General features: G+C 38.6%; 1 protein-coding gene, 8 long non-coding RNA genes, 2 other non-coding genes and 1 pseudogene across 16 annotated transcripts, besides 10 other annotated features; 6 read left to right on the top strand and 6 right to left on the bottom strand.

Moving 5' to 3' along the window:
* Positions 72,301 to 72,830: an enhancer, noted in NCBI's record as "H3K4me1 hESC enhancer chr6:156718170-156718699 (GRCh37/hg19 assembly coordinates)". NCBI's record gives its function as "activates a minimal SCP1, AML or CMV promoter by ChIP-STARR-seq in primed H9 embryonic stem cells {active_cell/tissue: H9 hESC(primed)}" and the evidence as "EXISTENCE:reporter gene assay evidence [ECO:0000049][PMID:30033119]".
* Positions 72,831 to 73,361: an enhancer, noted in NCBI's record as "H3K4me1 hESC enhancer chr6:156717639-156718169 (GRCh37/hg19 assembly coordinates)". NCBI's record gives its function as "activates a minimal SCP1, AML or CMV promoter by ChIP-STARR-seq in naive H9 embryonic stem cells {active_cell/tissue: H9 hESC(naive)}" and the evidence as "EXISTENCE:reporter gene assay evidence [ECO:0000049][PMID:30033119]".
* Positions 73,643 to 73,692: a silencer, noted in NCBI's record as "silent region_17705". NCBI's record gives its function as "represses an Ori minimal core promoter by ATAC-STARR-seq in GM12878 lymphoblastoid cells {active_cell/tissue: GM12878}" and the evidence as "EXISTENCE:reporter gene assay evidence [ECO:0000049][PMID:35858748]".
* Positions 74,334 to 74,443: a silencer, noted in NCBI's record as "silent region_17704". NCBI's record gives its function as "represses an Ori minimal core promoter by ATAC-STARR-seq in GM12878 lymphoblastoid cells {active_cell/tissue: GM12878}" and the evidence as "EXISTENCE:reporter gene assay evidence [ECO:0000049][PMID:35858748]".
* SNORD28B (small nucleolar RNA, C/D box 28B) lies at positions 91,042 to 91,116 on the bottom strand. Its single transcript, NR_145751.1, has one exon. It is a non-coding gene; the product is annotated as a small nucleolar RNA, C/D box 28B (small nucleolar RNA).
* An 8,586-nt stretch (positions 91,117 to 99,702) lies between these two features.
* On the bottom strand, positions 99,703 to 158,939 carry LOC105378071 (uncharacterized). 3 transcript variants are annotated; one of them, XR_943139.3, is made up of 7 exons: positions 158,811 to 158,939; positions 158,106 to 158,196; positions 119,156 to 119,345; positions 117,846 to 118,015; positions 117,080 to 117,210; positions 102,117 to 102,242; positions 99,703 to 99,892 (listed from the first exon to the last, which is right to left on the bottom strand). It is a non-coding gene; the product is annotated as an uncharacterized LOC105378071 (long non-coding RNA). The 3 variants fall into 3 exon arrangements; XR_943136.3 differs by lacking the exon at positions 158,106 to 158,196; XR_943140.3 differs by lacking the exons at positions 99,703 to 99,892; positions 102,117 to 102,242 and having other exon boundaries at positions 117,164 to 117,197.
* Positions 158,940 to 173,594: 14,655 nt separating this feature from the next.
* LOC101928923 (uncharacterized) lies at positions 173,595 to 661,141 on the top strand. The gene is made up of 9 exons (XR_001744423.2): positions 173,595 to 173,666; positions 175,112 to 175,197; positions 217,459 to 217,546; positions 301,372 to 301,530; positions 636,972 to 637,171; positions 655,196 to 655,288; positions 657,827 to 657,945; positions 658,134 to 658,238; positions 660,210 to 661,141. It is a non-coding gene; the product is annotated as an uncharacterized LOC101928923 (long non-coding RNA).
* Positions 293,478 to 294,349: an enhancer, noted in NCBI's record as "OCT4-NANOG hESC enhancer chr6:156496651-156497522 (GRCh37/hg19 assembly coordinates)". NCBI's record gives its function as "activates a minimal SCP1, AML or CMV promoter by ChIP-STARR-seq in primed H9 embryonic stem cells {active_cell/tissue: H9 hESC(primed)}" and the evidence as "EXISTENCE:reporter gene assay evidence [ECO:0000049][PMID:30033119]".
* On the top strand, positions 312,410 to 328,497 carry LOC124901441 (uncharacterized). The gene is made up of 2 exons (XR_007059826.1): positions 312,410 to 313,305; positions 321,942 to 328,497. It is a non-coding gene; the product is annotated as an uncharacterized LOC124901441 (long non-coding RNA).
* Positions 463,289 to 472,242, bottom strand: LOC124901442 (uncharacterized). Its single transcript, XR_007059827.1, has 2 exons — positions 472,153 to 472,242; positions 463,289 to 463,448 (listed from the first exon to the last, which is right to left on the bottom strand). It is a non-coding gene; the product is annotated as an uncharacterized LOC124901442 (long non-coding RNA).
* On the bottom strand, positions 522,987 to 523,069 carry MIR1202 (microRNA 1202). Its single transcript, NR_031606.1, has one exon. It is a non-coding gene; the product is annotated as a microRNA 1202 (primary transcript).
* LOC124901443 (uncharacterized) lies at positions 559,829 to 569,791 on the top strand. The gene is made up of 2 exons (XR_007059828.1): positions 559,829 to 560,088; positions 566,509 to 569,791. It is a non-coding gene; the product is annotated as an uncharacterized LOC124901443 (long non-coding RNA).
* Positions 585,243 to 676,525, bottom strand: LOC105378072 (uncharacterized). Of its 3 annotated transcripts, XR_007059824.1 has the most exons (4): positions 676,447 to 676,525; positions 597,092 to 598,492; positions 587,560 to 587,921; positions 586,657 to 586,758 (listed from the first exon to the last, which is right to left on the bottom strand). It is a non-coding gene; the product is annotated as an uncharacterized LOC105378072 (long non-coding RNA). The 3 variants fall into 3 exon arrangements; XR_001744424.2 differs by having other exon boundaries at positions 585,243 to 587,921; positions 598,312 to 598,492; XR_007059825.1 differs by lacking the exons at positions 597,092 to 598,492; positions 676,447 to 676,525 and adding an exon at positions 588,457 to 588,722.
* A 95,506-nt stretch (positions 676,526 to 772,031) lies between these two features.
* On the top strand, positions 772,032 to 780,224 carry LOC105378069 (uncharacterized). The gene is made up of 3 exons (XR_943135.1): positions 772,032 to 772,093; positions 779,686 to 779,757; positions 779,989 to 780,224. It is a non-coding gene; the product is annotated as an uncharacterized LOC105378069 (long non-coding RNA).
* On the top strand, positions 814,840 to 814,903 carry RNU7-152P (RNA, U7 small nuclear 152 pseudogene; annotated as a pseudogene).
* Positions 826,630 to 826,836: a silencer, noted in NCBI's record as "fragment chr6:155964164-155964370 (GRCh37/hg19 assembly coordinates)". NCBI's record gives its function as "represses an EF-1alpha promoter that drives an FKBP-Casp9 reporter gene in an ReSE screen in K562 erythroleukemia cells {active_cell/tissue: K562}" and the evidence as "EXISTENCE:reporter gene assay evidence [ECO:0000049][PMID:32094911]".
* On the bottom strand, positions 943,848 to 955,022 carry LOC105378068 (uncharacterized). 2 transcript variants are annotated; one of them, NR_134597.1, is made up of 3 exons: positions 954,918 to 955,022; positions 954,572 to 954,618; positions 943,848 to 944,228 (listed from the first exon to the last, which is right to left on the bottom strand). It is a non-coding gene; the product is annotated as an uncharacterized LOC105378068 (long non-coding RNA). The 2 variants fall into 2 exon arrangements; NR_134596.1 differs by lacking the exon at positions 943,848 to 944,228 and adding an exon at positions 945,762 to 946,331.
* Positions 945,634 to 946,210: an enhancer, noted in NCBI's record as "OCT4-NANOG hESC enhancer chr6:155844790-155845366 (GRCh37/hg19 assembly coordinates)". NCBI's record gives its function as "activates a minimal SCP1, AML or CMV promoter by ChIP-STARR-seq in naive and primed H9 embryonic stem cells {active_cell/tissue: H9 hESC(naive and primed)}" and the evidence as "EXISTENCE:reporter gene assay evidence [ECO:0000049][PMID:30033119]".
* On the top strand, positions 1,014,027 to 1,074,498 carry NOX3 (NADPH oxidase 3). The gene is made up of 14 exons (NM_015718.3): positions 1,014,027 to 1,014,113; positions 1,014,737 to 1,014,832; positions 1,014,945 to 1,015,055; positions 1,016,378 to 1,016,462; positions 1,026,448 to 1,026,593; positions 1,029,729 to 1,029,910; positions 1,033,319 to 1,033,448; positions 1,038,931 to 1,039,023; positions 1,040,819 to 1,041,072; positions 1,047,010 to 1,047,172; positions 1,058,506 to 1,058,652; positions 1,062,612 to 1,062,736; positions 1,072,904 to 1,073,057; positions 1,074,292 to 1,074,498. The coding sequence occupies exons 1-13, from the start codon at positions 1,014,066 to 1,014,068 to the stop codon at positions 1,073,028 to 1,073,030; spliced, it is 1,707 nt and encodes a 568-aa protein (NP_056533.1). The 5' UTR covers positions 1,014,027 to 1,014,065; the 3' UTR covers positions 1,073,031 to 1,073,057; positions 1,074,292 to 1,074,498.
* Positions 1,041,372 to 1,042,329: an enhancer, noted in NCBI's record as "H3K27ac-H3K4me1 hESC enhancer chr6:155748671-155749628 (GRCh37/hg19 assembly coordinates)". NCBI's record gives its function as "activates a minimal SCP1, AML or CMV promoter by ChIP-STARR-seq in primed H9 embryonic stem cells {active_cell/tissue: H9 hESC(primed)}" and the evidence as "EXISTENCE:reporter gene assay evidence [ECO:0000049][PMID:30033119]".
* Positions 1,051,255 to 1,051,314: an enhancer, noted in NCBI's record as "active region_25309". NCBI's record gives its function as "activates an Ori minimal core promoter by ATAC-STARR-seq in GM12878 lymphoblastoid cells {active_cell/tissue: GM12878}" and the evidence as "EXISTENCE:reporter gene assay evidence [ECO:0000049][PMID:35858748]".
* Positions 1,051,415 to 1,051,564: an enhancer, noted in NCBI's record as "active region_25308". NCBI's record gives its function as "activates an Ori minimal core promoter by ATAC-STARR-seq in GM12878 lymphoblastoid cells {active_cell/tissue: GM12878}" and the evidence as "EXISTENCE:reporter gene assay evidence [ECO:0000049][PMID:35858748]".

Genomic DNA, 1,126,702 nt, shown 5'->3' with positions numbered 1-1,126,702 from the left:
GAGGTTTTAGTAAAAAAATCTTTGCCTAGGCCAAGGTCCTGAAGCCTTTCCCCTGTTCTCTCCTACTAGTTTTATAGTTTTAGGTCTTAACATTTAAGTCTTTGAATCCATTTTGCATTGATTTTTATATATGGTCAGAGATAGGGGTTTAGTTTTATTCTTCTGCATATGGATTTCCAGTTTTCCCAGCACCGTTTATTAAAGAGGGTACCCTTTCCCTAGTGTATATTCTTGGCACCTTTGTCAATGATCAGTTGGCTGTAAATATGTAGATTTACTTCTGGGTTCTCTATTCCATTTCATTGGTCTACATGTTCTTATACCAATACCATTCTATTTTGGTGTAAAACATAGTTTTAATAGCTGTATAGTATCTTGTTTTGTGGATATGCAACATTTTATTTAATTAATTATTAGTCACTTAGATTATTTTCATTTTCCCTCTATTATAGAGTCCAATGACTTCTATTAGAGTTTTTTCTTTGAATGCATAAGTAATAACTTACTTAAGGTGGATTCTTGGAAATGGAATTGTTCCTCTGAAAGTTCTTAGTATTTTTTTTGTTCCTGCTACCTCTTGGCCTATTCTTTAACTTCTTTGAGTGACACTTTGCTTTGTGTTACCTTCCCCTCCTCCTTTCTCTCTTTCTTTCTCCTTTTCATTTTTCTTCTCCTCATTTTTCTTAACCTGTCGATTCTTAGGCCATTAGGGAGTTTAATCCATTCAAATTATTATTATATGTAATGCATTTGGTTTTCTATTATTCTGTGCTTCTTTGACTTTTATATTTTGGACACAAGCTATATTTTCTTTCTTCCAAAGTTTGTGAGTGTTCCTGTTTTTCCAGCCTGGCATCATGCTATGCACGCAGTAAACATCATGGAAAAACAAATGCATTCTGTTGTTCATAATTCTACTAGTATTTGCTGTTTTCATTCAAGTTTTTCAGAAGCATTATCCAGCAGGTTTCTGCAAGTATGATGGTCAATGCTGAAATACCCTCTTTTCTCTTACCTCCATTAGCTTTTGTTCCATTTATTTTATTATACTGTAAACATTAAGATTCCTCTTACTGGTATTATTCTTTACTGTACATAGAAGACTCTTTTATTTGTACTGTTAGTGCAAAAATAATTTTCTAAAATTTTTCACGAGCCTGCAGTAGATCATTTGCAAAGTATTGCTCTTCTGCTGAGTGTCTCGGGTGTGGGTCCTTCTCCTTTGTTCTGCATGTTGATGTTTTTCCCTCTTTATTCATCCCCAGACTGTGTCCAGGCCCTGTTTGTGTCCACAGATGGGGCCTGGGTGGTCCTTCATCTCTTCTCTGCTTTCATGAGATATTTAATATTTGAATCCTCCTTTCAGGACTGCAACAAGGGGATGCCTGTGCACGTCTGTGTCTGATGTATATGGACAGCAGTCTACTGCCCAGACACCTCTGCTCTACACAGGGCAATTGCTCTCCTCCATTTTATTCCTGCTCTTAGGTATACCAAGAAAACCTAGCAGATAACAGCAGTAATTGTCAGTGTGCACAATCAAGCCATATTTTGTTATATGCCCTTACCTACAGGATTTGACAGTTGAGATATCACCTACCAGACAACATTGTATCACAGTATACTCTCTTCTACTCAGTGGTTTTCTGTGAATATCAGTAATTGATTATAGGATCACAGAAAGAATGGAGTGTGTGTGTGTGTATGCGTGTGTGTGTGGTGTATAAGATGGTGGGGTGGGGGAAGAAAGAAAGAACGGGAAAGAGAGGTGCTGTGGTTCAACCACCTTCAAAGGTATCAGTGTGAATTACTAGAGTTTAGAAACCTGGGACAGTGAGATAAGGGGGGAAAGGAAGGGCCATTTACCATATAAAAATCTGTTACCTCTATAGCCACATCCATAGCATATCACAGCAACAAATATTTACTTAAATTTATTCAATTTTTTTCTTTAAGAAAGGTTTAATTATATTTTATTTAATCTTTAATTAGCAGGCAAATTTAAGGTTCATTTTGGAAGGATCTCTTGAACAGTGTTAAAATGAAATACTTTAGCATTTAATGAGTTAGTTCTCAGGTCTCCTTAATGACTAATTTCTCAGTCTTCTGATGGCTGAGATTGAAGGGCAATACAATGATTTCTTTCTTAGGCTTTCTGCAGCATCATTCCTTTGCCAGAACGTGAATAATTGTTTGGATGCTAGGGTGTATGGTTTTGAGGACCAAGTTTAGATGTCCACTGGCAGGAAGAGCCATTCCATAAAGCACCTCATCCATAAGAAATCACCGTAGTTATCTTAGCTGCTTCCTTTAAACATAATGTGTTAGTTTCTGTGGCTGCTGTAAAAGAAGACCACACACTGGGTGGCCTAAAAGAAGAGAAGTTTATTCTTTCACAGTTCTAGAGGCCAGAAGTCTGAAATCGAGATGTTGGCAGGGCCACACTCGCCCCAGGAGCATGAAGGGAGAATCAACTCTTGGCCTCATCTAGCGTCTGTGGCGGCTGACATGCCTTGGCTTGGGGCTGCAGCCCTCCCATCGGTGCTCCATGGTCACACGGCCTCCACGTCTTCTGTCTCTGGGTAATCTCCCTCTGCCTCACTCTCCTAAGGATGTCTGTGACTGGATTTCGGGTCCACTCAGATTACACAGGATGATATTGTAAGATCCGTTACTTAATTATACCTGCAAAGACTCTTTTTCCAAATAAGGTCATATCTATAGTTTCCAAATATTAGGATGTGGGTATATATTTTTTTGAGGACACCATTTCATGCACTACTCACAATTTTTGAAGACATTTTATGAAGAACAATTAACTTTGTATAATGAAATCCCACAACAGTCTTTTATTGAGCACTTTTTTTTTTGAGATGGAGTCTTGCTCTTGTTGCCCAGGCTGGAGTACAATGGCGTGATCTCAGCTCACTACAACCTCCACCTCCTGGGTTCAAGTGATTCTCCTGCCTCAGCCTCCTGGGTAGTTGGGAGTACAGGTGCCCGCCACCATGCCAGCTAATTTTTATATTTTTAGTAGAGATGGGATTTTGCCATGTTGGCCAGGCTGTTCTCAAACTCCTGACCTCGTGATCTGCCCGCCTTGGCCTCCCAAAGTGCTGGGATTACAGGTGTGAGCCACTGTGCCTTGTCTGAGCAAATTTTAAAGCAAAACCAAGGCTTGGATGTTCATGAGAATGGAGATAAAGGTTACATGTAAATTGACCTTTTTTTTTTTTTTTTTTGCCGATGTTTAAATAAAGCCAGCAAGCATTTTGATCCACTAATCTCTTGTGACAGTGAGTGAGTTAGTTATTAATTATTTTTTTTCCAGCCTCTTCTTCAGCAGGGGTGCCTGGCTAAAATGCAGGCGGCAAGACAGCATGGGGCTGCAAACTTTGACAGTCTGTCCCTTGAGTGAGAGCTCCTTGTACGTGTAGGAGGAGATGAAATTGCAAGGCATTGGCCATGGAGAAAAGGCGATGTCTCTATTTTTGACAGGAGAAGTTAAAAGCAGAGGGGATGGAAGCCATGGGGCCAGAGCTAGACTTCTAGGGATGTCAGAAAGATGGAGAGATGATAGGGAGGTGGCTAGAAAGAAAAGAGGTTCTTAAAGATCTTAAGATCCTACTTAGATGGCCATCCCAGGTAGCTCGGTGAGGGAAGTTGACAAGTCAGGAATATTTCATATTTCTTGGTATCTCTGTCCCCCAAGCCCCAGGAAGCAGGGTATAGGTGGTGCTCAAGTGGAAGAACCTGCATTTGAAAGTACCCTTCTCTAGGGACCTCACAGTAATTGTTGATTTTTAAAAGCATTTATCTTGCAGAGTTAGCTATTGTTTTATTTTCATCTTGTGAGACCTCAGCTCACATATACCAGGATGACATAGGAAATTAATTTGAAAGTCTCCTGGCTTGAAGGGGGACATTTTTCACCATCTCATGGCCTGATCCATCTCAGCAACCATGACTCTGGCCCTTGGGGTTCCTGAAAGTCAGGCTCACTGAAGGTCAGCCCCAGAAATGAGAGCTGCATGGAAGAAGACCTAACATATTTAGACCAGAAAAGGTGCCTTATTTTTTTTAAACTTGCACAACCCACATTGTCTTCCTTGGTTGCTGTTAAAGAAGAGGAGAGGCAGAACCCCACATTTCTTAGGCACTTCTGTGTGCCAGTCACTTTGCCTACTTGATCTCACTCTTCTTAAGTGATAAAAATATTACGACTGCAATTTTGAGAAGGAAAGAAAAGTTCCTGAGAGGTCAAGTCACATGACTGAGGTCACCCAGTGAGGGCTGAGACTGGGGTTTGAGGCTGAGGCAGGGGGCACTTCCTCCTTCCTCTCCACGTGTCTCTCCATGGCCTGCTGGCTTTACTTTTTCCCGTTAGCTTCTTTCACCCACCCCGCTGCTGACTCTGCTCCAGCCACACTGGTTGTTTTTGTCTGTTTCTTGAACCTACCAGGCTAGTTCCGGTCTTCATTTCCCTGCTGTCCTTCTTTCTGGAGTGTTTTTTTCCTCCAATTGTGGCATCTGATTTTTTTTTTTTTTTCCCCTCATTTTCTGGCTCTCAGTCCAATGTCATCTACTCAGTGGATCCTTCCCTGACCACTCTGTCTGAAGCTGCCATCACCTCCAGTTATCTCGCCCCGTTTCATTTCTTCACAGCTCAAAACACTTGTCTGGGGTCTGTTCACCCACTAGAATATAAACCCCATAACAGCCTCCCTTGTTCACTATGGCGTTTCCTGGCCTGGCTTGTGGCAAGCCCTCATTATACATTTGTTGAATGAACGAACGAACAAATCGATGAATGAATATATTACCTTCCCAGTGATATTTGCGAGACATTTTGGCACTATTTCCCTCTGTGGTCAATGTAGGCCAATTTTAAGGTGAATTGTGAGGCTGTTTTTTGGACCTGACAAGTTGTCTCACAACATAGCCTATGCAGTGTCAAGGCAAAACAGAAGAATAAGTATAATAAATTAAAAAAAATGAGATTGGACAATATAGATAACCAACCCTTGGTTTTCGGATTTTTTTTTCTGTCTGAATTGGTGCAACCTTTAGCACTAGGCTAAAGAAACCACACAGAATACAGAGACCTGTCTCAGGTAATAGAGGTATGAGAGAGAATAATCTGTTGGTCTTAGTTGACTGTTAGCTCAGCAGCAATTAACCGTGGAACCCAGGTGTTGGTATTAAGGGTTATAACCCATTCATGACTCTCAGCATGAAAGTGAGAGAAATGTCCAAAACTGAACTCATTATCTTCCCCCTGAAAATGTTGCTTGTCCAATATTCCCAATCTTAGCGATGGCACCTGACTAGTATTTTGCCTAAGCCATATTCTATGGGAGGCAGGTCATGTTAGATTCCTCCCTTTCCCTTCAAATAGAAAAGTATTGAAGTGCTGTTGAGGCCACTTCTCTGCTTATCTTTTCAGCTCTATCTCTTGTTAGAAACCACATTATCCTCCTCCCACCTGTCAGTCTCATGGTCGCACTAAACAACGTTGCAGATTTCATAGTGCATTGCACTGTTTCAGAATTCTATGCCTTTGCTTATGCTGCATTGAGAATGTCTTCTCTTTCTGTCTGCCCCTCAACGCACTCTCAGTTTTCAATACTCAAATCAAGTGTCATCTTCCTGTTGAAACCTTTCCTGTTTCTTTTCGCTGATAGAATTAGCCACTCTTATCTATGGGTATCTTGGTACACCTTATATACACTTAATCCATCTGTTTCTGAAGTGTTTAACATAGCACCTTATTTGAAGTACTCCATGCCTGCCTACTAAATGAAAATTTTGATCGATAGGAGGTTGAGGCAGTTGGCTTCCTTTGCTCTGTAACTAAATCTATAGTGTGGTGAGGTGATTCGCATGACAACCCCTAAGTCTGTGTAGTTGAGAGGTGGAAAAGCCTGGGATTTAGAAATTCACGATGGGTGCTCTACACGGTGTGTCATGGATAATCTTTACATGAATAATTGACAGTTGACTATGGCATCATCAATTAGTAATGGAGGTCAGTCTTGTTTCAGTAGAATGTAACTTCCTGGAGGTACAGCTTTTGCTCATTTATGTCTGAAGTTTTTTAAAAGTACCGTGTCAAAAATAGTGTGGGTGCTCAAAAAGTTGAAAATAAATTAATCAAGTATATCAGGTTCCAGAGTGACCAAAAGAGAGGCTGATATTCAGGAAACCCATTTGCTCTCATTAATAAAACAATCTTATCCATATTAAAGTAACAGTAGATGAGGATAGGAAAAGGATCTATTAGTGTGGTCCAGCTGCGGACCTCTAAGATCATTCCTTCCTTCACGGAGCTCATGAATAATAAAATAAATCAGTGTGACACCAGGGAATAAGCTGTAAAGTGTCACAAAATGCCAGGAACAAAATCCATCCAAAGTGCTCTTTTTCTTCCTGAGGAAAAAACCTAAAAGAACTTTTCTGATTACCTGACAGTCCATTTAATCCCCAGGAAACATTCCTTTGTTATAGTTTCAAGGAGAATTACTTGAAATAATCCTTTGTACAATGTGCCTGGTTCTATTTTAGTTTTAAATCGTGTCCCCTTTCTTTTTGAATTTGTTAAAAAAAAAAAAAGACATCTAATCAATGCCCAAGTGGAAGTGGTATGGCCAAGTCTGAGTTTCTTTCTCTCCAGGATGAAGTTACCTTTTGTGTAGAGGCCCTTTTAAGAGAGACTTAAAAGACTTCAGGAGCTGAGAAAGAATAAAAAAAAATCCTGAATGTTATAATTAAACTGTACGGACTTAACCATCTCTCTTGAATATTATTGAAGAGGAGCATGCTTTTGACCAACTCCATGAACGGTTGCTCACGGTGACCCAGATTTTAGGGTACAGGGGCATTTCTCAGATAAATGCCTATGAGAATTCAGAGCACCTGGTCAAGGGAGGAGACACAGCCCTACCAGCGGTCAGGTTTGGTCAACTCCTTATTAGGTGAAAAGTGGTGATAAAGGAGAAAAGGAAAGGGAAGGAAAAAAGTCCAATATCCTTTATGCCATTTAGACTTTCCCACATTTTGGCTTGGAAATACATCAAAGCAACACTAATAAAGAGAGAAAAAACTCAGGGAGATTTTAATCGAGAAAATAAGACGTATTTAATTTTACACTTACGGACTCTGTCTAGGAGATAAAGATAAGTGCCTTTAGGGTGAGCTTGCTGGTGGCCACCCCTCCCCCATTCTGGAGTATCATTGATAGGGATTTTTTCATCATAAAATCATCAGCCAGGGTTTCTGTAGAAGTTGTGGTGTGCTTTTCCGACTTAAATATTTTCTTATCTCCTTCAGATTTTCCTTTTCTCTTTCCACTCTCCAAGATGGGTAAGGAGGTGGGAGTGAGAAACAAATGTAATTCCTGATGCAGTTGTAATATTTCCTAAACTCATTCCGCCCTATGGCTCAATCCAAAATCCAAATGCAACACGAATTAATAGTGAACATGGATGCAATAATTCAGTTCATTGCTGAGGCACTTTTTTTTTGTCTTTCGAAAATATATTGCTTTTTTTCTTCTTCTAGAGACAGAATTTCTGTTTGACTTACATAATAACATAAGGTTAAACCACAGAGTATTATTATTTTTTTTAGGAATGAAAACTGTTCTAGTAATTTTGGGCTAGCTAGTTGCAAGGAAGATTCATGAAAACTTAAGATGGCAGCTTTGTTCACTCAACTGTTTAAGGGATTTCAAATTTTTCTTAGAACTTTTTCCCCTTTTTACTTTAATTTAGAGAAGAATGGTAGATTCCATGACTGCGTTTTAAAACAAACGTTTAGTTAAAAATAATATCCAATTTGGCCTTAATTAGAGCATGGCAGAAATAACAAAAGGCAGTTAATGTGGTATGAACTAAATGCTTGTGTCAAATGGCTGGCACATTATCTTCGTGTCTTTAACAAGGAGGACTTCACTTGCAGAAACGGCTCTTGACAAAGTTAAGTGGTCCTATATATTGTTTGGGAAATTGCCCTTATTTTGTGTGCTTCTTGTTCCAGTAATGGAACCCATGAGCAGTAGATAATTGCAGGAGCCTCATCTATCAAATAATATTAGAAGTCAACAGCTATAATCTGAGCCACTTGCTTTACACAGCTTTTCTCTGTATTTTCTGTTCAAATTGTCAGTTGTTACCTGTAAGTGTCCCCATTCCCTGTGGTTGATAGAAGCAAAAAGATTTAAGTAAATCAGGAGGTGAGCAGTGTGCAGGCTTGGGCACAGACCCCATAGCCAGCACACAACAGCAGATGATAACAGCTCCCTGAATAGGGAAAATCATGGTTCTTTATACTGCATTCTATGTTACTATTACTGGTGCAGAGGCTGGGTGAAAGGGTGTTTTTAGAGATACTCTGGGCAGTTAAAAACTGAGTTTAAGAGGGTCAGAAATAAACCTCTCATTACTGGAGGGTAAACACACGGAGCATTTCAGCATTCTGACCTACTTTGGTTTGTCTCACATGCCCCTGCGTTAAAAGCAAAGTTGTCCAAAAATAGGGTTGTGCAAGCTTGGTGGTCGGTACTTAGGTATTTACTAGCTCTCATAAACTTATCTGTAGGAATAAAATATTTCATAATAAAAAGGAGAATGTTAGTTTTGTTGGAATAGTTATGATACGTATCTTTGGGTTGCTTTCTCTATCAAAGAAAAATCGGAAAAATACAAAAAGCAATAATGTAAAAACAGAAAAGCACCTCAGCTGATGGTAGATAGTTTTTATGCATAGAAGCGTTATATATAGATCATATAGTTATATAAATATACAAATTATATATGTATCTATACATATTTATATATAAATTACACATATTATGTGTATAAATTATAGGATCATGTTGTGAAGTATCCTGCTTTTCCCCAGTTAACATAAGTTAAACATATTTCTATGTTCATAAATATTCATTTACTATACCATTTGATGGCTGCATTATATTCCATTCCTTGCATTCCCTATTGGTGGATATTTAGAGTACTTTCAAATTGTCACCATATAAACACAGCTGCGATGAATATCCTTGTAGCTAAGACCTTATCAGCATTCATGATACCGTCTTTAAAATTATTAGAAGGATTAATGGTTTAAAAGGTTTGTACAAAAGAGGGCAAACCAATTTCTGTTATTACAAGGAGTATGTGAAAGATTCGGAATTGCTTTCTTCCCTTGGCATCAACTATGTCCAAATGCTTGTTAGATATTTATAGCCATGGAGAGATGGTTGAGGGCGGCGTGGAGGGGGGTGGGTGTTGTCAGTTGTTGAGCACCTGTGGATGGTGGCGACCTGGGACAGCTTCAGCAGGAAAGAGGGGGTATTCTGAGCAGGTGACATTTCCTGTGGTCAGGGAACTGCACAGTCTGAGGCACAAGGATGGATACAAAGGCACAGAAATGAGCAGCCTGGCTGACTGTAGCCCAGCAAAGGTGGCTGTGTGGCAGGTGGGGTCGGCTGTGTCTTTCCCAATGATCTCTCTTTTCTTTGAACTTCTACAGAATTTACATTATATCATATGCTTTAACACAGCAAAGCTATTCTCTGACAGTGCTTGGCCATTGAATATTTGTTGGTGTTGCTTTCCCCATGGGATTATGGATTCTTCAGGGGTAAGGAACTCCACAAGTAAGTGCCCAGAGGACCCAGTGTGGTCAGGGAAGAGACAGGGTGATTAGCAGAGGTTGGAAAACTTGCTTCCTGGGCTCAGCTGCCTCTCCCTGTTTTTGAACACCAATAGTTTTGCTCATGAGGTTTTTTTTCTTTTATTCATGACTTTGTTTAGGAGAGAGATCTGGGGTTATTAAACATCACTTGCTCTTCCACTTTTTTTTTTTTTGAGATGGAGTCTCTCCCTGTTGCCCAGGCTGGAGTGCAATGGTGCGATCTCAGCTCACTGCAACCTCTACCTCCCGGGTTCAAGTGATTCTCCTGCCTCAGCCTCCCGAGTAGCTGGGATTACAGGCACCCACCACCACGCCCAGCTAATTTTTGTATTTTCAGTACAGACGGGGTTTCGCCATCTTGGCCAGGCTGGTCTCGAACTTCTGACCTCGTGATCCATCCTCCTCGGCCTCCCAAAGTGCTGGGATTACAGGCATAAGCCACCGTGCCTGGCCACTTCCACATTTTTTAAACCACTGATTTAAAGATTCAACCCCAATGATCAAACCAGTGCTTCTGTTTTCTATTTTTAGTGATACAGTTTTTGGGCATTTCAGTGACCATCAGTTTCCCAACTTGGCTATTGTTCCTCCCAATCAGAAAGTGTTCTGTGGCTGGTTTGTCATTGCAGGCCGTGGCTGCTCAGAAAATAGAAATATAAATCGGCATCTTTATTTAGCCTTTTTCCAGTGGGGTAGTAGATAATAATTTATTCTCAAGAGCTGGTCGTTCTATGGTTTCTTGTGCTGGGCTGTACCAAATGAAGCATGAGGTCAGCTGAAAAGGCCACCAATGGCTCTTTGTGGGGCTCAATGGAAAGGCATTTAATTCAACTGGAATTTCCCATACCGGGGACTCTGGGCCCAGCAACAGCTGTGCTTTTAAGGCTTTGATTGCTGCAGAATCACCTTCCCAGCTAACGGAGAGTCTGCGTTTCTATTTCTGTTGTTGAATAACCGGCACAGGGCTAGAGCCATGGATGCTTTTCCATCCAGAGCCGATATTTCACCCTGGATGCCCTGGCACATAGCCATTTGCACTTCTACATTTTGAATAATGTTCTCATATGGTATTTCAACAAAATATTTATATAGTTCAATAGTTGTTCAAGACACCAGTGAAGAAAGAAAGGCAATAATTTTTACAGTTGTGTGATAAAAATTACCAATTGCTGTTAGTGATGTGCCATGTGACTCTCCTCTAATGCACGCTGCCTACCAGAAAAACTAGTCAGTAGAAATTCAAAATGATGAAGCTGTGTTTGAAGTTTCAGCAATTCTAATGGAAAATGGGATGTATTACTGAGATGCAAAGCTGTTCATAGTAGACATGATACTTGGAAGGATCTTCTGATACTTAGAGTTGTTTTAAGATTAAATGGAAAATCAAAGCTAGGATTATTCGAATACTTCTTTACCTGGATTAATTATAAAGTAAGGTAAGGTGAGCACTAATCTGTGCATATGAGTGTCACTGCTAGTGCATTGTTCTCCAGAATTAATTTAAATTGCTGGAGAGCAGGTTGACTATTCGCTTAGCTGCTATAAATTTGAACATTATAATTTTCACAGTTAATAAATAATTATGAAGGACTGACTTTGTTTTGAAATGCGTATCTTAATTTACTGGTCCATAATTTACTAGTCCCTAAAGAAGTCTGCTATAAGGACAAACAAAATCATACATCTATTGATGATAGATGTATGTTTATTCAGGAAATACTATGTACCCAGGCCTCCAGCCTGTATTATTACATTTCTACAATAACACTGCAAGGTACTTTGAATTAATTTCAAGGTACAGATGAATAAATAGAGGCCCAGAGAGGTTAAGTGATAAAGATAATAAGTGGTTAAGGTGTAAATCAACACAGGTCATCATGATCCCCAAGGCCCAACCACTCTGTTACACTGACTGCTTTACTAGAATGCTTTATATTCCTGAGACAGACCTGTAGGGTTTAAAAATGACTATGTTGATCACAAGATAGCGATATTTAATTCCATTCAATTCCATTCCTTTAAAGGAGAAAAACACCCATGTGCAGCTGATTGCTTTGTCTTCTGTATGTCTGTTTTGTGTGTGAAGGTTTATAGCTATGTATTGACTTTCTTCATTATCTAAGTTTATGCACCTAATGATTCTTATTAGTACGCTTAGTGACCTTCTCTAAAAATTTTGCAATAAGAATACACCTCAAACAACTCATCTAAGTAGCTTTTAGTTGGTAAAATGCCTTCAGTGGCCAAGCTAAAGCCATATATACTCATTTATGTGAATGCTATTCTTGCAATTACTGTTGGAGTGACAGTTTCTCTGAGGTATTTGAATGATGCAACTTGTTCAGGTTTAATGCTGTCTATTATGAACTCTGCTGCATGCTGTTAATAGCTGGAAGGCATTGATTTTGTTTTCTGCTCTCTTATCTCAAGCCCATACATTTTGCTTGCATTATTGACTGTTCTGATCATTTCATGCACCATCTCTTTAGAAGATGTATAAATCAATGTCAGCCATGAAACTTAAGTTGTTTATTAGGCTGCCATGTAGGTTTACACCTTCATGAAAATCATCTAATGTGGTCGGTGTCAGATGTTTCAAACAATTGTTGACCAGGTCTGATGAAAGAGGACAGCTTTGGAACAAGTCACCACTGGAGTAGGAAAGTTCATTCAATTATTTATTTGGGTCACATGTTATACTTGACTGGATGCACTTTTTAATGATGTTAATTAACTTCTTCAGGGTGTTAAATTAGTTTAGAACTGCTATGATTATAGCATGACATAAATTGGACTCCCTATTCTAAGAGATACGTTTGAGTTTTGCACACCAAAAGGATATTTTGTACTGCATTAGTGCAAATGAATCCGCGTTGCTTATATTTGAGCATAAGTGATAGAGGACCCATGCAGACTTCAGATCAATTTCACACTTGAATCACAGAGTCAAAAAACAAGTGCAGGAGCCTGAAAGCCTGTCCATCATTTGATACAATTACCAAGTTCTTTATCCAGTATCCAAAGAGTATCAAATTGCACCTCTAATCCAATAAAAAGTGTTTTTCATAATTAAGGCAATTACGAAATGCCCTGCAAAATCCATTCTTGAGGTTCAGCTTCTAAACGCTTCCTGTGCATAAAGCAAATTTTGGATTAGTTTAGACTTTATTTTTTCCCTAATTTTTATAACGCTTTTGATTCATCTCTTCTGCTTAGGATTTTGCAGGGCATTTTTCAAATATGGAGATATTTTCTTCTCTTGGTACCAAAGGTGAAGGGTTGCACAGGGCTGCATTACTTGAAGCCAATTTCTGGGGCAGCTGTGGCTCCAGTAATATTAAGTGCCTCATTTTCCCCCACATGTTGTGGGAGGTGGGTTTGGAAAGCCCTTCCTCAGCAATCAGTCACCTGGACCTGGCTATGATCTCAAAAAGCTGCTCACTAGTTAAAAATTAAGTTCAGAAGAAAAAAATGGTAATCAAATTGTCCTTAGGTATTTATTGCTTGGATTAAAAAAATAAACTCATAACCAAATATAACTTCAAGGAACAATTATTTTTTAAGTTATACATTTGTGTGAGAGATGCTTTATAGAGGGTTGAATTGTGTCCCCCAAAAGATATGTCCACCTTAAACTTTAGAATCTGACTTAGGGAATACGGGTCTTCTCAGGTAAGTATTTTGAGATCATTCTGGATGAGAGAGGATCCTAATCCAATGGTAAGTCCTCAGGAGAGGAGAGGAGGGGAGGGGAGGGGGATGGGGAGGAGGGGGGAGGAGGGGAGGAGGGGGAGGGGGTAGAGGGGGGAAGATGGGGAGGGGAGGGGAGGAAGGGGAGAAGGGGGAGGGGAGGGGATGGGGAGGAGGGGATGGGGGATGGGGAGGGGAAGGGGAGAAGGGGAGGAGGGGGGGAAGGGGAGGGGAAGGGGGACGAGGGGAGAGGGGGATGGGGAGGAGGGGGGAGGAAGGGGAGAGGGGAGGGGAGGGGGAGGGGGAAGAGAGGGGAGGAGGGGAGGGAGGGGGGAGAAGGGGGGAGAAGGGGTGGGGAGGAGAGAGGACAAGGGGAGGAGGGGGGGAGTGGAGGAGGGGGGAGGAGGGGAGGGGAGCCAGATGAAGACAGAGGCAGAGATTGGAGTGGTGTAGCCCCAAGCCAGAAAAAGCTAAGCAACACCAGGGATTGCCAGCAGCCCGCAGAAGCCAAGACAGAGGAATGGAGCGCACGCTCCTGCAGATCCTCCAGAGGGAACCAGCCCATGGTCACCTTGATTTTGGCCCTCTGGCCTCCAGACCTGTGAGAGAATGAATTTCTGTTGTTTTAACCCAACAAGTTTGGGGTAATTTGTTATGGCAGCCCTAGGATACTCATCCATCCCCCGTGCACTTACATCTGATCACTGATGTTGCTTCACTGAGATTCTGTCTCTTCCTTTCAGGAGTGTGCTCTCTCTGGAGGCCCTTTGCTCCCTCTTCTGCTTGCTATGGGAGAAGTAATTTCCAAAAGCCAAAACTCGATGATTCTAAAAGCAAGCGTTATGAGAGCTGCTTACATTTCAATATGTTTTTGAATGAAAATATGTTGTTCAATGGATAATTTCAAGTCCAAATACATTCCCAGGGAATATGATGTTGAATCATACTTACAGTTGGGGATACTTAATTCACTGCATTAATCAGTATGCATTTGACTTGTCTATTTTTATGGGAATTAGTTACTCAAATATTCTTCTAAAATATGTTATACTTTCATAATAAAAATATGCCTCTAAAACTCTTCATTCAGAACTTTAAAAGCGCCTTATTCCCATCTAGTTGACTTTTGATCATTTTGTTTAGCTATTTATGCAAGATAATGCATTTGAAAGCACTTTTAGAACTGCCATGTGCAATACATACTAATTATGAAGTTTGAAAAGTGGTCCTCAACTCTGAACTGCCGAATGCAGATAAGCACTCAGCAGCGGTTCATCGAGGTTCAGATAATCTTTTGTGTCCCATTTTTGTCCGGTGCATGCTTCCTGGATTTAAGCCCGTTAATACCTTTTCTATGGCGTAGGTCCCAGTGTTGCTGCACCCACTCTCTTGATGTTAAAGATTTTGGCAGAAAGCCAAGTACGGTATTGATATGGTTTGGATCTATGTCCCCACACAAGTCTCATGTTGGATTGTAATCCCCAGTGCTGGAGGTGGGGCCTGGTGGGAGGCGAGTGGATCATGGGGGTGGATTTCTCATGGATGGTTTAGCACCATTCCTCTTGGGACTGTCCTCATGATAGTGAGTGAGTTCTTGCTGGATCTGGTTGTTTAAAAGTGTGTGGCCCCTCCTGCCTCCTTGTTTCTGCTTTGTCCATGTGACATGTATGCTCCCCCTTCACCTTTTGCCATGATTGTGATGGCTGAAGCCTCCCCAGAGGCCAAGCAGATGGTGACACTGTACTTCCTGTAAAGCCTGCAGAACTGTGAACCAACGTGTTGAACAAATAAGCAGTAGTTATGATTTTGTTGTAGATGATCATGAATTAAACTACCTAAATTTAATTCATTCAACAAATATCTGTTGTTCCAGGCCCTGGAAATAGAACAAAGGTGTCACAGTGTCTACTTTTTCAGGGAGAAGCCAGATATTTAAATAGGAAATTCAAGGGCACGGGCAGTCTGAGATACAGTCTGAACTGTATGATGGGCACCCATGATTGGCCAGGCTACTCACAGTTCAACTTGACCTTTTCTGGTTAAATATCGCAGAATGTCCAAATGTCTTTATCTCCTTTCCGTCCCCTAATCCAATGGAAATGACAGCAAAAAATAGAAATGAATAAACCCATAAACACAAAGAGAAGGTGATCGGAGACACCAGCAAGTAAGAGAATATTCCCAGAAGCCTGGAGTGGCAAATCAATGAGCAGAGTGGAGGAAGTTACAATCCAAGGGGCTTCATAGGGGAGACTGTGAGGGACGAGACGATCCACACCACAGCTGTAGAAATTGGACAGAATAAGGGCTCTGAGACTTCAGTTACTGTGGAAGGCAGGGGGTGGGGAGGCACCAGACTGGGGGCAGGAGATTGGCGGGAAGTCTGGGGATGCAGTGGTTGGGCCCCTTGGGTTCCTGCCCCAGTTCATGTGTCCAGTTGATGACCCCGACAGGCAGGAGGTAAGTTATTTATTTATCTATGAGACAGAGCCTCACTCTGTTGCCCAGGCTGGAGTGCAGTGGTGCTATCTCCACTCACTGTAACCTCCACCTCCCGGGTTCAAGCGATTCTGCTGCCTCAGCCTCCTGAGTAGCTGGGATTACAGGTCCTTACCACCATACCCAGCTAATTTTTGTTTTTTTTTTTTTTAGTAGAGATGGGTTTCACTATGTTGGCCAGGCTGGTCTTGAACTCCTGACCTCAAGCCTCCCAAAGTGCTGGGATTACAGGCATGAACCACCAAGCCCAGCAAGAAATTTATTTTTTAAATAAATGAAACCAAACAGAAACCAAACAAACCTGGTCCTCATCCTCTACTCTGCTCCCCAAGTACTGGAAGGCAGGCATTGCATCCTAACACCCCTCCCATTGGCCCCCCAACTTCCATATACATTTATTCAGAACAGAAGGTTTTTAGATTCTTCTTTGGAGAAACAGACCTTTCCATATTGACATTTAAGTTATTCTAGTGGAAAAACTGACTTACCATCTCATCATAATATAGTGAAGCCTATGACTTAGCAAGCCCAGTCTAGGCAACTAGAGCTTCCATCTAGATTTTTAGGGCTCCAGTCTTAAATAAAAGTAGACAGCCGAGATCACCACCCATTTGTGGAGGGTCTCCAAAATGAGAGAGGCTAAAGCACACAGGAGAAAAGAAACTTCAGAGGAAATAGAGGCATGGCAGGGAAATGAAGAAAATGTCAAAAAAGAGACTATTGGGTTTTGCTTTGTTTTGTTTTTGAGACAGGGTCTCGCTCTGTCACCCAGGCTGGAGTGCAGTGGCGTGATCATGGCTCACTGCAGCCTTGACCTCCTGGGCCCAAACAATCCTTATCCCCACTTCCCTAGCAGCTGGGACTACAGGCATGCACCACCATGCCTGGCTAATTTTTGTAATTTTTAAAAATTGAGGTTTTGCCATGTTGCCCAGGTTGGTCTCAAACTCCTGAGCTCAAGCTATCCTCCCACCTCAGCCTCCCAAAGTGCTGGGATTATAGATGTGAGTTGCCATGCCCAGTCCACCCTCCAAAATTCACTTTAATTTATTCAGGAGAGAGGGAAAGATACGGCAGGTATGAAAGAAGACAAGGATACAGTGAAAAAGGAGCAATCAGAAGTGCTGTTGGAAATTAAAAACGAGGTAATAGAAATAAAATTCCAGTACAGAGATTGAAATGAAGTTCAGGAAATTTTTCTGAAACAGAACAAAACAAAATATCTAACCACCCCCCCCCGCCCCCACACACAAAACACAAAACTAAGAGATGAAATATAAGAGAGAAAAGATAGGAATTGGAGGGTTGTCCCGGGAGGTCCTATGTGGCCAATAAAAGCTCCAAAAAGAAAGAACTGAGTAAGTAGAAGAGAGAGAAATATTAATGATCTAATACTAGAAAAAACTCTACTGCAGAACATGACTTCTTTTTGTTGAAAGGGCCTACTGTGTATCCAGCACAGTGAAGGAATAAACACCTCACATCAAGGCATTTTATTATGACGTACTAGCATACATGAGAAAGACAAGATCTTAACAGTTTCCACAGTGAAAAAGTCATACTGGGAACCAGAAGGGCATTGGATTCCTTAACAGCAACCCTGAATGTGAGAAAGTCTTTAGAAACTACCATATATGAAGGTAGAATAAAAGAATTTCCTGATGTGAAAGGACTCAAAAATGAATTTCTCATTATATATATATATATATGTATTTACGTGTGTATGTATCTAAAATATATCATTGCATTATATATATATGTATATATATAATATATTAAAAATTTTTAAAGAAGACTTCTCTGGCAATGTGAGAACAGAAACCAGTAACATAAAGAGAATGACTGGGGCCCTGCAAAAGGGCTGAAACCCAAGAAAGTGGGGGAAAGGAAGTCTGAGGGTGTCAGAGGAATCCCAGGCCATTGGTTCATTACCTGGTCCTACCCTTTCCTTCCCCTTTCAAATACAACCAATATGCTGACTTTTACATTTAGCATTACCTTGCTATTTCTTCATAAATTTGCCAGGTATATATTTCCAAACATTACGTCATGCAGGAGGGCAGAAGGGTTTGGGTGAAAGGTTGTTAGGGAAAAAATAGCTTATATGGGCCAGGTGTGGTCGCTCACGCCTGTAATCCCAGCACTTTTGGGAGGCTGAGGCGGGTGGATCACTTGAGGTCAGGAGTTCAAGACCAGGTTGGCCAACATAATGAAACCCCGTCTCTACTAAAAAAAAAAATATATATATATATTAGCTGGGCATTGTGGCGCACACCTGTAACCCCAGCTACTGGGGAGGCTGAAGCACGAGAATCCCTTGAACCTGGGAGGCGGAGGTTGCAGTGAGCTGAGATTGCACCACTGCAGTCCAGCATGGGTGACAGAGCAGCACCCTGTCTCAAAAAAAACCAAAAAAACAAAAAAACAAAAAAAGATTCTATGATAATTTTGAGCTTTTGGTAAATAATACTGATGTGTATTTGTTAGATTTGATAACATATAAAAATATTTGAGATAGATATTGGAAAACTAAGCAAATGAAAAACAAGAAAACATTAACACCCATTTCTTCTCTTTCTCCTACTTGATTATGAGCTTGTGGAGGGAAACGGTCTTCTGTTCTCCACACCTTTCTATCTGGTGCCTCGCCTCTTGTTGAGGACATAATACACGTATGTGAACAGCTAGCATGGGAACTTGATGACGACATTGTAAACACCCTGATGAGCAAATGTGCTCCTCTTATGTATCAATCTATATGTGAAATTATCTCTGTGATTTCATAGTAGTAGAGCTTGTTTCTTCTGGGAAATGGTCACACTATATTATCAGATAACAAATGCTTAATAACTCATATTTTTTCCATTTTCTACATTGCCTACTAGAAACTTATCGTCTGCTAGAAACTCCATTCAAAATTAGGGTGCTTTGTTTCATTGAGAGTTTGGTAGCTTCCCTGTGGTCTGTATTTTCTGGGTCCATATCTGTGGGAAGTTTATCAGATCTGTGTCAAGTTTGGGGTTCCTTCAGAGAAGATTTAGATTTGCTTTAGTTAGATGCTTAGGGGCCAGGGCCAACCTTGGATCTCTTTAAACGTCTTGGTTTCCCAGTATGCCAGATGCTGTGATTTTGAAATACAAGCTAATCTGAGGGGGCTTGGTGGGAAGATTTTTTTTTCAGCCCTAAGGTTTAAGACAGGACCTTTCTTGTGGTGTCCTGGAGTATGGAGGGTTTATTTTTTGGTTAACCTTTACTGAGAGTACAACCCTTTGGGGTTCTACCCTTGTGGGGTGGAGTGTGTGTCTCTTATGTCACTTCTATCTTAGGCTTTGCCCTTGAAGACCAAGCTCAAGTTCATCTGGTTTGGCAGCTTTGGGGCTTTCCTGCTGATTCAGAGTCTGGATTTATTTATTGTCAAACATATTAAAATGTAGATGAGGCAAAAAAAAAAAAAAAAGAAACACAAAGAGAAAGGCTAATATTTTCTTCCTACCCACACTGTAATGACTTACCTTTGTAGTCTCAGTTTGTGGGTACTCACTTTGTAGTCTCAGTTTGTGGGTACCCACTTTGGAGGACACCAAATAAGGAATATCGACAGACCTACCAACGGTTGAAGAAAACTTCTGATGTGACAGAAGCAAACAGGACTTCACCCTCAAAGACATTTTCTGGAAAAGCGTGGACTGCTGCTACCCTGGATGGAGACTCCTTCTAGGGGAGTGTCTGAATAGCATTCGTCTGCCTCTAATTATTCTGGGTCACCATGTCAGGTTGGTAGCAAACAGTATTAGAGGAGGGGGGAAATAATGAGATACTTAAATTATGATAAAAAGAAAATAAGGAATTCTCTAATTAATTTTGTGCATGTGTAGAGATCACAGAAAAGGAAGTGAAAGGTTGTAGAAGCAGGCAATGCAAAAATCTTGCAAATTCTTCAAATGCGAGTAAGAGTCTGATAAGCCCTAACTTTCTGGTAAGCATTTTAATGGATCCTTTAATTAGCTTTTCTGGAAAGTTCACTGATGATATGCTGGAATAATGATCCCCTATGCTTTAAAGTGTCTAGTCATTAGCTCGCAAGGTGACTGAACATACTAATGTATTTGCCTCTTAGACTGTTTAAGCCCATGCTCCTAATAAGGTCTCGCCTTTGACTCAATCACAGAAAGGAGCATATGGGCTGGGCTCTCTCAGAAATGACAAGGACAGTGAGCCCAACCCTACTTCCTTTAGTTCCCATGTGACTCCAGCTCCTGGAAAGAGATTCTTTGGGCAGTTCTGGAACTGTTCTTGTGCTGCCTGCCATTTTTGTGCCTGCTGGCTCAGCATTTGTGGTCTCCCTTAGATTTGGGATTCGTTCTGGTTTAGAGAATTAATTATATTTTGTCACCTGGATCAGTATCATTTTGTGGGGCATGTGTATTGATTTGTACTTCTAACTGGTGCATTATCATTCTATTTTATTTTGAAGGCATGCTTTCTACACTTCCCAAGTGCAGGTCAGGCAAGGTGAGTAGTAGGTCAAACAAGGTGAGTGGGTAGAGACCAGGAAGGTGCTTCTGCTCAGAGCTGAGCCTGTGACTTGGCTTTGTACCAAACTAATAGCAAACTGGGCTGAGGCTCAAATTTTCCAGTCTCAGCCTGGTTGGGTCCCAGCATGCTAGTGCCTGCTGATGAGCATGTACACAGCCTTTCGTATTACATAACTTCTCGTGCCCCTGGCTGAAAGAAGCTAAACTGCAGATAATTTATTCAGCATAAATTATTGCTAACCTTAGCTAGAATAATGCATGCTTTTGATCCTCTTTAGATACGGAGCCAATGGGGAATCGTCCAGCTACAAAGTTTCCCCCTATATCTTTCAGTTAAATCAGATTCCAAATCTTGAGGACATCTGATATTCCTCAAGGACATTAAATCTATAAAACTGGTGCTTGAATTATATGCCCAAAAATATAATTCACAGTTTGTTTTGTTAGTTTGAGCTATTAGTAACATTTTAAACATCTAATTACATTTTGCATTTAATAATTCATTCTTGTATAATTAGAGACTTAAGTTATGCAACATGCTTATGTTTTAAAATATGGACATTCTCTTTAAATGTTTTATACCACTCTCAATGAGATAAAACACATCATATGCATATTATGCACATATGCATATGATGTGCATATATGCACATCATATGCATATGAGATAAAATAACATCAAATGCATATTATTAAAATTTTAATGCTGTAGCCACACAAGGTTTATTTGGCTGGGCCCACCCTATAGGCAGTGTTGGTGAGATGCACTTCAATTGGTAAGAAAAGCTCCAAGCAGAGAAAACGATGTATTCCTCACCAGGCTGTTTCAGGGCAATCTTCTTGTCTTACTTGCTTTGAATTTCCCTCCAGATGGACAAACTTTACCCCAAAGTATGGCTGATTAGCTCAGCAAGCAACCTGATCCAGAGATTTTTGCACAAACCAGTTGAAGTGTGTGTGTGCCTTACCCTACCAGAAGCCATGCTCCCTGGTCATCTCGTATGGCTTAATGTTACACTCATCTAGAATAGAAATCCGGAGGCCAAGTATTGGCCACCTGACATACTGTTGAATTGAAAAATGTCAATTTAAAAAAAAAAAAATTTTAAAATTTTCATTTTTGTGGGTATAGAGTAGGTGTATATATTTATGGGGTACATGAGATGTTTTGATACAGGCATGAAATGTGTAATAATCACATCATGGAAAATGGGGTATCCATCCCCTCAAGCGTTTATGAGGGATGTTGATCTTAACCATGTAGGAAAAAGGTGTCTTGTTTTAAAATTGAAAATCTGTTAATATGGTGAAAGCAATTCAAATAGTGCAAAAAGGTATACAATGAAAATCTCCTTTCCGCTAGATCTCAATTTCTAGATCTACCTCCCATGGGCAACTACTCTTCCCACATTGCTGGGAATCCTTTATGAAATAGTCTATGCATATACAAGTTCTTTATGTATACCTCTCCTTATTTTAAAAACACCCACAGGGCACCCTATCTACGCTGTTTGGCACCTTACTCATTACACTTTATCAATTTATTTTGATGAGGTTGCAAGTCAACCATATATTCTTTTAATAACTCTGTAGTTATCTACTCTTTGTATGCACCCTGCTTTATTACTGTATGTATTTATATTATGGTTACTCTTTGGATGTGCCAAACATGTTTATTTAAAGCACCTTGTTGCTGGACACCTGCACTTATGTGCAGCCTAATCTTTGGGCACAGGCATGAATAGATCTATGGTATAAATTACTTGAAGTGGATTTGTTTGGTCAGAGGTGATCTACATCTAATTTTCATAGATAATCAAAAATTGCCTCCCCAAAATATTGCACAGTGTAAGATTCTAACAAAAGTAGACTCTTCTTTCGAGAGGGTCACATACAGAAACTCTTGCATCTTGAAATCTCAGAATGACACCTGCATGGGAGAGGTGGGCAGGCTAAACCCACTCGCTGGTTCCCTGGCCTTGCCCCACCTGTTGGCTTTGTAGCATGCATGCCTTAAATTCACATGAAATACTTCCTGGGGGTATAGGTCAGTGGTAGAGCATTTGACTGCACATGAAATACTTCCTATAGAGAATCTTCTTAAAACCTGAAAACAAACCTATGCAGCAGTTATGATTATCCCATTGTAAATCACCACATGAGATCAGAATCTGGGATCTGTCGAAAAGAAATGAAAATGTGAACATTAAACATGTGCTTGCTAAGGTTCTATTTGTGATTGAAAACGGTATACATTGCTTACACAGAATATTCTAAGATCTCTGTGAAGTGTAAGTAAATTCCATCATCATGTGTCTCTGTAATACTTGAAAGGATTTAGAAGAAGTACACTTGTATTTTAGTGCAATTTGAGGATGTGAGAGACACGAGAATATTTCAGTTGAAGCAATTAGCTTATAGTTCAGGCTTCAGCACAAATTTATGACCTATTCAATTTTCCTGTATTTGAAGATGGCAAAGTGTGTTTGACAAGAGCAAAATGCATAATTAATTCCAAAGTCTGTGAAAAGAAAGTATCCCAAAGCATTTCCTATTTACTTATTTGTTGAGTTCTTAGAGACACTTTATATTGAGTTAACATAATTGAATATTGAAAAGTCTAACAGGTACAGTGTAATTATGAACATAAGAACAATTCCATTGTGTGTCAATGTATACCTCAAGTCAGAAAGGTGAGAGGACAGGAAATGTTTAATGGAAATAATCTTGTAAAATATTTTCTTCAAAAGTCATCTATTACTTCCTTTGCTTATTATCAGAGGCATGTAAATTACAGGCAAAGACACGTAAGTTACAGGCGTTGTATCTCATTACTGCTCCTTCTCTTTGTGTGCTCTTATCATGGCCTGTGGCCATGAGGATTTCTTAACCTACAAGCTCTGCCTGGCCAATGACTGTCTAGCCGGCTTTGCAGAGGTAACCCTTTGTTTTCTCTGGGTTAAGGGGGCTGAAATTGCAGTCAGAATGTGTGAACTTGAATCTTGGCCATTTATTAGCTGATGTCCGTGGGCTTCAGTTTCCTCATCTGTGAGATGGGATCTTGATAGCAACTACCTCATAGGGTTGTTGTGAGGATTAAATAAATGAATTCACCTTAGGTATAGCTACTAAAGTATTGCAAGACCCATCACTTAAAATGGGCCTTTTAAAAGTTAGCTATTGTTACTATGATCAAGCCTCTTCTACATTCAAAGCACTGTGCTTATTACTGTGAAGTAAATAAAAATTTTAAAATGGAGATGTCCTTGTTTTCTAGGCGCTTATAACCTAATTGAGAAGTACAAACCATGTGTTACAAGAAAATAAAGAAAGGAGAGATTACTTTTGAGTGGGCAGCTTCTTGGAGAGAATGGAATTTAATGGGAATAATAAAAGATTCAGGTCTTTCACAATGAGGAAGGGCAGAAGCAAATGACTGGACAATTTTCATTTAACTCATACATTTATTTTATGTTTATTAAATACCTACTATTTGCTATGTGCTAGGCAATGTGTTAGGTGCTGGTGCTACTAGTTAAAAAAAAAAAAAAAAAGGTAGGCCAGGCGTGGTGACTCATGCCGGTAATCCCAGCACTTTGGGAGGCCAAGGCAGGTGGATCACAAGGTCAGGAGTTCAAGACCAGCGTGGCCAAGATGGTGAAACCCCATCTCTATTAAAAATACAAAAATTAGCTGGGCAGTAATCTGCCATAAGCAAAAATAACAAGTAGAAAATTTAAAGGAGGCTGAGGTGGGAGAATCGCTTGAACCCGGGAGACAGAGGTTGCCGTGAGCCGACATTGTACCACTGCACTCCAGTCCGGGCGGCAGAGCGAGACTCTGTCTCAAAAAAAAGTAGGTCTCTGCCTGCATGGAGCTTAACACTGAGACAAAAAAACCTTTCTGAGTGATATGTTTGTGCCTTCCTCACAAAGGTCGTCCAAGGAAAACAGATGCATATCTTATTTGATTTTATGTGTTATCAGGTATTACTTTGTGATATAATGGGTGATATATATATAAAGTGGAACTAGGATTACAATTTGACATATAAAAGAGATAGCAGTAGAACTGGTAATTTTCAGAAAAAATTCAAATAAAATAGAAGGCTCAAATTTTCATGTATGTTTAAAAAAAGATGCATTTTATTATTGAAAAGAATTTTAACCTGAGTGAACTTTATGTCAGTGTTTCACATCACATTTGGAATTATGTCTTTTAGGACATGCTTTCCTTCTTCCATTTGACATTCATTCAACAAATACTACTGAGTCTGCTATGTGAGAAGTATTTTGCTAGACAAGCAATGGGAATACAACATTGAGATCAACAGAGTCCTTTTCCTCAAGGAGGTTATTGGACTTAGTTGAAATGAAATAAAATAATTGAATCAACAAAGAAACTCAGAACTTGATTCTTCTTAAATGAATCAGTTGGAGTCTCAGAGGTTGGCTTGAAGAGTATGGGATGACCAGTGGTTGATATAAAAAGTAGGATATGACCAGCAGTTCTTATGGGGAGTGGGGAATGACTGACAGTGTGGAGGGTAGGCTAGAACCAAGGGTTTGTATGGGGAATGGGGAGTGATTCATAATATGAAGGCTGAGCTTACAACCAAGGGTTCTCATGGGAGTGAGAAATAATTGACAGTTAGTATGGAGGGTAGGCTAGAACCAAGGGTTTGTATGGGAGAATGGGGTGTGATTGATAGTATGGAAGGTGAGCTAGATCCAAGGGTTCTCATGGAGAGAAATGATTGACAGTTAGTATGGGGGGCAAACTAGAATCAAGGGTTTGTATGGGTGAATGGGGAGTGATTGATAGTATGGAAGGTGAGTTAGAACCGAGGGTTCTCATGGGGAGTGAGGAATGACTGACAGTTAGTGTGGAGAGTAGGCTAGAACCAAGGGTTCTTGTGGAGGAGGGGGAATGTCACCTTGGCCACAGGCAAGGAGGGCAGGTTGCCTTCACCTGCAGATTGCTCACACCACCTTTGGAGAATAGAATGGCAAGGAGCACAGAGTGAGGAGGAGCGATAGACTTGGTTCTCAGCATCCCAATTAGATGCTGCTTCTGTGAATTTTCTACCCAAATGGTGTTTGAGCCTGTTCCCAGGATTCTAGGCCACTGGGTATTGCTAAGGGTGGTTGCAACTTCTTGCTACCTTTCAAAGAACTAGAAGTGGAGCCTGTCTGAAATATTTGGTCCAGGGAGGAACTTCTAGTCCTAAAAGGACTAGGAGTTGGTTGGCTTCGACAATTTGCCCTTGGTCCAGTGCCAGATGCAAGTGGTTGCTGTGCTGCGTGTGATGATCCTTATTCTCTGTTTGGCTTGTGGTGAGGGGATTGTTTCCATGTCTTGGACTTGGATTTTACCTTCCTTGTGGCCTAGACTTTAAAGTCTTAAGGCCCAGGTGGGTCTTTGACTGCTGAGGGTAAACGTCGAGGAGTATAAAGCCAGAGGAAACCCTCTTGTGAAGAAGCAGAAAATGATGATGGAAGGATTAAAATATGATGGAAGGATGATCTGAAAGAAATTTATTTAAAATTCTTTCAGCTTTTTTTTTTGTCATTTCCAAGTCAGGGATATATTTGTTGCTATTGCTAAATGTGTGCCCATCCAATGAATAAACCATCAACTATAAAGTTAAATGTAAATAGTGATAATGACATTTTATGCCTACATCTAAGGACAGTCTTGGTATGGCCAGCCCTCTGTGACATACAAGGGTGCCCTGGGCATCAGCACCCTGAAGATTTCTCCAGCAAGCGGCAGAAGCCCCTGAAAATTTGACTTTCATAATCAAGGTTTATGGTTGCTTACATTTGAACTAAAAATATTTTTGGGCTGCAGGAATAGGCTTGAGCGTGCCAGTGACCTATTTTGTAATGCCGAGCTTACATCCCAGACCCTCACAGGAATTAAGAATTATGTGAGTCGAGCAAGATGCTGAAAACACGAAACAATTCAGAAATAATCTAAAAACGTTTCAGATAAATTATAACATAATTTGGTGTTTCTTTGAAGATGAAAGTCGTTAAAGGTTTTTACTGCAATGCATTGTGCTTTTTAAAGTAGTCTGAAAAGACAAATCAAGGATCCTAGTTTTCTGTCTGATTATTAGACCCCTCCTAAAAGCCCTGGAAGTAGGTGAGTGGCAGGTGTTTTACTCCAGGCTGTGTAGGCATAGGCAGGTAGGAGTGGAGATCAGGGGACCTTGCAATATTGCTCGGGTCAAGAGTACCATGGTTGTTCCTGCTATCCTGGCTTGGCTGTATTTGTGATTGAAATATTCTGAGAATTCCTGGAAAATAAAGATACAGTGGTCACAATATGTGAGTCCTATGTATCCATACAGAGTTAGTACATTAAGATGCATAAACATCTTACATTATCAAGTAAATCCTGAGGAACATTTTGACTTACCACTCCTTTAGGTACATGGGAGAGAGAAGAGAGAATATACAGCTATTTCCAGCAGAGACACATTGAGAAACTTCCAAGTGGTATGAGGCCAGGATTCCTGTCATTTTCAACTTCATGTCTAGGAGATAGCCCTAGTTCTCATACCACCTCTTCTGTTAAAAATACCTGCCTCTGCATGAGTTTGTTCTTTGGTGTTACATACGTAGGCAAATAAAATTACCAAAATGCAAAACCATGCTCGCTCAAATGAGATTTTTTTCACCAAGTAACTAAGCTTTGTGCTACCAAGAAACAGCAGGTGAAGTGGAAAATGCCACCCAGGCAGTTTAAATAACCCACAGAGGAGCTTAGTACTCACCACACATACCTCATCCTCTCTCGTGTGCCCCAGTGTACCCTTATACATTTTTCTGTGAGTGTGTATCATGCTGTCCCCCTGAGGTTGCATACTTTTGTTGCAAAAATAATTTAATACAGCATTTGAAATGTGAATAAGAGTCCTGCTTATAAAAACGCAAGTAATGGCTGGGCACGGTGGCTCACACCTGTAATCCCAGCACTTTAAGAGGCCGAAGCAGGTGGATCACCAGGTCAGGAGACTGAGACCATCCTGGCTAACATGGTGAAACCCCGTCTGTACTAAAAAATACAAAAAATTAGCCGGGCATGGTGGTGGGCGCCTGTAGTCCCAGCTACTCGGGAGGCTGAGGCAGGAGAATGGCGTGAACCTGGGAGGCAGAGCTTGCAGTGAGCTGAGATCACGCCACTGCACTCCAGCCTGGGTGACAGAGCAAGACTCTGTCTCAAAAAAAAAAAACAAAAACAAAACCAAAAACAAATGCAAGTAGTGAGCTGAAAGGAAAGACCTTAAGTATTGAGGGAAACTGAAAATAACAAAATGTTTTAAAGTATCTAAGAATGAGAGAATAGGTAATAGGTCTAAAGGAGTCCTCATCAGAAACAGTGCCGAAAGAGAGAGAAAGCAAATTTGAAGATGCCCCAGTGTCTGTGTTGGTTATTAAGCTATTGCTCCCAGTTCCAGGCCAGCCATCATACCCTGCTTTGTGAAGCAAGCCACGTGTCTACTTGGCCCTCTGTCAGCTGCTCTTTTTTGGGCTTAGTCAATGGAGGCACTAGAGGGAGACTGGAAGCCCAAAGAAGTAGCAGTTGGTGTGTTTCCAGTCTTTTCCTGCATTCCTGGAATGTCTCAGAGGTACCAGTAGCAACTGGTGGGTTCCCCTTGATCAGAGATCTGTGTTCCAGTTCTGTGGGGTCCCTCTTCCAAGTGCCTGAGGCATCACCACCAGCCAAGCATTACTCCTTCTCGAGGATGACCACCATCCAGGTTTTCCTGGAAGCCTCCTGGTTTGAACACTGAAGGCCCGTGTCCCAGGGCCAGAATGGTTGACCACACTGCTGCTCCCATAGGTCTGGGCCCCAGCTATGTGATGCTCTTCCTTCTGGGTCCTGCTTCATTCCTCTTCTTCTCCCCTAGCCCAAGGAGCGGCAGATGCTTCCTGAAGTTGCCTCCGTGTTTCCCCTTGCCTTCTGAGTCATCCATTACCTATTTAACCAATCCCCTGTATTAAATTCTCATTCTTGAAATAACTTGTATAGCAGTTATCTTCTATTTAAGTGGGATTTAAAAGCACCTGCAGTGAATTGAAGATGATGACTTCATGCTAAATATAACAGGCTATCACTTTGTGTCATGAAAAAAGGAAACTGGCAAAAAACAAAGCTGGATTTCTATTTTAAGTCAATGTAGAAGACAGAAATAGCGGACAGTGAGCCATAGCTATCAGCCTCTAGTATTGCAATGTTCTGTGCTGAAAACTAGGATGTCCTTGCTTCTACCTCATCTTCATAAGTCAAAAGGCACAGCATTTCATACACCTACTTCCTAAGGAATATTCATGCTATTTGTCAAGGTAATTCATCAAAAGATACATTTTTTTAAAATTAAGAATGTAACATGTTTAAAGTTTGGTAGCATTTTAATAGTGGTATTGTTGCTTCATCTTCTCTTTCCCTCCCTCCCTCCCTCCTTTCTCTTTCTTTCTCTTCCTTTCTTTCCTGTTTTTCCCGTCTTTTTCTTTTCTTTTCTTCATTTCTTTCTTTCTCTTTCTTTCTTTCTTTCTCTTTCTTTCTTTCTTTCTCTTTCTTTCTTTCTTTCTTTTTCTTTCTCTCTCTCTCTCTCTTTCTTCCTTTCTTTCCTCTTCTCTTTTCTCTCTTTCTCTCCTTCCTTCCTTCCTTCCTTCTCCACTTAAAAAAACAGAAAGGTTTTGAGTGGCCCTATGTCTTAATTTAAGATCTCCAGGAGAAGACGCTGAGACAAAAATTAGAGTGTAAGTAGTTTAACTGAGAGATGAAGGAAATATTAGAAGGGGAGTGGGGAAATGACACCCAGAGAAGAAGGCAATGAACAGAGAGTATGTTAGGACAGCCACAAGTGTGGGCGACTAGAGCGTAACCTCTCCAGGGAATGTCAAGGAGCCAGTGCTGGAGGGCCAAGGGAACTGGAGTATTTTCCCTCTAACTCCTGTGAGGTCTTGGTTAGAACTGGTCCTGGGAGGCATGAATTTCCTAGCACTTCTAATCCTCTACATGGACAGGCAAAGGGCTTCAGAGGCCAGAGAGACCCTGTCTACAGGGACAGGTTGTGGTCAGTCTGGCTCACCTGCAATCAAGTGAAGAAGGTGAGGGGAAATGTTTGAAGCACTGATGTCATCTGCCATATATATTTTTTAATTATGTGAAATTCCATAACATGAAGAATTTTAGGAACACATTTATTGTTATAGGAAAAATCACTGTAATTGGATTTGTCAACCCATAATCAGTTCCTAGGGTTTGGGAACCTGTAATTCTTGTGTTGAGGGGTTCATTTATGGTCGATACTAGACCACTCTGGCACATATTTCAAATTAAGAGCAATATTAGAAAAAAAATCCTGGGTTTCCCACATCTTCTAACATTTCTTACAAAATTATCTTATAACATTTCCAAATACTAAACAATGGAAGTTTATAAACAGGCACAGAGTTCTAAGAAATAATAAACAATAAGCCAATTTACTTTCTTTATTTGAAAGGGAAAATCCAAGAGGGTGAGGGAAGGGGAGAAAATGGAGAAACTCGTGAGGAAGAAGTGATTCACCCCAAATGAAAATAGACTGGGCAGAGTGGAGTGGATAAAAAGGGGGCCACTGAGTCAGAAAGACAGGAAGTGGAAGATAGATGGCCTATGTTTTCAGTCAGTGTTAAATCATAACCGATTGATACAAATGAAAGGAATTCAAAGGCTACCTTCAGTCTTTTGGGAAGGGGCGGTAAGTTTTACATCCTAATTTACAGGCAAGAACAGGTGTCAGTAGGGACGAGGAAGGAGTCCTTGCAATGTGAGACTAAAAATTCACAGTAAAGCTGAAATTTGTGGATTGCCTCCCTCCTCCCACAGTATTTCTCCACCAGGTCTCAGGTAACATGATGTCAGATATATTTTGGTGGATTCTCTAAAATGGCAGTTTTAGTTTGGATAGGTACCCAAAACAGTACCCCGTACTGCCCAACTTCTTCCCTTGGGGTAAGTCCTTCCTAAGTGTATGATTTTCAATAGGACCTAGCTGTGGTCTGGCAATCTGCATTCAGGTGGTATGGGAACACCTTTTTATTCCTGTATCTCTGGTTGGTCTCTGGAAACATAACCTGGAAGAATTTGTTCCCCAGGGAGGGTTGGGCACCATCAAAAGTTGATGACTTTTGTTATGGTCTTAAGTATCCTTTAAATGAGCTAATCTATCTCCCAGGTCACTATAAATAAAAGCATTATAGCTTCTGTTCTCTATGCTAAACCTGGGAGAAACTCTTTGGGGGCATGTTTTGATGGGAACATCCATTGCTGAGCAATCATTGCTGCAATGGACTTTTCATCATGGAGGGAAAATACTTTTCTCTGGTAGTTGTAGCCATCACCTAGACAGGGTGATTGGCCTTGTTTCTTTTTATTTATTGTCTAGAGGCTGCATGTGACAAATTCAAGTCTTTAGGTTCAAACAGATTTTATTTAACTGTATCTCCAGATAAGATTCAAAATAGCTATAGAAAAAAATAGATTGAATGAAAAAGCTGGTAGGATGTTGACAACGACCTAGGATATCTGAAACTGGAAAAAAAAAAAAAAATAGACTGCAAAAGTTTCTTTTCCAGAGACTGGAGACATTTGTTTGGAGTGTGTTAAAAGAAAAATGTAATGACATACACATAAGCTTCGATGAGTAATGATCAGGAGCTGGAATAATTGTGCACAGACTCATTTAAGCCTTACTAATTCAGGGCAGTTCTATTGGTATGGAATTATTTGCATTTGTGTGTTTCCCGAGTTAAAAAAGAATACCCCTGGGTCCTGCTCAGAGCATGGGGAATTAAACACACAGCTCTCATTAACAACACTACGGATTGTACAGTCTGCTGAATTCCCTAAACACTTTACAGAGAGCAAGTGTGTTCTCTGCCAGTGTGCAGCATACAGGAGCGACTTCCTGAGTGGAAAGCTTAGGGGAGTGATATCGCGCCGAGAAGCAAGTGGCCATGTATGAGGTCTGTCACCCTAAAGGTAGCTCTGAAGCCGGATGTTTTCTTGATACAGGACAAAAGGCGATGGTTTGAGCAGGTGAGAGATGACTGGTTCTGTGATCAAGCATGGCATTTTGAGTTTTCTTTTTTATCTTTCATTCCTGATCTAGAGCCTCAGAACTCTTGGGCTCACATAGTGTGAACATGTGGCAGCTGTAGTGTGGCCCCGAAAGAAGCCCCTTTGTGGCAGAGGCAACCACACCATGAAAAGTATTGTCTTTGATGTCAGACAGATTTTGGTCTCTCACTTACCAGCTGATTGACCTTGGAGGTGTTGTTTAGCCTTTAAGCTTGGGTTTCTACCACTGTGAAATGGGTATAAAAAGAGGACTTACCTCCTGGGTTGTGATAAAAATCTATAAGAAATACCTAGTTCATGATAAGCACTCAAGAAATTTTGGCTTAAAAAAAGCACTTAGACTCCAGGGATCAATCCATTTTAGAAGCAATTTCATCAGAACTTGCAGTTGCTATAAATCAATGGGCGATTGCCTAGATTTGGGGTCGAAGACAATTTAATTCCAGCGTCTCCCCTGTTTGCTTTGTGTAGCTCTGAATTCAGGCCATAAAAGGTACATTGACATAAGCCGCCAGCTGTTGCCACCTCCATCTGAATGCCAATGTCCCTCATCTATTGACACAAGAAGAAAGTAAATAAGGTAATGTCCTCGGAATTTTCTTTACACTAAACATGTAATTAGCTACTTACCCATGATGAGTAAAATTTAATTTCAGCTAAGTGAAAAGGAATGCTGATTAGATTTATTTTATTATCTGTTTACTTTCTGGGAAGAGGGCAGCTGGATAAAATCTCCTCTTGAGCAGTATTTTTTACTTCCTGCAGTGCTTACCAGTGAAATATGCTAAACTTGCAGGAACGGCACATATGAATGCAAGCAATCATTTTGTTGGCATTTTCCTTCTTTTTATTTGTTGGAGTGAAGGTAAGCATGGCCGCAGCTTCTGTCCGCTGGAGTGCAAGAAGGGGCAGGAGGGGACCCTGGAAGATAGGCTGAGAAAAGGTGTGCAGGATCATCCCAGCAAAGCTGCCGCGTGGTCGCTGTTTGCAGGAACTCTCCCCTCTGCGCTCTCTGATGTGTGTCTCACTGCTCAGAGAATTTCTCCTCTGGCAGCTCACAGCCCCAGCTGTGGGCCACTTTCGCAGGCTGTCTCTACCCCAGGACTCCTGGATGCTCCAAAGGCATTCCTCCCCAGCCCTCATTTCATCAAGATCCCTTTCCAAAGAGCCCTGTTGTCAGCCAATCACTGTAAGGAAAGACATAGAATAAATTCCTGCGAAGCTTTCAGTCCATGATGGCAGCTTTGTGCATTTCCCACGAATGCAGTATTTTTGTAACGTGGATACTTTGAGGTGTCAGTGTTTTAGTCTTATGAAATGAATCATAATTGGTGAGATTTCAGGAGGGACCTTCTAACTGCCCTTCAGATCAGACCACAAACTCAACCCTAACCTTTCCTTTGCATGGGAGTGGCACCTAGGGGTTCTGGTGCTGAGAGTGAGCTTGGACCAATTCTATGAAGCTCTGGGCTAAAGGTAAGTGGGAGGCAGGTGGGACAGAAGGAAGATAGTCCAGCTAATCTATTTGTGCAAGGAAGCTTTGAGGTAATAAGTTCCAAGTCTTTGGAAGCATTTAAGCAAAGCCTAGAAAGCTTCCTGAGAGGCATTGTAGAGAGGATTCATCCGTTAAGTACAGCAGTCAGCATTGATCCAGGGTGCCAGAATCCACTCTATGTAGTCTAGACTAAGGAGATTTGGGGATTGGTGACACTGGGCAAGGAGGCCATCTGGAGATAAGAATGAACAAGATGTATCTACATACGTAGGGCTGGAGGAACAAAGGGGAAGGTGGTCTTCGAGGGTAGCCAGAAGGTGGTCTTCTGGCTAGTGCTAAAACCCCACGGGGGATACCCAGAGGGACCAATGGCCATGGAGAGGGGCCTTGTCTGGGCCTGGAGCCTCAGAGGAGATGCAGCCTTTGGCGGGGACCTCCTACTGACATTGAAACAGGAGGACCAATGTCCTGGCCTTTCCTTTCCCCTGCCTTTTAGGGTCCAGCCGGTGCTTCCCATGGGCTCTACCAGCCATGAGGCCGTTGGCAAGGCAATCTGGGAAAGAGGTGAAGGCTGGAGGGTGGGCCTCAGAGCAGCCTCCCAGCTGATCTGCACCATGGGCATTTGGACAAGATGAACTCTCAGTTTCCTATCAAATCTGACAAACAAAAACAAAGCCCCTACAATTCTATAGCATCAGTTCCTTCCTAGAAAAAGAGACCACCAAACATCTAGAAAGCAAGCTTACGTATTCCACCCCATTTTCTCAGCGACAGTTGTACATCGCTCACCACCTGGAGCCACTTGATAGACTATTTTCCTTATGTTTTGTTTCAGAGGCTATGATATAAAGGTGGGAATTGTGGATGACTTTTCTCCATTCTCCTTGTCTTCCTCATTTTCTGGTCATAGAATGAGAATGGAAAGATTTTGATAATTGTATTTTTATTCTTAATGAAAATATCATTTTACTAATGTTTAGAGGGCTTGGGAATGGCATTCAAAGTAGTACACTGACAATGCATTGCCCAGCACCGCCAGTAACAGTTGTCCCTGGCGCCTAAGCATGAGGCCTTTCTTGGATCACTTTGGGGTGATACTTGGGGTCTCTGCAGGGTGTCTCTGGAGGGTCATTCTGACCCTGTTAAGATGCTCTGGCCCCTCTTCCTCCTCTCACCATCTCGGCTGTTTGCTGTACCATGGGTGTCCAGGTGCTCTTCTGTTTGTTAATGCAGCCAGCCCGGGTTGGCTTGGCTACTGCCTGGCATGACTTTCTTTAGCCCTGACAATCAGCTGGAGATTAAAGCAGCTCTTCCTTTTAACATGGTGGCAGTGGGCACATTTTCAGAACTGGAGTATGCTTTGCAGAGCTGCCATGAAGCTGCCCACTGCTTTGACTTTGAAAAGAAGTGTGTTTTAACCTTGAAAGTCATTAAGGATGGGAAGTGGGTGCTGGGAAGGCTGTGAGATGTGCAGATTCCTTGGCCCTGTGCGGCTTTGTTGGGTTGTCTCCTGGCCACTCCATTTGTCCCACTTGCGTTGAGACCACAGAAATCAGTCAAGAGGTGGAGGTGGAGGCAATTGGAGGTAACTGAGTTTAACTTTGTGGTCAACACAAAGGTGATCCTGTTCTACTGTTATAATCATAGGATATTTAACTTGAATGGGTATCAGGTGTGATATTTGTGTTTCTTTTTAACAGATAGGCTTACAGCTGAATTAAAATGATCTCAAACATCTGGGACAGTGCTGCCAAATACATGGAAGAGGCCCAGAAAACAAACAATGGGTTTTGTCACCTCCCCTAATGATATCACATTTATTATTTTATAACGTGCTGTCACTTCCTGGTGTGGTTAGGGTTGGATTTAAATGTGTCAACCTGTATTTAAATGTCAGGCAATGAAGTGGCAGATGCATCCCTGTGCTCCCTGCCCCATCCCCACCTCACCTTGATCGCCTTTCCAAAAGCAGAACATAAAGAGTTTGTTTGGACAAGTAGTATAATTATTAATATTTCAACAACACTATATACTTTCCTAGGGCTGAACAGTAAACAGAATTGTGCTAAAAGAAAGAAAGGAACAAAATCTCTTCACCCTAGGAGCAGAAACCTTCCTTTTGTATGCAGGTGCCTCATGTTTTGATGTGCACATTTTTACTGAAGCCCATCCCATTGCTATTACTTTAAACAAGAGCTGCTTCTTTGGCCTACCTCTTGGAAGGTGACCAGACACTCCCTAGGTCAACAAGAGAAGCAAAGCTTGAAGTTATGGTTCAGAGTTTGTGTCTTAGAAATACCAGTTCCTTTTAGTTCATGCATTGACTAAATAATATCGATACATTATGGAAGATAATGTGGTGATTCCTCAAAGACCTAAAAATGGAAATACCATTCAACCCAGCAATCCCATTACTGGGTATATACCCAAAGGAATAGAAATCACTCTAGTATAAAGACGTATGTACGTGTATGTTCATTGCAACACTATTCATAATAGCAAAGACCGGGAATCAACCTAAATGCCCATCAGTGGCATATGGGTTAAAGAAAATGTGGTACATATACGGCATGGAATAGTATGCAGCCATGTAAAGAATGAGATTATGTCCTTTGCAGGAACTTGGATGGAGCTGGAGGCCATTATCCTTAGCAAACTAATGCAAGAACAGAAAACAAGATACCACATGTTCTCATTTATAAGTGGGAGCTAAATGATGAGAACAGATGGACACACAGAGGGGAACAACACACACTATGGCCTATTGGAGGGTGGAGAGTGGGAGGAGGGAGATGCTCAGGAAGAATAACTAATGAATACTAGGCTTAATACCCGAGTGATGAAATAGTCTATAAAACAAACTCCCATGACATGGGTTTACCTATATAACAAGCTTGTACCTGTACCCCTGAACTTAAAATAAAAGCTAAATAAAAAGAAAAGAATAGCTACATCAATTTTGCATTTCATGTACTCTTTTTAAGGGGTATTGACATAATTTCTATATTCCAAATTATTTTAGTTGAATTTTTTTCTACTTGCTTAAATGGCTAAATGAATGATTTAGATGTAATTATAACTACTTATGATTAAATTTAATCTTTTTAGTAAAAATGATGTTGATGTGCACACACACACAAAATAACGTTGATTGTAGCTCCTCATCTATTAAATATTAATTCAGATAATATGTTTCAAATAAATGATTTTTCTATAGCTATTATCAAAATCTTTCTAAAAATATATCACACTTGTACTTGCCTTTTCAAACAAAGGATATGGAACATATCTTAACCTTTTAAAAATAATCTGGGGCAATCATTGTGGTTGTCATTCAATCCAGGGGCTGTATTTCAGAGTGATAACTTCAGGGACTCTGGTTGCCACACCTCTTAAGCTACCCTGTCCACTTGCTGTAGGTATTTCCTTCTTTCTTTGAGCAAATATTTCTTGAGCACTTTCTGTGTTTGAGACAGTGTGGTTACAAATCTATACTCAAAATGATTTCTGCCCTTAGGTGCTGCTGGTTTGGTCAGAGGAGCAGACACAGATAGCATTAGGAGAAATACCTAATGTTAATGACAAGTTAATGGGTGCAGCACACCAACCTGGCACATGTATACATATGTAACAAACCTGCACGTTGTGCACAAGTACCCTAGAACTTAAAGTATATGTGTGTGTATATATATATATATATATATATATATATATATATATATTATATATATAATATATATATAATATATGTATATATTATATACATATAAATCTACATTTAATTCAGTGTTGCAGGTGGGACAAATATGTAATGGGAGGGTCTCCCATGGAGGGGCCATATGGGTTGGGTCTTAAAGGATGAATAGGTGGTTGATGACTAGAGATCCCAGTAAGGACATCCCAGGTCCTGAGTTCAGCATGTGCAAAGGTAGGTGGATGTGAATGCAGAAGGCATTACGGCATCTGGAGGGGTGGCCCTGCATGGGATTCTGGGACATAAGGTCAGAAACTGTCCTCTGCCCCCAAGACTCTAATTTGTTACGCATCTCTGCTCTCACTCTGCCTGCCTGCACCCTTCCCTTTCTTCCTGCCTTTATGGCCCTTCATCTTTCGTTGGCTGTGTAACTAGATAACCAAACTTGTCAGAATAGCATTTAAAATAAGAATTATCAGGTTCCAAGGGAGGGCTTCCTCTAGGAACAAAGTATAAGGGCTTTGGTGCATCTCTCTTGGCCATTCAGAGACCCCCTGGTTCTAATTTATATATTGGATGGTGGAGGATGGCAGAGAGGTGACCTTCAGAAGAATGAGGTGTCCCTGTAATTGTTTCCCTGAAGGCCTAACAGATATCCACAGTTAAAACAGAACTCATACTCATGATGGAGGATGAATGAATCAATATTTGCAAAGCATTTTGTGATCTTACTATGAAGAGTTGCTGTCCAATGCAAGAACATCATTGTTTTTCTGGAACTATGGATGGTGGCAAATCTCTGAAATAAATCACATCCCCTCCCATCCATATTCTTCCAGCTGCACCAACTCTGTTCTTTGATTCTTGGATAACCCCCTGCTCACTGCAGATTTAAGACCTTGATAGGTATCAAAGCATCAGAGAAAAATATCAAAAAATAACTAACATCAAAAGAGCAGGGAGCAAGAACCGCCTCCACTCTGCAAGCTGCAGTGGGTGAGGGACCCGAAACAGAGATGACTGACATCAGCATGGAAACATACACCCTGATGAGACTCGGCCATGTAGTTCAATGGGAAAGTGACAACAAGAATGAGCATGGGCTTTAAAAGTGAAATGCTTTGTGGACATGACCCCCCACCCCTCAGCATTGCAGCCAGCCCCTGAGGAGCCACACTGTCCATTTAACTAACCCCATCCCTGTTTCTTACTGCCACAGCCTGGGAATCCAGGTTCAAACAAGGTTCAGTGTCTGACTTCCTGGCAGGGACTGTCCTTTCTGCAGTCGCTAATAAGTGGAGTCCAGGTGCAAAGGGATCTTGCACCATGCCCTCCTCCCAAAGGCCTTAGCCTTTCCTAGTGCTCCTCTGAAGACCCTAGGTTGTTTGAAGGACCCCAGGATCCCCTGAAGACCCTAGGTTGTCTGATATCATTTGCTAAATAGGAGTGGAGTTGCCCCTTGAGTTGACCAGAGTGTTATTCATGATTGTTCTGAAATTTTACTGAGAACAATCATTTCATCAACACCTAGTCTGTACAAAGCATTGCGCTAGGTCCTATTAAGGGATAAAAATAAAAGGGCATGGTTATTTTTAAAGAAGATTTTACAGTTGTATTGGCAAGAAAATATTTAAATACAAAGATCAACTCAACCCATGAACTATGGTTGACTGGGGATTGACAAAGCTTGCTTAGTGGGCAACATTCTTTTGTCTAATGGCCAAGTAGGAGGCAGCAGGGTGGGTATCATGGGCATGGAATTGCATGGGCAGTCATGCAGGCCCTGTACTCAGAAGTATCCAAGCTTGGTTTACTACTCTGCTGTTGCCATCTTGAATACTTATAACTTTTGAATAAAGGTCCTCACATTTTTATTTTGCAATGGGTCCATGAATTATGTAGTTGTCCTGGGAGGAGAAATGTTTGTGACATTGCTTGCCCTGAGGCATCGGAGTGGAGGAACAGCAGTAGAAAGGCTTCATTGAGCTGAAGAGTCTACCTGTAAGAAGTGTGGGAAAGAGAAGGGTAAGTTGAGGGAAGATGGGCCATTTAATGGTAATGTGGGATTGCAAGAAGGAGTCACAAAGCATGGCTAAATAAATAAACACTTCCTGTTTAGGCATTTGCACATAACTTCTGTTAGCCTGTGATGTCCCAAGGGACAGATGAGGTGAGAAGAGGCTTAGGTGTGCCTTTTCCCTTCTGGCCAACAGGAGATGTGTGGACCCATCCACCCCACCCCTCCACCCCTGCTTGCCCACATGTGTTTGAAACTAGGCTCCGCCAGGCTTTCCCTGAGGGACGTTTATGCCAAATATACTGGAAAGTCCTTTGCCCACACTCACCAGTCTTTTACCAGGAGGAGCTGGGTAGATCAAAATTCATTCCATTAAATTTATGAGGTGTGAGGATCAAGTAACCCATATACAATTTTACGTTGTTTCAAGATGTCTAATTGAGATTGAAATTCACCTGGATAAATTCCATATAAACTGACTCCCCTACAGTATCCCCCATGTTCACTCTAAGGTTAGCCTATGATCATGGTTAACGTTCCAAGGCGGGGTCAAGAGAGGCAGTTAAGGGGCTTCCCAAGCCTCAAGTGCATGTGATTATCTGGAATTAAGTGAAGGGGTGAATGAATTCATGACTCTGAACCACTTTTTTGGAGCTGTGTGCTGGGAGGATCACATTTGACAGTGAATATTCTGAAATGGGAGCTGGAGACCAAGCCTCTGATGCCATTCTCAGGTCCTTGGGCAAGCTCCTTTGTTGCCAATCCCTGTCTCTTTCCCCTTCCTCTAGCATGCTGAGATGTTATGAGGATCAGCTGTGAATTGCATGGTGTGTTTTGGAAAGCCATTCATCCTATAAACCCAAGGTATCATCATTAGCTATGCCAAATCTTTGAAAGGATTTCATAGAGCCATGCTAACTTCTCAAAACATGCAAATGTTAATTGACACAGATATCCTAGCCATTGTTGAGAAAAAAAAAATCCGTCACCTGAATTCTCTTTGTCCACTTCCTTCTCTTCCTTTTGTTCATTCTTCTCACGTCAGTTCAACTTACATCTTGGGGATCTCAACATTAGTCCTCAGTGGTGGCTGCTCATGGGTATCATGGAGCGTTTTACAACAGAAGAGCAAGGCTTAGCGACGGGAGTGATTGGAGTTAGTTGGACTAACTTGTTCTATGGCATTAAGTTCTTTTCTGGTCACTATGAAATTTGTCCTCTGCCTATGGGAAATTACCTGATGGTGTAAGCGGATTTCTGTAAGTAGCAAGAAAGCATAAACCAGTGGAACTCTTAAATTAACCAGGTCGTTTTCTTATCACACTTTATAGTTAGCCATAATGAAGCCCACAGCAAATGTCTAGAAGAGTTCACATGATAGACCCTTCTCAAGTCCTCGGGGCTTGGGTTATAGAGGGCCAACTTTATTGTCGGATGGGTCATTAACTAAGAAAGCATCTAAGCGAGAGAATGAATCATCTCTTTGAGACTAACTTGATGAGCCATACATCTCTAAGGAAGATGCTATATACTTGTTAGAAGCTTAAACAAGAAACTTTGCCTTTCCTTCTAGACTAATTATTAGCAACAACAGAGATACTTGTTGAGGATTTATGAGACTTGAGAATTCCACGAATTACAGGAAATGTGGCATTAATTGTGACAGTGCATTATATTCATAAAGAAAAAATAATGGACCTGAAGAAAAAGATGGAAATTGTGAGGACATGTAAATAGCAATCATGTAAATCAGGAGGTCATCGCGGTTCTTTGCTGAGTAGCCACTTTATCTTGTAGGAAGATGGAAGTGGTCTGGAATTACTAGTTCCAGTTGACCTAGGATGGTGGCTATATTGAAGTTCTTCATGGCAAAATGGCCCTTCTAAGAATTGCTTCCAAATCTGAATCTCTTCTCAACTGAGTTCTCATCCAGATGGCTACCCCATCTGGATGTGAGTTGTTATTCTTCTGGAAAACTTAGTAGTCACTACTTTGATGGCACAAAAATCTGTGGGCTTCTCTTTAAAATTCTCTTCTTGGAATCTACCTTATTCTTTTTTCTCTCATTTGGCAGCTTCCCAGCTTCAGTGGGACCCATGGTGGTTTGTAATCATATACAGTCGTGTGCTTCATATGATGTTACAGTCAATGACACACTGCCTATGGTGGTCCTCATGAGGTTATAATATTGTATTTTTACTGTACCTTTTCTATGCTTAGATACACAAATGCCATGGTGTTGCAGATGCTTACAATATTTCATACAGTAACATGCTGCCCAGGAGCAATAGGCTACCCCATCTGGATTTATGCAAGTATACTCTATGATGTTTGCATAATGATGAAACCACCTGAATGCATTTCTTAGGATGTATCCCTGCTGTTAAGTGACATGTGACTGTAGTTACATCTCTGCTCATTTTTTTAGTATCTTTTTCACTTGCTGGGCTGTAAGCTCTGTGACTGAAGGAACCGTGTTTGTTTTGTTACCTTTTGTTAGCAGAGTACCTAAAAACTCAGGCTGATGGTCAATGCTATTATTCATTACTGCTAGCATTTCCATGTGGGAACTCCTCCTTGGCATTTCTTGGGAAATTTCTGTGTTTTTCCAAATCATGAACCCCAGGGAAAATCAGTCACAAAATTGAGAAAAACAATAGTTTTGTGAAAATTAACATTTAATACTGTTACCGATGATAGGAAATCCACTGATGTCCAGTAGAAAGCAAGAGCAGAAACCACTGATACACAGAATTGAATGTTAAGGTCAACCTTCCTGGAAGCTGGGAAGGGACAGATTGGAAAGAATTGCTCACAATCTTATCTTTCATCCCTGCAGGAGTCGTTGCCATGTTATGAGTGTGTTTGTGGTCCTGTCTCTAATGGTGAATCCTTATTGAAAATAAAATAAGTTTGAGCATGGTTTTATTTATAGTATAGTTTATACAAATCCTATGAGTGGTGCTGTAAGAAATAACATGTTTTGGAAGCAAAACAAGCCCTTTATTTGGCGATTTAGACACATGATTCTGTTAGTGCTTGCTAGGAGATTTGAATGTTACATTATTTGAATAGTACCCACTAATGTTTGCTGGCATTTTCTAGTGTTAGAATATTCTCTATAGGTATCTTGAAAATACTACTAAATTTAATCTATCTTATTTATTAAAATATTGTTAAGCTATCCATAATCATGAGTAAAGATTATAAAGAACATTGGAAGTGTTTTAAAAAATAACAGATTTCAGGAATTTGCAAGAGTTCTTGGGGATCTCAAATTTTCATGACTGAGTCCCAAAGATTAATATCTGTCAGGAATCTGGAAACACAAAGCTGTGTAACAAACCACCCCCAAATCTAGTTGCTTAAAGAAACACCAATTCATTATCCACCACAATTCCCTGGGTTGACTGAGCTCAGCTGGGCAATGCTTCTACATCTCCTGATGTTGGCTGCAGCTGCAGTCATCTGGGGGCTGTTTGGGCTGGAAATTCTGAGATGACTCACGTATTTGTCTGGTAGTTGACGATGACTGTCAGCTGGGAACTGAGCTGTGGCTTTTGGCTCTATTCCTACAATTTTTTTCTATGTGCCCTCTTTATGTAGCTTGAGCTGCTGAGGGTGTGGAAACTGGGTTCTGAAAGGGAGTGCCCCAAGAGGAATCTTTCTTACAAGAAGGAAGGAGGAGCTGCAAGTTCCTTTAGACCTGGGCTTGGAAGCTCCAGAATGTCATGCCTGCCTCTTTCTATTAGTTAAAGCAATCACAGAGCTATGCTACATTCAAGGGGAGGAAAAATAAACTCTATCTCCTGATGGGAGGAATGGCATATAAGTACAGAGAGGGGAGGAATTTGGGGGCCATCTTTGGAGACCACCTACTATAGTCTGTCCTCTGGTTACCATTTATGTCACTCTCACCCTTCCAAGATTCCTCAAATGTTGTCTTTGCTCTTTTTGTTTGCAGAGGCTGGAATGTCCAAGATGTCTTCTTCACTCACATGGTGAAGCCTCAGCTAGTAAGGTTGATTGTGGTCATAGGTCTGGAGTCTTGATTCTCTCTGTCAATTGGTTCCTCAGTTCTTTCCATGTACTCTCAGGGGCTCTCCTTCTCCACGCAATCTCTCCACCAGTGTAAGCAGACTTCTTACCTGACACTTCAAGACTCTCAAGAGAGAAAACTCTAAGACGAAAAGCTTAATCAACCCTATGCTTGTCATAATTGCCCATGTCCTATTGGCTGAAGCTAGTTCCATGGGCAAGGCCAGAATCAATATGGGAGGACTCCATAAAAGTGGGAGGAATGCTTCATTAGGGACTACCATATTAATAGTCTCCTGTGAATGCACAGTAAATGTATGATGAGTGAATAAATGAATGAATGCACTATTACCAGTTCATTTACTTCCAAACCCAATTTTGGAAAAATGATATCTTTCCCTGGAGGGGGCCCAGCTTCATGCTCATTTCCATCTGTACCACTCACCTCACAGCCCCTGGGTTATCTGACTTGCCTTATGATCCTAGGACTTGCCTGTGGAGACCTAGGGGTCCTCCCTTGATTCAGAGGCCCTGCAGATTTACTCGTTCCTTGAAGGAAATAACCCAGCTCTTTTTTACTTCCTTTAGATTTTTCTCAAATTTCAGGACCCCCGCAAGTTCCTACAATGGTTTAGTTATAACCTACTTAATCACTACCCACCCCATCCTCTGTCTCTCTATAGTTATAATTCACTGCTTCCAGGGGGATTAGCTTCTTAAGTCTTATATATATGCTTCCTGAATCATATGTGTGTAATACAAATATTTTTATATATAATAACATATAAAACACACATATATACTCTATACCTTATTTAAATTTTTAGATCTTTTAGAATTGATACTATTTGTCAGAAAACCACTGTATTCTTGGTGAAAACGAATCCAATTGAACTTTGCACTAAACACACACACACCCACCCCTAAGCCCAGAACTCCCACTCTCTCCTTTCCCAGAATTACCCTCTCCAGAAGGGCCAGTCTAATACTTCATTTCTGCATTTGAGCCTTGGCTATATTGAGGCATCTTTGATGTATTTAAACTTTGGCTGGTTTCCTATAGGCCATAGATCAAGAACCAATTCGAAGTATGGATTTTCTCATCAGGACATGAAATCCCAAGGGATGAACTGGTATCATCCACATCGTTTTAGTTGTAATAAAAATCTTAATCATGTAGGGTGGTTGGTTTTTGGATTGTCTTTGACTTTTTAAGTGTTTTTGGAAGCTCAAGTAATGGCAACAAATCATAAATGGAGGAAACGGTTCAAGGATTATAACCAAGCAATAATGATGGCATTAGGCAGGGAAATGTGGATGAACATTAGTTTTCTTTTATTTTATCCAGTAAAATCCTTTTAAAAGAAATTTTGAGCTTTGTTACCCTGGAAAACATAGCTGCGTATAGGGCAAGATGAGATCATGTTTTTCTATTGCACTGAGGAAACTTAATTATTAGAAATTCCAGACTTTCTAGGGGCCTCTGACTCATGTTTTGAGACCACATTTTATCCAGCAAACTGCACTATGCACGTGACCACCTCTCTCTCAACAGAAGCATCCGGCACACCATTATGCTTGCAAATTTCAAGTATTTTTCTTAGAGTAGAATTTGGTTAGTTCCTGCCTTATTTCTTTTACCTCCCACTTGCATTTTCAGTCACTCATGAGCCTCACAGATGGAGGCAGAAAGTGCACATTAAGATTCCTCATTCCCTTAACTTCTGGGGATGAAAATGAAGTCATACTTTTTTAAGTCAAGGACTTAAAATTTTTATCATGATTTTGGTTCTGTGTCTTGCTCTTTGACCTAAGTCTTGTTATCCCCAATAAAAATTCAAATCCCCATGTCTGGGTGAACCCTAGACACTGAATAATCTCTGGTCACAGTCGTTGATTTATTTGTTCATCTGTTTAACAAATAGGTATTACATATCTCCTACGTGTCTGGCTCTGCACAGGAGATATTGCAGTGAACAAAAACAAATTCCCTGTCCTCATGCAGTTTACTTCCAGAATGGGAATACAGACTACAAACATAATAAGTATAAGATATTATATGCATTATGTAATGTTAATATCAATGAGTTGACAATAAGAGTTATGAGAAAAGTACAACAGGAAATGGGATAAGGGGTGTCGGGAACATGGGTTGCAATTTTAACTGGGTGGTCTGGGAAGGCCTCATTGAAAAGGTGACTTAAAGCCATCCAGGTGCCTCTCTAGGGAAAGAGTATTTCAGGAAGAGAAAACAGCAAGTGCAAATGTCCTAGGAAGGAAGCAGGCCTGGTGTGTTAGCTTAGGAATGGAGACTGGGTGGCTGGAGCTGGGGGAGCAGAGTGAGAGGAGTGGAGGTGAGTAAAAAAAATTGCAGGTGCCATATTGCATAGGGCCCGGAAGAACAGAATAGACTCTGCATTTTCCTCTGAATGAGATGGAAAGTCACTGGAGGGTTTGTGGAGAGGAGCAAGCTGATTTAGCTTTTAAAGCACTACTCTCACTGCTGGGTTGATAATAGACTGTAGGAGGTTAAGGGTGGAAGTGGGGAGACTGGTTCAGAGTCAACTGCAATACTCTCAGAGAAAGGCAATGCTGGCTTGCAGTAGAGATGGAAAAGTAGATGTAGGAAATGAGAGAAAGAGAAGAGTCAAGGTGACTCCAGGGGAGTTGGCCTGAGTGGCAGGAAGGATAAAAGTGCCACCAAGTGAGCTGGGAAGGCTCTTGCAGGGGCCAGCTCAGGGGCATTGGGAGGTGCACGATATCTGAAGCTCAGTTTTTCACATGCTTAGCTGAGATGGCTTTAGACATCTGGTACATATATTGAATATGCCTCTGGATTGGTGAGTCTGGAATGCAACAAAGACACCCAGTTGGAGGTGTAAATCTTACCTGCTTTCTTGGATTAGATTTCCAACCTCAGCCCATTCATCTGAGGCCTCTTATCTATCTGGTTCAGGCCCCTGGCCCCCTGGAGGCCCTCACTTCCTGCCTGATTTCCTAGAAACCCCGCTAACTCTGCTGACTCCAGGACATGGTTGTGTCCTCACCACACCCTGTCATTCACTGGAGACCTAATTTCTAGTTCAAAGTCTTCTGTTCCACCTCAGTGCTTGGCAACGCGAGACCCAGGTTGGTGGTGTTTGCCACATCCTGGCTGCACAGCTCCCTGGCCTTCTCATTTCAAGGGTTAGTCTCTTTCCTTGGTTGGTCAACCACCCATTCCCAGGACCACATCTTAGATTTCTGTACCATAACAACTTTTAGAAATCCCATAAGTATCTCAAATGCGAATGCCCATGCTCCTATCTAATGTTTTTATCTTTCCTGCTTAACTGCTCCAGGAAGCCCCATTATAGTAATTCATTGACCTCATTGTGATCTATTGAGCCCCCTAATTTCTCATGGCTCATTAATGTCCTCCCAGCATCCCTGCATTTTCTGTCCAGCTTAGGCTCTTTGCTCAATCAGGATGATGTTGACACCTGCTTCTTTTTGGCTATCCTACCCTTTTTTCAAAACTTATAACCCAAAGCACATTAACACCACCAGAGAGCTTTAAAAATTACCCATGACTGTGCCCCACCAAAGATCACCCGAGCAGAGTCTCGGGGGGAGGAGCCAGGCATCAGAATTTTTAAAAAAAGTGCTCACATTATTCTAACGTCCAGTCCGTCTGAGACCCACTGTGCGATGAGTTCAGCTGCCCACATTGTCTGGCCTGTATCTGAGCTGCTGAGCTGTTGGAGGAAACCACAACTCAGCAGACAGGGTTCCTTTTAAATTCTTGCTCTCAGACCTCAGAAGTGTTCCCAGTCCTTCCTGGCCTTCTTACCACACTTCTCTGTAAACTCCCTTTCCCCGTCTGAGATTGAAACAGACAGGAGGCAGGGCAATACTGAGTACAAGAGGGTGGTTCCCTGGCAAAAGCCCCACCCACAAGCCTGGGCCCATGGCCCTAAATGAGCACTTCATATCCCTGTTTTCCCTCCTGGATGTTGCTTTTTCCAAAACCACTGTGGCCCACCACGCCCTGCATCCTGTACCCATAAAACCCCCAAATTCCACTGGCAGGGGAGCAGAGCGGCACAGTGGAGAAAAAGAGAAGGGAGGAAGCATCTGAACGTCAAGAGGAGCTCAGGACCATCCCTGGCCAATCTCCTGGGGAATTATCTTCCCATTCCTGGGATTATCTTCCCACTCCATCCCCTTTCCAGCTCCCCATCCCACCAAGAGCCACCTCCATCTCTCAATAAAACCTCCACATTCAACATCCTTCACATCTGTGTGACCTGATTCTTCCTGGATGCCAGACAAGGACTTGGGTACCAAGAGGTCAGGGTGTAAAAGGCTGTCACCCTGACTCTCCACTGAGCTGGTTAACACTTAGCTGTTTGTGGATGACAACTGCTAAAAGAGCATTAATTGTAACATACCCCTAGATGCTGCCATGGGGCTGGAGCCCAAAAGCACTTATCCTGGCCCCAGCACCTGCTTGTCTGCATGCTTTTCCTCCCGCAACAGGTTTGAGTGCGGTGGCCAAGTAAGCAAGCCATACGCCTGCTGCAAGTCCCTCGAAGGGTTCCAGGAAACTCCCCTGTCTCAACATGGCTACTTCATACTTACTCTTTCTTCTCAAATCTCTCTGTCCTTTTCTCCCCAGGGTACACCTAGCTGGTGACTTTACCCCATACCTCACTCAAAAAGTAGGAACCATCAGATGGGGGCCCCCTTATCTGTCCTGTTATTCCTCTTCCATGTGCTTCATGTAATCATTTCAATTCATACTTGTCCCAATTCTTACCTATACCTCATTTGTTTTCTTGCTTCTTGTCCCTTTCCCGTGAGACTGTGAACTCTATGGGCAGAGGGTCATGTTTATTTACCAAAGTAAACAAGATTAGCACAGGACCTAGATGCCATCTAGCAGAGAGAAGGCCCTCCAACATTTCCTGCAAGATTACGTAAGCCATATCTTGATCATATGAGTCAATGCAAAGTTGTAAATTATGTTATCCACTGTCTTCATGGCTACAAAGAAGTTAGAGGTCATTCTAGTTCCACAATCTTGCTTTACAAAGGCCTAAACTGAAGCATGTCAATGACTCTCCTGACTACAAAAATGGGCCAGTACTTTTCCCTAGACCAACCCGTATTGGCCAACTACAAGGAGTATGTCAGCCCAATGCCATTTGCCCATTTCTATTTGGTTTTGGTGCAGGGTCTTGTTTTTAGGACATTTGAGTTTCCTCTGTGGTGATGTTGGGTTTAGGCCGGCATCTGTGTTGGATTGGGCTTCTTTGCCATGAATGTTGGGAGAAAAGCTGAGTGTTGGGAGAAGTTGAGGCAGGGCTTACATGTCTGACATAATGTAAAAGAGTCTTGGAACATGACCAGGGTACAGGGTCTAAAACCCCTTGTGGCCTTTGGAACGTGAAGCTCTGTGCTAAAGGGTGGAAGGCTACCCTGATGCAACATAATCTAAGCCCAGGGCATAAAACCCCTCGTGGCTTGGATGGAATCCAGGGCCTGTGGCTCTGGAATGTGTCTAGACTTGCTGGCTCCTTGCTCTCCCAGGATTGATTGTATCTTGAGTTAAAAGAACCTGCTCTCCATTATCTCAAGTAGCAGAGCACATGCTAAACTGCCACAGCTGTAGATCATGTGCTTGCCCTTTCCACCCCCACATTCTCAACACCGGTTTGTTTGTTTGATCACCAATAAATAGTCTGGGCTCCCAGAGCTCGGGGCCTTCGCAGCCTCCATACACTAGCGATGGCCCCCTGGACCCACTTTTCTCTCTCAAACTGTCTTTTTCTCATTCCTTTGACTCTGCCAGACTTTGTCACCCTCAGGACCTGGTGTTGGGTCCGATCACCCCAACAATGAACTGTTAGAGACAGGGATGGCCTCAGGAAGGAGTTGCTGTGGAAAAAGGCCAGCCCTGCACAGCACAGAACTGAATTGTTCTCACCTGTGCATTTGATACTTTCCTTTCAAAATCCTCTTATTAAAAGCACTTTGCTAAAAATAAAGTTTCTAAGCTACTGAGTAACTTTAAGGAAAAAGTACCTATAAGGACTTGCATTGTGCTTGTCACTGTATAATCACAGACATTTTGACAAAGGTACCATTTAAGCAAGAAAGAGGAGAATGAGAAACAAAGATATCTTCTTCTTCCATGTTAAATTGGTTAAAAAAAAAAAAAACAAATCCCAGATTGACTCATGCAAAGATTATTCCAAAAGAGAGTGTTTTTCCTGTGTGATTTGGCTGACTGCTCTGACAGTCCCCAGATGTGGACTTGCTGTGCAGTGATAGCTTTTTAGTTGGAAATTTGAACAACTTAATTGGAGGTGTGAGCCATTTTAATAGATAGAATAGGGGTGACTTTTCTGTGTGTGCCAAACGTCAGAATTCTTAGGAAGTAGCTGGTCTGTCTGTCCAATTCTGAACCTGGTGAATGTCCTCACAGAGTTTGCGCCATGGCACTCCTGCTAGGGCTACCAATATCTTGGGACTGATGGATTTCCCAGGATGTGGGAATTTCAGTGCCAAACTGAGAGTGCTGGGAAAGCTGGGATGGCTGGTCCCCCTAAACACTGACACTTGTTGGGAAATGGCTCTTTTCTCATCGTGATAGGAAAATCCTTTCTTTAGTTCTGCCCACAGAAAAGGGATCCATAAATCCAGACTCTGCTTTCTAGCTTGCGTAATATTATTCTATCCTCCTTTGCACTGGAATTGTTTGCAGCTACTTTGCTTCCAAAAGCAGTGTTAAATGTCCTACCACCCGACAAACCAGTCAGTCTTTTAGTGGTTACCTTGAATCTTGGACTGGATTCTTCAGCTGCCCAGCTGATTCCTTCTGTTTTTTTTTTTTTTTTAATTTGTTTTTTCCTACAGATCTCCTGGATACACCTAAGGCCTTTCCCTAGTAGGAAGATAATTGCAATTTTATATGATCCATGTCATTGTAGCCCATCCTTCCCTTCCACCAGCTTCAAGTTAGAACTCCATTCAGACTAGTTTCCTACTGTCAATGTGATTTATGGGGAAGTCACTTTACTCTTTCATCCTTCACGTCCACCTGTGTAGACAAAAGTGTAGCATTTCCTACTTTTAAACTGCCTCAACCTATAATATTTGGGGATTCCCAGATTCTCTGTAAGAAATACTAAATAGGATAAAAACCTCTCATAAATATTTTCACAATCCATATTATAAAATTAGGTTGTCAAATGGCTGTCTACTCATCTTTTCATACATGCGTGCCACATCCCAACACTGGGAATAGTTGTCAAAATAAATAGAAATCTCACTGTTTGAAACATGCATTAATGATGTTAGATGAGAAGGATTTTCCAGACAGTTTTGAACTCTTGCTACAATGTGATTTATGCTGAAGTATTTGGAAAATTGGGCTGATGTTTGGCAAATGATCACAAACTGCCTAAAATTATTTAGTTCTTTTCATTGTTTAATTTCATGTGTGTGTGCCTTGCTTTCCCAATTAAATTATAAGATTATTTAGTTCGGTAAGAAAGGGTTAGGCTTCCAAAAGTTCTCTACGGTGCCTAGCACAGTGCTCTGGACAGAGTGGAAACGCTACCTGCATAGTCATTGAGCGAGGGCATCGTCCGTCTCCAAGAATTGGCATTTGTGTTGGTTGGTGCATGGCCAATCAGCAGGGTGGCCTTGGGGAAAGAATTATGTGTGGAAACGGCTCTAGGTTATGTGAAGAACATCCATTCATTCATTAGGTTGTAATCAACCCTACAGGTTCCCACTATGGTGTTACGTTGAATAAAAACAGAAAGAAGATAAAAAGCTCTTTCATGTTGACACAAACTTGAATAGGCCAGCTATTAACCACTGAGGTGGAGCTATATTTTGTCAAGGTAATTCATACCTCGCTTTGAGATGACTCTAATGCTGGGAATATTTCCTCCACTCCTCAGCTTGGGCACCCACCTCAGGGTAATAAGGTACTATACTAATATATGCCGTCGGAGAAAAATCAGAATTATCATTTTTCTTATTTTTAAACACAAAATGAAATAGACCTTGTGCCAGTTGGTTCTGAAAAAAACATCCAAAGCTTTTTTGGTGGTTCTGAAAAACTTCCAACCTTTCTTATCCTATATTTCTCATCTTTTTTTTTAAAAATGAAAAGAATTATACTTGTGGCTATGGAGACTTGAGATATTTGTTCATATGATGCTGTAGAAGTTTACACAAGGTAGTTATTATTTTCAATGAATTTATCAATGAATTGTAAAACAGATGAATCATTGTATTTCTTTTAAGCAGGGCAATTGCATGTTATAGCCTAATGGAGGCTACTTTTGACCCACTATTCCAGGCATGGAAATAGGTTTCATCTTGAATGTCACCTCTGATCTATTAGTAGTGACTGACCATAGCACTGAGATCAGGATTAGGAAGCTACTTCTAGGTCAGAAGTTAGGAAACTTTTTCAGTAAATGGCCATATAGTATATATTTTAGGCTTTCTGGGCCATGTGGTTACTGTTGCAACTACTTAGCTTTGCTGTTGTAGCATAAAGACAATAGGTAAACCAAAGGTTATGGCTGTGTTCCAATAAAACTTTACAAATAAAGGAAGCAGTGCCATAGATACCTGCCCTTCCTTCCTTCTCTGCAAGTGGATACAGCATTCAGTGAAAGAGTTCTGATCATAATTCTGATTATCGGTCAGTGTATATAACCTAGGTATGTCAATAGAGGTTTTAGGTAAGAATCAGCTAGTTGTTCTCTCCATAAATTAACACAGCCCACAATTGCTTATCTACAATTTTGGGATCCAAAAAGTCTAAAGTTTTTTGTTTCTAATTTAGTGGCAAAACCTGAGCTGACTTGGACTTCTTTGGCAGGCAAACGGACCCAAGTGCACATAAGGCCCTTGTATAATCTTTACTTATCCTGCTTAATAGGACATTTGATATGTTGTGCCGTTTGATTATAGGGTGCTGTCCAGACCCTGCTAGGAGTGTTACAATACTGAAAGGGATTTATACCAAATCACCTTTCTGAAATACCAAAATTTCTGAATTTTGAAACCATCTGACACAGAATTTCTGATAAGGGATTATGAATGTATAAACACAAACTCCCCTTTTTCTTTTGTGCTGTGTAGATGGAAGAACATTGCCAAGAAATGAGTGTCTGAATAACGACAGTGAATTAGTCTAATCAAACAATCTGAACGATTACTAGTTATAATGGTGTGATCAGCTTAATCACCTGTGGTAATGAAGAGTTAAGCTTCTGATTTTAAACCCAAGTGAAGCCGGGAAAATCAACATTAATCTTTCCCATAATGACCTTTTCTCCTTTCATGTAAATGTATTTTGACAGATAGTGCTGTTCCTGGCACGTCCATCTGTATGAAGTGGTACAAATCTTTTTGGTCAATAATTGGCTTCTACAAACCTGGTTACCCCTGCAGGTGTGACCAGGTATGGCATAGTGCTGTGAATTTCAAGGGCATGTGTGAGTTATTGAGTCTGATTAGGTCTCAGGGCCCCTCAAAGCCAGAAATGAGAAGACCCTACTATTGCTCTTCCACTATCTAGCTTGTCACGGGCTTGCTTCTTGCTTATCCATAAAATCGGGCAATTGACACACAGGTGGACTACTATCTTTATACATTTACCACCTTTTATCTACTGCTATTCCAGAATTTACTATTTTTCTCTTTCCACTGGACCATCATTTCTTTGAGAGTCAAAAAATATGTTTTATTCACTTTGTAGTTTTAGTCTTTAAGCACAGAAGTCATTATGTCTGTTGACAGATGGACAGATCGAATGCTCATAGACTTAAGGACTCATAAAAGGGACCTCACAGGCCATTTTCTCAAAGCTTTCTATTTTATAGATGAGGAAACATAACTAGAGAAGTTAACTAGATACTCCCATGTACTGGATACTATTACCAAGTGCTATCCTAACACTATTTCATTAATCTTTCGATAGCTCTATGAATTAGATACATCACCCATAATTTTAAAAATGAGGCAGGTGAATCTCAGAAAAGTTAAATAACTTGCTCAGAAGCAGTGCAGACTTGACCCATGTTCTATCTTACTCCAAAGTCTTTATTTTTTCCATAAGATTATAGGATCTTGCCTGCCTCTAATGACTGATAGGTGCCCCTCAATCCTAGGATGTTCAATTAATTTTGATCCATATCCACTGTAGGATATTAAGAGAAGCAAAGCATGATTCCTGCCCTCTAGAAGTTTACAACCCAGAGGAGAAGCAGACACATGCCACTTGCATGACTGCCATGGCTTTTTAGCCATAATCCTTGCTTTGGCCCTCTTTTCCTTAAAGACTTTTGTCTGCACAGCACCTGAGTGATTCTGTTGATGACTAAGAAGACCAAGTCTCTTCTCTGCTCTAAGCCTTCCAATGGCTTCCCATTTCACTTGGAATAAAAGCCAGACTCCTCTTGGTGGCTTATACAGCCCTCTGCAGTCTGTCAACCATTGCTGCTCTGACATGGTCTTGTATCACGCTGAACACCTTTAAAATTGCAACCCCTCCCACCCTTCATGCCTGGCACATAGCAGGTACTCAAATATTTGTTAAATATTGAATGAAGAAAATGTATTATGTAGTGGAATGCAATTAGTGCTACAAAGATACTTAACTGAAGTGCCATAGGAATACTTTCTCCTTAACCATGTGGGATTCATAATTCCTCTATTTGATGAGGATCAAATTTCTCATCAATCATAAAAAGGTTGGCTTGGCCGTGTAAAGACAGAAGATGTTATGCTAGAATTAACAGAAAGGAATATTCTTCAAAATATTCGTAGGATTGGGTACAATGTGATTATCCAAATACAAGAAATTGGTAAAATTATGGACTATCTGATGAATGAAAAATGATGCAGTTAAATAAAAAGAATAGTCTTGCAGAAGACTAATGATATGGAATTATGTCATTTTATATTATTAAGCAAAAATCAAAAAAGCAAGTTATAAAATAGTATAATCCATTTTTGTATGTATATTTCAAGTAAAGTTTAAAATTATTTTCATGAGTTCTTAACCTGTTTTATGCCATGAAGTCTTATGAAGCTTATGTACTTCTAAAATTAATGTTTTAAAATGCATAAAAAATAACATAACAAAAGAAGCTAATTATATTTAAATGCTGCTATGTTTTGAATGTGTTTCCTACAAAATTCAAGTGTTGCCAATGCGATAATATTAAGAGGTGGGGCCTCTATAAGGTGATTAGGCTGTGAGAGCTCCTCCCTCATGAATGGGATTAAGGCGTTTATCAAAGAGGCTTCATGCAGCATTTGGTTCTCTTTCCCTTCTGCCTTCAGCCATGTGAGGACACAGTGACCTTCCCCTCCTGAGGATGCAGCCCTCACCAGACAACTGAACGTGCTGATGCTTTGATATTGGACTTCCCAGACTGCAGAACTGTTAGCAATTTCTGCTCTTTACTAATTACCCCATAGGTGGTGTTCTATTATAGCAGTACAAATGAACTAAGACAAATGGAGTTACAAAATGTTATAAGACAAATTTTTAATATAATTATATACATGCTTCTTAATTATCACACCAAATGAGAATACACTTAAGTACAGGTATACTAAAGTTCAATTTCATCTTTAAGGACAAATCAGTGTGAAGGCCATTATGACTCAGCTCGAATAAGAACGTTAAACTGTAGAGTTAGAGTGGTCTTTACCAAGGAAACACTTGTTCGTGCTGAACATCCAGTCAGTTTTGATTTCTTTTTGATTGTTAAAAGTGGCAAAAATAGAAATTTACAAAGACCTACTTTTGTAAGTAGAATAAATTGCTTCCATATCTTCCTTTACGAGATGAAAATAGGCTCTCTTAAGAAACACTAGAATTCTTCAAGTCTCTTTTTTCTTTCCAGATCTTTGATTTTTTTCCTTATATGTTAGTTTTTTAAAAACTATGATATTATTTACAGACCGCGAAAAGCACAATCTTAAGGTATAGTTCCATGAGTTGTGGCTAATGCCTAATCCTAATTCCTTCCCCTAGATCATTTTCTGATTTCTGTTCCTGTAGATGACTTTTGCTTGTTTTCAGCTTTTCACAGATGGAGTCATAGAGTATGTGCTCTTCAGTATCTGGCTTTCCTTAAGCTTATTACTTTTAAGCTCCCTTTATGTTATTGTATGTAACAATTGTTCATTTGTTTAATTGCCAAGAAGTATTTTATTATAAACAAATTATTTATTCTCCTGTTGATGGACTTTTAGGCTATTTCTCGTGCATGGTTAGTATGAAGAAAGCTGCCATTATCATTCTTGTTTAAGTCTTTTTTGTAGAACTACATTTCAATTTTGAGTAAATTGGGTAAATATTTAGGAGTAACATTGCTGGGTTACAGGACACATTTATATTTAACTTTAATACAAACTGCCAGTTTTTAAAAAACAGTTGTGCATGTTTTTTTTTTCTCTTTCACTTTTTTTTGATTAGTCTTGCTATGTACTATGGTTAATCGATTTAACTATTCACTTTAAGAAAAAATATTTTGGCTTTGTTCATTTTTCCTATAACTTGTCTATTTCTAATTTTATTTATTTCTGCTATGATCTTTATAATTTTTCCCTTCTGTTTACTTTAGGTTTTAAGTGCCATTGCTTTCTACTTTCTTTCACTTTAAGGTGGAATTCTAGATGATTAATTTAAAAACTTTTAAACAAATATAAGCGTTAAAGGTATAATTTTTCCTCTAAGCACTGCTTTAGGGGCATCCCATACATTTTAATATGTTAGATTTACATTATTGTTCAATTTGAAATATCTTCTAATTTCCCTTATGATTTTGTCCTTGATTCATGGATAGTTTAGAAGTATCATGCGCTATTTCTAAGTATTTGGGGGAATTTCTAGATTTTAAAAATTGATTTCAAATTAAGTGCATTGTGGTCACAGAACATACTTTGATTTCACTCCTTAGAAATTTATTAATATTTGTTTTTCTCATTTGTTCTCTTCCTCATTTGTTCTCTTTTCGCTCTTACATGTCCTTTTAGAGTTAACCTAGTTTTTTTTATACCATTTAATCTCTTCCATTAACATTTTAGCTATATCACTGTATTTATCTCCTATTACTATTAAAACAGAAATGGCTTAAAACAACACAAATTTATTATCTTATAATTATGGAGGTCAGCAGTTTAAAATGAGTCTTACAGGGCTAAAACAAAGGTGTCAGAAGGATGGCTGCATTTCGTTTGCAGCCTCTAAGGGAGAATCTCTTCAATTCCTTTTCCAGTTTCTTGAGGCTGCCCATATTTCTTGGCTCATGCCGTCTTCCATCTTCAAAATGAGAATACATTACAGTATCCCCCCTTATCCACAGGGGATATATTGCAAGACCCCCAAATCCTATATACATGTCACTGTGTTTTCCCCTATACATGCACACCTATGATAAAGTTTAATTTATAAATTAGGCACAATAAAAGATTAGCAACAATAATAATAAAATAGAACAATTATAACAATATGTCAGCTTCACTACTCTTGCGTTTTTGGGCCATTATTAAGTAAAACAAGGCTTATTTAAATACAAATACTGTGACACTGCAACAGTTGATCTGATATCCAAGACAGCTACTAAGTAACTAATGGGTGGCTAGTGTTTACAACTGATATACTGGACAAAGGGATGATTCACATCCTGGGTGGGACAAAATGGGATATTGTGGGATTTCATCATGGTACTCAGAATGGTGTGCAATTTAAAACTTACAATTTGGAATTTTCTATTTACTATTTTTGAACCTCAGTTGACTACGGGTAATTGAAACCACAGAAAATGAAACCATGGATAAGGGAGGACTACTGTAATTTGTCTTTGTCTTTGGTGGGGGTGGGTGGGTTGTATTTTCCTTATCTTTGGTTTTCAGCAATTTGAATGTGATGTATCGATGTGAGGATTTTTTTGTGTATATATTTTTGGGTTGTGTTGAATTTCTTTGGTTCTGCGCATTTGGAAATTTAGAAAAAATTTGGAAAAAATGTCATTGTTTCTTTAAATTTTTCTCTGTTACAGGTTCTCTCTGTTTACTTTCTTAAATTCCAATTTCACATATGTTAGAGTACTCAATATTGTCCCACAGGTCACTGAGGCTTTGTTCATTTTTTTTTTTTTTTTTTGAGATGGAGTTTTGCTCTTGTTGCCCAGGCTGGAGTGCAATGGTGCGATCTTGGCTCACCACAACGTCCACCTTCTGGGTTCAAGCAATTCTCCTGCATCAGCCTCCCAAGTAGCTGGGATTACAGGCATGCACCACCACACCTGGCTAATTTTGTATTTTTTAGTAGAGACGGGGTTTCTCCATGTTGGTCAGGCTGGTCTCGAACTCCCAACCTCAGTTGATCCACCTGCCTCGGCCTCCCAAAGTGCTGGGATTACAGGCATGAGCCACCGCGCCTGGTGGCTCTGTTAATTTATTTAGTCTATTTTCTCTCTGAGTGTCAGTTTCCTTAGTTTCCTTTTATTTGTCTTCAAGTTCACTAATCTCTTCTTCGGTGTCCAATCTGCTTTTAAGTCCATGCAATAAAAATTTTATTTCAGACATTTTATTTTTCAGTTCTAGAAATTCCATTTGTTTGTTTTAAGTAGTTTCAATGTCTCAGCTGAGATTTGTGATCTGTTCAGTCATTTGTCTGCCTTTTCTTTTACATCCTTGAATGTATTTACAAAATTAAAAAAAAAGTTTTTATCTGTTAAATCTAATAGCAATGTCATCTCTGGGGCTATTTATAGTGATTTTTTTCACTCCAGATTATGAGCCACACTTTGTTGCTTTTTCATATGTCTAGTATTTTTACTGGCATGCTGGATGTCATAGATGCCAAGCTGTTGATAGTTTAAATTATGTTCTTTACCTCTAAAAATATTGTGTTTTTTTTTCCTGCCAAGCAGTTAATTTAAGGTGTGCAGTTTAATTTAGAACAACACCATTCTAGAAGTGTGAATTTTCTTAGGTCTTAAGTGAACGCCCAGAGTGTTTATCATGAGATCTCTATTTGCCTGGTCAGTAGTCCATTTCCCATCATGGTGAAACCTCCAGATTAGAGTCAGTACCCAAGTGGCTCTTTTATACTAGGCTTCTTGGAATCTTTCCCTGAGCATGCACAACTTAGTTTTTATCCAAGATTTATTGCAATTGACCCCATGCAAATTTCTAGGGATCCTTCATTGTCCATCTTTTCCTGACCTACAAATTCCAGTTGCCTCAGTATCCCCAAACATTGAGATTGTGTCTGTTGTCCAGTGAGAACACTGATTTCTGTTTTGGCTTCACTTTAATGTGCTGCACTTTGGAAAAGTGCTTCCAGGCAGAAAACCAGGGTGGATGTGGAGCTTACCTCATGAGTTTCCCTTATCTCATGGATCACAGCCTTCTGATATGTGTGGCCAATGGCTGGAAATAATTGCCTCGTACACTTTGTGAAGCTTAATGGTTGTTTACCATGCAGAGTACACCTGATCTCCATTACTCTATGGTGGCCCAAACTGGAAGTCTTTCATCAGAGCTTTTGAGTAAAGTTCCAGTGATGAGAACATTCTACTTCACTGCTTGGTGGCTAAATGTGGTTAATTTTGTGTGTCAAATTGCCTGGGACATGGGGTACCCAGATTAAACATTATTTCTGGGTGTGTCTGTGAGAGTGTTTCTAGATGAGATTAGCATGCGAATTGGTGGACTAAGTAAAGCAGACAGCCCCCTTCAATGTTGGGAGGCATCATCTAATCCATTGAAAACCTGAATACAACAAACGGGCAGAGGAAGGGGAAATTCGCTCCCTCTGCCTAACCTCATGAGCTGAGACATTGGTCTTCTTCTGTCCTCGACTGGGACTTACATCATCATCCCTCTGGTTCTCAGAACTGTACCACTGGCCTTCCTGGGTCTCCAGCTGGCAGACAGCAGATTATGGGACTCTGCAGCCTCCATAATTACATGAGCCAATTCCTTATAATACATTTCACATACATATTGTATATATGTAACATATGGTTATAATGTATACACACATATATAATGTATATGTAACTATTTATAACTCTATATATTTATATATAACTATAACCATAACTGCATATGTATTTCCTATCACTTCTGTTTCTCTGGAGAACCCTGACTAATACACTAAACCACCACTAGGTGGTTTGAATAAAATAGATTTGAATAAAATAGGCTACTATGTCACATGTAATATATCATATATCTATAGACAGACACTATTATTACATGTGATTTTGTTATAGGTCTAATAATACAATTTCAAAATATTGGTGAGTGTCAGTGATGCACTAAGATATTTGCAGCAACTGTGATGTGGTATGAAAATGTATGATTTTTATTGATTATAAAGTAACAGTCTTTGCTATTATTTCTGTGGTTCATAATTTCTATTCAAATTGGCTTCAAGTTCATTGATGCTTTCTTTTTTTTTTTTTTTCTTTTTTTTTTTTGAGATGGAGTTTTGCTCTCGTTGCCCAGGCTGGAGTGCAATGGCATGATCTTGGCTCACCACAACCCCCACCTCCCAGGTTCAAGTGATTCTCCTGCTTCAGCCTCCTGAGTAGCTGGGATTACAGGCATGCGCCACAACGCCCAGCTAATTTTGTATTTTTAGTAGAGACAGGGTTTCTCCATGTTGGTCAGGCTGGTCTCGAACTCCCGACCTCAGGTGATCAGCCCACCTCGGGCTCCCAAAGTGCTGGAATTACAGGCGTGAGCCACCTCGCCCGGCCCGCCATTGATGCTTTCTTCTTCAGTGTTAAATTTGTTATTAAGCCTATCCAGTGATTTTTTTCATTTCATATATTGCATTTTTTAGTTTTAGAAGTTCCATTTGGTTCTTTTTTTTAAGTCTCCATTTCTGTTAAGTTTCCCTCTCTTCCAATGCTATTGTGGTTTGTTGTCTGCATTGATATTTAAGGGAAATGCAAAATTTCAGTAAGAATATAAAGACGTATTTTTCCTTTCCAAATTCGTGGGGCACCGGGATATAAAATGTTAATAGTGGTTACATCTGGGTGATGATTATGAGAGGTTCTTATTTCCTTCTTTGTTCCTTTCTGTTTTTCTAATATTTCTTCAATGAGCACTTATTACTTTGTAATTGCCAAGACTAAATATAACTTAAAATATATCAACATCCAAGTAATATGTAATAAAATATAATATTCTTCTAAACAATATTATGTAAATATTAAAAAGATGTTGCATGATTTTGTATTCATTATATTCCAGTTAAGGTAAAATGATTAAAAGACATGTTAAACTGATGGTAATTTTTCTTAAAGGTGGAAAACTAGAAAAAGTCAATATGATTAAGTATCATATCAATATTTATTATAACTTTTCTAAATTTTAACATGTTTGATATTCCATCAATGAATCTATTTAATATATTAAAAAATCACTGGTTTTTCAGAATGAAAATGTGTATGAATAGTGTAACTGTAAGTACTTTATGATGTGTCTCTATGCCTTATTAGTCTAATGCATTTTATTTTGCAGTGTTGAGATTTGTAATAATTATGTCTTGTCATTGAGAGGAGATTTTTGACTATTCATTACAATTAACTATAAGTGTCTAACCGGATTATTTAAAAGTAGGAGTTACTTCATGGTAGTAGATTAAGATCTTGGTAAGTGAGTATTTTTTCCTTCAGGACATTTATTAAATCACCATTATGTGGACTAAGGTCATAAGCCAGTAACAGTTAACTTCCAAGTTACACATTGTCAAAAGAGCCACTATTACTTAAAATAAAATAATCCCACTTTGCTTTAGCTGTGTTTTAAATTCTGCCGATCCTGGGCTGGGCAGATAAGATAGATACTGAAGGAGGCAGAATTCTAGATAGACAGTGAACTCTATTTAAAAACTGACCTATTTAAAAATGCAAAAACCAATGACAGGTGAATGTAAAATGATCCCTTCAGCAGCAGGATTCCAATAAAAAGCACAAAATCATTTCTCTAAAGTTGAACCCTATTACCACTTGGGTTCTGGGGCAGCTTGTAGTACTCCAGGGCCAGCTCATGTGCCCCAATCATCACCCTAAATAGAGGAAAAGGTGGCTCCGCCCTGGGTCTCACCTCTCCTGTGCCTCACTGTCCTGTCTCTGGGCGGTGATGTTCCACAGTACATCACTAAGAGACACAGCTACACCCCCCCAGGCCCATTAGTCTGTTTATTTTACACATCTGGTGCACACATTCATTTCTTGATGTGAGGAAGAAGGCTTCCGTCTTCAGCCAGGGCCCAGTGATTTGTAGGACATTCAGTATTAATTGCTCACTATTTTGGGAACTTCACATATCAATTTGACTGTGCCATACAGTGTGATCATTCACTATGAATGTGTTTGAAATATTTCCTTGCAGTGGCAACTGCTAAAATGAACAGATATTCCTTTTTATCATAAAATGAATTATAGCCTAGATCTGTAGGCTTGAAAGAGGGTAGGTGGAGTCACTGACATAAATAAGAAAGGAAAGAGGGATTTTCATTTGTTGAAGTTAGTTTTAATTTTTTAAATTTTTGTGGGTACATAGTAGGTGTATATATTCGTGGGGTACGTGGGATGTTTTGATGCAGGCATGCAATGTGAAATAATCACATCTCAGAGAATGGGGTAGCCATCCCCTCAAGCATTTGTCCTTTCTATTACAAACAATCCAATTACACGTTTGGTTATTTTAAAATGTACAATTAAATCATTATTGATTATAGTCACCCTGTTGTCTGATAAAATAGCATGTCTCATTTATGCTTTCTATTTTTTTGGTACACATCATTTGTTGAAGTTTGCTTGAAACACCCAGCAACTGTTGGTGTGATTGTAGGGACCACAGATGCTTGGTGTCTTCTACGATGGAGATGTGTCAAGTCCTCGGAAACACCATTCTGTTGTGGTTGGCTCACTGAGTGTGTTGAGGCAAGTGCCTGCAGCTTGCCGATCTAGGCTTCTCTCCCGGGGAGGCCCAGGACAATCAGGAAGTCTGGGCGATTCCTGGGGTTTCAAGTCACTTATGTCACAAACAGCAGAAGCTGCTTCTGTGGTGTATTCCTCTCTACTGTACTCCTGTCACAAGAACTTTCCAGAACTTATGTCAGTGCACAGATTTCCAGAATCCCTTGTGGACCCCTCGCCTATGTTTCTTTTCTCCCTGTTGGCCTCACAACCCAGGCCACCTCCTCATTCTAGGTTCGCCACAAAAGAGGGTATCCTGTCTCCTAATCTGAATTATTCAGACTCCCCTTTTTTTGATTAAAAAGTTGTTTTGCTAATAAGCATAGAGAAATAGATAGCTACTGTATAAGATAACAAACAGGGAACTTGTAAGAAATCTAAAAAGCGGGGAGTAATGGGCCTCCTTGTCCTGGTCTACACAGAAATGAAGAGAAAGTGGGGCAGGCTATTTCTTAGCTCTTGTCTGCTTTTTTATGATGTGTTTCTTCTCTTCTGAGTCATTTCTGGACTCAGAGGAGTACCCCTTCCCTTTCGTTCTTCAGGTCTAGTGAGTCCTGAGTTTTCCCTATTGCATATAACAGAGTTTATCAAGCCATGTGAGTGTAGGAACCATTTGAAGCACTTGGTAAAAATATGGATCAAATGGCCCCATCCACGATGTAGAAAGTCAAAGTCTCCAGAGGAGAGACCCTGATTTTTGGTTTGAAGTAACTTTCAGGTAATTTATATTATTAGACAAACTTGGGATATACTGTATAGGCCTGTCTATAGGATCCAGAAAAAGTCCCTCTCTAATTTTTTTTTGCAAAGATATCCAAATGTCAAACTGGATTACAGACTATTAACAAGAATATGAAAAAATCCTGTAGTGTTATTATTCAACGTCGACACACACCCATATTGTGGATTTTTTTCTTTTTCAAAAAAATCCAATTTTCTATTTACTGGTGGGCCCTACGGTAAGTGGGATAATGGTGAGGTTGCACCAGAATGCAAATGAGGTTTCTTTCTAGTTCGGAGGAAATGCTAGACTCATTATTTCTGCTCACAGCTTGCAACCTTCCTCAAAAGTTCTGGAAGCCATAAATGTGTGTCCCTGAGGCTTTTGGTCAGCAAAAAGGCATGAGGGTGTGTGTCTCATAAAAGAGCATACCTGGTGTGATCTCAGCCTTGTATGTGAAAATTCACAGGAATCTCTGTGGGAATATAACTCTAACTGTAACCCCTGGGCTTAAGTGATCCTCCTGCTTTAGCCTCCTGAGTAGTTGTCCAGGAGTTTGAGGCTGCAGTGAACTATGATCATGCCCCTGCACTCCAGCCTGGGCAACAGAGCAAGACCCTGTCTCTAAATAAATAAATAAACAAACAAATAAATAACCAACTCTAACCAGTGGTGAAGAATAGATTTGATTTTCAGTCTTCACAGTTCAGTCTTGATTAATTTGTATTGATATTTTGCAAAAAAAAAAACAGGCATTATCTTTATTTTAATAACTAATACAAATTTTTAAAAAAGACTTACATTTGCCTTTCTCAGTATTAGTGGGTTAAAATTTCTCCATTTTGTAGAATCCAACATAGCCATTTGCAATTGATAACAGAGCACAGCTATGAGCATCCCTCAGCAAGCTGAATTTGCCTGTGTGTTTTGTTCTTTTGGACCACGCAGGCATGGTTAGATTTCCTGGGACTCTGCTTTCCTGTGTCTTTTCCATAAGCCGGGCAGAGCCCTTGCTCCTCAGGAGGGCCATTCAGGAGGGCTGGGGGCCTGCCCAAGTAGGGCTGCAGGACTGGCCTGCTTTGAAGCAACCCATGCATATTAAAAAAAACAAAAACCACCAAACTGCAAATGAAAACCATCTTCCGCTATCTAGTGCAAATAACAAAGTGCTCTTTTAATTGTAGCTGTTGCTGTAATTTAAATGGAAAGTATTTTACATCCATTTTTCTCAAACTGCTCTGATCACAGTAGTTTTCATTTTGTCTTAATGTAGCAAACATATCTGACTACTTAATTTTGCTCCTTTTTATAATATAGCACTTTACATGTAAGCATTCCAGGCTGCTCTTGTGTATTTCCAAAGCAGAAATAGACTGACTAAACCTCCTTTAGTTATGCTGTGACTTTTAAAAATTAAACTGTACTTCCAAATGACTTACTTCATTCAACTCGAAATGAAATAATGGCTTTAGATGTCTCCTGTATTTTAAATTTAGATGGAAATTAAATTCAACATAAACCACATTGGGTATATAATAGTCAAATATCATTTTAAGAGATTATTATTTGAATGGATAATTTTCTCAGGGGCTACTATTTGTAGCTAAGTGAGCAACAGTGGGTTTTGCCCGTCCTTATTAATGCATAGGTAGCTTTTCTTGTTTTCACAACCATAAATAAAAATCTTTTTCCAAAGAGAGAGACAGATAGGGAGAAAAGTTCCCACTGGAGTATTGTACTTTTCTCAGGGGATGGATACATTTATCCATATGTTGTCTTAAAATAATAGCATGTGCATTGTCCATATAGTGGCTGTTGATGGAATGATTTTAAACTCCTTTTGAGGTAATAATTTTTTCTGTAAACTTTTTGTGTCAGGCTTAGCAGTGTTATTGGTAGGTCCTTAAATGATCATAGACTTTGTCCTCAGTAAGGGGTGGTGAAAATATCATCTAGGAAACAATATTGGAGGGGAGGCCTGGCCTTGTTGTTAGCCTCTTCAACTTGATGCAGTCCTCTTCAAATTACTCTCACCCACACCGTCCCTAAGGTCTGGGCCAAGATATCTAACGCGTTTTGGGGAAAATCTGTTGAAAAGGCTTAGTACTTCCCATGTAAACACCACTCAGTCATTTCATTTTATAGCTTTTGTTATAACCTTAAGATGCTCTATTATGACTGTTTCTATTTTAATTAAAATTTATTTAATGCTTACAAAGTATAATTAAGAGCAGTTTGCATTGTTGGACACTGATGAAATATTATCTAAGAAAAAATCTTGGAGGGGAGGCCTGGCCTTGTTGTTAACCTCTTCTACTTGATGTAGTCCTCTTACACTAGAAGGCCTGGACTTTTATCATTTTTCTGGGCTCCTTGTGAATTTGGGGAAGTTACTTCACATTTTCAGGGTTATGCCATTCTTATTGGAAAAATGAAGATGATACTGCTTACTTTATCCATTATGAACTTTGTTTTTTTCCCCTGTACATTGAAGTAGCTCACCTTCTCAACTTATCTTTCCTCCACTGTGTTCTACCATACAGGATTATTTTAAAGATATGAAATGACAAGTGTAAAAGTATCTTTAAACCATCTATAGAATGCAAAGCATTACTTTGAATATATTTGACATAGATTGTTGCCAAATTTTTCCAAGGTAGGATTCTGACATGAAAGGTGGAGAAGCAGCTATTTTTATAACTCTTGAAAATTAAGCTCCACCTTTTTCAAAGAGGGGAAAATACTCATTAAAATCAATTAGGACCTGGGTATTTAAGAAAATTCCTCAATGTTTGGTTTTTAAAATGGGTCCCCAAGGGGATTTGGCCGATAGGGAGTTTATAGCAAAGGCTTTAGTCTGTAGCATGGCTTAACTTTTTCTGGATTTCATAAAAAAATTGCTAAGCAGCTAACAAATTTCCTGAACTGTTTGGATGCAGATTTTGCCCACATTCTAGGGTGTAAGATGCCTATTTTTATAAAGCAGGACATAAAGGAGATAAATAAAATATCATTCCACTAAGGTTTGTTTTTTCCCTTTTATCCTCTCCAGCTCTTTCCAAGGGTGTTGAAATCTGCCGAGATTTATTTTGATGAAGGTAAGTTGCTTCTAGTTATCAGGCAGTAAAGATGTTCTGTTATTGTTTACTATTTTGGCAGCTCTGAAAGGTGCCATCTGAACACCGTGGTTATAAGGCAGAAATAATGAAAAGCCATTTTTTGCTAGTAATGTCCAAAGCTTTGATTTACCTCTTCAGAAAGCAAAAGATTTATTACTGACACCTAAGGTGGTTTTGAAAGATAACAGGTCATGGAGCCATAACTGTGAGAGACTTTTGAGATTTGATCTGGGAGCACTGGGTTAGTATAAGGAGGAGAATTTTCAGAGATGTAGACCATGGCTACTCTGGGGGCGCCTACAGAGACATGACCACCAGGTATTGAGGTCCTGGCCAAGAAGTGGATGTGTGGATTAAGGTCATAACCTTGAGTTGCTCTTCCAAAAATGCCTGTGTTGTTAAATGTGGTATATGCACTGCAGAGGCAGTCAGTGGCTTGATTATACCTATATAGAACTGAAAACCCTGCACTAGCAACAGTGGAATCTACCTAGCCACTTATGTGATCTTGAGCAAGTTCTCTGCACTTTCTGGAGCCCATCTGTATTAGTCCGTTCTCATACTGTTATAAAGAGCTATCTGAGATTGGGTAATTTATAAAGAAAAGAGGTTTAATTGACTCACAGTTCCACAGGCTGTGTACAGGAGGCATGGCTGGGGAGGCCTCAGGAAACTTACAATCATGGCAGAAGCAAGCACGCCTTCACATGGTGGCAGGAGAGAGAGAGTGAAGGGGGAAGTGCTCCACACTTTTAAACAATCAGATCTCGTGAGAACTCACTCACTATCATGACAACAGCAAGGGGGAAATCTGCCCTCATGATCTAATCACTTCCTACCAGGTCCCTCCCCCAACATTGGGAATTATAATTTGACATGAGATTTGGATGGGGGCACAGAGCCAAACTATATCACCATGTGATGGATCAGTGACCACTGAGATGAAATTCCTCAGATGAATTCATTTTATATAAATATGCATTAATTGACCCTCTAGACATTAGGGATCTAAACAGGCTCAGTTCTTGTGATGGTGTGGTTATGAAAGGGAATATACAAAGCAGTGAATATAGTAACAGACATATTGAGGAATGGATATAGCATGAGGGACACACAGGTTAGGAAGCCATTTTATTTAAGGGTAGAAGGACCAGCAGAGGAAGTTAAAGAGATTACTTTTGAACTTAGTCTTGAATGATCTGTCCAGGAAAAAAAAGGCCAACAGGGAAACAAAGGTGTTCTGTGTAAATGGTCAGATAGTAAATATTTTTGGCTTTGCAGGCCATATAATCTCTATTGCAACTGCTATACCCTTACATTGTAGCATGCAAGCAGCAATAGTAAATGACTGGGCATGGCTGTGTTTCAATAAAACTTTATTTAAAAAACAGGCAGAGGGCCAGATTTGGCCTATGGTTTTTCATTTGTTGACTCCTTCTGTAGAAAGACAATATAAAAAGATGAACTTTATCCAGTATTAAGATGATATCATTGTAGTACTTTTTTCAACTTTAGAGTTTAATACACATGAGTTCACAGATTTACATATGTGTGTGTATAAACCTGAGGGAGTGCATCAAAATAAACTGTTCAGATCCCTACAGCACTTACAATTTCCAGGCATGCTGGCCTGGCTTCCACCTCCCACACTTACACCTCATTGCCTGAAGGTTTTCTCTGGCTACCAGAGCTGTGAGGCCCTGCATGGGGAGGAGGACAGGCCCACTGCAGAACCCAGATGACTCTCCCCTCCTTATGTTATCAACCAATGATTGACAGTACTTGGTAGATAATTATCACAGCTACTTTACCCCATGGGATAGTCTCAGCTTGAGCTGAGATTAAATGGAATGTCTCGAGCTCCTCAGTGGGATTAAGGTCCCATTGCCTGCAGTTGTCACCTGCTCCACAACACACTCCTTATTGGCTTCTTTCCTTCTCTGTCTGATGTGCCCCTTCCCCTGCAAGGCTATGGGCACCTCCCAAATCACTTAATTGTACCCAAATCCTTGTATTAGCATTTGCTTCTGGAGGAATGAAAACCGAGACAGTATTTTGGATCTGGAGGACATAAAATAAACTCTACATGTGAATACTTAGGAACTCCTGATTCAGAAATGTTTCAGAAAACCTTTCTTTAAGTAGGGCAGCATTCCCTCTGTGGAACTGATTGTGGAGGATTTTATCTGGGTGCAGAGGCCTTATAATGGAAAACATTTTTCTTAACTATTGACAGACTTGCCTACTTTTTGGTGAGGTTCTATAGCAGAAGCCACTCGTCCTCCCTGACTCTCCCTGTTGCTGCAAATGGCATCCACCTGGCCTCACCTCAGGACCTGCATCTTTCTCTTTTCCTCTCACTTTTGGAGGTGCTAGGCTGGGCACAGATGCAACCTGGACATGCTGAGTTATCAGGGTTCAGGGAAGTTTGGAGAAATGAGCTCCCTGAGATTGACTGGAGGCAGAGATAGTGTATTAATCTGTTCTCACGCTGCTATAAAGAACTGCCCAAGACTGGGTAATTTATAAAGGAAAGAGATTTAATTGACTCACAGTTCTGTATGGCTGGGGTGGGGTGCCTCAGGAAACTGACAATCATGATGGAAGGGGAAGCAAACACTTTCTTCTTCACATGGCGGCAGGAGAGAGAAATGCAGAGCCAAGGGGGGAAAATCCCCTTATACAACCATCAGATCTCATGAGAACTCACTATCACTATCATGAGAACAGCATGGGGGAAACTGCCTCATGATCTAATTACCTCCCATGAGGTCCCTTCCCAAACACTTGGGGATTACAATTTTGATTACAATTCAAGACAAGATTTGGGTGGGGATACAGAGCCAGACTATATCAGATGGGATTGCAGGAGATAAGTCTGGATAGATTGGAAAGGAGGATGTTGTCTGGCTATGAAGGGCCCTGAGTGACTGGCTGAAGAATTTGGATTTCATTTTGTGTTTAGAGTTGAGCCACGGACAATTTTTAAGAAAGAGTGGTGACAGTGTTCAATAACATTCAATAAGTACTTACCACCTACAATGGACTGGGAATTGTGGACTGTACAGCAGGCTGTGCAGGAAGTTGCTGAGATTCACCTCCTTTAGGAAACTTTTTCTGATTCCCTGTCTTGTCTGTACCCCACTATTCCTTCTAATATAGCACCTCTAGCACTTTAGTGCATTTATGAAATTACTGCCTGTCTCTACCCCTGCTGCCTGTTTTATTCACCCCACATCAAGCTTTGTGTTGTGTATAGTTAGCCACAGTCAAAGGTCTTCTCCCCAGTTTTTTCTAAAACTGACATTAGGCCAATAAGCACATTGAGCTCAGCCTTCAGGGGGGAGAAGTCATAATCCGCCACCATGATTCTTGAGAAGGATGGTCCTCTTAACCAAAGAACATTGAACATCTTTATGCTGATGCCCAAGAGCCTCAGAGAAATGTAAGCACTATTCAGTGGAACTATTCTTGCCTTCCTCCACGAGATAAATGGCTGAGTCACCGTTCTACCCTCTGGTCTAGTGATTCCCAATCTTCTTTGAGTAAGAGGGACTCCATGAAATACTTCACTGCGAAAATTCTCAAACACACACAAAAGTATTAATAGTGAAAATAGTAATAATGAACCCTTATAGACACTTTACTCAGATTCAACATTTATCTAGAATTTTTCATTCTTGTTTCCTCTATTTGTTTTCCAGCCATCATCTCTTCTTTTAAGTTAAATGTACATAGTTTTGGTGGAGACACTGAATTTGAACATGTGTTCTATTCTTAGAGTGCTGGTTCTAGTCTTTGAAGATTTGGCTTGAAGGTTAAAGCATCGTGAAAAATAAAACTACATGTGTAAACCTGCAGTCTTTTTACCCCTTACAGCTTTGACCTTATTACCCTGAGCAATAAGTCTAACCCTTTCTCCTCTGTGTATTGAAACTAAAGAGTAAGTAGTTGATTCCCACTGTTCTTCCCACAAATTTTCAGCAGGGGTAGGGCCAATTCACTCCTTGTTTTAGGCTTAAAACTCCCCCTGAAGTGCAGGGATGAAGGCTGGTGTGTAACTGAAGTCGCTGGATATTGTGTGCATAAGGTGGGAGAGTGAGTTGAATTTCATGGGCTTTTCTGAAGCTTTCTGTCTTAACTAAAAACGTTGGCATTTTCTGGGAAGTTGGCTGTATGCTTATTGAGAAAGAGAGACTTCTCTTCAGTACAGTGTGACATTTCTACAAAAATCAATGATTTAGAAACAGGTATCTGAAATGAAATGTGCAACTTCACTTTCCATTTGTTGGAAATCCTGCTGGGCTGGTTTTGAAATCTTCATACATGTGCGGTATACCTTTAGGGGGTGAAAATTATATTGACTCTGCACTTTGGAACATGTAACAAATATCTTTTGCAATGTGGCAAAAAAATAAAGCAACATCCTAATCCTATATTTCCAAATTGGTTTTGTGCTAGTTATTTAATTTATTGTTTACTTTTGGTACTAGTGTTTGTTTTTTCCTTTTATCTTGGAAGCTTTTTATCTTTATTAGACTCAGTTACCTAATCCAGTAGAAGGGATGGTAATGAACGTGGCACACTGCTACCCTATCCATGTGTCAAGTTGAAACCTGCTATTTGATTATCAGAAGTAGTGAAGCTTATAGGAGCATGATGATGTTTTAAATTTGATTTTTTTTTGAAAATTAAAGAAGCCAGGTACTAAATATCAACACAATGAAGAAGGAGAGGCTCAACCCACTTTGAAATCCAGCCCCCTTCCCCACCAAGGTGCTCAAGAATTTCTGCATCTTCTTTAAAGTCCTTAAAAGGATTAACTTCTAAAGGGACTGATAAAGGAGGAGAGAAAAATAAGAAAGTATAAAAAGACTCTAATAAAAACTCAATACAGGGCTAGCACTTAATTCCATCTCACAATAACAAGAAGAAAGCATAATGGAGATTGAGGAGCAGGGCCATTTACATAATAACTTCCTAGCAACAGCTGTAATGAACAAATACGGGCAGATGAGTCAATTACCTGAGACACTACCTTACATCAGAGCTTAGAGAAAAGGGAAAAAGGAAAGAAACAATTAAATAGCTGAGATTCCCTGAATTTGGGTTATATCATATGTAGTTTCAGACCTAATTGCGTAAAACTAATTAGGCCAAAGAGAATCCACCTGATGAGACAAATATTGTCACCATCCAGGGGCAGGCAGGGGTGAATGGGTGCTTACCTTTCCTGTTAACGGGTGGGCTTGGGCTGGTACCTGTGAATATTCTGGCTTGGCTTGAACATATTTAACGTCAAAATCATCCTCATCCTCCTTCTCCTAATCACCATCACTGCTGTCATCTGTTGAGTGCTCCCTAACTCTCCTACATAATATCTCCTTCAACCTGCATAATATTCCTGTCAAAGTAGATAAGATCATCTCCATGTTACAGATGAGGAATCTGAGGCTGAGAGCAGGAAAATTACCCAAAATCTAATGGTTAATAATTGAAGTGATGATAGTTCATTTTTATTGAGCACGTGGCGGGCACCACGCTAAGTGCTTTGCATGGATTGTCTGAGGTTACTACACTCACTGCAGATGAGGAAACAGAGAGGCAGGGAAGTCAGGTCACCTGCCCAAGACCACACAGCTTCTGAGAGCAAGAACCAGAACTTGAATTCAGGTGGTTGTGTCAGAAGGTGCGAGAATTAGGATTCAAACCTAAATATACTTAATGCAAAGCCCATGCTGGTACCATTGCAACTCCCTGTGGCCATGGGCACTTGCAGGGCAGAGGCAGCCATGCCAGCCAAGGATCGTGTGACTTGTGTTTCTTTACACACACTTCATGGATGTAACAAAAGTATGGTAGTCACACTGTGCTTCTGTCAATTGAATAAGGTGATTCTGAGGCACAGTCATGGAGGATTTGCCTGTATGAGTGTGCATTTGTGTACATATGTGTGTGCGTGCTTCCTTTTCCTGCAGTACTTCAACTGGACAGGATTGCATGCTCCAGAACTTTCTTTCAATATTCCCTTCACTTAGGGAATCTTTGCCCCATTCAGATAACAGACTGCAATCTGGGAAAATACTTCATGCCGCAGCATTAACACCAAAGAATGTATCAAAGGCTTCTCTTTTCTAGAATGGCACACTAACATCTTTTATTAGGTGCAGATGTTTTCTGCGCTTTAAACAAAATGAGCGACTACGTGTAGAAATTCAGCCTCCTTGACAGGGAGTTGGAGGTCTCCTCAGGTGCATTGTGTATGTATGTATGGTGGGACTGAGTGAGGGGGGCTCAGAAAGGATTTTTTTTTTGGGAAAGAGAGAGACGCTTCTTTGCTTCTGAAACTGTCAAACAGACCCAGGTTTCTCGTTCCACCTACATTGTGATCCCCAGGCCTCATCCTTCCTCCCTCTGGGCTAGCAGGAAGATTTAAGGAGGGGCATGGATCTGGGGGAGACGTAGCCGGAGGAAAGTGGGTCAGTAGGCTGAGAGGCAGGGGACGCATCTCGATTCCATTTCCTGGATTGTGCCCTTTGTCAGACTTGCCTACAGACAGAGGGCCTGTGTGTTCCAATTTTGCAGAATTACCTTCCCTGGTTGGAACCCAATCCCCCAACCTCAAGCTCTGCAGACATCTTCCCTGATCAATGTCCTGTCCTCTTTTCTCTGTCAAGTTGTTCCTCCTTCCCGAGCTCTATTGTGATTTGGGGCACCTGAGGAATTAACTATTTCTCTCGTGTCTTTGCCTAACCACAGGTGAATGTCTCGACCCGCTTTTAAGCTGGCTCCGCCCTCTGGACGCGTTCTTTTAAAGGTGGGAGCTCCGACGGAGGGCCCTGATTCCGGCCTCGCTACCAGCTGGGCTGTGTGGGGGAGCGAGGCCTAATAACCCAGGGGGCGCTGGGCGGGAACGGCGTGGATCCCTCGGCCTCGCACACCTGGCTCCTAGTCCTCTCGGCCGGGCCGGTGATCCTCTGGTCGGGGGTGGGGGTGGGGGGGGCTTGCGGCAGCTCACACCTGAGGCCGTTACAAAAGGCCTGCAGCTTAACTCGCTGCAGCTCGGGGGGATGGATTGCCTACTAACTGCAGGCGCCGTGGTGCGCCGAGAAAACAGCGAAAACTGGGCCAGCGGAGGCGGGTGGGCCTCCTTGGAGGAGCGCACCTGGGGTGCGGGAGCGCCTCCTGGCAGCCTTGGCCTCGCCTCCCACGCGTGGACGCGCAGGGCCCAGGACACCGCAGCCGCCTACTCCTTTCTGCAGCCCCGGGGTCTGAAGGTAGTTACGAAGGAAATCTTTTGTAAAATGTTCCTTTTTCCTCCTCTACATTTTCTTTCTCTGTCCCTCAGTAATCCCGGTTCAGGGGTTAGCGTCCCTCACTAATCCCTGGATTTAAAAAACATTCTCCTTTTACACCCAAGCTTCAATTGGTAGAACAGAGAGACAACTGACGTCGCTTTTGTTTTGCCAGCTTTTGTTTCCGGTGCATCAGAAACTTTTTGCACCTGAGACATTATGAGATTGTGCCCCAGCCGGTTTCTAAATTATTTCTAGGTGAAAAAATTTTGCAACCTACCTTTGCAGTAAGAATTCCCCCTACCCCTCCTTTAGAGAAAGTACTTGACAGTGAATAACATCCTATATTTATAGACCAATGATTGCTACATTTCATACCGTGTAGGTTTCCTTCTGAAACCTCAATCACATTTGGTTACTGTGGTAGGGGTTTAAATGTAGCAACTAATGGGCTGTGGCAGCAGGCATTTCCCTACCTCTCCTTTTATTGAACCTTTAAGTGGCAACTGTGCTTCTCTGGGTAAGAGCAAGGCTTTGAGATTGCGTTCCATGGGTTAGCTCGGTTCTTTAGCGAAGATTCAGAGATCCTGAATTGCATCAAGAGATGCATTTGTCGGTCTGGGTTTCAGATAAAAGCATGAAATCTCACTGACTTGCTGAACATTGTGGTTTTGAATCGGGGCTTTGGAGATGAAGCTGTGAAACCTCCCAAACCAAAGTTCCTAACAGAAATCACCAGCTGTGATTTACATATTGGCTTTGCCACAAAGTTTTAGTTCGACTCTGTTTCTGTTGTTATGGTGTCTTATGAATATTTTCTGATATTTAACCCAAAGCCCTCTTGCTGTTTCCAAACTGGTTACCTGAGATAACTGAGGCACTTGTGCTGCTGTTTGGACGGGATTACTTCATGTACTTAAAGGCTGGCCATACTGCAGACTAAATACATCTGGTATCACCCTCTACTAAGTTTTTAAAAAGTCTTTGCTGAATGAAATGCAAAAAGAAAATGCAAACAATGCTTGGGCTTTCCTTTTCTTTTCCAGGCTCTCTTTACAACTCTTGCAAAGATGTCAAGACATATTTCAGTATTCCACCAGCGAGGTTACAGTTTTATTAGTGATGGCCTTGGTTCACACCATAAATGTGAATTTACCATTTTCTGTTGGCTTGACTGACCTGGTCATGGCCAGACCAAAGGAAGCTGTGTAGAGGATTCGCTCTGATGAAACATTTTTCCCCTCCCTCACAACCCCTTTCTCCTATAGAAGGCAAAACATTCTCTTTAACTGAAAATGGTGGAAAACATGTTTGTTGTTTTTCCTTTGAATGATAAAAGAGAATTAAGTCAGCTGGCAACAGGTGCAAGTTCCACCCTGTGTGTATGGAGGAGGCACCAGCTGACATGGGCGTGGGCATGTGTATTTAGGGCAAGCTGAAACTATAACCACCACCGCCCTCGAGCGAAAACAGTTAGAATGTTTGCAAATGTTTGAATCACCACCCAGAGTTTCACAGGTGACATCTTTACTCCAGAGACCCTTTTTCTAGTCACACAGGCAAAGAAAAGGAAAGGAAAAGGAAAGGGAGAATATAGAACAGATGCGGTGATTGCCCAGGGCTGGGCACTTTAAGAACTGGCTATTTCAGGCCGGGCGCAGTGGCTCCTGCCTGTAATCCCAGTACTTTTGGAAGCTGAGAGGGGGGTGGATCACCTGAGGTCAGGAGTTTGAGACCAGCCTGACCAACATGCAGAAACCTCGTCTCTACTAAAAATACAAAATTAGCCAGGCCTGGTGGCGGGTGCCTGTGATCCCAGCTACTTGGGAGGCTGAGGCAGGAGAATCTCTTGAACCTGGGAGATGGAGGTTGTGGTGAGCTGAGATCGCACCATTGCACTCCAGCCTGGGGAACAAGAGCGAAACTCTGTCTCAAAAAGAAAACCAAACAAACAAAAAAACTGACTTTTACAGACTTTGTGAAACTTTGTCTTTTCCTCCATGCTTTAACAGGTAAAAAAAAACTCTCAGGTGATGGGGAGTCAAAAACGAAGCTGGCATCTTAGACATTTTTAAATAAGGTGTTTTTCTTTTTACACCAACCATACTACATGTAGCAGAGGTTGCTTAAGTCTCCTTTAGAAACTTAAATATGGCATAAGAGAGCCTTGTTTTAATTACTTATAGTGCAGAAATCTCTTCAACTGCTAGTTGGAATCTATGTAAACATCAGACATCCCATAAGTTTTTGATCTTGAACACGGCTGTGATTGAGTATCCCAAATATGGCATAAGAGAGCCTTATTTTAATTACTGAGGTAGAAGCCTTTATCTACTTATCATTAAAGATGTTAGTCCTAAGGAAAGTTCTTATCTTGGAGACTTTGATAGCTGTTACAAATCTTGCAAATGCTATTTTCTTACACTGTTTTTGTCAAATCAAATTTCATTTGGAGTAATAATTCTCCATCCTGGTCTTCTGATATCTCAGGGTGCCTCTAATTCTTTCATTTGGTACTGAAAACTTCTTAGTTTACAAAACCTTTCACAGAACTTTCTGATATAACACATCATTTTAAAAAAATCACATTACTCTTGGCTCAAAACTTTTGATGGTTTTCCATTGAGCTTTGAGTGTTGCAATGGAAAAGGATCATCAAAATCCAGTCTCCTGCTGGATAATATAGAAATGATCTCCCCAACCACCTTATTCTGTCCCCTTCCCATCACCTCTAGCCACCAGCACTTCACTACCTCATGCAGTAATATTGGACAGTGATTGTTATTGGACAGTTTGAGGTATTAACATGCTTATTTTTGTACTGGGGCAAAGCTTGTACCAATTGAATCCAATTTTGCCCACAGGAACAAACATCTGTCTTTTAGATCTGGTGGTTCCTCCTATGAGAGAGAAGACATTAGTCTGTCTTCCCTTATTCTTCTCCAATTCAGGATCGGAGCCCTTCACTCCTCCATGTGGCCTGCCTTGACTCAGTATTAATCTCTTGATACCCTCTAGTTTATATCATTGTTCCTCTCAGGCATTGAGCCAGATCAAGCCCAGACTTATCATCTGGGCTTTTAAGAGCTACCCTGTGAGCCTGTCTACCACATCTATGCACATTTATTTCCAGGACTTTTCAATACAAATCTCCAGGCTGTCTTTTTTTTTTTTTTTTCCATTGTTCTCTAAATACAGCATAATTTCCTATTTGGTCTGTCTGCAAGATCCAAGAGGAGTACAAGTTATGATGATATCTTATGATAATGTCATGATTTCGGGAACCTACCATATGCATGGTGCTGATGCTGGGTGAGTGAATCATCCCCTCTGCCATCTTGGAAATCATAGTAAGCTTCTTAATTGGATGATAAAACAGTGGACAAAGAAGTGAGTGATTCCAATTTCAGTAAGAGCCACGAAGCTAGGAGCCACAGGTTGCTGTGCCACAGAATCATGACTGCATATAGGTTTGTGTTTGGGAAATCTGATTTACATGGGCTTGTCAGAGAAGGCCTCTCTGGGGAGACAGTGTTGAAGTGATGACTGAAGGTTGGTAAGAACTAGTTCTTTACAGAGTGAAGGAGGAGGAGGAGGAGGTCAGCATATGCAAGGATCTGAGGCAAGAAAGAGTTTAGTTACTCAAGGAACTTAAGAAAGCTCCAAGGGGCTGGAGTGTGGAGAGGGTGTTAAAGGGAGAGGCCAAATCACGAAGGGCTTTGCAAGCCACTTAAAGTTTGAGCTTTCCTCTAAAAGCAAAAGGAAATTTTGAACTAAAGGCATTTAAGCAGAAATGCAGATGTGTGTGTGTGTGTGTGAGAGAGAGAGAGAGAGAGAGAGAGAGAGAGGGAGGGAGGGAGGGAGGGAGAGAAAGGGAGGGAGAGAGAGAGAGTGAGCATGGAGAGGTTTTAATCTTAGAGAGGTTGCCCTGGCAGCAGTGTGAAGGGTGGTTTATGTGACCAGCCCTGTGAAGGCTGCATGGTGGGAGCCTGCTGCGGAGGAGGTGGTGGTGAGCACAGCTGTCTGGTCAGAACTTTTGTTCTGTTGTAGGTGAAATGAGAGCCCTGCATAGAGCTCGTGGTGTGGTGTGCCCACCTGGAGGGTGGGGCTTGTGGGGAAGAAGCTCAAGGCGAGAATAAAGAACTGTTTCAGGAAGGAGTAAGCACCTCAGATTCGGAGCCACTGGTCCCCCTCAATGTCTTGCTGTCTCCTCTGGGGACCTGGAAAGTCACCTGACACTAGAGACACTAGACACCGGGAAGGGGGGAGGGAAGAGAAGCTCTATTTGGAGGAGGCACCTGAGAAGATGATAGGTATGTACCTGAGTCTTCCTGAGTTGTTGGTGGGAAATGGGGAGATATCAAATGGATGAAAACCAAACTGAACTGCAGTTCATACCCGTAATTCCTAGTCTTTTTCCATGTGACTTAGTGGCTTTCTTAAGATGTAAGTGAGGATCCAGGGTTAGGTGAGGAGGTAGGTCTATGCCTTGAAAGGAGCAGACCTCCTCTCAACCCCTTTCTTCCTTTCCTTTCTATAATCCTCAGCCTCCTCTGATGCTTCCCTTATTTTCCCAAACCACAGTCCAGACTATAGCCCAGCAGCACGAAGAATTCTGCCTCAAACATCCACCTCACCTCACCTTTGATCTCTGCAGTCAGGGCCTCATCTCATAAACAGACATTACAGGTAGGAAGAAGTCTTGATTTCAGTTACAAAAGTCGGAAGTTGAGGAGCGTCAGCCTGCTCTGAATAGCAGTGGATGGTGAGTGGGGGAAGGTGGAGGTGGTGGCCAGAGAGGAGACTTCTGGGCAGAGAATTGGAAATCCCTTTGAGGGATTTCGTCCATTTCTGCAGTGTGATTTCTGTAATGAAACTTCTTCCCCATCTCTCTAAGAAATCATAACTAGAATATGAGTTTCTCTCCCTGTTATGCAGAATTGGATTTGGAGGGGGGTGTTGGCATTAACTGAAGTGCTTTCTCCTACCTGGTGGGGTATGCAGGGGTGTGTCTGTGGAGCACTGTGAAATCATTTCCCAAAAATGTAAAAGAAAAGGTATCTGTGCCATACACGTGTGTGTATATTGATTTTATCTTGATTTTTAGTTGCCTACAGTTTTTGGTGATTCATGAGGCCTGGAAGAATCAAAATTTTAGATTATTGTTGATTCATGAAAGAGAAAAATCTGATACTGCCAGACCCTGACACAGTCTTCAGTAATTACATTATGTTTCATAATTGTTTGGAACTGGATTATTTGTCCAATTCCATCACACATGATTATTTCCTTCTCTTGCCTTATAAATTGGATAAAGCTCTTATCAGTATTCGCCCAGCCATAGGAAACAGCCTGAGTTTTTCAGGCCCTCACACTGCGCTTAGAGAGAATTTTAACATATCTAAAAATACCAGGCCTGGTGCTATTTGTTTAACACTGTTGTTGCAGAGCCCTCTCTTAGGGCTAAACCAGCCCCTGCTGCAGCAAGCAAAGATTACAGTGAATGAAGATCCATAAAACAGGAGCACCACTAACTGGCAGATGTTAGACAGAGAAAACCTCAGTGGATGCTGTCTGGGGGTCGGCACATAGTCGTTGGCAGAACAAGGCTAGCTTGCAAGGCCTCCAGGTGGGCAGCCAGGAAACCAGCCTGCTTCGCGTTTCCTGTGGAGGATCTCAGGACCTGCTGAGAAGCGTGTGCCTGGGCCTGCTTGCACAGGGAGAGAGATTCACTGCCTGGGGGACAAGGCTGTGGACCGGAGGGAATGCTGGCATAGCACAGAGCTGATGTCCGTCTTCGTTTCTCCGCTCCTCATTTGTATTTGGAGGCACCGTGCAGTGTGGGGAGTGCTTTGGCATCGATTGGCTTTGTACCCAACACAGAGTGGATTCTCCCTGCCTATGAGGGACAGATCATGGCTCAGAGAGGCTTTGTGTCCTACATGGAAGGAAGCGACTTCATTGTGACTTGAACCTTTGCCTTCTGCCTTTATGGCTGATGTTCTTCCCACAACATTTGCTGTCTTAATATAATCCCTGAGGCAAATGCTTTCTAGCTGAGAAATAGAAGCCTTGAGTCAGAGAAAGGCTGAGATGGGTTTGCACTTCCTTGGATGTCAAAGGAGATTTTATCAGAAGGAGAAGAGGAGGAGAGCTTAGGTCTCTGCCCAAGGGGGTGGCTCAAGCTGTTTTGTGGAAGTTGTGTAGAACGGGGAATATTCAGCCTGGATATGCAAGGGGAGTTGAAACCTGCCCCCGGCTTGAGGTTGCATTCTTTGTGCTCCACTAGAGATTAAGGTAGCCCTAGCTGTAGCTGTCCCCGGTACTATGAAGTTAGTAAGGATGTAAAAATATCATCCAAATTGTGTATATTCATAAGCAAGGCCAGCACGTTCTTTTAGCTGGGGAACCACTATCACTTCGTATGTCAGAAGAATTGGCTGTAATTTTAAACAAAACACTTATTATTTTGAGTTTTCAGCTGTAATGTTCTTTACAATCATAACGTAGCCCTACATTTTACTGAGTTCAATAGTCTAGCTAAATATGGAACTGTCAAAAAAAAAAAAAAAAAAAAACCCAAAATTTCTAAAAATGATTCCCAGGTAGGATTTATTTAAAATCTACTTATGTATTAATATATACAAATAACAAATGTAAACAATGTTAAAAACCAAGAAACGCAATCCAGACTTTAAGATTCTCTCTGTTGTTATTCAACTAAGAAAGAGCTGGCTCTGTTTTTCTTTTAAAAGAAAAGCGTTCCTAAGTGAGCAGTCACTGAAATTACTGGTAATATAGCATAATGTAGTTCACAGTTTTACAAGCGCATTTTAATTTTCTTGTGTTTCTTTCCTTCTACTTTCTACCTTTACATCCCACTTCATTGTAAACGTTTTCTGTTCTTTTTCCAATGGGGCCATCTTTCTGTTTTCTTTCAACATTGCTACTTCAGTGAGAAGGACGCTGGTGTCCCCAACCCTCAAGCCCTGTTTTAGCAGTGATGGCTGGCGGAATCAGAGTCCCTTCTCTCTCCTCCGTGTTAACAGAATGTGGAAATATTCCCGTACCACCAATCCTTCATGACAGGAAGAGGGAGGTAGAAAGCAAAAGCCTGGAGGACATCATAGCTCTTGCCCCCTTCAAGTTTCATTTTTTAAAGAGGAAGCAGAGAAGACCAGCCTCATCTTGTTTCTGGAGAAGGTTTGCTTCTGAATTGCTTCCACTGCTGCTGGTGATGGATGCTAAGAGTGAGTTGATGTTCTAAGCTCCTTCTGGAGCTCTGATGTCTGCTGTAACCTTGTGGATGCTTGGAACGCTCACGGCCGGTGAGGCCTCCCTTGTGGACCACGCCTTGGTCCCCAGTGCTGGCTCTCGAGCTGCTGTCAGGTCTGCCCTGTTCCTACACACTGCTGACCAGCTTTGGGTTCTCAATGGCCTGACTGGGGGTTCGGCCAGATGTATTGGAGCAACGTGGGGGAGTGAGCCAACACCCCCTTCGCCCTTCTCAATGTTCTCCTGAGGATGAGAAACAACTAAAAAGAAAGCCTCATCCACGTCAAGGCTTCTGGCAGAGAGGGATGCGTCTGTTCTTCCTAACAGCAGACAGAGTTTTAAATTAGGATGAAAACAACTGTGTCTAGTTCCCAGTTAAGACACTGACACTTGAAGATTTATATAGACCAGGGTTCCTTAATTGGGGATGTACATTAGTTTCGCACGGAAACATTTTTCAGTATGTTCTGACGTAGGCCCCTCTCTATGCCCACTGAGTCAGAATCTCCATGCAGGCCTCATCTTCAGAAGATGTTGCCGGGGGATGCTGATAGATTTCTCTGTTCAGAGTCATTGGTCTAGGAAGAATGATCCGGAGCTGGTTGGAGGCTGCAGTGTCATGCTCTTCAGGCATTTCATCTCCCAGGGCATCGTTGTTTTGTAGGGCAGCAGGGTGTCACTCAGGATGCTAGTTATAGCGAGTGAAGGTAGGTGGCTGAATGCTCAGAAGGATGAGTGAGTGTCCAATGAGTGAGTGTCCAAGTTGTGTTTTTCTTCACTGTGCAGGTGAGCACAGTCAGATGCCTTCCTGGGGTGGAGGTGGTTCTAAGAGCCTGGGGTCGGGGATAGGCAGCCCGGTCACAATCCTGGCTCTGGTATTAGTTAGCCAAGACACTGGGAGGCACTTGCTTGGTTTCTCTAGGCTTGCATCTTCTTGCTAGGAAGAAGATTAGATTGGGTAATATATAAGGACCTCTGAAGTTCTAGGCTACTTGGAGGTCAACTGAAAACATTTTTAAAAGTATCATACAAGTGACCTATTCTCATTCTAGAAAACCGTGAAACATTGGAGTAAGCAAAAAGAAAAGAAAAACCCCATTATCCCACGACCCTGCCTCCCAGAGAACCTTTAGATGTGAATTCTTTCTTTTAGTCCTTGTGCAAAGATAAAGACACAGATATGCATGTGAGCACATAAATGTAAAAACATGCATTTTAGTATAATATGTATTTTACAAAAAGGTGATTGTGTACTATATATGATCTTGTAATCTATCTTTTAAGTGAACCTATAAGGAACATGGGAACTCCTTTCCATGCCACTAAATGTACATTGGACATCTTTAACATGGGGGCAGATAGCTTTGTGACCTAGGGCCTGGCCTTGGGGACTGCCTCTGGTTCAGCCACTTCCTAGCTGTGCAACCTTGAGCAAGTTACTTTATCTCTCTAAATCATAATTTCCCTCCATGGAAAATGGCTGTAATAGTAATGCCTACTTTATAAAGTGTTCTGAGGATTAAGTCAGACACTGCATGCTACATACTTAGAGCAGTGTCTGGCCCATACAAGGATCAATAAATGTTCACTAAGAATGCTGCATATCATTCTATTTTACTCATGTGCATAATTTAACTAATCCGCTATTATTGCTTAGATTTCTCTTTGCTGTTGTACACAATGATGCACTGATTGTTCCATAGATTAATATTTATGTATATTCTTAGGACATATTCCTAAAAGCAAAATCGCTGAGCTAAAGGGCAGGCACATTTTAAAGAAGCCAATACATAGAGCTAAGGTGCCCAGCTGAAAGGTTGTAGCAGCCTATGAGAGTGGCCGTTCCCCACATCTAAGGGAGGTATGTGTTAGTTTTCCTTTGATTTTATTTTGTTTTTGAATTTAAAGGAGAGGGAAAATGGTTGAAAAATGATGTCATGATTTTATTTTACATTTATTTTTACATACATACTCATTTTGCCCATTTTTCTATTGGAGTGTTTCCCTCTTTATTGTTGACTTGTAAGATTGTTCATACAGTAGCAATCCTTTACTTTTACTTATTAATTCATGAGAGCTAGTTTCGCACCCAAGTCCCAGAGGTAACAGCTGATGGTGAACGAGACAGTTCCCATCCTTGCCTTGGTGGATATAAAGTTCAGGCAGGAAAATGGATATGAAATAAATGATGAAAACCTGCAATCAAGAGTATTACAGGGCTATGTAGACTATTGGGCTTATCCTGAGGCTTCCCACAGGCAGTGATGTGTGAGAAGATGTTGGAGAGACAGGACTTGGCCAGGGATAGACTGGGTAGATGGAGGCTCCAGGAATGTAGGTTGAAGATATTTTTTTTCCTAACTGGTTGCTTGCTTAAAAAAAAACCAAACAAGCTGTGTGCAGTGGCTCAAGCCTGTAATCCCAGCACTTTGGGAGGCCGAGGTGGGCAGATCACGAGGTCAGGAGTTCAAGACCAGCCTGGCCAATATGATGAAACCCTATCTCTACTAAAAATACAAAAATTAGCCAGGCATGGTGGTGCATGCCTGTAGTCCCAGGCACTTGGGAGGCTGAGGCGGAAGAATTGCTTGAATATGGGAGGTGAAGTTTGCAGTGAGCCAGGATCGCACCACTGCACTCCAGCTGGTGACAGAGCAAGACTCTGTCTCAAAAAAAAAACAAAAAAAAAAACAAAAAAAAAAACAAAAAATCCCCAAAACAAACAAACTTAGCTAACTTAGTTCATAGTCTGTGTTGACATCTTACGGTTTTTAAATTAGTAAAATCAATTAGTATTTATTTTCCTGCATATTTTCTACCATTGGTATTTTACTTGGAAAGTCGACCCCATGAAGTTTTTATTTTTTATTTTTTTCCTTCATTTTATAAACTTTATTTATTATAAATTGACAATTTATAATTGTATAAATTTGTGAGGTACAAAGTGATATTATAATTTATGCATACAATGTGGAATAGTTAAATAAAGCTATTTAACATATCCATCACCTCAAAAACTGGAAAGTTTTTGTGGTGAGAACATTTGAAATGTACTGTCCTAGCAGTTTTGAAATGTACAATACTCTATGATTAAGTAAATGCACCATGCATTGCAGTAGACTCAAAAAAGAAAAAATCCATACCCCCATAGCTGAGACTTTGTACCCTTTGACCTTCATCTCCACATTCCCCAGCCCCCAGTCTCTGTAACCACCATTCTGCTCTCTGATTCTATGAATTCAATTGTTTTAGATTCTACATTTGAGTGAAAACATGAGATATTTGTCTTTCTGTACCTGGCTTATTTCATGCAGCGTAATGATCTCTAATTCTATCCATGTTGTTGCCAACGATAGAACTTTGTTCTTTTTAAAGGCTGAATAGTATTCCATTGTGTGTGTATACCATATTTTCTTTTTCCATTTATCTGTTGATAGACACTTTAGTTTGATTCCTAACTTGGCTATTGTCAATAGTGTTGCAATGAACACAGGAGTGCAGGTAGCTCTTTGACATACCAAAGGGTACATATTCCTTTTGATATATAACCAGAAGTGGGATTGCAGGATCACATGGTAATTCTATTTTTAGTTTTCTAAGAAACTTCCATGCCATTTTCCATAATAGCCATACTAATTTTTGATGTTACTAGAACGCTTCATCCCAGGTGAGACAGATGTGCATTTATAATAAACACCAAAGATTGTCCTTCTATAAGTGCCTTGTGGGGTTGGGCTCATGGAGAGAAAGGCTGACCTTTATGCTGATCTCTTAACCTGTGCCCAGTGAAGCATGCAGTCGTATACTTCAGGTAATAGAAACTGGATAAGAGAAAAGAATGTCTTGATTCACAAGAGATTTGTGAAGGGGAAAAGTTTGTTCTTAATCCTCTCTTCTCTGAGCTATTCCGAGTATAGCATCTCATACACTTCTATATGAGCCCAGGTTCCTCCATTGGTATAAGGAAACAATTTTAAATCAAACTAATTCATGCTAAAATGTGAATGACTAAATAAGCTATCTGCCCCTAGTCTATTTTCATCTTAACAGAGTACCATAAAAAGAGAATAATATACAATGTGTGTACGTCTACATTGGACGTTCAGTCTGATATCCAAGTCAGACTGAATGTAGAAGATAAATTTTTGGTTAAATGAATCCTTACTTGCATGCTTAGCAGCAGTTCCAGAAAGATGCAGAGGGTTGAGAAGTGTAGAGTTTACTGGTTAGCAAAGTGAATTCTAGAGGCAGAATACCAGAGCCAAATTCTAGTTCTGCCATTTACTAGCTGGGTGACTATAGGCAAGTTCATTAACTGCTGTGCTTCAGCTTCCTCATCTATACAATGACAATGATAATATCCACCTCATAGTAAGAGTGAGAGGATTGAAGGATTTCTTGAATATACGGTGGCCAGAACACCGTCTGGCATGGAACAAGTGAACAACAGATAATAGTGTTTGAAAAATTAGAAAGCTTGACTCTTCTCTTTACCTATGTCCTGGGGATTTTGATACTTTACTTTCTGGGCTTCCTCTTATTTTCCATGTTAGTACATCTTGCATTGCTATAAAGGAATACCTAAAACTGGGTAATTTATAAAGAAAAGAGGTTTAATTGGCTCATGGTTCTTCTGGCTGTACAGGAAGTATGGTGCTGGCATCTGCTTCTGGTGAGGCCACAGGAAACTTACAATCATGGCGGAAGGTGAGGGGTAGCTAGTGTGTCACATGGTGAGAGCTGGAGCAAGAGAGAGAGAGGGAGGATGTCTCAGACTCTCTTCAACAACCAGATCTCCTGTGAACTGAGTGAGAACTCACTTGTCATCAAGGGGAGGGTGCTAAACCATTCCTGAGGAATTTCCCCCATAATTCAGTCACCTCCCATCAGGCCCCACCTTCAACATTCGGAATCATATTTCAGCATGAAGTTTGGAGGGGAGAAACATCCAAATCATGTCACCTGCCTGTCCGTTTTCTTTTTGGCTCACCTGCTCCTCAAGTTTTGCCCACCTGTGATGATTCCTATGATCTCAGCCTTGGTTCTCTCATTTTCTCTCTGTCCTTTCTCCCTGGACCTCTTTGCTTCTGTGGTTTCATCTGTCACCTTTTTGAGCTGATTTCCCAAACTCTTACTCTCAGGCCAGCCTATCAGTTTATAACATTTGGATATTCTGTCAATTGTGTTTGTGTGTGTTTGCAATTATAAAAACCCCACAGATTAAACCGCTTGAAATGATAAAGGAGTTCATTAGCTGAAATATCCAGAATAAACAGCTTCAGGTACGGTTGACCCAGGTGCTCCCATGATATATCCAAGGCCCTGGGTTTTCTCATCTGTTTCTTCTATGTTTGTTGGGATTGGACTGATGGCCAGAAGCTGAAAGTACTCATGCTGCTGCTTTTTCTGCCCTGCCATGAGTGGAGAGAGAGAACTTCTGCCAGTAGCTTTAGAGGTGAATTAATTCCCCTACATGGCATAGCTTTAAAATCTGGACATTGTTTTATGAAAAGATGGGTGAATGGATCCTGATGGACAAAAACAGCAGATATTCACTACAGTTGTACTGCTTTTTTCTCCAATTCATCAAAGCACCACCAAGACAGTACAGCTGGCATGAGTTCTGCACCCATGGATTCAACAAACCATGGGTTAAAAATATTCAGGAAAAAAATCCACAAAATTCCAAAAAGCAAAACTTGAATTTGCCATGTGCTGCATACTGTGTTTGACTCCGCATGAATGAAGTGATGTGTAGGCACTGTATTAGGTATCACAAGTAATCTAGAGGTGATTTCAAGTATACAGGAGGATGTGCATAGGTTATATGCAAATGCTATGCCACTTTTTATAAGGGATTGGAGCATCCTATGACTTTGGTATCAGAGAGGGATTCTGGGACCAATCCCCCGTGGGTACCGAGGGCCTACTGTACTTGATGCTTCTGCTCTGGCTTTATTAATTCTGGTGGGACACTCAGCATGCCCCCACTTTCTGTGTTCAAAAGCTCAGCATTCAAATTTTCTCTTCCCTTTTCCTCTAACCCCACAAGCCTTCCATTTAGTAAATCCTAGAATATGCTTGTTGCTTGATATCATTCTCTGCCCTACTCATTGGTTCAGTGCAGTACCAGCCCCACCCACTTTCTGTGGCTTTCTGTGGACACTGGAGTCCACTGTAAATTCACTTGCCTCTCTTCCTCTGAGAAATATGTCCACAGCATCCATGCATTCTTATTATATTGTTTTATATTGTTACTTATGTCTACCTTTCTTCCTCTCTACCTGTGCTACCTAGCTGGATTTGGAATACCTTGTGTATTAGGTCATTCTTGCATTGCTGTAAAGAAATACCTGAGACCGGGTAATTTATGAAAGAGGTTTAATTGGCTCACAGTTCTGCAGGTTGTACAGGAAGCATAGTGCCAGCATTTGTTTCTGGGGAGGTGTCAGGGAGCTTTTACTCATGGCAGAAGGTGAAGTGGGAGAAGACACATCACATGGCCAGAGCAGGAACAAGAGAGAGTGGCGGGGGGAGGTACCATACACTTTTAAAGGACCAGATCTCACACGAACTCACTCACTCACTTACTGACTGTCTTGAAGACAGGACTAAGCCATGAGGGATCCACCTCCATGACCCAAACACCTACCAGGCCCCACCTCCAGCACTGGGGATTACAGTTCAACATGAGATTTGGGTGAGGACACACATCCAAACTCTATCACCTTGGAAGCCAACCTGACACTTCTCCAAGTCTCCCCTCACCACCCAGAAAAGCTCCCCGTGGTCTGGAGACTCAATTACAGCTCTTGTTGGCTGAGGGAGCCCAGACTTTCTGGCAGCATGCAGTGGCGATAGCATTCTGTGTAGCCGCCATGGACCTCAGACACTCCTAGGGCTGATGGAATTGCCTAAAATTGTGCCCTGCAGAACTGTGGGTCCATGGGAGGGGAATAGGCGTGATTAGAAAAAAGTTCCAGGATCAAATAAGTTGGAGGAATGCCACCTCAAACAAGGTTAGCCTTGTCTTTACTGTATGAATTTTCAGAGTCTTGATAGAGCAAATGTTTTCATGAATCTGTAGGTGATTGTGTTTTCCAAATGAATTTGACAGTCCTCCTTTTACAAATAGAATTTTGTAAGGTGAGGGTCTTGTATCATTCTGTGGCAGTTGTCAGCTGTGCTGGGTGTGGCAGAGGACTCCCAGGGACAGACTGCCTTGCACTGTGGGTTCTGCCCTTGCACACATCCATAGATCCATAGGGAGCTCTGCCCTGCTCTATCTCATAGCCATGTTCATGTACTAAGAAGCTGTGGAATATGTTGGTGTTCTATTTTTTAACCTTGTAAGGCTCATGGAAGACTCTGATAATCTACAACACAATCTTAGTTTGGGAGTCCCCTGGAAGTCAGAGATAGTGTTCAATTTGTATGATAGAAAGTGGACACTTAATGGTTTGCCAACTGGCTGAAATTAGTGAGATTTTGATACACTGCATTTCTTTCTCAAAAAAGATCTGATTTAAAATCACTGTTTTAAGTAGACATTTCTAAAGTCTTACTCTTTTTCTAGAAAAAATGTGTTGTCCTTTAATCAAATGACATTATGTTACATTGATATGATGTAAAGATTGAGTAATAAGCAGACGTTAAGCTCTTTTCATTCCTTGTGCACGTTTTCTTTTCACAAAGGTTTTTCCTACTTTTTATTATAGTTCTTGCTATTTGATGACAGTACCTGTAGATTGTAGGATGGTCAATAAGAAGGATAAAAGATAAGCTGCTACTTATTTATCAGAATATATAAGTTCATGTATAAGGGCAGGACTAATTCAAATACTTACGGTGAGTATTTTCTGTAAGCCTTTCATGGGGGAATGGAGAGCCTCTTTCAACAAGGAAATAATTATTACAACCGGAAAGTGGGGAGAAGAGGCAAGGAGCCAGGTTTTCTCTAGCAAATGCAACATCTATTCAAAGGGTCAGACCAACATCTCTAGAGGAGTCACAGCACAGGTCTATCAGAGAAGGGTGCCAGGTACGCATTTTTATTGCCTTTTATAAGTGTGTATGTGTGTGTGTACATGTGCATGGATTTGAAGGGGATCACACTGGGTGTGCCTCAAATAAGGTGTAAGGTAAGGTGAGTTGTGGTAGAGTGTGGGAACCAGGAAGGGGCTGTAGACATCTGGGTTTTAAATTAAGCACTCACCTCTTAAACCAAATCTGTTATGAAGTCACCATGATTGACCAAACATGCAACCAAAGAGCTGACGCTATGCACACAAGGACATTAAGATGGGACCTGTTTTCTTCGAATTTCATCTCACTCTTTGGAGAGTCAGACTCTAGTCTGACTCTAGTGCTCTCAAGAATCACTTTTAGGGCCGGGTGCAGTGGCTCACATCTGTAATCCCAGCACTTTGGGAAGCCGAGGTGGGCGGATCATGAGGTCAGGAGATCAAGACCATCCTGGCTAACACGGTGAAACCCCGTCTCTACTAAAAATACAAAAAATTAGCCGGGCGTGGTGGCAGGCACCTGTAGTCCCAGCTACACAGGAGGCTGAGGCAGGAGAATGGCCTGAACCCGGGAGGTGGAACTTGCAGTGAGCCAAGATCGCACCACTGCACTCCAGCCTGGGCAACAGAGCAAGACTCCGTCTCAAAAAAAAAAAAAAAAAAAAAAAAAGAATCACATTTAGATGGTTGTTAAAATCCAGATTCCAGGGACTTCTCTCCCCAAAATTCAAGTTCAGTAGGTCTGGGGTGGGAGCCTGGAATCTGCATTTTCAGCAGGTACTCAGATGCTTCTGATAGAGTTAGCATGTGCTCAGAGCCACCTTCAGAACCACTGGCCTGGAAGACTCCATTTCTGGGCAGTGAATGGGCCCATCTGTCTCCCTGCTGGATAAAGCTTGCCCGTAAACCATGCAGCCTGGCGGTGCTATCAAGATAATACTGCAGTCGGAACCCAGATGAGTCATATGTAAACTTATTAAGTTCAAATGTTTTTATAAGCAACTTATCCTTTTCAAAAATCAGGTTATAATAGATTTGGGAGGGAGTCTTTGAGTTTGCTTGTCAGAAACAATACCAAATGCAGATTTGGGGACATTACCACCCAAGCAATGGATTCTGTAATTGCAGGAGCCTAAATCTTTGTTGACGATCAGATGACTAATTATACTGGACTTCTCTACAGGAGTCCTGCTGTGTGTTACATATTTCTGGCCTCTTATTATCTGGAATGCAGTAAACCAGCTGCATGTTAAAAGCCCTTCTTTCACCTTAAAAGTGTCCCAGGAGGTTCTTTCTTTCTGTCCCACAGAGTTTAGAGCCTCCCCTGAGGCATGGGCCTCAATCTTTGCTAAATTAACTCTTCAGGTATTTTTCTCTCAGGATTGGATGGGGAGAATCTCAATTGCACATAAATTACAGAGTCAGCACTCTGTGGGACATTTATGTAAATTGTAGCCTTGAGTTTAACCTAATCCTAAAACAGTTTAGATTTTATGCAAAACTAGTTTAACACTGATCATTGCTGTATTCTCAGGCTGCTGATAAAATGAGAACAACACGGAACTTTTCTCAATGCTTATTTTTGTTTTGCTGGTCTTTAATATGTAGGCAGAATTTTTTTTTTTTTATGGGCCAGTCTCTGACACTTCATCACGTAACTCAGGCTATTAGTGTTTCTCAAAGTCCAACTTGCAATACTATTATCAAAATCTAAGGGGGAAAGAAATGTCTTTTGTCAGATCAAAATCCAGTCTAAGTGGTGTGAAACAATGCCATTCTTCTATTAAATGTGTATTTGAGTAACCGTGTGACAATTAGATAATTTGGATGTTTCTCTGCCTGTCATAGCAACTAGGGAGATATTCATCCACTTCCATGTTGATGGCATAATCTTAGTATCACCTACCGGAATGGCCATAAAACACGAATGAGCTCTTTTCCTGATTATCATCAGAAAGTATCTACTATGTGAAAGCTAAAATTATCGTGGCTGGCCAAGATTCCTCAGAGATAAGCTAGACTTTGTCCTAACTGGGAAATTCTAAATGAATAACTCATGCAGACTTAAATAAGATGACAAATGTAAAAATTCTGGGTAGAATGTGAAGCTCTATTCATGTTAGAGACTATTTTTGTGGTTCTTGCGGGTACCTATGGCAGCTAACAGCCTGGTGGGCTCATCAGAATTTAGAGCCATTGACAATCTGAAATTATCCTGGGGTCATATTGGGATTTAAAAATCATTGAGGTACCCAGGCAGTAAGCCTTAACCTTAAACATTTCAGACCAAAATATTTTCTTTCCTTCTTTGGCTCAGAAATCTGGGGATTGCAATCCAAAATCTGTCAGAGTACTTGAGCAGATTTCAAATCCAGTTTTTATAAAAGGCTTTGGCCCTAGCTTTGGGCCAGTGGTTCTCAACTGGGGTTGTTGTTCTCCCTACCTCCAGGGGACATTGACATTTTTACTTTTCACAACTGGGTAGAGTACTACTGACACATAGTGGGCGTGTAGTAAGGTGCCAAACATCCCACATCCTACTATGCACAAGACAGTCAGTGCCCCCTCCCCCAGCCTAAGAATTATCTGGCCCCAAATTTCAAGAGTGTTGGAGTTGAGAACTGCTCCTGGCCATCAGGGGATCACACTGGGTGTGCTTCTGTGCTGGCATTTCATCAAGGTGAGAACCAGGCTCCTTTGTTTCCTCAGAAGGTCTTCAGTTCTGCATCTGGCATCGAACGAAGACTCAGAGATTCTTCTCTTTTTTCATAACAACTTTAACATGCTCTTAACTGTCATTCCTCACAGAACCTCAGCTTATCAATTCAAATCATCTGAAGAGATTCCTCTTTAATTGACTCTGTGACTTCTTGATACAGAAGCCCTTGTCAGGGTTGTCAACTCTAAAAACAATTAAGAATTTGCCAAAAGGTCAACAGAGTTTTAATTTTAATTTGTTTTAATTTTAATTTAGTTTTAATTTGAAGGGGACAATTCAAAGAATATTTTGCTCATTTATTCTTCTAGTGTCTCTAAAATCTTTCCCTGCCTTGAGTAGATGTTGAGAAGAAAAAACACACAAGTTAACAAATACACATTTTATTGTCTCAGTTTTCCAAATATTTCCAAATTGGAGTGATATGATAGTAAGCCCCTGAGATGGGTTAGTTAATGAAAGACACCTGTAGAATTCCTTATAAGTGTTGTGATGGTGATCACTTAAGGTTTTTCTTGTAACTTTTTTTTGGTGTGGTGTGACTTAGCATTCATATTCATGTGACTCTTTAGCAAAAGCGTACAGCTCCTGCAACCTAGCAGCATTAAGTTACTGAGAGATACAATGCAAGAAAGAGAACAGGCCTAAATCCAAGACTGTTTTCCTCTCATATTGAATCTCTCTGGGTGATCCAGACACCTCGATTGTCAGAGCCTAGACCAGAGCCAGCTTGAAGCTTCAGCCCCTCACCTCTCCACCCCAGGTAATGACCTGTTTCAGAATCCAGATCCATTGCTTCTCCTAAGGGGAAGGTACCTTAAGTCCCATATTTCACCCTCCAGAGAGATGGCAGAAGAAGCTGGAGGCTTCTTTAACCTGTAACTCTTTTCTGGAGAATCTGCAGAATGGGATAGGTAAATACCAGGTGACGGCAACCTTTGTGAGGGGCCTTGATGCGGAGTTCGGGCTGAAGGAGAAATGAAAGGTGTGGAGTGGGACCAACATTAGAGATGAAGACTTTCCTTGTCTATCACTTTTTATATAAACACACCAGCAATAGAGTCTTCTTGGAATATAGTACCTGGAAAATAAATTAATCTCATTTCGATGAACTTAGATACTTCCTTTTACTAGGAAGCCAGTGCTAGCTGATAGTAAGCCTGCTGATCTGCTCAGTTGCAGTGACTAATTAAACCCAGATGCCTGCCTCTTAATTGGTTTTGATCTTTTACCCTGAATTTTTCTATATGACTTAATAATTTAAGACTACTCACTTCACCTTGAGGATGTGAGCAGGGTAGAAATGGTAAATAACAGGTAAAAAAAAAAAAAAGAGGGATGTGAAGTTTTAAATTTAATGGCTCTTTACTAACATGATGCTAACATGGAACCTCTCTGCTCACTGTGGCGTGAGTGAGTAAATGACTAGATCATTTTGCTATGTTGTTTAATTTGCTGTTGGTTCCCATAGACTTGAGCAGTTTCACCAGCATTACTTTGTTTCTCAGCTGCTTTACTCCTCAGTCGTGGGCTTGACATCCTCCACCATCCTTCTTGGTAGCACCTCTTCTCCCTTCTTCAATTCTGTGTCTACCCTTGCCTAAGGCTTGATCAACTTAAAAAAAAATCCCTTAAAATAGGCGAATTCCTTTGCAAAGAAATCAGCCTATTGGTGGCCTCTATGCTATTACAAACTTGTCCAGGCATTACAAAAGGAAAGAAATCTTGTGCTTTCTGTTCTATGACTTCTGAAATGATTGGTTTTAAAGGCACCAGCATCGATGGGGTCCTCCCCTACCTGTCCTTAGCATTCTCTGCCACTCTGAATCTTTTTTTTTTTTCTATTATTTCTGTTTCTATGTGCTGCAAGGAGCCTTAGGGATTCACCACCCTACCACATTGGCTAATGAGAAGCTAAGGCCCCCAAGTCATGAGGACTATGTAAATTCTCCTTTTAGTCTAGTGCTTTTCCTGTGATATTCCATGGTCCTAATCTCAAAACAATTTGAAGCTGAGCTCTGGGCATTGTTGTTTAAAAGAATGAAGTCATACTAATTTGGACATCCTAGAGTAGAGTTTATGATCATTCACCTTAAGTTTACTAAAGTATAATCTTGTGTCAGATATACAGAAAGGGGTTTTCTAAGTCACCGTCTTCTAAAATATGCTCTCCTGAACACTTACCCTATCCAATGCTAGAGAAGACAGTTTTAAACAAATTTACGCATTTGGGAAACATTACATATTGTATGTAGCTCTTAGAAATTCAAAATGCACATTATTAGTACATTATAGTCTCAAGGAATTCTCAAAGCATTCAAATTCATTGATCTGTGTTTAACTCTGTGTTTCCCAGAAGTGCTTAACCATAACTTACATGTACTTCCTACTTATCCCTACTAATCACATCTCCAGGAATTATAGTTCACTGGAATATACTTTGGGAAATGATGTTCTAAGCAAAGACATGGGAGGCCTCTCATTTTTTGTTTTGATTATCAGAATCCCTCACATTTGAAGTTCCCCAGGAAACCATATTTTGCAATAATACATAATGTCAGTCCCCATTTCAGCATCTGGTACACATCATATAACACCTACTTACATCCATCTCATCTGTGTGTTTTGTGAGCTTGGTGTCTTTCTGGTCCATAGTCCCTCTGAACTCACCAAGTTTAAACTCCTGACAGCACAATGTGTTTCAACTACAAAGGGAAACTGCAATTCTTGTGAAAGAGGTGGGATTTCATAAAGTCCATGGAAGTGAGGTTGGAGAACAGCTCAAAGCATTACTACCCAAAGTCATTTACAAATGAGATTCCAGGAGAGTTAACCTACTTGAGAACTAAAGAAGAAAAACTTAATATGGATGAAAAGTAGATGGATTCTCCAAAATGAAAATTATGAATCTCCAAAGAATAAGAGATGCCACTGGAAAAATTAATGACTCATTAATTTTTTTTGGTAAAATGACCTTCTTTATAATCAAGCTATGAAAATCAAACATGAAATAAAGGGCATTAGATAACTTTATTAGAAATTTAGTACAATTTACCTGTTTCTCAAATGTTTGTTTTTGTTCATCCTGAGAATTAATGCATTATTTCTTAGTTTTCACCCAAAATGAAGTTTTAGAAACTATCTCTTCCCATTTTGGTCTCTCTCTGTATTCACTTTAAGTGAATTGGCACCATTCCCATTTTGGTGCCAATTATCCTTAGTTGAGGCAAACTTCCTGTCTTGCAAACAGGATTGTAGTGGATATTTTAAAAATAGTATTTCAGAGAATAAGTGGTTTTCAGGGCCTTAAAAATGTTCTTCATATTATCCATGGATGTTGCTAATTAAAAACAATTACTGGGCTGGGCACAGTGGCTCACGCCTGTAATCCCAGCACTTTGGGAAGCCAAGGCTGGTAGATCACCTGAGGCCAGGAGTTTGAGACCAGCCTGGCCAACATGGCAAAACCCTGTCTCTACTCAAAATACAAAAATTAGCCAGGCAGGGTGGTGCACACCTGTAATCTCAGGTGCTCAAGAGGCTGAGACAGGAGAATTGCTTGAACCCTGGAGGTGGAGGTTGCAATGAGCTGAGATCACACCACTGCACTCCAGCCTGGGTGACATAGCAAGACTCCATCTCAAAAAATAGTAATAATGATTACCAAATGCAAATATAAGTCCACTGAGCTAGTGCTGCATGGAGATCATAAGAGTGAGCCTGGAGCCAGGCTTCTGGGGTTCAAAGCCCAGTTTTATCCCCTGCTATGTCAGTGAACTTGGACACTGTTCTTAGCTTCTCTGAGCTGCAGTTTTCTGAAATTTATGTAATAGTAACAGCAGTCACCTTACAGGAGCATAGTGAAGCTTTAAGGAGTCAATGCCTAGGTTAGTCTCCTAGGGTTGTCGTAACAAAGTGCTGTTAACAGCATGGCGTAAACAACAGAATTGTGTTCTCCTGCAGTTCTGGAGGCTAGAAGTCTGAGGTCTAGGTGTTAGCAGGGTTGGCTTCTGAGGGTTGTGAAGGAAGGATCTGTTCCATTCCTCTCTCCTAGCTTCCGGTAGCCTTGGGTTGCAGATGGCATTCTTTCTGTCTCTTCACATCATCTTCCCTCTGTGCACATCTGTCTCTGTGTGCAAATCCCCCCGTTTTAAAAGGACACCAGTCATTTTGGATTAGAGTCCACCTTAATGGCCTCATCTCAACTAGATTACTTCTGAAGACTTCATATCCAAATAAGGTCACATTCTGAGATATTTGGGGTTAGTCCATTGCATCTTTTTTTGTGGGGATACAATTCAACCCATGACAATGCCTAGGAGTGCCAAAAATATGGCACATGGTGCATTAACTAAATATGGATAATAAGTATTAGGTCAAACCCTATAGAATATAGATATTTGACTATTTTACCTACAAAATGGTAATATAACATGATTTAGCATATTTTTTCTTTGCTTTTTTTTCAACAATCTCTGTCTGGGTGCTCATCGTTCCTGACACAACTCGACATTTTCTGGGCAGCCCCCGTGAGACAGGTTGTGGTGCAGGCAGGAGAAGGGTGGCTGTGCTGATTCACTCTGCCTCTCCAGTTCTGACCAATCTTCTATTTCAACTCTGGGATTCTTTCTTTAATCTTCATCTTCTGAATGATGTAGCTTTACTGTGAAACTGTCCAAGTGTAATTATCAGGCCTGTCATTGGTAAGGAACCCTTCCCAAGGCTCTGGGAGAGGCCCCAGACATGTATTGACATGTTAATATTTGATTTTTAAAACTTTCACAAAGAAGACATTTTAAACTTCAGTCAATTAAGGCCACGATGTCTTTGCACTCCAACTTCTCTTCCTTCTCCTCCTCTTGGGCTGTATTGGAGCCGCCGTGGACAATTTTGAGATGACCCAAGGAGAAGATGAGATGGGCGTATGTTTGCTGCAAGTGGAGTGGAATACACTTCTGTGATTTGCAGTCCCTTCCATGTATAATGGAGTATTGCTGGCTGTGCAAGTGGAGAAACAACTGGGAATGCCAACTTGAGGAGCGTCTGGTGGACACCATCTTGAATCCAGCACTCTCTCCATCCCCAGCCAGAAGTGTGTGTTGGTGGTGGGGGAGAGACAAGTTAGAAACAAGGTTAGTATGGAGCCCCGGGTCGGTTTGTGAAAATTTCACCAAATGTGTTACATTGTTAAGAGAAGATTTGGTTCTTACCAACACCCAGTCAAAATGGAGGTTCTCTCTTGCCAAGAATGTATTTGTTAATGCCTCTTTCTATCAACCATGCTAGAGGGAAGACGAAGCCATCTTTCTGTTCTCTGTATGGAATATATTAAACCATTCTTGTCTTATGCAGAGGGGTTAAAAGAACATCCAGCAAAGTTATGAAGAAAAGTATTATAGGAGTATGCTAGTTATTTAGTTAATAAAAACATTAATGGTGCTGTTGGATTTTTATGATCTGTGTTGAATTTATCAGCTTAAATTGTGTATATAATTTGTTGAGATTTCTTTTCTCAATAATGTATAAAATATACTTCTACAACAATTCTATATTTATAATTTTGTACTCTTTTTCTTCAAGAGGGGCCCTAAGATTGTAATATCTTCCAGTCCACTAAGGCTAGATCCTTTGATAGCTCTTGGCTTCTTTATCTTAAGATCTGGCTGCTCTTTGTGGCATCCAACTAATTCTTTTTTATCATATTCAAGCCATTTTAATATCCAGTGATAAAATGAATATTATTTGAATATGCTGCTGACTCACAGATAAATGATGGTGTTATCGTATAGGGAGAAGTGCTCTGAGGCCTTCATGTCCCCGCAGGCTCAGGCCATTTGAGTGAATCTGTGGCAGTAGTATCTTTCCTGTATGTGCTGACCATCTTGGTATGAATGGAGGAATTGGTTATTTATTTATAGCATGGGTTGCTATTGCACTCATGGAACAATTAAACAATGTCTTCTTAATTCTACAAACTCCTATGTTTTATTAATGTTCAAATAAATTGATATTTTATTAAAACATAAGTGAGTTCTAGTCCTAAGTAGGTGACATTTGGCTATTGTTGATGATATTTTTTATTTTATAAAAATTTTCTATGCCTGTTTCTTATGCATAGAATGTTGAAAAGGTCATAAATAATGACATTATTTGTTTGTGGAACATGCTGTTAGGACTGGGCCTGTTCCATAGTTAGAGAAAACGGATAAAAATTTCTAAGCAGATTTGTTCCCCCAAACCCACTCTTGTTGGCATTTGTTTGTTATTTGAGATTATATTTGGTTATTTTACTTGAGCTAAATGCATTTCAACCTTATTTTATATGGCACTTTTAGCTTCAGAACGATGAAAATTTATGTATTTTGGTTCTAAGAAAAGCCACAATAAAAGGATTTTAGATATTTAAGTGACTAAGTAGGGTATAGCTAGAAAAGGCTGGGCTACCTTTAATTCTGTGACTATCCTGAGTATCGCTGAATGTTGGGGCAGCCAAAGTGTGTTGATATCAATAAAAGAAATAGCCAGTTCAATGTTAACGTGTCTGCATGTTTAAATGTTTGCTCCTCTTCCTCTTCCTAGGGTGGACTACACGTTCCACCTCATGCCTGTACCACAAGAGACAACAAAATTACACAGTTCTGGTGAGGATTGCAAATCATAAGACTCTTGAAATAACATTTTCTGGCTTTGCCTTCAATTGTTGCAAATCTTACAGAGTTGTCCTAAAATTATTCAAATTGTGTTATAAAAGGGAAACAACATAACAAGAACGATGTCAGTGTCACATCAAAATGACTATAATGCCATATAAAAAGAAAAACAACTTTTAAATTTGATTTCATCCATTCATTATTGGAAACATACTTTTAGATACAGAAAGCTTTCTAGTCATATGGCCTAACTTGAGTTCTGGAGCATAAGACTCACTCTATCCCAAACATTGCCCGATGGGTTAAAATAGAATCATTCATGTTTTCAATCTACAAATCTTTCCTGAGCTGCTGCTATGTGTTGGGCACAGTTTTTGCTGTTAGGGGGATAATGGTCCGTGAGGCACTGGGCTCTTCATCCTCGGAAAGCTTCATTTTTAGAGTGATGAAAAATAAACCACTGAACAAATACATACGTCATAGAAGTATTGCGTAAATACAGAAAAATAGAGTAAGAGGACAGAGCCTGAGGAGAAGGCATGGCAGAAAGAATTATCTGAGAAGGCTTCTCTGAGGTGCTGACATTTGAGTAGAGAAGTGAGATGCAGTGAAGGGGAGGGAGTTATGTGAGGTTCTAACAGAAGAGCTTTCCAGATGGTTGGAACAGCACATGCCAATGTCTTGAGGTGGGAACAAGCATGGCTTCTTCAGGGAAGAGCAAAAGACTAGTGTGGCGAAAATGGAGTGACTGGTTGCTCATGTTGGGGACATGGTGTAGGAGAAGCCAAGCGGGGAAGGTGTGTGCTTTGATATCCAGTGTAAAAAGATTGCTGGTTGCCATGTGGAAAAGATACTGTAGGAGCTGGAGCAGCCTTTAGCCATTAGTGTCTGCCAAGAAACCGTGCCAAAAGGTAGTGCAGTCATCCCTTGATATCTGTGGTTATCAGGACCCTCTTCCTTGGATACCAACAATCCACAGATGACACAACTCCCTGCTATAAAATGGAGCAGTATTTGCTTATCACCTACACACATCCTCGCGTATACTTTAAATCATCTCTATATTACTTATACCTACTACAATGTAAATGTTATATAATAAGTTATTATGCTATATTGTTTAGGGAATAATGACAAAGAAAAAAGTGTGCATGTTCAGTACTGATGAAATTTTTTAAAAAAATATTTCCTATCTGCACTTGGTTGAATCCACAGGTGTGGAACCTATGGATACAGAGGGCTGATGGTAGTTTAAAGCTAGCCATGCATTTAACTCCCAAGTCTCTGGGTCAACAATTTGAGCTGGACTTTGTAGGCAATCTCCTTGGCTCAAATATTTCAGTTCTGAGGAGCAAGGTATTGATGGAATTTTGTGTGGTTAGAGAAGTCTTCATGGAGGAGCTAAGACTTGAGCTGTCTCTGCAAATGTGGTTGGGCATTCTCGGGGAGGGAAAGCTTGAACGAAGGAAGCAAGGCATGATGCATGTGGTGTGCTGGTGAAAGGAGGGAGAACAGCCTGGCTAGAGATGTGATGGGCTAGGGAAGTGCTGTAAAGGTGGCTGGGGACAGCCAGGCTCTGGAGGGACTGGATGGTAAGAGCGTTTAAGCTCTGAGGTGGGAGGATATAGCCACAGAAGACCTTTGACCATGAGAGCAATGCGGGGGACCCAGAAGAAGCTGTAGTGCTGAGTCTCTGTCTACGTCTTATGTTAGATGAGGGGGACTGGATGGGAGCTAGGGGTGTTTGCCCTGGAGTGATCATCACAGGATTAGGAAGTGACTATGCAAGCTGACTTGTAAGACAAGGCAAAAGGATTTGCTGGTGGGTTAAGGAGGGGAGGGATTTATAAAAGCTCATCTCTTGCTAACATTTCCTAAAAATATGTTCTCTGTTCCACCATAGAATAAGATGAACTGTTAAGTTCCATTGCATCAGGGATGTTCAAAGAAATGGAAACAACTCCAGGCATTTCAAGAAGGAAGGAATTTAATACAGGAGATGACTTAGCTTTGAGAGAGGCAGCAGGCTGTAAGGTCTCCAGCAGATGCAGCTGCCTCCAGAACTCTTGCGGCTCACCCAAAATCGCACATCTGCCAAAGCCCACATGTTCCCCTCACTGCCAGAGGAGCACCACTGTGATGACCGCTTCTCTTCTGCCTTCCAAGTCACATGTGAGTGCTCCTTCTGAGTAGAATCTGACCAGGATCTTGGAAAATGTACATTTTGGATGTCCTGCTCTGCAGCATAGCTGGGGGATGATAGGAGGAGAAAATGGTGTCCAGGAGTCAACAGCACTGTGACTCAGCTAGGTCTTCCCTTCCTCCCTTCATCCCAATTCTAATTCCTGCAGAGACCCTGGTCCTGTTTTACAAGACTCCTTTTAGCAGAATTTGGTCAAAGTCATCATGGCACTCCTATAAGCAATTACAAAGTGATATGGTTTGGCTCTGAGTCCCCATCCAAATCTCATCTGGAATTGTAATCTCTATAGTCCCCACATGTCAAGGGAGGGACCTAGAGGGAGGTGATTTTATCATGGGGTGGTTTCCCCCATACTGCTCTCATGATAATGAGTGAGTTCTCATGAGAGCTGATGGTTTTATAGGGGGTCCTTCCCACTTTGCTTGCTCTTCTCTCTCCTTTTGATTTGTGAAAAAGGTGGCTGCTTCCCCTTCTGCCACAATTGTAAGTTTCCTGAGGCTTCCCCAGCCATGCTGAACTGTGAGTCAATTAAACCTCTTTTGTTTATAAATTGCCCAGTCTTGGCTAGTATCTTTATAGTAGTGTGAAAACGGACTAATACACAAAGATTATTTTTAAAGGCCACTTAGCAGTGTTTCTTATTGTTTCCTATTATGGAGCAAGACTGGATAGAACATAGGGTAAAATAATGTCTAGGGTTTCAGGTAGACTAGTTTATACTTGCCTTATATATTTTTTCAGCATATATATGTATGTATATTTACATATGTGTATTTATTAACATATGGTTATGACTGGGCCACTTGTTGGTTAACTGTCTGTGTGCATGCGTGTGTGCTTTGACTTCCTGGTTTCTCACAGTCCATTCTGCTTGCCTGCTTCCCTCATCATTCCTGTACCTTTACAGTGGCCTACAAACACATCCAGAGGTGGGGAGGGGATGCTCAGAAACATTTGGAAGAGCTCATTAGGTAAAGTCTTCTGTTTCCTTTCTTCTTAATGCCTCGGTGGAGCAAGAAAGGAAAAAATAAAGGAGAACAGACACTAAGAAAACTCAGAACTAAAGCTCTTCAAAAGCCAAGACAGAGGTAGATTGTCTTGGTTGGATTCTTGAGTCTATTTTGCTGTTATGCATGTCAATTAAGATTGCCCAGTGGTTATTCTCACACTACCTTGGCAACCCTAATTCTTCTCTTCCTTTATTCTGCAAATATTTTTAGGGACTTCTTGTATGCCAGGAATTATTGTAGAATTAGAAGTTGAACATACAGGGTCTTGACTCTCAAAACTTCAGTTTAATGTGAGAATATGTGTCAGTAAACAACTACAATATAGTATGGGCTTTGCATAACAGGATCATAAACTTATTTAAAGAGAAAACTTAGCCCTCTATGTTCTATAGTGGTCTTTTCTGCAGGTCCCCGTCCAACTTGATCTGTGTTGTGTGTCTACATCTATGTGTGTGTTGGCTTTAACTAGTTCATTATCTCAACCTAGCTAGTGAAATTAGTTACTAAGTTAAATAGTCAATTAAGACTCGTTAATTTAGCTCCATCTCTTCTGGCATAAATCAACTTTTATAAGTAATTTAATTCCTTTCCAGTATATGTTTAGCGTTTTAGTTTTCTTCCCTTTCATTGTGACCTATTCCAAAATGGCATGAGTGTCTGGGAGTGGGGATTGACTCACTCGTGGTCTTGTGGAGGTGGGGAAGAAAAATGTCTTGTAGACACATTTGTTGGACCCTTTGTTGTCCTTTATGTTCCCCAGGCTCTGCATGCAGTGACCTCTGCCCACCTATCACTAAGGATGGTGACGGACAGATGGACTTGTGCCCCATGTTATCTTGGCCTCAGGGTCTTTCTCTGCTGACTGGGCTCTCCCTCAGTCCTTCCTGGTACTGCAGGAACCCCCTGGGGCTTGGAGGCCAAGGCTGCCCAGAGGTCCTTGGCTATTTGGTGACCTTCCCACCCTTTTCCACATTACCATTCCCCTCTCTACTCACTCCCTGGCAAGCATCATCAGGTACCTTCCCTTTCTCCACAGGGCAGGTGGGGCTGCTTCTGCCACAGAAGTTGAGGGATGCCTGAGAATGATAACCAAAGCTCTTTCTTCCTCACCACAGTGCGCTGCCATTTTTACTCAGTGCAGCACACCATGTTGCTAAAGGGGCATCAAGCCCAGCAGTCTCATCTGAATTCCAAATAGAAACTGGGGCACACACAAAACCCATGTCCTTTGATTTCTTCCAACCTAATCCTCCAACCTACCTGGTAGGTGGGAAACCATGACACACAGATGTTACGAATCAGTGTGACCTGCCTGCCTTCAGCTTCTCTTTGTCCTTCTACTCTCTTCTGGGCTAGAAAGGTCCAGATTTCCATTTCCCATTCTCCCTGGAAAAGACATTTTCTTTGTCATATGTTCTTTCTTGATAGAGGAGTGCTATGGTTTGAGTGTATCCCCCAAGGTTCATGTGTTGAAACTTAATCCCCAATGCAACAGTGTTGAGAGGTGGGACCTTTAAGAGGTGATTAAGTCAGGAGGGATCTGCCCTCTTGAATGGCTTAATGCTGTTATTGTGGGAGTGAGTTCCTGATAAAAGGATGAATTTGGCCCCATTCTGTTCCCCCTCTCTCTCCTGTGCTCTTGCCATGTAATGCCTTCTGCCATGTTATGACACAGGAAGAAGACCCTCACCAGATATGACCCCTCAATCTTTTTTTTTTTTTCTTTCTCACCTTTTTTTTTTTTTAATTATACTTTAAGTTTTAGGGTACATGTGCACATTGTGCAGGTTAGTTACATATGTATACATGTGCCATGCTGGTGCGCTGCACCCACTAACTCGTCATCTAGCCTTAGGTATATCTCCCAATGCTATCCCTCCCCGCTCCCCCCACCCCACCACAGTCCCCAGAGTGTGATATTCCCCTTCATGTGTCCATGTGCTCTCATTGTTCAATTCCCACCTATGAGTGAGAATATGCGGTGTTTGGTTTTTTGTTCTTGCGATAGTTTACTGAGAATGATGATTTCCAATTTCATCCATGTCCCTACAAAGGACATGAACTCATCATTTTTTATGGCTGCATAGTATTCCATGGTGTATATGTGCCACATTTTCTTAATCCAGTCTATCATTGTTGGACATTTGGGTTGGTTCCAAGTCTTTGCTATTGTGAATAATGCCGCAATAAACATACATGTGCATGTGTCTTTATAGCAGCATGATTTATAGTCATTTGGGTATATACCCAGTAATGGGATGGCTGGGTCAAATGGTATTTCTAGTTCTAGATCCCTGAGGAATCGCCACACTGACTTCCACAATGGTTGAACCAGTTTATAGTCCCACCAACAGTGTAAAAGTGTTCCTATTTCTCCACATCCTCTCCAGCAGCTGTTGTTTCCTGACTTTTTAATGATTGCCATTCTAACTGGTGTGAGATGATATCTCGCAGTGGTTTTGATTTGCATTTCTCTGATGGCCAGTGATGATGAGCATTTTTTCATGTGTTTTTTGGCTGCATAAATGTCTTCTTTTGAGAAGTGTCTGTTCATGTCCTTTGCCCACTTTTTGATGGGGTTGTTTGTTTTTTTCTTGTAAATTTGTTTGAGTTCATTGTAGATTCTGGATATTAGCCCTTTGTCAGATGAGTAGGTTGCAAAAATTTTCTCCCATGTTGTAGGTTGCCTGTTCACTCTGATGGTAGTTTCTTTTGCTGTGCAGAAGCTCTTTAGTTTAATTAGATCCCATTTGTCAATTTTGGCTGTTGTTGCCATTGCTTTTGGTGTTTTGGACATGAAGTCCTTGCCCATGCCTATGTCCTGAATGGTAATGCCTAGGTTTTCTTCTAGGGTTTTTATGGTTTTCGGTCTAACGTTTAAATCTTTAATCCATCTTGAATTGATTTTTGTATAAGGTGTAAGGAAGGGATCCAGTTTCAGCTTTCTACATATGGCTAGCCAGTTTTCCCAGCACCATTTATTAAATAGGGAATCCTTTCCCCATTGCTTGTTTTTCTCAGGTTTGTCAAAGATCAGATAGTTGTAGGTATGCGGCGTTATTTCTGAGGGCTCTGTTCTGTTCCATTGATCTATAACTCTGTTTTGGTACCAGTACCATGCTGTTTTGGTTACTGTAGCCTTGTAGTATAGTTTGAAGTCAGGTAGCATGATGCCTCCAGCTTTGTTCTTTTGGCTTAGGATTGACTTGGCGATGCGGGCTCTTTTTTGGTTCCATATGAACTTTAAAGTAGTTTTTTCCAATTCTATGAAGAAAGTCATTGGTAGCTTGCTGGGGATGGCATTGAATCTGTAAATTACCTTGGGCAGTATGGCCATTTTCACGATATTGATTCTTCCTACCCATGAGCATGGAATGTTCTTCCATTTGTTTGTATCCTCTTTTATTTCCTTGAGCAGTGGTTTGTAGTTCTCCTTGAAGAGGTCCTTCACATCCCTTGTAAGTTGGATTCCTAGGTATTTTATTCTCTTTGAAGCAATTGTGAATGGGAGTTCACTCATGATTTGGCTCTCTGTTTGTCTGTTGTTGGTGTATAAGAATGCTTGTGATTTTTGTACATTGATTTTGTATCCTGAGACTTTGCTGAAGTTGCTTATCAGCTTAAGGAGATTTTGGGCTGAGACGATGGGGTTTTCTAGATAAACAATCATGTCATCTGCAAACAGGGACAATTTGACTTCCTCTTTTCCTAATTGAATACCCTTTATTTCCTTCTCCTGCCTGATTGCCCTGGCCAGAACTTCCAACACTATGTTGAATAGGAGCGGTGAGAGAGGGCATCCCTGTCTTGTGCCAGTTTTCAAAGGGAATGCTCCCAGTTTTTGCCCATTCAGTATGATATTGGCTGTGGGTTTGTCATAGATAGCTCTTATTATTTTGAAATACGTCCCATCAATACCTAATTTATTGAGAGTTTTTAGCATGAAGGGTTGTTGAATTTTGTCAAAGGCTTTTTCTGCATCTATTGAGATAATCATGTGGTTTTTGTCTTTGGCTCTGTTTATATGCTGGATTACATTTATTGATTTGCATATATTGAACCAGCCTTGCATCCCAGGGATGAAGCGCACTTGATCATGGTAGATAAGCTTTTTGATGTGCTGCTGGATTCGGTTTGCCAGTATTTTATTGAGGATTTTTGCATCAATGTTCATCAAGGATATCGGTCTAAAATTCTCTTTTTTGGTTGTGTCTCTGCCCGGCTTTGGTATCAGAATGATGCTGGCCTCATAAAATGAGTTAGGGAGGATTCCCTCTTTTTCTATTGATTGGAATAGTTTCAGAAGGAATGGTACCAGTTCCTCCTTGTACCTCTGGTAGAATTCAGCTGTGAATCCATCTGGTCCTGGACTCTTTTTGGTTGGTAAACTATTGATTATTGCCCCAATTTCAGCTCCTGTTATTGGTCTATTCAGAGATTCAACTTCTTCCTGGTTTAGTCTTGGGAGAGTGTATGTGTCGAGGAATGTATCCATTTCTTCTAGATTTTCTAGTTTATTTGCGTAGAGGTGTTTGTAGTATTCTCTGATGGTAGTTTGTATTTCTGTGGGATCAGTGGTGATATCCCCTTTATCATTTTTTATTGTGTCTATTTGATTCTTCTCTCTTTTTTTCTTTATTAGTCTTGCTAGCGGTCTATCAATTTTGTTGATCCTTTCAGAAAACCAGCTCCTGGATTCATTGATTTTTTGAAGGGTTTTTTGTGTCTCTATTTCCTTCAGTTCTGCTCTGATTTTAGTTATTTCTTGCCTTCTGCTAGCTTTTGAATGTGTTTGCTCTTGCTTTTCTAGTTCTTTTAATTGTGATGTTAGGGTGTCAATTTTGGATCTTTCCTGCTTTCTCTTGTGGGCATTTAGTGCTATAAATTTCCCTCTACACACTGCTTTGAATGCGTCCCAGAGATTCTGGTATGTTGTGTCTTTGTTCTCGTTGGTTTCAAAGAACATCTTTATTTCTGCCTTCATTTCATTATGTACCCAGTAGTCATTCAGTAGCAGGTTGTTCAGTTTCCATGTAGTTGAGTGGCTTTGAGTGAGATTCTTAATCCTGAGTTCTAGTTTGATTGCACTGTGGTCTGAGAGATAGTTTGTTATAATTTCTGTTCTTTTACATTTGCTGAGGAGAGCTTTACTTCCAACTATGTGGTCAATTTTGGAATAGGTGTGGTGTGATGCTGAAAAAAATGTATATTCTGTTGATTTGGGGTGGAGAGTTCTGTAGATGTCTATTAGGTCCACTTGGTACAGAGCTGAGTTCAATTCCTGGGTATCCTTGTTGACTTTCTGTCTCGTTGATCTGTCTAATGTTGACAGTGGGGTGTTAAAGTCTCCCATTATTAATGTGTGGGAGTCTAAGTCTCTTTGTAGGTCACTCAGGACTTGCTTTATGAATCTGGGTGCTCCTGTATTGGGTGCATATATATTTAGGATAGTTAGCTCCTCTTGTTGAATTGATCCCTTTACCATTATGTAATGGCCTTCTTTGTCTCTTTTGATCTTTGTTGGTTTAAAGTCTGTTTTATCAGAGACTAGGATTGCAACCCCTGCCTTTTTTTGTTTTCCATTGGCTTGGTAGATCTTCCTCCATCCTTTTATTTTGAGCCTATGTGTGTCTCTGCACATGAGATGGGTTTCCTGAATACAGCACACTGATGGGTCTTGACTCTTTATCCAACTTGCCAGTCTGTGTCTTTTAATTGGAGCATTTAGTCCATTTATATTTAAAGTTAATATTGTTATGTGTGAATTTGATCCTGTCATTATGATGTTAGCTGGTGATTTTGCTCGTTAGTTGATGCAGTTTCTTCCTAGTCTCGATGGTCTTTACATTTTGGCATGATTTTGCAGCGGCTGGTACCAGTTTTTCCTTTCCATGTTTAGCACTTCCTTCAGGAGCTCTTTTAGGGCAGGCCTGGTGGTGACAAAATCTCTCAGCATTTGCTTGTCTGTAAAGTATTTTATTTCTCCTTCACTTATGAAGCTTAGTTTGGCTGGATATGAAATTCTGGGTTGAAAATTCTTTTCTTTAAGAATGTTGAATATTGGCCCCCACTCTCTTCTGGTTTGTAGGGTTTCTGCCGAGAGATCCGCTGTTAGTCTGATGGGCTTCCCTTTGAGGGTAACCCGACCTTTCTCTCTGGCTTCCCTTAACATTTTTTCCTTCATTTCAACTTTGGTGAATCTGACAATTATGTGTCTTGGAGTTGCTCTTCTCGAGGAGTATCTTTGTGGCGTTCTCTGTATTTCCTGAATCTGAACGTTGGCCTGCCTTGCTAGATTGGGGAAGTTCTCCTGGATAATATCCTGTAGAGTGTTTTCCAACTTGGTTCCATTCTCCGCATCACTTTCAGGTACACCAATCAGACGTAGATTTGGTCTTTTCACATAGTCCCATATTTCTTGGAGGCTTTGCTCATTTCTTTTTATTCTTTTTTCTCTAACCTTCCCTTCTCGCTTCATTTCATTCATTTCATCTTCCATTGCTGATACCCTTTCTTCCAGTTGATCGCATCGGCTCCTGAGGCTTCTGCATTCTTCACGTAGTTCTCGAGCCTTGGTTTTCAGCTCCATCAGCTCCTTTAAGCACTTCTCTGTATTGGTTATTCTAGTTATACATTCTTCTAAATTTTTTTCAAAGTTTTCAACTTCTTTGCCTTTGGTTTGAATGTCCTCCCGTAGCTCAGAGTAATTTGATCGTCTGAAGCCTTCTTCTCTCAGCACGTCAAAGTCATTCTCCATCCAGCTTTGTTCCGTTGCTGGTGAGAAACTGCGTTCCTTTGGAGGAGGAGAGGCGCTCTGTGTTTTAGAGTTTCCAGTTTTTCTGTTCTGTTTTTTCCCCATCTTTGTGGTTTTATCTACTTTTCGTCTTTGATGATGGTGATGTACAGATGGGTTTTCGGTGTGGATGTCCTTTCTGTTTGTTAGTTTTCCTTCTAACAGACAGCACCCTCAGCTGCAGGTCTGTTGGAATACCCTGCCATGTGAGGTGTCAGTGTGCCCCTGCTGGGGGGTCCCTCCCAGTTAGGCTGCTCGGGGGTCAGGGACCCACTTGAGGAGGCAGTCTGCCCGTTCTCAGATCTCCAGCTGTGTGCTGGGAGAACCACTGCTCTCTTCAAAGCTGTCAGCCAGGGACATTTAAGTCTGCAGAGGTTACTGCTGTCTTTTTGTTTGTCTGTGTCCTGACCCCAGAGGTGGAGCCTACAGAGGCAGGCAGGCCTCCTTGAGCTGTGGTGGGCTCCACCAAGTTGGAGCTTCCCGGCTGCTTTGTTTACCTCAGCAAGCCTGGGCAATGGCGGGCGCCCCTCCCCCAGCCTCGTTGCTGCCTTGCAGTTTGATCTCAGACTGCTGTGCTAGCAATCAGCGAGATTCCGTGGGCGTAGGACCCTCTGAGCCAGGTGTGGGATATAGTCTCCTGCTGCGCCGTTTTTTAAGCCGGTCTGAAAAGCGCAATCTTCGGGTGGGAGTGACCCAATTTTCCAGGTGCGTCCGTCACCCCTTTCTTTGACTCGGAAAGGGAACTCCCTGACCCCTTGCGCTTCCCAGGTGAGGCAATGCCTCGCCCTGCTTCGGCTCGTGCCCGGTGCGCGCACCCACTGGCCTGCGCCCACTGTCTGGCACTCCCTAGTGAGATGAACCCGGTACCTCAGATGGAAATGCAGAAATCACCCGTCTTCTGCGTCGCTCATGCTGGGAGCTGTAGACCAGAGCTGTTCCTATTCGGCCATCTTGGCTCCTCCTCCGACCCCTCAATCTTAAACTTCCTAGCGTCCAGAACTGTGAGCCAAATGAACTTCTTTGGTTCATAAATGATTCAGTCTGTGGTATTCTGTTATAGCAAAATACAAATGGACTAAGCATTTGTATTTTGCTAGAATTGCTACCATTTGTGTTTACACAGAATACCTGGTCTGTGATATGCTGTTATAGCAAAATACAAAAGCAAAATGGACTCAGATGGAGAGCCAAGCTTTATTGGCTTGGCTTTGGTGGTAGCTGGTGTGCAGGGAAGGACATGACTCACTGATCTAAGGAACTCTCAGGCATTATTTTGAAAAATACTGACTCTGTGGTACTTGCTGTCTGAGTGAATCCGTGGGAGCTGCATAGAACAAGTACTTCTTCATCTGAGACTTGAGGGATAAGTTAGAATTTTTTAAGTAGGCAAGAGTAGTAGGAAGAGTGTTCCAGGCTAAAGCACAGGTATTTTCAAAGTCATGGAAACGCACAAGTTTGGCAAGCTCAGGAAAAGAGTTTCTGGCCTCTGTTATTTTAGGAAGTCCTAGACCAGAGTTGTTTTTGCTGATGGAAGTAACCCAGGCAGCACTAATGAGCTCTACACTGAGAATCAAAAAGTGTGGTTCCAGTTTGAGATGGGATCAGAGCCCATGTGTTTTTTTCCCCTTCTCTCCAAAGGTTGTCTTGAAAATGACAAGTTATAGGATAACAATAATGACAATAATAATAAAAATGATAACAAAGAAACAAAAAACAGCATTTGTCTTGTAGAATCCTACCTTTTACATTTTAATTTTGGTCTCTGGACTGAAGCAAGAAAAAAGTTAGAAATAGGAAAAGGATTAGTGAGGTTTTCCTCTCGGATGAAACAGGATAGGCCTAGCAGCTCCTTGGCACCCACTACTGTGAAGCAGGCTTGGTGTGCACCAGTTACCAATCTGAAGTTTCCAACACTTGCACCAGTCTGGTAAGATGGAACACATGCACAACAAATTAAGTGGAGCAACTGTAATACAGACAAACAAGACACAAAAGAAGCCTAGGATTCCTGGCAAGCGCATCTCCCAAGGTAAAGGGAAAGCTGCGTGTGGCGGATGGGATTTGTCTGTGCATGCCCTACATCCTACCACCGCCAGGGGACCCCCAAAGCACTCTGCTCTGGGTTTCTACATCCTGGGGAAGATTGGGATTGCGGGGCCTGTACATTCTATTGAAGTGGTGATGTTGTCTGGGGTAAGTGCCCGGGCTTCGTCGTCTAGCGCCAAAAAAATTTAGGACACGGACACACATGAGGAATTTAGGAGAGGACGTTAATAGGCAAAAGAAAGAGAAAGGAGAACCGTTCTCTCTCTAGTGAGAGAGAGGGGCTTCCAAAAGGAAAGAGGGGCTTCCAAAAGGAAAGAGCGGCTGGTGGAGTTCTCTGGATTTTATAGGCAGGCTTGAGTAGGCAGTGTTTGATTTAGGTAGGGCTCACAGATTGGTTCGATCAGGTGTGACGTTTACATAGCGTGCAGGGATGGCTGGCCACCCCACCCTAATCTTATTATGCAAATGGGCTTTCCACCTGACTGGCGCAATCTCGTCTGCTCCTTACTGTACACGTGGCTGGCAAAGAGGAGGGAAGATGGAGCTGCCATTTTGAACATGTCTAGTCCCAGGTAGCATTTTTCCTGTGGGCATTCACCTGTGCAAGCTTCCAGCTTGCTTGTCTATGTCTGCAGCTCAATTTTACAGGCTGCTCTTTGTTAGAAAATGATTTGGGGGCGGCTTTTCATTAAAAAGGAAAAACCTTACTCCTGTACCCTCACTATCTGCCTAAGTAATTTCTTCTTAACTCCTATATCACTATTATGAGAGGAATGGGAACAGAGCCTGGGCTGTTCTAGACCATTCCTTCTTATCTCGAGAGGTTGCATTCCCAGCACATCCTACAGTTGAGAATTAGGAGCAGGGGAGAGCTGGGTTGGCCAAGGGCATCTGGGGACCCGTCCTTGTGAAATGACCCTCTAGCTCATCCCCAAAGTCAAGCGATCATCCCTAATAGGTGGCTCTCGACTTCTAGTGTCTCTAGTTCTGTGGTCCCGCCCCTGCCTTTCTTCCCAGCCATAACCACCCTCCTAATACTTTACTTCCTACATACTTTTTTTTTGTATTTTTTATTCTTAACAAAACCTTAAGTATGGTGCTGTCTCTGCTCTTCTGGTCCTTACAGTCCCTCCTGGCTTCACAGTTCCCCTGCCTAGCCTGGTCAGGTATCTCAGCTGTACTCTTCTTAGTGTCCTGGAACACCTGTGCTCTGGATTTGCCAATCTTGGACTTTGCGTCTAGCTTCCATGTGACCAAGAGCTGCCGAAGATGGTCACAAAAATGTGGTAATTGAGTCTCCTAGGCATTCGTGTAACACATCATACAGAAACCAGGAGTGTTTTTTTTTTCTTTAAATTATTTTTTTTCTCAAATTCTCAACCCAATAACCCTCAAGCATCCCTGGAAAATGGACTTCACTTTAATGGGAAGAACATTTCCATTTAAATTCAGCCCCCTCACTGTCCCCGCTCCACCTCAGTATTTATCTGCATGTTCTCCTGTCCCTTCCTTCTCTTTTCCGAGGACAGGCACGGCCCTTCCCTCTTCGACACTCCCCTCCCTGTGCCATGGTTGAATTCCTGCTGCCTCCTCACACATCCAGCCTCATTAGTTTTCTCTACTTTTAACTCGTTGCCTTATTCTCTTTCTTTCTGTGGGCCTCTTCTCTCTTTTGATATATTAAGATTTCCCAGCCTTAAAACAAGTCTACTTTATATGCCGCAGTCCCATTGGCAACTCTCTTATTCCCCCTCCTTTTTCCCCTTTAAAATTCTTGAATGAATAGCCTGCACTTCTTGTTTCTTACCCTGTTCCCCTCACTTAAACATTGGCTGCTGCTTGCCATTGTCTATGGTAACTGCTTTCCTTAAGGTCATCAATGGCCTCCAACCTCCCAAATCTAGGAATATTTTCTCAGGTATGATTTCCCTGGCCCTTTCTCTAGCCTTTAATATTGTTAATTAACCTCTCCAGCCTAAAACCCTCTTAGCATTTTATTTACATGAGGAGTCATTGGTAAGTTCTCCCCTTTTTGGTTTCCCCTAGGTTGCCTTTTGCTGCTGCTTTATTCTTTTCCTTTCCTCTTCCTCCCCAAATGTAAACATCCATTCATATTTTTATCATTGCCACTATTATTTTCACTAATACGCCTTTCTGTAGCACTAAATATTCACTAGACACTATTCTCCATGCTTTCCGTATATGAACATAGTCAGCGATGGCCACACCCTGTGTAGCAGAGGCTGCTATTAGTTCCATGTTGCCAATGAGGCTATTGAGGGACAGAGAGGTTAAATGATTGACTAAGTTTATAGGGCTAGCAAATGTCAGAGCTAGGATTCAAACCTAGGCATTCTGACCTTGGAGTCAGGTGCTTAAGCATCTCGATCATCTTTTCTTTTCCTTTCTTTTTTTTTTTTTTTTTTTTTTTTGAGATGGAATCTCGCTCTGTTGCCCAGGCTGGAGTGCAATGGTGTGATCTCAGCTCACTGCACCCTCGGCCTCCCCGGTTCAAGTGATTCCCTTGCCTCAGTCTCCTGAGTAGCTGGGATTACAAGCATGCGCCATCACACCCAGCTAATTTTGTATTTTTAGTAGAGAAGGGGTTTCACCATGTTGGTCAGGCTGGTCTCAAACTCCTGACCTCAGCTGATCCACCCACGTTGGCTTCCCAAAGTGCTGAGATTACAGGTGTGAGCCACCGGGCCCGGCCTCGATCGTCTTTTCTACTGCTCTCGGTGTTGTCCAGCCGGTCTCCCCTATCCCCAGGCTTTGAAACTCACTCTGAGTATCACTAGCACCAGCACACTTTCTTCCTGGTCATCTCACACTACCATCTCAGCAGTGCAGCCTTGATGCCCATTAACATGCCCATGATGGGTCCCCTCAAGAAGGGCGTATTCCACTCCCTTCCTCACCCCTGAACCCACAATCTCACCAATCTGACATCCCCACCTTTGCTAATGGTCCTATCTGGTTCTACACGTGATGTTATAATTGATGTTTCTACGTCTCATTGCCCTGGCAATCCCATCTCTTCAACATGGCATCTTTGCTGCTGTCATTCTGCTGCATACTCAGTATTTCTTCTCCTTCTAACTGGTTTCTGTGCCAGTTTCCTATCCACAAAAAAAGACGACTTATGATGTATGAATAAAATAAATATTTCTCACGGGCTGGGCTCTGGTCAGTTCCTCAGTGTTTGGTATGTCACCAAAGGCCTGCTCCCTTTGGATGACTCTTTTTGTTCCACTCTCTGTGTCTGTGAGCAAGAATCTTAGTCAGGCTAATCCTTATGCATAAATGTCTGCAACTTTGAAAAATAACCTTCCATCCATCTACCATGACAAAAAAATGCCTACAGCTTTGTGAGTTAGTTTCCAACTCTACTTGAAGCAAACCATTTTTATTTGATCCACAGGGGATTGAGCAAAACGTTTCTCCATGAGATGGGGCTGATGGTCAGTTGTATGACAGCTGGAAGACTAGACCGCTGCTGAGAGGGAAGCATGGAAGTGAGTCCTGAGGATAGGTGAACCCTGATGTTGGTGAACTGGTTCATGTTCCTGCTCCTACACTTGGTCTTAGCTCAGGATGCTCCATCCTGGACTTTACCTTCCCCGCAGTACTTAGCATTTCAGCACGTGAATTTCTCACTCTGCATTCTTAACCCTAAACATGCTTCAGGGCATAAGTGATACATAAAAGAGTTGTATCCTCAGAGCCTGGGGACCTAGGAGATCCTGTCCAGCCCAAGCTTCCTCTTCCAGGCAGCCCCTCCTGAGGAGGTCCTAGGGGAGTGAACGGACATAGGGTGTGGAGGGGACGTTTGACCTGGAGCTCTCCTGTGTGAAGTCTTGTTCCTTGGCATCCTTGGGTAAATCACTTCATCCCTGGAAACCTTAGTTTCTCATGTTTATCTACTAAGTAATACTTGCCTTACCTATCTTATGGGTAAAATCCTAATTCAGAAGATAATATGGAAAAGTGAAAATTCTCTGCAAAATATAAAAAGGTTTACAGATGTTCATTGCTACATTAAGGTTAAGAAAAATATCCTGCATTTATACAACGTTTGTTATTTAAAAAATAGTTTTAACAAATGACTGGATACCTATAATTATTTTTGTGACTGTGCATCTTTCCCATGGTGGCTCCTTGGCAAACAATTCCCAAGGCTACAGTATTAAGCAAAAACGATAGCAATGTAAATAGTAAATCTTGTTCTTATTAAGTGAGAAATGGGTACATGCTATGATGTGTTTTGTGCTATAATGGTGGATGCTTTGAAAGCATATTGTTAGCTAAAAAATAAAAGCATTAAAATGGGAGAAAATTTTCGCAACCTACTCATGTGACAAAGGGCTAATATCCAGAATCTACAATGAACTCAAACAAATTTACAAGAAAAAAAGAAAACAACCCCATCAAAAAGTGGGCGAAGGACATGAACAGACACTTCTCAAAAGAAGACATTTATGCAGCCAAAAAACACATGAAAAAATGCTCACCATCACTGGCCATCAGAGAAATGCAAATCAAAACCACAATGAGAGACCATGTCACACCAGTTAGAATGGCAATCATTGAAAAGTCAGGAAACAACAGGTGCTGGAGAGGATGTGGAGAAATTGGAACACTTTTACACTGTTGGTGGGACTGTAAACTAGTTCAACCATTGTGGAAGTCAGTGTGGCGATTCCTCAGGGATCTAGAAGTAGAAATACCATTTGACCCAGCCATCCCATTACTGGGTATATACCCAAATGACTATAAATCATGCTGCTATAAAGACACATGCACACGTATGTTTATTGTGGCACTATTCACAATAGCAAATACTTGGAACCAACCCAAATGTCCAACAATGATAGACTGGATTAAGAAAATGTGGCATGTATACACCATGGAATACTATGCAGCCATAAAAAATGATGAGTTCATGTCCTTTGTAGGGACATGGATGAAATTGGAAATCATCATTCTCAGTAAACTATCGCAAGGACAAAAAAACCAAACACCGCATATTCTCACTCATAGGTGGGAATTGAACAATGAGAACACATGGACACAGGAAGGGGAACATCACACTCTGGGGACTGTTGTGGGGTGGGGGGAGGGGGAGGGATAGCATTAGGAGATACACCTAATGCTAAATGACGAGTTAATGGGTGCAGCACACCAGTGTGGCACATGTGTACATATGTAACTAACCTGCACATTGTGCACATGTACCCTAAAACTTAAAGTATGATAATAAAAATAAAAGCATTACAGTTATTCTTATTTCTCTTGTTATATATCCAAAAGTTACAAGGAAAAATGCCCACAGACCAAGGTAATGGGGATTTGTTTATGTACTCGGCCCTTTATGCCCTGCAATATAATTCAATTGGCAAATGTATTTTGCATGATTTTCTCATACAGCAAGCTGTATTTAATAGCATCTGGCACATCTTGGAGTGCCCCACTGCATATCATGAGATGTTTAAATTGTATCGAATACTTTATAAAAGCTATTTCCATTCTGTTGTGCTCTTTTTGCAGATGGTGATCTGAGACAGTTAACAGTGATAATACGCCTCACTTTACTTGTTTGTGACTTATCACTGTTGCAGATGGAGAAACAGCATTTATGGATCACTGTTTCTATTCCCTGATTTTGAGGCTGATTTCTCCTTAGACAATTCCTCAGATTTCACATTTGGGTCGGTAGCGCCAGATGGAAACTAGCATTCATGCCTGTGTACTTGATTTGTACCTGTAATAGTCAAATAGGGTGCTCAATTTAATAATGACTGGTACCTATGGAGACCAATGAACTCAATTTTTAAGGTAATGAAACCAACACAAATAGCGTTTGAAGAATGTGCCTGTCTTGCCCAATTTTGAATGCCTGTGAGCACCCACTTCTTAAACAAACATTGAGCAAAGCGGTTGACTCTATGGAGGCTGCACTGTTAATAAGACTTACTTCCTGTGCTCAGGGATTGTCAAATCAAGTAAGGAAGAGGTATTTAACAATAACAAATATCTCTGCCATGCCAGGCATTGTATTATTCAAGACAAGCTATCTAATTATAATTGTATTTTATTTAGAATATCTCAAAGTAGCTCACAAAAATTTCCAGTTTGAAGCTTTAAGGGGAAAAAATAAAAGACTTTGAAGGTCATCGTGATAGACTTAATAGCCATTAGTTGTCCAACAGCTTCAACAAATGGAATCAATGTTGGTAAGCTAGGCATCCAGGTTGGTAAGCCAAATGCTGTAGAGCACTTTAACCCATTCACCAATCATTGACCAAAGAAGTCTTTAAACTTCTGATTTCAAGAAATTTCTATAGGCAAAAGTTTTGATATACAAAAGAGAAATAAAACTAAAGTGAGGAAAAATTATTTTAATCTCATTTAAAGGAACGTTGAGACTTATATCTTCATCTTGGGCTCTTTAAATCTCATCATGTATATCCACATACACCTGTCAAGTGCCAACCTACTTTTTGTGTGTAAAGTGTAACCATGCCATAATGAAATTGATTGTAAGTTTCTGGGACACATACACATGCCCCTATATATTGGTATATATGTATTTATATGTCTTTCAAATGCCAGTTGTCAGATTCTATAAGTAGAGTTACTGTACTCATGCAGTTGAGAATAGAGAAGCAAAAATCTTCCAGCATTGACACATTTAAAATATATATATGTATTTTAAGATGGAGTCTTACTCTGTCACCCAGGTTGGGCTCAGGTGATCCTCCTGCCTCAGCCTCTCGAGTAGGAACTACAGACACGTTCCACTGCACCTGTCTAATTAAAAGTGTTTTTTTTTTTGTTTTTGTTTTTGTAGAGATGGAGTCTCACTTTGTTGTCCAGGCTGGACACACATTTTAAAATTCAATCATTTTGTGTTTAAAATATGTATACTCTAACTTATGTAAATGTTTAAAGAGTGCCTATTATGTATAAAGTCTGGGGTACTGAAGAGAGAATTGAATTAGGCAACATCCCTGCCCTTAAGTTGGAAACACATTTTAAAATTCAATCATTTTGTGTTTAAAATATGTATAATTTATGTAAATGTTTAAAGAGTGCCTATTATGTATAAAGTCTTGGGTGCTGAAGAGAGAATTGAATTAGGCAACAGCCCTGCCCTTAAGTAGTATACAAATATTTGCCTTTAATACAATGGGATAAGAACTCTTTTTCTTTTCTTTTCTTTTTTGAGATGGAGTCTCACTCTTGTTGCCCAGGCTGGAGTGCAGTGGTGTGACCTTGGCTCACTGCAACCTCTGCCTTCTGGGTTCAAGCGATTCTCCTGCCTCACCCTGCTGAGTAGCTGGGATTACAGGTGCCCACCACCACACCCAGCTAATTTTTGTACCTTTAGTAGAGATGGGATTTTGCCATGTTGGCCAGGCTGGTCTCGAACTTCTGACCTCAGGGGATCTTCCTGCCTTGGCCTCTCAAAGTGCTGGGATTACAGGTGTGAGCCACTGCGCCTGGTCAAGAATTCTTATGGTGGTAAACAAAGATAGAATAGTTTCATAAAAAGAGGGACAGATGACTTCTGCCCTGGGGCCCTGGCAAAGGATGGTGACTGTGTGAGAGAAGCTTTCTTAGAAGAGGGGATGGTAGAGGTGGGATGATTTGGAGATCTCCAGGAAGATAATGAGTGTGGGTGGGACCAAAGTGCAGGGTGAAAGTGAAGTCTCCTAGACTCAGTGCGCATGCTTGGCAGGTCATTTGACTACAGCTTCCATGCTTGGAGATGACTGGCTGGAGATGAGAGGCCAGTTCATGGTGGGGCTTTGCAGGTTTGGGATGATGCTGAGCTTGAACTCAAGAGAACTCTAGGCAATGGTGGGCCAAAGAAGGGTTTTAAGCAGGTCAGTGACATAATCATGTTTTTGTTTTATAATGATGCCTCTGATAGGAATGTTGAAGGTAGACCAAAAAAGGGTAGGTTTGCGGACAAGATTTGATTAGGAGCTTCTGGTCAAACCCCACAGAAAGTGAAGAGGATATAGGTGTGAGAGACATTAGGAGAGGTAGCATTATATAGAAACCAGTTGAATGGGAGATGGGGATAAGGGAGAGAAAGGATCTTAGGATGCATGCCAGATTTGGAATGGCAGTGCCACATTTACCAGGAGAGAGAAAGCAGGAAGAGAAGCTCTGTTTGGGTGCGCAGTAACACATTCAGTTTCATTCCGGCTGAGGTTGAGGTGCTGTTGGGCTGTCTAGGAGGGGAAGCCTTCTAAGCAGTTTTTGCACTGTATAATTCACGGGAACACGAAGATGAATAAAACACGAGCTCCTGCAAAGAATTCACAGTTCAGTAGGAGTTATTTGTCCATGTTCTAGAACCACCCAAGCCAAAGCTAACCCTGAGTTGTAACACACCATTCCCAAGGGGCTGTTCTATTCCTCTTTCAGCCCCCAGCTCCTCTGCCAGGGCTTCCAGTGCCTGAAGTCCAGGCTCCAACCCTTGCCAACCTTATCTTTTTGGAACACATATTGAATTATATCATTCCTCAGCTAAAAATCATTTGATGGCTCTCAATTGCTTCTGGGATAAATCCCAGACTCTGTCCCTGTCATTTTTGGCTCCTCAGGGCTCATATTCCACCCTCCTCTTCAAAACCAATAGATAGAGCCAGTCCACCCGACAGGCTGGCGTTGTGCCTGTGCACTCCTGAAGCTTCTGCCTTATGTGTTTTCTTGACTTGTACTGACATTTCTTGACTTGTACTGCCATGTGGGGACAGTTGTACTCATTCATCCTCAGCCTTGACTGTTCCTGTCCCTGAAACAATGCCTCCATAATAGGACAATATATGATGAGGTAAACGGATAATGAGGAGTGGACAATAGTTGAAAGACCTAGGATCTTTATCTTAGATCTAGGGCTTGGATCTTTGAGTGCTGGCTCTCAGCTTTTCAAATCACATGGTCTACGGTTAATTACTTAATTTCTTTAGGTTCAGTTTCTTCATCTATAGAATGGAGTTAAAGTTGCTCTTGCAGTTTTCACTGGGTGATGGGGAAGTTGAGAGTGATAAATAGATGTCAAGTAACAGGTAAATGAAGTACTTTATAAATGTGTTTTATATGGACATTTCACTGTAGGCGTTGAAATGTCTATTTCTAAATAATAAGACAAAATGTACAACTAATGACATCTTGCAATTGCAAATCTTTTTTTCTTTCTGAGAAATTTTGTATGAATATATACTGCAAAGAGGAAGGTGCTCTATATTGCCAATCTAAATTGATTGCTTACTTAGTACATGGTGCCCTGTAGGTACTGATAATTTATCATTTATGTTCTTCTTTGGAGATCATATGTATTTATACGTCACAACTGACGAGGCTACAAATTATGTTCTCTTAGGTTTCAGGGAAATTCAGCATCATCTCAAATTCCATAACTAACTTTGACTTAGGTTTAACTCACACAGGATAATAGATAATCCCCTGTACTCCGGCTGGATAGACCTCAAACATTTATGATCTGTTATTCTTCTCTCCACATTAATAAAATGGCACTTGGAAGCTCCCTCAGTGAAGACTGTGCAGCTGGCGTGACAGTGATGGGCAGCTTCTTTGGCAATTGCAGTAAATGTTGTATCTGTTTATCCATGCATCTGCAAAAGTGAATGTACAGAAGCGGTGAGGGGGTGTAGAATAGAAAATGGGGCTACTTCACAGATAAGCATTTGAATGTGTCATCTGAAACAGAAGTCCTAATTGGCCCTAGACAGCTGTCAAAAACATTCCTTGTTCTCTGATTCGACCAGAACTTCTGCCTCTGAAATAATTGTTTCTTTTTTCTTTTTTTTTCTGCACCAGCAAATACATAACATGTTTGCATATCCCTAGTTTTTAAAAGTCATACTATCCTCCCTCCTAAGCTGCTGAGTTCCAGCTTCAGACAACACTTAGCAACATAACTAGCAATACTTATATTACTAATATCATTGCTGGCATTTGTGGAACATTCCATATGCCAGGCTCTGTGCAAAGCGCTTTATTCACATGATCTCATTAATTCATCACAACATAGGTCTGTGGGAACAATTATAGTAATAGGTAGGGACTAGGAAACCCCTCCTTTTCTTGGAGAAGTTAAATAATTTGCCCAGGGGCATGCTTCTATTTGATAGCAGGGCAGAGTCTAAAACCCAGAACTTTCTAAAACCTGGGCACCTAATCATTGAACCACACTACTTTTTGAGGCTTTGTTTCTTGGTTACATTTATCTTAGCAAAAGCTATAGCTGCTTTTCAAAGAATGATGCATTAGTTCATACCACAGTTTCTTCTGATTTCTCATATCCTTCTCTCTGCTTAATTAAATCTCAACTTATGCTTGTTTGAAAGCAGAGTGTCCCAACTGGAGGACTTTGAGTGGGTTACCAGGGGTCATGAGATAGTGATTCCCTCCACCCTTGGGGCCACCAGGTCTGTTATGGGAGTCTGATGTTTCTGGCTACCACTGGCTGGCAGCAGCCTTATGCATTTACTCTGTGATGTATGCCCATTTCATTCTCTATGGATGATGTGAAGGTCAGGGGTCTGCCAGAGGCCGTGGCAAGCCTCTGTGTGCCATTAAGCCTTCCTGGGGCTCTGGCTTCTCTGTTCCCACAGCATTGTATTCTTTCTCATTGAATCCTGTTCTTAAAGGATCATTGTTCATGTCCACTGATTTTTTTTTTAAGAGTCCGAGTTTTTACTTCCTTTAGAATAAAACGTCCTGAGGGCAGTACAAAGCACATGGGAATTGGTTGTTGATAGACGAGCATTTTAAATAAGCAAATGAGCTTCTGCCCTGTATGACCTGTTATTATCCTGTGACTAGATTTCTAAGTCAAAGTGAAATGGAAGAGTGAAGTAATTATCTGCACAATTTAGCAGGAAAATAGTGGCAGGCTGAATTTTCTAGATAATGTGATGCTGCATCCCATATTGGTTAGATGAGAGGAACTGAACTGTGTTTGCACACCTGGTCCTATATATTAGGATTCCCGCTTATTTATTCAGCCTGTCAGCCCTTTAAGAGAGTACTCTGGTTGTTTATCCAGAGAATTTATCTAAATGCACCTCTCCAGCCTAGTCTGTAGTAGTCTAGTAATGTACACAGTGCAATCATGCATTGCACAGTCTGCAATTCTCCCTGCCCACCCTGCTGGAGAACCAGGTAGCCATTTATAAATATGTGTGTGTCAGATGTTTAAAAAATGCTCGTATACTGGGAATATAGCAAAATGCCTTGAGGTACACTGCACATGGCCTGGATAAGATGTTTGCTTTACAGAACCATCTCTGATGCAACAACAGTTGCCTAATTAAAGCACCAAAGCCCATTCCACTGATAGCAGCAAAGGACACAACACCGAAGCATCTCTTTCTCCCCAAAGGCATGTTATTTTGTGCTGGAGACTCTTCATAGGTGGAAAAGCACAAAGAGAGACTGCACAGCATTTGGGCTCTTCCATTAGAGCAGACGCTGGGGGGGTGTAAGAGTAGGGTGAGGGCGGGGAGATGACTTATTTCCATTTCTAAGTAACACATAAAATTGGCCTTGCTCCTTGTAGCAGTCATGAGACCCACACACATTTCCCTTTCTGTCCGGTTAAGCACTTGAGTATTTCCTCCTTGATTTCTCAGATCAGTGTGTGGTAGTTGGTATAAGCCAAACAGATCCTTAGAGCACTTAATAAATCCAGAAGAGGCATATAGGGGAGTCCTTATAAATATATAATAGCGATCTCTGGATAACACTTAGACATTTTAACTCCCTGAAAGTGATGTTATTTTGAGGGTCTCCAATTGTAACATCATGAAAGGAGCCACACGGCTGATGTGGAAATGGAAGGAAGATAATGCATTTAACATGGCTTTTTTGGACCACTCTTTCATCAACTATTGATTTGATTGCAAAAGCCTTTAGTTAGTGCAGGAATTCTACTGGTAATAATTAAATTTTCAAGAGATATGCCGTAGGAGAAATGAGGGGAGGAGGGGAGGGAGGGGCTACATGTGGAGTGGGCTCCACGAATGTTAATGACTCTGTTAGAGTTACATAAAATTAACAGAAATTAGATCTATGGTTATTGAAGAGCCTCCTTTATATTGAGAGGAACCATTTAAGTATAACGATTGGGGATTATGGTTCAGTGGAACCTTTTAACTGTTCATTTGCCTGCCTTACTGACCGCTGGGCGGGGTGCGATAAATTCAGGATGTTGTGAAATGACTCCTGCTTCCTTTCGTTTGGATTCCTTTGCAGTTTTCTTCATAACATCATAGTATGGGCTAGTGTTGCCTTTATGCTTTACTAAGTGAGGTTCACAGAAACGAACAGTCCTTGCAAAGTGCACAGTAATTATTTTGACCTCTTTGTCTTGATTTCTGTCTAAAAGACCTCCCCCAATTTCTGTAGAATCTAATTGGATGTAGTTTTAACATTTCCTTCCTACACAGGGCCTACAATTGCTATAAAAGGTTACCACGATCTGAACACGTATTATCTCAAAGTAGAGGTGAGTGAACGTTCTGACCGAGAACGGCAACATTTAAGACAATGGAGTGTGCAGCTTCTGCAATCCACAGATTTTTTTTCTTCCTATAGAAATATTTTGTATGCTAATGTGCTTCTGACGGTGAGACTTGACTTTTTACTGCAAACTCTAGCGTTGGTTGCCGAGTATGTTAGCTCAGGTTTCATGGGAAAAGATATTCTTTGTGAGTAATGGGGTGAGAAATGAGAAGAGGAATGCAATCTGGCTGCTTATGATGAAGGCTTGATGAGAAAGAGTTAAAACCCAGCCTATTGTCTGAGGCATGCTCAGTGTTAGGAAACTGGGGCATATAGATTAATTCACTAGGGGCCAACTGTTTGATTTCTCTCCCTGCTGCTTGGCACCGGAATGCAATTCTAGCTGCATTTATAGCAGAAGCTTGGATTATATTCTCTTTTGTAGGAATTAAGCCCCATAGAATAATTTATGTACAGCCAAGTGAAATTAAGCCAAAACATTTAAAGAGAAGTTGGTGGAGTTTTCTCAAGGCAGATGCCATTGGTTTCAATGTCAACATGGTGTTTGTTCTGTGTACCATCCATTGGGTGGCCTGTGTCCTTTGGGAAAGAACTGTGTGCAGAAAATTCTATAGCCACGATGCTTTGGGTACTCCCATTTGTTTTTCTTTCTGATATAACCCAGGAAAGCTTCAGTTCTATAGAGAATAGACTTATCCACAGTGCCCTGAGGAATCACTGCAACCAGACAGTCATAATGCCTCACTGGGATATGAGTCCATATAAGAAAACATACCACCCATTAGCCTGAGCCTTAATGTGTACTTACTCGGGTAAATAATTAAGGGAGTAGAGGAAACTTAGGTTTTTACATAAATATTAAAGGGACTGCTTTAACTGCGTGTTGTGCCAAAATGCCCACCACATATCGAATATGAGATGGCCTATATTAAACTGATACATAAAGGCAAAGGATGATTTTTGTCCTAAGGCTGTGCAAGGAAAAGTGACAAGAGGATGAACTAAAGATGAATTGCAGGATGCTGTCTTTGTTCAGCACCCACCCTCAATATGCGATGCTATTGAAGCCAGAAGTGGTCTACAAGGTAGCTGGGTATCAGCAGCACTCATTGCCAGAGACAAAAAGAAACCTCTGTTGGGTGGGGGCTGAGGGCCCCAGCTCCTAGATCCACAGGTCAGCTTTCAGTCACGTTGCCTTGGAGCTTGACGAGGCAGGTGGAATGCTGAACCTGCAGCTGGGGTTGGGACTATCACCAGTTTTAGCAAGTAGTGTGATTACTGTTCTTATTTTAAAATACAAAGTTTTGGAGTATTTTTTTGAATTGCTTAGGCAAAAATAATCAAATATACTTTGTGGATGAGGAAGAACACTGTTTTGCAAAAGACTAGAATATGAATATATATATTTTAAGTCAGTTCTGCTATAATGCTTATTTGGAAACTGAATTTGTTCCAGCACGACTGATATGTTAGGGAACAACTTGAACACAATGTGAATTTTGTGTTGGCTTCTGCGCAGTTTTGTCAGTGAGAGACACTAGGTGAATCCAGAAAGCTGCACCCAGCTCAACCAAGCCTTGTAGGCAACACAAAGCACACACACTTTAAATATCTGCCAGCTCCCCAAGTTCGCCAAATGTGTGAGGCCACAGCCGTGCACACTCATGCACGTGGTGAGTGCTGTCCTGACTTCCCTCCTATGCAAGTAACCTTTCTTCTGTCACTTCGCAATCTCAAGCAGCAACCCTGTGATGCCCACTTCCGCAAGCAAACTTCAGATCTTCTCAAGGTAAAATGCCACGTTTACTGTACTATATATGATTTCTTAACTATTTAACATATGCACTACTGTTTTGTTTTAGATTCATATTTCTTAACTTTGTGAAACATGTCACTGACAAAGTTTTTGAGTGTTATGTCCTTAACCTCATTTTCTCTATAAGCCCTATGGTTTTTGTTGCGTGATTTTGTGTGGTGCAGTGATATTTAGGAATCCATATGTTGCATTATAGCAGAGCTGACTAAGTACAGTTAGTGTTATTTAGCAAAAACTGAAATATTTATCCCTCCCTTCCTCTCTCTCCCTCTCCTTTAAAAATGTTCTCTGGATTCAAGAGACTCTAATGAGTCATTGGGATATGAGTCCATATAAAAGGAGTAAAGATACTCAAATGAACCCAGAAAAGATTTTTAAAGGAGAGGGAGAGATAGGAAGGGAAGGAGAAATTATATATCTATTATTTTTAATACAGAATAATATTATAAAAGAAAATTATTGATAGAAAAAAGTTATAATAATTTCTCTATTAATATAGAATAATGATATTGTTTTATTTACTAATATATTCTCTAATTATTAATCATAGATAATAACATTATTAGAGAATTATTAATAGATAAAATATATTATTTATATTATTATAATAATTTCTCTATTAATAGAGAATAGTATTTTTATGTTCTCTAATATTGTTATATTCTCTATTAATAGAGAAATTATGTCTCTATTATTCTTAACAGAGAATAGTATTCACCATTATTGTATATTTAGCTTTGTAAAATCAGATCTCTTCATATTGCATAATCTCAATAAATGTTTGTTGAAATGATTTGAATTGGTTTATTCACTGGCTAAATAATAGAACCTGTAATTAGGGATGCTGAGATTCCTGTCTCAGCTATCTATTCAAGCTCACCGCTCTCATACCCAAGAATTTTCCAGACCTTATTTGCAGAAATAAAGTTCTATGAGGCAGCAATATTTCTAAGGATTGGGTTTAATAATAATACATAAAAGCAAGATTTTGATGAAAACAGCATTTAGGGATCAACTCCTTTTTTTCTTCTTGATTTGTAAATGTGATTAGTCACTGCTTAATCTAGGAGTAGTGTTACCCTAGCCTGGTTCCTCTTATGCTAACCTCATGCTCACTTTGGAGTTAGCTGCATTTGAGGTCTGGTCATATTAGCAGCATTGCAGATCAGATGGACGTGAACAATTTAAGGAATTATGTGTTGAACTGCATTGTACACGGATTACTAACAGATGCCATTCTCTACTGGTTTTCAATTCTCTTATAACTCCCTTTCTTCTTTGAGAAAAAGGAAAAGAAACATCAATCAGTATGAAAATTCACAATTTGTTTTTCTATTATGGAAAATATAAGTTACCAATCCCGCTACAGGAAGAAAGAAGCATTTTAAATCAGATATTTCCATTGATGGTATTCTGAAATTTATATATGATAACTTTCTTCTTCCTCTGAGGTTGCACCAAGAATTTAGTGTACTGCCGGAGCAGATAAAACTGTTCTACTGGGTGGAAGAGTTTCTTAGAATAGATGTCTTAAAAACTTTGCATTCACTGTCAGTGAGTTTTGAAACATTCAAACATATTTTTATAAAATTTTATACTTAGAAAATTAAATCAAAAACTTTGAGAATTTAAAAAACTTTGGTCTTGAGCAATTTTTCCCTTATATTTTCTATTTTTCTGATTTTCTCCTTCTTTGCTATTATAATATTTTTGTATAGTTTCTATGCTGATTAATTTTTACTATTGCTCACAGCCATTTGTAAGAAGTTGCTAATGTGGAGAGACCAGAATAATGGCTGTCAGAAATTATTCTTATTCCACAGGGTATTGTGTAAAAGACAGTTCTTTTACTCCTTTCTTCTCACTTAACATACTTTGGCAAGCGTAGGTATGTTTACAATCTGTCTCCTTCACCATATCTCAATGACAGACTGCTTCCTGCAAGTATGGCTTGTTTGTGTCATTCTTCGTTTAGACTCAGCTATTCTGCACCTGACTGAAGAAAAGTGGAAGGGTATATTGCCCGACGGAAAATTAACGTGCTGCTAGTGAAAAAGAGGGATGGATTTGATGAAGGACACTAACAAGTGTCTATAATATACTAACATAACTTGGAACTAAGTATATTATATTCTAAGATAATTCTCCAAACTAACTTAATCAATATTTCTTTCTCTTTTTATTTTTTTTATAAGACAGGGTCTCACTCTGTAGCCCAAGCTGGAGTGCAATGGTGTGATCTAGGCTCACTGCAACCTCTGCCTCCAGGGCTCAAGCGATTCTCATGCCTCAGGCTTCCAAATAGCTGGGACTACAGGCGTGCACCATGCCCAGCTAATTTTTTGTGTTTTAGTAGAGACAGGGTTTCACCATGTTGCCCAGGGTGGTCTGAAACTTCTGAGCTCAGGTGATCTGCCTGCCTTGGCCTCCCAAAGTGCTGCGATTACAGGTGTGAGCCACCGCACCTGGCCTTAATCAATGTTTTCTACTCTTCCAACACTGAGACTTCATCAGAATGGTCACTCTATAGAAAAGGGACTGAGTTCCAGAAACTCCCTTTTCCCTCCTTTATCTTCTAACCTATGGAAAGGGACTGATTATGTGGTAAAGTGAACATCAGGCAATAAAAAGAGTGCAGATAAAGGGAAATTAAGGGAGATTACAAAATCTATAAATCCTAGTGTTTTAATAAACGAAGACTGAGCTGTCTTGTGTTTTCACCAGGAAATGTGCACAAAAATAAATATGAGAACAACAGAGATAAGCAGTGAATTTGGAAATTGAAAAATTATAGACCATTTGAATGACTCTGGCTTTTCTTTAGCCTTGTTGTATAGCCTTGAGTGATAACATTACTCAATTGGATTTTAGTGCGAAATGTTTCCCCCTAAACATCTCTTCTTGGTTCATATGATAAACAGGTAATAAAGTAGTATAAGATATTTCAAAAATACAGTCCTAAAAATCTATGGTTAAAAAATACGTATCTGGAGAAAAGTTGTTAGTAATAATCTCAAATGTTAGGGAAAGCCTAACAGTAGGCAGTGGATGTTCAGAAACCTCAAATTCCCACAGCCAGGCTTGTTAAGTTGCTCCTTTTCTGGGTTCTTCTTTCTCTCTCAGACTGATAGAGGGAAAGACCAGCAGATAAAATCATTTTGCAATACAGAAGCAATCACTCCAACTTTGTGCCAGATAATAGCCCTGTTTAAGTCTGCAGGTGGGATACTTTACTGACTGTAAACTCCTAGAGCCTATGCACAAATATTGGCAGGCAGGTGACCAACTAACAGCTGGAAAAGGTAGGCAAATAGATGAAGCTGAATCAGAGCCTGAAAAAAAAAGACAAAACAAAACACTCTCATTGTAGCAGCCGTGTAAGTGGAGAATATTTTCCTTATTCCTTTGCTTTCACCCACAGGGCGACACTCGGTAATTCTTCCATCTGTGATTGCTTCTGGCCACACCTTTGGTCTGTAGCAGTGGTTTTCAATCCTGGCTGCATGTTACAATCACCTGGGAGGCTTTGAAAGCTACTGACACATGGTTGGTACCTCTGGCGATTCCAATTTATTTGGTCTGGGGTGGAGCCCAGGGCTTGTAATTTTTAAAGCTTCCCTGGTGATTCTAGTGTGTAGTCAGTGTTGAGAAGCACTGGTCCTATAAATTTCTTTGCAGTGCAGCAGTTATGGGTCTAGAGGAGTGACTCTTTGGCTGCATATTAGAATCATCTGTGGAGTTTTGAAAAATGCCAGTGTCCAGGGCACACCCCTGGCCAATTAAATCAGAACCTCTGGAGTTGGGATCCAGGAGTCATCAGTTTTAAAAAACTCTGTAGAGGATTCAGGTGTGCAGCCAACGTTAAGCTCCACTGATGTAGAATGATGTGGGGGTCCAGGCAGGAGGACAGTCCAGGCGTGAGAAATACCTAGTGAAGAAGAGGTGCGTTCTCCATGCGGACTCCAGGAGGAGGGACACTGTCACAGAGGAAAAGATAAATCCCAGCACCTAACAAAACATGAAGAATTGAATTGACTCCCTCAGTCTGCATGTTAAGCGGTTGGGAGTTTTACAAAGTTAAGAGGGCACCTGATATCCACGGGGAGAAAGAGGGAGGGACGGGGTGGGGGGCATCAGAAGAGGGAAGCAGCAGGCATGATTTCCTTGGCGGGGCAACATCTGACAGAGGGAGAAATGATGGAGGCTCTGTATCTGGAGGTTTCTCATGGTGGGCCTTGGCCTCTCTTCCACTCTCACCTCTTCACCTTCTCCCACCTCCAGAGGTTCTCTGGCTACCAAAAGTCCAGGGTGATCCTTGTCACAACTCGCCCCAGCCAGTTTTCCCCAGAAACATCCAGGTACCCAAATGAAAGCAAAAGTAATCATGTCAAACTAATGTTCACTAAAGAGTAAGTGGTCATTACCCCCTCAGCAAAGTAGATTTCAAATGCCTCTGCTTTGACATAGTAATTCCTTGCAAGTTTGTTTGAATTGCAGGTTCCTGGCTACCTGTCTCAGGTCTTGACTCAGTAGTTCTGCAGGGGCATGCATGCTGGAATCCGCATCTTCCAATAGACACCCCCAGCAGCTCCTAAGGTCTTAGTTCTGACCTCAGGCATGTGGGGAAACAGTGTTGCATCACCTGTGGGTTGTTAGCTGATAATGGAAAATGACCGATTACCCAGCAGATGGTCTGCTCTTCCCTGACAGCACATTCACCTCCCATCTTCAATATCTAGGAATCAGGGTTTGGCCCTTCTCTATTTTGTGTTTCTATGGCACTTGCAGTTACCGTACATGTAAGCCATGCATGACATAAGGGTGTAGTGGGTACCTGTCATCAATCCCCCAATTCCTTTATATTGGAGCCTCTCCTCGAAAGTGTGCTTGGACAAAGTGTACAAACATTTCAATAAAATTTTTATAAAGCACAAAGAGCACAGCAATAATGTAATTTCTCTTCAGTATGTTGCTCCTGGCTGTAGTTGGCAGATGCCTTGCAGAAACCACCCACTTCTCTGTTTCAGAAATCCCCTTCCAGCTAGCTGTCCCTGGACTTGGCTTTTATTAGGGGTGTCACTGACCCCTTCTTTGTAGCACTCCAAGGTGTTTAGGGTGAGAGTGTGGCCTGGATTTATCTTCGGTGTGTGCTCTTAGCATCCTTCCATCCATGCTTAAAGGGTCCCCTATGGCTGTCAAACATGTCTTATGGGGGCAGAATGTGGCTTTCTTCATCATCTTGGTCCCTGGGCTTGAGAAAATGAGTAAAGTCGGAAAGTGGTAAGATAATGTACAACAGCCTATACTGTATCTGAGGGTTGGGTTTTCCTTAGCATGAGTGGGACTGAGGTGATTGAAACTTCTCCAAAATGGAAATAATTTTTTTGGCTGGGTATATTTATATGTGGACCATCAATCAGAAACACCAATTTTGAGTTTCTTGATGCTTGCTTGACTTTATAACATAGGAATTTTAAGTTCACGTCTCATCTCAACAACCCAATAATCTAGGAATTATTTCTAGTTTACTTATGAGAAAACAGAGTGCAAAGAGAATAAGTAATTTATCCAAGGTCATATAGACCATAAGCGGTAAAGACATGATTTAAATCCATATCTATCTGGCCATAAAGCCCGTGTTCTCTTCCATTACATCAGCCTGCGCCCCTAAGTGAATGGGAATAGTGGAAATCAAGGTGAAGGCAGCAGAAGCATCTGTGTTCTTATCCTGCTAATGCAACTATCAAGATACGAGACACGGGACAGTCCTTCAATTTCTGTTAAGAGGGCTCAGCATCTGAAAGGTTCTCTTTCTTCAGCCTGAGAGCTCCTCCTCTTTATTTCCTTTTATTTTTAACTTCACGTATGCTTGCATTGGAAGAAAGGATTCTACAACTAAAACAATGTTAAAAAACTACAAGACTAGATTTCTAAGATGGTCTCCAAGGTCCATCCCATCACCATGATTTGAAGGTTATAAATGTCAGAATTGGCTCTGAGGCTCCTGATAAAGAAATGCAGATGCTGGAAGGTGACCCTCCTCTTTCTCATCTCTAAGCTTTTATGACCATCATAACAGACAGGGGAGGAAACTTCCCGGGTTGTTCCGCTTGGGTGTGGCAGGATTTGGCACCACTCTGATATGTCGGTAGAAGATGACAGAAGGAGATGTTTCTTGTGTGGAAATGGACTCGCAACAAGACAATAATATAGAATCCGGTGGAATTCCCTTTAGTTGAGGACACAGGCGATTCGGGAATAGAATATGTCCCATTTTATTCATACTTTTCCCCCTTTAGAGTCCTGACACTTACAATACAGCCTTTAGACCAGCCACACGAACATTTCCAGGGAGCTTGTTAGACGTGGAAAATCTTGGGTGTACACTAGGTCTATGGAGTCAAAATGTTCATATTAAAAAGCCTCACGTGAAATTTGTATACACATTAAAGTCTGAGATGTCCCGCATTTGAGTAATACTGAAAAATACTGATGTGGGAACAGAAGGCTGTGATAGAGCAAGAGTGGTAGATTTGTCTTGAATATTAGATTGTCCAAAAACCAAGTGAAAATGCATTGTAAAGCTTAGCAAGAACAAGAAAAGATCATGCCTTGGCGTGAAATTCCCCCCTTCCCTCCTCTACTTCCCATTTTCCATAGTCCCAACTAATAGGCAGATACTTGTTGGGATGCCCAACTTGGTTGTCATCATATGGAACTCTGTGTTAGGATACAAGGGGCAGACCGATGAGGATGCAGAGAAATTTGGGACTGGCTGGGAGAGGGAGACAAGGAATCACTCTGGCTGTCAGTCACTTCTCAGTGCTTGAACAATAAACCTGGGTAGAAAGGCCCTTTGTTAGTTTGAAATAGCTGGCATGGGGCTGCTGGGCTGAACTTTCATGAAGACCAAAGAACCTCAGTGCTTGCAGCTGAACAGGACTACAGATGGCAGGAACTGGCAGTAGTCTATGGTGAACACTAGTCAAGAGCTTAAGTTGCTGTTTTAGTAAGAGTAAGTCATAATAGTGGCCATAACAGACACCATACCAGGTTGGGACTTTTCAAGGAGATTGAGTATGTAAATGGTAAGAGGAAGGAAGGAAGGAAAGAAGGAAAGGAGGGAGGGAGCTAGGAAGGGAGGGAGGAAGAAAAAAAGAGAGGAAGGGAGGGAGGAAGGGGGAAAATATAGTTCCAATAACCTTGTGGAAACAACTCACTTCCAGGAAGAATCCCATTGTTGGATCTGGCTGGCTCTGTCTTGCTTCCTTGTTTTGCTTCCTGGTTGTCAAGTGTGGTTTTGGTCGTGTGATTGCTGTCTACTTGTCTGTCCATCCCTTCCTCTGATCCTTCCCAGTCTAGTCTGCTTGCTCTCGTAAGAAGCACCAGATGGGGTAGGGCATGTTGGCTCATGCCTGTAATCCCAGCACTTTGGGAGGCCATGGGGGATGGATCACCTGAGATCAGGAGTTTTCAAGACCAGCCTGGCCAACAAGGTGAAACCCCGTCTCTGCTAAAGATGCAAAAATTAGCTGGGTGTGGTGGTGCATGCCTATAATCCCAGCTACTCAGGAGGCTGAGGCAGGAGAATCACTTGAACATGGGAGCGGAGGTTGCAGTGAGCCAAGATCGTGCCACTGTACTCCAGCGTGGGCGACAGAGTGAGACTGTGTCTCAAAAAAAAAAAAAAAAAAAAGCACCAGATGTCACTTCTTCCTCAGCTCTGTCTTTTCTATTGCTCCTTGATTCACCCTGAGCTTCTCACTTTTACACCATGCCCAGTGCACTAGCAGAAGGAAGGAAACTAGTCCTCACTGAGTGCCCCATCATGTGCTTGGGATTACAAAACTGGCAGAGTAGTACAATAAAATCTTTGAAGTGGGTGTTAGTAACCCCAACATTAAGATGAAAAATAGAACAAAAAACCTCTCATGCTGAGAGAGGTTAAATAATTTTTCTAAGGCCACACTTCTAGTGAGTACTGGAATTAACATTTGAGCCAAATGTCTGACTCCAGAGCCGGGACTTTCTCTCCCAGGTCAGATTGGCCTGCCACAAACCCTCGTTATTCCATCACTTTAGTCCCAGGATGTCTGTCTCCACTGGGGACACCTTTGAAGTTCAGCCCCAGTAGCCAGCCTTCTCAGCCTGCAACAAGAGGTGACACCAGTCTGGTGATGGCAGAGTCTGGCCTCCACAGGGAAGAAATTGTGAGCCTCCTTGAGACTGAGATAAGAGGAGATCGAAAATCAGCAACAGGAGCTAGAATGAGGAAGGCAGAGGCTATGTCCTTTGCTTCTTCTAATCCCCACATGATTTGTGCATGGGAAACAATAAATCTTTGTCCAATGCATGAAAACCCTAATTGCTGAGGTAATAGCTGTGAGGCTGACCAAAGGTGAATATGGGGATTTTCCTAATTTTTTTTCCAATGTCTTTCCCTGAAGCGGTGGCAATGGGGGAACACAGAAACTCACGACAAGACCACTGCTCTTAGGAAGCAGTGTGCGGCGAGACCCCTTGTGTGCTCTGTAGATACACAGAGAAGCTCGTGGGGAGAGAAAGGCACATGGGTTTGGAGAAAGGCAGGTTTGAATCCCAGCTTGAGTACTCACTGAGAGTCTGACTTTAGGTAAGTCATGGCATAGATCTGAGCCTCAGTTCCCTCATCTTTAAATTTTGATTAAGTAGCAGCTGTGTTTCAAAGGCTGTTGCATGAGGCATATACGCATGTGCACACATGCGCTGGCAAAGAGCAAGCCCTCAATAAATTGTAGCTATTATGTTTTTTCCAAGCAGATGTAGTCCCTGCCCTGTAGAAATGTGTGCTTTGAACCAGCTAATATTTACTCTGATTCCTTTTTGAAATGATAAATGGCAGAGATTGGGCAAGGTCAGCTTTATGTGCAGTAGGAGCTAGTGTGATCTAAGGCTTTGCTACTCAAAGCTTTCAGTAGCATGGACCAGGGCATCAGCATCCCCTGATGTAAGAAATCAGACTCTCGGGCCCTACCCAAGATTTCTGAACCAGAATCTGCATTTTAACAAGATCTCCAGGTAATTTGTATACACCATAAAGACACAGGCAGAATCTTCAGAGCTTAGACCCACATCCTCAGACTGCAAAGAGGATACTTTTTAATTCACAGCTCAATGAGGAAATGCTGATATTTTAATAATTTTCTCTTTTGGGTGGATATGTTTGCCATAAGGTGGGCTGAGAAGCATCAGCGGGTTCTATTCCATCATCTGAAAGAAGTCTCTGCTGTGTGTGCAATGCTTATTATGGGTATGATAGAGATATGGGAATAGAAGTTTCCCACTGGGATCTACTTTTGATCTCACTCTAACTGATTGCTTTTGGTAGCCTGCTCCTGGGGTGTGTGGACAGTGCCGCTGAGTCAGAGTGGGCTGGGAGTGGAGAAGAGCCTGTGTCTGCTGGTGGTGGCATCTGCAGTTGCAACCCATGGCCTCCACGGAGCACAGTGCAATGGTTGCCATGGTAACTGCTGTGCTTGGTCAGAGGTGACTAGCTGAGCTGCAGGAACTGGACCAATGGTCCCTCCCCAGTGCCGTCCTGTCGCTGACGCAGTGGTACAAGTGTGGCTTGGCCCCATCCTCATGAGAATTTGAGTGAGAGGCAGAAGTGAGCTTTCTTGCTTCTTGTATTGCTGTATGCCCTTCACTCTGGGGAAAACTAAGGAATCTAAGAAAAATGAAAGGAAATTAATAGGAAATTGGAAGTGTTCTGTGCTGAGTATGATGAACTTGAAGCACATCATGTGCATAAAACTAAAGGCACAAAGGGAAGAACATTCTCCAATTCTTGGTTTGGAACTAATCAAGATGAAAGCTCAGAGGGAGCTAAGAGATTGCCTCCTCCAAGTATCTTATTTTACAGATGACAAGTCTGAAACCCAGAAAGTTTTAGTGACTTGCTCAAGATCACACTGCCATGAGTAAATAAAACTCAGTTTATGATCTCTAGGCGTGTATGGCTTATGGAAGCTTAAGAGAAGACGTGATTCTAGAGCTCAGGGTTTCTTATTCTTAATGCAGTGCTCTTTCTCCCAGAATGCATCACCTCTTTGGCTTATTATTCATGTTCTTTGAAGTCTCAGTTTCTTTCCGGCAGGAGAGAAAAATGCCACCTGTCCTGTGCTTGCTGGCATTGTGGTCCAGAGGAAGAATGTGGACTTTGGTATCAGATTGACCTGGATTCCAGTTCTTGGTCTGATACCTACTAACAGTGGCTTTGGGTGAAGTTATTTTCCTTTTTTGAGTCTATGTCTGTGAAATGGAAATAATAAAAATATTAATAGTAATAACAATAATACCTACCTCATAGAGTTATGGTGATTGTGTATGTAATGTGTCTGGCGTAGTTGGTGTTCAATAAATGTCAGTTTTTGTTCCTGCCTTAACCTGGGAGTGGAAGAGCTTCTATTTCATGTACTGGACCTAATTAATATGGAAATTTGTAATATTGAATGAAGTGCATATTAAATACATGTTATTAGTGTGCAATTTCAGACAACAGTGACATGATGAAGTGAGAGGCAAAAAGCAAATGGGTTGTAACCTCTAAACCTCCAGCAGTCTGTGCATCCTGTGTGACAATAGCTAGTACTTGAAACCACAATGATAAAGCTGTACAAAAATGTACCAACAGCTTTGAGAGGTGTGAATAGAGTGTATTGAATTTGAGTCAAAGAGAATTATTCTACCATTATATAAAAGGACTAGCAGAGTCTCATTTAGAATTCATTTTCAATTCTTATCTTTTTGGTATAAAAAGAGTATTGTAGCAATGGGGAAAGTAAAGCGAAAGCAATGAGAATGATTCAGGGACTCAGGAAACTTGGTGATGTGGAAAAGCCAAGGATTTAGGCTTGTGTTGACTGAAAAAGAGAACATAAGGTGATGTTGTAGAGGCACAGGCAACCCTTTGGAGAATAGAAAGAATCGCTACTACATTTGTGCTTATGAGAGAAGGGATGTTGCAGGGGCAGATTACTAAGTTTTATGCAACTTAGAAGCAAATTTTCAAATATTCTATGGGTTTGTATACTTAGTATATTAGTTTCTTAGGGCTGCCACAACTTAAGGTGCTACAAACTGGGTAGCTTGAAACAAAAGCAATTTATTCTCTCATTGTTCTGGAGGCTAGAAGTCTGAATCAAGGTGTTGCTGGGGCCATAGTCTCTCTGAAGGCACTTGGGTAGACTCCTTCCTCACCTCTTTGCAAATTCTGGTGGCTGCTGGCAGTCTTTGGTGTTCCTTGGCTTACAGTTGCATCACTCTAGACTATGCCTCCATCTCCACATGACCTTCTTTCCTGTGTCTGTCTCTGTGTTTCTCCTCATTTCTTGTAAGGACAGCAGTAATATTGGATTACGGGCCCACCCTGCTGTAGTGTGACCTCATCTTAACTGATTACATTTGCAATAACCCTATTTCCAAATAATATCAGATCCCAAGCTTCTAGAGGTTATAATTAGAAAATATATTTTCGGGAGACACAATTCAACTCACAGCACATAGAAATAATTCATAGAGCTGCCCACTGAAAATTACCCTCTGTTGCCAGGGAGGTAGCCCTGGAGGTTTCTCGACAAAGGAATTTTTTTTTTTTTTTTGGAGACGTCGTCTCGCTCAGTCGCCCAGGCTGGAATGCAGTGGTGCAGTCTCGGCTCACTGCAAGCTCTGCCTCCCGGGTTCACGCCATTCTCCTGCCTCAGCCTCCCGAGTAGCTGGGACTACAGGCGCCCGCCACTATGCCCAGCTAATATTTTTTTGTATTTTTAGTAGAGACGGGGTTTCACCGTGTTAGCCAGGATGGTCTCGATCTCCTGACCTTGTGATCAGCCCGTCTCGGCCTCCCAAAGTGCTGGGATTACAGGCGTGAGCCACTGCGCCCGGCCAAAGGAATTTTTTTAGAACCTTATTTATTTATTTATTTATTTATTTTGTTGAGAAACGAAAAGCTTTCCAAAGAAAATCAGGAACAGTGCAAGAATGTCCCCCATCGTGATTCCTTTTCAAATGTAAGTTCTAGCTAATGCAGTAAGACAGTAAAAGGAAATGAAAGGCACACAAATTGGGAAGGAGAAATCAAACTGTCTTTGTTCACAGATAACATAATCTTCTATGTAAAAAAATCCAAAATAATTCACAAAAACACTCCTGGAACTAATAAGTGATTATAGGAAAGTCATAGGATCAAGGCTAGTACATGAAAGTCAATCACCTTCCTATATACCAGCAAAAAACAAATGGAATTTCAAATTTAAAACACAGTACCATTTACATTACCACCCCAGAAAAGGAAACACATATATATTTAACAAAATGTGTACATGATCTAAATGAGGAAAACTACAAAACTCTGATTAAAAAAAACAAAGAAGAACTAAATTAATGGAGGAGATATTACATGTTCAAGGGTAGGGAGACTCAATAGTATCAAGATGTCAGTTCTTCCCAACTTGATATATAGATTCAAGACGATCTCAATCAAAATCCCAGTAAGATATTTTATAGATATTGACAAACTAATTCTGATGACAAACTAATTCTTACATGGAGAGCAAAAGGCCCAGAATAGCCAACTCAATACTAAAATAGAAGAACAAAGTTGAAGGACTGTCACTACCTGACTTCAAGACCTACTCTAAATTTATGGTCAAGACAGTGTAGACTTCCTGTTTTAAAATGGTAGCATAGAAGCATATTAGCTTTAGTCCCCACCACAGAAAACCTAAAACAAATATATAGCAGTGAGATTATCACTAGCGACATCTCGGAACTGAAATACGAAGAGAGAACTGTCCCTAGGGCCACAGAGAAGTGAAGAAATTCTGAGCAGACAGTAAGAAAATTGGATGTTCACAGACAAAATACCCCTCCCCTACTATGCCTGGCACCCAGCACATGAAACATTTTCCAATTATACATTGTTTCTACACTGGAAAAAGTGAGATCAAGGTGGACAACAAGCTTCTCCACCAACTTGGGTTCCCTGGCAGAAGATCTATCCCTGCTTCAAACCATGGGAAGCATCAGGAGTGACTGAAGGGAGAAATATCCCTGAGGATAGTCAGAGAAAAAAGCAGGGGATGGTATTGCTATCCCCAGCCCTGTAAAGTGGCCAACAGAGATGCCGAATCAGATGCCAGGGGACCTGTGGGACAAACCTCCCCCAGCATGGGAACTATGGGAACCATGCTGGAGGAGGTTTGTCCCACATGTCCCCTAGGCACAAAACTCTAGCCAGCCTTTCCACATTACCAGGATATCCTCTTTGAGACCTCCCCTTTCAGGGCAGGCAATACTCTGTTTACTAGAACCAAGGCAAACTTGAGCTTAAGGTGGCATCTAGTGCTGAAAAGGAGGCAACAATCTAGTGGGGGAAAAACCAACAAAAGAGAAAATCAACAGGTAAATTACAAAGAATCCCTAAGCAAACACATCAAATAAAATCCAAAATGATCCAGACAGAGAAAATTGGAATAAATAGCCAATTCTTCAATGCAAAGATATAGACATACATTCAGAAGAAACAGCAGCACACAGGGAACCATGACCTCCCCAAAGGGACAAAGCAAGGAACCAGTGACTGACCCTAATGAGATAGCAATATGTGAACTCTCTGATCAAGGATTAAAAATAGTAGTTTTAAGGAAACTCAGTAATTTCCAGTGTAATACAGAAAATCAATTAAACATTTTATCAGAGAAATTTAATGAAGAGATTGAAATAAAAACAGAAATCTTAGATCTGAGGAATACATTTACTAAATTGAAAAATTCTTTAGAGGCTTTCAATATGCTCAATAGTAGAATGGATCAGGCAGAGGAAAGAATTAGTTCAAAGACAGATTACTTCAAAATAGACAATAGAGGAGAAAAGAAAAAAGAATGAAAAAGAATGAGGATTGCCTAAAAGATATATAAAATTACCTCAAAAGACCAAATCTAAGAATTGTTGGTGTTTGAGAGGGGATGAGTAAAAGAAAGAATTATAAAGCTTATTCAAAAATATAAGAACAAAAAATACCCAAATTTGAGAAAGAGAAATATCCAGGTATGGGAAGATCAGAGAACACCAAACAGATTCAACATAAATAAGACTACCCCAAAGCATATAGTAACCCGGTTCTCAAAGCTGAGAGACAAAGAAAAGATCCTAAAAGCAACAAGAAAAAAGAATCACATATAAAGAAGTTCCAATTCATCTGGTGACAGATTTCCCAATGGAAATTATACAGGCCAGGAGGGAGTGGGATGACATTTTTAAAATGCGAAAAGAAAAATCTGTATCCAGGAATATTGTATACAGCAAAGATATCCTTCAAATATGAAGGAGAAAGTCTTTCCCAGACAAACTAAAGCTCAGATAATTTACTACTATCAGACTCACCTTATAAGAAATGCTAAAAGGAGTTTCTCATTATGAAAAAAACCCACTAATGTGCAAAAAGAAAACATTTGGAAGTATAAAACCCACTGGCAAAATTAAGTACATGGAAAAACTGAGAATACTCTAATACTGTAATCATGGTGTGCAATCCACTCAACTGTATTATGAAGCCCCAAAGGCAAGTCTGTCAAAAACAATAATAGCTACAGCAATGTGTTAAGAAATAGGCAATATAAAATATACAAATTGAGGCAACATAAAGTCAAAATGTGGAGAGAGGGAGTTAAAGTGTTGAGAGGTCTGTTTTTAAATTTTTCTTTTTTTCTATTCTTTTTTTTGTGGTCTAAGATAAGTTGTCGGGAGGAGGAGCCAAGATGGCCGAATAGGAACAGCTCCGGTCTACAGCTCCCAGCGTGAGCGACACAGAAGACGGGTGATTTCTGCATTTCCATCTGAGGTACCGGGTGCATCTCACTAGGGAGTGCCAGACAGTGGGCGCAGGCCAGTGGGTGTGCGCACCGTGCGCGAGCCGAAGCAGGGCGAGGCATTGCCTCACCTGGAAAGCGCAAGGGGTCAGGGAGTTCCCTTTCCGAGTCAAAGAAAGGGGTGACGGACGCACCTGGAAAATCGGGTCACTCCCACCCGAAGATTGCGCTTTTCAGACCGGCTTAAGAAACGGCGCACCACGAGACTATATCCCACACCTGGCTCAGAGGGTCCTACGCCCACGGAATCTCGCTGATTGCTAGCACAGCAGTCTGAGATCAAACTGCAAGGCGGCAGCGAGGCTGGGGGAGGGGCGCCCGCCATTGCCCAGGCTTGCTTAGGTAAACAAAGCAGCCGGGAAGCTCGAACTGGGTGGAGCCCACCACAGCTCAAGGAGGCCTGCCTACCTCTGTAGGCTCCACCTCTGGGGGCAGGGCACAGACAAACAAAAAGACAGCAGTAACCTCTGCAGACTTAAGTGTCCCTGTCTGACAGCTTTGAAGAGGGCAGTGGTTCTCCCAGCACGCAGCTGGAGATCTGAGAACGGGCAGACTGCCTCCTCAAGTGGGTCCCTGACCCCTGACCCCTGAGCAGCCTAACTGGGAGGCACCCCCCAGCAGGGGCACACTGACACCTCACACGGCAGGGTATTCCAACAGACCTGCAGCTGAGGGTCCTGTCTGTTAGAAGGAAAACTAACAAACAGAAAGGACATCTACACCGAAAACCCATCTGTACATCACCATCATCAAAGACCAAAAGTAGATAAAACCACAAAGATGGGGAAAAAACAGAACAGAAAAACTGGAAACTCTAAAACACAGAGCGCCTCTCCTCCTCCAAAGGAACGCAGTTCCTCACCAGCAACGGAACAAAGCTGGATGGAGAATGATTTTGACGAGCTGAGAGAAGAAGGCTTCAGACGATCAAATTACTCTGAGCTACGGGAGGACATTCAAACCAAAGGCAAAGAAGTTGAAAACTTTGAAAAAAATTTAGAAGAATGTATAACTAGAATAACCAATACAGAGAAGTGCTTAAAGGAGCTGATGGAGCTGAAAACCAAGGCTCGAGAACTACGTGAAGAATACAGAAGCCTCAGGAGCCGATGCGATCAACTGGAAGAAAGGGTATCAGCAATGGAAGATGAAATGAATGAAATGAAGCGAGAAGGGAAGGTTAGAGAAAAAAGAATAAAAAGAAATGAGCAAAGCCTCCAAGAAATATGGGACTATGTGAAAAGACCAAATCTGCGTCTGATGGGTGTACCTGAAAGTGATGTGGAGAATGGAACCAAGTTGGAAAACACTCTGCAGGATATTATCCAGGAGAACTTCCCCAATCTAGCAAGGCAGGCCAACGTTCAGATTCAGGAAATACAGAGAACGCCACAAAGATACTCCTCGAGAAGAGCAACTCCAAGACACATAATTGTCAGATTCACCAAAGTTGAAATGAAGGAAAAAATGTTAAGGGCAGCCAGAGAGAAAGGTCGGGTTACCCTCAAAGGAAAGCCCATCAGACTAACAGCGGATCTCTCGGCAGAAACCCTACAAGCCAGAAGAGAGTGGGGGCCAATATTCAACATTCTTAAAGAAAAGAATTTTCAACCCAGAATTTCATATCCAGCCAAACTAAGCTTCATAAGTGAAGGAGAAATAAAATACTTTAGAGACAAGCAAATGCTGAGAGATTTTGTCACCACCAGGCCTGCCCTAAAAGAGCTCCTGAAGGAAGCGCTAAACATGGAAAGGAACAACCGGTACCAGCCGCTGCAAAATCATGCCAAAATGTAAAGACCATCGAGACTAGGAAGAAACTGCATCAACTAACGAGCAAAATCACCAGCTAACATCATAATGACAGGATCAAATTCACACATAACAATATTAACTTTAAATATAAATGGACTAAATGCTCCAATTAAAAGACACAGACTGGCAAGTTGGATAAAGAGTCAAGACCCATCAGTGTGCTGTATTCAGGAAACCCATCTCATGTGCAGAGACACACATAGGCTCAAAATAAAAGGATGGAGGAAGATCTACCAAGCCAATGGAAAACAAAAAAAGGCAGGGGTTGCAATCCTAGTCTCTGATAAAACAGACTTTAAACCAACAAAGATCAAAAGAGACAAAGAAGGCCATTACATAATGGTAAAGGGATCAATTCAACAAGAGGAGCTAACTATCCTAAATATATATGCACCCAATACAGCAGCACCCAGATTCATAAAGCAAGTCCTGAGTGACCTACGAAGAGACTTAGACTCCCACACATTAATAATGGGAGACTTTAACACCCCACTGTCAACATTAGACAGATCAACGAGACAGAAAGTCAACAAGGATACCCAGGAATCGAACTCAGCTCTGCACCAAGCGGACCTAATAGACATCTACAGAACTCTCCACCCCAAATCAACAGAATATACATTTTTTTCAGCACCACACCACACCTATTCCAAAATTGACCACATAGTTGGAAGTAAAGCTCTCCTCAGCAAATGTAAAAGAACAGAAATTATAACAAACTATCTCTCAGACCACAGTGCAATCAAACTAGAACTCAGGATTAAGAATCTCACTCAAAGCCACTCAACTACATGGAAACTGAACAACCTGCTCCTGAATGACTACTGGGTACATAACGAAATGAAGGCAGAAATAAAGATGTTCTTTGAAACCAACGAGAACAAAGACACCACATACCAGAATCTCTGGGACGCATTCAAAGCAGTGTGTAGAGGGAAATTTATAGCACTAAATGCCTATAAGAGAAAGCAGGAAAGATCCAAAATTGACACCCTAACATCACAATTAAAAGAACTAGAAAAGCAAGAGCAAACACATTCAAAAGCTAGCAGAAGGCAAGAAATAACTAAAATCAGAGCAGAACTGAAGGAAATAGAGACACAAAAAACCCTTCAAAGAATCAATGAATCCAGGAGCTGGTTTTTTGAAAGGATCAACAAAATTGATAGACCGCTAGCAAGACTAATAAAGAAAAAAAGAGAGAAGAATCAAATAGACACAATAAAAAATGATAAAGGGGATATCACCACTGATCCCACAGAAATACAAACTACCATCAGAGAATACTACAAACACCTCTACGCAAATAAACTAGAAAATCTAGAAGAAATGGATACATTCCTCGACACATACACTCTCCCAAGACTAAACCAGGAAGAAGTTGAATCTCTTAATAGACCAATAACAGGAGCTGAAATTGGGGCAATAATCAATAGTTTACCAACCAAAAAGAGTCCAGGACCAGATGGATTCACAGCCGAATTCTACCAGAGGTACAAGGAGGAACTGGTACCATTCCTTCTGAAACTATTCCAATCAATAGAAAAAGAGGGAATCCTCCCTAACTCATTTTATGAGGCCAGCATCATTCTGATACCAAAGCCGGGCAGAGACACAACCAAAAAAGAGAATTTTAGACCGATATCCTTGATGAACATTGATGCAAAAATCCTCAATAAAATACTGGCAAACCGAATCCAGCAGCACATCAAAAAGCTTATCCACCATGATCAAGTGGGCTTCATCCCTGGGATGCAAGGCTGGTTCAATATACGCAAATCAATAAATGTAATCCAGCATATAAACAGAGCCAAAGACAAAAACCACATGATTATCTCAATAGATGCAGAAAAAGCCTTTGACAAAATTCAACAACCCTTCATGCTAAAAACTCTCAATAAATTAGGTATTGATGGGACGTATTTCAAAATAATAAGAGCTATCTATGACAAACCCACAGCCAATATCATACTGAATGGGCAAAAACTGGAAGCATTCCCTTTGAAAACTGGCACAAGACAGGGATGCCCTCTCTCACCGCTCCTATTCAACATAGTGTTGGAAGTTCTGGCCAGGGCAATCAGGCAGGAGAAGGAAATAAAGGGTATTCAATTAGGAAAAGAGGAAGTCAAATTGTCCCTGTTTGCAGACGACATAATTGTTTATCTAGAAAACCCCATCGTCTCAGCCCAAAATCTCCTTAAGCTGATAAGCAACTTCAGCAAAGTCTCAGGATACAAAATCAATGTACAAAAATCACAAGCATTCTTATAAACCAACAACAGACAAACAGAGAGCCAAATCATGAGTGAACTCCCATTCACAATTGCTTCAAAGAGAATAAAATACCTAGGAATCCAACTTACAAGGGATGTGAAGGACCTCTTCAAGGAGAACTACAAACCACTGCTCAAGGAAATAAAAGAGGACACAAACAAATGGAAGAACATTCCATGCTCATGGGTAGGAAGAATCAATATCGTGAAAATGGCCATACTGCCCAAGGTAATTTACAGATTCAATGCCATCCCCATCAAGCTACCAATGACTTTCTTCACAGAATTGGAAAAAACTACTTTAAAGTTCATATGGAACCAAAAAGGAGCCCGCATCGCCAAGTCAATCCTAAGCCAAAAGAACAAAGCTGGAGGCATCATGCTACCTGACTTCAAACTATACTACAAGGCTACAGTAACCAAAACAGCATGGTACTGGTACCAAAACAGAGTTATAGATCAATGGAACAGAACAGAGCCCTCAGAAATAATGCCGCATATCTACAACTATCTGATCTTTGACAAACCTGAGAAAAACAAGCAATGGGGAAAGGATTCCCTATTTAATAAATGGTGCTGGGAAAACTGGCTAGCCATATGTAGAAAGCTGAAACTGGATCCCTTCCTTACACCTTATACAAAAATCAATTCAAGATGGATTAAAGATTTAAACGTTAGACCTAAAACCATAAAAACCCTAGAAGAAAACCTAGGCATTACCATTCAGGACATAGGCGTGGGCAAGGACTTCATGTCCAAAACACCAAAAGCAATGGCAGCAAAAGTCAAAATTGACAAATGGGATCTAATTAAACTAAAGAGCTTCTGCACAGCAAAAGAAACTACCATCAGAGTGAACAGGCAACCTACAACATGGGAGAAAATTTTTGCAACCTACTCATCTGACAAAGGGCTAATATCCAGAATCTACAATGAACTCAAACACATTTACAAGAAAAAAACAAACAACCCCATCAAAAAGTGGGCGAAGGACATGAACAGACACTTCTCAAAAGAAGACATTTATGCAGCCAAAAAACACATGAAGAAATGCTCATCATCACTGGCCATCAGAGAAATGCAAATCAAAACCACTATGAGATATCATCTCACACCAGTTAGAATGGCAATCATTAAAAAGTCAGGAAACAACAGGTGCTGGAGAGGATGTGGAGAAATAGGAACACTTTTACACTGTTGGTGGGACTGTAAACTAGTTCAACCATTGTGGAAGTCAGTGTGGCGATTCCTCAGGGATCTAGAACTAGAAATACCATTTGACCCAGCCATCCCATTACTGGGTATATACCCAAAGGACTATAAATCATGCTGCTATAAAGACACATGCACACGTATGTTTATTGCGGCACTATTCACAATAGCAAAGACTTGGAACCAACCCAAATGTCCAACAATGATAGACTGGATTAAGAAAATGTGGCACATATACACCATGGAATACTATGCAGCCATAAAAAATGATGAGTTCATGTCCTTTGTAGGGACATGGATGAAATTGGAAACCATCATTCTCAGTAAACTATCGCAAGAACAAAAAACCAAACACCGCATATTCTCACTCATAGGTGGGAATTGAACAATGAGATCACATGGACACAGGAAGGGGAATATCACACTCTGGGGACTGTGGTGGGGTCGGGGGAGGGGGGAGGGATAGCATTGGGAGATATACCTAATGCTAGATGACATGTTAGTGGGTGCAGCTCACCAGCATGGCACATGTATACATATGTAACTAACCTGCACAATGTGCACATGTACCCTAAAACTTAGAGTATAATAAAAAAAAAAATTAAAAAAAAAAAGATGTCATCTCTTTAAAATAACTTGTTATATGTATAGGATATTTTTGTGAGCTTCATGATAACCACAATGCAAAAACCTATAACAAATTTAGTAAAAATAAAAAGCAACAAGTTAAAGCATACTACTACAGTAAATCACTTAAGCACAAAAAAGACAACAAGAAAGGAAGATAAGAGTCACAAAACAACCAGAAAACCAGCAACAAAAAGCAACAGTAAGTCCTTCCTTATCAATAATAACACTGAATGTAAACGGACTCAATTCTTCAGTTAAAAGGCATAGAGTGGCTGAATAAATAAAAAATAAGACCCAACTATATGCTGTCTACAAGAAACCCACTTCATCTGTAAAGACACGTAGACTGAAAGTGATGGGGTTAAAAGAGATATTCCATAGAAGTAGAAACTAAAAAAAGAGCAGGAGTAGCTATATTTACATCAGGTAAAATAGACTGCAAATGAGACATGTAATGAAGAGACAAAGGAGGTCACTATGTAAGGACAAAGTGGTCAGTTCAGCAAGAGGATATAACTATTATAAGTATATATGTACTCAACACCAGAGCTTCCAAGTATGTAGAGGAAACATTAATAGATCTAAAGGGAAAGATAGACTGCAATACAATAATAGTAAGGGACTTCAACACCCTACTCTCAGTAATGGAAAGATCACCTAGAGAGAAAATCAATAGTGAAACATTGGAATTAAACTATAAATAGGCCTAACTGATATTTACAGAACATATCACCTACATACTGCAGAATACACATTCTTTTCATCAGCACATGCAACGTTTTCAGAATAGACCATATCTTAGGCACAAAACAAATCTCAACAAATTCAAAACAGTAGAAATCATATCAAGTAGCTTTTCTGACCACAATATAATAAAACTAGAAATCAATAAAAAGAGGAACCTCAAAAATATAAAACACATGAAAACTAAACAGCATGCTTCTGAATAACCAATGAATCAATGAAGAAATTAAAAAGGAACTTAAACATTTCTTGAAAGAAATGAAAATGGAAATACAAGTTACCAAAATCTATGCGATACAGCAAAAGTGGTACTACGTGGGAAGTTTATAGCAATAGAAACATATCAAAAAAGTAGAAAGACTTCAAATAAACGAGCTAACAATTCACCTCAAGGAACTAAAAAAGCAAGAACAAAGCAAACCCAAAATTAGTGGAAGAAAAGAAATAATAAAGATGAGAGTAGAAACAAATGAAATTGAGGCTAGAAAACACTACAGAATATCAATGAAATAAAAAGTTTGGTTTTCAAAAAGATAAAATTAACAAAGTCTTCGTTAGACTAAGAATAAGGTAGAGAAGACTCAAATAAATAAAATCGGAAATGAGGAATGAGACATAGTAATTGAGAACACAGAAATAAAAATTAGCGACTATTACAAACAACTATATGCTGACAAATTGAAAGTCCTAGAAAAAATAAATTCCTAGACACATACAGCCTACCAAGATCGAACCATGAAGAAATAGAAAATCTCAACAAACCGATAATGAGCAATGAGATCTAAGCCATAATAAAAAATCTCCCATCAATGAAAAGCCCAGGACCTGATGTCTTCACTTTTGAATTTTACCAAACATTTAAAGCACTCATATCAATTCTATTCGAACTCTTAAAAAAAATGAAGAGGAAAAACACTTCCAAACTCATTTTATAAGGCCAGCATTTCTCTGATACCAAAGTTAGATGAGGAAACAACAACAAAAAAGAAAACCACAGACCAATATCACTGATGAACATAGATGCAAAAATCCTCAAGAAAATACCTGCAAACTGAATTTAACACATTAAAAAGGTCATTCACCATGATCAAATGTGATTCATTCCAGGGATGCAAGTATAGTTCAACATTCACAAATTAATAAATGTGATACATTAACAAAACCAAGAACAAAAACCATAGTATTATTTCAACAGATGCCAAAAAACACTCCCTAAAACAACATGCTTTTATGACAAAAACCTTCAACAAACTGGATATAGAAGGAACATATCTCAAAATAATAAAGGTCATATATGACAAACCCACAGCTAACATTGTACTGAACAGGACAAAATTGAAAGCCTTTTCGCTAAGATCTGGAACAAGATAAAGATGCCTGCTTTCATTACTTTTATTCAACATAATTCTGGAAGTACTAGCAAGAGAAAGAAAGAAAATCTAAATTGGAAATGAAGAAGTTAAATTAGTCTTGTTCACAGGCAACATTGTCTTATACTTAGAAAAAACTAAAGACTTCACCAAAAACGATTGGAACTGATAAATTCAGTAAAGTTGCAGGATACAAAGCCAACATATAAAAATTGGTGTCATTTATCTATGCCAACAGTGAACAATCTGAAAAAAATCAAGAAAGCAATTCCATTTACAGTAGCTACAAAGAATATAAAGTACCAAGGAATCAATTTAAACAAAGAAGTGAAAATTTTGTATAAAGAAAAGTATAAAACACTGATGAAAGAAATTGAAGAGGATACAAAAAAAAGGTATTGCATGCTCATGGGATTGAAATAATTAATGTTGTTAAGATGACAATACTAAAATCAATTTACAGATTCAATGAAATCTCTATCAAAATACAAATGACATTCTTGACAGAAACAGAAAAAACAATTCTAAAATTTGTATGGAACCACAAAGGATCCTAAATAGCCAAAGCAATCTCCAGAAAAAAGAACAAAGCTGGTGGCATCACACTACCTGACTTTAAAATATGCTATAAAGCTATAGTAATAAAATCAACACGGTACTGGCATAAAAATAGACCCATAGGCTAAACTGATGGAACAGAATAGAAAACTCAGACATAAACTCATGCATTTTTAGCCAACTCATTTTTGACAAAGGTGCTAAGAACAGACAATGAGGAAAGGGCAGTCTCTTCAATAAATGGGGCTGGGAAAATTGAATAACCATGTGCAGAAGAATGAAATTAGACCCCTATCTTTCAGCATATATAAAAATTAGGAAAAAATTTAAGACCTGAAACTATGAAACTACTGAAAGAAAATGTTGGGGAAACACTCCAGGACATTGGCCTGGGCAAGGATGTTTTGTGTGAGACCTCAGAAGCACTGGCAATCAAAGCAAAAATAGACAAATGGGATTACATCAAGATAAAAAGCTTCTGCACAGCAAAGAAAACAAACAAGAAAGTGAGATAGCAACCCAAAGAATGGGGGAAAAATATCTGCAAACTATCCATCTGACAAGTGATTAATAACCAGAATATATAAGGAGCTCAAACCGCTCACTAGCAAAAAACCCAAATAAACTAGTTAAAAAATGGGCAAAAGATCTGAAGAAACATTTCTCAAAAGAAGATATATGAATGGCCAACAGGAATATAAAAGAAGCGCTCAACATCACTAATCATCAGAGAAATGCAAAACAAAACCACAATGAGATATCACTTCACCCTAGTTAAAATGACTTTTATGAAAGTGACAGGGAATGATGAATTCTGGTGAAGATATGGAGAAAGGGGAACCCTTGTACAGTGTTGGTGAGAATGTAAGTTAGGATAGCCACTATGTAAAACTGTATAGAGTTTCCTCAGAAAACTAAAAAGAGAACTACTATATAATCCAGCAATTCCACTACTGAGTTATATACTCAAAAGAAATCAATATATTGAAGAGATATCTGTACTCCCATGTTCATTACAGCACTATTCACAGTAGCTAAGGTATGGAATCAACCTAAGTACCCATCAATGGGTGAATGGATAAATATTATGTGGCATATATATACAATGGAATGTTATTCACCCATAAAAAAGAATGAAATCTTATTTGCAGCAGCATGGATGGAACTGTAGGTCATTATGTTAAATGAAATAAGCCAAGCACAGAAAGACAGCTATCACATGTTCTCACTCATACGCAGGAGCTAAGAAGTGGACTTCATAAAGAGAGAGTAATTTGGTGGCTACCAGAGGCTCGGAAGGGTAGGGACATGGGGAGTATGAAGAGAGGTTGATGAATGGTTACAAATATACAGTTTGATAGAAGAAATAAGGCCTAGTGTTAGCAAGATCAGTCGGGTGACTCTAGTTTACAGTGATCTATTGTATATTTCAGAACAGGTAGGAAAGAGTAATTTGAATGTTTCTAGCTTAAAGCAAGATAAATATTTAAGGTGGTGGATATTCCAGTTACATTTATCGACTATTTACAAATTATGATGTTATTATTACATGTACCTTGAAAATATGTACATCTATTATGTATCAATGAAAACATTTTTGAAAAGACAGTGTAGTATTGGTAAAAGAATAGACAGATGCATTAATGAAACAGACTAGAAAGCCTAGAAATAGACATAAATGTAGTCAACTGATCTTTGGAAGCAAAGGCAACAGAATGGAGCGAGATAATCTTTTAAACTAATGGTGTTGAAACAACCTAGACATCCACATGCAAAAAAAGGGAAAGTATCTAGACACAAACATAGACCTCACTCTCATCGCAAAAGTTAACCCAAGTGGATCATAAACCTAAACATGAAATGCAAAACTATGAAACTCCTATAAAGTAACATAGGAGAAAATCGAGGTGACCTTGCATATGGCAATGACTTTTTAGATGCCACACCAAAGGCAGGATCTCTGAGAGAAATCACTGATAGGTTTGACTTCATTAAAAATTTGTGCTCTGTAAAATTTACTGTGAAAAGGCTCAGACAAACCACAGACTGGGAGAAAATATTTGCAAAAGACATGTCTGATAAAGGAGTGTTATCCAAAACATACAGAGAACTCTAAAACTCAGCAATGGGAAAACAAACAACCTGACTGAAAAATGAGTCAAATACTTGAACAGACACCTCACCAAAGAAGATATACAGATGGAAAATAAGCATATGAAAAGATGCTCGACATCATATGTCATTAGAGAATTTCGAATTAAAACAGTGAGAAACCACTGCACACTGATTAAAATGGCCAAAATCCAGAACACTGACAACACCAAATACTGGCAAGGGTGTGGAACAAAAGGAATCCTCATTCATTGCTGGAGGGAATGCAAAATGGTACAGCCACCTGGGAGGACACTTTGGTGGTTTTCTACAAAACTAAACATGGTCTTACCATATGATCTAGCAATTGTGCTTCTTGGTATTTACCCAAATTAGTTGAAAAGTGATAGCCACCCAAAAACCTACACACAGATGACTATAGCAGCTCTTTTTGTAACTGCCAAAACTTGAAAACAACCCAAGATGTCCTTCAGTAGGTGAATGGGTAGATAAACTGTGGTATATGCAGACAATGGAATATTATCTAGTGCTAAAAGGAAATGTGCTATCAAGCCATGAAAAGACATGTAGGAAACTTAAATGCATGTTCCTAAGTGAAAAGAAGCTAATCTGAAAAGACTACACATTGTGTGATTCTAACTATGTGACAATCTAGGAAAGGCAAAAAGAATGAAGACAGGAAAAAGATAAGTCGTTTACAGGGGTTAGTTAGGGGAGAGGGACAGATGAATAGGCAGAGCACAGAGGATTTTTAGGGCAGTGAAACCATCCTGTATGATACTGCAATGTTGGGTACATGTCACTCTATGTTCGACAAAACTCATAGAATGTATAGCGCCAAGAGTGAGCCCTAATGTAAGTTATAGGCTTTGGATGAGAATAATGTATTAATGTAGGTTCATTCATTGTATCAAATGTATCATTCTAGCAGGAGATATTTGATAATAGGGGAGACTGTGTGTGTATATGGGGACAGGGAATATATATGAATTTCTGTACCTTCTGCTCAATTTTGTGTGAACCTAAAATTGCTCTAAAAAATAAAGACTTTAAATTTTTTAAATGTTTAATTTAAAAATTTAGATTTTAAAAATGTTTAATTTAAAAAATTATTGTGGTAAAACCCACAAAATATAAAATATACCATCTCAACCATTTTTAAGTGTACAATACAGTAGTGTGAAGTATATGTAAAACCAGAAGGTTTTTTAGGGCTACGTGGTAGATCATGTTGGAGAAGACTCTGACTGTGTAATGGTGAAGCACCAAAAAGAAGTACAAGAAACCAACAAACTTTAAGTGTACCAGGCAGTGATACCTTATTTTGGGGTGAATATTCTGAAAATTGGAGATTGGGCAAGAAAGCACACTCTTCTGGAGATTAAAAGGGAAAAGCTGGCAAATACAGAAGCTGAAACACATTGAACAGAGAGCAGAGGTGCAGACATTTGGCTGTGGTGCCTTAGTAGCCTCGATGCTGAAAGCAGGGAGGGCTTTTGGAAGTATTCTCTGATGCTCCAGAGGCCTTCCCTCTGAGGTTGGGGCCTCTCCCGTGCCACAGGGACATGCAGGTGTGACACGAAGGAAGGCAGGAGCAGGGAAGGGGACATCCTGACTGGGCTGGGGATGGGAGACAGGGCTGCAGAATTTTCCTTTGGCAAAAGAACTCCTCCTCTCCTCAGCTGGGCTGTCAGGGGAAAGGAAGAGGGCAAAGGAGGGACACCAAGATAGGAACTGCTGCTTGTCTCAACGTTACTCTCCCTTCCACTAAATAAGAAAACCTGGAAGAGAGAGAGAGAGAGAGAAGAGACCGACCATGTCTGTTGACTCCACTGCCTCTGTTCTTTCATGTGTGTTTGATATGGTTATGCTTTGTGTCCCCACCCAAATCTCATCTCGAATTGTAATCCCCAGGCATTGAGGGAGGGACCTGGTGGGAGGTGAGTGGATCATGGCGGGTGGCTCCCCCATGCTGTTCTCATGATAGTGAGTAAGTGCTCATGAGATCTGGTGGTTTTATAAGCGTCTGGTAGTTCCTGTCTTGCTCCCTCTTCTCCCTCCTGCTGCCTTGTGAAGAAAGTCCTTGTTTCCCCTTCACCTTCTGCCATGATTGTAAGTTTCCTGAGGCTTCCCGAGCCATGTGGAACTGTGAGTCAATGAAACCTCTTACCTTTATCAATTACCCAGTCTCAGGAAGGTCTTTATAGCAGTGTGAGAATGGACGACTTTAGTCATCATAGGTGGCTTTTGGGAGGTGACAACGATTACTGCACTGTGCTTTGTGCTGGGATGCAGTGGTGAAGAGCAACCTTTCAGAAGGGCACCACAGGGTCTAGGAGTAACTGCCTGAACGGGAGAGGGCTCAGCATGCTGGGAAAGCCCCAGGAGGGGGGCTGCAGGGACACAGTCTACTCTTAGGGAAGGAGGCACTGTCCATGCTGAGTCCTGTGGCATGAGTGGGATGCCAGTGGAGGGGGAGTGCCAGTGTGCAGCCAGTTGTGAGGAGTAAGGTGTAGGGCAGCAGGAGGCCTGGGCTGCCTCTCAGAAGGGTAGAGCTCCATGCTCTATCTATCTAGAGGGTGATGATGCAAAATGTCCAGGGAATGACTTTGGTTTAGGTGTTTTTTTTTGTTTTTGTTTTTGTTTTTGTTTTTTAAAATAAAAGCGGTTCTAGTATATTATCTAATGGTAGAGAAACTCCTACTGGGGTTCTTGAATTGGGTCTCACATAGAGCTCAAGTTGTAATTGAGAATGCATGAATCTGTCTGAAGGGGAAGAAAGAAAAATCCCCTTAACATCCATAGTACGGAACCCTTCTGGCTTTGAGCCTCATCTGAACTTTTCCAGGTCCCATGTGCCCTGACTTCACTGTGTGTTCTTTGCTTCACTCTGTTATCTGGGTCCAAAGCCAGCCCTGCCTTTCCTGTCACGGGAATCCACTCTTCCTTCACCATTTGAAGAGCTCATAGAAAGAGAGGTGGAATCTTTAATGCCAACGGTTTAAAATTCCTTCACCGAATGAGGTGGGGGTTGCCCAGTCGAGTCTCTCCCTCTCTCCTCCTCTTCCTCCTCCCTGCCTCTCTCTTCCCATCAGTTCTGTGGCACCAGTAGTTTGAGTTCCTGAATGCCCCGCCAATAACACTTCCTTGCACATCTCTCAAAGTTCATGCACAAAGTGTGCTGGCAGCGTCTTTTAAAATCCTAACCAGGAAGGGGTGCCAGGACTGCAAATGAGTCTTTCCTACATGTGGCTGAAGGCTAACCTCGCTTTCAGAGGCAGCCTGAAGCCAAGATAACTCTTGGCTGCCCAGAGCGAGATTTCCCCGTGTGTTGTTGACAGTGAACACATCAGCGCACAGCACTTGCTGACATCGAGGATGCAAATGTAGGAAAAGGAAGACCAGGAGGCTGCTGACTGGGGAGCTCAGAGCAGGCCAGATGATTGTGCAGCCTAGTGAAGTATGTTTACGTGGATAATTAATACTGGAGAAACAGTACGGCCAGAGTCTCCCACGAGAGAACACTGTCAGTTGCCTTATCATTTTTTCTTTTCTAACCAAATTGATGGGCCAGTCGGCTGCCTTTCTGGATCCACATGGATGGCGAAACTGCAAACAAGTTTCATTTAAATAATGGGCAAATCTTCTAATTAGTTAGAGTTTAATCCCCACGCCTTAAAAATGACAAACTGCTCTTACCACTACCTTTGTTTGTTGAAAAGATAAAATGGGGGGTGTGGGAACCAAATAAAAACATTGAAAAAAATTTAGAAGCACAGATTTGATTGTACGTTAATCTAGGAGGAGCTTTACAAGTCAATAATTGTCATAAAGATTCATTGGTCAACATTTAAGGCCTAATTATATATATATATATATATATATATATATATATATAGAGAGAGAGAGAGAGAGAGAGAGAGAGAGAGAGAGAGAGAGATGGTTTTATTCTTAGAGTGTATACATGCGTTTTCTGACTATTGGAATATTTTGATTTCTCTAAAATCAAACAGGAGTTCTCAGGAAAGGAGGAGCTGTGGCTTATATACATAAGTAGGCATTTAGAAATAAGCACATTAAAATGAATGTATCATCTATATGTTTTAGTGTTTCTGCTACTGATGAAATTGAATGAATCCTCTACTGGATAACTATTTTAATCCTTGTTTAGAAATCATTCCTAAATATGGCCGGGCGCAGTGGCTCATGCCTGTAATCCCAGCACTTTGGGAGGCCGAGGCAGGTGGATCATGAGGTCAAGAGATCGAGATCATCCTGGCCAACATGGTGAAACCCCGTCTCTACTAAAAATTCAAAATTAGCCAGACATGGTGACGCATGCCTATAATCCCAGCTACTCGGGAGGCTGAGGCAGGAGAATCACTTGAACCCAGGAGGTGGAGGTTGCAGTGAGCCAAGATGGCACCACTGCACTCCAGGCTGTCCAGGCTGGTGACAGAGAGAGACTTTATCTCAAAATAAATAAATAAATAAATAAAAATAAAATAATTCCTAAATATGTAAGAACAAATCACATTTAGCATGTTCATTCATTATTCTGTCACCTATCCAGCAAGCAATTATTGAACATCTGGTATGTTGCAGGCCCTCTTCAAGAAATTTAGCTAAAAGTAAAAAATGCCTGTCCTCAAGGAGACTTGTGTGCAAATAAGTGATTGTCATATATGAATTGCCTCAAGTCGCTAATATACTGTGTCTTATGTGATCTCCTTAAAGTGCAAATTCCAAGTTAGGAGGTCTGGAGTCATGCTTAAGCTTCCATAGCCCTAGCATGCTTACAAGCAATGCTGGGGCCCATTCTTGGAGGACAAAGTCCCAGCAAAAGTTGCTATAGGAGAAGGGAAAGAAGAAATGTACTTCGGTGGTGGGGGTGGGGCTAGGCCGGGCTGGTACCAGGAAGTGGCTCCTGGAAGAGCGTAGAGGTGGGTGGTGAACAGGAACAAGACTTGTTGGGATTCCTGGGAAGGAGCATGTGTCCACACCTTCCAGCCTCAGTCCTAGGGGTGAAAGAGAGCCCTGTGTTTAGAAAACTGCAGTTATCTTGAGATGGCTAGAGGGTAACTTCCTAGGTTATCAGTTCAACGCACCAATATATTCACTCCCCTCCTCTGTCTGTCTCCCCGACCCAGCCTGCCCACATACATACACTTAGTTTCTTGAGCTAGTTGGAATTGATTTCCAGGCTCCTGAAAAAGTGGGTATATTTGGGAAATCTCGAGCCATGGAGCCAGCAAGCAGTCAGAGGCTACAAAAAGTGTTGTGTTTTCTTTGTGAGAGGACTGAATTTATCTTAACAGTAATAGAAAGCTTTGAAGAATTTTAAGTAGCTGAAACAACTGGTGTTTTGTGTGTGTGCATGCATTTTAACCTTCAACGCCAAATGAGGAAACAGTTCCACTTGTGTTTCCCTTGGATTTGATATTGAAGTTTAATTGATCCATTTAGAGAGAAAGGGTTAACAGAAGAGGACGGGTGATCCTGGCCAAATACAGACCAAACCACACCATACAACTAGGGCCATTGCATCTGTGCTCTTAATCTCATTTTCCTTCTTGTGAAATCTGTTTTGTTTGAAACTTCCATCTGAAAGCCTTCACCTTTGATGCACCTTCATCCAAAGCCTCCATACAGGGTGTCTTGTCTCTGAGCCCTGCTTGTTCCCCCTAGGGTACACTGGGTCAGTGTAAATTTTCCTCAAATACTGTGTTTTTTGAAAAATCCCTTTACTCTCCTGGCCCAATCTCTGAGTGACTTCTTTCTGTTTAATATGCTTAACCCAGCCTCTCAGCCAGGCACTCCAAGTGCTCCCTAAACTTTTCCTCCACTTCCCCTTCTCCAGCATCATCTCTCAATACTCTGGGCCCTTTCCACTCCAACTCAGCTGTTTGACTTCACTGTCCCTTCCCGTGTCTTGCCAGACCCTGCTTTAATTTCCTTCCTTCTCTTCCACTCTCTATTGTAACTTCTGCTGCCAGCAAACATCTATGGAAAGCCTGCCATGTGGTGAGGTGGCCTGCAAGGTATTTTACCTTCATGATCACATTAGTCCTCATGGTCATCCCATGGAGTCAGTACTGTCATGTCACTCATTTTACATCTGGGGCAACTGAGGCATAGAGTGTTTATATTACTTACCCAAAGTCACAAGACTACACATCAAAAGGTGGCAGAATCTGAATTCAAGTTTAGGTCACTGGCTCTCCAGAGCTGGTGTTTCTTAACCACCAACCATTCTCCTCTCTTCTATGTCAGGCTCCGCCTTTGCTTACACAGTAAGTTTTATATGAAAGGTCTTTCTCTTCTTTGTTTAATCTTTGTCCCCTTTGCCCTTCAAAATTTGGCTTCCAAGAAGCTTTCTTACCTAACGACATCCCATTCTGATCCTTCTTACATTCCGTATCCCTCTGCTCTCTCCAGTCTTGTGCCCCAGCCTGCATTGCTCAATCCGTAGCTGTCCCCTGGTTGTTTTATCTGCCATGTCTTATCTTGTCACCTCTACTATGCCTTTGACTGTTTTTATACACACACATTGCTTAGATTGATATGTGTCCAGTACTTGTCAAATAAACACTCTTGACGCTGATACTTCCTCTTATGCATTCATGGTGGGAAGGTTGGGGGAAAGCAAAACCTGTCTATAAAATTCATATATTTCATATATATATATATATATATATATATATGTATATCTCATCCATCTAGATTTGCACTGGGTGGGTTTGTCCTCAAAGTGTGATCCATAGACCCTTGGAGGTCTCCAAGACCACTTAAGGGGGAGGGGTCTGGGGGCAAAACTGTTTTCATAATAACATTAGATGTCATTTGCCCTTTTCATTTTTTTGACATTTCTACTGATGGCGCAAAAGCAGTGATAGGACAGAACTGCAGGAGCCTTTGTATGAATTGGGGAAGTGGCCTCAAGCTGTGGGAGTATGCATGGTATTCACACCACCGAGCACCCACAGTAAAAAAATTTTAAAAAAGACAATGCCAGCTTCACTTAAGTATGTCCCTGATAAAGCAGTGAAATGATTAATTTTATTAAACTTTAGACCTTGAGTACACATATTTTTAATATTATGTGCAAAAAAGTGGGAAGTGCGCATAAAACATTTCTGCCACACCATGCGGTACAGTGGCTGCCTGGATGCAAAGCACTGTGTGATTGAGTTGTGAGCTGAACTAGTTGCTTTTTTCATGAAACACTATTTTTTACTTGAAAATGTCTGACAGACAAACTGGTTATTCAGGCTTGGGTATTGGCAGACATTTTCTTTTAAAAACGAATGAAGGGAGCCTGTCACTTCTAGTAAAACAACTGACAGTATTTGTTGCCAATGATAAAATCTGAGCTTTCAAGTGAAAATTAGAATTTTGGAAAACTTGTGTCTGCCACTACAAGCTTGACAGGTTCTCAATGCTTAAAGGCTTTTTTGGTGAGGTTGGTGGTGGTATTAATGCACATTGGTTTTTTTGATATTATGTAATGTCCACAATTATGTATGTATGTCAACAGTTATGTACATATGTAATGTATGTCAACAATAAAAATATTTGTATAAATTAATGAACAGATATTTTCAAAATATGCATGAGTAAAAGATCCATTCAAAGTACAGAATAGACAGATGGACTTTAAGTAGGAAAAAATTTATCAACATAGCTTCAGATTCCATATCACTACTAACCTTATAAAACCGCCACTTGTTGACTTTTGGCATAGTATCGAAGAACATTCACAATTATCTGAAAAGGCTAAAATATTCTGCCCTTTCCCAATTACACATCTGTGTCAAATTGTATTTTATTCATGTGCATCCATGAAAACGGATATCTCAACAGATCAAATGCAGAAACAGAAATGAGAATTCAGCTGCATTCTAAGCAGATATTAAAGAGATCTGAAAAATTGTTACACAATGAAATTCTTATCACTATTTTCTGTTCTAGAAAATAGCTATTTTTATAAGATTACGTTATTTATGGCAATCTGCAATAGATTATTGTTTTTAAAAAATGAAGTAAAAGTATTTTCAGATTTATTCACTTAAATTTCTAATACGTGAAATATCAGTGGAAATAATCCACATGAACAAAAAGCTCTCTGAAGTCCTCAGTAATTTTTTAAGAGTTTGAAAGGGTCTTGAAACCAAAAATTTTGAGAACCATTGTACACAGATGTGGAGATCGATTTGGGAAAGGATAAATGTTGTTGCTTTCTCTATCTTCCACTTGTGAACAAGTGTCGTCAACTTTACCTAGCTGCTCAAGCCTGAAGCCTAGAAATCATCCATTGTCCTTTCTCTATCCCTCATTCCTCACCATAAATTACCCAGTTCTGTTGGCTCCACTTTCTAAATATAGTTTTAAAAATGCATCCACTTACCCGTTTCTACTTCCACCATCGTGGTCCAGATCACATGAGGAAGGTTGCCGAAGTAGCCTCCAATTTTTTCATGCCTCCCTGTCTCCAAGCCCTAGAATAGTTTTGTCCTATGATGACTCTGAGCTTGGCTATGTGACTTGCTTTGGCCAATGGGCTGATAGCTAGCATGACAAGGAGAGACTTGACAATTGCTAGTTTTGGGGACTTGTTCTCTCTCACTGCTTTTGGAGCCCAGCAACCACCACAATATGAACTGACTTAGATGATAAGAGACATGAGGCTCAGTCTCCCTCATCACTTCCTCAGCTTGGTGACTGGCAGTTGACTATAGATAGATGAGTGAGCCCTGCTGAGATCAGTGGAAGACACACCCAGCTGAACCCAGCCCACATTGTTGACTCCCAGAATTATGAACTAAAATATGATTGTGCTTTAAGCCTGTACATTTTGGAAGTAGTTTGTCAAGAAGCAAGCGCTAATTGATACACCACCGTCATTCCAGGTGTGGATTACTACAGTGCCCTCTTCACTATCTTGCACCTTCCAATTCTCCTTCTCCCTCTTCTGGGTTCTCCTTCATACTGTAGCCCAAACGATCTTTTAAAACATCAGTTCCATCATGTTAACCTCACTAGATAACAGCCTTCAGTGTCCCTGCATTGCATGTAGGGTGAAGGCCAAGCTCCACACCTTGATGTGGCTTACCAGGCACATGCTGGTCTGGTCCCTGACGATCTTTTGGTGAGCTCATCTATTTCATGCTGTCTTGCACTCTGCCATGTGGCCACCTTCTCTCCTTAAGCATGGCCGCTTCTTTCTCACTCAGGAATATGCACTTGCTGTTCTGTTTGCCTGGCTTGCATTCCCTCTGGCGATTTGCCTGGCTGGCTTGTTTTTTTTTTCCAGTCTTCAGGCCAAAATTTCCCCCCTGCTGTGATACCTTCCCTGACCACGTTATCTAAGTACTGTTCCCGCTCTTCCCTTATAAACAGCTCATAGATTCACCTAGTGTTTATCTCCTATTTGTTGACAGTTTGTCTTCTTTGTGCGCTGATAAGTTTCTAGCTCCTAGACCAATGCCTGGCTAATAGTAGAAGTTCAGTAAACACTTAACAGATGAGTAGGGAAAGAGGACTGAATCTCTCAGGGCTGGTCTTACAGGTGGCTACATTAAGGGCATAATTCGAAGAATGCCCCCTGCCTCCAAGTCCCCTTGCCATGCTGACACAATGAAACACAGCGGAATATAGTTTAGTGTTCTCTAAACTTAGCTGAACACAAGAATCACTCATATTCATAGAATACAGAGCTTGGGTCCTATGGAATTAGACTCTCTAGGGGAGGTGTCTGGGAATCTACATTTTAGTCAACACCCCAAGTAATTCTTGTAGTTAGCAGGTAGCAGAGCCACTGCAGAGGTGGGAAGAGCACAGGCTTGGAATCAGACATCGTCAGTTTCAGTTCTGTCCTGGGTCTTACTGGCTGACTCACCTTATTCTCTTCTTCCCTCCTGCCCTGCTCATTCATTCACTCACTCTCTAATTCTTTTATTTAATAAATCTTGTTTGAATACCTACTACGTTTAGATATTTACATATAGCTTTTGGCCATGGGGAGATGGTAATTAGCAAGATCCATAAGGTACCTGCTCCACGGGGGGCTTAGCTAGCAGGGGGACAAATAAATGAACAAAATAATTTCAGATAAGATAAATGCCTCTTATGGGATGAAAGTGAGAAATAAATCAGGGTGATGGGATAGGTACTAGAAGCCTCTTTTAGATTGGGGGGTCAGGAAAGACATCTCTGAGGAGGTAAACTTTGTGTGGAGACCTGGTGAGAAGGATGCAACCTACAGATGATGTTCCTGGCAGAGGGAACAGAGAGTGCAAAGGTGTGAGTCTCAATTTCTTCATCTGTAAAACAGTAGTAACCAAGTCATGTTGTTGGATTATTAAAGGGTGTTAGATGATGAAGTATTCACAGGGTCTGATACTCAGTAGCTACCCAGCAGATATTATTTTTCTTCTTGCCTGGATGGATGTAGAAGATGAGATAATTCACTCCTTTGTTTATTCAACAAATATGTTTGAGAAATTGTGGATGTGAGAGTTTCTCTCCTCAAGTGGCTTATAGTCCAGGAGGTAAACTAAAGCATGCATGTAACATGACGCAAAGCAGAAAGCGGACAGTGATTCTTGTTATTCCCCATTGTCAGAGGAGTGTTGCTGGGACCAAGAGACAGTGAGAAGGAATAAGAGGGATGAAAGATCTGAAGGACCACACAATGTCCACAGTCCAGTAGGATGCTTATTCTGGGGCTGCGGGGAGATGTTGAAAAGGTACCAGAAGGACTAGAGAGACTCAGAGAGGTGATTGGAATGGTCCTGAAAACGACCTTCACCTGCTTCTTAAATGTGCTTTTTGTCTCCTTCCATTTCCTCCATCCCCCAAGGTCCTTAGAATCATCTGCTCAAAGCTCAGGGTTCACATCAGTGACTAACATTCATTAGGGGCCCTCCAGCTTCTGCTCTGTGCTCCTCAGCCATGTGCAGAGCCTGAGTCAGAGCTTGGTGGTGAAAGTGGGGAGGATGCAGGCTCACCGGGCTCATCAGCAAGCAAAGGGGAGAACGTAACATGGGGCAGAGAGAGTCCCCTTTCCTGCCAGGCCCCGGTGATGGGAAGTGCATCATTTATTGAAATTTCTAGCATCGTTCCTAGAACGTGGGTATAATTAACGTTCTCACCTTATAGAGGCAGACACTGAGGTAATAGGTAATGGGGGCCCCACACCTAGGTTTACTAAAGATAGAATTTTAATTTCAGCTTTTGAGTTACTTTTAGGCCCTAAAGCTGAAATTATGTGAAGCCACATTGAATGATGGATTTGACCAAATTAGTTCAACCACTGCTTCACTGGGGCAGGGGAGTAGGTATTCAGCTGAATTGACTGGTAGTTGAGTCAGGAATTTTGGTATTTGTAAGCATTATGACTGAGAATTAGCAGCTTAGTGTGGGTAGACCCTGAACCACGTGCTTTCTTTATGTAACAAAATTTGGTTTTTGTTGCGTGGTCTCTTAGCTGATAGATCACCAGACAAACGGTGGAAAGTGTTTTCTTAAAATGCTGCAGCAGTATAAGAAATTTAATTTCATTAAATATGCTAGGAGTAATAACATTGGAACACATCTCTGGTAGTATCACGAGCATCTTGGGCTCTGGGTCACCAGGGTGGAAGTCATTGAACCTTATGATCTTGTGGCTCCGAACCAATTTCAAAGCTGTGAAAAAAGTTGCTGTTATCCCAAACTCAAAAGACAACTATAGGCACGCCCAGAATTACTAAATTACATGTTTGACTTTGGTCGAAATTACCATTACAGCTTGCATAGCCCTCATCATGACAATAAATAATAATCACACTTGAGCATTATGAAGTATCTCAGCACAATTACACTCCCATTTAATATTTTTCCAAGTGTTTCTTTAATTTCTGTCTCCTTTAATTTACATTAACTGTTTTGTCTCCTTTTCATATGCATGTGTAGGTTCCTAGCTGGTTAAATTCCAGATCACTTTCTACTGCCTAATTGTTCATGACATACTATTTTAATGTTAAGGAGGCTCCCTCTCCATGTAAGTTTCATCAGTTTTTATGGACAATGAAGGCTAGTGTTATATTTGGAAAAGAATGAGCATTACCTCAAATTCAGAGATGAGTCAAAGTAAAAGCAGTTGAACACATCAAAGAAACCTTGATATTCCTAGGAAAAAATGAGCAATATCTTTGAACTTCCCAGAGCCTCCATACGCACAATCTGGCATAACGTTAGGGAGAAAAGCATTTAACCAGTGAAACTGCAGGACGTGGTGCAAGGCAGACTCCCAATGCCATCAGCACTGCACGCTTCCCCTGGTCCCCACTGAATAACCTCAACTCACCTGAAACACAGCAATGCTCTCCTAGAGTCTTAGGGCTAACCCTGTCTCTAATAGCTGTGTATGATTTGAGGGAAGTCAATTCAGATTTCTACAATTTCATGTTCTTTTTCTTTTACAAAATGAGAAGATTGGACTAGCTCAGTTTTCGAACTTATAGTAACTGTCAAAAAAACTATTTTTTTTTTTTTTTTTTACTTAAACATACTAGGAAGTGTAAGCAAATAAAGCTGATAACGGATCTGTTCTGGCTGAAAAGGCCTGGATGATGCTAAAGCTCCTGCGCTGATCTCTTAGGATTCCAGGGAACACAGTTTGAAGATGCCTGGGCTAGCCCAGCCCTTGGATCCTAATATTCCACTGGAAATGGGCATTGGCGGCCTCCTACTTGCTGCTTGCCGGGTGGTTCGCGTAAGAAACTAGCTTGGTAACTAACCTCGCCAGCCCAGTTATGTTCCATAATATGCAAGTTTTGGCTCACATCTTAATTGTTGTCCAACAAAATACATCACTTTGAAACAACAAACGGAAATAATTGTCATGATCCTTTTCTACCTGTGGTTCTGAATTGCATATTAAAGCCTCAAGCAAGTGTGATACTGGGAAGAGCTTGGGCTTGGGGCCCAGTAGGCCTGCGTTTAAATCGCAGCTGGTCTCTTCAGGATGGTGTCTGAATGGGAAGTGGACTCCTACAGTGAGTGGCAGGACAGGCTCCTGATCTTCCAGTGCACCTGGTGAGTCCTCAGGCTAGAGGCTAAATGGGGTCTCCTCCTCTGCTCTCCCCTTCCCTGCCCTTTTCTGCTCTTCCCTGGCCCCCACTTCTCCCATACCTAGTGCCTAATACAAGAACCTCCTGTGTGCCTGCAGCGAGACAGACAGGGAAAGGTGCAGGAGCATCTGAGTCTGCTTTTTCACTGAGTCACATGGAAGGGGCCAGCGGTGCTGGAGTTTACCAGTTCTGTGAAATGAGGAGAAAGAGGAAATCCATGAGAGAATGGAGCCTGGGTTTTTGCCCTCAGAGGTGCAGTGACCCCACCCATTAACGCACATGGGCCCATCAACAGCCCCCACGCATGATCAGTAGTCTCATGAGTAGAGGAGTCTCCTTTCTTGGGAGTTCAGAAGGAAGTGTGGGTAGGAGGAAGCTTCTTGAGATGGGGAGTGAGAGCAAGTTTGACCTTTGGGTCAATTTTTTCTTCAGCCTCTAAATAAAGTCTTCTGGCCAATCTTATGATTTCATAACTTGCAATGTCTCAGATTCATGCTTTCTTCACCACTTCCATGTCATTAACCTCAAGCCAAGAAATTACCCCCGCCTCCCCTCGCTTGGCATCATTCCAGGTGTTTTCTCTCCCCTCACCGCTGTCCCTTATTCAGCAGCTGCTATACCTTTCCAAAGCTCGCACTTCTGGCCAAAAAGGATGCCTTCGTGTGCTTCACTGAAACAAGGCTAGACTTCCTATCTGGCCTTCAAACTCCCCCCAGGCCCCAATCTGGTTCTATGCTGCTTCTCCAGGGTTATTTTTGGGAACCCCTGCATTGTGCTCTTCTTGGTCTGGGCAGGCAGATTTCTCTCCAAGGAGATGGTGACTCGTACCAAAGCCACCAGGCTTTACCTCTTAAAGGTAAAGGCTTCAATTCTATAGGCCTGACTTTGGGCAGCTATAGGCCTGTGTTAGAAAGAATTATTATTGCCACTAGAAACATCCTATAACTTAAAAAAGTGGGATGCCAAGTTTTATAATTACTATAATTATGATAAAACATTTACATATGGGGAAATACTAGAAAGAAATATTCTAAAAATCATGTTGGCTGTGTTAGAAGGTAGAAATCAGTAAGATGGTCTCTGTAACAATGTTTCTGTAATGTTTTTATATTGCTTTGATAATTACACTAAAACAAGAGAAAAGTAATGAGTTTTATTGTTTTTAACTAGTTAAGCTCTGTACCAATGGTAGTTGGTCAAGAAGATCTCTAATAATCCAAATTTTAAAATCTATGATTTCCTGAAAATAAAAAAGTAAAAATGTCAAGAAGAAATAAAAGGATGACTAAGCTATTAGATTATTTACAGCTATAGGTACCTGCAAATATAACATGCCAAAAGTAATGCATGTTAATGAATGATAAGGGTTAAAACTTTTCTATCTATTAAATCAAGAAGACAAACTATAATCATTTAAGAATATTATTTTCCAGAAAATAATTTCTCTGTTCTTTCTTACCAGCCTGTTATTAGAGATGAGCTTTTAAGGTTTATCCTTTTACTTATTTATTAAAAAACACACACTTAGCCAGCTTAAAAAAAAAGGGAGAAAGCAAAAAGCAGCCTCTGATGGATTGCCCAGTACAGAATTATTTATATGAAAACTCCTGCCTAAGCATAATTTTTTGAGATGACATGTGCTTTGAAAATACAATGTGATTTCATCTTGAATGTAAAAGTAACTGTCTTTTTTTTAATGCTGACACCAGAAGATACAGAACCTGCTGATGTAACACAGAGGGTAGTTGGCTCAATCAATCCAAAAACCTATAAATCCATATGATATACAATATACAGTACAGTATCAAGGAAAATATCATTGATTTATATAACTGGAAATCTGAACAATACAATTTTACTTATGTTTGTTTTCCCTCCTCAAGAGCCTGCATCTGTGATGATGAGGGGAGGGTTATGATTCTTACAGAGCTGTGTTTTGGACTCCAGTCCTTCTTTGGAGTCCAATTTAGGATCTATTAGCATAGTCTTTGTGGTCCACTGAGTGTGAGAACATGCAGTTTGCTGAAGAGTGAAGATTGAATCAAGTTTCAAGGATTCCTAAGTAAAGCTCTAGCACATGACACTCAAGAAAAAACAAAAACAGATAAAAGCAGGCCAGCTACCCAGTTTCCTGGGATCATTTCTGTCTCAGGTAGGTCCCAGGCTTACCCCTTTTTATAAATGGGTACTTTAGTTGCAGATGATCTTTTACTTTAGAAAGAATACTTGTATATTGGCTCCTCTGGGGCAGAGAGGTTAGGGCTCCATAAATGCTTGTTGAATGAATGAATTTCTTTTCCAATGAAGTCTACCTCCAGCAGCTTTGCCTCACCTGGAACCCATATTGATTATTTGGGGTTTATTGTAATTTGGCCCCACCACTGACTTTTCCAGCCTTATCACCTGCTCACTGCTCACCTAGATCATCCCCCGCTTGTGGCCCTGTCTGCTCACAGACCCTGGAAGGGAAATACTACCCAGTGCAGTAGTGGAAGTTTTCTTACCTTGCTCCGCTTATTGACATCCGATATATCCCCACTTAATCCTTACTACTTCTATAAAACTTTTGCTCAAGCTTCCAACCCATAAGTGGTCTATCTCAACTCATAAGTGATCTATCTCAACCTGTACTTCTCATTTTACCCTTATTCCTATACTGTCCTGTGATACAAATTGTGCTATTGCTAGGGCTGTGGATAACTTTTGTTATGTTCTTAAGAGCAATCCCCATAATATTTTGGATTCCTAACAGAACCTAGCACAGTGTTATGTATATAGATATGTATTATGGGTTTAATTATGTCCCCCTCAAATTCATATGTTGAAGTCCTAACAATGAGTACCTTGGAATATCACCTTAGAATTTGAAAATAGGTTGTTGGAGATGTAATTAGTTAAGTAAGAGTAGTTAAGTAGGGTAGGCCCCATCTAATATGAATGGTGTTCTTGTAAAAAGTGGAAACTTGGCCGGGCACGGTGGCTCACACCTGTAATCTCAGCACTTTGGGAGGCGGAGGTGAGTGGATCACAAGGAGTTCCAGACCAGCTTAGCCAACATGGTGAAACCCTGCCTCTACTAAAAATACAAAAAATTAGCCAGGCATGGTGGCAGGCACCTGTAATCCCAGCTACTCAGGAGGCTGAGACAGGAGAACTGCTTGAATCTGGGAGGTGGAGGTTGCAGTGAGCTAAGACTGTGCCACAGCACTCTAGCCTGGGCAACAGAGCGAGACTCTGTCTCAAAAAAAAAAAAAAAAAAAAGGTGGGAAAGACGACACACATCCAGGCATGACATGTGAACATGAAAGCAGATATTGGGAATGTCCAAGATTGCCATTAAACCATCAGCAGCTAGGGAGAGGCATGGAACAGATTCTCACAACCCTTAGAAGGAACCATCCCTAATGATTCCTTGATCTTGAATTTCTCCAGAGCTGTGCAATAATAAATTTCTGTTGTTTAAGCCATCCAGTTTGTGGTATTCTCTATAGCAGCCCTGGCAAACAGATATAACATGCTTAATAAGTGCTATTGAATCACAGTGAAAAAGAGAGGGGCACAGAGATTACTGTGGACTTTAAAAAACCCATATGTTTTTTAAAACAGTAATTTTTAAAATAGACTTTAATATGTAGAGCGGTTTTAGGTTCACAGCAAAACTAAGTAAAGGGTTCTGAGATTTCTGCCCCTACATGCACGCAGTCTCCCTGACTGTCAAAATCCCTCACTAGAGTGATAACTTGTTACATACATTGACCCAACATTGTCACCCAAAGTCTGCATTTAATGTTAGATTTCACTCCTAGTGTTGTGTATTCTGTGGGTTTTGACAAATATGTAATGACAGGTATCCACCACTATAGTATCATACAGATAATTTTCATTGCCCTAAACCCCTCTGTGCTCTGCCTATTTATCCCACTCTCCTGCCTAATCCCTGGCAATCAGTGATCTTAGGATCTCCATAGTTTTGCCTTTTCTAGAATATATCATTGAAATCATACGATACGTAGCCTTTTCAGATTGACTTTTTTTACTTAGTTATATGCATCTAAGATTCCTACACGTCTTTTCATGGCTTGGTAGCTTATTTTTAGTGCTGAATACTATTCCATTATCTGGATAGACCACAGTTTATTTATTTATTCACTTACTGAAGGACATCTTTGTTGCCTCTAAGTTTTAGCAAATGTGAACAGAGCTACTGAAGACATTCATGAGCAGGTTTCTGGGTAGCCATATGTTTTTAACTAATTTGGGTAAATACTAAAAACCATGATTCTTGGGTCATATGATAAGAGTGTGTTTAGTTTTGTAGGAAACTGCCAAACTGTCCTCCCAAGTGGCTGTACTATTTTGCATTCCCTCTAGTGATGAATGATACTTCCCGGTGCTCCATACCCTTGCCATCTTTTGTCGTTGCCAATGTTCTGGATTTTGGCTATTTCAATCAGTGTGTAGAGGTATCTCATTGTTGTTTTAATATGAAATTGCCTAATGACGTATGATGCTGAGCATCCTTTCATATGTTTATTTTCCATCTTTGTATCTTCTTTAGTGAGGTTTAAGTATTTGCCTAATTTTTTAATCAGGTCATTTGTTTTGTCATTGTTGAGTTTTAAGAGTTTTTATATTTGAATAAGAATTATTTATCAGATACATCTTTTGCAAATATTTTCTCCCAGTCTGTGGCTTGTCTTAGTCTTTTGACAATGTACTTTGTAGAGTGGAAATTTTTAATTTTAATGAAGTCCAACCTATCAATTGTTTCTTTCATGGATTCTGCCTTTGGTGTTGTATCTAAAAAGTCATCACCAAATCCCAAATCATCTAGATTTCCCCATGTTATCTTCTAGGAGTTTTATAGTTTTATATTTACATTTAGGTCTATAATTCATTTTGAGTTAATTTTTCTGAAAGGTGTAAAGTCTGTGTCTAGATTCTGGGTTTTTTTTGCATGTGAGTGTCCACTTGTTCCAGTACTATTTGTTGAAAAGACTATCTTTGTTTCATTGTATTGCCTTTGTTTCCTTGTCAAAGATCTGTTGACTCTATTTAAGTGGATCTATTTCTGGGCTTTCTATTACGGGTTCCATTGATCTACTTGTTTATTCTTTTACCAAGAAATACACTGTCTTGATTATTGCAGCTTTGTAGTAAGTCTTGACATTGGCTACTGTCAGTCCACCAACTTTGTTCTCCTTTGATGTAACGTGTCTATTCTAGGTCTTTTGTTTCTCCATGTAAATGTTAGAATCAATTTGTCAATATCCATAAAATAACTTGCTGGGCTTTTGATTGGCATTGACCAAATCAAAGAACTAGCATCTCAATAATATTGAGTCTCCCCATTAATAAACATGAACTATCTCTGCATTTATTTAGTTCTTTGATTTATTTCATCAAAGGTTTGTAGTTTTACTCATAAAGATCTTGAACATATTTTGTTAGACTTATATCTAATTATTCATTTTAATATTATGGTGTTTTTAATTTTCTTTCTTTTCTTTTCTTTTTTTTCTTTGAGACAGGATCTCACTCTGTTGCCCAGGCTGGAGTGCAGTGGCATGATCTCAGCTCACTGCAACTACAATCTCTGCCTCTCGGGCTCAAGGGATCCTTCCACCTCAGCCACCCAAGTAGCTGGAACTACAGGCATGTGGCACCATGACCAGCTAATTAACACACACACACATATATATATAAAAATGTGAAAAAAATATATATATTCACATTTTTTTTTGAGATGGAGTTTTGCTTTTGTTGCCCAGGCTGGAGTACAATGGTTTGATCTCAGTTCACTGCAACCTCTGCCTCCCAGGTTCAAGCGATTCTCTGGTCTCAGCCTCCCGAGTAGCTGGGATTACAGGTGTGAGCCACTGTGCCTGGCCTAATTTATATATTTTTTGTAGAGATGAAATTTTGCCATGTTGCTCAGGCTGGTGTCAAACTCCTGGGCTCAAGCGATCTGCCCACTTTGGCCTCCCAAAGTGCTGGGATTACAGGTGTGAGCCACTGTGCCTGGTGGTGTTTTTAATTTCAAATTCCATTTATTCATTGCAGGTTTGTAGGAAAATAATGGACTTTAGTATATTAACCTTATATCCTTCAACCTTGCTATAATTTCTTATAAGTTCCTGAAGAATTTTTATGGTTTCTTTTAGATTTTCTGCATAGATGATCATGTCATCTGGAACAAAGACAGTTTTATTTCTTCCTTCCAAATCTGTATGTCTTTTATTCCCTTTTCTTATCTTATTCCATTAGCTAGGACTTCCAGTATGATGTTAAAAAGAGTGGTGAGAAGGGATATCCTTCTCTGGTTCCTGATCTTAGCAGGAAATATTTTAGTTTCTCACCATCAAGTGCGATGTTAGCTGTAGGTTTTTTGTAGATGTTCTTTATCAAGTTGAGGAAGTTCCCTTCTATTCCTATTTTTCTGAGAATTTTTATCATGAATGAGTGTTAGATTATTCAAATGCTTTTTCTCCATCTGTTGATATGACTGTGTGATTTAATTCTTTACCTGTTGATGAGATGGATTACATTAATTTGAATGGTGAACCAACCTTGCATACTTGTAATAAATCTCACTTTGTCCTGATGTAAAATTTTTTTTGAACATCATTGGATTCAATTTCCTAATATTTTGAGAATTTTACACCACATTTATGACAGATATTGGTTTGCAGTTTTCTTTTTTCAAAATGTCTTTGCCTGGTTTTGGTATTTGAGTAATGCTATCCTCACATCTGAATTAGAAAATATTCCTTTCTGCTTATATCTTCTGGAAGAGGCTGTTGAGGATTGGTATAATTTCTTTCTTATATATATTCAATTGATTTCACCAGCAAGCCCATCTAGGCTTGAGGTTTTCTGTTTGGAAGGTTATTAATTACTGATTTAATTTCTTTAACATGTATATAGGCCTATTCAGATTATCTTTTTCTTCTTGTGTGAATTTTAGATGATTTTATCTTTAAAGAAATTGGTCTATTTCATTTAGGTTATCAAGTTTGTGGGCATAGTGTTGTTCATAATATTCCTTTTTTATCCTTTTAATATCTGTGGGATCTGTTGTGATGCCTCCTCGTTTATTTCTAATATTAGTAATTTGTGTCTTCTCTCTTTTTTTCTTTACCTGGCTAGGGGCTTATCAGTTTTATTGATCTTTCAAAGAATCAGTTGTTTGTTTTGTTGATTTTCTCTATTGATTTCCTATTTTCAATTTCATTGATTTCTTTTGTAATTTTTATTATTTAGTTTTTCTTTTTATGTTGGATTTCTTTTGTGTTTCTTTTTACAGTTTCTTAAGTTGGAAACTTAGATTATTGATTTAAATCTTTCTTCTTTCCTAATACATGCATTCGATTCTATACATTTCTCTCTAAGCACTACTTTAGCTGTATTCCATACATTTTAATGTTGTATTTTTGTTTTTATTTAGTTCAAAATATTTTAACATTTCTCTTGAGATGTCCTTTTTGATACTTGTGTTATTTATAAATGTGTTGTTTATCCTCCAAGTATTTGGGGAATCTTCCAACTATCTTTCTGTTTATTTAGTTTAATTCCTTTGTAGTCTAAGAGCAGACAGTGTATGATTTCTATACTTTAAATTTATTAAGTTCTGTTTTATGACCCAGAATGTGATCTACTTTGATGAATGTTCCATATGAACTTGAGAATAATGTGCATTTTGCTGTTGTTGGGTCAAGAGACGCAAATTGTATCATTTGATCAATGGTGCTGTTCAGTTCAACTATATCCTTACTGATTAGCTGCCTGCTGGATCTGTTCATTTTATATAGAGGGGTGTTGAATTCTCTCACTATAATAGTGGATTGATCTATTTCTCCTTATGGTTCTCAGTTTTTGCCATACTTATGTTGATGCTCTGTTGTTTAGGTACATACATGTTAAAGACTGTTACATCTTCTTGGAGTGTTGATCATTTTATGATTATGTAATGCTCCCCTTTACTCCTGATGTCTTTCCTTGCTCTAAAGTCTACCTTGTTTGAAATTAACATAATAACTTTTGCTTTCTTTTGACAGATGTTAGCATGGTTTACCTTTCTCTGTACCTTCATCTGTAATCTGTATGTGTAGTTATATTTAAAGTGGATTTCAGGTATGTCTTTTCTCCATGCCTTCACCTGTAATCTATATGTGTATTTATATTTAAAGTGGATTTCATATATATCTTTTCTCCATGCCTTCATTTGTAATCTATATGTGTATTTATATTTAAAGTGGATTTCATGTAGACAGCATATAGTTGGGTCTTGTTTCTGACAATCTGTTTTTTAATTGGTGTATTTAGGCCATTGACATTTAAAATGGTTATTGATATAGTTGCATTGATATCTACCATATTTGTTACTGTTTTCTATTTGTTGTCATGGTTCTTTGTCTCTATTTTTGTCTTCCACTCTTTTTCTGCCTTTTGTGGTTTTAATTCTGTACTTTATATCATTATTTTTTCTCTTCTTTTATAGTATATCAGTTATTTTTTTCTTTTTTTTTTGGTGGGTGCCTGAGGGTTTGCAGTATGTATTTACAACTAATCCAAGTCTACTTTCAAATAACACAATACCAATTCATGGATAGTACAAGTACCTGACAATAATAAAATAATCCTGATTCCTCTTTCCTGTCCATTGTATCATTGCTTTCATTCATTCAATTATACAGAAGTGTGCAAAGTGTGTGTGTGATGTCTGTGTGTGTATGTATTCAAATACATTGTTGCTATTATTTTTTTGAACAAACTGTTATCTGTTAGGTCAATTATGAATAAGTAAAATAAATGTTCTTATTTTTACCCTCACTTATTTCTTTTCTAATGCTCTCCCTTTATCTGGATTTGCATTTCTGACGCATTTTGTTTTCCTTCTCTCTGAAGAATTTTTTTTTTTTTTTTTGAGATGGAGTTTTGCTCTTTCACCCAGGCTGGAGTGTAGTGGCACAATCTCAGCTCACTGCAACCTCCCCCTTCCAGTTTCAAGTGATTCTCCTGCCTTAGCCTCCTGAGTAGCTGGGATTACAGGCACCCGCCACCATGCCCGGCTAAGTTTTGTATTTTTAGTAGAGACAGGGTTTCACTATGTTGGCCAGTCTGGTCTTGAACTCCTGACCTCATGATCCACCCACCTCGGCCTCCCAAAGTGCTGGGATTACAGGCATGAGCCACTGTGCCTGGCACAAGAACTTCTTTTAACATTTCTTAGAAGTCAGATTTACTGGCAGCAAATTCCGTCAGTTTTTGTTTGTCAGAAAAAGTCTAGATTTCTCTTTCGCTTTTGAAGGATAATTTCTCAGGGTACAAAATTCTAGGTTGGTGGGTTTCTTTTTTCTCTTAACACTTCAAATACTTAACTTCACTCTTTTCTTGCTTGCATGGTTTCTGAGGATAAATTGGATGTAGTTTTTATTTTTGCTCCTCTGTAGGTAAGTTTATTTTTCATGTCTTCTTTCAAGATTTTGTCTTTAGTTTTGATTTTCTGCAGTTTGAATATGTCTATGTGTACTTTTCTTTAAAAATGTGTCCTTCTGGTATTCTCTGAGCTTCCTGTGTCTTTGGTTTGGTGTTTGACATTAATTTTTGAAAATCATCAGTCATTATTGTTTTAAACATTTTGCCTGTTCTTTCTTTCTTTTCCTTTTGGTATTCCCTTTACACATATGTTACATCTTTTGTAATTGTCCCACACTTGGATATTCTCCTTGGTTTATTTCTCAATCTTTTTTCTCTTTGTTTTTCTGTTTTGGATGTTTCTATTGACATACCCTCAAGGTTAGAACTTCTATACTCAGCTGTGTCCAATCTACTGAGAAGCACATTGAAGAATTCTTCATTTCTGTCCCAGTGTTTTGATCTGTAGGATTTCTTTCTTATTCTTTCTTAGAATCATGATCTCTTTGCTCAAATTTCCCATCTGTTTTTGCATGCTGTCTACTTTATCCATTAGAACCCTTAGCATGTGTATTAGTCTGTTTTGTGCTGCTATAACAGAATGCCTCAGTCTGGATAATTGTATTAAAACATGAGAAATGTATTCTCTCATAGTACTGGAGCCTATGAAGTCTGAAATCAAGGTGCTAGCATCTGGTTTCTAGTGAGGCCCTTTTTGTGTCCACACATGGCAAAAGGTGGAAAGGTAAAAAGGGACAAACTGTTTCACAGGGCAGAAGAGTGAAGACAGCAATCCCATTGATGTCAACTCTTTTTATAATAATATTAATACAGTCATGAGAACAGAGCCCTTATGATCTAAATGCTTCCCATTAGGCCCCACCTCTTAACACTCTTGAGTTGGCAGTGGTGAGTTGTAGGGGGATGGGGGATTTTATTAAGAGCCAAGTATATTCAGAAATAGTGAGCCTGTGCCTTTGAATTATTAACTTCACAACAGTGGGCTGAAGTTAGCTATTTCTCTTTTCCCACATGGAAGGCTAGAGCAGACTGGAGTTAGATATTTTCCTTCCCCCACTTAAACTGATGAAACCCCAACAGTTTAGGCTTTTAAATAGCTTCTCTGGAGGACAGGCCTTATTAACAAGAATTGAATGCTCTGGTGTATTTCCAAATGGTTCATTTTCTCCTTCTTCCTTTTGGAAGCATGAAGGTTTTTTGTTTGGTTGTTTCTTTGTTTATTTTTGTTTACCTGTTTTTCACTGTGAGGACTGTAGGTAAAACTCTCAAAAGTGTGGAGTTCTTGATGTAACTAGGTCTCATTGGAGTTTTTATCTCTCAGATGATCTACACTGTACTTCTAGCAATTTGCCAATTACAGTTCAAGTTCTCCTACCTGGTTCCCGCAGGGTTTCTGCTAGGAGGATTCTGCTCTGGTAAATTGTATTTCTCTGTATCTGCTTCTCTATTTCTCCAACTTTGGGGGTGGCAGTTTGTACTGTGATCTTACTTCTTTCACAGATCTAAGAAGAGTTGTTGATTTTTCAGTTTGTTCAGCTTTTTACTTTTTAGGATGACGTGACGACTTCTGAACACCTAATATCCTAGGCCGGAAACTGGAAGTCCTGTGGACTTTTCACTTACCTGCTGGGCACACACAGCTTACTCTGGCTGTGTGTTTAATGCAAAGCTAAACTCATTTTATTTTTAATATAAGGCAATTTAAAAATTATAATCTGTTGCTGAAACTTCAATAGGGTTTCATTAGATATAACGTGAGCTTGGATTAAAGTAGCTGGGAAAGATTTCTTGGATAAATTAATTGCTACAAGAAGTGATCAAATTTAATTTATCAAAACAGAACAAAAAACAAATTAGGTAAATGTAATCATTTATATTTTATTAAGAGCCAAGTATATTCAGAAATAGTAAAACATCACTTATTTTTTCTACACTAAAATGTGGCATACAAAAATATCTCCATTAAAACAATGAGACACTATACCATATTTGTAGCATTTTTAGCATAACATAGCCACCTAATATCAGAAGTCATGTTGGATTGGTATAGCGGGCGTAGACTCAGATCTTCCTCCCATGGAGCCCCACCTTTGTTTCATTCATAGCTGAGAAGTCTGTCATTCCACAGGACTTCTTCTTTAATAAATGGAAGAGAAACATCACTGCACATGTTACAGCAGTTGAGTTCTTTTGAATTAGGTTGTTCCAAAAATTACTGTTTCATCTTGTACAGCTCCCCTACTGATTTTTTAGAACTCAGAGCTACAGTTTCTCTTCCTTGAAGTATTCTAGCATTTTTCTTGTTTTGCTCAGATCATTCAAAAACAAGATATGACTTTTTAAAACATTTTCATGTAAAATGTCCTTCAGTCATGGGAACAATGAAATGTAATATTTAATATGAAATGAACTGCAACATCCCAATTCTAAATTGGAAATATACAGCTGTGTAGTGGCACAGGCCAGAGGTAAGTGGGTGAAATCCATACGTCACATGATTTCTTGTGCTGTTCTGCAGCGTGGCCTGAATTTTAGGGCGATATATGCATATATCACACACATTTTATTTTTTCTACTCTAATATGTGGCATACAAAAATATTTTTATTAAAACAATGACAACAGTTTTCCATATTTGTATTTTTTTGATGATGTAGTCACCTGATATCAGAAGTCATGTTGGATTGTTATAGCAGGTGTAGTTTCAGATCTTCCTCCTGTGGAGCCATATATATTTTGTCGTATATATGAAAAAAATATGGTTCCATGGGAGGGAGATCTGAATTTACACATATATGAAAATGTATTTCCAGCCTGGACTTTTGTTTATCTTTTTTTTGTTTGTTTGTTTTTGCCCACAGAATGGCTATTGCTGACTCCTGGAATGCTGTTTGGAAAAGACTACGGAGAGAGTGATTCTTCATCAGTGATTAAGCATCTTTTCATGGTAGGAACACCCAGATGGGGTTCATTTTGATGATATAATTTACCTGCATGCTTGGAGAGCTTTAATCAAATGAAATACATAGTTAAAAATGTTATATAAAATACGTGCTACTTGGATAGAGCTGTGATTCTTTGGAAGTAGAGAAATGCATCTTGTCGCATTGGGATTTTGTTAATCTCTGGATTTCCTCAACTTTCCCTCTGACTTGTTTCTCAATTTTCCTGCTTCCAATGTGATGAAATGACATTGGCCTCACAATTACCTACTGATCCATTACGCATTTATGTGAGGCACCATGGAGACAGGTACTGGTTTCTTCTTGATGGGTTGTCTAGGAAGGCTTGGGACTTTCAGAATCAACAAGGATTTTATGTTTGACTGATTCTTGCTCAGAGTGGCTAGTATTTGTCATATTCTCCTCAGAGAGAATTTGGAAGTCCACCTCATCTTTTGCTAGGGAGGCGAGGGTCAGCACAGACAAGCATCTCTCGTTTCCACTCAGCTCGTGCTCTGACACAGGCTCTCCCTCAGTGCCACACCCTATGTCTCCCCGTCTCTGAGCAGGCCTATGTAGGAAGGTGCAAAGATAAGTTAACAAAGGATGGTAGCCCTGGTCAGAGGCCTTCAGTTAAACCTTCTTCCTGCAGGTCTCTGCACAGAGTGAGAAGCAACTTGACTGGGCCACACATACAGAAGAGAGGAAGGGAGGGTGGAAAGGGGTCCCATGTAGGGAGAAGACTATAACCATGTGATATGGTTTGGCTCTGTGTCCCCACCCAAATCTCATATTGAATTGTAATCCCCCAGTGTTGGGGGAGGAAGCTGGCGGGCGGTGACTGGATGATGGGGGCAGATTTTCCCCTTGCTGTTCTGGTGATAGTGAGTGAGCTCTCTTGAGATCTGGTTGTTTAAAAGTGTGTAGCACTTCCCCCTTCACTCTTTCCTCCTGCTCTGCCATGTGAAGAAGTTGATTGTTTTCTCTTCACCCTTCCGTGATGACTGTAAGTCTTCTGAGGCCTCCCCAACCATACTTCCTGTACAGCCTGCAGAACTGTGAGTCAATTAAACCTCTTTTCTTTATAAATGACCCAGTCTCAGGTAGTTCTCTATAGCAGTGTGAGAATGGACTATACACAATGCTCCTAGCTTGTATCTCTTCCCCTACCCAACTTTCCTTCAATGAAAGAATGGTAAAAATAGACATTCTAAACTCCTGCCAAATAAGGGCAATACAGCAGTTGCATTTTTTTTCTTCAGAACAAATAAGTATTAGAATGCTTGGATGAAATAAGTCTTTATTCCTACTTCTCCCTGACCCCACCAAATAACTTCATACTGTGAAAAATTGTGCTACTAGTTTTATGTTCTTGAATATTCATGTATTGAATATATAACTCTGTGATCTATGAAGATGATTTGAGTGATTGTATCAGGTTGTAATTTATCACTTGACTTTATAATATTTAGTCACATATGACCAATTAAATTACCCAACCTGACAAAAATGTATAGTGTGGTGCTTATGATTAGCTAATACATTGGGATAATGCATAGAATCATAAAAGCATAGACCTAAGGTGTACACTTCTGTTGTTGTGATAGATAACAGCATTTCCTCATTCAAACTTTTTTTTATTTCTTTTTTTTTTTAATTTTTGAGACAAGAATCTTGTTCTGTTGCCCAGGCTGGAGTGCAGTGGCATGATCTCAGCTCACTGCAACCTCTGCCTCCTGGGTTCAAGCAATTCTTGTGCCTCAGCCTCCCTAGTAGCTGGGATTACAGGCACCTTCCACCACGCCCAGCTAATTTTTTGTATTTCTAGTAGAGACAGGGTTTCATTATGTTGGTCAGGCTGGTCTCAAACTCCTGGCCTCAAGTGATCCACCTGCCTCAGCCTCCCAAAGTGCTGGGATTACAGGCATGAGCCACTATGCCCTGCCTGATTCAAACTTTTTTTATGGTTTGAAAAATATCAGAATTACATTCTCCCCTGCTCACCACCTCTCCATTCCTATCTTTTTTTTTTCCTGCACATCAATATTTCCTTTGAACATGGAAAGATCCAGAAATGCTGACAGATGATAAGAAGCTTGTCCTGACAATTTCCAGATTAGTTTGGTGGATGAATTTCATGAATTTTGGTTAAGAATACTAATTTTTATTAGAATTCTGGGATTTCAGCAAACTAGTTAGGGAAGATAGTAAGAATTTGGATGTATATCTCAAATATTAAGTAACTTCAGTGTTATTATTCTTCCCTTTCTAAGGCATACTAAAACCAGGGATAAACAAGACCCCGAATCCAAATGCCAGTGGGCCTCTTGTCTCAGAGCCCCAAACCAGTAAAGGCATAGGCATTCAAACCCTGCCATTTCCTCCTTTCTTGCTAGGTCACCTGGCAGCCCCACACTGTCCTGTTGTTCTTATCATCCCCACAGGCTCTGGGCAACTGAAGCTGTTGCTGTGTTCCTTCCTCTGTCTGCTCACAAGGGTGCAGGCATCTAGGAACAGGCTTCCCGTTTCCTCTGAGATACCTCTGGGGGACTGTTAGAGGCTATATGATTCTATTTCCCTGTACCACACCCAAAAGCTCATTTCTCCTTTGTCACAAGACTCTCAAGAATTTTACCTTTGTCTTCCTTAAGAGTAATTTTTCAGCTAGGTGTGGTGGCTCACACCTGTAATCCCACCACGTTGGGAGGCCAAGGTGGGAGAAACACTTGAGTCCAGGAGTTTGAGACAAACCCGGGCAACATAGTGAGGCCTCATCTCTATAAAACATAAAAAAATTAGCCGGGCATGGTGGTGCATGCCTGTAGTCACAGCTACTTGGGAGGCTGAGGTGGGAGGATCGCTTGAGCCCAGAAGTTCAAGGTTACAGTGAGCTATGATTGCACCACTGCACTCCAGCCTGGGTGACAAAGAGAGACCCTGTCTCTTAAAAAAAAAAAAAAAAAAAAAAAAGAAAAGTAAATTTTCTGCCACCTAAGAGCATCTCCCATCATTGTTTGGGGAGTCTGCGACATATCTATTTTAGGGAGTGATAATCCTGGTATTTAAAGGCCTATCTCTCCATTCAATGTTTTCTTCAAAGTTTCTCTCAAGAGGCTAAGTCTTCAAAAATTAAAAATAAAAAAAAGATTTCAAATATCTAGATTACGACTCCCCTTTTGCTATGGTTGAGGCTGTCTGGTTGATAATCAGTGATTGAAAAGATGCATGTGCATGTATACTACAAGTAATCCTACAGATTTCAATATCAATCACCCATTGCTCTATGATCAATAAAAATGCAAGTGTTGTTTCTGTATTTCAGAATGTGTGCTGGAGGAGAGAAAGTTTAGAAGAATGTTAGTTTAATTAAATTATCTGTACTTATTTGCAGTGGTATAAAATGTACATATGTAGCAGGCATGTAAAAATTAATTTTTCCCTCATTTCCTGTTTCTCAATGCTATTGAGTCATTAATTTCTTCCTTCAGTAAATAGCTGTTTATGCTTATGTACTATGCACCATGTTCTGTGCTCAGGATATCACAGCAAACAAAGAGAATATGAACTTGACCTCACAGCCTTGTAGTCTAGGAGCTGTAGATAACATTAATAGTTAACTTCATCATCACTGCCCATCTCAATTTAGGAATCTTGTTAAGACCTAGCACATCTGGTTACTTTCAGGATGAAAAAATAAATAATTTTAAAAAACAGGCCGAGCACAGTGGCTCATGCCTGTAATCCCAGCACTTCAAGAGGCCAAGGCAGGCAGATCACCTGAGGTCAGGAGTTTGAGACCAGCCTGACCAACATGGTGAAACCCCGTCTCTACTGAAAACGCAAAAATTAGCTGGGTGTGGTGGCACTCGCCTGTAATCCCAGCTACTCGGGAGGCTGAGGCAGGAGGATTGCTTGAACCTGGGAGGTGGAGGTTGCAGTGAGCCAAGGTCATGCCACTGCACTCCAGTCTGGGTGATGGAGCAAGACTCTGTCTCAAAAAAACAAACAAAAAACAAACAAACAAAAAACAGAAGGCAAACAATTCAGAGTGTTGCTGGTATATGTTGTGTGACTTTTTGAAAAATGTTAATTTTTTATAGGTTTCATTGATCAGCAGTATGCTGTGAGAGTTGTAAAGATCTATATCTGCTTGTTGGGCTGGGCGCAGTGGCTCACACCTGTAATCCCAGCACTTTGGGAGGCTGAGGCAGGTGGATCACGAGGTCAGGAGATCGAGACCATCCTGGCTAACATGGTGAAACCCCGTCTCTACTAAAAATACAAAAGAATTAGCTGGGCGTGGTGGTGGGCGCCTGTAGTCCCAGCTACTTGGGAGGCTGAGGCAGGAGAATGGCATGAACCCAGGAGGCAGAGCTTGCAGTGAGCTGAGATGGTGCCACTGCAGTCCAGCCTGGGCGACAGAGCGAGACTCTGTCTCAAAAAAAAACAAAAACAAAAACCAAACCAAATAAAAAAACCAAACTAAAACAAAAAGATCTATATCTGCTTATTAAGGCAAAATGGTTAATTTCATATAATATACTTGTTTTGTATACAATACAAAGGAAATACCAATACTTTTGGTCTTTTTGAGAAGTCAACATAAAGCATAGAATATTAATGCTGTAGGGACCTGGAAAATATCTTATCGAATTCTGTCATTTCATAGAGGGGAAGTGAAGGAGCCAGAGACAGTGCTGGGTGTCCCCCAGCCTCTGCTTCAGACAGAGGGGTATAATTGAGACCAGCTGAGGCTGGATGACCTTACCACTAGCTTCAACTATAAAAAGAGAATTGCAGAGGAAAACACAAACTTAGAAGAGGCCAAATTTTCTCTGGAGACTTGGTCTAAGGCAAAGCCTTGTTCTTGAGGAAAGCCTGTTATGGAGATTTGCTTTAGGAGGTGGCTGGCTTGCCACTTTCAGCAAGAGCAGAGTGACAATTCCGAGACCTTAAAGAATAAGGTAACCAAGGGCAGTTCTCAAAATTTTACTCTAAAGGAAGTGAATTGAATTTCCTTGGGAATTTTAGCTATTCAAGAATAAAATCCAAAATGTTTTAGAGAGAAAGAGAGAATTGGGTAAAATACTCTTTTTAAAAGCCAGTTACCCATTTTATTAATTCCAAGTCACAATTGAGTTTAAATGCCCCGTCATTTTAGATACCATGAAGGAGGAAAAATCACTGCCCATTAAGCTGTGATCTAAAGTTTTCTTATCATTTTGATTTTATTTTATGCTTATTGAAAGAACCGTTTGAACTTAGACACAAGTTTTTATCATTGGTCACTCTTACGCCTACAAGAACAAGGAAGGTAAATGGGACTAAGCTGGTTGGAAAGGTTTGCCTCTGTGACAGCCTCATGCTGTCTGAGGACTGGGAAAATTTCAAGGTTGGTTGGGTAAGGTATTCCTAAGGTGGGTTAAAGTATTCCTAAGCTTCTTTACATCAAGAGTTCAGTTCTTCTGTCTCACTCTTCATTGAGCATCATTGATGTCCATGATTTTGTAGATACCTATTACATTGAAGACACTGGTGACTCATCATTTCTTAAAAGAACCTATAAAGTAGCAAAAGACCATTGGCACAGAGCTTTTTACTTGGCTTTGGAATTCAGGGGAGAGCTAGTGTGCTGTGGTTCAGGAATGCGGCTGATCACTTCTTGGCACTCCCTCCCAACCTGTCTTCCACGGCCAACTGATTCTGAGTTCTTACCAGAACTCAAGAGTGTGCCTCTCTTTTTTCAGGATTTTTTTCCCCACACTGCTGATGTTCAGTCATGGTTGGATGGTAAGAACTCGTTTGCAATTACCATAAGGCAGACAGAGATTGTCAGATGCCACTGACTCTGAGACACGTCCTGGTTTCGTGCTTCAGAGATGTAAGAATGTAGAAAGAAATGTGTGATGAACGATGACACAGAAAGACTTTATTTCCTTTATTGCTCTTCTCCGTTTGGTATTTGACCTGTTCTGTTGCAGGCAAGGTCAATTAGCTGCTTTGTATTGTCATTGTAAGGAATCAAGTTGGGAGCGCCTGCCTGGCGTTTCTCTAGGTCACGGTCAGAGCGCTGGTAATCTCCAAGCTGTCAACAGGTGTCCTGTGCAGACAGGGCTGTGGTTGCAGAAGTTTGAAAGAGACTGTAGACCGCATTTCTCTTATTTTGATTTTTTTCTTTCTTTCTTTCTTTTTTTTTTTTTTTTTTTTGAGACAGAGTCTCGCTCTGTCGCCCAGGCTGGAGTGCAGTGGTGTGATCTCGGCTCACTGCAAGCTCCACCTCCCAGGTTCAAGCCACTGCTCCTGTTAAATAAATCTTCTAGTTCCTATGGACTAGGAATGTTCAGTGTAACAGCTGGAAACTGTTAGAAGAGTGGATTAGACAACATATGCATACATGCATTATGGTAGAATACAATGTAGCTATTTAAAAAGTTGCACTTAATTTTTAAAAATATTTAACTGTTCATGCCATATTTTTAAGTGAAAAAAAATCAGATTGCAAAGTACTGTGTGTTATAGAATCCTCACTAAGGATACATATATGCATTTTTTTTGAGATGGAGTCTCGCTCTCTCACCCAGGCTGGAGAGCAGTGGTGTGATCTCGGCTCACTGCAAACTCCGCCTCCTGGGTTCAGGCCATTCTCCTGCCTCAGCCTCCCAAGTAGCTGGGACTACAGGCGCCCGCCACCACACCTGGCTAATTTTTTGTATTTTTAGTAGAGACGGGGTTTCACCGTTTTAGCCAGGATGGTCTCAATCTCCTGACCTTGTGATTCGCCCGCCTCGGCCTCCCAAAGTGCTGGGATTACAGGCGTGAGCCACCGCACCCAGCCCCATATGTGCATTTTACATATGTATTTATATGAAACATTCTGGAAGGATATAAAAATGCTAAAAGTTGTTTATCTTGTGGCATTGGGACTACAAATGAGTATAATGTGCTTATTTGTGCTTACGTGTTCTGAATTTTTTGATAGTGAAGATGTATGCTTTTAAAATTGAAAAAATTAAAAATTGTTATTTATTTTTTAGATGGAGTCTTGCTTTGTCACACAGGATGGAGTGCAGGGGTGCAATCTTGGCTCACTGCAACCTCTGCCTCCCAGGTTCAAGTGATTCTCCTGCCTCAGCCTCCCAAGTAGATGGGATTACAGGCGCACACCACCACGCCAGGGTAATTTTTGTATTTTTAGTAGAGACGGGGTTTTGCCATGTTGGCTAGGCTGGTCTCAAACTCCTGGCCTTAGGTGATCCACCCACCTTGGTCTCCCACAGTGCTGGGATTACAGGCGTGAGCCACTTGCCCAGCCTTAAAAATTGTTATCTACAGGGTTGAGTTCCAAGGTCATCTCTGCTGTGTAAAGTGTCCCTCATCTTAGTCTTCAGAACACTGGCTACCCATGTGCTTCATTGTTGAGAGAGCTCTTGGAGAGCTGACTGCATGGTACTGAAATGACCTGCTTAGGGAATACATCTGTTAAGTCCAGTCCAGGGAATACACCTGTTCCCTGGACTGGACTGTCAACCCCTGGAGGACAGAGGCCATGTCTGATTCATCTTGTATTCTCATATTTGGCCCAGTCTGCCCTCCAGTGAGCATTGGATAAGTGTTTAAGAAATGATGAAGTATTCTAGAAGACTCCTACTATGGCTCTTTTCTGGCTGGTGTGTGTGTATATACATGTATTTTATACACATGTACACACACATGCTTATTATGTGTTCTATGTATTTTGCCTGTTCCAGGGATATTAGAGGTAACTGTACCACCTAGGAGTTAAGTATGGTTATTACTGCTGTTCCAGGGAGGTAAATGGAGGCTGAGAGGTGAGTGAGTGAATTTGCCAGTAGATTTGTCTGAGCTTTGTGTGCCTTACCTGAAACCTTGCTCCTGTCCAGTGTTATTATGCTATCTCCTAAGGATCCACTGTTACCACAAAACACTTTTAAAAACCAATTTCCTCACCGCAACAAGGATAGTCGCCAGGTTCCTGGTGAGGGGAAGGCTGGTTCTGAGTGGAGGTCGGTGAAAAGTCAGCACTGTGTCCCTGCGGCACAGTTTTTCACAGAGCTGGCTCCGTGGGTAGAAACCGACGTCAGGTACTAGAGTCAACACGCCAACCCAAAGTTGTGCCTTGAAGTTGGCTGTCAAACTGTGGTCCTGGTGTTTCTGAGTTCTTGTGACCTGAATAGGAAAAAACTACATAAATAAAAAGCAAAACAAGCCTAGAATCTTCTGTTCTGATCCAGTCGACAATGATCTTATTACTTTGACTAAACCTGCAAGTGGCTCTGTCGATGAAAAAGAGAAAATGGTCAGAACACACAGTCGTTTCTACCTTTTCATGCATTTGGGTCACCAAAACTTAAGCGTCCTTAGCAGCCCATGAATGATGGTGGAACTGTGTGCATAGTGTGGTCTTTCCTCCTTTATATTTTTCTACATTTTCTAAGCCTCTTGTTATGTGTAGGTGTTAATTTTTAATGAGTAGACAGTATGTGTGTGTGTGGCAAGGAGGGAATGGATTGTGAGGAATAAAGAGGAGCTGCCTGAGAAAGTTATAAGGGAGGGAGGTGGAAAAGTAATGAAAGTCAACTTCACATGGGGAAAAGGTGAATGATGATGCTGACTTTCATCATCTTTCCAAATTGCATGCTGGTGGGAAAAATAATGACTTGGGCGCTACTCCCATTCCTAGTTTGCCATGGGCAGCAACTACAATGTCCCCTAGCCTGTTTACTTCTGAGGTGATCTACTATCCAGATTAGCTTGGGTCTGAGTGCTTTCCTGAGATACAAGACTTTTAGTGCTAAAACAGGGGCAATTTTCAGTTGATCATCTACCACCTCCCCTCCTTATAACTCTCTCAGGCAGTTCCTCCTTACCCCTTTCAGTCAATACACCCCATCCCTGCCACACACACACATGCTCTCTTCTCATTGAAAATTAACACATACATATAACAAGAAGTTTGGAAAATATAGAAAAGTATAAAGAAGGAAAAATCACACATGCACATAGCTCCACCATCATCCAGGGACATCTGCTATCAACATTGCGATATATTTACTTTCAGGGTTTTTTTCTATATAGGCAACCTTTCTGTGACTTATTTTCACATTTCATAGCTGCCCTCAATACTCATTTCAACTAAATTATCTTCATAAAATTATTTGCTGGAGTGAGGAAAGCCTTGGATGATTTATTTCCTCCTATATTCCTGAGATATGGCCCTGGATGGATGCCCAAGGTGTAACATACAAGAACTATCAAAGATTTCAGTATCAGGTAATTAAATCCTTAACAGAGGTTGGCAACCATTTTGAGGTTTATAGATAAAAGAGGGCAGGAGAAATTGCAGAAAGTTTAGCAGAGAAGCACAATAGCTGTGGAATATTTCATTAGGAGATTGCAGAGCCGATGCCATAATTATTATCAGTATATGAATATTTCTTATATGAAAGAGAGTGATAAATTTTCTCCTGCCTCTAGTGAACGTCAGAGAAGACGAAATGAGTCTTAAGCATAGTGTGAAGGATTTAGGCTAGATAATAAGAAAAGTTATTAACTACCTTAGTAGGTTCGAGAGAGTCTAAGAAATCTCCTTCTCTGAAAGTCTTTAAAAATGATAGAGATTTTCCTATCAAGGAAGGATTAAGTGTGGGCCTGCCTAATGTAGAAGAATAAACAAAATAGCCTGCCAGAGTCTCAGCCAGCACTCAGATTCTATGATTCTATATATATTAGAGAGCACATAAAATGCATGTAAAATTGATTTTTATTTTACATTTTCCTTTGAGAAACAAAGAAAAATAGATAGTGACATTTTTAAGGCTCAAGTTTAATTTTCAGACGGTTGTGGAACAACATGTTGCTATGGGGTTGGGTGGTAACGTCAGAGGGAGGCACTGGGCTGTGACAAAGTTGACTCTCATTATTTTTCCAAATTATATTCTTGTTGCTTTTCCCCGAAACTTTAAAATAGGTTCATTTAGTTGAGTAAATGTCTAAGCTGGGATTTTAAGCCCCATTTGTATTTCAAGGGATTATACCAAATTACCTGGTTTGCAACGCTACAAGTAACTTCCGGCCCTTGCCTCTTCAAGCCTGTTCTGTTGATCATTCTTAATTGTTAACAGCATTTCGTTCAAAACTCTTTGTATTTTCTCTGGTGCTTTTCCTCTCCTGCACATTCCTGTGAATGGTGTATTCTTTGTAAATACAGTCTGTGGAGAACATCCCTTCCTAGGCAAATTGGCAGCTCAGGGAATAGTTGGGTGCTTACAATGTCATTGAAAGTCGCACAAATCAATTGGCAAAAATTATTTTCTGTGATTATCTTGTTTTTGCAGTTACATTTTTAATTTTGACAGTTTAAGTGTGTTTAGGGTTCACGATAGTTAAAGGCCACGCAGAATGTGGGGCAGGTCACTGCTGAGATTCCTACTGCTTGGCTAATAAGGTTTTCTTTGGACTTTTGGTGTCATTTAATCTCATTAACATTGAAGAGAGATACTTTAGAACAAAACAATTGAACAAATATTTATTGGGTGCCTGTGATGTGCAAGGTATATAAAGGGTAGAGTGAGGCATAAAAATTAGGAGCCCTTGCTTTCAAGATCCTCACTAATTAACAAAAACTAGGTAGTAATAAAATAAGGATACAGACCACATAGAAAATGTACCATAAAGTGGGACATGATTAATTGACAACAGATTATACAGGTGAAGAGTACTCGATTTTGGAGAGAGAACTGCAGGCTGTATTAGGATCCTTTCATTCATGACATCTGAGTTGGTCTCAAAGATGTTGATTAAACAGAAAACGGGCCTTCCAGAATGGTGAAATAATGTGCGTAAATACAGAATAGGAGAAAGCAAAAGGTATATTTAGGAGCCATTAAATACAATTTGGTTGAAAGGGAGACTTTGAGCAGGAGAATAGTGGAAAAAGTTTGGAGACCAGTTCTCAATTAATATCAAGTGGATTCATTTTCTATTGCTGTGGAACAAAGTACCACAAATTTAACAGCCGAAAACAATACCCATTTATCATCTCATAGGTCTGTAGATCAAAAATCTGGGTAGACACAACTGGGTCCCCTGTTTAGGGTCTCACAGGACCAAAATCAAGGGGTTTGGAATTAACCTGGAGGTTCTGGAAAAAAATTCCCTTCTAAGCTCATCCAGATTGTTGTCAGAATTCAGGTCCTTTTGATTGTAGAATTGAAGTCTTTATTTTCTTGCCTGCTGTTGGCCAAGGGACACTCTCAGCTCCCAGTGCACACACTGAAGTCCTTATGCATGGTTCTCTTATCTCCGCAACAGAGGACTTCATTCATGTTGAATCCCATGTAACTCTTTGAATCTCTGCCTTCCTCTTCTGCCACCAGCTGGTGAAAACTCTCTGCTTGTAAAGTTCTCATATGATTAGCTGAGGCTCTCTCAGATAACCTTTCCTTTGATTAATTCAAGGTCAGCTGATTAGTGACCTTAATTACATTTACACAATGTCTTTTGCCATGCAATAGAACATAATCATGGGCAAAAGGGACACAAAGAGACAAAAATTATGGGAGTCAGCTGAGTACTCTGCCTACCAAACCAAGCCTATCAAATGATGCCACCACGTCCTTTCACGTTGCCTAAGAGCTCAAACCTCAGGAAGTGTGTGTACGATAAAGTAACTAGTTTAAATAGTGGTAGAAATGTGGTAGAATTTGGCACTTTTATTAACTCTTTTATTTTCAACCAAATATCCTTTTCATAGAGAAAAAACAATGAACCTTTAAGGGAAGTTCTTAGATATTCTTCTATTCATCTTTCAAGGTTATAAGCATGTGAAAGGCTTTCTTATGCCTCTAAAGACTTTGGCAGTGTTACTGACTTGACCTAGAGGAGAGGACAAACTTGAAAGAGTAAGAAAAATTCCCCTGAGGGTGTGTATACTATTCATAAATCCTTTTTTCTTTCCCTGGCCCAAATATCCTTATATTTACTACATTTTTTAAAGAGTCATGTCATTCCACAAAAAGTACAAAATCCTATTTCAAGGCATAGACAGTAGTAGAGTTGGTGTTGGAATTTAGTTAAGAAAAAAATAACTCTAAATGTTTATAACTAAAATTTACCATGCTAATGGTATTCTCCAGTCCAACATGCTTGCAACATGTTGAATCATTCAGGGAAGAAATAGCGTTTATTTCTATCTCTCTCACTGAGCCATTGCATCCAATCTGAAATTTGACAGTTATCTGAGTGGGCAGCAGAAAAAGGGAAGGCTGAGTGTATAATGCAGAAAATAGTGTCTTGTACAGTATCATCAGAATGAGTTGCTGATGCAGTGTAGCCAGTTACATGCAAACAGGTTAAATACTGCCAGTCAGCACATTCCTAGCACCCCTAGCAGCTTTGGGCAGAGCAGGGAGCAAGATGTTGCTGAGTGTTTGAAAATGTTTCTTCTTCTTAGACTATGAAAGAAGCTCTGTCCCTTCACTGGATGCTTGACTTCATTTAGGAAGAGTGTTAAGACCTTTCTCATAATCTATGAATCCTATGCTAATGGATGAATGCAAATATTGTTATCACCTTCCATTGACAGAGGACTACATTGTTACAATGGAGAAAAGTGTTAATCCTTTTGTAATTAATGCATTATTGAGGTCAGCACATGTCAAGGATGTAGTTGGATTTTGGTAAATTAACTTTGAAGTCCTTTTCTTAATTCTCATTTTTCCTTTATCTTAAAAAGTAACCATTGCATATAACTTTGTACTTTTTCTTTTACCAATGATATAAGACTTAGTTTTTATGTTGAAATGAAACCAAACCAGACAAAAGGTGAATAGGAAGGGCACATGGCTCTTACTATCCTACTCTCTTAACTCAACACAAAGGAAAATTCAGCATAGAGAAATTACTTTGACCTTGTAGTAAAGAATAACCATTGGTTAAATGACTTCTAGGTTTCATTCCTGGAAAGTAACTAGTTCTTATTAAATTGTATCTATTATGATTACTATTAATATCATTTTGACATACATATATAAGAAGATGGCCAGACATTTCACGTACTGAAGCAGAAGTGCGAACAATCACTATGTCTTAAGTTCAGCAGGGCTAGAGTGATGGGATGGAGTGTTCAGGAGTGATTTCCTGAAAGAGGTGGGTTTCAGTCAGTGCTTTCCTGAGTGGTTTCTTAAAAAAAAAAAAAGCCCCTAGTTTGTTATGATTCACACGGTCCTGGGGTCAAATATGTTTAGCTACCACAAGCCAGAAAGATTCAAAAGGTTTCTTCACTGTGTGACTTCTCAGAGCCTTCTGTGACAATTACATAATAACTCTCCAAAAGGAAGAGTCCATATGTGGTGATTCCAAAGCATATTTGATCTTTTTTTGTTCGTCCATGGAGCTCCCATGGCTGGAGTGGTGGAGCAAACTCTGGGAAAAGTGAGGTAAGATCCTGCCTTGAAGGATGGGTGGGAGGCCTCATGTAGTCGATGGAAATGGGGCAAGAGTTGTGTATTATAAGCAGAGGCTTTGGAAGGAGCAAACGCAGAAGTGTGGTGAGCCATGGGAGACCAGCTAAAGGGGTGGTCTGGGGACAAACTGGGAGGAAAGGATGATTTTGAAGAAACAGGAAATGAATGGAGGTGGTTGGATTTTTTGTAGTTGTTGTCTTGACAGCATTTTTTAAAAGACAGATTAATCTGTCAACATGGTCCAGAGTGGTCTGGATAGGCAGAGCCTGTAGGCAGGAAAACTCATCAGGAGTCTTTTGTGTTTGTCCAAGCATGGTGTTACCAGGTCCTCCCCAACCTTGTTTCTCTATTACGATCTCTCAGCCGATGATTGTGTGGTCCCTGCTGTGCTTGGGCTCCATGTTGTCAAGTGTGCAGCGTCATCCCGAGGACCCGGCATTTGTACCAGGTCTCCAAGGCAACACCTTTCTTAACGTCTGGATGTGCCTCATAACACTTCTGTTTGTCTGTCTTTGGCTCTACATTGTTTCTTTTTATTTTATTTTATTTATTTTTTTAATTTTACTTTAAGTTCCGGGATACATGTGCAGAGTGTTCAGGTTTGTTACATAACTATACATGTGCCATAGTGGTTTGCTGTACCTATCAAGCCATCATCTAGGTTTTAAGCCCCGCATACATTAGATATTTGTCCTAATGCTCTCCCTCCCCTTACCCTCCACACTGTTTCTTAAAAGAACATGTTATTATAACCTGGAGACATTCACTGTTAAGTGCAGCTTCCTTCATGGTTGGCTGATCTAAAACCTGCACAGACCCCAGCCCTTTATGGTGCGTTTCATGTTTGCATGTCTGTCATCTGAAATGCCTCGTAGACTATGTTGGCAACTAGCCAAGCTGAGCATTAAAAAGGGGATGGCCTACCAGCCATCATAGCCTTTCCCCTTTGAGTTATCGAGGAAACAAAACCAGAGTTGTTTCAGTATGAACGACAGTTAAAAAGATAACTAAGGAAAGTGCTGGTCAATCACAGTTTACAGTTGGTGCAGAGCCCAGCTTGGAAGGACTCAAGGACAGAGTCCTGATCTCCATGGGAGGAACAATTGTGCTTTTGTGGAATCTTCTCTCTGTTCTTGATGCTTCTTTCTTCTCTGCATTCTTATATTATGGGGATTAGGAAGTCCAGCCTGGTGAATAATGCTGTATAATCTCCCTGTCTTCTCCCTTACCTCTTAATTCATTTTGACCTTGACTTGGAAGATATCCTTCTACCATGCAGGAATTGTCAGCCACAGTTTTACACTCTTTGATCACTTCGCTATTTGGAGTGTGAGTTGTTTTTTAAAAAATATACAAAGAATAACTTCTTTATGTTTTTTTGTTTTCCTTTTTTTTTTTTTTTTTGCTTAACATGTGAGAGGTGAAATAAAGGAGCTCCTGATAAGTATAGAGATTAGGAAACAAGACAAAACAAAGCAACAACAAAGTCTACACACCTCATAGCCAACAGCTGCCCAATTAATGTCATGTGCATTTACAGCAGAAGTGGTCAGTGACAGCACAGTGGAAGGCAGTTCAGGTCACAAATGCAGAACAGGAAATATATTTTCATCTTGTTATTTATGACCCAGCCTTAAAGGAAAACAGATGGTACTACTTTCAGAGCTGTTTTGCTCTTGTTTCAAATGGCTAATTCAAATCAAACACAGATTCTATTCTTAGTCAAGGCAGCTGCTGCATTGTCTGAGCTGGGCTGTTTTTTTACCAACAACACCCCTTCCTCTGACAGAATGGCCAGAGAAGACCACAGCAACATCACTGTCACTATCACCCAGTAGTCCTAAGAGAACCGCATTTGTCGGCAGCAGCACAAAGCCTATTGCTGGCTGACACCATTTAGGATAAACTGTGGTTGGATTTTGAGTAGAATCTGGAACCACCACTCCCTTCCCTCTTGCATTTGATTATTTCCCTTTGAAAGCAATGATTTATTCCAATTTTAGAGTACAGTGACCTTTCAGGGACCCTTAGGGTGGCGAAGATTGCAAAGATGGGAAGAGAAGTCAAAAGGGGCTAAGAGAGGAAATGGAATGTGAGAGATGTTCTCATAACACAGAGAAGACAGCAGACACTACTTAGGTTCTCTCTCCCAGGATAGCCATATTGTCCTGCTGATTTTCTTTAGTCAAAGGCTCTATTTATGAGACTCACTAATAAGACTTTAAAGAGTAACTTCTTGCATTTTTAAAAATCAATATTTGAAAACAAAGTAATATATGTTCATAATTCAACAACAACAACACTTTCCATCTATTCATTTCTCCACTCTACGTGGAGTCCCTGGGTTTAGCCCTCCCACTGGACACCCACTCCCTACCCTTCTATGCCCAGAAGCAATCACTTCAAATTTTTCTAGCTGTTAACTTCAGGTGGTGACCTCCATATTTCTAAGAAATGTGCTTATAGTGTTGAGTATTTAGTTTGAGTCAATATCTCTTACATTTCTTTAATGGTAGTTGAGGATTTAGCTTGTCTACAACTCTTCCCGTGACTAACTCATTCATTCAATTGAATTATATTTTCAGTTAATTATCTGACAGTTTTTATGTTTTTATGAGTAGGTAAATTATTTTTATTGTCAAGCCATGTCATGTATTATTAGATTTCATTTCTTGTACAACTTTTTGTTTTTCCTGAAGTTAATAATTATACAATTTTTTATTTGCTTATTTTTATGTATGTCTTTAAACTTTTTTTGAGATCAAAACTTGTCAAATGCTTTGTAAAGTCTTTCAAATAATCAAACACATCTAAGTATCTGTTTGCACTCTCCCTCCCTCTTTTCACTCTTCTTTCTCCTGAAAGCCTCCTAACCCTTGTTTCTCTTTCCACCTACTCTGATCTGTTTGTTGGCTAAGTCTTTTGAATAAGGCTTACTCTAGAACTTTCCATTACTTTTCCTGTGTTGGCTCACTTTCTAAGATTCCATGTCCTGTGATAGGATCTTAAACACAAATATGAGGGAATTCAAGTTTTTGATCCCTTTTATTCCTGAAACTCATGTTTATTTACCCTCACATTATACAAACATAGTTCAATATGGTAGAGAAAATGAGAAACAAAGTGTATTAGTCCATTTTCATGCTGCTGATAGAGACATACCTGAGACTGGGAAGAAAAAGAGGTTTAATGGACTTACAGTTCCACATGCTGGGGAGGCCTCACAATCATGGCGGAAAGCAAGGAGGAGCAAGTCACATCTTACATGGATGGCAGCAGGCAAAGAGAAAGCTTGTGCAGGGAAACTCCTGTTTTTAAAACCATCAGATTTCAGGAGACTCATTCACTATCATGAGAACAGCACAGGGAAGAACCACCCCCATAATTCAATCACCTCCCACCAGATCCCTCCCACAACATGCGGGAATTGTGGGAGCTACAATTCAAGATGAGATTTGAGTGGGGACACAGATGAATGATATCACCAAGATTGGTGAACTTTGAGACACATTCTACCAATGGAAACTCTTCAAAATGAAATATATGCCTAAATGTAGAACTCAAAACTGTAACAATTCTGGAGGAAAACAGGTGGAAATCTTTGTGATCTTGAGTTAGTCAAAGATTTCTTTGATATATCACTAAAGCTTGATCCATTAAAAATTGATTCATAAACTAAACTTCATCAAAATAAAAAAATTGGCTCTTATATAAGAGTATGAAAAGAGAATCCAAAGACTGGGAGCAAATATTTGCAAAACACATACCTGATAAAGAACCTCTAAGCAGACTACATAAAGAATTCTAAAACCTCAACAGTAAGAAAATAACTCATTTAAACAATTGGCTGAAGATAGGAACAATTTTTCAAACAAGATATGCAGATGACAAATAAGCACATGGAAAAGATGTTCAACATCAATTAGCCAGTAGAGAAATGCAAAGAAAAGCCACAGTAAGCCACAGTGAGGTACTGCTTCGTACCTGTTAGAATGAAAAATTAAATGGACTGACTACATCAAGTATTACCAAAGATGTAGAGGAACTGGAGATCTCATATACTGCTAGGTGGAAAGTAAGATGTTACAATCTCTTTGGAAAGCAGTGTGGTAGTTTTTAAAAAAATTAAACTTGGACCTATTATATGGTCCAACCGTTCCACTACTAAGTATTTACCCAAGAGGAAAGAAAACTTATATCTATACAAAGGCACATCCATGAATGTTCTTAGCAGTCTTGTTAAATAATAGCCAAATCCTAGAAACAGCACAAATGTCTATCAACAGATAATCAAACTATGGTATATCCATACAACATAATGCCACTCAAAGGTAGAAAGGAACAAAATATTGCTACACCTAATAGAATGAATGAAACTCAAAATAAATAGCCTGAATGAAAGAAGGCAGACAAAAGCGATTACATACTGAAGAGTCCACTTATATAAAATTCTAGATAATAGAGACTAATCCATTGTGACAGGAAGCTAATCAGTGGTTGCCTGGGGTGGGGTAGGGGTGCTAGAAGAAGGGATTATAAAGGATTCACTCTCTTAATGTGGTGATGATTTTCAAAGCTTATCAAATTGTACATTTTAAATATGTGCAGTGTTTATATCAATTATACCTCAATAACATTTTTTAAATGAAAAAAGCATGTGGATACATCTGAAATTATGCATGTTTAATAATTACAAGAATGCTTTCAGATCACTGTTATCTATGCATCCATCAGTATCGATTCGGCCAAGTCCTGTTCCAGGTGAGCAAAACAGTCCTTAATTTCACTGGTTCTTAGTCTACTGGGAGAGAGGGATAATTGTATATATAAAATAATAATAACATGCAACACTTACTGAATCCTATGGGCTAGGCATTTGTAACAATGTATCTTCTATGCATAACTCACATTTTACTGATGCCTTTCACATTTTGGAACTGTGGTGCCAAAGGATAAGTTCCTTGCCCAGGATTGGGCAGCATGTGGCAGAGTTGAGATCCAAACCCTGGCAGGGTGGCTGCAGAGGTCGTGTTCCTACCCACCTCACTGTTCTTCCTTCACGATGACAAACTGAGAAGTGCGGTGAAGCAACATTGCACACTGCTCCAGTGATGTGTCCCAGGAGGGCTCCACCTCAGTTGTGGCGTGGGGAGTGGGAAAGGGTGCCCAGGGAAGCCTTGCTTGAGTTGAGATTAGGTGAGAGAGGATAAATGCCTTTCAGGCACTGGGTGTGTAGGTCTTGTGTCTTTGACCAAATAGCCTTTTCTAGTCATTCTCTCCATTTTTCTCCCTGTGTCTCTTTCATTGTCTTTCTCTAAAATGAATAGAGATGGGGTCCTATGCATGCATCTTACTCTTGACAACCACAGACAACAGACCTGAGCCTCTGGCGCCTGGAGACAAACATGTCTCCTTTTCTGGTGGAGTCCCTGAAGGCTCAATGAGAGTGGCTGGAGGGCTGTCCACATAGGCTAGCTACTTCATTTTACTTTGAAACAGCAAGGGCTTTCATCCTACCTTTTAAGATACTTTTATTAAGCCTTCTAAGGGAGTCCTGCAGCTGCTGAATGCTTTCCCAAAATTCATTTCTTTCTGTGCAGACGCTCTGTAAATGATTATGATATTGTAATGCTGTCACTCAGGGCACCGCTTGAACTTGTGCTTGTTCACATTGAGAGGGGAGATAAACTCAGATTTGCAATTGCCAAAGGCCAAAGCTGCTCCTCCCTAACTCACCAAATTGCTAACCTAAACACATTATAGAATTAAAATTTCGACTAATTGCCAATTAGCAATGGTCATAAAGAGTGTAGGGCACTGTTGTAAAGCCTGTGTAACCCTCTGATATTATAATTGTTTTAAAGGAAAAGCCAGATTAGAGATGAGGCATGACAATGTGAAGGACGTTCAGTGCTCAGCAAGTTGAGACAGACAGCCCAGGGGCCCCACTAATCTTTAAGTCCCTGAAAAGTATATTGTTAATACTACATGACAGATAAATTATATCACGAACCCCAAGAAATGCCTAGAGGGAAATAAAAAAAAAATGCCGTTAGCAGACAGACCTTTTATAATTTTCCCAGGATACTGCTATGTTTCCAGAAACTCGGCTCACAGCCTCCCTGAATCACATACTTCACATTACCAGAAATAGTTGCTGACAAATACTTCATTTAAATGCTATTGAGATAAAAGCAGGAAGGCTGTGAATAGTTAAAGGCAGAAAAGTAACATATGTGTCCATTGGTACGCTGTCCCAAATGGGTAGTACCTTATCGTTTTTTTCATTCCTCATTGTTCTGTCAGGGGATTGGAAGACATATGTCACTTTTCTACCTTAACAGGGCATTTTCTAGTTTGTTTGGATTTATGTCCCAAGCTTAATGAGATTTAAATGGAATTTTTGTATGTGAATAATGTGGAGCATTAATGCAAAAAACTTTCGTTGGCTGTGCTGCTGGCATGATTTGCATAAGGGTTTTTAAATACGAAAGAAGAACGTTGAAGTCCTTATAAATCACAGGGCATGAGCTATACTGGAGCAATAGAGGGAGCAGATCAGATTATCTAAGTAACTATAGTTTCTGAAAAAAGGTTACATCTTCAGATTTATGAATGTTGGCTTTGTAGGAGAATAGCGAAGGCGTGTTGGCCTAGATGTGAGACGAGGCTTGGTAGGGCCTCAGCACCCCCACGATGGGCCTTCTAGGGCTTTGTCCACATCCAGACTGCCTCATACACTTTGACCAGATAATTCTGGACTCCTGTGTCACACTGTGCTATGTAGACAAGTTTCTTAGGGAGAGCACCCAAGGAAGAAACAGACGGTGGGTGTATTAGTCAGGTTTCTCTAGAGGGACAGAACTAATTAGATATCTATATCTATATCCATATCTATATCTATATATCTATATTGATATCTATAAATCTATAGATATATCTCTATTTATCTATCTAAACAGGAGTTTATTAAGGAGTATTAAACTCACAGGATCATCAGATCCCACAAGTCATCTGCCAGCTGAGGAGCAAGGAAGCCCATTTGAGTCCCAAAGCTGAAGAACTTGAAGTTCGATGTTTGAGGGCAGGAAGCATCCAGCATGGGAGAAAGATGTAGGCTGGGAGGCTAAGCCAGTCTAGCCTTTTCACATTTTTCTGCCTACTTTATATTCTGGCTGTGCTGGCAACTGATTAGATGGTGCCCACCCAGACTAAGGGTGGGTCTGCCTTACCCAGCCCACTGATTCAAATGTTAATCTCCTTTGGCAATACCCTTGCAGACACATCCAAAATCAATACTTTGCATCCTTCAATCCAATCAAGTTGACAATCAGTATTAACCATCACAGGGGGCCACTAACTTGGCTGTATGAGATGTGGCTCTCTCTATCTTTTCAAATAATTCAACTTGTCCAATTCTGAGAACTCTTATACTTAGAGCAGTGTGGAAAACATGCCACTGCTCCCTTGCCAGCCTCAGGACATTCTAAGGTCCCCTACCACTTTCTTGCACCACCTTGGGGCTCAGAGGATCTCTATGAGGTCCCCTTACTTGCTTTGATTCACCTCACAGTTGTCGCTACTCTGGTATTTTACGTCTCCTGAGTTCTCAGGAATAAAAGGAGGAACTTTGATCTTTGGCTTTGAAAGTCAATATTTACCTTTGTGGTCATCCTCCTTCTATGCTGTGCTACCCCTTCCCAAAGGCAGTAAGCAGGGGATTCCCCAGATGACCTGATGGGAGGGAAAGGAGGAAAGGGATAGAAATATCCTGGGGCAGGGAGAAGACAGCCTCAGAAAATCTTTGAATGTGTCCCCTGCGCAGGCTTCAGTCTGCTGCTACAGTTTAATCAAGTCAATGCAAGTCAGGGTCCAGGATGGCACGGGCAGCTTGCTGGAAATCTGTGCCCTCCCAAAGCTCTTACGGAAATGAGATTGTGATTTCAATCTTGATTGCCTGCAGAATCTCCAAAATGCAGCAGTATGAAGTCACTGTCTCCCCGGGAAGAGAGGAAGAGAGGAAGAGAGTTAAAAGTAAGGAGCCCATCAGACATTCTTACAGGTTGCCATGAAAATATCCCTATGGTGTTGTGCCAGGCTGGACCTCACTTTGCAGGCTTTAGGGAGACATGGGGTACTGCTACCTCCAAGGTGCTGTTAGCTGAGACTAGAACCCGTGTCACAGGGTATTAGAGGGAGATGAATCTGAATCAGGGTTCATGGCAGAGTTGCACTGAGACGAAAGGAAAATCAGTTACACTGAGACTATCACTATTTAAAATTTTGATATTTTGCCCATCATATTTTTTTTGCATAAATTTTGATTTTGGGTACCCTTGTAAATTTGACACCATAGGTAAACCCCTTACTCACTCCACCCTAGTCCCAGCCCTGGATCTAATCTAGCGCCTTACATTTTTAGATGAGGAAATTGAGGCACCGACAGCACAAAAGTGCTTGCCCAGCATGACATAGGTCATTAATGAGAACAGGAATTCAAGTTTATTTTCAGCCTGGTGGGCTTTCCTTCCCCCTTCCTACTTCATCATACTGCTCCTTCACTTGCTAATTTTTTAAAAACGAAGATGGAAGGAAAAATTTCCAGAAGTCTGGAGAAAGTTTCCTTCTCATCAAGTTTAAGGCCTATAGCGAGGGGTGAGGTGGGAGCAAGGTGGGGTGACAGATGTGCATGGGAGGGAAGAGCCCGGGAGCTTGAAGTGAGTTACGTGGCACGGGTCCCAGTAGAGCCTGCTTTCTCTATAGCTACAGGTTATCTCTTCTAAGGTAGGTCAAGTAGAATCTTGAAATGGCTGCTTCTTCAGACTTATAGCTATTGTAATTTAACTCCAAGTGCTCAGAGGAATGCTTTTATTTAACTTCAATAGAATATAGCTTTATTAAAGTCAAATAAGAAATAGGAAGAAAATGAACCCACAGAAAATATGCCAATGGAAATTCTTATTTGAGAAATGTCCAGATATTATATGTCTTTCATTTTAATTTATTTCTTGAGCATTGAATGAAATTTTAGGCCCAACTGAGAAGCAAAATAAGATTAGTCTGCTGAACAATAGGTAACCAGGTTAAAAAAAAAAAAAGACAGCAAAATTTGCAGAGATAAAAGTTTAATTATGTCCTAGTTGCTTGCTGAGATCTGGAAATCAATGTAGTTGTTTCAATATAATTCTTGGTGGGCTATCAAATGACATAAGGGATCTCTGTACCCCTTCTCTTAAAATATAGCCACCATAAAATAATTAACAATAATGGAGTTGACATTAGATTAATGTAGCTAACCTCAGGTTGGTAGTGGAATTGCTTTTTGAATGAAAGAGAGAAAAAAAAAATGAAGAGCAGACCTCTGTGTGAGTGAAATAGCAAGGAACGTGCCTGGAACTCAGAAGATACTTTATCCTTTGTCTCAGTGTGAAATAAAATTCTAAAATCTGCTTAAGACTTTCTTTTAGAAAAAATTTATGGAAAATATCTTAAACGAAAAAACTTGGGTGGTAGAAATGGATCGCTTTAATATATTTTACGTTGCAACTAAGATATTTAATATACCATGTTGCAAAAACTGATCAGCACATTTTCTCTTTTTAAAAGGGCTGTAGGGATGGTGGTATCATGGATTTTGAGATAGATTTGAATTCTGTTTGGGCCGCTTAGCAACTGTGTGAGTGAGCCTCAGAGTTTTCATGTGTACAGTTGTGAACACAGTAACACAAATTTGTCAATTTTACAATGTTTTTGTACAGAGTAAATGCCCAAGTTCTCTTTGTCTCTCACTCTATATATGTTAATTTTTGTTATTGTTAAATATTTATTAAAGATTAATATTTTGGTAGATTTTTAGAAGCTAAAACAATCTGCTGAGCTAATCTTTAATGGATCCAAATCATCTGCTGAGTATCACATACCTGGGTTCATGAGACTAAGAAAGATCATTTTATTTAAAAAAAAAAAAGAGAAAAAAGTCTTGGAAACTTTTTTTTAAAATTTTTTTTAAACTTTTATTTATTTGATTTATTTTTATAGAGTTGTGGGTCTCGCTTTGTTGCTCCAACTGGTCCTGGCTTCAAGTGATCCTTCTGCCTTGGCCTCCCCAAATGCTCAGATCACAGGCATGAGCCACCATGCCCAGCCCTTTCAAAATTTTCTGCCTATGCTTGGTACAGCTCATTATAGGGGTGAGACCCAATCAGTGAGCATTCTGCTTGTGAGCTGGGTCTCAGTATTGAATTTTCTTATTTAAGCCCCATGCAGATACCAATTATTTCCATTGATATTATCCTGTTATTGACTTGCAATTTAATACTTTGTTTCCTGAACATTATGAAATCACATTCTATTGTAACCATTATGGAGCCAGTTGCTTTAGCTTCAATACCCAAGAAGCTTTCTAAGGACCCCAAAACATTGTGGATGTCGTTATTGGAAATTCCTACCTCAGGTCCCTTTGCTTGGGAATACTTTGGACTTCTGGTTCCAACAAAAGTCTGAATCTGACTTTATGTCATTAGCAACTTGGTTAAATCATTTAAATGTGTATCATGTGACAAAAAAGGAAGCTTCCATGATGTAAAAAGAAAACAACAATGCCATCAAAAAACCTCAGGCTAGGGATATGGAACCAACAGATATATGGGATACCCTTAAATCATCAGTATCCGACTTGATTCATGGATCTAAGAAATATTTCTTAAGAACCAACTATAATGCCAAGCACTGTACTAGATGATAGATATAGTTGTGAGTAAAAATTAAACACATAATCCCTGCCCTCAAAGAGTGTTCAGTGTAGCAAAGAAGATAGATTTTAGTCAAATAATCACATAAATGAACAGGAAATAAAGACTTTCCTAAGTGCTGCCAGGGAGAGGTTTAAGGTGACTTAAGAATAAACAGTAGGGAAAGTTGTCTAGACACAGATGCCGACAGAGGCTCCTTAAAGAAGGCATATGTGAGCTGAGATCTGAAAGATTTGTAATTGCAAAAAGAAAGAAAGGCACAGGAAGTGGGGAGGGGCAGAAGGATTCCAGTGGAGGGCACGGCAAGCAGCGAAGCCCTGTGGCAGAGGTGGCTTGGGGGTCTTAGAGGGCTGGAGAGCAGACCGACGTGGCTGGAGCCTGCTGCAAGGTGACCATGTAGGACCAGATAGCAGCCAGATCATGCAGGTCTTGGTAGCCATATTAAGAGTTTTTGTCTTTATTCTAAGGGCAAGGAGAATCACTGAAATGGTTTAACCTGGCTTGCGTGCATGTGGGTGGGGTGGTGTGTCACTGTGTATGTGACGATCTGATTTGCAGTTGAAAAAGATGAGTGTGGTTGAAATATGAACAGAAGATTGAAGGCGAGCTTGTCAATGAGTGGAGATGCTTTAAAAGGACCTTGTAGTTGTCTAGGAAAGAGCTGATGGTGGTTGAGATTAAGGTGAGGGTGGCAGAGGTAGGGCAAGGTGGAAGGTTTTGAAAGATACTTAGGAAGTAACTCAGTAAGACTCAGTGCAATGATAGGCTGTAGCCTGGAGTTTCTTCTGATAGTTTTGAGAAAGCCCATCTTATTTGTAGTGATTTTTAATTTTCTATCTTTTCAAAATGAATTAATTTATTTGGGTGTTGATGCATACCTACAAGAGTTAAGGAGTGTGTGAGGCACTGGAGACTTTCATGAGCATTTCAGGAATGTGCCTGCCCTCATGGGCTCACAGCTGGATGGTAGGGTCACTTTCTTTGTAAGCGCACTATATTCTGATTTCTGTACAATATTTTTCTGTATGTTTCTCTCAAACTATGCCTTAGAATGCCATGGCGACAATTAGGCATTGCAACATTTGCCATCATGGATTGTGTTGAGCAGCTGAAATCTGCTTCACAAGCAGATAACCAAGGTTCATGCAGTATTTTCATTTGTGAGTTTCTGTCTTGCTCTCATACCTTCATTGGTGTTCAAATGTACTGAAACTTCCCTGTTGTCTAAAAAGTATGAGCCATCTCATCTTTTTCCTTTGAAAATGTGGTTTTGATTGCTCAAGTTCCATCTATTTCCAGTCGCACTTGCACAGGCTCTAGCAATGGTGGAGGGACTGGACGCAGCACCTTGGATGCAGTAGATTGGGAAACAGATGATACATTGAAAGGTGGAACAGGAAATCCTCACCAAACCACTTTCAGAATTTAACCTCCCACTGAGAAGTTCTGATATGTGAAGGATGGATTGTGCTGGCTGTTTGAGGGAGAAAAGCTGTCTTTCTAATAGCTGCTTCAAAACATTTCCCCTTTGACTGCTATGGAGTCTTCGTTTTTAAAACCAGAAGAAAGCTAAAAGTAGAGAGGAATATAAAATGAAGAACAAAAGGTATTTTCTTAAGCTGGTTGCTAAGCACAGTGGGCATTGTAATACTTGTCTGTCTCCTTATTACCTTTTGCATCTTATGATCTTTATTTCTATTTAGTAGAATAAAAAGTTAGACCTCAAATTTATCTCTATTGGATGCAGAATGATTTTCTCACACTACCCTTTCATCTGATCTCTTTTATATAGATAGACACATTTAATTCTTATTTATTCTGATCTTTAAAATCTTAATTTTGAAAAAATGCCACTGCTGTGGGGTTGACTTCTCTGGGTTCGTGTGCAGAAAAATTCTTTCTGCCTTTGATGCCTTCTATTTCTTCCACTTCATCTCTCACTGCTAGTGATTCTGAGTCACATGGTGATTGTTAAAATTCTAGATACCAAGGTCCCAGACATTCTGATTCATTTGACTGAAGATTAGGCTGAGGAATCTGATTTGTGTATAATATCCCAGGTTACTCTCTTTTAGGGTATCTTTGGACCCCTCTTTGGGAAACATTGCTCTAACTAAAGGAGCATCTTTTCAATAAGGGAAGTCTGTATATATAGCAAACCTACACCCTAGTTTTAAAAGTTCCTCAGAAATGCATCACTGGGGCAGTGCGTTGTGTGCAAATGTGTGCTCCCTCTCTTTCCCCACGTACTCCTTCATCTACAATATATCCAGGTTGAAATGCCATTCTTTTTTTTCAAACACTCTTATCAAAAAAGTTTTCTCTTTCTGTCTCTGTGTACCCTATTATAAGACAAAATATATAAATCTCAATATTCACTTAATAACTTAAAAATATGAGAACGTTAAATCCAGAATTGTCTTCAGATCGCTCAGCCTGTTACTAATTTTTGTGCCGTCAGTGATGTAGAGTCCCCATTGTTATCTTTTCTGTTTGAGAGATCTGTCACAGAACTGTCACATCCCAGCCTTGCATTTTGCCAAACTTTCTTTAAAAATATGTTAAGTGGATGAACATCTCTAAGACAAATTTAGACTGTGAGAATGTAATATCCTAAGCCATCATCCGGTATGAATTTAAGTCCCACTGACCACCATGCAGTGGTAATCAGTTTTGTACAATGATCACTTGCATGCAAAGACCAAAGTAATCATCATTTCCTTTTGGAATGTGCTACAGGGCCTCACTCTTGCAAGACACCTGAGACTCTCAGATGATGCAAAATGAAGGTGCCATTTGCAACAGCACAGGAATACTTTCTCTATTCTTGCTATTGTTACCTATGAGAGTTAATTGTTTCCAGGTGCATCTTGAAGCACTGATTAAAACAGCCCCATATGGGTTGTAATTGATTAACTGGAATGGCATCTTCAACCTCTGTATCCTGTGAGCAGTTGGAATAAACTGGCATGCTTCACCCACTCACACATGCTGTGGTTTTGGAAGGCTTTTAAAAGGAAGATTTTCTAAAATGATTTTCTAAGATACAGCACCAAATAGTCGGGTAAGATGGGATGACATGAATAAAGTGATCGTCTTAGAAGTAATCCAGAAAAAAAGAGTTTCTTGTGGGGAGGTGGGGGAGGGTCCTTGGATGTGTTGCAGGTGAGTTGTTGGATCATTATTTGTTTTGGATCATCTTGGTGATGATGAGATTTGGAATATTTGTGTGGAATTTGAAAAATGGAACTATAACCCATTCATGAGTATTTCCATGTTATTACTATAGGAGAGTATATTTGTCAGAATAAGGAACTCTAGCTGCTACAAGATCAACCTCCAAATCTTAGTGACTTTTCACAATCAAGGGTTATTCCACCCTCCTGTAATAGTTTGCTGCAGGCTGGGTAGCTTTTCTGGGAAGCTCTCCTCTAAAAGAAGGCTCAGAAATCCAGGTCGCTTCTAACCTGTCTTGCTGCCACCTTAAGCACACGGCCTCCCGGGATGCAGAAGGAGCCATGCTTGCGTGGACAGCCTGCGAGATGTCTTCTGCGAGGCCTAGAAGGCACCCATGTTCCACTGGCTGGAACTCAGTCCTGGAGACCCAGCCTATCTTACAGGGAGACTAGGAAGCAGGTTCTTCCTGGGCACTCACTCAGCACCAGAAGATTGGTAGCATGGAGTCAGCTCCCCCTGAGGAGAACAGGCAAGTTCCATAGTGTAATACCTCCAGTGGCTGTGACTGTGTTTTAATTGGAAACAAAGAAATTCAGCTTAAAGAGTTTGGATTCTGCTTTGGGAAAGAAGGCCTTTAGAGCTTTGTGGATTTGAGTTCTCACTCTTATTCTGCCACTTATTCCTATGTGACGTTGGATAAGTTTATAAAATGAGAATCATATCAGCATTTAGTTCGTAGGATTGGTATGAGAATTAAATGAGCCAATGCTCAGAAGTTGCATGTGTGTGCTCAATAAATGTTAACAATTATTGTTGTTATTATTATTAGAAGTTGTTTATTTCCCTGGTTGATATGGTTTGGCTCTGTGTCCCCACCCGAATTCTTATCTTGTAGCTCCCATAATTCCCAGGTGTTGTGGGAGAAACCTAGTGGGAGATGACTGAATCATGGGGTGGGGTCTTTCCTGTGCTGTTCTTGTCATAGTGAATGGGTCTCATGAGATCTGATGGCTTTATAAACAGGAGTTTCTCTGTACAAACTCTCTCTTTGCCTGCTGCCATCCATATAAGATGTGACTTGCTCCTCCTTGCCTTCTGCCATAATTGTGAGGTCTCTGCCACGTGGAACTGTAAGTCCATCAAACCTCTTTCTTCTGTAAATTGCCCAGTCTCAGGTATGTCTTTATCAACAGCATGAGAACAGACTAATACACTGGTGATCTGAAAGGAAAAGCATTTATATAGCAGTGGCTTTCAATGGTGCCTGACTACCCAGCAGAGTCACTGGTGAGATGTTTTTGAAGTACACATGGGGGCAGGAGGGAAGGGAGGTGAACACTCCAGATGTGATGAATCCCAACCTCCCTCCATCTGCATGTTAACAAAACTATGCAAGCTGCTGCCCAGCCACAAGTAGAAACCACTGGACTGCACCTCATACAAGGTGGCCGATGGGATGCCCAAGGCTCGAAGGATATTTGTGGAAGAGACTACTTCATGTAAGTCTCCAAGGTGAGTCAGATGTCAGAATGGAGAATTTCATAGCAGAGAGGGGGTCCAGGGTCCAGCACTACAAGTCATTCAGAATGTTAGGAAACTCTCAACCTGCGTGATGAATGTGTGACAGCTGCATAGGGTGACCTGGGCACTCCTGGTATTGGTTTCTTAGATCTTCCTAAGAGCTTCTTTTTAGTCCTGTTATCAGCCCTACCTCCTGATCCAATTCCATCTAGCCTAAAGCCATTTGCCTAGGAGAGAGGTACATAGTTGGAGAGAATTAACCCCTCTAAGAAAGAGGAGGAAAGCCTTCCTTTTTTTCTATAGGATAATGGGCATAGTTCCACATGCCCTGGTTCTCACAAGTCATCTTTCTTCTTATGAAACATAAAAAAGCTCATGCCTTTAAAGGCTCCCAAGCCCACTGATGGCATCCTGAGGGCCTTTATTTTCTTTTCTCCTGCTCAATTCCCCTCTGATAGAAAACCCTGAGAGCATTTCAGCAGTGAAACTAAAAGAAGTTATCGATCAAGATGGGCTTAGTTATGCTGTAGTAACAAGCAATCCCTGAAACTCAATGGCTAATTACCAGGGTAATTTCTTTCTCTTGTCACATGGCCCTCAAGGTTGGTAGAGAGCTCTGCTCTCTGCGGTTCTTTCTCCAGGATCCAGACTGAAAGATCAGTCATTGGAGAGAAGATGGCATCACTTTGAAAAGAGAATGCTGGGCATGTCTAGTATGGGCAATTAAAGGCTCTGGCATGGAGGGCATGTGTGTCCCAACACATTGGTCTGAAGCAGTCCTATAACCACTTCCACAGCACCCACCAGGGGGTCAGGAAGCTAGGTTTTTCTTTTTTTTTTTTTTTGGTACCCAGAGTGAGAGGAGAACTGGCTATAGCTGAGGACAACTGCTGGCTTCCACAGAAATTGAAAGGTCAAAACAATGTTTGATTTTCAAATACCTGCCTAAGGATGTTTTAATAGCTGTGTAGAAAAAAAATCATGGTCATTGTAAGAAAATACATCACAGAAAGGCCTCCCACTCCAAAGCTACACTGAGGAATTACTCAAACTTTAGCCTCGGAAGTGGAATTTCTTTTCTAAAGTTTATGATATTGGGTAAATGGAGAAATTACTGATGATGGCTTGTTTATTTATCTATTTTATCTGTCTAAAATTTGGGTAGATAATTCTTGCATTTAAGAACAAATGGGTGGACTTGGGTTTTTGGATGTTTGATTGTATTTCTGCTCCATGCGGGTGGGAACTGTTCTCAATTTGTAATTCTCACATCCTGACTGCTGACTGAACTGTGTCTTGTGTAGAATAGTCCATCTATCCATATTGACTGGAATAAGCATGGAATAAAGACTGGGCACTGTTTTTTTTTTTTTTTTTTTTTCAAGACAGAGTCTCACTCTGTCACCCAGGCTGGAGTGCAATGGCGTGGTCTCAGCTCACTGCAACCTCTGCCTCCCAGGTTCAAGTGATTCTCCTGCCTCAGGCTCTGGAGTAGCTGAAATTACAGGCACGAGCCACCAGGCCTGGCTAATTTTTGTATTTTTAGTAGAAACGGTGCTCTACCATGTTGGTCAGGTTGGTCTTGAACTCCTGACCTCATGATCTGCCTGCCTCAGCCTCCCAAAGTGCTGGGATTACAGGTGTGAGCCACCATGTCCAGCCAAGCACTGGTTTTATAACACCTTGGCATATCTCCCAAGTATTTCTGAGGAAGTTGTGAACATCTCAAAACAAAATTAATTTCAAATGATTTTCATTTAGAAAATAACATGACACTTCTGGTAATGTCACAATTTCTAACAGTAAAACCATACATGTATGGCATTCTTGAGATGATTCCACCCTTAGAATTCTCTTGAACACTAGAATAAAATGTGTATTACATCTTTGGTAAGAGTGTTGTCAATTAGATTCTTGCCTATGTGGGGGCATATCACCACACAAGGTATAATATTAGGTCTTGATCACATAGTATATAGTATTTTCTAGGTTGTCACTTTTCTTACTTGGAAATATTTCTGGAATTGTCCGTTGGTAGCAATCTATTTTTGTTAATTATTTAGAAAGTTCTATCTAAAAGAAATGCAGTTTGCAAGGAGAAGGAATGAGAAGTTTTCTTAAGTCCTTCAGTTTGAATATCATATCTGAAAATCAGTTTACTTGAATATGAGTTCATTGTAACTCAGTTTAGCATTCAGTTTGTGAGCCATATTAAACAAATAAAATAATTTTCTTTTTATTTTTTAGTTATTTTTCTGGTTGAGATAGAGTCTCACTCTGTAGCCCAGGGTTGAGTGCAGTGGCACGATCTCGACTCACTACAACCTCCACCTCCCGGGTTCAAGTAACTCTCTTGTCTCAGCCTCCTGAGTAGCTAGGACTACGGGCATGCACCACCATGCCTGACCAATTTTTTAATATTTTTAGTAGAGACGGGGTTTCACCATGTTGGCCAGGCTGGTCTCAAACTCCTGACCTCAAGCAATCCACCAGCCTTGGCCTCCCAAAGTACTGGGATTACAGGCGTGAGGCATTGTGCCCGACCAGAACAAATGAAATAATTTTCATTCATCAGGTTTTGTTTTGATTTCAGTTCTTCTTGCCTTTCAGTATTCTTAAAGAATATTACTATTCTTATAATATGCCTTTTTGCATTTCATTATATTCTTCTCTCTTAATACAAGATGTTGCTTTCGAAATGCGCTCACAGTTCCCCCAGCACCTAGTCGCACTAATGACTTCTTTCTCCTACCCCCAAGCATAGGGTTTGTCATGGCCATTGTTAAATATTAGGGACAATTGCCCAGTGACACCGAATTGGGGCCTATCTAGCTTTTCCTCTCTGCTTTGGCCCAGACAGAACAGTGATGCTGAATGGCAGCCCGTTAGTCCTTAGAGCCATTGACACAGAGAGAAGAGATTGCACAGAAGCCAGTTCTTTCTTACCTTGTCATTGTTCCCTGACCATAGGCTTTCTGAGATTAGAAATAACTGATTCTTTTAAAGAGAATGCCTGCATTAACCAAATATAAAGATATGTAGCAAATGCTACATTTGCAGTCATCATAAAGCTGAATGAAAAAAGAAACACTGCAAACATACTGAAACAATTAAGCAATGTTCGTTCCTAATTTTAGGCTGGGAAGAATATCCTTTGTGCACTGTATAGTTGGTAAGACAACATTCTCAGGCCCACTTTTTAGTTAGTTACCAACTCCTAGAAGCCAGTGGAAAATCACAGTCTTTGATGTGTAAAATAACTGAGAAAAGGGGTGTAGAGCCTTATAAAATACCTGAGCTTCATCTGGACCAGCCAGGAGCAAGACTTGAAATCCTCTTGCTGAGGAAAATGAAGGAAAGCATACTTGCCTTTTGAGGCACAAAATAAAAGAAACCTATAAAATTTGTGTGGCACAGTGTCCCAGAAATCAATTATGTAATTTTGTACAATCATATCAGGTAGAGTATCAACCCATTACTGAAACTCGGAGCTTTCAAACCTAATGGAGACTATTTGACATTCCTAGGCGAGCTGCCAAAGGCCCGTTTCCAATTGCTACATGACAATTATTGACACAGACATGCACAGGCAGGGAAGGGTTTTCAAGGAAATAATGTCAATAATTTTCTACTGTGTTTTAAGCTAAAAATCAGTAGAAGGTGAGTGACTAGAATCCTCATGGAATCCATATCTACACATCCCTTGGGTCTTGGAAAAGAATTCTTTACTGTGCAGAATAGCAATGGCAGTAATAGAGAAAGTGAATATCCACATGAAATTTAATTAGGTTGGAAATGGAGAGTTGAGCTGTACAAGCTGGAAATGTTCAGAATTGTACTCATCTACAATCCCTAGGTATTGAAGACTACACCCCTCAAGTTCCTCTTTACTCCATCCACTCTGCTTATCATGGCCAGGCTGATCTTTTTTTTTTTTTTTTTTTTTTTTCCTGAGACGGAGTCTCGCTCTGTTGCCCGGGCTGGAGTGCAGTGGCTCGATCTCGGCTCACTGCAATCTCCATCTGCCGAGTTCATGCCATTCTCCTGCCCCAGCCTCCCGAGTACCTGGCACTACAGGTGCCCGCCACCTTGCCCAGCTGATTTTTTATATTTTTAGTAGAGATGGGGTTTCACTGTGTCAGCCAGGATGATCTCCATCTCCTGACCTTGTGATCCACCCACCTTGGCCTCCCAAAGTGCTGGGATTACAGGCATGAGCCACTGCGCCCGGCCGGCCAGGCTGATCTTTTACAACTTGGATCCCATCTGGCTACTCTCTGCTTTGGAGCTCACAATGGTAACCTTCTGTTCACTTTTCAGCCCACATCCTAGTGTTTGGGTCTGTTTCTTTATGTGGTCTTACCTGCCATTGTTCCCAATGAATCGCTCCCCAAATTCAGACTGTTCTCCTGAATTCATCTCATATCTAATGAGCTTATTCTCCCTTCTGTGCTGACTCTCATCCTCTCCCCTGGTTCTGAAATATCTTCTCCATATACTCAATTTGCCAGTCTAATTCTGTTTACTTTTTGAAGTCGTGCTTGAATCTAGTTGCCTCATATTACTCATAGAAGCTCTTGTTTACTGAGGGTCCATTAAGGCCCAGGGCTGTAATAAGGGTGATTTGTATGTTATATCTATGTTTTTGATACATCTGTCTTTCTCTGATAGGTGCATAAATATACTGATGCAGGCCATAAACAGGAAGTTGTTTTCTGCCCACAGATGAAGTATGTTTCTTATTGCGCAATCAAATGACATTTTTTTTCTTAGAGACAAACATAATAAACATGCATCATAGGCATTACTGTTCCCACTTTAGAGGCAAAGAAACTGATGTTCAAAGGTATTGAGTTTCTTGTGTAAATTCATTGAGGTAATCAAATGAGATTCAAATACAGGCCTCTCTGATCCTAGAACCCACGTGAGGTTGTGCAGGATTCTCTGTTTCCAGCATCCAATCATCTCTCTCTCTCTGAAGTTTCCCGAAACTTAAGGAGTAGTGGTGATGGCAACAGAACAGGGATAACAGCTAGAATTTGCTGTGAGCGACTTAACATGTGGCTAACGCTGCTCCCTTCTTGCCATCCCTGATCTCCACTGGCTCTCACAACAATTCCAACAAGTTCTCCCTGGTTTTCAGATGAAGAAACCGAGGCACAGAGAATTTAACTAGTCTGCCCAAAGCCAAGCAGCTCATAAGGAACAGAGTTGGGGTTCACACTTGGATCTTCCTGACTCCAGAGCTTGCACTCTTAACCCTCTAGTCTTCGCCCTCCCACACAATCCTACTTTCTGGTTGTTGTTCCATGGTCCTGCCTCCACAGCTGGGCTTCTCAAGGCTGGGAACACCCTCCTCTATTTCCCCCACATCCCCACAGTCAGTATTATGTGATGAAAAACCTGCTTTTAGGCACACACTATTTTCCTGTTGAGGCTGCTGTGGAGATCTGGGGTTGGTTTTGTTGGACCATGATGTCCCTCCATGGACCTAAACTCAAGAAGATGCACATTTCCTTCAGTCCAGACCCAGGATCCAAGCATCTTTTTGTGCACTGGTTATGGGAGAGGGTAAAAAGAGGTTAATGAGGCACCTTCCTGTGTCCAAGAGAGACAGACAAGCTTGCCCAGGCTGAAAATGATGAGGAAAATGACCACCAAGGGTCATCATAAGCCAGGCTCAAGGGTCTCATAAGCCATGCTTGGTACCATGTGTGGTCCATCTAGGAAGCTGGGCCCATTACAGGCAGAACTAGCAGTGTTCAGAGCAGGAGGTCTTTGTAAAAACACCTCCTCAAAATGATCAGGAAAGAAAGCAATGTGACTTCTTCTCGTACTTTGCATAAGAAGGCAGATGAAATTGGTTTCTGACTATTATGGAAAACTGTTTTGGGGCATGTGGTGGGGACCACCCAGACGAGGCCCTCCAAGACCTTGTTGTCTAGGGTGATTTATTCCCTTTATTTAGAGATCCAGACAATTAATCATTTATTTATGTGATGATAGGCTTTTGGCTGTTAGACCAGATGCTGTATTACTCTATGAGATGAATAATAGTGGAGAACTATATAACTTATCTATTTTACTTTTTATCTTGGCTTCTAGGAAGTGTAGAACTCAATTTGATACTCAATTTCTATGATTACACATAGCCTAGGTTTTTGGTACATCCACCTTTCTCTCTTAGATACCTAAATAATTTGATACATGCAATAAATAGGGAGCTGTTTTCTGCCCACAGTATGCCTCTTATTGTGCAATTAAATGACCTTTTTTCCCCTTAAAAGATTGAGTTCTGCCAGCTCATGGAACATGCTTTTTCATCGATGATTTCCAGAAGAGAGAAAATACCAAGGACCTTCTTGGACAAGTTTTGTTCAATTACATCTTTAATCCTGTTGCATAATTTGTAAAATTTAAGACACATTTAAATTGAATCTAGCGATCTGTATATAGTGGGAATTCTAGCCTGAGCCTACCTTGGGCTTCGGATCTCTTCAAACTTGCTCCATGGATGATCACCTGAGCCCGGGGAGGCCCAGGCTGCAGTGAGCCATGATTGCACCACTGCACTCCAGCCATGACTGCACCACTGCACTGACAGAGGAGACCTGTCTCAAAAAAACAAAACAAAACAAAACAAAACAAAACAAACCTCCATGGGTTGGTGGGGGTGCTGCTAGATGCTGATTTCCTGGAGGAGTTGTAGTTTGGCAGAGAATACCTGGGGTCAAGAGGAAGGGGGAGGATGTCTGTGTCTAAAATTGGTCCTTACTGTAGCCCAGTGGATTTGTTTTCCAGACTGGAGTTTAAGGGCTGTTTCAATGAGGGACTTTATGATACACAAAGAGGCAAACAGTGTTGGTGTTTATGGATGAGTGGTACCAGAGGTTGAAGGAGAGGCGCTTCCCAAGATTGGATCTCAGTGTAGTCTTGGTTCCTTGAGGACCAAGGACCTTTAATTCAGACACTGTGGACACAGGCAGAGAGGCATGAGAGAGAAGGCTTTTCAGGGGAAGCAGACATTGACAAAGAAGGTCTGAGCAGCTACCGTCGTGACTGAGGAAAACACTTGAATGATGTCTAGGGTGTTGAGTACAAATAAGGGTGATTGTGAGACAGACAATGGGACTCCAGAAAACCCAGGTGAGGACTTGGAGAGGGATGGGAGGTTCTGTAGTAGACAGATGCATATGTATGGCTCCTATGTCAAGTTAGTACTTTATTCATTCTTGTTTTTATTAATAATGTGACCATATTAACATCCACTGGCTGCTGAGGCTTGGGACAACCAGGGTGACACCTGTGTTGTATGAAAGCATGGAGAGGCTAGTGCCTGCGGGGACAGGATCTCGGCTTCTCTCTCTCACTCCGTGTGTGCTCTCTAGAGCTTGCGTGGCTCTCATGACCTGAGCACAGATGAGTCACTGGACTGGCTACCTCACCTGTAAAATGAGAGATCTGGACCACATCGTCTCTAAGAACATTTCCATTTCTAAAATTGTAAGATTCCATTATTTGGTACAAACTAGGATGCCAGAAATACATGAAGATGAAACAAAGGGAGTGTATGAGTCAGTCTGGCCTGCTATAACAGAATATCATGGACCGGCTGGCTTAAACAACAAACATTTCTTTTTTTTTCTTTTTTCTTTTTTTTTGAGACAGAGTCTGGCTCTGTCACCCAGGCTGGAGTGCAGTGGTGCAATCTCAGCTCATTGCAACCTCTGCCTCCCGGTTCAAGCGATTCTCCTGCCCCAGCTTCCCGAGTAGCTGCGGTTATAGGCATGTGCCACCACGTCCCACTAATTTTTGTATTTTTAGTAGAGACAGGGTTTCACCATGTTGGCCAGGCTAGTCTCAAACTCCTGACCTCTAGTAATCCACCCGCCTTGGCTTCCCAAAGTGCTGGTATTACAGGCATGAGCCACCGCGCCCAGCCAGACATTTTTTCTTATAGTTCTGGAGGCTAGGAAGTCCAAGATCAAGGCTCCAGCAGACTTGGTGTCTGGTGAGGGCCCCCTTTCTGGTTTGTAGATGGACATCTTGTCTGTCCTCACATGGCTGAAGAGAAACAATGATCTCTGTTGTGTCTCTTCTAACAAAGACTCTAATCCCACCATGAGGGCTTCACCCTAATGACCTAATCGCCCCCAAAGGCCTCACCTCCTGATACTCTCACATTGGGGATTAGGATTTTAACATGTGAATTTTGTGAGAGAGACACAAGCATTCAGTTTATAACAGAGAACAAACAAACGAGTTGGAAATTGAGGCTACTGGTGTGTAGGGGCAGAGAACAGACTGAGTTTTGAGTCCTCAATTCGCCACGGGGACCCTTTGACCTTGAATGGGTTATTTAACACCGCACTCAGCTTGTCAAGCTTACATCCTGAATGCCAATCCTTGCCTCAAACACTTATTGTGAGAATTACGTAAGTGTGTGAATGCGTGTATTCAAACCTCCAGGTGTGTGCTGGCCGTGGTGTATGTATGCAGTGAGGGGTGTGTGTGCTTTTGACTGATGACCACGCACCAGCTTTCTAGACCACATAGGCCTCTGGGACCTGGGGATGCTGGAGCCTCTCAGCTGTTAGAAACAGAATGGAAAGGCACAGTCCTTCTTTGAGTCAGAAGACCTGGGTTTGAGAATTACCTCTGTAGTTTACCACAGGAGATACAGAATAGTTCAGAGTCTGTCTTCTTCATCTATAAAATAAAGCACTTGGATTCTATATATAAGCTTCAACATTTTTTTCTAAGTTGTGTGATTCTAAGATCTGTAAGCTACTAACCTCTTTGATAGAGGAGCTTTTCTTTCTTTCTTTTTATTTTTTTGAGATGGAGTTTCGCTATTGTTGACCAGGCTAGAGTGCAATGGCCAATCTCGACTCACTGCAACCTCCACCTCCCGGGTTCAAGCAATTCTCCTGCCTCAGCCTCACAAGTAGCTGGGATTACAGGCATCCCCCACCATGCCTGGCTAATTTTTGTATTTTTAGTAGAGATGGGTTTTCACCATGTTGGCCAGGCTGATCTCAAACTCCTGACCTCAGGGTGAGCCAGCCGCCTTGGCCTCCTAAAGTGCTGGGATTACAGGTGAGAGCCACCACGCCTGGCCAGGAGCTTTTCTTTCTAATCTTTCTACTTCCCACTACGCCTTGCACATAGTAGGTGTGGTAAATACTAAATGAATGACCAGTGAGATGGCTCTGGTAATTTAATTCTGCTGTCCTCAAAAGAGGAAGCAAACCTCACTTAGAACCGAGGGATGCAAAACCGTAATTCTCTGAGTGATGAGCTATCTGAGTCATGCTGTTTCAAAGATTCGGGCTTGTGGCCTAAACTGATAACAAATTCTTTCCATTAAGAAATTACTCTCTCTGGTGAACCTGACTTTTGAAGCAGACAATGCAGACACCGGCAGAGCGATTAGGTCTGCTCATAAAATGATCGCAGCCAGGTTGGACCATTCAAACAAAAGCCCGGCACACCATAGTGATACCAACAGAATATCGCTAAGACCCGCAGTCGGGTGGGAGGCTGGAGAAGAGCATAGCTAGACATTTCCTTGGTGCATGCCTGAGTCTCTCTAATTCAAGGTTCAGAAACCAAATTTGCTACATGACGATTTTTGAGTAACTATTCACCTGTAAGCACCTAGCTGAAGCATGAGGGTGTCTACATGAAGGGAATCTCACTGTTGAGAACAGTCTTTATGCTTAAGTGGTAATTCACAATCCAACAGATACACAAAATGTCACTCTGTGTCTCCCTGGCACATAAGAATGAGTTGGATGTGACAGAGCCTGAGACCCTTGCTTTTTTTTTTTTTTTTTCATCTGCTTTTGGGAAATGTGTTGGTCAGGCTCCAGCGGGAGAGCAGAATCTGGAGAGAGATGAGTGTGGGTGGTTTAGAGGGAGAGGCGACAGTGGGAAAGGTGGAAAGTGAGGAGGGAGAAAAAGCACCTTTGTAGCATCGTCTCCTGGCCTTCTTTCTGGATGACATTCTTCCTGTCTTTTCTCCTCTAGAGAGATTTTTCGAGGCTGCTTATATCTGGCTGTCCAGGTTTTTTCTTCTCTTTTGGAATGGGAGGGAGGAAAGAGGCTTTTCTCTTCCCCATCCAGAGTCTAGTGACTCCTTTTCTCCTGGTGCAGTGGCAGGGCTCCCAGCCTATCATGGAGCCTGGGCTTTGCCAGGGTCCCTTTGGGATTTAGTAAGTTTCTATCATGTGAATGTACAGATGCCACAGAACCAGAAGAGTTACGTGTCTCTGGTTGGTTGTTTTTATTTTTTTATTTTTCATATCACTGGGGAAAAGTGCACCTTTAAGGTTTCATCCAAAGCAAAGAATTGTTGCTGTTGACTTTTATCCACTTCCTAAGCACTGCATTTCTTTCAGCCTTCATCAAAGGCATAATCCTTCATTCAGAATCTTTTTCATCACTTTAAATAGTCCTCCCGCCTTTGTTGAAGTTTTCTGCCTTTAGAGAGACGAGGTCAAATCTGCTCCAACAGTGGAAATAAAATGGGGGAGGAGAACTAGCTGTAACCTTTGTGCTTAAAACTTGAAGATGGTGTACAATTTTTTTTTCAAAAAGAGAGCTACTGTTTGACTATTCTGATCTCTTAAGATGCATCTGAAAAAGATACTATATTTTAAACAGAAAATGTTAAGAAAAAGTCTGTGCTAACATATATATTTCAACAAAGTTTTTAGAGAGAAAAAATGATCTCCAAATTGTTTGAGAGAGTCAGCCTGGTTCTATTATATCTGTGTAGCAGCAGGGTATAACAAAGCTAAAGATTTAAGGCAATTTTGACACCTTAAAGCAGAACTGCACAGGCTTTTAAACCCAAAGAGGATTCAGCCTGCTCACTTATTACTTTCCACATCTTCAAAAGGACAATGTCTCTTTTTTAATCTTTTGGCTTTGCTGTGAAACCATGGGAAGTTATTGACTTTACAGGCACTTTAAGTATACAATCAGGCAGAAAAAGGACATTGGTGCACTCGGGGGCTGCGAGTTCAAATTCTCATCTCTTTGTGGCACTCTCCTCCCCGCTCAGACAGAATTGAAAAGGGCAGAACAAACAGTGAGGGGCTTCCATGGGTTTTGATGGGGGCCCTCTCATTGAGTCACAGGCACCTGAAACCGTTCGGCTAAAGACAGGCTCCTTTCTCGTTTCTGTTGTTATTTTTTAATTTGACAGCTCCCAGGGTTTCTTCGGATGGTATGCTCAGAAATGCCATACTTCCTTGTAGCCCCTGCAAGCTAAAATAATGAACAAGCAATTAAATCTCATGCTTGAGGGCCTGTGCTGATTGCTTGCAGGAAAGGGGCACAGCCCAGCCTTGTTCATTGCATATGGGGCACAGGGCCTGGCTGTTTCCCTTGGAGGGTAAGCACCTGCTGCCAGGCTGTGTCAGGGGCAGGCTGCAGGGGCGCTTGGTTGCTAGAAGAAAGGGACTTGATGGGAAACAAAGGTCCACCAAGTCACCTGTATCCAAAATGGGTGCTGGCTGATGTTGACCTCCTAAGGTCCTGTCAAGATTGTTATTTGTTAGCAGAGCACAATCGGCTCTGACTCCAGGTTTTCTTCTTTATTATCCTTTGATGAATTAATGTGTACTAGGAGCATGTACATAGGCCCTTTATTTTTTATTAAATAGGTATTCTTGGTTTTGGCTAAAAAGTTTAAGTTAAAAAATTAATTTAAAAAGTAATTAATAACTTAATAAATCGCTTTTTAATAACTCACTATATACATATTGAAATTCTACTGGGGCTTGCCACTGGGAATTCATGGATAAGCAATATATAGCTATGTCCTGCCGTACTGGATTATACATTCTTGCACGGGAGACTGCCATTGATGAAAAGGCCCACATTGTCATACAACAGCAAATGTGCTAAATGCCCTAAAAGAAAATCAAGCGGTGAGGTGGGAATGCCTAGCAGATGGTCTAAACTGGGGTAAGGGGTGATAGACTACCATCCTGAAGATGTGAACTTGAACTGAGGCTAAAGGGGAAGGAAGCGAGGTAGTACAGGGACAGGAAAGCCATGGGAGATGAGGCTGGCCGGGAGCCAGGGTCAGGTCCTGTGAGGTCATGTACATCTCCCTAAGGATTTAAAAACAGAAACAGGTTCATGCCTGTAATCCCAACACTTTGGGAGGCTGAGGCAGGCAGATCACCTGAGGTCAGGAGTTTGAGACCAGCCTGACCAACATGGTGAAACCTTGTCTCTACTAAAAATACAAAAAAGTTAGCTGGGCATGGTGGTGTGTGCCTGTAATCCCAGCTACTTGGGAGGCTGAGGCAGGAGAATCTCTTGAACCCAGGAGGCAGAGGTTGCATGAGCCGAGATTGTGCGATTGCACTCCAGCCTGGGCAACAAGAGCAAAACTCCATCCCCCGCGCTGACACACACACACAAAAACCAGATGAATGGGACCTAATTAAACTAAAAAGCTTCTACACAGCAAAGGAAATAATCAATAGGTTGAAGAGACAGCCTGCAGAATGGGAGAAAATATTTGCAAACCATACATATGAAAGGGGCTAATATCCAAAATATATAAGGAAATCAAACAACTCAATACTAAGAAAACAAACGCTAGAATGGCTATTATTAAAAAGACAAAAACGAACAGATGTTGGTGAGGATATGGAGAAAGTGAACTCTTCAACACTGCTGGTGGGCATGTAAATTAGTACAACCTCTGTGCAAAACAGTATGGAGATTTCTCAAAGAACCAAAAATGAGAAATACAATTTGATTCAGCAACTCCACTACTGGGCATCTACCCCTAGGAAAAGAAATCAATATATCAAAAAGATACCCGTACTTTTACGTTTATTGCAGCACTATTCACAATAGCAAAGATATAGAATCAACCTAAATATCCTAAATTGGATGAAGACATTGTGGCATATAAACACAATGAAATACTATTTAGCCATAAAAAAGAATGAAATCATGTCTTTTGCAGCCACATGGATGGAACTGAAGGCCATTATCTTGAGCAAATCAACCCAGATACAGAAAGACAAATACACATATTTCCACTCATAAGTGGAAGTGAAAAAATGTGTACAAATAGCCATAGAGATTGGAATGATAGACAATGGAGATTTGGAAGGATGAGGGAGCAGGAGGGGGTGGAGGATGAGAAATTACTTAATGGGTACGATGTGCATTATTTGGATGATAAATATGTAAAAGCCCTGACTTAACCATCATGCAATCTATGCATGTAACGAAAGTGTTCTTGAACCCCATACATTTATATAAATAAAAAAAAGATTTTAATTTTGACCCTTAGATTAATGCAGAGCTGTGAGAAGACAGAAGCAGTGGAATGACACCACAACATCTGTGCATTGAGAAGGGCACTCTGCTGCGGCATGGCAGTGAGTACAATGAGATGGCTTAGGAAATAGATGGATGTACCTCAGATTGGGGTGGTCCAATGAGGATGTAGTTCCGAAGGCATATTTCTGAGCTCTTTAGGAGGGAGAATGGACAGGGCTTGTGATGGCTGTGGTTGGAGGGAAGGTGAGGGGTCTGGGATGGCTCTTTGGTGTCTGGCTCGCACTGCTGAATGAGTGGCGGTGCCACTAGCTGAGAAGGAGAACATGGGAAGCCAGCTAGATTTAGGAGAGGACTTGAACTTCATTTAGACCTGTTGAGTGGGAGATACCCCCAAAAGGAGGTATGGTGTAAATAGTTGCCTATAAAGGTCTGATATTCAAATGAAGTATTGGAAGCATCTGAAAATGGAAGCTGCCAGTATGGATGAGCTGTCTTAAAGAGAGGCTACGAAATGAGAATGAAGACCAGGACTGAGATACCAGAACTCCAGTCTGTGTGGGCCATAGCCCAGAGACTTAGGAGAGCCCAGAGCAGGAGGAAACTTGGAGGGTGGGGCAGCTCAGGGTGAGAAAGGCTGCTTCAGAAAGGAGGGCCGGCCGGGGGTGGGGTGGGGTGGGGAGGGGGATGCCTTGGAGACCACCAAGGTGATGATTCACTCAAGGATGGGTGTGGGCTCATCCTTGAAAACACTTGTGAGGTAGAGATTATTATTATCTTCCTTGAATAGATCAAGGAACTGAAGCTCAAAGAACTTAAATAACTGGCTTCGAATCACACACTAAATAGGTGGTGGAGCAGAATTTGAAGCTGGTTCTCTAGGTCCAGATCCCCCGCGCCAGCCCTGTCTCTCTGTAGCTTTATTTCTTTCACATTCAAGCAATTTTGTTTTCTAGAAAAGGAACAACATAATGGTATTTTGGTTTGTTAAATAATCATGATGAGAAAGAGAATGACAACTGACATTTAATGCGAGGCTTATAAAATGATTAAAGGTTTTGAATACTGTATGATAAATAGGCTTTTAAAACCCATGTATCTGACCTCTTATTAGGCTGTTTATTTCAAAACTGACAGTGCAGCTAAAACAATTGCTGAGGGACTGCATATATCTTCTGCCTCAATTACTTTCAGAGACAATTTAGTCAAGATGATTTTTCTGAAGTTAGCCAATGTAATTCAAAACCAGATAGGTAAAAGAGAGGCCAGTCATTGAGGGTGCACATGGAATATCACATTAGGGACTAAGAGAATTAAAATGAACTGAGGATTTCGTTTTTCCCGTCTTTATGATGATCAGAAATTGAGGCAAAAGGATTAAGTATATGTCTGTTGATTTCAAAACACACTGCATGGAAAATTCAACTTCTTCAAATGGTATGTGGATTTGGAAAACTCAAACATGGACTGGAGTGGGTTGGGCTCTAGGGGTTTTAGATATTCTGTTGTATGTGGTAGTATGGATAATGAGAAGTTGATGAGTCTGAGAGTATATGAGTCGCTGGCCGGGAAGTAATAAGATGATTCAGATTGGGAGTTGTGAAGGTCTACCTCGTTCTCTGTGGGGGCGGTTGCTAGAAAGGAAACTATTTAAACACTTCAAGGAAACAAAACCCTGAAAACACATAGAACCTGAAGAGTGAGGAGAAAGAGACTGGGTCCCCAGCAGGGGACTTGCTCTTTTTGAGGGCCCTGTAATGCCCTGGGCTTAACTCTATCTCTGCCTTTCCGCCATGTGCTGTAATGGTCTGATAATTGGTCTGCTTCATAGGAGCATGAACGTCTTATGGCAAGGACTGTGTCTTACTCACCTTTGTGTCGATTACTTCAGTGCCTGGATCATAGAAGACGTTCGTTAAATAAACATTTTTTAGAAGGTCGAGCAAGTAAACAAATGTCAGGAAAGGTGCGAATTAGAAAGAAAGCTAGGGAAAGGGAAGGAAGGAGGAAGAAGGGAAGATCTCTGTGCTAGGAGAAGGAGAATTTGGGGAAATCATGTGTTTATGTATGCCCAGAAGAGTATTATTCATGGCTTGAGTGTGAATCTAAGACCTGGACACCTTTTCTGACAGAAAGGTATTACATTCTTCAAAATTAAAAGGAGAAGTTTCCTGAAGAGTTGTTCAGGTGCAAAGAGAAATTCCATCATGAATCCAGCAAGGCGGAGTTGGGTTCTAAGATGACTTGAGCAACACAAATGTATGAACAACCAACAGGAAGCAGAGCCTGTCCAAAGCCTGATTTACTTAGTTAGGCTGAGCTAATTCCATTTGGGAGGTGGCTTTTGTAACACATTTTTGTCCTGAGGTGGCCAAAAAGTTCTTTAGTGCTTTAAAGCTGACAGAGTGTGGGGTAGGAAAATAAAAACAGCCCAGTGGGAATAGATGTCAATGAGGTATGGGAAAAAGACCCTTATTCCAAGGGTAAGATCTCTGGAGATGGGCCTCTTCTCAACCTCATTTTCTTGCTTTGGGCCCTGGGAAGGAGGAGGTCTTAGTCCTCAGCATCTCATGAGATTAAAAGTAAATCTGGGCCGGGCACAGTGGCTCATGCCCGTAATCCCAGCACTTTGGGAGGCCAAGGCGGGTGGATCAACTGAGGTCAGGCATTTGAGACCAGCCAGGCCAACATGGTGAAACCCCCTCTGTAGTAAAAATACAAAAATTAGCTAGGCGTGGTGGCGGGTGCCTGTAATCCCAGCTACTCAGGAGGCTGAGGCAGGAGAATTGCTTAAAAACCCAGGAGACAGAAGTTGCAGTGAGCTGAGATAGTGCCACTGAACCCCAGCCTGGGTGACAGAGGGAGACTCTGTCTCAAAAAAAAAAAAAAAAAGTAAATCTGTTCAGTCGCGGAGAAGAAAAGAAAAGTCAAACCTGGAGGACCAATTTCTTGACGACCAGTCTTATTTGCTTATTTATAGCAATAGCCCTTTCCTAATTGATTCATGGGAGTCAAGGATATGGCTCACACAGTGCATTCTTGAAGGTGTAATTTCCCTTGTGACTTCGCAGAAGACATGATCTCTGAAGCTGGGCCTCCGACTGTCCTGAAGTTCAGAAACAGCTGAAGGATCATTACTTTTTCCTTTCCTCTGTGGGCCAGGAAGCTCTCTGGTTAAGAAAACTTTGCCCACCAGGGACATTAGTTAATTAACTAATTAATTAAATTTATCAATTAACTAATTAATTTGATTAATTAAAGAGGCATCATTGTAATTTACTATATTTCATATAAATTAGATTGTTGAAGGAGTTGCCTTTTTTTGATTCCTTGATAGTATTTGCCACTCCATGGTGTAAGATGATAGGTTAAAAATCAGTCAAATAGGGAATGATGAAGATCAAAATAAGAGTCATGGAGTTTAAACTTATGCACATCAAAGTAGAGAAAATATGTGCTTTTATCTGAATCTCTTGCTATGAAGCTTTGGGAGTGTTTCTATAGATAACATTTTAATGGATTTTTGATTCCAAGTTTTCAGCGTTACAAAAGGATGGCTTTTAGATTTTTCTTCGGTGCAGGGGAAGAAATGAAAGGCAAGACTTGGTTCTCTGCACTAATTAAGAAGTAAAGGGCTAGAGAAAAAGCCAGGCAGCATCTATAAAGGGTTTGGAGTCAGACAGCTGCTTGTACCCTGAACTCTGACAAGTGTCTTAATCTAAGTCTATAAAATGGGTATATCTCAAAGGAGGCTTGTGATGAGGAAATGAGATACGGCATCTATTGTGCCTGGCACCGTTATCCATACTAGCGCACAGAGGTGCTCAATAAGTGTTGGCTGTTATTTTTCTTTTTTCACGTTATTAAAATTTGTTATTAGAATATAATGTAACTTTCTTTCCTTATCCCTATGACTCAGAAGTTTACAATAAAATATTTTCATACTTCCCTTTATATATGATTTCCCGTCTGGTTTTGCTGACATTAGTTGACTACATGGATAGATGTGATAAAAGTTTCTCAGACACTGCATATTCTGGAAAAAAAAAAGTACCACACCTTTGGATATCCTAGAGTTTACTGGAGATTAAATATATTAGAAACTCTTAAAAGACAGTCATGCTTTTAAGAAATTCATCCTCTGGTAATTTTCTTATTCAAGACATACTTTTAGGTTCCAACTATGTCTGTAATTTGCATTTATCTTTAAAGAGACTTTTTTTTTTTAATTTCCTTGAATGATTTTTTAAAGCGCTCCTCAGGAGTGCATCATCCAGAATTTCCTATCTTGCTGACGTTATGTTTTATGCAAGAGTTTCTGGGCTACTCAAATTTCTTTATCCTGTGTTGCTAATGGATTTGCTGTTGATCACCTTCACGTTATGTGACAGCTGCTTGAGGAATGGGCCTTTATTATAGAAAGGCTTGACAATAATTTGGGTCATATTTTGGAAGGATACTTTCATTTGTCCCTGGTACACATTAAATTTGTCTGAGTAGATGCTCAAGGTTTGGGAACTGTTTTTAACTTTCAACAGTTTCCAGTCTTAAGTTCCACCAGCAGGTTCCCGAGTAGGCTGGTATATACCTATTTTATCCCTCTACTGTTCCTGTATTTTTTTTCACCACTATTCAAAGTAGCTTTTAAGATTTGAGAAGAAAAGAGTCAGTGGACCACGGTGGGCATTGGGGGGTGGAAAATGCCAACTTTCTGGGTTACCATTTGTGGTTTATTTGCTCTTTTTGTGCATGTCTTTGTTTCCCAGTGATTAAAACTTGGTTTAAATGTTGCTACTTATCCACCTGTCAAGGATGGTGTGAGAATGAGTAATAATATCTGAGCCATATTTTTGCTCCTTAGTAGAAAGGTGCTATATAAATACAAAATGTTATTTCATTAAAAATACTTGTATGATAACAGCATATGTTAAATTCAATTTCCTTGACCAATTTTATAAATACATTTTGCTGTTACAATATGGTTGTTTTTGTGGTGAGTATGTGTGTATCCTACACTCTGTGTTCTATTTTCCGCCTGGGTGGTATAACATATCAAATGTTTAAGAAAAATAAAGACACATTCTAGAGAGATCATGAAGCTACTGCTAAATGTTATTTTTAGGGGGATTTCAAATAGATATTAGTGAGATACCTACTGAATTATTGAGGATACGAACTGTACAACCATGTAATAGGACATTATAAATAGGTAGGCTGGTATATACCTGTTTTGAGTAAACAGTGTATTTTTCTTATCAATCTTAGTTCTATGTTGGTGGTTTGCAGCCCATGAGACAGAAGCATTTTATGGTTAAACCTAAGATCCTGGAATTCAGTGGCCAGACATGATGCTTGTTGGCATCACATAGTGGGGCATTGGAATCCATGTTCAGCCCAGGGAAAGGACATCCCTTCCTGTCTCAGACCATCCATTGGGAAACTTCTCCTTTTGCTGAAGAGGAGGATTTGAATCCCTCCCATCACTACAGCAAGCCCAGAGAATGCAGAGTTGGCAGATACATGGAGACATGGCACCATTACAGCACAGTGTGGTCATTTTTGATAATTTTTTCTAACGTAGTATAGACCTTCAGGCAAGTCATAACAAAGGCCCCCTGCTGCCACTTTCTCCCACCCACATTTTTCTCAGCAATTACTTGGCTTATTACCTCACAGGTAAGAGATACCTCCATCTGCACCACTCACCAAATTATTTGCAACTCTACCTATTCTAAAACACTTTTTAGTTTGAAATAATTTTAGAATAAAGAGTTTCTAAGATAGTACAGGGTCTTCCCATACACCCTTCACCCAACTTCCCCTAATGTTAACATCTTACATAGTATGTTTATCAAAACCAAGACATTGACAATGGTGCAATATTGTAAGTGAACTACCAACTTTATTTGGACTTCTCAACGTTTCCTGTTAATGTACTTTTTCTGTTCCAGGACCCTTTTTGGGATATCATGATACCTTTATTCATCATGTCTCCCTAGTTTCCACCAATCTGTGATAGCTTCTCTGTATTTTCTTGTCTTTCATGACTTTAGATGTTTTGAAGAGTAGTGGTCAGGTGTTTTGTAGAACGCCCTTAATTTGGGTTTATCTGGTGGTTTCTCATAAACATTCTGAGGCTGTGGATTTTGGAGAACACCACCACAGAGGTGACAGGCCCTTCTCATTGTATCATGTCAGTGGGTGTATAATATCAGCATGACTGCAGGTAACATTAACTTTGATCACCTGGCTAATGTGATGTCTGTTAGGTTTCCCCACTGCCAAGTAACAATTTTTCCCTTTCTGTCATCTATTCATAAAAGCAGGTCACTAAGTCCAGCCTATACTTGAGGAAAGGGCCATTAAACTCTACCTCCTGGAGGGAGGTAAAGAGTATCAAAGTCATGTTTTAAAACCATAAGAGTGATTAGTAAATTTAGAAAGGGATACAAATATGATGCAAATATCCTGTTACTTCTTAAAGTTCAACCACTAATTTTAGCAAGTATCAATTAGTCTTGCATGCAGCAAGGATAGCTGTGGTGTTCCAATGACAATTCTCTATTTCTCCGATTCCCTCTACGTTTATTGATTGGATTTCTTATGTAAGAAAGATTGGTCTTTCTTCTTTGGTTTATTTATTTGTTTATTTATATCAGTATGTGCTCATGGATATTTATTTTATTCTTTAGGTGATAATTCAATACAATCGAAATTTATTATGGTGCTCAAATTATATTAACTCTGGCCACTGGGAGCTTTTTCAGATAGATTCTTGGGTCCTTTTGACATGCCTTCATCTTAGAAACACATTCTTGGGGGGTACTTTCTTACTTTCTGATAACATAACATATTCCAGGATCACCTTGTATTTTCCTTGCCCTGGCCTTAGAATCATGGGGAGTCCATTTGTGAAAGCTGAGGCCTCCTACTGGCAGCCACGCTGGGCAGCCATCTTGAAATTATGCAGGGAAGGCCCACCAGCCTCTGAGATGGCTGCTTCCTTTCCTGCTGACCTCCTGACTGCAAACTCATGAGAGACTTTGAGCCAGAACCACTCCATTGAGTGGCTCCTGAACTCCTGACCCAAAGCATCTGTGACATATAAAGTGTTTGTTGTTTTAAGCCACTCCATTTGGGGGTAATTTATGACACAGTGATAGATATTGAGGTCAGATTTTGGTGATTGGAAGTGGTTGCTTCTGTAACGAACACCTAAAATGTGGACGTGGCTTTGAGACTGGACAGTAGAGGAGAAAATTTGAAGAGCTTTGAAGAAGTTGTTCATAGAAACATGATGGCCTGGAGGCTGTGGTGAGGACTTGAAGGAAAGTGAGGAAGACCCATCTGGAAACTGCACTTGTGTAGAGGCAGGACATTTAGCCATGGTGCCGCCTGTGTTACCAAGACCGCAAAAAGTGTGCCTAATGAAGGGGGTTGCCAATAGCTTAGGGGATTTCAAACAGACCTTGAAGGTGCCTTCTGGCTCCTTTTTGTTGCTCACACTAAAATGCAAGAGGAGACAGAGAAGTGAAAGGAAAGACTGTTAATCACAAAGGAGGAAGACTTGATGGTTTTGAAAATTCCCTGCCTCTCCAGGTGGGAAAGAATGCTGAAATGAAGCAACGACATCCAGGCAAAGATGAATCTGGGGAACTACCAAGAAATCGTTCTCTAGCCAGCTGCAATAGCCAGAAGAATGTCCATACCTATCTCCTACCTTCCAGTCTCATGCAAGCTCATCTCATTATTAGATCTAAATTTGCAGAACCTTAGCTGCAAAGAAGTGAGGGAAATAAAGTTACTTGTTGGGCAACCGTGTACATTTAGCTAAGTGCTAAAAGTCTGTTACATGAAAGAAGGGGAAACATATTTTAGGGACAATTAGCAGTCTCTTTCAAGTCCCAAATCCCCTCACGTTCTAAGGAAGAGCTGCCAGACATATGCTTGCAGGACTTTATAAGGGGCGAAGACATGGATCCTCTGTCTTCACGTCCAGCAGAGTTCAAAGAGACAACTGAATGGAATCACATAGGGATCCGCAGACTTAAGGTGAAATATTTGGCTTTTCTCCTTCCTTTTCCATAGGGAACAAAAGGGTGTCCCCAAAACAATTTTGAGAGAATCCAAGATTAGCTCACAGAGTTTGCGGTGTCTGTTAGAAGGTGAGCTTGGCACAGGGAGTGGCAGAAACTCTCAGGCTTGCTCTGGAGCATCCAAGCAGGGGGCAGTGAGGGTGATCTTGAAGGAGCATGACACTGGTCCTCTGGAGCCCAGGAGGATGTATGAACATGGAGACTGGTGGTTGCTTCCTGACTGGAGGAGACTGAGGCCCGGAGACTGTGGAGTCTGCCTGTTGTCAAAGAGTGGGAGGAGAGGGCAACAGTGACAGTGGCCTGTCTTCCTCATGTCTGAAAGGCCAAAACTGTGTCCTGGACATGGACCACAGATGGGCATGGGGTGCACCAACCTGATAGCCCTTTCTCAAGTGGGCAGTGATAGTCAGTCTGTGGGCTCTATCATAGGTATTAGGACTGGAGGGAGGCTAATAAACATTTGGGGGAGCCCGTGACCAGGCCATGGAGATGTGCAGCTTAGAGATTCTTCTGAGGGTCACCAAGAAGGCCCTATATCATCAGCTCTGTGAGTGGGTGGGCACTTGAACTCCTGCCACAAAGGACAGGAGAGCCAGCTGGCATTCACCAAGAGAGAACACCCACGGCTCCAGCTAAACGAAAAAACTTTTGATTTCTCCTTCTCTCCATGGCTGTCCTGACCTGCTCTGCCTGAAGAAGCAGAGTGAGTAGGAGTAGAGGATGGGAAGAGCCAGCAGAGAAAGTGCTAGAACAGATCATTCCCTCCTCCTTGCCACCTCGAGCCATGAGCTGAACTGAACTGGGGGAGGGGAGCAGGTTTGAATTGAATGTGATATTGAATTTCTGATTTATAGTGGAATTTAAAAGTTTACTTGGTTAATTGTGTTGCCAGATAATACATTCGTATGGTTCAAAAATCAAAGGCATATGGTGAAACATCTCCCTCACAACTGTCCTTCTTCAAGCCTGAAAATTATTTTGAATAATCAAAATGAGACTATGGGCTGGGCAAGGTGGCTCACCTGTAATCCCAGCACTCTGGGAGGCCGAGGTGGGCAGATCACCTGAGGTCAGGAGTTAAGACCAGCCTCGCCAACATGGTGAAACCCCATCTCTACTAAAAATACAAACATTAGCCGGGGATGGAGGCGGGTGCCTGTAGTCCCAGCTACTCGGGAGGCTGAGGTGGGAGAATTGCTTGAACCTGGGAGGCAGAGGTTGCAGTTAGCTGAGATTGCATCACTGCACTCCAGCCTGGGTGACAGAGTAAGAGTCCATCTCCAAAAAACAAAAACAAAAAGAAAATCAAAATGATACTGTGGTTATAAGTAAAAGTCACGCTAAAACTGTGGAATTTGTGTGAGATGTCAAGTGGTAGTGAAGGCAGAAATTCAGCCTAGTGTGTTTGAAGTCTATGTGGGAGAAAATAAATCAATTTTGTGTGTGTGCCCATGGAGATCAGCCCATTCAGTAAAGGGATCACGCAGTTTTCACTTCACTTTGCTTCACCCTCTGGCTGCTTTCCTGTGTGGTCCGATCAGAATGGAACAAGGAGGGCTCTTAATGTCATTGACGGGGACATCACATTTGCTTACTGCAGTCTAAGGCTGTGCCCATATTGAGCTTTGAAGTCAGTGAAAATCTCCCCCCACCCTTTTTTTAAACACACGAACTTCTTTTATGGTGGATCTTCCTACACTTTATTATGCAATTGATTATTTTAACATAAATGCAAGGCTGTTAAAATGCACCATGTGAGGTTAGGCTCTTTATTCCAGCCTATTAAGATTTTCTTGGCTTTCTGATTGATGCAGACCATATTGGTTATCCTCCCAGCTTAATGTCCTCTGCCAATCAGATAAACACACTCAATTACTTAGGATGTAGGTTCAGGTGCTCAGACCAAGACTCAGCATACCAGTGGCTTAACAGCGGCTTAAACAAGATGGAAGTTTACTTCTCTTTCTTAACTGCCTGCGTGTTAACAGTCTAAGGCTAGAAGGAAGGCTTCATGAGGTCAGAAATCCAGGGGCCTTCTGTCTTAATTCTCAGCCATCCCTAGGGCCAACCCAGCTCACCAACACATTCACGTTCTAGTGAATAAGAGGGGCCAAAAAGTGAAAGGGGGTAAGCTTGCATTTTAAGGACATGATCCCCAGAACAACATCACATTTGTTCTTATCCACAGAGCTTTGCACAGAACTTAGTCACATGGCTAGGCCAACTTGCAAAGAAGGCTGAGAAAAGTGGTCTTTTTTTTTTTTTCCTGTATGTTCATCTGCTCAGCTAAAAATTCTATTATCTGAAAGAAGGGGAAAATCATTACTGGCAGACAATGAGCAATCTTTGCCACACATGATTTCTGTGTTTGCATGCATGCAATTAGTGAGAGCTTTTACTAGTCATTGTTATGGGCTAACTGTGGGTCCTGGTCTTCTCATTTACAATGCTTCCTTAACACCACAGGGTCGTGGATTTCAGTGAGCCTGAAATTCACTCAATGCCAAATCATGTTCAGTCCCCATTTTTCTATCTTTCCCTGAAGGATCATATCGCAGCCTTCTCTCCAATATCCTATTTCCATCTGGATTCAGTATGGCTGTGGCCTTCTCAGGATCTCCATTACTACCCTATCAATACAAGAAGGGAAGTTAGCTCAGCTTGACTTAGTCTCAGTGAACATAGCTTTTCTTTAGTAACTATGGCTCTGTTGTCTAAGAGCTCACCAACCACCTGTTTAACAATCTTGTCCAAAATTTTGTCAAGGGAATTCATTTCGACTGTACCCATCTGTAATTTTTGGAATTCATACTGTTCCCATTTTCCCATTTTTGAAAGTCAAATGGACTATTTTGAAAGTGCCTATTTCCAACTTGCAGGTACCTGTACTATTTTCATTACTTCTCAAAGACTATAAACACTGATGGTATGCAAATTCTTTTAATACCATGGGTATATTAATTTCCTTAGGCTGCCATAACAAAATTTCACAGACTGAGTGGCAGAGACAACAGAAATTTATTTTCCACAGTTCTGGAAGCTAGAAGTCCAAGATCAAGGTGCTAGCATATTTGGTTTCTTCTGAGGTCTCTCTTCTTGGCTTGCAGATGGCTGTGTTCTTGCTGAGTTCTTTTTTGTTTGTTTTTTTTTTTTTTTTTTTTTTTTTTTTTTTTTTTTTTTTGAGACAGAGTCTCATTCTGTTGCCCAGGCTGAAGCACAGCAGTGTGATCTTGGCTCGCTGCAACCTCCACTTCCTGGGTTCAAGTGATTCTCCTGCCACAGCCTCTAGAGTAGCTAGGATGACACATGCCCGCCACCATGCCCAGCTAATTTTTGTATTTTTAGTAGAGATGGGGTTTCATCATGTTGGCCAGGCTGGTCTCAAGCTCCTGACCTCAAGTGATCCACCTGCCTTGGCCTCCCAAAGTGCTGGAATTAGAGGCATGAGCCACCGCACCTGGCCTTCTTGCTGTGTTCTTATTTGGTTTTTCCTCTGTGCATGCATATCCCTGTGTCTCTTAGTTTGTCTAAATCTTCTTATAAGAATATTAATCAGATTGTATTAGGATCCGGCCTATCAGCCTCATTTTAATTGAATCCCCTCTTTAAAGACCCTATCTCCAAACACAGTCATATTCTGAGGTACTGGGGGTTAGGCCTTCAACATATGAATTTGGGGAGTATACAATTTAGCCATAACAGGTGGTATAAATGTCTTCTTGGATTAAAGTCATTTAATTGAAAGGAATCGGGTACTTTCTTATTTCAGGAAATTGGGGAGAGTTTGGAAGGCTGTGAATTGGCTGAGAGCCTTGGTTACTTTGGAAGTTTGTTAAGAAGTGCACAATCGATTTCTCACTTTGGACCTAGTGCATTGGAATATGTATTTAGCAAGGCTCCCAGATTGATCTCTGTGCCCACTAAGGTTTGAAAACTCCTGGGCCAGGGACCCAAAGGTGACAGCCTCTTATCCCCAAGAGGTTTCTGGATGCGGTATACAGGAGCAATGACAAAGGAATTCAGCAACAAATTCCACAAAGAGAGCTGTCTGGTACCCTAGGCTGGAGCATGGGGAGAGAGGTATCTTCCTACATCCGAATGTCAATCTTAGATATGACTTTTCTCATCAACCATTTGTAAGGAATTGCTACAAAAATAGAGTGATGAGAAAATACAGCTGTTCTTGGTCAAGTTGATGATCCTGATGCATGTGTGGAATATGTTAAGGAATAGAAGACTAAAGGCAAAGAGAGTGTTTTAAGATGATGGGAAAGAAATGGAGGAGAGGAGGCTGACCTACATCTGAACCTGGTTTTGACCTCAGCTGCCTTCTTTTCTCATGTCTCCTTCGGTGACATTGCCAACCTCAGTTTCCAGTTGAAAAGCCACCAGGTTCTATGACGTAGAAACAGGAGAAGCAAAATTTCTTCTAAAACCAGAGGACCTGCTATGCCCTGGTACATTTGGGTGAACCTTAAATTTTCCCCATCACACTTTCTTCACTACTCCTCCTCTACTATACCTTTTCATATGTGTCTCTTAGATTCAGCTTTATTTCCCTCTTGTTGCTGAATTAGACTGAATTCCGTACTCACATGGCACTTATCAAATTTTGCAGTACTCACCTCTCTTTCCCACTAGACTCTGATAATATGGACTCTGTCCATCATAAAACCCATAAAAATGTCTCATTTGTAGAATTGTTAAACAAGTTAGAAAATTAGGTTTCTACAGTGTTAAGTATAAATATGTGATAAATTTTATAATTATATACCTGCATTGTTGTAATAAAATTGCACAATGATGAAACATACCCAAATATGTGTTTGCAAAATGTTTAATCCGTAGCCTGAGTTTTGAAAAGCAGTCTTTGTTTCCAACTGTTGTCTCAAAGTAATCTCGCTGCTTAAGGGGCATGTTAAATGTGATTTTTTTTTCTTTTGGAAACACTTATTTTGGTAGCAAACTACTTACAGCTGATTTTTATCATAGACAAGGTCAGAAAACTGGAAACACTTGTCATGTAGTAAAAGAAAATGTGTAGCTCATCTGTAAATTTGACAATTATTTTAAGTAAATTGCCACAGCTAAACAATGAATCTCTTTGTAGAACAACAGATTTGTCTAGTCTCTTGCCTATTTTGTTATGAAATATTGTAAAATTCCAACTGTCTTTTAAAAGGTCTTATTTTAATAACATTAACCACATTGTGGACAATCTGCAGCACTTTGTGCATTTCTGGCCTCAATGTCTTTGCGGCAATAATCTTCCTGTAAATGATATGGTGAATGTACTTTATATGTGGGGTCATCTCTGTAAAGTTAATATTTTAAGGGTCTGTGTGTGGTAGTGAGGGCAATTCCTCTGTGTTATCATACTTCCATTGTAAATGACCTTGTCTACTGAAATAAAGACCTGGTAAGGATGCCAATGTCAGTTTGCGTATTAAGTATTGGTCAAGATTAATTTCTCTTTCAGTTTTAGCTAAAATTGATATCGAAGTTTAAAATGTTTAATCTCATCCACTGGTGGACTGATCCCACTGTCATATATTGAAGTCCCAAATAGATGAGTTTATTACTTACCCTTCTCTATTATTACAATTATCTATAATTCTATCACTACATTTAATATCATGCTGTCCTAATTATTCTGACTTTAAAATAAGCTATAAAGAGACAGAAATCATGAGGGAAAAGAGACAGGCATAGATCCAGGGGACTTAATGTGTAAATATTAGATATGCCATATTCCTAAACAAATACTAAAAGAAAATATCCATAAGCTAAGCGAAGAATTAATCTTAAGATTCAAAAGGCTCACAGTTCCAAAGAGAATTGAGGAGAAAAAAAGATATCCAAGCACATCTTGGCAATATTCATGAACATAGATAATAAAGAATAAAAGCCTGTAGGCTTCCAGGTAGAAATAATAAGTTAGTTATGGAGCAGAATTTTATGTGTCTGTTTTTATTTATTGTATTAAGAAAATATTCTACTGCAGAGAAAAACTACAACTTTTACATGATGATCTTGAATCCAGAAATTTTCATGAACTTTCTTATTGGTTTTAATGATGTGTTTGCAAATTTTCTTGGGTTGTTGATGTGGATAATTGCATTATCTGTAAGTAATAAAAACTGTAGTTTTTCCTTTTCAGTTTTTACATATTTATTTTTTGTTTATTATTGTTTTTGCAATAATAAGCTTCTAGTACCATGTACAATAAAAATAGTGATAGCAGGGAATGTTTTTAAAGTGTCACCATTATCTGTAAGATTCGCTGTAGGTTTTTGGTAAAAAAATCCTTGAGACTTAAAACAGGCTGTTTTTAGTATATTAAGAGTAGTCATTATTAATGAGCTATTGGATTTGATTAAAATTTATTTTTCCTTTATTTGGATGGTCAAATAGTTTTTCTTGCTCAACCTAGTAATGAGTTATTTTTTTTCCTTTTAAAAAAACATTTATTTTAAGTTAAGGGGTACAGGTGCAGTTTTGTTATATAGGTAAACTCATGTCATGCGGGTTTGTTGAATAGATTGTTTCATCACCCAGGTATTAAGCCTAGTACCCATTAGTTATTTTTTCTGCTCCTCTCCCTCCCCCAACTCTGTACCCTCAAGTAGGTCTCCGTGTCTGTTGTTCCCCTCATTGTGTCCATGTGTTCTCATCATTTAGCTCCTACTTATATGTGAGAATATACAGTATTTGGTTTTCTGTTCCTGTGTTAGTTTGCTAAGGATAATGGCCTCCAGCTCAATCCATGTTCATGCAAATGACATCATCTCGTTCTTTTTTATGGCCACATAGTATTCCATGGTGTATATGTACTACATTTTCTTTTATCAGTCTACTATTTATGGGCATTTAGGTTGATTCCATGTTTTTGTTATTGTGAGCAGTGCTGCAATGAACATTTGTGTGCATGTATTAAGCCCAGGATCAGTTGGATTCACAGCCAAATTCTACCAGGTATACAAAGAAGAGCTGGTACCATTGCTACTGAAATTATTCCAAAAACTTGAGGAGGAGGGACTCCTCCCCAACTCATTCTATGAGGCCAGCATCATCCTGATACCCAAACCTGGCAGAGACACAACAAAAAAAGAAAACTTGAAAAGAAAACCAATATCCTTGAAAAACACTGATGCAAAATTTCTCAACAAAGTACTGGAAAACTAAATCCAGCAGCACATGAAAAAGCTAATCCAGCAGGATCAAGTAGGCTTCATCCCCAGGATGCAAGGTTGATTCAACATATGCAAATCAATAAATGCGATTCATCACATAAACAGAACTGAAGGCAAAAACCACGTGATTATTTCAATAGATGCAGAAAAGGCTTTCGATAAAGTACAATATTCCTTCACTTAAAAAAATCTCAATAAACTATTGAAGGAACATGCCTCAAAATAAGCAGAGCTATATATGACAAACCCACAGCGAACATCGTACTGAATGGGAAAAAGCTGGAAGCATTCCCCTTGAAAACCAGCACAAGACAAGAATGCCCTTTCTCACCACCCCTATTCAACATAGTATTGGAAGTCCTGGCCAGAGCAATCAGGCAAGAGGAAAAAATAAAGGCCATTAAGGTAGGAAGAGAGAAAGTCAAACAATCCCTGTTTGTAGATGACATGATTCTATTAATACAGCTGTATTTTTTTTCCTAATATGAAATTATCCTTGCATTTCTGAGATAAATTATGCTTGGTCATGCTGTTTTTTTGTTATATTTTATGGACTTAAAATAATTCTTTAATAGATTATGTTTTCTAATATTTATGATTTTACATCACTTCTATAATATTAAGCTATAATCTTCCTTTTTTTTTTTTTTTTTTTTTTTTTTTTGAGACATGTTCTTGCTCTGTCATCCAGGCTGGAGTGCAGTGACACAATCTCAGCTTACTGCAACCTCCACCTCCTGGGCTCAAGCAATCCTCCCACCTCAGCCTCCTGAGTAGCTGGGGCTACAAGCATGTACCACCATGCCTGGCTAAGTTTTGTATTCCTTTGGGTAGAGAAAGGGTTTCACCATGTTGCCCAGGCTGGTCTCGAGCTCTTGGGCTCAAGTGATCCACCTACCTCAGCTTCCCAAAGTACTGGGACGACAGGTGTGAGCCACTGCACTGGCCTATAATCTTTGTTTCTTGAATTATTCTTGTCATTTTCTTTAGATCTAGAAAAATGTCTCCCTTTTTTCTATTGTTTGCAATTTTATTACCTATTATATAAAATTATGTATTCATTAAATACTTATTAACTGATCTGGGTTTTATATCTATGCTTGGGGGAAGACACTAAAAATAAATCTATGTAATGGTTTATGAACCATTATAATTATAGAAAACTTTTGGTGATTTACATTTTCCTAGAAAATTGTACCTCTTGACCAAGTTTTCAAATTTATTGGCATGAAATTATTGACAATATTCTGTTAGGCTTTAAAAGTCTCAAATATATTTATATGTATATCTTTCTTTTTTCCTAAAATTGTTGTTTTGGTATTCTCTTTTTATTCCTTCATCAGTGTGGCTAGACCTTTTGTGCTATATAATTGGTTTTTAAAAAGTGCTTGTCTTAGAAATGTTCTTTACATTGTCCAAACAATCTTATTAATTTTGGCTCTTATATATTATTTCCTTCCTTCTTACCTTTGAATTTACTGATTTTCCCTCAGATTCATGAACTGAATCTTAGTTCATTTATTGTTAATATTTCTCTTCAAAATATATCTAAGCCATGTGTTTTCTACTTAGGTCACATTTTAGCTCTATTTCATAGGTTTTGATATAATAGTGATTTTAATGAGGCTTTGTTCCAAATATGTTGTTAATTTTATTGTGAATATTTTCTTTAACTATGAATTATTCCATAATTCATGGGGGAAAAGAGGCCAAGATAGATCCAGGCATATGCAATTTTAGTCATTTCTTTATTGTTTGATTTCCAATTAAATTGCATTGTCATCAGAGAATGTAGTTTCAACAGTATCAGTTCTTTGACATTTATCATAATATCCTTTGTGATCCAGTAGGCAGAACACTTTTTTTACAAATATTTTATGTTTGCTTTTAGATTAAAGCTTGTTTATTTTGTCATTCAAATATTTAACCTCAATAATATTTTCCTGACTAGATCTTTCTGTCTGATAGAAGTGTATCAATTTTGCATTATAATCCTGTCAGTTTTGCCTTTACATGTTTTGAAGCTATGTGCGGAGGTGCATGCAATTTCATGATTTTCATACTTTATTGCTAGATAATTTCCCTTTGCTCTTATGCAGTGTAGCTCTTTATTTCTGACATTTTGCCTTCAATTCTATTTTGTTTGGTAATAATTTACTATACTGGCTTTTTATTGATTTTCATATTTGCCTAGAGTATTTGTTCAGTAACTCTATTTTAAATCTCTCTGTGAGTTTTTTTTAAGGATCTCTTGAAACCACCATATAGCAGAATTAAATTCCATCTGATAATCCCTCCTTAATAGATGAGCTTATTTACATTTTTTAATGATTATTGATGTATTTATGTTTATCTCCAACATTTAATTTAGCCTGTCTGAATTAGTATTATTTTTCTTTGCCTCTTTCCTCTTTCTTCCTCTCTTCTATTGGATTAATAGAGTTTTCTTTATTTCTTTATTTTTCTCTATGCTGGTTTGGAAACCATAAATGGCATCTCTAACATTTTCAATAACTTTAAAATTTAAAAATACAGATAACTACAGATTTTGTAAACAAATCTAAACATATTCATTATTTTTTCATTCTCCAGAAGAAAAAAGGTTTTCATATGTATTACCCTCTCTTTTAATTCCCCAAAATTCTTGTTATTGCTGCCTATAACTTTAGTTTCACCATTTCTTTTAGAAAAAGAAACATGTATTCCTACTAAGTTTACTTTTCTTCTCATTGAAATATTTCCTTTAATAGTTGTTTTAAAGAGGTAGTTAACTCTCTATCTTTGTGTGTCTGAGAATAGCTTTATTTTAGCTCAGTCAGGAATGATATACGAACTACGTATAACTGCTAAGTTGACAGCTATTTTCTCTGCACTCTAAAGAAATTATTCCAACATAATCTGGAATTTCTTGATTTTTTTACGAAAGAATGCAGCTAGTCTAATTTGCCATTCTCTTATAGCTTTTTCCTTTCTTTTTTGTTTTTCAAGTGAGTGCATGCCACAGATTGATTTAATTCATGAATAAGGAAACCAACAGGATGGTGAGTTAGCTCTAAGAAGTACAGGAGAGGCAGAAGTATTTAGACTCACTGAAAGAAAGAATGCCATATCACATACAAAACTGATTAATGCGGAAGACTTGTTAATGTCACAGTTATAGGCAATACAACTCTCACCCTTGAGATAAAGTCTTCTCTACCAGATAAAAACCGTTTTACAGAAACCCTTATCCACAGGGCAAAATTCGTTTTGTATTGCCATAAAACAAAAATCACTTGCATTGTTACTACTTTTGCATAGACTGAAGTCTATCCTTAGAGATTTGTAAAATTCCCTCATTAATAGTGAATGTGTTGTTAAAGTTACATACTTCTAGAGAATCAGATAATTCTTGGGTAGCCTTGTTAGTTAATTCATTGGATGTGATTTTGGAAGGACATGAGTCACCCTTTTGTCCATATCCAGTTCGTGGAGTGTGTTCTTAATACTTCCTCCCGGTGTTTATAAATTATCTCCAGGGATTATTCTTGGTTCAAAAATGGCTGGTCTCATTGTATTTTGGCTGCTTTCATGGGTATAGCATTCAGTATTAATGAACGTATATAAGCTTTAGTATGGTCATCAAGTCTAGAGTCATATGGGGTCAAGCAACTATTAAATCCAGAAAAAGAGCTCTGTTGAAAATTTTGTAAGACACCTAGGCCTGAATTTTCAATAATCTATTCTCCAGAGATTACACAGAATATTGCCTGTATTTGTTCTATTATAAGGCTAAGATGCCAAACCCAAGAAATTTATCTCCATCAGATTTTGCCTGCAGCACCTTCAGATTTGTGTGAATTTCTCTCTCTGCGGTGTCTCCAAATCTCCTAAACCTCCTGGCCTGCCAGGAAGTGACATGTAATACTACCTATAAGGCTGAGACCCTATAAGCCATAGAACAGACAAGAAACTGATTTCCTGGGAAAACTCTGAAGGCATTGATTCCACCCAAAAGCTGCAACCCTTGATCCTTAGTTGTGGGCTTCTTATAGCTGATTAAATGAGATGTATTCTGAAATATGACACTCCATAGATGGTCTAGATTACACATTCAATCTGTTCAATTACATTCTAACAGAAAGTATGATTAACTTTTTATGAACCAATTGCAAATATCTATACTGCTATTCAAATAAACTCAATAAAAGTATTTGTTTCTGAATTTTGATGGGTCAGAGAGAACAAGATAGAGAAGCATAGTTATTAACTAAGGTTAGACATGGATCAAGAAGATGATTTAACAATTTTAATCCTACATGTATATCCTAAAGAACTGAAAATGGACTCAAAAAGATACTTGTGTGCAAATGTTCTTTGCAGAAATATTCACAATAGCTAAAGGGTAGAAACAACCCACGTGTCCATAGAAAGATAAATGGGTAAACAAAACGTGGCATATACATAAGTGGAAGATTATTCAGCCTTGAAAGGGGTGGAAATTCTGACACAGCGTATGACATGGATGAACCTTGAAACATTATGCTAAGTGAAATAAACCAGACAAAAATGATCAAATATTGTATGATTCAACTTATGTGAAATATCTAGAAGAGGCAAATTCATAGAGATAGAAAGCAGATGAGAGCTTACCTGAGGCTGGAGGCAAGGCAGGGAGAATGGGGAGTTATAACTTAATGGATATAGAGTCTGTTTGGAGTCATGAAAAAAAACTGGAAATACATGTGATGATGATTGCACAGCATTGTGAATGTAATTAATGATGCAAAATTGTTCATTGAAAAATGGTTAAAATGGCAAATTTTGTGTTATATATAGTTTACCACAGTTAAAACAGAAAGAGGCTGGGCACGGTGGCTCATGCCTATAATCCCAGCACTTTGGGAGGCCAAGGCAGGTGGATTACCTGAATTGGAGACCAGCCTGGCCAAAATAATGAAACCCAATCTCTACTAAAAATACAAAAATTAGCTGGGCATGGTGGCACATGCCTGTAGTCCCAGCTACTTGGGAGGCTGAGGCGAGAGAATCACTTGCGATCGGGAGGTGGGGTTGCAGTGAGCCAAGATAGTGCCACTGCACCCCAGCCTAGGTGACAGAGCAAGGCTCTATGTTAAACAGCAGCAGCAGCAGCAACAACAACAACAAAAAAAAAAAAAAAAAAAGAAAGAAGAAAAAATAGATCAACAAGAAAAAGAAAGGGCTTTCTTATATAGCCATCAGAAAGTGGAACACTAAAAACTCTACCAACCTTATTCCACAATAAATAATCACAATTGGATGTTCCTCTTGAGTTCATTCAGTATTAATTTATTCTTGTTCCATTGGATCTTGAGTCATCAAACAGCTTTCATGAAATTATCTACTACTGAATTCAAAAGCGTCCTGGGAATTCTGAATCCCTCTGACAATTATCTAAGAGATGTCAGCTCCTAAGTCTAGTCCTTGAAATATCAGCTGTTAAAAATACCTGGCAGAGTCCTTTTCATGAGACTCTGAGGCTGTTCTTCCTTTATGCAGACCAAATTTCTGACCGAGAGCTTTCAGGCAAGCAAGAGAAGAAAGCAGAAGCTGCTCGTTGATGATAGAGTAGCTAACAATAGCAGAATGGAGAAGAGTAAAATTCTCTATTGCAGTAAGATACATACCTCTTTTGTACGGCTTTGATCAATGTTTCCCCATAGAGTAAGATAATACATTATACTCTATACTGATCAAATCGAGGAAAAGACATATTCCTGAAGCACTGAGCAGACAAAATTTCAATGACATTATTCCGATGACTTGCTGCATGTTTATTTGATTATAGTTTGCTGCTGCTTATGTATATAAAGAGATAAAAGCAGCAGATCTTAGCAAACGAGTGCCCGTGACTCTCCTCTGTGCCCACTGCTCCATTTTATATTGCACTGCTTCATTGCTCTGACAGCGTTATCATTTGTGGCTTTAGTTTGCTCTGTCAATTTTGCTCTGTCAACCACAAATTAATTTCCCCTTTATTGTACTTATGGATGAATCAAAGTTTTAAAAATCAGTGAAGTCAATAATTTCTATACTCTGGAAGCTGGTATATGTCTCGCCTTTTGATGAATGGCAAAGACCTTTATAAGCTGTGTCAAAAATATAAGATCGGAAGTACTACCCTCCATCCCTCTCAAGTTGATGCTCTCTAGAAAGTGGACCCATTAATTAAAAATTGTTCATATGAGCTATGCAGGTATCTTATGTTCTATTTTATACCAAAGAACTTTATGCGAACACATCTGCCTCTGACACCTGACATGTTGCACACACATATGCAAAGCAAAGCTCTCTATTTGACAAACTCTTGGGATAGAAAAACCAGTTGTTTAATTAAAACTTGACTAATTTTCTTCCCAAGTTATGTAACCATTTATTTATGTGAGTTTAATTACAAATGAAGTAGTGAAGATTAACAAGATAACACAAGTAAGCACTCTTTAGAAACCCAGATATATTATTAATAGATTACTACTCCTCGTAGGGTGATTTTTTTCTATGTTTTTTAGCTTCTGTTAATCTCATGCCTAGATTCCTTGTATCTGATCACTTTCTCTCTCCAAATTGGGTTGACTACTGATTGGAGACTGAAGAGATTCAGGTGGAAGAAAATGATTAGAAGTGAGCATCAGCAACAAGGCAGCTCTGAGCTTCAGGATGAGTCCAGGTAGGAGAATGTTCTGGCAGGTGTTAACATCATGGCATCTGCTAATAGAGATTGATGCAGGCAGGGGTCCTGTGGGAGAAGTGTGGGGTTGGGCGCAGAGCTTTGAGGTCAAGAAGAGTCTTTGGGGAAGTAAGGTAGTACTGCAGCTCCAGAGAAAGTGAGGCACTAGGTGGGAAACCAAGGCAGGAATTATTATGGGATGCCCACAGCACCTTGTGTTAGCTCTTTAGAATTATTTGTTTCAAGTCTGTGTTCACTCGTAGGAGGCAAGGACATATTGGTCAGGTTCATTGCTAAGATCCTAGTGCTTAGCACAGTTTTCTGGCAGGGTTGGTACCAATAAATATTATTAAATTAATGAATGGGAGAAAGTAAAATTTGGTGTGGGGGGTATAATTTCTAGGATTTCAGAAGTTATGGCTTGATTCCAGAGAAAGCAGCAGGAACTTAGATGATAAACCTTGGGACAAGGCTAGTGTAGGGTCCATGCAGCCCAAGTTGGCCCTGATTCCTGAGCTGAGCCTGCTTGTGGTGTTCACATGACTCTGATCATTGTGATACCAGACAAATGGTATCTGGTATCTGGTCAATGCTAATACCTACAGCAGAATACACCGGTCCTCACACAACCTTCTTAGAAGATGAGTGGAATCATTCTCTAAATTTCAGACTGTCTTCCCTCCCTTTGTCTGGTGGCTCCTGCCTTCTGGTTTCATGGTCTGATTGTCTGTGTGTAGCAAGGAGCTGAAATAACTACGTGGAGTGTAGATCTGGGAGACATAGGCATACATGAAAAAGATAAGAGTCAGAGGGTAGGTGCACAATGCAAATCAAGAACAAATAGTTGAATGTCATCAAAGGAGTGTGAACTGAAACAAAAATGAGGTCTGATTTTCACCTCTTTATATAGGACAAGAAACTCCTGGAAATCTGTGAGGAGTGTTTTTCTGTGGCCAGGGTAGAGTCTGGATCTTAAGATTGTTGGCAACGAAAATAATTGCTCTTTAGTAAGTCTTAAGAGGTTCTGCATGTGGGGTGGCAGCCGAAGTTGTCCCAGCAGGCTCTCCCTGTGTTCTGGAAGCTCTGGAAGCGATTGGTTTAGGTGTCGAGACAGGTAGGACACCCAGAGTTCTTAGGAATAGCACTATAATCTGAATGAAGATGTTTCACGTTGATAGATTAAGTTATATGCACATAATATAAAACTTGTCTCATTTGCGGAAAACATTGGATCTCTGTAAAGATTTTTGTGAACACATTTTTCTTTGGCTGAGCACAGGAAGGAGCAGTTGGGGCTGGACTGAAGGCATAGGGGCAAGGCTGAGGTACCTCCCATTTGGGGGAGGTAAACTGTCCACTGTGAGAGGGGGATACCTTAGGGGGCTAAGGAGAGACAAGGCTGCAAGGGGCCCCAAAAGGGGCATGGCCAAAGACTTGAGAAGGAAACAAGAGAATTAGTTAAAATACTTTTTCACCCATAGTCTATTATCCTCTTAGTGACCCCCAGGTTTTAGTAAAGTTAGTTACATGCTATGTTCATTTTAGCTGTGCTTTCAGGAATTAAAGGTTAAACCTGCATCCACACTTGGAATGGCGTAGATTGGGTGAGCCCTGGCTTTATGGGAAGGAAATGACCAGATGGCAACTATGACGGGCAGAGGCCAGAGCAGTAGTATGTAATGGGAGGGACCACCAAGTACTTGGATGAATCTGTGGATGTGGTATCCACAGGAGTCTCAGAAATTTCAGAGAAGATGAACTCAGCGGAAGCTGGGGACCGAGTATTGCTGTGGAGGATAAGGGCTGGCACTTTGCTCACTGGGTACTGAAGGGAAGGATAACAAATTTTAATTGGTTGAATTCAATGCAGGTACATGGTTGATTGAAATATTTATTAGCATAATCCTTTGGGTGAAAGAATTAAGAAATATGTTTCCCATTCATATACTGTGGCCCAGGAATTCTACATTTTATCAGTGGTTGTCTTTTAAGCAGTGATCCTAAGTGACTTATTTGCTACTTTTAGATTTTTTTGAATTTCTACTTTCAGGAAATAAAGGATGAGTACATTGTAATTAGATATAATACATTTCATTCTTTAAAAAATATAGGCTTAAAATTCTAGAGTACTAACCCATGTGGATTATCCAAAATCCAAAAAGAAAAGTGAGAAGTTCTGGAGCTGGAGGCCTTGGTCCTGCAGTGTCCTAGGTACGCCCTGCTGCCCTGACCAGGCAATGGTCAGGATCAGTTAAGGAAGGAAAGTCAAAGTACTGCTTTGAAATCTTCACCTCTAATTCCAGTGGAAATTCTGTCTTTTATTATCTTCACCTACTTCATCTCATTTTAATTCTTTTCTAATTCCTTTGCAATTCAGTCCACATTACACATCACCACTGTCCAGAAAACGTGCCTTCCCTTGGGAATGAGCACAGCTCCCATCACACCTCAGAGAGGTATATTGCGTAGGTCTTCACCCAAGTGCCATTGATTTCCTATTAAGTTTTACCTTTTTAAAATTTTGTGGGTACATAGTACATAGGGGTATATGAGATATTTTGATACAGGCATATGATGCGTAATAATCACGTCAGGGTAAATGGGGTATCCATCCCCTCAAGTCTTTATCCTTTGTGTCACAAACAACCCAATTATATTCTTTCAGTTATTTAAAAATGTATATTTGAATTGTTATTTACTATAGTTACCCTGTTGTGCTACCGAATACTAGATATTCATTCTATTTTTTGTACCCATCAACCATCCCCACTTCCCCTCCCCACCAGCTCCCACTACTCTTCCCAGCCTCTGGCAACCATTTTTATACTCCCTATTTCCATGAGTTCAGTTGTTTTAATTTTTAGCACCCACAAATAAATGAGAACGTGCACAATTTGTCTTTCTTTGCCTGGCTTATTTCACTTAACATAATGACCTCCAGTTCCATCCATGTTGTTCCAAGTGGCAGGATCTCATTCTTTTTTATGGATGAAGAGTACTCCATTGTGAATATATACCACATTTTCTTTATCCATTCATCGGTCGATGGACATTTAGGTTGCTTCCAAATCTTGGCTATTGTGAATAGCGCTACAGCAAACTAGGAGTACAGACATCTCTTCGATTTTCTGTTTCTTTTTCTTTTTCTCTTTTTTTTTTTTTTGAAACGGAGTCTCGCTCTGTCACCCAGGCTGGAGTGCAGTGGCCCAGGCTCGGCTTACTACAAGCTCCGCCTCCGAGATTCACGTCATTCTCGTGCCTCAGCCTCCTAAGTAGCTGGGACTACAGGAGCCCACCATGACGCCCGGCTAATTTTTTTTTGTATTTTTAGTAGAGACGGGGTTTCACCGTGTTAGCCAGGATAGGCTCAATCTCCTGACCTCGTGGTCTGCCCGCCTCGGCCTCCCAAAGTGCTGGGATTACAGGCGTGAGCCACGGCGCCCGGCCTCGATTTTCTTTCTTTTGGGTGTTTACCTAGCAACGGGATTGCCAGATCATATGGTAGCTCTATTTTTAGTTTTTTGAGGAACCTTCAAACTGTTCTCCATAGTGGCTGTACTAACTTACATTCCTTCCAACAGTATACAAGGATGCCCTTTCACCAGCATTTGTTATTGCCTGTTTTTTGGATGTAAGCCATTTTATCTGGAGTGAGATGATATCTCATTGTAGTTTTGATTTGCAGTTCTTTGATGATCCCTGAAGTTGAGCACCTTTTCATATGCCTGTTTGCCATTTGCATGTCTTCTTTTGAGAAATGCCTATTTAAATCTTTTGCCCATGTTTTTGTTCAGATTATTCGATTTTTTTTTCCTATAGAGTTTTTGAGCTTCTTTTATATTCTGGTTATTAATCCCTTGTCAGATGGGTAGTTTGCAAATATTTTCACCCGTTCCATGGGCTGTCTCTTCACTTTGTTGATTGTTTCCTTTGTCGCGCAGAAGCTTTTTGACTTGATGTGATCCTATTTGTCCATATCTGCTTTGGTTACCTGTGCTTGTAGGTGTTGCTCAAGAAATTTTTGCCCAGACCAGTGTCTTCGAGATTTTCCTAAATGTTGTCTGGTAGTAGTTTCATAGTTTGAGGTCTTAGAGTTAAGTCTTTAATCCATTTTGATTTAATTTTTGTATATGGCGAGAGATAGGGGTCTAGTTTCATTTTTTGGCATATGGGTATCTAGTTTGCCCAGTACCATTTATTGAAGAGACTATCTTTTCCCCAATGTATGTCGTTGGCAGCTTTGTCAGAATGAGTTTACTGTAGGTGTGTGGATTTGTTTCTGGGTTCTCTATTCAGTTCCATTTGTCTTTGTGTCTATTTTTATGCCAGTACCATGCTGTTTTGGTTACTATAGCTCTGTAGAAAATTTTGAAGTCAGGTAATGTGATTCCTCCAGTGTCCTTTTTGCTTAGGATAGCTTTGTCTATTCTGTTGTTTGTTTGTTTTTGTTTTTTTGTGTGATTTCATATAAATTTAAGGATTTTTTTTTCTATTTCTGTGAATAATGTCATTGATATATACATAGGGATGGCTTGAATCTGTAGATTGCTTTGGGTAGTATGGATATTTTAAAAAGATTTATTCTTCTAATCCATGAACATGGAATATTTTTTCTTTGGTTTTCTCTTCAGTTTATTTCACCAATTTTTATAGTTTTAATTACAGAGATCTTTCGCTTGTTTGGTTAAGTTTATTCCTAGTGTGGCTATTGTAAATGGGATTACTTCTATATTTCTTTTTCAGATTGTTCACTGTTGGCATATGGAAATGCTACTGATTTTTATAAGTTGATGTTCTATCCTGCAACTTTACTTGTTTATCAGTTATAATAGGGTTTTTTTTGGTGAAGTCTCTAGGTTTTTTCAAATTTAAGATATCATCTTCAAACAAGATAATTTGCCTTCTTTTCCAATTTGGATGCTCTTTATATAATTCTCTTGTCTGATTGCTCTAAATAGGACTTCTAGTACTATGTTGAATAACAGTGGTGAAAGTGGGCATCCTGGTCATATTCCAGATCTTAGAGGAAAGGCTTTCAGTTTCTCCCCATTGAATATAATACTAGCTGTGGGTCTGTCATATGTAGCATTTATTATGTTGAGGTATGTTCCTTCTATCCTCAGTGTTTTGAGGATTTTTGTCATGAAGGGATGTTGAATTTTGTCAAAGGCTTTTTCAGCATCAATTGAAATAATCATACAGTTTTTGTCCTTCATTCTGTTGATATGATGTATCACATCATGATAATTTTTTATTACTGCTTTAGTCTTCTTACTTATTATTGGTCTGTTCAGGTTTTGGGTTTTTCATGATTCAATCATGGTAGCTTGTGTGTGTCTAGGAGTTTATCCATTTCTTCTAGATTTTCCAGTTTATTGGCATATAGGTGCCCATTGTAGCCACTACTGATCCTTTGAATTTCTGATCAGTTATAGTGTCACCATCTCTGATTTTGTGTCTTCTCTCCTTTTTTGTTAGTCTGACTAAAGATTTGTCAATTTTGTTTAACTTTTCAAAAAAAACAACTTTTTGTTCCATTGATCTTTTGTATTGTTTTCTTCATTTCTATTTTATTTGTTTCTGCCTCTGAGTTTTATTATTTCTTCTGCTAACTTTGGGTTTGGTTTGCTTTTGCTTTTCTAGTTCTTTAAGATACATCATTAAATTGTTTAGCAGAAATGTTTCTTCTTTTTTGATGGAGATACTTATAGCTATAAACTTCCCTCTTAGTACTGCTTTTGCAGTATCCTGTAGGTTTTGATATGTTAGGTTTCCATTATCATTTGTTTCAAGAAAATTTTAAATTTGTTTCTTAATTTCTTCATTGATCCCATGGAGCCATTGATCATTCAGGAGCATATTGTTTAATTTCTATGTGTTTGTATAGTTTCTAAAATTCATCTTGTTATTGGATTTTCAGTTTTATTCCATTGCAGTCAGAAAAGATGCTTGATATTATTTCACTTTTTTTTTAATGTTTTAAGACTCATTTTGTGACTGAACATATGGTTTACTCTTGAGAATGATCCATGTGCTCAGGAAAAGAATGTGCATTCTGCAGGCGTTGCATGAAATGTTCTGTAAATATCTCTTAAGTACATTTGGTCTATAGTGCAGATTAAAGCCTGTGTTTCTTTGTTGATTTTCTCTCTGGAAGATCTGTTGAATGCTGAAATGGGGTGTTGAAGTCCCTAGTTATTATTGTATTGGGGCCTGTCCTTCTCTCTTTAGCTCTAATAATATTTGCTTTATATATCTGGGTGCTCCAATGTTGGGTTAATATATATTTAAAATTGTTTAAATATATTGACCACTTTATCATTATATAGTGATCCTCTTTGTCTCGTCTTACAGTTTTTGTCTTAAAAAATGTATTTTGTCTAAGTATAGCTACTCCTGCTATTTTATGGTTTCCATTGGCGTGGAATATCTTTACCCATTTCTTCATTTTCAGTCTATGCATGTTTTTATGCATGAAGTGTGTTTCTTATAGGCAACAGATCGGTGGCTTTTTTTTTTTAATCCATTCAGCCACTCTGTCTTTTGATTGGAGAATTTAGTCCATCTACATTCAATAGTGTTATTAATAAATAAGGAGTTACTCATGCCATTTTATTATTTGTTTTCTGGTTGTTTTGTGGTTGCTCTTCCTTTTTTCTTCCCTTCCTGTCTTCTATTAGTGAATATGATTTTCTCTGGTGACATAATTTAATTTATCATTGTTTAATTTTGGATACTTGTGTGTTTTTTGGTTTGAGGTTACCATGAGGCTTGAAAATACTATCTTATAGCCATTAACAGTGTTTGCATAAAGAAGCAGAAAGAAAGCTAATAAAAACTCTTCACTTTAACTTCATTCCCCTGCTTTTTAACTTTCTGTTGTTTCTATTTACATCTTATTGTACTGTCTATGTCTTCAAAAGTTGTAGTTACCATTTTTCATTGGTTCACCATTTAGTCTTTCTATTTGGAATAAGACTATTATAAATACCACAGTTAAAATGTTATAATATTGTGTGTTTCTGTATACTTACTATTTCCAGTGAGTTTTATACCTTTGGATGATTACTTATTGTTCAATAACATCCTTTTCTTTCAGATTGGAGCCTCCCTTTAACATTTTTTTCTAGGACAGGTCTGGTGTTGATGAAATTACTCAGCTTTTTTTTTGTCTGGGAAAATCTTTATTTCTCCTTCATGTTTGAAGGATATTTTTGCTGAATATACTATTATAGTATAATAGTTTTTTTTCCTTCAGCACTTTAAGTATGCTCTGGCCTGGCCCGTAAGGTTTCCACTAAAAAGTCTGTTGCCAGATATATTGGAACTCCATTTTATGTTATTTGTTTCTTTGCTCTTGCTGCTTTTAGGATCCTTTCTTTATCCTTGACCTTTCAGAGCTCGATTATTAAATGCCTTGCGGTAGTCTTCTTTGGGTTAAATCTGCTTTATGTTATATAGCCTTCTTGTACTTGGATATTGATATCTTTCTCCAGACTTGGGAAGTTCTCTGTTATTGTCCTTTTGAGTAAACTTTCTACCCCTGTCTCTTTCTCTACTTCCTAAGAGTTATTTAAGGCCAATAACTCTTAGATTTGCCCCTTTGAGGCCATTTTCTAGATCCTGCAGGCATGCTTCATTCTTTTACTGTTTTTGTATTTTCTGACTGTGTATTCAAATAGCCTGTCTTCAAGCTTACTAATTCTTTCTTCTCCTTGATCAATTCTGCTGTTAAGAGCTGGTAATACATTATTCAGTATGCCAATTGCATTTTTCAACTCCAGAATTTCTGCTTGGTTCTTTTTAAATTATTTCAATCTTTTTGTTAAATTTATCTGATTGAATTCTGAATTCCTTCTCTGTGTTATCTTGAATTTATTTGAGTTTCTTCAATACAGCTATTTTGAATTCTCTGTCTAGAAAGTCACATATCTCTGTCTCTCTGGGATTGGTCCTTGGTGCCTTATTTAGTTCATTTGGTGGGGTCATGTTTTCCTGGATGGTGTTGATGCTAGTAGATGTTCTTTGGTGTTTGTGCATTGAAGAGTTAGGTATTTATTGAGTCTCCACTGCCTGGCCTTATTTGTACCTGTCCTTGGGAAGGCTTTCCAGATATTCTAAAGGACTTAGGTGTTTTGATCTAAGGAGTATCTGCTTTAGGGGGCACCCTAAGCCCAGTAACACTGTGGTTCTTGCAGACTCGTAGAGGTACCACTGTGATGGTCTTAGACAAGATCTGGGAGAATGCTGTAGATTACCAGGCAGGAATTCTTGTTCTCTTCCCTTACATTCTCCCAAACAAATGGAGTTTCTCTCTCTCTATTCCAGTTTTCTTTTACTTATTGTGTGGTTGGTATTTTTTTTTTTTTTTTTTTTTTTTTGGAGATGGAATCTTGCTCTATTTCCCAGGCTGGAGTGCAGTGGTGCAATCTTGTCTCATTGCAACCTCTGCCTCCCAGGTTCAAGTAATTCTTCTGTCTCAGCCTCCCAAGTAGCTGGGACTACAGGCACACGCCACTACGCCCAGCTAATTTATGTATTTTTCAGTAGAAACAGGGTTTCACCTTATTGGTCATACTGGTCTCAAACTCCTGACCTCAGGTGATCCACCTGCCTTGGCTCCCAAAGTGCTGGGATTACATGTATGAGCCACCATGCCCAGCCTGATTGGTATGTCTTTTACATTTAAAACTTTCAACCAATGTGTCTCTTTTTAACAAAAAAGTATCTTTTATTAACAACACATAATTTAGAATAGCTTCCTTTTCTCCCTTATCTAGCTCAACAACCTTTGCTTTTTATTTGGAGTCTTTGATCCATTAACATGTAAAATGGTTAGTGACATGGATAGATTTGTCTACCATTTTGCTATTTTTTCCCTATTTGTCTTGTCTGTTTTTTGTTCCCATCTATTACTACAAGTCTTCTTTGTGTTAATCAAATATAATTCTATTGGACTTTACTACAAGTCTTCTTTGTGTTAATCAAATATAATTCTATTGGATTTTTAGATATATTTTATTTGTAGTTGCTTTTCTAGGAATTACGATATGCATCCTTAATTTATCACTGTTTTTAGAGTAAATGTTTTATCCTTTACAGAAGGTATAACCTTGCAACAGCATAGTACCATTTATTTCTGAAACTTTATAATCTTGTTGTTATAAGTCTCTAAACATTTTAAACCTTTAATCAATATTACAACTTTTGCTTTAAAAAGTTAAATGATTTTAAAGATAATAAGACAAAAATAAGATGTCTTTTACATACACTTTTACATTTAACATTTCCAGTGTTCTCTATTCCTTTCTGTAGGTTTTCATTGTATGTGATATAATTTTTCCTTCAGCCTGAAGAACTTGTTTTAGAATTTTCTTAGTAAAGGTTTGCTAATAACAAATTCTCTCAGTTTTTATTGTCTGAAAATATCATTATCTTACCTTTATTTGAAGACATTTTCTCTCGATATAATATTATGAAATGACATTTGCTTTCCTTTATAATTTTAAAGATGCTATTCAGTTTTTTAAATGGATTTCATTATTTCTCATGAGACATCAGCCACTATTGATACTATAGTTCCTTTGTGTATAATATGTGGTTAATCTCTGGCTACTTTTATAATTTATTCTTTGATTTTTAGCACTTTGATTATGATGCGTCTAGGGCTGAATCACTTTGAATATTTTCTGTTTACATTTTGCTAGTTTTTTGGAGGTATATATTGATGTTTCTCACTAAACTTGGGAAATTATCTACTATTACTTCTTCAGATATTTATTCTGTTCCATTTTCTCTCTATCTTCTCTTAATATATTCTTAAAGATTATTGATATTCTGTTCATTTTGTTTTAATCCTTTCTCTCTCTGTTATTAACATTGGAAAAATTGTATTGATCTGTTTTGAAGTTCACTGATTCTTTCCTTTGCTGCACCCAGTCTGATAAGGAGCCCATTTAGTGAATTTTTTTTATTTCAGATACTGTTCACTTCATTTATTAAATTTCAATGTGATTCTTTTTTATAACATTTCTCTGTTGAATTTCTCATTCTTTTATTCATTATAACCATATTTTTCTTTAAGATTTTAAACATATTTATGATAGCTGTTTAAAAATATTATCTGCTGTTCAGAATAGCTAAGTCATTTTTGGTCCTGTTACTATTAACTAATTTTTATCCTACTTGTGGATCACATTTTCTTGTTTTTTTTTTTTTTTTTTCACATTTCTACTAATTTTTGAGTATGTGGTAGACATTTTAGATGATATGTTGTGGGGAGTTTGGGTTATATTGTCTTATTATAAAAGACTTTAAATTACTTTTTTTGCAGACAAACTATTTTGATCCTGTAGATTTTTTTTTATTCTTTGTGAAGGATGGTCTATTTCAGTTTTGGACCACATTCTAAGGCATGTGTCTTACTCTAGCTATGATTATTATCCATTGAATGTGCACTGTGCTTAGTGTAGTCTCTTGAATGTCGTAGGGATAGAACTCCAATGTCTCCTAACACAGCACAGCCTCAAATATTATTGTTTAGCTATCATCCCTGTAGCAGGCAATCTCTGATTGATTTTGTAGACACTCATCCTGTTGCATGATCAAGTCAGTCCTCAGCCTAGCATTCTAGCTGATGAGATTCATTCTCCCTTTACCATAGCTCTCTTTTCTCATGTGCTTTGCTCTAAAAATTCCAGCTGGTTCAGCAGTCTGGAACTCCAGTATCTGCCTTCTCAACTCAGCAAGACTGCTGCTCTGCTTGGCTTTCCCTTCCTGATCTGTGGCAGAAAAATACCATTAGGCAGAAAATCAGGGCAATTGTGGAGAAACTGTTGGGCTTATCTCATATGTTTTCCTTCTTTAAAAAATTACATCCTGTGCTGTCTGTTTTTCAACATCTGCAAACAGTTGACTCATACGTTTTGTCCAGTTTTATAATTGTTGGAAAAACAAGTTCAGTTACCAGTTACCATCATGGCAAGAAGGAGAGGTTTATGTATATGATTTAAAACATAACTTTGATTATTTTATTTGACTTCTAAGTAGCTCTCTTCTGTTAAGGTTAGCACCTGTGTGTGTCAATTCTTTCATATTTTTTCTATGCCCGTATAATCTATCTCTTTCTTTCTCTTTCTCATGCCTGTACACTATCTATCACTAAGAGTTTGCAAGGCATTGTTTTATAAAAATAAATATATAATTATTTGTGTATATATATTTATATATTGGAATATATAATTACAAATAATAGATATGTACATATATATCTTTACCTATACTATGTCTATAAAAATATAGTTTTCAGTGTCCTTCTTTTCTTATTTAATAATACATCCCTATAAGTCAATTTGTGTCAATCTAAATTATTATTTCTAGTGCTGCAGATATGTCAAAAGATTATTCTATCAATTAGTCTTTAAGGGAGATTATTTAGGGAGATGCTTCATATACTTCTCTAATTGGAAAATTTAATTAAAGTTTGTAGATATTCTTTAGGGTTTATTGTATAGATTTCTGTCATTTCCCTAGTTTTATAACACATAAAATTTCATTCTGTAATTTTAATTCATTTTTATTCTCTTCTGTGAGTTTCTGGGAGAGGAGTTTTCTCTAGATCTTTCTCAGAAGTCCAAACACAATGTTTTAAATAAATTCTTGTCTAACAAACATATTAATAATTAATAACTGAATATACAAAAATTTTAGTGGTTCAAAGGACTATAACTATATTTTTACTCTCTCAAATACTGTTTTTCATATTTCTGGCTATAAAGTAGTACACATTAGTTGTAGTAAACATGTAAGTTAGCAAAACTATATAAAAAGAAAATCATTTGTAATCTGATTGCCTACTGATTGTTACTCCATAATTTCTAATTTTTAATCTATGTATATATTATATATCCAGGTATTTGTATATCCATTAGATGTATAATTATGTATATTGCTTTTACAGTAATGTAGCTTGAGAAACTTACCTAATTAAATATCCTTTAAAAAGATGCTTTCTAATGACTTCATAAACTTCTATTATATACCTTGCTTAACCAATTATTGCTCCTGAATACTTAGGACCTGTGTCTGCTTTTTCACTATTTTAAACAACAGTTCAAGGAACATCCTTATGCATAAACCCCTGTCTATATTCCACACTATTTCTCCTTCACCATTGTTACAAAGCTCTGTAAAATGGTATTGAAGTTAGGAAACTAAGACATCTTGTTTGGATTTAAGTCCTGTTTGAGTCTCAAACCTTAAGTGATCTTAGTTTATAATTTTCAATGTAATTAGAGTACATTGGAAAAAGAATCATTTGTAGAATGTTTTTAAAAATCTCCATTCTATTGGAAGCCTGTGGGCTCTCTGAGAAAGAGTTTGACGGTTCCTGGCCAGCCTAAAATTTAATCCCAACCTGTCACCAGTTTCTATGAAGTGAGGTTTCTATTACTTCCTGGATTGCTGTAGTCTATCAGAGGTCACCATCTCCAATTTAGCCTAGATGTGGATGGGAAAATACCCTGTACAGCCCTAGCATCCAAAGAACTTTGGTGTCAAATTCAATTACTGGAGAAGGAGACCTTTTTTTTCTAAAGGTCTCTGAATCCATTAAAAAAGCTTCTCAGATTCCTAGCACTGGTGCTTATGGCGAATGTATCTCCCACACAAGCCTTCTGACAGCTTTTTTGTAATTTCAAATAGTCAACTGCTTTTGTGGTTGGAGTTTCATTTACTGAGAAAAATAATCTCAAATGGAAGTAGAGACAGTTATGTCTTTAACATATGTCTGAGTACGCCTGAGTGAGGCAAATATTGTAGATACATAATGACCCAAGATTATTTCATTCCACATAGCTTACCTCTTTTCATGTTCCCAAACATGTTGATTTTCCAAATATAAGACATTAATTCTGGATTGCTGTGGCCACAGTTTCCATTAACTCCCTTGTGTGCATCAAAAGAATAAAAGTATTAATGAAGTCTTTTTTTCATTTTATTTTAAAATTCTCTTTTGTGGAAATTCCCTACATTTTCTTTTGCACAATTTGCAGAGCCTTTTCTTTTTCTGTGATTAAAGAATAAATGAATTCGTTTTGAATTGAGGAAAATGGCACAACATATATATTTTTTGTACCTGAGAAATTTGTTTTTACAATTCCATTTCAGTGAAACCGCCTAATAGGTCATAAAAGATTAGCAGTGTTTTCTCCCTCTGCCATACAGCCTTCTAATTTGTCTGGAACACAAACGAATCAAGAAATGCAGCTTTGCAGACTGTTTTGAGTATTACAGTTTATTACTTTAACTATTGGGTCAGTCGAGGGTGCATAAACCTGCCATTTAAGTCGTTAACAACTGTTTCCAGAAAAGATACACTTTATACTGTGGATTGAGCTTCTCTTTCATCCTTTTGAGTTCAGATTTCATAATTAGAACATGTTGAACAATAGAATTCTCACGTAAGAATAAAGGCATCTTCTTGGTTTCTTTTCTACTGCTTTGAACATGGAATAAACGGCATATTCTGCAGCCTTGCTAAATCTTCTGTTCCTTCCCACGCTTTGTTATGTTTCTGACCATTTCAGTGAGAATAAGGAAACTACTCAGACAATGTTACCTCCACACAAAACTTCAGATTTTCATACTAAAAATTATTGACTGGTAGCAGCCATTAAGAGTCATTTTGAAAAATAATATACCAATAGATTTGGCATACTGTTCCTTAAGAACAGCTCCATATTGTCACTCCGAATATTTTTACGTCTGATGCTCCTTTTATTTAAAAAGTTTGTAACTACCACTCATGTTAAAGTCAAATTTTTCTTGTGATTCTCATGAATGGAATCTTCCATTTTAATCTGTGTGAATTCTGCCTATGATTTTGATCAACCTCAGTAAAATGGAAGAGTTCCATTAGAGTTCCATCAGAATCATGCAATATCAAGTTAAGCTGGAACCCACACTTGGAGTGGTGAATCACTCCCAATGTGGGTTAACTAGAACCCACAGCATTATAATCCTAAATTATCTGGGAGCCAACTGATTCTCCCAGATACAAGCCAGTTTAACATTCATATACAGATTGCTTTGTGAACATATTTTTTCATTTTTAGAGACAAATTCACAGAAGGCTGTTTGCTGAGTCCTATGGTAAGCACATTTTAGTTTTGTAGGAAATTGCCAGACTATTTTCCACAGTGACTGTACCATGTGTATTCTTACCATTGATGTATCAAGGATTCAGTTTCTCTGCATTATTGTAGGCATTTGTTATTATCATTATTTATTTTAGCTATTCAAATAGGTGTGTGTTGATATCTCATCACAGTTGTAATTTGGACTTTCTTGATGCCTGGTGAGGTTGAATATTTTGTGCTTATTTATTATCTATATTCCTCTTTGTTGAAATGTCTTTTCGTGTGATTTTCCTCTTTTCTTATTAGATTGTGTTTTTTTAGCTGTTGAGTTTTGTTCTTATTTTAACATATTTGTCAAATAAAGATTTGACCATATTCAAGATGTACAATGTGATCCTTTGATGTACATATATTGTAATGATTACCACAATCAAATTAATTAACACATCTGTCAACACCTATGCTGATATTAGATCCTCAGAACCTGTTCACCTTGTAACTAAAAGTTTGTACCCTTTGACCAACATTGCTCTACTTCCTCCATTTCCTAGTACCAGGCAATTGCCATTCTTCTCTCTGCTTCTGTGAGTTCTACTTTAAAGATTCCACATGTAAGTAAGATCATATAGCATTTCTGTGTCTGGCTTATTTCACTTAGCATAACATTATCTAGGTTCATCCATGATGTGGCAGGATTTCTGTCTTCTTAGGGCTAAATAATATTCTATTGTATGTATGTACCACAATTATGTGTTCATCCATGTATAAACAATTAGGTTGTTTCCATATCTTGGCTATTGTGAATAATGCTACAATGAACATGGGATGCAGAGATCTCTTCAAGATATTGATTTTATTTCCTTTGTATATGTCTAGAGGTGGGATTGCTCGATCACATGATAGTCCCAATTTTAATTTTTTGAGGAACTTCCATACTGTTTTCCATAATTGGCTGTACCAAATTACATTTCCACCAATAGCGTACAAAGGTTCCCTTTTCTCCATACTCTGACTACTCTTTATCGCTGACCTTTTTTGATAGCCTTCCTAACAGGTGTGAGGTGATAGCTCATTGTGATTTTAATTTGCATTTCTCTGATGATTAACAATGTTGAGCACATTTTTACATACCTGTTATTTGTATGTCTTCTTTGGAAAAATCTACTCAAGTGCTTTGCCCATTTTATAAATCAGATTATTGATATTTTTGTTATTGAGTAATATGAGTTCCTTCTTTATTTTGTGTATAAACCCGTTATAAGATCTATGGTTTGCAAAGATTCTTTTCCCATTCCATAGCTTGCCTTTCCATTTTGTTAGTTGTTTTCTTTGCTGTGCAGATGATCTTTGGTTTGATGTAATTCCATTTGTCTACTTCTGCTTTTGTTGCCTATGCTTTTGGTGTCATATCAAAAATGAAAGTCTCTTTAAAAAATGTTGATGGAAAAACTGGATATCCACATGCAAAATAATGAAATTAGATCCTTGCCTTACACCGTATATAAAAATTAACTCAAAATGAATTAAAGTATTAAATGTAAGATCTGAAACCATAAAATGACTATTGAGTTTTGAGAGACTTTATGCATTCCAGATATGAGTCTTTTATTATACATGTAGATTGCAGATATATTCTTCTCATCTGTGCTTGTCCTTTCATCCTCTTAAAGGGATCTTTCACAGAACAAAAGTTTTTAGTTTTGATAAATTCCAATTTATTGAATTTTTTAAAAATATGGATCATGCCTTTGGTGTCATGTCTATGAAGTCTTAAGACTTTTGTTCTAAGTATTTTATCTTGTTTTCTTCTAAAAAATGTACAGTTTTACATTTAAATTGATGATAAAGAGGGGCTTCAAGTTGGCAGAGTAGATGCATCTGGTACCCACCCACCTCCTCCACAAAGAAGCACCAAAACAGTGAGCATATAACCACACTTCAAATAGATAATCTAAGAAAGAGCACTAGAATTCAATAGATAAGTGACACGAAGCACCTACAAAAAGGAGGGAGAGGAAACAGAGGCACCCCGCTTGGCTGAAATCAGCAGGGAACCTGGAGAGACTCCCCAGTACAGGGAAAGGGTAAGTGAGAGACCCACAGTAGTCCACATTCCCACCGTGGACTTTTGCAATCTTAGCCACCAGAGAGCCCCTTGATCTTCATGGGCCCCAAGACTGACACAGGGAGCTGCCTGGAGACTGTGGCAGCATGGCCCCATATACCCACAAGCCCTAAGCAGCCACAGCAAGGTACCATTTTGAGAGCCCAAACCCCACCAAGATGGCATCCTGCCCTGGGGCTCCACTGGCTGTGCATCACCACATCCCCCAAACGCTATAGACATTTCCTACCTGCAGCTGCCACCAGGGCCAAAGCATGAGCCACTGGCAGTGGCCCTGCCCCACCCAGCAGACAGACAGTCATGCTGAAAGGCTACCCTGCCTGAGCCACAGTCTCTGAGAGCTGCTGCCATCACTGGGACCAAAGCATGGGTGACCCCACCCCTCCAGCAGAGGGCCACTTGCAGATTTTAACACACCCCAAGGACAGACTCAGTTGCCCAAAGTTGCTGTTGTTGTGGGCTGTTTCTTAAGGTTAAGATGCAAGTGGAGCAGATGTCCTTTAGCTGTCTGCTTATGGCTGCTCCCAGCCATAAGCTGAAAGCAACCCCTCTCTCCCCAGAAACAGGGCCCCAGTATAGACTCTGCTGCCCCTACCTGAGCATTCTGCCAGCAGCTTAGGAATCACCCCACACCTGCCTACCACAGCCAGTACCTGAGTGCACCATCAGGATGTTTGAGGACAGGTTCACCCAGCCCAGCTCTACTCCCACCAGGACACAAGCCTATCATCTGGGGCCTGAGGTTGTTTAGCCCAGATTGTCACCATTGGCACCTGAGCATTTGTCTTGAGTCCCTAAGGCCAAGCTCACCCAACCCGCTACTAATACCACAGCTGACACCCAGACCCACACACCACCTACAGGCCTGGGGAATGGCCCATCCAGCCCACTGCAACCACTGTCAACACCAAAATGGACAACTGGGGACCCAGAGGTTCTCCCTCCACTGCTATTGCCATCACCCACACCATGCCTGTTGCCCAGGGGCCTGAGGACCCACCCAACCACCTGGCCCACTGCTCCCATTCCAAGCACCTGACCAACCCACTTTGAGGTTCTAGAATTGGCCTGCCTTGACATGCTAACACCAATGCCAGCATAATACACCACTCTGGGGTTCAAAGAGAAACATGCATAGCCTACCATCACTGCCACTACTGGGGCCCAAATACTGGCCCACTGGCATCCTGGTCCCCAGGAAACTTCACCAAAGCCTTCACTAACAGCTGTGCCATAATAAGCCACTGAGGAAATGACAGACACCACTGACCCTGTTTATAGCTGAGGAAATCATATGGAGATCACACTACTGCACACACCCAGAATCAAAGCCAAAGTATCCTACACTATCAACATTGTGTGTTCAGGAAAAAGTCCTCCCCTACGGAAGTAAATATAAAAAATGGGAAGAAATGACTATTATACCTGATGCTTAGATATCAATGTAAGGACACAAGAAACATGAAAAAGCAAGGAAATATGACATCCCTAAAGGAACACAGTAATTATTCAGCAATAGACTCCAATCAAAAAGAAATTTACAAAATCACGGAAAAAAATTAAAATGTTGATTTTTAAAAGCTCAGTGAAATTCAAGATAATACAGGAAAATAATACAAAGCAATTAGAAAAACATTTAGGATATGAATGAGAAATTTGCCAAAGAAGATATGTATTATAACAATGAAACAGAAATTCCAGAACTGAAAAATTCATTGAATGAAATACAAAACAAACTCAAAAAGCTTCAATAATAGACCAGATCAAGCAGAAGAAAGCATTTCAGAACTTGATGAGAGGTCTCTTGAAATCATCTAGTTTGAGGAAAATAAAGACAGGAGAATTTTAAAAGTGAGCAAAAGCTATGTAACATATGAAACACCATAAGCAGACGTATATTTAAACTTTTGTGTTTCAGAAGGCAAAGGGAAAATGAAATGGTTAAAAAAACCTATTTAATGAAATAATAGTTGAAAATTTCTCCAATCTAACAAGAGATTCAGACATTGAGACATAGGAGGCTTGGAGATCCTCAAAGAGATACAATTCAAAAGTTCTTCTCCATAGCACATTATAATCAAGCTATCAAAATTCAAAGACAAAGAAAGAATTCTAAAAAGAGTGTGAGAAAGTGTCTAGTTACTTATAAAGGACCCTCCATCAGATTAACAGCAGATTTCTCTGCAGAAACCTTATGGGCCAGGAGAAAATGTAGGATAAATTCAGAGTGCTGAAAGGAAAAACAAAAACAAAACCAAACAAAATTGCTAACCAAGATACTATACCCAGTAAAGGAGAAGTAAATTAAGGAGAAATAAAGTCTTTCCCAGACAAGCAAAAGCTGAGGGAATTAATCAGCACTAGTCTAGGTCTACAATAAATGCTTAAGGGAGTCCTACAACTAGAATAAAAACAAAAGGTATCTTCTATTATGAAAATAGACAAAAATATGAAACCTACTGGTAAAGTAAATACACAAAGAAAAGATTCAAATGTTACCACTACAGAAGACCACCAAACCACAATGATAAACCATAAGAGTAAGATATACAAAACAAGCAGAAATAAATTAATGAATATCAGAAATAAGCCCTCACATACCAATAATAACCTTGAATGTAAATAGATTAAACATTCCACTTGAAAGGTGCAGACTGGCTGAATGGATGATAAAACAACCCAAGTACATGCTACTTATAAGAAATTAATCTCACCTGTAAAGACATATATATACTTAAAGTAGATGTAAAAGATCTACTGTAAAGTAAAAAGATATTTCATGCAATTGAAAACCAAAAAAGAGCAGAAGTAGCAATACTTATATCAGATAAATCAGACTTTATTCAAAAACGTAAAAAGAAATAAAGAAGGTCATTTTGTAATATAGAGACCAATTCAGCAAGAGGACATAACAATTCTAAACACACTTGAGCCCAACATGAAGGCACCCAGATATATAAAGCAAATATTATTAGATCTAAAGGGAGAGATTAACTCCAATACAGAATCAATATAAAAAAATCAACAGCATTTCTATATATCAATAATGAGCTAACTGAGAAATCAAGAAGGTAATCCCATTTATAATAGCTAAAATAAATAACTAGGAATAAATTCAACCAAGTAGGTGGAAGACCTCTGCAAGATAAACCACAAAACACTGATGAAAGAAACTGAGGTAGATACAAACAAATGGAAATACATCTCATTCTCATGGATTTGAAGAATTTATATGATTAAAATGACCATACTGCCCCAAACAGTATACAGATTCAAGACAATGCCTAGCAAAATACTAACATCTTTTTTCACATAATTAGAAAAAAATGCTTAAAATTTGTATGGCCCCATAAAAGAAGCCAAATAGCCAAAGCAATCCTGAGCAAAAAGAACAAGGCTAGAGGTACCACTCTACCTGACTTCAAAATATATCACAAGGCTATGGTCACCATAACAGCATGATATAGGTATAAAAATAGACACATAAACTAATGGAACAGAATAGAGAACCCAGAAATAAAGCCACATACCTATAGCCTGATTTTCAACAAAGTTGTCATGTGCATATATTGGGGAAAGGAAATGCTCTTCAATAAATGGGGCCAGGAAAATTGGTTTTTCATAACCAGAAGAATGAAACTGGACCTCTGTCTCTCATCATATACAAAAATCAACTCAAGATGAATTAAAGACTTATATATAAGACCACAAAACTGTTCATCTACTAGAGGAAAACATAGGGGTAGTACTTCAGGACATTGATCTAGGCAAACATTATATGGCTAATACCTCAAAAACACAGGCAACAAAAACAAAAATAGACAAATGGGACTATATTAAGCTAAAACTGTAAAGCTTCTTGAAAGCAAAACAAAAGCAATCTATGAAGAGACAACCTGTTAAATGGGATAAAATAACTGCAAACTATTCATCTGACAAAGGCCTAATATCCAGAATATACAAAGAACTCAAACGACTCAACAGTAAAAAAGACAATCCTATTAAAAAAATGAACAAAGGACATAAATACACATTTCTCAAAAGAAGACATACAAATAACCAATAGGTATATGAAAGAATGCTCAACATCACTACCATCAGGGAACTGTAAATCAAACCACAATGATATATCATCTCACCCCAGTTAGAATGGCTAATATTAAAAAGAGAAAACATAAGTGATGAGAATGTGGAAAAAAGAGAAGTCTTTTATACTATTGGTGGGAATGCAAATTTGTATAACCACTATGGAAACAGTATGGAGATTTCTCAAGAATCTAAAAATAGAACTATCATATGATTCAGTAATCCCACTACTGGATATTTATCCCAAGGGAAAGAAATCAATATATCAACAGGATACCTCCACTTGCATGTTTATTGTGGCACTAGTCACAATAAGAAAGATATGGAATCAAACTAAGTGTCCACCAATGAATGAATGGATAAAGAAAATGTGGTATATATACACAATGGAATATTATTCAGCCGTATAAAAGAATAAAATTATGCCACTTGTAGCAACATGTGTAGAACTGTAGGTCCTTATGTTAAGTAAAATGAACCAGCCACAGAAAGACAAATATTGCATGTTCTCACTCATATGTGGAAAATTTAAAAGTTGATCTCATGGAGCTAGAGAATAGAATGATAGATACTAGAGGCTGAGAAGGATGTTTGGGTAGGAGGGGAGATGAAGAGAAGCTGGTTAATGGGCACAAACCCACAGTTAGAAGATATAAGCTTTAATATTCGGTAGCAGAGGAGAATGACTGTAGTTAACAACAATGTATTCTATGTTTCAAAGTAGGAGAAGAGAGGACTTGAAATGTTCCTAACACATAAAAATGGCAAATACTCAAGATGATGGATATCCCAAATGTCCTGACTTAGTCATTACACATTCTGTGCATGTATTAATAACAAAATACCACATCTACTCTATGTAAAATATTATGTATTAATAAAATAATACCAATTGTGTCTCAAAATAAACTTTATTTTTTGAACATGCTTGATTGATTGAGACGGAGTCTAGCTCTGTCAGGCTGGATTGCAGTTGTGCGATCTTGGCTCATTGCAACCTCCGCCTTCTGAGTTCAAGCGATTATCTTGCTTCAGCCTCCTGAGTAGCTGGGACTACAGGTGTGTGCCATCACACCTGGCTAATTTTTGTATTTTTAGTAGAGGTGGGGTTTCACCATGTTGGCCAGGCTGGTTTCGAACTCCTGAGCTCAAGTGTTCCGCCCACCTCGGCCTCCCTAAGTGCTGGGGTTACAGGTATAAGCCACCATGACTGGCCAAGAACACTTTTAGATTTACTAAAATTGTGAGAAAAAATAGTGAAGATGTTACAAAGTTTCCATATGTTCATACCCAGTTTTCTCTGTTATTAACATCTTATATGATTATGTTACATTGGTATAAATAATGAGCCAATATTGATACATTATTAGTAAAGTGCATACTTTATTCAAATTTCCTTAGTTTTTAACCAATGCTTTTTTTTCTGTTCCAGAATTCCATCCAGAATGCCACATTACATTTACTCACCAAAATGCATCTTTTTAAAGATACATATGAAATATTTACCAAAATTGATCATATGCTGGGCTATAAAGAAAGCCACAGAATATTTTATATTTTTTACTTTAATTATTTTCAGCTTTTGTTTTAGATTCAGGGTGTGCATGTACAGGTTTGTTACTTGGGTATATTGTGTATTGCTGAGGTTTGAGGTATGAATGATCTCATCACCCAGGTACTGAGCATAGTACCCAATAGTTAGTTTTTCAGTCTTTGTTATCCTCCCTCCCCCCTCAGTAGTATTCATTTTCTATTACTGCCATTTTAATGTCCAAGAGAACCCAATGTTTAGCTCCCTCTTATAAGTGAGTACACATGGTATTGGGTTTTCTATTCCTTTATTAATTCACTTAAGATAATGGCCTCCAGCTGCATCCATGTTGTTGCAAAGGACATGATTTCATTCTTTTTTATGGTTGCATAGTATTCCATGGTGCATACGTACCACATTTTCTTTATCTAATCCACCATTGATGGATACTTGACTTGATTCCATGTCTTTGCTGTTATGAATAGTGCTGCAAACACACAAGTGCATGTGTCTTTTTGGTAGAATACTCTGTTTTCTTTTGGATGTATACCCAGTAACGGGATTGCTAGATCAAATGGTAGTTATGTTTTAAGTTATTTGAGAAATCTCCAAACTGCTTTCCAAAGTGGCTTAACTAATTTACATTCCTACCAGCAGTATATGAGCTTTCCCTTTTCTCCAGAGCCTTGCCAGCATCCGTTGTCTTTTGACTTTTTAATGATAATCATTCAGACTAGTGTGAGATGGTATCTCATTATGGTTTGATTTGTATTTCTCTGATGATTAGTGATGGGTAGCACGTTTTCATATGTTTTTTGGCCACTTGTATGTCTTCTTTTGAGAAGTGTCTATTCAGGTCTTTTGCCCATTTTTAAAATGCAGTTATTTGTGTTTTTCTTGTTGAGTTGTTTAAGTTCCTTACAGGTTCTGGGTATTACACCTTTGTCAGATGCATAGCTTACAAATATTTTCTCCTACTTGTTTTCTCTGTTAATAGTTTATTTTGCTATAAGAAGATCTTTAGTTTAATTAGGTCCCACTCATCCATTTTTGTTTTTTTTGCCATTGCTTTTGAGGACTTAGTCATAAATTATTTCCCAAGGTTGATGTCCAGAATGGTATTTCCTAGGTTTTCTCTTAGGACTCTTATAGTTTGAGATCTATATCTAAATCTTTAATCCATCTTGAGTTAATTTTTGTGTATGGTGAAAGGTATGGGTCCAGTTTCGTTCTTCTGCATATGAATAGCCAGCTGTCCCAGCGCCATTTATTGAATAGAGATTCCTCTCCCTCTTGCTTATTATTGTTATTTTTTTGACTTTGTTGAAGATCAGATGGTGGTAGGTATATGGCTTTATTTCTGGGTTTTCTATTCTGTTCCATTGGTCTATGTGTTTGTTTTTGTACCAGTATCACACTGTTTTGGTTACTGTAGCCTTATAGTATAGTTTAAAGTCAGGTAATGTGATGCCTCTGGCTTTGTTCTTTTTGTTTAGGATTGCTTTGGCTGTTTGGGTTCCATATGAGTTTTAGAATAGTTTTTTTTTGGTTCCATATGAATTTTAGAATAGTTTTTTTCTAGTTCAATGAAAAATAACATTGGTAGTTTGACAGGGATAGTGTTGAATCTGTAGGTTGCTTTGGGCAATATGGTCACCTTAATGCTTAAGCATACATTCTCTAATCAGAATGGAAATAGCCTAGAAATCAATAAGACAGAGAAAAATACCATATTGTTTGGAAATATAAAAATACATTTTTCAAAAATATTGTTTGTATTTTGTAGTTTCTGGATACAGTATTCTACATATTTCAGTTACATCAACATTTGTTAATTATATTCAAATTATATATTTTTACTACTTGCTACTAAGTAAGTTACTGTGTTAGCTTGGGTCCTCTTAAAATCACACACTGAGGAAAAAATACTTGGGCTCGGGTGGTTTATCTGAGTGGCAACCCTAGATATCACAAGAAGGGAATAGAGAAAGTAAGCCAAGAAAGGTAAGAGTTATCAATAAAGGATATATTATTGAGGTGGTCACCACTCTTGAAAACTAGGGCTTAATGCCATTTGAGACTGTCTAAAAATAATGTGTAGCACATGCCTCAGAATTTTCTCACTGTTGGACAGAATGGCCAAAAAAAAAAAAAAAAAAAAAAAAAAAAAAAATTGCCTGCTATCTCCTGTCTTCCATTAGTTGAGGGTTGTGCCCAGAGGCACGGATCCCTCTGTGTTTCTAGATTGTATTTACAGATGAAGATGAATTTTCTCAAGATTCTAGAGAAAGCTCCCAGGCAGAAAAGCAAGGTGTGTAGGCACCTGATACGGGATGCTGTCAGTTGTATCAAAAACTGTCCAACTCTAGGTGAACTAAAATAGGCTAAGGATGTATTATAATTTCTCATAATGATTGGCAGTTCATTTTCCTTTTCTTCAGAGCCTCTTTCATCACACATTTTAAAGCTATATTTTTAGAAACATTCAAATTTAGTATTATTACACCTTCTTGTAAGTTGACCCTATTAACATTATGAACTGTTCCTCTTTTTCTGTTGTAATACTTTTGCCTTAAAGTCGATTTTCCCTGCTATGAATGGAGCTAATTTCTTTCGGTTAGTATTGCACAGTATATCTTCTTTTTCAATCTTACTTGTAACTTTGTGTCATTATATTTAAAGTGGTCTCTTGTAAACAGTATGTTAATTTTTAAAATTCGGCCTGACAATCTTTGCCTTTTAATTGGAGTTTTTATTCAATTTATATTTAATGTAATTATTGATATACTTGGTTTTACATGTACCATATTACTACATTTTTATATAACAAATTGTTACTTCTTTTTTCTATTTTTTTGTTTAATCAAATATTTATTTATTACTGTATTTTCCCCATTTCTTATTACCATTTCTTTAGCAGTTATCCTAGAAATTGTGATATGTGTCCTTGACTTAGTATTAGAATCTAATATAAACTAATTTTTTTTTTTTTTTTTACCATTTCCTATATAGTGCAGGGAGGGACTTTAGAATGCTTGAATTCTACAACCTTCCCTCTGCCTCCTATTTGTATTGTATTGTATCTTAAAATGTATATGTATTTAAAATTATTACTATTGTTATTATTTTGTGTAACCAGTATTCATTTAAATTTATCCACATATTTAGCCTTTGTTGCTTCTCATTCTTTCCTGGGTTTCTGTGAAATCATCAGGGATTATTCTTTTCTGACATAAATATATGGCAGTTCTATTAGTAAAGAAAAGTATAAATATTTGTTTGTTTGAGCATTTCTTTATTTATAAATTATTTTTGAAAGATGGTTTCACTGGCTATAGAAATAACAGTGCAGTTATTTTACTTCAGACTTTTCGATATATCATTCTTTTGACTTACATCCTTTCTGTCAGAATTTTTCTGTTACCCTTGATGTCCCTTGTTTGTAACACTTCTTTTCTTTTCTACATAATTTAAGGAATATTTTCTTTTAGTTGGTATTTAGCAGTTTTGTCTTGATATGCCTATGAGTAATTTTCTTTATTTTTGTCTTGCTTGTGATCACAGCAGGACTTGAATCATTGGCTAGATTACTTTTTATCATTATTAAAAGTTTCCTGGTTATTATCTCTGCAATATTTACTTTTACCTCATCCTCCCTCTCCTCCCCTTTTAGACTCAAGTAACTTAGATAATTACTTACATAATTTAAGTCTGGAAGAGAATGTATATTAGTTCTTTATCTTACATATCTTTTGCATTCTTTTCTGTATTTTATATATATATCCTTATTTTTTCTGTGATACTTATAGATATTTTCTTTATAGATATTTTCTTCTAGATATAATATCTTTTTAGAGATTTTCTGTTCGCCTATTTTCCAGTTTACTTATTTTTTAATTATTTGTATAAATTAAATTCACCTATTTATTTGTTAATTTAAAATATGTAACCATCTGCCCTGGAATTTCAATTTTGTTATTTTTCAGATATTTCAGTTCTTTCTTGCAATTCTCTTCTTTTCTATTATTAAATATTAATCAGAGTTATTTAAAGTTCGTTACTGATAACTCTAATATTTGAGTACCTGTGGGCCTCTTTCTTGTCTGGATTTCTCTTAGTCCTGTCTTCTTATATGCACGGTAATTTTTTATTGAATACTTGATATTATGCTTGAAAAATTATAGAGGTTCTGGCTGATGATCTCTCTCTCTACAAAAAGTTTACTTTTGGGCTTCTCAGGTACTTAGAGTAGGGGCAGCTTGCATTAATCCACTCAGGAGCTGAACTAATTTGGGGCGAGAATTCAGTCTTTCTTTATTTTATTTTGTCATTACTTCTGTAGTGTAGACCTTTAAGATTCCAACTATAAGCCTGTAATTATTACCAGGGGCCCCCTCCTTGGTGAGCCATTGATTCCAATTTTTGTCACCATGTCTGTAAATAGTAAAAAAAAAAAAAAAAAAAAAAAAAAAAAAAAAAAATCAGTTTCAGCTTCCCTGCCTTTTGTCCAGTGTGTTTTGTTGCATTTCTCCTCAGTCTCTGAGCTCTGCATCACTTTCAGATTGCCAAATGATTTGAGTGGGAAGGTGTCATAGAATATTGGGATGATATCAATGTAATTTCCTTTTCTTCCACATCTTGACACCTCAAGTGCTGGGAAACTTGATAGTTCTCTGATACTTCATATATATTTTAAATATTTGATTTGCATTCTATTTATTTTTGCTTTTTGTGGGATGGTTAGTATGGTATAAGCTTGTCCATTATAGCTGGAAATAGAAATATTTATGTGTTATCACCAGCTTTTGGTTTCATTGATGTTCTCTATTGCTCTTTCTAGATTTTATTTCATTGATTTACACTCTGATCTTTATTATTTTTTTCCTGGGCTTGCTTTGGGTTTAATTTGCTGTTCTTTTTCTAGTTTCTTAAAGCAGACATTCAATCATTAATCTGAGGGCTTTTTACCCTAAGCATTCAATGCTGTAAACATCTACTTAAACACTGCTTTACCTGGATCCCATACATTTTGATATATTGCATTTTCATTTTCACTCAGCTCAAAATATTTTCTAATTTATCTTGTAACTTCTGCAGTGACTCATGGATTATATAGAAGTGTTCTATTTAATTTCCAAATATTTGGGAATTTTATAGTGATCTTTCTGTCATTGATTTCCAGTTCAATTCAGTTATGTCATAGAACACATTTTATATGGCTTTTACTCTTTTTAAATTGGTTAAGGTTTGTTTTATAGCCCAGAACGTGATCTGTCTTAGTGAATGTCCCACGTGCAATCAGAAAGAATGCGTATTCTGCTGTTGCAGAATGAGTATCAATTAGGCCAAATTGGTTAATAATTTTGTTCATGTCTTCTATATCCTTATTTATTTTCTGTCTGCTTGCTGTATTAACAATTACTAAGGAAGAAGTATTGAAGTCTCCAATTATAATTGTGGATTTTTCTGTTTCCTCTTTCATTTCTATGAGACTTCTTCATAGGTTTCAATTTAAGTTGTTAAATGAATATCTATTTAGGTTTGCTGTGCATTCTTGTTAAGGTGACCCTTTTGCCATTATTTAACGTATCTGCTTATCTCTGGTAATGTTCATTGCTCGAAGTTTACTTTGGCTAATATTAATAGAGCCACTCAATTTTCTTTTCATTTCTGTTTGCATAATGACTTTTTCCATCTTTAAATTTTGAATCCATCTATGTCTTTATATTTTAAATGCATCTCTTACTGGCAGCATTTAGCTGGGTCTTTTAAAAACAGAATATGGCAATTTCCATCTTTCATTTAATGTGTTCAGACCATTTATAATTTTCATTTAGTAACATTCTTGCTAGTGATACAGTTGGAATCTCCTGTTTGTTCTCTGGCTCACTTGTTTTTCCTTTTCCTGCCTTCTTATGGATTATTTGAATTATTGTAATATTCCATCTTAATTTATCTATTCAATTTTAAGCTTCATATTTTCTGGTATTTGCTCTAGGGATTACAATACATATCTAACTTTTCTATTTGTTCAAGTCTAATTTTAAAAATTAATGATTATTTTGAAGTTTTCTTGATATGTGTTTTTAATATTTTACCATTTCAAGTAAAATATAGAATTCTTACAACTATATCAGTCCCTTTACTGTCCCCCATTGATCTTTACATTAAAGTGTCATATGTATTACATCTGCACGCATTGACAAACTCCAGCAGGCAATGTTGTAGTTTTTGCTTTTCAACAAATATATTTTTATCAAAATTGTTCTATTCTATATGAAATTCTACACAAAAAATGTAAGAGGAGGAAAAAAAGTTATTTATATTTATTCAGATGTCTTTCATTTCTGTTGCTCTTGATTTCTGATCATATACATTTCTTTCTGGTGCCGGTGCTGAATTTGGTCTAATTTCAGCCGGGCGCGGTGGCTCACGCCTGCAATCCCAGCACTTTGGGAGGCCAAGATGGGCGGATCACCTGAGGTCAGGAGTTTGAGACCACCCTGGCCAACATGGTAAAACCCTGTCTCTACTAAAAATACAAAAATTAGCTGGGCATGGTGGCGGGTGCCTGTAATACCAGCTACTCGGGAGGCTGAGGAGGAGAAACATAAAGTGTACCAACTTGAACCATTTTTAAGTATAAAGTTCAGTAGTATTAAGTATATTCACACTGTCGTGCAACCAATTTCCAGAACTCTTTTCATCTTGCAAAACTAAAACCATACCCATTAAACAACTCCCTATACTTCCTTCCCCTCAACCCCTGGCAGCCACCGTTCTACTTTTGTTTCTGTGAATTTGATGGCTCTGTATACCTAATGTAAGCAGAATCACACAGTATTTGTCTTTTTGTGACTGGCTGGCTTTTTCACTCAGCATAATGTGCTTCAGATTCATATCTGTAGTAGCATTTCCTTCCTTTTTAAGGCTAAATGATATTCCATTGTATGTATATACCATATTTTGTTTATCCCTTTATCCATCAGTGGATGTTTATGCTGTTTTTTGTTGGCTTGTTTGTTTTTTACCTCTTGGCTGTTGTGCATAATGCCGCTTCATATCCGAAAGTGGAATTGTTGGATCATATGTTAATTCTATTTTTAATTTTTTGAGGAAGCACCATATTGTTTTTCATAGTAGCTGCATCATTTTACATTCCCACCAACAGTGCACTAGGGTTCCAGTTTCTCCACATCCTTGCCAATGCTTGTTTTCTTTTTAAAAAAATTTTTGTTATTTTTTTGAGACAGAGTCTTGCTCTGTCACCCAGGATAGAGTGCAGTGGCATGATCTCGGCTTACTGCAACCTCCACCTCCTGGGTTCAAGCATTTCTCATGCCTCAGTCTCCTGAGTAGATGGGATTACAGGCATGCACCACCACATCAGGCTAATTTTTGTATTTTTAGTAGAGACAGGATTTCACCCTGTTGGCCAGACTGGTCTTGAACTCCTGATCTCAAGTGATCTGCCCAACTCGGCCTCCCAAAGTGCTGGGATTACAGGCATGAGCCACCATGCTTGGCCTGTTTTCTTTTTCTTTTTTAATAGTAGCCATTTTAATGGGTACTAGATGAGGGTTTTCTAATATTTTTGTTTGTATTTTTGTTTTTCTATTCATGGACAATCTTGGTCTATGATATTCCCTTCTTTTACTATCTTTGTGTATTTTTTATCAAAATTGCTCTATTCTATATGAAATAAGTTAAAGAGCCTTACCTTTGTATTCTCCCAAAGTATTGCATTATATACAGCATAAATTTTTCTTACGTATCTGGTGAATCTTTACATTTGAAATGGCTTCTCTGTATGATACATTTATTTTTCTTATTTCTAATTATGATTATTTGTGACATATTTTTAATTCTTGATCAGTCTTACCAATGGCTTGTTAATTTTCAAACAAATTTTCTTTTTGCTGTTTCTCCAGATAAATTATTTTTATTTTATTATCTTTTTATGTCCTCCTTTTAGGTTTATTTTGGGTTTACTTAATTGTTAGTTTTCTAACTTAATTTGAATGCTGAGCTTATTAGTTTTCTATAATGTTTCCTTTATTGATATATAAAGCTGACATTTCCCTACATGTACAGCTTTAGCAGCATTCAACAAGTTTTGATATGAAAAAGTCTTGTTATTTTTGTTGTTCTATTTTAGATATTCTATAAATTCTGCATTATAACCTTTTGATAAACAAATAATTTGATGATTTTAAAGTTATAAATTTATGGTATTTTATTTCTAATTATAATTAACAATGGCCAGGGAAGATTATCTGCATATTAAGGGTTTATAAAGATGAAAATATGTAAAATGTGTATATACTCATATTGTGTGAGTAAAGGCACAGAAAAAAATCTGGAAGTTTATATAACAAAATGTTAATAGCAGTTATTCCAAGTGCTAGAATTTAAAAAGATTTCTCTTTTTCTTTGCATTTTTTATATCTTCTGAATTTGAAACATGAATATGAATTTTTTTTTACTAGAAAACAAAGACATTTATATATAGGGGATAAAAAATAGTTTAGATGAATATGTACTACCTGTATTGAGAACCCATTTCTAATCCTCTGCAGACTTCAGAGTTCAGTATTTACTTACTGAAATACTAAAGAAAAAAAAAACAAAAATAGTTCCCTTGGCATGACTTTTAAAACAAATATTTGATTAATAATAAGTTTTCATCGTATATCTGAAAAGAATTATGAATTCTCTAATCGTGAGTACCTAGAGAATTTCACTCATTTCTTTTGAGCTCCATTTTTGTCTTTAAACATTTATTTATCCACTATTTCGACATGTTTGTAGTTGAGGAATGGAGTCAGATCGATCATGTCATATTATGAAACCTAAAGGTTTATGTTTTGTCTGTTTGATTAATGTATTTAAATTTGAACCAGATTATTGCATCCTCAAGGACAGAGATCAGGCTTGATTATTTATGTGTTTTAAATTTTTAGGCACAGGACCTAGCCTATGTAGAACCCTTTAAAATGTTTCATTAATGGGCAAATTTTGAAATAGACATTTCAAAACTTAAGACAGGAGATATTTACAGAAATGCCTTCTTTGGTTAACTTCTCTTTGAACTTAAAGTAAATTTCTTGAGGACAAAAACTGTGTCTTGGACACTGTTAGATCTTTTGCACATTGCGTGGCACGTGGTAGTGACTCAGTGAATGTTTGTTCCACGGCATCTTCTTGTTTGCAGAGAGATCTCAGGTTGTCAATATTTGCTTTCTAGTTGGCAGTCCAACCTGTAAATCAGAATTATATCGGATTACGCTTCTCTTTTTCTATTCTCATCTCTCCTGCAACACTCTTTTTCACCTATCCCAAATCAATAAGTAGGAAGAATTCTTTCAACCTGGGCTCAAATGAACCAGAAAGGGTTGGATTTTTTTTTTTTTTGGTGTTTTACATTGGAAATAAATAAAATCACTCATATATCTTCCTGTTTTCTCTTTCTTATCCCCTACAGCACAGCATGCCTTGGGACTGCCCCGGCAACTCAGAAAGGGGGCATACCGCCAATCTAGTTCTTCTCAGTATTCCCACTTTAACTTCAATTTACACTTTCATGGGCTCTTGAACTTCTTGTTTTCCAAGCTTTGCTTTAAGGCCCACTTCTGCAAAAAACATTTTTATGAATCAGTAGAAGACCCTAGAAGTTTCCCTACATTAATAATTTCTTACTCTTAGATTTTGACAGTGTGCTGACAAAGACAATTTTTGTGTTTTAGTAGCATTTGCTCAAGGCAGGTTGATAGTTGATACATATGACTTCTGCTACACTCTAGCTGAGTGACACATGGGTAGAATGAAGGAATACTGTACTTTGTTTTGGTGGTCCTTATGCTTGATGAATGCAATCATTTGTATTTTTTTTTGGTTCTGACTTTCACATATGGTTTTATCACATTTTGTGGACTTCATTGTGACTAATGATTTCCTCCAATATTTATGTATTTCCCCAGTATACAGATCTGTGTTCACATACATACTGACTCTAGTGTCCTCAGATCTATGCCCAGGAGATGAGCAGTATTTTGGTATTTCAATGGGTAAGTTCCCTCAGAAGGGGTACAAGAGATACCTAGCCAACATTAGCTCTGCAGTGAGCCAGAAATGTGCTTTCATATACGTGTAGTATACGTCCATTTGAGGTTCCTTTTTGGCAACAGATGTAAACAGTTTTGTATTTCTAGTAAAAATAGTTCGTTCTTGTTTTAAAAACTAAGAAAGTACAGAAAATATAAAGGAAGAAAAAGAAGAAGTCCTCTTAAATTCTAATACTTGGAGATAACCATTAATATTTTGAGATACATTCTTCCAGAATTTTTTCTTCTTAGCTTAGCATTCACTCACTCAAACACAGTGTATGAGTACACACACACACACACACACACACACACACACACATACATACATAAATATATACACATGTATTCATAGACTTACTGCATTTACAAAAAATGTGATCATAGTATGCAGTGATTTTAATCTGTTTCTTCCCACTAAGATGTTTCCTACTTCTGAATCAATGTGCCTCTGTTTAAGCAACTATTTTACCATTTGGCTCATTTACTATCAAACCCTGTTTCTCTTCTAAGGCTTTTCTGTGTTTATTGTATACTATTTTGTAACACCTCTTTGCTAAGGGTGTTACAAGATGCAGTGTGTAATTGTTTTAAATGAAAACCTCCAAAATAGGTAATAGAAATATGAAAACAAGTGAGAAAGAAAGCCAGCATGTAAAAATCAAGAAAGGAGGAAGAGACCATATGTAGCACGGGAAGTGGGGTTTGCATCATGTTCTTTGAAAATCACAGGATCTCACTTCCTTTGGTTCTCAAACAAACAAAAAGTTAGCTGACTTAACTCTGTATGTGTTGCCTCATGAGGCGATAATATATTCTCCTCATATGAACTCCCCCAATGCTGGAAGGATTGCTGCCTGCACATGCAATGGCTTGAATCTGCCCCTCCTGGCCTTGCCACCCTTTTATTTCTTCCCATGAATGCTAAGGCACACTATTTCAATGCTAATCTACATGACTTTCAAATTGTTCAAAATATTTTTTTGATGTTTCAAAGGCTGAAACTCCTTGGCAAACTATAAATCTTAATGGAAACCAATGTTCTGCTGAAGAGAATGCATCAATGCAAGTTAGCTACCTCACTAGAAATAAAACAGAAAATTAGCAGTGAAAGCAATTTGAATGTAGACTTTATGCTGAGAAATAAAGCAAAAGAATAAAATTGCCACAGTATATTTTAGAAGGTCCTGAACACAACAAACTCTCTTAAAAAGACAATAAAGCTGCTGGAGCAAAAAGCAATGATGTGGTCACACACACACACACACACACACACACACACACACACACAAGCTGATTGGACAGAGAAAGAGCTCAATATTCAATCAATATTCAGCAAGAATACAGGGGTAAGGTGGGGGAGTGTCATAATTGTGTTTCACTGAGCATATCATAGGAGGATTCTGAATCTATGTTTCTCAGCAGTAAAGTGGAGAAGAGATCTGCCTTTGTTCTCTTTACAGGGAATGGCTTATTCCACAACGATACCAAGTGAAGAGCTCTGGAACACCTTGGTGTGCCCTAGAAGGAGCTATATAAATTCACAAAGCAGTACACATTCTCTTAATTGGCATGCACAAAGCTGACTCATCCAATTAACCAATGCTCTTAACTCTTTCTGTAAAACATACTGACTGAGCCCCCGCCCCGCCCCCACCCACAGTAGGCTACTCTTCAGTTTACCACCCACACAGATCTAAAAAGTCCGCTGGGTTTATAGTAGTTGAATTTACTATTTTAATAGTACATCTCAATTAAACTATGTTATATCATGAAACATAACTGTGAGAAGAGTTTATATGTCTGTGAAACCAAAGTTAAATGTTACATATTTAACTTTGATAAAGTTATAAAATATTCCTGTTGTTTCAGGTGTGAATAAGATGACTATAAGATATTAGGAAAATTGTGAGCTCACCCCACTACCCATATTGTTTCTCAGGGATACTTACATTCTGTCAACTTTAAAGAAACTGAAATTAGAAGTTATAGACATTGCATTATAAGTGTGATTTATGCAAAAACAAACAAACAAGATGGCATGAAACTCTAAACACTGATCACCCATCTGAAAGTGAAAATTAACTAATGAAAAGATTGGTGAATGAATATTTTCAATGAAAACAAGATTTTAAAATCATATATATTTCACATGTATATGTAATTTTAAAACTGGTTATCTGATTTAATGAACTATTTTGATTAAGGACTGTGGTATTCTATAGTATTTCATTAAGTTTCCTGTGTGGGTCACCTATGAAACAGACGGGTTTTTCAGAGCAGTCCCTACAATACTGTTTCCATTCCTAAGGCTAAATTCTTAGCTTGGTATAGACAGGGACAGTGAGCCCTCAGTTTTGATTCACACTAGTATATACATATAGAGAGAGGCCCTGCTATACCTGCAGGAGTTGTTTCAACGTTTAAAAATGCCATATCTGCTAGGCACGGTGGCCCACATCTATAATCCTGACACTTTGGGAGGCTGAGGCGGGCAGATTACTTGAGCCTAGGAGTTTGAGACCAGCCTGGGCAAAATGACCAAAAAGAAAAAAAAGTTGCCAGGCATGGTGGTACACGTCTGTAGATCCAGCTACTCAGGAGGCTGAGGTGAGAGGATCGCTTGAACTGAGGAGGTGGAGGCTGCAGTGAAACATGATTGTGCTACTGCACTCCAACCTGGGCAACAACAAGACTGCCTCAAAAAAAAAAAAAAAAAATGAATAAAGGAGAAAAAGGCCACTTCAGAAATGAAGACTAAATTATACAGAACAAAATAAAATACTCACAGTTTGAAGAATGATTAGGAACATAAAGGTTAGAATTGAGATAATAAGAAAATATTTAAAAATATTTTAAAAATGGATATAGAAAAAATGATATGGAGGAGAGGCAAAGGAAATGTAACATTTCTGTAATTGCAATTCCCAAAGAAGAAAATGAACACATTGGAACAAAGCAAACATTTAAACTACAACTCATGACACCTTTCTTGAAATAAGATTTAAATGTATATATTAAAAGTGAAAATTGACCCCAAACTGTGAACACTGACCCATTACAATATTTGATTTTGAAAATGAAACAAGTATCTTTATAACAGCCAGGCAAAAACGAAGTTCTTTTGAAAGAAAAGTTATGCTTTGATTTGAATGTTGGTCCCCTCCCAAACTCATGTTGAAATTTAATTGCCATTGTAACAATATTAAGAGGTGATACCTTTAAGAGGCAATTAGATCATGAAGACTCTGTCCTCATGAGTGGGTCAATGCTGTTATCATGGAAGTGGCTCCCTTACTGTGGGAGTAAGTTCCTTAAAAAGGACAAGTTCAGTCCCCTTTTGTCTTTCTCTTTGCCCTTTCCCTGTGTGATGCTTTCCGCATGTTATGGCACAGTGAGAACACCCTCTCTAGGTGCTGGTGCATTGATTTGGGGCTTTCCAGCCTCCAGAACTATGAGAAATAATTTCTATTCTTTATAAATTACCCAATGCGTGGTATTCAGTTATACCTGCACAAACCAGACCAATGTCATCATCGAGCTTCTCAACAGCAATGCCTAATGGCAGAAGCCATGGAACTACCTACGAGATACCCAAGGGTAAAAAAAGGATGCGCCCAAAACCTTGTATGAAGCTAAGTTGCTCCTCAGTTTTTGATACGGTTTGGCTGTGTCTCCACCCAAACCTCATCTTGAATTGTAGCTCCCATAATCCCCACATGTCATGGGAAGGACCTGGTGGGAGGTAATTGAATCATGAGGATGGGTTTTTCCTGTGCTATTCTCATGATAGTGAACAAGTCTCATGAGATCTGATGGTTTTATAAAGGGCAGTTCCCCTACACACACTCTCTTGTCTGCCGCCATGTAAGACGTGCCTTTGCCCCTCCTTTGCCTTCTGCCATGATTGTGAGGCCTCCCTAGCCGTGTGGAACTGTGAGTCCTTTAAGCCTCTTTCTCTTTGTAAATTGCCCAACCTTGGGTATTTCTTTATAGCGGTACAAAAATGGACTAATACAATTATAAAGGATGCAGACAAATTGTTTTGATCATATCTTGATGGTAAATTCACTAGAGAATGACCTTTGGCCAACAAGGAGGACATAGGGAAAGTTGTAGGAAAAAGACTAGTGATGAATATTATATATATATTCAACTTTGAAATTCAGATTAAATGAAAGTTATAAATAAGCATGACAGAATGATATGTACATTGTAGATGCTCTGAAAATGTAGGAATAATATACCAACAGAAATGGAAGAATGGGAGCTGGGTGCGGTAGCTCACGCCTGTAATCCCAGCACTTTGGGAGACTGAGGTGGGTGGATCATGAGGTCAAGAAATTAAGACCATCCTGGCCAACATGGTGAAACCCCATCTCTAGTAAAAATACAAAAATTAAGTGGGCCTGGTGGTGCGCACCTGTAGTCCCAGCTACTCAGGAGGCTGAGGCAGGAGAATCACTTGAACCAAGGAGGCAGAGGTTGCAGTGAGCCAAGATCACGCCACTGCACTCCAGCCTGGCGACAGAGCAAGATTCCATTTCAAAAAATAAAATAAAAAGAAATAGAAGAATGGGTAGCAAATGTGGAAAGTAGTCTAAGATCATTGCTTGCCACATAGGTAATAGCCATAAGTTATCTTTTAAAGCTGACAAATCAGTTGGTAAAATTTTAGCTTATTTATCTATGAAGAACTTAAATTTACAAGAAAAAAAAACCCATTAAAAAGTGGGCCAGGTAAATGAACAGACACTTTTCAAAAGAAGACGTACATGTGGTCAATAAGCATATGAAAAAAAGCTCAACATCACTGATCATTAGAGAAATGCAAATCGAAACCACAGTGAGATACTATCTCACACCAGTCAGAATGGCTTTTATTCAAAAGTCAAACAAATAACAGATACTAGCAAGGTTGTGGCGAAAAAGGAATACTTCTGCACTGTTGGTTGGAGTATAAATTAGTTCAGCCACTGACGAAAGCAGTGTGGTGCTTCCTCAAAGAGCTAAAAACAGAACTACCATTCAACATAGCAATCCCATCACTGAGTGTACACCCAGAAGAATATAAATCATTCTATCCTAAAGACACACACACGTATATGTTCATTGCAGCACTATTCACAATAGCAAAGACATGGAATCAACCTAAATGTCCATCAATGGTAGAATACATAAAGAAAATGTGGTACATATACACCATGGAATACTATGCAGCCATAAAAAGGAATGGGATCATCTCCTTTTCAGGAATATGGATGGAACTGTAGGCCACTATCCTTAGCATTCTAATGCAGGAACAGAAAACCAAACATTGCATGTTCTCACTTACAAGTGGGAGCTAAATGATGAGAACACAGACATATAGAGGGGAACAACAGGCACTGGGGCCTACCTGAGGGAGGAGGGTGGGAGGAGGGAGAGGGTTAGGAAAAATAAGAAATGGTTACTAGGCTTAATACCTGGATGATAAAATAATCGGCACAGCAAACCCCCATGACATGCAGTTTACCTATATTAAAAACCTGCACATGTACCCCTAAACTTAAAAGCAAAGGAAAAAAAAGAAAAATATCCGTAAATGTTAAAAAAAATTTTAGCTTATTTAATACTACAAAGGCAAATATAAAAGGCAGTAACTGTATTTTTAAAAATTAGGTCATGAAGGAAAAGGAAGAGCTTCCAAACTGTTGTTTATAATAGGAAACTAGTACATAATGTTTAAAGAAAAGATGGAATTAAAGACATTATATAAAAATTAATATAAAATTAACTCCAAGAACGAAACAGATAACTTTCTAAGTATTAGAATAATAACCAAAAATAGAAAACAAAATAGAGCAAAAATATCGCAGATCACATTGTGAAAATTATGTATACATATACATATATGTGAACATAGTATGAGTTAATATTACAGACTAGAGACCATACATATCTGCTGTATGAATAAATAAAAATAAACTTAGCTGTTAATAGAAATTTCAGGCTGGATTACCAAGTACATACAATTCTCTATGCTGTATACAAAAGAAACATCTAAAAGTGTTTAAGAAAAGCTGAACAAAAGGATGGAAAAAGTTATACTAGGAAAATGCAAACAAAAAGAGACAGAACTGGAGGTCACAATCTTAATGTTAAACAAGGTGAGATTCAGGCCAAAGAGCATTAATAATGACAGACATGAAACTTTATAACGCTGAAGGCTATAATTCACTCAAGATGCAATATTTAAGAATATCTATATAGCAAATTACAGTGGGAACTTTCATGAAATAGAAACCACAGCAGATAGAAGAAACTCACTAATAACTGGAGGTTATGACTAACCTTTCTCAGTACAAGTCACATCAAGTGGTTTAAAGGAAACACAAAAAAAGCAAGGACAGAGAAGACCTAAGCAACCTTTTTAGTTACTTCCTGCGGATATATATCAAACGAACACCCTGGCTCCAACTTTTAAAGAGCCCATAGATCTTTCATACAAATTGATCACATATTAATCATACCACAAAGAAAATTTCAATAAATTCTAATGAAGTAGACATAGGGGCAGCAAAATTATCTGAAAGCAATACAATGAAATTATAGTTCAATACAGAGCAAGGCCTTTTCACTTGGAAATAACAAAAATGTTAAAAACAATTCTTGGGTCAAAGAAGAAATATAAATCAAAATACAAAATTTAATAATGATGAAAACATATATCAGAATTTTGCAATATAACTATATCATTGCTAAGAAAAAAGTTATAGCCTGAAATATCTTTATCAATAAAAAATGAAACAATGAAAATAAACTAATTAGATATATGACTCAAAAAGCTGGAGAAGAGAACAAGAGGATGTCATTAATAAAATTAAAAAGCATATGTTTTTTAGTTAGAATACATTACTTCAATATCCTTCCTTTCCTTTCCTTTCCTTTTCCTTTCCTTTCCTTTCCTTTCCTTTCCTTTTCCTTTCCTTTCCTTTCCTTTCCTTTCCTTTCCTTTCCTTTCCTTTCCTTTCCTTTCCTTTCCTTTCCTTTCTCCTTTCCTTTCCTTTCCTTTCCTTTCCTTTTTTTTTTTTTTTTTTTGAGACAGGGTCTTGCTATCATCCAGACTGGAGTGCAGTGCAGTGGCACCATCCTGGCTCTCTGCAGCCTCAACCTCCGAGCTCAAGCGATCCTCCCACCTCAGCCTGCCGAGGAGCTGGGACCACAGGCATGTGCCATCATGCCCAGCTAATTTTTTTTGTTTGTTTGTAGAGGTGGGGTCTCCCTATGTTACCCAGGCTGATCTCGCACTCCTGAGCTCAAGAGATCCTTCTGCCTCAGGCTCCCAAACTGTTGGGATTACAGGCCTTCATTGCTTCAATATCTCTTATAAGGAAAGACTGAAAACAGCACAAGTACAGAGAACCAAGCATGTGGTTGATTCTACATCCACCCAGTGTGACACCATGCAGCTGTCAAACATGAAGGAGGACAGTATCTAGGTACTAATGTGGAATGATATTGTCAAATGAAAAAGCTAAGGTGCAGAGTGGTGTAATATGAAAGAGAAGAAAATAAAATTACATGTTCCCACACTAGTTTTTGCATAAAGAAACCTTGGAGGGACCAAGGAGAAATGAACACAGATGATTTCTTGCAGGGGTAGATGACAGCACAAGGTGAAGAAGGCCGGGGGTGTTTCGTATTCTATGCATTTTTAAATGTTTTCATTTTGGGAACATTTTAATATAGCAAAAAACAACAATCTGCACAAAACACGAGAAGATAACAAAATATTTTTCTAACTATTGATATGGGAAAATAAAGAAGAGATGGTTAAGAGTTTGATACCATGGCCACCACTAAACTTTTGGCTGGTGGGCGCAGAGAGGAGAGACATCAATACGATGAAAGGAACCAAGCTGCTCTCTTGACAAGTTGAGTGGTCAGGCAACAGATGCTGCTCCACGCTGGGCCTCCTGCCAAGAGTGGAGTTGTGCTCCTGGTGGGGACAACAGGCTTCCGTCACCCTCACCTGCCTGTGTTGTTGCATGTCACAGAGAGAGGGATGCGAGGTGGGCTCCTGCTGCTCACTGCTTTTCCTGCGTGTTTCTCAGCCTGACAAAGATCAGGTTCCCAATGGGGATGGAGATGGGGGCCAGGAGTTTGCTGAACATTTATTTCATTATTTGAATGTCCATGGGCAATACATGGACGAATATATTGTCTACGTAAATACATTCACCCACATGCCTTAGGAAGAAACGTTAATCATAGACTGGTGGCTTTTCTCTCTTAGAGATTTGAATCTCTTCTTCACATAGTAGGACACAGAATATCAAGGAACTCATAAAGCTCTTGAAATGGATATTTACACTTATTTAAGAGTCTTAACAGATTTAATCCAAATAGAGTTAAAAAAAAAAAAAAAGACTTGCCTGAGACTGCAACTATAAATGCCAAGTTTCAATCCAGACAAAATTTTTTATAGCTGGGCTGGCAGGTCTTTACAGACATCTTGTCAAAACAGAAACCATCAAGAACAAGCCAAAACAAAATCCTACCTGCCTTACTGCCTGTGCCTCTGGGTGTAGAAATGAAGAGAAATAGCAATATTGCACAATTAGAAAATAGAGCTCCTGGGCAGGGTTGGTGTATCTTCCTGACTCTCCTTCTTTCCTTCCTTCCATCTGGGAAGACAGGCTTTAGTAAGGCTACAGAAAGAGTAGTCATTTTGTGGACATAAAATACTGGATCAAGGTTTTTAAGGAGAGGTGATTCATATTAAGAAAAAAAAAATTTATCCTGTGAAATCTTCACTCTGGACCATCTTAATGATATGAATCATTGTTTAGCATCCTTCTGTGGGGAGGGTGAAGTAGAATCACAGAGTATTTGGTGGGGATTCGTGCTGAGTAGAGAGAGAGAGATTAGAGATCAAAGGGAATCCCATCATACCAATCTCAGGTAGACTCATCTCTGATGGAGAGTAAAGGACTGGTTTGCTCTTTATGCTAGACCTTGCTTGTTTGTTGATGTACTCACAAAACAAATCACTGTGTGGAGACTGTCTTGGTGGAAGACCAAAGGCGTAATTTACATGACAACAGACTCCTCCTCCATTTACTCCACAAGTCAGGAAGCCTTGGTCTCTGGACTGTAACAGCTGTTTTTTTGAGAGAGAAAGAGCAGACTAAAATAAGTGTCCATCAAAAGAATTTGTTTTGGGGTGTGGAAAGCAAAAAACAAAACAAAACAAAAAATACTTCCTAAGTTTTGATAGACTTGTTTGGGAGGTACATTTACCATTAAAATTTTTCTTAAATCCTTTCTAGACTAAAGCATAAAATAGAAGCTTAAAATTCTTAATAGTATTCCTCAGTTTCTCTCACAGTATCTCCTCCAAACAAATGAAAAAAACACATAGAAAATAGAGTGGTATGGAAAGGTATTTTAGTTACCGAGGGTACACCATGGAGGGTCGGGGTCAGAGTTCCCTGACTCAACCTGCTCTGTCACCTTCAAAGAATCATCTCTCTCTCAATGGAAACAGCACAACTCTTTGTTCTGGTTGCACTTTTTTGGTGTGGAGTCCTTTGGGAAAAGAATTTCCCCTCCTCATGATGCCTGCTGCTGCCCACCTCTCACCCACCTTCTTCCCCTCTCCTGGCTGGTGTCTGTCCACCAGTCTAGACATAGCAGTGATAGGTGCCTCAAGCCTGCAGATTTCTACCCAAATACGAAATTGACTTGAGAAATCTCCTCTTCCTTTCTCCTCCTGCTAAATGCCTGGTGTCTAATATCTGATTCCCTCCTCTTGATTTGTCACCCCCAGTACTCATGTGAAAACCTCACTTGTGTGATGAGAACAAACCTTCCTATCTGGTGTTTTCTCCTCCTGATAGATTCCCTCTCAACTTAGCTGTTTCCCTATATCCCCGGAGCCTTTGGGGGACATGGATTATCAAAACTATAACCCTCCTCATGCACTTAGAAAGAAAAAACACAGTAGCTACAAACAAACCAGGGAGACCTGGGAATTAAAAACAAATCGACTGACAAGTGGCAGTTCTGTTGGGATAAAAAAAAAAGTGGAAAAAAAGTTTCACTCTTTTAATTCAACAAGCCCAGCTGTGGTTATTTTGAAAGTCACTGACCGCTCTGACTGCAAAAGCAGTGTAGACCAAACTAAATTATTATTCCCTTCCTGTTGAGTTTTTTTTTTTTGTTGAAGTTTCTAGAACTCAACTCTGATGGTAAAACAGCAACTACAAATAACATTCTTTCCTCTTTAGTAAGGTGGTAGCATTCATTATGAGATGACTTTTTTTTTTTCCTAAAGAAACTCTAGCACCTTCATCCTCCAGGAGCAAATGTTAGCATAGCTGAGATGGGGAAATTTCTGAGGGAAGACTCTGAATTTTTTTTCTCTTTGGAATTTCTGTTAATGATAGGGCCAAACACAGTGCTAGCTCAGACCTTATAGAGCTAAATGGGCTCTATCCCAGTTGCTTTTTAATTCCCTTTTGAATACAGGCTGTGAGAAGAATTTATGTCCTATAATGATTCATATATAAGATATAAAAGCAGCCTTTCATTTTTGTTTCGACTCCCTCCCAAATCCACTATCTACAGTTCTACCACAGGAATCTTTTAAATCACAAATCAGGCTACTGTCCTTCCCCTATTTATAACCTTCAAAGACTTCCCATCATCTATAGCAAAGATGGCAAGGACATTTCATCTTGCATTCTGATGGACTGAAATTGACTTCCTAGAGTGCCATGCTAAAAGGACTTGGGGAGGCATCTGAGTTCTGTGGGAATGCTGTGATCAGTTAGCCATGTCTGCCATGGACACGGAAAGGGGGAGTGGTGACAGGTATGTCATGCTTAGAGCACGTGATGGAATCTTTGCCGAGCCATACATGTCCCTTAGTTTCTTACGAGGGTATATTTGTCTCTAGGCTTTTGCACTGAACTGTTCCTCTACCTGACTCATTCTCTTTCCAACTTATTTCTTCAGTTTGGTTTTATTTGAATTTCAAGATTGAGTGAAGATTCATCTCCCTAGAGATTTTTTTTTCCTGCTCTTTGACTGTAGACCAGGTACTATGCTTATGTGCTACCATTGCAGACTGTTGTTGCATCCATCATTGTACTTAACCCACTGTATTATAATTACCTATGCAGGTACCTGCTTCCTCTATGAAACTATAATGTCTCTGAGGGCAGAAGTATATTTAATTTTCTCATTAATTACCTAGCATAGTGCCCAAGGTCTTAGCTAGCGTGTAATAATTTTTTACTGAAAAAAAAGTGGATAAGTGAATGAAAAACAGCGTATTTCCTACAGGTGTGAAAAATAAAATAGAACTTACTGGTCTGTGCATTTTGTAATAATTGTGTAAGCAAATGTTAAATAATTATTAAAAAACAACAAAGAATACTGTTGGATAATTTTAGTAATTTTTTTCATTTGTTGCCATGCATTCATTTCATACCGCAGGGGAAAGAAAAATATATTTCCTCACCCATCACTAGGTTCATAGCTGAAGACTCTACAACAAAAGACAGATTAACAAGAGAAAACATGTGCATTAATTTAATAAGTTTTATGTGCCAGGGGAGCCTCTATAAGAAAATGAAGGTCCAAAGAAACAGGTAAACTGTGTATTTTTATGCTTAGTTTTGAAGAGTGGACAGTCATGAAGAAATGTGATTGGAAGACGAAAGGATATGATGTAGTGGAAATAAACTGGATGAAACTTAGGCCTGTTTGTTCAGATTTCTCTGTGCCTCCGTGTCTTCAGAGATAAGGATGTTCCTTTCCTCCAGGTGTGGGGAGGGCACCTCTTGAATGAGTGTTTTATGGCCTGCTTAAGGGGAGAAGGGCAAGGAGGTGAGTGTGACCTTCATTCTACTGTTTCCACAAATGCCAATGTGCCATATTTAGGGGTATCGTGTCCTGAAACCTGTTAGTACATTGATTTAGGGTTAAATTCATGGTTGTTTTTTCACAACATTCCTAGATTGTTTTGGTGAAAGCCTGCTATTTTTCATGCATTTTACTGTTTCTCAAAATGACATTCAAATCTTTTTTTTTTTTTTTTTTTTTTTTTTGAGACGGAGTCTCGCTCTGTCGCCCAGGCTGGAGTGCAGTGGCGGGATCTCAGCTCACTGCAAGCTCCGCCTCCCGGGTTCACGCCATTCTCCTGCCTCAGCCTCCCAAGTAGCTGGGACTACAGGCGCCCGCCACTACGCCCGGCTAATTTTTTGTATTTTTAGTAGAGACGGGGTTTCACCGTTTTAGCGGGGATGGTCTCGATCTCCTGACCTCGTGATCCGCCCGCCTCGGCCTCCCAAAGTGCTGGGATTACAGGCGTGAGCCACCGCGCCCGGCCTCAAATCTTTATCTACATATATATATATACATACACACACACACACACACACACACACACACACATATATGTATAAACAAAAATATAGTTTGTTTACCACATGTCCTTAGATATGTAGTAAGTGGAATAAAATCTGAATTTTCAGAGCTCTCTACTATATTTATTCACTCATCAAATATTTACTGAGCATCTACTATGTTCAATGTGCAGGGAATACAGTGGCAAAAATAAACAGTATACACAGCCTGGTACAGCTGAAAGCCTGACTTGCTCCATCTCGGAATTTTCCCTGTTTGGGTGGGTTGACTAGCTCCCAGTTACTTTGGACCCATCCTATTCAGAAAGAGACTCCAGGCTGGATGTGGTGGCTCACGCCTGTAATCCCAAACTTTGGGAGGCTGAGGTGGGCAGATCACCTGAGATCAGAAGTTCAAGACCAGCCTGGCCAACATAGTGAAACCCCATCTCTACTAGAAATACAAAATTAGCCAGGCGTGGTGGCGTGCACCTATAATCCCAGCTACTTGAGAGGCTGAGGCAGGAGAATAACTTGAAACTGCATGGTGGGGAGTTTGCAGTGAGCTGAGATCACGCCACTGCACTCCAGCCTAGGAGACAAGAGTGAAACTCTGTCTCAAAAAAAAAAAAAAAAAAAAGTCCAAACAAGATTTCACCCTGAGAGTGAAAGCTCCCTTCTACTTCAGAGCTGAAGCAAGCAGAGGGTGCTGGGTATGTAGGAGCATCTGTGGCTGCAATCAGTTAAAATGGGTGTTTGAGGGTTCTGGACGACTACACACCTTGTTGAGATGCACCTGCTCTGGCAGTAACATTAGCAATTATTTAGACCCGTTCTGCTTTTCACTTATAGCTTCTAAATGGCTTCAGAGGAAACCACTCCCACATTTCAGGAGACAGAAATTGATCCCTTGATCTGGGCCAGGAAGAAAGAAAGAGAAAGAGAAGGTTAGAAGTGCCCCAAATTAAGCTAAATCAAATTCTTTAAATGTTAAATTAAATCACCAAGAAAATGAGTTCCAAAGGAAAAGGAAAGGCATAAACTTTTATTTCCTTAAAAAGATAGTCCCTTGCTTAACAACTGAATAGTTTTCACTGTTTTCCTCATCTGAAAGGCATTTGAGCAGTTTTAAAATTGTAATGACTTAATAAAGGAGATGCCTCAGATTGGAGAGAGGTTTCATCTTCAGAACTTCTCTTGCCCCAATTTTGTCTTATCCAGAGTACTTAATCTAAGAGTAGGGGGGTAAATCCTCAACTATAGTTATTTTGTGACAATAATTTCAGTATTTGCATTTTTACCATTCGTCTTCTAAATAACTTTTTGAACAAGGTTCTTATGCTCTTTTTAGGGATGAAGAAATGAGGGATTGGAAGGTTGTGCTATTTGCCCAAGTGGCCCAACCTGAGGAATGGGGTGCTTGCCAGGACTTTAAGCCCTGGGTGCATCCTAGGACCCTGCTGCCCTACAAGGCATGCCCTGGGTCAGCTCCCAGGACCCACTCTGCCCCATGTCCTTCTCTCCCAGGAATTTTACTGGGGACCAAGAAGGTGATAGAAGTTGTGAAAAGCATAACCTAAGAATGATAGAGCCGTGTTCCGGTTAAGAGCAAGCAAAGGAAAATTAGGAGGGCAGTAGGAGAAGAAGATAGAAAGACAGGTTGGGTCTAAAATTTTAAAGTGCCCCAAATGCTAGGCAAAGGAGATTTCCTTACTTCATTAGGCGAGAAGGAGCCATTAAGGGTTTTTGGACAAGATGAAATAACAGGAAAATTAATGTAGTGTGTAATGGATTAGATAAAATAACAGATTTAGAGTCAGGGAGAAGAGCTAGGACAGAAGATGCAATCATCCAAGCAAGAAGTCCTACTTAGTGTGAACTTGGAAAAGAGTGCAGTAAACAAGGCTGTGATTTAATATTAGAGACACACATTTTTACTAATCACATCTAAATTCTAGCAATGTGTAAAAGACTAGAGGTAGGAAACAAACACAGAGTTATTTAAAAAGCTTGCAGTAGGATGGTAGGAAATCACCATGGGAGCAATATGTGGAAGTCCTGTAGGTGTTATAGAAAGACTAGGAGAGATGAGAAGGAGGACATTTGGGAGGTGCATTGTAACTGAACATGGCTTCCCAAGTAACATTTCAGCCAGGGATAACAAAGGCACAGTCGTCAGGATCTGAGGATGGATGAGTCAGACTTTGGTAGAGAAAAAAAGCAAAGAACACTGGTGGTGTTCAGCACACATGGCTAAGGAAGGTGATGTGCAAATAACAACTAAATGGCGGGAGAACTCTTTAGGGGAAGATGTGTTTGCTTTGCGGAAGAATCCCATTTTAAAGTTCCACCTAGTCATCTTGGTAGATATGTCTAGTTGCCTGTTAGACACATAAAATTAGGGTTTTAGGAAGAGTCCAGAGCTGACACTATTGATCCAGGACCCATTCTCTCAGAGGTGACTATGGGAGCCATGGCCATCACCATGGCTACAGAAGCAATGATTGGATTACTGTGTTAGTTTGTATAATAGGATTGACCAAGGAAGAGTCAATCTTGTAAACTTGAGGCAGTGGAAATTTGAATCAGGTGAATTTTTTAAAATTGAAGAGGATTCACAACTTAGCTTATAAAAAATAGGACTCTACACACCGCTTTACTTTGTCTATGAAGCTCCATGACAGAGCATATGGCTGAGAAACCATATAGAATGCTCTAGAATAAAAACTAGAAAAAGAAAAAAAAAAGATCTGCGTAGAGCTTTTAAACCAAATTATAAGAAAAGAGAAGTTTGGAAATTGTAAGCTAAAGTCCGATCAGGTGGCACACGTTATTGTTCAGGGGTTATACCAAAAGTCATGGTCAGAAATGGAAAAGGGTTAGTCCAGAAAGGCCCATTTCTGGCAGAGGAGAAGGACTTGTGTAGTGAGATGTACTTTTCATGGGCGTGTTAGACTCTGCTTCCTTGAGAGTTTCAGGAGTATTATTTCCACTACGTAGGAGACAGCATTGTATTTTTGCCTTCATTTCAAACAAAGCTCACCTTTGGTTTGTAGGTGAGCTCCTGCCTGCTGGAGAACCCTACCCAAGTCTGGATTTTATTTGTCTGTTACTTAATCAATTTACTTATTCACTCCATTCACACCTCCTTCCTTCCTCCATTTATCCAATGTTCATTGAGCTCCCACAAAGAACTACACACTGTTCCAGGCACCCTGGGGGTACAAATCTGAAAATATTTGTCTTGCTCACAATTTGCTGTGGGAGACAAATGTGACTACCTCTGATCACTATACAAACAATGGAATAAATGCTTTGTAGGAGGAGTACACGTCCAATCCCATGGGCCCACTAGGACAGTGTATTTGAAGAAGCTTTAATATAAGAGGTAACATTTTAACTCTGGCTAAAAGGGTAAGTAGGAGTTTGTTAAATTGAGCAGTCAGGTTTAGCCTAGGGTAAAGCCCTCCAGCTACAGGAAACAGCACATGCAATGAATATGGATGTTTGAAAGGATGTCTATTCAGGAAATGCTGGGTGGGGATCATAGCAGAGTTGTCAGGAGATAAGGCTGAAAAATCAAGCAAGGGTCAAATAAGGCAGGGTCTGTTCTATCATGTGGAATTTAGTCTTCTTTTTATTTAAACTTGAACCCGTTGAAAAGAGATGTTGCTAATTCTACTATACTAATTCTAATGGTTCCCACTGATTATTAATTGACAAAAATTAACAGCCAGTAATCTTTGAGTCAATTTTTATCTTTGGCACTTATAAACCCCCATTGCAATTTGCCATGGAAAATAACTTTAAAAGCAACCACCCTGCTACTCGTTAGCGCATTACTGTTGGAATTGATTTGAGTCTAGAGTAGTACCAGAAAATGGCACAAAGTGAATCTGGTCTCTGAGCTTCATCTCACCAAGGATAATATATGTTTAAACCTTCCTTCTTAAGAAAAAACAGCTACTGCTTTTACTATCTTGGGATGTTAAAATACCTATCAATACACTCTTGGCCATGAGTGTGACTTAAATTTTTTTTCCTGAAAAAAAAAATTAAAGAATAAAATGGATGAAAATCTTAAGAACCATGAGATTTATTTTGTTTTCATTAATTCCATTAATTATGCCCGTCTCTTTTTAAGCAATTAAGAAATTTTATAGAATGTAATACTTTTTTATGTAAAAATAAAATGCCTTGTTGTTGTGCTTAGTACAAAAGGACAATGATTCCAGGACCCACTGAGGATTTCCAGTCCGAGCTCGGAATCTGTGGTTTGTCGTTCAGTTTTTGGACTATCCACAGAAACATTCCTTTAAAGAAATATATCCTCAGTTAAGAAACGTGGAGGATCGCCAGGCACTTAGCTGATCTTTGTAAACTGGCAGGCTTGGGTAAACATCTTCCAACTGATTTTCAGACACAGCATTAGCAATCAACAAATATTTTCCGAGCACTGCACATACACATTAAGGGTTTCTTTGAGGTAAGATGCTAGAAAAATAGGATGTGCTTTTAAGGGCAATGTTGGACCCTGCTTCTTCTTGGAGATGTAATGTGCCTATTCCTATTCTTTCATATAGCCCTGTGAAAGCACCGTGAACCTTTTGGGGACAAATGGTATAAGTCAAGTGAATACCCCTTTGTGTGTGCTCAAAGAGAAAGACACAATTTAAACTATAGGTCAATATTAAATGTTCCATCATGTGTGTGCACATGCTTATATATCTTTGTGTACGTGCGTGTATGTGTGTGTGTGATCTATTTGGAAACTGAGAATAAAGGTAATTAAAGGTTGGATTAAAATAATGTGAATGAATAGCATCAATAAGAGTAAAATACTTAGGATTAAATTTAACCAAGGAGCCTAAAGGTTTGCTCACTGAAAACTATAAAATATCCATGAAAGAAACTGAAGAAAACAAATAAAGGGAAAGATGTCTCATGTCCATGGATTGGAAGAATTCATATTGTATAAATGTCCACATTACCCAAAGTGATCTATAGATTCAATGCAATACCATTCAAAATCCCAATGGCATTTTTTATTGAAATAGTAAAAACAATCCTAAAACACATATGGAACCACAAAAGATCTCAAAGTCCAAAGCAATCTTGAATAATAAGAACAAAGCTGGAGGCATCACCCTTCTTGATTTCAAACTATATTACAAAGTTATAGTAATCAATGCAGTATGGTACAATTTTTATTTTTACATAAATAAAGCATTACATCCTGTATGCTCTCTTAGTTGCTTAGAAATAGGCATATAGACCAATGGATCAAAATAGGGAGCCCAGAAATAAACCCACACATAAATAGCCAATTAATCTTTGACAAGGGTTCCAGGAATACACCATGGAGAAAGGATAGTCTCTAACAAATGGTGTCGGGAAAACTGAATATCTACAGGCAAAAGAATGAAATTGGATTTAAGAATCCAATCTTACACTATACACAAAAATTAACTCAAAATGGATTAAATACTTAAATGTAAGACCTGAAATTGTAAAATTCCTAGAGTTAAACATAGAAAGCTCTTTGACATTGGTCTTGGCCATAATTTTTTTGTATATGATCGCAAAAGCATAGACAACAAAAGCAAAAATAGACAAATGGGATTGAATCATACCAAAAACTCCTGCAAAGCAAAAACAAACAAACAAAAAAAACCAAAACCACCAACAAAATAAAAATGCAACCTACAAAATGGGAGAAAATATTTGCAAGCTATGTATCTGAGAGGGGCTGAATATCCAATATATATATATATATATGAGAAAATCATACAACTCAATAGCAAAAAACAAACAAACAAACAACCTCCCCCAGTAATCCAATTTAAAAATAGGCAAAGGACCTGAATAGATATTCTTCAAGAGGAGATATACAAATGGAAAACAGGTAAATGAAAAGGTGCTCAACATCAGTAATCATCACGGAAATATAATCAAAATTACACTGAGATACTACCTCAAACCTATTAGTATGGCTGTTATCAAAAGTACAAGTAATAACAAAGTTTGTCAATTTGTGGAAAAAATAGAACCCTTGTTCACGTTAGTGGGAATGTAAATTGGTATAACTGTCAGAGGCATTTGAACCAGAGTGACTCCATCTTGATTAGAGGCTAGGTAAAATGAATCAGAGACCCACTGGGCTGCATTCCCAGGTTAGGCATTCTAAGTCACAGGATAAGATAGGAGGTTAGCACAAGATACAGGTAACAAAGACCTTGCTGATAAAAAAAAGGTTGTGGTAAAGAGGCTAGCCAAAACCAAGATGGCCATGGAAGTGACCTCTGGTTGTCCTCACTTCTCATTATACACTAATTATAATGCATTATCATGCTAAAATACACTCCCACTAGCACCATGACAGTTTACAAATGCCATGGCAACATCAGAAAGTTACCCTATATGGTCTAAAAGGGGAAGGAACCCTCAGTTTCAGGAATTGCCCACCTCTTACCTGGAAAACTCATGAGTAATCTACCTTTTGCTTAACATATAATCAAAAAATAACCATAAAAATAGCCAACCAGCAGCCCTCGGGGCTGCTCTGCCTATGGAGTAGCTATTCTAACTTTCTTAATAAACTTGCTTTCACTTTACTGTATGGACTTCTGTTGAGTTCTTTCTTGGGTGAGATCCAAGAATCTTCTCTTGAGGTCTGGATCAGGACCCTTTTCTGGTAACACAGCTGTTAAGGAAAATGGTAAAGAGAGTCCTCAAAAAATCAAAAACAGAACTACCACTACTGGGTATATATCCAAAGGAATGTATTAGACGCTGAAAGACACTCCCACTGGCACCATGACAGCATCTTGAAGAGATGGCTACACTCTCATGTTTTTAGAAGAATTATTCCAGTAGCCAAGATATGGAAACAACCTACGTGTCCATAGATGGATGACTACATAAAGAAAATAAGGTGTATATGTGTGTGTGTGTGTGTGTGTGTATATATATATATATATATATACACTATATATATATGCAATATACATATATGCAATATATATATGCAATATACATATGCGCTATATATATGCGATATACATATGCGCTATATATATGCGATATACATATGCGCTATATATATGCGATATACATATGCGCTATATATATGCGATATACATATGCGCTATATATATGCGATATACATATGCGCTATATATATGCGATATACATATGCGCTATATATATGCGATATACATATGCGCTATATATATGCGATATACATATGCGCTATATATATGCGATATATGCGCTATATATATGCGATATACATATGCGCTATATATATGCGATATACATATGCGCTATATATATGCGATATACATATGCGCTATATATGCGATATACATATGCGCTATATATGCGATATACATATGCGCTATATATATGCGATATACATATATATGCGCTATATATATGCGATATACATATATATGGGTGTATATATGTATATACTCATATATATGGGTGTATATATGTATATACTCATATATATGGGTGTATATATGTATATACACGTATATGGGTGTATATATGTATATACACCCATATACACACACACACCATATTTTCTTTATGTGTATATTTACACACACAGTGAAATATTATTCTGCCGTAAAAACAAAGCCAATCTTGCCATTTACAGCAATACAGATGAACCTGGAGGAGATTATACTAAGTGAAATAAGCCAGATACAGAAAGATAAATACAGTATGATCTCATTTATGTGTGGAATCTAAAAAAGTCAAACTCATAGAACCAGAGTAGACCAGTGATTGCCAGAGGCTGGGTTGTGGGAAAATTGGGAGATGTTGGCCAAAGAGTATAAGCTTATGTTACTGAACCCCACCACTTACCCATAGTTGGCCTTTGGATTGGGGTTTTCCTCAGCATTGTCTCTTCCTTGGTTGCCGGAAAGATGTTACTGGAAAGGGGTTTGGATCCAGACTCCAAGAAATGGTTCTTGGATCTCAAACAAGAAAGAATTCAAAGCTAATTCATAAAGTGAAAGCAAGTTTATTAAGAACGTAAAAGAATAAGAGAATGGCTACTCCCTATGCAGGGCAGCAAGGTGGGCCATTGGTTGCCCATTTTTATGGCTATTTCTTCTTGTTTATATGCTAGACAAGGGGTGGATTACTCATGGCTCCCCTTTTCCGAGCATACAGGGTAACTTCCTGACGTTGCCATGGCATTCATAAACTGTCATGGCGCTGGTGGGAGTGTAGCAATGAGGACTACCAGCGGTCACTCTTGTCGCCATGTTAGTTTTGGTGGGTTTTGGCTGGCTTCTTTACTGCATGCTGTTTTATCAGCAAGGTCTTCATGACCCGAATCTTGTGCCGACCTCCTGTCTCATCTTGTGACTTAGAATGCAGAACTCAGCCTTATGTTACTCAGTCCTAGTCAAGATGGAGTTGCTCTGGTTCAAATGCCTCTGACACTTTTAGTCATAGGATTAATAAGTTCTGGGGTTCCAATGCACAGCATTGTGGCTACAGCTGATGATACTGTATTGTATGCTTGAAATTTGCTAACAGTAGATCTTAAAAGTTCTCACTACCCGCAAAAAGAATGGCAGCTACGCGAGGTGATGGATGTGTTAATGATCCTGATTGTGGTAATCATTTCACAATGAATATATACCTTAAAACATCATGTTGTACATCTTAAATATATAAAATTTTGGCTAGGTGTGGTGGCTCACTCCTGTAGTCCGAGCACTTTGGGAGGCCTAGGTGGGTGGATCACCTGAGGTTGGGAGTTTGAGACCAAACCTGGCCAACATGGTGAAACTCTGTCTCTACTAAAAATACAAAAAAAAAAAAAAAAAAAAAAAAAAAAAATTAGCCGGGTGTGTTGGTGGGCGCCTGTAATCCCAGCTACTCAGGAGGCTGAGGCAGGAGAATCACTTGAACCCAGGAGGAAGAGGTTGCAGTGAGTCGAGATCATGCCAATGCACTCCAGCCTGGGTGACAAGAGGGAAACTCCGTCTCAAAAACAAACAAACAAACAAAAAACGAATTTTTATTTGTCAATTATATCTCAATAAAGCTGAAAACAAACAATGTGAGTGGTTACTCTTTTTTTAATATTTCTTTGCAATAGTAGACTTTATCCTTCCTTCCCTTGCTCTGCCATTTAAATACTGTTCAGTGTGTGGAAGGAAATGAAAAATCCTGATTAGCCAGTAGTATCATGAGAAGTTATTGAGCACAGTGCTCTTATATGACACTGGAACTCAAGTCCTTGTCGTGCATACCTGAATCAGTTTTCTTTAAAACTGCAGTGGATGTAGGTCTAATTCACTACCACAAATATGTTGGGCTTTGCTCTTCAAAAGAAACCCAGAAATACTTGTCTTTGCAATCCAGCCACAGACAGCATTAGTTGTGGGAATCAGAGGTATATGATTTTAGGATGGAAAGATTTTGCTGCAGGCATGTTTAGATTCAGTGTAAGGGGTGATTTCTTTTGATTTGTGTTATTTGGGATACAGAACTGATGCGCTTCTTATTCTTTCATTGAGACCTAATAGAAAGATGGGTTATAATTGTAGAGAGAAAAGGAGAATGAATAACGTGGACCCGAAGTGTATACTTGGAAGTCACGAACAAGCATGAACTGACTTTTTAAGCTTTCCCTTCCAAGGGTGAAGACTTCATGGTGTGTGTGTGCGCACGTGTGTGTGCGTGCACGCGCGTGTCTAAGCCCTGCCAGGAAAATCCCTTGAGAACAGCCTCTGCTTCCTTTTGTGTGGAGCGTGGTCACACCCAGTGGCCAGTTAGGCTAATCACACGTGTATATTCCCCGGGGATACCTGAGAAAGAGCAGCCGGCCTCAGTCACTTCCTCCGGTGGATGCCAGAGGCCAATTTGGATAATAGCAGAGCCACCTTGTTCCTTTCCTTTGTTCCAAAATGTGGTGCCTGGGTAGGAAAAAGCCCCACACCATTCATGATGTTAACAATAGCAGCATTAACAGTCATTGGACTCCCACCGAGTGTGTTATTCTTTAAATTAGAACCCATGAATATAATGAGATGGATTTTCACAGGAACAAGGGCAGGCTGAAACAAAGAGGTATTGCTTTTTATTCTTATTTCCCTTGATTTTTGCATGATTTAAACATTTTGAACCTTAACTGTTCTTTTCATTTTACTTTTGAGTTGGGGAGGGTGATATCATGTTAATGTTAGAAAGAAAAAGGACCATCTTTTTAGAATGCAAATAGAGGCAGAAACTCTATTTATGAAAATTTAAAGAACTGTATGAAACAACTCCAAAACATAGCATCCTCAATCAGCATCAGAATGACGCTTTTCTTTCTTGTGTGCTTGATTTTTAAAATTATCTTAATAGACACTGTGAAGGTCCCTTGTGTTACTCAGGGGCAGGCTTGACTCATGGATAGAAGCACTGAAGTTGTGTTTGTGACTTGTGGCTCTGCCTTAGGCTGATCATAAAGTAGAAGTTGCGTCCATAGGAGGCTTCTTACCCACCCAGTGAAAATTTAGTCCATTTCTCTTTAGGAGAGAGCCTGTTCTGGTCTTCTTTTCCTGGACGGTGGATACATTTTTCACACTTTATGAGTTTGCCTTTCCAGAGCCTTATAGGGGATCAGGTTGTTGCACCGCTCTGATATTCATGCCACTGAAAACTTAAATCAAGCTTTATTTACTGTTCTAATTGAATAGCCCCCTGGACAGCCAGTCCGTGGTGACTTCACCCTTTTCTGAAGTTCAATCATTTGGCACATTTCAGAAGAATAAAGACTTTAATCATCCAAAACAAATTGAAGCCAAGAGACCAGGGTCTGAGTTCTGGTCTCTTGGTCTAAGGAGTAGTTGACCTTGGTTTGGAAGTTACTTGGCTCCAAACAGAGTGACTCAGTCTCCTTCTGTCAAATCAGGAGGTTGTACTAGAAGATACCTAACATTTTTTCTAGCTCCTTGAGAAGGTAATTTTAATCAGAACCTCTTTTCCTCTCTTAGCTCATTTCCACAATCCATTATTTTCTTCTCAAAGATATTCATTTCTTAATTAAAGATAGGTATTTTTAATGAGTCCTGCAGTCTCTGGGCTAGTTCTTGATTTCTCCTCTTCATTTCTGTGCTTCCTATAAATCCTGTAGCCATGATCTACTGCCAGATATCCGATGTGTAGGTGGTGATGTGTGTTCTTGTTTTATTAAAGTAGAACTCTTGTTTTTCTTCCAACGTACAGATCGTTTCCCGCTTGATGCTCATAGCGGGAAGAAACGTAATGTTTTACAATGAAAAACAAAACTTGCATTCATGGTTTGTGTCATTTGCTCCTCCTTCTCTACCTGGCCTACACCAGCTCTCGCCCACATGAACTTCCCTCTTCTGAAGAGTTATCATGGCCCCAAGTGACTGAGCAATAATGAGTGAAGCATTCTTACCAGCAAGGTGGTTGAGGGAATTACACGGAAAGTTACATGGCATTCTTGTTCAATGAACTCACTTTCAGTTGTTTCTTTAAATAGGTAGAATATTTCCCTGCCAGAGGTGTAACTGCCCAGTGGGTTCACTTTGCCTACTGCCTAGACAGAGTCGATTTATCAAGACAGGAAAATTACAATAGAGAAAGAGTAATTCATACAGAGCCAGCTGTGCAGGAGACCAGAGTTTTATTATTACTCAAATCAATCTCCCTGAGAATTCAGGGATTGGAGTTCTTAGGATAATTTGGTGGGTAGGGTGTTCTGATTGGTTGAGTGGGAGATGAAATCATAGGGAGTCAAAGCTGTCCTCTTGTACTGAGTCAGTTCCTAGGCGGGGGACCACAAGACAAGATGAGTCAGTTTCTTGATCTGGGTGGTGCCAGCCAGATCAATGGCTGTGATGATGATGGAGTGCATGGTCTGCAAAATATCTTCAGTACCGAGTTTAGGTTTTACAATAGGGATGCTATCCCCAGGAGCAATTTGGGGAGGTTTAGAATCTTGCAGCCTTCAGCCACATGACTCCTAACCCATAATTTCAAATCTTGTGGCTAAAGGGGTTTGTTTTGGGAAAGGGCCGTGATCTCTTTGTTTCAAAGCTAGGTTCCTCCCATAGTTAGTTCAGCCTATGCCCAGAAATGAACAAGGACAGCTTGGAGGTTAGAAGCAAGACGGAGTTGGTTAGGTCAGATCTCTTTCATTGTCTCAGTTATAATTTTGCAATGGTGATTTCAATCAGACTTTGACATCCTTCTTCTATGGTCATAGTAGAAAAAGAAAAAAAGCAAATCTGATATGCCAGTAAGAATGCAGTTGCCAATATAGCCACACTGAGCGTACCTTCACCAGCTGCAGTATCACACACTATAGCCAGCTTTCAAGATTTTAACAAAACGAAGCCCTCACTCCAAATCAAAAGTTAAAGGCTCGGTGCTTAAAGATGGAAGTTTGAGTCAATGGATAATAAATGCCAAGAGTGACCAGAACCCTCAAGCGAAAAGGCAGTCCCCTTGACCAGTGACTCTCCCATGTTACCCTCCTGGTCATCACCTGGAGGGCATTTGATAAATCAGAGGCTAGAATGCACCCCACAGCTTCTGATTCTGTCAGTCATGGGCACCGCTAGAGAAATTGCATTTTTAACCCATTCCCAGATGGTGCTGATGCTGCTGTTTTTGAGATCACCCTTTGAGGAACAAGAACTATAGACACACAAAGAAGACACTTCAGTTCAGCTAAAATGATTCCTTTACTGACACTGCTAGAAGGTTGACATCACTCCTCAGTGAGTGGTCCTGGAGACTGATAGCAAAGCCACTTGGCATTGTACATGTGTGTGCATAAAATGTATAGCTCTCATTTTAGAACAGGGAGGAGCGAGGGGGATCATTCCTTATCAACAAGTTAGGGCCCGAGAAACTGCTGTCCACCTGCCTGGGATGAGTTTTGATTCTGCCATTGACTAACTTTGTGATGTGGGGCAGATAATTTCAAGGCTCTGTGAATCACTTCACTCACTTATAAAATGGAAATAACAATAAGAGCACCTACTTCATAAGGTCATTGTATTAAATGGGCTAATATTTTTCAAGCCCTCAGATCAATACTGGGTACTCAAAACATATAATACAAGTGGAAAATGCCTGATCACAAGAACACTTTATTGCTATGTAAAATATTTGGGTTCTACCACCAAGGGTGGGCCAAATCAGATAAACATCACAGGGAATTTTATTTTAACAAAGCTGATGATGGTCTGATTGTGTCGCATGGTATGATATAACACTGTACTTTTGCCTACTTCTCAGAGAATGCCTTGTGATTTTTAACACTTATGTTCTCCCCTGCTGGAGGGCTTCGGTCTTGAGCTCTTGTTCCTATTTCCTTGACTAAAGATGACACCTTGTTGGCGTTCACTTTACTGGCTTATATATGTATTTAGATCATTGCTTCTGTAACACAGACATGAGGGACAAGAATTATGGGAAACACAAAGAAGACACATCTGTACAAAAAGTGTCTTATCTACCATCATTCTGTCCAGCAATCATCCATCTAAATCAATCAGTCAAATATCTATCTCTATATCTAATCTATTGAATCTATCAAATGATCAATCAAATGATCTAATCTATCATCTGTCTAATCTATGTCTATCTATCTAGCTACTATCTACCATCTATTTACCTATCTATGTCTGTCTGTCTATCTATCTATCTATCTATCTATCTATCTATCTATCTATCTATCTATCTATCATCTATCTACCTATCTGTTAGAGTAGGCAAATAGCTAGACATGAGTAGGAGTGGGGAGCCCCTGAGAAAAGGGAGGTCTGGAAAATCTCACACCCCAGAGACTATCCAAAACATGCATACTGGATATGAGCAGAGAGGAGGAGAAATACCTATGCAGAAAGCAACACCCCTTAAGATGCCTAGTCATCTCTCACTCTACAGTTAAAATATCAGAATGTTCCTAGGTACATGCTGATAAGGAAGGAGAAGCACAAAAGGGGGCATTCCTAAGAAATATGCAGGCACAATAAGTACAGATTTGACTGCTATACAATCTTTCTGGGATGGCATTAATGAACAATGCAGCCGTTAGGTAGAATGGGTATCCAACACCAGGCTCATGCATGAGCACCAACTAATATTAAGAGAGGGTCTCACAAGCCTGGAGTGGGGACCGGGAGGGGAAAAGATGGCAACTTAAGGCAGAAGCAGGAAAAATTAGACAAGGAAAAAAGGCGGAGACTTAAGAAAGAGGCAAGAACTTCAAGAAAAAATCCGACATACTAAAAACCCAGTGCAGAATGGGTGCTGCTGTCTCATTCTCTTACAGCAACCCACTCTGCCTCATCTTTCAGAGGGTATTGTCTCTCTAAATAAACTCTCTGCTCTCGATTTTCCTTCGATGAGTTCTTTTTAAGCTAAATTGTCACTTGGCAGAATCCTTTCTCCCAAGTAAGACTAAGAACTGAGGATTCCTGCCCTTCCCAATAGCATATCTACCTACCTGTTTGAACTTTCCCCTAGTCTGTGTAGCACTTTGTCATTCTCTTAGACATGTCATTTGAAAAGCAGTTTTAATTTTGATGAATAGAATTTGTTTTTTTTTTTTTTAAGTTTAATGCTTTTTGTGTCCTAAGAAATCTTTTCCCATCTCAGGGTTGTAAAGATATTGTCTCCTGTAATAGAAGTTTTATGATTTTTTAACTTTTATATTGAGTTCTTTAATACATTTCAAACAAATTTTCATGTAAGGTGTGAGATAGGGATTGAGGATCATTTTTTCCCCATCAATGTCCAATTGTTTCAGCATTGACAACTGAATAAAAAGTCTACACTTGCTTTGTTAAAATGACTTAGTGTCTTTGTGAAAATTAATTGACCATATGAATTTGGATCTATTTCTGGAATCAGTTCTGTTTCTGTATCCTATGTGTCTATCCTTACACCAAAACCACACTGTCTTGATTTTTGTGCCTTTATATGGGAAGACTTGAACTTAGGCAGTGAAAGTCCTCTAATTTTTCCCAGAATTGTTTGGCTATATCTTAGGTCCTTTGCATATCCACATACATTTTAATATAGCTTATTAATTTTTATAAAATAGTCTGATAGGATTTTAATCATGAATGCCTTGAAGCTGAGATCAGTTTGGGAAAATGCTTATCTTAACGTTGAGTCTTCCAGTTCATGAATATGATATATTGCTCAGTTTATTTATATCTTTTATTTCTTTCGGCAATGTTTTATAGATTTCAGTATGTAAGTCATTGGCATCTTTTGTTAAATTTATTCCTGAGTACTTTTTTAAAAGCTAGTGTAAATACTATTGTTTTAAAAATTCAAGTTGTTGGCCAGGTGCAGTGGCTCATGCCTGTAATCCCAGCACTTTGGGAGGCCGAGGTGGGCGAATCACGAGGTCAGGAGATCGAGACCATCCTGGCTAACACGGTGAAACCCCGTCTCTACTAAAAATACAAAAAAATTGGCCAGGCCTGGTGGTGGGCACCTGTAGTCCCAGCTACTTGGGAGGCTGAGGCGGGAGAATGGTGTGAACCCGGGGGGCGGAGCTTGCAGTGAGCCGAGATCGCGCCAGTGCACTCCAGCCTGGGTGACAGAGCGAGACTCCGTCTCCAAAAAAAAAAAAAAAAAAAAAAAAAAAAAAAAAAAAAAAAAAAAAAAAAAAAAATTCAAATTGTTTCTATGTTGTCTGTATACAGTTAATTCAAATTGTATGTAGTAATTGTGTATTGACCTTGTAAGGGAGAAGAAGTAATATCTTTTCATCACCCATTACAAGGTTGATGGCTGACACCTTTATAAAGGAAGACAAATCAACGAGAGAAAAGCATAACCAATTTACTTAACCAAAGTTTTAGATGACATAAAGAACCCAGGAAATACTTCAGAAATAAAGAACCCAGGAAAACTGTGTATTTTTATGCTTGGGTGTAGTGAAGAATGGGCATTCACTTAGAAGTATGATTGGATAACAAGGGGGTATGACCTTAGCAATGGTTTTTAGTTTAGATTCTTCTTGGCCTCTGGGTAGAGGGGAAGAACTCTCTGGAAGGAGTCTTATGACTTCCTTTCAGGGGAGATAGGTCAAATAATTCTTTTATGACCATGCTTCAGAGAAGAAAGAAGAAGGTCAGAGAAGGAAAAAGAGAAGGTCAGTGAGACATTTCTACTTCTGCAGTTTTCTCAATTTCCTTCAGCTTAAAATACTCAGTTAAAACCAAGGTGCCATATTATGGGGTAGCATTTCCTGTGTCCCATTCATCTGATATCCTATGATCTTATTAAATTCACTTATCAAGTTTTTGTAGCTCTTTTTGTAGATACCTTAGAATTTTCTAGATAGATAGTTGTATCTTCTGCAAATAAATTTTTTACTTTCAACCTTTGTGCCCCTTTTCTCTTTTACTTGCCTTATTGCACTGTATAAGAGTTTCAGCACATTACTGCATAATAGTGGTGAGTAATGACAGCAGACATCCTTTTCTCTGCCCAGTCTTCGGGGAAAAGCATTCTTTTTACATTTTTTTTTTTTTTTTTTTTGCCATTTAGTGTGTTATGACTGTAGGTTTTTTATAGGTGCCTTGTGATAAGGGAGTTTTCCTATTCCTAATTTTCTAAGAACTTATGAATGGGTGTTGAATATTTGAAAGTGCAACTTCTGCATCTATTCGAATATGTGAATTTTCTTCTTTATTAATGTGGTAAATTATATTGATTTATTATCCAATGGTAGACTGACTGTGCATTCCTTAAATAAATCATTCCTGGCCATGGTGTAATATTATTTTTATACATTTCTGGATTCTGTTTGCTAATATTTTGTTGATAATTTTTACATATATATTAAAAAATTATTTTTATCTATAATTTTTTTTCTTGAAATGTCTGTGTTACTCTTGGTATTGGTGTAACGCTGGACTCATAAAGAGTTGAGAAATGCTCATTCCTCCTCTATTTTCTAAAAGTGTTTTTGTTTAAAGATTGTTATCTTTTATCTCTTAATATTTGAAAGAATTTAGCATTAAACCAGTTGGGCCTGAAATTTTCTTTGTGCAAAGATTTTGATTGTGAATTTCATTTCTTTAACGGTTATAAGGCTACTTAAATATTAGACTTCTATGATTTTCATCGTATTTCTAAGGAGATCATTCATTTCATTTACCAAATGTGTTAACATAATGTTGTTTATGATATTTGCTTTTTAACTTTCTAATGTCTGAAAATATTTTAGTTATATCTCCTTTTTAATTCCTGAATTTAGTAATTTGTGTTTTCTCTTTCTTTTTTAAAGTCTATCTAGGAGTTTGTCAACTTTATTAATGTTTTTAATGAATCAACCTTTTCTCTATTTTTTTGTTTTCTACTTTATTTTTACTCTAATTTTTATTGTTCTTTGCTTTTGCTTTTTGGGGGTTTAATTTATTGTTCTTTTTTAGCCTTTCAAGATAGAAACTTAGATTATTGATTTAACTTATTTTGCTATGCTGATATTTTACACATTAGCTCAGGTATATGACAGATACCATTATTGCTATCATTTTACAGATAAAGAAACTGAGGCTCAATGAACTTGTAACGCTTTAGTGTCAGAGCTCTAGAATGGGTGAAGGCCAGATTCAGACCCAGGCATCGTGACTCCCAAGTCTGCTTGTGGATCCTTGAAAGCAAGGGTGAGCCATAAGCATTGCACCTTTGAGAGAACTGGTAAGTTAGAACCGCAGGGACTTCTGAGAGCTTCCTTCATCATTTTCTGCATGCCTCCCAGTGTGCATAGTCTCTGCTCCTTCTCCCGTTAGCATGAGCCGTGTGTGTGATACAGTGTGAGCACTGGTGTGGAGGGTTCAGATCCATGTGGGTGGCCCCCACACTCTAGCCAAGTGAGCATGTAAAGATGTTTTTATGTAGCTTCATCGATAATTAACTTCCACTCTCTGCCTCATTCCATGCCTCCCCACTTGCCTTCCTCCCTCCCTCCAGCCTGGGTGCTTGGGGGCCTAGGCTGGGGACCTCACTGTGACTAGCTTAGCAATTCTCTAGCTCCAGGAGGCTGCCAGGACCCAGGCGGGAGTGCAGGAAGTTTTCAAGGTCTGTGCTCCAGGGTGTGTGATGACTTGACTGCTCCCTGAAGAGCTCGCTGCTTATAATCGCATAGTTTTTGGCATGTGCTCTCTGACAAAAGAACAGATGTTTCCTACAAGAACAAAAGAACAGGGCATAACTGTTGGCCTAACGCTTTGCCACTAATAACATTGAAAGTGGAAGCAACAAGTCCTAACGAGAAGGTCCCTACAGGATCATGAAGCCAGTGCCAGGGAATTGGAGTCAAAATGAAAGAACTCACGGCTGCTTTTACGTTTTAATAGGCAGTGTGCTGGATGTTTTTTAACCTCTTTGGATAAATAGCAACAGGCTATTCTTTCTAGCTGTGTTCATGAATTTTGTAGCTGTACAGTAATGATGGCTTCACAAGTTCCCTTACAAGATCCCAAGCCCGTGTCCATTTCAGAGACACACTGAGAGGGTTATGACAGGCTCGGCCAACCCTGCAGCATCAGCCTACAGTCCATATATGGGGGAAGCCTTAGCTAAATCGCAGCTCTCAGCCAAACTAAAAACACCAGAGCAAGTTTTTCTCTTTGTTGCTGGCTGGAACTTCAAAGCACGGAGAGCCCACACACAAAAATGAAAAACAAAGAACCCTAAAAAAGGGCCCAGCCTCAGAGCCCACCCCCAAAAGTTTAGTATGCCTCTTGTGTTAAAAACCTTTCACCCCATATGTCACATGTCACCCAGGGTTTCAGTCGCGTTCCTAGAGTCATTCCTCTGATTTTTCATCTCTGAAGAATATCTTCTTTGAGGTTGTCCTTGGCTTTCGCCCAAAGGAAAGACATTTATTTTTTCTCATTCTTTCCCCCAACCACCTACCCTGACTATTTCTTCAAACTAACAGACACAGTGAAAATATTATTTAAATGTTTTTAACTTCTTTTACCATGAACTGTTGTCACCAAAAAGGTTCAATGTTCGGGTTTAGTAAGTCATGGTTAGCAAAGAACATTCACAGCATCTGATGTCAACAGGATCTTTACAAATCTCTCCTCCTATTTCCCTTGGACTTTATTGAGAGGGATGGATACTATATCCCAATGTGGCAACTGGACATCCTCATTTATATTTGTGGTCCCAGCTTATACCTTTTTCCTGATGTTCTGTTTGCTGATTTGCATGATTCATTATATGATCACCTCTTCTTTAAGAAGGGGTTTTGAAAATATTTCTTATGATTCTAGCAATTTATATCAAATTTTATGGTGCTATCATTATAATGCGAATGTGGGAAATGCAGAACCAAAACCTTGAAGCGACTTGAAATTTTCATAAGGCAAATCCATTCATCACATATACATTTGAGTCCATGTTATTTTTCTGAAAATGTGGTTGAGCTAATGCAATTATGAAAATGTTGTTTCTTGGAAATGAAAAGGTTTTGTGTTCAGCAGGGTACATAAAGTAGGTGTAAGCACTCTCATATTTGGGCTCCAAATATGGGTTACATGTTGAGACTGAGTGCCAGTTGAGGAGCACATTAAAAAAACACCCAATCATATGATTGTGTTATTCATAGTTATACATTCTGTGTCCCAGAGACTAAATATCAACAGCAGATTCCTTCAAAGATTGGATGGGTATGAGTGACAAAGTGACGGATCTTAACATCTTGAAATGGTGGCAGAATTGAGTTAGCTGTTTTTATAAAAAAAAATAGGCCAGGACGGAAGTTAGACACATTAGTGCTGCTGAATTTGTTTTGAATCAACTCTGTGGCTCTAGGCAACCAGATTTCTCTCCATGTGTCGGTTTCCTGATCTGCAAAATGGGCATAAATGTGTTTTCTCTAGGACCTCTCTCAAAATTCTCACGAAGATAAAACAGGCCTTTATTTGGGATAGTGCTTTGAAAGTAACGCATATTACACATGTTTCTCAAGCTGTACTTAAAACAGCAGGCTGTGATTTTGAGGCAGCCACATCAGAAGGTGTCTGGAGCTCTCGGCCTCTGTGGGGCATGCTCAGAGTGAATTGAAATTTTTGGTCAGTGAATCCTGGTGGCTAAATGACTATTTTCCATATTTAATTCATCTATTTTTAGCTTATTTTCATGACTTGATTCAGAACTTAATAGAAACAAATGTGCATCTATTACAATTCAAAATTGAACTTCCTGGGTGGTGTTGGGTGGGAGAAACAGAGATTGAAATGAGAGAGAGAGAGAGGAAAACTTAACATTTCTATGGTAATAAAAAAGTAGTTTTTACAAAACTGAAAACACTAAAAATTGAACCCACAAAAATGGTATGATGAAACCAACTGAATTTCTGCATTTGGAAGCAAACCAGAACTCGGTGACTGTACTCAGGTCTCTCTCTTCTTTTCAAACTGTTGGATGCCTTTGCTTCATCGCTGTGTTGTTGATGTTTGCATTTTAATTATAACAATGACACTTACCTGTCCCTATTTAAGCCATCATGAAAACTCTGTGTTGAAAATCTGCTTGACTGGATGAAAAGTCTAAAAAACGCAGGAGGATAGCACTGCTGTCCCCAAGCCATATGGGCAAGTGATTTGAGGTCATTTTCCAGCAGGAGTGACAAATTTAACTCAAGTGGTCTCCCCTTCTACCTCCCATTTCTTGTGGGTAAGGTCTGGGTCAATGATTATAGTCAGTGACTACGAATGAGTGGATTTCTAGGGAGAGGCACATGTATCCTGTTAGGCTGTCAGTATGCCGTGGTTTGCCTGAGAGAGTGCAGGTTTACCCCTGTGGCCCAGCCCGATGATTAATTGTACCTCTTTTCATTCCTAAGGTGTTTGGATTTGGGTGAGAAGTTGTGTGATCATACTATTCATGCTGGGTGCTGAGCACACAACCTGGGCATTAGGGTCTCTGTGTCCTCATCAAGTGGGAGGTCTGGCCCAGATAACATAAACCAGTTGTCATTGCATGGGATCAGGGTAGACCTAGGTGCTTTGATGACAATCTGTTGGTCTGTGCTCTTCCCTTTAATATATATTCCCAAACTAATTGTCTCACTAAATTCACTAAGTGCAGTTTCTGGCTGCAACATTTCTACTTGGGAAAGACGCCAGAATTGTCAGCCAGTAAAGACTTCAGACCTTTCTTGGCCAATTTGCCAAAAAAACATCAGAGGGAGTTATTGATCTTTTCCCTTGTACTCATTCAGCTAATTTTTTTTTCTGTTTCCTTTCTTTTCTTCTTCTTAAGCTGACATCCAATAAAAGCTATTTCTTTGAGGTGCCAGCAACATGTCAGCACCAATACCATTGACAATATGAATTGTAGTCCCCCCACCTCCATTTCTCTACAAATGTCCTTTTCTTGGTTCTGTTGACAACACAGGTATTTGTCAAGCTTTGCTTTCCTCTTGCATTTATTCATGGGTGACTTTGAACCTGGACTGGTTCATGGGACTAAATTCCATTTGGATACTGTGTTTGAATACTACTGCAAGTTGCATGCTTAAAAATTTATTAAACAGTATACACCACTTATCAGAGCAATCTTATTTTATACTTAATTTATAGAAGAAAGCCCAGTAGATTAGTCAGGGACATCTCAATAGCTAGTTTCTCAGCAGGAGCAAATTTTGGATTTGGCCTTCAGAAATATGAACTATTCTTTCAGAAATTTCTGGCACTGAATAGTGCTACACTTCCCCCCGTGAGAGCTGTTCACTTACCACCTTTTCTTAGCTGGAGGCCCAGGCTCATACTAGCCTATGAGGTACAATTAAAGAGGAGGCCTAGAGAATTGCAGGCATAATTACCACAGAGATGGGCAAGGTAGTTATGGTGACAATAAATATGTAAGATATCTGGGAAGCTTTTTTTTTTTTTTTTTTTTGAGACAGAGTCTCACTCTGTTGCCCAGGTTGGAGTGCAGTGGTGTGATCTTGGCTCACTGCAACCTCCACCTCCCAAGTTCAAGTGATTCTCCTGCTTCAGCCTCCCAAGTAGCTGAGATTACAGGCATGCACCACTACAAGCAGCTAATTTGTTTTGTATTTTTAGTAGAGACGGGGTTTCACCATGTTGTTCAGGCTGGTCCTGAACTCCTGACCTCAAATTATCCACCTGCCTCAGCCTCCCAAAGTGCTGGGATTACAGGCATGAGCCACCGTGCCTGGCCTCTGAAAAGTTTTTTTTTTTTTTTTTTTTCTGAGATGGAGTTTTGCTCTTCTTGCCTAGGCTGGAGTGCAATGGTGCGATCTTGGCACACTGCAACCTCCGCCACCTCTGGATAGTGACAACTATGAACAGATTAATATGCAAACTGATGGTTGGGACAGTCATTTGACAAATTTGCAACTGATTTGCCTGAATTATCCTGAAAATATCTCACCCTTTCACTTGAATGATGCTGTGCAGAACACTCTGCTGATGCTTGAAGGTATTTCCTGTGTAGAGTCCCCCAGTGAGTACAAAAATATGGGCCAAGTGTAGCCCAGACATCTGAGTAACTCTCACTCAATTGTGGATCCACATGAGAAGAAGTAAAACCAATGTCCCATTTCCTACATTGACGCAGAGGATGCTGCTTATCTCAGCACCTGGCTTGTCAAGCAGCCACGCTCAAACCTCTGATCCTCTTTGATCCTGCCTGATACTGCTTCATAGAATTTCAATTCCAGAAGAACTCAAATCAGCAATCTTTTCTTTATATTCCATTTCTTCCCTGCTTCTGCCCACTCACCTTTTCTCGTGGTCCTAGGATCAGGGCGTTTGAGGTTATATAACTTAATATGAGTAGGAATCACTTGGAGTTAGGAAGAGAGAAGTGTTGATATAGTGGAATATAAGTAATTTACAAATTGATATATGCATTCTAAATATATGCCTGTGAAATTTCTGTAATTCTAAAATGGGAATAGAACCAAAATGTTTAGTCAGACATGATAATTATAGCTAACATTTATTGAAGGCTTATAACGGGCCAGCTACTGTTCTAATTGCTTTACATTTATTAGCTAATGTTCTCACAATAGCCCAATGAGACAATTCTTATCACCATTTTACAAAGCAAGAAATAGGCGCAGAGAGGTTGTGACTTGTTCAAAGTCACCACTGGGTGATGGAGTCAATATTGGGACCCGTGTCTTGTGACTCCCCCAGTCACAGTGCCATGCTGCCGGTACAGTTCCAAAATGATATTAACACTTGCCCCTTAACTTTGAAAGAGTTTTGCAAAGCCTGGTCTTATAATATGTAAATAACAGTGCTTGAATTTCTTGGCTGATAAGTATTAATAACCAGAAAGTAATATTTTAGAATGCGGTATCCCTGGATATTAATTAGCTTGCTTATATATGTTAGTCCTCTAGGGCTGCTGCGATAAAGGACCACAGACTGGGTAGCTTAACACAGCAGCAATTTCTTCTCTCTCAGTTTTGGAGGCTGGAAGTCTAAAGTGGAGGTGCTGGCAGGGACGTGCTCTCTCAGAAGGTTCTAGGGGAGGATCCCTCCTGTCTCTTCCAGCCTCTGCTGGCTCTCCTTGGCCTTCCTTGCCTTGTGAACGCAGCTCCCTTGTGAACGCAGCTCCCTGCCTTCATCACATGGAATTCTCCCTGGGTGTGTGTCTGTGTCTACATTTTTCTCTTCTCAAAAGGACACCAGTGGCCTGGTGCAGTGGCTCACGCCTATAATCCGACCACTTTGGGAGGCCGAGGCAGGTGGATCACCTGAGGTCAGGAGTTCCAGACCAGCCTGACCAATATGGTGAAACCCTATCTCTACTAAAAACACAAAAATTAGCCACACGTGGTGGCATGCGCCTGTAATCCAAGCTACTTGGGAGGCTGAGGCGGGAGAATCACTTGAACCTGGGAGGTGTAGGTTGCAGTGAGACAAGATCACACCATTGCACTCCAGCCTGGGGAACAAGAGCAAAACCCTATCTCAAAAAATAATAATAAAAAAATTAAATTAAAGATTTAAATTTAAATTTAAAAAAAGGACACCAGTCATTCCCCTCATCCTGGTATAACTTCATCTTAACTTGATGACGTCTGCAGAAACCCTATTTCCAAATAAGGTCACCCAAGGTCTTGGAGTTTAGGACTTAAACATGACTTTTTGGGGCACACAATCAACAACAATATACATATCTGCTTAGGCTATATTATCACCTATGTTTTAATTTTGAGAATAAAACAAGAATAATGTTTCCCCCATGCAATTTCTTTCTTTTTCCTCCAACACACGTGCATAATTCTTTTATTTCTTCCTTAAAACAGCATCTGATCTACCAGCAGATGTTTCCCCCATAATAACAGGCACATAATACCCCACTTCAGAGGTCTGGGATCGGGTGGAGTGGTTCTCATGATAGCTTTTTATTTTATAGCAGACCTCTTTTTATTTTGTCTTCTAAATTGCTTTTCCATTACTTGTTTATAATATTAATAGTTAAAACCATAGTATGGGAGTGATCATATAGTTGACATTTACAATTAACATTGTACGGCCAGGATTTCTCCATGTTATTGCAAAAACTTAGCTGATTTGTTAACATTCCTTATAATATTTCAGCAAATTAAAAATATACAATTAAATCTTTCTCATAGTTGGCACTTAGGTTGTTTCCATTTTTTTCTTTTGTGTTAGTACTGCAGTGAATATTTATGCTTATATCTTTTTTCTTCCTTTGTTCTTTTTTCCAAGAGGAATTTCTAAAAGAATATAATATTTTGGTGTCTCTTGATAGCCTATCGTTTGATATTGATTGCTGTCAGAAATTGCACTGGAATCACCCCAATATTGTTTCACAAGCTGATCATATAAAATTTTGTTTTAAATAGCCTTTTATTGCTTACATTTTAACTTCATTGTTATTATGGTTGAACACTTTTCAAATGTATTTCTTCTAAACATTAAAATCATCTGGGAACTGAAAAAAAAAAAAGACAGCTTATCTTTCTTTCGCAGTTGTTAAAAACATGTGAGAAGGAAGTTAGATTGAATTAGTTGCATAACCCAATATTTAAGGTTTCCTGAGTTGATACGGCCACATATTTTTTTTGTTCCTAATGCTCAAATTTCCAAATTTCATACTTAAAAGAGCCAACATTAACACACAGACACACACACACACACACACACACACACACACGTACATTTGCTTTATTAAGATAAATTTGTTAGAACAAAAGACCTAGTATATATAACTTGTTTTGCTTAAATAACATTATTTAAATGTATACTGTGTTCAGTGGTGCATTCCCCCTAGTTTAGTATGGTGAACACATGTCCTAAATATTCAGTATAAACTTGTAGAATGGAAGATGATTCACCCCTTAATGAATTTATAAGTATCTGCTTAAATTATCTTTAGTAAATAAAATTAGCAGCTTATCAGTCACTTTTCTAAAATGGCTCCTTGCTAAATTAATTTGCAAGTTTATCAAATTACATTTATGACTTTAAAATATATAGTAATATGCATTCATTAGGAATTTATCTCAGATTTCTGAAATGTATGCATTTAAGATTCTATGGATGATTAGAGGAGACATATTTTAAAAAGTGTATATCTTCAATGATATGTCTTTGAAGTCATATCTACTTTATATCAATTATTCGTAATTGAATACAAGAGGGTGCAATTGAGGGCTGGCAAAAGGGGATTTTAGTTAACCAATATGATTATCCTTTATTTAAAGTTAATTATATTTTTTCACTTCTCCTGTTTTACAGCAAGTGTGGAGTTGGCTCCAAACTCAGAGTCTGTCTGGGTACTCAGTCCTACATCTGTTTAATGTCGGTGTCCTTCTTGGCCTCTTCCCATAGACATTGGGTTGCTTTAGACTTATGAGTCTTGGCCTTGGCGGATGGGACAGTGAGCTCAGTCTTCATTCACTGACTTGAGGATTTAGTAGATCTTGATTCTGGCTCTCTTCTGATCCAAGAACCACACTACAGAGCTAAGTAATCAGGCTTCCTGCTTTATGAGCTAAACATGTATATGTATATAATATGCATATATTATACATGTATGTGTATATATATATATATAACTGTATATATATATATATATAACTGTATATATATATATATATATATATATAACTGTATATATATATATATATATATATATATAACTGTATATATATATAGCTGAACAACGTGAGTTTGAGCTATGCAGGCCCATGTATGTGTGGATTTTCTTCCACTTTTGCTACCTATGAGATGGCAGACCAAATCCTCCTCTTCTTCCTCCTTTCAGCCTGCTCAACATGAAGATGATGAGGATGAAGGCCTTTATGATGATCCACTTCCACTTAATGAAGAGTAAATATATTTTCTCTTCCTTATAATTTTTAACAACATCTTTTATCTAGCTTACTTTATTGTAAGAATACAGAATATAATACACATAACATATAAAATATGTGCTCATCAACTGTTTATGTTATTACTAAGGCTTCCAGTCAATTAGTAGTTAAGTTTTTGGAAAGTCAAAAATCTTACATAAATTTACTGCTATGTAGGGGGTCAGCCCCACTAACCCCCATGTTGTTCAAGGGTCAGCTAGACACACATGCACACATATATGCACACACATATCTATCTATAAATTTTCATCTTATGTCTTTTGTATTCTGGGCTTGGTTTGCAATTCTAATGTGAATGGAGGGCCAACTATTTGTCACAGAAAAGGAGAAAGATGCTACTAAAATCAACTTCAACTGCTTTAGCCCCAAAGAGAGTAGCATTACTTATTCTTAGACTGAAATCTTTTTATTTAAATAAAATATGTTGATAGAGAACTGTTGGTGCAGTGTTTGAGTGCTCAAGAGACTGGACTGGAGAGAAACAAAGAACCTAAGAGATAGCTGATGTCCTCTGCAGGAGGAATGAAGAGGGGTAAGGAGGAGAAAAAGTGAGAATGAGCCTGGTTTTCTGAAAGTCTAATGAGACGTGCTAGCCAATTAGGATTTCCTGTTAGTGGTGGTGACTGAAAGAAATGAAAAAAAGAAGGAATGTCTAACATTTAATTTTAAATTGTTTATTCATGTTGTTACTATTTAATTTCCTTCATCTCTCTAGTCCTTTCAAAGGAAAGAGGCCATGTTCCCTGTCTGGGTAGACAAGGGGTCAGTGAAAAGAGAACAGGTAGGAAAGTCATTCTACTTCTTGGAAGTAATATCCTTGGTTTGATTGTCCAAAACACCATCCTTGAATTCTCTTTGCTAGAAAGAGCTCCTGTATCAGCTGAGAAGGCCTCCATTTGAGCCAACACTATTCCCAATCAGCCTTGTCTGATCCCAGAATGGCTTTCTGAGAACAGGAAGGTTTTCAATTCTTCCTACCACACCAACCAGTCTCGGATAGGCTGTAGGACCTGGAACATCATAGCAAGTGATATTTGGGGTTCACATTGATTATAGTCTGCCACAAAGGGCTACAGAATCTTCCAAAGGCTGTGGTGCAAACATCTGCCTGCTTATTCCTTATTCTTGGGGCTGATCCTGGCCACCTGGAGTCTGCTGGTCACCAAGATCCCCAGCTTGGACAGACTAATTCCTGGACTCTGCTCTCCCTTTCCTGATATTTCTTCTTTATACTTTGGCTGCTTTCAACTCGAGGTTTTTGACCTACCTCCATCTTTGTCTCTAGAATAATAGGTGCCCATTCACTTTCCCATGATAAGTCTTTTGCCTTTGTTCACAGGGAGGGCATTCCCTACATTTCCAGTCTTAGCTTTTCCCAGAAGGACTAGCAGAGTCTCAATCCTAATCACTATTTAAAGTAGTACCCAAACCAGACTAGCACAACCCACCAAGCCCCAGCCCTCCCTCCTGAGCTACTACAGGTTCAACTGGTTGACTGGTCCCCTAGCACCTTGCAAAGAACATGCACTCAGTGTATATTTCTTAATAAGTGGATGAATGTTTTATTCTATTGGGGAGACAGAAGAAGAGTAACAAGAGAGACATTCTAGTAGAAAAGTAATATTAATGAGGCTAAATGTATTCATTTGTCTTTTTACCTAATAGACAATAAAAGATTGCCCTATTGGAAGAGAAGCTCAAGGCTAGATGAAATGCCAAAGGGTCTTTTGTAAGAAGTTTCCAGGTATCCTTAAGCTTGTGGTAGTCACCCCTGGAGTATCTTTTTTAAAGTTCAAAGATATCCATTATAGACGCAGGGGGAAAAGCACAAAAAGAAAAACAAAAACATTTAGAGTTACATTAGGCAGGATTTAGGTACATACAGAAGTTCGTTAGCGAGGTGCCTAACTTTTGTGCAGGTTTGTGTTTCTGTAAATAAATCACACTCGGAATTATCTACTTGGCAGAGAGGGGAGAGACCTGAGATTTAGAAACAAACAATCAAATGGAGAACCGAGGTTTGAGTTTGGTGCATTCTCTATAAATTATATAAATTATCTTAAGCAATCACCAGCCCCTTGAAGTTTTATTTGCCTCATCTGCATATTGAAAATAATAATTGTTGCCCTGCTTGCTTCTAGACTTTTTTTTTTTTTAGGATAGAGATGAGGAAAATAGTAACTAATTTTATACATATATATATATATATATATATATATATTTTAACAGAGCTGTTTTTAGCTAAAAATCAAGTGTGGTCTCTCCCCAAACCCAGGGAGTAGCTGAGATTCTCTGTGGAGGGAGAACCTACCGGAGGAGAATGTTAGGGCCTGTGCAGAAAATAGGATTGAAAGAAACATGGTCAATCTCATGTTTAGGAAAAATTCTTGTAAAGATTTTTGTTTCTACTTGACTAGGTCAATAAAGATAAGGCACTAAAGATAGGCAATCTAAATGCCATTTTACACATATGGTGGATGGATAACTCTGTGTCCTAATATTTCTGAACCTTAGTTACCTTATATGTAAAGTAAAAAAAAGTACCAATCCATACATCCATTTCCTTTTTGCCATCTCTTGTCGACTAGGCACTTTTCAGGATTTTCCAAGGAGATCATTGAAACTTTGTTTTGCTTTTCTGCAAAGATGTGTATATGAAGTTGTGTTTGCTGTCTGGCCTTATGAGAGACTCAGTGCTTTTCTGACACTAACATTCTGGGGCTCTTTGTCCAGTCCTTCCTCCTTGGTCTTCCATGGTTCTCTGAGATGCAGGTAATTGAATGCTTGAGCTGGGAAAAAGCTTTTGTTCTATGATGATTCTAAGTCTTACTCTCTCATTGCAAACACTAAAGTGTAGTTCTAAGCGCAAGTACAGTTTTCCTCATTTTTATTTATCTTTCCCAAGATTTTATAGCAAAGTTTTTGTTTTCTGCACCACCTCTACCCTGCTACCCCTCCTTAAGCCCCTACGCAGCTGAAAGCTGGAAGCTGAAACGTTTTCAACTTGAGCAGACAGGTTGAAGATGCTGCCAAACCATGTGGAAATACATTGGTATAGACTGGAACTTTGTGTAAGAAAAATTCACATTTTTAGAATCTTTACTATATTTGGCTTACCTGGGTTAAGCAATTGCATGTTTTCATGGGGAGAGGCCCAAGGCCTAGTAGCTTAATGTGCAAATCACAAGGCTGGGGCTCTGGAGGAAATCCTAGCCTTTGAGGAGTGGCAGCTGTGTAAAAACTCAACAGAGGAAGGACAAACTGTGTTCTCTCCTTCTCACCATTGCCCTCTGTCTTCCTCTTCTTCACTCTCAGCCTATGTGAAAAAATCAGATCCAGGCTGGGCACAGTGGCTCATGCCTGTAATCCCAGCACTTTGGGAGCCCAAGGCGGGCGGATCACGAGGTCAGGAGTTCGAGACCAGCCTGGCCAATATGGTGAAATGCTGTCTCTAGTAAAAATACAAAAAAAAAAAAAAAAAAAAATTAGCCAGGTGTGGTGGTGCTCACCTGTAGTCCCAGCTACTCGAGAGGATGAGGCAGAAGAATTGCTTGAACCCAGGAGGCGGAGGTTGCAGTGAGCCAAGATCATGCCACTGCACTTCAGCCTGGGCGACAGAGTGAGAGGCCATTTCAAAAAAAATCGGATCCATTTTCCTAAAGCAACTATCTTATCCCTAAGTTAATTTCAAACCTACATATCATCTTCCAGACCATATTTTTAATATTGACAATTTTATACTGACTTGGTAAAATTGGTGACAAAGATTATTTCATATTTTTGGTTCAAATATAATATAGTCAATGTCCAGTCAGTGTCAAGACAGTTTTCACCCAAATTATGAAGGCTAAGAGAAACATTCACCTCAAGCGGGAATGTCCCTTCTGCTTGGTGGTCATTTCTAGTTATCTTAGAGACCTTCAGAGTTCACACCTGAAGGACAAGTGAGGGCAACTTGGGCTTCTTTATTTCAATTTTACTGAATTTTGATCATTAATCAGATTAGATCTCTACATTTATGGCATACACTACACATACATGCACTCATATTTACCTATATGAATAATTGCAATAAATATATTTCTTCTCAAAGTAACAAAATTTTAACTAAAAAACAAATCTAACAAGCACTTAAATTGGGACTGATCATTCATATACAAAATGCTCCTTTTGTTTTTGTTTTTTGGCTTTAGAGAAGAACCAAATCAAGGATCTGTCAAACTCCTACCATATATTAGAAGTATGTCACATGTAATACAATGATCTAATATTAGATAGCAATGGATCTTATATAAGAACTGAAAAAAAGTTAGAATTGAAACAATGTCATGTGAACATGAGGGGGTTGGAAATATTTTTAAACGAATGTTTCTCATTGTTGCATGGGTAGTGAGAGTAACTGCCAAAATGTGGGCAAAACTGGAGAATTATGCAATGGGAGGAAAGAAATCAAAACATGCAATATAATTTCGACTCTATTGTTATCAGAATTTTTTTTGAATTAATAATAAAATTCAGCAGGTGGAATGAGTCAGTTGATGACTCAGGAAGGCCCATAGGAAACTTAAAACTGTTAAGCAGAACACTTCTTCCTTCACCACGAATTTCAGTTTTCTTCAAATGGCCTTTCAACAGAAAATTGCATCTGTAGGCTCTCCATCCCCCACCCCCACAACCCACATTTGACTTTGAGCCTTTATGAAAATGATAGATTGCCACTACAGATTGTTCGCATATTTTTTTTTCAGTTTTAGGAAAACAAATGAAACAAGTGTTTTGAAGATGTCTCCAGAGGTGCCCAGTACAAGGGGGTGGGAATGGAGACGTAAGTGAGGAAATGGTCTGTTTTGTGACTTGGAATAAGCAGAGTACTCCTAGTTCTGGCCTTGACTCCCACCTGTATCCTTGAAATGGTTTTCTAACTTGTCTCCCTGGTAGAATCTCTCCAGTGTTTCCATGACACTGCTGGAGGAGTGATCTTTCTGAATCACAGTGGTGATCATGATGATTTTCTGATGCGAATTAGGCAGTATCTCCCCCTGCGGCCACCCTACGTCCTTCCACTGTGAGCTTCTTTCATCTACTTTTTGGCTCTGTGAAACCCCTGCACCCGAGTGCACATTTGTCTCTCTCTTAAGGATGTCGACTCCATGTGGATGCTGACTTTGTTTTTCACTTATCTCTGCCTTTTCTTTCTTTTTGTTTTTTTTTTTTTGAGACGGAGTCTCGCTCTGTCGCGCAGGCTGGAGTGCAGTGGTGCGATCTGGGCTCACTGCAAACTCCGTCTCCCGGGTTCACACCATTCTCCTGCCTCAGCCTCCCACTGGGACTACAGGCGCCCGCCACCACGCCCAGCTAATTTTTTGTATTTCTAGTAGAGATAAGGTTTCACCGTGTTAGCCAGGATGGTCTCGATCTCCTGACCTCGTGATACACCCGCCTCGGCCTCCCAAAGTGCTGGGCACTTATCTCTGCTTTCAAATGTTGCCTCCTCCTGGAGGCCTCCCCCATCTCATGCCTTGCGTGTTGTCCATTGTATCTTCTCCTCTGTTCTCAGAGGATTTGGTCTCTGCCTCACTTAGCACTTCATAGTGCTCTGTCATGATTCACATGTTTTCTCCACTGTGTGTTCCCATCATAGTTGACTGAACCCTTCATATTTGGTGACCTTAATAGTCCCTTACAACATCATATTCCTTACTAGGTTTCAGAGGACAGCGTGCGCTAACAGCATGAACATAGATTTTTCTGGTTGACCTTTGTATTCCTGACTGAGTCTTGTCCTGATATTTCTTGGACCTGTGGCAATGCCTTCTTTTTGAGGAAGTCCCCTCATCACCAGTCTTCCTGCCGATACTCTCATGGAGACAGTGCCATTGCTTAGGGTGCTATATCCTGGGGCTTCCAATCTTCAAGGTCCTCACATGTTTGCACTATCCTGAGTTACATGTGCCAGAAGCTTCCTGTGTTCTGTGTAGCTATAAGGACAATGCCTTTTTCTTCTCAGGATTCACCATTGGTCCCCAGGGAGGGACAGGCCGAGAAGCAGGTAGGCAAGAGACTGAGGCAGATCACCATCAACTGGTTTTTCAAATTCAGTCACGGTGTGTATCCAGTCTCAATCTCAGCTGCAATACCCTGGTACCTTTCTCTTTCCTTTCATCACTTAGGCAGTCACTAACGTTTAGTAGGTGCTGTCTGAAACTTCAGAACGCTCTGGGACTCTCTGACGAAGGCCTTTGTGTTCCTGCAAACCTCCCTCTTGTCCCTGACCAGTTTGGTCACTGTTGTTTGGTACCCAACCCTGCCCTATTTTTCTCTAGGCTGGTCAGGCTCTGACGCCTTGTAGCTGAATTCCCAGGCTGAGCCACACTTCTGGTACACTTAACTGAAAGCCTGGAGAGAACCTACAAAAAATATTACAAAGCAGGGAACAAAAATCTTAAAACTGGACACTGAAAATGGACGCCTTATAAGAGCATCTCAGAATTTCAAATTCAACTGCCTCTGAGGCCCCCAGAGAATACAATATTCTACTCTAAATAAAAACCACATACGTCATGGTGCCTTTTTTTCTTTTCTTTTCTTTTCTTTTTGAGATGGGGTCTTGCTTTGTTGCCCAGGCTGGAGTGCAGTGGCACAATCTCAGCTCATTGCAACCTCCGCCTCCTGGGCTCAAGTGATTCTCCTGCCTCAGCCTCCCGAGTAGCTGGGATTACAGATGCCAACCACCATGCCTGGCTAATTTTTTTATTTTTAGCAGAGATGGGGTTTTACTATGTTGGCCAGGCTGGTCTTGAACTCCTGACCTCAGGTGATCCACCCGCCTCGGCCTCCCAAAGTGCTGGAATTACAGGCGTGAACCACCGCACCCGGCCCATTGTGCCTTTTATTAACATTATTAAAATATAGCTCTTTATTGACACCTCAGCTCTCTGTACCAGGAAAGAATGTCTACTTTATTTTGGTAAAATTGAAGGGAATCTCTAAAATATTCCCATCTGGAACACAAGGATATTGTGTTTTCAAATCTCAATCTCCTTTTAAGAAGATATACTTTTAGTTGTCGAATTTTTCTTACTACTGGGGGATTTATACTCAAATTACTGGTGGCACACTCAATAGCCTGATTGCAATGATTTTCAGTGCGTGATGGACACCATATTTGAGAGGTGTTGATCTGAAAGGAAGTTAGAGACGTCATACCTATTACCACGATGCATAATTTGAAAGTGGAGTGGAAAGATCTAGATAGTAGAACAATAGATAACCTTAGTAATAATCTTATCCTTAGATACCGCTAGACTTCTATGAAAATTTGTCAATACCATTCCACTCTCGCTTTTCTGAAAAACTTGGTGTTTCGGACTTCAGCATTTTTCTGATTTTATAATTTATGTCACCTTTCTAGTACAGCGTGGCAGCACTCCCTAGTAGACCACTTAATTGTGATATTTCACAATTGCCAATCAGGGATCGTGGCCAATGGCAGGAAAGCAAAAGTATCCACAGCAGGTTTTGAAAAACAGTCATGAGAGACAGCTGGCATGCACCTTTGCTCTCTTCCTCTCCATCACTGCCTCTGACTTGCTGCCTTGAAGATGGATTTAGCCATCTTGGATTCTGAAGGTGAGGCATGAGGAAGGTGAGCTGGAAAGACCCTGGGTGCTAAATAAGCCCAGACAGCTCACCTCTGGGCCTCATTCACATGACAGAGAAAAAAACTTTCTATCTTGTTTAAGCCACTGTTTTCAATCTATTTTTTTTCCTCTGTCACACATAGCCAAACCAAACCCTAAATGATTCAGGTATTATGGAGAATGAAGATCCTAGATTCGGTAAGATTTTTTTTTTTTTTTTTTTTTTTTTTTGAGACAGAGTCTTGCTCTGTCGCCCAGGCTGGAGTGCAGTGGTGCGATCTCAGCTCACTGCAAGCTCCGCCTCCCGGGTTCACGCCATTCTCCTGCCTCAGCCTCCCCAGTAGCTAGGACTACGGGCACCCGCCACCATGCCTGGCTAATTGTTTTTGTATTTTTTTTAGTAGAGATGGGGTTTCACTGTGTTAGCCAGGATGGTCTCGATCTCCTGACCTTGTGATCCGCCCGCCTCGGCCTCCCAGAGTGCTGGGATTACAGGCATGAGCCACCGCGCCCGGCCTCGGTAAGATTTTTAATTACTGCACTGACCTAGTCAGTCGATGTCTCAATTTGTGTATGAGAAAGCCACATATAAATGTATTATATTTTAGTGTGCACTGTGCAGCTGATTAGATTTTCTGCATGAAAATATGAAAGTACTACAACAGAATTCAAAATAAAGTAGAATTTATGAGCTTGGGGTAGATCCTCTTAACTTTCCTCCTTTATGTTTGGAATAATTTTTTTTTAAGTTTACACAAAATTATCTCATCATGGGAGAGGAAACTTCTTCCTCATCCCAATAGTAAGTTTAACAAGTACCGTAGTTTGTTTTGCCTCAATATTCCTGATTCACATAGCACAGTGTTTAATATTGACCAAAAGATGCCTTCAGCTCACATCAGGCAAAGGAAGTGGTTACCTGATGCTGTGGTCTGTAAGTCTGTTTCTCCCCTGGATTCATATATTGAAACCTAATCTTCAATATGATGATATTAGGAGGTGAGGCCTTTTGGAGGTGGTTAGGTCATGAGGGTCGAGCTCTCATAGAAGGAATTGGTGTCCTTATAAATGAAGCTCCAGAGAGCTCCCTCACCCCTTCCACCATGTGAGAATACAGCCAGAAGGCATCATCTATGAAGCAGAAAGGGGGACCTCACCAGACACCAAATCTGCCAGCACCTTGATCTTAGACTTCTCGGCCTCCAAAACTGTGAGAAATAAATTTCTGTTGCTTATAAGCCACCCAGTCTATGGTATTTTGTGATAGCAGCTGCAATAAACGAAGATGCCTGACTACATTGACTAAAGAGAAGATAAAACCTAATCTTAGAAAAGTTTCTTCTCATTTATTTAGGGCTTGATTCTTCCTGTACCTTGGCTGTATTCCAATGGCAAATCAGGACTTTTCTGTGTATCTAAACACTGGCTGCCTATAGAGCAGGAATTGGTCCCTCAGAACAACTGTTTCCACACTGACTTGTGGGAATCTTTTTGAGTGTTTTGAGAGTTCAAGGGTTGGCAGAGCCTGGGATGGCAGGACTCTAAAGAGCTCTGAGTCAGGATATGCCTGTGCTGGTATTGGTCATTCATTTGAATGGGTTTTCTGACTATATTATTAGCAAAATATTTTCTCTCCAGCAAAGGCTCAAATTACATTGCAATCTTATTTTTTTTTTAAACGGTGTCTCACTCTGTCGCCCAGGCTGGAGTGCAATGGTGTGATCTCAGCTCATTGCAACCTCCGCCACCTCCTGGGTTCAAGTGATTCTCCTGCCTCGGCCTCCGTAGTAGCTGGGATTACAGGTGGCCACCACCACACCCAGCTAATTTTTTTTTTTTTTTTCATTTTTCTTAGTAGAGACGGGGTTTCACCATGTTGGCCAGGCTGGTCTCAAACTCCTGACCTTGTGATCTGCCCGCCTCAGCCTCCCAAAGTGCTGGGATTACAGGCATGAGCCACCGCACCCCACCTGCAGCCTTATTTTATAATTAACATATATGCTCTTTTTACAGGTTTCCTTGACTAGGGATTAAGATGGTTAATTTGTGGCTCTCATGAGATACAAGCAGTGTATAATAATTATTATTTTTTCCATGGGACTACTCCCCTAAGTTTGCTCATCTCCAGTGCAGATATTTGCCTGTTTTCACTGTGGCCTGGACAAATGAGTATGAAGGCATTTGTGCAGAGGTTTTCAAACTATGTTCTTAGATCTTGTAGGATCCCACAGAGGTGTCTCAAGCTTTGGAGAAGAGAGTAAGATGGTTCTTGATCCTCTTACCGGCTTGCTTTACTCACAGGTGGAGACTGGTGAGATGGGAGGAGGAGGCAAAATTTAAGGAAATTCAATCAGACTATCATTTTCCTATACAACCATTAGGTGCCTACACATCTGTTATTTTATTTTATTTTATTTTTGAGACGGAGTCTTGCCCTGTCACCCAGACTGGAGTGCAATGGCATGATCTCGGCTCACTGCAACCTCCGCCTCCTGGGTTTAAGCAATTCTCCTGCCTCGGTCTCCTGAGTAGCTGGGATTACAGGTGTGCACCACCAGGCCTGGCTAATTTTTTGTACCTTTAGTAGAGATGGGGGTGGGGGGTTTCACCATGTTGGCCAGGCTGGTCTCGAACTCCTGACCTCGTGATCCACCCTCCTCAGCCTCCCAAAGTGGTGGCATTACAGGCATGCGCCACCGCACCTGGCCAGTTTATTCTTTTAACCTCAAAAATGCATGAGCAAAGGTGAAGGAAATAGCACTAATGACATTGACAGGTGAGAAAACTGAGGGTAAGTGGATTTTAGAACGTCACCTCATCAGTTAATGGTGTCTCTTGGGTCTGAGTCTTAAGATTTTTCCACCAAGTTGAATGAGGACAGAGCTACTTCATGATTGTCTATGTAGACATTGCCACCACAATAACACCTTGTGAGAGAGCTAATCAAGGCAACTTGCTTTTGGCCCTGTTCAATTCTAGGCTGTGTTATCCTTTACTATAAAGCACATTGACCCACCATGAATGGAGGCCTTAAGATTGACCTCCCTTCATTCCACCCTCCGGTATTGATGGAGCTCCTGAGTTAACACAGTCCAATGGGGAAAACAGACGAACAATTAAGATGGAATGTCAAGAGTGCCACAAGGGAGATGTGAGTCGTATGCAAGAAAGCGAGTGGGGGGAACACGTAACAGCTCTGGTTCAGGAATCTGATAAGGTTTCGTAGAGAAGACAGCATTTCAGTGGGCTTGGTGGAGATGGGCAGGAGTTTGTCGGGCACAGAAAAGAGCAAATGGCATCCAGGCAGGCTCATTACATACAAAAGCATCTTCATGGGAAGGCACGTGGCACGTTTGGAATCAGTAGGAATCCATCACAGGTAGAGCCAAAGTAAGTTGAGAGAAGAGGCAGATGAGACTTAAGCAAGTCACTTGAGAGAAGTGGCACATCTTCAGTTTCATATATTTAAGATTGTAACATCTGGGAGAAGAATCAAAGTGAAAATGTCACCTATGGGTATGAAATTAGGTCCATTTATTTATTTATTTAGACAAGAGTCTCGCTCTATTGCCCAGGCTGGAGTGCAGTAGTGAGATCTCACTGCAACCTCTGCCTCCTGGCTTCAAGTCACTCTCATGCTTCAGTCTCCCGTGTAGCTGGGATTGCAGGTATGCACCACCATGCCTGGCTAATTTTTGTAATTTTTTTTTTTTATTAGAGATGGGGTTTTGCTATGTTGGCCAGGCTGGTCTCGAACTCCTGACCTCAGGTGATCCACATGCCTCGGCCTCCCAAACTGCTGGGCGTGAGCCACCATGCCTGGCCTTGAGTCCTTTTAGTGTCTCTTCCTGTCTCTTGGGTTTTTGAGTGAACCTGCAGCACCTCTTCATTCCCGGGCCCTTCCTTTTCTCCCACAACCTCCCCTCCCTCTCTTTTGCACCCTGCAGGTGCATGCATACATTGCCTCCTCTTTTCCTTCTCCCTGCTTTTCTGACGAAAGTTCTGGTCCTTCTGTTGAGAGCTGGCTCCTTGGATATAGCACAGATACCTACTTATTTGTGTTTCAGTTCCCTTGCCTGCCAAAATCTCAGATGGAGCTTTAGGACTCATGGAAGACCTTCCTCAAGGGGGACTTGAAGTGCTCTGGGAAAAATATGCGAGTGTGACCCTTTCCAGGGGGCAGCACGAGGATGGCCAAACCCGCTACTCTCCCTGGGGCTGGGTAAGGAGATCCGGCTGCAAGTTTCTGAAAAAATTTTAAAAAGGCTGTTAATTTCTGAAACTAGAAAATATACTTGACTCCTGGACCCAGAAAATACTCTTCCAAGTTGCAAAAAAACAATCATTCTTTTTAAATGGGGTAACATTTCTGGAATACATCGTTCCCAAAATAAGATCCTCCAATTTGGAAAAATCTAGCTGAAATAAATGAAAATAACAGATGGAAGAGAAATAACAGAAGTTATCCAAAGAACAGCAAGAGATATGAAGTGGGGAATCATCTGTCTAGAAAATGGTACTCAGTTGTACTTTTGAAATTAAAGGTACATTGGCTTCTGAAGAGATTGCAATTTTTCTCTTGACAGTTCCCCCTTACACATTATGTCCTTTCTGGGCCAAGGTTAGCACGTAAGAGGTATAGTTTTCTTTTCTATTCCTGCTTCTCCCATTTGTGCAGTTTCCATCTGTTCAAAGGTGTTAAGATCAACTGTTCTGGTGTCCTGGATAAAGGTTTGGGCTCTTGGCAGAGTGCTGGATAAATACAGAGTCATGCTATTAGCATAGGGATGTTTAATAACGATTGTTTATGTTCTCTTAGCCTTGTCTGAGAGCAACTGTGGGCAACCCGGGCCCCTTGGCAGTCTGCTGAGTGCACCTGACAGCAAGGCTGAGCCTGGTGCTGCTCACCTGCTGCCATGGGAGCCCCCCGCAGCCAGTCACCGTCTCGCCTTCCTGCAGAGCGCCTCCCACAGTCCTCGTTTGGAAGAACACAGTTTTAGTACTTCATTGACAATGGAAACCATTTGGGTTACATAATTCACTGTTCCATTTCTGTGCAGCTTTTTTTGTTAACCATGAGAGCTTGGTATTTTGCTGACTTTCTGTGCTTCCTTCATCCTTCCTGACCTCCCTTCTTACTGGTTCCATGGCTGTTCTTCAGGGGTCCACCCTCTGCAAGACAGTAGCTTAGGGTTTTTGTTCCTGGCTGCATCAGCACCTGTGTAGCTGCTTATCCTTTGCTCAGGTCGTCGAGAGGTGTTTTTTCAGAGAAAGAGATGGACGGTCTGGCCAGACCATTTAAGTTTTTGCATTGGGTTTCTTTCTGTCTCCAATCCCCACCCTATTTGACTAGTCTAGTGAACTGAACTCTCACCTTGCAGAGCTGGTCATGAGCCGCTGGCATTTTCCTCTTCTCTACAGTGACCCGGTTCACCCTCCTCTTCCCCAGCTCTCCATATTCCTCCAGAGCTAAAGGCACAAGTCAGGCAGAAGGTATTCCTGCCCTACGTCTTATCAAATGTCTCTGCAGAACTTAGGCAGAAGGCATTCCTGGCCCTTACATCAAGTGTCTCTGCAGAAGGAAAAGAGGAGAGAGAGAAGGCAGAGAAAAGAGGAAAAAAGAGGACAGAATGGATCACCTCACCAGCCCAGAATTTCCTTTAAGAACTTACCCTTTGATGATTCCTAGATTTAGCATGTCCTACAAAAAGTCCTGTCACACTTGTCAGTCCTGGAGGAGACGAATTTGCATGTAAGCTCCGCTGTGTCCTGGATAAAGTTCCTGGGAAGACGGGCTGAAAGTAGCCAGGATGAAGCTGACCTTGCCATTTCCTCATTTTCCATTTCATTGCAGTTTTAAAAAATGAGCGTTAAGTAACCTCAGTGAAATTTTTAAACAGGGCACTGTAGTATCTCCCTAAGAGTGTCAGTCACTGTAAGCAGTGGCAGAGTGAGAGCCAGGGAGGGCCCAAAAACCCAGACTACAGATCTTCTCATTTTTTCCCAAGCCCTCTTTTCACATTTTTATAAAGTCTCAGAGCACGAAGTGCTTAGGGGAACATTCTAGCTCCCCAGTGTCAAAGGAGGAGCCTGCGGTCTGCGTTTACCAGTTAATGGCGGAGGAGTAGGAGATGCTGGCTCTCGGCAAGACTCCTTCTCTTCCTGCTGTGCTCCTCACTGTCTTATGGAAGCAGGTGGTGGCTGTGGGATGAGAAGGGCAAGGAGGAGGTGCTGTTAATAAAACCAACTGGGGAGTGAAGTGGAGTGGAGTGAAGAAGAACGAGAGGCACAGTTAACTTCCCACTGGAAACTCCCAAGCAAGGAGTCTGTAGGTTGTAGAATGAGTTTGGCTGCAAGTGGGAATGCAAGGCCAAAGTGGTACATCTGCTTTCCATGAGAGCATCCCAGCTCATTGCTTTGCTTTTTTCCCCTTCCCTCTGCTAGGAAGGAGAGTGTTCTTTCTTCATAGTGTGCATCTTTGGAATGTAACACCATTCTTTGTCTTCTGCGGGAACATAAACCTGACAAAGACAGTGAGGCAGGGGAATAAGTCTTTTTATGAAATGAGATAAAAGAGATTTTTGAAGAAAAGAAAATCTGTATCATTCTGTTTGAGGAAAACCTTTTGCTTGAATCCATCATTTCTTGTTTTCCACATAATTTTTTGGGGTGTCTTAATTAGCTGGAACATCTGACACCATCGGACAGTTATTTCCCTCAAATTGTTAGCAGATCTACCCAGTAGAGGTCATACTCCTCTCAGGTTGTACTGTAGAATCTAGGTCATGACTCCTAGACTTTTTCAAGAGAGGTACGTGCACTGTGCCCCTTGCTCCCAGTCTCAGCCTCTTGATCCTTGTATTAGTCTGTTCTCATGCTGCTAATAAAGACATACCCAAGACTGGGTAATTTATAAAGGAAAGTGGTTTAATTGACTCACAGTTCTGCAGGGCTGGGGAGGCCTCAGGAAACTTACAATCATGGTGGAAGGGAAAGCAAACATGTCCTTCTTCACATGGTGGCAGGAAGGAGAAGTGCTGAGTAAAAGGGGAAAAGCCTCTAATAAAACCATCAGATCTTGTGAGAACTCACTCACTATCACAAGAACAGTATGAGGGTAACTGCTCCCATACATAAATTACCTCTTGCTGGGCCCCTCCTGCAACACGTGGGGATTATTGGAGCTACAATTCAAGATGAGATTTGGGTGGGGACACAGCCAAACCATATTAATCCTTCACTCTTGTATCCCTGCTTCTGCCATCACAACTGCTCCTGCAGCAGTCACCACTGGTCTCTCAATTGCAAAGTGTCTCAGTGCTTACCCTGCTGAGCTCCCTACAGCACTGCCACACCTCCTTAAAACTCTTTTCCCTTGTCTTCTGAGACCTTGTTCAGAATTGATACTGTTTCTACCTCTTTTTCAAAGCATCTCTCTGTTCTCTACCTCCTGTCCTGGAAAGTCAGATATCTCCCATGGTTTTCTCTTTTTTTCCCCTTCACCCCCCTGGAAATTCCTTACATCCTTGATCTCATCACTTGCCTTTCCATTTCCAGAGCTGTCTCCTCTCCTGTGCTGTTGAGCCCTTCCATCCTACCTGCCTGATGAGCATCTCTAACAGATTGTCTTAGAAGCAACTCAAATTCAATATTTTTGGCTATACTTGCCTACTTTTCTCCCCAACCGGTCACCCCTCTGTGTTTCCTATTTCCAAGGCACCCAGGACCATCATCAAGTTTACTTTTAATCAATCTTCTTTCCATTCCATTTCTTTTATCACCTTAGCTAAAATTGCTAACTCTTGTCCAGATCATTGTATCAATCCAGCTGACATTCTTTTATCCGTGTTCCTCCCTACTCAAGCATCATCATAATTCACATTACAGATAGGTCTTCCAGAATCATAGCTCCTATGGTGCCATTCATCCTATTCAACCACCTTCTATTGTGGCTTTTTGCTAATTACCAAGTTAATTTTTTTTTGCCTTGGCTTTTAACATTCTCAGTGATCTGGTCCTAGTCCACATTTTCAGCTTTATCTCCTACCACTCAGTAGAAAATGGAATCTTGTGATATTTCCTTTCTATGCTTTATATTTTTCTGCTAACTCATTCTATTCATTCTATTATCTTTGCATTTACCCAAAACATTGTATTCTCCAATCCCCACTCTTCTTTAGGGGTTCTAACTCTTTCATGATTAACTCATCCACCGTTTTATTGTGGAACATCCATTGTGGTTTATACTGATCACCTTTTGGCATTATAACTCTTTAACTTCCTTTAAAACAATGGTGTGCAGGTTGTTTCTCCTACCAAACTCCTAAGAAATAGGAAAACTTGTCTTAGGCATTTAAAAGATTTCCTCCAGCATGTAACAAGAAGCCTGCCTTGCATAGTGGGTGCTCTGTTTGTCAGAGAAATAGAATTCATCTTGATATATCTTATACTTGGTTAACAATCAGAAGTACCTTTATTTCCCTCTCTTTCACTCCTCCTCCTTCCCCTGCCCCATTTATATATAAAACACAGACTGCTACCATATGGTGTCTTTCTAATCACATTCTTGTATGAGAAGAAGAGATATATTATTACAGACTACTGATCCTTTAGCTGTATAAAATGACAATTCTAACTTAAGAGCAGATAGGTGATTTAAAGTTTTATAGTTTCCATGTTATTCTGTTGGGCTTTTAAATCTCCTTTACCAGTAAACTGAATGATGGACGCATGCCATAATGATCACATTAATTTAACTTTACAAAGTTTTTAATATGTGACACCCTTTAACAAACTGAAAAATAAAAATCCATGGTGGGCAGGTAAGTATTGTTCTTGAAGAGACATTACTTTATCCTTACTTCAGTAGAATCAATGTCATTGTGGCAGGAAAAAATTGTCATTTAGTTAATGAATAAAGAATAAAAATGAGAGAAGCCAAGAGACAAATTATTCTAAATAATGAGTATATGACAGATTTGTGGGTGGCCAAGGTGGAGCAAGCCAACTATTTCTTATCTAACCCATTGGTTAAAACTCAAACCTCTGGAAAGAATACATAAGACAACTATTTGAAGACTTAAAAAGTAAACAATAAGAGGTAAATACAGACAGGAAGTCAAAGCTTGAAGAATAACCATGTCTTAGTCAGTTTGGGTTGCTATAATGGAATAGCATAGGTGGGGTTGCTAAACCACAAACTTATTTCTCACAGTTCTGGAGACTGGGAAGTCCAAGATCAAGGCACCAGCAGATTGATGTCTGGTGAGGGCACACTTCCTGCTTTGCAGATGGCTACTTTCTTGTTATATCCTCATATAGGGGGAGATAGAAAGAAAGAGGGCAGGGGGAGAGAGAGAGAGAGAAAGCGGGGGGAGGGGGAGGAAGGAAGCTGTCATGTCTCCTCTTATAAGGACTTTAATCCCGTTCTAGAAGACTCCACCTCCATGACCTACTTACCTTTCAAAGACTCCACCTCTGAATACCATTGCATTGTGGGGGTTAATATTTCAACACATGAATTTTCCAGGAGCACAAACACTCAGTTCATAACAAGCTAGTACTAGTAAGTTTTCTGTTCATTCTCCTCCTCTATGTCTCAGCTTTGATTCATGGAAAACCAACAACACTCTGAGAGGTGAAACTGTGCCACAGGTGTGGAGAGCAAAACCCAAAAGAAAGCCATCTTTCCAATCAGATGACCAGCAAAAATAAGTCACTGAAAGAGAATATGAAATGAAATCCCTGTTTTTTTTTCTGTTTGTTTCTCTTTTTCCTTTCTTGGCATTGCCTGAGGCCAGCCCCAGTCATGGTGATGTATTGCCTAGATATGGTGGTGGTGGGGTATACAAATCCCAAGAGCTAATCCATATCTGTGGTCAGAGGAATGGGAAAAAGGGATCCAAGTAGCCTGAATAGTGTGCAGGAATCTTTTATTTATTCTGTTATATTCTTACCCCTGTATCCCAAGTGTGGCCCCCATTGCACAGAACAGTGCAAGAGCACTGGGCCTAAAATCCAAAAAGAAGCTCATCTTTCTGGCCAGAAGAACTGGTAAAATAGTCTCTAACAGCCAAAGAGTGGCAGGATCTTTGAGAAGACATAGCTAGAGAAGGGTACACTCTAATTATGGTACATAGACCAACACAAGTCCCGAGATCCCACCTGAGCTAAATGTGTAGAACATACTCAAAGAAAAATAGCATTTTACAAAAATAGCTTTGTTTTGTAAATTGACTGCCAAACAAACCAATCAAAAAAGAACATTGTTTGGAGGATTTTAACAGGATACAGAGTCTCACTACATTATATTCAGTATGTCTCACATTTAATTTCATACATCTATAATACAATTCAAAAATCACTCAACATACAAATAACCAGAAAATTTAAGCAATTCTCAAGGAAAAGGACAATCAGTGACCCCGAAGCCAAGAAGACCCAGATGTTGGAATAATCAAATAAAGATTTTAAAGCAGCTTTAATGACCATGTGCCATAAAGTAAAGGCAAGCACTCTTGAAATGAATGAAAAGATACAAACTCTCAGCAGAAAAAGAGGAACAATTGAAAAGTAACTAAACGGAACTGTAGAATAAAAGTATATAATATCATAAGTAAAAAAGTATTATCTGGCCTCAATGGAATGATGGCGATATCTTAAAAAAATAAACAAACATAATGATAGAGTCAAATGATCTAATCTGAAGTACAGAGAGAAAAAAATAGAAAAGAAACCAAACACAGGCTCAGGTATATGTGGGAAAATATCAAAACCTCTAACATTTAAATTATTGAAGTACCTGAAGGAAAGTGAAAGGAGTGCAAAAAGAGTGCCAGAAAAAATATTTGAAATAATCATAATAGAAAATTTCCAAATTAGTTGAGGATACAAATTTACAGATTCAAGAAGCTCAATACACATCAATGAAGTAGAGGCCCAGACACGTCGTAATCAAACTGCGGAATACCAAAGATTTAAAAATGAATCTAGAAAGTAGCCAGAGGAAAAAAAGACACATTACTTACAGGGGAAAACTGCAGATCTGTTGTCAGAAAACATGGAAGTCAGGCCGGGTGCAGTGGCTCACACCTGTAATCCCAGTACTTTGGGAGGCTGAAGTGGGCAGATCAGTTGAGGTCAGGAGTTCAAGACCAGCCTGGCCAACATGGTGAAACCCCGTCTCTACTAAAAATACAAAAATTAGCCGGGCATGGTGGTGCACACCTGTAGTCCCAGCTACTTGGGAGGCTGATGAAGGAGAATCGCTTGAGCCCAGGAGGTGGTGGTTGCACAAGATCACGCCACTGCACTCCAGCCTGGAAGACAGAGCAAGACTCTATCTCAAGGAGAAAAAAAAAAAAAAAAAGAAAAAAAAAAGAAAACATGAAACTCAGAAGACAGTGGAACACCACCTTTAAAGTAGAAACAAAATGAACTTTCAACCCAGAATGTTATATTCAGGAAAACTCTTTTATAAATGAAGGTGAAATAAAGACATTATCAGCAACTAAAGGAATTTCTTCATGGTGAAAAGTAAATAATATTAGAGGGAAAAAGGAACATCAGGAGTGAAAAAAAGAGAGCAACAGAATTGGTAAATATCTGGGTAAATAAAATAGGGTATTATTTTGAGTTAAACTATGTATGAATATTTAGAACAAAACCTACAATATTTGTCCTGTGGTTTTAAATGCCTGTAACTGTAATACATATGACAAGTATAGCACAAAGGGAAGAAGAAAAAGGGACCTATATGGCTGTACGTGGTAAAATATTAACTCTAAGTTAATTGTGAAAGAGAAACAACTAAAGAAATAGCACAAAAAAGTAGATCCCCAAATCCACTAGATAAGAGAAAAAGCTAAAAATATTCAAATAACCCAAAAGCAGACAGAAAAAAAGGTGAGTCAGGCAACGAAACCAAAGTATACTAAAGAAAAACAAAAAATAAAATATTGATTTAAGTTCAAATATGTCAATAATTTCAATAAATATAATATTGTTTAAACCAAATTAAAAAACATCAATTGTTCAATTAGAGAAAAATTCCAGATTCAGATATATAAAATTTTCAGCATACCCACAATAGGCCAGGTACATTGGCTCATGCCTGTAATCCTAGCACTTTGGGAGGCTGAAGCAGATGGATTGCTTGAGCTCAGGAGTTTAAGACCAGCCTGGGCAACAAGGTTAAACCCCATCTCTACAAAAAATACAAAAGGTAGCCAGGTGTGGTAGCACACACCTGTCCTAGCTACTTGTGGGGGCTGAGGCAGGAGGATCACTTTAACCCAGGAGGCGGAGATTGCAGTGATCCAAGATCATGCCACTGCACACCAGCCTGGGCAACAGAGTGAGACCCTGCCTCAAACAAACAAACAAAACCCCCCCCACAAAAACCCAAATCAACATACCTATAAAAAAAATACAATTTTATAGACAAGAAAAAAGATGGAAAATGATATGCCTTGAAAAAACTAATCAAAAGAAAGGAAGAGGTCCTATATTAATATCAGATGAAGAAAAATTCAAATAAAAAAATTCCTGGAATAAAGAAGGGCATTACAAACTAAAAGAGCCAATTTATGACAAAGTTTCCAAGACTACGTAATGAAGGAAAGACAGTTTCAACATCTGGCACTGAAGAAAGTGAATATCAACATGTGAGAGAAAAGAAAAGAAAACAACAACAACAAAAACAGGCAAAAGAAATTGTATACCTACCTTATACCATAAAATTAGCTGGATGTGGTGGTGCACGCCTGTCCTAGCTACTTGTGGGGGTTGAGGCAGGAGGATTTTATATACCTGAATCTGGAATTTTTCTCTGAACAGAATCAGCTCAAAATGGATCAAAGACTTAATTGTAAGACCAGAGACTATAAAACTCCTACCAAAAAATAGGGGAAAAGCTGCTTGGCATTGGTCTTGGCAATGATTTCTTGACACTAAAAGCATAGGCAACAATAGGGAAACTAGACAAGTGGGATTACAACAAACTGAAAAGTTTGTGCACAGTAAAGGAAACAACCATCAGAATGAAAAGGCAACCTACAGAATGGGAGAAAATACATGCAAACCATATATATGATAAGAAGTTAATTTCCAAAATTTAGAAGATACTCATACAAGTTATTAATAATAGCATAATACCCAAATGACCCATCTTAAAATTGGGCAAAGGCCTTGAACAGACATTTCTCCGAAGAAGACATACTAATGACCAACAGATATATGAAAAGGTGCTCAACATCATTATCAGGGAAATTCAAATTAGAACTACAATGACATATCACCTCACATTTGTTAGGATGCTATTATTTAAAAAAAGATAAGTGTTGGCAAGGATATAGAGAAATTGGAACTCTGGTACACTGTTGGCAGAAATGTAAAATGGTAAAGCTATAGAAAACAGTATGAATCTTCTTGAAAAATATTAAAAATAGAACTACCATATGATCCAGCAATCCCACTTATTGGTATACATCCAAAAGCATTTACTGTTACGAATTTCCCTCTAAGCACTACTTCAGCTGCATCCCACAAATTTTGATTTGAAAATGAAAATGTATACACATTATACATTTTCATTTTCATTTGGTTCAAGACACTTCCTAATTTTCCTTAAGACTCTTAGACGTATGAGTCACTTACAAGTGTTCTGTATGCTTGTATTAGAAAACTTATCTGAAATAAATAATCTAAACTTCTACTTTAGACAATAAAAACAAAGCAAATTAAACCATCATAAAGCATAATAAAGAAAATAATAGATTTTTAAAAAATAATGAAATTGAAAACATAAATAATAGAGAAACTGAAAGAAACGTTGTAAAAAAAAAAGTGATAAATTCCTAGCCATATGGACCAAGGGGAAAGAAAAGAGAATATCCAAATTATCACAATCAGATAGAAAAGTGAAATCATTAAAAGAATAATAAGTTAACAATTGTGATGGTTAATTTTAGTGTGTCAATTTGACTGGGCTGAAGTTTGCCCAGATAACTGGCAAAATATTATTTCTGGGTGTATCTATGAGGGTGTTTCCAAAAGACATTAGCATTTGAAGCAACTTAGTAAAGAAGATTGTCCTCACCAATGTGGCTGGACATCTTCTAATCTATTGAGGGCCTGAAGAGAACAAAAATGTGAAGAAAGGGCAAGTTTGCTCTCTGTTGATCTGGGATATCTGTCTTCTCCTGCCCTCAGACATTGGCATTCCTGGTTCTCAGGCCTTTGGACTCGGACCAGGTCTTTCACCATTGACTCTACCCTTGACTGATTTCACTAGTGAATCCTATAAACACTTAAGGAAGAAATAATACCAATTATATGCAATATCTTCCATGAAAAAGATGAGAGCAATTTTCAACTCACTTACGAGATTAACATTACAATTACTAAAACCAGAGAAAGATTTCACAAGTGAAAAGAATTACAGAACAATATATCTCGTGAATAAAAATGCATAATTTCTTAAGAAAATATGAGCAAATTGAATTCTACAATATGTAGAAAGCATTCTACATCCCAAATAATGGGGGTTTATCCTAGTAGTAAAAAGCTTCTCTAATATTATAAAATCAGTCAATGTAATTTGCCATATTAACAGATGAAAGACAAAAACTTTGGCCGGGCGCAGTGGCTCACGCCTGTAATCCCAGCACTTTGGGAGGCCAAGGTGGGCGGATCACGAGGTCAGGAGATCGAGACCATCCTGGCTAACATAGTGAAACCCTGTCTCTACTAAAAATACAAAAAAATTAGCCAGGAGTGGTGGCAGGTGCCTGTAGTCCCAGCTACTCGGGAGGCTGAGGCAGGAAAATGGCGTGAACCTGGGAGGCAGAGCTTGCAGTGAGCCGACATCGCACCACTGCACTCCAGCCTGGGCAACAGAGCCAGACTCTGTCTCAAATAAAAAAAAGAAAAAAACTTTATGATCATCTCAATAGATGCAGAAAAGTATATGACAAAAGTCGATATTAGTTTATGACAAAAGCTTTCAGCAAAGTAGGAATACAGAGAACTTCTTTAACTTAATAAAGAGCATCCACAAAAAGCTATAGCTAGTATCATTCTAATTTGTGAAAGACTGAATGCTTTTCCCCTAATTTCAGGAACAAGGCAAGGATTTCTGCTCTTACCAATTCTATTCATCATCCTACTAGCAGTCTTAGTCAACACAATAACACAGGATAAAGAAATAAAAAGCACAAATATTGGTAAGAAAATAAAACTATTTATTTGTAGACAACATGATTGTCTACATGGGAAATCTCAAAGAACCTACAAAAACTCCTAGAACTAGTAAATGATTTTAGCAAGTATACAGGATTCAAGCATGAAGATCAATAGTATTTCTATATACTTCCAATGAACAATGGAAAATCAAAATTTATAAAACATGCCATTTTCAATAGCTCCAAGAAAATATGAAATAAGTATTAATCTAACAAAATATATGCAGGACCTATATTCAGAAAACTATAAAATGCTGATGAAAGTAATCAAATAAGAAATGCTGATGAAAGTAATCAAATAAGACCTTAATAAATGGAGATGTATATTGTGTTCATAGATTGAAAAATTCAATATTGTTAAAATGTCAATTCACTCAAAACTCATATATAGATTCAACATAATCTCAATAAAAAGTCACATTTTTATATATCAAAAGGTAATTTTAGAGTTTATGTGGGTTAAAAAATTACCTACCAGGTACAATGTTCACTATTTGGCTAATAGGTATACCAGATGCCCGGTCCCTACCAATATGCAATGTACCCATGCAGCAAACAAGCACATGTGCCCTCCGAATCTAAAATAAAAAATATAATAAAGTTTACATGGAAATCACAGGAACTAGAACACACAAAATAATACTGGAAGAGAAGAGTAAATATCGGAGGAGTTACACTATCTAGTTTGAAGACATATTAAAAAGTAACACATAGATTACTGGAATAGTGAGTCTACGTGTAAATTTACACAAATGTGTTCAATTGATTTTTGACAAAGGACAAAGGGAATTCAATGAAGAAACCATAATATTTTCAATAAATGATGCTAGACTAATTAGATAACCACATGCATAAAAGTAAACTAGAATTTATATCTCATACATTATACAAAATAAGTCAAAATGTATCAGAGAACTAAATGTAAGTATAAAATGTAAATGAAAATTTAAAACTTTAGAGTAAAACATAGGAGAATATCTTTGTGATCTTAGATCCAACAAATAGTCCTTTCATATGATGCCAAAAATCTGGTTCGTAAAAAAATGATAAATTGGACTTTATCAAAATTAACAATTTTGCTTTTAAAAAGACAGTAATAAAAGACTAGACAAAGATTAGGAGAAGATATTTGTAAAATATATATCTGATAAAGCACATGTGGGAATAAATGATAATTTCTAAAATCTCAGCAATAAGAAAGCCAACAATTTAATTAAAAATGGGCAAAGTATTTGTAGACACATTTAACCAAAGAAAATATATGGATGGCATTTAAGGACCTGAAAAAATGTTCTACATCATTAGTGATATGGTTTGGCTCTGTGTCCCCACCCAAGTCTGTCCTCGAATTGTAATAATTCCCATGTGTCAAGGGTGCGGCCAGGTGGAGATAATTGAATCATGGGGCAGTTTCCTCCCATACTGTTCTCATGATAATGAGTGAGTTCTCACAAGACCTGATGGTTTTATAAGCGTCTGGCATTTTCCCTGCTGGTAACTCATTCGCTTTTCCTGCTGCCATGTAAGAAGTGCCTTTGCTCCTCCTTTGCCTTCCACCATGATTGTGAGGCCTCCCCAGCCATGTGGGACTGTGAGTCCATTAAACCTCTTTTTCTTTATAAGTTATGAAGTCTCGGGTATGTGTTTTTTAGCAATGTAAAAATAGACTAATACAATTAGTCATTAAGGTAATATAAATTAAACCACAATGAGATACCACCACACAACTATAAGAATGGCGAAAATTTTTAAAAAACAAATGAAAGAATCTGATAAAAACAAGTACTGGTGAGGATGAAGGGCAACTCAAATTTTTATTCATTGCTAGAAGAAGCGCAAAACAGTAGAGCTGCTTTGGTGAAGAGCATGGCAGTTTTTTTTTTTTTTTTTTTTGAGATGGAGTCTCGCTCTGTCGTCTAGGCAGGAGTACAGTGGCGCTATCTGAGCTCACTGCAAGCTCCGCCCACCAGGTTCATGCCATTCTCCTGCCTCAGCCTCCCGAGTAGCTGGGACTACAGGCACCCGCCACCACGCCCTGATAATTTTTTGTAGTTTTAGTAGAGACAGGTTTCACTGTATTAGCCAGGATGGTCTCGATCTCTTGACCTCGTGATCCGCATGGCAGTTTTTTAAATGAACTTAAACATGTGTTTAACATACAGTCTAGCAGTCTCGCTCCTATTTTACTCTAGAGAAATGAAAACCTACGGTCACACAAAAACCTGTACATGAATTTTTATCACAACTTTATTCATAATTTATTCCCCAAATTATAAATAACCCAAATATCCTTCATTTGGTTTCATTAGTTTCCTAGGGCTGCTGTAAAAAAAAAAATCACAAATTTGGAGGCTTAAAACAGCAGAAATTAATTTTCTCACAGTTCTGGAGGCTAGAAATCCAAAAGTAAAGTGTTGGCAGAGCCATGCTTCCTTTAAAGGTGCTAGGGAAAAATCCTTACTTGCCTCTTCCTCCCTTCCGATGGCTTCCCACAATCCCTAGTGTTCGTTGGCTTGCAGATGCCTCACTCCAATCTCTATCTCCATCCTCACATGGCTTTCTTCCCTGTGTCTCTTTCATGTCTCTGTATCTAAATCTCTTTCTCCTTTCTCTGATAAAGATATCAGCCATTGGATTTAGGGCCCCCTCTAAGCCAGCATGGTCTCATTTGAACTTGATTACATCTGCCAAGATGCTGTTTTGAAATAAGAAAACATTTACAGATAAAGGGGAGTAAGACTTGGATATGTCTTTTTTGGAGACATAATTTCACTCACTACACTGGCCAATGAATAAACACACTGTGGTGTGTCCGAGCAATGAAATATTACTCAGAAACAAAAAGGAACAAACTATAGATATATGCAACAACTTGGATGAATCTGAAATGTATTATGCCAATGAAAAAAGCCAGATTCAAATATCTATATAGTGTGTGATTCCAAAATGATAGAGAAGGAGGGAAAAAAACCAAAATGGTAGAAATAACCAATCAGTGGCTGCCAGGGGTCAGGGGAAGAGAGGGTTGGATTACAAAGGGGCAAGCGTGAGGAACCTTTGAGGTGATGTTTCCTGTATCCTATTTGGGGCGAGGGTTACACAATTCTATGCATTTGACAAAATACACAAACCGTGTGCCAAAAAAGAGTAAATTAAAAATAAAGATAAAAAGTAAATGGACAGATTTCAGAGACTGTGGGAGAGAGCAACAGAAAGCCAAATGTTCAAGGAGGGCCAAAGATGCAGCAAGAGAGGTGACATGGTACCTGCTATAAAGCATGAAACTTTAAGGAAAGAGTGAGTGCAAGGGAGAAATACATTTGTAGAAGTCTTGTTGAGTGGTGTGCAGTGTGGCTCCTGCCTTCATATTAAGTTCAGTTAAGATCTGTGCTGTTTGTCAGTGCTTTCAGAATTATGTTTTGTTTTGTTTTGGAAATTCAAACATTGTTGGCTATGGTCTTAAGAGAAGAGCAAGTTACTTTTTGGTTATAAAGTGATGAGGAGCCTAAGTGAGTTCATTTATTTGTATTTATTTTATTTATTTTTTAACTTGTATTTTAGATTAGGAGGTACATGTACAGGCTTTTTGTACAGGTAAATTTGTGTCATGGAGGTTTGTTGTACAGATTATTTCCTCTCCCAGATACTAAGCCTAGTACCCAATAGTAATTTTTTCAACTCCTCTTTCTCCTCTCCCCACCACCACCCTCAAGGAGGCCCCAGTCTGTTGTTCTCTTCTTTGTGTTCATGAGTTCTCATCATGTATCTCCCACTTATAAGTGAGAACACATGGTATTTGGTTTTCTTTTCCTGTGTTAGTTTGCTAAGGATAATGGCCTCCAGCTCCATGCATGTTCCCTCAAAAGACACAATCTCATTCTTTTTTATGGCTGTATAGTATTCCATGGTGTAGAGGTACCACATTTTCCTTATCCAGTCTACTACTGATGGGCATTTAGGGTGATTCCATGTCTTTGCTATTGTGACTAGTGCTGCAGTGAACATTCGTGTGCACGTATCTTTGTGATAGAATGAGTTATGTTCCTTTGGGTATATATTTAGTAATGGGATTGCTGGGCCAAATGGTAGTTCCTTTTGCAGCTCTTTGAGGAATCACCATATTGCTTTCCACAATGGTTGAACTAATTTACACTCCCACCAACAGTGTATAAGTGTTCCCTTTTCTCCACAACCTCGCCAGCGTCTGTTATTTTTGATTTTTTTTAATAATAGCCATTTTGACTGGTGTTCGATGGTATCTCATTGTGGTTCTGACTTGTATTACTTATCTAATAGTCAGTGACATTGAACTTTTAAAAATATGTTTGTTGTTCCGCGTGTACGTCCTCCTCTTTTGAAAAGTGTCTGTTCATGTCCTTTGCCCACTTTTTAATGCTTTTTGTAATGGCAACTATTTTCAAATGTTACCCACAAGTTAGGCTCTGGAATGTTGAATTAGGAAGAGAATTGCTAACATGCAAGAGCCCAGAACACATACCACTTAACACATATTTTCCAAAATCACTTGAACACATACTTTAGAAAATTATTAAAAAACCCCATAAAACTCAAAATTCAAAGTATAAAAAAGACAATTTTATGATATATAAGAATCTGAAGTAAACAGAGAAAATAATTATAAATTTAAGTAATAAATTTAATGCTCAAATGTGTTTTAAAAGCTGAATGTGATTTTGAAACTTTCGAAAGAAACGTCCTATAATCTAAAACTATAATTTAGTAAGAAAATGGATTTAAAATGTATTTAAATTCACAAATACACAGTTAAAATGCAGTTGTGCAGGAGTGGGGTTGGGAGAGCAGAAGCTGCAGACAGGCAAAACACAGTTTTGCTCTTATCTTTGACAATCTTTGAAATAATGGCAAGCGTTTCTAATTATTTGACTAAAATATATTCTTTCTTACTAACCAAAACTCAGTCTTGTTCAGGATGGCAAACCGCTCAGTACAAATTGTCTATTTCTCAGCTTTCTTGCAGCTAGAGATGGCCATGTGACATGATTGTAGTCAGTGAGAAGATGTAGGGAGGAAGCTGGCTGGAGGTTCCAGGGAAGTTTCACTACCCAGATCCAGATCATTGTCTCTTCCCTCCTGTTGTGCACTCTCGCCAACTTCCACCCTCCTCTTCACCTTTCTTCCTGTTTGGAATGTAGATGGAGGCCCAAGATGCAGTCCTCTGTCTTTTGGGACACTGAGGCCTCCATGAGATGCAAGTTTTACTCTTAGGATGACAAAGCAGAGAAAGAGAAAGAGCTTGGGCCACAGGGTGACCCTGGGGAACAGCTGTGACCCTGCGTTCCTCTGTCCCCACTTCCTCTTATGTGAGAACAGTCAGTCCCCATGTGGTAAAGCTACTCTAGACAATGTTCTAGACCCGGTCTCTGTCACTGAACGCTATCTCTAACAAAGTTTGTGAAACCACAAATGTAACTATTAATAGAATCATAAATAAGATACATACTTGCCAAACTACTTCAGAAGGAAAAGCCAGAAAAATGTCTAACAGCAGACAACAAAAGAAATATCTGATGATGATAACAATAAAATGATAATAAGTCCACATGTATCATGCATGACAATAAGCAGAGGATAAAGATTGTTTTTAAGTAAAATCAAATCTCTCTATCACCTGGTTCCAAGTCACTCCTCAATAAATAACCAACAAAAAAAATGTTTACAATTAAATGTTTGTCAAATATATTTCAGGGAAACAATGAAGGAAAGCAATATGTGGCCGCAGAATTAACATCAGACAAAATAGAAATTAAGGCGCAATCATTAAACCAAAGAGGATTTTTTATTTTTATAAAAGATGCAATGAACTAGGAAAATGGTCTTTTAAGAGCTATCTACCTAAACTAAATACATCAACCAAAAGTTCTTAGAACAAAGGTAAATTGGTTGCAAGACTGCTGTGTGAGCCTTTAACACAATTTCCAAGCCTTCAAAGATCATGGAGATTAAAAAAGTAATAACGGCATCAAAAATTTGTAAGATATACTTAATGAGACTGAAATAATGATTGGAAATTAAGCTGAGAATACATATTCTTTTTGAAGGTTGATGAGTAGATTTTCAAAACTAAGTTACAAAAAATTACAAAATGCATAGGTTATATATTCTGACCTTTATTCATGGGGAAAACCCCACAAAATTAGAGCTGTGTGGTCACTGTAAATCACATTTTGATGATCTGTAAAAGTGCCCATGATATCATGTTAAGTAAAAAAGCATTGTGCAATATTATATATTTTATTCAAATTTCTCAAAATTCATAGAATGAAATACTTCATTTTCACAGTGGTTACCACTGGATGGTAAAATTAGAGATGATATACCTTTCCTACTTCTGTGTTTAATGAATTTTCGACAGTGAGTATGTATTGTATTCAGAATACATGAAAAACAATAATTGGTAATAAAATAAAAGCAGAAGACCAAACTGAAGGTACACTGTGAATCAATTTTGTAAGTGTATGAGTGTGTGTGTTTGTGCATATACATTTATAGAGCCAAAGGTTTAAAAGAAATGTACTAACATATTAACAGTGGTTATTTCAGAGTTATAATTTTCAGCTTCCCACATTTTCCACGATGAATATCCATCATCCTTATAAGTGGAAAAAATAAATATCAATATAAAATTAAGCCTTCAGGAAAGTCTTCCTCTCAAGATGGCATCAGGGTTCATGCTCCAGAGTATCCTTTCTTTCCCAATACTCAGCAATGCAAGTTAAAGCATTAAAAAAAGAAACATAGAAAATAAATAGCTGTGCTCAGAAAATTTAAGGGGCAGAGTGGGGTCGGCCTACCAGTCTGGAAGTCAGCAGAGGGGACTGGTGGCTGAGGGTTTAACTTCTGTGGGAAATGACATCTAAACATGCTCCTTGAGAGACAAGCCACATAAACCAGACTCATAAATTAAAACTTAGGGCTTGCACCTGTAATTCCAGCACCTCAGGAGGCCAAGGCAGGAGGATTGCTTGAGCCCAGAAGTTCCAGACCAGCTTGGAAACATACACCCATCTCTATGCAAAATTTAAAAAGTAGCCGAGCTTGGTAGTGCATGCCTGTAGTTCCAGCTACTCAGGAGGCTGAGATAAGAGGATCGCTTGATCCCGGGAGTTTAAGGCTGCAGTGAGCTATGATCACACCACTGCACTCCAGCCTGGGTGAGAGAGCAAGACCTTGTCTCAAATACCACCCCCTTGCAAAAAAAAAAAAAAAAAAAAAAAAAAAAAAAAAAAAAAAACCAAACAAACACAAACTTAGGGCTGGGTGGATCTGTTGCTGCCACTTGCTCCCATTCCCATGCCCAAGAGATGACTCTGGACAAAATGGTACCTGCCAAACTAGGATCTGGTGCCTGGCCCTATAGCACTAAGCAGCAGACTGCAGCAGGACCAGAGAGTGACCTTATGGCCAAGGAAAGAGTTGGGTGTTTGGCTGGACTGGAGACTGGATCTGGGATAGCCCCAGCATCACCCAGAAATTTCAAAAGAACTATCTGTGAGGTCGCAGGTGGGATGAGAGGAAGATGAGAAGTGACCAGAAAAGTTTCAGACAGGGAGTGGAGGAATGGGTAATAAAAAAGAAGAGAGGAGGAAAGAGAGAGAGAGAAGTGGGGTGGGGAAGGAGAAAGACTAACAGGTAACTTCCCACATAAAATTCCTAAGCACACGAGGAAATTCCATGTGAAGAAAGAGACCCAGTGAAAACAGCAACCAGAACGGGAAATTACTCGGGATGGTTTCTTGCAATGGAAGTAGAGAATTCGAACCAGCAGCTCAGGATCAGTCCTTTTCATTACTCACTAGAACTTCTTTAGAGAGTGATCGGGGTATATAAAAGGGCGTGGAGCCCAGACCAGACAATCTGCTTATCTAATGGCTGGTCTGGTGAAGTGTTTGGTGCAGAAACTACCATATATATATATATATATGTGTGTGTGTATATACATGTATATATATGTATATATATGTGTGTATATACACACATATATGTATGTACACACATATATATATGGTTTTTATCTTTATAAGCTCTCTCTCCTGTTAGGGGTTATACTCAATGGTAATTAGCAAAGGAAAAATGAACGCTACAGGTTTAGCGATCATATGTCTCAAAAAGACATTCATGTTCTTATAAGATGTTTGGTGGCCTAATAATTTTGTAAAACTCAGAGATCCCAATATGATACTAGAGTTGGGTGTTGAGTGCTCCACAGAGCCTGCATAACGGGGGTCCGTGTGGGTGTGGACTCCACAGGTAAGAAAGCTGGGATGTTTCCAAGTGCTTCTAAGAGAGCTGGTTGAATAGTACTGGACAATAATCTCACCCAGCTGCGGCACTGCTGGGCCCTCCGTGGCTTCCTTCTGCATGCGGACCTCACTTCCCACCTCCCCTCCACCTTCTTCGCCTTCTCTACCCCCATCCCTGCCATCTCTATTAGCAATTCTGCTTGTTGCGGCTGTGGCTGTTGCTTTCCTGTCCCTTATGCCCCCGAACTGATGCCTTCCATTAACAGCTCCTTTCAGGAGCTTCTGTACCAGAGCCCAGCTAGGGATGGTTTTAGAGGCTCTCCCTGAGCTGCTCTCCTAAACCTATGTGTAATGCTCACCGTTGCCTTTCTCATACCACCAATGCCAGAGACCCTTTGCAGGGGTCAGTTAGGATGGAGTTTCCCCCCTCCTTTATGGGACCTTAATCTAGCTAGAAGAGGACCTAATCACCAGTCCAGAGGATCGCTGGTAGAATCCCACAACAGAGCTCGGAGCCCTTAGGAATAGAAAAACCCTTGTCCCGGACATGACTACATATCTCAAGGCTCAAAGGAAGACCTTTGCCACATTGCTCAGAAAAGTGTGTGCAGCTGTTTCCCCCTCCAGTGAGGACAGAACAAAGAAGAAAGGGGCTAACCTGCAGCCCAAAGAATTCCAGTTAGACTGTAAGCAACACTTTGCTACTACTACTGAAGATGGATAATCGTTAGAATTCCAGCAAGGGACAGTGTTTTGTTGTTGTTGTTGTTTGAGACAGAGTCTTGCTCTGTAGCCCAGGCTGAATTGCAGTGGTGCAATCTTGGCTTACTGCAACCTCCGCTTCCCCAGTCCTGGTTCAAGCAATTCTCCTGCCTCAGCCTTCCGAGTAGCTGGGATTACAGGCCTACACCACCATGCCCAGCTAATTTTTTTATTTTTAGTAGAGTCGAGGTTTCACCATGTTGGCCAGGCTGGACTTGAACTATTGACCTCGTGATCTGCTTGCCTTGGCCTCCCAAAGTCCTGGGATTACAGGCATGAGCCACCATGCCTGGCCAGAGGGAGAGTTTTTTTTAAGTTCCATAGGCTCATCAACAAACAATGATCATGCTCCAGGCAGTCTCCTAGAAGGCGGGGACACAGAGAAATCAGAGAAAATCGTTGGGCTTATGTGGTGGTTGGGTCATGCTTCGTCTACAGCAGGTTTCTCAGCCTCTTTGCTACTGACACTGGGACCAGATGATTCTTTGTTGGGGGGCCGTCCCATACATTTCAGGGTGTTAAGCAGTATCCCTGGGCTTCTACTTACTGCATGATGGTAGCAGCCTCTCCCCCAAGTTGTGACAACTGAAAATGTCTCCAGACATTGCTAAGTGTCCCCTGGGGGCAAGAGTGGGGGTAAAATTGTCCAAGGTTCAGAACCAATAGTCTAAGGATGAATTAAGACCAATGAACCCCATTTTTTATTTGAGGCAATGTTATGGCAGAAATAATTCTCTTCATAATGGTTTTATATTGAACTGATCAACTAAATGGAGAAAAGAAAATGAAGCAGAGGCGGTACCCTAGTGGAACCCTGTAGTTAGAATCCCGTCAGACAGGTTTAGTCGACCCCTCCATTAAGAAGATGAAACAAGGGCTACAATCACTCACTGGGGATAGAAAAGGAGCCTGTGAAGATCAATGGCATCCAATGTAGCATTAAGGCCCAAGAAGGCAAGCCGTGAAAACAAGTCCTAACTGGCATAAAATAAAAGGTTTTTAACCACATGGAGCAAATCAGTCTCTGGGCTGTGCCAAGAAGGAATCTGGAAGGGACACAATTATGGAGATTACGACTAGAGAGATGATTAGAGACTTGGGGAATTCTTTTTTCAAGGACTTGCTAAGGAAATGGGACTGTAATTAGAAAGGGAAGCAGGCTTTCTCTCTGCCTCTCTCTCTTTCTCTCTCTCTCTCTTAGGTGAACTAAAAAGCTTCGGTAAATACATAACAAGAATCTACGAATCTTCCAAATCAGTGGGAAAATGTTCTAACTTCAAAAATCACTAATGAATACGTCCTAAAGCAAAGTAAAACTGCATTTGCAAATCAGTCTCCTAGTTACCTGTCAAGTCGGGAGCGTCAGGATTTTTAGGTATGTCCTGAAGCAGCAGATGACAAGCTATTGAAGTAAAAATTCTGAATAAAATTAGGGCAGCCCATTAGTCCAAACAGGGGGACACACCGTAAAAGACTTACTGGATTTGTGAACTGAGATTTTTATGTGTGTGTGTGTGTGTGTGTGTGTGTGTGTGACTGATATTCTTACTTTGAAAGTGTGGAAAGTAATTTTTTGCCTTTTTGGCGAGGGGGATAAAAACCCAAACTGAGATCTGAGGTTTTTATAGTTTGGCAAATTTCAGAGATATGAAAGCAGAATTTTTGGCACTCAGGGACTGAGAGGCAAATGACATCATATGGCTTAAGGGAAATAGAGAGCTAAAAAAGTACATTTGGAAAATTTCAGTAGCTGCCTGCCACTGAAATCATTTTGAATTTTTTTCCCAGTGAATTTAGTTGTCACAAAAGGCACTGGATTGATGACCCTGCAAAGAAAAAATGGCAAGTCTCAGGTCTCTCTTAAGGGCCCCCAGGGTTAGAAGGCAAGGAGTTGTGTTGTCATAGTTGGCTTTCAGGAAGTGACTCCCTGAATTGGTGACACATTGGGAGTGAGTTAAAGGACCCAGCTATGTTCCTATTGGCTTGTAGAGAGGAAAGAGAGCTAGCTGTCACTCCGTAGTCCCGGTTTCTTGATCCTGGTGGCATCCCAAGTATGATTTGAGGGATTATATATTTGGAAGCTCAAGGTAGTCATCCCAAAGCTTCTCTTTGGGATGTTTCCTGCATCCCCCTAAGAGGAGTTCACGGAAATAACATCATATTCAGTAAATGGCAGACTAATTCAAAGACAGGATTAGATGGAGAAAAGACAAGAGGCAAAAACATTTTCCCTTCAAACCATTACTGATCACATTCATCACCCCTAGGGTGGGTTAGAGGAAATGAATGGGCAAAGGGGATGTATCAAGAGTTACCCTGGAACAAGGACGGGAGGACTACACTGAGTGGAATTGTTCCTGGCTCTTCTTTTTCTCTGTTCTCCCCAAGCATGTTTATTTTCAGCAGCTGTCCTAGAGTTCATGGCTTTGCAGAGAGATGGCAAATGAAGTTATATAAAAAACATTTTAAAATGGAAAAATATTAAAATAGGATAAAAAGAAAAAAGATAGAAAGTGTACTTAGTGCGGCAAATACACACTCAGAAATAGGAAAACACAAATGAAAGGCACTAAAATAAAAATCAGGACGAGTGACATTTAGTGATGTTGGGTAAAGTCTTTTCCGTGTTCTGGTGTTATTGTATTCAATTCTCCAGGCCCAACCTTGGCCTGCTCAGTAAATTAACATGAGTGTCAGTCGTGGACTTGCAAAACTAGGACTGAGTAATGTGGTGTGCTCATCAATATATAATGTCCATCAATTTCCTACTTGTCTTCAAATCTTGATTCAAAACTTTCACTTCCTCCCCGATTGGCTGTTATAGTGCTGGGTTTCCCATAGGGTTAGAGAAAGCCTTTGTGTTTCCCATGACTACATGAGGAAATATGGTAAACTTTTACCTCTGAAATAATCTACTCAGAAATCCTGCTTTCTGATTGTGGGCCCCATAGGGCCTTCCCTCCAATGTTCTCCTCCCACCCACTGGTTCCGGGGTCTTACTCAAACTGGGAGAATAGAGAAGTTCTGAGCAATGGAACCCACTAGCTCTCTTCTTGTTTTCCTTCTCTGCTACCTTGAAATTCCATGGGTAAATAATTCTACCTACTTCCTGGCCTCTGATTTACCAGCTTGGCTTTTGTTTTGTTTAGTTTTGTTTCTTTCCCATCCTTCACTCTTTTGCAGGCTCATCCTGCATTTGTGGACTCTCAATCCTATCTTCTTTTGTTTCCCCAAAGTCTCTGCTACATCAATTATTACCTCTTTTTCTTAAATCTTCAATTACTCTTTGTGTACACTGGCTCCTTCCCCCTCCGGCTATAAACACACTTAGATCTCCCTCATCTTAGGAGAAAAACCTATCCTACAAAAACCTCTGTGTCTCCCTCAACTATTATCCTTTTCAAACTCCCTCTAAAACAAATGCCTCTATTTCTTGAGCTACACTTGACTCATCAACACGATCGGATTCCGCCACTGCCATGCCCCCACCCCACTAGAAATTGCTTTGGGAAAGGCCAACAATGATCAGCTCCTAATTGCCAGATCAAATCACTTGCTTTCACCTTCTTCAGTCCTGGCCTCGCTATAGTCTGACACCAGTATTAACTTTTCCTCCTTGACACTCTGGTTTTCTGCTGGCTTACATCTGACTTCTTTGATACTCATTTTATCTTCACTGGCTCTTTTCGCTTTATCCTCTACTTAAATGTGGACACTCCCCTTGAAGTCCCCCACCCTGCTTCTCTCCCCATTCTGTGCGCTTTCTCTGGGCAGTTTTGTCTATGCTCATGACTTCATCCATGCCTTCTCCACGGATGACTTTCCAACCATATTTCTAGTCCTGACCTCATGCCTGAACTCCTCTCTAGTATTTCCAGTTGTGTTCTGGTATTTCACATTCAAGCTGTCAAAAACTGAACTCGTTATCCCCAAAATCTGGCATGGTGCATGGCACAGACAGCCCTGCTGAAGCAGAAGAAGAGAGTTTCAGGCAGGTCAGAACATGGAGTTTTCAGGCCAGGTCACATCTGCATTCTCCCCTTTCCCATGGAGACCTCAAAGTCTGGCATACGCACACGGTCATTCCCATCCTGACTTACCTTCACATCATCTGCCCATTCTGTAATTACAGAAAACAGAGAAGACATGAATTCGTATTCGTGTATCTAACAAGTGTGTTGGCCAGCTTTGCAGTAGGACCAGAAGGCCTTGAACAGCCTGACTTTTGGGCCAGCACAGAATCACTCGATGTTTCAGTATTAACTCTAGCTAGGTACCTTAATCTTTACTTGTGACTTCCCTGCAAAGAGGTAATATGCACATCCTAGAAATTTTCCTCTGTAATTCTGCTATGGATGTAGTGCAGATAGGTAGTACCCTGTGTCGAGGCTTAGGCTCTGCTAATCTATTGGTACAACATGTATTTTTCAAGTAATTTCATGCAGGTTCATCACTCCTTCTGGTAGACACTGAAAATTCACCCATTACCCAAGACTTTAGGAGGCAGAGAGGGCACTGTCAGCAGATGGTATTATCTGTCTCAACAGATGAGAGCCCAGAGAGAAAAGTGGTAGAAAGGTGTCTTGGGGGTAAAGGCCATGGAGGCTCTCCACAGTCTTTTCTAAAATGCCAGTATGCCCATCATGGAGCTATTATCACAGCTCGAGTTCATCCTCACATCTTGAGCTGTTACCTACGTCTATTACAAGTTAGCATCGGCAGTGGTTAGCTGATGTCACGTGAAGCATTTCATAGGTTCTTTGGTGGTAGAATGATACCTAAAAGAGACAGGGAGTCCTGGACCAGTGAAAGGAAAAATGAAGAATATGAGGCATTGAGGGACACAAAGAAAAACAAACCCTCCTGCACCAAGATTCTTAGGGTCAGCAGAGCCACCCCAAGATTCCTGACTCCTGCTTGCTGTGGTGACATAGATAGCCAAGGAGCACCAGGAGATCCGAGTGTCATTGTTCACCTCGGGGGCAACATTCTCTTTCATTTGATAAGAATGGTGCTTCAAATAAGGGAAAATTTGAAAAATTCACCCTCTTTTTGGTTTTGCATATCATCAGGTCTGATAATGATTGAAATATATGTGGGTCATATTGACATTAGTCATTCTCATGGTTTTGTATTGGAAGCTGGTGTCCACATGGGTATGGTTCACCTATGGAAGGAGGTGGGTATTGGAGTTGTTCTAAGAATACAGAGCCCTCTCTGTCCTGATGGGAAAACAGTTCAAAGAAGGATAAACTATAGGATGATGGCCAACGTGATGTCTTTCTGTCTTTAATATTTTTATCTGGACCCACATTTGAAGGTGTGTTTAAGGACACCCACAGAAAGAAGATGTCCCACGTAGGGGTATATGCATGCTGCTCTGCGGGGGCTGAGCTGGGACTGGAGGGGGGAGGTAAGCTCTACTCACGTGCTGGAGGACTCCTGGTGGGACACAGGGAGCCGCATACAGTTCTCCTGCAGTGTGCCAGTCTGGAAGCTTTCAGGTCTTTTGGACTTGATGATTTATCTTACACTGACTCAGTCAATGCAGATGAGAAAGTCCCATGAGACAATTATGTCACCAAAATCTCTGTCCTCAGCTATTATTGCTTTAATTGTATCTGCTCTGTAAGGCCTTGGAATTGACACAGCCCAATCAATAACACTACTTGTGAGTGAGGAACCGTTCTTGGTGACACTGCTGCAGTATTTCAGATTTACGGATATTTTCTCATTCAATTAAGAAGATGGAGAGCATTCAACCACTGCTGGTCAGAGACCTAGAATTCCTGTAACAAACTTCTGCCCTACCAAATTTGGCTGCAGAATTACTTTATAAGAGGAAATTTGGGCCTTGTCCCCTGACTTGAAGGCCAGTGTTTGAAATATGCAAAGGAACTATATGTGATACAGAACAGAGTGTCCTTCCTCCTTGCTGGGAAGAGGTTGTCCCTGTCCAAGTTCTCCTTACAATGTTGCTTCTATCAGGGGAACAGTTGTTCATTGATGCTGTCTCTTAATATCATAGAGCTTCTATCCACAACATAGGAGAGGTGATTATCAAAGGTGTGCCATCCCTTAACACAGCCTAAAAGTTTTAGTGCATATATAGAAAACAATGTGGATTCCTGGATACAAACTCTCACAGCCCACTGTGGACAGAGTAGCCCCCAGTGCTAGGTCAGGCATTGGGCTGTATGTAGAGACTCCAACAGGCAGAGGGCAGGGGCAACTCACATACCCAGGGCTCAAAGGCAGTAATCATTAAAAAATTGATTCTGCTAAGGAATAATCTGTATACAATTAAGTGTACAAATATTTAGTGTATAGCTTGATGAATTCCCTCCCTACACACACAAATGAGGTTATAAAATCCTACCTCCTTCCAGTAGACACCTCCTAAAGCTTACCATTATTTTGACTCTTATTACCATAGATTAGTTTTGCCTGTTTTTAAATTCTTTTATATTTTGGCTTATTTTTTGGCTCAGCATTATAAGATTCATTCATGATGCTGTGTATTGTATAAGTTTGTTCTTTATTGTTGCTGTTTAGTTATTCCATTGTATAAATACACCAGATTATGTTTACCTATTTTACTGTTGATGGATAGTTTAATTGTTTTCAATCTTGGCTTTCATGAAGAAACTGCTATGAATATTCTTATACCAGTCTTGTACACTGTCAAAAAGTTTTCCAGTGTGTGTACTAATTTACCTTTCTACCACCAATGGAGAAGAGATCCAGATGTTCTACATTTTCACCATTACTTAGTATGTTCAGTCTTTTAAATTTGGGCCGTTCTGGCAAGTGTGTAGTGGTATCTCATTGTGGTTTTAATTTGCATTTTCCTGATAAATATACACATCTTCCATTAAGCATCTTTTCATGTGCTTATTGGCCATTTGGATAGCTTTTCTATGGAGTACTTCAAGTATTTTGCTCATTTTGAAAAATCAGTTGCCTCAGAAGTGCTGTCTTGAAGATTCTGTCTTGTGGACACTGATAGTTATGCCTAATTCCAACCTTCCAGTATTGAAGTCCAAAGGAGGCAAGGAGAGGCCAAGGGGAAATGGAGATTCCCAACATCAGATTGATCCGATGGGAAGGTACATTTTCCATGAAGCCTTCCCTAAACCCTCATACTCCATGTTCCTTTAAGTCTTAAGGTGTCTTGTGTTCACTTCTATTTGCCCCCAATCACATTATATTGCAGTTGGTGTCATGCCAGTCTCTTCACTAGACCATGAACTTCTTGAGAACGAGAGTCTTCTCATCTAGGTGTCCTCAGCAACCAACTCAGGCCCTGGCTCTGAGTTGGGGATCAACTCATGGTCTACTTAGACATTGCTCAAGAAATATGTACTAAGAAAATAAATGGATGGATGTATTTTAAGCATATATATGATATGACCAGACTTGCGTTTTAAATAGGTAACTCTGGCAGCAGAATAGAGAGAGAGGCTGGAGACTGCAAATCTTAAGTGGCAATTTCTATTGCCCTGGTTTAGACAGAAAATCCAGAGAAAATATGCTGAGCAATCACAGAAAAGTCCTGCATGTGTCTTTCTTCTATAGCCAAGAGATGCACAATGAAGCCCAAGGCAATGATGGGGTCAAATTTTGTTAGTGAATTTAACGAATCTGATGCAGTGATAGATGACAATACAAGACAACAAAAAAGATATGTCACACAGCCCTAGATGCCAGTTGAATAGTACTGACAGTAAGTGCTAAGAGTTTAGAGGAGGTAGCAATTACTGTGAGCCACATTGATCAGTATTTTACTAGTAAGATTTTCCCCTAATATTAAGATGTTAACTGATATGCTTTTGATTTATTATTTATTTATTTAAAAAAAGTTTTTTGAGATGGAGTCTCGCTCTGTTGCCCAGGCTGGAGTGCCGTGGCACGATCTCAGCTCACTGCAACCTCTGCCTCCTGGGTTCAAGTGATTCTCCTGCCTCAGCCTCCCAAGTAGCTGCAATTACAGGCGAGCATCACCACCCCTGGCTAATTTTTGTACATTTAGTAGAAATGGAGTTTCACCATGTTGCCCAGGCTGGTCTTGAACTCCTGACCTCAGGTGATCCACCCACTTTGGCCTCCCAAAGTGCTAGGATTACAGGTGTAAGCCACCGTGCCTGGCCCTGAAATACTTTAAAAAAAAATTATGATGATAGAAATATTATTGCAAATGTGCAATTAGGGTAAATTGAATAAGAAAATACAAAAATAATGAAACTTGCTGTTTTGACTCTCTCAGGCCCAGAATCAGTACTGAGGAGGCAGACATAAGTGAAGGTATTGGAGCTACAAGGATCAGCTGAGCTCAGAATAGCGCCACTGAGCTCAGAATAGCGGCGGCTCCATAGGCCACTGCAAATTGCAGGCTCTTGGACAAAGATGAAGCCACCAGTCCTTCATAGCAGGCCCTGCCTCTGCATCCATGCTGTGCTCTGCTCCAGCCAAGAAGATGCACTGCAGGCCTCTAACAAAACCAACCTCAGGCTTTATGGGGATTTTATAGACGGAGAAATATATGACTTAGAAATCCCGAGATTAAATTTTTAGTTCAGAATTGACAAGAATCAAACAACTCCACAAAGTTTTTTTTTTAAAAGATAATTTTTAAAATTGCAGTAAGATATACATAACATAACCATTTTAACCACCTTCACAGGTCAGTGGCATTAAGTCCATTCACATCGTTGTGCAACCATCACCACCATCCATCCCCAGAACTTCTTCATCTTCCCAAAATGAAATTGTATATCCAATAAACTATAACTTCGCATTCCCTTCCTCCCTCAGCTCTTGGCAACCACTATTCTACTTTCTGTCTTTATGAATTTGACTACTCTAGGTACTTTATATAAGTGGAATCATACAGTGTTTGTGTTTTTTGACTGGCTTATTTCACTTGGAGTGATGTCCTCAAGGTTCATCCAGGTTGTAGCATGTGTCAGAATTTTCTTCCTTTTTAAAGGCTGAATAATATTCCATTGTACACATATACCACATTTAATTTTGTAAAATGAATTGTGCCTACTTCTTTAAAGTGAATGTGGGCATTTTTTTGTATTTTTATATATTATCATTAGAAGAAATAAAGTAGGGAGGAAAGAGAAGTAACGTTTATTGAGAAACTACTATGTGCCTGGCACTGGGCAACATTCTTTAGATACTATAACCATTTATGTCTCACAACAGCCCTGTGAAGTAGACATTATTACACCAACATTCAGGTGGGAAGGGTGGAGGGGCTTGTACCCGAGCTTCTCTCTCTGCAAGACCCATTCATGTTTTCCCTGTGCATGGGGGCAAATTCTAGACAAAGCTGACACTGTGCTACTTTGAAATGCATTAAGTTTATCTTTGGTTATATTCCTTATACTTTTACCATCTTCTCCTCACTTTCAATACCCTTTCCTCCACCCCCAGGTAATCCATCATGAGGTAGCTCTGGTTCTAGTATTATTAAAGAGGAATTGCTTTCTTTTATTGAAAAAGCGCATAGCTGAATAAGGAAAACCATCTGACTATTTCAATAGATACTGAAAAGCATTTTAATTCTTCACCTTCATTATTTTAAAATTTAAAAAGTTCAAACATTTAGCAAACTGCATGATGATAAGCTCAAGTTCTTCATCTATGAAGTGAGAACTCAATCTCTCCAAGTCATAAACTTATCTTCTCTCTCTGTTCAACCCAGTGCTTGATATTTATAAATTACATTGTCATTTATTTCCATTATGTTTTACAATCCTGGAAGGCACGTCAGTGATGGGAATACTTGCTTATAGAGAAGAAAGCTTGTCTTTGGTGCCTGGTGGCTGGCACTGTAGACTAGCTGTAAGAAAATCCACACTTGAACTCAGTTCTTGACAGAACAGCTAAGCCATAGGAACACTGCTGATGGATAGAGTAATTCAGTTTTGATGTGGGGGTCTTCTGGCTGACTTGGGGTCTGTCATACAGCCTTGCCCTATGCGATTGTTTTTGTTAATTACTTGGACAAGGACTCTGATAACTAAGCAATCAAATGTATATATGATATGTAGATGGAAAGAATAACAAAAACAGGATCCCAAAATATTTTTATACTCTGGAAACATGGCCTGAATCTTAAAAATATTAAATACGTGTTAGCTGTGGTATTTGAATACAAACTACCAGCTTTTTAAGCAGAGATATAGAAGTGAATTAGTCAGGATTCCTGGGGTTGCCAGTGACAGAAACCTAACTTTCATTGTTTAAACACAAAAGAGGGGGTTTGGGCTATTGTAAGCAAATCGTGGGGTCCTCAGAACTTGAGTGCTTTTGGAAATCTCTCAATTTGTCTTGTTTCTGATTCTCCTTGTGCATTTTTTAGTTTCTCTACATGGGAGGAGCTCTGGTCTCTAACAACTCTTGAACTTATGTATTTCTAGTTTAGTCAACAAAAAGGAAAGAATTTTCTTGCCTCAGTCAGAAAAAAAGTTTCTTAGGAGGATTTTACTTGGCCTGGATTAAGTACCACTCTAGGCCAAATGGAATAGCCATGGAGGTTAGTATGTAAAAAGCAGTCACCTCCCATGTGAATGACATGGTTAGACAATTTTCTAGAATGAGAGGAGGCGTTAGATGGAGCACCAACAACAAGAGAGATTTGGATTGTTTATTGACTCTAAAGATGGTAAGAGTTGAGGGCAATATGGGGTTGTAATAAAAGCTAGAAGTTTGCCTTGATGGAACTAGAGTATCCAGAGTGAGGACATGATGGCTGTGTCTATTCCTCATTCTTTGGGTCATTCCTGAAGTATCGTATCTGGTTCTGGTCATAATGCTTGAAAACAAAACAAACACATTAGAAATATGAGAGTTTCCAAAAAGGTGAAAAAATGCAAAATTTTATTATGAGCACAAAATGATGACGGATTAGGCACGTTTAACCCGAAGGAGAGGATGCATATGGAGACACGATAGGTGTCTACCATGTATTTGGGGAAGTTTTCTGTGGAAATAGGATTGAATTTGACTTATCCTACTTTAGTGGGTCAAGCTGGCTCCAATGCCACTTGTGACAGACATGTCACTAGCAAGCCCTGGTGTGCAGACGAGGACCAGGCCACTGATAGCTGTGGCATGTTTAGCATCTTGACTAATACATCTCATGCGAACACGTGAGTATTTCATAAGATTGTGTTAAAGATTCCAGGAGGTAAAGAATCAAATGCTGCTTCCAGGATGCCTGCCATATTATGGTGGCTCCATACATGGTAGCATTGACATTAGCAGAATTTGCATTCACATAAGGAAGACAGTGTCAACAAATAATGGGATCCAACCGCAGATGAGAGTCTTTACAGATACTGAGCTTGCTGTCACTGGAGGTGTTTAAGCAAATGCCTAAAACCCACTTTGTGGAATGCATTCAAACATTGCGTCTGGACTAGGTGGCTTTCAGGATCCCATCTGAGTTACAGCCAGTGATTCTAGATTCTTATCCATTTCTTAACTCCTTAAACTATTTTTCAAATCCATATTCATAATTTATCTGTTTTTAAAAATTTAACAAGTAACAGTTTTAGTGATAATTATTGCATTTCTATATTTATAGATAACTGGCACATATGGAGGTGGAATAGCACAATTTGATATTTTCTCATGTGCCAGATTTTTTTTAATAAATATAGAAAATCCTATAGTTATGAAAACTATTTGTTAAAATTAAATGTATATGCAACTGGGCATCTGTTCTGATATATCAGATCTCTCGAGAGCTAGTTTTCCTGTTGCTGTTGGATGGCACCCAGTATTAGCCCAGAGCTTAAGGGCCTTAAGTCTCAGAGTACCCAAATGAAACCTGAAAAAACTTTACAAATTTCTGAACATAATGCACTTCTACTCATTCTGGTTAAAATTCAACTATCTATAAAAATAGAAAAATATCTCCTCCCCTCTGAAAAGCAACAGTGGGTTTTTTTTCTCCCTCAATGTTAAGAATTCCAAGTAGACTACATGATACAATAAAAAGACTACATTTTAGGGCCAACTAGACTTGAGCATAAATTCTGCCTCTCTCTCTTTCTACCTGTGTGGTCTTGGGCAAGTTGTTTAATACCTTTGAGCTTTCTTATCCCACCTATAAAAGGAAGAGAGTAATGTCTACCTTTTAGGTGTGTTGTGAGGGTAAAATAACATGAAATGCCCTGCGCACAGTAGACAGTTAAAAAAATATTGATTCTCTCTTGGATATGTTTGAGACTGTGCATTTTGGACATAACAAAGGGATTGTATTGATGCTAGGAATAGCTCTTAAAGTAATATCTACCATTGATTGGGTGTTTCCTGTGTGTTGGGTACCAGATTAAACATTTAAAATACATCATCTCTTTTAGTCTTATCAATAGTTGCATGGGAAACATGGCAGCAAGACAGTTTTACAAGTAAGAACTGACACTTAACAGAAGTTAACTTCTCAAGGTCCTGTACTTTGCAAGTTGCAGAACTGGGTCTCTTACCCAGGGCAGGCAGATTCAGGAGCCTTAGTTTTTAACTCTTACTCTACATTGCTTAGCTGATACTCTAAAAGAATCTTTTAAAGAATGAAAGCAATGTTAATGGTGTTTTGCACTTAGTGTAGATGATATTGTCATTTTCATTTGACTCAGGTGAGATGGTTTTTCTCTTATGTGGCTGAATTTTCATGACCTGCTAACTTTTTGTAGTGGCAATGCCCACAGGTTTTGATGGGTAGAGCTATGACTGGGGACTCCTTGCATTCTATTTATTGTTCTCAGATTATTAATTTGCAGGTGGCGATAGTCCAGGCAATATGATCTAGATAAAATTATGGATTAGTGAGATTGATCTCTTGTTTCCCTTTACTTGGGGGAACTCCATTGTGGGTCTGTCATGCTCTCCATCTGCATCAGTGGTCAGGTACAGCTGCTGCCATTCCCATTAGCATGCCTGGGGACAGTCTCCTCACACCACAGCAAAGCATCTGGTTCTTAATGCCTGGTGGCCTCTCGTGACCCTGAGAGCTTCCTGATGTGGTTGGAATACCTGTTCTTTCTATTTAGAAGGACACAGCTCTTACCTTTCACTGAATGTCAGTGTTTAATTTGCGAGCTTCCAATTTAGGCTTATTTTTGAGAATTCAAATCTCCTTTAAGGCAAATTAGGTTAAACTGTGTGCAATGTGGGAGCTACTTGACCTTGAATCATTTTCTTTTTCCTTTTTGAAAGAGAGATAACAAAGGGGTTGGCAGATGAGATTTAACATGCTCTGGAGAGAGCAGACAGAGCTTATGAGCATAAACCTATAGTTCAGGGAACAAGTAAATAAGCCAGAGACCAAGGATGTCATCTTCAGAAGGGAAACAATCCATACCTTTCTTGATGATTATATCTAGTGCCATACAAATTCTGTAGCATGTATTTTATTTTTTAATGGTTTCCCATACAAAGGTTATTGATATTTAACAGATTCTAAACAAAATTTAGGTAGACAATATTAAAAATATAAACAGAAATTCAAGAATATCAAGTCTAAGATTTTATTTAAATACAATAGTACATATTTTCTTTTTCAGTTCAATAAAAGTTTTCCATATACCCATAAAGAAGAAGCAGTTCTTAGGTACAGTGTTCCCTTATCTCTGATGTCTCCAGATGGTCTGTAAAGAGAGCCACTTGGCATTTCATTCCTAAACAAATTGTAGACCCATTGCAAGAGAACAGAGAGACTCAGTTGAAAAGGCATGCATGATTTGACAATTATCTAGGGCAGTGGGTCTCAAATTTAACACATCTCAAATCCCCTGGGAGATTTATTAAAACAGATTGCTGAACCCACGCTCTGAGTCTCAGACACAGTTAAGTCTGGGTGGTACCCAATAATTTGCATTTCTAATACATTCCCAGCTGAGGCGGATACTTCCATTCTCAGATCCTTGATCTACAGCAGATCTGTGCACTAGAAATACAACGTGAGGCACAGAGGTAATTTTAAATTTTCTAGTAGCCTCATAAGGAAGTGAAGAGGAATAAGTCATATTAATTATAATAATACATTTTCTTTAACCTAAAATATCCAAAATAATATCATTTCAACAGTCATTATAAAAATTATTAATGAGGTATTTTACATTCATTTTTATATTAAGTGTTTGAAATCCGGAGCATATTTTCTGCTTGTGGTACATTCTAGTGTGTGCCAATTAAGACTAGTCCCTTTCCAAGTGCTTCATGGCCATGCATGGCTACCAGTGATTGTATTAGAAAGTGGGGAACAAATATTCTAACAAATTACATTGCAGAGAAAGGGCTTAGAGATATTGTCAGCAGGTTTCAACCTTGGCTTCACATCAGAATCACTTGGGAGACTTAAAACATACCAGCGCCGGCTGGGCGCGTTGGCTCACGCCTGTAATCCCACCACTTTGGGAGGCCGAGGCAGGTGGATCACGAGGCCAGGAGATTGAGACCATCCTGGCTAACGTGGTGAAACCCCGTCTCTACTAAAAATACAAAAAATTAGCCAGGCGTGGTGGCGGGCGCCTGTAGTCCCAGCTACTCGGGAGGCTGAGGCAGGAGAATGGCGTGAACCCGGGAGGCGGAGCTTGCAGTGAGCCGAGATTGCACCACTGCACTCCAGCCTGGGCGACAGAGCGAGACTCTGTCTCAAAAAAAACAAAAACAAAAACAAACAAAAAAAAACCCATACCAGTGCCTAGGTCCCACTCCCAGACAATCTTATTTAATTGGTCTGGAGTGGGGTGTGGCCAATAGTCTTTTAAAAAATCTTCCCAGCCAGGTATAAAGTGCAGTCAGTTTGAGAATCACTGAGGTAGACAAAAGCCCAGCTGAAGTAGGATCCACCTATATATGTGTAATCCACTTACACATGTGCCCTTGGTAAAAGGAGAAAAATAAGGAATACTAATACCAGTAAGATACCTACTACAGTCATGTTCAAAGAGATTGCTTACTCCTTACCACCCTGGGAAACAAATACTGCTATTTTGCAGAAAGTGTAGTTGAAACTCAGAAAGATCAAGTGGGTCAGCCAACTTCAGCTGTGCTGCAACAAAGACACACAGTGACATGCAGATAAAACAACTAATTTCAAGACCTGCCTTGTATAGTATCATCTGTCTGACTTGTTATTTAATTCTCATTCAACTGTTTCTGCAACTAGAACTGTGGGTACACCCTCCCTTACCTACTTGTTTAATTGAAGACAATCTCCTCACTTTTAGAGAAATACAGAAACATAAGTTTTATTAATACAAAGCAGATACAGCCAGTGGCTTCTTCCCACAGAAGATCTAGATCACTTTCCAAATGTTTGGGGGTAGTGAAGAACAAGATGATGAAAACTGGCAGAATGTTTTCTCTTGCTAGTCTGTTTTAAAGGGAATTTCCTCTGGGTCATCGTTTATATTTGATTCTTTGAGTTGAAAAATATGTCCATTTGATATCTGAGAAACTCTTTTAGCCCTGACGTTTGCACTTTAAAGCTTATCTTCTTAGAACTTGCCAGCCAAGTAGTGCGAGGGAGCACAGGATAGCAGACGGCATGGTGTGCGGGTGGAATCCGGCAGCCTGGCGGAAGAGCAGATGGAGGCACCCAGATGCAGCCCTCCCTGGCTGTCAGGGCCAGGGGCAGAAGGCCCTTGGCTCGCCAGGAGCTGCTGTTCCACATCCTCATATCGACTTACTATGAACTCTCCGGAATTAAAATGTTTGTCTGAGGCCCTTGTAATTTTCTATTGTGTGGAATGTAATGTATTTAATATATGGCTTGAATTTCAAAACTCAAAGGCCTTAAACCTCTTTTTTGGCCTCACCTCACTCTCTTCTCTTTAGTCTTTTTGAAGCTAAGAATTATAATTCCACTCCAAATATCTCACCTACCGTGTTTGTTGTAGCCCACCTTTCATGCACTTCAAAATCATTAAACAAAGTAAGACTCTGGGTCTCTCATTGATCTGTCTTGAATTTCTCCGGTAACATTAATGATATAAGGAGATCTACCAGTTAAGCTAATTAGTTATGTTTTTATGCTGTATAGGCCATGAGTGTAACCTTGGAATCCACTGCCGAGAGCCCTGGCCCCAAAGTATTTCCTTGGAAACTTCAACTTTTGAATGCCTCTAAAAAAAAATCCAATAAAACCCCTATTCAAATCTATGTCACTGCTTCTTGAAATGTGGTGACTGTTGGTTTGATTAAAGGCATTTTATCCATCTTTTATTCACTTATTAGCAAATGGTCTTCATGGTGAATCCAAATACATGATGGAGAGGAAGGAATTTTGAAGGATACTAGTATGCCCATTTAGACAATTTATACTAGATGCGCTTCAAGAAAGAAGGAGAACACTCCATGTCATAGAGAATTGGGAATAAAATTGGATAGTTAGGCCTGGTTGAATTAGGTATACCCATACACTTTGGCAAAATAATTTGCTCCCAAGACTTTGCTCCTGATAAGAAAAGGGTGTTGTAATAATTTTCTCAGCAGGGGAGTTATGGAACTGATGTTGAGTTGTTCATCAAGGACTGCTTGGCTGCGGTTGGGGGAAGGTGTTTTGGCTGCCCTCAAAGTGATTTTGTCCTACCACGAATCACCCCAAATAACAGATAAATACAGAAGTCCCCTAAGTCTCTTCCAGCTAGAGTAGAATTTCCTCCTATATAATAGTATAGTAACTGTGATTCCTCCTGAGGTCTCTGTTTCATTCCACTGGGGCCTCAGAAGCTGAAGACAATATAATAGGTATCAAGTATCTCCCGGTATAAAGCTACGCATGAGACCCATCTGCTTCATGCTAGTGGGTTGTGATCCAGCCTTCTAAATAGAGGTGTGGGAGATGCTGATCATGAAGACTGCTCAGAGACAGTGGTCAATATGCTGTACATTCGTCACCACCCCTGGCAGAGATGGGGACATGTGTCCTCTTCCCTAAAGCCAATTGAAGGAGGGAGCTTCACAGGAACAAGTAGGGAGCTTGCCACGTCTCTTGGAGTTCGGAGCACTCAAGGACTCTGTAAACATGACTGCTGGTGGAAGCTGGCTGAGAAAAAGAGGCGTGAGTTCTCAATGAGAAGTCCACTCCCAGCAGCAGGGCAGGGGGCCTGTCTCCAGACAAGACAAGGGCCCAACAGAAGGTGCCAACTGGGAGCCATCTTAAAAGTTGTCTTGCCCAACAAGGCCACCTGAAGGGGCCATTTGACCCCAAAAGATGAATGGACATTTTATTCATGATCAGCAAAAAGTAAGTCCAGGAAACTTATTTGAAAAGAATGTAATAGAAAATACGAAGCTTATTTCTATTTGCATAATACAGAATTGAACTTGTTTAATTAATAAAACAGCTATATAAAATGCACCTTCAAGTCATCCTCAAATAAAGATACAATAAAAATAAAAACATGGTTTATTATGTAAATCCTCTGGCTTCACCAATATCAATTGTCCCTAAGCAGTTTTGGAGCTTTCACATTAATTGTTTTGTATTAGGAAGATTTGTCTAGTATGACAAGTATGAGGGATAGGTCAGAAGAAAGAGTGAGTTTCTGCCTCTCTCTTGGCCTTCCCCTTCTCTCACCCTAAGATGTTCTTACATAAACCTCTTATAATAGTTCCCTGTCCACTTCCTTGCTGCCCTTATAAAAATTATTCTTTAGTTATCTGTTTTGACTTATCTCCTGAACTAGATCTGCAGTACGGAGAAGTCAGGGATTCATATTCCTATTTGTATTCACAGCACCTAGGACAGCTCCTGGCCCACTGCATATGTTCTAGAAATGCTTGTTACATGGATGAATGAGTCCCAGTTCTGTTGCTAGCTCTGAGAGGGTTGGGGCATTCTTTGATAGCTGACTTTATCTGGGCAGAAATTTTCTCAGTTGTAGAAGTATTGGTTTCAGTTTCTAGGTTTCCTTCAAACTACAAATCTCTGATACAGTTAAGTGTAAGAATAGGAGAATAAAATAACAGAAAGCATCAAAGGCAATGCCAATGGTGGTAAGCTTGAAAGAATATGAGAAAATAGTAGAATCAACAGACAGAACTAATTTCAGTTAGGAGTGATAATTGGGACACATGAGAAGAACTTTTTTGAAACATGTTTATCTGAGATAAAGGAAATATATCCAATTAAAAACCCATCTGTATGTCAAGTTTAAGTTAGAAATTTGGTGGTTATCTTTACACAGTGATAGAAAGTAGCTAATAAAGCTGATTTTGAGGGAATAAAGCAAAGTATTAAAGAAAGAGCTTGAAAGTATACTGAGAGTTGGTGGGTAGAAAATGAAGGCTCCTCCTTAAAAGCAAAAGACAAACAGGGTGGAGAGCGATTCAGAGAAACACTGCCCAATACATAAAAACATAATTCAAGGGATGTTTTGCAGAAAGATTTTGGTACTTACAGTTCACAGTAAGAAACTGAAGTTTAATTGGGATGGATCTACAAACCATCCACCAGCAATAGATTAGCGTGACCTCCTCTGCCACCAGTACTCCACAAATAGCTGCGAACATGTCTTTTTAAAATTTTTACTATAATATGACGCACCCACAAGATGGAAAGTTCCAAACTGAATTGGAAAAGAATAAAATTATGTTTTAACTTTTGTTATTATTGGGACAAAAACATGCCAATTATTTCAGGTAGATTTTGAATGGCTTATTCTCAGGACAGGACAAAAAGTGATAAAGGGGCTAATAAATAAACTATTGTCCACATCCAAAGACACATTCATTCTTCCCCAAATAGCTGTTTGATGTCGTGTTGCCATGTAGATGGAACTAAGTCTGGTATTTTAGAGAAGAACCTAAAACTGTTTTCTTTAGCATATGGATGTGCTGTGAGAGGACCCTGGAATATGAGCTGGAGTTCAGTCAGACGGCATCAACACCAATGAATGAGACTTAGGATTGGCTTCACCAGATAAACTAGCACAGGGGATGAGATGACCACAACATTTTTCAAGGAAAACTCATGTGAGGAAGAAATCTTGTAGAGCAATCTTCAAATGCACTTGTTGGATATTCTAGAATGTAAAATGAAACAGTATTTTTTTTTTATTTTAGACTCAGCTGTTTATTTTAGACTCAGCTGTTTTATTTTAGACTCAGCTGTTGACATTCCTCAAGAGTGATGCCCACCAACTTTACAAGAACCAACAGAAGTACTGATGGGAGAACACACCCCAATATTTCTTTTCCTTATCTGTAGAATGGGACAAAGTATATCCACAGGACCTTCAAGGCAGAGGGAGAAGAAGACGGCCTGTACTATCAAACCTCTTTTGTATGTAGTAGGAACTGTAATATCCAGAAATACATGAACAGTTTGAAAATTGCTCAAAATGCTGGGTGTGCGTGAAAGCAGCGCTGTATCAAAGAAACGATCCAAAGGACACATTTTCAAAAGGAAAAACTGTGAGCAAAGAGCACTATGGCCAAATCAACATGAAAACAGTGGCTGATATAATCACTGCAAAAGGAACAAATGTTAAGCATTCTCCCTTCAGCTCAGTTGGCCTATTATACTTCTGAATACCAAGGTTTACAACGCCTCCCCGTCCCTCCCTCCAATTTCAGAAGTGTCAGACAGGAGACACAGTGCCAGCAAAAAACCTTCCACCGATCTCTTGTTAGCTAACTGCGTGTTTTGTTCGGTGGTTACATGTCTGCGCAGGCCGACATTGTGTCAGTCATAATTACCACCTGTTCACTCGCTCCCTTCAGGCCCCATCACCTCTGCGGCATTCAGCAGCCAGCAGCAGGAAGCAGTGTCGATTGCCCAGGAGCAGCGACTGTCGGGCTCTGGGTTTCAGGGTATAATTGCTGCCTGTGCACAAAAAGCCCTGGCCTCTTCCCTTCTGTCCCCTCCTGAATCGGGAGTGAAAAGACCCAGCTGCACGCTCTAACACTAACTCATATTCTTCAGGCAGAGGCGATCAGAGGCACCTCAAATGTCATTTTCGTGCCATGAATCATATCTGAACTCTCACAAACATGTCATTCTGTGAAAAAAAAAAAGTTCAATTTTTAAAAATGGTACAGACCGTTACTTCTTGCCCCTGCTGTTTAGTGCTCCGTGGCGCACAGTTGGCTTTTGTTTTTAATAGCATCATTCTCTGAAGTTTTCGATTCGAGACATTCATAAAAATGATATTTGAATTACATATTTGCATCTTTCCCCGCACATTCTGATACCATATAAAATAAACAATGGATAACACTAGCTGACTTTAACTGAGCCCACGGTACTTGACAGTTCATTGTTTTAAACACTGTGCTAAGTAACTAATCCAATCTTCGTGACTCCCCTAAGAGGTGGGGACCATTGTTATGCCCTTTTATGGATGTAAATATCAAGGCATAGAATGGTTAAGTTTTACCAATTTTTTCTTAACCGTGCCATTATCTTTTCTTGCCTCCAAAGCTTTGTCTATGCATGCTAGCTAACCCTTTCCTCCCCATCAAGCTATCTGCTGCATTTGCTAAAACTCATCTTAAATATCAGTTGCTGGAGAAAGCTCTTCCTGACCTTGTCCCCAGGCTGAATTAGATACTCTAATGAACTTGGCTCATATCAGTTGGAAAACTCTTATTTATGCTACTGTAATTATCGTTGTTGTGTCTGTTATTTCCTTACAGGCCACGGCTATACGTTTCCACAGTTAGTTCCCCGAGTCAGCTGTTTTCTGATCCCGGGCTGTTTTAACATTTACAGTTGCCCCTTGGTATATGCAAGGGATTGGTTCCAGGACCCTGTCATATACTAAAATTCGCACATAAAGTCCCACAGTTGGCCCTGTGGAACCCATACATACAAAAATCAGTTCTCCATATCGGCGGGTTTCACACCACTCAAATACTCTATTTTCTATCCGCATTTGTTTGAAAAAAATACATATAAGTGGATGCTCAAAGTTTAAGCCCCTGTTTTTCAAGGGTCAACTGTATTTATATAGTTGTAAGCAAGAAAAAGCTGATGAAAACCATAGCATTTCCTTGCCATTGTTTTTTCCCTCAAATTTACCAAAACATTGGGTCTCCAGCTTTCCGTGGTTATCATGAAGCACCAGTCACAAATGTCTACTACTGACATAACATTAGAAGATAAGACTACTTAAATGTTTAAAACTTCAGACTTATGCAAATAAGGGTCTGTAGGTGCAAAGCTGAAATGCTTCCATGTCAGAAGTTCCCAGGATTCAGATTCTTTGCCTTCTAGTAATCTCAGGGAGGCAAGGATGGATTCATACCAGACAGGCCAGCGATTCCCAAAGCTGGCTGATCATGGGAATCACCTGGAGAATTTTGAAAGAAATGCAGATTTCATGGAATCCTACCATCAGGCTATTGGTTCAGAATGTTTGGAATTGAGATCCAGGAATGTGCATTTTTTCAAATTGCCCTGGTTAATTTTAACAATCGGCCAGGCCAGTTTGGGAGCAGTGTTACAGGACTTGAGGTGGCTTAAGTTAGTATGATTTAAGTAATGACTGAAAACATGTAAGGACTGTCTTCTGATGTGTGGATATGGGAACCTCAGGGAGAATAAAAGAAGCAACTTAATGGATGAAAATATCAAGACATAGAATGGCTAAGTCCTCCAGTGTTTCCTTTACTGTGCCGTTATCTTTGCCTGCCTCTAAAGCTTTGCCCATGTGGTGCCCATAATGCCAGTTAGCCTTTTCCTCCCTATCAGGCTAACTCCTGCCTATGCTCAGACCCCATCTCAAATATCAGTTGCTTGAGAAACGGTAGCTTGTTTATGTACATCTGTAGCATGTAGCAAATGAACAAGAAATAGACATTTTTGTCTTTTAGGTCAAGGCTCAATTGGAATAATCTGGAGAAGCTTTTCTACAATGTCTACACTCCAGGGCCCACACCTGCCAATGAAATCTGTACCTTAAACCTGAAGAGGACCAGGTATCAATATTCTTTGAAAAGCAGCCCAGATGATGCAGCTAGGTAGGTGTGGGATTAACAGCACAGCCGGGAAGTTTCAAATTGGAAGCACTTCAGAAACTGTCATATGCGAGAAAGATGGTATCTCATTCAGACCGACCACCATTTCCCAAAGATTTCTCCCAGATCACTACTTCCTCAAGATGCCCAGAGAACATAATTCTGTGACCAAATGCGTATGAGAAATGCTGCCAACTGCTGACTCCTATCTTTGAGACTTATCTACGTAGTGCTTTTAGTGCTTTTTTGTTATGACCTTGGCTCACTGCAGCTTCACCCTCCTGGGCTCAAGCGATCCTTCCACCTCAGCCCTTCAAGTATCTGGGACTACAGACACCTGCCACCATGTCTAGCTAATTTTTGTATTGTTTGTAGAGATGGAGTTTCACCATGTTGCCCAGGCTGGTCCTGGTCTGAAACTCCTGAACTCGAGTGATTCTCCAGCCTCAGCCTCCCAAAGTGCTGAGATGACAGGTGTGAGCCACTGTGTCTGGTCTGTAGTGCATCTTAATGTCTCTGAGAAAACCTGTGACCAAGAAAACTATTACCTCGGCTTAATCCAGTAATTTTCCAGGAAAGCTGCTTTTTTATTTCATAGCACCTAACACCCTGTGGACCTCCAGAAATGGTGATTCACGATGAGGAGGAAGAGTACTGAGCCCTGTCAAGGGCAGCATTGGGTGAGGAGCCTCTCAATTACATGTTAGGAAGTGAAGACACCCAGACCTCGGATTCCAATTTTGATGCTTCAGTTTTAAAATGGTGGGGGGTGAGGGGCTGATGGAGAAGAGTCTTTATGGACACAAATGGACCAGGGTGCTTTGACCTTTTGTTCTGTGGTCTCCTCACTTATTAGGTCACATAACCTTCAGTGGGCTACATAAACCTCTTTTCTCATCTTTAGCAGAACAAAAATCTGTGGTCTGGGCTTAGGGGCCAGTTGGACTGGGCTTTGGTCATTGATTCGCGCTGGTCTTTGAAATGTGAGTGGAAGGGACAGACAGGTGTTGAGTCCAAGCAGAAGCCTTCGATGTTCTTGTGTGGCTTGGCTCTGCCTCTGTGCTTCTCCCTCCTCCTTGAGAACAATATGCCCCACATGGGAGCTGCTCCTTTAGCCAGGCCTCCAGGACCAGAGGACAAATGGGGCTGAGCACAACCAAGCCCAGCTGAGCCAGGTCAGGGTTCAATGTAGCCTGAACATGAAATAAATGTTTATAATTTTAAACCAGGAAAATTTTGGTATAGTTTATTATAACAAACTGCAATCTATAAACCTGATTTGGGTCTGATTTAAAGAAACCAAACAACCTCTAAAAATTAGGAGGTAAACAGGAAAACTTGTACACTGACGTTAAGAAATTGATGTCATTTTTTTTTACAAGATGTTATAGGACTGTTTCACTTGTGTTTAGGTAAAGAATCCTTATCTTCAGTGATCCACGCTGAAATACTTATGCATGAAACGGTATAATGGAAGGACAGGAAAGTGGGCAGAGTCATAAATGAAGTAAGAATGTCCAGGTGTTGATAATTATTGAAGCTGGGTAACGGATAATTGGGGGTTTACCATATTATTCAACTTTTGTTTATGTTCAAAATTTTCTCTGATTAAAAAGCTAGAAAATCAACATTCACACAAACTCTTCTCCATAGGTTGAAAATAGGTGGAGTATCTTGTTAGGATTATTATAATCTTTTAATTTTATAGCACTGCCAATGAGCCATCCCTGCCATAAAAGAGTCAGCCAGAGATAACTGGTGACTTCCACCACGTAATTATTATCACCGTTTATTTCAGTGGAAACTGCTGCCTGTTTGGATTTGGAGAACACTAAGAAAGAGAAATGAAGATCTGGAGAATTCAAAGGATAATTATCCCTTTTGAATATTGACACACTTACATGTTTTTCCAGACGTAGATTTTGTGTAGGCGAAAGCTATTTGATTATAAAAGATCCGGTTTCTTCAAATTTTTACAGGTAAAAACTTCATTAATTAACATCAAGGAAAATGGAGCATCTGCTACTTTTTTGTCAACAGATTTTAATAATATTGAGCACTGCTAATTGGATAGAACTGAAATATAGCTCTTTGTATGTTAAATTAAGATGATTTCTTCTGCTATTTTTCCCCTAAATTTTATTTAAACTATGGCAACTCTTCAGAGTTTTCTTCTACCATTTAAGTTAAAGTGATTCTGAATGACTAAAGGGGGTCCTGTGGAGCTCCAACGGTTATTCCACCTCAGCCCTGGAAAGATGGTACATCATTCAGACCAACTATCACCTAAAGGGTGTCCTTTAGTGATTCAGGTAAAGGGGATCCATGTTCAAAAATGCTGTCATCATTGCCATTGTGATAGTTACTGTGACCTGGAAGGGAAAGAAAGGCAATCAGACCTGCTAACATTTTGGCTCAAGGATTTTCTTGAATGCTTCTGAAGTCGGGCTATGAAACAGGGACATTTAACAGGCTTGAGGAGAAACTCCAAATACAATGCTCATTAAAGACCAAATGAAATATTTGCTGAAATGGAAGTGATAGGAATGGCAGACAGTGGATTCTTTTGCTTCTCTTTAAACACTGACCATTCTTCCCAGCAGATGGTGGATTAACCATGGAGAACTGGAGGCAAACTTTGGGCCCAACTTAACCTCAGCTCTGATTAATCTACTGAAATCAGAGGCACCGTTAAACTAATCAGAATGTATTTTGATGTATAAGGGGAAGAAGAGTGGTGCAATGGGAAGAAAGATGAAAATGGAGTCAAGTAGCTTGGGGGGCAAATTGGACTTCACTATTTTTTTGTTGTGTGGTTTTGAATAAATGACTCAAGAAGAACCAGCTCAGCAGAAGCTGAGCATCAACTTCTCTGTGTAATGATGAAAAGACTTATCATGTAGGATTGTAGTGAGGGAAAATTTTATAAGTTTTCAAGTTGTCTTCCTCCTCTGCCTTCTTGTGATATCAAAGAAAGGCTTCCAGACATTCTTGGTTTTCAAACACTGGCATTCCCACTAAATCCCCTTGGGTGCTCTTGGTGCCAGTCCTGGGTAGTGACAGGAGTCCACATTATATGTGAGGTCAGTCCAGGCTTCTGCAGAAGAGCTTCCTATCAGTGGAAAATTCATTTCTGAGAAATTGCAGCCAAGAACATTACTAAGCCTTAAGCAAGTTCTTAAAATCCTCAGTCTAAGTGACTTAATTTTCCTGCAATTCACTCACAGGTAATTGACTAGACAAGGAAGCATCATCCCAATACAACACAACAGCTCTGATGTCCTGCCACCTCATATGGGGCGAGTTTTCCCAAGAAAATATGACCTAAGGTCATGATGCACAGTTATGCAAGTTGTGCACTGCACAACTCCAGAAGGTGCAGTCAATGGGAATGGTACCTCTAGGTGTCAGCACTGCGCAGTCAGCTTGATTGTATTCTGTGGCTCTGAATTTGCAGTCTTTCTTGGGACAGAGAGTTCCCAGTGCCTTTTCAAGCAGCTAAGGCTTCCCAATGCTGTATCTCTCAAGAGGCTCCCCTCCAGCATACGCATCCTGGGGTGTTCTGTCCACCATCTTTGACATGTGCTGCCTTAGCCACAGAAAGGCCACAGTAACTAAAACCTGAGCCTCCTTCCTCCCATAGAAGCCAATGCTTCCTTTTACCTGGTGGTTGGCAGAGTCCCCCTGGGAGTCCCAGCAAGAGAGACGTCTTGAATGGCACAGCCTAGCACGCAGACTCGAAGCTGTTGTCTGTCCTGCACATCCTGCCTTCTGATCTTGATAACTGGGGTCCTCAGCTCTGCACCACTGGCTCTGTCACTCAGGGGTCCACTGCTCAAGCCCACGTGCACATCCCAAGACCCCAAACCTCTCTTCCCTGAAGCTGGTAGAATATCACACACTCGCCAACCTCGGTCACAAGATTCTTCCTTTTTCCTTAAGGATTTCCTCCCAAATCTCCCAAAACATTTAATGTCTTGTTCACAGGGACTCTAAAGTTTTCTTGATTTTTTTTCCCTTAAAGATGAAAGGTTTTGGGTTACATGTGTTCCATAAAGTCTAAAGAATCTTCCCAATTCTTTTCCTTAAAAGGCAGTCACAAGCGCACATACAAACACACTTTCGCTCTACCCTTCATAGCCTCTAGGCTACAAAATTATATATCTATAAAATACTGTTTTTGCTTTTGTTTGTTTAGTTTTACTTGGATTTGCCTCTTTATTTTAAGAGATGTGGAAAATAGCACAATATTAGAATTCTGGTATAAATCATATACACCTTTATGCAAGATTTTAAGACAATTGTCAATACTTTTGGAGCTTCTATTTGGTGTGAGATGCTTGTGGAGATGCAAGCATGTTTAAATTAAAGTCCCTGATCTTAATGAGATTAGCTTCTTTAGTATTAAGTATAATCTATGGAAATTTTCACCTTTTTACTTCTTCAATACAAAGGTGACTTCCAGAATTTTCTAGGGCTTCAGAATTTGGGGTCTGATGGAAAAAGAGAAGGATGATGCTAAGGTTGAAGCAAGGGTGAAAGCAAGAATAAGCAAGGCAAAGAAATGATCATTTCGTAGTACTTCACAGCTAGTAAAACACTTTTTAAATCGATTTCCTCTTTGACCCCACAATAATGTACCTCCCCTCTCTTTCACCCGTTTGTTGGGTGCCTACTGCATGCCAGAACCTGGGGTACCCATGAATAGAACAGTTCCAACTCAGGATTCAAGCAGTCAGGTGGAAGAGACAAGAAAAGTAAACAATTCTAGTAATGTGTGATACATTACATGTTAGAGGTTAAAAACCAGGTCTTTAGAAAAAGTTGGTCTGGCCCAATTCATCCTCAGCTCTGCTTAATGAATGGAAATCAGAGGCACTGTTAAACCAATCAGAATCGAGTTTACTGTATAAAAGAAGCAGGACAGCACAATGGAAGGAGCGAGGAAATTGGAATCAGGTAGCTTGAGGTTCAAATCTGAGTTTCACCACTTACTGTGTGGCTTTGGGCAAATTACTTTGGAGTAGGAGTGGGCAAGGTCAAAGAGCTGGCTTAGGGCACACATCTGGAAATATGTGATGGAAGGTGAATCTTGAAGAGTGAGTAGCAGCTGGTCAGCAAAGCAAATGGGTGGAAAGCCATGCCGGACACTCACTGCTCGAAGGCACAGAGGCAGGAAGGTGGGTTGGTCAGGGGGCTGCTGAGCAGAGAGCTTGGGCTTGTGGAGCTGGGCAGACACTAACAATGACAGAGGAACCCATAAACCACACTCAGCAATCTGGACAGGCCATTCAGGATCTCGGCAGGCATGGTACATCACCTTTACATTGGCCCAATGAATGAGAATGAATTAGGGTTGCAATGGAGGCAAAGGACCTATTGTGAGGCTAAAGAAGCTGCTGTGGCAAGAAATGATCAGAAGCTGAACTGCTTTGGGCACTGGCAATGAGTATGGAAAGGAGGGGGTTGAATGTCACAGCCAGCAGCTAATGTGGGGCACACCAGCATGGGCAGGTGTTTTACACATGTATCTTATTTCATCCTCAAAGTTGAACAGATACAAAGAGAGACAGGTACACAGCAAAGTTGGGCAACATAATGCTTTGTGTGAATTAGAAGAGGGTCTCCTAAGGGTGAGCACATGGTCTGAGAGAAGATTACATCTTAATGGGTAAAACTCCACTGCTTCCAATGGGCAGCCATGCCAGGTCACAAGGCTCAACAAGCAGAGGATATTGTCTCCCCTTTCACCTTTAGCTGAGTGCCTCTGTGTGATGCCAAATGTATCAGTCCGTTTTCACACTCCTGTAAAGAAATACTGGAAACTGGGTAATTTATAAAGAAAAGATGTTTAATTGACTCACAGTTCTGCATTGCTGGAGCCTCAGGAAATTTACAATCGTGGCAGAAGGCAAAGGGGAAGCAGGTACCTCTTCACAGGGTGGCAGGAGAGAAAAGGGGAAAAGCCCAGGGGCAAGCTGCCATTTATAAAACCATCCGATCTCGTGAGAACTCCTTCACTATCACAAGAATAGCATGGGGGAAACTGCCCTTATGATCTAATCACCTCCCACGAGGTCTCTCCCTGAACACCTGGAGATTACAATTCCAGATAAGATTTGGATGGGGACACAAAGCCTAACCATATCACCGAATTATACTTTGTGTGTGACAACCTGCCAGATGAAGACCTCAAGACCCAGAAGTGTTCATGGATTAGTGTGTCTCAGTCCATGGCTAGTGAGAGAAAAGCTAGCATTTACATCTTGGTTGTTGTCTACCTCCAAAGCCTATGTTTGTAATGAGTGTAGTTGACATCATTATACTGAATTTTACAGATAAGGAAACTGAAGCTCCAAGGGTTTAACACAATTTTCCCATCACTGGAAATAAAGAGTGGTGGAAAGGAAAATGAAACTCCAAATGTCTGTCTCTAAATCTCACTCACTTTACTAAAATCAAATTAACCTTAGTAATTTTAAGTGGCAAAAACTATGACAGAATCCAAGAAACTGTGGGCTAGTAATTCCAGGGTTGAATGTGGATGAATTGCTTTAAAATTATGAACTGTATGTCTCAGAATATGACTTTGAAGCAATTAAATTGTCATGACACTTCTTGTGGTCATATTTTGAATGCTGAAAAAAATGCCTAGCTTGCAGATTTGGTGTTTCTTTCCCCTTAGCGTAACTGAGTAGCATTACCTATAAAACAGAGGGCAATTTTACATTATTACAAGTGTTATGCTAAAATACACTTGGGTGCAATAAATACAGTAATATTGGTGAAAATGACCCCTATTTTATGGAGATCTCCAATTGCCTGTGTTCCATAATTGTTTATTCAGTGCATCTGAATAAACAGTTATGAGACACAGACAATTTCAAGAAGCACTTGTGCTGCTTTAAGGTGTGTTGACAACTAAATATCCTGAACTCATGTGTCATCGGAGCCCCAGAATATGCATAATAATGTGTATAATTCTAAAATCTAAAAACTCGTACATTCTTTCCAGATAATAATTGATAATTCATTTTTTTTCCCACAGCCTCTCTGAGACAAACAATTCTCTCATATCCACTTTGCGATGAAACTGAGATTTGGAAAATTTGTCATTCACATATTGCTGTGATGATGGTGATGGGGCAACATGAAGAATACTTCTAGTGTGGTCTTTTGTAGATAAAAGAAATATGTACATATAGTTCTCTCTGTTACTTACCAGGAACTGGTGCAATAGGATTATGATGGTTCTGTCTTTACAGATGAGAAAATAGATGCTTCACCCATTCATTCGTCCATTCACTAAATGCATAGTGAGACCTTATTACTGCAAGGGACTGTCCAAATTGCTGAGAATACTGCTGCTGACAAAAGGGGAAAAAATGCCCGCCCTTGGGGAGATTCTGTGTTGGTTACTGGGTGTATTAGTCTTCTCAGGCTGCCATAACAAGGTACCACAGACTGGGTGGCTTCCACAACAGAAATTGATTTTTTCTTCGTTCTGGGGGCTGGAAGTCCAAGATCAAGGTGGTTTCTCCCAAGACACAGGGTTGATTCCTCCTGAGACCTCTCTCCTTGATATGAAAGTGGCTGCCTTCTCGTGTCCTCATATGGCTTTTCTTCTCTGTGCATGTCCCTTGCATCTCTTTATGTGTCTAAATATTCTTTTCTTATAAGGACATCAGTCAGAATAGATTAGGGCCCACCTTAAGGGACTCATTTTAACTTAATCACCACTTTAAGGGCCCTATCTCCAAATAAAATCACAGTCTGAGTAATTGGAGTTTAGGGGCTCAATGTATAGATTTTGGGGACATGGTTCAGCCCATAACACCTGTCTAAAGTTACACAGATGGTAGGTAGTCAGGTCGGGACTGACTGCTGCTTTTCTGACATATTCTCCAAACCTGGACCGTGTCTCCTGCCTCTTGTCTACCAGGTTAAGACCAGAAGCAGTCTGTTTCATAAAACTCCAGACTTATTTGGGAAGCAAGGGGCCTGTGTGCACACATGTGTGTTTGTGTATTGTTATGACTAAACTACTTAGGCAAAGGATAAGTTTGTACTTCCGGGACTTGGATAACAGTTCACGTTAATTGATCTCTCAAAGCTGTACTCCTGGAACTTTCCAATTCATTGCTCAGGCCTCACCAATTATTCCTTCCCCTTCAGCTGTCAGCTTTCCAACATTTTGGCTTTTTCTACGTCTTTTTCCATGACTTCAAAATTCATGCCATTTAAAAGTAGTAGCTTCAACTATTCTTTAAACGAGAGCTTCTTTCTCTTCGACTTCAGGACTTTTTGCTTTGATAACTTCAAATGTCTCCCCTTCTACACCAAGCATTTAATGCTCACCAGTGGTTTTAGCTTTTCAAACACATGAATAATAATGTATTTTGGGTTTATCTTTTCTTTTATCAGCTTTAACGGTGCATTTCTTCCTGCTATCCTGGCATAAACAAGGCTATTAACTGAGTAATTTTTTTAATGTCATAAGAAGTCCTATTGCTTTTTAAAAACACTTCTAAACACAGGCAGATCTGTACAACTGAAATTTTCATTCTGTGCTCTCAGTATACTGACTGTGAAATAAATAAAAGACAGCTTTTGCGTTTGGTAACCTTGAAGTCCTCAGGGTACTTTTACCTCCAAGGCTGGATAAGTGAGTGTTTTCAAGTGGCTTAAGAAGACAAGGAGAGGGAGACGGTGTATAGAGAGTGAGCCTGGCTTCTACATGAAATAAGAACAGGACTTGAGATATTCAAAACGCAAATTAAGAGAAGGAAGCAAAAGTGAGGAGAGAAAGAAAAAAACAGAGAGAAATGACTTTATAATTTAAAATGTACTTAGTATAGGATTTCAGTATTGTAATATGAGCAGAGCCTCTATATTTTCTAATATATTCAGTGGCTACATGGTACTTTTCTTCTGGAAGGAGTGCAGATGACTTAGCTTGTGTCCTTTTCTTTGCCACCTCTGCATGCCATGTAGCCAGCCATCTCCGCATGCCATGTAGCCAGCCATCTCCAGGGCAGGGTAGACTAGAACCACTTTTTTTTTTTTTTTTTTGGAGGCAGAGTCTCACTCTGTTGCCCAGGCTGGGGTGCAGTGACACGATCTCAGCTCACTGCAGCCTCCGCCTCCTGGGTTCAAGCAATTATCCTGCCTCAGCCTCCCGAGTAGCTGGGATCATAGGTGCATGCCACCACGCCCGGCTAACTTTTGTATTTTTAGTAGAAATGGGGTTTCACCATGTTGGCCAGGCTGGTTTTGAACTCCTGACCTCAGGTGATCCACTTTCCTCGGCCTCCCAAAGTGCTGGGATTACAGGTGTGAGCCACGGCACCCAGCCTTAGACCACTATTTAATAGAAAATAACTGGACACCTTCTTCAATGATGAACAGAAAGAAAGACGCTTGGGATCTAATTGAAGAGTATAGGCAGCCATTCTGGCAAGTGAGTTCTAAATTTGCTGTAATAACAACAATTTTAAAAAGTCCTTGGTTCTGTTTTAATAGAAATGAAAATAGTATCCAGAGCATCCAGGGCTATATTTCTTCTATAAATATGTACTTTCTTCATAGACCTAGTCATTTTGAGGCTTGCAGTTTTTCAGGGCAAATAATTCTGTGCTGATCTATTTTTCATAGGATAAAAAAGTTCATGTTAGATACATACAGTGACCTTTAGCTGTCTAAATATTAAGCAGACACCAGAGTAACTTCCTGAATCAAATAAGACTGGAGTTTTATGAGAAAAGCAGGGGTCAGGTTTTTCTATTAAAGTCCAGATAGTTAGTAAATATTTTAGATTCTGTGGGTCGTGTGGTCTCTGTCTTTTCTCATCTCTGCAGTCATAGCACAAAAGTAGCCTCAGACAGCATGGACAGTTGACCCTCAAGCAACATGGAGCTAGAGGCACTGAACCCCCATGCAGTTGGAAATCCACATATAACTTTTGACTCCCCCAGAACTTAACTACCAATAGCCTACTGTTGACTGGGATCCTTGTTGATAACATGAAGTCAATACATATATATTTTATATGTTGTAGGTATTATATAGTATATTTTTACAATAAGGTACATAGAGAAAAGAGAATATTATTAAGAAAAATCATAAGGAAGTGAAAATATATTTACTATTCATTAAGTGGAAGTGGATTATTCTAAAGGTCTTCATCCTCGTCGTCTTCACATTGAATAGGCCGAGGAGGAGGAGGAAGAGGTGGGATTGGTCTGCTCTCTCAGGAATGGGGGAGCTGGAAGAAAACTCATGTATAAGTGAATCCAGGCAGTTCAAACCCGTGTTGATCATGGGTCAACGGTAAATGAATGGGCGAGGCTTTGTTCCAATACAACCAACATTTATGAACCCTGAAATTTGAAGGGCACATAATTTTCATGGGTCACAAAATATTATTCTTCTTTTGACTTTTTTCCAATCATTTTAAAAAACGTAAAAAATAGTCCTGACTTGTGGGCTGCATAAAAACAGGCTGTACACTTCTATTTGTTGACCTCTGAGATGAAAACTTGTGTGTCATTAGTAGTTAAATTATGCTACTGAGGGATATATGCCACAGGATTAATTTGAATTGGGGAAATAAGGCAGTGATTTTTGCCTGAATATTAATATCACTGAAATATCTAGATAATTAAGTTGATGTATTAATAGGACTTAGATTTTCTGCCACATGTAGCCAAAATCTACAGAACTGCCTGATTTTCTTCTAATTCTATTTACTGTGTGTCATAGGGACATAATTTATTTTTTAAAATATTTTTTACCATATTCCTCTCCCTATCCCTTCCTCCCACTGAAGGAGAATCTTTTCTAGCCTGGCTCCTGGATATTGTCCGATGATGAATTAGAAGAAAGATAAGGCCCTAGAAGCCCAGAGAGTGGAGGGAGGACAAAGCCAGAGAAGATAAGCTGATCTACTTATAAAGATTTCGGGATATGAGAAACCGGGAAAATCATTATACCTGGGACTGTGGAGTCAGTTTGGGGTTTTAAGCTGGGAGAAGCTACGCAGAAGAGAAGTAGGGGAAGGAGGAAGGGAATTTGAGGAGTGTTGTTGTGTATTATTAAATAGCTCTTTTTTGATGTTCTTCTAGAAACATAAGTGAAGATTAGCGCTCCCTGTGAAAGTTTACTTTTTGGTGGCCGGGCTGTGGGTCTGTGTTACGATTCCATACAGATGCCAGGCCACTTGAAGCTGCAGGTTTATCATACAGCTGTCTAAAATATCATAAAAAGAATAACATCACATGCACAAAGCAACATATTTTATTTGTATTTACTCTTTTCTAGATTACTTGGAATTACTAACTAGTTCATGAACTTTGACAAAGAGCACACAACAAACACTGGAGCTAGAGTTGCCAAAAAAAGGTTAATTGGCATTTTAGCTTTGGGCTTTGGTGGTAAGTATTGTTCAGTTTTCCTGAGAAGAAGGTTTGAGCAGTTGTTCTGGTCCACAGGCACAATGGTTCAGCAATTTTAGTTGGATTTCTCATCTGAGTAATCTGTTATCTGGTAGACCTAAGAAAAGCATTAAGAAAATAATTATTTTTAAAAGGCAAGTGTCATTTTATAAGTTAAGAGGTATCATTTATGTGTACAGACTCAGAAGAATTATAACACGTGATTCTTATTCACTGAAGTCTTATTGTCTACTTAGTTCATATATCTAAGAAAAGAAAGAAAAGACAGAAAAGAATGAGGGCAATATAGCATCCTATGTCACAAAGATAAATATCTGGAGATATATAAGATATGGTAAATTCTTTCAAACAGCTATCAAAACTTCCATTAGAAATTTTATTTGAAATGTAGATAAACAATAAAAATCTGTGGAATGAATGGATAAATGCTAAAGCCCCTCTTTACTTTATGTTCGGTCTGAAGCTAGGGGTAGGATTCACCCAGAAAATACAGTTGCTCTTGCAAAGAGATTTGGTTTCTTCCTTACAGGTTTCCTGACTGACTGACACCTTCCACATGCTTGTGAACTATGACTTGATCACAGCACAGAAATAACTCTTCCAATGCAATTAAATTTTAAAATAATTTAATAACTCAAGGACGACATCTAAAGAAATGAAATTGATTTGCTTAGTTCTTCTAAACCTCAGGCAGCAATTGAATTATCACCAAGTTCCTTACCAATAAGAACAAAGAATGGCTTTGAATTGTCAAGCATTTTGCAGATACATGAAACCTTGCTCCCCAAAGCTCTATTCATTGCTTACCATGTTGGGATGGAGGAAGATTTTATTGAGCTTGCCTATGATCACAATGGTACACAATGCTTGCTGAGCCCACTCCAAATCCTGAGTGGTATCATTGTAGGTACAGCTGCCTGTAATAGTAGAGCTAAGTTTATGAATAACTCAGGTAAATAGCACCAGGCAGTACCATGTATTATTATTTACTGTTTGAGTATGCTGAGGTCTCAATTACTATATAAATCATGTGAAACAAATTAATCTTGTGCTCATCTGGGGAAAGTCTCATGTACACTATGGGAGGCTAGAAATGTGCTGAATGAATCATTTATATTCTGTTTACATTTTATTCTTTTTTTAAATAAAACTTTTAGGTTCAGGAATACATATGCGGGTTAGTTATATAAGTAAATTCGTGTCATGGGGGTTTGTTGTACAGGTTATTTCATGACCCAGATACTAAGCCTACTACCCAATAGTATTTTTTCTGATCCTCTCCCTCCTTTCACCCTCTACCCTTAGGTAGGCCCCAATGTCTATTGTTCACTTCTTTGTGTCCATGAGTTACCATCATTAGGCTCCCACTGATAAGTGAGAACATATAGTATTTTGTTTTCTGTTCCTGTGTCAGTTTGCTAAGGATAATGGCCTCCAGCTCCATCCATGTTCCTGCAAAAGACATGATCTCATTCTTTTTAATGGCTGCACAGTATTCCATGGTGTATATGTACTGCATTTTCTTTATCCAGTGATATGGTTTGGCTCTGTGCCGCCACCCAAATCTCATCTTCTAGCTCCCATAATTCCCATGTGTTGTGGGAGGGACCCAGTGGCAGATGATTGAATTATGGGGGTGGGTCTTTCTCATGCTGTTCTTGTGATAGTGAATGGGTCTCAGGAGATCTGATGGTTTTAAAAAATGGGAGTTGGCTGGCACAGTGGCTCAGGCCTGTAATCCCGGCACATTGGGAGGCCGAGGCAGGCGGATCATGAGGTCAGGAGTTTGAGACCAGCCTGACCAAGATGGTGAAACGCCATCCCTACTACAAATAAAAAAAAATTAGCTGGGTGTGGTAGTGCACGCCTGTAATCCCAGCTACTCAGGAGGCTGAGGCAGGAGAATCACTAGAACCTGGAAGGCAGAGGTTGCAGTGGGCCGAGATCGTGCCACGACACTCCAACCTGGGCGACAGAGCGAGATTCTGTTTCTCCCCACGCCCTAAAAAAAAAAAAAAAAAGAAAAGGGAGTTGCCTTGTGCAAGATCTCTTTTTGCCTGCTGCCATCCACGTAAGATGTGACTTGCCTTCTGCCATGTCTGTGAGGCCTCCCCCAGCCATGTGGAACTGTAAGTCCAATAAACCTCTTTTTTTTTTTTTTTTTTTTTAAATTGTCTAGTTTTGGGTATGTCTTTACCAGCAATGTGAAAACAAACTAATACATTCAGTCTACTATTGATGGTCATTTAGGTTGATCCCATGTCTTTCTTATTGTGAGGAGTGCTGCAACAAACATATGTGTGCACGTGTCTTTACAGTAGAATGATTTATATTCCTTTGGGTATATACCCAATAATGGGATTGCTGGGTCAAATTGTAGTTCTGTTTTCAGCTTTTTGAGGAATTGCCACACTGCTTTCCACAGTAGTTGAACCAATTGACATTCCCACGAACAGTACATATGCATTTCCATTTCTGTGCAACCTCCTCAGCATCTGTTATTTTTTGACTTTTTAATAATTGCCATCTTGACAATTATTACACAATGAGATACCATCACAATGAGATGGTATCTTATTGTGGTTTTGTTTTGCATTTCTCAAACGATCGGTAATGTTGAGCTTTTTTTCATATGCTTGTTGGCAACATGTATGTTTTCATTTAAAAATTGTCTGTTCATGTCCTTTGCCCACATTTTTTTTTTAAAGTTTGAGTTCTGGGGTACATGTGCAGGATGTGCAGATTTGTTACACAGGTAAACGTGTCACGGTGGTTTGCTGCACCTCTCAACCCATCACCTAGGTATTAAGCCCAGTATGCATTAGCTATTTTTCCTAATGCTCTTCCTCCCCCAATCCCCTCGCTTGACAGGCCCCCAGTGTGTGTTGTTCCTCGCCCTGTGTTAGTGTGTTCTCATCATTCAGTTTCCACTTATAAGTGAGAACATGTGGTGTTTGGTTTTGTGTTCCTGTGTTAGTTTGCTGAGGATAATGGCTTCCAGCTCTGTCCATGTCCCTGCAAATGACATGATCTTCTTCCTTTTAATGGCTGCACAGTATTTCACAGTGTATATGTACCATGTTTTCTTTATGCAGTCTATCATTGATGGGCATTTGGGTTGATTCCATGTCTTTGCTATTGTGAATAGTGCTGCAATGAACATATGCATGCACGTATCTTTGTAATAGAATAATTTATATTCCTTTGGGTATATACCCAGTAAAGGGATTGCTGGGGCAAATTGTATTTCTAGTTGTAGATCTCTGAGGAATCACCACACCAACTTCCATAATGGTTGAACTAATTTACATTCCCACCAATAGTGTAAAAGTGATCCTATTTCTCTGCAACCTTGCCAATATCTGTTGTTTTGTGACTTTTTAATAATCACCATTCAAGTGGTATGAAATAGTATCTCATTGTGGTTTTGGTTTGCATTTCTCTAATGATCAGTGATGTTTTAATGGGGTTGTTTGTTTTTTTCTGATAAATTTGTTTAAGTTCCTTATAGATGACGGATATTAGACCTTTGTCAAATTCATTGTTTCCCAAACTTTCTCCCATTCTGTAGGTTGTCTATTTGCTCTGTTGATAGTTTATTTTGCTATGTAGAGGCTCTTTAGTTTAATTAGATCCCATCTGTCAATTTTTGCTTTTGTTGCAATTGCTTTTGGCGTCTTTGTCATTAAATCTTTGCCCGTTCTCATGTCCATTATCATATTGCCTAGGTTGTCTTCCAGGATTTCTATAGTATTGGTTTTACATTCAAGTCTTTAATCCATCATGAGTTGATTTTTGTATATGGTGTGAGGAAGGGGTCTAGTTTCAATCTTCTGCATATGGCTAGCCAGTTATCTCAGCATCATTTACTAAATAGCAAGTCCTTTACCCATTGCTTGTTTTTGTCAACTTTATCAAAGATCAGATGGTTGTAGGTGTGTGACCTTATTTCTGAGCTGTCAACTCTTTTCCATTGGTTTAAGTGTCTGTTTTTGTACCAGTACCATGCTGTTCTGGTTACTGTGTCCCTGTAGTACAATTTGAAGTCGGGTAATGTGATACCACCTGCTTTGTTCTTTTTGCTTAGGAATGCCTTGGTTATTGGGGCTTTTTTTGTTTTTTTGGTTCCATATAAATTTTAAAATAGTTTTTTCTAGTTCTTTCAAGAATGACATTGGTAATTTGATGGGATTAGCATTGAACCTATAAATTGCTTAGGACAGTATGGCCAGTTTAACGATACTGATTCTTCTAATCCATGAGCATGAGCATGGAATGGTTTTCCATTTGTTTGTGTCGTCTCTAATTTCTTTGGGCAGTGTTTTGTAATCCTCATTGTAGAGATCTTTCACTTCTCTGGTTAGCTGTAGTCACAGGTATTTTATTCTTTTTGTGGCAAATGTAAATGGGATTACATTCCTGATTTGGCTCTTGGCTTGGCTGTTGTTGGTGTATATGAATGTTAGTAATTTTTGTACATTGATTTTGTATCCTGAAACTTTGCTGAAGTTGCTTATCAGCTCAAGGAGTTTTTGGGCAAAGACCACAGTGTTTTCTACATATAGAGTCATGCTGTTGCAAAAAAGGATATTTGGACTTCCTCTCTTCTTACTTGGATGCCCTTTATGTCTTTCTCTTGCCAAACTGCTCTCGGTGGTAAGAGAGGGCATCCTTGTGTTGTACCAGTTTTGAAGGGGAATGCTTCCAGCTTTTCCCCATTCAGTATGCTATTGACTGTGTTTGTCATAGATGGCTCTTATTTTGAGGTATGTTCTTTTATCATGTCTCTGCATCTATTGAGATGACCCTGTGGTTTTTGTTTTTAGTTCTGTTTATGTGATGAATCATGTTTATTGATTTGCATATGTTGAAGCAGTCTTGCTGAAGCAGTCTTGCATCCCACCAGTAAAGCCTATTTGATTGTGCTGGATTAGCTTTTCGATGTGCTGCTGGATTCTGTTTGCTAATATTTTGTTGAAGGCTTTTGCATCAGTGTTCATCAAGAATATTTGCCTGAAGTTTTCTCTTTTTTGTTGTGTCTCTGCCAGGTTTCAGTGTCAGAATGATGCTGGCCTCATAGAATGAGTTTGGGAGGAGTCCCTCCTCCTCAATATTTTGGAATAGTTTCAGTATAAATGGTACCAACTCTTCTTTGTACATCTGGTAAAATTTAGCTGTGAATCCATCTAGTTCTGGGTGCTTTTTTTTTTCATTGACAGGCTATTTATTACTGATTCAATTTCAGAGCTCATTATTGGTCTGTTCAGGGATTCAATTTCTTCCTGGTTCAGTCTTGAGGATATGTTCAGGAATTTATTCATTTCTTCTAGATTTTTAAGCTTGTGTGCATTGATATGTTTATAGTATTCTCTGATGTTTATTTGTATTTCTGTGGGGTCAGTGGTAATATTCCCTTTGTCATTTCTAATTGTGTTTATTTGGATCCTCTCTCTTTTCTTCTTTATTAGTCTAGCTAATAAGATAGCTAGCAGTCTATCTTATTATCTTTTTTTTTTTTTTTTTCAAAAAACCAGTTCCTGGATTTATTGATCTTTTGAATGTTTTTTTTGGTCTCAACCTCCTTCAGTTCATGTATGATGTTTGCTATTTCTTGCTTTCAGTTAGCTTTGGGTTGATTTGGTTGATTTCCTCTTGGTTTGGATTGATTTGATTGATTTCCTCTTGCTTCTCTAGTTCTTTTAGTTGTAATGTTAGATTGTTAGTGTGACATCTTTCTAACTTTTTGATGTTGGCATTTAGTACTATAAATTTTCCTTGTAACACTCCTTAGCTATGTCTCAGAGATTCTGGTATGACGTATCTTTGTTCTCATTAGTTTCAAAGAACTTCTTGATCTCTGTCTTAATTTCATTATTAACCATCATTCAAGAGCATCATTCAGGAGCAGGTTGTTTAATTTCCATGTCGTTGTATGGTTTTGAGTGATTTTTTAATCGTGATTTCCTATTTTATTGCACTGTGGTCTGAGAGTGTGGTTGGTATGATTTTGGTTCTTTTACATTTGCTTAGGATTATTTTATATTCAATTGTGTGGTCAATTTTAGAGTATGTGCCATGTGGTGATGAGAAGAATGCATATTCTGTTGTTTTGGGGTGGGGAGATCTGTAGATGTCTATCAGGTTCGTTTGGTCCAGTGTTGAGTTCAGGTCCTAAATATCTTAGTTAATTTTCTGCCTTGATGATCTATCTAATACTTTCAGTGGAGTGTTGAGGTCCCCCACTATTATTGTGTGGGAGTCTAAGTTTCTTTGAAGCTCTGTAAGAACTTGCTTTATGAATCTGGGTGCTCCTGTATTTGGTGCATGAACATTTAGGATGGTTTGGCATTCTTGTTGAATTGAACCCTTTACTATTATGTAATGCCCTTCTTTGTCTTTTTTGATCTTTGTTGGTTTAAAGTCTGTTTCATCTGATACTAGCATTGCACCCCCTGCTTTTTCCTATTTTCCATTTCCTTGGTTTACTTTTCTCCATCCCTTTATGTTGAGCCTATGAGTGTCATTGCATGTCAGATGGGGTCTCTTGAACACAGCATACCATAGGGTCTTTCTTCTTTATCCAGCTTGCCACTCTGTGCCTTTTAATTGGAGGTATTTAGCCTGTTTACAGTCAAAGTTAGTATTGACATGTGTGAATTTGATCCTGTGATTGTGTTGTTAGCTGGTTCTTATGCAGGCTTATTTATGTGATTACTTTATAGTATCACTAGTCTGTGTACTTAAGTGTTTTTGTTAGTGGCTGGTAATGGTCTTTCATTTTTGTATTTAGTGCTTCTTTCAGGAGCTCTTGTAAGGTAGGTCTGGTGGTAATGAATTCCCTCAGCATTTTTAGTATAAAAAGGATATTATTTCTCCTTTGCTTATGAAGCTTAGTTTGGCTGGATATGAAATTTTTGGTTGAAATTTCTTTCCTTTAAGAATGTTTAATATAGGCCCCAATCTCTTCTGGTTTGTAAGGTTTCTACTGAAAGATCCAGTTAGTCTGATGGGCTTGCCTTTGTAGGTGACCTGTCCTTTCTCTCTAGCTGCCTTTAACATTTTTATTTCACTTCAGTCTTGGAGTATTTGATAATTATGTGTCTTGGTGATGATCTTCTTGTGAATTATTTTGCAGGGATTCTCTGCATTTCCTGAATTTGAATGTTGGTAAATTTCAAGTACATAGCATATCTTGACATTTTTATTCTCATATGTCTGAGGATATTCCCTACCTGTGTCTTTTCAAGCTCCTTAAATGCCACCCACTGTTGAATAATTTGCATTCATAGGCCCAGAATTGAATAAATCATGGCAGAGAAAGGATTCTAATTTTCTTTGTGTAACTGGATCTTCAGTTAATCTTAGTGTCAACAGATTTGGTACTCATACTCTGGAATTGCCCAGGATGTTCCTGTAGCCTGAAGCTTCACTTTGTTTTGCAAGTTGGGCTTTTGTTTAGTTTTCCTTGCTTAGAACCTGTGCTCTCTCCTGGAACCGGAAACTTGTTCTGACATCAGGCCTTGCTTGGTGGAACTCTGATACTTTGTGAGAAGACGGTAGTGCACCATCTTTTAACACTGAAAAGTCAACCTAAAATTCTATGCCCTGTGAAATATCTTTCAAAAAAAAAAAAAGCAAAACAGGGACTTTGTCACAGATTAAAAAACCTGAAAGAATTCATCATCTGCAGAACAATATAAAAAGTATTGGCCTGGTGTGGTGGCTTACGCTTGTAATCCCAGCACTTTGGGAGGCCGAGGAGGGTGGATCACGAGGTCAAGAGATTGAGATCATCCTGGCCAATATAATGAAACCTCATCTCTACTAAAAATACAAAAAATTAGCTGGGCATGGTGGCGCGCACCTGTAGTCCCAGCTACTCAGGAGGCTGAGGCAGGAGAATTGCTTGAACCCGGGAGATGGAGGTTGCAGTAAGCTGAGATCACACCACTGCACTCCAGCCTGGGCAACAGAGCGAGACTCCATCAAAAAAAAAATTGTTAAAAGTAGTCTTTTAGTCAGAAAAATTATACCTGATGGATATATGGATGGACACAAAAGAATGAAGAGCACCGGAAATGGTAACTACATGGGTAAATAGATAAGATTATTTACTTATTATTTAAAACTCTTTATAATTGAATGTTTAAACAAAAATAATAGCAATCACAATAACAGTAAAATGTTTGACAACATTAGTATCAGTGCCATGATGGAAAAAATGGAAGTATTGAAAGATTTTTTAGACTACTCATGGAAAAGTTCAAAATGTATAGTATAAACTATACAATCACCACTAAAATAGGAGTATATGTATTCCTAATAAGCCAACAAAGGAGACAAAATAAAATTGTAAAAATAATTAGTCCAAAAAAGGAGAACAAGAAAGAGATGGAACATATAGAAACAAATAGCAAGATGATAGACTTAAGCATAATTAAAATCACATTAAATGTTAACAGTCTAAACATCACACAGATATTGTCAGATCGCATATAAAAGCAAGACCCAAGTATGTGCTGCCTTCAAGAAACACTTTAAATATGAGGACAAAAATAGATTAAAAGTACAAGGATGGCAAATAAAATAAGCATTATAAATAATATAAAAGAATATAACAAAGGAAATCTGGAGTTACTGTTTTATTGTCAGACAAAGTATATTTCAGAGCAAAGACTATAACCAAGGACAAAGAAGATCATTTCATAATAATAAAGGTGTCTATTTATTAAGAGTATATAAATGCTAAATGCACACGCACCCAATAATAGAACTTCAGAAGACATGTTCAAAAATTGATAGCGCTACAAAGAAAAATAGACAAATTTATAACTATAGTAAGAAATTTCAATACCACTCTCTTGATAACTGATAGAAGAAGTAGATATAAAATCAGTAAGGACATAGAGGACTTCAATATGATAATCAATCAACCCTGTCTAATTGAACTCCACCCAACAGCAGCATTATATTTATTATTTTCAAGTGCACACAGAACATTTATCAAGAGAGATCATATTTTGGGTCATAAAACAAGTTTCCATAAATTTAAAAGGATGCCAGTAATAATACATAGTAGATTTTTTTATCACAATTAAATTAAATTAGAAAGAAGTAGCATAAACATTTCTAAAAGGAAATCCTCAAATATTTGGAAACAAAATAACACATTTAAAAATAGCTTATGGTTCAAAGAAGAAATCAGAAGTAAAATTATAAAGTATTTTGATCTGAAAAAAAGAAAACGTAACGTCACAATTTATAGAATTCAAAGCTGCATTTATAGCAAAACTTATGGTGTTAAACACCTCTATTAGAAAAGAAAGACCTTAAATTAATAATCTCAGCTTCCATCTTAAGAGGTGAGAGAAAGAACCACTACACATGTATTAGAGTGGCTGAAATTAGAAGACTGACAATATCAATTTGGTGAGGATATGGAGGAACTGGAACTCTCAGGAACTGCTGGTGAAAATAGAAAATGGTGCAGCCACTATGGTTTCTTAAAACCTTAAACACACACAATGTGACCCAACATTCTACTCCAAGGTATTTACCTAAAAAGAAAGAAGCATGTGTCCATAAAAAGACTTGTACAGAAATATTCATAGCAACTTTGTTTGTAAACAACCTAAGCTATCCACTGGTAAATGGGTACACGAATTGTGAAATATTAATATAGTGGAATGTTATTTCTCAATATAAACAATGAACTATTGATACACATAACAGTGGTGAATGTAAAAATAAATACGGAGAGTGAAAAGAAGGATACATAGTTTATGATTCTATTTATATGGAATTCTGGAAATAGTGTATTAATCTGCAGTAACAGGAAGCAGAACAGTGGTTTCCTGAGGAGATGAGGGGAATGGAGAAGGAAAGAATTACATAAGGGCATAATGAATATGCTCACTATTTTGGTTGTGATGATGGTTTCATGGTCCTACATGTATATCAAAATGTATAACATTTTGTACTTTACATATGTGCAGTTTATTATTTATCAATGGCACCTAACCCACCTATCCCTCTAGAAATTATTCTACCACTGCAATATTTCTAAAATACTGATTGCAATGAAAATTTTTTATTGATCAAAAACTTAGTACTAAGCCTCAGCGTTAAGGGCAGGGAATGGAAACAAATCTGACATGGTTGTCATCAGTGAGCTTTCAGTCTTAGAAAAAAACATGTGGAAGCAACTACTTTGCAGTGCTTGGTAATCTGTAAAATACTGATTTTTATAGCATTAGCTCATTTGAGAGTCATTATTTTTATCTAAGGTATTAATTATGTCTCAAAGGGATACATATATAAAAATAAAATAAGGATTTTATCTTACATGGAATGTTGGGAGCAGCTTACACTGTATATGTGTGACTTGTTTCTATTTGGTGCAAGAGCTGGAAGTCCCTAGTTCATCCATTCAGTAAGAGAAGATGGCCACGGACATGCAATAGGCTGGACTGGAGGCTGAGATGGTCTCTTGCCCGCTCTAAGCCTGTAACTTTGACAATACAGGTGTCCCTCACTATGAAGCTAAACATACATCTGGTTTGGAAGCTGAGCAAGCTAGAAGTCAGCCCTATGCTGATCCACTAAGGCAGAAAATAAGAGACAACGTACAAGTTGCATATACTGTCCTAAGCCCTGTTCTGACCTTCTAAGAGTTAAAAGTAACATAGCTGCTGCCCGACTTCTGCCTTCCAAATCTTGTGTGAAATGTCTCTAGTGAATCAGAGAGGGAATTATAGGGACATGAAATTCGGCTTAGCTATGTTGATGCAGCCAAATCACACACACATACACGTATATATATTTATATGTACATGCATGTGTGTTTATGTATGTGTGTACATATATGTAGTATATATCAGGCATGTAGTTATACATTTAATATTTTTGGAGAAACTGTACTATTAAGCAAAACACACACCTGTAATCCCAGCACTTTGGGAAGCCGAGGCAGGTGGATCATAAGGTGAGGAGATCGACACCATCCTGACTAACACAGTGAAACCACGTCTCTATTAAAAATACAAAAACTTAGCTGGGCGTGGTGGCACGCGTCTGTAGTTCCAGCTACTCGGGAGGCTGAGGCAGGAGTATCACTTGAACCTGGTAGGCGGAGGTTGCAGTGAGGCCGAGATCGTGCCACTGTACTCCAGCCTGGGCAACAGAGTGAGACTCCATCTCAAAAAAAAAAAAAAAGAAAAACATCCATAATTTAGCAGGTCCAATATGCCATGCTCTGTGTTGATTGCTTTATATACATTAAAAAATTTTATCCTTAAATAATTCTACAAATAGATATTATTGTCACCATTTCATAAATGAGGAAAATGAGGGTAGACAGGTTAAGTGACTTTTCCAAGATTACATGTGTGTAGGCTGTAGAGCAGGGCTGCAAACTCCAAAGCTTGTGCTCCTAACATGTGTTCTAAACCTACACGCCAATTCAGTGAGCTGAAAATAAAAAACAAAACTAAAAGAAATATATAAATAGTAAATTACCAGAACATATTTAAATAACCACTTGCAGAATTTTTAAAACATGGCAATGTTAAACAAATTGAAAACCCTCTGAGATAAATAACTGCTCAAATCATATTTTAAAGATTTTAATCTCATCTGTGTAGGACTCTCTTTAATTTGCACTGAGTATACACATTCCTAAAATATATGCCAACAACATGCAAATGTTTACTGACTTCAGTTTACGAAAAAAAAAATGAGGAATGAGAATAGCCATGTGAATAAGAGACAGGCTGGTGGGTGCAAGGGGAGGGAATTTGACAGAGGGAGAGAAAAACAGGCGAGAGATTGAAAGAGACTGAGACACAACATAGAGAAGAGGCCCCAAGCTCAGGGAGAGATATGCAAATGTTCATCGACTCTGTAATGAAAAATCTTCTTATTAAACCGTGCTTTATCTGGGAGCAGTCTTCCTTTTAGGAACATATCCAAGCAGAGATAAAGGCGTCTTACTGTACTCATTAAACTGGGCATGGTTTGATGCAATCAGACTTGTATAATTTGCATATGGAGCAGTTTAATCTAGCTCATCCTGTCTTGCACCTATTGTTAATCATGCCTAGGCTTCTCCCATCCTTCCCCCTCCTCCTCCACTAACCCTTTGATTCAAACAGATAAATGAATAGACATAAGGACATCAACATCTTTGTGAGTGATCATCAGCTTTGTACTTTCAGAATATTCCCTGATTTTTGGATTAAGTCTTTGTTGACACTCCATATGCTTTTGATAATGTCCTTCTTTGCTGATTTAGAGAAGGCTGTATATGGGCAAATCAAGATGATAGAAAATCATTATAAGCATACATCATGGGCCTAAGTCTGTTCATCTTTAGCCGTAAATAAGGAGTTGAGTATTCTCACCTTATTGGATGGGATCTGTTTTCAGCACAGTATCTTTTGAGTAAGCATGCAAGGTTTTACTGTATTGGATGCTTTTAAGAATATGTGAAAAGCTTTGTAACTACTCCTTGGCTGTTAAGTAACATGCGCTTATGAAGGTGGTTGCAACTTAATATTCAGTGTGTTTGTCTTAATGAGGGTGAGAAAAACTATTCATAGCCTTTGATTCAGTCAGTCATGTTGCTTCCCATTATTTATGGTAAGGGGCTAGGGTATGGGAAGTTGGAAAAGGAAAGCAGTATAAGGTTTTCCCTACTTCTTCTCTGCTTTGCCTTCATTCCCCAAATCCCAACAATGTTGTCTATGTATCCCTCGTCCTTCCCATCACCCACCCTCTTCCAGTGTCAAAGGAAGAGGAGGAATATAGTAAAGAAGATGGTAGAGACTTTTCTCTGAGGTGAATTGCATCCATTATAGAAATGGTGAAGACCTAGTTTCTAGAAAATGTTTTCTTTTTCTTTTTTTTTTAAATTATACTTTAAGTTCTAGGGTACATGTGCACAACATGCAGGTTTGTTGCATACATATATACATGTGCCATGTGGGTGTGCTGCACCCATCAACTCATCATGTACATTAGGTATTTCTCTTAATGCTGTCCATCCCCCCTCCCCCGACCCCATAACAGGCCCCCGGGTGCGATGTTCCCCGCCCTATGTCCAAGTGTTCTCATCGTTCAGTTCCCGCCTATGAGTGAGAACATATTATTCCAAAATAAAATCCTGATTATAAATAAAATAAAATAAAAAAATAATAAATAATAATAAAAAGAAATGGTGGAGACCAATTAGAGCGTGAGTGAAAAAGGCTTAGTCACACTCTCCCTCCCATGGGATAGGATTATGTTGCTGCTTGAAAGTGAAGATCCTGCCCTCAAGAAGCATGGGAGGAAGTGTGAGAATATACAGTCATCCAATGCTTCATGATAGAGACGTGTTCTGAGAAGTGTGTCCTTAGATGACTTCACTGATACGCAAATATCACAGAGTGCACTTACACAGACCTAGATGGATAGCCTACTCCACTGTAGCCTGTGGCTCCTGGGCTGAAAACCTGGGCAGCATGTTCCTGTACTCAATGCTGTAGGCAGCTGTAACACAATGGTAAGCATTTGTGTGTCTGAACATATTTAAACACAGAAAAGGTACTGTAAAAATATGGTATAAAAGAAAATATGGTCCACCTGTATAGGGCACTTACTATGAATGGAGGTTACAGGACTGGAGGTTGCTCTAGATGAGTCAGTGAGTGAGTGGTGAGTGAATATGAATGCCTTGGACGTTAGTGTACACTACTGTAGACTTAATAAATACTGTACACTATTTAGGTTGCACTAAATTTATTTAAAAAATTACTTTCTCAATAATAAATTAACCTTAGATTACTGTAACTTTTTTACTTTTAACTTTTCAATTTATTTTAACTTTTTCATTCTTTGGTAATAAGATGTAAAACACAAACACATTGTACAGTTATACATAATATTTTTTCTTTATATCTTTCTATAAGCCTTTTTCTATTTTTAAAACATTTTATTTTATTTTTTACTTTTTCAACTTTTTTTGTTAAAAACTAAGACACAGACACACGCTTTAGCCTAGGCCTACTCAGGGTCAGGATCATCCGCATCACTGTCTTCAAGCTCTCCCGCATCTTGTCCCACTGGAAGGTCTTCAGGGGCAATGCCACACATGGAGCTGTCATCTCCTATGATCACAATGCCTTCTTCTAGATACCTCCTGAAGGGTCTGCCTGAGGCTGTTCACAGTTAACTTTTTTTAATAAGTAGAAGAAGTACACCCTAAAATAACAATTAAGAGTGTAGTATAGTCAATACATGAACCCATCACACAGTCGTTTATTATCATTATCACATATTGTATACTCTACATATTGATGTGTGCTAGACTTTTATACAACTGGCAGCACAGGAAGTTTGTTTGCACCAGCATCACCCCAAGCCCATGAGCAAGGCTTTGCACTATGACAGTTTGATGGCTATGATGCCACCAGGCCATAGGAATTTTTCAGTGCCATCATCATTTTATGGGACTAATGTGTAATATGTAGTCCATCATTGACTGAAATATCATTATGTGGTATGTGACTGTATCACAGAGGCAGGACTCTGAAACATAAAGAAGTGTTAGGCAAATAACATTTAAAATGTTTAATTAAATCTTTATATGACTCTACATTGCTCTGCGTATACCCAATCTAAGTTATGTTGGGTTAGATTTTGGTTAAACTCACACTCAAATGGTAGATTAGAGGGCAACTGAGTTGTGGTAAACAGGGGAGAGCGTGCATCTGGGAGAGCCCTCCTGTGGGTAAGCAACTCGCCTAGACTTTGAAGCAGTAGGAAAAGAATAAGGAAAGATCGATTCTAGGCTTTGGGAGATATTAGGTTGCATTCTTCTGGAGGGTGATGCTACTGGTTATCTTTTTCTTAGAAAGTGTGTGAGTAAGTGAGTTTCTCTGTAGCATTCACCGATTCACCATTTGCTTTCTTCTTTTCCCTCTTGTGTCTTCAGGATGTAGAACTAAATATAAGATACATCTAGAGCCTGAGGTTAAATACATTTGGGTGCCCAAATCTTATCATACGTATCTAGTCAAATAATATGATAACAACAATAATAGACATTTATCGGGCATATACCAAGTAGCAAGCTAAAAGCTTTCATTGGATTATCTTATTTATTAGGTTGGTGCAAAAGTAAGTGTGGTTTTTGCCATTACTTTCAATGACAAAAACCACATAACTTTTGCACCAACCTAATAGTAATATAATTTTCCTCAAACATTTAAGCAGTTGTTATTATCATGCCTATTTTTACATAGGATGTAATTGGCTTGTTCCTCCACTTCCTGTAAGCACCTGACTTCCAGCTGAATCAACAAATGGATCAATGAGTTTGTAGGAGTGCAATTCTTAGTGTCTCCTCTGTGCCTACGTCTCATTGCCACCTCTAACTACAGAAGCTGTGGGGGCGAATCTTCTGTTTATGTGTTTCTGGTACACGTGGGCCAGACATGTAACCACATAAGTTCTTCCTATCAGTGCTGTCTCCCCAGAATTTGGTCAAACAATGCAAAAGCCTTTTGGGAGAAGAGATTCATTGCAGCAGAGTTACAGATTGGTCTGTGATCCAAATCGTCCAAATGTTAGGATTCCCTTGGCTCTTACCAGCTTTCCAACTCCAGGTGTTGTGATTTTCATTGATTCCAGGCACCCCAGGTATCCTTTTTCTTTTCTCTCTCTTTTAAGGCTCCTTTTCCATCATAGCTAGAGAACAGCTGATATCTTGATTCTCCAGTCCAGGACACCAATTCATTCTCCAACCAAAAGAGGTCCTCATTCTTAGGTCATGATTTGGTGATATGATTTTTTCATTTCTTTGCTGTCCCCATATAAATCCTCTCTATTAGTCAAGTTCCAGATCAAATCTCAAATCCTCTCATGATGTCTTATTTACTTATTTCTTTTATTTTTTATTTTTTGAGACAGAATCTTGCTCTGTCGCCCAGGCTGGAGTGCAGTGGCATGTTCTCAGCTCATGGCAATCTCCGCCTCCTAGGTCCAAGCAATTCTCCTGCCTCAGCCTCCCAAGTAGCTGGGATTACAGGCGTGTGCCACCACACTCAGCTAATTTTTGTATTTTTAGTAGAGACGTGGTTTCACCATGTTGGCCAGGCTGGTCTTGAACTCCTGACCTCAGATGATCTGCCCACCTCGGTCTCCTAAAGTGCTGGGATTACATGTGTGAGCCACCGCGCCTGGCCTCACGATGCCTTTTTTAACACTCTAGTTCACAAGAACTTTCTATTACTATAATCTATTATACCTAAGAAAAGCCTGAACTGTTCAGCATCAATGCTCTGCCTCTTAGACTGTCTAATGCAGGCATTCTTAAGCTTATTGATTCAGTTATTTATTCAACAATATTTATTATGTGAGAGAACTCTACTAGGTGCCAGTGACAACGCAGGAAATGCACACTTTAAACATATGATATGTGCTTCCAAAGAGGAGGTAAAGGTGCTATGGGAAAGTGTGATGGGAAGTCTAACCTCATCTGGGGCCATAGAGGGGTCCGTGAGATATGTAGAATTTCTGAAATGTGGTAAAGAATTGAATTTTTCTATAACAGACCTCTGTAACTGGTACTGGATTCTCTAAGAGCTCCATGACCCCAAAAATGTTAAGAACCAACCTCTAAGTGCACACGCTTCTCTGTCTTTTCAATTAGTGAAATCTCTTTGAGTTAGGGAACTGTCTGGTAATTCTCATCTGTGCCCAGATGACCTACTTCAACAGTGCTAAGTGTACAGTAGCTTCTCAATACATTCTTATCGATTACTGAGGAACTCTAAGAAATGAAAACTTGCCTCAAAATGTAGGTCAAGTTTCTCCTTCCAGTTGTATGTTTTTCTAAAACTCAAATTTAGTCGTCATGTATGTTGTTCAAAATCACATTCTTTGGAACTGTATTGCCTGAGATAAAAGCCTGGCAGTGAGAAACGAGGATGATTTTTAACTTTTTGATCATAAGGTTAACCTGAAAGCTGCACTTTACGATGACGGCTGACCCTCTGTTTGGGTGTCGGGCTGCTGCCCAGCGTCTTCTTTGATCTGTCCAAGATGCGTAGCAGGTACAAGTGTTTTAATTTCAGCATTACCTCCGTAGGTAACCAGCCCTGCTCCTTCTGTCTGCGAGCAAGCTGGGGAGAATACAAAATGCCTTTTCTCATTCATAATGATTGCTCTCAGGCCTCTGGGAGATCTGATTGAAAAACTGAGTCCTTCTGGCCAGATTGGGAATCTGGAAATTAGCTTTTTATAGTTTCGAGAAGACTTGGAATGAAAGAAGATGTTAGGAGAACAAGTGGCAACCAGGTCAGAATCAATATTTATTGGCTTATTAAAGAGAGGGGGATGTTGGGAACAAGTGTCTCTCCACTTGTGTGGGCTTATATGTACCAACTGCTGCCTGCCTGCCTGTGAATCCCAACTGTTAGGGTCGAATGTTCTCATTTTTCTTATATTTACAGTCTTTGAAATTTCTCATTTAACATGCCTCAGGGCATGCATGTTAGCCATTCAGGTGTTAATACAGGAATTATGACACAATAAATGATTTCTAGTTTTTGTTTCTTGTCTCTCTTCAACTCTGCCCTCCCCTGCATGCTTGTCTTTTCTCTCTTTCAGCATGAATCTCTTTGGGGGACACGCTAGTAGGATGTTAATCTTCAAAGACAGTCCTTCTCTGTGTTACTGGAGTCACAGATGAGCTCTTGAATCAGCCTCTCACTCTATTATGGCACAGGTAGGCACAGTGGGTTCTGATGAGAGTGGTTTTCCATGAGGTGTGAGGAGTCCCCGGAGAGTGCTCTTCCTACCCTATCTCTCTCCTTTTGTCTCTCCTTTCAACACCAGTGAAAATCTCCTTCATTATTGCTGATACTAGAAATTTTCCCTGTAAGATTCTATCCTTTGCATCAAAGTGCTCTCTTGGGGAAAGAGGATGATATACTAAACCTTATATGAGTCCTAGCACACCTGAGTACTTCATGCAATTCAAACATCCAGAATGACTTTTATTGAGCAGCTAGTCTGACCTGACACTGTGCTACATCCTTTATGTAAATCCAAGCTCATCTTTTTTTTTCAAAAACCTTAAATAGCAGGCTCCCTCATTATATCAATTTCATAATTGGCTCAAAAAATTTTCTGAACACTCTTCAGGTGATAAGCAGCACTACCAGAATTTGATATCAGTCCAATGTGGCTTCAAATCTATGGCCTTTCCACAGTTCAAAATGAAATAAGACCATATTCACGACATATAAAATACTTAGATTAAAACATTAGTTTCTTCAAACATCTACCCCCCCAATTTATATTAAGGCAGATAATCATAAAGTATCATACCTGAATATTATTGGGCAATAGGGAAGGAATTCAGTTATTCAGTGACATCGAGTGCCCACTATGTGCCAGGAACTTTTCTAGTTGCTGAAGATATAGCAGTCAACAAAACAGAGACTCAGTCTTTACAAAGCTTACCTTCTAGTGGGACCAAATAGTGTAATAATATAGGGTATTATTATACCCTATAATAGGATAAAATATTATAATAGGGTAAATAGTATAAATATGTAGTATATTAGAAGTATAGTATATTAGGGTCACTATTGGTAGTATGCTAGAATATTACTGTTATAAGGTTACTATTGCTAGTATATTAGAAGGTTACTATTAGAAGGCTACTATTGCTAGTATATTCAAAGGTTACTATTATTATAAAGTTACTACTGTAGAATATTAGAAATATATTCAAAGGTTACTATTAGAAAGTTACTAGTGTAGTATATTAGAAGGTTACTCTTGTTATGGGAAAAAATGAATTGGGTATGGGCAGTGGAGCAAAGGAGTGGATTGTAATTACCAATTATAAGGAGCAAGCCACGTAGCCATTACTGGGAAAGTGACATTTGAACAAATACATGAAAAATACATAGCAGCAAGCCAGAGACACAGTGTTCCAGCAAAGGGTATAGCTGGTACAAGGCCTGGAGGCAGCAAGGTGCCAGGTGTGGAGGTCGACATGGCAAGTGGTTGGAGCTTAGTGAGAAATGGGGAGGAGATACTAGAAGATGAGATCAGTGAATTAATGATGAAGAGGGAGATTACTTGGTTGCTGGTAGCTGATAGAGAAGGTTTTGGTTTCTAATCTGAATGAGATGACAAGTTTTGCAAGATTTGAGACAGGGGAAGGACCTCATCTACGTTACCTCATAATAGAATCAGTCTGGTTACTGTATTGGCCATGGTATGTAGAGAGCAAAGATAGAAGCAGAAAAGCCTGCAGGAAGGCAATGGCAGTCACTCAACTGAGACATGATATTATATCAGATCAGGGTGATTGTGGGAGAGGGTCCGAGAAGTGATTCTATTCTCAGTATATTTAGAAGGTAAAACTAATGAGATTTGTTGACTGATCATATGTGGACAGTGAGAGAAAGAGAGAGGTCAAGGAAAACTCCATGATTTTTGATTAAACATCTGAAAGGATGAAGTAGCCTGTACTGAGATGGTACAGATTTAAGTACGAACATCAGGAATTTAGTTTTGGACATGCTCAATCTGTAATTCTGCTATATTTCTAAATATTAACAGGCAATTGAATATTAGAGTCTAGAGTTTAGGGGAGGTATCTCAGCTGGTGATTAAAAAAATCAGAGATTGTTAGCATATATGTGATGTTTAAAGTAAAATAAAAGCATAGATAAGAATAATTCAAGGACTGAGCCTCAGAGCACACCAAAAATAGAAGGTTGAAGAGAGATGATCGAAAAGATGTGGAAGAACTGGCAGAGGACCATGGGGTGTTAGAAAAACCAAGGTAGTCTTGTGTCATGGATGCCAAATGAAGAAAGTGTTTCAAGCAGGAGGAGGAGGAGCTGAAGAATCAAGTAAGATGAAAACTGAGGATTGATGATAGGATTTAGCAATGTGAAAGTCTTTGTTGGCCTTGACAAAAGAAACTTGAGTGGAATGGATGCATTGATACAGGTGAAAGCCTAATTAGGCTGATTTTAAGACAGTAAGAGAAGAGGAGTTGGAGACAGTAAGTATAGACAAGTCTTTCAAGGAGTTTTGCTGTAAAGAAGAGCAAAGAAATAGAACGTAGAGAGAAAAGTGGGGTTTTGTGAGTATTTCTTTTTGTTTTCTTTCATAAGATGGTGAAAATAATTGTGTGCTGAAGGCAATAATCCATGAAACAGGAAAACAACTGGAAAAAACAGCTGACAGCTGGGAAAATTGCTAAAGAAATGCCTTTGTGTAGGTGAGAAGGGTTGAGATTTAGTGGAAATGTGGAGGGCTTGGTCTTAGTTCAGAGAGCTGCATTCCCCCATGCTGTGAGGAAAGGAAGCAAGATACGTGGGCATTGCTGCAGGTAGGTAGTTGAATATGGCGGTAAGAGCTTGTAGAAGTACCCAACTAACGGCTTCCATTTTCTACCTAGTGTAGGAAGCAAACTGATCAGATGAGAGTGAAGAGATGAGAGAGGAAGCATTAGTGCTTTGAGAAGATAGGACATAATTGGGGGAGTAAAAAGTTAATGGAATGGAGCATCTAGCATGACTTTCAGACAGCATTTAGGGCCTTTTTGAGATTAGTGATCATGAATTTGGAGTGAAAAGAGTCTGCAAGAAAAAGATTAATGTAAAAACATCATGTGACAATTCCAATCTACCCCAAACACATTCTAACACTAAAGGTCCTGGAAACTTGGAAGGCAAGTAAAGTGAGGAAGAGGTGCAGGAGAGGTGGTGGGCCAAAATTAAGATGTATTCACCTCAAAATTATCTCCAGAGTTGGTGCTACACATACATGATGAAACACTGAGCACCTTCCTGAACTTTCATTGAGAGTCGTAGTTTCCCCCTCACCACTATCACCGAGTCAAGTCGACTCCTTTGTGGGCGTAACTCAAGTTGTTCCTGTCAGCATGCTGACCAGCTGGTCACCTTTGGTTCATATCTGTTTAAAAAGATTCCAGAAATTCTGTAGGCTTTCATGGTCAAGCGCAATCTCTGTGACTTCCTGCGTTAAGTACCATAGAATGCTAATAGCATCACAGAATGTTAAAACTGGAGAGCCCTTAGCAAATGTCTGGCCTTATCTTGCCGGTAAGACAACAGAAGCCCAGAGAAGAAAAGTGATTTACATAAAGGCATCTAATTTAGAATAGAAATGGAGCTGGTACCCAGATTTTTGTCTCCTGCCCACTACTCCTTCTGGCATGTCTCTCAGCTGGTTTCTTGGACTCAAGACAACCACGCAACTTCTCTCAATTATGAAGTGAAAGTTGTTCTTGTGATGAATTTTGCAATGTCACTTTCTGCCAGACAAATAGGGCCATGCTGATATGAAATTAATTTCTTTTGATTGTCGATGCTCTAATAATGAATGACTTAAATAATGACATCTTGAGAGAACTAGCCAAGGTGTCAGATTTTAAGGTTTCATCACTAATAAGAAAATACTAAGAATTTTCAAATTGATAATCAGGCTCTTCTCCTCCTTTCCATAGGATGCCATGTTATAAGGCTACATCCTAAAATTAGGAGTTGTGCTTCCAACACATCCAGTGCCCAGTCAAGTTGTCAGATTGGCAGTGTGAATTCTAGACATTCCATTAGGCTGGTGATTGCTGAATATAAAAAATAGGATACTAGCAGACTATCCACTATATAATAACTTTAATTCCCCAGTAATAATGGTGCCCCTACATGGAAGATGACAAAAGGAGGGACAAATAGTTATGGGAACAACTTATGCAAACCACTTCTGCTTGGTCTCCTATAATTAGGTAGTTCATTTATGCCATCCCAGCCAAGGGATTGAAATTTTCTGCGATGCACTTTTTTTCTTCAGTCCATAGTGTAGCTGTTTAAATTGCTTCAACAAGTTGGGATTTGTGTGGGCTGAAGCATGGAGCAGTGCGTTGTTCCCTGAATGTGATAGCCAATTATCTGATGGGACTTGACTATCTTCATGATGACCTGAAGTGAACTATGGGTAGGTCAGCTTGGATGCAAAGTTTCCAAAGAAACACGGCTTGGAAGTTTGAAGCAGAATGAATGAGCATGATTTCATTGGTTAGTGAAGACATTTGAAACAACAATGATGGTTCAGTCTTAAGTGAGTATGATTACGGATCTGTCTGCGGTGGGAGCACCCACACTAGTTTGTTTCTATAGGATGCACATTGGGAGTATCTTTGTTAAAGAAAGTAGAGCTGAACTCTACGTTTGGCTTTCTCATGAATCTGTAGCTCTTGTGGTGAGAAAGCTCTAGGGATTCAAGGATATTACGGAGTGTGTATGTGTGTGTAGCGTGCATGTGCACATGGGGGCACTGGTTGGTTTAGGCGGCAGAAGGTAGGGTGGAAGAAAGACAATTATTTAACTACAGTATTCTATGAAGGAATGCAATTTTTAGGTTATGGGGCAGAAGTTGAAGGATAGTTGTTTCCTCACTCCAAACCTCTGAAAATTTTATAAAGCATATTTTTATAGAGCACAGAAGTACCTGGACGATGTATTTGGAGGACTTAATGCCACTAGAGGCAAGGCACGGTGGCTCATGCCTGTAATCCCAGCACTTTGGGAACCAGATAATCTGAGGTCAGGAGTTTGAGACCAGCCTGGCCAACATGACAAAATAAATACAAAATACTAAAATACTAAATTAGCCGGGCATGGTGGCAGGCACCTGTAATCCCAGCTACTCAGGAGGCTGAGGCAGGAGAATCACTTGAACCCAGGAGGTGGAGGTTGCAGTGAGCCGAGATCATGCTGCTGCACTCCAGCCTGGGCTACAGAACAAAACTCTGTATCAAAATAAATAAATAAATAAATAAAGCCACCAGAGCCCCTTGCTTTTCCTTCCCATCTCATACTATGTATTTAAGAGAATGGCCAGAATTAATGGTTGCTTTATAAATGCAGATTGCTCAACTATTCCTAGCATCCAAATCCTTTCTCCAAAGCATGTCATCCTTCCAACTCTGTAAAACCTTCAGCATGCACATCACTGCTCACTGTGAATTTGAGGCAAATATTTGAACATAATGGTGATAATCTGTACACATGGGAGATCATGTACTCTTAAAGTTCTCTAACTCATTCTGACATGATGAACTGACTAATAAAGCAGTGTTAGAAAAGCGTCTCATATTGGGCAGTAGGCATTGGGCAAGGGAAATTGATTTGATTCTACATCGGCCGACTAGTAACTTGGGGTACTCTCAGGGAAGATAATGTGCTTTTTTGGGCCCCATGGGAATATTAACATATTCTGTTACCAGTTATAGTGTCTTCCAAAATTCTTAATTGATTTTAATAGGATTTGACAAGGCAGAAAGAGATAATCTCCTTTTAAATGGTCATCTTTTTGCTTTGGAAATATATAAATAGAAATAAGAAAGATTACTAACTGGTGTTAAGTAAAAGGCTTTATGCCAACTTGGAGGCAAAGGAGATCTTTAATGTTTTACCGGTTCAGTTAGTCATTACTGTAACTGTTCAGAGGCCTGGGTCTTGTGCTACGATTACTGAAATGATGTGCGGGGATCTTTCCTTGGTGAAGAATTTAACCATGGTTATCTCAGAGGAATGACTTTACAAAGAGAACTGAAAGAGTCCTTCTGTGGTAGCAATGAGACCGACTGCAAGTTAATTTGAATAAAAAGGCATCAATTAATCGAAGGACATTTTTGTTATGCCATTGTTCGAGGTGTTCAGCATAGACAAAGATAATTCAGATAGGCTTTTGCATGTAATGAGCTTAGAGTCTGCAGAGGAAAGCAGGCTTTATATGTACAGTGTTTTTATAATTTTAATACAAAGTAAAAATAAGTGGTGTGAAAGGTGTCAACGAAAAGCAGTGCAAATGATGCGTTGGCTAAGCTTTAACTGAGTACCTCTAAGCACATGCATGACATGGGCCTCCTGCTTTCAGAGGTTGCAGCCCAGATGCTGCAATGACAAGTTTCCTTGCTGTTATGAGGCAGTAAAGGCCGCTCAGTTGGCATAGCAATAATTGCAGTGAGTCTTCATAAAACAAAGATATCCAGTCCAGCTGGGGCGATCAGAGAACCTTTATCACTGAGGGAGGACTTGAATCTACTCCTGGAATTCATCTTGCTGACAGGTGAAGGGGATGGAATAAAGGGCATCTCTAGCGGGGCAAAGAGAACAGCAGGAGCGAGGTTCTGGAATTGAAAAAATTAAAAGGCGTATTCTGGGCTCAATATATGTGATTCCCACAAGGGATCCTCCTGAAATCCTAGCCAAGGTGCCCCTGAAAACTTTTGAGTGTGGGTGGCTTTCTGGGGTCTTCTGAGAAAGAGCAGACACTTCTGAAGTGTCCTCAGTTCTCTGTTTACTGGCCAGGGCTTCCCATCCCTTAAAGGAGGGCTTGCAGAGAAGAGTGAAGAAAACGGATGTGACAGAGATTGATTGGGTCAGATTTGAAGAGCCTTGAGTGACAGGTGGGAGCTTTTGGTGAAGGATTTGCTGCCCCCATCCCCGTCTTTCTAGAGGCCACTCTGGAGCTGTCCTGGTTGGTCACAATAGGCCTGGCAGAAGTTGTTTTAATTCAGAGAGGTAATGGAACATTGTCTTTCCCAGCCCTGGTAAGCTTGGGGACATATCTGGAGCACTCTCGTGTGACCTCATGAATGGGTATTGGGGTATTTAGCCCTTGTGAGCCTCCCCATGTTTGCTGCAAAGGGTCTGAGCTGCTGCTTAGCAGGCGACCATGACCTAGTGTCCTTAGGATCTCAGGGACCACCTGCAGGTCATTGTGAGCCACAAAGGGCACCCAAGGAAGGAGTGAACACTTGAGGCAGCCCAGAGTTTTGTCAGAACCAGCCAGGTAGTGGGCAAGGCATCTCATCATAGCTCTTTTATATCCTCTTTCTTTCTCTCCAGCCTCCCTTCCTAACCCTTTTCTCTGCCTCCATCACTTTCTCCTTATAAGAGCATACACACAATCACACCACCCCCGCTTCATCTCTAAGACAATGAATGCTGCTGTCAGTTCAGATAAGAGCACCCGCTGGATAGAAAGGCAATATTTTCAGTCCTGGCAAACACGATCATAAGTTCAGTTTATTAATATTGCAACAGTTGCACTAAATGAGATCACTTGGCTAACAAAACATTTATCAACAAAACGCTGCCACCTACTGAAGTTTTGCAAACAACCCAGATGATTGGATAAGATCACAAATTCACTCTGCCACAAGCTTATGGTCTTTTCTGAAATCATTCTGAAACAAGAATGATAACCAGCCAAAGCAGACAGGACATACCTTTCATGCAATCTGTGTAGAAGGTGTCAGAGTGGATCCCACAGAATGGCATCCGTACAGAGAAGGAGGTTTGGGTCCCTTGATGTTAAGTTTCTAGAGGGTTTGGGGAATGCTTCCAAACAACTGCAAAGAGGGCTGTGTCTATTAGGAACACATTCTCTACAAACTCATTGGCAACACTGGTGTTCAAACTGCACTGAAGGCATGTAAAAACATGGTTTTTATTGTTGTTCTCTAGAAAATAAATATATTTGGTACCAAAAAACATCCCATGAAACTTATGATGATGATAACAATAGCGATTTTTCTGTGTGAATATACAGCTGTGAAAATATACTTTCATTCAAAGACTCTTTAAACTGTGGAAACCACTTTAGAAAGGGATAATTAAGTTGTATTGTGTTTATAAAGTTCAGAGTACTTTAGTAAGTAATGTGAGAACTAATTTGTAAAGCCAGGGGGGAGTTCAGGGGGAAAAAGTAACGCAACAATGGTGATTTATATGTGATTTTCTTCCAAAGCTAATAGTTACTCTTCTTCTAAAATTCTTAGGACATAATTTTAAAATGCTGAATGACAAAATAGGGCTCTAAATACCATCACTCACCTCCCTCAGCTCAATTCTGCAGCAGGCTGGGGTTGGCTGGGAAAGAAGAAAAGCCTGTGGCTAGTGTTCACTCTATTTCCCATACGTGTAGAAGGATTATTTTCCCACTGTACTGTGAGGTTCTCAAAGGGAGGACCTTGGCTCTCAGGATCTAGACAGTGCCTTGGATATTGCAGGGACCAATGAGACAGACATTTAGGATGTTAGTATGTCTGAGATCTATTTGGCAAGCCACACCAATTTTCAATAACTAATGTTCTAGATTCCTAACATTAGGGAGTTTTTAAAGGTAGATTTTTATCTTTTTTTTCTCTGGAAATTACTGTACCTCCCTGACAGCTATAAGGTTGGGAATACAGGTTGAATGACTTTCATTGGACGAATGCGGCCTTTCTCATGTAAGAGCAGAAAGGTGAAGAGGAGGGGCCCTGCCCCCTGTGTACATTTATGATTAGTGTAGGAAAACTCCTAGCCTGGGCTTTTCTTGGGCAGGTCTATGCTTCTGCTCTGCCACTTTTCTAAATTCTCACCAAAGTGAGCTTGAAAGAGAGAAAATGGCAGAGTAGGAATGGAAGAAAAGAAGCGGGCTTGATATTGGGCTTTGGCTCAACTAAATATATAATAGACACAAATGATACTATTTATTGAACATCAAGTATACGTCAACCATTGTTTGAGGCATTTTACCTGTATTAGTTCTATTTCACATAACAATACTTCAGGGAAGGAGTCACTGTACCCATTTTATAGACAAAGAAACCGAGGCCCAGTAAGGTTAAATGACTCGGCCAACTTTACCCAGATGAAAAGTGGCAGGGCAAGCCCGGATCAAGTACCTGTCTTCTGGCTCGAAAGGCCCTGCTGTTTTCATGACACTGGTTTGGGCACAGCCAGCATATTTTCCTCTTTGCTTGTCCAGAGACAGTTAAATAGAGAGAGAGGAGTAGAGGAAGTTCCTCTCTCTCTTCTACCCAGGGAAGTGGCACTTCTCTTGCACGTGGGAGAATAGAGTTCACAGTTTGCTAGTAAATGAGATCATGGGTAGGAAGCCCTTGGACCTCCTTAGAAGTAAGTGACTATAAAAAATCCAAGCCATTTGTATTACTCTTGTAGGTGATGTGATTTCAAATGGACAGAGAGCACAGTTTGTCTTCTGTTCAAATTGGCATCCCTTCATGCCATTCTGGGAATTAGTTCAGAACTGACTACAGGAAACAGAAATCACCTTTGATACCCAGTACTATTTCCTAGCAGGCCCATATTTTCCCAGGAGGTTCTTTCTCTGTAGTAGATAAAAGTTTGCCTTCATTTCATGTGATCTCATTTCATTTTCCTCTTCAGTAGATACCAGCCTATGTCCATCATTCTGGACTAAGCAGGATCCTGTCCCGGGCACTTACATTCATGGTGGTCCTACTGGAACCTCACTTTTGCCATTGAATACCTCCATCACTCCTATTGTTATCAGGGGAATAATTCTCATTCTCATTGAAAGGAAAAGCACATTCTGAATATGTAACAATAACCTGCATGCAGCTCTCTGATTATAAATATCAAGTGTTATAAAAGCCCCATCAGTGTAGTGATCAAAGGCATGAGGGACTCTCTGCTGAAGCAGCAGGTGACCCAGTACAATTGGAATAAAGGGAAATGCTGAGTAGACATGGGGTCCCAGGAAATTCACATTAAAGATTTTTTTTCTGATGTATTTTCAGTTGTGCCTTTTAAAAGGATTTCACTAAAAGCTAACAAGGCAGTTGATTTTGCATTCAATGCTACCTGATAATTAAAAATAAATGTGAGATTTACTAATCAGTAATAATTTTTATTTTTAACCGCTAATAAAGCCAATAATAATCCCTTTCAGCTCTGGGGGTAGAAGAAAAAGGAGTTACTAAAACTGTTTTCATTGACTCCTTCCTTCAGAAAGATGTTCTATGAGCCCGGGAGAGATATGGGTCAAGGAAAAAAACTTCAAAAGAGTTGATGGCCAATTAGTTAATGGAGGACATGTGTTTGGGCAACACATTCTTTTTCTTTCTGAGAGCAAATAATACATTCTGAGAACTGGGTCATAGTATTAACACTGTAGAGTGTGGTTGCACAAACCTAGATAGTGTAACCTACTACACACCTGGGCTATATGGTCTAGCTTATTGCTCCTAGAGTACAAACCTGTATGGCATGTGACTGTACTGAATACTGTAGGCAATTATAACACAATGGTATTGCATATCTAAACATAGAAAAGGTCCAGTAAATACATGGCATAAGAGATTAAGAAATGCTACACCTGATTAGGACAACTGAATGGAGCTTGTAGGACTGGAAGTTGCTCTGGGTGAGTCAGTGAGTGAGTGGTGAGTGAATGTGAAGGCCGGGGACATTACTGTACACTCCTGTCGACTTTATCAACACTGTACACTTAGGCTACACTAAATATATGAACGTTTTTATTTCTTCAGTCATAAATTAACCTTATCTTCCTGTAACTTTTTAACTTCATGAACATTTCAATGTTTTACAAACTTTTGGACTCTTTTATAACAACACTTACTTAAAACATAAGTACATTATATGCTAAAAAATTATTTTCTTTCTGTATATCCTTATTCTGTAAGCTTTTTTCAACTTTTTTATTGTTTTTAGCTTAAAATGTTTTTGTTGTTAAAAACTTAGACGCAAACATACACATTAGCTTAGGCCTATAGAGAGTCAGGGTCACCCACACCATTGTCTTCCACCTCTACGCCTTGTCCCACTGAAAGTTCTTCAGGGGCAATAAGAAGCATGGAGCTGTCAGCTCCTTTGACAACAAAGCCTTCTTCTGGATGCCTCCCGAAGGACCTGCCTGAGGCTATTTACAGTTAACTTAAAAAAAAATAATTAGAAGGAGTACACTCTAAAACAATGATTTAAAAGTATAGGGTAGTAAATACACAAACCATTCACATAGTTGTTTATTATCATTCTTCAGTATTATGTACTGTGTATAATTCTATGCACTAGACTTTCATATGACCAGTTGTGCAGTAAGCTTGTTTGCACCGTCATCACCAGAAACACAAGTAATGCAGTGTGCTACAACATTATGGCAGCTGTCCATCACTAGGTGACGGGAATTTTTTGGCTCCATTATAACCTTGTAGGACCCTCATTGTATATGTGGCCCATCGCTGATGAAAACATCCTTATGTGGTGCATGACTGTGTTACTAAATACAAGGAATTATGAATAACCATTTTTACATCTGAAAATTTGAATTGGTTACTTTTGAAAAATGCTATTTTGTTTCTTATGAGCGAAAACTGAATAAAACTATTTCCTCATAAGTGAAGAAAACCATCAGATTCTGTGCTGGCCATTTGCCCGTTCCTTCTGGGATCCTTTCCTGGCCCTTCCCTGCTCTGTGCTGGATTGCAGGGGGTCCGATTCCCCAGTTTCCCCAACTTGTGGTTATGCGGGAGGTTCAACCAATGGGTGGTGCTGGCAGAAAAGTGGCAGGTGGGATGAGGGAGAAGCCAGGAGGTCCCTCCCTCTTTCTCTCTGTTGCAGGTGGCGCTTCCAGCAGCAGCTCTGCTTCCTTCAAGGCCTGTCCCATGCTGGCCAGCCTGCCTTTTGGGGGCAGGCGCCGAGTCTTGATTCCGGTGAGGATATCACCTCCTCCTTTAGCTCTGTGGCTCCAGGAGTGATGGTCACTTCCTGAGTGCAGTTACTTCACTGTAGCTTCTTTGACTTTTCAGTTCATTTGTCATCTATGTAACTCATTTCCTCGATTAAATCTCTTGTGTTTGACACACCTAGAATGTGTTCCATTTCTCCAGTTAGACACTCAGTTAGACACTCACAGACACAGTGTCGAGCTGGATTAATATTTCTATTCATCTGTGTTTCACATTTTGCTGTCCCTTAATTTACTGTCTTCTGACCTTATGCCTCACAGGCTTTTGTGGTTGTTGTTGTTACCAGTATTGTGATTATTCTTTATTCCATAAGACAGTCCTTTTGTTTTTCTGCAGAAATGTGTTTTTTTTGGGGGGAGGGGGTGGGTAGGAGAAATATCCAGAGATGTTCTTAACTTTAAGAATCATAAATCTAAAATGTTGCAAATTTTTGAATCCTGAAAGTCTTAAAAGATTCTAGGCTCTTTGTCTCTCAATCTGTGGTCCATATAAAGGCCATGTGCAGTCTCTCTTTTTTCTTTGACGTGTCTTTCCCAGTCGAGTGCAAAGCGTGCACTGAACCCGGAGTACATTTTCTTCCTCTCAGAGCAACAGAAGCCTGTGAAACTCTTGTTGGCCAAGCCCAGCAGTAAATATTCAGAAATAAAAGAAGAGCAAACTTTTGCGTGTGCACTTTCTACTTTGTACACTAAAAGGTGAAGCTTTCCAAATAGCCAGACCAGGGAAAACCTGTGAATGAGCCATGCTGGTAAATACATGGTCCTTTAATTGATAATGAAATTAGACCCTAGAAGACCATAAGTAATATTTGTCAGTTGGGGACCGTGTGGAACCATGATCTACAAATAACTTTAGTGATCAGTATGTCAACAAAAGATCCATAGGGATTGAAAAAAAAAAAAAAAACAAGTATCCATAAAATATGAACGTTGCCTCTTGGTATATATTGTAGATTTAGAAAAGATATAAAAGCATAGATTCTAAAGCTATGTTCATGATTCTTTTTGTTTTTTCATGGTATCGTCAGCCACACTGCAATGTTTTGCAGGAAGTTTATGTTTCCAATGTAGTGTATCCTTATACCTAGGACGGGGGCTCCTAGGATGTGCTCCTGGGATTCATCTCGGGCTACCTGAGGCCTAGGTCAATAAAGGTGTCTGGATCAGACCATCTTTAGATCCAGTAGTGGGATTTTTTTTTTTTTTTGAGACAGGGTCTCACTCTGTTGCCCAGGCTGGAGTACAGTGGCACGATGTGGCTCACTGAAGCCTCAACCTCCTGGGCTCAAGTGATCCTCCCACCTCAGCCTCCCAAGTAGCTGGGACCACAGGTGCATACCAACATACCCAGCTAATTTTTTGTATGTTTTGTAGAGACAGGGTTTCGCCTTGTTGCTCAGGCTCATCTTGAACTCCTGGGCTCAAATGATCTGCCCGCATAAGCCTCCCAAGGTGCTGGGATTACAAGTATGAACCACCACATCCAGCCCAGCACATATTCTTTGACTCCAAGGTATGGTGTTTATGGGCATGGGTTTTCGAGCCAGACTGACTGGATTTGAAAGACTGCTCTACCCATTGCTATTCATGGTGTGATCATGGATAAGTTAGTCTACCCCCTAAGTTGCACTTTGTTTTTCTGAGAAAAATAAAAGTAATAATTACATCATAGCATTGGTGAAATATTAAATCAGATAACACATAAAAATGTTCAACATTACTTCCAGCACAAAATTAGCATTCAACAGCACATGAGTTGAGGGTCTGGAGAGCTGGACCCTACTCTAGGACAGTTCTGGGGCCACCCCTTCTGGCTTGTGTCCACAGACTTTGAAGTCCGTTTTTTTTGTTTGTTTGTTTCTTTAGGCCAAAGAGACCTGCCATATTTTGCATGTGATACATAGGACAGACTCTGATCATCTCAAAGTTTCCTAAGGACTCTGAGTGCATCCGAAACAAAGCTGCTACTAGGAGCACATTCTAAGACATTTATGTCTCCCTAGGAAGTGTCCTGGTTTAAAATTCTTGTTCTGAACTTAATGTTTTCGTCCAGTCTACCAAAACTAAGTTGCATCATTCTTTCTTTAACTCTATTGCCAATTTTAGGGTGCATGTGCTATTTATTCTACTTACTATCTGTTCAAGTATTCAATTAAGCATTCCTGGCAACTGCGAAGGTCACTGTGAACTTATTGACTAGAAGTTAGCCCAGCTGGTAAGGAACTGCCAGGAAGTAACCTGATTAGGAGAACATTGTTTCTCTAAGCCTGATGGAATTGTTCCTTCACTAACTTTTCTCTGTAGCTCAGTACTGAGTCTGGTGGGCTGCTTCCAGGGGTTTGGGGGCTTGCAAGATAGTGTATTCTGTGACTTGAAATGAGAGAAGAAACTGTAAATAGGAATATGGGCCTTATTGCTCAACACCTCATTAAGCTTGCATGAGGGTAGGGTAGCCTCTCTAGACGTTGCAAACAAGCCATTCCTAATGGTCTAATGCTGGAGCTGGGGGAACCCAGGGCTGGAGTGTGAGAGGAAAAGCAGTCCCTTGGGATGAAATGCAATGGCTGGCCTTTCTGCACAGGTTCTAGGCAATAGTCCTGTGAGTTCGCAAGGAGGGGGCAGGCCACATTTTGGTTTTCTTTTCTTTTTATTTTTGTATTGCTTGGCTTTTCGGGAATGAAATATTTTCCCTAATAGTGTTTTCCCTTCTATTTGTGCCAGTTTCTCCTTCCTTCACCTGATTTTACAATTCCAATTCTAACTACTATTTTCTTTCTATAACTTCAGCTTTTCCCTGTACTCCTTAAGAGGCCTGAACAGTCCCTTCACTTACAGGCTGAGCAGTTACCTCGGCCATTCGTGACCCAGAGAGCCAAGGTCCAGCATAATTGAGGGCCTTCCATTGTGCCATTGTTAGGCACTCACAGCCCTGCTCTGGGTCTACTCTCTAACGTTGCTCCATTAGAAAATGCCGTGTCCTGCATACGAGTGAACTGCACTTTGCTGTAACTTTGGCTGTCTTGCAATCCCACTAATAGCCTTTTACTGTAGGGAGACTATCTACAGCAGCATCTAAAAGTGCCCATCCATCCAATGCCTCCCAGGGAAGAAGCAAATAGAGGAGCTAAGAGAAGGATAAACGTTTTGGTCTCTCACTGTAATTGCAGTTAAGTAAAGGAATTGATTGTCTGCAGGAGTGGTGCGCTTTCTACTTTCAACTACGTGTTTCCACCCCCTGGTCTAGTAACTGCAGCAGGCATTGGAAACGAGTGCAAAGCAGGGCATATGTATTTCCTTGACATCCGTGACGCTAAAGATAAAGAACATTTCATCATCAATATTGTTAATAAAATCTAGCATTTAAACACTGATTTAAAAAAGATCAGACCAGAACCAGGTGGTGTCTACAGATATTTATCACAGGTCTATTATATGCAGTGGAGCTGATGCTACATTGAGATGAGTTTTCATCTCAAAAGAAAATGTACTTTCCTTGATTTTCTGTAATTTATCTCATCTTATGCTTGGGGCCTTATTCTTCTGTGGATGGAGAAAAACTGCCCATGATAGGTAAATCAATATCTTTCCTATAAAAGGATATCTTTGGGGTGAATTTATTCTCTTAGGTAAATGCTTAGACTTCTATGGCTTCTCTCCCTTTGCCTTCTTGACAGGATGGTACCTGGGTAGAGGGAGAAGACTGCCTGTCCTCATAACAGAGTGTCCTCTCCTGGTCCTCTCTGGCCAGGAGAGCAGTGCCCCTCTGGCCTTGCCACAGAGTAGGGCCCATGCTGGCATCTCAACTGGGGAAACATGACCCTTTCCTCACAACACCCTTGACCTTGGCATTTGTTGGCTCTCCTCTGAATCACCTTCATGCCTTCCATTCAGATCCCGGATTAGCTGAACTCCCCGTGGTACCTGCTACAGGGTGCATCACTGTCTGCAGGCTTCATCCTGGCAGTCCTGCTGCACCTCAGCTCTGCAACTCCCTTCTCCTACTGGGGACTTTCAAGGATTTCCCTAAAATTGGTAGGAGAGTTAAAGAAGGAATGATGATGGGAGTATTGGACAGACACATTAAGTCCAGGACAAGTATTTCAAACCAGGAATTTTTCCTAGAGAAACATAAATGTCTTAGAATGTGCCCATTTGTAGCTTCATACCAGCAGCTTTGTATCAGCTGCACTGAGGGTCTTCAGTTTGCAGCCCAAGTGCCGGGGGACATTTGGGATTCTCAGAGACTATCTTATGCATCCATGGCAAAGCAAGAAAAGTGTCTTTGGCCTGGAGAACCAGATCCCTTCCATCTACATGTGAACTGGGGCGACACAGGGGACACTATCTCCAGTCCTTTCTATGATGAGCATCTTCCGGCAGTGAGGTTCACCTACTGTGTGGCTGATGCCATGTTGGGTATGGTTCATGTGAGGACACAACATTCTCACAGTCTGTGGCAGAGGAAGTGGTAGAGTGACGACAGCTCTGAGGTGTTCCCCTTTCTTCCCCACCCTCTACTCCTCCAGCCGGAGAAATTAGATGTAAGTCTTGGTCCTCTTCTCCAGTTCTTTCTCTTTTCTCCTTTTGCTATAGTGAAGATTAGAAAAGCTCTTCACTTTTTTCCAAGTTGGGGTGGAAACTTCTATCATTTAAGTAGGTTAGGCATCCTCTTGACATTGCAAAAGGGAGATTTTGGAAACTAGAAACCATTTCTCTCGTAACAACTCTAGTTCCCAAGACAACTATTTCACTTTACACTTAAAAGAAAATTCTAATTTGAAACCAAAGCTGAGTGGTACCTGCCTTGTTTTAGCTGAAGTTACCCATTTCTGGAGTCCATTCCTTTCCTGAAGCATGGAAAGATAGCAGTTGAGTATGGGGGTTCCCCAGGCCATGGTGATTTTAAGGGGAATGAAGACTGTACTGCTTTATTAAAGTCCTAAATGTCAAAAACAAAACTTTTAGAATAGTTTTTTTTTTTTTTTTTGAGACGAAGTTTCACTCTTGTAGCTCAGGCTGGAGTGCAATGGCGCAGTCTCGGCTCACCGTAGCCTCTGCCTTCTGGGTTCAAGCAAGTCTCCTGCCTCAGCCTCCCGAGTAGCTGGGATTACAGGCACGTGCCACCATGCCCGGCGAATTTTGTACTTTTAGTAGAGACAGGGTTTCTCCAGGCTGGTCAGGCTGGTCTCGAACTCCCAATCTCAAGTTATCCGCCTGCCTCGGCCTCCCAAATAAAACAAATATTTTTATGGCAGGCATTGGGGTAGGAAAAGTTGTTTTTGTCTTTGTTTTGAGACGGAGTTTTGCTTGGTCGCCCAGGCTGGAGTGCAGCGGTGCAATCTCGGCTCACTGCAACCTCCACCTCCCGGATTCAAGCGATTCTCCTGCCTAGAAAAGATTTCTTAAATAAGATCACCAAAACCATACCAAAAGGGAAACCTCGAAGTTATAAAAAGGTTGAGGTAAGAAGTGAGATGCAGGAAGGGTAGCCTCCTTACTTCAAGTCAGCTAAGGGGACCGCTTGGATAGTCTGACATGTTTCCCTTGGAATTTGGTGGGAACACAAGGGGCTGGTGTTTGAACTCTGTCTGAGAAATGCAAAGATTTAAAAAGGCTCTGGTTAGGGTGAGGAAAGGTGGCTACATTGGGAGCAAGCCATGCTTTCCCCAAAGGTGGATTAAGGTTTGTTTTTTGTTTACTTGGTTGCTTTGTAAATTCTTTTACCCATGGGTCAATTAGATCTGCGACCTGGCCTGGAGCTTACAAGGGATTTGGCCCAGGAAGTCTTCCTAGACACTAATGGTTCCCAACAAAGAAAGCCTGTGTGAGTGCCCCAAGTCAGGGCATGGAGTCTTCAGTTGTCCCTGTTCATCACAGAAATTGCGGCCAGAGGTTTGCAGTCAAAACTCAGAAAAACCCATCAAAGTTCCCCATGTGTCAAAAATGCACACTGAGAATATACCACATTCAGCAGGCACCACCACAAGATGACATCTGTGCCCATCAAATACCATTTCTCTTGTTTCTAATATTTACTCTCTGCCTGTACTTCCCCCAACCTCACCCCACCAACAGGGCATGTGTCAGAAACTGGGGTCCGGGGCCCTGCGGGGTGGGTGCATAAGAGGAGATGAGGCTAGGAAAGAAATACTTAATTGCATAATGACTCTTCCTCCAAGGGGAACTGCCCAGCTCAAATAGATAAAGTAGCAGGAATTCTCAAGTACAAAGATAAACAAATAAAAATTACCAACCACTGGAAATACAGGAATTAAAGAAAAAATAGAGAAGAGCTAATGCCCAGAGAAATGGAGTTAATAGAAAGAGGGTGTCTTAGTCTGGGCTACCCTAGAAAGCAGACCCTGAGACAAGGTTTCAAGTGCAAATAATTCACTTGGGAGGTGAAAGCAACAGCAGGAGGGGAGTGAGAAAGTGAACCTGGGAAGGGAAGTCAGCCAGGAAGGGCAGCAACCACTGCAGGCAGCTGGGATTCGGTCCCACTGGGGAAACTCTGGGAATCCGTGGAGAACACATGAGTCAGACTCTCCCATCTGACGGTGAAGGAACTGGGGGTAATTTTATACCTACCTCCGTCAGTATTTGGTTGAGGGCTGCTCCTATGGGACATTAATTCCTCATTCCCTCAAGCCTGCGATTTTGGCAGCAATGTGGACTTCAGAGGCAAAAGAAAGCCCTCAGGCCAAGAAATACAGGTGCTGGCCATTGGCTTGGGTGCATGTTGTGTTAAGAATGAGGAGATATATATGGGCATGGAGACAGAGCCTGTCAGAGGCATGCCCATGACTTATACAAGAAGTTAATATCCTTGGAAAGATGTGCAAAGAAGTTATATTCACTCACTTGTAAAAGAAAATCAAGTATAGGATTCGGAAATGGACAAAATCACAAATAAAGAATAAATTAATGTGAAGATTACATTGAAGAATTCTCCCAGAAAATAATAGAAAAGCACTAAGAGTTAGAGAGCATGAGACAAAAGTTGAGGGTAAGGGATGTATCCAGAAGTTATCATAGTTCTATCTTCTGGAAGAACAGAAGAGAGATGATGGAGGAGAGAAATTACTCAGAAGGCAATGTTATTGCTGAAAAAGGAGTAAGTTTGTAGACCCAAATGTCTTAGTGCTAACAAGGATAATATCACAAGGATAAACACTCAGATATAAAGCTTTCCAAATAGAAATTCTTAAACAGAGCTATGTAGAATACTGAATGTGGTAAAGTAAGATTTCAAGTTAGTGAGAAAAGAGAATCCATTATTCAAACATGATATTGTCACAATTAGCCATCAATTTAGAAAATAAAGCAGACCTTTACCTGACATCATACTTCAAAATAAATCTAAATGAAACAAAAAAAATCTATAAAAACATGAGAACAAAATATAGGGGTCTTGCTTTTCATAATTTTGACAAGAGAGCTAAAACAATTATATAGGTAAAGAATAATCTTTTTAACAAACAAATGGTGCCTGGACAACTAGATATTTATATGCAAAGAGTGAGTTTTGACCCCCCACCTTAAGGCATATACAAAAATTAATTCAAAATGGATCGAAGACCTAAATGTAAGAGCTAAAACTACAAAACTCTTAGAGGAGAATATAGGAGTAAATCTTTGTGATCTCAAATTTGGTGATGGTTTCTCAGAGGTGACATCAAAAGCGCAAGTGACAAAACCAAACCACCGAAGCAAAAAAAGTATACCCAGATATATTGGGCTTTATCAAAATTAAAAACTTGTATGTATCAAAGGATACTATCTGGAAAGTGAAAAGACAACCTCATGAATGGAAGAAAATATTTGCAAATCATGTCTGATGAGAGACTTGTGTTTAGAAGATATAAAGAACTCTCACAACTCAATAATAAAAAGACAAATAACCCATTTAAAAAATGGGCAAGGGGTTCATGTAGACGTTTCTCCAAAGAAGATATGCAGGTGAGCAATGGGCATTTGAAAAAAAATGCTTGACATCATTAGTTATTATGAAAATGCAAATGAAAACTACAATGAAACACTCCTTAACACCCAGTAGGGTGGCTATAATTAAAAAGTCAGATAATAACAAGTATTAGCAAGGATGTAGAGGAATTGGAACTCTCATACACTGGTTGTGCAGCCATTTTGGAAATCAACCTAACAGTTCTTTAGAAAGTTTAATGTAGAGTTACAATTTGATCCAGCAATTCCCAGATATACACCCAAGAAAATAAAAAATATATGTCCAACCAAAAATTTGCACACAAATGTTCATAGTGTAACGTTCATAATAGCAAAAGGTGGAAACAACCCAAATGTCTATGAACTAATGAATGTATAAGTAAAATGTGGTATATCCATACAATGGAATATTATTCAGCCATAAAAAGGAGCAAAGTGCAGACACATGCTACAATATGGGAAAACCTTGAAAACCCTATGCTAAGGGAAAGAAGCCAGTTTTAAACGACTACATATTACATGATTCCATTTGTATGAAATGTCCAAATCAGGCAAATCCATAGAGGTAGAAAGTAGATTAGTGGTTGCCCAGGACTGGTAGGAATGGGAGGACTGGGGGGTGATGGCTAAAGGGTATAGAGTTTCTTTTAAAGGTGATGAAAATATTCTAAAATTGATTATGTTGATGATTGCACAATTCTGTGAATATATTAAAATTATTGTATACTCTAATGGGAGAATTGTAATACATGTGAATTATATCTCAATAATGCTGTTACAAAAATAAAAATAGGAGTCTATTTCTGTAATCTTGAAGTATAGAAAGCTTTGCTAAGAACACAAACTGCAGAACTTAAAAGAACAGCTTGATAAATCAACATTCAAAATCTATATTTGGTAAAAGATATGATAAAGTTAAAAAAAAGAAGTGACAGGCTGGGAGAAAATAGTTTCAACATACATATCAGACAAAGAATTTTTTGTGCAGAATACGTAGAGAGCTTCTTCTACCCACATCAAGAAAAGAACCCAAACAACTAATAAAGTAAGTATAAGGGTAGGGGGTGAGGAGGAAGCTACCAGCTCCTCCCCTACTGGGTCTGGGAGGAAAGGAAGGGAAAATGTTTGAGCCTGGACAGGCTCAGCTGGAGGACAGATCAGCTTCAAGCTGAATAAAGTAAAGAATGACCCACGTGCTTGAGTCTGGACTGGACATTTTAGTTCCTGAAGCAAGATGGTTCCTATGACAGGAAGAGATGAGAAGACTTTGACTTTTGTTAGTCCTGGAAAACACAAAGAGATTTTCTGAGGTTTCATTCGTAAAGCAAGGACACAGAAGAAAATGTGAAAAAGTCTTGGTCCCAGATTAGGTTTTCAACAGAAAGTTTGAAGATGGATGAAGTTGTTTTCTATTTAGTAATTGTACTAGTTATAACCAGGTGAAAAAATACTCAACCTCAGCAGTTATCAGCGAAAACCAAATGTAAACGATATAAATTGCATCCATCAGATTGGATACAATTTTAAAAACTCGGTAAAGGTGTGAAAAATTGATATTTTCATACTAGCTGGTAATATAATTTGATGATTGCTTTTTAGAAAACAATTGGGTAGTCTCTATCGAAATTAAAAATGTTCATTCTCTTTGACTCAGCAATTCCAATAAGAGGTCTGTGATGTTATTACAAAGGGGGAAGAAAAGGAAAAAGCTTAAGTTCCATGAATAAGGGAATGTTAAATGGGTTTAGGGAACATCGATGCAACATCCATGCAGCAATAATGAAGAATGAGAGAAATGTTGCTGTGCCAACATTGAAGCACCTCCTGTATATATTATTAGGTGAAAGACAAAGCCAATTTCAGTAAAATACATACAAAATGGTCCTATTTTGTTTTTTGCTGTGTATGTATCAAAGAAGTTCTGATGAATACACAAAATGTTATGAGTGCTTTTTCTGAGGATCGGAATGCTCAGGACTAAAGACTTTGGTTTTGTATTCTGTGTTCGCTCTGTTCAACAGAAGAATAATGAGAGCCACGAATGTGAACCACATATTTAATTTTAAATTTTCTAGTAGCCACATTTAAAAAAGTAAAAAGAAATGGATGCATTAACTTTAATAGTATATATAATATGTAATCTAGTCTGCACAAATATCATCATTTCAACCTATAATCAATATAAAGTAATTATCCATGTAATATTTTTTCATCATTTTCTGATCCAGAGACTTTGAAATCCAGGTGCGTCATAGACTTACAGCCCTTCCCAATTTGGAGTAACCACATTTCATGTGCGCGAAAGCCACATGTAGCTAGTGACTACTGTATTGGATAGTTCAGTTCTATATTTTATGTACTTCTGCCTTTCTTTTGAATTATTTATTATACTTTTATAAATACAGAAACAAAAAAATGCAAAGAACGAAACCTTTAAACTATTTCTAAGAAAAAGAAAGGGAAAAAATAAAGGAAACTCCCTAAGCACCTGCCTTGGGCCCATGATTTGCCAAAAGCCTGTGTTTCTTTTCTGGGCTCTGGGACGTCGTTGTTGATGCAGTTATTTGGCAAAAGGCTGCTGTGGGGTGGGTCAGTAGAGGAGTGAGAATGCCATTCTTGTCTTAAGGGACAGTGACTCGTGGGCAGATGGCTCCCGAGGGGCTTGGGCAGCCCTTACTGATTTCGGGGGTCTTGACCTCCTCTGCACATCCAGTCATCAAATCACCTCTTCCTGGGTGATGGCCTTCCCCAAGCACGTGAACGAGTGATTATTTTTGGAACCGGCGTAACCCAAATCCCCATGCTGACGCCTGACCCTTTCACCTTGTCCTACCTATGATTCTCTTTTTTATGCTGACACAGCGACTGCAAACTGTCTCTGAGCTTTCTTCCGACAGCGTCAATATCCCCGGTGCCCCTAGACTGTGGGGTACCATCATTGCCTTCCTCTGGATCCTTTCCAAGTGGTTCACCTCGCATTTTAGTGCAAAGCCCCAACAGTGTCGTCTAATTAGTGGAGTCAGGGGATTCACTTGAGGTTCCCACAGTCTCTATCCTTGTTTGTACATTCTGCCATTTGCCTCACTTTGTTTTTTCTGTTTGTTTGTTTGGTTTTTCTTTCTGACACAGCAACATTTTCCTCCCCAGCTATTCCCACGTTGCATTCAGAAAGCTCTGAACCAGAGTTCTTCCTCGGTTCACAGGATAATTGACTCCCCTGGCAGAAATAAGATACATTATCCTTCCTTGAATTATTCCATACTTCTTTAAGCCTCCAACATGACAACAATTGGAATTAAAATTTGAGCGAGGCCTAGGATAACTCTTCAGATTAGAGGAAGATTCCCTAATTTGAGCAATACACATAGCACCCGTGAGGAATGTCTAGTACTAGTTTTCACCGTGGATACATGATCCTGTAAGCCAATTCACACCTCAGTCTCCCCTAAGTCTCTGGGGTTGGGTTAGGAACCTCCTCTGTGAATTTCTGCTTTATCCGTGTGTGCTCTATCTTGGCCCTTAAAAACGAAATCTTAATTGACTGTTTACTGTATTGATTTCTCCTGGAGCTTGGGGGCATACCTGAGAAGTGCACTGAGTCCAGGTTTTGGTGTAGAGTAGGGATTGGTAGAGGTAAGAGGTCCTTTGAAATAGCCCGTTCCATCGATTAGTGATAAATAGGCACTTTGCATTTAGAAAGAAGACGAGGACCACTCCCAATACCTGCCCAAACCATGTCAGAGGAACCCAGAAGTTCCTCTGGCTGCACAGAAATTAAATATTTCATGTTTCTACTACTACTGAATTGAGACTCAATCAAATATTAATAATGATACTACTCTTACTACAACTAATAAAAATAAAACTGGTTAAACTCATGTAGATATCCCACCCAGCTCTTAGATTCTTGAAGATGGGGTCTCTTTTAGGTCCTCTGTTGGTCAGCAGTTCCTAGCACAATGCCTGGAACATAGTCAGTGCTCAAAACACAGTTGATGAATAAATGAGGTGGGTTAAATGAAATCATAGTAAGAACTGAAACCATTCTCTTAAGAATCCTATTTCTGGGCTATTGAATGCCCTTTGGCATCTTTGATAGTTTTACTCATCTGGTTCTAATGTTTGTTTTCCATGTGCAGAAAGAGTAAAAATAATAATGTTTATGTTCATTTTTTTTTGCAAAATGTTAGTAAGATATGTACTATTTACACTTGTGAAACTTACTACAAATTCCTCTATTGCTAGTTTCAATTAATGTCTTATAGTAATAATTACTAATAATGCTATTGCTTTGTACTCAGATGACAATTTTCATCAAAGAATTTCAAAAGCTTTCAAGTCAAGGTATTTTCAAGAACAAATTCATACTATATTATAGAGTCTTACGAGAATGCTTCAAGAATGCTTGCGATATTTTTCATTTCTTTGCCATTTTATTTTAAATCTTCCTGATTCTTCTTTTCATAATTCAACTGAGTAATCTCTCACCCTTTCAAGTCCTCCTCTACCCCTACTCCACACCCTCAAGACACTTTATACTGTATTTTAGGCAATCCAAAGCTTCCTACTAGATGCCAGTTTGAAATAGCTCTTAATAAGTGTATGATCATTTCCATTGAAAATACCAATCTACCTTCCAAATGAAGCAAATGTTTCACAAGGATTAAGACATAAGGTCTATTATACCCACTGGATGCAAACATGCAGTTATGATTAAACCCTGAAAACAAAGTTGCTGTTAGTTCTAACTGGACACTTCCATGATACAAACTCTTATAATTCCAGTGAGTGATTTCAGGTAAGAATCTCTGGTCAACTGCAGCTGGAACTATGATCCTGTAGGCATTTAATGAATATCAGGATATACATTTTCATGTTTTACAATGCATTTACTTTTCCACATAATGTATATATGAAGTATCATTTTCTGGAAGACTCCAGCTGGATCTAAAAAAATGGCTCTTTTTGTATTTACTCAATTTGGAATATGAAAGGGTATTTGAAACTGGAAGGATCATATGCATATTAAGCATTATTTTATGTTAGTATCTGTGAGATTTACCTGTCCTATGCCATATATAAAGCAAGAAGTCAGAGTTGTGGAGAGAGATGAACTAAATGACTAATAGGTATTTTTACTCTGTTGATAAATCAAATCAAAGCATGTTGTGCGAAAGTACCCTTTAAAAGCACTGCTTCTCCTCTAAAAATTGCAATAATATTGAATAAAAAACCTCTGAATGAGAAAAGAAAAATGCAGTCAGTCATTCAGATGTTTTATTTGCACAATGCCAACACACGTGAATAATTGGAAATGTTCAGGTGACTAATTGGCTGAAGTATGTGAAGTCATGAGCTTTCCATACCAAATGCTTTCATATTATTACTGTTATTATTATTAGTTATCATCCATTTTCCTCTTTTGAAGTTTGGCAGACTCTAATCAAACTTAGTTTTAAACAATTTTCTGAATCTAAATTTTTACCTTTAGAAATATTATTTCAAGAGGGAAAAGAAGTAAATTATTCCAGTGGCATATTTATCCAATAGTGATGAGAATAAAACACTTTTATTGAGGGATCAGTATAGTTATTTACACATCTGCATTGATGTATTAATGCTATAGGGTCTCACACAGTCACATTTATGAAGGGGTGCACCATTATGAATTATTTGGTTTTATGAATTAGCTTGTAAAAGTAATGCAATTGCTATTGAGGCTATAATGCCTCCTGGAATTTACTTTGCTTGTTTGTTTTGACAAGTGCGGTTTAGTTTTATGATAATATTTCAGAGCACACAAGTAAATGCCCTGTAGTCTGTTTTGTAAAGGTAATGAAGCCTTCGCGATCTGCAATCTTACTGCCGCTTCTAGATACTAAATCTTCGCTTGAAAGTAGAGTGAGACTGCTGGCGTGTTCACTGAGAATTCTCAAGCCAAGTGAAAATGATAAGAACCCCCACCACAGACACCGTTTCAGTAAATTTACCCTGGTCGAGATCTTGATGAGTAAAAGTAAGCAGGTCAAGACCATTATTCAGAAGGCTGATGATCTTACCTCACAATAACAAGTATTTGTTGAGTACCACCTCCTGCATTCCAGGCGCTCTCAGGCCCTTGGTGTACGGCCATGAACAAAATCAGACAGAAGTACTTCCCTTGCAAGGAGCTGACATCCTAGTGGGGAATGAGGTGGGTGGATTCCGAAGAAAACAAAGCAATGAAAATGCAGAGGCCAGGACACCACCATCCCTCACTTGGGCTGCACCTAAATGGCATCCCTAATTCATGCTCCACAGAGCAGCAAAGGCAGTCTTCCTATGGCAGAGTTCAGATCTTGTCACTTCTCTAATTATGTCAAAAACAAACAAAAGCCTGAAAATAAATGAACACCCAACCAAAATCCTAAACTCATTGCCAAGGCCTGGGAAGCAGCTGCCCAAGTCCCAAACCTCACATTGTTTTTCAGCCAGTGGTTTTCCAGATTCATCCCTTGCTTTGCTTATGCTGTTCCTTTTGGTCACAATGCTTTTCCTTCCATTTTATTGTACAATCTGTTCTTTCTCATCTTTTCAGACTTCATTTAAATGTTCCCTTCTCAAAGAAGCCTTACCTGACCACCCTACTTAAAGTGGTTCCTCCACCATGTTATTCTCCATTTAAGCCTTAGTTGGTTTCTTTCACTGCTCCTTCAATATTTGCCATTATTTCTTTTTCTTGTGTTTTTGTTTCTGTACTTGTGTTTTATTGTTTCTCTCCACTAGGACGTAAGTTCCATATAGGTAAGGGCCATGCGTGTCTTGTTCATCATTATACCCCTAGTGCCTAACACTGTGCCAGGCACATAGTAGATGTTCAATAAAATTGATTGACTGACTGAATGAATGAATGAATGAATGAATGGGAAGGAAAGGAAATGAGGTTATCTATCCCATTACTTCTCCCCTAGATAACTTCGTACGCATTGTCAGACTGACAGAAGAACACTCACTTCCAGTTCGCCACCGCCCTCCCCAGCACACACCACGCACTCACATTTGGGACTACATCAGATTTCCCTGCTATTTGCTAAAGTAGCACCATACTCCTTTCACTGTTTGGAATTCACCTAGTAGGTTTTCATGCTGAAATTTTACATTACTTTGAATACTCTTTGCTCAATATTGGCGCCTCTCAAGAGTGTGCTCACAAGGGCCAAAGCTATGTAAATTTTGCTAATGCTTGTATCTGCAAAGCTATTAGCTTGGTGCAATTACTTTTGCACCAACCTAATAGTACAAAGCCTTACAAGTTATAGACACTCAATAAACATGTATTGAATGAATGAATGAAAAGGAGGAATTCAGGCAATCTACCAAATCTAGGTCAGAATATGCTAGGTGCACAAACCTGCCCGTTTGATCATACTGGAATTGTATAAAATGATTTAGGACTAAGTGATCAGAGGAAAATGCCCCTCAAATGTACTGAATAAAACCTCAAATGTCTGAAGTGCTCAAGGAATAGATGTTTTCCTTTAAGGTTTACCAAAACTACCAAATAGAAGTTAAGTAGAAACTTCTTCCCTGGTTTAATTCTTGACTTCTAATATGTATTATTCCTATTTCTGCCTTAGCAAGTAGAATATAATCAGCAAAATTTAATCTTCATAGAAAGACACAGAAAGAAGGAGTAAATGATTAAGCTGGGTGAGGAGTCAGGACAGAGCAGGTGAGGGTGAAAAATTGGAGAAGATGTGCCCTATCTAAAGACATGCAAAATGAATTAAACAGAATAAAACAAACACACAAAAAAATCCTAGACAGTACATGCCATCAAAACCAAATGTGACCCAGGTGGCTTCTGATGGATGAAAGGGTAACCAAAACGCAGTATACACATTTAGTGGAATATTATTCAGCCTCAAAAAGGAAGGAAATTCTGACACTTGCTGCAACGTGGGTGAACGTTGAGGACATCATGCTAAGTGAAATAAACCTGTCACAAAAGAACACATATTGTTTGAGTCCACACTTATGAGGAGCTTAACGTAATCAAAATCACAAATACAGAAAGAATGGTGGATGCTGGGGCTCAGGGGAAGGGGAATTGGGGAGCTATCTTCATTGGGTACAGAGTTTCCATTTTGCAAGATGAAAAAGTTCTGGAGATGGATGATGGAGATAGCAACACAACATTGTATATGTGCTTAATGCCCCTGAACTGTATACTGAAAAATGATTAAAATGGTACATTTTATGTTATGTATATTTTGCTACAATTAAGAAAACCAAGCAAACAGTCAGATTACAAATGTGCCTTTGGGCCAGTGGGGGCCTGGGGTCATGATGATGTCATTTCTTACTGGCCATGCAGATCCTAAGTCTGTGGTATACACTGAGCTGGAGAGACTGCTCATCCATGCCTTTATGCAACTGAATGACTTGAGCACCAGAAGAGGTAGACACTGCTGTAGTCAAGGGGGAAACAGTGGAGATAAGAGCAGGAAGGCCTCAATTTCCAAAGTGTACATTCTAGCTGGGGGTAGAGATGATGAACAAGCACATTAAACAGGAAAATAGCTTCTGGTGGCACTAGGCCAAGAGAGTTAAAGATTTTCTGCACGCTGGCCTATTTTATTTTATTTTTACCTTTACTAATTAAAAATATATCTTCTCTTTCTCTCTTGTAATCACACTTCTGTGCATCTATGCACACCCTTGGTATATCTGGACTCCTAGCTTGACTGTGTCCTGGTTAACCAAAGTTTTCCTGTAAGTGGTTTGAATTGTGGCAATGCTGATATTTTGCAACACATGTCTTATTGTTTTGGTTATAGAAAATAAGATGCATGAATAATAAATTAAAGTGTGTAATAATATAACTAAATCACATTTATGTGATGTTCTTTGTTTTGCAAATTAAAGTGCACAAACAGCTGAATCCTTTTGTCTTTATTAAACAGTTTGTTGGATTGCCTCAACTTGGAGCATGTACATAAATATTCAAATTGAGTTTTTCACTCCGAGGCAATTTTGACATTTCCATATTGGGTTCCTCAGTGTTTTATCTAAGAAAAATTAACCACATGTGACCAAAATATGATGATCACTTATATTTGTATTGCAATTTTCCCAGTTATAGACCTAACAAGTGGATGATTTTACCAAGTCCTAAGTGAAAGCATTATAAAGGGTTTCATATTAACCATTTATGGAATTAATAATAAAATGTTTATAGGGAGCTAAAACGACCATTAGCTCAAATAGTCCAACTGTTATCTCTTCAGCTCTGGTTCTATTTGCTATCGTTTTGAGATGTCCGGGGTGTGAAGCACTTTTATTTAAAAAGCAGCTTGTGCCAACTCACTGCTTAGAATGATTTCCATTGGGTATGGGAGCAGCTCAGAGAAAGTAACTGTGGCAGCCCTGGTGCATATGGATGGAGAAACAAAACCTGCCCTATTCTAGTCCTCCTTGCAACTCTAATGAATTCCTTGGGGAAAGTGCCCTTTGCATTTCACTCTCAACTCTAGGCCTTTGCTACTTCACGGGTGGCAGCAAAGGAAGGAACCACATGTCTTGGCACAGTGGGGACTTGCATGTGGACAGCAGAATTGGACAAAATTTACATAGTGCAACATGAATAAGTGAAAATGCAGGTGGTCAGGCAGGAGGAAGGTGACGTCTTGGCTACCAACTCACGAGCTGAGCACCACGCTAGCACCTCCCCTAATTCAGTTTTGGCTCCTTCATCCCAGAAAGAGACAAGGGTAGTGAGACTTCATAGTGTTGAGGTAAGGAAATGACCATCTGGCATACGAAAAAAAAATTCCATAAATATTTGTTGAACCTCAGAGCCCGCCATGATTTCACTGTTATTGGCAAGGTTTCACCATCATCCCTGCCCCTGTTTTTGCTGGAAACCTCAGACTTCAATCTATCCTGGCTGTGAGTTCTAGTTGAAAGGGTGGGCTCCTGAAGACCGTCACTGTCAACGGAGCACTCCCCAGAGACACTGGCAAAGAAAGGCAAATGGGAGTTAGGCTTATTAGCAAAGAAAAACACAAATCTTTAGCCAGGAAGAAAACACAAATTGGGCACCTCCAACCTGTTATGTATCTGTGCCTTCAGATATTGGAGTAAATTCCGTTTTCAGGGATTCTCAGTATAATGCTGGGTCATATTCTCCCTTGCTGACAGCATTTTTTGGAGCAAGTCCAAGGGCGGCTTTTGACCTGAGGTTATTAACCCATCATTACTGAAAGTTTCATTGGACAATGTTACATCATTGTATACTGAGTTATAGTTATTTGTGTGCTTGCTCTCTTTCTGTCTCTGTCTGTCTCTTGCTATGCATAAATATGCATATACAAAAGATACTATTTATTTCACCTGCACTGACTAAATTTTTAGGCTCTGTAGGTTTATATTTCTTGAGCTTAATGTTGCATTAATGCATTTTTGTTTGCCTGAATGAGTTATTCCCAGCCCTTGCTTGAATCTGTTCATTAAGATTTCATGAAGTCAGCTCTTGATGAATTCACAAGCCAGAACTGCAACTTTCTCACTGTTTTTGTCGTGTTAAAAAGCGCAGCACCAGCTTTTCATACTGGTGGATGGTAGAGATAAATCCTCCAATGCCAACTCATCACCTAGGGATGACAGAACTCCTGCTGAATTTACACAAGTCCTTTATTATGTGAAGTGATTTGAGTGAAACAAATGGGTTATTTACTGTGCAGCAGGCTAAGAAGTGACTCTTTTAAAATGGTAAACATTACAGTACATCATATCTGGGAAGACTTTTTTTTTTTTGGCCCATGTTTGTCTGAGATTTCCACAGTTGATGTGAAAGTTGCAAATCTGAAGTACAGATTTTTTTAAAGGGAAAGTTAGAAAGAGGAGGAGGGAAACCGTCCGCAGGGATTTTTGGAGGACTTGTGCAGCACTGGTCTTGTTCCAGCTGAGAAGTTATTTTCAGGCATTTCCTCATTGAGGGTTTTAAAACCATAGAAATCCTATTTGGAGGATCATGGAGGTATTGCTTTGTCTTCAGTTTTTAGCTTTTTCAGCTAAAGGGAAAGCACGTGACTGAGAGCAGGATGCAGTGCATTGTCACTGGGGCTTCTGTGAAGTGATTGATTGGGGATGGAAAATGACTTGACTTAAGTAAGATTAAGAAAACTGGAGAGGGCCAAGGGAAGCCATGAAGACTTCCCATCCTAGCCTATGAGGATGTCTTCATCTGGCATAGAATGCGTAGTGGTGAGTGCCACTCCTTAAGAACTCAGGAAGGATGGTAGGGGCAAGCTGGGCAGATAGACCCAAAGAACTTGCTGCCTCTCTTCTCCTTTATCCCTTCCTTTCCTGACATGCTGTCACTTCTGGTAGGCATTTGTGTATGGCCAATACAATGAATAGTAGGCACGGTGGCTCACGCCTGTAATCCCAGCACTCTGGGAGGCCAAGGCGGGCAGATCACCTGAGGTCAGAAGTTCGAGACTAACCTGGCCAACACAGTGAAACCCCATCTCTACTAAAAATACAAAAATTAGTCGGGCATGGTGGCAGGTGCCTGTAATCCCAGCTACTAGGGAGGCTGAGACAGGAGAATCGCTTGAACCCAGGAGGCAGAGATTGCAGCGAGCTGAGATCATGCCACCGCACTCCAGCCTGGGCAACAAAGAGCAAAACTCCGTCTTAATAATAATAATAATAATAATAATAATAATAAGTCAAGCATTTTACTGAGTGAATACCAAGGATGAGACACTATTGGTGTTTCTAAAGTTGTAAACATGTAACCCCTTGCAAGGCAGGTTTTATTATCACTCTTTTATTTTGCAGAAACAAGGTTCGGAAATGCTTGCCTGGTGAGTAGCAGGTGTGGGCTGTGAACTAGAGAATTTCTGACTCTAGATTCTATACCTTTTCCTCTATGCCATTGCACCAGTGCAGTATTTAGGATGCCAGCTACATAATTGTAGCAAAGGGACCTAAAGAGAAGGTTCATTTCTCTCTTGTTAAACAGACCAGGGTAGATATGAAGGTTTTCCTCCACAAAGTCATCTAGGGATCCAGGCTGGCCAGGTGGCGTTTCTATGCTCCAGACGGCAGGAAAGGGCCAGTGCATGGTGAGTATGCCTAAGAAGATCACAAAGGATTTGGACAGGTCAGTTCCACTGGAATCCCACTGTTGTGAAATCAGTCACAAATCCATCCCTAGAATCAACTGGGACAAAGCATTGTAGTCTATAGTTGGGTGGTCAGGTGCCGAGGTGAAACCCAGAGGGGTCCTCAATGAAAGGGAAGAGGGGGAAAATGGATATTGGGAAACAACAGTCTCCACCTCAATCAAGGTACCTCCATGGTGCCTCTGCCCTACATTGGTGGGAAAATAAGTCAGGAGGGCTTCAGGAAGAAAGGTGATGGAGGAAGCAGAGCTGAGGATGGCTTCTTGAACTGTGAATTTTAAGGTCTTTTTTTTTTAATTATACTTTAAGTTTTAGGGTACATGTGCACAACGTGCAGGTTTGTTACATATGTATACATGTGCCATGTTGGTGTGCTGCACCCAGTAACTCGTCGTTTAACATTAGGTATATCTCCAAATGCTCTCCCTCCCCCCTCCCCCGACCCCACAACAGGCCCTGGTGTGTGATGTCCCCCTTCCTGTGTCCATGTGTTCTCATTGTTCAGTTCCCACCTATGAGTGAGAACATGCAGTGTTTGGTTTTTTGTCCTTGGGATAGTTTGGTGAGAATGATGGTTTCCAGCTTCATCCATGTCCCTACAGAGGACATGAACTCATCATTTTTTATGGCTGCATAGTATTCCATGGTATATATGTGCCACATTTTCTTAATCCAGTCTATCATTGTTGGACATTTGGGTTGGTTCCAAATCTTTGCTATTTTGAATAGTGCCACAATAAACATACGTGTGCATGTGTCTTTATAGCAGCAAGATTTATAATCCTTTGGGTATATACCCAGTAATGGGATTGCTCGGTCAAATGGTATTTCTAGTTCTAGATCCCTGAGGAATCGCCACCTGACTTTTTAAAAAAAAAAAATTTGCCATCATCAGAACATAATCTGCCCCCCAAGTCCCCATTTTACCTCAGTTAACTTTCTCTTTCATATAACTCACCTTCTCCTCATGGTAACCCAGAAATTAGTCAGTTTCAGAGTAACTACGGTTTCTTCAGGTAGTACCAAAACTATTCCTGCACTATTTTATTTGTTTTCTGTTTTGAGGGTCTGCCCAACCTGACCAGGTACCTGCAAGCAGAGCTGCTTAGATCGTTGTAAACTTTCTCTCTCGGCTTAACCCTGGAATATTTCTTCAATGCCCTCTCATTAGCTGACCCAGACTGTGAGCTTTTGAACACTCTCTGGAGCTGCCATGATCTTGTGATAAACCCCAGTTTTTTGCCCCCATTTTCTTTTCCTTTGCATTTCTCCTCTTTTGAATTTTGGCCTCATTTTAACTTCTCATGTTCCTGTTTTCCCAGTCTGATAAAATACAGAGGCTTATTTACGTTACGCATTCAACATATTTCATGAGTACCTACCCATTCTAGGTGTTTTTCCAGGCTTTAGGGATTACATGAATAGAACAAAGTTGCCACTTTGATGGATCTTACTTTCCAGTGTGTGGAGTGGAAAGAGGAGGCAACAGGATAAACGAGCAGACATGTAGATGTGCTGTGTGTCACGTGGTGATATGTGCTGCAGAGATAAGCAATACAGTGTTCAGAGTTATGGGGGGCTGGGTTATTTTAGACATGTAGTGAGGATGAACTCCCTGTTAATGGGACATTTATGTAATCTGAGATCAGAGTCAAGTCAGGGGGCAAACAATGCTGATTTCAAGGTCAAGGCAGATTCAAGCAACAGTGAAGGCCACGTTCTGACAAAGTAAGGGAGAGAGGGGTGGAAGATGGAGTCAGAGAAGTATTCATCAAAGATATTATTAAGCCAAGGTGAGGACTTCAAATTATATTGGGTGAGGCAGAAAGCTATTGAAATACTTTCAACAGGGGAGAAAAATGATCTGATTTCCATATTGTGAGGGCCGCTCCTGCTTAGAAGTCATTTCTCTCAGTTCTGTATTCTATTGGTCACATAAATCTGCTCCAATTCAATGGGAGGGCACTACACGAAGATCTGAATACCTATGAGCAAAGATTATTGGGGGACATCTTGCAGGCTGGCTAGCACATAGACATCCAGTTCTTCCAGCACCATTTGTTAAAGAAAATGATCCTTTGCACCTTTTAATGACATCATCACCCTTGCCAAAATTACCTAGCCATGTATGTGTAGGTTTATTACTGGACTTCTCTATTTTGTAGTACAGACTTAGATGTCTAAATTATGCCAATACCACACTTAAAATAAATTGTTAAATAAGGTAGCATAAGGCTTACAACTTTGTTTTTATTTTTAAAATTTTGGAGTTTTAAAATTTTTAAAGTTTTGGATTTTGATTGAGATTGTGGTGAACAATTTGATTGTACAGATCAATTTCGGCAGAATTCACATCTTAGCATTATTGAGACTTTCGATCCCTAAACATGATATATTTCTGTATTTGTTTAGACCTTTTTAAATGTCTCACAACTATGGTTTGTAATCCAAAAATAAAGGATTTTCCTCATGCTTGGTAAGTTTATCTCTAAGTATTCTATGCTTTTGACACTGTTGTGGTTTTTTCTTTATTTTGCTTTTCAACAATTTCCATTTTATTTTTCAGTTCCAATTTCAGTTACCAGGATGTGAGAATAGGATTGAATTTTTATATTGATATTTTATCTTATGACCTTGCTAAACTTATTTATTCTCCTAGAACTTACTGGTTCTCCTAGCTTCTTTGTGGATTCTTTTTTAAAATATTCTTTAGGATTTTGTACAAATACAATCATATCATCTCTGAATAAAGGCAGTTTTACTTCTTTCTTTCCAGTTTGATGTCTTTTTTTTTCTTTTTCTTGCATTATTGCACTGACAAAGTCCTCTAGCACAATGGTGAATACAAGTGCTGAAAGCATTCTTACCTTGAAAGGGGAAAGCTTTCAACCTTTTAAAAGTGTGGCATTAGGTGTATGCTCTTTTTTAGATTGAAGAAGTTATCCTCTGTTCCCAGTTTACTGAGAGTTTTTGATTTAAACAGACATTGAATTTTGTTAAATTCTTTTGCTGCATTCATTAAAATGAACATATATTTCTTCTTTTTTAGTCTGCTAATATGGTGAATAAAGTTGATTTTTTTAAAATGTCAATTCAATCTTTGATTCCTCAGATAAGCCAAAATTAGTCATAATGCTTTTTCATTTATTGAATCCAATTTTTAGAAATTTCTGAAGGATTTTTGCTGCTATGTTTCTTGGAATATTAGCCTAGAGTTCTCTTGTAATATCTTTCTCTGGTTCTAATATCAAGGCAGCACTAGCTTTATAAAATGGGTTGGAAAGTGTTCTTCCCTCTTCTATTTTCCAGAAGAATTTCTGCAGAATTGCTTCATTGCTTCTTTAAATGTTTGGTAGATTCACCAATGAAGACCTCTGGAACTGGAGTTTCCTTTGTGGGAAGATTTTAACCATTGATTCAATTTTTTTCAATAGATGTAGAGCTATTTAATATGCCTCTTTCTCTCTGAGTGAGCTTTGGCAGTTTGTGTCTTTCAGGAATTTTCTCATTTCATTTAAGTTGTCAAGTTCATTGGCATTAAATTGCTCATTACAGTCTCTGATTATGCTTTTAAATCATGTAGAAACTGTAGCAATATTCTTTCTGTTACAATGATAATTTTTGTCTGTTTTTGTACTTTCTCATTGGAAGTTTATCAGTTTTATTGATCTTTTGTAAAAAACCTCCAGCTTTTTATGTTGTTGAATGAATTTTCTATATATTTTTTGTTTTCTATTTCATTACCTTGCCTTCTCATTTCTTCTGCTTACTTTGGCTTTCAATTACCCTTCTTTTTCAAATTTCTTTATGAATAAGTTTAAATAATTGATTTAGAGAGTTTTCAATTTCTAATAGAAGAATGTAATGCAATAAATCTTCCTCTAGACATTTTATTAGCTGCTTCCTACAGGTTTTGATATAATGTATATTTTAAATTTAATTTAGTTAAGTATTTTTGTAATTTTGTAATGGGTTTAAAATTTTTTTCCAATATTTGGAAACTTTTTAGGAATCTCTTTTATTGATTTTTAATTTACCTTTAGTATTGTCAGGTGACATGCTTTGTATGATTTTAATCTTTTAAACTTATACTGAGTTTTGTTTATGGTCCCAAGTGTGGTCTAGCTTGGTGAATCTTTTATGTGCACTTAAAAATAATGTGTTTTCTGCTATTGGATGGAGTGTTCTACAAAAACAAATTAGATTAAAAAAATTAAAAGGTTCAAGTACTTTATATTTTCATTTTTTGTTTAATTGTTCTATCAATTACTGAACAAATTAGACACCATAAGGAAAAAAAGATCAGGGACTTTGAAGTACTAGCAATAGAAACTATTTTTTTTTTTTATTATTATACTCTAAGTTTTAGGGTACATGTGCACATTGTGCAGGTTAGTTACATATGTATACATGTGCCATGCTGGTGCGCTGCACCCACTAACGTGTCATCTAGCATTAGGTATATCTCCCAGTGCTATCCCTCCCCCTTCCCCCCACCCCACCACAGTCCCCAGAGTGTGATATTCCCCTTCCTGTGTCCAAGTGATCTCATTGTTCAATTCCCACCTATGAGTGAGAATATGCGGTGTTTGGTTTTTTGTTCTTGCGATAGTTTACTGAGAATGATGGTTTCCAATTTCATCCATGTCCCTACAAAGGACATGAACTCATCATTTTTTATGGCTGCATAGTATTCCATGGTGTATATGTGCCACATTTTCTTAATCCAGTCTATCATTGTTGGACATTTGGGTTGGTTCCAAGTCTTTGCTACTGTGAATAGTGCCGCAATAAACATACGTGTGCATGTGTCTTTATAGCAGCATGATTTATAGTCCTTTGGGTATATACCCAGTAATGGGATGGCTGGGTCAAATGGTATTTCTACTTCTAGATCCCTGAGGAATCGCCACACTGACTTCCACAATGGTTGAACTAGTTTACAGTCCCACCAACAGTGTAAAAGTGTTCCTATTTCTCCACATCCTCTCCAGCACCTGTTGTTTCCTGACTTTTTAATGATTGCCATTCTAACTGGTGTGAGATGATATCTCATAGTGGTTTTGATTTGCATTTCTGTGATGGCCAGTGATGATGAGCATTTTTTCATGTGTTTTTTGGCTGCATAAATGTCTTCTTTTGAGAAGTGTCTGTTCATGTCCTTCACCCACTTTTTGATGGGGTTGTTTGTTTTTTTCTTGTAAATTTGTTTGAGTTCATTGTAGATTCTGGATATTAGCCCTTTGTCAGATGAGTAGGTTGCGAAAATTTTCTCCCATGTTGTAGGTTGCCTGTTCACTCTGATGGTAGTTTCTTTTGCTGTGCAGAAGCTCTTTAGTTTAATTAGATCCCATTTGTCAATTTTGTCTTTTGTTGCCATTGCTTTTGGTGTTTTGGACATGAAGTCCTTGCCCATGCCTATGTCCTGAATGGTAATGCCTAGGTTTTCTTCTAGGGTTTTTATGGTTTTAGGTTTAACGTTTAAATCTTTAATCCATCTTGAATTGATTTTTGTATAAGGTGTAAGGAAGGGATCCAGTTTCAGCTTTCTACATATGGCTAGCCAGTTTTCCCAGCACCATTTATTAAATAGGGAATCCTTTCCCCATTGCTTGTTTTTCTCAGGTTTGTCAAAGATCAGATAGTTGTAGATATGCGGCATTATTTCTGAGGGCTCTGTTCTGTTCCATTGATCTATATCTCTGTTTTGGTACCAGTAGCATGCTGTTTTGGTTACTGTAGCCTTGTAGTATAGTTTGAAGTCAGGTAGTGTGATGCCTCCAGCTTTGTTCTTTTGGCTTAGGATTGACTTGGCGATGCGGGCTCTTTTTTGGTTCCATATGAACTTTAAAGTAGTTTTTTCCAATTCTGTGAAGAAAGTCATTGGTAGCTTGATGGGGATGGCATTGAATCTGTAAATTACCTTGGGCAGTATGGCCATTTTCACGATATTGATTCTTCCTACCCATGAGCATGGAATGTTCTTCCATTTGTTTGTGTCTTCTTTTATTTCCTTGAGCAGTGGTTTGTAGTTCTCCTTGAAGAGGTCCTTCACATCCCTTGTAAGTTGGATTCCTAGGTATTTTATTCTCCTTGAAGCAATTGTGAATGGGAGTTCACCCATGATTTGGCTCTCTGTTTGTCTGTTGTTGGTGTATAAGAATGCTTGTGATTTTTGTACATTGATTTTGTATCCTGAGACTTTGCTGAAATTGCTTATCAGCTTAAGGAGATTTTGGGCTGAGACGAGGGGGTTTTCTAGATAAACAATCATGTCGTCTGCAAACAGGGACAATTTGACTTCCTCTTTTCCTAATTGAATACCCTTTATTTCCTTCTCCTGCCTGATTGCCCTGGCCAGAACTTCCAACACTATGTTGAATAGGAGCGGTGAGAGAGGGCATCCCTGTCTTGTGCCAGTTTTCAAAGGGAATGCTTCCAGTTTTTGCCCATTCAGTATGATATTGGCTGTGGGTTTGTCATAGATAGCTCTTATTATTTTGAAATACGTCCCATCAATACCTAATTTATTGAGAGTTTTTAGCATGAAGGGTTGTTGAATTTTGTCAAAGGCTTTTTCTGCATCTATTGAGATAATCATGTGGTTTTTGTCTTTGGCTCTGTTTATATGCTGGATTACATTTATTGATTTGCGTATATTGAACCAGCCTTGCATCCCAGGGATGAAGCCCACTTGATCATGGTGGATAAGCTTTTTGATGTGCTGCTGGATTCGGTTTGCCAGTATTTTATTGAGGATTTTTGCATCAATGTTCATCAAGGATATCGGTCTAAAATTCTCTTTTTTGGTTGTGTCTCTGCCCGGCTTTGGTATCAGAATGATGCTGGCCTCATAAAATGAGTTAGGGAGGATTCCCTCTTTTTCTATTGATTGGAATAGTTTCAGAAGGAATGGTACCAGTTCCTCCTTGTACCTCTGGTAGAATTCGGCTGTGAATCCATCTGGTCCTGGACTCTTTTTGGTTGGTAAACTATTGATTATTGCCACAATTTCAGAGCCTGTTATTGGTCTATTCAGAGATTCAACTTCTTCCTGGTTTAGTCTTGGGAGAGTGTATGTGTCGAGGAATGTATCCATTTCTTCTAGATTTTCTAGTTTATTTGCATAGAGGTGTTTGTAGTATTCTCTGATGGTAGTTTGTATTTCTGTGGGATCGGTGGTGATATCCCCTTTATCATTTTTTATTGTGTCTATTTGATTCTTCTCTCTTTTTTTCTTTATTAGTCTTGCTAGCGGTCTATCAATTTTGTTGATCCTTTCAAAAAACCAGCTCCTGGATTCATTGATTTTTTGAAGGGTTTTTTGTGTCTCTATTTCCTTCAGTTCTGCTCTGATTTTAGTTATTTCTTGCCTTCTGCTAGCTTTTGAATGTGTTTGCTCTTGCTTTTCTAGTTCTTTTAATTGTGATGTTAGGGTGTCAATTTTGGATCTTTCCTGCTTTCTCTTGTAGGCATTTAGTGCTATAAATTTCCCTCTACACACTGCTTTGAATGCGTCCCAGAGATTCTGGTATGTGGTGTCTTTGTTCTCGTTGGTTTCAAAGAACATCTTTATTTCTGCCTTCATTTCGTTATGTACCCAGTAGTCATTCAGGAGCAGGTTGTTCAGTTTCCATGTAGTTGAGCGGCTTTGAGTGAGATTCTTAATCCTGAGTTCTAGTTTGATTGCACTGTGGTCTGAGAGATAGTTTGTTATAATTTCTGTTCTTTTACATTTGCTGAGGAGAGCTTTACTTCCAACTATGTGGTCAATTTTGGAATAGGTGTGGTGTGGTGCTGAAAAAAATGTATATTCTGTTGATTTGGGGTGGAGAGTTCTGTAGATGTCTATTAGGTCTGCTTGGTGCAGAGCTGAGTTCAATTCCTGGGTATCCTTGTTGACTTTCTGTCTCGTTGATCTGTCTAATGTTGACAGTGGGGTGTTAAAGTCTCCCATTATTAATGTGTGGGAGTCTAAGTCTCTTTGTAGGTCACTCAGGACTTGCTTTATGAATCTGGGTGCTCCTGTATTGGGTGCATAAATATTTAGGATAGTTAGCTCCTCTTGTTGAATTGATCCCTTTACCATTATGTAATGGCCTTCTTTGTCTCTTTTGATCTTTGTTGGTTTAAAGTCTGTTTTATCAGAGACTAGGATTGCAACCCCTGCCTTTTTTTGTTTTCCATTGGCTTGGTAGATCTTCCTCCATCCTTTTATTTTGAGCCTATGTGTGTCTCTGCACGTGAGATGGGTTTCCTGAATACAGCACACTGATGGGTCTTGACTCTTTATCCAACTTGCCAGTCTGTGTCTTTTAATTGCAGAATTTAGTCCATTTATATTTAAAGTTAATATTGTTATGTGTGAATTTGATCCTGTCATTATGATGTTAGCTGGTGATTTTGCTCATTAGTTGATGCAGTTTCTTCCTAGTCTCGATGGTCTTTACATTTTGGCATGATTTTGCAGCAGCTGGTACCGGTTGTTCCTTTCCATGTTTAGCGCTTCCTTCAGGAGCTCTTTTAGGGCAGGCCTGGTGGTGACAAAATCTCTCAGCATTTGCTTGTCTATAAAGTATTTTATTTCTCCTTCACTTATGAAGCTTAGTTTGGCTGGATATGAAATTCTGGGTTGAAAATTCTTTTCTTTAAGAATGTTGAATATTGGCCCCCACTCTCTTCTGGCTTGTAGGGTTTCTGCCGAGAGATCCGCTGTTAGTCTGATGGGCTTTCCTTTGAGGGTAACCCGACCTTTCTCTCTGGCTGCCCTTAACATTTTTTCCTTCATTTCAACTTTGGTGAATCTGACAATTATGTGTCTTGGAGTTGCTCTTCTCGAGGAGTATCTTTGTGGCGTTCTCTGTATTTCCTGAATCTGAACGTTGGCCTGCCTTGCTAGATTGGGGAAGTTCTCCTGGATAATATCCTGCAGAGTGTTTTCCAACTTGGTTCCATTCTCCACATCACTTTCAGGTACACCAATCAGACGTAGATTTGGTCTTTTCACATAGTCCCATATTTCTTGGAGGCTTTGCTCATTTCTTTTTATTCTTTTTTCTCTAAACTTCCCTTCTCGCTTCATTTCATTCATTTCATCTTCCATTGCTGATACCCTTTCTTCCAGTTGATCGCATCGGCTCCTGAGGCTTCTGCATTCTTCACGTAGTTCTCGAGCCTTGGTTTTCAGCTCCATCAGCTCCTTTAAGCACTTCTCTGTATTGGTTATTCTAGTTATACATTCTTCTAAATTTTTTTCAAATTTTCAACTTCTTTGCCTTTGGTTTGAATGTCCTCCCGTAGCTCAGAGTAATTTGATCGTCTGAAGCCTTCTTCTCTCAGCTCGTCAAAATCATTCTCCATCCAGCTTTGTTCCGTTGCTGGTGAGGAACTGCGTTCCTTTGGAGGAGGAGAGGCGCTCTGCGTTTTAGAGTTTCCAGTTTTTCTGTTCTGTTTTTTCCCCATCTTTGTGGTTTTATCTACTTTTGGTCTTTGATGATGGTGATGTACAGATGGGTTTTCGGTGTAGATGTCCTTTCTGGTTGTTAGTTTTCCTTCTAACAGACAGGACCCTCAGCTGCAGGTCTGTTGGAATACCCTGCCGTGTGAGGTGTCAGTGTGCCCCTGCTGGGGGGTGCCTCCCAGTTAGGCTGCTCGGGGGTCAGGGGTCAGGGACCCACTTGAGGAGGCAGTCTGCCCGTTCTCAGATCTCCAGCTGCATGCTGGGAGAACCACTGCTCTCTTCAAAGCTGTCAGACAGGGACACTTAAGTCTGCAGAGGTTACTGCTGTCTTTTTGTTTGTCTGTGCCCTGCCCCCAGAGGTGGAGCCTACAGAGGCAGGCAGGCCTCCTTGAGCTGTGGTGGGCTCCACCCAGTTCGAGCTTCCCGGCTGCTTTGTTTACCTAAGCAAGCCTGGGCAATGGCGGGCGCCCCTCCCCCAGCCTCGTTGCCGCCTTGCAGTTTGATCTCAGACTGCTGTGCTAGCAATCAGCGAGATTCCGTGGGCGTAGGACCCTCTGAGCCAGGTGTGGGATATAGTCTCGTGGTGCGCCGTTTCTTAAGCTGGTCTGAAAAGCGCAATATTCGGGTGGGAGTGACCCGATTTTCCAGGTGCGTCCGTCACCCCTTTCTTTGACTCGGAAAGGGAACTCCCTGACCCCTTGCGCTTCCCAGGTGAGGCAATGCCTTGCCCTGCTTCGGCTGGCGCACGGTGCGCACACACACTGGCCTGCGCCCACTGTCTGGCACTCCCTAGTGAGATGAACCCGGTACCTCAGATGGAAATGCAGAAATCACCGTCTTCTGCGTCGCTCACGCTGGGAGCTGTAGACCGGAGCTGTTCCTATTCGGCCATCTTGGCTCCTCCCTCTCCAATAGAAACTATTGACAGTAAACACACAGAGGAAAAAAAAGACCAAAAAGACCAAACTGTAAGTGTGGGATGTAGGGAGTGAAGAAAAAATATTTGAAAGGAAAGGCCTGAAAATTTATTTTAATTGATGAAAACCAAAAATCCACAGATCCAGGAAGGTCAATGGATCCTAAGAAGAAGAAATATTAAAAAGAAAAAGCACAAAAGGGCATATCATAATAAATTTTCTGAACACATATGATGAGACATTTTAAAAAGCAGTCAGAGAGAAAAGACATTTTGTACAGAGAAACAAAAAAAAAAAAGAATGGCAGCATATTTCTCACTTGAAACTATGCAGGCCATTAAACAATGGAAAGACATCTTTAAAGTGATGGGAGTCAAATATGTCAACACAGAATTTTATATCCAGAGAAAATACCTCTTGAAAATGAAGGCAAAATACAGACTTTAAGACAAAATCTGAGATAATTCATCACTGAATACAAGCATTAAAAGAAATGCTAAGAAAAACAAACACTTATCTAAGCATAAGGCAAATTATGCCAGATGGTTATATGGACCCACAAAAAGGAATAATTAGTACCCCAAATAATAAATACGTGTGTAAATATAAAAGGCATTTCTTTTCTTATCTTTTAAAAGATAATTGATTCCTAAAAGAAAAAAATAGCAATGAATAGTGGAGTTTATTATCTATGTAGCAGTATATAGTAACAATACACAAAGATGAGGGGTTAGAAGTATACTCTTGCAAGATTCGTACACTGTACATGAAATGGTGTGATATTATTTGAAGGTAAACTCTGATAAGTTAAAGATGTATATTAACCAGTCCCAAGTAATTTTGAGTTCAGATAATTTACTTTATCATTAGAATTTAAATTTGTATACTTTGTATGTATCTTCTCTTTTTCTCCTTGTCATGCTTATGTTTTCTTTTACATACTTGAATGTATTTTACAATTTGTGAGCACAGAAGTATTCAGCCGCAGACTCAAGGTGGCCCTTTGCAGACCTTAGCTTTCTCCCTGTCAAGCTCCCTTTTTACTCATACTTGGACCTAAAATTCTAGCTGCTTTGGCCTTTTTTGACTCCAATGTCTATCTCCTCCACTCCAAAATACAACCAGGCTCCTCCTAGTGCTTTGACCTGGATCTGCTTGCAGATGTTAGGTTAGAATACTTGCAAAAATCACCTTGTTTGTTTTTCTTCTCTCGGGGATCACAGTTCCATGCTGATTGTTGTTTAATGCCTGAAAAACACTGTTTCATATATTTTGTACATTTGTATAGTTGTATACAACATGAGGGAAATTGGAGTAGTACATGATCTTTCATATGAGAAAGTGGGGTCTCCCTAAGATTCTTTTGTCTCTGTCCCACACTGGAGTATGTTAGTTGCCACCTCTTTGTGCTCTCAAAGTTCTATGTTTACACTCCATCACTGAACACAGTATTTATCTGAGAATTTGCCAATCCATGTCTCCTTCTGGTCTGTAAATACCTTGAAAGCAGTGGCTGCCTTATTAATCGTTTTATTTTGACACTTAGAATAATATCTGCCACATAAGTGTTCTCAAAAATATTTATTCAAGCTTTCTAGTCTTGTGACCCATTTCCTTGGGTTCTTGGAATATGTTAGGTTGCAAAAATCATATGCATAACAGCAATAGCAGAAACAGGGCACATGTCTTTCCATTTCCTCTGTGAGAATCCACGGCAGACATTCATCAATCACCGGGTTCTACTTTTCACTGCAGCCCAATTGTGGGTTTGGACTCCTTCCTCACACGGTTTCAGATATCTCCTGCCAATGAATATAAGTTCACTCTTGCGCTGAATTGTATTTTCCATCTATGAGTTAGTATTACCCTTCCTTAGAAATAACATTTGATTTATTTCATAGACATTTATATGGCACTTGTTATGTACTAGCATCATTCTAAGCACTTTAAAATATTAACTACTTTATCCTTACTGCAATTGTATGATATTGGAACTTGTATTATGTCCATTTTACGGATGAGGGAACTGAAGCACAGAAAGGCTAAGTATCTTGTTCAAGGTCACACAGCAAGTAAGTGGTGTTCAGGGATACTACTCCAGAAAATTTGGGCCTCTGGAGTTCATGCGCTTCTCCGTTAATGCTATGACTCTTGGCCTAAACCAATTAAAATGTGTCTCTTTATGAGGAAGCTAAGAAAGCAGTTAACACCTCTATTCTAACAAGCAGGAGTAAAGGGCAGGATAAAAAAGTTGGGGCTTAGAGTTAAAAGTACCTTGGACCTCTTAGCACTCAAGGGAATGATACCAATCTCCCTCTCAATTTATTGCTTTAACAAATAGCTATTCTGTCCCTCTATGTTCTAGGCACTGCTGGGGAGGAAAAGCAAATGTTAAGCCAAGTGAAGCATAAAATAGTTCCACATTGCCAGGTGTCACCCAGACACACAAACAATCACATTTATGAGAGCTCAGCTTAACTCCAGAACGTGCCAGCTACAACAACACATATAGTTTATGCCCTGGATGGGATTTTTTGGGAAACCAGAATTGCAAAAGTGCTGGGACTACAGCTGGGAAGGACTGGGAGAAGCCAGGGTTGACTTGTATCTTTATTTTCCAATACCCACTGACTGTCATTGGTGTATCCTTGGACAAGGTCTTCTTTCCCCTCCTACAGGTGTTTTCTAGGGTACACAGATTGTGTCTGGTCCCCCACAGACCACAGCAGAGAAGCAACAAGAGATTGAGTAGTAAAAGAACTGAATATCTTATATTTGAATATCCTACATTTCAGACAGAAGAGTCAGAAAATACATAACTCAAAAAAAAAAAAAAAAAAAAAGACAATGCGTAACTCTTCTACAACAGAGCGAGTAGCCCCTCTCTTTTTTTATGTGTTTTCTTGTTTGTTTTAAATACCTAGCTGCCCCAGAGCAATAGAATAAAACAATACTGGAGGAATCTTGTTTCTGTTCTTAGTAGCTATCTTGGGTTCTATTGTGGGAGGCTGGAACTCTTAGGATGAAAAGAAGTGGAAGATTTATTTCACTCGAATTTTGAGAGCGGGCTAGTCAACCTAACCCTCATACACAAGTCACCCGTGGATGCCCCCCAGATTTCAACAGAAATGCTGAACACAAATTTAGACCACATGCTTAATTATTAAATATGGTAATTATCCAGGCTGATTGCTGGGGGTGTGATATTGTTTGTCATTGCCCAAGGTCATTCATGCTGTGCTTCAGTCGTGGTTGGGGGGCAAGGAGCTGCTTCATCAGATACTTTGGAAAAATCTCATTTCACAGGAATTGCACTTTTCACTTCAAAGCCTATTAGATGCTATGGTTTTCCGCTGTCCCAGGGCAAAATGTTGTGAGAACATACATTTTTAATGGGCTGCTCTGCTTCTCTTTGTTTTCAGGTGGCAGGAAAGTTTCCCATGGGTGTACAAGCTTTCTGAGGTGCAGGAAATTTTGTGGGGTGATATTTCTACCAAAAGAACACTGACACCCCTTTCTTCTCTTTCCCTCTGGGGTGGACCATGGAACATAAGGTGGATGGAGGAAATCTCCACCAACCTCAATAAGTAACTCATGCTTCTAGAACTGGGGACAATTGGTTGGATTTTGAGGAAGCTATGCCTTACTTAGATTTCCCTCTTCAAAGAACAGTTAAGAGTGAATGTATATTTATATATCTGTGTAGTTAGGATTATTGGGATCTAAGTCAAACAAAATTAGGTTTTGTTTTATTTTTTCAAGGGCAGAACACACATACGGTAAAACAAAACAAGACAAAAAGAAGGACAAATGAAGTAAAAAATATGTCCCTTTCCAGAGCCCAATTTCTGTTATCAGTTCTCTGCCTCAGAGATAATCAGTATCAGTTTTTGTAATAACTGGCAATTTTTGCACATACAACCATATAGGCATATATACAATTTAACTTTTTTTGATTACTGTAATTTCATTTTATACAAATAGATATGACTATCGTTGGTGGAGGTGGTAGTAGGGGTTCTTAGATGAGACCATCAGTCAAGAGGTTGTCCTGCTCAGAAGCAAAAGAAAAGCTACTAGCTTGGATTTCATAATTTTAAGTTGAAGGGTATGATGGGGAGGAGAACATTCTAATTATTTTGTGTCTGCTATGGAACTGGCATCAAGCAAAGAGTTTCATATACACAGGAGTGGCTACATAATTTGTGCGCTCTGGTGGGAAATAAAAAATGCAGGTGTCCTTGTTCAAAAATTAAGAATTTCAAGACAGGAGAGCAGCGCCTCGCACCAGGCAAGGACTTGCTAACGCTGGGCGCCACCCGTGAAGCCAGCCCTGTGTGTACGTTTTCAGATTTCTCCATAAAACCGGACAATGGAAGCATCTTTGTCTTTACTGTGCAGATGGAAAGCTGAGATTTGAAGTTTCAATCCTCAATCTTCTTTCCAGTGCATTTACCTGTAGGATATCACGATTTGAAAATAGCGTTCCTACCAAAACAATGTAAGTTCCCCAAAGAAAGAAAATATTTGACCCCGATATTGGTTATCTGGACAATGTGAATTTTATATGTGAGAGCTGTTCCAACTTCCAGCTACCAGATGTCTGTAAAAATTCATAGCAGGCTATTAAATTTAGCAGATCCTGTCTTAATTAGATTAGCTTTTGCTCAGCACGATGGCAGAGTGTCTCTCTGATTGAGGGCTTAGAAAGATTTCTGGTGGGGATTCTTTATGGAAGATGGAGTCTTTTATCCACAGAGACTGACAAATAGAAAAAAAAAAATACCCTACCTCATAATAGTATAAAAATGTGGTCATGGTGTGTCAAAGCAGAACCGTGGGTCTTTATTTCAGTGATGTTTTCTTTTTATTTGGCTTAAGAACAGGAATGGTTGGGGGATAAAGATGGGGAAGGGGAGTATTCAAAATGACTGGCTAAGAAAATAGCACAGGGAAGGTGGAAAACTACAAGCAAATTCTTGTCGTCAAATCCTCCAATAAATCTAGCACCAAAGGAGTGTTCAGCGTTCAGTTCCTGCTAGTGCATGAGTAATTTTTTTTTTCTTTCCAGACAGGAAACAAAACTGTGCCGTTTGTCTTGAGCTGGTCTTACGTGATTAAACTCAGCATCTAGTCTCTCTCCCCATTAAAGGTCACTAAAAAAGCTTACATGACGCAAAACCAACAGTCCAAAGCCCCCTCTTTATTTTGCCTTCTCTATCCTGCCATGAGCAGAGGCCCTAACCTGCAGTGTTTTGTGGAAACATTACTTGTTTATCCACGTAGGTATCTACATGACAGCAGTTTTGAGAGCTGAGCGGCTCTTCTTGGTGTGTAGGTCACTCCATAAAGAAAACTGATGTGGGGAATTTTTCTGGTCATCTGATTCACCAGCTGAAAGGTCGTGTTCATGCAAAGATCTTCTTCACTTGGCTGTGGGGTCTGTGGAGACTGATAAGACAAGAAAAAAGAGGATGAGAATTTGTTTCCACCTCACAACCTCCATGCTAGGGGGCAGGAGGCGGAATTTGGGTTTTCCAAACCTCAAAGCACACGGAAGCAGGCTGGGAGCACTGGTGGCTGGGAGAAAAAAATGGCCCATCATTTGCTGCCGCCGCAGGCTAATCAGATTCACGTCATACACAGGCAGGGTTACTAGGCAACTGATTAAATAAACGTGCTGGTCCTACAAGCGAGCTTGCAATTAATTAACTTAACCATTTTCATTTCGACTGTTTTCTTCCCTTCTCCACCTCAACCTGCTTTGAAATACTGAAATGTGAGAGGCATTGGGGAGCTTCTTGTGTTCAGGGGGAGGATGCTGCGGACCTATTTTTGCCTTCGGTGGGAAATGCCCGATTCCTGTTAGTTCTTCCCACACATTGAATAGAAGAACCTGATCAGCAGGTAATTAACATTTTAAGCAAATAAGAAAACACGCATGAAAAGGCCTGAAAGAGTGCCAGGCGTATATCTTCAATATATTCAAAACCTACATATTCAAATTGTGTATCTTCAATATATTCAAAACTTATATATTCAAAACGTATACCTTCAATATATTCAAAGCCTGTCATGCTTCCTAATCATGCTAGTCACAGTGTGGAATGAGATAAAAAAGAACTTATACTATGGAAAATTATTTTAATAGATCATTTTCCTGTAGTAGGCGTGTGCTGAGGGAGAACCATGTCTGTGCTCCATGCATATCCTCTCCACATGCTTTGAGGTGGAGAGATCAATCCTTTAACCAGCCCAGGTGGTCATGGAAGCATTCCTGGAGGACGTGAGGCCGGGAGGCATGTCTTGAAGGTCAAGAGAAGGTCAGGAGAGGAAGAAATGTGAGTGAGCATTCCAGGAGAGGGTCTAGTGTGAACAAAGACCCAGTTACATTGGTAACATTGTGACCAATTGGGTTTGGATGAAGTAAAAAATGAAAGGCATGGAGTAGAGCTGGAGAAATTTTGCAGGGCCAGGTTAAAAAGTGACATTTATGTCCATCTGAGGAGTTTAGACTTTATTCCATGGGCATGGAAACTACTGAAGGATTTCACAAGGGAAGTGGCATAGCCGTACTTTACCTATAGATCGTTTACTCTTAGTCATGTGGAATTAAAATTTAAGAGGACACTAGAAGGGAGAAGACACTGTGGGGTGTTTTGTGATATTTCAGAAGAGAAATGAGGAAGTGAAGTGGAGCCTGGGTGGAAGGATGGGGTGGGAGAAGCAAGTGTCAGATCTATTTGTGCCTTGAAGGGATGGGGTTAGGGGCAGGGACAAGATGGCAACAAGGGCCCCAGTTTGAGAAACGGAGTTGGGGTAGGGGCATTAACTCAAAGCAGGAGTACAGAAGCAGCCCACTCATGGGAGAGGGAGAAAATAGAAATTCTGTTTTGCTCTTGCCAAGTTTGTGCTTCCTGTGTCCAGCAGGCTATCAGTTAAATAAAGCAATTTCTTAATAATTCCTCAAGACTGGGATTAGAAGAAATTCCCTGTAGAACCTGCACTCCAAACAGACTCTTTATAGGACTGTACTTCCAGAGTAATTTTTAAAACAGGATAGAGAACAACTAGACAGAAGGGATGGGGGCCAAACCTCATGCAGAGCCTCTTGCTTCTAAATGTATTATAGTAACAGCCAAAAAAAAAAAAAAAAAGTCCACTAGCACTGATAACGTTATTATTCATCATAACTACACCATCCATCCTAATCTGTCCTTCTAATTATGGAATGGAGTTGCCATATTCAAATGTGGAATGGGCTGAAGTTACCCATGACAAAGATATTTTCCTGGATGATCTGATGTTCCCTGTGCACTTATCAAATGCCACTGTCAGCCTCTGTTGCGAGATCACTTCTGATGACACGTGGGACCCAGGGAGAAGCTCCTGGCTGCCCTGCACGAGTGCTGCATGGAGAAGAGTAATTTCTCTTGGCCCTGGGAACCAAAATTCTGTTTTCTTTTGTAACAATCAGAAGATTTACAGTCTTGCTTTCCCATTTGCCTTAAACTAGCCATGTCTCTGTGTAGCTGCAATTTCAAGCATTTCTCAGTGACATGTGAATGATTATGCTGTGTATGAAGGTTTGGATCCAACACAGCTGGGGAAATGTCACAGTGCACAAGAACAACAGGCTCTGAGATAGATGCTTTAGCATTTAGGGGTAACCTAGGACATAAACCTATCACAGTCAGCATTTGGTACCCATTCCCTCACTTTTAAAAAAACATCTTTAATCTATACTTTCTATACATAGATACACACACATAAAGTATATATACATATATAAAGTATATATGTATATTTACACATGTATAGTTACATATATGTGTACTTACATATATGTTAATAAACATACATATATAAATACGTATATATTTATATACATACACATAAAGTATATATACATATATGTATATTTATTTATTCATAGACTACCTCATAAACTATAGTAATTTTATCTGTGGAGGTGGTATGATGGGCCAATGCTAGTGAAATAGTTCACTGGAAACTTGAACATTTTTGTCTTAGTCCTTTTGGGCTACTGTAACAGATACCATACGCTGGGTGGCTTATAAACAGCAGGCATTTATTTCCTACAGTTCTAGGGGCTGGGAAGTCCAAGATCAAGGTGCTGGCAGATTCAGTGTTTGGGGAGGGCCTGCTTTCTGGTTCATAGATGGTGTTTTCTAGCTGTGTCCTCACATGGTGGAGGGGGAGGGTGATATGGTTTGGATATTTGTCCCCTCCAAATCTCATGTTGAAATGTGACTCAAAATGTTGGAGCTGGGACCTACTGGGAAGTGTTGGGTCACTGGGACAGATCCTCTATGAATGGCTTGGTGCCCTCCCTGTGGTCATGAGTTCACATGAGATCCATTTGTTAAAAAGAGTTTGCTGCCTCCCTTGCATCTCTCTTGCTCCTTTTCTCACCATCTGATATGCCGGCTCCCCCTTTGCCTTCTGCCACGATTGTAAGCTCCCTGAGGCCTCACCAGAAGCAGATGCTGGCACTATGTTTCCAGTACAGCCTGCAGAACCATGAGCCAAATAAACTTCTTTTCTTCATAAATCACTCAGCCTTGGGTATTTCTTTATAGCAAGACAAAACAGACTAACACAGGGAGGGAGTTTGCTGGAGGCACTCATCCTCTTCATGGGGGTTCTGTCTTCAAGATCTCATCTAAACCTAATTATCTCCTAAAGGCCCCATATCCTAATACCATCACATTGGTGATTAAGTTTTAACACAGGAATTTTCAGGGGACACAAACATTCAGACCATAGAATATATGTTTTTGATTATTTGCTGAGCTTGTTGCTTGTAACTTTGTTTCTTTAACATTGCCTTTTTCCCCCCCACAGATAATTACTTTTTCCTGATTGGTTCTTTTCAGGCAGAATCTGAAATGTTGAAATTGCTTTGAAGGAACCGTTATTTCCAAGCTGTACTGGCAGTCCTTGGCGACGAAACCCTCACTACCCTGGCCATCTGAGATTAATTTTACCTTCTATTGAGTCCAGTTGGCCCAGCCTTTCACTATTCAAATACTTTTTTCCCCCTCTCCTGATAGAGACCTGGATGAAGGGATGAGTGAATTTTGCAGTTTCCATGGGCATGGAGCTATATAAAGGAAGGCAAATATCACTGGCAATATAACAGGCTGAAAAATTTGTTACTTGTTTCTTAACCTTATATTAAAAATTTCATAGTTTATTTTATAGCAATTTGCCTTTTTCCCCTACACAATTAAGTTTTGGACATCTCTACATTTATATATGTTGTTCTAGTTCAATGATTTTAATGATTGCATAGTATTCCTGTATTTATTATAATTTTAATGATAAATATTTAGGTTGTTTCAAGTTTTTCATTAATACAAAAATACTGATTATGATTTACCTGAAGATTTTTATTGTCTGATATAAATATGGCTCCACTAACTTTGTTTTGGTTAACATTTTCCTTTTACTTTCGAACTTTCTGTGTCTTTATGTTTCATTGGGACTTCCATAAAGAGAACGTAACTGGAGTTTATTTTTTTTGTGTATGCATTTATTATAATTATCAAATCTGATGATCTCTAATCTTTACCTGGGAAATTTATTCCATTTATATTTAGTATGATCATGAATAACTGGATTTATTTCTACTAACTTATTTTGTTCCTTTAACTCCTCCTTTCCCCCTCCTCTCCTGGCTTCTTTTGGTTTGTTCGTGTTTTTTTCCTAGCGTTTACCCCTTAAATGTTAATGTGAATAATTGAGCGAATAAAGTCTAACATCAATTATTATCTCTAGTTTCCTCTAGGCTGTTGTATAAATCTTAAAATTCTTTATTTTGGATAAATCTTTTTCCATCTTACATGTTACTATAGTGCTTCATTTCTACCTTATTATCATAACACTCAAAATTAGATAGTATTATTGTTATTCTTTGAAGTAGTCCATTCTTGTTAAACTCATTTACATGTATACAAGTTTTTTAGTTCATAATTGCTTTTTTCCCTCTAAGATAATTCTCCTTTCTCAAGAAATATATCCAGTCAATATAAATATATCCAATATTTCCTTTCTCTGGAAATAGATCATCAATGACGATCTGCTAGTAGTAAATAAATATTTTTTTTCTGTTCTAAACATGCTTTAATTCTACTTTGATTTCTTCTATGCTATGTTTTTAATGCTATGTTGTTATTATTTTATTATTTTAATATACTTTATTATTAAAATTATTAGTATAATAATTTTTATTATTATGTTTTAGTTGTAGATTTACAGGAAGCTGCAAGGATAGCACAGAGAGGTCCTGTGCACCCTTCACCCAGCCTCCCTCTATGGAATATCTTCTTCGGTTATAGTACAGCTTCAATTCCAGGAAATTGGTGTTGATACAAACTAGAGTTCATTCAGATTTCACTCCCTAGATACACACTAATTTCTCTCTCTCTTTCTCTCTCCCCTCCAATCCCCTTTCAATTATTGTCAGATGGATAACTCCATGACACTACACTAGGTCAAGATACTTACCTGTGCTATCTTCGCAGGTTCCCTTATGCTACCCTTTAAAGATACCCACTCCTTACCCCTCCATCCCTAACCCCCCTGGCAGCCAGATCTCCATGTTCTCTCTCTAATTTTATTTCAACAGTGTTATATAAATGAAGTCATGCAGTTTGTAGCCTTTCGAGATTGGCTTTTTCACTCAGCATTCTTCTGTGGAGATTCAGGTTTTTGTATGTATCCATAGCTCACTTCTTTTTGTTGCTGAGTAGTATTCCGTGGCATGGATATATGATCGTTTGTTTAACCATTCACATATTGAAGAACATTTGGGTAGTTAACAGTTTTTGGCTATTACAAATGGCTATGAACATTCATGTACAAATTTTTATGTGGACATAAGTTTCTCTGGGACAAACGCCCAAAAGTGCAACTGGTGGGTCATATTCATCCTCAAATTTTTAAAACGTAGTTTAGCTGTTTATAAATTTAAAAAAAATAAAATAGAAGTTCACTGCTGCATTCTACCTTCATTGTTGCTGTTGAAAAGTTGGTTACCCTTCTTTTCATTATTTTTCTGTTTTAGATAGGTTCTTTTTTCTTCTGCTTGCTTTTAAGATCTTTTTGTTTTGGTGATGTGTAGGCACACTTTTCCTGTGTTGAATCTTTTACTTCTGTGAATCACAGGATTCATATATTTCATCATTCCTAGAAAATCCTTAGTCATTATCACTTGCAACTTTTCCTCTGCCCAATTCTTCTCTTGTCTCCTAATTAATAAAGTTTGAGTTTTCTCATTTGATGTCCCAAGTCTTTAACCCCTCTTTAAATTTTTTCATCTCTTTATTCTGGGTGCTTTCTTTCTTAGTTCTATTGTCTGGTTTCCAGAGTTCTCTTTCTCTGTATCTGGTTTAGATACAATTTTTTAAAATAGATAATAAAATAGGTATTCTCTAAAGAGAAAGAAATTTCAAATTTTTCAATAATATATAAACAGTTTTTTCATATATGTTGATCTCTTTAATGGTTTCTGTTGCTTTTTTCATTTTAATTTTATAAATAATTCTTAATGCCTTAAGCAACAGATATGCCTTTTATGATCTATTTTTTAAAAGTTGATTACATGGGTTTCTTTGGTGTTGAATTCTTTTTTTTTTTTTTGAGATGGCGTCTCACTCTGCCACCCAGGCTGAAGTGCAGTGGCTTGATCTTGGCTCATGGCAACCTCCGCCTCCCGCGTTCAAGCGATTCTCCCGCCTCTGCCTCCTTTAATTTTTCTACTTGTTATTTTTGCTTATGGCAGATTACTTTTCCATGTCTTTATTTTGTATTGCAAGCTCATGCTTTTTGGGGCCCTGTCTATGGAACTCTTTTGCTTCCTGGGTTGAATATGTACTCTTCCAGAGAGATTTTTGTTTACTTAAGCCAGATACCCCAGGGTATTACTAGTCTGAAAATGCTTTAAAGTGATTCATTTGCTTGGGAGTTCACAGACCAATTAAATAGTGTGAATTAAAACCTGAAACCCATGTGAGGGCAGACATTTTTGTTAATAGTTCTAGGAATTTATTTTTTATTTTTGGTCTACTCAGGCTGAGAGAGACAAACTAAAACACTGTAAGATATGCCAGAATGTGCTCCACAATCCCAGGAAATTGGCACTGATAGAAACCACAGAGATTACTCACATTTCTTCACTTATACACTGCCTTTCAGGCCTGAAGGACTTATTTTCCCAGTTACTGGGAGTTCTACCCGCTGACAGCTGAAGCCTGGGGATTTTCCTTAGCTAAAGGTCAGGCCTGTTTCTTAGGAGCAGCCTGCATTCAATGGTACAAAAGCTGGGCTCCCTGGACCCCACCTGAGGACAACTCTGAAGTACTGTCCAGCTTCAGAACTCCCTGTGGGGCTGGACAAGGCCTTGCCATGGGTATGTGGCAGTTCTGCTTCTCCTGCCCAATCCTGCTCCCATTCTTCCCCACACAGGCATCAATCCTAAGAGCACCACTAGTAAACTGTCCTGCATGCTAAGCTCTGCCTCATAGTCTTATTTCCAGGGAGAAGAACCTGTGACAACAGGCATGCCCTCTTCCCCTGACCGTCTCATCCATTTGGGCATTTAGGGGTCTGGATTAATGCAGGTAGCTCTAGTTACACTTCCCACCTTCTGCAAACACAAATCCTCATTTTCTGTCCTTGCTTGGCTTTTCGTTTCTTATTTGCCCCTGATAATTTTTCTGAGTGTCTTACAAATTCAGCTTTGCATGAAAGGAATGTTTACTATATTTGATTCAGTATTTCTCAGTGCTGTGTAGCAACAGGGTTTTTCAGTTATATAGATCACTGCAATGCCAGAACAGATGATTGGCATGAGGACTTCGGATGGGACTGCTTGATAGCATTGTTACCATTATTGGCATGAGTGATCACTGTTGTTCTTTCTATGAAAGTAGAAATTTGTGAATTTGCCCTTTCCATATTTTGTGGATGTTTTGTGTTTTTGCATCTATTTATTGCCTCTTTGTGGGTGATTTTTGGATACACTGACTTCTCAGTTAACAAAGCTCTCTTATCCCCAGAGAATGGAGGATGTGGACGAATGAAGTGTGCTATGCTGACTGTGCTGCCTTTCCCAGGTCCCTGGGGATAGAATATTTGCTCCCTCACTCCAGTTAGTCTCAGGGTAGCCAACCTACTTCATCTTTTCCAAAGCAGAGAGAAAAAAACATGAATATTATTCTAAGGAATGAATATTAGTACCCCCTCAAAAAGATAACACACACTTTAAAAAATCAATTTCATTGGGGTATAATTTGCATATAATAAAAGGCACCCATTTTAAATGTACCTTCTGGTGTGCTTGGACAAATTTATACAAACGTAGCCACCCCAGCATCAAGCTATAGAACATTTTCATCATTCTCAAAATGTTCCCTGTGCTCTTTCTTGTTACTACCCCTGATGCCCCTGGCCACAGGCAACCACAGATGTATTTCCTTTCAGCATAGGTTACATTTATCTTTCTTATCCATTCTGTAAATGAAATCATACGAATGTGTGCATTTGAGTCTGCCTTCCCTCACTCAGCATAATGTTTTGGAGATCCATTGATTCTGTTGTGTGTATCAGCAGTTCATTCCTCTTTACTGCTAAGTATTTTTCAATTATATGGATGCACCATAATTTGTTGATCCATTAGTCAGTTGATGGACATTAGGGTGGTTCCTAATTTGGGCTATTATGAATAAAGCTGCTTATAAACATTTAAAGACACAGGACTTCTAATTTTCTTATAAACTCTCCTGTCCTCTGTCCCAAAAGATTTGGGATTCCAAAGCCCTTAACCTCTTAGATATCATAAGGTATTTATGAGATGAGATAAATTGAGCCCCACTATGCCACTGTGTTTTCATTTTATTCTGGGAATAAATATATAAGTCAAATGGGAAAAAACAGTAACAAAGACATGAATTCTTTAGAAGATTTGTACAAATCTTATTTTGCTTATTGTCCATATTATTTTTGGCTAATTCTTCCATGTTTCTACATACTTGATTATGTATGTCTATCTGTGGTTGGTGCCAAATGTTTTAAACCCTATTTTCTTCCTTATTTCCCTTCCTATTTATCATTGATTTTAGCCCTTCTAACAAATATATAATAAAATATTTCTTGCTCTTGGAAATCCTCTTCTTTCTGTTATATCCATGACTCTTTATCAACTGTGCTTAGATAAGGGCTGGACACTCAGGTTTCCTTACTGAGAAATGGATGAAGGCCAGGTCTAGTGGGAGAACAGAGAACAGGATGTAAGAGAAAGAAAGGAAGAAGGCAGGGAACTGTGAGCAGGAAAAATAGAGCACTAATTAGAGGAGACATGAAAACCTGAGGGCAGTAAGCATTGGGAAAATATTATTCAGAGATGTTCGCAAGTGAAGAAGAAGCACAAAACTAACTCCGAAGTTCATTTTCTTTTCAAATTTATCTTTATAATGTAGTGATTGCAATCCATCACCAAATTATACTTCATAAATGTAACTATGTTTTTATGTAGCTTTTAAAAATGTATGAAACTCTCTGTTTCTATTTATACTTCCTCATGGTCCATTTCTCCTCAACACTCTCAAGTGGGGCTTCCCCCATAGTGGAATGCACTGGAATGCTCTGACCATGTCCATCAGCAGCCTTCTAACTGCTCGATATGAGCTGCTCTTTAAATTCTTCCCTTTCTTATTATCTTTGCAGCATGATGACCTTGACCACACTTTCTTCTTTTTTAAAAAAATAATTACTTTCTTGTTTTTTTTTTTTTTTTTAAGTTCCAGGGCACGTGTGCCGGATGTGCGGATGTGCAGGTTTCTTACACAGGTAAAAGTGTACCATGGTGGTTTGCTGTACCTATCAACCCATCACCTAGATATTAAGCCCAGCATGCATTAGCTCTTTTCCCTAATGTTCCCCCCCACTGAAAAGCTCAACATCACTGATCATTAGAGAAATGCAAATCAAAACCACAATGAGATACCATCTCATGCCAGTCAGAATTGCGATTATTAAAAAGTCAAGAGACAACAGATGCTGCTGAGGTTGCAGAGAAATAGGAATGCTTTTACCCTGTTGGTGGGAATTTAAATTAGTTCAACCATTGTGGAAGACAGTGTAGCAATTCCTCAAAGTTTTAGAACCAGAAATACCATTTGACCCAGCCATCCCATTTCTGGGTATATAGCCAAAGGAATGTAAATCATTCTGTTATAAAGATACACATACGCATATGTTCATTACAGCACTATTCACAATAGCACACTCTCTTCTTAAAAGCTTCTTCTTCCTTTATTTCCAAATCATTTTAATTGCCCTCTATGGTAGGCTAAAATATGGCCTGCAAAGATATTCATGTCCTAATTCTTCAAGAGGAGGGGTATATCTTTGCAGGTGTGATTAATTTAATGGTCCTAAGATGGAGAGTGTTTCCTGGATTTTCCTGGTGGGCCCTAAATGCATTCACAAGTGTCTTTAAGAGAGCTAAAGAGAGACAGGCAGAGAGGGATTTGACAACACACCCATAGGATAGGTCATGCAAAGACAGAGCAGAGAGAGCTTTGAAGATGCTGGTCTTGAAGAGAAGAGTGATGCAGCCACCACCCAAGCCAGCAGCCACCAGGAACTGAAGGAGGCATGAGGATTCTCCCCTAGAGCCTCCAGACAGAATATGACCCTGCTGACACCTTTATTGCAGTCCAGTGATACTGACTTTGGGCTTCTGGCCTTCAGGACTCTGAGAGAATAAGCTTCTGTTGTGTTAAGACCGCCGGTTTGTGGTCCTTTGTTATAGCAGTCACAATAAACTCATGCACATTCTCTGACAGTTTCCTCTCCATTTTTCACTTTTCTTTCTCTCTTTGTTTTTGTTTTTTGAGGGTACCCAAATAGCAACAAGAATTTAAGTTCCTCGTCTCATCTGAATTCTCTTTTTCTACACTGTCTTATTGAGTGTCTATGTCTCATCCTCTGAATCTTCTGAGTTGCTAAGTCAGTATCTCTGGTCACAGCATTCCAATGACCATTTAGTCAACATGAGGATTTTCCACATTCTAAACCCTCTGCTCACTGTTTCCATTGACTTAATGGGATGTGAGGGAGTGTTACTACATATCGCATAGAAGATTTCTGTGGTTAAATTACCTTGGGAATTTCTGGGTTAAACAAAGTGAAAGAACGTTAGTCTTTTACTATAGGGCTTCTCCTTTACTGGTTATAGACTACTCCTTGGGACATGGCTCCTGTAGTAGTTATTTCATTGTAGATCAAACCTAATTCATTCCTAAAAGCTTCTTTATGCATGGGCTTTGCCTACAGAAGGTCTGTCCTTCCCAGTCGTACCTCCCTGTTCCCTGTTCTCTGCTGGAACCACTCCTCTTCCACCCTGCTGTCACACACACTCCGGGCCAACAGTGGGCTCCTGCAGGGCACAGAGTTCTTCCCTTTCCAGTTCTGTACTTCTGTTAGTCCACAGTCCAGTTTGTGAGGCTACTGGGAGTTGAAATAAGACATATACAAATGTCTTTCTTTTTTCCTTTTCTAGTATACAGGTTACAGTCGAGCCCAGAGCAGGAACAGAGGGATCTAAATTTGAAAGCAATAATGGCAGGCTTACATATGTCAATTCTCTACAAGAATACTAAGTCACTGTTTCATTAAAAAGAGACCAACAGGTGGGCGTAGTGGCTCAAACCTGTAATCCTACCATTTTGCAAGGCCAAGGCAGGCACCTGTAATTCTAGCTACCTGGGAGGCTGAGGCAGGAGAATTGCTTGAACCTGGGAAGTGGAGGTTGCAGCGAGCTGAGATTGCACCATTGCACTCCAGCCTAGGCAACAAGAGCAAAACTCCATCTCAAAAAAAAAAAAAAAAGGAAAAAACAGAGACCAACAACTTCTTAATGTGATTAGCGAAGGTAACACCAGGAAAGATAACGAAAGATAGATGTGAGGAGGTACTAAGAAATAAAACTCATCCACGTAGAGGTGCCATCTGCCTCTCACTGGACTTCCTGGGCCTCCTAGCCATTTGCTGATGCCCACTAATGCCTGTGAGTCTTTCCATAGGACTCATAATCCTCTTCCTCTGAGCAAACTTACCACATGCAAGCCCAGTGCCTTCCAACCTGAGTCTGCTTTTGCGGGTCCCTGGTCTTCTTGGCTACGGCAGACCTTGAGAATTTCAACCCCAGGGTCCCTATACCTTTCAATACTCTGATCATAATTGACTCTTGAGCTATTTTCAGTATTTCAAAAAGCTTAGTGGGAATCTGCAGTGAGGCTGGGATGACTAAATGCAAAGTCATCGTTTTGGGGGGAGAAAATCATTTTACATCAGTTGTGTTAACATAAGTTAGTTTGTAATGATTAAAAGCTCTGATTGGCAATTCTGGATGTTGTCAGTGAACCCAAATGATGAAACAAATTAATCAGTACGCAATAGATGTTTTGTGATTAGTAGACAAAAATTTGTGAAGATGTGCATCCTACTGAGAAAAGTAGTAAAGGTGGCCCTCGGTGGTGAAAAAAATTAGGGATTACTGCTGTAAATCTTTCTGGAGCTGTCTTTATACAAATTCTTTCTCAACCTAATTACTCACTTTCCGGTTTACTTATTTTTTTAATCCTTTCATAAATATTATTCTGCCGTCTACTTTCCTCCCTCTCTCTCCTTTCTTACCATACAGTGTGTCCCAGTGAATGATTTACAGCATTGTTCTGTAGTCCTTCTTAAAAGTGATGCCATAAAGAGCATGGTTCTTAAGTTACAAAAGTGATTCAGCTTCCACAGACATCATGGGGGAAATAGTGCACCTTGCAACAGCACAGCTCACCTCTTCCCAGTCTTCTAAGACCAGCAACCCTGCCACTGTCCCCCACATTCAACTATGAGCTCTCCCTTACTTGATGGATATGGCCAAAGACAGAAATCTTTCTCCTTTTAGTTCTTTCAGGTCCCTGGTGGTACTGGTACCATTCTGAGAACATGGCAACATATTCAAGCATTTCTTGAACTGATTTAAAATGGTCTGTATAGAAATTAACATGATGTTAAGTAAGTCTGGTCATTAATAAATGATGCAGATATGGCTTGATATCTGCACACTCACTCACGAAAGCCTTGGCATTTCAACCCTTGGTGGGTTGAAAAGGCAGCAGAGGACAAATGCCTCTGTTCTGGTATAAATGTTGGGATAAGGCAAGTGTCTTGATCTGTTGTGTGTTGCTATAAAGGAACACCTGAGGCTGTGTAATTTATAAAGAAAAGAGGTTTATTTGGCTCATGGTTCTGCAGGATGCACAAGACATACGACACTAGCATCTGCTTCTGATGAGGACCTCAGGCTGCTTCCACTCGTGGCAGGAGTGGCAGTGAACAGGAGCTGGCATGTGCAGAGAGGACATGGTAAGAGAGGAGGCAAGAGGGAATCAGAGGTGTCAGGCTGTTTTTAACAACCAGCTCCCATGGGAACTAAGAGTTAGAACTCAGCCATTACCACAAGGATGATGGCACCAAGCCATTCATGAGGGATCCACCCCCCATGACCCAAACACCTCCCATGAGGCCCATCTCCAACACTGGTGATCAGACTTCATCATGAGGTTTGGAGGGACAATATCCACACTATGGCAGCAAGAAGCAGCATGAATATGAGGGGGTTTGAAGTCAGTTATTTCAGTAGTTAAAGTTGCAGGATTGGTGGGGTGGTGAGTTAGTTACATTTACAGTAGGTCAGTATAGGTGTAGGTTTGAGGAAACTGAACTGCAAGTTCAGCTCACAACAGGAGTAACTGTAGTACGTAGCTTCGTGGGATCAGACGGTTCATTTATTTTCTGTGTTGCACAAATAACATTGCAATATGTTAATGAAAATTGAAATGAAAGTAAAACTTTGCCCGTGACTCACCATCGCAATAAATGGCCATTTTTGTGTTTTTCATGTTCTATGTTCTCTTACTAAATAAATACATTTTATGTAGTTATAGCTGTAATGTAGGCACAGTTCCATACTCTGTTTTCCATTTAACATTTTATTTCATAATCATTTTTTCTATGTCATTACTGCAGCTTCAGGCTTTGCAGCCCAGAGCGTGTGCTCCACCTAGTTTTTCCATTTCTCTTGAGGAAGCATCAGATAGAGCTGGGTGAGGTCTGTCCTTTGGGGTCAGTGGGGGCTTCCCACTGCCCCTCTGGCCGAGTGCGTGGTGGGAGCTTAAAGTATCATAGGGGCTGAGAGTTGTGGCAAAAAGACCCTTGAAGTTGCATGGAAAGATCAACTTTAAAATTATTTTTCCCAGCATAGATCCTGTTGGAGTTTGCTGGGATTATAACACCAATGAGGCTGATGGACAAATGGAGAAGAGGGAACTCAGAACTTGGAGCTACTTTGTTAATCAGCAGACCTGGGCCTTGGGAGGATAGTCCTCACCATAGGGCCGAGAATAAAGCTTGAGTTGCCAGGTGTTCTGTGCAGCCCAGGACGGGAGCCCATATTGAGGTTCAAGCTAACTCAGGCCAATAGAAGAGTCCAGAACACCTGGCACATGTCTAGGGCTGACAGGATCCCTGGAGGCCTGGGAACCACTCTCATTTTTGCTTATTTATCCTAGTTTCAGTCTACACTGCATAGCCCATTCAATTTATTTATTCTGGATTCTTACTCTGCCTCCTTCCATAAAAGATTTGAGACGTCTTGACACTGCAGAGTCAGTGATTCCAGCTCGGGGTCTTAGAATTTGTGCCCCTTTTATTTAGACCTACATAGTATGGAGTGCATAGAAAGAAGAATAGGAACTGGGGAAAGACAAACAAAGCTTAAGGAGGGTTGTAAAATACACAGAAGTAAGCAGGTGATCTTGGCTAGTATTTATTTCTTAGGCAGGACACACCGGGAATAAAAAAATACACAGCCTACTATTCCTCTGAGGAAATGATGAATGAAGTAAATGTTATTAGAGGCCCAGGAGGATGCTTTTCCTTATTTGTTAATGTACCTCGTGCTGAAAATATGCCGAGGGCTGTCAGCGCTGGGCGGCAGAATTCTAAGAAGCCTTTCCTGCCGACTCTTCTGTTTCGTGGAGGCAGTCTAACTTCCACCTCACAGAGAGCCACCAGAAGGAAAGCCTACGTTCCCTTCTCTCTTCCCATGTCTTTTTATTCCTCTCCTTCCTGGCCAGCATTTGACAGTGGAATGTCTTCCCAGGATGTACACATTTTCCCCAATAATCTTGAACACTTCCCATTTACCTCTAGAGCATCTTTCTTGTCCTGATTAAGGAGGTATCCTTCTCTTGCTCTCTCTCAGTTGAGGTTATTTTGTAGGAAAAAATGATTGCAGCCAGGGCTTGAAAGTGGCAGGGAATAAGTTTGAGTGTCCCCTATCTTTCCTCATGACAGTGCTGGAGCATTAGCACAAAGCCTGTCTGTCATCATGGGAAATAATCCCACCCAAACACACTGGGAAGACGTGAGGGTGTCTCCTTGGTCTTATTAGCCTAGCAGAAGGACAGAAAGATGAAGGGATGTGGGGTTGCGGGGAATGAGAAGCGCTGAACACCTGGAATTTGTTCCCTTGGGCCGACAGGTTGCAGCTTGCTTGCTGTTCTCCCTCTGTCTGAGAACACTTCGTATTTAACACTCTCTAATTCTGCTTGCACATCCTCTACTTCCTTCCTTCTTTTCATCTCTCAAGGTTTGTGCCCAAATATGGCTCTATTTCAGCTCTTATTTTCCACTTCACTTCAGATTCTCAATACTGTGGGTTGGGCAGAAAAGGCAATTTGCCAAGTCTAGGGCAGGACTTGTGTCTAAGGGAATAGATGAGCACCTTGCTGCTGCTGCTGTGTGTGTGTGTGTGTGTGTGTGTGTGTGTGTTTGTGTGTGAAAGAGAAAGAGAGAGAGAGAGAGAGAGAAAAGGGAGAGAGAGAGATCCTCCAGGAAGTACTTTGGAAACTGCTTCTTCAAAAATGGCAATAATGATTCCACCATATAGACATATTCTAGAAAACTTAGGGTCTAAGGGTCACAATATTTATCAGGGCATTCATGTATTTGTCTGCATTAATTCAACCAATATTTAGTAATGAAAACTCTTAAGTATGCAGTGTACTTGATGATCAATTCTCTTCTCTTGGATTTGCTCTGGTTCTGCCCAGGACTTAATATAGTGCTACACTCATGTGGTTTTTTTTCTTTGGTTCTGTTTATATGCTGGATTACATTTATTGATTTGCATATATTGAACCAGCCTTGCATCCCAGGGATGAAGCCCACTTGATCGGGATGAAGCCCACTTGATCATGGTGGATAAGCTTTTTGATGTGCTGCTGGATTCAGTTTGCCAGTATTTTATTGAGGATTTTTGCATCAATGTTCATCAAGGATATTGGTCTAAAATTCTCTATTTTGGTTGTGTCTCTGCCCGGCTTTGGTATCAGGATGATGCTGGCCTCATAAAATGAGTTAGGGAGGTTTCCCTCTTTTTCTATTGATTGGAATAGTTTCAGAAGCAGAAAAGGCCTTTGACAAAATTCAACAACCCTTCATGCTAAAAACTCTCAATAAATTAGGTATTGATGGGACGTATCTCAAAATAATTAGAGCTATCTATGACAAACCCACAGCCAATATCATACTGAATGGGCAAAAACTGGAAGCATTCCCTTTGAAAACTGGCACAAGACAGGGATGCCCTCTCTCACCACTCCTATTCAACATAGTGTTGGAAGTTCTGGCCAGGGCAATTAGGTAGGAGAAGGAAATAAAGGGTATTCAATTAGGAAAAGAGGAAGTCAAATTGTCCCTGTTTGCAGACGACATGATTGTTTATCTAGAAAACCCCATCGTCTCAGCCCATAATCTCCTTAAGCTGATAAGCAACTTCAGCAAAGTCTCAGGATACAAAATCAATGTACAAAAATCACAAGCATTCTTATACACCAACAACAGACAAACAGAGAGCCAAATCATGAGTGAACTCCCATTCACAATTGCTTCAAAGAGAATAAAATACCTAGGAATCCAACTTACAAGGGATGTGAAGGACCTCTTCAAGGAGAACTACAAACCACTGCTCAATGAAATAAAAGAGGATACAAACAAATGGAAGGACATTCCATGCTCAAGGGTAGGAAGAATCAATATCGTGAAAACAGCCATACTGCCCAAGGTAATTTACAGATTCAATGCCATCCCCATCAAGCTACCAATGACTTTCTTCACAGAATTGGAAAAAACTACTTTAAAGTTCATATGGAACCAAAAAAGAGCCCGCATTGCCAAGTCAATCCTAAGCCAAAAGAACAAAGCTGGAGGCATCACGCTACCTGACTTCAAACTATACTACAAGGCTACAGTAACCAAAACAGCATGGTACTGGTACCAAAACAGAGATATAGATCAATGGAACAGAACAGCGCCCTCAGAAATAATGCCGCATATCTACAACTATCTGATCTTTGACAAACCTGAGAAAAACAAGCAATGGGGAAAGGATTCGCTATTTAATAAATGGTGCTGGGAAAACTGGCTAGCCATATGTAGAAAGCTGAAACTGGATCCCTTCCTTATACCTTATACAACAATTAATTCAAGATGGATTAAAGACTTAAACGTTAGACCTAAAACCATAAAAACCCTAGAAGAAAACCTAGGCATTACCATTCAGGACATAGGCATGGGCAAGGACTTCATGTCTAAAACACAAAAAGCAATGGCAACAAAAGCCAAAATTGACAAATGGGATCTAATTAAACTAAAGAGCTTCTGCACAGCAAAAGAAACTACCATCAGAGTGAACAGGCAACCTACAAAGTGGGAGAAAATTTTCGCAACCTACTCATCTGACAAAGGGCTAATATCCAGAATCTACAATGAACTCAAACAAATTTACAAGAAAAAAACAAACAACCCCATCAAAAAGTGGGCAAAGGACATGAACAGACACTTCTCAAAAGAAGACATTTATGCAGCCAAAAAACACATGAAAAAATGCTCACCATCACTGGCCATCAGAGAAATGCAAATCAAAACCAAAATGAGATACCATCTCACACCAGTTAGAATGGCAATCATTAAAAAGTCAGGAAACAACAGGTGCTGGAGAGGATGTGGAGAAATAGGAACACTTTTACACTGTTGGTGGGACTGTAAACTAGTTCAACCCTTGTGGAAATCAGTGTGGCAATTCCTCAGGGATCTAGAAGTAGAAATACCATTTGACCCAGCCATCCCATTACTGGGTATATACCCAAAGGACTATAAATCATGCTGCTATAAAGACACATGCACATGTATGTTTACTGCGGCACTATTCACAATAGCAAAGACTTGGAACCAACCCAAATGTCCAACAATGATAGACTGGATTAAGAAAATGTGGCACATATACACCATGGAATACTATGCAGCCATAAAAAATGATGAGCTCCTGTCCTTTGTAGGGACATGGATGAAATTGGAAATCATCATTCTCAGTAAACTATCGCAAGAACAAAAAACCAAACACCGCATATTCTCACTCATAGGTGGGAATTGAACAATGAGAACACATGGACACAGGAAGGGGAACATCACACTCTGGGGACTGTTGTGGGGTTGGGGGAGGGGGGAGGGATAGCTTTAGGAGATATACCTAATGCTAAATGACGAGTTAATGGGTGCAGCACACCAGCATGGCACATGTATTCATATGTAACTAACCTGCACATTGTGCACATGTACCCTAAAACTTAAAGTATAATAATAATAAAATAAAATAATATATATATAGTGCTACACTCATAGTGGATGGTCATTAAGCGATAGATAGTTGTTCAACCATCCAATCCTTTCTTTGCAGCCCAAGAAATAGCTAGGCACTGTCTTCATGTCTTGAAGCAGGATTCTCATAAAGGATGCTTCAGTCTCACATGGCATGGAAAATTCTAACTAGTTATGTATAAACACTAATTTTGGGTGTTTTGAATCCTGAATCTGTCACATTTTTGTGTGTGACCCTCCCGCCAACCTTGGACAAATTACTTGGCACCTCTGAGCCTCCATTTTTGCACCTATAATAACTCAATTCCTGCTGTGGTTATGATTATGCTGCTATTTCTGGTAACTACTCCACCTTCTTTTTCATTTCAGATCACCAACCACTTCTCCACATGATCCCTTTGCTGTGTCTAGAGTTAGGTATTTCTCATCCTTAGCCATTGGCTGGTAAAGTACCAGACAAATGTTATTCAGTAAATACTTGTTCATGAGTCAACTTTTGAGTCTAATTTTCCAAAAGTTTGTGCATGTGAAGTTCCTCCCCAGTTCCTCCCACACATCCCAGTGGTTTCAGTGGCTGGTAATAGAACAAGTGGAAGGTGCATTAAAGCATTAGCAAGAGATTGGCTTTGTGTGGTGTGACTTGAAAGCAAATGCCGAGGAGCATATTTTTTAATATCATAGGAAATTGCTGGCTAGTTTTTATAATTAAAATTCTATTCACGTTAAGTGTTTGTAGACTTAATCAAATGCTTTTAGAAAGTAAATCATTTTAGTTTAAAATAGTTTTCCCTAGTATAAAGTTTTTTTGAAATAAAAACAAAGAAATACATTATTATGGAGAATGTGGAATATTTGAAAAATCAAAAGGTATCGTTCTGGTTAGTGTACTTCTTTAGGTGTTATTTTGATATTTCCATCAGTAATATATGTTGTCTTTGGGTCTAACTTACAGGAAAATGCTGTGTGTATTTTCACAAGCAGCCAATTGTTTCACCCTAATTTCTGTACCTGAATTTGAAAAAAATTCACTAGTTTAAGTAATTGTATTCCGATGGTCTTTTTACTACAGATGTCCTGTGAAGTGAGTAGGTCTCCTTATACATGTGTAGTTTCTCTGTTTTTCTATTTTCTAAAAACAAACAAACAAGCAAAACACAGCTCAACCCTGTTATTGGAAAGTCAGAGGGTCAGACACTCAATCTTAAATTAATTAAAAAATATTTGGCTGGTAGGAAAACAGTGTTCCTGAACATGGTCCTTTCTGAGAGGTCCTGTGAAGCCCCACAAGTGCCTAAGCAGGGTAAGAATAAGATGAGAATACAGGGGAAAGGCCGCACTGGCTAGCTTTCAACTCTTTCCCCCTTCTGTTCAAGACTAGTTATTCATCGATGAGTCTTCTACCAGTTGTTAACTTTGACATCATTGCCCTATTTTTAGGGTTAGAGTTTACAGAGATAGTATTTCATAATAGCCATACTCATGGTAAGTCATTCAAGGTATAGCTAAGGTGCAGCAATTATCTCTATAATAATTATTCACTCCAGTTCTTTGGAGTCCATTGTATTAGTCTGTTCTCACACTGCTAATAAAGACATACCTGAGATTGGGTAACTTATAAAGGAAAGAAGTTTAAAGGACTCACAGTTCCACATGGCTGAAGAGGCCTTGCAACCATGGCAGAAGGTGAATGAGGAGCAAATTCATGTCTTACATGGTGGCAGGCAACAGAGAGCATGTGCAGGGAAACTCCTCTTTATAAAACCATCAGATCTCATGAGACATATTCACTATCATGAGAACAGCATGGGAAACATCCACCCCCATGATTTGGTCACCTCCCTCCAGGTCCCTTCTACAACACATGGGGATTACTACAATTCAAGATGAGATTGGGGTGGGGACACAGAGCTAAACCATATCACCATGTATAGATTGTTGAACTTATTACGTGTTAACAACTCTCTCCAGAACAGCATATCCAAGCTTTTTTGGTAGTTGTTCTTCTTACCTGGGTCATCTTTTTTAGGCTAATTCTGAATTCTGCTGTGTCTTGTGTAAAATAACTTGGCTAAAACTAAACTTGGTCCTTCAAATCAAGGGGGACTGTGTTTTGCTACATGCAATGGCATCTGCCTAACATCTCTTACTCACTTTAAGGGATTTGGGGAAGATTATTGAAAATGATTTCCAGTGGGGCATCACTTTCCCTTAGCTAAGCTGAATTTCTTTCCTTGGCTATCTTTGTGACTTATTTCTTCCCTGCTCACAATTTCTCTGAGCCTTGACAGGCTGCGTAATTATTTTTTATCAGCACATTTTACACTTCCAGGTTGTTAATAAATATATTGAAGAAAATTAGCACTAGAGGATTAACTATAATCAGATTCTTAAGGCAGTAACTATTAACTTTGTCTGAAGCTGAGAAATGACCATTGATTTCTGCTTCTTAGTTTCTATCTCTTAACCAGTTCTAAAAATCCATACTGGGCTTTTCAATTTGGCCTTACGTAGTCACCAAGTTTCCCTCAAAAAAGTCACTAAAATCATTTGGAAGCCCACATTTATTTTGTGCACTCATTTTTCCTTTATCTATCTTTTCTTAAATCCCATTTTAGAAAATTCTCTAAGTTAAACAGTCACAATCTTCCTAATTACATTATTATAGGAAACTTATTTGTGGCAGGTATGTCATAGTATCATAGTTAGTATCCCCACATTCCTAGACTCCTTACCCATTGCAGAAGAAGTTGAAGCCAGGAAAGTCCCATCTTGTAACATGCTTCCAGAGGGGGTAAGTTTGTGTACTCCTAAACCCTGAGCTAAGGAAGCAGAAAAATTTATTAATAGACATCACACTTTCCCCAGAGATACTTGGAGATCAACGCAGCCTAGGGCATTTGGAAAGTTGGATTTACTTAACCTTAAAAAACGTGTCTGAGAAATCATGTCTATATAATTTTAGATTTGATCAGACCTGTATTTCTTTCATCTTTGTCACTTTTAAGCTAAAGACACACACGAGCTCCTGGGTTTAGAAAAAGAAGTGTTTAGGCTGGAAACAATCTTGGCATGGCTTTATAACAAGTAATATCTCTTTCTAGGCATCAAAGTGATTTGAATAAGAGCCAAAATACATTTCCCATGACAGATCAACCCAGGTACACATACAAATGTGTGGTTTGCCAAGCCTGGTGGACAGCAGGACCAGGAAAATGGGTTGGGTGAAATAAGAAGCCCTTTAAGCCTTCTATCAAAGCTTTCCCTTGCACCGTGCTTCTTCATGGTTTCAGAAAGAATTAGAGAACAGGAGCTTCCTATTACCTTTTATTTTGGGACTTGCCAAGAAAACCTGCCCACTCTGATTTCCATTTTTCTCTAACCAGTGGAGCCCCAACGACATTGCTGGTAAGACCAGTTCTCCTCTCTCTTGTCAGCTTTGTGTGGTGGCTCTGAATTCTTATTCTGGTTTCACTACAGAACATTAATGAGTTGATATGTGTCTCTCTTCTCAGAGCCTACAGGTTTAGCAGCAGGCTGTGACTGGACTGTTTAATATTCTAGTCTCTAGTGGATGGGGCAGCAGTAACAGCCAATGCTGTGCTCTCATCCATCCACCCATCTTTATTCCTCCTGATCTATTAAAGCTTCCTTATAAAATTGCTAAGTATGTGCTCACGGCTTTCTCTGAGGCAAGTGCATGAGAATAATTACTTTTATTTTAATAACAAAAGAAAGTAGGGTTAGGAAAAGTGAGAGATTTATTCCACAAATCACTGCAGACAAATAGTGAAGAGTACCACCATGCCTTCTAAGTTGAGTCCCAGGAATCTATTGCATGGGTCTTCCTGGGTTTTCTTCGAAGGGTGTTTGTTGTGAGTGTGCTGCTATTCCTTGACAGTTCTAGAATTGGAACAATCCAAAATTCATGCCAGAATAATAAAGTTTAAGAGAAAATTACTAGACAAATAATGGAGATGGTCAGTAAAATCTCTACAAGTCTCAATTCTGCAAACTAGATGGTGAGGCCTTAGTACCACTTTATTTCTTTGCTTTTGAGTGCAATTTCCAATGAAAGGATTTTTTTGGAGGTCCTTATCTGAGCCTTACCATTCTTCATTCCCTTATGACTATCACAGCCTTCTGCATGTTCATTTTTATAATCACATATGTTCTTAGGGACTCGGGGATACATATTAGAGATTAATAACTGTGGCTGCCTTTGCTTCAAAATCCCTAAACATACAGGTCACCTCCTCTCTCTCTTTCTCTCTCTCTCTTTTTCTCTTCCCCCTCCTCCTCCTTTATCTCTCTCTCTAAATATGCAACGAAATGGACATCAATCTAATATATACAGTTAATAAATACTTCTAACTAATTCAAATTGTGACCAATCCAGCAAATCATCACCTATCTTTTATGATAGTCTTGTTAGATAAGGTTAGGAGTCTGATAAATAGAGATTATTTTTGGCATATAATAGACAATAAATATTTGCTAACTGAACACAAAGATATTCATTTTAGATTGCTTAATAGCTATATATAGAGTTTTGACCTCCTTTTTTATGTTTATTCTCTGTACTCCTTCATTCCTAGTGCATGCCAAGCAGACTGAGTGGATCAGGGGACTGTGGGAAGGGTGCTCTTTGGATTTGGCTACTGGTGGTAAATAGCTACCATTGTGAGCCCTGTTTTGAGAAATTTTCATTGTCTCCTTGGCTCAACAACCTGCAAAGTCTACATTATTATTTGCATTTTAAAGATGAGGAAGTATGGCCAGAAACTGCTTAGGAAATTACAGAAAGAAGTCACAGGAATGCCATGCAAGCGTCCACTGATGTCATTCCAGTTTCTGTGCTCTTCCTACCTCACTGCACCCTCTCCATGTGTCACATTCCAACATCTCAGGTGTGTCAGTGGACTTTTTTGAGCCTGTTGATGGTCATGGTAGAAAAGCAGGGAAGTGATGGAGAAGATGGAATAGTTTCTTCCTGCTGTGCCCTGATTCTATGGTCTTTCCCATGATGTAGGGAGTTTGATAACAGCAGACACATCATGGGTCCTGTGCCATAATCTACATGAGATGCCCAGTCCCATCATCATATGGATTTATTTAATTTTTGTGACTATTCTTCATAGAGATATGCTAGAGCACCTTATTTTGAATGATGGCCCGAGGAGATATGTAAGGGATGATACATATCTAGTTTTAATCCTTCTTCTACCTGTTTATCATATGATTCTTTGGCTCATGCATTTGCATGCAGTTTTGTACATTTACATTTAGAAAGTTTTTGTTTGATGGTATTTCCTTCTCTGTGGTTATAGCAAGATCTGTCACGTCATGTCTTTCTGAGCCATTGGTGATTTATTGTATCTGTGCTGTTTGGAATTTTCTAAAAATATTCAGACAAGCTTGCCAAGGTTGCAATGCTATTTCTGCCTCTTATTTATTTGATTTTATTTTTTTGCTGTCACTCTTTTTCTCAAGAGAGGGACACAGAGTTGAGTGTGTGACAGGATGAGGGTGGGGGAGGTACACTTAGTCTCCGTAAAGTTTTAGTTCATGAGGAAGGAGAATTGCTTTAATTAATGTGTCTCCTAGGAAATCTGATATGGAGTGGGACAATCTCATCACAATCAGAACTGTCCCCTACCTAATTAGTGAAATATTAAACCAAAATTGTTTAAGTCAACCAATCTCATGTTCATAATCAAATGTGTACCCCGAATTTGCATGTGTTCTGACCCAGCCTTTCTACTCTTAATTTATCCTGTGGTCTGGGGGTGAAAATTACTTCAAAAAGAATTGCCCTCCCCAAGAATTATGTAAGTAGGCCTCGTGCTACATTAGTTAGCTGAGCAGATTTGTGCTATTTTGGATTTTACCTTTTCCACAACATCAGTCCAAGATGTTTTCATCAAAATTATTTTGTTTGTTTTCTTAGTTTGGTTCGTGAAGCAAAAACTAAGGTCTTATAAATTTAGTAAATACTGTTGAACATAAAAGTCTTACATACAAAGATGCAGATAATTCTTGTTCTTAATTTTTTTGCTCTTTGACATAATTTACTAAATAACTCCCATTCAAAAGAGATTTATAGTTTCAAGTAGAGTCTTGGCATAATTTTTAAATGTCTACACATGGAATTGTTTTGGTTAGAAAGGTAGACATCTCATGACGGTAAAGTCCTATGAGATTTTGAAGTTATGTTTTTTTTCCAGGCCATAGGGCTGTTCAGTTAAAGTATGTCAAATTGCATTTTACATTTCTTCTTCTGGCTTTAGAAGCAAAAAAAAAGTAATATTGAAACAAAAATTGGGAATTTTATGTAATAATTTATGAAGTAGATAAACAGAGATCCAAACATCTTCAACAAAATACCAAATTCAACATCACATTAAAAATATAATACACTATGATCAAGGGGGATTTATTCCTGGATGTAGATATGTTAGACCACAAATAAGTCTTAAAAAGTTTGAGAAGATGGAAATCATATTAAGAATCTTTGCTGATCTCAATGATATGAAACTAAAAATCAATGGGAGAATAGAAAAATTTACAAATATGTAGACATTAAACAACATATTCCTGAACAATCAATGGGTTATAGAAAAAGTCAAAAGGAAAATAAAGATATATTTTGAGACAAATAAAAATGGAAACACAATACAGAAAACTTATGGGATGCAGCCAAAGCAGTTCTAAGATGGAAGTTTAAAACAATAAATGTCTACATTAAGGAAAAAGAAAGATCTCAAATAGACAACTAGCTTTACACCTCAAGTAACTAGGAAAAGCTAAGCCCAAAGCTAGCAGAAGGAAGGAAATAATAAAGATTAGAGCAAAAATAAATAAATAAATAAATACAAATTACAAATACGATAGAAAAGATCAGCAAGGCTGGCCATAGTGGCTCATGCCTATAATCCTAATGCTTTGGGAGGCCAAAGTGGGTGGATTGCCTCAGCCAAGGAGTTTGGGACCAGCCTGGGCAACATAGTGAGATCTGTAGAAAAAAATTTTTTTAATTATCCAGGTGTGGTGATGCATGCCTGTAGTCCCAGTTACTTGGAAGGATGAGGTGGGAAGATTGCTTGAAGTTGAGCGACAGTGAGTTGTGATCATGCCACTGCACTCCAGCTGGGTGACAGAGTGAGACCCTGTCAAAAGAAAAAAAGAAAAAAAGAAAAAAAAGAAAAGAAAACATCAGCAAAACTTAAGTTAGTTTTTTTAAAGCTAAACAAAATTGACAAACCCTTACACAGACTAAGAAAAAGAGAAGATTCAAATAAATAAAATAAGAAATGAAAGAGGAGACATTACAATGGATAACACAGAAGTACAAAGGATCATAAGAAACTACTATGAAAAATTATATGTGAACAAATTGGATAACCCAGAAAAAATAAATAATTTCCTAGAAACATACAATCTACCAAGTCTGAATCATGAAGACATAGATAATCTGAACAATAATGAGTATGGAGATTTAATTGGTAATCAAAAACCTCCCAGTGAAGAAAAGCCTAGGACCAGATAATTTTACAGGTAAATTCCACCAAGTATGTAAATAATAATTAACACCAATCCTTCTCAGACTTTTTCAGAAAACTGAAGAGAAGGGAACACTTCCAAACTCATTTTATGGGGCCAGCATTACTCTCATACCCAAGTCAGATAAGGACACCACAGGGAAAGAAAATTATAGGCCAAAATCCTTGATAAACAGAGATCCAAACATCTTCAACAAAATACCAAATTCAACATCACATTAAAAATATAATACACTATGATCAAGGGGGATTTATTCCTGGATGTAAAGATGGTTTAACAAGGAAGTCAGTACATGTGATACACTACATTAACAGAATGAAGGATAACAATTCATATGATCATCTCAATAGATGCAGAAAATGCATTCAATGAAATTCAACATCTTTCCCTGATAAAAACTCTCAACAAAGTCAGTATAGAAGGAATGTACCTCAACATAATGAAACCACATATAACAAGACCACAGCTGACATTACACTCAATAGTGGAAAGCTAAAAGCTTTTCCTCCAAGATTGGGAGCAAGACAAGGGTGTTGACTCTTACAATGTCTATTCAGCGTAGTAGTAGCCAGAGTGATAGGCAAGAAAAAAGAAATAGAAGGCATTAAAATCATAAAGAAAGAAGTTAAATTGTCTCTGTTTTCAGATGACATGATCTTTTATATAGAAACCCTTAAAAAGTCCACCAAAAACCTCTTAGAACTAATAAATGAATTGAGTAAAGTTTCAGGATACAAAATCAACATACAAAAATTAGTTGTTTCTATACACTAACAATTAAGTATTGAAAAAAACTTTAAGAATCCTATTTACAATATCATCAACAACAATAAAATACTTGGGAATAAATTTAACAAAGGAGGTGAAAGACCTGTGTGCTGAAAACTATGACATTGCTGAAAGAAATTGAAGAAGACACACACAAATGAAAAGCTATCCATTGTCTATGGATTGGAAGAATTAATATTGTTTAAATGCCTATACTACCCACATATACAGATTTAATACAATCCTTATAAAAATTTCAATAACATTTTCATAGAAATAAAAAAATAGTTCTAAAATTTGTATGAAATCACAAAAGGCCATAAATAACCCAATAAATTTTGAGGAAAAAAGAATAAAGTTGAAGACATTTCATTTCCTGGTTTCAAACTACATTATGAAGTATAGTAAACAGTATGGTACTGATATGAAAACAGGCACAAAGACCAGTAGAACATAGTAGAGAGCTCAGACATAAACTCACACATACACAGTCAACTAATCTTTGACAAGAATGCCAAGAATACACAATGGGGAAAGCACAATCCTTCAATTAGTATTGGGAAAACTGGATATCCACATGGAAAAATAATTTAACTGGACTCTTATCTTACACCATACACAAAAATGAAATGGGCAAAAGACTGTAAGACCAGAAAGCATAAACCTCCTAGAATAAAACATAAGAAAAAAGCTCCTTGACATTGGTCTTAGTAATTATTTTTTGGATATGACACAAAAAGCACAGGCAACAAAAGCAAAAATTAAATAAGTGGTACTACATCAAACTAAAAAGCTTCTGCACAGGAAAACAAACAACAAAATCAAAAGAAAACCTACTAAATGAGAGACAAAATATATAAACCATATATCTGATAAGGAGTTGATATCCAAAATATGTAAGGAACTTACAACTCAATAGCAAAAAACACACATAACTCATTAAATAATGGACAAAGGACCTAAATAGACATTTTTTCCAAAGAAGACATACAAACGCCCAAGAGATGTATGAAAATGTGCTCAATATCACTAATCATTAGGAAAATGCAAATCAAAACCACAGTGAGGTATGTATCATCTCATACATGTCAGGATGGTTATGATAAAAAAGGCAAGAGATAACAATTGTTAGTGAGGGTGTGGAGAAAAGGGAACCCTAGTACATTGTTGGTAGAAATGTAAAATGGTGCAGCAGCTTTTGAAAACAGTATGGAGGCTGAGGTGGGAGGATCACTTGAGGTCAGGAGTTCGAGACCAGGCTGGCCAACATGGTGAAACCCCATCTATACTAAAAATACAAAAAAATACCTGGGTGTGGTGGTGAACGCCTGTTGTCCTATCTACTTGGGAGACTGAGGCAGAAGAATCGCTTGAACCCGGGAGGCAGAGATTGCAGTGAGCTGAGATTGCACCACTGCACTGCAGCCTGGGTGACAGAGTGAGATTCTGTCTCAAAAACAAAAACAAACAGTATGGAGGTTTCTCAAAAAATTAAAAATAGAAGTACCATATGATCCAACAATACCACTTGTGGGTATATATCCAGAAGAAATGTAATCAGTGTCTTGAAGAGATATCTACACCCCATGTTCATTGCAGCATTATGCTCAATAGCCAAGATACAGAAATGGCCTAAGTGTCCGTGGACAGATGAATAAAGAAAATGTGGTACCCCCCACCCCCACACACGTATACAATGGAATCTTATTGAACCATGATAAATGAGAGGGGAGCCCTGCCATTTGTGACAACATGAGTGAACCTGGAGGACATTATACTAAGCGAAATAAACTGAACACAGAAAGACAAGTATTGTTATGATCTCACTATATGTGGACTCTGAAAGAGTGGAACTCACAGAAGCAGAGAGTAGAATGATGGTTGCCAGGGGCTGGGGTTGGGGGAAACAGAGAGATGTTAGTTAAAGTATACAAACTTTTAGTTATAAGATAAATAAGTTCTGGGATTTAGAGTACAGCATGGTGACTATAATGAATAAAATTGTATTTTATACTTGAAATTTACTTTAAAAAGTAGATATTTGTTGTTTTCATCACACAAAAAAGTGGTAACTATGTGAGGTGATGGACGTGTTAATTAACTTGATTGTGGTAATTGTTCCAAAGTGTGTACATATATCAAGTAATCACATTGTACATTTTAAATAGACACAATTTTGATTTGTCAATTATACCTCAATAAAGCTGGAGAAAAACCTAAAATAAATAAATGTCAACCTCTTAAACAATAAAAATGTCTAATGTAGAATGGAATTTTATGTTCTTTAATTAACAGGTATTTATTGAGTAACTAATTTGTTCTACGTACTACTTTAGGTGTCAGCCATTCAACCATGAATGAAAGCAAAGTCTCTGATAGCCTGTTGTTTACATTCTAATCTAGGTGGAGGAACACAAACTATGAATAAACAAAATGCAGCCTGTCTCAGGTGGTGATATTAAATAAACAAAATATAAGCTGAATAAAAGGTGTGGGGAATGAAGGAGATTGCGATTTTATGAAGAGTGATCATGGTGCATTGGCTCATGCGTGTGATCTCAGCACTTTGGGAGGTTGAGGCAGAAGGTTGGGGATTGCTTGAGCTCAGGAGTTCAAGACCAGCCTGGGCAACACAGGGAAACTCCATCTTTACAAGAAATACAAAAATTAGCTGGGTGTGTTTGGCATGCACCTGTGGTCTCAGCTACTCAGGAAGCTGAGGTAGAAGGATCTGCTTGAGCCTAGGAGGTCAGGCTGCAGTGAGCCATGATTGCACCACTGCACTCCAGCCTGGGTGACGGAATGAGTACCTGCCTAAAAAAACAAACAAAAAAGGTGATCCAGGATACTTGAGAAGATGCCTGTTAAAACAGATTTAAAACATTCTTAATTTATAGACACTCAGTTTACAAATTAGAGGCACATGTGTTTAGTTGGTCCTGCCACTCTTCTAGCATAAATGGCTGTCTTCTCTGTTTCTGACAAAGGGCCAGCTAGCTTCCTGAATGCCGAGACTGTCTTCCAATACTTGAAACGTATGCAATTTCCAGGGATTGACTCCCCTTCTATACAAATCTCCATATTTCACAGAATTCTGATGGAATCAAAACTCAAGACTTTGGCCATAGAATTGATCAGAGTTCACGTAAAACATTTTTCACCATTGACTCACAAAGAGTCAAAATTCCTGGTAAATTTCTGCTTCCCTTGGAATTATTAATACCTATTTCCTCTACTTTGACATATTGTTTCATTTATTTTTCTGTAAGCTTCTCATTAATCAACAAACTATGCATGCAAGTGTAAAGTCTTCTCAATACATCGGCAAATCTATCTCTTCAGTTGTTTCCCTCAGAAAGTCATTCTGTCCCAGTGCAGACCACTGGGTCTCGGGGCCTGATGTGCAGTGGTCCTCCTGAGTCCTCCTTGGGCCTTCCTCCAGGAAATTGCGAGTGCAATTTTTCACTGAATCTTGTGTCTTCTTCTCTTTTGGTTTATTTCATATTTGGTGAAGCACAGCCTTTAGAAGCATACTAAGATCCCATGAATATATTTGTACCAACTGAAAATATTTTTATGCTACCCTCACACTCCATTAATAATTTGGCTGAATTAAAATTCTAGGTTAGAAATAATTTTCCATAGATCCCTGAAGGAATTTTTTTATTGTCGTCCAGCTTCCACGGTTGCTTTGGAAAAGTCAGTTACTACTTCTATTCCAGGTCTCTTTGCATATGGGCTGTTTATTTTTTCCCCGGACATTTCTAGGACTCTTTTTTTTTTCCCTGGTGTGTATTTCAAAAATAATGTCAAAATTATATAAACATGTGAAGGCATCTTTTAATTTAATGGGATGGATGCTTGATGGTATTTCTCAGGGTAGAAATCAATATCCAAGTGCCTTTATTAAATTTCCCCTTTTTTCTCTGTCCTTTCAGAAGTCCTAATATTTAGACATTGAGCACTCTGGGTTGATTTTCTAATTTCATGTCCTTTAATGTTGGCCATCTCTACCTTCTTATTCTACTTTCTGAGAGATTTACTAAGCTTATTTTTCATAGCTTCCATTCATATGTTTTTGAATTTTCTGCCATCATAATTTAATGTATAAAATATTTTTCTTACTGAATATTATTTTTATAGTTTCCTGTTCTTGTTTTAAGGATTAATGTTCTCTTATCTCACTAAGACTATTTCGGAAGTATTTTCCCCCCTCTCTGTATTGATTATGTCTTTATGGCAAATTTCCTTTCAAGTTGTTTGGTGTCTCTCTTACTTTCATGTTGCAGCTTCCCTCCAGTGTCTTTTTCTTCTTGGGCTCATCATTTCCCTTGGAGAGAAAACCTTCCATCTTCTGCCTGCAAAATATAAACTTCTCTACCAGTATCCTGGGAGCCAACTGGAGAAGGGTCTGGGATTCTTATTGTTGGTGTGCAGGCTTTCACTGAAACCTCATTTCTGAGATGTCCCCCAGTCCGGGCCCAAGAGTTGTCTGGTGTCCCTGAGTCCAGAGAATACTTGGTTCCAAACCCTTTCCAAGAGTGTCTCTTCAGTCCTCTACCAGGGTAGGGGCGTGGTTGCCTGGCATAGAATTTGGTGTTAATTACAATTCCTTTTAGAGCATAATAGCCTAAGCTCCATTATATTCTTGTATAGAGTATTCCCAATGAGACAACAGATACTGGTCTAATTCCCATTTCTGTGACCTGCTTTTTTCCCCTGGAAGCTACTGAAATGGTGTCTTCACTTTTGGTGTTCTGACGAGACTGTGTGGGTGTTGGAATTCATTCTGCTGGGGTTCTCAGAGAACGCTTTCACCCCGGAGACTCAGTCTTTCTACAGGTCTGAGAAACCTTTACTGTATCACTTCTTCAGTGTCTTCCTTTTTGCTTTCTCTGTTCTCATTCTGAAATTCCTCTTGGCTATTTTACCTCTTGCAGGGATCAACTCTGTTACTTGTTTTTTACCTCAGATGCGTTCATTTTGTTTTTTATTTTGTGTGAGGATGCTTTTATCTTTTAACCATCATATGAGATTCTTTGTTTCTTTTTATTTTTTTGAGACAGGGTCTGGCTGTCTTGCCCAGGCTGGAGTGCAATGGTGTGATCTCAGCTCACTGCAACCTCCGCCTCCCCAGTTCAAGCAATTCTCCCACCTCAGCTTCCCAAGTAGCTGGGATTACAGACACGCACCAACACGCCTGGCTAATTTTTGTATTTCTTGGTAGAGATGGGGTTTGGTTGCCCAAACCATGCTGCCTAGGCTGGTCTCGAACTCCTGAGCTCAAGTGATCCGCCTGCCTAGCCTCCCAAAGTGCTGGGATTACAGGCATGAGCCCTGCCAGATCTTTCTCGTTTTCCCATCATATTTTTTTCTCTTCCTATTTTTTTTTGTTTTGTAAATTAAGATCATCTTAATTTCTTTGAGGGTACTGATGAGAGGCTATTGTTCCTCTCAACACTTCTTTTTCTTTTATTTTTTCCTTCATCCTATGTTCTATGTTGCTATCTTTTCTTTCTCTTTCAAGTTCCACCCTTTCTCAAGTTACCTGCCCCTGTCCCGGATCAAGCATTTGTAAAGTTGACTTCAGTCTTTGTCTGTCTTGTACATGGGCAAGGGTTGTGGACTAGCAGCTTTAGATGAAATGGGGAAGTGGTGATTAAGCTTTGAGACCACTGACATGAGGATGTATTTGTTTTGCAACCAACATCCAAGCATTCTTCTTATTTATAAAGATCCATCCATTTATGGAGGGATAGTGGCATTCAATGCCTGGTTGTCAGAGATTCCTCTTGCCAGAATTGGGGTAAGGGGCAAGAAAAGTCACTGTTGTATAGTCTTTCAATTAATCTTCCTGTGTTTAGGTTTTATGTCCTATTTCTAACTCCTGTTCCTGAGTTTTGGAATTGTGAGACTCTCCAGGGCTTTCCAAGAAAGCTTTCTCTGCTGTTCTAACCTTCTTCTATTTCTTTGTACTTGTCCATATTTTTACTTATATTGTTAGAGTAGAATGCTTTTAAAACATATCATACTTTCCTGTTAGCTTAACAATAATTCTTACTAATTTTAGTTATTATTTTGGATTTTCTAGGCATATAGTCATATAACTTATAAATGATATCTCCTATTATTAATGCTTATGTTTATTTGATGCTTTCTTCTGTTTCATTACATTAGCCAGTACTTCCAAAACAATAATGACCGACAGGCTAGAATAGACACCTTTTCTTATTCCTGATTTGAATAAACATTACTAGTATTTCACTCATACGCCTGGTGTTGGTTTCAAATAGGCATCGTTTTTCTAGCTAGCTATATTATATTCATTATGATTTCTTGTGATAACATTTTCCTGGAAATATTATTGATTTAGTTATAGAATCAGGAGAAAAAGGCAGTTTCAATTCAATCCTAGAATCTTTCATTGACTCACACTGGAGATGTAGGAAAGGAGAAAAAAGGGAAGTCTTACATCGGAGGACCACTTGGTGTATGCCAGTGGGGAGATACGCATCTGCGAGACATGCTGACTTGCTGATTCATCTATGGAATTCAAATTTTCATTAATCTCCTGGGGCTGACAAGCATAACTTAAAAATTAGGGCACCATGTTTTGATCAGCTACAGAATAAATAAAGAACTGAAATCAGTTGTTTGAAAGAAATATGACTACAGGGCTTGCGTTTGATCAGCAATCTTCAAATTTTTAGGTGAATGCAATTTATCTGCATAAAATTCCTTATTTGTTCTTTGTCAATTTTTTTCTTAAAGAGTAGCAACATTCTTTAAAATGAGATTATCAAACTTTGGTTCATTAGCAGTTTAACCTCTGATAATCCAAATCAGCAATTTGTCGTCAGGTAGGGTTCCTTCTTGGAGACTGGAAAGTTTTAAGGGACCACGGGATGCTACACAGGTCCAAGAGTGGCCTATGCTCAGTATCACTCACATTTTGTTATTTCTAGGCAGAGATATTGGATATCCAGAATGACTACTCAAATACACTTCTTCCCCCTTTCTTAAGACTTCCTTGTATTGTTCCTTGGTTTTTCTGATACTCCTTTCTTTCTTCCTTCCTTCCTTCCTTCCTTCCTTCCTTCCTTCCTTCCTTCCTTCCTTCCTTTCCTTTCTTTTCTTTCTTTCTTTCTCTTTCTTTCTTTCTTTCTTTCTTTCTTTCTTTCTTTCTTTCTTTTTTCTTTCTTTCTTTCTTTCATCTCAGCTATGCAACGTGCTGTGACTGTCCTGTGTAATCTAAGCCACACTCAGGTTTGACTCATGATAGAAAGGGGGCTCTAGTTTGGACATTAAGATAAAACATGCAAAGATATCATAGGAAAAGTTTTCTGGGCTCTGGTAAAATTTTTAATTTGAATTGGCCCAAACAATCATATTTACAATATTTTGGAAGAGTCCAGAATTGAGAATATTTTCAGCCTGGGAAAAGAAGGAAGAAAAAAAACTCACAAATCTTTCTAGATTCAGTCCCAGATGGAACCCAAGCCTCCAGGTGGACTTGGACTAGACCGGGGACACATTCTCCTTTGCAGCCTTGATATTGCCATAGGAATACAACCCTCCTTAGACTATTGCTTGCCAAATTCATTCCCACCATGTTTTACTGTGATTGCCTAGGCTGTGGGCAACTTCAGAGTGTTACTTAGGTGGAGAAAATGGGAACCGTCACGCCTGGGTGCAGTTTCAGCTTCCTTCTTTGGATTTCCTAGCATGACACATGCTGAAAGGGGATCAGGAGTGTGTGGTTTCCTGGGTGTGGGTCGGAGGCCCAGGTCATTCCCACATGGGTTTTCCTTAAAGAAGCAGCAGGTGGAAAGACGGTGTTTGCCAGTCACTCCCTCATCCAGCCTCTACCTCTACCCTGCCCTTCACGAGACACGAAAGCCAAACGCCAATTCGGTGTGTCCTTGGATATTTTCCCCTTTCCACTTTGCTCAGGGGCACAAAATGCTGATGCAGTTGGGAACGGAGAAGTAAGTGATTTATAACTAAAATGGCCCTCTGCAGTGGAAGGTCTATGAGAGATGGGAGAATTTATTTGCTGAGTTACTAGGCAAATTTCACAATTAAATCTTAACTCAGCTCCTGAGGGAACATCGGGGATTACTGAAAGAAAGGGGCTTTGACTCGATTTTTAAAAAGGAAAGAGAGCAAAGAAACAGCAGAATACCCTACAGTTGCTCAGCGCAGCCCTGCCAAGCCAATCTCGCAGTGGGAATCACCACGGAGAGAATCGGAAAGGACAGGGAACAGGGAAGATGTAATTAGGGAAAATGCAAATAAACTCACTTTCTTATTTGTAAAATGGAATTAATGAATTTAAAAAAATACGCATCGCTACAGCTTGCTGTCCAGGGGGAAATCTGCTTGGAAACACACAGCCGGTTGTCTGCTTTTTGTTTTTTTTTTAAGTTCCTCCCCCTGTGTCCTGCTCCCCCTTCCCTCTGTCTGCATGTCACCCGGACTCCATGGCTGTGGTGGGTTTGCCTTTCCTTCATGGCCCCCCTTCTCCCGTCCCAGCCCCTCTTGACTGCCCAGGCCTTCGCACTTAGGGAGTTTTAGTAAGAGACTTCTGTTTTGACAGGCAGTCTCTTGGGTCTCTCCACTGAAAAGGCCAAAGCTCCCAGTGCAGCTAAAATCTTTGCCTTTAAACAGCTTCTTCCTTTCCTGAACTGCATGCAAATAGGAGGAGTCTCAGAGCTCCATCGCTCACCCAGGCTTCCTTGTGATTTTCTCAGTCCCGAAAAACCATCACTCTGTGCAAGGCTTTAGAAGGAAGCACATTCATTCCTTATACCCTGGTCCACAGAGGACTACCAGGCTGTTCTCAGGGCCTAGCTCCAAATGCATCCAGCAGCTCACCATCTTCTGCTTCACATAGGAGCAAAAGCCCTTCTTGCTTTTCTCCATGTTCAGCTAAATATGCCAAAGGCAGCTGGCTTGTCCATGCTGGCTGATAACTAACAATGCCATGACAACAACCCTCACTCATTAGTTCAGTGTCATCTTTACAAGGGAAGTGAATTTCCTTTCCCAGGAAAGAGTACAGCAGCCAGCTCTGTGCACAGGCTGGTTATTGAACAACCCGCACACTGACATACAGTTAGTTTTCTGTATCTTAGAACGGTGGCCCCCAGCCTTTTTGGCACCAGGTACTGGTTTCATGGAAGACGATTTTTCCATGGACGAGGGTGTGTGGGGGTGGTAGGAGTGGGGAATAATTTCAGGATAAAACTGTTCCACATCAGATCGTCAGGCATTACTTAGATTCTCATATGGAGCACGCAACCTGGATCCCTCGCATGCACAGTTCACAACAGGGTTCGCCCTCCTAGGAGAATCTAATGCTGCCACTGATCCGACAGGAGGCGGAGCTCAGGTGTTAATGCTCACAGGCCCACTGCTCACCTCCTGCTGTTCGGCCCAGTTCCTAACAGATGGTGAGATCATGGACCGGTACCGTCTTAGAAGATTTACAAAGTGAGGTTGAAAATTCCCAGTACTCCCAAGTACCCATTTTTAGTTCCTTTCTTTGAGCGCCTTCCCTGATAGAAGTAAGTTTGCAAATCTTGGTAAAGTTTATCCAGATTGATATTGATATTATATTATTATTAATCTTATATTGAAGGGCATTAAGTCAACTGAGATGTTATTTATGGTAACAGCAACAAATTACCATCCAAAATTTTCCTCATCCCAGGGAACACAATGAGCATTCTCTTTCAGTAAATACCATCTTTTTCCACCCCGGTTTTGGTATGAAAAATTTCATAATTATGCCTTAATGTAGATGAAGTCTCATTTTATGGTATTACTGTAAAGAAGTTTTATAGTCCAAAAAATATATTGAACATTGAACATAATTTTTTTGTTGCCATGTCTATGCTGTGTTTCTAGAGTTACTTTTTCAAAGTGCTTTCGTAAGCATCCTATCTGATGCTTCCCATAGGCCTTGGAGGCAGATGGGACAGGCAGTCTATAAGTGTATTATTTGTAACTCCTATGTGGTACAGTATATTTTTTATTATAACATAATCACTTTCCTATACTACTAAATAGTTATAAGAAAGTAGCTATTAGCCTTTTCTAAGGAATGAAAGGAAATAGTGGGAAATTCAACACAAACAGGAATAAAAGACTTCCGTTCCATGGGGAAAGGATCCCCTATTTAATAAATGGTGCTGGGAAAACTGGCTAGCCATATGCAGGAAACTGAAACTGGACCCCTTCCTTGCACCTTATACAAAAATTAACTCAAGATGGATTAAAGAAGACCTAAAACCATAAAAATCCTAGAAGAAAAACTAGGCAGTACCATTCAGGACATAGGCATGGGCAAATACTTCATGATTAAAACAACAAAAGCAATTGCAACAAAAGCCAAAATTGACAAGTGCAATCTAATTAAACTAAAGAGCTTCTGCACAGCAAAGGAAACTATCATCAGAGTGAACAGGCAACCTACAGAATCGGAGAAAATTTTTGCAATCTACCCATCTGACAGAGGTCTAATATCCAGAATCTATGAGAAACTTCAAGAAAAAAAAGAAATGACCCCATCAAAAAGTGGATGAAGGATATGAACAGATACTTCTCAAAAGAAGACATCTATGCGGCCAACAAACATGAAAAAAAAGCTTATTATCATCACTGGTCATTAGAGAAATGCAAATCAAAACCACAATGAGATACATCTCACTCCAGTTAAAATGGTGATCATTAAAAGGTCTGGAAACCACATATGCTGGCGAGGATGTGGAGAAATAGGAACGCTTTTACACTGTTGGTGCATGTGTAAATTAGTTCAACCATTGTGGAAGACAGTGTGGCGATCCCTCAAGGATCTAGAACCAGAAATACCATTTGACCCAGAAATCCCATTGCCGGGTATATACCCAAAGGATTATAAATCATGCTACTATAAAGACACATACACATGTATGTTTACTGCAGCACTATTTACAATAGCAAAGACTTGGAACGAACCCAAATGCCTATCAATGATAGACTGGATAAGGAAAATGTGGCACATATACACCATGGAATACTATGCATCCATAAAAAAGAATGGGTTCATGTCCTTTGCAGGGACATGGATGAAGCTGGAAACCATCATTCTCAGCAGACTAACACAGGAACAGAAAACCAAACACTGCATGTTCTCACTCATAAGTGAGAGTTGAATAATGAGAAGACATGGACACAGGGAGGGAACATTATATACGGGGGCCTGTCAGGGGGTGGGGGGCAAGGGGAGGGAGAGCATTAGGACAAATACCTAATGAATGTGGGGCTTAAAACCTAGATGATGGGTTGATAGGTGCAGCAAACCACCATGGCACATGTATACCTATGTAACAAACCTGAACCTTCTGCACATTATCCCAGAACTTAAAATAAAATAAAAAACATAGGCTTGTGGAATCACACACAGAACTTAAAGTATAATAATAATAATAATAATAATAATAATAATAATAAAAGACTTTCATTGCACAAAGAGACCTAAGACCTTGTTTATGCTTGGGTGCAATATGATGCACCAACCCAGTGTCCACACCACCTATTCATGGTGCGGTGGAACTGTGCCCTCACCCTTTAAACGCTTTGAATAACAGGGAACTAGAAAGCTCTCTAGTTTTTTCCAGTCTTGTGAAACACACTGGATGATTGAATTATTATTTCTTAGATTGAGCCTCTTTGTAACTTCTGGTCATTGGTCCTCCTTATTCCTCTGTTTTACCTCACACAAAGAGACCAATCCCTTATTTTATTTATTCAACCAATATTTATTGTGCATACACTACATGCCAAGCATTGCTCTAGAAGCTGGGGATGCAGCTTCTAGAACTGACAAAAATCCCTGTGTTTAGGAGACATAGTCCAATGGAGGGAGGCGGAGGAGGGGGGGTAACAAAACAAGAAACAAATGTAAGAAGATAAAAATCATAATTCTATTGAGAAAAATATAACAGGGAAGGGGACTGGCAATACTTGGTTCAAGTTTAAAGAAGGTGCTGAGGCCGGGCGCGGTAGTTCATGCCTGTAATCCCAGCACTTTGGGAGGCCGAGGCAGATCACGAGGTCAGGAGATCGAGACCATCCTGGCTAACACGGTGAAACCCCGTCTCTACTAAAAATACAAAAAAATTAGCTGGGCGCGGTGGCGGGCGCCTGTAGTCCCAGCTACTCGGGAGGCTGAGGCAGGAGAAGGGCGTGAACCCGGGAGGCGGAGTTTGCAGTAAGCCGAGATTGCGCCACTGCACTCTAGCCTGGGCGACAGAGCAGACTCCGTCTCAAAAAAAAAAAAAAAAAAAAAAAGTGCTGAGAAGACATTTGAGCAAAAACTGGGAATAAGAGATTGAGCCAGCCATGTAGACGCCTTGGTGAATCCCATTTCAGCAGGGGGACAGCCAGAGCAAAAACTGTGAAGAAAGAATGTGTCTGCCATGTGTGAGGGAGGACAGGTGGCAGGCAGGGCAGCTGGGGTGGTGTGAACCAGAGGAAGAGGGATAGAAGGAGATTCTGGGGAGGAAACTCAGGTGGGTTGGGGCAGGTGGGCTATGCAGGTTCGGTGCACCTCCGGCTCTCACCTGGAGTTGGATGGGAAGCCACTGGAGTGCTGTGGAGAAGTGGCATGATGTGACTTACGGCTTAAAAAGAGCACTTTGGCTCTTGGGTTTAGAATAGATGTGAATGAAGAAAGTGGGTCAGGCAAAAGGCAAGAAAGGAGACATGTTTAGAGGCTGTTAGAGTAACCCAGTGACTTGGGAGCAGTAGGATCTTGAAAAATTGATACATTCTGAAGACAGAGCCATCAGAATGTGGGGTAAGACAAAGAGAAGAGTTAAGGATAACTGCTGGGTTTTTAGACAGAGTCAATGAAAAGATGGAGCCACCTATTCACGCACCTGGTAAGGACTGTGGGTGAAGAAAACTATGGGAAAATAATCAGGAATTTTGTTCTGGGCATGCTAGATGTGAAATCTCTAACCCATCATCATATTTGAAATACTGGAAGACCACGGCAACGCCGAGATAAGAATCAAGTGTAGTCAGTTCTGCTATAACAGACATATGTATCCCCAAAAAATCATTGTGCCATAAAAAATTGCACAGTAAAATCCACAAGGCTTATGGAGAAAGTAGGGTTGGGGCATAATACTCAAAACCTTTTTCAGTGATACGTCAAAAATAAAAGTACAGTTTCATACATGTTTCATGCTTATGGAATACATAAATACAATAAATACAGCCCTTTGCCCAGAAAAAAACAAAACAAAACTGGAAGTTAGCTTGTGGAATCAGGCTTTGGAAGAACTGCACTGTGTTGAGTTATTGTGAAGTGGTCGAAGGAGGGCTCTCTGAAATTAGGTGGAAAGTTGTAGAAGCAGATGTGGATGGGTGTGGTTCATTGTTCTTGGTTCAGTCTTGGTACTGAACATCAGAGTAGAGCCATCTTTTGCGTGCTGAAATTCTGGGGCATATTTTTCTGCCATTGAGATGAAAGTCCTTCAAGGTATGCATTTAAAGGGATATCTGTTTCATCAAAACTAGGAATGTGATGCAGCTTATAGCCTTCTTCTTTAATTAACTTCTGGAACACTGCTGGAAATTCCTTCATGGATTTGAAATCGTAGCAATGTTTTTGAAACCACTAAACAGCCACTACTGACATCAAAAGGGCCACTTTTGGACTTGGCAATTTCTATGAAAGATCTTCGAATACAGATAGTGCTTTCTTTTTTGCAGGCACGGCTTGGCATTTTGAGCCAGGACACACAGAGTGTTTAGGATGCTCAATGAGTGTGTATTTTTTGTTCTGCTTTGCTTTTGTGTTTTGTTTTCATGAAAAAGCTCACAAACATGAGAGAATTACAGAACGTAAGCAGGAGTCTAACAGCGAGAACGCATGGACACAGGGAAGGGAACAGCACACACCGGGGCCTGTTGGAAGTTTGGGGATGTGAGGGGGACAGCATTAGGACAAATACCTAATGTATGCAGGGCTTAAAACCTAGATTATGAATTAACAGGTGCAGCAAGCAATCATGGCACATGTATACCTATGTAACAAACCTGCATGTTCTGCACATGTATCCTGGAACCTAAAGTAGAATAAAATAAAAAACATAGGCTTGTGGAATCACACACACTGTAAGCCAGAGTGGCTGATAGATGGTGGAGTTGTGGGCATGTGTATTTCTATGCAGTTCAGTTCAGCTGCATGCAGTTTGCTGTTCTCAGGGACAAAATTGAACATCAGCAAATGCAAAATTCACGTTATGCTTGAATTGTTCCCTGGTGTATCCATTGCACTGGAACAAATGCACAATTTCAGAACTAGTGTTATGGAAGACTTAACTATACAATAGTAACATAGGAAAATTTTTAAATACTGAAAATTTAAATTGTGTAGAAAGCAAACTTAACAGTGTTTTTTTTCTTTTTATTTTATTTTATTTTATGATTATACTTTAAGTTTTAGGGTACATGTGCTTTTAATCTCTGGTATAAGCTTGTTGTAGAAGAGAGGCATCTGTGGTTTAAAGCCAAAGGTAGCTTCAGTGGGATGTCAGCCTGTGGGAATAGAGATGAGTGAGAAATCTGCATTCGACATTGCATGGTACAAGAATTCCAGTAACTCCCGGTCTCAAAAGGAACATACCCTGGAACAGAGTCCTGGGCAGCTAAGAAGGCTCCCCTGTCAAAGGCATCTCCCATGGCCTCCTGGCTCAGCAGGGCTGAGGAGGAGGGATCGCTTAGTAATTGCTTGTGCTGTACGGACCTTTACCTTGACACTAACTGGGCACATTATCATAGGCTCAGAGGCCCAGCACCTAAATGAAATGTGGCTCAGCTCACAAGGAGCCTGGGCCTCGGCAAAGCAGAATCACATATCAAAATGAAAACTTGGTCCCATATGTCTTTAAACCCATGACGGTTACTGCTGATATGATACTGCAGGGGAAAATGACTTAGATTTCTGTTGGGTAGATGGATTTTTGGGGTCTCTCTGTGCAATTTTCTTTAACATAGTGGGGTCTTTGTCACTGTAATGAAAACTGCCTTCAGCTGAAAGGAAAAGAGAGAGAAAGAGAGAGAAACAATAGAAGCCTAGAAGCAGAATTTTCCAAATAAATTAAACAACTTTTGAGACATAAGATTTATATTAGAAACACTGATAAAACCTTATCCTTGAAGGTGTGAAGATCTAGGCTCTTAAAATTAATGTAAATAGCAGTATTACTGCTGCAGGCATCCACTGAGATCTTGGAGTGTATGAAAAGACATGTCTCAAAAGAGAGACACAAAAGAAAGGGTCACATCTCATCAAGAGTGTTTGCAAAGTCTTGGGGAAATTTGTGCAGTTTGAATAATAACACCTTGCACTCTTACTTCTTCATAGATAGCACATAAAATGAAGCATAAAGAAAAGAATAAACAGAGATCATTTTGTGCCTGTTCATTTCCATGAGCAAATGTGGATGTCTCAGCATGTGTGAACCCCGAGTTCTGTGGGTTAGCCTAAGCCCAGGGCTCAAAACCAAGAGGTCTGAGACTCACTCTTAGCCAGTCATAGACATGACCTGTGCTGGGCCTCCTACCTACAAATATAAAACCATTCACCTTTCAGGTTTAGCGGTAAGATTAGATGAATTGATGTGTAGGAAAATATTTTTGAAGTAATAATATGTTGATTGAAGATTATTATTAACGTGGGAACAGGGAAGGAGGGAAAATGGTGAAGGAAAGAGGAAAACTGTTTGAGTTCACCCAGTTCCCGTGGGAAATGTGTTTTGCTAGTGGGGTGACTGGGACGGCAGGGTATGTGAGTAACAGAGAAAGACAGCGTGCACATGTTCAAGTGCTTATAAATGCAAGGAGGACAACCCTTTATTAGGCAGGAGATATGCTGAGTTTCAGGTTTACATTACCAGGAGACTTGGAAAAGTTGAAACTCAGCCTAACTAGGGCTGCCAATGGCCTCTAATGAAAATTTCCATTTGGAGAGACTAGATGTTGACTTGGCATGACACCAAACAAGCAGCCTGCTGCAGAATTTTACACCAATTGTATTTCTCCTAATTAAACCCTGTCTGACCTCAGCATTAAGAAACAATTTGTTTCAGGATATAACCAGCACACATAAGCAATTACATTCTGTTTGCCCCATTAGCATTATTTGGCTCCTTTGCTATCCAGGGCTGCTACTGCAGCAAAAGCCGCCCATGAGCCAGAGCTATAAAAAGCCTGGAGCGCTCAGAGGCTTTTTCCACCCCCCATATGAAGAACTAAGAATATCATCATATTTCAGCCAAGCCAAAGATTCTGGGAACAGTGTGCTTCTGTGTTTATTATAAGGGAGTGTCTATATATATATATATATATATATATATATATATATGAATATTTCTTATGAGTTAAAAAAAACTCTACTTATAAAAAACCTGAAGAAACTATAATAATCTAGGTTTATAATAATCTAAGCTTATCTGATATGTTATGTTTCATGTTCCTGTTCAGCTATACCCCTTATACTTTAACTTTTTTGTAGCTCTTGGACTTGAATTTTGGAGTTTAAAAGGAACACACATTGGGTCCCGAAAAGTTTTTGGGGTGGGGGCATATGTTCTTTTATAAAAGAGGCATCATATCCATATAACAGAGAGAGAAATGAGAGAAAGACCTTCAAACCTGACAGCTCTCCCCAGACCCCACTGGTAAAGTTCATTCCAGCGGTAGGAGCTCTGGAGCTGGGGCCAAGAAGGGGGCTTTGTCCTCCAGGCCCTGCTGCTTTCATCTCCTGTATCTCAAGCTCATCCCCTACCTCTGAGTCTCTGTTTCCTCTTCTGTAAAATGAATCAGATGAGACGAGGCACGGTGGCTCATGCCTGTAATCCCAGAACTTTGGGAGGCCGAGGCGGGCAGATCACCAGGTCAGGAGATCGAGACAATCCTGGCCAACATGGTGAAACCCTGTCTCTACTAAAAATACAAGAATTAGCTGGGTGTGGTGGTGCACGCCTGTAGTCCCAGCTACTTGGGAGGCTGAGGCAGGAGAATTGCTTGAACCCAGGAGGTGGAGGTTGTAGTAAGTCGAGATCGTGTCACTGCACTCTAGCCTGGCAACAGAGCGAGACTCCGTCTCAAAAAAAAAAAAAAAAGAAAAGAAAAAAGAAAGAAAGAAACAGATGATACCTGAGGTGTTTCTTTGGTTAGGTTACTATTGAGATTAGTCGAATCCTAGGTTCTGTTTATCCTTGGCCCATGAAAGTCACAGAGCACTGACTCGCCATTAGAATGTTCTTTATTCTAACTTCCTTCTGAACCTTTTCTTTGCAAACTTCTGTCTTCTGCCATCCTCGATTTGGGAGCTGAAGTGGGACAGTTAGGAAGGAGGTTGCAATGTATTCCATGTAGGAAGGAGATAGATAGAAATGAGAAAATAATTCCATGTAACCTATTGGGGGAAGCAAAAGAGCGGATGTTTGTTCTCAGTTTTTATCTAATTTTGACCTCTAGTGCCTTGGAAAAAAAATTACCATTGGTTTCTCTCCTTTACTTTTTCTACCTGTAAAATGGGAATAAATCCATCTCCCTTCTTTTTATTTCACAGAGATATGGCAGGGTTGAGCCAGGTCGCCAACTAAGGGCTTTAAGCATCTCCCAATGCAGGTGCTATTGAATGCAGTGTGATTCACTTCTGTGTGCTATGGCAGGTGTGTCAGGACAGTATTGTGACATGCACTCTTCAGAGCACAGTTTCTCTCTGTGAATCAAGAGCACCTTCTTTTGGCAGCTAAGTCTCATGAGCCTTAGAAATAAAGGTACATTTCAGCATTGAATCAAACTTACAGAAGACTGAGAATAAAGAATCAGTGCCTATTGACCTTCCTAAGCCATAAGGATGAGTGTCTGTCCCTTTCTTCTGGCAGGGTTGAAGCCCACTGTCACAGTGTGGCCTCATCACAGTGGTCTTCACTAAGTCCTTAGAAAGGCATGGTGCCAAGGTGGTGCACGCGTGCACACACACACAGCAGATGTGCGCTCACAAATGCACACGTGTGACAGATACACTCATTTTGAGGTATAGGGTCTGGAATGTAGGGAAGTAAGAGCCATACTTTGAAATGGGAATCTTGTACATGAGTTCCATCTCAGACATTTACTAGCCAAAAGGCTTGGGCAAGTCCTTTATTGTCACCTGGTACCAGCCTATGCACATTTAATTTCGCAGATACCATTATCTGCATTTTGTTTTTTCTCTTACGTATTTCTCATAAGTCAAAGGTACTGACATACCTGCTTGTACTAAACAGTTGGTACATCAGTGATTCTAAAAATTTAGGAATCCTCTGAAGCATTTATGAAAGTGAAGATTCCCAGATTCCCTTAGAGGTTTTCACAGCTGGCATGGAGTCCAGGAATTTGCATTCTTAACATTCAATCCTAGTGAATTTGATGTAAGAGCTACTTCTAAAATACACTAGATGAACATATAAGGCACACAGAACACTTCCTGACACATAGTAAGCATTCGGTATATATTTATTGACTCCGTGCATAGATGGCAGCCTAGTCTATCCATATCAAGAAAGACTACCTGCCCAGTAGGTCTTATAAAAGCTTACTTGTTGTGTTCTCTGTTCGTGTAAATGACGAGTTAATGGGTGCAGCACACCAACATGGCACATGTATATATATGTAACAAACCTGCACGTTGTGCACATGTACCCTAGAACTTAAAGTATAATTTAAAAAATGTAAAAAAATAAATAAATAAAAGCTTACTTGTTGGGGTAACTCTATCTAAATTTCAAGGTGTCTGTTTTCTGTTAGGAGGAGAAGGAAGGTGAAATTGCTAAGAATCAGGGTGGAAAGCCCTGGAACCTCAAAGAAAACCCATGACAAGAAGATCCTCTGACAAGCTTTAGGGTGAAGCATCCACTTCTTGATACACATTGCCTGCTCTCTGTGTGCTTTTCTGGGTTCTGGTTTTGACTTCGCATTCACAACTCTGAGGCTGATGTCTACCCCTTCCTGTTCTTGGCATCTACAACTATAATTGATCTTACTTTTCTCCTTTGTTTCTGCAATTCCTTGCCATTCACTTCTTTTTGTAACATCTCACTAATATTGAGCTGGTTTTGCCATAAACTACTTAATGACTAGTGAATTAACTAGCTATCTAGATAGAGTTGACAGTAACAAACAGGATGCTCGGTTAAATATGAATTTCAGATAAACCAGTTATCATTGTAGTATAAGTGCGCCCCAAGTATTGCGCAGGCCATATTTATTATATTTATTAAGGCAATTATTTTTGGTTCATCTGAAATTTGAATGTAACTTGGTGTCCTTATTTGCTAGATCTGGTAGACCTACCTCTGGGAAATCTTGCTTTGTACCTCTGGTTCTTGTTAACCTCTTATTCCCGGTTTTTCAAGTTAGCTGAGCCTAGTGGTGACTTATTTTGCCTTATCTTTTGATATCTGTATCTACTGTAAGTTTTCATCTTTGTATGTTTCTAGTCTTTCAATTTGCATATTCCTACTGCAAATTGAAACAGAAATTTCTTATTGCCTTTCTGGGTTTTAATCCATGATTTCTCTCTAGCCAGTAATGCCTGGACTGGAGACTGTTCCAGGTCCATTTCTGGTTTAACACAGTCTCTAAAATATACTAGGGTGCTCTGGTGCAGGTTTCCTCCCTCTGACTTCTACCTGTCTCTTAGTTCTAGAAAAACACAGAAGGAGGTTAGAAGCAGCACTCTAGTTGCAAAAGGGGATGAAAGCTACAATGGTGCAGCACTTAATAGGATTCTGGCTTAGTGATGGCTGCTCCTAAACAGGAGGGCTCACAAATACACACAGGGATGCCCGTCCTTCAGTTCTGTTTCTTACGTCTTGGAAATCAGGAAAGGAGAACCTGGACATCAGTGGAAGATCTTTTTCAAAATCTCGCAGGTGTCTCTTTTCCACTTTTTTATTTTTATTCTTCTGACTCTTGCCATCTATCTTATTTTTTTCATCTCATCACAGCCTCTATCATTTCACATTTTCTTTATTCATTTTTAATATGTCACATGTATGTGATCCATATAAGACTTTGTAATTTGTTATATATTTTCTTGCTGTCAGAGACTATTCTGTTTTTAAATAATAATAATAGCCAGTATTTTTTCAGCATATTCTACATGCAACAACCATGCCAAGCATTATATTATCTACATTATTGCATTCTGGTCTTGTAACACTCTTATCTTCAAGATACAGCAAAAGAAAGGCAGATGCATAAAAGCTAAATTATTTGTGCCAATTGACATAGTTTGGTGAAGCCAAAATTTGAACCCAGCTTTCACTGATATCACAGTTCTGCTTTTAACATTATTATGTACTTTCCTCCATGTGACATATACACAATTCTAAGACAAGCTATACTCCTTCATAGTTGGGGTTATAAAAAAAAATTCAGCTGTAGTCTGGGTTTGGAAATCCGAACTAGAGAAACCCATAGCAAGCTTCTTCCCTTCCTTGATTTCTGCCACTCCTTCATAGTTGGGGTTATAAAAAAAAAATTCAGCTGTAGTCTGGGTTTGGAAACCCATAGCGAGCTTCTTCCCTTCCTTGACTTCTGCCATAAACCTTTCCTTGCCATACTTTTTTGACCCTGTGATCTCTACCTAGCACCATTCCTGCAATCCCTCACTCATACCTACACCTGGGATGGTATCAACTGCTGTCCCAATCATTGCTGGATATTTTTTATTAGGTGTAACTGAAATAAGCTCCCCTCCAAAAAAAGGATTTTCCCCTCCATTATGGGACTTATAAAATTCTTGAGAATCAGATCTAAATTTGGAGCAGTGAACCTGCTGAGACAGCTCACGTCAGTCTGGAATGTTTGTAAGGTAATGGGATTTTGTTGTAATTCTACCAAAGTAAAAAAACAAAACAAAACAAAGCTTTTCCCTGTTTCATAAGCACTACTTCTGGAAGAAATTAGCCCTAGATCTACCCTGATGGGAAGCATGATAAGGGTGGGGATGGGCTAGGGTTGCATTTACCAAATTACTGTCCTAGCCCAAATCTGTTTGCATTTGCCCTTTCTCTGCTCAGAGGGTTATCCTGCTTCCAAGAAGCTGTGTGATTTGTTGACTTTGCTTGAATCAAGGAAGGGTGGGGAATGTCTAAAGTCACAAGGGTATTTTATTTTTACTACTAAAAATTTCTCAGTGAAAAATGCTGCTATAGACTTGCATGCTGGAAAATAATGCTGAAACATCTTGCATATTTTCCAGGGAGTAATCTTTATATTTGGGGTTCTTACTGTTTAAAAGCTGAGGGACTTATTACTCTCAAGGGATAGTGCAGCATGTGCTTTTAAAATGCCCTTCAGGACTTGCCTTTCTGGGTAGCTCCAGATTTAGATGTCAAAGCCCAGCATGAAAAGAGCATGTGTGATTTGTAAAAACCAAGATGCAGAAAGCTTTTAGGAAGCAATAGTGTTTGCTTATTAAACACACACACATGAGTGCATATGCATACACACACACTCTCTCTCCTTCTCCCTCTCTCTCTCAAGATGTGGGTATGGCCATGCATCCCTTTTAGTTTCACTGTGTGAGCATCACAACCCGAGGACAGGTCTGCGATTTGAAAACAAAAACAAAGTCTCTAATGACTTCTCTGGCATTTGAACTCATGATCCGAATTTGCTTGAAATTGGCAGGATGTCCAGATTCCTATGATTAGATCCTCCCTGGTGATACAGCAGAAGGTGAAAGCCAGGCTTTGAGTGATGCATGGAAAGATCCATCACTTCTTAAGTGCCGTTATCCTTACCCAGACATTTTAACATTTTTTCTAGTTCATCGTGGACATAGCTCTTGGGGGATGAGGAACTAGGCAGGAGTTCACCTGGGAAAAGTCATGATCCAGTTAGGTAATTAGAAGAAAGAAATATACCCAGTTAGGATCTGAGGAGGAAGAGTTTTGTGTAAAAACCACAGGGTGGGACCTGACACATGGTAATTGAAGGAGGCAGAAAAACATACTGGTTAAGGGCACTGGCTCTGGGCACATGCTGTCTGGATTTGAATTATGGTTCTACCACTTACTATATATACATCTAGACTTCGCACTAAACACCTCTGTGGCCTTTAAAATAAGGATATTTGTATTATCCAAGTAGTGGTTGGTGCCAGGATTAGATGAGATAATCATGTAAAGTGCTTAGCACAGGGCCTGGGACATGCTAAGTGATGAAAATGATGGTACTTGTATTAGTTTTCTATTGCTGTGTAAGAAATTACCACAACTGTGGCAGCTTAAAGCAACACAAATGTATTACTCACAGTTCTGTGGGTCACACATCTGGCACAGCTCACCTAGATTCTCTGCTCTGGGTCTCTCAAGGCCAACATCAAGGTGTTGGCTAGGCTGGGTTCTTATCTGGAGGCTCTCGGGAAGAATCTGCTTCTTAGCTCATTCAGGTTGTTGGCCAACTTTAGTTCCCTGCAGCCGTAGGGCTGACACCCTTGTTTCCTTGCCTGCTATGAGCTGGAGGCTTCCATCATCTCAAGGCCACTGCATTCCTTCTCGTGGGCTGGTCCATCTTCAAGTCAGCAATGGTGTGTTCAATCTCCCTTGTGCTTTGAACTTCTTTGACTTCCTCACCTGCTGGTAGCCAGAGAAAATGCTCTGATTCTAAGGGACACACCTGTTGGAGTCAGGCCCACTCAGATAATCTCTGAATCTTAAGGTCAACTGATTTGTGCTTTAACTACATCTTCAAAACCTCTTCCCAGCAGAGCCTTCATTAGTGTTTGACTGAATAACCAGAAGACAGGAATCTTGGAGGAGGGCTTCTGTAGAATTCTGCCTGCTGCTGTGATGATGAGGGTGAAGATTCGAGCCTTTGACTATTCTTTCCATATAGGAAGATAGGACTAGAGTTAAGTTGGGAGGCAGATGGGGAAACTGCCTGATTGTTCTGCGTCAGAAAGCAGAATTCATTCCTTTGCCCCTGAGAAGGCAGGAAAGAGAGGTAAAATGGGAAATGGAGAGAAGGGAGAGAGGAGATGAGAGCTTAGCCACATGGCAGGGAAATTGAGCAGCTGGACTTTTTTTGCCTGTCTTCTCAAACCTCTCCATAGCACTGCATGTGAGTAGTTTTCTGTGAAAATTAGGGAAACTTGAACTCCAGGGCTGAATAGATGTACCCTGAAGAAAAAACATGAGATTATCCATCCACCACACACACTGACTCAGTGGAAGAAGAAGGAGCTCAGAGCCAGAGGCGGCCCTGGAAATTTGTGGAATTTTAAAGTGGGCATTGCGCTGTGCATAAATTTAGAGTAAGAGTTTGCTGCAATCTTCCCTAATCTTAAAAGGGACAGCAGTTGCAAAATAATATTTCACTTACACATAAAATATACACTGCTACTGGATATCTAGGTACCTATGGTCTGGGACTGGGTAATGCAGGTATTTCTTCCTCCATTTAACAGATTTCCCCAACATCCATCCATCTACTCAGTCATTCAACATAATGGTGATATATACAAGGCATTCTTTGGAGTATTGAGGATTGAGGGACTAAACAAAGTTGCTGGCCTCCTGGAGCTTATGACCTATTGAAACAGAAAGACAATTTATAAATAAATAAAGACAAAATAATCTAATTTTGGTTACTTATAATTGCTAAAAGAGGAAGAAGAAGGAGGATGAGGAGAAAAGAAAAAAAGAAGGAGGAGTAGGGAGAGGAGGAGGAGGAGGAGGAGGAGGAGGAGGAGGAGGAAAAAGCAGGGTAAGGAAGAGAGGCTGATGACACATGCTACTTTAGTTGAGGTCAGAGAAAGTGTCACTCAGAAGTGATAATGGAACCACTCCCGCTTGAAGTCAGGAAAGATGGAGAGGTCAGCTGTGACTGAGTGCAGAGTGAGTCCTGCCCCCAGAAAGAGGGTGAGCAGAGGGGAGCTCCAGACAATTTTGTGACTTGTATTATTTCCCTTCTTCCTAAGTCTGCTTTGAAATTGCTTCGGTAAATGCTTTAAGGACTCTTAATTATGAATAAAAACATGTTCTAAATAAGTGCATAGAAAAAAGACTTACAACTGCTGTGATTTCCAAGTATGGCCAGCATTGCCTGGGGGATCAGAGCCGGCAGTGTCTGAAGTATGCTCTGCACAGTGTTCCAAAAAGACCTCTCACCTAAATTGTTTGCCGCCTGAGTTTAGACCCCATTCACTAATATTGTCAAAAGGGGATTGATTGTATCAGTTAAGTCTAACCATTCTTCAACCCTGGCCACACCTTTCTTCCTCTACTGTTTCAGAACAAGGTACAGTAGGTTTTCCTTCACATAAATGAAATCACAATCATGTGAATGCTGTGAATGCTGGATTAGGCTGAAATGCTAGAAGAAACAAAAGTGAGACAAATGTGAAGATCTGTGTCCATTTCTCAGCAGCACGTATCAATTGCATCGTGGTTAGAGAATGTATCCAGAGGGTGAAGCATGATGCTTTATTTGGAAAGCATTTAAGGACATGAAACGTTATCTCTAGAGGGGAGTAAATCAAGGCAAACGTGGAATTTAGTATAGCTCCTACCCTAGATTAAAACTCCTGCCTAGGGCCGGGTATGGTGACTCACACCTGTAATCCCAGCACTCTGGGGGGGGCGAGGCAGGCAGATCACAATGTCAAGAGATCTAGACCATCCTGGCCGACATGGTGAAACCCCATCTCTACTAAAAATACAAAAAAATTAGCCAGTCATGGTGGCACATGCTTGTAGTCCCAGCTATTCGGGAGGCTGAGGCAGGAGACTTGCTTGAACCCGGGAGGCAGAGGTTGCAGTGAGCTGAGATTGTGCCACTGCACTCCAGCCTGGCGACAGAGTGAGACTCCGTCTCAAAAAAAAAAAAAAAAAAAAAAGAAAAACCCACAAACAAACAAAAAACTCCTCCCTGGAGATTGAGTTTCGTGAGGAGAGAGACACAACCGTCACGTCCCCAGCACCCAGCCCAGGCCTGGCATGTTAGAAGAACTTAATGGATATTTTTGGAATGCATGAATGGTGAACAAACATAAAATGTGTACTTCTTTTGGTGGAGGAGCTATTTTTTGTGAGAATAAGAGTGAATACTTGTCTACTACTCCAAAAGAGAGACTGAAATGATGATAACACTGGCAGTAGAATTCAGTTCCCAGAAGGGAGAATCTTACAATCATTCGGACTGTTAAATGAAGGGACACCACTGCCTTAAGAGAAGGTGGACTTCTAGGTGTGGAGAGCATTCAAAGAAAGGATGCTCCCGTTCTTTGCCCCCGCTCAATCAGTTGTGTAACAGGGGACATTCCTCCATGGAATAGGGAGTTTTTCAGGAGACATTTAGGACCACTTTAACTGTAAGAGTCCCAGATTCTAAACGTTGGAGGTGGGCAGTGTGTATTCTGGGAAGAGGGAAATTCCCAAAGGTGTGGGCTGGAGCTATTACAATTGTGGAGTTGACAAGAGACTCTAATTAACTGAGGACAGATCATGCAGCCATCTAACACCCAAGTAATTCATACTCCCCTCATTCATTTCCGGAATCCCTTGATAACACTCCCTTGACATGATTTCTGTTCTTGAGGTCCCAAAGTACGGTCCACTAAAATGAGAATGTGCCGGAATGTGGTGGTTAGCCCTGGCAGGAATCTCCTGTCCCACTGAAGGATAGCAGGCGTTTCCTCTCCCTCTTCCTGCTCATGGCCTGTGAAGGAAGAACTAATGGAATGAGTTTGGGGGCAGATGAATACCCCTGAGGTGCGCTGGCCCTATCCTTTCCCTTAGACCATTTGCCTTTAACTCTCTCTTGAACAACTGTTCGGTAAAGTTAATAGCTACAAGCTCTTCAGGGGAAGGTTTGTTAAAATCACGTCCAAGAAAATAAATATAATGAATGAACAATCTCTGGAGAAAGCCTTGACATTTAAAAAAAAATGTAAATTAGTCTCACAAGGATCCGCTATGAAATAGGCAAAGTGCATTAGTACAAATGAGATATTTTTACAGCGATTATAGGAGCCATCTCCTGGGGACCACACCTGAACTCTTAAGGGCTGAACCAAAAGCCAGTTGTGTACCCAGGAATCTAGCGTGACAGATTTGAATGTATTCCACTAATAACTCTCCTCACCCCATGCCTGCATTTCAGTGCACGGTTCCCCTGTTGCTCAATGAGCTTTGATACAAGGATGCTGGAGCATGGCTTTGAACTCCTCTGAACCCAATTATACCCAACCATTTGGAAGTGCCATGGTGAGATGATGGCAGAACAGTGCTCTCTGAACTAGCATACAGAGAGTTCACGAAGTAGCTGACTGTGGCGCGTGTGGCAGCCAATTCATACGTAGAAGTGGGCTGCCAGTGGCACCGCTGCCTGCCAGCCTGAAGCAAGCATGGAGAATATAAAAGGGAAATTCAATTAGTTAACCAAAAACGGATTGAGCAAAGTGAAGGGGCAGCTGGTGGCAGCTTCCACACTTTGATTTGCAAGAGAGATGTCTTGCTCCAGCACGGGCTCCTTGCACTGGGTGAATGTGTCAAAGGAGAGAGCTTCCTCGCAGTGAGGGGGAGGCATTTCCCCTCCCCGGAGTAATTCCCTGCTCTTCAGTCATAATGGAAGTCCCTTCTCCAGGTGGGAATCCCAGGCTTTTTCTCTCCAAATCAGCTTGGGACCAATTAAGACGTCCGCAATAGAAAAAAAGAGGGCTCAGCAGTCAGGCTATTGCTCTTTCCCCACAGGGTGGGAGGCTGACGCACTTTCTTATCAAACGACGTGTATGGTACTCAGGATGAAAAAAAAAAAAAAAAAGGAGGCTTTTGTGACCAGGCTCTAAGGAAAGGAGCTGTATTTTATTTCTATCATAAATCTGTTTTGTTTTATGGCCTGAACATAAAATCTTAAAATGACGTTTTAAATCTGGACTAACATGGATCCGTTTTCGCCTATTGCAGCCGACCTGACCTGCAGGCCCCTGATGTGGGGTTGCCATTCACACTTGTCATCTTTAAAGTTTGGGGAGGTCACAAGGTGAGGAGCTAGAGTGGTTAATTTCTCAACTTTGCTGGAGGTCAGAAATCACCAGATCTTTACAATGCAGCAGTCCGTTTTGTTAGGCTCCTTGACTTCTCAAACAATGTGTCGGCCAGTGGTTCTCCTTAAGCATCCAAAATATGTTACTAAAGGAGGTTTCGTTGTTTAGATGGAGTGAGATGAACACGTACGTGAAGTGACCCCTCCCAGCATCTGGCAGTACGGACGCGCCGTTGCCTGAGGATTTTGCATCTGACATGCTGGGGTGGTGGGTCCTGCCCCAGCCTGCCCCTGGGTCGCATGGGAGCCAGGGATTAAATAAACGCCCCCGGCCCGGTGCGGTGGCTCACGCCTGTAATCCCAGCACTTTAGGAGGCTGAGGTCGGCGGATCACCTGAAGTCAGGAGTTCGAGACCAGCCAGGCCAACATAGTGAAACTGCTTGTCTACTAAAAATACAAAAAAATAGCCGGGCATGGTTGTGTGCATCTTGTAGTCCCAGCTACTCTGGAGGCTGAGACAGGAGAATCACGTGAACCTGGGAGGCGGAGCTTGCAGTGAGCCGAGATGGCACTACTGCACTCCAGCCTGGGCAACAAAGCAAGACTCTGTCTCAAAAAAAAAAAAAAAAAAAAAAAAAAAAAAAAATGCCCCCACCTCCACCGTGCTCTGTCATCTCAGAGAGGGGGCCCCCTAACCCACACCTCCTCAGCACCCCCTCTATTTGCTAAGACCACCCTGCTGCCTGGTCTCTCTGCTCTGCATCCCACCTATTAGTTTTGTCAGCCTTCCTCTTCCTGATTTTGTGTCAAACCAAAAGAAAACTCTTTCGTTTTTGAGCTTCTGGAGGACAGAGGTACCCATCCCTCCAGGAGCCACCAGAACCTTGCTAAGTCTTAGGCAAATAAACCTTTCTCATCTTCTTTCTGGCCTTTTATCCCCTTCCACTCCCAGTCCAAGCTTTCCTTAATAGATCTAAACTCCCCAAATCACAGCCTGAGTGGGAGATTTCCTTGTGGGTACTTTCAATTTCTGTTTTTAGCCTTTCAATAAGAAGACGTTAACTACCTTGTTAGTTCAGAAAGGCTAGGCTCGGAACACAAAGAGCTTTTGGTACAGCAGTGGAAAAAATACCTCTGATTTATTTCTGCCTAGGTTAAAATAAAACACAAATTAATATATGGAATGACATTTTCTGCCACACCGATGTCAGTGTTCATTTAGAACATGGATCACAGCAAACATCTTAGGTGCTTCCTCCCCCTCCCTTCCAATACGTGAGAAGCAGCCTCATTCTTTTACTTTTCCAGTGGCTCTCACATGTTTGCTGTAAGATGAAAACCTTCCTTTCATCCAGACTGCTTCTGGCCCTCTGTTCCTCTTTGTGCTCTGGAAAAGCTTCCTAACCGGGCTCCCTACCTGTGGTCTTTCTCCGTTTTAGTGTATCATGTAATAATGGTATTCATTCCTCTGTGTGCCAGGAACTGGGCTAAGCACTTTGCACAAATTATCTCAGTGTGTCTTTACTAGGGCCCTGAGGGCTAGAGATTGTTATTGTGCAGGCGTCTAATGATTTTCTTTAATTCTCTTGAATTTGCAGTGGTGTTAGTTTGCCTGTTGCGTGAAGTCCAAATGCCTTTAGCACCCTCATGGCCTGACTTGAACCAACGTTCTCGATTTATCTAATAGTTACTACTCCTAAAACTGAGCCAGCTGGATGGCACAGACTTCTCTGATGATCCCATGATCCCATCTTTTTTTTTTTTTTAATACCTATACTGTTTTTAACCCTTCATTCTTGTCTTCTGCCTCCCCTTTCTCTTGAATTATTTCACCTTCCATGTGCTCCTCATCTGTGGAAATCCTACCATTCATGGTAGACACTGTTGGTTCCTTACCAAATAGCAATTTTCTCTTTTTTATTACCAATAGAGTCCCAACTTTGTTTGTGGTAGAAATAAGCCTCATTAAAAATATTCCCATCTTTGGAATCTCTTGCCTCCTGGGTTAGTCATGTCATCCAAGTCAGACCAATACAACAGATGCAAGAGCTTTCCTGATAGAAGCATTGCTCCTTTTTCCTGGATGTTTCCTTCTTCTTCCTGTCTGGAATGTGGCTGCTATGCCTGGACGTGAAGCTGCCATCTTGCAACCAAGAGGATGAGGAGCACATGCTAAGGATAGTGTTGTAGGAAGCAAAAGGGAGCCCGTGTTTTTGGTGACTTCTTTGAGCAGCTGCACTTGTTCTGAACTGCATATTCCCCGGCCTTTTTTTTTCATAGAAAAATAATCTAATTCCTTATATGGCTTAATCATGGCAATCACATTTCTCCTCCGATGAATATAATCCTTACACACCATCGTTCAAGGCTAAATTCCAATGCTACATAATGTATGAAGACAACCACTCTCATCTAAGTCATCATCCTCTCTAACGTGGAATAGGGAAGTAACCTCTTAATCTTTTCTGCTTCGACTTTTCTCACGAACATTTATATTACACAATTTTTTTTTTTGCTCCACAGTCAGAGTGGTACTTTTTAAATATTTACAAGATTTTGACATTCCCAGTTAGCAACCCAATCCTCCAATGGCATCCCATAATCATGCTTAAAATAAAACCCAACATCTCTCCATCTATGACAAGGCCCTGCAGAAACTGAATCTTGCTAATATCCTCCCCTGCCACTCTCCCCACTCCTCTCTCCTCACAGTTCCTTGAATAATCCAAATATATTCCAACATCAGATTCCTCATGCTTGTTCCCCCTTTTCAAATATTGGAACCCTCACTCCCTCAATTCCTTCAGGTCTCTACTTATATTGCAATCCATACAGTCTTCCTTGATTATCCCTTCTAAAAAACCATATGAATCTTCACTCTTTCTGCTCATACAATATTATTTTATAGCACTTAACACTACCTCTGTTTATATTATATTATATTATACTATTTATTCACATATTTATTAACTATCTTTCTCATTAGAATGTGAGCTTCATGAATCCGGGGTTTTGGCTGCATTATCTACCACAATATCTCTGGCATTTAGAATAGTTCTAACACATAGTGGGTGGTCAATACATAATTGAGAAATAAATAATTGAAGGGAAGGAAGGAAACACAGAAGAAAGGAAGGAAGATCACAGATCTTGGCTAGGGATTTAAAATAGTCAGTGTTCCTTACGTGAGAGAAGATGAAGGACTGATTTAGGAACTGCTATTCCTCTGAGAATGTTTTCCTAAGAATAAGTGACAATTACTTGAGATAACATCTCCCTGGATTCCTCCTTACATCAGAAGATGGTAAAATCACTAAAGCATGTTCTGTCCACACCTTGCTCTGACAGTTAGTAGACGGAGTGGTGTTAATGTTGCCACAGCAACGGTACATCTTATGTCAAAGCTCCAACTTGCTTTAGATGTGGTAGCTGGTTTAAAAGTTTTCTTGGGGATTCAAAAATATATGTTGCTTTCCGATTTTCTTAACCAGTTGCTTATTGTTAATCACAAACTCTACATGTAGTGCTGAAACTGCTTTTGACCTCTGTCCCTCTGAGAGAGGATCAAAGAGCGCACAGCCATTTGCATGCAACTGTGCTGCATGTTTAAGTGCTATCACAGTTCTAGTGCCATTGATCTCAGATTGGGAAGACAAGCTTCGTAAAACACTAAATAGAAAATGACTGTGTCCCTCCTTGTGGCACCTGTTTCTCACCAAGGCTCACACAGCCAACATGCTCTGTCTCCACTCTCTTTTTCTTGTTTGGTGTGGTCTGGATACACAGAATATCTTTCTGTCATCTAACACACCATATTGCATCCCTCTGTGAGGTCTTTGAACTTTCTGTTTTCTCTGCCCAGACACGCCCAGACATTTTCTTAGCTTACTTCTTTCCTTTCTTCATTGCTATGCTGAAATAGCACATACTCATGTGCTATTTGACAACCCACCCTAAAATGTCTGAAAATCTCAACTCTTGCCTTCTCCCACCCTTTTACTTTCTATTTGTGATCATCTTTATTTTTCCTTATAATATTATTTACTACTTGCCACTATTCTTATATTTATTTGCTTACTTGTCTTCTTCATGAGAATGTACACTCAAAGATGGGAGAGTCAACTTTGTTTTGTTAACTATGTATGAATACTACAGAGTTCTATAACCATGTATTTATCCATTTAACAGTGGGTGGACATTTGGGTTTTGGCCAGATTGGGGCTCTATTACAAAGCTGCTAATGACATTTATGTAAAGGTCTTTGTGTGTACTTACATTTTCATTTCTCTTAGATAAATACCCTGGAAGGAAATTGCTCTGTCATATGGTAAGGGTATTTATATTTATGAAAAACTGTCAAACTGTTTCCCCAAATTCTTCTACCATTTTGCATTCCCACCCACAATATATGAAAGTTCAAGTTGTTCCACATCTTCATCAATCCTTGGAATTTCAGTCATTAACTTTAACCATTCTAATGAGTGTAAAGCACTATTTCATTGAAGTTGAAATTTGCATTTCCTTGATCATTAATGATGTTAAACATCTTTTTGTGTGCTTATTATTTGTATATTTTTTGATGAAATGTCTGTACATATCTTTTTCCTCTTTTTATTGAATTGTCTTTTTCTTAATGTTTATTCAGACTCAGTGTAAGAACAATCACATAGAAAACATTCCTGTGCGTTTTATAAGATGGTTGCTGAAATTACATTCCTTATGTTATTCAAACATAGATCCTTGTACAAGGAAAAATTTTGTCTCCAAAATAGGGAGTATAAGATTTTCCATTATGAAATGGGAATTGTATTCTTATCATATTTCCAATTTTCCTTTGAACAATGGGGGTTAGTTCAGTGCTGAATTTAACACTTAATCACAGGAATTATGTTATTTTAGGTTTTTAATATATGTGTTCACTTCCTGACATGCTTCTCTGTTTTTCTACTAAATGCTCATGTTTTTATTATGTATCTGCTTTTAATTCAAGCAGCTTCACATTTCTTTTGAAAGTAGATGACATATATCTCAGTTTCTACACATTTGAGTTCGGATAATGATGCTTCTGATCCAACTCACAGGGATGCTAGAAATTTCATTAGTGTCCTGGCATTGTTCAGACATTTTTGGTTTCTTGGATTAGTTTAATCCAAAATAGTCTTTCTATAAAAGATGGTCACTGAAGTAATTATTTTCCTGTGTTTTTCCAAATACTTTTTACCTTGAAGAAACACAAGTATTTATATTGAGAGCAGCATTCTCACTGTAGTAGTTTTATGCTATTTTATGAAAATATGACATAATTTTCTAAAACAGAATACATAAACTTTTTAACTCATATCTACCTTTACCTATGTTTTTGATGTCAGGAGCCACATTTTATACATGTTTGTACTCCTCATAACCCCAAAAGAGCTCCCTGTGCATAGTAAGGTATTTAATCAATGTTGCTTAAATAAGTGCTAGATAAAGGAGTGGCAGGAATTTTAAATTGTTGTACATAATTTATTTATTTATTCAGACAAGCATCCATCTCTTATAGGGCAGACATACGTGAATTACTTTCAGGGACCTGAAGAGGGACAGAGGACTGGAAGTTGCAGCAATAATGTTTTCCAAAGTAGTTTTCTTTCTGGAAATATCATGTCCACTTAGTGATCAAACAAATGAAATTAAGAGAATGAAAATGATGAGGAAATGGAGTGGCCTGGTGGGGAGGCCATTGCTGGAGAAGAGCTTGTGGGGGATGGTGAGCTCAAGAAACAGAACTCTCCATTTGGAGGGGCCCTGGAGTCTGCAGCTGTACTGAGCTCTCCTGGAGTTGAATATCAAGGGTTAATTTGCCATAATAAAATCAGCATGAACACTGCCAAAGAGGCCTGAGCAGACCCTCAAGTAAGTAATTAATTCTGGCTGCTTTCCGCTCTCTAGCTTTCATCATCCTTAATGTTATCTAATTGTAAAATTATTCTTCAAACCTCCCTTCTATAAAGGAAGAAAATGCCCAGATCTAGCCTGCTTTTCTTGAGGGCATGGGTGCCTCCTGCATCTTGGTGGAAGTACCCAAGATGCTACTAATTAAGGATGTGTGAACACTTGAAAACTTTTGATCAACTTTCATAAAATAGCCTACAAAGGAGTTCTAGAAAAGCTTTTCACTGGGCTTTCCTTTGGAGGGAAGCACAGGGTTTTCTCCACAGCTCCTCTGACCTTGAGACCCTCACAGTGACTCTGTGGGATTCTGAGATAGGGATGCACCTCTATTAGTCTGTTGTTGCATTGCTATAAAGAGCTACCTGAGACGGGGTAATTTATAAAGCAAAGACTGGGTAATTTATAATTGACTCACGGTTCTGCAGGCTGTGCAGGAAGCAAGGCTGGGGAGGCCTCGGGAAACTTATAATCATGGTGGACCGAGGAGGGGAAGCAGGCACATCTTACATGGCCAGAGAAGGAGGAAGAGAGAGCGGGGGAGGTGCCACCCACTTTTAAACAGCCAGATCTCCTGGAAACTCACTCTCATGAGAACAGCAAGGGGGAAATCTGCCCCCATGATCTAGTCACCTCCTACCAGGCCTCTCCTCCAACACTGGGGATCACAATTTCATATGAGATTTGGGCAGAGACACAAATCCAAACCGTATCAGCACCTAAAAGGCAAGTAGGAGCAGAGCAGAGAGAAGTTCCTGGCTTGGCCCCTAGTTACTTCTGCTGTTGGGCACGATACTAAGGAAAAGGTTGGGGACCGTCCCACCTCACAATCTGCTGAGCCTCCCAATGCCAAGGGCTTTTCATTCATGGCAATGCAGCCAGAAACACCGAATGTTCACCCTTAAAGGACACATTTATCCTGTATGTCTTTCTCCTCAAAACAGCAAGGTTTTGCAGGCAAAGCCATTTCTCTATTCACAGCCATGGCAAGGGAAACCAAGCTGTCTTTTCCACTGTGATTACCTGCTCAGGCTTCAGGTCTTAGGGTCACTAGGTAACCTTAGCAACCTAAGTGCAATGCACTATTAAAATAATGACTATTTCTCCAGTCTAGTTAAAAAATAGAAGAAACAGCCTTGGATGGCATCCTGGTCAGGGGGGAAATATCTCATGTGTCTCTGGGGTGAGATATAAAACTGAGGGCTTGACCTCTTTTGGCCATTAAAGACCTTTGAGTCCTCTCCTGTCTCTTTGTTTCCTACAAGAGTAGTGGTAGTATTAATTCTGTGGCTGGCTAAATTCTAACTGGGGTAATTATACTGTCACCCTGTATTTCCCTGGAGATTCAGTTAGAAAAGTTACTCTTTGATCATGCTCTTAAATCCTACTGTGCTAGGCTTCGTAACATGGCAGGTGAAGAATGGCTATTGGATTCCATATGCCTCCCTCCGCTGGATGAGTGATGCTAATTCTATGTACGTGTTCTGCTGAGTGCTTGGGGATCCTTCTGGGGGGAACTGCTGCAGTAAGCATGAGCTATTATTAGTCTACTCTCAAAAAAAGAACTTGTTGTTCTAGGCTATATTCCTTGGAAAATTTTTACTCAAAACTCCAGACAATTAGCAAAATAATGGAGAAGATTGCTAGAGGTTTGAATTTCATGATACATGTGTCTATATGCATCTTTACAAATATATGATAAAATACACATATATGTGTACACACACAGAGATAAAAATGAATTCCTTTACACATATAACATGTTTGATCATAAATATCCTGGGCAACCTATTGGGTCATTGTTGTTTACTTTTACATAACATCTCCCAGGCTGACACGACCAGTGAAATGGGGGTCTTGGAAGAGCTACACAGGCTGGGCACCTTTCAGGTGGTTTGGATTTAGAGCCAAAAATTATGACTGAAGATGCTTTAAAATTATTGTAAGGGAATCATGGAAACAGTAATTATAGACTTCAGGGAAACTCCTCAAATGCTGAATTATTAAACTCTTATAAAAAACAACCTAAATACAGAGAGTGTGCACAGCTTAAGGGCTTCATGTGTCCTGAGCACTCAAATCAAACGTGTGGCTGAATAAGGAGCCATGTAAGTAACTCCACCCTTACAGCAAGACACAACTACGGAGGGAATTTTAGGGGCAAACCTAATCATATGAATGCTTGTATTTTTTAGTGTCTTCTTTTGTGTCTCCTCTTGCCTTAGATTTATTTTGGTGACTAAATTCAAAGAAATATGTTCACAGAGTTTATAATCCTATGTGGGAAAAAATCTAAATGTGTATTAAGAAGGAATTGTTTTAAAAATCAGAGTATATGGCAAAAATGATCATGTAGAGTACCATTTGTGATCATGGAAAGATGCTAAATAAGAAATCTGGATACAAAATCCTAATTTATATAGTTCCTAATTTATATAATTTATATGATTATACGCATTTGTGAAAATATGTATTTCTGATTGCATATGGTGCAAGAAGTAATTCTGGACATCTACACCAAGTCTAACAGTGATTGCCTCCCGGTAGTTTCATTTTTATGTTTTTTAAGTTTTGGTGAACGTTGTAAGTTATATTTTATAATTAATGTCAAATGAATTATAAAGGGTCACTGAAAATTAATTAACGACAAGACCATAGAAAAAAATGTAATCCTGACCGCAAGGTACACTAGTACAACAGCTTAGGAAAGAATTCACTTTATAGAGTTCTATCAACTATCTGTTGTAAAAGTCAATGCAGTGGAACAGTTTATTTAAAATACAGTATTTTGTTGGTTAGGGGGGAAAAAGTTGCTTAAAAAAATTGCTGTGAGGTGATACCTGTCACATAAATTTAAATTCTGAGGCTTTAAGCAGAAATTTTGGCAAAACCCTCTAACTTGATATACCATTTGATGACCAAGAGACTGACGTCCCTCCCACAGGAGACCTGCGTGGTGCTGTGGCTGCAGGTGATAAGCCCTCCTTGGAGTCAGGGAGCCTGAGAAGGACCCAGGAGGGCCAAGGCAGAGAATGCAGAGGCCATTTGGGGCCCAAGGGGTTTGGGGATCCTGCCATTCCTCATGCTGGCTGGCACTAAATAATAAATGAAAAATACCAAAGAAACAATAAAATGTTAATCAAATACATATCACTACAGAGAATCTTATCTAAACTTCTGTGAGAGACCAAATAATATTTTCAAGTATTACCTTTTAGAATATCCCCTTGATCTGAGTCTGAAAGCAGCTAGGACCGTTGGATTTCAATGTGTGCTTACTGTGCGTCAGGCGTTCTTCCAGGAGCATCACACGTATTCACTCATGTAAAAGTCACAGTGAGCCTAGGAGGTAGGTGGTGGTGTTATTTTCCAGATACAAACACTAGGGCATAGGGGAATTAAGTCATTTGCCCAAAGTTGGGTACCTAAAATAAATGCCAGAGTCAAAATAGAAGCCGTTACCTTTTCACTCATGTGAAACGCCCATGCATTCCCCTATCATTCTACAAATTGAGAATAGTCTTTGCAGGTTTTTCTGAGATTCTGTGTCTTTATGTATGAAATAAGTCCTATGATGTCAACTTGAGAATGGTGAACATTGCAGCAAAGACTTATGTAAGCGTTGGAGGAAGTATGAGCTCTTTCTCATTCTTAGTTGAGTGGACCCTTAGAGACTAAGCAGGCTATGGTTATTGGCCGCAGAAACATCATATTCATATCTTCCCAGTTTCTTTCTGCAAAAACTGAGATGGATATAAGTACTTGTATAGGCTTCCAATCCATTTTTCCCACCTTTCTAAGCCATGGCTACCACCAGTAAAATGAGCATGTTTTCCAAATAATAAAAACTAAACACATGATCTGATGAATTATTTTCTCCAAGTTTTGAATTTATGTATATGTATAATATATAACTATAGAGTATTTAATTTTATATCATCTAATTATTATAGAATGTTATAGAAACACATAGCACGTTTTTTTGTATGCAAAATGAATTGCATTTATTAAAAACAATAGTATTGCAAAATAGAAAATCACCCTGGAAAAATTTCCAGCATATGATTACCAGACATTGAGCAGATATTATTCATTATGTAGTAGGGTTGGAGAATATATTAATAGCTGGCGTCAGCCTTCCCCTTGTAAAAAAAAAAATATCTTTACTGGGAAATGATCTGGATGGATCCTGCTTGGGGAGGTAAGAACCAGCTGTGATAACCAGCAAGGGGGTTCGCTGCATGAGACTGAAGAAGAAGTGGATTTGTTTTACATCTCAAATGGAGGGGAAAAGATGATGACTCCTCCTGAGCATGAGGAAAGAAGATAGAGAAGCCAAAAAGATAAATCAATTCTGAGACTGCTCAACCTTGCCTTGCCCTGGGAATCTTAATGAAGTCTGTATTCTTAAATATGCTTTGCGTGGGTTGAGATATTTAAAAAATTCAAAGTGGCTGAATGAAACACTAGTGTCAATCAGAGCTGAACAGAAAACAGACATGAAGAAGCAGCAGCCCAGGGAGTAGAGGAATCCATGAACAGAGTTGACCTTTCCCTCACCTTGCCTTGGGGATTCAGAAATATGAGGGAAGGTCTTAGGTAATGGAATTAAGTATGTACAAGAGTGAGAAGATTTGAGGTAGCATTTAAGGGTAGTGAGGCCCATATGATATTTGAATTACATTTATAAGGACATTTTATTTGGATCTTTGCAACATTTAACATACAACATAGGATAAAGAAGAATCTTTATTCCGTGGCTTGGAGGTTTAAGTTTGTATGATTTCATGGCTTCTGTACACAATAAAACAAAGCACCCCACTCATGAGCAGAAAGAAGTTTGGTCACAGTTGGAATGATTGTTTTAGGTAATTGGAATTTTGCTTTATAAAAGAAGCATGTACTTAGCAATATGGCTTCCTTATGTCACAATCCGGATGCTGAATAGGTTCCTAGACTAATCTTTGTATTATAATGGTCAAACTTGATTTCAGCTATAAATGGCAAGCATAATATATAACAGATAATAGATATATTAATGGCTCAAGTAACTTCTATACCTCCTCCATCTTTCAAATAGTCCTTGATTTTCTCTTTGAAAAATTTCTCATTTTCTTTCTCTTATCCCCTTTCTCTTTCTCTCTCCTTCATTAAACTATAGCTGTTTAGATTAATAAGAGACATCTTGTAATAGGAGATATACTCAGTGTGAGAGCTTAATTCTCCAGCTATTGGATGCCTGACTGGGCATGTGACCTTAGGACCACATTCCAAACAACTTGACATTTGGTGGATAGACTTGATCTCAGTGTTCACAGAGCCACATGGACAGGACTAACAGCCACCAGTGGCTGCTGGATTCAGAGGATGTTAGGAAAATCCAAAGAGGTATTATCTCTACTTCTTTATACCTCACTCATTCCAGTTCACTATAATTTGTTACCATCCTGAAGCACTCAACTATCAACCCTAAAGAATATCATTGGCATCCTAATTACCAATCACAATCACAAATTTTCATCTTTATTTTACTTGACATCAAATTTGACAATACAGTAATTCCCCCTTGTCCTTCAGGGATAAGTTCCAGTGTTCCCAGTGGATGCCTAAAACTGCAGATAGCACTGAGCCCTGTATATACTGTTTTTTCCTATACATACATACCTATCATAAAGTTTAATTTATAAATTAGGCACAGTAGGATAGTAAACTAACAACAAAATAGAACAATCATAACAACATATTATTATCAAAGTTATGTGAATATTTAGTTCTGTAATTTTCCACTTAATATTTGTGGACCACTGTTGATTGCGGGTAACTGAAACTGAGGAAAGAGAAACCACGGATATGGGAGTACTACTGTATTGATCTCTCCATTACTTTATCTTATTCTGAGTTCCAAATGAGACTATTCTCGTTTGGTTTTTATGTTGCTAACCATTTGTCTTAATCTCTTTTGATGGTTACTTCTCTTTTCTGTGATCTAATGTATTACCCTGGCTTTATCTGTCATTCCCAAAACAATATCTCTACTTTTCAAATACCCCCAGGCAGAATATACAAGTCTACTAGATGTCTCCAACTAAGCTATTTACTCTCAGTCTCTTTCTCCTGCTCTCTAACCCCTCACATCAAGTAAGTCATCACGTTATATTTATTCTACTTTAGCAATGGTTCTTACCTTAATTTTATCCTATATGCTAGAATATAGTCACCCTTTACCTTTTTCATAAAACATCGTAACAGCTTTTCAATGATGTCCCTGTTCACTCTTCCACACCATCCTCCATACTATGAGAAGGTTTCCTTCTCACACTGTGGTAGACTTTCACATTGGTGGCTCCTCAATGAGTTATGTCTCCCAGAAGTCATGCCCTTGAGAAATCACAACCTACATTGACTCTGGGGTTGACCAGATGACTTGCTTTGACTAATCAGGTATTAACAATAATGATGCAATTGGAGATTTCATAAGTGCTGGCATGTCCGGGATTGTCCCCTAGAAATCTTCCCTTTTGGATTCCAGCCACCATGCTGTAAGGAGGATGGTTTATGAGTGACTGTTGGAGGAAGAGGGGCTGTGTGGGAGGAATGAGGCACCTTAGCCAATAGCCAGCACCAAGGCCTCAACATGAGTGAGGCATCTTGGATTTTCAGCCCCTGCTGAGTTCCCAGTTGAATGCAGCTGCATGGGAGACCCCAGTTGACCTGACACGGAGAACTGCCCTGCTGCCCATTGAATCGTTACAAATTGAAAATTGCTGCTATTTTAAGCCTCTAAATTTTGAAGTGCTTTGTTATGCAGTAATAGAAAACAAAAACATCATGTGTAAGCTTAAAATCCTTTGTTGGTTTCTGATTTACCCAGAGTGAAGTTGAAATTCCTCCCCATGTCGTATCATGCAGGACACACCTTTTGTAGTCCTGTCTCCCATCCTTCTTCTCCTCAGACCATTCACTCCACCATCCTCAAGTGGTTCGTTGTGACAGTGCACAGCAACGTCCTCTGTGTGACAACGCTCCACTGCTTTCTCGTGTGGTCGATGCCTCGCCCTTCAAAACCTTATCCAACTTCTTTATGACTTCTTCCAGGCAAAGCTAGCACTGACTCTCCTATGCTCTCGTAGCACTTAGTCTTCGCCATTTCTGTACGGCAATTAACATGTTTGTTTGTGTTAGTTTTGATTTTATATTTGTTTATGTATTTGTTTCTCCAATGGAACTTAGAGATTACATCATCTAGTCCTCACTGACCTCTCTGGCATAGTTTTATTCTCCTACTCTGGATACTGTAGCCATATTGAATCATTCTCACTCTCCCTGGGGCATCTTCCAGCCTTGTCCTTCCCCCACCCCTCACCCACATTTCTGTTTTCTACACCTCTCCTCAATCATCACTCTCTCTCTTGGGTATTAACTTCTTCAGGGCAGCCTTTCCTAACCCTTCAACGCTGTAGCACATGTTTGTCAACTAAAGAAAGAAACTGAGGCAAAATTAATGCAGAGTTTATTTAGGCCAAGATTGGGGACTGCAGCCTGGAAACACTTCCAAGTTACCTTGGGACCTGATCTGGGAACAAACAAGAGTCTTGAGTTTTTAAAGAAAAAAGAACCAATAAGGAGGCCAGGTGATGACAAAAGTTGTTTTCAGGAATTCTCATTAGTCTATGAAAATAACATAGATTAGTGATTGGCTATGCATTGTTGAACTATAGAGTGTGAGTTATGGTGTCCAGCATATGCAGTGTATGGCACTGAGAAGATAATTTATGTCTGTTTGGCATCAGTGTAGAGCCAGCAGAGCAAGTAGCTTCAAGAGGTGATTACCTAGCTCAAGGGTGAGTGAGAGGGGACTGCTGCCACGTTTCCACACCTCTCAGGGGGGTCGATCATTTAAAGGGGATTAATGTTTCTCAGACAGAGTTTCTTTTCTCATGCTCCCTCTGTAAACTACATTCATAGCAACTCTACTTACCCACAAAGCTCACCTTTTCTTAAATGTCTCTTTATCTGTACTTCCCAGGAGAATAAAACCTCCTAGAATCAGAGAACAATTCCTTTTTACCCTTGTATCTAGAACAAGGCCTAGGACAGAGTGTGTATTCAAGAGACATTTTCTTCAACAAAGGAAGAAATGAGTGGCTGAATGAATAAGTGGCTGTTCTTTATGTATGCCAACCACACATCCTGGCTTTTTAAGGACAGTTATATTTTCAAATGCTCCATGCCAGAGTCTCTGCATGCACAATTGTACTTGCCAAATTTTGGTTGAGAAAAATAAGATCCATGTACCTATAAGAGTAAGGCATATTGGCAATATTGCTGTTCTTTATTTAGACTATTCACTTAATGTAGGCTAAACTTGCATTAACTTTTATTAGCAGCCCTATCATACTGTTAGCTTATAATGAAATTGTGGTCAAATAAAATCCCCAGGTCTCTTTCACATGAACAATTGTCAAAATGTATAAACAAACTGGTTGAATTAATAGCTGGGAACAGCTAATAGGGAAACCCTACTGCTTAAAATGCAATTCTTGGCGGGCCAAATGTTCGCCCATCTTAACAGTAATTGCACAATGCATTTGCAGTGAAGGCCTCATTAAAACTTCATGCTCACCTGTGTGCAAGCAGCACTAAGGATGCATATGGGTTAGGGCAATGGCCAGGTGATTGCCTCCTGGGCTTGCCCAATTGTGAATTTCAGTTAGAGCCACAAAAGTCTGTGCCTTTGTGCCATGATTTATTATAGGGAGTTTGTATCCCAGGGGAGTTCAAGCAATTCAGAAGCAGCAGGAAGAGACAGGGAGGCAGGTGAGCAAAGAATTGAGTGACTGTGAGACGTATTGTGACACCTTGTTAATTATTAACTCTGGCAGCAGGTTGTCAAGTTAACCGGAAGGGGAGGGTGGACCTAATTAAGTATCCAAACAGCATTTCTAAAGAGCCGATACTGTCCAGAAACAGTTTCCATGGGGTTGGGCACAAATAAGTTGTCCATCTTGAGTCCAGGGGAACCTGGTTGTATTCCAGAAATCCTTGCGGTCTAAGCTATGTATATCTGCACTCATTGCCTGTTGGAGGTGAGGCATGTGTATCGAGTTGCCTCCAGTAGAGGAGACATAGTAGGTTTGATGGCCAATTTTTAACCCAAGGCAAGATGAATGGCACATAGAGAAGACGAAAGGCATACTTAGTCAGACTACATTAGGGGTACTTGTTTAAATCACTTTTCTGTTCAGTGTAAAGTCATTGAGAGAGCACTCTATGATATATTTTGTAAGGAATCAACTATTAAGTGACTCTTCTCCAGGATAATTTTGGAGAAATTCTACTACATGTCAGATAGAAGATCTGAATAGATCAAGGGGAATCAAAATCAAGAGCCTGGGTGAATAGAAAAATGCAGCCCTGATATGGTTTGGCTCTGTGTCCCCACCCTAGACTCATCTTGAATTGTAATCTCCACGTGTTGAAGGAGGGACTTGGGGGGAGGTGATTGGATCATTGGGGGCAGTTTCCCCATGATAGTAAGGGAGTTCTTGCCAGGTATAGTTGATAAGTGTCTAGTATTTCCCCTGTGCTCTCTCTTTCCTGTCACCTTGTGAAGAAGATGCTGCTTCCCCTTCTGCCATGATTGTAAGTTTCCTGAGGCCTGCCCAGCCATGAGGAAATGTGAGTCAATTAAACCTCTTTTATTTATAAGTTACCCAGTCTCAGGTAGTATCTTTATAGCAGTGTGAGAATGAACTAATACAAGCCCCTGGGAGGAGGCAGAAAAGAAAGGGCCCCTGTGGTGATGCACAGAGAGAAAGGAGATTTTTGCCTGCAGGTCTTCTTAGGGGGACTCTCCATGATCCTAGAGGTGCTGGGGATCCTGCAAAGTTCTTCCTTAGCCAAGTCACCTAATCTTGGATCCACATGTGTAAGATAAAGAATACCTACTTCACAGAGTTGTCATGAAGATTAAATGATGTAACATACATTAATTTCCTAGGACAACCCTTTTCTCCATAGCAGGAGCTCAGTACATAGCAGGCACACTATCCACGCCTCCCTTTAAGCCAGGTAGGGACCAACAAGTTGGAGGACTGTCCCAGAAGAGGACTCACCTAAAATGCCTGGAGACTACTTCTTGAGGCAATCAGAGAGCTTTAGGTTGTGTAATGTGCTTGGCCGGGTGCCATGTGACCTTTCTGCAGTATCCCTGTGTGGGACTGCCCCAGGTGTGTCCTTTACAACTGGAATCAGCCCTTCACATAGTCTCTGATGTGAAGGATGCCTCCTACAGCTGTGCAAGGTGCACTCTGCAGAAAAAAATGTCTACTTGAGCACCTCTTATAAATTCTCTGTTTGTAGATTTTATTTTTCTGTTTATGAAAGTGAAATGTACCACATATATATATTTATATGGAAAGTGAAATGTAAAAAATATACATATTAAAAAATATGGAAGGAAATAGATCAAAATGTTAATGTTATAAGAGGAGTTGTTTCTAAGCGAGTTGAATTATTTGGCTTGTCTGAACTTCCCGAGGCATATATATATATATTTTATATATATAAATCTATAAATATATATAATATATATATTATATATAATGTATACTGCAGAAAGGTTGCATGGCACCTGGCCAAGCACATTACACAACCTAAAGCTCTCTGCCTCAAGAAGTAGTCTCCAGGCATTTTAGGTGGGTCCTCTTCTGGGAGAGTCCTCCAACTTGTTGGTCCCTACCTGGCTTAAAGGGAGGCATGGATAGTGTGCCTGCTATGTACTGAGCTCCTGCTATGGAGAAAAGGATTGTCCTAGGAAATTAAAATATATATATATAAATATAAATATATATATATACATATATATATATTTTATATATACATATATATATATGCCTCGGGAAGTTCAGACAAGCCAAATAATTCAACTCACTTAAAAGCAACTCCTCTTATAACATTAACATTTTGATCTATTTCCTTCTATATTTTTTTCTTTACATATTTATCTCAGCCTATTTGGGGGTTGTATACTCCTTTTCCCCCTTTAGTCTTAAGTTTAATTTAACCAAAAATAGAACTAATTCTTTAATCATTAAGAATAAAGGAAAATCCTTACTGATTCTCTATGTAGGATGAAAAATTTGGCAATGTTTTCTTCTTTCTATTTCTTCATCATTCCCTTGTCTTTCTGACATAATCTGAAGTATTCGTTAGTTACTGTGGGGATTTTACATAGTATGTCTTCTCTATAAGATTTATTATTTTGATATTTACATGTCATAAAGTGAAATTAAATTTTTAAAGAAAAAGAGAACCTAAAGAACCTCCACTGTGACAGGTTTAGGACTCACAAGGAGAAATCATGCATTAACAAAACAAAACAACCTCAAAAAGGTTTGATGAAAAATTGGAGGCTGATCTGATAACTATGAAGCTGTATGTATCTCTGTTAAATGCAGTGGTGTTCAAATTTGTGCAGTTTGAGAAAAAAACTTGAAATTTATGTGTGCATCGTGTTGTTAATCCTTTCTTCTTACTCAATATCACCAATAGAGTTACTGAGTAGATGTTGCCAAGTGGGGCTCAGCTCTGAATATTAAAAATAAACTCCTAGAATGCTTTACAGTTTGCAGTATACACTTATTTAATTGACTCTCTGTAATAACCTTTGAAATTTAAGGATCGCTGTGTTCATTTTTACATAGGAGGACTCTGAGACCTAAAATGGCTGAGTTGTTTTCTCAAGGCCACCCCATTAGTTAGTGGTAGAACTTTGATTTTTGAGTCTTCTCCAAGCTGAGGTGCTTCCAGGGCAACCAGCCCACTTGCCTGAAAGAGCAGGAAGGCCCTTGAGCTCCAGCTTAGGGTCAAGGTTGTAAGTTGTTTTCCATATGCTGGTCTTTAACTGAAGAAAGTGTAAACTTCATACCTTCACCACAGGTTCCAGGTCCTATTCTTCCTCTTAAGAAAGAAAGTCAATGGGTTTATATCATTGTTGTCCAAGAATAAATTTACATTCTTTCCTCACTTGCATTACTTTTGAACTGCATTGAGCACATCTACACACAAATTCACTCTTCTTGCAGAAAAATAGCACATCAATACAATATTTTGATTTTGTTTCCTATTTAAACTGTTGAAGCAGAATAATAAAAAAGTTGAATTGTTTCTTAAATTGATAGAATGGAGCCCCACAGAGTGCATTTATCTCAGAGTTTGCTATGGTGCCAGAGGGTTTAAAAATTTTTTTTAAATACCTAATTTTTTTTACCATAATTTTCTTTCTTCTATCCTGTATGCACCACAGTTTTTGCTGTTACTGAAATGGGTTCACTCATCCAGCGTCTCCCTGTTATTACTTACCAAAGCCATCAGCGTTCTATAGACACAGTGACGATATTGCTATTTTTTTAATGTACTTAAGAATCTTGATCTAAGTCTCCTCTAAAGGATGAGAAACAGAAACCCAAGAAATTTGTATTTTTCTCAACAAACTATCCCTTTATTAAAAAATTAGGATGGAAAGGAAAATAATAACTTATTCACTATGGGGAGAATATAGGAAATAATATTCCAGTTCAAAGCAAAAATTATAAAACTACAATCAAGATAATTTTGAGAAATCTGTTATCACCTTCTATGTTATAGAACTAGTAATCTACCTTAATTTGGGTTATAGCCCAAGTTTAGTCTTTATATCATATTAATTGATTTCCAGATCTATTTCCAATTGATCCTGTCATTGTTGCTCTAATCTGAGAAACAGGAAGTGGAAATATAGGTCTCCCTGCTTTTCTAAAGGGTTTTTTGATCTTCTGATATTACAGGTGATGAAAGTCACCTAGCATCATTGCTTTTTCAGTAGGAGGTAAAATTTAACCTATAATGGAAAGTGTTTACTGAAACCGAAGATTTTGTTAGGTTAGGAAATGGTTGCTGCTGAAAATAGTTACATTTTAAAGGAACTAAACTATTGTAAAATACTGTACTTTCAAATCCTTTGGAATACAAAATAGTAAGCCTTTCAAATACACCAGTATGCATATTTTGCTATTACTTACATAACCCATAACTGGAACCTTTTGATTTATGTATAAATAAAAATATTTGTAACTTGTATTTATATTTTTTTGCGATTAAGGATAAATTATATCAACTGATCACCACCTTATTTTTTTCCTTCTGTGAGATATAAGCATATTTTTAGAGATACTGTAAGTCTGCTGAAGTTCCTTGCTTAACTAGATTTCTCCCTAGAGATTAAGGGACATTAACCTTTGTTAGGCACTTACCATGTGTCAGGCAATGAGCTAGGTGTTTTTTATAAATTACTTCATATACATTTCACAACCTTGTGTGAAGCAAATACTATACTTCCCATTTTGCGGATGAAAAGATTGAGCCTTAGATTAGTTAAATAATTAGACCCCAAATCAAGCGGCTAGTAAATGGCTGAGCTGGCATTTGACCCAGGTTTAGTCTGGCTGGGGAAACCTGCCTGCATTTCTTTTCTTCTACATCAAGGTTCTTCTGAATTCCCCGTGAAAGCTGTTAGTTTCAGCAAGTCCGGCTGAGTACTTCCTTTTCTTACCAAGCCCCTACTGCAAGTTCATATCCCTCAATCTACCAAAGCGCTTGGTGTTAGGGCTGCTCTGGAGCCCTGGGGAGAAATCAGGTGGTGTTAGCGTGCATTTAGGGGAAGTACTACATTTACATAACTACTGATTACATTTACATTTCCTCACCTGTCATTATAGCCGCTACCCAATCAGATCGTATAGCAAACACCTAAGAGGAGAAGAATGTGTAAAAGAACCCACCCAATTTGTGTCTGTTAAAGTAACTAACTCATCTTTTGTAATTTGCAAAAAGAAAAACCAGAACAAGAATCCTCATTTCTGCCATTATTTCTTACTTTGAATTCTGTGGGTACTACATAGCAAAACTATAAGTTTGTCTGTGTTAGTCAATAAACTTGAATTGGCAGAAATAGGCTGTGCTTTTGATATGTTCTCAAATCATATTAATCAGTGCCGTGCCACACTAAATGGAATCTGATTTTTCCTTTAAGGGGACTATTGTGACCAGTCTGGGTCAGAATCAGAGCTTAGCCTCTTTGGGCAAATTAGGGATCTGTGGTTCATAGCCTCAGTTTTCAATCTGCAAAGGGACCATGGTAATATCCCATAGAGTGAGAAAAGAGCAAACATGTAACAGGCTTAGCGCAGACTATAGCTGAAAAAATGCCAGTCACACCAAGGGTAGTAGAGTCCTTTCCTGCCAAGGTGTGCTATGACGGTCAATGGTTTTATGTCCTCGATCTCACCATGCCCTCATTTTCTGATGATTGGGAGCAGGCTCTTTAGTATTTATCTCCTTGTTAATTGAATGACTAGTTCTGGATAATGGATAATTCTCAATTTTCTATTTTTAGAAAGTGTATAAATATCTAAATTAGATTTAGGCAAAGTGAGCTGCAGTATTTGATATGCCGGGAACATAATTAGGTTGCTCCGTTTACCTACACAGTCGCAAGCAAACTTTAACTCATTAATCTGTAAAGGACTTTGATGAACCTTTGAACTAGATAAAAATATGCCAGTCATGGCAAAGTTCTACTCGATTCTCTGAGAACTTTCAAAGGACTGAAAGTGACTAATATATTTGGTTTTATAACATCATCCACCAGCTCTGATCATGCCACTCGGAAATCTTCAGAGGATTCTCACTGCCTCAGAGTCAAATAAAAGACATTTGGGGCGAGCTAAAAGCACTGCACGAGGACTCAGGTGACCCCCACTCTGGTTCCCTTCTTTCCTTTATCCTCAGTGATCTTGGGCAAGATGGGTAGCCTTTAGGGCCTCAGATTCCTCATTGTTATACTGAATTAAAGATAACAATCCTAGGGGCAGAGAAAGGCTTACATGCCATCATGTCTGTGAAAGTCCTTTTGAGAATTCCAAGTGTAGGTCTGATGTTAGGCCTGAGTCCCCAGTACCTGGGAACACCTAGACCTGACTTCCCTGCCCAGGTTTTTCTCTCTTAACTTCCCCACACCCTCTTCACTTCCCGAAGCCTCCTCCTTTCCACTCTCTGAACCCTCCCTGCCCTGCTGACTGACTGTCTCTGTGCCTCTATCAATATTCTTTCCTAGTACAAGAGTGCCCCGGCCGCCACAGGAACCCATCCATTCAAGGACCAGCCCAAAGGCTGCCACTTCCGGAAATCCATCAGCCCAGCTCCCCTCCACTTCCACAGCATTTCACATTCTATTTCTAAGACTTGCCATATTCTTCCTTGCCTCGTGTTTTCACACACAAACATGCATTTGTTTAATTTATGCATCATTAAAAGTTCTCTAGATTTTGACCCTGTGTCTCTTTTTCTCCTGGTTTGGAGAACTCAGCCCACCACTGTGCCACCCATCCTGTTCTTTCTCACTTGCTCTCAGACTTGACTCCATCTCACAGGCCCCATTTTCTTTATTTCAGTCTCAACAGAACGTATCTACAGCCTAAAAAGGTGCCCAGGTGCCCCTAGCCCCAACTCACACTGTCCTTGCTTCTCTTTCCCAGTCAATGTTATGAAAAAGCCTTGTATGATGTGGCTTTTGTTTTCTCAACCTCCTCACTTCTCAGTGCCTGAAATCACTATCTGGTGCCCACAGTGCTCTACGGAAACTGTTCTCTGTCATTGCCAAGGTGATCCAACCCCTCTCCTACCTTTTCCTAATTGTTTCTCCAATTCATCCTAAATCCACCCCCCACCCCCATGAATACCTCTTCAAGTGTAGTTCTTATGATATCATTTCCCTCTCTTGCAGAAAACTTGTGTCTACAATGTGTAGACAAGTCCCAAAAAAGAAACTGAACAACAGCCAATAAACGTGTAAAAAATATTTAACCTTAACAGAAAGCAAAGAAACATGTGAAATCCTTTTTAAAAATCTTTCTTATTCATAAAGTTTTTAAAAAACTACCCAATATGATTGAGTTTAAGGATAAGCAAACACATTTTGTGAACAGCGATTTAAATGTGAACTGGTGCAATTTTTCAGAAATCCTCTAAAATTACACGTGCATAATTTCAACCAATTAAATTTTAGTAATATATACTAATTTCTTATGGCAACATTGTTTATAAGAGCTAAAACTTGGTAATAATTCTGTGACAATAAAAAATTGCACACATCCATACAATGAAATACCATGTAGCCACTGAAAGATGGTGTACAGTTAGTTGACGTGAAAATATTGTATAATATGTATTTAAGTGAAAAAAATCAATTTGCAAAATGACAGATATAAAATTTCTAGTTTTAAAAATATTCAGAACTATTGAGTATGCTAGGGTGCTATTCTAGCTGCTAGGGATATGAGTATGCATAGAAAGTTTGGAAGAATATACACAAGATATTAATAAGAATAAAGATCTCTAGGAGAAAAATTATTTCCAAGTTTCCTCTAAGGGATATGTATTGCTTCTACAATAATTTTATAATTAAAAAAAAAAAACCAGTGCCTTTAGAATACACATCAGATCCTCTGGCCTTCAACATCTTAGTCTTAATTCCTTTGTCAATCTCATTTCCCATAAGTCTGTCCACTCAACATCTACTATATGGTTTTGGTTGTTATATAAGCCCTCTGAATTTCTTTTTTTTTTGAGAGGGGTTCTCTTTCTGTCACCCAGGATGGAGTGCAATGGCATGATCTTGGCTCACTGCAACTTCCACCTCCTGGGTTTAAGCAATTCTCCCACCTCAGCCTCTCAAGTAGCTGGGATTACAGGTGCCCACCACTATTCCCAGCTAATTTTTGTATTTTTTAGTAGAGATGGGGTTTCACCATGTTGGCCAGGCTGGTCTTGAACTCCTGACCTCAAGCGATCCGCCTGCCTTGGTCTCTCAAAGTGCTGGGATTACAGGGGTGAGCCACCAAGACTGGCCGAATTTCTTAATGTTACATATATCATGGAATGTTCTCACTTTATCTTCTCATGGCCAAATCCCATATAACCTTTGCAGAGGCTCGTCAGGAAGTAATCTTCCCCGTCTCTGAACTCACATATTCCTTCATCTCTGTCCTCTCACAGGATCTATCCCTTTCTTCCTCATATGACCAGACTCACTGACTGTTGAGGGCACAGTCCATACGTAAGTCATTTCTGTATTTCTCTTGCATGACAGCACCTTTCATAGTCTCTTGAATATAGAAGGCCCCATATCAGTACTCATGGGGTGAACTGACAAATGCATGCACTCCTTCTCTAGGTTATAAATTCCCTGAGGGCAGGGAATCTTATTCTTCTACAACATCAGTATTCACATCACGGCACTGTTCTCCTGAACATGAACACAGCTATGAAGAGCTTAAAGGGAATCAACGTCCGAGTTCTCAACTGTCACGTGTGGTCATTCCACTGACTGAGAATGCAGGCTTGGGGTGGAAGCGTCCTGATACTCCTGACCCTTCTCTCCTTTCCTAATCACCTTCTCCCATTTCACTAAACAGACAGACAGATGAACAAATAAATACAATGTTTCTCTCACCTATCCTGATTGTTTTGTTTCATTGCCTTAAGATGTAAAAGTCTCATGGGTACCAAAGAGAAGGATAGTTTGAATTTTTTCATGCGATCCCATCACTTTTTCCAACCCCTCACTTATACTCTCATGAGAGCAGGGGCTTCTAATTTCACTCACAGGAAAAATTCATGGCCAGGCTCTGTGTTCTATCTAATCATCTACTATTGTATCTTTTTCTCTATTCTGCAATTAGAAGACAACAGGGAGATGGTTGTCATGGAATGCTTATTAACTCATTTCTTTAAATTGAAAAGTGAAATCATACATTTCAGGCAGAAGGGGAGTCTGACTTGACTGGTGGCTTTGACAAGGAGGGCTCATTTGTCATTTAGTTTATATGGTGGACAGTTCTCATAAGTTCAGTGAGCTAAGTCTGAATCCCCAAATGTTGACAAGAATGTACTTGAAGTATGTGATAAAATTTAAAAAATTATTGTGTTAGCAAAGGACTTCTGAAATTAAACTTTACTTTCTTTTTTTTTAAAACAAATCTTTCTTAGTACAGTGTGTATAAAATATTAGCATGTTTAGTACAAGATGCCTCCAAGTGAAAGTGTAACTGACTGTAGTCATTTGAATTGTCTTGGTAAAGCTCTTAAGTATCCTTTCCAGAGACTGAGAAAGATGTATTTAGTATCTGGCTAAAGATAAAATATCCTTTGCAAGTCATGTTTCTTAAAAAATATTTTGTTTCCCACAAAATTGAAGGATACCCCAAACAAGTTTTTAGCTAATTATGGAAATGTTTGATCATAGGTCACTTTGTGATATCTGACATGTAATTTAGGGGAAGTTCATGGAATTGAGTGACAGTGCTGTAACAAGACTTCCATTCTGATCAACTTATTTATGTCAACAAAATTTTTCAGCATTTACAACTACAAAAGCAAAAATTGAGAATGGACTTAATGCCAGACAATACACAATTCTAGCAATAATAAAAGCATTCATAAAATTTAATAGTTTTTTTGAGATGGAGTCTCGCTCTGTCACTCAGGCTGAAGTTCAGTAGCATGATCTCTGCTCACTGTAACCTCTGCCTCCCAGGTTCAAGCGATTCTCCTGCTTTGGCCTCCTGTGTAGCTGGAACTATAGGTGTGCACCACCACACCCAACTAATTTTTGTATTTTTTAGTAGAGATGGGGTTTCACCATGTTGGCCAGGTTGGTCTTGAAATCCTGACCTCAGGTGATCTACCTGCCTCAGCCTCCCAAAGTGCTGGGATTACAAGCATAAGCCACCATGCCCAGCCTAACTTTTATTTTTAATAATTATGTATCAAGATATGTGATCTAATAATGTTAATGATAATAAAATGCAGAAAAACAATTTAATGTTTAGATCCTGATGGCTAGGCGAAATGATAAATATATGAATTTTGATTTATGTACCTATTTTAGGGGGAAGAGATGAATAATTAGGTATAATGGAAATAGTAGTTCAAGAAGAAAAATGCATAATGTAAAATTACTGACTCTGAAACAGCTTGTTAATATTTGTAAATTGATAATGGTAGATAGCAAATTGCTCTGGTATTTATATTCAATTCGATGTATTTCAAAGAGTGTTATAATAGTTTTATTTTAAAATGTCAATAGTTACAATCTACCAGAAATTAAACTGTTGCAACAATTTGAATTTGTGATTAAAAACTTAGAAGTCAAGCTTAAAAATGTGTGATGGTGTACCTAAGTTTTCAAAATTTTCTGGGGTACATATACATAGATAGCTTGAAAATAATTGCCTTAAAAGACACTTAATTGGTGTCTTTGAAACAGATTAAATATAAAGTAATAATTAACAGAAGGTATGAACCAGTGATGTTAATTTTTCAAAATCCTGTACAGATGGAGCATAATTCTTGGCTAATTTCCACTCAATTAAGAATCTGGTCCACTGGTCATGGTGAAGAGAACAAAAGTGATGGCCTAGCTTTCACCTCCTGCATGGTCCATGTGTGTCTCTGGGTTAAATTTAAAAATACAGGCTGGGTGCGGTGGCTCATGCCTGTATTCCCTGCACTTTGGGAGGCTGAGGCCGGTGGATCACCTGAGATCAGGAGTTTGAGACCAGCCGGGCCAACATGATGAAGTCCTGTCTGCTGGGTGTGGTGGTACATGCCTGTAGTCCCAGCTACTCAGGAGGCTGAGGCAGAAGAATCACTTGAACCCAGGAGGCAGAGGTTGCAGTGAACAGAGATCACACCACTGCCCTCCAGCCTTGGTGAGAAGAGCAAAACTCCATCTCAAAATAATAATAATAATAATAATAATAATAATAATAAAATAAAAAAATAAATTCCTCTGAAAATTTATCCTCACTAACTACAGGTAACAAACTTTGGCTAATTAATCACCATATGGGAAGTTTACATTGACTTTAAAATTTTTTCAAACATGGTATCGAGAACAAAGTAAATGAGGGTTGTGCCCTAAGAGAAAGGCTTTGCTGTGGGATATTGGACAACGAAGTCTTGCTCACTGTGGCTCACAGTCCCAACCTTCTTCAGTTGTCAATATCTGACTTAACTCTTTGTAGAGAAGGACACAGCATCTTATTCCAGACAGAAGGTGCTCTGGTCATGGCATTCGCCATACAAGCTGCAGTAACAAATTCTGCTGACCAGGGCACATAGCTATGTCTGGGGGAAAAAATAAGATTGAGTCCACAGTAAACTTCTTTTAACATTTTCAGAAAACTGAGATGAATGTTTAAGTAAGGCTTTCTCATGAGCCAAGCTCATCTGATCCCATGCCCTTCCACTCTCTTGTTACTTCCTCCACGCCAGCCACACTCACCTGTCAGGGCTCCTCAAACACATGAGGTGCTTCCATCTCACTTGGTCTTTCTGCTGCTAAGTGATTTTCCCCCAGAGAGTCATGGGGCTCACTGCTTCATTGCATTCTAGTCTCTGCCCAAAAGTCACCTTCTCCAAGAGGGCTCTCTGACTACTGTGCCTAAAATCACACCCTCCCCATCACTCTATTGTAGTACTTAGCTGCTAATAATTATGTTGGGACAACAGCCTTAAACTGTCTCAGGCAAAGGGGGCATATGGCCATACTATTCATAGCACTTACTGTCACAGGATCCATAGGGTGTCACTTTTCCAGCCAGAAATCTCTGTGGCTGGTGGCGTCTTTGCCTGAGTTTTGCTTGGGCCCACGGGGCTCATTCTGCCCACTCAGCCTGGCAGGCTGTGCTGAGCTCATGCTACCAGCCCAGATCCCACGCCTACCAAGGGCAAGCCAGGCATGGAGCAGCAAGAGTTGTGTGAGCAGACAAGTGTGGGGTCCAGCCACAGTGCACAGCCAGGCACATCGGCTATTATGGAGGGGTGGGCAGCTCCAGGCATGTGCACAGGTGCCAGCTCAGATGCCAGCTCTGTGCAAGGCTGCAGCTGGATCAGATGTACCATAAGTGGCTTCTACCTGCATCTGGATGAGGGGAACATAGTGGTGCCTGGAAGCTTAGAGATGTCAGGAACTCCAGAGCCACAAAAAGGATGTCACAGCCCTGGCTTGGGGAGCCCCTAGGTCTGAGATCCTTGAAGGGCCACAGCTCTTCTCTCCTTCTCATCACCCACAATGCAGCAAGCAAGTGGCTTGTTTCACCCCTGTTTGTGTTATAGCTCTTTCAGTCCTGCCATTCAGTGGGTCCTGAGTTCTTGTCTTGCATCCAGGAAGAATGAGGTAGGTGGACAACTGGAGGGTGAGCAAAGTGGAGAGGAGCTTCATTGAGTGACAGAACAGCTCTCAGGAGACCCAAAGTGGGTAGTTCCTTGCTGCAGGCAGGTCATCCTGACGAGTGTGTGAGTCTGGCTGAGTCTGGGGTTTTTATGTGCTCAGAATGGAGGAAGTGTGTGCTGACTGGCCCACAGGCAGCCACAGTGGGCCTGGAAAATGCACCATCTGATTGGCTGAACAGTCATCAATGAAGTTCTCACTCTGGGCTGTAGCCTTTGCCCAGAACTGGCAGCCTGGCCCCCAGGCTTCACGCTGTTCCTGACCTGAAAGTGGGGTTTCACCAGAGACCCACCCCTTCCCGCCTAGGAATCTGTCTGCCTTTAACATGCCATTCACAGCACCCAGGCTGTCCATAAGGAGAGGCACCGGCAGGCATGCACTGAGCTGCTCTCAGCCTCCTTGCCCCCCACCCATGCTCAGTGATGCCCAAAGCCTAGAGGGGGCCAAGGTGGCAGGGTGTTGGTGTCAGTGCCATGCTGAGGACACGCACACCTGGCCAGGTTGCGACAGCCGCCAGGCTCAGCCACAACTTTGCTCTGCCCCAAGCAGGGACTGGGAACAGGGAGAGGACAGGGAGCTGGAGCAGGCATGTTCAAGCCTGCAGGGGCAGGGGGGTTCCTGGGCCCCTGAGAGTGCAGGAATGTCCAGGTCCAGAACCCTGGCTGGGCAGCTGTAGCTGTGTGCCAGGGAGCAAGGGGCTCCCATCCTGCCAACTCAGTAGGGGGTGGGGCTCCCACCTGTTCTTGGCACCTGCTGGCTAAGCAGAGTGGGCAGCCCTGGCAGTGCCTCCCCCACTGCAGCTGGCACCTCTGCAGCAGGTGCTCCAGATGGGCTGCTGCTGCCATCACTACCACCAGCTGACTTTGTTTTCCATAGAAGTTCCTTGAAGACATGAACTTTATTTTGTTCACTTAGAGCAGTGCCTGGCACATGGAGGGCCCTTAATAAATATTTATTGAATAATACTAAAATTAGCATTATATGCCAACAATTGTTCCATGTCTTGTAATATTCTTTAACAATATACATTTTAAAGGTTGTTAACACATGTTGACGAATTGCTTTCCAAAAAGTTTTTCTAGTCATTCAGCAACATTCTCTGGTCACTCTTAGAACATCGTTCAAATATTAGAATATATTAGTATCACTACTAATTTTATAGACAGTTCCAATGTGCATTTCTATGATGACTCAAAAGAATAAATAGGTTCTTTACATTTATTGGCTATTTGTATTTTTCCTGTGATTGTTATTATGTGCTTTGTAAAATAGGGGGTAAGGATTATAATTACACGATATGGTCTCCACACTCAAGACTTTAATTTAGCCAGTGAAAGAGTAAATTTTATAGGGAATAATAATTATGAAAAAGTTTAGGAATTGATTTTGTTGGGAAATAGTTAAGAAAAAATATTCAAAAGTTTAAAAAGAACAGAACTGGAAAGCTGCATAAAGTCCTAAAGCAGCAACATTTAGTTACTAAAACACATGGCTTTAAAAATATAACCATTGTTTCCTAATTGACTCTGCTATATCTGCATAGTGAATGGGAAAGGAGCAGAGATTTTGAAAGTGAAGCCCTTCCACTCCCACTCTTCATCAAAAGGGAATAGTACAGAAAGGAAGCAGCCATCACCTACTAGCTGCTATTGAAAATAATAGAATCAGTTAAAATTATACCAAATTGTAGCTATGTTAATTGAATTGCAATTAAAGTGATTATTGTGTGGTGTTATTTGGCAAAGGAACTCAGAAATAACTGTGTCCTGCCTTGCTATAGATACCTCTTGGGGTGAGCTTCCAAGGGCAAAAGAGTTGCAAGAGAAAGTCTGACCAAGCCGGTCATTGTCTCACATCTTTATTGCTTGGGCGCTAGCCTCCCTCTCCAACATAGGTCTTCAGGAAGTCAGCTGTTCTTGGAGCATTGTTCCTCTCTGAGCCAAGTGGCTCTTTCCTAACCCCAAACCTGGGTCTCTAATGTCAACACTCAGGTCGGTGGAAAGGTTGAATTAAAGTGGACTTCCCAAGATGAGAAGAAATAGAACATGAAGAAACGCAAGAGGGAGGGGATGGCAGGAGGAAGGTGCCTGCCCCAGTGCTGTGTCTCCTACTCCAGACTTTATCAAACCTGATCTAGGGCTGCCCTTGAGGCAGGAGAGAGTACAGAGTGGAAGAAAGAGAGAGCTAAAGATAAAGAGAGATGTTTGGGATTTTTCCAAGGGGAAATGGCTCAGGCCCTCATTACCATTCTGTACTCTGTGGAAGCAACAGAGACCAGAAAGGAAAAATCCACACTCCAGTGCTGCCACCTTCATCTGTTTGAAAATTATATCAATACACAGTGCTAAGGTTTGAATAATTCAGATCATAACTCTTTCCCATTGCGGGTAGGGTGTCTTGCTCTTGTTTTCTCCTTTGGAAGGAGTGATGAGGGGTGTGGAGAAAGGAGCAGAAATACTCAGTGAGCTTCTCTTGCAGGTCAACGCTCGCCATTCTGATCAGAGATAGGATGGCACAGGAGGGACAGGGCAATCCATGGGAAGTTTTGCTCCTGCCTTAAACGAGGTGAGAATACTCACAGCAAAATTAGGTCTAAAGCTCAGAGAGATGCTCTTTGCTGCAAAGGGTAACACTTGAAATAGAGCCACCTGGGGATTTATTAGCCTGAAAATTTCAGGAACTTCAAAGGAAACAATATTAAATGGGAAAGCATCAATTCTCATCAGAATTCAGAAATTTAGGGAAATAAGAACTATATATCAGAATGGAGAGATATTTTACATACAGTTTTTTGTTCATTTGTTTCCCTTGGTCTAAAAGAAGATTTAACCTTAAACTGAACTTGAATTTTTAGAATCAGAAATTTAAAACCAAAATGAACATTTAGCCATGATCTCAATGCTGAAACATTACAGATGAGAAGGTTGACATGGTATCACTAAGCTAGACTAGAATCCAAGCTTCCAGCCTAATATGTGGAGTCTTTTTTCATGTTTCCAGGAAATGAATCGTGTGATCGGATCTTACAAGAGGACAAATTTTGTTTAAAACTGAATGATAAAGATTGGCCACAAAGAAAGCTGGACACATACAAATTTTAAAATCCAGTTTCTATGTCTATGAATACAAGAAGAAGTGCATCACCAAAGTAAACAAGATCACAATCTAGTGATAGCTTAAACAATCTGTGAATGTGTGATCCATACTGCTCTCAGAAAGGGAAGGATGGTTTTTCTGGTGCTGCTACTAATAGAAAAGCACATACAGCATGCATGTCTAAGGCAGTCTCATGTAATATAGTAGTACCTTGGCTGGGCACGGTGGCTTATGCCTGTAATTCCAGCATGTTGGGAGGCCAAAGCGGACGGATCATGAGGTCAGGAGTTCGAGACCAACCTGACCAACATGGGGAAACCCCATCTGTACTAAAAATACAAAAAAATCAACTGGGCGTGGTGGTGCGTGCCTGTAATCCCAACTACTTGGAAGGCTGAGGCAGGAGAACTGCTTGAACCCGGGAGGCAGAGGTGGCAGTGAGCCGAGATTGTGCCACTGTACTCCAGCATGGGCAACAGAGCAAGACTCCATCTCAGAAAAAAAAAAAAAAAAAAAGAAAGAAAAAACATATATAGTAGCACTTTCTATTTACCAGGCACCATCAGAGGCATTTTACATGTTTCATTGCATTTTATCCTCCTAACAATCCAATGAGCTAAGTGTTGTTATTATCAATATTTTGCAGATGAGGAAACTAAATGACAGAGAGGTTGAGTCACTTGCTCAAAGTCACATGGTGTATTAGTGGTGGAACCAGGATAAACCACATGAATAGTGCTGAGAGTAACTGCTTTTATTAAACTGTGAAAGAGGGAGCAACTGCCACTTCCTAGAGTAGAATCTTACTCCAAACACACCACGGGGACCCATTAGAACCTAGCAAATGTGATGTTTGAAGAGGATTAACAAAAGGATGTGTTCTGTTGCTATTTATTTAGGTATTCTGGATTTCATTTTTAATCAAAGTAGATCATCAGAAGGCTACCCAATTGAAATATATCTTTGCCACTGATGGACTTGTTTTTACAAACTTTTCAGATAATGGCCTTGCCTTTTCTTGGAGGGTATTTTAAAGCACAACCTCATCAATTTCATTCTTATATTTTATTTAGGAATTGTGTTGAGGCATTGTCTGGTACATTATTTACTACCTTGTACATGCAACTCAGTGTGGAAAAACTTACTTTAGAAATGTGTGCTGCAAGCTGGGAGTGGTGGCTCATTCCTGTAATCCCAGCACCTTGAGAGGCTGAAGTGGACAGATCGCTTGAGGTCAGGAGTTCGAGATCAGCCTGGCCAACATGGCGAAACCCCATCCCTACTGAAAACACAAAAAATTAGCCGGCTGTGGTGGTGGGCACCTGCAGTCCCAGCTACTTGGGAGGCTGAGGCAGGAGAATCACTTGAACCAGGGAGGCGGAGGTCGCAGCAAGCCAAGATTGCATCATTGCACTCCAGACTGGGTGACAGAGTAAGACTGACAAAAAAAAAAAAAAAGAAAGAAAAGAAAAGAAAAGAGTGCTGGAAAAGCCTTACTTCTCCTGTGATAAGTGTTTGATATCTGAGACTGCTGTCTTTTTCATTTTGTACACCAGGAAGCTCAGAATCAAATTTTAAAATGACCTATTACAATTACATATAGCGATTATGGTGCAGGCATGTATTTTCACTTGCTTCTAGTTTTGACTTTTACATGTATTAATATTTACTTTTTTCTTTGACACAATTCTCTCTACTCCTCCTCTTTCCTTCCTCCTCCTGCTCCTCTTCTTCCTTTCTTTTCCTCCTTCTTCTTACCATTTGGGGGATATGTTATCGTGAACCAGCTTAAATCTTATGTAAAATCGTTATAGATATAAACTAACATCACTTAGTGTAGGGACAAAAATCAATATCTAAGAACACTTTGAATCAGAACCTTTTCATTCAACAACAGTAAACTATTAAAACTTGTATTAAATGTCTAATTACACAACATAATTGGAGAGAACCACTTAAATACAAATATTTGTGTTACGAAGAGCTTAAAAATAATTATTTAGATAATGAAGCTAATGCTTAGAAAGGCTAAATGGTGTCCCCAATGTCACTTAGCTAGTTAGAAGCAAGAACAGGATGAGGGATAAGAAATTACTTAATGGGTACCATGTACATTATTTGGGTGATGGCCACACTAAAAGTCCAGACTTCAACAACGTGTAATATATTCATATAACAAAACTGCACTGGTACCCTCTAAATCTATTTTTAAAAGTCCCCCCAACACAGAAATAAGAGAACAAATATTTACATACCTGGTATATAAAACTGAGTTGAATATTACGTTTTACATCTCTTTGAAGATACCAACAAATAGGTCTCTCTTTTTAAAAATATGTAAAGCGTATCAACAGTTAAAAATACCAGAAAGCAAAATATGATTACAGCCTAACCAGAAAGCCTAACAGCCTAACCAGTAACTCTAAAATAGCTTAGAGTTAGAGTGCAATGTGATCAAGCCTGTAATGGAAGTATGCACAGGGAACAACGGGAAGACAGGACGAACACCTACCTTAGCCAAGGATGGCTAGAGATAGCTTTGCAGAATGATGACGGTTGAATCGAGCCTTGAAGAAACAGTAGGAATTACTAGGTAGAGAAGGGTGGGAATGTTTGGGAGAACGAGGAAAATAAAACGAAAGAAATAGGCAGAGATTAGAACACAACAGTTCCTTTTCCTTAAGCCTATGAGGGTTCTGGACAATCTTCAGCAAGAAAGGGTGCATTTTTATTCTTTGGAATCATCTCTACAGAATGGACTGGAGAAGAGTTGGTAGTAGGAGTAGAAAAACTGGTTAGCTGGCTAGTGCAATAATTCAGATGAGAAGTAAGAAGTATCATTGAGGACAGAAAGAAAGAAATTATTTTTAAACCAACTATTATGAGCATTAAAAAATCTGCAGGACTTGGTGATTAAATCAGGTGGGTGGAGATGGAGAGGAATGAAGGTCAGTGAAAAATCAAGAATAACTCAGGCTAGTGGCTTGGGTGACTATGTAAATAGAAACACCATTTCACAAGACACGAGAAAAAGCAAAGCAGTGGTCTGGAAGGCGAGTCTACTGTTGAACATCATTATGAGCTATCATTAGACAACCTAGTGGAGTCCAGTTGGCTTTGTGTATGCGGCTCTGAATTGTTACAGAGCAGTCTAAGGGGCAAAAAGAGAATTGTAAATTTCTCCAAGATTGCTCTCAGTGATTTTTTTTTTAAAGTCATATATATTAGTTTACCAGAAAACAATGGGATTGTGATATATAACTTACATGTGGTATACAGGTGAAGTCAGTAGAATAAAATGAGATTGCACAGAGCAAAAGAAATCTGAAATACAAACTTCCCACGTTTAAATGTTGGGTAAAGAGGAGCCTGTATTAATCCATTCTCACATTGCTAAAAGAACTACCCAAGACTGGATAATTTATAAAGAAAAGAGATTTAATTGGTTTATGGTTCTGCAGGCTGTGCAGGAAGCATGGCTGGGGAGACCCCAGGAAATCATGGCGGAAGGCAAAGGGGAAGCAGGCACTTCCTACCCTGGCTGGAGACGGAGAAAGAAAGAGTAGGGGGGAGGTGGTACGCACTTTTAAATAACCAAATCTCGTGAGAACTCACTCACTATCATGAGAACAGCAAGGGAAAAATCCACCCTCAGGATCCAATCACCTCTCACCAGGCCCCTCCTGGGGTTACAATTCCACATGAGATTTGGATGGAACACAGATCCAAACCATATCAGAACCTCAAAGCAATTCAGAAGTAGTCAGACAGGCAGGATGAAAACCTGGAAGGCTTTATGTCAGAAAAGCCAAGAAAAATGTCAACTACTACAAAGTTTCAACCAAACAAAAGTCACATAATACAAAACAAAGGTAAACTGTAAAAATGTTTAAAGATGTAATAGACGCAGTGCGTTTGATACTGGCAGTTAGAAACTCACTGATAATAATATTGAGATCAATTTTACATAACATCTCACATAATTGAAGACCAAACGGGATATACTGTAGATACTCAATAACTGTACTAAACCAACGAAAGGATTTTCACTGCAGATTGGAGAAAAGTATTTTGGTTGCTTTATATGTATTCTGGGTATGAAAAAGGCATCAGCTCTTCCGTGACTAGCATATACCTGTAAATTCAAGATAGCAGTTGTGCATTTTATATATCAAGCAAAATCATTTAATCATTTAAGCCACGTGGGTTAACTTTTATAAAAGGTTTTTAAAAGTTCAGTTTAATACTTTTTTTCAGTCCAATTATTTTACATAGATTTAATCAATGAAATAAGGATTTAAACTGAGGAAGAAAGCATGACTCTTTGGAGGGCTGAATGAGAAATTGGGGATTGAATCACTTAGTGTGATTCTGGGTGTGTGGAAGATGCTTGAAAAATGACAGCCATCGATATCATTACAACATCTCTGGAATCAAAATGTTCTCTATTTAAAGGCAAGTTGTAGAAACTAATGGTTTCTGCATGGTGTGCCTACATGAAATTATTTGGGAATTAATTTAAAGGAATTAATTTTTTCTTTTGAAAATATATTGATAGTAACACTTGTGCGAATGGTCATAAAGTTGAATTATTACCATAATAGTGTTCTGTTTTTTTGAAATTCTGCTATTGTGGAGACACTGTCAAAATTATCCTCTTAGGCATTTCATCTTATGATAAATATTGCATTCCCCAACCTCGGTTGCACATACATAACTATCCTTGGAAGGACAAAAGTAGAATGAAGAAAGAGGAGAGAGAGTTGGGAATCACTGCAAATTCTTATGTCAGCAAGCATTCCGGGTATTTTTTAGCAGCTTGTTTTGGTCTATTGCTTGCCAAAGCACTATGAAAAAAATATGTAATTGTATTTCACAAATAATTGATATAAACATTTAAAGAGTGAATCACAATCATACCTTGTTTTATCTTTTTCTTTCTGCTTTCAAGCCTCTCTCTTTTTACAGTAGCTGCATGTTTGTTCTAGGCTGAGTGCCAGTTGTATCAATTAAACAGTAACTAATTCAAGTACATTTGCAATCTGTGTTTGAAATGCCAGCCCATACAGTAGTTACCAATTAAGCATGAGGCAGATTAATGGATGCATTGTTCTCCTGGGCTAACTTCACCACATTGTCATTAAGCATGTAAGCCCCACTGAACCAAAGACTTCCATTTAAAGGGAAAGGAAAACACATGCTTACCAAAAAAAAAAAAAAAAGTTGGGTGTTTTATGTCAAGCAGAATTATTTAACAGGAAAGGTGGTGGGTAACCTTTTGAAGGGAGAAGAAATTATGGCTGTTTAGTGTCTTTCTCAATCCCTTTATTTTGTGTAGATTTGATCAATGGAGAAATATAAAGGTACAAAATGGGGAGGAAAATAATGGGAACAGATCAGACAGACAAATGGCTCCTGTAAGTTCACAGTTCTTAAAACAGATGTTCTTTTCAGCTGGCTATAGTATATCATTATCTCCAGGAACACTGAAGATCAAGTACAAAGATTCACTAGGGACAGTGGAAATACAGCATAGTTACTGTGCAAGACACTTGGCTCTGTACCCCCTTTCCCTGCCCCACTTACCACTCTCAATTTAAGGAAACAAATATTTTAGGTAACGGTTTGGTCCATTTTAAATGTACAGGTTTGTGGTTCTTAGAACCAAGTGTAATCTTGGCAAAATAACACTGTTTTCGGCACTCACCAAACATTTAATGATTGTCGTAGTTCATATCAGAACAAATGGAAAGAGACTGTGAATTTAAAAGGTAGCAATTTCATTTTAATTCTCCAGCACGTGTGAGTGTCTGTGGAAATGTCTCTTCTTTTTGTTTTTTTTTTCTGTTTTGCTTTGGCCACTTATAATAAGTTAAATGCCTAAAAAGGTACTTAATTCTTTCTTATTAAAGAAAATAAATACTTTTTGTATTTTACGTGCCATTTTTTTTTTCACCGGGCATGGTGTGGTTAAATAAATGGCTAACCAATTTCCCCCAATTTCTAGAATATTTAAGAATTACACAGCCAATGGTATCAGTTTGATATGTAACAGTTAAATATGACCTACAGAGCACAACTGTTTTTTAAATGCAGCCACTCAGCAAACTGATTTATTTTTGTTTTCTATCACCCCTTAGAATGCTCTGTTGCAGTCCAGAACCATGCACACAATGCTAACTGCACATCTTCACGAGGCTGTATAACCATAGCTCATAAACATGCTCACCACCTTCCCTCCAATCCCACTTTGTGCCTTTTCCCCTCTTTTAGCAAATGGCTGTGCATCTGCCCTTCGTAGAGGGCCCAGCAAGACACCGCTCACTACTCTGCATTGAACAGGAAAAGCAGGTGGAAGCAGAATTTGCTGAATTCTTGGGGAAGGTTGTTGCTGTGTGATTTATCTCTTTAGATACACTGCAATGTCTCTGAATTCAGAAGGGGTGTGTATGTGTGTGTGTGTGTGTGTGTATGTCTATGTATCTGTCTCTATCTCTTTAGTGTGAAAATAGAAAGTAAGCCCTTGTTGGTATAGCTGTCTTTAACTAACTTTAATCATTGTGGAGACTTTCCAATTTAGCTGTCATTTCTGCTTTCAGTGCATTTAAGATAATTTAGGTTTCCCAGATAACTGGAGTATGTGGCTTTCCTACTAACGCGTGTATGGGAAGGGCTCTTGCTTCCTGTTCCCCACTCCTTCTTTTGGCTCTTCCTTTTCCAACCTTCTTCCACCCATCCTCCCGCTTTCCCATTATTGGCTCATTGGTGGAGGAACAGAAATGTTGAAATCAATATGAGAATAAATTGCCACATGGTCTTTATTGTAGAGGCAAGGTTTCTACAGAAAATCCTTGTAATCAGAAAAGAGGGAGGATGAGATTAAACTGATTAAACTGAGAAAGTCAAAAAAGGACAACTTGAAAGATTAGCTCTACAACGCCAGGAAAGCATAACCTTCCGTGCATGCTAAGTAGAGCTGTCCTCTCCACTATCAGCCCCTTCATCGGGTGACCTTCTGCTGCATTAGCACAGAGCTACTTGATCCAAGGCAAATACTGGAAATTGAAAAGCCAGAATGCCAGTGATTACAGCAGGTATCAATACTATTGTAATGATGCTTTGCTATCATGAGGGAACTTAATTACTTAGGGAGAGTGAGAAGGCCAGAAGGGAAAGCGCCAAGTCACAGCTCTAGTCAGCATCCAGGTCAGGGCTGATAGTTAAAAACTGCCTTAAATTCAGATTCAACAGGAGTCAAAGAATGAGAGAAAGAAGGAAGGTTAGGTTTTCAGGAGACTGCCTTGGGCATGCATAGCAAATGGCCACTGAAATGCAAGAGTGGGTCATGAGCTTCCAAAATGCCTTCTGCATCATCTGGCACATAGTAGGTGCTTCATAAATATTGAGTGATTGGAAGGATAAATCATTAAATATACAAAAATCCATCAATTAAAATTATTTCAGTGGCATGCTAAAAACGATGACTTCCATTAACAATAAAGATGTAAATTATTACATTGGGGATATTGGTCTTAACCAACTCAACTCCTTTTTCATGCGAAGCTAATCTTAGATCTCAACCTCCTTAAGGGGCCTTTCAGACCAAATCTCTGTCTCTCCCTCCCTCCTCCTTCTCTCTCTATTTTTCCATAGAGGTTTATAGTTCTTAGCCTGGTTGCTGTGACGTTATCACCCTGAAATGCAGAGTTCAAGCTGGGCACATGTTTTCTTTTAACTCTGACCCCTAAATAGAAATGCAGAGCATTTCTGAACACTCTGGGGCTGCGGTTGTGCTGATCCAAGCCAGAATTAGCCCCATTTATGAAACTACAAATAGACATGACCCAGCCCGACCTGCTTCCGTCAGAGTGCTGTGCGAAATTCATATTTCCAAATTTATTGAATCAAATTTATTTATTTTTGAGTAGGCACAAAAGCCAAAGTAAACTTCAAATTGCATTTGAATGAACTCTTACATTCAGTCGGTCATACCATCAAAGCCAGTTTTTTTTTTGGCCCAAAGATGGGAAAAAAAGAATTCAAAGAACCTGAAAAAAGAAAATGTATTTGGAGAAGGGAATGTGAAAAAACTAAGGTCGGAATGGAGCATTCTGAAAGCTCTGTAAACACTTGTAGATTAATTTTGAAGTCAGTAATGTTGCAGGGGGCGGGGACTACCTTCCTTCTGCCACTTACTCATAGTTATACTTTGGAGCATAACAGCCTTGGGGTAAGGAAGTAAACAATAATAGAAGGCATGATGAGTTTATCCACTATGGTCTCTTACAGAAAAGCAGGTAAACAATTCTAATTAAAACCTTCTTTGAGGACTGGTGTGGTGGCTTATACCTGTAACAGCGCTTTGGGAGGCCGAGGCCAGCGGATCACCTGAGGTCAGGAGTTTGAGACCAGGCTGGCCAACATGGTGAAACCCCGTCTCGACTAAAAATACAAAAATTAACTTGGTGTGGTGGTGCATGCTTGTAGTCCCAGCTGTTCAGGAGGCTGAGGTGGGAGAATTGCTTGAACTCGGGAGGCAGAGGTTGCAGTGAGCTTTGATAGTGCAGCCGCCGCACTCCAACCTGTGTGATAGAGCAGGACTCTGTCAAAAAAAAAAAAAAAAAAAAAAAAAAGCAAAACCCTTCTTTGCATAAGTGGTGGGAAGTATAGATTGTGGGTATTTTCCATGCTATCTGAGATGAATGCTTTCAGAACTCACAGCCTAAATCTAACTGCAGGATTTCTTATGGTATTCCTGCCAGTTCCCTATCCATACTGGGGAGGCTCAGGCGTCTCTGGGCCTGGGAGTTGAGGCTAACTTTACCTGGGACATTGGGGAGACAAGGAAGATCTTGCTTAAGGCCAAGTTTTTGCCTCTCTGTATCCCCGTTTCTTGTTTTAGGATTTAGTTATTCCAGTGTTGATTAACTAGGTGCGTTTCTTCCCCTCAAAGGTAAACACCATCCTCTAAAGGCCCTAGAACCAAGAATTCAATCCCATTTGTTTGAGCATATATTTTAAAGAGCCCCAGATATGAATATTCTAGTGTTGCCTATGTTAGATCTGTGGTTCTCCACCTTGGGTGCACATTAGAGTCACTTGAGAAGATTTTCATAAACACTGCCTCACTCACCCATATTGTGATTTAGTTGGTTTGGAACAAGGTTCGAGTTTTCTTTTTCTTGACTATAGTAAATCCTAGGGTGATATGATCAGTGGGTTCTTGCTTCCTGATTCTTCCACGTTGTTAACCAGCTTTTTCCATTTCAGTTTCTGATAGTATCATGTCTAGAGGAGCAATGTTTCTCCTTCCTTTTGCTATCTCACTATCTATAGTCTATGCTTAATCCCAGCTGCACATCAAAATACCTGGTGAGCTTTCAAAATATATGTGTACCTGAGTCCACCCCAAGATACTTAATTGGTTTTAAGATCAGATTATAATGAAGCTGAAAGTTTTCACTTTTCAGAGAGGTTGTAGCTGTCCTAATGTAGCCATAACTCATCTCTACAGAGTTGTAAACAGGTCAAAGACAGTGAAAGGTACAGACCCCACAGACGGAGACAACCCAAGAGTCTACTGGACAACATAGAGCATTCTTCAAAGCACATGAAGACATCTTTTAATCTAATGTTTTACACAGAGCTAAAGTAATCCACAGGACAATTGTCCCTTGAACAACATGAAGGTTAGGGGTGCTGATCCCCACACAGCCAAAATCCACATATAAATTTTGAGTCCCCCAAAACATAATTACTGGTAGGCTATTGTTGACTGGAAACATTATTGATATCATAAAGTTGATTAGCACATAAACAGACTAGTATTTACACACATTTTATGCATTCATGATGTGCCTTTTCCTTATTTTTTTCAATATTTCGTGACTATGTGGTTCATTTGCTAGGTTTTTTCAAATTGTCACAAATCTCCAAAAATTGTCCAATATATCTATCGAAAAAAATCTGCATTTAAGTGGACCTGCAAAGTTCAAACCCATGTTGTTCAAGAGTCAACTGCGTATTAATGTATTAGAGTCACCATTATGATAACACTACATTCTACACAGAGAAACATTTAGTGACTAAAACTTTGGCTCTTAGAGTTTCTGAAGTATTTTGAAAAAGAGCCTTTGTGACTTTCTGTCTTTCGGTGGATCATCAACACAAAATATATACAGTATGTGTGTAATACCGTGTTTTGAGGTACTTATTTATTGCTTTCAATATTTCCCCCACAGTAATTTGTTGTGATATGTCTTTGCAGAACTAATAATGTCCTATAAAGCATTTCTCTTGAGGACTTCTAATTAGTACTATTAACTGAACACTCCTAATAATGTCTGTAGATTCATCCATCTGCAATAAAGCCATTTTGCTTTTATGATTTTCTAGATCACTGTGGTCCCAAGTTATATAACATGTTGACAACGAACCTACCGACAGTAATTCGGTAGCAGCACCTTTTCAGTTTCCTATGCTTCACTGGGCCAAAGCATAGTGTCAATAATTTCCATACAGGCTGGAAAAGCAAGTGACTAAAATTGTGTGAAACATTTTGTGATCTTTAGCTAATAATTGAACAATCTTGCAACTAGTTCCTCATCAAAGTGCCTTTTTCTCATTTGCGAGCATGAAGACACTTGTAGAAGTCTGATCCTTTAGTGTGTGTGTAAGAGGAATTTTTTCTAGCACAATGCTGGTGGCACTTGTCACCATTGCTTCATTTCATAATTGTTCTATGTATTTAAGTCATTTTGGCTGAAGAAGAAAAGAATTAATGGGAAACAGGACTCCAAATGTGAGTGTATAGCTTCCATTTTTTGCCCACGGATGGGCTTGTCTTGTGAATCTGAGACTTTACAACTTTAATAAAAAAGTTACCTGTCATGATAGAAAGAAAATAAATCAATTTAAACATAAATCACTGAAAGGAAACCTAGGCTTTTACAAAGTCAGGAAATTGAAATTTCAGAATATTTATTTTGTGTCATCTGCATTGCTAAGAATACTTTAAAAACAACTTTCCTTAACAAATTTCCTAAAAAAGACATGCTAACTAATACTCAGAGAAACATTAGTATAAAATTTCAGTTCTGAATTTGTACATGCCTATAATCACTTTTATTCTATCATCGCAAATAAATGTGTTCAATTATTGTTGAACACAATTATTGTTTTCTAAAGTAATCATTTTTTTCATCAAACCAAATTTCAAAATTAGTATGAATTTCTACATGGAATCAGACTTTGACTCATTGTTAGCATCAGAAGTCATAAAGAAATAAATCTATGCTTTTCTACCCCATTCTCCTCTTACTGTCCTCTAGGAATCTGATAAGACCTTTTCATATCAAGCCCGCAAACTTACTCATTTCCCTTTCATATTTTATTTTTAATTTAAATTATCATTATTTTACTTCTAGAAGATGGATCTTTCTATAGTCTCTTACTGATACTCATCTTTTCAGTTTCATTTCTTCAAATATACTAAACATTCATTTTATGTTCTGTGTCTGATAATTCTATTATCTTATTTTTTGTGTGTTTTACTCTGATGTCTGCTGTTTTGGCTGATTTTTTCTTATAATCCTTTATTTTGTGTAGTAGTATGTTTGCTTTTGTTTTTGTTCCTTATTTTTATTTATTACTTTGTGCCTGGACTTCTTGGACCTTTAAAAATGTAATTTCTTAGAGATCTGTGCTGAAGTGAGATCCTCCAAAATGACTTGTAGTTCTTGCTAGACTCTCTGAGAATCCTACTAGCCTGGAATCACTTTATGCCAAATTCTTAGCTTGAGGGTTTCATTCAGATCATTCAAGTATTATGAATTCAGGTTACACATTCCCACAAGGGCTAGCTGTTTACAGATTCTCAGGGCAGATATTTCTTCCCCTTGATTCTAAATGTCAATGTTTGAGGCAATTTCCCTGACAGTGAGGTCAGCTTATTTCTAATTTATATTTGCACTAAGGATGTAGACTTTTGGAGACCTGGATTTATGGAGGGAGATGCCTAGCAGACTCCTCGTTTTGTGTAGACCCTGGAATTTATCTCTCTCCTAAGTCCGGAAGGACCATATACAAAGTTCAATTTGACCTCCTTCAACAAATGCCCTAAAACGAAAACTGGATTTGGCATTCCACTTACTTTCCCGGGTTCTTGCTGTCATTTGATATATTAGTTAGGGTTCTCCAGAGAAACAAAACCTATAGGATGTGTATAGAGAGAGAGTGGGATTTGTTTTAAAAGATTGGCTCACATGACTGTGGAGGCTTGTCAAGTCCAAAATCCTCCCATTAAAATTGTAGGCTGGAGCTCCAGGAAACAGTTGCAGTTTGAGTTCAAAGGCAGTCCACTGTCATGACTGCCTCTTCTGAGACAGGTCAGTCTATTTCTATAAAGGCCTTCAAAACGGATTGGATGAGGCCCACCCACAGTATGTAGGGTAATCTGCTTTACTTAAAAATATCTTCAAAGAATCATCTAGAATAATGTTTCACCAAATACCAGGGTACTGTGGCCTAGCCAAGTTGACACATAAAATTAACCATCACACTTGATTTTTCAGGTTTTTTCTTTGGATATCATTTGCTTTCCAGTTCTTCATTACATTAAAAAACTATATTTTTAAAAATAAGTCATCTAGCATTGTTCTTTTGATGTATAATTTACATAAAAGAGTACATAGAATTAAAAGGCTTTGTTTGGTTAGTTTTGACAAATGTATACACTTATGTAACCTTCACACAAAACAAAATGTATAACTTCTCTGAATGTAAAACATTTCTAAATATAAAGCAAGCTGTCATTTGCCTTTTTCCCGTCTAAAATCCACCCAACACCCAGAGTCAAACATTTCTGATTTCCCATCCCCATAGATTAATATTATCTATTTTTGCATTGAAAGTAAATAACATCAGAATGCCTTTGTTCTGTGAGATTGAGTCATATTGTTTAGGTAAGAGTAGTTTATTGCTTTCATTGTTTAGGAGAATTTTATTCTATGGATAAATCATAAATTATGTATAAGTTTTATTATTGATGGATATTTAGATTGTTTCCAGATTTTGGCTATTATTAAATAATCTGCTATAAATACTCTTATACAGTATTTCTTGTGAACATATGGTTTTATTCCCTATGATTAATACCTGAGAGTGGAACTGCTGTCTTATGGGGTAAACATATGTTTAACTTAATAAAAAAACTTCCAATCATTCTCCAAAGCATTATACCATTGAACATAACCATGAACCATATAACAAAATTCCAGTTGCTCCACATCCTCAACATATACAAAAGTTAATTGTATTCCATTATACTAGCAAAAATAAAAGGGAAAATAAAATTTAATATTAAATAATAATATCATTTATAACAGCATAAAACACAAATTACCTAGGAATAAATCCAATTAAAGATTTGTAAACAACTACAATGAAAACTATGGAGTATTTATTAGAGAAATGACAGACCTAAATAAATAAAGAACAATACTATATTATTCATGGGTTAGAAGTAACGTTAACCTGGAGATGGTTCAGAATGGCTCATGGGACTTGGCTGTGCACATTTATTCCTGACTCAACATTCAACGACATAATGTTTATACCTTAATATCAACAATGATGGGAACATTCACAATATAGAAATGATTAAATACTGTGAATTGGTACCATCCTCCCTCCCAGAGAACCCATTATTAAATATTTACCAGCATACCTCTGGTTGGAAGATGAAATATTTTTAAGATAACTGTCCTCCACAGATTGCTATAGATTGAACACAGTTTTTAAAAATCAAAGCCCATCAGTACTTTTCAAATAAATTGAAAAATTAATTATAACATATATATGAAAATTCAAAGGATTTGAAATAACCAAATATTCTTTAAAAGGAGGAATAATATTGAAGAACTCACATTTATTGGCTTCAAGGGTTACTATTCATAGCAGTTCTATTTCTATAAGGAGGGTATTAATGTCTGCTTTTTCCTGTTTTTAGTGATTTGAGTTTTATCTCTTTTTTTCTTGTCAATCTAGCTAAGGATTTGTTAACTTTGTTAATCTTTTCAAAGAACCAGCTTTTGGTTCTATTTATTTTCTCTATTTTTTCTATTCTTTACTTTGATTTTTAGATCCATCATAGAATTTAGGTTGCAAGGAGAATTGTTGCTCCCCAGATCTGAGAGACAGAGATATACAGAGAATCACAGATTACAGAAACAGAAGCCCATTGCTGAAGCCAGTACCATCCCTAGACATCATTCATTTATCTTTCAACAAAAAGTTACATGGCATATTAAAAGATAAAAAAATGTAGCTCAAAGAAACAGGGTAAGCACCAGAATCGACTCAGATATGAAAGAGATTTTAGAAATATCAGACTGATATTTTAAAACCTCATAGAAAAGGTAGACAACATGCAATGAATGATAGGTAATTTAAGCATAGAAAAGGATAGTCTATGGAAGAAACAAATAGAAATGTTAGATATCAAACACACTGTAACATAATTGAAGAATGCCTCTGATGGGCTCATGAGTAGACTGGACACAGGCAAATGAATGAATTAGTGAGCTTTAAGATATGTCAATAGAAACTTCCAAAACTGAAATGCAAAGAGAAAGAAAATAGAAAAGATAGAAAAAATATCCAATAACAATGGGACAATTATAAATGGTGGAATATACACATAATAGGAATGCCATAATGGGAGAAGAAAGGGAAAAAGGAACATAAGGCAAAATATTTAAAGTAATAATGACTGACAGTTTTAAAAAATTAGTGACAGGCACCAAACCACATATTTGAGAAGCTCAGATAACATTAGACAGATTAAATACCAAAAATTCTACCCTTAGATATATAATACTCAAACTACATAGAATTAAATACAAAAGAGAAAATCTTGAAAGAAGTCATAGTGAAAAAAAGGAAGTCCTTATCTGTAGAGAAGCAAGGATAAGAATTACATCAGACTTATCTTCAGAAACTATGCAAGTAAGAAGAAAGTAAAGTAAAAGATTTAACAAGTTGACAGAAAGAAATAGCCAACTAGAATTCTTTATCTAGTGAAATCATCCTTTAAAACTAGTGGAGAAATTGGCCAGGCATTGTGGCTCACCCCCGTAATTCCAACACTTTGGGAGTCCAAGGAGGGAAGATTGCTTGAGGCTGGGAGATCAAGAGCAGCCTGGGCAATATAGTGAGACTGTGTCACCACAGAAAAAAATAATAAAGAAATTATCTATTCATAGGGGCATACACTGTAGTCTCAGCTACTTGGGAGGCTGAGGTTGCGGGATCATTGAACCCAGGAGTTCAAGGCTGCGGTGAACCATGATTGTGTCACTGCAGTTCAGCTTGAGCAACAGAGCAAAGACCATGTTTCAAAAAAACAAAAACAAAACAAAACAAAACAAAACAAAAACAAAAACTACAAAAAACTAATGGAGAAATAAAAACTCTCCCAGACAAACACAATTGAGAGAACTTCAATATGGTTAACACTAACTTTTCAGCATAAACAATGGAGACCAGAAGGCAGTGAGAGAACATATTCAAATGCTCAAAGAAATAAAACTGTCAACCAAGAATTCTATGATGCAAAACTATTTTTAAAAAATAAAGGTGAAAAAAAGACTTTTCCAGATTTTTTTAAAGCTAGAATTCGTTGCTAGCAACCCCACCTTACAATAAATTCTATGAGAAGTTCTTCAGAGTGAAAGCAAATGATTCCAGATGGTAAACTGAATCCACATGAAAAAAACAATGAACACTAGTAATGTAACTGTGTAATAAAAGATAGTAGAAAATAGTACTTTTTCTTTTCTAGATCTATTTAAAAAGCAGTTGTATAAAATGTTACATAGACAAGGCCGGGCATGGTGGCTCATGCCTGTAATCCCAGCACTTTGGGAGGCCGAGGCGGTTGGATCACGAGGTCAGGAGATCGAGACCATCCTGGCTAGCATGGTGAAACACTGTCTCTACTAAAAAATACAAAAAATAAAAAAATTAGCCGGGCATGGTGGCGGATGCCTGTAGTCCCAGCTACTCAGGAGGCTGAGGCAGGAGAATGGCGTGAACCCGAGAGGCAGAGATTGCAGTGAGCCGAGATTGCACGACTGCACTCCAGCCTGGGCAACAGAGCAAGACTCCATCTCAAAAAAAAAAAAAATACGTAGACAATATAATAATTTGACCTCTATCATATAAAATGTAATATGTTTACTAATAACAGCATAAATCTATACCAAACACTAGGAATGAAATAATTAATATTAGAGCAGAAATTAATGAACTGCCATGATATTGGGGGCTAGAATCTTAACATTTGAATTTGGCAAAGTACACAAACATTCAGCCAGCAAGGAAATAAGACTTCCCAACTCAATTTCTGAGTTTAGTATTACCCTAAATCTAAAACCTGACAAAGACATTACAAAAAAAAAAAAAAAAAACTATAGACCAATATGTCTTATGAAATTGGATGCCAAAATTCTCAACAAAATGCTAGAAAGCCAAATCCACAAAAATAAAAAAATAATTATACACTGCAACCAAGTGGGATTTATTCCAAGAACGCAAGATTCAAGACCCCCAAATCAATGAACGGAATACATTGTACTAACTGAATAAAAAACAAAAATCACATGATCATCTCAATAGATGCAGAAAAAACATTTGCCAAAGTCCAACACCTTTCATCTTTAAAACACCTAACAAATTAAGAATGGAGGGGAACTCAACAACCTGATAAGGTCATCTACATAAAACACGCACCTAATATCATATTTCATGGTGAATGACTAGCTGTTTTCTTCATAAGATCAGGAAGAAGACAAAGATTTCCATTCTCACCACTTATATTCAGCAGTGCACTGGTGTATATAGCCAGGGCAATTAGGCAGGAAAAAGAAATAAAATGCATCCTGGTTGGAAAGGAAGAAGTAAAACTATCTCCACAAATGATATAATTTTTTATGTAGAAAATACTAAGGAATTCACTATAAAACTATTAGAGCTAATGTGTTCAACAAGGTTGCAGGATACAAGATAAATATATAAAAATCTTTTACATTTTTATGTACTTGCAATGAACAAGCTGAAAATAAAATTTAGAAAAAATTTTTCACAATTGCATCAAAAGGAATAAAATGTTTAGAAATAAATTTAACAAAAACTTGCAAAACTACACTCAAAACATTACTGAAAGAAATATAAAAATATCTAAATAAATGGAAAGGCATCTCATGTTCACAAATCAGAAAACTTGATACTGTTAAAATGGCAGTGCTCTACAAACTGATCTACAGATTCAATGTACTTCCTATTATATCCCAGCTGGCCTCTTTAGAAATTGACAGCTTATTCTAAAATTCACATGGGAATTGAAGGAACTGAGAATAGCCAAAACAATCCTGAATAAAAAGAGCAAAATATGAGAACTCATACTTTCTGATTTCAAAACTTACTATAAAGCAAAAATCAAGACAGTGTGTGATAATGGCACAAGGTTAGGCATATGGATCACCAGATTAGAATTGAGAGCCCAGAAATAAACCTGCACATCTATATTCAATTATCTTTGGACAAGAATGCCAAGACCGCTCAATCGGGGAAAATTTTTTTCAACAAGTGGTAATATGGATGGCAATATAAAAAAGAATGAATTTGGACCCATACCTCATGCCATATACAAAGATTGACTAAAAATACATAAAAAACCTAAGTGTAAGAACTAAACTATAAAGTTCTTAGAAGAAAAATTAGGAAGAATATTCATGACTTTGAATTCAGCCAAGGATTCTTAGATGCACCAAAATCATAAGCAAACAAAGGAAATTTTGAGAAATTAGTTATCTTCATAATTAAAAACTTTTGTGAATCAAAAGATATCATCAGAAAAGTAAAAGAAAACTCACAGAATGGAAGGAAATATTTGCAAATCATATATCTGATAAGAGATTTGTATAGATAATATATAATACATAAAGAACTCTTAAAACTCAGTAATAAAAAGACCAATAGCACAATTAAAAATTTGGCAAATGATCTGGATATACATTTCTCCAAGGAAGATTACAAATGGCAATAGGCACATGAAAAGATGTTCAATGTTATTTATCATTAGAGAAATGCAAATTGAAACCCCAGTGAGATGTAACTTCATATCCTTTATGATGACTAGAATAAAAAAGTCAGATAATAGTATATGTTGGTGAGGATTTAGAGAAATTGAAACCCTCACGCATTGCTGATGGGAATGCGTAAACTAATGCAGCTACTTTGGAAAACAGTTTGGCAGTTCCTCAAATAATTAGGTATAGAGTAATCATATGACCCAGAATTTCTAGCCATAGGCATATACCCAAGATAAATTAAAACATATTCACAGAAAAACTTTTACATAAATTTTTATAGCACAATTATTCATAATAGCTAAAAGATGGGAACAACCCAAATGCTCAAGAGATGAATGAGTTTAAAAAATGTGGTATATCCGTGCAATGAAATATTTTAGTGACAACAGCTGCAACCTTGATGAATTTTGAAAGCATGGAAGAAAGAAGCCAGTTATGAATGACCACATGTTATATGATTTCATTCATATGAAAGTCTAGAATTGGGAAGTTTATAGAGACAGAAAGTAAATTAGTGGTTGTTTATGTCTGGTAGAGGGTTGGGTAGAGGAATATGGGAATGATAGCTAAAGGATACAGGGACTCTTTTTGAGGTGTTTAAAAGTATTCTAAAATGGAATGTGGTGATAGTTACATATCTGTGATCATACTAAAAGCCATTGAATTGTATACTTTAAATAGATGAATTGTATGGTATGCATACAAATTATATCAATAAGGCACTTCAAAATATTTTTTAAGCCAGTCAAGTGTGGTTGTTGGGGGTACACAATGTTAAATCACCTTAACCATCATAGAAAGAATAAATTAGTCTTGCTGAGTGTGCAGGAGAGTTCCCCTTTCTCTGTTTTCTAAAGAGCTTTAAAAATCTTTTCTTCCTCTCTCCCGTCCGTTCTGATAGCCTTTGCCTTTTAATAAAACTAAATTTGATTTTTTGTATTTATTTATATTTTATTTTGTCCCACTTCCTTAGTTATTTTTCCTTTTCCTGACCTCTTTTAGTTCTCAACTGAGGTTTTTCTTTATTTTATTCTCACTTCTATAATTTTCCTCTCCCAAATAAGATGATATAGTCTTTATTTAAATTTAGCATATAGTTAAATTTAAAATCCTAAAATAAAACCATACAATATCCTGTTCTCTAAAAATGAACAGTTCTTAGGATGTTTATCTCTGGTCCTGCCCTCATGATGTCTATAAAATTATTTGACATTTTAATTATATCTTCTATCTGATATCTTAACCTCACACATTATTATTCAATATTACTATTTTTGTTTCATGGCATCAATGTTTAAGAGTTACAGGAATGTTTTCACTTACTTTACTGACAGTGCCATTTAGTATCTCCTGTATGCTCTCTGCTTTCATTTGGCTACTTCTTGAAGTATGTCTTTTTTAAAAAGTTTCTTTGGTAAAGGTGTTTTGGTGGTGAACTCTATTCTTGTTCATCTAAAAATGTATTTCATCCTTGTTCTTGAACATTTTTCTGAATATACAATTCTAGATCAATAGATGTCATCTATCTGCCCTTTGAAGATATTGATCTACCCTTGTCTCCCCAGGTTACTTTTGAGAAGTCACCTGTTTCTCAGTTTAGTTGTTGCACTTTTGAACATGATTAAAGAAAAAAATCTAGCTGCTTTCGATATCATCTCTTTGTCTATAGTAGTCTGCATTTTCACTATAAGCCATATAGAGATAGATGTTAATTTTTTATTTTCCTGCTTGAAATTCATTGAGTTTCCTGAAATTGAGGATTTGTCTTAAAATGATTCTTGAAAATTATTGGCTATTATATATTTGAATGTTGTCTCTCCCTTTCTGTTCTTTTAAGTTGTCTTTTTCTTTGGAATGACTATTAGCTGACTACTGTTGCATACCTTCCATTTCTTTGAGTCTATCCTGCATTCTGGATAATTTCTTCCTATATACACTCATGTGCCACATAATGATATTTCAGCCAGTGACTAACCACATATATGATGGTGGTCCCATAAGGCTATAATACCATATTTTTACTGTACCTTTTATCTGTTTAGATATGTTTAGATACATAAATGCTTCCCATTGTGTTAACAATTGCCTACAGTATTCATTACAGTAACATGCTGTGTAGGTTTGTAGCCTAGAAGCACTAGGCTATGCCATAGAGCCTAGGTGTGTAGTAGGCAATACCATCTAGGTTTGTGTTAGTACACTCTATGTCTTTCACACAATAGTGAAATCATCTAACAACACATTTCTCAGAATGTATCCTCATTGTTCAGCTAGGCATGAACAATGGATAATATAATTCACGTGTATAATAGAATTCACTCATTCCTCAGCTGTGTAGACTCTGCTATTAAGCCTTTCCATTGCTTTTGATTTTTTAATGATTATATATAATTTTATTCAAATAGTTTTATTTTAAAATGTCCCTATCAGTTTTCAGAACATCTATTCTATAACTACCATGATCACTATTAATATTCATACAGTAATTACCCCTAGCATCAGCACAATTCTCTACCCAATGGAGCACACATTCCCACTGAAACCCACAATCCCATTTATCACAACCCATGAGAACCTGCCTCTCAGCCTCTCTGTCTTTCCTGTAGTTCTTGGTTGAGCTGCCTGGAGAAAGCTGTATCTGGAAACATTCAGCCTTGAACAAAGGAGGGAATAGGCAAGGAGGATCTAAGTTAGAGACAAAGCTGCAGGACTTCTAGAGTCCTCTGGGAGAGGCCATGAACTTTCATAAATGCTTGAGTAGACACAAGGAAGAACTGATTGCTTCAGTCGGACAGACAGATAAATCTTGTATCATTGAAAGATCCATTTATGTATATATAATCCTTACAGGAGGTGAGGGCAGCAAAAACATATCCAAGCAATCTAACAGGATCTTCAAACCAAACCCTTATGTGGGCTTGTGTGTGGAGGCATCTGAAGACTGGGAGCTCAGAAGATTCCCCAGGATAAATCAGTTCTTTCATTCATCTATACCATACATTCTTTCTCTAAGTATCTTACTGATATTTTTTCAAGAGTGTTTCAGGATACCTCATCCATTGTATTTGGCAAATACCAAAGTTCTAAAAACTTTTTCAGGTATGATCCAACACCAATCCACGTGTCTTCTGAGTGACAGTGGGTAAAAGTCCAGCCTGCAAAGTAGTCTTGAAATACCTCTCATTCAGCTTCAAGTGAGAGGGAAGCAAATCCTACTTCTTCCCCACAGAGGTACAGAGAAAAAAATACCATTGAAGTCCAGCAACTTCTTCCCAAGAAATTCTCTCTGACTTCAACCCTTTAATAACCTGAGCGTAAAGATGGCATAACCAGTTTGAACTTCTGCTTATGGGAGCATAAGCATACTGGCCTTCTATATTATCTTGTTTGGGTTTTTGTTTGTTGATTGCATCTTTTGAATTATCAGCCAAAACTGATACAGAAACAGTCTCATTTTTAAAAACCTATGACATCCGAATGATTACATTTCAATCATATACCTCTAACTCTCAAAAAATTCATTCTATGCATACAAAAGCATGGAGTTTAAAGATAATGTATAAAAACATCATTTTTCTTCCTATATACAAGTCTATTTTTCTGAACCCCCTACTTTGGAGACCAGAGCGATAAAAAAAAATTATTTAACTTTATTTGTTACCAAAGCTATACAAAATTTGAAAAATTTAGAAACATGCCATGGCCTTTTAAAGTTATAATTCATAACAGGAATTAACTTTCTCCATTGAAATTCAAAAAATTGGACTATATAGAAAAATCTCTGTAGCAATAATGTAGCAGCAGCTAAATTTAGAATCTCACACAGGTGTACTTTCTAGTTATCTACCACCTCTTCAGCAGATTCTCAACAGAATTGTTACATATGATTGTTTTTATGGTTTGAGATTTTTTAAATGATACAGCATGGACTGGTAGACTCAAAGATTCTGCAATATTTTCTGCTGGTATATTTCTGAGCTGTGTTTCATGCATCAGAAGTTACATGGATTTAAAAAACTGAACTCCTATGATCATATATGGGAACTGCTGTCATGGCTGCCTAAAATCATAAGACCCTTTTTCTTAGAAAAGAATTGCAGCCCATAGGGAAATTGAAAAATATAGATTGTTCAGTAGTTCTTATTTAGCCAAGCTAGATGGTTATAGATATGATCAGAGCTGCTAATCTATAGGCCAGGAGAGATTATCAGTAATGGATCTGATCTGAAATATCCTATTTCAAGTAAGTACCTCTTTTGGAAAGGTAGATTTGAGGTTTAAAAGGAAAGCCCCGTGGATGCACCAGTGTCATGGGCTCCTCCCTTTATTTTTCATTTCTCTTTTTGAAGGGTAGCAGAGTAAAATGTCTCCAAATAAAACTGGTGAATGACCCAATGACCAATACTCCTCTTTCCTGATAGTTTTAAGTCATTTCCATTTTATGTATAAAATTTTATTCTGGAAATCAATGTTCCCCCCTCCTTGGCACCTAAATTGACCTGAAAGTTCCAGCATGTGTCAGGTTTTCATTTAGTCTCAAAATAACTATTTTTTTCCATCTCTGGCAGGGATTAAGTGCCATGGTTTGGGCACTTGCTCTGTTGACATTAAATATGAGTTAAATGCTCATCAGTTCCAGCAGTGTATTTCCAATGGATTTAAGGAATTTTGAACACACACTACTATTAAATAATAATGAATTCCTTGCCATAAAGTGTTTGATGAATATTAGTGATAACTAGATGGATATTTATCACCTTCTGATAAAGATTATTACTCCCATGTTTTCAAATGGATAAAACTAGGCAGAGAATTCAGGGGATTTGCTGGAAGTAGCTTTCTAAGTCAGGGAGTAGCAGAAGCTCAACAGTGGCTGCTATGCTACAGTCATCTTTATCATTTTGTATATTGCTTCCTCCTCTCTCCCTTTTGTTAAAGAGAAAGAAATAGGTTTTTATTAAAGGAACACACCAAATTATATTCTCAAAATTTTCCAAGCATTTAAATATATGGGTTTAGATAGTGAGGATTGAAGTCTTTGAAATTAACCTAATTACTCTGGAAGAAAACAAATAGTTATGATCCAACTCAGATATAGACAGTGGACATTCAACTTTAAAGCCATGCGCCTTTGCATCTGCTTCTACATTTCTCCCTTTAGGGTAATTCGTGCAAAAAGGCAGGGAAAGTCATCATTATCATTACATTGTTTATGCCCTGATTCTTTTTGAGACAACTTCCTTCATCGCCACCCACCTCTTCACGGGTCATTTGAGGCATTTCCAAATTGGAGGAGGTGCATGCATTTTTCTATAGTAGGTGGTTCAGCTGAAGGGCGGGCTTGCCCACCCAACACAGCTCACTTTTTTATGCCTCTGCCAGGTACCAAGTGGGCATCTACACCTCTCTATGCAGAAAGTGCTTCATTCATGGGTCGAAGGCACATGAGCACCCTGGAAAAGCTCAGGAAAACCAAGCTCATGGCCATGGATTCAGCTGATCGTAAAAGAGATGCAGGACAATGAGACTGAATCAGAAAAAATCAGGAAAGAATTTAAATTGAAACTTAAACAGGCTGCGTGTGGTGGCTCATGCCTGTAATCTCAGCACTTTGGTAGTCCGAGGCGGGTGGATCACGAGGTCAGGAAATCGAGACCATCCTGGCTAACATGGTGAAACTCTCTCTCTACAAAAAATACAAACAATTAGCTGGGCGTGGTGGTGGGCACCTGTAGTCCCAGCTACTCAGGAGGCTGAGGCAGGAGAATTGCTTGAACCCGGGAGACAGAGGTTGCAGTGAGCTGAGATCGTGCCACTGCACTCCAGCCTGGGTGACAGAACCTTGCTACTATAGAGAGGAAAGTAGGAATTTGCTTCTTACACCTCTTATTACTATTACAAATATATATCTTTCTCTCCACTTTTGTAAGCCAGGACAGAGAATTGGCTGAAAATGAAAGATTTTTTAAACCATCAGATACTGATTTTTAGGAAGGATGTCAAAAATAGAGGAAAAAAGTAATTGATACACTGAGGTCAATATTTTGAACATTTATACATTTGACACATTTCTATATGAGGCTCTGAGTTAGACACTGTGGGTGAGACACAACTGCAGCACGTGATTTCTGTTCCGAAAGAGTTGGAGGAAACAGAATACATATGTGTAAGTAAAATAACTATCTAAGAATTAAAGTCTTTGAATTGCTAGAATATAATCTTAAAGCTTTTTGGGAAATTTGGAATTTGAAAGTTTATTACAGAAATGTTATTGCAAGTATTGTTTTTGACATTCAGGTTAGTTTATAAATCATTTAATTCCTGATGAACTCCAAATTCTATATATTTCCAGTCAGTGCAGCAGAAGCACTATGTATTGGAATCAGCTATGTCCCTTAAGCATCATGACACTATTTTTTAAAAAACAAAACACATTTAAAACCGACACATTAACTGACCATCAGTCACACAAGGAAAATCAGGTTTTTTTGACCCCTTCCCACTGCCACTTATGAAGAAGGATAGAAGATTCATCAATCTTAACTAGCATTAGTCAAGCATTTCATGGCGTCAAAGAAGTCAGTAGTACTTAATACAAAATTGTGTTCAAAATTGCTTAATTCTGGCCAGGCACGGTGGCTCATGCCTCTAATCCCAGGGCTTTGGGAGGTCGAGGCAGGTGAATCACTTGAGGTCAGGAGCTCAAGACCAGCCTGGCCAACATGGCGAAACCCTGTCTCTACTAAAAATACAAAAATTAGCCGGACATGGTGGCATGTGCCTGTAATCCCAGCTACTCAGGGGAGGCCGAACCATGAGAATAGCTTGAACCTGGGAGGTAGAGGTTGCAGTGACCCAAGATCATGCCACTGCACTCCAGCTTGGGGGATAGTGCAAGACTCTGCCTCCAAAAAAGAAAAAGAAAAAAGAAAAAATGCTTAATTCTAACGGAAATATGCTGGTATCTACAGACATTTGAATAAATACTACGATACTATGTAATGCCCATAGAGTAGATGCACATTTTGGCATTAGTAGATGTACATGTGGTCGTCTAAGGATGACCTTGTGAATTAAAACTAGTTCATGCAGCCAAGAGAGACAAGTTGCTGCCTTTCTGTTACAAAGTGCATCAGCCTGGGCAGCAAGCGGAGGCAGAGCACCTGAGTTCCCTGCAGCAGTTCTGACCAGGAAGGGAGGAAAGAAATGAAGAGATCTGGAGCAAATTCTCCCAGGGAGGACTGTGAAGGACTGAGACCTCTTGGATAGAATCTTGAGGAGAGGGAAATCCTAAAGCAGAGAGAGGGAAGTTCTCAGGGGGGCTGTGTCATTGGCACAAACATGCTAGTTCACCCCTCTGCTACCTGTCTCCTTTTAACAGGTGATTTTAAATGCTATAGCGCAATCCACCCTCTGACTCGTTTTAGCACGTTCTCACCTCTTCAGCCTTGTGGAAATGTATTGCCAATATCTACAGGCATTTGGTTACGTACCAGCACTATTCACCCACTGGCTGCAATGGCAGATGCCAAGATGGGATTTAAGCTCATAGGGCTTCTAGTGGCCAACTAGATAGAGCATCCTGGAGAAGTGAGGTGAAGCAGACTCAAACAAGGTTCAGGAATAGCAAGCATGCTTCTAAGACACTTATCAAGGCAGAAACTTTGCAGCAACGAGCAGGTCTGTACACAGAGGCAATAGCACTTTCCTATACGTCTCAAGGTTTTCCTTGAGAAGGTTTCCCCCAGTGTGAGTTATCGGCTGGTCCTCAGACCTCTGTATAGACTTTACAATCTTAGTAGTATTCACAGTCTTTTCATTTACTGTTTTGGTTCCCATTTTTCAAAAATTAAGTTTTCAAAGTAGTTCATTGTTTTAGATTGTATCCTGAGAAAACTTCGTGATTGAATCTCTCTCTCTATCTGCCTTTCTTCCTCTCTTCCCCCTTGTATATGTAGATGCACATATACATATATGTATATTTAAGTATATATATATATATTTAAGAGAACTATAATAATGCTTTACATACAGTGTTATAAGCTGTTGTTTTCACTTATGAATGTATCATAAATAGTCTTAAAAATCAAGAAATAAACATGTGCATCATTACTTCATAGAACTTATTACAGGATATTTAAATTATTTTGACTTATCACTAATTTAAACAAACTTTTAATGAACACATTTTTTCATGTATGTTGCACACTTGAACTATTATATCCTTAGAGTAAATACCTAGAAGTCAACTTGCCGGAATAGGAGAAATAAACATAAATTTGTTCGATAAAGATCAGAAAATTTCCTTTGAAAACAATTTAAGGTTTATATTTCTTTAATAATATATGCAAATTTGTATTTTCTTACATGTCTAATAACACATGTTATGCAAAATTTATTTTTGGTTTGCCAATCAAGAGAAAAAAAAGTTGTTTAATTTATATGATTTTGATTATCAGGGAGGCTTAATAATTGTATATGCTGATTGACTATTTGTATTTCATGTTTTCTGCAATTATCTTTTCATGTTTTTAGTGCCATTTTTCTGTTGGAATATTTGGTTTTTGTCCCTTTGTGTGGCATATATGTATATTATTGATTTTCCTCCTTTGTTATTATAAATATTCTTTTTATGATAAAAATTTTCAAATAGATACCAAACTGGAAGTAATAATCAGGGAGAAATTACATATTTTACAATTTTTCCTTCACACTTTAAGTTAATTTATGGACTTCTTTCCTAATTCAGTTTAATTAATTATTTTGTGTGTGTGAGGAGAGCCCTATTTTGCATTTGGTGAATATCATTTTCCTTACGTTATTTTTGGAGTTGATGATGTACCATGGCTATTTGGAGAATGTTAATATGTAACATTCAATTTTTAAAAGAAAATCTGTTGATCATTTGATGTGAGCACTAAGTCATGAAGAAGATGCTGACTCACCTGAATTCTCTCATCTCACTACATTATTTGTCAATGCTACAGATGGTTCTTTTTTTTCCTCTTGGAAAATGTTTATTTTTCAATACTCAATTGACTTCTGTTTCAAAAATATCAGCATCCAATCACTATCCTCGGGTCTGATACATAAGATGTACTTAAAATTATACAACTCTATTTAGGACATTCTAAAATATGCTGAGAAAAGAGATCTTTGTTATCTAAAGACATAAAAACAGTATCTAAGCAAAGTGAGGCTTAACCTAGATCTCTCAGCAGGCAATTAAAGAAAATGATTGCTGGAAAGAGATGCCTTAAATTGCATGTTTAAAAGACCTGGGAATCCTAATGTATACTTCCTGCCTCTTTCTCATCATATTGCTTAAAAAGTTCTGAGTTTTATAAGTTGAGAAATACAGGAACAGATGTGTTTGCTGAAATGTTTGAGTGCATAGCTCTTATGGATCTGGCACTGAGTTTCCTCCTTAATGCTATTAATTGCCTCTTTCCAAATACATGGATTTCATACTCTGATTTCTCTTCAGATCTAGAAATATATAAATTTCTAGATTTTTAAGAGCACGTTTTTTTACTTAAAAATGACATTTCTAATTTATATTGATGTTAATGGAAAAATTATTATAGAGCTATATTAAAGTTTTGATTGATACATAGATTAGATTTTCCAAGTTGATTCTCACCCTTTGTGGCCTTCTTGCGATAGAGAATCAAACACATTACGTTAAGGAGTAAAATACTTTTTTCAAATAAATGAACATGCTGTTCCCAAACTATAGCAAATATATTTTCAGAAATTTTTGTTCCTGGCACTCCCTGTTAAAATAAAAAACAGGGATGGATAAGATAGCTTTAATGACTCAAACTTTATCCTTTTAATAGCTTTTTCACATAGCTAACTGCTGGATGGATAGTTGACAGAGACTGGGTTCAATAGTAGTGCATAAAAACTCGGAATTACAATCTCAAATGTTGAAGCAGTGGAAAGACCTCAAATGCATTCACTGTTCTGCAAAAGTGGCTCTTTCTAATTTCACTTAGCAGACTATTACTTGTTCTCAATTTTTAAACTTTTCCTTCTACAGGAATAAGTGGGTCAGCTTCTCAGAGGCTATGAGGCAGTCAAGTTGATCTGCAGAATCTGTTCGATTAGGTCAACCTGAAACTGCAAGAAGCAGATGAAAAGATTTGGAGCCAAGTATCATTTCAGTTCTGGATCATATTGACATCTGTTACAACATATTATTAAACATAAAACCCCACATGGTACTCGAAATTATACAGGGAAAGAAAAATGCTACAAAATGCAAACCTTTTGGATTTTGTCACAAGTGAATAATATTTAAAATAAGCCAGTGGATGTCATATTTGTTTAAAGAAAATAAATATATCAGAAAGTGACAATCTGACTAATAGCTGAATTTAGTGGTTTTCTTCAAATGTCTTTAATTTATTATTGTCAGGTATGGAGGCCTGTTTTCAACATGTACAGTGTCCTACACTTTGGCTGCCTCTTGGAGGAAATGAGGCAATACCAATAAATACAAGAGTGCAGAATATTTGCAACAGGAAAACATGATATTACTGCCAAATCATATTTAATGCCTGGAGGGCCGATTTTCTTCCCACATCCTTTGATTTTCTTTCTCTTTCTTTTAGTTGCCTTTTTGCAATTTCACTACTCAGCAAAGTCATGGAACTAAGACATAAAAGCAGAATTCACTGGAATTTGGCAATGTGTTATTATATTTTGCCTTACCCTTCTCTTCTCCTTAGACTTGATTTACGTGGAATTTTGTTTGTAACTAAATTTTAATAGAATTAGAGCTGAGATAAAGACCAGATCCATGAGACAGTTAACAGGGGTGCCCATCTACGAGGGTGCTATACTTGGAAAAGTAATAAGGTGAGAAAATGTATATGGCTGAAATCTCCCAAGGACTAGTGGTTGGAGGAAAGGCATTATTGATCCACTGGTGATGACTTCCACATTGGTAGGTTCTATGCTAGTAGTTGATTACTTAATTACATTTAAAGAAATAAAGATGTGGTTAGATTAGTTGCAAAGACTTTTAAAATTTAAATACACATTTTTTTTCACAGTGTAAAGTACATAAGTCTGACCTGTGATCCAAGAAAACAGTGATGAGGTAAATTTTTTTTTTTATGTTTTTAGCTTTCCACATACTGCTCTTAGCCTTTCTTCTAAATAACTGTTGAAAAAAAATTTTTAAAATGTCACTTTCAGAGTACTAAGTTAATTGCTTTCCTGTGAGTCTTACGTGGCTCATACTGGTCTTGGCTAGAGAGATATGTATTTTTTTTTTGGTCCATTGCTATGTAAAGTGTTAAAACAAATGTCACTGGAAAATATAGATGAAATGTCAACTAGTGAAGCACACAGCATTTTTCTGACCACGAGATTTAAAGAACATTGTGTGTATCAGTGGAATACAACGCAAAAGTTGAATGGATTCTCCATATTCCTTGTAGAGCAGCACTTTTAGTGTCCAAAATAGGAGCTGGAGATTAGACATGGGTGCTCAGTTTCCTAGCACCTTCCATAAGCACAGACAATTGAAGGAGCATCCACGATTCTGTAATGCAGAAAAATAAACTTTCTCATTTTCTTAAATTAGGAAAACTCAGTTTGACCTGGCAAAAAGTCTGAGTGAGAATACTTAAAAAACAAGTCAGCTTTATTAATTATACAGTAGGACAGGGAAGCATTTTGTTATACAGCTTGAACTGAATACAAATATTTTGTGGTTATCATATTTATTATTAACATTAAAAGGCTAGTTCTCAGATGGTGTTTGAAAAAATTGCTACTTTTGCTTATTGATGTATTTATATATGTACTTATAAATACATATATGTATGTGTATCTCTCTATATATATATATGTGTGTGTATGTGTGTGTGTGTGTGTTCAGATGCTCCTTGACTTACAATGGGATTATGTCCCAATAAATCCATCATAAGCTAAAAAAGTTGAAAACACATTTAATACACCTAACCTACTGTGCATCATAGCTTAGCCTACCCTGCCTTAAGTGTTCTCAGAATGCTTACATTGGCCTACAGTGGGCCAGAGTCATCTGGCAACAGTACACTATAGAGTAGTGGTTGTTATCCCTTGTGATTGCGTGGATGAGTAGGAGCTGTGGTTTGCTGCTGCTGTCCACTATCCGGAGAGAGTATTGTATCGTATATTGCCAGCCGTGGGAAAAAAAAATCACAATTCAAAATTTGAAGTATAGTTTCTGCTGAATGCCTGTTGCTTTTGCATCATCATAAAGTCAAAAAATTATAACCCCAACCATCATAAGTTGGGGACCATCTGTGTATACGTACAGTCATGCATTGCTTAATGATAGGGATACCTTCTGAGAATTGCGTCATTAGGCGATTTCATGGTTGTACAATCATAGAGTGGACTTGCACAAACCCAGACGGTAGTGCCTACTGCACACCTAGGCTATAGGGTGTAGCCTATTGCTCCTAGGTTACAGACCTGTATAGCATGTTACTATACTGAATCCTACAAGCAATTGTAACACAATGGGAAGTATCTGTATACGCAAATGTAGTGAAAGTTCAGTAAAAATCTGGTATTATAATCTTATGGGATCACTATCATATATGCAGTCTGTCGTTGACCAAAATGTCATTTTGTGACACACCACTGGATGTATATGTAACACCTATGATGGTTAGACAACTCTGTTTTTCTCTAGCAGCTTTATTGTAATGTAACTTACAGATCATAAAATTTACCCTTTTAAAGTATACAGTTCAATGATTTTTAGTGAATGTTCAGAGTTGTGCACCATCACCACCATCCAATTTTATAACATTTTTTATTGCCCCAAAAAGATCCCTCGTGCCTGTTTACAGTTACTCTCCATTCCAACCCCAAGCCTCAGGCTAGCCCTAATCTACTCTCTGTCTCAATAGATTCATCTTTTCTGGTTACTATGCTAGAGACTCCTCCTTGCCATACTCTCAAGTAAAATTGCTAGGTCAGGGGCAATGCCTTCTGGGACTTTAGTGAATACCTTGGTTAGGGCAAGTTTTCTATTAGGAGGGATTACTGTGTGGGAGCTTAGAGCTCAAAAAGATCTTCCTAAATCTTCTCTTTAAAGAAGCAGTATGGTTAAAACTGAGCTGCAGACTGAGGCACACCTGGGTTTAATTTCTAGCTCTACTGCTTTCTAGAAGATTGACCACAAAAAAATAATTTAACCTCTCTAAGCAACATTTTCCAAATATGTGAAAGTATGGCTGTTGAAATATGACATTAAGTAATGTCAGTAAAGTGACTGACACCTAGTGTGTATTCAACAGAAACTTTCCTTATGGCTATACCTGAGCTTTCTCATCAAGGAAAATATACCCTAACTTTTGACCATTGTGTTTGACTTCAAATTTTTCTGCAATCCACCGAAGTGTCATTGTCATATGTTTCCTTTACATTTAACCCAAGCCTCTTTGGCTTTTTCACTAAAGAAGAGCTGCATGCTATCATCCAAATAAGGTCATATTATTTCCTGAAGCTACTCTGACTTCACCAACAATGTACATTTACTGAGAGCCTGTGATTGCTGTGTGAGTGATACAATGAAGACATAGTTGAAGAGCTAACAGCTCACTTGGAAACAAACAAGTCACTGGAAATCAAAAATGAATTAAATATGTATTTAGAGACATCAACAGTAATGGTTCTTTTTAACCAGCAATTTTGCTCCTGAATACCCACTGGAAGGAGAGGATCTTAAATGCAAAAAAAGATTTTTGGGCAGAGAGAATTGGCAAAGCATCAATCACAGCTGAAAATAACAGGAGATGGCTATTGAGCTATTCTTTAAAGGACGAATGAAATTTCAAATGCAGAAAATGGCACAAAAAGAGGCATTTCAGGAGAAGTGAACTTCAACTTCATTCATTCATTTATATTTTCGTTTATCAGATATGTGGATGTCTGCTTATATCAGTCAGCTTTCACTAGATTATTCTGAAGTAACAAACAATACCAAACCTTAGTGCCATATGAGGAAGAAAAATGTGTTTCTTATTCATAGTACATGTCTCTCTCTCTCTCTCTCTCTCTCTCTTTATGTTGTTTTACTTTGCTACAGTTCTGTGCCTTGTTCTTCATTCCCGGACCCAAGCTGACTTATCAGTCTCACAGCAGTGGGGAAAGAGCTATGGAAGAACCAGGAACAGGAACCATACAACGTGTCTTACATCTTCTGTCCTATATCACTTATGCTCGCATCTCGTTGGGCAAGAAAAGTTGTGGGGTCAAATATGATGTCCAGGGATAAGAATAGTAGAGACAGCCAGCTAAAATTGAGAGCAAATAAGATAACCTATCCTACTCCCACATTTTTAAGCAGTGAGCTTGAGACAGAATCACTACCTTAGGGAACCTACACTTTAGTATGAAAATGTGGAGGTGTGCCAGGACCTGCTTTGGCAAAAAAACAATGAATAACCTGGTAAGACGAGAGAATGTAAGGGAAGATTACACTGGAAAGAACATATGTGGTCAGATCAGAAAGACCTTAAATACCCTTTCTAAAGATTAGACTTAGTTTTAGAATCAATGGGCAGTAACTAAGTTGTCTGAAGTAGAGGTGTAGTGGTTAGTTCTTTGTGTCAAATTGATAGTCTATGTAGTACATAATTACTTCATTAAACACTGATTTAGGTGTTACTGTGAAGCTATTTTTCAGATGGGGCTAATATCTACAGTCAGTTGACTTTAAGTAAAGAATGTAGGTGGGCCTCACCCAATCAGTTAAAGGCTTAAGAGCAAAAACATATTTCCTGGAGGAGAAGAAATTCTGTCTCAAGATGGCAGTGTAGAAATCCCACCTGAGTTTCCAGCCTGCTGGCCTGCCCTGTAAGTGCTGGATTTGCTAGCCCCCACAATCGCATGAGCCGATTTTTAAATATCTTTATAAATATAGATATAGAGATAGATAGATAGATAACCTATTGGTTCTGTTTCTCTGGAAAACCCTAGTTCATAAGAGAATATCATGATTCAATTTTGTATAGATGGAAGAGATTTTGCAAATTAGAAAGGAAAGAATTTGCTAACTGCTCAGAGGTCAGCATGAGAGGAAAGAATTAAAGATGAACCCAGGACACTATTATTTTGTAAGCTAAGTAATTCTACTTTTTATATTATTTCTTGAAACTTTCTTCATGCTTTGTCCTTATTTTTACAATGGACTACTACATTGCTAATGACCCCAGTTTGTTTATTATTCATTATGATGTGCATATGTGAAAATACGTTCTATGCTGTAAATGTAAGTTCTTTCTTTTTGTAAATACACTGCTGCTCAATTTCTCAGTAATTGCTCCAAAATTTGAATTTTCTACCAGATGGGAAACAGAGATATCATCCATGACCAAGATCCAAGCATGCATCCCCACAAGGGCATGACAATAAGCGTTATTCTTTGATTTCTTCAAAATGCATTAGAGTTGCCCCAGATGAGTAAGAAAATATAAGAATTCCTTAGGTAGTCTCACCATTATCCCAAGAGGGCTGAGCCTTCATCAAACCTCTTTGGATGGCAGGATTAAGGGAGGTTGGAAACTGAGTCTGTCCTGATCGAGTTAATTCTCATCCCTACCCCATTGCTTACCTCTATAACTCTTTGGTTTCTGTCAGAGTTTCACAGGCTCCCAATGTATAACTAGGTCAGATATTTTTGTGGAATTATTATCATTTAGTATTTAATAATGTATTTACAGTATTAGATAAAGTTCTAAAACTGAGCCATTTAATTCCTGCTATATCCCTCTGAGATAATTTGCAATATCCTGTAAATGAGAAAATATAAAGAGTCACATGATTTGACCAGCCCCCCCACCCAAAAAAAAGTATGCCAACAAATCTATTTTCTCATAGAAATTGTTAAGTGAGAATAGTGAGCATAGCTCTTTCTGAGGGATTATGAAACAACAACAAAACAAGGAAGAACAACAACCAAAGAAGAATATATAGGCCATCAAGGAGCTAATGATCTGGTCTTAAAGAAAATACAAGTGTTGGCCAGGCACTGTGGCTCACGCCTGTAATCTCAGCACTTTGGGAGATCGAGGCGGGTGGATAACTTGAGGTCATGACTTCAAGACCAGCCTGGGCAACATGGAGAAATACTGTCTCTACAAAAAATACAAAAATTAGCCATTGTGTTGGCACACACCTGTAGTCTCAGCTACTCAAGAGTCTGAGGCAGGAGAATCACTTGAACCTGGAAGGCAGACATTGCAGTGAGCTGAGATCACACCACTGCACTAAAGCCTGGGTGACAGGATGCTCTGTCCAAAAAAAAAAAAAAAAAAACAGAGAGAGAGAGAAAGGACAGAAAACACTTGTGAAACAGGGTATTTCCCCCAACCCCTTCACAGGACTCACAGCAGGGGTGCCTTGTTTACCCAGCCTGCAGTTTTCAACTCCTCATGGGAGGGAGCATGCAAGTGAACAAAGCGGGAACTGGAATGCATGAATGCTGGAATCAGCTGTCCACTTCAGCCCCAGCAGAAATGAACTCCACTCACTTGGACTCACTGCACTCCACCCGTCATGGGAGGGAGTGCACAGGTGAGTGTGTGCAGGATCCAGGGTGAGCACTTTTGGGCACCAGCAGGAGCAAATTCCATGCAGGCCCTGTGACAGCATCTGGGGAGGTGCCTGAGACCCTGAAGCCCCAGAAGGAGGGTTACAGTTCTCTTTTAGCTCTGCGGATGGCTTACGTGTAAACAACTCAGAGGACCCTCTGCCTTTTCACATGAGGCAGCTGGCTTCTGCCAGCAAAAGCAAAGGGCAAGTGTGACAGCCTTTTGTATCTGCACTTGTGACTCCCAAACTCGTCTGGCGTACAGGAAAAATGAGGTCGCACAAACAAATTGAAGGATGGTAAATGTGGGGGATCTTATTGCTGATGAAAGTGGCTGTCAGAGGGAAGGGTAGCTGGAAAGAGGATGGGATGGGAAGATAATCTTCCCCTGAAGTCTGACCATCTCTGGATGGATTCTTCTTGGAAGTTATGCCAGGAAGCTGTCCCTCTGAAGTCAAGCTGCTTCCCTCTGAGGTCCAGCCATAGTCTCCGATGTCCAGCTGCTTTTCCTCTCTGCTGGCTGAGTCTGGGGTTTTTATGGGCACAGGACAGGGGCTCAGAAGGCCCATGGTTGGTTTTGGAAAAGGCAACATTTGAGCAGTAAAACGGGGATGTAAGTTCTCACTTTGGGCTGCAGTCTCAAGCTTTTCAGCTTGAGGATGGGCCTCACCAGGGACCCGCCCTTTTCTGCCTAGAATTTCTCTGCCTCCTGTCCTATCACTAGTATAAATTAATCCCTGAAGCACATTGTTCCACCATATCACAAACCTCCATCTCCTCACCTTTGCTTATGAGGTCCTACCTGAGTTCCTTGTTGTGACCTGTGGACCTGCCACCTGCTCATCTCCCCAGGGTGTGTTTCTCCCCCTGCTGCAGCAGAACCACACTATTTTTAGTTTTAAAACACAACATGATTTTAACTTTCTATGTCCAGAATGGAAACCCAGATCTTTCTCCCCAAACCTTCCCCATCTCAGTTACTCTGGCCAAAAAGTGTCAAGTTATCCATGACTGTGATTTTTTTCTTCATTCTATATCCAGTCTGCCTGCAAACCTGACTGAACTGAAAAATCTAACCTGTTATCATCCCCTTGAACATCTTGGTCTAAGCCACATGTCTGAGAGAAAAATACATAGTGAGGCTAAAAACAAAGAAACAAATGAACAGATACTGCCCAACTACCTCAAATTCAAAAGCACACAGTTGGACATTTAAATTAGGGGAGTCTAAAGTGTTGAAAGGTATTTGTTGTGGTATAACCAAGGCTCTCAGCCTCTAAACTATTTCTACATTATCAAAGATTTTAATTATTATATCCAAAATTTAATATGAATATCCTTTGGGAGTCATCTTTGAATAGATTTGCAACTCTCTAGCCTCTGGCTTTCTTAGGTATAGAGATATTCATGCATCATCTTCAACATTGTCACAGTAATGACAGCCTCCACTTTCCTTGGGTAATTGCTATGTTGCCAGGCACTATACTGAGTACTATAATCATTGTCACTAATTCTCATAAGACTCTTAAGATCAACATATTATTGTTACTAATGCTCAACTTTATTGTCATTATTATGATTCCCTTTTTATTAAGAAGGACACTGAAACACAAGGACGCTAAGTCTCCAGCCAGCCTCATGCCCCCTTACACCTGCATGATAGAGCCAGGATTCATACTCAAGCCTGCCTGGCACTGGAACCAGTCTTTCCACAGTCGTATGCTGCTCCCAGAGAGTTTAACTGGATAATTTTAAGATCGCTGCTAATTTTAAAAGTAAATCAGTCAACAGTTATTGGCACTTCTTGGTTAAATGCTTCACATACAGTTGGTGAAAATAGAGGCAATTTTTCATAATGTGCACCACTAGGCAAAACCTTGGGCTTCAGTAGACCATTGCTATCCTAGATACACGGAAAATGTACCTGATGGTTTTCTGAAAAGTCACTGGTCACTCATCCAGACTTAGTGAAGTCTGGAACTCAGTAAAAAGATCAACTCAGCTGATCCTAGTGTTGGCTAGCTGATAGGATATATACAGGTGTTTAAAAACTCCACTGTATTCACCTGCTCAGGTTGCTGTAACAGAATACCACAGGCTGAGTGGCTTAAACAACAGAAATTTATTTTCTCTGTGTTCTGGAAACTGGAAGTCCAAGGTCAACAGATGGTTAGGGTTTGTTTCTGGTAAGGGCTCTCTTCTTGGCATGTAGACAGCCGCCTTCTCATTACGTCCTCCTATGGCTTTTCTTCTCTGAACATGGAGAAGGAGCTCTGATTTCTTGTCCTCTTCTTATAAGAACACCAGTCCCATTGGATTAGGACCCCATGCATGTGATCTCTTTTAATCTTAATTACCTTCTTAAATGTCCTATCTCCAAATACAGTCACTCTGGGAGTTAGGGCTCCAACAGATGAATCTGGGGGATGCAGTTCAGTCCATAGAAGTCTACAGTTTTTCATCTGATGTTTGTGTTATTACTTATTTCAGCTTTTAATTTCTGAGTAGTAAATAATGTGTATTTAAAATTTCATTCTGTATATTGCTAAACTTAGATTTACAAACTTAAACCACGTATGAATTTATTGTTCATTAAGACAAATTACTTAGATGCCTAATGCGGCTGATTTTTGCATACTTACTGGATAATGTACAAAGTTACCATTTTCAGGCCACAAATACAAATACATCACACAATGTATAAATGTGAGGGATTTAATTTGAACTGATAAGATATACCTTTTAGGTGAATTAATATTTTATCTTACTCTCCTGTATTACCACCAACAAAAAACCACACTACTTTTAAATGTCAGTTAGGTTTTAGTGAAAATCATTTATTAAATGTTGTATACTCAGTTTAAATCTAACTGGGTAACTAAACATTAAAGGGGGAAAATCTATATTGGTCTAATTTGAATTATATGTTCTTCTCAACAAGCATAATTGCCATTGACTGCCTAAAGCACCATTGTCTAAGTCATGAATAATCATAAAACATTACAATTGGCACAAGAAGAATGGAAAGAAACCCATCAAAAAAAAAAAAGGAAGGCACAAAATACCAACAACCTCTCCTTCCCTTCTCCTCTGCCTAAAAGAATAAAGCCATGCAAAACACAATGACTTCATTACCTGAGAAAATGTGCTACCTGATAACCATGAGAAGCCTCATTTATTATAGATAGTATTTCACCTCGGTTTTGACATGTTATTCTGGAATGAAGCTCACTTGTTACCAAGTGTGTGTCATTTAAAAAGGAAAGGAAGCAAGAAGGAAGGAAGGAAGGAAAGAAAGAAGGAAGAAAGAAAGAGAGAGAGAAGGAAGGAAAGAAGGAAGGAAGGAAGGAAAGAGAAAGAAAGAAACCCTTAGTACCTTCATCTCCCCTTTCATTAACTGAGTTCTTAATTCAAAACTAGAAATACAGATTTTTCTTGGGCAGAATATTTTTCCAGAAGCTCTGGAAGTTGGCAAAATGTCACACCTTGGATATTTTATGAAGGACTTAAAGTTTACAGTCAATGAACCTCTTGCTTAGGGGGCATCTAGAACCACTTTCTAGAGCATATTCACTAAATTATCCTGTACTTGGTTTCTAGCATCCTAAGAGCTGTGGCTCTAGTAGATCCTCCCACACTAGGTAATATTAGAACAACCCAGAACACATGCCATTCTATTATCTTGGTGATTTGTTGAAAAATCCGTAGATTAGACTGAAAGTCAGTTTCCTTTAAATCACAATGTTAGTTCTGTGATATCAAAACTATTAGTTTTGTGCTATAGTGTTAGTTTGTGATAAAAAAATAATGAAATCCTGTCTTTTGCCGCAATATAGATGGATCTGGAGGCCATTACTTTAAAAGCCCTGACTATGCTGCTACACAATCTATGCAAGTAACAAAATTATGCTTGTACCCCATAAATTTATAGAAATAAATAAATATAAATAAATAAAACATAAAATAAATGTTAGCTGCTTATTCCAGGGTTAGCACTAATCTAAAGAGAGCTTTAATTCCCAGGTAGAATGCATATTTCCTGCCTCTGATTTTTATGGTTATTTTCTAATCCCCACAATGCCTTACTCAATTTGCATTTTGATACTTGGGATACTTTGTTTGCTAAAGTACTTGTCTTACCCACTGGGCGATGTGTTCTTGATAAACAGTGGGTATTTCTTAATTATTTTTAGATTCTCTATGTTTAGCATATGGGGGAGAGGAATCAAATATTGAATAAGTATTTGCTAAATAAATAAGTAAATACTACATTTGATCATTTATTTAGCGTTTATTGAGTAATCCCATATATCAGAAATTGTTCTAGACCCTAAATACAAAGAGAAATCAGTGTTGATGCTTCCTCTTTGAGAATTCATGGCAGAGTGGAGATGAGAGGCCTAAAAACAGTTAGTTGGAATACAACAGGTTAAAAAAAGAAGTGCTAAAGAACAAAGAGAAGGGGAAAGTGAAGAGCCGCCAGTTCTATGCTCTATGTTTTTCAGAGTGAAGAAAGCAATGGCTAGCTTCAAGTAATACTTTATTCTGCAAATCATACATTATTTGTTGGCAGAAGGAAATTTTGTATAAAATGATGCCTTGAAAATCAGTTTTAGTTAGAATAGTTAAGGAGAAGTAGAAGCTGGTTATTCTCTTCTCCCAAGTATTAAAAAAGATTAGTAACCCAGAATCACTAAATGGAAAAGATAAACGGATTGGGAGTTAGAAGGTGTAAGTTCAAGCTCCAGGTTGGAACTATTGAGGCAAATAATTTGAGTTCCATATTCTTTTTTTTTTTTTTTTCCTGAGAGAGAGGGTCTTGCTCTGTCACCCAGGCTGGAGTGCATGGCCTGATCTCGACTCACTGCAACCTCTGCCTCCTGGCCTCAAAGGATGTTCATGCCTCAGCCACCCGAGTAGCTGGGATTACAGGCACCCACCACCATGTCCGGCTAATATTTGTATTTTTAGTAGAGACAGGGTTTTGCCATGTTGGCAAGGCTGGTCTCAGACTCCTGGTCTCATGTGATCTGCCCGCCTCAGCCTCCCAAATAGAAATACTATTTGGACATTTTTACTGCTATGTTTTCTCTTCAAAGCCATCTATTTGATAGGAGAGTGAAGAAAAACTATTAAATCAATAATTCCAAAGTGTTAGAATTTTAGAGTTTACAGACATCATGGAGGTCACTTAGCGCAACTCTCTACAAAGGATGGGTCTGAGCAGTACATCCTTAATAAATGGCTGTCCAAGTATGATTGACCTTTCCCTGTTCCACACCATGTCAGTTTCTACGGTTTTACATTCTGATTACCCTCACCCAGATATGTTCTAATTCCTTACTATTCTAAATGGCACCCAAGTGAAGCCCTAACTTCCTGCCGAGATCTGAGCTGTGAATAGTGAAAGAAGACTATCATCTTCCTTTCCTAGACACTATACATGCCTATTTTTTCATTTGTGTTGGCCATCTCATAACAATGTCAACATATGGTGAGACTTCAACCCATCAACCCCTAACTACTTGACCAAATGATGTTGTTGTAGTGTCCCTTCTCCACCATGCTCATGCAGTTTACTATGATCTGTTTGGATTTCATCTGTAAAAATGTGATGACAGTGACAATGTCATTCAATTCGTTTCTCATTCCTCCCAATGACATGAGATCCATCAATTTGGAAAATCATGCCTTCCTCTGCCATCATCCCAGGGACCCTGGTGCCCAGTGCCAGGCTGACTGCTAATTACTTACGGCTGAATGTCTGGAAAGAAATCCACCTAACTCCCCACCCCAGATCACTCTGTCCCTGGAATAACTTGAGAGATCTGGCCACGTGCTTTGTTGAAATTCAGAAAAATGCACAGCTTTTTCCAATATTGTTTATGAATTTGTTTCATATTTATTTTGTTACCTACAATCAGAATAAAAGAGAGTTTAAAATGCAGACATGGGGATAAAGTGGCCCAGTCCATGAAAATGATAGAGCCGGGTTTCCTAGCAGGAAATCCAAGCTGCCTATTATATCATCCGGGTTATGATTCCCACAGGGTTTCGGCTTAGAAGAAAACCTCTGCTGCCTGTGCAGTGATGCTTTAAATTCCTTTAATTTGTAGCTATTGCTTAATTAGAAATAAGCTTTAGATTGATATATGTGGAAAGTTAACATATTGACATGATTTCATACTAAAGAAGAAACATCTAATACCAGATTTGTTCCCAGGCAGATTTGATTCGGGATGGTAAGGTGAGGATAAGAGAGGATTGTTCTCAATTTGGTTCTGTAAATAGTTGTGACAATTCATTTATCTGCACAACTGAATTGAGTGATCTGGGACTAAAATTAGAACTAACATGGCATGTGTTTCACAGTTTCTGAGGCAGCTTCTTCTTACTCCTTCCAGAAGACTTTTGAGGATAAAGAAAGGATGAAAATTCTCCAAGAAAATGGAGCACCAAGACTGATGTTGCACGAAATGCCAAAATTTTGAAGAAAATTCCATCAACAACAAGATCTATAGAGAGGAATAGAGAAATATAATCAGAAGCACTCACAGATTTTGCTGCTTGAAGGAGCAAACCCACTCCCCTGAGAAGACAGACTGGGGCTTCTTTCCTCCCCCATGGCCTGCTTCTTGAACCAGCATTCTGAATCTGAAGTATTAACCTGAGAATTGGCTGTCCTTCTGTGCACACATGCTACATTTTGAGGTGACCTGAATACTATCTGCAACCCCCTCAATTAACAATTCCTTTTGAAGCCATGTATTAGACTGCACATTTAAATATAAGAGAAAAATTAAAAAGATGGGCAGTGGTATCTAGATCCAGGGAAGCTTAGTTACAATGAATAAAGAAGAGTAGGTGGAAAGAAACCTGAAATGTGGTTCAATTTTCCCATGTTTTTAGCTCAATGACTATCATCCCAGTGCCTTTCAACATGTTATAGTCCATACCGTCTTCAATGTATTCTGACCTAATTTTAGTGTATTTCTACCTAACCTTGATTTTGCCAGGGTTAGCATAGTTTAGTTATAATCACATGAAATATGATTTTTCAAGGAGGATATCCTCTCCCAAATAGTATATGCACTTGACCCCCATCCTTACTGTGCAAATATGGAACACAGAGCTAGACAAGGAAAATTGGGTTAAGCACTGATCTTATCAGTGTTCTTTAGGTTTCAATCAGAGACACAGAGGATTCTATTAACCCCCAACTCCACCATCAGTAGGAGGAACAAGGAAAATCTAGATACCCTGACCATTGACAAACACAAGAACTATACATGCATTCCCTCATTTGAGATAAAGACAAGAGAAAGATACAGTGTGGAATAAATGGTACATCATCCTGAAAAAAAAATCTTTGGAAATGACTTCACAAGAATTCTTAAAATGTAGTAAAGTGCTCTATGTCTTCAATATGATAGAAACATTTATGAACTCCATGAATCAGGAACTACAGGAATAAAAAGAGACTGTGTTGAGAGGAAAAGGAGTTGGGTGAATCAAGGTGGAGTAGCAATCATAAAACTTGAATCAGTGTTGGGAGCAGTAAAGAACGAACTGATGTTGTGGAAAATTAAAACACTAATATGGACCATAATATTGAGCTTTCCTGGAATGCAGATGAAAAGGATAAATACCGAAAAAAAAGTAGTGAGAAAAGATGAAGATACGGAATTTAGAAGAAAAAAGCTAACCTGAATATAACTAATGTTCTCAAAGAAGAGACAAGACAAAAATTAACTAAGCAATGATAAACTTTAAGCAATGATAACTTTCTTGTATTGAAGACCTATGTATTAGTCTGGGTTCTCTAGAGGGAAAGAACTAATAGGATAGATGTATATATAAAGGGGAGTTGATTAAGGAATATTGACTCACACTGTCACAAGTTGAGGTCCACAATAGGCCATCTGCAAGCTGAGGAGCAAGGAAGCCCGTCCGAGCCCTAAAGCTGAAGTACTTGGTGTCCGATGTTCAAGGGCAGGAAGCATCTAGCATGGGAGAAAGATGGAGGCCAGAAAACTAAACCAGTCCTGTCTTCCCACGTTCTTCTCCCTGCTTTTATTCTGGCTTTGCTGGCAGCTGATTAGATGGTGCCCACCCAGATTGAGGGTGGGTCTGCCTCTCCCAGTCCACTCACTCAAATGTTAATCTCCTTTGGCAACACCCTCACAGACACACCCAGGAAAAATACTTTGCACCCTTCAATCCAATCAAGTTGACACTCAGTATTAATCATCACAACCTATATCTTCAGATCCAATGAACCTAGGTAAAAGTAAAAAAAAAAAAAAAAAGATTTGCATAAAGACATATGAAGATGATATTTAAATGTGAAGACAAACAACATGTCCTGAAAGCATCTCATACAGGAGAAAACAAACATTACTTCCAAAGGAGCACATCAGGTAGGCCTGAGACTTCTCTTCACCAATTTCAAATGTCAGATAACAATGACAGAATTGTTACAGAGATCTGGAAGAGGAGAAAAAATACTCAAGAGTTTTATACTAAAGCAAGTAGTCTTTCATATGTGATCACACAACCAAAAACTCTTCTTAGATATGCTATTAGAGAATAACACATACTTCATAAGTCATTGTGAAAATTGTATGAAGTCATGAATGAGAGAAATGAACATTTGACTACTACCAAGTTCTGCATAAATGTAGGTTCCTATTACCTGACTGGCATTTGTAGATGTTTACTAAAATCAAATAGGAAGGGGGCATGTGATTTAACAGGCTTTTCTTAATCCTTGCTCAATCTCAGAGAGGGATGCCTGCTTACAAGCAGATACCTCACACTGAGCAGGAGGACTTGTTTTCTGGTGCTGAAACCTTGGTCAAGTGACTTAGACTTTCTGAGCTTCCATTTTTGTCTTCTGTAAAATAAGTTATTGGGGCTAAAATTTTCTTCTAGCTTTACTATTCCATGTTGTTTAAAAGTTTAAAGATCTATAAGTGGGGCATTATATTAGTAGAAGTTACACTTTAATATTCTTTTATTTTCTATGTTTTTACTTTAGAGACATAAAGCTTACTTTAGGAAGATATGCTGGATAAATGAATAGAGCAGATTTCAAATAAGTAACATTTGGATTTTGTTTGACTGGTCAAAAAGGACCAGGGAATGGGCACATTTAAAAATGCAAAAGGCTTGGGAGGCCGAGGCGGGTGGATCACGAAGTCAGGAGATTGAGACCATCCTGGCTAACACGGTGAAACCTCGTCTCTACTAAAAATACAGAAAAATTAGCCAGGCATGGTGACTGGCGCCTGTAGTCCCTGCTACTCAGGAGGCTGAGGCAAGAGAATGGCGTGAACCCGGGAGGCGGAGCTTGCAGTGAGCCGAGATCCTGCCACTGCACTCCAGCCTGGGCGACAGAGCTAGACTCCGTCTCAAAAAATAAATAAATAAATAATGCAAAAGGTAAAAATTATTAAACAAATAGGTTATGCGTGTATATACAATGCTTTAGCAGTTATATTTAAGGCCAGATAAAGATTTGAAATGCTCCAGCCCACAATACCATAATATTCAGCATGGGTGGGAGGGGATATGGCTGTAATGGGGTTAAAGAGGAGCACAGTAAAGTTTGTTAATGGAATCTCTGCGTGGACGGTGTTGAAACTTAAAGCACATTAATAATAAAAGCCCTGCTTTAAAAACTGACCTTGTAGTTGAAAGATATGCGATTGTGTCATTACCAATTAATGTGTAAGGTAACATAGCTTGTACTTGGAAAGCAACAAGGAGGAGTATCTAAATGATATTCACACATCTTAATTAGTGTCATTAATAGTTCTTTTGCCATCTTTCATGAGAGCAATGGCATCTTGCTGCAAGCCATTGCAAGCATCTTGTTATAAGTCAAACCAGGAAGCTAGATTTGAAGCCAAGTTCTTAAAAGTGGTTTTAAGCTACGGTGCCTACATGACTAGAATGTTTCTCTAGGGCCTCTTCTCAGCTGCAGGACTTTTGAAAGCAATCAGCAATAGAGCCAGACCTGAAGGTAATGGTGACTGATGGACAGCATTACAAGCGCTCTGTGAGATGAGAATGCAAAAACATGAGAAGAAATATGCAAAACAAATTTCTTCCTATAGCCTCCCCCGATGATTGATCAGTGATTTTAATACTATAGGTAAAAATGTGTATATATATAAATGTTTCATCTCTGAATTCATTATCTGCTACTGAACAAATGAAATATTTCCTAATGATATTCTGAAAGTTACTATAAGAGAAGCCCATCTAAAAATCCTTATTACTGAAAAATGTTGGTGCACTAGTGTACAGTGTGGCACAAACTGGTATAATTTAGGACCCATCACATGATGATTGCATCTTAAATTTTTTTACCTTCTCTGGAAACCATAATCTATATAACCTATACCTAAAATAAATTTTATTATTGCGTTTTCTTCTGACCCTAAAGGTACAATATCCTTTAAATGGGCTTGGAGGGGGAACTGGCAAAATACAAAGTAGAATAAAATTAAAAGGAAAAGAAATTGATGGGCTTCCATCCAGCTTTTTTTCTATATAAAATGTGTAATTATGAATATATATGCTCATAAATGCAATATTTAACTTATATATGTAGTTTTCTTTGTGTCACTGTCTTATGTCATTAAAATTTTTCAAAAGTATAATTAATATAAAATAGCCTATTTTATAGTTGTACCATGTCTGTCTGTCTGGGCTTCTATAAAAGGATATTATAGACTGGATGGCTCATAAACAATAGAAATTTATTTCTCACAGTTCTAGAGTCTGGGAAGTCCAAGATCAAGGAAACAGTACATTTGGGGTCTGGTGAGGGCCTGGTTCATAGATAGACGGTGGTCTTCCTGCTGTGTTCTTACATGGCAGAAGGGGCAAAAGGGCTTTGTCGGGCCTCTTGTATGAAGGCATTAATTCCATCCATTATCAAGTGACCTCCCAAAGGCCCCACCTCCTCATACTATCATATTGGTGCCTGGGTTTTAACATACAAATTTTGGGAAGACACATACAGGCCGTGGCATACCATAACTTAACTTATTGTTGAACATTTGAGTTATTCCCAATTTTTCACTATTAAAAAATAATCCTGGCCAGGCGAGGTGGCTCACGCCTGTAATCCCAACACTTTGGGAGGCCAAGGTGGGTAAGATCACTTGAGATCTGGAGTTCGAGACCAGCCTGGCCAACATGGCAAAACCCTGTCTCAAAAATACAAAAATTAGCTAGATGTGGTGGCCAGTGCCTGTAGTCAGGAGGACTACAGCTACTCAGGAGGCTGAGGCACAAGAATTGCTTTAACCCAGCAGGCGGAGGTTGCAGTGAGCCATCACATCATTGTACTCCAGCCTGGGAGACAGAGTGAGACTCCATCTCAAAAAAAAAAAAAAAAATCTGTGCTGAATATGTTTGCTCACGAATTTTGTTTATATTTCTAACTACTTTATTAAAATATATTCCTAGAAGCATCATGACTAACCCAAAGGGTGCATCCATCCTTAAGACTCTTCACACAGATTGTCAAACAGTCTAAAAAAGTCAAACCAAATATACTTCTACCATTTGGATATAAAGGGGCACAACTACAAAAACTATTTCATTTTTGTTTTTAATGTTACTCCTCATTAACAGTGAAAATAAATGTTTTCACATTTATTAGTTATTTGTGTTTTTTCTTCTAATAATTATCTGTTGATATCTTTTTAGATATTAGTATATTAATAGTAGTTTCTTTTATAATTAAGAATATCTTATGATACCAACTGTGATATCACTTTTCTTTTTTTTTTTTTTGAGACGGAATCTTGCTCTGTCACTGGGCTGGAGTGCAGTGGCGCCATTTCGGCTCACTGCAACCTCCGCCTCCTGGGTTCAAGCAATTCTCTTGTCTCAGCCTCCTGAGTAGCTGGGACTACAGACCCACACCACCACGCCTGGCTAATTTTTGTTTTTGTATTTTAGTTGGGATGGGGTTTCACCATGTTGGCCAAGACGGTCTCAACCTCCTGACCTTGTGATCCACCCACCTCGGCCTCTCAAATTGCTGGGATTACAGGCGTGAGCCACCGCGCCTGGCCACTATCACTATGTTTAAAAAGACAGACAATATTTATGACATTAACATTCATTTCTGTATTCCCTGTGTTCACCAAGTCTAATTGGTTTTTTGTTAGTCTGCTTTTTTTTTTTCAGGCAGTACAGGTATATTCAATTTTAGGCAGCTCTTGGCTTCTATTCCAATTTAAACAAGCTAGACACTTAAAATTTTTATATAAATAATTTTGTGAGTATTAAAACAAGTATTATAAGGCTATTGATCCTTTTTGCAGCAGAGTAGTGGTTTCATTGCTGAAGCAAAATACAGTATTATAAAGCTACATTAATATTTTTATTTCTATGGCTAGGTCAATCAATCTGGCTAACAACTGAGAAAAAAAGAGTTGTAATCAATTACATTCACACATCTATTTTATTTTTTGCATGTAGAAGCAGAGTTAAGTTCTTAGGTCATTACTAAAGCAATAATATATTCTATTCTACCTTGTGAAATTTTTAAGAAAATACGTAAAGAAGTTGCCCTTGGAAACACCTTCTTACAACAAAACAGAGACCCAATGGGGAAAGACATTTCTGAGGGCAGCTTAACTTTGTGTCTATAGCTGTAAAATAATAGAGATAATTAAAACAAAAAAACTTTTGAATTTAACTAAAAACATGCTTACATCACCTTATTTTTATTTAGTTTTAACTGGTCTATTATTTTCATATTTATTTGCCACCCTTAAAAAATGCCTTTGTTATCATAGCTTTTTCTTCTGAGACACATGCCTGTCTCCTATTTGAGTTCTGGTTCTAAGGTTATACAGTTTAGCAGTAGGAATTGTTTCTTTCTCCTCTTCTCCTTCTATGTACAATTGTTTTTTAAATATGGCCTACCCTGTATTACATAGGCATGCTATTTTTTATTTATTTATTTATTTATTTTTGAGACGGAGTTTCACTGTTGTTGCCCACGCTGGAGTGCAGTGGCACAATCTTGGCTCACTGCAACCTCCGCCTCCTGGGTTCAAGTGATTCTTCTGCCTCAGCCACCCCAGTAGCTGGGATTACAAGCATGCACCACCATGCCCGGCTAATTTTGTATTTTTAGTAGAGACGGGGTTTCTCCCTGTTTGTCAGGCTGGTCTTGAACTCCCCACCTCAGGTGATCTGCCGTCCTCGGCCTCCCAAAGTGCTGGGATTACAGGTGTGAGCCACCGTGCCCAGCCTAGGCATGCTATTTTTTTTAAACATATACTACTTTTTTTCATCATGTGGCAGAGATGAGTCGATTCAGCATGTTACTCTATTTAATCATTGACCAAAAGAAATCTACACATTCCCATGTTTTTCCAGTTCAAATAACTGATCTACAAAAAAAATTCTAATTTGGCTGTGTCTCTCAAATCTGCTAAACAGAGCAAAAAAATTATCAGGAGAAATGCCATACATATGACCATGAATAGAAAGCAGCCTGTCTGTATCCCAAACAAAAATATGTTTGGGAACTTTATGTAAACCTTTCGAAACACAGGTGGAATGGTCAAATGTTTTCTAAAATTGTTTATGCAGTTAATCACACTTGCGTATTTAAAATTTGCACATTAGGTTATGTATGTGTGCGTGGCTTCTTTCTAGTTCCACTTTATGGGCAAATATTTACCCCAGCTCTTCACCTGCATGTTTGACACCATTGATCAATGTCTTCATCTTCATTAAATGATTTTGAGTCACCTCACCGTGTTCTACTATTTACACTGAGGTCTTGAGACCAGCAGCATTGGCATGAAAACTCCTAGCCCCCAGTCGAGATCTCCGTTTTTATCAAGATTCCCAGAAGATGAGTATGCACATTCAAGTTTGAGAAGCATTGCTCCAGGGCATGTCATCTTCCCTTCAAAGTGCAGTTTTTAAAATAAAGCATACTCTGAATCTAGGTATGATGCTGACATTAGAAGTTGTATCTCAGGTTACAAACACCTTCATTTGAACATTAGGAAACATTTCCACTCATGCTACAAGAACATGTTCATGATCCAAACAACATAACCACTGAGTATATTGTTTTAAAAAGGGAGTTTGTCTTATTAAAACAATATCTAGCCCTAGAAACTTTGAGATTATACTTCCAAGTATAATGGCTAAATCTCCACTAAGCTTATCTTCTTTTAATGTTTTAAACCTGTTTAATCAGGCAATCTCCCTCAGCATCCGAAACTAGCATTATTTGAGGAGGTTTTATGGTAACATGTTTTCTCCAAAGAGTACTCAGTTGTTAAAAAATCAAATCAATGAAGTAATACTCAGTGGTATAAAAACTTGTAAAAATTTGACTACATGGGAGGGATACATTTTGGGGTGGATAAAACCCTTGCCTTATGTTTGGGAATATATGGTTCTTGTTGAATATATTTAGACATAAATACTGGCAGAGCACTTTATCTCTTGCTCTGTTTGGGGATGTTCAAATGTGGTTGGTCCTTCTGGGCATTAAAAAATATATATATATTTATTTTTCTGTAGCACAGCTGGAGATACATACACCACGTATACACATACACACGTATACAATACAACATAGATGTTAGTCAACTGCCACACACCTGCACGCACGCACACACACACAGACACATCATGGCAGGGGAAATCGTGGTTTTAAGAAGTACACTTGCCTCAAGCACCTAGCTTGACATTAGTTTCAACTTGACAATAGAGGTTTCAGGTGAATCCTGTTTCTCCTGAATTTCTATGGCTCTCCCTCTTGTAATTCATGGGAACTGATCAAGCTTCACAGTGTGACTCCAGGATGCCTCTTTGTTTCTGTTGTTTTTTCTCAATTTTGCTGGCTAAATAATGTAGCAAGCCTAATACATTCAAATAAAATTTCTGATTGATTTGGCAGCAGTTTAACAATCTAGAATAATTTACTGATCTCAGAGACTTCATGTGAGTCCATAATGTTTAGACTAGAAATAATAAAATGCACTCAATTGATTAAGCTGTTTGTAGTCGTCTAAGAATTAGCATATTGTATAATTGCAAATATTTTATAATTACCAAGTGGGGCTGATAAAAAGGTTCGGTGCTATCGACTGCTGGACTGATAACCTTGATGAGAGGAGATTCTCAATGAGAGGTGAATTCTCTGTGGGCTGAATACAGAGTGAACTGGAGGACTGCAGAGTTTAGTTTCTTCCTGCTGTTCCTTACTGTAGATGCCTGTAGGATTCCCCAAAGCTCTGCTCTGCAGAGGACAGTGCATGGGACCCTCATTGCTGTGTGGCTGTGCTCAAGAAAATGCTCTAATGAGACTCTCTGCCACCCTAGAGTGTACCTTTTCCCTAGAGTTCTGATATGGTTTGACTGTGTCCCCCCCCAAATCTCAACTCGAATTTTATCTGCCAGAATTCCCACGTGTTGTGGGAGGGGCCCAGTGGGAGGTAATTGAATCATGGGGCTAGTCTTGTCTGTGCTATGATTGTGATGGGAATAAGTCTCATGAGATGTGATGGGTTTATAAGGGGTTTCCGCTTTTCTTCTTTCTCATTTTCTCTTGCTGCTGCCATGTAAGAAGCGTCTTTTCCCTCCCACCATGAATTCGAGGCCTCCCCAGCCATGTGGAACTGGAAGTCCAATTAAACCTCGTTTTCTTCCCAGTCTTGGGTATGTCTTTATCAGCAGCCTGAAAACCAACTAATTCAGATTCCTACTGCGGGAATGAAATTTTCAGAACTCAAACTCAAAGCCAAGTGTGGCAGACTGACTGGGAACCTCTCCAGCCATAGTTTTCTGATGAGGTTTGTTTTGCTTTTGTTTGTTTGCTTTAAAATAATTCCTCATAATTTCCTAGTTTGTTTTGGAAGACTTCAGTTTATTATCGTTGCTGGTACTTTTACTTTCCTAAAAGTAGTAACATGTTCATGATCCTTAAAGCCTCTAATGTTACATAATTACAAAAAGTGAAAAATACAATTACTCACCTCTCACCCCATTGCACTTTCCACAGGCAAGTATTTTAAAATTTTTGTTTATATATTTCAAACTTTATAGTCATAAATAATATGGATTTTACCGCTGTTTTTTGTTTTATAAGCTTTAGGTAGCAAATGAATATCCCCTCCTTCCTTTCAAACCATCTTAAATTTTTGTTGATTTTCAAAAATCAGTTTCAATTCTTCTTTTGCTTACTTTTAAATTTAAAAAAATATAATTATTCTCCTGTTTCCTTATTTTGAAACAACGGGGTGGGGGGGGGGGGTCTCTTGATTCTCTCCTGCATAAGACTAAGGTAAGTAATGCCCAGAGTGTCCAATTTTATACATTCACATTTTAGTCTGAACCTACAGGTAAGTCTTCTGTGCCTGTCTATGAATTAATTCTATAAACTTGAAACTGACATAATTTACAAAGTTATAATATAATTACATAAATATAATTTATTATAGACTCATGTTTGGCCACTTAGAGAAAACAATATCCTAGCTCATTAGTTTTAGTACTTTGAATAAAAGTGTTACAAGTGTCAAGGTTAAATGAATTATCTTTCCTGACATTTACTATTACTAAAACTTATAATGTATCTTAGATTTCAACATATTTTGATCATTATCTTTCATCTACAGCTATTTGTTTTCCTAGTGTTTATAATCATCTCACGTTTATCTCAGTTTACGAAAGAAAGATATGCCTGTTTTTAATTTCTAGGCCTTTATATTGCTGCTATTCTGTGATTCCATTACACTCCTGTTTCACTGTTTCTTTTTTCAGACTTTACTGAGATATAAGTCATATGCCATAAAACTTACCCATTTAAAGTATACAACTGAGTAGTTTTAGTATATTTACAAATATATTGCATCACTACAATCAAATTTAAGATATTTGCATCACCCCTAAAAGCAGCTCTGAACCCATTAGCAGTCACTCCCTACACCCTAGCCCATCTACCCTTAGGCAAGCTCAAACCTATTTTCTGTCTTTCTAGGTTTGCCAATTCTAAATATTTCATCAAATGAAATCATATATTATGTAATATGTTCTCTTGTAACTACCTTCTTTTATTTAGCCCACGTTTTCAATGTTCATCCATGTCGTAGCATGCATCAGTATTTCATTTCTTTTTATTGTTATATAATGTCCCATTGTATGGCTATTCACTTATTTGTATCCATTCATCAGTCAATGGACATTGCTTATTTTCCCACTTATTGGCTATTATGAATAATGCTGTTTTGAATATTCACATACAAGTTTTGTGAACATACCTTTTTATTTATTTCGGGTATATACCTTGTAGCGAAGTTGCTGGGTCAAATAATAACTCTATGCTTAAGATTCTGGGAAACTGCCAAACTCTTTTCCAAAGTGGCTGCACCATTTTACATTCCCATATATGGAAGTGTAATGTGTGGCTCCAATTTCTCCACATCTCTACTCACATTTTTTATTGTCTTTTGTATTTTAAGTGCCTGTCTTCTTAATTTTAGCCATCCTCATAAATGCAAAGTGGTATCTCTTTGTATCTCTTATTTTGATATGTATTTCCCTAATGAATAATGATGTTGATCATCTTTTTCCTGTGTTTCTAGATCATTTGATCATTTGTACATCTTCTTTAAAAAAATGTATATCCTGGTCTTTTCACCGTTTTTAAGTTAGTTGTCTTTTTATTAGTGAGTTGTAAGAGTTTTTCATATATTCTGAATACTAATCTTTCGTCATTAGTTATGTGATTTAAAAACATTTTCCACCATTCTTTGGGACTTTATACTTCCTTGATTGTGTCCTTTGAAGCACTAAAATTTTAATTTTGATGAAGTATAATTTACCTATGTTTTATTTTGTTGCTTGAACTTTTCTTATTATATCTAAGAAGCTATTACTTAACTCAAGGTAAAGAAGATTGTTTCATTTGCTTTCTTCTAAGAGTTTTATAGTTTTAGCTTTTATTGAGATTGAAACATTTTTGAGGTAATTTTTGTGGATGGTGGGGGAAAGAGGTTCAACTTCATTCTTTTGCATGTGAATATCTTGTTGTCCCAGCTTAATTTGTTGAAAAGATTATTCTCCCCTATTGAATTATCTTGGCATTCTTGTTGAAAATCAATTAACCATAAATGTATATGTTTACTTCAGGACTCCCAATTCTGCTTCATCAATTTATATGCCTATCCTTATGTCAGTGGCACAGTGTCTTGCTTATTGTAGCTGTCTAGTAAATTTGAGGTAGGAAACTATGAGTGCTCCAAATTTGTTCTTCTTTTCAAGATTGTTTTGGATATTCTGGCTCCTCTGTGTTTCTATACACATTTTAGAATTAGCTTGTCAATTTCTGCAAAAAAAAAATCAGCTGGTATTTTGATAGAAATTGTGTTAAATCTGTAGAGAAATCTGATATTAAGTCTTCCAATCCATAAATATTGGGGTTCTTTTCTTTTGTTAGATATTCTTCATTTTCTTCCATCAATGTTTTATAGTTTTCGAAACTGCAATATTGTACCTTCTGTTAAATCCATTCTTAAGTATTTTTTTGATGCTATTGTCAATGAAATTGTTTCCTTACTTTCATTTTTGGATTGTTCATTGCCAGTGTAGAAATGGTGAGAATAGATATACTTGTTTTGTTCTTGATCTTATGAGAAAAGTATTCAGTCTTTCACCATTCAGTATGAAACTAGCTGTGGGTTTTTCATAGATGGCCTTTATCAGATTGAGTAAATTTCCTTTGATTCCTAGCTTTGTCTCATTTTGATATCAGGGTAATACAGGCCTCAGAGAGTGATTTGAGAAGTGTTCCCTCCATTTCTATGTTTTGGAATACCTTATGAAGAATTGGCCTTAATTCTTTAAATGTTGGGTAGAAATTACCAATGAAGCCATCTGGGCATCAAGCTTTGTGGGCAGTTTTAAAATTACTGAGTCAATCTCTTTATTGGTTATATGATATTTATCATTCTGGGGGTAAGACTCAAGACTAAGCAACTCCATCTGAAACCAGTTTTTCTGCACCACAAACTTTCCAAGAGCTGTGTCCCTTAGATAGCTCCCTGGCTGTGTTTGTCTCATTGATCTGGAGCCTGATTTCATGCTTGTTTGCACAGCAATACATTTTATTACTAGACAGCCATACTTTAGAACCACACACGCCTATGTCAGCTACTTCTTGTAACTTCTATCCATTTGCCTGTTATTTTAAGTGTTATTGTAAGGAGATCATGACTTGATGGTAGAAGAATCAGCTGAAGGTGCATGATGAGTTTTCCGTTTTGATTGAAGAGTTTTGGTGAATATGGGTAAAACCCCTAAGCTTAAATAGTTATTAAGGCCACAACTAATTATTAATATGTATTCAAAAGACTGAAAATAGTCTATTCTGGAATCTAGTCCAAAATACTCCACCAAAATATAACTCTTTTGGTGGAAATTTCCAGCAGAAAAACAGATGATATCTGGAGATAAATGTTAAGGACATTGGTAGAAGGGGAAGCCTCATGAGTTTTAAGTGTCTGAACATTTAGACAAATGTTGCATTCTAAATCTTTACCTTCAGAGGTATTCAAGCCATGCCAACTTTGTGTAGCAAAATATGCAAGCTGGAATTGAGGATTATGTGACCTGCATTTATTTCTGAATACATGTGTGATAGGCAGAACAGGCAGCACACATGTGTTCATCCACTCTGAACTCATTAACAAAGCAGAAACGTGAGTAAAATATGTCTTTTCCTAGTTTCTGGAATGGAAGAGGGAACAATTAAGCTGTAAGACACTCCAGGGTGGGTATTATGACCTAATAATGACATGCCCTGGTAGTTTGGACTGAGTGCCATTAACTGCCAAGGCACATCATTGCTCGTCTATAATACACACCCTGGAGTGTCTTATCTGGAACATATAAATGTTAATTCCTAAAGAAACTCATTCAGCAAAAGAGGACGCCATTGTTCTAAGAAGAGGAATATGTGAAAATCTCCACTTTGAGTTTAGTTTTTTTGCGGGAGACTGGAACAAACTGATTAAGCATTTACCCAGAAAAAAAGCAGTACAGTTTAACCTGAAAGAACTGGGGCCAGGGAGTCGGGGGTGGGGCTTTGCATTCCAGCCCTGCCAGTTTCCAGTGCTCTTTCCTTGTGCTTGTTGCTCCAACACTCATATTCCCAGCTTTCTCTCTTTTTAAGTAAGGCTGGTGATTCAACCAGTTTGTTTTATAGCATATGTGGCAAATAAAATAAGATTGAAATGATTTCAAAGTTTTTATCATAAATGATGAGCTGTTTAACAAATATAAAATTGGCCATAATAAATAGGAAACAACGTAACAAGAATTTAAAAACACAAAACCAAGTGCCTGAACGTATTGTTTTAAAGAAGAATTCGATGTGTATAAAGATTTTGGATTGCATTCGTTGTTCAGGGTGGCCTTTGCAATTGGCGCTCACTACCTGTGGTTTGGTTAGTTCTAGTCTTTCTATTGTCATCAAACCTTCCTTCTTGGCAATATACAATAAACAGTTCAGGACCACACAGCCATTTCATGAGTAGAAGTATGGTACAAAATTGCTGTTTCCCTTCCATCTAACCTGTCACCTAAGACCAAAGGTAAATATTTTGATAAAAATAATATCTCTATTTCAACTCTGTGACTCAGTTTCTGTTTTGTCTATTTATCTGAATTTTTGTTTTACTTTGAAGGCATTATCTCATTATTTTGATAATGCTGGCACTTTTAAAGGATTTTAATAAACATTTATCCAACATGGGTACAGATTACAGAACAATGTGCCTATACTTTGTAAGCTGTCCCCATTTTCTTGCTGTGTGGGCTGTGCATGTAGCATGAAAAATATGGCAATGCTTGTTTTGGTCTATACAGCCTTAGTGATACCACTGATAGTAACTAAATCAGCAGCATTAACATCTATGAAGGATAGATGATAATATCTAATGCTTATGTGCACATGATATCAGCACAATAAATAAAATATTTTATATATCTGAATCTCTGATAAATATATTCACAGAAACAAAACTCAGTGGGTTGTCCATTGTTTGCAATTGAGGCGTCTGTGAAATATATAAAACAGATGTTATGTTAACAGATGAGAATCTTTCTTGGTAGAAAACATGGTTTTGCCAACTGGGGATAATAAAACAACTTTTTTTTTTGGTTTTTGTTTTCCTGTGGGTCAGTTGACTTCCCCACCCATGAGCAAAGCATGCACCCCTCCTTCTACCCAGCTATTTTGCAAATTCTTAACTATGGAAACAGTATGAGGTGGTCTGAATGGACCAGTGGAAATTTACCACCACCACTAAAAACAAAGCAAAACAAAAAATTCAAAAAAGAAAAAACAAACAAACAAGTAAAATAACCAAACAACTTAGCTCATCGGTATCACTTTCATGAGGTTTTTTTCTTTCATCTACCTACGCCTACTAGGTTCAGAGAGCAAGGGGATAAAAGGAGGGCGAGCTGATACATAAAACCTAAATCAAGTAGGAAAGAGGAATTGTCAAATGAGGAAACAGCTAAGTACTGTAAGGTTAGGTGGGGGAATGCCTCACAAAGAAATGAGACGCAAGATATTTGGGAAGAAGCATATGATTTACAGAAAGAGAAAAGAGGTTGTTTTTGTTTGTTTATTTGTTTGTTGTTTTGGTGGGTTCTTTTTCCTCTGTTGGACAATCAATATAAACTAAGATGTAGAAGGATTTAGTAACTGTATTTGACTAAAGCAGAGGAGTTTTGAGGAACAAAGAATGGCCAGAGAAGAACGGTGGGACAAAATGAAAACTTTTGTTTTTTCTTAAATGTTCTGCATGAAAACGTAGGTGAGACAATGTGACTGAGAAAAACATAAATGTGAAACAGCATGCTGCTTACTCTCTAGGACTTGGCCATGTACTGGAGATGAGCTAAGCATACTACAAAAACCTTTAACATAATACAAGTTAGGTGAATGCTATAGAGGTTGGGAAGAACAGGAATTAACTGGTGGTTTTGAGGCTCCCTGGAGGGCAGAATAGGAGTGATGTCATGGAATGGAGCCACTATAAGGAAGGCTTCAAAAAAGGGGAAGCTCTATCTCAGGATCAAGTTGCTATCCTGGCAGATCAGCAAAAATGAGGCATGACAATGGACTGATACAATGAAAGAAGCAGCAGGGGACGTTCTGGTCGAGAGGCTGGAAATGTCAGGCAGAAATATCCAAGACACAGTGACAGAGGACCTTCTCAGATCCCTGTAGCATGAGCTCAGGAGACGGCACCCTATAAAGCCGTCAGTGGGCAATTGGCACTAGGGAAGCCTTATAGGGAGGGGGGCATGGAGCAGAATCAGAAGGGCCTTTTAGACTGAAGTGGGGCGATGGTTAACTTTACGTGTCAGCTTGTCTGGGCTAAGGGATGCCCAGATAACTGGCAAAGTATTATTTCTGGATGTGTCTGTGAGGTGTCTCCAGAAAAGATGAGCATTTGACTCAGTAGGCAGAGTAAAGAAGAAGCCCCCTTCACCAATATTGAAAGGCATCAGAATAAAAAGGCCATGGAAGGGTAAATTTTCTCTCCTCTTGAGCTGGAGTATTCATCTTCTGCCCTCAAACATCAGAGCTCTTGGTTCTCGGGCCTTTGGACTCCAGGACTTACACCAATACCCCTTCCTCCTAGGACCCCCTACCCTGGCTCATTTCTCAGCCTTTCCTTCTTGGACTGAGAGCTACACTATCTGTCTCCCTGACTCTTAGGTCTTCAAACTCAGACTGAATTACACCACTGGCTTTCCTGTTTTCCACCTTGAAACAGCATACAGTGGGACTTCTCGGCTTCCGTAATTGTATGAATCAATTCCTATAACAGGTCTTTTCTTACATATCAATGTATATCCTATTTGTTCTGTTTTTCTGGAGAACCCTGACTAATACAGGTGAGTTATAATACTAAAAGTATTTTAAAGTTGGAAACATAAAGCAGAAATTCAATTATTAAGACTATGATAGACCTTGAACAGGCTGGATTTTTAAATCTAATCTTTACTTTGATTTTGCTGTGATGCTCAAAGTTGAGGAGGGTCAGAGATCAGTGAGGTGATGGACAGATGGAATGAGGCTTAAGGATGGGCTGGAAGTATCTGTGAAACACTCTTTCTTGATAATTGAAATGCACCTAAAATTTAACAATTTGTTTTTCTAGGTCAGGTAAATACATCCCTATCAAAATAATCATATTAAAATACCAGGTACCCAGCATGGGACCATAGCAGAAGCACTGTTATTACAGCTGAAATAAAGGTTTATGGCTAAAATAGCAGCAATGCTGACTTAATCCTGAATCTCAGAGTGTTAGCTGGATTAACTTAAATCCCTCCTGCCTAGGTAAAATGTTCCTACACACAGAAGCAAAGCGAAGGCTCCAGGTGGGATCCAACCCAAAAGCTTCAGATCTAAGCCATCAGTAGCTATGGTTTCAGGTAAATAACCCAGCACTCAGACAGAACCTGAGAAAGAAGCATTGAGGAGAGGTCTTGATTCAAGAATAGTTAGAATTAATCTCCCCCAAAAAAATCTATAACAAAAAATACAAAAATAAATAAAAACTTGAATGTACACATTAGCATCTCTATAGAGTACAACTTTTAGGTTTTAAGGCGATACAAGAAAGCACAAAGACTATAGCAACAGTTTCTATTACAATTTTTGTGTCTTCTAAAGCAATGTTCACTAGAATAAATGGAAAATATTTACTTTAACTATGGTTAATACTCATAAGTCTACAAAGAGCTCATCTGGATTGATAAAAATGTGGTAAGTAAATGTATATTTATCAAAAGATAAATATACATTTACTTACAGCACAAATACATATTGAATACTCTCTATGTACTGCAACAGTGCTGAACTGTACTATAGAGTGGAGAGAAGACTGACATGGCCCATGACCTTTTGAAATTTACAAATTCAGCCAGAAAATAATGTGAACAGACAATTTATTAATACATAAGAAGAAAATGCAATACTTAAAATTTAAGCATTACATTTCCTAACACATGTACTAAAAATATGAAAAAATAATATATTAGTGAGGTATAGTTCTGTTTTGAGTCAGCAAGTTTGTAGTAAAAATAGTACACTCATATACATTATTGGTGGCAGTATAAATCGGTATAAACTTTTTGGAAAATAATTTGTCAGTGTACATCAAAAAGCCATAAAAATTTTATATCTTTGGCCTAGTAAAATCCACTCCTGGAAAGTTATCCAAAGGTAATAAACCCCAAACAGAATGTTATACATGGAGCTATTAATTGCAGCATTATTTATAATAGCTAAAATTTGCAGTACTATTTATAATAGCTAAAAATTAGAAACACCCAGAATGGCCATCGATAGAAAAATGTTTACCTGAATTATGGCACAGCTGCTGTATGGAAAATTATGCAACTATTAAAAATGAAAATTATGTAGCTAAATGGAAAGGGCTTATAATGAGAATGCAAAAATATACATAAAATTGACTGCATTTATGAAAATACATATGCATATGTAAAAGTAAAAGTTCTACATAAAAATTGAAATAATTGTGCTGGGAAATAGGATTATGTAGTTTTATCTCTTCTGTTATTCTTTCAGTAAATGAAAATAGACAGAGATTCAATAGGAAATGTGAAAGAGTAGGGCAAATCAGATAAAAGACATACGGGCTCATTCACGTGATGTAAGAACAATTCTAGTTTGGCTCAATCGTACGCTACAAACAGAAAAACAGAATAAAATAATTTATAATGCTAAGTGGGTTTGAATTATTGAGAACCTTCCGACTCTATCTAAGGAATTTTGACACCATTACAGAGACAATTAACCAAAAGTATATGATTCTGTGAAAGCGAATAACAGGATGAGAACTGTGAAACAGAAAGGTTAATTTAAGAAGTGCTGAAGGAAGAATTGAAGAAGAAATAAAATGGAGACTCAGAGACTAGGCAAAAGGGCATTGCAGTAATTTAGATGATTGTGATCAGGAAGTGGCTATGGGAGGTGAACGACTGAGATAAATCTGAGATGAAATATAAAGGAATTGACAAGCTAGGTCATAACTGGACATGGGCTTTTATTAATGGCAAAAACCACAATTGCTTTTGCACCAACCTAATAAAAGTGTGTATAAGGAGAAAGATGGTGGCATTAACAGATACAGAAATTGGGAACAAATACAGATTCACCAGTTTCCAGGACATAGTGTTAGAATATACAGCTCAATCATGTTTCAGCCACTGAACTGTGGCATTTAAAACAGACTAAGCAGAGATGCACTGGGTAAAAAGGGAGTCAGAGTGCAAACAGTGGTGCCGCTTACTTGCCTCCTCATAGGCATCCTTGAATCACATCAGAAACTTTCAAATCATGGTGTGTCTTTCTTCCACAAATGCACAATGGAAATGCCTGTATTTTTGATAACTTTGGCTCAAAGATTCTTTCTATTGCTTCTTTTAATATGACATCTCAGCTTCCATGATTTCCGGCAAGTCTCCTTCCCTTTCTCCCTTAGAATAAACACTGCTTATCTTTCAATGTTTTGATCCATCCATTAGTTCCACATAAGCTAAATGATGTGCTTGTGGGATCTAATCTCAGTATGCCAGAAGCGGGTCTCCCAGACCTACTGAGTCATAATCTTTGAGGAAGAGGTTTGTCATGTGGCCAGACATGTGCCAGAAACGACTAGCCTAGCCCTCTTTCTCATTTTACAGAAAAGAAAATCAAGGCCAAAAGATCACTGGCCAAACTCAGGTTTCCTGGCTCCTAGTCCAGTGCTCTTCCCATTACACCAGTAAACACCCTTAAAATCTCTGCCGCTAGGAATTGAAATAAACAAAGTGTACTTGGGAAGTATTTGCTTTTTTTTTCCTTTAACAATAACAAACACCACCACACAGTTACTCATAAAATGTTAATTGCATTCCTTTCCCAATAACATCCTGATTTTCAGTTTAAACTATTAGCTTGAAGCATTAGACATTTCAATAATAAAAAGTGATTCTCTTTTCCATACACCTTCAATTTTTTATTTCTTATAAATATTCAATTGAATATTTCCATTTGTGGTGTATGTTTGCTAATTTACTGGAAGTTGATTCTGTTCCCCAGAAATGTCACTTGGGTGACCCTGCTGGGCTGAAATGGAAAGTCTAAGCACTGATTTTTGAACTCTTAGTTCTGTGTAGGATTCAACAGCTGTTTGCTTTCTCTAGGGCACTTGAAAATAACTCCAGTTCCAAGAGTATTTAGAAAGATTCCACTTTGAAAATAGAAGCTTTCCTTAAGGTAGGATTCATATTTTTTAAATGTAAAGAATTCAACTCTGATGAGATGATTACCTATAATTCATATTTTACTGGTTACACAGCATGGAGCAGTCTTTCATCAAATAAAGCTATAGCATGTTGACAGATTAAAAACCTAACATAGGCACTGTACTTTCCTAGTTGATTCTACAAGGACTTGACCAATAGAGTATTTGCAAGAAATTTTGTCGAAGACCTACTTGTACTTACTCACCACATCTCTGTGAACTGTCAGATAGGAATTAGAGAGTTCCTTGTTGCTGAGGAAGAAAACAGAGTCTTATTTTTATATGTAAATGACTGAACAATCAATCAGTAGCTATTTTGAGTACAGGGAAGATACTTCACACCCTTCAATAGAGAGGTGGAAGAGTCTGCTAAAAATTTAGGAACTAGGATCTCAGGAGGCCTGCAATGAATAAGAACAGATTTCATCTGCTCTAGCAGATAAACCTACTGGAAAAACAACTTACAGTTCTCTTAAAGTTCACTCAGTGGATAGGCAAAGGTAAATCTGTGAATCATTGGATTGCCTCATAATCTATTTAAGAAATTAATAGAAGATTTGGGGGTGTATTTACACCCCCAAATTGCCTTGGAGCCCAGGATATTTTGGTTAAAGATTAATTCACACCTATTGGTCTTTCTGAGACAGACAGGCTGGCTGATTTCCTGTTTTGAGGTGGTTTCGAGAAAAAGAACAAAAGCCCCTTATTCATGCTGCACCTTACCTAACTTCCAGCTGATTAACAACAAGACCCAAGAAGTTATTAACCACCACGAGTTCCTACTTCAGGGGGCTAGGGCCTACCATGAAGTTCTGCGTGTGCAGTTAGACTTAAACTTTAACTTATAGTTACCCTTGCCTCATTTTAATGCTAAAAATCATGCCCAGCAGTGGAGATTTAAAATGCTCATGTTATTTGTGATGTATGAAGAAGCATGTAAAACCACTGCACAAGCTCTAGACAAACCCCTCCTATTCAGGCTCTGACAAAATCCTTTTCTATAGAAAGTCCCTGTAAAACTAACCCACATACTGCCCTTGGGGAGCAACCCACCTTTTCCTTTTGCAGTGCTGACTTCCTTGCACACAAGCTAAAATAAATTTTTCTCTTTCTTTTTGGCTGCTATGTCTGGTGATCCCTCTTGATTTCTCTCCTTGGAGATTACAAGAACTCAGGGCACCAATAACATCTCTTTTGCCACGGATTCAGCATTTCTGAAATTTCAGGGGCCCTTAGTCCTCTTGATATCATCAGGTGTCCAGGGGTAGCAGGCCTGGCACAGCTCCAGCCATCGCAAAGTCACACCGAGAGGTGAAGTGAGCAGAGTCCAAGAGCAAATGGGATGGTGCACCAGCTAACCAGCCCTCTGTGGGAGTGTCCGGTTTCTATTCATCTTCCATCAGGGCTTCAGCATTCTAGGGAAGATACAAACAAGATCCGAGTCAGCTGAGGAACACAAATGAATGTAGAGCTAGTAAGGTGACCCAGGTTTCAAAATCACACATGGGCTGAAGCTGCCAGTGAGATTCAACTTGGCCTTTTAGGGGAAAGGATGGTGCCACAGATTTGTACTCAGAAAAATTCTGTAGGAGGTTCTGATATGGCAACCCCAAACTTCTCCCCCACCTCCCATACACTCATTTATCTACTTTTAAAAAGATGATTTTTTTCAGGTGAAATTTATTCTTTAAAATCTTTATCTTGATAGGAGAATACATAATCTGTTTTTCCTTGTTGCTTAGAACATTAATATATTAAAACAGGAAAGTCTCTGTTATGACTAAGAAAAGTATATATTTCCTCATAAGTCAGTCCATCAGTACTAACTAGTGATTTATCATAAAGGACTTAAGACCATGGTCCTCAACTGCCACTACACCCTAGAATTACCTGGGGGTCAGAAACTCTTGGGGTGAACCTCAGGCATAGGACATTGTTTTTCAGAAATACCTAGATAGTTCTGTTATGCAGGCAGAGTTGAGATCCTCAATAAATAGGTTTGGTTTTCTGATTTTCTGTATTTTCATTTTGTCTTGAGTGATTTGTCTTTATTGTGGTGTAGCATTTAGAATTCAATTTTTCACTCCAATTTATTAAATTCAGGAAAGTAGAATGTGGAGGGTGGGTGGCTAGGAGGGTGTGTCCTTATTCTGCTCAGATGATTCATTGCTGTTATTTAGTCCCTGCATAATCTGTGGTCACCATCGGACATTTCTGCCTTCACAGCATATCCTATGTCCTGTTTCTTCTCATAGTCACTGCCACCTCATTTTCAAGAATATGATTGTGACATAATAAATAAAGTTCAGCTGAACATGCTCAGATGACCGGCATCTGGGCGAGGGAGAATTTCCACTTCTGTTTCCATCTTTCTCAAACTGTGTGTTTACTACATGCTCCAGTTCTTTTCTTCCCAACAATTGTGTTTTTATTAAGAAAATAAGTTCTGCTTTCTGTGAGAAAAATATTTGCTGGATGAAATCAGTGAAATTCACCTTAAAGAGCAGAATGAATGACTTAGCTGTAACTTAATTCAAATACTGTCTAAGGAGAAGTGTGCCCTGTTTCCGCTGCTCGGCATATCCTGATTGCAGAAACAGATGCATAAGGGTTTTTAGAGTCTATTGTAAGTTTCATCATTGTTAATAATTATTGTTCATTTATCATTCTGTAAACTATGATTCAGTATTTTCCTGAAAGCTGCTCTTGCTGGTTGATACTTTTGTCAGCCTCAGCTCTAGGTGCTAAGAGCACAGCACTTAGCAATAGTGAGGAGGCAACATGAACCAAATTCAAATATAAAATGAAGCTAAATCGAGAGCTTTCTGCAGAGGACCAGATGCTCTCTGCAGGTCAGGGAAGCTTTCTTCACAGAAGAGTCTGCGTGGAGCTGGATTGTTGCAACAAAGTTGAGCCAATGTAGGACAATGGCTGATGTGGACAATGATGTAGGACAATGATGATGGTGATGGTCACTATCTTCATGTCACCGTGACACCATCGCTGCCACTGTTAGTGGTGCCTTTGCAAGGCTGCAGGAGTGCTTACCCTCTCTGCACTGCACCAAACATGTTACTCACTCAACCTAATTATTTCCCCAAAACAAATGTGTCCAAGGAGATATTGTTAGCCATACTTAACCGACGGGGACACTGAGGCTCAGAGGGGAAAATGAGCTCAGAGTCACACCGCTGGTGAGCTGCTGAGGCAAGATTTAAGCCCAGGTGTGCCTGACGCGGGAGCCCGTGCTCTTCATCACTGCCCTGTGCGCTCCAGCGCATTTATCTTGCACACGCTGGGATTTTATTGCAGATTTCTTCGGGGGATAAACGTGATAAATTACAATATTTGAGATCTGCTGAAACATTTGTTACAGTGTTTTAACTGAAGCTCTCAGGAAGCGTTTTCCATCTTGTTTTGGAACAGACTCGCAGATTCTGAGTTAAAAACGGTCGTCTTCCTTCTGAACGCCACTCCATCACGTGCGAGGCAGTCAAGGTTTCCTATAGCCAGATCCGAAAGATGAAGTTCTAATGAATTCTCTTAAGAGAGCGTTGGAAATTTGTCCTTTCGAGCTCTGCATATGTCACAGAATTCAGCATACTTAATTGGAATTAGAAAGCTGGATAGACTACAAAGTAGATGGCATTTACAATGGCTGGGTTATATATCTGCCATTTTATTGAGGCGGAATTCAAAAGCTATCATGGCAGATCATCTTTCTTTTCCGTCTTTCTCATTCTTACAGCTACATTTCTTAGAGACAGTCTTTTAAAAAGCACTGTACATTTTGTTTCATTCTGCCCTGAGCCCTAGTTGCAAGTACCACATGGTGCCTCTCCCTGTGATAATCTGTAGGTCCTCCCCTCGATTTACCTCTCTCTCTGGATTTCTGAACACTAAAGCCCTTCACATTGCAGTTTTTGCTTATTTGTGTTTTGTTTCATTCTACCCTTGTAATTTTTTTTTTTTTTTTTTTGAGACGGAATCTCACTCTCCCCAGGCTGGAGTGCAGTGCTGCAAGCTCTGCCTCCTGGGTTCACGCCATTCTCCTGCCTCAGCCTCAACCTCCCGAGTAGCTGGGACTACAGGCGCTCGCCACCATGCCCGGCTAATTTTTTTTTTTTTTTTTGTATTTTTTTTTTTTTTTTAGCAGACACGGAGTTTCACTGTGTTAGCTGGGATGGTCTCGATTTCCTGACCTCGTGATCCTCCGGCCTCGGCCTCCTAAAGTGCTGGGATTACAGGCGTGAGCCACTGCGCCCGGCCTACCCTTGTAATCTTTATATACCTTGGCATTTCTTTCTTCTTATTCTTTGGACCTCTGGTTTCTGTTGTGTTTTACACCCTTTTGTTGTTTTATCCTCATACATAAAATTACACAAGGCTGGGTGCAATGCCTCACGCCTGTAATCCCAGCACTTTGGGAGACCGAGGCAGGTGGATCATGAGGTCAGGAGATTGACACCATCCTGGCTAACACGGTGAAACCCCGTCTCTACTAAAAATACAAAAAAATTAGCCGGGCATGGTGGCGGGCGCCTGTAGTCCCAGCTACTCAGGAGGCTGAGGCAGGAGAACGTCGTGAACCCGGGAGGCGGAGCTTGCAGTGAGCCGAGATCACGTCACTGCACTCCAGCCTGGGCGACAGCGTGACATTCCATCTCAAAAAAAAAAAAAAAGAAATTCTATCATTCTAGAAACCAAAAGCATGTCAAAATAGATACTTACAAAGATATATAGATGGGGAAAGTATATGAAAAGGCAATTGGATAGATAAATAAAAGATGACGAGATCGTACTATAAAAACAATGTTAGCTGGGTGCGGTGGCTCACGCCTGTAATCCCACCCCTTTGGGAGGCCAAGGCGGGCGGATCACAAGGTCAGGAGATCGAGACCATCCTGGCTAACACAGTGAAACCCCATCTCTACTAAAAATACAAAAAAATTAGCCGGGCGTGGTGGCGGGCGCCTGTAGTCCCAGCTACTCGGGAGGCTGAGGCAGGACAATGGCGTGAATCCGGGGGGCGGAGCTTGCAGTGAGCCGAGATCGCGCCACTGCACTCCAGCCTGGGCGACAGAGAGAGACTCCGTCTCAAAACAAACAAACAAACGAAAAAAACACAAAAAAACAAAAAAGTACACTATCCCCCTGATCACTTGTGGCTCCCTTTTCACTGTGAATTTCATATTCTGAACAGTCAAGGGTTATTTGAAGATGCCTGGGCTCTGAGCCCCAGGAAAGCAGTGACCATGATTTTGCTCAGCATTGAGTGCTGGTGCCTGACTTCAACTCCTATCTCAGAAACAGGGTTTACATATGAAACAATGTCGTTTTCATGGTAACTCATCATCACAAAGTGCTTTAGGAAATTACAAAAGAGGGATTCTAAAATTGTTTTTGAAAAATTGGAGTATTACTGGAAGAAACGTTTAGTCTTTAGCCAAACTACCTTAAAAAGGATGTCATTTGCTTTAGATGTAGAAGTTTTGGCAAAAGTAGTTTTTGAGCAGCAAACTGTTTGAAACAACCTGTTTAAAAACATTTATCAGACTTATGTAATTTGGGTATGAGAAAGGCTTTCTTTTAAATGTTATTTTTAAGTCTAAAATGCAATTGAATATATAGCAAAGTACAGAAAATAATATATCAGGCGTTCACATATTTACCATACAGGATTTAAGAGATATTAGCATATTTCCTTCAAATTGGTATTTTTTAAAAGAAATAAAATGTTCTGTGTAGCTATAGCTCCATCTAATTCTTTTATTTTCAGAGGATGCTAGTATTTTGAAGCTGAAAAGGATATCCTCTTTTATATTTTATACTTTAGTTTTTGTATGTCATATATGGGGGTATTGTACTATTTTGTCCGAAAATTTTATAAAAATAGCATCATACTCTTTTTTACAACTTAATTTTTCATTCAGTTTTCTGAGTATTTAGCCATGTTGATGTATGCAAATATAGTTCATTTATTTTAATTGTGTATGTATTTCATTTCGTGAATAAACCAGTTTATCCACTTAATTTTCAGTTTTTCAATGCTACAAATAATGCTGTAATGAAAATCTTGTATATTTTATGGATTTATTTATTCAATTACTTATTAATGTTCGCATCCAAGTTTTCTAAGATACTTTTCCTTGGTCCCCAAATATGTATATATTTAACTTTACAAGATTCCTCTTGTTTTATTCATATGTTTCCTTTCTCTATTTTTTAAGTTTTTTTCATTTAATTTACTCTAGGAATTATGTTAACATTTTTAATTGGTTAGCTTGGATTAACAAATTTAAATTTAATCATCAGTGTATCTTCCGTCATCTTTCTGAACAGTAAAAAGACTTCAGAAAACTTTCATTCCATATACTTTTCTTCATCTTAAAATGTCATTACTTGAGATTTTAGTTCTATTCTTCTTTTCAACTTTCAAAAGTAATCATCATTATTATTGTTTTAATGTTTAAAAAATATTTATTCACATGCATACCAATTTTCTTAGCTCAATTTTTATGGAATACTACTCCTTTATTCTGCATTTCTTTACTTCTGGAGAACATCAGGCAGTAAAATCTCCCATTGTTTGCCTAAAAAACATTTTAACCCCACACTTGAATAATAGTTTTACTAAATATAAAATCTAGTTTCTATCAAAGCTTTGAATATATGATCCTATTATCTTTAAATTTATGTTGTTTCTGTTGACAAGTTTGCTGTTACTCTATTGTTTATGCCTTTGATGTTAAATTATTTTATATCAGGTTATTTCAAATATTTTGTCTTTTACACTTTCAAGATTTATTTATTTTTTATTCTGCTCAGGATGAATTATGAGTTTTCAGTTGGATGATTCATATTTTCATCAATTCTGGAAAATTTTCAGCATTATATCTTTGAATTTTCTTCTCACACATTTTTATTACTGCCTCCTTATAAACATATGTTTGCCAGATTTTGGACTTTTTATTCTATTCTATCTATCTTTTGTGTCCCTTAACCCATCTTCAATATTTTCTGTATTTTTTCCTTCTGTCCTGGGTTCTGGGTAATTACTTCAGATTTATCTTTCAGTTCTAAAACTATTCCTTCAGCTGTATCTAATCTGTTGTTTAATTTATCTACTGAATTGCCAATTCTTTACATTTTTCTGGTGGGAGTTTAAGTTGATATGATTTCCCTGCCAGGCAATGTTGTAATATATAGTGAAAAACCTCAACAGTTTTCAACTCTTTAAATTATACAAATAATATTTTTAGAAATTATTCTAAAGAACTTATTGTATAATTTACTCATGTGTTATTACAACAGCAGTATTTATTTATTTCAGTGTTCTTTACTGCATAAAATGGAAATGACTATAAGTAAGGGAATGGTGAATAAGTTATTCATTATCCATAAGATAAATACCATTCAGGCAATAATGTTACAAAGAATATGGGAAATATTGAATATATTTTAAATAAGAAAAAGCATGTTATTAAGAAATATGCATAACATAAACAAAATTTTTTGTGTGAAATAAAGACAATGTATTACCAAAGAAAAAAATACTACCACTATAATTCAAGTCAACATGCTAACTCTGTTCATTTCTGTTAGATGGAATTAAGAATGATTTTTATATTGTCTTTTTTTTACATAATTATTCCATTTTTCTACAATGCCTAAGATTTTTTGTTATAGAAAAACAAATCTATTTTTATAATATTCATCTTTTGACAAGGCACAAAGTAAGTTTTAAACAAAGATAAAATCAAAGAAAGATCGAAAATTTAAAAAGCTAATGTAGTAATTAAAACACTACGTGGTGATTTTAGTGGAAGCAAGGTACTCAATTTGAAATAATGAAAATAAGACTTACTGTAAGGCAGACTTAGTAACTGACTGGGTACGTGGAGAAGGACAAACCAAGAGATTCCAAAGTTTTGTGACTGAGAGAACAGTGATACTAGAAACTGAGAACTATGGAATTGTTATTTCTGGACATATAAAACTAAGAACCAGACCCAGAGGATACCTTACCCCTTAAGGGGCTGCCCTCCTATGAAAATCTGCTTCCTTTCTGATACCACCCATTGGTGGTTAAAAAGGAACATCAAACCATTTGTTCGTTAATTCAGCAAAAGTGTATTAAGTAACAACAATGTGATACACACTATTTGAGATTCTAGGAATTATAGCTAGGAACAAACATTCTAGGATTACTAATAAAATGATCATCTGTCCACAAGATGTTTGACTCTTCTATTTCCAATCTCCTTCTTTCAGTTTCTTCAAAGTACTTTCAAAACCAGCTTCTTAGGGGAGCCTTTCCCTATCAATCATCACCAAAAAACCCACATTAGATTCCATTTCTGATGCCAGTTAATTATAATCAATTGGTAGCTGCTGCCTGAAACTGTGCGATGATGGTATCGGGCTCATTGAGAAATGATGCTATATGTGATTACTGATGCCCGGCAAGGCTCTGGAGAGAGAAGTGTCAGGAAATATACTAGCTATGGTGCATGTCGTCTCATTGTCTTCAGCCAACCATATAGCTCCAGACTGCTTTTACTAATGCATTACACTTTTAAAGCGTGACCTAAAAATATTATATTTCCTACTCACAGAGTACCCATATTAACAGTAATAAAGACATAATACAAGCTGACTGAGTAGTACTTCATTTGTACTTTATTTTCTGATGAATTTAAGAACCAAAACCTCTTAAAATCTATTGTGCCTAGTATTTTGCCTTTTCCTCTGTGAGAATAAAAAGGGATAATGGCTAAAAATCTATACATCATAAAACTGTTCTTTCAATCTGTCAGGTTGTTGTGTTTGGTAGTTGATAGTAAAGGCTTTGATACAGGAGTCCTGGGCATGACCCCAGATTATTCTTTCATTTGTCTCCAGCCTCCTGGGCTTGACCTGATTCCAAAAGGAATGGTGTCACTATTAGAGGCTTTCCAGCCTCCTTCCGGGTAGCAGGCTGCTATTGATTGAGGGTGCCTCCAGGCTGAAAGTCTTAGATAAAATGGCTCTTCTGTGCACACACAGAAGTAAGTGCATGAGCATGTGTGTGCATGCAAATGTGTAGGAAAGAGGGGTTCTGAGATTTTTCTAGGGAATTTTCATAGAAAATAAAACTTGTTTTGCTATTGTACTATAGTTACATCAGATGTAACTATCATGAGAAAAAAAAAATGGAACCTCCTTGCGCTGGCTTTGCAACTTCATGTGAATCTATAATTATTTCTAAATAAAAGTTAATTAATAAATAAATAAGTACTTTTAAAATGTGCTCACATTCAAACCTCTTTCATTCATTTAAATCATTTATTTTATGCATGACCAAATAAGAAACCTATATGAATGGAACAAAAGTATGTTCTCTCAACAGAAGAAAACCAGTTTGCAATGACCTACTACAATAAGATCCTCCTAATACAGGCAGAGAAAATGCATTCCCATATTCTAATTCTATGCTAAAAAAATAAAATGCTTCGAGGGAAGGGTCAGATATTTCAACTATTATTATCATTTTTAATTAATTAACTATAAAACCTGAAAACAAATACTACCTCTAATGTAAAAATGATGTGCCCATTCTTTTTTTTCTAAGAAAGAAAAAAGTCCTTGATTTACATGGAAAGTTCTTAATGATACACCATTTTTTTCTTTTTCATAATTTGAAGAACTTAATACAGCCTGCACTAGCTAGAAAATTCTAAGTAAAAAATTACTTAGAAAATATTTTCTTTGTCTCTGCACTTCAACATGTCTCAAAAAATCTCTTAAAAGTTAAGAAAGTGCTAGTTTATTTCAAAATGTATGTATTTTTTAAAATTTCCGTAGGCCTCAGGATTTTTAATTTCTCATTAGGACTAAAAGTCACCGTTCTCAACTTTCTTTTTGAAGGCACAGGAATTAGAAGTTCTCATGGGATACATTGATTTCTTTGCCTCTCTAATTCAGCACGTCTCAGATATGAGGAAGGGAGTCCAGCTTCTCTTGGAAAGTCACTCGGTGAGGATGAACCCCGCGGGCAGTTGAGGGTCATGAAGACCAAAAGTTAATGGAGGCCGCACTAGGGAGCTTGTGGGTTACCTGGACTGATCAGAAGGTCAGCAGTGAGGGCCTGGCCGGAAGCAGTGGCAGCAACAGGAAGCGAGGTTGAGAGGCAGTGAATGTGGGTTGAATCACTAAACCAGGGGCAAGAAGGGCAGAGACAGAAGAAGTGAAAGGATTCAAGAATCCACTTCAAAGACTGGAGGAGACAAGAAGCAGCAGGAGGGGGCTGTGCTCAAAGATCTTGAATATTTAACTGTGTGCCCAGCCTGCCCCTCTCTGTTCTGACCACAGGGCCTTCTCACATTACATAGCACATTAGCTTTTAACTTTGAGAACAACACACATAAAGATTGAGCAACATTAATAATTAATACAAACAAAATTTGACTACATTTATCTCAATAAAATTAATATTTTTTCCAAATATGTTTAGTGGGAAGTGTTATGTATTAAAATTCTGATGAACCTGGTCTTTCCACTACAACTTAATAGGGTAACGAGAATAGCAAGTGTACCAACGCACCCGGTGGTATGCTTTTATCAGCCAGTGTAGAATTCAGCTAACATCTCCCAAAATTAGCCAGGCACGGTGGTGCACACCTGTAATCCCAGCTATTCGTGAGGCTGAGGCGGTAGAATCGCTTGAATCAGGGAGGCAGAGGTTTCAGTGAGCAGAGATCATGCCACTGCACCCCAGCCTGGGCAACAGAATGAGACTCCATCTCAAAAAAAGAAAAAAAATTCTTGAGCAATGCTGAGAATTCACTTTTCTATGATATTTCTAACACTTTCTGCAGTTATTACTCCAGCAGTACTTGAGATAGTCTTCCTGAAAATGTATTTGCTGATTTATGTTTCCAGCCCCAAACAAATCCATGGAAAAGAAGTGTGCCTCGATAAAATGTGGGTGAGTGCTATAGAATGAATGTGTTCACCCCAAATTCATATATGGAAATCCTTACCTCCAATATGATTGTATTAGGAGGTGAGGCCTTTAGTAGATGATTAAGTCATTCATGAGAGTGGAGCCCTCGTGAAAGGGATTAGTGCCCTTATAAAATAGACCACGATCAGGCATCGGTGGCTCATGCCTATAATGCCAGCACTTTGGGAGGCTGAGGCTGGCAGATCACTTGAGGCCAGGAATTTGAGACCAGCCTGAGCAACACGGTGAAACCCCATCTCTACTGAAAACACAAAAATTAGCTGGGCATGGTGGCATGCGCCTGTAGTCCCAGCTACTCAGGTGGCTGAGGTGGGAGGATGGCTTGAACCCAGGAGGCAGAGGTTGTGATAAGCCGAGATCACACCATAGTGCTCCAGCCTGGGTGACCGAGCAAGACCTTGTCTAGAAAAAAATAAATAAATAGACCACAAAGAGCTCCCTCATTATTTCCACCATGTGAGGAGACAGAGAGAAGACAGCCATCTGTGAACCAAGAAGGCTAGTACCTGACATGAAATCTGCTGGCACCTCAATCTTGCATTCCCCAGTCTCCAGAACTGTGAGCAATGCATTTCTGTTGTCTACCTGCCACCTAGTCTATGGTATTCTGCTACAGCTGCTCAAACAGGCTAAGACAGAGAGCAAGGGGAAGGAGGAAACCAAACCAGAGCAAAGAACCTTTGATCTTACTCTTTGGAACTTCCTAACATCAGGATATTCCCATCCCTGGGAGTAAAGGCCTTAGTGCTAACTAAATTGACCCATATTCTACTATGCTAAGAGGACGTTCTACTTACCCAGGATTGGTCTTTTCCAACAGGGTAGGGCAGTGGGATGTATAAAGTCAAAGATTTTTCACAAGTTTGTAACCTGCAGGACCCACAAGAACCACAGATTCTTTAATTCACCTTAGGCTTCTTAGTTTCAAACATACAGGAGTGCACATCGGTTCACGTTTATTAAAGCAGTACTTCTTGTCTACAAGAAAGAAAAAAAAAGAGGCTTAAAAATAGGCATAACTAGGACAAGTTACTCAGTGAAAACTGCTTTTAAATTTAAAAAAAAAAAAAAAAGCCTAAGCAAAATTTCCCTCAGGGATGTGTCTGTCTCTGCTCTTTGTGGCACCTATAACCTTACTGAGAATTGGCTATTACAGTGGCAGTCTTAAACTTACGAACAAATTGAGTCCTAAATATTTCGTTAATAAAATTTTATTAGAGTAATGTTATAATTGATGCTAACTTCCGACATTAATGCATAAATTTTATTATTTCGTAATGTAGTAGAAGGACTGTCAAACTCAACCAGTTTAAACATTTTGTAATGGAGTGGCCCAGCTGAGACAAAAGTTTATAGTTTTCTTTTGTTCTTTTATCCATTCATCCCTTCATACATTCAATATTTATTAGATGAAACTGACACAGTTCCTATTAAAGAGGTGTGTGGAATAAACCAAGAGAAAAGGCATGCCATTGAAAATAGGATGTGAATAAGGAAACTGGCACAGAGAAGTTAAGTAAATTACCCAACGACACACAGCTAGTGAGGTAGTATGGTATAAGGATTCCAACCCAAACAAATAGATTCCAGAGTTCCTTTTCTTAATCATTATGAATCTACGCACTTCGACTTGATATAACTCTGTGCACCATTATATATTTGTATCTCTTTTAATTTGCTTCCACACCACCTAAAACATTTTAGTCTTCTTGTTAAACCAAATCCACATAATCCATCCACTAGTACAGAGCCACTAACTAAAACTGACACATTAATTATTTTCTTACAGATGGTACGATTTTTAAACAGTTGATATAGTGAACAGTGTATGGGTCTCTAATTGAGTAGATAAGTCTAAACAAAGCTGCAGGACCGCACAGGAAACAGTGAAGCATTCAGAAAGAGCAAATTTAGTGACTTTTGTGTGAGAGTGTGGAAGTAGGATAAAATGTCATTGTCTGAGGAATTAAAACAAAACTCTCCCAACGAGGACACAGCTTGATCAAGTGTAAGACATTCTTAGACCCCAACGTCTAGCTTCATGAATACAGAAATGAAACACCCAGAAGAGCTACAGGGACCAAGAGAAACCAGTGTCGGAGCACAGCAAGGAGAACATTGATGGAGAATATCATGCCAAGATTATTAACGAGTATGTCATATGAGCCAGGAACTATACCTTGCTGAACTCAAGATACATTATATCCATTTTTCTCCTTAATCCAGCACCCTGCCATTCTATGATAGAAGGATTCTGTTAAATCAGTCTAGATCTGTTTGTAACAATGCCAGTGACCTGTTCTGTAGATGTCTTCAAACTGATTTCTGAATGATTTATTACAGTGTCTTTTCAGTCTAGAAATTATTAGCCAGTAATTATTTGGGTTCTCTTTCCCTTGCTTTAAGAAAAAAGAAAGAAGCATTATCATATCTCCTTGGCATACGGCATCAAACAAAGAATTCTTAAAAATGGCAGCTATTAGTCTTGTGATGATATCCAACAATCCTTAGAGTTCCTTGATGGCAAGCCATCAGGGACTGTAGATAGGACAGATTGTGCTTATCTAAATAATATGCCATCTGTTCTTATTGAAGCTGACATGGTTTCCTGCCCCCTCCATCTATAAGCTCTCATTTCTGTTCAATAACGTCTTATTCAGAACTATCAAAGCTCTTCATTAAGATCATCGTTAAGATCAACGATACCTATCGTGCTTCAGCAGTCCTTTCTTGAAGAAATTCCATGATTCCAATTGTTCAACATGAAAACATCAAAGAATGAAATCTTGCATTTGGTTATACTCTAGGAAGCGAATAAGGGAAGAGGAGAGCAAGCAACAAATTAAATAGGAAATGCAGCATTAAAGGTGACTTGATCTTTTTCTCAGAAAAGGAGAGGCACACAACGGAGTAATTTTGAAACACAAAAAAAAGTAAGACCCACTGATGAGTAATACAGAATGAGGTCTTCTTTATTCCAATTATCTGAGCAATAATCTAACAACCAGGAACTGTGTCTCCTGTTCATCACTGATGTTGCCACTGAATAGAGTGTCTTATAAAACCGAAAACTAGGTGTGCTATCAGCATTACAAAGAAGGCCATTTTTGTTTTTAACACTAAAACAAACACCACCTGTCTTTAAAGCACCCCCAATTTTACCCTTTCCCTGCATACCCCAGTTATCCTTTCCCTCACCCTTTTCTCTTTCAAGTGACCTTCTCCTCACTCTCAGAGACTCAGTTTGCCAGTACAGCATGAATGGGTAATGTGTTGATTTACCTTGATATATCTGTAAGTTGTTAGGCTTATGCAAAACCTTAAGTCAAAGAAATGAATGCAGTTAACATTTGCAGAAGCTTAATATGGGATAGTCTTTTTAAAGTACATATATACATCGATGGGCATTTGGCTTGATTCCAAGTCTTTGCTATTGTAAATAGTGCTGCAATAAACATAGACTGGATAAATAAAATGTGGCACATATACACCATGGAATACTATGCAGCCATAAAAAAGAATGCGTTCATGTTCTTTGCAGGGACATGGATGAAGCTGGAAGCCATCATTCTCAGCAAACTAACACAGGAACAGAAAACCAAATACCTCATGTTCTCACTCATAAGTCAGAGTTGAACAATGAGGACACATGGACACAGGGAGGGGAATATCACACACCAGGGCCTGTCGGGGGGTGGAGGTCAAGGGGAGGGAGAGCATTAGGACAAATACCTAATGCATATGGGGCTTAAAACCTAGATGATGGGTTGATAAGTGCAGCAAACCACCATGGCACATGTATACCTATGTAACAAACCTGTACGTTCTGCACATGTATCCCAGAACTTAAAGTAAAATAAAAAATAAAAAAGTACATATATACATCAACTCATTTAATAACAACCCTATGTTATAGACGCAATTGATGACCCTATGTCATAGATGAGAAAACTGATGCCCAGAAAAGTTAAGTAACATGCCCAAACTAGTCACATAGCTAGTCCTCAGTTGGCCTCCCCAAATTCCTGTGCTGAAAATTCTGTAATATATTGCCTTAAGAAAGTTTCTAGAAAAGGCCTTTTATTTGATGTTTTGATCCTTCTAATCTTTAAAAAATTTTACCTCATTAATTCTTTTCATGTCTGGTTTTTATTTCATGCAGAATTTCTAGCAGAATTTCTCAAAATATGGTTGAGTTATATTCAAATAATATTTCTACTATTTACTCTTTCCCATTTATCTTACTTGTGCCACGTGCACGCACACATCATCTTCTTTGGTTCTCATCCCCGCCTGGGGCCATCATGGCCGTAAACCCATGGGGAAAAGTATAGATTTGCTCATGATCTCCAAATAAGTTTTGCTTTTTGATGTGATAAAGTGCACCATCATCTGTCTTCTCCACTGACGTGCTGATAAAGCAGACCCAGCCAGCACAATTACCCATAAATGGTTACTATAGCATAAAGAAATCAGATTCTTAGGTTTAAAAGGCCTTGCCTGTTTGTCATAGTGTCATAGTTAGATTTTCCTCTTGATAAAGAGAATCTTAACATATGACATTTACATAAGAATAATCAGGTAAAAACTTCCATCTGGTTTTATTCTGCCCACATTTACATTAATGCCTTTGACAACGAGTAGCATAATCTTAATTTTCATATGTGCTCTCTGGTTTCAGCAAGTATAGGATTAAGAGCTAGCTGGAAGATTCCCGTGAAAAAGACCTTACCCTCTATTAGCTATTTAGAACTACAGTTTATGAAGAAAAGTGGGATAAATGATCATTCTTTTCTTGTAGGTGTTCGTTTTCAGAGTAAAGAGTTGGTACTCCATTTGATTCTCATTGGTGTACAATTAAGCTCTGTGAGTGGTTTCAAAATTTTTGCTTTCATTCTGTTTTTCTTTATGAACTCACAGGGTTGGGCAGTGATTGTGTTACAATTGTATTCATTACTGATGCTCAAACTATTCCATTTTTGACCAATGAGAGGCCCACCCAAGATTTATTTTTCAAATAGCCCATCACTAACTGAGAGGTGACAGCGTGCCGGCAGTCCTCACAGCCCTTGCTTGCTCTCCGCGCCTCCTCTGCCTGGGCTCCCACTTTGGCGGCACTTGAGGAACACTTCAGCCCACCGCTGCACTGTGGGAGCCCCCTTCTAGGCTGGCCAAGGCCAGAGCCAGCTCCCTCAGCTTGCAGGGAGGTGTGGAGGGAGAGGCGCGAGCGGGAACCCGGGCCGTGCGCGGCGCTTGCGGGCCAACTGGAGTTCTAGGTGGGCGTGGGCTTGGCGGGCCCCGCACTTGGAGCAGCCGGCCGGCCCTGCCGGCCCCGGGCAATGAGGGGCTTAGCAACCGGGCCAGCGGCTGCGGAGGGTGTACTGGGTCCCCCAGCAGTGCCGGCCCACCGGCGCTGTGCTCGGTTTCTCACCCGGCCTTAGCTGCCTTCCCGCGGGGCAGGGCTCGGGACCTGCAGCCCGCCATGCCTGAGCCTCCCACCCCCTCCATGGGCTCCTGTGCGGCCCGAGTCTCCCCGACGAGTGCCACCCCCTGCTCCAGGGCGCCCAGTCCCATCGACCACCTAAGGGCTGAGGAGTGCGAGCACACGGCGAAGGACTGGCGGGCAGCTCCACCTGCAGCCCCGGTGCGGGATCCACTGGGTGAAGCCAGCTGGGCTCCTGAGTCTGGTGGGGACGTGGAGAATCTTTATGTCTAGCTCAGGAATTGTAAATACACCAATCGGCACTCTGTATCTAGCTCAAGGTTTGTAAACACACCAATCAGCACCCTGTGTCTAGCTCAGGGTTTGTGAGTGCACCAATCGACACTCTGTATCTAGCTGCTCTGGTGGGGCCGTGGAGAACCTTTGTGTCCATACTCTGTATCTAACTAATCTGATGGGGACGTGGAGAACCTTTGTATCTAGCTCAGGGATTGTAAATGCACCAATCAGCGCCCTGTCAAAACAGGCCACTCGGCTCTACCAATCAGCAGGATGTGGGTGGGGCCAGAAAAGAGAATAACAGCAGGCTGCCCCAGCCAGCAGTGGCAACCCACTCGGGTCTCCTTCCACACTGTGGAAGCTTTGTTCTTTTGCTCTTTGCAATAAATCTTGCTACTGCTCACTCTTTGGGTCCACACTGCTTTTATGAGCTGTAACACTCACCACGAAGGTCTGCAGCTTCACTCCTGAAGCCAGCGAGACCACGAGCCCACCGGGAGGAAGGAACAACTCCAGACGCACTGCCTTAAGAGCTGTAACACTCACCGCGAAGGTCTGCAGCTTCACTCTTGAGCCAGCAAGACCATGAACCCACCAGAAGGAAGAAACTCTGAATACATCCGAACATCAGAAGGAACAAACTCCAGACGCACCACCTTAAGAGCTGTAACACTCACCTTGAGGGTCCGCGGCTTCATTCTGGAAGTCAATGAGACCAAGAACCCACCAATTCCGGACACATAACTATAAGTCTTTTTGCTTTGGACACAATAAGAGGTCCTAGTCTCATCTTGTATTTTAACTGGCCAAATCTGGTGGGACCAGCCATTTTTCTAAGGAGTCTTGGTTTTTTTAGTAGAAAATTATATTTAGAATTCAAAAATCTTTGCCCTTAGTATGTTAATTACCTTAAGGTTGTCATTTCTTCTAGGCTTCTTCAATAGACAAAACCAGGAAATAAGTACTTTTGAAAAGAAAATAAATTATGAAGTTTTTTAATTAACATTTTCATTTCTAAGTAAATATTATAAAATATACTTCTTTTGGAGTTATAGATTTCTTTGCTCTTATGTTGAAAATTTTTATTCCTAATCACATTAATATAACATCTTTTTTTTTTTTTTCTTTTGGATATGGAGTCTCGCTCTGTTGCCCAGGCTGGAGTGCCGTGGTGCGATCTTGGCTCACTGCAAGCTCTGCCTCCCGGGTTCAGCGATTCTCCTGCCTCAGCCTCCTGAGTAGCTGGGACTACAGGCGCCCGCCACCAAGCCCAGCTAATTTTTTGTAATTTTAGTAGAGATGGGGTTTCACTGTGTTAGACAGGATGGTCTCAATCTCCTGACCTCATGATCCACCCGCCTTGGCCTCCCAAAGTGCTGGGATTACAGACATGAGCCACCACACCCGGCCAATATAACATCTTATTTATATTATGTTATAATATAGATAATTAGATTAAAATAATATTACAACTATTATCATTAAAAATTACACTTCTAAATAAAGTCTAAGATTTTCTTGTATCTATATGTGTCCTTAAAATACATAACTAATAGAGATATACAGACAAAATTGTGTGCTCTAAAGTGACTTGGAATAATTATTTTCTGTGTGATTATAGCATTATAATTATGTCTAATTATGAGATTTGTATCAGTTTTCAGAGATTGCTTTTTTCTTGTGAATTTTTTTAACAGACTAAACTACATAATAGAGAAATTCTGCTTCTTGCCAATTTAGCAAAATTGGGACTGGATTTACTTTCCTCCTGAAACAACTAAAAAACTGGACAAAAATACATAAATCAATGCTTTTTAAGACACCGGATGTCAGGCATTAAAGGGACATTGATCCTTGAGAGACAGAAAAGAAATGAGATGAGCCTATGATTGCCCAAGCTTACCACCTTATGAGAAGAAACCTAGGCAGAGTGTGACAGACTCCCAAGTTGATGAAAAATAGCCATGAATCTGGGAAGACCAATGTGATTTGAGACTGCAGTGCAGACTATGTAAGAGGGGAGAGCTATACAAACACAGAAACCTGAATACCTACAGAGGTTCCTCCTCCAGGTATTCAACACATTAATGCATGAGTGTGAAAACACTATGTAAGACCCAAAAAAGAGCATCCTAAAGCATTAGAGGTAACAGTGCCTGGTGTACACACACAGGGCTTGTTCCCACCAGCCAGACTACAGAACCCCGTAATTCTCTGGGGATTAGAGTACTGGAGGATCTTGCCTGAATTGTTGGGGATAATTAGTTCTAAACTAAACACCAATCTGGCCCTGTCTAATAATCTTAAAAGCAAGACCTAAAAGGATCAAACTGTTTCCAAGTAATTTAACTGTATCCCAGAATAAAACTCAAGAATATTGATAAGAATACAAAGATGTCAAGCTTCCAAAAAGGTAAAAATATCAATCTCTGGCATCTAATAAAAAGTTACCAGGCATGCAAAGAAGTAGGAAAATATAATCTCTGTCAGAGAAAATGCAATCAAAACTGTTACAGAAATGACAAAGATGTTAAAATTAGCAGTTAATGACTTTTAAAAAGATATTTTAATTGTTTTCCACCGTAGGTTTAAAAAGTTATCGGAAGATATAAAAAGGATCCAGATTGAACTACTAGGAATAAAAATTACAAGCTTTGATATTTAAAATATACTGGATGGGATTAATACCAAATTAAACTTTGCAGAAGAAAAGATTAGTGAGTCACATTTATTGATTTGCATATATTGAACCAGCCTTGCATCCCAGAAATGATCATCGTATCATTTCTCCTCCTTGATCATCGTGTATTAACTTTTTGATGTGCTGTGGGATTCAGTTTTCTAGTATTTTTTGAGGATTTTTGTGTGTGCTTATCAGGAATACTGGCCGGATTTTTTTTTTCTTTTTGGTATGTCTCTGCCAGATTTTGGTATCAGACAGATTCTGGTGGGCATAGAATGAATTAGGGAGGAGACCCTCTTCCTCAGTTTTTTGGGAATTATTTCAATGTGATTGGTACAATTTTTTTCTTTGTACATCTAGTAAAATTTGGCTGTGAATCCATCAGGCCCAGGGCTTTTGTTGCTTGGTAGGTTATTTTTTTCTGATTCAATTCTGGAACTATTTGTTGGTTTGTTAAGGTTTTCATGTTTTTCCTGGTTTAATCTGGGGAGACTGTGTATTCCCAGGAATTTATGCATTTTCTCTAGATTTTCTAATTTGTGTGCATAGAGTTGTTCATTATAGTCTCTGAGGAGCTTTTGTATTTCTGTTGGATGGTTTCTAATGTCTTCTTTGTCATTTCTGGTTGAACTTATTTGGATCTTCTCTTTTTTCATTGTTAATCTGGCTAGCAGTCTATTAATCTTGTTTATTCTTTTGAAGAACCAATTATTGGTTGTATAACAGAATTAAAAGCAAAACCATATGATCATCTCAATAGGTGCAGAAAAAGCTTTCAATAAAATGCAACATCCTTTCATGATAAAAGTCCTCAGCAGACTAGGCATCAAAGGAACATACCTCAAAATAATAAGAGCCATCTATGACAGACCTATAGCCAATATCATACTAAAGGGGCAAAAGCTGTAACTATTCCTCTTGACAACAGTAACAAGGCAAGGATGCCTGTTCTCACCACTCCTATTCAACATAGTACTGGAAGTCCTAGCCAGAGCAATCAGGCAACAGAAGAAATTAAAGCCATTCAAATAGGAAGAGAGGAAGTCAAACTATCTTTCCTGGCTAACAATACAATTATATACCTAGAAAACCCAAAAAATTCTGCCAAAAGGCTCCTAGAACTGGTAAACAACTTTAGTGAAGTTTCAGGATATAAAATCAATGTACAAAATTCAGTAGCATTTCTATATACCAACAACATTCAAGCTGAGAGTCAAATCAGGTATACAGTTCCATTGACAATAGCCACCAAAAAATTCAAATATCTAGGAATACAGTTAACCTAGGAGATGAAAGATTCCTGCAAGGAGGACTACAAAATGCTGCTGAAAAAATCAGAGATGACACAAATAAATGGAAAAACATTCCATGATAATGGATTGGAAGAATCAATATTGTTAAAATGGCCATACTGCCCAAATCAATTTATAGATTCAATGATATTTCTATGAAATGACTAACAACATTTTTCACAGAATTAGAAAAAACTATTCTAAAATTATCTAAAATATGGAAGCAAAACAGCCCAAATAGCCAAAGCAATTCTGAACAAAAGAACAAAGCTGGAGGCATCACACTACCTGAATCCAAACTATACTATAAGGCTACAAGAAGCAAAACAGCATGATAGTGGTACAAAAACAGACATATAGACCAACAGAACAGAATTGAGAAACCAGAAATAAAGCTATACAACTACAACCATCTGATTTTCAACAAAGCTGACAAAAACAAGCAGTGGGAAAAAGACTATTCAACAAATGGTGCTGAGACAGCTGGCTAACCATTGCAGAAGAATGAAACTGGACCCCTACCTTTCACCATATACAAAAATTAACTCAAGATTAATTAAAGATTTAATTCACCTTGGAAATATTTAATTCATCCAGGAAATGCCTTTCTTGACATCATTCCTGGCAAGGAATTTTTGGCTGAGTTCCCAAAAGCAATTTCAGTGAGAACAAAAATTGACAAGTAGGAACTAATTAAACTAAAGAACTTCCATACAACAAAAGAAATTGTTAACAGAGTAAACAGACAACATACAGAGAAAATATCACAAACTATGCATCTGACTAAAGTCTAATATCCAGAATCTATAAGGAACTTAAACAACGGAACGAGCAAAAAACAAATAACCTCATTAAAAAGTGGGCAAAGGACATGAACAGACACTTCTCAAAAGAAGGTGCAGGCTGACTCTGGGCACACTGCCTATGAGTTAGCCCTGCTCCACAAAGAACAGTAGTAAAACAATGAAACATAAAGCAGACATACAAGTGGCCAACAGACGTATGAAAACATGCTCCACATCACTAAATATCAGAAAAATGCAAATCAAAACCACAATGAGATACCATTTTACACCTATGAGAATGGCTATTATTGAAAAGTCAAATAATAACAGATGCTGTTGAGGCTATGGAGCAAAAGGAACACTTACATGCTGTAAGTGGGAATGTAAATCAGTTCAGCTACTGTGGAAAGCAGTTTGGAAATTTCTCAAAAAACTTAAAACAGCTCACATTTGACCCAGCAATCCCATTTCTGGGTATATACTCAAAAGGAAATAAGTCTTTCTACCAAAAGACACATACACTCATATGTTCATCACAGTACTATTCACAATAGCAAAGACTTGGAATCAATCTAGGTGCCCAACAATGGTGAATTGGATAAAGGAAATGAGATACATGTACACCATGGAATACTACACAGCCATAAAAAGAATAAAATCATGTATTTTGCAGCAACATAGATGCAGCTGGAGGCCATAGTCCTAAGTGAATTAATGCAGGAATTCAGAAAACCAAATATTACATGTTCTCACTTACAAATGGGAGCTAAACATTGGGTGCTCATGGATAGAAAGATGGGAATAATAGCTACTGTGGACTACTAAAGGAGAGAGGGAAGGAGGGGGATGCAGGTTGAAAAACTACCTGCTGGGTACTAGGCTCACCAACTGGGTGATGATATTTGTACCCCAAACCTCAGCATCATGCAATATACTCATATAACAAAGCTGTACTTGTACTCCCTATATCCAAAATAAAAGTTGAAATTATTTCTAAAAAGATTCGTGAACCTGAAGGCACAGCAGTAGAAACTTTACAAAATGAAACACATAGACGAAAACATTTAAGTAAATACAAAGAGCATCAGTGAGCTTGTGACAATATTAAGCAGACTAATATACATGTAATTGTTTCTCTCAAGGATGAAAAGGGATATTCAGAAATAATAAAGAAATAATAGACCAAAATATTTAAAAATTGATAAAATTTACAAATTTGCAGATCTCAGAGGCTCAACAAACCTCATACACAAGAATCACAAAGACAAGTACAACAAGTACACTATAATAAAACTGCCAAAAACCAATGATAAATGTAAAAATCTTTAAAAAAACAGTCAAAGAAAAAAAAAAAGACACATTATATGCAGAGAAACAAAGAAAAGCATGAGAGCAGCTTATCTGAAACAATGCAAACAAGAAGACAGTGGAGCAACATCTTTACAGCACTAGGGTGGAGTGGAAATGTCAACCCAGAATTTTACATCCAGCTATATTAGTCCATTTTCATGCTGCTAATAAAGATATACCTGAGACTGGGTAATTTATATAGGAAAGGATTTAATGGACCTCCAGTTCCATGTGGCTGGGGAGGCCTCACAATCATGGTAAGGAGTAGCAAGTCACATCTTACATATATGGCAACAGGCAAAGAGAGAGCTTGTTCAGGGAAACTCCCCCTTATGATACCATCAAATCTCATGCGACTCATTCATTATCAGGAGAACAGCATGGGAAAGACCTGCCCACATGTTTCTATTACCTCCCACCAGGTCCCTCCCACAACATGTGGGAACTGAAGATGAGATTTGGGTGGGGACGCAGTCAAACCATATCCTTTTGCCCCTGGCCCCTCCCAAATCTCATGTCCTGACACTGCAAAACCAATCATGCCTTCCCGACAGTCCCCCAAAGTCTTAACTCATTTCAGCATTAACTCAAAAGTCCACAGTCCAAAGTCTCATCTGAGACAAGGCAAATCCCTTCCACTTAATGAGTCTGCAAAATCAAAAGCAAGTTAGTTACTTCCTAGATACAATGGGGGTACATGCATTGGGTAAATAGAGCCATTCCAAATGGGAAAAAATGGCCAAAACAAAGGGGCTACAGGCCCCATGCAAGTCTGAAATCCAGCGAGGCAGTCAAATCTTGAAGCTCCAAAAGCTCCTTTGGCTCCATGTCTCACAATCCGATCACACTGATGCAAGAGGTGGGTTTCCAGGGTCTTGGGCAGCTCCACTCCTGTGGCTTTGCCAGGTACAGAACCTCCCGGCTGCTTTCATGGGCTGCTGTTGAATGTCTGGTACAAGCTGTCAATGGATCTACCATTCTGGGGTCTGGAGGACAGTGGTCCTTTTCTCACACCTACTAGGTGATGCCCCAGTAGGGACTCTGTGTGGAGGCTCTGATCCCACATTTCCCTTCTGCACTGCCCTAGCAGGGGTTCTCCATGAGGGTACCGCCCCTGCAGCAAACTTCTGCCTGGGCATTCAGGCATTTTCATACATCATCTGAAATCTAGGCAGAGGTTCCCAAACCCCAATTCTTGACTTCTGTCTTTTTGCAGGCTCAACACCACGTGGAAGCTGCCAAGGCTTGGGGCTTGCACACTCTGAAGCCACAGCACGAGCTCTATGGTGACCCCTTTCAGCCACAGCCAGAGTGGCTGCGACACAGGGCACCAAGTCCCTGGGCTGCACACAGCACAGGAACCCTGGGCCTGGCTCACAAAACCATTTTTCCTTTCTAGGCCTCCAGGCTTGTGATTGGAGGGGCTGCCGTGAAGACCTCTGACATGCCCTGGAGACATTTTTCCCCATTGTCTTGGAGATTAACATTAAGCTCCTTGTTACTTATGCAAATTTCTGCAGCCAGCTTGAATTTCTCCTTAGAAAATGGGATTTTCTTTTCTACCACATTGTAAGTTGCAAATTTCCCAAACTTTTATGCTCTGCTTTCCTTATAAAACTGAATGCCTTTAACAGCACCCAAGTCACCTCTTGAATGCTTTGCTGCTTAGAAACTTCTTCCACTAGATACCCTAAATCATCTCTCTCAAGTTCAAAGTTCCACAGATCTCTAGGGCAGGGGCAAAATGCTACCAGTCTCCTTGCTAAAACATAACAAGAGTCACCTTTGCCCCAGTTCCTGACAAGTTCTTCATCTCCATCTGAGACCTCAACCTAGACCTTATTGTTCATATCACTATCAGAATTTTTGTCAAAGCTATTCAACAAGTCTCTAGGAAGCTCAAAACTTTCCCACATTTTCCTGCCTTCTTCTGAGCCCTTCAAACTGTTCCAACCTCTGCCTGTTACCCAGTTCCAAAGTCGCTACCACATTTTCAGGTATCTTTTCAGCAACACCCAACCCCCAGTACCAATTTACTGTATTAGTCCATTTTCATGCTGCTGATAAAGACACACCTAAGAGTGAGCAATTTATACAGGAAAAAAAGTTTAATAGATTTACAGTTCCATGTGGCTGGGGAGGCCTCACAATCATGGTGGAAGGCAAGGAGGAGCAAGTCACATCTTATATGTATGGCAACAGGCAAAGAGAACTTCTGCAGGGAAACTCCCTTTAATAATGCCATCAGATCTCATGAGACTTATTCACTATCATGAGAACAGCATTGGAAAGACCTTCCCCATGATTCAGTTACCACCCACTGGGTCCCTCCTACACAACATGTGGGAATTGAAGATGAGATTTGGGTGTGGACACAGCCAAACCGTATCACTAGCTAAAATATTTTTAGAAAACCAAAGAGAAATAGAATTTTTCAGTTGGATGAATTTCAGAATTTATCTCCAGAGAACATACTACATGAAATATTAAAATGAATTCTTCCAGGCAGAAAGAAATGGATACCAGATAGAAATATGGATCTACAAAAAGGAACAAATAACTCTGGAAATGGTAAATACATGGTTAATTAACTAATATTTTTATATTCATTTTATGTAAATAAAATAGCTTTTCAAAAGATAATTTCCAGCTTAATCAAAAATAGCAACGTAATGTGGTATTTATAACATATGTAAAAGTGAAATTTATGGCAACAATAACATAAAGTCAAGAAGAAAATATTTATATATTGTATATGTAAGAGTTACATCCATAATATATAAAGATCCCTTAGAACTCACTATTGAGAAATTAAACAAAACTCAATTTTAAAAAATGGGCAAAATATTGATATAGGCACTTCACCAAGAAGAAATGCAGGCCACATAAGCACATGAAAACATTATCAATATCATTCATTATTTGAAAAATGCAAATTAGAGCCACAATGAGATAGCATTACACACCGATTTGAATGACTATAATTAAGAAGACTGCCCATCCAAGTATTGGCAGGATGTGGAGTGGAATTCTCATACACTATTGTTAATGTAAAACAGTACAGTTACTTTGTAAAATGTTTGTTAGTTTCTTTAAAAGTTCAACATGCACCTATCGTGTGGTCCAGTGATTTCACTAATTGGTATTTACAAAAGAGAGATGAAAGCACATGTCCATACAAAATGTACACATAAATGTTCAGAGGAACTTTATCTGCAATAGCCAAAACCTGGAGAAAAAAATGTCCACCAGTCAGTGAAAGGATAAAGAAAGTGTAGTGCATCTATGCAATGGAATACTACTCTGCGATAAAAGAATTAACTATTAATACATGCAACAATATGATGAATCTTGAAATAATTACGCTGAGTGAAAGTAGCTCAATAAAAAAGATTACATTTAGTAGGATTCCATTTACTTGCAATTCCAGAAAATGCAAACTAATCTATAGTGACCAAAGCAGACCAGAGGCTACCTGGAGACCACAGAGGTGTGGGTGAAGGAGGAAAGGTCAGGGCATGGGGAGGAGCTGAAGGGAGACATTACAAAGAACAGGAGAAAATTCTGTACATTGACTGACATGTCATTATCTTGATTATGGTGGTGGCTTTGTGGCTGTGTAACTTACTGAAAACTTGTCAAATCATGCTTTTAAATATGTGTTGTTTATTGCACGCTAATTCTACCCCTACAAAGCTATTTTAAATATTTAAAAAGTTATTTTTAAAGAAGTCTCATTTCTCTCCTAATCTCTTCTCCCCTGTTCCCTGCCTCATCCTATAGGTAGTCATTTGTATTAGTTTTTTACATGCAATTCCAATGGGGCTTTGCACAAAAATAAGTGTGTGTATTTTCCCCATCTTACCCTCCAAATACAATCATACACACACACACACACACACACACACACACACACACACACACACAGAGACATATTTTTCCTTATTTCTCCTAACAATGTATCCTTGGAGATTCTGCCACATTGGTATACAGCGATTTTTATCATTCATTTTTACATCTGCATAGAATTCCTTTGTATGACTGTACCTGAGCTTATTGAACAGTTCCCTATTGATGGGCATTTGAGTTGTTTCCTTTCTTCTGCTATTACGAATATACCAAAATTAATAACCTTATTCATAAATCACTTTGTAGTTTTGACCATTTCCCTTTGAGATTGATTGTGAGAAGTGGGATTGATGACAGACATAGGTAAATTTTTAAAATATTAGTGTTCTCAAAGTTAACATTCTTGATTTTAACTATTTGGAGACAACATCAAAAGGGTGGGATGTGATCATCTGTTATTTTGGTGAGGCTTAATTTTGAACAAAGTAAATGCTTAGGATTATGTGCAGAAGTAAGTCATTTGGGAGTAAATTAGTCTAGCCCACTGTCCTGCAGACACATATAAACAAAGTTTTATAGTTTGTTCTTGTTGTAGGATCCAAGAATAGCCCTCAAGTTTCCTGAATCCTGCACCCTCTAGGAGCAACTACAACTGTGAAATCAAGCTTTGATTAATGTCAGAAATACGCTGGATTTGTTACCAGCTAGGAACTTGGAAGTAACAGGAACTTGCTTCTGAAACTGGAAGTTTGGCTCTGGATGGCCTGATCTTTGTAGCTGTTTCTGCCCAAATGGATTCTCATCTCATTTCCTTATATTAAAGGAATTTGTGTCTTTTGCTTGGGTCTGTGGGTATTTTTGCTAGCATTGTGTAGTAGTCAAGAGAATAGGACATGAGCAAGGGTATCTGCATTTGAAACTGGCTCTGCCACTTTCTAACTGTATAATCGTGGGCAACTTCACTTCTGTTCTTCAATTTCCTCTCTTTTCTGAAATGAGGGTATTCATAGTACCTGCCTCACAGCATTGTTGTCAGAATTAAATGAAACATATACAAAATGCTTACAATAGTGGCAGGGAGACAGTAAGCACTCAATAAATGCATGCTATGACATCCATAGTGACCATCACCTTGGGATATCTATCCACTGAGTATATATTATATGAATTAAAAGAACATTTTTCAGCATTGAAATTTGGGAGATTTTTCTAAGCTGGCAAAGAGGCATCTTTTATTAATACTAAGAGTCCTATACACACAATATGTATATACACTAAATTATAAAGGATACAAAATGAGTCTGATATTAGACACCAGTTTTCCCTTCTGAGAAAACTGGGCTAAAAAAATACATAGATCTTCCTCAAAGTGAATCCTCATCTATCTATGAGCTACTCATCTTAAAATCTGTATTTCTCACTTTTGGGTCAGCCCTCATGGTTACTAAGCTTTTGTTTATTAAGTTCTTGCCTAAAACACATTTTTAAAAAAATGATTCTTTTTAATTGACACATGGTAATAAAACATAGGTTTTAAGTATGGGGTCTTTGTCAGTGATTTTCTCCAGAAAGTCCCCCCTACACACCCCATTCTGCTCTGAAAACACAGGCTGCAGGTGGCTGCATCTCTTTTTCTAGCCGGAATCCTCTGCACCTGCCCCGCATTCCCTTGGGGGCTGCATAGTCCTGGATGAGCAATGCCCATGTCTTCCTAACAGCAAAGTGAAGACCCTGTACATGGCTTTAGGTAGAAAGAATAACTTCCTGCTTAGAGTCTTTTCTTAAAATAAATTGTGCACTTGTGTAACACCATGATACTTCCTGTTTAACCCCATTAAATATCCCCAGGTAGCAGTAGCTTGGTAGGTGGCTGCTAAATACTTAATGTCCCTGTAGGTAACCCATTATTTTCAGAAAGGACTGCCCTGTGGAGACTTGAGAAGATCATGACTGGTTTGATCAGGAGTAAAAGTGTGTGGTGTGTGGTGTGTGTGTGTGTGTGTGTGTGTGTGTGTGTGTGTAATACTGATAGAGTCAAAAGAGAGAGAGAGAGATAACAGAGCAACTCCATTTAAAGGACCTTTTTTATATCCTACTAAACTCTAATTGAGGATAGTTATATTGTTTGTGCTTAAACATTCTACCAGTGGAATCAGCAAGAACTTCCTGGAAGATGGAAATTTTAATCCGTGTGTAGTGCATGTTAATCGGTTCACTTTTAAATACCTGAAAAGCGGCTGGATAGAAGAGTTAAATGCATGTAAATTGCAAGTACTAATGAGATGCTCTTTCTACTATATGTCAAGAATCTTAATTTTATACTAAGTGTCTTAGAGCCATCACTTGTGTTGGAGAATATGTAGTGGAAATCAATAGGAAAGAGATGTGTCTTAGAATGATGCCAGGCACACAGTTAAGTACTCAACAAACGCAAGATACTGCTTCCATAATGACCATATGACCTTAGGACAACTACCCATTGAGTATGCATTACAGGAATTAAGAGAACATTTTTCAGTGTTTTTTGCAATATGGAGGAATATTCTATTTATAGCTATTTATGTTGTGTGCAAAGTTACAGGATTTACCTAATGATGATGAGATATCATGTGAAATACACAAGATTGAGTATCAAAAAAGCTGGGCTTGAGCTCCAGTTCTACCATGACTTGTGTGAGCTTGACTGACATAGTACTTTTCTTTCTCATTTGAAACTGATGAGATTAGAAAAAGTTATTTTTATAACTGTTTTCACCTGGAATCTGATTATAATTTATAAATGATTATCAACCTGCATTTAGAAGCTAAGACTCCTACAGGGTTCATTTAAACTCTCATGAGAAAATTTTTTTTCTTTTTTCTTTACTTCTTTTTTTTTTTTTAACCACTTTTTAATTACTCTCATGCTTATGAGTGGCCTTTGGAAAATCCCTTGTAGTACTGTTACATGCAGTCTACATGCTGCCTCTGCATCCCCTCTTCAATGAATCTCCATGTATTGTACTGCAGTTCTGGACTGTTCAGTGGCTCCCCTACCTAGAGCCAAGGGAGCGCTGAAATTCATGAGGAGTAGGTGCTGTGCTCTTACTCCCAAACCATAAGCCTGGATGCAATTATGCACTGCCACAAAGGAAAGAGTGCTTCCTCCTTCCATATAAACTAGTAGAGACCCTGTGTCTTCCCTGGGTGCCAACCCTAACTCAGGAAACTGTTGGATTAAATATGACACAAAGTACTTCTGTTCCCTGAGAAGTATGAGGTTTGAATTAAGAAATTCATCATTTATCATGCAAAGGATGCAAAGTTACATGAAATATTAAGAATGATTCCCATCCCAGAGCAAGACTTAACTGTACTCAGATCAATGGGTTTTCTCCCAGTTTCTTAGCCCCTCTTTCCTAGTCAGCTTGCACAGCACGGACAATGAAACACTAACTGGTAACTGCACCATAATCCCCATCCCTTTGTCCTTCAGCCATGGAATTAGTACAGAGTACACCATGGAGAGACAAAGGGGTATGTGAGCAGAGAGAGGAGAGAGATAATCTGAATAATAGGAACATGGAACATTCTAGTCACTAGAGAGGTGTTTTATGTGATACAGGAATGATGTTTTGGCTCCACCATAGCCTGGATGACTTATATTCAACACGTTTGTACACCAAACAACCTTTAGATCACTAAAGTGATTTTTCTAGGTACTTTGACAGCATGAAAGGGGTCACTGTAGAAATAGGAATTGGGCCTTCTGAGTCCCCAGAATAGTAGATTCATTTCCTCCATTGTCAATATATAAATGAGAATTAGGTGATTATACTTCAGTGAGTTAGGAATTTAATTAGCATCTCTCAGTTGACTTGGACCTAAGTAACCCTGAGATTTTGAGAAGCTTCAGCCTTTGGACATGAAAACCTAAGGAGTAGACCCCGGATCACGGTAAATTAACCAAGATAAATCCACCTCAGAGATATTTTGATGGCCAATAGGCTCCCCTTGGCAATAGTTCTATCTTAAGAGAACCTCAAAATACACTGACTCAGGACTGCCAGAGCAGGAGTTTTGTTGTTACTGTTGTCTTGAGTAATTCTGAGCACCATCCCAAGCCACTGTATTTTCCAGTATTGTTGTAGACCCTTTAAATTGTTTAGAGAGCTGGGGTATTATTATTATTAAAGTAATGAAATACTACCTCTTTACCAACTATCTGACAATGCCCATTATATTAACAAAACATGCATTATTTCATCACGGTTTAATTAATACCATGTTTAATAGGTATCTCACTTCATGCTAGATTCCAGCACTCTTTTCAAAAGCAGCAAGCTTAAGAATTTTTACTAATTTAATTGAGAGCAGTCTTAAATTAATTGTATAATTAATCTTGTCAAATTAAGTAACATTTCATACACTACCTTATTAAAGAAACTTGAATATTTTAAATTACCATGCTATTAGGCATTAATAAAGAAGTTCTTCTGTATTGTTCTGCTTTATAACACAAAGAAGGTAATTGCAATATAAATTGCAATATAAAAGCTAATTTCTATAGTACATTAATAATTAGATACACATTATTCCCTTTTATATTTTTTTTTTAGTTCAATGGATCTTTTTTTTAAAGAAAAATTATCGCCAAATGGCAGGATTTAACTATTATGTTAATCCTGTTAATAGTGAAAATAATCACTATTATGTTAGTGATTAATTTCATGACTGGACCTTGGAACATTTTCAGGAGTGGTCTAGTTAAACCTGAAATAGACGGCTATAAACAGCAATAGTGCCAACTACTGAGATCTCGAACCTCTTGAGGAATCGGTTGCTCTGATGTTGGTGAATATGCAGCACATCTATTTCTTAGATGTAGGTTAAAAAGCTCTTATCTCTGATAAGTCCCTGGAGATTATAAAACACAGTGTCCTCACATCTAAAACCAGAGGTCTTTTCTCCAGAGACAATCAGATGTGACATGAGGACAGTGTATGAGAATAGATATTTTAAATTGGTGGTGAGCCATGGGGTGGGTAGGCAGGAAGGAAAAGCATAATGACTTACCAACATTTTAGAAACAGACAAAACTCAGTCTCAAGGTCAAAAATCATCATTTCTTAAATTCTGTGGCATATACATTTCCTATATATTTATTCTGAATTGTAAGTTGCTGAGGTCAATGCCATTGTTAACCTCGAGGAGCTATATGCATCACATATCACATTTCCCAGGCATGGAATCTATGCTAAAATAACCCAGAAGCCAGCTTATGCATATTTCCAGGTAGATTTCAATGATACCTTATTTACTGATGATGCTTAAATATCGGCATTGATCACATTGAAAGGGTTGCTATTGAGTACTTTGTGCCCAAATCCACAGCTCTTAGTAGGCATTCAAAAATGCTTTGGCAAAGTGAATAAACATAGCTAGATATATAAAACAAATAAATAGAAATAGGTAAAAAAATCTTGCTAATGGGAGTATTTCTGATTAGCCTAATGAGAATCTTTTTTTCTAATCTTTTTCTAGATTTACTTGGTAGTGGCTGTTATCTGAAAATGACTAATTCACTTTGGGTTTGTTTTTAGTTTTTTTTTTTTAAGAAAAAAATGAAATAATACCTGTCAAATTCATTTTTTAAGAACAATAGTTTTGGGGCACTAGAAGAAGTGCAACATTTTTAATTTAACCACTCAACTTAAAACAAATCTTTGATGTGAACAATGTACCTAATGAGCTGAGTCTGTTGCATTCTTACTGATGTCAATTGTTGCTTATCCTCTGATTCTGACTATGGTTGTCATTAGTTCTATTCATCAAAGGTTTTTGTCCTTTCTCCTTCTGAGCAAATGGTAGGATTTTATTTTTCCTCCACTTTGTGGTTAGGTGTGGTCATTTGACTTCCTACAGCTTATGAAATGTGAGAGGAAGTGACTCAGGTCACTTCGGAGAGTAATTTTTAAAGCCCAGTTATGTGATTTATTATGTTTCCCTTTTCCCTGCCTCAACAAACATGGAAGCATGGAGATAGAGTGTCCTTCCACCCTGGTGTCTGAGGGAAAATGACCCAGAGCACAGTCCCAGGGAAGCACTGATGGGCACAAAGCGTAACCATGCATCGTGAGCGAGAAATACATGCGTATCCTTTGAAGCTACTGACACTGGGGACTGTTCATTATAAAACCATAGATGAGTGTATCCTGACTATGTGACCACATCATTGCACCATGTGACCCTGAACCACAGATAACCTGGAATGGTGGAGAGGAGGGCAGGGTTCGTGTGCAGCAAGGGGTGATGGAAAGGGAAAAATGAATTCTTCAATGTTGCAGAGACATTTCTACCCTATTCAAAAATTTGGAACAAATCTGTAACATTTCTATCAATCCTTTTGATAGTTGAGAAGATTAGATTTACCAAAAAAGGTTTGGGAAAATATATGTAGGGTGGCACTTGCAAACTACATTTAATTATTAATTATAGTGGAGGTGGTCTAGAAAAGGGCATTACGGCATAGATTTGGTTTTGTTCTGTTCAACTTTAATAATGTTTTACTGTTTTTGAAAGTTATACTTATCTACTGCTGACATTTTCGTAACACAGAAAAGCACAAAGAAGATAAAGTTTACATCTCATTTTATGAAACCAAGACAACCAATGTTAACATTTGATACATATCTCTTTGTCTTTTCTTCCATGTTAAGTTATAGGTGTGCATGTTTAGATTTTAGATGAAACGCATGTTTTTAAATCATAAAAAATGAAAGGCTGCCCTTTTCTGCTTCGTTCATCTCCTGCAAAGAAGCCCACTTTTCAGCTAATCCCATTAATATTTCCTGCTTTTTTCCTATGCTTACACACACACACACACACGCATTCATTTTTATCTATATTATCTCTATATTATTATATATGTGATACATAAATTCATACAAAATTATTTTTAACGTAACTGATTCATTTAGAACAACATGTTCTTTAGGCAATATAAAGCTCTTAGGCAAAATTATGTCAAAACATAAAGAGCTGTCTCATTTGTTGTAATGAATGCGAAGTATATATTTTATATACAAAGGTGTGCCTCCAAGTTATATGTATTTTTTTTATTTTTTATTTTTTTTTGAGATGGAGCCTCACTCTATCGCCCAGGCTGGAGTACAGTGGCGCCATCTCGGCCCACTGCAAACTCCGCCTCCCGGGTTCACTTCATTCTCCTGCCTCAGCCTCCCGAGTAGCTGGGACTACAGGCTCCCGCCACCGCACCTGGCTAATTTTTTTGTATTTTTAGTAGAGATGGGGTTTCACCGTGTTAGCCAGGATGGTCTCGATCTCCTGACCTCGTGATCCGCCCACCTCGGCCTCCTAAAGTGTTGGGATTACCGGTGTGAGCCACCGCACCTGGCCGAAGTTATATATTTTATATAAATATATGCTTCATTTATTTGTTTTTTAAACTAAATAAACTGTCCATCTGGAGATGGTGTTTCATACTACTCATGCTGTTTGGAATATATTTTTTTTACATTTAAGTATATATAGTCTATATTTTCTTTCATTATATTAGCTATTTTTAAAATGTTTACATCCTACATAAAAGCTTCAGTCTGTTCTTAGATCTCTTTCCATCTACCCTGTTCCCAGGAGCAAATTAGGTTAAGCGGGACATTTTCCACAGGGGCTTCCTAATTGTAAAGTGAGCAAGCATCCTCTGAGCGACAAATGAACGACTTGAATTTTAGCAGATCTGCCTCATGCAAAGCTGTGAGTGTCATGTTTCCACTGTGGTGGGCAGTGCCCTGCAGAGGAGCCCTCCAAGGCAGGCAGCCTGTCTCCTTCATGTCAGCTGCCTTGTCAGATGCTGGCACAGCTTTGCTTAAGACTTGGTTCCCATTCTGTCAGATTAGGACTCACCTGTCACTGCCCCGCTGCCAGCAAGAAAGACACTGGAAATGTCCTCAGCTATAGATTAAGTCCCAAAACTAAGGATTGAGATTCAGCAACTTTTGCTCACTCAAGAGCCTTAAATGTCTCAGGTTCTCCAGTTTTCAACAAGGATTTATTTTAAATGTTTCTGACCATCATTATATTTGTGGCTAATATCCATCATTTAGAAATATATGTCATTTTACTGTTTATAATAGGTTTTTCTAAATATTTTATTTTGAAATTATAGTAAAGAAACTATTTTTTTTGCATGTTCAGGTCTATATATTCTTAACACAGGTATAGATTGAAGTAAACGCCATCACAACCAGGGCATAGAATGGTTCCATCACCCTGAAAATTTCCTTTTGTGTCCTTTTGCTAGCTCTTTGTCGTCACATCCTCTCGTAGCCTCTAAACTATGACAAGTGAGCTCCTCTCCATCCCTAGAGCGTTGTCTTTTCAAGGATGTAATATAATGAAATCACAAAGCATGGAATCACATAGCATGGAACATTTTGGCTCTAGTTTCTTTCACTCAGCAAATGCCTTTGATGTTAATTCAAGATGCTTCTGATATCAATAGTTTATTCCTTCTTATTGCAATAGTATTCCATTGTGTTAATGTGACACCGTTTGTTTATTCATTCATCCATTGAAAGATTTTTTTTTCCTGTTTCGAGCAGTTATGAATGGGACTGCTATAAACATTCACGTACAGGTAGTGGTGTTAATATCATTTTCATTTTTTAAGGGTAGATAGTAAGAAATAAAAGTGCTGAGTCTTGCAGTACATGTTCGTCTGACTTTATGAGGAACTGCCAAACTGTGTTTCCCGTGCAGGCGTTTCCCATTCCCACTAGCAATGTTTGAGAGTCTCATTTGGTCTGTTTCATTGCTAGTGCTTGGTGTGGGCACAATTTTTTATTTTAGCCACTCTAATAGGTGTGTAGTTGGATTTTATCACAAGTTAACTTTGCATTTCCCTAACAGCTAAATATGTGGCTCATCTTTTCATGGGCTTGTTTGCCTTACTTAATTGATTATTGGTGTAATGTATTCAAGTATTTTGCCTATTTTTCAGTTGGGTGTTTGCTTCCTATTGAGTCTTGAGCAGTCTTTATGAATGCTGAATAAAGGCTTTTGCAGATATATGATTTGCAAATATTTTCTCCTAACTTGCAGTTTTTTTTTTTAAATTCTCAGTAGTTGCTTTCACACAAAGTAATTTGGATAAAGTCCAATTATGGTTTGTGTTTTTATGTCTAAGAACTGGTTGCCTAATTTCAGATCATAAGGATTTTTTCTTATGTTTTCTTCTATATATTTTATAGTTTTAGTCTTTGTATATGTAGATCTATGAGCTGCTTTAATTTTTACATGAGGTGTAAGGTTTAAAATGAAGACTTACTGTTTTGCATACCAACTGCATACCAATTTTAATGTCAGACTTTCCAACTTAATTTATAAAAAAGACAATCCTTCTCCATTGAAAAACCTTTGCACCTTTGTCAAAAATTAATTAGCCATATTGGTGTGGGTCTATATCTAGACTATCCATTCTGTTCCATTGATCTGTGGGTCTATTCCTTTGCTAACATCCCACTTTCTTCTTTACTTAGCTTTATAGTAAATCTTTTTTTCATTTTTAATCTTCATGGGTACATAGTAGGTATATGTATTTATGGGGTACATGAAATACTTTGATACAGGCATACAATGTGTAACGATAACAACGTTGAAAATGGTATATCCATCACTTAAAGTATTTATTGTTTCTCTGTGTTATAAACACTCCAATTATACTATTTTAGTTATTTTTAAATGTACAATAAATTATTGTTTACTGTAGTCACTCTGTTGTGTTATCAAATACTAATCTTATTTATTCTATCTAAGTATATTTTTGTACCCATTAACTATCCGCACTTCCCTCCTTTCCCCCCTACTACTCTTCCCAGCTTGTGGTTACATTATTCTACTCTCTATCTCCGTGAATTCTGTTATTTTAGTTTCCACAAATGAGTGAGAACATGCTAAGTTTTTCTGTGCCTGACTTATTTCACTTAACATAATGTCCTCTATTCCATCCATGTTGTTGCAAATGTCAGGATCTCATTCTTTTTTATGGCTGAATAGTACTCCACTGTGTATATGTACCACATTTCCTTTATCCATTCATTTGTTTGTGGACACTTGCTTCCAAATCTTGACTATTGTGAATAGTGCTACAATAAACATGGGAGTGCAAATATCTCTTTGATATACTGATCTCCTTTCTTTTGGGTGTATAACTAGTGGTTGGATTGCTGGATCACATGGTAGCTCTATTTTTAGTTTTTTGAGGAACCTCCATACTGTTCTCCATAGTCGTTGTACTAATTTACATTCACACCAACAGTGGGTGAGGATTCCCTTTTCTCCACATCCTCACCAAAATTTGTTATTGCCTGTCTTTTGGATATAAGCCATTTTAACTGGAGTGAGATGATATCTCATTATAGTTTTGATTTGCATTTCTCTGATGAACAGTGATGTTGAGCACCTTTTTGTACACCTGTTTGCCATTTCTGTGTCTTCTGAGAAATGTCTATTCCAATCATTTGCCCATTTTTAAATCAGATTATTAGATGTTTTCCTATTGTTTGAGCTCCTTATATATTTTAATTATTAATTGTTTGTCAGATGGATAGTTTGGAAATATTATCTCCCATTGTGTGGGTTGTCTCTTCACTTTGTTGATCATTGCCCTTGCTGTACAGAAGTTTCTTAACTTGATGTGATCCCATTTGTTCATTTTTAGCTTTGTTTGCCTGTGCTTGTAGAGTATTATTTTAAAAATATCTGGCAAACCAATGTCCTGCAGAGTTTCTCTGATGTTTTCTTTTAATATTTTCATAGTTTGAGGTCTTACATTTAAGTCTCTAATTCATTTTGATTTGATTTTTTAAATGGAGAGAAATAGGGTTCTAGTTTTAGTCTTCTGTATATGGATATTCAATTTTCCCAGCACCATTTATTGAAGAGACTGCCTTTTCCTTCATCTGTGTTCTTGGCACCTTTGTTGAAAATGATTTCATGGTAGATATATGGATTTATTTCTGGATTCTGGATTCTGTTCCATTGGTCTATGTGTCTGTTTTTATGCTAGTGCCATGTTGTTTTGTTTACTATAGCTCTATAGTATAATTTGAAGTCAGGTAATGTGATTCCTCCAATTTTATTCTTTTCACTCAGGATGAATTTTGCTATTCTGGGTATTTTGTGGTTCCATATAAATTTTATGATGATGTTTCCTATTTCTTTTAAGAATGTCATTGATATTTTGACAGGGATTGCAATGAATCTGTAGATTGCTTTGGATAGTATGGACATTTTAACAGTATTGATTCTTCCAATCCGTGAACATGGAATATTTTTCTATTTTTTGTGTGTCCTCTTCAATTTCTTGCATCGATGTTTTATAGTTTTGATCGCAGAGATCTTTAACTTCTTTGGTTAATTCCTATTTAATTTTATTTGTAGCTATTGTAAATAGGATTACTTTCTTGACTTCTCTTTCAGACTGTTTGCGTCCACATTTAGAAATGCTACTGATTTTTGTATGTTGATTTTGTATCCTGCAGCTTTAGTAAATTTATTAGTTCTGATAGTTTTTTTGGGGGAGTCTAGGTTTTTCAAAATATAAGATCATATCATCTGCAAATAAGGATAGTTTGACTTCTTTCTTTCCAATTTGGATGCCCTTTATCTTTCTCTTGTCTGGTTGCTCTAGCTAGGATTTCCAGTATTGTGTTAAATAACAGTTGTGAAAGTAGGCATCCTTTTTTTGTTCCAGATCTTAGAGGAAAGGCTTCCCATTCCACCCCACACCCCATTCAGTATGATACTAGCTGTAGGTCTGTCACATATAGTTTTTACTATGTTAAAGTATGTTCCTTCTATTCCCAGTTTTTTTGAGGGCTTTTATCACGAAGGAATGCTGAATTTTATCAAATGCTTTTCAGCACCAATTGAAATGATCATATGGGTTTTGTCCTTCATTCTGTTGATATGATTTATCATGTTGATTAATTTGCATATGTTGAACTATCCTTGCATCCCTGTGATAAATTGCATTTGGTCATGATAAATGATCTTTTAAAAATGTTGGTTAATCCGTTTTCTGTTGGGATGATCTGTCCAATGCTGAAAATGGGGTGTTAATGTCTCTTGCTGTTATTGTATTGGGGCCTATCACTTCTTGTTACCTCTAATAATATTTGCTTTATATATCTAGGTGCTCCACTGTAGGGTGCATGTATATTTACAAGTATTAATGTCCTCTTGCTGAATTGACCACTTTAATATTATATAATGACTTTCTTTGTCCCTTTTTATTGTTTTTGCCTTGAAATCTATTTTGTCAGACGTAAGTATAGCTGTTCTTGCTCTTGTTTTGGTTTCTGTTTGCATGGAATATATTTTCCATCCCTTTATTTTCAGTCTATGTGTGTCTTTATAGGTGAAGTGTATTTCTTGTAGGCAGCAGATCCTTGGTCATTTTTTTAATCCATTCAGCTACTCTGTGTCTTTTGATTGGATATTTTAGTCTATTTACATTCAATGTCATTATTGATAAGTAGGAACTTACTACTGCCATTTTTTAATTTGTTTTCTTGTTATTTTGTGGTCTTCTTTCCTTCTGTTCTGTCTTCCTTTTAGACAAGGTGATTTTCTCTAGTAGTATGTTTTAATTTCTTGCTTTTTATTTTTTGTGTATCTCTTGTAGGTTTTTTAATTTGCAGTTACCATGGGGCTTTCAAATAACATCTTCTAACCTATTATTTTACACTGATGAAAACTTAACATCAATTTCAAAAACAAACAAATTAACAAGCAAAGAGAAAACTAATAAAAACTCTACACTTTTAACTTCATACTCTCTGCTTTTACCTTTTATTGTTTCTATTCATATCTCATATTGTCTGTCTTGAAAAGTTGTTGTAGTTATTATTTTTGATAGGTTCATCTTTTATTCTTACTCAAGATATGAACAGTTAACACACCACAATGATGGTGTTATAATATTCTGTGTTTGTCTGTGTACTTATTATTACCATAGAGTTTGTACCTTTAGATGATTTCTTATTTCTTATTAACATCATTTTCTTTCAGATTGAAGAAATCCTTTTAGCATATCTTATGGGACAGATCTGTTGTTGATGAAATCCCTCAGCTTTTGTTTATCTGGGCAAGTCTTTATTTCTATAGTAAGTCTTAAAAGAGTAATCTGTTTCCAACTTTGTTCATCTCTTTCAAAATTTCTTTGGTCATTCCAGTTCCTTCACTTTACACATGAATTTATAATCATCTTTTCTATATCGCAAAAAAATCCTACTGGGATTTCAATTAAAACTGCATCAAATCTATAGATCAATCTGTAAAGGATAAACATCTTTAATATGTTGAGTCTTCTAGTACATGCAAAAAATATGTTGCTTCATTTATTTAGATATTTTCTGATTTATTTCATCAGCATTGTTTTCAGCATAGCAATCCTGTGCATGTATTCTTAGATTTATACATCTAAGTATTCCATTTGTTTTGGAGCTATAATAAAATGTTGGCTTCCAGTTGTTCATTGCTAGTTTATAGAAATATCATGATTTTTGTGTTGACCTTGTAGCCTGTGTTCTTGCTAAATTAACTTAGTTCTAGGACTTCTTATGCAGAAATTCCCATTTCTAGAGAGAAAATCATGTCTATGTATTGAGACAGTTTTATTTATTGTTCTTCAGGCTGTGCCATTTCTTTCTTATTCTTGCCTTATTGCCCTAGCCAAGAGTTCAGGTGCAATGTTAACTGGGAGCTATGAGCATGTACATCCTTTCCTTATTCCTGACTTTAGGAGGAAGATACTGTATGTCATCAGTAAGCATGATGTTAGCTGTGGATTTTTGGTAAATGCTCATTAGCAGGTTGAGGAAATTCCCTTCTATTCCTGGTTTCTTGAGTCTTTTTTTTTTTTAAATAATGAATGGATGTTGAATTTTCTTAAATGTTTTTTCCACATCAATTCATATGTTCATAAGACTACTTCCTTGGCTACTAATATAGTAAATAATATTGATTGAGTTTCAAATATTGAACCACTCCTGCATTACTGTGATGGACCCCAATTAGCTGTGATGTAGTTTTTTAAAAATATGACTACATTTACTTTGCTAAGATTTTGTTAATAATTTTTAAATCTTTGTCCACGAAGGATATTGGTTTGTAGATTTTTTTGTAACGGCTTTACCTGATTTGTTAACAGGATAGTGCTGTCATCATGAAATGAATTATTAAATATTTCTTCCTATTTTATTTTCTTGAAAATAGTGCAGAATTGGTTTATTTCTTTGTTAAATATTTATTAAATAATGTTAAATAAGAATTAATCAGTAACACTATTTAGAAGTTCCTTTCTTGGAAGTTTTAAAAACTGTTAATTAAATTTCTTTAAAAGTTATAAGACTATCCAGTTTATCTCTCTAAACTTAGGTGAGTTTTTGGAAGTTGGTGATTTTCAAGGCATTGGTCTGTTTCACCCAAATCTTTGATTTTATGTAACTAGATTTGTGTATGGTATTCTCTTATTTTTTTAATGGTTGCAGAGTACAGTAAGATTTTTCTTTTATTTCTGATATTTGTAATTTCTGTCTTCTCTGTTTTATTCTTTGTTGGTATTGCTAGGATTTATTGATTTTGTTGATCTTTTAAAAGAACTGACTTTTATTTTCATGAATTTTCCTAGTTAGTTTTGTGTTTCCATTTCATTAATTTCTGTCCTAATCTGTATTCCTTCCTCCCTCTGACTTGCTTTGGATTTATTTGCTACTATCTTTCTACATTCTTAAGGTGAAAGATTTAGATTATTTATTTGACTTATTTTTTCTTTTCTAACATGAGCATTTAATGCTATGACTTCCCTCTAAGCACTGCTTTGGCCCTATCACACAAATTTTGACATGTTTTATTTTCATTTTCTTTCCATTCAAAACATCTTCTAGTTTCCTCTAAGCCTGCTTATTCCCCTATGATTATTTACAAGAGTATTTTAAATTGCAAGTGTTTAGAGACTTTCCTGTTATCTTTCTGTCATTGATTCTACTTTACTTTTATTATGGTTATATAACCTACTTTTATTATTTAATTTAGTTATTTCACATGTGTTTAAAATGTTATCCCAACTTCCACCCCTACCTCCCTCAGGATAAGATCTGTCTTGGTGAATATTCCAAATGCATTTGAAAAAAATTTACATTCTGCTGCTATTCGGTGGAATATCCTTTTTTTTCTTTTCTTTTTCTTTTTTTTTTTTTTTTTGACGGAGTCTTGCTCTGTCACCAGACTTGAGTGCAGTGGCACCATCTCGGCTCACTGCAGCCTCTGCCTCCTGGGTTCAAGTGATTCTCCTGCCACAGCCTCCCAAGTGCTGGGACTACAGGTGTGCAGCCACCACACCCAGCTAATTTTTGTATTTTTAGTAGAGACGGGGTTTCACCATGTTGGCCAGGATGGTCTCAATCTCCTGACCTTGTGATCCACCCGCCTCAGCCTCCCAAAGTGCTGGGATTACAGGCATGAGCCACCATGCCCGCTGGAATATTCTATAAATTAGATTCCATTGGTAAATGGTGATATTCACTTATTCCATATGCTTGCTGATTTTCTGTCTCCTGCTGCTACAGATTACTGTGAGAGTGGTGCTGAAGTCCCTAACTACAACTGTAGATTTGTCTATTTCTCTTAATTCTGTCAGTTTTTGTTTCATGTGACTTGTCATCTGTTTTTAGGTATGTACACATGGAGGAATGTTATATCATCCTGGTAAATGGATACTTCTATCATTATGTAACATCTTTCTCTGTCTCTGGTATTTTTCTTTGCTCTGAAGCCTACTTTGTCTGATATTAATGCAACCACTCACATTTTCTTTAGATTAGTGTTTGTATGGTATATCTTTTTCTATCCTTTTACTTTTTGCTTGCCCATATCCTTAAGTTTCCAATGAGTTTACTGTAGGCAACATGTAGCTGGGTCATTGTTTTTATCCATTCTGAGAATCTGTAGTTTAAATAGCATTTTTAGACTATTCACACTTAATGTAAATGCTTAGACTTAATTATAATATTATTTATTTGATGTTTGTTCTTTTTTTATCCCCCTCCCCTTTTCTATCTTCTTTCTGTTTATTTTGAACAGTTTTTAGTATATCATCTTAATTTATCTATTGCATTTATTACCATATCATTTTGTCTAGATGTTTCAGTGGTTGTTCTCAGGTTTACAATATATATACTTAAATTTCCACTTAGAATCAATATTTTTCTAGCTTAGCTGGAGTATTCTGATTCAGTGTATTTCATGAGGCTGCAGTCATCCCAGGACTTGGCTGTGGTCAAAAGACCTGCTTCCGAACTATTTCATGTGGTTGTTGGCAGGCCTCAGTTCATTACAGGCTATTAGAGGGCTGCAGTTTCTTATAATGTGGGACTATCAATAAGGCTGCTCTCAATATGTTAGCTTGCTTTCCGTGGGGGTGAATGGTGTGTGTGTGTGTCAGAGAGAGAGAGAGAGAGAGAGAGAGAGGAAGAAAGAGAGAGAGAGAGATAACCAGGTAGAAGTTGCAGTCTTTTTATAATCTATTCTCAGAAGTGTTTTACCATTATTTCAGCCAGCTATTTGTCACACAGATCAATTCTGGTAAGGTTTGAGGAGGTCCACATGAATCATTTGGTGCCTTTGGGTCTATCACATCACTATCACTGCTAGGTCCATAATTCAATGTTCTCTAGACTGATATGAACATTCCCGTTCCAGTTTAAGTCAGTTTAGTTATCACTAGATTATTACCTGTGGCTGTAAGCCTCATGATGCTAGGGGAGAGCATGTAGCGTAATTTTAAATCTTAGCATTTATCTAAGGCCTCTCAATAGTTGAGAGAAGTCCAACGTATATCTTTGAAGCTTATAGAATAGTAAAAAGTAAAAAAGAGCTAAGAAAGTTACAAAAATTGTGGTATATTTTAAGTGTCTACATTTAATGTTTTAACAAAGATACACAAATATGCTGACTACATTGATGGCTTCCTTCAAAGATACCCTGACAAGTCTAAATATAAAGATTTTCATGAATGTAAAACCCCAAAAAAGCACAGCCATATGATCTTTCCCTTCTAATAACCTATGGCCAGTTACTGGGAGGCCACTTTATTTTTTCAAAATCGACCAGTAACGCTCACAAATTCACAAAGTCGCCAGTATTTCCTGCTTTGGTGTTCTGATAATGTCTGGGATTTAAGAGCTAGCTGCTTAGCAACACCGCTTTTCTAGGAAGCATGAAAACCAAGTGTGCTTGTCTGACCCCTTGATCACTAATTATATTTGACTTGGAGCTCAGTGTAGAATTTTGACTTGTGGCAACTGATCAGTCACTTGGTGGCATTTATTGAGTTCAGTCCATTCTACTGGAACTGAAGATAAAGAGGAAGAGAAAAGGCCATTGTTAAGTCTTAGGGTCACAGTTGGTACCATTCATGATGCTGTAGCAATAAGTTTTGTTCCCTCCTCCCATTTAATTTACACTTGTTATATTAGTTGCTTTAGAATGATGTTTATGAGTGACATTTCTCAGGCTGCAGTTCCTAAATAATTACACATTTTTTGGAAAATGGTTATTTATACAATGTACTCTATGAGTCAAATATTTGATCCTATTTTCCCGTTAGCTTTGGAAACACAGAAGCCCAGAACCCAGTTGCAGCCTCCCTGTAGAAAGTGCACAAGACCTGTGTCCTGCCTTCTTCTTACTGACTTAGCCACATGATTCCTCTTATTTTCCTTCCTTCTGTTTTCTTCTCTTCCTTATTTAGTCACCTAATTTCCAGTAGTTATTTTTTAAACCTCTTAAAATTATATATAGTTACAAAAAATGTTAGAAGACAGGGAGGAAGAAAGGGAAGACTTGTAAGAAAGCCTTTTAATAGTAAGCATATATTTTGAATAATTAGAGTTATCTAAATTGCAAAGCACTTCACTGTGAGCTAACGGGGCAACGCTTACTGCAATAGAGGCCATGTGGTCAATTTTCAGATGAGTTTTAAATGAGGTTCATACTTTGAGTAGAGAATATGTGTCCATAAGTCCATCAATTAAGGCTGCGACTCACTTTTAAGGGGCTTAAAAAGATATTAAATTAATTCCACTTCTTTTTCTAATGATTTCCTGTGGTGAGAAATACTATCCGTAAGTGATATTTAATTTTCTGTAATTAAGTTTATCTGATCCTAGTGATGGGTACTTTCTTATATTTCTGTGTATGATAATGATGTCTATAATAAGCACTAAAAGAGCCTAATGTAACTTTTGAATCACAAGTCCACCCCCCCAAAAAAAACCCTAAAAATAAAACATCTAGTGTAGTTTTGAGTACCTTTTAATAGTTTATTTAATTAAAAATTGGTGATATGGTAAATTGCTATTAACCTGAATGTCCCTCCTCCATTACTACGTTAAGTAATATAGCATTTATAGAATTATATGTCATGGTTAAGACCTCTTCATGGTTGTTGACGCCATTTGGTTTTGTGTATAAAGAGCAGGTGTCTTTTCTAAATACCAATCCGCTTATCAGAGTGGTCCTTGTATCGGTCTTCTCTTTCCTCTTCTGGGATCAATAATGAACAGCTTTGCAGGAATGTCTTTGAAATGAGATATTGGGCTCCTGAAGCCAGTGCATAATTGTTGTGTGAAACAGACATTTAGAGTCTGCTCATGGAGGCTTGTGTTCTTATTCAGTGACACGTGTGCTGAGATTTCTCCTTCCTAGGTTTTTGAAAAGAAGGCAAGCCTATGGTATTCAGAAATTTTATTGTCTTTTTTTTAAAAATGCCAACTACAGCTTCTGTTTCTATTCGCTAGATTTCCATTATAAACGGGTAGTTTATAATGGAATATAAAGGGCTCCTGTCACTGAAGACTTCTCACTTATGTCTGCTATTTGACATGTCACCAGCAATTAAGGATAGATCCAAGACATCACAGAGTAAACATACCTCAAAACTCACAGAGGGAAGGAAATGCAAAATGATGTCAGGACAGAAACAGATCCAGGAGGAATATCACCACGATGCAGCAGATCCTTGATTTGAACATCCACTTAACAATAATATAGATAACACGTGAGACATGTTTTCAAAACTGGATACAGGTTGTGAACTGTTTTGATGCCAGATGGTTATTTTTGTTGTTGTTAAATGGTGCATGTATTCATAGTGGAAGTCAGTAACTCACAAATATTTGTAGTAGATTTTAATAGATCCCAAAAGTGAAGGTAAGATTTTCTCATACAGATTCTTTCTTCTCTAGCAAATCACTTCTAGATTCTAATGGAACAAAAGAGAAGTTCTATGACCAGTTTTTCTTTTTCTTTCTTTTTTTTTTTTTTTTTTTGTGTGTGTGTTAGATGGAGTTTCACTCTTGTTGCCCAGGCTGGAGTACAATGGCATGATCTTGGCTCACTGCAACCTCCGCCTCCTGTGTTCAAGCAATTCTCCTGCCTCAGCCTTCCATGTAGCTGGGATTACAGGCATGCATCACCACGCCCAGCTAACTTTGTATTGTTTTAGTACAGACAGGGTTTCACCATGTTGGTCAGGCTGGTGTTGAACTCCTCACCTCAAGTGATCCACTTGCCTCAGTCTCCCAACATGCTGGGAGGGATTACAGACATGAGCCACTGTGCCCGGCCCTATTACCATTTTTTCTACATAAGAAACTACAAAGAACATTTGAAATTATTGAGTATATATGCTCAGAATTTCTGGCAGATTCACTGAAGGCCATAAAAACCAACTGAATGAACACTTCTTTTTTTTTTTTTGACAGGGTCTCACACTGTTGCCCAGGCTGCAGTGCGGTGGAGCAGTCTCAGCTCACTGCAACCTCTGCCTCCTGGGTTCAAACGATCCTCATACCTCACCCTCCCAAGTAGCTGGGACTACAGTCCCATGGCACCATGCCCGGCTAATTTTTGGTAGAGACAGGGTTTCACTGTGTTGGCCAGGCTGGTCTCAAACTCCTGGCCTCAAGGGATCCACCCATTTTGACCCCCTAAAGTGCTGGGATTATAGGCGTGAGCCACTGCACCCAGCCTCAGTGGACACTCCTGATCCGCACACTCCTGGTACCCTTGACAGACGTGTTTTGAGGGTACAGATGATAACTGAAGAATTAAATAGGTATGAAATTAGAAGATGTGTTCATAAACATTTTGGTCAGACTTGCATGGTTAGGTTCTTCACCTCCCCCTATGAATATGTCATGAAGAAGCTCAGCTGCTACAACAGAGGACTTCCAGCTTCTGAGTTCAGTTTTGTCTGAAATCTTCTGGCAAAAGGATGTCACTACTGATAAAAATGCACAACTGCATAATTATACTCATGAGCTTCTTCTGTGGGAAGCAGCGTTTGACAGCAAACGTACTTCGACCATGTGACTAAAGCTACACTACTATTTAGGTTAGGATTAAAAAATGTAAGAAGACATAGAAGGACAACTCTGTATATAAATATCAGGAGAGGAACGAGAAAATTGCATGTTCTATTATAATTTCATGGACTTTTTGCTTATTTCCACAGATTTGATTATTAATAATAAATTACACATCTAAAGGAATTTATAGCTCCCCATACAGTACCTAATTTGATATTCATAGTTCTGTAAAAGTAGGTATTATTATTGTGATTTTACAGATGAAGTGAAACAGAGTAATTTAAGAGACTTACAATGATAAAATTGTAGAACTGGAAAGGAACTTAAGATCATTGTCTGGTTTGCAAACATTTTCTCCTTTCTGTTTCTTTCTCTCTCTTTTGTTTTGGTCAAGAAACATTTTTTTCCAACCAGAATGTTCATGTAGAAACTCATCTTATAAAACAGATTAAAGTGCTATGTTATTTACTTTTAAGTTCAAATTTATAACATTTTTTACTTATAAAATCAATGTGAGAACAATGAAACTGCTTGGACAAATCCAACATTTAAAGTTGGTTACGAATGTCAGTAGGCATAATATATTTTCCATAAAATTCTTCTTTACTCCCTTTATTTATAAGTAAATTGCATTTACTTTTGATTTCCTGTTTATTTCTATAGGTTTTAGTTGTGTGATATTAAAGATAGTTGCAATTGGCATCAATTAGAACTTGCAGGTGGCAACTGATTTTTTTATTTTGAATAGATTCTGATTTCAGAGTATTCTTAAAGTTATCCCCAAATGCAAAATATAATTAATTGAAAAATTTTATTTCACAGTTGAATTGCTAACAGTCTCTAATTACTTTAGTCTTATTATAAATATAATAATCAGATGGAAAATATCTCAAACTTATAATACAATTTATCGCTTAGCATAATCTGGTATTATCGCAACACAGTAAGTTATCTATTTCTACCTATAACACAAGTAACTATAGTGTTGTGATAAAAACATGAAATAAATAGATGCTACTCCAGCCTCTCTTGGCCATTCAATATATGTGCTGGGACAACCAGTTAAAAACAATCAATCAATTGAGCGCATATCTTTATATATGCTTGCCTCTGGAATTCCACTAAAATAATAAGAGAATTTTTTTTAAAGAATATACCCTCAAAGACAAAGAGAATGGTTGAAGAGACAAGAGCTGGCTGGGCGTGGTGGCTCACGCCTGTAATCCCAGAACTTCGGGAGGCCGAGGCGGGAGGATCGCCAGGTCAGGAGATCGAGACCAACCTGGCTAACACGGTGAAACCCCGTCTCTCCTAAAAAATACAAAAAATTAGCCGGGCGTGTTGGTGGGCACCTGTAGTCCCAGCTACTCGGGAGGCTGAGGCAGGAGTATTGCTTGAACCCGGGAGGCGGAGCTTGCAGCAAGCTGAGATCACGCCACTGCCCTCCAGCCTGGGGGACAGAGCAAAACTCCGTCTCAAAAAAAAAAAAAAAAAAAAAAAAAAAAAAAACAGGAGCCACTAAGAGATATTACCAAATTTTGAGAAGACAGAAAGCTGACTGAGGATAGGTAATTGATATAGCAAAACAAGAAACATAACTTTAGATTTCTGCAGGGAAATTTTGCAAGGCTGTTCACCCCACAAAGAGAGACTCAAGGTGAACTGGAAAGTGGTGAGAGTTTCAAGGCTGAATACAGAGGCATTGACTGGATGTCTGTGTAAGGAAGGGTTAGGTACCCAGATACCTTCCCATCCTCCACACAGCCAGTGACAAACGTGCTCTGTGTGGGTTGGGATTTTCATACTGATAGCAAGGATCCCTTTTTGGAGAAACTAAATTGTCCCAAGAGTAGACTCCACAGAAATGGACATTTACATGCCTACATGAAAATGCCAATTTATTATTTTATCACTCTAGAGTGCAGCTCTCTCATATAACAAACTCTTTCCATGCAAATAGGCTCCTCCAGTCATTTTCTTAGTGATGTATTTTTCAATCTGAATGGCAGCCAAAATCATCATAGATTATAGGAAAGTCTCCAACATGAAAGGCAGAATCAAAATAAATAAACACTATAATGTACTCAAGATAAAGGGACAATACAGGGAGCAGAAGAAAACTTCAACTTAGGCTCACTAATATTGTATTAGAAAAAAGAGACTATTAGTCCATTTCATGAGAAATAAGGCTGTTAAAAGGAATATTCAGAAAAAAATTCATAGTGATTTGACAAATATATAAAAAAATTTCTAGTAGATATATAGAAATCTAAGCATATAAAAACCAAAGCAATTGCTAATTCCAGAGTAACAAGTAGTCAGAGGAAGCAGAAAATGAAGGTTAAGAAAAAACAGTATGAACAAAGAAATGAGGCTAAAAGGACCAGGGGAAAGAGAACAAGTAATAATACTTACATAAGAATGAAAAGTAGTATACTACTTGGCTCAATAGTAAGCAGTGTTTCGAGGTCAAAATAAATAAAATCTTTAACATTATTTCTTTTTCTTTTTCTTCTTTTTTTTTGAGATGGAGTCTCACTCCGTCACCCAAGCTGGAGTGGCTGGAGTGCAGTGGCGCAATCTCGGCTCACTGCAAGCTCCGCCTCCCGGGTTCACGCCATTCGCCTGCCTCAGCCTCCTGAGTAGCTGGGACTACAGGCGCCCGCCACCACGCCCGGCTAATTTTTTGTATTTTTAGTGGAGATGGGGTTTCACCGTGTTAGCCAGGACGGTCTCGATCTACCGACCTCGTGATCTGCCTGCCTCGGCCTCCCAAAGTGCTGGGATTACAGGCGTGAGCCACCACGCCCGGCCTCTTTAACAATATTTCAACCAAATATGATGATGTAACTTTTTAGAGGAAAAAGATAGGTAACTGGAGAGAGGATATTTCCCCTCTTCTCTTAAAATAAGAAGTCAGTAAGTAACATCTAAAATAAATAGATTATGAAATAGCAAATGATATTAGAAACATGCTTCCAGGAAATGAGATTGAGAAAGGGTGAAGCAGGGAATAGTTTACATTTGTTAGAAGATTTTAATACAATTTGTTTTCTTTCTTTCTTTTTAAACTATAGGCGTGTATTGCTTTGATACACACATAAGCAAGTAAATAAACTTCCAGATGTAAGGGCCAGACTGGAACTGACAAAAGGATGCTAAAAATGTTTCTGTTTTCTGTGACACTTACATGACTTGTAAATATTGTAAAACAAAATATTTAAAAAGAAAATGTTTGGAAAGTATAGAAGACAGAGTTATTGAAACCCATGAACTAAGTCTCGTACAATTTGAATCTTTGTGTTTTTTCTAATACATCCTTTCTTTATCTTACTTCCCAGTCTTGTGGTGATCACTTAGCTGCTGACATGGTGGGATGGAGGATTCCAGAATGCGTCATGACTCACTGCCATTGTGTTTACAGACTTACAGCATACCATGAAGACTCTACATTAAAGCCACTTCTTAAAGCAAATGCCATGTCCTACAGTGCCATCTGCAGAGAAGCAGTTTGCACTTGACAGAAATCAAGGTCTTCTAAGTAAGTATTGGCTCTGTGGACCCAAACCTAAAATGTGTCAGATAGCCTCCAGTTCGAGTGCAACTAGAGTGTGAAAGAGTCGGTTAGTAGATGTTATTCTATTATCACTGTTGAATTCATCCATTCAGCAAGTAGAAAATCAGAACTCTGAGAAAACAAGGCGTTTAATTTCTAAGCATCGATATGAGGGAAGGTCTTGTCCAATACAGTAGGAAGCTGGATAAATCGCAGAAAGAATGAACGAACTGGGTATTTGATAGGAATAAGATTACTAAAAAGCAAAGAAAAAAGGAGGAAGGGAACTCAAACATTAGGTAGAAGCAGTTAGAACCCAAGATAATCCTCAACTAGTTTCTAATTTTTACTAAGACTTTTTCTAAAGATCTGTTTTAAAACTAACTTTTTGTATAAATCCAGATTTTAACACTAAACAAGCAAGTTAAGTATAGTAATTCAAGGCCAAAAATGTGCCCAGGCCAGCCCGTGTGTCAAATGTCAGATACACACTCCCCAAGGGGCAAAATGCTGCTCTAGGGCTGTCCTCTGAAGCATTATCCATCATTATGGGTTTTCTGAACTTGCAGTAAATTGTGTCATTTCTAATAGCAAATTGAACATTTTCCTGGAAAGGAGATGTTAACATTGATAATGAGCTATAATGTTCTAAGAGAATGCACTAAACATTTTGTTGAGAGGACAATTTGTTAGTAAATAATATAAAATAATAGAAGGGATTAAAGATAGGCCAAAAGTTATAAATTATTAAAATCTATTCTTGATCATACAAGAAGTAGCACAAAGAGAACAAACTCACAAGTTGTCAGATATTCCACATTTTTGCATGTGAACCAAACAAATATGCATTTTCAGATCCCAAACGGATACCATCATCAAAAGTACTGGACCCGGAATCAGGTGTCCTTCCTTTCATGCACCTCAGCATGATCATAGGCCTATTGTTTAGTTTAGACATATGTATTCTTATCTGTAAATGTGCTTGTCCTTGGGAGCAGAGAAAGGAAAACTAGACTAGATTATGGAAGATAATCTGTAGTCTATAGTTAGCGAAGAAGACTCAACAAATACGATTTTATACCATATCTTGACCTTCAAATTTTTTTAAAGCAAAGATTAGTATTTTATTAAAGTTAGTACAATTTGTAAGTTTGACCTCTCGGAACCTCCCATTTTGACAAATTAATCAACCATTTCCTACTGGTCCTCATTCTGGTGGCAAAGTCACATGATATAAGCTTCAATGCTTGCACCAGAAATGAAAGTTTCAGCTCTCAGAGAAACCCATTACAAAGGTTTTGCTTTGTTAAATGTCCTCATTCTATAGGCTAGATGACTAAACTTTTATTTATTACTTCTTTTTTTTTTTTTTTTTTTTTTGGCAGAGTCTCACTCTGTCTGAGGCAGTGGCGAGATCTTGGCTCACTGCAACCTCCGCCTCCCGGGTCAAGCGATTCTCCAGCCTCAGCATCCTGAGGAGCTGGGATTACAGGCACCTGCCACCATGCCCCGCTAATTTTGTATTTTTAGTAGAGATGGGGTTTCACCATGTTGGCAAGCTGGCCTCAAACTCCTGACCTCAAGTGATCCACCCTCCTCAGCCTCCCAAAGTGCTAGGATTACAGACGTAGGCCACCATGCCAATTGTCCCTTTGTAAATGCTGTATAATTTTGAATACGTAAGAGTCAGTCTTGTGTCCCTATCTTATTTAGCTTTGGGAGAACAAAGATAGCAGAGGATATTACAACTTCCAAGGACCCAAACATCTGTTCATCAATAAACTAAACCAAAAGCGCATTGGTAAAATTCAAAAGCCAGATCCTCTATGTGAATCACATTTAGTATCACTGGATAATATCGAGACTCTCAAATAATTTAAAAAGGAAACAGATGGTTCAACAGTACTGACTGGGTGCTTCCTCAAGTGGTTATCCTCACCACCCGGTGGAGTGGCTACACTGGTCCTGTTTCCTACCATGCTTTCTCATTTCACTGCATTCCAGCGTTGTTTAGGGCCAGGGAGTTCCGTCAGCTAACAAAGCCCAAGAAAGCTAATGCCAAGTGCAACATGTGGACATAGCTTTTGATGGTGTAAATTTCACCTTTAATGCTAATGGACTTAAATCTTTTAACAAGCAAGATAGAAGATGATATGGAAGAGCTCATGTATACCTGTCATTACTACCACATTTAATCAAATCTAAGAAATCACTGGATATCAGAGATGTTAAGATGTGAAAAAAAGTCCTTAAAAATTGCTGAAATACGGCATTTGAAAACAACTAAGGTCCATGCTGTATTCACCATGGCTCACCTGTAGCCCTTTTCCAAAATAAAAATAAACACTAATATGTGGCCATTGGGTTGCAAGATCCTTGAGATTCAGGACTCCTATAAATGACTTTAGTGATGGCTCAAGCAGATATCATTTTAAGATTTCTCTGCTGTGACAAATCTCATTTCAGTTTTAAAATGCCTTGTGATTACACAGTACTATTTGCATGGTGCCCCTTTTAGCTTTTAGGTCACTTATATTTTGTCAATCAGTCCTACAGTGTTATTTATTTATCTATCACTTAATAACCATGCAGCAGAGAATAATTTCTCTGGCCTAGCATGGTAATTTGTACTATAATTTCACCCCCGCTGCTGTAAACTTAAATTCAGACACAGCTATGATTGCTAAAATTAAGATTTCTAGGTCACTTTTCAGCTTCTGTGTTCCTGTCTTTCATCATTTCATCTCACTCCATCTTCTTCAGCCGAAGTATGGTTTGTCAAACACATAAGCAAAGAAATATGCCAGTTGTTTCTTTCAAATGTGGTGCATACTTGATAGAGCAGGTAACATTCAAGTACTTACATGAACTGGGGTTTTTTTTATGGCCATCCTGTATATCCTAAAGTTAAATTCAGAGAAATGTGAAAGGGGATATTTTTTAAATCACAGTCAGGTTACTTCCTAGAAACTTCTGCATTAGGAAAAATCAAATGGATAAAGAGAAATAATCAATATTACTAACTGGGAAAACTAAGCACATCCCAGAAACAAGTAGACATTGTCTGTGGCAGGATTTCTCCAACATGTCATATTTTAATGGCACAGTCTTTTGAAAAGGGACATTTTTTTCCTTTCATTTTCCATTTTTACACAGGAAATAGTCTTTGAATTGTGCCAAATTAAGTAGAGTATGCATAGTGGTGGGGCAAGTGGTTAGAATCTTCTCAAAGCTCATCGTAGTTCATATTTGAGAGTATGAGCAGAATTCCTCAGCAAGATGGGAGATGTGATTTCTGAAATATCAAACCTTGTCCTTTATTTTTCTAGACTCATGAGTTTCCAGCTGTTATTTAAAAGGGAACTCTGAATTCCATTTCCCTCAAATCGTTCAATATTTTAAGTAAGAGGTGCTGTCATCTCTTTCTCCTTATTGTGGGTTCTTCTCTTTTAGGCCAAGTCTCTGTTTCTATAAATGTGGACTTTTAAACAGGTTGGAACAGATTTATTGTGAGTCACTGTTATTATCCAAAGAGGCAGGAATCTCACTTGCAAAATAATTGAAAATGAAGGACATTTTCTTCTTAAAAATCACAATGACATTTTCTATTTATTTATTTATTTCTGAGATGGAATCTCCCTCTGTCGCCCGGGCTGAAGTGCAGTGACATCATCTCAGCTCACTGAAACTTCTTCCTCCCCAGGTTCAAGCGATTCTCCTGCCTCAGCCACCCCCGTGAGTAGTTGGGATTACAGGTGCCCACTAACACGCCCAGCAATATATATATATATATATATATATGTAGTATTTTTAGTAGATATGGGCTTTCACCATGTTGGCCAGGCTGGTCTCGAACTCCTGACCACAAGTGATCTGCCTGCCTCAGCCTCCCGAAGTGCTGGGATTACAGGTGTGAGCCACCATGCACAGCTCACAATGGCAATTTTTATGAACACTTTTATTGTAGGCACACATGAAACAGAGTGAATCAAGTTTATTGAATACTTTTGATGCCAAACGCAGAAACTTGGACAACAAAACCCTGCAGGGTTGCCATTTTATAAGTTGCAGATATTAGGTATCTTGATAGCTACCTCCTGGCTTAGCCACTGCCCACGCCAAAAAGAGCCTCTCCAGCAGAGTGAGAAGTTCTGAGTTTGAAACTCAACTTCAACAACTTGCTGGTTGTGACTTTGAACAATCCACTCACATTTTGTAACATCTCTGCTTTGTCATCTGAAATATGGCAGAAATAATACCCATCTCTTGAATATATCATGAGTAAATTTTTTAATGCATAAAACCTCCATGCTTCTGCATGTAGTCAGCATACAGTAAATAAAGTTTCCTTCTCCCTAGGTAAGAAGGACTGCTTCATAAATTATAAAGCTTTATGTGAATGCGAGAGATTGTTATTAATATTGTGCTGCTTCCAGATTCCAACTTTTACAAAAGAGTTTTAGAAAGAGAAAAGGAATTTAGTCATTGTCTCACAATACCTGGCATAAATAAGTACACAATAAAAGTCAACCTTCTCATCACTTTCCAAACTTTTCATCATTTATTAGCACAGAAATGGCATGTCAAAGAATTTTTCTACCTCAAAGCAATTTTTTCTCTTTGTTTTGTCTTTTTTATCTAACATCAAAAGTATCCTTTTGAAAATTCATAAACATGGTAGAAAAGAAATACCAAATCCATAGCTCTTCTCTCTTTTTCTTGGACAAAAATGAAGATTGTATGCATTTGGAAAGCAAAGGAAAGGATTGGAAAGGTGTTCTGATTCATCCAGTGCAGTCTTTATCCCTGTGTATGCATGTCCCAAAGTGGACATACATCTCTATTTATTTTTTTTGCAAATACTGGCCATGTTTTCATTTTCCATCCTTATAGGAATTAGACAGGACAAGGTACACAGTGATTATTACTCTGTACAAGTTAGGGTAGGGTTTCTGTTCCTTCTAAACATTCTCGGCTCTATCATCACTATTCAAATCACAAATCCAGGATTTACAATCCATTCTAATCCTCCACTGAATCATTTTAAATTAGTTATTTGCACATTCAATTACAGAAACCAGGAAGTTAGCTGGGTAGAGTTCCAGTTTATATCTCTTTTTATTTTATGTATTGTTGAATCTCATTATTATCAGACACATTCTTCAAAACAGATTAATATATTTTTTTGGCTTGTGCAATGGCTTTTTATTAGTAGTGATAGTATTTTGGAAGATAACACATGTCTTTCTTTACATCATATCTACCCTTTCCGCATAATTCCCTTGTGACTTTGGCCACCTGTTTTTGATACTGAATTGGGTCTCATTTTCATCATATACAATTTCAGATTTTAAAATTGACTTAAACTTAGAAAGTTAGACCAGTCTTTTTGTTAAATATGACTCAGCTAATTTATAAATGTGGTAAAAGAAGAGACTTTGTTATGTAAAGCATATAAATACTTTACTTTATAAATAAGACCATACACTTTCAAGTAGAAAAAAATAGGAAATTCAGCACCAAGGTGCACTTTTCATGTGCAAGTCACTTTGCGCTGCGTGATTTTAGTAATTCAGCGTGTAATGTCACAACCCTTACCACTGTGAAATTTCCACAAATCCCAAGCATGACAAAGGTCGTAATAGTTTAGGACCATATGGGACTAAGCATTATAAGAAATCAAAATGTGTTATCACATATTTGAACATATCACATATTAGAACATCAATGGGATATGCCAGCTATACGTCAGCTATGGAACTAAGGAGTCTAATTTATCACACTGAAATTCTATTCTATTTGAAGATACCTAGCGAAACTGTAGAGATGTTTAAAGTGGATTTTCCCTATGAAAGAGTCTTCATAAATCTCACAGATTTTGCAATATTTAAAACATGAACTAGAAAACCCATGAAAATATATAAAGCCTTTAGGTATAATAACCATATCCCTTGACTGATGTATTTTAGTACATGGTATCACAAACTTTCCACAAAATAAAACATGAGATGTAATAAATGTTTTTATTGTATCTGAGATGTGTCCTTTTTTTCATTTTTTATCAATAAATATATGAGCCATGAAGCATGATATTAAAACAAAAACCCATGAACCTACCACCTAACCTAGAAATATAATAGAACCAATGCCAGAATATTATTCAACTTGTTTCTGAATTTAATAAAAAAATACTGTATGTGTTCTCAGTATCTTCTTCCACTCAACATTATGCTTCTAAAATGTATTGAGGTCAATTAATACATCTGTAGATCACTAATATTTACACATGTACAGTATTTTATTAAGTGACTACATCACAATCTATCCATTCTTTCATTAATGGGCATTTAGTTGTTTCTAGATTTTTTTTTTCTTATCACATGCTGCTATTAACAGTGTCATAATTTCTTCTAGGGGGTAGGCGTGCAAGAATTGCTCTAGGGTATTTATCCAGGAGGGGATCTGCTAGAACATAAAGTATTTTAGCTTGGATTCCACAAAATCCAGGTCCTGAGACAAATAATTCCATGCATAGGAGTTTTTTTTTGGAAGATTATTACAGGAAGCAAAGTGAGGGAGTGGGGAAACACAGCAAGGAAGGATGAAATGCCAATAAATGGTATATTCATGTGTGGTTACTGCTGTGGGCAGCTGGAACCAATTCCACTGGAAACATTCAAGAGACTGTTAAACCTACCTCAGAATTATCCCTCCAAGGAGAAAGAAAGCTGGGCTATTTATCCACCACTTCTTACCCCTCAGTGTGCAGTGTGGCTCTGGAGGTATTTCATGCTCTGGCACTGTCAGGCCAAGCAAATCCTGGCAGATGCTTGAGAAGCTATCAGCGTGTATGGAGCCTGTTCATCTCACCTGCAGTCAGCAATAGGGTTGGCCAAGAGGATGGAGGTAGGGCCCTGACGTCTCTACTACGTGAAGCTGTTACATGTTTAAAGTTGCAAGACAATGATAAATTGTCTTCTTAAGTGATTGGCTTTGTTTAAATTTTCATCAATAGAGAATAAAAGGTCCCTTTGCCCAGCATCGTCATTAAATTGTGAAAGTTTTAAACTTTTGCCAATCTATTACATGGTGTTTTAAAACATTTATTGTATTTCTCCAATTGCTAATAAGACAGAAAGCATGTTTATATAAACTTGTTAAACATTTGCATTTTCCCTCCTCCTTAGGTCCATCTATTTTAAACAATTATTTTATATAATTTTTTCAATTTTTAGAATTTATATATTTTGGACACTAAATTTGACAGATATTTGTGTGTCAAAAAGTTCTTAATTTTAACAAAGTTGAATTTATCAATTTGTTATGGATACTGCTTTTCAAATTAAGAAATCTCTACCATAGGAATATAAAGATATGTTTCTATACTATACTTACAACTTTGAATATTTTGCTCTTCACATATAGATATATAATTTTTCTGGAATTTAGCTTCATGCATGTTGCAAAGAAGAATCCAATTTTGTTTGTTTACTTAGGAATAAGCACCATTTATGAGACGATCCATCTTTTTTTAGCCACTTATCTCCAATGCCACTTCTGTATTATGTTGTCACCTTATACCCATATATGTGACTCTGTTTTTCCTACATAAATACCTCATTGCCTTATATATCACTGCCTTATATATCGTTTTGATATCTGCTAAGCCAAATTCCCTTACCTTTTTCTTCCCAAGAGTATTTTTTACTATTATTGGTCCTTTTGCCCTTCCCAATGTATGTTAGAATCTGCTTTTGAAGCATGAAAACCTTTGTTGGGGCTTTCACTGCAATTACATTGAATCTAGATATCAATTGAGGGCAACGGACACATTAACAAAACCGAGTCCCGCTGTGTGAACAAAGGTGATCTCTCTCTTTATGTTTTATTGACTGCCTTTAAATAAAGTTTTATATATGCTACACTTTTTCTTCTAGGTAAACTATATCAGCTGAAGAAGATTCCTTTCTATCCTACTTTGATAGAAGTCTTTTATCATGAATGGATGTGAAATTGTACCTAATGTTCTTAATGCATCTAAAGCAATAATCATATGGTTTTTCTCTTTTATTCATTAATGTGGCGAATTACATTAATCCATTTTCCAATGTGAATCAACTGTTAAGCTCTTGTGATGAACATAACTTGTTCATGATATTCTGCTTTTCTGGGCAATAAGTTTATACAGTGAATTAAACAGTCAATGTCTGTACTTATAAAGTTACATTCCAGTGTGGGGTAGGGAGAGAAAATGATAAACAGATAAATAGCTTAATGTATTACATAATATCAGGCACTGGTATTCAGGGAAAGACCTATATTTTAACCATCCCCCTTGCCACAAAACCAAAAAGATATCTGCTAATCAATCAACTGAAATTGAGAAAACATATCTTCCACATGTATCTGAATACGGCATTGTGCAAGAAATCATTGCATATGACATGCTGACCCCAGGGACCAACACGAATGTGGATAGGCCTAAAAAACCGAGAAACAACACTGCAAAAGTACATCAGTTAAAGAAATAAGAGTAGAAAGGGTTGCACATGTATGTACTATAAAATGGTAGCCAAACTGAATTAGAATTCCTTAAGTTGCTTTCTGGCTTCATGCTTCTCAAAGGTATTCTTTGGACATTTTTCTTTATAGTTTACAGTATGGGTATAATCATTATTAAAGGGAATGTGTTGCATTAATTTCCTGATATCACTATAAAGTAAAAAAACCTAGAGGGTGGTGATGCAGTCTTTTTTAGAGTACCCAGTAACAGGACACCAGTACCCATCCATATTTATAAACAAGTTAAGTTTATCCTCCTAACATTAGCTATGAAATAAGTACGCCCCAGGCTCCTCTGGCTGTGGTAGATATCCTTCTGTGCTGTGGCCTGGGATTCTGGGACTGCATACAGAGTGAAAGAAAGAGCAGAAGCCCACAGTAGAATACAGACAAGCAGTCCCACTGAAGATCACATAACACTTGCATGGCAGAAAGAAGAGAGAATTTCCAGCCAGCAGTTGTAAAAGTGGGAGGAAATAAGGAACAACTACAGTGTATCTAGCTGGTAAATGAATACAAGAATTATGGGGACCAAAAATTAATTCCATTCACACCTGCCTGTCTCATCAAAAGGAAGTGAATTGCAGAGTAACTCAAAGGAGGGGCTCCTGCCTCAGAAAGCATTAAAATGACTCCAAAGACCTACACAGAGGCTCTGTGAAAGGTGTTGCTGAAGGCTGGTTTGGAGGTATGTTGAAACTTCTAAGACAGAGAGGTTGCTCTGGGAGAAGGGACAAAGGTGCAGCATTGAGTGCCCTATTGTATTAGTCAGGGTTCTCTGGTGAAACAGAACCAAGATATAGATAGATAGATAGATAGGTTAGATAGATAGATAGATAGATAGATAGATAGATAGATAGATAGATAGATGATAGGATAAGTGATACATAGGTAGATAGAAATGCAGATAGATGAGATAGATATAGATAGATAGATACATACATACATACATATGATAGGTGATAGGTAGATAGCAGAAAGATAGATAAATGATAAAGAGAGAGATGATAGATGATAGATATGGATAGATAGATGATAGATGATAGATAGGATAAGTGATACATAGCTAGATAGAAATGCAGATAGATGAGATAGATATAGATATAGATACACACATACATATGATAGGTGATAGGTAGATAGAAGAAAGATAAATGATAGAGAGATAGATGATAGATATAGATAGATAGATAATAGAAATGATAGATAAGTTTATTATGGGAATTTACTCATGCAATTATGGAGGCCAAGAAGTCATCATATGCTGCCTTCGAGACAGAGAACCAGGAAAGCTGACAGTGTAATTCAGCCTGAGAACCAGGAGCTCCCATGCTCAAGGGCAGGAGAAGATGAATGTCTCAGTTTAAACAGAGAGAAGGAAACAATTCACCCTTCCTCTGCCTTTTTGTTGTATTAGGGCCCTCAATGGATTGGACTGGATGGTGCCCAACCACAGTGATGAGAGTGGATCTTCTTTACTGTCTACTGATTCAAATGCTAATCTTTTCTGGAAACAACCTTACAGACACCCCCCAGAAATTGTGTTTTACCAGCTATCTGGGCACCCCTTAGCCCAGTAAAGTGGACACATAAAGTTGACCATAAACTCTATCACTAGCCCATGAGCCTGAGCTTCAAGTGCCTCTCAGAGAGACACTATGATTTGGACAACTGTGGATACTTCTGGTGGCTGGGGATTAGAAGAAACACATTTGTTGGGGACACTTGGAGTCCACTGAGGACTGGGGCAAGAAGGGTGGCAATGTAGCCAGAAGGAGAATCAGGGGCTGGGACAGACAGGAGGCCAGAAAGGGATCTGGACGGAGTAGAGAAGCAGGCAGAGATGTAGTCTGAAAATGTTGTTGCCCATGAAAATCCTGACATTTCATCAGCCACTGTGCCATATTATTACATACTTTACTTTGAAGTCAGACTTACCTGAGTTTAAATTTTGCCTTTGCTTGTACTAGTTGTGTGGCCTTAGGCACATTATTGAACCTTTATTAGCCTTGGTTTTCTGAATGTTACAATCCTAACTTTTTGGGTTGTTTTGGGAATATGACGTGAAGCAATTCCCATCGAGTATTTACCATAATGCTTAGCCAAAAAATAATCATTCAAAAATTGTTTAATAAATGGCAGCTCATGTTTATCTCAGATGCTGGAAGAAGGAAGAGAAGTATTCTTCACAGGTGCATAGCCAGATGAATAGGAGTAAATGAAAGGGGTAAGAGATGGCACGGTGCCTTGGGAAGGGGTTTTTGAGTCTGGATTCCAAGGGTAAGCAATGTGGAACATCAAGCCAAACAAAGCATTCATCTACACACTTTACCTTCCCCTAGCCCTTGATTTCTTAGCAGCAGATGAGACCTAAGAGAATAAGGTACATTTATACTTGGAAAAATGGTCAAAGGTCACCTAGTCCAACTTCTAACTCATTGGTGACATCCACATGCAATGCTTAGGTGTCCTTCATGAAAGGGAGTTTATAAACTTACTATAGTCACCTCCTATTGATGCCCATCTTTAATGATTAGAAAGTTCTTCCTTAGCTGAGCTGAATTCACTTTCTTGTGACTTAGCTCAGCCACCCTGGGGCAACACAAAACAAATATCTTTCCGCTTCTACACATACGCCCCTATCGTACTAGTCTCTTCTTCCCTAGTGTCAGGAATCGTGAGTAATTGGCTTACAATACAAAGGAAAAAAGAAAACCTTGGGGGATACTCTTATTACTAGAACTGTTTAAATGGATTTATAGGGGACGTTTAATGAGAGCAGAAATTGAAATTGCACTTGACTGCATTTCAGGGCAGCAGATTTTTATTTAGCAGCCAGAAGGGGTGCAAGATATGTTAAAGAATAACGAAAAAATGTAAACCTGCCCGTAGGGAGCTTAAAATCTGATTAACTTAGCCACGCTAATGATAGAGCAAGAAAAGCTGGCTGAGCAAAGAACACTGTTCAGATGCCACCGGGAAAAATATAACAGACTATCGAAAAGTCTACATTTGTTACAGCTAAAAGGTAAATGTTTAAATTAAAACAATTATTTCATTATAAATGCAATGTATGGCCATTGAAGAAAAAAATGATAAAATTAGCAAAAAGGAAAAAAACGTACAGAAGTATATAACTCCACTACCCAGATATAACCAGATATAATTTGTCATCTGTATGCTATGGAAATCTTTTATTTAGCTGTAGATGAATTTCTATATGGCATTATACTATACATGCTATCTCATAAACTGCCTTTTTAGGACATTCATCGTGAGTATTTTTAAAAATAAATATTCATGTGTAATGTCTTTAATAACTAGTTAGTATTTCATTCAAAGACTATATCATCCTTTGTTACCAAATTTGCCCCTAGTTGGACCTTTTGGTTGTTTCCAAATTTCACTACTATGAACAGAATTCTTATAGCTAAATCTTTGCATATTCTTAATTCTTTCCTTAAAATACCTTTCCGGGTGTGGAATTTCTGGGTCAAAGTTTGTGCATATTTCTAAGCCTTTTGATAAGTAATGTCACACTGAATTCCAGGAAGATTGTTCTATAACAGGGTAAAAGTGATAATTTCTCCATCATTTACTGATGATGTGAGTATTGTTATTTCGTTAACATCTGCCAGTCTAACAGTTGACAAATCACATGTCATCATTTCTTTGATTACTAAAATAAAAATGGTCTTTGAAAATAATGATTTGCAGTCACTTTCCTCCTGCATGAAATGCTTATTTTTATACAAGGTATTAATATGTTTCATTCAGCAAATACTTCTTGAACATCTACTATGTGCCACACACTGTTTGAAGTGTTGGGAATACATTAATGAACAAAACAAACAAAAATCTCTTCTCTCCTGGAGCTTATGTTCTAGTATGAGTCTATATTCTAACAGTTTTTAATTTAACTTAAGTTCCAGGATACATGTGCAGGATGTGCAGGTTTGTTACATAGGTAAATGTGTGCCATGGTGGTTTGCTGAACCTATCAACCCATCACCTAGGTATTAAGCCCAGCAGGCATTAGCTGTTTTCCCTGATGCTCTTCCCCCTCTGCCTGCCAATAGGCCCTGGTGCGTCTGTTGTTCCCCCACTGGGTCCACATGTGCTCATTGTTCAGCTCCCACTTGTAAGTGAGAACATGCAGTTTTGGTTTTCGGTTCTTGCATTAATTTGCTAAGGATAATGACTTCTAGCTCCATCCATGTCCCTGCAAAGGACATGATCTCCTTCCTTTTTATGGCTGCATAGTATTCCATGGTGTATACGGACCACATTTTCTTTACCTAGCCTATCATTGATGGGCATTTCGGTTGATTCTATGTCTTTGCTCTTGTATATCGTGCCACAGTAAATATACAGGAGCATGTATCTTTGTAATTATTCTAACAGTTTTAACACAGAAAGGTTACTGACACTTTCATCATATTGTGCAACTTTGTTGTCCTCAGTTTGCCATTTGGAAGCAATGTATATCTTTAGGAGAGGAATAAGTGGGATCAGAGTGTGATAGAATGTTAAAGGTGGACTAGGCCTTATAAACCATACAGCGTAGCCGCTTCATTTTATAGATGAAGCACCAGAGGAGACCTATAGAGAAAAAAATAACACTTGTTCAGGCTCACACTGAGTTAGTGACCCAGAAGGATTCTGCATCCAAGGGCCGTATTTCATTTGGAAAATGAGAAAAAAAAAGTGCTCCTTCATGAACTGTATTTATTTTGCTTTTTGATTCCTGTATTATACAAATAACAGTGAACATTTGCAGGGTCTTTCTATGTGCTAAGCACTCTATGGGCATAAGTTCCTCCGACTTCCCCCATAAGACAGACCCAAGCACGAAACAAACAGATGGGCAAACGGGGGTTGGAGTGCTTAAGTACAATGGCAAATAATCATTTTCAAAGACTTTTTACATCTTAGTAATCAAAGAACTCCAGTTAAAACAGTGACATACGATTTGTCACCTGTTAAATTGGCATCTGTTTAAAAAATAACAGTACTCACATCATAACTAGTAATTGACAAAGCTTTTACTCATGTCTAAGCCTGTCAGTCTCCAAAGGCCACCACTGTTCTACCCCCATCCCTAGTGTACTGTTGAGCATCTGTCAATGTGAGAAGTGTGTAGAAAAAGGAGAGATTTAAGGACAAGGAAAAGCAAGGCCGCCCCAGTCTGGAATGCTGCAGGGGGTGGCTGCTGGTGCGGCGTGGGCAGTGCTGGTGAGGAGGAGGTGTGGACGTTGAGGGGATGATGCTGAGGCCTGGCGAGGGAAATAAGGAGGGGACTCTTTGGGTGACCTCATCCTGCCCATTTCATTCTGTTCCTCCTCGGCTCACCATTCCACTTTCCAGTGACCCCAATTCTTTCTCCATCTTTTACAAAAACTGTCTTTCGGATTCCTCTGCCATATTAAAGTGCAAATGATGTGACAACAAAGTGAAGAGTTATTCAACCAACCAGCAGGTGCCATTTTCATTCTTAAACAAGTCTGGGTCGCATACGCAAGGGATATCACACTAATTGCAGTTCCAGACATCCACTTACTTTCATAATAAGAGACTTGTCTCTTCCTTATTTCTTTGTCTCTTCCATCTCCTACTCCTTCTCTCTTCCTCCTCCTCCTCCTTCCTCTTGCTTTCTCTGGTTTTAGAGTGGAGCCTGTAACTGAGACCCAGTATCCCACCACCTCAACAGACTTACTCTTAGGACTAGTCCTTTTGCCAAAATTTTGACTTTATATCAAAGTGCATGTCCAAATGTGGACAAGGCTAAGACCAGAAGAGGAGTCTCTGGGCATTGGAGACTCCAGGGATTCATTTATTCCTCCTCAAGGGATGGATGAGCCCCTCTATTGGCCTTTCCCACCAATGTCTTCTCATGCCAGGCCCAGAGATCAGGAGTGCCGTCAGCTCTCTTAGCCACCCAGCCTTTGACCTATGCAGGTGTCTCCTCAAATGGTAGAACCCAGAGCAGTGGGAGGTGGTCAGTGACATGCAGGCAGAGTGGCCCATCCCAGCTGTGTGTCAGTTGAAGTCTACAGTCAGAACGTTTCCATGGTGAGACCCAGACATCACAAAGGCCTCAGCGCAGAGGTATGGGGCTGCAGTTAACATTGACTTTGTTTGTAGCTGAAGGGATGAATGAACTGTAAGGTAACAGAAATGCAGATTGGGAGAGAGCAAGCAAATAGATTTGTTAGGTTTTACCCCAGTCTTATAGGAGGGTATTACTTATTTAACCTAATTATTGGTTTTGTTTTTATCATCGTGCATAAAGAACTTTCTGAGCCTATGAAAGCCTAAAGCTGATTAATATTTTAGTATATATTCATCACTAACAACAAGCATTTATTAAGTGCTTAACTACCTGTGATGCTTTTCTCAGTTCTTGCATGTGAGGTGAGTTACACTGATAACAATTCAGCCACTCAAAAAGAGAAGGTTTTGAAATGAACTAACACAAAGGACATTCAAGCAGCTGAGTATGGACAGAAGCGAGGGCAAATGATCGCAAGCACAGATGTAACATGCATGCAGTGAGGCAGGAGGGAGCCACCTGCGGTGGAAATGCTGAGAAGCACATGATTTTGCCTGGGAAGGCGCAGTTTTATGTCTGAGGCAGATTTGCTTATGGAGTTCAACCATTTTGTTCCTTGAGAGAAAGACAGTTTTATACACTTTTAAGGGTCATCATGAGAAAAACTTACAGAAAAAAAAATTGCCTGTTTGTTCTTGGAGGACAGTATTCCAGAGAGTAATTATTGTAGAAATTTTTCTTCCTAATCAAAAACCTTGAAGCAGTCCTCTACGCTCTCTCATAGCTGTTGGGCAACTTTCTCAATGCATCCTAAGAGCCAGGACAAATCAGAGCCAGTGGCTGGGCTGCCTGAGGCCATAAAAGTTAGTGTAGCTCATGGGATAGGAAGACCCAAAGAAAGCTGTGACCAGAGAGAAGTCCACCACACGAATTGACATGAAGGCAGTGGTATGATTCCTAGAACAGGAGGGAGACTGAAACCGGTCCCTGCTGATCAGGTAGCTAATGAAGAAATGGTCTTGAGATTCAAAATCAAGAGAAAAGCAACGGTATGAGCCAGAAGTCTCAACAAGCACAGGGAAAATGAGTCCAGTGAAACTGAACACAGTGCAACTATAAGGACAGGGATGTGGGACAAGCCACCTGCAGGAGAAGAGTCTCCAGCACAAATAGTCAAGAATTTTGAGGGCTCAGAGGAAGAAAAGAGCTGTAGGGAAAGTCTGAGCTTCTTAGAGAGTATTTATGTGCTCCTGAGCAGAATGGTGGTAGAAATATGAGTGGTAAAGCCCGTTCTGATAAGGTCTCAGATGAAAATGCAGAACAAGGAATTGGAAACGAGAGTAAAAGTCATCCTTGTTATGGAGTGGCAGAGAACTTGGCTGAATTGTGTCCATGCCTGAGATCTTTGTGAAAGGCAGAATTTAGGAGTGATCAGACTATCTGGCAGGAGAAATATCTGTAGGAATTGCATGGCTTCTTTTAACTGCATACAATAAAATGAGAGAAAATAAAAATAATTTAAACACAGAATTTATAATGAAAAGGGAACAGAATGTAAAAATTTGGAACATCCCTAGCCTGATCACGTGAAGATAAAAAGACATGTTCGGGAGAGTATATCAAGGGGGTAGCCAAGCAACCGTTTGAGAAGGAGATGAGTATGGATAGAAGGGAGGCAGGTACCATCCATTAAGACAATGAGAGAATGAGAGCAAGGGCATTTTGGAGAACTTAGAGTCTGCCCCTCTTGCCAGAGCCCTAGGAAGGCAGAATGGTTTTGTAGGAAAGGCCTGGGGTACCCTCCACAGGCTTGCTGCCTGGGGCTCCCGGCATTCTCATGCAGTGCTCCTTGGCCACCAGAGCTGTGGCTCAAGTGGTCCTAGATACAGCTCAAGTTGCTGCTCTGGGGGGCACAAGAAGTAAACCTTAAAACATCCATGTAGAAATTAGTTTGCAGTCATGCAGAATGCAAGAGCTGTGGAGGCATGGCTACCTCCACTTAGACTTTGAAAGACGGCACAGACAGCCTAGGGACCCTGGCAGAAATGTGGCATATGGGTGGAGCCGCTGCAGAGAGTCCACACTAGGGCAATGCCTAGTAAAGCCATGGGAGTGGAGCCATCCCCAAGACCCCAGAACTGTAAAGCCACCAGTGTGCAATGCCAGCCTGAGAGAGATGCAGGCATGAGACTCCGGTCTGTGACAGCTGCTGAGTGGGCTGAGCAAAATCATAAAGGTGGGGCTACTTGAGGCCTTAGGTGCCCAGTGTCCAATGCAGTGTGTCCAAAAGGTGGCACATGGACATGAAAAGATTATTCTGGAGTCTTAAGATGTGATGTTGTTTGCCCTGTTGGCTTTTGGACTTACTTGGGACTAGTTACTCCTTACTTCTTGCCCATTTCTCCCTTTTGGAATGGGAATTCCAATCCTATGCCTGTCCCACCATCTTATTTTGAAAGCACATGATGTGTTTGATTTCACAGGCTTACAGCTGAAGGAGTATTTATCTCCAGATGAATGGCTTGAGTCTCATCCATATCTGATTTAGATGAGACTTTGGGGTTTTTTTAGTTGATTAAGGAATGAGTTAAGACTTTGAGGTTATTGGGATAGAATGATTATATTTTGTATGGAGAAGAGCACATGTTTTGGGTGACAGGATTGAATGTGTCTTGCAAAAAGCATATGTTGAAATTTAATTGCCACTGTAACAGTATTCACAGATGAAAACTTTAAGAGGTAACTAGGCCACGAAGGCTCACCTTTTGTGAATGAATTGATGCCGTTAACTCAGAGGTGGGTTCATTATTGCAGGAATGAGTTCTTTATAAAAGGACAAGTTCAGTCCTCTTTTGCCTCTCTCTCCTACCCTCTCTTGCCCTTCTGTCTTCTCCCATAGGATCACACAGCAAGAAGGGCTTGTAAGATGCCAGCCCCTTGATCTTGGACGTCCCAGCCTTTAGAACTATGAGTCAATAAATTTCTGTTCATTATAGATTACCCAGTCTTGGGTATTCTGTTACAGTAGCACAAAGTGGTCTAAGAAGACAATAGCATTATATAACATATAATATAAAAACACAATACAGTATTTAAACTTGCTTTGGCGTTAAGCTTATTAAAAAGCATCTTGCTTATTTTGACATCATTATCACAACAAAGAAAATGACTAATTTGGTAATGTCATCCAAGGAGAGGAGAAAGACCAGTAACAGGACAGAGACCTTGCTGTTAAATTGAGTGTACTTAACAATTCTCTCATGGAGTGGTGCCTATTATCAAATTGAGCTATACCCGAATAAACATAATGTAATGATAGATGTAAGTTTACTGGGTGGAAAACTCCAAAATACTTTTCCTGTAGTATTATCTTTGTTCTCAATTTTTGTTTACAGGCCCCAAGTTAAAGAACTCTATTCAGCCGGGCGCGGTGGCTTATGCCTGTAATCCCAGCACTTTGGAAGGCCGAGGCGGGCGGATCATCTGAGGTTGGGAGTTCAAGACCAGCCTGACCAACATGGAGAAACCCCGTCTCTACTAAAAATACAAAATTAGCCTGGGGTGGTGACACACGCCTGTAATTCCAGCTACTAAGGAAGGCTGAGGCAGGAGAATTGCCTGAATCTGGGAGGCGGAGGTTGCAGTGAGCCGAGATCGTGCCATTGCTCTCCAGCCTGGGCAACAAAAGCGAAACTCCATCTCTAAAAACAAAAACAAAAACAAAAACAAAACTCCATTCAAAAGTAAAGTAGAAACACTATCTTGATGCACCAAAAGACCAACTGCTCACAACTTTGGTTCCAAGGTCTGGAGAATTTGCTGAGTCTGTGAGGCCTGGAGTTTCACAGCCAGTATCCAAACAGGGACTATTTCTGATTAATGTGTTGCTAGGTAACTCATAATTATACAAGCAAAGAAGCAAGTTCAATGTAATATAACTCACATTGATTTTTTTGGCTATGCTGTAAGAGCTTGATGTTAATGTATAGGAAAAAAATTCCCAATATCCCCCAAACATTTTGTTCCAATAAATACTTCTTAATATTTTGAAATCACCTGGTTGTTCTTATAGATCTGAAAGTATTTGAAACACATTTTTATTATGAATCATGATTTAGGCTCCTGATAGACAGTTTTGTGAGCATACTGACTTCTCTATAAATATTACCAGCTCATTCAAACTAAGTGGAGCAAGTGAATAGATTTGTGGTCCTTTCCGTACAGACTTAGAAACTTCCCGGTTTTATTTTGGTCTAATTATAGGTTTTGACTTTTTCAAGGTACATAATCAAAGTCTGACCCCTAAAAACGTCTAATAAAGCTATGCTTTAAAGGCCAAAGAAATAAACACATTATTTTAAGTGTCATGGAGTTAGTGCAAATCCATGTATCTTTGCAGGCCAGGGGGTGTTTTCTACCAGATGAGGGCCTAAGGCAATGAGGCGGCACAGACATAATAAAAGTCTGACGCAGAGAGGATTTGAATACCAGCTAGAGTAGTGGAAACATGTTGTCAATAAATGTCTCAGGTCAAGAAACACACAAAATGAGAAGAAATCGTAGCAACCACCTTGCAGTGACCAAAAAAATCTATATATATTGTCGGGATAATTCTGAGAATAAAGCAGTACTATGATGCTAAAAAGATGGTCTTCCTAAATTGCAATATGAATGACTGCACGTTAGAAAAGCATGTATTTTGGACCAACGTTGTGAAACTAAGCTGTCTTGGGACACCAGGCATGAAGGCAATGGGGCACATTGGTTACGAGTTCTGGGTTTGGCCAGGGTGTGAATTCCAACTCTCATTGACCTTGAGGATGTTATTTCAATTTTTTGTGGTTTAGTTTTCTTATCTGTATCTCACAAGGTTATCAGAAAGATTATATATAATCATGTATAAAGCTTGACATCTGGCCTCTCAAATGCTAAAATAAAAAATAAAAAATAAAAAAAAACCCAACCTAATAGTGTTATAATTACAGAAACAGAGTGTTCAGCTTAACAGGACACACTTTCCTTATGTCCTTTCCTTCCTCAAAAGTAGGAGTAATTCACCTCCTTCAGGCCAGTTGCAGGTTGCTTTGAGGCCTTGTGTTTCAGAGGAGTAGTAGCTATTTTATTACCACGTCTCTTATTTTCAGTCTTTTATTCCCCTTTAGTAAGTTTGGCTAGATCTTCCTTTGTTTTTCTTTCACATGATTGAAATCAGCCACCAGAAATCACTGCACCCATCACCCAGATTCTGTAGTTTTGGTCAACTGCTTGCCATCTTCTTCTCTACTTTGATATTAAGCACCTGGTCAAGAATTGCATCTCCCAGGGCTTGTCAGCATTACTGACACTTTCCTGCAGGCACCTTTGGAAATGGGCCAACATAGTGCTGTTTTGGACTATCATTTATCTAGCATTTGCCCTCAAAGATACAAACCTAAGTTTAATCTTATGATATTAACCATGATAGATTGCAACCTCAATAATTTTTATTCTAACAATTAGATCTGCTATTCTTTGGACAGAATGGCTTTCTTTTGGACGATCTTTTTGGCAGTCTTTTAGATGATAAAGAAGTAAACAAAGTTGTCAAGAAAGTTAAAAGACATATACTCGAAACTCTACGGGGGAAAAAAAAGACACTAGGAAGAGCTCTCTGTCCTGGATGGCAGTAAAGAAAGTAAAGCTACATATTTCTAACACAAATCTTCTGTATCATCTCTTGTTTTACATAATTCATAGACTCGCTCTTTAGCATAGAATTTGTGGCCATGTACAAAGGTCACAGCTAGAATACTGCAAAATGTGTACATCTGAGGGCAGAAATTCTTTTTCCCCATTACTTATTTATCAAACAGGTTGATGTCAGATAGAAAGCTTTGGGTGTTGTTTTGCCTTTCTTCCTCCCATGCAAATAATCATCTCTGTGTCCTACCTTGTTAACCTTTTCTGTTTATTTCTATTTCCCTGCAACTCCTTATTATAGTTGCCAGTTAATCACAAATATATTAAAAGATTTCTTTTTAATCTAGCAGTCTTCATCGCTTTGTGGTATCTATGTGAACAGTTGTGTCCTCGCTAAGAGAGTGTCCAATTACACGCACGGCAGGGAAAAGCAAGAGATCAGCAGTTGACTATGCTTTTGTCTAAGGTATCAAATGTGAAAGCAAATTAGGTATCTAAAAATAAAAACTAAAATTAAGACTAATAAAATGGAGCTTTGACTTTTCTCATCACAGACTCATTTATACTTAATGACACAGACTGACTGCATAGGTAATTGTTATAATCTCTCTTGAAATGGATTTTAAAAAATGGCTGATCTATTCTTCTTTTCAGGACAGGTAAATGGATGCCAAGACAACAGAGAAACAGGAATCTTTTTGTGTAGTTATATATTAATTTGTTTGCAATATTGGCTTGCAAATAGAAGGCCAGAGAGAGGTGAGTTAGCCAGTGTTACTTAGACATATAAGCATATAAATTCAATCAATCATACGTTATTTTGCCCACTGAGCTCAACATGCCAGATCAAATACATGAAACATCAGAAAAACACCACCAGGAATTTCTTTCCAAAACGCAACCCGTTTTGCTTTAAACAAACATAAGAAACACTACTTCAGGAATACAATTTATAGAACTCCTCTCTCTTTAGATGTTTTACGTTCCCTCTTTCTATTTGCCAACATTCTAAGTTTCAGACATACACTTTATTAATATCTCCGACCAGATGAATACTTCCTACCTTTTCCCTCCCCGAATTACACCTGTTCCTTTTTCACCCTTGCACCCTCTAGGCTGGAGGAGCTCCACCAGGTGGATAGGAACTTAGCTCTTAAGAGATAATAGTGCCACCTGAAAGCTGGCATGGGAAATGACCTTATCCATTGTCTTCCCCACCATATTCTTCCTAAAAAATTATTTTTGTTCACATTTGCTAGCACATTTTCTAAGCCCTCTCTAATTTACAGTTGTCGTCCTTCCCACTCCTAACTCAGAACCAGGGATACACTTTAACAATCACAAGAAATAACACAATTGTACTCATGGAGTATTTCTTTTTCTTGGGGAAACTCTAAGTTGTTTAAATTGTTCCCTTTTGAGTAATAATAATATGACTTTATTCCCCTTATTAAGTGCTACATCTTCTTGTACTTTACATATATTAATTTAACTCATTTCAGTGGAATGAGTTAAATGAGCAACTTATTTAATTCACGTAATCCTCGGTAAAATTATATATAGAGACCTGTATTCAATTTGAATCTATTACAAACTGTTGGGGGAAACCAAAGGTAGGTGAAATAATTTACAAAAGTGTAAACCAAAAATAAAATTCTAAGCACCCCGGCTAACTGAATGGTCCCTTTTCTCGGCCTAGAGAATTTCAAAGAAACCTAAAATGAAACTGGTTCAGGCAATGATGGGAAGGGCTGTGGGTGGGACATGCTTCATTATACTCATACATTTGGAATTCAGGTACAACTGACCAGTATTAATATTAAAACAGAGATCTTAAGAATAACAAAACAGACTATTTGTAGCAATAAGATACCCAATTCCAACCTAACTCTAGTATGGGATCACTTGATAGATAGAAGGCCCTGAAAACAAATCAAAATGTTTTACCCCAAAATATATTTCTTTGACATATTTTTTAATGGCCCTGCAAAGCTGTCTCTTGTGGAGGAAATTTACATTCTGTAGAGAATCCCCTTCCCTTTCCAGATCTTTTTCTGTTCCTGAAGAGATTAGCTAAGAGTCTAGAGCACCTTTCAAAGGTCTGAATAGAAAACATTTGCCACATATTGTTATTAAAGGTGGTCACATATGAGACTTCATCTACATAATAAGAACCTTGTCCTCTACAACCCCTTATCTTAACCCAGACACTCCTTTCTACCGATTCCAGGTCTTTAGATAATAACTTAACTCTCAACCAATTGCTAATCAGAAAATCTTGGAATCTACCTAGGACCTGTAAGCCTGCCCCTCACTTCCAGTTGTTCTGTCTTTCTAGACCAAACCAAAGGATACCTCACATGTATTGATTGATGTCTTTCGTCTCCTTAAAATGTATAAAACCAAGCTGCAAACCAACCACCTTGGCCACATGTTCTCATGATATCTTGAGACTGTGTCTCAGGCACAGTTATGGTTACTTATATTTGTCTCAGAATAAACCTCTCTAAATATTTTACATAGTTTGACTCCTGTCGACAAAAGAAAACTAAATCATGCAACAATTCATATACACATATATACACACACAGAGAGAGAAACGGCTACTGTAGTGACACAATTTGAGAAACAACTGTCTTCTGATGTCTAATCTTACACTAAATAGGTTAACTTGCTGCTGCTTCTCATGAGCGACTCAGTTCTACTAATTTGTTTTTTTATATTCCTCAGATCCAGCACCACAGGGATTCAAATCTCCGTTGACAAGTGTTTATAAATGACTCGCAACCAGAACATATATGTGGAATCAGCACACAAAACTGGCAAGAGCACTGGTTCCGCTGCAGAAATTACACACAAGAGGAGCTCTTTCTGTGTGCTTTCATGCATCAGTCTAGAGCCAGTTCTTCCTCATTCACATTGAAACGTCAGGTTCGGCCTGAATAATGTTTCCATGCGGGCCTAAAAACTTCTGCAAAAATTCGATGGAAGTAAAAATCACACAAGACCTCATCACACTCCTCCATGTGATCTCAATATTTTTAAAGAAAATATTTATATACGTTTTATTTATAAACCACTATTCTAAGACTTATAAGTCTATAAAGCTTCCATTTGGGCAAAAATGTAATCTCCCAAGATATAGCAGCTCTCTAAGCTAAAAATAAGAGAGAATATTTTTGAAGAGACAAGAGTCTCAGGTTCCTTGTGAGGGAACTCAAAATATTTCACCCCAAAATATGGCAATCTGAGTGTTTTAAGTTAAAACCTCATAGAGATCAATAAGCACTGGAGGAGAGTTTTCCCCTATCAACAGAAAGACAGGACTGACTCACCCAGGAGAACAATTGTTCTTGTTCCCCTCCCTGGTATCTCATTATTCACTACAGGAAAGAAGACCAAAAATGTAAGCATACTTGAACATACATTTTTCAAGATAATGAGTGTCTCAAATGATTATTTAAATTCCAAAGAGAACTATTTACAAGTTAATTTCTGTTCCAGTTATTTTCCTTAGTAATCATTTATTGCACATCAATAGAATTCCTCTTCCCACCCTCCCATAGCCTGTTCTGCCAGGATCCAAGCCTTCATTCTTTCTGTAACCTCAAGATGGTATGTCAACCTTTGTACCTCATTGGGAAGCTGGGTCTTCATTTTGAAGGCTTCCAAATATACACATTAAATAAATTTGTATGTCTTTTCTCCTATTAGTCAATCTTCTTCTTGTCAGTGATTTTCAGTGAACCTTTAAGGGGTCAAGTTTTGGCCCCCACACCTGCCTTCAGTAGCACGTTTGTTTGAAGGTGGATCAACCCAAATCACTCATTATTATTTTTTCACAGTGTGGGGATTTGTCAGGACTAGGGGAAAAGCAGGTACATGGAGGAGTCAGGAACATCTTTGGTGCAGAGGAGTTGTTTTTACTATTAATTACTATTGACTGCTGTGATATCCAAAATAATCCCTTGGCAGAAAGTATCCTCAAATCAATCCATATATTTTCGGTAGGAATAGGAGGAAAAGGAAGTGGTCATGTCAGGTTATGTGCCCGTGATTCCAGCAACAGGAGACACTGACTTGAAGGAAGAAGTGACGGAATCTGCTTAGAGGAGTAAAAGTTTCTTTTTTCACATGAAGGCCAACCCTTAGGAGAAGCATCTTACGGGGATTCCTTTCTGACCAATGCTCTACTGGGAAAAGCCACTCATAATTTAATGAATATTCAGTTTTGTTCTTGGGACTTCATCCTTCTTATAACGTGGGTAATCAGTTCATCTAGTTCTGACATTTAGATTTCTCCTTTCAGTTCTTTTTTTCTCTAGAATCTACTCCCTGTGAAGAGCACAGTTGGATCTGGTGAGCTGTTCATTGGTGGCCTCCAGCCTCACTGCCTGCTGACTCTTTAAACATCTGGCATCTTCTAAAGATGATTTTAAAACACCAGATCTCTTGTAACATGGCTAAACCTTTAAAGAACTGTATATTTTCCTTCCATTTAGTCAAACTTGTGTGGCAAGCTTTTTTCCTCCTTACTCTCTCCATACAGTTGATTTTAACTGAATGAAACTTCTGTTCCAGAAAAGAAAGAGCTCAGTACAATTTCCAGTATTTGTTACCCATGCCATCATTAACCAAGAAAATGCACAGATACTAGGACTGGAACTCATGATTTCAGGCCACGTAGCCACAACTTGTATAGCTTCTTTGAAGAACACTGAGCATAATTCTGAGGTAGTTCACAGCTCCTGATGGCCCTGAAGTCCACCACAAAGCTGCCTTGGCTTAGGCTCCTATTGCCCGCTGCACTGCCTCAAACCGCAATGATCCTCCAGGAAAGAAACCTGCACATTCATGTTTTCCTTATGTTTGTTTTTCAGAATTGATACATAATAATCGTACAAGTTTATGGGGTACAATATGATGGCTATGCTAATTAATTTGCTTATTACGCAATAAACTTGTATGCTTTGCTTTGTGAAGTATCTATCCAAGTCTTTTCCCCATTTTTCCCCTCGACTTTTAATTTATTTTTATAATTTCAAGCTTATAAAAAAGTCGCAAGAATAGCACATGGAATTTCCATAGGACCTTTACCCAGATTCAATAATTGTGTGCCTGTTGACCCACTTTCCTCTTCCTTTGCTCCCTCCTCTCTTCTTCTTCCCCTTCCTTCACGTTCTGGTTCTCTCCTTTTGAAACAGAAAATGTCAGGACCTTTTACCACCCCCGCCTATACTTTACTTCCTAAGGAAAATGAGATCTCTTCAATAAGGAAAGTACAATTATCGAAATCAGTAAATATAACTTAATGCTGATACAATGCTAATCCACAGTGCATTTTTAAATTTGTCAATCTTCCCAATAGTATCTTTTGTAGAGAGACATGAATATACATATACATACATATTTATACAATAGATATTATGTATACACATTTCCCAGTCCAGGATCTAACTGAAGAGCATGCATTACATCTACAGCTCGTCTGCCTCTGTCATGACCTTAATCTTTTGAAGTACATCATACAGATATTGTGTAGAATACGTCTCCATCTAGGTTTATTTGATATTTCCTCACTATTACATTATGATTATATCTTTTTCTCAGGACTGCCACTGAAATGTTATGTTCTTCTTATTCAATAATATCAGGAGCCATGTGATGTCAATTTGTCCCCACATTGTTGACAGTAACTTTTATTGGCTGGTTCAAGTGGTAACTGACAAGTTTCTCCTCTATAAAGGTATTGTTTTCCCTTGTTAAGTAGTAAACTATTTATGGGAGATACTTTGAAACTACATAAATATCCCATACTTCATAAACTTCTCACTTAATACTTTTAGCATTAATTGATCCCATCACCACTTTGATATTGTATGCTTTCTGTATTAGTCCACTCCCACACTGCTAGGAAGAAATATCCAAGACTGTGTAATTTATAAAAGAAAGAGGTTTAACTGACTCAGTTCCACATTGTTGAGGAGGCCTTAGGAAACTTACAATCAAAGGAGAAGCAGGCATCTTCTTCACAGGGCAGCAAAATGAAGTGAGTGCAAGCAGGGGAAATGCCACACACCTATAAAACCATCAGATCTCATGAGACTCACTCACTATCACAAGAACAGCATGGGGGAAACTGGCCCCATGATCCAATTACCTCCACCTGGTCCTGTCCTTGACATGTGAGGATTACGAGGATTATAATTCAAGATGAGATTTTGGGTGGGGAAACAGCCAAACCGTGTATCACTTTCCTTTGTGAAATATCTTTCCACATATGGTTAGATACTTCACAAAGGAAAGCTATGACTTATGAATCTCAGAACCCATTACCCCTTTGATATTCATAAGTCAGCATTCTACTGTGAGGAGGTGTCCCTGTGCCCTGTTTGTTTGCCTGTCAATTTGTTCATTTATTATTTATATCAGAATGGCTTTATACTTTTTTGTCAATGGATTATAATCCATTACTATCATTATTTACTTAGATTCTTAATTTGTCCTAGGGTAAAAGAGAGCCCCTTTTAGATGGTTCCTAGGTGCTTTTGATATGATCTTCATCATTCTTTAAGCCTTTCTTAACTTTGTGGCACAAAAGAAGCTCCAAAAATATTATGTGCTTTCCCTGCTCCATGCCTGGAATTATCCTTTCATTCAAGCAGCTCTGGTACCTTCTAGAACAGAATGGTAGTTTAAAACCAAGATCTCAGCACTGGGTGTACTCATTGCCATGTGTGACTCATGAAATTTATACACACACACACACACACACATACACACACACACCCCTATATTTATCTCTACAAAACTGTGAATTCATACAGATACCTCCAATTCCAGTTCAGCACTACTGGACACATTCTATATTTTCATGTCATAATTCTACACTCCAGTGAGAAACCTGCCTCTCGATATTATTTTTATTTATTTATTTATTTATTTATTTATTTTTTGAGATGGAGTCTCTAGCTCTGTCCCCAGGCTGGAGTGCAATGGTGCGATCTCGGCTCACTGCAACCTCTGCCTCCCAGGTTCAAGCAATTCCCCTGCCTCAGCCTCCCGAGTAGCAGGGACTACAGGCATGCACCACCACGCCCAGCTAATTTTTTGTATTTTAGTAGAGACAAGATTTCACCATGTTGGCCAGGATGGTCTCAATCTCCTGACCTCGTGATCCACCTGCCTTGGCCTCCCAAAGTGCTGGGATTACAGGTGTGAGCCACTGCACCCGGCCATTATTTTTATTTTATTTCTTGTGTCAGTTTTAATATATGTACTCATTTGTTCAAGTCTAGAAAATGCAAAAAAAGTAATTTCAGAATTGCTAACCCATGATGCAACAAAAAGTAAATCTACTAACAAGAGTTCAATTTTTCAGTTTGACAGTTTTTAACATAACTTTTACATACATATAATTCAGTTTCTTTTTCTACGTGGACATACCTTCATAAACAATACAGGAAATATCCATCTCATAAAATTAACGCATGCTTCCCAGTTAATTCTTTCCACCCAGAAGTAATCACTTTTCTAATTTGTTTTCACTAAGGATTCATTTTGCCTAATTTGAACGACTACAAATGGAAAGATACAGAATATTCTCTTTTGTGTCTGATTTCTTTTGCTCAGCATATTTTTGAGAATCATTCACGTTATTGTCTGTATCAATGGTTTGTCCCTTTTATTAATAATTAGCATTCCATTCTGTGAATATACGGCAAATTACTTATCCATCCTTCCATTGATAGACTTTGGGTTTTTTGACTACTGTGAATAAAGTATCTATAAATGTTCTTCTGAGAAAAATGCCACAGTAGAATACTGAGTCCTAGATATGTGTATTTTTCTCTTTGTAAGAAATTATCAAAATGTTTTTCATAATGGTTATACCTTTGCACTCTCCTACCATCTATGTAAGAGAGTTCCAATTCCACATCACTGCCAACATTTCATGTTTCCAGTGTTTTTAATTCTAGTAATTCTAAAGAGTTTGTAGTGGTATCTTGTGGTTTCAATTTGCATTTCTCTGAGGGGTAATTTTGATCATTTTCATGTACTTATTGATCATTGGAGGTATCTTTTTTTGAGGTGACTGTTTAAAGCTTTTGCTCATTTTAATGATGTTTTTGGCTTTTTAATTAAAGTTAAAATTAAAATTAAATTAAAAATTGAAGATACTGAAGTTTTATATTTTCTGGATATAAACTAGATGCTTTGCAAATTTAGTTGAGGTCAAATATTTAGTTGTAATCTTGCCTATTCATTTTCTTTAACAGTTTCTTGTGATGAGCAAAAGTTTTAAGTGTGATGAGCTCTAATTTATCACGTTTTTCTTTTAGGTTTATTGCTTTTTTCTATTCTCTCTATGAAGTTATCATCTACTTAAGTTTGAAAACAAATAGTCGAACGTGTTCTTTAAAAGCGTTTACATTCCTGATTTTGTCTAAAATTAATTTTTGTGTATGGAATGAGATAATATTTGAGGTCCATTTATTTCCACACTGATTCCTTGTTTGTCCAGCACCATTGGTTGAACAGACTGTCCTTTCTCCATTAATTTACCTTTGCATCTTGGTAAAAAATTAATGGCTCCTGTATATGAGCAAAAATTAACAGGTCCTCTATGTTTATTTCTGAACCCTATTCTGATCCAATAATCAATTGGTTATCAATTCACCAAAATCACACTGTCTAAATTACAGTAACTGTACAGTAAGTCTTGAAATGGGATAGTATAAACTGTACAATTTTGTTATTCTTTCTCAGCATAATTTTGACTATTCTTGATTGTTTCTGCATATAAATTTTAGAATCAACTTTTCAATTCCTACCAAAACTTACCTGGTGAAAGTATAACTAGCATTATATTTCAACTAGCAAAGAATTCACATCTTATTGAGTCCTCCAATCCATGAACATGGAATAACTCTTCATCAATTTACATCTTTTAAAATTTGAGCATTAATTGTAGATTTAGTATAACAGCATTGCCTACACACATTGAATATATTTTTAATTATTTTATATTTTTTACACTATTGTAAATGATATTTTAAATTTCATTTTGCAATGCTCATTAACTGCTCTGTAGAAATACATTAAAATTTGCCTTTAGGTTTTGTATCCTGTGACCTTGTTAAATTCCTATATTTATTCAGATTTTCTTCTCACAAAACCAGTCTGTGAACAAAGACAGTTTTGCTTTTTGCTTTTTGATATATGTGCCTTTTATTTATTTTGCTTCTGCTTCATTGCACAGGCTAGAATCACCAGTTTAATGTTGGATATATCATAATTGGTGGAAATGTTCATCCTTGCATTGCTCCTACTCCTGGGGAAAGCTTTCATTGTTTGACCATTATGTTAACGTCAGCTGTAGGCTTTTCACATTTTTAAAATTAAATCGAGGAAGTCACCTTCTATTCTGGTTTGCCGAGGGGTGTTTTTGGCAAGAAAATATCAGATTACTGAGAATTTAATCACAATTTCCAAATGTTCTGAAACTATATGAATGTAGCAAATGCCCCTTAATGCATTGCGTTTAGATACATCTAACCTCTTTCTGTTCAATATGGAAATGTGCATATTTTGTAAGTCCTCACAGATGTAACAGTAGGGTAACATTTTAATTCATTTCCAGATAAACTTTCTCAAATCCAAAAAAACAAAAGAAAAGAAATGAAAATAGAGAGCATTATTTAAATCATGAAGGGGTATTAAATATTATCAAATACTTCTTTGTCATCTGAGATATTATGACTTTTTAAAAATTCTGATAATATAGTAAATTATATTAATTGATTTTTGAATGTTAAATTAACCTTGCTGTCCTTGGATAAATACCAATTTATCATAATATATTATTCTTTTTATTAGAACTATATTTGATTTACTCATGTATTGTTAAGGACTTTTATATTCATTTTTATGATGGATGTTGGTCTTGTACTATGTTTATCCTGTTTTATTATCAGGTTTATGCTTATGTCATCCTTTATTTTCTGACTGAGTTTGTGCACGATTGTGATTATTTCTTCCTTAAATATTTGGCTTGGAATATTCTATGTAGGAAAGTTTTTAATTATGAACTCAACATTTTAACAGATATAGGTGTGTTCAAACTTTCTCTTTCTTCTTGTGTCAGTTTTGGTAATTTGTGACTCTCAAGGTATTTACCAATTTGTACTAAGTTGTAAATTTATTGGTATAAAGTTGTTCACATTTGCCTAAATATTCTTTAATCTCTGTGGGCTCCATAGAGACATACCTGTTCATTCTGATATTGTAATCTGTGGTTCTCCCTTTCTCTCTCCCCACTCTCTCTTTCTTTCAGCCTCTCCCCTCCCTTTCTCCTCTCCTTCTTTCTTTTTTTCTTGACCAGTTTTGCTATGGGCTTATCATTTGAAAAAATATTTTCCAAGCAATTACTTTTGTTTTTGTTGCTTTTCTCTATTATTTGTCCATTTTCTAGTTCATTGATTTTTGCTAGGAGCAAAATCTTAATTACACCATTCCTCTGCTTACTTTGTTTCTAATTTGCATTCCTTTTTCTAATTTATCATGTTGATAACTTAGATTGTTAACTTTAAGGTTTTATTCTTTTAGAATGTAAGTCTTTAAAGGAAGCTATCAAGGCCCAACTAATCATTGCTTTAACTGTATCCCACAAATTTCACTATAATTCAGTATAAAATATTTTCTAAATTATATTGGGATTTATTCTTAGTCCCATGTGTTATTTAAAATGTGTTTCTTAATCGACAAATATCTAGGATTTCCCTGATATATTTTTGTGATTGATTTCTAATTAAATTCTGGTCAAAATAGAAAATGTATTGAGGAGTATTGAAATCCTTTGGTGTTTATTTGTATTAATTTAGTGAATGTTCTATTCGCATTATACTTGGGAAGAATGTGTCTTCTGTAGTTCTTGGGTACAGTGTTCAAAATATGCAAATTATGTTCATTGGTTTATAGTGCTGTTCAAGCCTTTTACATTGTTTCTAAATGTTATCCATTTGTTCTGTCATTGCCTGGAAGAGGAGTATTAACTTCAACTGTAATTGTAGATTTGTTCATTCCTACCTTTTTAATCTCAGTTTTTCTTCCTTTTTGAATCTCTGCTGTTAAGTGCATGTTTTAAGATTGTGACGTCATTATGATAAATTTATTATTTAAAAATTCCTCCTTATCACTGACATTTATGGAATATCTCTCTACTTTTTAAATTCCTGAACATTATAAAATATCTATTTCTGTCACCTATGAAATATTTATGTTTGTCTATAACATTTTTTGATGTGTAATTTATCTGATATTAATATAGGCACTTTAACATTGTTATTATTGGTGTACTTTTTCTATCCATTTACTTTTTTTTTGGTTTTTGTTTGTTTGTTTGTTTTTGGAGACGGAGTCTCTCTCTGTCACCCAGGAAGTGCAGTGGCGCGATCTCGGCTCACTGCAAGCTCCGCCTCCCAGGTTCATGCCATTCTTCGGCCTCAGCCTCCCGGGTAGCTGGAACTACAGGCACCCACCACCACGCCCAGCCAATTTTTTGTATTTTTAGTAGAGACGGGGTTTCACCATTTTAGCCAGGATGGTCTCGATCTCTTGATCTTGTGGTCCACCCACCTTGGCCTCCCAAAGTGCTGGGATTACAGGTGTGAGCCACCACGCCCGGCCTCTATCCATTTACTTTAAGCTGTCTTAGTATTAAACCATTCCTCTTATAAATAGCATACAGCTAGATTTTGATTTTTTTAATCCACGCTATCTGTGCCTTTATATCAGTTTATTTATTACATTTACGTATAATGTAATTATTGACAGGTTTAAGTCTTCTATCTTGCTGTTTTCAACTTACCCCTCTGTCTTTAGTTCTTTTGTTACTCTTTTCCTACCTTCTTTGGGATAATTCATTTATTTTTGTTATTTCATTTAATCTCTTATTGACTTTTTAGTTATATATTTTTTCTTTTTTTCAAATTTATTTTAATGTTCCTTTAAAATTACAATATATTTTTTAACTTATCATGATCTATTTTCAAATAATATCATATTCTTTCATAAACTATGTAAAAGAGTTCCTTTATTCCTGTGTAAAAACCTTGCAATTGTGTAATTTTATTGATCCCTCTGCTCTCTGGTATGCTCTTATTGTCATATATATTAATGTTTTATTTCTACATTTGTGGAAAATCCTAAATTCATTGTTATTGTTTATATATTAACAATCAATCATCTTTTAAAGATATGATCAAAATGAAAATGATTATTTTATGTTTACCCCAATATTTGCCATTTCTTGATGCTTTGTATTTAATCTTATAGTTCTCAGTTTCTAATTAGTATCATTTCCTTTCAGACTAAAAATTTTTTTACATTTTACATAGTGCAGATCTACCTGTGACATTCACTCAACTTTTCTCTCTCTGAAAGTATCTTTATTTCATTCTCAGTTCTTGAAAAATAGTATTGCTTCATGTAGAATTCACAATGACTATTTTTTCCTACCCCTTACACATTGTCTTCAGGCCTCACTTGTGTGTCATATACTACTGGCCATTTTTCTGATTGCTGTTCCCCTATATGCTCATTATGCCTTTTTCTCAGACTGCCTTTAAGCTTTTCTCTTTATCTTTGGTTTAAAAAATTTTATTATGATGTGCTTCAGTGCTATTTTCTTTGTGTATTTCCTGCTAAAGATTCATTGACTTTCTTAGATTATGGGGTTTTGAGGTTTCCTTTAAATTTGGACACTTCTGTCATTATTTCTTCAAATATTTTTTCCATTCCAATTGCACTTTCTTGTCTTTTAGAATTTTAGTTTCATACAAGTTAGTCCACTTTATAATATACTACAGGCCACTGAGTTTCTGTGTATTATGTAAAGTCATTTTTTCTCTCTCTCTGAATAATTTGTATAATTTCAGATTTGTAAAATTTGTATAATTTATAATTTCTAAAACCTCAATTTGTATAATTTCTATTGCCCTGTTGTTACAGTTATCAATGTATTGGTTCCCAGATTTAAATTTGCCTTTCAATACCTACTTTGTAAAAATGGTTGGAAGTCTTGTAAGCATTTCTCACTTAGGATAATATTAAGCTTCTCAGTAGATGGTGCTTAAAGAGCATTCAGAAGTAAGGGGCTGTATTAGTCTGTTTTCATGCTGCTGATAAAGACATACCCTAGCTGGGAAGAAAAAGAGGTTTAACTGGACTTATAGTTCCACATGGCTGGGCAGGTCTCAGAATCATGGCGGGAGGCAAGAGGCTCTTCTTACATGGTGGCACCAAGAAAATATGAGGAAGAAGCAAAAGGGGAAACCCCTGATAAACCCATCAGATTTCGTAAGACTTATTCACTAGATTTCATAAGACTTATTCACTATCACAAGAATAGCACGGGAAAGACTGGCCCCCATGATTCAATTACCTCCCCTTGGGTCCCTCCCACAACACATGGGAATTCTGGGAGATACAATTCAAGTTCAGATTTGGGTGGGGACATAGCCAAAACATATCAGGGCCTTCTCTTGTTGGTCTGATTGCTGCACAATTGGTCAGTGGTGCAAATATTGTGCTCTGCCCTAGCCATGTACTCAAAATACGCAATCTGTCAGTAATTTTGCAATCCCAGCTCAGCATGGTTATCACCCTCCCACAGCCTTTCCACTATGCTCCAAACTTTCAACTGCATCGCAACCTGACTCCTTCTGTATGCCTGCCCCTGTATCCTTCCCCAACTTCAGAAGTTTATTTTCTGTGAACTGCTCAATGCAGATACTGCATACTCAAGGCCATCCACCTGCAGCAGCATCCCAACTTCCTCTGTGCACTAGCTCACTGCTACAGCTCACTTATCCTCTAGAGGTGTATTTCCCATAGCCCTCCAGATGAAGACGCCAGATTTACTGTAAGCACCTTCTCACCAGCTGTGGGTTACCTGCATCCCAGATGGCTGCTTCCCGGTTGCTTGGTGACTGTGGACCAGCTTTGGCCTAGGAAACCCAGAAAACTGATCTGCTAGCCAGTGGGCTGCACCTCTACCTTTTCCAACAAGGTCTAAACCTCAGCTTCCAGGAAGGCTCTGCCTTTCAAATTTGTCCTTTTTTCTCTACCTTCCCTCAGTCCTAGGTGACCTTTTAGAATTATTTTACACTTTATAGTCTTCTATTGATTTCTGCCTTTTCACTAGACTGACTGATACGCCTGTTTTCAAGTTCATTAATCTTTCTTCACTGGTATTCGATCTGGTGTTAAATCCACCCAGTACAATTTTTATTTCATATTTTGTATTTTGAAATGCTAAAATTTACATTGTCATGATTTTTATTTCTTGCTTGGGATTTCCTTCCTATTTGTTTACTTCCTATTTTCCTTTACTTCTTTAATTCTGCTTCTTTATAAACAACTAGAAATTTTAAGAATGTGGAATATGTGGAATATTGTTGGTGCTATATATTTAAAGTTCTGCATTATATTGTTTTTCTTAAAGAATGTAGTCTTTTTATGGCATGCTTTATGCTGTTGAATTTTACTTGGAGCCTTTAGTATACTGTATGTAGGGCTAACATAATCCTACTCTTAAGTTATAACTTTTTGTTGATCTCATTCTCCACTCTGGCTACCCTTTCGGAAGCATTTCTCTGTCAGCATTATCCAAACTCTTTATGGGTTTTTTTCAGGTCATAGCCCCTAATACTTGTTCCCTACTAGACATCAGCTTCCCACAACATGCTCAACTTAGTATCTGGCCAAAGACTCAAAAAATTTCATTACATTTTCTTGGGTTCCTTTCTACACAACATCCTTCTCTCTGGGAACTTGCCTTCAATAGCCACCTCATCTGCCTCAATACCACTCTCTACTGCCTCTGTCCAGAGAGACCATTGTTCTCGATTTGGGTTCAATTTCCTGTGCTGGGTTTGAAAAGAGCCCCCAGAAGAAAATCTGTAGTCGGTGTTGAGCACACCTTTTGCATTTTCATATTTTCAAAGATCACAACCAGACTGCCTGAAAATGATTGTTTCATACATCTTGTTCAGTTTTGTAGAATTTTTTAAATGTAGGTAAGTCCTATTCCAGTATTTAAATACAGCCAGAACTTGAAGTTATTATCTTCTTTTAAAATGAATTTGTGTGTATGTATTTTAGATTTCATACTGTAAAATAAAATATACATAGTAAAACATTTGGAAAAACAAACAGAAAAGAGGAAATCATTTGTAATTCCAACATTCATAGGTAACTACTGTTAACATTTTTATTTCTGTCTCTTCTACATATATATATATACAGAAGTGTATATAGGTAAAACTGGATTTGCATGATATTACATAATACCTACTGTTTTTATAATCTCTTTTCCCACTCCAACCTTATTATGAACACTTCCATGTCATAAAATAATTTTCCACAACCAATAAGACAACATAATTTTTAGACAACGAAATCTTTCGTGAAATGTGAAGACCACCAATAGAATTATAAATGGCTGCACATCTAATAAAACTCTGAAGTTTTTCTCCAAATTTTTTTTTTTTTTTTTTTTTTTTGAGACGGAGTCTCGCTCTGTCGCCCAGGCTGGAGTGCAGTGGCGGGATCTCGGCTCACTGCAAGCTCCGCCTCCCGGGATCACGCCATTCTCCTGCCTCAGCCTCCCAAGTAGCTGGGACTACAGGCGCCTGCCACTACGCCCGGCTAATTTTTTGTATTTTTAGTAGAGACGGGGTTTCACCGTTTTAGCCGGGATGGTCTCGATCTCCTGACCTCGTGATCCGCCCGCCTCGGCCTCCCAAAGTGCTGGGATTACAGGCGTGAGCCACCGCGCCCGGCCTTCTCCAAATTTTAAAGAAATAATTTCAGGTGAATCAATCTATCATTTATGTATACCTGTTTTATTTATTTTTCTTCCCGTTAGATCCAGTATTTCCTGTAAGCTTTGCACTCTAATTGCATTTAGAAAATTAAGCTAAAAACATTGTAACTGAGTAATTTCTGATGTCAGATTGACAAAACTGTAAAGGCTTATGGCTTATGGTACACAGTTCTACACATCCAACAGCCTGATTGGGTTCATTGCCTAAGTCACCCTAGTTTCTTCCAAAATCATTAAAAAATACCAAGCAACCCTGCAATATAACTGAAGCTTTAAAGAGAGGAAGCCGTCCTCAATTCAGAAGCAATAAAAGGTCAGTCAGCTTCATGGCTGTCTGCTTTACAATTTTTTTAGTGACTGAAAAATATCGGCTTTCTCTCTTTTTGTCTTCCTTTTTCTTGCATACATGCCATACATAGCCTTAGATGCTACAATCTCAGCAAATAGGTTTTTATCTAAATCCATATTTTTTCAGTGTTTATAGGAAGGTAGAAATGAAAGAGTTCTGATGCTTCACTGTGCAGAAGCCACCTCTGAGCTAATTTCACAGGCAAGACCACAGCTGCTGTTCACCCACATTTGAACTGGCTCAATATATCCTGTCTATTTGGGTGGATGTTATTGACTTGCCTCATTTGTCTGTGCTAACAAGATCTTCTTGGAGAAAGAAATAGAAGAAGAGAAGTGGGGATGGAAAAAATAAGCAAAATAATAATAATAACTTGAAATTGTTACACAGATCCAGCAGGCTATTCCCCCCTGGGGCCTCTGTTTTGATTCTATTATTTTGTTACCATGAATCTGTGTGGCTTTCCTACTTCGTAAGTTACGGATTACCTTAAAGAAGAAATTCGGTTTTGCTCATGTGGACACACCCAATACCCCAGTCACCCTATTCCCCCCGCTTCAGTTGAAGTAATCTAACTTTTCTTCAAGAGCTTTCTACTCATTCCATTTTTATTAATGGTATTTTTGCTCCTGAGCACATTCTTTCATATAAGGACTGCATATTTCATCGTTTAATTTTGCTTTGCACAAAGAAAATATTAACCCAAATTAATGAAAATGACATAATGCATCTTTCACGTTTAAGGAAGTCCCCGTTGATTCAGGCAAAAGACTCACATTTTTGCGGTGAAGATTAAATTTGTCAGAGATTACTGCCTGCTCAACCATAAATCAGACTATGACAGGCACAGGCTATCAAATCCATGACATCATACTAATTCCCATTTTAAGCTGTGACTGAAACCCAGTATTTTAAAACATATTCTATAGGCTCTGATTAATTCTTGACATAGAATCAAAATTCAATCAATCATTTTACCTACACTGTCTTTTTAAAAAATTTGATATGAATGATTTTTCTATTTACTATATTACACATACACACACATATGTTACAAACACAAACACAATAATGACCACATTTGTGTCACCTAGATGTTAGCTAGAATGACCTGCCCTTTAAGATATACATGATATTGATTACAGCGCATATAGAAGAGATTGATTACATGTTACCTTTCATAAGTTATGAGAAAGGTCTGTGTATTTCCTAAGAACTCTGCAAACTCCTAGAAAAGTTAGGATTTAGTGGCCACCTCTGTTTTGGCAAATTTGTTCTATTTGACCATTTTCCCGCTCTACACATACAGTGCTGCCCATGCAGAAGTCATTCGTGGACAGCTCGGTTCTTCCTTTCCCATTCCTAAGTGTCGGAGACCCAGAGCTCTCCTTCTGACACCTTCCCTCCTCCACCTTCCTTTAATCCCTTGGTGACCTTATCTAGTACATGTCCTTAAATATCATCCACGGACTAATGCATTGGTTTTGTATGCTGCTGTCACAGATTGCCACAAACTTGGTGGCTTAAACCAACAGAAACGTATCCCCTTACAGTTATGGAGCCCAGAAGTCCAAAGTCAGTATCATTGGGCTGAAATCGAGGTGTCAGTAGGGCTGCCCTCTCTAAGGAAGCACTAGGGAAGAAGCTGTTGCTTTTTCATTCAGCTTCTGGGGTCATCAGCATTCCTTGGCTTCTGGCTGCATCACTGCAAGCTCTGCCTCTGGGGTCACGTTGCCTTCTCCTCTTCCGTGAGTGAGAACCTTCCTCTGCCTCTTATAAGGACACTGGTGATGGACTTTAGTGTCTCCCAAAATAATCCCAGATAATCTCTTCATCTCAAGATCCTTAATTTATTCACATCTGCAGAAACACTATTTTTCCTAGAAAGTAACATTTACTGGCTCCAGGGTTTAAGACCTGCTAGTTCTAGGGAGAAGGCATGTATCTTACTAGAGCTGATAACTCAGAAATACATACCTACAACCTCATGTCTCAACACTCAAATTAAACAAAGCCATAGTCCCTCTGGTCTCTTGTGACACTTCTCTGATCTCGTTCCCCACCATCCATCCACATGTTCCCATGTCTAAGCAGGCTGAATTCTCTGCTGCTCTATTCTCAGGGACTTAGAATTTGCTTCCTTATTCAGTTCTATGCTCGAATGTCACTCTCACTGAGAAGTTGTCCTAATGACCTCATCTCCCTCTCTGTCTCCCTCCCCGTCTCTGTCTTTTCCTCTTCTTCTCCCTCGTCCCCTCACTTCTCCCATCATTATTCCCCATTCCTTATGTACCTCCTCTTTGTACAAAATCACTTCCATCTCTAAGAAGAAACAACACACAAAATATGCGAAAGAGGCATGTGACCCTGATCAGGACAATAGAATAGTTATCTCCGTCTTATTAATAATCCAATCACCATACAACATTTTATGCAGCCATAAAGGTAAAATACGTATTACAAAAACAAGCCACAGGTAATCATTATGAGAAATAATACAGTTTTTCCTAGTCTCTTTTTAAATATTTCTGCACTAAAAGAGTTAGCCCTAGACACAACTGAAGTAGATTAAAAAAAAAAAATAAGTGTGCTTTAGGTACCTAGTCTCACCCTTTGCTGAGTTCTTTCTTCATCCCTTCTCCCATACCTCAAGCCTCCTGCTAAGAAACTTTCTTAATTAAATACCCCTTTCTTTAAAAAAAATAAATAAATAAACACAAGAAACTTACGAAAATAGCAGTTCCAGCTACATAATTTGCAAGGTCTGGTGCAAATCGCATATGTGGGTCCCTTGTTAAGAGTCTCAAGAATTTCAAGATGGTGGCAGCGGAGCATTAAACCAACTGCCAAAGCCTCCTAAGCAAGGCCCTATGGGACTGTGCAGGTCACAGGGCCATGAAGTCAGGCCTAGACAATATGCTGTTTCATGAATATTCCTTAAGTATTACCTTTTTGTGTTACTTTGTGTTTTTTAACTTTTTATTTTGAAATAATTATAGATTCATAAAAACTTAGAACATTAGGGCAGAGAGATCTCCCTCTCATCTTTACCTTATTTGTTTTTTCACTAGGATTTGTTTTTAGGGGCATAGCCCAGGGAATAATTATTCTTCCTGTTGAGTTTGAGGCACCTGAAATCTGGTGAACTGATTCTAGTTCCCAGGACACATTGGGCTCTAGAGGCCTTCCTTGACCAACACAGTGAGTGGTGCTCTTTCCTTGTGCTTCTAGAATATCTTGATCTTACTTTTTCAAAGCGTATGTCAGACAGCACCCCAACTGCCTGCAGGCTTCTCTCTCATCACCCATAAATCACCTGTAAGAGGCGAGAGACCATGTCTGTTCTAAGACAATTCCAAGACTCTGGCTCTGGCAAGTGCTTGGCACATAACAGATGCTCAATAAACACGTGCAGCCGCAAGCCAGCAAATAACCCAACTAGCTGGCTATTTTGAGAGGCCCAGTGATGACCAAATTCATGGCGTTTACTAAGATTCTTGTTTTATTGCAGCCCAGTTTTGTAGGCATCCTTTATATGCAGTCTGTAAATGTTAGATTGAATTTATGTTATTAGCTTGTAATTCACAAATGAAAAGTAGGATGATGTGGCAGCTGTTCAGGAATTTGGATGGTGCAGGGGGCTTTATTGTAAATATCAAGTTGGGCCTTAGTTGCAAAGCTTGTATGGCCTCTTCCCTCAGAAGACTGCTGTAATGATTTTTAGCACAGACGGAGGCAGATTTAATAATAATAGAAGAAGATTGGTGATTTTTTGAGGTTTATCAGTCATCCTAATGCCTGAACAGGAAAGAAGATTGCATCATATAAAGTAGGTTAACTTTCTCTAATTGTAAGAGATAAATAAATAAAGATTCAGATGAGCTATTTTTATTGTTTCTCAAGGTGAATTTATAACCCTTATCTACTTATCATCCAAAATAGACCCCTGTCATCTCACTTTTGCACAAGGCCCAGGAGATCAAGAGCACCTGGAACAGGTATTCCCTGACTGACTGGGCACCACTCAAAGCAAAGAGAAAAATCACAATTCCCGTTGCTATAGGGAGTCACCGAGGTCTTTTGTCTCTAGGTCAGTGCTGTTTTGCATAATCATGCGGCTATCCTTATATTACTCCAAGCAGGGCAAATCTGGGTTTTAAAGAGTTGATTGTTGCTTTATCTTTTTAGAGCTATTCATTTTTAAAACCCAGAGCAAGACCCTGTAGTTACAAACTTAAGTGAATCAGACAATTCGATAAATATACACACAAAGAACAAGACCCACTGGGAATGAAAACGGCTGCATTTTCTAACACTGTAATTTATAACTTGCATAGCTACGAAAGGGGCAGTGGATCCTAAATTATCCTTTTAAAAAAAAAATCATAGTGCATAAAGTCATCTTTTACACAGAGAAGCCAGTGAGTGGCTGATGTTATTTCTTCCTAGATAAGGAATGGTTTCTGAAGATTCCCCATGACCTGCCACCCCTCATACTGATTTGGGTATTGTCGGTTGTTTGGTTAAGGGCTGTTGCCACTCCCAGTCACTTGTGGCTCTTCATTCTTGCTGCACGATCAGCGTGATGCTATTGTGGGTACCGAGCCACCCTATGGGTGATTGCTGGGTACAAGCACTGCCCGTCCGCTTGGGTTGCCTCCCAGTTAATGACAGCTACTCTGCACTTCTGAGACTGCCTCAAAGTGTCCTTGAAGGACTCCGTTTCCTGCTACATTTCCCAGTCACGGTGCTCATGCAGGTAGGTGGCCACCTCACAGAGGCACATGACTCACCAATGGAATATTTTCTCATTTTGAATATTGGGTCATATATTTGCCTCATGTTCTTTGTATAGTTTGGGGTTGGTAAGTACAGAGAGTTTCTAGTTTACAATGGGGCTGTGTTTCAAAGTTAATTTGGAAATCTGTTGGAACTTGGGCAAAATATTCTCTCAGAAACAAGGCAAAAAACACTGGTTAAGTCCTTAAGTCAGCATATCAAAAAATCAGGTAGTAGAACTATAATATGACAGGTGTACAATGAAAAAATATATGCTGACACAGATACAGATGTCTTTCTAGCTACATGTGATAAATTCTGGGTCTCAGCCTACATAACCCTATTAATGACAGCCAGAGGAGAGAGTCTGCAAGGGTGGAGCTAAAATTCCAGTCCACAGGCCTATAAGCCCATGGAGGCTGTAGGCAAAAATCTAGTGATTTTGAGACAATCAAAATCATTTGGGGAAATAAGATCCACAAGGCAGCACCCCAGCTACTTGTTGAAATCACCACAACCAGGCAGGAAATTCAAGTTGGCATCAACAGCACTAAGTCATGTTGATAGAATGTATCCTCAGTTCACTCTGATAGCACTGTATCTTTGGTCTTCCAAACCCATAGCCCAGTCTAATCATGAGAACATCAGACAAATCCAAATTGATGAACATTCTACAAAATAGCTGACCAGTACTCTCAAAACCTTGACAGGTCGCCCAAAGAAAATAAAGTATCATATGGAACCAAAAAAGAGCCCACATTGCCAAGACAATCCTAAGCCAAAAGAACAAAGCTGGAGGCATCACGCTACCTGACTTCAAAGTATACTACAAGGCTACAGTAACCAAAACAGCATGGTACTCGTACCAAAACAGAGATATAGACCAATGGAACAGAACAGAGCCCTCAGAAATAACACCACACATCCACAACCATCTGATCTTTGACAAACCTGACAAAAACAAGAAATGGGGAAAGGATTCCCTATTTAATAAATGGTGCTGGGAAAACTAGCTAGCCATATGTAGAAAGCTGAAACTGGATCCCTCCCTTACACCTTATACAAAAATTAATTCAAGATGGATTAAAGACTTTAAATATTAGACCTAAAACCATAAAAACCCTAGAAGAAAACCTAGGCAATACCATTCAGGACATAGGCATGGGCAAGGACTTCATGTCCAAAACACCAAAAGCAATGGCAACAAAAGCCAAAATTGACAAATGGGATCTAATTAAACTAAAGAGCTTCTGCACAGCAAAAGAAAAACTACCATCAGAGTGAACAGGCAACCTACAGAAAGGGAGAAAATTTTTGCAATCTACTCATCTGACAAAGGGCTAATATCCAGAAGCTACAATGAGCTCAAATAAATTTACAAGAAAAAAACAACCCCATCAAAAAGTGGGCAAAGGATATGAACAGACACTTCTCAAAAGATGACATTTACGCAGCCAAAAGACACATGAAAAAATGCTCATCATCACTGGCCATCAGAGAAATGCAAATCGAAAACAACAGTGAGATACCATCTCATGCCAGTTAGAATGGCGATCATTAAAAAGTCAGGAAACAACAGATGCTGGAGAGGATGTGGAGAAATAGGAACACTTACACTGTTGGTGGGACTGTAAACTAGTTCAACCATTGTGGAAGACAGTGTGGCGATTCCTCAGGGATCTAGAACTAGAAATACCATTTGACCCAGCCATCCTATTACTGGGTATACACCCAAAGAATTATAAATCATGCTGCTATAAAGACACATGCACATGTATGTTTACTGCGGCACTATTCACAATAGCAAGGACTTGGAACCAACCCAAATGTCCATCAATGATAGACTGGATTAAGAAAATGTGGCACATATACACCATGGAATACTACACAGCCATAAAAAAGGATGAGTTCATGTCCTTTGTAGGGACATGGATGAAGCTGGAAACCATCATTCTCAGCAAACTATCACAAGGACAAAAAACCAAACACCGCATGTTCTCACTCATAGGTGGGAATTGCACAATGAGAACACTTGGACACAGGAAGGGGAACATCACATACCGGGACCTGTTGTGGGGTGGGGGGAGCGGGGAGGGAAAGCATTAGGAGATATACCTAATGTAAAGGATGAGTTAATGGGTGCAGCACACCAACATGGCACGTGTATACATATGTAACAAACCTGCACGCTGTGCACATGTACCCTAGAACTTAAAGTATTATAATTTAAAAAAAAAGAAAAGAAAAGAAAGTCTGAGAAACGTGTTTCTTGTAGACAAAATATAGTGGAGTCTTTTTATTCTTTTTATATACTCAAACAATGTCTCTCTTTGTGTTAGTATGTTAAACCATTCACATTTCAAATAATTATTGGTATGGATAAATTAATATCTATCATGTTCATAATTTTTCTGTTCACTTATTCTTTTTTTCATCTTTTTATTTACTTTCTCTAATTTTCATCAGGCATTTTATGATTACATTTTATTTCCTCTGTAGCATATCAGTTACACTTTTAAAAATTTTATTGAGTAGTTGCCCTAGAGTTTACAATACGTATTTTTTAACTAATCCAAGTTGACTTTCAAACAACACTATACCACATTCTGTGCAATGCAGGGACCTTATAATAGTATTCCCAATTCCTCCCTTCCATCATTTGTGACACTTTGGCCATTCATTTCCCTTATACCTATGCTATAATCATCCAATACATTGTTAACTATTACTACTTTAAACAAACAGTTATCTTTTAAATCAATTAAGAATAAGAAAAATTTTTAGAAATTATTTTACCTTCATGTATTCCTTCTCCAACATCCTTCCTTTCTTTATAGTTCTTCCTGAATAACTAACTTCTTTTAACATTTCTGCTAAGCAGTTCTGCTGGCAATGAATTCTCTCAGTTTTCATTTGTCTGGCAATGTCTTTTTTTTTTCCTCTTTCACTTTTGAAGAATATTTTCACTGGATATAGACTTCTAAATTGATGTTTTGTTTCTCTCAAGAGTTTGATTATTTTACTCCCCTTTCTTCATTCTTTGGCAGTTTCTGACTAGAAGTCTGCTGTAATTCATATTTTTGTTCCACTATAGGTAAGGTATTTTTTCCTTCTGGCAAAATTCTCTTTGTTGCTTGTTTTTTGCAGATTGAATATTATATACCCAGAGGTAAGTTTGGTGAGGGTGGATTGGTTGTTTGCTTTTTAGGGGATGCTATTTACCCTGCTTTGTGTTCTCTTAACTTTCTAAATCTGTGGTTTGGTGTTTGTCATCAATTTTGCAAAATTCTTGACCATTATTATTTAAAATATTTTCTCCCTGTGTTCTCTTTGTTTTCCTTCTAGATTCCAATTATGCATCTGATATACCTTTTGAAATTGTCTTGCAGTTCTTGGATGCCTGTTCTGATTTTTTACTCTTTTCTTCTCTTTAAATTTCATTTTTGGAAATTTATATTAGCCTGTGTCAGATCCTGGGGTTCAGCTCCAGCCCATGCTAAAGTCTGAGAGGAGTGGCTGGATGGGCAGAAAGAACACTTGGGAGACCATAGGCAGGTGAATATGGTTTCATTCAGCAGCAGCTCTCTTACACAGCTTTCTCAAATTAGCTTTCCATGAGCAGTTTTCTTATACTGTCTACCTTTATCTCGGCTATTATCTTGGCTCCTGCCATTCCCATACCTGAAGCTGCATGGCCAACTCTCCCCTGCCTCCAGGGCCAGCAGCTTAGCTCTTTCTCTGGCCATGAGCAAGCTGAGCTTGTCCTGTCTCCCTCCTGTCCATCTGCAAAATGGACAGCTTTGGCTCTCTATCTTTCTCTGGGCGCCAACATGCCTGCCATGTCAAGCCATGTTGAGTCGAGCCAAGCCAAGCCCCAAGAGCCAAGCCCCATGCACAGCGTCAGCAGGACAGTTATACATTTTACAGACAACAGTGGCTCCAGGCCAAGGGATGGCCTTCTCATGTTATGGCTGCATGGCTATGATAACAGGTGGAGTTATACACCTGCGCTCTAAACTCGCTGAGTCATGCAGGCCTGGATATCCACCTCAGCCTATTCCTTGACTAAAAAGTGCCTCACACCCTGTCATCAAGCTCACTGATTCTTTCACTGGGCTGTCCACTGTCTATTCATTAAAATGCACCATTAGGTGCATTTTTTTATTTCTGTTAGTTTTTTTCCCCCTATAATTTCATTTTGATTCTTTCTTATAGTTTCCATCTCTCTGCTTGTATTATCCATCTGTTCTTGCGTGCTGTTTACTTTTTCCATTAGAGTTCCTATTAATTACAGTTATTTTTAATTCCCTGTCTGATAATTCAAATATCTGTGTAATATCTGAGTTTAGTTCTGATATTTGCCTTATCTCTTCAGCCTTTTAGCTTCCTTGTAATTTCTGTTGAAAACCATAAACAATTTGTTGAATAGAAATGGGGGTAAATAGGCCTTTAGTGTGAGATTTTATGTTAACTGGCTAGGAGCTAGGGCTGTGTTGTTTGCTGTAGTTATAGATGCCATGGCTTCAAATTAGTGTCCTTGTTTTTGTCTAACCTGTTGACTTTGGTCTAACCTAAGTACTCCTCTTCAGAGAAAATCTGCACCTTTGACCGGTTTCAGCCATAATCCACTGGGATTATAGTACTGTTCTATTGATGTGATGGGGAAAGGGAGGGGCTCTATAATCTTCTGACTAAGTCTCAATCTTTTAGTGGGCCTGTTTCCCTGGGTTATGACCTTCACAAGTGTTCTCCACCCACTCTATCCCTTTTAGATAAAATAGGAAGGCTAAATGGGGTTGGAGTGGAAGAAATTCTCTTCCTCCAAGTAGTATAAGGCTCTTATAAAACCCTCCTCCAGTAGGTTTTTGATACAGAGAATGCCCCAAGCGCATTTCAGGATGATTACTCTTCCCTTCCTTTGCAAGAACAAGGAGGAAATCTTTCTCTGCTCCTCACCTGGTGAAGCTTGTGAAGAATTTGTGAAAGCCTCCCACCCAAAACTGCAGCCCCAGGAGTGTCTCACTTTCATGCCAGCAATTCATCAAAATTACTATTGAAGCATTTGTCTCAGTCTATTTGTGCTACTATAATAGAATACCTAAGTCTGGGTAACTTACAAGAAACAGATGTATTTCTTACAGTTCTGGAGGCTGGAAAGTTCAAGGTCAAGGGGGTCCACATCTCGTGGGGGCCTTCTTGTTGCATTATTTCATAGTGGAAGGCATATGGGCAGGAGAGTGTGCAAGACAGAGAGAAAGACAAGAGAGGGCTGAACTCACTTTTATAATAAACCCACTCTCATGATAATGAACCCATTCCCAAGATACTGACATTAATTCATTCTTGAGGGCAGAGCCCTCATGATTTAATCACCTTTTAAAGGTCCTACCTTTTAACACTGTGGCATTGGGTAGTGAGTTTTCAACACATAAACTTTGGGGGACACATTCAAATCATAGCAGCATTCCTGACATTTATGGGCTCCAAGTGCTTCTGCTTCAGGTAAGTGGATCTTAGCTGCAACTCACTGGATTTGCCTGTCTCTCCAGATTTCAGGGTGATGGTTTGCCCTGTAACCTCGAGAAAGTCATTGACTTTTGGTTTATTCAGATTTTGCTTGTTGTTAAGATTGGAGTGGTATTATCCAAGCTCTTTCCATGTTGGAGCTGAAACCATAAGCTTGCATCAGTTGCTTTTAAAATCTCTCCAGATGATTCTAATATGCAGCCAGAGTTCAAAACCACTAGAAGAAAGTGAAGAAACTTTGAACGCACCTTGTTTTGAATCCCTGCTCTGACTTTCAGCACCTGTGACAGTGAGCAACTATGAACAAATTATTACTCTTTCTGAAACTCAGTTTCTACATCTGTCAAATGGGATACTTCCTACTTTACAGCATTCTTGTAAGAATTAGCAACAATGTAATAGGCATAATATTGCCATATACTAGCTTCTCATTCCTTTTGTTACAACTAGCATTTATTGAACACTTATTTAACATTGAGTATGTTCAAACAGTAAATCTATATTGGCTCATTTTCTCTACATAAATCTCACTGAGAAAAAGTCTAATTCTTTGTAGGTGAAGAAACTGAGGCATAGAGAAATTCATTAACTTGCCCTGGGTTACACAGGAAGTAAATGGTAGAACTGGCATTTGAATTCCAGTAATGTGACTCCATAACCTCTACCCATCTTCTACACTCTGCTCCCTGGAAAAGATATCCACAGTGTGTTTAGAAGGCAGTGGCTAAGTTAATTTGTGTTGAGTAAAGATGGAGAAAAACTGACACATATTCACAATAAATTAAATCAAATAATACTGAACATATTCCTAGAAGTAATATTTGTATCTATATAAAAGCATAGTTGTTTAAAAACCTGTGCAGATAAGAATTTTAGCCACTAAAATGAATTAACCTTCAATTGGAAAACTTTTTTGTACTTGGGTCTTTCCCAGTAAATTCAAGTTGAGATCCAGCGTTCTGTGCAGTTGTTATTATATAATAGTATTTGTTTATTAGAATAAATTATAAATGTTAAATTTGCTTAAAATATTCTGAATTTGATAAAATTCCTTTATATAACACCATTTAACCTGCATACCTGGTTTGTGTACATTAATTAAGGAAAAATATTTTAATTCAATCAGCCATTTTTCCCATATGAAACCAATAAATCATTTTGAATTACCTTCTTAAATGCTTGAACCATGAAGCTATATAGCAAAAGAAAAATGTTGTAACTTAATAAGGCTAATGAGTAATTCTTTTTTTAACTATATATTTTAAAAATCTACTACACCAGATAATTATTTATACCTATAATTTCAATATTAGCATATGGCAACACATTATTTGCTGCTTATATAACAGAATCATAATCATCAATTCATTTTTATAACAGTTTTATTGAGATAACTCATCGTTATTAGAGCACTCTCTAACAGAATTCGAAACTCAAGACTAAAAGTTCAGGAACTATCTTAAATGCAAAAATTGATTTTTTTAAATATTCTGAACTGAAAGCTATCTGGCAGTACAGCCAATTCTGAAAACAAAAATCCCCTTGCAGTAGCCATTTATGTTTTATTCGCTATTCTGCTGCAAATCATGTTAAAGCAGATGCCTGATTAGATGGCGAGATTTCTATATGTTTGGATTATGACAAATACATAAAACTCACATAGATTTCAAAAGCACTCTGAATAATTACTTAAAATCAAAATGCTCTATGTGCATAATGGAATAATATTCTACTAATAGAATCTTTTGTTGCTTCCTGCTTAGGGAATTCCAAAAAGCTTTCCTATACCCCAAACATGATCAAGTTCTTTCAATGAGACCTAAGATACAATCTGTTCAGATGCCTTCATTGTATGAAAGTCATCACTGTAAAATGTATGGCTCCATCATAACCTAATACAACACAGTGATTTGCAATATGGTGATTACCACTGTGATTTGATTCATTAATTCTCAGTAACAGTTGTTAATGAGCTCATTAAGCAAGTATTGTACAGAAGATTTCAACCAGGGGAACCTCTTAAAAACCACTAAATATCTTCTTTTGCAGGGGGGAGGAAAAAGGAAATAGGTTAAATGCCAGAGGAGAAGTCTATAAATATGGCTGTTTATCAACTATGGCAAAGTTTTAAATCATTAAGCTTTTATAAAACTATATAAATTCTGAGCATTTTGTGCCATTTCCAAAAAAGGTGCTCACAGTGAGATGACTCCTCTCCTTGGGCCTTCCTGGATTTAGCAACTATTTTGTTAAGATGTAGAAACAAACTCTAGGCCTGGCGTGGTGGCTCCCTCCTGTAATCCCAGCACTTTGAGAGGCTAAGGCAGGTGGATCACCTGGGGTCAGGAGTTCAAGACCAGCCTGACCAACATGGTGAAACCCCATCTCTACTAAAAATACAAAAATTAACTGAGTGTCATGGCGTGTGCCTGTAATCCCAGCTATTCAGGAGGCTAAGACAGGAGAATTGCTTGAACCTAGGAGGCAGAGGTTGCAGTGAGCCGAGATCGCACCACCATACTTCAGCCCAGACGACAGAGGGAGACTCCATCTCAAAAAAAAAAAAAAAAGAGAGAAACGAACTGTAACCCTGCATCTCACATTTCACCAATAGGTTGATTCTTTTTCTTGCTTCTATAACATATAATTCAATAATGTGTTCAAGTATTTGAAATATTGAGGGTTACGTTTAAATTTAATTTGGGTATTGCATTAGTTGACTTTAAGCAACGTATTTTATCTTGAAGTATGTGATCTGTAAATGTCTATGAGTGATAAGCAAGTTAAAGTGCTTTAACTAACAGTAACAAAAATGTATGACTTACTTCCCAGTTTACAAAGAAATTTTATATGCATGACTTTAATCCTTACAAAACCTGGAAGAATGTTACCATTAGCCCAAATTTACGCACAAGAAACCTGAAGCTCTAGTTAAGTGACTTGCCTAATTGAAAAGTTTGTATGTTCAGTTCTTAGAACCACAAACTTTATGTTCTTTCTACTAAAACACACTGATTTTCTCAGTAACTAATCAGAAGCTGGCAGCCTCACCGTGGAAATATGCCTTGCTTTTATTAAAGGAAAAATTATTGGTGACACTTATTAAAGATGGTAAGGAAGACTTCATCCAAGAAGGACTACCACAATGGGGCTTTGTATTATAGAAGGAGAGAGAGACTGGGCTCAGGTCCAAAAACAATAAGGAAAAGTGGGGATTTATAGCCAAGGAGCAGGGTAGGGTATCAGAGGATGGAAAATTACTAAGAGGAAGGGCAATTGTATTAAAGTGACCTCACAGGATTTTTGCTGAAGGCAGGCCTGGGTGATTCAGTATCAAGGGTGGTCAGACTGAGGGTAGGGGATTTTTGCTAAACTGACTCAGCAGGCTTCTTGCTAAAACTGGAATAACTGGACCAAGGGCAGAGCCCAAGATTAGAGCCTTGTCAGAAAGAGGACTGAGAGGGGCCCAGTCTGAGTTAAGTCAAAGAGAAAGAAACTCCATGCTCCTTCTACTAAAACACATCAATTTTCTTAGTAACTGATCAGAAGCTAGCAGGCCTCCCATCGTGATGTGTCTTATCATCCATAACCCAGAAGAAGGAGGCTTTAAGCATAAGGGTAAGAGAGATCTAGTTAATGCTCAGGAATGAAGTGATATAAAATCAAACTTCAAGAAAAGCTTCCATGCAGTGTTATTTATGTTTGGAAGCACAACCATGACCAAAACCTTCGAACACACCATAAGTCATTTATCTCAAGTCCAAGGAAACTAAATGATAGATCAGACTCATTGAATTAGAGCCAATCAAGTATGTGACTTGAAATTACTCCAATAAAATCCTAATACCAGCATCTTCTACCATTCTAGGTGCAATGTCTCATGAAGTTTGACAAGCACTTCATGTGCTTTCCTTCCACAATAAGACAGTTTCTCCTAATCGCTTGCCCATGCATACATTCAATGCATGCTTCACGATTCACATGGCCACTTCCATTTCTTCAGTGGCCTAAGGACAGACACTAAAAATAAGCGCATGATTTGTAAGAAAAACAGATATTGATGAATTCCAAATAACCTTATCCAACTTATATAAACCAGCTCAAGTAGGCATTTTACTAATTTAATTTTAGTTTCCCAGGTATTAATTGGATTGATCAGTATTCATTCAGATTTGTCACTGGTTGTGCCTGCTGCGTATTGGTTCTGCTTTTTGTCAGCCTATTAATTTTCAATAAATAATGTCTCAGAAATTGCAGATGAGTAAATTAAAGTGTTAATTGGTAATGTTGTAATGTGTAATATTTCTTTAATGTTTTTTAAACAAAATAGACCACTATCACATTTATGAAATTTATTTATACTCAGTTTTTTAAAAGAATTTCAGACTGCCTATACAAGGTCAAACTTTTTATGTTTATAAAATGGAAATAGGGACAACATTGTTGGAAAAGTTAGCTTATTAATCTTGATAAGAATTGTGTTTCTACGATCTCTGCTTTTGAAATTATGGTGTGTCTAACACTGTCCTAAAATACAACTTGCAAGGAATAATAAAGCCAAGGCTAAATTTGTGTATTGTCAAATTTCTCAAAGGAAGAAAAGTTATTGTTAAAATTTCTTAAGTGGCTCCTGAGTACCTCCTTTTGTATTTCCTTAGTCCATCTGCTCTGCTGTCGTTCTTTTATTACAGGTTATACTTTGTCCTCTATTTTATAGGTATCATTGTTCCCTTTCACTCTTGACCAGACCAAAAGCTAATATCACATACAGTGTACTTTGGGAAATTCTGCCTTCGAGGAATAGCCCACCAAGTATAAAGAAAAATATATTTTGCCCTGGGTATGGTGGCTCATGTCTGTAATCCCAGCACTATGAGAGGCTGAGGTGAGCAGATTGCTTGAGGCCAGGAGTTCAAGACCAGCCTGGGCAACATAGAAAAACCCCATCTCTACAAAACATTCAAAAAATTAGCCAGACATGGTGGTGAGCGCCTGTAGTCCCAGCCACTGGGGAGGTGGAGGCAGGAGGATCATTTGAGCCCGTGAGGTCAAGGCTACAGTAAGCCATGATCACACCACTGGACTCCAGCCTGGAAGACAGAGTGAGACCCTGTCTCAGAAAAATATACTTTGCATTGAGACCCTCTCCTGGCACATTCCAGAATCTGTGTTTCTTTGGCAAGCAAAGAAACAGTTGATAGTTACCAGGAAGTGCAGTCCCACCTGTTTGTCATATCTAGAAAGATGCTATCCTGTGACCTATCCAGCTAGTATTATAGACTTAGATCATATAATTATGTATTTATTCCAGTTATTTGAATAATACAATTAAAACTTGCAAAGCAGTTTCACTTGAGATGACAAAGAGCACAACTTACCATTCCTTATTTATTATTGAAAAATTTCTAGACCAATCTGCCTGCAAAAGACCAGTCCAGGCTTCAACGGACAAATGGTATGTTGGCGCTAGAGATACTGAGTTAGAACTTGGGAGATATAGCCTGAGGGTCTCAGCCTTCAGCAGGGAGACAGAAAAACTCACACCACAAATGAGATTAAAAATATAGTCAACTACTCTGATGGAAATTCGGTAGAGTTGACAGGGGGAAGTGGGTTTTCATTCAGAAGGACCCTCAAAATGGGATGCATACAATTAATGGTTAATCAAAATGCTAGTAAGTTAGGGTTATTGAGGGGCTCTAGTTTAATGTAGAAGAATACTTGGGGAGTTCAGAATCAGAGACTTCTCTTGTGTAAACCCTTTTTCAAGTGGACTCCTTCAGGCTTTGGTGAAACCTGACTTATGTGGGATCAGTAACAATACTTTTCTTAATTTAAGAGAAACGAGTAAATATGACTTAAACTTATCTAGGTTATTTGGTCATTTACTGAGATGGTTATACACAGTAAAACTTCTGTCAACTAAAATCAAACCTAAACAAAACCTTTCATCATAATTCATTGTGCTTCCACTTTTAGGAAAAAATAGGTCAGTTGTAAGAAAGCAAGCTGAGATCAAAGATTGAGTTAAAAAACAACTTTTAGGATTCACACTACATTTTTCTAAATCATTAAAAAGGACTTGACTTCATACCTAATTATATTCATCCTCAGCCAACAAAGTTTCCTAACACATTTTGAATGATTTTTAGCAAGCAAAAAACAGTATTCTATTAGTGAGGACTCTCTTGGATGCAAGTCACAGAAAACCCAACCAAAATTGGCTCATGTAACTGAATCCCACATGAATCAAAACCAGCTGGATTGAACTCATCGGGACCCGCCCTCCATCTTTTGGTGCAGTGCTTGTCCATTTGACTTGACCCTCAGTCTTTGGGTTGGGACACAGTCACTGTCAGCAGACCCTTAGCCAGCTTCTCCCAGGTTCAAATACAGAGGAAAAAGTGTGTACCTCTTTATCAGCAGTGACAACAACAGCCCCAGTTACATCTGATTGTCTTTGAGTCTCTGTGTGCAAGACACTATGACTGTCTGATTGGCCAGACCTGGGACATCAAAACACTAAATGTCCTTTGTATTAGTCTGTCCTTGCATTGCAAAAAAGAAATACCTGGGACTGGGTAATTTATAAAGAAAAGAGGTTTAATTCACTCATGGTTCTGCAGGCTGTACAGCAAACATTATTCTGGTATCTGCTAGGCTTCTAGGGAGGCCTTAGGAAACTTAGAATCATCGTGGAAGGCGAAAGGGGAGCCGGCACTTCACATGGCTGGGAGCAGAGAAAGAGCGAGAGTGGGAAGGTGCTACACACTTTTAAACAACCAGATCTCATGAGAACTCTATCACAAGAATAGCACTAGGGGAATGGTGCTAAGCCACCTTCATGATCCAATCACCTCCCACCAGGCCCCACCTCCAGCACTGGAGATTACATTTCAACATGAGATATGGGTGGGGACACAGATCCAAACCTACCATCCACTGAAGTTCTTAAGGAATCATTAGGCTCCACTAGGAGCTCCTCTATTTTATAAATTTAGTTTCTTATGAATAATTTTTATCCCTGCTACTTTAGACAATACCTGGCACAAAGTAGATACCCAATAAATGCATCTTTAACTGAAGTGAACTTTTTTCATTATTTAGTAATTTAAAAAATGATAAATCTATTAGAAAAAAAGTTTGAACTTGAGTTGGCATCAGGACACCCAAATAGAAAGGAATATAAACAAGGATGACATGGGATCAAAATACTATTTCTAAAATTGTTTTCCATGGAACATTAAGTCCTTGACATGCTCTGTGAGGAAATGGATTTGGGAAATGATGATTGCCATGTGTCCCTCTTGTTGACTCACAGGGATTATCTTAAGAACCCCAAGAATCCCATGAGTAATTAAGACTGCTTTACTTTGTTATTAGTGTTTCCCAAATTTACATGTTGAAGGATTTGTCATAGAAATCATTTTGGTAGGAAATGGGCTGGAGTCTCGCAAAGCAGGACTAGAAAAATGGCTGGCTGTGTGGTTGGCTTAGGCGAGGATCCAAGAGTAGCTTCATACACACGACGAGGAAAAGTTTTCAAACGATATAAATGTTCATACAAATGAAATTGTTTAATTACTGATGAATGAAATATAGCAAAACTGTAAAAAGTATAAATATCTATATTTACTGGCATGAAGCCTGTGGCATATAGTATAATTAACACAGGTTTGAATCAAATGTCCATTGTCTCATTGCATTTTTTAATAAAAAATGAATAAGTAGATATTTTTACACAAAGAAAAACTCTCAGATTGTACAGCAAAAACCTAATGAATGGGAAGGTGTTTGCGGTTCATTTTTATTTTCTTCTTTGATCCTCTGTATTTTGGATTTGGGGAATATATGTGTGTGTTTTCTGTCCATAAGCATGTATTGCTCTTATAAAGTTGTTTTAAGTTATTTTAATTTTTCCCAAAATTACATAGTATTAAGTATTGTTAATATCTTCCCTTTCTAATTTGAACATAAGTTGATGCACTTTTAACATCATGTACAATTTCAAACTCATATGCATTTATTCTTTTCTCAAAAATAAAACTACTTCTAGGTGCTACAGAAGTCAAAAAGAAAGGCTTGTAGCTAGAGCACTTCAAAAAGTCTTCAACCAATTCATATTTCAGCTGCCTCAGTACCAGATTTCAATGAAGCACATGAATCAGAACAACTTGACATTAACATCAGTCCAATAGAGATGTCAAAAGTATAGGGTGCAATTAGGAGCTGAAAAATAACAAAGTGAAGAGATATCATCAAATCACAGCAGAGATTATAATGGCCCTTGACACTAGCCAACTAATGAAGCTGATTGAACTATTCAATGGCTTTTATTTCAGGAATGAAGAGGTGGGGGTGGAGAAGGACCTTCCTGGGTAGTGGAAAGATGGAATCATTGATAGAATACCCTCAAAGGAAGCTCTCCTCAAACTGCTGAGTTGGAATAATACTGCCACACTCTGGGGTCAGCATAAGCTTATGCTGGGCATGGTGAGGTCACAGATGCAGGAGGCAGAAAGAGTACATGTTTACATCCAGATCTGAGAAATAAGGTCAGTTCTTGATTCGCTCTTATGGAAGGCCTCAGAGACAATGGAAACTTCTTTCCCCTGTTCTCAATTTTTTTTCTTTTGTCCAATGTTATACCTGAATAAAGAAAGAATTACTTCTCAGGTATGAGTGATACAGGCACATACTGGCCTAGAAATTGTCTTGCATTCTTTCCAAGAAAAAATAAATGACAAAGCCCTGGTAGGAGACAGAATAGCAAAAGTGCATTTGGATCAGTTCTTACCCAGAACCCTGAGAGCTGTTGGATGGGCAAATGCTGAAAGAGATTTTTTCATTGATATTTTATTATGAAAATTTTCAAACATATAGTAAAATTGAAATAATACAATGAGCACGTATGTACTGATCACCTAGATTCAGCATGCGTTCTCATTATCACATATGATTTATTTATATAGATATCTAATCTCTGTCTGTTTTCCTGAACCTAAACCTTGAAAGTGGATTATAGGAATCATGACATTTCACTTCCACATCCTTCAGTCTGCATCTCCTTAAAAAAAGCACCTTTCTCTATAAAAAATGAACATTATAATACTTGATAACATTTTTAAAAACTCTAACATAATGTAATCTTCTCTACGCAAATTTCATGTTATTGATTGTTTTGCTTTCAAAATTTATTTGAGGAGGAAGGGATAGCAAAGTTTGGTTAATGGAGACAAAAGCAAAGCTAGATAAAAGGAATAAGTTGTAGTGCTCTATAGAGCTATAGAGTGACTATAATTAACAACAATTTATTGTATATTTTAAAATAGCTAAAAGACTAGACACAAAGAAATGATCAATGTTTGGGATGATATACAAATTACCAGATTTGATCATTAGACATTGTATACATGTACCAAAATATCACATCTTATCCCATAAATATGTATAGCTATTACATGTCAAATAATAACACCAAAAAAGTTTTTTAAAGCCAGTCTTTTTAGACCAGGATCCAATTAAAGTTCTCAGTCTTCATTTGGTTGTATCTCTCTGTTTTAATCTAGAAAACTCCCCTGTATTTTCTTAACCTAACGTAATTAACTTTCTGATGCATCCTGCCCAGTTGTTTTATAGATTGTTCTACATTTTTCATTTATCTTATTGTCTCTTTCCTGGTGTTTTAATTTGCTTCTTTCCATTATATTTTCTGTTATCTAGCTAAAGATTTGATTAATATCTTTATACATGTAAATATTCATATTAAATATGTTCACGGAATATTTTAGAAACAAAGTTGTGTACTTGATATCATAGCCGGAATCATAGAATATAACATTGCTCCCTACTGTTAGTGACACTAGTTTGATCACTTGAGGTATGGGTTAAGATTATTTCACTGTTAAGTATATTTTTCACTTTATAACTGGCAAGTAATCTGTGGGCCTATATCTGGGACCCATGCAACTACCTAGTTTCAATTGACATATCATTCATTGGTGACTGGCACCTAAATCAATTACTTATTAGGAGTTTTAAGAGGTGATTATCTAATTTTATCATTATTTCTCCACTAATTGCATGATAATCTTCGAAACTGAACAATAATAACAGAATCCAGAGTTTCTATAATATAGCATGCACAATGTCCAGACTATAGTTCAAAATTAGCTAACAAACAAAGAAACAGAAAATGGGACTCATACACAAGAGAAAAGGAAATCATGTAGACCAACACGGAGATGCTGGAATTAGCAGACAAGAGTTTTAAGGCAGTAATATAATTATGCTCAAGAACATAAAGAAAAATACAATCATGATAAATGAATAGGAAATACCAGATGAGGAATAGAAGCTGTTTTTTGAAAGAACCAAAAAAAGAACAAATTTGGAGGACTTTAAGTCCATTCCTGATTATTTTACTAAAAAGTTAAAATAATCAAGAGAGTGGAGTACTTACATAACAATGAACGTCTATGCCAGTGGAATAGAATTAAGTGTTCAGGAATAAACCCTTACTCTTATGGTCAATTGACTTTCAACAAATATACGAAAACAATTCAATGAAGAAGGGATAGTCTATTCAATAAATGATACTGAGGCAATTGTATATCTATATGCATGCAAACAAGAAAATATTTTAGAGCCTTACCTAATGCATTACACACAAATTAACTTAAATGGATCATATAACTAAATATGAGAGCTTATAGTCTTAGGAAAAAAAAGAGCATAATTCTTCATGACCTAGAGTTAGGCAAAATATCTTAGATATGACACCCTAATTGTAACCAATAAAAGAAAACTATTGCAAAATCACACATTAAAACTTTTGCACTTTGTCACAAGCATTCCTGTACAACAATAAGACATGCAGAGAGCCAAATCGCGAATGGAATCCCATTCACAATTGCTACAAAGAGAGTAAAATACCTAGGAATACAGCTAACAAGGGATGTGAAGGACCTCTTCAAGGAGAACTACAAACCACTGCTCAAGGAAATGAGAGATTACAAACAAATGGACCATCCTCATGGATAGGAAGAATTGGCATTGTGAAAATGGCAATCCTGTTCAAAGTAATTTGTAGATTCAGTGCTATTCCCATCAAACTACCATTGACATTCTTCATAGAATTAGAAAAAAATACTTTCAATTTCGTATGGAACCAAAAAAGAGCCTGTATAGCCAAGACAATGCTAAGCAAAAAGAACAAAGCTGGAGGCACCACACTACCTGACTTCAAACTATATTACAAGGCCACAGTAAGCAAAACAGCATGCTACTGGTACCAAAACAGACACATAGACCAATGGAACAGAACAGAGACCTCAGAAATAACACCACACATCTACAAACATCTGATCTTCGGCAAACCTGACAAAAACAAGCAATAGGGAAAGGATTCCCTTTTTAATCAATGGTGCTGGGAAAACTGGCAAGCCATATGCAGAAAACACAGACTGGACCCCTTCCTTAGATCTTATACAACAATTAACTCAAGATGGATTAAAGACTTAAATATAAAATCCAAAACCATAAAAACCCTAGAATAAAACCTAGGCAATACCATTCAGGACATAGGCACAGTCAAAGACTTCATGACGAAAATGCCAAAAGCAATTGCAACAAAACCAAAATTGACAAATGGGATCTAATTAAACTAAAGAGCTTCTGCACAGCAAAAAAATAACTATCATCAGAGAACAGGCAGCATATAGAATGGGAGGAAAATTTTTGCAATCTACCCATCTGACAAAGGTCTAATATCCAGAATCCACAAGGAACTTAAACAAATTTACAAGAAAAAAACAAACAATGCCATCAAAAAGTGGGCAAAGGATATAAACAGATACTTTTCAAAGGAGGACATTTATGCAGCCAACAAACATAAAAAAAGCTCAACATCACTGATCATTAAATAAATGCAAATCAAAAGCATATTGAGATACCATCTTATGCTAGTCAGTATGGTGATTATTAAAAAGTCAAGAAACAACAGATGCTGGTGAGGCTGTGGAGAAATAGGAAGGCTTTTACACTATTTGTGGGAATGTAAATTAGTGGAAGACAGTGTGGTGATTCCTCAAAGATCTAGAACCAGAAATACCATTTGACCCAGCAATCCCATTATTGGGTATGTACCCAAAGGAATATAAATCATTCTACTATAAAGACACATGCATACATATCTTTATTGCAGTGCTATTTACAATAGCAAAGACTTGGAACCAACCAAAATACCCATCAATGATAGACTGGATAAAGAAAATTTGGTACATATACACCATGGAATACTATGCAGCCATAAAAAGGAATCAGATCATGTCCTTTGCAGGGACATGGATGAAGCTGAAAGCCATCATCCTCAGCAAACTAACATAGGAACAGAAAACCAAACACTGCATATTCTCACTCATAAGTGGGAGTTGAACAATGAGAACACATGGACACAGGGAGGGGAACAACACACAGCGGGGCCAGTCAGGAGTAGGGGGCGAGGGGAAGGAGAGCATTAGGAGAAATAGCCAGTGCATGCGGGGCTTAAAACCTAGATGATGGGTTGATAGGTGCAGCAAACCACCATGGCACAGGTATACCTATGTAACAAACCTACCCATTCTGTACTTGTATCCTGGAACTTAAAGTAAAATAAAAACAAAAAAAAGATTGCACTTTAAAAAGTACTATTAAGAAAGAAAAGAAAGCCACAGACTGGGAGAAATATTTGCAAACTATATATCTGAGAAGAGACTTGTATCCAGAATATATAAATAACTCTTATACTTCAATAATAAGACAAATAACCCAACTTAAAATTGGCTAAAAATAAAACATTTAGAATAGAAATTTAACAAAAAAAGTTATATGGATGACCAAAAGCACACCAAAAGATGCTCAATATCATTTGTTATTAGGAAAATGCAATCTAAAGCCACAAAGAAATACCACTTTACATCCACAATGGTGGGGCAAGTAGAGGAGAGGCTGTCAACCCAAAATTGTATGCCCCAAAAAGTCCTTTATGAATGAAAGAAAAATAAAGACATTTTAAGATAAATTAGGATTAGGAGAACTCATCAGTGACAGCCTGAACTATAAACAAATGGAAAATAAAGTTACTCAGGCTGAAGTGAAAGGAAGGAAAGTTACATTTTGGGGGAAAAAAAAGAGTGCTAGAAAGGATAAACCTATGAGTAAATATTAATTCCAACTTTTCCTCTTAATCTCTTTAAAATATATATGACTTACTTAAAAACTTTATCATTGAATTATGATATTCATGCATAAATGTAATAAATGTGAAACAATCTAACAAAAAGGATAGTGACGGGATAAATGAATTTATGCATTTCCAAGTTTCACACATCTGACATGAAGTACTGCAATATTGACTCTAAAGGTCTGTGAAAAGTTAAGAATGTTTATTGTAATCTCTACAGCAAAAACTAAAAATAATCAAAAGAGGTATAGCCTTTTTAAAAGCTATCTGACAAATTAAAGTTCTAAAAAGCACTTATTTAATCCCAAAGATATCAAGAAAGGAACAAAAGAATAACAAAAAGTATATAGGAAAGCAAAAACAAATAGTAAGATGGTAGCCATAAATTCAAGCACATCTATTATATGTAATGTTAAATGACAGATTAGTTTTGAAGGAATAGCCATTATAGTTGAATTTCTTTCATGCTTCATTCTGAAGTTTGACTTGTGCTTCCTTTGCTTTTTTTCTGCTTATCCACCACATGAAAGCTGACCAGGTGTGCTGGTTGACCAAGCAGCTGTGTAACTGCATGCAGGCCTGAGAAGCAGCCATGTGGGAAACCCCCAGCAGACACACAGACATGCTAGTGAAGAAGCCATGTAGCCAGGTCCCAGGCCTGAGTAATAGTCCTGCCACTTCCCTGGCACCACTACCCAGCAGACGTGCCCCCAGATCTGCTGAGAGACTGTATGCTGGAATTCTGGGCCCAAGAAACAGCCCAGAGCAGGCTGCTCCTGACAAGCACAGCCCCAGGATGGCCAATTAACTGCATGCTCATGCTCCTGGCCATAGTAATAGACCTATCCTCTTAATCCTAACCTCAAGTTGGCAGACTCATGATGTGCATGCACATGCCCCCAACCTTTAAAACTGCCTAGAAAGCCCAACTCCAGCAAAGCTGCACCAAACTGTCTCAGCCTACACCACTGGATCACTCACAAACATCACTAACATGAATTATAGCTAAAGAAACTACACAAAGACAACGCTATTGCATTCACCTACAGCCAAACCCAACATAGCCCATCAAACTGACATCCAAGATCTATTCATACAAGTAAATCTTTTCCTAGGAAATCTACTTTATAAAATTGAAAGCGGTGATTTTTCCACCTGATGTATAGAAATCATCACAGAGACACATCAAGCATACAAAAGCAAGAAAACATGACACTTCCAAAGGAACACAATTCTCTAGAACAGACCCTAATCATAAGAAAATATGTGAAATTCCAGAAAAAGAATTCAAAATAATAATCTTAACTTGGTGAAATACAAGATAATACAGATAGACAATTAAATGAAATCAGGAAAATAATTCACTATTTAAATGAGAAATTCAGTAATGAGATAAATATGATTTAAAAGAACCTAACAGAAATCATATAGCTGAAAGAATCAATGAATGAAATAAAAAATATATAATAGATAGCTTTGATAACAGACTAGACCAAGCAAAAGAAAGAATTTCTGAATTTGAAGACAGGTGATTTGTAATACAGGAAAAGGAAGGGAAGGGAAGGGGAAAGGGAAGGGGAAGGGAAGGAGGAGAGAGAAAGGGAATGAGAGAGAGACAGGCAGAAAGAAAGAAGGAAAGAAAAAGAAAGAAAGAGAGAGAGAAAGAGAGAAAGAAAGAAAGAGAAAGAGAAAGGACAGAAGGAAGGAAGGAGAAAAAGAAAGGAAAAGAAAGAAGAAAAAGAAAGGAAAAGAAAGAAAGAAAGAAGAAAATGAAGAGAATCTACAGGATTTATGGGACACCATTAAGCAAATATTTGCTGTATGGGCATTACAGAAGGAGAAGAGAAGAAAAAATGCAGAAAACATATTTAATAAAATAATAGCTGAAAACTTCAAGTCATGGGAGAGAGATGAACATCCAGGTCCAGGAAGCTCAAAGAACCCCAGGTAGATTCAACCCAAGCAAATCTTCTACCAACCACATTATATTCAAATTGTCAAAAGTCAAAGACATAGAAAGGGTTCTCAAAGCAGCAAGAGAAAAGTGTCAAGTCACATAGAAGGGAATCTTCATAAGACTAACAACAGATTTAGCAGCAGAAACCTTACTGGCCAGGAGAGAAAGGGATGACATATTCAAGAACTGAAAGAAAAAAACTGCCAGCCAGGTATGTTACACCTAGCAAAGCTATTCTTCAGAAGTGAAAGAGAAATAACATCTTTTTCCAGCAAACAAAAACTAGCAGAATTCATCACCACTAGAATGGTCTTACAAGAAAACTTCAAGTGAGTCTTACATCTGGAAATGAAAAGACAGCAACCACCATCACAAAACCATATGAAACTATAAAACTCACTGGTAGTCTGAGACACAAAGGAGAAAGAAAGGAATCAAACTTTATCACTACAGAAAACAACCAACAACAAAAATAAACAAGAGAGAAAGTAAGAAACAAAAGATACATAACACAACCAGAAAAAATCAACATGATAGGAGTAAGTCCTCACCTATCAATAATAACCCTAGATATAAGTAAATTAAATTCCCCATTTAAAAGATATAGACTGGCTGAATGGATTCAAAAAAGAGGACCCAACTATATGCTGCCAAAATAAACTCACCTAACCTGTAAAGACACACATAGGTAGGTTGAACATGAAGGGAAAGAAAAAGATAGTCCATGCAAACTAAAGCAAAAGTGAGCAGGAACAGCTATATTTATATTAGACAAAACAGAATTCAAATCAAAAGCTATAAAAGGAGACAAAGAAGGACATTATATAATAACAAATGTACTAATTCAGCAAGATAATATAACAACTATTATATATGCACCCAACACCAGAACACACAGATATAAACAGGAAATTTTATAAGATTTAAGGGGAATTTACAGCACATGTAACATTCTCCAGGACTGACTATATGTTAAGGACACAAAACAAGCCTCAAAACATCTTTTTAAAAACCAGAATCCTAACAAGGGTCTTACCTGATCACAATAGAATAAAACTAGAAATCAATAACGATAGGAATATTCAATAATATACAAATATATAGAAATTATGTAGTAAACAACATGCTCCTGAATGATGAATGGATAAAGAAATAAATTAAGAATAAAATGTAAATTTTTTGAAAGAAATAAAAACGGAAACACAACATATCAAAGCTTATGGGACACAGGAAAAGCAGTATCTAGAGGCAAGTTTACAGCAATAAATGTCTATATCAAAAAAACTAAAAAGATTTTAAATAAATAATGTAACAATGCAACTTAAGAAACTAGAAAAGTAAGAACATGCCAAATCCCAAGTTAGTAGAAGAAAAGAAATAAATATCAAAACAGAGATAAATGAAATTGAGTCTGGTAAAACACAAAAATCAATAAAAAGTTGATTTTTTGAAAAGATAAACGAAATTGATGAACAATTAGCTAGAATAAGAAAAAAAAGGCCCAAATAAATAAAATGAGAAATAATAAAGCAGATATCACAACAGATACCACAGAAATACAAAAGATTATTAGAGACTATTATGAACAACTATACAACAATAACTTTGAAAAACCTAGAGAAAATGTATGAATTTCTGGAGAAATAAAACCCACTAAGATTGATTCCGAAAGAAACATAAAACCTAACCAGAATAATAACAAGTCACTAGATTAAATCATTAATAAAATGTCTCCCAACAAAGGAAAATTCAGGACCAATGGCTTCACTACCGAATTCTATCAAACCTTCAAAAAAGAATTAATACCAATTCTTCTCAGAATATCCCAAAAATTGAAGTGAAGGGAATTTTTTCAAACTCATTTTACAGGGCCAGGGTAACACTGATACCAAAACCAGACAAGGACACAACACAAAAAGAAACTATAAGCAAATATTCCTGATGAACATAGACACACAAATCCTCAACAAATACTAGCAAACAAATTCAACAGCAATCAAAAAGTTAATATACCAGGATTGAATGGGATTTATCCCAGGAATACAAGAATGATTCAGCACAAGCATGTCAATAGACATAATACATTACATCAACAGAATGAAGGACAAAAACCAAATCATCATATCAATACGTGCAGAAAAAGCATTTGACAAAATTTAATATTCCTTTATAACACCTCTTAATAAATTGGATATAGAAGGAAAGTGCCCCCGGCACAATAAAGGCTGTTCTTGGGAATGTAAACTAGTAGAGCCACTGTGGATGACAGTATGGAGGTTCCTCAAAAATCTACAAATAGAACTACCATATGACCCAGCAATTCCACTACTAGGAATTTTTCCAAAAAAAAGGACATCAATATGTTGAAGAGTCATCTGCACCCCATCTTTGTTGTGGCACTGTTCAAAATAGCCAAGATATGGAATTCATTTAGGTGTCCGACAACAAATGAGTGGATAAAGAAAATTTGGTATATACACACAATGAAATACTATTCAGCCATAAAAAAGAATACAATCCTTTCATTTGCAGCTAAAGTACTTTAAATATAAAGACAGAAACAGGTTGATAGTAAAAGGGTGAAAAACATACACTATGGAATCATTGTGAAGAGGATGCTATGGACATATTAATATGAGATAAAGTACACTTCATGACAAAGATTGTTATCGAAGATAAGAGAGATATTTTAAAACAGATAAAAGACATTTCAAAATGATTCATATGGAAGATAAAACAATCGTTAAGTATATGTGTTTAATAACAGAGCTTCAAAATATATGACGTAAAAGTTGACAGAATTAAAGAAACAAATAGAAACATCAACAGTCATGGAGGGAGATTTTAAACACCACCTCTCTAGGTAATTGACAACTGAGAAAAAAATTCAGAAGATCTGAAAGTCACTACGAACCACAATGACATAATTGACTTTCACAGTACAATACATCCAACAACTTCATGCTACACTTTATTTACAGGTGAACATGTACTTTCTCCAAGATAGACCATATGCTGGACTGTAAAGCAAGTTTTAATACATTTCAAGATCTCTAATCATAATAGAATTAAATTAGAAATTGATAATGATAAAATATCTTCAAAAACTTCACATATTTGGAAAATAAACAACACAATTGTATCCCATCAAAATTTTCCTTGAAATTCTTTAAACCAACTTTTGTAATCTAGTTTACTTATTGACTAGTCTAACTCAAATGTGACTCTCTCCTTAAAGACTTTTCTGACATGCCACTAAGCTCTTGGCATTTATTCTCAAAAACATGAATTCCTTAACCCGTTGTTCTCTTAGACAATGTTTACTTATCTCTTTTGGCGCTTATCACTCAGTGTTTTATTCATTCATGTAATTTCGCTCCCACTGCAGTGTCTTTCATTTCTTTTTGTAATTTTTTGACACATAATATTTTACATATTTATGGGGTACATGTGATATTTTGTTACATGCATAGACTATGTAACGATCAAGTCGTTGTTTGTTTTTATATCCCCAGTTCCTGGTGCAGGGTAGAACCTTGATAAATAGTTGTTTAAAAGAAAGATAATAAGGCCAGATGCGGTGGCTCACACCTGTAATCCCAACTCTTTGGGAGGCCAACGAGGAGGGATCACTTGAGGTCAGGAGTTGGAGACTAGCCTGGCCAACACAGTTCTACCAAAATACAAAAATTAGCCAAGCGTGGTGCAGCACGCCTGTCATCCCAGCTACTTGGGAAGCTGAGGCACGAGAATCGCTTTAACCTGGGAGGTGAAGGTTGCAGTGAGCCAAGATCACACCACTGCACTCCAGCCTGGGAGGCAGAGCGAGACTCCATCTTAAAAAAAAAAAAAAAAAAAAAAAAAAAAAAAAAAAAAAAAAACTATATATAGATACAGATATAGATATAGATAGATATATAGATAGATATATAGATATAGATAGATAGATATAGATATATACACACATATATAATTACAATAAATAAAGATAATAAGGAAGAAAAGAGAGGAAGAGAGGATAGGGAAAGGGAGCAAGAAAGGGAGAGAGGGAGGGACAGAGAAAGGAAGGAAAGGAGAAAGGAAGGAAAGAAGAGAGGGAGGGAGGCGGACAGGGAGAGACCGAAGGAGGAAGGGAGGAAGGAAGGGAAGACAACCATGTTTTAACTTAAAGAAGTCAGGCCTTTTTAGCTATAATCACATGATTCTAAGCCCCAAACGACAAATGTTTTATTTACTGTATCTTCGTTACCTAGAAAGTGATTTGGAATATTTTTCAACAGCTAAAAAATTATCTCTGGTGTGAAGAGAGTAGGGCCTGAAGATACTGTTTATGACAGATCCAGGTTTGTAAAAACATTTTTTCCTGTATATCTCATGCATAGAGCTACATAGTTTTACAGCCAACATTTGAGCAAAGTAATTTTGAGGGCATCTAAGTGTCAGCTACCTACACTGGTTTCAGTTATTAAAGGATTAGCTGGTACATATAATGAAAATGTATTCCTCCAAATCCGGATGTAGCTTATTGGAAAAAATTGCAGTCTAAATCAAGAGTATATGGATCCCATAGAGGTTTAGGACGAGGTAATATATTTCTGAACACATTTCACTCTAAATGTGATCTCATTGACTTAAAATGCTAAGAGGCATTGGTTTTGCTGAGATTTTATCCTAGAAAATTTGGACTGGGAAGATTGCATCCTTGTGAGTCATTTCCCCAATACTAGCTCTCTGAATTTTAAAGGTATATATCTGTTTATATGCAATTATTGCTACAATTATTTGAAAACAATATGTGGGATTATTCTAGGAGGAATGATACTTAAATCTTGAATCAAGATGATAGTATTGTTGAATATTAAATACTTAGCCTTGATTTACTTGCATCCGCAAGAGGGCACTTTCAGACTTCACTGAAAATAATCCTGTATGCTTTAAAATAGGTATCACTCTGTTGACACATACTCTTTCCATACATGCACAACAATTCACTTAACAATTAAATATATGTGGAGAACACTGTGCCAGGCACTGGGTTTCTAACTCTAAACCCAAACTCTGTCATAGGAAGTGATAAGAAAGAACACAGAGGCAAATAAACATCCATGACAACATGATGTGTAAGGGCTCGGATAGGGGACGTTCTGACTATTAGGGCAGCTAAGAGATTTCTTAGGAAAATAGCATCTAAACTGACGTCAGTCATGACAGGAATGATCCAGCCAACAACAACAGTTCTCTTGTAAATTAAGTGACTGTTTCACAACTTCTTCTCTTATCCAATCTCCAACATCTCCTACACCTCTCATTTTCGGCTGATGGCTGTATTTCATACTTACGGAAAAAAAGAAACATTTCTCATCCCCAATTCCACCAACAGACTTGCATCTTCTGCCACATCCCCTGCCCTAAATGTGTGCCTGGAATCCACTTCCTTGCACTTCCCCCATGACCTTGCTTCCTTTTTCTCCTGCAACATCAATCAAATCATCTTTACTAGATCCTTCCCCAGGACGGTCAGCCACATATTCATACTAACCATCTTTTAAAGCAACACTCACCCTGCCCCACATCTCCCTCTAGATTTTGGGATATCATCCCACTTTTCTTTTATGCTCATACAAAATTCCCCAAAAGGACTCACTACACTCACTCCTTTCTCTTCCCTACCTCCCATTCTCTTCAAAAATCTATTTTAATTGGCCCTTCGTCCCCACCATGAAACTGAAACAGCTCTTATCAAGATCGCCAAAATCTATTTCTCACCAGAGTCAGAGTTTGCTTGACTTCTCAGCATCAGGTGACAGAGATGACCACTCCTCAATTGTCAGGGTTCTCCTGACACTGCATTTCCACCTGTCTTCCTCCTCTTCACCAGCCACTCCATCTTCATCTCCTCTGCTGGCTCCTTCTTTCTATACCATATCCATACATGTAGGAATATCTAAGATTTGGCCTTTGCCTCATCTACCCATCTACATTCTAAGTGATCTCATTAGGTCTTGTGACTTTAAATGTCATCTATAGGTTGGTGACCCTCTAACTTATACCCAGACATCTCCCCTGTATGCCAGGCTCTTGTATCCAGCCTCCTGCCTAAATTGTCCACTTGGCCATTTATTCACCCCCTTGATGGACAAACAGATTGTCTGCAGTCCTGTTACTGTGAGTAACAATAGGATGAACATCCTTGTATACACATGTATTTTCGGGATCATTGTGAGAATTCCTCTGGGATGTATCTTCAGGATCAAGATTGTTGGATCATGTGGTATACGTAAATATAATTCAAGTACAGCCAGTTGTTCTCGAGAATGGCTACAAGGGCACTGGTAACCATGACAGCTTTTCTATCTTGGTGGTGCTAAAGCCTGGCTGCATGTTAGGCTCACTTGGGGAGATTTTAAAAATCCAGTCACCTAGGCTATAAACCAGGCTCATTAAGCCAGACTTTCTGGGAGCAGAATAGACACAGCAGTATTATTTAAAGTTCCCTGGGCGATTCTAATTTGCAAATAAGGCTGAGAACCGCTGCTGTATTTCCACATGCTTACCAACACTCGGCTTTTTCCAGCTTTCTAATATTGCCAATAGAATAGCTGTTAAGTGTTGTATCATTATTATTTTAATCTGCATTTCTATAGGTATTTTTATTATTCTCAATACAATGAATCAGCTTTCTCAATACTGTCTTCTAAACAGTTTGACCTTTTCCCATTATTATGGTCCTGTAGATTGTCAAGCTCTTTGTAGCTAGAATCCAGTAAATCCACTTACTTCACAATATCTCATCAAACACAGCTCTGAAAAAGACTTCAGACAAGATGTGTTTGTCATAATTGTTAAAATATTGGGCACAGAATATCTATTGTGTGTGTATGTGTATTGTGTATATACAGTTTACCCTTGAGCAATATGGGTTTGAACTGCAGAGGTCCACTTATACATGGATACATGGATTTTCTTCCACCTCTGCCACTCCTGAGACAGCAAGATGAACCCCTTCCCTCACCCCTCCTCTCCCAACTCAACGTGAAGATGACGAGGATGAAGAACTTTACGATGATCCACTTCCACTTAATGAATGGTAAATATATTTTCTCTTCCTTACAATTTGCTTAATAACATTTTCTTTTCTCTAGCTTACTTTCTTATGGGAATACAGAATGTAATACATATAACATACAATGTGTGTGTTAATCGACTGTTTTATGGTATTGGTAAGATTTCTGGTCAATATTAGGCAATTAGTAGTTAAGTTTATGGGGAAGTCAAAAGTTATACTGGTGTTTCTCACTGTGTTGGGGAGCAGTGTCCCTAAGCCTCACATTATTCAAGCATCAACAGTAGATGAGTGTATGCATATGTACGAGTATAGTTTGTTTGTGTGCAGTATAGTTTTGTGTTGAGACCTTTGATTTCGTAAATGGAATAGTCCAGTAACTGAGAACTCAGATTCTGGTGTCAAACAGACCTAGAATTGAATTCCAGCTTTGCCCGTTTACCAGTTTGGAAACCTCAGGCAAGTTGCCAAATCTCTGCCTGAGCCCCAGGTTCTTTGCTGTCGAGTGACAGTAATAACTTAGGCCACATATGTTTATTATGGAGATTAAATAAGAAAATGTAGATAAAGCATGAAATGCAATGCCTGGATGCACTATATATGCTCCGTAAATGGTGGTTTTTGTCATTACTACACTTTATGTGACTTGCCATGCCAGGTGTTGCATAACTCTGGAATTTGAAGTACTTGTTCATTTAAGATTGGTGCAAAAGTAATTGCGGGTTTGCCATTGAAAGTAATGGCAAAAACCGCAATTACTTTTGCACCAACATAGTAGTTGTTGGAATAGATTGATCCTCTTCTTTTGAGAGAAAAATAATGCATGCATATTTTTCAGGTACCCCTCAACTCACTTTGGTTGACAGTAGCTTAGCATTACACTCAGGTAACAATAAAGGCCTAGTCTTATATTTTTGCAACAGAATGATAACCATGCAACTTGAATGTCTCTGATCTATAAACATAAGTTACTTTTGGAAAACAAGAGTGTTAACACTTGGAGCTCATAGAGAACATATCAATTATGTGTACCCACTCCACAAACACACCACAAATCAACTGGTTATTGTGGGAGACCATCCAGGGTAGTGCTTTCCCAAACCTAGATGACCAAATCATGAAGCAAATTGTTGCTATATGGTTCAGATTTCCCTATTTCCAAAGAAGCCAGCAATGTAATTTTAAAAAATTAATTGCAGCTCTATTTACAATAGCCAAGTTATGGATTCAACCTAAGTGGCCATCAATACATGAAGGATAAAGAAAATGTGGTACATACACACATGGGAATATTATTCAGCCATAAAAATGAAGGCAATCTGTAATTGACGGCAACGCAGACGGAACTGGAGAACATTATGCTAGTGAAATAAATTAAGCACAGAAAGAAAAATAACATATGTTCTCACTCATATGTGGGATCTAAAATAATCAAACTCATAGAAGCAGGGAGCAAAATGGTGGTTACAGAGGCTGTGGGATGGAAGAATGAGGAGATGATGGGCACATCATGAAAGGGCACAAAATCTCAGATGCAAGGAGTATATTCTTTTTCCTTGAGTTCTATTGCACAGCATGGTGAATATAGTTAATAATAGACTATTGTACACTTCAAAATTGCTAAGAGAGTAAATTTCAAATGTTCTCACCACAAAATCATTAAGTATTGAAGTTGGTGGATATGTCAACTATCTGGCTTTAATCATTCCATATTGTATCCATTATGATGATGTCACTTTCTACCCCACAAATTTATACCATAAGTTGTTAATTGACAACACAAAAATATTTTTAATATTCAAACGTGCCAAAAAGTATTATATGATTGTGTGAACAACAACAACAAAAAAAGCCACTCTACTGGAGATTGGGCCAACAGATCATAAATTTTTAAGCTCTGCTTTTTTCTCTCGATTTATAATAGTCCTGCCAGCTACTGGGACAAAATGCAACTGGACTGTGTAATTTTAGCTCCCATCGAATCTTACCTTAAATAACATCCTAGTGTTATGTCCTGAGCTAGGTTCTGTGTTTCTCAATGCCTTGCTCATTTTTTTGGTTATTGAAATGCCATGTTTCATTACAATCTCTATCTTATGAATTGTATTTTCACCAATCAAAAAGTTTGTTGAGGACAGGGATCGCACCTAGGTCTTAACACCTCACACCTCACACATTTTAGGTACTTAAACATTTTTGTGGGATGAATAAATGACTAAATCCATAAACATCCTCTATATCCTTTCAGGAGTTACTTAAAATATGTCCATTTGCAAAATGCATCGAAGTCTTCTGACAAATAATTGTCAAAGAAACTAACAATTTAGTTTCTTGACTATACATTGTTTCCATAAAAATTTACTTTAAGACTTCACATACAAATTTTTATAGGTTTTATGAGAAATAGAAAATTCATCTTTTAGGTGAAGTTAAATGTTTTCCCTTTGATCCAAAACCAACCATAAAACCTTTTTTCCTTGGCTGCCAGTAAGCTCAGAGGTACAGTTAGCTCTCAATTGTAGTAACTATCACGTTGCTAAAACTACATCTTTTCTGATCCTTCTTTTTTACCCCTAACATTTTCCATTTTGTTTTAATTGTCCTGTTTTATGCTTGTTAGTTGTGTCACTCAAGTAAAATATTTTATGGAAGCAGGCAACATAGAAATCATTAGAAAACACTTACGAAGTAAAATATACAGCAATTTGCTTTAGAACAAATCCACTCCAGAGGCTTCATCCATTTAGCAATTAGCATCCAGCAGATTTTAGCACCCATTTGCCACCTGTTCAGCAGTCTTAACTTTGTACTCCAGAAGACTGCGTGGCATTAGTGGTTACAATGAAGGGCTTGGTATCTATTGTAACAGTGAACTAGATGCTTCAGAGAAGAAGCGTATAGTACATGGACGCTGCCTTCATGGAGGTTGCTGTCTCATTGTGGAAAACAAGATTTTTTACACCAGACTATTGATAATGAATCATGGTTGGTATATTCATTTGCTGTGCTGCCATAACAAAGTACTACAAACTGGTGCCTAAAAACAACAGAAATGTCTTGTCTTACTGTTCTGGAAGCTGGAAGACATGAAATCAAGGTGTGGGCACAGCCACGCTCTCTCTGAATGAAGTCTCTAGGGAAGAATCTGTTTCATACCTTTCTCTTCGTTTCTCCTGTAGTCCTGGCAATGCTTGATTTCTAGCCACATCAATCGCTGCCTTTATCGATACACGGCATTCTCCCTGTGTCTCTTCTGATAAGAATCCCGGTCAGATTGGATTAAAGGCCTGCACCACTCCAATAGGATCCCAGCTTAACAAAGTCTCTATTTCCAAATAAAGTCACATTCACAGGTACTGGGGTTCAAACCTCAACATATCTTTTAGGGGGACAAGATGAGACCCATACAGTTGGCATATGAAAAAGTGCCAAGAAGTGCTGAACAGACAATTGGGAAGGTTCTTGAATAGAAACGTTGGGGTCCTGCTTAGAGAGGAGGCCCACCAATTCTCTACCCAATATTGTTCTATTGCAGAGCAAATAGAATCTCATTTTAGACCTTGTTATTCTTAGTGTGCTCTGCATGTTGAGTTTTTATCAGTTTGGTGTGATGAGAAATTTCCAAGGCACTTTTTACAGGAAGGCCTTCCCTTACTTGTCTTCTTATCTCTTATTGCTATCACAAGCTCGTGTGATAGATTTTTCCAGCCTTAAACTCATAGAATTCTCTGAAATAAAGAGAAAACATACACACCTGATTTTTTTTTCGCTGCTAACAGTATGTGTGCAAATATACAGAGGCCATCAAATTATGCTGCCAACTATCAGCCTGACTGCAGTTTATATAGATTTGAAACAAGACTTTGCTTATCTTCCTTTCCTAATGGAATTTTTTAAAAGTTGTCTTGCTGGTTTTCTTTTAGGGATAAAATATTCACTTTCTTTTTATAAGGCTTTATCATTATCATCTCCATTCTCTTGGCTGATCAAGCAAAAGTGAACCTTAAAATGTACTTCCCCTCTTCCTATGCAAGGCCTGATGAGCAACATAGATTTGAAACATCTCTCACTTTCCTCCCTCAAATGAAAATGTAAAAAAATTAGAGTGTTATTAACTTACTACTATTAAGGGGGGTATTTGAGCTTATTTTAATGGTAAGAACTTTATTCGAATGTTTATTTTTGTTAGACATAATCACAGTTGTTATCAATTAGCATTTTGTTGAGTATTAGTTGTGTGGTATTTTGCTAGGCAATAATTGAGCAAATTATAACAAATGGCATTTACATAACATACCAACTGATGAAAAGTCACAAGTTTATGACCTGAAGTATATTTTGAGACTAATAAAGCTGGAAAGATGTTTACCTCATTAGATGGAAATCAGAAGTGAGAATACAGCAGGACCCAATAATTCCGATTTCTATATTTAAGTCTTCAGTTTCATCCTGAGTCATTAATAAACATGGTCCTGATCCTCATCTGCTTACACATGAATGCTCTGAACAACCTCCTCGCAACCTTTATTTCTGTCAACACTACTGCCAGCATCATATGAAAACACGAGCATCTTATACGTGAGTAATGATTTCTAGTTCTTCAAATGCAACTGCATTTTTTTTTTCACATTGCTCAATGTGGAAGTGTTATGTGGCTGGTCCTGTGGAATCCTTGTCATGAGATGCAGACACTGAGCTTTACCTGGACTCTGGGGATTGAGGGATAAGTCGGGCTGGTTCCCCTGTGCTACCCAGCCTCCTCTACCCACCGCGATCCCATTGCCTCCTTGCTCAGTATGTCCCAAAGTTGTCTGTTACTTCTCACATTGGACTGGATGGAGGCACTTAGGGCCTCCATCACATTTCTTCTCTAACCTATTAATAGCTCCCCCTGTTCTTCTGCATCAACAAGTCCCGCCCCATCACTGCCATTCCAAAAAGCTATCTAGAAAAGTGCTCTTTTTCCTCATCCCCATCAATTCCAATTTTCCATGCTCCAGGTCCTGAAGAACCTTATCTACATTACATGGTCCATGACAACTGTAGCCCATGCAGACACATCACTTCTTAGCTTTTATGCCCCCCTAGCATTAAACTGTATGCCTATCTCATTATCACTTAGATGTTGACTATGTGTGTTCATTTCATTCTCCTACCTGGATTATAATAGCTTTGAAATAAGAACCTTGTCATCTATTTCTTTCTTATTTTGCACTATTACATGCACATTTGATGACTGATATTTGATTGATATTTGATATTTCTTAATTTCTTAGCTTTTTAGCTCCAAAATGTAGGTGGAGACCATATAAAACATCTAGCTACAAATCATAATGGTTTTAAATTAATTAAAATTAACCAAACTTATCATGGTTTTAAATTAATATTTCATCATGCATTCCAAAATTCTGATTGAGGTAAACCTTTAAAAACATGAAATGTTCATATGGCTTTTACTCCATTTTTAAATACCACTTAAAAAGAGAACATTATAGACTTATGTACAATGTTGTATGAAAGAGAATTGTCATCCTTGAGCTTCCAGCTTTATCTGACTGAACATTTTCCATAATCATTCTTCTTTATGAGACTGTAGTTACAGTAGCTTCAGGAAACTCAAAGTTCTGCTATTTTCTATGTGCTCTTCATGCATTGTTTATCCAGTGCTCCCATTTGGGACTGGACCATCCTATTGAGGCAAGAAGTTGAGACTTCTATTTTGTTGATTCATTTGAGTAATGAGAAAAAATGCTTTTAAGTGGAATGACCTTAACTAGATAGTTCTTTGGGCATCAAAAGGAAAAAAAAAAAGTTAATTCCTACCAAAGCTTCATTAAACGGACGCTTTGTAAGAAAGGCTAATAAAGTACAATGATCCCATTAGTTTCAGGGGAACTCGATGCTGCAATGCCTCAGATAGAGTTGTTGGTCCTGCTTTATCAGTAAAGCATCTTAGATGCCCAGTTAAATGGGACTTCTTTCTCCCACTCTAACTGGTGCTTTAGGGATTTTAGAATATTAGCCAATGGCTGACTAGCTTTATGGGATTTATGCACCACTGCAGCCAGAGAATCAAGTTTTATCCTTTGAATGTGTGAAAGGTCCATGATAAATTAAAGTTTCCTCCTTTCCTTGTTCCCAAAGTTTTGAGAATTTGGTCTTTAGATACCAGCATTTGAAAAACCACATTGCAACGATTCACTTGCAAAGAAACAAAGCCACATCTGGATATTGTAGTGTGGTTTCAGAAAGTTCCCTATAACATTTATTTGATTTGGTTTCTTTATTTTCCAGGTGAGATCCGGTTTACATACAGTGCAATCCATAATTCCGTTAGTCTCATGAATGTCCAGCCTCCGTCAAGATCTAGAACTTGAAAAGTTGCCTTTTGACATTTCCCAGTTCATGCCACTGCTCTCCCACTTCATGTTGCATGGGTGCATAGCACGGAGTTTCTGGCTTCAGAGAAGCATCTGCAGGCTCAGTTAATTCATACAGTCATCTACAACAACTTGTGGATGTCAGAATGTCTCAGCAAATGAGCTTACCAGGAAAACTTCCCAGACATGCACCATAAGTTTATTTTCATCTTTGGGAAAAACATACTACATGTCTGACACCCACCTACCTGTCTTCCCTCTACTAACTGATAGATTGAGTTCGCTAAGTACTGCTTCTTATTTATCACAATATCTTGAAGCAGTTGAACATATGATGGTTCAGCTTCAGATTTGTATTTCTACCATCTGTATGCCACATGAACTAATTTTAAATAAGTCAACAAACTATGGCATATGAGGTTCTAATTTTTAAACTTCACTGTAATCAGTGTGCTAATTTCATACATGGTATCATCAAGATGATCCTTTGTTTAAAAATCCAAATGCTTATATGCCTAATGACCAGAAATTTTAAACATCAAAATACATATGCAGTTTGATATAAAATATCACATATATTGAAGGGCTAAAGTAAGCATGGTACTTAATTTAGCTAAGAGCCTATACAAAGGCAATGCAAGAGTAGCCCTTTTAAAGGACACCTTTGTGATTTAAAAAGAAAAAGGAGAAAGAAGTTAACCCCATTCCTACATCCCTGCCGTGTGCAGGAAATCAAAGGAAAGAAAATTAACACCACTGGACCAAACACTGGTCATGGTAGGTATCATCAAATATTTGAAAGACTGTCATGTGAAACAGGAGTTAATTAGATGTATTCGGTTAATTCCACAGGACAGCACAAAGAACAATAAAAAGAAGTTCCAGAGGAAGCTAATTTTTTTTGCCTCAATATAAGGAACTCTCTTAACATTTAGAGTGCTTTAGAAATGGGATTGGCCAAACTGCATTGCTAAATAGTAAATTCCCAATCTCTAGAAGTGGTGAGAGTCAGGGCGACCTCTATTCAAAATAATACAGATGGAGTTGGAGCTCTAGTGAAAAAAATTGCCTATGTGACCTCATAAACTTATCCCAACTCCAAGATTAAGTTGCTCCTTGTACTTGGTTGATGAGAAGGTATCATCTCCCCCAAATCAACTTGTTTGTTTATTTTTCAAATTCTCTGATGATTAAGAAAGAATTTTACTCTTACTTCCAGCTGTCCTCTGTATTTCCTCCAACAGGAAAAAAATATGAATTTTAGAAGAGCTCTTCAGTATTTTCTGTGATATGATTACCTCAGGCAGTGTTACAAATGTAATTAAAATTCTGTTTGCATTCCTTGAAATATAGATAAGCATGGCAGACTGTGATCATTCTGAAATATTAGATTTGGGTAGTTATCTAATCGAGGCTGGTAACAGTTAAGATTATCCCAGATCAATATATTTTGAGACCAAGACTGATTCCCTGTCATCATTGTTATACTCTGGGCTATTAGGTTACACATGTTCCAGGACAAGTTTGTGGTCTCTCAGGAGCAGCGAAGCTGAGGAGACTGTGGCAAGACTTCAGCTATTTACTGTGTATAGATGCTTGTTCTAACAAAGCAATCTGGATTTTATTTTAAAATAAACATTACAAATGTGTGTTCCAAAGCCAGGCAGAGACCCACTTCCATATCAATTGAGTAAAACAGAGCTGCAAAAAAAAAAAAAAAATAGAAGCCTACTGCTGCCTTCCAAGAGTCGGTAAGAATAATAACTCACATTATCAGAAAGGGCAGTACAAAATTACTCATGCAAAGAACAAGCAAAGACTTCTTGCTTTTCCTTTTTGGCTTTCTTGCTACCAATTTAAGATCAAGATCTTAGAAGGAATTACATTCCATCTTAGGTAGAACTGGCAGAAACACATTTTCAATTACCAGCAGCTGACAATAGAACAACAATGTCAGTGGTTTTTTAAACAAGGTTATTTCTTGCTTTACAAAGGTGACTATTTATAAATGACTGAACAAGATCTCTAACAAATAATATTACTCTTTTCAAAAAATATAAATACTATAGCTTTGGATACTGGTACATTTAATTTACACATTTCTGGTTTCTTAGTGATCTGGAGGGGAAAAAAGGTCATGGCAACAGAATTATTTGACTTTAAAAATATTAAATACTAAGTGCAACTCAAGGGGACCTATTATAATAAACATGGTTATTACTTACTTCCATTAAAAGAAAACACAGTTCATGACTCTATTTTTGTTATTGTAGTTTTTGCAATGGTCATACTTCTCAGGACACATTGAAACACTTGCAAACAAATGAATGAATTAATTAATGAATATAAGTCGAAGGATGGATGAAATTAACAAATGTAATTGATGCAAGTGCTGTGAGGCAGCCTCATGGCCAAACCCTATAGTTTCATTTCTACATCATTTCCCTCTGTTACTCCAAGGAGCCCCAAATAATATCCAGAGATACACTTCAGTAACTCATATCAAAAACTCACTTTTTTCTCAAGTGATTCTACAAATTATACTTGCAGTCATCTTAACATTAACTGCCATTTTCTTTTTGTAAACTTGAGTTTTCTGTCAAGTCATTTGTAAGTGAAAAGCAGCTTCACCAGAAAAGAATTTCAATGGGCTTCCCATTATCCTTCTAAAAGGAAAATACAGTAATCACCTTGGGCCCTTCTTTTTCTTGGAATATTTTCCCTAACATTCCCCAGTTGTTTGGAGCATTTTGTTGTTGTTGTTGTTTTAATGGAGGAAAGAGGTTTAATTGACTCACAGTTTCACATGCCTGGGGAGGCCTCAGGAAACTTATAATCATGGCAGAAGTGGAAGCAAACACCTCCTTCTTCACAAGGTGGCAGGAGAGGGAAGAGTGAGGAGCGAACAGGGAAGAGCCCCTTATAAAACCATCAGATCTCGTGAGAACTCACTATCACAAGAACAGCATGAGGGAAACCAAACCATCACCATGATCCAATCACCTCCCACTGGGTTCCTTTCTCTACATGTGTGGATTATGGTGATTACAATTTGAGATGAGATTTGGGTGGGGACACTGCCAAAGTATATCAGTAGGTACACCATGATTTCTTCCTTAAAAAGGTATTTTACTCTTTAGTAACATGGAGAAATCCTCAAAACATGATAAGTAAAAAGAAAAAAAGATGCCAAGTGAAATTTACTCGTTCACTTATTCATATATTCAACAAATATATTCTAAGATCCCTCTGTATGTTGGCACTGTTCTATGTACTGCAGATTTAGCAGTGAACAAGTCCAAAGTTCTTCATTTCATGGAACTTATATCCCAGTGAAGCAAAGATAACAGTAAGCAAATAAACAAGTATATATGTATGTGATATATTGATTGTGAGAAATAATGGTAAATAATAAAACAGGGTTTAAAGTATTGATTCCAAATTATTTTTAAAAACAACCAAGCTCCCTAAAACACAGGTGTGGTACACATTTAGCTATTACTTTGTGAAATTTCTCTACTTACACAGGTTGCATTTTTCTTTTCTTTTCTTTTTAATTATACTTTAAGTTCTGGGATACATATGCAGAATGTGCAGGTTTCTTACATAGGTATACACATACCATGGTGGTTTGCTGCACCCATCAACCCATCACCTACATTAGGTATTTCTCCTAATGCTATCCCTCCCCTAGCTCCCCACCCCACAACAGGCCCCATTGTGTGGTGTTCTCCTCCCTGTGTCCATGTGTTCTCAAATTGTTCAACTCCCACTTATGAATGAGAAGATGCGGTGTTTGGTTTTCTGTCCCTGAGTTAGTTTGCTGAGAATGATGATTTCCAGCTTCATCCATGTCCCTGCAAAGGACATGAACTCATCCTTTTTTATGGCTGCATAGTATTCCATGGTGTATATGTGCCACATTTTCTTTTTCCAGTCTATCACTGATGGACATTTGGGTTGGTTCCAAGTCTTTGCTATTGTGAATAGTGCTGCCATAAACATGCATGTGCATGTGTCTTTATAGTACAGTGATATATAATCCTTCGGGTATACACCCAGTAATAGGATCGCTGTTTCAAATGGTATTTCTGGTCCTAGATCCTTGAGGAATCGCCACACTGTCTTCCACAATGGTTGAACTAATTTACACCTTCACCAGCAGTGTAAAAGTGTTCCTATTTCTCCACATCCTCTCCAGCATCTGTTGTTTCCTGACTTTTTAATGATCACCATTCTAACTGGCGTGAGATGGTATCTCGTTGTGGTTTTGATTTGCATCTCTCTAATGACCAGTGATGATGAGCTTTTTCTCACGTGTTTGCTGGCTGCATAAATGTCTTCTTTTGAGAAGTGTCTGTTCGTATTCTTTGCCCACTTTTTGATGGGGTTGTTTTCTTCTTGTAAATTTGGTTAAGTTCCTTCTAGATTCTGGATACTAGCCCTTTGCCAGATGGATAGATTGCAAAAATTTTCTCCCATTCTGTAGGTTGCCTGTTCACTCCGATGATCGTTTCTTTTGCTGTGCAGAAGCTCTTTAGTTTAATTAGATCCCATTTGTCAATTTTGGCTTTTGTTGCCATTATTTTTGGTGTTTTAGTCATGAAGTCTTTGCCCAAGCCTATGTCCTGAATGGTATTGCTTAGGTTTTCTTCTAGAGTTTTTATGGATTTAGGTCTTACGTTTAAGTCTTTAATCCATCTTGAGTTAATTTTTGTACAAAGTTTAAGGAAGGGGTCCAGTTTCAGTTTTCTGCATATGGCTAGCAAGTTTTCCCAACACCATTTATTCAGTTGGGAATCCTTTCCCTACTGCTTGTTTTTGTCAAGTTTGTCAAAAATCAGATGGTTATGGATGTGTGGTGTTATTTCTGAGGGCTCTGTTCCATTCCATTGGTCTATACATCTGTTTTGGTACCAGTGCCATGCTGTTTTGGTTACTGTACCCTTGTAGTATAGTTTGAAGTCAGGTAGCGTGGCGCCTCCAGCTATGTTCTTTTTGCTTAAGATTGTCTTGGCTATATGGGCTTTTTTTGGTTCCATGTGAAATTTGAAGTGTTTTTTTCTAATTCTGTGAAGAAAGTCAATGGTAGCTTGATGGGGATAGCATTGAATCTAGAAATTACTTGAGGCAGTATGGCCATTTTCACGATATTGTTTCTTCTTATCCGTGAGCACGGAGTGTTTTTCCATTTGTTTGTGTCCTCTCTTATTTCCTTGAGCAGTGGTTTGTAGTTCTCCTTGAAGAGGTCTTTCACATCCCTTGTAAGTTGTATTCCTAGGTGTTTTATTTTCTTTGTAGCAATTGTGAATGAAAGTTCACTTATGATTTGGCTATTTGTCTATTATTGCTGTATAGGAATGCTCGTTATTTTTGCACATTGATTTTGTATCCTGGGACTTTGCTGAAGTTGCTTATTTGCTTAAGGGATTTTTGGGCTGAGACGATGGGGTTTTCTTTTTTTCTTACTCTTCTACATGTATTTCACAGTTTTATTACATATTCATATGCACATAACGCATAAACTTAAAAGATATAAGTTCATACTGTATTTAAATTAAATTTTATACTTAATATAAGTACTATATATAACACACTATAGAAAATTATGTTTATATGCTGTATTCTTTATTCTTAATTATAATTAATCAAAAATAAATTATATATTTACATACATATAAACTAACATTTATATATGTATATACATACATTAAAATTTATACTCTGTGTAGTGTATATAAATTAAAATGTACAAAATTAACATCAAACACTTTATATAATGATGATGTAACTTGCCTTTTATCCAACACAATACATTTTTATTTCTATTTGTTTTGATGCATCTTCTTTCACGTCATTCATTCAAACTGCAGTGGAGCTTTCCATTATTGGAATATGTCACAAATAATTTATTATTGTCCTATGATTTACAAAGTACACATGTTTGAAATTTCCTATGACTATAAACAATGCTGACACACATTCTGTGGCTTTCTTTTGCACACATGCAAGTGATTTTAGGTCTATTAGGTCGACTTGGTCCAGACCTGAGTTCAAGTCCTGAATATCCTTGTTAATGTTCTGTCTCATTGACCTGTCTAATATTGACAGTGCGGTGTTAAAGTCTCCCACTATTATTGTGGGAGTCTAAGTGTCTTCGTAGGTCTCTAAGAACTTGCTTTATGAATCTGGGTGCTCCTGTTTGGGTGCATATATATTTAGGATAGTTAGCTCATTAGCTCTTCTTGTTGCATTGATTCCTTTACCATTATTTAATGCCCTTCTTTGTCTTGATCTTTGTTGGTTTAAAGTCTGTTTTATCAGAGACTACGATTGCAATGCCTGCTTTTTTTTTTGCTTTCCATTTGCTTGGTAAATATTCCTCCATCCCTTTATTTTGAGACTATGTGTGTCTCTCCACATGAGGTGGGTCTCCTGAATACACCACACTGATGGGTCTTGACTATCCAATTTGCCAGTCTGTGTCTTTTAATTGGGACATTTAGCCCATTTACATTTAAGGTTAATATTGCTATGTGTGAATTTCATCCTGTCATTATGATGCTAGCTGGTTATGTTGCCCATTACTTGATGCAGTTTCTTCATAGTGTCTGTGGGCTTTACAATTTGCTGTTTTTGTAGTGACTAGTAACAGTTTTTCCTTTCCATATTTAGTGCTTCCTTCAGGAGATTTTGTAAGGCAGGCCTGGTGGTGACAAAATCTCTCAGCATTTGCTTGTCTGTAAAGGATTTTATTTCTCCTTCGCTTATGGCTGGATATGATTAACTTAGTTTGTCTGGATATGAAATTCTGGGTTGAAAATTCTTTTCTTTAAGAATGTTGAATATTGGCCCCCTCTCTTCTGGCTCTTAGGGTTTCTGCAGAGAGATCTGCTATTAGTCTGATGGGCTTCCCTTTGTGGGTAACCAGACCTTTCTCTCTGGCTGCCCTTACCATTTTTTCCTGAATTTCAACCTTGGTGAATCTGACAATTATGTATCTTGGGGTTGCTCTTCTGGAGGAATATCTCTATGGTGTTCTCTGTATTTCCTGAATTTGAATGTTAACCTGTCTTGCTAGGTTGGGGATGCTCTCCTGGATAATATCCTGAAGACTGTTTTCCAACATAGTCCCATATTTCTTGGAGTCTTTATCATTTCTTTTCATTCTTTTTCTCTAATCTTGTCTTCATGCTTTATTTCATTAAGTTGATCTTCAATCTCTGATTTCCTTTCTTCCACGTGATTGATTCATCTATTGATAGTTGTGTATGCTTCACGAAGTTCTCATGCTGTGTTTTTCAGCTCCATCAGGTCATTTATGTTCTTCTCTAAACTGGGTATTCTAGTTAGCAATTCCTCTAACCTTTTTTCAAGGTTCTTAAAGCTTCCTTGCATTGGGTTAGAACATGTTCCTTTAGCTCAGAGGAGTTTGTTATTACTCACCTTCTGAAGCCTACTTCTGTCAATTCGTCAAACTCATTCTCCATCCGCTTTTGTTTCCTTGCTGACAAGGAGTTGTGATCCTTTGGAGGAGAAGAGGTATTTTGGAATTTTGGAATTTTCAGCCTTTTTGCAGTGGTTTTTCCTCATCTTCATGGATTTATCTACCTTTGGTCTTTGATGTTGGTGACCTTCAGATGGGGTTTCTGTGTGGACGTTCTTTTGGTTGATGTTGATGCTATTCCTTTCTGTTTGTTAGTTTTCCTTCTAACTGTCAGGCCCCTCTGCTGCAGGTCTGCCGGAGTTTACTGGAGGTCCACTCCAGACCCTATTTGCCTGGGTATCACCAGCAGAGGCTGCAGAACAGCAAAGATTGCTGCCTGTTCCTTCCTCTGGAAGCTTTGTCCCAGAGGGGCACCCACCAGATGCCAGCCAGAGCTCTCCTGTGTGAGGTGTCTGTCGACCCCTGCTGGGAGGTGTCTCTTAGTCAGGAGGCACAGGGGTCAGGGACCCACTTGAGGAGGCAGTCTGTCCCTAAGCAGACCTCGAGTGTGTGCTGGGAGATTGGCTGCTGCCTTCTGAGTTGGTAGGCAGGAATGTTTAAGTCTGCTGAAGCTGCGCCCACAGCCGCCCCTTCCCCCAGGTGCTCTGTCCCAGGGAGATGGGAGTTTTATCTATAAGCCCCTGACTAGGGCTGCTGCCTTTCAGAGATGCCCTATCCAGAGAGGAGGAATCTAGAGAGAGTCTGGCTACAGCATCTTTGCTGAGCTCTGGTGGGCTCTGCCCAGTTCAAACTTCCCAGTAGCTTTGTTTACACTGTGAGGGGAAAACCTGCCTACTCACACTTCAGTAATGGTGGATGCCCCTCCTCCCACCAAGCACAAGCATCCCAGGTCAACTTCAGACTGCTGTGCTGGCAGCGAGAATTTCAAGCCAGTGGATCTTAGTTTGCTGGGCTCCATGGGGGTGGGATCCACTGAGCTAGAACACTTGGCTCCCTGGCTTCAGCCCCCTTTCCAGGGGAATGAATGGTTCTGTCTCACTGGTGTTTCAATCACCACTGGGACATGAAAAAAAAACAAAAACAAATCCTGCAGCTAGCTCAGTGTCTGCCCAAACGGCCACCCAGTTTTGTGCTTGAAACCCAGGGTCCTGGTGGTGTAGGCACCTGAGGGAATCTCCTGCTCTGCAGGTTGTGAAGACCGTGGAAAAAGCATAGTTTCTGGGCTTGAATATACCATTCCTTAGGGCACAGTCCCTCACAGCTTCCCTTGGCTAGGGGAGGGAGCTCCCCAACCCCTAGTGCTTCCTGGGTGAGGTGACACCCCACCCTGCTTTGGCTTGCCCTCCTTGGGCTGCACCCAGTCTAACCAGTCCCAGTGAAATGAGCCAGGTACCTCATTCGGAAATGCAGAAATCACCTGCCTTCTGCATTGATCTCACTGGGAGCTGCAGACCAGAGCTACTCCTATTTGGCCATCTTGCCAGCCCCCACTCTGTTTGGAGCATTTTAAGACATGAGTTAATGTTCACATAGTTAACTTAGATTATGTCCCATCTAAGTTGAAGGTCTTAACGATCCCAAATTATCTCACCACCTTTTTCCTCTCTTGATTCCATTAACCTTAGTATTTCAAAGCAATCTAATTTTGGATAAATTGCTTTCCTGTGTTTTGGCTGCTAGCTTTTGACAAACGTGTTTTAAGTTTCACTCAAAGGCTAATTTTTCTTATTTTAACCACTGAATGCTTTACAAATTATGCTAGCAAGATGTCTTTTATTTCTCAAGTTTTAGTTACTCAGAAATTATAATTTTCCAAAGCTAAAATAAGCTTGAAAACTTGATGCTGAACTAAATATCATTTTCTAGATTAAATCCTTAAGAATTTATTATTAGGAAAATTTGTTTCTAGTTATCTCCTAGCTGATAAGGCTCTGAATTCAAATATAAATGTAATTTACTGGCATATTTAATTACATTCTGTGTATTGATGAGAATTACCAATTTTTAGAAGCATTTTTTTTTTCCCACCACAGGAATACAACGTTAGCTGGCACCCCACTCCAGAGATGTTTGCCAGCTAAGCCTATGAGAGTGTACACATACTTTTCTCCCCCTCCCCTGCACATGCACACACGCAAGCTCACAAGTTGGGTGAGAAAAGAGAATGACTGGATATGTTTTTTCTTTTTTCAGTGAATAAGCCATTCAAGGTACTCACGGAAGAAACAGTTAATTAAGAATTATTTATTAAGTGCCATGACATTGTGTTAGATATTGTGATGGATGAAAGCAAAGAAACATAGATATTTTCTTATCATTATGATCTATCAATAGTTAGGAAAGTATACATGTACTCTCCCAACTAAAGTAGATGATTTGTCATGGATGAAATGTGGGTAGTAATAGAATTATAGCAGTGGCTACAAATCCTGAGCCCTTCTATGGAACTAACACTGGACCAACCAAGAATTTTCCCTAAATTATCTCATTTGTTTCTCCCAGTCATATGGGCATGTGCCTCCTATGTCACAGACAAAAGTCATAAAGTCTGAGAGGTCAGTTTGCCCAAAGATATGTAACCAGTGCTCAGTTATCATTTAAACCCAGGTCTCACTCTAAACACTGCTTTTCAGAGTATTCTAAATGTGTGCTTCAAAGATGGGAGAGATCTCTTTAGGGAAAATTTCGACAGAGAATCTGGTATTTGTATTGAGAAATGAAAGACCAGCAGAACAATGTTAGGCATAGATACCGGGGAATAGATTTTAGGCAAATGGAAAGATTTGCCTCAAGAAAAGCCCGAGATTGGGAGTATAGAGATGTTTGGGGACTAACCGCTAGTCCAGTTTGGCTGCAGTACAGTGGATTTAAAAATCTGGATGAGACAAAAGGAAAGACAATGGGTAGTTTTAAATATATAATGTGTGCTCATTTATTAAAAATTTGAGAAACTAGAAGTAGGACATGAGAAATCATTAATAAAAATTTAGTCCTACATAACATAGAGTTTAGAGAAATCTCAAATTATCATCCGAGGCCAATTGTGTTTTTAATGTTCTTTGTTTTTCTTCTCAAGTAAACAGTCATTTTTGTAAGGAGAGATCTCCAAAGTAATTTGTATTTCTTTGGAAAGAGAATATAAAAGTTTTAAACGCTTTAGTAAATCAATTAATCCTTTTGTGCTATTTTAGAATACTGAAAAATATATGTTTAACATACCTAGAAATATCACACCAAATGAAAGATGGATTGTTTACTCACACAATCTCATTACTTATAATCCTCTAGAGAGAATATGTCAACTTTTACTTAATACCATGCTTTGTTATCTGTTACAAAGGTCTTCATAAATACTAGGAGACAGTATTTTATTCAAGGCAAGATTGAGGTCAATTCTTATTAATGGTATGGACCTCTTAAATATCCAAATCCATTTGGAACAATTTGATTGTTTTGTTTTGCCCTTACAAAGACATAGATTTTTTAAAGTGTCAACATAGTTATCCTCAGCACAAGAATCGAAAATATACAAATGGTTGTGTTTATACTTTCTTCATTGGGTTGTTGGTGTTTATTTCAAAATGCTTAATTAAACAGTTTTCAATTCTAGGATTTCAGTTGCTCATAAGAAAGAAAAAAGAAGTCTGCATTTGAAGACGCTTTTTTCTTCCTCTTTTTTTCCCATTTTCAATTACTTAGAAATTATTTTGCAAGAATAAAACTTGTTTGCCATACCATTGAGTCAGAGACAGACCTTAGATTTCAGTCGTTTGATTAGAAAGGAAGAACGTAAACAAGCTCAATCACCCGTGAAAGTGTCTAATGAAATTCAAATATAAATGTAATTTACTAGTGCCAGAAGTGCAACATTTGTATAATTTGCATGGCAAGTGCAGGGTTAATAGACAAGAAGGAAAAGGCAAAGAAGCAGCTTTCAGAGACTAGAGATGTAAGCACAAAGCATTTCCCTGAGCTTCTCTGAAATGGGAGCTGATCAAGCAATTAATATAGTTAAAAACACAAAAGTACACTTGGATCTTAATCTACCTTAGGAAAGTGATCCAAACCGAATACGTAAAATTGATTGACGAAGACGACTTTCCAGTGAAGTGGAAAAGTCTCATAAAAATCCAGAAGTGGAATACAAGGAACAAGGTAATGATGCCCATCTTGTCTGTCAGCACTGAATTATTTCATAGTGATTAAACTCAGTTCAGTTAACCAGGAAGGTAGTTCATTTTTACTAATGAGTCTACGTTGAAACTCTGTTTGGAGCAATCAACTTCCTAGTTTTCATTTTCCTTCCATCCCACTCCCCTCCCCCTACCACATCCAGGCTACCTTTTTTTTTTTTTTTTTTTTACTCTAAGAGTCAGTATTGAAGATTGGAAAGACCTACCGGACAAGTGGTTTCAGAAGACCTATGTTCTTGCATTTTATGAACTTCTATTATTAAAAATACTAAATATATTATGTGATTCCAATGAAATAACAGTAGCCTTATCTCAGTCCTTCAAACTGGCCAATACTAGATTGTAAGTTTTGAGAGTCCAGGGACCGTGTCCATATTCACTTACCCTCATATCCTCAGTTCCCCACACATTGCCTGTACATATTGAGTGCTCAGTCAATATTGGTTGGAAAACATCAAAAATTGAGTGCATCATTTGCATCTAGACTTCACAGATTGCATAAGCATGTTATGTAAAGCCACTAGATAAATATCTTCTTTGAGGATCAACTCTTCTGAAAAGGTACTTCCAAAGACAAAAAACCCTAGTTGATTCTTGACAGCTGGATGCTTATAATGCCCAGTCTCACTCACATCAGAGCCACTTGAACAGGATGTAAGTATGTTTAGGAAGGTCTGTTAGGTGACTCTGAGAGCTGCTAGGACTGAGCAGAGAGCCCTGGAAGGCTTCTGTACTAGCGGGACAGCAGCAGCATCTGCAGAAGGTGGACACCGAGCTCAGAGCTTACAACTGATCTGAAGTCCATGTGTACTCAGCTCCTGGCACTGCTGGCAGATCCTAGAGATGATGGATGCTGGCTGGCATGAGCAGGCTTCTCTTTGAAACCTGCAAGCCCAGGAGGCTTCATGGGGCATGCAACCTCTGCAGTTGCGCAGGGCCAGGGCTCAGTGGATTAATGCTTTGCTGTTGCTGTACTGAAATTAACAATTTTATCTTTGAACTTTTGTGTTGTAAGAGAAGCCCTATAGGATACCACAGCAGTGCATAAGCAGGGGAGATAGGGTGCAATGTGCGTGCCTGCCATTCCTTGCTGCCACTGACATGTCCTGTGAGCACAGAATTCCAGTGCACCCATGATAGGCGAGTGTTCCACGGGTCTCAATGTAAGTATAAAGTGTGTAATGTCTACGACTGAGGAAGCGGGTGTGCTGACAGTCCTGAGAGGCTAGGCTTTCCATTTGAACCAGAGCAGCTTCAAAGGCAGAAGTGTGATGGTGGTCTCTAAGAAACACGAGTGACCAAGATCTCTATCATCTTCTTTCTTCCTGATGTTACTTCTGTACATTACTTATGCATGTATGAGCATGTATGGCTTTTGTCATTTCAGTGATTCTGCATCTAGTTAAATGCTTTTATATTTGGATTTTAAACTGGCAATGCACAATATAAAGAATATATGGTAATGACTTGAAATTTTAATTTTTCTTTACTTAGAACAACATTACATAACAAATAAAAAACATCATGATGAGTTGAGAGAAAGACTATGGAAGAAAGGAAAAAGCTGTATATTTTAGTACCTTTAATGGCACTTCTTCCTGCTTTTTGATCAAAGGGCTCCACATTTTTATTTTGCAAATTCTGCAGCCAACTTGTCCAGAAGAGATCATAAGAAACCATCTACTTATTCCTTTATGGTTTGATAAACAATATGCCTACATAAAATATTGTCAGTAGAATGAATTCATTAGTATTCTTTCTTCCCAAACAATAAGCGCCAGCTTCTAAAAGCAGATACGCAGAGCAGATGTATAAAAACAGGGACTAAAGTTCAAGACCAGCTCATTCAGTTCCCTTTAATTTTCTTGAGTCTTTACCAGATGATAGATTATTTTGTTTCTATTAAATTTACACATAATTGCACCAAATACTTTTAGATATTAATATTTTAAATAGGACATTTTGGCGATTTCAGCAATGTTCTGCAAAACTTATAGTGTCTCCTAATGGCTCCCATGGTATTTATTGGTAACTAATTGTCAGATGCATCACTGACAGCCCAGGGCCTTGGTGGAGAAGATGGCCAGAAGAAGCTCCTGCTCACTTAGCTCATTCTCTGGTCCAGGCTTATCTATACATATAGGTCCACAGTCCATAGTTTTTCTGACACCTGGTCTAAAGACATTGATAAATTCCAGAAGAATTTTACATCTTGGAAAATTTCTTCTCAATCTTTCTTACTCCATCTCTCTTCTTCTTTCTCTATTCACTTTACATGCATTTGTAAAGTGATACAGATAAATGTAAGGTATACATACTACCAACATTTCCATTCCCAGCTCTGTGGCCTTTGTGTTCCGAACACCCTCCGTGGTTGATCTCACCCAAATCTATGGCTTCCATGACATCCCAGTTATCTTCCAAAGGCCAGAGCCATATCTTAAATCTACTCCACATCTATTCCTGAAGCACCCCAAACTCATTTATTTGGGGATATTTAAAATATAAGCCATTGTCTTCCTCCACATTGAGTAACTTCTCTAGTTGGCGATTGTGTCATTCAGCTTTTCAATGAGATTTTCCACTCATTACTAAGCCCCAATGACTAAAATATGCCTTCCTTTGTGCTTCTTTCCCTGGCTAGGGTCCTTACCATCTTTAATTTAGTCCTCTGCCTCTTAGATCTCCCCCCACCCTGTCACTCCCCACAATCTAGTCTAAATACACCTACCTAAATGGTCTTTTAGAAATGCTCTTCTGAACATGTGGCTTAAAACCCTTCAGTGGTCACCTATATAACCCCACTCCCACCACACCTTAGAATGGCATATAAGTCTCCCTTATGACATTGGCCTTGCAATGTACAGAAAGAGAGAGAGAGAGACAGACAGACAGACAGGCAGGCAGGCAGGCAGGCAGGCAGGCATTGTTTTGATTAGGAAACTCAGGAATATTCAAGTTCTGAAATCACAGCCACCACATTCTGAGAGCTTTCCAGGGAGAAATATCTGAATAGACACTCATATAAGGCAAAGGCACATTTTACTACCAGTAGGAACTCTGGCCCCAGTGCATGGAAAGTAGTGAACTGGGCTAGATTATAGGGAGTCGGGAAGGTTCCTTTTTTCTGGGTTAGGTGTGTCCAAGTCCTTTTCCAAGTCTCCTCTTCTGCTTGCCTTTCCACAAAGCTGAAAGGGGTGTTGAGGGAAGAGGGATGGGGTGGGTAAGGAATGGGTGCATTTCTTTACCAGGGAAATAGAGCCCTGGGTCCATCAAGACCTCTGATCCTGTGAGAAAGGAGCCAGTGGAGATGCAGCTAAGCCTCCTGCCAAGGAGAAGGAGTCCCGAGAGCTTGTGCACTGGCCACGTGTAGAGAAAGAATCTGCCAAGTGCCGGAAGGGGAGAGAAGAAGGGAGGAGTCTGAGGAGGAGCAAGGTGGCCCGGCCTTTTGTCTTCTGTGGCCCGTAAGAGCCAGAACAGGAGCAACTGCAGCATCTGGAACAGAGATGGTCAAACGTTTCTGCAAACCTTGGCAATTCATTTTCTTCTTTTAGGATGGGGTGAAGAGGGATGAGAATGGGAGCTATGAGCATTCCTTAACCAACTGGTCTCTCTGGCATTATTTGATTTTGTTTGTTTGTTTGTTTTTGTTTTGTTTTGTTTTGTTTTGTTTTGAGACAGAGTCTCACTCTGTCACTAGGCTGCAGTGCAGTGGCGCGATCTCGGCTCACTGCAACCTCCGCCTCCCGGGTTCAAGCAATTCTCCTGCCTCCGCCTCCAGAGTAGCTGGGATTACAGGTGCTCGCTACCACACCCAGCTAATTTTTGTATTTATAGTACAGATGGGGTTTCACTATGTTGGCCAGGATGGTCTCAATCTCTTGACCCCTTGATCCATCCGCCTTGGCCTCCCAAAGTGCTGGGGTTACAGGTGTGAGCCACTGCACCTGGCTCTGGCATTATTTCTAAACCCCCTTCTAAAAGTAGCTTTTGCCCAGGTCATAAGGAACACCATCTATTCCTCCCTGCATAGTTCTCCCTCAGGGTTGGACATGATGCTCCAGAGCTTGGGAATCTCTCACCCCTCCTCTACCCAGTGCCTAATGCGTCATTCCCTTCCAGCCCAGTGGCCTCCTTCTCTGCAGACCCTTCCTTGGTGCATCCAAACAGAATTTCCTTTTTGCTATAGCCAGGCCCACTGCAACATCTTTAATTACAGTAGTTTTTTAAAAAAAGATTATAGTTTAATTATACTATTCAAATTACTTTATAATATGTTTATTTTCCATAGTAAACCTTAGACTCCTGGACATCAGGAACTTTGTCTTATGAGACTTCCTATCCCCCAAATAAACAGGAATCTGGAACACTCTGTTTCCTTAATAGAAATGTTTTAAATAACTGGTGAAGGAGGGAAGGAAGGAAGGAAGGAAGGAAGGAAGGAAGGAAGGAAGGAAGGAAAGGAAAGGAAGGAAGGAAGGAAGGAAGGAAGGAAGGAAGGAAGGGAAGGAAGGAAGGAGGGAGGGAAGGAAGGAAGGAAGGAAGGAAGGAAGGAAGGAAGGGAGGAAGGAAGGAGGGAAAGAAGGAAGGGGGATGGAAAGGAGAGGAAGAGATGGAAGGAAGGAAAGGACTATTATTGATTATAAAGGCTTGGGTTAAGAACTCTTAAATTTCAATTTTAGAATTAAACTAATTTTATTCATAAAGAATTAACAGATTGGTAATTTATCTATGAGGACCTACTTATTCTTTTAAATAATTACTGCAAACACATTTCACTGCATAAATTTCGGGAGATGTGGAAAGCACAAAGAAGAATCTGGCCAAGATTTTAATAGCATGACAATGGCTTTTGACGCATTGTTTATCTTTCTTTCCAGCTAACAGCTTTAAAATCCTGTGACTTCTTCAATGGTCTGTATGTTGAGAAAAAGGTATTTTCCAAAATGCTGATATGGAAAAGCACTTTGCTTATGCCCTGCTACCAGGACTCAGCCAGGGTGCTGTGACCTTTAACCTACCTTCTCTTTCTTGATAATCCGAGAGTGGTGTCACTAACTGGTCACCATCCTGTTGAGATTGTCTGTCTTTATTTATTATGATGTTTTCAACCTTTAATGTTTCACCTGTATTTGTATCTCTGTGTCCCATGTCATCTGCCATTGTAGGGAGCCTTATATTTCTGCAGATTGACTTACGCTTGATTTATTTACCTGAGATGCAGAAATTCCTGATGTTCTTAAACTCAGACAAATAATAAATAATGGAATAATGACTCCTCATTTCATTTTTTTAGTTTTCTAAACTAAAGTTTACAATGTGAAACTGATATTCTTTCTAAATATTTGGATATAGGAGATTGCAGTGAAATACTTATCATAATTTCATATTCTTTTCTTTGAAAGTTTTTTCTAAGATTGTGTGAACAGAGGTAACTGTTCTTCAATAGTTACCTGTGGAATCCATCAATTATTTGTTTACGCATTAGTTTATATTTTTGCAAACAGAACCTGAAAAATTATGTAGGCAGATACATATTTAAGATTTTTACTCTTCTACTTTTTGATTGCTTTTTCCCATTACATTTGAATGTTATAGATAATCAATTTTCATAAATATTTTTAAGTCATATTTCTCTTATGCATCTTTTAATGTGTGCATAAATGTAATATGAGAAAACCCGATAAAAATTATCAACTGTCTTGAGAAGCTGAATTTCATTGGTCATTTATTGTGGTAGTTTCAGTCTCTCTCCTGTCATGTCTATTTTCACTGTCTATATTTAAAAATCTGTAAATAGGCAGATCAAATTAAATTATTATTTTATAATTGCTGGTATTAAAATATGAGGGTAATACATGGCCTTTTCTGGAAGTTGATACTTTGTGTTTATTCACACTATCAGCCAAAGATGTATTTTTACTTTGTAACATTGTTGAAGTAGATTTTATAGGTTGCACTAAATAAATAAATCTTTTTATGGTAATTATAATTTTGTTTGCTTTTAAATATTTATAGGTAATATTATTTTACATATTTCCCCAATAATTAACTTACTCATTCTATTAGTCAAAATCTTACTAAATAGGTACTATACCTAACTCAAATAGGCAATACAGAGATTAAGTGCCTAGGCTCTGGAATCAGATTGAAATCCCTGGTTCTCCACTTTCTAGGTGGATGTCTGTTAAATGAGGATAAATTGTTCCAGGTGATAATAGTTTGATAATTCCATAGGATTATCGTGAGGGTTGAATTGGAAATGACGTGTAAAATGTGTACTGCACACTCATAGTGAGTTCTCAGAGCATGTTAGCCATTATCAACATTGCTGGATGCCGGCTGGATGTGATGCATATTAATTTCTTTTTCATCTTCTATGCGTAATAATTCCAGAAATCATCAATTTTTTCCTGTTTAGGTTCAACAGCAAAGCTATTATCGAGAGGCCTTAAAATTGCCACTATTTAGAAAATAATCGATGAGGCAACATGAGTCCATTTCCTATATGACTGGTTTGTAGCCAATATTCTGGCTGCATTAAGCAGCTTTTGACATAAAGATCATCTCTACCGCAGCTGCATCATGGGTTGATGCATTGCTGGCTTGTTATCTGGAGACTTTCTTTAGCTGTCTGTATCGGTGTGTGACTTTAAGTCTTGGCCTTTGGAAAAAATGATAGGAACAAAGCCAAGGTTCTTGTTCTTTCAGGGCAGCCATTTCTGCTGTTCACACCCAAGGGATTCAAGAACATGGTTCTGACCCTCATGAGGATTCAGCCAAAATGTGCCAAGCCTGGGTGGCCATTTCAACATGATTTTGTTCCCATATGGTATATTCAGTGCTACAAAAACCTGTTGAGCAGATGCAGCATAGTGATACTTTACAGAGTTATTGCCACACTGAGAAGCCTGGTTGCTTTCTAAGTTCTAATCATGCTTTATAAAAATCCTAGAAATAGTGGTTAACCTTTGGAACAAAAGGTCTATTTGAAGCTTGGCTTTAGAATAGATATCATAATACATTTCAGATGAATTAATGAACTAAACATAAAAAAAAGAGAGAAAACATTTAAGCAATCTCAAGTGATTAAAGAGCAAGAAAAATTATTTGTAAATTGTTTTTTCATCTGTTGATAGGAAAAGGTTTTCTAAATTCAGATACAATGGACTAAATCCCAAAGGAAAACATGGCCCGATACGACTAACTATAATATGCTTTCTTTAAACTGTAATACTTCAAAAACTTTAAAAATTAGAAGAAAAATTCTAAAAGCTTTTGCCCAAAAATGACAGAGTTATGATCATTGCTTTATGAAGTGTCTTTACAAACCAATAATAAAAATATATTTTTCTAATTTATAGATTGCTTGAAACAGATGTGTATGTTTAAGTAGACGTGTGCTTTTTATTTTATTTATTTTTTTTTTTTGAGACGGAGTCTCACTCTGTTGCCCAGGGTGGAGTGCAGTGGTACAATCTCGTCTCACTACAACCTCCGCCTCCCAGGTTCAAGTGATTCTCCTGCCTCAGCCTCCCAAGTAACTGGAACTTCAGGAGTGCACCACTGCACCCAGCTAATTTTTTTGTATTTAGTACAGACGGCATTTCACCATATTGGCCAGTCTGGTCTTGAACTGCTGACCTCGTGATCCGCCTGCCTTGGCCTCCCAAAGTGCTGGGATTACAGGCATGAGCCACCATGCCTGGCCAATGTGTGCTATTTTTAGATATATTGTTATTACCTATTTATTTCATAGAGTTTTCATGAGGATTGAATTTTAAAATACAGGTAAAATATATAGCACTGGGCTGGGTGCAGTGGCTCATGCCTGTAATCCCAGCACTTTGGGAGGCCAAGGTGGGCGGATCATGAGGTCAAGAGATCGAGCCCATCCTGGCTAACACAGTGAAACCCTGTCTCTACTATAAATACAAAAAAAATTTAGCCAGGTGTGGTGGTGCACACCTGTAGTCCCAACTATTCAGGAGGCTGAGGCAGGAGAATCTCTTGAACCTAGGAGGCAGAGGTTGCAGTGAGCCGAGGTCATGCCACTGCACTATAGCCTGGGTGACAGAGTGAGACTCCATCTCAAAAAAAAAAAAAAAAGATATATATGTGTGTGTGTGTGTGTGTGTGTGTGTGTGTGTGTGTATGTATATATGTATAGAGCACTATGCTAGCACATGACAATACTAGTATTAGATATTATTTTTACATGTTGGAACAAGAGTTGTGGTCACCCTACTGGTAAGAAGAAGGTTGAAAGAAAAGTTGTTTGATGCCTATGACTCGAGAGTATGCATAAATTTCAGACTTCTAAACTTGAAGGGGTCTGGACTAAGCCATCTGTACCCTACATATAAGCAGCCACTGCAATTTGGAATAAAAAACCACATATAAATAATGTATGAATATATATTCTACCTGAAATTCACTCAGGTCTTCACTAATTGAAACACGAATGATTCAGCATCCCAAGAAGCAAACTCTAGCTTTATCAGCCAGTCAAGGCAGGAAACGAACAGCAAGGCAAGCCCGCTTCCCATCTGTAGAGCAATGATAGTGACTTGTCAGTTGTCCCAGCAAGAAGCGGTATAAAAAGAAATCCCCAAGCTTGATTGAAAGCATCCAAGAATATCAAAGAATGACATGCGATTTTCCTTGAATTTTTTAATTTTCATTCAATTTGCTTGAAAATGTAAATACGCTTCATTCAGTATCAGTTAAGAGGGTCTAATGAGGCAAAAGTGGACAAACAAATCCTGGAACCACTATTAGGAGAAGAAGTGGAATCACCAGCTCAGTTATAAAGCAAACCTCAGTGGTTCTAACACAAAATTTCTGCCTAATATATTCATTATATTTCTCTACATTTCCATTTTAATTATCGTGAAGAAAAGACAGCCACCCTTTTGCCATGTGCCGTAATTTATATTTGCTCTAGCAAGATAAGTAATACCACTCTAAATACATCATAAACAAAATATTTATTAGTAAAGCCTCATTAGCATGCATTTCATTCTGATAATAAGGTTTAGGAATTTAAATTAATATCAGTGTTATTCGAGAACATGGCTATTAACATTTAATAATATTTAGCATTTATACAGTCCTTTGTGTTTTCAAGGTACTTTAGTCATTAATTAATTAAACCTCAAATTATCATGGTGAGCAGATTCAGCTCATGGTTTCTTCAGTTATAAAATCATATTCATAAGTATTTTAACTTTTTCAACTAGGAATTCTCACAGTCATTTTCTTAGACGTTCTCTCATAGAGTGAGATTGCTTGTATATAGAGGCAAGAATCCCTCAACTGCAATCCGTTAATGATATTCTCCTTGCTAGTTGTGAGGATCAGAGATGGGCAACCGGCAGGAGAAGGAGAACAGAGCTCTTTAGCTGTTTTGAAAATGTCTATTTGCTTTTTTTTTTTTTTTTTTTTTTTGAGACAGAGTCTCACTCTGTTGCTCAGGCTGGAGTTACAGTGGCGAGATCTCGGCTCACAGCAACCTCCGCCTCCCGGGTTCAAACGATTCTCCTGTCTCAGCCTCCCAAGTAGCTGGGATTACAAGCACCTGCCACCACGCCTGGCTAATTTTTGTATTTTTAGTAGAGATGGGGTTTCGCCATGTTGGTCAGGCTGGTCTCAAACCCCTGACCTCAGGTGATCTGCCTGCCTCGACCTCCCAAAATGATGGGAATTACAGGTGTGAGCCACTGTGCCCAGCCAAAATGTCTTGATTCTTACTCTGCCACTGTTGCTTCTGGTCCCCAGCCCCTGACATGACCCCCTCAAAAGCTTAAAATAGGCTCCAGATTTAATATCTATCCATTTAAGCTGTGTCACAAAAACACTCTTCAAAACAAAATAGTTTCCAGCCAGGAAACATCCACACCTAGGGGGTAAAAATACACAATTGAGAACTAAATCCACAATTGAGGCTAAGGTGAAATTTAGACTGAAATCATCACAGTTTTCCTGGTTAGGCCCATCTGGACAGGGATTAACAGTGCAGACTTGAGGGGTATCCTGACTCTTGGAGAGATTGCTGCCCAGGAAGATTTCTCAGTGGGTGTTGGTTCCCTCCTGGAAACAATGTCAAGGCAAGCCTCTTTGCTTAAATTCACGTGGGCCATTAGGCTGCAGTGCCCTTGTCTTCGTGATCCACCCCAGTTCCTTCTCATGCAAGGAATATTGCCATCTGCTTACATTTGGGGTCCTTTACTGTGGCCCGGGGCTATTTGTCTGACACATGAAATGCTCGGCTTTATTAAGACAGTCTCAAGGCTGGTTCTTTGCCTTATAGCGTGGGTCCTGCAGAAGCCAGTCCCCAAGGGTCCATTCCTAAGAGGCTAGGACGGAAAGTTCCATCGCCTTCCTCTGAAGGATAATTTTATCAAGGCTAAGCTGAGAAAAACTCTGGAAACAGTCACATACTGATAGAAGAAAGCATAAATTTATTATCAGCAGGGAAAAAGAAAATTATTATCATCCATCAGAGTGGCAAAAGAGACAAGAAAAGAGTCTTAATGCAGTCACCCTGTGGGTCTTAGCCCTGCCTTCTCTTGCTGTGTACTGGATTCACAAATGCCTGTTTTTAAAATACAAGCAGATTCACCAGAGTCGTCAGGATAATGGTCTCCATCTTCAGTGGCCCAGAACTACCAGGTAGGAGTCACTTTTTATACCAGATCAAAACAAATAGAACAAAATTCTTCTTAGAAATAAAATGTGCCCAGCATTATATGACTACATAAATCCTAAACATGCTGCAAAATTATCATCCTTGGGGACAGAATTTTCTGGGTTGTAGAGATGGCTCATTTTCTGTGGGTCTTCACTACTCTGTTACAAACTTGAAACTACCGTTCAGATCATCAGTAAACATCTGTTTTATTTACAGAAAGAGAGCCAGAGAGAGATACCATAACTTACCTTAACCTTAAGATGCCATGCATAAATGCTGAAACAATACCCTGACACAAAGCAGATAACCAAATATTCATTTCCAATATGAACCCTCACCCTGCAATATTTAATGGCTCCCTATTACCCAAATGGAATAAAAATTCAGACTCCTCAGATGTGATAAATCTTTTACAATGTCATATTTAACCCTCCACCCCTTCCCAACCCTCAGCTTCACATGTCCTCTCCAACCCCATCATATAAACTGTGTTTCAGGTGGCCCATAGTATATTTGACTACTCTATGAATATGCTGGCTGATGTACCAATCTCTGGGCTTTTCTTTGATTTTCTTCGATTTTCTTCCGGTACCTGAAATGCTCTTATATTTTTCAGTTGCTCCCAGTACATTGTGAGATCCTTGAGGAAATGGACTAGGTATTACTATTTCTTTATTCTCCACAATGTATATAGAGCTTTTTGAACATGCCACAATGTATATAGAGCTTTTTGAACATGCTAGGCGTTCACAAAATGCTTTTGTAAAAAGAATTGGATTGAAAAATATAAGCCAGGTTTTGTTTTTTTTTTTCATGCTCACTTCTGAGAAGCAGCATTGAACTCCAACACATTGTATCCAAGGAAAGATTTGTTGCATGAAGTTTTTTTTCAAGATTTGTTTTGATGTAGACCCAATGAAAACACGATGGCCTCTGGTCAGAAATAGGATGGATTATAGTCAGAGAGTCAGCAACGGGTAGGAAAACTAGCTAGAAATAAATGTTACGATTTTAATGAAAAAACTTGCCTACGTTTAGGAAACTTTCTGGGCAAGAAGCTCACAATTAGAAAAGTTTTGATTAATGTACATACATGTTAAGCTCTTTTGTGCTCATGGATACAAGGATTAATCACATATGTGTGAGGGGGAAGAAATATCATATTAATTTAGCAACTGTTTGACACACCATAATGAATATACACCTTCCAAATGTGGGAAATTAGATCGGGAAACTTCCCACCTACAAGCTAAATGATCTCTCTGTTTCAATGATGCCACATGTGAGTCCAGCAATTATTGCATCTAAATCAGCATCAAGGTAGTTGAGATACACACACACACACACACACACACACACACACACACACACACAAATTTGAATTGCAGATACAGAATAGAGGACTTATGTTTTAAGAATCACTTTAGTTTGACATGTAAGAAACATATCATAGGGCTCTGCCTAGCATAGGGCACTAAGCTAGATGCTGAGGACTTAAGGACAAAAAATGTCTGCCCTGGATTTGAGGAGGTCACCGTCTACTAGCAGGAGGGCCAGATGTGCAAACAACTAACGATGTGACATGCTCCCTAATAACAGTAGTTATAAAATGCTGCAGGAATGCAGATCAGAGAGCAATGTATTCTGCCTAAAGAGATTTTGAAAATAAAAAGCATCACTAAAGAGCTAACTATTGAGCTAGGTAAGGAGAGAACGGAAGAGCTCTTTGCAAGAATAAAAGCAAAACAAGAAAAGTTTGTGGTATTTGGAGAGACAGGCAAGCATTTGTCCTAGGATGGAGGGTAGATTGAGTGGCAGGGATGAAACATTCAAAGGCCAAACAAACAACATCAATAAGTAAAGCAAGCCTGTGGGGACTCAAGGAAACTGGAGAATGTGTGTCCGTCTGGAGAGGCTGTTAACTGCACAGGTCTGACAAATGCATGCTGACAGTCAAAATGCTGGCCCAGACTCACCAGAATTTGGGAGTCTTTAAAAAGACAGAAATCTAGGTTTAGTATGTGAAATCTACTGCTTTTTAACTTTTGAAAACTGATTTAGAAATTGTAATACTATATAACAGTCAAACAAAACACATGTGTGGGTTAAGTACAACCTGCAGATGGATGTATGAATCCTGTCACATGGGTGACAAGGATAAGCAGGGGTTGGGGACAGGTTGTAAGGAGGAAAAATGAAATCATAAGTGTGTTTGGCTTTTGGAGTGATGGAGATGCTTATCTTGATTGTGGTGTTGATTTCCTCACTTATACGTATGTCAAACCTTACTGTACAATTTGAATATGTACACTTGATTGTAGGTCAATTATACCTTGAAAAAGCTATTTCTAAAAGTTTTTTTTAAAGCATATGCCTTCCAACATTAAACAACCATAAAATAAAAATAAATGTGTTTTCTACTTATAAAGACTTTCCAGCATCCCTTTTCTCATGTACCTGATTCAAGGTAGCTCAGGACAGGAAGAAGGCATTGTGATGGACCAAGCCTTTTTGCCAGCGGTCACAGGAACCTTGAGAGCAATTTGGAATGAAAGGAACAGGGAGGATGAAAGACATGAAGCCTATTCTTCCACCTCTGAGTTCTGAGTTCCTTTAGCCTCTTGTTTCTTAGAAATTAAGAACTAATAGAATCATAAGAGATAGAAGAAAGACAAAACATAGGTAAGGAAAATAAGGAGAGGTAGGGACCAAAAAAAGGGTACAATTCGATCTGGCTGGTTTTCTGTGCCATCCTTCCCCTGTTCCTATGGTCTGGCTGGTTTTCTGTGCCATCCTTCCTCTGTTCCTATACTCTGGCTGGTTTCTGTGCCATCCTTCCGCTGTTCCTATGGTCTGGCTGGTTTTCTGTGCCATCCTTCCCCTGTTCCTATGGTCTGGCTGGTTTTCTGTGCCATCCTTCCTCTGTTCCTATGGTCTGGCTGGTTTTCTGTGCCATCCTTCCTCTGTTCCTATACTCTGGCTGGTTTCTGTGCCATCCTTCCGCTGTTCCTATAGTCTGGCTGGTTTTCTGTGCCATCCTTCCCCTGTTCCTATGGTCTGGCTGGTTTTCTGTGCCATCCTTCCTCTGTTCCTATGGTCTGGCTGGTTTTCTGTGCCATCCTTTCCCTGTTCCTATAGTCTGGCTGGTTTTCTGTGCCATCCTTCCTCTGTTCCTATGGTCTGGCTGGTTTTCTGTGCCATCCTTCCCCTGTTCCTATAGTCTGGCTGGTTTTCTGTGCCATCCTTCCCCTGTTCCTATGGTCTGGATGGTTTTCTGTGCCATCCTTCCCCTGTTCCTATAGTCTGGCTGGTTTTCTGTGCCATCCTTCCCCTGTTCCTATGGTCTGGCTGGTTTTCTGTGCCATCCTTCCCCTGTTCCTATGGTCTGGCTGGTTTTCTGTGCCATCCTTCCCCTGTTCCTATGGTCTGGCTGGTTTTCTGTGCCATCCTTCCTCTGTTCCTATGGTCTGGCTTGTTTTCTGTGCCATCCTTCCTCTGTTCCTGTGGTCTGGCTGGTTTTCTATGCCATCCTTCCCATGTTCCTATAGTCTGGCTGGTTTTCTGTGCCATCCTTCCCCTGTTCCTATGGTCTGGCTGGTTTTCTGTGCCATCCTTCCCCTGTTCCTATGGTCTGGCTGGTTTTCTGTGCCATCCTTCCCCTGTTCCTATGGTCTGGCTGGTTTTCTGTGCCATCCTTCCCCTGTTCCTATAGTCTGGCTGGTTTTCTGTGCCATCCTTCCCCTGTTCCTAAGGTCTGGCTGGTTTTCTGTGCCATCCTGCCCCTGTTCTTATAGTCTGGCTGGTTTTCTGTGCCATCCTTCCTCTATTCCTATGGTCTGGCTGGTTTTCTGTGCCATCCTTCCCCTGTTCCTATAGTCTGGCTGGTTTTCTGTGCCATCCTTCCCCTGTTCCTATAGTCTGGCTGGTTTTCTGTGCCATCCTTCCCCTGTTCCTATGGTCTGGCTGGTTTTCTGTGCCATCCTTCCTCTGTTCCTATGGTCTTTTCCTGGCAGGAGGCTCTTCTACAGGCCTCTTGAAATCCTTACTTTGGACCCATCATAAAAAGTGTAAGTCACGGTGTAAGTAAAAAAAGTGTTGCTGTAAAGCTGAACAGTTTATTGTTAATCAGTTCACCCTCCAGGCTATTATGAATTCAGCAGCAAGACGGCCCACTTAAGATAGGAGGGGGGTCCAGGGCTGATTTGTGGTGGTGAAATTTTCTGATAAGCCTATTTCCCTCCATTGCATATGCTTAATTAATTAATTAATTAATTAGCATACTCTTTTTTTCATTTGATGATAAATAATACTATATGCTCTCTCTTGAGAAATATATGCAAGCAAAAGACAGAGAAGCTTATAACTGATATCTCCTAGGAGAGGGATCTTCAGGGATTTCTATCATCTCTTCTTTCAAGTAAAGTTAAATTCCATAGGAGAAGAAATTACACATAATCTTGTACATGATGAATTTTTTTGTTCCACTTTTCTTCTTGAGTGAAAAGGCAATGATAGAAAATAAAAAGTAAGATTCAAAATTATATTAAATCCTTCTAATTTGTGAGCTGTTCTGTTAGTGATGAAATTGTATCTAGTATAAATTCTCAGCACAATGGATACAGTTCTGCTCCATGACTCACATTAACATTAATAAGAGCTGTGCCATCAAATTCCACAAATCACATAAAGAATTATCTATGCTGGATGTTAAACCATGGGAAAAGATAGCAAATATAAGGGGACTAGATAGGTCAGGTGGTAGGTCATAGACCATATCAAAGCTAAACTGCTAGGAGGGTTACTAGGTGGTGAGCACTGGTGAAACAATTGTGTTCATAGAGGCAGAGAAGACTGGCTGGAAGCACAGGCTCTAGGGTCAGGTAGAACTGTTTGACCTTGGATCTTCTAGTTAATCGCTTTGTGATCTTGGAAAAGTCATTGATTTCTCTAAGTCACATCCCATGATGTAAAGTGAGTACAGTGCTTGGTATGTATCACACATACAATAAAAGACAGCTGCTGCTATTACAGATTCATAGGAAAGATCCTTAAAAATCATCTCATCCTATCAGCTCTTTCTACTTCAAGGAGTACCTTGAGACTAGAAGTATAATATTACTTGCCTAAGTTCACACAACTAGTTAGAACAAATCTGGGAGAATAGAGCAGACAGCCATGAACTTTTATCACCCTATGTTTGTGTTTTACTTTACAGATAATATCTGTCCTTTATTACAGCTTTATTGAAGTACAATTGTCATACAATCAACTACAATCACTTAAAGTATACAATTTGATTAGCTTTAACATATAAATATGCCCATGAAACAATCACCACAATCAAGATAAGGACCAGATCCTTCACTCCTAAAAGTGTTTTTCTCCTTCTGTATAATCCATTCCTACCTTCTTCTACTACCTCTAGACAACAGCTAATCTGCCTTCTGTCATTAAGACTAGTCTGATATTTCTAGGGTTTTGCATAAATGGAATCATATAATATATGTATATAGTATATAATCTCCTTTTTGGTCTGGATTCTTTTACTCAGAAAAATTATTTGGGATTTATCTATATTGTTGCAATTTTCCACATTTCATTCCATCATATTTTTGAGTGATATTCCACACCACAATTTCTCCATCCATTAACCTATTGATAGATCTATCAGTTGTTTCCAGTTTGGGGCTATGATAAATAAATGTGCTATGAACATTAGTGTACAAGTCTTTGTTCACAACAAACAAAATAAGTTAGTGTACTATTTATTTATGATAAATAAGTACACTTTGTTTATTTGTGATAAATAAGTATACTAACTTATTTTGTTTGTTGTAAACAAAGACTTGTACACTAATGTTCATAGCAGATTTATTTATTGTAGCCCCAAACTGACATGTGGTTTTCACTTCTCTTGGGTAAATATCAAGGAGTAGGTTATCTGTGTCTTATGCTGGGGGTGGGGGTTATTTAGCTTTTTTAAATAAACTGCCAGACTGTTTTTCAAAGTGATAGTGTCATTTGTCATCCCTACGGTCAGTGTTTGAGAGTTCCAGTTGCTCCACATCTCCAACGTTGGATTTTGTCAAAGGCTTTTTCTATATCTTTAGTCAACATATCCCTAATATTTTGTCTTTATGAGAGCATTGTCTCTTTAATTTTAATTTCTATTTACTTATTGATAGTATATAGAAATTCCATTGATATATAGATTAAATCGATACGTTGCAAACTTGGTAAAGTCACTTATCAGTTTCAGAAGCCATTTTGTAGATTCCTACATGTTCTACATTAACAAGTATATCATCTGAAAGGAAAGTTTTATTTCTTTGTTTCCAATCTGAAAACCTTTTTTTGTTGTTGTTGTTTTCCTCCCTTATTGCACTGGCTAGGACCAGCAGCACACTACAGTATAAACTACAAGAGCACACATCATTAACTGATTCCGAATCTTACAGGGAAAGCATCCAGGCTTCCACCATTAAGTGTAGTGATGGAGCTACAGATTTTTCCTAGATGTTCTTTATCAGATTGAGGAAATTCTCCTCTAGTTCTTGTTTACTGAGAGTTTTTTTTTATTGTTGTTTGTTTGTTTTTTAATCAGGGATCAGCATTGGATTTTGTCAAAGGCTTTTTCTATATCTATTGTGAGGATCATATGATTTTTCTTCCTTTGGCTTGTAATGTGGTAAATTATATCGTTTTAGCCTACTAATGTGATGAATTACATATTAAACCAAACTTGTAATCATGGGATAACCCCTACTTGATCACATGTATTATCTTTTTTACATATTGTTGGAATTGATTCATTAAAATCTGAAGAAATTATGTATTTATATTCATGGGGGATATTAGGCTTTAGTTTTCCTTTTGTGTGTTTGTCTGATTTTGTTACAAGAGTAATTATGCCCTCACAAATTGAGATTGAAAGTGTTCTCTTCTCTCCCAGTTTCTGGAAGAGTTTGCATAATTTCTTTTCTTCCCAATGTACTTGGTAGAAAAAAACGGAAAAGTTACCTGTACCTGGAGTTTTGTCTTTTGTGAGTTATTCAAATATAAATTCTGCCTTTAATATATAAAGAGATGTTCAGGTTGTCTATTTCTTCTTAAAGGTGCCATGGAAGTTTGTGCCTAGAAAGGAACTTCTCAATTTCATCTAAGTTTTTGATTACTGGCATAAAGTTTTTCACACTATTATTATCTTTATGGTTTCTGAAAGATATGTAGAGATATGCCCTGTCTCATTTCTGATATTGGTAATTTTATTTTTCTCTTTTTATTCTGATCTAATTTGCTTAAATGTCTTATCAATTTTGACACTTTTTTAAAGATCTAGCTTTTCTTCTACTGATTTTGTCATTACTTTTGCAATTTTTATTTATTCGATTTCTGCTCTTCTCTTTATTATTTCCTCCTTTCTGCTTTCTTTGGATTTCACTTACTATTTTTTTAGTTTCCTAAAGTAGAAGGTAAGATAACAGATTTAAGGTATTTATTTATTTTTAATATAAACATTTAATATTATAAAATCCCTCTGGACTCTGAATAGCTGCGTCTTTCACAATTTTTTGTGTAATATTTCAATTTTCACTCAATTCAAAATGCTTTCTAATATTCTTTCACTTGTGGGTTATTTGGGAGTGTGTTATATTTTTCAGATGCTTCAGAAATTTCGAGATATCTTCCTGTTACTATGTTCTAATTTAATCCTATTATGGTCAGAAAACATACTTTTTATAACTTCAATTCTTTACAATTTATTGAGAGTTTTTTATTACTCAGAATATAGCCTATCTTGGTAAATATTGTCTATACTTGATAATTTTGCTGCTGGTGGTTATAGGGTTCTATAAATATCAGTTAGGTCAGCTGTTTGCTAATATTATTAGTCTTTTATATCCTTGGATTTTCTATTCATTGGCCGATCAATTATTGATGGAAAAAATGCTGAAAACTTTGGCTGTAACTGTAGGTTCATTTATTTTTTTCAGTCCTATCAGTGTTGCTTCATGTATTAATATTTTAAAGCTCTGTTACTTGGTACATAAAACATGTACCTCTTAATTAATAAACTCTTGTCATCATGAAATGATCATCAGCAATATTATTTGCTCTGAAATTTACATTGCCTGATATGAATATAGCTACTTCAATTTTCTTTCAATGTTAGCATAGTATATCAATGTTCATACATTTGCTTTTAGCCGATTTTTTTTTAATAATACAATGGGTATCTTTCAGATATGTCTTTTTAAATCCAATCTGGTCATTTCTACCTTTTAATCTAAGTGTTTAAAGCATATGCCTTGAATGTGAATATTGATTTCTTTATGTATTAATCTACCATCCTGCTATTACTTTCTATTTATTCTTTCTGTTCTTTATACCCTTCTTCTTCTTTACTCCCTTCTTTAGAATGACTTGTGTACTTTTAATTATTCCATTTTAACGCCATTATTAGCTACTGTATTTGCCTGTTCTGACAATGCTATAAAGATACTACACAAGACAAGGTAAGTTATAAAGGGAAGAGGTTTCACTGACTTACAGTTCTGCATGGCTGAGGAGGCCTCAGGAAACATAATCATGGCAGAAAGGGAAGCAGGCACCTTCTTCACAAGGCAGCAGGAGAGAGTGTCAGCATGCAAAGGAGGAACTTGCCAAACACTTAGAAAACCATCAGATCTCATGAGAACTCTCTCATTATCACAAGAACAGCATGGGAGAAACCATCTCCATGATCCAATCACCTCCTTCCCTCGACACGTAAAGATTAAAGGCCCCTCCCTCAACACATGAGATTACAGTTCGAGATGATATTTGGGTGGGGATACACAGCCAAACCATATCAGCTACTAATCTCAACCAGTACATTTTTTTTATCTGAACATGATATTTTTCAAATCTAGTAGTTTAATTTGGGCCTCTTTTTAGCTTCCATATTTCTCCTTAACATACCTCTGCTTTACCTCTGTGAACATACAGAGTATATTTACAATTTTTAAAAATGTCTTAGTCTTCTAATCCTATTATATTTTCCATTTCTGTGTCTTTTGTAATGGTTGAGTTTTACCCTCATAGATTGTTTGTCCTTCCTCCTTGCATGCCTTGTAATTTCCGTATAGATGTCAGACATTATGAATTTATGCTGTTGGATGCTGAATCTTTTAAATATTTTTGAGCTTTGTTTCTGGATACAGTTAAGGTACAGTACCTAGAAATAGATCAGTCCTTCTGAGGCACTTTGATACACAGGATGAGAGCAATCTTTTATCTAGGGTTAATTTGGCCCCCTTACTGAGGCAATATCCTCCTGAGTACTGATACTTATACATTATGAACTTTCCACTCTGGTTACTGAAACAAGAGTAATTCTGTCCTGGTGGGACTCTATTGCTTTCTTGATTCTTTTCCTAACTTTAAGTTTCCTCACAGCGTCAGCTGTGAAGTGCTGAGCTGAGGACTCCAGAGAACTCCTCTGCAGGTCTCTGGGGCTCACTCTCTTGCCACTCTTTCTCTCTGGTATCCTGCCCTGCTACTTCTAGCCACCTTGTACTCCCCAAATTCTGAGCTCTGTCTCCTCAACCCAGGAATATTCCCGGCTCAATTTGGGCTTCCCTTTTGATATGGTTTAGCTGTATCCCCACCCAAAACTCATCTCGAATTTTAGCTCCCATAATTCCCACATGTTGTTGGAGGGACCCAGTGGGAGATAATTGAATCATGGGGGCGGTTCCCCCATGCTGTTCTCATGGTAGTGAAGAAGTCTCACAAAATCTGATGATTTTGTAAGGGGTTTTCCCTTTTGTCTGCCTCTCATTTTCCTTTTTGTCTGCCACCATGTAAGTCATGCCTTTTGTCTTCCACCATGATTGTGAGACCTCCCCAGCTACGTGGAACTGTGAATCCATTGAACCTCTTTTTCTTTATAAATTACCCAGTCTCGGGTGTGTCTTTATTAACAGTGTGAGAATGCAGTAATACACCTTTCTTATGCTGCTGCCTGGAAACTCACCCTGACAATAAGCTGAGATCTTGTGAAGCCCATCTCACATTTTTCTTCTCTCAAAGATAACCGTCCTGCACTGCCTGTGGTCCCATATCTGAAAACCATTGGTTCATATATTTTACCTAGTTTTTCAGTTGTTTAAAGTGGAAAAGGAGATCTGGTTCTTGTTTCTCTATTGTGGCTAGAAGTAGATGTGTTCATTTTTAATAAAAATACAAATCAATAATATAGAAAAGTAAAAAATAAGGTTGCCTGAAATTTTCTAACCTAGATATAATCACTGTTAGTAATCTCCCTTAATTTCTTGTATGCACATATATATGGGAAATAAATTATATTATAACTTGCCTTTCAAGTCAATAAAAATGTTTTATCATTAGTTTTAATGATCACATAGCATTCCACTGAATGCATGCAATATAATCTAATTAACTCATCTCCTACTACTGAATAGTTAAGTGTTTCTAACTTACCGATATTTTTTAAAGTATTCTGATGAACCACAGTAACTCATACCTATATTCTGTTCTTTTTGCCCTGACACTGAGCTGACTTTAAAACTCTAAAACTTTCCAGGCTACCAAGTTTGTTCTGTGGCTTCACCTCATACATATTCTGCTGGAATTTTTAATAACGAGAAAAGTGAGAAAAAAGACAATTGATTTTGACAGATGATGTTCTGACCTGAGACTGATAAAATGTGAAAATTTTTTGTCTTCAGCTCAGTGTGAACTCTCTTTGGGGAAAATTGAGGCTTGTAAAGCCTCATTTAGATCACAATATACAGGAGGAGACTTAGGCTGCCAGTTTATTGGCTAAGTAACTAAAAATGCACAGTACTTTGGCAAGTTAATTCAGGTTGGTGCCAGAGGCAATCTGAATTGAATACAAAAATTTTTAATCATGAATTGTGGTTAGAATGAGCACTGGTAGGAAACGCACACTACAATTGAGTGGCAGTTGGTTTAGCCTGCTGAAATAACTTGATGATTTAATCCGCGTCCCAACAGATGAATATCCCTGAGTTTGGACCTAATAGTTGTGTTTTACGGAGTCTCATCCAAGAGCTCTGGATTATGGGATAATGAAAAATGAATAATACAGGTAGAAGTGCCATTGAGTTAGAGTTGAGATATGTTAATAGACAGTGAGGTGAATTTGTAATAGACTAAAGTAAACCACATTACTATATTTTACATTTGCAAAGCTTAAAAAGACAAATAGCTTGGCATATCTCCTGCAGCAATATAAGAAAAGTAGCCTAATGTTTACACACCAATAAGGAGTATTAATTTTCTATTTGTTTTACTAAAAGGTTATACCTTGACATCTGGACAGTGTAAAGTGTGAAAAAGCTTTCCATTTTTGTAAGTAAGACTGGATTTCACAGTCTTAAGAAAATAAACAAATTGATATCTTTTTTTTCTAGTTCTTAGATTTTATGTTCTGAGAAATTATTAACTAGTTTTCCTTTGGGTATTTAAAGCTTTAATGATAAGGAGGAAAAGACAAGCTCTTCAAAAAGAAAAATAAAATTTTAATGAAGATGTATTACTAGATTAGTAGAGAAGTGTCAGGCAATTGAGGAATCTTGTTAAGAGAACTTATAGAGAAAGGAGAGGCTGTGGAAAGAGATGTCTGAAAGAAGAAAAGCTGGAACACATTGTCAGACAAAACAAGGCGGCCACTTTGGTGGCAAGTAGTTAAGATTTGGTTTTTAAACATGTTGTGTTCAAGATTTAGACAAGAGGAAATTAAAGGAATTCAAAAATAAAATTGGGAACAAAAGTCCATGTTCCATTTAATTAATAAGAATTGTTTTTGTATTTTTGTTGTTGTTGTTTGGAAAACATTCACCTTTCTTTTTTTATGGTTTAAAATTAAGATTCTAGAGTTAGTGTAGACAGACATTCATTTTATTTATTTATTCATTGGCTCCAACCTTTATTGAGCACAATGAATTCAATAACACACTAACCTGGGGATACAGTGAAGAGATACAGTAGGCAGAAAACATTTTGAAAAACTACACAAATAGTTAATAGTTATAAATGAGGTAAGAATTATTGAAAAAATAAAGTTGCCATTTTATAACTTGCTATTTTGTTTTCATTGTTTCCCATGACTATTCTGAAAGAAGATAGGGCTACCATTATTTTTTCAGGCACAAACAACTTATTTGTTGCCTGACCCAGCAGTGGCCTGGCATGCTACTGCATGAGGTAAAGACAAAGAAATATTCTCTTCTCCATGGGCTGAAATAACAAGACAAAGTTGCATAGTTCACAAACTATGATACATTCCACATCATTTTTTCAGAACTTGAAAATACATTCCCAAGCACTATTAATCGTAATTAATTATTTCGTGCCCAAATCAGGAAGCATTACTTAAATATTAAGCCTTGGTAATGGAAACTTTCAAATGGTACAGTTAGCCCATTTCTTAATTATTCATCTTTCACTTTCCATATTTGTTGGTGCTTAGGTTTTAACCTTGACATTCAGGATGCAGCCAGTGAGTTCCTACACACTCCAGTCATTTACAGTGTCTCCACATTTTTAAATGTTTCTAAAAATTCAATTATCTTAGCTGTTGGTACAGGACTATGTATGAGCATTTGTTGAGGGTAGATGTTTACTTTTAAAGTAAAGATGAGGAGGGAGAAAAGATGATGATTGTGATCTGGCAAATAGAGTCATGTGTCACATCAGATGTTTTGGTCAGCAACTGACTGCATATACTACAGTGATCCCATGAGATCATAATACCATATTTTTTACTGTATCTTTTCTGTGTTTAGATATGTTTCAATACACAAATACTTCCCATTGTGTTACAGTTGCCTATAGTATTCAGTACAGTATCATGCTATACAGGCTTGTAGCTTAGGAGCAATAGGCTGTCCCATATATCCTAGGTGTGGAGTAAGCTCTACCATCCAGGTTTGTGTAAGTGCCCTCTATGATGTTCCCACAATGATGAAATCATCTAACAATGCATTTTTCAGCCTGTATCCTTGTTGTTAAGTGATACATGACTGTAAGACCGGAAGCACATATAGAGCATCTCCTAAATATCAGAACTGTGCTAGAGGTATCTAGCAGAAGTCACAGTGCACAATGCAAGATCTAAATAAATCCTATATCGCAATGCAACGTGTGCCACAATACAACCCAAGTATTATCCAGGTTCTAAAACAGCCCAGAAGAGAAGAGAGAAATAACAAGGGATTTATGTCTGAACCAAGTATTTGAAAAAAATTAATAAGAATTCACCTGTTGAGGAAAGCTAGGAAATTCAAGTGATAGTGCCATGTGTAAGACCGGCACGTTGAGGATACCCAAGTAGCTCCAGAGGGCTGAGGAGTGAGCTGTTGGAGGAAGGGCAGTCCCCTGCTCTCATCTATTTTCAATCTCTCCCTGGTTTTTGAAAAGAATATAGTTGTCTGGTGCAGTACTTTTTTAGGTGCTTATTCTGTCATTTACTGAAAGAAATGTGTTAAAAATCTTCTGCTATGATTGGGAATCTGTTTTTCCTTTTGCCTCTATTAATTTTTGCTTTATATATCGTGTGGCTTTCCTATACATACAATGTATACATAGCCAGAATTAGGATTGTTTTATCTTCCTGGTGAATTACATTTAGTGTTATTAATAAAACTCCCTTAATCTCTACTAATAACCTTTGCCTTGATATATATGGTAGGTTGTTGCACTAATTACCGATTTTTATTCAGTTACATATTTTTCCTTTTCACTCCTTCCCTCTTCCTTGAGTTTCCATCTGTAATCATTCATCGTCTGCCTGAAAAACATTGTTTGGTACTTAACATTAGTGTAGATCTGGTGATGATAAATTCCTCTGTTTTTGTTATCTGAAATTTTTTATTCTTAACCTTCATTCTTCAAGGGTATTTTCATTGGTGGTGAAATTCAAGGTCTGCTCCAAGGTGATCAGGATTCATTCCACAGTCTTTGGCTTTCTTGTTTCTGTTAAGATCTCTCTCCATTGAATGGTTGTTCCTTTCAAGATAATATTTTTCGCCTCTATCTGCCTTTTAAGATTTTTCTGTCTTTGGTTTTATTTTGATATTTCTAAATGCGGTAATCATTGTATTTGCCATATTCGGGATTCTTGAGTCTGTGACTTAATGTCTTATGTTAATTTTAGAAAATTCTCAAATATTGGTTTTAACTCATTCTCTCTTTTCTTCCTGAGATTCCAATGATATTAGTTTAAGGCTTCCTTATTTGTATATTAGATATTTCTTGCCTCTCGTCTGTGGTTTTTTCTCTCCATGCTTTATTTTTCTCTCCATGCTTTGTTTTGGGTATTTTCTTGTATGAATATTCTTCATTTTTTGTTGTATTTATTATGTGTACATCATAATTGTACATATTTATGGGGTACAGTGTGATTTTAACTGCATGTATACATTGTATAATGATAAAATCAGGGTAATTAGAATGTCCATCACTGTAAATATTTATCACTTCTTTAGGATGATAATAGTCAAGCTATCTTGACTATTTAGAGTTATAATACATTACAGCTACAATACATTTAGAGCCATAATACATTATTATTAGCTACAGTCACCCTACTGTGTAATGGAACACCAAAACTTATTCTTCCTGTTACTTTGTACTTTTTGTCCAATCTCTCCCCATTCTTCCTTTCCCCCTACTCTTCCCAGCCTCTGGTAACCACTATTCTAACTCTCTACTTCTGTAGAATCAACATATTTAGATTTCATGTATGAGTGAGATCATGCGGTGTTTATTTTTCTTTGCCTAGTTTATTTCACCTAATGTGATGTCCTCCAGGTTCATCCATGTTGCTACAAATGACAGGATTTCATTCTGTTTTACAGCTGAATAGTATTCCATTTTATATATATATATCTATTTTCATATATATACACATATATACATATATACATAATTGTATACATAAATGTATATATGTATATACATATATACATAATTGTATACATAAATGTATATATGTATATACATATATACTAAAGAGATATGTGTGTATATACATATACACACACACACACATACCAAATGTTCTTTGTCCATTCATCTATAGATGGGCACTTAGGTTGAAACCATATATTGGCTATTGTGAATACTGCTGTGGTAAACATGGGAGTGCCGTATATCTTCAACATGCTGATTTCATTTCCTTTGACTATACACCTAGTAATGAGATTGCTGGATCATATGATAGTTCTGGCTTTTTAGTTTTTTGAAGAACCTCCATACTGTTTTCCATAATAATTGTAGTAATTTACATTCCCACCAACAGTATATAAGAGTTCCTGTTTCTCCACATCCTCAATAGCATTTGTTATTTTTTTGTCTTTTTTATAATAGCCATTCTAACTGGGGTGAGATGATATCTCATTGTGATTTATGATTTGCATTTCCCGGATAGTATGTGATGTTGAGCATTTTTTAATATAGCTGTTAGCCATTTGTATGTCTTCTTTTGAGAAATATCTATATGAGTCTTTTGCCCACTTTAAATCGGATTGTTTGGAGTTTTTTTTGTTTTGTTTTGTTTTGGGGTTTTTTTGGCTATTAAGTTGTTTGAGTTTCTTTCATATTCTGGATAGTAACATGTTGTAAGATGCAGAATTTGCAAATACTCTTTCCTATTCTGTAGGCTGTCTCTTCACTCTTACTGTTTCCTTTGCTTTGCAGAAGCTTTTTAGTTTAATGTAATGTTTGTCTATTTTTGCTTTTGTTACCTGTGCTTTTGAGGTTTTATCCCAAAACTCTCATCCAGTTCAATTTTATAAAGTATTTCCCCAATGTTTTCTTCTAGTATTTTCACAGTTTCAGGTCTTATATTTAAGTGTTTAATTCGTTTAAAGTTGATTTTTATATAGAGAGATAAGTAACTAGTTTAATTGTTCTGCATTTGGCTATTTGATTTTCCCAGTATCATTTATTCAAGAGAATATCCTTTCCCTGAAATCTGTTCTTGGCACCTTTGTTTAAAATCAAACAAAAATGTAAATGCATGGATTAATTTCTGGGTTTTTTATTCTTTTCTATTGCTCTATGTGTCTTTTTAAGGTCAATACCATGCTGATTTGGTTACTATAGCTGTTTAGTATATTTTGAAGTCAGGTAGTGTGATATTTTCAGCTTTGCTCTTTTTGCTCAAAATTACTTTGGTTATCTAAGGTCTTTTGTATCTCCATATGAATTTTAAGATTATTGTCTCTCTTTTTGTAAAGAAAGTCATTGATATTTTGATAGGAATTGCATTGAATCTCTAGATCTCTTTGGGTGACATGGACATTTTTACAATATACCTCCTTCAATCCACAAACATGAGGTATCTTTGTTTATTTGTGTCTTCTTCAATTTTGTTTATCAATGTTTTATAGTTTTTATTGCAGAGATCTTTCGCCTCCTTGTTTAAGTTTATTTCTAGGTTTATTTTTGTAGCTATTGTAAACGGTATTGTTCTTGATTTCTTCTAGAAGAAATAGATTCCTAGACATGTACAATTTACCAAGATTGAATCCTAAAGAAATAGAAATCCTGAACAGATCAATAATATGTAATAAGATCAAAGCAATAATAAAAAGTCTCCTGTCAAAGAAAAGCTCGGGACATAATGATGTCACTGCTGAATTCTACTGAACATTTAAAGAAGAACTAATAACAATTCTACTCAAATTATACCTCCCCCAAAAAAGAGGAGGGAATACTTGCAAACTCATTCCACGAGCCCAGCATTACCCTAATACTAAAACCAAACAAGGAAAAAAAAAAAAAAAAAGAAAGAAAGAAAGAAAGAAAACTAAAGGTCAGTATACCTGATGAAGATAGGTACAAAAATCTCCAACAAAATACTAGCAACACATTAAACTCAACAACATGTTAAAAAGCTTATTCACCATGATCAGGTGGGATTCATCTCAGTGATGCAAGGATGGTTCAACATATACAAATCAATAACTGTGATACAGCACATCAACAGAATGAAGGACAGAAACCATATGACTATTTCAATAAATGCTGAAAAAGCATTTGATACAATCCAATGTCACTTCATGATAAATAAAACTCTCCACAAATTGGGTACAGAAGGAACATACCACAATACAATAAAGGACATACAATGCAACCAACAACTAACATTGTACTAAATGGGGAAAAGTCAGAACCTTTTCATCTAAGATATGGAATAAGACAAAGATGCCCACTTTCACAACTTTTATTTAACACAGTATGAGAGGTTTTAGCCAGAACGATTAGGCAACAGAAAGAGATAAAGAACATTCATATTGAAAAAGAGGAAGTCAAGTTGTCCCTGTTTGCAAACATGATCATGTATATATAAAATCCTAAAGACTCCACCAAAAAACTGTTAGAACCAATACATAAATTTAGTAAAGTTGCAGGATACAATGTCAACATACAAAAATCAGGAGATTTGTTTTTTGTTTTTTTGTTTTTGTTTTATTTTGTTTTGTTGTTTTTTGAGACAGTCTTGCTTTGTCACCCAGACTGGAGTGCAGCGGCACCATCTTAGCTCACTGCAACCTCTGTCTCCTGGGTTCAAGTGATTCTCCTGCCTCAGCCTCTCGATTACAGGTGTGTGCCACCATGCCTGGCCAATTTTTGTATTTTTAGTAGAGATGGGGTCTTTCCATGTTGCCAGGCTGATCTGGAATTCCTGACCTCAAGTGATCCACCTGCCTCAAAAAATCAATATATCTATCTTCTGATTTATTAATTATCTCTTCAGTTGTGTCTAAGATGCTATTGAATTCATTCATTGACATCTTATCTGTGATTGTTGTATTTTTTCAGTTCTAAAATTTCTATTTTTAATTTCTTATTCTCTGTCATAATTCTCAATTCTAATTCTCTTTCTTATTTGTTATGACCTCGAAAATTTAAAGAATATTTTACAGTCTATCTTTGATTACTCTGTTATGTGATTTTCATGTAATCTCTTGCCCTTACCTGTTTCTTTTGAATTTTGATCATGTTTTCATGTCTCTTTGATCATTTATTTTTGACTGAATGCTTGAAATTTTATTTTATAAATAATTTTATGACCAGAATTGTGCTGCTCTTCCTCCAGGGAAAATATAAGTTTATTTCTGGCAGGTGGCTAACAGCATTAGCAATTTAGGATAACATCAGCCAATAAGGGATATAGTACCAATAGAGATGAATCTAACCAAAAATCTCTTACTTCTAAGATGCTGTTCTTCTCATTCCCTACCCAAAGTCTCATTAATTGCCAGACACATTGGACTTCTGTGGTTTTTGGACTCTATTTCATATAAGCTTAGTTGTAATAGTCTAGCAAAAACTTCTCAGCTTCTCAGCCTCTTAATTATATCTCCTGAAATCAGTAGATATCCCTAGTGAAACACCTATGATCACTTTTGTAGGTTTCTGTCTTCCATGAGATCGTGGCCTCAGAATTCTTCCTTGCATTGTTAGATCTTTAAGAAGATTATTTCTGGTCTAAGTTTTCTAATTCTCATAAAATATTAATCTAAATTACCTAACATCTATTACCAAAAGCTAAACTACCCTCTCCTAACTTCTGTACCATAGTCTAGAAACATGTTGATAATCTAACATTAAAATTTTAAAGGAAAAAAAATCACTCTCTTATTTTTGTGTCTCCTTAAAACCTGCTCTTTTTCTTAATTTCTCTTTGTAGCCAGGTTACACAAAATAAAAGGCTAGGACTGCTCCACTCACACCTTCATTCCCCATTCACTCTTTAAGCCACTGGGGTCTTACATCCATCATAGCTCACAAACTGAAGGTATTGGGCCCACTCCCTATAAAGGACAATCTAACCAAACATCTCTTACTCCTACGAGTAACATTTTAATTTTTAAAACACCCTAAGCGGGAAACCAGTGCCATTTTAATTTTTATGTTTTCTTATCATTGAATTTGAGTCTCCTTTCATTTTTTAAGCAATATTTGTATTCACTTTGCTTAAATTCCCTACCAGTCGTCCTAGGTTATAAACTCCCAAGGACTTCTATTGTCACACTCATTTAAAACTAGAATATATGGAGGGGCTTCGATCAGGATTATGCTCCAATTTCATCCCCTAGAGGAACACAAGGGTTCTATTAGAATAATCCTGGAATTTAGTGTTAAAAGCATAACTGTTTGACTCATGATAACTACTGTTCCACGCCTGCCCTTGAAATGGTATCCAGCCTTACCTCAAAGGCAGTTCACCTTCAGCCTGTTATACCACCTTTGGCAACATGTGTCAGTGAGCTAAAGTGTGCCACAAAGAACCAGAAGCCAGGAGATTTGGAATCTATTTGTCCACAGAAGAAGGTGGCGCAATCTAAAGGGAAGACAATGACTGTCAAATTAGGAATTTTTCATTTTATATCCATATGTTGCCACTTACGAGTTGTATGACATTAATTAAACTCACTTACCTTTCTGAGTCCTTTTTAAATCACATAATATGAGAATAATCATTCGGGCCCCAAATAAGTGGTTGCAGATTTTTTTTAACTGTAAACTCTAAAATTCCCTGCTCTCACTCCCATCACCCTGTTCACTTCTTTTCTTCATATTTGGCAAAACTGTTCATGCTCTGTCTTTCCGAATGGTGTTTAGGTATAGTATCTTATAAAGTAAAGACACTACATGTGTAAAACAGAATTAAAAAGAAATTGATGTGGGAGATGCATGGATATAGTAATAAAACAGGTGAGAGGAATTTAATACCTCAAATAAATCATAACGTATGAAGTTTGAGAGATATGAAGAAACAAAGAGACCCTGAATGTTTCTGAAATAGAATTGAATCTGGGGGTAACAGGGTCAAACGGGATTCATTTAACATGAGAAAGTTTGGGGTAAAAATAAAACAGTAATTATTTGAGTGTGGGAGTAGGGAGCAACAGAAGGAAAAATAGGGGATTAATGAAGAGTCAAGATAAGTGGAAGTAAGAAAATGACCAATAGGCTAATCCAAATGCTAGTCACTCCATAGCAAAACGTTAAGAAATTGCTACAACACAGGAAAGCTGGACATTAGGGGTCTTGCTTGTAAAAAATGAGTAAATGAAAGCAACTTCTTAGACAATAAAGAATCTCTAAGACATTAAGATAGTAAATTCTGGGATCATGAACGAAGTGGTTAAAGCAAAGAAGAAAATCTTCAATAAAGTAAATTTGATAGAAAGTATAGAAGAGGCTAAGATGGAAATATTTATTATTGTATCTACTTCCTACCTAACTGAAATTTTATATTATAAAAGTTAACTAAATATGTTTTAAAAGAAAAATAGTAGCCCAGTAATGAGAAAAAACAATTTTAATATGAATTTAAGTGCTTTACAATGCCCCAACCTATTTTATGATTCACGCACTTCTTCTTAATGTAATATGCCCTAGAATGTTATAATGTTATTGTTATAACTTCTTTTTTTTCTTTTCTTTTTTTTTTTTTTTTTTTTTGAGATGGAGTTTTGCTCTGTTTCCCAGGCTGGAGTGGTGCAGTGGCGCAATCTCGGTTCACTGTAACCTCTGCCTCCCGGGTTCAAACAATTCTCCTGCCTCAGCCTCAATGCCCAACTAATTTTTTGTATTTTTAGTAGAGAAGGGGTTTCACCATGTTGGCCAGGCTGATCTTGAACTCCTGACCTCAAGTGATCTGCCTGCCTCGGACTCCCAAAGTGCTGGGATTACAGGTGGGAGCCACCATACCCGGACGAATGTTATAAATTCTTGTATTTGTGTGGAGTTTCTTAAACAGACAAGCTTAACATTTTCTAGTCTCTCTAAGCTGTGTCTTTAAAAATATGTTTCTAGAAATCACTTCAATCCCTCTGAGCTGTGCTTTGAAATTCATCACATGCAGATGCTTTCAATAATCGTAATGAAGAGGGGATAGTGGTGATGAGTAATTGTTGGATGTACCATGTACATTTGCTTTAAATAGTATTTCAGTATTAATAGATCCTCTTGGATACCAGTAGGATGTATTAAGTGGAAGTAGTAGAGTAACATATGGCAGAATGACTTGAATATTACTGGCTGGGTGCGGTGGCTCACACCTGTAATCCCAGCACTTTGGGAGGCCACGAAGGGCTAATCACTTGAGATCAGGAGTTTGAGACCAGCCTGGCCAACATGGTAAAACCCTGTCTCTATTAAAAATACAAAATATTAGTCAGGTGTGGTGGCGGGTGCCTGTAATCCCAGCTACTCCAGAGGCTGAGGCAGGAGAATTGCTTGAACCTGGAAAGCAGAGGTTGCAGTGAGCCAAGATCATGCCACTGCAATCCAGCCTGGGTGACGGAGTAAAACTTCATCTCAAAAAAAAAAAAATTACTTTCAACAGAAAAATTTTAAGATATTTGATTTAGCAGGAAATATACTTAATTCAAGGCAGTCAGTTCCCCTGTAGATCAGACACATCTGCTCCACGGGTTGGTCTTTCTGAACTGACAGTTCACATCTGATGTAACGCTCCCTCGCTAAATACATTCATGAATATCCCACAAATCCCAAGTCCCCACTGGCAGCTTCCCTTCCTGGGAGGCCCCAGGAAAGTTGTATTGCTTTCTGGATTATGCCAGATATCATTGTCATTGAATATTTCGAAACCTTTTCTCTGCAAGTTAGTCCAACTTAATACCAACCGTCTTTTACCATCATGTGTATTCTATGATTTCCTTTTTGCTAGGCAAGTACTGTTCATTGTATCACCCTTTATCCATACATAAAAAGTGAATTGTCATGGTTCCAGCGTGATATAGGGAAGTTCTCCCTCTGACATTGTGAAACATTATCCCCAGGTGAAATTAAATTCATTGGCTGTCCACATTTCTTTAAACTATGATTAAATAGTTACCTTTAAGTAACCTAGTGTGTTTTGAAATATGAAAACCTGTTGTACTTTTTCTGTTAATAAGTAATTTAGGGTGAACTCAGAATTTCAATTGCCTCTGTAGTCAAGTGTTATAAATAAAATTCTGATTCATGATACAACATTATGCAGAAATAAAAGGTATTCAATTTGGTAATGTGCATCTAATCTAAATTGATTGTGTTCAGCCCCAGCATTTCAACCACTAAATTATCATTTATCTTTGCCTGTTAATAAACATTACAGGTTCTGTCATTGTGCTTTTAAACCTTTTGCGATTACTGTGTCAACCTTATGCACCTTCAAATGATAACACTGTGTAAATAATAATATTACCTCTTAATGCTAATATTGCCTCTCTGCTTTTACTATCCCAGGGCTACCCTGTCATTCTGTCACATTGGGTGACAATGTATGTGGGAGGAAGTAATATAGCCAAATATTCAGGGCTCCGCAGATCCTATGAATATGTTGCAGGCCATCTGAAGCAAAGGTGGAGGAGACAACATAAAATAAAATGAATCTGCCAATGAACCATCATTATCCAGCTGTGAGTCACCCCATCAATTCATGGGGAATCCAAGAAAATTGCATTAGAAACAAAACATTTTGGCTGATACAAGCCAATCACCATAACGGGGCTGCACAGAGAACTCATCAGACAGTAGAAATAAGAACATACATAATGTGCTATTTATATGAAGTAAAAAAAATGTCAAAAGATATAAACATTTGCACAAGAAATGGGCTAATAATCAACCGCCAAATGTTCCATATTGACTAGAGTTAGTTAACTAGGCAGAGAGTTAGTTAAACAGACTAAGTTAAAAACTCGAAGCTTAGAAGGGAGTTGGTGTGAGATTTTTATCAGAAAAATCTGATAAAATTTTTAAAAGGCTGAAATAAGTACCCACCAACAGGAGATATCAGAAATGAGATTTAATGAAGATGATGTTGAACTGTGAATGCAGAAGGAATAGCAATGAAAGAATAAGGATCTGGAGACTTTTCACGTAAGAGAAAACAATGTGTATGCTGCAGTTATTGAATTTAGAGAAACTAACCATGGAGGTGCACATATTCTTTGATCCTTGGTTATGTGTCCAGCACTGCATTCATAACTAATGTGGACACACACAAAAGCAGAAAACCTATCTCCTGCCAAAACATGCTCAAAAATCTAGAGGAAGAAAGAATACTAACAAGCACAAAGCAGAGAAAGAAACTCAGCAGTGAACAAGCACTAAATTGTGTGTTGCAAACTACAAATGCTATAAATACAACAGAAAATAGAGAATAAAATGGGGTGCATCATTCTTGAAAGATGGCTTCACAAAATTGACTCCATTAATTTTAGATAAAGACTAAAATTGGGTTATGGTACTATATCCCAGAGGAACTCTCTGCTAAATGAATAAATATTGCTTTAAGGTAACCAAAAATATTCCTGGAATTATAGGAAAAGCAATAGAACTGGAAAAAAATAGAATTTGTTTTATGCAAAATAAATTGAAACAATAAGATTAAAAAGAAGTATAAATATGAATAAAAATAGAATGAAAGATGGATCTACATGAAAAAAAGAAAAAAGTATGAGAAACTCAGAAAAATAAACATATAAATATGGAAGGCCTCAAATCCCTCCCATCCTTTCATAGATTACCTATTCCCAAAAGAAGAAAGAAAGAAAAGTCGTATCTTCTGTATTTGTGTGTCACATGAGAAATAGAGGCAAAACTCTTTTCACAAAACAAGCAAGAGACAAGTATCCTGGTCTGGTGATGGGGGAACTGGGCTGTTAGGACAACTGTTAGAAAACTCATTCTGTCATTTTTCAGGACTTGTTGAACCAAGACTGCAAAACACAACAGATCACACTTGGCCCTGCATCTTCCGTGATCATATAATTTATTATCCAAACCAAGACACTCTGGAGATGTGTAGTAATTACACCACATAAGCAGGTGTAAACAGGGCTGTCCCCAGAAAACTGGAGTATAAAGTCAACTTTCCTGTGCTCAGCACCACCCATGTGAATCCACTGGAGGGACTGGTGCTGCAGGAAGTCAAGCCAGCTTCTGGGGCTGAGCTGAGCAGCCAAAGTGTGGGCTCCAAGAATTTCAGCGTTCTCCAGTCACAGTTCAGACAAAACTTTTGAATAGAAATTCACACAACCATGCATTTAAAAGACAAAGGAGAGAGAATGCAATAATGTTAGAGATTATCCTTAGATAATCTAGATAATTAGATAATGTTAGAGATTATCCTTGAGAGCAGGGATTGTAGCACTGGCTGAAAATTCAAGAAGTGACAAAATCATAAGAAGTCAGGGCTCCAGTGCCCTCAGTGGGGTGGGGTATACACATTTGGCTGAAAGGGAAACTCTGAATGGAAGTCAAAGCCCAACTCAGGAATGCAAAATGGAGCATGAGATGCAAGGTGCACGATTCACAACACCAGGATAGCCAAGAGTGAGGGACGCGGAGGTTGGGGTTAGAGAGACAAGCTGCTTTAGGGATTGGAGACTGGACAGAGAGGATTTTGGCTTGGGGATGGGGGATGAGGGAGATGCAAGGTAATACCTGAAATCATCAACTTCAAGCAGAAGTTGAACATGCTGGCAGTTTCATTTCTTAGAACAATAATCTGCAACAGTGCCTATGTATTAGAGTCACTTGGCAAGTTTTTAAAAAAATTATTAGGTGGCTGAGCTCCACTAACGCCACTTAGAGAGTCTGAGGGTAAAATCCTGGCACTGATATTTATGATATTAAATACCCCAATGCTCCTGTATTGAAGCTAGAGTTGGAAGATAGCAAAATTCAGGAGAGGAAACATGCCTTTTGACTGATTCAGCTCCAGAAGGAAAATACAGTTTTAATGACGTGGGAGAAATAGAGGGAATAGCCACAAAGTGACCAGTCCTTCTGTAGTATAATAATCCAGGAAGAGAAAACAGAATCTGGTCTGACACCTACTCCAGCATTCTGAAAGTGTGATTCCAGAAAAAGGAGGCTGTGATATTCTACTCAAAAACGAAGATGAAAATGCTGTGAGAGAGCTGGACACTTCTGTCAAACTCACCAACCAAAGACCACCAGGGACACACCTGGAGTCAAAGGTGGGCTTATATGCTAATACCATGGGGAATGGGGTGGCAGGGGGTGAGGGGTCCTTAGAGATTTGGGCTTGTGTTAATTCTCTTCAGGGCTTAAGAAAGCAGAATTTTGCTCTGGAATGGACACTGTCAGGAAGTAGAGGTAGTTTAATAGTTGGATATTTTAATAATTTTTATCTAGTAGGTAGCAAGAGTGGAGCAGGGCTAAATTTGGAGCAGACAAGCCCTGTTAGCTGGGAGGGGGAAAGCTGGTCATTTCTGTGCTGTGTGCAGTGTTCTGATATGCACTCAGCTTTGACTGCGGAAGATCTCCCTTTGGCCTCAGCTCCTTGGGTCACTGAGCACGCGCATCTGATTGTGGCATCCCCTGGCGTGTTCAACGCCCTGGCTGAGTAGCACGGGCCAGCTCTCAGCTGACGGCGGCCAGGGCTGCTTTTGTCCTTCTCACCTGATGAGACCGGCGCCTGTGACCTCCCAAGGAGAATGCTGAGAGGCATGCAAGACCCCAGGGCACATTCACAGGGATTTCTCCCAAAAGCTCAAAGGTAAGAGTGCCATTGTCTCTCAAAGATGGAAATTCAGCGCCAAGGGACCCTCAAGATACAGTAGTCCAACACCCTTGTTTTACGAATGAAGACACTGCATCCTACAGGGATGTGGTGACGCGGATGAGGCGGCACTGACTCGTTCTCAGGCCTCATTCTTTCCAACGTTGTCTCCGCTTTTTCCAAGCCTCACGTTCAAGCCCATGGTGGATGCAGGAAGCCTTAGCCCCAAATGAGCTGAGCCTTTGACGGGATAAAAAGCGTTTTACAAAAACGTCTTTCAGAGCTGCTTCTAGCAAGCACGTCAATGATTTTCTCTACGGCTGAGGCAGAGATTCTAATATTAATACAGAGAAGGCAACTCCTTATTTACTGTTTTCATTCCGCTTTTTCCTCACTCATTCAACACTGATTGGCTTTACAGTTCATCGAGGATGGCCTTCATACAGAAAAGGCAAAGTAAGTCCATAGACCAGGAAGCTGAGCTCTACACAAGTAAGAGGGCCTTGAGTACAAGGTGAGGAGGCTCTGCTGCCACATCTGCCACCTGCTGGTTCCACGGGCCGGGATGGGGAAGGATGCTCCCCCGGGGTCTCAGGGCGCCATTTCACCACTTCCCATGGTGGAATATTCAATCGGGGAGGTGGCCTTTTCCAGAGAGGCGAAGACCATTCCCCAGTCAAGACTAGGGAAACTCAAGGCTGTTCAGGCCTCTCAAATCACACTACATGCTACTGAAAGAAATAGCAGCTGCAATCATGAAATCTTTCTGGAGAAACTTCTGTGACGAACATTCTAAGGTGAACCTACGTAGCAGAACCTTCCAAGGGGAACATTTGGGAATCACAGATAGTGAGCTATGGACAAACTGCTGGTGAAAGCATATGGTGTGCACAGTGTGCGGGGTTTTCCTGCCCAGCACCCAGTCCCCTCTTCTGATGACAGCAACCTGATTTCCTTGGGAAACTGTTTCCTCCCACCTTTAATCCATGTGGTTCAGATGAAGCTGACTTGACTCCCTGGCTCTACAGGTGGGTACCCGACTCGGGCGTGACCATGTAGGCAATTCCATCCCCCTGGCTAGAGCAATTGTCTCAAGGGTAGGCAAGAGATCCCAGACATGCCAATTGGACAGTTCCAGGATATATATATAATATATATATTTATATATATATTATATATATATTATATATATAATATATATATTTATATATATTATATATATAATATATATAAATATATATATTATATATATAATATATATAATACGTATTATATATATATTATATATATAATACGTATTATATATATAATACGTATTATATATATATTATATAATACGTATTATATATATTATATATATAATATATATATAAAATATAAAATATATAATATATAAAATATAAAATATATATAATATATAAAATATATATTATATAATATATATATTATATAAAATATATATTATATAATATATATAATATATAAAATATATATTATATAATATATATAATATATAAAATATATATTATATAATATATATAAAATATATATTATATAATATATATAATATATAAAATATATATTATATAATATATATAATATATAAAATATATAATTTATTATATATAATATATAATATATATAATTTATTATATATAATATATAATATATATAATATATTATATATAATATATATAATATATATAATTTATTATATATAATATATATAATTTATTATATATAATATATATAATTTATTATATATAATATATATAATATATATAATTTACTATATATAATATATAAAATATATATAATTTATTATATATAATATATAAAATATATATATAAAAATATATATTTTTTTTTCAAATTTCTGGCATCAAAGCATTCTTTTGGCACTGTCCTTGACACTGGTAGAATGTTAACCTGGAACTGCTAAGGGTCACCACCTGGAGGCAGCCAGTCTGGGCTTGAGGCCCATATGTGTAAAGTAAAGCTGAAAGATTAAATGAATAAATACCAAGTCCTCACATACCATAAACCCAGAGCCAACTATACCTGAAAAAAGACCCTAGAATGTTCAGTTACACAGATTTTTTAAATAGCCTTTTTGTTTGCTTAAGCCGATTTGAGTTGTTTCTAGCTTAAAACAAAAAAATAACAAAGAAATAAATTGAAAATACAAAGGCAAAAGTGGAAATTATCAAGGGCAAGCCTTCATTTATCCTCAATGAAAAGGTACCATCATCCTATATTTAGACTGGGGCTATGAAACAATTTTTTTAATTTGCTGACAGAGAAAAATTGAAAGATGAGAAATTAACATTTATTAAATTTCTACTGAAGAGGGATTAAAAAACCCATCTTATACTACATCCTGGTTGTGCAAAGATAAAAAGTTTATCTTATGTGTAGCTATTCTCTTTATGAGCCTCTATCTACTGATAAGTAGATAAAAATTTAACTATGAATACACTTCTGTTTGAATTTACTCTATTATGTTAATATAAGTAGTCCCATTTAAAAGAAATGCTCTTCCAATTTTGAACCTAAGTTATCTCTGAGTGTAGAGAGAATGTATGGCTAAGACACTTCCATGGCAGCAGGATAGTGTCAGTTGTTCTGGGGAGTGACTTCTGTTTCCTCTGGACTAACATTAGGAGTTGAAACATGAGGCTGAAATGATGTCTGAGCTGGCCTCTTTCTGGTGGTATCCCTGCTGGCACAGGACCATCTAGGCTTCCTCTTCCTTTGTTCCACATGGGTGTAGGAGAGTTTGTAAGTCAGTCTCCTCTCAACATCCCAGATGAGCAGAAGGAAAAGACCTTATGCCATCGGGGTCTCCCTTCTGTTATTTAAACTACCTTCTCCCTTCCGGGCCAAAGTACAAAGCAGAGAAATCAGGAAACATGTAACTCACTATCTGATTGTTTCATGTTTTTACTTCTTCCCATAGACCCTAGGACTGGAAAGAGGACAGGCTTTTTGTTTGTTTGTTTGTTTGAACTTTATCTGTGCCATGATTTCCTTTCTAATTCCAGGTAAGCCCTAATGGTGGACAAGCTCTCTCTCTCCTGCACTATAGGAGAATGCTGTTTATTGAGAATTCCCATAGACTGTAGAAGGAGAAAAAAGAAATGTGGAAGAACAAATCATTTTCTCAGTGCAATAGTTGGCCTGGGAAAATGACTCTTTTGCTGCATAATCTTATTTTGATTGCCTTTTCTCTCTGCCTTTCAGCTGTAACAAATCCCAATATCACTTTAGGCAGACGGATGCTGAGGTGAGCCAGGGCAAAGGTCTGGCACTTGGTAAAACACAAAAGGAAAGCTCATTGGATGTTTAAAACCACACTTCCATTACACTACAGAGTGGCTATTGTGAAGGCATTTTCACATGTTATCTTAATTAATTTTCTCTATGCTCCAATGTTTTTTGAAAATAACGAACAATAGCCCTACAAGATAGATATTATTGCTTTTCTATTAATGAGAAAATTAATCTCAGTAAAGATAAGAAAGTTATACCAAGTCATACTGTGTCAGAGCCACATTTGAATGTAAGTTTACATTTAAATCAAAGTCCGCATTAATAAAGATCGTATATGACTCAAGGCCAGGAAAAAGCGCTAATACATTTTATGTATCAAATTTATACAGTTTCCAACAGGAATATGTCCAAGATTGGAATCAAATCAAATAAAATAGAACGGACATAAATGTACAGTGAGAATTTAGTTTTAAAATTAATTTGCATATGAGAAGGATGGAGAAGGTGAGATTTGATAGCAGCTCACATGGAATGGGTGTGGGCAGTGGCGGTTAGTGAACTACAGGCTCCGTATGAACCATCAATCTGGTATGAGTGCTAAAAAGAATAAGTTGGGGGAGCAGCATTGGAGAAATAAAGATGTCATGAGAGTGTTTTCTGAGTTTGGGATTTTTTAAAAGTTATTTCAACTTTTATTGTAGATTCAGACAGTACATGTGCAGGTTTGTTACATGGGCATTTGCATTACACTGAGGTTTGGGGCACAAATGATCCTGTCACGCAGGTAGTGAGCATAGTACCCAAAAGGTAGTTTTTCAGCCCTTGCCCTGCTTCTTCTCTCCCCACTCTAGTAGTCCCCACTGTCTGTTGTTCCCATCTTTATGTCCATGTGTACCCAATGCTTAGTTCCCAGTTATAAGTGAGAATAGGCAGTATTAGGTTTCCTGTTCCTGAATTAAATTGCTTAGGATAACAGTCTCCAGCTGCATCCATGTTGCTGCAGAGGATATGATTCTATTCTTTTTTATGATGGTGTAATATTCCATGGTGTAGATGTACCACATTTTCTTCATCCAATCGACCATTGATGGGCACCTGGGTTGATTCCATGTCTTTGCTATCGTGAATAGCACTGCAGTGAACATACAAACGCATGTGTCTTCTTGGTAGAACAATGTGTTTTCCTTTGGGTATATACCTAGCAATGGAATTGTTGGTAGTTCTAAGTTCTTTGAGAAATCTCCCGACTGCTTTCCATAGCGGCTGAACTAATTTACATTCCCACCAGCAGTGTATAAGTGTTTCTTTTCTCCACAGCTTTGCCAGCATCTGTTATTTTTTTTACTTTTCTTAATAGCCATTCTGATTGATGTGAGATGGTATTTCATTGTGATTTTGATTTGCATTTCTCTGATAACGATGTGGAGCATTTTTTTCATGTGTTTATTGGCTGCTTATATGTCTTCTTTTAATAAGTGATTGTTCATGTCTTTGCCCATTTTTAATGGAGTTATTTATTTATTTGTTTATTCATTCATTCATTTATTTCTTTGCTTGTTCAATTGTTTAGGCTTTTTATAGATTCTCTGGATATTACACCTTTCTTGTATGGCTAGTTTTCGAATATCTTCTCCCATTCTATAGATTGTCTGAATACTCTGTTGCTAGTTTCTTTTTCTTGAGCCTATTTTAATGGACGAGTTTCATTTAAATAGGTCTCGCTTGTCAATTTTTGTTTTTGTTGCAATTGCCATTGAGGACTTAGTCATAAATTCTTTCCCAAGGCCAAAGTCCAAAATGGTATTTCCTAGGTTTTTTTCTGTGATTCTTATACTTTGAGGTCTTATTTTTACATCTTTAATCTATCTTAAGGTAAGGGTCCACTTTCATTCTTCTGCATATGGCTAACCAGATATCCCAGCACTCATTTATTGAGTTGGGAGTTCTTTCCCCATTGCTTATTTTTGTCAACTTTGTTGAAGATCAGGTGGTTGTAGGTGTGTGGCTTTATTTCTGAGTTCTCTATTCTGTTCCATTGGAACATTTAATTTTGGAATTTGATATTTGTCTGTTCAGTGTTTCAATTTCTTCCTAATTCAATCTTGGAAGGTTGTGTGTTTATGTGAATTTATCCATTTCCTCTAGATTTTCTAGTTCGTGTGCATAGAGGTGTTCATAAAAATTTCTGAGGATCTTCTTTCTGTGGGATTGGTTGTAAGGTCACCTTTGTAATTTCTAATTGTGTTTATAAATAACTCCATTAAAAATGGGCAAAGACATGAACAGAACCATGAAAGAACCAGAACTATGTGTCTGGTTTTGTATCAGTGACATGCTGTTTTGGTTAGTGTAGCTTTATAGTACAGTTTTAAGTCAGGTAATGTGATGCCTGTGGCTTTGTTCTTTTTGCTATTTGGGCTCTTTTTTGGTTCCATATGAATTTAGAATAGCTTTTTCTAATTCTGTGAAAAATTACATTAGAAGTGTGATAGGATTAGCGTTGAACTATAGATTCTTTTGGGCAGTATGGCCACTTTAATTATATTGATTCTTCTAATCCATGAGTATGGAATGTTTTTCAATTTATTTATGTCACCTATGATTTCTTTCAGCAGTATTGTGTAGTTTTCCTTGTAGAGATCTTTTACCTCCTTGGTTACACAGCAAGAGAAAATAGAAAAACAAGAACAAACTAACCCCAAAGCTAGCAGAAAAAAATAAATAACTAAAATTGGAACAAAAATGAATGAAATTGAGAACCAGAAATCCATACAAAGAATCAACAAAACCAAAAATTGGCTCTTTGAAAGGAAAAACAAGATTGATAGACTGCTAGATAGATTAACAAAGGAAAAAGGACAGAATATCCAAATAAGCACAATTAGAAATTACAAAGGTGACCTTACAACGAATCCCACAGAAAGAAGATTCTCAGACATTTTTATGAACTCCTCTATGCACATGAACTAGAAAGTCTAGAGGAAATGGATAAATTCATGTAAACACACAACCTTTCAAGATTGAATTAGGAAGAAATTGAAACACTGAACAGAAAAATATCAAATTCCAAAATTGAATCATTAACAAAAACCTACCAACCAATATAAGCCCCAGACCAGATGGACTTATAGCTGAACTCCAGAAGTACAAAGAAGAGCCGATACAAATTCTATTAAAACTATTCCAAAAAAGTTGAGGAGGAGGACCTCTACCCTAACTCAGTGTATGAAACCAGCATCACCCTGATACCAAAACCTGGCAAAGAATCAACGAAAACGGAAAACTGCCAGCCAATATCCCTGCTGAATATACCTGCAAAAATCCTCAACAAAACATTAGCAAGCCAAATGCAGCAGCACAACAAAAAGTTAATTCACCAGGATCAAGTAGGCTTCATTCCTGGGAGGCAAGGTTGGTTCAACATATGCAAGTCAGTAAGTGTAATTCACCACATAAACAGAATTAAAAACAAAAACCATATGATCATCTCAACAGACATGGAAAAAGTTTTAATAAAATGCAGTATCCCTTCATGATAAAAACCTTTAACAAACAAGGCACTGACGAAACAAACCTGAAAATAATGAGCCATCTAATTACAAACCACAGCCAACATCACACTGAACATGCAAAAGCTGGAAGCATTCCTTTAAGTGAAACAATACAAGGACACTTGATCTACCATTTCTATTTAACATGATGCTGGAAGTCCTAGCCAAGAGCATTCAGGCAAGAGAGGGAAATAAAAGCCACCCAAATAGGAAAGAGAAGTCAAACCATCTCTCTTCACTGATGATAGGATTCTGTACCTACAAAACACCAAAGACTCTGCCAAAAGGCTCCTAGTACTGAAATGACTTCAGTTTCAGGATACAAAATCAATGTACAAAATCAGTAGCATTTCTATACACCAATAACACTCAAACAGAATTAAACAAAAATGCAATCTCATTTACAATAGCCACACACACAAAAATACCTAGGAATACGTCTTCTGGATTTTGAAGGCCCATTTTTTCAAGGGGAATTGGAACATGATTGATGACTGCATGTTTTAGGAAGGCAAATTGTAACTCAATGTAAAGAAACACGTCACGCCAAATAGCAAATGGGTACTTGGTAAAGGTGTGAGATTCTCACACAGAAATCAGCTGGGCAGAGGCTAAAGAAACATCTGTGCTTCTGTAGAAGCACACATACACATCACTAAGGGAAATTCAACCAATTCAGTAGAAAAGCAGCATATTGACTGGAGACTTTCATGTTGGCCCTCAGACCCATTCTCCTCCTTTCTCCACCCTGTTCTGGGCCTGCAACGATCATAGCAGCAGGTTCCCTGGTCCCTGTGGCTCCTGGGGGAGTCAAACAATGGAAACACTGGCAGGAAATGAGAGGGAAGACAGAGACTGATGTCTGAGAATTATCTTTCCTATCCCCTTACACCTCTTTCCTGATGGGGCCACCCGAGGTTGACTTCATCCTCCACAGCTCCCATTACAACCTCTGATGCCCTCCGCAGGGATCAAATCAGGGCCGTTACCACTCCCTTCCTTCACACCTTCCAGCCTAAGAGTGTAACGAGAAGCAGCACTGTTATCTGCTTTGGGATCCTGCCTACAGCTTTGTAAATCACCTTTTTATTAAAATCTCCTCCAATTCCTCAGTGTGGGTGTGCCGCTTGTTTCCTTCTGGAACCCTAACTGATTCAATTCATGACTTTGCGGCCCCTCACATTAGAAGAAATGCAAACGGCATCTCAGCCATCTAGGAAGAGAAAACTCAACAGCATGATTAATCCTGAAAATGCCAAATAAAACCAAAGGGATATCATCTCACACTCGCCAGATTGGCAAAAGTTAAAAAACACTTGATAGTAACACATTTTGGCAAGAATGTAGAATAGTGGGAACTCTCACAAACCAATGGTGGGAGTGTAATTGGATACAAACACTTCAGAAAATAATTTGACATTTCCTAGAAAAGTTGAAAATGTGCATAACTTATGATCCAGCTATTTCACTGGCAGGCATAGACCAGAATGTACATCCTAGCAATGTTTATAACAGAAAAAATCCTGGAAATAAACAACCCAAATATCCTTGGAGAGAAGAATAGATAAATACATCATGGTATGCTCATAAGATGAAATACTCTCTGGAAATGAAAAATAAATAAATAAACTCACCTGTACTCCTAGCACTTTGAAAGGCTGAGGCAGAAGGATCACTTGAGGTCAGGAGTTCGAGACCAGCCTGGCCAACATTATGAAAGCCCATCTTTACTGAAAAAAAAAAAAAAAAAATTAGCTGGATGTGGTAGCACGTGGCTGTAGTCCCAGCTACCTGGGAGGCTGAGACAGGAGAATCGCTTGAACCCGAGAGGTAAAGGTTGCAGTGAGCCAAGATCGCGCCACTGTGCTCCAGCCTGAGCGAGAATTTGTCAAAAAAAAAAAAAAAAAAAGAAAGAAAAGAAAAAGAAAAAAGAAAAATAAATAAGCTAAAGCTACACACATCAACATAGTTGATGTTCTAAACATAATGGAGAAAAAGAATAGCAATTTGCAGAACATCTTCAGTATGATGCATTCATAAAATGGTCAAAGGTGTGCAAAGCAGAATGAGACTGTTTAAAGGATACATACATATGTGGTAAATCTGCAAAAACAAGCATAGGAATAACACACACAAAAAAAATTCAAGATGTCATTTACTTCTGATACTCGGGGGTTTGCGGAGGTATATCCAGGGACTCTTTGAGGATTGGTAAACTCTATCTCATAAGCTAGGAGGTATTTGAATTATTGTTTTACTTTATATTTGTGACATACATTTTAAATATTCTTTTTGCATGTATTCCAGTTTTAACAAACTATTAAAGAAGAAGTTTAAAAAGCCCATAATAAAAACTTAAGTATGATATTAACTAACAGATTATGAGAAAACTGTGACACTGTTTGTAGTAGTTTAATGCTGCTGCATGGTTAACTACCACAAGCTTAGTGGCTTAAAACATCCCACATATATTATCTCCCATTTTCTGGGCACGTCTCAGCTGGATGCCCTCCCAAAAGGCAAAAGCCTGAGAGATTTTCTCAATGTCCCCAATTTTTTCTGGGCTCTGTCTATTATTACCTGCCACTGCCTATTTTCTTTACTGTACCTATCACTGTTTGCAATTATTTGTTCACTTATTAATTATCTGTGCCTTCCCCACCTACAGACTAAAAGCTCCGTGAGGACAGGGTTAGGAAAAGGATAGTTTGCTCACCCTAGTATTCCCCAGCCTCCCCGTCAGCCAGGCAGAGGCCATGTGGACTGTGAGCAGAAGTGACTTATGTCACTTCTGGACCAAATCATTAAGAGTCAAGGTGTCTTCTTCATTCCAATTTTCCCCTGCTGCCATGACTGTTTGGAAGCTACCTTTTTCAGATGGTACAACCCCAGGAGAAGGAGGGTCTCCAACCTGCACCAGATTTCCATGAACAAGAAGTACATTTTTTGTCATGTTATGCCAGGGAGATAAAAAGCTCAGTTTGATTCCTACAGTACTCCATATCCTAGTTTGACGATTTTTGTTGTTTTCTTCATCATTTTACCTTCAATATTTAGAAGAGTGTCTAGGACATTGTAAATGCTCACTGAGAGTTGTTGAAAGAAAGGAAAGATGGGAAGAATAAAGGAAGGGTGGGAGGGAGGGAAGGAGGAGGAGAGAAAGGGAAGGAAGGAGGGAGGGTAAAAAGACAAAGAGAAAAAGAAGAAGGAAGGAAAGAAAAGGGGGGACAGAGGGAGGAAGAAAGGAATGGAGGAGAGAAAGAAATTGCTAATGAGGAAATTTAACATGAAAGGAGATACACATGCTTACATAGGGCCTTCTCCTTCCCCATGTGTACTGCGACATACTCCAATTTGTAGCCATTAGACCTGACTACTGGCTCTGCCACTTCCTAGGCGTGTGACCTTGGCCAAGTCACTCACCTCTCTCATTCTCCTCATCTGTAAAATAGGGATAACAGCACAGGAGTACTGAATTTTTCAAAAAAATGCCCTCTTCTTATTTACCCCATTATTAAATGTATCCAGCATTTTAATGTGAAGTGCTATAGCATATTATATATGTATTTTAGCATCTAGTGCTCATAATTCATTTTTAGGATCTTAAATTTTAAATTGACCTGACTCTGTAACTACTTTGCAAAGTTGTTGGGACAGTAAATGTGTAAAAATTCTCCAAATGCTTTACAAACTGTAATTTAATATACAAATAGGAAGCATCATTGCAGTTCAGCTTCCTTTGGCTTTGCTTTGAGCTAAATCTATTAAACAGAAAATTATTATACACACTAATATTGGTTAGTAAAGAGATAAAAGAATGAGAAAAAGTCATAATGGGTATATTTCTATATGGAAATATATATATATATAGTCTAATCACAACTAAATCAAGACTATGTCTTATGTGGTTATTAGTGATAAAATTTTAGGTGTTGATCATCTAAAAATGGCTATGACATGGAAGGAAAAATATTATACTTAAGAATAGCGTGTATTTTTTTTCAGGCCCTGTGTTGTCATTCCCAAGAAGGGATGGCAGAGATTGGAGCGTTGAGGTATAAGAGTATTGGCCTAAACAAAGTCATTAACAGAGCCTGAGCTGGGAGCCCAGAGGGCTGGCGCAAGTCCTACACATAACATCTGATCTCTTCTCCTATTACTAGGGAAATTAGAAGCTGAAGAAACCCAGGGACACATTCTGTAAAGATTAGAGAACACTTTTCCAGTTGAAAAAAAAAACAGAAGTTGCTCCAATAAATGTGTGGGGAACCACATCAGAGACACTGTGTTTAAGAAAGAAAGTTTAGTTCTAAAGAGTAGTGTGAACTACACTTCTGAAATTAGTCAATCAATTCATAAATACACCTTCATATCTGTCCTGTGTCCAATATGGTAGCATAATAATAGAAGGGCTGAAAACTTCCTGAATTCCCAATAACACATCTCTTTTTTTTTTTTTCCAGACAGTGTCTCACTCTGTCACCCAAGCTGATGTGCAGTGGCACTATCTCGGCTCACTGCAGCCTCAACCTACCTGGGCTTAGGAGATCCTCCTGCCTCAGCCTCCTGAGTAGCTGGGACTATAGGCATGCACCACTAAGCCTGATTAATTTGCTTATTTTTTCTATTTTTCATAGAGAGGGGGTCTTGCCATGTTGCCCAGGCTGCATCCTAAATTTTCAGGTTATCAATGTTAAGGTGAGTAATGAAATGTGTTATATATTAGGTTCACATATTTAAAAATCTTGTTTCATATGTATTTATTCAGCACTCACTGATGAATACATTAGACACAAAGTACATAAATCAACAGAAATCATAGGTTTACACATATTCTGTAAGCTTGATTGTTCATGCAGTGGAGTAACTGGTCCTGAACAGCACCTCTCAGCCATGAGGCACAAACAGTTATTTCTCACAAGACAAGACAAGCTTTCTTTTCACACCATCATCATACACAAACATATTTTGCATTTTTCAGTCAATTGGCCTCTGCTCTTCATTTTATAACTGCCTGATGGAATTCTGGTCCAGGCACTGGAGTACTTAATTTTTTTTTAAAATGCCCTCTTTTTATTTACCTCATTATTAAATGTATTCAGCATTTTAATATGAAATGCTACAGCATATTACATATGTATTTTAGTGTCTAGTGCCCATAATTCATTTTTAGGATCTTAAATTTTAAATTGACCTGACCTTGTAACTAACAACAGTAGAATCCAGTAGTTTTGGCACCTAAATTCATCCATTTTCTGGATGGAATCAAGAAGAGTAGTAAACTTAAAAACAAACAAACAAAAAACTGAATCCGCTTCAAAAGTATCACATTTAATTTATTCTATGATAAAGCAGAATCTAAATTTGTGGCTCAAACTCAACTTGAGAATTAAGCTGCACGAGCAATAAGAACTCTGTTTTGGATGCTTTGATAAAACTTCCTTTGCTGCTTACTAGTCTAAATTAATATCTAGTCTCACTTTTGAAAACGCTTTGATAGCCCTGAGTTCGGAGCTGTTGCTTCCCTGGGGGATGTAGACGTTACCTTCGCATTTCCAATATCCACAAATAGCTCTTTATCTTTTCTTGAATGAAAGGTCACATACTCTTTTGTGGCTGTCCACCAAAGTCCAGTTTTCTGCCTGTGAAAACAGCTGCAGCTTTCAGCTCATTTGCAGATAGAGATGAAAAGTCAGAGATGAGCTCATTAAGCCCTTCTAAATTTGGATGAATTCCCCCACTTCTCTGGGTTCTCTTTGATAATTCAGCTCTTAAGTGCCCCATAAGGAAGTGGCCTTCCCGAATTCTATTACTTCATTTTTACAACATCAAAAAGTTTTTTTTAATATACAAGTAGAATTTTTATCAAAGGAAAATAAGCCATCAAATTTTAAGAAAATGTTATGGAGTTCCAGTTATTATAGCAATAATTTTCAGATACAATAGCCATTATGAACAGGTTTTTTTTGGTTTCATTTACAGAGCTATCTTAGTAGTAGTAAAAATATGTTTTAAACTTTAGATTTCAGTAAATAAGTCCACATTTTGAGCTGAGATAACTTGTCCAACCAAGTCAGTGTTTAGTATGTCCTATAATTTATCATTTACTTGTCAGCTTTATTATCCCGCAGTGAATGCCTGCCTCGGGGTGGGGGCCTTTTACTGGGGTTACTGGAGTGTTGTTGGATGGGGAAGGGGAATAAGCACCTTACAATTAAACAACCATCTTCCAGCACTTTGAGGAATCTCTTTTAGATCTAAAATGACATAATGGAATGGTGGTGTTTTCTGTGAAAAGCATGGCTATCTCCAGTTTTCAAACTGGCAAATCTGAGTCTACCCAGCACAAGATGGAGGAGCTCCTTGGTAATTGCCTGGACAACGTAGGCAGCAGAGACTATCAAACCAGATTACCGTGACTTCAGATTGGAATACGATCAGGCTGTCCACATATTGGGTTTTATTTTTTTCTTTCGCTTCAGAGACAGGGCCTTGCTCCGTCGCCTAGGCTGGAGTGCAATGGCACAGTCACAGCTCACTGCTGCTTCAACCTCCTGGGCTCAAGCAACCCTCTTACCTCAGCTTCTTAAGTAACTGTGGGTATGACAGCAGGTGATCTAGGTTATTAAAGATTCCACCCCCTGACCCCCGCCACTTACAAAACAAATGAAAACATGAAACTTATAAAGGATGCTATAGACAAAAGGCAATCATGTAGAATGCTGCAAACAGAAAGGCCTGTGGTATGATGCCTTTTTAACCTTAGCTGTGGGTATGACCACAAGTGTGCGCCACCACACCTGGCCAGTTTTTGTGTTTTTTTGTGGAGAAGCGGGTCTTGCTATGTGGCAAAGGCTGGTCTGAAAATCTTCGTCTCAACAGATCCTCCCGCTTTGGCCTCCCAAAGTGCTGGAATTACAGGCATGAGCCACCACGCCCCAGCCTGTGCACACATCTGAAATTAACCAAATCGTCTGCTAGTCTCTACTTGACAGACTTCTGTATACAAAACATCCAAGACCAATTACAAATGACAACAAAGGGCAGCAACAAACGCTTAACAACTGTGACCTTAATTCTATCATCTTAAAACTGGGCTCATGCCAATCTCAAAAGATTTTTTTTTTTTTTTTGAGATGGAGTCTCACTCTGTCACCAGGCTGGAGTGCAGTGGTGCAATCTCAGCTCTCTGCAACCTCTGCCCCCCAGGTTTAAGTGATTCTCCTGCCTCAGCCTCCCGAGTAGCTGCGATTACAGGTGCATGCCACCACACCCAGCTAATTTTTACATTTTTAGTAGAGACGGGGTTTCACCATGTTGGCCAGTATGGTCTCAATCTCCTGACCTCATCATCCACCCACGTCGGCCTCCCAAAGTACTGGGATTACAGGCATGAGCCACCACGCCTGGCTTCAAAAGGTTATTAAGACAATATTTTGGTGTCGCTTTTGCTTACAATAAACATTCAATAAATATATGCTAAATAGATGACCCCAAAGTGCTAGCTTAAAGTTCATTTTTCCAGCTACCAATGAAAACCAAAGTATTTGGGCTCAGAGAAGCTGACATATTAACACTATGATATAGTCTAGTTCATTTAAATTAGATGACCCACTAAATTGTGTTGGAAAGGCCCTGGATATCAAGTCCAGGCTAAGAAATCTGGAGGTTACTGAGAAGAGAAATTTGTTATAAGGAGCTCTTCAATCAGGGTAGGCAAAAAGCAGCATTATGGTGAAGAGCAAGTTTAAAAAAAAGAACCAAGAGCAAGGCCAAGCTTCTTCCAGATAATCTGGCCTATAGTCAGATTCAAACCATAAAACATTCTCATGGTGAGTGACTTAGTTACAAACATTACAGTTCAAGGGAAAATGCAGATCCTGTGCCCGACCACAAGGCTTCTTTGTGTTTTTTTATTCTATCCTGCTGGAGAACTCTGCTATATAATTTATTCCATTCCTCCAGAGAGTTAATATGGCAGCTACCTTCTTTAGACTGCGTTAAAATTACCTTAAAGTATACTTTATCGTTATAGACCTTAGAAACTCCCATTGTTTCTAAATACTAAGTTTACTACTCATAATTTAGAACAAGGACAAAATGCTTTTTTTCATAGTTCCAGTCTGTCCTTCTGCCCTGGACTAACCAGTACCTGATTCCTGGAAAGGAAAGTCAGCCTGTTCTAGTTAATTATTTACTGTGAAGCATTTACATCACATGTCAGATAAAGGTTTATGCTGTCCACATAAATCTCTACAACATTCGGTGTCACATATCATAAAATATGAGATCAATTATTTTACACGTAGGAAGTTGTTCATTTTCCCTATTTCCTCAGTGCTTTGGGATGGCATGGGCAGTTTCTTTAACTCAAGGTTAAACGTGTTGGCATAACTTAGATAAAAATTGGTGGTGGCCTGGCACATTTCCAGCATCAGAGGTAATCATACCACAGGCCTTTCGGTTTGCAGCGTTCTACATGATTGCCTTTTGTCTACAGCATCCTTTATAAGTTTCATGTTTTCATTTGTTTTGTAAGCGGCGGGGGTCAGGGGGTGGAATCTTTAATAACCTAGATCTCCCGAGACTCCAGATGCCTTTTTAACCTTAGCCGTGGGTATGATATACCCACTTGAGCAATGAAAACCATGTAGAGTGTTGGAGACAGTGTCACCTGCAGTGACTGCAGAGAAGCATTGCAGACCCATAAACAGGCCTGACCAAACCTTTGCCTTTGCAGAGCATCTGGAGACAAGAGCACACGTAGGATAAGAGAGCTAATGAGTGTCAAAGTCAAGAGCAATAAGGTAGATAAAAACCTCATTCTCCCCACAGTGTGATCTTAGCACAATTGGGCTATATTTTACTCTCCAGAATTCAAAGTTTTATTTTAAATTCTGCACATCACAGCCATACTAAATATCCCCTTAGACAAGACACAGAGCTGCTGAGTAAGACCCCTGCAAATCAGCAATGCTTTTTCATAAGACCAGCATCCATAATTTATATCTGCATACAATTAGCCTGTTTACATTCACACATTTTTTGCTTCCTTTTATGTGAAATATTCCACAGGATAGTTGGTAATGCATTCAGAATAACCTTTTTAAAATAAAGACTCCAGGACCAAACAGTTTATAAAATCCAATACCTAATAAATACTTTATACGAATAAAAAGTGTTTTCTTAATCAGAAACAGTATATTTTATTTGAGCTAGTTTTTCTTGCCTCCCAGGCCAATGGCCTGGCATCATATGGATCTTTACTTTTTAAATGTATGCAGAAAAAAAATGCTACTGTATTCCTTGGTGGTTGCTTGCACACAAATATCACAACCTTTTTTTTTTTTTTTTTTTTTTGAGATGGAGTCTCACTCTGTGGCCCAGGCTGGAGTGCAATGTCATGATCTAGGCTTACTGCAACCTCCATCTCCTGGGTTCAAGTGATTCTCCTGCCTGAGTCTTCCAAGTAGCTGGGATTACAGGTGTTCGCCACCACACCCAGCTTATTTTTACATTTTTAGTAGAGATGGGGTTTCACCATGTTGACCAGGCTGGTGTTGAACTCCTGACCTCAAGTGATCCACCTGCCTCAGCCTCTCAAAGTGCTGGGATTACAGGCATGAGCCACCACACCAGGCCACAACCTTTCTTTTGTCCAACAGGATAAGTTTTATGACCATGCTAAGTTGGCCTTGGAAAAGCCAACCCCTTGTACTAATATGATACAGAGAGACCAAAAAATCAGTCAGTAGTACAGAAATTTAGTATTCATGCTACCAAGATTCTGAATTCCCTAAATATATTTAGCCTGGTAAATGGATTTCACTGTTGGGAATGCAGGCAGCAGAGAGGGAACTTCACAAATTCAATAAGTTAGGCATTTGCCTGCAGTGGTCTGGATGGCTAGAGGTTCAGCCAGGTTGGTGTCAGGGGCTGGGCCAATAAGCAAGCCCTCCCTGCTGTCACTTCCAGGATCCCCCTGTTCTCCTCTTTCCACCAGCCAACTAGAGCAGCATGGACCTGAGCCATCTGAAGCAGGAACCAGGATTTACAGCAGCTTCCATGCCTTTCTAGGGTGAAGTGAGACCCTAGCTTGCCCCAGAGTTGAGCTTGGCCATGTCAAATCCTCCCTGAGCCTTGTGATCCTGGAAAACAGTGACTGTTCAGGGAATCCTGCACCCTATTGTGTTTTGGAAAAGGGCTTACTGCAAATAACCACTCTACCTGTAGGACTCAGACTTACAGACACCTGCCCCCTGGTTTACCTAGGACAAGTTAAGACAAGGGAGACACAGACTCCCCAAATTCCCTTTCTTGACTCATAAATGAGGAGCTGAACTGCTTTTCTCTGCTGATCAATTGACATACATCTTGGTCAAGCTTCTCTTCTTCCCCCAGGTCCTTAAACTTTGGCCCTCCCTCAGCGTTAGCCAGCATGCAGCCTCTCCTGAGAACACACTGGCCTCAAAGTCAAACATTCTCTGATCTGCGATCTGACCCAGACCCGTTCATTCCACCACCTCACATCCAGTTCTTTCCAGCTTTGTCTACTTCTCTCTGTAAATGAAAACTCCTTTTTGCAGACTTAATTGTCCCAGCATTCACTCTAGGGCAATACCCGTCGCCCCGCCCTGCTTAGTGCAATCGTCTCTCTCCCCTCATTCCTTTTACAAAAGTCCTTTTGAATGAAAAGAATCCTTTTGGATTTTGAATAAAATCCTAAGTCTAGATTTATTTTTTCCTTGACAAGCTCCTACCTGAACACTAAGCCTGTGTGTGTGTGCGTGTGTGTATGTATGTGTGTGTGTTTGCTTGCGCCCATGCGTGCATATCGTGGGGGGGAACCTGAAAAGATATATAGTATTTGCGAGAAGTGTAACACTGGGCTGCAAATTCACACATTTGCACATTTCTCTTATTATTAACAATGATACTTAGACCTTTGATTTACTAATGGATGAGAATTGTTGGAACAAAGACTTGGTGCTGATTTCCTGATGGATTAACTTTATCAGTCTGCCTCTCTCAAGCCTCACATCTATATTACTCAGGAACCCTCATGTACAGATACACCCCTCCTGGTCCCTGAGTTATTCTAGAATAGAGTGGAAAGCAGATTAAACCCTCAACTCTTCCACATGGAGTTTGAAATTAGCCTCGCCATTTGGAATTTGGCTCAACATCATAGAGCTGGTGTAGGACAGATCTTAAATATCCCCTTGGGCATATTTGCTCCCAAACTATGGCCTTCCTCAGATCATGTCATATTAATACAGGTCCAAATAGAGGCTCTAGGATTGATATTTCATCACAAGGCCAGCCTTTCTCTTGCAACATCCCACCTAGGCCTGAATCCAGAGATCACATCACCATCCCATGCTTAATTTTGAGCATCCCAGGCTGCTTCCATTCTTGCTGTAACCCCTATTCCTGCCCAAATTAAGCCTGAGCTCTCCAAGTGCCTTTGGACAAACGCATTGGCCTCCAATTGCTGGCCCCAGAACTTGGTAAGTTTCCCCAGACCCTTGTCCCTTCCTGGTTCTGGATTCCTCAGCCACAGAATGTTATAAGAACTTCCAGAATAACGTACAGACTAAACACTGCTTACCAAAATTACCGTACATCAGGAATATTCAGCCAAAAACAACTGTAACATTTCCAAGTCATTCCACATCTAAATAGAAATAAAATCTTGTAGAGATATTGCCCAAAAGCCTCAGTTCATTGTAGCTATTAACAAGAAGAGGAAAAAAATGGCTCTTGAATAAAAGAATCACTAGAGTACTTAAGTGAGTTTTGAGAACTTGCTATCAGGAAAATATACATGTATAGAAATTAGTCATTGGAAGTCTTAACTAGTAACATCTCCTAGTACTGTATCTTCATTAATTAACTCATTTATTCAGCCATTCATTTAGGTATTCATTCAAATAATTACTACTAAGGTCTCTATACATGCCAGGCACTGCATTAATATCAGGAACTCAACAGTGAACAGAATAGACCGAACACCTGCCCTCACAGAGGTTGAGCAAGGGAGCATATAAAGTGGGTTTTAAATATAAATCAACTTACAGAAATTTGATATGCATATAGATTATAGGGTAAGTTGTACTTGTCCATGCAATGAATTATAGTTACCAACGTAATGAGCTAGAAAATACAATTAGTCAGCAGGCTTCCAGTTTGAGATCTTGAGACTTTTTCTTCCTTGTCACTAAAATCCACACATCTATGAGCTTTCTTTCTTAATCTAAAATCTGGAGCTCTCTTCTCTTTGATTTCAGGAAAGAGGAATCAATGCCAAGACTCAATATTAGAAAAACGAATGGGCATGCACGACACATCAGTGAAGGAACGTAAGTGTTTTTTCTTTGACACTGTTGGTTTCAGCGTACAATACAAGTCAGTAGGAAGGTACTTCAAAGTCCTTGACATGTATTGGAGAGTTTTCTTTCTGGATGTTGGAAAACTCATTTTGAGGATGTCAATGGGTTATAAAATTCTGCATAAATAAATACAGTTACCATTGATTATATTTTCCACTGGGAAGAGTGAATTACAAGGAGATGGCTACATTTATTTTTCAGAATGAAAAATGAGCGCATAAAGGAATCAAAGAGTCTGCTGCACCACCCTGAAGACCTGGGCTACTTTCATCATTGTCATGTTTGCTGTTTGTTTGTTTGTTTGTTTATACTTACCCTGCCTATTCCAGTAAGATTTAAGGCAGCTGTCTCTCATTTTCTTAGCCTCCAATATACACGCACTTTATTTATTTTGTGATCAGTGATTTAAATTATTATATTCCAGACCATAGCATATGATTGTGAAGCCATTTTTAGTCTTGCTTTTTAAATTCATCGGAACTGAGATTGTGTGTTTCTGTGTGTGTGTGTGTGTGTGAGAGAGAGAGAGATTCTTTATTTACAGGCACAACTACACAAGTAAACCCACTCTGCAAGAGCAGAAATGAAAATCTGCAGAGATTAGGAGATTAGAGAATCCAAAAACAGAGATAAGAGGCAGGATTTCAAGAGAAAACCAGAAGTAAATTTTACGTAAAATTCCAAAATATTGCTTCAAATCTGAACTGACTCAAATATACCAGATAAATATGGATGCATCCTGATACTGTCAGGATGTCAACAGCTCCCAAATTCCCATGACAAAGATTTCATAGACTGTTGGTATGAGGGCATTGGAATTAAATCCAGTAGTTCTTGACTGTGAGTTTATAGATATTTTTGAAACTTTAATGCAATTTTTAATTGCAAATATAAAAAAAACCTCTACACACTACTTTAGGAGACCCCTCAAATCCTTTCATGGACCACAGATTCAGAGAAGATGACCTTGTGCCCTTAACCCACAAGGAAACTAAGATGCATAGTATAAAACTGATATGACCGGTGTCACCCAGCCATGATTCCATTACTTGAAGATGCTTCTGAAATTTGCCCTACTTTTCCTCTTGGAAGGGAATAAAGTTCCACTTTTTTCAATGGAAGAATAAGAATTTCAAAGGTATTACAAAGCAGAAAATATAAAGTCTCCATATAGATAGATAATAATAGATGATAAATAGATGCGTAGACAATAGATTAGACAGAGATAGATAGATAGATGACAGATAATAGATACATAAATACATAGAGATTCTCCTTTTTCTGTAAGTGTTAATTCACCCTGCTCATTTCCTTCATATCTAATATCTTTATATCTAATAATGATATAAAGTAATTTTGCACACAATTTGTTTTCTGTTTATTGTCTGTTCTTCTCCACCAAAATGCAGCCTTCTTGTGAACGGAGACTTTTTCTGTCTTATTTACTGTCATGCCTAAAAAAGAGCCTAGAATAAACATTTTAATACATGTTTATGGATTTAACCAGTAAGTCTATCTGAAGGAGTGACATTGACTGTCTCTGAAGAAATGGGTGGTAAATGACATCCTATTTGGTGTTTGCTTATTGAAAAAAATTATTTGTATTTGTGTTTTCTGATTTGTTTAGTAATGAACATGTGTTTCTTTTAAAAATAAGAATAGGCCATGCATGGTGGCTCACACCTGTAATCTCAGCACTTTGGGAGGCTGAGGCAGGCAGATCACCTGAGGTCAGGAGTTGGAGACCAGCCTGGCCAACATGGTGAAACCCCATTTCTACTAAAAATACACAAAAATAATAATAATAATTAGCTGGGCATGGTGGCGGGTGCCTGTAATCCCAGCTATTCAGGAGGCTGAGGCAGGAAAATTGCTTGAACCCAGGAAGTTGCAGTCAGCCAAGATCCTACCACTGCACTCCAGCCCAGGCAACTAGAGCAAGACTCCGTCAAAAAAAAAAAAAAAAAGAATAAAGGGTTATATTTAAGTAAAAAATTCAGGTAACTTAGAATTCCAGAAATCATTCATCCTTAATTTCCCCTTCTTGGCACAACTGAAGGAACAGTCAACTAGTGACACTCCCCACACTGGGGTGGAAGAAATCAACCAACAAACAAAACAAGCAAAAGCCTCCAGCCATCCATTAAGTTTAAAAGTCACGGGCTGTTTTTTCAGTGTCCTTTTTCTCTCACTGGTCTTCAGTGGATGGATCGTGGAACAAACACAGGAAAGGGTGGAGTAATCACTGACAGAGCCGGAGAATCAGCCAACGGAGTGACAAATTTCATCCTTTTAGTCCTACTTTCGTAACACAAATCTATACACAGCACTATTAAAGAAAGTTTTTTTTATTATAACTTTAGGGAAAAAGACTCATAAGAACATAGGCAAAAATGTTCATGGCTGTTAAGAAGTACAGATGACGTCTCCCCTTCTCCCCCTCCCAATATTTTTCAGTATTTTTTAGGTTTTCTATTGTACAAAATGTTACTTTTTTCATAGAAAAAAATGTAAAAATTAAAAAATTAAATGTTATAGTTATAAAATGAAATGCCAATTCAAAATTCTAGAAAAAAATTTTTAAAAAAGAGAAATATTAAAAAGTAATCAAAATATCGCAATTCACGTTTTAATAGGAAATGCTAAGTAGGGAGATCAATTGTTTAACAGAGGAGAAAGATGAAATAGAAAATGTGACCTAAAATGTTAATTGAAACCCAGCAAATGGACTCACATGTCTAACAGAGATATGATGGTAGAGGACTTTCAGATGTTCAAAGAGCCTTAAGAAAAATTTCTGAAAATCCTGATGCCTTTCTGGCTGTGTGGAATACATTTTATATCTATTTTGGAGACCTCTGGGGTTTAAATGCTTGTTGCTAGAGCTGGGGAAATTGAAAAAGATTTGTTTCTACCTGATGTTACAAAAGAGTAAGATCTACAGTATGATAAATTATCAAAACCTAAGGCTGTTCAAATTGAGGGGCTGTCTTCTTCATAGAGTTTCAAATTAGCTAGATCAGGAAATGCATTGGTCTTGGAGACAAAATACATTGTTGTAATACATATATGTCCATTATTTATTTCTAGATCTTGCTGAGTAAAGCAAAGATAGTTACTTATAGGCCTTGGAAAGAGAGAAGAAGCCACTGCAATTAACTAATCTAACCATGTAAAATATTAGGATTTCACATTGTCTTAAAATTACTTTCTCCCTGTCTTAGTTCATTTCATGCTGCTACAACCAAACAGTAATTTATGAGGATCAGAAATCTATTGGCTCACAGTTCTGGAGGCTGGAAAGTCCAAGATTAAGAGGTTGGCACCTGGTATGGGCCTTCTTGCTGTGTCGTTCCCTGATGGAAGGGTAAAAAGAGATGGTGAGAGAGAGCAAGAGCTCAAACTCACGGCCTCAAGCTCTTCCATAATGGACACTAATCCATTGATGAGGGCTCCACTCTCATGACCTAAACACTTCCCAGTAGGCCCTACCTCCCAAAACTGTTGCATTGAGGATTAAGTTGTCAATACATGCTTTTGTAGGGACACATTCAAACCATGGCATATTTCTAGGATGCCATGAGAATTATGGGATGATATGTTCTATCAGCTATGAGTATGCAGTGAGGTCTAACTAGGTTCTTATTTTTGCCCTTGCAAATTAGAATGAATGGTACCTGGACAACAATCCTCATCATAGCAGCTCTGACCAGGGAAAAGAAGCACCACTTTCCCCCATGAAGTAGGAGATTCCAGACCAAATTGCTCCCCTAGAGCTGTCTCTGTGGAGCCCAGCTGGTCATTTTGATGAAGGCAAAGAGCCTTTCATCCCCTTTTTGATATATCCTTCCTTGTGTAGGAAAAGCCACTTGCTTAATGCTCCTGGCCAACCCATAACCTCCTCCTCAACCCATCTTCAAGGGAAGGAGCAGAGGAGGAGCAATAAGCTGGAAGGATTTAGGGCAATTTGCTCCCCGTGAAAACCAAGGGAATGGGGAAGGAGGTCCTCCAAACACTTAACAATAACATTTCTCTCCATATTCGTAGATTATGGACTTTAACCAAAAAACAATCATTAATAAAACTCATTTTGTACACATTGAAAATAATTGATTATTGAAACAGATCATGCAGTGATCATGGCTACTATTTTCTCCAACCTAGTGTATATTATATTTTATGCATAATCACAGTTGATTTGCCTGGCCTACCAAAGCCGTGTATCAGATTCTTTTTATTACCACCATCTCTAACTCTTCATTTTATTATAGACTATGTTTTAATGGCCAGGTTCTGAAAGAAAATAGCCTTTTGTGAATATTTGAGATTATACGGATCTGTTAGTGCCTGTTCTATAAATTAATAACTGTTATGCCCAAAGCAGCCTATATTTTTCTCAACAAGACATTGTTTCTCCCACATAGGGATCAAGCCACAAATGATCAAAGCCATTTTGAAAAAGTAGATATAGATACAGTTTATATTTTCACATATTTAAAAATGAAACAGATACTTTGATATTTAGAAAGAAAATGGTAGCTATTGCAAGATGTTTAACATTATGGCCATTGTCTTTCTTTATATACCCTCCAATATAGCATATTGATTTGAAAATAATGTGTTTAATAAGTATCAATCAAATTTGTTTGTAGAAATATTAAGACAATTCAATGCAAGATGTTTTATAAAAATGCCATTTAGACATAGTAATGTGGAGCTGTGGCACAATATATTCTTTTAAATCACATTTACTGCGGTCTTCCTTTTCTAATAAAAAAGTAACAAATGCTTAATTTATAAAAGTAGGAAACCAGTGTTAAAGTGTAATTTTCAGAAAATGTAGAATCATAACTGTCATATAGGTATAAAAGGAACACTTGTCAAATATTTTATTTAGCCTATTTATTACACGTGGGAACCAGAAAAGATGTTTTAACTAGTTCAAAGGACAAGTCAAAGAAGCACAAATTTATGTGAAGTAAAAGAATATTCAAATGAATTTACAAATGGACATGAACCTGATTTTTCCCACAGAAAGGAGGGCTGACAATTCCACTGAACAGAATAAATTTGCATTTCCAAAGACAAAAAAAAATTTACATTGCTCTCAGCTGTCTACAATTTACAGAACTGTAAAGTAACTCAAAGGCAAGGGAAGGCTAAAATCAGATAACTCAGAAAGGTACGCTCAAAACAATGCAGTTTTCCACTGAAGATACTCAGAAATATTTGTTGCTTATTTCAAATTGTCTTACAAGAAAGAAGAGTAGAAAGAACGAATGAAATAAAGAGAGAAAGGGAAGGGAAGAGGAGAGAAAGAGACATAAAGAAATTTTTAAAAAGAAAGAACGAGCTTGCCTGAAATCCACTACACAGATTAAACCACAGATAACATTTTAGTGTGTTTTTTTCCAGAAATAGATCTCAATAGAGTTGAACAGCATCACACCGAGCATACTATTCCACAGACTCCCTTTTTTACTTAAAAACTCTCTGTGAGAACAGTGAACATTTTCTCATGTCATACATTCTTGTACAACATTTTTTTACATAATGTATGTGTGCCACAATTTACTTAACTAATCCACTATTACTGAATATTTTAAAAAGCTTTCTTTCTATAGATAACTGCATAAGTAAAATCTCAGAACAAATATCTTTATACATATGTTTAATATTTTCCTTAGTAATTCCTAGGAAATGCTAGATACATTTTACTGTATTTTGACAGATGTTGCTAAATTGCTCTAGAGACATGCTGTACCAATTCTAAAATCCTGCCAGCTGTGTAAAATTATGCCCATTTCTCCACACCCTTGCCAACACAGAGCATTATCATACTTCTTAAGCTTTGCCAATTTGATGGGTTAAAACTGGTGTTTCTTTGTTGTTTTAAATCTATCTTGTTCAAATTATTGAGGTTAAATTTTTGTGTTAGCTAAAATAAACATTTTTTGAAACTTCATAGGAATATGGATGGAAGGGATAAAAGAAAATTATTTCTTTCCTCTCTTTGTTCCCAGTTTGCAGTAGCCAAAGACCATTGACAACTAAAGCAAACAGATATTCTCATTTCAAAAAGACTGGACCAGGCTAAAATAGGACACTGAAATCCCATAGAAATTTGTCTTCTAGAAACTTGAAGGAAAAACAGAAATCAAGCAAATTGAATGTATCCATGAAAAGAATTTCTAAATTGTGGAACTGAAAAGTAGCATCAGCATTTTATTGGGGAGAAATTTGCTTAATAATGAAGCTTTAGCTCTTCTGATTGAATTCTGATTTAGTGAGATAAAAAGCATCTGTGTACTGAATTATACATAAAGGGAACAGTTTGTAGATTATTCTTGCCTGTGTCTACTTGTGTGTACTGTATAATTTAGGCCTTAATATATTTGGAGCCCCTTTTCTTTTATTGTTCAGAGGCTGAGTGTTTACCTTTCGCCCGGTAGCTTTTGGTTGATTTTATTTACATGCGTCAACTAGAATGCAGAGGCTCCAGCTTTGTATCTATAAAAAAGACACAGACGTATTTTTCAGATTTGTCCTTGAAATCCTGAAAAATTTCCACCAAGATGAAGGAGAATGATATGAAAATACATTATTTTATTGTAAAGGGGTCAAGAAAATCTCTAGACCAGATCCAAAAGGAACATTGGCTTGGGTTGAACTGACTTTATTTTCATTACTTCTCCTACCTCTTATATTTTCCTTCCATTTGGCTAAGCAAGGGGTCACGATGAGGGGAAAAACTGTGGGGAGCCTCAGGTCCCTGGGTGACTGACCGCAGGTGAGGTTACAGGTCTGGATGTGCAGGGAAAGACCGTGTTCGCTCAGGGCTCATACTGACACCCAGAATCATTCGACTGATATTTATCGGTGATGTTGCACAACTCATTTTACTAAACAGCGCCAACCTTGTCTTCTCTGTAAAATGGAGGTCCTTCCAGTTCCAGACTGCTGTGATAATGGAAAGCCAAGTCTTTAGTAAATTGTACACTAATAGAAATCTAAATTATTATGAGAAATCTGCTTGGCATCTCTAAATGAGTCAGGAATGGAGTGAGTCCTCATTTAATTTGCTGAAGACACTGTAATTTCTCTATTAAAATAAAAGAAAATGCAGGCTTACATGTGTCCTTAATTTGAGAGGAAAAAGGCTCATATTTAAGAATTGATCAAAATGTGGGTTCTTAAACTACATAAAATGAAAATTATATGTTTGTTTCAAAGGGCAATATTAAAGTCTTATGCTGAAAATGAATTCCTAAGAAAAAGAAAAAAAATATGGCAATAGGCTCTTAGTTGGAGGAGGCTGAAATATCTCACACTATACTATTATCATTAATTTTATGTTAATAGGGTTTGTTAACTTAAGTTTCTACTATTACATGTGCTTTGTGGATTTTTTAGTTGAAGGATTAGCTCTGGCCTATGGCCCCTAATTGGATATTGTCTAATTATTAATATTCATTTTTCCAGAGGGATTTGTTTCACAGAATTAAAAAATTTGATGAGTCAATGGAGTTACTATTCCCCTCTGACTTATGAGCCTGAAAGAATATGTAATTCAAACATGACCCTCATAAACAACCCCAATATCATTATTATAAAGCAGAGCTCAAAGTTCTGCTTCCAGTTCTTGCTTTTCAGAATATTGAGTAAAATAGGAATTACTGACTCAGTAAATCCCACGAATTCTTTTGGTAAATTTGTGGCTTACTGTGGATTCAACTGTCTATCAATAGATCTATGTTAAAGCTTTTCTGTGTTAAAATTTGAGTAGGAAAGGAAGGAGCTATGTTTCCATCTCTTGATGGAGGAGACAATTCTACTGAAGAAAAATTATCCCTTTATCACCAAAATACAAATGGCCTATCCTCAGCATTTGAAGACAAAACAATCCCTCAAAAAACAACAGCTCTGTGGAAATTCACAGCCTTCTTTCAGAACTGATGATAAAAGAAGAAGAAAGAAAACATTTGGTAGTCTGGGAAGAAACGTTCATAAATGCAGTGAGGAAAATCCACCAGGAGAAAATCAAAATAGTCAAGATGAATGATGGACAAAATATTAGTGAGAATTTTAGCTGGGAAAGGCAAATGTACATGTCTGCATACAACGATATATCTCATTGTCCATGATCAAACATAGTGATAGGAGAAGAAAGAAAGATGTCTCTCATGATAGAAATACCGTGCTTGGTTTTTATTTTCACATGATCTAAGTAAAGGTCTGTGAATTTCTTAGATCAGTCACTTAGAGGAAGAGGGAGCTCGCTTCATAAATTCTATCCGGTAAGATGAAAAGATGACAGGTCTTTACAGCTTTTTCACGATGGGTTTTAAAATGATTTTTTAAAATGGCTTTTCAAAAGCTAGAAGCGATCTAATAATGATGGAAAAAGTCAATTTACATGCTATGCATAGAGAAAATATCAATGAGGCTTTCTATTAATATACAAGTTAAAAATTAACGTTTTCTCCTAATTACTTTAATTTCTGTACATCTTCATTTCTCTGTTGGAAGCCTTATAGAGGTCAAGTTCAAATATATCTGTATTCATTCCTCCAATGTGTACCAAGAACTACCTGTTTTCTGTGAAGGACCAAGAACCAGTGACAACAAGCCTGGGATTCAGAGTCTGGGATCACGACTATTACATAACAAAGGGACTTGAGCTTCCCCCAAAGGTCTTGGAGAGTTGTGAGAAGGCTTTCAAGAATACGTCTGTAAACTGTATAGTAACCCATCTCCAGATTTATGTATTTTAGGAGGCTGTAATATGTACCGTGCAATCCCATACATGCACTTGTATGTGTGTCTGTTCACTCAAATTATTGTCCTAGCTTCTTGTTTTGGAATCTGGACCCTTTAGGGATTCAGAACAATGGAAGTCTAGAAAATGAATCATCACCCTAGTTAGAAATTTTACCACTGCAAATCTGAATTTGAATTTTATATCGATGGAGCCAAATATTCTTTTTTTGCAGTTAGAGGAAACTGTCCTCTCTCTGCCTTTGGTGGCACCCGGTCCAGGATCCCAGAATTGCCTGCTGTCACGAATTCATTCTTATTTCATGTTTTACCTGATACATGTCTACTCCTCTGAGGAATGGAGCAGCTCAGAAATTCACTGCTTGATGCCTACTGTGTACTGAATAAATGGAGACATTCTGCTCCTGGTATTTGACAAATAGACCAGGACCAGGAGAGAGAAGTGTGTTTCCTGCACGCATGTTGAGGCCATCTATAAATAGATTTACATCAACCCAAGGTTCAGACTCTCAGAAAACGGGTTTTTCTATTGCATGGCTCCATTTGGCCTGACAGTAGGTATGAACCAGCTGATGCTAAGAGATGTAATTCAACAGATTATGAAGGTTGAAGTCACTAAAAATGGAACTTCCTGTTCTTAGCTGGGTGAAGGCCACTATCAACTAACTGTGGCAAATTAGGACCCATTAATCTCATGGTAACATTTCATTGTTCTCATTTACACTGACCCCACTCATGTCATGTAGTGAGTATCCTTTCATGATAAGGGTATACTCCATGACTATCATTTCAAAAATGACAAACCAAACTTCAGCATTCTAGTATTTTCTTTTTAATATTTTTAAAAATGCTTATGAATCCAAAACAAAATAAAAACTAAAAAAAATCCCCAAAAATGCACATGAATCTCATATTAGATAGAAATATATTAGAATAATATAATAATATTAGAAGAAAATATGTGTATTGTCTCTGGTTACTTGTTTAGAAATTGCAGATAGCAATTTGCAATTTTAAACACAAATATTAACTAATAAAAGTATTCCTGTTCATACTCTAAAATTGTAGATAACACATTATATTTCATTCTATAGAAAACCAAATGGTCATCATGCTTGTAACTAGTGCTTTTGGTTAATGTGGTACTAGAATGCCAATAAACTAATTTGTTTGCAAATATCTTGAGATATGCAAGCCAAATATTTCAAAAATCATTTTTTTGAAGAATTTTTTTTTAAATATTTCGCCCAGATTCAGAGAAATTTGAATTTTAACCTTGGATTAATTTGTATATAAGTACTCAACAGGCTGGTCTACAGGGTAACATTTTTAATCCATGGTTGTGTTCCCAAGCTTCTCCTTCATCACCAGTTACTGTTATTTGTGATGAGATTATGTACATATTTACAATAGGAAAACAAAATTGTTCCAGAACCACTTAATCCATCCTCTGGCAGGTCTCTTTAGCTGCACCCTTTGTCCCCTAGCAGACATCCAATGTCCTCTCACGGCATGGTTAAAAGGGTCCTGCACTTCTACCTCCTGCCTTCATCCTGCAAGGCCAGGTAGCAAAGAGATCCAGAGTAACATCTCTGGAGGCAATCTGTAATTTCCCCACTGGTAAAATGGGGGTAATAGTAGAACCTATCTCAAAGAGTTGTTTGGAAAATCAAATGAATTAACATAATCAGAAGCTTTGAGTAGTGTCTGAAAAATAGAAAATACTTTGTAATTGTTTCCTAGTGGCAGAGGACCTAAAATTCAGATTGTGTTTGCTAAGAAGGTTCAAGTGTCATGGTTAAGAACAACAACTCTGGAGCTAGACAGTGTTGATTCAAATTCCCCACTTCCTTCCTTATGAGCTGTGTGATCTTAGGGAAGTTACTTAACCTCTCTTAATCCCAGTTTCCCCTTGTATAAAATGAACCTAAATATAATACCTACTTTAAAGAGTTGTTATGAGGGATTTACTCAGTTATTACATTATCACATTATGACAATGCCCATAATGTATAATTACAATGCTCATAACATATAATAAATATTAAGTAAATGTTACCTGTTTTCACTATATAGTACTATCATTAGTACTGTCATTATGAACAATTCATAATCCTTCAGCTCTCACCCAAATTCATCTTTTCTAGGGGCAGCCGCAGCTGACCAGATCAACTCTTCTATCTGCTCCCTCTTTCTATCGTGCTTGTAATTTTCTGTCTATGATATTTTATAAATGTCTCTCTCATGAAGCTCCATGAAGGCAGGCAGCTGGATCTGGTCTATGCTCACCATTTTTCCCCCAAGCTTTTAGGGTATGGTACATGGTGGGCACACAATAAGTCTTTGTCGAATGAATGAATAATGAATATATGGTATTAAAGGCTCTGATTTCAGTGATTAGTCTTGCTAACTTGAATATAGATTCTGTAAGATAAATGTGGTGGTGCCAGACAGGGCATTGAGTTTATGAAGTTAGAATTTGCCCTGACTCCAATCCAGCAACCATTCCTGCCCCTGCTCCACGCCCCATACCCCTCCACAAGGTTGAATCTTTTCCCTCGTGCCACAGATTCAGTCCCCTCCAGAGTTTCTCTCATTTCTCACTCACACAGCTGCGTGATCACTCATGATACCAGCATGTTGCTGTGTTTTAGGATTTCACTGCAGCCAGCAGATGAAGACCAGCAGGTTAGAAAATCCAGCTTAACTGAAATGTGAACCTTGCCAGATTCAAGTAACAGAGCTCGACAAAAATGCTAACCCCTCTCTACCCAGTAAAATAAACCAAGGTTAAATTATTAAGCTAAAAGATATTTTCACAAAACCACAATAGAGAGGAAGGAGAAGAAAATACTTATTGAAAGACTGTTCAGCAGAAAAGCAAGGAGAAGAGGAGTCTCATTTTCATGAGCATCCAAAGTGCAGTAGGCATAAAATCATACAGTTAAATTACGGAATACCAACACTTTAAACCATGCATACATACCTACAAACAAGATGTTTAAAAAAAATAAATGTAACCTTATTTCAAATCGTCAGTGCTTCCCTCTAGAATAAATTTAACAATTTAGTCCTTACAACCTTGGCATAGTTTCTACAAAAGTATAAGCAATTTTAGTCTCAATTGTCAGATACTAAATATACAAACTATATTTAAAATGTCTGTATTTTAAACATTAAAGTGCTTCTTACACTCACAAATCAAATAAATGTGAAATTATACCTCAAAACAGGCTATTGTGAACCCACTAGTCATGCTTGTGTTAGATTGGCCAGATTTAACATTTCTGATTTAACTATCTCACAAAACTAAGTTTTAAAAAATATTCAGAAAGCTTGAAATTATCTGCAACAACCTGGCCAACTGACACACAAACTAGCTTTTGCCTAATTCTTCCAAGTTATTGTTACAGAATTTTTTGCTTTTGTTTTATTGGCACACATTTTTATTCTTGCTTCACTCTAACATCCAATTTCTTGTGATCTTTCATTGCTCTAAGCTATTGGTAATAATCTATAACATATCAGGATAAGTAACTGATTATAAGAATTGAATGCTTAATAGCAGTTAAATATAGAGTTCAAACCGATTGCAACTTTTCCTCTTAACAATAATTAATTGAAATAGTTTAAACAGACATTGACATAGAAGAGGAAATGAATTTTGGAGTATGTATTAAAAACATAGATTATCGACTCAGCAGACCATAATGAGCCTTTCATTATCTTCAGGGGCTATTGTATGAAAACACATTTGGAGAGTTTTTTAAATGAATATTATTGACCTGATGGACCACAATAGTTCCAAAGAGGGCATTAGTATCCATCTTCAAGCAAGTATTTATATTGTTTAAAACCATTATTGGCATTTGTGCATAAAATCTCTTTCAACTTTAGTGCAGAGGTTGCAAAAGAAAGTAGTCCAGTTACATGTATTTAGAAACAAAGTTAAACTTACTCGTCGTTATCTTTTCAAAGCAATTAAACTATATACTATAATAGATTTATTTCTCATTAGATTGTATTGAACAGATTGGTTGCTTTTATTTCAACATGCTTTTAATGTAATCAAATGCCAAAAATAATGTAAAGTAGTCTTTTTGGTAAGAAAATTAAATTGATCTTCACATTAACTTGTTGAGTGTTTAGGTTTGGTCTTTGCGGTAACAAATTATTTCTGCCATCAATGACTCATAGTGAGAAGAGATCTAAAGTTATCTTTAATATCAGCCCTGACCATTGCTATGTGGATGAATTCATTCTTATTTCATGTTTTACCTGATATGTGTCTACTCATCTGAGGAACAGAGCAGCTCAGAAATTCACTGCTTGATGCCTACTGTGTATTGCATAAATGGAGACAGTCTGCTCCTGGTATTTGACAAATCTGCATTGCTGGTGGCTCGAAAAATAGATTTCTGAAAGGAACATAATACCCATTATAATTCCAAAGTATTCTGATAGGAAGACTTGTTATATGCTTACTAGACTGTAAGCCTTTTAAAGGCAGAAACTCTGCCTTTATAGTTTGGTTTCTTTGATTGCAAGCATCAGAAATGAATATGGTTAAATGAAGGAAAAGAGAAAAGTTTTTGGAAGAATAAGAAGGAAGTCACAGAGAGGACAAAAGAGACGGCAGAAACAGAAGGTTTGGAGTAGACAGGAATCAGGAAGCACTAACAGATCTCAGAGGCAGGAAATGCTCAAAGGTGTCCACCCCCCAACACTGGAATGAAGTTCTAGTCAATTGGCTGTGGGAATGTCACTCTCTTCAGTTTATCACTCCAGGAGGGAGTGTCTGATTGACCGAGTTCAGGTCTCATGCCTGCACTTTGGATGTTCCAGGGTGGTGATAGAAAAAATATGGAGAACTGAGCTTGTGTGGAGCCCTTTGACTTCTGTATAATAGGAGAGAACTTCTTTGATATGCCACCCAAACAAGGTTTCAAACAGTGGAGGGAAGCTGATGGCCTAGAAGGAAATCAGGGTCTCCTAGAAGAAGGAATGAATATTAAGTGGCCAGAAATGTCCACACATAGTAGATACTCAAATATTTCTTGAGTGAATGAAAGACTAAATGAGTAGGAAAAAGTGAAGAAATGAACAATTGAACTGTTGTAAAGGAGACAGCAAAAAACCATATTTTATTCCCTTCCTTTCAAATGTAAATCATAGAATGGCAACTATAATCATAGTAAGAATTAAAATATTTCTTATCATTGACAGAGGCATTCCAATAGTTTTCTGTAAAGTACATTTATGCCAGTTGAATCCTATCCTCTAATTTACTTTCTTTGTGAAATAAGGGAAAATGGACAGCTTATTATATTGATTCCTGAAAATCTTAAAAATGAAACAGATTTATAATAATAATATATTTAAAAGAAGGATTATAACTTTTGTTTAAAAGGTTAATAATACTGCTCACCATGTTAAGAATTATGTTTTCCAACACATTTGAATAAAGTGAGCTAATATTCTCTCTTTTTTAATAGTGATGGTAATTTATTGGTAATGCAATTATTAAAATTATGCTACAAAGAATCGCATCTTTTAAAATCTTTATATTGCTTTATTGCTGAAATGTCTTAAGTCATTTTCCCATCCTGATGGTGACACCTGGGTATAAGAGTGATAGAAGAAGAAATGGAGCCTACATCACATAAGGAATTGGTAATTCTTTACAAATCACCACCCAACGAGAGAGGTATGTTATAAAATATTAGGACGGTACATTATCAGACAGAAAATTTGTGTCTTAATATGTGAGTTACTTAGGCTCCAATTTATTTTAATAGAATTTCTATTATGCACTAAGTCCTTGTTCCAGAAAACAAAATGTAAGTTAAAATACAAAAGAAGATTGATGGAGGGGGGAGGAAATTGGCCATATCTAATGGGAAAGGAATAAATATAGAGAGAACAGCTGAATCTTACTGACCTCCAAAGATATCTATCTCCACTGGAGACACCACACCCCAAATAAATGGGGTATGATCCCCTATCCTCTAAGAATGTACTTTTCTGAGATTTTCTTTTATTTGCCTCCTTTTCAATGTGGTAAAATTCGGCTTATGCTGTAAATTTTTCATTCTGCTCCCAGACACAGATATTGTAAGCAGCCATCCATGCAGTTGCCCAAGTGATCCTTGCTTCCACTCTGTCCCCACTGCTAACAACTCCATTGCCAATAAGGTTTAGTTCTGCGATTTTTAAATTTTTCATTTTTCCTCTATCATTCTTTCCTAGCCCATGCTCTGTGCATCCCTCTTAGCACTGTTCTTGTTTTCAGTCTTGCTCCCTCAAATTCATTCCCAAATACAAATTTGCTTATACCACTCTCCCATTTTAAATGCCTCTGTGCATTTCCACTACCCCTAGAATCAAGTCCAAGTTGCCCAGATGCCTGATGCATGGTGTCTCTCCACTGTCCCCACTGAACTCTTCACCAGAGCTCTCAGAAGTTCACTCCTGCCTGACACTGGGGCCTGTTAGAGCTTTCCTTATTGATTTTTATGGGACGTGGTATTGGTTCAAATAGATGCCATGGCAAGACAGGAAAAAGCAATTATTGAAATTCTTGGGACTCAAGGAATCCGTGCACCAGACATTCCTCATTGCTTGGGCACTATCTTTAGCTCAGTCACCCATTTGGCATTACAATGTTTGAACTGATTTGAGGACTGCGAAGTCCCCATTACTTGGTGGTCAATGAGGTACTAATGATTTCCTTAAATCCTAGAACCTGAACTAATGAGTTAGCGGCACCAACATGCCACTTACTTTTGACTTTTCTTAGATTATCTCATTTTGTAAATCTTTTTTTTTTTTTTTTTTTTTTGAGACGGAGCATATTGTAAATCTTTTGATTCATCTATAAACAAGCAGGTATGTAGAAAATAAAAGAATTACCATACCCAGCAAAAGTTCTAAATAGTTTGGCAGGACAAGAAGTATTTCTATATGTGGGATAAATGGTCATCTCTTTTACCACACCCATATGCAGGGGGGTTAAGAGTGAACTTTAAGAAAACCATTTAAAATCTGAAGATGTATTCCCCTGGTGGAGGATCTAGGTTCTCTTTACTTCTTTTTTTTTTAATTTATTTACATATATATATATTTTTACTATACTTTAAGTTTTAGGGTACATGTGCACAATGTGCAGGTTAGTTACATATGTATACATGTGCCATGTTGGTGTGCTGCAACCAGTAACTCGTCATTTAGCATTAGGTATATCTCCAAATGCTATCCCTCCCCGCTCCCCCTGCCCCACAACAGGCCCCGGTGTGTGATGTTCCCCTTCCTGTGTCCATGTGTTCTCATTGTTCAGTTCCCACTCCCACCTATGAGTGAGAACATGCGGTGTTTGGTTTTTTGTCCTTGCGATAGTTTGCTGAGAATGATGGTTTCCAGCTTCATCCATGTCCCTACAAAGGACACGAACTCATCATTTTTTACAGCTGCATAGTATTCCATGGTGTATATGTGCCTCATTTTCTTAATCCAGTCTATCACTGTTGGACATTTGGGTTGGTTCTCTTTACTTCTAAACCAACAAGCTTTTCAAAAGTATACATAATGTAATTTCTGAGAAATATTACAGAACTTTCTGAGCTATATACAAAAAAAATAGTAACTAAAAATTCTGACAAATCTATTTGGGTTTAAAAGGTAATAGCAGCTCTTGGCTCAGCTAAACTGTTAAAAGTCCTTATTGCTAGAACTCTTTTTCATGCTGAATAAGTGGATGCATTTTCACAGATTCTCAGGTTTCTCTCAATAAAACTGTTTGAGAATTCAAAAACAGAGCTTCTTAGTTGTAGTTCAGAATTAATTGTTCACACTAGATTCAGGCTAATTCAAATGAATTTCTTTTTCTTTTGGCCCAGTATAGTTATTGTTTGTTTCCAAAAAAATAATATTTCCTTATCATGTAAAACACAAAGACAGGTTCAATCAGAAACTACAATTTTTAGAACAATCACAATTTTCGTTGATTTATCTCCCCAGAGCTGAGAAAAACAGTTCAGTGTTTTCTGTCAAGGCAGCAAAGTGTGGATTTTGATTGGACATAGAGGGAACAGTTCTGTTTCAAGATCTCATTAAAAGCCACCTGCTGCCTTAATAATGATAACATAATTATAACGCTATTTCCAAATTTGGTATTACTTAGACATTGTGGACAGAAAGAGAAAGCTGATTAAAACTGTCTAATTTGAGACTAAGGTAGCAATTTGTGGAAAGCGTGTCTTGCTTGTGTTTGACAAATGCAATAGGAAAATACCAAATATATATTTTTGATTTGGAAAGGAAATGAGCCTAGTTATCCAGCCATAAGCCCATGCCATGGTATCACCTACAAAACAGCCCTTTACTTCCCCTGTTTTATTCTTCCTTTGACAGGAAACTTTCCTTAATTTTTATTTTTATACTAAACCAACTAATGATTTTCTAGAAATGATTTTTTTCAGAAGAACTGAACTGGCTCTATCCCAAGATAATGATTTCAATAACAAAGGCGTGGAGTTGTGACGCAGGAATAAATTAGGAATTAAGTAGGGGGATCATGGAAGAACTTGTTGTCCCAAACGAACAATTGCACTAAAACTTCAATGAAGCCAACATTGCTTTTGTATTGATGTGGCAGACCTTATAAATAACACAGAAGCAATAATCAATGGATTGTCAAATCAACTTATGCAATATTTATTAAGTGCAAGGCACTGTTTTAAATACTGTGAGTGGTGCAGAGATTAGTCTTTCCATCTATCTCAAAGTTTTATTCCTTCCAAGGTGACATCCAAAGCCACTCAACACCACAGCCTCGCATCTGTCTGACCTCCTCAGCGTGGTAAGTTGACCTCCTGTGCCAGCCATCACACAGCCCTCTCATTTCTTCATGATGTTTGTTCACTTTGGTTTTTGTGCAGGTGTACACTTTTTCGGATTCCAGAAAGTTCCCTCCTCCCCCACCTCCTTCCACACACTATGACTTTCCATTCTTTGGTGACTTAGCACTCCTCGGAGCACACTTCTCCCTCCAGCTCCTCCTCTGGATAACACCAATATCGTCTTCAAGACCCAACTCAGAGGCCATCTTTTCCAGGGACTCCCTCCAGTCTAGAACAAGTGACTCTCCCCTGTGCTCCCACAGAAGCACATAATCCTTTCATTATGATATTATATTAAGAATGACAGTGAATGTTTACTGAGCGCTTATTGTGCGTTAAACACTGCTCTAAGTGATTTACATAGGTTAATACATTCAATTCTTACAATAAGCACAAGAGCTAAAGAACTGTTACTTGCATTTTAGAGAAGAGGAAACTGAGAAATAAGGAGGGTAAGTAATTTGCTCAAGGCCTGTACACAGGTAGCCTGACCCCAGAGCCCACTGTTAATGACCAGGCTCCACAAAAACATCGATCTAGGCAGAGCAAACCTCTATGACTATGGGACCCTCCTGCTCACTCTCTCTGTCCATATTGCTACAATCTCCTTTAGGGCAGAGACTGTGTGTAATATATCTTTTTATCTCAAGCATCTATGGCACAGCACTAGTTGTAGTATGTGCTTAATAAACATTTCTTGAAGTTTGAGTGAAAACAAAGCCCTTCAACTCAAGCAAAGGGCAAGGTACACCTATATGAAAAATAGAATACTTATCACGTGTTTAATTCTTAGTACAGCTTTTCTTTATCTCCTTTACAACAGTCTCATACGTATGTTAACAAGATATGCTCCAAACTATATCCCAGTGAGGCAAGCACCAAATTGACTAGCCTTTGGTGTTCCTGGAAGCTGCACTTGGCTTTGATAATCTACAGTCATTTTTCAGGTAACTAATGTCAAGTGGGAATGTGTTGGAGTAGAGGTGGGCTTAGCCATTTCAATCACTGTCAGAAGTGAAATTCAGGGCAACTAACAGATATATATCCCTTGTCTTTTACTGGTGCTGTGAAAATTGATCTCTAAAATGCTTTGACTTGAGGTGAAAGTAGCTGTATATCATAAAAGCAGCCTTGCAAATATCCTTTCACCCAAAGTAAGTAACAATTTTCGATGGGCAAATAGGAAAGAAAAACTTATCTTTATTTTATGATCTTTGGCTATTGGAGTAGAAAGCAAGCTGGAGGAACTGTTGTATTTCTGTTTGTGATCGCTCGCTCATCTGGATTACTTCTTTATCTTGTACATTTTTTTTATGATTTCATGCATCATCAATTTACTCATCTTCTCCCCTTCCAGGCTTTAATAAGCTCCACAAGAACAGAGATGATGCCCAGGGAAGCCCCTGGCACGCAGCAGGTACTTAATGCATACCTAAAAGAATATTGATGGATTTGACCTATTTCCCTAAATAGGTGTCAGTTACCTAGGATCAGCCTGAAGAGCAGACCTAGGGGGTCCATTTTCCTTTAGATAATAAACAGCATTCCCAACATCTGAGATGACAGTGAGAGAAGAAATTGGATTAGGAGTGTTGATAATGAGTCTGCAACTTAGAGGAAAATTCACACATTCACATGCCTGTGTTCTGGAACTCATTCTCAACTGAATCTAGTAAAGTAGCGTTTGATAAGCACATATCAAAAGAAGGCCTTGTGCCAAATTTGAGAATAAGAGGTCATCCCAGCACCACAGCCAGCTCTAGGGTAGGATGAGTGAAGCCCTATCCTTGGGCACAGAATTTAACAGGGTTCCAATAAACTCTCCCTAATCAAGGTAAGTACTCATCTAATGCAAAATTTTTTAAAAAACAAAATTAATGCAAAAATCAATGATGAGCAATGTACCAACATTTTAAATAAAGACAGGATCAGAAATAGGACTGTGCCAAGCCATATTGGAGCCTGAGGCAAAAAGAAAATTCAGTAACAGTGATCCTGTCTTTACTTAAAATACCGAGATGTTGCTCATTACAGATTTTTTGCATTAATTTTGATTTTTAAGATTTTACATTAAAAGATGACTTCCTTTGCCTAGGGAGGGTTTTTCTTGCCCCTTACATGCATCAGGATACTGCCGCAGCCGTCTCACCCTCATCCTGGCCTTGCCCAGCACATGAGGCTCTCACAGGCAAGTCAGACACTGAGAGCAAATGGCGCTTATTAAAATTAAATGATCTTATGGAGGAGTGCTGGGGATGCTGCAAGAGCTCAGAGCACCTAGTCCATCACGGGGAAATGGCAACCTGGGAGTTGCTACAGAGTGAGTTGGGGTTGAGCCAGGGCACCCATGAGACAGCAGCATGGTGGGTGGAAGGGAGTAAGTAGAACATGATGAGGTGAGGGGCGCCATCATGGCATGCTAAGAGAAGCCCAGGCCGGTGGGATTCATCAGAAGGAAACCTGGCCGGGCAAGGTGGCTCATGCCTGTAATCCCAGCACTTTGGGAGGCCAAGGTGGGCGGATCACCTGAGGTCTGCGAGTTCTGGAACAGCGTGGCCAACATGGTGAAACCCCATCTTTACCAAAAATAGAAAAATTAGCTGGGCGTGGTGGCGGGCGCCTGTAATTCCAGCTACTCGGGAGGCTGAAGCAGGAGAAAGAGAAAGAAAGAAAGAAACCTGAGCAACATGGCGGCAGGGAGTGGGGAGGCTGAGAAACGAAGGCAGCTTCTGGGTGGCCTAACTTGCCCCATGGAGTTTTCAAACATCCGGCTCCCTGTTATCTCCTGGTGCCCTGGATTTCTCACTGCCCTTTTGTGGCTTGGGATTCCAGCTGCAGGACAAACCCCAGACCCATCAAAGATTCTGTTTTCTACATCCAGAGAGAGCCAATTCCCAAGACAACTAGCTCCACGCTAAGGGAGCTTATGTTTGGGCCAGTTACACCCTCTCCCTTTCGATTAGGGAATATATTTTCCCTGCGGTTTTCTAGAAACATCCTTAATCCAGAAATGTTCCAGAAGTGGGAAATTTGCTCAACGTTGCAAACTTGAGGGCAGGCGGAGGCTTAGTGTATCCACCACAAGACACCCAGAGGTCCTATGCAAACAGCCTGTGGCTGGATCCTGTGTTCTAGAGACAGTGGACACCTGAGAGTGAATTCTTTTAAACCATCACTGAATGAGGAGTAAGCACTCAATGCAATGCCACGAGTGATATGAGAAGAGAAAAGAGATATGCAGGACAGAACTTTCTCTTCGTTTGGGGAGGTGTGAGACACACTAGTGGGATGAGACAGCTTAAGTGACAATATTACTGGTATAGATAATGAGGGCTGTAGCATTCGAGGGATGGTTTAAAAAAGATCAGTGATGATACTCAGTTTATGTTCCTAACACTCAGAGCAGATTATTAAAAGCCTTTCTCATCTGATTCCCAAGCCATGTCACTAACCTCATTTCTTGATGCCCTACATCACAGCCTTGCATCCATTCCTCAGTCTGCTCAACACTCCCCAATCCCCATGGGTCAGCCGTGGCTTCACTCATGCTGTTCTTTCTGCCCCCTGAGCCCTCTGGGAAGCTCTCCAGGCTCCTGCCCTCCAAAGTGGCAGAACTCATCCCAGTGCCCTCTAGGACTCTAGGACATGCCCTCAGCATGATTCTTCCTATCAGGACCATCACACTCATTGATGCTGTTTCCATTTGTTGTTAATATAACTCACCAGTTTCTTACGCTTTTCATATATTGAATGCCTGGGATAGCACCAACTGAAACAAAGTGGTTTGGTTAAATTAATTAATAGACATTAGCAAAGAAAATTAAAATGATTGACATGTTACACTATTAAAAGGATGAAAGGGGTTAAATTCGTTGAATGTTTTCGTCTGGAGAAGGCAAGCTAATTTACTAATAAGGATTTTCTGAACGTTGAGTGGAAAAACCTGGATTGGCCTTGAGTCTTACAAAACCAGCAAACTCTTCACAAATAGTGTTACTCTCAAAGCACAAGATAGGTTCGTGGGAGATGTGTCAATATATAGTGTATTACTCAGGGCTCTCTAGAGGGACAGGACTAATAGGATAGATGTATCTATGAAGGGGAGTTTATTAAGGAGAATTGACTCACACAGTCACAAGGTGAAGTCCCACAATAGGCCATCTGCAAGCTGAGGAGCAAGGAAACCAGTCAGAGTCCCAAAAACTCAAATGTAGGCAAGTCGGCAGTGCAGTCTGTGGCTGAAAGCCGGAGGGCCCCTGGCAGACCACTGGTATAGGTCCAAGAGTCCAAAAGCTGAAGAACTTGGAGTCAGATGTTCAAGGGCAGGAAGCATCCAGCACGGGAGGAAAATGGAGGCAAGAAGACTTAGCCAGTCTAGTACTTCCACATTCCTCTACCTGCTTTTATCCCAGCTCCACTGGCAGCTGACTAGATGGTGCCCACCCAGATTAAGGGTGGGCCTATCTTTCCCAGTCCACTGACTCAAGTGTTAATCTCCTTTGGCAACACCCTCACAGACACACCCAGGGATAATACTTTGCATCCTTCGATCCAATCAAGTTGACACTCAATATTAACCATCACCTATAGCCTATTTTTTTTTTCCAAGCATCCACCCAAATCATGAGAAAGTTTAAGGTGGAAAACTAGGTTGTCAGGAATGTTACGATATGAACACCAAAGTCAGGAAACAAACACAAAAAGAGTTAACAGAATTTAAAAACCACATTTTAGGCTACATCTTTTCTTCCTTCTCCCAAATGTCACAAGCCAAGGGCAAAATGGGAGTCTTTACTTGAAATCTTCAGTCATTTGTCACTGCTTTATTACAATATTAGCATTGTTTAAAACACTGATGTATTTTTTTTTTGGCCGTGAAAATGGATGTGTAAGTGCACAAAGACCATGCATATGATTAGCATAATAATGGGAAACATGTACAACGCTCTGGCTCATCTTGACTTCTCTGACCTTCAGCACTTTAGCTGGAGTTAGAAATGGCTCTGGGTGTTTAGCCTTAGTATGCAAAGGTGGGTGGAGATGGCATAATTTCTTGAAATCATTGCCCTCGGAGAGTGACATGGTGTAAATTTCCAAAATGTTTGAAATTTCCATCCACCGGCTGAGTTCTGATGTGTTGCAATGCGGACAGCAAAGTTCTAGTTGAGGATTTATCTCAGGCTCCAAAGCCGCAGGCCAATGAATGCCCAGCGCTGTGAAGGTGAAAGGCACAGTCTCCAAAGCTAAAGAGCCATCCACATCAATTTGCAGCCAGCTAAGTGGCATCAGCGGTGGGAGAGCTATTTACACTCCCTTCTTGGCTGAGAATGACGGGTCTGTAACCAGGAGGGAAGCCAGGGAAATTGACAGGGCTGTTCAGAATATAATGGTCATTTATGGCTAAAGTACCCCCATAACAGTGGGCCCCTCACTCTCATCTGCAGAATACTTGAGAAACTTGCAATAAAATACATGCTCACACCAAACTCAGCCCCCTCTAGAGACTTTCTGCAAAATGCACATTCACATTAAAGCACCTGATGGCATTTGCTTTGCTTATCCAATGGGACAAAGCCAAGGGACCTTCCTAAATGTTGTCCTCCCCCAACAGATGCTGATAGGAAGGGTTCAACCCACCACTGACAACTGGATTCTTATCATCTCACAAGGAAGAGGGAGAGAACTGGGAGGAAAATAATTAGACAACATTTATCATGCAATTCGTGAAAGTACTGTATTTTGCAGCAATGTAAATTATAGTATTGCATTATCAAGATAATAATTTGTTTTTGTGACAAGAAATCACACCATTATGTGTTGCATCTGTATTATTTTTTAAATTAGGCTTTTTAATTACAGAGATAAATTATGTATGTAAGAATCCCACTTTGAAAATTTTATACAACATGTCATCTAAAATCCCATTAACTGTTGGAATCTACTCCTCTCATCTCTAAATGCTCCCAATTGTAAGAATTAACTCTTGCCTAGGTGGCCAGGAGCCCTGTGGCACACTCCTGCAGCTTGACTCCACCTCACCTAGGGACAACCCTGTTTGTTCAGTTACAGGAATAAGGACACCTCGGGGTCTCCCTGCAGCTCTGCCGCAGGCTCCACCCCAAGTGAAGCTGTTCAAACTTGAAAATGTCTCTGTAGGGTTGCCCTTCTGCCTTCATTTTGTATGCCCTGAGAGAAAGCTGCTTTTCTCTCCCAGTTATGATTCCCTGAAGATTTTCAGATGTGACAGAGGTCCAAAAAGTGAAATCAATATGAAGTAAAGGTTACCATTATAGGTGATTGTCTCAATCTAATATGTTTTGTGGCAGCATAGACTTGGGAACCCATCATACCTGGGTTCAAGTTCTGGCATGGTAAATAACCTCCCTGGGTCTCAATTTTTCCATCTGCAAAAGAAGCACAATAATAATAATTCATATAAAAAGTAGGAATTAAATAAAATAATGTCTATAAAGCACCAGGGCAAGGTCTGGAACGTAACAAGTATTTGTTACATCAGAGTAGTTATTCATATTCCTTTGTTTCAAAGCAATGATTTGAGACTAAGTTCAATCCAAAGTTCATCTTTGGGTTTCTTTAATTTCCAAATGGTCCATATCAGCTTCATAACTGTACTTGATGCTATTGATCAACAGAGGATGAGTTTAATATAGCCACCTTTTTTGAGCCAGAAAAGAGAAAAAGATAATTTGGAAAAGATATAAGCTTAGTGGCCAATGAAGCACCTTCAGACATTCCGACCATGATTAATCAGTTGTGGGCACAGATGATGTCAATTCCATCTTCATCTACCATCTTGTCACTGTTTGCCTCTACAGCCTGGGCATCAGTACCTTGCAGTCAGCAAAGAACAGAACAAAGAAGAGATATCTCCAGAAGATGACTCAAGAGGGGAGAGCATGCCTGAGAAGACACATCGCAGATCATCCAACTACATACTTGCCTAATTTTTCACATTGTTTTTGCCAATCCTGCCCTTAAAACCATTTCCTGAACTTTCCAAAATGCATGGCCCACTTTGAGGAATAGTGACAAACTGGATAGGCCATGAGATAATACAATTTACTTCTACCCCTGCCACGTATTCTTCCAGTTAGTCAAAATATCGGATTTCCTCCTCAATCCTCTCTTCTCTATGAAACACACTCTCCCCAGGTGTGAGAAGAGAAAGGAAATTAGTAAAATGTATGTTCAAAATTAGTAAAGTTAAGTTCAATTGCATTGCCAGAAATAGGAGCAGGGTGGGGAGGGGATAAGACAGCACAGGGGGAAAAAAAACATAATCAAAGAAAAACATGCATTTTCAGACATAAAGAGCTGCTTTGGGTCTGAGGATGTACGTATAAAAGAGGGACTTAGATCACAAGAATTGGCATTCAAACAAATAAAAATGTAATTACATGAAGAGAACAGGCAGAATGTACAAAAATTCTCATACTTTGTTTTCAAACAAGAACAAAACCTGAAATGTAATTTTCAACGAAGAACGGAAAGAGAAGGATCTTTGTTTTGCTTCTCATGTTGGAGATTCATTACTATGGGAGAAGGTAGATTGTCTCATCCTTAAGAAGCAGAATTATTTCAATACAAGAATCAGAGTTAAAATGGAACTGATGTATTCACAGAAAAGGCTTGAAGTGTAGGTCAGCCTTAACCACAGATTACAAAATGGAGAGGAAAATATGCTGAAGGAAATGAGAAAATGAGGTTGACCAAGTTATGTCTGAGGAGACCCCCTCCCCATTTCCAAGAGGATTGCTAAGTTCTCCAAGCTCTAAGAAGTGAGTTTGCAATTAAACAGGTTTGTTCTTATAGGTTCAAGGACGTAAACAAGACAAAGACATTAAAATATAATCTGTGTCACTACAAATGATGAGATAAAGATTCAACCAACAATCATGATATGGACCTGAAAACTTTTTATTTTTTTTGAGACAGAGTCTCACTCTGTTGCCCAGGCTGAAGTGCAGTGCTGCGATCTCAGCTTACTGCAACCTCTGTCTCCCAGGTCTAAGTGATTATCTTGCCTCAGCCTACCAAGTAGCTGGGATCACAGGCACCCACTACCATGCCCGGCAAATTTTTGTATTTTTAGCAGAGACAGGGTTTTGCCATGTTGGCCACACTGGTCTCAAACTCCTGACCTCAAGTGATCCACCAGCCTCAGCCTCCCAAAATGCTGCGATTACAGGCGTGAGCCACCATGCCCAGTCTGGACCTGTAAACTTCTGTGGTTTGATACATTTCTGACTTTTTGCCCACCTACCTCTTCTGATGTTTTGCAGCCCACAGGTCAAATCCAGCCTGCCACCTGTTTTTGCACTCCCTACAAGCAAAGGATGGCTTTTACATTTTTAAGTGGTTGGAAAAAGATCAAAACAAGGTAATATTTTGTGACTCAGGAAAATGATATAAAATCATATTTCAGTGAGCACAAATTTAGTTTTATTGGACTCAGCCACACCCATTTACGATGGTCTGGGACTCTTTTTCACCACAAGAGAAGAATTAAGTAGGTGCAGCTAAGACCACATGGCTCTTAAAGCCTAAAATATTAATATTTACTATTGTGCCCTTTATAGAAAGTTTGACAACCTGCGACTCAGAAAAAAAGCACAGGCTTCAGAATCAGAACATCAGATTCCAATTCTGGCTCCATCACTACCATACAGTTGTCAGATTTTGATAAGTTAACTTCTCTGAGCCTCGGTTTTCTGATCTGCAAACTGAGGTTCACACCTGGTTTGTAGGTTTCCTGCATTTATTAGACATAAGGCATTCAGCTCTGGCTCTGTTGCACAGAAGGTGCTCATGAATGGCATTCATCACTTCTCCCTTTCTTCCTGTCCTTCTCCACGTGACTTTATTTCTCCCACTCCCAAAGTTAAGCATTCCTTAAATTTATTCTTTAAACCTCTATCTTGATACTCTGCTCTAGACTTTCTCCCTGGGGCTTCTCATCATTCCTCTTGTCTGTAACTCTGCATTGAGGCAGGTGATTCCCATATCTGCCACTCCAGTTCTACTTCTCCTCTGAGTTATTTATGGAATGTCTTCCCTGCTCTGGGATATCTCCACTTGGACATCTCATGAGCACCCCAATTTCAACTTCTAACAAAACAAACATATCTTCTACCTCATGAATTAAACACACATAAAATAAGATCAACATAATATAAACGCAGGATTCTGTCCTACTGTAGTCGCCATTGGCTGTCACCAAATTCTAATAGTTACTGAGATGCAAGAATATTGAAGGCACGTTTCACTCCCCACCTTCCCAGCTCTACTTTTTTGGTTCCTAACTGAGCGGGCCCCTCCTGTCCATCACAGCATTCCTGGATTAAGCTGCCTAAAACACAGCTGCAATCACACCATTCTCCTACTTGAAAACTTTCTAGAGCTCTCCATTAAGTATAAATCCTGTAGACAGGTACAGAAGGCACCCAACAATGTCTCCTGCCCTATTTTTTCATACTCACCTCCTTCTACTTTCTTTCATATGCGCCCTACTCCCCACAAATTTGACTATTTGCTTTTCCCAGACATGTCTTCCCCCTTTCCCCAATGCCTTTTCCTTGCCTAACCTACCCTATCTGCCAGGAGTGCCGTTTATTCCAGCATGACCCAAACCTACCTGTCCTTCAAGATTCTGACTAAATGCCACCACCTCGATGAAATTTCCCTGATTATTTGGAGTTATAAGTAATCTTCCCCTCCTCTGAAATGTCATGATAACTGATTTGCTGCTCTCTTATGGCATAAGTGACCTTCTTTCTTGGATTATGAGAAAACCCTGTGCCTGCATGACTATGTGTAGACAGGAGCAATATGTGACAGCAAGTCAGAGTGACTTCAACCTCATTCCTGCCACTCCCCGGCTATACAGTCCTCAGCAAGTTAGTTTACCTTCCTCACCTCAGTTTTCATACCTGTAAAATGGATATAGTAATGCCTAGCACATAACTTACTGGGAGAATTAAATAAGATAATGTATATAAGGCATCTGGCACAGAATCTGCCATAGAAAAATAGAATTTTTATTCTACCTTCCTTAAAAGGTAGTGTGTCTTCACTGAGTAGAGAATCAAGCAGCTGATGTATTTTTCATGAAGGAATCTTCTCTGAAAATGGCCTTAAAGTAGGTAGTCAAAAAACATTTGTTCTAATAAACTGAAATAATGATGAGGTTTTAATCAAATGCCAAATGGTATTTATATGAACTCTGGAGTATAGGTTGAAAATAAAATTGAGTAACTGTGAATATATAACTTTGAAAATCACTTAGAATAAAGTTAAGGATATTAATTCTTTCTGATTTCTTGAGCTTACTAATTAACAAAGGAAGATACTAGGTAGTGAATTAATGAAATACAATATGACCTTGGCAAAAAAAATTCATTATTAAATCGATTAAAACAGTTCTTCATTGATACAACTCAGAAAAGGGTCCAAAGTAAATTGTTGCACTTCCAATGATCATGGTGCACTTTAAAGATCAATGTATTTATTTGATCCAGTGGGGAATCTGGATGGATACTGTCAGGTACAAGAGTCCTTCGCCTTTCAGCCTGAAGGGTTTCTTCATAAAATACTGGGGTCACAGCTGGTATGTTTTCTTGGGTTCGTTCTACTCCTTGCCATAAGAAAGTGAGGCTGATTCACGAACTTGACACAGACTTACGAAGAAACATTATTTTCTAAATTAAAAAGACAGAAGATGATTTATTTACTTAGGGTTATAGAAGAGCTTCTCATCCAACATTAGCCTGAAGGGCTGTCTAAAGACAGATACATTGGGTACTCAAAGGGCAAAAAGTATAATCCAGAGTTCTGAGTATACACTGAGCTGTACAACTGTACCTTTCTTGCAGTTGATCTTGTAAATCAAAATTTCACACATCCAGGATAGATTTTTCAGATATTTAGGTTTACATCGAATTTGCCATAGTTCAGGTCTTTAACTATTTGCCAACTGATATTCTGTGCCAACTTACTGTAGATTAGTAAACTCTAAGGAGGCTGAAGACAGTGTCATTACTACCTTTAGCGAAATCTCAAATGGAATGAACTCCCAAAGGGAATCTGTGGTTGCATTTTTAACCTTCAATAATTTTTTTAATGTCTAACTGTTAAAAATAAATCAATGTCCTTCAGTTTAGGAAAGGAGAAAAAGGGATGCCTTCTGCTCCTTTCCTAAGGAGAAGGGATGCTTTGGAAATAGCAAGCCTAGGAGTCAGGACACCTGGACTCTAGAGCCAACTCTCAGGCAGATGAATCAAATGACTCCAGGTAAGTTCCTGTTAAGTGCCTTGGAGACTGCTTGGATAGTGTGGGAGAAATGGCATTATTTTCTGAAATATTGAAAAGCAAAAGTGGATGTAATCAAGGAAAAAACAAAACGAAACAAGAATAACTGATCCTTTATGTCTTCTGGGAGGATTCACTAGTTCATTGCACCAAGGAGCCTACAGATATAGAAAACAAAGTCTATGAAATTTGGAATGATGAGAACAAGTGAAGTTAGTAAGGTTAGTAAGGATACACTAAGCCTGGATCCATGCGGAGTGTTTCATATGTAATTTTCAAGGCCTGTAAGGTAGCCCCATTTTACAGATGGAGAAAAGAAACTCCGAGGATTACTTGCTCAAGGTCACAGAGCTTCTAAGAGGCAAAGCATAGATTCAGATCTAGATGTAATGGTCATACAATATTGCCTCCCTTGTAGCTGAATATGTAACATTTAATAAACACTGTTAGGGACAAACCGCCCCAAAAACTTCTTGGTACTGTGGACACCCCCCTCCCAAACCTCTCCGTGCCACCCCTCCCCTTCCCCCAAGCCTTTTTACATTTATAAGCCCTTATCTAGGCGCCACAGTGGAGCCAGCAGACTTACTTATCAGACCTTGCTGCCATGAGCAAACTCCAATTACAAACCATCCAAACCACACAGGGGGAGGTCGTGGGAAGCATAAACAAACTTTACCTACACCCCCATGTACCATAAATGTCACAAAGTGATATGTGGCAGAATTAACCAGCAAACAACCCCAGGGTCTCTCTCCCCCATATAAACCCCTCATTTTGTAAGCTCAGGGCTGCCTCCTCTGTCTGTAGTGGAGCAGCCTGCAGGTTCAATAAACTTACTTGCCTGACTTTGGGTCTATTCTTCCTTTCTCTCAGCTGACCTTGCAAACACTAAGATTTTATTTAATTATAAAATAGAAAGCTTTCCTTTCCAATTGCCAAAGCTGTCCACATCCTAGGATTTTACTAGGTGAAAGGTAACTGTGGTAAGAGAGAAAGTAGTTTATATCTGAAGTTCTTTCCTGAGAAATAAAGTCCCAAATGTGGAGAATTGTTAGCAGGTAAAGGAACAAAACATATTTTGGAGATTCAGCTTGTTTTTGTGTAACTGAAGACATAATTTATTCAGTTGTATCAAAACATAAAATAGTGATACTAGAGCCAACTCTAGCATCAAAATCATACTCAACTCAAAGAAAAAAAGAAAAGGCAAGTTAAAGAGTAGTTTGAAGTGATTTAACCCAAGAATCATGGTGCTCAACAAACTCTGAAAGTCATCATGCACAGGACTTTCATCTTCACCATGCATCCTTGTGTCTAAAAATACTTGCTGATGGTTCTTAGGACTATTCAAGATGCCTCTTGAAAAAATACTAAGCATGCATGTTACAAATGCACGTGTCTTAATCAATGCTTAGTCCATTAATACATGTGACTCCTGTTTATCAAAAATGGCCTTCTGAGGGTATATATTCTGTCCTTTTTCCTGTTAGAGGCTCTGAAATTATGAGCACTTTTTTCTTCTGTATTTAAAAAGCAGACAAGCAAATGTTTTAAATGCAGCTAAAGTGATCTCCCTTTCCACATTCTATGCAGATAACAATACCTTCATAATTAAAGTACTATTATTACTATTTAATTGTCTGTTTCATTGTTTAATGAATAGGAACTAGTTAATTATGGTGATAGGGAAAGACAAAGGACAGTTTTCCAATGGGGGATGCGAAGCTCTAGTTTTTACAACGTGGGCTGAAAATTGCTTTATTTCTACTTCTGAACATCAGAACCCAGATTCACACATCCTTGTCAAATTATAAATCTCTTTCAGCATGATTTGAAAATGTGTTTAAGGAAGACTTTTTTTCTAATTTTGCATATTTAAATGATAGCAAATTTATTTCTTGATAGGTTAGAACTGGCTATGTTGGATTCATTCATCGAACAATTCTGAGAGTGAAAAAGCCAGAGCAGCTTTTTAACAACTCCCCAGCAAGGGCAGTTTTCAGGCACGTGAGGTCAAGAACTCACAAAATACACTGAAAGAATAAGACCGATCTAGCACTGATAAAACTCATCCTGGCCAGCTGTCTGCACTGGGGCTTAAAGCTCACTGTTGCTAGACAGGATCTGGACCTTGATGCAGAATTCTCATTGTTGCCTCAGGCCACCAATGGCAGAGTTATACTCATGTATTTCCACGTCTGTGGGTACCATGTTGAAAGACACTTTCATGTTTGCGCAGGGCTTTGCAGTTTTAAAAACCACTTTTCCGACTATCATTTTATTTGATCATTATAGCCCACGAAGCATGCAGGTCAGATATTATGTGCATGTTCCAAATTAGGAAACACGGCCAAAGAGGTTGAATGGCCTGTCTTGATCTTGTGGCTAATAAGTAGTACAGATATCTCTTCAGACCTTCTAGAAAGATGGGTAATTACATAAAGGAGTTATCAACATGACGTTGATGATTGATGTCGATGTTTTGCCAGAGCAACAGAGCAGGGAACAATAGGTAATAGAGTGCCTACTTCATGAGCCTAATCATCATCATGCAGAAAGATGTTGGGAGTCACTCTAAATAGTGATATACAAAACTTCGCTAAAATTTTGAAACATATCTCAATGCAAAATTGTTCTCTGATGGAGATGCAATCAGAAATATACATATCTGAGCTGACTTTATTATCTAACAAGGTTTGTGTTCAGACATACGAGGCTACTTCTGGATAGGAGATAGGGAGACTAGGTAACACTTCTGAGGACATTAGGGGAAAATATTAATTTTATTATGCAGGGAAAAATAAATCCTGTAGGGTGAAATTATGTTTCTCTTTTGTTTTCCTCAGTGGCACACTAGAAATGTTACCAATATATACACACACTCAAGGCTGCCACCCTCCTTCTATCAAGGCTGCCACCGCTGCAGACTTACCTTTTCCTGTTCCTACACCCAGGCTGGAGCTAACACATGTCATACTCGACAGATGTATCATAATCTCCTACATGAGTAAATGCCAAAAAAGGAGGGGAGAAGGTTGGAAAAAATCCAATACTGTAACATGTACTTATTAAGCTGGAGTTTCTTTAATGAGAAAGTCTTGCACATTGTCAATGTCACTAATACAAATTTCTTTATTTAGCAGCAACATCATAGAGACAATATGGGAAATTTTTGGTCCCTAATATTGATCTCCACAGGTTTTTCATCTGACATTTTCTTTGGCGCAATACATATTTGTGTGCAATATTGATTTTAATATGTTTCTTTGCTGCTAAAAAGTTTGGTATTGTGTTTGTATGTGTAATAGTAAGTATTAAACTAGAGGTTTCATACTGATTGTTCTCCACTCCTGCCAAATACTATGTGTAGAAAATATATTTCTATCTACTTTTGTTTTCTCTACACTGATTCCATCCTTTTAAAGAGTAAGAATTCAGAGGTGATGGTTCCAGGATGGCTTTCTTTAGCAATCTGAGGATTAAAATATGGTTACAGAGATTTATTGGCCAATCTTAATACCGCATGAAAACCAATTCTAGTGGCATTATTATAACTTTTATTATATGGTACAGCTTATTGTACCCTACAAGCAATTTAGGCAAATAAACTAAGTTAACACCACAGAAGTATGGGAAGCTTATGCAGATGTTAGGGTATTGTTTGATATTTGTTTAATGACACTGTTATGTATCTAAAATATATGTTCCCTAAAAGTTGATGTTTCTGATTCTAACCATACCTGTAACACAGTCAGATCATCCATTGCCAGGGATGTTCATCTCTGCTGCCTAAAGCATAGGTATACTGACTCTGTCAACTCAAAGTTTAGAAGCAAAGTAGGTATCATTTGTCTGTATTTCCTTAACTAATTTAAAAGTGTTAGGAATCAGCTTGGGGATAAGTGGCCTTTAATAAGTAGCAACCTATTTGAAATCTATGGGAGGCACAGTGACAAGTAAATTTAGAGAACAGATGTATGTGCAGATATGGAGCAAATTATCAGCAGGGAGCCAAGCTCTCATCAAAAGGAGGAGACAAGGAAGATAGGCAACATCGGGGAGAATCAACAGCAAGCCTCCATATGGACAAGAACCACACTGGGAGAAATGAGAAGTACCAGGCCATCAATGAGCTGAATCTGGGACATAGGCATGAGATAAAAAAAAGGACACTTTCATTTGCTAAAATCAGGATGCAAAGCAGCATGATACAATGCCAGTAGAGTACCGTTTAGAGCTCCATATATGCTTAGGACATATATGTGCCCTAGTCTTAGGGACAGGATAGATCCTTAAATTTGCCAAAGTGTAAAACATGCAGTTGAGAGTTCAGTGATATCACAAGGCTGTAGGAATAGAAAGGCAAACAAGTTCCTGGCAATCCAGGTTGGTGCCTGGTTTTATGAAGGTCCTTTCTCTTTTATTTTTATGATTTTGTGTTAAAAGGAAAGCACTGGTTCATCTGCCTGAATCTAAGGCACAAAGTCAAGATTAATGAAATCAGGCACTTGAAATAAAAGATAGTCTAATTTTAGGTTAAATCTCATGGATTTTTATGACTGAGATATATGCTGTCCAGAAGACCTTATTGTTCTGAAAAAGGTGAAGTCAAAAATAGTGTTAGTAGATTAGGGCTGGAACAGAGAAGAAGCAAAGACAGCCTGCAAGAAGAAAGATCAAATTAGCAAGACAAGCATATTATATTAGTCTATTTTCACGCTGCTGATAAAGACATATCTGACAGTGGGAAGAAAAAGAGATTTTAATGGACTCACAGTTTCACATAGCTGTGGAGTTCTCACAATTATGGTGGAAGGCAAGGAGGAGCAACTCACGTCTTACATGGATGGCAGTCAGCAAAGAGAGAGCTTATAAAACCATCAGATCTCATGAGACTTACTCACTATCACAAGAATAGCATGGGAAAGACCTGCCCCCATGATTCAATTACCTCCCACTGGGTAGCTCCCAGAACACGTAGAAATTCAAGATGAGATTTGGGTGGGGACACAGCCAAACAATATCACTATGAACCATGCAAAGTAATGTAAGTGTGAATGTAGATGCTCACAGAGTGATCCTAGATTTGGCAGAGATGGACTACCAATTAATCAGCAAACTTTTCCTAAATGCCTGATTTATCTGGAATAGTGTATAAAATGATGAAGTATATACAACTACAGAGACATGATCATTGACTGTCGGACATTATAGATTAGCTATAAAGAAAGAATATGCATATATATATTTATGTACACACACACATAGCTACCTATATGATATACATTAATCCAATAGTGCTGGAGGAAGGCGTTATTAATGATATAAGCAAGAAGCAGTATACGCATTGGAAGAGGAGAGAGTATGCTAACAATTTGGGATGATGAAGGAGATTTCCTAGAACTATGAGGAAAGTAGCCCTAAACATTTCACTAGATTGTTTCCTACAGTATTCTGATGTTGTGTTCTCTTAGGGTGCAGTTTGATGTTGGGAATGGAAAGAGAGAAAAAGAAAAGAAGACAGAGCTTGAAAATTTCTGGATAACATTACAACAACTGTTGTGGTAAAAAAATAAAATAAAATCCCCATGGTTTTGGCAAACGAGTTGAATATGACATAGCTAGGGTTTTGATATGGACCTAACAATCCCTCTTTCAATCCTCTTCATCTGCAAGTTAGTCCATTGACCTTCCATTAGCCAGCCTTCTCTAGGTAATGATATTTTTAAAATCCAGAGCCAAACAAGTAGTTAAAAATGATCCAGGGCTAGAGATGCCCCAGGGACTTTGCAAGAACAAATACAAAACCTATTAGAGGGAATGCGTCCCCAAGGCAAGCCTCAAGTAATTCCCATGAATAAAGGTCTAATTAGAAAGGTTTATTTAAAAACAAAAAAAACTCTATAATACACATGAATGACAATGGCACATAAGCAAGAACCAGGAGAAATAACAGAAGAATCAAACCTAAAAGATATTAGATAGTGGACTTAACAGGCACAGAACAAAAAAACACATATATAATGTTTTAAGAAGTATAAGATATGAATGTTATGGCTCTTTTATAATTTGTCTAGCAGGTTTTCCACTTTTCACCAGAAACTGCCTCTCTCTCCTCTACACATAAAGAAATATAAGATATAATTTAAAATATAACAAAGAAGAGACTATCAATTTAACCAGTGAGTTTGAAAAATAACTTAATAAAATGTTTAGAAGTAAAAAAGATATATAAATGGTAACAGTGAAATGGAAACATTATAATATACATGAAAATACAACATAAAATATAATAATACAATGAAATGTGTAATTTATGTTATGAATATAAAAAATGAAATTAAAACATTAATTGTTGAACTATGTTAGATTTTGCTGAAGAGATAATTAGTGAACTGGAAGATAGAGCTGAAGGAATTACTGAGCACAGAGCAGCCCAGAGAAACAATCAAAATGGAAAATGAAAAAGAAAGGTTAAAAGTCATAGAGCAAAGAATGAGAGAGTCTAAAACATGCTTACTCAGAATTATAGAAAAAGAACAAAGCAATGGAGGAAAGGCAATATTTTAAAAATAGCTGAGAATTTTCTGTAATTGATGAGAGACAAAACATGTATTATTCATTAAGCACGATAGAAATCAAGTAGGATAAATAAAAGACAAACCCAACCTGGTCACATCATAATAAAATGGAAGACAAAACACAAAGAAAAGATCTTAAGAGTAGTCAAAGAGAAAAACAGATCCCATGTAAGATTATGACAATTATCCCATTTTTAAACAGAAATCGTGAAAGCCATAAGCCAATAGAATACCATTTTTAAAGTGTGAGAGAAAAAAAATTGTCAACTTAAGATTGTAAAATTACGCCTAAAGACCAAGATGGAAATAAAAAGAAGTTTAGACAACAAAATAAAAATGTATTCACTCTCAGAACTTCTAAAGGAAGTAGGAAAATGTTTCCAGAAGAAACGGATGACACACACAAAAAAATGATGAGCAAATAGATTGGTAAACATATATGTAAATTTAAATACATATTCTGTCTAATTTGTGGAGTTATTCGAAACAATATGCAGCTCTCTACTGGACAAGTATCGTTTTATTATCCTATATTAACAGTGAGGTGGCAGAAAAAGCATTTTGAGCTCCATGTATTGCTCTGGAGATTGGTAAAACTATCCTGATTAACTTTAGATTTTGTTAGGCTGGGTATGGATTATAAAATTCTAATAATGTTTTGTTTTGTTGTCTAAACTTCTTTTTATTTCCATCTTGGTCTTTAGAGGGAGTTTTACAATCTAAGTTAACAGTTTTTTCTCTGACACTTTAAAAAATATCATTAACCACAAAAGAGTAGAAATTGAAATAAGTGAAGAGTAATAATATGATTGACTACATGAAGCCGATTAATCACAAAAAGTGAAGAAGGAGAGAAAAGAAAGTAAATGACAGCTGTAAAACACAAAATAACATCCTAGAAGTGAATGTAAATACAGCTCTAATAATCGATATAAAGAGGCATTGATTGTTAGACCCAAAAAGGTAGAGAAATATATAGAGATACAAACATAGACATAGACATAGATCTCTAGCTATATCCTGTTTATAAGGTGCTCACTTAAAACATTAAGACACAGCAAAGGTGAAGGTATAAGGACGGAAAATTTTGCACCAGGTAAATACTAACAAAAGAAATCATGTTTATAATGTAATATTAAAAACAGACTTCAAAGAAGAAAGTATTACTAGAGATATAGAAAGATGATGATATATTCACCAAAGATATATAACACTCAGACAAGATTATAAGTTTTACAAACATTAACTATTTCAATCCTCTTAAAACTTGATGAAATACATTTTATCTCCATTTCACAGATGAGGACATAGAAACACAGAGGTTTCAGTAAAAGTTGAATTCATCAAAGATATAATCATTTTAAACTTGTAAAAGCCTAATAGAAGAGTTTCAAATTATATAAAGCAGAAATTAACACAATTCGGAGAAATAGAAAAAGTCATCATCACTGAGGTTTTTTGTTTTTTTTTTTTGAGACTAAGTCTTGCTCTTGTGCCCCAGGTTGGAGTGCAATGGCATAATCTCGGCTCACTGCAACTGCTGTCTCCTGGGTTCAAGAGATTCTCCTGCTTCAGCCTCCCAAGTAGCTGGGATTACAGGCGCCAGCCACCATGCCCGACTAATTTTTGTATTTTTGGTGGAGACAGGGTTTCACCATAGTGGCCAGGCTGGTCTCGAACTCCTGACCTCAGGTGATCCACCAGCCTCAGCCTCCCAAAGTGCTGGGATTACAGGCATGAGCCACTGCATCCAGCCCAGTGTGAGGTTTTAATATACCTCTCTCATTGTCATTAAGCTGAAACAAATATAAAAGATTTGAATGATATAAAAAAAAAAAAACGATGTAAAGGATATATGACAAACAATATACTTAAACAAATGGAGAATACACATTCTTTTCAGGCATACTTTAGCCATTTACAGCAATTGATCATAAAGTAAGTCTCCACAGATTTTAAGAAATTCATATTATTCAAATCATGTTTTCTGTTCATGATGCAATTAGATTTGAAATGAACAACAAAGCAGATAACTAAAAACAGCAACAAAATATGTTTGTAAATGTAAATATGTATATTGTATAAATATACAAATATATACATGTATATACACACATACAAACAACTCATGTGTTTAAAAAATTCGAATGCACATTTAAAAACACTGAAATCTGAATTACACACATTTAAAACACATTTGAATGCGCATTTAAAAACACTGAAATCTGAATTACAATCAAAATACTATATAGCAAAGTTTGTGGGATGAATTTGTCCATTAAATGACATGTACAAGAATTTATAACCAGCTTTATTCATGATAGACAAATAATCCTGGAAAGAACCAAATATCCACTAACATTAGAATGGATAAAATATGGTATATTGTGGTATACCAATACCAGTAAAAAAGAATGAATCTCTTACACACACAATAAGGATAAATATGACAAACATTGTTTGGGGCTAAAAAGACAGATACAAAAGACTATATACTATATTATCATATATGAGGAGACTCTGTCTATATATAAACAGCTGAATGTACCCGGATCGAAGTATATATGAAGCAGACTCTGTCTATATATAAACACCTGAATGTACCCAGATCAAGGTATGAAACATTTCAAGCACCCAGAAATCTCCTCCATATCCAAACCCAGTCAATAACATTCTACTCTGAGAGAACCCTTATAGTGACTTCTATCACCATAGATTAGTTCTTGCTTTTTCTTTACTTTTTAATATTATCATACAGTATATAGTCTCTTGTATCTGTCTTTTTAGCCCCAAACAATATTTGTGATATTTATCCTTATTGTGTGTGTAAAAGAATCATCTTTTTTACTGGTATCAGTATACTATACTTTATCCATTATCTTAGTGGACATTTGGTTCTTTCCAGAATTATTTTTCTATCATGAATAAAGCTTGTGTGTGTGTGTGTGTGTGTGTGTGTGTGTGTGTGTGTGCGCGTATACATATATTCTTTTTGTGTGTGTGTATATATATAGTGTGTATGTGTGTGTATATATATAAATATATATATATTGTTTGAACTGTTTGCTTAAGATCAGTGCATTTTATTCACTTTACCACGTGTTTTTATCCTTAATACAATGGAAAAAATATGGTTGGCTGTAACTAATGAAGTTCTTAAAGGGAAACATGTATCCTCAAAAACATATATTTAGAAAAGACAAAAGCTAAAATTTAATGAGCTAAGCATATTATATAAGAAGATAGAAACATCAGGGATGAGAGAAGCAAAGAAGTATAAATGAAAACCTTTAAAAAATAAAAGCAAAAATTAATGAACTAGAAAAAGAAAAGAAAATGTAGTAGAAGAAATCAACAATTCCAAAATAAAAGTGGTTTTTTGAAAAGACTGATAAAAATCAAGAAAGCTGCAATAAGCTCAAACAAGGAAAGATGGGACACATTAATATTAGGAATGAAGAATAGAATATAACTACAAATAGAGCAGAGATTTAAAAGGCAATAGTATTGATAATAATACGTAACATTTATTGAATGTTTGATAAGCCTTAGGCTTGTTCTAAGTCCTTTATATATTTATCACTTCATTTAATCCTCATGACATAAAATACCCTGAGGTGCGCATTTTATTATGTCCACCTTTTTTTACAGATTCATGCCAATACTTTTAAAAATTAATGAAAACTTGGCAAATTCCTAGAAAAACATAATTTAGCAAAACTCTCAACAGGAAATTTAAAAGTCTAAAAAGTTATATAATGAAGTTGAATAGTTAAAATTCTAATATATAATCAAAAAACAACTCATTCCTTTTTTAAATAATCTGTTCCATATAATAGAAAAATGAAAAACTTCCCAATATATTTTATTAAATACTATGACACCAAAACAAACAAACAAGATAAGAAAGAAAAACTAAAGTCTAGTTTCATTCATACAGATGCAAAGACTCTAAACAAAATATAATCAAATTGAATCTACCGGTATATTAAAGAATAATGGAACATAACCTAAACTGAATTTATACCATGAAAGAAGGGCTAAAATTTGCAAATCTATTAATGTAATACACCATATTAACAGATTAAAGGTGAAAAAACCATGTAATAATTTAAATAGATGCAGGAGAAGCGTATGATATATATCACTAATCCTACTGAAACCACTGAGAGATAGATATTATCCTCATTTCACTAATAGGTAAATCAATAATAACTAATAATAAAAATAGCTAAATTTATAAAGTACATGTTTTATACTAAGTACTATGCTAAGTAATTTGCAATAATTATTTTATACTTAATTACAGTCTTAAAAGCTCTGCACTATTATGATTCTTATTTCACAGCCTGATTATTTTTGTACTCAATTTTCACAAATTTGAGTCTGAAGCAATATTATTCTGCAGCTTCCCTGCCCAATAAAGGAAGATAACTTGAACCACTTAATTAAAATAGTGTGTTTTAGTTATATCTAATACAGAACAACCAACACCACAATTTTTTTCATTAGCTATAGGTCCAAGTTAAAATTGTTTCTAATTATGAAGAAAAGTTGGACATGCGTATTTCTAATGTGTGTGTATACTATCTTACATTTAAAAGATGATGGATTTTGGCTATTGTTATACGTTAAGCATTTTGGCACACTCCATTGTTGATTTGCTTTTACAAAACAAAAAAGGAGATGCTTTGAATTATACACAGATATTTGTATAAATTTCATCCCCCTACACCTGTATCCTATTATAATTGCTCAATCCCTAAAGCGAATGCTTTCAAATGCATAATGTGAATATATTTTTATAGATTATTGCTTCAGTAATTATACACTAATATGAATTACAAAAAATCAGTTATAAAATGTACATCCAGAAAGCTCAGGAAATATTTTATCTCAAGGAATTTAGCATTTAGCAAGGTTTGAAATGTAAAACTTTATTTTAAAGCAAAACCATAAGGATGACTCATATACAGCCAAGAATATTTGAATTCTTGGTTCAAAAATTTATATGAACCAAGAAACAATGATTCCACCATATCTTTAGAAATATAACTTAAATAGATATTTTCATATCTGATAGCATTCCCAAGTTATACAGAAACCCTGATATAAAAAACCTCTTTTAAGTGTTTTAGAGCTCACATATTTTTCTTATAAAAGCAAAGCTGAACCCTTTCTGAAATTGTTTCCTTTTTGTGTGCACATGTACATGTGTGTGCGCATGCACATATATTCTTTTAAGTGGTGACTAATCTTAATGCATCTAGTCTACCTTCTGTGTCTGGTGAATGCTTTTATGCTTTTCTTGCTCCTGGGATGTTACCCAGCTTTCAAAATCTTACTCAGGTGGTGTGAAGAATAAAAAAAAAAATGTTATATATGCCCTTTCATGGCTGCCCTCGTAATGTGCAACACAGAACATCACTTAGGATTTAAAGGCCCATAAAATAGAAAGCTTGCTTAACCCCTTGACTGCTCCATGCATGCAAGTTGCAGCACCCTGTGATATTGGAATTTTATGAGTGTTGAAAGCTGAGGTGTTTTAAGCCTCAGCAGCATATATTCGTTCTGTTATGGTAACCCAGGTCAAAAGCAGCACAGGATTTTTTAGCTCTCTCTATTTTCTTTGTCTTTGAAACTGTTCCTAGACATCCTAATTCTGCACAGCAAAATGCCTGCAAGCATATAATAATTCAGTTAATTAGTAACAAGAAATGAAGAGTATATATTTTCTTTCACTGAATAAAATAAAAATGAATGTATTTCCAAAGAAGTCAGGAACAGCAAAAATAGTGGCATGTTTCCTCTTTAAAATGGCATAAGCAGACTATAACAAGTTAGGAACTTAAAAAAGGAACAGAAAACAATACTATTGTATGCCTAGTATTGTCTAATTTTAGAAAGGTATAATCTGCTAGAAGAGAACCCAGTTATGGACATACCAGGAAAGTCAGCACTTTAGGGCAATGTGGGACGTTCTAAGAGAAACGAGGAAGCTAAAATTGGCTGAACGTGTAGACCGGAATCCTAAGGGAGGATGAATCCGGGAATATGAGCCACTCCTGTGGCTGGGGCTCCAGGGGCTGCCTTTTGGAATACTTTGGCCTCTCTCCCTGACCTTACAATTTGATAACACAAGGGCTTATGTGACCTGAAATCATTGTATTATTATTTCATATGGTTATTTCAATTTAAAAAATCGTTGCTTCTACTCTGCACAAACCACTAAGAGAATAAGGGACAGTGATCACCCCAAGAAATTTTTATATTCTTATAGGAGGAATATGAAAACTATCAAAGCAATTATAAGGCAACATTCAAACATGAAATAGAAATAGTTATAGCTGCATTTGGATAATTCTCATTTATGGTTAATGAAACACTCTAACATGTATCATTTTGTTGTGCTTCACAACATTCCTGAACAGTAGACACAGCAGCAGGGAAAACTGAAACTCACAGAGGTTGAGGGACCTATCTAAGGTCACATAGCTTGTAAGCTGCAGAGCTGGAACTAAACACCATTCTTCTTATTTCAAGTCCAGTTTTCGTTCTGTTACAGACTTAGTACATATTTGGCACTCCAATTTCCACTAAGCAAAGCCATGCCAGGTAAAGGGAAGAAAGAAAGGGAGAGAGAGAGAGAAGAGGAGGTGGGAGAGGGAGAGAGGGAGAGAGCATGCAGGTGGAGAAAGGAAGACCAGTGGGAAGGGAAAGATGCAACAGGAAATCTGACTACTGGGCAGGAAATGTGTTTCTCCCCATTATGCCCCACCCACCAATGTTTCTAGGGCCCCTTCAGTTCTATAGCCTTTCTCATTCTGTTTAATGTTTATTTCCTCCTTCAACAATTCTCCCTCATGGCTGAGATTTCATAGCTTTGAAATGAAACATTCTTTGTCTGAAGTTGTTTGCCTTGGATGATCCTTTCATCTTATCTCACTTTTCCTTTCCACACATTGAATTCTTTTTCTCCTCCTGAGTTTTATGTCCTGCTTTTAAATTAAGTTACTGAGGGAGTTGTGTAAATTCTTTTAGGCTTTAAGAATCCATATCCTTGTTTTGAAATTCTAGAGACTCATCTAACTGTCAATGTTTCACAATCTCATTTCAATATTGAAAAAAAAATCAATTGTTAAAGAGTTACAATGCCCATAGCCTGTTTATAAGATCAGAAGATTTAGTCACATAAATTGATGGTTATAAAAACTGAGTAATTTACTTGTATAAGCCTTTTATTTAATAAATCCGTGACTAAAAGTAGAAACTATGTAATACAATATTAATGCTTGCAACTTTTAAAGATAATAATAAATAAAACACTAAAACGTCATTTTAATTCTTAAACATGTTAATGAAGGGAATATACATGCCCCAGTTTTTATGAAATAGATAACATGCTGTGAAGATGGGAATCCATCTTACAGAAAGTGAATTAAATTCTAGATGATAAGTTCTCTTTTTGGAAAGTTTTGTGTTGGTTTAAGTGTTGTTTTAATTATAGACTACCACATAGTTAATGGAAGAGGTGGCGTCTGAATGATGACTTTGAGTTAGATATGTTTTGTCCTGATCTCAAGTTTAAGGGCCATCTTTATGGGTGATGCGTCACTATTTAGAAGGCATTTTCAGCTTCTTTATCTTGAAGAACAGAACTGAAGGGAAATGTCTTCAGTTTCTGAATCACCTTTTAATAGGAAGTATAGCTAACTTCTGATTGGAATCAATATCTCAACCAGAAAGTTTGAGAAGAGTTTAATTAGCCTCCATGGTTCCACTTCATGATTTCATAGAGCAGTTTTTTGAAAGTCACGTCAGTGACTATCAGTTTACTGCCTCCGTCAGCATTTTGTGAATTCCGGATTACCATTCAGCAGCGCCACGTCCTATGTGTGCAGCACTCAGGACTACTGAGCAGACAGTGCTGCCAGAATAGCAGTGCAGACTCTGGTGGACAGACACATTCACACAGGATATAGATAATATAAAATTGAAAGCCTCTAATTATGGTGTGATCTTGAGGATTGCATTGTTTCAGCTAAAACTTACTTTCTTTTGCAAATAGTGGGTCAACACGCAGGCTCTAACTTTGACAGCTGAGATAGAATATGTGGGGACAGAGCTTTCTTCATTTGTTCTCATGAACTAAAAACCAGTAGAATTTTCCCCTGTATTTTCCTGTTATTCTTGTTCAGCTAATATGCATGCCAAGCCACTGTTGGAACACAAAGGAACATTGTTCCACTAGATTGAAAATTGAACTAAAAATTTATTTGAAATGATAATTTGTTTTCCTCATATCCAAGATGTGGGAAGCTTTACGACTAGATTTGCATTTTTTAGGGTTTTTTTGTTTTGTTTTGCTTTCAGGCAGTATGTCTGAATCCAGCACAAAATCTAAGGCAAGTCTGAACATTGACGTTTCTAGACCAAGAATAGGTGTGTTCCTATTACTTGAAATACATTACTTGAAAACTCATCAATCAATGCTAAGGGGAAAAAAGGGATGATTTAGAAATTAAGTTTCCTAACATGATTATATAAATTTGCCTAATAGTAAAATCCTACAAATCAGGATACATTATATCAACATAAGAGAAAGTTAAGTTCTAATTATTATTGTTAATTTGTTGGCAAATAAAAAGAAACCAGTCACTATATCTGAAAATTCTGCCAATGTAACTAATATGCTAGACCTTTTGACAATATATCAAAAACAAACAAAAAGGAAGCAGTTAAAGCATCTGAGGGTTCATCAGGCATGTTTAAAAAAATCTGAATAAATGGCTGTTCTTTGAATTGTATGAAATGTTTGACACCCTGTATTTGAAACCTTTGTTTCAAGCTTACTGTATTTGCTGTGTGCTCCTCTTCTAGTTGTATGGGTTATTTACTGGATGGATGACTCACAGAAGAAAATATACATGTTGTTTTACCTTCTAGTGTTTGGCTTGATTACTAATCTTCCCGTGCTGAGGCAGTGTTACAAATGTGAGAAATTTAAGTGCATCAGTTCCACATGTAGGCTTGCTGAGCAGAGTGATACAGAACAAAGATCACCAGATGGGTCACAGGGCCGCATTCTAAGGAACTGTATTAGGCTGAATCACAATGTTATTTTGCTCTTAGGCTGTTAATAGTCAGCTACTGTTTCAGTAATTTTAAAAAAGCATGAAAAAGAAAGAAAGCAGTTAATTAAAATATCAATATCATACTCTTATGAATTTGTTATATATAACATAGAAGAACACATTAGACATATCAGACTCAACATCCAGGTATTTTGACAATACTGTTTGGAATGCTCGCTGAAGAATGGGGTGTTGATGGGTACAAATACACAGTTTGATAGAAGAAATAAGACCTAGTGTTTGAAAGAGAGTAGGGGGACCATAGTTTACAATAATCTATTGTGTATTTCAAAACAGCTAGAAGAGAGGAGACAGATACTTAAGATGATGATATCCCAATTACACTGATTTGATTTTTACAAATTATGTGATTGTATTAAATTATCACATGACCCTGAAATTATGTGCATCTATTATGTATCAATAAAACTGATTAAAAACAAAGTTTAATTTAAAAAATAAAAATAAGTCCTTCACAAAAATAAAAGAATGGAGTATTGTCTTAATGATTTATTTTTTTACTTGATTTATCCAGTATTTTCATTGGCCTGTCAAGACTCCCAAATTAAAACTGTCCAGAGAGAACAGTATGACTATTGCCTCTACAGTTTAAAATCTTGAGTTGTCACATATCAAGAGTATGGGCAGTCCCTGCTGTTCTATATGGCTCGTTTTCCCCTTCTGCTCACTCAAAGTGTCTAATTAGCAGCCACACTTATTTCTCATTGCCTTTAGCTCCTCAATCAAGGATTTCTGGTGAAGGAACCCTGCTGTGGGTGCTAGAATTTTTTTAAAAAAGAAACAAAACATGAAACTCATCTTCATGTAATCAGCCTATAAACACCACCCCTTCATCACCAAGGGAAAAGAGAATGATTTTCCATTTCCTATTCCAAAAACACTACTAAGACTATTTTTAGTTTACTTTATCTTTTTATGTCTGATCTTGGTAATTCTTTTGTCAAGATGGACATAAGGAGAGAATAGAAGAAAGAAAAAAAATTGAAAATTCTTAGAATCAAGTGAATTGCTTATGAAACCTGGAAACACAGGCAAATGTCCATCTTGTTGTGAAGAACACCTTCAGTCTATAAATACATAAAATATGACCCAAATAACGCAAAGACTTAAAACTTTGAATGAGGCAAGCAAAACTATATCTGTTAGGTATTTAATGGGTTATTTAAGCTAGAAAATTTTAAAAATATGTCAAAGGAATTCATTCATTCAACAATAGTTAGTAGTGTCCAGTGTCCCAGGCATTTTCTTAGGTACTGGGGATAAGAGTGAGCAGAACGTGATCGCTGCATCTAGGAGTTTAGAGCACAGAGATAAGAAACAGGTAATTTAAAATGCAGTGTGTAAACCACAAGGCATTTTAGGAGATCTAGGAGAGACACAAATGTTAAGAGCATAGAAATGTCCTAGTAGAATTGACATCCAACCTGTGTCCAAAATGATGAATAAAGCTTAGTAAGGCAAAATAAAATACATATATATACTTCTAGAATGGCAGAATGGCGAGTAAAAACCTCTGAAAATTCATTCTTCCATTAAAGCAAAACAACACTTGCAAAAATGGTCGACTTTTTCAGAATGCTGAAAATTAACCAGCACCTTGCAACAATGTTAAGAGCATTATTCCAGAAAAACAACTGAATCTCAGTAAGAACAGCAAGTGCTGTGGTGTTTTAATTTGGTTTATTTCCAAATTATGAAAACCAGCAGCCCAACAGCCCCTGGATAGGGCAGAATGGGGTTGAAGCTCTCCAAAAGCCTCATCCCCAGAGAACTGTCTCTATTTGACCTGTCTGCTACCTCCCTGAAAAGCCTTATTCTTAGCGTTTATCTTTTTTTTTGACCTGACTCAGAGCTCACTCTGTGCAAGCATTTGTAGAAAACAATTAGCAGTGGCCAGGCGCGGTGGCTCACACCTGTAATCCCAGCACTTTGGAAGGCCGAGGCAGGCAGATCACGAGGTCAGGAACTCGAGACCATCCTGGCTAACATGGTGAAACCCCGTCTCTACTAAAAAATACAAAAAATTAGCTGGGCGTGGTAACGGGCGCCTGTAGTCCCAGCTACTCAGGAGGCTGAGGCAGGAGAATGGTGTGAACCCAGGAGGCGGAGCTTGCAGTGAGCAGAGATCGCGCCACTGCACTCCAGCCTGGGCAACAGAGACTCCGTCTCACCAAAAAAAAAAAAAAAAAAAAAAAAAAAACCATTAGCAGTAACTGTTTAATAGTACAGGTGCCTGAGGCAGTAATTCCAGTTGGAACTAACAAGAAGGTGACCAAAACATATAAAGTAAAAAAGTGGGAAATGAAACGTCCACAGAGTGCTTTTAAAGGCCCCATATCTGGAAATTTAGAGGGCTGGCCAGGCGCATGTGGAAGACTGTTTACGTACTCAGGAAAGATCTGAGAAGGTCCTTATCTCTCATCTCTGACTGACCATGAGGGCTGTGCAAGCAGGAAGTGAAAGCTAAGGCGGACCTGTGAGTTGCCTGTGAAAGCATTGAAGGCATGCCCCAACACACACACACACACACACACACACACACACACACACACACACGGAGAAAGAGAGAGAGAGAGAGAGAGGAGAACTCCTCTGCAAAGCCTGGGAGACTTATTGATTGCATTCATTAGCTGACCAGTAAGCTAACTGAACACACCAAGCATCAGTGGATGCAAGTGATAAAGAATACAGATTCAGTCCAGGAAATTCATGAAACAAAAAACAGTCACTAAACAAACACACAAACAAAAAACTCACAGAATGTGGTGCGGAGGTGGGGAAATTGGATTTCCACACTTGCTTTATTACTTAAAATGTTCAGTTTTCAACAAAAATTTATGAGATATGCAAAAACAATGGGAAAGGATGATACATATAAACAAAAAAAAAGAGAAGTTAATAAAAAAGGTACCTGAGGAAGTTCAGATTTTGGACTTACTAAACAAAGTCTAAAACAGCTATAAAAATATGGCTAAATTTTTTTTAATTCATGTGCTAAGAACAATGGAAAGAAGGTGTGAGAATTCTATCTTACCAAATATAGAATATCATTAAAGAAATACAAATTAGGCTGCGTGCAGTGTCTCATGCCTGTAATCCCAGCACTTTGGTAGGCTGAGGCAGGTGGATCACGAGGTCAGGAGTTTGAGACCAGCCTGGCCAACATAGTGAAACCCCGTCTCTACTAAAAATATAAAAACTAGCCAGGTGTGGTAGCATGCGCCTGTAGTTCTAGCTACCCGGGAGGCTGAGGTGGGAGAATCACTTGAACCCGGGAGGCAGAGGTTGCAGTGAGCTGAGATCACGCCATTGCACTCAAGCCTGGGTGACAGAGACTCCATCTCAAAAAAAAAAAAGGAAAAGGAAGAAAAAGAAAGAAATACAAATTATAAAAAATAACTAAATAGAAATTCTGGAATTGAAAATTATAATAATTACTGAAAACGTTCACTAGGGAAACTTAATAGCAGATATAAAATACCAGACTATTAGACTGTCAACCAAGAATTCTATGCCCAGCAAAGCTAAAATTAAGAAGGAAATACATTCCCAGATAGGGAAAAACTGAATTAGTTACTAGCTGGCCTGCACTTTAAGAAACATTAAACAGAATCTTTCAGCCTGAAATTAAAGAACATTAGACAGTAACTAGAATACATACAAAGAAATAAAAATAGGTAAATGTACATTTACATAGGTAACTGTAAAGTCAGTAAAAAATGCATTTTCATTTCTAATTCTTCTACCTCAACTAAAACTGTATAAAACAATAAGAACACTGTGGTGATGGATACAAATGTATAAAGATGTAATTTGTATGATAATAAGAGCACAACAGAGGAAAAAGGGAATGGAGCTATATAGCAAAACAGTTTCTATATACTATTAAAACAAAGCTCATGTTACTCCAAAATAGATTGCTTTAAATTAAGAGGTTAATTTTGAACCCCAGGGTGACAACTAAGAAAGTAATTAAAGATAATATAGTAAGAGAAACAAAAATAAAATAAAATGGAACACAAGAAAATATCTATGTAACACAAAGAAGGTAGTAACAGAGGAATATCTGTATGCATGTTATACAACCATAATGCAATGAAATAACAAATGGAAATTTGGGAATATACAAATATGAGGAAATTAACCAGCACACATATCTCTAAGGGGAGAATCAAGAACACAGAGGGTGGAGCTGTGATCCCAGAGTTCAGAGTTATGATTTTAGAGAGCAGAGGCATGAACCACAGAAGATTATTCTCAAGCCTTGAAACCTCATGCAGTGTTCCCAGGTACATTGCTAAATTGTTTGAGACTGATAACTCCTTTTTTCCTTCCATTTTTCTTTCATTTCACCTAGATGTCTATAACAGCTATCCTATACCTGTCCCATCATTGTATTTTGGGAGCTGATAATTTTTCACAGGTTCATATTGAAAGAAATTGTGCCTCAGAATGAAATGTACCCAGAACCTCACCTGGACTGAACTTAGAATATTTAGATAATGAGATTTGCAACTTCTGAGTTGATGATTTGTAGATGAGATTTTGGACTTAAGTTGATGCTATAATGGGTTGAGACTTCTAGAGACCTTTAGGTGAAGTGAATGTATTTTGCATGTTGTATGAATATTAATCTTTGGGGGCCAAAGGGAGGGACTGTGGTTGGCAAAATAATGACACCTGAAAGTTATCCATGCCCTAATCCTCCCAACTTGTAAATGTTATCTTACAAGGCAAAAGGGACTTTGCAGATGTAATTAAGGATATAGTGTGTGCCATATTTGCATTTCCTCCTAAACTGCATTTCTATGGGGCTTAGAGAATAATTTTGCTAATAATTGCTAATAAATTGAAGTCCCTAAATTTTTCATATTGGTTTTTATTTTTTAACAAATTTTTATAATTTATTTGGGGTTGAATTCTTGATCAAAAGCAAAGCTAAAAAACTTTTTTGTTTTAGGAGAGACAGAGGGTTATCCTTTTGGTAAATACAATATTCTATATGTTGACTCAATCATGAAAGAAACGTAGCTGAAAATTTAAGAGTTGTCAGTATTGTTACTTGTAAGTTTAAAAGTCTGTTTTAAGAACTTTTTAGAAGTTTAAAATATGTATATATCTTTGTATACACACATATATATTAATCTATATACACATATACATATATTAATATATGTACACACATATAAATGTACATGTTTATATATACACACATATATACACCTCTATACAGACAAATATATATAAAAGTGTGTATGTGTGTGTGTGCTTATATTTACCTATATATGTGTATATATATAATTATATGTGTATACATATACATGGTCATGATGAAGAATATATACATGGTCTATACCATGTTATATATGTACACATAATAATATATATACAGGTAAATATATATATACACCCACATATGTGGGTGTATATATAGAAGTACATAAACAGATATCTATTATTAGATCACCAGGTCTCAGAAAGAGAATTCTGGGTAGTGTGAATAGGATGTACATTGTTTACCTACGGAGCCAAGAGGAAGAACTCTCAATTATAAATGAGAATGTGTGCCTCCACAATTGCTCTTCCTGAAGGCACATTATCAAAAACTTCGAAGAGTCTGGGATTGTATCCTATTTTCAAGCTAACAATTACCCTGCCACAGTTGCATGGGTGCTGAAAGAAGCTGAAAAACCCCTGGATCATGGAACTTTATTACTCACAGCAAAAGTAGTAGCCAGAATGTCAGCCTCTGCACCAGTCCCCCAAGCCTTAATTCCCCTTTGCTATGTGGCAATTAATTTTAGGTGTCAATTGGATTAAGGAATACCTAGAGAAATGGTAAGGTATTACTTCTGGGTGTGTCCGTGAGGGTGTGTTTCAGAGGAGATTGGGCTGTGAGTCAGTGGACTGAGTGGGGAAGATCTGGCAGGCACCATCCAATCAGTTGGAGGCCCAGATAGAACAAAAAAAGGACAGAAAAGAATTTACTCTTTCTCTCTTCTGGAGCTAGGACACTCTCTTCTTTCTGCCTTTGGACATGAGAACTCTAGGCTTTCTGTCCTTGGGACTCCAGGGCACACACCAGTGACCCCCTGGTTTTTCAGGCCTTAGGCCTCAGACTGAGAATTACACCATCAGCTTCCCTGGTTTTGAGGCTTCCAGACTTGAACTGAGTCAAACTACCAGCATCCCAGAGTGTCCAGCCTGCAGATGGCCAATTGTACTTCTCAGCATCCATAATTGCATGAGCCAATTCCCCTAATAAATCGTGTGTGTCTGTGTGTGTGCGTGTGAGTGTGTGTGTGTGTGTGTGTGTGTGCACGCACAGTGGGGTACTATTGGTTTTGTCTCTCTGGAGAAACTGAATAACCCGGGGTGAAGTGGAGAGGTCCAACTGATGCCTGCACACTGTAGGTTGCATTACAGAAGAAGCACCCAGAGATTAGGTAACACAAATCTTTTAAAACAGACAAGCATGCACACCTTTTATTTCAAGGTAAATATTCTCTCTACCATCCAAGGTTATAAACAAACCTCCCTGGATCTGAATGGAGACACTATTCTCTATTTTCTGAGACTGTTTTCTATATAAACATCCTTGAAAAGATAGTTCAAAACCAAAGCAGTCAGGGCCTCTGCTCTCATGACGTAGGAGATATGAGAGGCCCATGGAGAATTGTTTCCCAATTCACAGTGAGTGAAACTTTGTCTCTGAATTTACGTTTATTGTTTTCATCCTAATATTTTGGTATATACCTTTCTATGAAATTAATCATTGTATGGTTTGGTAAAACATGTCATTACTTATAAAATCGTTTAATACCAGCAAATTCTGGATGGCTTCTTCTGAGTCCTTCTTTAAATAAGTCAGAGTCCTGCTTTAAATAAATCATCATAGGTCAGAATGTTGTCAAGCATGAAGCAGCAATGTTGGGGAGTTTTGGTGACTAGAGGTGACTCCTCCAGGGTTTCCTATAAATGTTGACTCATATGGAGATAATCAGATAAGGGTTAGCTCTTGTATTGCTGTATTCCCTCAATTAGAACTTCAAGAGACCCCCTCAGCTATATATCTCAGTGATGGTCATATAACAGTGTTAAGTTGCTGTTATAAATGTACTTAAATACTATATAGTTTCCTCCTTTGGAAAATATTTTCCCTAGAAATCTGGCCAGTCAGAAACTAATATTCCCAGACCTATTAGCTTCCTGTGGCTGCTATAACAAATTACCTGTGGTAGTGTAAAACAACAGAAATTTATTATCCCATTGTTCTAGAGGAGAGACATTTCAAATTAGCTTCACTAAGCCAAAATCAAGGTGTTCCCAGGGCCACGTTCTCTCTGGAGGCTCTAGGGGAAAATCAGTTCCAGTCTCTTCCAGGTTTCAGGTAGCTGCCAGCATCCCTTGGATTGTGGCCACATCTCCAGGAAAGGTCTTTCATCAGTAGGGCATAAAAGGGGCTTCAGTTTCTTGTTCTATACATGCTAACTGGTTGTCAAGTTTGAATTAGAGAATTACATAACATGTACCGTGACAATGGAATTGTCAACAAAATACACACGTGATGATATCCAGGAATGGGTTCCAACAATTATTAAGTAAATAGAGGATATGTAAGTCTTTCCATGTACAGTATCTTTTAACTGAATATAATAATCTTAATGACAACAACCCAACATAAAACCCTAGTAAACAAAGAGCTCCACAAAATATATCAGCAAGACATTTTGATGATATAGACTGCATATCAACATCAATAGGAACAGCTGTGCAGTACTCTCAAAACTTCATGACTATAAAATCACTCAGACAGCAGAGTTTGTTAAAACATAGATTCCTAGGCTTCCCAACAGAAATTCTGGTCCAGCAGGTTAGGGGCAGCATCCATGAATCCATATTTTTAAAGGTCACCCTCCAGTTATTCTGATGCAGGCAATCTCACCGTAAGTTGAAAATGAATGATAAAGTGTGGACCAATCCTAAGTCCTAAGTGAGATTTCCCACACACTGGAGATGATCATCCAGGTTCTAAGTACTCAAGCTATCATAATGCCAAGATTGCTTGGGCAACAGCAACCTACAAATCAAGCTCTTTCTTGCAGTGCTATAAGACCTTGGCCACAGCTCTACTGCATTTCATAGATAGTAGAAGCACAGGCAAAACATCAAGACTTCCTCTTGTATTCATCGATCCTTCAGTATCATTTTATATTTTCAGTAGTCTGGGCTCTTGAAGGTATTAAGCAAGGTTAGAAGAGAGAAATTCAATAAAGCTGCTCTCTGATGGTAAGGCTGGTTAGGTCAGAGTTTTATGCAGCTCTACTTAAGGAAACAGCAAGAAATCTGATAGCTGGTGAGAAAGCTCTCTTGCACTCTAGGAAAATTCCAACTTCATAGGCTATGAGCATCACTAAAAGCCACTAAGTTAACGATAAGGGCCAGCCACAAGTAAAACTGTGAAGTGTCAGGGTGTGGGCGGCAGGGGGGTGGCAGGGGTCAGCATTTCCTTCTCCAGATCTATGTGAACCCTGCCCTGTCCTCTTCGGGAGCCAGGAATGAGCAGCACAGCATTGGGATGGCTTCAAAATCTTTCAAATGAGACTACAGGCAGAAGGTCTTGCCATTCCACTGCTCTGCTGCACCAGTAAACAGGGCTCTACCTTGCTGAAAATCCTTCAGCTTTATTTCCATAATAATAAAGTCTAAACTCCTTGGCCTGGCAGACAAGACCCCATAATATCTGGTTCCTATTAACATTACCAATTTGTTGGTAATCAATTTTTTCTCCTACTACAACTTCGCATTGCCCACCCCCAGCCCTCCATCTGCAGCCCACAGACACAATCCTCCTGGCATCATATTGAGCCTTTGGATATCTAGCTAACATCAACTTCTCCTGCAAACCCATCTCCCCTTATCCTTCTGCAGGTTGAGTAGACTATGCCTTAAACATCTCCAGGAAGTGTCATTTACCTACCCTGCGGTGTGAATAGTGCCCCTGGAGGTGGATACAGTGGCCCTGCCTCCCTCTGGCACTCTGATGTAGAGCTCTCTCCATGAGGATTTCCATCTCCCCCAAGGAGCTGAGTTTTCTCCTTACACCTATGACACTGTTATTTTAGTCTTCATTTTATGGGTCTGCCTTCCTCTCTCAACTGTGAGCCTCTTGAACACAAGTCCTATACATGGTTCTATGATACAGTAAGTATTCTGTAAACTTTTGATGAATGGATGGATGAATGAATGAGTGAATCAATCAATCAATGAATCAATCACAAGGCTTTTAAAGAGACACTTTCATATGTTGAGACCTGAGCCCTCAAGACACTTGGAATGAGTCAAAAAAATAGTACTGATAACACGTCTGACGAAGACTTCTATCGTCACGTAAATCCATGCCCCAGGAAAACTTTATACTGAGCCAACTATCTTCATTGGCAAGGAGAAAGGGAAAGCTGTCACTGGACTCCATTCTTGCCAATAATTAACAGAGCTGACTTTCCAGCAATTGGCAAGGTTGAGAACTAGATGAACAAGCCCACTGTGTCCTTCAGGGATCTGGCAAAGAATGTGACCAAAACCATCAGGCTCAAGACGAGCCCCAGTCTGGCAATGATGTCCTCCTTCACTGTGGCATTGAAACAGATTTGTCAAGCATGACATGTTTGACTTCACCACCAGTGTCTTTAAGCTGCTTAACAGGAAGCCCCAGGCAAGGTCACAAGCCCTTTGTCCTTAGACGTGCACCATCTAGCAGATTTGGAACTGAGTTTTTGTTGAGCACCTGATTGGATGGATGTCAAAACCACTGACAGCAAACCTAAGAGCTGCGGTATGGTTAGTGCCCACCACAATATCAGCAATTTGCTAAAGGCAGGCTGAGAACATCCCCTGCAAGAATTCCCTGATGACAGGATACCTAGAAAAAGACCCTCTTTCTGAACAAAGGCCCGTGGGTTGTTCTGTACAACTCTTCATCCTCCACTCATTCTTTGAAAAGGTGGTGACCTAGACACACGCTCTTCACCTCCCAGAACCTGTTACTGATAAATATTAGGAAATAATTTAATTCAAAAAAAATCTCCATTTTTTAGACCCTATCTTTCTTCCATTTGACTTTAAAACATGCAAGAATATGCTCTGAAGTATTATATGTAAAAATAGAAGGCTTGAAAACAGCATAGAAATTCACAGTTCAAAGCAGAAGGAGCTAATTAATAAGCTGCCTTCCTTTCTCCTTTTCTGCATTTTCTTCCCACTGAGCAGCTCTAAATACTTGATGTTGAGTTGGGTTTTTATTTTTATTTTTTTAAAAATAATCGCCTATGCATCACGCAGACCTCTCCCTGAGATATATTGGCCTGGTACATAAACAGCTGGTGTGCTCCAGGGGCAGTGTATATTTTATTCTGGATGGAACCCATGATAAGAAACTGAATTTAGAAAGCATTTTGTAGGAAACTAAAGTCAGCCACTGAATAAAATACAAAGCAAGGGCTTTAAAATGTGTTCTTATTCATTAGAATTTAATGCATCAAAAGTTATTTTATGTCTAAAGTGAGAAGGACAAGAGTAAAAGAATAGGCTGCGCAAACCTAAATCCCCTAAAGACATTTATATTTTTCTTTCAGAATAAAGTAAATTCCAAGAGATAAATAATTTCCCATGAAGTAAATGTGCTGCGTTTTCAAAGAATAAACACAACATGTTCCCTTCTTGCTCTATCCAACCCAGAGCAGTGTGTGTTTACCCTCCTCTTGGAAACAGAGTCCTGCAAAGTTTCACGTTGTGGAGGAAAATTGAACTTTAACTGATTGAAATCGCTGCTTTATTATAGCCATCACCCTGTGGTTCCCTAACAAAGAATACACAACCACACAAATATCTAAGGACTTGCTACCCTTCCCTGCCATTAACTCCAGAGATCACGGTGCTTTCTGCACTGCCCAGCATCCTGAGTCCAGGCTGATTTAATTCATGAAGTTTAACAGGAGGTTAATCAATAGAGGATAATCCATTATAAAAATATCTGCAGGCTTTTGACTGTGAGGGAAATGTGAGAAAAGAGGATGCTTTTGACAAAGAAATCTAGCACGTGGCTACTCAAACTGAGGCTTGCGGCAGCAGCAGCGGCAGCAGCTTTACCTAGGAGTTTGTTAGAAATGCAGAATCCAGGGCTGCATCTCTTTTTCAGCGCTACAGAATCAGAATCTGCATTTCACAGGGTCCCCAGGGATGCATATACACATTAAACTTGAGAAGCAGTGATCTAGAGAGTGTCTTCTCTAAAGGAGCTCACAGACTCATTAAGATGGCAAGGTCAAAGCAGGAGGCGAGGCCCCAGGTGATCCAAAAGGGTAGCAAGGACTTTAGATATTTTTGAGATTCAAAGGAAAAAAAGACCACAGTCAAGGACAAGACATGACAAAGGCCTATAGAGGTGAGCCTTAATGTAGAAGTGTCAAGTGGAGAAGACATGACATTGCCAGAGAAAAATGAGGCTAGTTTTACACATGAGACACAACAGAAGCAAAGGCATAGAGGGAAACAGGGAATTTCTGATCAGAGAGTTGAGTCCAACAGAAAGGGAGAATTTACTCCTCCTCTAACATTTTAGGGAGGCTCTAGTGTCTGTAAAGTGCTGGGCTTGCACAGAGCTTTCTCTCAACACGCTTAGAATCACATAAAGAGGTTTTGTGATGGACTAACTTGTGTCTCCCTTCTCACTGCCACATAGATATGTTAAAGTCTAATTCTCATTGTGACTGTGTTTGGAGCTAGAATCTTTGAAGAGGCAGTTACGGTTAAATGATGTTTTATTTGATTTGTTTATGTTGTTGTTGTTCGTTTTGGGGTGATTTTTTTAGATGAAGTTTAGCCCTTGTTGCCGAGGCTGGAGTGCAATGGCACAATCTTGGCTCACTGCAACCTCCTCCTCCCAGGTTCAAGCAATTCTCCTGCCTCAGCCTCCCAAGTAGCTGAGATTATAGGCATGCACCACCACACCCAGCTAATTTTGTATTTTTAGTAGAGACGGGGTTTCACCATGCTGGCCAGGCTGGTTTTGAACTCCCGACCTCAGGTGATCCACACCCCGTGGCCTCCCAAAGTGCTGAGATTACAGGCCTGACCCACTGCGCCCAGCAGGTTAAATGATGTTAAAAGGATGGGGATTTAATCCAACAGGAATGGTGTCCTCTTCAGAAGAGGAAGAGATACAAACGAAGCCCATGCACAGAGACAAGAGTGTGAGGCATGCCAACAGGAAAGGTCTCAGGAGAAACCAACACTGCCCACACCTCGACGTGGGATTGTTAGCCTCCATGACTAAGAGAAACACTAAATTTCTACTGTTTAAGACCTTCAGTCTGTGGGATTGTGTTATGGTGGCCCTAGCAGACCAACAGAATAAACAATAAGGTTGCAAAGTAATGTTGATGTCGAAATAAAATTTGAACTTGAGCCTTTAGTTCATGAGCAGTGTTTGGAGATAATAATTGTATTAGTCCATTTTCATGCTGCTGATAAAGACATACCCAAAACTGGGTAATTTAAAAGAAAAAGAGGTTTAATGGACTCACAGTTCCACATGGCTGGGGAAGCCTCACAATAATGGCAGAAGGCAAAAGGCACATCTTACATGGCAGCAGACAGGAGAGAAAATGACAGCCAAACAAAAGGGGAAACCCCTTATCAAACCATCAGATCTTGTGAGACTACCACGAGAAAAGTATGGGGGAAACAGCTCCCATAATTCAATTATCTCCCACTGGGTCCCTCCCACAACACATGGGAATTAGGGGAGCTACAAGTCAAGGTGAGATTTGGGTGGGGACACAGACAAACCATATCAATAATCTAAGCAGGATGGACTGGAGAAAAATAAGAGATAGGTAAGAAAAAAATTACCATCAAGTCTTTGGGTATTACTCCACCAGCAAGATGGAAGGAATAATGGAAGCAATTTAGGAGCTGTTGCAGAGAAAGAAGGCCTAGAATCACTGAAGGCCTAGAATTATTGAAGGCCTAGAATCTCCAAAGGCCTAGAATCACTGAATTTTAGAGCAAAACAGAATGTCTTAGCAATCACTTAAGTCAACCATTTTCATTTTTAACTGATAGGGATTCAGTGGCCCAGGAAGCGCAACAGAGACAGCTTCATGGGATTGGGACCTGTGAAGCCACACGGGGCACATGATGAGAAGTCCTCACATTTGGTTTAATGCTCTGCCATCACCAACTTAAAATTCTTGATGATTTTTGAAAAAGGGCCTCCGTATTTTCATTTTGCATCGGATCCCACAAATTATTTAGCTGTTCCTGATCAGTAGTTTTGTCACAGTTTTATACAAAGCTTTAATTATTAGAACTCTCCCCAGTATCCTGCCTTCTAGGCCGTGGCTTATTCTGCCTCTCATTCTGCCTCAGAAGCTGCTAGAAGGCAGAGGTGGAAGGAGGAGCCAAAAATAGCTCCACCACATTAAGCTAAGGAAACTGATGGAATTATCAACCACAATACCAAAAATATGTTAACCCAAGGAAGGAGAATAAATTCCATGGAGTTTGGGGGTTTTGTTCTGTTTGCTTTCATTTTGCTTTGCGTTGGGTTTTCATTGGCTTTTTGTTGTTTGTGTTTGTTTGTCTTGCTATGTTTGGTTTTTTGTTGTTGTTGTTTTGTTTTGGTTTTGGTTTGGTTTTGCTTCTTGGAGTAAAAATTGGCCCTTCAGTTAAAATAACTGAAGAAGAAGAAGCAAATTTGAATTGAAGGATGGGAGAGATTAGGGGAAAAAATAATATATGATATATACCCAGAATAGTGGGTGAATTCCAAAAAGTGAAGCCTTGGTGATAAGGTTTGGCTGTGTTCCCACCCAAATCTCATCTTAAATTGTAGCTCCCATAGTTCCCATGTGTCATGGGTGGAAGCTGGTGGAAGTTAATTGAATCATGGTGGTAAGTCTTTCCCACACTGTTCTCATGATAGTGAATAAGTCTCACGAGATCTGATGGTTTTATAAAAGACAGTTCCCCTGCACAATCTCTTTCTTGCCTGCTGCCATGTAAAATGTCTCTTACTCTTCTGCCATGATTGTGAGGCCTCCCCCGCCATGTGGAACTGTGAGTCCATTCAACTTTCCTTTCCTTTATAAATTGCCCAGTCTCAGGTATGTCTTTATTAGCAGCATGAGAGTAGACAAATACACTTGGAAATGAGTGAAATATCTACGGAAAGAATCTAAAGACACAAGAGCAAAAGGGAGAGGCATTAGTGTTAAGAAATCAAAGTGTAAGGGGCTACAGATAAGGGAAGGAAAAATAGAAAGAAAATAAACAGAGCAAGAATTGAGATGAAAATCAATGTAAAGCAAGCCTGAACTCAGAGGTAGAGAGTTTACCTGTAAATAGTCAGTAATTGCAAACGGTGAAAATATCAGAATTAGCAATTGACGGTTACTGGTAAACTTGAATACATATTCAGTATTATCATACAGGTTACACTAAATCATATAGGATTAAAGTCAAAATTTAATGATTGAAAAAAATTAAAAGACATTATTTGGATCAGCTGGAGTAAGCAAAAGAGTCAGGTTAAAAAAAAATTTTTTTCTAGATGGAAGCCAGTGTATATTTGAAGGAAGAGAAGAAACAGGGTGTTAAAAGAGAGAATGTAAAAAATGTTGGGAAGGAGAATAGATAAGAAAGAAAGAAAGGGCTCAGAGATACAACAGGCACCAGGAACACAGTCACAGATAGCATTGTTGGCTTTGGAAAGAAAGAATATTGGTTCTTTCTCTCTGAAAATTAGAAAAGAAGAAAAACGAACAGATAGAGTCATTTTGAAGGACAATGGGGATGTTCATCCCTCAAAGTCTTCACCTGAGAGCAAAACAGAAATGAAAGTCACTTTCTGAAATGTTTTTGTTATAATCTACAAGTTAATAGTTTTCTACAAATATTGGGGGCTGAATGGACAGTATATGAGTGACACGTTATGAAAATGGAATGTTTAATCATGCCACATAAACCTCTTTTCTAGAAACAATGTTATGCAGCACACTTGCCAAGAGAGAATAAACAAACTGCTTATTCAGCGGTATGAAATATAGCATCTTTTGAATATTTCATGGCAAGGCTTCAGGTATAAAATTTCAGGAGCTGAAATCTGTAGAGTAATAAGAAACTGAAAAAAAAAAAAAAAGAAAAGAAAATTATCAGCAAAAAATATTGTAGAGGGAAGCCAAACTACTGAACTGCCCAAATTATGGAAAGAGAATGGAATTATTTATTCTAAGCCTTGGAGTTAGAAGCTGCAAGTCCATACCCATACACACCCATACGCACAGACACACACAAACGCACAGACACACACACAGACACACATGCATATGCACAGACACACACACGTACACACAGACACACAAACACACACAAACACACAGACACACATGCATATGCACAGACACACATGCATACAGACACATACACAGGCATATACACAGACACACACACATATGTACAGACAGACACAAACACACAGACACACTCATATACACAGACACAGACCCATACGCACAGACACACAGAAACACACAGACACACACAAACGCACAGACACACATGCATATGCACAGACACACATGCGTACACACAGACACACACAAACACACATATACAAACACATACAGCTTGGTGTTTCCATTTCCACATAAAATACCTGCTATGGTTTGATTGTGTCTTCCAAAGTTCATGTGTTGGAAATGTACCCCCAGTGCAATGGTGTTGAAAGGTGGGACCTTTAAGAGGAGGTTAGGCCATGTGGACTCTCTTTTCATAACTAGATTAATGTCATTATTATGGGGGTACATTCATTATCTTGAGAGTAGGTTTGTTGTAAAAAGAGAATTCAGCCCTCTCTTTTTCTCTTGCTTTAACACTCTCTTGCCTTCCACCTTCTGCCATGGGATGATTCAGTTCAATGTCCCTTATCAGATGCTGTCACTGTGATATGGGACTTCCCACCTTCAAGAATTGTGAGAAATGAATTTATTTTCTTTATAAATAACCCAGTCTGTGGTATTCTATTATAACAACACAAAGTAAACTAAGACAGTATCATATAAAGTATGTTTGTTTGAAATACACAGATAATCTAACATGACTTAAAAACAGTCACTTGCTATTCTTGCTGGATACCAGTGAATTCAGTGTATCCTATCAGAAGTGTGCATTAGGTAAAGTATTATCCTAAGATTTTTTTTTATTCATTTATTTGGTCATCTAAAACGTTTACTCTTTGGAGTAAAAAAGGCACCTGCTTAACAACTTTATTCTACCTCACCCTAAAATAGCTACAAATCTACCGAAAAGTTCATGATCACAAAATACCACAGAACATGACGCTCAAAGGAAAAGCTGTAGTCAGATTCTGGGAGGAATTCCCAATAATGATGATAATAGAGCTGGATTCAGAAAATTAATCAATGACCTACCTTTCACCACAAAAAACCAAGCAGTCCACAAAGGAAGGACTATTCAAATACCCAGGGGCTGTGCTTTTATATGCAGGAGAGTAATATCACATTTAGGTAGAATTACAACCTTGTTATTGTCATTATTTGGAGCTAAAGTATGGTTTAAGGAGATGCATATGGGTACCGAGTTGATAAGGGGTAGACTTGTGCTAGTAAATTTTACGTGTCAACTTGACTGGGCTAAGACATGCCCATAGAGCTGGTAAAACATCATTTCTGGATGTGACTGTGAGGGTGTTTCCAGAAGAGATTAGTGTTAGAATCAGGGAGCTGAGTGAAAAAGATTCACCCTCACTAACGTGGGCGGGCCTCATCTAACTCACTGAGGGCCTGAAGAGAACAAAAGGGGAACTCTAAGCTGTCTCACTTCTCTGCCCCATCGCCACCGTGTTCTGTGACTAACCTCTTCAATTCCAAGAAAGGATAGGTCTGATGCACATCACTAGGATTTCACGGAAACAAGGTGTGAGAACTTAGGGCTTTTAATGGAAGGAGTATAGGGCTTGAAACTGCTTTCCTGAGCATATCTCTTTTCTGTTTGTCTTCCTGTTCAACTGTTTCGTTTGTTTTCTCTCCTCCCTTCCTCACTTCTAAAATGTTAAAACGTGTGTGTTTGGGGAGCAGGGATGGGGTGTGTGCGTGAGGAGCTTCCTGAAAGATCAATGGCAATTTGAGGAGAATTCAAGGGAGGGAAGACATGCAGCAAAGCATTTAAGTTGGCCTTAAATTATAGCCCATTCCTACAAGGGCAAAATGAGGCCAGCTCAAGACATCTCATGTCTGCACCCTTCCTTCCTTCCTTCCTTCCTTCCTTCCTTCCTTCCTTCTTTCCTTCCTTCCTTCCTTCTTTCCTTCCTTCCTTCTTTCCTTCCTTCCTTCTTTCCTTCCTTCCTTCTTTCCTTCCTTCCTTCCTTCTTTCCTTCCTTCTTTCCGTCCTTCCTTCCTTCTTTCCTTCCTTCCTTCTTTCCTTCCTTCCTTCCTTCTTTCCTTCCTTCCTTCCTTCTTTCCTTCTTTCCTTCTTTCCTTCCTTCCTTCTTTCCTTCCTTCCTTCCTTCTTTCCGTCCTTCCTTCCTTCTTTCCTTCCTTCCTTCTTTCCTTCCTTCCTTCTTTCCTTCCTTCCTTCCTTTATTTCTTTTGAGACAGAGTCTCACTTTATTGCCCAGGCTGGAGTGCAGTGATCCGCTCTCAGCTCACTACAACCTCCACCTCCCGGGTTCAAGTGATTCTCCTGCCTCAGCCTCCTGAGTAGCTGGGATTACAGGCACGCACCACCATGCCCGGCTGATTTTTTTTAATTTCTGTAGAGACAAGGTTTCACCATGCTGGCCAGGCTGGTCTCAAACCCCTGACCTCATAATCCACTCGTCTCAGCCTCCTAAAGTGCTGGGATTACAGGCGTGAACCACCGTGCCCCGCCCAGGTCTGCACTTTTATTTCTAAGACAGCTTATGAAATTCATTCTCCACTTCCCACACAGCCTCTCCATGAATCCTCTTAACTTCCATTAGACCTTACAATTTAAATTTGTTAGAGATTTGATGATTAACATTAAAAGCAAATGAATTAGTAGCTTTTAAATAAATAATAGCGTATGTTCATATGATTATAAAACATATACATAAGTTAATTTCTAGGAGATAATTTTTTTTATATTTAGGAATATCACACCAAACTGCACATCTTAACTGTCTTGTTCTCTCTTTTCTGATATCAAACACTGACAAATACACCATTTGTCATTACTTAGAAAAGATGAGTAGAAAGGGTCAGAGCGTCAATGCCTCAATAACCCGAAACCCAGGAAAATGTGAGATGGCAGTGTGGTTGAACTACCGTTTAGCAAAACAGTATGCCACATGAAGAATTGTCTTAGTCTGTTCAGGCTGCTGTAACAAAATACCATGAACAGGATAGCTTATAAGACAACAGAAATTTACTTCTCACAGTTCTGGAGGCTGGAAAGTCCACAAACAAGGCAAAATTGGGGTCTGGGGGATGGCCTGCTTTGTGATTCATTGATGGTGACTTCTTGCTATGTCTTTATATCATGGAGGGGCAAGAAGTCTCTTTGCCCTCTTTTATAAGGGTACTAATCTCATTCATGAGGGTTTCATCATCATGACCTAATCATCTCCCAAAGGTCCTACCTCCTAACACCTTCCCCTAGAGGGTCAATATTTTAGCCTATGAATTTTGGGGAGACACAGATATTCAGACTATAGCAATAAGGCTGTATCAAATTATTTTTTTTTCTTTCTACTATAGTCTCTCCATTTTGTTTTTAAGGAATTCACCGTAGTCTAGGTAAGAGGGAAGAAGTTATACAACTCAAGGTAGCTGTCTGAAGAAAATATCTCTTTTATTATACAGGCAGATGCAACATGCTCATAAACAAGATGTTTTATTTCATTTGAACATGAAAGCTCATATTTCATGGTATCCTTAACCAATATAATTACAAATGAGGTTCAGGAATGTCAGTCTAACTGTATAATTTTTTTTTCCTCTTTTTTTTTTTTTTTTTTTTGAGATGGAGTCTCACTCTGTTGCCCAGGCTGGATTTCAGTGGCAAAATCTCGGCCCACTGCAACCACTGTCTCCCAGGTTCAAGTGATTCTCCTTCTTCAACCTCTTGAGTACCTGGGATTACAGGTGCCTGCCATCACACCCAGCTAGTTTTTGTATTTTTAGTAAAGATGGGGTTTCACCATGTTGGCCAGGCTGGTCTCAAACTCCTGACCTCAGGCAATCTGCCTGTCTCGGCCTCCCAAAGTGCTGGGATTACAGGCGTAAGCCACCGCACCTGGACTAACTGTATAAGAAATTTATTTTAACATGGTATCTAGATATATTATCCCACAAATGGCCCCATCCCTAAAGATTAAAGAAGGCTGGAGATGGTCTTGGGCAGATTCAGGACAAGAATGAGATCATAATCTTTAATGTCAAACAGACTTGGATCTGAGGCTTGGTTGTGCCATTCATGAGTTGTGTAATCTTGGAGAAATTATATACTTTTCCTAATCCTGTTTCCTAATGTGTCAAATGGTGCTAATAGCAATTCCCTCTTAGTGTGGATATGAGAATTAAATAGAAAAATGAGTGCATAGCCAGTACCTGGCACAGAGTGGGTTCTTGGTAAATGTTGATCATGACCCGTTGGCTTCTTTTAGAAGGATGTGTTATACTTTAGCAGATGGAGGAGAGAGAGGATTTATGATGCAGGCTCATTCACAAACCTCAGGTCAAAGAGTAGCCACACTTGTCATGTGACCCACTTAGGAAGAGCAGAGCCCTGGGGAAAGGAGAGAAACTGGCCTCCACGTGAAGAACAGGCACATCCCAGAGATTCTGGAGAAATGGCATGGATTGGTTCTGAACAAGCATTCATGCAAAGGGGGAATCTGATTGCATCCTTTAATTTGCAAAAGCAGCTACTCTTTTTGAGGTCAAATTGCCAAAAGAAAGATACCATTGCCCTGCACTGCTGAATACACAGGTACTTGTAAACTGTGCTACAACCAGCATTGAAAATGTGGAATATTTGTGTGCTTCTCTTCAGGAAACTATTATAATGCTTTAATTGGGATCAGAAAGTGTCACCAAAAAGGGCAGCTGTGTATCAACTGCATAGTGCCACCTATGTTTTTATTGAGGCCTCCTTCCCAATCCAATCACAACCATCTGTCTATATATTTCAACCACTCCCAGAAACAATGCAGTAAGTGGGGGTTCTGCAGGGGAGTCAATGACAAGTAATTGTGTCTTAGAATATATAGAGCTCAAATCATATGGGCTGGGTAACATGGAGCTAGCAATACATGGCGGGGTAGTATAGTGCTAGAAAGAGCCCTGTGACAGCTGGGCACCATGGATCACATCTGTAATCCTAGCACTTTGGGAGGCCAAGGCAGGCGGATCACGAGGTCAGGAGTTCGAGATCAGCCTGGCCAAAATGGCAAAACCCCTTCTCTACTAAAAATACAAAAATTAGCCAGGCATGGGGGTGGGCTCCTGTAATCCCAGCTACTCGGGAGGCTGAAGCAGGAGAATCACTTGAACCTGGGGGGCGGAGGTTGCAGTGAGCCAAGATCACACCACTGCACTCCAGTCTGGATGAAAGAGTGAAATTCTGTCTGAAAAAGAAAAAAAAAAAAGAAAAAAAAAGAGCCCTGTGAGAAGAATACACAGGATGTTGCGGTAGGTATTGCATGAACTCTTTCAGTTCAGAAGGAGATTTTAAGGAAATGCTGAGATGTAAAAAGTTGTGGCTTTGGGGCACTGGGAGCAGGATACTATAAAGAAGATTATGATGAGAAAAGATGGAAAAAGATCAAGATGAAAAAGAAGGGTAGGCAAAAGAGGAAATTTATTGAAACTAATGATGAGTATGTGAAAGGAAAATAAAATCTTGGGACCCCAAACTCACTATGTCTAATGAATGAAATGTTCAAATGAAATGTTATGAATAACTTTGGGAGAAAAATCTGTAGATTTTGCTATGTAAAAAATTTAAACTTTTGTATCTCGAAATATAATACCAGGGTCCTACTTCCAGCAAATAGCTAACCATATATGCAGAGATTCTGCTCTGAGTTCTGATCATTGCAAAGGTGATCAAAGCATAAGAAGGGAAAAGTTAAGTTTGGGAACTGAGTCATGCAAAAAAACTGCCTTTCTTTGTTCCCAAACAGATAGCTGTAATTTCACATGCTTACATTATCTTATGTAAAATGTAGATTTACTGAGCATGTGAGGGAATAATTGACTTCCCCCGCATTCCTTTCTTTTCACATGTAAAATGTAGATTCATTGAGCTAATCAAAACTTTACAAGTAACCATTTGCCTCATTGCCTACCCTCCCAGGCCTTTCTTTCCATTCTTTGTTCCCCTCCTGCTTGCTCTTTCCCCTTTAAATATTGAAGTCCTTAAAACCCTCTTTGGAAAAAACACAGGCCACAGATCCTACTGTAACTTCTGTTTCTTTTTCCCAGGTGCATCTTCCACCTTGGCAAAATAAACCTCTAAATCAATTGCAATCTGCCTGAGTCACTTTAGTACAGTGAAAGTCCCAAAATTCAACCACATAAAATACAGAGTTGTGTTATTACAAGGGATCACACTGCACCATCCAAATCCACGTTGCTCTTGGCCACTGTTTGGCACCACTAGGTAATGACTGTTTATGCCACTTCAATGTTGAGGGGCAATTCTAGGCCCTGTGGCTGCTGGGGGCTCCCAGGATCATGGCAGCAATTCCAGGAGTCTCCTAAGTGGATGATGCTTATTTATCAGCCCAAGTTGGCAAATTTGGACTGAAACAACCCTGAGAAGAGGGAACTATCCCTCTCCCTCTGCACTTCCTAAAAAGCCTATTATTTCTTTGTTGGCCTCATCTTCCCAGTCAAACCCTATTCTCCCAAGAGGATAAGAAATTTAACTTTCTCTGCCTTAGAATTTGGCTATGCAAAGGAAGGCAGTCAATTGTTATATGAGAATTAGCATTATTATAGAGCAAATTGTTGTGGGATTTACAGTGTTTATATTCAAATTAACAACAGTAAATAGAAAGATCAAACTACAGAAAACTGAATTAGTAATGTTGAATAAGTTCCAAAATTCCCGCAAGTTTGAAACAGTGGAAAAGAATGAAGCAACAAGACCAGGGAAATAAAAGGCAATATAAAAACTAATATTATAGATAAAATTGCACAGAATAAAAAATTAAATCATAGAATTATAGTTGTTTATGAGGACTATGGAACAATTAGGACAGACAAGAAAGTCAGACATAATTCAGATAATTTTTGTTGGCCAAATAAACACATTAGCACACAGATTGAAATAATTCACCATACTCAAGACAAAAATCAAATAATTCCAATGTTATAGGCACAGTGAAAAAAAATTAAATTAAATTGGTAGCAAAAATATCCTACCAATATTCAGCCAGTGAAAAAAAATTTAGAAAGATTCTACATTATGCACAAATTATCTAAAATTAGGCATGCTTCAATCATTTCTGCATTACTATATTTTAGAAAAATGGAAGAGTAATAGAGTTTTGAAAGAAAAATGTGAAGGCTCAAGAATGTTATACTTAATCAAGATTTTGATGTTTGGGTATACTTGTATGTGAAAACAGTAGGACTCCATTTCAGATATGTATGGCTCATAGAGTATGCCAATCATTTATCCCTCCAGAAAAAAATTTGAAAGTGTTTTCCATCTGGCCACAATTCAATATACAAAAATGAGAAAGTCACTATATATAAAGACTGCCAGAAAAAAAGCTGATAACCAGCTAAATATAATTTCATGTCTAGAAAATTATAGCAACACTATTTTATATTCTTATTAAAAAGAGAACAAAGATATCTACTAGCATTATGATTATTTGTCATTGGTCTAGCCAATTCAATTGGATATAAGATATAGGAGATATCAGAAAAGAGTGGAGAGGGTTGTCATTGTTTGTACATATTTTTTGTTTGTTTGTTTGTTTACCTAGAAAGTACAAGAGAATCAAATGAAAACCATTAGAACCAACATAAAATAATTTAATTGGGCAGCTGAAAATGAAACAAATATATTTAAAAATCAATAATTGTCCTACATGCTAGCAATAGCATGTTAGAAAATATAATGTAAAATTAGAGCTCATTCATAATAAATACATAGTAAATTCACACCATAATGAAGTGTGTCAACATTACTGACAGACATAAGAGGATATTTGGAAAATAGAAAGATGAGCCATATTCTTTTATTGGCTGGCTATTTTAAATCTATTTAAATATATTTATAGAATTCATGTACTTCTAGTTAATATTCTAAGGGAATATTGGGGTGGGGTGTAGCTCTAGTGTTCTAATTTTCACCTGTAAAAAAATAAAACAAATGTTAGGAATAACTAAATAAATTTTCTAAAGAAATGCAGGGAATAATAAGGTGGGACTTGCCTTAACATATATTAAAAAGTACATAATATAAAGCCATGGTAATCAAAATAGAAGAACAGACAGAGCAATGTACTGGTGCTTGAACAAACAATAAAGTGGAGAGAATGCTATAACCCAGAAATACCATATAAATAAACTATTCTGGAACAATCAATCAACTGAAAGTCACAGTACATGAACTAAACCAAAACAAACCTCAGAAAGTGTATTTACAATAAACCTAGAAAACATTATAGAGACACAGATGTCTGATTTTCTTCAAATGAAATGGCAAGAATAACACTAGGAGAAAATCAGTAGATTTTGCTATGTAAAATTTAAAACTTCTGTATCTCAAAATATAATACCAGGGTTCTACTTCCAGCAAATAGCTAACCACATATGCAGAGATTCTGTTCTGAGTTCTGATCATCGAAAGGGTGATCAAAGCATAAGAAAGAACTCTTTTGTCTTATCTGTGGGCCATGTATAAATGGAGTGCTGCAGTGTGCACTCTCTTACATGTGGCTGCTTTCACTCAATATGATGTCACTTAGATTAGTGATATTGTGGACGGTCGTTGTCACTTAAGCCCATTGCTCTGACCTATCCAGTCATGAGTGGGAAGAGGCACAAGAGCAGACTCTGAAAAGCTGGTAATAATCTGTCTCTTGATCGGGTGCTGACAAGGATATGTTCAGTTTGTAAAAAGGCATCATACTGTGTACACTTACAACTTGTGCACTTTTTTGTATGTATGTTATTTTTTAATTAAAAAATACACAAATAATTTTTAAAGTGACTACTTGAAAGCAAGATTAAGCTAGTAATAAAGGAAAGTAGACCACTGGCAGCCATTAATGATGAGTAGGAATAATTCCGCAGGGGTAAGGTGACTCTGGAGATGCCATACGGCATTTGGCATTTGCCAATCTCTGATGGCCCAGTGCCTGGGTTTTAAAAGGTTGCACTAGCAAAAGGGACAAGAGACAAAGTCTGGACACTAATAGGGCGAGAGGTCTGGATCAGAAACTATATAAATCTAGCACTCTCTGAAAAGTAATACCTTCAATTAATGAACTCGGGAAAAACCAGTCCACAGAAATAGGCTTGCCTATTTCACCCTTAGCTCAGGATAAGGGTTGGGAAAGAATACATATCCCCTAAGAATTTCTGACTATAAGCTTGTGTTTGTGGCTAGAATTTATACTACCTATGTGGCTGGAAAAATCCAAATCAAAAATTTATCTTAAGCTGGTCTCTAGGCACCTGACAGAGCACACGTAAATCATTTCTAGTGCAATACTCTTTAAATTCAGTTTTCCAAAAATTCTATGGAAAAGCACCGCAGGCCATAATCAGCTCACAACCAAAAAGCATAAATAAATGAGGTACCATATTATCATTATTAAGAGTCAGTTTTAAAAAATCCTACAGACTCAGATCCACAAAGGCAGCAAATATGGGAATTGTCAGAAACAGAATGTGAGTGTATTAACATATTTAAAGAAATCAAAGAGGGGTTGGACAGTATAGTTAAGGAAGAAGAGACTAATCATCAAACTTTATAATACCAAAAGGTATTACAAAGACACAAACAGAAAACCTTGTAAAAAATATGCTTATTGAAATTAGAAATACAATGAATTTTTTTTTGAGACATAGTCTTGCTCTGTCACCCAGGCTGGAGTGCAGTAGTGCAATCTCAGCTCACTACAACCTCTGCCTCCTGGGTTCAAGCGATTCTCCTGCCCGAGACTCCCGAGTAGCTGGGACTTAGAGGCATGCATCACCATGCCCAGCTAATTTTTGTATTTTCAGAAGAGACAGGGTTTCTCCATGTTGCCCAGGCTGCTCTCGAACTCCTGACCTCAAGTGATCCACCCGCCTTGGCCTCCCAAAGTGCTGGGATTACAGGCATGAGCCACCAGGCCTGACCACAGTGAATAAATTAAATAGCACATTAAATTCAGCTGATAAAGGAATAAAGGTGCTGGGAGAGAAAGAAACATCTGTAATGCAGCACAGAGTCAAAGTGTTAAGAAAATATAAAAGAGAGATCAACTTAATATGAATAGAACAAGACAGTCAAAACCACATTATTTCTTCCAAGAGGAAAAAATAAAGGAAATAATGGAAAGACGAAATTCAAAGATATCGTGGGCTAAGAATATTCCAGTAAAAGACAGAAACTCTCAAATTCAGAACACCTGGTGAAACCTGAACAAAATAAATAAAAACAAAGTTGCACCTGGAAATATCTTCATGAAACTACAAAACTCCAAAAAAAAAGGAAAAAATATTAAACCATTATTTATGCCAAGGGAAATGCATATTACAACTACTTTAAGATACTATTTCTCTTGTATCAGACTAGCAAAATCCAAATGTTTGACAAAATACCTTGTTGGGGAGTTTGTGTGGAGACAGGAATTCTGAGATATTGCTGGAGAGGATGAAAAGTTATATGGCCTTCCACATCAAACCAAATTATGAATGCGCATGTTCATTGATCTAACAATCTTATTCCAAGTGACAATCATCAAAGACACACTTACAAAAACATTAAAGATTTTACAGAAGGCTATTAATTAAAACAATTGTAACAGAAAAAAAAAAGAAGTAATTCAAATATCCCCCTATAGGAGACTAGTTAAATTAACTATGGTTCACAACATAATGGAATATTGTACAACTGTTTAAGACAACAACGAGCATCCCTATCTGCTGCTATAGAGTGATCTCCAGGATGTTTTCTTAGAGAAAAAACCAAAGTGTAAAAAAGTGAATATTGTATGTTATCATTTATCTGATAATGTAAGAAGAATTACTTTTTTAATATAAGGATAAACTGAAAGCCACATATGTGGGCAGAAGGACATTAGATTTCTCTAAATATTCCTTGTTTTGGAGATTTGACCTTGGCCCTATGTATACATTTTAAACAAATATAAAACAAAAAATAAATGTAGAAGCAATTCTGAAAAATTGGAAGCATTATTTGTAGATAGTATAATTAATAAAAAACGTCCCAGCATAGCCTACATAATAGAGTTAATAGGAATGTTTAAGTTTGCCAATTGTGAGATCAATAGACATAAGCAACAAACAGAAAACAATGTTTAAAAAATGATAATATTTATCATAGCAACAAAATAATATATGCCACCTAGAAATAAATCTAACCAAAGATGTGCAAGACCTTTACATACAAAGTAGGAAACATATTAAAAGGCCTTAAAGAAAACATAAATAAATGAAGAGGAACATAACGTTCACAGGAAGAGTTATTATTATTATTATTATTATTGAGACACAGTCTCACTCTGTCACCAAGATTGGAGAGCAGTGGTGTGATCACAACTCACTGCAGCCTTGACCTCCTGTGCTCAGGTGATCCTCCCACCTCAGCCTCCTGACTAGACGGAAATACAGGAACATGCCACCATATCCGGCTAATTTTTTGTAGAGATGGGGTTTCGCCATGTTGCCTAGGCTAGAAAGAGTTATTATTATAGAGTCAGTTTTTCCTAAATTGCTCCAAAGATTTAAGCAATTCTAATTAAAATAACTATAGGGTGCTTTTTTTTTTTTTTTTTGGCTTTGGGTTTCTTTTTCTGAAACTTGACAAGATGATTTATAAACTGATGTAAAAGCATAAAAAAGGCCAAGCCAAGAATATGCAATTTGTCCTACCAGATAGCAAGACTGATTATATTAAAAAAAAAAAAGAAAGAAAGAAAAAGGTGGACCATGTGGTATTGCAAGAGAGATGGACAAATAGACAACAAGAGCAGAACGTAGCACCCAGAAGTAGACATATACATATGGAAATTCAAAATATGCCAGAGGCAAAATTGCGGCTCAGTAGAGAAAAAAGAAGTAAATGGTACTGGAGCAAATGTTCATCCATATGGAAATATTTTAAATAGATCCCTTCCTCAAACCATACACAAAAATAATTTTTAGGTGAGTTAAAGACTTAAATGTGACGATCAAAACTGCAATATTTTCAGAAGTTGATATAGGAAGATATATTTAAAACCCTGAAACAGAGAAAGATTCCCTAAGCCAGACACAACAAGCACAAACCATACAGCAAAGATTGAGGGACTCAACTATATTCAAATCAAGGTTTTTCTGTTCAGAGAAGGCATATAAAGACAAAAAAAGACACACAAAGTAAAAAAGACAAGCCATAAACTGAAAGAAGATTATTGCATAACATGTAATAATCAAATAATTATTTTTCAGAATATATAAAGATATGAGTCAGTAAGAGAAGGTACACAATTAAAAAATAGCCAAAGGACACAAATGAAGATAAGGAAACAGGAGTGGCCAACAGATACAAATCAAAATCATAATAAAATAAAATTTCAAAACCATTATGTTGGCAAAAATTAGTTTGACAATACTATGTAGCAAAGATGTGGAGCAACTACAATTCTTATACATTGCCAAAGGTATTATAAATGAGTACAATTAGATTGAGAAGCAATTTTGTATTACCAAATAAAGCTGTGTATAAGCATACATGGAAGTCTGAGCAGTTCCACTTTTAGTGATATCCCTAGAAAAACCCCAGAGCATGTCTACCAGGTGATAGCCGACTACCCCACATGGATGGCATGTGTTGGCAGCATTGCTTATAAAAACATAACAGTGTAAACATTCCAAATGTTTGTCAATGAAATAACATAAAGCAATGGAAGTGAATGACCTACAACTTCATGCATTAGCATGAATGAATCTTAAAATCAAAATTCTGCAAAAATACATAAATAAGCCATAGTACAGTATATACCATATTATCTCATAAAGTGCAAAAGCAGGCAAAATTGAACATAGATATTTTTAAACTATAAAAAGGAAGGCAACAATTTATACAAATTTCAAGTTCATGGTCACCTTTGAGGTGGGGAGAGAGGAAAAGTGGTAAGTAAGGAATGAACATACAAGAGGGCTTAAGGTGATGTTAATCTTCTATTTCTCAAGGCTGTTTTGGAATCATGGGTATTTACTATATTATTTTTCTTTAAACTGCATATATATATATATTCATGCATATGTATATATACATGCTGTTTTAAGCATAATGTACACAATAATAAATGACAAAAGTATGTGTAGGACTAATTAATATCTTCAGCACATTGAACCATACGAATCATTAAGAAAAACTCTAAATTGACATTAGAAAAACATGAAGAGAATCTCTTTTACTTTTCTAAAATGGAAACTAAAAGTAATAAGGTGATATTTCTCATCTATAAAATTAAGAATTTTATTTTTTTAGGAAATTGCCTATGGTTGTAATAGAGGCAGGAGATAGTCAAATGCTGCCCAGGTCATTGGGCACAGGGGGCTTGACTAAACATGCCCACGGTGAGAAAAATCCCATCCCTTAACACATCCACAGTAAGGAAAATAAATCAATGTGGAGTGGCTCAGACTAAGGACCGGCACGTGCACTGGAAGAATGGGGTGGACCCACCAGGAATGCATACCTTATGCAGGGGAGGACTCAGGCCTCTTCAGCTCATGTGTGGTGGCCTGGTATTCAATTTTTGTAAAGTGGAAAACCTGCATACAGGACCCCTCTTTTTGTTGAGAGCTTTCCTTTCGCTTAATAAATTCCACCCTCCTCACCTTTCGATATGTCTACACGCCTAATTTTTCCTGGTTGTGAGACAAGAACCCAGATTTGGCTGAACTAAGGAGCAAAAAATCCTGCATCATTGTGGTAGCCCATATGGGGACATGAGGAAGGGTGAGTAAAATGCAGACCCAAAAATCTCGTTCCCTTTTGTTACTGAGCTTTCTCATCCTCAGATATTTTCTGAGGGCAGGGCAAACTGGCCCCCCTGCAACGGGTTGGGAATGTCAGCCTCAGTTCAACCCAGTCTTTTCTATGGATTTTCCTTTTTTTGCAGGTGAACTGTAATAGCACCTATCTTTTCTCTTACAATATTTGAGGTGTTCCAACCCCACCCCAATGGCCACAGGTGTACGCACAGGATGGATGGGCAAACAGCTGCTCCCTGCACCCTCATCTTCCCTCCCTGCTAGGGTGCATGACCGTGTCTGCTGCCTGTGCACATGGCATCCAATGGCCATGCAGGACAGGACTGAGCCATAGCCACTGCCCGGGCCCCAGGGCGGTCTCAGGGCCCCAGGCCCCACATGGCTGGCTGGTCAGTGTCCCCCACCATATGTCCACAGAGTCTTCTCCTCCCCCAGCCGAGGGGTCCAGCTTGGTCTGACATCAATTAAAAGTTTCTCTGCCTATTGGAGAAACCCATTTGCATAAGAATAAGAGATTCTTCCCCCAGGCATCTTCTGTGCCCCATACTTAAGCTGTTTTTTTCTTTTCTCTACCTTGTCAGTAGTTAACACAGCCCTGCATTTAATCTGTTTTTTTGTTTGTTTGTTTGTTTTCTTTTCTCCAGCAGGTCAAAAGTTGGTGGGTTGGTGTGAAAGTAGTTGTGGTTTTTGCCATTATTTACAATGGTGGGGACCATGATTGCTTTTGCACCAACTTAATAACACATCTCTGTGAGTAGTGGGAGCTTCTATAGCTATGCCAGAGGCTTTTTCCTCTTGGAAGGCATCTTACTAGACCAGGACCCCAATTACAGGACACCGTTTTTCCCTCCCTTGTTTGAGAAGGACTCAATTCCACATTTTCACCTTAGCATTCAGCTTAGGATAAGGAGGCAACAGCCAAGCTGTCAAGAGGCACATGGGGCTTGATGAGTCTGTGCTTCCCCACTGAGGCAGTTCTTTTTTCCCAACTCAACTCCAAGCTTCAGGTTGAAGCCCTAGGAAAGAAAAATGGATCTGAGCGATCCACAGGCAGATGACAACAGAATTTAAAAGACACAGCACATGTGAGCATGATTAATTCCTGTCTATTAAGCCAGGCCTCCCATTTCATGAATAAAGGTCATGCTAGTATCCATGGCATAAATGAGGTCCAGGGAATTTGAAGGCCACCAATGGCAGAGAGAAAGGCCGTGTGTGAGGAAGTGTGGATATTCCCACTCCCAGACCCCCTATTAGCATGGGTGAAAGCCGCATTAACATCCATGGGCGGCACCCTGTCAAGGTCACCGGGACTTGGGGATATAAGGACAGAAGAAGGAAAGAGGATAATTTTTCCTTCTCTCTCTCACATACCCAGGGTATTTACTAGGAAGAGAAAGGAAACAGATGCCTGGCTCCCCTCTTTCTAGATGAGTAGCCATTCATCTTCAGTCTGTCCCCATTTCAAATGCATCCTGAAACCCTTGGGATCCTTTGAAAAAAAAAAAAAAAAGCCTTGTTTTTTTTCCTTTTTCCTCCTCTGTTTACTCTTCACAAATGGGTAATTGTGTCTTCGCACTAGAGGACACTCGCCTCAGATGCACCCTCCAAACTGAGAAAAGTTAATGTCCCAAACCTAAACTGGCTGGTTTAGAACTGAGCTTGGGGGAAGGGAACCCAGAAGCCTGACATGCCAGCAAAAGGGTAAAAGCGTTTTTTTGCCAGTTGGACTTTTGACCTCTCTTTCCCTCTGCAAACTGGTAAAAGGAATGATAAGGATCACTGTTTACATTCTCTATAAAGTTTTGATTAATGAAAAAGAATTTATGAAGTTGGTCTTAAGCTGTAGCCAACCTGGTGTCTTAATTGAGGCTTGTTGGTTTCAGCTGTGAGGTGACTTTTGGTAAAGTTCAAGAGCCAGAAATATTGGCCACTATACTGTGGCCAAAATTGGGTAATAAGGCATTTAAAGGATTTTCTTAAAGAGCACTCAGCTTAATTAAAAGTGGACATCTAAGTTATAGATACACTTAAAAGGCCTTTATGTTTTTCTCTTCTTGGATCTTGTTTTGCTGGAAAAAGTTTTTTTCTCAGTCAACTGAATTACTCTTCTCCACCTTGTCTTGCCACTCTTAATGCATGCATGAGATGCCCTAAGATAACTTGTGATGCCCTGGGACTCTTTGGGAAAAACAGAAAATGTAGCAAGGATTCCATTTTGGCAGAAACCTCTGTTTTCCTCATGGAACCCCAGGAATTGAAGGTGGATAAATACCTCTCAAAATCTCTTTTTGTCTTCCTGCTATACCTGTTTATCAGGCCCCAGAAACAGCATGTTTTCCTAGCCCTGTTCTTAAAGGGCCCCATCCAAAGGACAATAATCCAATTAGAACATTGGCAAATGAAAAATCTTATAACTACTAGATCTTCTCCTGTTTGTCTGTGTAGCTATATATGTGTTGTGTGTGATGTCTATAAAAAAAGAGCTCTAATTAATTGGCTCAAAGGAAAATAAGTGCTTAGATCAAATATTTTTTGAAGGAAAGATAAAAGCTGTAATACCTTTTAGTTCATGTGACTTTAATCTTTGACAAATAAAAACTGTCTTAAAGATTATGGGTAAAATGCAAATGTCATTAAAATATAAATAGGTGGTCTAAATTATGCAAGTAAGATCCTAGATTTGCTAAATGTTTTAAGGTTGTAAACTGCTTCTTTGGCCTTTGAAAACAGTTCAACTTGTGAGCTTTACAACTTGGTAAGGCCTGGGGACATATGGAATTAACCACACCCTTAACTATGCTAGAAGGAATCAAACTTTATTGGCACCTGGTGCATAATTAAAACAACTTACCAGGTTTTACATTAAAACTAAAAATTGCTAAGAGTTGCCATTATAACATGTAATTGAGACCACTGAAAATGGATTTCCATGCGAGGTGTGTAAGAACAGTAAAATTTGTTTTTATTAAAAGATTATAAGAAGGCATGGAAAGGTAAAATTTTTGCCTAGGGTTAAAGGATTGTTTCAAATTACATAAGATAAAGCTAAATGTTTAAACAAGTTATGCAAGGTTTCTAAAAATTAATCTTGCAAAAGAAATTCTGTGTGTGAACATTGACTAAATTCCAAAGTGTATTATATGGTTTTTCTATAAGTTGAGCATTGAAATAAAAGCACAACAAGGTTATCTTAAGTCACAAATCTGCTCTTTAGCAGGATTTGTAAAGTGTTATAAAAGGTGTATAAGAATCTTACCTCATGGTCAAACTGGTTAGGATTGGATAGAATTGTAAGATTTCATTTAAAAACTTTGGGTTGACATGAATAGCAAACTAATATAAGGGTAAAATTTGGCTTTCTCTCCCTTTTACAAGATTTTCATGTAATAGTAAAGGATAATGAAAGATTTCTGTTTGCCTTGCAGATAGACTGCGAAGTGAAAGAAAGAGAAGACAGGAGACAAATTGTTTGGAAAGCTAAGTCTTCCCTTTAAATGAGTAAAAGCTTTTGCCTGGTTTAAAAATTGTTGAGTTATTCATTTTGGCAAAATAAATAACTTACGGTAATCTGAATTCTATTTCATACCATCAAGTGCATACCATCAAATGTTTTAAACCTCAAACATATTTAACAGGCTTCCCAAAATCAAATTTCAGCTTCAAACTTGTTTTTCCTGTCTGCTAGCTTTTGGATGCTACTGAGGGCCCCTGGAGCATCCAGATGAGAGGTAAACAGAATTACCTGACATGTTTAGGTACATGGGATTGCCAAAATGATGTTTAATCTTATTCAAGTTATATTTTAGTGAATAATATTAAGTTCCAAAATTGTCTGTGATTTCTAAAATTCTAATGTCTAATTTTGATATTAATCACAATGAAATGTGTTATGTTAAATTATTGTAAACCACAGAGATAACCAAATTTTTTTGTCAATCGTGTTTTAGACTGTAGTTACCCTGAGCATTTTGTTATTCACAATTGGTGTCTTGTTTTGACCATCTTCAAAAGATGGTTTATAAGCAGCTATAGAACTTTGTCAGGTGCTCTCAAATGCAGTTAGCTGATAACTTTGTAGACTGTGACATTGGAATAAAGAAAAAATGTACCAGACTCATGAAAAGCTGAAATGTTCATGAATATCAAGCAGAACAAGAGTTAACTGAATGGACTGAACTAATAGAAAACTGAAGTAATCTTTTTTTAACTTTTGCTTAAAACATTGCTGGTCTTTGTTTTGTTTTTTTCAGAGTCAAGGAAACTTTCATTTTGAGATATTTATAGTCTTTGATAATTGAGTAAGGTAGACTCCTGTGAACAAAATTTGGAGCATGTTTGTCTCTCTCTCCCTGTTTCCTCTAGAATTTAGAAACTGTCTGTGAGTATTCTTAACTTATGGCAATATGGTTATTTGCATCAGTGCAATAAGAATCCATTTTCTTTTGCAACAGGATGCAATTGGAGAAACTGGTTGTATTAGTTCATTTTCATAGTGCTGATAAAGACATACCCAAATTTATATTTAATTTATAAATAAAGAGGTTTCATGGATTCACAGTTCCATGTGGCTGGAGAGGCCTCACAATCATGGTGGAAGGTGAAAGGGACATCTTATATGGTAGCAGGCAAGAGAATGAGAACCAAGTGAAAGGGGGTTCCCCTTATAAAACCATCAGATCTCATGAGACTTATTCACTACCATGAGAACAGTATGGGGGAAACTGCCTCCATGATTCAATTATCTCCCACTGAGTCTCTCCCATAACACTTGGGAATTATAGGATCTACAATTTGAAATGAGATTTGGGTGAGGACACAGCCAAGCCATATCACCAGTTGTTTTACCAAGGCTTTGACTGAAAGGGTATGCTTTACTCCAAAGAATCAAGCTCGACTTGCAGAGCCAATAAAAGCCCCTTAGGAAAACCGACCTCATACCTTGTCTACACAGTCCCTGTACAGGGTCCCTAACCTGTGGTGAGTAAATAATGTCACTTTCTAACAGGCCCAGGAACCTCATATTCTTGGGACCTCAAGAAGAGAGGAATTCACCCAACTCATAGGTGTTTGAGGACACAAACCCATGGCTGGGCTCAGCTTTAAAAAGTCCTATGTGAGATTCCTTGTGGGACAAAGTTCCATCAAAGCCAATTTAAGAAGCCTATGTAAAAATAATTATCCTTACTGCACTTTATGCAAATAATCAGGCCAAGTATAAGACCAAGTTTATTTTGCAAACAACTTAGTCCTATCACGATTTGTTTTCAACAAAAATGAGGACTGGAGAAAGAAATTATGTTTCAAAACTTATCATACATTTGTCATTAAATTCTAGATTCATCAGTTGTTTTTAAGTTTTTCACCTACATTTTAAAGTAACCCTGCTTATTCCTGTGAACCAACTAGTGATCTCCAGCTGCCACTCAGAAGAAACAAAAAAGGATGGGTAATATAAAAATCTAGATCAAATTCTAGTTCTGGGAAATTATCCTGCAAATCCTGCTAGGTGACAGGAGTAAATAGGGTGCCCGTAACCTGGAGATTTCTTTTTTGGGAAAATAAGACCAAGGGTGCCAACCAAAGCCAAGCCCCATGCACCCAAACCTTAGCATCCATAACTATAGCCACTAGTTATCTGGATGTGCTGGCAGCCTCAGGATTTTTGAGCTGTCCATAACCCCATCTTTGTTTCATTTGATACATATCTTCTAATAACCCAGTTTGTCTCTTCTTACCTTCAGGCCATCAAACTCCAAATGATCATGCAACAGGAGCCTCAAACCATGGCCCCCTTTTACTGAGGACCCTTAGATAGGCCTCTGAGGGATATCTGGCTGCTGTTTGCTCAGAATAGTGCCTCCTATCAGTAGAAAGCAGTTAAGATTAGTCATTGTCCTTATCCTTATTCTAACAGCAGTTAGATGTACTTCGTTAAAGGGGGGAATGATAGAGGCAGGAGACAGCCAAATGTTGCCCAGGTCATTGTGCACCAGGGGCTTGCCTAAACATCCCCACAGTGAAAAATTCTGTCCCTTAACACATATGCAATAAGGGAAATAGATCAATAAATCAATGCAGACTGGCTCAGACTAATGGTCCACATGGACACTGGAAGGACAGGTTGGAACCACTAGGAATTTGCACCTGATGCAGGGGAGGGGCCTCTTCAGTTTGTATGTGGTGGCCTGGTATTCAATTTTTGTAAAGTGGAAAACCTGAGTACAAGAACCCTTTTTTTGTTGAGAGCTTTCCTTTTGCTTAATAAATTTCACCCACCTCACCTTTCAATGTGCCCATGTGCCTATTTTTTTTTTTTTTTTTTTTTTTTTTTGGTGTTGAGACTCAAACCTGGATTTAGCTGAACTAAGAAGCAAAAAATCCTGCATCAGTTGTTGAGGGGATTGTATAATAGCTACTCTTACTATTCATAACAAAATAAATTCGTACAAACTTTCCAAAAATAATGTATTTCTATAGTTTTATTCATTTACTTCTAGGACTGTATATGTATAAAAATGTTTATTATAGGATTATTTATAATGTTTATAAGAGCAAAATATTGGAAACAATCTAAAAGTCCAGTAATATGGAGAGGTTGTAATAAATTATGACATAGCAATGTGATAGAATATTGAATAACATATAAAAGTCATGACTTAGTAGAATAAAGCAATGCGAACTTCTAATGATATATTAAATTTTAGAAGTCAGATACCAAATTGTTTTTACAGTAAGATACAGCTTAAAAAATAACTCCTCAATAATTGTGTTTGTATATATGTATTAAATTTACATAGAAAAAATGATAAAAGGAACTATCCTAAAACATTAACAAGGGTAATCTCTGGGTGATTAGATCTTGGCTAATTTTATTACAGTTTGCTAAATGTTTCTGCAATTTCTCTTTTTCTACAAAAGTATGTACAATTTTATGATCAGAAAAAAATAAATTCACTAAGTCTTAAAAGTTTATGAATAATTCCAATGTGCAAAGGGCTTTGAAAAATGTGGTGAGGGATACAAATATGTCTCCAATTGTCTCAAAAGTCCACTGGCTCAGGGAAAGTGTAAGGCTAGTTGAGAACACGCAGAGTGCCAAGTTAAACCTACCAGATGCCACCATGGAAACCCTAGTAAGAGGGAAAGCCCTCATCTGGTTGAGGAGGATGAAGCAGGGGTAGAAAGACCCTGCTTTGTAGAAATTTAAGCGTGTAGCATTTATAAGTGGAGAAAACATGCTTTAATCCATTCTGTGTTGTGGACATCTAGGCCTGTGTGTGTGCACACATGCACGTAGGTGGGCTTCTATTTAAACAGACAATGAGGTTTCCTGGAAAAAGTAAATAATTATACTAAAGCATTCCATTTCCATTATTTATGGGCCTCATTTCATACATCTAGATTGCTTAATTTTAAATTAATCCTTCATTCAGAAGTCTGTATTTTTTTTAAATTGATAACCTAACAAACTTTTCTTTTCCTTGAAAAAAACTGAACGTCCTTCCTTAACATATGAGAACGATACTTAAAGTTACAAATATTATATGCAATATTTCTTCGTGTTAACTATGAAAATTGTATATTAATTAAATGAGCTACCCAGTTCTTGGTGACTTGAAGAAATTTAACATATTTTTACAATTTATACTATAGGGAAAAACAACTCCGAGGTGACAAATACCCTTAGGTTGAAAATAGAATCTCCCTCTTGTAACTGATTAAGGTGGAGCCATGTTTGTTTTTATGAATGCAGTGGAATAATAAATACATGGAAGACAGTCCCATAGTAATGCTTGTTACACAAACAAATGATAATATACATCAGTATATTGACTATCTACTGCAGGTTGGTTCACAGCAATTTCCAACCAATGAACATTTATCTATCTGCTACATTGAGCAACATGTGCTAGACTCTGGGGCTGGGGAAAATTTTGGGGTTAGGTGTTTTTGGTATAGGCATGGGGAAGGTCAGTTTCTGAGAAGGGGACTGATGTACCAATGATTTCTTAAAGGACATGCTCCCAGGGCAGAAGGTGGGAAGCAGTGCAAATTTCAGGCAAAGTCTCAGAGAGGAATAGATTCAGCCTAATCCTCAGAGGAGCCCTGGAATGTAAAGGATTATCCCAATCTGAGGCAAGGGTTCCTGTCAGTCAGCCACTGGCTAAAACCACCCCCCAGGGAAGGTAAACTCCCTGACACTCCTTGAATTCTGTCTTTGGGATCCAGCTGCTACAGTAGCTTGAGTCTATAGGAAGAAGAGGATTTGCAGGGACCATTGAAGAAAAAAGGACACTGACCCAGGACTCCAAGTGACATTCCAGCAGTGTCTGCTCCAGAAAGTATAGAGAAGAGGAAAGAGACGAGCTCAGACACAGCCTTCACCCTCCGGTTGATTACAGCTAATGGTGGGAGTGAGAGAAAGAGAAATAACTAAGGCTGAAGGGTGGTGAGATGAACCCAGCTTGGGCAAAAGACTAAGGCTGTGCTCTTACCCCTGAGTTACTGAGCTTCTCCCTGAAATGTTCTTCCTCTTCTGCCCATCAAGGACCACAGGATATTTACAGGTCAGTTTTGACCACCAAGAAGATACCTGGATGTGTAAGTACTTAATAGTCTGTAAAATTCTAGATAGCAAGTCATATTAATTATGATACTAGATGGAATAGGAGTCATGTGCTCACTGAAAGCACATGCTATATGCTGTGAGAACCCAGAGGGTGGACAGTGGGAGCAGAATTCGCGTTGTTGTTGTTGTTGTTGTTATTGTTGTTGTTGTTGTTTTGAGACAGGCTCTCACTCTGTCACCGAGACTGGAGTGCAGTGGTGCAATCACAGTTCACTACAGACTCGACATCCTAGGCTCAAGCGATACTCTCACCTCAGCCTCCCAAGTAGCTGGGACCACAGGTGCATGCTACTAAACCTGGCTGATTTTTGTACTTTCGTAGAGATGGAGTCCTGCTAGGTTGCCCAGGCTGGTCTTGAACTCCTGGGCTCAAGAGATTCACCTGCCTCAGCCTCCCAAAGTGTTAGGATTACAGGCATGAATCACTACTCCCAGCCTGGAGTTGGTTCTTAAAGGATGAATAACATGTTGAGAGCAAATCAAAGAGAAAAGAAGGAATTCCAAGTGATATGGTTTGGCTCTGTGTCCCCACCCAAATCTCATCTTGAATTGCAATCCCCACATGTCAAGGGAGGGACCTGTAATCCCCACATGTTCAGGTAGGGAAGTGATTGGATCATGGGGAGGTTTCCCCCATGCTATTCTCATGATAGTGAGTGAGTTCTCATATCTGATAGTTTTATAAGACAGTTTCCCCTGCTCTTACTGGCTCTCTCTCACCTGCCACCAAGTAAGACGTGCCTGCTTCTCTCTCTGCCATGATTATAAGTTTCCTGAGGCCTCCCCAGCCATGCAGAACTGTGAGTCAGTTAAACCTCTTTTCTTTATAAATTGCCCAGTCTTGGGTATTTTTTTATAGCAGTGTGAGAACAGACTAATACACCAAGTGAAGAGAACATTATCAGAAAGACCCAGAGATATGAGGGCCCAGGGCCCTGACTTTCCTTCAGTGCTCTCTTCTGCTTGGTGGGTCCTCTGTGGACACGAGAATCCTCCTGCCTGTCCCTTTTTGCTTCCTGTTTCTTTTCAAACTTGCTGAACTGGGTACCACCTCAGGGCCTCTGCTCTTGCTCTTACCTCTGTCTTGAACACTCTTCTCCCTGGTCTTGGCACAGCTCTTTCCCTTATTTCTTTCAGGTCTTTCCTCAAAATTCACTCCCCTGAGGGCTCTGCCCAACAATGTAGCAAATGCCTGAGCAAAATTGAATCTAAAATGCAGCCACTGAGGACTGGATTAGACCTGCAATTGGAAACCTCTGGGGGAAGACAATAACTACTATCTCAGTTTAAAGTCTACTCACATTTCCCCTCTGGCTAAGAGCTGAGGATTTAGACCAGTTTCCAGGAAATTTAGGAATTTGAGTTTCTCATGATAGCTTCCCTTTGTCTTTGTTTAGAGCAAAATCGTGTTCTTTGTGATTTTTTATATAAAATAATCTAAACTTAGTAAAGGCATTACTATTAAGCTTATTTTAAAATATTTGTACTTTTAAAAATAAAATGACACCATTCAAAGGAAACTATATTTAGTGTAGCCAGGTATATTTTCAAATAAAATTTTAAATATAGTAGATAGATAACACATACACTATTAATTAAGTTTTATGATGATTTTATGATCCCAAATGACAAGTATTACAGAAATGTAAAGAATATTATACATAAAATTTTTCAATTACAAAGCTATTTAATTATGGTAATAACTGACACTTGAATATTTGAATGATGAACATCTGAATAGCACCTTACAACGGGCTTTTCTTATTATTTAATCCCTGGTACAACCCTGTAGGTAGTTATTAACATAAGGATACTGAAGTTTAGAGCTCTCAGGTAAAATGTCAAGGGTTGTACAGCTAGTATGTGCCTAAATCAGAACATAAACCCAATCATTCAACTCCCCACCTGTACTTCTTAAGTCAGGTTATACTGTCTCATATAGAAATTACTTTTAAATACATATTATACACATATATATGAATATATATATATTTATTTTTCTAGCAGGCTTATAGTTTATAACCTCAAACATATATAACCTCCGGCTTATAGAGTTCATAACCTCACACATAGAAGGCAAAGACCATAGCAAAATGTGGGACACAGTAATTCTCATTGTCTCATACTCTGTTGGAAAGGGAATGCTTTATTTGGTAGCATCCTTTATCATTGACCTTCTGACTCAACATTCTTCATTAGACCAGTCATGGACTTCAGACACAGGCCTTCTCAGCTTTTATCGTGCACTAGTGGGGTATGCCTCATATCATAGAACTACTTGAGATTGTCATTTGTTTGCTCATTGACGATTTGCCTAGAATTTCCAAGAACTGGCATGGGTTTCACCCCTAGTGATCCACTAGCAAAAATTTTGCTTCCTGTTCCTGTGACATTGGGTTCTGCTGGCCTAGAGGTCTTAGTTCCAGAGGGAAGAACACTGCCACCAGGAGACACAACAAGGATTCCATTAAACTGGAGGTTAAGATTGCCACCTGTACTCTTTGGGCTCCTCCTACCTTTAAGTCAACAGGCTAAGAAGGGAGTTACAGTGTCGGCTGGGGTGACTGACCTAGACTATCAAAATGAAATCAGTCTACTACTCCATAATGGAGGTAAGGAAGAGTATGCATGGAATACAGGAGATCCATTAGGGCATCTCTTAGTATTACCATGCCCTGTGATTAGGTCAATGGGAAACTACAACAGCCCAATCCAGGCAGGACTACAAATAGTCCAGACCCCTCAGGAATGAAGGTTTGGGTCACTCTACCAAGAGAAAATCACGGCCTGCCAAGGTGCTTGTTGAAGGCAAAGGAAATACAGAATGGGTAGTAGAAGAAGGTAGCCATCAATATCAGCTAAAACCACGTGACCAGCTGCAGAAATGAGGACTGTAACTATCAGGAGTATTTCCTCCTCCTTTTGTTAAAAACATGCTTGTGCAGGTATACACTTGTACTAAGAAAATATCTTCATTTTATTTCCTTTTCCTTTATCATGTGACATAAGATTAATTGACTTCATATCAGCATTTAAGTATTGTCAACTTTATGTAATAGTATTTGGGTTGGAGATTGGTGTGCTTCCAGTTGTACAAAGGATAGTTGTATTAGGTGGAATTATGACCTTATTACTGTCTTTAGTTGAAAATTATCTATGATCTCAGGAGATGTGTATGGGTTCAGGTTGACAAAGGGTGGACTTGTCATGGTTAATACTGAGTGTCAACTTGATTGGATTGAAGGATGCAAAGTATAGATCCTGGGTGTCTCTGTGAGGGTGCAGCCAAAGGAGATTAACATTTGAATCAGTGGGCTGGGAAAGGCAGACTCACCCTTAATTTGGTGGGCACAATCTAATCAGCTGCCGGCAAATATGAAGCAGGCAGAAAAATGTGAAAAGGCTAGAATGGCCTACCCTCCCAGCCTACATCTTTCTCCCGTGCTGGATGCTTACTGCACTCAAACATCGGACTCTAAGTTCTTCAGCTTTGAGACTCGGACTGGCTCTCCTTGCTCCTCAAGCTTGCAGACAGCCTATTGTGTGACCTTGTGATCATGTAAGTTAATACTTAATAATATATATCCTATTGCCTTTTATATATGTGCATGTGTGTTTATATATATATATATATATGAATGTGTGTATGTGTGCGTGTATATATATATATATATCCTATTACTTCTGTCCCTCTAGGGAACCCTGACTAATACAGTGTGTCATGACTTGTTATCACACACTATGGCTCTAACTCTGCCAAGTATTTGCATCTTGAGTCTAGATAAAAGTTAACATCTCCCTCTTTTCCACCTTCAAATGCATACAAATCTCAAGGCAGGGGAGGGGATGGGGAGCAAATTCAAGTAATTATTAGTTATTGATTACTTCCTCTATGTCAGTATATATTCACTGGTTCTTTTTTCTACATTATCTCATTTTAATTCTCAAATAACCCAATGTGTTATCTATTTTACAGATAAAGAAATTGGTAACAATATTCTGAACCTAGGCCTATCCAATGCTAATATTAATTATCTTTTCACTAGAGCACACATGGACTTTAAGTTTAGAGTTTAAAGGTTGCTCATTTGTCTCTTTCTCCATTCCTTAGTAAATATTAAGTACCAGTGGTAATATCAGACCTGCAAAACTTAGTTTAACATAATTAAATATATGAACATATAAAAAAATGTGTCAACCAAAAGGGGAAGTGTCTGCAACGTAAGCCTGGAAAAGAAGAGTGCTTTCTGTATATCTGAGTTCAATCCAGGGAAAGAGTTGCTTGGCCAAAAACAAACATCTGGCATCATTCCAACCTCACTGGCAATAATGTTCCCATGTTGGAGATGAATGCGCCAATCCAACTTAACCTTGTGCTATGAAACGTTTGAATTCTGACTTCTTGTTCACGTAGCAAACATTTGATTACAATTTAGCTTTTAAGTTGATGTGTTTACACAAACAGAATGTGCTGGTCATGCCAATGCAAGGATTTTAACACCCATGATAGGTATATTTCAAGTCGTGTGAGCTCTGTTAATATAGGTCTTATCTTTAAAGGTAGAATGCCTCTCAAGTTGTTGACAAAAATTAGATTTCTAAGCCTTGTGGGATGAAGGTGAGAACTAGCGTAGGGTTGAACTGAGCAAGATTGTCTCTTCAAATACAGTCTTCTGGCAAACCTCAAGACCTATTATGATGGTTAATTGTATGTGTCCATTTGGTTAGGCTGTGATGCCCAGATACTTGGTCTAACAACCGTCAGTGTGGCTGGCTTAGATCTCTGGCCTCTTAGTCTGGAGCTCCTGTAATAATTTTCTCTCTTAATCAATTATCTCCAGCCATATTTTTGTTGTTCCTCAGTAAACTGTTTGTTAATATTGACATTTTCACGTAGTAGGGTTTGCTAGCTAATCTGCTAATTGGATTGGATGAAAACTTGAAGTGTTCTTCAAGTTTTATAGTAGTATTTTATAAAGGATTCAAGTAGGGAAGGTTTTTCTCTGACCTCTATTGAGATATCTATAGTTAGTCATACCTCCATAATTAGATTGCTATGTTTTAAAAATTTCTACTTAAAAAAATCAAATGTAGCTTTGTCTTCCTGAATATTTACTTCTTTGTTTATAAGAGTTACCACACTCCTGTGGAGTCCAGACTTATTGATTTTTGAGCATGACTTATGAGTCAAAACTAGATTTTAAAATAATTTGTCAGTAATAATTTGAAATAATTTAATTGGTTAGTAATACGTTTCTTTGAAAGGAAAGAGGAAAGAAAAATAGTGACTCTTGCCTAGAACCAGGATCTCACACTTATTTGCCAAGTCCACATCCTAATCCCAATTGTTCATTTCAAAAACGAAAACATCGTGTAAGTCAACCAAGCCCACTGTGGTCTGGGAGTCACTCAGCTTTATTGACATTCAATGGCTATGAACAAGTGACCCTGGACTCTTTCTCTCTACTCTCATAAAATCTTTATCTACCAGCAATAGTGCGTTTAGTTTGAAGTCTGGTAATATGTATGAGGAATTTGAGCCTTTGTTAATTTATTCATTCACTCATCAGACCTTTAGTAATTACGCCAGGCAGTCTATGTGAGTTGGATAAAAGCTAACCTCATAGAGCTACAATTTTTCAGATACTAGTGATAGAATTCTGTCTGAGAGATATAAAGAACTGAAGTTAAAATGTATACCTGTCAATGACTGACAGACATTTTCACGTGGATAGAGATTAAATTTCTAAAGAAGCAGAGGAAATGCAGGATAGGCTTATCACTGACTACTCCTTAATTGTTTGAGACTATATGTCTTTGTTTTAGAAAAATATAGTCTCCTGCCTATGGTCAGTAAGGTCTGACCTAAACTTAATTCTCGATGGAAAATAGTCCCTTCCTTGCAAACTACCACCCTGTGCTCAGTGAACTTTTATGAGTAACTAATCATGTGTCTAATTATTTGGGTATAACATTTATTATGTATTGCTACATAGAAAGCATCATATGGACTGTATTACCTCCTCAAGAGAGCTCACAATCAAAATCCCATTTGAATATACAGCCTAGGCCCCACTTGTATAGAAGAAAATAAAAAATTGACTAAATGCATTCCTAGAAGCCATCTCTGAGATATCATCTGACACAAGACAGTTCTTACAACCAAAGAATTCCCTAGTCGTTTTCCTAGATTTAGCGGGGGCTGCTCCTATAGTTCACTTGTGTTTACAGGAGAGTTAACCTGAATTCACAATTTTCTCCATGTCTTCTATAGACAGAGCACCAGGGCAAACTCGAGAGCTTTAGAGGTCAAGGCTTGCCAATACAATAGGGGCTCATTAGAGCTGTATGAAAAATGTTGGCTTGCACAAGAATCTTCACTCAGGTCTAATTCTAATCTATATGTTTAATAGCTGGTGAATCCAGACTGCTGGAGCCTCTTTTTCCCAACACAGGAAAAATCAGCTTCTTGCCATACACATGTAAGTTGTTGGCAGTATTACAAGGAGAACATAGACAGGCTCTTTTACCAAGGAAATTAGAAGAGCTTCAGTCAAAAAAATCTCCCTGGAGATGTTGCCATAAGTGACTCTTCCTACCCCTTAGGATAGAGACAGCTGGGTACAGACCTCCTTCCCTTAGATGATCCCAGCTGAGTTTTAGGGAGATGTGGTAATTAGTGGGGTGGAGCAGGAAGTCCCATTTCAAATATGAATAAGCCATATTAAAACAACAAGTTATTTGGAAAATAAATATTAATACAAATTATGCATCTCTTCCAAAAAAAAAATCCTTAGGGCAGTGCTTAGTAAAATAACTTTATATTTCAAAGTCCAATAGTGAAGTTATTGAAATTATTTAATGTATACTGAACCAGCAATAGTATTTTCAGTGCTGTATAGGTAAAAGAGCGGCATCTTTATCGATCTTCTATTTAACCATCAATTTCTGTATTAACTGCTATAAGAAGTCTCACTCCCACCCAACTTTATTGTGTCTTGGTGTTAAAAGGGGAATGAAATACATGTACACACACCACTTCAGGTCATGTATTTCCATTTTATTTGGAATGCAATGGATAAATACCAAGGGAGCATATTTCTCTGTTTTTCACAGGTGTGCTATATTGTACCTAAGAGCATTATTCTGAGTATAAATGGACAGGATTTTCCCCCACACCTTCCAAAGTCTTTTAATTATATCTCTAAAATTGTATCCTCATGGATGAAAAGAAAGTTTGTTATCTTTTACATTATTTTTCTGAAAATAATTTAACCATGGAATTTCTGATGAGACCATCACAACATTTTTGCTTATGACTGTGCCAGGTAACATAAAAAAAATAGTGACACAATGCAAGCTTTCAATCCAATAAAATTACAAAACTCCTCTGAAAGCTTTAAGAGATAACCTTTTTCCATATTAGTAAGATATTCTTTCAAGATAAGGAAGTTAACCGAAAAGGAAGAGAATTTTAACTCAGTAGTATTTATCTCACTGGTACAAATCTTAGTGACAAGGAGTCTCAGTAAATCTTAAAGTATAAGTCAACAAAACGGTGATTCAAATGAAGCCAGGGTGCAGGGTTTTAGCACTGCAGGCTATAAATTGTTGTCACTGGGACAATAGGGAAGGTCTCTGGGGCGGGACAGTCTTACTATGTCCTTGGAGATCACTAGAATGTTAACAAGATCTCTATTGTCCTGTTTTCAATGAATGTTCTGGTCTTTTGTGTGTTGGGACCAGAAATCCCATGACATTTCTTGAAGGTTGCTGGGGAGGGGAAGGAGGGGATGTTGTATGTGTGTATGTTTGTGTTTGCGTTCATTCACTGCTGACTTTATTTAGACAGGTGACTGCAATGATCTCTAGAGGCTATAGGAACGTGTTGGAATTTAGGAGAGCCACCCCTCAAAGAATAAATCTTCCTGTATGTAAATTTAAAAAGAAATTAACTTCAAACATCAAAAAAAAATTTTGAAATTTGAATACAAATTGTCACCCCTTTTCCAAGTACTGTTCCCAAGTCAGTTTGCAATAGCTTTTAGACACTGGACTTCTCTCATCAGTGTCTGTTTAATGAGCTCCTGTTAGGTGATGACACTGCTTCCTCCTCTCTTTCTTTGCCTCCTCCCTTCATATAACTACTTTTGCATTGTATTTTTCCTTAAAATATCTTCCTAACCCATTTCCCACTGTACATTTTGACGTTTGCCTTCTCATTCATTCAGTCTTATTTGTAGTACATGGATAGGTCCCAAATGCTCCTGTGGAGGAAAAACGTCTGCTTCACAAACATTACAGCAACATTTGCTAGAGGTAGAAAAATTAACATTAAGTAAATATCTAGATAGGGGGAAACTGTAGTTTTTTTGAAATGTTGCTTTATGTTTAATGTTTGCATTTGAATCTTCACAAGATTAGCAATGAATTCATTCCAGTCCTGTATTTTAGTCTATGTATTGCCTGATATAGATCAAGTCAGGGGTTAGAATGAGACATCAAACGGTTGATATATGATACTTTGAAAAACACTAGAACTTTCTCTACTGATTATGGACTTTGTAGTATAACATGAATTGGGAATGATGTGAGCTTATATAAATAGGAAGGCTGGATTTTTGGCCCTCTGGGAATTGGTAATCAAAAAGGAAATGCAGGGATTAAAAAAAAGATTTTAAAAAAGGGGAATAGTAGGTAAACTGGCAAATATTTTCTGTAAATATTCATAAAATGACTTATAATGAAATATTAAAACTTGTTTATGAGTTTTTTTAAAGTAAGACTGATATGAACGTGTATGAGAAAGAGCGAGTGTGTGTGTCTGTGTGTGTGCATTCATGAGTGAGTCAGCTTAGATTGTTGGTTATCTGAATTTATTTTATTTCATGGCCGATTGTACTGCAGTTACTTGAACACACTTTGAGTTTCATAATTTTGTAGGTGTGCTCTAGTGGAATAACCTTGCATCAAAGGGAATATCAATAAAGCCTGAATCAATGGAGTAAAATATAGAGATTTTACTGTAAATTGAGAAGAAAGGAACATGAAGTCAAATTTGTAAAGTTTCTTTGAACTTCCTATGCATCTGAGAAGCAATGAAATATGTTATATATAAAATGTCAAAACTCTGTCCCCTCTTCCTAAAATCCTCCCACTAAGCCACATTATGTTTTGTAGGAGCTCAGCTGAGATTTGAAGGCCAAGCCATATATATGCTATATACATTAAAATCAATCTCAATCTATCTTAGAAAATTAGAGCCATCACTATTGTATTATAAATGTCCAGTGTAACTCTCTTCTCATGGTTTGGCCAGTGTGTTCCTCAATTTAGCTATTGCTATTGCTCCATACATGCAAACCAGCAAGCTTCAGATAGAGATGACAAATACCAGCTGCCCTCTGTATATGTGTGAGTTATATTAGCTCTCCAATTAAGGGCTGGTAATCTGGAGTCAAATATATGCTGACCAACGTGTCTCTTCATCCCTCCCCTGAATTAGACACTGCCATAGCCTTGCTACCACCTGACTTTAAAAGATTCCGTCTAGTGAAATTCTGCCTTTCCTGCTCTATTGGCATGCTTTGTTCTCCTCTTTTCCTCAGTTGATAGTTAGACATCATAATTTCCTAACAGATAACATTTATATACAACAACAATAACACCAAAACATTAAGGAGTAAATGAAGCAAAAGACCTTCATGATGAAAGTTGTGAGACTTTCTAGAAAGTCCACATAGGAAATATAAGTTAAAAGAAAAAAATGGGAAGAATAAATATTATAAAAGCTATCAATTCTCCCAAGATTAGTCTATAAATTAAATTAATCTCAATCAAAACCCTAAGAAGGATATCATGAAAATTGAAAAACTGATTTTAAAATTCATGTAATAGAATAAAAGCTAAAGAATATCCAGCACAATTTTCAAGAAGAACAAAAATGGACACTCTATTTTGTATCAAAACCTTCTATAAAATTATAGTAATTAAAACAAGGAGAAATTAGTATAGAAATAGATAAAACTTTCCACAGGTACAGAAAACACATCATGGAAACATACAAATGAAATCTTAATATGTAGCAGAGATGGCAATACAAATCAGTGGAGAAAGCATGATTTATTCAATAAATGTCAAGGGGCAGTTGATCGTGCATACAGAAAAAGACAAAAGTTGATCTCTACCTCACACCATACACAGAAATTTATCCCAAAAGGATTAAGACCTAAGTATGCATTGAATTTTTATTAAATACACAGTTTACTAAGAAAGACTTTTAATAAAAAATAAAGATATAAAACATTTAGAATAACTTCATGGCATTAGGATAGGAAACAATTTCTCAAATACGACATGAAATAAAATCTAATAAAGAAAAATTCATTAAATAGGACTCCATTGAAATAAAAAGTTTGAACTTACAAAAGATGACTCAAGAAAAAGAAAGTCATTTAGGAGGAAAGATATTTGTGATCAATATACCAAGGACACCATTTGAGTATAGAAGATATAAAGAATACCTACAAATCAGTAAGAAAAATGCAAAGAACCTATAGAAAAATTAGCAAAGGATATTACCACACAATTCACACAGCAAGAAACCTGAGTGGAAATTAAAAATACATGAGCAAAATTTAAAATGGCACCATCAAATGCTGATGAAAGTGTAGTACAGTGGGAATTGCTGGTGGGAGTGTAAACCAATAAAAAATTTTGAAAAAATTTAGCACTATTGAGTGAAGTTTAATTTAGAAATATTCTATTATCAAGCAATTTTGTTTTTAAATAGTCTTTTTAGAGAATGTCTGTATAGCTGCATAAAAAAATGAAAAGATCATCATATAATATGGAAAAACAAATTTAGAAATAACCTGTCTTAGAGTAAAAGATACAGAGATTTACTCAGAAAGTTTGAGTGCTACAGAGCAGTTTAAGTGAATAAACTAGATCTGTAAACACCAACATATATCATAAATCTAAAAATATTATTATTAAGAGAAAAATGCACAAAGTGATGTTTACTATACGGCAAAATTTTGGAAATTAAAACCACAAAATAATAGTACATATTGATTTTAAATGCATAAATGTATTTAAAAAGAAATGGAATGAGACACATCTACCCTCTTAAGCAAGAGAAAAATGAAAGAAAACAGGTGAGTTCTAGCTTTACCTACTGTTTCATTTATTTTAAAAGTTAAAAATGAAATGAAGAGAATATGGTAAAACTTTGGTATCTATTGGCACTTAATCTTTTCTGTAGGAAAGATTTCATGTATTTTAAAGTTAAAAACATATATATGAAACGCCAATCCCTGGCAAATCTAAACAGGAAAAAAAGAATGAAGGCCTGAGTTAAAAAAATAATAAAACATAAAACAGTGGAAGTGAGAAAAGAAATATAACAAAAGATATGGGGGAGATTTTCTTTCAATATAAAATTCAACTTTAAAAGTTGTAAAATAATAAAATTGGATCAAGAGAAAGATAATCCTCACATTCCAGAGCACGAAAACATGTACTACATGTTCCACAGCCTCTAGAGAATGTAGCATGTAACTCCATTACCAAAACTTGCAGTTAGCCATCATACACTCACACACAAAAGTATAAAGCCAATCTCAGTAATACAGAAGCAAAATCCTAAGTAAAATATAAACAAAATATATTCAGCAATGTATTAAAATAAATTTTATATCATGGCCAGTACAATGTATACCAGGACATGAGTGTAGAGATCATTTTCCTGTTCTGCTCTGCATGGGAAAGGAACTTAATCTGAATACCTCATGTCTTTGGTTTCCTTAAGCATTGGCTTCTGGTGAGGTTTAGCCAATGGGAGGTATTACAGGAAATTGGAGGGCAGAAGTTGCAGAAAATCTGTGGTTAGTTCTCCAACCTTACAACTTCTGGTGGCATCACCAGCAGTGGCTGTCCATCCTCAGAGATCCCACCCCCTGCTGGTCTGGGTAAACTACTCTCCAGTGGCTTAGCAACCTAAGGCTTCTGCTTGTCTCTCCAGCCCCAGGGATGGTAGTGGCTCCTGCTGTCACAATCTGTGGGTTAATTTAGCATCCCCAGCCATCCCCTTTAGCCCTCCCAACACATCTGTAACTAGTTCCCTACATTTAATTCCCACTTTTGAACCACCAGGCAGGGTGTCCATCTTCCTGACCCTACCATGACTGATACGAAAAGAATGGTTCAATCAGGTCATTTTTATTAATGTAATGCATTTGCTAACTGAGTATGGGAGTAAATCATGATAACCTCACTGAAAGAGGCTGAAAATTCTTTGACAAAATCTAACACTTGCTTATGATGAAATAAAAATGAAACACACTCTCCAAAATAAAATCTAAAGAAGGGAAAAGAAGCCTAAAATAATAGATATTTTAAGATGATATCACTGCCCTGTGCAGTTGTACAAATTTACACTCTCACCAGCAATGAATGAAGAGGCCAAATCCTTAGTCTCAGCAATAGAATATACTATCAAATTTAGGTATCCAGATTAATACAAAAAACAAAACACTTTAGCTTTATTTTTAGATCCTTACTATGATGAAAACATCTTGCCATATGTTGATAAAGGCTTTTTCTCAACTGTCTGCTTCTATATATTTTGCTTTTTTATTGATTTATGAGAATTCTAAATATATGCTCTTTGTCTATTACATAAGTTGAAAATGTACTTTCCCTGTTGGTCATTTGTCTTTTGATTTTACATATGCCCTTTTTACAGCCTGCATAACATCATTATTTTTATTGAAGTTTATCAGTCTTTATAGCATCTGAATTAAGAGTTACGATTAGAAAGACATTCTAGTTTCAAGAAATTATTCCATGTTTTCTTCTAGAACTTCCATAGTTTTATTTTCCACATCTAATTCATTCGTTCATTTAAAATTTATCCTAGCAAGAAATATGAAATATGGAATCAATGTCATCTTTCCCCAGATGACCATTCAGTGGTCACAACACTATAAGTTAAACAATCTGTCTGTACCACTGATTTGCGAGGCCATTTTGTCCTAAATCCTACATTCTTATGTATTTGGTGCTTATTTCCAGACTTTTTTCTATTCTACTCTATTCCATTCTTCTATTTTACATATTAGTTGCTGAGGCATTATAATAGCTTTTATGATTTTGTACTGCTACTCAAATCTAGAATCAAATGTTACTGTGAAGAAATCTGAAGCCAGGGTGATACTTTCCTCTTGTAAGCTGGTTGTACAGAGATTTCTTTTTTATTTTTCTTTAAAGACCAATAATTTTGTTAGGCTACACCTCAGTGTTGACCACACTGATGTTCTTTCCCTCAGCATGGGATATGACTTTTAAATATATTTGTAAATATTCTTTTATTTTTGAAAATATGTTTGAATTGTATTTTTAAATATATTTCCCCTATTTTTCTTGCTTTTCTTTTTACACTGCAATTATGTATATGCTGTACCACTTTTGCTTTATACTATATTGGAAGTTTCCCTCTAATCTTTTAAAATAAATTCATAATTTTTCATCTTATTTTGATCACTATTCTTGGCTCCACCCTTTAAATCTCTGTCTTTGCTTACTAGAGTGTAGTTTTTATTTGTGCAATTTGCTATTTCTTTTCTGCATTTTTTTATTCTACTTTTTTTTCCTAAGTTCTGCCAGGGTCTTGTTTCAATTCTCCCTATTTTCTCATCATCTTTTATTTAGGTTCTTGTATTTCTGTATGGTGTGTCTTCAGTCCATTTATTAGGGTATTTTTATGGTAAATCTCAATCTTTTAATCAGAGGTAGGTTGTGCTGTCTTATCCTGCCTACTTTCCTAAGGCATCTTTGAATCAATTCTATGATAACTCCTTTTTTTGAATCTTGGCCCAGACTTATGCTACTATTTTCTTTTTTTTTTTTTTTCTTTCTCCTTTCCTTTTTTTTTTTTTTTTTTGAGATGGAGTCTTGCTCAGTCGCCCAGGCTGGAGTGCAGTGGCGCGATCTCAGCTCACTGCAAGCTCTGCCTCCCGGGTTCATGCCATTCTCCTGCCTCAGCCTCCCCAGCAGCTGAGACTACAGGCGCCCGCCACCACTCCCGGCTAATTTTTTTGTATTCTTAGTAGAGACGGGGTTTCACCGTGTTAGCCAGGATGGTCTCAATCTCCCGACCTCGTGATCCGCCCGCCTTGGCCTCCCAAAGTGCTGGGATTACAGGCATGAGCTACCGCACCCGGCAATGCTATTATTTTCTTAGATCTGCTATGTCATCATGCTCTAAACTTTCTCCCCCATGTACCTTCCACTCTATCTCCTTGTGGTTCTGAAGCTTTTGTTGAGTGGCAGTGATATTGGCTTATTGCTTTACAGTAACGCCTCCTCTCACTAATAGAAAATACACATTTCTTGATTTTTTTGCGATCTGCCACCATTGTGTCAATCACATTTTACTTTTTCTAGTATGTCAGAAAGAGAGAAATTGGTGCTTCGAGCTGCTAAGCCCATACAGAGGGTTAGTCAGGACTGTGAGGCCAGACTACATGGTTTGAATCCAAGCTCTGCTATTTATCAGCTGTGTGATCCTCAGCAAGTTACTAGTTCCCTCTCTGCCCCAGTGTTCTCCTTTGTAAAGTGATGTTAATAATAATACTATGTACCTCTTTGAGGTTTGTGGTAGATTAGCAATTGTAGATAACATCATCCACTATCGCTAGTTTAAGGAGAAATGGATTGATCAGTCACAAGTGTCAGTTCCCTACACTAGTAACACACAGCCACATGTCTGCCATGGTCTGATGGAGGCACTGGATATTTTCCTACTCTCTGACTTCGAGTTTGGTCATTTGACTTGCTTTGGTGAATAAGACAATAGTGACATGACAGAGCAGAGACTTGGGATGTGACTGTACCCATTTGGGTTTTCTCTATTGAGCTTCTACCATTTCCATGCGAATATACATCAGGTAGCCAATAGTCTTCCAGCCTGAGCCTCAGAGTGAAGCATATCCAAAGGAAACTTACAGCATGGCATTAACCTAGCCAATGGCAGACTTGCATCCTGAAGCTGACTCCTCCAGCCAGTTGAGAGGAAGAGAGAAAGTATGAGTTTTTATTATTTTAAGTCCTTACCCACAAAGATTACATGGAATGTCAGAACGTGAGATAGATAATTTAGCATACCTTTCCTATTGCTAAAATGTTATGTGTTTTATGATAAAGTTTGAAGATCTATAATCCATTAAAAGACTGTTCATGTTTCAAAAGTCAGATTCATGATAAATTCAAAGTAATTTGAAAACTATTATCAATTAGTTCTGATTTATATTTAGAGACAAAATTAGTTCACTTTTATAATTCTGGAGACTAAAAAATGAATCATAAAGATAAATCAAAGGGAATCCTCTAAAGATAAAATTTAGGAGCTGAGGATGAAACCATCTGAAATATCTCTGAGTTCTTCATTCACCTTTTATAACCACAAAAAGTGTGTGGGGGGCGGAGAGTCAGATTTCTGAAGGAATTGATAATATGAAGCAATGAATAACATTCTTAGAACTTCTCTCTGACAACTGCCTGACTTGTCATCTATTTCCTTATCTCAACCTTTTGGATATTATAAAACTATACAAAAAAGACATCCATATCCTACAATGAAAATTTAGATTTATTCAATAAATTGCCACATTTTATGGGTTGCTTGTTTAGAAAATGACAACTTTCTAGTTTAAGGAAACCAAAAAGAAGATGTCAAATCAGAAATTTTAGAATTTACAAATCTAAAGTTTCAGAACTGAAACAACACTGTTCTCTACAATGAAGTGTACCATTACATCTATAAAACATAGATGAAGTTTTATACACGCACAGTGCAAGGAAGCCCATTGACACCTACATGGGCATTGTTAATTATCAATATTGTCAGCTTGGAATAAAAAGAACAACAACTTAAAAAGGACAAAAAATGACCTGTCACTTGCAGCAACATGGATGGAACTGGAGGTTATTATGTTAAGTGAAATAAGACAGGCACAGAAAGACAAATATCACATATTCTCACTCACATGTGGGAGCTAAAAAAATTGGATCTCATGGAATTAGAGAGTAGAATGATAGATACTGAGGCTGGGAAGGGAAGAGGTGGGAATGAAGAGAAGTTGGTTAATGAGTCTAAAAATGCAGTTAGATGAAAGTTCTAATATTCAATAGTACAGTAGAGAAATTATAGTTAATAACAATTTATTGTATATTTTAAAATAGCTAGAAGAGAAGAACTGAAATGTTCTCTCTCCCCAACCAAAAAAGGTGAATGTTTGAGGCAATAAATTTCCCAATTACCCTGATTTGATCATTATGCACTGTGTATATGTATCAAAATATCACATTTACCCCAAAAATATGTACAACTATTATATATCAATAAAAACAAAAAGAACAACAATTTGACAAGGCATCAAAACAGACAAGCATGTTTAAATTTTAGAAAGTTTGTTGCAGTGTGAACATAGAATACTTAGGTGGCTGTATCTTGTTTTAAAAGAACAAAGTTATCAACCCTAGTTGGTAGACTCAACAAAGTAGTGCTGCCTTGTAGCAATTTTATTTCACGTAGCAAAAAGCTTAGACATACTTGCTGAATTAGGATCAGATTCTGCCATCACACAGCAACACCAAAATCCACTGGTATCAAATAAAAGTTTCACATTTGGAACAATGGTGGTTTGAGACAATGCAGTGAGTATAATACGCTTCCTATAAAAAGCACGCAACCTCTTATTCTCTGTCAGTACTCAGGGCTACACTAAAGGTTATGTTTGCCGCTGCTCTCTGTTGTCCTTAACCACTGACATTTTAAAAAGTCTAAACGCACTGTGCCGTGGGATTCCTTTGTAAAGGTGGCTTTATAAGTGTAAATGGTTGTTGGTACAACCTCTATTTGACTTCTGACTATCAACTCCTGTTCCAAGTGGAACACATTTTGCTGCCTTTGCAGAGTCCTTAGCAGTCCCCACATTTCCTTGGGGAGTCCATATTCCATCTGGCAAAACCATCATTGTAATTTGTCAAGGCAGGAAGAATTGTGCCCCAAAAGCACATGTGCTAAAGAAATAGTATTGTCTGCCTGGCTTCTCTAGCATAACACATTCAAAAGCCTTCAATAAATGAATGAGCAACAAGACACAGACAATGGTTTGGTGTAGTAAATATGAGCTTATGCTGTAAGCATATATTGCAGGAGGATCTGTTAGAATGGAAAATGGATGGGGCTTTTGCTATGCACAAGATGTGTTCCATGAAGTAACATTAATGCAGATTCTAGAGCCTGTCTTAACTCTGGATGGAACTCCACTGATAAAGCAAGGGTCAAGGAACTTCATTTGCATCATTAATTTGAACCTTTTCTTTGTAATAACCCCCTCAAAGGAGCAGCAAAAAAAGGTACCAGAATATGCTGCATAAACACTGCTCTGTACATATACACACAGTAGATAGAATCCAGCAAATTGACTTCTTTCCAAAGAGATATGTTGTTGATCCCTTTTTGGAGTTGAAAATACAACGAATACCTGAGGACATTATATCTGAAGATGTCCCAGCTAGCAACCCTCTGTCACTAACATCACTGTACTGTCAACTTCAATGACAGATGAGCCCAGATGTTAGTCCTGGCTCTGCCACTTACAGAAACTCTGAGCCTTAGGCAAGCTACATGTCCTTTCCAAGTCTACATCCCCTCATCTGTAAACTACTCCCTGCCTCATAGGACTGTAACACACATCAACACTTAGCACTTAGTGTGCTTGTAATAAATGTTAGTGATTGCCAGATTCATTGACACCCCTTGAAAGAATTGGAGGTCATTTATAATGAAAAGCAAATATATGATAAGAATAACAGAATACAAATTTTATCAAGCAGAAGGAATAAATAATTATACTAGAAAACATAGCTTTTGGCAGCCAAGGGCAAAGCAAAGTGGGAAAAATAATTCAGTACTCCTATCCCTCCAGGATAGCACAGAGCATTGCATCAGCCCTGAGACCCCTGCCACTGCCTCCTCCTGGCTGTTCTCACTCCCATTCTAGCAGCTAGAGCTGCCTCATGGCACCTGGCCATTAATACTTCTCCAGATATCAAAAAATTAACTAATCGCCCAGTATCAGATGTAGCACAAAGATGTCGTTTGTTTTCTAAGAAAGTCTGAAAAAAAATGCACCTTGGAGTAAATGAAATGATGTTAATTTTTTCCTTTGCACATATAGCCTTAAAAGAAAGGAAAACAGGCTGGGTGCAGTGGCTCACGCCTGTAATCTCAGCATTTTGGGAGGCCGAGGCAGGGGGATCACGAGGTCAGGAGATCAAGACCATCCTGGCTAACATGGTGAAACCCCGTCTCTACTAAAAATACAAAAAATTAGCCAGGTGTGGTGCTGGGCGCCTGTAGTCCCAGCTACTCAGGAGGCTGAGCCAAGAGAATGGTGTGAACCCAGGAGGTGGAGGTTGCAGTGATCTGAGATCATGTCACTGCACTCCAGCCTGGGTGACACAGCAAGACTCTGTCTCAAAAAAAAAAAAAAAAAAAAAAAAAAAAAAAACAAGAAAGGAAAGCAGGAATTCTTTCAGAAAAATTCCAGTATAATTTTTATAGTAGACCTGACATTCCAATCACAGCAATTCTCAGTCTCTGTGTAATGGTTCAAAATGCAAACTTTAGAGTCTCTTGCCTTTATGTCATAATAGCTCTACCTCTAGCTCCTTCTTTCAATTTAGTCATTGGATGAAGACCTGCAACTCCTGAGTTTACGATTATATAACTCTCCTCCAAGAATACAAAGAATTCTGTTATGTCTGTGTGGCAAAGTCTTCTCTCTGCATGTATTGGATAGGCAGAAAGAGTTTATAGATGTCTGATGGATTCTAGAAGTAACCTTACTGCAAAAATTCTGCTCAGCAAATTTTTATATATTGCATGTGCCTCTATCTTCAGTGAACAAAATTTTCTGTCTGCCATTGAGTATTCATTTATATAATTCCATACAAAGATGATACATTAACTAAATTAAATGGTCATGGAGGATAACAGATCAAAAGTTCATTTCATAAGACAGTCATGTTAGACCATACCATGTGCAGTAAGCATAGCGCAGATCACAACAAATGATTAAGTTCCACATTTAGAAATAATACATTTCTTACTTCCCTCCCTGTATTAGTCTACTGACATATCAAAATATCATAGGTGGCTTAAATAGAAATGTATTTTCTCACAGTTCTGGAGGCTGGGAAGTGCAAGATCAAAGTGCTAGTCAGTTCAATTCCAGGTAAGGGCTCTCCTCCTAGCTTGCAGATAGCTGCCTTCTTGCTGTGTTCTCATGTGGCAGGGAGAGAGAGTTCTCTGGTGGTCTCTTCTTATAAGTACACTAATCTCACTGGGTCAGGGCCCCATCCTTATGATCTCATTTCAGCTTAATCACCTGCTTGGCCCTATCTCCAAACAGTCACACGGGGGGTTCAGGCTTCTATGTATAGATTTTGGGGGGATGCAATCCAGTCCACAGCACTCCCAAAATAGATAATTATCTCATTGGATCTGATCCCCTTTCCCTCCTGGTAGGTAAGTAAGTAAGCTGAATTATGAGCTGACCCAGATGAAAAGTCAACATACTAAGAGAAAGTTAGAGGGCTCAGAGCCAGGAATCTCTCACGTGAAGGTCAAATGCCAGCCAGTCAATATTAGATGGTGCCCCAAATGGAATTCCTGGCTTAGGGTGTCCATCATACTTGTGGAAATCCATGGACACTCAAAATAAACATTTTAGTCAAGTTACAATGTGAAATGGAAGCCCAAGGCTCCTGAAAGAGACGTGGGAGTGGGGAATGGGGCAACAGTGTAGTCCTAAGAGATAAATTGGTAGTGATCCGAATGGATTCCAAAGACTCTGGGCAATACCCTCAGCAGCTCGAATTGTGCACATTTCTCTATGTGAGGGCAGCTTAAAGGCACTGGATGCAAGTAGGCAATTAGATTGCCATCATTTTCATTGTTAAAGTAAACTCCAGAATCAAACAGCCATTCTATGGAATCATCCTTAAACTGTCTTAGGTAAATAAGGAGATTACATGCATTTAAAACAGAAGAAGTCGCCTGACTTTTCTATTTGAGTGGAGAGTATATTTATATTTATATATATGGGTAAAGTACATTGCCCTTTAAATAGCTGGGGCAAAACAAGTTCTGAGCTGCATTAAATGTGAATAAAGTCTTCAAATAATCAGAGTTGACAGTAATAACAAAGCAAATGTATTTGGACAAAATACAATTTCTACAGCATCAACTACATTTTGATAATGTAACATTTAACTTTCACCCAATCAGAAGAATCGCAAGAAAGGGATTAATTTCTAAGAAAAATAAAAAATTTTTTAAATTACATATTTCCCATCCTTTTAATTCACTCTTTGCTATGTTAGTAGTTCAATAAGTACATATTTATGGAAATAAATCCCTTTCAAAATTTCTGTTTAGTACATTTCTTCCTCATTTGTTTTTTCCCTTCAAGTTTTCTGTATTTATTTTTAATGTTGCTGTCTTCTATACAAATATCGGTGGAGGAGTTTTATACTAAGACCATGCCTAAAATTTGTCAGTGCCATCTATGAAAGTTAAAACTGCCACCTTCGGTGATTAATCAAATTTGCTCTAAATAGGATTAATTCGGGTGTTAAGTATGAAGAAGATTGTCAGGGTGCATGTCCCTTTTCTCATCTGTCCCCGGGTCTTTTTCGCCCCCTTTGCTGAATTGAAAATGAAGCTGAGCTATAATCTTGCTTGGCAGATACTGGATCTTTCCTTTGATAAACATCTAAAATGCTAATGAATGTGGGCTGCAGTTCTGAAAGAGTGAGCATAGGATTTGACAAGAATCTGGAGGGTAAAAAAGAAGAACTTTCTGACTTAAAAGAACTCTTTTTGTTCACACTTGGTATTGTTTCCTGAAGAAAAAATTTTGCTCCACAGAAAAACAGAAAAAATTCTGCTACATCAAAATGCGGAAGCATGAAAAACTGATGAGCTTTCAGATTGTCCTCTTTTGCATGCAAATCATATCAGAAGTTCTCATTAGCATAAATGCATGAGCAACTCTAAATGCTTTTAATTTCCAATCTCAGCCAGCAGAGGAGTAATTTGTCACTGTCAGGGTGGAAATCTAAAAAGAAAAAAAAAAGAGAGAGAGAAGGACTCCATGCTAAATTGGAATCATATAAATTTTTGATTTGCTAATTGACTGATGTTACAGTTCAATCAGCTGCCTTGAAGGTGTAAATAATTCAATGTACAGTCAGAAATGAAATCATAACGTGCCTCTACCAAAGGCGTTTTAGTATTCAGTGCAATGGGACATACCTGACCATGTCTTTTTTATGGATACCCTCTTTAGTCAAATTATAAGTCTTCTGCAAGCAGCTACTCATATAAACCAATAAAAACACCTCTCATATACCCCAAGTTCTGCAAGTAAGAGTCATTAGAACCCAGGAAACAGAACTCTGCAATCTTTAACTGTGAGCCTCCCAGCAGGTTACAACCGAGGCTTCATGAACCACCTTCTGATGGCAGCCCACTAATGCAATCATAAAAAGAAACTACTGAAATAAAAATCTTATTCCTACTCCTGCTAACTTTCAATCTTTCCTTTCCTTTAATCAATTGCTTTAAATGTCATATGCAAAATGTATTTATCACAAAACTATCTCATTAGGGCAAGCATGATATGGATATTTTAAAAGCTACTCCACGTGGTTTCTTTTTATCATGTAGTTCTATCATATTATTGTCTTTACCTTGAAACATTTTAATTTGCATCATCCAAAAGTTAGTTTATAAATAATTTTAAAATATTGCTTAATTCAAAGTCAAGTAGAATAAATATGACTAAAGTCCCAACTTACTGGAACTCTATTTTATCTAGTAATTGGTATTTTCTTTAGTAATAATTTTAAATAGGAAAATTGAAGAGATATGCTAAAACCATGTTCAGGCACTTTCATTATGAAAAGTGAGCCTCATGCTCAAGTGAAAATACCAGTGCCCTGTGAGAGTTGCAAACCAAATAAATTCATTTGAACTGTTTTTCAGTTATATAATACAGACTCTACCTGTAATTAATGTATGCACCTAAAGAGCTATAACCAAAACCACAATCTATTGGAAAACTGACCTGCACATACTGACATTTGTGCCTAGAAGGAAAAGAAATACCAGACTAAATTCTGTAAACTTAATTCAGCAATCAGTGTGTTAAAAGAAAAACTTAGACAAATTAAATTTAGCAAAGTTTATTTAAATAAAGAACAATTCAGGAATCAGGCAGCCCTCTGAACCAGGAGATGTTCAGAGGGCTCCACCCAGCAACATGGGTAGGGAATATTTATAGACAGAAAAAGGAAGGGACATACGGAAACAACTTGATTTGCCTTATTTGAGCATGGCGTGATGAGGCCTGTGCCTTATGTGGACATGGTCCAATCAGTTGGCAGTCTATGATTGGCTTAGGTTGGGCTGCTGTGATTGGCTGAGACTCAGCTATTTGTTACAATAATATACTCTGGTTGCAGTTTACATACTAAGTTAGGTCGCAGCTCACTAGGTACAGAGGCAGATTTAGGCCAAATTTAATTTAACAAATGTAACATATTAAAAAAAGAAAGATGGCTTCCCTCCACCTAACCTGAGTTATCACAAGGCCACATGGTAGGTTCTGCCTTCTGTCCTGGCTCTAAAGCCTTGCCCTCCAATAATTTTTCCGTCATTCTAGGGTTGTTTGGAAGTCTCAGGGAGAGCAACTCCGTATCACATATGGCAAATATAATAAGTCTTATGAAGTATGTGTAATGGGCTGAGTAATTTTTTAAATGTCCTTCCTCATCATTGTCTCTGGGAAAGGTTAGTGCAACAGAACAAAGAGAACAAAAGCATGCCATTCCTAGCTTTTGAATTTTAAGGGTCAAGTCTCAAGAACCTGAACTTCTGAGAAACAAGATCTTCAGCCCCTTACCTCATAAAATGTATGTTAGAAACAATCGCTTTGAATGAATGTATGATCACTGAAAGCCATTTTTTTCCTGCCCCAGACAAGAGAAAATAACCAGAAGTTAGAAAGGAAGAGATAAACAGGAAAGTGAAAGCAAAGCAAGAGGCCAAATCTGAACATACAAACAACAGCTGGACCTATGTAAAGATAGAACTTGGACCCACCCCTGCAGCAACCTGCCCAAGAAGGCAACCCGGTTTCTATTAGACACACAGAGAGCCAGATTGCTATCTTTAAGAACAACCCAGGAAACTAAACAATAACTTCTCTAACAATCGCCCCAAAATGGCCAGGCATTGATTAATATAAATGACAACTTCACTCATTTTTGTCTCTACTTCCAACTCAGGGCCCACCAGAGAAATCCAAACATGCCCCCTAAACCCATCCCACAGGCTGCCAGCTGCTGACACCTGGAGCTGACCTTTTGCCCACTTCCAGACTCCTCTGCCTACCTGGGAGCCTCTGCCAAAACACGAGTGACTGTGGCCAACCCACTTGCTATAGCATGTTCTCAAACAATAGCCTTTGCCTTTCTCATGTGGTTTGTTTTCATCTCCTTCCAGAAAAAGGAACCAAAATGTACAAGGCAGAGCTCATCCCCTCCTTGGCAGGGTGCAGTTGAACTTCTGAGTCAGGCTGTGGGCTCCCAGAGCATGGAGAACCTCTGCCTTGATTTCTGCTTGGCTCCTCCCAGAGGTGAGCAGCCTTACTGGGACCTGGCCCAGAATGGGGGACAACAGAGCAACAGCATCAACATCAACAAGCATTTATTGAGCGCCTTCTATGCACCAGCATAAGAAGCCCTTGAAGGACTAAAAAAATTCCACCACCCATCCAGCACCTCCTCCCCCATTTTAAGGACCCTTTTTGAGCAAATATTTCTCAAACTAGCTGAGATTCAGCTGAACCCTCTTTGCTAAAGCCCTGTAAAAACTCCATCCTCAGCCAGGCGTAGTGGCTCACACCTGTAATCCCAGGACTTTAGGAGGCCAAGGCTGGTGGATCACCTGAGGTTGGGAGTTCAAGACCAGCCTGACCAACATGGAGAAATCCTATCTCTACTAAAAATACAAAATTAGCCAGGTGTGGTGGCACATAACTGTAATTTCAGCTACTTGGGAGGCTGAGGCAGGAGAATCGCTTGAACCTGGGAGGCGGAGGTTGCGGTGAGCCAAAATTGAGCCATTGCACTCCAGCCTGGGCAACAAGAGCGAAACTCTGTTTAAAAACAAAAACAAAACCAAAAACCTCCATCCTCCTTCCCCATGGCAGAATGTCCCTCCAGAGCCTCCTCCGGCTGTGGCATTCTGCATGAAGGTTCACTCTTTCCCGTGCCTCCACCGATTTTCTTACCCACTGGTCTAAATGTTGCGCATGTTTTATTTTATCTAATTGTCATAACAACTCTATGAGGTGGGTCCTGTTATTATCCTTATTTTATAAAGGGGGAAATTCCGGCTTGAAAAATTTTCTTGGAAGTAATTTACAGGACATAAGATAAGCAGAGAGATACACTGACTGTGTCAATATAAAGCCAAGCTTCTTAACCTGGGCACTGTTGACATTTTGGGTGGAGAATTCCTTGCTGGGGGTAAGAGGGGCCAAGAACTAGAAAGGAAAAGAGGTTAGTATTTCCTTTTTACATGCTTTTAAACTTTTGTTTTGGCTTCACGTTTTAAAACCAGCATTTATTATTTTGTAATTTGAAAAAAACATCAGGGAAGGAAAATTTCACGAAAAAAAGAAAGATCACCTTTGTTTTCTCAGCAGCCACATCAAATTACTGGTTTATACTGAGCTCATGATTAATTAAACTTTACAAGCCTTCTTTTACATAAATCATTTTGTCTCCTCCAACCCGTACTCATAAAATTGATTTTTCCAACCAAATCCAGAGTCTTATATTTAATCTGTGATAAATTTCACTTTCTTTGTTTTGGCCTTTCATTGTAAACTAGCAATGGCTTTCTTTAATTTTGACTTTTTCATCCAATTTACAGGCTATCTCTTCCAGTTATTTATCATCTGAAATTTAGGTCACCGCATTTCAATGCCAAAGTAGTGCTGCCGGGGAGGACAGAACTATGGAGCCCTGAGTTGCCTCACTAGAGACCTCCTGCCAGGAAGTGGTAACACATTGATAAACATTATTTTAAGTTGTTCCTCCAGCCAACTGTCACTGCACCTAATTATGTCATGTGTGGAGCCCCAGCACCACTGTGACTGGTACCCTCTGGGGCTGTGCACACTTTACATGGCCGTAGGTGGTAGCGCTGATCACCCAGCTCACAATCCTCCAAGTATGTCTCACTGGAATGAGTAAGAGTCAAAAGGCCATTCCACCTTCAGAATCTAGGACCAAATGTGGGAGAATGAGGGGCTGTATAATTGGGACCTCTTTCTTCTTCATCAACAACACTCATGCATGAAGTATAGGCCTCTCTTTCACTGTTAGGTGCCTGGTAAAAAGAGCATTAAATTGGATCTGTACATGCGAGTAAAACAGTTAAAATTTGGAGAAACAGGAGCTGTTCTATATGACCCCGTTTTTGAAAATCAAGTTGTTATCATCCCCAGTCTTCTGGAACCTCTTCCGTCTACCATGGTGTCTCAAAAACTGCCAACAGTGGATGTGTGATCACAAAGGCAGATGCCCTCAATAGCACACGGTGTGATTTTGGGCCCTTGAACAAGCATTTTCTTCTACCAGAAGTGTCCTTCTGCAACTCTGCTCTTCAATTCCTAGCTTGTAGAACCCTACCATTCTTCAGGACTCTGAGAAGTCTGTGAGCTCAAATATTCCCTTCTCCACACTAGGCTAGGCCTCCGTTGAATCCTACACATGGCCCTAACATGGAATACTAGGCATACGAAGTATCCCAGAGAACTTCATATGCTTATTTCCTTTCCTGACTCCTCCACTAGAGGATGAAATCCTTGAATGTGGGAGCTGAGAATGACCGTTTCTCCCTTGTTCAGTGCAGTATATGGCCCATGGTAAACACTCAGGTAATGTTTGATGGATGAATGCATGAACAAACAGATGACACTGACTTTTGAATTCATTTAAAACAGGGGCTTTATGACTCCTTCACTTCCTCAGGCTTCCATGTCTTTAAACATATTTGTTCTAAAATATCTTTCCCATTGGAACACAATTTTCCCTGAGGAGTAGGCTTAGCAGAATTGAAGCTAAAGAGCTGTGCTCTTTCTGTCATCTGCTAGCGTGACATCATCTGCTCCCAGCAGAGGGCCTCTCTTCTTTGTTTCTTTCTTGCTCCAAATACAACTTCAAAGAATCTTTTTGTTGCCATTGCCATTTTTTGCAAGCCTCAGCTCACTCTCGGTGTCACCCTCCAGAAATCAGTTTTTATAAATTTGAACATTTATCTTTATATTCAACTACTCTCATGTCTTGCACATGCCATTTTCCAACAAGAGCTCAATAGTACAATGAGAGAATATGATTTTATCTTATTTTATTTTATTTTTGAAAATGTAGGGGAGATATGGAGTTTCTTATTTGATTTATAATTCAGATAGATACTTCCTTACTCTCTATATACACATTAACCTAATCAAATAAAACCTTGATTATCTAACACCATGAGAAATTGGCTTAATTTTTTGTTATAATAAAGGTTAATTCAGAGGGCTGTTTTACTTTAGTATCTCTAAACTTTTAAAAATTTTTAAATATTGAAGCTAAAATAACACTTAGAACTATTAAAGTTCACTCATCACCTTGATTTCACAAATGTCTACATACATTTTACGTGTCATTCCCTATAAATAGAATTTAACAAACGTAATGTGGATGTGGTGGCTTTGTGCCATGTAAACTTAGTGCAATGCCCTGAATTCTCTTCTCTTTATGTTTGTGGGTAAAGAATGATTATAAAAGAAACGCCTGTGAGATTTGGAAGGCAGAGGCAAGCAGTAGCCATTATGTTCTGAACGTTGATGAAGGCCACCGGCACTGTTGCATTTCATGCACATTGCTGGAGACCTCTAGCCACTTCATTGGCAGGAGTCAGCAGTGGAGCAGTTCAGCTCCTTGAGCACCTGCTGCATCTCTAGTCTGGGGCAAGGTACTCTGTTCCACCTTCTCACAAAGACCACCCATTTCTTCTGCAGATCACCTTCGTTGTAGAGATTGGAAGCAGTGAGAAACAAGAACAGGTTCCAGTTTGTCCTCAGGGATTCCAGAGTGTTTCTGAAGGTTCTGACTTCCTCTCACTCACTCCCACTTCACGTGCAGCTTTCCTTCCTGACTACCATACCTGCTAAGCTATAGCAAGCTCGGGCCCTCCACCAGACACAGAAGCAACTGTCTTCCATAGACTTCTCCAACAGATCCCTATTCCCTATCATTCATAGTGGTTCTTCTTTCCTGTTGAACTCTCATAAAATGTATTTACAAGGTTACTTTTTCATAGATGTTATTGCCCTCTGAAATATAGCAATATAAACCTGTGAGGACCCTGCCCATATCCCTTCATCCCATCTCAGAGCTAACCTGCATTTGGTTCTTGTATATGCCATGGCTCCATGCATCGCCTTTTCAGAATGATTTCTTTGGTTATAGGGTAATGCTCAGCTCCTATCTGGGGGAAGGTAGAAGTGTTAGGAACTTAGGACTACAAGAATGATCCTCAGACAATTAGAGATAGGAATCAGTGGATAAACACTCAAACTTCCTCACCCCACTTGAGGAATATTCTGAATGGGGTTTCACACAGTCTTTATGAGAATCCTTATGTGGCTTGAGCCCCTGTTGCCCACTGCAATGATCTCCTTAAAACACATTTTACTGTCTGTCTTCCTATCCCTACCTCCCTTCCCCACTATCACGGGGCATTTTTTGAGAACACTTCCCAAACTACTTTCACCCAAATCCTTCAAGGATCTGCTTTTGGTAAAACTCAAACTAATAGAAACTCTTTATATCTTCTTTTAAAAAGATCATTCCCTTGTAAAATGCAGAAAGGTAATAGTCATCTTACCATGTTTTGAGGTCATTATAGCTCTTTGTAGAAAATTTAAGACAAGATTCGAACATTTTCCAAAGACCTAATTTTTATTTCTTCAAAGGCTCATAGTCTACTTATTGCTCTCTTGTGCTGACTCTAGAGTTTCAGGGAGTAAAGATATAGGCACCACATCTTCTTCCAGGTGTGGAATGGTCAAGCCAAAACTACCAGCTGAAAACCAGTACTTGATAAGGTGGTAAAAGGCATATGAAAAATGAAGCATTTGGCTGTGTCCAGATCTCCTGCTGCATCATAACCAAATGTGAGGAAGAGCTGAGTAGATAAAATCAGCCTGAATTTTTATTTCCCCATGATACACCTTATACAATGCTTTATAAATACATTTGCTTGCCTTTCTTACAGTTTTTCTAAAAAAGAGTTTCTGTGTATCACAGACATTTATATAGTTTCCACAGAGCTAAGTTCGTGCTGTTCCAAATATATAATAAAAGAATTATTTCAACTAGTTCTTTCAAATATAAAATATTACCAGGAAAACTATCACCATGCAGAAGTCCAAGGCAAAGATTGGGTTTGAGAGGAATACTTAAGACGAACAAAGATACAAGCTTAAATGATCATAAGAAATAAATACCTTATTTTCTTCCTTGTTTCTCTTTTTAAATGAGTGGTAATCCTACCAATTGTATTAAGGCAATAGAGGGTGACAGAGAAGGAAGCAGCTACAACAGTGGCTGATGGTTCAGAAAATATAGATGGGACAGATCAGTGAGGCCAGTACTAAAGGCTCTTCTGCCTGGGAGTTCACATGACATTATGGCCCCAATGAGATAAGGACTTTATAGGAGTCAATGCCCCAAATACCCAAAGATTGACATCATCATTCAATAACCCAGCATATTCCAAATATTTTCCATGTAAGTAGAAGGAAGGTATTTTTTGTCTTTCTATTCCAGCAGAGTCAATTAGGAAACTTGGATTTGAAAACAGAACTTGACAATCAAACAATGTAAGTATGCTTATTTACTTTGATTTTAAAAAAAAAAAAAGTGATTGTAAAAGTTTGGTCCTGTTTCCCAAGACAGAAATTCCCCTGTGGGTGAATAATTCAACAGGAAATCTCAGAATAGATACACTTTAATCATTGGAGGGATATGTGCCACATTAGTTGCCCATGAAAATTAGAGGAAGCAAACATAAGTTAAAATTGATGGCAAATAGTCATCCAAATGTAAGTAGATTAAAGCAACAAAATGTTTTTTTCCCTTTGGCTAACTAAAACAGCTGTTTCAAATGCTTCTGGCTTCTTTTCATCAAAGGCTATTACCTCTTTCTCCTCCATGAAATACAGTAATACTTACTAACCACAATAATAGGAATAATATAAATGTTGTAATGAGTATGATTTTGAGTGCATCACTGGGAATCATTTGAATGTAGAAAAAGAGTTTTGATAATAACAGAATTTCAACTTTATTATATTATATTGTCCAGTATTAGAAATAATAAGATTCTCTATTTTCCAAAGGGCTTGGAGTCTTAACTCAACAGCCTGTTATAATCATGTACATCAAAAATATTTTCCTTAATTTGGAGAGTGAAATTTGTTTTGCAAATCAAAAAAAGAGCTTCCAATACAACTAGAACATGGTGAATGGAGAAAAATTATTTGGGGGATGCACCTTGTAGTTGCTCCAGTTTTAATTTGTAATATCCATTTATTATTTTCACAGTTTTGTTTCTAATGAAAGTTTTATGCTCTGTAGAAATTCAGTGCAATGAGGCAAGACTAGTATTGTTTTTTGTTGTGCAGTTACAATCCAATCTTTTTTTTAAAATTTATGCCAAGGTATTGTTTTAGATGATTCTTAGTTTTTGTACAATACTATGGCTCGCTCCTGAAAAAATGTATGCAAAATGTTTTTATTTTGTGAAAAATGGAAGGTAAAATCATGCATTATACTGCTTTTGAAAAATAAAAAAAAATTATTAGCTCTTGCCGAAAGCAAAATAGCTGATCTTTTGCCATGCTATTTTATATGGTTACTAATTTCCTATTAAACATTGTCCTATGATAAACAGACTGGTCCTTCACAAACACCAAAAGGCAGATGATTCTTTGATAACTCAGCAAGGCTTCTTCTAACTATTTCCCAAAAGGGTCTTTTCAAGGAAATCATATCTATGCTTTTTCAGAAATGCCAGGGATATAACCATACCTCAGGCAGATTTAACTGTAACATTAATTAAAAGATTCTCTCATTCACTAATTAATAATAGACTCATACAAGGATAGGGTTGAAAGAGTCCTTGAGAGGTCAACAGAGTCAGTGCCTACATCCTCTGTGGGGACCACAGATAAACTATTCTAGATCCACAAAAAATGATCTTATATTCAAATCTTAGCATGGAGATTGCATCTACATCCACCTTTGATGATGTAATTCATGACTTGTCATGCTGCTAATAAAAACATACCTGAGACTGGGTAATTTATAAAGAAAAGAAGTTTAATTGACTCAGAGTTCAGCATAGCTGGAGAGGCCTCAGGAAACTTACAATCATGGCAGAAGGGGAAGCAAACACATCCTTCTTCACATGGTGGCAGGAAGGAGAAGTGCTGCGCAAAAGGAGGAAAAGCCCCTTATAAAACCATCAGATCTCATGAAAACTCACTCACTATCATAAGAACAGCAGCATGGGGGTAATGCCCCCACGAGTCAATTACCTCCCACTGGGTCCTTCCCAAAACACATAGGGATTATGGCAACTACGATTCAGGATAAGATTTGGGTGGGGACACAGCCAAACCATGTGAGGAATGAGAACACAGAACATGAGAAAATTCTTCCAGTAAACTCTTCAGTGGCCATTTTCAGAGTAGCTTGACAGCATCTGTTGTCCAAACTCTAGGTCAGCCCCTATTGTTTAGTTTCTTTCATACACTGTTCTCTATCCAGGTTAAATATGCCCACTGCTTTCAACTTATAAGCAATAGCTTTAGTTTTCTTCTTAGTTGTCATTGGTTACTCTAAATGTTCTTAAAATTGTCCATATTTTGCTTTATTTCTGAAATTTATATATGGAAAATATAAAGATATGACCAATGTAGAGTGAAAAAAATCACCCCTGACAAAACTCACCAAATTATGCAGCAGAAGAGGTTTGCTTTAATGGTCCATCCTGCCAACCACCACCAGCCCGGAAGTTAGCTCTACTTACCAATTCCTTTCCTAATTTGTTTTAATTGCATACATTATCAGTATACATGCTTTATAATTTCACTCTGAGTTATGTATTAGAATCTGATGAATTTATCCATGCACAAACAAGTAAACGTACCTAATTTTAAGTAGAACTTTAAGAACTTGGCTCAAATTCTGTTGTTTCCATTGATGGTGATCATGATAATAGTAATAAATAAAGTGAATGTATTTATACCGATTTTATTTGCATCAGTAATTATATTATTCCCATAAAAATCAAAGCATTACATTACATCACAGCTATCCCCCTGAATCCCTGTATTATGCTTGGAAAATGTCAAACTGGAGGTAACCTGGCACATTCAAGGAAGAGTAAAAATGGTATGGCTGAAGGGTAAGGAGAAACAAGAGAGATTATAGGAGAATATGAGAGAAGAAAGGCAGCCAAACAGTGTAAGTCCCTATAGGACAATGCAAGGACTTCGGCTTTTACTTCAAGTAAGATAGGAAGGCATTGGAGGTATTTGAGCAAAGAATGACATGATTAAAAAAAGGAACATTCTTGCTGCTATTTTTAGAATATAACACGAACAAAAATGGAAGCAAGATCAATTAGGAAGTTATTGCAAATAAACAGGTAAGAGATAATGATGGAATGGACCAGAGTATCAACATTGGGGGTGTTCAGAAAGTCATATTTCTTTTTATATAGTATGAAAATAAAGCAAACAGGATTTCCTGATGGGCTATATATGAGACGTGAGAGAATAAAAGTAAGTCAAAAGAGGACACTGAGTTTGGGGCTAATGGAATTGGAAGCATTAAATTATGATCATTAAAGTGAGTAAGACTGTGAAGGAGCACATCTGGCAGAAAGATGAGGGTTTTTTTTCTTGTGTGTTATGTTTAAGATACCTTCTAAAATTCAAGTTTAGTAGTTGACTGGATATATGAGTCCAGAATTCAGAGGACAGGACAGGCCAGGATTTGGTACTTAATGCCACAAGATTGGATGAGATAGTTAATAGAATCAGTATAATTACAGAATAGGCACAAAAAGTGGGCACAACATTCCAAGGACAGGGAGATCAAAATGAGAGAAAATTAAGGAGAAATTACTGGGGAGATAGGGAGATAAACCAAGGAAGTTAACTCTCCTGGAGACAAATTAAAAATTTTTTCAAGGAGAAGGAATTGATTGCCTCTGTCAAATGCTGCTAAGAGGTTGAGTAATTTGATACTGAAAATTAACCATTAGACTTAATAACATGGAAGTCATTGGTGACCTTGACAAGAACAAGTTCCGTGATTTGGTGGAAGTGAAGACCTGATTAGAGAGAGTTCTAGAAAGAATAAAAGGAGAGGAATTGAAAATACTACATAGGCTGTTTTAAGTTTCTAATAATGGAGAGAAGAGATATGGGACGGCAACTAGAAAAAAATATGGAATCAACAAGTTTTTTTATTTTTTAATGAGTGATATTATAACACATAAGTGAGATTAATCTAGAAGAAAGAGGGGAAAATACAATTATCCAGGAGAGAGAGATAGAGAGATAATGAATTGCTGGAGCTATTAATGAACTAATATAGTATTTGAGCTAGATCTCAAGAAAAAGACAACATCTACATAGCCAAAGATATAGTGAGGGAATTCTATTTAAAATCAACAAACCATGGACAGATGCATACAAAAGACATATACAAGGCATATGTGGTTCAACTAAGATGAGGTTGTAGGAACGGAAGTTCAGAAAGTAAATAACAGATGTGGATGGCTGCAAATTTAAGATTTTCTTTTCAGAAATAGGGAAAACACTAATGGTGGAGTGAGTTAAGTAGGTACTTATTAAAACTTCATAGGTTGTATTTAAAATATATAATGAGAGTTTGAACAAATGAACAAAAATTGATAATTTGAACAGTATTTTATGCTATCCTCACACCTTGTGAACTTGGCAGAGATGTGATCACTATTCCTATTTTAAGGATAAAACATTTGCAGCTTATAAATATTTACTGACTTACCCAAGGCCACAAAACAAGATAAACAGTAAAATCTTATCTAGAAGACTATAATCCATATTTAAATTCAGAATTCTGATTCATGCCCCAATTTTCAAATTTTTTATTATCACTAGCTAAAGTGTTCTTTTGAAAAGCACCTTAATTTGGAAATTCAACTTCTAATATGGTAGAATATTCTCCCTACAAAACAATCTTTCTGCTGAAAACAACTGTAAATGCTGTACAAAATAGAGTAGACAATTGTCTGAGGATTCTGAAATGTAAAGAAAAGCAGGTAACCAGCATGAGAGTGGGCCTCCCATTTTTTCTTTTCTTTTGTGAAATAAAGCAGTGCCATAAAGCAATATGATACAAGTAGTTAAAATTCCAATAGAAACCCAATGTCTTTTTGGGCTAGAGCAATCAGGAAAAGGATGTTAAGCAACTCCTGGAGAGTGAGTGGGATTATACTAGAAAGAATACAGCCAAGGATGTAGACCCCTCATTCTGTGTATTACCCCCACCCCCAACAAGACTCTGGCTGGCCTCTCAACACATACATGAAACCAGCTCAAGACTACGCATTAAAGAATAAGAGAACTGAGATGAAAATTAAACAATCATCCAAAGAAAGCAAGACACTCCTTAAGTTTGAGTCTAACTACATTGATAGCCCAATAAAACAAAAGCATCAACATTTTCCATAACAATCTCAGAGTCCACAGAACATAACATTCACCATGTGCAGTAAACAATGCAAAATTACTCAATATATTGGAAAAATATGACCTATTCTCAAGAGAAAGACAATGAACAGATGACAAGCAAATATGGGTCAATAAAGAGTTAAACCACATATTAGAATATTATTAAATGAGTATTTTATAGCAGCTATTATAACTATGCTCCATGAGGTTAAAAAAAGTACTCAAGTGAAAAGATAAGGAATATCAACAAACAGAAAAATTTTATAGGATGAACTTAATAGCAGAGGAAAGATGAACAATGCAAAATTCTATGTATTTGAAGACAGATGAAAAGAAATTATCCTATATGAAAAACAAATAGAAAACAATTGATCCTCAGAGAGCTTTGTGAAATATCAAAGGGTCTAATAAGTGTGTAATTAGAATCCCAGAAGGAGAAAGGGAGAAACAGAGAAAAAAGTTTAAAATTGCCAAAAAGTTTTCCAAGTTATGTGAAAGTCATAAATTTGTTTATTTTAAAAGTTCAGAAAACCCCAAAAGGAATACCTTCAGAGATAATCATTCCTAAATACATCACAGTTCAAACTGTAAAACACTAAAGATATGGAGAAAAACTTGAAAGTAGTCAGAATAAAAAGAAAAAAAGTGCAATACATACAGTGAAATCACAATGCATATAATCACAGATTTCTCATTAGAAACCATGGAGGCTAGAGACAGTGGAACAATATTTTTAAAATATTGAAATTAAAATTTTGTCAATGCAGAATTCTATACCAACTGAAAAATAGTCTTAGAATGAAGGTGAAATGAAGGCATTTTAAAACGAACAAAAAAAAAGTCACCAGCAGACCATTACTGTAAGAAATGGTTAATAAATTTCTTCTGGTTGAAGAGAAATGTTTTCAGAGAAAAATTTAAATCCTCAGGAAGGAATGAAAAGTATTAAAAATGATAAATATACTGCTAAATATATTTTCTCTAGCTCTGTAGAATACCTATGACTGACTAAAATAAAAATTACAACATTGTCTTGTGAGGTTTTTAAATGTATATAATTGTAATACATATGACAGTGTATATATGGTAAAATAAGTATTATGGAGACCTATATGATCACAAGTTTTTTAATTTTACATACAATATTATAAGCAGTTTAAGGAAGATATTGTTGTTCCTACAGCAACCATTTAAAATGCAAATATGCATAACTAAAATAACAATAAGTATAGCAACATAAAAATTAAAATATAATGGTAAAATATATTCTAATAACATAGTAAGGGAGAACATTAAAAAAAGAAGAGGTAATAAGCAGAAAGCAAATAATGAAAAGGATCACATAATGCTAAGTTACTTATATATTTAGCATTTAAGTAATTATACTAAATGTTAATGATATAAACAGCATAAATAAAAATGAAATTGTGAAAGAAAAAGGAATTTTAAAAAAATGCACAAAGCGTCCAAGAAGTTTTGAATTATGTTAAACAACCAAACCTAAGAATAATTGGTGTTCCAAGGAAAAAGAGAAATCCAAATGTTTGGAAAGCATGTTTGATGGAATAATCAAGGAAAATTTCCCCAGCCTTGCTAGAGATCTAGACATCCAAATGCAAGAAACTCAAAGAACATCTGGGAAATTCATCACAAAAAATCGTCACCTCAGTACATAGCCATCAGATTATCTAAAGTCAAGAAAAAAGAATGAATCTTAATAGCTGTGAGACAAAAGCATCAGATAAACCATAGAGGAAAACCTATCAGATTTCTCAGCAGAAACCCTACAAGCTAGAAGGGATTCGGGTCCTATCTTTAACTTTCTTAAACAAAACAATTATCAGCCAAGAGTTTTGTATCCAGTGAAGCTAAGCCTCATAAATGAAGGAAAGTTACAGTCTTTTTCAGACAAACAAATGCTGAGAAAATTCACCACTACCAAGCCAGCACTGTAAGAACTGCTAAGAGGAGCTCTGAATCTTGAAACATATCCTCAAAATACACCAAAATAGAATCACTTTAAAGCATAAATCTCACAGGACCTATAAAACAATAACACAAGGAAAAACAACAACCACAAGGTATTCAGGCAGCAAATAGCACAAGGAATAGAATAGTGCCTCATATCTCAATACTAATACTGAATGTAAATGGTCTAAATGCTCCACTTAAAAGATACAGCATGGCAGAATGGATAAGAATTCATCAACCAAGTATCTGCAGTCTTCAAGAGACTCACCTGACACACAAGGACTCACATAAACTTAAGGTAAAGGGGTTGAAAAAGATATTCTAAGCAAATGGACATCAAAAGTGATCATAAGTAGCTATTCTTATATCAGACAAAACAAACCTTAAAGCAATAGTTTTAAAAGTCATAGAGGGACATGACATTATATAATGATAAAAGGACTAGCCCAACAGGAACACATCACAGTCTTAAATATATATACGCACCTAACACTGGAGCTCCCAAATTTATAAAGCAATTACTACTAGACCTAAGAAAGGAGATAGACAGCAACATATTAATAGCCAGAGACTTCAATACTCCACTGACAGCACTAAACAGGACATGAAGACAGAAAGTCAACAAAGAAACAATGGACATAAACTATACCCTACAACAAATGGACTTAGCAGATGTTTACAGAACATTCTACCCAACAACTGCAGAATGTACATTCTATTCACCAGCACATGATGAATAGATAGACCATATGATAGGCTATATGGTAGACTACAAAACATATGATAGGCTACAAAACAAGTCTCAACAAATTTAAGAAAATTGAAATTATATCAAGTAATCTTCTCAAACCAAAGCAGAATAAAATTGGAAATTATCTCCAAAACAAACCCTCAAAACCATGCAAATACATGAAAATTAAATAACTTTCTTTTGAATGATCATTGGGTCAACAATGGAATCAAGATGAAAATTTAAAAATTCTTTGAACTGAATGAAATAGTGACACAACCTATCAAGCCTCTGAGATACAGCAAAAGCTGTGTTAAGAAGAAAGCTCATACTCTTAAATATATCAATCTAAGATCACACCTCAAGGAACTAGAGAAACAAGAACAAAACAAACACAAACCCAGCAGAAGAAAAGAAATAACCAAGATCAGAGCAGAACTAAATGAAATTGAAACAAAAAAATACAAAATACCAATGAAATAAAACCTGGGTTTTTTAAAAGATAAATAAAATTAATAGACCATTAGCAAGAATAACCAAGAAAAGAAGAGAGAAGATCCAAATAAGCTCAATTAGAAATGAAATGACAGAGATTACAACCAATACTACAGAAATACAAAAGATCATTCAAGGCTAAAATGATCACCTTTGTGCACATAAACTAGAAAAACTAAAGGAGACAGATAAATTCCTGGAAATATACAACCTTCCTAGATTAAAACAGGAAGAAATAGAAACTCTGAACAGACCAATAACAAGCAGTGAGATCGAAATGGTCATTAAAAGGTTACCAACAAAAAAAAGTCCAGGACCCGACAGATTCACAGCTGAATTCTATCAGACATTCAAATAAGAATTGGTACCAATCCTATTCCAAAAGATAGAGAAAGAGGGAGTCCTCCCTAAATCATTATATGAAGCCAGTATTACCCTAATACCAACTCTAGAAAAGGACATAACAAAAAAAAATGAAACTACAGACCAATATCCCTGATGAAAACGTCCTCAACAAAATACTAGCTCACTGAACCCAACAGCATATGGATAAGATAATCCACCATGATCAAGTGGGTTTTATACCAAGGATGCAGGGATGGTTTAACATATCCAAGTCAATAAATGTGTTACACCACATAAACAGAATTAAAAACAAAAATTACATGATCATCTCAATAGAGGCAGAAAAAGCATTTGACAAAATCCAGCAAGACTTTATGATTAAAACCTTCAGCAAAATAGGCATAGAAGGCACTTACCTTAAGGTAATACAAGCCATCTATGGTAAACCCACAGCCAACATCATACTGAACAGGAAAAAATTAAAAGCATTTCCCCTGAGAACTGGAACAAGACAAGGATGACCACTCTCACCACTTCTGTTCAACATAATACTGGAAGTCCTAGCCAGAACAATCAGACAAGAGAAAGAAATAAAGGGCATACAAATTGGTAAAGAGGAAGTCAAACTGTCACTGTTTGTTGATGACATGATTGTATACCTAGAAAACCCTAAAGATTCATCCAAAAAGCACCTAGAACTGGTAAATGAGTTCAGCAAAGTTTCAGGATACAAAATTAATGTACAAAAATCAGTAGCTCTGCTATACACCAACAGCAACAAAGCTGAGAATCAAATCAAGAACTCAACACCTTATACAGTATCTGCAAAAAACTAAAATACTTAGGAATATACCTAACCAAGAAAGTAAAAGACTTCTACAAAGAAAACTACAAAGCACTGCAGAAATAAATCATAGATGACACAAACAAATGGAAACACATTCCTTGCTCGTGGATGGCTAGAAGCAATATTGTAAAAATGACCATACTCCCAAAAGCAATCTACAAAATCAATGCAATTTCCATCAAAATACTAACATCATTCTTCACAGAACTAGAAAAAACAATTCTAAAATTCATATGGAACCAAAAAAGAGCCTGCATAGTCAAAGTAAGACTAAGCAAAAAGAACAAATCTGGAAGTATCACATTACCAGACCTCAAACTATACTACAAGGCCAAAGTCACCAAAACAGCATGGTATTGGTATAAATATAGGCATGTAAACCAATGGAACAGAATCAAGAACTCAGAAATAAGGCCAAGTACTTACAGCCAACTGATCTTTGACAAAGTAAACAAAAACATAAAGTGGGGAAAGGACACCCTATTCAACAAATGATGCTGAGATAATTGGGAAGCCACATGTAGAAGAATGAAACTGGATCCTCATCTCTTACCTTATACAAAAATTAATTCACAATGGATCAAAGACTTAAATCTAAGACCTAAAACCATAAAAACTCTAGAAGATAACATTGGAAAAACACGTCTAGATACTGGCTTAGGCAAAGACTTCATGACGAAGAAACCAAAAGTAAATGCAATAAAAACAAAGATGAATAGATGGGACTCAAACTAAAACGTTTCTGCACACCAAAAGAAATAATCAGCAGAGGAAACAGAAAACCCACAGAGTGGGAGAAAATCTTTGTAGTCTATACTTCCAACAAGGAACTAATATCCAGAATGTACAAGGAAGTCAAACAAATCACCAAGAAAAAAAAATTCCATCAAAAAATTGGACTAAGGACATGAATAGACAATTCCAAAAAGAAGATATACAAATGGCCAACAAACATATGAAAAAATGCTCAACATCACTAATTATCAGGGAAATGCAAATCAAAACCACAATATGATACCACCTTACTCCTACAAGAATGTCGATAATCAAAAATTTTAAAAAAAGATGTTGGTGTGGATGTGGTGAAAAAGCAATACTTTTACACTGTTGGTGGGAATGTAAACTAGTACAACCAATATGGAAAATGGTGTGGAGATTCCTTAAAGAACTAAAAGTAGATCTACCATTTTGTCCAGCAATGCCACTCCTGGGTATCTACCCAGAGGAAAATAAGTCATTGTATGAAAAAGATAATTTCACACACATGTTTATAGCAGCAAAATCGCAATTGCAAAAATATGGAACCAGCCCAGATGCCCATCAATCAATGAGTGGATAAAGAAAATGTGGCTTTATATATATACATACACACCATGGAATACTACTCTGCCATAAAAAGGAATGAAATAATGGCATTTGCAGCAACCTAGATGGAATTGGAGACCATTATTCTAAGTGAAGCAACTCAGGATTGGAAAAACAAACATCATGTGTTCTCACTCATAAGTGGAAGCTAAGCTATGAAGATGCAAAGGCATAAGAACAATACAATGGACTTTGAGAACTCAGGGAAAAGGGTGGCAGGGGGGTAAGGGATAAAAGACTATATACTGGGTACAGTGTACACTGCTTGGGTGATGGGTGCACCAAAAACTCAGAAATCACCACTAAAGAGCTTAATCATTTACAAACATAAATAAATAAGAAAAGAAAAAAATTGAAAAAAATTAAAGAATGTCAGAACGGATAAAAAAGCAAAACAATCATAAAATGCTGCCTAGGACAGAGGCGTTTTAAATATATAAACAGATTTTGGGAAAGAAAATGGATGGAACAATGAAAATTTTAAGCAAATGAAGATTGGAGGAGCAGTGTTTATAGTAGATAAAGTAGACTTTAAGACAGAGTATTTCCTGTTATAAAGATAGACATTTTATAATGATAAATGAAGAGAATCCATCAGGATGACACAATAACCATGAATATGTATGTATCTAACAACGAATAATCAATATGAAGGCAGGATAAATTGGAAAAATAAAAGAAACAAAAATGAGACAATTCCACAATCACAGTAGGAGATTTTAGCATCCCTCTTTCAGCAATAGATGAAATATTTACAGAGGAAAAATCAGGAAATACATAGAAGATTTAAATAATCATATCAATCACCTTGATCTAATTGACATTTATAGAACAATTTATCCAAAAATCTATAGAAAATACAACCTTTTCAAGTGCACATGACACATTTACCAAGAATGACTATAAAAAAATTCTGAAAACTTTTTAAAAATTGACATAATATACTGGATATCCCCTGGACACATGGAATTAAATTAGAAATTAATAACAGAAAGATACCTTGGAAAACCCCAAATATTTAGTAGGCTAAAATGCTTCTAAATAACTCATGTTTGAAGAAACAAATCACAAATGAAATTTTAATGTATGTTGAACTAAATAACAAAAATATAGTATATCAAAATATGTGGGATGCAACAAAATAATATTTAGAGAGAAACTTACTGTTTTAAATGTTTTCATTAGAATAAAAAAAGATCTAAACTCAAAGACTTAAAGTTCTAACAAAAAGTTTAGAAAAATAAGAACAAGTCAAAAGAAGTAGAAAGAATAAAATAATAAATGTAAGACTAGACATCAACACAATAAAAAAGGCAACAGAGGAAATGAACCAAGAAAAAAGTAGTTTATCAACAGATCCACAAAACTGACAACCCCTAGACTGATCAATAAAAGAAGAAAAAAAAACACAAATCACTAATATCAGAAATGAAAATGGGATAATCAACACAAATCTTACAGATATTAAAAGGAAAATAAGAATATTTTGGGAAAAGGTCAATAAATTTAGCAAACTTACATGAAATGAAAAATGCCTTTAAAAATACCATTTTAAAATAATAAAAAATAGAGCAGAAATTTTGGATATTCCTATATAAATTAAAGAAATTGAATTTGTTATTGTATATTTGAAATTTTAACAACAGCAAAAGAAAATCAAGCATGAATCATTTTACAGATGAATCCTATTAGATATTCAGGAAAAAAATAAAATCAATCCTACAGAAATGTCTTCGGAAAAATGAAAAGGTAGAAGGACTTACAACTCATTTTCTGAGTATAAACCAAATCAAATATCCTTCATGAACATACATATAAAAACTTCTTGAGAAATACTAGCAAATGGAATCCAACAATGTATATAAATAAACATTATTGCCAAGTAAGTTTTATCCCAGAAAAGCAGATTGGTTGAACATTTTTTAAAACTCAAACAATGTAATTTAACATATTAAAATAATGAAGAAGAAAATTTGTAACATCACTCCAGTAGATGCAGAAAAAGCAGTTGGCAGAATCCAGCACATATTCACATTTACATTTTTAGCAAACTAAGAATAGGAAGGTACTTCCTCAATCCAATTAAAAAAACAGCTAACATCAAATGGCAAAAGTATTGAACTCTTTTTTCGAAAATCATTAACAAAGCAAGAATGCTCCCTTTCACCACTTCTACTTAACATTATAATTGAAGTATCAGCCATTGCAGTAAGGCAAAAAAAGAAAAAAAACCAGATGTGTAAGTCATAAAGATCATAGAAAAAGAAATAAAACTGTTTCTATTTTTCAAAATCTCAATTAATCTATAAAGCACTTAAAGACCTAAGTAAGTAGAAAGTTATAACATATTCATGGATTAGAAAAGCCAATATCATTAAGATACTGGTTATAACTAAATTGATATATGAATTTAACACAATTTCAATCAAAGCTTTTTTGGTAGAAATTATCTAGCTATTTAAAAATATATATAAAAGTAAAAGAATATAGAATAGCCTAAGAAATTATTTAAAAGAACAAATTTGCAAGACTTACCTGATGAAAAAGTGTTTAAATTCAAAATACACAAAGAATGCTTAAAACTTAACAATAAGAACACAAAGAACCCAATTGAAAAATGGGCCAAAGATCTGAACAGACACCTCACCAAAGAAGATATGCAGTTAGCAAATAAGCATATGAAAAGATGGTTCACAACAGATGTCATCAGGAAAATGCAAAGTAAACAATGAGATACCACTACACATCTATTATAATAGCCAAAATTAAGAACTCTGACATCACCAAATGCTGGTGAGGATGTAAAGCAACAGGAACTCTCATTCATTGCTTGTGGGAATGCAAAATGATATAGTCACTTTGGAAGTCAGTTTGGCAATTTCATATAAAACTAAACATACTCCTACTATATGATCCAGCAATCACACTTCTTGATATTTACATAAAGGGGTTGATATTTTGTGTCCACATAAAAACCTGCACACAAGATGTTTATAGCCACTTTGTTCATAATTGCCAAAACTTGGAAGCAATCAAGATGTCCTTCAATAGGTGAATGGATAAATAAACTGTGGAAGATCCAGACAATGGAATATTGCTCTGCACTAACAAGAAATGAGCTATTAAGCTATGAAAACACATGAAGGAAATTAAGTGCATATTAATAAATGAAAGACACTATATTAGCCCATTTTGTGCTGTTATAACTGAATACCTGTGACTGGGTAATTTACAATGAACAGAAATTTGTTGACTCACAGTTCTAGAGGCTGGAAAGTCCATTAGCAAGGTGCCAGTGTCTTATAAGGGCCTTCTTGCTGTGTCATTACATGGTGGAGGGCAAGTGGTCAAGAGAGCAAGACAGGGCTGAGCTTGGCATTTTATAACAGCACCAATCCCATCCATAAAGGTGGAACCCTGATGACCTAATCACCTCATAAAGGTCCTACATCTTAATGCTATTACAATGCCAATTACATTTTAACATGAGTTTTGAAAGGGACAAACATTCAAACCATAGCAAAAGTCAATCTGAAGTCTACATACTGCATGGCATTCTAAAAAAGGCAAACTATAAATACAGTAAAAAAAAAACATAGGGGTTGGGGTGAAAGGAGAGATTAATAGGTAGAGCACACAGGATTTTATGGCAGTGAAACTACTCTGTATGATATGTGAATATATGTCATTATATATTTTTCCAAACCTGTAGAACGTCCAACACCAAGAGAGAATCCTAAGGTAACCTATGGCCTCTGGTTGATAATGACATGTCAGTGTAGATTCATTAATTGTAACAAATGTACAACTCTGGTAGGGGATATTAATAATGAGGGTGTGTCTTAGTTCAGGCTGCTGTAACAGACTACTATAGACTAGGTGGCTTATGCACAACAGAAATTTATTTCTTACAGTTCTGGGGGTGAGGAAGTCCAAGATAAAGGCACAAGCAGATTAGTTGTCTTGTGAGGACTCACTTCCTGGTTCATCTTTTGACATGGTTTGGCAGTGAACCCACCCAAGTCTCATCTTGAATTGTAACTCCCACAATTCCCACGTGTCATGGGAGGAACCTCAGGTAATTGAATCGTGGGGGTGGGTCTTTCCCATGCTGTTCTCATGATAGTGAATAAATCTCACAAGATCTGATGGTTTTAAAAACTGGAGTTTCCCTGCACAAGCTCTTCTCTTTGCCTGCTGCCATCCATGTAAGTTGTGACTTGCTCCTGCTTGCCTTCTGCCATGATTGTGAGGCCTCCCCAGCCATGTGGAACTGTAAGTCCATTAAACCTATTTTTCTTCCCAGACTCGCGTGTCTTTATCAGCAGCGTGAAAATGAACTAACACATCTATGGTTGTCTTTTCTCTGTGTCCTCACATGGGGAAAGAAGTAAGGGCCTCTGGAGTCTTTTTTATAAGGACACTAATCCTATTCATGATGACCTAATCACCTCTCAAAGGCCCCATCTCCAAATACTACCACACTGGCGATTAGGTTTCAACATCTGAATTTTATGGGAACACAAACATTCATTCAATAACAGGGAGGTTATGCATGTTTGGGGTGGGAGTACATAGAAAATCTCAGTACCTCCTATTCAGTTTTGTTATGAATCTAATCTAATCTAAAACTGCTCCAAAAAATATATTTTGTAAAAATTTTTTATAAAGCTACAGTAACCAAGTTAGATTGGAATTAGCCAACAGAAAAACACAGAGACAATCAAATGCAATAGATAGTATATAAATACACACACATATATATAATGCATAATGTATTTAAATATATATTTAATGTATATATATGTAATTAATTATTGTTAAAGGTTTCAAGGCAATGAGAAGAGTCTTTTTATTAAATGGTGTTGGAACAACTGGATAATCTATATATTTTAAAAAGTGAACATTAAACTTTATCTCCCACAATGCATAAAAATGAATTAAAATAGATCATAGACTTAAATCTTAAACCTAATAGTATGAAACTTCTAGGAGAAACATAGGATAAGATTGTTGTGACCTTGAGTGGAGCAAATATTTCTTGGGTCACGAAATCCACAATTTCTACAAAGTTTTGAAAAAATTAAAACCTCATCAGAATTAAAAGCTCTTGATCTTTGAATGACTGACACCATCAAGATACAAAAGCAAACTTGCAGTTTTGGAGAAAATATTTACCAAACATTCTTCAAACAAAGGACTCTATTTACAACACCGCATATAAAGAATGCTTGTATTCAATAATAAGTCAAATAGCTCAATTTTTAAATAAGCAAAAGATTTGAAAAAAAAACTTACCCAGAGAAAATATAAGAATAAACACATGAAAAGAACCTCATTATGAATACCCCCATTACATGCCTAAAACTAAAAGACTGACAATGCAAAGGACAAGCACGTGGAGTGACTGAAACTCGCATATTCTATTCTGCTGGTGGGAATATAAGACGGTACAACCACTTTGCAAAATGGCTTGCCAATTTTTTAAAAAGCTAAACATATACCTACCATATGGCCCAACCATTCCTTTCCTGGATATTTACTGAAAGAAATGAAAACATATGGCCACACACAACGACTTGTACATGAATGTTCATAGCAGCTTTATCCTTAATAGCCAAAAACTAGATTAAAAAAATGTCCACAAAAGTAAAAGAAAAAAATATGATATGTCTAAACAATGTAATGCTACCCAGCTAAAAAAGGAATGAAATATTGATACACACAACAAATGAATGAATCTCAAAATAATTATGCTGAGTGGAAAAAGACAAAATATGCATATATTGCTCCATTTATAAAATTCTAGAAAATGCAAGCTAACCAGTCATTTCCCAGAGACAGGGGTGCAGGAAGGGATGGATTGCAAAAGAGCATGGGAAAACATTTTGGGTGATGGAAATGTTTGTTATCCTGTTGGATGTTCATTTATGGGTGTCTACATATGTCCAAACTCATCAAATTGTGCAATTTAAATATGTGCAGTTTATTGCATATGAATTATCTTTCAATAAAGTTGGGAAATGCCTGTAAGCTGCATCATCCTAGACTAAAAATAATCCAGTATAGCCAAGATTATAATAATATATATTACAAATATGAAAAAAATAACTAGAGCAAATAATTGTGAGGTATTTGAACTTTGCTCAGCTATGCAAACAAAGTAAAGCCACATGGCCAAAACATTCTACATCAGTGGTTTACTGTTTTGGCTCAGCTTTTACTCCGAAGGTCTATTCAGTTTATATTTCCAATAGGAACACTGCAACCCTGATTCATTCTTCAATTAGAACCATAAGTGTGAGTATAGTAAAGCTAAAGAACTTGGCATCAATTTCCTGCATGGGGAAAAAAAAATCTCTGACAATAACAGCACTTCTATTTAGTGTACAGATGTCAACTTTATTAAACTGAAAACATTCTTGTCCCTCTCCTCCCTCTTCACATTTTCTGGGCAATACTTCAGCTCTAATAAATGATCTATTTCATAATTGCAACCACACAATTAAATGTATCAAACATTTGTAATAAATACAAATTACAAGGGTGAATTCCAGCTCCCTTTGGATTTTTAAAAATAATTTTTGAAATTTTCTTTTTCTGTCACAGATATACAGAATTGTTTATATAAATAAATTACATTTATATAAAATTCTGTTATATTAATTAAGACAATGAGTCTCTTGAGAAAACAGTGGCCAAGGATCAAGCAACTTGAAATTTATTTCAATTTGTATTGTACTGGAAAAGGCAAAAAAAAAAAAAGATTTTCTCATATCCATAACAGGATTCAGTATTCACCGGTCAGACAAACAAATTATTTTATATTGATATGCTAATCAAGTCTCTAGTGCATATTACTCATACCTAGTATATTATATAAATCTTGTTAATGAAGAGGACAAAAATAGCTTAAAGATTGACAATAAAGTGACTTTAAAAATACTGTGACAGTGAGCATGAATGACACAAAAGAATAGATCATTGTGGATCTAAGGCTGTTAGCCATTTTCCTACCTCTAATGTCATCTACTAAGAATTATATCAATAATCAATAAAATGTCTGTACTCTATGACTCCATTTATATGATGTTCAAAAGCAGGCAAAAGTAACGCTGAGAGAAGTCAGAGTAGCAGTTAGGTTTAGGGGCTAAGAATGATCAACTCTGAAGGAACACAGGAAATCTTCTTATGCACTAGAGATATTCTATGTAACCTAATCTCAGCAGGTGACTCTGTCCTTATGTAAAAATCCCTCAAGTTCTATCTTTAATATTAGCATACTTTATGAAAAATATGCCTCAATAAATTTATTTTTAATGAACCAATAAATGGAGAATAAGAATGGCATCAAGCTTCTTGACAACATCAATGAAAATTATTAGGTAATGAAGCAACGCATTCAAAGTCCTCAGGGAAAGTGATGTTTCAACCTAGAATTCTACACTCATCCAAACTATCAATTAATACAAAACTTGGAAAACTTCAAGTTTTACTTCCCATAAGCCCTCATTAGGAAAATACAGGAGGATGTGCTTCACAAAAGTAAGCCAAAAAAGAGAAAGATTCAGGATCCAATAAATGGGATCAACATAACAGAAGAAAGTTAAAAGATTTCTCAAAATAGTAGGAAAATGAAGTGTCAAAACGATAGCTATGTTGCAAGTGTAGGCTCTGCTACCATCCTGATTGGAATAGGAGAGGAGGAGAAGTAGCCTGAAAAATGAAGTTGAAGAAATAATTTTTCTAATACCTTGATCATGGAGCATGGGAGAATAATTGGCAATAAATAAATAAAAAACTAAGCAAAAAATTGCTTTAATGAGGTAATTATTGTTCCCCTTCCCACCTCACAAGAACTTGGAAAGAAAAAGGGAAAAATATCATAGTATACAACTTAGATCAAGAACAAAAAATATTTAGTCATAATATAAATATTGAATATTGATTTAAATGAAAACAGATATAAAATATATTGGTAAGGTAGCCAATGAGAAAGTGTGTGAAGCTAAATCCTCATCTGCCATTATAGGCAGTCAATAGGTAGTAACAAAATTGATGAATGTAAATGGATGTTTAAGCATATTATTTTGAATTTTAATGTTAAAAAGCAAAAAAAAAAAGTTTGAATATAGTTGTCTTTCGGTAGTATGCCTAAAGAGTTAGGGAAAAGAATTGCTATTTTTGGTTGTTGGTCTTCTAGTACTATTTCACTTTTAAAACATGTTAATATAATCCTTAATTGTTAGAAAATAAAAACTGAAAAGTTAATATTTTGAAAGGGTTAGTTTTACCACATGGTCCTATGGGTGAGTATGTAAAACTTACTTGGAACAAGGACTTCTTTTGTTATTTAAAGTATTGCAAAGTATAGGAAAATACAGTAAGTTTTCAAATTTGTCACAATAGTATAATCTTCAAGAGAAAATTTTAGTTATGAATACAGATGCAAATTTGAAATAAACTATTACCAAATTAAATAGAGAATTATATAGCAAAAGGATTTATTCCAAAATGATTCAACACCAGCATTTGGTGTTGCTTATTATACTTAAAACTTTAAAGAAAAATTAATATAACCACATGAAGAAAATGTTATAGCCCCTTATTAATTAACAAAAACAAGTAAAACAAAAATTCAAGAATACTTGTCTATACAAAATAAAGTACATTTTTCAGAAACTAATAGCCAATGTATATTTAATGGGAAGTGTGACAATATACCCATAAGTTCAGTGCACTGCTGTGACATAAGAAATCAGAACGGGGTACCCATTACTCGCATTATTATTTAACATTGTTTTAGAGGTGCTAGCTGATTCAAAAAGGCTGAGAAATAAAGTCATATAAATACAGAAAAGTGAGAAGAGAATAAATCATTATTTGCAGCTGAGACTGTATACCCAGACAATCTAAAAGACTCAAAATCATTATTAATGATATGGTTAATAAGATGGTGTCAGGAGACAATTCATGGGTCTCTCACATTAGTGTGTGTCTTGCAAGCAGAGGCACTGACTGTAAGCAGAGCTTTTATTCCCAATTATCTTTACATGGATAGGGGTATAGCAAACCCCCATGGAAGACAGAGATGGTATCTCTCTCTGGAGCAGAGAGCAGATTTGCTAACTACCCAGTAAAATAAAGATAATGTCTCTCTATAGCAAATTTCATGCAGATTTGCTTGCTGCTTGTTATAAAAATTTGGGTTCCTTACCCTCATAATTTCTCATCCATGATGCAAACCCACTGTGTGCTCAGCATTCACCTGGGCCAGTCAGATGTCTCCTACAGGACTTGGGGACAAAGGAGAACTGACATGAACAGGAAGCTCATGCTGCTTGCTGTGGTGTGAATAGTAAAGGCCTTTGCCTGTGACCCAGGAACAGTGAATTGGGGAGCTAAGTTTGCAGGGACAAGGTAGTGTGAGTGTCTGGTGACACCTGGAAGATACAGAGACCACCCATGCCCAGGAGACACCCAGCTGGGCATCTGTTTCTCTACTCTTTCTGAAGGTGTCCCAGTAAGCCTCAGTCAAGTAGTCTGCCCCTACCTAGCCAGCAGGGTGTGAAAACAGATGAAACAGTGCTCTGACAGGGTATCTCAAGCTAAAAGATGAGTAATTAGCATGGAATACCAACCGATGTATAAAAACTCATTCCATTACAGAGGATAACCATTTCAAGAAAATGAAAGATGTACATGCAGAAAGAATTTATAGACAAACAGAACAAGAGGTTAGAACAAATATACTGAAGAGTCTCATATTTGTGAGACTATTATTTTAAAATTAAGTAAAACACATTAAATTTAGAGGCTCAATAGTTAAGTGATCAGTTGAAGAGAAAAATATTGATTTGGAAGACTGAGCCAACAAATTATTTCAGAGTGCCAATAAAAAGACTAAGAGATTAAAATTATAAAATAAGATGCAAGAGACATGAAAGGCTGGTCTAGAATTCCAAATACATATTTCGTAGGATTTCTGACTGGGAAGAATAGAAATAATGGAGTTTAAAAATATTCTAAGAAATAATAGAGAAAATGCTCCAATTACTGAGGGAAAAAATTAATTCTCAGATTAAATTGACTCATCTAGTCTTGAGTAGAAGTAACTGAAATACACACACACACACATCCTAGACACATTCTTGTCAAATTTCAGATAGTTATGAATGAATAGAACATCTTAAGTGCTTTAAGAAAAACAAAAAATACAAACAAAAATTAGAGTGACAAGGTCTTCTCATCAGCAATGTGAGAAAACAAAATCCTAAAAAAATTTTCAAATCTCTTAGGAAAAACGATTTAGAACCCAATAATCTACACTAGACAAGCCATTAATCATGTATAAAGGTAAATAATGATTTTTAGGTGTTCAAGGACTCATAAAATATATACTCATACATTCTGGGATAAGTACTTGGTGTTATATTCTAGACAGAGACTATTCCAGAAGGCAGATATAGTATAATTATACTGGGAGGAGGTCACATCAACATAGAAACATCGACATAGGAGAAGGAAAATAGAATTTGTGTATTGAACTAAGGATAACAACTAGAAAAAGAAATGAAATATGTAACTTTTAAACTAGTAAACACACACAATGGAACAAAGAAAATGCAATCAATTCAACATAGAACCCTAGAATGGAAAGAATAAATAGAAAGTAAGACGACAGGTGATTGGTACAGGTCTAAACTTACAAGAAAGCGTAACTGTGAATGGGTTAAGTTCATCTATTAAAAGATAGAGGCTCTATAATGTTTAACATCTAGCTATGTGCTTTTTATGAGGTACACCTAAATCAACATGGTGAAAATAATAGTAAAATAAAGGAAATATCAGACAAATGCCTTAAAAGAGAGAAAGAATAAATGAAAGAATATGAAAGAAGGCAGATGTGGCAAGAGTAAATAAAAGGGTAACAAAGTGAAAAGAGACAAAAGGGATACTTCATATTGAAAAAGGGAAAACTTTGCTTAGAAAATGTGACAGTCATACCATCTATGAACTTGTCAATATTTCTTTAAATATTCGAAGCAAAAATGATAAAACTATCAAGAAGAAATTGACAAAACTACAGCCACATTCATGATGAATTATCTTACCTCCCTCAGCCACATTAATGATGGATTATTTTATTCAAGAAGAGAAAAAAAGAAATAGAGAATTTGAATTATACAATTAACAAGCAAGATAAAAAAGTTTATAAAGAACTTTCTATCTAACATACAAAGAATATATGTTTTTTTTCAAACACCCATAGAACATTCACAAAAACTAATCACACAGTAGGCTATAAAAGAAAGGACAAATTCTAAAAGTTTACTGTTATATAAGCATTTATATAACATTATTTTTAATTATATAACATGTATCGATCACAGTGAAAGAAAATGAAAAACAAACAGAGCTGAATACGACAAAACAAGAACACAACGTATCAAAATTTAAGGAATATATATCAAAAGTAGTGCTCAGAGGAAAAAACAGTTTTTAAAGGAATTTATTAGGAATTAAGAAGCAAATGATTATAAGTGACTATAACAAAATGACTATAAGCTTTTAATTGAAGAATCCAGGTAAATTCCCCCAAAAAGTAGAAAGAAAGGATCATTAAAGGCAAAGACAGAAATTTAAAATGTAGGAAAAAAATTAGTTGATCAATAAAACCCAAAACTGGATGGAAAATATGGCGTTAGGATTAGGCCTGTCTTTTGATCTCCCAAAACCACCACGAAAATAGAGCAGAGCCAAAGATGCACGATGCTAGGTGACAGCTGTCTGACGAACCCCCAAAATGCCTAGGGACAAACCACTGACAGTTACGAGACTGCAAGGTGTCTGGGTGGGAGGGAGCAGTGAGAACATAACTGGGCTTCTTTCTCACAAGCCTCCAAACCAAGAGACACACAGCCAAGCTCAGCATGGACACCTAAGGCAGCCGCCGAAGCCAGGAAGGAGAGAGCTCCTGGACCCAACTCACAGGGGTGTACAAGGGCACACATTGAAAAAGGTCTGAAGTGTTGGGCCCATTTAGACCTTAAAACACACAAAACTAGCTAACCAGAGGTCCATTCCGAGACAAAGCCTTACACTGAAGAGAAATTGCTGGGAGTAAAATCCAAATTGAGCAGGAGAAGGACAATAGAAGCAGGGAAGGGAAGGTCCATGTGAAAGTTGGGAAGGAAAGCCGTGAAGGCGGATCTCAGAAAGGATGAGGCTAGGGTTTTTTCCCCATCATTTTTAGAAGATAAAAGATTTCCAAAACTATGAAGCTAAAAAAAGAAAAAAAAAAAAGCTTCCTTTGCTCACTGCTCCACTGCTCCTTCATTTCTATAAGTAAAAGATTACCAATGTTACTTAAAATATGAAGAACAAGAAAGAATTTCAGTCAAATGCCACATAAAGTTATTCTAAGCAAAAAGGGAGCAGGATGGTGTCTTTATCGGCAACGAAAACATGTCAGAAAGACAAGCCCAGCAGGTAAAACTGTAACCTCCTATTTTAACACAAAGCACCGCCAGAAGCTATGAAAGAACAATATCATCCAAGTTGGAAAAACTCAGCAATGAAGAGATTTTAGAAAATGAAGTGTTACAAAGAGGTGGCAACATTTACGAAAGACAATTTTTTTAAAAATCGTACCAAAAATGAAGATAAACTAGAAAGAGCACAAGAGCTAGTAAACATAAAGGATAATGCCTTAAAAGAAACAGAAGATGGAAAGGAGAAAATTTTTAATGATATGGAGATATGAGCAAATAGATAAAATATAAAAGATATGATGAAAGAGAAATAGGAGTTGAAAGAAATGAAGAGATTTGGACTATATGTAAAGAAAAGCTAACATATGTATAAAGAGGGTACCCAAAGACAATGTGACAAGTGAAAAAATTGTAATTCTAGAGTTTTCTGAAATAAAAGATGACTTCAAGCTATATATTAAAGAGCCACCATATGTCTTTGGAGCCTAGCCTAAAATGGTCAAAACTAAGACAGGATCTAGTCAAACATTAGACATTTTTGAAAGGAAAGAAAGCTCTTTGGGCATCCAGGCAAAAAAAGCCACATCATTTATCTGAAAAGACATCAGACTTTGGCAATATCTCTTTATCTGTAGAACTAAGGCTAAAGAATAGTTATAGAGAAGATGGTTTAATACAAAATGGCTTTGCTAGTTCTTTTAATATATTCTCCTTTTTCTTAGTTTTGATTTTGGAACCAGATAAAATTTAAAATTTAACTTGAAGGTATCATTACAAACTTATGACCAATTTATTTAAAAACATATTTTCTAGCTCTTTCTACTGAAAAGACTTAGCAATAATGACCAACTCAGTAGCAAAAAAATCCCTAACGCCAAACTGTCTTCCTTAAATTTATTTTTCACTGAAAAACAGACAGACAAACAAACAAAAACCAAAACAGTGTTCCTTGGACAAATATGGCCGATATCAGGCCAGGGACAGCAAATATAGAAAATGCACCATACTTATACTAGAAAAATAAAGTTACCAAAGTCCACAAGGCCCATGTCAAAAGGATTTAGAATCCAACCTGAATATGCTCCCACAGGCTAATGGTGAGACAATCAGACTCTCAATAATAATTGCAATCAATTGAAACACCCAAATATGTTTGTAAACGTATGATATGTTTTAAAACTCATTGTTCACTTTCACAAACTCATTATTTTGAAAACTGGTAAATAAAGTGAAAGAATCAAATATTTATCCTGCCTTCCCTGCAGGATCTAACCTCAGGGTAATCATAGAGGATCCCCAATCCTTATCAGCAGCCGGTAACATCATACAAAGAGGAGAGCCAGGTTCTTCCCCATTACACAGTAGTTTCGCCAAAGTTTAAAAAAATAAAACTGAGTCTAGTCAAACCCTTAAATCTTACTGCAATTTACAGGGTATAGAAGGGACAGAGGAAAATGTTAAATGGGAATACAATGGGCAAAATCACAAATGTGAGAAACTCCATAGGACAAACCATGCAAATTGTTTAATAGGTGAATTGCAGCAAAAGAGAGAGAAGGAGAGATAGTACCCATAGATTAAAGAAAATTTAAGATACACATCAAGCAATTGCAATGGTGAGTTTATTTGGTTTCTCATTCAAACGTGTATGTGAGAGCATGTGCGTGTGTGCATGCACACACGTTAGATCATCTGAAAATCTGAATACTGTAAAGATTTGACAGTAAAAATTATTATTATCCATATTTAGATGTGATGTTATTGTTGGGATGTATTTGTAAAGTGTTAGCAATTGTGTAGAGATACAAACTACAAGATATGCATTAAATGTTTATATTTGCAATGATATGTCTGTAGAGGTATAAATGAAACAAGATAGTTCATGTTGATAACTGTTGAAGTTAGATGATGGATACACTGGATTCAGTAGCTATTCTCTCTGTATTTGCATATGTTTGAAATTTTCCCCAATAAAAGTGCTTTTTTGGAAAAACAGGTAAGCACAATCAGGACAAAACTTTTTTCAAAAGGACAAAGAAAACTTAGGAATGAAAAGGGAAACTATGTAAGGGTGATGTTTAAAACTATAAGTACAAATGTATTAATAAACTTAAAGGTAATTTAAATTAGTAAATTTCTCAAAGTTGACTCAAGAATAGAATCTTGGTTAGACCATTCCTACTGAAGGAATTAAAACCATAAAGCTATAACTTCCTGGGAGAACTACTAGACATGGCTATCTTTATGGTAGAATTCTAACAAACTTTCAAGGAACAGAAATTTCCCATCTTATAGAATATTTTCTAAATCAAAGAAAAATATGGACAACTTCCCTAATCAATAACTTTTCTACCATAAATGTACTACATTAAATAATATTAAGACTCAAATTAAATTTTTTAAAAGACTGAAGTGCCCACTGTCAATGGTACTATTCAGATATTCCAAAAAAATGCAAAGGCATAAATATCAGAAAGGAAGAAGACATATCATGATTTGAAAATAATTTTAAAATTCAAGAAAATCAACTAACAATTAGAATAAGAGTTCAGAAATGTAGGCAACTGAAAATTCTCACAGCCAAATCAATTTCTCCCATCTACCAAGAGGTAAATTTGAGATGTGAAATAGAAACAATTAATTACTTTCAATACTTCAAATTCATTGAATTATTTCACGGAGTATGTATTTCTAACTAATACAAATAACTGAATTTCTTATTTAAGACCAAAGCATTTAGTGATGTTAAAAAATGAACACTAAAAAATCCGAAGCTGGAAAAATGAAAAGAAATAAACAAATTTAGGCAGCACTGAAGATGATATCACGGGTATACATTTTATGGAATGTGCTTTGATCCCTTTTTGAAAATCAACTATATTCAGCCATTTTTTCTCTTCCTCTCATCTTAACCATTCTCCTTCCAGCACTTAAACTGTAAGCAATAGTTGATGCTGCCTAAACTGTGCCTGCAGACATTCTATAACTAGCTTTTCTCTTTATTCTCCATACATAGTAATTTTTAAACTCTTCTACCAAGACGTCCAGTAACCAAATATTCCCAAGAGACTGAGAGTAAGGTTTTAAAATTTAGCCACAATGACAAAATATCCTTCAGTAGCATATCTTATCTTAAAAGGTATTTAAATTTTGTATTATAAAACCTATAACTATAGTTTAATATAAAATTATTTAAATTACCTAAACTACTCAACATCCCCCCACCCCCCGACACACAAAACTGTAATATAAAGTACCACTAAGAAAACTGGCCACATTCATCCCATAGCTTCCTGTATCCACACTGCCAAACCCAGGGTGAGAAGCTCTACTTCTATCCTCAGAGCTGAAGCTCTTTTATCAAACAGCATATCCTGTTTTCTCCCAATCTCTTTCTTTTTCCTATGTCCTCTTTCTAAATGTTTTTTAAATTGGCCTTAAATAAATGTTTGTTGGGTTTAATTTAGCGGGATTTTTTCCTTGCTTTTAGTACTCCCAACAGCCCGATTATCCCAGCCTGTAAGACACTAAGAAGGTATATTTAGTCAGATTTTTAACATTTGGGTTTTTTTTTTTTGTTTTTTTTTTTGTTTTTCCCCCAGAAACAGCCTCATCTACAACTAATTAAGTGGTAAGCCAAGGCTAGAATGCAGAACTCCTCACTTGCAGTTTCATGCTCTTAACACAAGACCAAATTCCCTCCCTGGTCATTTGCAAAGGTGTGGAGAAGGCATGTATCATAGAAAGGAGTTATAAACTTGATCACCTCTGGATAACTTGAGCATGAAAGATTTATTAAAAGGATATTAAGAGCTCATAGAATTGACAGGAAGGCTGAGGACACAGGATTGAAAACAAGAAGGAGGGAAGAAGCACCAAGATGCTGCAGTAAGAGCTCCCAGGGTGTTGCACTGTCTGGCACCGGTGGTTTGTCAGGATGCTGCCTGAATGAATGAATGTGTGTGCCAACTGCATCCTGTCTGCTCACCCCCAGGAACCAGCCGAGCTGGCCTGGAGGGGTCACTTCTCTACTCCTTGGCTAGGAGAGCACGGCACACCTGCTTAAGGATTCTAAAAAAAGTGCTGCTAGTGAGTGGGGATAGATGCTGTGAGGCAAAATAAATAAAAACAACCCCACCCCACCCATTTCACAGAGGTATTGTGATGAGGGAATTAGGAAACATCTGTAAAAATGCTTCGTAAAGTATAACAAGCTCTACAGAGGCATTATGATTGTTATTTCTTCTTCAAGGTAGCATTTTAGTAACTCCATTTAAGACCTTCTCTCCAAAGGTGAAATTTTCAGGCAGGTTAATGAAAGAAATGTTTTTTCATAGAGGAGGAAAACTCTATTTGGCTCTTGTTAGATCATACCAAAGAAATATTTTAATCTGTGGTCATCTTACTGGTGAGACAGGCTTTGAATATGCGGCGTTACATCTAGCCCCATCCACTGGGAGGTGAGGAGACACTGCTTCGGGCCAACTTAACGGGGAAGACCGCTCATCACCGTGCTTTTACACTTTGGCTGGGAAGGATATGAGTTTGCTCTTTACAATCAGGACTAAAATATAAATACAGTCCTGTTTAACATGCTTAGACCTAACGTACACGGGAGCCTTGCCACAAATGTTGCATTAAAAATCTTTCTCTAATGGTGAAATTTCCAATAAATACATTTGAATTTGTTAAACTCTTTCTAAATGACATTGAAAATTTACTTGACTTACAAACCAAATGTCATTCTCTAACAAAGCTTATTAAAGCTTATTAAAGTACCTACCGTGTACTGGTCATCCAGAGAACATTGTGAATTGCAGGATGGTGCTTGAAAGAGCTGCCTCCAGTATCAAATGAGTTAAAATTTCCGCAAAAGAAAGGAAGGGATCAAACAACCTTTGTTTGTCTTTGATATGTGTGTTAATATCCTATTGCTTCTATAACAAATTACCTCAAAATTAGCAACTTTCAGTTCTGCAGTTTGAAGTCCAAGTTGTCATGACTGGTTTCTCTACCTCAGGGTTCACAAGGCCAAAGCTGGGATGTCAGCTGGCCATGCCTTCACTGGGAGGCTCTGGGAAGAATCTGCTTCCACGCTGAATCAGGCAATAGATACAGTCCAGTTCCTTGCGGTTGTAGAACTGAAGCTCCATTTCCTTGTGGGCTGTCAGCTGGGAGTCACTCTGAGCTTCTGAAGGCCTCTCTCCAGCCCATGCACACGGTTCCTGCATCTCAGAAGAAAAATGTGCAGAATCCTTCTCATGTTTGGGATCTCTCTGCGTTTATCTTCTGCCATATCTCACTGACTCATTCTCTCTTCTGTAATCCTCTTCTACTTCCAAAGGCTCATGTGATTACATTGGGCCCACCTGGAGAATCTTTACCTTAAGCTCAGCTAATTAGTAACATTAAATACATCTGGAAGTTTCCTTCACAGCAGTGCCAACATTGGTGTTTGGTAGAATAGCCAGGGGACAAGAATACTGGGAGAACGTGTTTAGAATTCTACCTACTACAATATATCTTTAGGCAGTGACCAGGAACTCTAAAAACTGGAGCGTTGGAAATCATTAAATTGCTACAAAATATCACAAGTCAGCAATTCAGAATGATTGTTTTACAGATTATAATCAGAAATGACCCAAGAATTTTTACAATTTTTAAAGACCATCATGAGAGCAATATCAGGCTTTAAAGTCCCTAGTTGTATCAGATATAGAAGGCATTCCTTAAACATTTCAAATGTACATTTTCAGTCACAGCTCATATCTATTTCTTAGATACTAGTTTAAATTCTCTATTAGGTTTTATGGAATATTGTTTCCAAGGATTTGAGTATATTCAAAATCTTAAATTTGGTTATATTTTACGTTATAGTCCTAAACAACAATTAGTGCATAGGGCGGAATCCAGACTCCTCGTTTTTTTCCCACGTGGAATTCTCAATACGGTCACAAACCCACGTGTTAATCAGTAAAATCAGCTAATAGGTATTGAAGACCCACCAGGCAAACAGCCCCATTTCTAAGCATTCAGGATTATACAGTATATAGAAATCGAGAATCTGTTCCTGCCTTAAAGAATTCAGAAACCAGGAAAATATATGATCCACAGGAAGAGTGCATTCAAATAAGCATCATAATATTAAAATGTATTAAAAAGGATGTTAGATTTTGGGAATGTTACAGCGGGTTGCAAAAGAAAAAAAAAATAGGATGAAGTTTCCTTAAGTAGGTAAGTCCACAGCTGATTCTGGGACAGAGAAATTCTCGTACTGCTACTAAGAGATTGTTTTTTGTATGCCGAGGGCTTCTTAAGGAGAGGAGAGCCACCATAACTGACGTGCAACTCGAAGAGCTGGCTGGAAGAAGGAGCCTGTTTGATGGAACACTTTCAAGTCTATTATTAGAAGATTGTATTTGATTCTGAAGACTGTGGGATTCTCTGGCAGACTTAGGAAAAACAGGGGGATATAATCAAGGCAGCAGGCCTGAAATAGAGATTTATCACACAGTGCAAAATAACTTTAAAAAAAAAAAACAGACTCTGAAAGCAAGCAAGGAGGAAGATAGGATAATCTAGTAACAATTTTCCAATGGTCAAGAGATTCTGCTGGGGTGATGGTGGCAAGTAATTTGATGGTTCTGAGTGGAAATAATGATAGCAAATGGACTTAGAAAAATTGAGATGGAATTAGAACGCAATGCTAGAAAAATATTAGTGCGTACCCTGTGGTTTCAAGGATGTTTATTTTATAAGATGTTCAAATACTCCTACTAACTCTGAGGTAAATACAGGTTTTTTATTCAATAGGTCTAACATACAAAGGACTTTATCTTTGTAATTTTTTCTATATACAATCCACAACTCCATGTTTTAAAAAAACATGCTCTATGTATAATTTCCACTATTTATATCTAATCCACACGGAACCAGACAACATTTCTCAAAGTGGTTGGCTGCTAAACTGAGTCTGAAGGCTGGATAGGAGGAAACACCTCTTGGAGGAATGACATGATCAGATCTGAGTTGTATAATAATCCTCCAGGGTGAACAGTGGACAGGAATGAGGGGCCTAGATTGGTAGCTGGGTGGCTGATTAGGTACAATCAAGGAAAAGCGTGATGGCAGCTTGGACTATGGTAGCATCAGTGACAATGGAGGAAGAGGATTAAATTGAGAGATGTCCAGGAGACAGAATAAATTAAATAGAGCTTGGTGATTGGCTGGAAGTGGGGGAATAGTGAGGAACAGGGAGCCATCCAGAATAAGCCTTAGGTTTCTGGATTTAACTACTGAGATCAATTTTATGGGAGGATAAGTTTGGGGGCAAAATAATGAGTCTGAGAAATGTTCAATGTGAGACACCCTATGATATATGCAAGTGGAACTGTCTTAGTTAGAAACCTGGTGGGCAGTTGGCTCCATGGGGCTGGAATTTCATGGAGAGGCCCAGAGTCTCAGGCATAGAGGTTGTGACTGAGGTGAAAGGAGTGGATGCAATCACACTGGGAGACCATGGCGAGCAAAAAGACACACAAACCCAGGCAGAAACCCAAGGGACATTAGCACTTAAATATGCCATCTCTGCTGTGGTCAAGTGGAACAGCAGGAAAGATAGTGGGTATCTCAGACAGGAGTCATTGGCTTCTCAGGATCACTTTTCCCCGAAGTTCTCAGGAAATGAAGCAGAGTGAGTTAATGCATTTATCCAACACCTACTTTTGTCCCAGACACCATACAAGGCCCTAAGAAACATGCTCTGAATCCCTAAACTGGATATTAACCTCCAGAATGTTGCTCTCAAGATCCATTTTATGAAGCTGTAGGTTAATCACACAGTCAATCTCAAATCAAAAGTTCTGTTTGGGGCCAGATGCAGTGACTCACACCTATAATTCCAACACTTTGGAAGGCTGAGGCAGGAGGATTGCTCTAGGCCAGGAGTTCGGGACCAGCCTGGGCCACATAGTGAGACCCCCGTCTCTCCAAAACATTTTTAAAAAATTATCTGGGCATGGTGGCATGCACCTGTGGTCCCAGCTACTAGGGATGCTGAGGCAGGAGGATCCCTTGAGCCCAGGAGATCGAGGCTGCAGTGAGCTGTGATTGCACCACTGCACTCTAGCCTGGGAGACAGAATGAGACTCTGTCTCAAAAAATAAATAAATAAATAAATAAAAAGTTCTATTTGGGACAGGTACTCTCAAAGGTCATTGTTAGTAATAAGGAACTTCTGTCATGAGCATAAATTTGCTATGTACTTCGGGGTGTCTTTTGTAGCTAACTTTTCAGGAGTATTATTTAAAATTCACATTTTTGGGTGGTTCTTTTTGGATTTGATAATTGATTAATAATATTTGCTCTTAAAAATATCTAGGTCATTTTAACTCTTTTATACTTTGTGGTTGTGAGCTGTGGAGTCTCAGCCAGGCATCCAGCCAGGCATTTCCCTTTTGAGAACATTTGGACACTAAGCCTAGATACCCCTACAGTCCTCCTGGGAACAACTGGATTACCACTATTGTGGCCAGCAAATATGAGTTTATCTTTTCATAATTAAATGCCAGTCTTATTACCCACCTTTTAAACATGAAAAGCATGTGCAGATCGCTTCCCTCATAGTAACATCTCAAACGTGTCTAATGTCGTCACAAAACATTTTCCCATACAAAGGCACTTGTAATCATCACAGTAACATGTTAATGCTGCCTCTGTTTTAGAGGAGAAGGTTGGGATTCCAGAAGAGTGATTGCCATCACCCAGCGAGCAGGTGGCAGAGTGAGAGTCTGATTCTAGATATTTAGCTCACAAATTAATTATTGTTCAAACTAAACCAATATTCGAAGCACCCAACATATGGCATCCAACAATATTCATTCTCCACAGTAGCTGTATTATTTTAACTTTTGGTGTCATTTTCCCCTTTTATGTGTTTCTAGTCCTTCTTCTTGGCCTTTTTTATTAATCTTTTATGTGATTTAATTATGTTTGCTTTAAATCATTTTTTCAAAAAGGTGCATAATCATAAATAAATTAGTAAAAAGACAGACACATACACAGATAATAAATCTGAGCCTTGCTGATTCCTCTGGCAATAACAAAATTCAAATCATGTTTAGGTGACAAAGGAAGAAAGTGAAAAATATAGACATGAACCAGATTTTCACACAGCCTCAATAAGGCACTTACTCATTTCTGCTAATGAAGACAATTCCCCAATTAAAATTAATCCTAATCAAGAAAATAATCCCTACTGCTCCTGCTGGCAAACCCAAGCCCAGAGGATCCTCCCATCTCCTCTCTATATTCAGAAACATGTAGCAAAGCAATTTGGAAGGCCTGGTGAATCTGTAATTTCAAAAGAGAAGAAGGGAAGAAGCTATGATCACAGAGGCAAGATAGGGAATTGCTCCAAATATCAACACCCACCCACCCTCTGCCCATTAATAAAACCAATTCTTTGTTCACTTGTCCAAAATTATTCCTCTTACCTATGCTACTTGCCTAGCTCCTTTCTCATTTCACTTATTTTCATTATCCAAAATTCTACCACTTATAGATTATCACTAATAGTTAATATTTCTTTTGTATAAGAGTAAATGTTCCTGGGATTCATTCATTCAACAGATACTTATTGACATCTACTACACGCTAGGCACTATGCTAATAACTGACAATATAGCAACAAAAAAGACACATTCAGGATGATGATATGTGATCAGCCGTTCACAATTACCAAAATAAAATTATTTACATTAATTTGCTTTTTCTTTACTGGCATTCCTGTGAAATTGTTTTCACTGAGGGAGAAGACTATTGTATCTATAAGAAGAAAAATAGGCGGTTTGGGAATGTGATTTGTCAAATCTGACTGTCCTTCCCTGATTAGAAGTGGGCTAGTTGCCCATTTATTTTCTTCTAGCCCCACATTCACCCCTCAGTCCCTGTGCTAGGATAAAGGACTAGACTCTAAACATTTCTCTTTTATGGAGCCTGTTGTTAAGCTCTGTCAGTAGAAGGCACTTGAGGGACATTGCAGGAGAAAGGGGCTCCTCTCGCTGGCTCTGTGTCCTGGGTTTTTTGCTTGGTTGTTTGGTTGGTTGGATTTTTGCTGCTTCTATGGTGTTGCAGGTATTTGCAGGACACTTAGTGCTGCTCTGCCTCAGAGTTCACAGTCCCTTGGTGAACTCACAGCCCTGGCCTGAGTCCAGTGATCACTTCCTTTCAATCCATCCAGTGCAAGCACCACACACTCCCAGCCTCCTGCTTTCAACAGCACTTCATCTTCCTCTGTATACCTGCCCACCAGCCCTGCCTCATCCACACTGCAGACAGTTAGAACACCCTTGACATGCCTGTACTGCAGAAGGTTGCTTCCTGTTTTCCCAGTGATGACTGAACCAGCTCAGGCTTGGGCCATCCAGAGAGCTTCTCCACCGTCCAGCGGCTGCAACCACAGCTTTTGCAATGAGGTCTCAACTCCAGCTTTGGGGAAGGGGTATTCCTAACTTTGTTCTTTCTGAGGTACTCTTCTTCAGCCCTAGGGTGACCTTTAGAGTTCTCTTTACACCGTCACAGTTAGTCTCTTATCATAGCTTAATAATTTGTTACATTAAATTTCTACTCTTTAATCTAGTGTGCGGTTTCTCTCTCCCAACTGGATTTAAACTGATACAAGGGCCTTTTGAGACACGACACCAGGAGAGTGGTCAATGGTGAAAGAAGGAATAGAAAAAGAAGCCAACTGAAAAACTTCAGCAATTGCAACAGTTTACACAGAGCTAATCCCAACCTTAGGAAATGAATCCTCTTCCTTCTCCCCATCCACATTGTCCTCTCCCAATTGTATCTTAATTTTAAGACCCAAACTAGAGGTTAGGAAAGAGTTAGCCTTGAAATCTCACCACTTTTTTTAATCACTGTTTTGTTTTGTTTGCAAAACCTGTTTCAAGTTCCAAGTAATTGACTTATAAACTTTTAGCAAAGAGGGGCATTAGGAATGTGGATATTCCCTGTTATGGTTACCACATTTTGAAAATCGTATTTAAATATTAAATTCTTAAAAGTCAGAGGAAAAGAAAACTGACAAGACAGTATGGGTCAGTAGAAGTGTGGCCTTCTGCATCATGTAAAAAGATTTTCATCCCAATTCCTCCGCTTACCAGCTGGTGATCTTGAACACATTATCCCTTGGGAATCTGTGTCCTCAACTATGAAATGGAAAGAATGGCATCCACCTCCCTGGTTTTCTGTGGGAATCAAATATTATCATGTAGTAGGTGCTAGTCAATAAACACTGTTTGCCTTCCCCCTTTCCCTTTTTATTTTAAGTGAATTCATTGTTTTCAATCCCAGAGAAGATATTTCTTTTCCTGGGATCTACCGAAACACAGGGGCTGCTTGAGGCATTATTTCTGCCTTTACAAGTTTGCCCTGTGAAATTCATTCTTGAGGAGCAGCAAGTTAAAAGAGTTCCACGTCTTTGATGTGGCCTCTTCATTGGCAGCCTGAGCCAGCTGGAACTGCCAACGCTGGTTCACTGAGCATCTAAAAAGCTAGTATCAAGGAAGTCCCTCTTCACACAAAGGGTTTTAGGCTGGATATTATTTCAATGCTCCAAACACAATGTTATACATATTTTCCTTAGTTGCTTTGAGTTCAATAAAAATTTCTGTTTCATACGAGACTATATGGCTTATAAGGGAGAAAGAAGTTCCAATCTTTCCTACAGGAAATCTGTTGGAGGCAGAGCTCATTCATCTCGTAGAGTAGACAGAAAGGCTGAGAGGAGTTACAATGAAGTGGCAATGAAAAATATGTCAGAAATGTTATTCGAGAAATGCTCAGAGACTTGGCTCACAGCCCAATTAGGATAGAACAAAGATATATATAACCTACTTAAGCTAAAGAATTCTTAATTAAGCTACTGGAAAGCCAAGGGTTTTAAAGTTCAAAGAATATGTAGACTTCTGCAAATTCCTTTCAGAGAAGGGGACAGGAGAAGGAATTCATAGGAGTGACAGACATAAATAAAATCCCAATGAAACATTCACATAATTGAAGCCCCCCCCAAAAAAGAGGAATCGAGTTTTGTATAATTTTCTTCTTTGTTTGTATGTTGGCTTATCTTTTATGATGAAGGAGGTTGCATTGAGTATTTCTTCCTAGAAAAGCACACACACATAATATTTATTAATAATTAAGCTTGGGTTTGAGAAGTTGTAAATAATTACATTTCTGAGTAACAATAGTTCGTAATTGATTTGAACTCTTTCAAGAAATCTGCATATCTTGGAATACCCAAGTGCCAAGACTGCTCTGATGTGGCAAAAGCTACCCCTGGTTTCCAACTTGCATATTCAGATTTTCCTTGGTAGGGCTTGGTAGTATTATTATGAGTTTTTACTTTTTTTTTTTTTTTTTTTTTTACAAAGAATAAATAGTGATGACAATAGAAATAATAAAATAACCTCCTGCATCTTTTGGTCACCAAAGTCTACATCTGCTGCCCTCTCCTGATCCTTGAGTCCAATTCCTCTTCATCCCCACAACCAGTGGCTTATTTCAGATTCAGCTCCTGGACTGTTTTAAAAGCCTCCTGTAGAATTTCCCTGCCTCCAGTCGCCTCCTAGACAGAGCCATCGTATTGAATACAACACTACTTACATTATCCCCAGCTTATAGTCCATCAATAGCTATCCATTGCTAAAGGATTGAGCCTAAACTCATTCATGTGTGTCTAGGGCCCTTCACCCCATGGCACCATCTGTCTTCCCATCATCACCTCCTGACACTCTTGCAGATGCTTTCTATACCCCACACTGAATTTTTTCACCGCATATACACAGGCCTATACACAGGCTCTTCCCTGCCTGGGATAACCACATAACCTTGCTTCAAGGCAAGCTAGCAATTGGCACTGTGTCAAATTGATATTAATCCAGAGAAAAGACTGAAAGCTTTGTGGGGTAAGAGCTCATCCGAATAACCATCTAGTAGTTAAGCAGACCCGTCTCCTAGGAAGCCATTTAGTGGCCATCTGTTGTTACACGAGCATTGCCCTTGGGAGTCTTACTCTTCTTCCCAGTCAGCTTTTCATAGCATTCCTTATGACTACAATCAGTGTTCTCCCTGGGAGGAGTTCTAATAAATACAATCTTTTAATTGTTAAGTGATGTGTTAGCATCCCATATAGAATGGCATCCTTGAAAGCTGCCCATCTGATCAACCTCCTTATCTACAATGACAAATTCTCACCCATCCTTCAAGATTCAATTAACACGTCACCTCTGTGAAGATTTCCTTACCTAACCCCCAACTCTGTCACAGAATTAATTAATTTAATAGACACTTTAAAAGCACTATATTCCAGGGCTTCATGATTTCTACTCTAAGTGCTTTTCAAATATTATCTCATTTTTTTCATTACCGCAACAACTCTACAAGCTACATGCTATTATCTGTGCCTCATTTATAGGCATGAGCCCTGTCAGAAGGCTAGTAAACGGGAGAGGTGAGACCCAAAGCCCAGCAGACAGGCTCCAGACTAGCTCTAACCCTGTCTGCTTAACTGTGTGTTTAGTTTATTTTCCACTCTTCTGCCAGAGCCTCTGATGATTACCTCTCTTATATAGCTCATCTGATCATATACTATGAGTGTTTATGTGTTGCCTTTCCTGTAGATTTTGAGGTCCTTTAAAGTAGGGCTTGTATTTACCCAGATGCATAACTTCAAGAACTTGCTTGGTCTCAGTATGTAAATATCTGTAAATATTTGTTGGATCCTTAATTAATTAGTTATCATCATTGTGTTTGGATCTCTATCTTAAGAATCCAAGTGTATTAGACAGCTCTTGAGTTACAATAAAGGAATGCCTGAGACTGGGTAATTTATAAAGAAAAGAGGTTTAATTGGCTCACAATTCTGAAGGCTGTACAAACATGGCCTCCAACATCTGCTCGGCTTCTGGCAAGGGCCTTAGGAATCTTAGAATCATGGTGGAAAAGTGGGAACAGGTATTTTACATGGCAAGAGGGGAAGCAAGCGGAATGGGGGGGGTCATGCACTCTTTTCAACAATCACATCTCTTGTGAAATAACTGAGAGAGAACTCACTTATCAAGGGGATAGTGCTAAAACTATTCACAAGGGATCCACCCCCATGATCCAGTCACCTCCCACGAGGATCCACCTCCAACATTGAGAATCACATTTCAACATGAGATTTAGAGGGGACACACCTCCAAACCATATCACCAACAAAGGATTTCCCGCATATACACACACTAAACGAGTTGCATTTCACATGGGGTAATTGAGAAAAATAGAGTATTTGGTCACTTAAGTCTTCAAAATTGAAGCAAATGGCTAAATTACAGTTGCTAATGTGAAATTCAATTACTATGTTGCTTATGCAATAATAGGATATTTTCCAAAGCAACATTCATAATGCAGAATATAAAAACATATTTCCAGTGTCATCAATATGATTTTTAAAATTAAAATGATTTTCTGATAGTTCCTTATAAAAGAATTATTACAATGCAAGGATAATTAAGGACAACCAGGGATATAAAAACCTTCAAATTCAAGATTTGAAGAAATGTCGGAGGGTGTGAAACAATTGTTTTAATTTTTCTCATTTGTAAATTCATTTTATGCCTTCAAGTGCAATATAAATTATTTACCAAAATTAGCTGCAGTCATTTACAGGGACAAATACAAGCAGATTCACACATAAACCTGTATAGTTGCTTTATTTGCATGTAAACTGTGCTAATGTCTAATTAGAAAGGTAACTAGAGAAGTAAACAATGCTTAATGTTGTAAAAAAAAAAAATCTTCACTCCCTCCCTTCTTCTGATTTAAGGAAGAAGCAAGGTGTATAAAAGTGCCAGAGGCACAAGGGAAAAATAACATTCTTATTTGAAAACATGTTCAGAAACCATGTTTCAACATGGAATTATGTATGACTTTATCCAGTTTCTAATTCTATGCGTTTTAGACTTGAAATAAGCACTCTTCATGCAAAGTCTGTGCCCAGAGGCCCACACACTGAAACCTAGGAGGCTGAGCTCTTCCCCTTCCCTCTGTCTATGCTGTTCGTTCCATGTCTCTCTTCAGACTTGAGTCATGGTCTCAGTCTTTCCATGATTCTCATGCAAAAAGACAAGGACAACTTGCTAACTAGCTGATAAAGTACCATGAAACATGTGTTTCATCCAAACACAATGAAAGGTGTCTCAAACTAACCAGCCAGGCACTCCAGTCTGTTATTTGCTAATTTGACTTTCCTGTTCTATCGGATTTCAGATGACCTTTCCTCTTTTTTCAATCCGGAGTAGGTAGAAATAGTGCCTTGTCTGGGCCTGCATATCCATATGCATTCTTTATGTCATTGTTAGTACACATTTTATGTGACTACACATGCAAAGGACTTGGAATGATGGAGAATCGTCCATCTGGTATTGGGGGCAGATCGAAGAAGAGATGAAGATCCCTTCTAAAGTCAAACTGTCATTTAGTCACATTACTGCATGACCACATCTAAAAACGACACTGGGAAATAAGCCCCACTGCACTGTGGTCAAACTCTGGAAATCTCTTGTTATAATAACAGCAGTTGCCTTGCCTGTTTTTCACGACAATGCCCCACTTTAAGGAAGTCAGTGAAGATGACATTGGAGAGATTGTTTGGAGATGAGAAACTGAAGGTGTCCAATATGTTCTAGGCAAAGAAAGCCTAATTTCAAATCTCAGATGCCAATATAGAATTCTAACCCTTATCCTAAATTACATATGCCTTACTCACATGGAACTTGATTTGATGAAGATTCTGTGTTGAGTTGATAAAAAATAATTATTATTATTATTCATTCTTGCCCCTGGACCTCCACTTTCCAGAGCCATTATGTCTTTGTGTGTATGCATGAGTAGACAAACACATCTGCATAGACTCAAAATGTGTAAACATGCATAGTTTATGTTGATGATGGGGTGGAAATCTTTTTGGTTGTTAAGCTCTTCCTGGTGAATGTCATTCTCAGTATAATCTCAAGTTCAGCAAGCCCCATACGTACAAGGATGGTAGGCACGCCATGGAGCCAGTGTTAAAAGCTAAGTCAATTTATAAGCACTGCCATGCCTGTGTCTTTAACTGTGCCTGTAGCTGTAGGCTAGACTGCATTTCAATCAGTTCGAGTTCAGCTGTCTGTTTCATTACACCCAGGCCAGTAACACTTTGGGGATTTTTAGTCCCTTCAATGACAAATGTATATTCAACCACTGCTGTGAGCAACAGCCCACAATGCAGGTCACCAAAGGACAACAAACTGAGTAGGTATGTCAGAGAAATGTTCAGAAAAATATCTCCATAGGTGTCTGCAATTGCCTCTACCTTCAATCTTTTCCATCTTTAAGAAGCATGTTAAAGTTGGGTTTTTTTCAAGCCTTGTAAAAGATACAATCCGTGTCTCTTAAGAAGAAATATCTAGAGTGCCTAAGACATTTCTGGCAAAACCTCATACAAATTTAACTCATTCAGATGACAGACAAAGACAGGATTTTTACACTCCCTAATGTGGTGGTTGGGTGTAATGTGTTTTAATACAAATCAAGAAAGTCTATTCACAGATGCCACTCTGAGATCCTTATTTCACAAAGCTGAAATAAATGTCCTTAAATTATACAATGCATCAGCTATGTTTAGTGCGACACTGAGAGAAATTCACCTCCATTGTGTTGTCACTTAGCCAACACATTGGGAGAAGGAGAAAAACACCTTCCAGTGAGAGCAGCGTCAGGTGATTCAGAAAAGACATTGAAGGGGCCCTAATGTATTTTACTCTGGCGCCTGTGCCTGTTGTTAAGGCCTGAGCTACACTGATGTACCCAAATCATCTCTGTGAAATTCTTGTATTTTATAAAGGAGGTAGGAAATTTTCATCAAGTCTCATCAATCAACTGAAAACTCTTTCTGCTGACCCCAGATCCGGCTCCATCTGTTAAAAAATCCCAATTAATTTGTGCAAGATGCAAATTTTATTTAACTGAAAGAAAGTCTGTGAAATTTTAATTATTGGGCTTCACTTGTGGCCCTCCTACCACGGAATTCCACCTTCAAATACATCTTGTTAGAGAGTTTAGTGCAACAATAACTTTTGATTTGCTTTTCTCAGTTCTTATGCCTATAACATCGGGAGCTAGTCACTTGACAACTAATGTCAGAACATCAAGAGAATAAATGCTTTTAATGTCTGAAGACTTTTTTCCCCCAGTAGCTTGTGACAGACATACGTTTTCCTATTCTGTCCTATCTCTTGAGCCAAAAAAATAAAGCAGGGTACTTTCTATATCAGGGTTTATCTAAAGGACCACATGGAAAAAGTCATGTAATCAGACTTGTCTTAATCAAACTTGGGTAAGGATCAGCCTCCTAGGAGAACAATCAAAGATGGTTTGATTTGCTAATATAAAATTCACAATGGACAGGAAGACTATATCCAATCAATACTCACTTAATATCACATTTGTTCCCAGCAATAAGCACTAGAAGGAGGCGTGTGTGTGTGTGTGTGTGTGTGTGTGTGTATAGAAGTGTTATAAATATGTATACTGTGTATGTTATTCAGTATTTTCCTTTCATGTTCTTTTTGCCAGGAACCTGGCAACACTTCAAACAATTAGGGAAAGAAAAAAATTATCTTTAGGGAATATCCTTCAATAATATTTTTGTTTGAAGGTGCATGCAATTCTGTGATACAGTTTTCCCTTTTTAAAACCTTTGCAGTGACACAGTCCTCAAAGCACCTGTTACTGGAGAAGAGTGTGTCTCTATTTTCATGTATCACTATATTATTAAAAATATCATTCTTTGTTGTAAATTCAGTTTGTTTGTTAAAGAAAACCGTGGAGCTACTGCTTTAAAAGAGTGATTGAATCTCTGAAAGCTCATTAACATCCCATTTTGGGGTAGGATACCCCAAAAAGCATTTTTCATGAAGAAGATATGCAGAGGCTCAATTATACTACACTTTGACTTTTTGGCCCTGTATTGTCCCTTATTGTTAAATCTTCCTAAAACCACCACCTTATTCCTTAGAAAATTATTCTCTCCCTTACTATTATCATTTTTTTCCATGTGGAAAAAATCTAATAAATTAATTTGTTTCATATACTAGTGATTAATATGCCAGAGGAGTTAAGGATGCTTGCTTCATGTGCAGTTTTTCAACAAGTCTTATTGCAGCACCCACTCTGCCAGGGATTGGGCTACTCACGGAACACAGCCACAGGCAAGATCCACACAGTGTTTATCGCCTACTGAAGCTATTGTCACATGCCCTTTGTCACTCCTAATTTTTTTTGTTTTGTTTTTTTGTCTGTTCTTTATTTTCCCTTGATCATCCTTGCCTGGGGGTCTTCTATGCTGTTAGTCTTTTTAAAGGGAACAGTGTTTATACCTCCATCAATGCTATCCATTAAACTTTGTCTTGTATTTTATTAAGCTTTGAACTTGTTTATTATTTTCTTCTTTCTGCTTTCTTTACATAACCTACTTTTCCTCTTTCTAACTTCTTGAGTTGGCTGCCTGATCCTTCACATTTAATCTTTCTAATAAACATAGTCGTAGGCTGAACATTTCCTCCTAAGAAATGATTGATTTGCAGTCCGCAAGTTCTAATATGTAATTGCTTTGTTTTGTGAGTCATTTAGAAGGGGATATTTAGTATTTGACCACTTTGATTTCAATTTCTAACTTTATCAGTCAGAAAACGTCATTTGTATGACACTGATTCTTTGGTATTTGATGGTACAATTTTATGGCATAGTAGGTGATATTTTTGAACATGCTCCATGTGTGTTTGGAAGTCCATTATTTAACTATAGTCTGCAAAATACCATATATGTCCATCAGCTGAAGCTTGCTTATAGTTTTTATTTTAATCTCTATGGTTTTAGTAAGTTTTTGCCTTACATGTTAAAATATCCCAGACACATGTCAAAATATTCCTGTATGACTGTAGATGCAAATTTCTTCTTGAAATTCTGACAACTTCACTTCATAAAATTTGTGGCTAGCTACGTACAATTGCAGAATGGTTGTGTTTTGCACAAGAATTATTCCTCTATTATGTAATAATTATCATTATTCCTAATGTTTTTGCTTTAATGTGATATTAACATAGGTATACTACATTCCCCCAGTGTTCTCCTTGTATATATGTGTAACCTCCTTTACTCTCATTCTTTTAACTATGTTTTTGAACTGCTACTTGTAACAGCACATAGGCAACTCTTTGAGAGAATCTCTGTGCTCTAACTGGTGAGTTTTGTCTGTTTACACTTATTGTGATAGCTTTTACAGTAAGGGATATGGTTGGCTGTAAGAACATAAATATTATATGACAGTGTAGATGTAGCACAATAAAGGGAAAATGGGAGAAAAAGGGGAAGAAGGTGAATATAAAATAAGCTTGGTAACTGCTTCTTCATATTGTCTACTCAAATGGCTGAGGAGAATGGTAGCAAGAGTAGTCATGATCTTCCTTATGGATCAGCTTATGATCTTTAATATAATTCAAGACTAAAAGGAAAACGGGTCCTTGCAGGGAAATGGCTGAGTGGAGTTATGAGTAAATAAGTTATAATGTGAGACTGGAGTATCTTGTGTGCTAGAATACTTCCAAGATACATGGGGTCTGTGAAAAGGACATAAGATTCCATTTGAAGGGTTCTTGAATGGCCAGAATTGTGTCAATTTAAGCATTGAAAAGAATAATGATTGCAGCTGTATGAACCCCTTGGCATCTATGAAAGTCCATGTCTTTATAATGACACTCAAAAAAGAGAAAGTCAAAAAATGCATTTGTTATCAATTGAGGTCACTCTTAAAGTAACTCCTTACTTTAAAAATGTGTTAAATAAAAAGAAAAAACTAAGCATTTACTCTGCTTTTCAAGCAAGAACTTTAAGATAACCAAATAGTCTCAACTGATGAAGCAAAAAGTGCTACTTTCTAGAAGAATGCCAAATAATATATTTAGAAGAAATTATTGGATTAGAAACCATCACTTCTAAAATGAAGCTTTTTATTCAGGCAAAGATTATCAATTATTATTAAGTGAATTGTTACTGGGGAACTAAACAGATTTATGATACCAAAAGAGCACTACACAGTCACAAGGAAAAATACATCTGTAAAATGAAGAGCTTGTCACCTTTAAACCATTGCTAAGGTGGACCAACAAGTTATTAATATGCTTATTAGTTTAATAAATATATGACATCATTGATAATACAGTCTAGGCAAAAAAAAAAAAAAAAGACTTATCTTGAACTCACCAGTTGTTTTTCTAGCTTCCAGTTTGCAGTAAATACATGAAAAAAAGAACAAGATCATCAGAACCCATAAAGTTGCAATAAGCAAATCGATGCGGGGAGATTGGCCTGGTTTCCTCAAGAAATCAGTGTCAAGGACAAAGGGGCCATTGTGGATGAAAAGAAACTTTAGGAAAAAAATAACCAGGTATCATGTAAGGACTGGATTCTACTTAGGAAAAATGAAATCAGCTCCAAAGAACATTTTTGTAACAGGTAAGCAAAATTTCATTATATAACAGGTATGAAGAGATATAATGGAATGATTACTAAATGTAATAATGTTATTTTGCATACGTAGGGAAATGTTTCCATTTTTAAGACGCAATCTGAAACATAAAAATAAAATTTAAAAAATGTAATAATGGTCATATAAACAGAATGCAACATGTCACTTTTCTATTATATCAGTTTGTTTTGTTATAGGAGTAGCTCTGAATTCTTTAGGAGGAAAAATGGTTATTTTATGCAAATACACACAAACACACATACATACATTCTATTTCTTTTCTCTTATTGATTAACCTTAAAATTTTAACATGTACGGTAATCATCACATAATCATCATCACCCTCTTATGATTTCACTCATGTTTACATTTTGCTGACTTATCATTGCCATACCTTCCTTTTGAATATGCAATTCTTCTTTCTATATTTCCATTCTTTGATTTTTATTTTTTTTTATTTTTTATTTTTTATTTTTTTTTATTTATTTTTTGTGTCGGAGTCTCGCTCTGCCGCCCAGGCTGGAGTGCAGTGGTGCGATCTTGGCTTACTGCAAGCTCCGCCTCCCGGGTTCACGCCATTCTCCTGCTTCAGCCTCCCGTGTAGCTGGGACTGCAGGTGCCCGCCACCACGCCCAGCTAATTTTTTGTATTTTTAGTAGAAACGGGGTTTCATCATGTTAGCCAGGATGGTCTCAATCTCCTGACCTCATGATCCACCTGTCTCGGCCTCCCAAAGTGCTGGGATTACAGGCGTGAGACACCGCGCCCGGCCCGATATTTCTTTCAGTCTTGTTCCAAGTCTAAATTGTCCTAGTCTTTTTTGTCTGAAAATTTTTTTTGATCTCACACTTAAACCATAATTTAGCTGGGTATAGAAATCTAGTTGAAAGCTATTTCTCAGTTCTTTGAAATCCTGTTTCTTTTGTTTCTGCTTGCTTTTGTTGCCAATTGAAGTGTGAAGACAATCTAAATCGGTATGAATTTGTAGGGTGTTTTTTTTTTTTTGGTGTTCTGCTTTTTTAAATAAACTCTTTCTAGATATGAAATTCCTTTTATCCTGCTAGAAATTCACTGTATGCTTTAAATCTGAAGATTGATGTCTTTCATCAATTCTGGAAAGTCTTCAACCAGGAAAGTCTTTAAACTTTAAATATTACCTCTCTGCCATTCTCAATAATTTCTCCTTCTGCATCTCCTGTTTACGGTGTTGAAACTTCCCATTCTGTTCTCCATGTCTCTTCTCTTTTGTATTTTCCATCTCTTTATCTTTGTGCTTAACATTGAATAATTCCTTCAAATATATCTTATAGTTTATTAATTTTATGTTCAGCTGGGTAACCTATTAGATTTTTTATTTCAAATAGTATATTTTTAATTTCACGAAAATCTATTAATTTCCTTTTCTAACATTTTTAACACCTCTATATACACTAAACATAATTATTTGATATTTTATTTTATATTGCAATTCTTTTATCTCAAAGTCTCAATGTATAATATTCTTTATTTTATATGCTGACTTTTGCACATGGTGGACTATTTTGTCTTGAGTTTTGAAATACTGTATTGTGAGTTCATTATTTGGATGATTGATAGGATCTTTATCAATGAAATATCTATCTTATCATCTGGATTTTTAAAGTATTCCTTGTGATTTTTTTCTCTGCGAGGAGTCCCAGGACTATCAGCAGCCTAGAGTCATTTTATGTTCATCTCTTAACTTGAGGTTTCCAGACAATACAGACAATCTAAATTCAGTCCCCAAATCACTGTGAAGCTATGCCTAAGTTTATTAATTCCCAGGGTTGAGTCTGAGACACACAATCATCTTCATCATCTTTCGGAGCTGATATGTAGAACTTTTCTAAGATTACGTTTCACTAAGCACATAGCCCTTTAAGGGTCTTGGCTTTATGACGCTATAATCTATATCAATTCCACCTCTCTTCCCTGCTAACTCCCAATTTTTCTTATCTCTATACAAGTGTTTCTGTGACAGTCAAATACTCCAGGGTTACACAGTTTCAGCTCACACTTACTAGAGTGATTTTCATTTCCTTCTTACTTTCTGGCCACTATATCATGTTTTCTTTCAAATTCAGCTCTATATTTCGAATAACTTTTGTTATATGTTATCCTACATGTCTAGATGTTAGTTGCAGGTAAGTTTTCAAATCATCTAGTCTGCCATATTGCCATAAATGAAATGATTAATTTTTTTCTTTTAAACATATATGATAAAGATAAATTTTCCTCACTGCCTTTACCATTTTTACTTTTATTCCAGCAGGAAAAAAAATGAATTTACATATACTAACATTGAGTTTCCTTTCATGAATGTCTCCCAATATAAGTTATGTTCCTTTTAAGTTCTTGGTGTACAAACCTTTAAAATCTGTTACTATTATTTTATTGACCTATGTTTGGAAAATAAATTTATTCCTGAAACAGGATATAAGGCAGGGAAAGAACTCTCTCCTTTCATTTGAAATGATCCTGGTTTTCACATGGTAAACTTTATTATTGTCAGCTTTAGTATCTTTAATATTGCTGTCTTCTCTATATCTTGAGAATTACACTTGATTTGTCTCTTATTTCTCAGATATCTTTTTCTGGGTCTATATGTTCTCCTATTCCCAGCAAAAGCTAAGCCTTCTAGTCTCTTTTTATGTCAATGATCTAGGAAGCTCTTTTCTCCTGATTCCACCGGTGAACCTAAATGACCGTGTCTCTTATTACAGCTTTAGCTACTCTTCCTAATCCATTTCTATTGGACTTGCTGCCTCAGACTTGATGTTTTTATCTTTTACAGCACACATTGCACTTTATGTTCATCACAATATGTTCAAAATCCTCAATTTCTTTCTATAGAACAGTATTGTGTCTTCCTGTTCCACTTTATAGCACCAATAAATTCTTTTTTGGAGACAAATAATCTTTTGATGCTTGAGCTTCTGATGTCCCTCCTCTCCTCTCCTCTCTTCAATCTCTGCCTCATGGATACATCAATACACATGATTTATTACTTTCTAGATTAAATTTCCAGAATTCTAAATTCAGAATTCTGAATTCATCATTAATTACAATGTCCTCCCTTCAAATTTAGGCTTATTGAACACCCTAACACAATGATGACATTTAAATTTCCAAACAAATAATTTAAAGTCTATTTATTAATACTATATTTAAAAGATGTCTCCAATACAAATCATCAGCACCATTTTGGGCCAGATAGAAAGAAAAAAAGTATACATCATCATCTCTTCTTCCTTATGCCTCATCATAATTACACGTGCAGGATTTTTCCTCCTTATCGCCATCATGTATGTAAAATCATTTTTATTACCTTTTAACTTTATCAGATAAGCATTTTATAGGATAAAAACAATTCCTATATCCTTGTTTGTGCCAGGAGAGTATCTGTGAGAGCCTTAGCAGAAGGAGATCCAGAAGACAAATCAATTAATAAGTGTAAATTACACTTAATATTTGACAAGCACTATGGTACCAAAGGCAGAGTTCTTGTCCTAGAGGGCCGTACAACTCATTTAATGACAGGAATATGAGATGAGAAAAGGGAACTGAATAACTGCAGGAGTGTGTGTGTGTGTGTGTGTGTGTGTGTGTGTGTGTGTGTTGGTATGTGATGAAGCAAATATAACTATACATGACAATCAAAAACATTTTCAGATATATAAAATATAGAAAGATAGTTCTGTTTTGATTCAAGGATCTTGAAAATTTCTAAGCACTTTTTTGTATCTCCTTTTTATTTTCCATGATACTTTAAAGAGGTAAAGGAAGACATTGGGAAAATGTTTTAAATTATTGTTATAGAAATGAACCCAAACAGGCGCCAACTATGATTTTTTTTTTCAAAAACTCATTGTTACTGAATTCAGATAGTTGCCCATCCTTTATCAGCCATTCAAGTCAATCAAGAATAAAAGATTATTTATTTTTTCAAGATTGATTTTTAATGTGTGGATATTCTTTGAAGCCCTCTGGCTATAATTCATGCAAACACATTCAAAATATATAACTGAAAGGCAAATGTGACTACTCTCTGGACTTCATGGCTTGTCACTGAACACACGTTCACAAAACCTGAGCATGTCCCAGCATCCAGAATCCACAAGATGGCATTAGTGTTCACTTTTTTCCCCCGTTTTAAAGCAGTTAATTTTATGACTGTCACTAAATTGTCTTTTTTTTAAGAAAAAGATAAATATTTTTCCTCTCCTGAGATATTTCTTAATATGATTAACAATGATTAATTTGATATCTTTGGAAAGACTTGAAGTAAAAGAAAATGACTTGCCTGTTCTTCGTATCTGTGTTTTGAAAGTTGATCACCTCATTCCTCCAATTCTATATCTCTCCTCTTTTATAAGACCCAGAGGCTGCACTGTCCAATACAGTCACCAGAAGCCATATGTGCTATTTACATTTATTACACTTAACTTTTAAGATTCAGATCTTCAGGCCAGGTGCAGTGGCTCATCCTGTAATCCCAGCGCTTTGGGAGGCCTAGGCGGGTGGATCACTTGAGGTCAGGAGTTGGAGACCAGCCGGGTCAACATGATGAAACCCTGTCTCTATTAAAAATACAAAAATTAGCTGGGTGAGGTGGCAGGCGCCTGTGGTCCCAGCTACTTGGGAGGCTGAGGCAGGAGAATCACTTGAACCCAGGAAGCGGAGGTTTCAGTGAGCCGAGATCGTGCCACTGCACTCCATCCTGGGTAACAGAGCAAGACAAGACTCCACCTCAAAAAATAATAATAATAATAAGTAAATAAAAATAAATAAATAAATAATAAAATTCAGATCTTTGGTTGCACTAGCCACATTTCATGTGTTCAATAGCCGCATGAGGCTCGTGGCCACCATACTGTACAGAGCAGATATTAAACATTTCATGACCCCAGAAAGCTCTATTGGACAGCACTAACTAAAGAATAATAACTCAGGGACCTGAATCTATATCCAGAAACTGATACGTACAAACAATATCCCCCTGTTGATGATATCTGTCTTTGTGACATTTACATTCTGATATAAAAATAGAGGTGAACAGAACGTTGAAATTTAAATGCAAACTTTCACCCACCTCTGTGTACAGAGTGTTCTAGGAGCATTGCTGCATCCTTCAAAATATTCTCATGTGAGTCGTGTGTTTAGGATGCAAACTACTTTACACAATATTGGGCATCTTCATGACAGCTATTGACGTCTTTAATTATTTTTAACTCCACTTATATTATTGAGCTCAGTGTAGTCATGGCTTTCAGAAGCACAAAAACAAAATAGTAGGGCTGGAAAGGGAGCTGCAGATCATCTGATCCTGCCTTCTTGTATGATTCATTAGGCTGCAAGGCCATAGAATGAGGCATGTGATGTAACAGGAAGTCCTTTGGCCCAGGAGACCAGAAACAAAATCTATTCTGGGAGATCTTGGTTGAACTTTTCTGTACCCAAGTTTCATTACACAGGAAATGAAGGGATTGGGAAAGGTTATTTGCAGGTTTACTTTCAGCTCTCAATGTCTCTCTTGTGTTACATTTAGTGTCAGGAATCAAAGGGGTTTCAAAGTCACAAGATAAAAATAGTACATCTACCTTGAGTATTAATTTTACTCAAAGATTTAAAAAGGAAAAGGTAAGTATGTTGACTGATAAGTGATTTAAAAATTATCTTTTTATCTCTAAAAAATGCAGATGTGTTTTTGGAGGAGATAAAACATAAAATACAAAGAAATATTATGCCAGCACTGAGCTACTTGAGATACACTCCCAAACCCCTTCAGGATTTTCATTCATTCTTTCTGCCTTTAGGGACAGTTTTTAAACATTTGAGAAATGCTTCAATAGGTAATAGCACAGAAGTGAAAAGCCTTCCAATGACAAATTGGGAGACTTCCCTGCTGTTTGATAAGGAATACAAGCTCAGAAATTACAGTTAAATCCGTAACAGGATTAAAGTTCATTCACAAAGAAATACAAAGCAATGATGTAATGCTTAATAGTGATGATGTTGGTAATGATGCCAGAAATCTGGGCTAAATAATTATTAAATTTCATATAAACATAGACTCTGGATTTCCTAGAGGCTAGGTAAAGAGAAAACAGAATGGGTGATATCATTCTCATTTTATAATAAATGAAGAATATAGTCACATAAGAAAAATAGACAAACATTCCCAAACTAAAAAATAAAAAATAAAAAAAATCAGAGAGATTGAATGCAAGTGTGTTTTATAAGAAACATAAATTAACATTGTGTTTAATAGCAATTTTACAAATGATAGAGAGGTATTCTTCATAAAGCCATTTCTTAGATTGACCCTGGATAAAGGTCAAAAACATGTTAATGTATTGGGAATTTGTCGAACCACTTCTACAGAAAGGGAAACACTAATATTCTCCAGGCATATAGCATTTGGGTGACCTAACTTGGAAGAAGGGTAGAGCTTAGAAAATTTGAAGAAATGGATGACTAGAATGCTCACTTCTAATTTTTAAATAACAAGTGCCTTATTACTTATTTTGCCCATTAAAATACCACCAATGCCAAAAGAAAGCCATATCATACCAAAAGGAATGAATTTAGATACACCATCAAATATCAGTTGTTTGAAAGAGAGATGATACAGGAGAAGCATCTATAATGATGTTTCTTGTCCCTAAAAATAAACCACCAACAAATATTAATTATCCAAGATCCTACTGTCAACTAAGATAAAAATATATTGCTAATTCTTGTCTTGGATTTTCAAGTGGCAATGGTGATTAGGTACTAATCAGTAGATAACCTTTCTTCCTTGAATATTTTTTATCGCGGTAAAAAGCACATGCGATTACATTTACCATCTTAACCATTTAAGTGTATAGTTCTGTGGTCTTAAGTACATTCCCATTGTTGTGCAATATATCTGTAGCACTTTTCATCTTGCAAAACTGAAACTTTACCCATTAAACACCTTTTCCCTCAACCCTTGGCAACCACCATTTTACTTTCTTTCTATGCTTTTGACTATCTTAAATGCCTCATATGAGTGGAATTATACAGTATTTGTGCTTTTTAAATTTTCTCCTTTTAATGCTGAATAATAGTCCATTCTGTGTATATACCACATTTTATTTGCCCATTCATCCATTGACGAACATTTGGACTGCTTCTACCTCTTGGCTATTGTAAATGGTGCTACAATGAAAATGTTGCACAAATATCTCTGTGAAATCATTCTTTCAATTTCTTTGGATATATACCTAGAAGTAAGATTGTTGGATCATATGATAATTCTATTTTTGATTTTTTTGAGGAAGTTTCACACTGCTTTCCATAATGGCTGCACCATTTTACATTTTCACCCACAGTACATAAGAGTTTCAATTTCTCTACATCCTTGCGAACACTTATTATTTTCTGTCCTTTTGAAGGTAGCCTTCCTAATGGACAATGGTTGTTTCTATGCTGCTCTATCAACTTTGCCAGCCAGACTTTTGGCAGGGATATTGTACAGCAAGCAATTCAAGATGGAGGATGCTTGAACGATCTCAATTATAGGCTAATAACAGAATTGCAAGGGTTGCAAAAGTCATAAATCTGTACATTCATTTAATTTGAAATGGTGTAATAATGGTGAGTAGTTAAATAGTGGTGCCTTCAGTGTACAGTAGTAGTCATCATTGACGTGACAGCAGCAGCAGCTATGTTGTGAGAAGGAGGTATCTTGGGTCTCCCAGTCCTGTTCATAACACTGTCAAGTCATGGGATAGGGGAAAATACTTAACCACTCTGAGCTCATTTTCCACATTTGTGAATTAGGGATAACAATATCTACTGCACCACACATTGTTGGTATGAGGATTAAATGAAAGTATGTACATAAAGAGTCTGGCACATTATATGCTATCAACAAATGTTAGCTTCTTTACCCTTAATCCCCAAATCCATTTCTCATGCAAGTTAATATATTGAGAGATCAAGACCTGAATTTTTAATAAAATGCTGATACGAAGTTTCAAGAGACATTTAGCAGCTACTGTAATTTTTAGGAAGGCTTTTCTATGGTAGTCTGTACCAGGCATTCAGCCTGCAGAGACCCTGCATGAAGAGAGGTCTACTCAGGTAAGATTTCAGGAATGCTTCAGGAGAAGAGTTTCCTCCACCATTGGGTTTATTATAAGATGGTCAATCAAAAGTGTTGTTTTGAGTGAACCGTTCTAAAGTCTTAAGCAACTAGGTCTGAGACGCTATACTCTTAAGCTCAAATGGACAGAAAGAAGGCCTCACTCTGGTGTCTTTGATAGTCCACCAGTCCATTCTATTTAATAAATGCAATCCATTTTCAACAGAGCAGACAGAGAGGTTTTCCTAAAACATAAACCAAGTTACATCTCACCTCTACTCAAAACTTTCCAGGGTTTCCTACTAGAATTTGTAAAGCTGCAGAGGCAGGGACTTTTTACTGTTTTTTTTTCTTTTTTTTTTTTTTTTTTTTCATTGCTATAAACACAGTACGTAGAACAGTGCCTGACAGAAAACAAGCCCTTAATACCTATTTATTCAATAAATACACACATGAGTAAAGAAATAAGTAAAGTATTCAAATTGAAAGACTTTCTGCATAGTATCCCTGGGTTCTGCTTGAATGTTGTCTTGCATGTTCTTCTAGGCTTTCTTGACTTCGAATCAAGGATTCTGAAAAGTTGTCACTTCCTCTCTGATGTTTGGATCCATAATCAGTGCAGACATCTCTCCCAAAAGACAGCTGGGCCTGAACATTGTGAACTCCTTTTAACTCTTCTCCCAGAGCAAAGAGTTGCTCCAGTTCAGCCCCCAAGTCAGGGTACAGACTCAGGGCCTCAGTGTTGGGGATGAGCAAGTCTAGGATACAATTAGTACTCTCAACCCATCAAAGATGCTCCTTTCACAGATGGAGGCAAACAAGGGTAAGTTAAATAGTCAATTATCTATAATGTTTTGCTCCTTTTTTATAAATAAGTTTACCCCAAGACTTTGAAGGTTACACTTAACTGTATTGAGTTGTTATAAGTTTGATCAGTCATTTCTCTCTTTGGATAAGATATCCTTGCAAGAGTAATGGCCTATCGGGAAACAATTTTCCCAAACCAAGTAATCTAGCAATAGAATTTTATAGGAACCAATTATGTTCCTGACAGCCAGCGCCCCTAAAATTACTGAATCAGTTAAAGTGTGCTTCAAACCTATAATGTTTAACCAACTCTCTACTTGTGACTAGAAAACTAGACTTTTACACACCCACTGGCAGGCTGTGTGTGTGTATGAGAGAGAGACAGAAAGAGCTCTGAACTGGCTTACCCATTAAGTCAGGAATTAGGGATTCTCATTGGTTTGCCTTCAGATAGTTGAAAAATGATCTGACTAATATTAGCTCTAATCATTGCAACCAAGAAGTCTTAAACTCTACAAATGTATGTGGGTGAGTGATCCAGAATTGTTAAAAATAAATTTATTCTCTAAAAAATATATAAGGAGAGTAGAAAGGCTACTAAAGGATCAATGAATGAAGTAGACAAAAAGGAATTCAATGCCTTTGGAATCTAAAATGCACATATATCGCCTGAGAATCTTGTTAAAAACACAAGTGTTCATCCGCCAGGCCTGAATTGGTACTGGGATTCTATACTTCTCACACTGTTACCTGGGCTGGAGTGCAATGGCACGCTCTCGGCTCACTGCAACCTCCGCCTCCCGGGTTCAAGCAATTCTCCTGCCTCAGCCTCCCAAGTAGCTGGAATTACAGGTGCCCACCAACATGCCCAGCTATTTTTTTGTATTTTTTAGTAGAGACGGGGTTTCACTATCTTGGCCAGGCTGGTCTTGAACTCCTGACTTCGTGATCTGCCCGCTTCACCCTCCCAAAGTGCTAGGATTACAGGTGTGAGCCACTGCACCTGGCCAAGATTCTACACTTCTAACAGGTTCCAGGAGATGCTGATGCTGCTGGGCCAGAGACCACACTTTGAGTAATAGCATTTTAGAACATGAGGACGCAAAAGGCCTAGTTTCACAAGTTGAGAAAGAAGCCATCCACACAATTTAGGTTAAGGCCAAAAGTGATTTTAGAAAGTGCATGACTCATTGTTAGTTCATTGTCATGACCATGATTGCGCTGTAGGAAAGAATAATTATTTGATTAGTGCACTATAATTCAAGTTCCCTTCCTCTCACAAGTGTGAATCATTGATACTTAGTCTGGGGTTGCTGCCTTGAGTCTTCACTACTTGAGTTCAAGAGCTACAGGATGAGTATTTTCTCTTTTTTTCTCACTGCTTTTGTGGACACTGAGGGGATGAGTCTTTTCTTACACTATTTTCACATTTATAGGAAAAAGAAACCGATGAGTATGCAGAAACACTGTATAGTTAAAACTGAGTGCCCCGAATGATTGACATAAATAGGGAGAAGCTGTGACTCATCAGAACAACAAAAGCTTTGTTAGAAGTTTGTCTGTGGACAGGATTTGAACTCGAGGAAAAGCTACAGAGTGTGATGAAGCCCCATAGGAAGGCCTGGAGAAGCTCTGCCCCACTTGCAGCCCTGCAGCTTGGTGCTAACTTGCCTCACACATCGAGTGCCAAGACCCATGCTGGGCCATTGTGATCATCCATGTCTCTCCCCCGGGGAATGTTCAGCATCAGAGGCCATGCATTTGACGACAGGGAACAAAAGAAAGGAGACGATTATGTGAGAAAGCTCTGGTGAAAATACCAAATAAAACCACTGAAAAGAAGTTCTTTGGCTTGCTGAAAATTCAGTACTTGAGTAAAATTCATTTAATTTTGAGCCTTCCCTACAGAGTTCTCTTGGCATGCCCTGTTGTGCTGCAGCAGAAAACAAGGCAAAGTCAGAGTTATTTTCCTCACTGCAGACTGAATAGAAGTTGGAATAAACGTGAGTATATCCAGAAACAGCAAATTCACCCACCTACAGTAAGGAGAAGACTCATAGACCTTTGAATTTGGTGGCTTCAGGGGTTGAAGCTCTGCAATAACAAAATATGAATAATGTGTTTAAATAACAACACATAAATACTATGACCCAACATACAGTTCTAGACACATTTATTTTGGTCATGACATATCAAATAGAATACTAAATTGAAAAAAAATGACTTATTCTTTATTCAACAAGTGTTGAAATCAGTGTGGCTTGCCTGAATATTGCAGGATATTTCTATGGGCAGGGTAGACACTTTGTAATAGGTTGGGCTGGAGCCCTGTAAGTATTGGAATGAAATGGGTGGGAAAAATGAAGGACAAAGGAATGCAGTTATGGAAGAAAGTATAAAGAAACCAAGACAGAAGGCCAAGGATTTAACTTTAGGAAATTTTACACTTAGGGGCAGGTGGAGAGAGAAGAACCATGCAAGATCTAGAAAAGGAGTGGTTGGAAAAAACAGAGGAACCACTAGAATATATGGGCACAGAAGCCAAAACAAGAGAACCGCTCAAGGAAGAGAGGTGTCCAACAGCATTAAATGTTCAATAAAGCTGAAGAAGTATGAGCACTAATAAAGGTTGTCAGATTTCACAGTGGCTGGTCATTACCATGAGTATGAGCTTAATTAGATCCAATGAAAATGAGATTAGAAAGGTACTATGGTTTGGATCTGTGCCCCAACCCAATCATGTCTAATTGTAATCCCCAGTGTTAGAGGTAGGGCATGGTGGGAGGTGGTTCGATCATGGGGGTGGTTCCTTCATGAATGGTTCAGCACCATCCCCTTGGTGCTGTTCTAGTGGCAGAGTTCTCATGAGATCTTTTGGTTTAAAAGTGTGGGGCACCTCCCCTCCAACCCCTCCTCCCGCTCCACCCATGAGAAGGGCTTGCTTCCCCTTCACCTTCCACCATGATTTTAAGTTTCTGAGGCCTCCCCAGAAGCTGAGCAGATGTGCCATGCTTCCTCTACAGCCTGCAGAGCCGTGAGCCAATTAAACCTCTTTTCTTTGTGAATTACCCAGTCTCAGATGTTTCTTTATAGCAACGCAAGAATAGACGAATGCCAAAGGGTTAAACTTAAAGGATGATTTGTTGGCGAGGAAATAGAGAAGTTTGGCTTTGTATGAAAGAAGATTAAGCAGAAACAATAAAATTAGGGGTTTTGAGAGCAGAATAGAGAGAATAGGTTTATGTCAACATGACACGGAGGGGATCCATGCCAGGTGGCTTTGGTCTCCTCCTCACAGTAGATGGTGGCAGTGCCATTTCTGAGAGGAAAAAGTGGGATAGTGCTGTAGTGCTGAAACAGTTGGGAAATTATCAAGGGAGGAATACAAAGACTGCTGAGCAAAAACATAGGTAACCTTGGAGGTGGTATAATTTAGTACTGAAATCATCTTAAAAACATATTTTATTTTAAAATACTGTCAATTTCTTTATTACTTTAGTTTTAGCCCTCAAAGAATATCTTTAGAGAACAATGTTTATAGAAAACCCTTCCTAAACAAATTTATTATATTCATCTTTCTGTACATAGCTCTGCTCAGTCAGAATCAGAACAGTAAACATAGAAGAAGACATGGCAGGAAAGAGGCCTGAAGTTCTGCTCCAGCCAATGAGCCCATTCCTTGACTCAGTGAATATGCAACACTATAATTATCACTCTGAGTCATAACCCACTAGCTTCCCTACTCTACCCTTCAGAGGACAAAAAACACATAAAGATCCTACAATCCTCTTAGCATTACATAACCAACCAACAATAGATAAAAATTCCCAGATCTCTTGTTTTGAGGCCCAGTCCTTGTCTGTAACTCAAGCATATCTCTCTTTTTAGCTGGAACTCTCAACAGAGACCTGAGTTCACTCAACATTTGATCTATTTGGCAACTGGTCCACTTAATAGTTAAATCTACTAGGATTTACCAAAGGGATGTGTCATCATTTTTAAATGTTTAGTCTATTCCATAGTTGTGCTACACAAAATAACTCTCAAAAAATGGTTCTATTGATTATTTTATGAAGTATACTTATTCCAAATGGACTCTCTGATTGCCAATTCTACATTGTCTTAGTCCATTTTGGCTGCTATAACAAAATACCATAAATTAGGTGGCTTATAAATAACAGAAATTTATTTCTCACAGTTCTAGAGAACTAGAACTTCAAGGACAAAGTAGAATCAGTATCTGGTGAGGATCCTCTTTCTGGCTTACAAATGGTGCCTTCTTGCTGTGTCCTCCCCTGGTGGAAGGGGCAATGGGCTTTTCTGTAAGGGCACTAATCCCCTTCATGAGACTCCACTGCCATGACCTTATCACCTCTCAAAGACCCCATCCCCTAATACCAACACCTTTGGGGGTTAAGATTTCAACATATGAATTACAAAGAAGAGTGAACAGAAACTTTCAGATCAAAAGTATTCACTAGCTAATTCTTGGTTTTTCTTCATAGGTAAGTTACCGATGTGTTTATATTATCTTCATATAAAGATTTCCTCCTGCCCTGTAGTCACTAAGATGTGTGTGTGTGTGTGTGTGTGTGTGTGTGTGTGAGAATTTTAGCTATCGTTGGTACTGGGCCACCAACACTCTTTTGCTTAGAATCCTTTGTGATAGGGTGTGGATTCATGCAATGTTTGACCTATTTTAAAGTATAGTCTAAATGAAACCATTATTTCTTTTGTATAAAGCTAGTTGCTGATAATGGGATTAAGCCTACAACTTTGGACTCATTACTGCCACATTCAAACTGTCTTAGTAACTCCCAGGGGGCATTATTACTCTGAAATACATTTGGTTATAACTCAGAATACAATCTCATAATAATATATCAGTATTGTTGGAATGCGAAATGCTCTATCAGTATGTCATAAAGCAAGGATACAGGAGCAGGGATTACAAAACAGAGGGACATATAAGCATGCACCAAATGTGTGCAATGGTAAACAACTAGAATGTTGGCTGCTTCTCATGAAGCTGAGGGTCAAAAACTGGCGGAGTGGTCCAAGGTAGTTTATGCTGGTTGACCACTCAGAGCAAAGCAAGAAGGAGATACACAGGCAAGAAGGTAAGACAACAAGAGTTAGAGAAGCAGCAGGGAGAACCTCTTGCTGAGGTCAAGCTCCACCAGTGAAGCTCCTCCTAGGGAGAGGATCAGTTTTTGTTGCAAACCCAACACACTAGAAATTAATGGCATAAAACAACATCCACTCATTATCTATCATGAGTCTATGGATCCACTGGGCAGTTATCTCTCATGACCTGGGTCAGGCTCCGCTAATCTCAGTTAAGCTCTCCTTATGTGTCTGTCTGTGATCAGCTGGTGTGTCGGTCAGGAGCTGTCTGGTCTTGGATGGCCTCACAGTGGAAGACTCAGTTTTTCTCCAGGTTGCTGTCTTATCCTTCCAGCAAATTGGCCTGGGCAAGTTATCACAGTGAGGTAAAGAAAAGAGGCAGAAATATTCAAGAGTTTCTTCAAGACTTTGCTTGCATCTAATTTGCAATTGTCCCATCGACCAAAGCAAGTCATGTGGTTAAGCCCAGAGTCAGTGCGGGAAGGCACTACCAAAGAATGCTGGTGCAAACTGAAACCATTAACACAATCAATATTCCACAGGAAGGAGCTAATATCAGGGCACTGGTAGTTCAGAGCCAAATGATGAAGACAGGTAAATGCACATATATTCAGATAAAGGATAGTTTGGGACCTGATGCATGGAAAGAAAGTATTTAGCTCATAAATACTTGTTCACTTGCTCAAAAGTAATTAAAGAAATAAAGACCATTCAAATCCTGGCTGCACATTTCTACCTGCTAAGGTTTAAAAATGCAACGAGAGACATTTAGGCTAGATATAAAGAAAATCTTGCTGACAATGAGAGTTGTTAAACACTGGAATGGATTACTAAAGGAAACTGTAATTTTCTTTTCTTTCCAAGTACTTAAAATCAGACTGGCTACCTAGTTATCTGGTGTGTGTTCTTGGACAGAAGCAAAAAGATGAACTAATTGACCTTTCAGTTTCCCTCCAGACCTATTATTGTCATGCTGAACCTATTGACACAGTGAAGAAAGAGTTTAACAGCCTGCCTTTTATTCCTACCAGTTAACACACATTTATTACAGTCCCTCTCTGTGCTTGGCACTTTGCTTGGTGTTAGGGATGTAATCCCAACCTTTAAGGAGATCATAGTCTTTGGTCAAAAGGTGGAGCAAAAAATGCCCTGTCTACATTAGTGTTAACACGTAGGGGTGATAGAAGATACTATTTAAAACAGTCAATGTCTTCAAAGGACAAAGGATACTGTGAAAGGAAAATGTTCTTACCCTGGGTCTCTGCCTATCTTTTGTGCTGGCCAGAGAAGCAGAAGACTCTTTTGTTCAACTGAGCCCATTGATGGGTTTGAGACAGACCAAAGGGCTTAGGGCAGAGTTATAGGTTAGGGGCTGCAGAGAGCAGAGTTCTGTGCATAATCAAGTGTGAATTTCTGGCTCTCTAGAAAACCTTAGTGAGAATAGGGGAGAATTAGAGATGAAATTGGAAAGACAAGAATACAAGCATTATATGGGACAATTTAGCCAGTGAGAAATCCTTTGTTTTGTGGTGGCTAAAGGATATTTAAGAATTGAACAATCTAAATTTTTAAAATTCTAACAAAAGGGATTTCTATTCAAACAAGATGACTAGTGTAGACTAGGTCTCCTTGCTTCTCCCTGCTAAGTACAATGATAAACCCTGGATAGAAGGCAGGAGAAAATCAAAGGAGAAGTGGTAAGAGGAAGGCAAACTGATTTGGGACCTCAAGAGGACTGAAGAGTTATATTGTGAACAACACAACCTCAGGGTATCTTGCAACCCCTGCGTAACAGAAGGCAACCCAGGCCTAGCATTTCCCACTCCCAAAACACGACAGAAGGTGGCCCAGGTACCTAACAACATTGGAATCTAGTGGAAGTTCTGCACACAATATCCCAGGAGCCAGGCAGAACCACAGGGACGGAGCCGAAGCCCCAGGGCTAAGAGGTGCCAAGGTAAGTTCTCCCTTCCTTGTGGTTCTTCTCTCTTCCACCTAGAGACACTGTCTGGTGGGGGCATCAGGCACTGTCAAGGAGGCCTCCACCACAGCACCCAGCCGAGGAAGCTCTCTTTGTCTCCCTAGGCCAGAGGTGTCATTCCCTCACCTAGAGACAATGTGAGGCAATGTGAGGTGACAGTCCTGGTGGCCTTCCTTCAGCCACCTTAAGCAGTGCCAGCTGGGAGCTGTACTCCAGCAGCCTACCTTCAAGATGGCTGAAGGATGCTCTTCAGACAGAAATGCAATAAAAATGAAGGTTGTGTTTGTTTGTTTGTTTTTAGACGGAGTCCCACTTTGTCACCCAGGCTGGAGTTCAGTGGTGCAATCTTGGCTCACTGCAACCTCCGCCTCCCGGAGCGATTCTCCTGCCTCAACCTCCTGAGTAGCTGGGATTACAGGCATGCACCACCACACCCAGCTAATTTTTGTATTTTTAGTAGAGACGGGGTTTCACCATGTTGGCCAGGCTGGTCTCGAACTCCTGACCTCAAGTGATGCGCCAACGCCTCAGCTTCCCAAAATGCTGGGATTATAGGCATGAGCCACCGTGCCCAGCCAAATTAAGGTATTTCTGAGCATTAAGAAAGAAGAAAACACAGTGAGGAATGGAATACCATAGGCTGTCCTCATGAGCTTCCTAACATCCATGCTATGATTGAAACAAAAATTATAACCCCATCTAATAATTAAGGCAATGATATTTAAAAATGGGAAAGGTAGAGGGTAAATGGGCGTAAAGCTTCCACACTTAACTTGTAAGTGCAACACGTTGATGCTAGTAGTCTGTGATAAATCATAGATGTAAATTTTCATACCCAGAGCAACCACTAAGAAAACTATACAGAGTGATGCACTCAAAAGTCCCAGAGATGCTGCCGGAGGGCTTAGGTGGGTCTACAGATGCCAGTGAGACGCCAGCCCTAGCTGGTTCTTGACACCATTATAACAAAGAATTCAGGGAGGAGTCAGAATGAAATGAAAAGACAAGGAGCTTTGACTGCAAAGTGAAAGTACGCACTCAAGGGCGGGGCTGCAGGCGTACTCACGACAGAGTCATGCACGATGGAGTTTGGGTTACTAATGTTATAGGCTCTTCTAATTAGGGGTAGAATAATCTGGAGATTTTCTAGGAAAAAGGCAGAAATTTCTGAGAACTAAGGGCCCACCCATTTTTACGCTAAATATGGCCATGCTTGAATCTGTCATGGCAATGGTGGGTGTGTGATTTAGTATGGTAATGAGCATATAATTAGGACTTTGGTAGGGCATGGATCAAATCCAGTGCCTCGCTGGACCCAGCTGGTGTCAGCCAGCTTAGCCTCTGTCCTGTTTGTTAGGGTCTTCTCAGCCCAGGCTCGCCCTTGTCCTTATAGCTAATTTTTAACAGTTCCTTTCTTGCTGTTATGTGAAATTGTTCCTTGATATCTTTCCGTTTTTCCTGTGGCCACCCAGCGTTCCTATTTTATGGATATTTCTTTAATGAGGGGGTGCAGTAATCACTAGGTATTCTGGAAAAGGAGGGGATTTCAGGGACCCCTCCCCCACTTACCACCCACCTTCTCCCTCATTTGGGTTTACCTGGAACAGTCATGGACAAGTCACCTTGACCAGAGTTTTGGCCATTTTCTTTCCCTTGTTTTGGATTTTCTGTTATTGTGTGGTTTCTTTGCCTGATTCTTGTTTTAGTTGTTGTTTGGGGTTTTTCCATCCCCCTGAAACCACTCAGTGCTATTCCTATCTCAAAAATGCATCAAGGTAGAATTTTTTTTTAAATGTTCAATAACCCAGAGGAAGGAAAGAAAAAAGAAAGAATAAGAACAGAGGAAACAAACAGAAATCAAAAAAATAAAATGTCAGACTTAAGCACTAACATGTCAAAAATTAGTTTAAGGATGAATGGTTTAAATACAACAATTAAAAGGCAGAAATTGGCAAAGTAGATAAAATAAAAAGTGACCCAACTATATGCTGTTCACAATAAATATACCTAAAATTTAAAGACATAAGTAGGTTGAAAGTAAATGGATGGAAAAAAATAAATCATGAAATGTTATTTAAAACAAAAACAGGAGTGGATATATTAACGTCAGACAAGGTAGATTTAAGAGCAAGGAAAATTATATAGTCAAAGACATTACATTATGATAAAAGGACAAATGCATCAAGAAGACATAATGATCCCAAATATTAATACAGTAAACAACAAAACATCTAAATTCATGAAACAAAATTGATAGAACTGAAAAGAGAAATAGACAAATCCACAATTATAGTTGGGGCCATCAACACCTCCCTCTCAGCAGTTAATAGAACTACTAGACAGCAAATCAACAAGGCTGTAGAATACCTAAACAACACAATCTAATTGGCCTGTTTAGAGCACCTCACCCAAAAACACACATCTTTTTATGTGCCAATGGAATGTTCACTAAGACCACATCTTGAGCTACAAAACAAAAGTTCCACAAACATATAAAAATTATACAGAGTATATTCTCTAATCATCATAGAATCAAGCTAAAAATCAACACCAAAAATAAATTATGGAAAAATCTCTAAACATTGGGCACATGCCTGTAGTCCCAGCTACTCAGGAGGCTGAGGCAGGAGGATCATTTGAGCCTAGGAGTTCAGGGCCAGTACGAGCAACATAGTAAGACCCTGTCTCTTAAAAAAAAATTGTTTCGGTTAGGCACTATGACTCACGCCTGTAATCCCAGCACTTTGAGAGGCGAAGGCAGGTGGATTGCTTGAATTCAGATGTTCAAGATCAGCCTGGGCAACATGGCAAAACCCCCTCTCTACAAAAAATACAAAAAATTAGCCAGGTGTAGTGGTGCACACCTGTGGTCCCAGCTACTCTGGAGGCTGAGGTAGGAGGATCATTTGAGCCCAGGAGGTGAAGCTTACAGTGAACCAAGGTCATGCCACTGGCACTCCAACCTGGGCAACAAAGTGAGCCCCAGTCTCAATAAATAAGTAAATAAATAGAAAAAATTTTTTAATAAATTGTTTTAAATAAAAAATATTAAAACACTTGGAATTTAATAATACACTGTAAATAATTTATGGGTCAAAGAGGAAGTATCAAATAAAAATTTTAAAAACACATAAAACTAAATGAAAATGAAAATACAATATTTCAAAATATGTGGTATGCACCTAACAGAGTACTGAGAGGAAAATTTATAGCACTAAATACTTACGTGAGAAAAGAGGAAGATCTCAAGTCCGTAAGTTGCACCTCTAGAAACTAGGGGAAAAAAAGTGAAATAAACTCAAATCCAGCAGAAAGAAAGAAATCATAAAGATAAGGCAAAAAGTCAGTGAAATTGGAAAGAGGAAAACAATAAAACAAAAAGCTTGTTCTTAAAAAAATTAATAAATCTCTAGCAAAATTGACAAAAATAAGAAAAGAGAAGACAAAAATCTCCAATATTAAGAATGAAATAGGAGATAACAATACAGACACTATACTTATTAAAAAGATATTAGGAAAATACTGCAGAACAATATACTTCTGAAAAAGTATAAATCTGAAAGAGCCAATACTTCAAGATGGATCCCGAATGGCTAACTGGATATAAACTCAAAATAGACTTAAGCAGCCATTTGCTGATTGGAGGTCACACAAATACTCTGAGTTCCCTCCAAAATTCAACCTTTTTATTACTGGAACTTTCAGAGCTCACCTGAACCAACCAATCAGAACTTAGCTGCATTGACCAATCAGCACTAATCAAGTTTCAATCCTTCATTTGCATAAATCGACCTGATTGGGAACCTGGGTTGGGACTTTATAAATACATGAGCCTTTCCTTTGTTCTCTGGAATGCTCCTTTGTTTTATACTAAAGGCTGCTTCTCCCTCATTTGCAAACTGTTCACTGGAATAAAATCTCTTCCTTCCAAATTCCTTTTCAGAAAACTTCTGTTCACGTACTCATAAATTCAACAGCTTAGAAGACATGGGACTATTCCTCAAAAACCACAAACTACCAACTCAATCAAATAAAAGAGATAGCCATATTATAGTGCTATAAACCATTAGAGAAATGGAATTTGCAACTGAAAAGCATCCAGTAAAGAAATCCTCAGGCCCAGATTGGTTCACAGGAGAATTCTTACAAATATTAAAAGAATTAATACAAAGTTTATACAATCTCTTCCAGAAAATAAAAGAGTAGGGAACATTTCCCAATGAATATTGTTACTATGATACCGAAAACAAAGATAATACACACACAAAAAAAGAAATTTACAGACCAGTATCTCTTAAAACCTACATGCAAGAATTCTCAACAAAATAACAAATCAGACACTAAAGTGGATAAGAATTATAGGTTATACCTAATTAGAATTTATTTCAATTATGTGAGGCAGTTCAACATTTGATAATCAATCAACATAATCTACCACAGTAACAGATTAAAGAAGAAAATTTGTATGATCATATCAATCACGCATAAAAAGTATTTTTTTAAAGAGTCAAAAACTCATTTATGATTTTAAAAAAAAACTTTAAGTAATTTAGGGAAAATAAAAGGCAAACTAATTCAGAAATAGGCCCAAGAGACATGCTCAGATGCTTTTTGACAAAGGTGCAAAATCAATTCATGGAGGACAGCTAATGTTTTTAACAAATAGTGATGGAGCAATTGACCATCTATAAGAAAAGAAAGAAAGAAAGAACTTCAACCTAGAACTCACACTTCATATAAAATTTATTCTAAAATTAACCACAGACTTAAATGTAAACCATAGATTTACAAATCTTTTAGAATAAAACACAGGAGAAAATACATATCTACGCTATAAGGCTAGGCAAAATTTCTTTGACTCAAAAAAACAGAATATTCAACTATCTATAACCCAGTAATTGTACTCTTTGGCATTTACCCCAGAGAAATGAAGACATATTTACAAAAAATATGTACATAAATCTTTATAAAACTTTATTAATAAAATTTAAAAACTGTTAGCAGCTCAGATGTTTTTCAGCAGGGAATAGTTCAATAAACTTTGGTACACCCATACCATTGAATGCTAGGCAAAATTTCTTTGACTCAAAAAAACAGAATATTCAACTATCTATAACCCAGTAACTGGACTCTTTGGCATTTACCCCAGAGAAATGAAGACATATTGACAAAAAATATGTACATAAATCTTTATAAAACTTTATTAATAAAATTTTAAAAACTGTTAGCAGCTCAGATGTTTTTCAGTAGGGAATAGTTCAATAAACTTTGGTACACCCATACCATTGAATGCTACTCAATAATACCAAGGAACAAACTATTGATACATACAGCAGCTTGGATGAATCTCCAGGAAATTAGGCTGAGTGAAAAAAGCTGTTCCTCTATGGTTATATCATGTTTGAGTCTATTTACGTAACATTCTTGAAATGACAAAATTATAGAAATGGAACAACAAATTAGTGATTCTTGGAGAGTAGGAATAGAAGATAGGGTAGGAAGTCGTGTGGCTACAAAAGAGTTTGTCCTGGCATCCTGTGGTGATGACAGTGTTCTAAATCTTGACTTTGTCAATTTGATTATCCTGGTTGCAAGACTGTATTACAATTTCACAAGATGATGACACTGGAGGAAAACTGAGTAAAATTTGGGATCTCACAGGATTATTTCTTACAACTGAATGAATCTACAAATTATGTCAAAATTTCAAGTTTAATTTTAAAAAATCTAACAAGAAATGAACAGAGTCAAAAACACAGAAAATTTAAAATCTAAAAGGCATAAAATAAGACAAACACATTGCAAGCCACTCTGGTTTTGCACAGTAAGATACAATCATAAAATATTATTTTCCCTAACATTTAATAAATTCAATGTGATCCAAATGAAACTACAAATGAGATCTTGGGGATGATGGAACCAGACAAGCTGATTCTAAAAGAGACCAATTTAGCCATATGTGTTAAATTAAATATCCAAATACCTGTTAATCCAAAAAAATTCACTTATAAAAATTTATCCAGGGCTGGGTGCAGTGGTTCATCCCTGTAATCCCAGAACTTTCAGAGGACGTGGTGGAAGGATCACTTGAGCCCAGGAGAGAATGGCGTGAACCAGAGAGGCGGAGCTTGCAGTGAGCAGAGATGGTGCCACTGCACTCCAGCCTGGGCAGCAGAGCGAGACTCCGTCTCAAAAAAAAAAAAAAAAAAAAATAGCAACAAACTGGAAACATCTTGAATATCTGTAAAGAGCTGGCTGGTTAATAAATTATAGTATATCTGATTCTATTAATAGTTGGTGTTTGAAAACAAAAAGAAATAATAAATTACTGAAAGTCTCATACAATGAAATATTATTATGCAGCTACTCAAAGTATAAAACAGGTCTTTAGATACTGATATCAGATTACTCAAAAATATTTTTTCGTATAAAATGCAAAGTGGTACAAAATATTAAGTATAGTGTGATATTTTGTTTACAAAGAAGGATTGAGACATATATGTTTAAAAATATTATAGGAGAATACAAATTATTAACCGTAGTCACCTCAGAGCAGGCTAATTGGTGATCTCATGTAAGAATATTTTTTGCATACAAGAGTACCCTTCCATGCTGTTGAAAATTTTTAACACATGTACTAATTAGGTTTTTTAAAAAAAATTTATGCAAAACAAACTGAAGGAAAACCAACTTTGGTTCATAAATGGCAAGGATTTTCTAATGTACAATTTCATGTTGTTTACAATTGTTGAACAATGATGGGCCCTCTCACTAAGGAAACTTCATGCAATCAACCTGCATTAAGGTTGCTCTAGGGTGAAAAGAGTATCAAAAACACCAATCGCTGACCAAACCCTTTGTGTCAACACCAGGATTGAGATGTAGGGACAGCCTCAAGGTGAAGAATGAAGAATACTTCATCAGATGCACAAACAGAGCCAAAGGTGATCATGAAAATATAAGCTCCGGCCTCCCCATCCCAGAGAGTCACAGAACTCTGGATGAGGGCATTGGACTTCTACAAGGCCAATGCATGGTAGTACAAACTAATTTCACTTCAATCTCATACAGCAGCATTCCTTAGCTGACCACTAGGTTACAGCATCCTGACCTACATCTTGGCCTATGCCACTGTCATCCATAAGACAGGGTTGACCGACTAGACCCAAATTACAGAGTTTCAAAAACTTTCTATGATAATGCCCATTGACATGTTTTATTATTTTAATTACTTAATTTTATTTCTAAATTATGATTTTAAAAATCATGTTCCTTAGATACAAGATACTTAAAAGCACCTGGACCATTATCTGCAAACATATACAGCCATTTTCAAATTCAGAAAGGGACTTCCCCATGAGCTGAACCATTAATGACAAATTCTGTTCCCTCTCTCATGACAGTAGCAGTGGGGTGAGACAGATGACTCGGAGCTTTCATACATCAAGATTTTCCCCATTAGCTATTTATAGGGAGATCTTTTAAAAATGTATATGCTTAAAAGTTTAAAGTGTGCTACTCAGGATGTTACATTGACAAATGGATATGTTGTAGATTACTCAGTTCTTTCACTTCAGATTTAATTTTATTGCCAAAGGTAACAGAAAATGTATAGTGTTTCAAGTTCCTGGTTCAAACTTAAGTAAAAAGAGAAATTCTTTCTAGGTAAAAGATATTAGTGTTCAAAAATCCTTAAATAAAAAGGTTTTTTTTTTCCTTTTCCCCTGAAAAATACAACGGTATCAAAAAATATACTTGTTAAGGATGATTCAGACCTAGCAAAGGAGTGATATTTAGAGAAACAGAAAGAATATTTAAATGGGAGACATTATAAGAAAAACACCAAAAAAAAAAAAAAAACTGGTTGATATGGGGCCCATTCATTATCCTTGTTTCCTGGTCTCTTTTTCAAGTGGTCAAAAATAGTGGAAAAAAAAGATGCCACTTTTAGAAGGGGCAAAATAGTGAAGAAACTATAATAGTGGGCGCCATACTGGATCCTATCTACCCCATTATTAAGTGAAATTCATCTGATTTCTGCAGCTAGTTAAGGTGTGTAAATCAGTACACTGAGATAGAGTGGGGTTCTCTATATAATCAACTGACTCAGTTGTTAAATCATCCTGGTCGAAGGACTTGCAGCCTATACATGGCTAATAGTAAGAAAAAACATACTAGGTCTTGCAGTTGCATGAACCAGCAGCCTTGGGATCCACTCCATTTTCTGGAAGCCAAGAGCACAATGTACCACTGGGCCCTCAACCAGAAAAGCCAAAACGTCTGGCCAATGCAGCAATTTATTTTGAGTGACAGCCATCTTCTTGTTCCATGTTTACATTCCTGTACCAAAATAGATGCAGGAGACAACTGAGAATAATCCTTCAACTTTTGTGGGTCATATTGTTTAATTACTCCAAGAACAAAATGCCCTATGTGACTTACATTTGGCATGGAAATACTTTACCTAATAAGACTGGCTGTTCACCATACAGTCTTGTTTTGAAACTATGGTACTATAGTATGGAGATTTTGTTTTGTAAAAAACAAGTAGTTGTCTGAGAGTAATAGAGGAAGGTGCCAATGTCAGCTAACACTGAGTGACCTTGGGCAAGTCACCTTGTATGTCTTCATTTCCTCATCTATACAATGAAGGCCATGGACTAGAATTATTTCTAAGCTCTATACAATAGAAAATATGCATTTTAAGTAGAAGTCAAACATTTTAAAATATATTTTTTGAAAAGAGTAGTACATTGACTAAAGATTGTTGCCTTTGGAAATGTATTTTTTACATTAAATACTTCGCAAAAATAATTTTTGTAAAAAAAAAGAGAGACATCAGCCGGGCACGGTGGCTCACACCTATAAATCCCAGCACTTTGGGAGACTGAGGCAGGCAGATCACCTGAGATCGGGAGTTCGAGACCAGCCTGACCAATGTGGAGAAACCCCATCTCTACTAAAAATACAAAATTAGCTGGGTGTAGTGACACACTCCTGTAATCCCAGCTACTCAGGAGGCTGAGGCAGGAGAATCGCTTGAACCCGGGAGGCGGAGGGTGCAGTGAGCCGAGATTGCGCCATTGGACTCTAGCCTGGTCAACAAGAGTGAAACTCCATCTAAAAAAAAAAAAAAAGAGATATCTATAATTTTTTCTAAAGGATTTTGCATTATTAAAATTAGGGAAGATAGCAAGACTTTAAGTGTCTCTGAATAATGACTATCTTTAAGAATTTTTAAAAATTATCCAGTCTTCAAACAAGGTGACAATAATTTATTTCAGAAATATCTTCAGATGTTGTATCAGAAGACATAACACCGTGAAAAGTCTTTTGTCAACTATAAGGCAATACAAAGTGTAAATATCACCATGATTATTTCTTGTGTTAGAAAAGTTCACATATGCTGTCATTGAGTTCTTAGGTTGATGTATGTCTCTTCACTTTAAGTGACAATAAAATCTAGGTGCTAAATTCAAACACATTTCGAAGATGAACAATTCATATGGATATTCTTCCTCTTTACTTTTAGAAAATTTGGTAGATCTAGATATTATCTAAGATTATTCAATGGTGTTATTCAAACACAATACTGGTACTGATTTTAACTGAAGAAGCTATCCATTGTCACTCATGTAGCTCTGGATGAATGAGTTTTAATTTGACCCTCAGGAGTCAGTCTAGCCAAATAATAACAATGAAAATGCATGAGAACAGCAATTTCAACCTGGTTATTTCACAGACAAGCTTATTTTATGCATCAATAGCAAATAAATCAAGAAATTGGATGGACTTGCTGAATGTCTTTCACTGCCCTAAGTAAATCCATCTAGCTAGCTTAACAAGCAGTTCTGAAGATTGGAGTGTAAGCAGAGGAGAAATATTGATTGATTGCTTTATTTAGAGTAGAACTGTAACACCACCTATGCAAGGAATTTAGCATATATAGCCAGGCAGTACCATCTTGTTGCTATACACTTTACTGCAAGATAGATTAGACACTGGTGTGTGGAGTCTGATCCCATAACTTTAAGCCCTCTCTAATAGCAAAACATCTCCTACTAAAGGCATTAACTTTTGGGAGATGCAAGTGACTGCTGGCTGGCATATTACATTTCCATAATGCCACACCACCGGGTAACTGAGCATCTGAGGGAATGTCAAAATTCACATGTACGACTGAGCTGTTTCAATCAACCTTGTAAACATTTTAAAGAGGAAGAACATCTTACATCAAGCAACCAAGTTCCAAATTTATGCTTCATTTTGGAGGCTTGGATATTGTAATGTGCATATAACAACAAAGTACCCTCTAGAACAACCTTCTGCTTCCCTATCAGCAATTCTTCCTCTTACTGCTGTAATTTTTATTTCCCAAATAGTAATAATACTAATAAACCTGAGCCCATAATCTGAGACCTAATAGACATCTTCCTGAGACCAGGAACATAGCATTAAAAAACAAGGAAATACTTGTATTAGCAATAGAACTGCCCTGGTAGAGAACTAGTGGAAGTTGTCATTGCAGAATCAGCCATGTTTTCACAATTCCAGGTCTACGCAAAACTGCAGAAAACATTTACCATCCTCATGAATTTCTAGACTAGCCTACAAGATCATCCAGACCAGGTTTCCATACAATATTTCTCTGGGAACTCTTCATCCACTTTAAAGCCTCACTTGACCAACTTCCAGCTGGCACTCAACTCATGGGCACTTGCAATGTGACCCACCCCTGGCACCAGTGATTTCAACACACTGCTCATGCTCCAAGCACCATTCCTCACATGTACATTGTTGGTTTTTTGTTTTTGTTTTTTTGATATGGAGTCTTTCTCTGTCACTCAGGCTGGAGTGCAGTGGTGCAATCTTGGCTCACTGCAACCTCTGCCTCGCAGGTTCAAGTAATTCTCTTCCTCAGCCTCCTGAGTAGCTGGGATTACAGGTGCCCGCCACCACACCTGGCTAATTTTTATATTTTTAGTAGAGACGAGGTTTCACCATCTTGGCAAGACTGGTCTTGAACTCCTGACCTCGTGATCCACCCGCCTCAGCCTCCCAAAGTGCTGAGATTACAGGCGTGAGCCCCCACGCCCAGCCATATATACATTGTTGATGCAGACACTTCTCAGTGAATTTAAGATTTGGGAGAAGAACTTTAAATGGAGAGAATTAAAAATTTAAGCAATTGGACCAGGCATGGTGGCTCATGCCTGTAATCGCAGCACTTTGGGAGGCCACGATAGATGGATTTCTTGAGCCCAGGATTTCAAGAACAGCCTGGGTAACAAAGTGAAAGAAATTGTTTTTCTTCAAAAAAAATTTTAAATATTAGCCAGGCTTGGTGGTGCATGCCTGTAGCCCCAGCAACTAGGGAGGCTGAAGCGAGAGGATCCCTTGAGCCCAGGAGTTTGAGGCTGTAGAGAGTTATGATCCGACCATTGCACTCCAGCCTGGTTAATGAAGGAAAACCTTGCCTCAAACAAACAAACAAACAAACAAACAAAAATTAAGAAATTGGTTACCTAATGCTGAAAAAACAAATTGTCCTAAATAATACAGTAATTCTTGGTATTCAGAGAGGACCAAATTCTAATCTACAAATTCATAAACAGCACTATAGATTATAAATTATTCTATATAGTGAAGTGAATTTTAGCTGCAAAAATAAACTCAAATGGCTTTTTCAGTCCCTTTAAAGAAAACTACTTTGACTATAAGAACAAGTGAACACAAGCAAAGTAGTATTCAGGTTTAGGGTGGCCAGCTAGACTCACTCCCAAGCAAGGTTACCTGCCCTGCACAGCACTCTTACTGAGGATGGAATTCAAACTGCTCCTCTAGAAAAATGACATATTACTACAGATCTCAGGTTTTAAGAAAAATCACCTGTAAATGTGGCTGGTCAAATTTGTTTTATTACTGTGCAAAACCTTACGGGCATTTTTTACTAGAAAAAGTTGTCCATTTTCACAAATAATTTGATCTAATCAGTTGTGATGTGATTCAGAAGTAGGATCGTTGGTTATATTTGAAACAAAAATCAAGGGAAAGTATTTGTATTACAATCCAATTAAGAATAGCAGCTTGATAACTTCAAAAAATATGGGTGTAATTATTTGTAAAGTCTTAATTTACAAGTATCTGGCTCCAATGTCCTTCAGAGACCTCTCCTAGGAGACCGATGCTTGTCTACCTCTCACTCTGTAGTAACAGTGCCACTGCAAGCCCATCACTGGATGCCTTCTTTAAACACAATTTCCACACTGAAGGACTGCAGAAACAGGTAGCACGTTCTACTCCTGATTTTTACAGCTTTCACTCACTTGCAGTGATATCAAAGAATGTGAAAACTATTTTCCTGGCTATTTAGTAGCGGTCGGGTACGTCTCCTAGCTCGGTGAGACTCTGCCTTTCCTCTGTGTTCTCGTGGTTCCCTCCACCTTCATCTTGGCACGTAACCCACTGATCTTACCTGGGTGTCATGTCGCTAGACTAGCAGCTCCTCAAGAACAGGGCTTTCTGTTGTTCATCTTCACGTCCCCAACCTCAAGCAATAGTTCATGTCACACAGAAGGTCACACAGCTTGAGTTTACTATTTAAGCTGAATAATGAAGCAACCAGGCATTTGATTCAGTTAACTTTCTAACAACTTATGCTCTCCCACATTTTTTCTCATCGGAAGCCCTAGGAAGCATAACCAACCCCTTGGCAGCAGCTCATAAGATTTTTTTTATCTCATGTGACAGGAAAAAAAGCCACTATAGAAGGTTTGAGCAGGCAGCTAGCACAGCTCTACCCAGCAATGCCTAAGGGCAATCTAAATGCATCTCTGTAAGACATGGAAATGGGAACAGTTTATCACCTAGTAAAAAAACAGAAAAATGAGCACAATTACTCTGGTTTCTTACAGTACAGTATGAAAAGAAATTGAATAAATACCTATGATGCCAAAATTACTAGGCTTCATACCTGAAATGATTGAGTGAAAAGTAAGAGCCTCAGAAAAGGTTTTTCTAAAATGGGCCTGTTTAAGTAGCTTGTTTCCCCAAGCAAAACTACAAATTTTGATTTATAAAGTGTAAGTAGTTGTGGCAGCACCGCTGAAAAGGCTATTTATACTCTTCCAGGCAGGAATCTGATAAGACCAGCTGGTTATTTTTCTAGAGAGAATGCTGTATCCAACATGCTGGGCTTGCATATTTACTACTTTTCTCCCATTATTAAGGTTCTCTCCCCAAGTGAAAAGGAAAGAAAATTCAATTCTCGTAAGCTTTCCTTCTTCCCATGTCAGAGAAGAAATATTTAGAAGGTTGCACGAAGCTCATGTGCCGAGAGTTGAGCAGCAACAACGTGAGAAATCAAAGTCTCCATCTCTCCCAATGGTCATGGGGGTGTTGGGTTTAGCTCAAAGTGTCACACTCTCAGTACTTTTAACCCATGATTTCTGTCTTCTGCCACAGATAAGGACAGACTCTCTGTGTCTGTTCTAGATTTCTCTAACAGTGTTTCTGTTCCTATTTGGATTGCCAACTCTTCTCACAGAATGTCATAGGTTCATTTTCAAGGCCAAAGAGAAGCATAAGCTGCTTACAGTAAAGGGTGATATTGATAATTAAATAATTTTCCCCATTTCACACTCCCACTCTTTTTTACATATTTTGCAGTTCCTATAAAGGACCAATAAAGCATTTTTAGTTATTAAACCATATTTCATAAATAAAAAAACAAATGGTTTTAAAGTCTATTCTGAAGTTGGCAGGAACAAAACAATAAAAGTCCATTTTAGTAGCAAAATCAACTCAATGAATACATTAATGAAAATTCAGAAAATCTTTTCCTATTTTTTAAACAGCTGCAGCTAAGAAAAACATAAATTCAAGTCTATACCCTATGAAATTCAAGTCATTTAGCCTATGACAGTTCTTCATTAAAAATAATGGAGGGTTGGAGAGGAAAGTTTAGAAAAGGAAGAGGAGGTACTTTTCCACAGTGGGGACTAATTCCTAAGGTTGAACATCATTCACTCACATACAACATGGTGCTGAAAATTTATTCAGACAATTTCCACAAGGGTAGAATAAAGAAAGCATTATCAAATACTCCACCCATGAAAGATTAATGCTATAGGAACTGCCACCTGCTATACACAACTAGAAACCTAGAAAAAATATATGAAACAAATGATTGCAGACAGTGGACATAGGTGATGTATGTCAGTTATACCTGCTAGAGGGGGAAAACATGAGTTAAACTCTTCAATTGCCCCAGCTTACTGCCTGGAAGGAATTTCATTTTTTTGTTGTTGTTAAGACAGAGTCTCACTCTGTCGCTAGGCTGGAGTGCAGTGGTGCGGTCTCAGCTCACTGCAACCTCTGCCTCCCGGGTTCAAACGATTCTCCTGCCTCAGCCTCCCAAGTAGCTGGGACTTACAGGCGTGCGCCACCACACCCAACTAATTTTTGTATTTTTAGTAGAAACGGGGTTTCACCATGTTGGCCAGGATGGTCTCAATCTCTTGATCTCATGATCTGCCCCCCTCTGCCTCCCAAAATGCTGGGATTACAGGCATGAGCCACCACACCCAGCCACAGTTTTTAGGATCAAAAGCAGTGAGGCAGAAGACTAAGAGGGGCTAGAGAGTCAATGAGTTGAAGAGGTAAGGTTTAGAGTTTGAAGAAACCAGAGCGTCTAAAATTTGTGGGACAGAACAGTGAAGAGGGAGCTTCAGAGATCTGCTGAAGTTGCCACTCAAATCATTGTTTAAATACTGATCTGCACGTGCATAAAGTAAAACTCTAAAATGCTGAGGGAAAGCGTGGAAAGCAGTCAGATAAAAAACAAACTAAGAGAAGGCAAGAAAATTGGGGCAGGAGGAAGGACACAGATAAAACAAATAATAAGTAGAAAGATGGTAGATTTAAATCAAAGTATATCAGTAATTACACTTATATAAATAGTCTAAAAGTTTTGATTTTATTGAATCTGAAATAGTCAGATTTAATAAAAAATCAAAATCCAGCGATATACTGTCTCCAGAAAACCAACATTAAAAATAAATACTTTTAAGATAAGTTAAATATAGGCCAGGCACAGTGGCTCATACATGTAAAACCAGCACTTTGGGAAGCCGAGGCGAGCCGATCACTTGAGGTCAGGAGTTCGAGACCAGACTTATCAACGTGGTGAAACCCCATCTCTGCTAAAAATACAAAAATTAGCCAGGCATGGTGGCAGGCACCTGTAATCCCAGCTACTTGGGAGGCTGAGGCAGGAGAATCACTTGAACCCAGGAGGCAGAGGTTGCAGTGAGCAGAGATTGTGCCACTGCACTCCAGCCTGGTGACAGAGCAAGGCCCTGTCTCAAAAATAATAATAATAAAAATAAAAACAAGTTAAATATAAAAGAATGGAAAAAATATGGACTACATATAACATGAAAAATAATCAAAAGAAAGCTGTAGTGGCTGTATTAACACCAGAAATAAATAGACTGCAGAATAAGGAATATTAGTGGGAATTGCAAAGAAAGAACAGAAGAAAATTTTTGTGACCATGGGCTAGGCAAATATTTCCTAGGACACCAAAAGCACCAACTAAGGGAAAAAATGATAAATTAGACTTCATAATATTTTTTAAATTGCTCTTCAGAAAATACTGTTAAAAGAATAAAAAGATAAGCAGCCACAGACTTGGGAGAAATATTTTCAAAACATATAACTGTTACAGGATTTGTGACAAGAATATCTGAAGAGCTCGTAATTTGATAATAAGACAACTCAATAAAAACTGGGCAAAAATATGTGAACACTACTTAAAAGAAAATATACAAATGGCATATAGGCACATAATAGGTGCTCAGTATCATTAGTCATTAAGGAAATACAAATACTACTACATGTCCACTAAATTGGCTAAAATTAAAAAGACTAACTCTACCAAGTGTTGGTGAGGACAGGGATTAACTAAAGTTTCATATGTTGTTGCAATGTACAAGTAAAATTAAAATTGATGCAGGCACTTTGGGAAACAGCTTGCCAGCTGCTTCTTAGGCTAAAAGGACACCTATCACAGTACCCAGAAATTCCACTCCTCCATATTTACACAAGAAAAAATGAGAATATATGTCATGTAAAGACTGAAAGTTCATAGTCATTTTTTTTAATTATTATTATACTTTAAGTTTTAGGGTACATGTGCACAATGTGCAGGTTAGTTACATATGTATACATGTGCCATGCTGGTGTGCTGCACCCATTAACTCGTCGTTTACCATTAGGTATATCTCCTAAAGCTATCCCTCCCCCCTCCCCCAACCCCACAACAGTCCCCAGAGGGTGATGTTCCCCTTCCTGTGTCCATGTGTTCTCATTGTTCAATTCCCACCTATGAGTGAGAATATGCGGTGTTTGGTTTTTTGTTCTTGCGATAGTTTACTGAGAATGATGATTTCCAATTTCATCCATGTCCCTACAAAGGACATGAACTCTTCATTGTTTATGGCTGCATAGTATACAGAATAGCTCAAAATGGAAACAAGCCAAATGTGCCTAGAGTGGTAAATGAATTAAACAAATAGTATATCTATAAAAGGGGATACTACTTAGTCATAAAAAGAAATACAGTGCTGATAGAGCCAACAGCATAGATGATTCTCAAATGAATTACTCAAGTGAAAGAAGTCAGACACAGAGAATTACATGCACTGTGATAAAAATAACACTATAGTAACAAAAAGATCAGTAGTTGCCAGAGGCTGGGGGGCAAAGAGAAGAACTGAATGCAAAAAAGCACAGGGATGCTTTTAGAGATGATAAAAATGTTTTATATTTTGATTGTGGTGACACTTACACAACTTTATACATTTTTCAAAGCTAATTGAATTATACAATTCAATTTAAATTGATTTATTATATAATTAATTATACTCAATGAAACTGATTTTTTTAAAGATTGGAAGAAAATATAATAAAAAAGAAACTGTCATCATTTATTAGAACATCTTTTCCTCTAAATGAGACTAAAAAAAAGAAAGAACATCTGTATTAAAAGAAATTGCCCTTGTTTCTTATTACTGTGTGTCCTGTTGTGCATTTTGTATCTTATCAGGCAGGGAAAAAAATCAAACTATTTAAGGCTGAGGTTAACTATGTGGAAAGACCTACAAATGGTATAAAATTAATTTACATTAAAATAAGAGTAGTTTTTGGTAACTAATTGATCACTTTTAAGGTGTATTTTATAAGTGCAAAGATTACACATGGATGCTTATCCTTATTGTGAATTATTAAAAAGTTTGACATAGCTGCACATTTCCTCATCAATATGAAAAATTAAGCTTCAGGAACTGACCTTATAAATAGATCGGAGGAAGCAGAAGGACAGTGAGAATAAGTTAATGACATTTCCAGATAATCAAGCCCTATAAAAATGTAGAATTTGAATGTGAAATGTGCAGAATAAATCAAATCCAAAGTATATTCCAAGACTTTAAATAGCCCATGCTAAATAAGAAAAGAATAACCTAGTAAATCTAAATCTTGGTCACATTTATGTAGTACCACCTTTAGTACTAGATACACACACACACACACACACACACACACACACAGAGAGAGAGTTCATTATCAAATTAATTAAGACAATAGTGAATTAAACAAAATAAAACCAATTTCCTCATGTCAAGACTTCTCAGAATCTTTAATATGCTAAATTGCATTGTGATTCTTAGTGGAGAAAAGGCTGTTATAAAGCATGTCCTCAAATTACTAGAATATGAATTCTTTTCTCAAGGATTAGCTATAGGAAATTGTACTTGAATATCAAACTTTGGGAAAGCTAGCTTAGAGCAGTGTTCCTTTTCCCAGAGAAGCCCTTTCTTAAATATGTAAGCACAGTTCTTTAAACCATGTCTCAATCTTTTAATTGCTATGTTGTTTCATTTGTTCTGCTTAGTAAATGTTAGAAATAAATATTTTGTTGCTTGTTTAGTAATAGTCTCTTGGAAAGTGTTTATTTGTATATGTGTATGTATATGCAATTTTTTCAAGAAATAATTAATTATAAAGTATGTGTATATAATTTAGCTAATTTTAAATGGTTCTAACATCATTTAAATCTAGGCAAAGCTAGTCTGGTTTGTATCAGACAGGCATGCTCGCTTATCGGCAAAGGGACACTTTTTGAACAAGAAGCAGTTGGAAGACAATTCCTCATGGATCTCTTGCATTTCTGCATGTCTTTTGACTAGAGGAATTGGCAGCTTTTTACAGCACAGTCTTTTGGAGGATATTTGTATAGCAACAGCCTTGGAAGATATAGTACCTTTCTCTAGGGCACAAGGCTGATTTGTCTGCAATCAGGATAATAAAATGTCTCTTTTCAAGCCAAGGTTGGGCAGATTTTCTGGCAGCCCCCTTTAAAACAGTGGTTTCTGAGATCCCTTTAAAAGCTCAGAGTTTCTCAGCATGAGGCAAACCCACTGCATGTGGAGTATCCACCTAGGCTGCTCCACATCATGCCCCTGGGTATCAGGGCGCAAGGGAAACATTTTGAACATTATGACGTTCCTGCTTCGTGAGTGCCATGAGTAATAATATCCTTTGTCTCTAGCCCAGGAGTCTCGTATCTTCTACAAGCATCCATGAAACTGTGACAGGTAAACTTATTAGCTTGCAAATAGGATAAAATCTCAGACACTTCATAGTTTTGATAGCTGTAACATTTACATTGAGGTGACATTTCCAGATGAATATCTTTTCATGTAATAACAGGAAAGGCTTGAAGATGTCAGTGGAGGATTAAATGACACAAGATGGGGAAGTTATAAAGAGGTTTAGTCTTGTTGAAAGAACCAAATACATAATATTGGTTCCCAGGGGCTGCCAATGTAAGGTCTAATGTAAAAGTCAGAAAGAATACGATAGAGGCAGAATTTCAGAACACAGCGGTTTGATTTCATGATCTAGCTATATTGTCTACATAATTTGTACAAACAGAAGAGGGTGACAGGAAGCCAGAATCTGGGAGAATCAGGGCACGTATATTCTATAAGTCTGCAAATAAAATAATATTCAGAAAGCTAAAATAGTTCTGTAGCACCTCTTTCTTTTGGGCCTCCTGGCATGATCATCATATACACTACATGCTTGAAATTCTAGATGGAGGGAAGGATTGAAAAGGTGTGTTGTAGGAACAAGTTGCAAATCACAACATTCCAGAAAAATAAATGCTCTGGAATTACAGAAATAAGATTATACTGTCTACACTCATGTTTATCACCTAACAGAGGATATTTGTACATTGTTTTGTTCTTTTTATTTGTTTTATTCTTCTTACACAGAAAACAAAAATCTCGAGGCTTTGGATTATAAAAACTGCCTTGTTATTCAATAGGCGGTATAATAGCTCCATAAAATGCTCATGTGTAAGCCCTAGAACCTGAAATATGTTGCAAAACACAGCGAAAGGGACCCCGTGATGTAATTAGGTGACAAACTGTAAAATGGGTTGATTATTTTGGATTATCTGAGTGGACCTAATCTAATCACATAAACCCCTAAAATTGAGCAGAGAGGCTGGGCACAGTGGCTTACACCTGTAATTCCAGCACTTTGGGAGGCCAAAACGGGCAGGTCACCTGAGATCAGGAGTTCAAGACCAGTCAGGCCAACATAGTGAAACCCTGTCTCTACTAAAAATACAAAAATTAGCCAGGAGTGGTGGTGGGAGCCTGTAATCCCAGCCACTCGGGAGGCTGAGGGAGGAGAATTTCTTGAACCCAGGAGGCAGAGGTTGTGGTGAGTCAAGGGTGTGCCACTGCACTCCAGCATGGGTGACAGAGCGAGACTCTATCTCAAAAATATATATATAAATTAAAAAAGAAATTTTAAAAAAATTGAGCAGAGAACATTTTTCCAGCTGGAGGCAGCAGAGGTGTACCAGAAAAGAAGCCAGAGGGATTTGAAGCACAAAAGTGACTCAACCTATTGCTCCTGGAGGGGCCTCACATGAATGCATAAGAAGCAATATGGGCAGACTAGGAGCAAAGACTGGCTCCCAAGTGACAGTCAGCAACAAAATAGAGACCTCAGTCCTATAACCACATAGAACGGAGTTCAGCCAACAAACTGTATGAGCCTAAAAGTGGATTCATCTCTCAGTGTCCAGAAAGAATCAGCCTTCTGGACTCTAAGCAGAGGATCTAGCTGAGCTAAACTCTACCCAGACCTCAGACCTTCAGAGCTATGAGATCATACATGCGTATTGTTTAAGTGCTAAATTCATGGTAATTTGTTATAGCAGAAATAGAAAACTAATGTAAATACCAAACTCCCTCTGTAACCACTGATAGACAATTTGTATGAAGCTTTTATATTTGAGGATTCAAGCAATGATGACCCAATAAGCAAACCTGTGGAGATGTTGCCAGTTTTTAATTCAAGTATCAGTTATTTGCCTATAGACATTTGTCTAGTAAATGAAGTAACTTGATGAATAATTGAAACTTTGCTATTTGATACCTTTTCAATTATTCACTAACAAAAGAGAATAACAGTACCATTGCCAGAGAGTTTAGATAAATATTTCTCTCTTGAATTTATTTAACTCTTATACCATGACTACAATGTCAAAGCTATCACAACTGACAGTGAATATTGGAAAACTTCCTTTGAATTATTCTTTTAGGCATTGAACACGAGGTCCACTGTGGGTTAGTGGAGCACACAGGTTAGTATTTGCATCTTGCCCAGGAAATAACCTCATCCTTCTAAAAGGGGCTTTCTTGTTACTTTTGAACTATCCTTCCCAGCTAGCTTCCTAGCTAACTTTTCTTTGAGAATAAAATGTTTTGAAATGTCTAAACAGCAGGATTGACGTATTATCATCTGTGCTTTGGGGAGATGATAATATAACTGATTATTAGTTAATGCATAGCAGATTAGTAACAAACTTTAAGAATGATACTAAAGAACTGCAAAGAGCGGAAACGTCTCTCTAAGGTGCAGTGAGTGATTTGGAATGATCACAATTACTTATTTGCTAGCTCTGAGTCAATACTCCAGAGGAGGAACCTCATCTCAGGATTATTAACATGAGTGAAGAGTTAAGACCTGTTAATATCACAGGACAGTGGCTAGTGATATAAATCACCAATTATATCCTCAGAAGCAGAAGATTCTGCCTTCTTTTTTTTTTTTTTTTTTTTTTTTGAGACAGGGTCTCACTCTGTCTGTCACCCAGGCTGGATTGCAGTGGTGTGATCACAGCCTCTATCTCCCTGGCTCAAGTGATCACCTCAACCTCCTAGGTAGCTAGGACTACAGGCGAATGCCAACAAATCCAGCTAATATTTTATTATTATTATTACTTGTCTTAGAGATACAGTATGGCTATGTTGCCCAAGGTGGTCTCGAACTCCTGGACTCAAGCAATTCTCCTACCTGTGCAACGTAAAGAGATCTCATCTGTACTAAAAATCAAAAAATGAAATAGTCAAGCACGGTAATGCACACCTGTAGTCCCAGCCACGCAGAAGGAAACAACCTAAATGTCGGCCATTGGACAGCCTCTGGTCTACCATGATGTACCTAGAACACAATGGTGCTCTTACAGACCTGTAGAACTACATACCGTGGGCAGAGGGTGATGCTTCAAAGACAAATATTTTCCATGACTACAACATGCAGTATCAGAAACACATCACTGCCAGGTATTCACCTGGCCAAGAGGAAGACAGCCAAGTCTATACCTTTGGTGATGCCTGACTCCTGAGGAAAGAAGGCCCTAGGAAGGCAGGGTGGGGTTTATTCAGCCAGACAGCATGGAGCTACACCAGCCCAAGCCCTCTGTATTAGTAGCTTGGGCTACCATAGCAATGAACCACAGACTGAATGACTGAAACAATAGAAATCCATTTTCTCACAGTTCTGGGTGGCTTGTGGATTGCAGTAGGCATCAGTACTTCATTCCTTTGTATGCTTCTCTGTGTCTTCACGTGGTCTTCCCTCTGTACATGTTTGTGTCCAAATTTCTTGTTCTTAGAAGGACACCAGTTATACTGGATTAGGGCCCACCCTAATGATCTCATTTTAACTTAATTACCTTTTTAAAGGCCCTGTTTCCAAATGCAGCCACAGTTTGAGATACTGGGGGTTAGGCTTTCAACATCAATTTGGGAGATAGGACACCAATTTAGCCTATAATACCTGCTATCAGAGAAAGTCCAGAAGCACCTAAATCTAAAACTAAGTCCCCTTTTTCCTTTCATCCACCTGTCCTGATCTTGTACTGCCCTCTTCCATTCCCATGGCCACAGGACATGGATTTCTTTCGCCCCTTGTCTACCAAAGAATAGATAAACCTCCTAGCTTCCCTCAGATTTCTTTAGCCCTCAAAGATGCTCATGGCCTTCTGAACACTTCTATAGGTTTAAAGAATAGGGCAGTAAACATCCTTTCCCTCTTGCGGAACTTAGATCTTATTAGGAGGGACAAAGTCCCACTGGGAGGTTATTGTATATACAACAGGCCAAAGAAAGATGTACCCAGTTTATTGGGAACAATAGTAACTAACAGTAACATAGAACTTTACCACCAAAACTACATATACATATATCATCACTTTTGATCCCCATGGTAGTTTGTGAGAAAAATAGGACATCCGCAGTTTACAAATAAAGAATCTGAGCTTTAGAGTGTTTCCATGATTTGTCCATGGTTGTTAAGTTAGGTTATACAGTGAGAAAGATCCAGGGCTCTGATTCAGACCCAGGGGTTCTTGGCTCCTAATATTGATCAGATATATTGAGCTGCTGCCTCCCTATTTTAAACAAAAGTGAAGAGGTGGCATTTTTGATTCAGAAAAGGCAAGTGAGCCGGCGAGTGTACTTGCCAGAGAAGTGAAGAACAGATCTGGCCCCGGGAAAAGGGAGGGAAAAGCAAAGCGAGTGGGCTTCAATAATCAGGAAACACCGAGCTCCAACCGTGAGGGGAAAAGGCAGGCTTCTCCTCTCCCCACCTCTGCTGGCCTGAGGGTCACCAGACAAAAATTGGAAGTACTAGCTTAAGGGGAAGGGAGAGAAGAACGGCACGCAGAGGTGCCTAGGCTTCCTCCAAACCAAGTTTCCAAAAGGAAAGAGGGCAGAAACTATCCAAAGACATGGCTGCTGTCTTGCTAACCCCATGACCACAAGGGAGCAGGCTTGGAGCGCTGTTTCAGGCATTCCCCCAGGATTCTTCTTAATTTGCAGCCTGTGTGTGTCAAGCCTGGGTCTGCTTGCAGCCTGTTTACAGAAGAAATGGTCTGAGGAAGATAAACCTAAGGAGAAATCCTCACATCAAAATATTTTGTGTTGAAAGAAATTGCACAACCCTTCCCCCTGTCCTCCGGAAAGGCTTTTTATTTTCTAAAGGGCATGTTGCTTAAATGGCTCCAACCAAGGCTGCACAGAGCTCTTCAAAGGCCTTCTCTGGCTGCCCTTGGGAGACGGTGCCAAAACACATTAGATTTTGAAGCTCTAATTTGAAAAAATGTTTCTAATTCAGATCTCAGTTTCCTTTAGTAAATTTCATAGTATTATTTCTCATTATACCTCCTCTTGGCACTATATATAATCCTATCCTTCTTTTTACCCTTCAGCTGGCAGTCAAGAGGTATTGCATCTATCCAATTCATCACTTAGCTAAGACATGTAAAGCATATTGAGTTATTTTAGCCACTTTCTTCAGGCTTAAGTTCTTAATATGATCACTTTATCGTCCTCAGCACTCTTCTGGCAAACGATCTCAAAATTGCGAGGAATTTTAAAGATCGCTTTAGTCCAGCCACCCAATTGATATCTAAATCCCATCTACCCAGCAGACCAGTGAAACAAACTCCATGGTTACTCAGGCTTCAGGTAACTCAATACTTTGTGAACTGACCCTTTATTTATTTGAGGAGCAGAAGTATATTTTCTTATACTTCTTTCTTCTGGTGGGGAAAAAAACATCTGTTACTTCCAACCATTGTTCCGTGCTCTGAAGTTGAAACAGAAGTCTATGGTTTACAGATATAGCCAATCAAATATTAAAAATAACATTCAAATTCATTGAATATCCCAAGACGCTAGCTAAAATTAGGTAGTAAGTATGTGCGTTAGTTTTAACTATGAATTAAGCCATTTGTTTACTTATCTATTCATCAACTTGACTGGAAAGCACAAAGAAAACATCAAGGTGTTATTTCCTGAAAGTACTCCATTCTTCCCAATGCCTTCTTTTGGTCACTGCCTTACTTGTTCAAGGAGAGCCCTTACTTTCTCTATCATTTACCTATAATATTTTTTTAAATCCCTACTAGGTGGTTGGTAAGAAATATAATGTGAATTTGGACTAATAAGTGAATATGGACTAATTTGGGCTAATAAGTGAATATAACAGAGTGACTTAGCCTTTTCTGATATTATTATATTTTATCAGAGACCTTCAATATTTAACATAAGTACATGATGTTGCAAGCATCAGGTGACCTAGAAGTTTGAAAGGAGTGAGACTTTGAGTCTGGAAAGTGCTTTTGACCTTTTTAAAAGTAAACTTTATTTGTCTAGCCTAGAGCCAGTGCTGGAAAATACTAGTAATATGTCTCCGGTCCTAGAATAAATCCACATTTCAATGTTGAAAGAACTGCTTACATTATTTGCTTGGGGAGATGACTCAAGACGTCTGGCATAAGCCGCAAAACAGCTCAGGCGAATTGAATTTGCATGTAGGAAGTAAGAGGCTTACCATAAGCATTCTTCTGTGATTACTCACATAGTCAAGGGAAGAAAACTCCTGACTAAATTTTTGCACTCATTTTTAGAAATCCCTTTATTGTAAGGATGGAGAGATCCACTAGCTCAGTTGTCTTTCTATCAAGGAAGGACACTTAAACCTCCCTTGACTGGTGAGAGGTTAAGGATCTCCCAGGAAGGAAATGCCACTGCTTCTTGTGATTGTCTTTGCCAATGTACCATTAAAAATAAGACTGTGTGTCTCCTTGCCCCTCTTGCCCTGATTCCAACCCCTCTGAGTCTCCCTTTTTCTCTTCTTTTCAGAATGCCATTTTCACTCTCCTGACCCTCCTCCCCCCATCCACACCCCACCCCAGATTAATCTTTGCCAAGTGTGTTAGTCCATTTTCATACTACTATGAAGAAATACCCAAGACTGGGTAATTTGTAAAGAAAAGAGGTTTAATGGACTCACAGAGAGGAGGCCTCACAAGCATGGTGGAAGGCGAAGGAGGAGCAAAGTCACATCTTACATGGTGGCAGGCAAGAGAGCATGTGCAGGGGAACTGCGCTTTATAAAACCATCAGATCTTATGAGATTTATTCACTATCATGAGTACAGCATGGGAAAAACCTGCCCCCCTGATTCAATTACCTCCCACCAGTCCCTTCTACGACACCTGGGGATTATGGGAGCTATTTAATACAATTAAATAGGAGCTCTGGGTGGGGACACAGCCAAACCACATCACCAAGCAAGCTCTGGTCTGCTCAGAGTTCCAGTGACTCTATTTGCTTCCAGAATAAAAACCAAACTTACCTGGTGCTCCAGATTCTTCACCAGCCACCTTAATCCTACATTTTTAGGCTGACATCCCACACTCTCTTCACAAATCCTCTGACTTTGGCAAAGCTAACCATTGTGCCCACCTGCAGTGATGCAACCCTTTTCACACCAGCTCCTGGTGTCCTGCCAGCCTGAGAGTTCTTCCACACTTGCTTCCATGTGAGCGTGCCCTACCCGCCTTTAGCACGAATGCTTCCATGAAGATTTATTTGCTACTGCTCATGATTTCTCCTCCTAAACCCTTGGGGAATTGTGTTTTTTCCTTTCTTGTGATAGGTACATGGTCTAACTTGCACTGTTTTACCATCTTCCTCCCTGACTACATGCTCTCCTATAGCAGAGCCTAGTACCATGTCTTGCATCCAGTAGTGCTCAATAAGTGCTTATCAGATAGCATCAAACATTGGCCAGTAACCTGAGTTTATTCTCAGACTCAGATGCCAATGAAAAGAAATCAAGAAAGACTAAATGGCATATGTGCATGTTCATTTTAGCTCTTTTCAGAATATTGACCTTGATCACTTAATTCAAGGGAGTTTTGTGGTTATATCACTGAGTCCATTGTTATGTACATATGTGGCGATTAGAAGAAAAGGAAAAAAGTTCATACTTGCCTTCATCAAGTTTTAGTGCTGATAAACCATGCTAGAAACTATTCACATTTCCCTTGCTGCTGGCTCCCTCACCACTTTTTATTCCATTGGTGCTATTGTATCCCACTTAACATTTGTATGCTGTTCTCTTGAAGTCTTTGGAGTTCTTGCAGAGTATCACAATGCCTTATAATCAGTTAGAAAAATGGAACAATTCAATTTCCCACCAACATAACTCTGGGTAATCCTCCTTTGCTGCTAATTCTAAAAAGGACTGGAAAACACACACAAAAAAAATCACAGTGCTATTTCCTGAAATAATTCCATTCTCTCTGATGCCTCCTCCAAAGTGGCAGCAGAAGCAGAAGAAACAAGGTGATCTTCCAGGAGCTAATGGTAGTGCCACCATCCAGGACTGTAATAATTGAGCGTTAATGTCCTGAGCTGTTGCTTGTCATAAATCCTCTATATGTAAAACTCGAGCCTCTGCTACGCAAGATTAATGGTTAGTAGTGTATATAATATTTATTAAACCTCTTTTTATGTTGCTTGGCAATCTGTGCTACCATCAAACAAGTTGAAATAATTGACATTTAGCACATCAACCTGCTTTTGACTGAGAAGCATGACATTCATGTAGATAGTAAACATTTGGCAATTGCTGTAAATGTCTCCAAATTTAACGTCATGACCTTTTCTCAGGTAAATGTTTTTGGATAAAATGTAAATAATGATTCACTGTATGTCAAATACCACAGTATGTCAAATACTGTGCAATGTCAAGTTTACTGTCTTGTTACCCTCCAGAGGTTCATAGATTGGTTGACCTGTTGCATCTTTCAGTAAGTTTTATAGGAAAACTCACTATTATTTATTATAATTCATTGGGTTTCCCTACTTTGCCCTCACAATATTTCTGATTAAGAAGAAGTGTGGTTTGGTTTCACCATATAATTAAATGAAACTTGGCATTTTAAAAATCCATACTCCAGCATGAAAAAATTAATACTATTTCAGTGGCCTCAAAGCACAAGGATGCATAACATGCCATAGGATCTCTGGAAGCAGTCACTTTGAATGGGCAAGTGGAAGTAGCACTAACAGATTCAAGGGGCCCATCCTTTCACCTTCCAAGATCTCTGGGCTCTTCTCCAATCATATAACAAATGCTAATGTTATGAAAGCATAATGTAGCTACATCTGATTGTGCTACTCTACAAAAATTCATCTTCATTGATCAGTGTGAAAGGATTGCTCTAAATAATAGTCCAATAGTTCCTTCCAACTGACTACTACATTTAAGTGGTTTCCCTAAGAGGAACTAGACTTTTCCATGATGCTCACTTAGTACACACCAAGTATAAATGGAATTTTTTATGCATCTTCCATTCTTTTAGTTTAATAAAGTAACCCAGACAGAGTATTTTGCAACTGTCGACGTGATTCAGTTACAGTCTGTTAATATAGCAATAGAAATAGATATGTGTTGATGTGCTAACAATAAAATCAAATCTATTTAAATTTTTTTTTCAAAGATAAGATAGGCATTTAGGTCTAATTCCTAGAAAGATTTCTGGAAACTCATATAATCAGTTAAAAATAAAAAGGTATGAAGACCCATTGTGTACCTGATATTCACTTTGCATTTTGAGTATCTTTTTTTTTTAACATTCCTTTGACAGAATTTTCCTGAGTGCCTACTAAGAGAAAAAGGCAACTCTAGACATTGCTACTTCAGTTCTGAAGAAAACACCAAGGTGTCCTCCATCTTAAAGCCTACACCCTGGGAAAAACTTTATATTTGTCTTCTCTTTGTTTCCACAACACTAACTGGGAGTTAAAGCTATTGATACTTTAGAGACCATTTTTTCCAACACCCTCGTTTCGGACATGGAGAGTTTTAGTCTCAGAATTTATATATGACTTGTCCAAAGTTGCATACTTCCAGTGGCAGATTAAAGTAAGAACTAAGTTCTCCTGCTTCCTAGGGAACTTCACACTCTACCTACTTCATTCTCGAATCCACTTACAATTGGATTGCAGCTGATAGAAAAGTTTGAAAAAAATTATCCAAATTCTCATGTAATTGCCACTACCTGAAGACACAACAAACTCTGTCTGTGCATTTTAATATCTCTTAGGAGTAATGTTAGATTGTGGGTAAAAATAATAATGATGACAATAATCTTATCAAAAATTTGTATAATGCCTATTAGCTTCTAGATCTATTTCTGAGTCTTTTGCGTACATGAATACATTGAATCCTCACAACAACCTTATAAGGTACGTATTGCTATTACCCCCACTTTACAGATGAAAAATTTATTAGGCACAGAGAGGTAAAGAAACATGCTCTTAAAATGTTCATCAAGTTAATGAGTCAGTGCAGCCATTAAAAAGAATGAGCTTACCATGTGCACTGATGTTGTAAGATTTCTGCAGTACATTGTAAAGTGAAAAATACGTATTTATCTATGTGTATAAATATATGTACATACATATACACACATAGGTGTATGACACTATTGTTTATTGTAATCACCAGAGAACTTTGTCAAAATATACTATCCAGAGCTCTAAAAAATCAGAATGTCCCAGCATGGAGGTTACACCTGCGGATTCATAAATAGATCCTAACAAGTACTACTGGTTAAGATTGCCACCCTGGTGCAACTCAACTCAGCAGGCAAATGGGGTTCTAGTTAACTAAGTAGAATAAATCATATTAAATTATAAAGTCCAATACTCTTAAAATTCTCCAGATATATTTATTTTTAAAGCTACAGATATATCTCACATCATGTGCAAAAAATATACACATAACCAGAAGCAAAAGTTGGTACCCCTTGCTGACCCTGGACATCCATGAAATCTCTCATGTCACCAGTATGCCAGAAAAACAGGCATTTAATTGTTAATCCCTGATTTAGACCATTGAACTGCAATGCCCTTTAAGGCTAAGCTAAATTTTAAATTCAATTCACTTGGAGGAGTTCATTGGTGACCTTTGAGAAATCAATTGCACAGTATCCCAGAAAAAAGATGATCTAACTTCCCTGTAAATTGATGACCTGAAAAGACATGTGCTATTCCTACCAAATAGATTGGGAGAGTGTGTTCACGTTTAAAGTTTAATGACTGTCTGTTATGTACTAATGGGAAACTTTTAGTCCCCACAAAAAGAGACAGTGAAGGGATGAACGGTGAGAAGCAGCTCTGGATGGAGTACTTTTTGCAGAAACATTTAGCAATTTTTATGGGCATTTTGGGGGCCTTATCCACTCATTATTATGACTACTTAAATAAAAATTAAAATCTTTTTTTGTTAAAATCTTTAAAACCAGAAATTGTTTTTTGTTTTTGGAGTGAAAGTAGTTTACATGTAGACAAAACTTCAGAGGTAGTCATGGAAATACAATGTTCAGAATGGAGAGACAGAAAATAGTAGACATCACCATGAATTCTCCTAACTGTCCAAAGAATACACCTCCCATGAGTGACCTTAGTCTGACTGTGTGCTGTCTCTGTCAGGGCTCTAAGATCCCTAAACATCTAGATTCAGGATTCCCTGTGGCTGAACTTTGTTTCCTTTACCTTTCTTATCAATGCCAATGGACCCTCCCAAATGGCATACAACCTCCCTCTGTTGAGACTACTGATATCCCAACCATACCTACTCCTGGGGAAGTCCCAAATCGGCTCCACTATCTTAGCTACAGAGACAGCAGCAGTCCTTTCAGATAGCTCTATGATCGACTTCAACCACCAGTTCCTAATTTTGGTGACATTTGTTCAATTAATAAATCTATCTATGAGGCCTGGCATGGTGGCTCATGCCTGTAATCCCAGCACTTCGGGAGGCCAATAAGGGCGGATTACATGCCTGTAATCCCAGCACTTTGGGAGGCCAATGAGGGTGGATTGCTTGAGCTCAGCAGTTAGAGACCAGCCTGGCCAACATGCTGAAACCCTGCCTCTACAAAAAATACAAAAAATTAGCCCGGTGTAGCGGTGTGCACCTGTGGTCCTAGCTGCTCAGGTGGCTGAGTTGGGAGGATCACTTGAGCCTGGGAGGTAGAGGCTGCAGTGAGCCGAGATCACACCACTGCACTCCAGCCTGAGCAATGGGAGTGATACCCTTCTCAAAAAATAATTAATTAATAATAAACCTATCAGTGAGGTAAACAACTGAGTACAAAATTTAGACAAAACGATTAGACAATTCTTGTTTTGTCAGCTCAGTATAAGCTTGTAAGAAAACTGAGAATTGGTCCAGGATATAATGACAGACAGGTTAAGAAGTCCCAAGTTTCATCTCTTTTCAAGGAGTATTTATGGATTACCCTCTGACTTAGCAAACAACGACTCAAGCCCCACCTCCTATCTGCGTACCCAGCAGAGTTAAACACTGCTACTCCGGACAGCCTTATATAAATAAGTTATGGACAATATATTGCCAGCTTCCACCACCTAATAACATCATGTATTTTTTATGTATTGTTGGGATTCGTAAGTTGGAGGCATATCCACTGAGATGGATAATGGTCATCTCTTTTATTTTATGCACTTAGCCTTCTTATTGAGAACTGCATTAATCTTGTGTTTTATAATGCTGAATGCCAAAGAGGTGTCTGTCTATTCCTCTCTGTCTGTCACAAAAAAAAACAAAAAGTCCTGTTCTGGCTTCTAATATACTTGCTCCTCTGGCCTCTTCTCTGCTTAGACATTTTTATTAGTATAATTGTTTTTAGAAGCATAAGCCAAAAGCTAGAATCTAAGGAAACAACACTTCCTATGGAGGAGATTTATGATCCAATATAATGAAAATACTTGTACTTTGAAATTCAGTCCCCAAAGTCAAGAAGGATTTGATGTCAGAATGTTTTTAAATCATTTTCTAGAGGAGATCTAATACAAGTGCCTTGAGACACTAAGGTTCCTACAAATGGAGTTAAACTTCATATTAATTTGTATTGGTATCAAGCAGTATTAGGTGATTTAACCATCATTAGTTTCAAATTGTTATACAGATTAAATAGCTATTCTATTCTAAATGCAAACACAATAGCGCAATACAGAGCTATTGTTTAATTATTTTAAATAGACTGTAATTTTGAATATTTCTAGTGTGACGGTTTTCCCCAACTCCTCTGCCATAAGCCATGCTGCAAATGTGAGAACAAGAACAAGTCAGTGTAAACACACACCATTACACCACCAAAGAGAGGCTTGGACCTTAAATAGATAAGGGTTTTTTGCAACTGCAAATCTGTATTGACATCCTAATAATTTCCTTGCTTACAGAACATCAGAGATAGACGGGACCTTCAAAGAGAATTTACTCTAGCACCTTTATTGTACATTGGGCAACCTGAGTGGGTCAGTAGATTATCACATAGCTATTTAGAGGAAAAGATTAGGTAAGAATGCAGGGCTGCTCTCTTCTACTCTAATGTTCTCTCCACCAGACCGTATCCATGTCTATGACCTTAGAAAACCAAAGCAGTTTTGTATACATGAAATTATTTGCCAACCTTGAATGAAAATGGGAAGGACCCCATGATCAATACAGAGGAATCTAATGTTGATATTTTACAAAACGAAACTAGGTAAAACTCAATTTTTTGTGTCCATTACAAAGAATACTAGCTACTTTATATTTCCTATGTTCATTGTTTCATTTTTATTGGCGGTTCATAGGACTAGTTTTTACTGCATCTCTAACCTTGAAACTGCTGTTTTGAAAGCGATGTTTTCTAACCTTTGTCTCTTGTTTTCACCTACAGGGCAATTATTGTGAATACTTTGTTAAAATTTGAAAAGGAATATCTGTGTCATTTTGCTAACGCTATTCAGAGCTATTACATGTCTACCACCAATTACTCTATTAGATGTATACATTTTCACACTAGTCTAAGAAAGTGACTAAGATCACCAGAATAAGGATCTGAGAGGACAAACCTAATTGACATGTTTATATCGATCTTAACAATTGAAAAGTGTGAGTCTCGCAATAGCTGACATTTGTTGAGCACTTACTGTGTTCTAGGCCCTTGTCAAGTGTCATGTATATACACACACTTTCTCAACTTTATCCTCTGCACAAAACTAAAAGGTGGATTCAATTATTGCTCTAGTGTTGAAGAAAGAGAAGTTCAGAGAGAACTTGCTCAAGATGATATTACTAGCAAGTGATAGATTAGGTTCTGATCCCTGGCAATGTGACTCCAGAGCCCTTACCATTGACCTCTGTGATCTAAAGGGCTAAGGCATACTGTCTCAGCTAGATTCTGCTGCCCTTAATTGGCTCGCCAAGCCAGATCAAAATAGGAACCTAGCAAATCTGACTCAGAAAATAGCATAAAGTAACAGAAAACCAAGTTGGTTTCACTGATCGTGAGGCCAGGTCAGGGTCCAAGGACAACTCATTAAGAGCCTCACTGGGAGCAGATTTAGGACCATGCCATCTTCAATGATGCAGATAACAACTTCATGAGATTTGAAGGTCCTTGTTCCAGTAGCCTTCATCGATTGCTTTCAATTTCTTATGTAAATAAATTTATAGATACGGAAATGCCAACTCACTGCAGAAAGAAAAGCCTGATTAACGCTTAATGGATGTAACCCTTATTAGCAGTTTATGGTTCCAGTGAGAACTCTGCCTATAATTTAAAGCAGCGGCATAATTATTCCATTTTCCATAAATGGCTACTGTAATAATACCAAGTTTATAGTTTGTCACAGGGGTGGCAGCACAAATACATACGTAGCTGTTGACTTGTAATAAGTCAGATACATTGGTGATATTCTCTAGCATTAGGAATATGGGATACATTTATGAATATGTGGAGACATTTACTTAATGATATGAATTAACACATTAAAAAAGAAGTAAACACAGCAGATAATGAAATACAGCATACAAATAAACAAAAATGTTTTCACACGTGTTGTAACCTTTGCCTTGCTACCTCTATAATTTTCCATTTACACCATGTTTTCAGTTAATGTCAAGGTGAAAAATGTCACTACAATCACACTACGTTCTATCAATGTATAAGAAATCATTTCTGTTATAAAATGAAGGATGATAAACCTAAAAATCAATCAGCATATGCACATCTGGAAATACTCTGGAGTCCTGTTTCTGAAATATTAGTATTAAATACGAAAGAATTGCTTAATTATTTGATGCTGTTGCTTTAAGTAAACTTTTTATTATTTCACTTCAAAGTCTAGAATATTGATAATGAGATGATTCATAGACAGTGATGCCAGTAGCCTTTTACCTTTGTTATATCTTGAAAAGTCACTTGGTTTTATGGACTTTTACAGGCACTCGTTTCCAGTAATTGTGTACCATATTTCAGTGAAATCAGATGTATAATGTCACAGGAGAAAAAGATGCTCCAGCCTAATTTTGCCCTACATCTTCTAGATTGAAGGTCACAATGATGCGTTTTTTACATTAACTTAATACTCTAAGAGAATTACATCTTGAATACATCTAGGATGACAGAAAATGATGTAATGAATCTTCAGTTAGTGGTCCTTATGTTTGCCTCATAACACTGTGTTTTCTTCTATTATATTGCTCTGTAATTGTCTATTTACTGGTCTGTGCCCTACCCCAAATTATAAGCTTCTTGAGCTGGTGATTGTATCTTGCTCCTTTTAATCTTCATGTTCTTCTTTGGGTCCTCAGTGCTGGTACAGTGCTTTGCACATGGTAGACCTGTGCTATACATTTGTGAAATGGAGAAGAAAGGACAAAAGGGAGAGACAGAAGCAGGAATCAGAGGGAGAGAGGAAGGGAGGAATTCTGTTACATCCTCTTGACAAACCAAGGAACTCCATCCTTCAAGTTCTAACAAAGGCAAACATATGAAAGAAATATCAATTTCTAGATGAAGATATTCACACTGATGGTAATGATACCAAGAAAAGGCATCAGCATCAGCAGAATGTTCTGCTGCTATGAAACTTAGAGAAAATTCCTTTGGTTACAATATATTTGGAGTTCCATTCAATTAGGTTAATCAGGCATAAGATCATGCTCATCATTGTTTTTTTAATAATAATTTTAAAACACTCAAGTAGTGTTTATTAAGTGTCTAGTATGAGTCCAATATTATGCTAGCCCCTGAATGAAATGCAAAAGAAGTTGTGCAATCATCCGTTCATTCAGCACTTATTGAGTGTTCAGTCATTTGCCAGATGTGCTGAGCACTTTCCCTGCCCTTGAGATAATTACATTGTTCCTGGGAAGCCAAAGCATGCAAGTACAAAGCAGAACACTATGAGAACACTGAGATACACATCAGCATTTCATAAGAAAGGTGGTAGTAGCCAACATTTAGAAAGTGCTGTGTCAGGCAAGGTGCTAAGCATTTTATCCACTTTATTTAAAGTTCACTATACTTCATACTCATTGTCATTGATAGTCCATTGCACAGCTAAGAAAAGCTCAGCTCAAAGCAGTTAGTTACCTTGCCTGTGTTAGTCCACTCAGGACTATAACAAAATACCATAAATGGAGTAGCTTATGGACAACAGAAATGTATTTCTCACAGGTCTGGAGGCAGGGAAGTCCAAGGTCACATGCCAACAGATTCGGAATCTGGTGAGGGTCCACTTCCTTACAAACAGTCGTCTTCTTACTCCAACTTCACCTGGCAGAAGGAGGAAGGGGCCTCTCTAGGGTCTCCTTTGTAAGGGCATTAATCCCATGCATGAGGGTTCAGGCTCTACCTCTGTGATCTAATTACCTTCTAAAGTCTCCACCTCCTAATACCATCACTTTGTGGTGAATTTTAACATACAAATCTGGGGGAGACATAAACATTCCAAACATAGCATTGCCCAAGTCAACAGGTAACAACTTGAGCCAATAGTCTTTCCAGTTCTGAAGTTTATGTACTTAAACAGTATGAGCTACAACTTGGGATCACCTGCCTAAATTTTTGGATGTATATAATACATCCTAAGGAATAGAGAGAGAGTCTGTATTGACTAAAATTAGAAGAAAGGTTTCATGGAAGAGATAATACTTGAAATACAGGTCTTGAAGCATTGACACAATTTACATAATGTGAACAGATGGAAGAAAACAGTGATAATTTCAAGGTGGAGGCAGGGAACAGTAAGTCCCTAAATGTCAATGGAAACTTATGTAAAATGATGAGTTCTATCTAGAAGCAGATAATTGAGTGGGGCCAAAGCTTTCAGTTGTTAAACCTACCAAGATGAATGGACGTGCTCAGGATGGCAACCTCGAGCTCCTGAACCACCATATCAACCCCTGAGCCTTGGCAACCTCGAGCTCCTGAACCACCATATCAACCCCCGAGCCTTGGCAACCTCGAGCTCCTGAACCACCACCATATCAATCCCCTAGCCTCACTGTCGCCCCATCCTTTATGATGCCAAGTTCTGTTCCTTTAACCTTTGAATTCGTTTTTCCTTTCCCTCCTCTACCACCCAAACCTTTAGTTCAAGGCTTCACAATTTCTTCCTGGCATTAGTGCTCCAGTATTAACCTGCTTTGTGACTCCATGCAAGTTACTAAATCTCTCTAATCCTCAGTCTTCCTCCTAGCGAATGGGGCATGATAATAAAACCTTTCTCGCAGGCTAGTGTGTGCATTAAGTGAGACAATGCATGTAAAGTCCATACCTCAGTGCCTGGAAAATAGTATGAAATGATAGGAGAAGAAAAACTTTTTTTCCTCTACCCTCTTAGGTTCAGTTACTGGTGGCTGGCAAATTAAACTGATGAAAGACATATTAACAAGAGGGGAAAAAAATATTTAGTTCCATACATATTTATGTTCTTAGAGCCTTTCCTGTGTCTGCTATTCCTTCAGTTGCAGCAAAATAAGTGCTCGAAATGATCCTTATGCCAAAATGACATATTTTGGGGGTAGAATATTTTAGTCCCCTTCAAACTCAATAAATATTAGCTTTGCCATATTTTTATCTTGTCTCTTTATGATCTGTCTCACCTATTATCCATCTCTTAAACTCTGGTTCGAGTTATCTTTCCAAAAATACATCTATAATCATTTCAGTCTGCTGCTTTAAAATTTATCAATGATTTTTAATTGCCTCTAAGATCAAACCCAAACTGTTTGGTCTGATATTAGCTTTGTGACCATTTGTCTATTGGTAGATTCACTTAATCCAAAACAAATAAGTAAGCCCCTTTAGGAACTATCCCAGATACACAACAACAATAATGACAACAATAAACTTGGTAATTCAAAAGCTAGTGCTCAAGGTGAAGTTCTGGACTAGAAATTGAGATTTGGACTCATCATCATGTGAACTCAATTTCCAGTTCGGAAATCACTATTATATTGTCATTTCTACTAGAATATTCAGGAATATCAGCATGCGAGTGATCCATGGGCATGGCTGAGATTACTGATGGAGAACACGTAGCATAAGACAAAAAAAGAGTCTAGAATAAAACCTTTGGAACCCCAACATTTAAGGGACAGACAAAGGCAGGAGAGTCCATGAAGGAAACTGATAAGGAACAATTTAGAGAAACTGAATGGGAACCAGATGAAGCTGCCATTAAAGTCAAGGGAGGAGGAAGCAAAAAAGAGAGTGATCAACCCCACAGGTCAATAGATTCTGTAACTAGAAAGCCATCTATGAAGTGTGCCATGGCAGGGGTGGAAACAACTGCAGTCACTTGAAAGAGAATGGTAAGTGAGGAAATGAAAGCAGGGATTATAGGTTATTTTTCTAGGTGCTTCTCAGTGAATTGAAAGACATACATATCCCACCCCCACCCCTGCATCTCCAAAAGTCACAGCCAAAAATTTAGTTTTCTTTAAAGGAATGTCTTTATTTGCTAGTAGCTTTCGACACTGGCTGCTCATTAAAATCACTTCAAGATGCTTTAAGAAAGAGACATCCTAGCCAAATGCCAGAAATTCTGATCTGATGAATTTTTAAGTCTACCCGGCATCTTTACATTTTTCAAAAACTTCAAAAGTGATTCAAATTTGCAGCCGGGTTTGAGGATTCTTGCCATAGGCTGCAGGGAAGGACTCCACCACCAAGCCTCCTGGCCATCTCACCAAGGAAACATGGGGGTTTCTGTTGTATGTATAGAGGAGGAAAAAGATCTTTCCTTCAACCCTTCTAAGTTCTCACCTGGGGCCCCTATAACAAAGAGAGATTCACAAGAGAAAAACAAAGAGATGCTTATTAACATGTATATCTCATATATGTGTGGGAGAAACTCTGGGAATGAGCAAAGATGTGGCTTGGAACGGTGGCTTATGCAGCATCTTCAACAAAGAACAGTAAGTTTGTAGGGAAATGATAAGACAAAGGAAAGTGGTTTTAGGCTTCCAATGGCAGCACATGTGGGCTGGTAAATGTATGAGAAACTAATGGTAGATAAGGACTAGTTAGTAGAGTTTATTACATAGATTCCTCTGGTGTCAACTTCAGGCAGATAAGTTGTCACTGGTGATTAACTCTTGTCCTTCCTGGTAGAGAAGAGAGAAAAGACAACTTTGAAAATTTATGTCCTGCTTTTAGGCAAATAAGGGGAGAGAAAGAAGCTCTTATATCTGCTTTTTCTGGATTTCCTTCAGCTCAAAATAATCCTTATGTCCAAGTGGCATGTTTTGGAGTGATTATTCTGGTTTCCTTCACATGAGAGGAGTTTTCAGTCACAATAATTAATGTGTTTTATGTACCTCTGCTGCACTACGCCCAGGGATTGTTGTATACCATTTCAGTGTATCCTCATAGTCAACCTGTAAGATATGTATTGTAATTATCCCCTCTATCCCAGCTATGGAAACTGAGGTCTGGGAAGATTCATACTTTAGCTGAATTTAGCCAGCTAAACTTAGAGCCAGGATTCACAAGAAGCCAAGCTGTGGACTCCAGCTGACTGTGTGCCTAACTATGCTGTCTCCCACCTTTAAATTATCAATCCCACCACAAAAGCATTATGGCTGGCAATACAGAATAACCAAATAATCAAGCCCTGTGGTTATTCAAACAAAAGAAAATGCCACACATAAAGATTTAAGACTAACTAACAACACAAAACTAACTACATTGTCATTTTTACTAGAATATTCAGGAGTATCCTGTTGTAAATTTCCAAAATTATTCTTGGCTAACATCATTTACTTGGCTAACTATATACTCCTGAAATTTAATTAGCAATCCAGCATAATCCAGATAAACCACTAGTCAGAAAATTAATTTTGCTTAAACTAACCCTGAACCTGAATGGCACTTCTATCCTACCTTCTTAAGTGACCCCAAACTGAATGGACACAATGACATAAACCTAAATAATGATTTACTAGAGCAATTACCAACAGTTTAACATCTTCTCATAAATTAGCTGCATAATAAAGCACCCTAAATTCAAACATAAATGAAAGTTTGTAAATTATTGAAGACAGGTGAGCAGAAGAGTATCACCAGCCGCCCTGAATTGTAATTTATTGTAACCAAAATTCATGTCCTTGGGCATGCACTTGGGAGCATGCATACATACAAATAGTGCCTGTCCTCAAGGAGTAGACATAAATATGTTAGCATATATGTGCATGTATTAGTTCATTTTCACATTGCTATAAAGATATACTCAAGACTGGGCAATTTATAGAGAAAAAAAGGTTTATTTGACTCACAGTTCCACATGGCTGGGGAGGCATCAGGAAACTTGCAATCATGGTAGAAGGTGAAGAGGAAGCAAGGACCTTAAGTGCAAGCAGGGGAAATTCCAGACTCTTATAAAACCGTCAGATCTCATGAGAACTCACTCACTACCACCAGAACAGCATGAGGGAAACCCACCCCCATGATCCAATCGCCTCCCTCCCTCCACAAGTGCAGATTACAATTCGAGATGCAGTTTGGGTGGGGACTCAGAGCCAATTCGTATCAGTGCATGTGTGCAACAAATGCTCACATGCTCCTTAACATTGAAGAGCTTAGATCAATCACCACACCTGTGGTTGCACCAATAGCCACGGCATTATAGGAAGGAATAAACAATGGATACTTTTTTAATTTGTAAGTGACAGGATGAAGAATATTGTGGATTTCCCCCACCAGACTGTAACAATATTAAGGTAAATCAAATTTTGCACCTCATTTGTTTAACAATATTGTTTTTCAGTTGCTATAGGGTTTTTTTTTTAGCCTTTCAGAATACAAGGCTGCACAAATTTCCTAGCACTTATTTTTGAAAAGAGAAAAAAATTGTTAGCTCTTGAACACTTAATTATAATTGGCTACGCTTCTTTTCTTTTATTAAGTGATAATTTATGAAAGACTACTTCAAGATCGTCTAAAACACTGCCTTTGGAAAGACTGAAGCAAGGGAATATGTAATCACAATGTAATGTAATCAGAATATTTAATTAACATGTCATCATCAAAGAAGAAAATAGCCTCCTAGCATTTGCGCCCAAAAGTCAACAACAGGGCCCTATTTAAAAGGCTATATATGCTTTTAAAATATATTTAATGGAGACGACATGTCCGTTTATAAAGTGTTTGCTCAATCATTCTTACATTTCAAATAAAAAATAAAACCTGGCCTAGAACTTCGTACTAAAGGGCTACTGCCTCTGGTCTTCAAATCAATTCACACACCCCTCTACCTCCCCAGCTCCCAACAGCTTCACATTACTCTCCAGCTCAATACTTCTCCATTCACATCCTCCTCCATCTACTCCATACATTTCTTCTTTCAGCTGAGTCTTGGACTCTTATTTAGGGCTGTCCCCCAAAATCAAGGCTTTGTTATTTCTAATTTCTGATTAATTTTTCCTTTTTCAGGATCCATAAGAACATATAGAAATACAATCACAGAAAGCCACTGGGGAAATGGGGAGAACATTATTCTACACACAAAATCAACAGCAAAACCCAGGTTAAGAGATTAATTTGAAAATTAGCCTGGCATGATACTGCATGCCCGTAATCCAAGCTACTCAGAAGCCTGAGACACGAGAATCACTTGAACCTCAGAGGCAGAGGTTGCAGTGAGCTGAGATCACACCACTGCACTTCAACCTGGGTAACAGAGTGAGCCCCTGTCTCAAGAAGAAGAAAAAGGAGATGAATTTGATTAAGAATCATGAAGATAATATTAAGAATTCTAATAGAAAACATAGCTCAGAATTAAGTGCCTTTTATACATACTCCTATTCATGGACATGAAGTGCTTTAAAATTTATTACTGTTTTTAAAAGCTGCAATATACTTTTTGTGTATATCTCCTTGGATACATGTTTGAGTTTCATTAAAGCAGGTACCTAGCAGAAGTGCTAGGTTGTAGGGTTCACAAATATCCCAATCAATTGCATGCTACTAAATGGCTCTCCAAAGTGGTTACAGCAACACTCCCACCAGCAGATAATAAGAGGTTTTTTTTTTCCTTTCTGCCTGACAACTCAGTATAATCTGGCATTTTAATTTTCACCAAATTAGTAAGAAAAGGTGGTACTCTGTTCTTCAGCTTTATTTCTCTGATTATTAATAAAGTTAAATTTCCTTTTACATGTGTTGACCAATTTGATTTTCTCTTCTCAAAGTTGTCCAGTTTTATTTGCCTAGTTTTCTAGAAGTTTCTTTGTATCTTTCTTATAGATTTCTAGAATTTCTTTGTATCTTCTTTATATTAAAGATACTAATCCTATGCCAGTTAAATATGTTAAATTTTTTTCTTTCAATTTTCACATTATTTTAACTACATATGGTATTTATTAGTGTATATATTAGAACTTTAATTTCCATATGGTCAAATTTACGTATCTTATCTATATTATAAATCTTCTTTAGAGTTGTGCTTTTTGTATCTTGCTTAAGACATCCTTTTCTAGTTCCAGATGAATCTATCTTCTGTATTTTAATCCAATAATTTCAAAATTTTGGTTTTTAACTTAAGACATTTAATCCCACGGAACTGATTTGTACATGGTGTGAGGAAGGGACCTAACAATATTTTTTACCATAATGAAAGCCATTTATTTTTTAATGTAGATTGAACAGTCCCTCTGCGCTGCAATCTGTCATATAAGTTCTCACATGCAATGAATCTGCTTCTAGACACTATATTCTGTACTATTCCGCAATTTATTTGTGTCCCAAAACCACATAGTTTTATATTATATATGTGTATTTTTTTATATAAAGCTTTATATCAATTCTTGGTACCTGATCCAACAATTAGCCCGTCTTTGCTTTTGTCTGTTTCTCCTGTTTAATTTTGTTTTTGGAATTGTTGCAGATATTTTTGGACTTTTACTTTTTCATACTAAATTTTTAATCTGTTTCTGAAATTTCAAAAACATAGTGGTGGGATTTTGATTGCAATTGTATTGAATCTAAAGACTGATTTGGGGAAAATTGGTTTTTATGGTTGTTAGTCTTCCCATTCATAAAAATGGTTTATCTCTTGATTACTTTAATTCTACCTCGATGTTCTTCAACAAAATTTTCCATAAGAGTTTATCTTTTTTTTGTTTTGTTTTGATTTTTTAGAGACAGGGTCTCACTATGCTGCCTAGGCCTGTGTCCAACTCTTGGCCTCAAGCAGTCCTTCTGCCTCAGCCTTTCAAAGGTATTGGTATTATGGGGGTGAGTCACCATGCCTGGCCTCATCTTTTAATTTTGTTCCTGGGTACCTCGGAAATTTTATTGCCATTGTAAATGGGATATTTTAGAAATAGAAAACCCATTAATTTGTCTACATTATTCTTTTATGTAGTAACTTTCCTAAAATTTTGTAGTAGTTATAATATTTTGTCAGTTGATTCTCTTGGATTGTATATTTCCATAATCATCTGCAGTCTATCTTTTTCTTTACAATTCTATACATTGAGGTTTTATTTCTCGTCTCATCTTGTTGGTTAGGTTCATGAGAACAAGGTTGAATGATTACAGTGAACATCCATGCCTTATGCAGTGCTTTAATGGGAATGTTTTTAAATTTTATCATCAAGTATAAGGTTTAATATAACTTTTGTTAGATGATTTTCTTTAGTTTAAGGGCTTGACTCTATTCCTACTTTATTAAGAATTTTTTATCATAAATAAGTATTGGTTTTTATACAATGATTTTTCTCCATCTATTGAGATGAACATATGGATTTTGATCTGAATTTACTAATGTAGTGCATGATATTAGAGAGTTTTCTTTCTTGTTTGTTCACTTTTTAAAAAAACTTTAACTTCCATGGTATGTGCACAGGATGTGCAGGTTTGTTACATAGGTAAACGTGTGCCATGGTGGTTTGCTACACCTAGCAATCCATCACCTAGGTATTAAGCCCAGCATGCATTAGCTATTTTTCCGAATGCTCTCCCCACCACCCCCCTGACATCACCCGACAGGCCCCAGTGTGTGTTGTTGCCCTCCATGTGTCTATGTCTTCTCATTGTTCAGCTCCCACTTATAAGTGAGAACATGCAGTATTTGGTTTTCTGTTCCTGTGTTAGTTTGCTGAGTATAACGGCTTCCAGCTCCATCCATGTCCCTACAAAGGACATGACCTTGTTCCTTTTTATGGCTGCAAAAATCCTTGCATTCCTCAAATATACACTAGTTGGCCCTAATAGATTTTGCTACATACCCTTATATTCAGTTTGTTAATATCTTAATTAGGAATTTTACATCGTTTCAAAATGAAATTGTCTATGATTTCCTTTTCTTGTATTTTCTTTATCTAGTTTGATTATCAAGATTATACTAGCATGGAATTACTTTTGTGAGGGAGACCTCTTCTAAAGTTTCCATAAACCTCTTGTAAAACTACCTGGACCTGTTGTCTGATCACTGAATTAGGAAAGAACAGGGTAGACTTTTGATTATCAATGCATGTCTTTATTAATTACTGTTCTACTGGCATCTTCTATTTCTCCTTGAATACACTGCACTAATCCCTAGTTTTCTGGAAAATAACATATTTTATCTAGTGCTCTAAATTTTATAGAGTTGTTTATAGTATACTCTGATGCTTTAAAAATATCTATATTTTTGGGTTAGTTGCTTTTATCTTTATTATTTTGTCTTACTTATCTTTCATTATTTCATGCTCTTATTTAATGACCATCTTCCTCTTATAACTCTATTTTAAACATGTTTACCTTCAAGTCTCTTTCACATCTCTCTGTTATTTCTTTTTCTAGAATTTTTTATTGTGGAAAATATTAGAGAGGATAATATTATGAATCCCTATGCACCTGTCCCAGATTCAAAAGTAATAAATTCTGCTCCAATCTGTATTCCTTTGTTACCCCTACCTACTTCCTCTTACCCCTTGATTGTTTTGAAGTAAATCTCAGACATTGTGTCATTGCATCTATGCATATTTCCATACATATCTCTAAAAGATAAGGACTCTTTCTAAAATATAACCTCAGTAACATTGCCATCCCTGAAGGTATTTTTTAAATTATTTAATGTTAGCAGGTCGACTCAGTGTCCAATTTTCTTTGCTCTTTCATAATTTTTTATGATTTTATTTTCCAGTTATATTTTTATTAAATCCATACAATGAAACTATTAATATCTCTTCTTTCTTCTAATCTAGAGATTTCCTCCAACTTTTGAATTGTGATTTGTTGTTTGAAGAAACTAAGTAGGCTGTCCTATAAAGCATTTCACAGACTAGACTTTTCTAAGTGCATCTGGATATTATTTTAAATATCCTTTATACCCAATATTTTCTGCAAATTTATGGTTAGATATAGAAGCCCAATCAAATGAAGGTTTAATATTTTATTTAGCAAAATACTTCAAAATATTATGCACAATGAAAAATTCATAATGTCTGATTGAATTTCTGTTTGTGGTGTTAGCAGCCAATGATGATAAATTTCCTAGGTCCACTGAAGTTGGGATTAGTGTTAGGGTTCGGGTTAGGGGTTGCAAAGTGATCATTCTTAATTATTTCCTTTGAGTTCATAAGCTTGACTACAGTACACCTAAAAAGAGAATTCTCTTTGCCAATTATCTGCTTACCCCAGGTATAGTTCAAACAGAAAAATAACACAAAAATGTTAAAATGTTTGATTTTTTCCCTTTATTTATCAGTTTCCAAAATAAGTTGGTGCCCCAACAGCTTCCAAAAGTGACAAATGAAGTGCTTGTTTTTTAGTATCTTTATGAACTCATGCATTTTAACTTATTTGATATGTTATTATTTTTATTGGTCCTCAAATTATCCTATATCTGGCCAGTGGTAACTTTTTCAATTTGATCTTCAGGCTCTTTGACATGTTACTTGGCGTCTTTGCCAGCTTCCTTGCTTTCTTATGTGACTAAATATTCTAGGCTCTTATAAACTTCCTGCTGCAATCTTAGACTCAGCCATTTCTCCATGGATTTGTGGTTTCTTTTACCGATAAATGGCATTTAGAAACCACAACGTCAGCCAAGGGATACTCGTTGCTCTTCGGCACTTAGTTGTTCTTATTTTTTCTGGACGTTTTCAGTGAACATAGATAGAAAATAATCTTTGCGGGGAGGGAGAGCATCAGGATAATAGCTAATGCGTGTGGGGCTTAATGCCTGGGTGATGGGTTGATAGGTGCAGCAAACCACCATGGCACACATTTACCTATGTAACAAACCTGCACATCCTGCACATGTATCCCGGAACTTAAAATTAAGTTAAATTAAATTTACAAAAGAAAATAATATTTTAAATAAAATACATCTTTTTTTTAACTGATACTTCTCATTTAAACCCATAATTACAGAATTTCTGCTTGGCCTCATTGATCTCACTTCTGCATCTTTTTTCCCCCACACAGAAAACCTTAGTTCTCAAGGACACCAATGTAAACATTCATTTTTCTTTATCCTTCAATACACACAACCATTTTGAAAAAAATATTTCCACTAAAATTATATTTTACTTATTTTATTCTTATAGCATATTCCTCAAAATGTAGGCAAATTACTTTTTAAAAAATAACTTGCAATAATTCCTCTCTGTGTAGTTATTGCTCTATTATTCCTGATCATTTAGACAATACCCTATGTATTGCCTATGGACTATCTTGCTTTGTACTGAACCTTGTATGTATTAAAATTTCTATATGTAAGGTCATTTCTGTCTTAAGGGAAACTCAACAGTAGAGCTCTACGTTGCATGATATATTTACCAGTGCTTCTGCCAAGCCCCTGGAGGTTTCACTACTTAGGAACCACTTTTACATAAATTTGTGGCTCTGTGTTTCATCACCTTTTAGATAAGTTTAGGGTTACAATTCTCAAGATACTTTTGTTTCCTCCCACAATAAAGAATGAACCATTCTCTCCCAGGCTTACAGTTAAGCAAAGACATTTTTGATCCTATTAATAGAAAGGGCAGTGATTTCACAGCTTCTTCCAATAGGCTGGAAACCTGGTACCATGTTGTGTGTATGCCTGGGGCATGTTCTCTAACCCATGGTTCTTAAGGTGGATTTCCATCCTGGAACCCCAAAGCATCCCTACTGCTTTGTATACACTCTGCATTTGGGAACCTAGAGTTTTCCATTCTTGTCATAAACCTGGTTATGTATTTCTTAATATTTAAAAATATTATAGCTGGCATTTCTATGTATTTTAAGTAGTAGTGGAGCTCCGTGCACCCATGAAGGTCACAGCTATGACCAGAAGTCTCAAAAAGTAAACTTCCACAGATAGGTTCACACAGTTCAGGAAATCCAGGTAACATCTGGAAGCTTTCTTCATCCAGATATTTTGGTATTTGCATACATCTGAATATTTGCCGCAATTTTTCACCTAGAAACTGGAGTTCATGTAGATGTATATCCGGTTTAATTTTCGGTCATTATTTCAAATGATTTTTAAACATTTAATGTACGTTCTGTAATATTTTTACCTTTAACATGATAGTTAAATTCTCAGAGACTCAATGAGAATGCCTTATTGCATTCTAGGTAATGTGACTCCACCTAATGCATAATATACCCTTTAAAACCTACTAGAAGCTACAGACCTGAAAGCTTTTTCTCTAGGTGTGCATCAAGCACTTCTTAGGGGCACTGTCTGGCCGGATCATTATTTAGTAAATTGTTCTGAAGGAGACTTTGAGTCTCTTCAAGTGCCTTTTCATTTAAGCTACCAGATTCCTCAAATTTAACCCCCATCCCATTTTTAAAGTTCAATTTTTTAAAAGAGAAAGAATTGTGTTTGTTTCAACATTGTCTTATATGTCTTGTTTAAAGACATATGTTATAACTTAACATGATTTAAAGAAGATATTTTAAAATTAAATTTATCACTTGGCAATTTGATTTGTAGGCTAAGGAGAGCAAAGTTTTACAAATGAAATACTTTTAAATAATCATAATTAATTAACTATGCAAACATATCAAATAAATTTGGATACATAGTTAGGTGACTAATTACAGTTCAGAAAGGTTAGAAATTGTAATACTGTTTTTTAGCTTGGTTAATATAATATTATAATTGGGGTTGCTTTGATCATTGGTAATGCCAGAGACAATAATTTTTCAAGCTTGGATGATTTTGAAATCATACGGTTATGAGTACTAGCAGCTTAATATAAAATGTGGTGCTGTCCACAAAGTTAAAAGAAATTATTTTTGTCATAATAAGCTATATTAATTTAATTATTTGTGTATATGGTTATATTTTTTATTTGAAAATGAAAGCAGAGTGATAGTTGATAAATGTAGTTCCTGAAAGAGAAAAAGGAGCTCTTTGATATTTGAAATAATTCTATAGGAAAAAAACTTCTGCCTCCATAGATTGTATTATTTCATATAGCAGATTTTTTAAGCCTCCCTTAATTCATGCTTTCATTCTGTAAGCCTTCATATGGGGCTCAACAATGTGTTAGGGGCTACCACTTCCTGCGTTAACTTTCACACACTGATATGGTTTGGCTGTGTCTCCACCCAAATCTCATCTTGAATTGTAGCCCCCACAATCCCCATCTGTCGTGGGAGAGACCCAGTAGGAGGTAATTTAATCATGGGGGCGGGTTTTCTCATGTTGTTCTCATGATAGTGAATAAGTTTCATGAGATCTGATGGTTTTATAAAGGGCAGTTCCCCTGCATGCACTCCCTTGCCTGCTGCCATGTAAGATGTGCCTTTGCTCCTCCTTCACCTTCCACCATGATTGTGAGGCCTCCCCATCCATGTGGAACTGTGAGTCCATTAAATCTCTTATTGTTTATAAATTACCCAGTTTCAGGTATTTCTTCATAGCAGTATGAAAATGGACTAATCCACATGCCCTCCCCGATCTACTGCGAGGGCTTCCTACTTTGCCTTCCAGCTCCCAGGTTCACTCCCTTCAGTCTATCCTCCACCCTGACACCCAGGTCACCCTCTGATACAGCAGTCTGGGGCCAGTACCCCTGTGTTTCATGCTCTTTCAGGGCTTATCATCCCCTACAGTGGAAGCCCCAAGGCAGGGGGGGTGCAGGAGAGGGCTCCATGAGCCATTTCCAGCCACTAGATGTGTTTCTCGGGTTCATATTGAGATTTTAGTCTTATTTTTGTTTTAATTTGAGTTTGTTTCCAAATTAAAGAGAGTTTCATGTAAAATTCTAGAAATGTGACTTTCCTTTAAAAATTGAAAAGATGTAATAAGGTTGGCCCACATTCCTTCCAGAGCCAAGCAGAGGCTGCCCCCTTTAGATGAAGTCACCACTCTGGTCAGTTGTGGGGCTTCAGGCACCTCTGGCCCTCTTGACTCATTAACAGAGGCTGCCTGGACTCTGGATCTGTGGTCCCTGAATACAGGCTCAGATCCAAATTTATTATTTTTCCTAGAAGGCTGTGGTGGGTTGAATCATGACCCCCCAAAAGATATGCCTATGAGGAACCTCAGAATGTGACTTTATTTGGAATAAGAGTTTTTGTAGCTATAATTAAAGGAAGTATCTTGAAGAAAGAGCTTCCTGCATTAGGGCAGGACTCCAATATGATGGCAAGTGTCCTTATCAGACACAGAAAAGGAAATTCAGAGACACACAGAGAAAAGCAATGCATGTGAAGACAGAGCATGGAGGCAGAGACTGGAATAAGGAGGAAGCCCCAAGCCAATGAACGCCAGGGGTTGCCAGCAGCCATCAGGGGTTACCAGACAGGAACAGAGGGAATTCTCACTCAGAGTCTCCGAAGGGAACCAGCCCTGCACATACCTCGATTTTGGACTTCTGACCTCCAGAACTGTGAGAGAATAAAATCTGTTGTTTTCAGCTCCAACTTTGGGAACTTTGTGATGGCAGCATGAGGAAACAAATAGGACCCTGGGTGACCTGGCCCGGGCTACCATTCCCGTCTCCTCTTGCCTGCTCTGTCTTCACCATTGACCTCTGTTTCCATGCTGGCAGTTCCCTCACACCCATCTGGTTTTGTGACTCTGTTTTTGTAACTGCTTCTCCCCCTGCCTGGAAGACTTTTCACATCTCTTTCTTCCCGGTGAAATTCCAAATTGTTAAGACTCCTATCCTCCTTATCCCCAGGCTGAGCACACTGCTGCCCTAGGGGCATTGCTGTTCATTGAGCTACCACACAGCTTTTTAGCACTTTCCACACGAGGCTGAGGAAGAAACCTTGCAAAGGAGGTCATATTTGACCCAGTTCTTGAAGGGGGTTACGTTTATGAGACATAGGATTGTTAATTTTATGTGTCAACTTGGCTAAGCTACACTGCCCAGTTCTTTGGTCAACCCACAGTCTGGATGCCGCCATGAAGGTATTTTTAGATGTGACTGAAATTTAAGTCAGCCAATTTTGAGTAAAGTATATTACCCTTTGATATGGTTTGGCTGTGTCCCCACCCAAATCTCAACTCGAATTGTGTCTCCCAGAATTTCTGCATGTTGTGGAAGGTACCCAGAGGGAGGTAATTGAATCATGGGGGCCAGTCTTTTCCATGCTATTCTCATGATAGTGAATAGGTGTCACGAGATCTGATGGGTTTATCAGGGGTTTCTGTTTTTGCTTCTCTCTCATTTTCTCTTGCCACTGCCATGTAAGAAGTGCCTTTTGCCTTCCGCCATGATTCTGAAGCCTCCCCAGACATGTGGAACTGTAAGTCCAATTAAATCTCTTTTTCTTCCCCATCTCAGGTATGTCTTCATCAGCAGCATGAAAACAGACTAATACAGTACATTGGTACCAATAGAGTGGGGCGTTGCTGAAAAAATACCCAAAAATGTGGAAGCAACTTTGGAACTGGGTAACAGGTGGAGGCTGGAACTCTTCGGAGGGCTCAGAAGAAGACAGGAAAATGTGGAAAAGTTTGAAACTCCCTAGAGACTTGTTGAATGGCTTTGCCCAAAATGCTGATAATGATATGGACAATAAAATCCAAGCTGAGGTGGTCTCAGTTGGAGATAAGGAACTTGTTGGAAAGTGGAGTAAAGGTGACTCTTGTTGTTTTAGCAAAGAGATTTGGCAGCATTTTTCCCCTGCCCTAGAGATTTGTGGAATTTTGAAGTTGAGAAAAATGATTTAGGGTAACTGGCAGAAGAAATGTCTAAGCAGCAAAACATTCAAGAGGTGACTTGGGTGCTGTTAAAGGCTTTCAGTTTTATAAGGCAAGCAGAGCATAAAAGTTTGGAAAATCTGCAACCTGACTATGTGATAGAAAAGAAAAACCCATTTTCTGGGGAGAAATTCAAGCCAGCTGCAGAAATTTGCATAAGTAGCGAGGAGCCCACTGTTAATCGTCAAGACCATGGAGAAAATGTCTCCAGGCCATGTCAGAGACCTTCACGTCAGTCCCTCCCACCACATGCCTGGAGGCCCAGAAGGAAAATGTTGTTTCATGAGCCAGGCCCAGGGTCCCTGTGCTGTCTGCAGCCTAGAGACTTGGAGCCCCATGTCCCAGCCATCCCAGCCTTGGCTGAAAGGGGCCAACCTACAGCTTGGGCTGTGGCTTCAGAGGGTGGAAGCTGCCAAGGTTTGGCAGCTTCCACATGGTGTTGAGCCTGCAAGTGCACAAAAGTCAAGAACTGAGGTTTGAGAGCCTCTGCCTAAATTTCGGAAGATGTGTGGAAATGCCAGGATGCCCAGGCAAAATTTGCTGCAGGGGCGGGGCCCTCATGGACAACCTCTACTAGGGCAGTTTGGAAGGGAAATGTGGGGCTGGAGCCCCCACACAGAGTCCCTACTGGGGCAGTGCCTAGTGGAGCTGTGAGAAAAGGGACACTCTCCTCCAGACCCCACAATGGTAGATCCACCTACAGCTTGCACCGTACACCTGAAAAAGCCACAGACACTCAATGCCAGCCTGTGAAAGCAGCCAGCAGGGAGGCTGTACCCTGCAAAGCCACAGAGGCAGAGCTGCCCAAGACCACGGGAACCCACATCTTGTATCAGGGTGACGTGGATGTGAGACCTGGAGGCAAAGGAGATAATTTTGGAGCTGTAAAATTTGACTGCCCCTCTGGATTTCAGATTGCATGGGCCTTGTAACCCCTTTGTTTTGGCCAATTATGTTTCCCATTTGGAATAACTATCTTTACTCAATACCTGTACCCTCATTGCATCTAGGAAGTAACTAGCTTGCTTTTGATTTATAGGCTTATAGGCAGAAGGGACTTGCCTTGTCTCAGATGAGACTTTGGACTGTGGACTTTGGGGTTAATGCTGAAATGAGTTAAGAGTTTAGGGGACTGTTGAGAAGGTATGATTGGTTTTCAAATGCGAGGACATGAAATTTGGAGGGACCAGTGGTGGAATGATATGGTTTGGCTGTGTCCCCACCCAAATCTCAACTTGAATTGTATCTCCCAGAATTTCCAAGTGTTGTGGGAGGGACCCAGGGGGAGGCAATTGAATCATAGAGGCCAGTCTTTCCAGTGTTATTCTCATGATAATGAATAAGTCTCACAAGGTCTGATGGGTTTATCAGGGACTTCCACTTTGGCTTCTCTCCCATTTTCTCTTGCTGCCACCATGTAAGAAGTGCCTTTCACCTCCCACCATGATTCTGAGGCCTCCTCAGCCATGTAGAATTGTAAGTCCAATTAAATTCTCTTTTTCTTCCCAGTCTCAGATATGACTTTATCAGCAGCATGAAAACAGACTTATACAACCTCCATAATGTGAGTGATTCTCACAATCAGGTGAAGGCCTTAAGAACAAAGACTGAGTTCTCTCCAAGAATATGGATTCTCCTCAAAACTGCAATGCAAAAACCCTGTCCATGCTTGCATCCTGCTGCCCAGCAGAATTCAGATTCAAGATGATGATATCAACCCACCTGACTTTCTAGCCTGCTGGCCTACCCTGCAAATTTCAAACTTGCCAGATTTCACACAGTCATGTGTGGCAATTATTTATGATAAGCAAACAAATGTGTGTGTGTTTGTGTGTGTGTTTGTGTGTGTCCTATTAGTTCTGTTTCACTGGAGAACTATAATACATGGCAAGAAAAAGAAAGAAGAGCATTTCAGAAAGAAGGAACAAAATACAAAATACAGACCTCCTGGCTGGCTCTGGAATAGCTGGCTTGTAGGATGTGCTGGGACACAGAAAAACAAAGCTGGAGCGGGAGCTCAGAACCAGTCTCTCATGGGAGTCATTTCAGACATATAAGCGGAGTTACAGCATGATTCATTCTGTGCTTTGGAGTAACTACTCCAGTGGCAGAGTTGGGGTCAAGGTAAAATAACTGCAGGCAGATATGTCAATTAGGGGTAATTGAAAAAAATGCAAGTCAAATGTAGTAAGGGCATATAGCGGGGCACCTGGAATGGATGGGAGGGGATCTGTTGAGATACAGGACAGAATCAAGCAACATGATATGGTGGCTGGCTTGCTGCACTGTGGATGCTGAGCCTATGCCTCATGCATCTGGCACCCAAGGGCCTAGTGTGCCTGGAACATGGCACTCAATGATGTTTGTTAAATTAAGGAATAAATGGAAGACTACAAAGGAGGAGAAAGAGAAAGGATCAAAGATAATCTTCATGCTTCTACATCAGAATGGCCATTTTTTTCCTTTCTATAGCTTTTTAACGTTCTACATCTCCTTGCCCATCCATAAATTTGGATAGTCTAGAAAGAATCTGGAACCAGGTGAGTTTAGCTGTACAGAAAACTTATTCTCCCTTGGCCTGATTTCCAATTTTGTAGTGCATCCAATCTCATCCTTTTTTCTTTCCTCACTTCTCCTTTGTATCATTTCGAGCCAGGAATGTATGAGATATGATCCATGAATGCAAGGACAGGTTGTCTCAGCAAGGAGATCGAGTTTAATGAGGGGGGAAAGAAATCAAGGTTAGTCAGAAAAATAAAATATTAAGTTTTCAAACTTAGGGAAAAAGACCTACCTATACAGCGTGGAGAGGCAGAAAAATAGACAGCAAGAGCAATGTTGAGTATTTTGCAATCACATGATTGCAAGAACGAAGCCATAGTTTGACCAAATGGTTTTGCCAAAAGCCAGATTGTATATTGTACCACCTCAATCACCTTGTCAAGAAATCTTCTCACTTTTGGCAATAATATCATACCAAGACAAAAAGCCCTTGCAAATTAAGTAAGTACTAATTATAGGCAGAGTAGTATGGTAGCTTATGGCCAAGCTAGCTCCATCTAGGGAAACATGCAGGAAGGTATCTGACAGAATGTCATACCACAAATACAGTATGAGGTAAGAGGTAAAATTGAAGTTAAGTATAAAACGCTGAAGTGCCAAGTACAGATTGGTTTATTCACAACCAGTACCAATTAATCAAATGATGGGTAGCCATGATGCCTCACCTATTGGGTCCAGTGGCCTTACCTCCTCAAAGAGAGTTTGAACTAAAAAATGAAAGAGGTACAGTTAGGGACTGCGGCACCTGGAGCTTCAAATGGCACAAATTGGCTGGAAGGTTGAGACCACATAAAGAGGAATGTAGAACTAGACATCAAAAGCAACTATATGATGATTTTCAACATACGTTCATTGCTCTTGTTGAAGATCCATCTTCTAAAAAGCACTCTATAAACAGAATAGAATGGGAGAATATATTTGCAAACTATGCCTCTGACAAAGTTCTAATATTTGGCAAGTACAAGGAACTTAAATTTACAAGCAAAAAACAAACAATCCCATTAAAAATGGGCAAAGTACATGAACAGACACTTCTCAAAGGAAGACATACACACGGCCAACAAGCATATGAAAAAATGCTGAACATCACTAATCATTAGAGAAATACAAATTAAACCAGAGGTCCCCCTGTCCAGGCTACAGGCCAGTACCCATCCATAGCCTGTAAGGAAGCAGGCCACGCAGCAGGAGGTGAGCGAGCATTACCACCTGAACTCCACCTCCTATCAGCTGAGTGGCAGCAGTAGATCCTCATGTGAGCATGAACCCTATTGTGAACTGTGTGTGTGAGGGGTCTAGGTTGCATGCTCCCTATGAGAATCTAATACCTGATGATCTGAAGTGGAACAGCTTCATCCCAAAACCATCCCCTACCTTCAGTCTGTGGAAAAACTGTCTTCCACTATACCAGTTCCTGATGCCAAAAAGGTTGGGGACCACTAAATTACACCACAATGAGATACCATCTCACACCAGTCCAAATGGCTATTATTAAAATGGCAAAAAATAACAGATGCTGGCAATGTGGCAGAGAAAAGGGAATGTTTATATGCTGTTGGTGGAGATATAAATTAGTTCAGCCACTGTGGAAAGCAGTTTGAAGATTTCTCAAAGAACTTAAAACAAAGCTACTATTCAACACAGCAATCCTATTACTGGGTATGTACCCAAAAGAAAATAAATCGTTCTACCAAAAAGACACATGCACTCATATGTTCACTGCTGTGCTACTCACAATAATAAACACATGGAATCAACCTAAATGCCCGTCAACAGTGGACTGGATAATGGTACATATCCAGCATGGATTACTACAAATCCATAAAAAAGAATGAAATCATGCACTTTGCAGCAACATGGATGGCACTGGAGGCCATTATTCTAAGCAAATTAATGCAGGAACAGAAAACCAAATACCACATGTTCTCACTTCAGTGGGAGCTGAACACTGAGTACACATGGACACAAAGAAGGGACCAATACACAACCAAGGCATACTTGAGGGTGGAAGGTGGAAGAGGATGAGGATCAAGAAACTAACTATCAAGTACTAAGCTTATTATCTGAGTGACCAAATAATTCATACAATAAACCCCTATGACATGCAATTTACCCACATAACAAACCTGCACATGTACCCCCAAAACTAAAATAAAAGTTGGAGGAAAAAAGAATCTTCTTCCAATAAATTTTTCTAAATATAGGCTTAAAAATTCCTTTTTGTGTTCAATTCTTCCATTCACTGAAAGAAAACAGTCAATATTAAGTCATACTGAAAGCAAGTTTCTATTTACTTTTAGGATTTGATTTATCTATGGGCATGTGTGGCAGAAAGAAACTTCTTCCATTACCACCTTCTCAATGTGTGCTAACAAACTCTTTATTTTGTTAAACTCTTCCATTTTATGAATAAAAACAATTAATGATGAGCCATTCATTAAAAATAAATATAAATTTAAAAAATAAAAATAAAAAGCACTCTAATGTGGGTTCTGAGCAATTAATTTGTTTCCTCCTGTCGGCCAAAAGAATTGCTAAAAATAGGGCAATGGGAAAAATTAATTTCAGTTTTAAATTATCTACCAGTAATAAGGCATTTCTTGAGGACCACTGTCCTATTAAATTTTATTCTTCCATTGGGAAAATTCACACTTTAAGTATAAACTTTTAAACATTTGACATAAAACGTACTCTCGCTCAAGAGTTACATCCTCAGTGAAGGTGGGCAGAGTAGCACCAGATGACTGATGCTCTCTTTTCTTGGAACTGCAACACAGCTTCATGGCCCCAGTCATTCTGAATAACACTTTTTCTTTATTGGTTCAAAGTTAATCAGCCAGGCCACAATAAAATGCCTCTAGCTCTGGATGCCAATCAAAACAGAAGAATTCATGCAGATAAAGGAAGTTGCCATCCGTAGTTGTCGTCATATATCTGTGCATCTGTCTTAAAAGTAACATGGTCAAGCAGGAAGACTACAGGACTGGGGCATCACACACAATGGGCTTGCAACTCAGCCTGGCCTTCACTAACTAGGTGATCTTTGGAGAGTACTTAGCCTGTTTGCATCTCCACATCCTTCTCATCTATAAAACAGGTTTTATCATATCATCCTAATAGTTCTGCAAGAATTATATATAATAGTATAAAATGCCTGGCACCTGGGTGGCCCTCTAGAAATAGCCATACTCCAGGCTTTTGGAGAGTGGTTACATTTTTCCAATTAGCACTTCCCAGGCAGCATTGCCTAGGACTCGGGCTCCCAGAGCGAGCGCTCAGGATATGCTTTTTGTTAATTCTTTCATCCCTGTCCACTGTAGACTGCAAAGTCATGAAAATAGAAGTGGAGCGAGTGATAAAATGAAATATCCAGTGGATCTGAACACCAGCTCTAGTCTCATTTCTCCACTAAACAGCAATGGGACCTAAGCCTAGTCTCTTATCTTCTTAGTCTCTATTTTCTCCTTTGTAACATGAGAACATTGCTCTACAGGATCCCTGCGATCTCCCTCCGTTTTTGAGGGTCATGATTCTAGGGGAAATTTTCATTCAAAATATGGGACTCTACAAACCATATCTAAAAAAAAATTACTGGGTCTTTTTGTGTGTATGTGTTCTGGGTCATTGGGTGACGGTTATAATGATGGCAGTGGACGGGTTTGCTTTATTCCGTTTTGCCAGTTTCTTGTGAAGTGCTTATGGAAAATTCATAGAAATCTTGTTATGGTACTAAGCAAACATAATTCTTTTATGTGCTTACATTCTTTCTTCTATTTTCCATGTTTTAAATTTCCATATTGCTTTGGTCCAACTTCCCAATGGCCCTTTCACATTAAAATGAATCTTTAAGACTGTAATAATGCAAACATTGACAACTGAGTAGAATAATAAAAAATTGTGCATAAGATGACAAATGAACTGCAAGTCATATCATCCTGGAAGGGAGATATCACTGAACCTGCTGAGTGACGTTGGCATCCTTCAGAACAAATGTGCAGTGCTTTCTCCAGCTGCTATTTTCATATCTGATGGCATTAAAAAAAATACTAAACCTTTGTTGGATGTTCCTGTTCTTTTCTGAACTCTGATCAAATAGTCTCAAAGTTTGGCAAACTGGCTTATAAGGTACTAGGAGGATAAAAAGTAAACTTTCCAGCTTGTCTAAAGGGATGGTGAAAATGGGAATATTTCAATAGCTGTTCATTTGCTTTCTTATTTGTTACCGGAAAATTCATGGCTGTTACAAGAAATATGTATTTGGAGGAGGCTTGTTTTATGTGATTTCTCCTATCCCCTGTCTATTAAATCAAATGGATGTACTTCATCGTGTGAGTGCTGGGAGCCTTCCCCTGCGGCATGCAGTGATGTGGCGCTGGGGGAGGGGCTGAGCACGCAGCCTGAAAGAGCAACAGGAAAAGATGGTTGGAAGTGCGCTCCTCATCACAAATATGTGTCTTCAATATTTAGTTGTTGTGGCAGGAAAACGCCAACAAATACATGAACTGTAAACCATCTGGCTTGAAATATGTTCAAATATGACTGTTCATCTTGAAAAATGAAATCTATGGAATTCTGGCATCCACTTTGACTTTTGAGAGATGAACAGCTTGGATATGCAAAGAAGGGATTTCTAGACTAGCCTTCTTAAACTTTAAATTTTCCTGAACTCAGAAGTTAAATGATTCACTGCCTAGAAAGGAAAACTTTGCTTTCACTTTTACGCTTTCATGAAAACCACTGACTCCTTGAAAATCCCTGGGACTGTATCTGTGTCTTGTGTGTCAAAAAGCAGAGAAGTAAATGTGGTTCTATATGGATTATTAAATGTTTATTAAGTTCTAATATGTGCTAGACGCAATATAAAACACTTAAAGAGCATGATAATCCTGGCTTTCACCAAATTTCAAAATTGAACATTTAAAACTTTCAGAACTGGGGGCTGAATTGTGCCACTTAATTTGGGTTAAAAAATGATGAATTAGTCAACTCTGTTCTCTTATGAACTGGGATCCTCAGGTAACCTAGCATCAACGCCCTACCAGAAACAGCTATCCCATCAACTTTGAGAAAGGTTTTAGGTGACTTGATAAATGGAGAGAAGACATGCATTGCAAACGTACGTAAGCGATGATGAAGTTGAGGGTAGGAGAATGGGAAGGGAACCAAACAGGCATTCTGGGCTTAGACCAGACCAAAAGCGACTACAAGAAGAGGAATGGAGGCAGGGATGTTTTTCCCCTGCTGCTTGATGTTTTAGGAGCATGAACAAGACTCCAAGAGAACTTAGAGATTGAAACTTACTTTCCTCCTTCTCTTGTTCACACTATTTTCTTTTATAAAAGCCACCTCAATCCACCTTATCTGAAGGATTCTCCCTGGAGGCTCTTACCTAGATCTCTTCATGTATCAGGAGCCCCCAGCTGTGCAATTTCTACCACTTGAGGATAGCCTCACCTTTAAATGATTCTTCAGCCATTGCACATGTACCTGTGGCCTCCCCAGCTGCGTTGTAAGCTTCCAAATAGAGAAGCCAGACCTCTAATACCCGCTGTGCCTAGGATTGTGTGATGCAGGCAGTGGACTCAGAGAGTATTTGTTTGAGACTGTGAGAGTTGGATAAAGGAAAGAATCATGCCACAGATATGGGGGAAAGCTTCAGTGGTTAATGTAAACTAAGTTTGTGACGCAAGCCACTTTTAAATGATATTAAGAGAATACAGTGTTTTCTGAAATAAAAGCCTAATATACTTAATTCAGCAAAGGTAAAATACTAATTTAAATTAATTAAATTTTATTTAAAAATCAGATATATGTTAATGTATGGATTTTTTTCTTTTGTTCTTCTTTTCCTTTAAAAATGAAATTTAACCAACATATAATTTATCTAATATAATTACATAATTATCACAATAAACACTCCTCAAAATAACCATGTAAGGATCTGGGATTATATGTGTTTGCATTTTTTCTTTTGTTGCCATTAATGTTCACCTTAGTACTTAAATGTTTATAAATGCTTTAGGAAAAGGCAAAAACATATTTCATGCTTAGGAGAGAATAATTTTGCAATGCTATTTTTATACGTTATGAATTCTGCTACATCCACAGGGAAACTAGATCACAGGAGGCAGCAACAAAATATACTAGGTGATCAATCTTGCTCTTGAAGATCAAAGTATTTATTTGTTAGGTCAACTGATCAACTGAGGAACTAAAAATAACTAAAATATAATAGAGCAAAACCAGTCAAGGAAAGTAGCATCGTTAGTGTAGAGTTTGCTTTCACATACACAAGCAATTAACCTGCTTTTTGTAAATGTATTTGTTCTGTTTCCCTCCTACTTTTTCCATTATAGTAGGTTTGTTACTGGTGAGATTTACAAGGGAAAAAGCCCACATCATCTTTTGTGGTGAGCTGGAAGAGTCAACGAATATACCCATTTAATTAGAAAGCCAGTAGCCACCTCAGAAACAAGGCAAATTTCACTTCATTTGTTCTGAGAAAATTCTGAGAAATGAAGTGAGCACTACCTATTAGTGATGAAAACAAATAGGTGAAAATAGATCAAATCTGAACATTTATATTGTTTCTGTAGATTTTTGTACAATTCCCTTTCTCTTTAAACACAACCCCATTAACTTGGGAATCATTTCTTAGAAAGTGATTGAGAGTCTTGATTTCAACTGTGATCTGTACAGATTCCTTCCATGAAGTAAAAACTGAGATTGACCTCTGGGCATGATATGCCTCCCAGAATTTTCACCAGGTAAATTAACAAATAATGAGAGCAACCTAATACCTTGTTTATAAAAACTGAGTGCTCGTGTAAAGGAGCCCGCAGGTGGAACTGAGTTGGACTTTTGTGTGTGACAGAAGACACGGTATCATGAGTCTTAGGAAGTCTGATCCCAATATTGCAAAACAATCATTGGTGTCATCAGGTTACTCTTAAAAGTATTAATAAAAATAGAAAAGTTGAAAAAAATTATATTCATAAATTATACAAAACTGTTGAGCTCTGAATGAATTTGAATATAATTTGAAGTCCACATATGATTATTCAATATGAATGAACATCATTGCAAATTTTATAAAAATAAAATCTATGAAGAAAAATGCCCAAGTTAAATCATGAGCTATACTTCCATAATACAATTGTTAACCATCTTTGTATACTGTAAATGAATAATAGCTACACTTTAACATAACATAATGTTCTTTACATATTCAAAATGAGGAATAAAGAAATCACATTTAGAAATAAGGATGGAGCATGTAAAGATTAATATTTAAAACTAAACTTTGTTTTATTTTTACTGTAATACTAGAAATATTCTAAGCAATGAACAAAAAAGTGTGACCATAGTTTTTTTTTTTTTTGAGACGGAGTCTCACTCTGTCGCCCAGGCTGGATTGCAGTAGCGTGATCTCGGCTCACTGCAACCTCTACCTCCCAGGTTCAAGTGATTCTCCTGCCTCAGCCTCCCGAGTAGCTGGGATTACAGGCATGTGCCACCAAGCCCGGCTAATTTTTCGTGTGTGTATTTTTAGTAGAGACGGGGTTTCACCATGTTAGCCAGGATGGTCTCAATCTCCTGACCTCGTGATCTGCCCGCCTCGACCTCCCAAAGTGCTGGGATTACAGGTGTGAGCCACAGCGCCCGGCCAACCCTACATTATTATTCAGCAATATAAGTCTCTCCTTTGTAACACTGTGTAAAGAACACAGAAGGCAAGAACATTTCAACTCTTCCTCACACTCATTGAATCTAAAATAGAAGAGATAGTATAAAATTCTAGATGTATTCTCTCTGAGTTAATTTTTATAACCCAACTGAATAAGACCTCTAAGATATGTAAATCCTAAACACTTCAGAAATAACAAATCATTTTATCATGGAAGATTATTGGCTTAAAGAAATGAATATAAAGACTTTACATCTTTTATATTGCTCACGGTTAAAGAAGCTACTAAAGATATCTTACTAACTGCACTCTAATCTCAGGTCAATGCTGCCAAAAATGCCTATGCTTTCATATATTTCTACAGTGAAAAAATCCCTAAAAAACGATGTCTTTCCAAGAAGTCAATTTACTATATTTTTTATGGGCCAGTCCAAGACTTCTCCAAAAGAAGCATCGTCTTGTTTACGTGTGAGTGTGTTTATGAGTGTGTGTATGTATTAGGCAGATGAGGAGTGAAGGGGGAATGGGAATGACCCTACAAGGTAGGTGTTATTAGTCCCATTAAACTAATGTGGAAAATGAGAATCAAAAGAGGTAACACATCAGAGCTGGGTGACAAGTAGAAAACTCACCTGTTTGTCAAAATACTTAACCAGGATGAATGAGGAGGCAGAAGGATCAAGGGGAGAACACGGGGCAGAGCCTTCTTTGTGGCTTTCACGGGAAGAAAGGGGCAAGTTTGTATAATCAGGGGAGGAGGTTTAAGATTGGATAGTTTGAATAGATTCTGCAGGCCCTCGGCTACAGGTGTGGTTGGTCTCTCGTCCAGTACCTGGCTCTGAGGTGATCAAAGGCAGGAGAAAGGTTGATTCTATGTATGAGAGTTTAATGAAAGAGAGGGTTAGGGGTTTGGACTGTGTTTGGTTTGCATATCAAAGACATGCTCCCAAACCAGTTGTTTTCTATCACTAGGAATGAGCTAACCCTAACTTGAGCAGTTTCTCCCCAAGACTGCAAGATCCTCAGATGTCAATGCACCCCAAAATGCAGAAAATAAAAAACATTATTAATACAATAGAATAACATCCATTTTTCTGTAATTCATTGGCATTATGTAGAAATAGTGTACTTAATCACACATAGCAACATGTATTTGTAATTAAATTCCCATAAGTTAAATGTCCTATTTACAGCACTGCAATTTATATCTGTATATTCAGTATGCTTTGGTGCACAGGTCCATATATTAATATTTCATAAAAGAGACAGTATAAGGTAATGGTTAGAAATGAAGATGTTACAGTCAAAGAGAACTGAATTCAAATCCCAACCACCTATCTACTGCAAGTTATTTCATTTAAGCTTGTTTCCACATTTCTGTAACGGGGCTCATAATATCGACCTGACAGAATCCATGTATGATTTAACTGACAATACTTGAAAAGTCCTTAACCTAATAGTACCTGGGTAAATAAAGATAAATGAATATTCACAATTCTTACTCTTACCAGGTTTTTAACAGGAGAGATTTGATTTTCCAAAATTGATTCTCCTCCTATTTTCATCTTGTCTAAAAAATTTAAAGGAAATATTTGGGCCAAAACCAGCCAGAAAATTGCTTCAGTTAGGACAATTTTGCCTAGCAGAGTAGAATTATGGTCACTATATTGAACAACTATGACTTACACAAAATCAGAGATAGACGAGGCTTCCCGTGCAGCCACTCCTGGGGTGACTGGAGTATGAAAGGATATTTGCACTTGCCTCATGGGTGCACCAAGTGTGATTAATGACACGTATTACATCAGTCCCACAAAAAAGTTCATTTTTTATAGTCACACTTTTAGATTTATATGAGAGTTTTCTATCTTATGTTTTTTAGAATCTCTTTCCACCATCTTCTGAAAGACGGTTTAATTCATGTTCATTTAGCCCACACTCTTTGTCTTCTATAGAGAGCTTTTTTGAAAGAGGGGAAAAGGAATTAAAGAAGTGGAAAAAATATGGCTGGTTGCGGTGGCTCACGCCTGTAATCCCAGCACTTTGGGAGGTCAAGGCAGGTGGATCACCTGAGGTCAGGAGTTCCAGACCAGCCTGGCCAACATGGCAAAACCCCATCACTACTAAAAATGCAAAAATTAGCCGGGCGTGATGGTGCACACCTGTAATCCCAACTACCCAGGAGGCTGAGGCAGAAGAATCCGTTAAACCCAGGGGGCAGAGGTTGCAGTGAGCCCAGATCGTACCACTTCACTCCAGCCTGGGTAAAACAGCAAGATTCTGTCTCAAAAAAAAAAAAAAAAAGTGGAAAAAATAACAAATAGAGAAAGAGCTTTGCTATATGCAGCCTTCAGCACTTAGGTTATTTCTCAGATTTACATAAAGACTTACTATCATCTTGACTGCAATCATGTAGAAAATGAACGGGTATAAAGTACATGAGGACAATTTAATAAAACCAGCTTTCTTTTCTTATAAAATCTCTGACGAAAGGAATCATTAGACAGAGACTTGCCTTGTATTTACCCAGGTCATGAGGCATGTCAGTGTGGTGATGTGCCTTTGGCAAGAAGTCCTTAATTAGAAATTCCTCGAGAGCTGCTCCCTGCAGGTGCTTCCTATGACACAAAGACAAAATAATTTACTAGGGAAGCCCTTACTAACGACCCAACATCCAGACACAGGTGAGGGAGAAGAAATTTCCTGACAGCCGAAGAGCAACAAGTATCATGATGGGGTGCTGGATTTTGAATGAGGGTCTCTCCACCATATTAGTAGTAAGTATCATTTTTGTTATTCAACTTTAAATATATAGATTGAATAGTCTTTGATTTTTAGGAAAACTTGTATAGGAACGCTAAATAGCTTGAAGTATTACTCTAGTTAAAAGACTAAAACTTGTTAGAAAACATTCAGTAGATGTATTTAATTTCCCCTTATAGAATCATGCAAAGTTGTTTTCCGATTGAGCTCATTTTTAATTATTTTTAAAGTCAAGTAGTTTGTTTTTGCATAATGTATGAGTGTTTCTCTAAATCAAATGAAGTCTTTGAATTAGACTATGAAATTGGAACTTTTCTAGAGAACTCTCGGAGTTGTTTTTAAAGATTTCTTCCTTCTTGACATCATTGTCAAGCAACGTTGATTAAGAAGGTTTTGTAGTTTCATTAAATCACTTAAAGTTGACTCATATGTGTTTAAAATCTTTTTAATAAAGGTAATAATGTATTACCATCATAATCCTATTAAAAACTAATCTATGAGAAATAAATATGTGGAGTAATTCTGATTAATATTGAGAAGCTCTTCATTCCACTTTAAAAGAAGAACCCCAAGTGATTTTGAATAGAGAAAAAGCTTGAAGGTAGTAATCATTGGTTCTCTTTCCTTTCTACTCTAGCTCTCATGGCTGGGAATAAATTTTTATCTGTTTATTGACACGTTCTACTGGTATGAAGAGGAGGAGTCTTTCCATTACACACGAGTTATTTTGGGTGTAAGTACAGTTTATGATTAAACATTATTTTTTCAGAAAACAAAATGCATTTTATTTTCCCTGGATCCTTGTTTTCCCTGAATCTCTTTTTTATGTCTTTACATGTGGACAGTCAACACTGGCTTGGGCACGAGCATCCGCACTGTGCCTGAATTTTAACTGCATGCTAATTCTAATACCTGTCAGTCGAAACCTTATTTCATTCATAAGAGGAACAAGTATTGTAAGTACTAAAATATCTGAAATAATCTCAACTGTTACGACTTCCTCATATAAGTGCCATTGAAAAAAAATGTACTTTATTATGAAATTCTCAGTAATTCTGTTTAAACTTGGGTTTCTTTGTTAGAGATAACAGAAAGGCTAAGACAGAAAAACGGTAATCAGTACATCTATCTGATTTGGCTTTGGCTGTTGCCATTGATTTCCTACATGACACTCAACTCATTGCTAAACAGTTTCCTGATATATTTGCCCCATGAAGATGGAAGCATTATAATAGCTGGAACCATCATTGTTTCTGACTGAAAGAAGACAGATAAGCTTTTGAGACAAACGCCACCAGGAAACATCTCTCTGGGTTCTCACCCACAAAAGCATAATCACAGTACATAGATTTTATTATGTAGATTTTAACCTCTACCAAACATAATGGGATATTTCTCAATTATATTGATTTCACTGTGTTGGGAACTTACCTGTGCTTCCTGTCAAACAAAATAGCATGCAGAGAATGAGACCTTCAAAAACTTTTACCAGGTAAAATACTGTATTATGCAGGCATCCCTCATTTTATTGCACTTCCCCTTATTGTTCTTCTCAGATACTATGGTTTTTACAAATTGAAGACTTCTGGCAACCCTGTGTGGAGCAAGTATACTAGCGCCATTTTTTCCAATACCATGTGCTCACTTTGTGTCTCTGTGTCTTTTTTAGCAATAAAGTGTTTTTTAATTAAAGCATGTACTTTTTTTAGACATAATGCTATTGCACACTTAATAGACTACAGGATGGTATAAATATAACTTTTATATGCACTGGGAAATCAAAACTTTTGTGTGACTTGCTTTATTGCAATATTTGCTTTATTGCAGTGGTCTGAAATCAAACCCACAATATCTCCGAGGTATGCCTGTATAATCATCATCATGATTTTATGAATATTTATATATAGATGCATATTTGCCTTTGTATATGTAGGAATAATTTTCAGACTACCTAAAACACATGAATGAGGATGATGGCTATTACCTTAAATTTTTAAACAAAGAAGCTGAGTGAGGCATGTATTTTGGCAGGCTTATTCAAGAGTTTTGAATTATAAACAGAGAACTAATAAGTCAATCATTTTTGAGTTGAGAGTTCAGCAAAGCAACTAATAACCTTTTGATTTGCCTGTTTGACTAATGGCCATTAACTTTTGTGTCACATAGCCCCACTTTAAGCAGTTTAGAGGCAGAGCCTGATTCCTACTCTCTTAACTTTCATGAGATTGTTTTCACTGCAATTTTTCCATAAATCAGGCATATTTTTTTGTTACTCTAGTGCTGCAGAGGACCGTGGAGGAGGCAATTAGACAAAAACCTCAGATTTCACAAACTGGTCGCCTATGGGATAGCTGTTAATGCAAGTAAGTACTTATTAATTGCTCAATGGATTTTACAATATCTGATGCCTAACTTCATAGTTTTGTTTTAACTCTGCCTTCCCCAAGTCTCACCCTCAGGTAAAAGAAAACTTTGCCCTTTATCTGACCCTGTAAACCTTACACAAATGGGTTTTTACATTTTCAATTTATACTTACCTATACGTTTTCCCCTACCAAGACCTCAATTGGTCAAAGAAAAGTTGGTGAAACTTCATTTGCGAATAGTTAAGCTTGTTAATAATACAATAATAAATACTTACTTGAAAAAGGGACACTTTGTTATTCAATATAATTCACTTTGGAAATAAAATTGACCTCTGTTCAAAATCTCATTCACAGTCGTAGGAAAATGACTGTCAAATAGTATTGTGGGCAATAAAAAAGAAAAAAGAAAAGAAAGATCATGTGAGCCAAGTTCTGAATCATAGTGAGGTAATGGACATAAAAGGGTCTTGAAAAGACATGAAGCTTTATCGGCATATAAAGTGTTATTGCTATTATTATATTTCTAATTTAAGAGGAAGGCACTAGAAATTAGCACCCAAGGCCAAGGTTAAACTCTGATGAGGAAGAAAGGAGGAGGAGCAGTCATCAACCAGCTTGTGGTTTTGCTGGAAAACAAAGACATTGAAATAAAAGGCTATCTGAGCGATAAGGAGTTATGATTCAGGACTGTTTCTCTCAAACTAATTTAACTATAAAATGTTTTCCTCATTTGTTTTTATCCTCTCATGCATAAAAAAAAAAGCAGAGTAAAAGGAACACTCAAAACAAATGTGAATTTAATTAAGCAACAAGACATGACAGACGGTGCCCGAGTGCCAATTAACACAACTTTGGGGGTGCAGTGAGACATGAGGGGAAGATGCTCCCAGTGACTGTCTTCAACGCTGGATTAAACCAACCTGAGAACTGCTTTGTAAAAGGTCTTTGTGGTTTGTTAGGAAATAAGAGTAAAAAGACATCGTGTCCTAGAGAAAACCAGCTCAGAGATAAAGGGGAGGAAATAAGGCTGGTTCATCTTTGTATTCCAAGGCCCACAGTAGTGCTGAGTATGCGTAGGCACCAATAACCGTTCATGAATGAGCGAATGCATGAAGGAATAAAGACTCAGGGAAAGAAATTTTGGCTCAGGAATGGAAATCTTTTCCGCACCTTGAAAATTATCTAAAATTAGAATGAAGCTCCCCTAAGAATACTGAATTCCCCATCATGGGTGATGTCCAAACAGAGACCAGATCGCTCCTTGATAGGCTCATCACAGAAGCAATTCAAGGAATCTCCAGGCTTCCTTTAAAATCTTAAATAGCTTGATTTCTGCATAACACAGTAAAATGGCAAGAATATTATCACAATACAATAGCTTTAAGACAGACTTGAACTCTAAGAGAAAGTTTTAAAGATATTACAGAGAGAAGGGGGAAAAAAACAGCCAGCATCAAAAGACATCAGAAAAGAGGCCGGGCATGGTGGTTTACGCCTATAATCCCAGCACTTTGGGAGGCTGAGGCAGGTGAATTGCTTGAGCTCAGAAGTTCGAGACCAGCCTGGGCAACATAGTGAAAGCCCGTCTCTACCAAAAATCCAAAAAATATTAGCTGGGCGTGGTGGTGCATGCCTATAGTCCCAGCTACTTGGGAGGCTTTGGTGGGAGGATAGCTTGAGCCCAGGAGGCGAAGGTTGCAGGGAGCTAAAATTGTGCCACTGCACTCCAGCCTGGGCAGCACAGTGAGACCCCATCTCAAAAAGAAAAAAAAATACAACAGAAAAGAAAGCAAAGAATAAGAAAAATGTGTTATGAAATAGTTTTCTCCTTAAACTTTTGGGCATGTACATTTCTTTATATGTAATCGTGTATCAATAATACCAATGCATTAGAAACGTATAATGAATATCCCCCGTGTTAAAGATACCCTGAAAGCAGCTATAACTTTCTGAAACTAGTGTGGTCAGGGCTGTTTTAGGATGGAGTATAATTTAGTATAAGCAGCTGTTGACTAAAATCAGGTAACCAAATTATTTTATACCCCTGCTACTGATTGGTAGTGTGATATCTGAGAAGTTCCTCATGCTCTTTCTTCTGTGGAGTTAAAAGAATACTAATACAGGCCGGGCGTGGTGGCTCACGCCTGTAATCCCAGCACTTTGGGAGGCCGGGGCGGGTGGATTACCTGAGATCAGGAGTTGGAGACCAGCCTGACCAACATGGTGAAACCCTGTCTCTACTAAAAATGCAAAAATTAGCCAGGTATGGTGGTTCATGCCTGTAATCCCAACTACTTGGGAGGCTGAGGAAGGAGAATCATCTGAACCCGGGAGGTGGAGGTTGTAGTGAGCCGAGAATGCCCCATTGTACTCCAGCCTGGGCAATAAGAGCAAAACTCTGTCTCAAAAAAAAAAAAATTTTTCAATGAGATGTGCAGATTATTGTCAGGATCAGAGTTAGTTGGAAGTTTGCAGAATACAGGGTTATTCACTTGCTGCTATTGCAAATAAAATCAAATCCAAAGCCCTTAGCCTGACCAAGGGCTCCAATGACCATGCATGTGCCCCCTGCCTGTGCCCCCTGCCACAGTCTTATCTCCTGCCATATCCCCCTGGCTTTTCCCCTTGGGCACACCCAGCTCCTAGGAGTTCCTAAGCATTCTGTGCCTTTGATCCAGGGATCCCCTTTGCCTGAAATGCTCTGTCCTCCTCATGGTGCTAAATGGGTGAGATATGGCCATGCCCAGGACTCATATCCTGGCCTACCTCCCCCAGCGCAGCCTCTGAGGGGTCTAAGGTCATACTTTCTACCACAGAGTGAAATTCATTCCCCAGAAGCTGATCACCTCCAGGGCTGAGCCTGTGCCTTACGCCTCTTGGCTGCCCTGGTCCCTGGCGCACAGGAGGTCCTCAAGAAATTTGGTGAAAACTGAGGATGAGTGAGAGCCAGCAGGCAAGAGAGGTTGAAGGAATCACTGGGAATGGTACAGGACACATATGCATGAGTTGTTCAGGGAGTCATGAGCAGTCTGGGGTGGACTGAACAGAGTGTGGGGAGGGAAAAGATTCAAACAATGTCAATTGTCCAAGATAATACATTCACATTCTGCTGCAACCAGAGAAAGCAGGGTGCTCTTTCTCCCTCTTTCCCTCACACATCCCTGGAGACAATCAAGTGTTCTCTCCGGCCCCCTTCCTCCTGAACCCCACTGCTTTGCCAGGCTCCCAGATATCTCCTGGGGCTCCCCCAGCAGGGTCAGAACTGCAACCCAGAGCAAAGTGCCCCTCATCCCACTCCTCCATGGCGACCAGCAGAGCTGCGGTGTTTCCACTCCCTGCAAATGCAGGAGGCTGGGGAGAAAGCTCTCTGCTTCTCCCAAACCCTGACAAAGCAATTATTACATTTCACATGAACGAAGAAATGCGTCTGGCAACTGCGCTTTTGGGAGGAAAAAAAATGCTAAGCCTTGGTTTCATGCAAACACCTCTGCTTTTCACATTTTCTTCTTCTGGTAGATTCACTTGGGAGCAGCTGAAAATGTCCCTGCGCTTATTTTATTAGCATCGCCCATTATGCTGCATTTCAAATAGCCTGCTGGCTTAATAGAGGTGTGTAACCTTGGAAAAAGTGCGACCACATCGAAGTTTGCATGCCAACCTCTAATTTCTCATCCGTTCCCCTGTAAGCTGAACTGCAGGCTTTAATTGGTCAAATCATTAAAGGATGTAATTAGAGACTGGTGGAAGAAGGCGAGGGAGGAGGAGGGAAGAGGCAAAACAATGGTATCTGTAATCAAGGACATCACGGAAAATGCAGTGACAGGAACTCTTCTTTTGGCTTCCTGCCTTCCTGCTTGTCTGCCTATGATAAGAGCTGCCGGAGCATTCTTCAACCACTAATAAATCATTTTCAGGGACCTATAACCCCATGGGTATAAAAATCATAGTTTCACAGCCTCTTCGTTCTTATTAATGCAGATCTTTCTGGAGTCCCTGGTCCACAGCAGACCTTGAAGACCCTTCCAATTGAAAAGTAGTACTTTGAGCTCCAGCTTCCATCAAGGGGTGTCTAAATAGTGACCCAGGCAGCTCTCCCTGGCAGAGTCGGCAGCTTGCTTCTGCCAGGTTCCAGGAGTGAACAATTAGCCGAGTGCAGCTCCTGATGAGTTGCTAAAATTAGTCTACAAACATCAATAAACATAACAAGGGCAGGGTGAGAGGAGAGAGCACAGAATAAGGGTGCCCAGAAAATAAAGATTTGGAGACCCAGGCTTGAGAATAGCCCTAAAGGCACAAACTCTTCAGTCCTGACCCCTCAAGGATTGCTCCTAACCAGTTCCCCCTGAGGCTCTGGGAGCTTCAGGGAAGCTGCATCCCCAGCCCTGCCTGACAGGATTTAATGTGATTTACAAATGCGTGGCACACACAGGGTGCCAGAGTCAACGATCCTTCTACAGAAATCAGACCACAGGTTTAAAAGTTTGCAGCCAAATTCTGGCTGCAGAAGCAGAGCCAGAATCTGTCCCTGGGTCCTTGTTTCTGAAGGCTGCTTAATTAGGAGGTGACTAACTCCAAAATGACTGTTATCACTGACAGGCAGGCAGAAAGACAGCAAGGACAGACCACACTTCCAAGATTCCCCCCAATTATGCTCACTTTGATCTCCTGAAAAATAAAATGAAAGAAGGAAGGTAAAAGAACTTTCTCAGGGCAACTGGCTCTAATAGTAGCCTTTATGATTTTTTTTTTTTTTTTTTTTGGTTCACTCTTCAATGGAAAGCTCCTTATTTGAACTCAGAAGTCCACATACCAATTAAATGCGCATGTGTAGTGTTTCCAAAATTGCTGCTCTCTTAAAAGTACTTTGGGGAGAACACAAAATTGTAGAAAGATCCAGCTATAGCACCTTTTAGCCTGGCACAATTGAGTGGGTTATGGAAATGTGTGTCTTGCGGTCCTCCAAGGGCAGAGAAGTGCGTACTGTAGAAAGTCCACAGAGGCCCAGGAAGAGCTCCCCCGCATAGCTAATGGCGTTGGATTTACTGCAAGACTGAAGAGCCCCAATTAAGCCAGAGTTGGCTTTGGAAACATGAAAACATGAGCTTTGTGTTTGCATTACTTCCATATTGGTCTACAAATCCCTTTTAGATGATAAATATGCTCCCAGTTAACTTCAGAGAAAGACACAGGAGCCACACAGCTGGAAGGGGGCTTAGATAACCTTGTTTAGTACAATCTACCCATTTCACAGATGGGAAAAAAAGGGCCTAAAAGAAGTTAGGTGACTGAGAAGTATCCTCTTCAGTATTCTTTCTGTTACATACTAATATCAAATCTAATAACATGAAATGATATTGATGACTAAGGGAGGGAGAAATCAAACCATATCACTGTTTTATCCCACCTCTGTAGCCCTTGTCCCTGTAACATAAACAGCATGGCTACTTATATTTTTAAAAGCCTAAAATGTAGAAGGGAAGGAATAGAAAATACAATGTCTAAAGAAGAACAAAAATAGTATCTCCCCTGGTGTCTATCAAGTCACAACAATTCTGAATTTAGCGGTTGGTATATCTTTAGCTCCAAGCCAAGATTGCTGTAAAATTAGGATCAGATCTAAGAGGAAAATAAAATGTTTAGACAAACAAAATCGGCATAAGCAGTTTTCTCTCTGAGAATGCCTGAGATAAATAAAATATTCCACTTTGTATGTTCTACCTTGTGAAAGAAAACAAAATGGAGGTAGCGAGAGCAAGGGAACATGTAAGACATGAACTTTAAAGTGTGTGACAAATACTGGAGAGAATAGTTTTTACAAATTCCCTCAGAAGCTGCCTCTTGAAAACCATCTGGGGCTTTCTCGTACTCCTTCATTAGTTTCTTCAGCTCTGTTATGGGAGACCTGGCAACAAGAATAAGTAAATAGTTTAATATCTTTGTTCATTCAATCAACATACTTAAATTTAGTTTAACAGTGTCAAATTCTCATGTGGAAATCAATCTAACAGAAAACAAATTGCAATCAACAACTCATTACAGAGAAGAAGAACGTTATAAAATATAAAGCCAGGCGTGGTGGCTCACGCCTGTAATCCCAGCACTTTGGGAGGCCAAGGAGGGCAGATTGCCTGAGCTCAGGAGTTTGAGACCAGCCTGGGCAGCATGATGAAACCCCATCTCTACTAAAAATTAGCTGGGCATGGTGGCGTGTGCCTGTAATCCCAGCTACTTAGAGGCTGAGGCAGAAGAATTGCTTGAACCCGAGAGGCAGAGTTTGCAGTTAGCTGAGATCGCGCCATTGCACTCTGGCCTGGGTGACAGAGGGAGACTCTGTCTCAAAAAAAAAAAAAAAGTTATAAAATATAAAAACTTATCCTGCAAAAAAGAAGTTATAAAATATAAAAAACGTATCCTGCCTTCTCTTTCTGACTATCATATATGGATTATGCAATGGTAAACACATCAGTTAACTTGGTCCGAAGCTCAGTTTCTATTTCTGTAAATTGGGAACAGCTTCACTCCCTGTCTGGAGTGCCCTAGTCTATGGAGAGAGAATTAAAGAAAGCTAGGAGGAGAGGAGTAAGGGTCAAGGGGCAGAATATAAAAGGAGCATTTACACCAACCTACAATGAGGACTCCAAATGTTGTGATCAGCCAGAAGCCTTAGAAACGGTTGGACTCTAGATTAAAGACACCAGGTAAACCATTCAGAGTTTTATCTAAGCCCATAGAAAAAACTAGTTTTCAATTAAAAATCAGGTATGATAATTGCTCATTAGTCAAACGAAGCAATACAGCTTGATGGTCAAAAGATGGGGCACCGAGTCACGCAAATCACTAAACCACTTTCATCACGAATCAACAGCAAATTCCTTAACTCTTTGAATACTGGTCTGTCGAATGAGAAGAAGGCTGATACCTGAGGAGGGTTAAATCAGGTAATATGCCTACAGCATTTACAACAGTGTCTGTTGTATAGTAAATATTCAATATGTTTGCTATGAGACGTACTACCTGCTTTTTAAAGACGTCGAGATAATTATCAGAAAACAGCAATTAGGAATACTGGACAATGTTTGTGTTCAATTTAGCAAATAGTTTCCATTTTGCATGTAGCATATTGGAAAAGACTCCTGCTAGATAAGCCTTTCCAGCTTTGTGGATGCTGAGGCTAAACAAGGCAGCACCTTCATAGACATGGCTGTATATTTTGACAAAGCACCTAGGGAGGAAACATAGTACTTCGTGGGTGCTAACCTCTCTGAAGCCATAAGGAAGCAGTAAACATCACGATGCGGAAACACTATCGAGTGCTTTGCCTTCTTGGGTGAGCCTCAACCTGAAGTATATTTGACTTGATTTTCAACTTAAAGGCTAAAGAAAAATGTGCAATATATATATATTATATATATATATATAGCATATATATATTATATATATATAGCATATATATATTATATATCTATAGCATATATATTATATATCTATAGCATATATATAATATATATATATAGCATATATATATATATATGTATATGTCAGCAGAGAAAACACTACTCCAACAAGGTTGTATTTATAGATTGATTTTCCTACCCTTTCATTACCCCTTCTACCTTTCTTTAATCTCATTGTCACTAAGCAAATAATTGTCAAATACAAACTGGTGCTGAGGTTTCAAGGATGAATAAAGTCCATCCTTGAGAAGTCAAAGTTCATCAGGGGTGCAGGGATAAATAGATACTGCAACAGTAATATCTGAGAAATGCTATGGTCATACTATCATTTGTGCTGGTGAAATTGAAGAATGTGTGATAGAAGTCAACTTTTGAAGTGAGTTGTAAGGCATGCGTAGAAAATTTTGCAAATCAGAAAAGGGAGTGATAGCAGGAACTCAGGTGACAAAGAAAAGAGGTTGCATAGAAGATAGCATTTCTAAATAAATCTGCTCCTAGGACCACAGGGACCAAAATGACACGAATATTCTCAGAAGTTCTTGCTGTTTCTTTTTCCCCATCACATCTTCTTCCACACCTCAACCCACAATGTACAACCACGGAGGATCCCGTAACTCACTCACAACCTGTATAGACTTTATGATAGTCATAGGCCCTGCTACTTCTCACTGTGGGTGCAGAAGAAAAGAAGATATCAACTGGGAAATTATCTATACCCCGGGCAATGAATTCTCATTTCACACACGAATCTGATCCCAATGGCAGTTATCAACTGGCCACCCAGCGGGAGTTTCATTTGCAGGAAAAGCATCGGTATGTTGTTGTCTAGCTGTGACTGCTGGCTTCCCAACAGATTTGGAAAGAGCAGCATCAGACACAGAATCCTCAGGCCAGACGATGCTGGGTTCTTAAGCTTGTTCTCTTCATTTAGAATTTAGACACCACCAAGTCCCAGAATTAGAAAGCTCCATTTACTTCTTAAGAATATACAGAAGGTACATTTAGTTCCATAAATAATGGCTTATTTCAATCCACCAGAAATAACACATGCAAATTTATGTGTGAATGTGTATGTGCAGGGGTATATATACATATAGAGTAGTCCCTCCTTGTCTGCGGGGTATACATTCCAAGACCCACAGCAGATGCCTGAAACAGGGGATAGTACTGACCCCGACTGCCATCCATCAGAACATGTTCCTTTTCATGTCTTCCACCCACAAATGTAATGCTTTTTTCATCATAAATAAGCACTTATCATGCATTGTGGCTGTAACTTTTGCAGTTTGAGGTGTGACAGCGAAACTAGCACAAATGTCTTTTTTCTTCTTCACAATTTCAGATAGAAGATTTGTTCTTACCGTAGATCTTAGCAACTTCCACATACAGTTTTTTTCCTTTCCTTATTAAGTAGAGAACTTTCACCTTTTCACTTAAAGGAAGCACCTGATGGCTTCCCTTTGGTGTAGCCGAATTGCCAGCATCACTACTTTTCCGCTTTGAGGCCATTTTTAAGTAAAATAAGGATGACTCGCACACAAACACTGGGATACCGTGACAGTTGATCTGATAACCAAGAGGGCTACTGGATATGCTGGACAAAGGGATTATTCACATCCCAGGTGGGACAGAGCGGGATGGCATGAGATTTCATCATGCTACTCAGAATGGCATGCAGTGTAAAACACAAATTGCTTATTCCTGGAATTTTCCATTCAATATTTTCTGATTGTGGTTGACCTCAGGTAACTGAAACTGGAGAAAGTGAAACTTTAGACTGGGGGGACTACTGTATACTAAAATGTGGAAAGGAATAAACAGAAAATAGAGTGGCTGAAAGAGAACAAAAACAATATCTCTCCTGGTATCTATCATTTACATTATATACATACATATCAGCATGTATAATGTACAGTATTCTAGAATAATGCTTTCCGATTTCTTAAGAAGTTATATATACTTGTTTCTTTTAGAATTATTTCATATATAATTATGCTGAGATATCATAACATTTATTCCACTTCCATGATAACTATACACTTTAAATTATGATGAACTGAGATTTACTTTATTTATTAATATAACTTAAATAAATGTGGAGATTTTTGTACAGTATCATATACATACATATCAGCATGTATAATGTACAGTACTCTAGAATAATGCTTTCCAATTTCTTAAGAAGTTATATATCATTATTTCTTTTAGAATTATTTCATATATAATTATGCTGAGATATCATAACATTTATTCCACTTCCATGATAACTATACACTTTATGATGAACTGAGATTTACTTTATTTATTAATATAACTTAAATAAATGTGGAGATTTTTGTACAGTATCTTTGGAAGTATTCAATCCACTCCACTCAAAGCACTGGGAAAGATGTGTAAATACATCACTTTTCCTTGGAGATTACAAAAACCAGAACAGAGAAACTTGAGCACAGAGACACTGTATTTTTTAGTAACTAGGGAGAAAGCAAGCCACAGGGTGCATGTTTGGTGTCATCTCCTTGTCCTAGCCATCCACATCGTGGCGCATTTCTTCAACCTGGAACGCTACCACTGGAGCCAGTCCGAGGAGGCCCAGGGACTTCTGGCCGCACTTTCCAAGCTGGGCAACACCCCTAACGAGAGCTACCTCAACCCTGTCCGGACCTTCCCCACAGTGAGTTCCTGCATGCTAACAAGCTTCTCCCCTGAAAAATCCGTCCTTTTCCAGTCCTCTAATCAGGAACGCTATATTGAAAAGCTTTTAATAAAAGAGCTGGAGAATGAATTTATATGTGAATTTGTTTTCAATTTCACATTTTCTAAAAAGTTATTTTTTTCTCATTAATGTTGCTGGGAAGTTATGAGCAAGGAGAAAAAGATATGTCACCTAATTAATTTATATATATATACACACACACACTAGAAACGCAGTAACCTGTTAAATTCCTAATATTTTAAAATTTAACATTTTAAAAGCAGTTCAGGATTAGATATTTTTTCACTGATGTTAGACTCATAAAGAAGGTGAAGTGCCAGCTAAACACAGAGATTATAAATTGGATGTCTTCATTTTCAATCTGCAGATTGTTTTCCGGATCTGTTCTCCGAATGCCTCATACATTGGCACATATGTGAATAGCTGCTTTGCCAAATCAGATACTGGGCAAAGCAGCTAATTTCATAATGAGACCTGCATGGCCAGTGACATCATTAATGCTAATTACCTGTGTGCACAGACTGTCAGCAGCTATGGGGAACAAAAAGAAAACCAAAAATGTAGCCACAGCAATCTATGTTCCGAGATGAAGACGGTCGTCTCCCTTAATTCACCCCTACCTCTTTCTTTGTGGTTGATCTCAGTTTTTTTCCACATACCACCATATTGGCATATGTGTGCAGCACGTTGACCAGACTAAAAATATCTTTATTGCCCAAGAAAAGCCGTAAGGCAATACACTTCAGCAATGAAAATCCCTCCATTCTTATCCAGGCCATCTCTTTAAGTGACCATTTCCCCATGCAGCCTTATTTAAAGAACAAAAACTCAAAATCTGGTTTTGGGACACTTGTTCCATGTCATGTCCCCTAATTAGCCTAAGATAATTTTCAATATCAGGCCATTGATCAGGTTTAGTTGAGCTACCTTTTCTTTTATTTTTTATTTTTATTTATTTATTTTTTTTGAGACAGAGTCTCACTCTGTTGCCAGAGCTGGAGTGCAGTGGTGCGATCACGGCTCACTGCAAGCTCCGCCTCCCGGATTCACGCTATTCTCCTGCCTCAGCCTCCTGAGTAGCTGGGACTATAGGCACCCGCCACCACGCCCAGCTAATTTTTGTTATTTTTAGTAGAGACGGGGTTTCACTGTGTTAGCCAGGATGGTCTTGATCGCCTGACCTCGTGATCCGCCCACCTCGGCCTCCCAAAGTGCTGGGATTACAGGCGTGAGCCACCGCGCTCGGCTTGAGCTACCTTTTCTTAGCTGACAGCTATTGGAAGCAAAAATTTCACACTTCCGAATCAGAACTACAGCTGCCCTTATGAGTGGGGATGCCTTTGTGTCCGTCCATTGAATCACAGCATTTGTCTAGGCACCTACTGAGGTTGCTGTTTTTCCCCACTAAGACGCTGGAAAATCCATTGCTACACACACTCAAGAATAAATCTCAACATTTTGCATAGTCTATATAATAAATAGTATTTATTAAAAATACTTTTCAAGCAATGTGATTATATATCTTACTAGAAAAATAATAAAGCTACTACCAATGCAGTAATTTCAAAATTTTAGAAGCAATATACTATGTAAGTACTAATTAAGCTCAGGAAACCCTCTAATTTAGGGTATTTGGAGAGAGATGAGTATCAATAACACAGAGTGTACATTATAGAGCATTTTTAGAGATGCAGTGGGATTGTTTTGGAGGATACATTGCAACTGTAACCAGTCTATAAATGTGTTGCAAGAAAGAGACATGGCGATTTGCCTTAATAGGCAAGGAAGAATGATGTGAAATTAGCATATCATATGATGTAAATGGATTTCTAAAATGCCTGAAGGTACTTGAGAAGAAAATATTTTAAATGTTTGAGACATACCCCTTTCAATTTTATTTCCACTCTTTGCTCTATGAAGAAAAAATAATGAAGAAGTCCCTGTCCGAATTACCTCCAGATCTCAAAGCCGCCCAAATTAATGAGATTTTACTGACAAAAGATATAGTGAGTTTATTGAGCTCATGGCCGTCTCAACGATAGTAACACAATGTATGAATACTAATGACTTGGCAAGAACATGGGAAACTCACAATGAAAATAAACTGCTGTGTGATGCTATTCTAAAAGGCTATTTTACTGTCCCTTGCACTCACAGGTCAGAATTCTGGCCGTTTAGCCGTGTCCACCAGATAAGAATAGCTGTACCTTTATTGATCACCTAGGATTTACCAAGCCTTATTCCAGGCCCCCGGAGATGGCGTGAAAGAAATGCAAGTCATGGTCTTTCCAATTAAAAAGCAAGAGCAAGGAACAACTACCAAGGGAACTGAGTGTGCAGCTGCTTTATTAGGAACGCCCCAAGGGACCTCTCAAAAAAATGTGTTTATTAATGTTAAAATGCAATTAAGCATGGTGATCCACATAGTTATTTTGAAGATTAAAAACTTAAAACTCAGATTTATTTTGCAATATTTTATCTTAAAATGCTCTTTTCATGCTGCCCTAATTTCAATTCAACATAATCACTTTGGTTTTTTTTTTTTTTGTTTTTTCTTTTTTCCCATTTTGTTATTGTTGTTGTTGTTTTAGACACAGGGTCTCACTCTGTCTCCCAGGCTGGAATGCAGAGGCAGCATCACGGCTCATTGCAGCCTCACACTCCTGGGATCAAGTGATCCTCCCACCTCAGCCTACTGAGTAGCTGAGACTATAGGCTCAAACCACCATGCCCAGCTTTTTTTTTTTAATTTATTTATGTGGGTTTTTTTTCCAGTATAATAACTTTGATGTGAAATGATATATACAAAAATAAAAAAATGTGATTGATGAAATGGTATTTTACGAAATTTTAGCAAAGCAAGTAACCACCGTAAGCTGGTGGGAAGGGGGTGGAAGAGTAAGCTCGCTTCTTGAGTTGCACCTGCATCCTCGCTGAGGCTAACGTGCTTCTGAGTGAAACATTGTGAACGGCTCCCTGCTTGAAATCTCAAGTACTGGTCCTAAAAATGAAAAAAAAAAATATGCCAGGATATTTAATGTCAAGGTGTTTTTTTTTGTTTGTTTCTTTTTTTGTTGTTGTTGTTTTTTTTAGAACACAACCACTGAATTGCTAAGGACAATAGCAGGCGTCACCGGTCTGGTGATCTCTCTGGCTTTAGTCTTGATCATGACCTCGTCAACTGAGTTCATCAGACAGGCCTCCTATGAGTTGTTCTGGTACACACACCATGTTTTCATCGTCTTCTTTCTCAGCCTGGCCATCCATGGGACGGGGTAAGTCCATACTGCGCTCCTCTGCAAGGATTTTATCTCTGAGAGTCCCAAAATAATCTTAGAAAGTCCTTTAGATGAAGGAGCCGGCGTGCGGTGACTACAGGACTCGTATAATGTGTGAAAAGCACATTGACTGTGGCAAACGCTTTTTCAGTAACACTGAAAATAAGCTACATAGATGGTGAAGTATTATATTTATTTTTCCTCTCTGACTCTGTTAGTGAGTCTTGGCATGTTTATAAAATTCAGGAATCCTAATGAATGCAGGATGACAGTAGATCTATGTTTCATTCAGTACCTGTTCTGCCATCCAATTTATGTGAGATTACTCAGGATATATATTTTTGACACCAAGATTTCACTTCTGCTTAACCAAAACCGTCAACTAGGAAACCCACTGTTCGGGCAGGGACAATGTGTGGCATGGGCAGTCTGGTGTGGGGTCCAGAAGCAGCTCTGACACCAGTTATCAGAGTGAGCCCTTCAGGTCCTCTGAGCCTCAGTTTCCCCATTTGACCTCTAGGACCCCATTTTCCTCAGACATCCCGTAAAACACTGTTCTGGTATTCAATACCTGCCTGATATGGTTCATCTCTTCTTCAGGAAGCTAGCATAGCCCCTGATGTGTTCACCCTCAAATATAATGCTTTTCAATCCTTTAAATATTAATAAATGGCCCTGGACTAATACATCAATTGCTGTCTGTGAACTAGCTTGTCCCTTTAATTATTTCAAAAACTGATTGCCTTTTTTTCCATTTTACAATTTTCAAAGCACATTCATATACATGATCAACTTGACCCCCACAACAGTCCTGTCATGTAGAGAAGGTGCTGCTGTCCCCATTTCATAAAGAGGAAAAAGGTGTTCTGAGGGTTAAGTGATGCCCTCAAGGTCCCATGATGAATAAACAGCAGAGTCAGATCCAGGACGCCAGTCTTTAGACTATCAATCAGACCTTTACTCTGGTTTGCAAGCCCCTGAAGAACAAGTCTTCCATTTTAGGAATTAAACCTTCCTCAACACCAGCAAGAATGTGGCCAGCAATGTTGCTAATGCCCTTTTTGGCTTGCCAGCAGCAACTCCTCTGTTCCCGCACCACAGAATACCCTCTTCCACCCCTCATTCTCCCACCATTGCCACCGCTGAGCATGGAGGGTCCTGTCCCGGAGGTGGCCTCCGACTCTGCGCGGACCTGGAAGAGCAAGCGCATAGCTGCAGAGTGGCATGGCCTAGGAAGTCACACCTGCCTTGGTGACTCTGGGTCCCATGTAGGGCCCACAGACAACGCTTTGGGATTTGCCCTTCCACAAGTCAACAACGCCTCCAATCTCCCTCCTCACCCTTAATGCTCCTGTCTTCTCAGCCCCCTACTTCTGGAAGGGGGTGGCAGTTCTGCCGCTGCCACTGCCTGTGCCTAAGACTTCTCCCGTGGTCCCTCAGCTGGTGGACAGAAACACATTCTCCACGGAAGAAGTGCCCCTGAGGGTGCATTTTACCCTAAAAGACTGCCTGTGCCTCTGCTGAGCCTTAGTAACCGGGTCAGTCCACATTCACCCGTACTCTGCTGCCTGGCTAGAGGCTTTCCATTCTCTTTCAGCTAGAGGTCTCTGGGATTGGCTCTTCTGAATGTGGAAATCTCAACATTCCTTTTTGTACTTGGGATGGGCAAGGTGGATGGTGTGTAGACCCAGTGTGTTCCAACTCAGAGACTGTCAGTCCTCCCTTTCTACTGCTGATTCTGCCCCCGACGCCGGGGTTGTTAACCCCTGAAGCACATTTATGAGGCTATCTATAACTCAGGGGAATCTAGAAGCCCTATTCACAGACATGATGTGCTTACCCCCCTAAACATACGTCCCCCACATCCACACCCTGGTGCATTGTAGAAGCACAAGAGAATTTCAATGGGCAGTGTTTCGTTGGAGATATTTTTGATATCCAAATAACATCTCATAAGATGAAATTTTTAGTCATTTTAACCTAGTTGAAAAGCTTATTTTAGGATAAGGGCCTCATTTAATCTTCTCAGTGTGAAGTATTCTACAGCTACTGTTTACAGCGAAAGCAATTTGCAAATTCTACACAAAGTGCCAAGTGAAAGTAGGATTATTGGAATGTGTTAAGGCCCACTAATCTTCCTATTATGGGATGGCATAGATGAAGACATTTCAAACGTTTAAAATGTTTAAAAGATACAGCATTTGTGGAATGATATGAGGCTTCTTTTAGACACTATGGGGAATGCTGCCTACAGCCTGAGAATGAAAGTGTTAAAGTATCTGGAATCTTTCCTCTGACTCTCACTTACTATTCACCCTGCCTATGTCTGGGCATCATTTGTACATTGGAGATTTACAGATAGTTTTTCTCATCTAACTCAGAGGGATGTTATCAAGTTTGGATGGCTTCCATAAAACAGACTGGGACAAAAGCCAAGATGTCAGTTCTAGCTGACACCAGGCTGTTTTCCAAGGGCGTATTACTGCTCCTTCCTCCCATGCCCTGTGATATAACAGGGGCCACACCACTCCACAGGCTGTCCAGGACATAAGTCTGTGTGATGCTAAGGTTTCTCAGTCTAGAGTAGCATGTTTCTCAAAACAGATCAATGCATTTCATTCACAAACACCTAGGAACTGAACAATTCCCAGATTCCCTGACCTTGATGTCTTGGGCTTTGCTGTCTGTGCACCAAGAAGGAACCCTAGGAGCTTGTACCAAAGCTACTTGTCAAAGGTCAGTCAGGAGTGCACTCATGGCAAATATAATATAGCAGGATTATAGGACTCTTCGTCCAGTGCTCCGGTCATTAGGACTGCCTTCTCTTTCCATTCCTAAATGTATCAATACCGTCTTGAAGACACACTCCATTGTGACCTGTTTTGACTGAGTCAAACACTGGCTTGCTGGTGGTCACTAGGAGGAAAAATACCATTCTTCCGGTATTTTGACTCCTTCACTTGAAGACTTCTGAGCATTCAGAAACAACCCAAGGAGGGTAGAAGTTAAATAAATCTGCAAAAGAACCAAATAGTACAAAGTTAGCCAATTAGCCCAAATCAGCAATCAGAACAAGATGAAACCTAATTAAATTCAACAGTCTACAAAAGGATGTGTTCAAACAATTTCCCTTCATTATGAATTCTCTAATATAGACACTTTCAATTTAACACAGGATACCACAGAGGGGCCCTTCTTTTCTGGGATCTTCAAAGTTACTCGAAGCTTCTTAAATGCTTATTTTTAAAGAAGCTGGGGGAAATGAATGACAGCCCGAGTTTCAAGAACTGGAAGTGATATTTCAGAGCTCACTGTAGGATATATACCTGTGGGAGAACAAGACTGCTCAAAATCAGTTTGACGTTTTTTGCTTTTTGTTTTGTTTTGCTTTTCTTAAATAACAAGTCGGATTGTTCGAGGCCAAACCCAAGACAGTCTCTCTCTGCACAACATCACCTTCTGTAGAGACCGCTATGCAGAATGGCAGACAGTGGCCCAATGCCCCGTGCCTCAATTTTCTGGCAAGGAACCCTCGGTAAGAATGAACCCAGGAGCTTTTAAAAATAAATGTCACCACAGTTAAAATACAGAGTTTTTATAGGCTTGGAAAAAAGAAAGCACATTTCACCACTAGACAAAGCCAACTCTTTATTAAGTGTGCTAATGGAGAAATCAAGTTACAGATAATTTTTAAAGAGGTTTACTGCCAAAAGCACTATGTTCAGCTTTGAAATGTATTCTTCTACTTACCTTTAAATACTAGTGTCTGATATGGTGGGAATTCATAACAGCACAATGATGTCCCTGGAGGAGTCAGCCTTGGGCCTCACCACCCTTCTTTGTGCTCCCTGCATCCTTAGCCACCTGTCCTCTGCATAACTTCCATCCCAGTCTGAGAATTACTGGCACCCCTGCTCAAACCTAGGTCAATGAACAGCCAAATGAGGCTCAGGGCTTCTTTATAAGCTTGCCTTCTTTCTTTTGACAACTTCAAGGATCAAAAACTTAGTGTGTCAAACGCATTTACTTCTTGTTCTAATTAAGCTCCTGTAACTGAAATAATGATGATGTTAGCCAAGAAGATACTTAATTAATTTGTGTAGATGATAATGTCCACAGATCTGAAAAGTCAGATTTCCCGGGTAGGTGGTAACCATTACAGTTGGTAGCATAGGGAAAGAGAAGTAATATTCCTATCTGGCCTCTTCTGGTATCTTAGAACAGTGCAAATCTTTGGGACAACCAAGTGATGCTTGAAAGAAAATAAATGCATCTGGCAGATAAACAGTAGGAGGAAATAAGTGTCCAAAAATACATCACTTAAAACATGGAATAACAGGGTATAATAGTATACAAATGATGAAGATTTAGGAAATTAAGTCATCAACATATGAAGAATATAAGTGATTGCGTTGTTTAAAAAAAAAACCCTCAAATATATTAAATTAAGCACTGGATTTTAAGGGTGAAAGTACTAGGAGGAATGATTAAAACCGAGAGAACCGGAATAGATATGCCCATTAGACTGTGGTTCTTTTAATGGCCGGTATAGATTGTCTCTGTCTTAAACTCAACTCTCAGTAGCCACTATCCAACCTGCATATTAATGAGGAACATGAATACCTCTCTAAAATTTTCAGCTACAGCATCTCCATAAAAAAATCAATACTCCCCCACACCTCATGAATACAGACCAGGGCCTGCTCCCAGCAGCGTTTGCCGGCATTAATTATCATTAAGAGGGGGCCTTGCTCATCTCTCTCTAACTCTCCCCTGCTCCACTTCCTTGCACACCCAAACTCAGGGTGTCACTCTCTCCCATTATTTGTAATGGATCCTGATTCAAAGCGTGTGTGGGCTATGCAATTACCGCTTGGCTGAACTGTACGATATTCTCTCTGATGTCTTATAGACACTGAATCCGAAAGGCATCCCAAGGACAAGGAAGGGTTCCTGCGCTTCACTGCACCACACCTACTCGGTCTCTACAAAGCTCCATTTCTCTTCCCTTGCCTCTCTTAACTCAGGGCGTTTTCACGGTGCTCTGATCAATAGAATATGTATCATTTCTCCTTCAGCGGTTCACTGTTCCCAGTGTTAGGACAGATAACGTTTTGTACCTCACCTCGTGTAAATGGAACTGATTAAAGAAACCAACTATACCCGGCAGTCCCTCCTCCCCTACTTGTCTTACGTGGAAAATATCAGAGACCAGGTCTGATTTGACATCACCAAAATGAAGTGTGTGATGCCCCAAACTCTCTAAAATGGGTGGGGAAGATTATTTGTAAAAATATATGAAGACTGAGTGTCTTTGCCAATATCTCTTCTGGCCCATTTAGAAAGAACTGCATTCTTGCTCTCATTTCTGTAAACATCCAAAGCAATTCTCAAAAAGCTTTCTGGTTCATTCAAGCATAAGAGACCTAAGGATTCCTTTGCTCGGTCCAACCCCATCCTTCCCAGGGACGCTTCCTACATTTCCCTTACTCTGTTCATCTTCGCAGCTTGTCTCAGTCTCCCTTTCCAGCCCAAATGCACTGACAAATACAGGACTCCAGATTCCTGGTTTGCTGCTGATGCAATCCAGTCTCAAAAGATGCCTGGTCGTCCTAGGCCGGAGAAGCACTTTATGTCATTTAACCACAGCATCAACTCATCGTAACCATAAGGCTGACACTTTGTAATTACTAGGGAAAGCTGTTAGTGGTAAAGGAGAAAGCCCTGATGGAGGTAGAGTCAATTCAGCGAACTTCACCGAGTGCCTAAGTGCATTGCTTGGCAATGCAGTAGACAGGATTCAGACACGTGGGACCTGCCCCAGGAGATCTGATTGTCTAGAAAAAGAGGCTATTCATAAACACACACATAAAATAAAATCAAAGCCAGCATGTTCTTATTTTCTGGTAGGAATGAAAAACCAGGAGTGAAAGTGAAGGAAACAAGTTTCATTATTGCTGCTTTTGAATCAACATCGTTTTATTTCTATCATAAAATACTCACTGTAGCGTGACTTTTTGAGCATTTTTTGAAGAAGAAGAAAAGAAAGCCAAGAAGCCACGGAGTATTTTAGCATTAAGGAAACTTAGATACTAAATAGTTCTTCCCCATTATTTAATAGCTGAGGAAATTGAGGTCCAAGCAGTTTCAGTGTCTTACCCATGGTCACAAAAAGCATTCCCAGTAAAGCCACCTTAAAGAACCAGAGCCCCTAACTCTGTGGCCATGAACTTTCTCCTCCATTCACAGCATTCACTCTAAGTCTCTGGCTTCCATAACCGCCATTTTGTCAGCACTCTGCTGCTAGCTGCTACAAGTACATAGCCCCAACGTTCTACTTATCTCTGTGAATAAAGCCAAAGTGTTTAAGAGCTTGGAGGGAACTAAATAATAATTTTCTCCAGCTAGTTCCCATTTTACAAAACAGGACGTTATGAACATAATAAATCTCAAGATGTGCCTAGTGGCACAGAGTGAGGGGTGGTGGCCCCAAGGCCAGAATCCAGGTCTTCAGACACCCAGCCTAGCATCTACTTTGACACACGGCCCTCTTGCTCTGAATCAAGGCCTCCTTGTCTTGATTCTCTCTTGTCTGTCCCGGGTATCACTGCAAGGACAGTTTCCTAATATTCATCCCTGGCCATCTCTCCCTCAGGCCCTGACTTCCAGGGGCTCCAGGCACAACACAGGTAACGACACTGGCTACTTCCTCCCGGAGCAAAGGATATACTAAGATTGAGATGGAGTCGGGGATTAATAGCTTATATTCTCCTACCTGAACCATGGAAAGAAAAATAATCCATTACATTTTATCAACGTGGAAAATATCAGAGATCGTGTCTGATTTGACATCACCAAAATGAAGTTTGTGATGCCCCAAACTCTCTAAAATGGGTGGGGAAGATTATTTGTAAAAATATATGAAGACTGAGTGTCTTTGCCAGTATCTCTTTTAGCCCATTTAGAAAGAACTGCATTCTTGCTCTCATTTCTATAAACATCCAAAGCAATTCTCAAAAAGCTTTCTGGTTCATTCAAGCATAAGAGACCTAAGGATTCCTTTGCTCGGTCCAACCCCATCTTTCCCAGGGACGCTTCCTAGATTTCCCTTACTCTGTTCATCTTCACCACCTCATCCACAGCATAGGGGGACAAAAGGTTTATTCTCTTTGCTGTTCTGAACACATTGCTGGGCCCTACTGAGGCAGAAAAAATAAGTGGGTCAAATTGTGTTGCCTTGTGTTGCCCCCATAGGTCTAGCTTTTATGAGGCCAAGAGCCCCCCCAGGAAAAAAAGCAGAGAGGGTTGATGTAGGTGAGAAGAGGGACCATGCGAAGAGACCCAGAAATCAACAAAAAGCAATAGACAAAACGAGAAAGGTGACTCAAAGGAAGTAAAAATAATGCTAAAAGACTTGTGACCCATCAACAGAAGAGACAGAGCCAGATGACTGGTCAGGGAGCACTGAGTAATGAGTCAATCGGGGAGGGGTGGTGAATGTCTGAGTTCTGAAGACCGAGACATCCTTCCTGCCCCCACCCCCCGCCCCAGATACTATTCAAGGAGTAAGGTGGTGGATTTAGAAAACCTAGGAGGAAGTGTAGGGACATATGAAAAGGCTTGAGTTCTGGCCCTGGCTATCTCTGGTCCACCTCAGACTCTCCAGGCAACTCAGACCCATTCCCAGAATGTCAGGATTTTCCTTCTTTTAATTCTAAAAGAATTAGAGGATATTGAATGTTCCCAATACAAAGAAATAATCAGTGTTTGAGATGATGGATAGAGTAATTTACCCTGACCTTATCATGATACATTGTATGTATCAAAACATCACTATGTACCTCGTGAATATATACAATTATTATTTGTCTATTGAAAACAATAAAAATTTTAAAAAGAAAAAAAAGAATTAGAGTAGATTTCCAAGAGCATGCAGTATCCTAAAATTCAATGAGTTCATGAGTTTCTAATGTTTTGGAAAACAAGCCTCAGTATCAATTTAGCGCTGGACAGAAAGGACCACGATAATATGGCAATGCACATGGGAGGTAGCCTGGGGTCCTGGTAAGAACTCAGGCTGGGTAGTCAGGCATACCTGAGTTCACATCTCTACGAAACACCTTCGTCCCTTTATGACCTTGGACAATTTGGTTGATCTGACTGAGTCTTAACTCCTTCCTCTGTAAAATCAAGGTAATACATATGCCTCATGGGATTGTTCAGTACAAATAGAACTCTTCAAAAATTGTAACTTCCCATTTCTTCCCTTTCACTGAGGAAGACACCTTATGTTGTACAGAGCTCCTGATACAATAGCCTGCTGGTAAATTGATCATCAGTAATGCACATTATACTCATCAAAAGTTAACATAGCATCTGATTTGTTTAAAATGGACATTTTCACCATCACAATTCTCTAGACAATTATTGAGCCTTTTGCTGTGATTAGATAAACTTAAATTTAAGGTGCCAGGAAATTGACTTTATATTTTACTCCAAATAACTGTGTGTGTGTGTGTGTGTGTGTGTGTGTGTGTGTTTCTGTGTTTATTCAGGCAGACCCTGTAGTTGTGATGCATTCTTGGCCCAAAAAATTACTATTTGAGATTTTAAAATGTAATTTCTTATGTCCTGTGTTGGGTGAGTAATGTAGCTTTGACTTTGGCTTGAGTTTGGGAGCATTTACGACCCTATCATATGTAATATAAACATCAATCTGCTTTTTTATTTCTTTGCAAATTCAATTATTTCTAATTACATAAAGGCATCATTGATCAAGTAAGCATAAAAACCAATATAGAAGAGTTTAATCTCTTAAATAAGCTTGTAGACTTCAATAAATAATTGAATGTTATAGTATATAATACAAGGAGACATCTTTGTTGCTGATAACTGGCCCAAAGTTAAAGGAAAAATATCTAATCCCCATCATGTTGTATATTGATTTGGTTCAAATTGAAAATATTTGGATTCTATTTTCATTTCCTTTTTCTCTCTCTCTCTGCTACTCTCTTCAGGCTTGGAAATGGATTTTAGGCCCTGTGGTCTTGTATGCATGTGAAAGAATAATTAGGTTCTGGCGATTTCAACAAGAAGTTGTCATTACCAAGGTATGCATGTAGCTTTATGTCTGAATAAAAGCCTGAGTGTAGATGAAAATTTTTTATTAGCCCAAATTTTTAATTTGCCATTTTTATTGCAGAACTGTCTGTAATTTAGAGGCTCATCTTCTGTTCTAATAATTGCTTGTATCCTGAGCATCTTTTAGTGTGACTAATTTTGCTGAAGACAGGGATCAGGGCTCCAGACGGCACACAGAATTCTGATAAAGGTTTATTGTACAGCACTGGAATGATCTGCTTTGTCTTTATTTTGCTTTCTCTCTAGGGGGAAATGCAAGGGGAGTGAGTGTACTTTACATGGGTCATAGTGACTTGAAGGATAATCACTTCTTCACCACGTAAAGGCACAAATTTTGCAAACAAATAACATTTTCAAATCTATACACTCTCACTGGGGACTACCAAGCAGAGGAAAGGGAAACAGTCACCATAAGGTTCAGAGCAAGAGGGACCACTGTGGGGAAGAAAAATGGAGATGAAGGATGAAGATAGAGTTCTACCCTCATGAGCAGCATGCTCCTGGTAGCATTTTTCAGTCTTGCTCCCCATCCTCACATCTCTACGTCCTCACAATGTTTACCTCTTGCTGGAGGAAGACGGGAAGGGGTAGACCAAGACCAAAAAAATGCATGCCTAGGAGAGTGAAAAGGTGCCAAATACTCTCCCCCAGCTTTTGAAATGTCCAAGAAGAAACTCTCCGTTAGCCAAGCCTATCCCACTTTGCTAATACAATTTTAACAGAATCCTGTATCTCTGTAGCCGCCTTCATGAAAGCAGATGTATAGAAATTGCTTCCTATTTCTGCTTTAAGCTGTTTCTGTGTTGCTGTTTTTAAGTTAAGCACCAAAGGATGTCAGGCTGTATCAAAAGCTAGACTGTAAAACTTCTGGAAACCTACTCGAGCTGTTACGAGGGAGACCATTTAACAGCAATGTCAGAACAGATACCAGTAGGGAGAGGGAAAACTTAGAACCAATGATGAAAATGCTGTGAAATTCTCTTTTGAACGGAAAAATACTGTCACAGTATCTAGATGCTAGATTTTGTTCCCTTATACCTCTTGTCACAAAAGAAGACAGGAGGGCCTGGAGAGATTTTTCAGGAAACAAGATTGAAATCTAAGAAGGGAAATTAGCTCTTTCCCTCTGATAAGCAGTAAGTCATAAAGCTTTTATAAACACTACTAGAAACCTTGTCCAATGCTTCCCTACATCTAAAACTCAGAGCGGAGTCAGGACACAGGATGAGACTCAACCAAAAAGAAAACAAAACAAGAAAAGAGTTTGAAGTGAGTTTGAAGATTGTTTTTCACTTAGCCTGAAGAAATAAGAGGGTTAATTCACAAGACATTGAGAAAAGATGCAGATCATTGAAAAAGGTAACAAAATGTTCCTAGATGTTAAAAACACAGAGATAATGTGGTGACTTATTTTAATAACCCTAAGCATAATAATATGCAAGCTTCTACTGTCTTGGGTCTGGTTGACTGTGCTGTGGAAAGCCTGGCCATTGGACACATGGACTCACATGCTGGGCACCAATTGCACCTGGGTGCAGCTATTTCAAATGCCACCCTCTGAAGGAGAGGAGCATCATTCTTGCTGGAGTTGCAAACACAGATGTGAAAGCGATGGCACATATCTTTGGGAGCTAACAGCAGATGGGATATGTAAATTACACCTGAAACAAGCTGATCTAAAATTTTCAACACCTTTGATGGAATGAAAGGTGTTTCTTTATTATTTCGAGGACAAAGGCAAACAACTCTCTCACTCTCACATAGGTGGTAAGCCACCCCTCTGGAGTCCTGGAACTTCACATGAAAAAGCGTGGCTTTAAAATGGCGCCAGGGCAGTACATCTTGGTGCAGTGCCCAGCCATATCTTCGCTGGAGTGGCACCCCTTCACCCTTACCTCTGCCCCCCAGGAGGACTTTTTCAGCGTGCACATCCGGGCAGCAGGAGACTGGACAGCAGCGCTACTGGAGGCCTTTGGGGCAGAGGGACAGGCCCTCCAGGAGCCCTGGAGCCTGCCAAGGTTCGTGCCCATTTCTCTCATGTATAAATTGCAGTATTATAAAAAGTAAGGTATCTTAATGTATCAACATGCTACCTGATTCAGCAATATCTTTATTAAATGGTGAGTTTGAGACTGTGTCTAAATTTGAGAATGTGTGTAAAAAGTATAATTTTGTAGACTTCTAGGAGACACACATCTGTTCCTGTAAAAAAAAAAAAAAAAAAAGAAAAAAAGACTAATGTTCAGCCAAGAGAGGGTGATCCAGGAAGGAGGTTTCTCTTCCAGGTCCTAAAGCATCACCTGGTTACTTCTATGCAGCCTGCAATGAGTGAGACAACTCTGGGCATTTTTTTCTATCACAGTCTGAGTTTTTTTTATTGTATTTGTAAAGTCAGGTCTTCATAACAAGGATGCTATGTTTCTGTGTCCTCTTCTTATAAAGACCCAAGTCATATTGGATATAAGGGCCCATACCACTCCAGCATGACCTCATCTTAGCTTTATTCATTATGTCTGCAACCCTATTTCTAAATAAGGTCACATCCTAAGTACTGAGGTTAGGACTTTAACATATCAATGGGGGACACACTCAACCCACAGCATCACTCTATTCAGAAAAGTCTGGGCTCACGCCTGTTATCCGAGCACTTTGGGAAGCCAAGGCGGGCGGATCACTTGAGGTCAGGAGTTTGAGGCCAGCCTGGCCAACATGGCAAAACCCCATCTCTACTAAAAATACAAAAATTAGCCGGGTGTGGTGGCACATGCCTGTAATCCCAGCTATCTGGGTGGCTGAGGCAGGAGAATTGCTTGAACCTGGGAGGCAGAGGTTGCAGTGAGCCGAGATCGCGCCACTGCACTCCAGCCTGGGTGACAGAGTGAGACCTTGTTTCAAAAAAGAAGAAGGAGGAGGAGGAGGAGGAAAGAAAAAGAAAAAGCCTGGGCACATAACAGAAGTCCCAAAGTAAATGACCACTCCTCAGCTCTGTTCAGTAAACAATGGCTTCGGGTCAATTCCCACTGTTCATACAGGGTTACCCAAAAGCATGCAAAGCACACATTTGGGGCTCTGGAAGAACAGGGACACCAAAAAAAATGAGAAAAACATTTTTGGAAGAATTTCATATTTGAAAAGAAGCATCAAGAGATTCCTACTTCTGCCATCCTTGGAGGGTATCAGGAACTACCAAGAAGCAGCCACTGTCATGAGCACTGTGGTAGGGAGCTCGGTAGAGACACTTCAAATGGAAGTTCCTGAGGGCAGGACATTGTCTTTCCTCCTCGGAATCTCCAGTGCCTACAACAGTGTCTGACATGCAGTGCGTACAGAGGAAAGATTTGACAAAAGAATTAATGAAGCCCTGGGGCCAATATGGATTCTTTATCTCATTTAGTTTGACAAATATTTATTGGTGACAAACAAGGTACCACAATAAATTTGAGACACAAAATGTAGTCAGCTTATTGTCCTGCTTTCCCTGTTTTCGTAGGCTACTGAGCTGTAACTGCACCCTGGGCTTGGTTGTATTTAGTGGGTAGGAAGAGTCACAGGCCTCCTTTCAGACACTGGTCCTGAAGAATGGTATGCCAAGCCAAGTAGAAGCATCATCTGCTCAAGCCAGAGCCCCAAATCAGATGAGAACACATGACTATTTTCTTTTTTATAATGGAAAGGAAGCAATGTAATAAAATTTTAAGGTTCAGAGTGCAGAGCAAATGCCTAAAATCAAAAATAAAAGTAGATGCACTGCACAGCACCCCCACCCTCACCAACCCCCCCAGCACACACACACACACACACACACACACACACACACACACACACACGCCACAGTGTCTAACTGCTTTCTCGGTCCCTGCTCTCCCCTTGGCATCGCCAAGGCAAAAGTTTTCATCCTTTTTGCTAACTGGCTTCTGCCCTGTGTGTATACACTTATCTGTTCTATCAACCACCCTTCCCCTTCACAAACCAGATAGCATTTCAACCAGTCCCCCAAGAAGAACTCAGTACTGGTTACTCAGTAGCTGACATGCTTTCTGCCTATGGAGTGCATCGCCAGCTGCAAGTTCCAACAGGATCCCCAGGGCCTCCCTGGGCTCATCTGTTCCACCTCCTGCTCCCTCATGGGCTTAGCTCTTCCAGCTTTCTTGTTGTTCACACACACTGAGAATGTAGTCCTCAGTGCCTTTGCCATTGCTGTTCCCTCCACCTGGAATGCTGTTCCCCACATCTCTGCTGGGCAGCTCCCTCTCTTCCTTCAGGTCTCTGTTCAAATGTCCCCTTCTAGTGAGGCCTTTGCTTCCCACTGCACATGAAACAACCCCCAGCAGTCACTCAATCGCCATGATGCCACATGCTGACTTTATTTTTCTTTATAGTACATACCACCACCTGGCATGTTAAATATTTATATTTGCTTGATTGTTTACTGTCTATCTCTCCACACTAGAATGGAAGCTCTATGAGAAAAGGGCCTCTGTTTGCTTCACTTTACCATCCACAGGGCCTAGAACAGGCCCTGACTGTCAGTCACTCAGTAAGTCATTATGGGCTCGATAAAAATGAGTTGTCATAAACAGAGCTGCTTCCCTCCATTCACTAATTTGTTTCGCCCTCTGCCTCTGTATGTGTGTAGGCATATGTATTAGTGGCAAAGCCTTCCAAAAAACTAGAATTTGTTTAAATCTTCAACATACAAAGAATCAGGATGTTATTGGACTTCCTTGGATGATTTTACAGTTCCCCACTGTTTTAATTTTGAATTAAATCATATTGGGGAGAGCACTATATCTTTTTACTGCTTTGGATCCCAGACAAATTTAATCCAGCCCCTGGAATTTGTGAGTGAGATGCCCAGGAGGGGAAGCAAGCCCAAAAAAAGAACAGGGAAACCTCTTCCTCTAAACCCAAGAAAAAGGGAGAGAATGTGAGCTCTTTCAAAAGACTAGACCTTCTGAAGGAAAACAGAGGAATTTCTCAGTTGATGGAGTTTCCAGCTATCCTTTGCCCAGAGCTGGGGCCCACACTGTGAGAGGAGCTGGGTTCAAAGCCCAACTTTGTGTGTGATCTTGGAGAATGTATGTAACACACTGCCTCAGTTTCCTCATCTGTACAATGAAGATGACAATAATAGTACTCATGGCTTTGTTTAGGATCACACATAACAGTCCATAAAAACACTTAACATAATACTTAGCACACGGTAAGTGCTCAAAGAGTTAGCTACTATTATTATTAACAACATAAGAATGGTCACCTACCACAGAAATAGCAATGGAAGTGTTTGTTAGAGGAGTAAATGCAGTCAGTTCAGAGAGCTGAGACTGGAACTTAATGGGGTAGGGTGGGGTGCTGCTGAACTACCCAGCAAGGACTCACAGGACAGGGATGCAGGCAAGACAAATCATTTTCTGAGCCTCATTATTAGAAACGCTGTGTCTAAATCAAGGCAGGGATAGCTGCATAAACGTGATAAACAAGAATTTGTGCAAATGAAGCTGATTCAGATTGTTAAAAATCTGGAGAAATGGAGAAATTTGGGCCCAAAAAAGAACAACTGGGATGTCATGATAGCTATGTTCAACTATTTAAAGGCCTGAGATGCCAAAAAGGAAAAAGATCTGGAATGTGCTTCTCAGAAAGGCAAAAGATGAGAGTTGTCAGAAGACAGATTTCAGTAAGACATGAGAACAAATTGTCTAATATTTAGAATTGCCCCTAAGTGGAACAAGGTGCCCCGCAGTTTAACATAGGTATATGAGCATCTCTCAGGAATGTGGCAGGAGGATTACTGTATTAGCAGGGAACTTAGACCAAATATTTTCTCCTGTAGCTTTGAGTTTCAATTCTAAAGATGTAGAAATTTGTTTATTGTATATTTCTGTGGATTAATTTACAAAATTCTTCTTGGGATTTAATTGACATCTTTTTAAATCAGTGTCAAATAAATTCCCAATATGACTGATTATTTTTTAAAAATGAACAGTAAGACATTTGAATCTATGGACAGGTTTTCTTTCTCTCTTTCTCTCAATTTCCTTTATGTAATTATTTATGGAATAATCTACAGTGGGCTAAGATACTAACCATTTCTGGTTAATGACCTTTTATTTTTATTCTTCCATTTCCATATATCAATATGTAATAAAGCCTTATTAATTAAGATTAACTTGAGGAGAGTTCATTTGAATTATTAGGAAGTCTGGCATATAGAATAATTTAAAATAAACCCAATTGAACTTTCATGAACACATAGTAAAGCTCAAATGGGCCAACCTCCGGTGTCTTCAACAGACACCCCTTAGGGAATGGTTATGAATAACTCAGAAACCTTTTAATTAGCATATCTTTGTTCATATGTAAATGTGTGCTTTTGGAATAGTTGAGGTTATTTAATACATTCTGCTGACTGAAATATTTTAAACATTCCCTTTACAATTTATTCAACCAATTGTTATTGAACAACTTCATGTCAGGGAGTGCTGGGATTACAGCAGTGAGCAAAGACAGCCCTGACTCCTACTTTCCTAGACCTCACAGCTCTACACAGAAATCAATCAGATCACGCATACACACCAATAAATTGTAAAATTACAGCTGTGATGAGGACTATAGAGGAGGGAAACATGGAGCTATAAATTATATAAGAGGGGATTTAACCTAATCTGAGGGGTTCAAGAAGGCTTCCACAGGAAAGGAATGATTGGGATAAGACCTACCAGAGAAATAACTATTAACCAACTAAGGAGAGAGGGAAGGAACTGGAGAAGATGCCAGGTGCAGTGGCTCACGCCTGTAATCCCAGCACTTTGGGAGGCCGAGGTGAGCGGATCATGAGGTCAAGAGATCAAGACCATCCTGGCCAAAATGGTCAAACCTCGTCTCTATGAAAAATACAAAAAAATTAGCTGGGCGTGGTGGCACGTGCCTACAGTCCCAGCTACTTGGGAGGCTGAGTCAGAAGAGTCGCTTGAACCCAGGAGGCAAAGGTTGCAGAGAGCGGAGATCGCATCACTGCACTCCAGCCTGGTGACAGAGCAAGACTCCATCTCAAAAAAAAAAAAAAAAGAAAAAGAAAAAGAAAAGAACAGAAACTGGAGAAGATTATTCCAAGGGAAAATGGTATCGCATGCAAAGGCCGTGTGGCAGTAGGGAGTACTGTGTATTTAATATTTTAAGAATATTAATATCTCACCAGTGTGAGAACCAGTGATGAGTGATGGAAAAGAACTCAGGGACCAGTCTGCATAGGACCATGCTAAGGACCCTCTTATTTATTCAATGAATATACTTTATCCTTATTAAGAAAAATTTGCTAAGCAAAGAAAAATACCAGTGCTACCCAAGGCCTAATTACCACAGATTTTGAGTCAGTATAATCTAAAATAATGGGTTTTAGAAGTTCCACATAACTGACAAATGACTTCAAAATTATATTTATTCCAAATGAATAGCTTCCATTAGACTAAAATTACATAAACCTACTAAGATGTGTGACCAAATGTAAACAGGGGAGAATGACATTAGGAAGAGGAAATAGAAGCCTGCTAAGCTTCCTTGATGCTTCCAGATTTTTCCCTCTGATGGCAGCTGGGGTGGAAAGGGAAATAGCTCTTCCAGCAGCCTCAATGATACTTGGAGCCAAAACAAGCTTCTAAGCGCTGTAAGGAGAGCATGCCACATGGACGAGGCCTGAGCTATAGCGAGAGATGTCAGGCTTTGTCCTTCCATGAACAGTGCCTGGGCCAGGACAACCTCGTTGTCTCCCAATAAGGCAGAGCTGGAAATCCTCATGCTAACCCCAGGCTCTCCAAATAGGGCATTTTCAGGCACAGAGTCAACCTCTGCATGCACTGGCAAACACGTCCTGTAAAAAGCACCAGCTCCGGATGGTTCTGGGTTCACGAGCAAGGTGTTCTGAAGGTCAAATAGGCTGCATTCCTCTATGATTCCAGGCTGGCAGTGGACGGGCCCTTTGGAACTGCCCTGACAGATGTATTTCACTACCCAGTGTGTGTGTGCGTTGCCGCGGGGATCGGAGTCACTCCCTTCGCTGCTCTTCTGAAATCTATATGGTACAAATGCAGTGAGGCACAGACCCCACTGAAGCTGAGCAAGGTACGGAAAAATCATTAGTTCACCCTTCCATGGATTAAAAGGTTCAATGTCCTTATATCTATCATCTGCCGATTCTTGGGGAGGATTTTAATTAACTATGAGGGATAAACTCAAGGATCCTTAACTATACTTATGTTCTTAAAAATCTCCACTCAGTATTACATTTATGAGTAGGGTTATGTCTAATCTTGTTAAAGATGACAAGACATAAATTTTATTGCTTCATTGCCATTACAGGACATGTAATTGCTCATCTCAGTAAAATATGGACAGGCTGCAAATGGCTATGTGACTGGGTGGCAGTTCGCAATATTAAGAGGCAACCTCTCCTTAGTCTCTTTAGCTTCAGACTGTGGTTGCAAGTGTACAATTCGATGTCCTCCTCTCGTGGACTCAGTCCTAACAAGAAGCCACAATTGGGATTTATTGGCCGGCTTGCTGTGGGGTGGCCATCCCGCTCTGAATCTCCCTTTTGTCATTTCCTGTATGTTTTACAACTAGATGCCTCTAGAATTTCTTTCCGTCCTTTGTCGTATCTAGACACTCCATCCGATACTTGGACCCTCTTAGGACCAGCAGCAGGCACTAGAGCAATGGTAGGCAAAGAGCCCTGATAACCCAAAGCCGTATGAATGCAGGAGGAGTGAGGATGGCAGACGAGCTTGGTGCTGGGCCGTCCTGCATATCTTCTCTGCTTAACCCTTTGTCCACAGTGTCCTCATCTATCAAAGGGAGACGCTTGACTTAACCACCAGGTCTCAATGTGTAAACCATGGGACATCTGTCACCTGACATGATCCACTAGAGAGAATTCCGTAGTCAAAGGAACTTAAGCAACGCTCCTGCAACATCCCACTCTAGAAGACATCATCCACTAGCCATTAAATAAGTTCTGCGGGGGTGGGGCGCAGTAGCTCATGCCTGTAACCCCAGCACTTTGGGAGATTGAAGTGGGAGGATCACTTGAGGCCAGGAGTTTGACGCTAGACCAGCCCGGGCCGCATAGAGAGACATCATCTCTGCAAGAAAATTAAATATTAGGGAGTTCAAAGCAGTGAGCCGTGATCGCACCACTGCACTCCAGCCTGGGCAACAGAGCGAGACTCTGTCTCTAAAAAAAGTTCCGCAGAAAAGATCCTCATTCAGTTTTGTTTCATCTATCTTTCCCAAGCTTATTTAGCTACAGAACCTTTCCTCACCTAACACCTATCAAGAATTCGTATTCTGTGAAGCATCCCAGGCAATGAGGGCTAGAAGATCTCTAAACTCGGGTCTCTGCCAACTAAGAAACAGCAGTTAACTATTTCATGAGTTTCCAAGTGACAGGTCCTTGACATACATTTTCTCATTTGAATTTTTTAATCTCCCCAACAACCTTATAAAGTAAGTAACACAAGGCCTGTTTTCCAGGTAAGGAACCTGAAGCTTGGAGAGATTAAATTGATTTTCCTGAAAAGACATGGGTAATCAAAGGCAGAATCAGGATTCAAACTTAGGTTCATCTGGCTCTTTCCATGACAAAACCAACACATGGTAGACGTGACCCCCAGCTCCTCCTGCAACCCTGGAGCAATATTTTAGGAAGACGGTGGGATTCCTGCTCATAGAATCGGCACCTGAATTTTGCTGTCATCAAAGAACATGCCTGATTCCACCCTGACTGAAATACTGCCTGCAGTTCACCTCTCTGAGCTGAGTTTCCTGATCCACATAACGGAGAAATAAGAATCCATATCCAACAGGGAGTTTTAATGCTAAATAAGACAAATAATATGGAAATATTACCATAGAAATGTGTATACAGAAATATAGATGATTATCTAAATGCTGATTGTATCTACCAAAGGTATAAATAGGTTACCAGTACTGCTATTACTAATGGCCTAGATTTATCAAGCACTGACTACCTAACAGGAAGGAAACTGGGCATTTTACATGCACTATCTCATGCCATCTTTTCGTCATACTTATCATTTTTATTCCCATTTTACAGATGAGAAAACTAAGGCCTGATCACAAAGCTAATAGAAATGACAGTCATTTTACTAAATGCTCATAATAGCTCATTCAGATAGGTAATATTCTCAATACTGATGAGGACCCTGACACACAGAGAGCTAAATAATACTAGAACTAGAGTTTGAATCTAGATCCTTCTGGCACCAAAGCTCATCTTCTTTCCTCTACGCCATAATATATTTAACAAAGCAAGCAAAACAGTGACTGGGATATTTGGACCTCACAGCAATGCTTTGTTTTGGTTCGTGATGATTTTTCAGCCACCCTAAGTTCTTCCTTCCCTCTTGCTGCCTACCAAGTAAATCCCACTCAGAGAGGTGGCTCACTGCTTCATGGTTTCCACGACACTAAAAGTCACTTCATGCTTCACAGGAAGATGGTGGTGGATAGCGTGTCTCATTTTCATTCACTCACTAATCCAACTAATATTTCAAGTCCTGCTCAGAGACATGCAAAGTCTCATTGTCATTACACCCGACTCACAATCACCTCCCCCTTCTCTTAACCTCCACCACTCCTTTGCTGCCCTACTGTTATGTCACATATCTTTCCTGTATTAAGATTCGTGAAATAATCTTATTTTCTCTAACAGACTGTGAGTTCCTTGAACATAGCTTCTCTGGATATCTTCATACATATATATATATACACATACAACATGTGATAACTATATATATAGTAAAAATATTGAATAAATCAATGAGTGAATAAATGTCTACATGTCCAAAAAGAATAAACAATGGCTTCTGTACACAATTTTCTTTAAAATTTAAGGGTATTAAGGTTTTGTTTATGTAACCAAAAAAATTCTTCAATGATTTTTACTAAATTCCAATTATTTTACTAGGAATATAGAGGAAAAATCTTATAAGAACCCCCAAAAATTTTAAAATTCATACAGGAGCCTACAAAATCTTAATTTTGCCTCCTTTCTCAGCATTCCATTGTCATTCCTGGGCTCTGCTTGTGGCGTTTCTCAAGGCTTTCAGCACTGCAGTCACCACAAAACCATAAAATAGGGACATTGATCTCTATTCCAAGAAACAGAAACAGTAGAGTAAAAAATATAAAAGCAATGTTTTCATCGCTTATAAAAATGTGAGGGACTATTTGGACACGACTCAGGTGAAAATAAGGGCAGAAATAATGTCATATGGGAGAAAGGAAGCTAAAGTGTGGAATCATAAAATAACTTAAAGGTCCTAATCTCCTAGCTTTGCATAGGACCATGAAAGTCAGTATCTGCACCTCGAGCGGAGATGATTTGTCCAAAGTCACCCAGCTTGTTCACCACTGAGTCAGGACCTGAGCATGTGTTTCTGATTTCTGCTTCAAAGTTCTTTCATGGAAGAAGTGAGGTTTTCATGCTATTGAAAGTTTGGGCTGAAAATTACAGTTCAGATCCAATTCCTTAAGCGTCTGCAGGCATGAGAACAGGTTTAGGAAGTTTCTCTCTTTTAAAGCAACTTTGTGTTGGTTTGAGTATAGCTACTATTAGGCTTATGTAACTAATATTTGTCAGGGCTACCTACATGCTTTTGAGATATAAAGACTACTCCTTCCACTAAACTGTCAGAGTCTATATAATTTTTGAAGTGCCACAGAGCAAAGCAGTACATATTTATCTAACGGTGTCTTCACAATTTTAAGTCTGGACTATAGTTTTCAGATTGTCCTCTTTTGTAATAAGGAAGGAAAGGACAACTCGCATAGGCGTTGAGAGCCAGAATTTTAAGCTTAAATGGTTAACTGCGATTAGGTGGGATTTTTTTTTCCTCCATGTGTAAAAACACTGGTTGGCATAAGGCATACATTTTTACACACAAAACTCAAGTTGCAAGTCTATAGGAAAAAATGTGCACCAAAGTTTTCTCAATTGTCACCGTTGCAAACTAGAACTTCTTTACCCTTCTCCTCTGTTGCATTATTCTAGAAAACTTCTAAGTAAAATGCAGGAGCACAACCAATAAGGCGCCTGCCACTTCCTCAGTGGGAAGCGTCATAAGTAGTACTTTCCATTTGAAGCTGATGTCTTAAAATATCTTTGTTTCTAAGTACTTTTGTTTTGAAAGATCTGGGAGGGGGCGGGGAGTGGAAGGGGAGGGGGAAGAATGGGCAGGAGGGGATTTCCCAAGAAGGCCAAATAACAAGAAGTATAATGATGGCTTGCTGTGATGAAAATGGAAAAAAGTTGTAATACATGAAAGAAATATTTTCAACGCAGAAGTAAGAGCCAAACTTCACTGAGTTGAAGGCAGCTGAGAACGCTGTGCCCCTGTGGGATGAGGGAAGGCTGAGGGTGGTTGAGAATTCTCTGTGATGCAATATGGAGGAAGCTGAATGCTGGGGGTGAAAAATGCCCTCTAGCAATAAAGTCCTCCACCTCCTGCCTAACGGGTATGATTAATTCTACATCACACTCAATTTGTGAAAAGAGCTCTTGAAAAAAAATTAGGACGGTTTGCTTGTGCAAACTGTCAAAATGATGAATGAAATAGGTGTGTATGAATGGGGAGGGAGGGGGAGGATTGCTGACATAAATAGATTGGCTTACACATTTTAGTTCTCCCTAATATCACAGCTGTGCAGTCAGGACTGAGACAACTGCCAACTGCAAGATGCGGTTCGTTTTCTTAACTGCATATGTAGTCTTCAGACTACGATACAACAGATTATACAAGAACTGAGATAATCTCATTTCTTCATAAATTGTCTTCCTTCATCAGCTCCATAATATATAACCATGATAATGGGTATTTATAGTGTGTCCCATGCAAAATGGCCTTTGGGTTCTTAACCTAATATAATAAACAGATAATTCAAATAAAAAGACAGCACGGGCCAGTGGGAACAAGGGAAAGAGGCCAAAAAAGACAAAAAATCCATACTCTACTAAAATATATTAATAAAACAAAGGAGGGCCTGCTCTCTTTTCTAGTGAATGAAAAATGCATTTAATTTAATCTGTTTACTTTGAGAAATTATTTACTTTCACTTTCCCTCACACTGGAGCTCTGACTACTCCTGGAACTGATCATCTCTACTAATCACCAAGATTCCTGCCATCAGTTGGCCTCTTTAGGAGGGGCCATTCATGCTTCTCCTAAAGAAATGTATGCTTCTTGTCTTTCCTCGGAGGGCCTCAAAAGGCCTCAGTACCCCATCAGCCCTCACCATTGCTCTGTGCGGAAGTGACCAGTATTAATATGTTTAATATCTTGGTTTATTAACCACAGATTGCGTGACTACAGTCTTCTTGCAAAAGAGTCCAATGAAATACACAAACATTTTAAAATCTCCCTTCACCTCCCTCCCCAAACTAAACACCTCCCCAACTTTGCTCCCTAAGAAACTCACCATTAAACAGTTGAATATGTCTCATTCCATTCCTTTTCCATGCATTTATATGCATATACCTATACACATTCATGCATAAATAGGGGTGTGTGTGTGTAGAAGGCAGAGGAAGTGTAATTTGTTTTGTTTTTCATTAAAGCATAACTTCGGGCACCGTCAGTGTCAATACCTGATGATCTATTTCATTTTGTTTGGTGTCTTTAGAGTATTCCATAGTGTGGATAGGCCACAATTTATGGAATCATTCTGCTATTAAATAATGTTTCAGGCCAGGTGTGGTGGCTCACACCTGCAATCCCAGCATTTTGGGAGGTCGAGGTGGGCGGAACACCTGAGGCCAGGAGTTGGAGACCAGCCTGACCAACATGGCAAAACCCCATCTCTACTAAAAATACAAAAATTAGCCGGGCGTGGTGTCAGGTGCCTGTAATCCCAGCTACTCGGGAGGCTGAGGCATAAGAATTGCTTGAACCTGGGAGGTGGAGGTTGCAGTGAACTGAGATTGCACCACTGCACTCCAGCCTGGAGGATAGCGCGAGACTCCGTCTCAAAAAAAAAAAAAAAAAAAAAAAAGAATGTTTCAGATGTTTCAGTTGTCCAACAAGGATTATTAACTGTAATTAGACCAAACGGAGGCCCAAAAGAGATCAGTCCTCAGCCACAGGGCGAAGTAGCAATATAGTCATGAAATAGTTAACATTGAGGATAATCACATTCAGAAAATGTCTTAAGGATGAAAAATTATTGACAAAGCCTGGTCTTGGCCTTATAATGGTTCACCAGAAAAACAATTTTATAACTGTATCACTTTAAACTAGAACTTTTACACATTAGGTAGGCTTATCATTAAGAAGAAATATTTCTTCTTTTATTTCTTCTTATTTGCTATTGTATTAATCCAGGATTCCCTTAACAAAAACAAAATAAAAACCAGGACAATAAGAGTGATCATTTATTGAGGAGGTAATATATTTTCTAAACACCAGTCTTTATCTTTTCACAGAGAGAAATTCTCCTTTTGGAAAATGATCCTGATTCCCCTCTATGCAGAGCTTCTGTCATCCTGCTGGTTTCAAGCTTCTGTCTGTTCTGTTCTTTCTTTTGCACAGTGTGGGGTACAGAGGCGTGCTGCCCAGCAGGAGGCAGGTGGCACTGCAAGCCACTGCCCTTCTCCTTGAGGAGGCGATGGTCAAGGTGGGCCCCTGGCTCCCTGTAAAACGCCTCTAGGTGAGTTTAGCACACACCGAGCCTGGTGAGGGGCTTCCCCTTCATGGAGCACATCTTCATGATGAATGCTGAGATTCTGCTTCTGACACTGGTGCTAGAGGTCAAGTTTGGCTTCCCTTCTCAGTGACCAGGAGTGACCAGTGGGAACACATGCCAAGCAAGGCGCATGTCCCTCTTTGCTCTATAATATACTGTCTTCATTCTTCATTCTCTAAGCTCCTCCAAATGACAAACAAGGATAGTAACAATAGCAGCTAACATCTTCTGAGCACTTACTGTGTCTGCCAGACGTTGCATTAAATGCTTCAGTAAAACATATCCTTTCATCCTCACAATAACCTCAGGAGCTATTGTTCTGTGTTTATTGCCATTTTACATACGCAGTAATCTAGGTTGGAGTTAAATAACTTTTGCCCAGTTGCACAAGTTATTTGCAACTTCTACCTGCATGGTGAAGCCAGCAGCAGTCTACCACAGCAGATGGGCTTCATAGGCTCACAACGCTGAGCTGTTGTACCATGCTACACTATATCCTAAACCTGTATTCTTGTGTACACTTTCCTTGTTTAGAGGGGTTCTGGGCCATAAATAAATACATAGGTAAATAATTTTTTTTCTGTTTCATTCTCTGGAAATTTATTTTGGATATAAAGACATACAGATTGCATTTGTGAAAGTGCCCTCTGCCTGTGTTCATGGATATCTATTCAAGATACGGCACAAGTTTTGGAGATGTAATCGCCTGAAAGCATCCAACTTTGATTAGAGAGTCTGAGCTCTCATAGTAACACAGATTGGTAGTGCTTCTCAATTCATTTTCTGAAACTGTTTATCAAAATTTAGCACAGTTCCATTTCCTACTGGCCCCAGACCTCTTTGACCTGGTCCCTATGTGCTGCTGAAGAATTCTTAAAGAGAAGCCTTGGCTTGGGAAAACATGAAAATGAGAAGGGACACACAGAGAGCCCAAACTTGTGACTGTCGCTCAGACCCAAGCCCCTTGCAAATGGACATGGCTGAGTTTGGGCTGATCATTAGCGCTTGGGAATGATGTGAAACTAAGGTCTATGACGGGCCACATGCACACAGAAACCCTCAACGCCATGACAGTCCCAGAGTGGTCTCCCAAAACATCTAGGCATCCACTATATCTACAAGAATGTGGCTGGGCACGATGGCTCATGCTGGTAATCCCAGCGCTTTGGGAGGCCGAGGTGGGTGGATCACTTGAGGTCAGGAGTTCGAGACCAGCATGGCCAACATGGTGAAATCCCATCTCTACTAAAAAATAAAAACTTCGTCGTGCATGGTGGCACATGCCTGTAATCCCAGCTACTTGGGAAGCTGAGGCAGGAGAATCACTTGAACCCGGGAGGTGGAGGTTGCAGTGAGCCAAGATCCCACCATTGCACTCCAGCCTGGGCAACAGAGAGAGACTCCCTCTCAAAAAAAAAAAAAAAAAAAAAAGAAAGAAAAGAAAAGAAAAAAAAGTGTTGGATGAGTCCTGTAAAAAAAAATAATTTTATTACTATGAAAGTTCAGAACTTTTGTTATTTTACTGAGAATGACTTTCTATTTAATAAAATCTTTTAAAGTAAACTCAGGTATTTTTGGTCTCTGAGATCAGCTATGAAATTCTGAAAAGGCATGCTTTCTACAGGTAGCTGATTTCAGGGTTGTTTTATTTTTGGAGACTAAGGTGGGGTGAGCATTGGAAAGCACAGATCACAGAGTTGTAGCCTATTGTTTGGGATACTTGGTCTCTCATTGACCAGGTCCTTTCTCATGGGCGAAATGCAGACTTGGAACTCTTATGTCCCTTCCCAGTGAGTGTCCCCCACCATTAGAAAGATGAAAGAAAGTCAAAGTAAATACCTTTTGCTTCTGTTCAAAGTCCCTTTCTTTCTTTTTCTGCCTGAAACACTTCTACTGAGCCTATCCATTTTTCCTCCATAGCCTCTTACACCAAAGCTGCCCAGTGTCACTTACAAGTCAATTACGGAGGGAAAAACACACAAAGCCATTACGAGGAAGCAAAAAGTATAAAAGGCTTGACAAACCCTAAGGACGCTGACATGCAGCTAGGCCACGAGAAAGTAAGGAAGGATTTCTATTTGAAAAGATAAAGTTTCATGTACGGAGGAAGCTAAGATGGGGATAGTTTTCAAGAAAGGACGACTGGGACTAGATTTGAAATTGGAGGATTTTTTTATAAAGCAAATGTTCTGGTTTATTATCCATCTATGAATGTGTTTTAAGCATGTTCCTTAAAGAATGGGAAAGAGAGAAAATAAATCAATGATATTTGCTCTATGCCCAATGCCAACTCTGAGATGAAACAGGCTACCAAGGCCAGGGAGGAGGGGGTCATGCATAGGTGAGCACTGCATTAATTCAGCCAGTAGATTTTTCATTTCCACCCAGAGCAAAGCAAGGCAAAATGAAAGCTAAGGTTTTCAAAGAGTAATTTAGATTAGGCACAATACAAAGCGAAAAGAAAGCAGATAGTGGTATTCATCACCAACCTCGAATATAAAATCCACCCCTAACTGGTCTCCTTTCCTCCTCCCCCACCCTCCATACCCTGGGTCTATTCTCAATACAGCAGCCAGAGAGATCCTGCCACCTGCTGCGGGCCATGGAACTCCCTGCTCGCCAACTCCCTGTGCTTTCCTGTCTCTCGGAGGGAAAGTCTACAACGGCCCCAAAGCCCTACAACGCCATGGCTCCCCCAGCCCTCCCCTCGCCCATCTCCTTGCTCTCCCCACCCTCTCTGGGCTCCAGCCACACAGGCCTCCAGGCTCTTCCTGGAAAGGTCTCACTCAGGACCTCCGCACTTCCCACCATCTGCATCTGCACTTCCCACCTAAGCATTTGACTCCCTCAACTTTTCCAGGTCTTTGCTCCAATGTCCCCTTCTCATGAAGAGGGGACATGAATCTCCACGAATTGATGGTTCATGTCCATCCATTACTGATTCAACAAATATGTGTTGAATGCCTCCTATGTCTCCAGACTGTTCTACTCCCTGGAATTATAAAAGTGAACACAAGAGGCCAAAAACAAGAGAGGGCTCATTGAGCCCCCGTTTGACCATTCAACTTAATATTGCAACACTTCTAACCCGCCTGGGGTTTCTGCATGCACTTCTCACCATCTGACATAACCTATATTCTACTTATCTATCATCTTCCTTCTCCCTCTAAGATGCAAATTTTAAGAGGACAGCAATTTTTTTTGGCCCTGTCTTGTTCACTTGTATAGTTCCAGAGCACAGAAGAGTCTGGACAGGTAGGAAGCACTCAATACATATTTGTTGAATCAGTGAACGGATGGATGAACGTGAGCCCCTTGCTCATGGGGATTCAGAGGGTGTCACAAAGGGAACCCCGGCTTAGCTCTGCCTGGAGAGGCTGTGCAGAGATCATCCCTAGGAAGAAATAAGTGTCAGGAAAGGAAAGGCAACCCTCTCTCTTCCTGAGAAAAGCAGGTCATTGTGCTTAGAGACTGAGGGATTATTTGTCCTGAAATTAGTATCTTAAGTCCCCTTGTGAACAGGAGCTGTCCAACAAATATGTGGGCCCAGTTTTTGAAAGAAGAGGCCTTATTCTCAGCATCTTTTACTCTTACAAATAATTAATATTATAAAGTCCTGCCTAAACATGAAGAGAATAGACAAGATGTTTAGCTTTGAGATAAACTTTTTTATTTTTGTCTCATGAATTTGATCTATTCATTAAATCTCATTTATATCTCTGATTATATGATCGTGAGCTTACAAGCTGGCCGGCAGAGAGGGAGAGAAGAGAACATTGATCACTGGATGAGGTATTTCCAGGTGGGGATTTACCAGGCAGCAGCTGGAATCAAGACCAGCCCTCATGGATATTGTTAAGCCATACAGATGTCTCTTTGGGGAGAAGGCACGAGAGAGAGAGGTGTGGGCAGCAAGGGGTGGGAGTGTGAGAAAAATGGGAGAATTAATAGATTTATCTCCTGTGGTTTCTTCTAGATGCAATTATTTGAAACTCGCAGCACAAAAACTAAGCTTTTATTTTAGCAAACCCAAGCTACTTTTTGTCACATGCCATTTGCTTAATACCGAGAGTTAAAAAAATAATTCTTCCCAGTCATAATTTCATTATAGCAGTTGACACACAGGCACAGCCGCCACCCACCAGCTTTCTTGGACACCGATATGTTTCACTGAGAGGAAATTTCTGGCCTGTGTGACTTGATTCTGAAATTACCATAATCTCCACTCTCCAGAGGCCGTAGCTAGTGAAGTGGATTAGTGTCCAAGCCTTTGGGGTCTCTGGAGAAGAAAGTTCAAATCCAGAGCTTAGGTCATAAGTAAAGATGAAGGGGTTGGTCTAACGGTTTATCCCCCTTTGGGAGCAGTGAAAGGCACAGCTAGTTATGATTATTAATCTTGTTCAGAAGCAGCACAGCCAGAAATGTGGTGAGTTGATCCTCATCCAGAGAAACTGGCACGGCCCACAGGCTCCTGACTCTCTGAATTCACTCTGGGCTTTTTCAAACACATTGTGAATTTTTTCAAAAGAAATCACAGTGTGACTGTTTGTTCACTGACACACACAAAAAAAAGCATGTTATTTTGCAGAAGTGCCCATTTGGGCTCAAATAATTTAATGGAGATAAAGTAGTCTGTGATTATCAGCACATATGAAAAGAGAATAGATCCGTTCACTTGCCTTCTCTCTTGACAGGTGTATTTCTACTGGATTTGCCGGGATGCAAGAGCTTTTGAGTGGTTTGCTGATCTCTTACTCTCCCTGGAAACACGGATGAGTGAGCAGGGGAAAACTCACTTTCTGAGTTATCATATATTTCTTACCGGCTGGGATGAAAATCAGGTACTGATAAGACTCTGAGAATAAGCAATATTGCTGAACTCATCTAATAGCAATGAGGAACAATTTCAATAATGAGCTATGTAGCACTCTGATAGCATGACAGAATTATTTTTATGTTCTTAAAAGGGAAAGGAGAATAAAATAAAACCAGATTAGCAAGAGTGATTCAAGTTGTAACAATCAAAGAACCAAAAAAAGAAGCTACAGTTAACTTGCTGAGGAATAGAAAGGGTCAGACAATGGAAGACAATCCAGAGGCTGGAAATCCCAAACAAATTTGCATTTGTCCCTTTAAAAGTGACATCAAATGAATATTACTGATTGGCTGTATCATCTTGTTGAGTTCCTGACTGGTTCTGTTTCTGTGCCTTGAGCTGTTCAGAGCTAAGCAAAAAAGATTCCTAGGTGTTTACATTCAACATTTTGTATTGTGAAGTATGTGAGCATCTATAGAAAATAATTATTATGAATACATGATTTGTCCAGAGTTTGTTCTCTTAAGGTGTTCTTAGAAATTGTGTGCACGTATGTTTATTTACCTAAGATGAAGATGATCTTTTGTTTTGGCAGGTGTTCTGCAGTATATTGTATTAATGAAATATTAAGATTGAATTTACCAAAAATAATGTATACCAAAATATTGACTATGGTAGTATTTCAATGTTGATACTATTGAATGATAACTACTACATTGTAATCCATTTTAACTCCTCAAACAGGGGAATTAACAACGAAGTGATTACTAGGTTACACAATATATATTCTAATCAGCAGCTATTATTGATATATACTTTTAAGGAAAGTGTATTTGAGCCTGGGAGATTGACATTAATCACTACATTTACAAATGAATGCTCTGTGTATGTACATCACACATACACACACATGCGTGCGCACACACACACACACACACACACTGGCCTTATAGAACATCACTGTAATTTGACTCTGCTTCTGCAAATGAATAAGACTCTGCTAGAAATTCAGTAGCTTAATGAATTTTTATGGTCTTATTTGCAGTCCTTCTTAAATATTTAATCCTTTGGGATAATTTGAAATGTAGCTTTCTTGGGAACTAGGCTTGAAACATCTTAATGAATTATATAGTGTTAATTATGTTTTCCAAACAAACACTTTCCTTATTCAAGTGGGATTTTTGACTGATGAACAGTTTGGTGAAGTAGAGACAGCTTCTGTCTTCTGCTCTCAAGTACTGTGCCTGCTCTTCTACTCTAAGGTGCATTGATCCCAGTGTGCACCTAGGTATTCCTTGCCAACTGGGAGCTGTGGGACTGAGGTTCTCATAACTGAGAACTGAAGTTGATTTGGCGACAACACAATCCTGCCCCCTCCCGTCTCTACTACTTCCAAGAATATGCTATAAAACATATATTTTTTTTCTAAACACAAGTAGATTAAAATAGATGTCTTACATTTTTGCCATGACATGTTGAAAATTATTTCGACTCCTAAATTTCAGGCAGAAAAATCACTAATTTCCACATTTAAAGGAAAAATAATTGGTGCATTCTGTCGGGAAAGAATCAAGAGGCTGTTTTAGAAATACCCAATTGTTAAACTGAATTCAACAACCTCAAAGTGGCAAAATGACAAGAACAGAAGGGACAGATGGAAGAGGTATTGTGAAGGGTAAATCAACAGAGTTTGGAGACTAATTGAACATTGGGCTGAGAAATATGGGACAAATATCATTCCAAATGTTTGAACATCAGTGATTGGCGGTACCACAAGTGTAAGTAGGGAAGGCCCTTTTTGTGTGTGAAATGGTGCCCGAACTTCTCAGCAAGGACCTTAAGACCCTTCCCAGCCTGACTCCCACTCACTAGCTGTGTCCCACCCCCATCGGTTTCCTCTGGCACCAGAGCCACCAAAGGATGCGTGTTCACCCATCACACTGTGCACAGTCACACGTCCATGGCTTTGCTCGTTCTCTCCCCACACCTGGCGTGTCACTTAACACCCTCTGCCACTGTTCCCCACCTTCTTTTTGCTCGGAGTCCTATACCCCAACTCTTTTCCAGCAGTAGCTCTGCCACCTGGTGTCAGACTTGCCTGCTCACAACTTCCTACGACCTGGATTTCTTTTTATATTTTCTTTATTTTTTAGATTCAGAGGGTGCGTGTGCCCATTTGTTACATGGGTATAGCGCATACTGGTGGGGTTACCCATTACCCAAACAGTGGATATCATACCCAGTAGGTTCTTTGTCAACCCTCACTCCCTTCTCACCCTCCCCCCCTTTTGGAGCCCCCAGTGCCTGTTATTCCCATCTTTATGTCCATGTGTGCCCATTGTTGAGCTGCTGCTTGTAAGTGAGAATATAGAGTATTTCGTTTTTTGTTTCTGAGTTAGTTCACTTAGGATAATGGCCTCCAGCTCCACCCATGTTGCTGCAAAGAACATGATTTCATTCTTTTTATGGCTGCATAGTATTCCACAGTATGTATATAACACGTTTTCTTTGTCCAGTCAACTGTTGATGGACACTCAGGTTAGTTCCATGATTTTGCTATTGTGAGTACTGCTGTGATGAACATATGAGTCTTTTTTATATAATTGGCCTGGATTTCTGAGATCTAACCTACCATTGTCTCCTGACCTGTTGGGACACTTCCACTATTTTCAGCTGAACCTCCCTAGATTCAACTACTTTTTTAGACTGGAGAGAAGGTCAGCCAGGAAAGTCAGGCTTACAGTGGGAACCTGGGGCATGAGTTGCACCCAGCAAGGTTGTTAGCCAAACTGGTCAGGGTCAGGATGAGTCAGAGGGTGAGAATGAATAGAGCACCACATAGGGGTCTAAGGGATGAGCACTGGGAACACAGATCCCCAGAAGTGAGAAGCAAGGTAGCTACCAGAATGCAGAAGGGGCTAAAATAAATGACAGCAACTTAAAACATGATCATGGCCAGGTGCAGTGGCTCATGCCTGTAATCCCAACAATTTGGGAGGCCAAGGCGGGTGGATCATGAGGTCAGGAGATCGAGACCATCCCGGCTAACACAGTGAAACCCTGTCTCCAATAAAAATACACACACAAAAAAAATTAGCCAAGCATGGTGGTACACACCTGTAGTCCCAGCTACTCGAGAGGCTGAGGCAGGAGAATCGCTTGAACTCAGGAGGTGGAGATTGCAGTGAACCGAGATCACGCCACTGCACTCCAGCCTGGGTGACACAGCAAGGCTCTGTCTCAAAAAACACAAAAACATACAAACAAACAAAAACAAACAAACAAAAATGATCACAAGGGATTATGCTGTGGGCTGTCATTTATTGACCACTAGCTACATGACGCCTGGATGGAGTTGCTTAATTCCAAGGCAAATGATTAGGCACAGATCTCCAGCCAAGCCGCCTGCCAGGCTCTGGCCACCATTTTCCGCCTGCCAGGCTCCACATCCTCCCAGCACTTGAAACTGGACAGTATACATCACACCGTTTAAACCCACTAGGCAGGTCTCATTGTAAGATGCAGTTTCTTCCCAGACATTTCATACCACTTTAATCTGGCAATGCCCTTCTCAACTCCCCAGGAGCCAATGTTAAGTGAAAGGGGATAGCAGGTAGACATTAATTGTTGAAAAGTTTGGCAGGAAAAGAAGGAAGTCGTTTAGTGCTTGCTTTCTCTTAACCACATTTACTATATTACTTTCATCCTTTTAAAGGAAAATATTCTTTCTAGGTTAATGTTATTGCACATCTACTAGGTATAAAGAGGCACTTGGTTCCAACAAGGCCTGATTCAGACATAAATGAGATATGATGCTTGCCCTAAAGTGCAGCATTGGAGACATCTGCAAATAGTGATAAGCATTGCCAGCCCTGTACACATTTTTAATTAAATCTACAAATGAACATGATTACTTTATTCTTTATTTATAGAAGTCTTATTTTTTTTTTCTAAATGTCATCTAATGCCACAAATTTACTTTAGGCTCTTCACATAGCTTTACACTGGGACGAAAATACTGACGTGATTACAGGCTTAAAGCAGAAGACCTTCTATGGGAGGCCCAACTGGAACAATGAGTTCAAGCAGATTGCCTACAATCACCCCAGGTAAGGCAAGCTCTTGCTCCTCTCCCTGCCAGGCTCTTCTCTGGAGAAATGCAAGGGCTGCTGGAGTGAAAAGTTAATCTGCAGTACCGTATATCTCCATTAGAGACAAAACATCTACCTTAGAAAAGGTGATCAATGGTATATTTCAGGGGCCACAAGCCTCTCCTGAACTGGCTTACAACCTCTGACAGTTATTGATTATGTTGCAATTTTTCACACTTAACCTCCATTTAAAGATGGTATTTCTTCAACTACATATGCTTTCAAGACATCTTTGGTGGGTACAGTTGATCTCTAATTACCCAACTGGAGAATTCACTCCTGTCCAACTGTACACTATCTAGCATGTCTAGCAAAAGCAGAGAGAAAATGTTAGAAGACAAAGCAGGGATTTCGGGTGGTGGTTAAGAACCCAGCATCTGGCTGTAAATCCTGGTTCTGCCTTTACCATTGGTTGACCTTGGACAGGTTATCTACCCTGGTACTGACTCTGTCTCCTCCTCTGCAAACTGCAGAAAATAATAGTGCTTTCCTCCTAAGAGTCTGCAAGGATAAAATTAATGAATGCATGTAAGAGGCTTAAAACGGTGCTTTGTATGGAGTTTGCAAGAAGCACTAGCTGCTATCACTGCTATTATTATTTTTATTATCGTTTCCATTATTACTATTATTATTATCATTATATAATAAATTTCAATATAGAAAAGCAAGAATACTTGTTCTGGGGTCACAAAACTGAAGTGAAGCCTGCACTTCCTGGTTCTAGAAGTTACTGGCTGTGTGACCTTGGAAGAGGCAGCTTATTTGAGCTTTCGCACCCCATTGAAAAATATGGATGATAATATCCATTCACAGTGTTGTTTTCATAACGTAAATATACTTGTAGTATGGGGCACTAATGCAAACAGTTATCATTGTTATGATGTCTCCTAAGTCAGTCTTTGCTTTGAACCTTCATTGTCTACGGCTCTTAAAAGTCGGCATGTCCTAATATTGTCTTCATTAAAGAACAGTTCCCATATTTGAGGAAAGATCTGAAGGCAGTGAAGGAGTGTGCCATGTGGGCAACTGGAGCATGTGCCAAGGCCCTGAGGCAGGAGACATCATTCCTGGCATGATCCCAGAACAGAGGAGGTGAGAGGGAGAGCAGCAAGAGCCATGCTGTAGGAGAGGTAACAAAGACAGCTGCGAGTCATTGTAAAACTTTGGATTTTATTCACACAGGGGAAGGCACTTACAGGTTTGAGCAGTAGAGTGACGTGGGATCACTCTGCAAGAGAATGGAACGTGAGGGGCCTGGGACAGAGGTGGAGAGGCCAGAGAATTCAGCAGTGGTGGCAGTTTGGATTAGGGAGCAGCAGAGGAGGTGATGAGAAATGGTTAGATTCCGGAGTCTTTGCGGGTTGAGCTGAATTGACTATGGATGGGATGTGAGGTGTGACCCAAGCTATTCAATAGAGTGGAATCCCCACTTACCATATGGTGATGACTTTAAGAGGAGCAGCTGGTTGGCAGACATGGGGTGTCAGGAGTTCAGTTTGTGACATGTTTAGCTTATGATGCCTGTCATACATCCACGTGGAATTTTGGAGTGGGCAGATGAATATAAGAAGCAAACGTTCAGGGGAGAATTTCAGCCAGAGGTGTGAGCACATGGACTGTTTGGAGCCGTGAAACTGGATGAGATGACCAGACAGGCAGATATAGATGGACAAGAGTTCCAAGAACTGCACTGTTGGATGGTCAGGGAACAGACACTGTATTGACAGGTCACAGAGTTTAATACGTGACACTCATATCTGCCTTAATAATCATGCCCCTTGGGTCTTCTATACCCTGACCTTCTTTCCATCCACTTTCTCTGTATTGCACCAGTAAGAGTACATTAAAGCCCACTAAGGTACCTCTGACTGCTTCCATATCCCCGGCGATGTTCCCATTGTCTTGCATCCTTCAAAGCCTCAGTCCTTGCATTTCTGCCTCGTGGGCTTCCTGCAGAGACAGCATGCTTCATTAAACTCTTTGTACTTCCTTCATATTTGTTCTGCTTCACAGAGTACTTCTCTGGTGAATATTATTTATCTTATGGTCATTTTGGCTGCTCCTTTTTAACATTTTTTTCACACTCTTTCTGTACCAGAAAGATGCCATTTTCTTTTTTATCAGTTGTCATGGAATTCATTAGACTCCCTGGACCAGCTATTTGAAGGAGGTTAATGAGGAGGGAGATGTGGAAGGAGTGATCAGGTAGCTGTCCAAGATTCATAACCATCTGATTCCAGTCACCATCTTGCCTGTGAAGTTACTCAGACCTCAACTGCCCTGTGCTCTGTGAGACCCCTGCCAACCCTCTCTGCACCCTGCACCCAGCAACCTGTAGAGAAACAGGAGTGTTTACACCCTGGGAAGAGATGGTTTGAAGGCATGCTTGTGGGGATTACTCCTGACCCACATTCAGCCAGGGAGTAAAGGCTTTCCAGCAGGAGACCCCAAGAAAAGCATCACTTTGAGCATAGGGTTGGGGAGGGAGGGCGTGGACCAGCTGCACAACCTCACAATCTTGCTCTTGCCCCACGGGGCTCATTCTGATGCCTCATAAGCTGTGGCAGTGGCCTTGGAGACTTTTCCAGGTGTCACTTCCTGACACCTCCTTGCTCCATTTTGCTTCTTGCCCTGACTCCTGCTGACATATGGCCTAGAATCCAGTTCTGGTTCTACCTTCTCTCCAAATGAGGTGCTTCCAACCCATCCTGGCTTCTGCAGCCACAGAATCCGGTTCCTCTGAGCTCCTGCTCCACACCCAGCCCTGGCTCCAGGGCCCCCAGTGCTTCTGAGTCTAAGTCACCACACCCACCTCACACCCACCCAGAGGAGAGACGAGATCATTTCATCTGCCATTTCCTTGAAAAGATTGTAGGTAGAAACTAACAAAATATTAAAAGCTTATATGAGAAAACTCAAGGGGTTTTTGTTGCTATTTTCTCCTTTTGGGAAAAAAAAAATATATATATATATATATTCACTGATAAATGTTTTACGTTCGGTTTTCAGTCATCATGGAATAAATGTTCTCACTTCGCAGGCTTTTGACATGGACATCTATATCTTGGTTTTCAGTTCTTCTAGATAGTCTCAGTCTTTATTAGGATTGTCCCTTTTTGACATCTCATATGGTGTTTGTTTGTTTATTATTTATTTATTTATTTATTTATTTTTACACACAAAGCTTGCAGCCCAGTGCGGAAGGCCTTTAAAACCAAACTATTTAATTATCTCCCTTCCCTCAAAAAGGCATGAGCCAGGAACACGGAGCATCAAGAGACCAAGGATAAAACTGGGTTTGCACAAACTCTGCCTAGAAAATTATGTAACTCAGTGCTGAGAAGTGGGCCTGTCCAATTTTTTCGCAGGGAGTAAAGAGTAATCAGTTTTAAGGTGGCAAAACTGTATTACCATCACTTTCCCTGTTGCTCATACCTTTCTAGAAGCCATAATCAAAGTGAAGTGCGGAAACGTACTTAATGCTCAATTGTATTTTGCAGCACGGTAGCTATGCAAACTCTCTCTCCTTGATGGATGACTTCATCTCTTCCAGAGTAGACGAGGCCCCCAAGGTTTGGAATCACTGAATCAAACCTCTACAGCATACTTCCCAGTCCCAAATTTTTTAATATCATATTTGTAATAGCCTTAGACTCTAGAACATGGTAACTTGTTATATAGCTTCAAGCATCCATGTCATTAATATTAGACACATGAAGGCAAAGTCAATGATTTTGTCCCTGGAATGCCAGATCCCTGGGAAAAGACAAGCCTTCGGTCAAAAGCTTAGCACCACCCTTTCAAAAGGCTTTTAAAATGACCTCCTTAAAATAATTTTGTTTTCTGCTGTGTAAAAGGAGATTTATGTTTAATGAAGCTTTTAATGAAGAAATCTCGGAAAGAGAATGCCAATAAAATCTAATTTTTAAACAAGAAAATCTAATATTGAGAAGTATTTCAATATCCTGGCCTTTGTCCAGATGTAAATGAAACACACAATCCAATTACTGTTCTGCACAAAGGACAAAGTAACATTAATTTTCCTCGGGATGGTTATTAAAGAGATAAACAGTATGTTTTCCCCTTATTATGTCAAGGATATGTTTGTTCCCAAGCCTGCCTGGCTACTCTTACAAGACGGTTCTGTCCTGTCGTTAGCTCATATCTTTTGGCAAAGATGGGTCAGAAGAAATTGGTGGATTTGTTAGTGGCCTCAGAAAAGGTTCTTTGTTCTTGAGGGCCTTTGAAGTAGGCTCTCAACCATTTCTATTCATCAGCACGAAGCCGAGGATTCTCCGGACTTACTCTTTCAAAAATATTTACCTGTTCACTCAAAGCTGGAGTTTGTTCTTGTTCTAAGAAGGAGTTAAATCAAAAGAATAAAGTGAAGAGGGGCAAAAAGATTTTTTATAGAACATGAAAAACAGGACCAAAAATAAAGCTTGAAGGGAAGCAGATCAAAGAGAGTAGTACAAGCTATAAAGGAACCAGAAAATTGCAAAAATAACAGTAATAGAGAAACAAATTGATGGGCATCAAAATGAATACAAATAAGGGAGAGAGAAGAAAAATTAAAAATAGATCAAAGGCTGACAGAAAATAGAAAAGTGTGTTCTATTGTTTTTGTTTGTAATTAATTTTGGTAATTATATTAGCTATATTACAAAAACACAAGTATAGTTTTGAAAGACAGTCAACAAATATTAAGTGGATGCATTATAAGCCTTTTATTGATATATTCAAATTCACATGCATGTGAAAATTGTATAGTATTTCAGTTAGATAAAGCACAGAAAAGTACTATGAAACAAAAACATTAAAAATTATTCTCCCAATTAAAATATAGTAGGCTAATTAAATACATTCATTGCCATCTATGTCTTACTAATCTAGAGAAAGGTATCTTTTTCAAAAATGGAAACTGTATTGCATTTTTTGTAAACATTGTCAATACGTTCACAAGCTTTAGGTAAATGTTCAGAAAATCAGGAAAATATTTCCAAGAAGGTAGACAGAATGAAAATAAAAATACCGTTGTCACATCTAGTTACTTTTTTGATAAACACACATTGTACGGATACTCAGCTTTCTGAATTTGTGGATCAGTTGCTTTTAATTAATTGAATAAAATAATTTTCCATAGGCCTTAAATCTTTGATCTTACCCTTCAGATAATATTTGTAGTTTTCTACTTTTGACCTATCTGTTAATAACTTCACCACGCCTTTTAGGTGTAAATTTGATGTAATTAATTACCATAAAAACTTTAAAGTTTGGTCATTTTTTTTTTTTTTTTTGTAATTTCAGTAGACGTATTTCTTTTAACTTTGAAGAAAAAAAAATAGAAGAGTACTACCATTTGTTAGAACAGTTTAACCCAACCTAACGATGAAGAAAGGTGTCAACTTACCATATGATTGGGGGCTTCTAATCCATATTGCATGAATGTATTTTAGACCACCTATTGTTTTCAGAAACGTGAAAATACCTTTATACTAAATTGAGTAAATGTGTCCATCTGGACCCACATTTGCTTGTGTATGCACCCTTCAATTCTCATTTGTATGTGCATATGTGCAAAATGTTTTAAAATGATATTTTTAAGAAATTAGCATTCTGATTATAGCATACAGGGCCCTTTATCTAACAGGATATCCTAAACATTCATTATGTGACTAAAATGTTCAGAATACTCAAAGAAATAGACTTAAATGGAAATACAACACATGATAAGTTACAGCTTCATGGGAAAAATAAAGACACCATAAACTTATGATGAGGAAATTGTCAGCATATTCCCATAGTTCCTTCCCATGAGAGGGCATCAATCTCTCTGGTTAGACCCAAGTGAAGATTCAATAAAAATTGCTGAAATTACTCCATTTGTGGTAGGGGGGATTGGAGAGATGGGTGAGTACAGGGTGGATTTATCATTATACTGCAAAATTTCTTCAATGGCATTACCTATCTATCAAATTATTAGTTTGGCAAAATATTTGGTTACTTATGCATGAAGGCATATATATGTTACTGTTTTATTGGGGTGGGGAAGGGTTGGCAAAAATGGCTCTACCATTCCCTGGGATCGGATGCTACAAGTCATCTGCTTTCATTTTTCTTCCCCATTTGACCATAAGCTTCTCAAGGGCTTATAGCTATAAGCAACTTTATCTATGCACCTCAGAGCCTAGCAAAATGGCCAGTATGTGCAAGTGGCAGCACCATGAGACCAATGAGGGAGCTGGGACAAGTGTCCGAACAGCACAGTTCTGGCTGCCAAAGAAAACAGAGCCTGTGGAGTGTGGGCAGGAGCAGAATCACAACAGTGAGCCTGGTTAGGGACATCTGCAGCAACTCATGAGCAACTGAGTAATTAGGACACAGAGAAAAGTAATGTCGTAGGCTGCTACAAATTAACTGGGAGATAGGTTAAAAAAAAAAAAAAAGCTGGCCAGCACAATTATCATCTGCGGTTCTGAAAAAAGAAGGTGTTGTACAAAATATAATTATGTGATGAATCATTTGGAGGCATTTCTAATGAAAAACACTCACTAGAAAGGATTAACCAGAAGTTGTGTCCATTGTCTGATACAGAGTTTGTAGCTCTCATCTTCTTTCTAAGCCTCCATAAATCCACGGGAAGCTTCTGTTTATCGATTTTATTTGCAGAATGCACTCAGGGTATAAAGTAATTTGCTTTTTTTTAAATAGGGTTTAGGGTCTGCCCCTACAGGGTTATAACTTACCAAGCATAAAAGCCAACACATAAAAACAAACATACAATTTAAGGAGAGAAGGGCTCACGGCAGCAGAACCTGGGAATTCAGCGAGGTGGTGGGATCACTCCCGGGCGCACCCACACGCCCATATATCTGCTGGGCTGAAATCTCCTGGTGGGTGATATTTTGGATGCCTTTCATGCATGGCATCGCTGAACTGTTTTTGAAAAATGCACCAACCCCACAGAGAAGAGCACAATAGTTATTTAGCAGACATAGAGAGGGAAAGGAGAATTTTCTTTATTGTTTATCAGAGCTAAAAATAATGCTGTGAATGTTAGCCATCTTTGCAGCTTGTGTAAAATTTGTCCTTTTCTCATCAAAGTCAGCAGCCCAGACTGATCAATGCCATTAACATTGTCCCCGATCCAGCTCCCCCATGCGTGTGCAAGCTCTGTGGCTTGCAGGCTGTAAACTGAAGAATAGCACCTTGCGTTTTTATACTTCTTTTGCGGAGAATCTCTATTTAATTCCAAGCGATTGTGGGTAATTAAATTTTATAGAAGAATTTTTTCTTTACCAACCCCATTAGGGTTCTGTTGCACTTGTCCGTTGCCTCATAAAAGAAAAAAAAAAAAGGGAAGCTGCCACATCTGTCCCTTAAACACTTGGCTTGGATTCTCTGCCCTGTGATTCACAGTATGCATTTGTGACAAGAAGTTCTCCATACTTGGAGTCACAAATGCCGAGAAGAGTAAGCCAGGCAAACTGCTTGTGCTGTCTGTGGGGACAGTGATGCACAGAGAGCCAGTGAAGGGCTGACCTTTCCACCTTAGCAGAAGGTAGATAATAAATGGCCTTTGTGAGACTTTTTGGTGATTGCATCACCACGGCGGATATGGCCCCTGAGTAAAGTGTGGACTTAGCTGTGCAGTGTGATAGCCACAACTTCAAAAGACTCAGGGGAGCTGTGAACTGCTGGGGACACCAGGAGAACACCAGGCAGCAGCAATCAGAATCCTTTGAAATGGAGTCTTAAAGGCAGAGCATCAAAGGGCACCATCAGGTCTGCAGTTACTGTTGCTGCAAACGAAAGAGCAGTCTTAGCCCATTGGAGTGGGCCAGTGGGCAATCTCTTTGGTGACATCTACACTAATGGAAAAATATCACCACCCATAACAGCATCTTTGAAAATAGATGCAAGGACACCTCTGGGCATCAGACACAAAGCAAAGCTGTGACTCCTCACTGGGAAGGGTCTCGCCTGATCCATCTACCATTCAAAATGTTTCAGTCCAGAGCTCAAAAATCTAGTGCTGATCTCAGTAAGTCTACATAATCACCTCTGTGTTAACACCCCGCACCACCTCTTCTGTTCAGCTTCACGGAGCAGGCAGACACCAATAGCCATCGCGTGGGAAAATAATATCAGGAAGCTAGCCATTCCTGAGAGCACACCATGTGCCAAGCACAGGACCAGCGGCCAGACCTGCAATGTCTTGCTTGATCCTCACAGAGATTCTCGGAGCTAGATTCTATAATTCTCCCCATTTTATAGATGAGAAACTGGGGGCTTTGTGAAGGTAATTGACATGCCCAAAGTTACCCAGCAACGAAGTGGTGGAGCCAAGAGCACTCTTAACCATTGCCTTTTATTTCCATAAACACCTCAAAATCTCTTCATTAAGCCATAAACTCATACCTTTCCATGGGAAATATTTTCTGAAAAATTACTTTCTCAAATTTAGCCATGGGAATGATTTCTTTGAAAGTAGTACTGCTACATTTTAAACATATTGTCATTTGTAAATTAAGCCATTGATAAGTTCCTTTGAAGCTGGAGTTTGAAATGCAGGGGAACCATCAATTTCTACTGTGGATGTGATGGTCCTGGAACACACAGTTAAAATGTGGCTATGACACATGGCAGAGAACCATGTTAACATATGAGCTAAGAAGAACTAGGCTCTATAGGCACTTCCCAGCAAGATCCATGTCTGAAGAAACAGAGATGGTATAGTGAGCTGGTCCTGAAGCCCAAAGAATGTCTTGATGACAGTGTTTCTCAAAGTGAGGCTCACAGGGCGATCTGCCTCAACACCACCCGAGATCCTCACTAAACATGCATTCCTTGGATTCGAGCCTAGGAATCTACATTTCAACAATCTGCCTAGATGATTTTATGCACAGTAAAGCTTGAGAACTTTTGATCCACACTAGAGTAACTAATTCAGCTTATACTAGAGATTGGAAAAAATGCTACAAAGAATAGTAATATTCAAGACAAGAGAAAAAAGACATGGTCTCTAAAAATCTCTATAGAGACTGATGCACCCCAACTTCCAGAAACAACTTTGAAACCCTGTGCAGATGTGGTGTTTATATGTAGGCTAAGTTGCAAGGCATTTGAGCAGCTCTGGGATAGCCACTATATGCAAAAAGTATCTCTCTGACATAGTTTTCTGAAATGTCAAGATTAGAGATGACAACGTTTGGGTGACTATATTTTCAGCAATGTCTTTTTCTTTTCCAGCTCTCCCTTCTGGCCTTCTTTGAAAATTAAAGTAATTCCAACAGGAGAAATTAATTAAATTGCTATTACTTTAGCATTAATTTTATTATCTATAAAAAGGCAGGGCTGAACAGGATATTAGTGATAACTAACCTTTTTAAAACCCTTTTGAATGTATTATCTCATCTTGCTTTTGATAAAACATACAACGTAGTCCTTATCATCTTTTCCACATGCAGAAACTGAGGTCTAGTGACTTGCCCAAGACCACGCAGATACTACTCAGGAAAGCCATTTAGTCATTCATTCAGCAAATGTGTGTTGATTGTCCACTGTATGCCAGGCACTGTTCCAGGTGCTGGAATAAAACAGACCAGGTTTATGTTCTCAGGAAGTTAACATCTGGTCACGTATCCAAGAAGACATGAATCAAGGTCACCTGGCCAAAAAGGAGGTCAAGTCCAGGCATTGTGTAAGTGGCTGCAATCATATAGGTCAGGGATTGGGAAACTCTTCCCATAAGGGGCCAAATAGTAATCATTTTAGGCTCTATGGACTGTATGGTCCCACTCTCAACTACTGAACTCTGCCATTGTAAAGTGCCAACATTGCAGGGTGTTGTATCAAAACCCCTCAACAGTTTCATGGCCCCTTTCCAGCCTCAGTCTTCTTGGCTCCACCTCCCTGATTAATTTAGGGGAGGATGCTGGGAACCTAGGAGAGAGCATGGTGCTGAAAGTAGGTAGAAAAAAAGAATCTAAGAAAAAACGACATGGAGGGAGAAAAATAAATAAGTAAAGCCACAACCACTTCATTAATCTTATCATTGTCTTGGCTTCTGGCTGGCCTTGCCTCCTGGTGACATTTTATTTCCTTTTCTTACCCCTACTGCAGCAGCAGTATTGGCGTGTTCTTCTGTGGACCTAAAGCTCTCTCGAGGACACTTCAAAAGATGTGCCACTTGTATTCATCAGCTGACCCCAGAGGTGTTCATTTCTATTACAACAAGGAGAGCTTCTAGACTTTGGAGGTCAAGTCCAGGCATTGTGTAAGTGGCTGCAATCATACAGGTCAGGGATTGGGAAACTCTTCCCATAAGGGGCCAAACAGTAATCATTTTAGGCTCTATGCACTGTATGGTCCGACTCTCAACTACTGAACTCTGCCATTGTAAAGTGCCAACATTGCCACAAACAATAACGTCAATGAATGGGCATAGTTGTGTTCCAATAATATTTTACTGATGGACGCTGAAGTCACATTTCATATAATTTTCTTATAACATGAAATTTTTAAACATTGTAAAAGTCACTTTTCGCACATCGACCATCCACACACTCAGGGGGCGAGCTGGATTTGGCCTGTGGGCTGGAGCTTGCTGACCCCTGGCATAGGCTGTCTTTCCCAAACTTGTTTCCATTCCCTACATTACATCCAACACGGAGACTCACGCTGCTTCTTGGCTTGAAGTCTCCTTTAGAAATCATTTCAAATTTTCATTTCCCTGATGGCAGAGACACCCACCTTATATCCAAACCTGATCTTTTCTGCTTTAAACTTAAGCTCCTTTTGTGCTTTTGTTCATCCTCTGTAGACCGGAGAAATCACCAATGGAGGTTATCTTTCACAAAAATCCTTTAGATACTTGAAAATGATAATCAAATCATCCCTTTCCTATCCCTTTTCTGGTCCAAACAATACTAAATTTTTAACCTTTTGGCCTAGGATATATATTCAAGCCCTTCCATCATCTTGTTACTCTTTTTCAAATTCAATTCCATCTCTTCACATCCTTTTAAAATGCATTGAGAAGCGTGACTAGTATTGAGCAAAAGAGGGACTTTCTTAGAGCTTATATGCCATATATTTACAAATAAATTTTATGTTTTCTTTTCTTCCTTCTTTCTGCCTTCCTTCCTTTCTGTCTTCCTTTCATATTTCTTTCTCAATCTCTTTTAACAAATGCTTGTTATTCTACCACATTTTGGTCTGTGGTCTTCTTAACACTTATACTCCTACTCAACTTCTGCCCCACAAAATAACTGAGATTTTTTTTAATTCCCATTGCGCCAGTCTTTCTATACTATGCAGCTATTTTACTCCCAAGATGTTTACAAAGTAGTCCTCACATCTTATAATTCTTGCTACTAATATTGATTAATTTTTTAGAATTTTTCTAATATTTCAAGATTGTTTTGAAGTTTAGCCCCAGACACTACTACTGGTATGTAGCTTGTAATATCTACATATTTCACTGATAATATCTCAAATCTTTTGTTTAGGTTTTCAATCAAGTTATTGATTCCAAAGAACTCCACCAGGAATTCCTGTGACGGCCTGTTGATATGAGCTCCCAGTTGGGAACTGGTGAATAATAATTAACTATTGTGAACAGTACACTATACCATACTTCCTTAGCTTATAAATAACATGTCATATACAACAGAACAAAAACATTTACTGAAATTAAAATATATTATGTTTCTCAAAGGCTTCTTAACTTTGTGGACTGTCATTCTGCCATAAAAGAGAATTAAATTGATCTGACATGATATGTTTTGACAAAGGCAGCCTCTTAAGCTCTCTAAGTATTTCTAAATTATAAATTGATCACTTCTTTTTCTTTATCCTCAGATTTTTATGTTGACCTGATGATTTCTATGATGATATTGATTTTATAAGTTAGGAATATTCCATTCATGTCTAAAAAAATTATTTCTACTATCTCTGCATTAGAATTTCTCAGTAACTTGAGGTATTGCTTGATGCATATAACTCAAACTCTACTAATTTGAATAGAACCAGTCTTTCTGTGTAATCATTTCCCCATTTAAGTTTAATTCAGGCTTTGCAACCAGAAATTTCTATAGTTAAATCTAATCTTTACTTTAGCAGGATATTAAATATATTAAAATTTTTTCTCTTGGTCATGTTTAATTATTACTTTTCTTTCTCTGTCTACTTGAAAATAAAAGTACTTTTTGATCATCTAATTTTGTCTAGTAAATTAGAATATACTTGCCCTTAAACACAGATTTTGCCACTTTTTTTAAGCTCCGGGGATGCTGTTTGCACCCCCTTTTGTGTTTTGACCTTTATGCTACTTCCCTGCATACTATGTAGAATCAAACCTATCCAGACACAAAAAAATACAGAAGTCAATAGGTTTCTTTAATGCAGCAATGACCAAATAGAAAATGTGGAATTTAAAAAATGAAATAGTTCTTCAAAACAGAAACAAAAATCTGGCAAACCTGTAAGTTCATTTAACAAGAATTATGCAACACGATTTGATAAATAAACATGCAATTCATAGGCAGACATTATTAAATGGATAGAAATAGCACGTTTCTAAATAGAAATATTAAACATACTAAAGTTACAAATTTGTCCCTAATTAATTAACAGTCAAGTGAAATTCCAGTCAAATTTTAAATTCTCTGTAGATTTTTTGGAAGGGTAAATATCCTAAAGTTTATCTAGAATAATATCTGAGAAAGAGAGATGCCAAAAAAAATGTGGAAAAGAAAAGAAGAAGAGAAGAGAGGAGAGAAAGAAGAGAAAACAAAAAGAACAGAAAGGAAAAGAAAGGAAGCAAGGCGGTGGGGAGTGGGGAGGGGGAGGAAGGAAAATTTCAAATCCAGAAGCATCATTGTTAAATAAAAGAACTTAAAGCAACCAGAGAGGAAAAGGTCAATTACCTGCAAATAAACAGAAGTATATCTGGCAGCTGCCTTCTCAAAAGCATCCACAGAAACCAGATGATAATGAAATAATATCTTCGAAGTGCTGGGGAACCATAAGTATCCATTGAGAATTTTGTCCGTAGTGAAATTATTATTCAAAGGTGAAGGCAAAATACAGATATCTCCAAACAAAAGAAAACAGAAATGTAACTACTTCACCAAAATAATTACAAAAGGATATATTTAAGGAAGGAGGAAAGACAATTAGTGGAATGCAATATGCAATGATGAGCAAAGACATTGAAAAACATTTTGGCAAAATCTCTAATCACTGACTGTAAAAGAAAATTAATGAGTATTTCAGAGGGAATGTTCTTTTAAAAACAAAACTACTTTGTAGGGACATGGACGAAGCTGGAAACCATCATTCTCAGCAAGCTATCGCAAGGATAAAAAACCAAACACCGCATGTTCTCACTCATAGGTGGGAATTGAACAGTGAGAACACTTGGACACAGGAAGGGGAACAACACACACCGGGGCCTGTTGTGGGGTGGAGGGAAGGGGGAGGGATAGCATTAGAAGATATACCTAATGTAAATGACTAGTTAATGGGTGCAGCACACCAACATGGCACATGTATACATATGTACCAAACCTGCACGTTGTGCACATGTACCCTAAAACTTAAAGTATAATAAAAATAAATAAATAAATGAATAAATAAATAAATACAAAAAAATAAAAATAAAACAAAACTAAGGATACGGACAACAATATGAAAGATGGGGAGATGACACTGGAATTAAGTCATTCCAAGATCCATGCATTGTTCAGGAGGGTGAAAGCAATGTTGATTAAATGTAGGCTTTATTAAGCTTTATACGTAAACTAGGAGGGGTAACCTCACATGGATTCAATGCCCACCGCTATTCCTTTCAACATAACTTCTCTATTCTTGAGTTTCTATTGAGCCTAAGCTACTAGTTTGTTTGACTGTCAAGCAATATGTTTTAAGAAGCGCTAACAACTGTTATATTTCCTGATTTAATTCATACTGATATTTGGCTGAATTTAGTGTTCTTAGACCATATTTTCTTCCTTTTATTAGTTTGAAGATAGGACTCTAGCATTTTCTGTCATTGAATATTGCTGTGGTGAAGTAAGAGGCCAAATTCATCCTCTCCCCTTTGTAAGTAAGTTACTTTTTTTGCCTGGATGCCTAAATAATTTTATCTTTGAACTTTGTAGCAATTTGATATTGATATTTCACATGAATTTTTCCTGTATTGCAGTGGTTTTTTTGTTTTTGTTTTTGTTTTTTTGAGATGCTCTGTCAACCAGGCTGGGGTGCAGTGGCGTGATCTCGGCTCACTGTAACCTCCGCCCTCCAGGTGCAAGCAATTCTCCTGCCTCAGCCTCCCGAATAGCTGGGACTACAGGTGCACGCCACCATGTCCAGCTAATTTTTTGTATTTTTAGTAGAGACGGGGTTTCACCACGTTAGCCAGGATGGTCTCAATCTCCTGACCTCGTGATCCACCCACCTTGGCCTCACAAAGTGCTGGGATTATGTGCCCGGCCCAGTGTGTTTTTTGAACACTTTTTTCTTCACTTCAGAAATTTTTTTATTAGGTCTTTAAATATACTTCTATTGCTTTTGTTTGCCTCATTTCAAAAGCATCAATTATCCTTCTACTGGATCTTTTTTTTCTTTTTTCCATTCTTTTAGTATTTCTAATTAATTTAATCTCTTTGTTTCTTTTATTTACATATCATTTCCCCTATTTTATCACTGGCCTACCATCTCTTTCTGAAACCTTTGAAGCCAGATATGTTTTGGAATTCGAAATAATTTCATATTTTAGAAAATAACAAATGCATATCCCATATATTGTATGATACTCTCAGTAGAGTCTGGGAAGCACCCAGTATTCAAAAGCATTAATGTTTTATTTTTTCAAACAAAACTATAAATGTAGATATTCAACTTGCATAAAGAAAGATTATAAATAGCCTCACATCTGTTCAGGACACATTATGACATTATGCTGCCAAGTGGGGTTACAAACAAAAAAGTACTCTCACTTTTCATAATTTTTTATATTTTTTTGAATTTCAGATTAGGGAGAGATTATAGTCCTGAAACCAGCTTTCAGTGATATTTATTCTGTTCCTTACTGTTTAAAAAAATATTTAATTTGTTCCACAAAGATGTTGCTTTGAGCCTTGATTTGTTACCTTAGAATGCAATATCCCTTGTGATCTCATTCTTTTTTATAGTTTTGTCTTTTATCTCTCTTATTAAATTAATATTCTCATTATGTTCTCCATACATAAACAAACAGTGAAGAATTACCTGAGTTATGATTTCTACCAGATTGAGTTGCTTTTTCTTCTACTACATGGTATTTTCCCTTTTTGCCTGTAGTATCTCCACACTTGCTATATACATCACGTATTTTTTTTCACCTTCTCATGTTAGTTGACTCTGCCTAGATATGTTATTGGTTCTTCTATATTGTGATAAATTTGTGGTTGTTTCCCTCCACCCCACCATCTCCAAGACCATGTTTCTCCCCTCCCCCATAGCTTTATTGAGATATAATACACATACCATAAAATTAACCCACTTCAAATGCATCATTTCATCATTTTTAGTATATTTATAGAGTTGTGTAACCATTCCCACAGTAAATTTTAGAACATTTTTATTTATGCATAATAGATGTACATAGTTCCAGGGTACATGTGGTAATTTAATACATACATATAATTTGCAAAGATCAAATAAGTGTGTTTGGGATATCCATCATCTTAAATACTTGTCTTTTCCTTTTGATAGAACCATTCAGATTCTACTCCTCTATTTCAAAGTGTACAATACATTATTGTAAACTATAGTTACCCTACTGATCTGTCTAACATTAGGTCTTGTTTAGTCTATCAAACCATATATTTGTACCCATTAATCAACTTCTCTTCATTCCCCCTCCCCGCTACCCTTCCCCAGCCTCTGGTAGCCACCAATCTACTCTCTACTTTCATTAGACCCACTTTTGTACCTCCCCCATATGAGTGAGAACATGTGGCTTATTTCACTTACCATAATGACCTCCGGTTCCACTGATGTTGCTGCAAATGACAGGATTTCATTCATTTTTATGGTAAGATTCCATTGTGTATATGTACCACATTTTCTTTATCCAATCATCTGTTGATGAACACTTGGGTTGATTTCATAATTTCACTGTTGTGAAGAACATTTTTTTTTTGAGATGGAGTCTCACTCTGTTGCTCTGTCGCCCAGGCTGGAGTGCAGTGGTGCGATCTCGGCTCACTGCAACCTCTGCCTCCCAGGTTCAGGCGATTCTCCTGCCTCAGCCACCCGAGTAGCTGGGACTATAGGCAAATGCCACCATGCCTGGCTAATTTTTTGTATTTTAGTGGAGACGGGGTTTCCCCATGTTGCCCAAGCTGGTCTCAAATTCCTGAGCTCAGGCAGTCCACCTGCCTCAGCCTCCCAAAGTGCTGGGATTATAGGCATGAGCCGTGAAGAACATTTTTATCATTCCAAAAAGAAAGTCCATATCCATTAGCAGTCAGTCTTCATTTCTCCTCAACTGCTGCCCGCCCTAGGCAACCACTAGCCTTCTTTCTGTCTCTATGGATTTAACTATTCTGGACATTTTTATGTAAATGAAAACATACAATAAGTGGTCTTTTGTGTTTGGCTTCTTCCACCTAGCATAATGTTTTCAATAATCATCCATGTTATAGCAAGTATTAGTACTTCATTATTTTTGCCAAACTAATATATTTCATTGTATGGTTATGCTGCACTGTATTAATTCATTCATCAATTGATGAACATTGAGTTGTTTCCACTTTGGGGCCATTATGAATAATGCTTTTATAAACACTCATGTACAGGTTTTTGTGAACCATGTTTTCTCTTCTAAAGCCAGGAATTTCAGTTTTTATCCGCTTTTTTGTAGTCTGAGAGAACAGCAGCTGGCATGGAGTGTTGTGCAGAAGAGCACAGAAGCTCAGCCTGAGTGGTGTGGAGATACGTTCAATTTTTCGGTTCCTTTCTATCTTCTGAGATGACATGGACTGTCCTGTATCTGAGTTCATTCCAACTAATGGAGTAGAGGAGAGAGGATATAATGTATTTCCACAATGAGATATTCCCAAGCTTTGAACCCTTTCCCCAACTGAGTGTGAATTTTGGATTCTTCTCTTTCAACAGAGAAAGTTGGCTCTCTTGATTTTTTTTTCTTTATTCATCCATTTAATTCATACTTTCCCAACATTATATCTTCTCTTTACATTCCACAAGCAAGAGTTTTAATGAAATTTCTTGGGACTTTTTGACCACCTGTGGGGCTTCAGAGAAGTAAATGAGGTAGAAGCCAAACCATGTAGCTGCTCTCCATTCTCTTCCAGAATCCTCTGTTCCTTCTCTTGAGCACAAGTTTTTGAATGTATTAGATTACATTTTTCCTTTATCTTGTCTATTGGTGGATGTGTGTGTGTGTGTGTGTGCACGTGTGTAGAGCAATAACTGTCCAGAGTTGAATGTCCACAACATTCTCTCTTACTACACTCAACTGGATTATCTCTACAACTATAACTATTTTCAAGGCTCACCATAACCTCCGTGGTGTGAAATTCAACTTCGTTTTATTTTTGGCAGCAACTGAAATGGATGACCAATTTTTCTGTCTTGAAACACTTCCTTCTTTTGACTTCTGTCAAAACAATCTCTTTGTTTTTGTCTCAGACTCCTCTATCCAATTTCACAATGTTGGCATGTCTTTGAATTGGTCATAGTCCCTCTGCTCTTTTTCTGTCTATTCTCCTCCCTTGACTAATATTATACAATCCTGTGGCTTCAAACACCATCCGTTTGCTGATGAGGCCCAAAATTTAAACTCTAGTGTAGACTTCTCCCCTGGATTCCAGTCTGATATATCCAACTGCCTACTCCATCATTAGAAATATAATAAGCATCTCAAATGTAACATATCCAAAACCAAATTCTTTATTTTTTCTCTTCATAATGCTGTTCTTCCTCCAGCTTTTCTTATTTTAGTGAATGGCACCATCATCTACCAAAATGCCTAAGCTAAAATCACTAAAAACCTCTGAATCATCTTTGGTTCCTCTTTCCTTCATCACTCACTCCAAACCCTATCCCAAAACCACTGTTTTATAATCTTACTTGTTTCATCTTTTCCTATAAACCTTTCAGAAAAGTATAAATTGTACTTTTGTGGCCTCCAATATGTACAATGCAAATTTCCAAGTTAATACTATTGCTTAAGCCTAATCCCACTTTATGCAAACTATACAAACTTACAGGCAAAGATCCTGCATGCTACTGTCAAGAATAAAGCCCTGCTCACCATGCTTCATCAACCAGTCATTCCCTGGTTGGTAAATGAAGTGGAACATGTTTCTATCAACATAAGTGACCTCATTACCAAATGATTTAAAGTGTCTTCTTATACATCTACTAGCTATTGTCATGTTGGGATTTTTTTCTCTTCTCTTTTTTTCTTCAATTTTTAAATTGTTTTTCCTATTAATTTTTATAAGAATATCTGCAGCCCTCTAAGTTACTTTCTCCCAGGATCGTCTCAGATGCTGAAAAGAAGAAAAACTGTTTTAAGAATCCTTTATCAATTCCAAACACCTTCAAATTATTATAAAAATTCCTTAAAAATATAAATAAATAAGTAATTAAAAATAAAAATTCCTGATTGGTCTTAAAGACAACAGCTCAATCATGACCCAATCTCCATTTGGTGATTCAATTAAGTAATCCCCTAAGGAAAGGAACATCATCATGACATATTCGTATCATAATCTTGTGCCATACTCTTCAAATCTCCAATCAACTTACCTCAAAAGTCAAACTTACTTTTTAAAAATGTTTGGAAGTATAAGAACAGCATCAAACAGTACAAGGTGCCAATAAATAATTCTAACAAAATATTTGAAACTTTTACCAAAAAAAGAAACTCTATTAATCAACCATATCTGCCCTGTGCTAACATGAAATATGACAGAAGTATTAGTCCTTCACCTTCACCCCAATTCCCACACCCTGCCTCCAACCCCAATCCGAGAGTGTAAGGGGGAGACCTGTCAATCATTCCTGCCCTGCACTTAGTAAGTATCTAGCAGAGGCTAGAGAGTGTGTGTTGGGGATGGGGGAATCACAGACAGAAGGGAGCTGAAGGAAAGAGTTCTTAAATCTGTGCATGAAATCTTGGATGGTTTCCCAAGAGGCCAGTGTGTGAAACCAACCAGAATCAACACAGCCAGTGAGTTGAGAATTGAACCCTGGTGAGGAATACTGCCCAGGTTTTAGATTGGCTTCTGGATTACACATAAGTGGGGCATACCAAAATAGCATGGCAACGCCTTTGAAAACTAAGTTGATATTTGAACCACAAACCACCAAAGTGGGCCAGGATGTGTGTTTCTGAACCTAAACCTGCTAACTGCCAACTAAAATAGAAGATCTAAATAAGAACCAGAGTGTCATAACATTATCCTCAAAATGTACAGGATACAATCCAAAATTTTTGTCATACGAAGAACTAGGAAAACTCAACCCAAATGAGAAAAATCAACAGATGCCAACACCAAGATGACACAAATGTTGGAATTATCTAACAAGAAATTTTAAAGCAGCTATCATAAAAACATTCCAACATGCAATTAAAATCACTCGTGAAACAAATGAAAAAATAGTCTTAGCAAGGAAATAAAAGATATAAAAAGAACCAAATGCAAGTTTTGAAATTTAAAAATATACTAACTGAAAGAAAAAACTCACTAGATAGGCTTCTGGTAGGTAGACTAATCCCTCTCCTCCAACCAAAATGCCCACATCCTAATCCCTAGAACCTGTGACATGTGAGATTATATGGCAAAGGAGAATTAAGGTTTCAGATGAAATTATGGCTGCTTTGAGATGGTTGCATTGAAATGGAAAGATTATCCTAGATTATCTGTCTGGGCTCAATGTTATCACCAGGATCTTAAAAAATGAAAGAGAGAGGCAGAAGAGTCCGACAGAGTCAGAGGAGATGTGATAACAGAAGCAAAGTTTGGAGTGATAGTTTCAATGGCTTTGAAGGTAAAAGATGCTGTAAGCCAAGGAACATGGGCAGCCCCTAGAAGCTGGGAAGGGCAAGGGAATGCATCCTGCCCTAGAGGCTCCCAAAAGGCCTGCGGTCCTGCAAACATTTTTATTTTAGTCTAGTAAGATTCATGTTGGAGACTGACCTAAAATAAATAGATATAATGTAATAAATTTGTATTGTTTCAAGCTGACACATTTTTGGTAATTTGTTAAGCAGCAACAGATAACTAATACATATCAAAAGGTCCAATGCCATATATATGTCAGTTCTCTTCAAAATGATCTATAAATTCAAAGTGATTTCAACAAAATCAAAACGAGGCTTTCCATGAAACTTGACAGGCTAATTTTTTCAATGTCTATATAGAAGAATCAAGAGGTAAGAATAACCCAACAGAACTAACAAAAAGGAGCCATTAAACTTTTTCCATAAAGGGGCAGATCATAAATATTTTAGGTTGTTCTGGCCACATATGGCCTCTGCCATGTCTACTTCTTTGATTTTCTTTATCATTTAATTCTTTAAAAATGTAAACCATTCTTAGCTCGAGGGGTGTATAAAATCAAACAATCAGCTGGATTTGGCCCACGTGCCGGTCTACTGATCCCAGAATTTAGAATCATATTGAGAAAAAGAAAAAATTGTAGAAGAATACACGTTGAGTGGAACCACTAAACAAGATTGCAAATCCTACAAAACAGTATTCCTTATACACAAACATACACACATATAACCACATGCATATTATAGGTTTAAAGAATTGTACAGAAAATAAATTATAAGCCCCAGATTCAGAACACTGTTTCTGATGAGAGGGAAGAGAGAATGGGAACAGATAGAATAAAAGAGGGCTTCAATAGTCTCAGTAATATTTATTTCTCAAATTGCTTTTTAAATTTTTATTACATAAGCTGTAATTCTGTATACACCTGATATATCTCATAATAACTAAAATATTCTTGGTAGATTTTTGCTCTGTTAGGCAAGGGATGATTGCCCAAATTATTGGGACATGGGTTTTCTTCAGTAGATGGTGTTTCCCAAGCTCATCCTTGCTGAGGCTCTGTACTCCTGTTTTACAAATTAAAGGTGAAAGTTTGGACATTTGGTTTTCAAGAACCAAGGAGAGCATGTCCAATTCATCATTTTATCTGTGACAAGGAAAGCCTGGCTATTCTCTCAACAACAGATGTCTAGAAACTTCCCAGAAACCTGTAGTGAAAGAGACCTGGGCTCTCTTAGCCTCTCCCACAGCACACACACACACTTGTCTCAATCGTTTGAGGATTCAGATTTTTAGGACTTTGCACCAAGATACTCCAATCCACTAAAATGTCCATCGAGTGCCAGTTGTCTTTGCCACAGTCCCACTGTCTTGAGTTCCTGGAACCTACACTCCACTTCTCCTCATTTATTTCCTTCCAACTTGAGAGTGAAGGTCAGAGGATGACAGAAACGCAGTCAGAAAACACGAGAAGCAGTCTGCCACAAACCTCCCAAACTACAGCAGTATGGGGCAGGGAGGCAGGCCCAGTCTGGGGTGCAAAAGCAGCCGGGCATGCAGCGAGAGTGTAGTGCCCAAGGAAGAGTCATGGGCCAAGCCACAGTGGACACTAAGACTTCCTGGAGGAGCTAGGCCCTTCCCAGGAAAGGGAAGGGCAGGATAGTGGATACCCCATGCGGACAGCACGTTGGACTGAAGATGGCTAGTGTCATTATCAGGAAGATGAAACACAGGAGACAGGGCGCCAGTCACAGGCCTGGGTGTCGGGACTAGAGATTCCTAAACTCACAGGAGAACAAGGTAGTCATAACCAAAGCAGGGCTCAGTTCTCAGAAGCAGGAGCCCAGGGACATCACCCAGGTCATCAAAGGTGACCCAGGATCTGGGGAAGATCACAAGAGGAGAAAGGAGAAGGCAGCCATGGCCCCTCTTCTGCCCACACTTGTCTGTTTCCTCATGCTTCTCCCTCCCGTCCCCAACCCAGGCATTAATTATTTGTACTACCATCTGCAGCACATTTTTCAGATTCACTGTTGGTACAAAGAAAGAATCACAAAATAAAGTTATGTTATTGTATTTGTAAAATGGTGCATCTTTGTTTTAAAATTGCTTAAGTTTTTGAAACGTCTACCCATCCAGCATGATTAATGCGATACATACAGTGGAGCAGCAGAGTGAGTGGAGAATTAGAGTCGGTGCCAGTTCACCTAGAGGCATTTATCTTTTCTTTTCTCCCTGGTGCCTGCGCTGAGCCTGAGGGTACGCTGACACTTTTTTTTTTTTTTTAATAAATTAAGCTTCATTTTCTGTTTTGCGTGTGTGCTAAGAACCTTGAAGGGAATGAGCAATGTCTGCAGCCTCCAATACCAGCTGCCATGGCAGGAAAGAAAGAGGTGACAATTTCCCGCAGATTCAGAATGATTGTTTTAATGGGGCTGTGGCGGAGGCAACGAGCGCAAAGATATTGTACTGCCAGGAAAAAGCAGGCTCTCTCTTCCCCAGCCTCGCACTACATGATGTAACATTTAGCTTCTGGGTTAACGTGGCATCTCTTCCCTGCATTGATTTATTCCCACTTTTGCAAATCACAGAGGTATGTTACAGGAGATGCATTTACAGCCGTTGTTATAGTTCATTGAGGAGCAAGGCTGTTATCCGCACCAGAGGACAATCTCATGCGTATCAGGGTGAGTGACCTAGAATAAAAGGAAAGAATTTTTTTGAAAAAAAGAGAGAGAGAGCAGGAATATAGATGTTATGCTAGGACGCAATTGTATTTACCTTGATTGAAAACTCTTTTATTATGACCATAATTTAGATCAGAATGGAAAAGAGAACTATTGGGCTCCCTGCCTGGCTGCGAGTGTTGCTGAGCACACAGCCGCTACAATAATGTAAGTGCATATGTAATGACTGTGTTATTGTGTTTATATACGAAAGCATTATGCTCCATCAAAGGAAATGAAAAATATCTTCATGGGTTTGCTCAGTCAGCTTCTTTAGCAGAAAATGCTTGGAGGTGTAGAATAGTAACGGGTGACCAAAATACAGAGTAATAAAAGAACTATGCAGGCTTAATCTTATGTGGAAGTCAAATACCATCTGAAACAGTAAAATGCTGACCAGACTCTGGCATCCTCAGAATAGTTAATGTGGGGCCTTTATTGTGATTCTGTCATAAGTGTTCCTTGAGCACAAATTATGCCCACAGTATTGTGTTGAGTAAAATGTATAAAACAACAGGGCTGTCTGCAAGGAGCTTACAGTCCAAACTGGACAGACAAAACAAATACACATAGAGAGATCATTAGAAATACAAAGGGGAAATTTCAAATGAGTTGATGTAATTAATCAAATTCTAATGAGAATACTCTGAAAATTTAGTCACTCTCTCTAGAATGTGTGTGTTTGTGTGTTTACAAATACATTATATATATACATATATATGTGTGTGTGTGTGTGCTTCTAAGAGACAGGTCTCACTCTGTCACTCAGGCTGCAGTACAGTGGCAGGATCACAGCCTACTGCAGCCTCCAACTCCTGGGCTCAAGCAGTCCTCCTGTGTCTGCCTCCCAAAGCTCTGGGATTACAGGCGTGAGCACCCAGCCTATACACACACACTTAGATATAAGCATTTTTATTTTTATACATGTTTTTACATTTCTAACATGCTTAATTAAGAAGTTCCTGTTTCCGGCTGGGGCGCGGTGGCTCACACCTGTAATCCCAGCATTTTGGGAGGCCGAGGCGGGCGGATGACGAAGTCAGGAGATCAAGACCATCCTGGCTAACACGGTGAAACCCCGTCTCTACTAAAAATACAAAAATTAGCCAGGTATGGTGGCGGGCACCTGTAGTCCCAGCTACTCAGGAGGCTGAGGCAGGAGAATGGCGTGAACCCGGGAGGCAGAGCTTTCAGTGAGCCGAGATCGCGCCACTGCACTCCAGCCTGGGCAAGAGAGCGAGACTCTGTCTCAAAAAAAAAAGAAGAAGAAGTTCCTGTTTCCTTGTTTCTAAGACTTTCTGTATGTCAAAGCTACCCTAAGAACCAAGAACCAAGACAGAGCAAAAGTATTTGTTTTGTGTTCTACTCATAGCCCATGTATGTGAGCCTGCAGGCATTTTTGCTGTCAGTTCAAGTTGTTACGGACTTTCCACCACACAGTGCAGACCAGTGCTGAACACTAACTGAGGAGGAAAGAGCTCAAAGATTGACTCCTTGGCTCATGGTCACGTGATAAATATAATCAATTTTCCCTAAGTAGTCTTGAATAGGGGTAGTTGTATATATTTATCTTCCCACATAAACATTGTTTCTAAAAGACAAAAACCGAGCCTGCCTTCAGAGGGTTTACAATCATGCAGGGAAATAACACTAGGCATACAAAAAAAAAAAAACCAAGAACAAACGATCCAAGGCAGTATATATATGATTAAGAGAAAAAAGAATGTGCACAGTGGGTGTGTTGACATCTGGTTTTTCTGACCCACCTGACACTTTGCAAGTCTTTCACCAGCAGCAGCTACTCACTCCCACATCTGCCTCACTAGGGTAGGAATGTGGCTACTAACCCGCTTGGTTTTGTGTAACCATATTTTTTTGCAGGCCAAAATAGCCTAAGAGTGAAAATGTAAACAGAGAACATTTTTATTTATAATACCAGTTTACCAAAAAAAAAAAAAATCTGACTCTGTTCTCATAAATTTATAGCTAATGATTCTGAGAATACCCAGAACAGTTCTCTGTCATTATCCTCTTTTCTTGTACCGGCTCACGGTGGTGAAATGTATCACTCATCAAAGGTCAGCCATGGTTCTGACATGGATTAAAGACACTGCTAACAGGAGTCAGGAGAAGAAAGTGCCTAAGAATCTGGGGTCAGATGCTGCAGTCCTAATCCCAGTCAAATGTGCATGATAGCCACAGCACTGAGGCTTGGATGATCTAATGCCACAGTGGGAGGTCAGGCTGTCACCACCTTAAGATCATGATCAATGTCAGTGTCATTAATGGTGAGACAACCAGAAAGTAGATACTTCTCCCAGCGTGATGCTACTTAACACATACAGCAACGCATATGAAGGATTCTTGCTAAAATGTTTTACTTGAATCTAATTGAGACTTTAAATACAAGAGATAGAGGAATGGGTTAAATGACACCACAAGGAAACAATGAGACAAATACAGAAGGAGGAACGTTACAAAGGACAACAGTTCTGGTCCCTTCAAAAGCCAATGTGATGATTCATTCTTTGAAAAAAAAAAAGGCTATATTGTACTATTTTAAAAAGAAAGGAAGGAGGACTTTTCTATATTAAAAGATAGTTAAGAGACATCATAATCAAATGCGACATTTAATTTGATTCTGGTTAAAGCAAATGAGCTATAAAAGACATTCGTGGTGGGGAATTGGGAAGATTTGAATATAGCTGAATATTAGATGATATTGGAGAGCTGTTGCTAATTTTGACAAGGGTGATAATGATGGTATGATTATGTAGTAAGTGTCCTTATTTTTCAGAGGTGTATATTGAAATATTTAGGAGTGAACTGTCATCGTATCTGTTACTTAGTTTAAAATACTTCCACCAAAAACCTACTCAAATACAGCAAAACGTATATAATTATTGGATGTGGATGATGAATCCGTGGGTAATTCTTATTCAGACACTTTACTTTTCAATATGCAAATTTTCATAATAAGAACATTTAAAGGGATGATTTAATGCATGTGAATTGTTTAACAGAATTCCTGGCACACAATAAATGCTTATTAATATTGGCTTTTATCATTATTGTTGTTTTTGTTATTTCCAAGCTGTCAGTGCTGCTGCTGATGCCTGCTGACGTTACCATGAAGGCTGCTGCCACCCAAAGGTGAGAGCATAGATGTAGATTCGGAGCATCATCTCCAGTTCCTGCCTAAGCTGCAAAAGCCAGTGCTGGTGAGGCCTTGTGCTCTCAATAACCCAGCATTTCTCTTCTTCCTCTTTTAGCTTTTCATCACTCTAAATGTAGTCTGTTCCACAGAAACTGGACAGAATGATAGCACTGGGCTCCACTCAGGAACACATCTCCTAAGATATTGACGAGCAAGCTGTGCCGCAGTGGGGTGAGGGTTGGAAGAGGGAAGGCTCCAGAGCCCGGGCTTCATTCTCTCACGCGAAGAAACAACAGGGAGAGGACACTCTTGGAAACTCTCCAGCTCCCTCACTCTTCTCTAAGAAAGAGAGTTGCTTTATCTCGTTGACAAATTTGGAAGCAAATACTGGGCATGAGCAGCTCAGCTCCTGCCCATACAGGACTCAAGCTCTGGTGTATTCTCCACATGCCAAAGCTCAATGGCACACTCTGTCCCTGCAGCGGGAGCCTATGGCATTGCCTGTGATTGGGGGTGAGGTTATCTATTCTGAGATTCAAGATGGAAGCCTCCATTGCCCCTCCTAAGCCATGCTTTCCAGCACTGTAATAAAACTGGATTTTTTTCCCTCTATCTCCTTTATTCCACCTTATCACTTGGGTTAGCATTCAGATGGGGGGAAAGAGGCTATCATGTGTCAACCTTCTCAAACCCCAACATTCTGGACCAAACACGTGAGCCTCTAATTTTTCTACTGAGATAAATTCTTTTCCAGGTCCTTCATATAAATAGATACACATTCTGCTTTGTGAGTCCTGTAGAAATGCCCAAATATGCCTGCATTTTAGAAAAACCAGTTGACTTGCGATTTCTGTTCTGTGTGTGTGTTGTTGTTGTTTTCGTAGAGATGGAGTCTCGCCGTGTTGCCCAGTTTGGTCTTGAAGTCCTGGGCTTAAGCAATTCTCCCACCTTGGCCTCCTAAAGTGCTGGGATTATGGGCATGAGCCACCATACCTGGCCTGTTCTCTGTGTTTTTAAAAAGCTTAATAAACTAGCTATCTACATATCAAACTCTTAGAACTGGGCAAATGGGTTGTATATCCATCTTATAGTTAGGAAATGTTGAAGTTGAACATTCTGAGTGAAGCTGAGTGAAGTATGAAATTGCCACCATCTCTCCAGCTATTCTAATTTTTCAAATTAAAAAGAGGAAAAGAACAAAGCTCTACGTGCTGCAAGTGTGGAATTAGTAATCAATTTTTGCTATGGCTTGGGGGAATACTAAAGTAAATCTTGGAGCTGAAATGGAAGCCCTCTCAGTAACCATCTTGACCTCTTCCTTCCCTAATAATTTCAACTATCAGCAGATATATTTCCTATGAGGGTATGTCACCAAATTAATAATGCAAATCAACAAATACCTTGGATTTTGATGAGTGCAGAAAACACCTACACATGAACCAAATAAACTAAAGACAACTATTTTTACATATTTTTACATTGTGGTAAAATACACATAACATAAAATTTACCATCTTAATAATTTTAAAAGTACAATTGAGTGCCATTAAGCACATTCACATTATTGTACAATGATCACTACCATCCAAATCCAGAACTCTTTTCATCTTACAAAATGAAATTTCATACCCATTGTACAACAACTCCTCATTCTCCCACCCCTAGACCCTTATGGGTACCACCCTTTCTGTCTTTATGAATCTGACTAATCTAGGTTCCTCATACAAATGGAATCATACAGTATTTATCTTTTGGTAACTAAAGACAATTATTTTAAGTGGCTTCTGTATATCCTCTGCATGTCACTTATATATGCCTTGCCATAGATTTATCTGCCTGATATTCCACCCAGGAATTGCACCAAAACATAAGCCAGGCTAGTTGACATTCAGAAGATCATCTTTCTACTTGATTTTTGTATCTAGAAGTCACCATGTCAACAAAAGCCACCAAGTCATAGACTATTTTCTTTGTTTGAAGTTAAATTCACAAAGTCAGAACACTCCCAAATTTGCCTTGTGCAAAGAGCCCCCTCTACACCAATTTCTGGAAGCCTCCTACATGCGGTATTACCCTAGGCTACAGGCAGCAGACACCAAGAAGAGAGGCCAAAAGCTAGACTCAGAGAGCCAAAATAAGCAGCCAGAAGTCTAGAGGGAAGGCTACCAAAAGAAAGTGAATATCAACAGGCAACATCACAGGCAAAGTAGTCAAAACTGAAGTAACGCTCACTGTGAATGTTCAATAGTGCCACTGGAGTACAACTTACCACGTGTGACATATGCTGACCCCCACCAGCAAAATGTGTCTAATATAGGAAAAACACAGTAGGAAAATACTCTGTTATCCATTTTTATTATTTAATATTGAAATGAATTACTTTAATTCTATGTCTCAATTCAGTCATCTCATTTCTACCCGCAGAGATACCAAATCCAAAATCTGAATGGTGTCTCACCATTTAATTCAATTTCTTCTACATAAAGAGCTTGCTTTACTTAAAAATTAAAAAAAAAAAGGCTTGTTCTGAGGACCCAGAGGAAAGAGAGATCTTTTGCCTTGGATAGTCATTACTCTTACAAGTCATTTTGAGAATAAAAAATCAAAATTAGTTTGAACTTTTGACCTGAAAGAACATACACTAAATATCATGAAACTATGATTAGAAATAGTTTTGAGGAACCAATGATAATGTTTTGCTCTAACTGAAACTGCTACAGGTTGAGTATCACTTATCCAAAATGCTTGGGACCAAAAGTGTTTGGATTTCAGATTTTTTTTTAATATTTGCATTTTACTTATTGGTTTAGCATCCCTAATCCAAAAATTTGAAAATCTGAATGCTCCAATGAACCTTTCCTTTGATCATCATTTCTGTTCTCAAAAATTTCAGATTTTGGAGCATTTCAGATTTTCAGATTAGGGACACTCAACCAGTATTTATAAAACTTGGTAACTAATTCTGAGACCTGGTACTTTTTTTCTCATTTTGAGCAAATTCTACCTTTCTGTGTGCCTTCAATTCTTCATATGCATAGTCAAGATGGTAATTTTCAAAGTTCTTTGAGGTCCTGACAAACAGGTATTTTCATCATCACTGAAACATATTAAAGAAATAAGCAATTAAAACTTCAGACTTACCTTAGTCCATTTTGAGCTACTATAACAAAATACCACAGATTGGATAATTTATAATAAAGAGACATTTATTGGCTCATAGTTCTGGAGGCTGGGAAGTCTGAGATCAAGGGGCTGGCCTCTGGCAAGGGCCGTCTTGCTGTGTCAGAGGCAGAAAGCAAAAGGAAAAGAGAACAAGAGCAGGATGAATTTGCCCTTCTGTAATGGCACCAATCCCACACATTCGGGTGATGTCCTCCTGGGCCTAATCACCTCTTAAACTTTCCACCTCTTAATACTGTTACAATGGCAATTAAATTTCAAAATGGGTCTTGGAGGAGACAAGCATTCAAACTATAGCAAGACTTTAATTCACATGAAAGTGTCATGGTCCTAGAAATGACATCTCCATATGCCAAATATCAGACCACTTGGGCATATCATTGCTCCTAACATACAATCTACTATATAGTCTTAGACTGTTAGAGGTAGAGTCTGGGAAGCCAACTACAGAAAATTCTTCGTTTTTCAGTAGAAGAAACTTAGGTCTAGACTGGTTTAACTTATTTGGTTAAGTCTTGTAACCAGAATAAAAATTCAAACCTCTTGAATCTGATTTCAATGCTATCTTCATTACGCCAAAGAAAAATACCTAAATAGTGAATAAAGTAATGAGTCTTAGTTTGGAATCCACCTCCTAGGAGATTCTCTGAGTCATGTCATCCTAACCAAACATCTCCAAGACAAGGGATACTACTGAACAGAAAAAAGCTGGGTCCATGAGGTTAGATAAACTGGCTCATAAATAGACTGTGTTGGCCATGATCCATGTGCATAATGGCCTGCTGTAACACCTACAGCAACCTTCATAAAACAGGCTGCTAATGTTGGGGAAAACAAATAGTTAACAATTGTAGGGGCTCAGTTTGAATCACTCCTGGGCCAAATTTAAGTTATAAGTGACTTCAGTCCAAGTTCCAAGTAAAGTAGATTCTACGAAGAATTTTAAAGATAAGCAGATTTCCAGTGTCTGAATATGTAGACGAGATAATGATATAAGGAAGAGAATTGTAGAACCAGCATATCTTTTGGGATAAGTAGAACCTATACAGAAAAAGTAGGCTGCCATCTGAGGTAAAATAGCACAAGGCTGTTAAGGTATTTTGCAAGTTTCAGAAAGTTTAAAAGTAAGGAATGGGGAGGAAAATGGATGGAAACATAATATCTGACTCATCTAAGATTCAAATACAGCAATCAAGGAGACGGTTGAGGGTATATCTGGAAAATAAAATAAGGATAACAAAATAAAGATGCCCTAATCTAAGAACTAATGGATGAAAGAGGTAGTGAAAGACCAATTCAGTATGCAAAACTGCTTCAAATAAACATTAAAGACTTACCAGACCAAATGGCCATATGGGAACACTTGGCAACAAATGAAGACTATGATATAATTAGCAGGTATGGAACCAGCTAGTCTCTTGCTGCCAAACAAAAACTCCGTATAGGAAGGATATAGTGTAGGCACACAGGAGAAGATGTGACTTTGTATTTTAAGACACTGTAAACCAGGGATGTCCAAACTTTTGGCTTCCCTGGGCCACATTGAAAGAAGAAGAATTGTCTTTGGCCACACATAAAATACACTAACACCAATGATTGATGAGCTAAAAAAAAAAAATCACAAAAATATCTCATAATGTTTTAAGAAAGTTTACGAATTTGTATTGGGCTGCATTCAAAGCCATCCTGGGCCACATGCAGACCACAGGCTGCGAGTTGGACAAACTTGTCTTCAACAAAAACAAGTTGCAAAACTGTAAAAGAAAACAAAATATGATAGAATCACCGTGGATAGAAATGCTATACTTAAATATCTAGATTAGGGGTTGGCAAACTACAGCCTACAGGTCAAATCTGGCCCCACTGCTTATTTCTCTATAATTTTCAAGTTCTCATTTTTAAATGGTTAAAACAATCAAAAGAAGAATAACACTTCATGACACATCGAAATGGTGGGAAATTCTAATTTCAGTCCATAAATAAAGTTTTATTGGAACACAGCCATGCTCATTTGTTTACATAGTGTCTATGGATCTGGCCTTTTATAGAAAAGTTTGCCAGGCCCAATCTAAATAATACAACAGAGCCTGAAATACTAGAGGGTAGTAAAGTTGCAAAATTATCACTAGTAGTCATAAATGAGGAACTTCAGTTATCTACACATTAATTTGTGGAAATGTAAAGTTAAGATTTTGATTAAGACAGCTACTTCCTATGACATGCCATTTTAAAACTTACAGGGAAAGGACCCTCTATCCAAGGCTCCATGTAATGGGTATGAGCTGGATAGAAAGTCCCTGTTGGAAACATCCATATAAGCATGATTCCAGACTGACTGAGTCTGCCTAAAAAAAAATCAATGACATGGGGCCCTAGTTTGAGAAGGAAATTATTTTTTAAAAGTGATGTTAGTAAGAAAAGTTTAAAAGGTGAGATAACAATCCAAAGAAAATTTGAAAATTATTTTAAAATCTATTTTGGAAGGCCATGAAAAATGTAAGCCACAGAGCAAAAGATGAGAATTTCAACAGTAAAAACAACAATAACAGAACTCCATAGACTTTATCAGTGAAGTTTAGGAAGAAAAGATACTGTTGAAAAATGCATCATATTAAAAATTAGTGTGCCCAAGTGGAAAAAATCATAAGGAATATCAAATATAGCAGAATATATACAAAAAAAGTTTTAAAAGCTAAAAAATAATTAGCCAACATTTCTGAGGGACCAACCTCAGTAATAAAATCTTTGTTAGAAACATGGGCAGCAGAAGTCGATGAAACCAATTGATTGATGACCATGATATGAAAAGTCCATTCAGGTCTGAAAAGGAGATAGCAGAATGAATAAGTGTATAAAGGAAGGCATTAGTGACATTCTCGCTCCTAAATTAACTTTTGAAGCAGATCAGTCACAGGTACAAAAATCAAACAGCAATAAATAAACTAGATGTTCTTGGCTGAATCAATAATGCATTTGGTCACAATTTTCTCTCCTGCAATTGAGTAATCACTGGAACTAAACGGGCTCCACCCAAGAGTTTAGAAGAAACTCAAGGGTGAAATTTTGGATCCATTGAAACTTGTGTAGACAAATCAATTTAATGGAGGACTGGCAAACTAGTAATGTGACAGGCATTCATGAGTAAAGACCAAAGAATATGGCTCCCTGTACACTTCAGTGTGACATAATCTACAGCTAGAAAGGCAAAAGAGTTTCTGAAGGGGAGGTTATACCTCCCCAATATTTCTAAGGATGCATATGAAAAAAAGAATCCAGTAGGTGTCTTTATTTAAATACTTAGTAAAACTTTGATAAAAGTCCACGAAAAATCAAGTAGATTTAATAATATGTCTTATTACAAAAGTAATATATGTTCTTTGTAAATGTGGAAAGTACAGAGATGCAAAGAGAATAAAATTAAAATAATTCATAATCCAGCTAACCAGAGATGTCCACTGCTAATGTTTTGCCATACATTATTTGGGAGCAAACGTGGAATTTCATTAACTGTTTTATCTTGGAAGATAGCTGACGATGGCTCCAAAAAACGAGAGAAGGGCAAGAAAAAATATTTTTTTTAAATTGTTCCAATTCACAAATGGATGATATGACATAACAAGAGATTATTTCCAATGAAATTCTCATATTTGCACATGACGCTGTTATTTTTAATAGTGAAATATTATGCCGTTTATGCAGAGGAAACTGAAAACTTCACAATACTGCATATGGGCGCAGAAAACTGGCAGATGAAATTCCTTATAGGCAAGCGTAACAGAATACATTCAGGGGAGTATAATGCCAATTACCTGGAAAATGATAGATTCCCATCTACAATACTATGCAGCATGCCATCATTACAAACTATACCCTAAAGGCAATATACCGATTTCACTAAAAGATCAAAACTGATGCAGAAACCAATATTCTACTCTCAAAAATAATGGTATATCCACAGCTAGAATACTCTGTGCATTTAAAGTCCTTCTACCTTAACAAGGGCCAAGATGTTTCAAAGAAATGATCAAAGAGATCAAAGAAGTGAAAACACTTGCCTATGAGAATCAGTGTTAATAATTGGCATTCTCCAGTCTATAAAATATAAATGTGATAGCTGAAATATAAATGAAATAAAGGATATAAAACAGTGATATTTCTAGAGTAGGTGATGCCCCTTAACCCAGGGCCCATGGACTTTAGGTTTACAAACTTATTTAAAGGGCATGCACATTTTTTTCATATTTATATGTGAGTGTGTATACATAAATATATACTTATATTACCTATAGATATTTCTCCTGTTCAGTGGATGTATAGTGATCATCAGATTCTTAATGCGGTTCATAAAAAATCTCAGGAACTAGTGGTCTAGATGGTAGAGGTGTGGCTTCGGTGAATAATTCCTGGCAGCACATCTTGAGGCTTGAATGAGAAAGCTTTAGTACCAATTTACCCCATGAAAAATAAACATATGGAACTCATTTCCCTGATGACTGCTGTAGACTAAGAAGGCAAGAGTGTCTTGTAATGTTTGAGGGAGGTGTTTGAGGTGGATCTCTAAGCTTCTGATGTTGGGGCTCCATGACGACAGAGACTGAGGTCTGCTTTGTTCACCACTCTATCCCTAGTGCTTAGAACAGGGCCTGGCACATAATAGATACTCAGTAAATACTTGTTGAATGGATTAATTTATGTGCTGAAGGATAGCCATACCCCCATTTCCAAAAGAGAGAGAGAAAGAGAGAGAAGAAAGACAGAGAGAGGGAGGGAGAAAAGGAGGAAGGATGGATACACTGGAGTGGAAGGGGAAGCATGGCTGTTCTTCAGCACATTCATTTATCAATTTAACAAGTATTTACTGAGTGCCTGATATGCAACAGGCACTGTGTTCTAAGGTTCTGTTTTTAAACACTCAATCTTGGTGGCGTGTCAGAGGCAGTTCCTGCATGAGCTCCAGGTCTGCCTCTGTGTGGCATTTCTGATATATACAAGGATGAGGCTGTTTCCTTCCTGCCCTCATTCCCATGTCCTCATCTCATTTTTTTGTTTGAGCATCTACCACAGTGAAGACACCTAGATTGCGGAGGCAGGAGTGGCATCATGTCAGCAAAGAATTATGTGAATTTGGCCTACAGGGAATAAATCAGAAATGAAATATCAAAGCAATAAAGAGTTTATAAGAATTTATGAACATAAAACGTGCACAACTGTTAAATGGAACACAGTCAAGCAGATTAATTAGTTAACATTTGGAAAGTGCATTAAAGATGAAAATTGCCAAATAAGGGCTTCATCTTGACCTAATTTCTCATCCATTATAACTTGGTGGCATAAGAAAAAAACCCACTAACAGGTGAGACAATTATTGTGCCCAAAATGGGATATAGAGGGTCTGCTGTCCTCGGGAGGCTGAGCCCAGCATAGTCCTCCTCTAGGATTTGGGGTGAAGCCTGTTTCCCCAGGCATCTGTATTTACAGTGGTGGAGTTCCACTTCCTCAAAGTTCTCCGCTTTTGTCGGCCAATTCCCCCACCCTCTAGGTCCTGAAGACGGCTAGAGAGCCCTTGTGGGATACCTCTTAGTTCCAAGTGAAGACATTATAAACAAGCCTTGTTAGAATCTTCCACCCTAATTTAGACTTTGTTAAAATGGGTATTTTAGCTAACATTCCCTAGATAGAATGGTATTCCATTCCTTAACAGCATTGAAATATTGAACTATCCAGACATTCTTGAAATACAGCATGACAAGACCCACAGCTACCTCCAGCCCAGCCAGAACAGAGATGCTCTCCCTGGAAGCAGCAGTCAATGCTGAGAGAATTCTGAATCAGAAACCATCCAAACACCCAAAATGTAAAGCCAGCATTTTTATTTTAACCAACATTTGTTTTGATTTCCAAGTTTTATGATCTCTTCCCTACCTCCAAAAGAAACTGAAGCAACTTATAGATTAAAACAAAGTATAAAGAACTAAAGCATTTAGAGATAAAATAGGACAAATAATGTATCCCTGCGCTGGAATTTATAAGACACAGTATGCTTTAGTAGAAAAAGTGTTAGAATTGAAGCACAAAAAATCCCGGGTTCTAACCTTAAGTCTCTCTAACCGTGTGGTCTTGTGTAATCTTTATTTCATTGGCAAAACGAAGTCTCTAAAACTTTTTCAATGTGATTTTTTAATATATTTAAAAATAATATGCTAGCATTAGTATGTCAGGCAAAATGCGGTGGTTGAGGTTGTAGAGGAACCAGTTAAGAGGTTAAAGAGCGATTAGGTACGGAGGATTAACAGTAGGAATAGAAAGAAAAGGAGGGGGAAAACCTTTTAAGGAAATGTTTGACAGAACTTGGAAGTTGATTGGAAATGAGAATGAGCAAGATGAGTCCGAGATGACTTTGAGTCTGTGTAGTGGGGAGCATGTTATCACTGCAAACAGAAACAGGGAAATGTTTCTAGGAGAAGAAGCTAAGCTAGGACGGAGCAGAGTGAGCTCAGCCTTGCCAGGTGGAGTTTGTCCTGATGGGAAAACATCCAAGTGAAAATACGGCATGGGCTTGTCTGGTATGAGCTGAACCTGAGGCAAGAAAATAAAGCGGGAGATAAAAGCACAGAAGTCATTGGTATTTCAGTAAATGAGCAGAGGTGGACACATAGAAACACAGGAAGGGTAAGGAGGAAGGGAACTGAGGGCTCGGTCTTGAGTTAACCAGGACCAGGCAGCCAAAAATAGCCCCCGAGACCAGGTTGTTCAGTACCAAGCATTTGTTTCTGTAATTACATGGTCTTCACTTCTGCTCTTCTCGGTTGTCTCTAATCCCATTCAAGCATTCTCAAAGAGAATGCCTGCTGGAGAGGACCAGCACACAGGTGAGAGGCAGAGTTTTTGATGGGGGTACAGCTGAGCCTGTGGACTCCATTGCTTCTTTCTACTATTCATTCGCTTCATTGGATGGACCCATTTAGTTGCATATCCTCTGCTGAATGTATGTTGATCACAGAGAACCTGGGATTTCCAGAACAAATTCGTTTGACTCAGTGTGTCTCATCCAGCTGAGTTTTATTTACATTTCCCCAAACCTGTCCCTGTTCCTTCTAAGTTTCCCACTTCTAAAGGTCATCTTCCTTGCCATGCTCACTGCCAACCTTCTCCAGAAACCTTGAACAAGTTAGTCATGAGTTTGCTAAGGTCTCTTTCCTACCCTTCACCAAGAACAGTGGCACAGATCCTGTGTTCAACTCCATGAATCCTCCTGATCCCTTTCCCTAGAATTGAACCCAACTTTGTTAACCCTCAGATGCAGGTAAATAGACCTAGGGTTTCCCACTGTATCATAATTGCTACTTGCCACATAATTAATTATGGACTGATGTACTAAACTACCAAAATACTTATTTAGAAAGAAAATCATTTTTCTTCTTGTTTTTGTCTTTACCCTTCTAATCTCAGAAACAAAGATTCATTAGTTGGTAAAATAGAGGTTAATGTGACTTAAGGAGAGAATTAGCTTCTATGAAATATGAATTTGGATATCTTTTAGTATAACACATACATATATATTACATTACGCAGCATAATATATTATAAATAAGAACATCCTATGATTGAGTACTTTCTAGTGGGGTGTGTTGCAACACATAAGTCTTAGCAATTTTAAGACTGGATGTCACTCAAACCTAAAACATCTTTTCCATAACAGAGTTATAAATGATATTAGCAATGTAGTTTATGGCAAATCAGCTTTTCTAATGATATTCATTTATGGCACAAATACAGCAATAATAAGACCAGGTGCAGGAAGAAATGAGATATGAAAGATAACGGAAAGGGGAAACAAAAGCTGTAAATTTTGATTCTGGCTTCCTTGGAGAACTATTGATGGAGAATGTTACTCCCTGGTAGCCCTGGTGCTCTGTGAGAAGAAGATTTTCTCTTCCCTTCCCCTCCATGGCTCCTGGCTACACTGAACTTAAGTCAGTCTCAGATTGAACCAAGGAAGCCCTCAGGCACAAATGAAGTACAGAACAGCCACAGCAAAATAGTTCTTCCCTCCGCACACAAGGAGGCCAAAATCAGATGTATGAGTCTAGGGACAGAAGGGGATGGTTGGAATGCCACTGGCAAGGTAAAAGTAAAAGATAGAAAGTATGTGTTTGAGAGGAGAAAAGAACAGTTGTAGAGGTGTCCCACAGGGGAAACACTAATCTGAGGAAGAATGAGATGCCTGTATTCCGCACTGCTAGAAATTATTTACACCACCTCTTCCCTGAGCTATCACTAAATATGTATTTGCAAGGTTAGTGGAGAGGTCTGAAGGCATAATAGGAAAACTGCCAGAATTAGAACCAAAGGGTTGGATTATCACTATGCCACTTCCTAGCTATGTGGCATTAAACAAGTAATTTGACCTCTCTGAGCTTTTTTTTAATCATTAAAATGGGAATGGTAATAATAATGTATTCCTCACAAAGCTGTTGTAGGGATTAATAAGAAAATGTAGCTAAAAGGAGTTTTGTGAAATTTTAGTGCTGTTCAAATGCCAGTTATTAGCAATTCTCTGAGACCAATGCCATATATTTAACTATCTATTTTTTATGATCGAAATTGAGTTCAGTTCACTTGGAGGTGAGCAAGCTCAGAGGGCACTCTGGCAGATGTGGAGGTGATTTAAGAAGAGCTGTCCCAGGGTTTAGAAAGACAGAGTGTATGGGAAGTAGCAACGTGCTTGCAGGGGCCACCATGAGGGGGTCTCCTCCACAGAGACCAGCAGACCCTGGGGGCCACTGGCCTTCTTTCTCAGGGTCTTTTTGCCCTTCCGTGTTTCTACTTATTACAAGCTCTCTTCTTGCCTTTCTACTTCCCTCCTTCTTTCACCCTTTTATATCATCCTTTTCATTTTCCCTTTAAAAGGTCATAATATCACTTAAGTGAAAAAAATAACATTTTGGATTTTCTACTCCTAAAAACACATATACTAAAATAATTTACAAGTCTATCTTAGAAGAATAACAATGAAAATAAAATTAGGTTAATTTATTTAATGTAATGGTAAATTTTATGCTTTTCTTTCTCAGAGACCTTTGATAGAAATTTGAATTTGAAGTAGTCTTAAGTGTAGGTAGTCCACAATTGTTGCAACAATGAGTTCTTGAGAAACTCCATCATAAAATATATCATTGTAAAGCAGATTGTATTTTCCCATAAGAACCAGTTCATAGTTAGGGGTTGTGTTCTTGATCAAGGACTCAGAATCCAATAAATCATATGTATCACCAACAATATGTCACAAAGGAAAAGAAACAACTATAAAATTTTATAGTAATTCAAAACGGTAAAATTAGGCCCCAGGTCTTAAAAAATGAGCAAAAACAACATGCACAGTAATTATGTAAGGGTGCTAACCTACTGTTAAATACATTGATCATATAAAAATACAACTCTACCTTATCGTAAGTTTGACTAAAAATTAATATATTAACTATAATGAATATTAAACATTTAATTAACAATAACTTTACTTGCTGTCCTTGACTTTAGAAAAACTTTCTAGGGAGGCTTTGGGTGAGTTTAGCCTCCTTACAAATTCATCTGCTGAGCAGGGACCATAGCAGAGAGCCATTGTTAGCCCTAGACTGAGTTCTATTCAACATTTTTTATTAGCTACTTAGATACATGAACTGGAAACATGGTAAATAAATAGTGGTCCACAACTTTAAGTTCTTGGTTAAAATCAATAAGAATCACAAGTTGGAGAAGTGGGCAGACCTAAAACACAATAAAACTCGATAGGGATTTATAATAAGAACACACGGCACCCGGATGGAAAAACTGTATGTCATTCTCATCAAAGCACACTCACACACACACACACACACACACACTCACACACACATTTACTGAGTACCTGCCAAGCTAGGGGAGGTGTAACTGTGGTTTAAGAGGTCTAAAAGTGGAAGAAGGGCTGATCATCATAGAGAAATACAAGCTAAATTTAATACCTTAGGTTAAAAGCAAGCAAGATACCCATAAATAGAAATAAAATAGGCACATTTTGTAAGTATAGCAGATAGACGTAAAACAAGGAGTCAATAAAAGCAGAAACTGTAAAGTTTATGGGTTCCCATAACCCCTCTGCCCACTCTAGCAGGATGCGTGGCACCCGTGATGGCACTCTCTGTCAAGTGATTTTGCCATCTTCCTACTTGGCTGTGCGTTTCTTGTATCGTCATCCTGTTTTCCATCTATCTGACCCATAATAGGCAACCAATAAATATTCGCTGAATGAAAGAATGAATTAATATTCTGTTTTCTAATGGGAAGCACTCAAGTAGGAGTCAAAAGTCCTGAGTTCTGGTCCCACATCAACCACTCCCTGCATTTGGATCTGAAGTGTGTTCTGATGAGGAGTTCCTTAAGTTTTGAACAAAAAGGACCACATTTATTACTTCTCCCCCATGTTGAGCCCATCTCATCTTGGGAAAATTTTGGACTGCCAAATCACCTTCATTAGGCAATAATTTTTTTTAACTTTTCCCTTAAGACAACACCACTGCTAACATACTACATTGATATAATTATTGCTAGGAGCTGGAAAGTTACATTTTTATAATCTGTCACTTATAAGCATTCTCCTTTTTAAAAATGAAAATAGACCATTGCTACCCTTATATTACTACTTTCAGAGTCTGGCCTCCAATTTGAAAGCAAGTCTTGATAGCATCCATGAGGGCTTTTTGTTCTAACACCCTTGAAATCTACATTATTTCAGGTTAAGACCTAGCAAAGAAAAGGCTGGCACTTCATAACAGCCTATATTCAAATATGTGACTATGGATAGTTATTTGTGAAGTACAGGAAAAGTAAAAACAGGGCCAGAAAATATGAAATGAATTACCTATTTTAAAAAAATTTTTTTAGAGATAGTGTGTTGTTCTGTCGCTCAGGCTGGAGTGCAGCAGCTTGATCCTAGCTCACTGCAGCCTCCAACTCTTGGCCTCAAATGATCCTCCTGCCTCAGTCTCCCAAAGCACCAGAATTACAGGCATGAGTCACCACCCCCAACCTGGAATTATCTATTTAAATAGAAGCAAGAGGAATGGAAGTTTTTCTTTTTGAAAACAACAAGCATTTCCGTGTGTACCACAGATTTACCAAAGAGATATTGGTAATTCACATGGTGCTCTAGAAAGGGCTTCAAAAAGGAATGGTCCTTCCTCACTAGCCTGAGCTAGGAATCCATTTCTCAGCATTCCTAACCGGGGAGTTAAGCAGGTGAGTGAGAAAAACCTAGTACAATGCCTCCCAAACCAAACGCTGTACAGATGGGAAAGCTAGAGGACTTGTTAACCATGTTCCCAGAGAATGAAGGGCAAAGGGGACGAGGAGGGGAAGAGGAGGGGTGAAGAGCTGAGAGGAGCAGGGCGCGAACACTGCCTCCCTGGGAGAGAGACAAGAGCCATCCTGAGAATGCCCCTCTGACTCTGGAGGGAAAGGCCCAGGACAATGGTTTAAAAAAGAAAAAAAAAAAAGAGTTTCCAAATCCTTCTTCCACGTAAAGAGAGTAAGAAGAGAATAAGAAGGTGAAAAAGGAAAAGATTAAGAGAAAGAAAAGATTTATTGAGAAGAAGAAAAAAGAGAGAAACTAAGTGCTGATACAGGCCAACTTGAAAAGAAATGGTGGAATGTGTAAAAAAAGAAAAACTGACTTCAATGAGCATAAGAATAAAAAAGAATGCCAAATAAAAGGCAAAAGAAAAAAGCACTAAAGTGAAAGCACTTCCAGAAAAGAGAGAATGTCATGTAGAGATAAACAAGATTTTTTTTAAATGGGGGAAAAACATCCTCCAAGCATTTTTATTTAGTTAGCCAAGGAAGAATATGAATTCAAGAGGAAAGAGGTGATTAAAAAATGAAAGACACTCTATTTTTTATTTATTTATAAAAATTAAATGTTAAGAAAATAACAAGGAACAAAGGACAAAAATGATTTTGGAAAAGGAAAAATACTCTTATATAGGAAATTTTCAGCAGCTAAATTAGGTTAAAAGTCTTGTTATAAACATCATTCTCAATAAAAAGCACGCATTGAACTTACCCTGAGCCTGGAAAAACACAGGTAAGGGAGAACACAGAGCCGCTACAAAGAGGAACCAAGACACACCAGAAAGCAGAGCTAGTTAACCTGGAATAAAAGCTCCAGGGCACACGAATGTCTTTCATCCTGCCACCCTACACAGAGGAGGCATTCTGAAAATACAAACATTCTGAAAAATATTTGTGGAATGAATGAATGAATGAATGAACAATTAAGTCCATGGAGTTTCAGCGGCCTCCAGTATACTTTCAGCTCCTAATGACACAGAAATTTCCTCTATTCCCCAACACCTGCTCCTATCCCATTGTGGAGCCACCTCTTCCTTCTCCTGTTCTGCCAACAGAAATGACAAAATCCCTGCGGTCCTTGGTCTACTCACTAGAGAGTCATCCCAGCCCCATTTCTCATTAGCAAGAAAGAAGGGGAATGGTGAAAATTTTCAATTTTTCCAAGCATTTATTAAAAAAAACACACACACACTTGTTTTACCCCTGGCAAGTTAAATAAGGCAGCATAATTATCTTCAAGTAAAGCCAACATTGAGAAGTTCAGTGGTCATCTGAAGGACCCCAAAAAAGGTGAACAATACAGGTCATGAGGAAGGATGATGCAATACTAAGATCCCTGACAACTGATTAACAGAGATTATGGAACTACTGTGGATGGAGACAATTTAGCTTCCTTCATCCAGGATTTCTTTGAAGAAGTGAGACATTAGCTAGGTTTTAAAATTTGAAAATGTAAGACTTGAAATTAAACTAGGAAATGGGACACACACACGCACGCACGCACACACTACACTTAAAGCAGTCAAAATCAACATTGAGAATTCTAAGGGTCACTTAAGTGGCCCTGAAGGAGGAAACAAAAACTCTTATTTCTTTCAATTATTTTTATAATAAAACCTACTTCTTATCTACCAAAGCCTATTGCTAAATTTAAGACATTTTTCCTTTAAGGGATACCCCTTTTTAAGGTAAATATTGTGACAAACCTAAGGAGACACTGGGCAATAATTTTAAAAGATTAAATGTGTATTAATCTCAGGCTTGAAACTATACAACTACAAAGGATGGCCTCAGAATAGAGTTCAAATTACAGAAAGTGATCTTAAGACCTCAGAAATTTTTCAGCAGTTCCCTGAGAGCCAGAGAATCAAGACTAAGAAGTATGGCCAGGCTTCAGAAGAGCAAATCAGAGATAGACAAATATGTTTTCATGTCAGTCCCAAAATTTCAAGTTGCTTATTAATTATGGCACATTTAAATAAATACATTTTAAATCTGGCATAGTAAGCCATTGTTTAATATCAAGTTGTCAAGAAACCCAGTATATAAATAACATACATTTGTTCTTTAAAAATATATAGTTAGCTGGAAAACATATTTGAGATAGGATTTTGAAGAGTCACTCAAATTAATGGAATTCTTGAAAGTCGCCATGTGTCTTAAGGTGGCGTGTCTGGAGTTTGTTCCTTCTGATGTTCAGATGTGTTCTGAGTTTCTTCCTTCTGGTGGGTTCGTGGTCTTGCTGGCTCAGGAGTGAAGCTGCAGACCTTCGCGGTGACTGTTACAGCTCTTAAGGCACCGCGTCTGGAGTTGTTCCTTCCTCCTGCTGTGCTCGTGGTCTCCCTGGCTTCAGGAGTGAAGCTGCAGACCTTCGTGGTGAGTGTTACAGCTCATAAAAGCAGTGTGGACCCAAAGAGTGAGCAATAGCAAGATTTACTGCAAAGAACAAAAGAACAAAGCTTCCACAGCACGGAAGGAGACCCGAGCGGGTTGCCACTGCTGGCTGGGGTAGCCTGCTTTTATTCTCTTATCTGGCCCCACCCACGTCCTGCTGATTGGTAGAGCCTAGTGGTCTGTTTTGACAGGGCACTGATTGGTGCATTTACAATCCCTGAGCTAGACACAAAGGTTCTGCACGTCCCCATCAGATTAGTTAGATACAGAATATCCACACAAAGGTTCTCCAAGGCCCCACCAGAGTAGCTAGATACAGAGTGTCAATTGGTGCATTCACAAACCCGGAGCTAGACACAGGGTGCTGATTGGTGTGTTTACAAACCTTGAGCTAGATACAGAGTGCCGATTGGTGTATTTACAATCCTTGAGCTAGAGATAAAGTTTCTCCAAGGCCCCACCAGAGTAGCTAGATACAGAGTGTCCATTGGTGCACTCACGAACCCTGAGCGAAACACAGGGTGCTGATTGGTGTGTTTACAAACCTTGAGCTAGGTACAGAGTTCCGATTGGTGTATTTACAATCCCTGAGCTAAACATAAAGGTTCTCCAAGTCCCCACCAGACTCAGGAGCCCAGCTGGCTTCACCCAGTCGATCCCGCACCAGGGCTGCAAGTGGAGCTGCCTGCCAGTCCCGCGCCCTACGCTCGCACTCCTCAGCCCTTGGGTGGTCGATGGGACTGGGTGCCGTGGAGCAGGGGGTGGCACTCGTCGGGGAGGCTCGGGCCGCACAGGAGCCCGTGGAGCTCCTGGGGGAGGCTCAGGCATGTCGGGCTGCAGGTCCCGAGCCCTGCCCCGCGGGAAGGCAGCTAAGGCCCGGTGAGAAATCGAGCACAGCGCCGGTGGGCTGGCACTGCTGGGGGACCCAGTACACCCTCCACAGCCGCTGGCCCGGGTGCTAAGTCCCTCATTGCCCGGGGCCGGCAGGGCTGGCCGGCTGCTCCGAGTGCGGGGCCTGCCAAGCCCACGCCTGCCCAGAACTCCAGCTGACCCTGAACTCCAGCTGGCTCGCAAGCGCCTCACGCAGCCCCGGTTCCCGCTCGCGCCTCTCCCTCCACACCTCCCTGCAAGCTGAGGGAGTGGGCTCCGGCCTTGGCCAGCCCAGAATGGGGCTCCCACAGTGCAGCGGTGGGCTGAAGGGCTCCTCAAGTGCCACCAAAGTGGGAGTCCAGGCAGAGGAGGCGCCGAGAGCAAGGGCTGTGAGGACTGCCAGCACGCTGTCACCTCTCAACCATGTGTAGTATCAAGTTTCATCTCTATTTGGGAATAACCAGATTTTCTTTCATGTCTTCTGTCTTTAGCTCTGAGGTAAGTAATTCAAGTGTTAAAAGAGCTAGTGAGATATTATTACTACCTTTAACTTTAAAAAATCAAAATATTAATCTGTTTCTAAAGTGAATACAATTATTTAATTTACTTAATATGATTCATTGTTTTCTTAGCTTGTGCTACCCGAAATGGATATTACTATTCTCTTCAATTGAGCAGAGTTTAAACTCAGACTCAAATACAAATCGGGGTCACAGAATCAGAAATTAAGATGGTTTATATATGAAGAGAATAATGAAATTTTCTCAAAATTAGAGGGAACCTTGGCAATCATTATAGGCATTTAATAAATACGTGTCAATTTGAAAATCTTACCAATAATGAAATAACTGGATCTCGAAAAGCAGTGTCAGTTATATATGAATCCTAATAACTGACTATTTTCAGCAATTTCTATTTAAATAGGAACATCTTTGTTTGCAGTAGAAGATAAAAAGGAATTGAATGATAACAATCATGAGCCAGAATTAATTTTTGCTGTTGAATTCATTGCCAGAAATCACTCCTTTGTTATTATATATTGACAAATTATAGTTGTATATATTTGTGGGATACAGAGTGGATTGTGGTTTTTTAATACAATGTGGAATGATTAAATTAAGCTAATTAACATATATATCACCTAAAATATTTAACATTTTTGTGATAAGAACATTAGAAATTTACTCTGTGATACTGAAATGTACAGTCCTCAATTATTATCTATATTCAGCATGTTGTGCTATTGATCTCAAGAAAAAAAGCAATCAAACTTATTTCTCCTATGTGAGGCTTTTTACCCACCATCTCCCCATGCCCTTAACCCTCCAGTCTCTGGTAACCACCAGTCAGTCTACTTTGCTTCTGAGTTCAATTGCTTTAGATTCCACATAAAAGTGAGAACATGTAGTATTTGCCTTTCAGTATTTGGCTTATTTCACTTAGCATAAGTTTGTCCAATTTTATCCATGTTGTCACAAACATGTCATCCATGCTGTCACAAATGAAAAAATTTCATCTCTTTAAGGCTGAACAGTATTCTATCATATACACATATCACATTTTCTTTATCCATTTATCCCTTGATAGAGATTTAGGTTGATTCCACAACTTGGATATTGTGAATAGTACTTCATTGAACAAGGGAGTACAGATATCTCTTTCATATACTGATTTCATATCATTCAGGTACTATCCAGAAGTGGAATTGCTAGATCTTATGTTAATTCTACTTTTAATTTTTCGAGGAACTTCCATACTTTTTTCCGTAATGGTTGTACTAATTTACATTCCCACCAACAGCATAAAGAGTTCTCTTTTCTCTATATCCTTGCCAACACTTCTCTTTTGTCTTTTTTATAATAGCCGTTCTAACAGGTGTGCAGTGATATTGCATAGTAGTTTTAATTTATATCACTTGAATGTTTACCAATGTTGGACATTGTTTTCATTTATCTGTTAGCCATTTGTATGTCTTCAGTTGAGAAATATCTATTCAGGTCCCTTTCCCATTTCTTAACCAGGTAATTTGTTTTGTTTCTATAGAGAGGAGTTCCTTATGTATTTTGCATATTAATCCCTGATCAGATATATGGCTTGCAAATATTTTCTTCTAATCCATAGGTTGTCTCTTCACCCTATTGTTTCCTTTGATATGCAGAAGATTTTTATTTTGAGGTAATCCCACTTGCCTGTCTTTGCTTTTGTTGACTGCACTTTTGAGGTCAAATCTAAAAAATTATTGCCCAGAACAATGTTGTGTAGTTTTTCCTCTGTTTTTTTCTAGTAGTTTTAAAGTTTTAAGTCTTATGTTTAAGTCTTTAACCCATTTTGAGTTGATTTTTTGTATATCGTGTGAGATAAGGGTCCAATTTCAGTCTTTTGCATATAGATATCCAATTTTCCCAACACCATTTATTGAAAAGACTGTCCTTTTCACATTGTACATTGTGAATTGGAAGATCAATGAACAAGAGATGTATGGGTTCTTTTCTGAGTTCTGTATTCTATTCTATTGGTTGTTGTGTCTATTTTTATGCCAGTGACATGCTGTTTTCATTACTATCACTTCATAGTATAGTTTGAAATCTGGTGGTGTGCTGCCTCTTGCTTTGTTCTTTTTGCTCATGATTGCCTTGGCTATTCAGAGATTTTTGTGGTTCCATATGAATGTTAGGATTTTCTTATATCTATAAGAAATGACATTGGAATTTTTATAGGTATTGTATTGAATCTTGAGATACCTTTGGATAGTACAGAATTTTTAATAATATTAATTTTTCCAATCCATGAGCATGAAATACCTTTCCATTTATTTGTGTCTTCTTCAATTTATTACTGTTCTATAGCTTGTAGTGTATAGATCTTTTATTAGTGTTCTATAGCTTTTAGTGTATAGATCTTTTGCCTTCTTGGTTAAATGTAGCCCTAAGAGGTTTTTTTTATTTGTTTGTTTGTTTTTTGTTTTTTGTTTTTTTTTAGCTATTGTAAATGGGATGGTACTCAATTTCTTTTTTGGAAAGCTTATTGTTAGCATACAGAAACAATACTAATTTTTGCATGTTGATTTTGTACGCTGCAAATTTACCAAGTTTATCAATTCTAACAGGTTTTTGGTGGAAATTTTAGGGTTATCTATATATAAGATCATGTTGTCTGCATACAGAGACAATTTAAATTCTTCCTTTCCAATTTGGATTCCCTATATTTATTTTTCCTGCCTAATTTCTCTGGCTAAGATCTCCAGTACTATATTGAACAGAAGTGGCAAGAGTAAACATCTTTGTCTTGTCCCAGATCTTGGAGAAAAAGCTTTCGACTTTTCCCCATTCAGTATGATATTAGCTGTGGGTTTGTCATATATAGCCTTTATTGTGTTGAGGTACATTCCTTCTACATGTAATTTATTTAGAGTTTTTATCACAAGGGGATATTGGATTTTGTCAAGTGTATTTTCTGCATCTATCAAGATGATCATATGAACCTTATTCTTCATTCTGTTAATGTGGTGTATTACATTTATTGATTTCCTTGTGTTAAACTATCTTTGGATCCCAGGTATAAATCCCATTTGATTGTGGTAAATGATAATTTTAACATGTTGTTGAATTCAGTTTGTTAGTATTTTGTTGAGGATTTTTACATCTATGTTCATCAAGGATATTGGTCTGTAGTTTGTTTTTTTCTTGTGATGTTCTTGTCTGGCTTTGGTATTAGGGTAATGCTAGCTTTGTAAAAAGAGGTTGGAAATATTCCTTCCTCTTTGATTTTTTGGAATAGTTTGTAAAGAATTGGTATTCGTGTTTCTTTAAATGTTTGGAAGAATTCAGCAGTGAATTCATCAGGTCCTGGGATTTTCTTTGATGGTAGATGTTTTATTACTCTTTTGATCTCCTCTCCTCTTATTGGTCTGTTCAGATTTTCTATTTCTTCCAAGTTTAGTCTTGGTAGGTTGTATATGTCTAGGATTTTGTTCATTTCTTCTAGAGTATCCAATTTGTTGATATATAATTATTTGTAATGTTCTCTTATGATCCTTTGTATTTCTCTGATGTCATTGTGATGTCTTCTCTTTCATTTCTGATTTTATTTATTGGAATATTTTCTCTTTTTTTCTTAGTCTAGCTAAAGGTCTATCAATGTTGTTTATCACTTTAAAAAACCAACTTTTAGTTTTCTTGATCTTTTATATTTCATTTATTTCTACTCTGATCTTTGTTATTTCTTTCCATTTGCTAACATTGGGCTTAGTTTCTTCTTTTTCTATTTTCCTAAGGTGCAACATTAAGTTATTTATTTGTGACTTTTCTTCTTTTTTGATTTGGCATTTATTGCTATAAACTTTCCTCTTAGAACTGTTTTTTCAGTATCCTATACATTTTGATTTATGTTTCCAAATTGCATTTGTCTCAAGATATTTTTAAATTTCCTTCTTTATTGATGCATAATAGATGTACATATTTGTAGGGTCTCTGTGCCCATGTAATACATTCATATAACTTGTAAAGATCAAATCAGTGTACTTGGGATATACATCACCTTAAATGTTTGTCCTTCCTTTATGCTAGGAACATTGAATTATCCTCTTGGTACTATTTTGAAATATATAATAAATTACTGTAAACTATAGTCACCTTGTTGATCTATCTAACACTAAGTCTTATTTCCTCTCTCAAACTCTCACTACATAGATGTATGAGACAGGGTATCACTCTGTTGCATAGGCTGGAGAGCAGTAGCATAATCATAGCTCACTGCATCCTCAATCTCCCAGGCTCAAGCAATTCTCCTACCTCAGCCTCCCGATTAGCTAGGACTATAGGCACCTCCCACCATGCCTGGCTAATTTTTTTTCAGAGACAAAGTCTCAATGTATTGCCCAGGCTTGTCGTGAACTCCAGAGCTCAAGGAATCTTCCTGCCTTGGCCTTTCAAAGTGTTAGGATTACAGGTTGCCCACACCTGGCCCAAGCCACATATTTGTATCCAATAATGGACTTCTCTTCATGCCTCTTCCTCACTTACCTTCCTGGCCTCTGGTAACCAGCAATCTACTCTATCTTCATGACATCCACAATTCTCCTTTTTAGCTCTCACATGAATGAGAACATGCAATATTTGTCTTTCTGTGCTTGAATTCTTTTACTTAACCTCCAGTTCCGTTTGTGTTGCTGCAAATGATATAATTTCATTCTTTTTTATAGCTGAATAATATTCCATTGTGTGTATTTGCCACATTTTCTTTATACATTTATCTGTTGATGAGAAATTAGGTTGATTCCATATTTCGACTATTGTGAATGGTGCCGCAGTAAACATGATGTACACATGTCTTTTCAATATATTGATATCCTTTCTTGTAGATATATATACAAGAGTGGAATTGTTGGATCATATGGTGGTTCTATTCTTAGTTTTGTGAGGAGCCTCTATACTACTTTTCATAGTAGCTGTACTTACAGTCTCACCAATGGTATACAAGGCTTTCCCTTTTTCCACATCCTTACCAGCATCCATTATTGCCTATCTTTTAGATGAAAGCCATTTTAACTGGGGTGAGATTATATTTCATTGTAGTTTTGGCTTGCATTTCTCTAATGATTAGTGACGTTGGTCATTTTTTCATATACCTGCTTGCCCTTTGTTTATCTTCTTTTGAGAAATGTCTATTCAGGTCTTTTGCCCATTATTAATCATATTATTTAGTGTTTTGCTATTGAGTTGAGCATTATATATAGACTAGTTATTAATCCCTTGTCACATGAGTAGTTTTCAAATACTTTCTCCCATTCTGTGGGTTGTCTTTTCACTTTGTTGATTGTTTCCTTTGCTGTGCAGAAGCTTTTTAACTTGATGTAATCCCATTTGCCTATTTTTGCTTTGATTACCTGTGCTTTTGAGGTCTTATACAAAATATATTTGCCATACCAGTGTACTGGAGAATTTCCCCCAGGTTTTCTTTCTGTAGTTTCAAGTCTTAAAGTCTTTAATCCATTTTTATTTGATTTTTGTATATTGTGAGAGATAGAGTTCTAGTTTCACTCTTTATGTAGTTATCAAGTTTCCCAGCACCATTTATTGAAGAGACTGTTCTTTCCCCTATTGTATGTTCTTGGCACCTTTGTCCAAGATGAGTTGGCTGTAAATGTGTGAATTTATGTTTGGGTTCTCTGTTCTGTTTTCATTGGTCTATGTGCCTGTTTTTCTGCCAGTACAATGCTGATTTGGTTACTCTAGCTTTGTAGTAAACTTTGAAGTCAGGTAGTATGATGTCTTCAGCTTTGTTCTTTATCCTTGGCATTGCTTTGGCTCTTTGGGGTCTTTTGTGGTTCCATATAAATTTTAGGATTGTTTTTCCTCTTTCCATGAAGAGCATCATTTGTATTTTGATAGGGATTGCAGTGAACCTCTAAATAACAGGTTTGGGTAGTATTGTCATTTTAACAATATTAATTCTTCTAATCCATGAACATAAAATATCCATCTTTGTTTCCTATTCAATTTCTTTCATAAGTCTTTTACCATTTTCCTTACATAAATCTTCCATTTCTTTGGTTAAATTGATTCCTAGGTATTTTATATATTTTTTTAATTATACTTTAAGTTTTAGGGTATTATACTTTAAGTTTTTTTTATTATTATACTTTAAGTTTTAGGGTACATGTGCACAACGTGCAGGTTTGCTACATATGTATACATGTGCCATGCTGGTGTGCTGCACCCATTAACTCGTCATTTAGCATTAGGTATATCTCCTAATGCTATCCCTCCCCCCTCTCCCCACCCCACAACAGGCCCCGGTGTGTGATGTTCCCCTTCCTGTGTCCAAGTGTTCTCATTGTTCAATTCCCACCTATGAGTGAAACATGCGGTGTTTGGTTTTTTGTACTTGAGATAGTTTGCTAAGAATGATGGTTTCCAGCTTCATCCATGTCCCTACAAAGTACATGAACTCATCATTTTTTATGGCTGCATAGTATTCCATGGTGTATATGTGCCACATTTTCTTAATCCAGTCTATCGTTGTTGGACATTTGGGTTGCTTCCAAGTCTTTGCTATTGTGAATAGTGCCACACTAAACATACGTGTGCATGTGTCTTTATAGCAGCATGATTTATAATCCTTTGGATATATACCCAGTAATGGGATGGCTGGGTTAAATGGTATTTCTAGTTCTAGATCCCTGAGGAATCGCCACACTGTCTTCCACAACGGTTGAACTAGTTTATAGTCCTACCAGCAGTGTAAAAGTGTTCCTGTTTCTCCACATCCTCTCCATCACCTGTTGTTTCCTGACTTTTTAATGATCGCCATTCTAACTGGTGTGAGATGGTATCTCATTGTGGTTTTGATTTGTATTTCTCTGATGGCCAGTGATGATGAGCATTTTTTCCTGTTTCTTTTGGCTGCATAAATGTCTTCTTTTGAGAAGTGTCTGTTCATATCCTTTGCCCACTTTTTGATGGGGTTGTTTGTTTTTTTCTTGTAAATTTGTTTGAGTTCCTTGTAGATTCTGGATATTAGCCCTTTGTCAGATGAGTAGATTGCAAAAATTTTCTCCCATTCTGTAGGTTGCCTGTTCACTCTGATGGTAGTTCCTTTTGCTGTGCAGAAGCTCTTTAGTTTAGGATTGACTTGGCAATGCGGGCTTTTTTTTTGGTTCATATGAACTTTAGTTTTTCCAATTCTGTGAAGAAAGTCATTGGTAGCTTGATGGGGGTGGCATTGAATCTATAAATTACCTTGGGCAGTATGGCCATTTTCACGATATTGATTCTTCCTATCCATGAGCATGGAATGTTCTTCCATTTGTTTGTGTCCTCTTTTATTTCATTGAACAGTGGTTTTCTAACTATTGAGGGACTTATCTCTGGTTATATGATTAGTGTTTGTACCAATCATATAACCATCATTTCCTCAATCAAAGAAAGCTTTTGAATGAAAGGAAATGAAATTTCTAACATGCATTGGTCAACTTTTGTTCATTGTTATGCAAGACTTCCAATGATAGAATGATTCCAAATTAATATCTGATAACAACTTAACTTTAATTGCATATAACTGTATACTTTTACTGCCCCTACCCCCACACATTTTATATTTTTGATGTCTGAATCTATATCATTTTGTAATATGTATCCCTTGACAGTTTACTTTAGCTATGGTTGTTGTTAATAATTTTGTCCTTTAACCCTACTACTAGGAATAAAATTACTTTACACATTACCATTACAGTCCTAGAGTATTTTAAATATAACTCAATATTCGTTATACTACTGGGTTTTGTGCTTTTATAAGTTTTATTTTATTAACAGCCTTTTGTTTCAATTTAAAGAAATCCCTTTAGCAATTCCTGTAAGGCCAGCCTAATGGTGAGGAAATCCCTCAGCTTTTGTTCATCTGGGAAAGTTTTTATTTATTCCTCATTTCTGAAAGACAGCTTTGCTAGGTAAAGTGTTCTTGGTTGCAATTTTTTTCTTTAGCACTTTGAATATATTATCCCACTTCCTCCTGGCCTACAAGATTTAATCTGAGAAGTATGCTGATTGTTGCATTTGGACTCTTTTGTATGTCATGTATTTCTTATCTCATGCTGCTCTCAGAATTTTTCTTTGTCTTTGATTTTTGATAGTTTAATTGCTATGTGTCATAGTGACCTCTTCTTTGGGTTGAATATGTTTCAAGATCTCTTTTTTCCTGTACCAGGATGTTGGCTTCTTTCTTCAAATAAGGGGGGTTTTCATCAATTATTTCTTTAAATACATTTTCTGGCCCTTTTTTTCCTTCTTTTGCTTTAATTCCTATATGCATAGCTTAGGTCTCTCAATGGCATCACATAATCCCCATAGGCTTTCTTAGTTCTTTTTTTTCTTTTTGCTCCTCTGATTCAATAATTTCAAATATTCTGCCTTGAGTTCACTAATTCTTTTTTTCAGCTTGATCCAGCAGGCTGCTGAAGCTTTCTATTACATTTTTCAGTTCAGTCATTGTGTTGTTCATTTCTAGGATTTCTATTTGGGATTTAAAAAACTATTTGTATTTCTTTGTCAAACTTCTTAATTTGTTCATGTATTATTTTTCAAATTTTTAAAATTTTTATCCATATATGCTTAGAATTTATGAACTTTTTAACATAATTATTCTGAATTCTTTTTCTGTCATTTCATGGATCTCCCTTTCTTTAGGGTCCATTGTTGGAGCTCTGTTTCTTTTGAAGATGTCATGATTTTCTGAGTCTTTGTAATATTTGTATCCTTGCATTGGTATTTACACATTTGTGGAGACTGCCACCTTTTCCAGCCTTCACAAGTGTTCTTTGGCAGGAATAGACCTTCACTGTTTATTCTAGCCTATGTTTCTAGATTGGTCAGCTAGTAATGACTCTGGGCAGGCAGAGCTTGCTCTCAGGTTCTCTAGATGACTGGGCTGCTACCTTTGCTCTGAATTTGTGTGGGGCAACTGGCTTGGTTCTGCTATCCAAAAAGACCACTGGCTTAATTCTGAAGTCAGACTGAGCTATGGAATCAGAATTGCAATTGCCTGTGATCTGGCTGAAATAGGAGTATTCTCTGATCAGGTGGTATCACTCTTTGAATCCAGCAGTTGAACAGGGCTGTAGGAGGAGTCTTGAGGTAATGTGGATTGGGACAGATGAACCAACTGCTATACTCAGTACAAATGTACAGTTGAGATTTGCCTCTCTCTCTGAGAAGGGTCTGAGGTGGGCTTTAAACTCCCTGATGTAGCAGAACTAGTGACTGCTTGTTGTCAAAATTCACTCAGGATCTGCTGTGGAACAGAGGCTGGCAAGACTGTCCTGGTGGTTCAGACTGGCTAGTAGTTCTGTGTAGACAGAATTACTCCCAGGCCATGGCAGAGAGGGGCTGGAGCCAAGACAGGGTCCCTTCAGGATGTGTTGTGCAACAGAGGCTGGCAAGCCTGTCCAAGTGGCTCAGATAGGTGTGTCTCCCAGCAGTTCCATGCAAAGGCAGGATCGTTTCCTGACTGCAGTGTGAAGAACTGGAACTGAGACTGAGCCCCTTCATGATTTTCGGTGGGACAGAGACTTAAAAACCTGTCACAAAGGCTTGGACAGGTAAATATCCCAACAGTTCCCTGTGTGGAAAGAATATCTCCCAGGCTGGGGCAGAGAAGTACTAGCACCAAGACTGGGCCCCTTCAAAATCTGTGAAGACAGAGGCCAGTAAGTCTGTCTCAGTAACTCAAATGGGTGAGTCTCCCTCTGCATCCTGTGTGAGCAATACTAAGCTGGGAACACAGCTGAAAGGGACTAGAGCCAAGTTGCAGGATAACTTTCAAGTCTACTACTGAAACTGATGTCAGCAAGCAGATGAGCCTTTCTGCTGAGGCAATAGTGTGCATGATTCCTCCTGGACCCTTTGGAAAATTGTTTTGTTTGTAGGTTCAAGGCAAGCCTTTAGGGAATGGGGCTGGTTTGAGGTTTGAACTCAGAAGCACAGTCAGCCAGTCTGACACCTAGGTGCAGGTCTGCACTCTCAAAACCACTATCCTAGGTCTTGGGCTCCACCAGGTTTCACAGCCTTCTACCTGAATCTCAGAGACCCAGAAGGAGACTTTTTTCTGTGGATGGGATTCTTACTGAGGGAAGATAAGAGCAAGTGACCCCCAATCCTCTAACTGGCTAACATCACTCCATCCAGAAATAACTTTTTAGTGATCAGGGTCCCTTTGAGGTGAAGCCCTTTAAGCTTAATGAGACCTAAAAGAAAAAGTGATCAGGAGATGACCATTTAAAAAACTACTTCAAATAGAATGCAGTTAGGCTGAAATGAACCAGAAACACTGATTCACTGACCTTCCTGAAATGTAAAACACTTTCTGGAACCAAGTGGATCTTTCTCATTGATTTTTCTAAAGCTCCTTAGGGCATCTTTAGTGCCACATAAAAAGTACTTGCCAAAGGAACCATGTAGTTTGTACTAGAAGCTCTTAAGTGAAGAGTTAATTCTCAAAATAGATTTTGGTTATCTCAGATCGCCACAAGATCAAGTGAAGAATCCCACAGATCTGGCTGGGTGCGGTGTCTCATGCCTATAATACCAGCACTCTGAGAGGCCGAGGCAGGCAGATAACCTGAGGTCGGGAGTTCAAGACCAGCCTGACCAACATGGAGAAACCCCATCTCTATTAAAAATACAAAATTAGCTGGGCGTGGTGGTGCATGACTATAATCTCAGCTACTTAGGAGGCTGAGGCAGGAGAATGACTTGAGCCCAGGAGGCGGAGGTTGTGGTGAGCCGAGATCACGCCATTGCACTCCAACCTGGGCAACAAGAGTGAAACTCCATCTCAAAAAAAAAAAGAAAAAGAAAAAGAAAGAAAGAAAGAAAAAGAAAAGGAAAGGAAAGAATCCCACAGATCTCACAATCTTTTTTCTGTCAAATTTTAGTCATTCACTCATTCATTCAGCTAATGTAGCACATATTAACTGAGGCTCCAGTTAACTTGTTAGGCAATACTTATGCCTTCATGAGTGCTCTATCACTTTTTAAAATTGAAACAGAAATAAGTAGATATAAGTAGATTAGAACATGTATCCATTCATCCACATTATCCATGCTGAGACACTTTAAAGCCAAAATTGGGTTTTTTAAATTTTATTATTTATTTATTTATTTTGCCTACGTGGTCATGTCTGATACCTGTTTGGGTAATGATTAGAACATAGTGACAGATGTAGAAATATGACTCAAAACTAAACTGGGGCAGCTTTCCCAAAAAAGTAACTGAAGACTGTGTTCAAGCCTTGCATATACATAGACACCTGCTATATTTGCATAGCCCAGGCTTGCAGGAAACTCTAATCAATCATTTTCTGTGTGTAGAATTATTCAACCAGAAAACCATTACTTATTTCACCAGAAAAATTTTGTTTTTTCATTGCTGCTAGATTAGTTACATCCCATCTCCCCACTTCCCTCTCTTCATCAGCAAACAAAGTTTATACCAAATTATATGGATCAATGTCTCAGCCTATAAGAAATTTTGGTTTATTTTTAAATTTTCAAAAAGGTGGATTCTTTCATTTCTTTTGTTAATGTGCAATAAAAATTCTATCTTCTCTTACATATTTCTTTAATTATATTTATTGAGTGTTCTTCACTGGGCCAGGTGCTAGAAAATTTGTAAACAAAAGGAGAGAAATATTGATTAAATAATCATTAAAAAGTAAGCAATTACAAATCATGATGACTGATAAGAAGGAAAAGTAGAAGTTGCTACCTGGAAAGATAAAAAGGGGGAACCTGATAGAGTTGTGGGATTGGGGGGGTTGTGGGTCAATAAAGAAGCAATGATTGAGCTGAGATTTTAATAAATAGACATTAACTTAGAGGAAGTTCAGAGAGGGGGATCAAGAGAGAGATGAGAACGTTGCAGGCAAGGAAAAATAAAGTATGTGCCAAGGCCCTGAGGCAGGAGGGAGACTGCGCGTTGAAGGACTGAAAGGTTTAAGAGAATATAGGAAATACCTGAGAAAATGGCCAACTAGAAGTAGCTAGTGTGCACTGCTCTCACAGAAAGGAATGGAAGGGGTGCATAAATACAGCATTTTCAACTGATACATCCAGGTAAATGCATTGGGTCTAATCAAAGAAACAATTCAACCCACAGAGAATCGAGAAAAGCAAGGCAGGTTGATAGCCCACCCAGGAGTAACACAGAGCCAGGGGAACCTCCTCTACCCAGGGAGGTGGTGAGTGAATGTGTGACCCCAGGAACCCATGCTTCCCTCATGGATCTTTGCAACTCTTAGGTCAGGAGATCCCCCTGTGAACCCATGCCACCAGGGCCTTCAGTCTGGCACAGAGCTCTGGAGTCTTGGCAGAGCAGCCACTCAGGCACATGCAGAGACCTGGGAGCCTTAGATACCCAGGCTTTCTGGGCTTCCCAACAAAAGCAGCTGCAACTCCAACAAAGTGGGAGGTTAGACCCCTGAATATATCCCTAGGAAGGGAACTGAATCAAAAGGGCTGAGCAGCAACAGCCTGCAGACCCCACTTCCATGGCACCTCGCGGGATAAGACCCACTGGCTTGGAACTGCAGCCAGCCACCGGTAGCAGTGTTACACCTCCCTGAGATGGAGCTCCCAGAAGGAGGGGCATGCCACCACCTTTGCTGTTCGGCCAACTGAGACATTCCAGGTTTCTAGCTTTGGAGAGTCTGAGGTAACCAGGGGCTGAAGTGGGTCCCCAGCACAGCGCAGCAGCTCTATGAAAACATGGCCAGGCTGTTTTTTTTAAGAGGGTCCCCCATCTCATTCCTCCTCACTGGGCGGGACCTCCCAACCACCATCCCTAGCTATCCCCACCAGTGTTCTCCAGCTGACAAGAGGTTTCAAACCTCCCTGGGATGGAACTCCCAGAGGGAGGGGCAGGCCACCATCTTTGCTGTTTGGCCAACTTAGCTGTTCTGGCCTTTGGGCTTTGGAGAGTTTGAGGCAACTAGGGGCTGAAGCAGACCCTCAGCATAGCCCAGCTGCTCTGCAAAAATGTGGCCAGACTGCTTCTTAAAGTGGGCCTCCGATCTTAGTCCTCCTCACTGGGCAGGACCTTCCAACCAGGGCCTTCGGCTACCCCTACCAGTGTTCTCCAGCCAACTGAGGTTTTAAACTTCCCTGGAATGGAGCACTCAGAGGGAGGCACAAGCTGCCATCTTTGCTATTTGGATGACTTAGCCATTCTGTCCTTTGAGCTCCGAAAGTCCAAGGTGACCAGGGGCTAAAGCAGACCCCCAGCACATCACAGCTGCTCTACAAATGTGTAGCCAGACTGCTTTAAGCAGGTCCCCAATCCCATTCTTCCTCACTGGGCAGGACTTCCCAACTGGGGTCTTCAGCTATGCCAAGCAGTGTTCTCCAGCTGACAGTGGTTTCAAACCTCCCTAGGACAGAGCTCCCAGCAGGCAGGGCAGGTGACCATCTCTGCTATTTGGGTGACTCAGCCATTCCAGCCTTTGGGCTTTAGAGAATCCAAGGCAACAAGTAGCTGGAGCAGATTCCCAGCACAGCACAGCTGCTCTATGAAAATGTGACCAGACTGTCTTTTAAAGGATATCCCCAATCCCATTTCTCCTCACTGGGCAGAACCTCCCAACTGGGGTCTCCGGGTACCTCCTACAGGTGCGTTCAGGCTGGCAACAGATCTCTCCCTGAGACACAGCTCCCAGAGGGAGAGGCAGGCCACCATCTTTGCTGTTTCACAGCCTTTACTGTTTATACCTCCAAATTTGAGAAAATTTGAGGTGTCTAGAAAGTGGAGCAGAGCCCCAGCATACCACAGCAGCCCTATGCAAAAGTGGCCAGACTGTCACATGAGTGCCTCTTCCCATATCTCCTTACTAGGCAGGTCCTCCAGGCCTGGGCCTCCAGCCACCCCCTTCTAAGGCTATTGAGCCAGTAGCAGCTCTGCAACTCAACTCCCTGAACAGATCCCCCAGTAACAGATCCCCCAGAGAGATCCCCCTCTCTGCCACTGCCACTGCAGTGGGACTGCCTTTGCTACCCGCAGACTAACGAAGGAGCAAAGACCCTAAGGTCTTTGTAGGTAAGGATAAAGACCCTTATCCACACCTCCAACAGGCTATGTCAACCCAAGGAGAAGAAGCCAGTCTCCTATGGGTCCCATGCCTCCTGCTCATCATCAGACAGGAAACCCTGGGCTTGGGTCCATAGCACAGACCCTCCATCCTGGGCTGATTGCATTGAGCAATTGCTGACCTGCATCTGAGGTGGAGCCCCCAAGAAACAAGCAGAAGACCCTTGGCCACAACCACTACTAAGGTCCCTTCCTCTGCTGCCTCCAGGTTGGAGAAGGAACATAAACCCTGAGATCATCCCAGAGCTGCAGTGGGCATCCCAGGAGTGCCAAGCTGTGATCTACAGCCAGCACTCAAGGGGAAGAGGAGCCCACACTTTCAGGGCATTGAGAGGGAACATGGCTGCAACTGTGAGAAAATATAGGGAGGCCATACAACCTACCAACTGACCAATACATCTAAGAACCACCTACTGGATCACACCCCAAAGCTTCAACCCAAAATTACCTTGCTAATATACCCCCCTATGAAACCAAAGACAGGAAGTCAGCTACAAATAAAAACTCTGCACTCTGCACTCTGCACGCTGCACAAATCCTTGGCTCTGTGAAAACATCCAGAAAAGAAATATATTCACTGTACTCAATTGACACTGCAGTTAAAGGAACACCCACACACAGAGATGAGAAAGAATCAACATGAAAACTTTGGTGACTCAAATGGCCAGGATGTCTCCTGTCCTCCAAATGACACACCAGTTCTCCAACAGTTCTTAACCAGGCTGAGCTGCTTGAAGTGATAGAAATAGAATTTAAGAATAAGAATAGCAATGAAGACTGTTGAAATTCAGGAGAATGGCAAAACCCAATCCAAGGGAACTAAGAATCACAATAAAATGAGGCAGGAGCTGAAGGACACAATAGCCAGTACAAAAAGGAACCTAACAGATCTGACAGAATTAAAAAACACAATATAAGAATTTCACAATGCAAACACAAGAATTGACAGCAGAATAGACCAAGCTAAGGAAAGAATTTCAGAACTTGAAGACTGGCTCCCACAACTAAGACAGTCAGAAAAAAAGGCATGAACAAACCTTCTGTGAAGTATGGGATTATGTAAAGAGGCCAGATCTACAAATTACTGGCATCCCTGAATGGGAGGGGAAGAAAGAAAACAACTTGGAAAACATATTTCAGGATATCATTCATGAAAACTTCCCCAACCTTGCTAGAGAGGCCAACAGTCAAATTCAGGAAATAGAGGGAACCCCTGCAAGAGTCTACACAAGAAGTTCACCCCCAAGACACACAATCATCAGATTTTCCAAGGTTGAAATGAAAGAAAGAATGTTAAGGGCAGTTAAAGAGAAAGGGCAGGTAACTTACCAAGGGAATCCCATCAGGCTAACAGTGGATCTCTCAGCTAAAACCCTACAAGCCAGAAGAGAGTATGAGGCATATATTCAACAATCTTAAAGAAAAAACTTCAACCAAGAATTTCATATCCAGCCAAACTAAGCTTCTTAAGCAAAGGAGAAAAAAGATCCTTTTCAGATAAGCAAATGTTGACAGAGTTTGTTACCACTAGACCTGCCTTACAAGAGATCTTGAAAGGAGCACTAAATAAAGGAAAGACTGCTACCAGCTAGTAGAAAAACACATTTAAATATACAGACTAGTGACACTACAAAGCAACCACAAAAACAAGCCAGCACAATAACCAGCTAACAACACAATGACAAGATGAAATCCACACATATCAATGCTAACATTAAATGTAAATGGGCTAAATGCCCCCACTTAAAAGGCACAGAGTGGCAAGCTGGGGAAAAAAAAAAAAACAAGACCCACCCAATCATGCGCTGTTTTCAAGAGACTCATCTCACATGTGATGATACCTATAGGCTCAAAATAAAGGGAAGGAGAAAAAATCTACCAAACAAATGAAAAACAGAAAAAGCAGGAGTTGCAATCCTAATTTCAGACAAAAGAGACTTTAAACCAACAAAGATCAAAAAAGACAGGCCAGTCGTGGTGGCTCATGTCTGTAATCCTAACACTTTAGGAGGCCGAGGCAGGCAGATCACTTCAGGTCAGGAGTTTGAGACCAGCCTGGCCAACATGATGAAACCCCATCTCTACTAAAAATGCAAAAATTAGCCAGGCATGGTGGTGCACACCTGTAATCCCAGCTACTCAGGAGGCTGAGGCAGGAGAATTGCTTCGACCCAGGAGGCAGAGGTTGCAATGAGCCAAAATCACACCACTGCATTCCAGCCTAGGGGACAAGAGCGAAACTCCATCTCAAAAAAAAAAGAAAAAAAAAAGGACGACATGATTCTATATCTAGAAAACCCTACAGTCTCTAGGTGCAAAAGTTCCTTCAGCTGATAAGCAACTTCAGCAAAGTTTCAGGACACAAAAATCAATGTACAAAAATCACTAGCATTCCTATACACCAGCAACAGACAAGCTAAGAGACAAATCAGGAAGGCAATCCCATTCACAACTGCCACAAAAATAATAAAATACCTAAGAATACAGATAACCAGGGAGGTTAACGATCTCTACAATGAGAATTACAAAACACTGCTCAAGGAAATCAGAGAAAACACAAACAAATAGAAAAACATCCCATGCTCGTGGATAGGAAGAATCAATATCATTAAAATGGCCACACTGCCCAAAGCAATTTACAGATTCAATGCTATTCCTACCAAACTACCAATGACATTTTCCACAGAACTTGAAAAAAAAACTATTTTAAAATTTATATGGCACCAAAAAAGAGCATGAATAACCAAGGCAATCTTAAGCAAAAAGAACAAAGCTGGAGGCATAACATTACCTGACTTCAAACTATACTACAAAGCTACAGTAACCAAAATAGCATGGTACTGGTACAAAAACAGACACATAGGCCAATGGAACAGAAGAGAGAGCCCAGAAACAGACCAACACACTGTGACCATCTGATCTTTGACAAAGTTGACGAAAAGCAAGAAATGAGGAGAAGACTCCCTATTCAATAAATGGTGCTGGGATACCTGGCTAGTTATATGCAGAAGATTGATGCTGGACCCCTTCCTTACACCATATATAAAAATTAACTCAAGATGGATTAAAGATTTAAATGTAAAACCCAAAACTACAAACACCCTCAAAGACAACCTATGCAATACCATCCTGGACACAGGAACAGGTAAAGATTTCATGACAAAGACACCAAAAGCAATCATGACAAAAGCAAAAATTGACAAATGGGATCTAATTAAACTTAAAAGCTTCTGCACCACAAAAGAAACTATCAACAGAGTAAACAGACAACCTACAGAATGAGAGAAAATATTTGCAAACTACGCATATGACAAAGGTCTAATATCCAGCATCTGTAAGAAACTTAAATAGACGAGAAAAACAAACAACCCCATTAAAAAGTGGTCAAAAGACATGAACAGATACTTTTCAAAAGAAAACGTACTTGTGGCCAACAAGCACATTGAAAAAAAAGCTTAATATCACAGATCATTAGAGAAATGCAAATCAAAAACACAATGAGATACCATTTCACAGCAATCAGAATGGCTATTATAAAAAGTCAAAAAATAACAGATGCTGGTGAGGCTGCAGAGAAAAGGGAAAACTTATATACTCTTGGTGGGAGTGTAAATTAGTTCAACCATTGTGGAAAGCAGTATGGCAATTCTTCAAAGATCTAAAGATCTACCATTCAACCCAGCAGTCCCATTGCTGTGTATATACCCAGAGGAATTTAAATTATTTGACCATAAAGACACATGCATGAGAATGTTCACTGCAGCACTATTCACAATAGCAAAGACATAGAATCAACCTAAATGTCCATCAATGACAAATTGGATAAAGAAAATGTGGTACATATATACCGAGGAGTACTATGCAGCCATAAAAAGAATGACATCATGTCTTTTGTGGGAACATGGATGGAGCTGGAGGCAAACTAACACAGAAACTAACATAGCTTCTTAGCAAACTTACACAGAAATCCAAATACCGCATGTTCTCACTTATAAGTGGGAGCTAAATGATGAGAACTCATGAAGAAAAAGAAGGGAACAACAGATACTGAGGTCTACTTGAGAGTGGAGAAAATAACTATTGGGTGCTAGGTTTAACACCTGGGTGATGAAATAATCTGTACAACAAACAGCTGCAACAGAAGTTTACTTATATAACAAACCTTCACATGAACCCTGAACCTAAAATAACAGGTTTTTTTTTTTAATTAGATGAGGCTGGAGACAGAGCTGGCCCAGATCACATGAGGCTTTGCAGATATCATAAGGAGTTTGGTCTTTAAGAGCAATTGGAAGCCATTCCAAGCTTTCAAGAAACATCAGATTTTCATTTTTTAAAGTTCATCTGGATACAGTGTAAGAAATGTATTACAGTTGGGAGGTGCTTCAGTCACCCTGAGATAGATGACAGTAGTGCCACTATAGGGAGCCAGTGAGTTAGAGAGGAGTGTATGCATAGTAGGGATATTTACAAGGTAAAATCCAAAGGACTTGGCTGTGTTAAAGAAATACACGAATGTATTAGTGAATCAGTCTTCAAAACAGTCCATATTTACTTAATCTTCCCACTTGCCATAATGACTAAATTTTAGAAAATTTCTTTATGCAAATGGTAATTTTTTAAAAACAGAAAATATAAAGCTCCATCTAATATTAGTGTTTTACAAAAAAAGGCATATGAGCTTTTATACCTTATGGACCTTATTCCAAATAGAAGATGAAGAGTCTTGAATTCAGTTATTTTTTCCCTGTGAATATATTTGTATGAGACTCTTCTAGGTCTCTGATTCATTTCCTATATTTATTAATATGTAAATGTTAATAGCCTCCTTTAATTTACAGCCAAGCTACAGATCACCATTTCTCAAAGTGTGTTCCCCAGAACTAGCCCTTTTTTTCTTCAATAATGGTTAAATATATAACAGTTTCATTACTGGAGGCTTTCAAAGCCTTTAATATGCTAACATGCATTGTGAACTTCCAAAGCAGAAATCTGGAACACATCTCAACTCATGTGTCATGGAATGCGTTCCACTGAACATATCAGTGATCTGGTATTCCATAAGATCCCTTAAGTAACAGGCCATGTGCATCTTGGCTTAGCTCCTTGAGCAAAGTTTTTCATATAACATGTCTGTATAATTTTTTAAATGAATGACAATATGGATTAAGAGTTGCAAACTTTAAGACCAAGTCTGTTAGCTAAGTGACATGACAAAGGACTGACAAATGCCCTATGCCTCTAATGAGGGCATCAATAGAAGGACAGCCAGCTAACTTGTTGATATGTAAAAAATTTTTAAAGGGAAGCCAAAAATCCATATTTCTATATGAAATTTCATACTATTTCTTAGTGCCTCAGGCCAAACAGAACATATAGGCTAAAAGTTTGAACTTCTAAGACATTCGAACACACATTACATTTCACTACTTAAAAAAAAAAAATGGTCAGGCGAAGTTGCTTAGTGGAGTAACCAAGAATCCTCCTGTGAGATCCA

This window comes from Homo sapiens, chromosome 6, assembly GCF_000001405.40.
Source record: "Homo sapiens chromosome 6, GRCh38.p14 Primary Assembly".
NCBI lineage: Eukaryota > Metazoa > Chordata > Mammalia > Primates > Hominidae > Homo > Homo sapiens.
The sequence above is the reverse complement of the archived record's forward strand: the minus strand, read 5'-3'. Positions and strand labels throughout refer to the sequence as shown.

Bases quoted from the DNA above. Each gene is read 5' to 3' on its own strand.
- NOX3 (NM_015718.3), top strand. From the start codon at position 1,014,066: ATGATGGGGTGCTGGATTTTGAATGAGGGTCTCTCCACCATATTAGTA. The intron at 1,047,173-1,058,505 runs GTACGGAAAAAT...CTCTCTTGACAG, and splicing joins CCCCACTGAAGCTGAGCAAG to GTGTATTTCTACTGGATTTG. The intron at 1,058,653-1,062,611 runs GTACTGATAAGA...AATTTACTTTAG, and splicing joins CCGGCTGGGATGAAAATCAG to GCTCTTCACATAGCTTTACA.